The following is a 1,139,667-nucleotide window of genomic DNA, read 5'->3' as shown; positions in this document are numbered from 1 at the left end:
TCAGTTGTTCAACAGAATCAACTGACATAATTGACACAGTTTATTGGGTGTTAAGTCCGCTCTATAGGGATAGTGACTACTTTTTTTTTTTTTTTTTTTTTTTTTGCTCTTCTTCCTCTCCCCTTTCTTTATATGGGTTTAAATTTAACATAAAGTTGTTTTTATAAGGCTTATTTGTGGCTTTAACTTGTAAGTCTGATTACATCATTATTGTTCCAAATTCATTATCTCTGTAGGAACTTTTAGTTCCATTATATGAACACTGGATAACCTAATTTTTTTTAATGCTTTAAAAAAATGGCAGAAAGAAAGACGTCAGGCCACCCTCATAGTAAGTGGTGTAGTATTAAAATATTTTCACGGAATTAAAAGTAGCTTGCTGTCAAAGAAACACCTGAGATGAATTGGTGTGAACGAATTTTGCAAGTTTTTTAAATTTGATTTATTTCAGAGAAAATAGAAAAAACAATGTTAGCAGGTTATTTAAAATGATGTTTAAATGAAGAAAGTGTGAGGTCTACTTTAAAAAAATTCAAATGAGAAAAAGAAAAACAGCATTCTAGAAATGGCATTTCTCCTTATTAATTTTCCACTTAATGGAAAATTATCAATTGTCCTATTTTATGATCCCAGGACTGAAGACAGTTGTGGGATATCTGTCGTATTTATCCTGTGAGTCATTGTGAATAATGACATACAGTACTGAAGTAATCTGATTTTATTCTTTGGAAATTCAATGCATTGGTCACATTAATAACATCAACATCTGCTATCACTTATCTTTTTAAAACTAACCAAAAAAGGCCGGGTGCAGTGGATCCCAGCACTTTGGGAGGCCAAGGCGGGTGGATCATCTAAGGTCAGGATTTCGAGACTAGCCTGGCCAACATGGCAAAACCCTGTCTCTACTAAAAAAAATACAAAAATTTGTGGGCGTGGTGGCGCGTGCCTGTAGTCCCAGTTACTTGGGAGGCTGAGGTGGGAGAATTCCTTGAAGCCAGGAGGCGGAGGTTGCAGTGAGCCGAGATCACACCATTGCACTCCAGCCTGGGTGACAGAGTGAGACTCCGTCTCAAAAAAAAAAAAAAAAAAAAAAAAAACTGGAAAGTTCAGAAACAGAAGTTCACACTAACAGAGTATGGTTTTAATTTTCCTTTGAATGAAAAGGATAGAAGATAAAATTATGTATTGTTAACATGTAAATAAAATTGGAGCTAATTCGAAACTAGCTTCTCAATAACTTCATCTTTCTAGAGACTCATTACCTGTGGGCTTGTCAAACCTGGACTATTTGGCCAAATAGGTTGCTATAGAGATTGCAAGTGTTCTTCCTCTTTATTTTTTTCATATTTTTTGAGACAGAGTTTCACTCTTGTTGCCCAGGCTGGATTGCAGTGTCACGATCTCGGCTCACTGCAACCTTTGCCTCCCATATTCAAGCAGTTCTCCTGCCTCAACCTCCCGAGTAGCTGGGATTATAGGCGCCTGCCACCACACCTAGCTAATTTTTGTGTTTTTAGTAGAGATGGTTTCATCATGTTGGCCGGGCTGGTCTCAAACTCCTGACCTCAGGTGATCCACCCGCCTTGGCCGCCCAAAGTGCTGGGATTACAGGCATGAGCCACTGCACCCAACTCCTCTTTGGTCTTTCTTTAACACACACTAGGCTCTTTGTGTATTATGATTCAGTGCTATTTGTAACTGTGTCCCAGTGACCAAATTGCACTCGACTTGATCAGCTGTTCATCCATTTCGTGTTTTTTCCTGTCAAACATTAATCCAGCAAATATATGAGGTATTTACCAATTTATTTTCTTAGTATTACAAAATAATTCATTAGCATAAAGTACAATAGTGAAATATTTGAGTTGTTCAGAACCTCAATTAATCCTGTTTTACATTTCAGACCTAAAGCTGGCAATCAGGAAAAGAAGCACTTTGTTTTAAATGTGGAGAAGATAACACTTGATTCCATTTCATTGTCATTAGTGTATTAACCAGCAGGAGAGGTGATGAGCCATTTTTCAAATGAAATACCTTTTATTTCCATATAATTTTTTTATTTTAGAGTTCAATAGCTGTTTCTATAATTATCCTCAATTTCCATATGTTACTGAATCTGAAAAACATCTTTAAAATTCAAACAGTTCCATTCTCTCTCTTGTAAGTGTTAAATGTGATAAAAGTACATATTTTAAATTGTTTTCAGCTCTTGGATATAGCAGCAATAAAAACACTAATTTGTGGGTATTTAAGAAAACCTGGAGAATAAACTCATACTTTAAAAGATCACTTCTCTTTTCAGTTCTCATTGTCTGAAACAAAAAGCCATAATTTTCATTTTTACCCCAAATCATCTCTCTCTAAACCTACTTTTTTGTTTTGTCTTTTAAGACTTTATTATATTTTTAGAGCAATTTTAGATTCACAGCAAACGTAAGTGGAAGGTACAGAAATTTCCCATATCCTCCTTGCTCTCACACCTCCCTCATTGTCAACATCCCCCACAGAGTGGTACATTTTTTACAGCTAATGAACCTGTTTTGACACCATTATCACCCAAAGTCCGTAGTTTACGGTTCATTCATGTACATTCTGTGAGTTTGGACAAATGTATAATGGCATGTATCCACCATTATACTACCATAATACTTCACCACCCCACAGTTCTCTGCCAGTTCATGTCTTCCTGCAAATCCCCTGACAATTGTGAGTCTACGGTTTCCATAGTTTTTCCCTTTTTCAGAATGTCATATAGTTGGAATCACAGTAGTAGGTAGCCTTTTTTTTTTTTAGATCGGCTTCTTTCACTTAGTAATACGCATTTCCATTTCCTCCACATCTTTTCATGGCTTGATAGCTTATTTCTCTTTAGTGCTGAGTAATATTCCATCGTCTGGTTGTACCACAGTTTATCCATTCAGCTCCTGAGGGACACCTTGCTTATACATTTTGGCAATTACAAATAAAACTAAACATCTGTGTGCAGGTTTTTGTGTGGACCAAGTTTTCAAATCCTTTGGATGAATCTGAACCTGCCTTTTAAGCGGTGACAAAACACCTTGCACATGTTTCAAAAGCCAGCTGACGGACTTCGCCCCTCCTAAACTCCTGATTTGGGGTTGGTGGCTTAGGCCGTGCTATATTGGGCACTTGACAAGTGGTTCTTCATCTCAAGGCCCATCAGAATACGTGCGGGGCTTGTTACACACAGATGCTGGGCTCCACCCCCAGATTCACACTCAGTCAGGATGGAGCAGGGCCCACGAATTTTAATTTCTAACAAGTTCTCAGTACCAGATCTACTGGTCCATGGACCGCACTTTGAGAACCACTCTTCTTGACAACATGGGTAGTAAGGACTAGAAAAGAACTGAAATGTGTTGGTGTTTTAGATTTTTAGGGGAAAAAAACATGGATATCAGTTAAGGTACATGTGACGGTAAAGCTACAGCGAGATGCTCGTCCGGAGCCCGTTGTTTTTGGAGTTTAGTGATTTGAAAGTCTGCTTCCATACTGCCTTCTGTGATGCAGAGAAATGGTCTTGGCATTTTTGAGAGGATATTAAACAATTTTCCTTAGAGTTTTTTTTTTTTTTTTTTTAATTTTTTGAGACGGAGTCTCGCTCTGTTGCCCAGGCTGGAGTGCGGTGGCGCAATCTCGGCTCACTGCAAGCTCCGCCTCCCAGGTTCACGCCATTCTCCTGCCTCAGCCTCCCGAGTAGCTGGGACCACAGGTGCCCGCCACCACGCCCGATTAATTTTTTTGTATTTTTAGTAGAGACGGGGTTTAACCATGTGTTAGTCAGAATGGCCTCCATCTCCTGACCTCGTGATCCACCTGCCTCAGCCTCCCAAAGTGCTGGGATTACAGGCGTGAGCCACCGCGCCCGGCCCTTTTTTTTTTTTTTTTTTTTTGAGACGGAGTTCCTCTCTTGTCACCCAGGCTGGGGTGCAATGGCACGATCTCGGCTCACTGCAACCTCTGCCTCCGGGGTTCAAATGATTCTCCTGCCTCAGCCTCCTGAGTAGCTGGGATTATAGGTGTGAGCCACCATGCTCGGCTAATTTTGTATTTTTAGTAGAGACGGGATTTCACCAGGTTGGTCAAGCTGGTTTTGAACTCCTGACCTCAAGTGATCTACCCACCTCGGCCTCCCAAAGTACTAGGATTACAGGCGTGAGCCACCACGCCTGGCTTTTTTTTTTTTTTTTCTTTTGAGACAGGGCCTCATTCTCACCCAGGCTGGAGTGCTTACTGCAGCCTTGAACTCCTGGGCTCAAGTAATCCTCCCATCTCAGCCTCCCCAGTAGCTGGGAGTATAGGCGTGTGCCACCATGTCTGGCTAATTTTTAAAGTTTTTTGTAGAGGCTGAGTGTGGTGGTTCATAACCTGTAATCCCAGCTACTTGGGAGGCTGAGTCAGGAGGATTGCTTGAACCTGGGAGGTTGAGGCTGCAGTGAGTCATGATTGTGCCGCTGCACTCCAGCCTGGGAGACAGAGCGAGTGTAGAGACAGGGTCTCACTATATTACCTAGGCTGGTCTCGAACTCCTGGCCTCAAGGGATCCTCCCACGTCAGCCTCCCAAAGCGCTGGGATTACAGGCATGAACCACTGCACACAGCCTGGAGCTTAATATTTAGTATATGGAAAGAACTGAATGACATTTCTTTGAAGTTTCCAAGTTTCATTATCTTGCTATTTCTTCTTACTAAATTAGGGACCATGTTTATCTTTGTAATCCATCATTTGTTACATAGTAGAAACTTAAGTGCTTGTTGAATTGCTTAATCTTTTTCAACCCTTCATTATCACACCCTGTTGGAATTTTGTTTCTATCTTCATGTCCAACCTTACATTACTCTGATAAGTTTTTTCCCAAGAGTATATCCACCGTAAAAAATAGACTGGGCATGGTGGCTCACACCTGTAATTTCAACACTTTGGGAGGCCAAAGCAGGAGGATCCCTTGAGGCCAAGAGTTCAAGATGAGCCTTGCCAAGATAGTGAGATCCCCATCTCTACAAAAAAATTTAAAATGGCTGGGAGGGAAAAAACAATTTGCTATAGCTCAGATTAGCCTAGCATAATGGTACGTACCTGTGATCCTAGCTACACAAAAGGCCCAGGTGGCAGAATCACTTGAGCCCAGGAGGTGGAGGCTACAGTGAGCTGTGATTGTGTTCCCAGACCAAACCACAGGTGGGGCTGCTTATTCTCACGGCCCAGTAACGAGATGTAAATGAATTGGGAAAGAAGGCAGTTTATTTCTGTAACAGGGTACAGGGTAAAGGTCTGGAAAATATCGCCAGACCAACTCAAAATTACAGAGTTTTCCAGAGCTTATATATACCTTCTAAGCTATGTCTACGTGTAAGTAGCATTCATCTAAAGACATAAGTGATTAACTTTTTTTTTTTTTTTTTTTTTTGAGACGGAGTCTCACTCTAGGCTGGAGTGCAGTGGCCCGATTTCGGCTCACTGCAAACTCCGCCTTCCGGGTTCACGCCATTCTCCTGCCTCAGCCTCCCGAGTAGCTGGGACTACAGGCACCTGCCACCATGCCCTGCTAATTTCTTGTTTTTTGTTTTTTTTTTTAACTGCAGACGGGGTTTCACGGTGTTAGCCAGGATGATCTTGATTTCCTGACCTCATGATCCGCCCACCTCGGCCTCCCAAAGTGCTGGGATTACAGGCGTGAGCCACTGCGCCTGGCCATAAGTGATTAACTTCTAATCATTAACTAAGATCTGAGTCCTGAAGACCTTCTGGAGCCTCAGTAAATTTACTTAATCTAAATGGGTCCACGTGCTGGGGTGATTACCCTTATCTTGTCTCCTGCTAAATCACGGAGGTTTGGGGAATTTCTTCAGATGCCCCAATAAACTTGTTTGTGGAGGTCTGGGGAGTTTCTTCAGCGCCCCCCTCCCGCCCCCCCACCCCCCGAATAAAGCTTGTTTAATTCTAAACGGGTACTGTTAAGAATTCCTGCGTTATCTTGTCATGCTTTAAGGCCTAGGAAGGGCCTGGGCAAAACTCTTGATGGGCTTTTGTTATGTTCCAGCCTTTGTAGAAGGGCGTTGGCTCTCTCATCTTTTAATATTGAACTTCACCACTCAGTCAGTGCTGAAACAGTTGTTACAGAGGCCTGCGTTAGTGAGACCTGGCCTGCCACAGTCGCACCACTGCACTCCAGCCTGGAGAACAGGGCAAGACTGTCTCTTAAAATAATTTAATTAAATAAAAGTAAACACTCAAAGTCTCTAAAACATTTCCCAAATTGTAGCTTCCAAGATTACATTGGTTTCTTCAAGTTTTCCAACATGAAGAACAGTTTAATAACGGTCTGAAATGCCCTATTTAAGAAATAGGACTCAGCTTCTCTTTGTAGTTCTTCCACTCTCCGCCCCTCAGGTACTTCTAACTCACTGGAAGGAGATATTCTACCACTTTCCCATATTTCTTTCATTTTATTTAGTGAACACTGTGGTCTGCCACCCAGCTAGTCTCCTTCAAGACTGAAAAACAGTCCTGAGAGTGTTAATGACCCATAGCTGAGTGTGTCCTCACCCGCTTCCTCCACTCCCCGTGATCACCTTCAGCTGAAGAGAGCTACCTCCCTTCCAATGACGAATTGATATAAGAATATGAAGTCCTGGTCCTCTTGCTACAATTTGGGACAACTCTGAAGGGCCATTTTAGCTCTGGAGAATTCCCCCAAGATTGACTGAGGCCTTTGTTACAACCATATTGTGGTTCAACTCCTCCCTCTTCCCAATCCTCCTTCCTTCACTTGCTTATGGGAGCTGATCTCCCAAGCAAGCCTCAATAAGCTCTCTGTGCAAATATCCATTTCAGAGTCAGCTTCTGGGGGAAGCTGGTCTATGGAAGCTGGGTCCCTATGATAGTTGGTGCTGGAAGTGGTCTGAGAAAGCTGACTCAAAAAATCGGATTTCATAGCCAGCTTACCAACTGGCCAGCTGGCAGTGAGAACCCCATCACTGTAATAGGTGGAGCATGTACAGCCCCCAGCATATAGTAGGGGTGCAGTTGTTAAAACTGCTGGTGAACTAGAATGACTGATGAAAGGTATATTATTAGTCCATTTTCACGCTGCTGATAAAGACTTATCTGAGACTGGGCAATTTACCAAAGAAAGAAGTTTAATTGGACTCACAGTTGCATGTGGCTAGGGAGGCCTCACAATCATGGTGGAAGGCAAGAAGGAGCAAGTCACATCTTATGTGAATGGTGGCAGGCAAAGAGAGGGCTTGTGCAGAGAGACTCCCATTATTATTATTATTATTATTATTATTATTTTGAGATGGAGTCTCACTCTGTCACCCAGGCTGGAGTGCAGTGGCATGATCTCGGCTCACTGCAACCTCTGCCTCCCAGGTTCAAGTAATTCTCGTGCCTCAGCCTCCTGAGTAGCTGGCATTACAGACGTGCTCCACCACGCCCAGCTAATTTTTGTGTTTTTAGTAGAGACTGGGTTTCAACATGTTGGTCAGACTGGTCTCAAACTCCTGACCTCATGATCCACCCGCCTTGGCCTCCCAAAGTGCTGGGATTACAGGCATGAGCCACCGCGCCCAGCCGAGACTCCCATTTTTGAAACCATCAGATCTCGTGAGACCCATTCACTATCATGAGAATAGCCCTACCCCAATGATTCAGTCATCTCCCACCAGGTTCCTCCCTCAACACTTGGGAATTATGGGAGCTACAAGATGAGATTTGGGTGGGGACACAGAGCCAAACCATGTCATTCCATCTCTGACCCCTCCCAAATCTCATATCTTCACATTTCAAAACCATTCTTGCCTTCCCAACAGTCCCCCAAAGTCTCAGCTCATTTCAGCATTAACTCAAAAGTCCACGGTCCAAAGTCTCATCTGAGACAAGGCAAGTCCCTTCCACCTATGAGCCTGTAAAATCAAAACCAAGTCAGTTACTTCCTAGATACAATGGGGGTACAGACATTGGATAAATACAGCCATTCCAAATGGGAGAAATTGGCCACAACAAAGGGGCTACAGACCCATGCAAGTCCAAAATCCAACGGGGCGGTCAAATCTTAAAGCTCCAGAATGATCTCCTTTGACTCCATCTCTCACATCCAGGTCACGCTGATGCAAGAGGTGGCCTCCCATGGCCTTGGGAAGCTCTGCCCTTGCGGCTTTGCAGGGTATAGCCCCCCTCCTGGCTGCTTTCATGGGCTGGCATTGTCTGTGGCTTTTCCAGGTGCACAGTGCAAGCTGTCAGTGGATTTACCATTCTGGGATCTGGAGGACAGTGGCCCACTTCTCACAGCCCCACTAGGCCATGCCCCAGTAGGGACTCTGTGTGGGGACTCTGACCCCACATTTTCCTGCTGCACTGCCCTAGCAGAAGTTCTCCATGAGGGCCCTGCCCCTGCAGCAAACTTCCGCCTGGATACCCAGGCATTTACATACATCGTCTGCAATCTAGGCAGAGATTCCCAAACCTCAATTCTTGACTTCTGTGCACCCACAGGCTCAACACCACATGGAAGCTACCAAGGCTTGGGGCTTGCAGCGTCTGAAGCAACAGCCCTAGCTGTACCTTGGCCCCTTTTCATGATGGCTGGAGCAGCTGGGATGCAGGGCACCAAGCTTCTAGACTGCACCCAGCAGAGGGACCCTGGGCCTGGCCCACGAAACCATTTTTACTCCTAGGCCTCAGGGCCTGTGATGGGAGTGGCTGTTGCAAAGGTCTCTGACATGCTCTGGAAACGTTTTCCCCATTGTCTTGGTGATTAACACTCAGTTCCTTGTTACTCGCGCAAATTTCTGCAGCCAGCTTGAATTTCTTCAGAAAATGGGATTTTCTTCTCTCTTGCATTATCAGGCTGTGAATTTTCCAAATTTTTATGCCGTGTTTCCCTTTTAAAACTGAATGCCTTTAACAGTCATCTCTTGAATGCTTTGCTGCTTAGAAATTTCTCCCACCAGATGCTCTAAATCATCTCTCTCAAGCTCAAAGTTCCACAAATTTCTAGGGCAAGCGCAAAATGCCACCAGTTGCTTTGTTAAAACACAACAAGAGTCACCTTTGATCCAGTTCCCAACAAGTTCCTCATCTCCATCTGAGACCACCTCGGCCTGGACCTTATTGTTCATATCACTATCAGCATTTTTGTCAAAGCCATTCAACAAGTCTCTAGGAAGTTCCAGACTTTCCCACATGTTCATGTCTTCTTCTGAGCCCTCCAAACTGTGTGAAACATAAACCACAACAGAGGTAGAAACATATCCTTACCCTCTGCCTGTTACCAGTTCCAAAGGCGCTTCCACATTTTTGGGTGTCTTTTCAGCAGCACCTGACTCTACTGGTACCGATTTGCTGTATTACTCTGTTTTCACGCTGCTGATAAAGACATGCCTGAGACTACGAAATTTATAAAAGAAAGAGGTTTAGGCTGGGTGTGGTGGCTCACACCTGTAATCCCAGTATTTTGGGAGGCCGAGGCAGGCTGATCACTTGAGGTCAGGAGTTTGAGATGAGCCTGGCCAACCTGGTGAAACCCTGTCTCTACTAAAAATACAAAAATTAGCTGGGTGTGGTGGCATGCACCTGTAATCCCAGCTACTCAGGAGGCTAAGGCAGGAGAATTGCTTGAACCCAGGAGGTGGAGGTTGCAGTGAGCTGAGATTGTGCCACTGCACTCCAGCCTGGACAGCAGAGTGAGACCCTGTCTCAAAAAAAAAAAGGAGAAAATAAAAGGTTTAATTGGACTCACAGTTCCACATGGCTGGGGAGGCCCCACAATTATGGTGGAAGGCAAGAAGGAGCAAGTTGCATCTTACGTGGATGGTGGCAGGCAAAGAGAGGGCTTGTGGGGAGGGACTCCTGTTGTTAAAACCATCAGATATTGTGAGTCCTATTCACTGTCACGAGAACAGCACGGGAAAGATCTGCCCCCATGATTCTCACCAGGTTCCTCCCACAACACATGGGAATTATAGGAGCTACAAGATGAGATTTGGATGGGGACACAGAGCCAAACCATATCAGAAGGGAATGAATGACCTTTAAGTAATTTTGTGGAAATAGGCCCTGTGCGGTGGCTCACGCCTACAGCACTTTGTAATCCCAGCACTTTGGGAGGCCAAGGGGGGTGGGGGTGGATCACCAAAGGTCAGGAGTTCAAGACCAGCCTGGCCAACATGGTGAAACTCCGTCTCTACTAAAAATACAAAAAATTAGCTGGGCATGGTGGTGGGTGCCTGTAATCCCAGCTACTCCAGAGGCTGAGGCAAGAGAATTGCTTGAACCCAGGAGGCAGAGGTTGCAGTGAGCCAAGATCATGCCACTGCACTCCAGCCTGGGGAACTGAGTGAAATTCTGTCTCAGGAAAAAAAAAAAAAGAAATATTGTGGAAATAGTCAAAAGATAATGAATTTGGATGGTTGGTTGTTTCTTGGGGCGCTCAGTAGTTAGGAGAAGGACAAAGGCTTAGAATGATGAATCACCAACTGGGGGTTAAGTGTGAAAACCAGAGGGGCCTCCTTGGCACCTTATTAAGAGACTCATCTACAGTGTGTCAGTAGCTTTGAGGATCTGGCCTAGGAATTGCCAGAGTAGCAGAGCTCCAGGGGAGGTCGAACAGTCAACCTCAATAACCTGGTCTGTTATGCTAATGTCAGGCTCCTAACTGGATTGGAAAAGAGGGGGACTCTGAGATAAGGGATGGAGACAACTGGATCCATGTACTTAAGAATCTTGAAGTTGGCCGGGTGCAGCGGCTCACGCCTGTAATCCCAGCACTTTGGGAGACCGAGGCGGATAGATCATGAGGTCAGGAGATCAAGAACATCCTGGCTAACATGGCGAAATCCCGTCTCTACTAAAAATATAAAAAATTAGCCAGTCATGATGGCAGGTGCCTGTAGTCCCAGCTACTTAGGAAGCTGAGGCAGGAGAATGGCATGAACCCAGGAGGCGGAGCTTGCAGTGAGCCGAGATCGCGCCACTGCACTCCAGCCTGGGATTCAGTCTCAAAAAAAAAAAAAAAAAAAAAAAATCTTGAAGTCAAGATCCCCCTGAAACCTTAGATTTTATAGAAGTGTTAAAGAATACCCTTACCTTGCCTAAAGATGATTCTACAGAGATGTCTGCCTTATAAGGCAACGTGAACAACGTGAACAACTAATAAGGATTAGTAAAAGAGGAGGTAGAACAACGTGATCTACCTCCACCTCCCCTCCTAATCACCAGACCAATAACTAGGGTTAAAATTACAAAATAATTGGCTAGGGAAATTCACTTGGGAAATAGACCAAACTCTAAAGGAACTACAGGATCTAGCCAGCAAACACCAGAAGAGTATATATGGGATTGGATCCTGAGGATGCTGGAACAAAGGTTTCATGTGCATCCATGTGAAGAGACTACCAAACAGGCTTTGTGTGAGCAACATGGCTGTTTATTTCACCTGGGTGCAGGCGGGCTGAGTCCGAAAAGAGAGTCAGCAAAGGGTGGTGGATTATCATTAGTTCTTACAGGTTTTGGGATAGGCAGTGAAGTTAAGAGCAATGTTTTGTGGGCAGGGGTGGATCTCACAAAGTACATTCTCAAGGGTGGGGAGAATTACAAAGAACCTTCTCAAGGGTGGGGGAGATTAGAAAGTACCTTATTAAGGGTGGGGGAGATTACAAAGTACATTGATCAGTTAGGGTGGGGCAGAAACAAATCACAATGGTGGAATGTCATCAGTTAAGGCTATTTTTACTTCTTTTGTGGATCTTCAGTTACTTCAGGCCATCTGGATGTATACGTGCAAGTCACAGGGGATGCGATGGCTTGCCTTGGGCTCAGAGGCCTGACAAGTTTGTCTTAGCCCATTTTCTGTTGCTATAACAGAATATCACATACTGGGTAATTTATAAAAAATTATTTGGCTCAAGACTCCAGAGGCTGGGAAGTCCAAGGGCGTGACAGCAGCTTCTGGCATACAAAGTGTACTGCTTCATAATATGTCAGAAAAGTGGAAGGGCAAGCAGGTGCATGGGAAAGAGAGAAAATCAAGTGAACTCATCCTCTTATGGAGAGCCCACTCCCACAGTAGCTAATCCCCTCCTACAATAACAGCATTAATCCATTCATGAGGGCACAGCCCTCATGGCATAATTACTTCTTAAAGGACCCATCTCTTAATATTGTTATAATGGCAATTAAGTTTCCAACACATGAACTTTGGGGGGGACACATTTAAACCACAACAGGGGTGGAAACATACAGTTGGAGAAGAAATAACTTATCAATATGGAAGCACTCTCCTGAGATACAGGATTTAAGACCCCAGCAAGGACCCAGAGAGCTGGTGCTAATATGCTGTTAGGATGACCTTTGGAAGTCTGGAGGAAGCAGCAAGCCCCACTAAGTGAAGTAAGTGTGGGGAAAAGAAAGAGAGATCAGATTGTTAATGTGTCTGTATAGAAAGTAGACATAAGGGACCCCATTTTAATCTGTAACCTTACCCCCAACCCTGTGCTCCCTGAGACATGTGCTGTGTCAACTCAGGGTTAAATGGATTAAGGGCTGTGCAAGATGTGATTTTTTAAACAGATGCTTGAAGGCAGCATGCTCCTTAAGAGTCATCACCACTCCCTAATCTCAAGTACCCAGGGACACAAAACACTGCGGAAGGCCTCAGGGACCTCAGCCTAGGAATGCCAGGTATTGTCCAAGGTTTCTCCCCATGTGATAGTCTGAAATATGGCCTCGTGGGAAGGGAAAGACCTGACTGTCCCCCAGCCCGACACCTGTAAAGGGTCTGTGCTGAGGAGGATTAGTAAAAGAGGAAGGAATGCCTCTTTGCAGTTGAGACAAGAGGAAGGCATCTGTCTCCTGCCCGTCCCTGGGCAATGGAATGTCTCGGTGTAAAACCCGATTGTAAATTCCATCTACTGAGATAAGGGAAAACCGCCTTAGGGCTGGAGGTGGGACATGCGGGCAGCAATATTGCTCTTTAAGGCATTGAGATGTTTATGTATATACCTATCTAAAGCACAGCACTTAATTCTTTACCTTGTTTATGATGCAGAGACCTTTGTTCACGGGTTTATCTGCTGACCTTCTCTCCACTATTATCCTATGATCCTGCCACATCCCCCTCTCGGAGAAACACCCAATAATGATCAATAAATACTAAGGGAACTCAGAGGCCGGTGTGGATCCTCTGTATGCTGAACGCCGGTCCCCTGGGCCCCCTTTCTGCTTTCTCTATACTTTGTCTCTCTGTCTCTTTCTTTTCCAAGTCTCTCAATCCACCTTACGAGAAACACCCACAGGTGTGGAGGGGCAACCCACCCCTTCAGTAAGAAATGCTAGAACTGCCGTGGCAAAGGGTGGAAGAAAGATGAAAAGACTCAGGGAAATGGGCATACTGAGTGGATGTGCCACATAAGGCCAGAAAACCCATCAGATGACTGTTCTGCAAGAGGGCCCAGAAGACATGCCATTGATCAAAGCAATGAGGAAAACTCTGGTGACAAATACCCTTACATCATTCAGCAGCTCTCCGATGGCTGTCCTCTAAAGGTCAGGGCTTCCAGCAGGAGATGCAGTCACAGAACTCAGCTCCCTGGTAGAAATGGAAATGATAGGATTCTAGTATAATAGAGGCCAGGACACTCAATCATCAGAAACAAGATGGGGCCGGGCATGGTGGCTCATGCTTGTAATCCCAGCACTTTGGGAGGCTGAGATGAGCGGATCGCCTGAGGTCAGGAGTTCAAGACCAGCCTAATCAACATGGTGAAACCTGGTCTTTACTAAAAATACAAAAATTAGCCAGGCGTAGTGGCGGGCGCCTATAATCCCAGCTACTCAGGAGGCTGAGGCAGTAGAATTGCTTGAACCTGGGAGGCGGAGGTTGCAGTGAGCCAGGATCGCGCCACTGCATTCCAGCCTGGGTGACAGAGTGAGACTCCATCTAAAAAAAAAAAAAAAAAAAAAAAGTAAAGAAAAACAAGATGGGCACAAAAATCATGAGTGACAAGGTGAGAATGGTGGCAAAGGGGGCCTGATGTGCACAGAACTATGGAGATGGTTAACAAAACATGGCTTCTCTAGAGTCAAGATAAATGGACAATCACTAGGGTGTTAATCGATACAGTCAGAAAAAATTAAAGCACCCCAATAGATTGTCATGATGCCTTGGCCAGTTTCTGAACTGGAGCCAGTTTTTATACCCAGATTGGAGGAGAAACTGGGTCCTGGGAGGAAGGAAACTGCAGCCTTCAGCAAGTGTGCATAGTAACGATTCCCCCATTCCTTCTCCTTAAAGGACTATGACCATTCATTTGGGTGAGCATCCGCCAGGCAAAGGGTTACACCCCAGCATCCCAAGGACTGTTGGACACAGCATCTGAGTTGACATCGATATATCCTAGGACCCAAATTGTCATCACTACCCCTCCCCCAACTCCCCATTAGAGGATGTTAATATGTGGAGACCAAGAAATAAATGAAGTTGGCCAGGTGCTGTGGCTCACGCCTGTAATCCCAGAACTTTGAGAGGCTGAGGTGGGCGAATCACAAGGTCAAGAGATCCAGACCATCCTGGCCAACATGGTGAAACCCTGTCTCTACTAAAAATACAAAAATTAGCTGGGCATGGTGGCGCATGCCTGTAGTCCCAACTACTCGGGAGGCTGAGGCAGGAGAATCACTTGAACCCAGGAGACGGAGGTTGCAGTGAGCTGAGATTGCGCCACTGCACTCCAGCCTGGCGACAGAGTGAGACTCGGTCTCAAAAAAAAAGAAAAAGACAGAAAGAAATGAAGTCTTGAGTCACAACCAGCTCACAGTGTGTCAGGGGTCCATGGTCATTTCTCAACCCCCAAATATATCATTCGATGGACCTACTTGGAGTTGGCGAACCCCCACATTAGTCTCTTAACCTGTGACATATCATAGTGAGAAAGCCTATCGAGAAGCCTCTAACCCTCTTCTTACTCTTTACTGGCCAAACAGAAAATTGAAAACACCATCACATCCTGCGAGGAAGGGCAGAGATAAGTGGCACCCTTAAAGACAGAATGAATGCACAGGTGGCAATCCCCATTCTGTGTCCTTTCAGTTTTCCAGTCTAACCCCTACCAAAACCAGACAGGGTCTAGAGAGTGACAGTGAACTGCTGAACACACACCAAGTGGTAGCCTCAATTGCAGCTGTGATGCCACTTAAGGTGTCTCTGCTAAAAGAGACTGACATGGCCCCAGGCCTGTGACAGGTGCTACTGGCCTAACAAATGCATTCTTTTCTCTCCTTATCAGAATCAGTTGACATCCACTTAGGATGGACAATAGTATTACAGCTTTTCTCCAGGCTCTGTTAACTCTTCCTCTTCTGTCAGGAGACATCCCAAAAGCAGCTGGACCATCTGGACATCCTGCAGAGCATCCCACTAGGCCACAATATTGATGACAGGAGGTGAATCAGACAAAATGAACAAGAGGTGACAAGTATATAGAAGGACTTGGTAAGACTCATGCTCCAAAGAGCCAGAGAGAAACTCTGTGAAGATCTAGGGCCTGGCAGATCAGTGAAGGTTTTAGAGGGCCTGGCCTGAAGCATGCTGGGACATTCCTTACAAAGTAAAGATCAAAATACTGTTTATTTTCTTTTTCTTTCTTTCTTTTTTTTCTTTTATTTGGGACGGAGTCTCACTCTGTGGCCCAGGCTGGAGTGTAATGGCGTGATCTCAGCTGACTGCAACCTCCACCTCCCAGGTTCAAGCAATTCTCCTGCCTCAGCCTCCTGAGTAGCTTGGACTACAGGTGCCCACCACCACGCCCAGCTAATTTTTGTATTTTTAGTAGAGACGGGGTTTCACCACATTGGCCAGGCTGGTCTTGAACTCCTGACCTCCTCAGCCTCCCAAAGTGCTGGGGTTACAGGTGTGAGCCACTGCACCTGGCCCAAAATATTATTTCTCACAACTTCCCCACGACAAAAGAAACACAATGCCCCTTCGGTTCTGGTGATAGTACATCTCACACCTGGGAATGCCGTGCTGACCTATGTACCAAGAGCCATGGAAGGCTGCCCCAGGAAAGGACTCGGTGACGTCACCCTGATACCAAATGCAGATTTTGTAAACCTTGATTTTACAACTCTTTACATTCGTCAAAACTCATGAAACTGTACACTTAAAAATAATGTTATTCTATGTGAATTATATGTCAATAAACTTGATTTTACAAAATTAGCTGTATTAGGCTGGACAAAGGCAGTGGCTGTTAGTTTGGAGAAACAAGGATACACACCAGAGATATTAAGAAGTTGGAATTAAAGAACTTAGGCTGGGCGCGGTGGCCCACACCTGTAATCCTAGCACTTTGGGAGGCCGAGGCAGGCAGATCACTTGAGGCCAGGAGTTCGAGACTAACCTGGGCAGCATGGCGAAACCCCATCTTTACTAAACATAGAAAAAATTAGCTGGGTATGGTGACACATGCCTGTAATCCCAGCAACTCCGGGGGCTGAGGCATGAGAGTTGCTTGAGCCCAGGAGATTGAGGTTGCAGTGAGCTGAGACTGCACCACTGCACTCCAGCCTGGGTGACAGAGCAAGACTCTGTTTCAAATAATAATAATAATAATAAAGAACTAAAAAGCATTGTAATCTGAGCTATAGCAAATTGCTTCTTTTCCTCATACACCCACTCATTAAATTGGAAATAGAAGTTGTCTTCATTATATGGAAAAAATAATTTTGGTCAGTCCAGCATTAATATAGTAAAAGGAGGGTTAAGATAGCTATGCGGGTAATTTTCTGTTTTAATTATGTATGAATAAACTTTACAATACAATGTTTTTAAGACACATTATCATTTCTCTGATGATAGCATCATCCTGTGTTAATAACTAAGTTAAGGTTTTACATTCACCTATGAGCTGCTCACCTTTTGAAAATTAAGCACTGGGTGGGTTGCAGTGGCACGTGCCTATAACCTTAGGACCCTGGGAGGCTGAGGCTGGCAGATGGCTTGAGCCCAGGAGTTTGAGACCAGCCTGGGCAACATGGTGAGACTACATCACTACAAAAAAATTTAAAATTAGCCAGGCATGGTGGTATGTACCTGTAATCTCAGCTTCTAGGGAGGAGAGGATCACCTGAGCCCAGTGAAGCAGAGTCATTGTCTGGGGTAAATACCCAGGGTTTGTCATCTCACACCAAGAAGATTAAGGACATGGACACACATGAGAAGTGGGTTTAGGAGGGAAGCTTTAATAGAAAAAAAACAAAGAGAGAAAGGAGAACAGCTCTCTCCCTTGCCAGAGAAAGGGGCTTCCAAAAGGAAAACCATGCCCTCCAGGGACTGCACTAGATTTTATAGGCAGGCTTGAGGAGGTGGTGTCTGATTTACATAGGACCCACAGATTGGTTCCATCAGGTGTGACATTTACATAGTGTGCCGGGAAGGCTGGTTGCCCCACCCTAATCTTATTATGCAAATAGGATCTTTGCCTGGCCGGGGAGCCCTTTTGTCCTCTCCTTATTGTACTCATGGTTTGGCAAAGAGAAGGGAAGATGAAGCCACCATTTTGAGCCTGCTTGGTCCCAGGTAGCCTTTTCCTATTGGCATAACTGCCGGCATTCACCCGTGCAAGCTTCTAGCTTGCTTATCTATGTCTGCAGCTTGATTTTACAGGCTGCTCTTTGTTAGAAAAGAAAATGATTTTGGGGGTGCTTTTTATTAAAAGGAAAACCTTCCGAGGACTCCTGTACCCTCACTGTCTGCCTAAGTAATTTCTTTTCTTTTCTTATCTTTTTTTTTTTTTTTTTTTTTGAGACAGAGTCTTGCTCTGTCTCCCAGGCTGGAGTGCAGTGACACGATCTGGGCTCACTGCAACCTCCGTCTCCCAGGTTCAAGCGATTATCCCGCCTCAGCCTTCCAAGTAGCTGGAATTATAGATGTGCACCACCATGCCCGGCTAATTTTTGTATTTGTAGTAGAGACGGGGTTTCACCACGTTGGCCAGACTGGTCTCAAACTCCTGACCTCAAGTGATCTGCCTGCCTCCCAAAGTGCTAGGATTACAGGCATGAGCCACCGCACCAGGCCAGTAATTGCTTCTTAACTCCTATATCGCCAGGAAGTTGAGGCTGTGGTGACCTGTTATCATGCCACTGCACTCCAGCCTGGGGGGACAACAAGACCCTGTCTCAAAACAAAAATTCTCTGTATATTGACTTTTTACAAACTTGCCATGAAATAAACAAATATAAAATTTGCCACTTTAACTCTTGTTTTTCTTTTCTTTTTTTTTTTTTTTGAGATGGAGTTTCACTCTTGTTGCCCAGGCTGGAGTGCAATGGCGTGATCTCAACTCACCGCAACCTCTGCCTCCCAGGTTCAAGCGATTCTCCTGCCTCAGCCTCCCGAGTAGCTGGGGTTACAGGCACCTGCCAACATGCCCGGCTAATTTTTGTATTTTTAGTGGAGAAACAGGGTTTCTCCATGTTGGTCAGGCTGTTCTTGAACTCCCAACCTCAGGTGATCCGCCCAGCTTGGCCTCCAAAAGTGCTGGGATTACTGGCGTGAGCCACCACATCCAGACCCTTCTTTAACCCTTTTTAAGTGCACAACTCAATGGCATTAATGGCATTCAAAATGTTGTGCAATCGTCACCACTATCTATTTTCTAAACTTCTTTTTTTTTTTTTTTTGAGACGGAGTTTTGCTCTTGCTGCCCAGGCTGGAGTGCAATGGCACTATCGGCTCACCACAACCTCCACCTCCCAGGTTCAAGCAATTCCTGCCTCAGCCTCCTGAGTAGCTGGGATTACAGGCATGCACCACCACGCCCAGCTAATTTTGTATTTTTAGTAGAGACGGGGTTTCTCCATGTTGAGGCTGGTCTGGAACTCCTGACCTCAGGTGATCCACCTGCCTCGGCCTCCCAAAGTGCTGGGATTACAGGTGTGAGCCACCGCGCCCGGCCCAATTTTCTAAACTTTTTTCAACACCCCAAACAGGAACTCTGTAACCACTAAGCAGTAAGTGCCCATTTCCCCCTTTCCCCAGCCCCTGGCAATCTTTATTCTACCTTCAGTCTCTATGGATTTGCCTATTCTAGGTATTTTGTGTAAATGGGATCAGACAGTAAGTGCCTCTTCATGTCTGGCTTCTTTCACTTAGCATCATGTTTTCAAGGTTCATCCCTTGTAACCTGTGTCAGACATCTTTCCTCTTAAAGGCTGAAGAGCATTCGATTATATGCACGTACCACTTCTGTTCATTCATCTGTTGATGGTCACTTGGGTTGTTTTCTTTTCTGGGTTTTTGGTTTTTTGTTTGTTTGTTTTTTGAGAGGGAGTCTCACTCTGTCACCCAGGCTGGAGTGCAATGGTGCAATCTCGGCTCACTGCAACCTTCGCCTCCTGGGTTCAAGCAATTCTCCTGCCTCAGCCTCCCGAGTAGCTGGGATTACAGATGCATGCCGCCACACCTGGGTAATTTTTGCATTTTTAGTAGAGACAGGGTCTCACCATGTTGACCAGTCTGGTCTCGAACTCCTGACCTCAGGTGATCCGCCCACCTTGGCCTCCCAAAGTGCTGGGATTACAAGCATGAGCCACCATGCCCAGCCATTTTCTTTGGGCTATTGTGACTAGTGACATTATGAATATGGACATACAGGTATCTGCTTAAGGTCTTGTTTTCAATTATTTTGGGTATATCTGCATTTTGGCTTCTTTTTTTGGAAATAATTATAGTTAGAGGAAATTGCACAGATAGTTCAAAGACCTTTCATGTACCTTTCATTCAGCATGCATATTTTAAAACCAAAAGGATATGTATGTGCAAAGGAGTGATGTGGTAGACCAGGCAGGGACAATTCCTGGTAAAGCTGTTACTATTTTATTTTATTTTATTTATTTATGTATTTATTTTTGAGACAGAGTCTCACTCTGTTGCCCAGGCTGGAGTGCAGTGGCGTGATCTCGGCTCACTGCAAGCTCCGCCTCCTGGGTTCACACCATTCTCCTGCCTCAGCCTCCTGAGTAGCTGGGACTACAGGCGCCTGCCACCACACCCGGCTATTTTTTTGTATTTTTAGTAGAGACGGGGTTTCACTATGTTGGCCTGGATGGTCTCGATCTCTTGACCTCGTGATCCACCCGCCTCGGCCTCCCAAAGTGCTGGGATTACAGGCATGAGCCACCGCGCCCGGCCTCAGCTGTTACTATTTTATTATGATGATAATTATTATTTTATTTTATTTTATTTGAGATGGAGTCTTGCTTTGTCGCCCAGGCTGGAGTGCAGTGGCACAATCTTGGCTCACTGCAACCTCCGCCTCCTGGGTTCAAGCGATTCTCCTGCCTTAGCCTCCCGAGTAGCTGGGACTACAGGCACACGCCACCATGCCCGGCTAATTTTTGTATTTTTAGTAGGGACTGGGTTTCACCATGTTGGCCAGGCTGGTCTCGAACTCCTGACCTCAGGTAGCCTGCCCTTCTGAGCCTCCCAAAGTGCTGGGATTACAGGCGTGAGCCAACGTGCCCAGCTGATTATTATTATTTTAGAGACAGGTTCTTGCTCTGTCACCCAGGCTGGTGAGCTCATTGCTCACCAAAGCCTCGAACTTCTGGGCTCACGTGATGCTCCTGCCTCAGCCTCCTGAGTAGCTATGACTACAGCCATGTGCCATCATGCCTGGCTGTGTTTTTTGTTTGTTTGTTTAACTTTTTGTAGAGACAGGATCTCGTCATGTTGCCCAGGCTGATCTTGAACTCCTGGGTTTAAGCAATCCTCCCGTTTTGGCTTCCCAAAGAGCTGGGGTTACAGGCATGAGCCACTGTGCCCAGCCTTACTGTTTTAAATCTTACCCCACTAAACGTAAAGACAATTCCTCAAAAACTCCTATCTTTTTGTACAGATTGCCAAGGAGAGCAAGAGCCAACAGAGGAGGCATTTCTCGTGACCAACGCTATTGGGTCATTTCAGTCACATTGGGTACGTATTGTGTGCATGAGTCCCAGTTGAGCAATTATGATTAAAGTTGGCGCTCCTATTTTCTCAATAGATGGTCTTCGGTCCAAAACCCATTAAGGACGTTTTAGGATTTTAAAACCAAAAAAATTGAAAGCTCATTTGGCATCACTGGGTACAAATAAAAAGGGATTATTCGGTATGAATAATAAAAATAGCTAAATAAACATACATTATTTACGTATCCAGAAAAGCACATCTGGGCCAACTTTTCTTCGGAAACTAGGGTGTAGAAATAATGTTCTCGGCCCAGCACGGTGGCTCACGCTGTAATCCCAGCACTTTGGGAGACCGACACAGGTGGATCACCTGAGGTCAGGAGTTTGAGACCAGCCTGACCAACATGGTGAAACCCCATCTCTGCTAAAAAAACAAAGAATTAGCAGGCGTGGTGGCATGCACCCGTAATCCCAGCTACTCGGGAGGCTGAGGCTGGAGAATCACTTGAACCCGGAATGCAGAGGTTGAGGTGAGCCGAGATTGTGCCACTGCACTCCAGCCTGGGTGATGGAGTGAGACTCCATTTCAAAAAAGAAACAATGTTCTCAATAAGGACAGCTTTACCTACTAGGAGGGAGAAAGTTGTCACAGAAGCACCTTTTCTTAATTTTTTCGTATTGCCATATATACAGCCTTATTTAATGTGTGGCAAGTACCAACTCTATAGTAAAAATCATCTTTGTCTTTAAGAAATCTATTATCTTGGCCAGGCGCGGTGGCTCGGGATGCCTGTAATCCCAGAGCTTTGGGAGGCCAAGGCGGGCGAATCATGAGGTCATCAGATTGAGACCATCCTGGCTAACACAGTGAAACCCCGTCGCTACTAAAAATACAAAAAATTAGCCGGGCATGGTGGCAGGCACCTGTAGTCCCAGCTACTTGGGAGGCTGAGGCAGAAGAATGGCGTGAACCCGGGAGGCGGAGCTTGCAGTGAGCCGAGATCGCGCCACTGCACTCCAGCCTGGGTGACACAGCGAGACTTCATCTCAAAAAAAAAAAAAAAAAAAAAGAAATCTAATATCTCTAAATTTAGTACCCCGTTCAATTTAATACCTTAACTTGAACTTTGGACATTTTTCTTGAACTATGAGGGAAAACTTTCTAGTTTCATAATGATTTTCTTTTTTAAATGCTTAAATGTCATTTGCAAGTACAGAAACTAAAAACGATTAAAGAAATATGATGTAGACTAATTTTATTTGATCGAGCTTTTAGCATTAGATTCAATTAGAATTTTTGAGGATTTTAAGAATTAAGTAACTTTAAAAGAGCTAACTCACCTTCAAGAAAAAGCAACAGGCCAGGCACGGTGACTCATGCCTGTAATCCCAGCACTCTGGGAGGCTGAGGTGGGCAAATCACCTGAGGTCAGGAGTTCAAGACCATCCTGGCCAACATGGTGAAACTCTATCTCTACTGAAAATACAAAAACTAGCCGGGGCGTGGTGATGTATGCCTGTAATCCCAGCTACTCGGGAGGCTGAGGCAGGAGAATCGCTTCAACTCAGGAGGTGGAGGTTGCAATCAGCCGAGATCAAGCCACTGCACTCCAGCCTCGGCGACAGAGCAAGACTCCATCTCAAAAATAAATAAATAAAGGAATAAAATTCTTCTTAAAATGCACATCATGTCAGCTACTACTGAATGCACAATACAGCTCCTCACTACAGAATACTAAACAGCTGGTTTCCTGGTGCTGCCCCATTGCTTTCCATTGTATATAGAGTGCAGTGCAGCTGTTTCATTCAATATTCCCGCTTAATGGACCTGCTACAGAAGACCACATATCCTTCACCTTTTGGAATGCAAATCTTAGAAGAATAATGTGATTTTCTTCTGCTGTCAATACCTAGGGATTACAGTAAGAGTGTGGAAATAAATTCTTCCTCTAAAATTTAGATTATGGGGCCAGGTGCGGTGGCTCACGCCTGTAATCCCAGCACTTTGGGGGATGGAGGTGGGCGGATCACTTGAGGTCAGGAGTTTGAGACCAGCCTGGCCAACGTGGTGAAACCCCATCTCTACTAAAAATACAACAATTAGCTGGGCATGGTGGCTCGTGGTTGTAGTCCCAGCTACTTGGGAGGCTGAGGCAGGAGAATCGCTTGAACCCAGGAGGCGGAGGTTGCAGTCAGCCAAGATTGCGCCACTGTACTCCAACCTCGGCGACAGAGGAGACTCTGTCTCAAAAAAAAAAAAAAAATTGGTGTATCCATGTCATAGAATATTACTCAGCAATACTGATATATGTTATAAGGAGAGTGAAACTTGAAACATTATGCTGGCTGGGTGCGGTAGCTCATGATCATAATCCCAACACTTTGGGAGGCTGAGGTGGGTGGATCGCTTGAGCCCAGGAGCTCAAAACCAGCCTGGGCAATGTGACGAAACCCCGTCTCTACAAAAAATGTGAAATAATTAGCTGAGCATGGTGGTGTGCATCTGTAATCCCAGCTACTCAGGAGGCTGAGGCCAGAGGATCACTGAAGCCTGGGAGGTGGAGGCTGCAGTGAGCCAAGATCATGCCACTGCACTCCAGCATGGACAACAGAGCAAGACGCTGTAAGAAAAAGGAAATAAAAGGAAAGAAAAGGAAAAGAAAGGAAAGGAAGGGAAGGGAAAGGGGAAGGGGAAGGGGAAAGTAAGTGTCTACGTTATGGCAAGTGAAAGAATTTAGACGCAAGAGGTCTCATATGGTATGATTCCATTTGTATAAAATATCCAGAATAGATAAATTCACTGAATCAAAAAGCAGATTGGGAGTTGCCAGCGGCTAGGGGGAGGAGGGAATGAAATTCCTTCTGCTTAATGGATAAAGGATTTTTTTTTTGAGGTAGTGAAAGTGTTTTGGAACTAGATAGAAATGGTGGTTGCACAACGCTGTAGATGTTCTAAATTCTGCTGATTTGTTCACCTTAAAATGGTTAATTTTCTGTAACATGAATTTCACCTAAATTTTTTTTTTTTTTTTTGAGATAGAGTCTCGCTCTGTTGCACAGGCTGGAGTGCAGTGGTGTGATCTCGGCTCACTGCAACCTCTGCCTCCTGGGTTCAAGCAATTCTCTGCCTCAGCCTCCCGAGTAGCTGGGATTACAAGCGCCCACCACCACGCCCAGCTAATTTTTGTATTTTTAGTAGAGACGGGGTTTCACCATCTTGGCCAGGCTGGTCTTGAACTCCTGACCTTGTGATCCACCTGCCTCGGCCTCCCAAAGTGCTGGGATTACAGGCCTGAGCCACCGCGCCCAGCACACCTTAATTTTTTTTAAAAGATAATGTCATGACTTATGCAAATATAAAATACATACATATCAAATATTTTATTCAACTTATTAATTAATTAATTAACCAGTAAGATGTTAAAATTAGTTCAAAGCGTATTTGAGAAGCTAGGATATTTATATGAGGATAGATTGCTAGTTAGATAAAAATATCAAAGTCCAACAGGGCCATACGCTGTTACGTCTTAAGGTTATCTGTTTTGCCACATAAGAATTATTTGCACGTCTAGAGGACAAAAATCTATAAATGAATCTCTGATCCTACAGAATTTTTTTTTTTTTTTTTTTTTCGAGACAGAGTCTCACTCTGTTTCCCAGGCTGGAGTGCAGTGGTGCGATCTCAGCTCACTGCAAGCTCTGCCTCCTGAGTTCACGCCAATCTCCTGCCTCAGCTTCCCGGGTAGCTGGGACTACAGGTGTCTGCCACCATGCCCGGCTAATTTTTTTGTATTTTTAGTACAGACGGGGTTTCACCGTGTTAGCCAGGATGGTCTCGATCTCTTGACCTTGTGATCCGCCCGCCTTGGCCTCCCAAAGTGTTGGGATTACAGGCGTGAGCCACGGCGCCCATCCGATCTTACAGAATTTTAAAATAGCCCAGACAGTAGAAAGTCAAGCCCAGCATTACACTGAAAATAACTCCAGTAACCTCCTTTTTTTTTTTTGAGACTGAGTTTCACTCTTGTTGCTCAGGCTGGAGTGCAATGGCGCCATCTCGGCTCACCGCAACCTCCGCCTCCTGGGTTCAAGCGATTCTCCTGCCTCAGCCTCCCATGTAGCTGGGAGTACAGGCGCGTGCCACCACGCCTGGCTAATTTTGTATTTTTAGTAGAGATGGGGCTTCTCCATGTTGGTCAGGCTGGTCTTGAACTCCTGACCTCAGGTGTTCTGCCCACCTTGGCCTCCCGAAGTGCTGGGATTACAGGCATGAGCCACCACATCCGGGCTAGTAATCTCTTTTATCTATTTTCAAGTTTTGGGTACTTTTTTGCCATCTTACATGTCTGTCAGGAGAGGATGGGTTGGTCATATGTTTTCCTGGATGACTGTTAGATTTCTCATTAGTGATCAGTAAATGGTCATTCTGGTTTTATTTATTTATTTATTTATTTATTGAGATGGAGTGTTGCTCGGTCACCAAGGCTGGAATGCAGTGGCACAATCTCAGCTTACTGCAACCTGCGCCTCCTGGGTTCAAGCAATTCTCGAGCCTCAGCCTCCAGAGTAGCTGGGATTACAAATGCCCAACACCACGCCTGGCTAATTTTTGTGGTTTTAGTAGAGACAGGGTTTCTCCATGTTGGCCAGGCTGGTCTCGAACTCCTGACCTCAGGTGATCTGTCTGCCTCAGCCTCACAAAATGCTGTGATTACAGGTGTGAGGTCATTCCGGTTTGTTGTTGTTGTTGTTGTTGTTGTTGTTTTGGAGATGGGGTCTCACTCTGTTGCCCAGGCTGGAGTGCAGTGGCATGATCTTGGCTCACTGCAACCTCTGCCTCCTGGGTTCCAGCAATTCTCCCACCTCAGCCTCCTGAGTAGCTGGGATTACATGGGCACGCGACCATGCCCAGCTAATCTTTTTTGCATTTTTAGCAGAGATGGGGTTTCAACATGTTGGCCAGGCTGGTCTCAAACTCCTGACCTCAGGTGATTCACCTGCCTTGGCCTCCCAAAGTGCTGGGATTACTGGGTTGAGCCACCATGCCCGGCTGTCATTCTGGTTTTATACGCCAGTGGATGGATAATGGATATCCATTTGTGAAAGACTGATACGCTGTTAATGAGTTGGAAACACTGGGTTTCTGTGCCTATAAGGCCAGAGGTCAGACTTGTTTTCTAGAAAATTCAGCAAGGTAACAAGTGTGACCTGGTAAAATCTTTCCTGGTGGACAGTTTTTTGGCCTCCCCTGAATCAAAGATTTTTCCTCTGCATTATAACCTCTACATTATAAATGTTTTCAAGAGAGAAGAGAGTCCTTTTCTTTTTTCTTTTTTTTTTTTTCTTTTGGAGAAAGTCTCGCTTTGTCACCCAGGCTGGAATGCAGTGGTGCGATCTTGGCTCACTGCAACCTCTGCCTCCTGGGTTTAAGCAATTCTCCTGCCTCAGCCTTCCCAGTAGCTGGGACTGCAGACACATACCACCGCGCCCAGCTAATTTTTGTATTTTTACTAGAGACGGGGTTTCACCATGTTGGCCAGGCTGGTTTTGAACTCCGACCTTAAGTGATCTGTTCACCTCTGGGCTTTTTTTAAATTCTGTAGAATCTGAGATTCATTTGTAGATATTTCTCCACTAGAGATGCAAATAATTCCTGTGTGGCAAAACAGATAACCTTAAGACATAACAGGGATATCCCCAAGTTCTGGAATTAGAGGCGTGAGCCGCCGTGCCCAGCCATTTTTTGAGACAGGGTCTCTCTCTATTACCCAGGATGGATTGCAGTGGCACGATCATGGCTCACTGCACCCTTGACCTCCGGGGCTCAGGTGATCCTCCCACTTCAACCTCTCAGGTAGCTGGGACCACAGGTGCGCGCCACCACACTTGGCTGATTTTTGTACTTTTTGTAGAGACAGGGTTTCACCATGTTACCCCGGCTGGTTTTTGAACTCCTGGTCTCAAGTAATCTGCCCACCTTGGTCTCCCAAAACTTGGAATTACAGGCGTGAGCCACCATACCCGGCCCCTTTTCTTATTTGGAATTTAACTTCATTTTTGGCCTGGACCATTTTTTTTTTCAGAATTTGAACCTAAAATGTTTAATTATGTACGTACTTCTCTGGTTTTTGAGATACACTGTATCGTTGAAAGAAGTTTGCTAAACTCCAGTTACTACTGAAACTTTGATGATCTATTCAGGCAAATTGTTCACTATTTGACACCAGTCTAAGCACACTCAGTTGCCAGGCAGAGGGTGGATGGGATACAAGTGAGTACTGAACATTTATGTCTTTGTGAGGAAGTTCTGTTCCTTCCCATGAGATCATTATCACTCATTTCCTTCCTGGTTTTTAAATTCCCCTGCTACTTGTGAATGTTTATGGCAAGTGTTTCACGTGGAGGGAAACACTGGCCAGTATTACAGTCAAATGCTCCTTCTGTGAAAGCATTTCCAATCTGGATTAAAACGCTGTAACGGGGCCGGGCGTGGTGGCTCACTCCTGTAATCTCAGCACCTTGGGAGGCCGAGGTGGATGGATCACCTGAAGTCAGGAGTTCCAGACCCGCCTGGCCAAAATAGTGAAACCCCGTGTCTACTAAAAATACAAAAATTAGCTGGAGGTGGCATGCGCCTATAATCCCACTTACTCGGGAGGCTGAGGCATGAGAATCGCTTGAACTTGGGAAGCAGAGAGGTTTCAGTGAGCCGAGATTGCGCCAGTGCACTCCAACCTGGGCGACAGAGTGAGACCCTGTCTCAAAATAAAAACACAGAAACCTCTATCGGTTATAGTAGTTACACCAGCATTTGCTGGAGGTGCATTAGATACTGCGTATTCTGAGATGGTATCATGCTGAAATGTGTATGTTTATGAACTACCTGTTTTGCCTGTAAAGGGATGAACTGACTGTCAAAGCTGTTTCCTTGGAATCCTGGGGTTTGTAATAGAATCATTCAGCTCTACTACTCAAAGAGAATTTAAATGAAGACAACTGCTGGGAGCCATCTTCACTTCCTTTTTCCAGATGCATCTGAAAACACCAAACCACTCTGTCGTTTTCAAAAGTTAAGTCCTAGAGTATTTCCAGTTACTTTGAGCAAAAAAATATCTAAAGACCTCGCAGGCAAACGGAACCGAGATGAGGCCATTGTGTATCAATGCATCCAAGAAAGAACCTCTACAGAGAACCAGGACCTCAGGACTCTTCCACTGAATAATGTGGAGCATGATTTATTGAGCTGTTTGTTTGGTATTCCTACTGTTATGGATGGCTCAAAAACAAATGAACAAAACAGGTATTTTTTTAGGCTGGGTGCGATGGCTCATGCCTGTAATCCCAGCATTTTGGGAGGCCGAGGCAGGCAGATCACCCTAGATCAGGAGTTTGAGACCAGCCTGGCCAACATAGTGAAACCCCATCTCTACTAAACATGCAAAAATTAGCCGGGTGTGCGCACCTGTAATCCCAGCTACTCAAAAGTCTGAGGCAGGAGAATCGCTTGAACCCGGGAGGCGGAGCTTGCAATGAGCCAAGATTGCACCACTGCACTCTAGCCTGGGCAACAGAACGAGACTCCGTCTCAAAAAAATAAATAAATGAAATAAAACAAACATATTTTTCCCTCTTTCATTCCAAGAAGTCTTTATGTTTCTGTGCCCCATCGCCCTTTCTTAAAGAGCTATGTGATATGGGCAGAGAGGTGAAGTGATGTACATGATAAGGGCAGAGAGGTGAAGTTATGGGGAGGCTCTGTCTTCTACCCCTGGAGTTGTGTGAAATGAGCAGTTTATTAAGGGAGGCAGATGTTGTGGGAGGCTGGAAAGAGAAGAGGCCTCGGCCTCTTCTCCATTGCAAAGGAGGGAATTGCTTACTCTCAACCCTGGGGAAGGAGTTAGTGCTTGCACACTCTGCATCATCAGGGATGTGTGCCGCCCTCCCACACAGCCCCTAGGTTCAGAAAGGGGGTGAGAGAGCTTCAGATATGGTGGGATCAATGTGTGCCCCTCCGAAGCAGCAGACCAGGTTTGGCATAGAGGGGCTGGGGCCACCCACTTCTAATAGACACCCAAGGGCTGGCCTGTGCCCATGCAGCCTGAAGGCCAGGCCCCTTCCTGGTTTTTGTTTTTTTGAGTCTTGCTCTGTTGCCCAGGCTGGAGTGCAGTGGTGCGACCTCGGCTCAATATAGCTTCTGTCTCCCAGATTCTCCTGCCTCAGCCTCCCGAGCAACTGGGATTACAGGCGCGTGCCACCATGCCAGGCTAATTTTCGCATTTTTAGTAGCGACGGGGGTTTCACCACGTGGGTCAGGCTGGTCTCGAGCTCCAGACCTCAGGTGATCCACCCGCCTTGGCCTCCCAAAGTGCTGGGGAGGCCTTCCTGGTTTTTGAATTGAGCAAGCTTAAATTCTTACAGTAACCAGACAAGAGGGAAAGCATCCCCAGGAGTAATCAGTTTTGGAATTTCTCATTTACTTTGTAAAGTAGTGGAGGCCTAATGGGATGTCATTTGATTTAGAACAAAAATCAAATTGTAGGATGATTTCTGACCTAAGCATGGGAGAATGAATTTATATCTACTGTATTAGGCAAGGACTGTGCTAGGTCATCTCTGCCTTCCTAGCTCTAAGACTCAGAATTCTCTGAATAGCTTACCAAATTATTGGGGACCCTTGATTTTTTTTTCTTTTTTGAGACGGAGTTTCACTCTTGTTGCCCAGGCTGGAGTGCAATGGCAAGATTTCGGCTCACCACAACCTCCGCCTCCTGGGTTCAAGCGATTCTCCTGCCTCAGCCTCCCGAGTAGCTGGGATTACAGGCATGTGCCACCACTCCTGGCTAATTTTGTATTTTTAGTAGAGATGGGGTTTCTGCATGTTGGTCAGGCTGGTCTCAAACTCCCAACCTCAGGTGATCCGCCTGCCTCAGCCTCCCAAAGTGCTGGGATTACAGGAGTGAGCCACCACGCCTGGCCTTGATTTTTTTTTTTAAACCGGAGTTTCTGGGTCATCAAGGCAGTACTTTTTTCAAACTTAAAAACCTGCTATGTGACCCCTTAATTCACATTTAGACTCTTTTGACCAGGCCTTCGAACCCCAGTAAACTGTATTCTTGTGGTCAGAGAGCTTGATTGAAAAGAGGGCTACATTCTGGTTTCAGCACAGGCAGACTGAATTCATTTCCCAGGGCTGCCGTAACAAATTACCACAAACTTGGTGACTTAAAAACAACAAAAATTAGGCTGGGCACGGTGGCTCACACCTGTAATCCTAGCACTTTGGGAAGCTGTGGCGGGTGGATCATTTGAGATCAGGAGTTCAAAACCAGCCTGGCCAACATGGTGAAACCCCGTCTCCACTAAAAATACAAAAAACTAGCCAGGTGTGGTGGCGGGTGCCTGTAATCCCAGCTACTCAGGAGGGCGAGGCAGGAGAATAGCTTGAACCCGGGAGGCAGGAGTTGCAGTGAGCTGAGATTGTGCCACTGCACTCCAGCCTGGGTGGCAGAGCTAGCCTCCTTCTCAAAAAAAAAAAAAAAAAAAAAAAAAAAAAAAACAGAAATTTATCCTCTTACAGTTCTGTAGGTCAGAGTCCAAAATCAAGGTGTCAGCAGTGCCATGCTCCCTCTGAAGCCTCCAGGGGAGGATCCTTCCTTGTCTCTTCCAGTTTCTGGTGGCCCCAACACTCCTTGGCGTGTGGCTGCATTGCTCTAGTCTCTGCCTCTGTCTTCTCATGGCCTTCCTACCTGTGCCTCTTTGGAGTCTCTGTCTATCCTCACCTCTTCTTTTTTAGAGATAGGGTCTCACTCTGTTGCCCAGGCTGGAGTGCAGTGGTGCCATCATGGCTCACTGCAACTTCAAACTCCTTGGCTCAAGCAACCCTTCTGCCTCATCTTCCTAAATAGCTGGGGCTACAGGTGCACGCCATCACACCTGGCTAATTTTTTTATTTTTAATTTGTTGTAGAGATGGGGTCTCGCTATGGTGTCCAGTCTGGTCTTGAACTCCTGGCCTCAAGTGATCTTCCCGCTTTGGTCTCCCAAAGTGCTAAGATTACAGGTGTGAACCACAGCACCTCCTTGTTCCCCTCCCTTTTCCCCCATGTCAGTATCTACCAGTGCATGGCCTCTTGGCATTAAGTCTAGTTCTGTTGCTCAGGCTGGAAGGCTGGAGTGCAGTGGTGTGATCTCAGCTCACTGCAAACTCTGCCTCCCAGGCTCAAGTAAGTCTCTTGCCTCAGCCTCCCAAGTAGCTGAGATTACAGCCATGTGCCACCCTGCCTGGCTAATTTTTGTATTTTAGTAGAGACAGAATTTCACTACGTTGGCCAGGCTGGTCTCGAACTCCTGACCTCAGGTGATCCACCTGCCTTGGCCTCCCAAAGTGTTGCGATTACAGGCGTCAGCCACCGTGCCCGGCCAGCATTAAGTCTATTTCCTCTCATTGGACTGTTCCCTTGTTGAGGGAAAGGACTGTCATATGCCTCGTTTGTTTCCTGACAACATATATCATGTATATGTTTGCCCACACTTCTTAAAATGAATTAGCTGAATAACTTAGTTCTCACTTTTTCTCCTTCACTGTGCTCTTGGAGGGGAATCAAACACAGGGAGTGATGAGTTTAGATCTGATTAATTCAGATTGGCTGTTCACATCGAGTGAATTCTGATGAGCTGTTCAGCCCAACTCCCCACACTGTTCATCTAGGAAACTATCAACTTGGCAGCAACAAAGAAGAGAAAGTAGGACTTTGGGCTGGAATATCATGAAGTCATAGCTGTTCATCTGTGAGACACTGGATTTAGTGTTGTTTTACTATTTATTTATTTACTTATTTATTTGAGACGCTCTTGTTGCCCAGGCTGGAGTGCAGTGGTACGATCTTGTCTCACTGCAACCTCCACCTCCCAGGTTCAAGCAATTCTCCCACCTCAGCCTCTTGTGTAGCTGGGATTACAGGCACATGCCAGCACGCCCAGCTAATTTTTGTATTTTTAGTAGAAACAAGGTTTCACCATGTTGGCCAGGCTGGTCTTGAACTCCTGAACTCAAATCACCCCCCCACAACGGCCTCTCAAAGTGCTGGGATTACAGGCGTGAGCCACCACGTCCAGCCTGTTTTTTTCATTTTGTTTTGAGACGGAGTCTCGCTCTGTCGCCTAGGCCTAGCCTGTTTTAATATTTACATTAATTTTTTTTCTTTTGATGTTTATTGTGCAAATTTGCTTTCAGTTCCTCATTATGCCACATATTTGGTTATCACACAGGTTTAATTATGTTGTCTGAACAGAGCATTTGTCTATCCATAACACAGAGTGCATAATTTGGGGTGCTGAAAATGTCTCTCAAAACTGAGTTTCTCCTTTATTTAAAGACATTGTTCTTTAAGTAGTTTGTAGTTGTAGAAATAGTAATAATAGTGATAGTAATAATAATAATAACGTCCCCCAGTGCATCATGCCTCTTAATACCCATGCCCTGGTATAATCCCCTCTCATGATGACTCTGGGCTTGGCCATGTGATTTGCTTGGCCCATGGGACAACAGCAAGTGGAATGCCAGCAGAGGCTTGACAAGAGCCTCTGTATGGGGCTGGTCCTCCTGGAAGGCTGTCTAGGCCATCCTGCTGGAAAGGCCACCTGGAGAGACAGGCCCACTGTCTAGCCATCCCACCTGACCTTGGTCCCAATCTGACCTGCAGCTGAATGTAACCATGAGTGAGCCCAGGCCAGACCAGCAAAAGAACTTCTCAGTCAACACATCAAATGAGAAATAAGAAATTGTTGTTGAAACAATAAGTTGTTGGGATAGTTTGCTAAACAGCAGAGACTAACTAAAATATTAAACTTACTGAATAAACTCCTTTATTACATAGCTCTAATTCTAATCTTCATATAACTGCACACCAATTCTTACCTGCAAACATTTTCTTTAATCCCATTCGCAATTTTTCTTTTTGTAGGAATTTTTTTCTCTTTCTTTTTCTAATGCAGATGGTATAAAAGAATGAAAACTAAAAGGGCCTATAATTCTACCACACAGTTAAGTCTGAATTTTAAAAAAAACTATAAAACAAATCGAATTATACAGGAGTGTATAAAATAAAGTCTCCATCCATTACCCTCAACCTGAAACCCTCTCCCCAAAGGAAAACACCTTTAACAAGTTCTTCTTCTTCTTCTTCTTCTTTTTTTTTTTGAGATGGAGTTTCACTCTGTTGCCCAGGCTGGAGTGCAGTGGTGTGATCTCGGCTCACTGCAACATCTGCCTCCTGGGTTCGAGCAATTCTCTGCCTCAGCCTCCCGAGTAGCTGGGATTACAAGCACCCACCACCACGCCCAGCTAATTTTTGTATTTTTAGTAGAGACGGGGTTTCACCATCTTGGCCAGGCTGGTCTTGAACTCCTGACCTCAAGTGATCCACCTGCCTCAGCCTCCCAAAGTGCTGGGATTACAGGTGTGAGCCACTGCACACAGTGCCAAATTCTTAAATATCGTTTTTTTTTTTTGAGACAGGATCTGGCACTGTCACCCAGGCTGGAGTGCAGCGGTGCCATCTGTACTCACTGCAACCTCTGCCTCCCAGGCTCAAGTAATCCTCCCACCTCAGCCTCCCAAGTAGCTGGGACCACAGACATGCACCACTGTGCCTGACTAATTTTTGTATATTTTGTAGAGATGAGGTTTCGCCATGTTGCCCAGGCTGATCTTGAACTCCTGAGCTCAAGTGATCCACCCGGCTCAGCCTCCCAAAGTGCTGGGATTATAGACATGAGCCACTGCACCTGGCCAAGTTCTCAAATATCTTTTACAAAAAAATTTTAGGAATGTACCAGTAGTAGATTCTGCTCATTGCCTACCTGGTATTCTTTTTCCTCTCACAAGTAGTGGGATCCTACTAAGGAAGGAGACCACTACTACTTCTGCTGCCCTCCTCCCCCCACCTTGCCTAGTTCACAAGACAGGAGGAAAGAGACAAAGCAAAAAGTTGGGAAGAAACAGAAGTAAGATAAATAGCCAGACAACCTTGCACCACGACCCGGCCCTAGGAGTTAAAAAAAGTAATAATGATAATATCAACCCCTGACCTAAATTACTTGTGTTATCTGTAAATTCCAGACATTGTATGAAAAAGCATTGCAAAACTTTCTGTTCTGTTAGCTGATGCCTGTAGCTCTCAGTCACGTTCCCCACGCTTGCTCAATTTATTACGCCCCTTTCACGTGGATCCCTTAGAGTTATAAGCCTTTTAAAAGGCCAAGAATTTCTTTTTCAGGGAGCTTGGCTTTTTTTTTTTGAGACAGAGTCTCGCTCAGTTGCCCAGGCTGGGTGCAGTGGCACCATCTCAGCTCACTGCAAGCTCCGCCTCCCAGGTTCACGCCATTCTCCTGCCTCAGCCTCCGGAGTAGCTGGGACCACAGGCGCCCGCCACCACGCCCGGCTAATTTTTTGTATTTCTAGTAGAGACGGGGTTTCACCGTGTTAGCCATGATGGTCGCGATCTCCTAACCTGGTGATCCACCTGCCTCGGCCTCCCAAAGTGCTGGGATTACAGGCGTGAGCCACCGCGCCCGGCCGGGAGCTCGGCTCTTAAGACGCAAGCCTGCTGACGCTCCGGGCTGAATAAACCTCTTCCTTCTTTAATCCGGTGTCTGAGGAGTTTTGTCTGTGGCTCGTCCAGCTACACTACCTTCAATCACAGGTTTGACTTCAGTTAGATTGGACTCTATGTTGGTCCAATCAAACCCAGAGGAAAGGTTTCTGTTCTATGATTGGGGAGCTAGCTTTTCTCTCCTTCTTGCTGCATAAAAATATGGAAGCGTGGGCCGGGCGCGGTGGCTCCCGCCTGTAATCCCAGCACTTTGGGAGGCAGAGGCGGGCGGATCATGAGGTCAGCAGATCGAGACCATCCTGGCTGACACAGTGAAACCCCGCCTCTACTAAAAATACAAAAAATTAGCCGGGCGTGGTGGCGGGCGCCTGTAGTCCCAGCTACTCGGGAGGCTGAGGCAGGAGAATGGCGTGAACCCGGGAGGCGGAGCTTGCAGTGAGCCGAGATTGCGCCACTGCACTCCAGCCTGGGCGATAGAGCGAGACTCCGTCCCAAAAAAAAAAAAAAAAAAAAAAAAAAAAAAGGAAGCATGTAGCTGCAGGCACTGCTGGAAGCCATCCCATGAGCAGAGGCGCTCTGTCTTAGGAGCAGTCGTGCCAAGAACAGTGAAGCAAAGAAAGCCAAGACCTCGGCTCTTGATGGCTTCCTGGAGCCACTGATAACCCCTTGCCTGGAACCCACCTCACTTTTGATCCTATAAGCTCTAAGAGATCAGAAAATTTTATTGTTTAAGCCATTTATAGTCTTAGTTTTCTGTTTTTGTTTGTTTGTTTTTGAGATGGAGTCTCTCTCTGTCACCCAGGCTGGAGTGCAATGGAGTGATCTCGGCTCACTGCAAACTCCGCCTCCCGGGTTCAAGCGATTCTCCTGCCTCAGCCTCCCGAGTAGCTGGGATTACAGGCATCTGCCACCACACCCAGCTAATGTTTTGTATTTTTAGTAGAGATGGGGTTTCACCGTGTTAACCAGGCTGGTCTTGATCTCCTGACCTCATGATCTGCCCTCCTCGGCCTCCCAAAGTGCTGGGATTACAGGCCTGGCTCGTTTTCTGTTGTTTTCTAGCCCCAAATGTTCTAGCATGCCCACATGTGTAAATCTCTAAAACTGAACACAAAAGACACTATCTTAGATGCATCGTTCTGTACTTTGCTTTTTTCATTTAATATGTCTTGGGGGATGTGTCCAAATCTCCTTGTACAGGTCTTCCTCCTTCTTAATGGATGCTTTTTTTTTTTTTTTTTTGAGACAAAGTCTCGCTCTGTCACCAAGGCTGGAGTGCAGTGGCATGGTCTTTGCTCACTGCAACCTCAAATGATTCTCCTCCCTCAGCCTCCCGAGTACCTGGGACTACAGGTGTGCATTGCCACACCCAGCTGATTTTTGCATTTTTAGTAGAGACAGGGTTTCTCCTGTTGGCCAGGCTGGTCTCGAACTCCTGACCTCAAGTGATGTGCCCGCCTCGGCCTCCCAAAGTGCTGGGATTATAGGCATGAGCCACCATGGCTGGCCTAAATTTTTCATGTATTAAATACCACCATTTATTCACCAATCCCCTATTGATTGAATGGTGGTTTCCAGGTTTTATCGTTTTTAAATTTTTATTTTTATTATTTTAATAGTTTTATTTGGGGTATGATAAACATATAATAAACTTCACTATTTAAAGTGTACACTTCGTTGAGTTTTTACATCTGTATGCACCCATAAAACTCTCACCAATGTCAACAGTGAACATATCTGTGACCCCCAGAACTTTCCTGGTGTCCCTTTGTAATCTCTTCTTCCCGTCCCTCCTTTTTGCTCCCCACCCCCCATCATCCTTCTTTTCACTGAAGGCTTAGATTCTTTAGTGTATTAAATACCATCACTTATTAACCAGTCCCCATTGTTTGAATGCTTTTTCCCATTGTTCTTGATTGTGATTTTTTTTTTCCTATTACAAGCAGTGCTGCTGTAAACACCCCTGAACACACATCATGGTTCTGTTGTTCTCTGAAAGACACAAGGTCTTACTGACATTTCTGGCTGTTGTATTCTTTAGAATGACAGTTCCAATTATTGTTCAGATGATACATCAATACCTCTCATGCACCACTTCAGGCCTTTTCAGCCCCATCTGTTACTTTTCCAACTGCCTCTTCCGTGTAGACTTCAAACAACTTAAAGCTTGCACGGCCACACCGTGTCTTGCCGTGGGTCTGCATTATCACTTCCGTCCCACTCTAGGGCTTCCCCGTTGACATACGACAGAGCAGGACCCCAGTCTGGCACTTGTGCAAGCCTGTGCTACTGCAGGGGGGTGAGTTAGCATACCATGAGGCAAAGCCTTGGCCAATTGGGGAAGGGAGCTGGGGATGGCTTCTTTCCTGTTTCTCACTCTGGAGTGAGATGACTATCCTAAGATGCAGATTAGGTGATTTGTTGGAGGACAGTCCCCCAGGATTGAGCAGTCAGCCACATTTAGCAGCAGCCAGTTTAATAACGTACCTTCCAGCCGCAGTGGCTCACGTCTGTAATCCCAGAACTCTGGGAGGGCGAAGTGGGCAGATCACTTGAGGTCAAGAGTTTGAGACCAGCCTGGCCAACCTGGTGAAACCCCATCTCTACTAAAAATGCAAAAATTAGCCAGGCATGGTGGCGTGCACCTGTAGTCCCAGCTACTCAGGAGGCTTAGGCAGGAGAATTGCTTGAACCCAGGAGATGGAGGTTGCAGTGAGTGGAGATGGCACCACTGCACTCCAGCTTGTGTGACAGAGCGAGACTCCATCTCAAATAATAATAATAATAATAATGTGCCTTCCTTCTAGTGTTGACTCTCCCTCCTTTGTGGCCCCTCTCCCTTGGTCCCCTGCTCCTGCTCCCTGAAATTGCACTCCCTAATAAATTAGTAGCACATAAGCTTTTGCCTCAGGCTGTGCTTCCTGGAGAATCCAGGCTAAGACAGTTGCTATTTTCCACACGATTATACTGCCTTTAAATTAAGCCATCTGTGCATCTTCCTAGTGATCGATAGAATACTGAGATCTTGGGATTGTCAAACACCGATTGTAGCAAATGCAGACCTGCTCCCCACTCCTCTGGATGAGAGATGTATCAAGAGTATAAAGGTGGGTCGGGCACAGTGACTCACGCCTCTAATCTCAGCACTTTGGGAGACTGAGGAGGGCGGGTGGCTTGAGGCCAGGAGTTCCAGACCAGCCTGGCCAACATGGTAAAACTGCATCTCCACTAAAAATACAAAAATCAGCCGGGCGTGGTGGTGGGCGCCTGTAGTCTCAGCTACTTGGGAGGCTAAGGCACGAGAATTGCTTGAATCTGGGAGGTGGAGGTTGCAGTGAGCCAAGATCACGCCACTGCACTCCAGCCTAGGCGACAGAGCCAGACTTTGTCTCAAAAATAAATACATACATACATACATACATACATACATACGAGTATAAAGGAGTCCAAGAAGTAGCAGTGGCTTTGCCACAAACATTTTCTATAGGCAGATTCACTGGGTGTACATCTGCTGCTCCCTCCTCTCTTCAGATTGCAGAAAGCAAACTAGCTTTGGTGTCTACCATTCGTATGAAATGACTGTTTTTTTTTTTTTTTTTTTTCGAGATGGAGTCTTGCTCTGTCACCAGGCTACAGTGCAGTGGCTCGATCTTGGCTCACTGCAACCTCTGACTCCTGGGTTCAAGAGATTCTCCTGCCTTAGCCTCCCGAGCAGCTGAGATTACAGTCGCGCACCACCACCCCCAGCTAATTTTTGTATTTTTAGTAGAGACGGGGTTTCACCATGTTGGCCAGGATGGTCTCAATCTCCTGACCTCGTGATCTGCCTGCCTCGGCCTCCCAAAGTGTTGGGATTACAGGCGTGAGCCACCATGCCCGGCCTGAAATGACTCTTTCAAGGGGACTGACACCCTCCATCCAATCACGTCCAGTGGCCGGGTGTCCTATTCCCATCTCTCAGCAGCACTAGTCTTGGTTAACCACTGCCTTACTGAAATTCTTTCTTTCTTTCTTTCTTGAGACGGAGTTTCACTCTTGTCACCCAGGCTGGAGTGCAATAGCACGATCGATCTCAGCTCACTACAACCTCTGCCTCCTGGGATCAAGGGATTCTCCTGCCTCAGCCTCCCGAGTAGCTGGGACTACAGGCATGTGCTACCATGCCCGGCTAATTTTTGTATTTTCAGTAGAGGTGGGGGTTTCACCGTGTTGTCCAGGCTGGTCTCAAACTCCTGACTTCAGCTGATCCACCCACCTTGGCCTCCCAAAGTGCTGGGATTACAGGAGCCACTGTGCCCCGCCTGAAACACTTTCCTCTCTAGGCTTCTGTGCCAGTTGCCACCACACCCTATGCAATGGCTGCTCCACCACCAACACCGCCAGACCTGTAGCTGTTGCAGGGTGCCAGGGACTCTCCTCGGCCTCTTCTCTTTCTTGTCCACAGCCTCTCCCCAGATCTTCTCATTCGGGCCCCTGGCTTTATTTAATTAATTAATTTATTTATTTTGAGACAGCATCTTGCTCTGTTGCCAGGCTGGAGTGCAGCGGGGCAATCGTGGCTCACTGTAGCCTCAACCTCCCCGGCTCAAGCAATCCTCTCACCTTAGCCTCCCAAGTAGCTGCAACTATGGGCACATGCCACCATGCTTGGCTAATTTATTTTTATTTTTGTTTTTGTGGAGATCGGCTCTCACTGTGTTGCCCAGTCTTTTTTTTCCCCCATAGGTTATTGGGGTGCAGGTGGTGTTTGGTTACACGAGTAAGTTCTTTAGTGGTGATTTGTGAGATTTTGGTGCACCCATCACCCAAGCAGTATACACTGCACCCTGTTTGTAGTCTTTTATCCCTCACCCCCTTTCCAGCCTAGGCAACATGGTGAAACCCCGTCTCTACCAAAAAAATATAAAAATTAGCCAGGCATGGTGGCGCACGCCTGTAGCACCAGCTACTCTGGAGGCCGAGGTGAGGAGATCACTTGAGCCTGGGAAGCAGAGGTTGCAGTGAGCCAGGATCACACCACTATACTCCAACCTGGGTGACAGGGTGAGACCCTGTCTCAAAAAAGAAAAGAAAATAAGAGAAGAGAAGAGGTACAGTAAAAATAAAAGATTAAAAATGGTATAGGTATATAGAGCATTTACAATAATAAAGCTTGCAGGACTGGAAGTTGCTCTGGGTTAACCAGTGAGTGGGTGGTGAATAAATGTGAAGGCCTAGGGCATCACTGTACTCTACTGCGGACTTTATCAACACTGGACACTTAGGCTACACTACATTTATTTATTTATTTATTTGAGACAGAGTCTCACTCTGTCACCCAGGCTGGAGTGCAGTGGCTTGATCTCGGCTCACTGTAAACTCTGCCTCCTGGATTCAAGTGATTCTCCTGCCTCAGCCTCCTGAGTAGCTGGGATCACAGGCCCATGCCACCATGCGTGGCTAATTTTTGTATTTTTAATAGAGACAGGGTTTCACCATGTGGCCAGGCTGGTCTTGAACTCCTGACCTTGTGATCCACCCACCTTGGCCTTCCAAAGTGCTGGGATTACAGGCATGAGCCACCGCGCCTGGCCTAATACACTAAATTTATTTTAAAATATTTTTCTTTCTTCAATAATAAATTAAACTTAGTTTACTATAACCTTTTTTTTCATTTAGGAAGATTTAATTTTTAAACCTTTAGACCCTAGTAATAACATTTAAAACATTAACACCGCAGGGCGTGGTGGCTCACGCCTGTAATCCCAGCACTTTGGGAGGCCGAGGAGGGCATATCACGAGGTCAAGAGATCGAGACCATCCTGGCTAACACAGTGAAACCCCGTCTCTACTAAAAATACAAAAAAAACTAGCTGAGCATGGCAGTGCGCGCCTGTAGTCCCAGCTACTCGGGAGGCTGAGGCAGGAGAATGGCGTGAACCCAGGAGGCAGAGCTTGCAGTGAGCTGAGACTGTGCCACTGCACTCCAGCCTGTGCGACAGAGCAACACTCTATCTCAAAAAAATAAACATAAAAAATAAACACATTGTACACCTTACAAAAATGTTATCTTCCTTTATATCCATATTCTATACACTTTTTTCTATTTTTACAATTTTTTATTTTTAGTTTTTAAACTTTTTGTTAAAAACATACATAACTCGGGTCGGGTGCAGCCGCTCACACCTAGAACTTTGGGAGGCCAAGGTCAGAGGATCGCTTGAGGCCAGGATTTCGAGACCACCCTGGGCAACATGGCAAAAACCTGTCTCTTCAAAAAACACAAAAATTAGCCAGGTATGGTGACGCATGCCTGTAGTCTCAGCTACTTGGGAGGCTGAGGCAGAAGAATTGCTTGAACCTAGGAGGTGGAGGCTGCAGTGAGCAGAGATCACGCCATTGCACTTAGTCCTGGCAACAGGAGTAAAACCCTGTGTCAAAACAGACAAACAAAAAACCTGTACATAAATAGCCTCAGCCTACATAGGGTCAGGATCATCACCATCACTCTCTTCCACCTCCATATCTTGTCCCACTGGAAGGTCTTCAGGGGCAATAACATGCATGGAGCTGTCATCTCCTATGATAACCATTACTGCTTCTGTAATGCCTCCTGAGTACCTGCCTGAGGCTGTTTTACAGTTACTTTTGTTTTGTTTTTTTAGACGGAGTCTTACTCTGTCACCCAGGCTGGAGTGCAGTGGTAATCATAGATCACTGCAGCCTCGAACTCCTGGGTTCCAGTCATCCTCCGGCTTCAGCCTACCAAGTAGCTGGGATTACAGATGCATGCCACCACGCCCGGCTGATTTTGTATTTTTAGTAGAGAGAGGGTTTCACCATGTTGGCCAGGCTGGTGTCAAATTCCTGTCCTCAAAGTAATCCACCCACCTCGGCCTCCCAAAGTGCTGGGATTATGGGTGTGAGCCACCACACCTGGCCAACTTTTTTTCAATAAGTAGAAAGAATAGGCCGGGTGCAGTGGCTCACGCCTGTGATCCCAGCACTTTGGGAGGCCGAGGTGGGCGAATCATGAGGTCAAGAGATCAAGACCATCCTGGCTGACACAGTGAAACCCCGTCTCTACTAAAAATACAAAAAAAAATTAGCCAGGCGTAGTGGCAGGCGCCTGTAGTCCCAGCTACTTGGGAGGCTGAGACAGGAGAACGGCATGAACCTGGGAGGCGGAGCTTGCAGTGAGCTGAGATCACGCCACTGCACTCCAGCCTGGGCGACAGAGCAAGACTCCATCTCAAAAAAAAAAAAAAAAAAAAAAAGTAGAAAGAATACACTCTAAAATAACAATAAAAATATACTATAGTCATAAACCAGTAACATAGTCATTTATTATCAAGTATTATGTATTTTACATAATTGTATGTGCCAGGCTGGAGTGCAGTGGCTGGATCTCAGCTCACTGCAACCTCCACCTCCTGGTTTCAGGCGATTCCCCCGCCTCAGCCTCCTAAGTAGCTGGGGTTACATGCACCTGCCATCATGCCAGGCTAATTTTTGTATTTTGAATGGAGACAGGGTTTCACCATGTTGGCCAAGCTGGTCTTGAACTCCTGACCTCAGGTGATCTGCCTGCCTTGGCCTCTCAAAGTGCTGGGATTACAAGCATGAGCCACTGCGCCCGGCCTATGTGCTAGATTTTTACATACCAGCATCACCACAAACATGTGAATAATGTCTGTGCTATGACATGTCTACGCTGTCACTAGGCGATAGTTTTTCAGCCCCGTTATAATCTTACAGGACTACCATATAATATACGTGGTCTGTCATTAACAGCAGCATTGGTATTGGGTGTGCGACTGCACATGTCTGTTGAGTTGATGAATGGTGTGTGGTGGAATTCTGGGTAAGTTATTTCCCTTGAGTGGGCTGTATTAAATGACTTGGGGCAGAGGATGGTTTTCAATCTTTGGAGATAACCAGCTTTTCTGCTCATTAAGCGCCCTGAGTCAGGAGGTCTGCGAGGCCCTTCCTCTCCTGGGTCTTGTTCTCCGAAGCGGGCCAGTGCTCGGCACGCTCTTTGATCTCTCAAAGGGTAGCAAGAAACAGCTGCAGCCTCCTTTCTGTGGTCACCAGTGGTCCAGTTGACCCGTATGTTGTTAGCCGTTCAGGACCCTGGGGCAGGCCCAGAAGCTTCAGCCCCAGGAAAGGACGCAGGCCTGCAGAAGAGGGAGAGGGCGAGCCCTAGGGAATTTTCCTTTGTAACCCCGGAGGATAGGGCAATGTTTCTCTGGCCTTTTTTTCATTACATGTACGATTTTTATTCTTTTGCCCAGAGAGTGAGGGTTACTAAAGAGCTTATTGATAGTGAGAAACAAAAATCATCTGTGTCTCCCCTCTGCCTCTCATGGGCTTGGAGGGTGTCAGAGCCCTCAAGAGCGACTCACCTTGTCCCATCTCCTCCTTTTACAAAATGAGATAGACGTAGGCTCCAGGAGGTATAGGGACTTGTCCAAGGCCCACGGATAAACCACTACAAAGCCACTGGAGGTGGTCACGGCGATGTCTCAGGAGGGATCTGAGACATGAAGGACTGAATTTGTGGTGAGTTCATTGGAATGGGTGGCCGGGTGCGGTGGCTCACGCCTGTAATCCCAGCACTTTGGAAGGCTGAGGCGGGCGGATCATGAGGTCAGGAGTTTGAGACCAGCCTGGCCAATATGGTGAAACCCCGTCTCTACTAAAAATACAAAAAAAATTAGCCAGACGTGATAGCAGGTGCATGTAATCCGTTACTTGGGAGGCTGAGGCAGAAGAATTGCTTGAACCTGGGAGGCGGAGGCTGCAGTGAGCTGAGATTGCACCATCTCACTCCAACCTGCGTGACAGGGTGAGACTCCATCTCAAAAAATATATATATAAAATATATAAAAATATGTATTTATATAACATATAGATGTATATAAATATATATTTGGTTTGGAGACAGGGTCTCACTCTGTCACCCAGGCTGCAGCAGCATCGAACACTTCGGCTCAAGTGATCCTGGAGCCCCTTTAGTAGCTGTGACTGCAGGCATGTCCCACCATGGTGGCTGGTTTTAAAATGTTTATTTTATAGAGACGAGGTTTTGCTATGTTGCCCAGCTACAAAAAACTTTTCTAGGACCAGGCACTGGGTTACAACGGTAATCTCAGCACTTTGGGAGGCTGAGGTGGGTGGATTCCTTGAGCACAGGAGTTTGAAGCCAGCGTGGGCAATGCGGTGAAACCTTGTCTCTACAAAACAAATATAACAATTATCCAGACGTGGTGGTGCACACCTGTGGTCCCAACTACTCAGGAAACTGAGGCGGAAGTGTGTCCAGAATTGGTGGGTTCTTGGTCTCACTGACTTCAAGAATGAAGCCGCGGACCCTCGCGGTGAGTGTTATAGTTCTTAAAGGCGGCGTGTCCGGAGTTTGTTCCTTCTGATGTTCGGCTGTGTTTGTAGTTTCTTCCATCTGGTGGGTTCGTGGTCTCGCTGGCTCAGGAGTGAAACTACAGACCTTCGCGGTGAGCGTTACAGCTCTTAAGGCGGTGCGTCTGGAGTTCTTCGTTCCTCCCCGGGGAGTTCGTGGTCTCGCTGGCTCAGGGTGTGAAGTTGTAGACCTTTGCTGTGAGTGTTACAGCTCATAAAGGCAGAGTGGACCCAAAGAGTGAGTAGCAGCAACATTTATTGCAGAGTGAAAGAACAAAGCTTACACAGTATGGACAGCAACCCCAGCGGGTTGCCACTTTTGGCTCGGGCAAGCAGTTTTAAGCAGTTTTTGTTCCCTTATCTGGCCCCACCCACATCCTACTGATTGGTCCATTTTACAGAGAGCTGATTGGTCCGTTTTAACAGGGTGCTGATTGGTGCGTTTACAATCCCTGAGCGAGACACAAAAGTTCTCCACATCCCCACTAGATTAGCTAGATACAGGGTGTAGACACAGAAGTTCTCCAAGTCCCCACCAGAGTAGCTAGATACAGAGTGTCGATTGGTGCATTCACAAACCCTGAGCTAGACACAGGGTGCTGATTGGTGTGTTTACAAACCTTGAGCTAGGTACATAGTGCCGATTGGTGTATTTACAATCCCTTAGCTAGACATAAAGGTTCTCCAAGTCCCCACCAGAGAAGCCAGATACAGAGTGTGGATTGGTGCATTCACAAACCCTGAGCTAGACACAGGGTGCTGATTGGTGTGTTTACAAACCTTGAACTAGATACAGAGTGCCGATTGGTGTATTTACAATCCCTTAGCTAAACATAAAGGTTCTCCAAGTCCCCACCAGACTCAGGAGCCCAGCTGGCTTCGCCCAGTGGATCCTGCACCAAGGCTGCAGGTGGAGCTGCCTGCCAGTCCGGTGCCGTGCCGCCGCACTCCTCAGCCCTTGGGTGGTCGATGGGACTGGGCGCCCTGGAGCAGGGGGCGGCGATCCTTGGGGAGGCTCCAGCCGCGCAGGAACCCATGGTGGGGAGGGGAGGCTCAGGCATGGCGGGCTGCAGGTCCCGAGCCCTGCCCCGCGGGGAGCCAGCTAAGGCCTGGCGAGAAGTCGAGCACAGCAGATGCTGGCCCAGGTGCTAAGCCCCTCAATGCCTGGGGCTTGTGGTCTGGGGGGCCGCTCCGAGTGCGGGGCCCGCCGAGCCCACGCACACCCGGAACTCGCGCTGGCCCGCAAGCGCCACACGCAGCCCCGGTTCCTGCCTGCGCCTCTCCCTCCACCCCTCCCGGCAAGCTGAGGAAGCCGGCTCCGGTCTTGGCCAGCCTAGGACGGGTCTCCCACAGTGCAGCGGCGGGCTGAAGGGCTCCTCAAGTGCCGCCAAAGTGGGACTTAGGCAGAGGAGGCGCAGAGTGAGCCAGGGCTGCCAGCACACTGTCACCTCTCAGGAGGATCACTTGAGCCCAGGGGGTCGAGGATGCAGTGAGTCAAGGATGGCGCCACTGCACCCCAGCCTGGGGAACAGAACAAGACTCTGTCTCAGAAAAAAAAAAAAAAAAAAGTTTTAAAAAACAAAAAGGCCATGTGCTGTGGCTCACGCCTGTAATCCTAGCACTTTGGGAGGCTGAGCTGGGTGGATCATTTGAGGTCAAGAGTTCAAATAAAATATATTTATATGTATTTAAAAATATATATTTATATATATTTTAAAATATACTTTATATATATATACTTTATTGTTTGGTTTTTTGTTGTTGTTGAGACAGAGCTTCACTCTTGTCGCCCAGGCTGGAGTGCAGTGGTGCGATTTTGGCTCACTGCAACTTCCACCTCCTGGGTTCAAGCGATTACTCCTGCCTCAGCCTCTAGAGTAGCCGGGATTACAGGCGTGTGCCACCACGCTCAACTAATTTTTGTACTTTTAGTAGAGACAGGGTTTCACCGTGTTGGCCAGGCTGGTCTTGAACTACTGACCCCAGGTGATCCGCCCACCTCGACCTCCCAAGGTGCTGGGATTATTGGCGTGAGCCACCGCGCCCGGCCTGTTTGGTTTTATTTTTAAAGAAACGAATGATACCTGGCTTCCTGGGGAGACTAGCATGGCCCTTCTAGGCCACTAGGGGGTGGCGCTGTTCACAGCCTCAGGCTGCGCTCCCTTTGCAGGAGCCTAAATGTGCCCTAAGTCAGGAGGGTGCCCTGAATCAGGAGGAGGTCGCCTTGAGTCAGGAGGTCTGCGAGGCCCTTCCTCTCCTGGGTCTTGTTCTCCGAAGCGGGCCAGTGCTCGGCACGCTCTTTGATCTCTCAAAGGGTAGCAGGAAACAGCTGCAGCCTCCTTTCGGTGGTCACCAGTGGTCCAGTTGATCCCCCTGTTGTCAGCCGTTCAGGACCCTGGGGCAGGCCCAGAAGCTTCAGCCCCAGGAAGGGACGCAGGCCTGCAGGAGAGGGAGGGGGCGAGCCCTAGGGAATTTTCCTTTCTGACCCGGGAGGATAGGGCAATGGAAGGAGCCCAGTTGGAGAAGGGGAAGAAAAAGTAGAACGATGACGTTCCTCCCCCAAGGTTGGCGTCATCTCCAAGACAAGAGCAGCGGAGGCTGGACACATGGCTCACGCCTGCAATCCCAGCACTGTGGGAGGCCCAGGAGGGCACATCGCTGGAGCCCAGGAGTTCGAGACCACCCACGGTCAGCATGGCAAAACCCCGACTCTACAATAAATACAAAAATTATCCAGGTGTGTTGGTGTGTACCTGTGGTACCAGCTACTCGGGAGGCTGAGGTGGGAAGATTGCTTCAGCCCAGGAGGTTGAGGCTGCAGTGAGCTGTGATGGTGCCACTGCACTCCAGCCTGAGTGGAAAAAAAAAAAAAAAGACAAAGAATAGGGCTTGGGGGGTGGCCCTCTCCTGACCCTCCTCCCAGCCGGGGACTCAGAGTGGGCATGCCTCATTGCCTTGAACTTCTCATGGACAGCAGGGAGCTCTGCCTCCACCTCCACAGACAGCCCCCAGCTCACCCACCTGAGAGGGAGGCAGACATTGAGGCAGGCTGCTCTGTGTGAGTGGGAGAGGTGCCCGAGGGTGGCCACAGCTGCAAACTTTCTAGCTCTTATCACCTCATCCTTCTCTCAAGCCAGGTTTCCAGCCCCTCAGCCTCAGCCTTCCCAGATGTCGTCACTCTATTCTTTTGTTTAGTTTTTGTTTTTTTTTAAACTTTTTTTTTTTTAAGACAGAGTCTTGCTGTTGTCGCCCAGGCTGCAGTACAATGGCACAATCTTGGCTGACTGCAACCTCCCCCTCCCAGGTTCAAGCGATTCTCCTGCCTCAGCCTCCTGAGTAGCTGGGATTACAGGCGCCCGCCACCACACCCAGCTAACTTTTGTGTTTTTAGTAGAAACAGGGTCCACCATGTTGGCCAGGCTGGTCTCGAATTCCTGACCTCAGGTGATCCACCTGCCTCAGCCTCCCAAAGTGCTGGGATTACAGATGTGAGCCAGCGGGCCTGGCCATATTTTTATTTTTGAGACAGAGTCTCTCTCTGTCACCCAGGTTGGAGTGCAGTGGCGTGATCTCTGCTCACTGCAACCTCCACCTCCCAGGTTCAAGTGATCCTCCTGCCTCAGCCTCCCGAGTAGCTGGGATTACAGGCACATGCCACCATGCCTGGCTAATTTTTGTAATTTTAGTAGAGTCGGGGTTTCACTACGTTAGTTGGGCTCTTCTCAAACTCTTGACCTCAGGTGATCTGCCTGCCTTGGCCTCCCAAAGTGCTGGGATTACAGGCGTGAGCCGCCGCACCGGGCCCTCACTCTATTCTTAAATATGAGTCCCTCTCCCAAAGCTCCGGGGCACCCTCTTAGGCACATTCTAAGGCTCCATCCAGCCCACCCCAACCACAAAGTGAGAATTCAGCGAAAGTGACTAATGGCAAGCTATGAAGAGGCATGATGCTGCTTCTGTGAGGTGGCTGTGAGACAGCCTCACCATTCATGTGAAGAAAATTCATTCTTTGGGAAATTAAGGGCTGCAAAAATCTAATGATATTTAAAATAACAAAAAAAGGACTGGGCACGGTGGCTCACATCTGTAATCCCAGCATGGGCCAAGGTGTGTGGATCATCTGAGGTCAGGAGCTTGAGACCAGCCTGGCCAACATATTGAAACCCCATCTCTGCTAAAAAATACAAAAATTAGCTGGATGTGGTGGCGGGCACCTGTAACCCCAGCTACTTGGGAGGCTGAGGCAGGAGAATTGCTTGAACCCAGAAGGCGGAGGTTGCGGTGAGCCAAGATGGTGTCATTGCACTCCCGCCTGGGCAACAGGAGTGAAACTCCGTCTGAAAAAAAAAAAAAGGCGGGGCGCGGTGGCTCACGCCGGTAATCCCAGCACTTTGGGAGGCCGAGGCGGGTGGATCACGAGGTCGGAGATCGAGACCATCCTGGCTAACACGGTGAAACCCCGTCTCTACTAAAAATACAAAAAATTAGCCGGGCAAGGTGGCGGGCGCCTGTAGTCCCAGCTACTCGGGAGGCTGAGACAAGAGAATGGCGTGAACCCCAGGGGGCGGAGCCTGCAGTGAGCCGAGATCGCACCACTGCACTGGCGACACCACTGCCTGGGCGACAGCGAGACTCCGTCTCAAAAAAAAAAAAAAAAAAAAACAGCCAAAAAATAGAGTCCTGTAGAATCCACTGTCCCTAACTCTCTTCTCTTTCTTGAGATGAGCTAAGTTTTTCCTCCACGGAACACGCTAAATGTTTCCAAGGGACAGACTCTGGCTATGTCATTATCCACAGTGCAGCTGGTGTTAGCCACGTGGTCCCAGCATGGCAGGGGAGGCAGGAGGGAGGGCTTATGGGTGTCAGGAGCCTTGAGCCAGAAAGCAGCCGGGACCCCAGGAGTGTGGGCCACACTCTCAGAGGTGCCAGACAGGTTGAGGCAGCTGAGAAAGTTGTGGAAAGTAAACAGAAAAGTCTTTCAGAAGATCAGGTGAGGAATACGGGGCGGGGAGTAGGGGCAAGAAGCTGGTTTTGCTCTAGAAGTTTGGACTGCATTTGCCTGGGAAAAATATCTGCTACTGTATTTCTTGCTAAATAAGCCAATAGTCTGGGAAACCGGAGTAACACGGAGGGAAACTCAAAGGCAAAGAGGCAGGGGGTGTGCTCTAGCTCTGGCCTTCCAGGAGTTTTCCCTCAGCAGCAAGCATATTGCAATTGCCAAATATTTCTGAAGAGCATTCCCACCCATTTTTCCACAGCCCACACCTTCCCCCAGGCTGAGGGGCCACTGGGTTGGTGGAGTTTGGGGTGGTGTCCATTATTATAAGGTCTATTTATGATAATCAAAAAACACATCCTAGCTGGAGGAAAATTTAAAAGCTGTAGAAAAATGTCAAGAAGAAATACAAAATGACCTGTTATCCAACCACCCAGAGAACATCACTGATAATATTGTATTGTATTCCCTTCTGGCCTTGTTTTTCAATGCATGCTTAAAAAAATTTTTTTTTAATGGAACGGGGTCTTGCTATGTTGCCCAGGCTGGCCTCAAATTCCTGGGCTCAAGGGATCCTCCCTACTTAGCCTCCAGAGTAGCTGGGACTACAGGCACATACCACCATGCCTGGCAAAATTATTATTATTATTTTTAACATAGGTGATATTAGATAGATAGAGCCAGGCGTGATGGCTCATGCCTGCAATCCTACCACTTTGGGAGGCCAAGGTGGGCAGATCACCTGAGCTCAGGAGTTCGAGACCAGCCTGGGCAACATGGTGAAACCCCATCTCTACAAAAAATACAAAAATTAGCTGGATGTGGTGATGTGCACCTGTAATCCCAGCTACTCGGGAGACTGAGGCAAGAGAATCGCTTGAACCCAGAGAGGCAGAGGTTGCAGTGAGCCGAGATGGTGTCACTGCACTCCAGCCTGGGCGACAGAGTAAGACTGTCTCCAAAAAAAAGATAGATAGATAGATGTATATATATAATCTTGACTTTTTCATTCAACACTGTATCATGAGCATTTTTTCCATGGGTGGTGGGAGGTGTTTTATTTTTTGAGAAAATTTCTCAGACACCAGGGGAAACCTACCAGGCAGACCGTTTCTCTCTTTCACAGTGAGAAGGCAAAGGGTGCAGGCATTCCGATCTGAGCGGAGTCTGGATCTCACCCCAGCCTGCTGCTCCCTTCCAGGGTCAGTTGGAGCTGCTCGCCTCTCATGCCAAGCTTCCTCCCACGGGGCCTTCTGAAGCTTTCTGCAGCTTCAGCATCAACAGCACTTTTGTCTGCTCCACTTCGGGGAGAGAGCTGGAGAGTCTGTTTTTTGTGTCCCTGATGGATCCAGCCCAAGTTTGATGGCCCCGTGTACTTGCTCAGTTTCCCTAGATGGCCCCGCTCCAAGAACAGCTCAGAAGCCAAGGAAACCAAAATCCCTGCGTCTGCAGCCAAAACGGACAGGCTGTTTCCTGATACTCAGCGTGCGCACGTGTGTGTGTGTGTGTGTGTGTGTGTGTGTGTGTGTGAGAAGTGAGGCTCAACCTGCAATTTTATTTGTGATAGTGTGAAACAGTTCAGTACATAGCACTGCCCTGGTTTCCCCCTTGCTTTCATGCAAATAGATGATCTGTCCCTCCCTAGCTGACTTAGTTGTAAAGAATAAGTGACTGTGAATGAAAATTTTTGCAAATGAATTCGACCATTAGCTGGACCAGAGCTTTGTTGATGATGAAAATAATAGTGTCTTTTTTTTTTGTTTGAGACAAAGTTTCATTCTGTCACTCAAGCTGGAGTGCAATGGTGTGATCTTGGCTCACTGCAACCTCCACCTCCCAGGTTCAAGCGATTCTCCCATCTCAGCCTCCTGAGTAGCTGGGATTATAGGCGCCCACTACCATGCCCAGCTCATTTTTGTGTTTTTAATAGACACGGGGTTTTGTCACGTTGGCCAGGCTGGTCTGGAACTCCTAACCTCAAGTGATCCACCTGCCTCGGCCTCCGAAAGTGCTGGGATTACAGGCCGGCTCCCATCTTTTTTTTTTTTTTTTAGATAAGGTCTCGCCTTGGAGTGCAGTGGCATGATCTTGGCTCACTGCAGCCTCTACCACCCAGGCTCTACCCAGGATCCTCCCACCTCTGTGCACACACCACCACCCCCAGCTAATTCTTTTGTACATTTTTTTTGTAGAGATAAGGCCTCACTATGTTGCCCATCTGGTTTCGAACTCTTGGGCTCAAGCGATCTTCCCACTGCAGCCTCCCAAAGTGCTGGGATTACAGGCGTGAGCCACTGTGCCCTGCCCGAAAATACTTAGTGTCTTAGTAGATGTAAAAGCCTCTCTCGTTTGAGCTATATCAGAGGTAATCTGTTACCTGTAATGATTCAAGTACCCACATTTGCAAATGACTAATTTTTTTATTGTGATAAAACATACATAACAGAAAATGTACTATTTCAACCACTTGTACAGTGTACAGTCTGGTGTACCAGGTGTACAGGCTGTAGCACAAAATACATTCACATTGCCGTGCGACCATCATCTCCATCCAGCCCCAGAACATTTTTTATCATCCCCAACAGAAACTCCGTACCCATCATGCAATTCCCCATTCCTCCCACATTTCAGCTCCTGTCAACTGCCATTCTACTGTCTGGCAAATCTTTTTTTTTTTTTTGAGACGGAGTCTCACTCTGTTGCCAAGGCTGGAGTGCAGTGGCATGGTCTCGGCTCACTGCAACTTCCGCCTGCCAGGTTCAAGCAATTCTCCTGCCTCAGCCTCCCAAGTAGCTGGGATTATAGGCGCATGTCACCATGCCTGGCTAATTTTTTGTATTTTTAGTAGAGATGATATTTTTGGGTTTTTTTGTTTGTTTTTTGTCTTTTTTGAGATAGAGTCTTGCTCTGTCACCCAGGATAGAGTGCAGTGGCGTGATCTCGGCTCACTGCAGCCTCTGCCTCCCAGGTTCCAGTGATTCTCCTGCCTCAGCCTCCTGGGTAGCTGGGATTACAGGCACACGCCACCACGCCCAACTAATTTGTGTGTGTGTGTGTCTGTGTGTGTGTGTGTGTTTGTGTGTATGTGTGTATTTTTAGTAGAGACAGCGTTTTGCCATGTTGGCCAGGCTGGTCTCGAACTCCTGACCTCAGGAGATCCGCCCACCTCGGCCCCCAAAGTGCTGGGATTACAGGCGTGAGCCACGACGCCCGGCCTGTATTTTTGTATTTTTAGCTCCCCTAGTGCAAGGACACTCATGGGAGGAAATGCCTTTCTTGGCTAGCTGCGTGCTTATCTGTGATGCCTGGAACTGCTCAGCCATCTTTTGACCACAGCGAGGGATGCTGCTGACATGCTGAGTGTGGCCAAATGGACAGTTGGAAAGCTGGAAAGTACCTCGGTCTTCAGTGTCATGGTTGAGCCCCTGCGTTTAACCCGGAACCCATGCCTCTGCCTTTGAACCTCTGATTATGTGAAGTCATACATATCCTTACTGGTTAAGCCAGCGGCTGTCAAACTTCCGGTCTCAGGACCTCTTTAAGCACTTAAAAATTATTGAAGACCCCAAGAAGCTTTTGTTTATGAGTGCTGTCTTTTTGTTAATATAAACAACATGTTTTTATAAAAAATTGTCATATTTTCCAAAAGAAAAAGAGATTAGTAAAAGAGCAGTCGTTTTACATTTTTGCAAATCTCTTTTTTTTTTTCGAGATGGAGTTCGCTTTGTCGCCCAGGCTGGAGTGCAGTGGTGCAATCTCAGCTCACTGCAACCTCCGCCTCCCAGGTTCAAGCGATTCTCTTGCCTCAGCCACCTGAGTAGTTGGGATTACAGGCATGTGCCACCATGCCCAGCTAATTTTTCTATTTTTAGTGGAGATGGGGTTTCACTATGATAGCCAGGCTGGTCTCAAAATCCTGACCTCTTGATCCGCCCACCTTGGCCTCCCAGTGTTGGGATTACAGGCATGAGTCACCACACCCGGCCTGCAAATCTCTTTAATGTCTGAAATAACTCTAGGTAGCTAGGGCCTCATAGTAGTTTCTGTATTCAATCTGTTGTGTATCACACATGATACAGCTACTCCAGTTTACATGTATAAAAGAATGAGTGTGGGTCTAGTGCAGTGGCTCATGCCTATAATCCCAGCACTTTGGGAGGCTGAGGCGGGTGGATCACGAGGTCAGTTGTTCAAGACCAGCCTGGCCAAGACGGTGAAACCCCATCTCTGCTAATAATACAAAAAAATTAGCCAGGCGTGGTGGGAGGCCCCTGTAATCCCAGCTACTCGGGAGGTTAAGGCAGAGAATTGTTGCTTGAACTCAGGAAGCTGAGGTTGCAGTTAGCCAAGATCATGCCACTGCACTCTAGGTTGGGCAACAGAGTGAGACTCCATCTTAAACAAACAAACAAACAAAGAATGACTGTGATCTTTGGATTATTATAAAAATACTTTAACTGGCTGGATGCAGTGGCTCACATCTGTAATCCTAGCACTATGGGAGGCCGAGTTGGGTGGATCACCTGAGGTCAGGAGTTCGAGACCAGTGTGGTCAACATGGTGAAAACTTGTCTCTACTAAAAATACAAAAATGAGCTAGGCGTGGTGGTGCGGGCCTATAATCCCAGCTACTTGGGAGGCTGAGGCAGGAAAATCGCTTGAACCTGTGGGGGTGGAGGTTGCAGTGAGCCAAGATTGTGCCACTTCACTCCTGCCTGGGTGAAAGAGCGAAACTCCATCTCAAAAAACAAACAAAAAAAAACTTTAACCTGGTGGAGGCTTTGAGAAGAGGTCATGGATATTCCCAGGGGGTCCCCAGATGACATTTTGAGAACTGCTGGCCTAACCCATTCTTTATTTTATTTTATTTATTATTTTTGTGGTGCCTAGTAGGTGGATGTATGGCCTAAGCCATCCTTCAGTGGATATTGTACTGCCAAGGGCAAAAATCCTCCTAACTCATACACCACCTCAGGGTTGGTGTGCTGGTTCCCTTCCTTTAGATTTTTTTGTTTGTTTGTTTTTGTTTTAAGATGATCTCACTCTGTTGCTGTGGCTGGAGTGCAGTGGCGTGATCTCAGCTCACAGCAACCTCCACCTCCCGGGTTCAAGTAATTCTCATGCCTCAGCCTCCCAAGTAGCTGGGATTAGAGGTGCCCACCACCATGCCCAGCTAAATTTTGTATGTTAAGTAGATACAGGGTTTCACCATGTTGGCCAGGCTGGTCTCGAACTCCTGGCCTCAAGTGGTCCACTTGCCTTGGCCTCCCAAAGTTCTGGGATTACAGGCTTGAGCCACAACACCTGGCCTTCCTTCTGATTTTTGCATGACTCCCTCTTACTCCATAAAGTCTCCACCCCAAATGTACTATTTACATTCCTTAGTAAAACTATCTTGGGTCACCTGGGTAACTGTCTCCTTACCTTGCACTTACTGCTACCCTGCACTAGGTTATATATTTGTTTACCAGTCTGTTGTTTAAGAGCATAAGCTTTCCAAGGGCAGGTGCTTTGCTTTGTTCATGGGTGTGGGCACTCCATAAATGTTTGTTGAATGAGTCAATGAATGTGAGTGATGATATAAAGATAATCTAGAATACACTCTAATTTATATGAAAAATAAGTGATTTGGGCCGGGCATGGTAGCTCATGCCTGTTTTCCTAGCACTTTGGGGGAATCACTTGAGGCCAGGAGTTCAAGACTAGCCTGGCCCCAGACCAACATGGCGAAACCCTGTCTCTACTAAAAATACAAAAATTAGCGGGGCAGGCCGGGCGCAGTGGCTGACGCCTGTAATCCTAGCACTTTGGAAGGCCGAGGCAGGCGGATCACCTGAGGTCAGGAGTTCAGGACCAGCCTGGCCAACACGGCGAAACACTGTCTCTACTAAAAATACAAAAACTAGCTGGGCGTGGTGGCAGATGCCTTTAATCCCAGCTACTTGGGAGGCTGAGGCAAGAGAATTATTTGAACCCAGGAGGTGGAGGCTACAGTGAGCCGAGGTCATGCCACTGCACTCCAGCCTGGGCGACAGAGCAAGGCCTCATCTCAAAAAAAAAAAGGTGGGGGGAGCTTTTTGTGATGTATTTTAGTTTCTTCAGCAACTTTTTTTGTTTGTTTGTTTGTTTGTTTTTTGAACAGAGTCCCGTTCTGTCGTTCAGGCTGGAGTGCAGTGCAGTGGCACGATCTCGGCTCACTGCAACCTCCATCTCCTGGGTTCAGGCAATTCTTTAGCTTCTGTCTTCTGAGTAGCTGGGATTACAGGCACCCAGCACCACGCCTGGCTAATTTTTGTATTTTAGTAGAGACGGGGTTTCGCTATGTTGGCCAGGCCGATCTTGAACTCCCGACCTAAGGTGATCCTCTCGCCTCAGCCTCCTAAAGTGCTGGGATTACAGGCGTGAGCCACCGTGCCCGGCCCAACCTTTTAATTAGAAGGTTATCTGATCGTCCTCAATGGAGAGATAGTACTTTGGGGCTATGAGAAATGTAGGTAAGGCATTTTATAATTAAGGCACTAGTACCAGCACTTTGCATTTTTCTTTATTCCACTAGACTTTAATAATTTAGAACAGTTTTAAGTTTGCATCAAAACTGAGGAAGATACAGAGACTTCTCATATACCTATTGCCCCCATATAGGACAGCCTCCCCCATTATCAATATCCCCCGCCCGAGTGGTACCTTTGTTACTGTCAGAGGCATTTGAACCAGAGCTACTCCATCTTGAACAGGAGCTGGGTAAAATAAGGCTGAGACCTGCTGGCTGAGACCTACTGGCTATATTCCCAGGAGGTTAAGGCATTCTTAATCACAGGATGAGATAGGAGGTCAGCACAAGATACAGGTCACAAAGACCTTGCTGATAAAATGATGTGGTAAAGAAGCTGGCCAAATCCCACCAAAACCAAGATGGGGATGAAAGTGATCTCTGGTCATCCTCACTGCTCATTACATGCTCATTATAATGTATTAGCATGCTAAAAGACACTCCCATCAGTGGCACGACAGCTTACAAATGCCATGGCAATGTCCAGAAGTTACCCTATATGGTCTAAAAAGGGAAGGAACCCTCAGTTCCAGGAATTGCCCACTTCTTTCCAGAAAACTCATGAATAATCCATCCCTGGTTTAGCATATAATCAGGAAATGACCATAAAAGTTGCCAGCTAGCAGCCCTTGGGGCTGTTCTGCCTATGGAACAGCCATTCTTTATTCCTTTACTTTCCTAATAAACTTGCTTTCACTTTCCTCTATGGCTTGGCTTCAAATTCTTTCTTGTGTGAGATCCAAGAACCCTCTGTCGGGGTCAGAACTGGGACCCCTTTCCAGTAACATTACCATCAATGGGCCTGTACAACATCATCGCTCAAAGCCCATAGTTTACATTAAGGTTCACTCTTGGTGTCGTACGTTATGGGCTTGGACAAATGTAAAATGACGTGCATGTATCTGCATTATAATATCATACAGAGTAGTTTCACCCTCCCCAAAATCCTGAGCTTCACCTAGTCATCTGCACTTCACTTTTTTTCTGGAAACGCCTGGGCCCAACAGGCAGTTCCTTGGAATGGTGAATGGCAGAAGTGCAGGTAACACAGTCTTTATTTATTTATTCTTTTCGACGGAGTCTTGCTCTATCGCCCAGGCTGGAGTGCAGTGGTACGATCTTGGCTCACTGCAACCTCCGCCACCTGAGTTCAAGTGATTCTCCTGCCTCAGCCTCCCAAGTAGCTGGGATTACAGGCGCCCGCCACCATGCCCAGCTAATTTTTGTATTTTTAGTAGAGACAGGGTTTCACCATATTAGCCAGGCTGGTCTCGAACTCCTGACCTCAGGTGATCTGCCCACCTCAGCCTCCCAAAGTGCTAGGATTACAGGCGTGAGCCAATGTACCCGACCCAGGTAACACAGTCTTATGTGCTGTTTACACACTTTGATTGGGACTGGATTCTGGGGAAAAAAACATAATAAACCAAGCCAGATGGATCACAATTTTGCCCTTCGTATTATCATATTATCATTTTCCCTTCAAAGGTCTTTTGGTTTGTTTGTTTGTTTGTTTGGGTTTGAGATGGAGTCTTGCTCTGTCGCCCAGGCTGGAGTGCAGTGGCACAATCTCAGCTTACTGCAACCTCTGTCTCCTGAGTTCAGGCAATTCCTGCCTCAGCCTCCCAATTAACTGGAACTACAGGTGCAGGCCACCACACCTGGCTAATTTTTTGTATTTTTGGTAGAGATGGGGTTTCATCATGTTGGCCAGGCTGGTCTTGAACTCCTGACTTTGAGGCAGGCAGATCACTTGAGGTCAGGAGTTCCAGACCAGCTTGGCCAACATGGTGAAACCCCTATCTCTACTGAAAATACAAAATTAGCTGGGCATAGTGGCAGAGGCCTGTAGTCCCAGCTACTTGGGCGGCTGAGGCAGGAGAATCGCCTGAACCTGGGAGGCAGAGGTTGCGGTGAGCTGAGACTGTGGCACTGCGCTCCAGCCTGAGTGACAGAATGAGACTCTGTCTCAAAAAAAAATTGATTTTTAAAATATAGTTTCATGATCTCCTTTTGTCAAAATGGCCTGTAGCACTATATCTAAATATCTGTCAGGATGTGCTTTGCTCAATTTTACAAAATCTCTCAAAGGGCGGTCATGAGCTTTCCTGATAGGAATTCTCAGATTTCGATTTGAACTTGATGGCCTGGAAACAGGAACATCAGGGTGGTTATGGTGCTGTACATATTCCAAAAGCACCCCATGAAGTCTGTACAGTAAATTTGGTTATCTGGCCTGACCTAGGTAATAACATCTAGACTGGAAAAACAGATTTGCTGTTATTGTTATTGCTGTTGTTTTGTAATTAAAGTTCTATTTAATAGAGAGTTACTATTTAGGTCATACCTTGCTGACTCAATATTTAAAGAATTAGCAAATCTCACTTCCTCGGGCACTCCCAGCCTGACAGGCTGGGCATGGAGACACGAGTAATAATCCTAATTGTAATGAGGCTGGGTGAGCTGAATTTTCATCCTGCTCCCACCCCCTGAGGCGCCAAGAAACCTCCCGGCAATTTGGGCCTGCCAGCAATGGTTGTCAGTTGAGGTAGGATGCTTTGTCATGCAACCGTGAGCAAGGAACATGGGCAGGCTCACGTGCTAAGCACGGGGCAAAACAGATTCGTTTATAAGGAACAGGGTGAACGCTGTGTTAATAGAAGGAATATGAATCTCCTATGCAGTCCAGACAGGAGAGGGTTTTGGGAGAAAATTAATCAAGGCAACATATGTTTGATTTTTTTTTTTGAGGTGGAGTTTCGCTCTTGTTGCCCAGGCTAGAGTGCAATGGTGCAATCTCAACTCACCGCAGCCTCTGCCTCCTGGGTTCAAGGGATTCTCTTGCCTCAGCTTCCCGAGTAGCTGGGATTACAGGCATGTGCCACCACGCCCCGCTAATTTTGTATTTTTAGTAGAGATGGAGTTTCTCCATGTTGGTCAGGCTCGTCTCAAACTCCCAACCTCAGGTGATCCACCTGCTTCGGCCTCCTAAAAAGTACTGGGATTACAGGCGTGAGCCACCTTGCCCGGCCACATATGTTTGATTTTAAATACACTAGGACAAACCAGCTGCAACTCGAAGTTGAGCCTCTCCCTACCCTAAGACATCCCCCACATCGTTGAAACCAGAGCTTACTCTCATCTCCCTGGGGAAGCCAGGAAGGCTGGAGCTCCAGGAACCTAGCTGGCCGCTTTGCAGGAGCAGCAGTGACTGGGCCATCAACATGCTTTTGACACCAGAGGCTTGTGAAATTTGCAAGACACAGACAGGGAGAAGGATGGGAATTGGAGCTTGATCATTTTTGTAGGGAAAGGTGACCAATGGGGAAGAAAGAGGAGGAAAGGAATCCAAAGTAGAAGGTGGCTTAAAGGAAGTCAGAATGGACTTATTATTTGCCAGAAAATCCACTGCATGACACAATACTCTAGATACTTTCTAAATAATCAAAAGAAAAAAAATCGAATTGTATTCAGAATTCTAATGGACTTAGTAGATTTTACACCTAGCAAATGTCTGGGTTTTTGTTGGTTTGTGTTTGAGGTGTAAGGAAGGAGTGATATCTCGAATATAATCTTGGATCCTATTGCTAGCATTTAAATTCAGTGGGTCAGTACAAACCCAAGAAATGCCCTAAAGAATAGGACTTTGCAGAATACATAGGTGAGCTGCCCAAATGGCTAATTTAGGTTTTCCAACAGGGCTATTCCTCTTGGAGGTAGACACTGGACACTGGATGCTCTTAATTTCTTTTCCAAAAGTGAAAAAAAAAATGTTATATTGGTGGTGAAAGCCCTTCCTCACCTCTGAGAGATGAGTAATGCAAACTATGGGACTGATGAGGTCAGGGTACCGGGTATGAGGCTCTGGTTTCAGCAAGGCAGCAGCTGGAAATACTGTCCAACCTCTTCTCCTTGGCAAATAGGGCCTTGGATTCTAGCCCAGGCCAGGAGCTTGGGAGTCAGGTCTGGGCTTGAAAGAGGACATGATTGGTCAGCAGTTATGAGGCAATGGAAAATAGTGAAATTGATTCTCCAGTGAGGGTGGGTTAGGCCTGTGCTCTGGGTCATGGTGCAAAGGCGAACTGGTATTGAGTCTCGGGAAAGGGCAAACAAGGAAGGAAGGAAAGCTTTGAAACATCAAGTCCAAAGCCAGGATTTGAAAGGGGGGGTTGGCAGTCCTGAATTGGCAAGAAGAGGGAGGCCTGACGATCCCCAGAGGAAAATTTACATAGGCAAGAACTTTTATGGAGTGGAACGGATAGGACTGTTGAGAAGTCCTCATCATCATAGGACTGAAGAAGGGAGGACCTCCCGTGGGCCTTGGAAAACCATAATGAATGCCAAACAGAAAAGGTGAATCTTCTGAGATACTTTCCAGGGAAAAGGGGGAGGGCAATGTCTATTTGCTATATATATATATATATATATATATATATAATTTTTTTTTTTTTTTTTTTTTTTGAGACGGAGTCTTGCTCTGTCACCCAGGCTGGAGTGCAATGGCACGATCTCAGCTCACTGCAACCTCTGCCTCCCGGGTTTAAGCGATTCTCCTGCCTCAGCCTCCTGAGTAGCTGGGATTGCAGGCGCCACCACCATGCCCGGCTAATTTTTGTATTTTTTAGTAGAGACGGGGTTTCACCATATTGGCCAGGCTGGTCTTAAACTCCTGACCTCAAATGATCCGCCCGCCTTGGCCTCCCAAAGTGTTGGGATTACAGGCATGAACCAGTGCACCTAGCCTGGCAATGTCTATTTGCATTCAGAGACACCCCCGCGCCCCTGCACCCCCTCCTCCCCACTCAGCATCCTCCCACCCTCCGGACCTTCCCAGGCAGGGCTTGTCCTCTTCAGTTCCATTTAGTGTCTGCAGCTGTTCTCTGCGCAGTTGTTACCGGTGATAAAAGAAAAACTTCAGCCGAATTAAATTTAATGGCGTTTAATTAAGCAATGACAATTTGCAAATTGGGTAGCCCCCAGAATCACAGCAGATTCAGAGACTCCAGCGCAGCCATGTGGTGGAAGAAGGTTTATAGACAAAAAATGGGAAATGACGTACAGAATTTGGAAGTAAGGTAAAGAACAGCTGGATTGGTTACACCTCGTTGTTTGCCTTATTTGAACAGACTTTGAACACTCAGCAGTGTATGAATGGCTGAAGTATGGCCACAGGCATTGGTCAAGACCTAGCTATTGTTACTTCTAGGTTAGGTTTTCAATATTGTCTACCTATTAAGCTAGGTTTTGGTTCACCCACAAGGACTCAAATATAGAAATACGGAGTCCTTCTCAGGCCATATTTAGTTTGCTTTAACACCGGAAAGGGGTCCCAATCGAGACCTCAAGAGAGGGTTCTTGGATCTTGCACAAGAAAAAATTAGAGGCGAATCCATAAAGTGAAAGCAAGTTTATTAAGAAAGTAAAAGAATAAAGAACGGCTACTCCATAGGCAGAGCAGCAGCTTGGGCTGCTGGACTAAGGATACTTATAGTTATTTCTTGATTATATGCTAAACAAGGGGTGGATTATTCATGAGTTTTCTGGGAAAGGGGTGGGCAAGTCTCGGAATCAAGGGTTCTTCCCTCTTTTAGACCATGTAGGGTAGCCTCCTGACATTCCCATGGCATTTGTAAATTGTCATGCTGCCGCTGGGAGTGTCTTTTAGCATGCCAATGAATTATAATTAGCGTATCATGAGCAGCGAGGATGACCAGAGGTCGCTCTCGTCGCCATCTTGGTTATGGTGGGATTTGGCCAGCTTCTTTACCGCAACCTGTTCTATCAGCAAGGTCTTTGTGATCCGTATCTTGTGCAGACCTCCTACCTCATCCTGTGACTTAGAATGCCTAACCTCCTGGGAATGCAGCCCTGTAGGTCTCAGCCTCTTTTTACCCAGCCCCTATTCAAGATGGAGTCGCTCTGGTTTAAACGCCTCTGACACACTGAGTAACTGGGCAGGTTTTTGTGGCTGGGTGTTCCCTGCTACTTATGATCCAGGAAGTGGAGGTTGCTTATACCCGCAAGGGATCTGGGACAAAGGAGCTATCCTCTGCCTGCTCTGGATAATCCCTTTGCTGTTTTTGCTTTTTTTTTTTTTTTTTTTTTTTTTTTTTTGAGACCAGGTCTCCCTCTGTCACCCAGGCTGGAGTACATTGGCACGATCTCAGGCTCAATGCAACCTCCCAGGCATAAACCATCCTCCCACCTCAGCCTCCTAAGCAGCTGGGACTACAGGAGTGCACCACCATGTCCGGCTAGCTTTTGCATTTATTTTGTAGAGAAAGAGTTTCACCGTGTTGCCCAGGCTGGTCTCGAATTCCTGGGCTCAAGCAATCCTCCCACCTCGACCTTCCAAAGTGCTGGGATTACAGGCGTGAGCCATCGTGCCTGGTTCCTGGATGATTTTTTTGCTGGCCTTTCTCTAAACCAAATACACACTGAATGCTAATTAGTGTGTAAAAGCAGCTCTTTCGGCCGGGCGCGGTGGCTCACGCCTGTAATCCCAGCACTTTGGGAGGCCGAGGCGGGCGGATCATGAGGTCAGGAGATTGAGACCATCCTGGCTAACACAGTGAAACCCCGTCTCTACTAAAAATAGAAAAAATTAGCTGGGCATGGTGGCGGGTGCCTGTAGTTCCAGCTACTCGGGAGGCTGAGGCAGGAGAACGGCGTGAACCCGAGAGGCGGAGCTTGCAGTGAGCCGAGATGGCGCCCCTGCACTCCAGCCTGAGCGACAGAGCGAGACTCCGTCTCAAAAAAAAAAAAAAAAAAAAAAAAGCAGCTCTTTCCTAAAGAGTTTAAGATCTCATGCAAAGCCACACCAAATGGGAAGGGGATGGTGATTGGGGCCATATCCTTGTCTGCTCAGTCATTTTCAACTGGATCGTGCCCATTACCCTCCTTTTAACCAAACGTTTTGTAATACTCTCTCTGTTCTCCTGAAATGAAATTCATGGGAGCGGGGAGGTTGAGGGGGGAGAGAGAGCATCAGGAAGAACAGTTAATGGATGCTGGGCTTAATACCCAGACGATGGGATGATCTGTGCAGCAAACCACCATAGCACATGTTTACCTATGTAACAAACCTAAACATCCTGCACATGCACCCCAGAACTTAAAAGTTGAAGATAAAAAAATAAATTAATATAGAAAATAACCCACTTATGCACATAATTCCAAAAATGAAACTCCACAATACAATGACCTAATATAAAGGAGAAATACATGGCATTTAATTTATAATAAAATAAGGTAAATAAGATACAAAATTTCAATATGTAAATGCTTGGGCATGGCTACACTAGAAGACATAAGGAAGTAACCAGATGCCTGTGCGTAGCTATGGAGTCATCCCAACTGGCACACTACAAAGACAGACTGGGATGGGTGGACAACATCATTGACTTAAATACCAGGGGTACTGTGGCCAGTAGTGACATCCTTTCCAAAAGAGGAAATAACTTTTGGGAGGGCCCTGCACAAAATGAAGCACAGAATTTATATGATAGTCGAATCCCTAAAACTTTCACGATTATTTAAAATGGGTGGCTGGGGCTGGGAGTGGTGGCTCACGCCTGTAATACCAGCCCTTTGGGAGGCCAAGGTGGGTGGATCACCTGAGGCCAGGAGTTCGAGACCAGCCTGGCCAACATGGCAAAACCCCGTCTCTACTAAAAATACAAAAAATTAGCTGGGGGCCAGGCGCGGTGGCTCACACATGTAATCCCAGCACTTTGGGAGGCCAAGGCAGGCAGATCACGAGGTCAAGAGATCGAGACCATCCTGGCCAACATGGTGAAACCTGTCTCTACTAAAAATACAAAAATTAGCTGGGCGTGGTGGCGCACACCTGTAGTTCCAGCTACTTGGGAGGATGAGGCAGGAGAATCGCTTGAACTGGGCAGGCGGAGGCTGCAGTGAGCCAAGATTGTGCCATTGCACTCCAGCCTGGGCAACAAGAGAGAAACTATCTCAAAAAAAAAAAAAAAAAAAAGTGCAGCTGGGCATGGTGGCTCATGCCTGTAATCCCAACACTTTGGGAGGCTGAGGCAGGTGGATTACTTGAGATCAGGATTTCGAGATCACCCTGGGCAACATTGTAAAACTCCATCTCCCAGGCAGAGGGGCAGCGCCAGGACCAGGAGAACAGGTCCTTGCTAAACATCAAGGTCAATCAGGAGGCTGAGATCGCCACCTATCGCTGCCTGCTAGACGACGGCGAGGACTTCAATCTTGGTGATGCCCTGGACAGCAGCAACTCCATGCAAACCATCCATAAGACCACCACCCCCCGGATAGTGGATGGTAAAGAGGTGTGTGAGACCAACGACACCAAAGTTCTGAGACATTAAGCCAGAAGAAGCAGGGTACACTTTGAGGAGCAGGAGGCCAATAAAAATGTGAAAGGTAAAAATAAAAAAAAAAGAGAAAGAGAGAAACTCCATCTCTACAAAAAATACAAAAATTATCTGGGTCTGGCTGGGTGCACTGGCACACGCCTGTAATCTCAGCACTTTCGGAGACTGAGGTGGGCAGATCACCTGATGTCAGGAGTTCAAGACCAGCCTGGCCAACATGGTGAAACCCCGTCTCTACTAAAAATACAGAAATTAGCTGGGCGTGTTGGCACATGCTTGTCATCCCAGCTGTTTGGGAGGCTGAGGAAGGAGAATCGCTTGAACCTGGGAGGCAGAGGTTGCAATGAGCCGAGATTGTGCCACTGCACTCCAGCCTGGGCAACAGAGCGAGACTGCATCTCAAAAAAAAAAAAAAAATTAGCTGGGTGTGATGGCACATGCCTACAGTCCCAGCTACTTAGGAGGCTGAGGTGGGAGGATCACTTGAGCTTGGAAGCTAGAGGTTGCAGTGAACCATGATTGCACCGCTGCACTCCAGCCTGGGTAACAGAGTGAAACCCTGTCTCAAATAAATACATAAACAAAATAAAATAAGGCTGGGTGCGGTGGCTCACGCCTGTAATCCCAGCACTTTGGGAGGCCCAGGCAGGCAGATCATGAGGTCAGGAGTTGGAGACCAACCTGGCCAATATGGTGAAATCCCGTCTCTACTAAAAATATAAAAAATTAGACTGGTGTGGTGGAGCACGCCTGTAGTCCCAGTTACTCTGGAGGCTGAGGCAGGAGAATCACTTGAACCTGGGAGGCGGAGGTTGCAGTGAGCCAAGGTGCACCACTGCACTCCACCCTGGGCAACAGAGCAAGACCCTGTCTCAAATAAATACATAAATAAAATAAAATAAGTCTGGGCGTGGTAGCTGATGTCTGTAATCCCAGCACTTTGAGAGGCCAAGGTGGGTGGATCACCTGAGGACAGGAGTTCGAGACCAGCCTGACCAATATGGTGAAACTCTGTCTCTACTAAAATTACAAAAATTAGCTGGGCGTGGTGGCGTGCACCTATAGTCCCAGCTACTCAGGAGTTAAGGCAGGAGAATCGCTCGAACCCAGGAGAGAGAGGTTGTAGTAAGCTGAGATCGTGCCACTGCACTCCTGCCTGGGTGACAGAGTAAGACTCCGTCTCAAAAATAAATAAATAAATAAATGATAAAGTAAAATAAAAAATGTGCTACAATACTCAGTGCTTATATGCAGAGTAGAGTTAGGTTCTAGACTGATATATTTAGTCAGAGTTCTCCAGAGAAACAGAACCAATAAGATATATTTAGAGAGCCGTAGAAGGTTTGTTAGGGGAGCTGGCTCACTCAATATGCTATCTGCAAGCTGGAAAATCAGGAAATTATTTATTTTTATTTATTTAAATTATTTATTTTTAAGACCCTGCCAAACAGCAACAACAACAACAAAAAACACCACCATGATTGATAAAATTTATTTATTTTATTTATTTTATTTTTTTGAGACGGAATTTCGCTCTTGTTGCCCAGGCTGGAACGCAATGGCGCGATTTTGGCTCACCGCAACCTCCACCTCCCGGGTTCAAGCCTCAGCCTCTCGAGTAGCTGGGACTACAGGCATACGCCACCACACCTGGCTAATTTTGTATTTTTAGTAGAGATGAGGATTTCTCCATGTTGGTCAGACTGGTCTCGAACTCCCGATCTCAGGTGATCCACCGGCCTCAGTCTCCCAAAGTGCTGGGATTACAGGCGTGAGCCACCGAGCCCGGCCCAAATTTATTTATTTTTTTTCTGAAACAGAATCTTGCTCTGTGGCCCAGGCTGGAGTGCAGTGGCATAATTTCGGCTCACTGCAACCTCCACCTCCCAGGTTCAAATGATTCTCCTGCCTCAGCCTCCTGAGTAGCTGGGACTACAGGTGCATGCCACCACGCCTGGCTAATTTTTGTATTTTCAGTAGAGACGGGGTTTCGTCATGTTGGCCAGGCTGGTCTTGAACTCCTGACCTCAAGCTATCCACCCGCCTCAGCCTCCCAAAGTGTTGGGATTACAGGCGTGAGCCACCACGCCTGGCCTCCATGAAAAAATTTTTGCCTCCATCAATATCCAATGTGGGCATCGTAAAGTCCTGTCCTACACCACATACTGCAGGATGTCTAGCATTCCTGGTTTCTGACCATTTAATGGTAGCGCTCCTCATTGATTGTGAAAACCAAAAATGTCCCTGCAGATTTCAAGAGCCCCTTAGGGCATGGTACCACTTTCTTGGGGGAATCCCTGGTCTAACCATGAAGCTCCCCAGCAAGGGGCAGAGCCCATAGCTTGGGTCTTTGGGACCCTGTTGCTCTCTGATTCTTCTCCTTCCTCTCTCCCTGCTTGGACTCCTCTTCCTTTAACCCTTTTCCCTCCAGTGCTCCTTCCCTGCTTTTTTTTCCTCCCCATAGAAATAAACCTCAGGCCAGGCGCGGTGGCTCATGCCTGTAATCCCAGCACTTTGGGAGGCCGAGGTGTGCGGATCATGAAGTCAGGAGTTCAAGACCAGCCTTGCCAATATGGTAAAACCTTGTCTCTACCAAAAAATAAAAAAATACACCACGCCACCGGGCATAGTGGCACGTGCCTGTAGTACCAGCTACTGGGGAGGCTGAGGCAGAAGAGTCACTGGAACCTGGGAGGCGGAGGTTGCGGAGAGCTGAGATGGCACCACTGCACTCCAGCCTGGGTGACAGAGCGAGACTCTGTCTCAAAAAATAAAAAATAAAGAATCAAGCCTCAGTCCTCTTCATCTCCCTTTCACTGTGCCTCTGAGCCTCCCATGATACAGACGTAAAAGCCCCACGTTTCAGTAGGAAAACTTAAATTTTATTTATTTATTTATCTCTCTCTCTATTTTAGAGACAGTCTCTCTCTGTCACCCAGGCTAGAGTGCAGTGGCACCATCTCAGCTCACTGCAACCTCTACTTCCTGGGTTCAAGCAATTCTGCCTCAGCCTCCTGAGGAGCTGGGATTACAGGTGCACACCACCACGCCCAGCTAATTTTTGTATTTTTAGTAGAGACAGGGTTTCACCGTGTTGGTCAGGCTGGTCTTGAACTGCTGACCTCAGGTGATCTGCCCATCTTGGCCTCCCAAAGTGCTGGGGTTACAGGCGTGAGCCACCGTGCCTGGCTGAGGAAATTTAAATTTTATTTATTTTTTATTTTTATTTTATTTTGGTTTTCTTAGAGACAGGGTCTTGCTCTGCTGCCCAGGCTGGAGTGCAGTGGTGCAATCATAGCTCACTGCAGCCTCCAAGTGACACCCCCTGCCACAGCCTGCTGAGTAGCTAGGACTACAGGCCTGCACCACCATAAGCTCCGAATTTTTTGTCGTCGTTGTTGCCCAGGCTAAGAAACTTGAATCTTTTTTTTTTTTTTTTGAGACGGAGTCTCATTCTGTCACCCAGACTGAAGTGCAGTGGCGAGATCTCGGCTCACTGCAACCTCCACCTCCCAGGTTCAAGCGATTCTCCTGCTTCCGCCTCCCAAGTAGCTGGGATTACAGGCGTGCACCACTGTGCCCAGCTAATTTTTATATTTTTAGTAGAGACGGGGTTTCACCATGTTGGCCAGGATGATCTCAATTTCTTGACTTCATGATCTGCCCGCCTTGGCCTCCTAAGGTGCTGGGATTACAGGAGTGAGCCACCGTGACCGGCCAAAACTTGAATCTTAATCCTGGCTTTTCCATTTATTAGCCGACCTGGACAGGCGCCTGTGGAATAGAGCTGGTGGTTGATTGCATTGTGATTGAGGCTTGACAGCCCCTGGCCCCGTGTCAAACTTGGAAATGTTCTAAGCTAGTTTCTAAGCCAGTTGTCTTCTCATCTTCCTGAGGGTAAAATTTATATTCTGATGGTAGCCTCTGCCTCCAAGTATGAGTGTTGCCACAAGAGGCGCAAAGTAGACCTTCCATAAACATGTGCTCCTTGGCTCTTCATTTAGAGGGGCACCTTGTGTCAGGAGCTGCACAAGCACCAACTCTGAGATCAGCCGTGCCATGAGCCCACCTCTCTGGGACCCAGAACTTAGTGCCTTTGGGAGAACATGTCTGGAACTTCTAAAAGGTCAGCCAGTGGAAAAATCACCCAGTTTGCCTCTCAATCCAACTGCAAGATTAGCTAGGCTCCCGGTTACAGTGTTCTCTTTGGTTACTTTCTCCAGTGTCTCACTTTTACCATGCTCCTGGTTTTAGCGTCTCTGCTGTATTCTGCCTTTCTGGATCCTGATCCTGACACTTGGCTACTTGGCTCCTGATTTATTTCCCTTTTGCACCCCTGGTTTTGGCTTTGGCCTATCTACAATCTTTTTTTTTTAGATGGAGTCTCACTCTTTTCGCCCAGGCTGGAGTGCAGTGGTGCAATCTCGGCTCACTGCAACCTCCGCCTCCTGGGTTCACGCCATTCTCCTGCCTCAGCCTCCCGAGTAGCTGGGACTACAGGCGAGTGCCACCATGCCCAGGTAAGTTATTTTTAGTAGAGACAGGGTTTCACCATGTTGGCCAGGATGGTCTCGATCTCTTGACTTTGTGATCTGCCCACCTCGGCCTCCCAAAGTGCTGGGATTACAGGTGTGAGCCACCATGCCTGGCCAAGGTTTTTTTTTTTTTTTAATTGTGTATTATGTAACATTAGGCAAAATTATTCAAAGTCAATAGATTTTTATCCAAGGGATTCCATGTTGTGATTTTTTCCACTGTCCATCAGGGTCACTTTAGATCCTCTAAAGAGCTGGAGTCAAAAGATTTATCTTCAAGTTAGCCCTTTTTAACGAAACTGGTGCTTATTTTAATCCAGTTGTCCCGTCAGCCCATAATTCTTTTATTTTGGCTTCTGTCATCTCCTTTTAATATGGATATACTGATGAAGACTTGAAAATTCACCAAAAATCTTTGGGATCTAATTTCTTCAACCAATTCACTTTAGGGTCATCTTTACTGTAGGTGGTGGATCTGCCTGGTTCTCAATTCAACACCCTGGAAGAAGAAAGGCATTGCTTACTGTTATAGAGTATATCAAACTAAGCACTCTGTGAAATCTATACAAATACTGTATCAATAGAAATACTAGGTTTAACAAGCACAAAGTCAAGAAAACCAATGATGCCAGATACTGAATTTCTATAGCACTGACCTTTGAACACCTTAGCAAGAATAAACTGCTGGGTGCAGATGCCATGCAGTGCAAGATCTTTTTTTTTTTTTTTTTTTGAAACAGGGTCTTGCTCTGTTGCCCAGGCTGGATTGCAGTGGCATGATAATGGCTCACTGCAGCCTTGACCTCCCAGGCTCAAGCGATCCTCCCACCTCTCAGCCTCCCAAGTAGCTGGAACCACAGCCATATGCCACCATATTCAGCTAATTTGTAGAGACAGGGTCTCCTTGTGTTGCCCAGGCTGGTCTTGAACTCCTGGCCTCAAGTGATCCTCCTGCCACGGCCTCCCAAAGTGTTGGGATTACAGGCATGAGCCACTGCACCTGGCCTATCTATGATCTTTGATCTAAAATTCCAGCTTCTGGCTAGGTGCAGTGGCTCACACATGTAATCCTAGCACTTTGGGAGGCCGAGGCAGGTGGATCACTTGAGGCCAGGAGTTCAATACCAGCCTGGCCAACATGGTAAAACCCCGTCTCTACTAAAAATACAACATTAGCTGGGTGTGTTGGCACATGCCTGTAATCCCAGCTACTCAGGAGGCTGAGGCAGGAGAATTGTCTGAGCCCAGGAGGTGGAGGTTGCAGTGAGTCGATCTTGCCACTGCACTCAAGCCTGGGTAACAGACTGGAACTCTGTCTCAAAAAAAAAAAAAAAAAAAAAGAATGGAGCACTGATACATGCTACAACATGGATGAACCTCAAAACATTAGGCTAAGTTGAAAGAAATCTCAAAAGACCACATATTGTATGATTCCATTTAGATAAAATGTCGATAAAAGGCTAATCCATAGAGACAAAAAGTAGACTAGTGGGTGTCAGGGGCTGGAGGAAGGATGGGGAGTGACTTTAAATGGGCATAAAGTTTCTTCCTGAAGTGATGAAATGTTCTAAAATTAGATAGTGGTGATGGTTGCACAACTCTTTGTACTGAAGACCATTCAGTTGTGCACTTTAAATGGGAAAATCTTGTGGTATATAAATTATATCTCAATAAAAAGGTGGGTTCTGGCCGGGCGCGGTGCCTCATGCCTGTAATTCCATCACTTTGGGAGGCTGAGGTGGGCGGATCACGAGGTCAGGAGTTCGAGACCAGACTGGCCAAAATGGTGAAACCTCCGTCTCTACTAAAAATACAAAAATTAGCCGGGTGTGGTAGCGCAAGCCTGTAGTCCCAGCTACTCGGGAGGCTGAGGCAGAAGAATTGCTTGAACCCAGAAGGTGGAGGTTGCAGTGAGCTGGGATCATGCTACTGCACTCCAGCCTGGGTGACAGAGCAAGACTACATCTCAAAAAAAAAAAAAAAAAAAGGGTTCCAGCCTGGGTAACATGGTGAAACCTCCTAACCTCCTCTCTACAAAACATACAAAAAATTAGCTGGGCATGGTGGCACACACCTGTACACCTAGCTACTAGGGAGGCTGAGGTAGGAGGATCATCTGAGGCCAGGAGCTTCAGGCTGCAGTGAGCTATGATTATGCCACTTTACTCCAGCCTGGGCAACAGAGTGAGACTCTGTCTCAAAAACAAAAACAAACACAAGATGGATTTATTTATTTATTTATTTTTTTAAAAAAAGAACTAAATCTGGCCAGGCGGGGTGGCTCACACCTGTAATCCCAGCACTTTGGGAGGCCGAGGTGGGTGGATCATGAGGTCAGGAGATTGAGACCATCCCGGCCAACATGGTGAAACCCCGTCTCTACCAAAAATACAAAAAAAATTAGCCGAGTGTGGTGGTGTACGCCTATAGTCCCAGCTACTCAGGATGCTGAGGCAGGAGAATCTCTGGAACCCGGAGGGAGAAGGTTGCAGTGAGCTGAGATCGCACCACTGCACTCCAGCCTGGGCTACAGAGTGAGACTCCGTCTCAAAAAACAAACAAACAAAAATAATAAAATTTTACTAGCTCAAGGACATTTGATAAAGTAAACGAAACTTCTTTCAACTTAACAAAACTTATTAGCCATGTCAGGCATGCTTGCTAATGCCTATGAGCTACGTAAAAGCCTACAGAAAGGTTTCTGGTTGGAGACCTAAGAAAATGTATTTTTTTTGTTGTTTGTTTGTGTTTTTGAGAAGTCGTCTCGTTCTTATCACCCAGGCTGGAGTACAATGGGGCGATCTCAGCTGACTGCTACCTCCGCCTCGCTGGTTCAAGCAATTCTCTTGCCTCAGCCTCCCAAGTAGCTGGGATTACAGGCACCTGCCACCACGCCCGGCTAATTTTTGTATTTTTAGTAGAGATGAGGTTTCACCATGTTGGCCAGGCTGGTCTTGAACTCCTGACCTCAGGTGATCTCCTGCCTCGGCCTCCCAAAGTGCGGGTTTTATAGGCATGAGCCACTGCACCTGGCCAATATGTATTTGTTTTAAACTATAAAAACTTAACAATTAAAATTAATAAAATGCTAACAAATTATAATGGTATGTCAACCAACTGATAAAACTCATCTCATATAAAATTTGGCTGAGTGTGGTGACTCATGCCTGTAATCCCAGTACTTTGGGAGGCCAAGGCAGGTGGATCACCTGAGGTCAGGAGTTTGAGACCAGCCTGGCCAACATGGTGAAACCCCGTCTCTAATAAAAATACAAAAATTAGCTGGGCGTGGTGGTGGGCAACTGTAATCCCAGCTACTCGGGAGGCTGAGGCAGGAGAATCGCCTGAACCCAGGAGGCAGAGGTTGCAGTGAGCCAAGGTCAAGCCACTGCTCCAGACCCGGGCAACAGAGTGAGACTCCATCTCAAAAAAACAAGCAAACTCATCTCATATAAAACTAATATATATACACATAGATTAATATAGTATGAGATGTGGGCATATTTCATGTTTGACAGGATATCAGGTGAGACTTCACAAGCCAGAACTATGAAGGTCGTAGGCTAGGATAGCTGCCTCACCCAGCCAATTCTTCCTTTCTTTAAAGTGAGATCTTTCTTAAGGCTTCTATAGTCCTTTCTGGCAATCTTGCTCTTGCCTGGGCACCCAAGATCCTCAGATACATCAATAATAGATAGTGTTGAAGTTTTTGCCTCCCAGAAAGCAACATCTTTCTCAGTGTATGCAAATAGCTGGATGACAAAGAAAGTGTGTCATCTTACACCACTCCATAGAGGAGCCCTAGACCCTACCATACAAGGAGCCTGGTTCTAGAAGTAGCACTTACTGTGTTGTATTTATTCACATGTCCCCTATTAAACAACTGTGCTCCCTGAGAACTGGGATATCTCATTTACTCTCTTTTTTTTTTTTTTTTTTTAAGGTTACAGCATGTGGTATTCCCTGTTGGCCTCTCATCCAAGTACTAACCAGGCCTGACCCGGGTTAACTTCTGAGATCAGATGAGATCAGGCGTGTTCACAGTGGTAGGCCCATGGACTCATTTACTTTTGAATCCTAAGGTCTGGCACAGCTCCAGACACATGCTCTGTGTTCAAAAAGAGATTTCTTTTTTCTTTTCTTATTTATTTATTTATTTATTTATTTATTTTTGAGACAGAGTCTTGCTCTGTCGCCCAGGCTGGAGTGCAGTGGTGCGATCTCAGCTCACTGCAAGCTCCGCCTCCTGGGTTCAAGCAATACTCCTGCCTCAGCTTCCCAAGTAACTGGGAATACAGACGCCTGCCACCACGCCCAGCTAATTTTTTGTATTTTTAGTAGAGACGAGGTTTCATCATATTGGCCAGGCTGGTCTCGAACTCCTGACCTTGTGATCCGCCCGCCTCGGCCTCCCAAAGTGCTGGGATTACAGGCATGAGCCACTGCACAAGGCCAAGATGAGATTTCTTAATTGGTAAATTATTTTTATTTATATACTGTTCATGGAGATAAGCACCATGTCCTTGGGTTTTTGTTTTCATGTCATTCTAAATTACAATCCTCCTCGGAAAAGAAAATAAAAGTGTTACAATATCACTATTGGCCAATTATCGTAGTAATAATTGATTTAGGCAAGAATCATTAGGCCGGGCACGGTGGCTCACGCCTGTAATCCCAGCACTTTGGGAGGCCAAGGCGGGCAGATCACGAGGTCAGGAGATCGAGACCATCCTGGCTAACATGGTGAAACCCTGTCTCTACTAAAAATACAAAAAAATTAGCCGGGCGTGGTGGTGGGCACCTGTGGTCCCAGCTACTCGGGAGGCTGAGGCAGGAGAATGGTGTGAACCCAGGAGGCGGAGCTTGCAGTGAGCGGAGATCCCGCCATTGCACTCCAGCCTGGGCGACAGAACAAGACTCAGTAGCCCCCCACAAAAAAAAAAAAAAAAAGAGAGAATCATCAATAAATGCTAAAAGGTTTGAATGAAAGTTGGAGGATTACACAGTTATTGACACAGTCTCAAAGTGCTTCACACATAATACTTATTATATTTTATTTTTTGAGAAGGAGTTTCGCTCTTGTTGCCCGGCTGGAATGCAACGGCACCATCTCTGCTCACTGCAACCTCTACCTCCTGGGTTCAAATGAGTTTCCCACCTCGGCCTCCTGAGTCACTGGGATTACAGGCACCAGCCACCACGCCATGCTAATTTTTGTATTTTTTAGTAGAGATGGGGTTTCACTATGTTGGCCAAGCTGGTCTCCAACTCCTGACCTCAGGTGATCTGCCCGCCTTGGCCTCCCAAAGTGCTGGAATTACAGGCCTAAGCCACTGTGCCCGGCTACATAATACTTATTTTACAAAGAGAAAATATTAACTTTGCCGTGAAGACAGCTGGTGGACACCATCTCAACCAATGATCAAAATTAACATCCCCAGTAACACACTGACATCATAGGTCTCCTGCTATGATGCACTAAGAATAGCACAGCATCACTTCCGGGGTATTCCTGCCACAAATGCACAAACTGAATCTAGTCCTGAGAAAAGCAACAGATGTTCCCAAACTGAGGGACATTCTGCAGAACCGACTCCTCAAAAATGTCAAGGCTAGGCCGGGCTAGGTTAGCTAATAGTATTGTATGAAGGTGAATTTTCTGATTTTAATCGTCTTACTGTGGTTATGTTCCCACATAATTCCTTGTTTTTAGGAAATACATGCAAAGTGTTTAGAGGCTGGGTGTGGTGGCTCATGCCTATAATCCCAGTGCTTTGGGAAGTCAAGGCAGGAGTTTGAGAGCTCGGGAGCTCGAGACCAGCTAGGGCAATATAGTGAGACTTCTTCTATGCAAAAAAAAACACACAAAAAACAAAACTTACCTGGGTGTGGTTGCACACACCCGTACTCCCAGCTTCTTGGGAGGCTGAGGTGGGAAAATTGTTGGAGCCCAGGAGGTTGAGGCTGCAGTGAGCCACGATCATACCATTGTACTCAAGCCTGGGCAACAGAGCAAGACCCTATCTCAAGAAAAAAAAAAGTGTTTGGAGGTAAAGGGGCAGTGTTTCTGCAGCTTACTCTCAAATGTTTCAGAAAAAAATATAGATATAGTGAGAATGATAAAGCAAATGTGATAAAATGTTAACATTTGGGGAATGTGGGTGAAGGTTGTATGGGAACTCCCTCTATTCTTGCAAGTTCTTGCAAGAATAGTACAATTATGCAAAAAAGTTACAAAATATTATAATATCTTCTGCCTCTGGACACTAAAGCTATTATGAGATGTTTTCTGTGGCGCTAAGGGAATCTGGTAAGCCCGTGAAAGCCAGTCAGAGGGGTTTTGAGTCAGTAGAATTCCCTACCCTTTATCTGTTCTCTCTGCAAGGCCCACCCTGGGTCTAATGACTTTTGCATGGGTCTAGGTAAATTAGATTTATATGCAATATGACTTTATAAATTCCATATGTTAGAATGTATATCTGGCTACATACATTTAAAAAAATAATAGTGCGGAGGCTGGGTGCAGTGACTCATGACTGTAATTCTAGTGCTTTGGGAGGCCAAGGTGGGTGGATCATGAGGTAAGGAGTTTGAGACCAGCTTGGGCAACATGGTGAAACCCCATCTCTACTAAAATTACAAAAAAAATTAGCCGGGCGTGGTGGCAGGTGCCTGTAATCCCAGCTACCTGGGAGGCTGAGGCAGGAGAATCCCTTGAACCCGGGAGACAGAGATTGCAGTGAGCTGAGACCGTGCCACTGCACTCCGGCCTGGGCAAGAGTGAGACTCTGTCTCAAAAAAAAAAAAAAAAAAAAAAAAGGCTTAAATGTGATAGAAGTTTAGTTTCTCACTCAAATAACAGAATTCAGATGGTCATTCCAGGGCTGGTATGGGGTCCCCTAATCATCAGAGACTCAAGACGCCTCTAATTTTCCTCTTGTTTTTAGAGACAGAGTCTTGCTCTGTTGCCAAGGCTAGAGTGCAGTGGCGTGATCTTGGCTCACCGCAACCTCCACCTCCCAGGCTCAAGTGATCCTCCCACCTTTGCTTCCCCACTAGCTGGGATTACAGGTGTGTGCCAACCCCCTGGCTAATTTTTGTATTTTGTATTATTATTATTTTTTAGTAGAGATGGTCACTATGTTGGCCATGCTGGTATTGAACTCCTGGCCTCAAGTGACCTGCCTGCCTCAGCCTTCCAAAGTGCTGGGATTATAGGCGTGAGCCACTGTCCCCGACACCTCTAGTTTTTTTTTTTGAGAAGGAGTCTCGCTTTTGTTGCCCAGGCTAGAGTGCAATGGTGCGATCTCAGCTCACTGCAGCCTCTGTCTCCCGGGTTCAAGCGATTCTCCTGCCTCAGCCTCCCAAGTAGCTGGGACTACAGGCGCGTACCACCATGCCCAGTTAATTTTTTGTATTTTTAGTAGAGACAGTGTTTCACCATGTTGGCCAGGGTGGTCTCAAACTCCTGACCTCAGGTGATCCACCCACCTTGGCCTCCCAAAGTGCTGGGATTACAGGCGTGAGCCACCCCACCCAGCTGACACCTCTAGTTTTAACGCTCTGATGTGCTTAGCACACGGCCTCATGATCCAAGCTGGTTGCTCAAGCTCCAGGCTGCACATCCATATTCTACCCAGCAGGAAATAGGATGGAGCAAAAAAGAGTGCCTATAACCCTTTTTAAAGGACATTTTCTGGACAATGCACACAATAATTTTGATTGCAACCCTTTGTTCCAGGACAATTTCTTTTTCTTTTGTTTTTGTTTTTGAGACAGAGTTTTGCTTCTTGTTGCCCAGGCTGGAGTGCAACGGTGCGATCTTGGCTCACTGCAACCTCCACCTCCCGAGTTCAAGCGATTATCCTGCCTCAGCCTCCGGAGTAGCCGGGATTACAGGCATGTAACACCATGCTAGGCTAATTTTGTATTTTTAGTAGAGACGGCATTTCTCCATGTTGGTCAGGCTGGTCTTGAACTCCTGACCTCAGGTGATCTGCCTGCCTCAGCCTCCCAAAGTGCTAGGATTACTGGTGTGAGCCACTGTGCCCAGCCTGTTCCAGGACAATTTCTAACTGCAAGAGAGGCTGTGAATTGTAGTCTGGGCAGCCATGTTCCATCTGAAAATCAAGGAGGGAGAGAACGGATATTGGGGTGTGTAACAAACCTGTGTTCCAATGCAAGATAAAAGGAATCAGTAAGAAAAATCTTGCAATTATGACTGAAGTGACAGTATTGAGATCACCTGGTGGCATAAAGGAGATTTGGAGGTGGGTGGTCTAGGACATGTGATCAGAGACAGGAGATGTTTTCAAAGAGGAGAAGAAAATGGGAACAACCCTAAAGATGCCCTGGAAGGTAGTAACAAAAGACAGGTGAGAGTTCTGGGTAAGAGCTGTAATTCAGTAAGTGATTAAGACTTTAGAAGAGCTGGGTGAGGTGGTTCATGCCTGTAATCCAGGTACTTTGGGAGGCTGAGGCAGGAGGATCGCTTGAGCCCAGAGTTCAAGAACGGCCTGGGCAACATGGCAAAACCCTGTCTCTACAAAAAATACAAAAATCAACTGGGTGTGGTGGCATGAGCCTCGTCCCAGCTACTCAGGAAGCTGAGGCAGGAGGATTGCTTGAGACTGGGAGGTGGAAGGTGCAGTGAGCTGACATCACACCACTGCACTCCAGCCTGGGCAACAGAGTTAGACCCTGTCTCAAAAACAAAAACAAAAAAAACTGTAGCTGAATAGGGAGAAAGGGAAGAGAAGGAAAACAGGATAAGTAAGAGACAAGGAAGAAAGTGGCCGGGCGTGGTGGTTCACGCCTGTAGACCCAGTACTTTGGGAGGCCAAGGTGGGTGGATCACCTGAGGTCAGGAGTTTGAGACCAGCCTGGACAACATGGTGAAACCCCATCTATACTAAAGATACAAAAATTAGCTGGGCATGGTGGTGCATGCCTGTAGTCCCAGCTACTTGGGAGGCTGAGGTGGGAGAATTGCTTGAATCTGGGAGGCGGAGGTTGCAGTGAGCTAAGATCACGCTAACGTACGGCAGCCTGGGCGACAGAGGGAGACTCTGTCACAAAAAGCAAACAAACAAACAAACAAAAAACAGGAAGAAAGAAATAGAGGACCCAGTGAGGGATAGAATGGGAATAACAGGAGGCTCAATTTCAGCCCTGCTCTGCCCTGCTTGATGCTGGCTCTTTGGTCCCTGGAACTGTGGCCTCTCACTTTGTAAGAATTCCAGTGAGGGTAGCTTTATTTGGTGTAAAGAACCATCATCCACTTCCTATCATCTTAGTGTTGGAAACTCTCCTGACTTCACATAAAGCCTTCAGATAACGACATCAGGTGGGCAAACATGGTACAAGGGCCAGAAAAAAAAATTAGGCCCCATTTAAAAGAAATCCAACTGTGTGCAGATACGAATGTTAATAATGACTGATAAATCAACCCATAGCTTTGCTGCTGTCTTCTGGGACACCGAAGCTATTATGGGAAGGTTTACTGTGGCTCTGACGAGGTCTGGTGAATACTGTGAAAGCTGGTCATGAGGCTTTTGAGTCAACAGATTGTTTTTTAAAGGAGTTCTTTAAAAAACTGCCTTACGTGCAATAAACAGCTGGCTCCTTTCTTTGAGGCGGATCCTTACCTTCGGTCAAGACAATGGAAGGTCTATTGTTGTGGGTCTGATGAGGTTTGGTGAAAACAGTGAAAGGTGCTTACCAGGCTTTTGAGTCAATAGAATTTTTTTTTAACTTTTAAGTTCTGAGGTACAAGTGCAGGTTTGTTACTAGGTAAACTTGTGTCATGGGGTTTTGTTGTACATATTATTTTGTCACCCAAGTTTTAAGCCTAGTAGCCATTAGTTATTTTTCCCAATCCTCTCCTTCCTCTCACCCTCCACCCTCCGAAAGTCCCCAGTGTGTGCTGTTCCTTTCTATGTGTCTGTGTGTTCTCATCGTGTAGCTCCCACTTTTAAGTGAGAACATGCGGTACTTGGTTTTCTGTTCCTGTGTTAGTTTGCTAAGGATAATGGCCTCCAGCTCCATCCATGTTCCTGCAAAAGTCATGATCTTGTTCTTTTTCACCGCTGCATCTTTGCTTTTTTAGGCTCCTTAAACAAACTGTCTTGCATCCAATAAATACTTGGCTACCTTCTTGTGAAGAGAATCATAGGGATATTTTTACCTTTCCGTCAAGCCTATGGGGCAAAGAGATGAGTTAGGGTAAAACGTGCACCTGAAGGTTCCGAGGTTTGCTCAAAGCACTTCATTTATAGTTAAAAAAAAAAATTTACATTAACGCATCCTTGAGCTGGAAGGGACCCTTTTCTTTGGGTATAAATATTTCTTTTTCTTTTCTGTTTTTTTTTTTTTTTTTTTTTTTTTTGAGACAGATCCTTGCTCTGTCGCCCAGGCTGGAGTGCACTGGTGCAATCTTGGCTCACTGCAACCTCTGCTTCCTGGGTTCAAGCTATTCTCATGCCTCAGTCTCCCAAATAGCTGGGATTACAGGTGCACACCACCACACCCAACTACTTTTTGTACTTTTCTTTTTTTGAGACAGAGTTTCGCTCTTGTTTGCCCAGGCTGGAGTGCAATGGTGCGATCTCAGCTCACTGCAACCTCCACCTCCCAGGTTCAACCAATTTTCCTGCCTCAGCCTCCCGAGTAGCTGGGATTACAGGCATGTGCCACCATGCCTGGCTAATTTTGTAGTTTTAGTAGAGATGGAGTTTCTCCATGTTGATCAGGCTGGTCTTGAACTCCCGACCTCAGGTTATCCACCTACCTTGGCCTCCCAAAGTGCTGGGATTATAGGCATGAGCCACCGCACCTGACTTTTTTTTTTTTTTTTTTTTTTCTGGGTGTCTCACTGTCGCCCAGGCTGGAGTGCAGTGGTGTGATCTCGGCTCACTGAAACCTCCGTCTATCGGGTTCAAGCAATTCTCCTGCCTCAGCCTCCCGAGTAGCTGGGATTACAGGCATCTGTCACCATGCTCAGCTAATTTTGTATTTTTAGTAGAGGTGGGTTTTTGCCATGTTGGCCAGGCTGGTCTCAAACTCCTGACCTCAGGTGATCCACCTGCCTTGGCCTCCCAAAGTGCTGGGATTACAGGCGTGAGCCACCACGCCTGGCCAATTTTTGTATTTTTAGTACAGGTGGGGTTTCACCATGTTGGCCAGGCTGGTCTCGAACGCCTGACCTCAGGTGATCCACCCGCCTTGGCCTCCCAAAGTGCTGAGATCACAGGTGTGAGCCACTGCACCCGGCCGGGTATAAATATTTCTACAGCAGGCTGGAGAGACTGGAGTTTGCTTTGTTTACAGAAATCTGTTCCACCTCACTCATGAGAATTTCACGATTGTAGACACTTGCCTGTGCCAACAATTTCAAAATCTAAAACTGGCGGGGTTTTTGCAAGTTTTGCAAAATATTTTGCAAATCTGGATCTGAGTGCCTTTGAGTGGTTTAGGCTGAGACAGTGGGGGCTGCGGCCTAGGACCCATAGTCACTCCCAGGACATGACTCCCCTGAGTCCTCAAATGGTTCTTTAGAGTGCGGACAGGAGACCAAGATGTTAACCAAAGCAGTGAAAACGCAACGAGAATGTTCTGGCGTCTCTGAGTGTATACCCGACCATTGTGATCAAACAAACTGCTTGGCCTATTAAAAACACACTGAAAGCAACATTTTTGTTTCGCAACATATGAGAGGGCAGGTTGCCAAGTACTTGGTTATAATGTGGAATCCATAAAAATAAATGCTGCCCTTTGTCACTTTCTTCATACTGGATTAACCCTATAGTAACAGAAATGGCACAAAAGAATTACGTACTCAAGTCATTTGCACTTGGAATTCTCCTTCTTTGCAGTGACTTTCTGTAAAAATGACAAACCAGTTTTCAGTTTCAGTTTTCTCTTCTGTATGTAACTGGCCCATAGGTAGAAAGTGTCAGAAACCTTATTGAATTTTTCTACTGAAGAGGTACCTGCTGGAGACAAAAATTAAAGTTAAATTAACTAGAACAGAAAATGCCTAAGGGTTATTTTCTTCCTTTAAAGTGAAATTTGACTTATAATTAAAACACACTTTGTTTTGTAAGAAGAAAGACATTAGGGGATACTTTTTTTTTCTTCATAGCTGGTTCTTAGCCAAAATCTTCATCGCTCGCTCTCCTTTCTTCTCTCCCTCCTCCTTTTTTCTTTTCTTTTTTTTTTTTTTTTTGAGACAGAGTGTCGCTCTCTCCCTCAGGATGGAGTGCAGTGGCGCGATCTCGGCTCACTGCAACCTCCGCCTCCTGGGTTCAAGCAATTCTCCTGCTTCAGCCTCCCGAGTAGTTGCGATTACAGGCATGCGCCATCACGCCCGGCTAATTTGTTTTTTTTGTATTTTTAGTAGAGATGGGGTTTCACCATAGTGGCCATGCTGGTCCCGAACTCCTGACCTTGTGATCCACCTGCCTCGGCCTCCCGAAGTGCTGGGATTACAGGTGTGCGCCACCATGCCTGGCCTCTCTTTCTTTCCTTCTTTTTCTCTCTTTTCCTCCCTCCCTCCCTCTACCCCTCCTTCCCTCTACCCCTCCTTCCCTCTCTCTTTTTTTGAGAGGGAGTCTTGCTCTGTTACCCAGGCTGGAGTGCAGTGGCGTGATCTTGGCTCACTGCAACCTTCGCCTCCTGGGTTCAAGCCATTCTCCTGCTTCAGCCTCCCGAGTAGCTGTGACTACAGGCACCCGCCACCACGCTCAGCTAATTTGTGTATTTTTAGTAGAGATGGGGTTTCACCATGTTGGCCAGGCTGGTCTTGAACTCCTGACCTCAGGTGATCGCCTGCCTCGTCCTCCCAAAGTGCTAGGATTACAGGTGTGAGCCACTGCACCTGACCCTCTTTCTTTCTTTCGTTAGAAGAGTGAAACCCTTACTTATTGAGGTGAAGGAAATTTAGACCATGTAGTCCAGTGTTTCCCTTTGATGGATAAGAAGGGCCAGATTCAGTAGTTAGCCAAAGGTCTCGTGGACCAAGGTCTAAGTCACCTCTAAACCTGGTGCTTTCTGCTTTCCCACAACATCTTAACACCTCTGGAGACCACGCTCACCACGTGAGAATTCATCACCGAACCCTGTGCTTCCTGCTGTCTTTGCTGAATGAAAAGCTCCACTCCGAACCTTCACTGATGTAGAAATAGGAAGTTGGTCTTGTGGAGCCTAAGTGCCATTCGAGTTGCAGTAGGACCTAGGATGAAAATGTCCTCAGACATAATATCCTATTTTAGTACTGATCTCCTGTAGATTAATCACAAATGCCAAACCCTGGCTACCAGGGGGTTTCTGATTTATTTTGTTTGCTTGTTCGATATTAGTTTCAATTGAAACGTGGGAGCTAAAAGGCAGGAAGAAAATAAGTGGGTATTTAACATTCCCTGTTTTAAAACCGTTGAAGTAATAAGAGCTAATCTTCTGTAGACTTACTCTGTCCAAGCCGAGGTTTGAGAAGCCTGTAATCCCACAGTCCCTGGAAAGGCTATTGTTTTTTTTTTGTTTGTTTTTGTTTTTTTGAGACGAAGCCTCACTCTGTTGCTCAGGCCGGAGTGCAGTGGCACGATGTCGGCTCACTGCAACCTCTACCTCCCGGGTTCAAGCAATTCTCCTGCCTCAGCCTCTTGAGTAGCTGGCACTACAGGCACGCACCACCATGCACAGCTAGTTTTTGTATTTTTAATAGAGACGGGGTTTCACTATGTTGGCCAGGATGGTCTTGAACTCCTGACCTCGTGATCCACCCGCCTTGGCCTCCCAAAGTGCTGGGATTACAGGCGTGAGCCACCATGCTCAGCCCATGGAAAGGCTATTTTATTATCCCTGTTTCACAGGCAAAGAAACTGTAGCAGAGAGAGGCCGAGGAGCTTGCCTGGGATCAGACAGGTCAGAGGACACAGTGCAACTCAGGGTTTGTGCTTCCCTTACAGGCAACAGGACTCCAGGAACATCATACGTTAAGTCTCTAGACCCGTCTTCAGAGGGTCGCCTTCTGTCTTCAGGCTGCCTTCTTTCTCTTCTGCGGTTCTGAGGCCTTTGTTTCCTTCCTGCTCTGCTGACTCAGGACCCCAGGAAGCCTGGCTTCCTGTCATGGACTGTTCGAGGAAGGCCTGCGGGGCTGCAGAGTCAGCAGAGGGTGCTCCGTGGGAGAGCCTGCAGAAGCCAGAGAGCCAAGGGCCAAGGCTGAGCCACACAGGCGCCTGTGCGCACACACACATACACACTCATTCACACACACACAGTCTCACATACTCTCATGTTCACACACAAACACAAGCACGTTAGCACAAACATACATGTTCACAAACACACGCAAACACACAGACGTAAACATTCACACTCATCCACACACAAATACACGTTCACACATACATGCATTCACACACTCATGCATTCACACACTCATGCACACACACACACAGAACACATCTGACTAGGAGAGAGAAGGAAAAGTAGGGGATTCAAAAGTGAACTGAGAAGCCAGAAACAGCCACTGGATATGTTTGGGAGGCCAGAAATGCTGCAAACTTCTACTACTTCCTTTTAGAAAGGTTCCTGCTTTCATTAGGAAGGAGAAAAATACAGAGCTGCTTTTTTGTCAAACATATCCACTGAGTTTTAAATTTTTATTTTTATTTTTTTTTTGAGACAGAGTCTTGCTCTGTCACCTAGGCTGAAGTGCAGTTGTTTGATCTCAGCTCACTGCAACCTCTGCCTCCTGGGTTGAAGCTATTCTCCTGCCTCAGCCTCCCGAGTAGCTGGGACTACAGGCACGTGCCACCATGCCCGGCTAGTTTTTTGTATTTTTAGTAGAGATGGGTTTCAGCGGTGTTAGTCAGGATGTTCTTGATCTCCTAACCTTGGCCAACCCTGTGTTGGCCTCCCAAAGTGCTGGGGTTATGGGTGTGAACCACCGCGCCCAGCTGAATATTTATTTATTTATTGAGATGGAGTCTCGCTGTCACCCAGGCTGGAGTGCAGTGGTGAGATCTTGGCTCACTGCAACCTCCGCCTCCGGGGTTCAAGCAATTCTCTGCCTCAGCCTCTCGGGTAGCTGGGATTACAGGCGCCCGCCAATACGCCCGGCTAATTTTTGCATTTTTAGTAGAGACAGGGTTTCATCACCTTGGCCAGGCTGGTCTTCAACTCCTGACCTCATGATCCATCTGCCTCGGCCTCCCAAAGTGCTGGGATTACAGGTGTGAGCCACCGTGCCAGTCTGTTTTCTTTTAGCCTTTTCTTATTGTGAAATATAACACACTACAGAAAAGTGTATGAAACAGAGATAGCTCATTGTTTTATCACACAGCAAAGAGCCATGTCACAAAACATCAGGTCAAGACATGTACCATCATGAGCAACTTGAACCCTCACTCATGCTTCCCACCTCCTTTTAGAGGCAACCACAGTCCTAAATTTTATGGCAATTGTCTCCATGCTAAGCATGTGTCTGTCAATGCTGTAGTTTAATTTTGTTTGCCTTTTGTTTTTTGAGACGGGGTCTTGCTCTGTTGTCCAGGCTGGAGTGCAGTGGTGTGATCTCAGATCATTGCAGCCTCCACCTCCTAGGTTCAAGCGATTCTGCTGTGTCAGCTTCCTGAGTAGCTGGGATTAGCATGGTGTGCACCACCATGCCTGGCTAATTTTTGTGTAGAGATGGGGTTTTGCCATGTTGGCCACGCTGGGCTTGAACCCCTGGCTTCAAGTGATTGGCCCGTCTAGGCCTCCCAAAGTGCTGGGATTACAGGCCTGAGCCACTATTCCTTGCCTGCTGTGGGGTAATTCACGATATGAATGTGGAAGTTTGCTCATTCCACTGCTGAGGTACATCTGGGTCTGCCCCCAACTTTTGGCTATTATGATTCATACTGCTACAAATCCTTACAGAATATTCTAATACAAATACTCATGTCTTTTGAGGTACAAGTTCATATATTTCCTGGAGTGAAATTGCTGGGTTACAGAGAATGTTCAACGTCAGCAGATACTGCCAAACAGTTTTCCAAAGTGGTTATACCAATCCAAACTTGACCCAGCTGTATTTGAGATTCCATTGCCCTACATCCTAACCATCTCTCTGTATTGTCAGCCTTTTTAATTTCAACCCTTCTGCTGGGTGTGTGCTGCTATCTCATCACGATTTTAATTTGTATTTATTTGCTTATGAGTGAGGTTGAGCAGTTTCAAACACCTTTATCGGTCATTTGGATATCTTTTCTGGTGCATTGCCTGTTAATGGCTTTTATCTGGTTTTCTTTTGGGTTCTTTTTTTTCCTTATTGATATGTAAGAATCCTTTGTATATTCTAGATCTCAGTCCTTTGTTATTTGTGCTGTAAATATCCTTTTCCACTTGTGACATGACATTGCACTCTTTTAATGTTTTGTAGTGTACACAATTTCTTAATTTTAATGCAGTCAAACTTCTTAATTTTTTTCTTTTTGGTTATTGATTTTTGTGTCCTGTTTAATAATTCTTTCCTACCTTCAGGTCATAAAGATATTTTAATATTATCTCCTAGTTCTGTGGTACCCAATATGGTAGCCATCTGTGACTACTTAAACAGAAATGAATTAAAATGAAACAAAAGCCAGGCGCAGTGGTGCACGCCTGTAATCCCAGCACTTTGGGAGGCCATGGCAGCGGGATGGGGGGGCGGATCACGAGGTCAAGAGATCGAGACCATCCTGGCCAACATGGTGAAACCCCATCTCTACTAAAAACACAAAAATTAGCTGGGCGTGGTGGCGTGTGTTTGTAGTCCCAGCTACTCAGGAGGCTGAGGCAGGAGAATCGCTTGAACCTGGGTGGTGGAGGTCGCAGTGAGCCGAGATTGCGCCACTGCACTCCAGCCTGGCAACAGAGCAAGACTCTGTCTTTAAAAAAAAAATTAAAAAATTCCTCAGTTGCCTGTATTAAAGCACAGATCATAGAATACTTTCATTTTCTCTTGATTTGTACTGTTTGAGGAGCTTTATTTTTTTTTCTTACATATTTAAATCTACAACCCACCTGGAATTAATTTTTCTTTGTAGAGGTTAGGTGTCTTTCTTCTTTTTTTTGGAGACAAAGTCTCACTCTTTTGCCCCTGGCTGGAGTGCAGGGGAGTGATCTCTGCTTAACGCAACCTCTGCCTCCCGGATTCAAGCAATTCTCGTGCCTCAGCCTCCGCCGTAGCTGGGACCACTGGCATGCACCACCACGCCCAGCTAATTTTTTGTATGTTTAGCAGAGACAGGATTTCACCAAAAATTAGCTGGGCATAGTGGCACACGCCTGTAATCCCAGCTACTTGGGAAGCTGAGGCATGAGAATCACTTGAACCTGGGAGGCGGAGGCTGCAGTGAGCCAAGATCGCACCACTGCATTCCAGCCTGGGCAACACAGTGAAACTGTGTCAAAAAAAAAAAAAAAAAAAAAAGCCGGGTACGGTGGCTCACGACAGTACCAGCACTTTGAGAGGCCGAAGCGGGCTCAACACGAGGTCAGGAGATCAAGACCATCCTGGCTAACATGGTGAAACCCCGTCTAGCCGGGCGCGGTGGCTCACGCTAGCCGGGCGCGGTGGCTCACGCCTGTAATCCCAGCACTTTGGGAGGCCGAGATGGGCGGATCACGAGGTCAGGAGATCGAGACCATCCTGGCTAACACGGTGAAACCCCATTTCTACTAAAAATACAAAAAATTGGCCGGGCGTGTTGGCGGGCACCTGTAGTCCCAGCTACTTGGGAGGCTGAGGCAGGAGAATGGCGTGAACCCGGGAGGTGGAGCTTGCAGTGAGCTGAGATCGCGCCACTGCACTCCAACCTGGGGGACACAGCGAGACTCCTTCTCAAAAAAAAAGAAAAAAAAAAAAAGAAACCCCATCTCTACTAAAAATACAAAAAATTAGCCAGATGTGGTGGCATGTGCCTGTAGTCCCAGCTACTCGGGAGGCGGAGTCAGGAGAATCGCCTGAACCTGGAAGGCAGAGGTTGCAGGGAGCCAAGATTGTGCCACTGCACCCCAGCCTGGGCGACACAGAGAGATTCCATCTCCATAAAGGAAAAAAAAAAAATAGACTTACCAGGGGCTTAATTTTATTGGGCTTCTCAAAGAATTAACTTTAGCCTATGTTTTCATTTCTTTGTGCTTAATTAGATGTTTTTTCTAATTTCTCAACAAGAGCACTTTGTTTATTCTTATTTCAGTCTCTCTTATTTTCTAATACAGGCATTAAAAATACTTTAATTAAAAACCTTCCATTGAAGTATGGCTTTAGCTGCATCTCATTTTTGAGGATGTAATATTTTTATGAACTATCAGTTTAAAATATTTTCTAATTCCCATTGTGATTTTTTAAAAAAATCTGTGAGTTATTTACATGTATAGTTTCTGAACATGTAGATATTTCCTAATTTTTAAAATTCTTATTTTCCAGCTTAATTGCGTCATTGTCTGAGAATGTACTCTGTATGATTTACATCATTTGAAATTTGTTGGAACTTGCTATATTGCCGAGCATTTCATAAACATTCCATGTATACTTGAAAAGAATCTGGGATCTGCAGTTGTGGGTGCACTATTCTATATATGTCCATTTGGTTAAAGTTTGCTTATCCAGTGGTTCAGATCTATTGCTTACTAATTTTGCATATGCTTCTTTTAACAGTTACTGACAGACATAACTTCTGCTATAATCATAGATTTGTCTCCTTGGAATTCGGACTATTTTTTGCTTTATATATTTTGAGCCTATGTTTATCAGCAACACACAAACTTAGAATTGTTATATCTTCTTGGTGAATTGAGAATATTAACGTTACGCAGTGTCTTTCCTTATTTCTAGTAATGCTGTTTGCCCTAAAGCCTACTTTATTTTGATCAGTCTTTGCATGGTTGGTGTTTAAATTTTTTTTTTTTTTTTTTTTTTGAGACTGAGTCTCACTATGTCTCCCGGGCTGGAGTACAGCGGCATGATCTCGGCTCACTGCAACCTCTGCCTCCCAGGTTGAAGTGATTCTCCTGCCTCAGCCTCCCAAGTAGCTGGGATTACAGGCACGCGCCACCACGACGGCTAATTTTTTTTTGTATTTTTAGTAGAGACGGGGTTTCACCATGTTGGCCAGGCTGGTCTTCAACTCCTGATGTCAGGTGATCCACCCACCTTGGCCTCCCAAAGTTCTGGGATTACAGGCGTGAGGCACCGCACCCAGCCTCAAATGTTTTAATTTTGTAAATTGCGGTAAAATATGTGTAATAGAAAATTTCCCATCTAAGAGTTTTTAAGTATACAGGTCAGTAAAGTACATTTGACCTATTTTGCCAGCTGATCTCTAGAACTCTTTTCATCTTGCAAAATTAAAACTATGTCCATTAAATAACAACTTCCCATTCTCTCCTACCCCAGCCCCTGGCAACCACCCTTCTACTCTCTGTATAAATTTGACTCCTGTAGGAACCTCATATAAGTGGAGTCATACAGTATGTGTACTTTTGTATCTGCTTATCTGCTTTATTTTACTAACCTAATGTCCTCAAGGTTCATCCTTGTGGTAGCATGCGTCAGAATTTTCTTCCTTTTTAAGACTTAAGGTCAGATATGGTGGCTCACACCTGTAATCTAGCACTTTGGGAGGCAGAGGTGGAAGGAGACCAACCTAGGCAACATAGGGAGACCCCAACTCTACAAAAAAATTAAAAAATTAGCTGGGTATGGTGGCACGTGCCTATAGGTGTGCCACCTACTCAGGACGCTGAGGTGGTAGGATTGCTTGAGCACAGGAGGTTGAGGCGGCAGTGAGCCTTGTTCGTGCCATTGTACTCCAGCCTGGGCGACACAGTGAGACCCTGTCTCAAAACAAAAATTAGTGTTTCACTGTGTGTATGTACCACATTGTATTCATCCATCAGTGGGCACTTGTGTTGTTTTCATCTTTTGGCTGTTATGAATAATATTATGAATGTGGCTGTACAAATATTTGTTTGAGATCCTGCTTTCAATTCCTTTGGGCATATACCCAGAATTAAAACTGCTGGATTACATGGTGATTCTATGTTTAATTATTATTATTATTTTTTTTTTGAGATGGAGTCTTGCTTTGCCGCCCAGGCTAGAGTGCAATGGCATGGTCTCAGCTCACTGCAACCTCCACCTCCCAGGTTCAAGTGATTCTTGTGCCTCAGTTTCCTGAATAGCTGAGATTACAGGCATGTGCCACCACACCAGGCTAATTTTTGTTATTTTTAGTAGAAATGAGGTTTTGCCATGTTGGCCTGGCTGGCCTTGAACTCCTGACCTCAAGTGATCCGCCCACCTCAGCCTCCCAAAGCACTGGGATTACAGGCGTGAGCCACCGCACCTGGCCTCTACGTTTAATTTTTGAGGGTCTGCTATACTGTTTTCTTTAGCAGCTGTACCATTTTACATTCCCATTAGCAATGCGCAAGGGTGCATCTTTGACAACACTTGTTATTTTCTGTTTTTTCTTTTTTTTCCCTGATAGTGACCATCTTAATGGGTGTGAGGTGGTATTCTTTGCCCATTTTAAAATCAGATTGGTTTTTTTTTTTTTTTTTTTTTTTGGTCATTGTTGTTGACTTGTAGGCATTCTTTGTCTATTCTGGATGTTAACCCCTTACCAGATATATGATTTATAAATATTTTCTCCCATTTCTCTCATTCTGTAGGTTGCCTTTCATTTTGTGTGTTTTTTGGGGGACAGTAACTCTTTGTTGCCCAGGCTGGAGTGCAGTGGTGTGATCCTGGCTCACTGTAACCTCCGCCTCCTGGATTCAAGCGATTCTCAGTCTGCTGAGTAGCTGGGATTACAGGTGTGCACCATCACACCCAGCTAATTTTTGTATTTTTAGTAGAGACAGGCTTTCGCCATGTTGACCAGGCTGGTCTTGAACTTCTGGCCTCAAGGGATCCGCCCTCCTCAGCCTCCCAAAGTGCTGGGATTACAGGCGTGAGTCACCGCAGGTTGCTTTCCACTCTGTTTGCATGGCTTGTCTTTGTCTATATGGTTACTTCTTTTTTTTTTTTTTTGAGACGGAGTCTCACTCTGTCACCCAGGCTGGAGTGCAATGGCACAGTCTCGGCTCCCTGCAACCTCCGCCTCCCAGGTTCAAGCAATTCCCCTGCGGTAGCCTTCTGAGTAGCTGAGATTACAGGTGTGCGCCACCACGCCCAGCTATTTTTTGTATTTTTAGTAGAGACGGAGTTTCACCATGTTGGCGAGGCTGGTCTTGAACTCCTGAGCTCAAGTGATCCACCTGCCTCAGCCTCCCAAAGTGCTGCGATTACAGGATTGAGCCACCGCGCCCAGCCTATACTATTTTAAATTTTTAAAATCCATATCTTTTAGGTTTATTTCTTGATAACAGCATATAATTAGTTTTATAACTAGAGCAATTAGTTTATTAATACATTTAAAGTAATTACTGATATAATTTGTTTAAATCCCACCTACTTTGCGTGTTTTTTTTTTTTTTTTTGAAATGGAGTCTCACTCTGTTGCCACGCTGGAGTGCAGTGGTGCGATCTCAGCTCATTGCAACCTCTGCCTCCCGGGTTCAAGCGATTCTTCTGCCTCAGCCTCCCAAGTAGCTGGGATTACAAGCACCCGCCACCATGCCCGGCTAATTTTTGTATTTTTAGTAGAGACGGGGTTTCACCATGTTGGCCAGGATGGTCTCGATCTCTTGACCTCGTGATCCGCTCACCTCAGCCTCCCTAAGTGTTGGGATTACAGGTGTGAGCCACCCTGCCTGGCCTTTTGTGGTCTTTTTAATCAGTATTTGCCTTCTTTTGAATTTATTATTGTCTTCCCTCTATGTTAGCTTGGAAATTATTCATTCTTTTACAGGTCTAGTGATTAACTTAGATATTACAACATGCTTCTTTGCCTTTGTCAATGTCTAGTCTTAACTGGTACTTTAGTCGTATCGCTGGATAATGTGAATACTTTGGACCTTTTTTTTGTTTGTTTTTTGCTTTTTTGAGACGGAGTCTCGCTCTGTCACCCAGGCTGGAGTGCAGTGACAGGATCTCTGCTCACTGCAAGCTCCGCCTCCCAGGTTAACGCCATTCTCCTGCCTTAGCCTCCCGAGTAGCTGGGAGTATAGGCGCCCGCCACCACACCCAGCTGATATTTTGTATTTTTAGTAGAGATGGGGTTTCACTGTGTTAGCCAGGATGGTCTTGATCTCCTGACCTCGTGATCCGTCTCCTCAGCCTCCCAAAGTGCTGGGATTACAGGCATGAGCCACCGCGCCCGGCCTACTTTGGACCATTTTAACTCCACTAACTGCAACCACCACCCTTCTCAGATTTATACTCACTGTTATCAAATATTTCAATTCTAGATGTACTTTACATTCCTCAAGGCATTATAATTTTTTTTTTTTTTTTTGAGACAGTCTCACTCTGTCACCCAGACTGGAGTGCAGTGGCGCTATCTCAGCTCACTGCAACCTCCGCCCCTCAGGTTCAAGCGATTCTTGATTCTCCTGCCTCAGCCTCCCGAGTAGCTGGGATCAGATGACAGGCATGAACCACCATGCACAGCTAAATTTTGTATTTTTTGTAGAGACAGGGTTCGCCATGTTGGCCAGGACGGTCCCGAACTCCTGGTCTCAAGTGATCGAACTCCTGGCCTCGGCCTCTCAAAGTGCTGAGATTACAGGCGTGAGCCACCGTGGGCAGTCCATTATAATTATTTCTCTTTTTTTTTTGAGATGAAGTCTCACTCTTGTCACCCAGGCTAGAGTGCAGTGGCACGATCTCAACTCACTGCAACCTCTGCCTCCCAGGTTCTAGCATTTCTCCTGACCCGGCCTCTGGAGTAGCTGGGATTACAGGCGCCCGCCACCACGCCCAGCTAATTTTTGTACTAAGGCAAATGACCAGGGAGTGTAGTTGTAGAAGAGAAACCCAAGGACTGAGCCTTGGGACTCTCCAAGCAGAAAATGAAGGCACTGCGGCCGGGCACAGTGGCTCACACCTGTAATCCCAGCACTTTGAGAGGCCGAGGCGGGTGGGTCACTTCAGGCTAGGAGTTCGAGACCAGCCTGGTCAACATGGTGAAACCCTGTCTCTACTAAAAATACAAAAATTACCTGGGCGTGGTGGTGTGCGCCTGCGGCGCCAGCACTGGGGAGGCTGAGGCAGGAGAATCGCTTGAACCCAGGAGGTGGAGGTTGCAGTGAGCCAAGATCACGCCACTGCACTCCGGCCTGGGTGACAGAGAAAGACACTGTCTCAAAAAAAAAAGAAAAGAAAAGAAAAGAAAAGAAGCCACGGCCAGTGGGAGCAGAGGAGAAAGAAAAAATGTGGGAAGGAAGAGGGATGTGATGTCGGGGGGATCAGTTAGTTAGGGCTGTGTGTGTTCATCAGATCAGAATCAGAATTGAGCCAAATCAATGGTGGCCAAGGGACCTGTTTTCCCTCAACACTGTTCCTTTCTGCCTGCCTCTAGCTGTGTGTGGTCAGTGGTCTGAAGAGATGCGAGGCAGGGCCCTCAGCATCTCACTTCACACTTTAGCACTCCCTTTCATTAACACGCCCATCCCTGAGAGAAGTTTGGTCATGTACTCGACTAATACTTGGTGAGCGTCTATGTATGTGCCAGGCCCTGGTCTAGTCACTGAGGCAAATAAGCCAGACAGAGCCTGTGCCCAGAGGGAGCATATGATCAAATGGGGGCGGGGCAGATAAGAAACAACTAACAACAGGCAAACAAGAGAACTTTTTTTTTTGAGATGGAATTCTCGCTCTGTCACCCAGGCTGGAGGGCAGTGGCACGATCTTGGCTCACTGCAACCTCGGCCCCCCAGGTTCAAGCAATTCTCCTGCCTCAGCCTCCCGAGTAGCTGGGATTACAGGTGCGCTGTAATTTTTGTACTTTTAGTAGTGACAGGGTTTCACCATCTTGGCCAGGCTGGTCTTGAACTCCTGACCTTGTGATCCACCCACCTTGGCCTCCCAAAGTGCTGGGATTACAGGCATGAGCCACAGCGTCCGGCCTAAACAAGAGAACTTCTAACACAGGTCAAGTGTTCAGAGTGACTTGGTCTGGGTAGGGGGATCACAAAAGTCCTCTTTGAGGGGACCTAAATATGATGAAAAGATGATGATGGGTCGGGCGTGGTGGCTCACGCCTGTAATCCCAGCACTTTGGGAGGCCAAGGCGCATGGATCACGAGGTCAGTAGTTCAAGATCACCCCGGCCAAGATGGTGAAACCCTGTCTCTACTAAAAATACAAAAATGAGCCGGGCGCAGTGGCGGACGCCTGTAATCCCAGCTACTCAGGAGGTTGAGGCAGAGAACAGCTTGAACCTGGAAGGCGGAGGTTGCAGTGAATTGAGATCGCGCTACTGCACTCTAGCCTGGTCGACAGAACAAGACTCTGTCAAAGAAAAGATAATCAGAAGATATGGGGGAATAGGGTTCTCACTGGAAGGAAGCTTGGGGCGCTGCAGGGAAAGAGAGAAGGCCAGCCTGGACCACTGCTGGTGAGGGAAGGTGGGGCCACCTCACACAGGAGCTTGTAGGCCAAGGTTGGGAATCTGGGTTTTATTCCAAGGTTTCAGCAGAGAAGTCTCGATCTGATTTACATTCATCAAATATCACAGGGTTGGTCAGGTGGAGGATGCATTGTAGGTATCCAGGAGGGGCAGGGAGAAGAGTCGGCAGGCCGTCCCAGCTCAGGCAACAGGCGGTGTATTTGACAAGGTTGGGCTTGGATGCACACACTGGAGGCAGTGAATGGGTTGGGCAGTCACACAAACTGAACACTTATTTGGGTCAATGCCTATACAAGGCAAAGAAAGGCTGCCTATCAAAGAAACGTGTTTGGGAGACACAGTCCTTGCCCTCAGCTTATTTCCTGTTTACTTATATTAGGTGGGTGCAAAAGTCACTGTGGCTTTTGTCATTACTTTTGCATAAACTCAGACCACATACCTAAAGGTGCCATGCAAACAAAACCACCATTAAGCCAGTGCATACCAGTGGCTAAATAAGTGCAAAAGAGGAATTGGAAAAGAAGCACCTGGGGTACCCTGGAAAGAGACGTTGGAGCCTTCTTCAGACGGGCCAAGCATTCCCTTTTCCGGCAGGAGGGGCGCTGCCTCCCCCCAGCCTAGCCCATGCCCTTGGTGGCTACCTTGCTGGGCCGTCTAAGAACCTGGCTCCAGGCTCCAGTTTCTCCACTTACTCCGAGGTGAGAAGCGGGTGACTCAGGGGAGGTTGCTCCCCAGCACGCTGCGTTCTTGGCTGGGAATGACTCACTACCTCGTTCCCTCCTTCACGAGTGACCCGGGGCCAATCCCTTAATGTGTCTACACCTTCTCATCAGACCGGGACAATTGCCTGGTGGAGTTTTTGGCTCCCCAGGGGCAGGGCTCCTGTCTGCCACCGTCCACGTTCCTAGTGAGGCTGTTGATAGGGTCTGGAGGAGCGTAAAATCTTCGGGTAGATCCAAGGCCCCAGGCCCTCCCCGTGCACCGAAAGAGGGTTTTAATGCCAGTGCTTCTGCGTTCTTCTAAAGGTAGAGCCGTTCAACAGCATTTTGTACCGAATACAATTCGCAAGCATTCCTGTCTTGGAGGATTTTCTTTTGGGTATCTCCTTGTTGTAAAAACTTGCTTGGAAAAAAAAAAAAAAAGCAACTGGAGCAGGCCTCCAAAGACAGCAAAGCAGGGACCAGAGGCTCTGGGGAGAGCGCGGGAGGAGGCTGACCAAGGGGCCTCCGTTGCTGGGGGGACCTGGGCGGCTGGACGCCGGGGTCAGTACGCTGCTCGCCCCGCGCAGCCGAAAGCGGGCGTGGTGTCGCGGGGAGAGGATGCCCGGCAGCAGTGTGGCCGGCGGGCTGGGGGTACTCGCCCAGGTCAGAGACCTCAGCCCGCACCAAGGCGCCCCGCACTTTCCAGCGCAGCGGGTCGCAGCCCGGAGACGCCGGGCGTCCCCACCTCCAGCCTCCCGAGCTGCAGCGGCGCCCGCGGTTCTCCCCCGGCCCGCCAGGTGGACCCGGACTGGCGCACCCTGCTCTCCGCCCGGGACCCTCCCCCGAGCCCTGGCTGCCTCCGCGCCCCGCCCCGCCCGGAGCCCGCAGCCCGCGCCCCGGATTACCTGCCCCGGAGTCACAGTCCGCAGCCCGGACGCTCCCAGGGTGGCTCCGCGGAGCCTGGAGCCACATTCCTAGGGGAGGGGTCCCCACCTAGAGGGTCGCGGATCACGTTACCCGCCCGGAGGAGGAGACCGCGGGACACAGAGTAAACAAGGGGTAAAAAGTTGCATTTGGCTCAATTTTTTTTTAAAATCGTGCTTCGACGCTGGTGGACTCGGGGACACGGCGTCCTCCCAGCTCCCGGAGCCCAACGGCCCCGGGGCGGTTTCCCAGGGCAGAGGCACCTCTCCGGGCGGCGGGTGCGGAGCTGGTCTGCGCGGCCCTGAAGGCGACCCCGGCCGCTCGCGGGCTTCCTGGAAGCGCGGCCGCAGGAGCAGAAACGCTCACATCTACGCGCACAAATAAATCCGCGAGCAGCTCCGCGCCGCGCCGCGGGCGGCAAGGAAACCTCGGGTTGATTCAATGCAGACGCGGGGCGTCTGCCCGGGCAGGAACGCGGCGAGGCGAGAGGACCGGGCGTGGGGGCAGGGAGGCCGGGGCAGGAGAAAGGGAGAAAACCCCAAAGCCACGTTTTAAAAATGCGGGTGAATTTTCAATGCCGTCAGCCCGGGGGAGGGGAAGGGGCCAGCTGCGGGCGCCGGGGTCGGCGGTCCACCCGGGGCAACTTTCCGGGCGGGAGGCGCGGCCGGAGGGGGCGGCGCCGGCGGCGGGAGGCGGGAGTCGGGGGCCGAGGGGAGTCACTTTAAAGGCTCTTTCTTACCCATAATGCTTTGTGGGGACGTTGACAAGTGGATCCAAGATGGCGTAGAAAGTAATGACAGGTAAGTCCTGACTTCCCCCTTCTCTGCTCCTGGGGCCGCTCCGCGAGCTCCCGGAGCTCTCCGGGGAGGGGACCCGACTCCCCTCCGGTGTCCCGGACCCCGGGCGCGGCGGCCCCGGGGCAGGCTGGGGGCCGGGGCGGCCCGCGGCTGGGCCTGGGAAGCGCGGCTCTTCGAGGCGAGGCCCGGACGCTGGGGCTGTTTACAGCTTCTTCCCCTACTTAGTCCCCTTCCCCTCCGTTGGGGCCCGCAGCGTCCTGGGCCCTGGCAGGAGAGGGGGCCTTGCACGCCCGGCCCGGGAGCCTGTGGGAGGTTTCTCCGGCCCAGAGCACTCTGGGAGGGGGACTCGAGCCTCCCGGCACGTTCCCCTCCTCCGGGTCGCGGCTGGGGGTGGGGAGCGTGCGGGCCTCCCACGCCCCGCTTGATGCCCCCCTCAGGCCTCGGACTTCCACCGGGTGTGGCGGGAGCTGGAGCGGGGGCGTGGGGAAAAGTGGGTCAGGGGTGCGCCCCCTCCCTCCCCCGCGGAGGGCTCTCGGCCCGAGATTCACTTTCTTCCCCCCTTTCCCCGCCCCCTCCTCGGAAATGCTCTTTGGCCCACAAGCACGTCAACAAAAATAAAGATAGGCTCTCTTTTCCTGGAGATTCCTTGAGAGTACTCCAGTACCCTTTTCAAGGGCTCACAGACTGCAGTCTTACCTAGGGAACTTCGATTCCTCTCCCCTAAATTATTGGAGCCTTCTTCACCCTCGCCTTTGCTGAGAAATCTTCAGACAGGGCTGGAAGCCAGGGTCCTCTGATTGTTCTTGGTTCGGGATCCTCAGGTTTTGTTTGCAGTTCAAAAATTGTCATTCCTTCTCCCTCACAACTTAACACTTCTCAGGCAAATCATTAATATAATAAAAAGTGTAACTTCAGAGACAGTGGATTCCTGGAGCGGGGGAAGGAGGGAGGAGTTGTCTGTCTTGCCTAGTTTGTTCTTAATTTTGCTCTCTCTTAAACTCATATTAATGAAATTTCCTCTCCTTCATTTCTTTATGTTTTTGAAAGTAGGGTCAGTCTGTGTTGAAAAAGATGATTTTATTATGTTTTTGAGTTTTAAGAGCATTGTATAATCTATTCTTTTATCTTACTGAAAGGAAATGTTTTAAGGTCAAAAACCAGACTCATTTGCAAAGCTGCACACTGTACCATTTTTGTAACTTTTTCCATTTTAAATGTAGATGCCCTTTCACTTCAGGCTGATAAAATGTTTGCTACTGATAATGTCTGTTACTGGTGTTGTATGGAAACATCTTTTCTATTTGCCTCAGGATTTGGATGAAGTAATGGATCACTAATGAACTACAGTGCTGGTGAGATGTGTAAGGTGAGACTGCAGTTAAAAATGATTTCCTTTTTTTTCTTCTTTATTTTAATCAACTGGTAAGAGTAAGGCTGAAACTGAGTAATTTGATGGGGCCGTCTTTGTTTTCCAAATGTATCACTCAGTCAGTGGGTCTATGGGCAGGGCTAGATTTAGAAAGGAAAAATATGTTGAATGTACCAATCTTTTCAGTTGCTCCAACATACTCAAACATAGTGGTACTTAACTAAGAGCCAAATGTTACTTGCAGCTATTCTTGATCAGTATCTTCACCAGGGATAATTATAGTTTGCCTATTCAAATTTTCTTGCGTAACTTTACTTGGATGTCTTAATTTTATTTGTGTTTTGGTGTCTATCACCTACTGTACATTTAGTCCCGGTGATTATGTATATGGATTTTGTGTGTACCTGGTTTGTGGGACTCGTAAAGTATACCCTTTCCGTTGGAAAGAATTAGGCAGGTCAATCACTCCTGCTTTTATTTTCTGAAAAATGGAGTAGTACTTTTCTCTTTAATAATTATTTTGAAATAAAGATGATAGTGTTGAGATCTGTTTAGCTTATTAGGAAATAGACTAGTTTGTCACTATGTCCTGATCACACACGGTGTGTGAATTTATTCAAAGTGCTTTATTTAATCTAATTTGTAATGCTTTGGATTTAAAGGATATTATTGATACAGTGTTAGTGAATAGTTTTCTGTGCTATAGAGAGGAAGAGAAGTTTGCTGCTTTTACATTTTTCACAAGGAGTTTTCTCAACTTAAAATGTTTTACTAAGTTTTTTTTTAGAAAAATATAAGTAATTGTGGTCTATTGGTTACTGTAGTTTTTTTTTTGTTTGTTTCTCCACTCATCTGGGCCTCTGGATTTTGAAATCCTCTCACAAATTTTTCGTGTCTATCACAACATCTGTTTAAGAAGAATAAGCTATCTTTTTTTTTTTTTTTTCTAGATTGAGGCATGTAATTGACATTTTGCCTTAAAAAAATAAAAACTTAGGAAAGGAAGGTGGACATAAACCAAGATTCTTTTGTAAGTGCACATACCACATTTTCTTGTATTTGAAACTCAGCAGTGCTTATGTTTATTTCATATAATTTTTATTTTTGGCAGAGCAAATATGGATTTTTAAATTTATTTTTATTTTGCAGATGGAGGCGTATTCCTGCCTTAGACCTCCCAATTTGAACTTTATATATGTGTGTATATATACATATGTGTGTATATATGTATATATATGTGTATAGATATGTGTGTATATATGTGTATATATATGTGTGTATTTATATATATAGATAGATTTTTTTTCTCTTTTTTTTTTTTTTTGAGACAGAGTTTCACTGTTGTTGCCCAGGCTGGAGTGCAATGACACGATCTCAGCTCACTGCAACCTCTACCTCCCAGGTTCAAGCAATTCTCCTGCCTCAGCTTCCCGAGTAGGGATTACAGGCTTACGCCACCACACCCGGCTAATTTTGTATTTTTAGTAGAGAGAGGGTTTCACCATGTCGGTCAGGCTGGTCTCGAGCTCCTGACCTCAGGTGATCTGCCCACCTTGGCCTCCCAAAGTGCTGGGATTACAAGCGTGAGCCACCATGCCTGGCCTTATCTTTTTTCTTGAAGCCTACGGATAATTTTGTGGAAAGGAGCCAGTGGTCTGCTTTTTGCCTGTGGAGATGTTTGTTTGTAGTCTAAAATGGAATACTTAGAAGTAGGTAATCTTGTGTGGCTAGTGTTGTTTGACCTGAATTGTGTCAAGACATTTTCCACAGTTCTCACACATGTAGACTCTGTGAAGTGTTAGTATTCATTTCAAAGCGAAGTTAGTGGTTGGCCACTGAACAACTTGTTACACAAAGTATTCTAAAATGGGAAATGCCATAGTATTGAAGGTTGTGGTGAGGTAGAAGTCTGTGTCTCTGAGCTGAATAAAGACAGAGCTTTTTTAGTCTGTCCTTTTGGCTGGGAAGCTAGGACACTATTTTTAGGTAAGGCTGTAGTTTTTGGTAGTAAGTACCTTTCTATTAGCTGGTAAACTTGATTATTGCATTTGTTAAGAAGTTTTATTTTCTAATGCCATAGATATTAAAATGCATTGTCTTAAAGTTGGTATATATTTATAGACTGTCCAGTTTTCACTGGAAGAGGAGTGATGCCAAAACAACAGGAAAAGTCATTTTTACTTGCAAAGGGCCTCGTATAATTAAAAAATCTACAGCATATTCATGAAAGGCTAAGAATAGTGCAGAGGGACCAACAAGTAAGTAGCCCAGATCTTACAGATGCATGTGTTCTCTACTTAAGCAGTAGGCTTGGCATTAATATTGAATGTAGATTAGTCTATAATTGTCTGTCAGAGACCCTAAGATCCAAATACAGGCCCCATACAAGAAATAAGGACCTTTGCCTGTTGTTTCAAATGTATAGAAGATTTTGGGCCAGGTTTATCAACAACAGTTATCCAAGAGATGGGGAGGAACTACTTAAAAAATTATAAGCAAATTTTTAGGTTTAATTTTCATAAACTTAGGTGAATATACATGCAGATGTAATTGGATTTCTAAGTAATGTTTTGAAATGTTTTCTAGAAGAAAAGTGATACAAGTGGAGAGTATGCCATACCATCTTACCATTCATTTCAGTTGATGAGTGCAGTCAGGGTTGCTTCTGTAGCATTGGCTAGAAGCAGCATATAACATGATGGTTTATTGCTTTGAGGGGGGGCTGGGATAATAGTTTTCAGTAATCTTGAATCTGTTAGAAGTTAATATTCCTCTTTTTAAAAGACCACTGTAGATGTAACAGGAAGAATTTTATTTATATATACATGTAATAACTATTTTGGTCAACTTTTAATTATTTAAAAGAAATGGAAAGTTTTTCAACTAATACCAACAGTCATACCAACTTGTTTACTTTTGTGAATTGTACTGGGTCAGTTTCTCCAAGTAAGAGCAGGAAGTTGTTTGGTAAAGCAGAGTGTATACATATATCTTGTCTTTGAACAAAAGAGAACTTGATTCATCGTCAGGTTCTTCAAAGAATGCATGGCATCTTTGTTGACTGAACTATTCTGAAGTGTGAATGTTTGTGATTTTTGTCATTTCTGTGCCATATTTTAGGTGTTCTTGTCACATCTGAATTTGCCTTTTTGCTTCCTTCTGCAGAAATTATCTTTGTTGTGATGAAAATGTCCTATAATGCGAGCTTCCTGTCAGTAGGCAACGTGTTTAACTAATACAGTTTTAAAAAATTATTTACTTTTATGCAAAACTCCTGTATGCTTATGGTAAACAAATTTGAGCAGTACTTATGTAAAGTAAAAAAGGTTAAAAAAAAAGAAAAGCCTCTGTTCTTCTTCTGTCTCTAGTCCTGCACCCTTGAGCTGAATCTGGCAAACAGCTGGGTGTCATATAGCTTTTGGAAGACCTCTCTATTCCTGAGATATTCTGGCAGTGTGGAAGTAGAGTGAGAAGTCAGAAAAGGCATGGTCATTGAACCAGAGTTTGGATGTTGTGCAGGGACTATTCTGTTCTTATTTTCTGTGATAAGTAATAATGATAAACTACCATCAGCTTAAGATAACTGTAATTTGAATTGTGAAACATGAAAACAGTTAGTTCTTTAGTCAGGTTGGTAAAGTTTTGATTTGTTGATCTTTTAAAAGAAATATGCATGAATTGAATTCATGTAATGTTAGGGCTGGTGGGGGTTAATGGTAGTAATGAATTACCATCTGTTGAATCTTAGGATAAGCTGCACAGTATATTTACTATAGGCTTTTTATAACTCATCATCTCCTTTAATTCTCATAGCAACTCACGAGATAGTTATTTCCATTTTACAAAGGAAGAAATTCAGGCTTAAGTGTGACTCAACTAACGTAACGTCACGAGACCAGTAAAGTAGTGGAGCTGGTGTTCTTTCTGGAAAGCCTGTGCTCTTCTTTCTCTAGCTAGTCTAAGTGACTTATTTTCCAGATAAGGAAATTTAGGCCTGAAGAAATTAAATGAGTTGCTCAAGGTCACACAGCTCAGTAGTAGCAACATTAAACCAAGCTTGTTTTTAATCTTTGGAGGCTTATCTCAAGACTCTTGGTCTAGTGCTGGTCATGCTACATTTTATTGAACTAGTGTGGACCAAAAGACCATATGCTGGGAATATTGGATACAAATGCTTTGGAACTGATATCTTGGTGAATGGTGTTTTCTACTATGTATTAAAAAAACTTTCTTCTTTGTCTTTCAGAAATTATAAAGAGCTCTGATGGGCTATTTGGGTGATACCCAGTGCAGTGAACTGCAGGTGAGTATGGTTTAGAACTTTATTTAGAAAACAAGAATTTTATAATGCCTGAAAGAATAAGGTGGGACAAGGGTGAAGTGATACAGGGCTGTAGTGAAACAGTGGTAACCTGAAGGCACAGATCCTAACGGAATCGGTTACTTCTGGAACAGACTGAATGATGAACAAGCTCCGAAGAGACTGCCTGCTGCCTTGTCAGGTTAGTGTGTGTGAAATGAGTGAGGGTAGGTTAATCTTCCACTTCTGTTCAGATGAGTAACTGCATAGGGGCTCAGCTTATCTGTGTGCTATTGGAACTTGAGAGGTCCTTCAGTTTTTGTGTCAGCATTCTTGAGTGGCGATTACTTTGTGCTCCAGTGAACTTGGTTAAGTATTGAATTGTTTTTCCTGTTACCTGCTATTTACATAGTGTCATGAATGACTGTATATATCTGCAGTTTTGAGGATCTAAATACGGAGAACCTATCAATAGAAACAAAAGGTTGAACTTTTTTTCCTAGTGGTTGTACTACCTGTATTGATACTATTAGTCTTTCAGATTATTTACTTTTTGCTGAAATACCTGTTAATTAAAAACAGTTTAGTCTTGAGTATTTATTATTTCACAGTAATTAATCTTCTTGGTCAGCTATAGTGTCTTCGTCTTTCATTATTACACTTAGAAAATGGTAATACTACAGAAACAAATTAGAAGGCTTTTAATACTTTCCTTATGAGGCATCAGAGTTAAAATTATTATTGTTTTTTTGAGACGGATTTTCGCTTTTGTCACCTAGGCTGGAGTGCAGTGAATGGCACGATCTCGGCTCATTGCAACCTCCGCCTCCTGGGTTCAAGCAATTCTCCTGCCTCAGCCTCCTGAGTAGCTGGGATTACAGGCGCCCGCCACCATGCCCAGCTACTTTTTGTATTTTTAGTAGAGCCAGGGCTTTACCATGTTGGCCAGGCTGGCCTCAAACCCCTGACCTCAGGTGATCCACCCACTTTGGCCTCCCAAAGTGTCAGGATTACAGGCGTGAGCCACCACACCTGACCTAAAATTATTTTTTAATTAATTTTCTTCCTTTTTTTTTTTTTTTTTTTGAGAGACAGAGTCTTGGCAGTGTCACCCAGGCTGGAGTGCAGTGGTGCAATCTCAGCTCACTGCAACCTCTGCGTCCCAGGTTCAAGCGATTCTCCTTACCTTAGCCTCCCAAGTAGCTGGAATTATAGGTGCCTGCCACCATGCCTGGCTAATTTTTTTGTATTTTTAGTAAAGACGGGGTTTCACTTTGTTGGCCAGGCTAGTCTCGAACTCCTGACCTCATGATCCACCTGCCTTGGCCTCCCAAAGTGCTGGAATTACAGGTGTGAGCCACCATGCCTGGCCATGAATTTTCAATGCTTGTCTTTTGTGAGATATCTTCATCCGCAAAAAGCTTCAGGTCTTTTTTTTTTTTTTGAGATGGAGTCTTGCTTTTGTTGCCCAGGCTGGAGTGCAATGGGGCGATCTCAGCTCACTGTAACCTCTGCCTCTTCGGTTCAAGTGATTCTCCTGCCTCAGCCTCCCAAGTAGCTGGGACTATAGGTGTGCGCCACCACGCCTGACTAATTTTGTATTTTTACTGGAGATGGGGGTTCACCATGTTGGTCAGGCTGGTCTCGAACTCCTGACCTCAAGTGATCCACCCGCCTTGGCCTCCCAAAGAGCTGGGATTACAGGTGTGAGCCACTGTGCCGGGCTAGCTTCAGCTCTTAATAAAATGACTTTCCATCCTCCCTTTTGCACTCTGGCTAAGACTTAAAAGAATATCTCCAGCTATTTTTTTACTCATCTGGTTTAAGCTGGACTTTTTAGCTTTGTGTTTTTTGTAGTTAAAAAAAAATCTATCTATATTTTCCTTTTAATTGTTCTCAGGTCTTCTGGCCCCTGGTTCTTTGATTTGTCTGAGTCCACACTGCCTTTTAACTGATACAGTCCACTGCTAAGTCAGCAAGTTAGCCTTGAGAATCCCAGAGACTTTAATGTGGCAATATTGTATATTTTTAGGGTTTACAGTGAAACTTGGGCTGACTACTTGCTGATTGGTTAAAGTAATAAATAAGTAAATTGTTAAAGTAATAAATGTTAAACTAATAAATCAAAAAAATTGTTTTTTTTCAAGACAGAGTCTCACTGTGTCGCCCAGGCTGGAGTACACTGGTGGGATCTCGGCTCACTGCAACCTCTGCCTCCTGGGTTCAAGCGATTCTCTTGCCTCAGCCTCCCTAGTAGCTTGGGACTTTCCCATGTTGGTCAGACTGGTCTCAAATTCCTGACCTCAGGTGATCCACCCGCCTTGGCCTCCCAAAGTGCTGGGATTACAGGCGTGAGCCACTACGCCCGGCCAGGTTCTTTGTTTCTTGAGTGTTTGCTCGTTTTGCATGATTTGTCTCCCACGGGTTCATAGGGATGATCAGAGGACCAACTGAGGCAGTTGGCTGGTCCTTGAAAAACTGGGGTTTGGGTTAGTATAGGTCATCATGACCAAGGAGAGTATGAAAACACTCAGTCAAGGCCAAAGTGAGCAGTAGAAGGGAGGGGTGGTCCTTTTGAGACTTTATCAAGCTTGTGTCCTGGAACCCCTTCATTTCCTTGGTAGGGTAGAACTTTATTACTTAATGTTGAATAAATTGATAATAAATAAATTGTTAAATGTTGGGTTATTATCCTAAGACAATTGATTTTCTTTTTGGCATTTCATTTCAAAATATACATTTTAAAATTCATTTTAAATTATGATACATTATAGTTTGATTTTTAAAAACTTACTATATCATGAAACATTTACATCTTATAGATTTTATAATTTAACTTTATATATTGAAAGGCTGCAAAAATAATTTCATCAAGTCATGCTACAATTTACCTAAGTCTTTTTATGTGAAGTATTTATACTGCTGTCTGGGTGGTTTTCAGTTAACACTTTAATCTACATCATTGTAGATACTGTTGCATTTTTTCTAATGATATCTTAAGGATAAATTTTGGAGTGTATTATTATGTTAAGGGGTATCAATGTTTTTATGGCTCCTCACATATATTGTCCTACTGTTTTCAAGGGTGTTATACCAGTTTGTGCTCCTAACAGATATATGGATATACCTGTTTTACCATAAGTAGTAGAGAAAACCATTTTTCTTCAGAAGTTTTTGTGAATTTAATAGTGTAAAATGGCACTTTCATTTCTTTGTTATATCATGTTGAATTTAACTATTTGAGCCTCTTTATGGTGAACTGTTTGTTGATATGAGTTGCTATATTATGCAATTAACTATTGTAGGCTTTGAATGGTAAGGCTGGTATAATATGGTCAGTAAAAATTGTTCACAAGAGTGTGTGGTCAAGGCTGGGTGCAGTGGCTCACGCCTGTAATCCCAGCACTTTGGGAGGCCAAGGCGGGCGGATCACGAGGTCAGGAGATCGAGACCATTCTGGCTAACACGATGAAACCCTGTCTCTTCTAAAAATACAAAAAATTAGCCGGGCGTGGTGGCAGGCGCCTGTAGTCCCAGCTACTCGGGAGTCTGAGGCAGGAGAATGGTGTGAACCCGGGAGGCGGAGCTTGCAGTGAGCCGAGATAGAGATAGCGCCACTGCAGTATAGCCTGGGCAAAAGAGCGAGACTCCGTCTCAAAAAAAAAAAAAAAAAAAGAGTGTGTGGTCAAAATGGTATATGATCTTGGGAAGAGTGTTTGAAGGGGAACAGACGGATTATTCCAGGATTCAGTTCAGCAAGTATTTATTGGGCATCTGCTGTGAGCCCCTTTGTATCACTGCTCCTCTGAGTGGTTCTCAAGTTCTTGTGATGGCATGTGCTGGGTTGAAGCAGGACACTGCTTGAGGCTTGACCATTTGTGGGTTCTGGCTTCTGTTGTCTCTCTCTTTTTTTTTTTTGTGAGGGAGTCTCGCTCTGTTGCCCAGGCTGGAGTACAGTGACATGATCTCGACTCACTGCAGCCTCCGCCTCCCTGGTTCAAGTGATTTTCCTGCCTCAGCCTCCTGAGTATCTGGGATTACAGGTGCGCACTACCATGCCCTGCTGATTTTTGTATTTTTAGTAGAGACGGGGTTTCACCATGTTGTTCAGGCTGGTCTTGAACTTCTGACCTCGTGATCCACCCGCCTCGGCCTCCCAAAATGCTGGGATTACAGGTGCGAGCCACTGCGCCTGGCCTTCTGTTGTCTCTTTGTGGCTGCTTGGATTGCTGAGAAGACCACCACTGTCTAGGCCATCTTTAACTCATTCAGGGCATACCAGTGTGCCATGGCACACCCTTTGAGAAGCTCTGTTCTGAGGGATCCAAACATAAAGGAAACATTGTTCCGTTGACAAGGAACTAATTATCTGTAGAGAGAATAGGGGCACCCCAAAATGAAAGGACTAATAGGAATTTCATAGGTGCCATTGAAGGGGGCCATACAAGGTACTTCAGGATTAAGTGGAGGGAGCGATACTGCCTTCTTGGGGATATCAGGGAACACTTCCACTGAAGAGGTGGCATTTAAATCACACCACCAGGAAGCCGAGAAGCAAAGGGAAGAGGGCATTCTGGAGGGAAGTCTGGGGGTTATGTCAGAAATGTGGGTGTCAGGAAATTGCATATCCAAGTTTCCTGGGTCCTAGGATACATAAAGGAATATAATGGAAGGTAAGACTGCCAATAGGTCAGGACTGGGTTTTGGGGAGTTTTTTTTTAAATATTTAACTTTTTGTTATTTTTATTTTTTATAAAGTTAGGGGTCTTGCTATGTTCCCCAGGCTGTCTTGAACTCCTGGCCTGAAGCACTTGGCCTCCCAAAGTGCTGGGATTACAGGCCTGAGCCACCACGCTTGGCCTTGGAATTTCTTGAATGTTAGAGTAAGGATGAGTATGATGGATTGTAGGGAAGAGAATTGAGAGACAGGGCCTTTAGTTGGGTTCATAGTAGTCTAAGTGAGGGCGATGAGAACCTGAATTGAGTTGGTGGCCATGGAAAGGATTCAAGAGTTATCTTGGAGGTTGAATGGAGAGATGTGGTGACTAATTAGATAGGGTAGGGTGGGAACAATTAATTCTGTATCTCTGTGTTTTTTTTTTCTTTTTTCTTTCTTTTTTTTTTTTTTGAGTACAGTGGTTCCATCTCGGCTCTTTGCAACCTCTGCCTCCTAGGTTCAAGCAATTTTCCTGCCTCAGCCTCCCTAGTAGCTGGGATTACAGGCACAAGCTACCACGCCCACCTAATTTTTGTATTTTTTGTAGAGATGGGGGTCTCCCACGTTGCCCAGCTGGTCTTGAACTCCTGAGCTCAAGCCATCCACCTACCTTGGCCTCCCAAAGTTCTCTCTCTCTCTTTTTTTTTTTTTTTTTTTTTTTTGAGATGGAGTCTCTGTCGCCCAGGCTGGAGTGCCATGGTGCTATCTCAGCTCACTGCAACCTCTGCCTCCTGGGTTCAAGCGATTCTCGTGCCTCAGCCTCCCGAGTAGCTGGGATTACAGGTGCCCGACACCACACCTGGCTAATTTTTGTATTTTTAGTAGAGACGGGGGTGGGGGTTTCTATGTATATAGAACTTGAGTTCTATGTCTCAAGTCAGAGATGAGGCTGTGGTTTTTATGGTTGGGTGGCTGGAAGAATGGGACATTAAAGAAAAAAAAAAAAGAATAGGGAAGTCAGGAGGGAGAATGGCTCTTAGGAGTTTAGAATGAAGATGAATTTGGTTTTGATCGTGTTGAGTTTAAGGAGCTTGTAGAAAGTTGAAATCAGAATTTTAATCCTAGAAGGAACTTCAGAGATTATTGGGGCAACAGCTAAGGAAGTTTAGGGCCCTGAAAAGTTAAGAGGACTCAGTGAGGTCTCACAATTAGTTAAAGCAGAACCAACATGGAAGCTTCAAGATTCCCAGTCCATGACTTTTCTCTCTGCTTCACACTGAGAAATGCTGAAGGTTCTTAGCGGTGGTGTCTCCTCACCCAGGCAACAGTGCTCAATAGAGAGTAGGAAGTGCCATAGTTATGTTGGGGAGTGAGGACTTTATTTTCTTTTAATTTTATTTTTAAATTTTTTGAGACAGGGTCTTGCTCTGTCACCCAGGCTGGAGTGCAGTGGTGCGATCTCAGCTCACTGCAGCCTCCGCATCCCAGGTTTAAGCGATTCTCCCACCTCAGCTTCCCAAGTAGCTGGGATCACAGGGGCATGCCATCACACCCGGCTAATTTTTGTGTTTTTAGTGGATATGGGGTTTCACCATGTGGGCCAGGCTGGTTATGTTTTTTTTATTTTTTTGAGACGGAGTCTCGCTTCTTTGCCTAGGCTGGAGTGCAATGGCTCGATCTCGACTCACTGCAACCTCTGCCTCCCAGGTTCGAGCAATTCTCCTGCCTCAGCCTCCCCAGTAGCTGGGATTACAGTCATGTGCCACCATGCCCAGCTAATTTTTGTATTTTTAGTAGAGACAGGGTTTCACTCAGTTGGCCAGTCTGATCTCGAACTCCTGAACTCAAGTGATCCACCTACCTTGGCCTCCCAAAGTGCTGGGATTACAGGCGTGAGCCACTGCGCCAAGCCCAGGCTGGTTATTTTTTAATTAAAAGTTTTTTATTATGGACATTTTCAGACATACAAAAGTAGAAAGAAGAGTGTAATCAATGCCCATGTACCCATTGTCCAACTTCAACAGCTCTCAGTATTGTTTCATCTGTTTCCTCCCTCTACATCAATTATAGTGAAGCAAAAGTAATCTGGTGACCTTAAATTTTGTGTATTAGCAAGTAAGGAGAGTCAAAAAGTTTAATAGGGTATGTTCTTAGGTCTCTGCATGGGGTCTAGAGTAAAGAGAAAGAGGATTAATTCCAGAATTCCTATGCTGCCGCAATTTTGTGTCTTTGGGCGAATTAACTTAAGTCTTCTGGGACTAAGTCTTGTTTTCCATGACAATGAAAACTTGCTGCTTGTTAAAAATTATAAAATACAATGCCAGACACAGGGGCTCACGCCTGTAATCCCAACATTTTGGGAGGCTGAGGCAGGCGGATCATGAGGGTCAAGAGTTCGCGACCGGCCTGGCCGACATGGTGAAACCCCGTCTCTACTAAAAATACAAAAATTAGCCAGGCATAGCCGGGTATGGTGGTGTGTGCCTGTAATCTCAGCTACTCAGGAGGTTGAGGAAGGAGAATCGCTTGAACCTGGGAGGCGGAGGTTGCAGTGAGCTGAGATTGCGCCACTGCACTCTAGCCTGGGTGACAGAGCGAGGCTCTATCTCGAAAAAAAAAATTATAAAATACAGATGAATAAAAAAGCTGTAATAGCATCACCTGGAGATATCCAGTTTTATTTTTGTAGTAAACTTTTTTTTTTTTTTGAGATGGAGTCTTGCTCTTTGTCCCAGGCTAGAGTACAATGGTGTGATCTTGGCTCACTGCAACCTCCCCCTCCCGAGTTCAAGCAATTCTCCTGCCTCAGCCTCCTGAGTAGCTGGGATTACAGGTGCCTGCCACCACGCCTGGCTAATTTTTGTATTTTTAGTAGAGACAGGGTTTCACCATATCGGCCAGGCTGGTCTTGAACTCCTGATCTCAGGTGATCCACCCATCTCCGCCTCCCAAAGTGCTGGGATTACAGGTGTGAGCCACCGCACCCGGCCTGTAATAAACTTTTCATTTTGTAATAATTTTAGATTTACAGAAAATTTAGAAGTATAGGTCAGAGTTCTCATAAACTCTTTACCCAGTTTCCCCCATTGTTAATGTCTTAGGTTTCCACGGCATGTTTGTCAAATGTAAGAAACCATTGTTGGTACATTTCTTTTTTTTTTTTTTTTCCGACAGAGTCTGGCTCCGTCGCCCAGGGTGGAGTGCAGTGGCATGATCTCGGCTCACTGCAAGCTCCGCCTCCCGGGTTCACGCCATTCTCCTTCCTCAACCTCCCGAGTAGCTAGGACTACAGGCGCCTGCCACCACACCTGGCTAATTGTTTCCATTTTTAGTAGAGATGGGGTTTCACCATGTTAGCCAGGATGGTCTCGATCTCCTGACCTTGTGATCCACTTGGCTTGGCCTCCCAAAGTGCTGGGATTACATGCGTGAGCCACCACACCCAGCCATTGTTGGTACATTTCTATTAACTAATTTTTAGACTTTATTTGGATTTCACCAGTTTTCCCACTAATACCCTTTTTCTGTTCCAGAATCTATCCAGAATCCTGCAATGAATGTAGCGGTTTTGTCTTCTTAGTCTTTTTTGGGCTGTGATAGCCTCTCAGACTTTGTTTTTCATGACAGTTTTCAGGAGTACTATTTGGATATTTAATAGAATGGTCCTCAATTTGGGTTTCTCTGGTATTTTCTTCATGATTAGACTGTTTCTTATCCTTCCTGATTTTCTTATGCAAAATATTCAATACTTACATATTTTACAAAAATGAGATACAATTATTTATAATCTGTTTTTTACTTACAAAATGGGATTATACCATATATATTATTTTGTAACTTCCTTTTGTCACTTCAAATCTTCCCAGTAACCTTATTGTTAACACTGTATAGAAAACTCTGTTCTCAGTTTTAAAGTCTGATTTGAAAATACAGCATTAGAACATAATCTGTTGGTAAATTGAAGATGGCTTTTAAGGGGCTGTGATAGTACTGGTGGTAGTAGTAATGTGATTCTGTGTCTACACAGATAATCTGGAAGCAAAAATCAAGAAACAAAAAGAATAGACAATGTTTTATAGTAATATAATTTTCTTGGCAAGCAGTAACCTTTTCTAGAAGTCAGCCTTTTAGTATAATTTGCTTGCTTTTTTTTTTTTTTTTTTTTTTTTTGAGATGGGGTCTCGCTCTGCCACCAGGCTGGAGTGCAATGCCGCGATCTTAGCTCACTGCAACCTCTGCCTCCCAGGTTCAAGCGATTCTCCTGCCTCAGCTTCCCAAGTAGCTGGGATTACAGGAATGCACCACCAACCCCAGCTAATTTTTTGTGTTTTTAGTAGAGACAGGGTTTCACCATGTTGGCCAGGATGGTCTCCATCTCTTGACCTCGTGATCCGCCTGCCTCGGCCTCCCAAAGTGCTGGGATTACAGGCATGAGCCACTGTGCCCAGCCTTGCTTGCTTCTTAAGTATGGGTTTTTTGTTTCTTCATATCTTTTAAATTAATAAGCATGTTAAGTGATTTGGGAAGAGGCTCAAACTCTTCAAGAAACAATTTGGAATTCTTGAAACTAAGAAGGCTAGCGCCAGAATTGCTGGAAACCCTGAAAAATGGATCAGGAAAAATCAAACTAATAGATGGAAAAAAAATCTCAATTTTAGCTGTTGATATAATTTTTAGAAAATTCAGTTTATCTCAGTCATTAAAACAGATGGCAGAAGGCCCATCAGGATATTTCTTTTATGTATTTAAAACATTCTATACTCTACTAAATTCCACTTATTCTGAAATTTAAGAGAACTTACCTCTTTATGAAAATGATTATTCAAAAGAGACCACGGTTGATGATCTTAGTTTCTAGTTTTCTTCTCTGTAGGCTTAGTCTCTCTTCTAATGCTTCTTGCATACTCAGTGATTTTATGTTTTAGAGAAAAATGCAAGTCTGGCTGAATATTAAGTACAGTACAATGAGTAAAACTACTTTGCAGACTGTTTTGCCTGTGTATACTATAGGACTATATAGATTCCAGTTTTGGAAAAATGCAGATGAACTAAAAGGTAATAAAACATGCCTCTTTGTGACTTGACATGCTAATGAGAACTGAATTTGGTACAGGACAGTTCTTGGTATGCTTGGCATTTAGGCTATTTTAGGTCATCTTTGGGAAATTTAATTATTTATGGAATGGTTTTAGTGAATTGAATGGTTGTCATGGGGATAAAGATGGTATAAAATGGATTCTAATTTATAAGATAGTTGTGTTGGGCAGATAAGGCATTTTACACAATGCATTTAGCTCAAGATAATAGATGATTCAGAGGCCAATTAATTCTATAGGAAGTAATGCTATTTTAGTTTTGGGAGGAGAGCATCTTAGAGAAGTAGATCTTGAAGCATTCGTTAAAATCTGGGTAGGATTTAGGTCCAGAGAGAGGCGAGGAAAGGATGTTCTGGGCAGAGGGAACAATGTTATCAGAGTCTCAGAGGCCTGACTGTGTACTTGGGGCCTGTGTTGGGGTGATGGGCAAGTTAGGTTGTAGCCAGATTGGTGGTGGCCCGGATATCTGTTAATGAGCTTTGACATTATTTTATAGGCATTTCAGAGTTACTGTGCCATCTCTAAAGTATACTTTTTCTCCCTCAGGAAGCATGATACACTTTAGCCACACTGGCTTACCAGGGCCTTGCTGCTCAGTGGGGAAAGGGGCACATTCTGATAGGCTTTCTTCCTCTTCACTTGGGTTATTTTAATTATGTATCAGCTGGGTGCAGTGGCTCATGCCTGTAATCCCAGCACTTTGGGTGGCTGAGGCGGGCAGATCACCTGAGGTTGGGAGTTTGAGACCAGCCTCACCAACACAGAGACACCCTGACTCCACTAAAAATACAAAATTAGCCTGGTGTGGTGGCGTATGCCTGTAATACCAGCTACTCGGGAGGCTCGGGCAGGGGAATCTCTTGAACCTGGGAGGTGGAGGTTGCAGTGAGCTGAGATTGCGTTATTGCACTCCAGCCTGGGCAACAAGAGTGAAACTCTGTCTCTAATAACAATAATAATAATAATAATAATGTATCAATTTGGCTTTTCTTTCGTCACAATAAATTTTTTTTTTTTTTGAGACAAAGTCTCCTCTTATCATCCTGGCTGGAGTTCAGTGGGGTGATCTCTGCTCACTCTGCTCACTGCAACCTCTGCCTCCCGGGTTCAAGCAATTCTCATGTCTCAGCTTCCAAGTAGCTGGGACTACAGGCTTGTGCCACCACTCCCAGCTAATTTTTTGTATTTTTGGTAGAGGCGGGGTTTCGCCATGTTGCCCTGGCTGGTCTCGAACTCCTAAGCTCAGCAATCTGCCGGCCTGGGCCTCCCAAAGTGTATTTACTTTCTAGTTTCAGGTTAGTAACCGAATTTCCACAAGGAAAGCAATTAGAAGAATTAATGGCAAATAACTAACTTAAAAAATGTGGATATCCAATTTTTTCTAGCAATTCTTCTGATATAAATTTTTGTTTTGTTATATAATGAAACATGTAGTTTATTATATTTTTCCTTTAAGTTTTATTGTTTATATAGCCTAGTAAGTAAAGATATCTTGGGGTCTGATTAAGAACCAATTACGGATGTTAGTAATTTCTATCAAAGGAGAAGATAGTGATTATGGTTAACATAACTCATCAGTCTTCTAAAACCTTTAGAAATGCAGTCTGATTCATTGCACCTAAGTTAATTATGTGGTAGATACATATTTTTTTTCTAATAGGCAAATGTATAAGACAGAAATCATCTTGAATTTAGATAGAAGAAATTTTAGTTACTACTGTGGCCTCTTGCTATTTGATCAGTTTACTTTTGCTTAAAGTCTCTCTGTTAACAAAGGATTTGGTCTTTTGAGATCAAAGAAGACCATAACTACATTAACAAGAGAAGTTAATTTGAGGAATATAACTGATTTTTAAAATAAAAGCATATTTCATGACTTGATTTCAAGGTGGTCTGGTGGTTCTTCTCATACTGTCACAGACAGAGGTTCAGAGTGGAAAGATTGATTTTGTTTTTCTTCCAGCGTTTACTTTTGGTCCTGGACCAACCATCTAGCTATGATGCAATTCTTCAAAAGTATTCTACATTTTTTGCCAAGAGAGCTCAATCATTGTTCCATTTGGAGAGGTTCTTTTTGAGGCTCCATTCTTGTCTCTAAAACCTACATATGCAGGAAGGGAAGTGCATGGGTTTTCTGTTTATTCACAGCACACTTATCCTGCTGCATCTCCTTCTTTGTAGTTTTAAAAAATCATGTCGGTTGGGTGTGGTGGCTCACGCCTGTAATCCCAGCACTTTGGGAGGCCGAGGTGGGCAGATCATGAGGTCAGGAGATCAAGATCATCCTGGCCAACATGGCGAAACCGTCTACTGAAAATACAAAAATTAGCTGGGTGTGGTGGTGTGTGCCTGTAGTCCCAGCTACTGGGGAGGCTGAGGCAGGAAAATCGCTTGAACCTGGGAGGTGGAGGTTGCAGTGAGCTGAGGTCACGCCACTGCACTCCAACCTGGGCGACAGAGCGAGACTCCATCTTAAAAAAAAAAAAGTCAAATGTGACATTTAGGTCATATTTTAAAAATAATTCTTACAGTTTTATAAAAATTAGCATATAGTAAAATTGATGTTTTTTGCTATACAGTTTTACTAATTTAACACATGTATAGTTTGTGCAACCATCACCACAATCAGGATACAGGGCAGTGTCATCACCCTAAAAACTCCCTCATGCTATTCTTTTATAGTTACCCCTACCCACCCCATACCTGCTCACAACCACTGATCTGTTCTTCATTTTTATAGTTTTATATTTTTGAGAATAAGATTGTATAAATGGAATCATACAGTATGTCAGCTTTTGAGACTGGGGTCTTTTATGTGGCATAATGTTTTTGAGATTAATTCAAGTTATTGCATATATTGAATACTTGTTCCTTTTTGTTGCTGAGTAGTTTTATATCACAAAGAGGTCTGTTTATTCACTCATTAAAGGACGTTTGACTTGTTTCCACTTTTAGCAATTATGAATAGAACTGTTATGAACATTTGTGTTCAGATCTTTGTGTGAACATAGTTTTCATTTCTCTGTGGTATCTGAGGGGCGAAGGGGATTGCTGGGTCATATAGTGTAGTGTGCGTATTTGATTTTATAAGAAGCTGCAAACCCTTTTTGCAGAGTGGCTAAATCATTTTATATTCCTACTAGCCATGTATGAGGGTTCCAGTTACTGTACATCCCTTGGTGTTATCAATATTTTTAATTTAGCCATTCTAATAGGTATGTAGTGGAATCTAATCATGGCTTTAGTTTGCATTTCCCTAATGGCTAATAACACTGAACATCTTTTATGTGCTTATTTGTTATCATTATATCCTGTTTGGGAGTATCTGTTGAAATCTGTTGCTCAGTTTTTATTTGGTTAGTTTTCTTATTGTTGACTGTTGGGAGTTCTTTTTTTTTTTCTTTTTTCTTTTTTTTTTTGAGGTGGAGTCTCACCCTGTCGCTAGGCTGGAGTGCAGTGGTGCGATCTCGGCTCACTGCAACCTCCGCCTCCTGTGTTCAAGCGATCTCCTGCCTCAGCCTCCCGAGTAGCTGGGACTACAGGTGCATGCCACCACACCCAGATAATTTTTGTATTTTTAGGAAAGATGGGGTTTCACCGTGTTGGCCAGGATGGTCTTGATCGCTTGACCTTGTGATTCACTCGCCTCAGCCTCCCAAAGTGCTGGGATTACAGGTGTGAGCCACCACGCCCGTCAGGGAGTTCTTTATATGTTCAGATCTGAATCCTTTTTCAAATAAGTGATTTGCACAGAATTTCTCCCAGTCTCTAACTTGTCTTTTATTCTTTTAACAGTGTCTTTTTCATGGTACAAAAATGTTTAATTTTGATAAAATTTATCGATTTTGCTCTTTTGTCAGATTGTGCTAAGATGAATCAATTTTAGAACAAGTTTCTGTTTTATAAAAGTGGCAAAAAGTAAGTTAGGGATGGGACACTGTCTGAAAGTTGACTTTTGTGGAAGGATGCAAATGTTACCATTTTATGGAAAGATGGTGCTAATTAATACACTCCTTTGTCTTGGGACACTTAGGATTTTTGCTTAACCAAGGAGATAATTGGCTTAGGGGTGTGTGTGTGTTTTACATTTTTTAAAATGGTAATCACTAACATTGCGGTTACTAACACAGACATACTTTTTATAATGCAGAACTATGTTAACCCTGTTTCAGAATTAAAAGGTGATATTTTACTGTCACATTTGGTGCTTTTGGGAGTGCTGGACTTTGGGTTTTTAATCTGTTGGAATAGCATTAGAACCTTAGTTGCTTGTGGGCTCAGAATCAGTGTCGTGGTAAAAGTAGGAGTTGTCGGGCTGCCTGGATTTGAATCCTGCCTCTGTCGTTTACAGTGTAACTGGATAAGTTAACTCTGTGCTTCAGTTTCCTCATCTGTGAATGGGAATGATAATAACAATTCTAATATCTATTTTATAGGGTCATTGTGAGGATTAAATTAGATTACGTACATATAATCTTTTAAACATCTGGCACACAATGAACCTTCGGTAAAAGCTTCTTGTTATTACTGAAGTAACTTTATAAGTTGTTAAAACAAATGCTTTGGGCTTATATATATATGTAATTTTTTTTAACATAAACTCAAGATTTTATTGTCTTCATAATAAAAGATGACACATAGAACTGGATCACTTGACCCTTTCTCTTCTTATCTCCTTCCAGTTCAAAATGCTTGCATCTTTTTCATAGCCAGCATTCTCTTAGATCTGTTTGGGCTCAACGCACTCAAGTCTTAGCACAGTCTTCTTTGTAGTTTTAGCCTTTTTCTGGAAGATCGGCTTAGTTTGCCCACCATAGCCACTCTGTTTCGTATCATAACGCTGCTTTCCCTGGGCATACAGAGAATCCTTGCCCTTGTACTGTGTCGCTTTGTGGGGTTGGTGCTTGCCACACTTCTTACAGAAAGTCCGGCGGGTTTTAGCAACGTTCACCATGTTTGCATGAGCACTATGGGCATGGAAAGCTAGGCTTATATTTTTAAGACACAGAAGAATCATATATCACACTAAGCCATTTGTCTCCCATGCTCACTTATTTTTTCTCTTTACACTTACTGTTATTAGTAATAAATAACATGATCATTGTTATTAATAATCGTGTATACACTATTTTACAAGACAATTATCAGTTCATTTGGTACTGATCAGATTATCTAAATTAAGACTGTCTTGGTTCCAACTGCCTGAAATATCAACCTAAACTGACTTAAGCTGGAAAAAAGTTTCTTGGCTTACCTAACTTCGAAGTCCAGGCACAGCTAGCCAGAGCTGGATTCAGGGGTCAGGTGATGTCATCAGGACTTAGTTTCTCCCTGTGAATCAGCTCTGCCTTTTCCTGTATAGACTTCAGTTGCTGACACTGTAAGAAAAATGGCTGCGATATATTCAACCCCCTGTAGTTTCTCAGAATTTAGATTCAGCTGAAAGGAGCTTCAGTTTCTTTCCCAGAAGCCTCAGTGAGTCTCATGGTGTCTCATTGGCTCTTACAGGGTCATATGGCCTACCCTGAGCCAATCCCTGTGTTCAGGGCTGTGAGGCTCGGATTGGCCAGTTAGTGTCACATGCCACCCCGCATCCCTGGTGGAGTTAGCTCTTCAGGAACCACATGGTCTGAGAGATGGGGAGAGGTGAATTCTCGAAGGGAAATTGTGGGCTTTTATTACCAGGGAAGGGAATGGGTATTTGGTGGCAGAACAACTAACGTTCATTGCATGGTATTAGTCTCTTTTTATAGGTCAGCAACAGATCAGAGGAGTTAGTGGATTTGGATTAGAGTCCTGGTTTCTGATTTCAGCTTTCTTGCTTGTGAAGTCACATCCTCCAAGTCAGTGTTTCTCACAGGGATAGGAGTTTAAAGGAAATTAGTGTTTTATGTTCCTTTGATAAAAGTTTGGATAATTTTTTTTTCTTTGAGAGGGAGTCTTGCTCTGTCGCCCAGGCTGGAGTGCAATGGTGCAATCTCAGCTCACTGCAACCTTCGCCTCCTGGGTTCAAGCGATTCTCCTGCCTCAGCCTCCCGAGTAGCTGGGACTACAGGCATGTGCTACCACATCCGGCTAATTTTTTGTATTTTTAATAGAGACGGGGTTTCACTTTGTTAGCCAGGATGGTCTCAAACTCCTGAGCTCAGGTGATCTGTCCGCCTCAGCCTCCCAAAGTGCTGGGATTACAGGCGTGAGCCACCACGCCCGGCCAAGTTTGGATAATTTTTAACAGGAAGAGAAAGAGTCAAGACAGATGGGGCGGACCTCAGCAATGGGCGAATGTGATGCTTCTTCCTACATTGGTGTGCTTAATGTGCTTAATGTGACTCAGCTCCAGCGACTTCCATTCCCTGGGCCACTCTGTCCCTGTGGGAAAAATCCTTAGAGACCCAACTTAGTATCTTCTTTTTTTCTTTTTTGAAACGGAGTCTCGCTCTGTTGCCCAGGCTGGAGTGCAGTGGCGCGATCTCGGCTCACTGCAAGCTCTGCCTCCCGGGTTCACGCCATTCTCCTTCCTCAGCCTCCCGAGTAGCTGGGACTACAGGCGCCCGCAACCACGCCAGGCTAATTTTTTTTTTTTTTTTTGTATTTTTAGTAGAGATGGGGTTTCACCATGTTAGCCAGGATGGGCTCGATCTCCTGACCTCATGATCCGCTTGCCTCGGCCTCCCAAAGTGCTGGGATTACAGGCGTGAGCCACCGTGCCCGGCCCCACTTAGTCAGTATCTGCCCTTGGATCTGGCTGTTACGTTCAGGTAGCAGGATCACATACAATAGATACAGATGTATCGATGTGTCCTAGGCAGGGGTGTCAGCTACACTCTTGAAGTGTATCTGGGAGCTGGCCTCATTTAGAAGTACTTCTAGATCTCTCACTGCGTATTATCCATAGTCCATTTTAGCATGGCCTGAGATGTTTTCTCATTTTGACTTTGACAGATAGTTTTGCTTTTATGCTTGATAAACCACTTTAGCTTCTTCAGAAGGAGTGGGTGCAGTAAGGTCATGCTGTTTTCTGAAAAGCTCGACAAAACAGCTGAACGGAGCATGCGTTGTATTGAGTTCCACACTACAGCTAAGTGACCCTACTGTGATTCAGGTAGATCTTGGAAACTAGTCATCAGGCCCTGATTAACAAAGGTAATTGGGGTAGATATCCACTTCTGAGGAAGGGTCGTAAATTGAGTCATTTCCTCTCAAAGCTCCTGAAATTCATAGTTCTGCCCTTAATCTCTACTTACATATTAATGTTACCGAGCTCTCCCTGGCTAATATGTTTGGGAATCATTGTTGATATTAATCTTTGTGATCATCCCTCATAGCCAGATTTAGGGTTTAGCTAGTCCTTGTCAGTGACTTGCAGATATACTTTTTTCTCCAATGGCTATTCTTTGCATAATCATTACCGGTGTATTGAGATGGAGAAAATAGGTGAAAATCCTCTGTCAAGTAGGTAAAGTAATTACATAGAATAATACTTCATTGTCTATACTGTATTGTATGTTGAGATCAGTAAAGTGATTTCAGCTTTATGTAGGCTGGGTACAGTGGCTCACGCCTGTAATCCCAGCATTTGGGAGGCCAAGTTGGGATGATCTTTTGAGGCCAAGAGTTTAAGACTAGGCTAGGCCACACATTGAGACCCTGTCTCTACAAAAAAATAAAAAAAAAATTAGCCGGTTGTGGTGGCATGCACTTGTAGTCCCAGCTTTTTGGGAGGCCAAGGCAGGAGGATGATTCCCAAGTGTGTGGCAGCAGGAGCTATGATTGCACGACTACACTCCCAGCATGGGCTGCACAGCGAGACTCTGTCTCTTAAAAAAAAAAAACAAAAACAAAAAACAGCAACAACAACAACAAAAAACTTCATATAAAGTGAAAATAAGGAATTTTAGAGACATTATAATAGCTAACGCTTATTGAGCACTTATGTCCCAGGCATTCTTTTAAGTACTTTATAGGTATTATTTCACTTAATCCTTGCAGTAACCCTAGGAGGTAGGTATTAGTTGTCTTCCCAGTTTAGAGGTGAGCAAGTTGAAATAATCCATGTAAAGCCACTTGCCCCAGGATATGCAGCTGGAGAGTGGTGCAGCTGGTGAATTCTGGTTCCCAGTCTGTGCTCTGGATCACTGTGCTATACTCATTCCTAAGAAAGATTTCAGCTGGTGCATTATTAGCTTTGTTTTCTTACGACTTCTTTTTGTATTATTGGTCTGGATGTGGGCTGGGAGTTCTGTAGGGAAGATTTGCTAATTCTAGGGCCTCTGGTATCCATGGACTTTATGAATCTTGTGTTGCTGTTATCTGGCAAGCAGTGTATGCTTGTCTATATTAGTAGTTCTCAACTAGAGCTGATTTTGCCTTCTCCAGACATTTACTGGAGACATATTTGGTTGTCACAAGTCAGGGGACGTGCTACTGGCATCTGCTGGTCAGGACTAGGGATAATGACTGCTCAATAACCTACAATGCACAGAATGGCCCACAGCAAAAAATTATTGAGCCCAAAATGTTAATAGTGTTGATATTTTATATCTGGACTATATCATGAGTTAGTAATTTTGTAATGCCACTCTTTGTCTAATGGGCAACATTGCTGTAGTGATACAGAAATTATTTTTGACTTTTGTTGAACAATTGATTTCACCCACATCAATGTATGTTTGTGTAACAGGCATACATACCAACTGTGTCTTATTTAAATCCCCTTACCCTTAAACTAAACTGGGAATTACAGCCTCCCTGAAGGAAAGCTGAGGAAGTTTAAAGGGAAACCATGTAAAAGACCAAGGATACAGTACTCTTTTTTTGGGGGGGGGGTTATCTTAATAACACAATTAGATTTCTTTTTTTTTTATATTAAAAGTGTTAGTTTAGGCTTGGTGCAGTGGCTCACACCTGTAATCCTAGCACTTTGGTTGGCTGAAGCGGGAGGACAGCTTGAGCCCAGGAGTTTTGAGACCAGGCTGGGCAACATAGGGCGACCCTGTCAATACAAAAATAAAATAAAATAACGATTTAGCGGGACATGGTGGTGCATACCTGTAGTCCCAGCTACTCGAGATGCTGAGTTAGAAGGATTGCTTGAGCCTGGCAAGTCGAGGCTGCAGTGAGCAGTGATTGTGCCACTCTACTCGAGCCTAGGTAACAGAGTGAGACCCTGTCTCAAAAAAAAGTGTTAAAATTAAAAATTCCAAACTGAGAAAAGTAGGGAATGTTATATTGTACCACATGTGTAAATCCCCAATATTGAACAAATGCTGACAAATACTGTTGAAGTCCTTTTTGAACTCTTCCTTATCTCATTCCCTAGCTATTTCTACTGTTTTGGTAGACCAAGAATCTCAAAAGCTGAAGGGGCTTAGACCTCTTCAGATGTCTGTCATCTTGCCTCCTGCTGCTCTCTATGGGCTGCCCATCAATGACTTTTCTCCCCTCATCTTGCACTGCAGTTTATTGGCAGCAGATGGTTACAGCACAGCGAGGAGAGGGCAGGGCCCATGTGTCATTATCAAAGCCGAGAAGGCTGGCAGAGAACATATATGTAGGCTGGAGGCAGGCGGAAGGGACAAAGAAGTACTGTAAGGCCAGCGGTTAAGGTGGAAGGTAGGGAGGAGCAGGAGAGAGAGAAGGTGGATGCAGGCACGGAAAGCAATCTGTAAGTTTGACAGAGATGGTCAGCAAGAGTGACTGTTTGGAGCAGTATTGTGAATGTCAGGTCAAAGGATGTCGGTCTTCTGTGTCCAAGTTTTCCACTCCTGCCATGAGTGTTATAGCTAGGGAGAAACAACGTGTAAACTCCTGCTATTTCTTACTTGGACTATTTTAGTGATCTCTTACTAATGGCAATGTTTGCCATTTCTTCCCCTGTGGCAAGCTGTGATTTCTTCTATTTCTAACCAGTTCTTTATAGAACTGGTAGGACTTATGTTTGATAGATTCCTTCCTTATTTAAAAAATTTCATCGTGTTCCATTGCCTGTGGAATAAAACCCTTGCTTCTTGTTGTGGCATTTGAGGTCATTCATAGCTTCTCTTACTCCTCTGATGTACCTTGAGTTTAGGCTGTATATTTTCTCCCCTTGGTGATTTCACTTGAACTCTTCTCTCTGAAAAGCTCGCATTTGCTCTCCCTATCATCTGTATGGTGAACTCCTGTTCACCTTTTGCAATCAGCTCATGCCTTTAGGCAGATGGAATAAGTCTTTTTTGTAATTGTTCATTTGTGCTTTGCCTGTCTTGCTAGAATCTGAGTTTCTTGAAAGCAGAGATGACATGCCCTGTCTTTGCATTCATTGCTGCTAGCACAGGGCCTGGCCCTCGAGAAATGTTTGTTGAATTGAATTAATGGACAGTTCAAACAGTTCCAACCAGTTTTTTAATTGGTGGGAAATAATCCTGCATGGTATAGATTTTGGTTTTTTGCAATCATGGTCACAGAACTGTGAGACTGAAATTAGGAAACTGAAATTTGGAGATTTAGATATGAAACGTTTCTGTCCCTTTGGTTAAGAAAGGGGATCCTTTATGGTTTGTTGTATACTTTGCGGTATTCACAGTCATGTTTCATTTCTAAATTTGCCTCATTTATAAATTTGTTATATTGTTGGTATGATCCTGGCTTATGATTGACATTTTGCTTGAATCTTAGTAAAGACTTCATAAAATATCAAAGAGAAGTATAGATTTTGTAGCATCAATAGTTGCTGCTTAGCTGTGACCTTGATCAAAAGGCTAGCTGAGAGTATTCAGATAGATAATTAAGCCAGCTGAGATAGGAATGGGGCTAGAATTTATAGTTAATAAGTTTTAAAAACCTTCTCTTGTTCTTTCTCCCTGTCTGTAGGATTTTTGTCCCTGAGTCATGGAAGACAGAAGAGCTGAAAAGTCATGTGAACAAGCATGTGAATCACTTAAGAGGCAGGACTATGAAATGGCCCTCAAGCACTGCACAGAGGCCCTTCTTTCTCTTGGCCAGTACTCCATGGCAGACTTCACAGGGCCTTGTCCATTGGAAATAGAACGCATCAAAATCGAGAGTCTTCTCTACAGAATTGCCTCATTTTTGCAACTGGTGAGTAAACACTGTCAATAAGCCAATGCTGAACTATGTAAAATGGCCTTTTTCATCGAGGGGTGACGATACAAATAGCTAATTCTGGGCCAAAGAGTTGTGAGTGAAGTGGCTGGTGATTGCTGAATATATTTGATGGCAAGGTAACTATGTTTTTGAACCTTGAAAACTGTACTACTTTAGGGCATTTTGGATTATGCACTCACTCAACAAGTATTTATTATGTACTGTGTACTAGACACTGTTCTAGGTTCTTGTTATATATATTGATGAAAGAGAAAGAAAAGTCTCTTCTTTATGATACTTTTTCTAGTAGGGGAACAGAAAATAAACAATAAACATTATAAAAAATAAACACTGGCTGGGCATGGTGGCTCACACCTGTAATCCCAGCACTTTGGGCGGCCAAGGCAGGTGGATCATGAGGTCAGGAGTTTGAGTTGGCCTAACCAACATGGTGAAACCCTGTCTCTACTAAAAATACAAAAATTAGCCAGGCGTGGTAGCGCGTGCCTATAATCCCAGCTACTCAGGAGGTTGAGCCAGGAGAATCGCTTGAACCCAGGAGGCAGAGGTTGCAGTGAGCCGAGGTTGCACCACTGCCCTCCAGCCTGGGCAACAGGGCGAGACTCCGAGACTCCGTCTTAAAAAAAAAAAAACAACAAAAAACAAAAACCAAAAAAAAAAACCCCACCATAGATTGTTAAAAGGTAGTAACCGCATGAAAAAAGGAGAACAGGGCAGGGGAGATTGGGAATATTGGGGTTAGAGATGTGGTTACAATTTTAAATAGAGTGGTCAAGGCAGGCCTCATTGAGAAGGAGATAACCAGAGGCAAGGGGGTGAGCCATGTGTAAAACTGGAGGAAGAGCATTGCAGGCAATGGAAACAGACCTAGCAGCAGAAGCATGCCTGCTGTGCTTGAGTAGCAGCTAGGAGTTAGTGTGGCCAGAGTAGAGTGCACGCGGTGGAGAGGTGGGAGGACTAAAGCCTGTGGGGCCCACTGGCTCGTGGTAAAGACTTTGGTTTTTATTCTCTGTGAGTTGGGGAGCTATTGCAGGGCTTTGGGCGAGGAGTGGCGTGATCTAATTTAACAGGAATTGTTTGACTTTTGTGCTGAGAATAAAGTGTAAAGGGATAAGCGTTGATGCAAGGAGACTAGATTGGAGACTATTAGAATAATCCAGGCCAGAGTGGCTCAGATCAAAATGGTAGCAGTGGAGATAGTGAGAAGTAACTAGGTTTTGGTTTATACATTGAAAATAGAAGCAATCAGGTTTCCTAATATATTGAATGCAGGGAATGAGGGGGAGTAGTCGCAGTTACTTACCTCGATACTTTTTGTCTGAGCAATTGGAAGAATGATGTTTCCTTCAACTGAGGTTAGAAGGCTACAGCTGGGGAGGAGGTTTTGTGGGGGAAGGTGGGAGTTCAGTTTTGGACGTACTGAGTTTGAGATGTCATTCAGATACCCAGCTGAAGATGCTGAGTAAGCAGTCAGATATGCACGTATGGAATTTGGGAGAGAGATTCATTGAAGACTGTGGGACAGAAGTGCTATATGATGTCTTGAGCCAGCGTAGAATCACCAAGGGAAAATGAGCATCATAGAGAAGAGGCGAGGACTGAGGGCCGAGTCTTGGGCTGCTGCAGTGTCAAGAGGTTGGGGAGCAGAGCAACAACCAGCAAAGCAACCTAAAGAGCAACCCTGAGGAAAGGGGAAAGTGTGAGAGGAAGGAGTCCTGGTAGCTGCGTGAAGGAAGGAAGTGTGTCCAAGTGAGGAAATGTGGAGTAGTGTCAGCAGCTGCCAAGAAAGCCGTGAGAATGTGTCTGAGTGGGCACATGTGAATCATGTGGGTCCACATGGATGCAGTGGAGGTCACTGGTGATCTCTTGAGAGTGGCTTCCTTGGAGTAGTGGGTGAAAGTCTGCTTAAAAGGAGGGCTTAGGAGAGAATTGGGGGAAGGAATTGAAATACATCAACATAGACAACTCTTGAGGAGTTTTGCCATGAAGAGACACTAAAGAGAAAAAAAAGAGAAAGGAAAAGGAAAAGGAAAAAGGAATGGTAGCTAGTGGGAGAGATAAAGTCAAGGGAAATATTTTTTTAGATGGGAGAAATAACTGTATTTCTGTATAGAAATGAACCAATCAAAAGCAAAAAATTAATGATGTAGGACAAGTCGAGGAGGCTTGCTGGAGTGCCGTACCCGCGTAGGCGGCTGAGTTGATCTGCACAGGCGTAGGTTGACTTTAGAAAGGAGCACGGTAGTATGTCTGTTAACAGGTAGAAGGAAGACAGAGTGTATGCTGGGAAGTGGGGAGACATGGTGGTGACAGTCTATGAAAATTCTCTTCTTGTGGCTTCAGTTTTCTCAGTAAAGCTTTTGGCGGGGAGGGAAGTGTTGATGAGTTAGGGTTAGAGAAGGTGAGAAGTAGGAGTGGGGGTCCATGGACTAGGAAGTATACTGTGACGTTTATTAGTAGAGTGCCCTGTAATCCTCAGAGGGCACATGTGTTAGCTTTGCTCTGTGAATAGTAAGTTTACAACATTAATGATTAAACTTTGAAACAAAGCCAAGTTTCCCTTTGACAACATCTCTGTTAAAAGCAGCTCTTGAAATGCTTAATTTTATCTTGTATTTTTGTTTTGCAGAAAAATTATGTGCAAGCTGATGAAGATTGTAGACATGGTATGTTTAAAAATGAGACTTGAATTATTGAATTGAACAATGTTTAAGATTTGATTTTTTTTTTTTTTGGCTAATTTCAAAAGCGATGATAATGTTTGAAAAGCACACCTTACTGTGGTGGCTAGTGACTGATTTGGATGATGACATTCCCACTAAGCTGGGCATACCTGTGAACATTGCTCTTACTCATGAGTGTTTAAGTTCTTGTCACTCCCCTGGGAACATTGATGATGTGTCCTTTTGAAGTTTGTGTGAGGCCGGGTGTGGTGGCTCACACCTGTAATCCCAGCACTTTGGGAGGCCAAGGCGGGCAGATCACAAGGTCTGGAGTTTGAGACCAGCCTGGGCAATATGGTGAAACCCCATCTCTACTAAAACTACAAAAATTAGCTGGGCATGGTGGCGCATGCCTGTAGTCCCAGCTACCTGGGAGGCTGAGGCAGGAGAATTGCTTGAACCCGGGAGGCGGAGGTTGCAGTGAGCTGATATCGCAGCACTGCACTCCAGCTTGGGCGACAGAGTGAGACTACGTCTCAAAAAAAAAAAAAAGTTCGAATAGCTCCAGTCATAAGGGCCAAAGTTTAAGAAATGTAACTCACATTGAATAAAATGTTAAGCTTAGCTAGATAAATTGAAAGGATGGGCCTGTCCCTCCTAAAATGTCTTTCCTTCTTGATCAGAAGATCTTTCTTAGAGAGGAGACTAGCTAGAATGCTCTTTAGTAATTTTTCCTATGTTTTTTTTTTTTTTCCCCTCTCTGAGACAGAGTCTTGCTCTGTCTCCTGGGCTGGAGTGGGGTGGGGTGATCACAGCTCACTGCAGCCTCTACCTTCCAGGCTCAAGCAGTCCTCCTGCCTCAGCCTCGCAAGTAGCTGGGATTACAGATGTGTGCCACCACACCCAGCTGATGTTTTTATTTTTTGTAGAGATGGTTTTACCATGTTGCCCAGACTGGTCTCTTACTCCTGGGCTCAAGGGATCCACCTGCCTTGGCCTCCTAAAGTGCTGGGATTACAGGCATGAGTCACCGCACCTGGTCTCCTGTTTCAGTTAGGAAATTGAGATTAATAAGATTCTTGCTCTTCGAGTACTCATAGGAATCCTTTTCTTTGTGGTTGTTGCTGTTTACTAGAATGAATCTAGGAGTGAGTGGGAGAAGAGTTCACTGTACATTCTCACACACGTTTGGTGGAATTGTTTGCAGAGCTCAGTGATTTGAATAATACAGTGTTTTGTTCATCCAGAATTTGGGGATAGTGGTGCTGAGGTATTTAACATGAGTTAATTTTTTTTTTTCCCTGCTTACTCCTTTGTGTTAACATTTTAAAAAGTATTAGGCCGGGCGTGGTGGCTCACGCCTGTAATCCCAGCACTTGGGGAGGCTGAGGTGGGTGGATCACTTGAGGTCAGGAGTTCGAAACCAGCCTGGCCAACATGGTGAAACCCCATCTCTACTAAAAATACAGAAATTAGCCAGGCATGGTGGTGCACACCTGTAATCCCAGCTACTCGGGAGGCTGAGGCAGGCAAATCATTTGAACCTGAGAGGCAGAGGCTGCAGTGAGCCAAGAATGTGCTACTGCACTCCAGCCTGGGTGACAGAGTGAGACTCTGTCTCAAAAAAAAAAAAAAAAAAAAAAAAAAAAAAGAAATATTAACTATGTTTGCTGTAAACCTTACAAAACTATATTACATACTCTTGTGGCCATTGAACATCATTTAACCATTCATTAAAGATTCTGTGACCTTTGTTCACCTCACTTCATAGAATTGTGTGCTTTGAGAGTTAACTAGAAATTAAGAGATATCTAGTAGAATTTTCCTTTAAAAAAATCCCTGCTATCTATGGGAATTTTAAAATTACAATGAGCAAACAGTAATAAGTCAAATAATATAGAGGAATAATTTATCCTTCCCTCATCTGAAGAAGTTATTGTTATTAGTTTGCTGTATGAGAAAGGTCTTCTGTGCCTTTACAGTGACAAACATAAGTGCTTATAATACATAGAGTTTTTCCTTTAAAAATTAAAAAAGAGTTATAATGTGATCATCACCTAGCACCTTGCTTTCTTACATATCAGTATACCATGAATATTGTTCTAAATTAATACACTGGCTGCAATTCCTGCTTAATTTTCCATGGCGTGGATGTGCTGCTATTTATTCAACCATTCCCGTATTGATGGGCATTTAGGTGGTTCTAGTTTTCTGGTTTGTCATTATAAACCATCCTGTAATAAACATATGTTCTTTCTTATTGTTGCCCTTTTTTTTATAGGATAGTCTTAAAAGTTGGATTTCTGGGTTAAGGAGTATGTACACTTACAATTTTATTTTATTTATCTTTTTTGAGATGGAGTCTCGCTCTGTCATCAGGCTGGAGTGCAGTGGCGTGATCTCGGGTCACTGTGACCTCCGTCTCCCAGGTTCAAGTGATTCTCCTGCCTCAGCCTCCTGAGTAGCTGGGACTGCAGGCATGCGCCAACATGCCCAGCTAATTTTTGTATTTTTAGTAGAGACAGGGTTTCACCATGTTGGCCAGGATGGTCTGGATCTCTTGACCTCGTGACCTGCCTGCCTCGGCGTCCCAAAGTGCTGGGATTACAGGCGTGAGCCACTGCGCCCGGCCTATAATTTTAATAGACACTGTCAGGTTAGTTTCAGATGCACACACCCACAGCAATATACCCGACTGCCCAGTCTCTGTAATCTGTCACTGAAACCTGTCAGTGTTGAAATTTTGCCAATCTCATGTGTGAGAAATAGTTCCTTTTTCTTCAGTTTTCATTGCCCTGAGTGCTAGTGAAACTGATGCAGTCTTGTTTTTTTGGAGATGTACAAACAAAAGTCTTAGAAAGTTCAGTGACTTAGGAAAAGTCATACAAAAGTAAATGCTGAAGGAGCATATGGACAAATGTTGCATTATTCTGTTAATTGTTTTACTTAGCATTTTAAAATTAGGTGCTATTTCACAACTTTTGAATCACTAAAATATAAGTTTAACCGATGCCTAAGATAAAGTTGTCATGAAATGAGTATACTTTTGTGGTATATTGGTGGAGTATGGAATGGAATGCAGCTTGGTAATATATTCATACCCTTTGACCCACTAATCTCATTTCTGTGATACTATCCTAAGTCAGTAATCCAAAAGAGAGAAAAAATTGTATGCAGAGTGGTGTTCACTGCAGTGCTGTGTGTAAAAGAGAAAAATAGGTTACCTTCCAATAAGGAAGGAGTTCATTAATTACATTCTACACATTCCTTGTTCCCCTTTATGTGATAAGTAAGAGCTTGGAAAATGGTCATTTTTTAAATAAATCCAAAAGCAGTATATCCAGAGTTGTTTATTTGAAATAGACATTTGGAAATATTGGCCAAGATTATACATGTATATTAGTAGTTGTAGAGTTCTGCTGTTACATGTAATTTTTTTCTTTTCAACTTTTAGTAACATTATTTTTGTATAAGATGAAGTACTATGGTTAGACAGTAATAAAAAGCAACATGTGAACCTCAGTCTCTGTTAATTATAGTTTCATAATGCTAAGATGCTTCCAGGGATAGCCATGGATAGCTCATAGTTTAAGCACTCCAGACCGTTGACTTCTTATGTTTGCATTTTATATACAGTGTAGCCTTTTTTTTTTTTTTTTTTTGAGATGGCGTCTCTCCCTGTCGCCCAGGTTGGAGTGCAGTGGTGCGATCTCGGCTCACTGCAACCTCTGCCTCCCAGGTTCAAGCAATTCTCCTGCCTCTCCAGTAGCTGGGATTACAGGCACCTGCCATCATGCCCAGCTAATTTTTGTATTTTTGTAGAGATGAGGTTTCACCATGTTGGCCAGGCTGGTCTTGAACTCCTGATCTCAGGTGATCTGCCCACCTTGGCCTTACAGCATAGTCTTGATGTCTGTTCTCTTACTGTCAGGCTATCAATTTGCATTCCTTGCAACTCTCAACATGCCTCATTGCAGCTCCTCTCCCTCTCCACTTGCAGCTTCTGACCTACTGTGGGTTACGAAATCAGACCAGCAGTCTTCATCATGGAATTAAAAAACAGTCTTTTCTTTCCCTTCCCTTACCTTCCCCCTTCCCTTCCCCTTTTCTTCTTTTTTTGAGACAGAGTTTTGTTCTGTCGCTCAGGCTGGAGTGCAGTGGCGTAATCTTGGCTCACTGCAACCTCTGCCTTACGGGCTCAAGCAATTCTCCTGCTCAGCCTCCTGAGTAACTGGGATTACAGGCGCCTGCTACCACGCCCGGCTAATTTTTGTATTTTTAGTAGAGAAGGGGTTTCACCATGTTGGCCAGGCTGGTCTCAAACTCCTGACCTCAAGTGGTCCGCCTGCCTTGGCCTCCCAAAGTGCTGGGATTATAGGCGTGAACCACCGTGCCCAGCCCATTATTTCTTTTTTAATATGAAAAATGTAAGACACACAGGAAAGTAGAGTAAATGATATAATAAACATTCATATTCTCAAAACTTTGGTTGAACAACTAATGTTTTGCCATATTTACTTCATTTTTTCTGAAATATTTAAGAATAATTAAAGACATCATGACATTTATCCCTGAATACTTCAGTATGCCTCTCTAAAAAATAAGATCAAGACTGCATAACCACAATATTATTATTAGCATAATAGAATTGATGTAATTCCCTAATAATTCCCTAACCTATCTAAAGTCCAGTCCATAATCAAATTTACCTGTTTTTCTGTCCCCAAAGTTTTTTTTTTAAATGGCTGATTTGTTTAAACCAGGAACTGATTAAAGGTTATAAAATTTTAAAGTTGGAATTCTGCTTCAATAAGAGTAAACATACTCTGAGTGAGGACTCAAGGGCACCTTTGTAAGTTCCTGGGTTTCAGTTCCAAGTTCATTGTTGTATTCTGGATAGTGAAGATTGCCAAGCCAGCGACCACTGGATAAGTGAGGTAGTTAAGTCACTTTTCATTGTCTGAACATCAGTTGTATTTGGCATAACACAAAAACTTTGATGAAATAATAGTTCTATTTTTGCCTTTCGAATAGTCATTATATAGGAAACTTACTTTTTTTTTTTGAGTCTTGTTCTGTTGCTGGGCTAGAATGCAGTGGCGTGATCACAGCTCACTGCAACCTCTGCCTCCTGGGTTCAAGCGATTCTCCTGCCTCAGCCTCCCAAGTAGCTGGGATTACAGGCATGCGCCACCACGCCCAGCTAATTTTTGTATTTTTAGTAGAGACAGGGTTTCACCATGTTGGCCAGGATGGTCTCCATCTCTTGACCTCGTGATCTGCCTGCCTTGGCCTCCCAAGGTGCTAGGATTACAGGTGTGAGTCACTGTGCCTGGCCCTTTTTTTACACTAAAAAAATGAATGAGGTAAATGGAGAAAGTAAAATCAAAAGAACGTAATCTTATCAACTAAGTATTGTACCACTTGTAATATGTAGGTTAAACTTAACCATCATAAACATCAATGAAAATTTTTTATGAGGCTGTAAGATTTGTAAAGCCTAGCTAAGAGTTTTGTTAATGTAAGAAGTCATCATTGCAAACCAAGGGGCTTGGGTCATCTACTGATGTTTGTTGTTGTGAGACTTGGCCTGTGAAGTAAATGATTCAATAATCAGCAACCCCTGTTAAAGAGGCTGACTTTTAGAAAAGGCAAATTGATAGGCGATTGGTTGAAACTTCTGTACTCTCTCTGGGGGAGGAAGTGATATCTGTACCTTTCTTCTGAGAAGAATTTGTTTGTTAATTTGGAGATGGCATGTCATGGTGTCACCCAGGCTGGAAGTAGAGTGGCGCGATTATAGCTCCCTACAGCCTTGAAATCCTGAGCTCAGGTGATCCTCCTGCTTCAGCCTCCCCAGTAGCTGGGACAACAAAGTGTGCGCCAGCATAGTTGATTAATTTTTGTTTTGTATTTTTTGTAGAGATGGGGTTTTGCTTTGTTGCCCAGGCTGGTCTTGAGTGATCCTGGCTTCAGGTGATCCTCTTGCCTCATCCTCCCAAAGTGTTGGGATTACAGGTGTGAGCTACTGCACCTGGCCCTCAGAAGAGTTTTGATTAAATAGTTTCTATGGTAGTTAAAAATTTTATTGGAAAAAATATTTAGTGAATGGGTTAACAGTATTTATTTAAAATTATCACAGGGTCCGGCCCTCTGAAATATGTTAGTCAAATTGTATTATCATTCCTGTTTTACAGATGAGCAAACAGACTTTGTGAGATTAAGTTACTTGCTCAAGAGCACAGAGCCAGTCCAGAGTGGAAGTGTGGTTTTGAACTGAAGTCTTTCTGATTTGAAAGGGCATGTTGCTTTGCTTTATCCTCAACTACTACTTGTGTATACTTCAGCTTTGTTTTGTTTTTGAGACAGAGTCTCGCTCTGTTGCCTAGGCTGGAGTACAATGGTGTGATCTTGGCTCACTGCAACCTCTGCCTCCTGGGTTCAAGTGATTCTCCTGCCTCAGCTTCCCAAGTAGTTGGGATTACAGGCGCCCACCACCATTCCTGGCTAATTTTTGTATTTTTAGTAGCGACGGGGTTTCACCATGCTGGTCAGGCTGGTCTCTACTCCTGACCTCAGGCGATCCATCCACCTCGGCCTCCCAAAGTGTTGGGATTACAGGCGTGAGCCACCGCGTCCGGCCTACTTCAGCATTTTGCAGATGTTTTTATCTCCTTTAGCCTAACAAACTTGGAAAACAGGCACAAAAAGAACTGTATTATTCTAGAAATGAAAAAGATTGTGCCTCAGGATCGCTAAAATAATTATAATATTAGTGTGGTGGAGACAAGAATTTCAGTATTTAAGCTCCTGTGCCAGTGTTTTTTTTTTTTTTTTTTTTTAATTCCCCAGGCTTTTAAAATAGAGACGCAGTTCAACAACCAACCTACCTTCTTTCCTTCCTTCCCTTCCTTCCCTCCCTCCCTCCCTCCCTTCCTTCCTTTTTGCCTTCCTGCCTCTCTTCTTTTCTCTTCTCTTCTCTTTTCTTTTCTTTTTTTTCTTTTTTTTTGAGACAGAGTTTCACTCTGTCATCCAGGCTGGAGTGTCATGGTGTGATCACAGCTCACCTCAGCTTTGATGACCTTCTGGGGCTCAGGTGATCCTCCCACCCCAGCCTCCCAAGTAGCTGGGACTATAGGCCCATGCCACCACAACCGGCTAATTTTTTTCTGTTTTTTTGTTTTGTTTTCTGTTTTGTAGAAATGGTGTCTTGCCATGTTGCCCAGGCTGGTCTTGAACTACTGGGTTCAAGCAATCCTCCTACCTTGGCCTCCCAAAGTGTTGGGATTACATATGTGAACCGCTGCAGCCTTAACAACGTTTCTTAATTCATTGTTAGATCCAGTTACAAACTATTTTTTAAAAAATTTATATATATATAAGCTTTATGTATTTATTTTAAACTCTTTATCTGAAATAATTATAGGTTAACAGGAAGTGGCAAAGATAATACAGAGAGGTCCCACGTACCCTTCACCTACTTTCCCCCAGTTATTACATCTTACATAACTCTGGCACCATATCAAAACAAGGAAATTAACATTAGTACAAGGAATGTGTGTATTCTGTGTCATTTTGATCATGTATAGACTGATTTAACCACCAACACAATTAAGATACAGAACTGCTCCATCATCGTGAAGATCTCCCTTGTGCTGCCTCCTACCTTTTACAATTTTTTTTTACAATTTTTTTTGAAAAACTTCTTTTTTTGTTGTTTCTTTCTCAGGAAATGTACTATTCCTTTACAGTCACACTCAACCACCCTTCCTTACTACCTTTTCTAACCCTTGGCAACCACTAATCTGTTTTTCATCTCCCTAATTTTGCCACTTTGAGAGTGTTATAGAAATGGAATCGTATAGCATATGACCTTTCAGATGGCTTTTTTCCACTCACCATGGTCCTCTTGAGATCCATCCATGCTGTTTTTTGTTTTTGTTTTTGTTTTTGTTTTGAGACAGGGTCTTGCTCTGTCGCCCAGACTGGAGTGCAGTGGAGTGATCTCAGCTCACTGCAACTTCAGCCTCCTGGGTACAAGCAGTCAGCCTCCCAAGAAGCTAGTATTATGGGTATGCGCCGCCATGCCTGGCTAATTTTTGTATTTTTAGTAGAGATGGGGTTTTGCCATGTTGGCCAGGCTGGTCTTGAACTCCTGGCCTCAGGTGATCCACCTGCCTCAGGCTCCCAAAGTGCTGGGATTATAGGCTCGGCCTTTATTTTCATTTTAAATTCAGTTTCTGAATTGTTACTTCTGAGAGCATGATTATATCTAAGCAGTGAGTGATTTTATATCATTACTGACTAAAGGATTTAGTTTGTATGGTAATGAAAAAAATTTTTAGGAAAGTTTTTGGAAAAAATACCTTCATTAGGCTAAGCTCTTTAATAAAACACTTCAGAAGTAACTAAGGATTTGATAAAAGAAATAACCTAGGCTGGGTGTAGTGGCTCACACCTGTAATCCCAGCTCTTGGGGAGGCTGAGGTGAGTGGATCACCTGAGGTCAGGAGTTCGAGACCAGCCTAGCCAACATGGTGAAGACCTGTCTCTACTAAAAATGCAAAAATCAGCCAGGTGTGGTAGCGCGTGCATGTAATACCAGCTACTGGTGAGGCTGAGGCAGGAGAGTCGCTTGAACTGAGGAGGCGGTGGTTGCAGTGAGCCTAATCATGCCACTGCACTCCAGCCTGGGCAACAAAGCGAAACTCCATCTCAAAAAAAAAAAAAAAAAAAAAGGCTGGGCGTGGTGGCTCATGCCTGTAATCCCAGCACTTTGGGAGGCAGAGGCGGGCGGATCACTTGAGGTCAGGAGTTCGAGACCAACCTGACCAACATGGAGAACCGCTGTCTCTACTAAAAATACAAAATTAACCGTGGGTGGTGGCGCATGCCTGTAATCCCAGCTACTTGCGAGGCTGAGGTAGGATAGTCGCTTGAACCTGGGAGGCAGAGGTTGCAGTGAGCTGATATCATACCACTGCACTCCAGCCTGGGCAACAAGAGTGAAACTCTGTCTCAAAAAAACCCGGCATAGTGGCTCACGCCTGTAATCCCAGCTCTTTGGGAGGCTGAGGCGGGTGGATCACCTGAGGTCGGGAGTTGAAGACCAGCCTGACCAACATGGAGAAAGCCCGTCTCTACTAAAAATACAAAATTAGCCGAGTATGGTGGCGCATGCCTGTAATCCCAGCTACTGGGGAGGCTGGAGGCAGGAGGATTGCCTGAACCTGGGCGGCAGAGGTTGTGGTGAGCCAAGATCGTGCCATTCCACTCCAGCCTGGGCAACAAGTGTGAAACTCCGTCTCAAAAAAAAAAAAAAAAAAAAAGTCCTAATATGGTCATATTACTGAAAACAGTAGAGAATATGTACTCAACGTTTAGTATAAGCTTGTTTTAAGATTACTTTCCTTATATTAGATAATTCTTTACAAGCAAAGGGAATTGCATTTTAATTGTTAATCCTTGCCTTGTGATAGCCAGAGGCTATGGAACCCCAGCAAAGATGTATTTTGCTAAAACAGTTGAATGAATATTACTCCTTTAAGTCTACTCAGTTTCTAATCCAAAACATTCTAAGTAAGACATATTTCAAGTGTTAGAAAATATCACAAAAAAGATACACAGCGAGCTGACAGAAGTCCTCCTTTGTAACTCCTAGTGAACAGAAAGGAACAATTCAGTTTGAGAACAGTTGTGTGTGCACAGTACACTCTCACACATAGTTGATGGGAAGAGAATTTATCTGCAAGGAGCTGTAACTTTTTTATAATTGTTCAAGATTATATTATTAATGTCATCTCTTTTGGCAAGTTCAATTTTTATAGCCGAGACAAGTTTAATAATACAGTAGGCCATACTTTTTTTTCCCCCAAGCTTTTTCAAGGTAATAAGGAACTAGATTGGCAGCATTGCAATTTAATTTTGTTATATGATACAGTAGCAGGAGAGGTTTTTATCTATAGTTATTGACTATTTCTATGCCATAGTTTTTTATATGGGATCCTCCCATACATAAATTGAATTTCATTTAAGGGGAACAGGAAGAAAGTATGTCAGTACTGCTTCTTGTCTGAAAAAGAGATGGAAAAAAGGGAAACATAAATTTGACAAATATTAAGATATTCATACAGCAATGTAGTGGAAGAAACTTGCAAAATGAAATTCAGCAAATACCTCATACAAAACCAAAGATCTATGAAACCTGTTTGTAAAATGTTATGTGATCTAATACTCTTTAAGTATGACATCATCATATGAAGTTGAAATATTCTTAGACTTTTTCATTCCTGCAAACATTTTTCAGCTCTTGACAACTAGTTTCTTAATATCCCAGTTACTAAAAATGAACTAAGATATTTTCCTCAGCAGTGCTCAGTACCGCTGTAAAATTTTTAGAAGGGGAAGGTAATATGTAGGGAATTCTTACTTATGCAGGAGACTGCTAGTTACTTTTCTAATTAGCATAATTAATCTTTACCACAACCTTATGAAGTAGCTACTGTCACCTCCATTTGATAGGGGAGGAAATAGGCTTAGTGATGTAACTAATCCATACCTTAGTAGGAGTGTCATTTTTCTTCAGAGCAATTTTTTTTTTTTTTTTGAGACAGAGTTTCGCTCTTGTCCCCCAGGCTGGAGTGTAGTGGTACGATCTCGGCTCACTGCAACCTTTGCCTCCTGGGTTCAAGGGGTTCTCCTGCCTCAGCCTCCCGAGTAGCTGAGATTACAGGTGCCTGCCACCATGCCCGCTAATTTTTGTATTTTTAGTAGAGACGGGGTTTCACCATGTTGGCCAGGCTTGTCTTGAACTCCTGACCTCAGGTGATCTGCCCGCCTCGGCCTCCCAAAATGCTGGGATTACAGGCATGAGCCACCATGCCTGGCGAGAGCATTTTACTTGTATTGTTTCATTTAATCTTTAATGGCAAATTTATACATGTTTCTGTTTTACAGATGGCCACACTGAGGGTCAGAGAGATAAGTAACTTGCCCAAGGTCAGATTTGAAGAGTTTTAGGAATAGTAAGATCTGAGGGAGATGAATACTTACCTTGGAACTTTATAAGACACTCAAGACATTCTTAATGATACCATATTGGAGTTTTTCACTTGATAACTCCTTATTGGAGTTTCACTAGATAACAGAATTATCTAGTGACTGTTGAATAGATGAGTGATTTGTAATATGGATGGATTGAAACAATAGGTTCGTCCAAACTAAAAATAATTGAATAAAACCCTGTCAAATACAGAGAGACTGCAACTTTCAATTTAGTAAATTCAATAAAAGGTATATGTAAAGATTTTTATTATGGCGTTATTTTTAATAGTTAATAACTGGAATTATTATCTTACAAGGAAAGGGTTAAATAAGTTGATGTATCTACTTGGTAGAACATTATATAGCCAATAATAAGATAAATATAAGCACTCTGATCACATGGAAAATACTGAATGTGCTGAGGGCAAGAAAGTAGAATACAAACTGTCATGTTGGCATCAGTTACAATCATTGTAAAAATGTTGTGAATATTGATCAGAATTGGAGGAGAAAATGAGTAAGTGAAAACTTCGTTGAGTAGTGAGATTATGATGAACTCATGTAGAATTTTATTAGTTTTATAATGTTTGTGTAACAAACAATAGGAGAAGATATATTCATAACAAAAATATGAACAGATCCAGTGGACTTTATATATATGGTATGTTATACTAAAAAGAAACATTTCCTTGGAAATAATTTTAAAAATAATTTCTAAAATATTTTAGCAAATTATTTTCTTGCAAAGGAAGCTAAAGTATGTACAAACTAATAATAGAACCTTGGACTTAGCAATGCAGAGAAGGATCTAGATTGCTCTACTAATTGAACCATTAGCAGTTGCTGTGAGAAATCATCTCAAATGACATGGCATAAAAATGAGTATATTCTGTTTTGTTAGAAACATGATCCTCATGATTGTATTAGATTAAATCTGCAAACCCTTGCAAACAATTTGGGTAGCATTTTCTGTGGCCACTGGGCAATTGGATTCTTAGTAAATCTTGTTGGATTTGATAAAGACTAATTCTTAATTGCTTAGGAATATCTAGGTGAGATTTGTAGTTTCTGTTCTTACTCATTTTAATGGCACCCGGTCTTATGTCACTGTAAAAAACATGAGAACTTTATTCAGCTAAGTCTGCAATTTAAAAGCCCTCATTTACCCAGAATTCGTAGGTTGAACAGTATTTTTCCCTCGAGAACTTAAGGATTGTGATTCTTCCTGTGATTTTGATCTCAACTGGTTGTAAGTTCGGTATGTTTATTGCACATGTTTTTTCTTGTTCTTATATGCCTGTTTTGGACAGAACAGAAACACCACTGCTTCCCTCTAGAGTATTTGAAGTTACTCTTTTAGCATATAAAAAGCCATGCTTGTGATAGTGTGTTAATACTATAATCAAGAAAAATGTGCATTAAATGTCATATGGTTAATGATGGCTGTTCTTTCATGGCAGTGCTGGGAGAAGGACTGGCCAAGGGAGAGGATGCCTTTCGGGCAGTGCTTTGCTGCATGCAGCTGAAAGGGAAGCTCCAACCTGTATCCACCATTCTTGCCAAGTCACTGACAGGAGAGTCCCTGGTATGTTGATAAGCTCTAATTTTGTATGCCTGAAAACAAATTTTTATTTGATTCCTTAGGTATATTGTGGGGAAAAAAAAGTGTATCTTTTTTTTCTTTTAGTTCTTCCTATTAGAAAGCAAAATTCATGAGTATCCTGAGATATAGTACCCGTTTTTCTTTTCTTTCTTTTCTTTTCTTTTTTTTTTTCTTTTTTTTGAGACAAGGTGTCAGTCTGTTGTCTAGGCTGAGTAAAGTGGTGTGATCACTGCACACTGCAGCTTCAACCTCCTGGGCTCAAGCGATCCTCCTGCCTCAGCCTCCTGAGTAGCTGGGACTATAGATGCGCACTACCATCCCTGCTAATTTTTGACTTTTTGTAGAGACGAGGTCTCATTATGTTGCCCAGGCTGGTCTTGAACTCCTGGGCTCAAAAAATCCTCCCTCCTTGGCCTCCCAAAGTGCTGGGATTATGGGTGTGAGCCCCTGCTCTTTTTTTGAGACCAAAATGATATTTAATTATTAATTCTTGTAGTTTGTGATTATATATAAGAATTGTAGATACTTTAAAATAATTTAGGTTAACTAAGTGATTTTCTTTGAAGATATGATTTAACAGAGCCTGAGTTTTAAAATGCTGATGTGGACATATGATCTCATAGGGTTCTTAAATTCAACAATTTATTTCATAAAATGTTTAAATCTATCTAAACTAATAAGTGCTTCTGTTTCTGTTCGTATGTGTGTAAGTAATATCCATAACCACTCTGATGGAACTAGCTAACTATTCAGACTTTACAATCAATTTTGTAAAGATAGCATTTGATTTTTTTAAGTTACGGAGTCTTGCTGTATTGCTGAGGCTGGAGTGCGGTGGCTATTCACGGGATGATCATAGTGCGCTACAGTTTTGAACTCTTGGGCTCAAGTGATCCTGTTTCAACCTCCTCAGTAGCTAGGGCAATAGGCATGTGCCACTGTGCTCAGCACTATATTTAATTTTTTGGCTTTTTTTGGTTGAGATAGTTGAAAGGCTACTTTTTCAAACTTTGGAATTGATAATCTATAGAAAGTGAAAGAAAAGAGCTATAACCTTTTTTTTTTAAACCAATTTGTAACTTAAGAAATTTGTTGATAATTTTCAAGAATCATAATGAAACACAGTGAAAGCAAGAAAGTATATGTATACTTTGCTCTGCTGTGTGAATTCCCTGTATCTTTCCTATTCTTCTGAATTGATATAGATGATAAAATTATGGGGCAGATTTGTGCTTTTACTTCAAATATTAAATAATTATATTTGGTTAAAAAAAAAGAAGTTAGGAAAGTACTTGGTATATTGTTGAGTGTAATGTATTGGCCCATCTCGGGATAGTTATTTTCTAAGGAATTATTGTGCAGTGAATTGTTTAATTATGTTTAAGTTTAGCAGTGTCTTTTGATTTCACCAGATTCATAAATGAACTTAAAAGCTAAAATGTATTAGCATAGAAAAATTATATAGCTATTTAGTTCTAAGTAGATAATAAAGGAATATATCTCTTCTTTGTTATTAAGATTATCATTAAAGGGCTTTTCTGTATAAGTTAAGTATATTACAGTTTTACCTGTTGTTTTTAAATTTAAAACTAGTAAAGAGTAATTTGCTTTTAAATCTCAAATGAAATTTAGATTTCATAAGAGTGATATTTTCCTTTTATTGAAGAGCCATTTTTAAAGTGGTGTGATCAGCTTATATGAATCTTCCTGAATCATGGCTGGGTTCACCATTTTGTACATACAAACTTATTAATCTTAGGAAAAGGGTTAAAAACAGCTATAGGTTGTTTTCCTTTTCATTTATGCTGTCTTGTTCTGTGGTGGTACCTGTTGTTAATATTTTCTTGAGTTAATTTTAATTAATGTAAGGTGAATACAGTGGTTTTACTTACCAGAAAAGGCATTCTGTATAGTTTTTCCTGTTAACCTTTTAAACTTTCCTCATAGATGTGTTGCTTTATTATCACCGTTAATGGTAGTAGTGATTAGGGATGAGGGTAACATTGTTTTTTTACAAATAAACTTCAGAAACAACAGAGGAATTGAGCTAAGTTGCCATAGTAAAGAATTAATATACTAATTGGTTTTTCTCTTTTTTATTCACCTTTTCAGAATGGGATGGTAACAAAGGATTTGACAAGACTAAAAACACTTCTCTCAGAAACAGAGGTAAGGCCATTTCAGTGGATCCTTTTGGAAGAGTTTGACTCAATCTGTCTAGTAAGCATTATGTATTAAAATTTGGAAAACCATTGCGGCATCAGCCAGAAGGCAAGGCTGTGAAGGTGGGGCAGTGGGACTGCCAGCCTTCCCTTGTTACCCCCATAACCCACAGTCCCATCGTGGGAATGCTGCTTCTCCACATGTCTCCTCTGTGTGCCAGGGCTTATCTTCTGTCCCTAGTGGACAGAACTGGTATCTTATTAGCTGTCTCTGGACAACAAATGGGAAGATGATTGGGAAATTTTAGTTTTTAACTACTTCTGGCTACTAGAAAATGAAATGCTATCATTAAAAATGAGATATCCTCAAGCCTTATTTATTTATTATTTATTATTTGTTTATTTGAGATGGGGTCTCGCTCTGTTACCCAGGTTGGAGTGCAGTGGCGTGATCACAGCTCACTGCAACCTTGACCTCCCTTGGCTCAGGTGATCCTCCCACCTCAGCCTCCTGAGTAGCTGGAACTACAGGCACACTCCACCGTCTGGCTAATTTTTTTATTTTTAATTTTTGGTAGAGATGGAGTTTTGCCATGTTGCCCAGGCTGGTCTCCTGGGCTCAAGTGATCCGTCTGCCTCTGCCTCCCAAAGTGCTGGGATTACAGGCATGAGCTACCACACCAGGCCTTCTTTTTGTCTTTTTTAAAGCACCTGATGGAAGTCTGTGATTTAAGGACTGTCTTTAAGGAATGTGTTTAGGAGATGGAAATAATGTGTATGAGGATAAATAGTGAACAAAAAAGTACTCCAGTGAAGGACTTGGAGGACACATGGAAGGTCAGGGACAACAGTGGCATGTAAAAGGCCCTGAGGTTTGTAAGTCTCAAATTTCTCTTCTTCATATAGGCATATAAAAGTATTTTTATTTTTAGATGTCCTATTTAAAAAATAGCCATTTTGTCAGCTTTTGTCATAAATAAAAGCCCACGTACAGTGATTAATTGGCTTATTTATTCAAAAATTGAGCACTTCCTATGTGCTAGGTACTATGCTTGTTGCTGGGGATACAGCACTGAACATGGTTCTTGTCCTCTTGGAGGTTAAAGTTTTAGGAAGGAGATAGACAACAAGTAAATAAATTGAACAACTGTAAGTGTAATTCACAGAGAGGTAGGTGATATGAGGGAAAAGAACGAACTCTTCTGCTGGAAAAATCACTGGATTTGGTGGCCAAGGACTGAGACAGTTAAACCAAGAGCTGAGAGTTGAGAAGGTGCTTGTCTCACGGAGAGTGAGATGGAGGGCGCTTCAGACAGACAGAGGGGATGTGCAGAGACCCTGGTGTCAACTTTGACCTCCTGTGGGTTCCTTTCCATTCCAAATGTAGTAATGTATCCCAGTTCATACCAAAAAACAACAAAGAAGGTGGTCATCATGGATTATACAAGCTGGAAAAAATAACCGTTTTGCTACTATTAGGCTTTTTCTTCAAAATTTCATTTTCTTTGTCTTACGTTGCCTGATTGTGAATCAACCGAGAATCAGTAAGCTCTCACTAACTTCAAAGCCATGTGTATACATAGGTATTAGGTTGGTACAAAAGTAATTGGAGTTTTTGCCTTTGAAAGTAATGGCAAAACAGGCCCGGTGCGGTGGTTCACGCCTATAATCCCAGCACTTTGGGAGGCCAAGGTGGGCAGATCACCTGAGGTCGGGAGTTTGAGACCAGCCTGACCAATATGTTGAAACCCTGTGTCTACTAAAAATACAAAAATTAGTCAGGCATGGTGGCAGGAGCCTGTAATCCCAGCTACTCGGGAGGCTGAGGCAGGAGAATGGCTTGAACCCAGGAGGCGGAAGTTGCAGTGAGCCGAGATTGCACCACTGTATTCCAGCCTGGGTGACAGAGTGAGACTCTGTCTCAAAAAAAAAAAAAAAAAAAAAAAGTAATGGCAAAATCGCAATTACTTTTGCACCAACCTAATAGTGTATATGTAGCCGTTTTAATTTCTAAGAAGTAACAGAAGGCAGCTGTAGATGTTTTAGACTTTTAAAATGACAGCATAAAATGACCTTTCATTTTGTTAAGATTTTTGGCTTTGTTCTTCTTTTATTGCCTTAATTGAATTACCAACTTTACATCTGATAATCACATGCAATTTATTTTATTTTTAATGTTTATAATCCTGTTGCATGTAAGGCCACATATATCACTTGACTCTTATTTTGTGACTATACTTTTGGAAGAAGTGACTTAAGTTTTTGTAATTTTTTTTCTATCTAACTAGAGTAGTAGTCTTTTTGGTTAGTGAATTGATATTATTAAAAGATAACCGTTTAGGAAAAGCTAACAAACAATGCTACCCTTATTTATTATTGCACATGACACATTTAAAAATGGCAACAATTTGTTATTTAAAAATTGGGCTAAGCTGGTATTTAACTTGTAAATGCTAATGGATGAGAATAAAGACCTGAAACTCAAGACTGATTTATGAAAACAAAAACAAGTATTCTTTAGTAAATATTCTTTAGTAACATTTAAAATATCTGATTAATAGATTTGATTCTGAATTTATAGTTCTAGCAGTGTAATCTTTGGCTGTTTTTCCTGAAGGTGTCGGTAAAGACTAATGATGATAAACTGTTGCCTTTTTGTTTTGGAGTATGAGTGCATAAAAAGAGTGTTTAAAAAACAAACACAACACTTTGGAACCTAAAAGCCAGGACTGCTAAATACTTAGCCAGGCTGAGTGCCTTACTTTACCAGTTCTCTGCTGAGCATGTGCTGCTCCCCAGATCCCCAGGAGACCTAGAGCTCAGTGTCAGCACAGGCCCGTCCGGGTCGTCACTGATTCTTATAGGCACTGACTGCTGAAATGCACTGTGTGGTGTTCTCCCCAACATTTATAAGTGTTTTAGGCTTTATTTTATGACCAAAACATTTTAATAATGTTTATCAAACATTTTTATTCCCATTATTTTTCTTGCACATTTGATAAATTTATTTTGATAGGTTTTAAAAAGGAGATACTTTAAAATTTTCCTACTTGAGTTAATTTTTAGCCTATCTATTTATATATGTTATGTAAATAGAATCATTTGAAGGGCTAGTTTGTGACAGTGGCACATAGACCTTGCTTGAAGAATTTAAAGAGATCTTTTAATGGTTTTTTTTTTTTCCCAGCACAGAATGCTAATAATATGAATAATTACTCCTGATTTGTTAATCTGTGTATTCTTATATTCAGCCCTTTGTTTTACAAAAACAATGGGTTGCTTTTTAAAAACTCCTTAGTAAGTGCTTTACTGATAATCAGAAGGCATTTTCCTGTGGAAACAGTATTACAGAGTTTAGTTCAAGCCCAACCTAAAAAGTACAATTTAATCAACCACATATAAATTACAGTGATAGTATTGTTTCAGTTATGACCCGTTAGCATTCTGACATTCTTTCTGTGGTACAAGATATTCCAGATTTCATCTTGGGATACTGTTTACTCCTTCTGATTCAGTTTAACATTTACTGAGCACCTGTGCTGTTCAAGGCTCTGGAAAGCTGAGATGTCCATGAAAAGCAATCTGGCAGGTCAGTCAGAGATGCACACAGCTAATGTGCACACAGGGCAGCCTGCAGTCAGTAAGTGCTATCACAAAATACAGGCAGGGAAAGGGGAAAACTCTGCAGGGAAATCAGGGGGGCAGAAGTGTGAGAACTGAGTTTAAAGGATAGGGATAGCTAAGTATATTAGTCTGTTTTCACGCTGCTAATAAAGACATACTTGAGACTGGGCAATTTACAAAAGAAAGAGGTTTAATGGACTCACAGTTCCATGTGGCTGAGGAGGGCTCACAATCATAGCAGAAGGTGAAAGGCACATCTCACATGGTGGCAGACAAGAGGAGAATGAGAGCCAAGTGAAAGGGGTTTCCCCTTATAAAACCATTAGATGTTATCAGACTTACTACCACAAGAACGATATGGGGGAAATTGCCCCCATGATTCAGTTGTCTCCCACTGGGTCCCTCCCACAACACAAGGGAATTATGGGAACTACAATTCAAGATGAGATTTGGGTGGGAACACAGCCAAACCATATCACTTAGTAAAGACCCACAGGTGACTTGATATAAGGCAAGATTGGCAAGCTGTCAGTTGGTTCAGGGATAAATGAGACAAGCGGTAATGAGGGCTTTACCTAGGACAGTGGCAGTGGGAGGAGAGAATGTAAGAGAGATGAGAGACATTCTAGACCTGTTTGGACAAGATTTGGAGAATATTCAGAGCAGGATAGAAGAGGGAGGAGTTCAAGATGGCTTTGAAAATTTCAGCTTGGCTCTCTTTGGGTAAGAAGAATCCATTAACCTGTGATAAGGAACACTGAAGAAGGATCAACTTTAGGATAAAGTTGATGAATTTTGCTTTGGGCCCATTGCATTTAAAGTGCTTAGGTGAATCATCCATTTATCCATCCACCCACCCACCCAACCACCCACCCATGTTCCCATCCACCCACCCATGCACCCACCCATGCACCCATCCATCCATCCATCCATCCATCCATCCATCCATCCATCCAACTAACCAACCATCTATCTGTTTATCCACCCACCCACTCATCCAACATTTACTGAGCACCCATTATTATGTGCCAGATACTTTGAGAGGTGCAGGAATATAGAAAGGCAGTTACAGACTGCTGACAGCAGATGTGTATATCGCTGATAACAATCTAGCATGTAAAATACTACAGAATAGTTTAGAAAAAGTGCTATGGTTGGCGCTTTGTTGAAATTGGAGGTGTAGAGCTTAGGGTAAAGTTAGAGCCAAATGCGCAGATTGGTGATTTATCTGAGGATGTTAGAGTGAATGGATCCCTAGCCTTGGACTCCTCTGTGGGAGAAGGGCTCATCTCAGAGTGAGTGGGGTACCTAGCAGTAAGTGCTCCCAGGCTCCAAAGTGGTAGCATGCCATTAGCTGCAAGAAAAAGGAACCTCTAGCCGGGCGTGGTGGCTCACGCCTATACTTCTAGCACTTTAGGAGGCCGAGGCGGGTGGATCACCTGAGGTCAGGAGTTGGAGACCAGCCTGGCCAACATGGTGAAACCCCGTCTCTACTAAAAATACAAAAATTAGTCAGGCGTGGTGGTGGGCATCTGTAATTCTAGCTACTCAGGAGGCTGAGGCAGGAGAATCACTTCAACCCGGGGGGTGGAGGTTGCAGTGAACTGAGATTGCGCCACTTCACTCCAGCCTGGGTGAAAGAGCAAGACTTTGTCCCCCAAAAATAAAGAAAAAAAAAAAAGGAAAAGAAACCTCTGTAATCAGACATTTTCTAGGTGTTATGAAGAGGAGAGTAAAGTGAATAAATGGATGGAAGGTGCTAGCCTGTGAGGTTCAGGACTGGGGACTTGGACTTCTCTTCTGCTGCCAGCTAATTTCTATCTAGGAGGCCTCTATCAGCTTCCTTAATGAGAGCCTCACAAATATGTTTTCCATATTTAATTATAGTTTAACATAGAAAAAAACAAAAATCATTGGCAACATATTAATGTTATTAAAAATTTCTGAGTATTCCAACTTCACCTTTGTTTTAATATTGAAAATGTTCAAGTTTAGTTCAGCATCAACGTTATTCTTGTTTAAAAAATTCTTTCATTTGGAAAATTGCAGACAGCAACTAGTAACGCCCTCTCTGGATATCACGTGGAAGACTTAGATGAGGGTAAGTGCCAAATGCTGTGTAACTTCTGGTAGCTGTGAATAAGGGCTTTGCTTTTATTAATTATTGGGAGAAAATTTACTGAGTTACAGTACATATAAGTGGAGATGTAGGAGAGAATATAAGATTTTAATTTTAAGAAGTAGGTGTAGATGAAAGCAATTTTCTCCCTGGCACCTTTTCATAGAATAATGGAGTAATGGAGGTAGGAGGTAACTTCAGAGGTCATTTAGTTTATTTTCTTGCCTCCATGTAGGACTAAATTTAAACATCATTCTTAACAATCTAGAGAGGGAAGACTTTTCTTCTCTCTCTGTCCTAAGCTAGTACAGTTATTACTTTTTGGAAGTTTTGATCTGTGAGCTGAGTTGTTCCTGCCCTAATGAAACTCTGTGATCTCCTCTCCTCTCACCAGAGGAAAGGGAAAAGAAGAACATTCATTGAGTGCCTGCTGAATGCTGTGTACTGTGGGCATTGGCTTTCACAAAACATGTACTGACTTCTTAGAGTCCTTCATCTTTTTGACAGGTGATGAAACTGACATTAAGGTTTATGAGTTGCCCTAAAGTCACACAGCTAGTATAGAGATGAAGCACAGCTTTAAACTCAACCTGGCTGAATATCTTTCTTTTCCTTTTCTGGGGGGCATAGTGACTTGTGAGGGAGTAGAAAATGGCTATAAGTTCCTTGAAACTTGTTGCTGCTCAACCTCTATAAAGTTCTAGCCTTTTTTTCCTCATTATCCTTATTTTCCCTGGTTTATTTGGAAACTCCTATCCAAACAAATCAAAGCTCATTGTATTCACAAGTAAGTAAATACTGTGTTTTTAGCTCCTATCTCAGAATTAAACTTTTTGAACTTTATTTCAATTTTAAAAAAGGATTATATTCTACAGTGACGTGTCAGACAAATCTTAAGGAACATGGATGATAATGTGATAACATGGAACTTCTTCTCACTGTGCAGTAGTGGAATTTGTTATGTAAGCTTTCCTTCCAGGATACAATGATTTTTTTCATCCCTGAAGGAATTCCTGATAGACAAACATCCCATGCCTAAGAAATGACAAGTATGCCAGCCACCCGCCTTGTGTTGTTAGGGAAGAGATTGCACTGGAAACCTGTCCACCAGTTGCTAGGACAGAGTCAGAGTCACCAGCTTGATTTTAACTAACTGCTGGGAAACTGCCTCTTCAGTGATTCCTATGTTTTATGTAGTTGATTGGTAGATTACTTTTTGGTAGAGGCAAGTATGTCATGTTTTTTTTACATCATATGGGATGATGTATGTGGAGGGATTGTAGTATTTCTTACACATTAAAATATCAGAATTACTGGCTAGCCTCAAATGATAAGACTATATCCTAATTACTCCCTAGGGTCTTGTAATGGTTGGCATTTCCGCCCACCACCTAGGGGAATCACAAGCAGCGAGGAATATACTTTGTGTAAAAGGTAATGTGAATTTTTTTGTTTTTAAACAATGACATGTCTTGTTGAAAGGACAGGTAATTTTCCTTATCTAATGGAGTAAAATGGTTTATTTTCAATTTGAAACAGAAGCCATAAAGGTCATTATCTTTAAGTAATACAAGTCAAAACCATATTGATGAGTTGTCTTCCTTTAATTCTAAACAGCAATGATCTAAATGCAGGTTGTTAAGACTGTTCAGTAGTCTTTTATTTTTTATCTATTTATTTTTTTTGAGATGGAGTCTCGCCCTATTGCCCAGGCTAGAATGCAGTGGCACAATCTCGGCTCACGGCAACCTCTGCCTCCCGGCTTTAAGTGATTCTCCTGCCTCAGCCTCCTGAGTAGCTGGGATTACAGGCATGTGCCACCACACTGGCTAATTTTTTGTATGTTTAGTAGAGACAGGGTTTCACTATGTTGGCCAGGCTGGTCTTGAACTCCTGATCTTGTGATGTGCCCGCTTTGGCCTCCCAAAGTGCTGGGATTACAGGCGTGAGCCACTGTGCCCGGCCTCAGTAGTCTTTTATAATACCAGTTGTATTATTATGGCTGAACTTAATTTCTGTCCTTTTGTTTTTCTTTTCTTTTTTTTTTTTTTTGAGACAGAGTCTCACTCTGTTGCCCAGTTGGGAGTGCAGTGGCTTGATCACAGCTCACCGCAATCTCTGCCTCCCAGGCTCAAATGATCCTCTCACCTCAGCCTCCCAAGTAGCTGGGACTGCAGGCGTGTGCCACCAAGCCTGGCTGATTTTTGTATTTTTTTTATAGAGATGGGGTTTCACCATGTTGCTCAGGCTGGTTTTGAACTCCTGAGCTCAAGCAATCCTCCTGCCTTGGCCTCCCAAAATGCTGGGATTACAGATGTGAGCCACCACACCTGGCCATGGCCATTTGTTAATGTGAAATTTACTTAGGTTGTGGTGATTGAAGTTGACAATACTTTATGTAAAAAGTAGAGCATAAAATAGATAAAGAAATGTTAAATTGTTTTAACCTTTCTGAAAAATATTATCTTCATGTAATTCTTATGTAGAATTTATGAATAATTCATAATGAAGGGCTAACCTTTCAAAATTTAATAACTATTAATGTGGAAGGTATGATTAAAGTTACAGTTAAAATGGTAAACTCTTCGGTTCTTTTTGTAAGAACTTGTAACTAGTGGGATTTTTAGATATAAATTCTCACCACCTCTTTAGATTGCTTTTGATAGCGAAGGAAATTTGCTACATGGTTTTGATTATTGAATAGTCAGGAAACTAATGTGTAAGTATTGAAAATCCTAGTGGTGTTATGTTGTAGAAGAGACAGAACACAATCCTATGAAAAGGAAATATGAGAAGATTTGAAGTACAGATAAGAATATAACACTTTCACTTTTTAGGGAAATAATTTAAAGCCAAGCAATAGAAAGACAAAGATTTGGCCCATTAAGACATATTGAAAAGAAACATAAAATGATTTTAAATGTGTCTTCAGAAGTGTAAGAGAATTTAATAAATAGTATAATTTTAAGTTCAAGTACTTTGTTGTACCATCAGGAAAAGTTTTAAATATACTCATTTTTTCAAATACGGTGAACCATTTGAAAATTCATATTGTGCTGTGGTTCATTTCTTATTTCTTACTATCCATATTTTTTCCAATTGAAAAATGGTCTGTAATATAACATCTCTCTTTTGCTATTTATAGTTTTATATTATATTTACATTTAATTATGTATTTTTTTTTATTTTTGAGACAGAGTTTTGCTCTTGTTGCCCAGGCTGGAGTGCAATGGCATGATCTCGGCTTACTGCAACCTCCGCCTCCCAGGTTCAAGCGATTCTCCTGCCTCAGCCTCCCAAGTAGCTGGGATTATAGGCATGTGCCACCACCCCGGCTAATTTTGTATTTTTAGTAGAGACAGGGTTTCTGCATGTTGGTCAGGCTGGTCTTGAACTCCCGACCTCAGGTGATGCGCCTGCCCTGGCCTCCCAAAGTGCTGGGATTACAGGCGTGAGCCACTATGCCCGGCCATTTAATTATATTTCTAGTTTAATTTTCATTTTTTCTCAGAAGATCTTTTATCAATGTTTTTATTGTTTTTATTTAAAAACTGGCTTTGCCTATAATTTTGCAGGGTATTTAAAACTTTTTTAAAAAGTTAATGCCATCTCAAAAAAAAAAAAAAAAAAGTTAATGATCAGGGCCGGGCATGGTGACTCATGCCTGTAATCCCAGCTCTTTGGGAGGCCAAGGCAGGTGGATCACTTGAGGTCAGGAGTTCGAGACCAGCCTGGCCAACATGCAACCCCATCTCTACTAAAAATACAAAAACTAACCGGGCATTGTGGTGGCGGGCACCTGTAATCCGAGCTACTCTGAAGGCTGAGGCGGGAGCATCCCTTGAACCCGGGAGGCAGAGGCTGCAGTGAGCCGAGATCGTGCCACTGCACTCTAGCCTGGGCAACAGAGCAAGACTCTATCTCAAAAAAAAAAAATTACCAAAGTATTTTATTTTTATCTGTTTTTGGTCACTGAATTGTCAGTTGAATTTTCCGAGTTGTAAACGTTGAGAAGTCATTGACTCTCTATCCTTTAAAATGAACATTTATAATTTATTCCCTTGAATTTAACATGACTGTTGAATAAAGTTGTGACTCTGTAATATAAAACTTTGATTCTAAATTTATTTAAAGCTTCAAGCAAGTTAATATATTTTCACTGAAATATAGGTAATAGTAATGTAGAAAAGAGTAAAATCACTATGTTTAAAGGTGAAAAGTAAAAGCCTTAAAATGGTAATTAGTCATATGTTAACTGTTTTTTCAGAATGAAATTCCCATATATAGAAAATTTTTTTAAGGTCCTTATCATTTTGGGAAGTAGGGTATACCTGTGTGTGAGCAGCAAATCCACTTGATGTCAGTATTGCTTAAAAAAATCCTACTCTGGCTGGGCGTGGTGGCTCACGCCTATAATCCCAGCACTTTGGGAGGCCGAGGCGGGTGGATCACGAAGTCAGGAGTTCAAGACCAGCCTGGCCAAGATGATGAAACCCCGTCTCTACTAAAAATGCAAAAACTAGCCAGGCGTGGTGGCGGGCGCCTGTAATCCCAGCTACCCGGGAGGCTGAGGCAGAGAATTGCTTGAAACCGAGAGGCAGAGGTTGCAGTGAGTCGAGATTACGCCACTGCACTCCAGCCTGGGCAACGCAGCGAGACTCCGTCTCAAAAACAAAAAACAAAAAACAAAAAAACAAAAACAAAACCCAGTTACACTAAGAGGAATTGTCTAGTAAGAGTCCTTATATGACCAAGGAAGCTACTTTTCAGTGCCTCTTTTGGAGGGCCGACGTGAATACCTATGCCTTAGGATCCCCTAATTCCAGAGAAAGTCAGTGAATAATATGGGGAGCTGATGTTTTGGTTAACTGTTGTAAATGTTCTCTAAACTTCTTCTCCCTCCTTTGTACAAGGCAGTATGATAAATATGGCCTTTCAGCACATGAAGTTTTGTTTTTATTGAAGAATCAGAGGGCAAATGCTGGGAGTTTATTTTTAAATGGTTCAACAAAGTATATGATAAAACAGTCTTTCCTATTCTACTTAGATTTTTAGAGCAAGGAATCTGTAGGTATGGTGCCCAGTGTACTTCAGCACATTCCCAGGAAGAACTAGCAGAATGGCAGAAAAGATATGCTTCACGGCTGATAAAATTGAAACAGCAAAATGAGAATAAACAGCTCTCAGGCAGTTACATGGAAACCTTGATAGAAAAGTGGATGAATTCATTGTCTCCTGAGAAAGTGGTGAGGAAAATAAGCTACATTATTTTTTGTTTGTCTTAAACAATGAACTTGAGTCTTGACTTTATTGTGTGCTCTATTTTGGTTTATTTCCTTATCTTCTTTGCAAAGAACTTGATTCTGATAGAATGATGTTTTTAGTAGCTATAGTAGACCCATTTGTTAAAATGAAGAGCAGAACTAAACCACTTGTTTGGAGATTTGCCTGTACTGTTTTAATTACCTTCATTCAGGCAGTTTTTGAGTGCCATTTTTGTGGTGGTGGTGAATTTTCTTTTCTCTCTTATTTTAGCTTTACTATATTTTGTTCTTGTCAAAATTACTGAAAATGAAGGTATAAAATACTTTGCTCTGTAAACAGTTCCATCATCATCTTAACTGTTGACATTTATTTTCCATGCTAAAAGATTTTGTTTGTGCCCTTAGCAATAAAAACATAACATAAATTGCTGTCTGTTTTCAGCTTAGTGAATGTATAGAAGGAGTAAAGGTAGAGCACAATCCTGACCTGTCAGTTACTGTCAGCACCAAAAAATCCCACCAGACATGGACCTTTGCTCTCACTTGTAAGGTATGAATTTTGTGCTAGTTAAAGCATAAAAGTTGTGTTTAATTTTCTGAACTTTTTTTTGACCTTTGAATCTCTGTGTTAAAGAATATTGAAAATATTTTAATCTAAGTACATTATATATAGGTTCTATATTGTACTAAAGTATATTTCTGTACTTTGATCATTAAAAGTACAATTTTAAAAATACTTTTAGATGAGATCTTTGTAGATATTTAGGGTGCTTTCATATTTATTTATTTGGTAAAGAGACCTTTGACATATTGTCTTCTAAACTTGGGACATAGGATGGGGTTCATGGCTTGTAATTAACTACTTAAAAATTGTTTATTCTAGTAGTTCTAAGATTTTTAAACCATAACAACTTGTTTTTATATTTGATATGATGAAGTCACAAATTCTGTGATAATGGGTTTTTAACATGGGGCATTTTCTGCAGTGCTTCCCATCTTAAATTATAGTAGTCAAAGTTTAAGATCGAAGCAAAGTAAAAAGTTTCTGTGAGTATGCTCAGTGGAAAAGTTTTTGTCTTTTTCGTGGCATTTCTTCCACTGTACTTTCTGTATCTGGAGATGAAAAATCTAAGAACAGTTAGCTTCAGCCTTGAACCCAATCCAGTGCTTTCAGAGGTAACTGCCCTCTTACGAAGGCTTCCTACTTGAGGCTACATGAAACTTTTGTAGGTGAAGAGTATGGAAAGTTTGAAGGTTGATGGTTATATAGGGTGATAGCTTTTGCCACAGTGAAAAATGAACATGTCACAGGAAGAGAAGGGAGACTAGCGATATAGCATAAATAAATAATTTTAACAACTGATTTTAAAAAACCATTTTGATTTTTTTCTTAAATGGCCATAGTATCTTAGAAGCTTGGGGAAGTAAAAGTCCCTTATGGAAATATTTTCATTGAAGAGCCCAATTACAATTGGATTTTTCACCCCCTTGTACTCAATGAATTATTTTAACTTCCTTGTAGCCTGCAAGAATGCTGTATCGTGTAGCATTGCTTTATGATGCTCATCGTCCTCATTTTAGTATCATTGCAATATCTGCCGGAGATAGTACTACCCAGGTATCACAAGAAGTCCCAGAAAACTGTCAAGAATGGATAGGAGGAAAGATGGCCCAAAATGGATTAGATCATTACGTGTATAAAGTCGGGATAGCATTTAACACAGAAATATTTGGAACTTTTCGCCAAACCATAGTTTTCGACTTTGGATTGGAACCAGTACTCATGCAAAGAGTAATGATTGATGCAGCTTCTACAGAAGGTAATATTTAGACTTTTTTCCCCTGATACAATGTGTTAAAAAGCAACATTCAAAGATATGTATTGGCCCTTGAATATATTCCATGGATAGGAAGAGAATAATAATAAAGAAAAAAATCCCAACTTAATTGACTCATTTACTGTGTAATGGGCTTATAATGATTCACACTGTGCCCTGATTTCTTCATAGAGCCACCAGGTAAAGCTTGAACTTTGAGGTTCCCCAAACTTGTATGAGTAGATGATCAGACCTGTTTTGGTCTACCAGTTTCATTTCACAGTAAGATGGTTTTAGCACAGTAATATCTTTCAATATTAGTTTGGGTAGAATATCATTTTAATGGTAATTGTGTCAACGTTTATTTTCATGTCCTATTGACTAGTTAACTTTGCTGATGTTAGTACATTGTTTCTGAATGAAAAGTCTTGAGTATAATAAGCCTTCATAAATCATTTTGTGCATCCACTAGTGTTAAGGAGGCCAAGGGTGCCTTTAATCAAATCTGCTCTTTGTTTTTGGGAAGAGGTCCCTGGTTTCAACATGTAAGCATGACATAAGGAATTACTTTGTACATTGTCAATTTATTGCCTATATCTAAATTTTATGCCAAGATCCAACAGGACAAAGAAAGGACATGTTAGCCCACATTTCCTTTGCTCTTGGTTGGATTTATAGGTGTTCTATTCTATTTAACAAAAACTTTTTATTTAACAAACACTTCAAAAAGCAGAGCTGTATGAAACTTGCTTTTGTATTGACTGTAACTAACCATATTGTGGAGGACGTTTTTTACTATGTACCATAATGTCCCATTCATGAGAACCTAGAAGTAGTTTTTCTCATTAGCGAATGCTAGAATTTTATTTTTTTTCACATAGTGAAAAGGTGAAATTGGTCTGTCTTCCTCTTTACTTTAGCTGCTAGTAAGGTTGAAACAACGATGGTGCCCAAATTTAACAGTTAGGTGACATCTTCTTCTATGTGTGCTAAGATTACCCAGACTTCACTTTACCCTTATTTCCCACTGACTTTGATCCCTTTTACTTGTTTTTATTCTGTAGTATGTATTTTTGTCATCTTTTCAGTACTCTTTGGAATCAGAATAAATTAATTTCCATAGCTAAATAGATATGGTAGTTGATAAAATAAAAATAAAGTATTTGGCTTATATATATTAGCATAGTATTTGGCAAATTCTTTCTGCAGAGGGCCAGACAGTTAATATTTTAGGTGTTGCAGGGCAGGTGATCTCTGTTGCAACTACTCAGCTCTGCGTTGTAATGAGAAAGCAGCCATAGACAATGCATAAGCAAATGGGTGTGACTGTGTTCCAATAAAACTTTATTTTCAAAAACAATGGCTGCATTTGACTTTGGTGTTGTAGTTTGCCTACCCCTGAACTAGTAAGTTGCTTTAGAGACCAGACCTTGAGAACCACTAAGCAGCATCCTTTTTAAATCATAAAGAGATTTAAGTCATAAAGAGAGAACAACATACATTTCCTACTCTCAAATATAACTGTAAAGGATGTTCTTGGCTTACATGTGGGTTGTATTTTAGAAATTTGCTTGTAGGTTAGTGGCTTATAACTCAGACTCCTTTACCCATAGAAATGTTTGTAAGTGCTGTCAAGAATTCTTATTAGTTAATAAAATATTTAATTAATAATATAAAATGTTAAATGTCTGCAGTAAAATGTAAAAGAATGATAGTATTAAAACATGATAATTAGAAAAGGTGGTGATGAAAAGGAGCTCAGGGTACTTTCATAGGCTTGAGAAGAGTAAAAGTACTTTGACTACTTCTGCCTCAGATATGTGTTACTTTTCTTGTTGGAGAAGAGCAGTAGACAAAAATCAGAGTCAAATAGAATAGGATTTGAATCCTGATTTTCGACTTATTGCCTGTGTGAGCCTGGGCAGAGTACTTAACTTCTCTGGGCTTCACGGGGAAACATCTGTAAAATGGGGCTAGTAATATCTGTCATAGATCATTGTGAGAACCTGAAGCCTCGTACGACATCAGGCTCACAGTAGACATTTAGTTAATAGTAGCTATTATGTTTATAATTAGCCTTGATTAGGATAATTTCTGGCTTATACACAAAAGGAGGAAAGTAGGAAAAGAGAAGAGTTGGGTTTTTTTTTTGTTTCTTTATTTTGTTTTTGTTTTTTAAAATGAGGACTTGGACTAGGGTGCAAGCAGAGGACTTAAAAAGCAGAGAGCCCTTGAGGCCACAGTGCCTGCAGATGTTGGCAAGAGAACACATTGTAGGAGTTGAAAGCGTAGTTTTCCAAGATGATTGATGTTTTGAGCCTGGTAGCTGGAAGAAACAAAGAATCTCCTTTCTGATATTTCTAACATATTAGTTTGAAAATTAAGTTTTACATTTCGTTCAGATGTGGTAGAGAGGATTTATATAGACAAGGATATCCTCCTCTTTTTTTATAATACCATATCCTTTTTTTAGTGACTTCTTTGTAGTTTGATGTCTTTGCCTTTTTTCCTTTAAGATTTTACTTTTAAGTAGTTATGTGATAGAAAATAATTGAAAAAACTTAAGCATTTTCTTGGACTAATTTGGAAACATTAAAATGATTTCACATAGTGAAATTTGTTTAAAGACAAAGGAGAAATAACAAACAGTATGAAATCTACAAAATGCATTTTCTTATGTAAGATTTTGAAGGTTGGGGAAAGGAAAACTTAGATCTAGGTTTTAGGCAAGCTAGATGATATTGGGCTAACTTTTTTTGGTCATCAGCATAATGACTTATGCTAATTTTTAGCTCTTTGATAACTTCCCCACCCTTAAAATTGATGTCATTGAATATCTTACCATTTTGTTAACTCTTGAAATTTTTATTGCGTGACTACATTTGTTTCATTGTGATTATGTGGAGAGTCCTAACAGAATTGTAAAGAAATAAAAGCAGAATATAAGTAGTGTAATATTTGTTTCTTGCTTTTATCTCAGTACTATTACAGTTAGTGTTTTTGATTATCACGGGAGAGTCCATGTCAGCAGAAAATATGTTTATGGGCAAACAATTTGTTTATGTGAAATTACAATTTTATAAAATGTTCTGAGACAATAAAAATGTAAAATGGCAGTGTCCTATTTTGTATCTTTTCCTGGAATACTTGTGTGGACAACATTCAGAGACATTGAGAGCAAGATAACTACTTTGTTAAATTGGTGACAATCTGACAGCCTGGCTAATTTGATCTTCAGCCTCAGCCAGTTCATCATTGGATCTTCCTTGGCCTGGAATTAGGAGAAAAGTGTCATTCCAGGTATAAGTTGGCCAAATGCAATTGGGAATTGAATTAGGTCTGGGATCTGTCATATTTCCATATGGTTTTGAAAATATTATAAATTATAATATAATTTGGTTTTTGCATATACAAGGAAACTTAGTGATTCTGTGAAACTGGAATTTGAATGGGAAATATCTCTATTTATTTATTTATTTATTTAGAGACAGAGTCTTACTCTGTTGCCCAGGCTGGAGTGCAGTGGTGTGATTATAGCTCACTGCAGCCTTGAACTCGTAGGCTCAAGTGATCTTCCCACCTCAGCCTCCTAAGCAGTTGAGACTATCAGTGCACACCACCATGCCTGGCTAATTAAAAAAGTTAATTAAAAAAGTCTTTTTTTGTAGAGACAAGGTCTCTCTGTGTTGCTCAGGCTGGTCTCGAAGTCCTAGGCTCAAGCGATCCTTCTACCTCAGCCTCCCAGAGTGCTGAGATTATAGGCATGAGCCACCATGCCCGGCCAGTATGTTCTTTTTTTTAGAGATTACTCCTTCTCAGCGGGAAATATTTATTGCATATTCCACTTGATTGGGTGGTCATTGTTTTTAAGCAAGTTTTTGTCCTTAAATGAATGCTGGAACCGTATTTCTCTTGCATAAGTTTATAAATTTGGACCATGCTAGGCTATTAGCTTAGCATTTTCTAAATTATGTTCCACTAAAATTAATAATAACACTGAAGGTGTAGAATGCCATGTACAAATAAGTTTAGAAATGCAGCATGCATTATTTCCCTCTTAGAGAATCACAGTGTAGCTCAGTTAATCATTGGCTCTCAGTGTCTGTCAAACTGATATGTTCATGTAACTTAGTTATGTTAGTGTGTTACTCATTGAAACTTAAAATCAAGTTATATAGCAAATGTTTATATTTCTCTAGTTCATTGTTGAGTATTGAACTAAAAATCCTACTTTAGTTAATTCAAATTTGAATTGGAGGAAAATAAACATAGGTTTTGGGTTTCTTTTTTTTTTTTTAATATTACTGTCACTGTACCTAAAGCATCCAGACCTTTTCTATTTGTAGGCCATGAACAAATATTTTTTTTCTCTAGTCATTTTGGCAATCCTGAAAACTCTTTAGGAAATATGAATGACTTTAGTTTTGCTTTTTGTAGTTTTTTTTTTTTCCCTTGTTGGGGAGATTCGGGTTCAGAAAAAGACACTATATACTAAAAAAGCTTTTGGACTAAGGATAGGCTTTTCAAAAATATGTGGCAAAGGCATCTGCAAAGGAAGGAAGCTAGTGAGTTATCCCCTGTTTAGAAAACAGACTGCATTCTTATGGTTTATACCACAACTTGATTAATGGAAAATTTTTGTTTGGCAAAATTGATTTGGAATTCTGTTTTGAATATCTGGAAGCAACATGCTGAAAATGAACTCTTGGAGTTAAATATGGAAACTTGATATCATTTATTTCTCTAGTTTGAGTCTAGCTATCTATGTTAACATTAGCATTAAAATTTAGTCTATCTTAGAAAGTATTCCCAACTACCAAAGTTGTTGGTAAGTTAAGAACATATTATATATCTACATACTGTTACATGATCAGAAAAGTAATAGAAAAATAGACTTAAATAGTTTGTCAATAAAAGAAACTGAATAGAAGTATGTAAAAAGCATGAGGTATTTCTTAATGCTCTTACTCTGCTGTTTTAACTTTTTGTTAGCCTCTTTCAGAGACAGAAATAGGGACAGTTAACATAGGCAAGCTGAGAGAGATTCACCTTGCTTCCATGTGGCAGTTTGGGTGAAAGAAAGGATATAGAAATGGATCACTGAAGCAGTAGTTTGGGATTACTGTGGGATTTTATTTTATTGTTAATTTGGGCAGTCAAGATTTGTAAAGCCACATACCAAAATATTTTCTAAGGAAGAGTGTGGTATCTGATTTTGGAATTAGGAAGCATTTCATCTCATTCTCTAAGTCCTAGATAAATATAGCAGGTTTTAATAAATTCCATATTTAACACCCATTTATTACCTGCCTCTTACATGTCAACGCTTGTGCTGGGTACTTAGAACACTTGATTTCCCCACCCCTTATTTTCTTCTTATTTACCTTCCAGGTCCTGTTAAAGGTATTTTTCAAGTCTGCTGTACTATATACTTCAAGACGAAACAAACCCACCCTTTGGGTGCTTTATTAGAATAGTAAAGATGTGGTTGAAATGCAAGCACTGCTATTCTCAGGGTCAGAAGGCCAAGGGAAGTTGGGAAATGTATCTTGTGTTAGAGTAGTTATTTCAACCTTGAATTCTATTTTTGATAGCGGAACTCCTTCAAAAGACTGTTATCTTCAAAAGATTAGGTGTATTCTAATTATCTTTAACTTATGGATTTCTATTAAAATCTGTTCATAGTTTTTGCCTAGCACATCTCAGGGTAACACATTCCATAGGTCTGTAATTTCTGTTAGGTTTGCTTTGAGATTTATTATTGTAAGAATTGGTTAATAAGTCACTGTTAAAGTTAAATTCCTAAATGGTTTTATGAATATTGATCCTAACCTGCTCACTTCTCATCTTTCTGTTTTTTTTGATACTGAGTCTTGCTTTGTCACCCAGGCTGGAATACAGTGGTGCAGTGTTGGCTCACTGCAACCTCCACCTCCTGGGTTCAAGCGATTCTCCTGCCTCAGCCTCCGGAGTAGCTGGGACTACAGGCACGAGCTATCATACCTGGCTATTTTTTTTTGTATTTTTAGTAGAGATGGGGTTTCGCCATGTTGACCAGGCTGGTCTTGAACTTCTGACCTCAGGTGACCTGCCTTCCTTGGCCTCCCAAAATGCTGGGATTACAGGCATGAGCCACCGCGCCCGGCCACTTCTCAATTTTCCAGTGTTTTTCACTTTAGCCTAATCTAGGCTGAAGAAAACGCATGCCAAGGATGCACTGGCTCAGGCTGCCCTGAGTGCTGAGGTGTTAGCAGGTACGCATGTGCTGTAGGTGGAGATGACAAAGAGCCCCAGTAGGAGTCATGCCCAGTGTCCCCATAAGGGACCCACGTCCTTCTGCTATTTACGAGGTGACCTTTAAGCACTGTAAGTTAGGTGGGTCATTAAATCAATTTAGTAAGTTTCTTTGTACAAGTGAGAGGAATGGAGCTGGAAGTTTGACTCAAATTCAGATGAAATAGGGAAAGAGAAATGGGTTTTGCATACCGTATCCTTAGTAGTAGTCACTGGCCATAGTTCATTTTTGACATCCGAGTTAAAGACTTAGATCAGTAGTTTGTAGGCTTTTTGTTGCTGGAATATGTGGATTTTTTTTTCAAGATTCTTTTTGCTCCCCTAGTTTTCCTTTCCCCTGCACTGTGTTTAAAGTCATTAAAAAAAGTAAATGGAATAAAATTTAGCATTGCTGGAGAATTGTTTTGAAATTACTGTGCTACCTGCTAAAGACACTTAACATTTAATTTTTAATTTTTATGGATACATAATAGTTGTATACATTTATGAAGTATGTGTGATATTTTGATACAAGCATTTAAGAGTTTCATAAAATCCAGGTGGGAATCAGGGTACTATATAGATAATGAGAAAAACAAATACTGCTATTGCTCATGCCTCTTTTCCCCAAAAGCCTGAATACTGTTAACCCAGAGTAGAAAAGCTTTCTGCATTTTGTTTGTATATTAGGTAGGTGAATCAAAAAGCATTTTCCAGGGAAAGCTCTGTCATTTTAGGTTTGTTCTTGTCTCAGCTACTTAAACATCAGTTAGGAATAACTAGTGACTTTTTAAAGTATATGAACATAATAGTAATCTAGGCATAGTCTGAATTAATTTTTTTAAAGTGAAATGTAAAATAAAATTATGAAATATAATCTCCCCACCACCAAAGAGTAGTTAGACCTCCTTTAAAAGCTACATACTAAATAGATTCCTTACTATTATGTAGAGTTTAGTATTTATTTATTTATTTATTTTTTGAGACAGAGTCTGGCTCTGTCGCCAGGCTGGAGTGCAGTGGCGCGATCTTGGCTCACTGCATCCTCTGCCTCTTGGGTTCAAGTGATTCTCCTGCCTCAGTCTCCTAAGTAGCTGGGATTACACGTGCATGCCACCATGCCCGGCTAAAATTTTTTTTTTTTTTTTTGAGGTGGAGTCTCACTCTGTCGCCCAGGCTGGAGTGCAGTGGCGCGATCTCCGCTCACTGCAAGCTCCGCCTTCCGGGTTCACGCCATTCTCCGGCCTCAGCCTCCCGAGTAGCTGGGACTACAGGCACCCGCCACCACGCCCAGCTAATTTTTTGTATTTTAGTAGAGACTGGGTTTCACCGTGTTGCTCAGGCTGGTCTTGAACTCCTGAGCTCAGACAATCCACCTGCCTCAGCCTCCCAAACTGCTAGGATTACAGGTTTGAGCCATTGTGCCCCGCAATTTTTGTATTTTCAGTAGGGACAGGATTTCTCCATGTTGGCTATGCTGTTCTGGAACTCCTGACCTCATGTGATCCTCCCGCTTCAGCTTCCTAAAGTACCAGGATTATAGGCGTGAGCCACCGTGCCTGGCTGTCAAAGTGATTTAGGAAGAAAATGTGGTTAGTGTACATTAGGAAACTTCTGCTTGTGAGGCTATTGCAAAAACGGACCATCAATCCAGAGTATTTTTTTTTAATGATAGTTAATTTTATCGTATATTTTTATTTTTATTTTTAGAGACAGGGTCTCGCTATGTTGTTCAATCTAGTCTTGAACTCCTGACCTCAAGCGATCCTCCTGCCTTGACCTCCCAATGTGATGGGGTTACAGGTGGGAGCTACTGTGCGCAGCCCCAATCCAGAGTATTTTTAAAGTGCAAGTTTTTAATAAGCAGACCATCTTTACATTTGATGGTTATAATGGTATTTGTGTTGCCCTTTGAGAAATAAAACTGGCATGTGAAAATGGCTTTTCAAGGAGCAAAGGTTAGAAATTATTAAGATTATTTGGATAAGCTATTTGCCACTATTGAGACATTAATCTTGGTGAATGACTAGGCTCATGTTTATAATATATATGTAACATTTAAATGTTGCCAAATCTCTCACTAAAAAAGACATGGCAATTGTGCATTATGTTGTCATTTCAAAGATAGTTTAGGATAATTTGTACTTTGGAGACTGATCTTTGTCTAACTTTTAATTATTTCTTCCTAAAATTTTAATCTGAGTTGTGAAACCGTTTTTCCAATTATGTTATGTCAAAGTCTTGGTGTAATGTATCAGTAAGGTTACATTTTCTTTTCTTTCGGTTAAGTTTTCTTTTTTAGGTATATGTATGTTTCACTCAATAGAAAAGTAATACGCACTACATATAGAGTGAGCCAACCCAGTGCTCAGAGTTTATGTTACTATGGATTTCATCTTGTGCTGGTATTGTGCTACTTTTTTTCCCCTGGTATGTCAGAACTTGAACAGTCATTTGTTTTGACATTATGCCCTACTTACAGTATAATTTAATGGAGGCTAACCTGGATTTTTTGGAAATGACATTTGAATGGCATTGTACTGCATTTTAATAAGGACTTAGCAGTGTTTTACATTAATATTTTCGAAAAGATTTTTGTTTATAGTAAGTTGACTTAAAGATACTATAGTTTCATTGTGCTTTATCACACAAGAAAAGATTTAACCCTTTACAGTTTTTGATCTTCTCTTTCTATAATGGGATGGGTATTGGTAATAGGAAGAGAAAGTGATTATCATCTGATAAAACCTATGAAGAATTTATCATATCTTTTTCACGCATATTCAAATTTCTCTTGACTGAAGAATTAAGTTCTAAATGTTAATCTGTATTTTAAAAATGTTAATAATTTCTAGTATGTCCTAGCCTGATAAAAAGTTTTTTTTTTAAACATGGATTTATAGTAATGTTATTTTGTTTTGTTTTGTTTTTTGATATGGGGGTAATAGTCAATGGGTATTTGCATTGTTTTGTTTTTAAGAATTTCAGCTCTAGCATATACAATTCTCATACAAAAATATGTAATATAGTTAAGAATTTTAATGTTATTTAAAAATTTTAATGTTCTGTTTCTTTATAAATGTGTTTTTTGTTTCCATTTAGATCTCGAATACCTGATGCATGCAAAACAGCAGCTAGTAACCACAGCTAAACGTTGGGATTCTTCCTCTAAGACTATTATAGATTTTGAACCTAATGAGACTACTGATTTGGAGAAGAGCCTTCTTATCAGATACCAAATTCCCCTCTCTGCTGACCAGCTATTTACCCAGTCCGTTTTAGACAAATCATTGACCAAGAGCAACTATCAGTCACGGTTACATGACCTTCTTTATATTGAGGAGATAGCCCAGTATAAAGAAATCAGCAAGTAAGTTACTTTAGAAACACTTTAAAACAAAAAATCTCCCCTTTGGATGGTATTTCTAATCTTTAAAATGAAAGTGTGCCTAAGTGAAGACAGGTAGTAAATGGTTGTTATTCAATAACTGTATTCTATCTTTAAAGGAAATATGAGCTTCTTAAGGCAGAACTGTCTCATGCTCACCATGGTATCCCTGTTATTTAGCACATAGTTCATTTCTATAAGACCTTATGAAACATCTATTAGGGGACAAGCTCTTTGCCAGATGCCGGGAGTATAAATCCGTGGTTCCTGCTCTTAAGAAGCTTTCAGTCAATGGTAGTCATAGCAAGCACTGAATGAGTATTTGTTGAACAGATATACAACAACTGAAAGAGACCACATATTTTGAAAAGTTGTTTTAAGAATGAAATTATTTAGATTTTCAGGAAAATGGGTTGATAAAACAGCTTTATAGCAGTTTATAAATACGTTAACATATTTTACATTTTATCCATATGCCACAGGTTAAGACCAAGTGCTTAAATCAAAAGCTTATTTGAATTATTTTAGGAAAAATAATCTCAGAAAAGAAAGTTAGAGTGAGGGAAGATTAGTGAAATAGTTGTATTTGGTAGTAGCTTTCTATTAATATATTTTAGATAAACTGGAGACAAGCCTTAAAAACTGAACCACAATTATGAGACCTGAATACATTTTTATAAGTAGTTTTACTTCTAAATACAGCTGAACCAGCATATTTTTCTTCTCCAGGATGCCTTATGATTCCTTATCATTAGTATTATTAATAAATACTGAACACTCATTAAGAGTATATTCAGAAAGGAAAAGAAAGTGAAAATATAGATATTTTGGTTACCCTATTTATAGATTAGCTATGATCTAACTTTTGAAAATACCTAATTTCAAATTAAATACATGTAAAATTTACAAAGTCAGATGGAATCTATTTTTCATTACTCTAAGACTTTAAATCCTGGCCCATTGATGGTCTCTTAAAAGGCTTTTATCAATTGTGTCTGTAGGATGTTAAATAAGAAGGACAGTTGGTTATATCATCTATATTATTTATATTATCATGGATTCCTTTTTCTTAGGAAAGAACACCATGATAAATCGTAAACATTGGGATTAAATATAATTTAAAAGCTTACCAGAATCCTGGAGACTATTTTTGAGTATCATAGTAGGAATTCAGAAAAAATTATATAGTAACTTTTATTTGTTTAATATTTTATTAAGGTTTATAAATCATTCCATTACTTTAGAATGTGCACGTGAAGCCTAAAAAGCTTAGTATTATTATATTCAAAATAATCTTTTAAAAGTGGAAACTTGTCTGAATGGAAAAAAGGAGAAACCCTACAAAATTGTAGAGGTTAAATACTGATCAAGTAACTAAGGCTGGGCGTGGCGGCTCACACCTGTAATTGTAGCACTTTGGGAGGCTGAGGTGGATGGATTGCTTGTGCTCAAGAGTTTGAGACCAGCCTGGGCAACATATTGAGACCTCATCTCTACAAAAAGTTAAATAATCAGGCATGATGTGTGTCAGTTTGAGGTCTGAGGTGGGAGAATCGCTTGAGCCCAGGAGGTCTAGGCTTCAGTGAGCTATGATTACATCACTGCCTGGGTGAGAGAAAGAGAGACCCTGTTTCAAAAAAAAAAAAAAGAGAAACTGAATAGTTGAAAGTGCACTCTATGAGTACCTTGCAAAGGCTTTCAAAGCCAGTATGAGAGGGCCTTAAAAATATTAGTACTGATGGCAAACTAAGTTGGTGTGATCTTTTTTAAAAAAATTATTACTGTTTTGAGACAGGGTCTCACTCTGTCACTGAGGCTGGAATGCAGTGGCATGGTTTTGGCTCACTGCAGCCTCAACCTCCCGGGCTGGGGTCATCCTCTCCAGCCTAACTGGAGACGCTGAGTGGCTGAGACTGCAGGTGTGCATCACCATACCGGCTTCATTTTGTATTTTTTGTAGAGATGGGATTTTGCCACGTTGCCCAGGGAAGATCTGGAACTCCTGGGCTCAAGTGATCCACCCGCTCTGGCCTCCCAAGGTGCTGGGATTACAGGCATGAGCCACCGCCCCTGGCCCAGTTTCTGTGATCTATCTGGAGAGCTGTTTGGCAGTTTGTATCAAGGACCTTAAGTTTGAATCTTTTGGTGTGGAAATTCCACTTATGGGGGATCATAAGCAATAATCAGAGTCAAAGATGTCTGGACACATGTCTTGCAAAGAGTAGTGAAGAATAAGTTAATTATGATATAGCTATATGATTGAATGTTATACAACTTGAAATTATGTTCTTGAAGAATTTTTAATGCAGTGATGATGCTCATGATATAATATTAGGGAAGAAAATATGCTAGTTATAATACCTTTATTGCCATTCTAATTTTTTATAGATGCCTATACACATACGTGTATGTATTTGTGTATAAAAATGTTGGAAAGAATTAAAGCAAAATGTTCTGGTTGGTGGACTAACAGGTGATTTTTATGTTGTAATAGTTTTCTCTACTTTTGAAATGTTCTATAATGACCATATATTGCTCCTATAATTAAAAAAATTTAAAGGAAACTGGTACATCATTAGTGGCAACACTTGCTGCTCATGGTGTAAAAAAGCCCTTAGGTATGAAAAGAAGAGATTGTGGTACGGCAGTGGTAAGATAGTGTAGAGTGTTTTTTTAGGAACTTCTGAGCTTTCTGTTTTTTTAATCTTTAAAGTTATATCATATTTATTGACTCAAATAGGGATATTTACAAAATGTAAATTAGCTGAATCAGTATTGATGTGTTCTGTACACAACTACACAAGAGTTTTGAAGGATCTTCAAGATACAACTGATAATTTATTGCGACCTGCCTAACATGTGACAAGTAGTTACTGTGCTAGAGAATTCTGGAATTTCTGGTGATACTCTCACCTAAAGGTAACCCTGGATATGAAGGCTGGTAAATTAAATTTCTGAATTTGGCAGGCCTATAAATGTTAGTGAAGTGTGGTGCAGAATTGGTACACATACAAAGAAACAGATCCTATAGTAATTAGATAGAGTTCTCAGAATGCATCTATAAGCAAGTAAACATAGATTGTGAAGATTTTCAAAAGTCTGTGACAGAGTTTCATATGTTGCTTAAAAGAGTATTTTGTTTTCTTCTTCACTCTTTAAACTTAATATTTATATGCATTTTAATGTTGCCTTGAATTTAATTTACATTTGATTGTTAATTCTTGAAGTATAAATAAAATAACTAAGATATATTTTTAAAAATTTTGGGGGAGGTGTCTATGCAGCTACTAAGCTATGGTGTAGTGCAGGGCTCAGTAACTTTTTCTGTAAAGGGCCAGATAATAAATATTTTAGGCTTTGAGAATTTCATACAGGCCTGGTTGCATTTCTTCTTCTTTTTTTGTTTTTGTAAAATCCACTGTCAGTTAAGGGCTATACGGAAACAGTCTGAAGGTTGGCTTTGGGCACATCTTTGGGCTGTGCTCTAGTGTGTGTGACTGGGCCATTTTGCTTGTCTGTTCAATCAATACCAGTCATCAGAGCAAACCCAAATCACCATTAGAATCATGAAGAATGTTTTGTTGTGGTTTGAGACCCAATTTAAAGGTAGGAAACAATGGTATGCTTATATAGACTCATCTCTCTAAATGACTTGGACATGTGTTGACAATAATAAGTGTGTTCTGAACACATTGAAGTTTGCCTCTTTGTGACATCGTGGTCAGATCTGCTGCCACACAATTAGTAGGATATTTCCCAAGGTCCCGAGAATGTATGAGTCCTCTGTGAACTTTGACAGTTTAAGCAGAATATTTCTTTTTTTCTTTTCTTTTCTTTTCTTTTCTTTTCTTTTTTTCTTTTAAATGGAGTTTCGTTCTTGTTGCCCAGGCTGGAGTGCAATGGTGCAATCTCGCTCACCAGAACCTCCGCCTCCTGGGTTCAAGCGATTCTCCTGCCTCAGCCTTCTGAGTAGCTGGGATTACAGGCAAGTGTCACCATGCCCAGCTAATTTTGTATTTTTGGTAGAGATGGGGTTTCACCATGTTGGCCAGGCTGGTCTTGAACTCCTGACCTCAGGTGATCTGCCCGCCTTTGGCCTACCAAAGTGCTGGGATTACAGGCGCGAGCTACCACACCTGGCCAAAGCAGAATATTTCTAATCACAGAAGTAGTATCAAGGGGCTTCATACTAGTTTCTTACATTTTGATGGTAAGGGTTGCAAGAGACTGAGGCAGGAGGATCACTTCAACCCATGAATTTGAGGCTGCAGTGAGCTGTGATTGCACCACTGTGTTCCAACCTGGGCAACAGAGCAAGATCCCATCAGACTGTGCCTTTTACATGGTCATTTTAGCATTTCTTCCTAGAAAGTAGATTGAAAAAATGCTCTCAAGATTAGATAAAATACATTTTGGTTTGAGACTGGATTTAATAATCTAGCTTTTTTTTTTTTTTTTTTTTAAAGGATGATTTTTTTCAAAGCAGTCCAGAAATTTCTTCTTAGGTTGTTTTAGTGTGAGATGTGTGTACGTGATAAAGATAATACTACATTTCATTTAAGTTTTAGAAAATGCTTTTCTTTTGAGATTTGTTTGTTTTACTTCTCTTATCCTCAGTCACATGTTGGTGTGTATTCAATAATGATTCTACTTTGAAGTGAAATCTGTTTGATTTTAAGAGATACATTTTCAAAGGAAATGTGCTTTAGCTGAAGCTATTGTGTCCATTAAACTGTGCATGCCTCATTGGGTCATTGTGCCTGGCTTCTCAGTGCTAACAGCTGGCATGACAGGCCTAGTGTGGGGTGCACATTTCATCGTTAAATGGGTGCTGCTTCTGTTGGTGACAGGCCTAGTGTGGGGTGCACATTTCATCGTTAGATGGGTGTGGGGTGCACATTTCATCGTTAGATGGGTGTGGGGTGCACATTTCATCGTTAGATGGGTGCTGCTTCTGTTGGTGACAGGCCTAGTGTGGGGTGCACATTTCATCGTTAGATGGGTGTGGGGTGCACATTTCATCATTAGATGGGTGCTGCTTCTATTGGTGACACCTCAGTTCTGTCGCTCTGCTTTAGTAAACTCAGGGATTGTTTTATTACTTTGTTAGATTTTTATTGTTCATATAGTCAGAAATCACATGAAATGAAAACTATAGGTTTGAAATTTTTTGAAAGTTGCACTCAAGAGATGGAATTGTTACTAAGGTTGATAGAGCCATATTTCTCATTAGTATGGAAGTATCTTTTTCAATCTATTGAGTGTTCAGTTGGCTGTAATTCTGCCATTCCCTAAAAGGTTAGGGATTATGTAAACTTTAAGGATGATTTTAAAATGTAGCATGCAACAATGGAAAGATGGTTTTTCTTCTTATTAAGAAATATCTTTCTTAATTGTAGGATATATTTTCTAGTTTAGGTATTTCTGAGTTACTAAATTTCAAAAAGTACATATTTTAATATTTAAGATTACTAACATAATTTTAGTTTTAGCCTGTTAATCTTTTATACAAATTAATTATTAGTATAGCTATAACCTTTACTAGAAAGTCTATAATGTCTGCATCTTGAACATGTGATGAATTTTCTGTGGGAAAAGCTGCATTTCTTAGGACTTTTATTTTATTTTATTTCTTAGCACTTCTGGTGCCTCCACCTCAAGAATTTTGTTGCAAGACACAACCAATGTCACAAGAGGATTCTCTTGTTGCTCTAAACTGTGAGATTAACTTTTCATGCCTGCTAAATTGTGATCAAGTGTTTTGGGATGGTGATTCTCAAATAGACATGAGTGAAACTTTAATATATGGCCTAAGGCCTGGGCGCAGTGGCTCACACCTATAATCTTAGCACTTCGGGAGGCCCAGGTGGGCAGGTCTTTTGAGCCCAGGAGTTTGAGACCAGCCTCGGCAACATGGCGAGACCCCATCTCTACAAAAATTAGCTGGGCATGATGGTGTGCACCCGTGGTCCCTGCTACTCAGGAGGCTGAGGTGGGAGGATCGCTTGAGCTCAGGAGGTCAAGGCTGCAGTGAGCCAAGATTGTGCTACTGCACTCCAGCCTGGGTGACAGTGAGACCCTGTCTCAAAAAACAAAACAAAACAAAAAACTATTAAAAAATATATATGGCCTAAGATAGTTGAGAAATACATGACACGATTTCAAGAATATGTTAGGAAATATAAAGTGGCTAAAGTGGGAATATGGTGCTTGGGAAAAAATCAGATTATTAGAAAAACATAAAATTAATTCAATGAACAAAATTTATGGAATATTGAAGGTGTTAGGTTCTATGCTAGTCAATGCTGATTTCTAAGGCAAGCAAAATATGTTTCCTTGTCCCCCAAAAGTTTGTAATCCAGTAGTGGAGGCAGACTCATAAATACAGGGTTATAATAAAATGTGCTCAGCACTGCACTGGAGGAATGCACAAGGGCCCCATGGAAGAGGCAGTTTCTCACCTTAGTGGAGAAAAGGAGGGTAGTCAAGGAGGGGCTCAAATCTGCTTTCTCGAGCAGATGGAATGTAAGTTGAACTTTGAAAAACAGGTAAGATTTGTCAGGTTTAGAAGTAAGACAAGGCTGGACGTGGTGGCTCACACCTGTAGTCCCAGCACTTTGGGAGGCCGAGGTGGGTGGACCACCTGAGTTCAGAAGTTCAAGACCAGCCTGGCAAACATGGTGAAACCCTGTCTCTGCTAAAAATACAAAAAATTAGCCTGGTGTGGTGGTGGGCACCTGTAAATCCCAGCTACTCGGGAGGCTGAAGCAGGAGAATCGCTTGAACCCAGGAGGTGGAGGTTGCAGTGAGCCAAGATGGGGCCATTGAACTCCAGCTGGGGCATCAAGAGTGAAATTCTGTCTCAAAAAAAAAAAAAAAAAAAGGAGGAGGACAAAAGTATTTGGTTAAAGGAAACAGGATGTGAGCATAAGAGCATAGAGTTTTGGGGAGCTGCCAGTTGATTATTATAGTTGCAATGGAGGGTGCTTGTGTGGTGGGGACAGGGTAAATGAGAGAGAAACTCTGTCCTGAGAGCTATAGAAAGCTACTTACCAGATTTGCATTTTTCAGAGATCCTCTGATGGGGGTGTGGAGAACAGATTTGAGGCAAGAAGTCATGTTAGAAGTCTATTATAGTAATCCAAGTTAAAAATGTTGGGATGCAGATGAATTAGGAAGGAGGGGAACTAACAGGGCTATGAGGAAGTAACAGGGCATAGTGATTCTGTGATGTGTGAATGAAGGTTGGTGAGAGAGGCAGGGTCAAGGATGACTTGATTTTTGGTTGGCTTGGATACCTACGTGGATGACAGTGCCATTTTCTAAGTTGTTAATACATGGGAAGATTGGGTTGGGTCACACTGGGGAGGTCAGGTAGTCAGTTTTGCATATACTGAGTTTAAAGGGCATATAATCAAAAGTGTCCATTTGACAGTTGGATTTACAGCCCTGAGCTGGGAGATCTGGGAGAGGGTGACCTATCAAGAACTTACAGAGTAGAAGGAAGGCAGGCTGGAGCCTATAGAAAATAGTTGGTGCTTAGATGGGAGATGGAGAGCAGCTAGGAGAGGTAGGAAGAAAACTAGGAGAGTATTACCATACAGAAGTCCTTGGAAGAGGGAGTTCAAAGGTAGAAGACATTGATTGTATAGTGAAAAAAAAAAAAAAAGATAAAACTGAACATCATCTTAGCAAAAAGATTCTTTTTGCTATGATTCTTTGTGAATCAAGAATTTCTTGCACTATAAGTAATCTCCTCCCTCTGAGAAAGTTTTAATGACCCCTAAACTCTGCATATTATATAGGTAGTAAAAGGAAAGTAAAATTTTAACTTCATTTGAGAAAGCATGAAATAAGGGTTCCTGCTCTTTTTTTTTTTTTTTTTTTTTTTTTGAGATGGAGTCTCACTCTGTCACTGAGGCTGGAGTGCGGTGTTGCTATCTCAGGTCATTGCAGCCTCCACGTCCTGGGTTCAAGTGATTCTCCTTCCTCAGCCTCCTTTGTAGCTATGGACTACAGGCCGGGCCATCACGCCCAGGTAATTTTTGTGTTTTTAGTAGAGACAGGGTTTCACCATGTTGGCTAGGCTGGTCTTGAACTCCTGACCTCAAGTGATCTTCCCGCCTCGGCCTCCCAAAGTGCTGGGATTACAGGTGTGAGCCCCCATGCCTGGCCTCCTGTTCTATTTATTTATTTATTTAGTTTAGAGACAGAATCTCTCTCTGTTGCCCAGGCTGGAGTGCAGTGGCGCGATCTCAGCTCACTGCAACCTCCGCCTCATGGGTTCAAGCAATTCTTTTACCTCAGCCTCCCAAGTAGCCGGGATTACAGGCATGTGCCACCACGCCCAGCTAATTTTTGTATTTTTAGTAGAGACGGGGTTTCACCAGGTTGGCCAGAATGGTCACTCCACATAGACTTCAAAGGATGTATTGAACAGTCAGAGGGCCCAGGCGGAGACTTGGTGCAGAGGCAGAGCCACTGTGCAGAGTCCCCACTAGGACAGTGCTTAATGGAGGCCTGGGAGTGGGCTAGATCCTGAGACTCCAGAACTGAAGGGTCAGCATTATGCAGCTCTCGTCTGGGAAAGCTATATAAGACTTTAAATCTGTGAGAGCTTCTTGGGGGACTGAGCCCAGCAAAGCCAAAGAAGCCAGGCTGCCTGAGGCCTTGGGGGCCCAACTGCTGTTCCATTGTGTCAGGATGCGGGATGTGGAAGCAAAGGAGATTATTCTTCAGCTTTAAGACTTAATGTTGTTTTCCCTTTTGGATTTTGGACTTACTTGGAACCACTTATTCCTTTCTTCTTGCCTAGTTTTCCCTTTGGGAATGGGAATGTTTATCCTGTGCTTGTCCCACCATTGTATTTTGGAAGCATGTAACTCATTAATTTCACAGGCACAACTGGAGAGGAATTTGAATCAGGATGAATTGTGCCTTGAGTCTTATCCGTATCTGATTTAGTTCACACTCTGGACTTGGACTTTAGAGTTGATCCTCGAAAGAGTTAAAACTTTTAGGGGCTATTGGGATGGAATGAATGTATTTTGTATGTGAGAAGAACATGCATTTGGAGGCTATGGGCAGAATGCTGTAGTTTGAATGTCCCCTCCAAAACTAATGTTGAAATGTAATTGCCATTGGGACAGTATTAAGAGGTGGGACTCTTAAAAGGTGATTAGGCCATGAGGATTCCACCCTCATCAGTGGATAATGTGATTATACAGGAATGGGCTCCTTATCATGAGAGTGGGCTGTTAGAAGAGTGAATTCAGTCCTCTCTTGCCATTGCTTTTGCTCACACTTTCGTGCCCTTCTGCCTTCCACCATGGGATGATGCAGCCTGAAGACCATCACCATATGCCAGCCCCTTGATCTTAGACTTTCTAGTCTCCAGAGCTGTAAGAAATAAATCTCTGTTCTTTATAAATTACCCAGTCTCAGGTATTCTGTTACAGCAACACAAAACAGACTAAGACAAACCTAAGAAAAAGGAGAAAATGTTGCCACCATTTCTTACCATGTTGTCTTACCTCTTACAGCACCATTTCAGAACAGCAAAGGAGAACTGTTAATTAGTTTACATCTTTCTTTCACTTCATATTTCTCTCTTTTTTTTTTTTTAATTTGGGGACAGAGTCTCACTCTGTTGCCCAGGCTGGAGTGCAGTGGCGTGATAATTGGCTCACTGCAACCTCCACCTCCTGGGTTCAAGTGATTTTCCTGCCTCAGCCTCCCGAGTAGCTCGGATTACAAGTGCCCGCCACCACACCTGGCTAATTTTTGTATTTTTAGTAGATGCAGGGTTTCACCATGTTGGCCAGGCTGGTCTTGAACTGCCAACCTCAGGTGATCTGCCTGCCTCAGCCTCCCATAGTGCTAGGATTACAGGCGTGAGCCACCATGTCCGGCTCCATATTTCTTGACTGTGTAAATTAATCTTGATTCTCTGTGCTGCTTTTACACATACTCTCTCATACTCACGTGCACACATGGAAGTGTGAGGGAGTATACCAACCATTGTCTGATAAGATAGGCCTTAACTTCTCTTGCCATAATTCCTGCAGGAGACCTGCCTCCGTGTAGCCATGAATGAAAATTTATTTTAAATGTTATTTATTAACATTATTGAAAGAGATATTTTATGGCTAGAATCTGCTGGTAAGATCTACTTGGAAAGCAATTGGTTTAAAGTCCATTGTAATTTTCAATGCAATGTGTTTCCTTCTGGTTCCAGGTGATTTTAAAGTCTTTATTGTCCCAGTGGTGTGTTCAGACTTTTATATTAATTAGTATATAATATTTCATGTTACTTAAAAAACAACATTTAGTTTCATTTTAAATACTCAGGTGTTTTTTGAATGTGCATATTCTTCAACACAACTTAGCATGTATCTTTATGTAACTTACATGGGAGTTTATTCACTTAAAAAAAAGTTTTGTTGACCAGGCATGGTGGCTCACATCTGTAATCGCAGCACTTTGGGAGGCAGAGGTGGGTGGATCACCTGAGATCAAGAGCTTGAGACCAGCCTGGCCAACATGTCAAAACTCTGTCTCTACTAAAAATACAAAAATTAGCCGGGCGTGGTGGGCATCTGTAATCCCAGCTACTCGGGAGGCTGAGGCAGGAGAATTCTTGAACCCGGGAGGCAGAAGTTGCAGTGAGCCAAGATCGTGCCACTGTACTCCAGCCTGGGCGATAGAGTGAGACTCCGTCTCAAAAAAACAAAAAAAAAATTTCTTTTTGTTGTTTCCAGCTTGTATTAAAGGCAGAAAAATACAGCTTTTAGCTCAATGAAGTGGAATTGATATAATGGTTTAATTTTTGATATGTTTATGTTTGATTTACTTTGTTTCACTCTTCTAGTTTTTATATATTTTTGATGTAAAATATTCAAACTAGTTTTCTACTTCTGGTTTAGGTTCAACCTTAAAGTGCAATTGCAGATTCTGGCAAGCTTCATGCTCACTGGTGTTTCTGGAGGTGCAAAGTATGCTCAGAATGGACAACTTTTTGGTCGCTTTAAGCTTACTGAAACACTTTCTGAAGATACTTTGGCTGGACGACTGGTGATGACCAAAGTCAATGCTGTTTATTTATTACCAGTCCCTAAACAGAAGTTAGTACAGACCCAGGGAACCAAAGAGAAGGTTTATGAAGCTACTATTGAAGAAAAAACAAAGGAATATATATTTTTAAGGCTATCTAGGGAATGCTGTGAAGAACTTAATCTTCGGCCTGACTGTGACACACAGGTATGTTTGAAGGTTGCAGCTTAACCATAGTGGTCTGTAGCCTCATTATCAGCTCATAGTCTTCCTCTGGTTTAGTTTTTCTTCTGCCGTAAACAAAAGCAAAGCTGACTTTGAAGTCTACAGTGGTGGGTTGAAAATTGCACCTGTAGTAACTCCCAGAGAAAAGTGATGCTTTTAAATATAAGTAACATTTAGAATGTTCCAGTGTTATACAAGGTTGAGCTTTCTGATTAGAGTTTTAAATCAGCAATGGAAGAAAAGATGAAAAGAAACTATGTAAGCTACCTCCTGGGACATCTCTCATCTGCAGTTGTATCTGTTCCTGTTCTATCTTTATGGGGTTTTAGGTGAATTATGTCTTCAGTCTGCCATATTTAACTGGAAGACTAATCTTTTCTCTTTTTAAACATAAAGCTTGGTGAACATTATTTATTAATTGTAAATTGATAGAGTATCAGGGCTAATCATCTCTCATGACTGGATACTTCACATGTTCTGATCTTTTGCAAAAGTATTTTCATGGGAATGGTAGAATAAAGTAGCCTTTAACTAGAGATTAGGTAATTTTAAATATGTCAATTTCTTAATATGTAAAATGATGTTAATAATAGTATATATATATCATTGGTACTATTAAATGAGATAATCCATAGTAAAGTACTTGTTACAGTGCCTGGTTATAAATGAACAAAGCAAATATTATTCATCATAATTATGATTAGACTATGATTATACTTTAAAAGAATCTCTAAACTTACTGTCCCAAACAGATTCCTCCCAAAGTATTCTAGTGAGCTGCCAGCATTGATGTTTGCTTTCATGCAGTTTTGAAAACATTCATTTTGTCTTTCAGGTTGAACTTCAGTTTCAATTAAATCGATTACCCCTCTGTGAAATGCACTATGCACTAGACAGGATCAAGGACAATGGGGTTTTGTTTCCAGACATCAGTATGACTCCCACCATACCATGGAGTCCTAACAGGTACAAAAAGGCGATATCTTATTAAAGGAAGTTAGGTTAATATTAAATTGAGTATCTGTATCAAATAACTCAAGCATACTTTTATAAGAAAGTTTGCCTTTGCTTTTCAGGAGACATTGGTTTAGAAAGGAGAGTAAAAGAACACTTAAAATGAAACATTTGAGGTTCATCATCTATTTACTTTTTCTCAGAGTCTAAATGAATTCTACTGCTTTTCTCAACAGCCTTAATTTGATAGGATGCCGAGCAATTTAGGAATATTTCCAAGTAGAAGTTGAATGGGGAAATTAGGGCCTTTCTAAAGTGGTTCCAGTAGTTAATTTAAAATAATGTTTATTTATTTATTTAGAGTTGGGGTCTTGCTCTGTCATGCAGGCTGAAGTGTAGTGGCATGATCATTGCTCATTACAGCCTTGAACTCCTGGGCTCAAGCAACTCTCCTGCCTCAGCCTCTGAGTAGCTAGGATTATAGACACACGCCACTGTGTCTGGCTGATTAAAAAAATTTTTTTTTGTAGACAAGGTTCTTGCTGTCTTGTCCATGCTGGTCTCGAAATCCTGGCCTCGAAATCCTGGCCTCAAGTGACCTTCCTGCCTTATCTTGCCAGAGTTCTGGGATGTGAGCTACTGCACATGTCCTAATTTAAAATAATTTTTAAAGATAGGAGAGATTTTTAGAAATTATCAAAATGGATGAAGTACGATAGAAGAAACTACTTCAGAAACTGCTCTCCAGTTAATGGTCGTATAAATATTGTTCTGCTTAAATTTTTTTGGGATGTCTTTACATGTAATGAAGAAGGTACTTCCATTTTGTTATAAGCATGGATGACAGTGAGAGCTGTATGCCTGCATCTGTCTTTTCATCTCTTCACTGGGTTTTATGCCCTTAGCACCTGCCCATGCTCAACTCACAACACCTTTGTTTCTTTTTTAATCTCAGTGGCTCTACAAAATAGAAGTTTATTTATCACTGTGTCAATTCAATCATGGTAGGATGGCCCTTTCCAAGACTAATGGAGCCTCTGGGATCTTTAGTAAGTGGTTTCCAGGGTCACCCTGGGTGTTGACGTTCAGCTGGCCGACAGGGGAAGAGTGAGCACAGAGGGTCACGTGGGAAGCTTTTATGGGCCAGGCCTAGGAGTGGTATATATCACTTCCCCTCACATTCCATTTCTTCTGGTCCTAAAAACAGAACAACACGAAATATGCGTTACAACACAAAACCTCAGTCATTTCTCCCTTGTTTTGCTTACTCTTACTGTGCAGTCCCCTCTGTTCTTTTTAGTGCCAAAATTCTTGAGAGGGAATAGTCTGCGTGTTTCCAGTATTCTTTCTTATTCACTCTGTAACCTCTGTTTTCCTCTTGTGTACTATCCTGAAAGTGATTGATGATCTACTAATTGTAAAAATCCAGTGACATCTCCCAGTTCTCTTCGGATTCAGCTCCTCTTCATGCTTCCTTTTCTTTTCATTCTCAGAGCCAGTGCTGCTTTTAGACCCGGACTATTTCAGTAGCTTTCTAGTTGGCCTTTGTCCTGTTGTCTGTGGCCCTGTTTTCTGGCTCATCACAAATATTTCTCCCAGAGTTAGTTTTCTAAAATAATCATGTCATTTCACTGCTCACAAATCTGATGGCTTCTCCTTGATATGTAGATAAAGGGTGAGCAGTCTAAGCCAAAGCGCCTGTGTATGGCCTCGTTGACTGTGCTTTCCAGCAGTATCCTTTCAGATTTCTTCTACTTTTTTCTACTTGACACTCCTTTTCTCCCTCTAAACTCTCATGTTTTAGCAATGTTGAATTACCTTGAAGTTTTTTTAATTTGCCCTGTACTTATTTGCCTCCTTATCTTTATGTTATTCTTTTTAAAAAGTTTTTAATTGTCGTAAAATCCACATAACATAAATGTACCCTCTTTACCATTTTAAGTATACAATTCCATAGTGTTAAATATAGTCACACTGTTGTGCAATCTCCAGAACTTTTTCGTCTTGCCGAACTGATACTATACACCCATCAGACAACTCATTTCCCCCTTCCTGCAGCCTTGCCTCCTCTTTAAGTGATTTTCTGTCTCTCATATAACCTTTGCCCAATGTTAATTCACTGAAGATCTCTCTATCCTTTGAGTCCAGCTCATATGCTCTTTTCCTCAAGCAGATGAACCTGACCCTTCCATGTCAATATTTTAACAACTATTATTGAGTGCCTGACATGCGCTAGGCTCAGTTTTGTGTTTTCAAGCATAATTTCTCTCAGTTTATCAATTCGTGAACATTTCTAGACTGTTTTTCTGGGTAAACTCTGAGCTTTGTACAGGAAGAGACTGCGTCTTAGTTTTCTTTGAATACCAACAGGGTTTTACACATTATTCATATTCGGCACATTTAAGTTCATAAGAATTTCGAGTTTAAAGAAGAAAAGTTTCAATTGTAAGGCCATACCAGTAAGCTTTTAGGCATTTTTCTTGATATGCTCACTTCTGAAAATTATATTGTATATAATGTAGTATATTTAAATACTACTGAATGTAAGTTTTAACTGCAAAAGTAAGCAAACTTTCAAGCAGGAAAAGATTTTTATACCACTGTAATTTAAATAGCAATTAAAAGGTATCTGGGTCTAGGAACATACTGAGAAACTATTAGTTGTGATGGTAATGGGCTCACACCTGTAATCCCAGCACTTTGGGAGGCCGAGGTGGGAGGATTGCTTAAGTTCAGGAGTTAGAGTCCAGCCTCAGCAACATAGTGAGACCCCCATCTCTATACATAAAGAAATAAATAGGCCGGGTGCGGTGGGTCACGCCTGTAATCCCAGCACTTTGGGAGGCTGAGGCGGGTGGATCACGAGGTCAGGAGATCGAGACCATCCTGGCTAACATGGTGAAGCCCCGTCTCTACTAAAAATACAAAAAAAAAAATTAGCCGAGCGTGGTGGCGGGCACCTGTAGTCCCAGCTACTCGGGAGGCTGAGGCAGGAGAATGGTGTGAACCCTGGAGGCAGAGCTTGCAGTGAACCGAGATCGCGCCACTGCACTCCAGCCTGGGCGACAAAGCGAGACTCTGTCTCAAAAAAGAAAAAAAAAGATACTAAGTTGGGTCTCTAAGGATTTGATAAATAAATACAAGTTGTTCCATTCATTGGCTTTCTATAAATGTTCATCATGATATCTGTCTCATTCTTAAGTTCATTAAAGTCCTCAGATTTGAAAGATGAAAGGGTGTTTTAAGAACTTTTTGCTTTGAAAGCGTGTACTAGTCAAGTAATATCTCATTTTTCTGTAATCTCTATAAAATATTGTAGTAACAGAAGCTAACCTTAATTGAGCTTTTGTTGCTCAATTATTTTTCTAAACAGCTTTACATGTATTATCTCACTTGATCTTTAAAATAACTATCTGATGCAAATGTCATTATCTTCATGCACAGATAAAGGAACCATTGGGGGCAGGTATCATAGAATCATAGTGGTCAGGTATAGATTCAAGTAGCAGTTTACTGCACTGATTGTGGCTTTAAAAGGTGGAGTTATCAGCCTAGAGATACGTGGTCCAGGGCTGTGCAGGAGCTCTGCAGGGCCATCAAGGACAGACACCTCACCCTCCTCTACTATGTAGGGCATGTTCATTTTCTTCCTGATGCGTTTTGCCTCATGCAAAATATAAGATGGCTGCTGTAGTTTATTTACTTTTCCTGGTCAGCTGTGGAAGGAAGTGAAGAGCAAGAAGGCCTTTCTTTAGTTTAAAAAAAAAAAAAATTACAATAAGCGAGGCTTTGCTTTTATTTTATTGGGTATAGAAGTCCTTCTCAGGACTTCTTCCTGCATCTAATTGATCAGAACTGGGTCTGTAGCAAAGGAGGCTGGGAGATGGAGCATTAGAGCTGGCTAGGCTCAACAGTAGAGTAAGGCAGGGGAGAAGGCTCCTTGGATGGTTTTAGGGTAACCATTTCATCTAATGCTACATACATTAGATCTGGACTTAGCCATCACCTGAAGCAGTTTTTTCATTTATAGAAGATGGAAAATTGCTGGATACTGGCAGAATTATGAATAAATAAGCCGGTTAATGCTGAGGGACTCTGAAATAAAATGTTTGAGATTTAGCAAATGGCAAATTTCAGAAAAAATATTGGCATGATTACATGGTCAAAGTTTGTTTTCTAAGGTTTTACATTTTTTAAGGAGAATTTCGTTGGTTTGAGATTATATGTCATAATATAACAGTTATATATATATTGTAGAGATGGGGTCTTGCTATGTTGCTCAGGGTGGTCTTGAACTGCTGGTCTCAGATGACGCTCCTACCTTGGCCTCCCAAAATGCTGGGATTATAGGCATGAGCCACCACACCTGGCCAGGTTATAATTTCTTGAAAACTGAAAGCGTTAAGATTTTTCAAAAATAACCACCCTCTGATATAAGTACAATATAGCCTCCCAGAGAGAATTTTCCTGTCTAAACTCTGTCCTCTATTTCAGGGTTATTTTGCAGGCACTTTTATTTTAACTTTTCTAAGAGTTTCTTTACACACCCTTACTATTTTGATTCACATCCCTCTCATTTTTACCATAGTTGTTGTGACGTATAGTATTTTAACGGTAGTTGTGAGAAAGAATGCTGTTGATTCTCCACTCAGTTTGATGTGTTTCAGCATCTGCTGTCCATTTAAATCTTCAAAACTTAGCCAAGTCATAGAAGGGACACTAGTAAGATAGATCTCATTACAGTAGCCATCTGTGCGACTGTGACAGGTGTTCTCTACTTTGACCAATATAATATGTGTATTATTTGTGTGTGTGTGCAAAAATATTAAAAAACATTTCATTTTGTTTGGCTTTTTATGCCTTTTTAAAAAACTTAATATTTTCTACATTAAGATCTTTGTAAAAATTAGTATCTCTTAACCAGGGACATACAGATTTGTTCTTTTCCTCTTGTTTTAAACCTTACCAACAGATCTTTTAAATAATTAGAATTTGAAATTCAGATAGTTTCCCTATTGCATTTCATTTGTTATGCAAAAAAACCTACTACTTCATTAATATCAGTAAAAAGTTTTCTGATGCTTTTTTGTAACAGAGGGAAATTACATTTTTGAAACATTGCGATTTCTACTTAAAGACCTGGCAGCAGCTAGATTCGAAGTATGTGATTTCCTTAGATTAGTTACCAAAATCTTTTTGTACGTAGTGTAGGACAAGATAAAATTAATTTTGATTTACACGTTAAAACACTCTACACTGACTCTGTTGGGTAACTTTATAAAAAGTAGCTTTAGAATAAGCATTTGTTTTTATAGATGCTATGCTATTTCAGTGGTTTTAATGGTTCACTGAAATTCACGATACTCGTGTGTTATGTTCTATTTATTAACGAGATGCATGTGTTTAAAATAAATTTTTATTTTCCATAGACAATGGGATGAACAGTTGGATCCTCGACTAAATGCAAAACAGAAAGAGGCTGTTCTGGCCATTACCACTCCACTTGCAATCCAGCTGCCGCCTGTGCTTATCATCGGACCCTATGGGACAGGCAAAACGTTCACTCTAGCTCAGGCTGTCAAACATATTCTGCAGCAACAGGAGACTAGGTGAGAGGGTGGGAAGCGTGCTCATATTTCCCTGGTAGGATACTACCTCTGTTCTTGTTTTAAATACAAAATGAGGGCTAGCAAGACAGTTTTCATGCAGCTCTTAAACATGAAAAAAAGAGAAAAGGAAAAACCGTAAATCCAAACCCCAGAGCACTAAAAATTTGAATTCTCTTAAAACATACTGTTTTTAGAATTGGTAGTATAGACAGTAAGTTTTAAAATAGTTTTTAAATAGCCATCAGAACAAGTTTGCTATGGAATTGTGGTATCTATTAGAGCCAGAAGACTTGGGTTTAAATATATGTATATATTTTATATGATAGACTTAAAAATAATTTTGGGGTACTTCCTTTTTAACCTAAAGAGTAGTCTAATTTCCTAAAGGTATCACTGAATAATGCTAGGGATTACTGAGTAGGGTAAGAGAATTGTATAATATTAGGATGGCCACTGCTTTTTTTTTTGGTATTATACTGCTTGAATAGTTTTGTGTTTTATCATTCTTTTTATTTGCACCATTTATTTCAGCAGGATTCTCATTTGCACCCATTCTAATAGTGCTGCTGATCTCTACATAAAGGATTATTTACATCCATATGTAGAAGCAGGCAATCCCCAGGCAAGACCTCTCAGGTATTTTTTTTAAGGCTTATTATGTATCTGTATCATACTTTATTATTCTTAAGAAAAGGTGTCTGTAAAGATTTTAGTAACTTTGGAAATACCAAAGTCTTTATGCATTGACATTTAGAGGTTATGTCTTTTGAAGAAACTGTTTAAATTAAGGAAAAATGTAAAAATCTTTGACTATTCATTTCTTAAACATTAAGTAAGAGAAAGACATCCTTTTTTAAGTTTTGTGTGTAAAGTATTGTTTCAACCTGAGTAGATTTTGATATGTACCTCTAAAAGCTAGTATGATGAAATAATATAAATATGATAATTTAAATTAAATCTAGTTCAGTAAAAATTCTAACATATTTTGCATGGCAGATTTAGTCATGCAGTGGACAGTTCTTTATGAAAATAAAATTTTGGCTGTGATCATGCAGGTAATTTCATAGAAGCTACACATTAGATAAACATGAAATACTGAAATGATTTCTGCAACAAAATGTACTTGACTGGTATTTAACAACTTTTGCTACCATTTAAGAGACAAAGTGTCAAAGAAAATTTAAGGTTGTTATAGAAAGGTCCTCTGAGTATATATGGACATGAAATGTACTTAAATATAGGATATGGGGGAATAAAAATCCTTTTCTTCAGAAAACAATAAAGAATCATCAAATTGTTATTTATTATACCATTTGCTTTCATTGTTATATGAATTAATGTTTAGTTTTGCCATTTTACAAACTAATATGTCATGCCGTAGGTTGTTTGAATACAATTGTTTATAAATTAATTTCTAACTGCACTTTTGAATCATAAGTCACTAATGTTTAATTTCTACTTGAGCTCAAGCATGGAAAAATGAAATTATGTTATTTAATTCTTCAGTAATCATAACCAAAGCTGTTTGAATGATCTTAGAGTTCCATTAAAAAAACAAAAGAGGAAAAAAGTGGTGTGACCCATTAACACAGGTTTTTATGCCATATTTTATTTTTACTTTGGAAGATTAAGAAGCAGTAATTATTTTAAATAGAATCTGGTTGTATTTAATGAGAAAATATTACATATATACAATCACTATCACTGTAAATGAAAACATGGTATTTATTGAAGGATGCATTCATCAATAAATAGTTTGCTTCAGAATCTAATCTCTGAGCTCATAAGTGAAAGTTGAGTAGTTAGCATTTTTGCTATAGGTGTTCTTACTTTAATGATATAAGTTGTTTTGTTCACTTATATTGTTGGTAGAGTGAGCATGTGTGTGTTACATAGGAAGTGTGACCTTCTCAGTTATCATGGTGTACTTGGTGTGAAAACAGTGGAGTAAAGCCCCCTCAAATCTCGGTCGACTTAGCATAGGTCGTTTGACACTTGGGGCTGTAGAGCTGTTGCTGATGAACACTAAATCCGTCACTCGACTAGCTTATATTTAGCTTTTTCCATGTAAAATTATTTTTTGGAGGTTATAATCAAACATGTGGTGCATCTAGATATGCAGAATAAGAAGTTATGTTCAGTAGGGTACATGTATAGTTGTTGTGGCCCAAGTATCGAGACTCGCCCTCTAACTTACAGAGAGACTTACACCTGTCTGTAAGTCTCGAAAGTGGTTCAGCCCAAGATGGAAAAACATTTATAAATATATTCAAATGCAAATTTCATGTGATTTCATTTAGTAAATGGAATAAAGTAAGAAAAAGCCTGACTTCCCAAATATTTTCTTTATGTAGTCCTGCATTTTTGCCATAGTTTTTCTCTTTGGGAAAGGTGTTAACTTGCAAATGTATTTCTTAAGAGTATTCATGCATTGAGTTCAGATTTATTAGCACTATTATTACATTAACTCATTAATTTATAATTTTTCTAATAGACAACAAACATGGGAGGCATGTGAAATGGAATAGAGAAGATTAGAATGACTGAGTGCTCTGGGAAGATTAGCTTTATCTGAATTGTCCCAGGATGCAGAGGAAAGAACACAAGAGGGCACTAAGTGTCTGCTCATGACCATGAAGATGGGTGTCTCTAGGGAGCAAGGCTCATGAAGAGTTTGCTCTCTTCGTGATATAGTCTGGAACAGGCCCTGGAAAGTGCTATAGTGTGAAAATAGTCAAAACATTACATAGTGAATACAGTTGCAAATGTGCTTAAATATACATACTTAATGGTTAAAATTTGTAAAATTCTTTTAGTTGCCAGGAGTTGAGCTGAACTTAAAATATTTGGAGATGGAGATTTTAGAAACCATTTTAGATCATGTTTAGTTTCAGTTTTTACTTCTTACTTCACTAGAACTAGAAGATTTTAAAATGGAATAGAGGGGAAAATAGTTTATTTTTGTGTGTGGTTCTCAAGATCAGTATCTGGTTCTGGCAGATTTATGGCTTTGCAGATAGAGGTCATCTATGGAGGGGTGTATTTCCTGCTTTCTGGGAAAATGGAAGGTAATTGGTGTTTTATATTGATCTTCAAAGAAGCATATTCTTCTGTGATCAGGTCATTCTTATTCATAGTCTTTTAAGTAATAACATTTTGGGGGTTATTTGTTGCATATAAATTTACTACAGGAATAAAATTTCAGTGAATTAAAATTATATATTACCAGACTCTCTCTTATAATTCGTGTGGGATATGTGGATTGGTTTCTTTCTGGAAAATATGTAAATTCCTTAATTGGTATTACTTATATTTTATACTGTGAACTTGAAACTGTCTTGTTACTGTCAATTCTCCAATTTTAAAAAAATGTTAGCTGTGTTTTAAATAATCTTTTAGACAGTGTCTAACTTAAATGTTGCACAAAATGAAAGTACAGAGAATATTTTAAAATCTTTTAAATGTTGGGACTAGAATATTATGCTTTCAAGAAAATTGGCTCAGCGATCAAGCTTTGTATTCTTACTAGCTTCAACTTGAGGTAGCTTTCCAAGGTAATTGTGAAAAAGTCAGCAGTGAGACTTAGAACTTCAATTTCTTTCTTTTTTTCCCCCCTCTTTGAGGAAGAAGCAGGTGCTTGGAGTTAGTTGATGAGTGTATTAGGCCGTTCTTGCATTGCTATAAAGAAATACCTGAGACTGGGTAATTTATAAAGAAAAGAGGTTTAACTGGCTCATAGTTCTGCAGGCTTTATAGAAAGCATGGTGCTGGCATCTGCTCAGCTTCTAGGGAGGCCTCAGGAAGCTACAATCGTGGTGGAAGGCAAAGCGGGAGCAGGATGTCACATGGTGAAATCAGGAGCAAGTGAGAGTGAGTGTGCGTGTGGGAGGTGCCACACACTTTTAAGACCAGATTTCAGAGCAAAAGCTTACTTATCATCAAGGGGATGGCCCAAGCCCTTGATAAGGGATCTGCCGCCATGATTCAGACACCTCCCACTGGGCCCTACCTCCAACACTGGGGATTACATTTCAACACGAGATTTTGATGGGAACAAATATCCATACTATATAAATGAGTAATTTGAAAAACCACTTTTTTTTTTCAATTTTACAATGAAATATTAATTGGAGCTCAGAGGTGAGGTCTTGGCTGGAGAGAGAAAATGTGTGAGTCACTAGCGTATTGGTGGTGATTGAAGCGTGAGCATAGATGAGATTGTTAGGGGAGAGGAGGGCTGGAGAGTTAGAAGGGAAGCAGAGAAAGCTTGAGTCATGGAAGCTGAGGGGAGAGTTCCTGGGAGGGAGCAACAGCGGAACTTTGCATGCTGCCAAGTCAGGTAACTCACTGGGCCTGGAAACATCGATGTGATTTAGTGATGTAGAAGTTGTTTATGTCCCTTGATTAGATGGAGGGTAAGCCATGTTGAATGTTTAGAGGAGTGAATAGGAGGTTGGTAACTGGAGAGAACAATCTGGATAATACTTCTAAGAAGCCTGGCTGTGAAAGGAGGGGAGAGGTTGGGCAGTGGCTGGGAGAATATGAGGATTTAAGTAAAGATTCTTTTTATATGGGAGAAACTAGAGAATTTTAATTTTAAAAAGCCACCTGTAAGTGACAGGTTAAATTCAAATATTGGTAATTTTTTTTCTCATAATGACTCAAATAATTAGCTTTTGTTTTAGATTAGTATTTATATTTATTAAAAAATCACATGCATACACTATTACAAAAGGTCATGTTGTATTTTAAAGTTGGTAGCAAAAAATGTTTTGTTTTTTTTAATTAACCTAGCCATTGTTCACCAAATATCATTCCCAAGGGAATTTTTTACTTTTTTAGCAGTTTCTTTTGATACTTCCATTTTTCTAAATTATAAATATATAAAAATTATATGTGTGTGTATATATTATATAACAAATTATGAATATATAATATATAAAAATAAAAATTATATATGTATATATGTATAATATATACACACACACATACATATATCAACTGTTATGTCTTAATTTGGTTTTGGATATTTGTTGACTTTCTATTGTAGCTTCTTTTTTTTTTTTTTTCTTTTTTAAGACAGAGTCTTGCTTTGTTGCCCAAAATAGAGTGCAGTGGGGCTATCTGGGCTCACTGCAACCTCTGCCTCCCAGGTTCAAGCGATTCTCCTGCCTCAGCCTCCCAAGTAGCTGGAATTACAGGCACACGCCACCACGCCCAGTTAACTTTTGTGTTTTTAGTAGAGACAGGGTTTTGCCATGTTGGCCAGGCTGGCCTCGAACTCCTGGCCTCAGGTGATCCACCCGCCTCGGCCTCCCAAAGTGTATGGTAGCTTCATTTTTAGTGTTTATTGTTATGATCCTGTAAGTTATTTGCTCCTAACAAATAATATGCATATTTCCTTTCATATATGTTTTTGGATTTCTTCTAGCATTAATAATACTTACTGTTTTTCATTTGCTTTATTTTCTTTGAACATCTAATCAGGTCTTTACACCCTAAGTAACCCTGTAAATACCTGCCAAAACAAGTCTTCATTGTTACAGCTCTCAGATAATTTGTCAGTGCTGTTTTTTTCTCCTGGAAACTCCCCTTCTGGATTTCACTTGCTCCTCCTTTCTGAACTGGTTGTTCTTTGTTATGCTGATACTTCTCTTTGCCATTATTTTGGAATTTCTTTTTCTTCTCTCCTATATTAGATCCCATTTCCTGGATCTTAGGTCTTCCTCTTTCTTGATTTTCTACCTTGTTTTGATGGTGCACATCCTTTTGTACACACACTTAACTAGTGCTTTCAACCCTTCTGACAAAGTTCGTAAGAGGTAATGTTTTTTAGCTCTTGCATATCTGAAAATGCCTTTATTCTACTATCAGATTTAATAGCTCATCTGGGGGATGGGTGGAATTTTAGTTTTAAAATGTGGCTCATAACTGCATAGTTTTTCTTTAGTATTTTCTTACCAGTAAGTTGATATTTAGACAGGTAGGCCAGGATCAGAAATCATTAGGATTTTTTTCATGATTAACTTTGATGCATCCAGAGATGTTTTTATGTGAGCCAGTGCTTGCCTTTTGAAGAAAATGATTATACATAGCTTATGATATAGAGGTTATAATTCTTCTGCCAAGTCTAGATTATCTACATTGTGTAAAATTTCCCCCTCACCAAATACCACTTACAAGCATGGTCTTGAATTGAATGAAAAATGGAAAAATGAACTCAATTTTGGTTCGAAGAATTTAAAAACATGTTTTGATATGATTTTTAATAAAAAATGATTATCAACTTCAGGCTTGTATTTTTCTTATTTAAGAAATCAGTATTTAAAGCTGACTTTTAATAGCAATTTGCAAGATTTATTACTATAATAGAATTCCAATGTCTAAGAAAAACAAAGAAACAAAAAATTACTTAGTAATTAGTATCAGACAATAAAAAGAATTACTCTTTTATTTTACTTTTAAAATTAATATATATATATATATTTTTAGACAGAGTCTCACTCACTCTGTTACCCAGGCTGGAGTGCAGTGGTGTGATTTCAGCTCACTGCAGACTCCACCTCCTGGGTTCAAGTGATTCTTGTGCCTTAGCCTCCCAAGTAGCTGGGACTACAGGTGCATTGCCACCATGCCAGGCTAATTTTTGTATTTTTAGTAGATACGGGGTTTTGCCATGTTGGCCAGGCTGGTCTTGAACTCCTGGCCTCAAGTGATCCACCCACTTCAGGCTTCCAAAGTGCTTGGATTACAGGCGTGAGCCATCACGCCTGGCCAAAATATTAATAATTACTCTTTTTAAAAACCTTTTTGGTTTGCTTCCAAAAATAATTTAAGTTTGCTCTAGTAAAATGTGCAGAGGCCATAAAATTGAGAAACATTAATACAAAGTAAGAGACAAGAGCCTAGTAACAAATGGTGGCTCTTTGAGAAAAGGAAATTTTTACCAAAATTTTAGACTAACTGAAGGCATGCCAATTAAGCACCAGATTTTGCTCTTAAACTTTTTTGGAAGCTGAGTAGAAATTATCCTTTTGTTCCATATGATGACTTATTAAATAAAATACTTTGCACAATATGTGCTTTTAGATGGAGTAAACAACATATCTTTTAAGTAATTATTTTGATTGCCTATATTCATATCATGATGCTACCTTTTTGCATTTGTGCAGTGTACATTGAATATTAACTGAGTGTTTAGAAATGCTGATTTTAGTTTCAGCTTTGCTGTGGGTGAAGAGAAGTAGGGGGGCTTCTGTTTGTTGGTGCCAGGCATTATGCTACATATTATACATCTGTTATCTCATTTGATTTCCCCAAATCCTTAAGAAGTTGAATTATTATACTCATTTTGGAAAAAAGAAATGAAGCTTAGAGAGGGCAAGAACAGGTTTAAATCCTGGCTGTAAGCCCTTTGGCCTTTGGTTTTCCTAACTAGGGAAGAGGAATAATAGTGATGAAAATAACAATCATCTGATGATCTTTGTAATTTTACTGACGGAGTAGAAGCCATCAGAAGAGAATGCCCACATCTTCCCTTTGATAGAGCATCTGACTTGCATCTCCTTAATAACTACTTTCCCTGCCATTCTAAACTGTTCTTTTCTAGGGGCCAACCTCTCCTCTTGTGAACGAGCTCTCATCCTTTCCTGGATACACAGCTTCTTCTTTCCTGCATACTTTTTTCTTTGTACAGCATGAAAATATACTATTGTGTCTTGTTTAAAAAAACAAAACAAAAACTCACCTTCACCCGACCCGCATCAGCCTTTAAGCAAAACTTATCCAGACAGTTGGCTATATATACTCCCTGGCACTACCTCCTCTCTTCTCTTTCTTTCTTGAGCTCAAGCTAATCAGATTTCCTTCTGTAATTTTACACTAAAACCATCATATTGAGGTTCATCATATTGGTTTCCTTGTTGTTAAGTCCTGTGGTCAGTCTTCATTTTACGTAGCCTCTTAGCAGCATTTAACACAGTTACTCCTATTTCTATCTGAAACACTTGCTTCATTTTGCTTCCAATACCCCATGCTCTCCTGAATTCTCTCCTGTTTCTTTGCTCCTTCCCAGGCTCCTTTCCCAGCTTCTGAATGTTGGAGAGGTCCATCAGTCATTCTTCCTTCCACTAGTTGTTTTTTTTTTTTTTTTTTTTTAAATCTACTCTTATTTTCTAGGTAATCTCATCTAGTCTCAAGGTTTAGTATTATCCCAATTGTAGCTATCTTGCCCCAGGCATTCTCCTGAACTCCAAACTTATGTATTGCCTTGCTTACTGGATATATCCACTTGGATATCTACTGAATATGCCCAAAACGAAACTCTGAATTCCCACCCCAAATCCGTTCCTCTTTTTTACCACCTTTGCAAACGCCATCACCATTTATCCAGTTTCAAAGGCGTGGAATCATTCCTTCTCTCAAATTCCACTTCTAGTTCATCAGTAAATTCTGTTGGCGTTACTCTCGAAATGCCTAGTGAATCTGACCATTTTCATATCTCTATTGTTGGCCTAATCCAAGCTACCATCTGCTCTTGTCTGCGTTCTTAACAGTAACCTTGTAACTGGTCTCCTTGCTTCTACCCTCTGCTCCTTCCTCCGTGCTGCTCAGTGTTGTATTGGAGCCAACTTGTATTGGTTTGTTAGAGCTAATCACGTGTACGACTTCTCAGGTTCATGTTCAGTGAAATGCTGGTAGCTTGAAATTACCATGACAGTTTTACACCACAAAAATCAGCAAACACTACAAACCGGAATCCCCTCCCCTTCCTAGCCCTGGAGCCTGGTGTTAAAATATTTACCAGCACACCACTATCCACCCCCACCATATATGTTCTGCCCAGAGAAACACAATAGTCCTTTAACAAAATAAGTCATGTCATGTCACTGCCCTGTTGGAACTCTCTGTTGGCTTTTCATCAAACTCAGAGTAAACCCAAGGATTGCTCACAAGCCCTATGTGATCTGCCTCTGTGCTGGAGCATAGTGGATACCTAATGAATCTTTGTTACATGGGTAGGTTAGAGATGGGTGGGTGGATGAGTAGATGGATGGATGCGTCATTTCTGTGTCATTTTAATAATCCATTGCATGAGTCCTATTAATATTTTTCTTTTGCAAATAATGGAAGTACTTAAGACTTTCCAGTTGTTCAAATTTTAAATTTGTTCTTAAATTTCCAGAACCTCAGACAGAGGTCTACTTAAGTATAGGTATAAGAATATATTCTAAAATAAAATGAAAATAACCTTTGAATTCCTGTTATAAGTATGCAATTCACTGTTTTTTTGTTAGCATAAATAGTTAAAATATGAGTCAATGTATTTTTATAAGAACATTCTAGAAAAAGATAATTCCAGAATGGGAATGTTTTGAACTTAAAAAATTGTAGTGCTTATAAATCTTACATTTATGTGCCATTCTGTTGCAGGATTACTCTGAACACTTAAAAATAATTAGGTGTTTATTTTGTGGTACTGCATATACTTTCTATGTCTGTCATTTTTTTGGTAGAGAGTCACAGTGGTTACAGTGGCAATTGTGTGTTAAATTCTAATTCAATAGAGTGCTAACGGTTACCAGATTCATTTGTAACTTTTCAGATATTACAGTCTTAAAATAACAATGTCAGTGTTTTAATAACTGGATACTGTTAAGAAATTAGTAAATGTAAATCAGAAATATTTTCTTCTTTTCCAGGGTATATTTCAGAAATCGCTGGGTAAAGACTGTCCACCCAGTTGTGCATCAGTACTGTTTGATCTCAAGCGCACATTCCACCTTTCAGATGCCCCAGAAAGAAGATATTCTTAAACATCGAGTGGTGGTTGTTACATTGAATACTTCCCAGTACCTCTGTCAGTTGGACCTTGAACCTGGTATGCTGACTCAAGACACAGTCTCACAAGTTTAGGGCTTATGAATTCAGTTTAGACTGGGATTGGCAAACTACAGTGTGTGGGCCAAATCTGGCTCACTGACTGTTTTTGTAAATAAAGTTTTACTGGCTCATTTATTTACCTATTTATTGTCTATAGATGCTTTTGTGTTACAGTGGCTGAGTTGAGTTGTTGCAGCAGAGATTCATTATATGGTCCACAAAATCTAAAATATATACTGTTTGGCTCTTTACTGAAGAAAAATTTGCCAGCCTCTAGTTTAGACATTTTAGTGACTGCTATTCCATTTATTCTCTAGTTGGTCGGATGATATTTATTATTGATCATATGAAGAATTCCAATTTGGAGAGTGTTGGTGTTTTCCTTTTCTTTTACACTTTTCTCAGATTTTTGTTATAAAATGCTTTTGCATTATATACTGTAGAGATGATAATTATGATAGGTTTTATTATGGCATGTTATTAAGATTGTTATATTTGAGTACAGGAACCATGTAAAATCAAACTAGTGTTATGTGAAGTACAGATGTAAGATGTCAAGAAGTTGTTCTGATAAATATGGCAAGACTTAACCATCAAAAAGCAGTACAAATCTGGGGCCAGGCCTGGTGGCTTATGCTTGTAATCCCAGCACTTTGGGAGGCCGAGGCAGGCGGATCACTTGAGGCTAGGAGTTCAGCCAGACTGGGAAATACAGTGAAACCTTATCTCTACAAAAAAGTTCAAAAATTAGCCAGGCCTTATGGCATATGCCCGTAGTCTCAGCTACTTGGGAGGCTGAGGTTGGAGGATCACCTGAGACCGAGGCTACAGTGAGCTGTGATCATATAGCACTGCACTCCAGCCTGGGAGACAGAGTGACACCCTGTCTCAAAAAAAAAAGAAAGAAAATAAATAAATAAAAGTACTCAATACTCTTAGATTAGCAAACTAAACTCTTTACTTAGCAGAAAAGAAAATAACTATAGTCCTTCTGCCTTTGTTGCTGCTCTAGTGTGCTATCCTGTGTTTATGCTGCATTTTCTAGGGTTTTTTACACACATTCTATTAGATGAAGCTGCCCAGGCCATGGAGTGTGAAACCATTATGCCTCTAGCATTAGCAACTCAAAACACTCGGATTGTCTTGGCTGGTGATCACATGCAGGTAAGTGCCCTCTGAGTTGCTGTGTTTAAAGTAACTTTTAATTATATTTTGATGTTTAATATTCTATTTCTAAAACATCCTATGAAATTATGCCATGCATTATAACTTTAGTACTTCAAATAGTTCTGTACTAATAGTGAAAAATACTGTTATTTCTGAAGAAAAATTACTATTCTGCTACTCTTTTTTCTTTTTTGGATAGTCTGTCACTGTTATAATTTTCGTGTTTATTTATTTAACTTCTGTTCTTTATAGTATGAATATCTGATTCTTACTTTTTTTTGTGAAGTGAAATTTAAATGATCATTCCTGTAGGATCCTGGGGAATTGTAATTCCCCAGCTCCTGTCTCTATTATTTGTTTACCTGAAGGAGTAATTTTTTTTGGTGTAATAGAAAACTAGGAAATAGAGGGCTTAAATTACCGCCAAAATGTCAAAGAGTGTGATTTTATATATTTGAATATCTATATGTAGGAAAGAGAAATACAGTTTTTCTGTGAAGATACCTGTTTTACAAGGTTGCAGTTTGGGGCTCTTTCTCTCCTGCTGCAGTTAAGATTGGACCTACATCGTACTATATAGCTGTCGGGACATCAAGGAGAGAGTTAAATGTAGAGGAACAAGCTCTGTTTTCATTTCTTTGCCTAAAGTAGTTTAATTTTGTTCTTTAGTAGTAAAAGGCATAACCATGAATGGCTCCTTGTACTTCATAAGATCAAGAGGGTTGTTTTGTTAGTTATTAAAAATGATTTTTTAGTGGTAGGCTGTATGTCCTACCAGCTCATCATTTAAAATAATTAATCAATTTTAGTGAAATAACTGTTTGACTCCCACAGTGATACAGTGGGTTGCATGCCTGGAATCACTGAAGTAGTAGCTATTCATTATTATGCTGGGGAGCCCTTTGTCAGGTGTAGAAGGAAACTCTGGGTTAGTGTTGGTAAACTGCAATGAGAAGTTGGAAATTTTAGCCAAGTTCTTAGTAGTAGTAATGGTTCAGAGAAAATATTACTGATTGTGCTTGTCCCAGCATTTAGCATGTTGAAGTTTTGTATATAAGAAGTTTTAGCATAGTGGATTTTTTATAAGTAGGTTAAAAAATACTATTTATATATTCAGTTAAACTTTCTCTGTATGTTTGTCTGTTACAGCTCAGTCCTTTTGTTTACAGCGAGTTTGCCAGGGAGAGAAACCTTCACGTTTCATTACTTGACCGACTCTATGAGCATTACCCTGCTGAGTTCCCATGTAGGATTCTCCTGTGTGAGAACTACCGCTCCCATGAAGCTATCATCAAGTAGGTGTGAACTGCCCCCTCCGTGTCATACTTTCGTTGGTCTGGTAGTAGGAGGGAACTCAAAACAGCACTGCTGCTAGGGACAGATGATTCCCAACACACTTACATGGTGTCCCTAGTCTTGCAAATTATGTTTAATTTTATGTCTTTAAAAGAAAACTTCAGAAGTCAGAGTTGTAATTTTTCACAGAATAGGGCTATTTTGGGAAAAACTCTGAAATCATGTTCTTCCTTTACTCTCTCACAACAATTAACACAGAAGACTTGTATGATCGAATGTAGGGAATTCCTTCCCACCAACAAATAAGCAACCAGTTCCGCAGGGGACGCCAGCTGGGTGTCCTCCATTTCACTTCTGACACCATCTATCCAGAAATAATGTCCAATCCCACAGGTTGAGGGCTTAGAAGACTGCCCCCCTCCCGGCCCCCCAGCAGTCAGAAGCCTGAGCCTTACTTCTAACCAGCTGGCTTCAAGTTGAGGGTCCTGCGACCCTCTTTTTGGGTCTTTGGGTTCACTTAATTTGCTGGAGTGGCTCACAGAATGCATGGAAACAGTTATTTACATTTACTGGTTTATTATCAAGGATATTACAGAGGATACAGATGAAGAGTGCCTAGGGCATGGTATGGGAGAAAGCGCGCAGAGCTGGCATGCCCTCCCTGGGTGCGCCACCATCCAGAACCTCCACGTGTTCAGCTTTCTAGAGGCTTTCGAACCCAGTTCTTTGGGTTTTTATGGAAGCTTTGTGATGTCAGCATTCCTTCCCTCAGAGTATAGGGTGGAACCCTCTCTGTGGAGGGTCTTAAGACCCACAATCACTTTGGGAGGACGAGGCAGGAGATTTGCTTGAGTTCAGGAGTTCGAGGCCAGCCTGAGCAACATAGGAAGACCCCCTTCCTACCAAAAAAAAAAAAAAAAAAAATTAGCAGGGCATGGTGGCATGCACCTGTGGTCCCAGCTACTTGAGAGGCTGAGGTGGGAGGGTTTCTTGAACCCAAGAGGTTGAGGCTTCAGTGAGCCATGATCACGCCGTTGCACTCCAGCCTGGGCGACAGAGCAAGATCCTGTCTCAAAAACAAAAATAAGAATAAAAAGGCAGGGGAAGATTAGAGTCCTGCTTTGGGGCAGGTGAAAGGAAGGCAGGAGAAGGTCAGAGAGATTCTGTTTCTTGAGGCCTGACATACCCAAATTATAACAAAAGACAGTAACAAGAGCTGTGGTAGTTAGGAGCCAGGAACTATGGATGAATATATATCTATATCTATCTACCTATCTATCTATCTATATATATATCTACACATACAAATAAAATAACACCACAGGGGCAATTCTGGAAACCAAAACTTTAGATTCTGTTAGCTATGCATACGTTTTTCTGTGACTAAATATATAATCTATATGAAAAGCTACATGCTGTAATAAATATATTGACAAACAGCATGATGGTTTGCTTATGTCTTTGGCTATGTTGTAGAAGTAATCTGCTTTAAAAGAAAGGAAGAAAGGAAAGAAAGGGAGGGACAAAACCATGAAACTTACTAATAAGTTTTAAAATATTTCTGTTAGCTATAGTATGCATCTATAAAGGTATATATCTCAACAACTCAGTGGATTGTCACCACCTGCATGCAGCATGTAACCCTAATCCAGATCAGGAAGCAGAACATGACCAGTGCTCCAAAAGCCCCTTTGTGCTCCTTTCCACTCACTACCCTGACCAGAAACTTACAGTATAAAAAAGTTTAGTATAATTTAATAATATTGATTATGTCAGCCATGTGAAAACCATTTTTAGGTTTCCCTGAAAGCAATTGGATAGATATAATTGTATCTCTCAAAATGTGATTCTTTTATTATTTTCAGTCATTTGCTACAGTCACTGATGAGTCAAGTACTAGATGGTGTCTTCATCAGTAAAGCGAATTCATTTTACAGTTGACGGCTTGACTGTCTTTCAGTTGTGTACATTGTTCCAGCATCTGTATGTCTGTGTGTTTGCATGTATTAGTACAATCATGGGTCACATTCTGAGAAATGTGTCATTAGGTGATTTTGTTGTTGTGTGAACATCACAGAGTGAACTTACACTAACCTAGATGGCATAGCCTACTACACATACAGGTTATATGGTGTAAATGGCCTGTTGGCTCCTAGGTTACAAACCTGTACAAAGCATGCTACTATACTGAATACTGTAGATAATTGTAAAACAATGGTAAGTATTTGTATATCTAAACATGGAAAAAGTATGGTTAAAATACAGTACTATGATCTTATGGGACCATCATCATATGTACTGTCTATTGTTGACTAAATCATCATTATGTGGTACATGATTGTATGTGACTCATTTAAATAAAAAAAATTTAACCAAGGAAATATACTGGCTAGCAAATTTCCTCATAAAGTCTCATCTTGTATTGAACTGTCATCATTTCTTCCTGTTTTGGCTTCGTACCTTACCAAAATCATTCCATTTAACAATATTATGCCAGGACCCTACTCTTGTTATTTATGGAGAAATTCTTGGTATCACAAGTATTAGATGATTGGAGTAAAATTAATCATGGACATAAGGCAATATTATTAGAATTGACTGATTTTTTTTTTCTTATGGTTGAAATTAATTTTGATGTAGATTTTCCCCCTTTTTTCTTTTTGTCTTTTACTGCAGTTATACCTCTGAGCTTTTCTATGAGGGCAAACTGATGGCCAGTGGGAAGCAGCCAGCACACAAAGATTTCTACCCACTAACTTTCTTTACAGCACGAGGAGAAGATGTACAAGAAAAAAATAGCACAGCTTTTTATAATAATGCAGAGGTACCTTAATTCTTTTTGTAAATTGTTAACGTTTTCTCAGTCACATTGTCTAGTTTTGTTAAGCATTTATTTAAAGTTTTGGGTTGACATTGTATTGCATATTGACTTCATTTACATGTAAATAGTATGTAAAGTTTATTCTTTCTTGTATAACATTGATTTGTTCAGATGAATCTCCTATGGGAAACAAAAACTTTGATTTACATTTTGTCTTATGGTAAGACAAAATACATGATTTCATTCAAAAGAAAAACCAAGATTGTTCTCAATTAGATCATTATTGTTAGGTATCTAAAATAGACTCTGAGTAAGTTTTTAAGTGCATATGCAAATGAGGTGTATCATTTTAAATGAATAAGACTTGAATTGCAGAATTCTATGCTCCAAAGAGATCACAGGGACCCAGACAGCGATGTTGCAATTCCATGATGTGCTCCAACTTACATAATTCTCTTACAATTTCTGACTTTTTAGGTTCAGAGAGCATGTGAGTAGTTTGAAGGGTCAGGTCAGGCAGCAGACCAAAAAAATGGCAACGTCTTCAGGGGCTAACAAACCAGAAACCCTGGAGTTAAGGTTCTGTCCGTCAGGAGGGAGTTGAGTTCTGGACTTCAGGAAGCCCGAGGATGGCATATCATTAGGGGCATGGCTCTTGATCTCCAGTCTACACTGCCCTTGAATTCCATGCTTTACCCATATTATTTACAAAGAAATGGCTTTTATTATGTAGTAGGAATTCATTTTTCCGTTAAGACATTGCTCATGGGCCTGTAGTTAGAAGTCAGTACAAAAAAATAATCAGTACTCACTTGATAAAATCCTAGCCAAAAGCAAAGAAACTTGACATTTTGGTTAGTCTGTGCCATTTAATTTTAGGAAAAGGTAAACTTTTCTTTAAATATTTGAAATATTGAAAATAACTTTAGGGGTCTCCTTTATCGTTTTTGCACTCAAGTTGGAAACCACTGGCCTAGAAATTAGCCGTGGTTATGGGTGGGAGGGATGACAGGAAGTGGCAACCAGGGCCTGTCCAGAAGCCTTGGTGGCCCTGCGGTGACATCAGGGATCAGAGCTGAGCCTTGATCCTTGATCCTGAGGCGGGATTGATGTTTGCCAGAGACTCAGTTTCTCAGCCTGGGTTCCTTGTTCATTCACAGTGACCTGGTGTGTTTCCCAGGAAACCTATAAGCTATAGGATAAATAAGGTGCCGGTTCATGGACTGTCAGTTTTACTCAAAGGTTTTTTTTTTTTTTTTAATATTTGTTCATATCAAAAGATCACAAAGACAGCTCACTTTAAAGGTCGTGTGACCTTTAAATATTAAACATGTAACTTTAGAGACATTTCAAACCACCTTGACTTTCACCAGAGCATGGTTGTTCAGACAGTGTCTTCAGCCCCATAAGTTACTGTAGTCAAAAATTTTGAGACACATTGCTCCAGGACTCTTCCTGCAAGGGGCAAGGACTGACCCTCTTCACCTCAGCTGAATACCAGTGTAGGCGTTTTGAATTTTTGAATACCAGTATAGGCATATTTGGATACTAATATAGGTTTATTTGGACAGTAAGATGATTTTAGAAGCTCTGGGCTTTTCTTGATGGTATGTAATTTAAAGGTGAAACTCAAATCTATTTTGTGTTATAGAACAAGCAGACCAAGTGGCATCAGTTACATTCATAGGGGAAAATGATATCTTTTATAAAGATTCTGACTAATACTTAGGAGGGCATTTGAAAAGAGTTTACATTCCACTATTAGGAAAATAAGATAGTCTTACACAGAGTTAAAATCAAAATGAACTTAAAAAAAAAAGTTTGGAATTAAAAGTTCAAGAACCTCAAGTTGAAGGAATACTCATAGCATATGTGCTGTGTGTAATTCTCCTTTGTTTAGACAACATGCTTTTTATTTTATGTATCTTGTGCTTTGTACGTCATTTGAAATTGTGTCTTCTTTCACATGCTTAAAATTGTAGAAGGAGACTGAGAAAGATCATTCTTTTTTTTCTTGATTCTGAACTTATATCCCACAGTAATGAAATGGTTTCAATTCAATGCCAAGGTGAAAAAAAAGTACAATTTAAGTACTAAGCACCAAAGATATGATTTTTTTTTTTTTTTTTTTTTTTTTGAGACAGAGTCTCTCTTTGTCATCCAGGCTGGAGTGCAGTAGTGTGATCACTGCAGCCTTGACCTCCTGGGGTCAGGTGATCCTTTAACTTCAGCCTCCCAAATAACTGGGACTATGGGTACGCACCACCACGCCTAGTTAATTTTTTTTAAAAAATGTATTTTGTAGAGATGGGGTCTTACTATGTTGCCCAAGCTAGTCTTGAACTCCTGGGCTCAAGCGATCCTCTCACCTCGGCTTCCCAAAATGCTGAAACTAGAGGTGTGAGCGGCCACACCGGGCCAAGGTATAGTTCTTAACCTTGAAAAATTCAGTTGGAAGGGAGGAGCTATGGATAATAACCGTAAGATGGTGTGATCTGAGAGGTAGACAGAGTTGTACAGATATACAAAATGAATTCATTGGGCTTGGTGGGACCTGAGGCATAGAGGAGAATGTGGTTTTTGCCTCATATGTTTTGAGAATCTGCAATTAATTATCTATATTTATAATTGTTACATCTCCCTAACAGGATGACCTTTTTATCATTTTTAAATGTCCCTCCTTGGCCGGGTGCGGTGACTCACGCCTGTAATCCCAGCACATTAGGAGGCTGAGGTGGATATATTGCTTGAGCTCAGGACTTCGAGACCAGCCTGGGCAACATGGTGAAACCCCGTCTCTACAAAAAAATACAAAAAAATTAGCTGGGCATGGTGGCAGGTGCCTGTAATACCAGCTACTCAGGAGGCTGAGGTGGGAGGATGGCTTGAACCTGGGAGGGGGAGGTTGCAGTGAGCTGAGATTGTGCCACCGCACTGTAGCCTGGGTGACAGAGCTAGACCCTGTCTCAAAAAAATAAAATAAAATAAAATAAATATCCCTCTTTATCTTAGTACAGCTTTTTGTTTTAAAGTTGATTTGTCTGATATTAGTATAACAATTTCAGCTTGTTTATAGTTGCTGTTTGCATGGTATATCTTTTTTTATTATTTTACTTTCATCTTGTTTACATGTTTGAATCTAAAGTGCATATTCTATAGACAGCATATTATTGGATCTTGATTTTTAAAAAAAAGTTTGAAAATCTCTGCCTGTTTGTTTTGTTTTGTTTTTGAGACAGGGTCTTGCTCTGTCACCTAGGCTGGAAGGCAGTGACATGATTATGGCTCACTGCAGCCTTGAGCTCCCTGGGCTCAGGTGATCTTCCCACCTCAGCCTCCTAAGTAGCTGGGACTACAGATGCATGCCACAATGCCCAGCTAATTTTTGTATTTTTTGTAGAGATGGAGTTTGGCCATGTTGCCCAGGCTGGTCTTGAACTCCTGGGCTCAAGCGATCCACCTCCCTCAGCCTCCCAAAGTTCTGGAATTGCAGCCATCTTTGCCTTTTGATTGGGGTTTTTAATCCATTCACATTTAATGTTACTGATATGGTTGGATTTACCTCAGCCCTTTTTTTCTCTATGTCTCATGTAGTTTTTGATCTCCTGTGTCTTCTTTCTTGCCTTCTTTTGTATTAAGTGCATATTTTCTAGTGTCACATTTTAATTCCTTTAATTATTATTTTTTCTTTTTTTTGAGACAGAGTCTCACTCTGTTGCCCAGGCTGGAGTGCAGTAGTACGTTCTTGGCTCACTGCAACCTTCGCCTCCCAGGTTCAAGTGATTATCATGCCTCAGCCTCCCAAGTAGCTGGAATTACAAGTGCCTGCCACCACACCTGGCTAATTTTTATATTTTTAGTGGAGGCAGGGTTTCACCATGTTGGCCAGGCTGGTCTCAAACTCCTACTTGAAGTGATCCACCCACCTTGGCCTCCCAAAGTGTTGGGATTATAGGTGTGAACCACCATGCCCAGGCATTTCTTTTAATTATTTTTTAATTATATTTTTTGAGTTATTTTCTTAGTGGTTTCTTTAGGGCTTACAATGTATATCTTAATTTATCAGAATCTACTTCAAATTTTTATTAAATGAATTCCAATGAGCTATAGAAACTATACTCCTACATAGCTCTATTCCCCCTTCCTTTCTGTGCTATTATATATAATATACCTATATATAACAAACTCAATATATTTTTATAATTATTACTTTATATAATTTTATGTTTTTAATACTCTCCTTTAGTATTTCTTATAAGGGGAGTCTGCAAGTGAGGAATTCTCTCAGGTTATGTTTCATCTGGGCATGTCTTTATTTTGCCCTCATTTTTGAAAAGTAGAATATAAGATTATTGGTTGAATTGGTTGGATTTTTTCTTTTAGCACATTGAAATATGTTTTCTCACTGCTTTCTGGCCTCTATTGTTTCTGTTGAGAAATCTGTTAGTCTTACTGGAATTTCTTTGTAAGTGATGAGTTGTTTTTCTCCTGCTGTTTTCAAGATTTTATTTTTGTCTTTGACTTTAGTTTTTAATATGGTTGTCTGGGTGTGGGTCTCCTTGTGTTTATCTTACTCAAAGTTCATTGAACTTGGATGTATAGCTCAGTGTTTTCCATCAAATATGACAAATTTTTAGCCATTATTTCTTTGAACCTTTTTTCTGCTCCTTTCCATCTTTGCGCTCCTTCTGTTCTCCCATCAAATGCGTGTTGGTGAGCTTAATTGGTGTTCCACACTTCTTTGAGGCTATTTTTTCTGCATTACTTTTTCTCTCTGTTCTTCAGATTGCATAACCGCTATGTATCTTCACGTTTGCTGATTCGTGCTTCTGTTATTTCAAATCTACAGTTGACTCCTGGCAATAAATTTTTCATTTCAATGTTTTTCCTTTTTCACTTCCCGGGGGCATAAATTGCTCCACGGTGTGATCCAGCTGCCATAGGTCTCTTGGCGGAGGCAGAACTTTGCCAGTTTGTGAGCCTTCCTCTCACCGTCTCCTGGGCAGAACTTATGGAGCAGTTGTTGGGGGAGGACATGGAACTTGCTCCTCACTGCTTTTCCCAACCTGCATCCATCCTGTGGAGCAGGAGCTCTGTGTATGCTGTATGTTTGTGTGTAATCCATGCTGCCATCCAGGTGCTTCCATCCAGTTGGTGCCGCTACCAAGTGTGGCTCTTCTGCAGTGCACATCAGGGGAGGTTGGGATCTGCTGATGTTCATTGGCTGCTGAATCTACCCAGCATAGGTCTTCTGTCCTAGGAAGCTAGAGAAAATGCAAACTGTCAATGGGCTGCCAAGGCCATTGGATCAGCTCTCCTGCAATGCAGAGCTATATGGGAAAGAGGGACTGCACTGCCACCCACTGTCCCACTCCCTATGTAGCAGGAGATGGGGTTTGGGGAACAGGTACCACCTGACTACTACCAACTATTTATCATAGGCCTTCTGCAGCACAAAGCTGTGAAAAATGAAATCTGCCAATGTTTACCAGCTGCCAAAAGTACCTGGAATAGGAGGGAGCTAGGGCGATGGGAATTGCCCCTTGGCCGCTGAAACAGTTCTGTAAGAGCTGTGGGGGAAAGGGGGCAGTCCATAGCTTGTAGGCCTCAACCTTCCACTGTTCTCAGTGAGTTTTTACAGGTTTTGTTGAGTAGATGGATGCTTCTCAATTTCTTGTAACCTCTTTGATCTGTCTTTAGAGACTTTGAATGATTGTCTTTGCTAATTTTGACCAGCTTAAAAGATGTTTTTCTGGGAGAGAGTTTTCCCAAAATGACTCATATCATCATTCTAAGTCTGTTTTTTGACTACACGACAGGAGGATAAAGTGCAGAAATGGTTGTGTGTTGCTTAGAGGTGGGAACTCTGTGGGGTGGGAGGGCGCAGCAGAGGTGTCTCCCAACTCATCTATCCCCACATCTAACCACATGGGTAAAGATAACTTTTTCTTATTCCTTATTGCAGTAGACTGAGTATGTCTACTCTGTTTCCTGATAGTGAGAATGCCATGTCTTTAGTCCAGTTTGCTCTTCACATTCCCTGGGTAGTCTGTGTATGTGATGCACTTGCTGCTGTATCATAGTAACGACAGGATGACTGTAGTCCTTACCCCTGTAGTTCACTGAATTTGTATCTGAACATGGGAACTGCTTCGTAGTCAATAACCTCAGGTTTTTCAGAGGATGAAAATTGTCAATTTTTATTAAATATATTTAATATTATAAATTAAAATAGATACTGTTAGTAAATAATAAAGAAACGATGTACTTAAAGACATTTGAAAACACACCTCCTTCCTCTGTATGCCCCTGGACTCTTGACTGACCCTCTATTGTGCTTGCCTTATATATTTTTTTTATTATGACTCTCTTTTCTAAATAAACCATAAGTTCTTCTCAGTAAGTAGCAGGCAAGGAACATGTTTTATTAATTTTTGTACCTTCTCCACTGTGCCAGACATTGAAACTGTTTGATCAATTCATTGAATTAAAATAGAACAAACTATCCTAAAAACCCTATCATAATCCAGTAATTGGGGTCTGAAAAATTCAGTTGCATAAACTGTGGCATTGCTTTATTGCAAGGTTAATGAAATGGCTTGGCTGGACTTGTACCACTAGCAGGCAGTGAATTCTGAAAGTCTTTCTCTGTGATCCAAATGTGGCCTAGTCCCAGCTGTGGTTTGTTGTCAATTGGTGGCTGTTGGCTGGTCTGCTTAGTTATATCAGTGACGAAGGGGACAATGTTAGACCTTGTACTGCTGGGACTTAGTGATGTCACTGATGACAGGAAGCTTCTAGTTGGTTGGTTAGTTTCATTGACCTGATCTGGAGAGAGTGGACTGAGAATTACTGGGGCTGTGAGAACTTGCCTTCCCTAGAATCATGGCCTGTCTTTTTCCCACACAGGAACTTGAGCTTGTTCCTCCCTACACAGGAACTTGGGGGCCAATAGCATTGTCCCTGATTTTCATGTTTTCACTGGTTGTATTATTGGAGAATTTTACTGTTTAAAATGTAAATGAAAAATTTATATTCTCATTCAGTTCACATCAGCAAAGCATTACTCCCATTTAGAGGTAGTTTTTTTTTTTTTAATGACATCTGCTAAAATGGGATCCTTTATAAATCAGTTTTAGTTACGATATTATTTTCTCCAAACATTGGTGATAACTTTAATATGTATGTGTGTGTTTGTTTTTAAAGGTGTTTGAAGTGGTGGAACGTGTAGAAGAGTTAAGAAGGAAGTGGCCAGTAGCGTGGGGGAAGTTAGATGATGGCAGTATTGGTGTGGTGACTCCATATGCTGATCAAGTGTTTAGAATACGTGCTGAACTTCGAAAAAAGAGATTATCTGATGTTAATGTAGAAAGGGTGCTAAATGTTCAAGGTAAGTATCAATTGAAATGAATTCAGTCATTCAAATGCTTAAATCTAAAGTGTGTTCACATTGGATTTTTAATACTCAAGATCTCTTTTCTGAAGTTATGTGTTCATTTCATATCAAGTTCTTTAATGCCAGGTTTGGCAATTAAAGGTTGAATTCATTTACATGTTTATTAAGTTTTTATATCCAAATAAAATAAGTATTAACAAATATACCTTTTCTGTGACCATAATTATATCAATGCCACATAGTATATGTATGCTGTGAATTACAGTCATAATAGTATATAACACATTTTGCTGTTATACGGTATCAGAGGATGAATTTCTTCATAAAGATTTTTATGTATAGACTTTTCTAAGTTTATAGTTAACAGCAACTCTTTTAAATTATGTTCATTTAATTAATTGCTATAAAATCTGTGCTTTTAAATATATGAAGCAACACTCTGATGTGAACTCTAATTGAAGCCTAATACAATGTTAGGTTTTATGGTAATATCCAGCAGTAAGAGTAATATAGAGCAGTAAGAGCATGGGCAAAAAATAGTTCTACTGTACCATGTGTTGTCCAGATTATACAGAATTTAGGTGAGCATTTTAGAAAGAACATTAGGAGTAAATTAGAAAGCACCCAGAGGAGACTTAGGGTAGTGAATGATCAAGACACTGCCATGAGAAAACTAGGATTGTTTGGCCTGGAGAAGAGAAGACTAAGGATTGACATCAACATTGTATTGAGATTTGTTATAGGGTGAGGGAATAGATATGTTACTATTTGAAGCACATAAGAAAAAATGATATACACCTAGACTTTCTGTAGACTTCTTTATGAAATCAGCTGTGCGTGCCCTCGTTGGCCAGAGACTGGATGACTGCTTCAACAAAGAGTCCTTGTATTGGGTGGAACCTGGGACTAGATAATTTTAAGGTTGGTTCCAATAGTATCATTAAAAAAAACTTTTTTATGGTGGTAAAATGCGTATGATGTAAAATTGACCATTTTAACCATTTTTATGCACATAAGTTCTGTGGCATTAAGTTCATTTACGTTATTGTGCAACAGTCATCATCATTCATCTCCAGAACTTTTTTGATCTTTCCAAACTGAAACTCTGTATGCATTAAATGCCCCCATTCCTCCTTCCCTCCTGGCAGTCACCCTTCTACATTCTTTCTCTATGAATTTGACTGTTCTAGCTACCTCATATAAGTGGAATTATATAGTATTTGTCCTTTCCTGACTGGTTTATTTCACTTAGCATAATGCCTTCAAGGTTCATCCATGTTGTAAGATGTGTCAGAATTTCATGCCTTTATAAGGCTGAATAATCTATTGTATGTATATGCCACATTCTGTTGATCCATTCCTCTGTCCAGGGATACTCGTGTTGCTTCCACCTTTTGGCTGTTGTGAATAATGCTGCTATGAACGTGGATATACAGATATCTGTTTGAGTCACTCCTTTCAGTTCTTTTGAGTATGTAGGTAAGCATGGAATTGCTGGATCATATGGTAGTTCTCTGCCTAAATTTTTGAAGAACTGCCACACTGTTTTCCACAGCAGCTGTACCATTGGACATTCTCACCAGCAGTGCATAAGGGTTTCAGTTTCTCCACATCTTCGCCAATGTTTGTTATTTAGCAATTACATTGTAAAAAATGCAATGCTTTTATTATATCAGTGGTTCAGAATGACAATCTTAAGTCTTTTCTTAAAAAATTTTCTTTGTAGGAAAGCAATTCAGAGTTTTGTTTCTTAGCACAGTACGTACAAGACATACTTGTAAACATAAACAGACACCAATTAAAAAGAAAGAGCAACTTCTGGAAGATTCCACAGAGGACTTAGATTATGGTTTTTTATCTAACTACAAGCTTCTCAATACTGCCATCACAAGAGCACAATCCCTGGTTGCTGTGGTGGGTGATCCCATTGCTCTGTGCTCTATTGGAAGATGCAGGTAATTATGTGTTAATGTTGAGACATTAAAGGGGAAATGTGACATGATTTGTATCCCTATGTGTATATTTATTCATATGACCTTCTGGCTAATTAAAAACAGGTTTATTATAGCCTGATATCCAATGGGAACACAAAAGCATATTACTTTGGATCTATTTATTGTATGCATAATTGTGTATTCATTGAGCCATTATTCAAGAGATATTTCCTGAGTGACTTCTAGGTTCTAAGCACTCTTCCAGCTTCTGAAGATACATCAGTGAACAAAATAGACAAAGATCTCTGCCCTTGTGGGGCTTACATTTTATTGGTGGGGCTTACTTTTTACTGGTAAGGAGAGGAAGATTACTGTAAACTAAATAGGAATATTATATAGTATTTTACATGGTAAGTTGAATGGAAAGGAAAATATTAAGAGGAATTAGGAATGATGAGGACGGTGCAGACTAGCTTGTGATTGTAAATAGCGTGGTGAGAGCAGACCTCACTGAGAAGCTGACTTGGAAGTGAGGGAGAAGCTATTTGGGTTAAAAGTGCTCCAGGAAGAAGCAACAACTAGAGCGGGGGTCCTGAGCTGGTTTCATGCATGTGTTTGTCTTTGATGGATATTAACTTTTATATCCCTTAGTGCCTCACTTTTTCCCTTAATTGTTCTAATTTTTGATGAATTTCCTTCTGTAGTCTTGCTCTCTCAAGGCTTCTCAATGTAGATAATTCTTTGTATCTGGTTAATCCAGAATATCTTAACATTATGGGGTTAGACGTGGTCATTACTTGTCTTTCGGTAGCATTATTAGTATTCATTAGACTTTAGTTTTAAGGAACAGTTTCTACTAAATATGGTTAAAATATCAACCTACACACCAAAATCTTTCTTTATACACTTGTGACTTATACCAGTTAATTGGAATTTTAACTGTACAAAGCCAGTAATAGAAGATTTGGCCTTTTGAGTGTTGAAGAACAATGCTAGCATTAAAAAAAAAAAAAGCAGTCGAACAGTTATTTATAATATTCTTTTGTGAAAAAGAAAGAAATACACTAGGGATTACTGAAAATTTTATAAGTGTGCTAGTACCTGTCATAGGAAGTTCAGAATAGTAAAAAGAGATGTAGGTAGTCCTGAATCTGCCTTGGGTAATTATTTCTTTTTGATATGTTAGAATTAAAGTAGACAAAACTGTTAGGACATAGCACTCTTTAAATCAGGTTTTTTCTTTTCTTACAATATAGATAATGACAGCACTTTATTATCTATTTTTGTGTTCTGGCAGGAAGAAAAATTCTGGGAAGGGAGACTATTTGGGACCTTTAAGAATAAGTTTCATATATTAGAATTTAAGACCCCTCAAAAAGTTAATATCCTTTATAGGGGAAAGCTATCATCAAAGGAATCAAGTAGAGTTTTAATTTATGAAAAAAAAATTTCTTTTTTAAAAAACAAAGCTTGAAGGGTCTGTAACTTATTTATCTGTAAACAATTCTGTTGTAACATCTTTAATTTCATACTTTAAAAATATATTGCCATGCATTTGTAGTCACTAATGACAAATTGGAGAGGGGAGAGTATCTTTTTTTTTTTTTGAGACAGAGTTTCACTCTTGTTGCCCAGGCTGTAATGCAATGGTGCAGTCTCGGCTCACCGCAACCTCTGCCTCTTGGGTTCAAGTGATTCTCCTACCTCAGCCTCCCGAGTAGCTGGGATTACAGGCATGTGCCACCACGCCCAGCTAATTTTTTGTGTTTTAGGAAGAGATGGGATTTCTCCATGTTGATCAGGCTGGTCTCAAACTCCGGACCTCAGGTAATCTGCCTGCCTCAGCTTCCCAAATTGCTAGGATTACAGGCGTGAGCCACCACGCCTAGTCAAGAGTATCTTAATTCTGAGTTACAAATGAATAGAAGAACCAGGTATATCAAGAAGTCTACTAATTTTGCTTTCATCCTAAGAATTTTACTTTATATTACTTTACTAGTCATTGTAAGTATATTTGGTTAAAATGTTGCTTGTGGTATTTTACCACTTTTGCTTGTATTTATTATTTGATAAGTGAGACAGCACATACAATTTGATTAGAATGTAATATATTAAAGCACATGTTGAAAACAACTAGAAACTATTAGGGGAGTAAATGGATATAAGAATAGTGTTCCGGCCAGGCGCAGTGGTTCACACCTGTAATCCCAGCACTCTGAGAGGCCCTGGTGGGCGGATTGCTTGAGCTCAGGAGTTTGAGATCACCCTGGGCAACATGGCAAAACCTTGTCTCTACAAAAAATACAAACTTTAGCTGCGTGTGGTGGCATGTGCCTGTGGTCCCAGCTACTCAGGAGGCTGAGGTGGGAGGATCGTTTGAGCCCAGGAGGTTGAGGCTCTAGTGATCACGCCACTGCACTCCAGCCTGGGTGACAGAGCAAGACCCTGTCTCAAAGAAAATAAAAAAAAGAATAGTGTTAAGCCACATTAGTTTTGGGCTCTCCTTATAAATAACTCCAAATATATTTACCAACCTGAATATTTTTAAAGAAACCATTACCCCTTTCTTAAAGAATCATATTATACTGTGAATTGCATGAGATCAGCATTTTTCATCCATTGTCTTGACAGAAATCATTACTTTCTTAGAGCAAATGGGTGAATAATTCTTCCTAAGGCCATGTTCTCAGAATTATCCAGGGCTAATTTTTAACTTCAAAGCTGAGTCTGCAGTTGCCTGTTTCTTACTACTCAGCTGGGAAGTTTCAAGGTATACACATTAATTGATAAGCTAAGCAGAATATTTTCAGGGAAGTAAATATATTATGTTGAGTGAAAAAAAAACATTTCATAGTTATATGGCAATGTTGATTGTCTGCTTTATTTGTACAGTTTAATCATGGCTGTAGCCCAAGAATTGATAGTTGGGGCATATGGATATTTAAGCTTTAATCTGACTAATTTAATTAGATATTAATTTACTCTCACAATACAAGTAAGCTCAGAGAATATAATATGATTCTTGGGTCCTGTAAAAATGGAAGAGTGAGTTCTTTGTAGTTTGAGTTCATTAGGACTGTTTTCCTGCTTTTTTCATTTAATATTTTCAAAAAAACTAATATATTCCCAAATATCAATCAAGTTTTTAAGGAATACTTACTGTGTATATTATACCAGTTCAGAAGTCAATCAGTTACATATTCTTTTTTGTTGTATTTTTAAACAGATTTTTTTCTGTTAATCAAAAATGGATATAGTGAAGATCCTCCCCCTCTCTCACCAAGCTAAGAAGTATCAATAGTGGCTGCTGTTTATTGACAGCTTTCTTTGAGCCAGGTGCTGGTTTATGTGCTTTGCACACATTGCCTCATTCACTCCTCCTAACAACCCTATAATGTGGGTATTTTATTTGCATTTTAAATGGGCAGCCTGATTCAGAGAGATTAAATTGCCCAGGGTCACATAGCTATTATGTGGTTCACTCAAACAGATGTCAGATTGACTTCAAAACCCACATTCTTCTCTCTGGTTATGCTGCCTTTCCCAGAAATGATGGATATGCTCAGATAAATCTGCACGGAATGGCCGGAGGCTAAAAGGAGAGTGATAACCTTTTTTCAAACCAAGGCGTTTGGAGAAGGTCTTCCCTTGAACTGAATTTCTTCATTTAGCACATTTTATTTACTCTGTGAAATATAAACATATTTCATGTATGTGTAGAGATATATGTATATTTGTGTACACACACACACACAGACACACACAGTGACCTAAGGACACCAAGTGATTTTTTAGTGTTTTATCAGTGATCCTAGAAGTAAGGTTAACAGAGAAAGAAAATCAAACTTTGTGTTCAGGCAGTGATTAAAAATAAGGTTACATCCTTTGAAATGCCTAAAATTATATTACAGTGTAATACGCACTTGGGTTTTTAAACCAATAGTACTAAAAAAATGGTTAACATAATATTATGTTAACATTTTAGGGAGGGGGCTGAGAATTGATGAAATCTTTAACCAGAGTGGTGAATTCTTGTCCTCATTCTATTGTGATCTGTCAATTATCTGTATTCAGAAATGCTTCATAATTGTATGCATAGTAGTTTGGTAAGGTATTGGGGAGTTCAAGGGCCAGTGTAAAGAGAGAAAAGGAAACATTTTAGCTTTAAAACTAAGAATTTTTGAAGGAAAGAAGCATTTCCCTGAAAGTTTAGAAGTGAGACACAAATGTCATTTCAATAGTAAGGAATAATAATAATAGTAGTGCTGGTGCCCCACTTTGCACATGAGGAAACTGAGATATAAAGAGAGGCTAAGTAATCTGCACGAAGTCACACAGCTACTGAATGGTAGAGTCAAGATTTCAGGCTAGTTCTAGAATCCATGTGCTTTACCATTTTGCTATATCAATGGTGTCAAAAAAAAAAAGTCAGATTTAACATGCAAATTTCAGGTCACTTTTGGAGTCAGTTTAACTTGATTAACTTATAGTAAGTAGTTAATGTTACTTTTAAATTGGTATACGTTAACTCGAAGGCTATTTCTTTGAAATCTCTAGAATCTTCTGGTAGGCAAAGACTGTCACCAAGCTCCAGCTTTTTGTGAAGTATGAGGTTGTTTGACTTAATGTTACTTCAAATTCTGTTCATTGCAGTCAAGGTCAGTGAGGGTGACATAGGAACAGGGTATGGAGTTTTAAAAAGTAGCTTAAAAATAGAGCAGCTTCTAGCATTTTGGCTGTGAAAGCTGGAAATGAAAAATGTAATAAGAAATTGATATTAAAAATTGAGCTAGAGGCTGCGTATAGTAGCTCATGCCCATAATCCTAGCACTTTGAGAGGTCAAGGTGGGAGGATTACTTGAGGCCAGGAATTTGAAACCAGCCCTGGCATCATAGTGAGACCCCATCTCTACAAAAAAATTTAAAAATTTAGCCAGATGTGGTGGCACACAACTACAGTCCCAGCTACTCTGGAGGCTGAGGCGAGAGGCTTGAGCCCAGGAGTTCAAGATTACAATGAGCTGTGATCATGCCACTGCCCTCCTGCCCTTCACTCTGAGTGACAGCACAACCCTGTCTCTGAAAAAACAAATAACTGAACTAGACAGAGTAAAAGTCAATCCATTCTTTCCTTAGCGTTTTGCTTTGTCTTGAAGTCCAACGCAAACCTGAAATGCCACTCTGTGAAACTGATACTTTATCAATTAGACTAAAAAGACCTTTCTTTTGAATGTAGTATGTAATAGAATTGTATTGATAAATATGCAGTTGAATATTGTGGCTATTCTTATTAAAAGGGTGGGAAAGTGGATGGATTTTAGATCCTGAGTGCTATATAAGATAGTCCTTCCCTATATTTTCTCATGTTATGATGAGAAAAAAAGCACAATTCCTTCATTGGGGTTCTTAAAAATAAAAATAAAGGACAGCTTTTCAGCATGCATTTCCTGGCAACACACATTTCCAGCAACTGCATGACTGTCTTATTAGCCTTAGTCTTATAGTCAGAAGTACATATTTAATATTTTGTAGCATTTTTACTTTTTCTGTTGTTTACATATAGGTCTAAAATTTTTTCTGAATCCATTTGTTTATTTTTTGTTTATTCATTCCATTTAAAATTTTTTATTTTTTTTATTAAAATTCTTTTTTCGACAGCTTTATGGGTACAAGTGGTTTTTGTTTACATGGATAAGTTGTATAGTAATCAAGTCTGGGCTTTTAGTGTACCCCTCACCTGAGTAGTGTACATTGTACCCAACAGATAGTTTTTCATTCCTTACCCCTCTCCCACCCCGCTACCTTCTGAATCATCAGTATCTCAATTGATTTCTTAAACTCATCTTCAAAAAACTAGGAAAGATGGATATATGGCATATGTAAGAGAAGCACAGTTTGGAATTAAACTCTGCAAAGTTTTATGAATATATTAATAACCCAATTCCCATTCATATACTAACTTTTATAATATAAACCTTTTCATTTATGCTTCTTGAAGCCATCTTGATTACCTGCTGTCCACCTGGACACAAGGATACCAACTTGGGAAGAAACCATATCACATATCTTTTATAGCATAATAAAACATTATTTGAACCTCTCATATTAAACATAGGTATGCATATTTATAATAGTCATTTAAAATTTAAAAACTTTATATGTTGTCTTTTGTAATATGTATTTAATAATTTTAATATTTAGAAATCAATTTTCAAACCTAGAAACAACAGTATGTAAATGCAACAAGTTTTGAATGTACTTTTCTCCTTTAGCACTTATGAATTTGATTAAGAAATGAATAATCAACATTAAAATTAGCATTCCAACTTCCCATATTTTTCATAATTCATTTAACACTTATAACTTAGTTAATGGTATAAGTTGTGCTTGTAACAAGCACCTGTTAATTAAGAGAAAAATACGGAGTAGCTGGTTATTTCTTAAGAATCCTCATGAGGATTATGTACTTTGTGGCTCAAATTTATGTCTTGAGTTGGCTTTTCTTAGTCATCTAACACTAGGCTACTTTGGCCTTATAATTCAAATATATACACACACACATAGATACACATACATGTGGTATCTATGTGTGTGTATATATATGTGTATGTGTATATGTGTATGTATGTGCATATATACACGTATATACGTGCGTGTATATGTATGCGTATGTATATAAATTAGAATTATGTGATTTATATTCATTATGTTGAATTTTATATACATAGTATATATATGTATGTAGTAAGTATGCCTAGAAGTACAAATTTTATGTGAAATGAGTTGCCATCAGTTTTGAAAACTTATTATATGGGTAATAAAAAACACCATTTTGAATTAGTGTGGATAGGTGAGTACTGACCATATTACTTGCATTGATGAGCCAGAATTAATGGAGAGCCTGTTTTGTATGTACTATAATACAAGGTATGACTGTAGTTTCAAAATCAAACTTCTGGAGTCTTGTGATCTGGTAGAAAGATTTTATCTCAATCATAGATGACTATTGGGTTTAAGGATTTGAGGTTGGGGGTGGAATTTGAGATTATCTTTAGTTATTTATGTTCATTTCTGTGATCTCATCCATTGAATTGTAATCTGATCTTGTAAATCTTTTCTGTAGGAAATTTTGGGAACGGTTTATTGCCCTGTGTCATGAAAACAGTAGCCTACATGGAATCACTTTTGAACAGATCAAAGCCCAGTTAGAGGCTTTAGAACTAAAAAAGACATATGTGTTGAATCCGCTGGCACCTGAATTTATCCCCCGGGCTCTAAGACTGCAGCATTCAGGAAGTACCAACAAACAGCAGCAATCACCACCCAAGGTAAAGCCTCTGTTAATGAAATTGAAGAGGTTAAAGGGAGAAAACTTCGCAGAAGTGCCAAAGGTTTATTGGGATGCAAGTTACTTTAAGTGTTGGAATTGAAGGTTACATTTGGCGGCAAGCGGTTTCTGCAAGGAGCTTGTTTAGTGTGGACATGTAAGTGAAAATACAGTATGGTGTTTAGTCATGCTTAATGTTATGATCATTCTCAAACAATTTTTAATACCTGATAACTTCTGGTATCATTTTTATAAAATAACCTTCTAATCCTCTCTACTGATAGAGTTGTTTTAGTGAGATGTGAATAAAACAAAGAAGTTTAAAAGATTATCACACTTACTAAAACATGTCCTTATATTCTTTATAAGGAATAATGTTATAATAACGATATTTATATAAAGCAAATAATTCTGAACCTTTACTGATGACCAATTTATTTGAGGTGGTATTTGACAGAGTAAAAAAATTTGGCTGACTTCTTGAAGATGACTTTAATTGATTTTGACACATATTTTTTGTATAGAAGCATTCCAGTCAGAGGGAGTGGAGCAGGGGAGTCAAGGCCATTTCCACTTTTGAACTATAGTTATTTTGGACAGAGACAGCCGGCTTATTTGCTAGAGTGCCTGAAAAAAATGCTTGCACTTACCATCTAGAAAAGAAGGTTCTGAGACTGGCATGTTTAGTATTTGTTCTGTTTTTTTTCTTTGATATTTATAATCATCAGCATATTAAAGTTACCAATAAGAATTAAAAGAGTATGTCAGTTTTGCACTTCCTTTAAAAAATGTAAATCTTTTTTTTTTTTTGAGAGGGGATCTCTGTCACCCAGGCTGGAGTGCAGTGGCACATTCTGGGCTCATTGCAACCTCCGCCTCCTAGGCTCAAGCAATCCTCCTGCCTCAGCCTCTGGAGTAGCTGGGACTATAGGCGCATACCACCACGCCTGGCTAACTTTTGTATTTTTTGTAGAGACAAGGTTTAGCATGTTGCCCAGGCTGGTCTCAAACTCCTGGGCTCAGGTGATCTTCACGCCTTGGCTTCCCAAAGTGCTGGGATTAAAGGCATGAGCCACCGCACCAGGCCAAAAAATGTAAATCTTAATGTGTAAGCAGTAATTAATAGTTTAATATTTTGAAAATCTTTTAGCTAAATAGATATTCAGCTGAGAAGAGAACTATTCTCTGTGTTAATATACTGTTGTATATTCTTAGTTTAATAAAAATGGACCTAATGTGCAATAATACTTGTGATTTGGCATTTTTAGGGTATCACACATTGTACATAAATGAATCTTGTAGATTTCTCAAGCTTATACTATTAATGTATTAGCTGTTTATCAGTTAAGTTACTTCTATGTGCCAGATGTTATTGTAGGTGCTAAAGGAGCACAGTAGCAAATTAGCCCCCGAGTCCTCCTGTGGCCATGTTGGAGAAGTGAGAGGAAGTGAGAGGAAGAGGAAGTAAATTGAAGGCAATTTCTACCAAGGAGATCTTGTTCAGAAGTTTATTGGGTGGGTGGAGGTAGTGGGAGATTGGGGAAACATGTCAAAAACTGGAAGATAAGCTCACTTAAGGCAGAGATTTTTGCCTGTATTATTTGTTGCTCTCACCTCTGTGCCTAGAGCAAAATCTGGCTCATAATAGGTACTTAGAAGTATTTTTTAAATGAATGAGTAAAGCTTAAGAGAGCTTTTACAAAAGACTCCCGGTATAAGAGAACAGGGGACATGACTTTCATACATAGCTAGCTCTAGCTTAGTGCTACATTATTATTACTATTATTATTTTTTGAGACAGTCTTGCTCTGTTGCCCGGGCTGGAGTGCAGTGGTGCAATCTGACTTTTACTGCAGCCTCCGCCTCCCGGGTTTAGGCAATTCTTCTGCCTCAGCCTCCCAACTAGCTGGGACTATAGCCAAGCGCCACCATGCCCGGTAGTTTTGTGTGTGTGTGTGTGTGTGTGTGTGTTTTAGCAGGACAGGGTTTCATCACGTTGGCCAGGCTGGTCTCAAACTCCTGACCTCAAGTGATCCGCCTGCCTTGACCTCCCAAAGTGCTGGGATTACAGGCTTGAGCCACTGTGTCCAGCCTGCTACATTATTATTTTGTTAATAAGCTACCAAACACTGTATATTTTATATAAACTAAGTAAATTTACTGTTCTGTGGTTTCTTGCTAAGTCAAAATACAAAATACAGTGACTGGAGGATTGTATCCTGTATTGAACCATGTAGAATGCTGAGTTATACTTGTAGACATGCCACTATCTTTTTACTCCATAGGCCCGAATTTGCTTTTTTTATTTAGTATACTACACAGTACCCATAGTGCTGATATATATTGTCTAGCGTTCTTCCAGCTTTACAATGTAGGATTACCCTAGATTATGGTTACTATTTATTAATTTCCTATTGCTACTGTAATGAATAAGCACAAACATAGTGACTTAACACAAATGGATTACCTGGCAATTTTATGAGTCAGATGTCTGAATTGGCTTGGTTGGTTTCTTTGCTCTGGGCTTCTCAAGGCCAGCATCAAGATATTGGCTTTCTGGGCCCTTACCTGGAAGCTCTGGAAAGAATCTGCTTCCAAGATCATGCAGGTTGTTGGTAGAATCCAGTTCCCTGTGGTTATAGGACTGATGTTCTTGTTTCCTTGGTGACTGTCAGCCGGGAATCATTTTTAACTTCTAGAGGCTTCTTACCAGTTCTCAACTGTGTCCCCTACATCTCAGAGCCAGTAGTGGTGCATTGAGTCCTCCTTTCCCTGGGAATCTCTCTTACTTCCTCTTCCGCTGCGTCTCCCTTATTCCAGCCAGAGAAATTTCTCTGCTTTTAGGGCTCATGGGATTAGATTGGGCTCACCCACATAATCCAGGATAATCTCCCTATTTTAAATTTATAACTTTAATTAATATTCACAGAGTCCCTTTTGCCACATAACATATTCACAGGATCCAGGGATTAGGATGTGGGACTCTTTGCAGGGGCTATTCTGCCTGCCACACTCTGATTAAATTGCTGTGTTTCCTCCACATGCTAAGCAGTTGTCCCTGGTTGTTGAGTCATTAGCAAATTAGTGATAGGTCTGGAGGATAAGAAATCTAAATGGCTTGTCACCGTTTTGGAACTGTCTTATCTGCTGTTTGTGTCACTGGCTCTCCTTTCTTCTGTCAGTGTGTGTGCTACTGGCTGATCTTGTCTCTTCTAATTGCTCCTGCTTCTCATCTTATACTTTTGCCATCTTGATGTTTGCCTTTTTCTCCTTTTTTCTGTATGCTTTTCTTATCACGTCTCTATTCCTCACAAGTATATATATATATAGTTGGTGCCAATCACTGTGAACATGCTTTTTTTCCTGCTGTAGACATAATCCCCTCTTTAGTTTTCAGATGTAATTTACAAATTTACAAATTTGTGTGTGTCTAAAGGTAAGTTGCGCAATGTGCTACTTTTCCTCAATTGGCTTGATACGTGTTACTTTTAGCCCATGGGAAGAGAGAATTTTTTTTTTAATCCAGAAATTCAGAACCATTGTCTCTTCAAATACTGTTTCTGCCCAAATGTCATCATTTTTAATGGTAGACTAAATATACCATTATGTGAATTTGCTATTGCTTATTTAATAAATCCTGCACTGATTGGCATGTAGATTGTTAACATTTATTACACACATAAACCATGCTCTCTGTGCCCAAATTCATGATTACTTCATTTGGATAAATTTCTGGAAGTGCACTTACTGGGTTAACGTATGTACATTTTTGATGTTGTTGATATGTATTGCCATATTGCTGTCTAGCAGTTAGCTAGATTATCTCACAAGCAAATAATGACAGTTCCCCTTTTCCTGTTTTTGTTTTTTTAAAGTAAATTTTATACTTTAACATAGCATGAATTATACTCAAAATGTCATAAATCCTAAGCCATATTTGCATTCTTTTTATTCTGTTAAAGGTTCTCAGCTTGAAGATTAACATTTTTACTTTGAAAAACAACTTCTGTGTTTCGTGATTTGTTAGAAAATGTATAGAGAAACTGCAATTCTATTTCTGCAAAGGAATAGAATTTAAATCATGTTGATTGCATATTTCATTTTAATGAAAAATATTCATAAAAAAAGAATTTTAGATACCCTTAATTTGAAACTGAGAAAACTTGAGGCCCAGCAATATTATTTGAGATGGCTGTGACATAATGTTTAAAAAGAAAATTGGCTCAAAGCAGTCTAATGGTTATTAATTATAGACTCACAGTTTTTAGATTTTAATTATTGATGTATACATTAATTTACATATGATTAGGAAAATGGTCATTGTTTTCTAATACTAAACATGCTTAAATTATTATACATTTGTGTTTTTCTTTAAAGGGGAAAAGTCTTCATCATACCCAGAATGATCACTTCCAGAATGATGGAATTGGTAAGTGGAAAAATTACCCTATGAAAACTTGCTTTTATGATGTAAGAGATTTTCCCCAAATTTCACCACAAGAAAGAGGAGGGTGGGGAGATGGTTTCTCTCTCTCTCTCTCTCTCTCTCTCTGTCTGACACACACACACACACACACAGTCACTTTGGAACCTCTCAATTTTTTTATTCAACACTTAGGGTTTTATCAGTGCATTGATATGTTATTTCTGAAAAGGGGCAATTTTGTAGGTATTCATGTACATATCCAGAGGTTTTGAGGAAAAACATTTAAGCCTTTTATGTAACATAAATTTTCAGAAAATATTTATGTCCTACAAATATCAGATCATAAATATTTCAAGATAAAAAATTTACTTAAATGATTTTAAATATTGCATAGTCGTGCTTTTAAAATAATTCCTTAACTTTCATATTGTATGTGGTTCTGTTACAATTGTAAGTCAAAACTTTATTCTGAAGAGTTGTATAATTTTTTAGATAGAAGACTGTTTACTAGGAGTGTGTGCATAGCTTTCTCTCTTGAAAGACACATCCTGAGTTCCTCAGAAAATATTTAAAATTATGCTAGTTTATAAAAGGAATGCTTTGTATAATTCAAGTTAATTTTAGGGAGCATTATAAAAATTTTTTTTTTGTAATATGCTTTACTTTTCCACACTGATAATTCTTTGATGATAAGATATCTTAGGCAAACCTGGGAAATATATTTTGCTGTTGAATGATTTAAATTATTTTTTCTGGATGACTATGTACAGCTGTTGAGTGCATCCTTTTTCTGTTTATTTTTCAGTTCAGCCCAATCCTTCTGTACTTATTGGCAATCCTATTAGAGCATATACTCCTCCACCCCCTCTTGGACCTCACCCAAATTTGGGAAAATCTCCAAGCCCTGTTCAAAGAATAGATCCTCACACTGGGACAAGTATTCTTTATGTACCTGCTGTCTATGGAGGGAATGTAGTTATGTCGGTGCCTTTACCTGTAAGTGGACATTCGAAATACTTTCTATTGAATCAAGTAAAATAGGTTTCACTAAAATGGTTCTAATCCCAAATAGTATTCTACCAACTTCTTTTCTAAAAAAAATTTTCAGTGCTGATAATCTTCTTTTAAAGCAAATGTTACCTCTAACCTTGAAATTACAAATTGTTGCTTACAATTTGTTATTAGGTTACTAGTGACTGTGAAGAAATTATATTTCAATTTAGAAACCTTTGTAATATTTTGTTTTGTTTTTTTTTTGAGATGGAGTTTTGCTCTTGTTGCCTAGGCTGGAGTTCAGTGGTGTAATCTTGACTCACTGCAACCTTTGCCTCCTGGGTTCAAGCGATTCTCCTGCCTCAGCCTCCCGAGTAGCTGGGATTACAGGCATGCACCACTACGTCCAGCTAATTTTTTTTTTTTTTTTGAGACGGGGTCTCGCTCTGTTGCCCCGGCTGGAGTGCTGTGGCGTGATCTTGGCTCACTGCAAGCTCCGCCTCCCGGGTTCACGCCATTCTCTTGCCTCAGCCTCCCTAGTAGCTGGGACTGCAGGTGCCCGCCACCATGCCCGGCTAATTTTTTTGTATTTTTAGTAGACACGGGGTTTCACCATGTTAGCCAGGATGGTCTCGATCTCCTGACCTTGTGATCCGCCTGTCTTGGCCTCCCAAAGTGCTGGGATTACAGGTGTGAGCCACTGCACCTGGCCATGCCCGGCTAATTTTTTGTATTGGTAGAGACGGGGTTTCCCCATGTTGGTCAGGCTGGTCTCAAACTCCTGACCTCAGGTGATCCACCCGACTTGGCCTCCCAAAGCGCTGGGATTACAGGCATGAGCCACTGTGCCCGGCCACCTTTGTAATCTTTTAAAATATTTAATTGTAATCTTAATTTGTAATTTGTAATCTTTAAAATTTAATTTGTAAATCTAAATATTTAATTTGTAATCTTTTAAAATATTTTATTGAGGAAAATTGAGCTAAAAGTTAACAGAGCTAATGAATTGGTCTCATTTTGTAAAGTGATGTTTTCATTTTATCTTTTTATTTTTGTATAAGTCAAAAACTGTTCCCAAGAAATACAGGACACAGAGAGGCTTGGATTAGTCTAGTTCACTTGGATCTAAATTGATTTGAGAAATTCCACATCTTGTGAAATCTTAACTACTACTTAAAAACATTACTCTATCTTTTGTAAGACTATAGATTTTTAGAGGCCGTCCGTCTTGTATATAAACCCATTTTCTCTTTCTTTAGAATTTTTGAATATTTTGTTAATTTGCTGACACGAGTATTTTCAATTCAGGAGTTTTAGCCTTGGAAACAATTTCTTTCATTTAAGGCAAGCACTGTAATTTCAGGCTGAGATGATCATTGCCAAAGGTTTTTGGCAACCTTGCCCACACTCCAGAATGGGAAAATGCTTAGCTGCAAACATTTCTCAGCCACGTTGGTCAGGATAGTTCACAATCATGACAGCCAAGGAGAATGACTGTAAATGAGAAATACGTAATTCATGCCCACTCCCCATAGACTTCAGACTTTGGATTTTAGCAGTTATTTCTTCCAGACAGCTTGGCAACACTATACATCATCTGCTTTAAATAGTAAGTCCCTTAGGATTTTTATTTCACTTTACTAGGTCAAAGAGACTTCTATTTTGTAAGATTTCTGAGAGTTTGCATTTAACAGTTATAATAAAATAATAGGAGCAGTAGCTCAGATGTCATTGTATTTATTCCTTTTGTGTTAATATGCAGAGATTATATATCTAGACACACTTAAACAAGTTTTCTGTTTTTGTATTTTAAGGTAGAGTTGAATTAAAAGCACAGATGACCTATTTGAATTTTACCTATAATAAATGAACATTAAATGATGTGGTTACTCATATTAAGTTGGAATACCAGTTTTTTGAGTTGAGACTCCTTAGGCTAAGTTCTTCCTTAACTTTTCCCCCTGTCTATTAAACTATGTTTCTATGCAATTATGACTTTAAAAGATTATTTTTATGGTAATCTGACATGTATACATTCATATGGAGGGGAAACAAGTAAATACTATAAAATGATTTAATGCCTCAAGGAATAATTACCAATTTTAAGCCCTCAGTTTCTTCCTAATCTGAAAAATGATCTATTTTCCATTACATACTAAAGGTTCAGGGAGCTGTTTTTTAGCCAGTTAAGACACAATTGTTAGTATTAGCATCAACTTTGTAGTTATTTATTTTGAGAAAATTGACATCTGTGTGTGTGTGTGTTTATATGTCTTTGTATGTTTGCTTTTCCCTAATCAGCAGCACTCTAGCAGTTTGCCTTCCAAAATATACTTAATGCATGTATTTTATTTTTTAATAACCTAGGTACCATGGACAGGATACCAGGGTAGGTTTGCAGTTGATCCTCGAATTATTACACATCAGGCAGCAATGGCCTATAACATGAACCTATTACAGACACATGGACGAGGATCTCCTATTCCTTATGGCCTTGGACATCACCCACCTGTCACCATAGGCCAGCCACAAAATCAGCATCAGGAGAAGGATCAACATGAGCAAAATCGAAATGGTAAGTTGTACTTTGCTGTTCTCCTGTTTGTAAACTGATGACAGGTAAAGTTTTAGCCATATAGAAAGTTCCTTTAACAGTATGATTGTTAACTTTTTCATGGATTATAGACCTCTTTGAGAGAATCTACCAGCACTTTGGGAGGCCGAGGCAGGCAGATCATGAGGTCAGGAGATCGAGACCATCCTGGCTAACACGGTGAAATCCCATCTCTACTAAAAATACAAAAAAATTAGCCGGGCATGGTGGCGGGTGCCTGTAGTCCCAGCTACTTGGGAGGCTGAGGCAGGAGAATGGCATGAACCCGGGAGGCGGAGTTTGTAGTGAGCTGAGATCACGCCACTGTACTCCAGCCTGGGCGATAGAGTGAGACTCCATCTCAAAAAAAAAAAAAAAAAAGAAAAGAGAGAGAATCTAACATATAAACTATGGATCCTCTCTCCAGAAGATACAAATTATGTACACAGACACAAAATTGAGATGTAACCTCAGAGGGTCCTTTAGGTTAAATCCTACCACTTATGATTGGTGTCACTGAGTTTCTGAAAAAAATATTAAATTTGAATATTTAGAGTACTTTAAAATGGTAGTCATTTAAAATTGAGATGGAAGGTCCTCTCCTGTTAAACATTTTTGTTAACTCGAAATATTTTTGTGGTGTACTAAGCATTAATCTTGTGGGGTTATTTTTACTACAAGTCTGCTAGAATTACAAGGAAAATTTACTGTATTTTTTATTCAAGTTTATTGAGGTATGAGTTATATACAGTAAAATTCACCCTTTTAAAACGTACATTGATGAGTTTTAACAAATATCCAGAGTTGTTAACCTCCACCAAAATCAAGATACAAGATATTTGCATGTTTACAGAAAGTTTCTTTCCACCCTTTGCAATCCCATCCTCCAGCTCCCAGCCCTGAGCAACCACTGATCTGACTTTTGTCCCATACTCTCTAGTATGTCATAAAAATGGAATTCTATAATTATTTGTGTCCAGCTTTGTTCACTTAGCTTAATGCTTTTGCTGTTCCACCAGATTATATGTGTCGGTTGTTTGTTCCTTTTTACCGTTAGTATTCAGTTGTATGGATGTACCGCAATATGTTTATTCATCCATCATTTGATACACCTATTAGTTGTATCTAATTTTTGGCCCTTATGAATAGAGCTGCTGTGAATATACATGTGAACATGTTTTTATTTCCCTTGGGTAAATACCTGGGAGTGAGATTGCTGGGCATATTATAAATATATATTTAACTTTATAAGAAACTGCCATATTATTTTTCAAAAGTGGCTGAACCATTTTTCATTTCTACTAGTAATGTATGAGATTTCCAGTTGTTCCAGATTACTATTTGCACTTGGTATGCTCAGTCTTTTTTTAAATTTTACTCTTGTTAGTGGATGTCTAATCATATCTCATTGTGGTATTAATTTACATGTTTGCATGTCCCTAATAATGAGTGATGTTGAGTATCTTTTTATTGTGCTTATTTGCCATGTGTGTATCTTGTTTGATGAAACCTCTATTTATATCTATTGCCCACTTTTTTATTGGGTTGATTGTCTTCAGTTATAAGAGTTCTTTATACATTCTGGATACTAATCTTTAATGAGATATATATTTAGAAAATATTTTCTCCCAGGATATGGCTTGCCTTTTTTTTTTTTTTTTTTTTTTTTTTTGCCTTTTAAAGACAGAGTCTTGCTTTGTTGGGCAGTCTGACCTTGAACTCCTGGGCTCAAGCAGTCCTCTCACCTCAGCCTCCTGAGTATCTGGGACTACAGGCACATGCCACTGTGTCTAGCTTTCATTTTCTTAACAGTATCTTTCAAAGAGCAGCAGCTTTTATTTTTGTTGAAGTCCATTTTATCCATTTTTTCTTCTATGGATCATGTTTTGGGTGTTGTGTCTTAAAAAAATATATCTAACCCAAGATCTTCTTTTATGTTTTCTTCTAGAAGTTTTATAGTTTTTAGCTCTTACATTAATTAGGTCCATTTTGAGTTAAATTTTATATATAGTGTAAGGGTAAGGACTGAGATTTTGTTGTTATTTTGTTTTAGTTTTGCATATGTATGTTCAGTGATTCCAGCACTATTTGTTGAAAACTGTCCTTACTTCATTGAACCGCCTTGGCACCTTTGTTGAAAATCAGTTGATCCTATATGTGGATACTTTTTATTAATGCATATGTTTATGTTTACACCAAATATGCTGTCTTGATTATTATAGCTTTGTAAAAGTCTTTAAATCAGGTAGTGTAAGTCCTCCAACGTTGTTCTTTTTCAAAAGTGTCTATTCCAGGTCTTTTGCATTTCTATGTATTTTAGAATCAGCTTGTCAATTCCTACTAAAAAGCCTTCCGGGATTTGGATTGACGTTGTGTTTAATCTTTAGGTCACTTTGGGGAGAATTAACATCTTAACAATACTGATTCTTCTGATCTTTGAACGGAGTATATATCTCTCCATTTTTTTCTATTAGGTCTTTATTTTTTTTTCAGCATTAAAAAAAGTTTTCAGGCCAAGCACGGTGGCTCATGCCTGTAATTCCAGCACTTTGGGAGGCCAAGGTGGGCAGATTACCTGAGGTCAAGAGTTCGAGACCAGGCGTGGCCAACATGGAAAAACCCTGTCTCTACTAAAAGTATAAAAATGATCCGGGCATGGTGGCACATGCCTGTAATCCCAGGTACTTGAGAGGCTGAGGCAGGAGAATCGCTTGAACCTGGGAGGCAGAGGTTGCAGTGAGCCGAGATCACGCCACTGCACTCCAGCCTGGGTGACAGAGCAAGACTCTGTCTCAAAAAAAAAAAAAAAAAAAAAGTTTTCAGTATATACAGTCTTTGCACATATTTTGTTAAAGTGAAAGCTTAAATGAATATAAGTATTTAATTTGTAATTTTCTTCTTCAGTAATACATTCCAAAAAGACCAGTATGTTGTATTTTTATTTTCATTTAGTTCAGTATGCTTCCTAATTTCTCTTGAAATTAGACCCATGAATTATTTAGAAAGGTGCTTTAGTTGCTGATTATTGGTGATTTTCTAGAAATTTTTCTGTTACTGATTTGTACTTTAATTCCATTGTGTTAAGAGAACATATTTTGTATGACTTGAATGCTTTTGAATGAGATTTGTTTCACAGCCCAGAATATGGTTTATTTTGGTAAATGTTCTGTGTGTACTTGAGAAGAATAGATTGCTCTGTAAATGTTAATCAGGGGCCGGGCATGGTGGCTCATGCCTGTAATCCCAGCCCTTTGGGAGGCTGAGGTGGGCAGATCACCTGAGGTCAGGAGTTTGAAACCAGCCTGGCTAACATGGTGAAACCTATCTCTACTAAAAATACAAGATTAGCCGGGTGTGGTGGCGCATGCCTGTAATCCCAGCTACTCGGGAGGCTGAGGCAGAAGAATTGCTTGAACCTGGGAGGTGGAGATTGCAGTGAGCCGAGATCATGCCATTGCACTCCAGCCTGGGCAACAAGAGCGAAACTCTGTTTGAAAAAAGAAAAAAAAATGTTAATTAGGTCAAGTTGGTTGGTAGAGTTGTTCAGGTCTATTGTATCCTTGCTGATTCTGCTCTTTCTATCAATTACTGAGGAGGGGTATTGAAATCTCCCAATATAATTGGTATTTGTCTAATTTTCAATTTTTAGGTTTCTAAGTTCTATGAGTTCTTGATGAATTTTGAAGTTCTATTATTAGGAGATAAATGTTTAGGATTGCATACTCTTGATTAATTAACTCGTTTATCGTTATGGAATTACCTTCTTTGTCCCTGAAAATATTCTCTGGTTTGAGATCTACTTTGTGTGATATCAGTGTAGCCTCTTCAGCTTTCTCTTATCAAGTGATAGCATGGTGTGTGTGTGTGTGTATTTTTACCTTTTACTTTTAATCTATTTGTGTCTTTATATTTAAAGTTTGTTTATTTTAGATAACATATAGGTGGCTCTTGATTTTTTTCAATCTAATGTGACAATCTCTGCCTTTTAATTGGGGTGTTTAGACCATTTGCATTTAATGTGATTGTTGATACAGTTAAGTTTGATTCTATCATCTTGCTATTTGTTTTCAATTTGTCCAATTGATTTTTCCGCCTTCTCCTTTTATTCTGCCCTCTTCTGGATTGGTAGAGTATTTTTTTTTTAATGACTCCTTTTTGTCTCCATTGGCTTATCAGTGACAACTCTTTGTTTTATTATTTTGCTAGTTGCTTTAGGGTTTATAGTATAAATCTTTAACCTATCACAGACTACTTTCCAATTTATATTTTACCACTTCATTTACAGTAAAGGAAGCTTAAAGTATGCTATTTTTTCTCTCCTAGCCTGTATGCTATTGTTATCATGTATTTTACTTTTACATATGTTACAAATCCCCAAAACATAATTGTTATTTTTGTTTAAACAGCCAAGTAAAAGAGATCTAAATTATAAGAAAATAGTCTTAAGTATTTACCCATGTGTTACCATTTCTAGTAATTTTTCTTTCTGTATATTGACGATTCCAGCTGATACAATTTTTCTTTTGCCTGAAAGACTTTTTAAAAACATTTGTTGTATTGCAGGTCTCCTGGTGATGAGTTCTTTCAGCTTTTGTGTGCCTGAAAATGTCTTTATTTCGCTTTCATTTTTAAAAGATATTTTTGTAGGGTGGAGAATTCTTGGTTGGCAGTTTTTATCATTTGATACTTTAATGGTGTTGTTCTACCATTTTCTCACTTGCGTTTTTTCCAGTGAGAAATCTGATGCCATCCTTATCTGTGTTTTCTGTATGTAACAAGTCTTTTTCTCCCTGGCTGCATTATAGATTTTCTTTTTATACTGGTTTTATCAGTTTGATTATGATATGCCTTGATGTAGTTTTCTTCCTGTTTCTTGTGTTTGAGGTTTGTTGAGTTGCTCAGATCTCTGAGTTTATAGTTTTTATCAAGTATGTAAATTTTTAAACTTTATAGCTTTTCAGATATTTTTTTCTGTGTTGCCCCTACCACTGTTCTTCAGAGATTCTAATTACCCATATATTAGGATGCTTAAAGTTTTTGCACAGTTTATGGGTGCTACTTTTTTTAACATTCTTTTTTCTCTTTATGTTTCATTTTGGGTAGTTTCTATTTCTGTGCCTTCAAATTTGCCAGATTTTTCTTCTGTAATGTCTATTCTGCTGGTAATTCCATTCAGTGCTTTCTTCATCTCCAATACTATAGTTTTCATTTCTTGAAGCTTAATGGTAAGGTAATTCTGGCATGATAATTCATTTTACAAAGTTCCAGTGGAATTCCAAAAAGAATGTTTTGGAACAAGAACCTAAATCAAGGATTCCTTCAGGGAACTTAAACTATCCAGTGGTTAATTCTTTTGTAGATTAAAAGCCTTTCCCATGTATGAATTGTCTATTATAACTGTGCTTTTTAAAAACCTTAATTTTGCCTGCTCTACTATTTATCACCCACTTATACACGGTTTGATATCTATTACTTTTAAGCAGTATAACTACATTACTTTCTGAATATCTTTATTATGTTTAGATTCCTTTACTAAATTAGATTGAGGCGTTATTTAGATTTTTGCTTAATTGCATTTATAAGTGACCAAAGCATTGAGCCTTTATTAATAGGCAAGAATGCGAAGGCCTTTAACACATCTAGTTTAAGCAAATGAGGCTGTAATTCCTGGAGATTGGGTAGTTTCCTTTGGGATTATTTGATGCTTTAAGGTTTTTCCCTTATTAGGCTTTGCCTTGTCAATGAAGTTTGCTTCATTTGTAAGTTTTCTTTCTTGCAGAGAAACTGTAACTCTGAAAATTTAAGAACAAAACCCAAGTAGTCATACACTGATCATAATGGGTGAAAAGTGTTTAAAGTATTCTGCCTCTTTCTCTAATATTGGATAAGCATTGGAAGTGTCATATCCACTGGAGAAAACTTATAAGGATTTTTAAATATTTTCTTAGGTAAAAGTGATACAAATAATTCCGGACCTGAAATTAATAAGATTCGAACACCAGAGAAAAAGCCAACAGAACCAAAACAGGTATGCTGCTTAGTGACTGTGTTGTCTAGTGGATTTAGTCTGATTGGTCATCTTGGAATCTTGATGTTTTAAAGAAAAATACCTCCCTTTGTACACTTATCCTTTATGTTTATTTTTTCACAGGGATATAGTGAGCCATATTGCCTTCTCTTTCTTCATCTTTTCTTTGGCTGTGCTATTTCATGTATCAGTATACTTTTCTCAAATTCTGTTATTCAGTGATAAAATTGAATTTAGAGATTTTCTATGATAAGGTAGTAAATGAAGACAGAGCTACAGGTGTGTCATTACAAGTGTGTCATTATCGTGAAGAAGGAAAACTTCTTCCTCAGAGAGGGGAAGACTTACTCAGGTCCCTCACCTTATTCTCTCATCATACCCACTAAGCCCTTAATTCTTTATCTGTCCATTCATCATTTTCTCTGCTTCTGTGCTTATAAACTACTTAGAGAAAATCAAGTCACTGGTTGAATTAGTGCCACTGGAAGTTCTTGTTTTCTAATTTGAATGGAACCATCAGGGCTCCCCTGCATTTCTTTCACACGTACCTCACTTCCTTTGCCCAGTTGTCTCAGTGACTCTTCTCAAGCCTGATTACCTTCCACATTCTATTATCCTATTGGATGGCTTGCCTCAGAGTGACCTCATCAGGATTTCCTCTTGTTAATTTGTAACCTTAAACTTAGCACTTTTACCATAGCCCTGAGCACCCTTACTTCCTGATCACCAGTCTCAGAGGAAGAGTTCCCGTTAAGATTAATCTCTACTTGGCGGTTGCTCACGCCTGTAATCCCAGCACTTTGAGAGGCCAAGGTGGGTGGATCATGGGATCAGGAGATCGAGACTATCCAGGTTAACACGGTGAAACCCCGTCTCTACTAAAAATACAAAAAAATTAGCCGGGCGTGGTGGCAGGCACCTGCAGTCCCAGCTACTCGGGAGGCTGAGGCAGGAGAATGGCATGAACCCAGGAGGCAGAGCTTGCAGTGAGCCAAGATCACGCCACTGCACTCCAACCAGGGCGACAGAGCGAGACTCTGTCTAAAAAAAAAAAAATTAATCTCTCCTCTTCAACTACCACATAGACCTTGTCCCTTCTCCTCATTTATCTTTCGATTCTTTCCAGCTGTTCGTTCTTCCCTGTCAGCCTATAGCATATTTAGATCTCTTTTAGCCTAAAGTAAGCAAATTGCTTGATATATTTTTTTAAAAAGATAATTTCTTTAACCTTCATCTCCTTTATAGCTACTGCCTCATTTCTCCTTTCTTCCTCACCTCTTATTTGCTCTTTAACCCACATAGTCTACATTTCACTAAAACTATTGTGCTCTTACGAACATACTTCAAATGTAGTCTTACTTGACTTTTCTTGGTATTAGGTACTGTTTTCTACTTCTGTCTTTGACCATCTTGTTTCTTTCGTTTTCTTTGACACATTTTTACTTTTCACAATCTCTCTAACATGACCTCCGTCTTTTTAAAAAAGTTCCTGCTCAGCCTCCCCAAGCATCTGTCCCTAGTCCTTAAGCTGGGATTTCTCAGAGTTCTGTCCTAGTCCCACCTGTCTTGCATTCTATGGTTTCTTACTATAAACCAGTCCAATCCATAATTTTAAGTATCCACTTCATGATACCGACTTCCAAATCTGTATCTCCAACCTCAGCCTAGTTTTATTTAAGCAGCTATTCTCTTTATTCAGTTACTTATATCACATAAGCATCTCTTACTCACAGCTTCTATATATGGAAGGATTCAGTACCCACTGGAGGGGCTGCAGTACAAATGAGGCAGCCAAGGGAACCTCCTGATAGATAAGCGGGGGCTGCAGTGAAAGCTGAAGTGGTATGTGTTTGGGAAGTGGTGCAGAGAGAGAACGAGTGGCATGTCAGGATGGTGCACCTGCACCAGCAGCACATGTAGTCAGAGGCAGCTTGGGACGAAACCAATCACACGAGTCTTAGATGCTCTCAGAGCAACTGAAGCCAAGATATCTAAGTGTCTCTCATGTCCTTGTTTTAAAATTTCTGTTAGGATTCTTCTCTGTTAGAGAACTAGGCAACCTGAAGACATGTTTTGTTTTCTCTCCCACCCTGATGCTTTGTCTTGGGGCCCAGGAAAAATAAAAGAACTAGTCCTGGTTCTTTTGACTCAGTGCCTCCTCAGTATTAAGAGGAAAATGATAGAGGAGAATCTGATTCTGATAGTAGCAGATGCAGGCTTCTTCAGCTCTTACCATTCTCTACCTTGCTTAGGGAGCCGATTGTAGTATTGTAGAATAGCACAGTCCTTATCTAAATTTCTGTGACGCAGACCTAGCTTCCTTTCGATGTCAAGGTCAGAAGTGATAGAGACAATTAAGATAGCAGCTTATTCATAAACAACCTTGACACCTGATTATGACCTCCTTCATGTGACCAAACTATGCATATCAACAATATCTTCTGGAAAAAAGTATATCCCAGCTGAATATAATTTTAGTCATTGAAAAGATGGAGATTTATGGAGGAAAATGTTTGTTTATGAAGAACCTTAATCAGGTTCTGAGACATCTGAAGAGCAGGCATTGCATACTTGGGAAAACTGAGATAGAATTGTCGTGCTTCTCACTTCTTTTTGTAGATAATTTATATATACTCAGTAATCTTAAGGGCCTAAAAGTGGCCAAATTTAATGGCAATCCATTTGAGCTAGATGATTAGAGATGAGGATGCACTTGGCACACAATTTGCATCACAACCATTTGTTGCAACAGGTTGGTCACCAAGTGTACCCCAGCTGCAACTCAGGAACAAGCTGCTTGTTCTGTTTTTGGGGAGTGGTCAGTTCTATGGCTAATTTAAGAGCCTAGGGTGAGGCAAGTGCTCTGCAATCCTCAGTCACTAGCTCATCAGTGAAACTTGTAAGGAGATTGACGTGCCAAATTTATTTACACTCCAAGCAATGCATGGAGTGTTTTGACAGAGCCGGAAAAGAAAAATTGCCTCTTTCCATCTTATATTTTATTTTTCACATTGTCATCACTTATGATCAAACTTACATTTCAGAAGGATGACAACACTCCCCAGCTTAAAAACTTTTTGTAGTTATCACAGTTTATGAAATTAAAAACAATTAGTATTGAATAATTCAGGGTCTCATGTGATTGGGCTCTTGTAGTTTCCTCTGATATTGAAAAGGGAAAACTAATATATAAACAAGTGAAATTATAGCTCTGCGTACACAAAACTTCCCATGCTGTCCGAATCTGCCATACTTTTCCTTTCTTCAACCTTTGCATAAACTGTTACCTTTACCTAGCATGTCCTTCTCTCCTTGGAATATTCCACCTCTTTTTGTAAGATTCAACTCGAATGTCATGACCTCTGTGAAACCTTCCTTAATTTTCTCAGGCACTACAGTTGCATCCTCTTATAGTACCTCTAGTGATATGTTTACATATTGTTATCTTCTACTGAACTCTAGGCCAGGGGTCAGCAACCTTCTTCTGTAAAAAGCCAGATAGTAAATCTTAGCCTTGGGGACCACATGGTCTCTGTTGCAGCTGTTCTGCTCTATCATTATAGTGCACAAGCAGCTACAGACAACATGTAAACAAATGAGTGTGACTGTGTTCCAAGAAAACCTTATTTACAAAACCTGGTGAGCCGGAAATGGCATTGGAGTGGGGGCGTGGTGTATAAACCCCTGCACTAGGCTCTTGATGTGTAGGCTGAGTCTTCTTATTGCCTGTTTAATTTCCAACACCAGGCACAGTGTATTGTTTGGCCACAATAAATGTTAAAGAAAGAATGTCAATATGTAATGGAAAAATTGACAACCAAACTAGTTATATACAAAGGTGATATAGTACTTGTTTGTTCATTTCAAAGTTGTTTAAATTGAGATACATCTTTTTATTAACATAGATATTTTTGAGGAAATATATTAGATATATAAAAACAATAAAATCAGGCTGGGTGTGATGGCTCACACCTGTAATCCTAGCACTTTGGGAGGCCGAGGCAGGCGGATCACCTGAGGTCAGGAGTTTGAGACCAGGCCTGGCCAACATGGTGAAACTCCATCTCTACTAAGAATACAAAAATTAGTTGGGCGTGGTGGTGCATGCCTGTAATCCCAGCTACTTGGGAGACCGAGGCAGGAGAATTGCTTGAATCCAGAAGGCAGAAATTGCAGTGAGCCAAGATGGTGCCACTGCACTGCAGCCTGGGAGACAGAGTTAGACTCTGTCTCAAAAAAAAACAAAAAACAAAAAACAAAAAACACCCAAACCCACCCTAAAATCAGAAGGAAAACACATTTTAATGATTTATATCAGAATGAAATAAATGGCCATCTTTCTAAGGAAGAAAGTGTGAAATTAAAAATAATGCCCTGAAAGGAATTAAAGTAGATATGCTAATAAAATGGCAGTATCTTGTGACTCACATTTAATATGCTGTTTTTTTCTGTCATCTTTTTAAATTAAAAAAAATTTTCCTTTATTTGATTGTGAGAAAGTAAATAATTGAGCACTCAGCTCTCCTGCTGGAAGATATCAATGTATCATATCCTTTAGATGTGTTAGGGTTGGGAAAAGGTGGAGAGCAACTGAATTTGAATCTTCTGCAGTTAAAAAAGGCTTCTTATTTTTTTCTAGGTTGATTTGGAATCAAATCCACAGAACAGAAGTCCTGAATCACGTCCTAGTGTTGTTTATCCCACTACCAAATTTCCTCGCAAAGATAATCTCAACCCAAGACACATAAATCTTCCCCTTCCTGCTCCCCACGCACAGTATGCAATCCCTAATCGCCACTTTCATCCCCTTCCCCAGCTACCAAGACCACCCTTTCCAATTCCACAGCAGCACACCTTGTTAAATCAGCAGCAGAATAATTTGCCTGAACAACCAAATCAGATACCACCTCAGCCAAATCAGGTAGTCCAGCAGCAAAGTCAGTTGAATCAGCAGCCTCAGCAGCTGCCTCCTCAGCTTTCTCCTGCATATCAGGCGGGACCCAACAATGCTTTTTTTAATAGTGCAGTTGCTCATCGGCCACAGTCTCCTCCTGCAGAAGCTGTAATTCCGGAGCAGCAGCCCCCTCCCATGCTGCAAGAAGGCCACAGTCCTCTGAGAGCCATTGCACAACCCGGCCCCATTCTTGCTTCACATCTGAATAGCTTCATTGATGAGAACCCCTCGGGATTACCTATAGGGGAGGCTTTAGGTAAGTTCTATTACTGCCAGATGTGAAAATTCAGAGATTACTTAACATGACTTGGACTGTATAATATCATTTTGGGTTAAGATTGAATCGTTTCTTCAAATAATGCTAGCAAAAACCCCCCATTTAGTGTGATAATCAGAAACTAGTTCTAAATGCTGTATGATAGTATCCAGTGGATGTCAGGATCATCATTATGTAAGTGAGGAAGAGTTGTCATCATCATCACCATAACTGATTTCTGGCAAATTTAGAAAACATTTACTTCTTACCAAAACCAAATTTGTAGCTACATCCTTTGTCTTTGTGGAGAAAATATGTTAGTAAAAAACTTTAAATAATGAACTTGAAACCCCAAATTCATAAAAAATTTTTCACAAATATTTTTACAGATCGTATACATGGGAGTGTCACTCTGGAAACATTAAGGCAGCAGCAGGCACGGTTCCAGCAGTGGAGCGAGCATCATGCCTTTCTCAGTCAGGGCAGCGTTCCATACCCACACCATCACCATCCTCACCTCCAGCATCTTCCTCAGCCGCCCCTGGGATTACATCAGCCGCCAGTGCGGGCAGACTGGAAGCTCACCAGCAGTGCCGAAGATGAAGTGGAGACCACATACTCAAGGTATTCCAGCGGACTGAAAATAGCCCCTGGAATGCGACCCCCTCACTGTTCTCTTTTTTGACTGTAGTCCTTTTAGCTTCAAGCTGGAATATTGCCTCAGAGAAATTGGATGCTGGCCTTCCAAGCACACGCTACACAGTTCTCTTGTTGACTCTAAAATACAGAAAACTCATTTAGAAGTAACTCTTCTACAAATTTAGGCATGGATGATCTACTATGGGTTAGAAATTAACTTGTTCCCTTGCTTTGTGGTCTTTTCTGCGAGAGAAACATAACATCACTGTGAGCAGCTTTTTTTATTTAGTAGTAATACTTGCAAAGAATGAATAAAGACAGGAGTAAATTCGTGGTTAAGAGCTAAAAATTACATCATTAATTATTTTTATGGTGGCACAGAATTCTACATTCCTATAATTCCAGCTACATATGAGTATTTGGTCCTAACTCTAAGCTTGTTTTTGTGGCCAGTGTCACATGAATGCTCTGAAGTGTTTCCTAATCCCTTCTGAATAAGGTCCACCATCATGGTGACCTTTTATAACTTCCAGTTGTCAAAGATGTATAGAGACAAGGACAGATGTTTTTAATACAATGGGAACAGAAAGAAATCAGGTAATTGAGCATATTTAATTTCGTCACCTCAGCATCTATTGAGTGTTAATGCTTACATCTGAGATGAATTAATGCCAGTTCTAGTTATTAGTACTATGATATTGTTTGTTGAAAATACATGTGTAGTTGACTAAGCTTTCCTTAATGTGATGGAGCCTTTTGTTTTCTCCTCATATTTTATTGTTTTCATGTAGGTTTCAAGACTTAATCAGAGAACTGTCTCATCGTGATCAAAGTGAAACACGGGAACTAGCTGAAATGCCACCACCTCAATCAAGACTTTTGCAATATAGACAAGTACAGAGTAGAAGCCCACCAGCAGTCCCATCTCCCCCATCCAGTACAGAACACAGTAGCCACTTTTCTAACTTTAATGATAACAGCAGAGACATTGAAGTAGCCAGCAACCCAGCATTTCCACAGCGCCTCCCACCCCAGATATTCAACTCACCTTTCTCGTTGCCATCTGAACACCTTGCCCCTCCCCCCTTGAAATACCTGGCACCTGATGGAGCATGGACTTTTGCTAACTTGCAACAGAATCACCTAATGGGGCCAGGTTTTCCCTATGGCCTACCTCCATTGCCTCACAGGCCACCGCAGAACCCTTTTGTACAAATACAGAATCATCAACATGCTATTGGTCAAGAGCCATTTCACCCATTGTCATCTCGAACAGTATCTTCTTCTTCGCTCCCTAGCTTAGAAGAGGTAAATGTCTTCTTATTTTCCTTTTGTTATTAGTTGATTGTGAAAAATATCAGTATTTATTGATTTGATAATAGGAAGGCACAGATCTTATTGAATTTAACAGCGTATTAATGATAATCCTTTCTTGGGAATTATTTTAATTGCCACCCTCCTATTGTATTTCAGATTTTGTAAAGTGGACACTTTTGTTGAAACATGAAGCCCCTTAAAAGTCTTTTATTGCTGTTTAAAGAAAATATTGAATATCTGAGGACTCTATTCAAGGAGCTTTGTCTTTTTTTAATCTGAGGAAATGGCTTTTAGTGATTCTTCTTTTCGCTTTAAGTTACATGTGTTAATTATAAATTTGTTAATGAGAACTTTCCAAAGATGCTGGCTTTTCAGCCAGTGCCAGCTCCAAGTGCTGTGCTCCTTCTCCTGCCACTCAGCCTGGTGCTTTGTTAGACCCAGGGACTCTGATTCCCAAATATCAGAATTTGCAGATTTTTAACATAAAATTGACTGTGCTAAACTAAGCATTTTAAGTTAAACTGAATTTTATCTTAAAATACTTAGATATTTCTGCCGGGTGCAGTGGCTAACGCCTGTAATCCCAGCACTTGGGGAGGCCGAGGCGGGCAGATCACGAGGTCAAGAGATCGAGACCATCCTGGCTAACACGGTGAAACCCCGTCTCTACTAAAAATAGAAAAAATTAGCTGGGCGTGGTGGCGGGCGCCTGTAGTCCCAGCTACTCGGGAGGCTGAGGCAGCAGAATGGCGTGAACCCGGGAGGCGGAGCTTGCAGTGAGCCAAGATGTGCCACTGCACTCCAGCATGGGCGACAGAGCAAGACTCTGTCTCAAAGAAATAAATAAATAAATAAAGTAAAATACTTAGATATTTCTAAAGAGCATCTTTATGGACTTTTTTTGCTATGAAAAACTTAGTAATTCCAGGTTATAAAACTTCCAAAGCAGTACCATGTGGTGTAGGCTATAAAAATGTCTAGCTGATCCCATTAAATTTGCAGTGATTAAAGATAAGAATGTGTAAAGCTGGTTGTAGTCATATCAAACAGAGACATCTTAAATCAGGATAAAGATTTCTAATTTTGATATATGAAAAATACTTTTTTGATATTAGCTTCATTTTGGCAGTTTCAGAATGATATCTAAAGGCCATTAGAAATAATTGATTCACATTTTACAAGTTGCCTGCTATAGATGCTAATTAAAAGTCAAGATTCACAGGGAAAGCTGTATGTCTTATTTGTAGGGATTTAGAGGCAGTCTGTTCAAATTGTCCCAGTATTCATTGATTGGCTCATTCTGTATAGCTGTCATTAAAACAACTTACTGTGATTTTAGGCTCTTAAAGTAAGTTAGAAGCACAATAAAGATGAATTGGTATCTACATATATGTATTGTGAGGATCTAGAATTTTGGAACCATACTTTACAAAAATTTGGCACACATCTGACAGTCTTTCAGATTATAATGAACAGTAGTTTTACAACTGAGCAGTAATGTAATTTTCAGTTAAGTGATGTTTTAGCTATTTATAATAAAATTCACATAAAAGTCACCATTTTAGCCATTTTAAATTGTACAATTTGGTGGATTTTAGTGTATTCACAATGTTATACAGTCATCACTACTGTCTAATTCCAGAACATTTCATCACCCATAAAAGAAACCCCATAACTGTTAAGCAATTACACCCCAATTTCCCCACTCTCAGATTAGTAACCACTAATCTACTTTCTGTGTCTATGGAGACATTTCATAAAAATTGAGTCATACATTATGTGGCCATTTATATCTGGCTTTTGAAGTGCATCCACACTGTAACTTAGGAGTGGAGTTCTTGGGTGATGTAGTAAGTCTATGTTTAACCTTTTGAGGAACTGCAAACTGTGTTCTCTGCACATTTATATTCCCACAGCTATGTATGAGGATTCCAATTTCTCTATATACTCACTTTGTAAAAAAAATTATAACCATCCTAATGAGTGTGTAGTAGGATCTCATTGTAGTGTTGTTTGTTTGTTTTTTGACACGGAGTCTCACTCTGTCGCCCAGGCTGGAGCGCAGTGGCATGATCTTGGCTCACTGCAACCTCTGCCTTCTAGGTTCAAGCAATTCTCTTGCCTCAGGCTCCCGAGTAGCTGGGACTACAGGCGCCCACCACCACACCCAGCTAATTTTTTTTTTTGTATTTTTAGTAGAGACGGGGTTTCACGATATTGGCCAGGCTGGTCTCAAACTCCTGACCTCAGGTGATCTGCCCTCAGCCTCCCAAAGTGCTGGGATTACAGGCATAAGCCACCGCGCCCAGCCCTCACTGTAGCTTTGATTTGCATTTCCCTATTTACTGATGATGTTGACATCTTTGCATGTGCTTCTTGGTCATTTGTATCTTTTTTGGAGAAATGTCTATTCATATGCTTCAGCCATTTAAAAAAATGGTTATTTTTTTGTTAGTTATAAGAGGTTTTTTTTAATATATTCTGGTACAGACTCTTAATCTCATATATGATTTGCAATTATTTCTCTCACTGTGTGGGTTGTCTTTTCACTTTCTTGATAGTGTCCTTTGATGCTCAACTACAATTTATCTATTTTTTTCTTTGGCTGCTTATGCTTTTGGTGTCATATCCAAGAAATCCTGGCCTAATCCAAGATGGCAAAGATGTACTTTTACATTTCCTTTTTATAGTTTTTTTTTTTTTGAAATGGCGTCTCGCTCTGTTGCACAGGCTGGAGTGCAGTGGCGCCATCTCGGCTCACTGCAAGCTCCGCCTCCCGGGTTCACGCCATTCTGCTGCCTCAGCCTCCGGAATAGCTGGAACTACAGGTGTCCACCACCACACCCGGCTAATTTTTTTTGTATTTTTTTTAGTAGATACGGGGTTTCACCATGTTAGCCAGGATAGTCTCAATCTCCTGACCTCGTGATCTGCTCGCCTCGGCCTCCCAAAGTGCTGGGATTACAGGCTTGAGCCACCGCACCCGGCCCCTTTTTATAGTTTTATAGTTTTACCTCTTACACTTGGTTCTTAGTTCTTTGGTCCATTTTGAGTTAATTTTTGTATATTGTGTGAGGTGGGTATCAAATTCATTCTTTTGCATATGGCCATACAGTTTTCTCAGCACCGCTTTTGAAAAGACTCTTCTTTCCCCCATTGAATAGTCTTGGCAACATTGTCAAAAATCAGTTGACTGTAGATGCTGGGTTTATTTCTGGATTCTCCATTGTATTTCATTTATCTGTGGGTCTATCTTTCTGCCAGTACCACACTGTATTGTACACTGTAGTATTGTAGTAAGTTTTGGAATTGGAAGTATGAGTCGTTATATTTTGTTCTTTTGGAAGATTGTTTTGGCTATTCTGGGTTCCTTGAATTTTCTCATGTGAGGTTTAGGATCAGCTTGCTAATTTCTTCAGAAAAAAAGCCAGCTGACATTTAAAAAAAGAATTGCTTTAAATCTGTAGATTAATTTGGGGAGTATTGCAACCTTAACAATATTAAGTCTTCGAGTACCTGAACATGGACATCTTTCTATTTATTTGTTCAGGACGCTTAACATTTCTTTCAACAGTATTTTGTAATTTTCCAAGTATAAGTCTTGCACTTCTTTTGTTCGATTTATTCCTAAGCATTTTATTCTTTCTCATGCTATCATAAATGGAATTGTTTTCTTAATTTCATTTTTTGATTGTTCATTGCTAGTGTTTAACCACATGATGATATATTGTGTATCTGCAATCTTGCTGAACTCTATTAACAGATTTTTTTGTAGATATCTTAGGCTTTTTTATATGGAAGATAATGTCATCTACAAATAAAAATAGTTTCATTCTTCCTTTCCAATCTGAATGCCTTTTATTTCTTTTTCTTGCTTAATTCTTGATTGTTTTTCTGGTTGCCACAAGCTTTTAATTAGGTTTCTAGGTTCCCAAAAAATGGATTATGACAGCTTTTGCCAATTTTTTTCTGTTTTTATGGAGGGATGGACTTTGGAGTTTCTCACTCTGCCATTTTTGCTGATATCACTTATGATGTTTTTATTTAACCTGCCAAATGAGTTCATGATATGAGGGGGAACTGTGTGCCAAAGTTTTTATAGGTTTTATGAAGTTTTGTATTTACTAAATAATACTTCATATTGAATAATCTACTTTAGTCATTGATCTTTTTAAATGGGCCTTAATTTTGGAATTTAAGCTTTTTGTACCTTGGTGCTCTTAATGTCTGATATTTCTGTTATCTTTGTTTGTGTGTGAATAAGTACCTTTCATTGTCAGTGGGTTCTTAGAGTGAAATTTACTTTTGCAAAAACATTTGGTCAGTTTTATTTTGTTGCATGAGATTCACAAATGAGTGATTTACTGACAACACTGAAAAATTTATTTGACAAAGATAATATTTTTTAGCACATTGCAGATTTTCACATTTTCAGTGTATTAGGGTAACTTTAGTCTGTTCAAAATGCTTTTGCATGAATCATCTCACAAAGTGAATGATTGATGTGCTTGCTGTTTATTTCCAACCTTTTAAAATAATTTCTTTAACGTTAACAACAAAGAAAAGTCTTTTCCCTCCCACTTTGGATCCTTTTATTCCCAGAAAACTTAGTAGATTAATCTTGTGGGATGATATCTGGATGTTAGTGTAACAGTTCATTTAAAATGGAAATGGTTGGTTACATTATGTTTCACTTGTTTTTTCTTTTTATAGTAATTTTGATTTTCTTGTGACAAATGAAATACATGGCCAGCACAGAAAATGTAGAAGTTAGAGAAATTATTTATAATTTAACTAGACAAAGATACCTACTATAACATTTAGCCTTTCCTAGCATTTATAGATGTGAGTGTATGATCCATTAATGGAGGGAGATTATTTGTTGGGAAAACTTGAAACAATTTCTCTCTGCCCTTCCCCCAATTGCTGTGCCCACCTATATCACCACTGAATGGGATCTTGGTCCCATTCTGTAACATTTTTTGCTACTTTCAATTTTTAGACTATTCTCATGTACATAATTAGGCTTAACTCCATGGATTTTCCTTCCCCACCTCAAATGCAGCAAAAGCCATGGCCTTTGGCTGCTTGGCTAAGGCTGGACATTGTGGTCTGGCAGTACTGCCTGCATCCTTTCCCACTTCCGGTCCTTACAGGTGTGGTGGGATGAGGAGGACAACAAAGGGCAAAGTGCCATCTTCTCCTGAGCCAGACAGTAGACCATCCCCAATTGCCAATAGATTGATAAATTGCTCCAATTTGATTTTAAATGCCAGTGTAAGCTTGGGATTAGGGTTTACATTTTCTCTAGACGTTTAGCCAGTTGTCTTCCTGTCTTTTTGGAATTATTACATTCTCACTAAAGAGACGTCACTTTCCAAATTCTTTGCAATAGCACTGTATCATACTTGCTCCGAGGGGTGGGGGTAGTGAAAAATGAAATGCAGAGAGAAACAACAGAAGTTAATTCTTGACCTCTGAGCTTCCAAAAGTTCAGTTTTTAGTAATTTTGGCATGATTAAGGATTTTTCAAAGGTAATTTTTATCTGTGTGGGATTTTTCACTTTGCATGATAATTTAATACTCTAACCTCTGAGTAAGATGTATTTCTTCATTACATATTGTGATCTATTTCTGGACTTTGTGTTTTTCTTCATCTATAAGTTTCTGTGCTAGAATTATACTGTTTTAAGTTTTGAGATTTTGTGGCGTTCTAACCCAGTAGTTTAAAGTCTCCCTTATTACTTTTTCCCTTCCAGTTTCTATATGTGGGGCATGGAGTGGATGGGGGAGGAGGGTCATTCTGTGGTTTTACTACTAAAAAAAATTTAAAATAACTTTATGAACTCTTTCCTCCTCCTCTGTCCCACCTCTACACACCCTTCTTGGCTTTTTATTTGAAATACATTAAACTTGTAGCTTAAATTGAGGGAAATTTTATCTTTACAAATACTTCTCATTTAATTTATTTCCTTCTTTCCTCCCTCCCTTTTTCTCTCTTCTTCTATTTTTCCTTTTTTTCCTTTTTTTTTTTTTTTTTTTTTTTTTTTTTTTGAGACGGAGTCTCGCTCTGTCACCCAGGCTGCAGTGCAGTGGCGCTATCTGGGCTCACTGCAAGCTCCGCCTCCCGGGTTCATGCCATTCTCCTGCCTCAGCCTCCCGAGTAGCTGGGACTACAGGTGCCCACCACCGCGCCCAGCTAATTTTTTAATATTTTTAGTAGAGACGGGGTTTCACCGTGTTAGCCAGGATGGTCTCAATCTCCTGACCTCGTGATCCGCCTGCCTCAGCCTCCCAAAGTGCTGGGATTACAGGTGTGAGCCACCATGCCTGGCCTCTCTCTTCTTTCTTTCTCTCTCTCTCTCTCTTATTTTTTGAATGTTCCTCTTCAAAAATCTGTAGCATCTTCATTTAAATCTTGAGTATTTCCAATATTCTTAGAGTGATGTGTTTTGTTTTGTTTTTGTTATTAATGGGACCTTTTTTTTCCATTATACTTTTCAGAGTGATGTGTTTTGTTTTGTTTTTGTTATTAATGGGACCTTTTTTTTCCATTATACTTTTCAGTCATTTTATCTTCAGGGACAAATTCTCAAAACGATTATGTAGCAATGTTGATACTGGTGCAAAGGAAAGCTTTTGCCATTTAAGATGTGCTTCACTATGGAGTAGTTTGATTAAAAGTGCTCATAAGGAATAAATAGAAAATCCTTTTTGAAGGCATCTTTGTAAAAGTCTCAGAGTTGGCTTGTGAAATGGCTCATTTTTGTGTTGTGGTGATATTGTAATGGCTTTCTGATAAAAATGGAATGCTAGTAAGTCACTTACTTTGATCAGCTTTCAGTAAATCGACATTTACTTACATCATCTTAGAGATGACATACATGTTTCAGTGATGTGTCTGCTTTGAACTATTTCTTGTTCTGTGTGTTGGTTTTTCAACAGAGACACTTTGAGCCATCTATTTATTTTCATTTTTTCTTTCAAACAACTCTTGTTTTAAATTAGTTGATAATTTTAATTTCAACATACTGTTGTCTAACCATCGTGACTCCCCCAATTTCTCTTTTATAGAGGAAAGTATTGTACAGATGTATCTTGAAGATTATAATCTTGGTTGATTATTGCCTATTCTCACTTTAGGAATAGATGGTGATAGCTTATGACTTGTGTTGTATAACGAGGTAGAAATATTGCTGTCTTCTCTGACATAGCTTCTCAAAGAGATCATTAATGTATGATATCTAATAAACCATCTAATGCATGTAACAGTGATCAGCAAATTAATAAATTAGACCTCTATTCATGCTTAAATTATCAAAGCTAATCATTTAAATGAGATGTTCTATTTTAATTAAAATTTCTGGCACCATCGTTAATGAGACTTAGAATTTCAACTAGTGTATTTAGCTCTTACTTGGTGATTAGCTTTGATAGCATAATTATAAATAGAGCCCTTATTAATTAAGTTGCTGACCTTTCCCCAGTTATCTATTTATATACACACAGGTGAAATGGCTTGATAACGTCATATATTAGAGGTATATCTTATAAGACAGTGGTAAGCAAATTAGGAGTTTTTACTCAAACTAAAACTATCTTTAACAGTAAAAATTTATACATGAGTTTTGTAGTTTAGTTTTTTCCTTCTTTCTTAGATTTCATGTATTAAATGGCTTTTGAAATGTTAGCATTACATTTTAATATTTGGAAAGAAATAGCAGAATTTGAAAATCGTGATTATATGTGTAGTACAATAATCTCACAGTAAAACATGAAGCATATTTATAAACACACAATCATATATGGAGTTGATACTGAACCCAGAATCTCTTTAAGAATCTCTCTGGCAGGGTAAATGAGCCTTTAAACAACATTAATGAAATTATTTAAGACCTGAGGACTCTAAAATTAAACCTGAGCATCAGTCATTGGTAGGGTTGCCATCCGAAAATAAAGGAACAATCTGATTGGCTGAAGATGTATGTAGAAGGAATACTCACTTCCCGAAACAGAACTGGGCGAAAGCAATAGGAAACAAAGTCAAGAAATAAGAAAAGAAAATAAGAGATAAGAATAGAAATAAGAAATGAGAACAGAAAGGAAGGGAAAGTATGTTTAAACAGCCTAGGGGCCCACAAAGCTACAGTGTTGATGGAGATGTAAAGGGATTTCTCTGTCAGAAATATTTTTCTTTTGTAGGCTACAGATGTTTTTCTAAAATTTTGGTTTGGGGGCCTTTACTGTATAGGAAGTACCCTCTGGCAGAGGAAAAAGGGACATTTTAAACTTGTTGCCCAGAATCCATTTCATTGCAGTCAGTTAGCATGTCCTATAGTTTTCTGGATTTAAATCACATAAATAGGCTTGGATTTGTCATCACACTTGGAATATTTTAGCGAGTCTATCAAATTGTTGATGGTTGTTAAAGATGATAGATGTTGTTTGGACATTTTTATTTTTACTTTTTGAGATGGAGTCTCGCTCTGTCACCCAGGCCGGAGTGCAGTGGTGCAGTCTCGGCTCACTGCAACCTCCGCCTCCCAGGTTCAAGCAATTCTCCTGTGTCAGCCTCCCAAGTAGCTGGGATTACAGGCACCCACCACCATGCCCAGCTAATTTTTCTTTTTTTTCTTTTTTTTTTTTTTTAGTAGAGACGGGATTTCACCACGTTGGCCAGGCTGGTCTCAAACTCCTGACCCGAGGTGATCCGCCCACCTTGGCTTCCCAAAGGGCTGGGATTACAGGCGTGAGCCACCACGCCTGGCTTTGTTTGGACATTTTTAATTAAAAGTTAAAATATATTCTTATTGAAAAAGACTTTGATTTATCAAAGACTTTAAATCTTGTAACTTTGGAACTAGTCAGGCCTTAAAGATCATTTAACTCCCCCCTTTTAAAAGGAAACCGAGGCACAAAGATATTAAAGGACTTGTAACTTAAGCAGTTATTAACTCAAGGGAGTGGAGACTCCTGACAGTCCCATGCTGTTTCTGAAGCATCACACTGCTCTTCAGATCTCTATTCCATGAGTAAGGTTTATTCTTAGAAAATGAGAAATGATTGCAATTACACAGAACTAGATGTGGGGGAAAAGCAAAATTATGTTCTTGTGAAGAATTCAATCTTCAGTTGTGTAAAATTTGCCTTTTATTTTTTCTGGGTGGTGGGGAGAAAGGGAGCTAGTTCATTTTAGAATTCTTGATTTCTTGAAATGTATCCAGTTGTAGCTGCTAAATGTTTGACTGCTCAAATGATTAATTTAGAGATCTCAAATATCAGAAATGTACTTAATTTCTCCACATTCTTTAAGAATAAAACACATTCTCCAGCATTACATTTTTTCCAAAAGCTGAAAAATTTATTTAGTTTTAATAATTATGAATCTTCAGAGAAAATGCAAATAGTTGTGGGTCGAAGAGTAAACTTTTACTGCAAACTATTTTATTTCCTATCCACCCCAACATTTGCTCATTGTAAGAGCTGTTGTGCTCTATAATTGTTAATTCACTGTTTCATATTCAAGAACAGTAAACAAGAGTCAGATAGATTCAAGGTAGCTCCAAATGTCACAGCAGTGAACCTGACGTTTTTCTCTGAGATGTAATATTGTATTCGTTCTGGTATCCCTTCTATGACCTTGTATATGGATGTATAGGAAAATAATATTGCTTGGTAGGAAAATACTATTTGTAAATTATAAGTGCCCTTGCCTCTGAGATGCTTCAAATGGCATTTTTTTAAATTTAGACCCAAATTGATTTTGATGCACTGTGTTGCAAAGTCACATTTATTTCAGTATATGGGCATACCTTGTTTTATTGTACTTTGCTTTATTGCATTTCACAGATATTATAGTTTTTACAAATTGAAGGTTTATGGTAACCCCATGTTGAGCAAGTCTATAAGCGCCATTTTTCTGACAGCACGTGCTCACTTTGTGCCTCTGTATCACATTTTGACAATTCTCACAGTATTTTAAACTTTTTCATTATTTCTTTATCTGTTGTGATCAATGATCTTTGATGTTGCTATTGTGATTGTTTTTGAGCAATCAGTGTTATGTGTATTCTGACTGCTCCATTGACTTGCTGTTCCCCCATCACTCAGTCTCCTTGGGCCTCCCTATTCCCTGAGACACAACAGTATTGAAATCAGGCCAGTTAACAACGCTACCATGGCCTCTATTTAAGTAAAAGGACAAGTTGCATGTCTCTCACTTTAAATCAAAAACTAGAAATGGTTAAGCTTAGTGAAAATGGCATGTCAAAAGCTAAGACTGGCCAAAAACTAGGCCTCTTATAACAGTTAGCCAAGCTGGGAATGCAAAGGAAAAGTTCTTGAAGGAAATTAAAAGTGCTACTTCAGTGAATATACAGATGATAAGAATGTAATGAAACAGCCTTATGGCTGATGTGGAGAAAGTTTGAGTGATGTGGAGAAAGTTTGAGTGATCTGGTTAGAAGATCAAACCAGCCACAACATTCCCTTAAGCCAAAGCGTAATCCAGAGCAAGACCTTCACTCTCTTCAATTCTGTGAAGGCTGGAGATAGATGAAGAAGCTGGAGAAGAAAAGTTGGAAGCTAGCAGAGGTTGGTTCATGAGGTTTAAGGAAAAGAAGCCATCCCCATAACATAAAAGTGCAAGGTGAAACAGCAAGTGCTAATATAGAAGCTGCAGCAAGTTACCCAGAAGATCTAGCTAAGATCATTGATGAAGATGGCTACACCAAACTACAGATTTTCTGTGTAGACAAAACAGCCTCTTATTGGAAGAAGATGCTGTCTAGGACTTTCTCAGGTAGAGAGGAAGAAGTCAATACCTGGCTTCAAAGCTTCAAGGAACAGGCTGACTCTCTTGTTAGGAACTAATGCAGCTGGTGAACTTTAAGTTGAAACCAGTGCTTGTTTACCATTCCAAAAATCCTAAGGCTTTGAAGAATGATGCTGAATCCATGCTGCCTGTGCTCTATAAATGGAACAATAAAGCCTGGATGACAGCATATCCATTTACAGCATGGTTTACCCATGTTTTAAACCCACTATTGAGACCTACTGCTTTGCTGGTGGGCGGGTGAGGGGGGGTGGGATTTTTTAAAAAGATTCCTTTCAAAATATTACTGCTCATTGACAATGCAGTTGGTCATCCAAGAACTCTGATGGAGCTGTGCAAGGACATGAATGTTGTTTTCATGCCTGCTAACACATCCATTCTGCAGCCCATGGATCAATGAGTCATTTTGACTTTCAAGTCTTATTTAAGAAATACATTTGTAAGGCTATAGCTGCCACAGATAGTGAGTGATTCCTCTGATGGATCTGGACAAAGTAAATTAAAAACCTTCTGGAAAGGATTCACCATTCTAGATGCCATTAATGATTCTCTGGCTAAAAAATTTAAGAACAAAAAATATATATTGTATTGCTAAAAAACGCTTTCTTGTTGTGATTCTTGGGAAGAGGTCAAAATATCAATATGAACGGGAGTTTGGAAGAAGTTGATTCCATCACCATGGATGCCTTTGAGGGGTTCAAGAAGTCAGTGGAGGAAGTAACTTGCAGATGTGGTGTAAATAGCAAGAGAACTAGAATTAGAAGTGGAGCCTGATGATATGACTAACTTGCTGTAATCTTATGATTGAACTTGGATAGATGAGGAATTTCTTCCCTTTTGTTTTGAAGAGAAGGGTCTTGCTTCGTCACCCAGGTTGGAGTGCAGTGGTGCAATCATGACTCACTGCAGCCTTGACCTCCTGGACCCTGGCAATCCTCCCACCTCAGCCTCCTGAGTATCTGGGGCTACAGGCACATACCACCATGCCTGGCTAATTTTTTTGTTTTGTTTTGTTTTTGGTGTTTGTTTGTTTGTATCTCACTATGTTACCCAGGCTGGACTTGAACTCCTGGCCTCAAGTGATCCTCCCACCTTGGCCTCCCAAAGTTTTGGGATTACAGGCGTGAACCACTGAGCCCAGTGAGGAATTTCTTGTCATGGGTCAACAAAGAAAGTGTTTTTTTGTCATGGAATCTACTCCTGGGAAGATGCTGTGAACATTGTTGAAATGACAACAAAGGATTTCAAAGGATTTAGAATATTCCATAAATTTAGTTGATAAAATACTGGCAGGGCTTAAGAAGATTGACTCCCATTTTGAAAGAAGTTCTGTGAGTAAAATACCGTCAAACAACTTTGTGTGCTATAAGGAAAACTTTTGTGAAAAGAAGAGTCAACTGATGCGGCAAACTTTATTATTGTCTTATTTTAAGAAATTGCCACAGCCACCTCAGCCTTCAGCAACCACCACCCTGGTCAGTGAGCATTTTTTAGCAATACAGTATATATTTTTTGTGATTAAGTTTTTTAGCCAGAGAATCACAAGCAATACATTATTTTAAAATTAAGCCATATACATTTTATTAAAATGTCTTAAAGAGACAGTGTCTCACTATGTTGCACAGGCTGGAATGCAGTGGCTATTCATGGGTGTGATCATAACTCACTTAAGCCTCAAACTCATGGGCTCAAGTGATCCTCCCTCTTCAGCCTCCCAAGTAGCTGGGCCTACAGGCATGTGACACCATGCTTGCCTTTATACATTGTGTTTTTTTAAACATACAATGCTATTGCACACTTAATAGATTATAGTATAGTATAAATATAATTTTTATATGCACTGGAAAACCAAAAAATTTACGTGACTCACATTATTGCAGTATTAGCTTTATTGCAGTAGTTTGGAACCAAACCTGCAATATCTCCAAGGTATGTCTGTATCTCTCTCTCTCTCTCACCAAACCTGCAATATCTCCAAGGTATGTCTGTATCTCTCTCTCTCTCTCACCAAACCTGCAATATCTCCAAGGTATGCCTGTATCTCTCTCTCTGTCTCTCTCTTTTTTTTTTTTTTTTTCCAAGACCAGGTCTCCCTCTGTTACCCAGGCGCAAGGTGCAGTGTATGATCTCAGCTCACTGCAACCTCTGCCTTCCAGGCTCAAGCGATCATCCCACCTCAGCCCCCTAAGTAGCTGGGACTACAGATGCATGCCACCACACCCAGCTAATTTTTGTATTTTTTGGTGGAGATGGGGTTTTCCTGTGTCACCCAGCTGGTCTTGAACTCTTGAACTTAAGCACTCTGCCCACCTCGGCCTCCAAAAGTGCTGGGACTACATGCTGTTTCCAGCTTTTATCTTAGGTTCAGTGGAGTACACGTGCAGGTTTGTTATATGGGTAAATTACATGTTGCGGGAGTTTGGTCTGTATCTTTCTTTTAAGGGAAACAACAAAACCTAGAAATAAATCTACTATAGTTTTGGGAACTAAGATAAATGTTTGCTTCTGTCATTATGATTGAGTTTTATAAGGCTAAAATGACATTAAAATTACTTTAAAAATTGTATGAAAATAATGCAATTTGTTTTAGAGTTTTAAAAATAATATAAAATAAATAGTGAAGGATGTCATAGTTATCTAGGCAAGAGGTGATTGTGGCTTGGACTGTGGGGTAGCAGTGGAAATGGTAAGAAATAAATTCAGGATCTACTTTGCAGGTAGAACCTAGAGGAATTCTTGATGGATAGGTTATGATTAGGAATGAAATAAGATTTAAAATTGAGTTCCTCAGTCCTAGTAGGCTCATTTTGACTGACCAGGAGCTCCCATGGCAAGGCGCTGCCTTACGGAACAGTACAGACACAGAACATTCCCATCGTCACAGGAAATAGTTTTTGGACAGCATTGCTTTAGAGAAGGACTCATATCCTTCAACTGTGTGAAATTGTCTATTATTATTAATCTTTTTTTGATAATTTTCTAGCATTATTTTTCTCCATGTCTCACTTTCTGAAACTTCTTTTGATAAGATGTTGGGCCTCCTAGATTCTCCAAATCTTTATTTCCTGTCATACTTTGATACCTTTGTACTTTTTCTTACTTTCAGGAAGATTTCCTTGATTTTATCTGCAAGAACTATTGCATTTAATATTTGAGCCCTCAGGTTTTAAACTCACAAGAGTTCTTTATTCTGAGCTTTTTCCTTTTTTCATAACATCTTGTTTTCTGCAGTGCCTTTTCTGAGAACACCAGTTAGAGGGTTTGTTGTTGTTTTGTTTTTGATTTTTAATAAGAACTAAAACAATGTTCTAAAATATTTTTAAAACATCACTATTGTTTCTTTCCGGGCCTCCCTTTTTTCAACTTGTTTATCTGGGACTATCTTTTATGCTGGAGACCTTCCTTAAAAGTCTGGTAATCCTTGATTATCTTTTTTTTTATGAGACAGAGTTTTGCTCTGTCACCCAGGCGGGAGTGCAGTGGCACAATCTTGGCTCACTGCAACCTCCACCCCCCGGGTTCAAGCAGTTCTCTTGCCTCAGCCTCTCAAGTAGTTGGGATTACAGTCACCCGCCACCACTCCTGGCTAATTCTTATATTTTTAGTAGAGACGGGGTTTCACCATGTTGGCCAGCCGGTCTCAAACTCCTGACCTCAGGTGATCCACCCACCTCGGCCTCCCAAAGTGCTGGGATTACAGGCATGAACCACTGCGCCCGGCCGCTTGATTATCTTTCACTAAAAAGCAACTTGGGAGTTTTGTGTATATCACAGGATGTATTGCCTGGCAGGCCTTTCACTGGGGACTTTTTAGTGCTTGAATCCATGTGGAGCCCTTCGTTTTTCCTGGATTTTTGCTTGTCTGTCTCCTTATCTTTTTGTCTGTATTGTAGGTACCTGGCTGGCTGTGTCCCACTGTTGTTGTGGGGAGGAGTATGAGTCCAGCTGTTTCCTGTATAGACTTTCATTTAACCCCCCTAATTTTATCCCTTCATCTTCCTTTCATTTTATATTAGTTGGCAAGCCTCTGTAGAATTCTGCTAGGTGAATTGTTTCCCTTCTTGGGTGGTAGCTATAATTTCATTCTTCTTCCACAGACACCATTCCTCCATCCAGTCTCCATGTATTCTGGAAATGTGTCCTCTATTGGTGACGAGGCTCATGGTCTTGATTGTTGTATATCTATAATATTCACTTATTATTATTTTAGTGGAGTCTTGGGCCAGTTGCCACCATTAACTGGGAATCATGCTTTTAAAAAATGATTTTATAATTTATCAAGTGCTTTTCAATAGATTACATCACATGAACCCATAGATATGAACCCACAGATATTACTGTTGTAAACTACAGTTTATTCATCACACGTTATCTGGCTTGTTAATAAATTGATTATTTTTAATCTTATAGTGATAGTCCTCTCCTTGCTCCATCTAGTTTTTTCTCTCTAGGGAACTGTACTGATCTACCAAACTGTAGCGTATTTGCTTTAAGCAGAAAATGATAATTTGAGGGGGAGCTAAACTGAAATAAGTTAGTAGGCCCTAAGTGTTCTATAATCAAGGATTTCTTCCTCAAATCTTGGGGAAATTAAATAGATTAGTTTAAAGTAAATGAAGAAAAAAATGCAGCTTATTAAATCTGGTATTATAAGAGTGTTCATGACATGGAAAGATACCTATGATATTTCAGTGAAAAATTACTAGGCAATATGTAATGTCTCATTTTAAATTATATGTTTAAAGATGTACATAATATGCAGTTTTCCCACTTCAGCTATGTTAAGTTGATCAGTATGTTTCAGTGATCAGATGATGTCATTCTGATCTATTGACGTTAAAATTTCTAGCAACCTTTCAGATTTTAGCAGCTGTTGATAGTTGTTGCTTAGATCTGTTGTTTCATTAGAATGGCAAAATGATTATTTAAAACTTCTTTGAATTTCTTTTATATTTATTTTTCTTTTATAAAGGAGAACTTTTCCTCATTGAATATTTAATTACTACCTAAAATATAGTCTATATAGAAAGGGAAGGATAAATGTTTAATCCTTGCCCTTTATTAGTCAATTTTCAGAGTAATGAATTGAGGCCTTAGCAGGCCTCAGGATGACCATTGAGGCTTTTTTCCCCTTCTTTTTTCACTTTGAATATTATTATTTGATATCATTATGTATTTGAATTTTTACTTTATTGTAGTCATTATACATTTTGACACCTTGTCCCCTATCTTTGACCAATGGAAGGTTCTTCATTAGAAATATTAGAAATGTTTTACATTGAGTGAAAATGGAAATATAGCCTGTCCTAATTTGTGTAATGCAGCTCAAGCCATGTCAGAGGGAAATTTATAGCTTATATTAGAATTTAAATTTATAGCTTGTATTAGAATTTAATAAAAGCTTATATTAGAAAAGAAGTAAGATCTCAGATCAATAATCAAAACTTATACCCCAAGAAATTAGAAAAGGAAGAGCAAAATAAATTCAAATCAAGCAGAGGGAAGGGAATTTCAAAGATGAGAACAGAATTTAATACAATTCAAAACAGAAAAGCAATAAAGGAAAATCAATAAAACCCAGTTAGTTTTTCGGAAAGATTAGTAAAATTGATAAACCTTTAGCAAGATTGACAAAGACAAAAAGAGGATACAAACTACCTATATTAGGAAGGAGACTGGGTCACTACAGACCCAGTAGACATTGAAAGGATGGTAATAAGGGAGCACTACAAACAACTCTGTGCACATACATTCAGCAACATAGATAAAATGAACCACTTCCTTAAAACCTCACCAAAGATGAAATAGATGGCATATGGACAGTCTTATAACTGTTAAAGAAATTGAATTTGTAGTTAAAACCTTCCAAAAAAGACATCTCTAGGCCCAAATGGTTTTAGCATGGAATTCCTCCAAAAATGTGAAGAAGAAAACCACCAACTTACACAATCTTTTCCAGAGAATAGAACACTTCTCAATTTATTGTATATGGCCAGCATTACTCTGATACCAAAACTAGATAAACGCAATACAAACAGAGAAAATCACAGATCCACTTCCATGAATATCAATGTAAGCATCCTCAGCAAGACACTGGCCATTTGAATTTAGCAATATATGAAAAGAATATACTATGATCATGGGGGGCTTATCTCTAGAATGCAAGGCTGGTGTGGTATTTGAAAATAAATTAATGTAATACACCATTCTAACAATCTAAAGAGAAAAATCACACAATCATATCAATAGACACAGAAACCACGTGCATTTGACAAAATGCATGGTCCACTCAGGATGAAACTCTTGGTAAACTAGAAATGGAAAGGAACTTCTTCACCCTGTTAAAGGGCACCTATAACAATCCTGCAGCTACCATCATACTTAATGGTGAGAGATTTAGTGCTTCTAAGATTAGGAATAAGGCAAGACATTTGCTCTCAACATTCCTCTTCAACACTGTGCTGGAAGTCTTAGCCAGTGCAATAAGGCAAGAAAATAAATGGCATTGGGGATTGGGAAGGAAGAAATGAAGCTGTCTCCATTTGCAGATGACATGGTTGTCAGTATAGAAAAAGCCCAAGGAATCTCCCAATTCCTTGGGAGATTCCTGTAACTAATGTGAATTTAGCAAGGTCACAAGATACAAGGTCAACACACAAAAATCAATCAATCTCTCTGTCTCTCTGTCTCTGTCTCTCTCTCTCTCTCTCTCTCTCTATATATATATATATATAAAATCTCCAATAGATCTAATTTTAAAAGCATTAAAAAATTTTCCAGTTTCGGTTTTGCTTTTCTGACATAAAAAATTAATCATATTCATAACATAATTTGAAATTGAATTTCATATTTTATCTACATGTTTATCTCTGTCAATAGCTGTAGATAGGTTATACAATACTTCCCCGGAGCCTGCTGTGCATGTCAACTGAGTGATTATTTTGGATTTCAGTTTGGAAGATACAAATGATATAAATTTTCTATAAAGTTTAATTGAATATTCTCTCTTATATCAGCCTTCCATTTCTTTCTGAGTTTTCGTTTTCTTCCTTTAAGCTTTCTGGTTCATATGTCTATTCATTGTAAAAAGGTTTTCGTTTATACTACTGGTTTGTGTATGTTCGTTATTTAATGAAAAGGGGCTTATAAAGTTAACGCCTGAAATTCATGAGAGTATATTTAGTGTTCTGTATCACCAGGAGACATGGTTATCATAATCTGCTCTTTCTGAGCCCATACCCAACGTTAGTTTTGTACTTTAGTATTCACATATGAAAACTTTAGAATGTAATCCCCTGAAGATTTTGACTAAACACTCAGGGGATAGTCATAGAAAGAAATACTACATTTCAATTTTAAGAGCTAATTGTCTTCATTACAAACCTTGATTAAAAAAAAAAAAAAGGACACGCTGCGCAGCCACTGTGATCCAGGATTGTCAGGCATAGAGCACACAGTGCAGTTTAGAAAGGTTACTTATTCTACTCACTACCGTAATTGAATGCCTTAGACAAAGAAATTTCAAATGTGCTGATTACATTCCTAGTTGACACTAAATTAATTTGGATGGTTAACATTCTAGAAAACCAAATCAAATTCATAATGATTTGACCATTGAAAACAATTGCCTTTAAAGCAGAGTAAAATTAAAGATGAATTGAGATACTGTGCTTAGAAACAGATCTATAAAATTATATGAAAAAAGAAATTAACCAGATGGCAGTACTACCTCTTGCCTTCCTCCATTCAATAGCTAAGACTGTGGAAATGGAGGCACTCAAAACTTAATAGCGAGAGAATTGCTCTCGTCACGGCTTTCCTGCCTCTCCACACAAGGGCAGCCAGTCCAGACCCATTTTCTTCCCTAGTTTACATCCTAGTGGTTCCATCTACTTTAACTTAATACTCTCAGTGCTTACCCCCACAATTTTCACATTTAATTGGCTTGATAATGTCTGCTTGTGCTATTTTATATTTCCAGAAGCCATCCTGTTATTGTTATGCCAGTTCATCTCTCTGCCTTCTTTTTAATCCAGCCTCCAGTTCCTGATTTCCAATTATTGCTAACAACAGTGGTGAAAGTACAATTTCTGAGAGTCATAACTGACCACAGACTGAACAGCAGATTTATCATTTGCTATCCAAAAAAGAAAAGAGGAAAAAGAAAGGGGCAATGAAACACCAATCCCATTCTGTCATTTGAGACTGAACGTGGAATCTTATCTTTATATATTACATTAAAATAATTATATAGCAATGAACCCTTCCTGTGTGCCAAGAACTGCTGTACATGCTATGCATCCTTATTTAATTCTCCCAACAATCCCAAGATATGGGGACTGTGGGTAATTCATGTTACAAAGAAGTTAAATCAGTTGCCCAAGGTGACACTGCCAATAAAAGTCAGAGCCTGAAGTCTAACCCAGACAGTCTGTCCTTAGATGGAGGCTGATACCTAACCACTGCTCTACACTGCCTTGCCATTAGAATTGACTCTGAATATTGATCACAAGTATCTGGCAAGAACAAATTCAACAGCACTTGGGTAACTATAAAAAAATCTTGACATGGCTGCCACATAGATCTTGTCGGAAGGGTTAAAGGAATTTGGGTTGTGCAAATACAGGGAGTTTAGGGAGGAGAAAATATACTCAGTTAATTGGGTTTCAAACATATAAAATATTTTTTGACTAAATGAATGAGTATGCTGTGTCATTTGACGTTAGACTAAAAGAAATGCAGTGGAGTCCAGTCAAGAGTACTTACGTTGGACAGGAGGAATCACATCTTGCCATCAGGTCTAAAGAACAATAAATTGTGATGTTATGAAGGAAGGGCCCAAGAGATAAGTGTAGAATAGCTGACTCTGCTCAAGAGGGCCATGACTCAACTGACTATACTTTACCCATTTAATTTTGAGCGGATTTGCTCCTTCGTGCTTTTTCTTAATCTACTATTATCTAAAATGTCAATAGAATTTTAGAACTGAAAACAACTTCTTCAATTCCCATATTCTACAGATAAGAAAACAGAATCAGAAATCAGACATGTATTGTCAGGACTATGCAGTGAGGAACACAACTGAGTTTTGAGCCCAGGTCTTCTGACACCATGTCCAGAGCCTAGCCTGTACCCTCCCCCGCCCTTTTTCTTTTTGGTGGGAGTAGGGTGGAGGGAGGGTTTCACAGTCACAGTATATTCTTGACAATTTTTACTTTATATAGTGAGATTGCTATGGAGTGAAAAGAGAGAGGACTGTGGCACAAGGTGCACTGATTTATGAAATGTTCTTTTTCTTTGTGTAGTATGAGCCCAGAGGACCTGGTCGGCCCTTGTACCAAAGAAGAATCTCATCTAGCTCAGTTCAACCTTGTTCTGAAGAAGTAAGCACTCCTCAAGACAGTCTGGCTCAGTGTAAAGAGCTTCAGGACCACAGTAACCAATCTTCTTTCAACTTTTCATCCCCGGAGTCCTGGGTAAACACCACCTCATCTACTCCTTATCAGAACATTCCGTGCAATGGATCCAGCAGGACAGCTCAGCCCAGAGAGTTGATAGGTAAGACAGAGTTGGTGGCTAAAACTAATCTGTACTCCTCAGCTCCCGGATATCTGTGGAGTTTTTCTTCTATACCCCCTGCCCCCAATTTGCATTATCATCTTTGAACAATATTTAATGATGCTAATAGCTCATAGGTGTGCAATTTAGGACTATATTGATTCTATATATATATATTTATATTTATTTATATATTTATATATATTTATATATTAATATATTAATATATTTATATATATTTATATATTAATATATTTATATATTAATATATTTATATATTAATATATTTATATATATTTATATATATTAATATATGTATATATATTTGAGACGGAGTTTCACTCTTGTCACCCAGGCTAGAGTACAATGGCGTGATCTCGGCTCACTGCAACCTCCACCTCCTGGGTTCAAGCGATTCTCCTGCCTCAGCCCCCCAAGTAGCTGGGGTTACAGGCACACACACCCACGCCTGGCTAATTTTTTGTATCTAGAGATGGGGTTTCACCGTGTTGGCTAGGCTGGTTTCGAACTCCTGACCTCAGGTGATCGACCCGCCTCGACCTCCCAAAATGTGATTATAGGCGTGAGCCACCGCACCTGGCTGGTTCCATATTTTATGTCCAGAAGGTTAGTAGATATATCCATATTTGGAAACTGATCATTTTGACCTGTGATTGAAAGAAGAAATGGAGCCTAAAACATGTTTCTGAATAGATAGAATCACCTTTGTTTGGGAAAAGTTTGTTTTCTGCTTTTTGGTTTTTTTCCTTCAGGGCTGAGGGGGGTGAGTGGGAGCTGGTTAGATGAATGTTTTCAAGGATTTGTTGTCAGTAAAGTGTTGACAATTTGCTATATAATAGAGTTTGGCCACGAGAGAGACCAGTAAAGTCTGACATTTTGAGATTTAGGAATCCTTGTTTATTCCTTTATTCTGATAAACTGTAGAACTTCATGGCTAAAAAACAAAAAAGGCATAGAAAGGGATCGGAATGGATAAGACACTCTAAACTTGTATGATGGAAAATCTAGAGTCTTCCTCTTTAGCCTTAAAGATGAATGTGCTTTGATCTTTCCTCTGTTCTCTTTTTTATATTGAATGTAAAGAAACTAATTATACTGCTTGAATTCTCTAATTCCTTCTCTTTGTATGCTGTAGACGTTGATCTTTGTGAACAAGTCTGAGATCTTGGTGTGGTGAATTTTTGCCTAGTAACATCAACTTTTTTATTTGAAACAAATTTTGTTCATCTTTAGAATGTGAATCTGTTGTTTCTGTAACTGGCCCATTTTTGAGTATGTGCCATGCAAGCATATTTTTAGAACAATAGACGTGGTAAAAAAAATTAAAAAAAAAAACATTTAAAAGCTTTTGCTTGTATTTCCTGGCAAAAGACATTGTCATTTTAATCTTTAAACATTCTTTGGTACCTTTTAGGAGTAAACCGCTGTATTTTGCCTCGGGTTGCTTTGTCTTTTTGTTGTTGTTTTTGAGACAGGGTCTCGCTCTGTCACCCAGACTGGAGTGCAGTAGTGCAATCTCGGCTCACTGCAACCTTCACACCCCAGGCTCAAATGATCCTCCTGCCTCAGCCTCCCAAGTAGCTGGGACTATAGGCATGTGCCACTATGCCTGGCTAATTTTTGTGTTTATTTTTGTAGAAATGGGGTTTCGCCATGTTTCCCAGGCTGGTCTCAAACTCCTGGACTCAAGCGATCTGCCCACCTCGGCCTCCCAAAGTGCTGGGATTACAGGCATGAGCCACCATGCCTGGCTGCTTTGTCACTTTTTTGTTTGTTTGTTTTTGAGACAGAGTCTCGCTCTGTCACCGTGGCTAGAGTGTAGTGGTGCATTCTCAGCTCACTGCAACCTCTGCCATCCGGGCTCAAGCGATTCCTCCTGCCTCAGCCTCCCGAGTAGCTGAGATTACAGGCATCTGCTGCCATGCCCAGCTAATTTGTGTATTTTTAGTAGAGGCGGGGCTTCATCGTGTTGGCCAGGCTGACCTCAAGTGATCCATCCGCCTTGGCCTCCCAAAGTTCTGGGATTACAGGTGTGAGCCTGCTTTGTCACTTTCAGGGTCTAGGATAAATACACTCACTCATGTTATCATATTTGAATTTCCTGACAAACATCTACATTACAAATCAGTGATAATAATTTGTTACTTTTTTGGTTGTTTTGTTTATTATAATTTTTTTAAGATAACATCATTTCTCTTCTTCTTTTTCTTTCTTTTTTTTAACCTAAGTTTTAGGATAGCTTTTTGCCGAAATTAATAAAAAGCTGAACCAAGCTGATAAGGTAGAAAGTTCCTGAGCAAATGCTCATGTCATTTGTGGTATCTTTTCTGCAAATATAAAGTCATTATTTTCTTCATTGCTTGGAGACATAGTGTAGTATTTTTAAATTGAAAGTATCATTGAAAGTATTTTAGTTTAGCATTAAAAAATTAATTCAAATCACGAGTGTCCTGAAGCACAACTTCTTGTTTATCAATTTTTTATTTTTAGAGAATTGTAGTAGTGGTATCAGACATAAAATAATCACATGAGAGACATCTTATTGAAGTTAGAGATTTATTTCTTGAGCTTGAAGAAAACTGTTTATATTATATTGGTTTGAAATTTTAAAAAGATCATTGTGTTTGATATGGATATCAGTTTACAATTAAACTGTAAGCCTAAAATAGAAACCCCATCTTTGGCCTTTTTAAACTTTGAATTTCCCGTTTTGACACTGAATACACTTTAGGCTCTTAGTAAATGCTTGTGGAGAAAGGAGATAATGAAAGTAGATTCTGTGCAATTAAGGGGGTGACCCAGTTGCTCTGCAGAGGGTGGGGAATCCCTCCTCCAACACAGGTATGTTTGGTTTCTGTTCACTTACCTGGTGACAAGACATACTTTAGCAGACATTTTCTTTTAATGCACGGGTTGAAAATTTTAGATTAGAGATGTGTTTTTTGTTTGTTTGTTTTGTTTTGTTTTTGAGACAGAGTCTTGCTCTTGACACCCAGACTGGAGTGCAATGGCACCATCTCGGCTCACTGCAGCCTCCGCCTCCTGGGATCAAGCAATTATCCTGCCTCAGCCTCCTGAGTAGCTGGGATTACAGGCGCCTGCCTAATTTTTGTGTTTTTAGTAGAGACAGGGTTTCACCATGTTGGCCAGGCTGGTCTAGAACTCCTGACCTCGTGATCTGTCCACCTCAGCCTCCCAAAGTGCTGGGATTACAGGCGTAAGCCACTGTGCCCGGCTGAGATGTGTATTTTGAAAAATATTAGTTGTAAGACTAGTGAAATTCAGTTTCAGAGAATGTTTTCTCTTATTGGGAATATATACATGATTAATTAGTAGCAATCTTGTATTCATGGTTAGACAAGGATGTAGGCATTAGGTTAAACTGCCTCTAAACTATTATTTTCTAAGTATTTATTTAATTAAAAACATTTAAAACTGGGCCAGACATGGTGGCTCACACCTGTAATCCCAGCACTTTGGGAGGCCGAAGCAAGTGGATCACCTGAGGTCAGGAGTTCGAGACCAGCTTGGCCAACATGGTGAAACCTCTTCTTTGCTAAAAATACAAAAATTAGCCAGTTGTGATGATGCATGCATGTAATGCCAGCTACTTGGGAGGCTGAGGCAGGAGAATCACTTGAACCCGGGAGGTGGTGGTGGCAGTAAGCCGAGATCACACCACTGCACTCCAGCCTGGGCAACAGAGCAAGACTCCATCTCAAAAAAAAAAAAAAAACAAAACAGTTAAAACTAATTACATTGCTATGAAACTGAGAACATGGTTAAATAAGTCTTAATAAAGTAAATAAAAATAGTAAGTTCTTGAACAATGAAAGCCATGTTTATTTTATATATTATTTTAGACAGCAAAAAATACTTATATTGAAATATTTGTTAAACTAATTGTTCTTGAAAGCCATTGTTTTATTCACAAAATCAGTGACATTTAAAGGGAAAAGTGATAAATATACTAGAAAGATATTAAATGCTTTAAAATCATTTTGAACAATTTTATGAATTTTTTAAAATTTTTAAATAGTACTATAAAATTAGCATATTGAATAAATAAAATACTAAAGCTAAAACGTGAAATATTTTCACCTTAACTTCTGAATTCTAGTTTTACGTTATATTGGACAGCTGTATTGCTGATGTTAACATGCTTTTGAAACTTTGTCATATGGAGTGTGAAGTAGCTTCCATCAGGTGTCACTAGTGTGTTTTAGAGGAAATGAACCATTGTGGTTTGGGTTTTAAAAAGAAATATTAGTGGGGTTTCTTGTGGTTTCAGTTTTTTACTTATTTTGAACTCAAGGATAGAGCTACCTCACTAAATATCTGAAGATCAAATATCTGAGTTCATTCTATTTGATGATTGTCTTAAGCTACATCTGATTGCAAGAAACAGAAACCAACCCAAAGTAGCTCAGGTAAAAACAGTTTTACTGGAATTAAGATCCAGGGAGCCAGCTGGGTTGATGAGGGGAGCCGGATAGTTTTCTGGTCACTGTGTTTAATCCATGGAAGGTGCATAGCACAAAGTGCCTGGCCCATGGTAAATAGCCACTAGATGTGATGGTCTCAGCATCTCCCTCCAGGGCCTATGGCTTCCTCTGTGTACCTGCTCCTTTGTCCTGCTTTTCCTTGTAAATTGGTCTTCTGATCACTCTGCTCTTCTATGTATTTTTAAGTGTCTTTTGGTTTCCAAAGTAATCTAGCTAAAGGTCTCACTTTCCCTCTCTGTACCTGCACCCCCCCGCCCCGCCCCACATACACATACAGAAATTTCTGGGAAAAGAAATCCAGCCCAATCTAAATCAGGTATGTTCCAATGGGACACTTCCTTCTGGACATGAACACAAGGAAGGAAGAGACAGTCTCTGTGGCCCACTAACCACAGGGCCATCAAGAAGCAGAGTGCCATACTCATAGAGCTCAGTGAAAAAGATGGCATGGTCCTCTCCCTCAAGGAGCTATCTAGTTTGGGAAATAAGATTAACATACATAAAGCAATAACAATCAATATTAAAGGACATAAAACCAAGTGCTAAATGTGCAGTTTAGACACTGTACCCTTAAAGATGGTGGAATAGTTGGGAGAAAACTTTGTACAAGAGGAACTAACTCACCTCTCTGTTGTTATTGCCCTCTGTTGTCTAATATTAACCTTTTACTGTGTTCAGAGGAGACTAATGAGGAAATGCTTCCCATTCTTGTCCTCTTCTACCTTTATCACTTAGGGTAAAGGCTAAGCTGTTGTCCCAAAGAGACCCCAAAGTACAGTGCCTTAAATAAGATAGAAACTTATTTTTCTTTCATCTAATTGGGTAGTTCACACTATCTGAGTAGCTTTGCTTCACAAAGTCATTGAAGGGCCCAAGGTCCTTCCTACTGTGTCCCACTGTCCTCTGAAGGATTGTCTTTGTTGCGTAGTCAAAGCTAGGTTTCTGCCATGACAGTGTTTCAAGGCAAGTGGCTTATCTTCAAGCTAGAGATGACACAGAAATTGCATGCACACTTTTGCTCATATCTAATTAAGCCAAATTTAGTTACTTAGCCATACTCAGCTACAAGGGAAGCTGGGAAATGTAGTCACTAGCTGAGCAACCACGTGTCCAATTTAAGCTTGGTGTGATGGGTGGGGTTTCTGTACCTAAAAGGAAGCAGGGAAAACACAGAAACCGAGAGATTGTTACTAGTCTCTCCTGTGCCCGCCTAGTCTTTCCCCACCTGTTTAAATCCTTCAGGACTCATCCCAGGTTTCATCTTCTCTATGTAGATTCCCTCCTGGCTCTCCCAGAACTCCCTTAGGACCTATCAGCCTTCATTGTTCCGCTTCTATTGTTATTTAGCCATGCCATGACTGAATATTATATATTATTTCCACAATAAAATGATAAGTTTACAAAGGGCTGCTCTAACCAACTGTATACTTTCATGGGTCTAGCACAGCAGTGAATACATAGTAAGTGCCCAATAAATATTTATTGGATTGAGAAGGCAGTTTAAGGTTTTGGATGGGTAAATGGGCAAATTCCAGATATGAGAAGCAACCTGTGAGAAAGCAGGAAGAGCAGACTGAGCATGGCTCACCTGCCTGTTTAATTAAATAGAAGGTCTGTGAGAATATCCAGAATTTATCTGAAAAGAGGTAGAGGAGGAAAGTAAAGAAGGAGGACTTCAAAGAGCAGAGAACACAATTTATTATAGGGCCACAAAAAACTTAATACCGATACAGAAATAGAAACACAGTTCAGTGGAACAGGAAGACTAGAACGCCCAGATACAGATTTCAATGCACAAAAGAATTTAGTAATAATAAAAGTATGATCAGTGTAGAAGGGATGGATTATTCAATAAATGATTAATTAACCATTCAATAAATGATTAATTAACCATTCAAGGGAAAAATAAATGAACAGTTATATCTTTACCTTATGCCACATAATAAAATAAATTGCAGATAGATTATAAAATTTTAACTTAAAACAGGAAACCCTTAAAGATTCACGAAAAGATGTAAATATCTGACTTCGCATAGAAACTAGTTCATGGATTTGCTTGGTAAAATCTAAAACATTTGCTGACAAAGTGGAAGCATTATAAATAACATTAAAAGGGAAATCACAAAACAGGTAAAAATACTTGCAACATATGACGAAAGAATAGTATTCTTCATATGTAAAAAGTGCCTACAAAATAATAGGAAAAAACAATAGAATAGTATGTCCAATAGAATAATGGACAGAGGTAGTCTGCAAATAGGTAATAAACAAAGAAAACTGTTCATACACACCAGCTATCAAGGAAATGCAAACTGTAACCACAACAAGATAATTATTTACTTAATAAAATAGGCTAAGCTTTTAAACAGTCATCATGCCAGTGCTGTGATTGGGTAAGGCAACAGGCAAATATGGCTGGCTGAGTACACATGGGCAGCATCTTCCTGCAGAGTGGTTTGGCCACAGTTGTCAGAAGCTTTGTACACCTGGGGATTTATCCTGAGGAAATAGCTGTGAAATACATGAATTTGTATGGCTCGTACATCCCATTGTACACCTAGGCACTTATCCTGAGGAAGGAGCCGTGAATATTTAGAAATATTGACCTGGAACATCACGGTCTAGAGAAGAGAAAAATTGGTGATAATGAAAATTTCTAAAAATGAGACATTACGTAAGTAAGTTATGAAATACTCTAAATCAAGTACTTAGGGAAAAATAAAACAACAACTTAAGGCTTATCTCTGGTATTTAGAAGTATGAATGACTTTCTTTGGACTTTTCTGAAATTTTCCAATTGTCCTCAGTGAATTTGTATTATGTTTATAATCCAGTACAATGTTACATAAAGTTTTAAAAGATTGAAAAGAAAAGCAGTTATTTGAAAGCAAGCTATGGTTTAGTGAGCAATAAAATTGGTTAGGAAGGATGGAGTCAAATTTTAAGGGACCTTGAAAGTCAGGCAGATTATAGGAAATGTGAAGTAATTTACAGTCTCCACACGCACACCTTATTCCATGTTACTCAGTATGTAATACAAGGAAGGGTAGCATTGTAAACAAATGGAATCCCATGGCACTATTACTTAGCTCAGTAATAAAAGCTGTTTTGACCAGGAGTCTGGATATGCAGCTCCTTTTTATTTAAGAGAGAGCATGTGCCTGTTTACAAACTATGAGCAGTTACTAGAATAAATATCAAAGTGTACAGTTACACAAACTAGTTTTTTATTTTTCAGCAAGCCTTCAGATTTGAACTTTAGTTTTTATATGTTAGCTATTCCACTTCTCATGGCTGTTTTATGTGTCTATAAGATAGGGACGTTTGGTTGGATGTGTTGTGATTTCAGCATTCTATGGCAGAAGGTGTCTGTCCTTGTGGCTATACTGTCCCTGAGTTCCTGGAGATGAGAGCCAGTTCTGACACACTGAGTGAATGAGGCACATGAACATTGCTGGGCTCATCCTTAAATCTGTGTCACTGTTCTCTGCTTTTAGCGCCACCCAAGACTGTCAAACCCCCTGAGGATCAACTGAAGTCGGAGAACCTCGAGGTGTCCAGTTCCTTCAACTACAGTGTGCTGCAGCATCTTGGCCAGTTTCCACCCCTTATGCCTAACAAGCAGATCGCGGAGTCGGCCAATAGCAGTAGCCCCCAGAGCTCTGCGGGGGGCAAGCCTGCCATGTCCTATGCCAGCGCTCTGCGGGCCCCTCCAAAGCCCAGGCCCCCTCCTGAGCAGGCCAAGAAGAGTAGCGACCCTCTGTCTCTCTTCCAGGAACTGAGCCTGGGGAGCTCATCTGGCAGCAATGGCTTTTACTCATATTTTAAATAATCACTTTTTTTTTCCCTCAAGGGAGAATGTTTTAATTTCTGTTTGTATCAGTAGAATTAAGGTAGTTGGACTTCATCTATAGATGCACAGTTCCCTTTGTTTTAATATTAAATATGTTCTCACTTAATTGCTTTGCTGCTAGACTTGCAACTAATTTTTTTAAAGTATATTCCATTATTTTGCATTTTTGATGTGTCAAAACTTTGACAGCTTTTATGTAGAATAAAAAAATTTTTAAATTTGTGTATTGTTACATATGTTTGCATCAAGCTAGCAGCCAAGAGGTTAATTGTGCAACTATAAAAAAAAAAAAAGAAAAAAAAGTTTGTCTAAAATGTATTTAAAAAGAAAAAAAAATTGTAAGTAGCATTTACATTTATTCAATAATATTACCACATGCTGGGTTTCTGTACCAGAAATGGCCAGTTGATGTACAAATGTATGTTATTTTTGCTTAAATTCATTTAAATTTTTTTTAAAATAAAGGGGCAGCATCTTCTAAATAAGTTTTATCAGCTTTTTTTTTTTTTTTTTTTTTTTTTTTTTTTTTTTTTTTTTTTTTTTTTTTTTTTTTTTGGTGACACGATGCTGCATTCTAAAACTTTTATAGTTTTAGACTATGTATGATGTGTTGTTGTAATCTCCATCCACCGTAGGATAGAGTTAAAGGCATTCTTTGCAGGCATATTTTGTATGCCACTGTTTTTTGAAATGTGAAAAAAAACGTTGGCATACTTAGTTATTTTTTGGACAAGCTACACTTCAAGCTTGTTTTTAATGTTAATTTGATAGTGTGTGTGTTTTTTTTTTAAACAAATCAAGAAGCTGAAAAATTTTTAGGATTGTTGGTGCTTAGTAGACTTGATAACTATTTTAAAAATGCGTGAATTTAGTAAAATTCTTTTTTTCTCACTATGCATGTGTAAATGTTTGTAACCTGGCTTCCCTCTTCTCCAGTGGTATAAAGAATTGTGCCGCTTTAAGGTTTGGGTTTTTTTCCCCTCCAGTAAAAATTTTGGTACCTTATTTGATGTTTACATTAAAATGTGACATTATACGTGGCAATTCAAATATTTTGCTAGCTGTCTTGTTTGAGGAACACCATTAAAGAAGAAATATAATGTTTGTCAAAAATGTATCAAAATTCATCAGAATCTGGGGCAGAAAACTACCCTTGTTTTTCATGTCTTTCAATTCTTCTAAAATACCCCTTATTGAACTTGTACACAATATAAAATTTAAATAGCCATCTTAAATATTCTACCATCTAAAAATTGCTTTGAATGAATTTTGGTAAAATCCAAAGGAAGATGTTTACCCTCTTGAAACTTATGGTCTTGTCACACATTTAAAGCAATATATGTCCTTATTTTCCTGACCTTGTAATACTACTTTTATATTTCAGAGGTATCTCGAAACTACAATATAAACTTAAAAAAAAAATAAGATGAGGCTGGGGAACCTTTCGAATGAACCCAATCTTCCTGATGATCCATTCAAAAACAGGTTTTTGGAAGACCACTTTCGATAGGCAATCCTATAATCAAAGTACATTTTTAAAATCAGGTTGAAAAGTGGCAAAGGTAAAGAAAAATTACTGACATTTCTTCTATGATTGGAGTTTAGTTTATGTTGGCCAGCTACAACCCATTTTAATCCTCAGACAGTTTGGGATAAAAGAGTGCCTTTGGTTAATGGTTAGCAAGCTCCAGGATAAGCGCCGCGTGCCTCTTTTATTCAGCTCTACCTTTCTGCTAAGAGTGCGGTTCATTTGTGTGTGGCTTCGCGTTGCAGGCTGTGGGTCTCTGTGTAAGGTGACAGACATAGACTTGTAAACTGCAGACGTGTTAATGGTTAGTATAAATCAAAGCTGGAAAACTGAGCCGGCAAGTTACAGCACCACTCTTTTTCTGTATGATGTCAGATCACCACATTTAGCAATGTCAAATTTTACTCAGCATTCTTTAGTAGGAAGAAAAGAAGAAAAAGTTTTGCCACGTAGCTATGTGCTTTTAAGTCTGTGACAAAACTCAAGACATATCCGAATGAAAATTAGATCTCTCTGATGTGAGGATGTTATGGAAAATAATTTTCCCATCAGTGATTATCCACCCCCCAGCCCCCATATACAGGACTACAATGCAAGCTAGATAAATGTTCAAAAGCAATCTGATAATATGAAGACAGAATTGTCAAGTCAGGGCTTTCAGTTGACCCCTTGTCATGAGGTTATTGCCTAATTTTCTGTTTTCTATACTTGAATCTTTAAAAAATATCAGTTTTTAAATTATTTATATTTATATTTAGTTAAGGGTCATGGGGTCATGTATGCACCCCATCACCTTATATAAATATGTTGATGATGGAAGCTTTGGATAAGGAAGCTATTAAGTTGTCATGACATCCTTGTTCTAAGCAGTTATTTCTAAAAACTAAAAATAATAGCTACTTATTGGCCCACCGCTCTGCTGTGAGTATATGAGTACTCCTCATTCCTTATTTCCATAGCCAGTCAAGGATTCTAACGCTGCTTCCATCTGATACTCTTCTTAGATTCTGCATCAAATGCTTATTTTGACTTACAACAAGCTTACTCTTCCTCAGCATTACATAATGCCATCTTTCCAACCATGCTTTAAAGAACCTGCTCTTTACGCATAGTATCTTATAACATTTTGAACACGTCTTGTGTAAGAATCATTGCAAGTTTCCATCAAAATGAGGCGTGTCTTCTGAGTACAGCTGATGTTCTTTGGGTATTCTTGAGTAGTAGTAGCAAGTACCCATAAATCAGATTTATGAAACATAACTTATATGCTAGGTTCAACCCTTATATATGCATATATATGTATAGTATATGTATATATGTATATAAAATTTTTTTCCAGAAAACTTGATGATAGCTCTCAGATAATACCAAGTATTACCAGCTTCCATTTCTTCAGAGCAGATTTTTTTCTAAGTGAGGTTAATTGTTCACATAATGTCTTTTTACATCTTTGTCCTTTGTATCACTCTGAAGTTTTCTTTTTCTTGCCAGAATATTTGTTTCACTTTTTAATTTCAGTGCTACTTGAGATTTTCTTTTTTTTTAACCTGAAAGACAATATTTTGGATGATAGAGTTTGTAAAGTGAGCCTTCATGCTGAAAAAATTCTTTTCATGATCTAAAAATGGTCTTTTGTTACGATTTGAAGAACCTCATTCCGTGTAACATGGATATTTTCTTGTGTGTCTTTAAAGGGGGTTTTGGTTGTCATTTGGGCATATGCTTTGCCAAATTGTTATAGCAGAACTTTGTTTTTGATTAATCAGTAGTTAATTATTGACCATTTAAACTAACATGACCTTAATTTTCCTTTCCTCACACAGATGTGCTTTCTATCCAGGTCATTTTTTACACGTGAAATAACAAACTGCTTTGTGTGGATTTTTTTTTTTTAATCTTCAGATTTTAGAATAAGTTTAGGTTCGATGTAAACATCAACTGGTCTTTTCAGTTCAGAGAACTGCAGAATAAGTAAAATAAGCAGAATTCCCACTGAATAAGCATTACCTAATTAAACATAGCAACATCTAAGACCAATTTATGAAAATACTCTCCTTTTTTATGGAGGCATTGGAGCTGCTGAGAAAGCTAATGAATTTCCCAACTTTGGGATAATTAATATATAGTATTGTGTTGCTCTAGTGTAGTTGATTTTATGTGTTTAATATTTTTCATGTCAAGAGCAAAGCTGCAGACGTAAAAGATGTTTCTCTAGCCCCCTTAGCTAGAGCGAGCCACCTTTGTTAAGAGTCAGGGTGTGAAGAACAATTTCAAGATAAATTTTAGTATTTCAACCATTGTTATTAAGAAAATTAGACTTACTGAAATACTCATTTAAAAACAGACACCTTCTATAGCATTGTTTTATAGTGGAGTTATTTTTAAAAAGGGAATCCCAGAAAGAATCTATAAAAATACAAGGTTAAAACTTTAAATGTATTGAAAGTTACAAATTGGTGCTTTCAAATGTCACGTAAGCTAGCCATTTTTTTTTTTTCCCTCCAGCTCCTCAATGGTAGTAATTCGTCTTTTATGATTTACCATACATTATTTCTTGCTCACCATCCCCTCAACATATGAAAATCCTTAATTTCTACTGCCGCGCTATATGTCTTCCTGAATCTCAAGGTATAAATGTCTTAATGGATCTGATTTGTCTCCACTCTTTGCCATCTGATCCACATTCAAACCGTCTAGAAATTAGAAAGAATAGGTAATGTTCTATCTATGATTTCTTGTTCAAAATATCACGTAGTGGTGCCAATCACTTACAAAGACACCATCTCCATCTTGAAAGAGTAACTGGCATGTTAGTCTTGAAAATGCTCATTATGATATGCTCCTCACATTTCCCATCTGCTTGAGGATGGACATTTATTAGCTGAGACTTTAAAGCTGCTAAATTCACACTTTCTACTTTCATACCTTTTTAATCAGTAATGTCAAGACCATTGTTGCAAGGAGTGAATCTTACTAAACACATTCTGTTATTACTTTAAACTAGAATGTGAGATTCAAGAGATTTAAAAACAATTTTAATGTAATGCTTAAAATTTTTGAACCAATTGAAAATGTCTACTTTGGAGTGAAGTTTAAGGAAACAGTCACCAGAGTTTCTAAAAATTTTTTGGAGGGAGGTACCTAATAGAAGAATCTAGACTTAGAAATGTGAACTGTGGTTAAATACCAAACCCAGTTCCGCAGTGGTCGTCTAAAGCGTCTAAAACTGGAGTGTTAAGAAAACCCAGAGACATTCATATAGTTTCAGTTATCAGAGTATTAGACCAGACTTTATTTGCAATTTGTTCAACAGAGAGATTTTATTTTGATACAGATATTAAGCATAAAGCATAGTAAGTTTTATATAATTCTATGAGTTCATTAAACAATATTATGAAATTTTCATTATGTTCGTGGGGAGTCTTTTTAACTGTTTCTACCTCATATATGAGGTCTCTTCTGTATTTTACTTTGCATACTAGCATGTGATTGCCTGCCTTAGAACTATGTAGAGGAGGGGAAATCGATATTACCTTTTAAGAAATTTTTGATTTTATGAAGTGTTTTCATTAATACTTTTTTAATGTTTGAGAAGTAAAGGGGAAAGGGTGGCAAATTACATAGGTTGCAACACAGAGTAGAAGTCACATAGTACTATTTACAGATCTGTCCTGTTTTAAGATTTGAGAATTGTGAACAGGATGGAGCAATGGTTCTCAAACTTCAGCCAGTATCAGAATTGCCTCGAGGTCTTGTTAAAATTCAGATAGCTGGACCCACCCCCAGCATTTCTGATTTTGGTCTGGAGCCTGATGATTTGCATTTCCAACAAGTTTCCAGGCGATGCTGATGCTGCCAGTCCAGGAACCACACTTTGAAAATCACTGGGTCTGATTCTCGCAGTTTGAAAGTCTCAGAGACCTTCAGAGTCTGAACGTCTTTTCAACCATGTATTTATTTACTCAGTGTAAAAAACTGATCTCTGGAGACATTTTTATAAATCTGGTGCCATGACTGGAACATTTGTGGAGAAAGGTCTCCATGGAGCGACAGGCCCTTTGGATTGGCCACCACCCCTCCTCACTCTCACCCCTGCTGGGGTCTGCACTGCTCTTCCGCAGTAGGGTGAAGGAGCTCTTTGGTTTTAGGGTGAGTTTGCTTTTGTGTACGCTGCTGCCTGGACGTCAGTCTGGAAGCTGTGCATTTGTTTGGTGTGCTTAGGGTCAATCTTGATCCACATGCATGGAAGTGAGAATCCTGGAAAGAAGCCATCAGAATGCCATGAGAGTGCACCTAGCATGTATCGAGGCACTAAGTGCAGGAGTCCCTGTCCTAAGATGGCAGTGACATGGAGCATCGAAAACCACAGATAATCCTTAAATAATAAAATAATAGTTTTTTTTTTTTTTTTCTTCGGGGCAGAGTCTCGCTCTGTCGCCCTGGCTGGAGTACAGTGGCATGATCTCGGCTCACTGCAACCTCCGCCTCCCGGCTTCAAGTGATTCTCCTGCCTCAGCCTCCCAAGTAGTTGGGACTACAGGCGTGCACCACCACGCCCAGCTAATTTTTGTATTTTTTAGTAGAGACGGGGTTTCACCGTGTTGGCCAGGATGGTCTCCATCTCTTGACCTCATGATCTGCCCGCCTCGGGCTCCCAAAGTGTTGGGATTACAGGCATGAGCCAATGCGCCTGGCAAATGTTTTAGTTTTTACGGTTATTATTTTTTTTTTTTTTGGTGGGGGGAGGGTGGTGAAGGCAAAGGATTTGTTTTTCAAATTATGTGTTTCTCAGGTTAACAAAGTTATTTTAGATTCTCTGCCATGCCAGCAGGTGTTAGAGAGAGCCTGAAGTGTTACATATGGCAGAAAATAAATGTCTCTGATTACTTTGCTACCTTTAAAAAAATCTATATGTGTTTGCAAAACAGCCTAGGGGGATCTACCACCTACACAGCATGAATTATTCATAAGTCATAGGTGCACATGTATGAGCAAGTTATTTTTGAGAAAGAAACTGCCTATAATATAATAAACCTGTCAGGTCTTTGGGTATTGTTTAATTTGTGTGTTGTTGCTGTTTTATCTGGACTGCATCTTGGGGGGTACTGGGCTCTGCTTCTGGTTTTTAGTTTGCCTTTGAATTTACTGAGCTACTAGAAAGACAAAAAAAGCTATTTTTATGGTAATAGAATACAGAATGACTTAGGTGTAAAAGTACACGTGAAGACCATCGTAGAATATACAGCTTTGGAGTTTTCTTAAGACACAGTCCTTCCTACTGAAAAGGCTCGCTCACCTTTGGAGAGGATTGTTTATATTTTCAGCCTGGGTTCCTTTATGCAGTCCCAACTTAGAGGGGAGCTTCGGTTTATTTACACTTTGCTTTGCACGATAACTTGTATGCGAAGACCTCTTTATATCTTTCAGTAGGTCAGAGGGCTCTTTGTCCTGGTTGAAGTCCCAAAGTGTCAGTGCAGCTGAGAATGTTTCTCAGCCTCCCCCTTTACAGAGGAAGGGTCCTGGATTTTCATAAATCCAGACCATGCCTGCTTCCTATAAATCCATGTATATGACATTGTACTGTATCTGATTTCTGTGCCAGTCATCTGACCTGATTCTTTAAACCCCATAAAGGTACTGGCTATATGTAGTAGTTGTATCCTAGGTAAATATGGTGATTAAAATACTTCTCTTCTAAATTATAAAGATAATGAGTTTTGCATTTTATTAAAGGGTCCTGTTATTAGTGACACAGGATTTTTTTTTTTAATGCTTCATACATATAGTTCTTATCTAAACTTGTTCAGCTAACTTCATAGATCAGTTACTTAGCAAATTCATACTGGGTCTTATTTTGGGAAGTCTTCCTGAGGGAAGCTGTACAAAACTGAGGTGGTCAGGTTCATCTCTTCAAAGTACCAGTTATACAGCCATCTAAATAGGCATAACTTATGGCAAAATTATAACAATTTTTTTTCTTTGCAGTAAACGATACCTCATCTAAGAGGCTCTAATACCTAAAGAGTTTATCCTTAAAAGTAAAAGTGACTTTGTACCATAAAATAACCCCAAAGCCACTCTCTAGGGTTTTTATTTTCTTCTTTCTTTGTCTTTATCTTTTCTAACTTAGTTTTGGAATTACGTTAGCTACTTTGGTTCCATAGAACAAGTTTTCAACTTGGGGTCTACAGTTCCTACAGTGTGCTCATTGTCTCAGTGAAGTTCTTTTGTTTTCAAAGATTCATGGTAACAAAATGTATTTTACTGCTACAACTAAAATGTATTTATAATAAAATGCCTTTTTAATAATTTGGAGTTGTGTTTATTATGTGTGAACTATAATTCTCTGCTTCCTTCTGCCCTTAAGGTCAAAGGTCTGACTGAAGTTAAGCACAGCCCTTTGATTTTATTCCTAATAGTAAATGGTAAAACGAATGTAACTGAGAACTCAGTGTGAATTTGTAAAGTTCTAACTCTACTTTCCAGACATTTGTGACTTGGCTTAAATCCCCTAACTTCAGCAGTAATGCTTTTAAGACTTAAACGTGTTACCTGAAAGTTTAAAGATCTCCAGTGGTCAGTGAGAAAATAAGCCCTTTTCAAACAGTCATTCAACAAATATCTTACAAATTTAAGAAAATTATCCTGAATTACTCTTAACAAGTCACTTAGTTGTTAATGCGGCCCAGAATTTGAGAACTCATAAACCTAGTTTGTAGTGATACATTATGTAGGTATAATCATGCACTTCACAGTAATGCGTGACAAGCATTAATTCAACAATCCAAAAAAAAAAAAAAAAAATGCTGGTTGTGCAGAAAATTGCCCTGAGTCAAGGTCTTGTTTTTCTTGGGGAAATAATTCTTTGCATCTGCCATGATGTGATTTTGAGAAGCATTAGCAGGTCACAGAAGGCTTTGTGTGCCCTGGCTATTTTATTTTTAACATCCTATTAATGTGGCACCATAAATCTAGCTTGAATGTACTGTGCTTCAAGTTTGTAAATGTAAGTAGATGGGACGGTCAGCCTTTCCTAAGGACAATGTACCGTTTGTACTCATTGCGGTGAATCCATTTTAAGCTAGGTATCTCGCTTTGAGATGATTTGATATGACATTAATCAAATCTGGACTTAAGAAATAAAAACTTCATATAAATCAAATGGATTTGGGGGACTCCTTGAGCTGTTCCCTGCTCTAGATGAAATAACCCCAAGGCTCCACTGTCACTGGGAAAATGCAGATGTGACTGCCGCAGGTGTTAGCCCTATGACATATTGATGCTCTTTGAAGCATTTTTCTGAGAATGGTATTGGTATGAAAGTTCGTGTGAAAATGTAATTGATAAAACAATCACTTCCTTTCATCAAAACTGCAAGATGGGAAATTCGATGTGGAGTGCAGGTCAAGTATGAAGAGCAAAAGCTGGTTAGCAGAAGCAGTGCTAGCATCCCAGCCGTTTTTAAACTGGAGCATCCAGATATTCCTGTGGTTAGCTCTGAACAGCCAAAGAGCACTTAGTCTGAAATTGACTCTGCTGCTGGAGTTACATAGTATTGTCCTAACAAATCAATTCCCTAATGGGTGGAAATCCTCTTAAGATTTGAAGAGCCCTGTGTTGATTGCATTGCCTCACTTTCAGTTCATGCTACCAACTGCAGCCATTTCCCTTTCTGAAATAGATCAGACTATACCACTCTTTTGCTGAAAAGCCTTCAGTGGCTCTCCATCACATCCTACATTTTTTAGCTGGATTTCGAGGCACCCAAGGCATGTTCCTGAGCATTGCACATACCAGGTTGTAGCAGATCAGTCACCATCGCTTTCTGAACAAGCCCTTGATCTTCCGGCCTCTCAATTTTGTTTGGAGCATGCCCATCAGCTCTCAGACTCCCACTCCTCAGGGATACTGATTAGTCGAGACCCAATGTCACCTCCCACACTACCCAGTTGGAAGTAGCCCCTTTGTCTCTGTGCTTGCAATTAAGCTTTATATCTCCCTTATCACCATTTTTGTGTTATAGTTGGGAGTCTAAGAGCTTTTGGGAAGCAGAGATAATGTCCTCAGACCTCTAAACCACCAGCACCAGCTCTGTGCCTGTTATATGGCAGGCTTTCGATGAACGCTTGCTGAACTGGATCTGGGGGTTTGATCGAGAGAGGAGCTTAAAGATGCTCTCCCCTCCCCGTTGACATTATTTGCCTGACATTCTTTGCCCACACAGTGTGGCCTTATGATAACACTTAGCAGGAGAGTGATGGCTTGGGATGAAGGAGGAGTAAGCTGTCTTGTCCGGTGTTGTCTCTGCCCATTCCACATGGTTCTCTGAGCAGTGACAAAGCGTTAGCATTCATGAGTATTTTCTGTCTTGCCTGGTATCACTGTTAGAACCCTTCACCTGACAGCTTCACCATAGTTATGTCAGTTTTGATGGATGCTGCCTACTTTAGCACATTCTCGTCTGTAGGCATATACCTGCCATGCGGTGTTCTGGGAATGTGATGAAATTCCGCCTTTGTCTGAAGCTCTGGTTGATTTGAAATCCACAGAGGAAGGTAATTAAATTGAATAGAAGCTGCAGCTTGCAAAACCTATGGTATTATCCCACTCTTAGCTCATTAAAACTGCTGCTCTGCAAATTGATTTGAACCTTTGTTTCAGGAAATTGTGCTGCAATTCCCTGAGAACAAAGTGGTGCTGGCGAGGTGATCTGGAGAAGCCAGTGAAGGACTCTGAAGGTAGGCATGGCCAGCTGGACACTCAGCTCACGTGCTATGCTCCCCTGCACACGGAGCCGTGGGAGGATGGAGTTTTGATGTCGTTTGCTCCCAGATTGAACAGAAACACTGATGACAAGCCATTTCGGATGTAGGAGGGGAGTGCCTGAAAGTTTTGGAGACCTTGCAAAGGAAACTCGGAAATGTTCCAATTAGTCTTCTGAGTTTTGTTTCCTTTATAGGCAAAAGATACACGGGAGCCTAAATGGAAGGTCCAGAAGTCACAACAGTAGGTGGCCTTGTCTTCATGCCTGGTCCCCAAACCCAGCTGCTGGTTAAGTCTTCCATCTGTTTAGAATTCAGGGATGTGCGTGATTTTCCAAAGCTAAACAGACGTGGGTGCTCTAGGCTCCTTTTCTTAGACGAAGTTTTGCAGATTCAATCCTCTTAGACTTAGAACCAGGTTTAAAGCAAGTTGTATAACTTGGGACAAAATTAACAGAAGATGATTGGGAGATGGGTGAGGGAATAGGCTTCATCTTGACGAATCAAGTCTCAGTGTGGCTGTTGAGGACCACAGATAATCCCTGCTGGGCTGGCTCAGCTAACAGAGTGGAAGGTCAACTTTTTTGGAAAAAAATAAATTGTGATCTAGTGTAATTATACTTCTAGAAATCTTATATATATATATATATATTTTGGAGATGGAGTATTACTCTGTCGCCTAGGCTGGAGTGCAGTGGCACGATCTCGGCTCACTACAACCTCTGCCTCCCTGGTTCAAGCAATTCTCCTGCCTCAGCCTTCCGAGTGCGCCTCAGCAGGTGCACGCTGCCACGCGTGGCTAATTTTTTGTATTTTAGTAGAGACAGGGTTTCACCATGTTGCCCAGGCTGGTCTCGAACTCCTGAGCTCAGGCAATCTGCCTGCCTCAGCCTCCCAAAGTGCTAGGATTATAGACGTGAGCCACTGCACCCTGCCTGAAATCTCTCTGTTCTTAAAGGCTGTCAGCTGATGTGTTCTAGCTCATAAAATTGTCTCATCTCAGAGATGTGCAGCTGTGGGCTCTGCTGTAGCAAATACAGCTGGCTTAGTCACATTGATCTGACTTAAGCAAAACTCAGGGACAAGCCACTCTGGCTGCCAACACCTGAGGTCAGGGACCTGGATTGTGAATGAGCTCTTGTGTACTCTTTTCTTGCTTCTTGAGGTATTCTTATGGTGTGGATTCCCCCACCACCTTTTTGTTTGTTTGTTTTGTTTTGAGACAGGGTCTCACTCTGTCATCCAGGCTAGAGTTTAGTGGTGCAATTATAGCTCACTGCAGCCTCCACCTCCCGGGCTCAAGCAATCCTCCCACCTCAGCCTCCTGAGTAGCTGGGACCAAAGGTGTGTACCACCATGCCTGGCTATTTTTTTTTGTTGTTGTTGTTTTTGGTAGAGATGGAGTCCTGCTATGTTACCCAGGCTAGTCTTGAATTCCTGGGATCAAGTGATCCTCTTGCCTTGGCTTCTCAAAGTGCTGGGATGACAGGCGTGAGCCATGCATCCAGCCCCTATTCTTTTTTGTAGCATCATTGCATGCGTCCCTCCTGCCCATTCCCTCTCTGACAGCACTTTAGTTCATGAGCTTATTCACTGCACTAGCATGTCCTGAGGCCACCGTGTGCTGCTGTGCAGAGGATTTGGCAAAAGGATTGTGGGGAGGGGGTGATTCTAGCTGGCAGGATGATTCTGCAGAAAATACAGGCCTTACTTTCAAAGAATTTATAATCAGCAAAGCATGTGGCCCAATGAGCTATACTACAATGAGGTAAGTACTAGAAATATGAACAAAGTGTCAAAGAGGAGAGAAGCATGAATTTTGCCCTGAGGAGTTGGAGAACATCTCACCTCATAATGTCTGAGCTGGGCCCTGCAGAATAAGTAGGGTAGAGAGGGCCAGGCCACATGCCCCTTCTATGCTTCCAAGGAACCCTCTTGAGGCTGGGCGCGGTGGCTCACCCCTGTAATCCCAGCACTTTGGGAGGCCAAGGCGGGCAGATCACGAGGTCAAGAGATTGAGACCAGCCTGGCCAACATGGTGAAACCCTGTATCTACTAAAAATACAAAAATTAGCTAGGCGTGGTGGCACGTGCCTGTAATCTCAGCTACTCGGGAGGCTGAGGCAGGAGAATCGCTTGAACCCGGGAGGTGGAGGTTGCAGTGAGCCGAGATCGCGCCAGTGCACTCCAGCCTGGCGATAGAGCGATACTCCGTCTCCAAAACAACAACAACAAAAAAAAATGGAACCCTCCCTGTCGACAAAAAGAGTCAAACTCTGTAAAATATTTGAAGAGATTTATTCTGAGCCAAATTCGAGTGACCATGGCCCATGACACAGCCCTCACGAGGTCCTGAGAACAGGTACCCAATGTGGTCGGTGTGCAGCTTGATTTTATATATTTTACGGAGGCATGATACATCAATCGAATACATTTAAGAAATACATCTGTTTGATTCAGAAAGGCAGGGCAACTCAAAGTGGGGGCTTCCAGGCTATAGGTAAATTTAAATATTTTCTGGTTGACAATTGGTTGAGTTTATCTGAAGACCTGGGATTAATGGAAAGGAATGTTCAGGTTAAGATAAAGGATCGTGGGGACCAAGTTTTATTGTGCAGAGGAATCTCTTAGATAACAGACTTCAGAGAGAGAGAGCAGATTGTAAAATGTTTCTTTTTTTTTTTTTTTTTTTTTTTTTTGAAACGGAGTCTTGCTCTGTCACCCAGGCTGGAGTGCAGTGGCATGATCTCGGCTCACAGCAATCTCTGCCTCCCAGGTTCAAGCAATTCTCGTGCCTCAGCCTCCGGAGTAGCTGGGATCACTGATGTGTGCCACCACACCTGGCTAATTTTTGTATTTTTAGTAGAAATGGGGTTTCACCGTGTTGGCCAGGCTGGTCTTAAACTCCTGACCTCAGGTGATCTGCCCACTTCGGCCTCCCAAAGTGCTGGGATTACAGGCGTGAGCCACTGCAGCTGGTCTAAAATGTTTCTTATCAGACCTAAAAGGGTGCCTGGCTCTTAGTTGATTATCTCCTGGATCTGGAAAGAAAGGAAGGAAAACAAAGGGGGAAATGGATTCTCTATAGAATGTAGATTTTTCCCACAAGAGACTTTGCAGGGTAATTTCGAGGTATGGCAAGGAAATATATTTTGGGGTTAAATTTTTTTTCCCTTGTCTCATAATGTTATGCCAGTCAGATTGAAAAGTAAGTCACAATATATAGGGTCAAATAAAACCCATCTGAGGAGGATTATGATTTGTAGGGCATGACTCCTTAGACCCCTTAGGTAGGAATTTGAGCAAGATAGAAAAATAGAGCTCAGTCCTCATCTCAAATCTCATAGGACTTTACTTTTTATTTTTTATTTTTATTTTAATTTTTGAGATGGACTTTCGCTCTTGTTGCCCAGGCTGGAGTACAGTGGCACCATCTTGGCTCACTGCAACCTCTGCCTGCCGGATTCAAGTGATTCTCCCGCCTCAGCCTCCCAAGTAGCTGACAGGCACCCGCCATCACGCCCTGCTAACTTTTTGTATTTTTAGTAGAGATGGGGTTTCAGCATGTTGGCCAGGCTGGTCTCGAACTCCTGACCTCAGGTGATCCACCCGCCTTGGCCTTCCAAAGTGCTGGGATTACAGGCGTGAGCCACCTCACCTGACCAGCACTTTACTTTAAAATCATCTGCCATTGAACTCTGAGTTCCTGAAGGACAGGACTGTAATTTATTCCTTGTTTTATTCTAGTTTAGCACAGTGTCTAGCCTGGCACTCAATGTTGATCATCAACGTGGTAGACAGAACAGTGGTCCTCCCCAGATGTCCCCATCCGAATCCTCAGAACCTGTGTGTGGATGTCCACTTCCTAACCTGTGAGACCTGCTTCTTTATATGGAAAAAGGGACTTGGCAGGTGTGCTTAAGTGAAGGATTTGTTTTTTTTGTTTGTTTGTTTGTTTGTTTTTTTGAGACTGAGTCTTGCACTGTCGCCCAGGCTGGAGTGCAGTGGCATGACATCGGCTCACTGCAAGCTCTGCCTCCCGGGTTCATGCCATTCTCTTGCCTCAGCCTCCCGAGTAGCTGGGACTACAGGCGCCCGTCACCACGCCGGGCTAATTTTTTGTATTTTTAGTAGAGATGGGGTTTCACCGTGTTAGCCAGGATGGTCTCGATCTCCTGACCTCGTGATCCACCCTCCTTGGCCACCCAAAGTGCTGGGATTACAGGTGTGAGCCACCGTGCCCGGCCTAAGTGAAGGATTTGAGGTGAAGAGATTCTCCTGGATCTTCTGAGCAGGCCCAGTGTAATCACAGGGGCCCTTCTAAGAGGTAGGCAGGAGAATCAAAGTAAAGAGGCAGAGACGCCATGATGGAAGCAGAGATTGGAGAGACGCAGCCACAAACCAAGGAGCGCCATCTAACTCCAGAAACAGGAAAAGCAAGGCGATCAATTCTCACCTGAAGCTTCCAGAAGGAACTGTCCCCGCGGACACCTTGATTTTTGCCTCATAAGACTCATTTCAGACTTCTGATCTCCAGAACTAGCAGAATAAGTTTGTGTTATTTTAAGCCACTACGTTTCCGTTATTTGCTACTGCATCCACGGAAAGCGAATATACTCAGTAAGCATGTGTTTGTTTAAGTGAAGGAGGCCCTGTGTAGGAGGGATGTCAGCTGGCTTGGAATGTTTGAGAGACAGTGTTCTCCAGAGCAGTCAGTGCTCACCAGTGGCAGCGAGAGGGTCAGAGAGCCCTTAGGCAGTGACAGAAAGAACGAAAATGAGGAGATGGATTTGGGAGTCATTTCAGAAGCAGAATCTGTGAGGCTTGGCTCAGTGAACAAGATAGGAGTCCAAGAAATGACAGCAACTTCTGGCTTGGGGGCATAGGTACATAGGGTGCCCATCAAAGTGAGGGAACAAAAAAGGCAGAGTCGGTTTGGTTAAGAAAAGTCATGGGTTGGGGCCAGGCTCAGTAGCTCATGCCTATAATCCTAGCACTTTGGGAGACGGAGGCGGGTGAATCACCTGAGGTCAGGAGTTCGAGACCAGCCTGGCCAACATGCTGAAACCCCATCTCTACTTAAAAAAAAAAAAAAAAAAAAAGTCAGCCAGGCACGGTGGCGGGCGCCTGTAATCCTAGCTACTTAGGAGGCTGAGGCAGGAGAATCACTTGAACCCAGGAGGCAGAGGTTGCAATGAGCTGAGACCGAGCCATTGTACTCCAGCCTGGGCAACACGAGTGAAACTGCCTCAAAAAAAAAAAAAAAAAAAAAAAGCCGTGGGTTAGGTTTGGACTTAGGCATGTGGGGTGGCCTGGAACCTCCGGAGAACAAAGTTTCTGCAGAAAGCAAGGCAACACACCGGGTCTGATACCTGAATGAGAGATTGGCAGGGGCTCATGATGGTCACAGGTAACCGATGTCCTGGAGATGAATGGGATTTCCTAGAAATTGTGATGTGAGATGAGACCTGGCAGAAAACACCAAAGTTTAAAGGGCAGGTGGTAGAAGCACAAACATTGTACAACGGAAATATTCGGGGGAAAATTTGGAGAATTTTTTGAAGGAAGCAGAGGTCAAAAGTACAAGGCTGGGCATGGTGGCTCACGCCTATAATCCCAGCACTTTGGGAGGCCGAGGTGGATCACTTGAGGTCAGGAGTTCCAGACCAGCCTGGCTAACATAGTGAAACCCCGTCTCTACAAAAAATACAAAAACTAGCCGGGTGTGGTGGTGCGTGCCTGTAGTCACAGCTACTTGGGAGGCTGAGGCAGAATTGCTTGAACCCAGGAGGTGGAGATTGCAATGAGCCGAGATCGCGCCATTGCACTCCAGCCTGGGCGACAGAACAAGACTCTGTCTCTAATAATAATAATAATAATAATAATAATAATAATAATAATGTAGCAGTAAGGTAGGGCTAGCTATGTATGAAAGTCATATCCCCTAAATGATGAAAATTTCCAAAAAGTCCAGGCTTTCAAATTTAGGCAAAAATTCTTGTCAGAAGCAAAGCCAAAAGAATAGAAAGTATCGCTGCTTGTAATGGCAATGACCTTAATTAACTTTCTCCAATGTGCAGGATCAATGCCTTGTGTGGGGATTAATTTATGGCCTCGGTGGTTGCAATTGAGTGAGACTGAGAAATGAAGGCTTGGGGAGGCCAGGGGCAGCTGCGTCCCAGCCTGAATACCAATCATTGGTTTAATAGATATGTTCCACATCATAGGTTTATTAATACCTTGTCTCCACTTCTAATCATTTCTGAAAGTGGGCAGGGTATAAATTAGAAATGGATTTGTAAATAAAATATTTGGTCAAAATGGAACAAGTCACACTGGCAGGGGAAATATTGCGATAGGCTGTGATTAAAATCCGTCTTTACCGGCACAGCCAGAAAAAAAAAAATAGAGGTACACAGAGATCCTTGAAATTTTCAGTTTAAGGAGGGACTAAGCACCAAGCCACTGGAGCAGGTCCTACCGTGTGCTGGCCAGAGAGAGAGGGAGCCATCTCTTGGTTCTCCCAGGAACCTGGGCAGAGGCCAAGTGAGGATTGGTAAGGGCCCTCATCAGACAGGCGGGAAAACAGCAGCCTTGGTTCTAATTTAAATTGGTGCAAACATAATTGCAGTTTTTGCCATTACTTTTTTTTTTTTTTTTTTGAGATGGAGTCTTGCTCCATCACCCAGGCTGGAGTGCAGTGGCAGGATCTTGGCTCACTGCAACCTCCGCCTCACAGGTTCCAGCGAGTCTCCTGCCTCAGCCTCTGAAGTAGTTGGGATTACAGGTGCCCACCACCTCGCCTGGCTGTTTTTTTTTTTTTTTGTATTTTTAGTAGAGACAGGATTTCACCATGTTGGCCAGGCTGGTCTTGAACTCCAGACCGCAAGTGATCCACCCGCCTCTGCCTCCCAAAGTGCTGGGATTACAGGCATGAGCCACCACATCTGCCCAGTTTTTGCCATTCCTTTCAATGGCAAAAACTGCAATTACGTTTGCACCTACTTAATAGTTTTGATATGGTGTTAATTGTGGAGATTTTGCATTAATTTTAATTTTTAAAAAATGTCCCAGTCAGTGCATCCAAAACAACCAAAAGCAGGGCCTGAAGCAGAGCATGAACCCGTGTTGATAGCAGCAGTAAGTCACAAGAGCCAAGAGTTGGAAACAACCCAGCGTCCATCAGTGGATGAGTGGATAAACAAAATACGGGAATACGTAGAGTGGGATATTGCTGAGCCTGAAAAAGGAAGGGAGTTCTGATACCTGGTACCGTGCAAATGAACCTTAAAGGCATTAGCAGTCGAGGGAAATGAGCCCGTCACAAAAGGACTAATACTCCATGATTCCGCTGATCCCGAGGTACCTAGAGGAGTCAAACTCCCAGAGACAGAAAGTGGAAGAGTGGCTGTGGGAAGGAGAGGACGCGGAGTTAGTGCTTGTGAGTTTCAGTTTGGGATGACGAAGAGTTCTGGAGATGCACGGTGTTCAGAGTTGCACAACAATGGGAGTGTATTTAACGTGACTGAACTCTACACGAAAATGTGATTAAGATGGTAATTTTACGTTATGTGTATTTTACCACAGTTCTTAAAAAATCACACTTAAGTCTGGATCTTGATGAACTAGTTGCTGGTCCTGCCTCTGCTGCCTTCTTTGCCTCATGGAAGATGATGGATGTAAAAACACGAGAAAGCCTGGGCAACATGGCGAAACCCTGTCTCTAAAAAAAAATACAGAAATTAGCCGGGTGTGGTGGCACGTGCCTGTGGTCCCAGCCACTCGGGAGGCTGAGACAGGAGGATCGCTTGAGCCCAGGAGGTCAAGGCTGCAATGAGCTGAGGTCGCACCACTGCACTCCAGCCTGGGCAGCAAGTAAGACTCTGTCTCAATAATAATAATAATAAAATTAATAAAAAAACAAAAAACGCTGAGAAATTGCAAGTGTGACAGGACATCAAGGTGTGCTGTGGGTCAAAGTCACATAGTTCCAGGAGGCGAGGTAGTCGGATCACCCGAGGTCAGGAGTTCGAGACCAGCCTGGCCAACATGGCGAAACCCCGTCTCTACTAAAAGTACAAAAATTAGCCAGGTGTGGTGGTGGGCGCCTGTAGTCCCAGCTACTCAGGAGGCTGAGGCAGAAGAATCGCTTGAATCTGGGAGGCGGAGGTTGCAGTGAGCTGAGATCATGCCACTGCACTCCAGCCTGGGCAACAGAGCAAGACTCTGTCTCAAAAAAAAAAAAAAAAAATCACACAGTTCCCACAGCAAGGAATGAGAAGCCATTGTATTCTGAGGCCAACCAAGGCTTCAGGGCAGATGGCACTGTTGTTCTGTGGTTGGGCTCTGGGTGGCCTTCAGAGCAGGGCCTGCTTGGACCCTGAAGTGAGGCCTTCAGTCCCTGGCAAAGCCAACCATTTTCCCCTGTGGACATCCTTCTGGCAAGCAGCGTTTGGCGGGTGGGGAGTAAGACGTTTTCCCTCATTGGTTTGGTCAACTTTATTTTGCTTTGCTGCGTTGCCTCTTTCTGGGGCAGATGCCAGGATGTGTGGCTCTCTGGCGGCCAGCCTCCAACCCTTTGGTTTGTATCGCAGTTCTGGCTGTGCTGAGTTAAAAGCCTGGGAAGCCGAATGTATTCTGTTTGGTGGATATTCCATTCAGATGTGTTTTGGGGGGACCGACCCATAGGCATCCATGGGGAAGTAGAAAATGCATGCCAAGGCCCCGGGCATGGCGGCTCACGCCTGTAATCCCAGCACTCTGGGAGGCTGAGGCAGGTGGATCACCTGAGGTCAGGAGTTCGAGACCATCCTGGCCAACATGGTGAAACCCCGTCTCTACCAAAAATAAATTAGCTGGGTGTGGTGGCCGGCACCTGTAATCCCAGCTACTCGGGAGGCTAAGGCAGGAGCATTGCTTGAACCCGGGAGGCGGAGTTTGCAGTGAGCTGAGATCACACCACTGCACTCCAGCCTGGGTGACAGAGCAAGACACCATCTAAAGAAAAAAAAAAAAAAAAGAAAAAAAGAAAAGAAAAGAAAATGCATGCCAGTCTGATTCTGCTAAAAGTAAAAATAGTAATAAAAGAATAATATTGGAGCCAGGCATGGTGGCTCACACCTGTAATCCCAGCTACTCCAGAGACTGAGGCAGGAGGACATCTGGAGCCCAGAAGTTTGAGGCCAGCCTGGGCAGCATAGCAAGACTCCGATCTGTTAAAAAAAAAAAAAAAAAGGCTGGGTGTGGTGGCTCATGCCCGTAATCCCAGCAATTTGGGAGGCCAAGGCTAGCGGATCGCTTGAGCCCAGGAGTTAGAGACCAGCCTGGGCAACATATCAAAACCCTGTCTCAACAAAAAACAAAAAAAAATTAGCTGGGTGTGGTGGCGCACGCCTGCAGTCCCTACTACTTGGGAGGCTGAGGTAGGAGGATCACTTGAGCCCAGGAACTCGAGGCTATAGTGAGCTGTGATTGTGCCACTGTACTCCAGCCTGGGCACTGTACTCCAACGTGAGACCCTGTCTCAAAAAAGAAAAAAAAAACACCAATAATATCAACTTCCAAAATGGTTATCAATGGGATGAAGTTATCGCTCTTCCTTCTTACTCATAAATTGTGGCACCAGCTCCCTGGCTGGCCGGGACAGTCATCTTCTGATTCTCCTTTACCTGGAGCAAGTTTGTTTCCTGGCTGGATCTTTGCGTCTTTGAGTGAGTCTCCTCTGACACCCCTCCTAGCCCAGCCCACACCCCCGAGGTACCGCAGGCGAACTGAAATAATGAACTTCCCCGCAGCTTTTAGATGGGACCAGTAAAAGGTTGATATGGGGGCTGATGGTTGTAGTTTTCCTCCAGAACAGGCGTAATCACACATTTTTCGTACAGGGTCAGATAGTAAATATTTTCAGCATAGCGGGACAGAAGATCTCTGTTGAAACTACTCAATGGTGACAAAAGCAGCCATAGAATGGGCGTGGCTTGGTGTTAATCCAACTTTATTTACAGACATTGAGATGTGTATTTCTTATCATTTTCATGTGTCATCAGATATTCTTCTTCTTTTTATCTGTAAATTATTTTATTTTTATTTTTTATAGAGATGGAGTCTTGCTGTGTTGCCCAGGGTGGTCTCAAACTCCTGGCCTCAAACAATCCTCTTGCCTCAGCCTTCCAAATTACTGAAATTACAGGTGTGAGCCGTGATGCCCAGTTCCTTGATTGTTTTGGGTTTTTTTTGGTTTTGTTTTGTTTTTTGAGATGGAGTCTCACTCTGTCGCCCAGGCTGGAGTGCAATGGCGTGATCTCGGCTCATTGCAACCTCTGCCTCCCGGATTCAAGCAGTTCTCCTGCCTCAGCCTGCCGAGTAGCTGGGATTACAGGCACGTGCCACTATGCCCGGCTAATTTTTTGTGTTTTTAATAGAGATGAGGTTTCATCATCTTGGCCAGGCTGGTCTTGAACTCCTGACCTTGTGATCCACCCATGTTGGCCTCCCAAAGTGTTGGGATTACAGGCGTGAGCCACCGCGCTTGGCCTTTTTTTTAAAAAAAATTTTATTTATTTTTTTAACAATTTAAAACTGTAAAAACTACCTTTTGCTTGTGGGCCATACAGCAAGAGGGGGCAGGCCAGGTGTGGCCTACGGGCCATAGTTTGCCAAACCCTGCCCTAGAAGCATGAACTCCAGTGGGTTCTCCGGGGTGCAAGGCAAGGATCCCATCTGCCGATCATGTCTGAACTCCACTTCGGAAGCCTGGGCAAGTACTGCGGGGTTTTGGAAGGCAGAAGAGTGCAAATCATGGCTCTTCATGTGGCCCTAAGTGTCTAATTGCTAAGCCCTGCTTCCTGATGTTCTTCACAAGAAAAATCCAACATCAGAAATCAGACACTGGCTGGCTGCTTTAGCGCTGTGTTGGCACCAGGTGCGTTGCATGCCAGGCTCTAGAAATAACCCCTCCTATTTTTAACACCCTTGCTTCATCAGAGGGTTTCTAGTTTCTCCCGAAAACAATCTCAGGGCCTAGAGATACGAGTTGGAATTCAGAGCCTCTAAGCCACGTGCGTTGCCCTCTTGTCCCCACAAAAGACCTCAACATAGCCGGGTGACCTGCCTTCCCTTCTCATTCGGCGTCAGGGGAGCCCCTGATGTGACTGGGAATCCGAGCGATTTCTATGCAAGGCGCCAGGAAAGCATGAGTTTTCTGAGAGCTTTTTATTTCAAGCCACAGTCAGATTCTACCCAGTTAAAAATGCTTCCCAGGGCTCCTGGAAGCCAAGGAGGGGACGCTGGGCTCACCAGAGAGGGTGTGTTTTACCACCGAGAAAGAGACAGGCTGGCTATTTACATGGAACACCCAGCTGGCAAACACAGGTTGTCCCTGCAATGTTCATAAAGGACAACTGGAGGCAGCTTATCAGAGGCTGGTACAGTGGGGACACCTCTGAGCTCCAGGGGAAGTTGGGCCCCTGCAAACACCAGTCCACCTGCTGGCTCTGCCTCCCCCAACTGTGGCCAGGTTGGGACTCACGTCTTGCTCTATTCCCAGGGGAGCCTGCAGGAGCCCAGAGGAGCTCAAAGAGAGGAAGCAGCCCGCGACTGTTGCAGGGGGGCAGATGGGAGCAGGGTGGAGCTAAAATTGCTCCCGCCTCCTCTCTGGAAGGTTCCAGGCCAAGACCCCGCTTCCTGGGGAAGAAGCCTGAGGGTCGCTAGGGCCGCAGGAGGGCTAGTGCTCGGGCTCAGCATCCATGCAGGACTCCCATGGGTTCCGGGGCATTCGAGGCAGGGAGAACAGCAGGAGGGCGAGACCGCCGAGAAAGAGGAGGACGAAGGCGGCACAGGCGCAGGCAAAGGACCAGGAGTAATAGTACTCGATCCAGACGGTGTCCTCACTGTCAATCATGCGCTTCACCGACTGCCGCATGACCTCCACCGAGACGAGGATGCAGAGACCTAGGGGCAGAGCCAGGCACGCTCAGGGACCGAGGGGCGTCTGCCGTAGCCACCAGCCCCACCCCAGCCTGTGTGCATGGAGGAGGCGGTGACCTTGCCTTGGGGGAAAAGCTGCCTCAAGGCAGGTTCTAGCTGGGAACCTGCACAAGGATCCATTTGTCCACCCACCACCCTATTCCTGCATCATCCCTCAGAAGGGCAACCATGTGGCCAGGTGTGGTGGCTCACACCTGTAATCCCAGCACTTTGGGAGGCTGAGGCAGGAGGATCGCTTGAGGCCAGGAGTTTGAGACCAGCCTGGGCAACATAGTGATGAGCCCTCCGTCTCTACAAAAAATTAAAATAAAATGAAAAACTAGCCAGGTGTGGTGGTGCATGTCTGTAGTCCCAGCTACTAGGAGGCTGGGGCGGGAGGAACCCTTGAACCCGGGAGGAACCCTTGAACCCAGGAGTTCGAGGCTGCAGTGAGCTGTGATCGTGCCACTGCACTCCAGCCTGGATGACAGAGCGAGACCCTCTTCCTCATCCCCCAAGAAAAAGAAAGAAAGGTGACCACGTTTCTTTCCTTCTTTTGTTAATCATTCTCTGGGCAGTTTCTTTGGGGCCTTGAGGGTTGAGTTGTGGAGAGGAATGGACAAACCGCCAAGCTCTGTCTCCCTCCAACCCACCTGGAGTCACTGACGGCCTGGCCAGGTTTGCCCCTGGATGGGGATGGAGCCTGGGAAATGCCCCTCACCCAAATCTCGCGGTGGGCATGAGGGTGGAGCGGAGAATCCCCCGCGACATGGTCCCCCGGCCCCGGCGCTCAGGCAGAGCCCCCAGTCTACCTGCAAAGGCATAGAACATGGACGCGGGTCGCAGCAGATAGTCCCTCTTCTTCCCGAGGGACAGGAGGACACAGAGGCTGCCCAGGATGATGAAGCCAAGGCTGAAGATGGCGATGGCGGCTGCCGAGATGCTGTACTCTGCAAACACAAGGGACACCCAGCATGCGGCCTCAGCCCGGGAGCTCTCGTCGTGGCTGGTTAGGGACCACACCATGCACCACAGTGTGTGTGTCAGTGTCTGTGTGTGTCATTGTGTGTGTGTCAAGTGTGTGTCTCTGTGTCTGTGTCTTGTGTGTGTCATTGTATGTATCTGTGTGTGTGTCAGTGTCTGTGTGTGTCATTGTGTGTCATGCGTATGTGTCAGTGTGTGTCTCTGTGTCTGTGTCATTGTACGTGTGTGTCAGTGTGTGTCTCTGTGTCTGTGTCATTGTACGTGTGTGTCAGTGTGTGTCTGTGTGTGTCACTGTGTGTCATTTTGTGTGTCATCATGCGTGTGTGTCAGTGTCTCTGTGCGTCTGTGTCTTGTGTGTGTCATTGTGTGTGTGTATCTGTGTTGTGTGTGTCTGTGTGTGTCAGTGTGTGTCTGTGTGTCTGCCCACTCACCCTGTGTGCAGCTGTCTGGGCGCAGGCAGGCACGGGTCTGTACTCCCGACAATGGGTGTGCGTCTGAGCTCTGCGGATCCTGAAAAGCTCCCAGAGCCCACCGCACCCTCCTGGTACTCAGGGAGGGATTTCTAGGCCAGGGAGGGACTCAGACTGTCCCTGCAGACTCTAACTATCACATGCCACCAAGAGCCACCACGGGGCTTCTGAGCACTTGTTCCACATCCACAGCTCCCGTCACAACAGCTGCCCTTGTGTAGGGGCCTACCAGGAGGTGCTGCTTCTGCAAATGCTCCCTGGCCCTGAGGTGTGGAAGCTCTGGGCCCTGGAGATGGAAGGCGGCTGCCTGGGGCCTCCGGAGCAGGGAGGTGACAAGACTGTTGTTCAAATGCACCACGGGCTTCTTCTCATCAGGCGTGAGGAAGTCAGTGCTTTTGCCAATGACTTTCTGGCCCAGTGGTGCACGACACAGAAGTCCCCTCTTGTCACCCCAGACCCCTTTCCACCCAGGCTCACCCTTCTGAGTGGTGAATTCGAAGATCTCCGAGCTCTCGCCGGGGTTAAAATGCCTGAAGTAGGAACAGTTCTTCTCTGCAAAGGAGGAGACAGACTGTGAGTTGAGGGGAGCAACCCGTAGCAAGGACAGAGGCCTGGCAGAGAGCGTGGTGTCATTCTGCTCGGCATGCAGGGGGCTCTGGCAGCCTCTCTTCTCCCCAGATCCTTAATCTGGGCTGAAACATCTGTCTTTGACCCTTAGAACAACATCTCAGTGGGATAATGAGGTTGCCTGGAGGGCTGGGAGGTCTTCAGGGAGCTGAGGCTGGATGAGTCTGCAGGGCAGACGGCCTGTGGGTTCTGCACCCCATTAGGCAGACAGGGTAACCGAGGCCCAGGCTCAAGCCATTTTTCAGGGTGTGCAGGGTGCACAATCAACAAAGAACCAAACAGCAGTCTCTGTTGGGGCCGATTCTGCCCCCCCAGGGGACACTTGGCGATGCCTGGGGTTATGGTGGTGGTGAGAGGGGTACACCTGGCACCCAGCCGGTGGAGGCCACAGACGTTGCTGAACATCCCAAGACACACAGGACAGGTCCTCCCAACATGGAATGATCCAGGCCAAAATATCAAGAGTGTCAAGGTTGAGAAACCCTGGATCAACCCCAAAACTGGGACTGTGTTTCTCATCAGAATCCAGGCACACCTTGGTTCATTGGTGGGACCTGGGAAACAGCGTTTTTCAAAAGCTTTCTGGGAGATCCTGATGTGCAGCCAGGATGGGAACCCTGCTCCAGGCCCCTTAAAATGCCCTGCAAAGGGCTTTTTCCGAGTGGCCATTGGGATGGCCTGGATGCAGATGGAACCCCTACGAGGGCTGAATGTGACCATCATGTGGTTTCACTGGGTCCCTGGTCTTTGCGAGACAGCCCAGATGAGACCTGCCCCCACAAAGCTGCTTGGCCCACCTGATAATTGTCATAAAAGCTATGGAAAGTCTGTGGGCAGTAGGAACGCAAATCTGAATTTGATGAGGGAGAGGGGAGGGGCTCAGCACAAGGAAATTCATGCCGATTTAAAATATAATTTCACTTCCATTTTTCTCTTTCAGTCTCTCTCTCATAGCTAGGTATACTATAAAATCAAAGCACAGGCCGGGCGCGGTGGCTCACACCTGTAATCCCAGCACTTTAGAAGGCTGAGGCAGGAGAATTGCTTCAACCCAGGAGGCAGAGGTTGTAGTGAGCTGAGGTCGTGTCACTGCACTCCAGCCTGGGTGACAGAGTGGGACTCCATCTCAAAAAAAAAAAAAAAAAAAAAAAAAGCACAGTCTTATTTCTTGCTAAATACAGTTTATCTTCTTTGCTCTTGATTTAGGAAGTGGATGAATGGGTTATTTTATATTATGTTTCCTTCCAAAACTAAATTAGTTTGCTTTTTATTTGTGGAGGCCCTTCATTGATTTCTTTTCCTGTGGGTCCGTGACCCTTAAATAGAAAAACATCTCTTTCTCTAGTTGAGATGGTGTCTAGTTTGTCAATTCATTTCTTCACTTCCAGGCTTCATTTAGATGCTCATAAGGCGGTTGATGCCTAGTTCTTTCTGGAAATGTACCTGCAGTGATACCAAGGCTTTTCTTTGGGATGAAGGCTTTCTTTAACTGGACCTAAATCATTCTTCTTGCACCTTAAGCCTGTGGTCTCATACCATTCCCCTCCTTCCCCCCAGAGCCAGGGCTGCTGCCTCTCCTGAGGTTGAGGAAGGAAATGACCCCAGGAGATGGGATCTGGTTTAGCAGCAGTACCCGTTCCTGGCATAAACAGCCTTCTCTGTGTGCTTCTATATTTAAATCACTTTCCTTTTGAACCGTGTTACCTGGGGTGTCTGACTGCTGGTGGTGATGTCAGAATTGGTGCTCTGCTATTCTCTCTGGGCATCCGGTGCTATTTTAAAGCATAATGCAGATCTCTTCTATTTGTTAGATTATTGGCTGTAGATCTCTCGAATCACTGCTTCAAAATGGCCCATGCTATGTCATAAGTCTCCATGTGTCTCCCTCTGGACAAAGAAACATTTCTGTTTCTGTTTCATTCTTGAAGGGCCGATTTCAGTTGTCAGAACTGACTGAATTCAAGTGTATTTCACGGTCAGCTGCCTCCCTGACTGCTCAAAAGCCATAAGTTAAAATCCTTCCCAGCGGAGGGCCCTGAGATGAGGGCCATGGAGTGCCTTGCTGGGGCACAGCTGTTTGCACCTGGTGGGTTGCTGAGGTGACTCTCACACAGGTAGCATTTGGCTCACCAAATCCCCACCAGATAAACGCCAGGCTCTGCCTGGCTGCTGGCTGCTTGGATAGAAATGATCTTAACTCAGACACAGGGGTAGGCTACGTGTCTGCAGGAGCCAGGTTGTGAGCTTCTGGGGGGGATGCTTTTCTTCTGGTGGTCCAGCTACAGTGTTCCTCCTCCCTCTTCTCCATGAAGTGTCCTCAAATGGAGGGAGGGGGCCTCCAGTGGGTAGGATTCCTTCTCAGGGTATCAGGAAGCCTCAGCTTCACTCTTACATGGCTGAACTGGGGGCCTGAGGACTGATGGGCCGACTCTGTCCCCTTTCTTGGGCTTAGCATGTGAAAAAGACCGGTGTCTCCTGCCCTGAACCTGGGAGAAACATCCACTCCTGGGCTATGTGGCTGCCCATTGGAGACCATAAACCCTTTCATGGTCTCTGATGGCCCCTGTAGGGGTGGGGGCACGTCAGACCCAGGCCTCATTTAGGACAAATCAGGCCAGGCATCTGCCCGTGTTACTCAAGAGGGTGCAGGGTCCTGTTCAGATGGACAGACCCTACTATGAGCCCCTTCCCTCCCTGCCCTGTTCCTGGGTCTAGGTGGATATTATTTGGGAAACTGAGCATCCAGGGCAACGTAAAGAGGAAGGACATCCGAGGTGGACCCATCTTAGTCATGGGTCAAGAGGAGAGGGACCGTGACGGTCCTGTGCAGACTCTCCGTCTTCCTGCCTCTGCCTCTGGGATGCCCCTCTCTGCCCCGCTGCCCTGGCTTCCATCACACTTACACAAAGCTCAGGGATTGCAGCTTTGCTTCCGACTAAGTCAGCAAAGATTCCAATGCCAGGATGATGATCTGGGGTGTTAGGAACTCCGAGGTCGTGCCATTCTCCTTTGTCTCTGCAAATGGCTTATGCTGATTTTAATCTCCTTATTTCTGTAAGACTCAGCGGTTTAAAAATATTAAATGGGTTATTTATTAAAAATATGGTGAACTCAGCTCTCAGACTTGACTGGGGGATGGAATAGTGTGGCTAACCCAGTGTTCTGGTTAAGGGCATCAGTAACTGTGCAGAACCATGTGTAGTGTGCCAGTTTCAAAGAATTAGAGCAGAAGCCACATTTAGCTCCAAGCTGAACTTGAGTTAATAGGGATCTTTCTTTGATAGTTGGAACAGCTGGCAGGATTAGTGGATGCCTTGGGTTATCACTGAGAATGTATCAGTGTGCCAAGTGACCGTCCATGGAGACTTTCATATATTCAAAGATACTTTGTGGATTTGTCCAAAACCAAAGAAACTGGTACTTTAGGGGTGCAAGGAAGCCCCTAACTTGCATTGATGTCAGTGTTGTTTTTAGCCTTTTGGTAAAAGAAGTTCTATCAGCTCCCAACAGTGGTTTCTCTGGGCTGTGTCTCCTTCCACATCTCTGATTGAAGAATTTTATAAAATGGGCTGGAAATCTCCAAGACCTGACCCTAGAGCTTCAGAGCACTGCTCTTCCATGGGAGAAGCCTGGCTCTGGCCTAGGCCTCTGGCATGGACTTCTGTGGGTGGTGAAGTGAGCCCATGAAATTCCTGGGGTCAGCAGTATCATGCTTTTTTATACAATCCCAGTTCCCACACTGAGAGAAGATGGACCAGTAGGGAAAATGGGGCACTAGGCAAAGTGGGCCCTGGGGCAACCTGCCTCCTTGCCCTAAAGAGGCAGAGCCTGAAAGAAGCAGCACTTCACCCAGCCCAAGGGCAGGGGATGGCCTCTTTGCGGGTTCATTTGGACTTTCAGAACACATAGTCTCTCCTTTGGGAGAGGCTCCTACTCTCATTCTGGAGGCATTGGAATTGGTCTTAGATGTTGATCTTGTACATGGAAGTCCTTCTAAGACTGTTTGGAGTCTAAGACTGTCTAATTTGGAAAAATTAGACAACTCTTGCCCACTGAGCCTCCAACATTTTAAGACTAAGTGGGACCTTGAGAAGTCTGCTCCACTGCACCAGCTTCTGGTCCAGCTGCCCTCAAACTATGCCATGTCAAAAGCTGGACTCCTTGTGTTCACTTGGGTCAGAGCTTTTAGGAGCTGTGTTTTCATGCACAGTAGAGGGTGTGAGAAGGAACTGGAGGGAAAGGAGGCTCTGGATTCAAGACTTGGGTGGAGAACCTCTATTTGTTAGCTGGTTAGCCTGGGGAAGGCTATGCTCAGCCTCCCTGTTCCTACCTGTAGAATGAGACCTACCTGTAGAATGAGAACCACCTGTAGAATGAGACCCACCTGTAGAATAGGAACCACCTGTAGAATGAGACCCACCTGTAGAATGAGAACCACCTGTAGAATAAGAACCCACTCACTGGGTTGTTGTAAAGTAGTTAATGTATTGACTAAAACAGTGAATGTTAGGGTCTGAGTGTGAGTCCTGGCTGCTCTGCTCATCACCTGTGTTACCTTGTCAAATATCTCAACCTCTCAGTGGTTGATTTTCTTTATCTGTAAGATTGGGATGATGATAATAGCATGGCCTTCACGGAGGTTTCTGTGAGGATTAGGCGAGCTAATATATGTATGTCATCCCACCACCTTCTGGCCTCCATAGATTTGGGGAAAAATTGGCTGTTCATCTTATTAAGGATTCCTCATATGTGGTGAGTTGCTTCTTTCCGTTTTTAAGATTCTCTGTCTCTATCTTTCAACAGTTTGATTATCATGTGTCTAGATGTGGATCCCTTAGAGTTTATTCTACCTGGAGTTCATTGAGCTTCATAAATTTGTCGATTTTTAACGTTTTTCATCCAATTTGGGAAGCTTTTGGACATTATTTTTCACATACCTTTTTTGCTCCTTTCTCTCTTTCCCTCTCCTTCTGGGACTCCCTTTACATAAACTTGATGGTGTCCCATAAGTCTCCGAGGCTCTCGTCATTTTTCTTTATTCTTTTTATCTGCCTGTTCCTCAGACTGGCTAATCTCAACTGACTTATCTTAAAGGTCACTGATTCTTTTGCCTGCTCAGATATGCCATTGAGCCCCTCTAGTGAATTTCTCATTTTAGTTATTGTACTTTTCAACTCCAGAATTTCTATTTTGTCCTTAAAAATAATTTCTGTGTCTTAATTGATAGTTTCTATTTCATAAGGCATCATTTTCATCTTTAATGGTTTTGATTGTTTTTTCTTTGGATATATTTACTATAGCAGATTTAAAGTTTTTGTCTAGTAAGTCCAATATCTGGCTTCCTTATGGATCTATTGACTTCTCCCTGTCCCATGTATGCCCCATATCATTTTAGTTCTTTGCGTGTCTTGTATTATTTATGTATGTATTTATTTATTTAGAGACAGAGTCTTGCTCTGTCACCCAGGCTGGAGTGCAGTGGCATGATCATAGTTCACTGTAGTCTCTAACTCCTGGGATCAAACAATTCCCTCACCTAAGCCTTGGGAGTAGCTAGAATTACAGGCACATGCCACCACTCCTGGATATTTTGTGGGTTTTTTTTTTTTTGTTTTTTTTTGTTTTTTTTTTTTGGTAGGGACAGGGTCTTGCTATATTGCCCAGGTTGATCTCAAACCCCTGGCCTCAAGCAGTCCTCTCACTTGGCCTCCAAAAGTGCTGGGAATACAGGAGTGAGCCACCACACCCAGCCAGTATTTTTTAAACAATATAATGTGGCAACTCTGGAAATCAGTTGTTCCCCCTTCTTGAAGATTTGTTCCCGTTGTTTGTTTAGTGACTTTTTTGAACTAAGATGGTAAAGTATGTGTTTTTTGTCATGTGTGACCACTGAGATCCCTGTTCAATTAGCTTAGTGACCAATTATAAATTTCCTAAAATGCTTGGCAACAATGCCTCTCCCAGTCTTTACTGAGGGGCTCTGTGCATATGACTTTCACGCTCAGCTAAGCCACCCACATCTCTGCCTTAGCCTCCACTTCCTGCTTGAACAGAGCCTCAAGATAAGGCAGAGAGTGCTTAGGGCCTTCTCAGGTCTTTCCTGAGTATGCATATAGCATTGTGCATGCATGTGGCCTCCTAGATTCCCAGGAATATGTTGGAGCTTTTCAAAGCAACTTATGGACATTTCAGTCTCCAGTTTTTTGGTTAGCCTGTTGTTCTCCCTAACTGTTATCTACTGCCTCAGACAGCCATGATGTTAATCAGTCATCTCTAATTATTTTCAACAAACATCCCCAGGGAGAAAGACTATTTGCACTGGATGAGCTCAGAGTCAGGTCAAACAGAAACAGCTTCTCAAGTGGGGGTTTTCAGGGAATCACCAGACAGGTCAAATAATGACAACTCTCTGGGAATGGGCCTTGGATCCAACCCCATTCTCTCCCCTCCAGAGGCTACTGGGATGCTGATTTTCACTGTGATTACAGAATGTTGGTTTGCAAGGTTACCACAGAGCTGGGAAAGGGAAACAGGAATAAGGCAAGTTAAAACACCACAGAACTCACTGGTCCTCCTGAGATTCACCCATTTTTCTTGCTGGATTGCTGCAAGACTTTGGTTAATTTCCAGAGTTCTGAAAATGTTGATTCTGACCATTTCTGCCAGCCTTCTCATTACTTTTATGGAGAAGATTATTTTTGGAGGTTCTTTTTCTACCATTTTTTTTTCCTGATGTCTTTCAAAGTTAATATATGTAAAGCGTTTACAACAATATTTGGCACACAGGGCTACATGTATGTGCCATTATTATTATTGTTGTTAATAATAGGTGATGGGCCACATATGAACCCACTTCCTCCCTCCAGAGAAGAGTGGTCCCAGGGAGCACAAGAAGGGCAGATGGGGAAGGAGAAAGATGTCCATTTGCAGAGAAAAGAGAGGGAAAAAGGCAGGAACATACTTTGGAAGATTACTGGAGGAAAGGTAGTGCTCAGTGTCACAAGTGTGGGAGGTATGGTTCATAGCTGGTTAGGCTAAGAAGGCAAAGAGGTAGATCCTGTCAGGCTCAAGGCCAAGCAATGCCTGTTGGCCCCCTGCAATTGGTCCAGTCACCTCTCACCAGCCTGTCTCTTCCTTGTGTGGATTCTGCTCACTGCCCAGTCTTCTGCTCTGACTTTAAAAGGCAGATGGTTCCAAGGACGGGTGAACAGGACTGTAACAGCACGTCCCCATGTGTGGTCCCTGAAGAAGCTGCCTTGCCCTGCCCTGCCCTGCCCTGCCCTGCCCAGGGGAGTTGGCTGGAGGCTGTTCCTGTTTATGGGTGTGCTCAGCAGTGGCCAAGGGGCATGGGCATCCGGGCTATGCGATACCCTGCAAGCACATGGCCACACCTGTCACTCTCAGCCCTGGGACTTGGTGTTTCTACAACAGCTGGGCACTTACGAGTCTTCTGGGCGTCCAGTGGGGCGGAACAAGGGAGGGGATCTCTGGAGCAAGCAGGAGGGAAGGAAGAGGGAGCAGAGACAAGGGAGGATGGGGTCTGGGCTCTTTGCCTCACAAGCAGACTGCAAGATCTTTGGGGAGTCAGCCCTAGTGTCCTTGAAGGACAGGTTTCAAGGAACACCTAGTCTGATAAAAGAGGAAATAATCCTGAAAACCAGGTGGGACATCACACTGACATCACTCCGCTCCACTGCCACTGTGGATGGGCGTCTGTAAGCCCGGGAAGGGATCTCACGTTGCTGAGAGTCAGTCCCATATTTTATAGAGGAAGAAGCAGAGGCTGAGATGAGCTTGTCCTCCCTGGATGGTCATTTGAGGGTAGTGGGCAATGGCGATTAGATCCCTGGCCGCCTGGTCTCCATGAGCACTCTTTCCTCTAAAGTGCTGTATTTGCTAAGAATCCAGAAGCCTCTGTATTTGCAGAATAGAGGCTAGTCACGCGACTACCAGGTACTCCTGAAAAGGACCTTACCTTCAACGTGTGGTTCGGTCACACGGTAGGAAATCGAGGAATACGCTTAAATTACAGGGTGAGGAAATGCTTTGTAACTCTGACAGGGTCTGAGCTAAGACAGGATGCATAGAGGACTGAAGTCCTGACAAAAGGACAGGTGGAGGTCGGGCATGGTGGCTCACGTCTGTAATCCCAGCACTCTGGGAGGCCAAGGCAGGTGGATCACCTGAGGTCAGGAGTTCGAGACCAGCCTGACCAACATGGTGAAACCCCGTCTCTACTGAAAGTACAAAAATTAGATGGGTGTGGTGGTGCATGCCTGTAATCCCAGCTACTGAGGAAGCTGAGGCAGGAGAATCGCTTGAGTCCAGGAGGCAGAAGTTGCAGGGAGCCAAGATCGTGCCACTGCACTCCAGCCTGAGCGACAGAGTTGTCTCAAAAAAAAAAAAAAAAAAAAAAGAAGGTGGGGGCAGGTGGCTCACCTACAGCCATGTCCTGCTTCACAGACATTCAACCTGTGCAGCTGCTCCAGGCCCGGGGCCCACAAGGGCCCATGTGTGGTTTCATGTGCTGCTGTCACTGCCTTGAAATCCTTGGTAATTTGGAGCAAGGATCCCTGCATTTTCATTCTGCACAGGACCCTGCAAATTCCATCGCCTGTCCTCTCTCCTCTCCTGCCTTGAGGCCAGGAACAAACTGCCAGCCCCATGGGTCCCCCTAGCCTGAGGACACAGAGCCACCTAGCTTTTCTTTGCAGGGAGAGAGTGACCAGGTGGGGCCCAGAAGTCCCTGGGCTGGTAGAGCTGCAGTTCCTTTCTTGAGCCTGCCCAGCTCTCTGCTCTGGGCAAAAAGCCCCAAGGTCCAGCCAGACAGAAATAGCTGGGACAAACGCCCTCGTCTTACAACCCAGCCCCAGCCACCAGCACCGCACATGCAATTCATATCTTCTTCCCTGGGCAGAAAAGGCTGGGCGGCTGCCCTATTTCTAGGCAGAGAAACCTGCCTTCCTTCGCATGGGCAACTTTGCCAGGGAGATGACGGGGAAGAGCAGGAGGTGGGGATTGGGACGGAGGGTGGGTACGTTACCCCCGGGCAGGGTGATGGGCCCGCAGGTCTTGCTGTCGTCCATGGGGATGCGCTTGGTACAAATCCGCCAGAGGCCGAAGTGGGCCGCCTCGCAGGTAGTGTTGTGGTGCTCCATGTGGGGGCTCAGCACAGCCCAGTGGTCGGTTACCACGGCTGTCATGGCCAGCACGATGCCTGCCAGGATGCAGAAGAGGGTCACGCGGACCTTCAGCATTTTGGTCTGGGACATGGTGGTCGCCGAGGCGTGGGTGCCCTGGGCAGGGTCCGGCGGCTGCGTCTCCTAGGGCAGGTGACAAGCCGAGCTTGGGGGGTGGCAGTGGTTGTCGAGCTGGGAGTGGCCACTAAGTTTAGTGTGCCTGGCTGAGCCAGAGTGGGCTGGCCCTGGGGCCGAGGGACGCGCGACATGCTGAGCAGCTGCCCAGACGCGTCAGGGGCCTGAGGGAGGCTGCTATTAATGCCCATCTCCAGGCGTGGCACCGAGGACAGCTTCTGCTCGGGTTTCAGGGTTTTCTGCCCCTCTGGGAGCCAGAAATACCCCAGTGCGGCGGGGCAGGGCGGCAAGGAGAGAAGGCTCTGGATGGTAGATTGAGGCCTCTGTGAGTAGCAGCTCAGGGTGCCTGAGTTGGGAGAGGGCGAGAGGTGGGCAGCAGGGCCCCGGGGGTGGGGATCTGCCTGCTCTGGGCTGATGGGAAAGGGCAGCCCAGGCCAGGGGAGGAGACCAGGAGCTGCGGGCTGCACGGCTGTCCCGGGCTCCCACGGGGTAAGCCTGTTACCGGCAGGGCAGTGAGTAGGTTCTCATCCTGGGATCTGAGGGGCTAGGATTCTGTCTAGTGACATCCCGGGGACCCAGTCCAGGGCCTGTGGAGTCCACCTCTTAGGCAAGCGTTTTAGCCACAAACCCCACGGCATCCCCCAAGCCATAGGAAGATTTTAGGTGGTTCCCAGGTCTGGCCTTACCCAACTCTGATCCCTCCACGAGAACATTACTTCCTTTTCAATTCTCTTTCCATCCCCAAAACTGGGTCCAGAGCAAAGCTCTGCTCGAGGTCAGTGTCATTATTGCCCGTAAAGTGTCCTTTGAAACAAAGCGAGAACGGCCTGAAGAGGACGAGGAATCCTGCTGGACCTGGTCGTTCTGTTTTTCAGGGCACTGTGTTTGGTTTTGCCTTCTATTAACAGCAGGTGATGACTTTCCAGTTATGTTTTCATTTGCAAAATAAGTGTGTGAGTAAAAAAGAATGAATAGGTTGATTTATAGGGGATCATTAGGAGCTCATGGGTGTGCAGATAACGGCAGAGAACACAGAAAGCCCGGGATCGACCACCCTCCAACGGTCCTGTGCACCCGCCTGGCCCCCAGGCTGGTCCCCGAGGCTCCAGCCTCTACATCTCTCCTGGGTTGTGTCATCTCTTCCTTCTCGGCTCACAGGGTGGCCCTTTTTGGGTGTAGCCGAGAGGCTGACGCATGACCAGGAATAGCCTCCTGAGCTGGGTGGGGCCTTGAGCTTCAAAATCCTGGCCTCAGATTGACACGATTTACAGAGACTCTGCCCATGTGGACAGAAATGTTTCGGCCTCCAGCCTTAGAATCACAGAAAGTTCATGATGATGATAATCAGAACAGTGGCTCATCTTCAGTGAGTGCTTACTATCTACCAGGTACCCTGCTAAGCCTTCATCCATTGTCACAGTTACTCTTCACACCAATCCACAAGGGGACTACAACGGTTACTGCCATTTCACAGACAAGGACATGGAAGCTCAGAGACATGAAGTCACTTGTCCAAGGTCACACAGCGGGAAAATGAGGAATCCAGGTTTCAGGACCCAGAGCCCAAAGTCATAACAAATGGTTGGAACTGGGAAGAAACTTCAAGATCTATTGTGACAGATTAGGAATCTGCAGCCCAGAGCGGAGATGTGAGGAGCCAGGACCACCTGGTGAACAGCCCCAGGGCTGAGCTGAACCCTCGCATCTCCAGCCACTGGCTTGTGCTTATTGCAGTTCCATCCAAACTTCCATATTTTTAAAATCAGTCTCTCATACATATTACAATCTCCTGAGAGCTTATCTCCCCACTGTTCTCATCTCTGCTTCCCTTCTTCCCTGTCCCCCCACCTCTGTGTTCCCTGTGGGCGCTAATCCATCACAACTGACTGATCACTGACTGACTGTTGACATATGCCACCGCCCCTGCTTCAGCTCGCGGAGAAACTGCCTGTCACCAGGTGGGTAGACCGTCTCCATGGGGAATTCCCAGAAGCTGGGACATGGCCGCAGCCTCTGAGCCCTCTCTTGTTGTTTGTGGGGGCCCAGCTTCAGGATCCTGGCACCTGGGGATCTCAGGGGGTGCTGTACAGCTTGAGCAGACCTACTGAGTGCCAGGCACCCAGCAAAGCAGTAGCTGGGGAGCCAGAAGAGGGTTCCAGTGTTTTAAGACAGAAAATCTGGAAAGAAGCTATTTAATTTTAGCATTACAAGTAAATACAGTGTCATTGGAAGAATGAAAGTGTCTTTTGAATTTCCTGGTGTGGTGGGGGTGGATGCCCTAAGCTCTTCGGTGCCAAGAGCCTCTGACGGCCTTGGAAAGCACCCTGAAAGGGCCCAGCCCAGAGGGTGCACCCAGCGCCAGCCATGATGACATTGCAGGCCCTTCAAAGATGCCAGGCCTTGGTGAGGACAGCAACCAGGAACTTCTGCTGCTCTTTCCCTCCGTGGGGGGCAGGTTTGTGCCCCATGCAGGAGTCCAGAGTCCTCCGCCCCAGTGCAGTGAAAGCATTAAAGATTGATGGCCTCTGCCTTTTGAAGTCATCTTTGTGTAAGTCGCACCAGGAGACCCGCAGCTGCAGCTACTGCGGGCAGGTCCACTTTCTCTTCCCTGTTTACTGAAAGCTCCCTCAAATATACCGTTTCTGCTCACAGAGGTGCTGCCGCGCTGCCTGCCTGGTTCCCCAGGGGCCTGGAAGGGCCAGGAAGGGACTTCAGTAGCCACAGGCATTTGCTGAAAGTTGGGCAGGGCAACATCCATGTCCTCCCCCCAGATCTCACCCTTTCCAGGGCAACAGGGAGAGGAGCATCTCAGGGAGGCAGCATGTGAGAGGGGGACCAAGCTAGAGGGTGATGGAGCTGGCCAGCCCCGAGCAAATCCCTGCACTGCTTGGCTCCAGCTGTGCAGCTTCCAGTAAGTCATTAGCCTTTCTAAGCTGCCTCTTGTAAAATGAAGGCAACGGGCCTGGCTGCGGAGCAGGTGGAAGGGCTGGAGGGAGTTTGTTGGACCAGCTTAGCCATAGTAGGTGCTATGGGCTGAATCATGTTTCCCCCAGGTTCATATGTTGAAGCCTAACCCCCAGTGTGATGGTGTGTAGAGGTGGGATCTTTGGGAGATAATGAAATGAGCTCATGGAAGTGGGGCCCTTGTGATGGGAGCAGTGTCTGTATTAGTCTGTTCTCACACTGCTAATAAAGACATGCCCAAGACTGGTAATTTATAAAGGAAAGAGGTTGAATGGACTCACAGTTCCACATGGCTGGGGAGGCCTCACAATCATGGCGGAAGGTGAAGAAGGAGCAAAGGCACGTCTTACATGGCGTTAGGCAAGAGAGCACGTGCAGGGAACTGCCCTTTATAAAACCATCAGATCTTGTGAGATTTATTCACTATCGTGAGAAGAGCAGAGGAAAGACTCACCCTCATGATTCAATTACCTCCTACTGGGTCCTTCCCATGACACAGAATTATTACAATTCAAGGTGAGATTTGGGTGGGGACATAGAGCCCAACTGCAGCAGTGTTCTCATAAGAGGAGACCAGAGAGTGGCCGTCATGCATTTAATAGAGTATTGAGTACTTGATTCAGTGAAGGACGTAATGGTAAGAAATCAATCGCCCTGGATGCCTGGTACTCACAGTGTTGTGGGAAATTTGGGGGGCTCTTTCCTCTTCTGTTCTCCAGATGTTGATGCTTACTTGTACCCCTGAGATGTTTTTATCCTATCTGCACCAGCCCAACTCCCTTTGTTTCGCAACCCCCCTCTGCTAGCTTCCACTTCTGGCAGCTTTTTCTGGCTGCCCTGACCACGGTGGCCATTTCCCTCCGCATTGATCCAGGACCCTCCTGAGGACTCCAGAACATACAGGCCAGCCAGGGCTTGGGCCATCGTTAAGTTGGGGCACAATAAGGCCCACGCTGGGATTTCTGTCCTGCCAAGCAGAAGAAGACCCACTCCCTGCCCCTGAGGAGTCCACAAACTGTTAGGGCAGCTGAGATCATACTGGGAGGGGCTGTGGGGTCTCCTGGGACAGAACTCAGCCTACATGGAGAGGTGTGGAGAATAGGAGCTCCAGGCAGGACATGGGCCCCTCGGGAGACTTGAGCCCGCAGCTGGGGTTCTCAAAGTGCGCCCTGTACACCCCTGCAGGAGGAGAGCAGGCAGCCCGTGATTTAAAGACTTTTATGTTTCTTTTTTTGAGATGGAGTCTCCCTCTGTCACCCAGGCTGGAGTGCAGTGGTGTGATCGCAGCTCACTGCAATCTCCGCCTCCAGGGTTCAAGCAATTCTCCTGCCTCAGCTTCTCAAGTAGCTGGAATTATAGGCATGTGCTATCATGCCCAGCTAATTTCTGTATTTTTAGTAGAGACAGGGTGTCACCATGTTGGCCAGGCTGGTCTCAAATTCCTGACCTCAAGTGATCCATCCGTCTCGGCCTCCCAAAGTGCTGCAATTACAGGTGTGAGCCACCATGCCCAGCCTAAAGATTTTCATATTTCTTATCATGAGGATCTGAGTTATATTATTAACATAATTTCTTTAGGCCAAGGTCAAATTAAAAGTGACAATTTAAAGAAAAAGATGAAGCAAGTAATTGTACAGGTGGTGCCTAGGATGTGGTAAGCATCATGCCAGTGTCCCGGGGTGGCTGCTGTGTGGAGCACGCATCTGTTAGGGAAAGCGCATATCCTTTCTGGAAGTGACAGTCATAGCCTGGAGCCCCAGCTTTGCTGTTGACTGTGTGTGTGCCTTGTGAGAGATGGGTCACCTTTCTGAGCCTGTTTCTTGCTCACAAAGAAGGGAGGATCATAACTACCTTGTAGGGTTATAGCGAGAATTAAATGCGGTAATGCATGTGTGCACGTGTAACACGCACATGAAGACTGTGATGTATGTTACTTCACAAGAAGCTTCATGGGACTCTGAGAGGGCTGGGCACCTGCAGTGTTGGTGCCCATGGCTTGGGCAGCAGCAGGAAACATCTTGTTGAGCAGGTCAGAGTCAAAAGATAATGATGATGATTTTCTAGCCAAGAGAATAGAAGTTTGATGAGAACATGCAAATCCCCATTGACTGTCCGCCTCACTGCTCTCACTCTGGGAATGCTTCTGGAGAAATATGATGATGACAGTGGTTCCTGCAGAATGGGTAGTGATGGAGCTAGGGAAATATTATTTTGTGACTGTTGTTGACATTCATTCATTCATTAAACACTTACTGATCACTGTAGGGCTATTAGAATGTGAATAAGACATTGAGTCTGCCCTCTAGGAGCCCACAGTCTGGTGGGAGAGTCAGGCATCAACTAACATGAGTCTGCTCTGATGGATAGCAGAGGGCATGCTGGGAACATTGGTGTTCAGTGAAGGGTTAACTCAGCAGGCCTGGGTTGTCCAAACCCTACACATTCCAAAGAAAGAACTGGCCCTTAACTGGCTCCTGGGAGATAACCTCTATGCCCTTGGAATACTCTACCTGATAAGAGTATTTTCACCTAGCTGGAGTCTTGGACCACACCAGATAGTTTAGGCTAACAATGTGATTGATGGTAAGGGCCCTGGACCACCTCAGATAGTTTGACCTCTGGGATGGGGGACTGAATACTGAGTAGCTAAGGTCAGTCACATAGGCACCGCCCTTCAATAAAAATCCTGAACACCAAGTCTCAACTCAGATGAGCTTCCCTGGCTGGCGATACTTTGTGCATGTTGTCACACAGCACTGCTGGGAGAATGAAGTCTGTTCCACTCCCTTGGGGGAGACGACTGAACGCTCACGCCTGGTCTCTCTTGAACTCTGCCCTCTGCACCCCTTTCTTGTGCTGATTTTAATCTGGATTCTTTCTGCAGTAAACTGTAACCATGAGTATAACAGCTTTTCTGAGTTCTGTGAGTCCTCCTAGTGAATCATTAAGACCACTTGAGGGCAGCCTTGGGGACCCCTGGCCCACTAGGGTAGGGACAGTGACACTGGAGGGGGTAGTCAGGAGACCTCATGGGTGAAATGGAGGCTGAGTTGGTTAAGGACAGAGGAAGGAAGGAACAGCTGGCAGGGAAAGAGCAGGTGTGGAGGTTGTGGGGAGGAGAGGCCCAGACTCTAACCTGCATAAGTGGTTAGGTCTGGGCAGGTGAAGGGAGGCAAGGGGGGGAACAGAGAGACATGGCTGGAGAGATGGGTAGGGATCAGACCTTGCAGAGCCCAACAAACCGTGTCAGAAAATAGTGTACTTTTGTCTAAGAGTATCTGGAGCTGCAGAATGGGTTTTTTTGTTTTGTTTTGTTTTTGTTTTTGTTTTTTGAGACAGGGTTTCACTCTGTCACCCAGTCTGAAGTGCAGGAGGCGATCTTGACTCACTGCAACCTCTGCCTCCCAAGTTCAAACAATTCTCCCATCTCAGCCAGGACTACGGGTGCCTGCCACCATGCCCAGCTAATTTTTGTTTTTTTTTTTGGTAGAGATGGGGTTTTGCCATGTTGGCCAGGCTGGTCTCAAACTCCTGGCCTTGAGCAATCCACCCACCTCGGCCTGCCAAAGTGCTGGGATTACAGCGTGAGCCACGGTGACCAGCATGCAGAGGGGTTTTAAACAGAGCATTGATGTGTCTACATCTACCTGGATGATATGATTTGACTGAGTCCCCACCCAAATCTCATCTTGAATTGTAATCCAAATTGTAATCCCCATATGTCAATCCAAATTGTAATCCCCACATGTAATCCTCACATGGTGGGAGGTGATTGGATCATGGTTTTCCCTCATGCTGTTCTCGTGATAGTGAGGAAGTTCTCATGGGATCTGGTTGTTTGATAAGTGTCTGGCGCTTCCTCCTCCTCTCTCTCTCTTTCCTGCTGCCTTGTGAAGAGAGTACTTGCTTCTCCTTCGCCTTCTGCCATGACTGTAAGTTTCCTGAGGCCTCCCCAGCCATGTGGAATTGTGAGTCAATTAAACCTCTTTCCTTTATAAATTACCCCGTCTCAGGTAGTATCTTTATAGCAGTGTGAAAATGGACTAATACTCTGGACCAGCAGCAATGCAGGCAATAGAAGGGGTTGAGATGGAAATAACAAAAGCCTGAATGAAGATAGAGATGGCAGTAGGAACCAAAGCAGGAAGGGGTCTACTGGGAGGACCCACAGGTGGGAGACCCAAAGGGATTTGGTGAGAGACTAAACATGGAAGGAAGGAGTTGGGATTTCAGACTCGGAGGCCTGGGTGGACAGTGACGCTACTGACAGACGAGATGAGCTGGAGGAGAAAAGACTGAGTGTTCAGGAGATGGGTTCGGGCTCAGGTACTGTATTTATTAGATACAAGCCATTCTTCTATCACAGTGAGACCCCCAAAGGCAGTGGCTTAACTGGGCAGAAGCATGGCATGCCTCTCTTTCAAGCAGTGTGGCTGGCAGGGTGATTGTCTCCATCCAGTCATTAATGGAACATGGGTGCTTTCTGTCTTGTTGCTCCACCATGCTCTGGGGTATCGTCCTTGTGTGCAAGGCCAGGGTCACTGACATGGCAGCTCCAGACCACAAGAAGGGGGAAAGAGTGGGAGTTCAAACCAAACAATTTTCTTATAAGCAGTGGACACACTGGTTGCACAAAACACTTAAATTGTTGAGAATTTGTACCTCTGACCATCTCCAAGGGCCCCGGAGATTAGCCGGGTGGCCATTTAGCAAGCTAAAGCTCTCTATTACCATGGAAGAGGGGAGAACAGATTTGGGAGACAAGGGCAGTCTACCGCAGACACACCAGGAGGAGATCTGGAGCTTGGGGAAGGATCTGAGTTAGACATATGGACTTGGTGGTAGTTGTAATAGTGAGAGGGAATGAGGTTACTCAAGGGAAGTGATGAGGTGAAGAGGAGAGGAGCTCCAAGAGTGGAATCCGGGGGTTCTGTGGCCTAAGATATAAGGATACAGAATGGAAACCAAGCCAGCAAAGGAGAAGAGAAGGAGAAGGCAGAGAAATAGAGGAAACCAAGAGGGTAGGGTCTTAGAGGTCAGAAGCAGAGGACATCCCTAGAAGGCAAGAGTGGCTGATAAGTTCTGGCACTACAGAGGTCAAGATTGAAACATGTCCATTGGTTTTGACAACTGGCAGGTAAAAAATCAAGGCAGACTACAGTAAATTGAGGAGTGAAATGGGAGGTGAGGAAGGGTAGACAACAAGTGTAGAGCTTTTTGTGAAGTGCTTAGCTTAGAAGGGAAGGAGAGGCATGAGGGAAGTTTGGCATTTGCCGTGTTTTTTTTTTTTTTTTTTTTTTTTTGAGATGGAGTCTCGCTCTGTTGCCCAGGCTGGAGTACAGTGGTGCAATCTCAGCTTACTGCAAGCTCCACCTCCTGGGTTCAAGCCATTCTCCTGCCTCAGCCTCCCAAGTAGCTGCGACTACAGGCACCCGCCACAACACCCAGCTAATTTTTGTATTTTTAGTAGAGACAGGGTTTCACCTTGTTAGCCAGGATGGTCTCGATCTCCTGACCTCGAGATCCACCCACCTTGGCCTCCCAAAGTGCTGGGATTACAGGCGTGAGCCACCGCGTCCGGCCTGGTATTTGCTGTTTTAAGACAGAAATGCAAGATTCTAGGGGAGGGGATGGGAATGACCAGACCTCAAATGAAAGGGCTGGCGATGGACAGAAAGAGGGAGGTGACCTCCCCCACCGGGATGGAAAGGACCAAGCAAGAGATCAGTCATGAGGGAAACCAGTCTACAGGTGGTGGAGGGGTGGGGAGATGAGGGGATTGCCATCTAAAGGCTTCTGTTTTCTTGGTGACCTCAGAAGTGGGGCCAATGGCTGAGAATAGGAGATGGAAATGATGTGTGGAGGGTTTCGTGGAGGTAGTGAGAGTCTGAAATAGCTGTTGTGAGTATTGGGGTGCCCACTGACAAGGGCTGTTTTAGTCTGCTCTTATGCTGCTAATAAAGACATACCTGAGACTGGATAATTTATAAAGGAAAGAGATTTAATGGACTCACAGTTCCACACGGCTGGGGAGGCCTCACAATCATGGTGGAAGACAAGGAAGAGAAAAGGGACGTCTTACACGGTGGCAGGCAAGAGAACTTGTGCAGGGGAACTCCCATGTATAAAACCATCAGATCTCATGAGACTTATTCACTACCAGGAGAACAGTATGGGAGAAACTGCCCCCATGATTCAATTATCTCCACCTGGTCCCTCCCACGACACATGGGAATTATGGGAGCTACAATTCAAGATGACATTTGAGTGGGGACACAGCCAAACCATATCAAGGGCATTGAGGATGATAGCTGGGGTGCAGCATAGTACCAGCCCCATGCATACACATGGGATTGTGTTCATTGGCTCTTGCTTTTGGAACAAATTACCTCAAACTTAGTGGCTTAAACAATACAAATTTATTATCATATCAGTTCTGGAGGTTTTAAGTCCCACTGAACTAAAAATGAAAGTGTTGGCAGGGCTGTGTTTCTTCTGGAAGCTCCAGGGGAGACACCTCAGATTTCTCACCCTCTAGAGGCTGCCAGCGGTCCTCAGCTTGTGGCCCCTTCCTTCTTTAAAGCCGGCAGTCCCAGCACTCTGACCTCTGCTGCTCTGTCACAGCCCTCCTCCAACACTCCTGCCTCCCTCTTTCCCTTAGAGGGACCTTTGTCCTTCTATCTGGGGCCACCCAGATAATCCAGGATAATCCGAGCATCTGAAGATTCTTAATTTAATCACACTCTCAAAGTCCTTTTTGTCATGTAAGGCCATATATTCACAGGTTCCAGGGATTAGGATGTGGACATCTCAGGGGACAACCATTCTGCCTCCCACAGGCACCAATTTACAAATCACTTGATTTTCTCTAGTGTTACCCTGAGGCTCAGGTGCAGAGATGGAGAAAATTTGAGAGGTGAGATTGGAAGAGGGTTGGGGATCTTCTAGGAGACAAATACTAGAAGAGAGCCCAAGGGAACTGAGGTGTTGGCAAAGGCGAGGTTAAATGATGCCTCACCATGGTCTGGACTGGTTAGGATGGCCCTGAAACCAGGAAGCATTGATAGATTGGGAGAAAATGGAGGAGTCAAGACCTGGAGGCTTGATGAGGTTGAAGAATAGGTGTCACGGTGGAGAGGGCATGGAGGAATCGGGAGCATTGGAGACTGGTCAGAGAGGAGAATGATGGCCCTGAAGATTACACTGGGACAGTTAGGGGTGATGACAAGGTCAAGGTTGGAGATAAAAGTCAATGGAGGTGAGAAGACCAGAGAACTGTGTGGTCAGGAAGTCAGAGTGGTTGGCCCCATGGATATCGATGTGTTGTGATGGCGGCAGTATTTGGGGTACAGAGGAAGGCTTTAGCCAAAGTGAAGTCTTTGGTGAAAGTCAGGGAGAGGCCAGGAAGGAGCTGGGGAGATGATGGGGTTGAGAAAGGGCTCAGGATGGCCAACTTAGACCCTCAGAGGAGAAAACTTTGCCCCAGGAGGGTGGAGGAGTGATGGTTTGCAGGTGTCAGCATCCCCCCAAACGCCACCACCAACTCTCCTTGCCTGCAATTCCAAGTGCAAGGACATGAGTTCATAACCATCTGTTATCGTTGACTTCTATTCCTGAGATTGCACCAGCTGTTTTGTTGCAAGCTGCAAGTTAAAAAATACCTGTCTCAGGTGTGTCTGCCCCGGCCAGTCCCTGGAGTCTAAGGTCCCTCAGATCCTTTCTCCCTTCCCATCTGTGTATCTCTTGGGACTGAGTCTGGGGCTGGGCTGCCGGGAGTGCTACATTGGGAACCTGGGCAGAGAACCTCTACAGAACGGGCAGCTTTCACCAGGGAGGACGCAGTGTCCTTGGGTGAGGGCAACTTTAGGGCCTTGGCGGCTGTGGCTCCGGCCGGCCTCCACCCTGCGGGAGGACAGGCCTCGCTCTCTTGGCTGCCCAGGGGCCCACACCCCACCCAGAAGAGCCTGTGTATCTTCTGGCTCATTGGTGAAAAGCCACCTCAATGACACCACCCAGAAGTTTGAAACCAGCCGTTGGTACTGGGGAGGTGGCCAGTGACCCAGATTAAAGCCAGAAAACCCGGCCTTGGCCAGAGCCTGGCCTCTCTGCCCCCTGGGCCTCCTTCTTTTCTGGCGGCGGGGGGTTGCGGGGGAGGGGCACAGTGTACCCCAGACCCAGGGACATCTATTTACCCTAACTGCCCACAAAGACTAATGGGGGGCTCTTCCCCTGCCTCCCCACATCAAGAAGAGAACATTTTAAAAATGTTTTTATTTAATTAAAAAAAAGACAGAACAACCAACCCAAAACCAGTAGTACGTACTGGAGTCACAGGTGCTTAACTGGCGAAACACACGGGGGTGGGGGCGAGGGGGCGGGTCGGGAGGAGGGAGAGAAGGTGGGCACAGGCCACCACATCCCCCGTTGGGTGTCAGGTCTGAGATGCAGCGGGAGGGCCAGGAATGGGCGGCCCAGGGCCCAGGGTCCCCGGAGACCCGGCTGGCCGCGGGGAGAAGGCTGAGAAGGCCCGGGTGTCTGAGGTGGTTTTGCTCCCGGCTCGTCCCCTTCTTCCTACTCTTTCTTGGTCCCTAGGTGGGCCCTGCTTACTCTGCCTGGGACTGGGCAAGAGGTAGGATTCATTGGAACACAGCTTTCTCCATGGAATGATAGAAACTTCTGGGGCAGCGGGAGGGGAGGTGGCGGATGGAGAGGAACTAGAACAGCACGGCTGCCTTGCTTTTGGAAATCACAGAAGAAAAGTCTCGGGGCCTTGCTGGACGGCGGAACTGGGGAGGGCGTTCCCTGCCTTCGGCCTGGTCATGGCAGTGGAGGTGGTGGGGTGTGGTGACAGGGCTGGCCTAGAGCAGGTGAAGGCCTTGAGCTCTGGTGCTTCAGCATCCGCTGCTGGGCACACTTGGACATGCCATCAGATGATGCCAACCCTGATGGGAGCGAAGGCTCTGGAGCACAGCACACAGGGGCCCTGGCAGGCCTCATTTCAGATCCCCAGCACACGGCGACAGTCAGCTGGGGCCGCTACCGGTGGATGCGTCCTTTCCTGGGGGCAAAGGAAGATGGGACGGACGATGACATCATCACTAGGCCGAACGGACCCGGGTCTGAACCCCAGGGGGCCAAGTCCACCCATGGGCTGTGAGCAGGTAGCTGAGGCAAGGATACGCTCGTTATTTCCAAGCACGACAGCTACCAGGACTACAGGCGACTGTTCCAGGGTGGATCAAGGAGTCTCAAAAAATAAGAAACAATTTTTCTTTAGAAAGCACATGTTTTATACAAAAGAGGGTTAAGTTCCATGTTCTGGAGAGTTCTGCCAAGCCTGCACACGCTTCCACGCTTTTTGCTTGCTTCAGGAGGGGGAAGAAAAGAATGGCTGGAAAAACTGTAAAACACAGAAACCACTTCCTCAGCTCCGGACAAAGTGCTGAGATCTCCCCTCTGTAGGGAGGAAGAGAAGCCCAGCTCGGCCCGTTTATCCAAACTCACTCCACTCCGTCCTGTTAGGTGGTGGCAGAATAAATTACAATGATAGGAGTTGTGGGGCCAGTTGCTGCTACTTTTTAAGACAAAGAAATGAAGGTAAGTTGCTCTCCTGGCGTTGATTTGCAGGAAGTTATGATTTGTAACCACCTAGGAAATGGATGTTTGTTCTCTAGGGTTTTTATTGGCCACTGTTCACCCTTAGGTCTCCCTTTCTTGCACAGAAGTCCAGGCTCCTGTTGCCAAATGCCAGTTGGAGGGAGGTGTCTGTCCACCTCTCCCCCGGGACCCCCAATGCTCAGGGGACAGAGTTGCTCCTTGGGTCTATGACAAGGGGCATGGCAAGAGGTCACGTGGCCGCCATTCCCGACCGATGGAACCCTCCAGACTCTGAAGTCCAGTCAGTGGGTCTGTCCTGCCCATTCTGAGGCAGAAACTTCCAGAAGCAAAGAGGATAGCCAGCAACAGCCCCCAGCCTTTACCTGGGCCTCCTCCACAGGCCACGGCCTCCCCAGGTCGAGGGAAGCTGGCCCCGGGACAGCGCAAAGGCCGAAGCACCAGTTGGCTGCAGAGCTGTCTTCAGGATCATAGGCCACCGCCAGAGTCTTGGAGAGAGGGAGAGATGGAGAGGAAGGGAGTGAGCTTCGGTGGTCTGATTTCTGGCTCAATGACACAGGAACCTCAGGTTCAAAAGCAGCTGACAAGAGCCCAGAGACTGTCTTCTTGGCGTCCGGCAGAGCCTTCTGGTGGCCCAACACCCAGGCAGGGAGGGAAGGCCCTGAAATCCCGTTTTTCTGGCAAGATTCGTTTCCAAGAGGAGATAATGGCTCAATTTTGTCTTCCCAAGTTGATCAAGGCCAGGCAGCCTCAGGAAAGCTCTGGGGCTTCCCGGGAGATTTCAGAGACCCTGAGGCATCAAAACACCCTTTTTCGGGGAGGGGACAAAGTCAGCCTTCAGCTTCTTCTGCAGCCCCGGGTCCGGTCTCCCAGCACAACCTTCGTGCAAAGCCAGCCCACGCCACCTCTGGAGGCCAGGGAGGGCTGCATTTGGCTTTAGTTCATGTTCGTCGTCTTGAGGATCACATGCCATCCTGTGTGACAAAAAGAGCCGTTCTGGGGAAAGGCTGGAGCGGAGAGAAAGGGCAGGCGGCTCACACAGGGGTCGTCCGTCGGTTCAGCATGCTGACGTGAAAACCTTCCTTCAGGTCCTGCTGGAAAAAGTCATGCACCTGCAGGAAGCTGGCCTCCTGGTCGGGGCTGTAGCTGGCTGCGGTGGTCACCTTGAGGGGCTCCCTGGACAGCGTGTACATGGACAGCTCCCCCATGGGGATGGCCCCTGTGATCTTCAGGCCCATGGGCGACACGTCCCTGGAGGGCGAGGCCTCGGTGGACCTTGAGCTGGACCTCGAGCGCCGTCGCCGGTACCTGTAGCTCGGCATCCTGGCATAAGGAGAAGAGGAAGACGCCTTAAGGAATTCCCGTTTGGTCTTAAACCTCAACTCTTTATTTTTCTCAATGTAAATGTTTACAGCCAGGACGCCCACGGTCTCAGCCACAATGAAAGACAGAGCTCCAAAGTAAAAAGACCAGCCGTAGTTGTAATGGTTCTTTTTGTCTTCGTCCCGCTTGTCACTCGGGTCACCTGTGTTGCTGGAAATGTAGACGATGATACCGATGATGTTACTGAGGCCTGAAAAGGAAGCGGGGAGCAGGGAGCGGGGCCAGGGAGGGAGAGAGGCAGAGGTTAGACCCACAGTGGGACGGGCAGGGTAGGGAACAGGTGGACACTCCCCTCTCTGATGAGTATTTCTTTATTCTGGTTGCTAATTTTTCTTTTCAGTAATTAATGTTGAATGGGTAATAGAGGACAAAGTTCAAATGAGGTATACAATAAAACACACTCTCAGCCCCCAGTTCCCCTCTTTAAGGCAACTACTGTTGTCTTCTTTCGTATGTCCTTCCGGAAAAAAAATTTCTCTCTTACACACACACACACACACCCCCCCCTATTATTTCCTTTGCACAGTATTCTGGCTGCTTAGTTTTTCTCTTAACAGTACATCTGAGAGACGGTTCTCAATCAGACCATGGAGAGCCATCCCTGTCTTTCTAACTACATGCGGCACCGCCATACAGAAGTCTCACGACCCACCTAACCAGGCCTTTACGGGAGATGTCTGGGTGCTCCCTGTCCTCTGCTGTGACAAGGTTGCCTTGGACATCCTTGTGTCTACAGCCTCACATGTGCACATGGATACAACTACGGGGTGCATTCCTTGCAGTGAAACTGCTGGGCCGTGTGCATTGAAACACTTAAAATACATTTTTGTTTGGGAATAATTTTTGATTTACCACACAGTGGCCAGGTCCAGAGAGTTTCATATACTCCTCATCCAGCTCTCCCTAATGTTATTTTACGTTATGTGGAACATTCGCCGCCACAAAGAAACCAACCTGGTACATTACTTCAGACTTTACATGGATTTGTTTGTTTGTTTGTTTTTTGGAGACAGAGTCTCGCTCTGTCGCCCAGGTTGGAGTGAAGTGGCACGATCTCGGCTCACTGCAACCTCCGCCTCCCGGGTTCAAGCAATTCTCCTGCCTCAGCCTCCTGAGTAGCTGGGATTACAGGCGCCCGCCACCACACCCAGCCAATTTTTTTTGTATTTTTAGTAGAGACGGGATTTTATCACGTTAGTCAGGCTGGTCTTGAACCCCTGACCTCATGATCCACCTGCCTTGGCCTCCCAAAGTGCTGGGATTACAGGCATGAGCCACCACACCCGGCCTTGTTTGTTTTTTGAGACAGAGTCTCAGTCTCAGTCTGCTGCCCAGGCTGAGTGCAGTGGCACGATCTCCGCTCACTGCAACCTCCGCCTCCTGGGTTCAAGCGATTCTCCTGCCTTAGCCTCTTGAGTAGCTGAGATTACAGGCATGCACCACCATGCCTGGGTAATTTTTGTATTTTTAGTAGAGACAGGGTTTCACCATGTGGCTAGGCTGGTCTCAAACTCGGGACCTTACGTGATCCACCTGTCTCAGCCTCCCAAAGTGCTGGGATAATAGGTGTGAGCCACCGCGCCCAGCCTTTACTTGGATTTTACTGGGTTTGTACTAATGTCCTTTCTCTGTCCCTGGATGGATTCAGGATATTACATTGCATTTGGTGTTTTAAATTTAGTCACTGTCTAAGTGCCCTCTGTAAGTGTACAAATGTCCCAACAGCCTATCATGAATATTATCAGACTTCTGGTTCTTTGCCAATATGGGAAGTGAAAAATAGCCATTGTTGTGTTTATCCAATTCTCTCTTACTCTAAGGGAGGTTGAACAGAGCCACACTGGTGGGGTTTGAGTTCTGGTTCTGCCAAATACCAGTGTGTGACTTTTGGCAAATTACTCCCACTCCTTATGCGTCAGTCTCATCTGTAAAGTGGGAGTAACTGTGGTCCACACCTCACTGGGCTGGTGTGAGGATTAAATGAGCTGATATATACAAAGTGCTCACAACAGCACCCAGCACACAGGGCGCCTGACATAAGTTCAATTACCATCCACTGCGTTTTTTTTCTGTTTTTGTTTTTTTTTTTGAGACGGAGTCTCGCTCTGTCCCCCAGGCTGGAGTGCAGTGGCGCAATCTTGGCTCACTGCAAGCTCCACCTCCCGGGTTCACGCCATTCTCCTGCCTCAGCCTCCTGAGTAGCTGGGACTACAGGCACCCGCCACCATGCCCAGCTAATTCTTTGTATTTTTAGTAGAGACGGGGTTTCACTGTGTTAGCCAGAATGGTCTCGATCTCCTGAGCTTGTGATCCGCCCGCCTCAGCCTCCCAAAGTGCTGGGATTACAGGCGTGAGCCACCGTGCCCGGCCCATTGCGTTTTATCATAAAGTGCTGTGTTGTGTTTGTCTCTGCACTGTCCACGTCCTCTCTCCATTCTCTGTGGCACCCACCCTGTGTGGAAGGGTTAGAGTATCTTCTGCTAAGGGGTCCAGCAGTCCTGCCCTGAGCACACCAGTCCTGGGTTTCGACTCCTTGTCTCTTCTGTTGTGTTCTGTAAGAACCATTTCCAACATGGTTTTTTTTACCCTACTAGTTCGTGTTTTATTTATTTATTTTTTTTGAGACAGGGTCTTGCTCTGTCGCCCAGGCTGAAGTGCAGTGGCGTGATCTCAGCTCATTGCAACCTCCGCCTCCCAGGTTCAGGTGATTCTCGTGCCTCAGCCTCCCAAGTAGCTGGGATTACAGGCACCTACCACCAAACCCAGCTAATTTTTGTATTTTTTGGTAGAGACAGGGTTTCACCATGTTGGCCAGGCTGGTCTCGAACTCCTGACCTCCAGTGATCCGCCTGCCTCGGCCTCCCAAAATGCTGGGATTACAGGCATGAGCCACCGCTAGTTCACCTTTCTCCCCTCTGATCTCTCTCTTGCTGCTTCCCTAGCTTTGTGTTTTCTTCCCCTCTCTGTATTCAGCACGAGTTGGAAAAGGGTTTCTTAAATAACAACTCCATGAATTCCAGTTTCCCAGAGAAGTCTTGTGTCTTCTTCTGACTTTCCCAGCCTTGGAACCTGTCCCTCTCCTGTGGCACCTACCATTTTCCACCTCGAGTTCTTTAAGAGCCTGTCTGACCTCCCTGCTAGGGCTGGTGGCCTGAAGCCAGGCCCCACACACGACTCAGTGCCTGCTGCCCTGCTCAGTCCCCATCAGTGCCCCATGCGCCAAGGAATAAGCCAATGTCCCCTTGCTGGCCTCCCCATTGCTTCCTTGCAGCCAGCCGCGGCCACCTTCTCTGCCTGGACTCATTTTCTTCGGCTAAGGCTCTGGGTCCAGGCTCCAAGCCCCTCTGGTGGCACCAAGCATCTGGGCCTGCCTTTGAAACGGCTCCTCCTGGGGGCACGGGCAGCTGCAGGGGGCACCTCGAGGGGCTTTGGAGGCTGGCAGCCCTGGGCACAGCATGTCTTTGCCACTGTGCGTGTGACTTCAAGGAAGCCACCTGAGCTGCTGGACCGCCTGTGTGCCTCCTCCGCAGGAGCAGGGATGGTGGGTTCGGGCTCACAGAGCGCTGGCATGGCCACTGTGGTTTCTGATGTGACTGGAGTATTCTCTCCCTGCCTTGGGGAGGACGCTCTGGGGCAGTGTTGAGGGGTCACAGCCGGGACCTCCTAAACGGCTCACACCTTGTGAAAAATGACTGCTTCAAGGAGCAGGTGGTGGGCACTGGGGCAGGAGAGAGAGAAAGGAGGTGGGGGGAAGAAGGAAAGGGCGGGGGGACCTGTCCAGGAGGGAGGTTCATGCTTCCTCCAGGAGACCCTCAACACAGGCTCCTCTTCCCAACACACACACATGTGCACACACACACCACACTCCTCACACACACCATAGTCCTCACACACACAAACACACCACAGTCCTCAACACACACTCCTCAGACACACATATACCATAGTCCTCACACACACACACCACAGTCCTCAAATACACACATGCACACTACATGTCTCAGACACACACACACCACAGTCCTCAAATACACACACCACACTCCTCAGACACACACACACACCATAGTCCTCACACACACACCACAGTCCTCAAATACATACACACCCTACAGTCCTCAAATACACACACATACACCACATTCCTCAAATACATACACACCATGCTCACACACACAAACCCACCAGTCCTCAAATACATACCACCATGCTCACACACACAAACCCACCAGTCCTCAAATACACACACACACCACACTCTTAACACGCACAAACACACCACACTCCTCGCACACACAAACACCATAGTCCCCAAATATACACACCACACTCTTCACACACACAAACACACCACAGTCCTCAAACACACACACCACACTCCTTACACACAAACACACCACACTCCTCACACACACAAACACACCACAGTCCTCAAACACACACATACACCACACACACAATCACTGTTCTCAAACACATACACACACCACAGTCCTGACACATGTACAGGCCCCACAGATCACTCGCAGATGCACGCACTCCACACACACGTCTATTTATTGCGCTGGAAGGAAACAGATGCTGGAATGGTGTAGAACCGGGGCCCGGCACCTTGGCTCCCCAGTGGCGGCTGCAGAGCTGGAGCCAGCCCCTCTAAGGCTGCAGTGGCTGCGGGTCCCAGGATGTGAACGGAACTCATCTACCCTCTCCAGGAGAAAGGGCGAGGGAATGCAGGACAGGACAAGGGTGCTCTGGGAGGCCCACGTGTGCGGCACCACGCCAGGCCTGCCCATCCTCAGCCAAGGTGGCATGTCACTGTCACCCACAGCTCTGTGGCTATTCCCCGATGGCACTTTCCGGGGACGTCGGGCATGGCTCTGAGGTGCTGCTGCCTTCTCGTAGCCAGGAGGGTTGGGGCAGTCGGGATGGGTGGGGGCCGCCTGCTCTGCCGAGCTTCCCCGCTCACCCTTCCCCGGGCACCCTGGACTTCTGCTTCCTCTGCAAGACGGCCACTCATGCCCATTCCGGGCCCTCGCCCTGTCTTTACCTGGCCAACTCCTTCGAGTTTTGGCATGATTCCCGTGGGCACCTCCCTGACCGCCTGACCCAGCCAGGCTCCTGTCACAGGCTTGTAAAACTGCCAGCTGAACCCCACCCACCACTTTGCACACCTGGACTTATTTTCCGGTTGAGGTGAAATTCATGCAAGATAAAAGTAACCCTTTTGAAGGGCACAATCCAGTGGCTTTTGGCGCATTCAAAATGTTGTGCAAGCATCCAAAACATTTCTGTCACCCCAAAAGGAAGCTCTGTTTGGCAGCTGCTCCCCATTCTCCATCCACCCCCAGTCCTGAACACTGGGACTTTACAAGTCAGTTGCATGTGACGATGTTATGTCTGCATTCCCCCCCAGGATGCACACTCCCTGGCAGTGGGGACCACACGAAACAGGCACTCCTGTGTCCCCAGCTCCCGGCCCAGCACCAGCCCGGGCGGGCAGCTCACCTGCAGCCACGAAGAGGATGCCGGCACTGAGGACGATGTTGTTCTTGCGGCTGTAGATCCTGCCAGCACCGATGCACAGGCCACCCAGCAGGAGCAGGATGGTGCTGAGGATGGGGAAGACGCTGGAGGCTCGCACGATGCCTGGCCGGGGAGGTGGGGGGCACAAAGCAGAGGGCAGTGAGATCAGGTACCCTCCCGGGCATGGCTGCGTATGTCTCCCAGGAATCTTGCAGCTCCAGGCCCTTCCCCAGGATTTGAGATTCCCATCAGGACCTGGAGACTCGAGGTGGGCCAGGGCCTGGGGAGGCTCAGGGCCATTGGATCAGATGCAAGTGGGGGCTCCGGGCCTGCCCTTCACCCTGGAGTCACATCTGTCTACCTCTTGTTTAGTCTTTCCCTGGGAGTGGGCACCAGGGAGACCAGAGTAACAGCCATGAAAGCAACAAACCGCATCACATTTTTGTGGCACTGCACAGCCCCCTAAGCCCTTGCATGAACGCAGTCTCCGTGAAGCCCCTGGAAGGCTGGGAAGCAGTGTCCACAAAGGGTGGCCCTGGTCAGTGGTTGAGAGCACACGCATCGGCATTAGGTGGGTCTGGGCGTGGGCCCTGCTGTGGCATGCTGGCTGTGTAGCCTTGGCCAAGTCACTTTCCCTCTCCAAAACTCAGCTTCCCATCTGTGGAATGAGGTTCCTCATAGCACCAGTGTCCTACACATGTGCTTGGTTTTGTACATGTAAGGTGCATAGCACTGGGCCTGGCCATTCTATACCTTGATCATCATCATCATCATCAGCCCCTAGGTGACAGACAAGGATATGGGACCTCAAAACCGGCCTGAAGTCGCAGGGGAGGTGTGGCTGGGCCGAGAGGGATGCTCGTGACCCACAGTGTCCACAGAACCACCTTTGTAGCCCTGACACCAGGGCTCTGCCACTGACTAACCTCGCTCTGCCACTGACTAGCTGACCGGGGACAGCTGACTTTGGTGACCACCTCAGTCCCCTTTTATAACTTGGGAATAGTAACGTCTACCTGTAGGGAGTTGAATTGCAGCCTCCCTAGAATATACCTGTGTCCTAACCCTTAGGACCTGTAATTGATCTTATTTGGAAAAAGGGCCTTGGCCAGGCGCAGTGGCTCATGCCTGTAATCCCAGCACTTTGGGAGGCCAAGGCAGGCAGGTCACCTGAGGTCAGGAGTTCGAGACCAGCCTGGCCAACATGGTGAAACCCCGTATCTACTAAAAACAAACAAAAAAATTAGCCGGGCATGGTGGTGGGCTCCTGTAATCCCAGCTACTCGGGAGGCTGAGGCAGGAGAATCTCTCGAACCCCAGAGGTGGAGGTTGCAGTGAGCCGAGATTGCGCCATTGCACTCCAGCCTGGGCGACAAGAGCGACATTCTGTCTTAAAAAAAAAAAAAAAAAAGGGCTGGGCGCGGTGGCTCACGCCTGTAATCCCAGCACTTTGGGAGGCTGAGGCAGGTGGATCACGAGGTCAGGAGATTGAGACCATTCTGGCTAGCATGGTGAAATCCTATCTCTAGGAAAAATACAAAAAATTAGCCGGGCGTTGTAGCCAGTGCCTGTAGTCCCAGCTACTTGGGAGGCTGAGGCAGGAGAATGGCGTGAACCCGGGAGGCGGAGCTTGCAGTGAGCCAAGATTGCGCCACTGCACTCCAGCCTGGGGACAGAGCGAGACTCTGTCTCAAAAAAAAAAAAAAAAAGAAGAGATCTTGCAGATGTGATTCAGTTAAGAATCTCAAGCTGAGATCATCCAGGATGAATCCGGTGGGCCCTAGATCCAACGACGAGCATCCTTATAAGAATCTTAGGAGAAGACACAGGGGAGAAGGGGCTGTGAAGACGGAGGCAGAGACCCAATGCTGCTGCCATGGGCCAAGGAGTGCCAACCACCTCCAAAGCTGGAAGAGGAATGGTCCTCTCCTAGAGCCTTCAGAGAAAGCAGGGTCCCCCAACACCTTGACTTCGGGCTTCTGGCTTCCACATCATGACAGTGAATTTCTGTTGCAAGTCACGCAGTTTTGATCATTTGTTACAATGGCCTTGGGAGATGAACATGCCCCATCGGAGGGTTACTGTGAGAAAATGTCAAGCACCCAGTAGGGGCTTAGGGTGCCCCTCCCTTAGCATCTGGGCTGGGAGGAAGGCGAGAGGGAGGGAAGGGAGGCTTGGGAAAGGAAAGCCCAGAGCTCGGCCTTTCCCAAGCACCTGCTGTCTCCCAGCCCCGTAGAAATCTCGGCTGCATGGACCCTTGGTGGCCCCCGCAGGGGACAGTGAGTCGGGCCGCACTGGCAGGCGCCGCCCTCCCCAGCCAGCTGAGCGGGTTTCAGGGCTGTCAGCCTCTCCTCTGAAGGCAGGGTTTGTCTCCTTTCTTGTGAACGCATCAGTGTGTGTCCCTGCTTCACAGAGAGGAGATTGTCTGGGGGCATTAAATGCAGTTCTTCTCTCCGGTGCCTCCTCCTCTCCGATTCCTCTCTGCCTTCTGGCAGCAGCGGGCTCTGGGATGAAGTTTCCTGTGTTTCTGAAATGTGCCTCTGAGCTGTGCTGGCCAGAAAAGTTGAGGTCAGTCATCCCCTCAATGCCCTCGTTCTGCAGACAGGTCAGAGGAATCCAAAAGAAGGAAGTCCATCCAGCACTTTGGGAGCCCGAGGTGAGTGGATCACTTGAGGTCAGGAGTTTGAGACCAGCCTGGCCAACATTGTGAAACCCAGTCTCCACTAAAAATAGAAAAATCAGCTGGGTATAGTGGCGAGTGCCTGTAATCCCAGCGATTCAGGAGGCTGAGGCACAAGAATCGCCTGAACCCGGGAGGCAGAGGTTACAGTGAGCCAAGATCGCGCCACTGCACTCCAGCCTAGGCAGCAGAGCGAGACTCCGTCTTAAAAAAAAAAAAAAGCCCAGTTGCTCTAAGATCACTGGATGCCCAGGCTTGGCTCAGAGCCATCCATCCTGCCCAGATAAGTCACACAAGCACCTATGCCTTGCCACACAGACTCATTCCTGAGCTGTGGATGTGCAGATGCCAGCTGGGATTGCCACGGACAGTGGTGCAGGTTGGGCACAGCGCAGGTGGCTAAGGGGTGGAGGGATGCGTGAGGCTGAAGTCCAGCCCGTGCCCTGCTGGCCATATCAAGCCCTGGCAGAGGATCTGCATCTGCCAGGAGACAAGACACTTCCTTCTAACTCACCCCCAGGCACACTGTGGACTCCCAGCAGCCCTGACACCAGCCCCCTGCGGCCTGGCACAGAAGTTATCCACCTAACTGGAAATGCAGACTTGGAGAGGGGCACCAGGCCCAGGGCAAGGTGGGCAGGAACCCCTGGGACCAGCAGAGCCTGTGGAAGAGAAGGTAGGCAGGATGTGGGGTGGTGACCCCCTCAAATCTTGGGCTGTGAATCTGCAAATCAGCAGTGACGTCGTAAGAGCTCAGAGGCCTTCAGGGGGCTCTGCAACAAACAACACAAGCCCAGCTTCTGTGGAAGGCTTCAGAAAGCGTGGCTGGGGGCGGAGTTCCTTCTTGAATTGTCAGAGACTGGGTGGGAGCAGCGCAGCCTTGGATCTACCAGGGTTGGTGCTCCACGCCCACGCAGATGAGCTGGCCTGAAACAGGCATCCTGCAGGCAGCCCCACCATGGAAGCTTCTGCTGCCTTCTCCAAAACACCCATTCTCCACCCGGAGGGCAGAGCCCTGTTTTCTTTGCTGCTGTACTCCACATGTCTAATACAGTGCCTGGCACATAGCAGGCCCACGATAACTTTTTTTTTTTTTTTTTAAGATCGGGTCTTGCTCTGTCATGCAGGCTGGAGTGCAGTGGCACGATCGTGGCTCACTGCAGCCTCAACTTCCTCGGCTCAAATGATCCTCCCACCTTAGCCTCCTGAATAGCTGGGACTGGAGGCATGTGCCATCACTTCTGGCTAATTTATTTTTATTTTTTGTAAAGATGAGGTCTCACTATGTTGACCAAGCTGGAACTCCTAACCTCAAGCGATCTTCACGCCTTGGCCTCCCAAAGTGCTGGGATTACAGGAGTGAACCACTGCGTCTGGCTGCAATAACTTGTTAAATGAATGAATAAACGAACTCTCATGAACCCTCACTTCTTGCAAATATCAGCCGCCAGAGACCTCCCTCCTGTGCTTCTACATATTTTGAGGAGCCATAGTCTGGACAGAGACCAGAAGACAAAATATTAGAAATCAGGGTGGCCCTGGAAACACATGCCAGTTGTCTGTGGTGATCATGACCTTGGCCTGTCTCTGAAAGTTGCTCAGCCCCTCCGGCTCCAAGCTCACAGGCACCTGCACTCTGGAGATAAAAGGATGATCAAAGACACATGCAGAGCTTGGTTTTAGGGCCAGATATCCCTGTTTCTGCAGCCACCGAGTGGAAAAACACCTCCCTGTTGGGAAGTCAGTTCAGCCCCACCCCGCCCTGACTTCTGCCAGCAGCAGAGACCACAGGCCCGAAAGCCGTCAAGCTGTCTCTTCCATGTGCATCTCTGAGCTTGTTAATGAACCTGGCTGCTTTCCCCACAGCGTACGCTTAAGGAGAACATGGCCTTCCCCAATGAGCTCTAATTGCGGTTGTGCTGTCACCATCATTATATCTGGGAAAATCACTCTGCAGCCCTCCCCGCCTTGCGCCCTCCCCAGAGGAGCTGGAACAGCTCACTCGTTTTTGTTTTTCTTGCTCTTCCAGATCCTCACTCCATCCTGCCCTGGGCCAAGCTGACTGTGTGGACCAAATCCTCGGGCTCCCGCCTCTGGCTTTTGGAGAAGGGTCTCGGCGAGGGAGTTCTGCCCAGCTGCAGGTGAAGGGGTGGCATTGCTTCCCGACAGCCGCAGCTCCTGCCAGGCGGCCCTGTCCCTACCGCTCCCTCCTCCAGGCTCCCACGCCTGCCCCCCTCACCTATCCAGGCTGAGGAGGGTAAGGGCTCCCGGCTATTGCTGGCCCCGGGGTGCTCTCCAGCCCTTGTGGGTTTCCCTTAACCTCACCCGCACCTTTGTAAATAGTCCTTCCGTAAACATCCTTCATTCATCCTGTTTGACTGTAACATCTACTTCCTGCTGGGAGATCGGGAAGCCATGTGGGGTGACCTCTGGGCTTCTGCATCTTGAGGCCAATCCAGAAAGAGACCCCAGCGCTCCGGGACCATGAATGGGACAGAGACAGGCGAGTAAAGAACAACCAGCACCAACGCCCATAACCTCAGGGGAGCTCCAGCGGGAAATGGAGAGGGAACGGTTTGTTTCTCTAATGCCTCTTTCCTTATAGTCCCAGGGTTGGGCCATGGGCACATCTGCCCCCAGAGCTTTAAGAACCACCTGATTGCCCTGGATTGGGCAGAGAAAGGCAGATTCTGAGTTGGGGCTGATTTTCAATTGAGCCATCCCAGCTAGGCTGAGCACCAAGGGCCTCTGTGGCTGGTTGTGCAGACATGCACTGTACAACTGGAAGGATGTTCATACCATAATTTATGCAGGTGACATCCCTTGAGTTGTGCAGTGTGCAACCTGCACAACTATCTCTGGCGGCCCTGTGGAAATCTCATTTGCTTGGTTCAGTGTGGGCCCCCGGTAAGCAGAACCAGAGCATAGGCAGGAGGAGGAGAAGGTGAGGGAGGAAGGATGGGAGGCAGAGCGGTGGCCAAATTATTTCATGTTCTGGGCCTGGTCGCAGCAGCCTGACACTGCCCCAGGCTCTATGGGAACCGCGTGCTGTTCTATTTCACCAGATGACTCAGAATCAAAATCCTTTCTCTTAGAAAAAACGATCCATAAGCAGGTGCAGAGTGAATTGTGCTCTCTCTGAGGATGCTGGTATCGATTCTCCATCAACAAGGCTGGGTCCGAGCCCCAGGGGTGCTGCTGTGAGCTGCTCTTTGTGTGTCTTGGTTAATGTGAAAGGGGAAAATGACTCCGAAATGGTGCAATTTTTCTATTTGCAGGCTCCTCCCTGGCTGCTGCCAGGGAGGTATTCACAGGCCCAGGGATGAGATCTGGACTTAGTGTGGGGGCTGGGTTTGTCATTTGGGATTGAGCTTGTGCTGTGACTTCCGGGCTTCAGTCTGGGGGCCACATGCAGTCACTGGACCCAGGAGCAGGTGGGGGCTCCCATGGGCAGAGGCGGTGCTGAAAAGACTTCAGGACCATATATCAGAGGCTGCTCCCTGGCACCTTCCTCGCCTTCTCCCCTGGGTCTCCCAGCACCCCACGAGGCTGTCTTGGTGTGTGACTGTATCTGATTTTTCAAGACTGGAATGGAAGAGAGTATGCAGGAGAGGGTGGGGAGGCCCCATTGTGCTTGGAGAGCCACACCCCTCAGGGAGGCCCAGCCTGGGCAGAGCCTATATCTTTAACCTTCCTTGCTCCAGCCCCAGCTCCAGTCAGTCAGTAACTTTGAAGCCTGCCATGCCCAGCAGGCTTTCTGCTCAGGTCTCTCTCCCCAGGGCACAGGCCCATCTCCCCAGGGTACAGGCCTCTCAGCCAAATAACCCCATTGAGATACCCAGTATGTCATGGCAGTGATGAGCAAAACTCCATCCTCCAAACTCACGATGTCTGAATAAGTAAGACAGTGAGTGGACCATCCCAAGACAATCACCCTCTCCATGCCCAGTGTCTCTCTTTCCTCCGGCCGCCTCCCCTCACCCTTCCGCCTCCCCACAGAAAGAGAGTCCAGGCCTCCTGACACTCACGGAGGAGGTACTCCGAGCTGTCGTGGTCATAGTCATTGTCCTCTGGGAAGTGATTGATCCGGAAGCAGTGCCCTTTATAGATCCCTGGAAGGAACGAGAGGAAAAGAACACTGTAAATGCTGTCTGGGTTCACTCATCCGTTCACTCCAGACACGGTTGCCATGTGTGTGAGCCTCTGTGCAGGTCCTGGGGACAGACAGAGAAGAAAGGCAGGCTCCAGCGTTCCAGTCTGGTGGGGGCACGGGAGAGACACACAGAGAACGGCTACACCGGGAGAGATATGCCCCAAAGGTGACCCTAGTTATGGTCCAAGGGTGGACGCACGTGAGAGTAATGGGACCTGGCATGAATAACCATTGAGACAAGAGGTGCCATGCAGAGCTGCCCGGGGCAAGCAGGAGGTTGGATCCCTCTACCCAAGGGACTCTTAGCCGCATCTTGAAAAAAATAAAAAACAGGCTGGGCACGGTGGCTTATGCCTGTAATCCCAGCATTTTAGGAGGCCGAGGCGGGTGGATCAGGAGGTCAGAAGATCGAGGCCATCCTGGCCAACATGGTGAAACCCCGTCCCTACTAAAAATACAAAAATTAGCTGGGCGTGGTGGCGAATGCCTATAGTCCCAGCTACTCGGGAGGCTGAGGCACAAGAATTGCTTGAACCCGGGAGGCAGAGGTTGCAGTGAGCCAAGATCGCGCCACTGCACTCCAGCCTGGCGACAGAGCAAGACTCTGTCTCAAAAAATAAAAAAAAAACAACAAAGAATTTGCCCACTGAGAATGGAGCACAGGGGGCTTTCCAGGCAGAGAAGCAAGGCATGTGAAGGCAAGGGTGGGGTTGAAGTCTGTCTGTCTGTGTCTTTCCCTCTCCTAAACCATAGTTATGGCCGGATGCAGTGGCTCACGCCTGTAATCCCACCACTTTGGGAGGCCGAGGAGGGCGGATTGCTTAAGCCCAGGAGTTCGAGACCAGCTTGGGCAATATGGTGAAACCCCATTTCTCCTAAAAGTACAAAAATTAGCTGAATGTGGTGGGGTGCACTTGTAATCCCAGCTACTCGGGAGGCTGAGGTGGGAGGATCACTTGAGCCTGGGAGGTGGAGGTTGCAGTGAGCTGAGACCACATCACTGCACTCCAGCCTGGGCAACAGAGCCAGACCCTGTCTCAAAAAAACTCAAAAAACCACAGTTATGGTGACTCCTTCCTCAGGTACACAGCTGGTGCAGATTCCAATCCCCTCACTCAATGCGGTTGAGGGAAGAGAGGATGGAGCAAGAGAAACTTCCAGAAGGGCTGAGACCATCACCTGCTTGGTTTCTTCCTCCCTACTCTGAGAAGTGGCTCTCATGGGGTGGGGGGCCAGACCCCTGGGTAGCTTCGTAATGTAGGACAGGCCAATCCTCCCTTCCAGAATCTTCTGCCCTGCTCTCCTAGTCCTCTGCTTCCCTGAAGTCTGAGAATGGCCACCACAGAACTGGACATTGGTTGCCAGGGGCACAGGGTGTTGCCGCCACGTCCCATCCATGTCAGACAACCCCTTCCTCCGGGTCAGCCCCCCGGCTCCTGCAGCCTGGGAGCCACAAGCTCATCTTGACACCAAAGGAGCAGTTTCCAACTGGGGCCAATTCCTTTTCTGCAGCGGCTGCAAGCGCCCCCTGTTGCCTCAGTCAGTCAGGAGCACAGTCCTGGCGGCAGGGTCCGGGTGCACGTCCACCTCTCATGCTTCCAACCAGGAGAGGTCCCTGGCGAGCTGGGAGCACGCTGCCCTTCTACCTGGTCACCAAGAAGCTGATTACCAGCTGCCGTCCCCAAGCTCTTTCCTCCATTGGGCCCCTTCAGCTGCTGCCTCCAAGGAGCTGGAGTGTTCAGTGACAACCCTGCTTCCTGAAGGTCCATGGGCCCTGGGGGCCAGCAGTGGGGGGGCAGGATGGTGGGGAGGCAGAGGGAGGGTCTCAGAGGTGATGCTAGGAGTGTCCTCTGCATAGGATCCAGCATGAACAACGTAGTTATTAACTCCTCGGTCTCCTCATCTGTAGAATGGGCAGAGCCACAGCCCTTATATCCTGGGGATCTTAGGAGAATTACACCACGTCATACTTGAAAGGCACTTAGGGTGATTCTGGGCCCATGGTGGTGGCTCAGAGTTGGGGGGTTGCTGCTGTTGGATCTAGAAATGACCCACCCTCGCTCCTTCATGAGTGGCTGAATTGGTGGAGAACCATGAGGGTTTGTGAGCAAGAGGAAGGAACTCCAAGACAGGCTGGCCTCAGGGTGGTGGGGTGGGGACACAAAGGCCAGAGTGGGCCGGCTACATCCCCTCTCACTCCTGGCTCTCCCATGGCAGGCTCAGAATGTTCCTGGAGACCTGGAGTAGGCATTTTGCCAGCCGTGGGTGGGTGAGACCAAGCTCTTTGCTGTTCCTCCCCTTCCCCACACACCTTTTTTTGGGCTACTTCACGGGTCTAAGCAAAATCACCAAGTCACACATGCATGGTGGGACCAGTGGCAATAAGAGGTTGAAAAAGAAAAAGGAGTCTCTCTTTCCCGATTTGCTCTGCAGCGGCAGGCTGCTAAGTCCACCGTGTGTCTTCTCAGATGCTCCTTCGTGGGCACACCCTTCCACGTATATACGTGTGGGGTTCTGCCCATCTTAAAAAAAATTACACTTGTCTTGAAATAATAGTAGAGTCACATGCAGTTGTAAGAAATAATACTGGAACCATCCACCTACCCTTTATACTCAGCTTCTCCCCATGACAACATCGTGCAAAACTGTAGTGCAATATCACAACCAGGACGCTGACATTGACAGTCAGGATACAGAACACTTGGTCACTGCAAGGAGTCCCCACGCTGCCCTCGCACAGCCCCACCCAAGCCCTCCTGCCCGTCCCCTCCCGGACCCAAGGCAGCCAGGAACATGTTCTCCATGTCAATAGTTTTGTCATTTTGAGACTCTCCTACAAATGGAATGATACAGCATGTAAGCTTTGGGGACCGGCTGTTCTCACTCAGCCTAACCCCCTCAGGATTCATCCAAGCTGTCATGCGTATCGGTAGTTTGCTCCGTGTTATTTCTGAGCGGAATTCTGCGGCATGGATGCTGCATTGTTTGTTTCATCATTCACCCACGGAGGGACACCTGTTGTTTCCAGCTATTACTAACGAGGCGGTGGAGAAGGGCACAAGCTGTCTTCAGCCCCGTGGAGAGTGAATGAGATTGTTCTCTGTCCCTAGAGCCAAGAATCTGGGATATTTCCCCTAAACATCCTAAGTCAACACCTTCAGCTATTTCTTTCTTTCTTTTTTTTTTTTTTGGAGATGGAGTCTCGCTCTGTCACCCAGGCTGGAGTGCAGTGGTGCGATCTCGGCTCACTGCAACCTCTGCTTCCTGGGTTCAAGCAATTCTCATGCCTCAGCCTCCCAAGTAACTGAGACTACAGGCACGCACCACCACCACTGGCTAATTTTTGTATTTTTAGTAGAGACTGGATTTCACCATGTTGGTTAGGCTGGTCTTGAACTTCTGACCTCAAGCAATCCACCCACCGTGGCCTCCCAAAGTGCTGGGATTACAGGTGTGAGCCACTGTGCCCAGCTACCATTTCTTTACTGGTGGTTTCAAGTGCCTTCTCCCTGGCTCCCTCCTCTGGGCTTGTTCCCAACTCTTGGTGCCTGGAGGCACAGCTCCACCACCAAACCCAACGTTCAGGCTGGGTCTGACCAGCTCAAACCACATTGGCACTTTCTTCTCTTCTCTGGACTCCATGCTTCTGTTAATGGGACTGGGTATCGCTGTTGACTCGGTCTCCTAGGATTTTTTTTTCACAAACGTTGCCTCACCTCCCCCGAATCTGTTTTTGTGGAGTAGAATGCTTGGCACTAAGGACTTCACATTTATCCCTGTCAAATTTAATTTCGTTAGCGTTGGCCTAGGGCATTTAGTAAGGAGAAAATGAATGGCTGATGCAAGGAGTAAGAAAGAAAGCCATTTTCAATCCACTTCACATGTGTTCGCTCTCCATACATGGGCCATTTGCTGTGCTATCTATTAAGTGATATTTAGGGTGGCTAATTGTGAGATCCTGGCTGGCTGGGCTGCAGGAATGCTGAGGTCGCGAGGTGGAGACAGGGGTCGCTGGGCTCTGCTCCCAGAGACACTGTGGCCCTCACCTTCCTGAGGGCCAGGAGACCACTAGCGTGAGACTTTGTTAGTCACTCGGCCTCAGGCAAGTTACTTCTTCATCTAGAAAACCTAGGAATTGGACCAGAGGGAGACGGTCCTGCTTGAAGATTCTATGACTATTTTGTAAATAACAGGCACAGGGTGTGTGCACAGGTGTGCATGCCCCTTCATGAGCAGGTACAGGCTCGTCTGCACACGTGTATATCCCTTCATCTGCACATATCAGGGGACACTTTCATTAAAAGTATATTTCTTTTTTTTTTTTTTGAGACAAGTCTCACTCTGTGACCCAGGCTGGAGCACAATGGCATGGTCTCGGCTCACTGCGACCTCCACCTCCCGGGTTCAACCAATTCTCCTGCCTCAGCCTCCCAAGTAGCCGGGACTACAGGTGCATGCCACTAAGCCTGGCTAATTTTTGTATTTTTGGTAGAGATGGGGTTTCATCATGTTGGCCAGGTTGGTCTTGAATTCCTGACCTCAGGTGATCCACCCGCCTCGGCCTCCCAAAGTGCTGGGTTTACGGGTGTGAGCCATCACACCTGGCCTCATTAAAAGTATATTTCTATGGGCACAGGAAGCATCTGGAAAGAAATATCCCCAAATGTGTCCAGTGTTTTATTTCTGAGCGATAGAGTAATGAGCAAGTTACATTTTTCTTCTTTACATTCCTCTGTGTTTTCTGAATTTCCTACAGTATCTGAAAATGAACCAATAAAAGTAAGAAAAGAGACCAGATTCTTTGACTCCGAGTGAAAATGAGGTGGTGTGTCTGAAATGACAGCAGATGCACTTGGACATGGGAGCTGGGAAGCGAGGTGTGAACCCTGGGGGCCAGAGGGTGTGTGGGCAGCATTTGAGCCTCTCCTTCCATGACCTCTGTGAAGGTCATGCCTTGGGGTCATATCCCCAAGTACAGTTGAATGGCCAACCCCCAGGACCCGATGGGTTCCAGGGACATAGGAACATTGGAAGAGTCCAGGCAAACGGGGTGAGCTGGTCACCCTGTGAGCCATTTCAGGGGCACTAAGCCTCCATATGGGCCACCTGATGCCATCGTCGTTAAGGGAATCCTGGAGAAAAGCATGTCAGAGGGCAGCTTGCTGATGGCGCTCATTCATATAATCCTTTCTCATTTGCAATGCATTTTCAAAAGCATGACCTCATTTGATCCTCACATTCGCAGCTGCCACAGGCACCTACTGAGGGTGTATGGTCACCCTTCTGTCCACCTCGTACCTCTTGGCCTTTTACCCCAGCCACACATGGCTGCCGCGAGCGACCAGCTCTGTGCAGGTGGAGCCTGCTGACACCTCAATTCAGCTGCACCAGTTACTTCTTGCTTTCTGCCCACAGCACTGAGTAGGTTGCCTGAGGGAACGACTCTGCACTCGTGCACGTGCAACTGGAAGTTTGAGGGATTAACCACCCTGGGGGAAACCTTTGAACAGTGGAGGACGGGATGGGAGCTGGTGGATAAAGGTCCCCAAACGCTGTCCCTTGGTGGGCAGTTCTGAAGTCCATTCTACACTGCTTCTGAAGGGGTGGGTCCCAGCAGGACCAAGCCAGGTGATCATCAGCTCAGGACATCCTTGCATTGGCTCTCCCCTCCCCGATGCCTGGTCCCTAGGATGGCCACCCAAGATACACCCCCTGCATGCCAGCCCTGGGCTCAATCTATGATGAAGGCTGGGTGTGTTGCATGCTTCAGCCCATTTCATCTCTGCAATAATGCTCCTTTGAAGATGGAGAAAGAGGCTTAGAGATGCTGAAAGACCTGCTTCCACAAGGCTCACAGCAGAACGATCAGGCATTCTACCCTAATGTAAAACATTACCTAATGTAAAACAAAGTCTTCTCTGCTCCATTTGACAGAAGAGGAAAGTGAGGCTCAGGGGACACCTGGTCCCCTGCACAGGGCACCCTGGAATCCAGCCTCCTGACTCCTTGTCCAGTGCTCCTCCCACACCGCCCCAATGCAGCCTTTCCAAGAATCCTCTATAGATGCAGGGCTGGGGCTCTACAGGAGGTGAGGCCCAGCTGGTTTTTCTCCCCAAGACAGAAAAGGAAGCGAAACCAGATAGCCACCAGGTGCACTGGGTTAGCTTCAAGGAAACAGCTGTCAGGTGATGAAGAGCTGGGTATTGGGAGTCTCCAGGCCCTGGGAAAGAAGGCAGCCTCAGATTGGCTGCGGCTGTGGAAGCCAGGGGGAAGGCGGCCCAGCAGCACAACTCCCCTTTAGGATCTAGGAGGGGACAAGTGTGCATAAAAAGGAAAGAGAAGGAAAGAGGGCAAGTAGAAGATGATACTGAGTGGGACCTTTCCTGTTCACTCATGCATCACTCATTCATTCTCAACAGACTTTCACCGTTTGCTCATCACTCAATCATTCATTGCTCGACAGTATTGTCACTGTTTACTCATCTCATTCATTCAGTCAGTCATTCATTCATTCATTCCTCAAGAGCATTTTACAGAGCCCATAGCAATGTTCTAAGTGCTGGGGCTGCCAGTCTGAGTAAGACGGAGTCCTGGCCCTCACGGAGCTCTCTTTCTGGTGGAGCAGGGCAAGGCGGGCTGTTGATACAAGAAGATAAAATAAATGAATATCAGCATCATTTTAGGTGGTGCCATGCGTGAAGACAGGGGAAGGGGTCTGAGGCGTGTTAGGCTGTGGACTCTTGTCCTAAAATTGTGGCTGAGCTCAAAGCTGAGATGATGAAGTTGTGGAGTCCACTTCCGGGAACACACACCCCTGCGGGGGCTGCTCAGATACGTGATTTCAGACCATCCTCCATGATCCCCACTCTCTCCAGGCAACACTAGAAGAGGAGAGGGAAAGAACCCCAGACTCAGTCCAGGGACCAGCAAGAAACACCTACTGAGGCCACACAGATCAGAGAAGGCGGTGAGGGTGAAGACCACATCTGGGCCGAGCGTCCAGGCAATTTTGGTTGAATTAACTTAGGAACTGCAAAATAATCAAACAACATGTATTGTTCTAGAGAGCCAGCAATGCGAACTTTACCATAATTTAAAGCAGCCATCTCCCAACTACTCCAAATTGGAGAGGTTTCCCTGGACTGTATGCTGTGAAAGGGGGTAGCTGTACTCAGGTAACAGCCCTGGTCCAAGGGCCAAATGGACCATGTCTGTGTCTCAGAGAGGGGCACACTGCAGGAGCTCAGAGCATGCCTGTGTCTCTCTGTCCTCCTGCAAATCATCTGCCATCACTACTTCTCCTCAAGGTTTCCCCAGAACTACTCAGGACCTGGCCCTCTCCCACACCACCCCATTTCCACAGGAAGGAAGGGAACAGCCTAGAAAGACTGGAGGGCTCTATGTTTCCAGGAGGCTACAGACCATCCCGGAAATGACCTGCCTGGGACTTCATGGAGGAGGTGGGGAACTGAGGGGTAACAGGACTTTAGCTGGGCTGATAGGTGATGGGGGCATGAAAGAGCTCTGTCCTCATGATAAGAGTGACAGCAAATATTTACTGTACTTAGCACCTATGATGTATCAGGCACTGTTTTGAACACCTGACATTTATTAACTTAATCTTCATGCTAACCCTATATGGTAGACAGGCTAACACCCTTTGTTACTAAGTGCCCTAACTGGGATCTGAACCCAGGCTGCCTGGCTTCAGAGTCTGTGCCCCTACTTCGTACACCAAGGAGGCAGAAGAACACAGAGCTCCAAGACGTTCTGTGTGGCTTCAGCATGATGGGGAAGCACATGTCCCCAACACTCCTTAGGATTAGACTCTGGGGCTGAGGGTATTGGCTGATGCTTCAGGCTGTGTTAATCCTTCACTAGCAGGCAGAGATGCTGAAGCAGCGGGGACGGCAACCCAGGGCCCCACACCACTGGGACAGCGAGTAGTCAGGGAGGGTAGGCATGGGCACAAAGGCAGAGCTTGGCTGGGGAGCAAGGTTAGGATTTTTGAGAAGGATGCAGAGAAGGCACCACTGTGTCTGGTGCAAACAAAGGGGGCAGTCGGGGCAAAGGTGTGAAGGTTCCCAAACCACAGCTGTCCTGGCATGGTTGGGTAGCAGTGATGGGGGAGGTAGAGGAAGAAGGAGCTGGGATGGGGGTGGGGTCTTGCATGGTGGGCAGAGGACATGGGAGTTTATTGTACAGTCTCCACGGTGGGGATGCAGTAGTCTGAATATTTGTGTCCTCTACCCCCAAATTCATATGCTGAACTCCTAACCCTGAGGTGATGATGTTAGGAGGTGATTAGTGGAGCTCTCACAAATGTGATTAGAGTCCTTTTAAAAGAGACTCTGGAGAGCTTGTTTGTCCCTTCAACTACATGAGAACACAGCAAGAAGGCACCGTCTATAAACCAGGAAGCCACCCTCACCAGACACCAAATCTGCTGGCGCCTTGATCTTGGACTTCGCAGCCTCCAGAACTGTGAGAAATAAATTTCTGTTGTATTGTAAGCCACCCAATTTATAGTATTTTGTTATATACTACAGATACACTATATTTTGTAGTTTGTTAGCAGCCTGAATGGATTAAGGGAGGGCGTGACTTCAGGTTGGAAGGCCCAGGGAGGTACCCTTCTTAAAGGGAGCTGCATGGGATAGGAGCAGCAAGGAGATGTAAAACCAAGAAATGCAGCCCAGAGCAATCATAAGCGATGTTCTTGGTTTGGGGAGACACTGGCTCCTGTCCTTGGACGTGGTTTCAGAAGAGGGACTGGAGGCCAGGATGGAAGTGACTTGGCCAAGATCATTCCAGCACAGAGAGGCAGGGTGCATTAGTTTTCTGGGGTTACTTTAACGAAGTATCATACACTGGGGGGTTCCATGACAGAAAGGTATTGCCTTACAGTTCTCCAGGCTTGAAGTCCCAAGATCAAGGTGTTGATGGGGTTGGTTCCTCCTGAGGGCTGTGAGGGAGAAAGCTCTTCCATGACTCTGCCTTGCTTCTGGTGTTTGCTGGTGATCTCTGGCGTTCCTTGGCTTGTAGAAGCATCAACCCCATCTCTGCCTTCTCTTCATATCATATTCTCTCTGTGTGCATGTGTCTATGTCCAAAGTTCCCCTTTTCATAAGGGCCCCAGTCATACTGGATTAGGCCCCACTCTAAAGGCCTCATTTTTTTCTTTTTGAGACAGGGTCTCACCCTGTCACCCAGGCTGGAGTGCAGTGGCGCGATCTCGGCTCACTGCAACTTCCACCTCCAGGGTTCAAGTGATTCTCCTGCCTTAGCCTTCTGAGTAGCTGGGATTAAAGGCATGTGCCACCATGCCTGGCTAAGTTTTGTTATTTTTAGTAGAGATGGGGTTTCACCATGTTGGCCAGGCTGGTGTCGAACTCCTGACCTCAAATGATCCACCCACCTCGGCCTCAAAAGGCCTCATTTGAACTTGATTACCTCTGTAAAGAGCCTGTCTCCAAATCAGGTCACATTCTGAAGTACTGGGGTTAGGACTTCAACATAAGAATTTTCGGTGGGGATGGGGTAGGGTGCAATTTAACCCATAACCCAGGATTTGGAGCAGAGGCACCGGTCAGGCCCACCAGCCAGTGCTCCAAGCTGCTGCTGACAAACTCGAGGCTCCTTGATTCCCCATGCCTCAGCTCTTTGCCCAGCCCTGCCCCCTGCTCCCAACAATTCTCCCTTAGAGGTCCCCTTCGTAATTCCTCCACTTCCACACCGAGTGCCAAAGAAACCCCCTAATAACTGTGATTTCCTAATTGGCACACTCTGGTCTCCTACGGGCTGGCCTCTTTCCAGCTTCAGCAAGCCAGGCTGTTGGGAAACCTCTCCATGGGTTCCTGAGCGAAACTCCAGGCATGGAGAGGCAGTCTGGGCTGGTTTAGGCTTTCTCAGGGAGCCCTAGCTTCCTGGCCTGCTAGTGGCTCTCCATGAGACCCTCGTAAGCCACTATGACCTTCAGTTCCTTCATTGAACTTACATTTATTGAGCACCTGCTGTGTGTGAGGTGCTGGGGACTCAGAGATGTAGCAGAGTGTCTGCTTGCTAGAACCTGTTTCCTTTTCTTACGGTGCACACGGCTACACTGTATTTCCCAGCTTCCCTTGCAGTTTGAGGTGGCCTGTGACCCAGTTGTCCAATGGAATGTGAGCTGAAGTGACGTGAGCCACTCCTGGACAAGGCTCAAGAGCAGTGGGGGTGGCCCTCCATCTCCACTCCCTCCCAACCTGCCATGGGATGAAGGAAGCCTGGGTCCCTGAATCACTCTGTGGAACACAGGTGTCCATTGAGAGGGCCACCCATTTGGACTGTTACATGAGCAGGAAATGAACTCCTACTATGTTTAAGGCATTATACATTTGGGCATATCTCTGTTAGAGCAATAATCAATAATACAAGAGGAGAACAGGACAGACATGGTCTCTGCCCTTCTGAAGCTTTCTGGTTCCATAGGCATTCAGTGACGACTGAGGAAAGGGCTTAGAAAGAGTCCTGAGTTTCCGACAGCACATCACTGAGAAGCCTGGCCCAGGCTGCAGAGTAGAGGTCAGGGAAGCCACTCCTCATTCAGAAAATGGGGGAAATATTTTTACAACCTTTCATATCTCAAGTGAGACCCAATGAGACCCATGTTGGTCAAGAAACCTTGAGAAGGCTAAATCGTGATGATGTCATGAGTGTGAGTATATGGTTTTCAACTCCTCATTTCTCGGAGATGTCTTTAGACTAGACTGTTCCAATTAGAGTTAAGAGAGGGCTAAAAATAATAAATGCTTGCCATTCAGATCCTGGGAAGTTTCTTTGGGCAAATGAGGACGACTATCACTGGCAACTGCTAAAAGATTCACACAGGCTTATTTCTTTTTTGATAGTTTAGAGTCATTGAGGTGCCTTGTGGTCCCTCTAGAATCTGTTTGGGTTTGTTTTTTGTTTGTTTGTTTTGAGATAGAGTCTCGCTCTGTCACCCAGGCTAGAGTGCAGTGGTGCAATCTCAGCTCACTGCAACCTCTGCCTCCTGGGTTCAAGCGATTCTCATGCCTCAGCCTCCTGAGTAGCTGGGACTATAGGCACCGGCCACCATGCCTGGCTAATTTTTGTATTTTTAGTAGAGACAGGGTTTTACTACATTGGCCAGGCTGGTCTCGAACTCCTGACCTCAAGTGATCCACCCGCCTTGACCTCCCAAAGTCCTGGAATTACAGGTGTAAGCCACTGCATCCAGCCTCATTTCTTCTTTGATAGCTTAAAGTCATTGAGGTGCCTTGTGGTCACGCTAGAATCTGTTTTGGGTTTTTCTTTTGAGGTGGACAAGGTTCACCCACTCAATCCTTTGCCCATTCTTTCTTTTAGTTTGGTATTCATTGATTGACACCAGGCCCCATGGATCCTGCCTGGGAGAGCTTATGACCTAGCTGGGGAGGTGAGCGAACACAGTAACTAGAACAAGAGAGCCAGTGACACTATGAGACAAGGAGCAGGTTTGTGGAATTTCAAAGAATAAGGGACAAGTGCTGAATGGGGTGTCTGGGAAGCTTGGGGAGGGGCTGGGGTTCACACAGAGTAAGTAGTACTTGGCATATGGCGGCCCAGGCGAGACGAAGCCCAGAGGCATGTTTGGCATGAGCTTCTGGAAGGGGCCTTGCCTGGGGAGGTGACGGAGACAGTACTGAGGCTGAGTAAGCAGGTGGGGCTGCAGTCCTGGAGGGAGCCAGAACCGTCCTGTAAGGAGACTGGATTTCATGCCATCAGCCGAGGCACCCTGGGAGCTTTCCTGAAGCTGGAAAACTCATGGCTCATGCCCGGAGCTCTAGACCCTCCAGGCTCTGAATGTCTGTCATTCTGTCCCCAGCCTGGCTGCTATCATCTGGCCTGTTAGGGCTTTTGGATCCCACCCTGGAGCCCTTGGGTGGCCTCTTTTAGTCCCAGAGGAGCCTGGCTGCCTCGACACGGCAGCCCCTGCTCACCCACGAGGAACAAGCTCTCTCCTCCTCACTGCCCCTCATGGTGGAGTGCCTTGTGAAAAGGGACACATTTCAATTCTGGCTTCAAGTTGGCAGCTTCCTGAGGCTGCCAGAGGCTCCCAGGCGGGGAGGGGTGGTTGATGGGATAGTGTTGGGCCCCTTGGACTCAGCCTGCCTCACCTCTCACCTCTGCCAGCCACAAGGAGAGAGCCATCCTGAGGAGTGCTGGGCCGTGAGCTGCACTGTTTCAGACCCAACAGAAGATAATGGCTTCCATAGTGACTCGGGCCCATTGTTCCTTCTGTCGGCTCATCTGTAGAACCAGGCAGTGGGGCAGGAGCCCTGTCCCCAAGACCCCACCTGTGTCTAGCAGTCCAGGGAACTACAAGGTCCGAAAAGCTGTTTCCTTTCAATGGAGCAGCCTGGAATGGGGCCAGTGGAGGATTTGGGAGAGAGGTCACCTTTGTGATCAGCAGAAGGGAGACGGCACTGGACTCTGATACAAAATCCACTCGGGGACCGAGGCCTGTCTGCAGCCCATTCTGGTTCCCTTAGGAAGCAGGATTCTTGGAGAGAATCCATTTCTACCTCCAAATTCTCTCTGTGAACCTGGAACCTGGAGATCAAAGCTCGTGTGGTAAGCAGAGACATCACTCTGGGTCCTAGACTCTAAGAATCTTGTGTTGTGAGCACCTGTGAGGTGATTCAGAGGGGCAGAAGGTGGATGGAGAGGGAGTGGGCCGTCTGCCTTGCACTACACCCATACTGAGGTTCTGATGGTCCTCAGGGGTGTACCACTGGGGAGCCCCTTTCTCTGGGAATGAGTCCTTCACACAGAACTTCCGCCATGGCCCTGCATGACATGGCCCTGCCCCCAGCCAAGGCTCCTGGGCAGACCTCTGGCCCAAGCTGGACCAATCAGAGGTTCTCTTGGAAGTGTATATTTTGGATCAGAGACAGAGGAGACCCATGGACTAAGGGACTTTCGGGAGTTTTTAAAATGGTGTTCTTGAGTGGTCCAGGATGCCAGATATGGAGGCTCCTGCCTCTTTCCTTCCTTCATCTTGGCTGTTAAGCTCTCCCTTCCATCCTTTGGGACCCTTCCACATCCTTCCGATACATTCCTCTTTGGGATGGGGCAGGGTGCCTCACAACTGTAATCCCAGCACTTTGGGAGGCTGAAGTGGGCGGATTGCTTGAGCCCAGGAGTTTGAGACCAGCTCGGACAACACGGCAAGACCTTGTCTCTACTAAAAGTACACAAATTAGCTGGGCATGGTGGTGCACGCTTATAGTCCCAGCTATGTGGGAGGTTGAGGTGGGAGAATCAACTGAGCCTGGGAAGTCGAGGCTGTGGTGAGCTGAGATCATACCACTGCACTCCAGCCTAGGTGACAGGACTGAGACCCTGTCTTAAAAAAAGAAAGTCATCTTTGTGGATCAAGTCAGAGAAGTTGGTTTATGTGCTTGCAACCGGCAGAACTCTAACCCCCAACCAGCTGTACCTTCACTGGGGGAGGGAGATTCCAACCTGTTTTTCCAGGGCTCCAAAGCCCAGGCTCTACTCCATGTCTCAGCGCAGGTCTGCAACACTTTCTAAGACACGAAAATAAGCATGGGTTCCCTGGAGACCACAGGGCTCCAGGGAAAGGAAGGATGTTGTATCGGGGATGAGGATGCTGAGCACCAGCCCCATGCTGCGTGGAAGCTTGTGGCTGGTGCTCATCTGAGGTCTCATCTGGCTCAGCGAGTTCTTCAAGAACCCACAGCACCAGCCTCACGCCTCCTCCAACACTTTGTTCCAGAGAGGGCCAGGATTTTCCAGGCTTCCTGCCGAGATTCATAATTAAACGGAGCCGGAGAGATTTCCCCAACCAATCGCTCCTTTTCTCTCCTAACACAGGGAAATGGGTATTCAGTTATTGTCTCTGTGATTTTCCTCCTTGCATCTACTGGATAACTGCTGCTTGGATGAAACCTCAGTACTAAGGGTTGTTGTTGTTGTTGTTGTTTCTTTCTTCATTTCTTTCTTTCTTTTTTAATGAGGAACAACTATGGAGCTGTAAAGGGCGAAACAGCTCTCTGCAGATTTCAGCTTTTCCGTTGGTTTGCCTCTGCAGATCTCTGGGAAGTTATGCTCCAATAACCTGAGAGTTTTAATTGAAGGGGCTGGGCAAGAGAGGGAGCATCATAGTAGATAATCATAAACTTCTAGAAGGGACCCTTGGGATCATCCACTTCACCCCACTCACTTCACATATTAAGAATTCGCTGCCTGGAGAGGTGAAGGGCCATTTCCATGGTGATAAGCTGATTGGTGGCATAGCCAAGCTTTGACTGTTGGTCACCTGACTTCAAGTTTAGAGCTCTTTTACCCCCGGTCCACTGCCTGCTCTAGTGCAAGGTTCTCTACAGGGGGTGATTTTGCCTCCCAGGTGACATTTGACAAAGGCTGGAGACAGTTGTGATTGTCACAACTTGGGGTTGCAGGGCGAAGTGCTACTGGTAACTGGTGGCCAGGGATGCTGCTAAACATTCTACAATGCACAGGATGACTCCCTACCCTGCCCCAACAAATAATGATTTAGCTCCAAATGTCAATAGTGCAGTGGTTGGTGATGAATAAATGTCCTGCACAGAACTGAGTCTTCCCCTTCCCAGCCCATGGCAGACATTACTAATCAATCACAGTACTTTTCTCCCCAATCACAGTCTGAATCCTCAACACAGTGCTCCATTCAGGAGCTACTAGTTGATAAAATACCTATTGATCATCCTTTGGCTGGATAGCATAGAGACAGTACGTTCTGAAGTCATTCTGCTTGGGTTTGAGTTCTGGCTTTGTTACCACCTATTAGCTGTATGATCTGGGGTCCTAATTCACTTCTCTGTGCCTCATTTTTCCCATCTGTGAAATGGGGATCACAAATGGGGATAAACTGAGGGTGATTTGGGGGATTAAACAATTGTATGCATTTTTTAAATGCCACTGTGCCTGTCCCATGGTATGTACTTAAAACATGTTTGCTGTTGTTATAATCAGCCCTGTTCTAATAACAAAGAGTCAGCTGGTCTTATTGTCAGAAGTGAGCAGGCCAGGTTTGCCCCCTATCAGGACTGACACAGACTCTTCCTTGTCCACATATACCCATAATACTGTGTCTTCCAAAAGAAGCAGAGCTTCCCTGACTCTTAGAAGGCCCAGCAAAGTAACCCTGTTTTTCCCTGAGCCTCATGACTAATGGACTAATAAGTGTTGGCTTTGGTTGAACACTATATTCCCTGCAAAGCATGTGCTAAGCTCTTTCCATTTACTCATTAAGCTTCAAAAACAACTTATGAAGGGGGAGCTTCTATACACCCATTTTACAGATGAGAAAGCCAAGGTTCAGAGAGGGCAAGTAACTTGCCCAAGGTAGCACAGCCAGGATTCTCTCACCTGCTTCTGTCTGATCCTACAACTAGTGCTGTCACTGCTATGATTCCCTGCCTCCCTATTCTATTTGAGGATGGAGGGAGAGAGAAAGAGAGAGATGAGAGGTAGAGAGAGCCAGTGTCTGGGAGGGCACACACCTGCCAGGTCTGCCAGGTCACCAGTGCTTTCTGGCAACCAGGCCAGGATGAGGGAGCACACATGCATTTCTGGAGTACCTCCAGGGCTGAGAACAGTTCTTCCAGGGCAGCCAGATACCAAGTTCAAACCCAGTTTTTAAGATCCCTCTCACCTCCTCCCTGATATGGTTTGGCTGTGTCCCCACACAAATCTCATCTTGAATTGTAGCTCCCATAATCCCCACGTCTCACGGGAGGGACCCAGTGGGAAGTAATTGAATCATGGGGGCGGGTCTTTCCCATGCTGTTCTCGTGATAGTGAATAAGTCTATTAGATCTGATGGTTTTATAAAGAGCAATTCCCCTGCACACGCTCTCTTGCCTGCTGCCATGTAAGACGTGCCTTTGTTCCTCCTTTGCCTTCTGCTATGATCATGAGGCCTCTCCAGCCACGTGGAACTGTGAGTCCATTAAACCTCTTTTTCTCTATACATTGCCAAGTCTCAGGTATTTCTTCATAGCAGTATGAAAATGGACGAATACACTCCCATACCTGTGGTCTGGAGCACCAGGTTAGAATTCTCCATCACTTGCCAGCACCCTAGTGCTTCTCAGTCACTTGGTGAGGAGCCGCCAGATCATGGGCTTAGGCACGGCCTCAGCGCTCCTGGGCTAATCAGTCACACCTGGTGTCCATGGCCCTGCATCCCAAGCCCCATGGCACCCAACATCCTGCCTGCGTCCTGCCCACTGGTGGCTTTCCAGGAGGAGCTTTGCTATGTTGGGACCATGTACCTTCCATTCCTTATGGAATCACAAAGAAATGTCTAGTTCATCTCCCCCATGAGGGCCCCTGAAGTCCTGGAAGAGCAGCTGCAGACTTGGTTGTCTAGTAGGACCCTGAATTCAAATCAGTGCTGACACATTAAGAGGTTGCTGGGTGCCAGGCACCATGCTAGGCCCTGGCTATGGTGGTGAAGGTGCCAGAGTCATCCCGTCCATGCCTTTGAGTAGCATGAGGGGGCCTGGGATAGCCTGTAAGCGGGTTAGAGAGGCTACTCAGAGGAACCCACAGTACAGCTGCGCCTTGAAGGAGGAGCAAAAACTAGCAAGGTAAAGATGCAGCAGCTATGGCAGACAGAGGCCCAGAGGGGTCAGAGCCTGTCTGAGGCGGCAAAAGGAGGCTGGTGGGGCTCGAATTAGAGAACCAGGGGGAGGGGACAGGGGTGGCAGGGCCTCAGGGGCCTGGGAGCTGGAGGGAGCCATGTGGGGGTGTGTATTAGTCTGTTCTCATGCTGCTAATAAAGGCATACCCCAGACTGGGTAATTTATAAAGAAAAAGAGGTTTAATGGACTCACAGTTGCAAGTGGCTGGGAGCCCTCACAATCATGGTAGAAGGTGAAGGAGGAGCAAAGGCACATCTTACATGGCAGCAGGCAAGAGAGTGTGTGCAGGGGAACTGCCCTTTATAAAACCATTGATCTCGTGAGACTTACTCACTACCACGAGACCAGGATAGGAATAACCCACCCCCATGATTCAATTACCTCCCCCTGGGTCCCTCCCATGACACGTGGGGATTACAGGAGCTACAATTCAAGATGAGATTTGGGTGGGGACACAGCCAAACCATATCAGGGTGTGAAGCTAACCATCTGATATATAAGATTTGCTTTTTAGGAAGGTCTGTTCCCCTCCAGTATGGAGGACAGAGTGGAGGCAGGGAGGCCAGTCAGAATCCAGGCTCTGGGAAAAGGGTCTTACTCAAGGTCTTCTGCTGACTTGCAGCAGAAAGGGAGGATCCACAAGGATAACTTGTGCCCCCATCGCTGTCCATCTTCAGACTAAACATCCATCCCCCCGTCCTGAAAGCAGTCCTGGCTTAGGGACACTAGCACCCTCCCAAAGTGGCCTTCCCTGCACTACTTCACTCAGGGCCTAGGGACCTTGGCCACTGGCCCTCACTTGTCCTCCTGTGTCTCTCCCTCCTCCGGTCAGTCCCAGAGACCATGCCCACATGGCAGGATCCATGTCCCAGAGCAGGCGCCCTGCACCCTTGCCCCCTCTCCTGGCTCCAAGCTCCTGAAATCCCAGGCGCAGATCACTCAGCCTCAGCTTCCTCCTGGAGTTTTGGAGCTAAGGCTTGAGGCTTTTGCTTGCATTTAAAAAAAAAAAAAAACAGTAAATAAAATGTAAAATCCAGCTTCCCTCCTTCCACAGGCACAGGACAGCCAAGGCGTGGGGCTTGGTGGGCTGGGACACAGTGAGAACAGGCTGGCTGGGAGGGAGACGGAGCAAACCCTGGGAACAGAGTGGAACAACAGTCATCGTGAGTTAAGCAGGCTGTTTATGGGAAGGATAAAAGTTAATGGGAAGCTATACTCCAGCTCCCCACCATTAAGCAAGAGAAATGCTGTAAACGACACAAGGAAAGAGAGGAGAGTCCTGAATGCAGCGATTCTGCTTGCAGAGAGAGCCTGGGGAAGGCCGCGTGGAAGCCAGGTGGAAATAGGCAGTGGGGAGCCACATTCATCACCTGATTAGGAGGGCAATCGAGATTTGGACACCACTAATTTCATCTAAATGCTCTGGGTGGCTTCTTCATCTATTACCCACCATCCCCATGCCAGGGACGAGCTGAAAGCCAGTTGGGGAGGAGGCGTTGGCTCTCTCTCTAATTCGTCTAAATAAAGCCCTTCCCTCGGGAGGCCGCGCACTCAGACAGCCCGGACAAGGAGCCTCATCTATCCTAATAGATCACAGTTGCTCTGGCTTCTTGCCAGTTGATATGGTTTGACCCTGTGTCCCCATCCAAATCTCATCTCGGATTGTATTCCCACGTGTCAATGGAGGGAGCTGTAATCCCCAAGTATTGATGGGGGGACCTGTAATCCCCATGTGTTGAAGGAGGGAGGTGATTGGATCATGGGGGCAGTTTCCCCCCGTGGTGTTCTCCTGATAGTGAGTGAGTTCTCACGAGATCTGATGGTTTTATAAGTGCTTGGAAGTTCCCTCTTCGCTCGCTGTCTCCTGCCGCCTTGTGAAGAAGGTGCCTGCTTCCCCTTTGCCTTCTGCTGTGACTGTAAGCTTCCTGAGGCCTCCTCAGCCATGTGGAACTATGAGTTAATTAAGCCTCTTTCCTTATAAATTGCCCAGTCTCAGGCATTTATTTACAGCAGTGTAAAAATGGACTAATACACCAGTCTTCTGAGATGGATACAGAACATAGGACCGAAGTCTGTGGGGGCGGTGCCCTGGGGTCAGGGAGCTATTCCCATGCTAACTACCACAATGACCACCACCACCACCACCACCAACTCTACTGCCAACTATTACAGTAATAGCAGCTAATACTTGTTGAGGTCATCGCTGTTCTATGTACTTCATATTCTAACTCATTCAGTCCTCACTGCAACCCTCTCATGCAGGTGCTGCCATTGTCAGCCACTCCATTTTACAGATGAAGAAACTGAGGTCCTGAGAGGTTCAGTGAGTTGCCCAGGGTTGCCCATCTAGTGCAGGGCTGGGACTAGAACCCAAGCCATCATCCTTCAGAGCCTGAGAGCCTAAACCACTCTGCCCCACCACCTCTCAAACTACATGAAGAAATACAAGCAGGCACCAGCTGGCAATTCAGGAGCTGAGGGAGGCCCAGCCCAAATGGTGGGATGTTCTTTGAGCTCCCGGACCATCTCAGGAGCATCTCCCCTTCACCAGCTTCTGTCCTAGGCTAGGCACCCATGCTCCAGTTAACTGGTGTGTCTGTTTGGAAAGGGGCTCATGTGAGAAGGCAGGGTGGGGGTGAGGAAGCAGGGCATGCAGATTGTTCCCAAATGAAACAGACTTGGAAACTGAGCAAGAGGCAGGGCATGAATGGGCAGCCCCAGAGCGTGCCCAAGGCCCAGGGTCTGGCCCTGGGTGAGCTCAGCCAGGCACTGACAAGGAGCTGCCTGCCTGGGGGCTTGGGAGGGTGAGCGGGGAACACTTAGGGCAGTGGATGCACCTCCTGAAGGTCGGGAACTTGGCTTCAGGCCAGCGCCCTCAACTAGCAGTTTTCAGTCTGAGGCTCAGGAGTGCTCACGTTAAATAAGTGTCCCAGGGATGGGTGCGGTGCAATTCCAGCACTTTGGGAGGTTGAGGCAGGAGGATTGCTTGAGTTCAGGAGTTTGAGTGAGACCCCATCTCTACAAAAAGCAAATTTAAAAAATTAGGCATGGTGGTGTGCACCTGTAGTCTCAGCTACTCAGGAGGCTAAGGCAGGAGGATCACCTAAGCCCAGAGTTGGAGGCTGCAGCGAGCCATGACTGCACCACTGCACTTCAGCCTGGGGGACAGAGCAAGACTCCATCTCTTTAAAAATAAAAAAGATCTCCAGTGGTCTGCAGGATGTCTGAGGCCTCACTGTGGGGAACTCTGCTTCAGATTGGGGGCCTCAACATTTGCGGCATAGATGGAGACTTCCTCCAATGCCACTCTATCCAGAACAGCCCTGACGTGTCCTGAACCCTGACATTGCAAGGCAAACAGTCCAACATCCTTGAGCTTTGCAGTTCTTCTCACATGTGGTCCCTTTCCTGGTTCCTGTGGCCTTTCTCTCTCACGCCCTCCTAATCACTCCCTGACTGGTCCTTTCCAGTCTCTCTCAGGATCTCCTCCTCCTTCCCTTCCTTCTCAGGGGTGTGCAGCTTCTCCTCTGTCCTCAATTTCCATTCTCATGCTCCTGTTGGTGACCTCTGCACAGGTGTGGGTTTTTTGTTTGTTTGTTTTTGACAGGGTCTCACTCCCATTGCCCAGGCTGGAGGGCAGTGGCGTACTCTTGGCTCACTGCAACCTCCATCTCCCAGGCTCAAGCGATCCTCCTGCCTCAGCTTCCTGCATAGCTGGGATTACAGCCGTGTGCTACCACGCCCAGCTAATTTTTGTATTTTTAGTAGAGATGGGGTTTCCCCACGTTGGCCAGGCTGGTCTCGAACTCCTGACCTCAAGTGATCTGCCCGCCTCAGCCTCCAAAAGTGCTGGGATTATAGGTATGAGCCACTACACCCTGCCTGGTTTTAACCATTCTCTTTGCACTGCAATTCCTCAGACTCAGGCATCCCATCCCCGGGGACATCTCCACCTAGAAGTCCAACAGGGGCCACAGGGCTCAGCATGGCTCAAACTAAGGTGTCATCCTGCCCTTTGTAACCCTCCACCTACTCTCATTGCCTTCTTGCTCCCACCCTCTGGGGGTCCTCACTGGAGGGCGTCTTGACTCTTCCCTCTTCCTCATCCGGCCTGTATTTCATCCATCAGCCGACCTTGGAATTCCACATCCTTGATGCCTCAAATCCACCCCTCTTATCCATCCACACTGCCCTGCCCTAGTTTGGGTTTGCATAACTCTTCCTTTTTACTGGTATCCCTGTTGCTGCTTTCCTCAAAACCACCTGCCAGGACAATCTGGTGACATAGGACTTTGACCACAGCACCATCACTGACCTTCCACCTCCCACAGCATAGAGTTTGGTCATGCCAGCCATCACAGCTGGTTCCTGCTGACCCTGAGTCCTGTTGCTGGCCCCGCCCTCCAATAACCCTGAGCTCCGCAGGGAGCTCATGCTGTTTTGAACCATCTTCTAGCTTGGGCTGTTCCCTTTGTCCTGCTCTCGTCCCCTTATAAACTCTCAGAAGTCATCAGGGCAGGTGCCACCCCTTCTAAGAAGCCCTCAGGGACCTGTCCCCCTCTTCTCTTTTGCATTCTCATAATGGTCTGTACACATCCCTGTCATTGTAACCTCCTGCATTATTTCTAAATTATGTCTCCCCGTGAGCCAGGGGTCTGGATCTGAGACTGACTTGTCTTTAAACCAAACCTTCTATTTAGTCTCTGCTCGATTCATGTTGGTTGAATTGCACTAATGGGCTGGGCACGCTGGCTCATGCCCATAATCCCAGCACTTTGGGAGGCCGAGGCAGGCAGATCACCTGAGGTCAGGAGTTTGAGACCAGCCTGGCCAACATGGTGAAACCCTGTCTCTACCAAAAAATACAAAAATTGGCTGAGAGTCATGGCGTGCCCCTGTAGTTCCAGCTACTGGGGAGGCCGAGGTGGGAGAATTGGTTGAACCTGGGAGGCGGAGGTTGCAGTGAGCCGAGATCACACCACTGCACTCCAGCCTGAGTGACAGAGCGAGACCCTGTCTAAAAAAAAAAAAAAAGAATCAGACTGATGTTCTTTCTCCAAAGAGGGCTCTGAGGGACTCAGGATCTAGGAGGCCAGGGGAGGTACTGCTCTCTCCTGGCTCCCTGGCTCTGTGTCTGTGTGCAAAAGGCAGAAAAAAAAATCCACTCTGCCTTCTGCCCTCTTTACCACTAGTGAGTGAGATACCCAGGAATGCCATCAGAATGCCCAACCACGGAGCAGAGAGGCATTGGCAGAGCATGCGGTGCCCCATCCACAAGATGCCACTGGAATGAGCTGCTTGTCATCAACCTCCTAAGTCAACAAGTCGCTCCTGGAAGCATGGCTTGATTGTAATGTGATAAATATTAATGTCCTAGAGGCGAATCCAACGGGCCACACTCAAAACCAGGGTTTGGGATTCAGTGGAACCAGATGTCAGACTGGTTTCATGTCACTCAGTTCCAAAATCAAAGTAAAAATCACCCCCTCACAAATAGGTTGAACTGATGGCAATAAGGAAAAATGGAAAAACCTAGAGGTCTGTATAGATCCCTTTTTTTTTTTCAAGACGGAGTCTTGCTCTGTCACCCAGGCCGGAGTGCAGTGGCACGATCTTGGCTCACTGCAACCTCTGCCTCCTGGGTTCAAGCAATTCTCCTGCCTCAGCCTCCCGAGTAGCTAGGATTACAGGTGCCCACCATCACACCCAGCTAATTTTTGTATTTTTAGTAGAGACGGGGTTTCACCATCTTGGTCAGGCTGGTCTCGAACTCCTGACCTCATGATCTGCCTGCCTCGGCCTCCCAAAGTGCTGAGATTACAGGGGTGAGCCCCTGCGCCCGGCCTAGATCCCATTTTTAACACAACCCACACTGTCATAAATTCCTGTAGTCCCGATATTTCAGAAATGCTGGCCCACTCCGAGAAGATGCTGGCAAACCAGGCCTGGACTCATGAGGCCTCCAACCCTGCAAGGTTCCATTCTGCCCTTCCGGTGCCTCCCTTTTGCTTAGCTGGGGCTGAAGAGCCCGACCTTCCTCAGGCTTCATGAGAGGCTGCCGTGTGATTACAAAGCTTTCATTATTCATTAAGCCATTTTCCCTCCCAGTCGAGGTCTGGATCCAGACATAGGAATAGCACATCCTTCAGTTCTCCAGCAGAAACCCCCTCTCAATGGACAGAAGCCAGAGACACCCATTTCCAGAGGTGCAAATAACAGCTGGAAAATGAAGTTTATCACGGTGCCACGACCCGGGGCAGTGGCGTGAGGGCGCCAGGGCCACCTCCACGGAGGCCTGAATATTCTACATCTAATGACTCTGAGTAACGAGCTTTTCACTGTTAGATACCAGATTGAACTTGATTTGAAATTGGCCCGGGGGGAAACTTGTTAAAGAAAAAGAAAGATCTGAGATGGATCTTTCTTTGCAAGGTACTTTGCAAAGCAGTTCTCTCCAGCTGCATCCCACGGCCATAGATTTCCGGATATTCAAGGGGGCGAATGGCTCCAGTCCTCCTCCTACCAATGCCGCGATTCCCCCCTTCACCACCCTGCCCTCGTCCTGGGAAGACCTCTCACTCCCTCCCCCTCCACTACCACTGGCCTCTGAGAACATATGGAGGAGGCGCTGAGTGCTAACTCTGTACAGGTGCAATGACATTGATGTTGCTGTTACATCAGTGAATCCTCCTGAAAATCCAGAAGATAGGGACTGCTGTTCCCATTTCACAGAGGAGAAAACGGCAGTTCTGGGAGATGACCAACTGGAGAAAGCCGGGACCTGAACATCATTGTATCTGGTTCCAAAGGGCATGCTTTCTACTTGCATGACACCCAGCTCCCAGGCTCCATGGTCACCAGGACTGGGCCCCTGGGGGGCCAGGGTGGCATTCTGGCTGACAGCAGCATGGGCTGCTTGCTTAATCCCTCTGCTGCAGGGAAGGTGCTGCACCTTCCTGCTCTGAACAGCCAGGATAATGACAAGATCTATCTCCCAGGGTGAGGGCAAGGCAAACACGCGAGGTCCTGACACACACGGTGTGCTGAGGCACCTTTTCCATGCGTGTCTGCTAGTAGCGGAGGCGCAGTTTTTTTTTTTTTGGAAATAGGGTCTCGCTCTGTCACCCAGGCTGGAGTGCAGTGGCTTGATCATACCTCACTGCAGCCTCAAATTCCTGGGCTCAAGCAATCCTCTCACCTCAGCCTCCCGAGTAGCTAATGCTATAGGCATGCTCCACACCGGGCTAATTTTCTATTTTTAGTAGAGACAGGGTTTCACCATGTTGCCCAGGCTGGTCTTGAACTTGTGGCTTCAAGTAAACCTCTCACCTCGGCCTCCCAAAGTGCTGAAATTATAGCCGTGAGCCACCGCACCTCTGGTCTCTTAAAAAAATGTTTTTTTTTTTTATGTGTATATTTGAGGGTTACAACATGATGTTATGGGATACATATAGAGACAGATGGATAGTACAGTAGTTACTATCCTGAAGCAAGTTAAAGAATCTTATTGGCCGGGTGTGATGGCTCACGCCTGTAATCCCAGCACTTTGGGAGGCTGAGGTGGGGGGATCACGAGGTCAGGAGTTTGAGACCAGCCTGGCCAATATGGTGAAACGCCGTCTGGTGAAACGCCGTCTTTACTGAAAATACAAAAGTTAGCCGGGCATGGTGGCGGGTGCCCGTAGTCCCAGCTACTTGGGAGGCTGAGGCAGGAGAATCGCTTGAACCCTGGAGGCAGAGGTTGCAATGAGCCGAGATCGCGCCACTGCACTCCAGCTTGGGTGACAGAGCAAGACTCCATCTCAAAAAAAAGAATCTATCATCTCACATGGTTACTTTTTAAGCACTTTTGTCCCTGGGTGAGCCCCCTTGTGTGTGCAAGAACAGGCGTGGGGGTGCCCTGGTGACCTGGCAATGGAGGAGATTGTGAGCTGTCCAAGCCTGGCCCCAGCTAGAGGGTGAAGCAGTCTTCTGCCCCCAAATGTATGATCTCTCCTCTGGGAAGATGAAGCTCTTCTTTGGGGTGTGGCCATAGGGAATGGCCTCAGTGGCAGGAGCAAAGCCTCTTCCAGCACCAGTGATGACACAGCCCTGCGAGCCAGTGGCCCTGCCTGCCCAGCCACTCAGAGCTTCGTCTCCAACTGAGCCTTAATTCACAGGACCGCTGCCAACGCTCAGTAATAAATGATGGAAAACCTCTCAGCAAATGCCAAGCCCCGAAATGGTGCCATGAGGCCCCCACCACAGGCCTCAGGCCCACACGAGCCACCGTCAGGCAGCCTTGGAGTCCCCTGGCTGGGGATTGGGGTGGCTGAGCCCCAGTGGATGCCAGCTGAGCGCCACAGGTGCCACCCTGAGGGTTCTCACAGCCTGTCCCAACCCAGTGGATGAGCCGGGCCAGCTGCTGTAGACACAGTGCACGCTGGGTGCAAGGTGGGCGCTCCCTCTGGGAAACCCACACAGAGGGGCCCGATCTTCCTGAGAAGTCCCACTTGGGTGATGGTTCTATCTGGGGTTTTATGTATGGCCCAAATGAGGGCAGATCCAGATTCTGTTGGGCCCTGAAGTTTGTGTAAGCAGACAGGCCCTCATAAAGAAAAATAACACACAATGACAAGTGCAAAATGACACTCAGGAAGGGCCCATGATGCTTTAGTGTCTGGGAAGTCCAGCTTTGGGCTCATCCAGCCAAGGGCCTCGGCCCTAGGACAGAGAAACCGGTGCAAACGCAACAGCCTCTCCGGCTCTGTTACCTTCTCAGGAAGCTTCCACCAGGCCAGGGGCTCTGAACCAGGCTCTGGGGAGCCATGGGATGCCTCGAAGGGGCCCACATGGGCGGCTCCCACCTGACCCTCCCTCTATCCAGCCATGGCAGGGTTGCTTCCAGCTGTTTTCTAGACATAACCCCCTTCTAGAAAGGTGGGTGTGCTGGTGGGTAGCGCCAGGTTTGTTTTGTGCTGCTGGGAGGCCTTTCTTATTTGATGGATCCCCCAACCAGTGCTAGGTTGAATGAATGAATGAATGGTGAATGAATGATAGGTGGGGATAGGACCTAAATAAGCTCTTCTGATCTCAACTTTTTGAAACTTCCTATACAGAGATTCTCGGGTTGATCCAACATGGGGTCCCCACCCGTCTCCTCCCCAATCTACGGGACCTATTCATTCATGTAGCAAACATTCACTGAGGGTGCTGACTTGGTGGGGCAACCAGGTACTCAAGGGTGAGAAAGGAGGCATCACAGCCCCCCAGGAGCTTGGCAGAGCAACCAGGTACCCCGTGACATGACATAACACATTCAGCCAAAGTCTGGGCACAAACCCCGTGCTCCAAGAGTCCAGAGAAGGGAGGTGTCACCACCAACTGGAGATGAGTAAGGCTTTGTGGGGAAGGTCACCTCTGAGTGAGTCTTGAGGGATGGACAGAGTGAGTTGGGTGGGCAGGCAGCTCGCATTCCAGCAGGCATGGTGGTAAGAGAGGCAGTAAGTGTAAACCAGACAGTGAAATTTCAAGTTGGACTCTCCTTTGAAGTGGTGAAGAGAGGTCGGCCTGCAGATCCTGCCTTCACACCTCTGGCTTCTGTACACTTCAACATCAGGGCCAGGTGATGCCCTGAAATGTACAAGGTTTCTGGCCTTTGCCTGGAGACACGCCTTCCTGGTGGGTCACATATCAGAGAATCATGAACATGTGGTTGGGAGTTGTCAGGTCTTACTCAGGGTTAATATCTGGGGGCTGAATCCTGTCTGGATGGTTCCTCATCAGGACGGGGGGCAAAACAACTGACACACATCCTCGCAGGCCCGTATCCTTACCCATGTGAGTAGGGAGGTGTTGCCAGTCTACTGAAGACCCAACAGGAGAACAGACTCAAGCAGCTAAATGGACCAATTAGTGACCACCCAGGAGCAAAGACATCTGCCACCGACCTGCACAGCCCCCTGCCCCACTGCTTTGCTCAGCACTAGGAGGGGAGAGGGGGCACTCCTCTTATGGGATCTGGCTTCTGGGAAGAGGAGAAACGTGCCTCACACAGTACAGGAAGGAGAGGTCTTTCGGAAGTGTTTTTTTTTTTTGTTTGTTTGTTTGTTTGGGGATGGCAATTCATCTTCATCTTTCACCAGGCAAAGCTGCTGTGATTCTTACCATTTGGGAGAAGGGGAAGGGGCAGTGGAAATGGTGAGATGGATAGGACCTGCCGAGATCAAGCTGAAGCCCAGGGAGGCTTCTGACTCCAGGACCAGGTGCCTTCCACCTGCACCACCCACTGTGTTTTCCTCTGTGCTGGAGATTTGCTTGCAAAAGGGAGGGAGGGAGCACCATTCACCGAGCTCTTAGCAACTGCCAGCGCTTTACAGTTTAACTCATCTAATCCTCATATCAGCCCTTTGAGTCTGGTATTAATGTACCCCTTTTTAAAATAAGGAGACTTAGGCCGGGCGCGGTGGCTTACTCCTGTAATCCCAGCACTTTGGAAGGCTGAGGGGGGCGGATCACGAGGTCAAGAGATCGAGACCATCCTGGCTAACACGGTGAAACCCCATCTCTACTAAAAATACAAAAAATTAGCCGGGCATGGTGGCAGGCACCTGTAGTCCCAGCTACTCAGGAGGCTGAGGCAGGTGAATGGTGTGAATCCGTGAGGCAGAGCTTGCAGTGAACTGAGATCGCACCACTGCACTCCAGCCTGGGCGATAGAGCAAGACTCCATCTCAAAAATAAATAAATAAATAAAATAAAATACAATAAAATAAGGAGACTTAGATTTAAAGAGTGCAGAAGAAAATTTCGTAAGATCAACTCTCCACCCCTAGTGAGGGACAGAACCAGAAATCAAAGTCAAGTTCATCTGACCGGAAACCACCCTTTGCACCAAAGCCCCTTCCATCTGTGGTAGGCAGAGTTCTAAGATGGCCCGAAAGATACCCACCCGCTGCTGTGTGCCCCTGTATAACACCCTCCCCTTGAGTGTTGGAGGAACCTGTGAATATGATGACTCAATTACGTAATATAAGACTCTGTTGTGGCAGATTGGAGGGGAAGAAATCAGAGATGTTCCTGTTGGCCTGGAAAAAAACAAATAGCCATGCAGTCAACTGCCAAGGGGGCCACGTGGCAAGGACTGTGGGTAGTTCTCAGGAGCTGCGAAGTCCTGGCTGATGGCTAGCAAGAGAATGGCAGTCTTTGTCTCATAACCACAACCGGGTCAATTCTGCCAACAACCAGTGAGCATGCAAGAGGTCCCCAAGCTAAGAAAGGGAAGCCGCCTGGCCAATATCTCAATTGCATCCTTGAAGACTTAAGCAGCGGATGCAGCTAAGTGTGTCCAGACTCCCAGTCCACAGAGACTGGGAGATAATAAATCTGTGTTGTTTTCAGCCACTAAGTTTTGTCAATTTGTTAAGAAGCACAAAGAAAATGAATGTATTTTTCACCCAAAGTCACTCATTTTGCCTTCAGGACCCCAGTCCAGCCTTGGAAATAGTCACTGACCCAGAAAGAAAGAAAAAATTTTCATGTTGCTTTGACAAAAGCATTTCACCCGAGACTCAGTTTCCTCCACTGTCAATCAGGAAAGGAACAGTACCCACATTGGGAGGTTGGTGGGCGGTTCAGGGAGGTGACACATACATGTTCTTAGCCTACAAAGGGAGTTCTCAACACACCGTTGCTAACAAAATCACCTTTCTTTTATTTGAGGCTACCCCCTCTTGGAGAGCAGCATGGGAAACACTTCGGAAGCGTGGTTAATTCGGCAGTTATTTGCAAGGCTGAATTAATCTCCTTGTATTGGTTTTCTGGGGCTGCCATGACAATGTACCACAAACAAGGTGGCTTAAAACAACAGAAGTTTATCCTCGAATGGTTCTGGGGGCTAGAAGTCCAACATCAAAGTGTCAGTGGGGCCATGCTCTCTCTGAAGGATCTAGGAAGGATCTGCCCCATGCCTTTCTCTTAGCTCCTGGTGTTTGCTGGCAACCCCGAACATTCCCTGGCTTGTAGCTGCATCACTGCAATTTCTGCCTCCATCTTCTGTGTCCTTCTCCGTCTGTGTCTGTCTCTTCTCCTTTTTTTTTTTTTTATAAGGACCCAGTCTATTAAACGAAGGCCTATTCTAATGGAGTATGACCTCCTCTTAACTTGATGACATCCAAAAAGACTCTATTTTCAAGTAAGGTCACATTCCCAGGTTCCAGGCATCAGGGCTTTGACATATCTTTTTAGGGGACACAGTTCCATCCATAATTCTCCCTGAAGCTAAAGATGTAGGGAATAAAAAGCTCTTAGCAGCTTCTGTTTCTCTTCTCATTTAACTCTCTTGCCTTTTTTTTTTTTTTTTTTTTTTGAGGCAGAGTCTTGCTCTATTGCCCAGGCTGGAGTACAGTGGCACGATCTTGGCTCACTGCAACCTCCACCTACTGGAGTCAAGTGATTCTCCTGCCTCAGCCTCCTGAGTAGCTGGGATTACAATCACCTACCACCACAACTAGCTAATTTTTTTTGTATTTTTAGTAGAGACAGGGTTTCACCATGTTGGTCAGGCTGGTCTTGAATTCCTGGCCTCAAGTGATCCACCCACCTCGGCTTCTCAAAGTGCAGAGATCACAGGCGTGAGCCACCGCGCCCTGCCTCCTTTGCCTTTTCAACGCCTTACATAAGATAGAACTAGAAATGGGAAGCCCCACCAAGAAATTTCAGGAAGATTCTGGTCTAAGAGAGGCAAAGAGACCCCTCTGATGTCCCATATCTCCTTAGAGCCTCTGGAGAACAGCAGAGACCATGAGCTGCTCTGTTGCAACCGACTGGTGACAGATGCAAGGGCCGGATGCATTACTGAGGTGAGGCGAGGCGAGGGGGCAAGTGATGGGGATGGGCGGGGAGGCCCTGCAGGAGGCCAGGCAGACACGTGGAGCCAAGAGGCAGATGCAGCAACATCCCTCATGATGGAGCTGGATTTCCAAGAAAAACAGAAACTCTGCTTCCTCACTTCAAAGAAAAGCTGGTGCCACAGATTCAAGGGCCTTTTCCTCTCCTGCTTGCCGGCGGCTGTTTGGAGATGAGATACATGCACACAATAGTTCTGATGACCGGACTGGCCGAGTCACAGGACACCCTGGAGCAGACAGCGCTGAGCCTTGACGCGTGTGCTCCAGCCTGGGTCTTCCCGCCATGGCAACAGAACAGGATGAGCTGCAGGCAGATGGAGCTGCAGACGCTGTGTGATGGCCTCACATGCTCCCAGGTGCAGTACACGGGGATTCATGCAGCCAAGCTGGGTGCTATCAGGGTGGTAGTTCTGTGACCACACTGTGTGCAGTTGCATGTGTGTGTGTGTGTATATATATATATACACACACACACACAAAAAGGATGTATAGCCATAAAGCACACTCTCAAGGGCTCCCACTCTGCCTCCTTTCCTGGGTGCATACCTAGAGTATGCACACACTGGGACCATGCCCAGTCTCGAGCATGCCAACATCGTGCATGAACCGGCACACAGAGACCAACAGTAAGCTCTGCTCACCAGCTGAATGCACCGCTGAGATCGCTTCTTTATCCCAGGAACCATGCTTCCCAGGCTCCCTTGCCTTTGGCTTCTGGGTAGGTTTGGTCAGTAGGAGGCTCTGATGGAAAAGAGGGCCGTCAAAAGGGGAAAGTCAGGGTATTTCGCCCCCTCTTCCTTGGACAGTGTTTCTGCAGCTGCTGCATCTCCTCTGGGGGTCTAGTTACTTCTGGAAAGCCCCTCCCTCTGTGGTCCCAACCTCCTCCGGTAAAACCACTCTCTCATTTTCTCTCTGAAAGGGGCTTCCTGCAGCCCCACATCTCAGTACCTGATGCTTCTCCTGTTTGGCTTCTCAGCTCTTCCATCACCCGAGTGATCAACTCCCTCTATTAAATTTCCTCTGTCTGAAAGACACAGAGTGGTTTCTGTTTTCCTGGATGGACCCTGACTGAGAGAGTAATGATAATGACCATTTATTAAGCACTCAGAATGTACCAGTGACTCTCACTAGGTGAGTTCTGTGAATTCTCACATGGGTAGAGGATAAGGGTGATATGTTGACTCTATCGTGTAGATAAGGAAACGAGGGTCTGGGAATCTAAATAATTTGTCCAAGAAGAAACCTCCACTTGAACGCAATTGCAATAGAAAGAATACAAACTTTGGAACAAATCCCATCTTAACCACTTAGCAGCTGTGTGACCTCAGGCAAGTTACCTAATCTTTCTGAGCCTGTTTCCTTGTTTCAGAAAATTTTCATCACCCCAAATGGAAACCCTGTACTGATTAAGCAGTCAATCCCATTCCCCTCTCCCCTCAGCCCCTGGCAACCACGAATCTGCTGTCTTTTTTCTGTAAATACACTGGATATTTCGTATAAATGGAATCACTCAAGATGTGGCTGTTAAGAATTGACTGTGTCCCCTCCCCACACCAAATCCATTCATGTAAGTCCTAACCCCCAGTATCTCAGAATGTGGCCTCATTTGGAAATAAAGTCATTACAGATGTAGTATAGTTAAGGATGATGTCATTAGGGTAGACCCTAATCCAGTATGACTGGTGTTCTTATAAAAAAGAGAAATTTGGACAGAGACACATGCACCCAGGGAAAACGCCATGTGAAGAGAAGGTGGAGATGAAGGTGATGCTTCTACAAAGCCAAGGGACACCAAAGATTGCCAGTAACCACTGGAAGCTAAATTCTCTCTTACGGCCTTCAGAAGGAACTGATTCTCTCTTATGGCTTTCAGAAGGAACCAACCCTGCTGACATCTTGATTTTGAACTTCCAGCCTCCAGAACCGTGAGACAATATGCTTCTGTTGTTTAAGCCTAGCAGCCCTGACAAACTCATACTGTGGGTTTTGTGTCTGGAGTCTTTCACCTAGCACATTTTTGAAGTCCATTCATGTTGTAGCATATCTTGTCACTGTGTTTTGGGTCCTCCAGGGGTTAGTCCTGGGGTGTTGACAGCTAGCAGTTTCTAGACAGTAAGCAGGTGGCAACGTTCTCTCCCAGCCAGCACTGCAGGATGGAGGGATGGCTGGGGTGGGAATGGCCGCTGGCCTGCATAGTCCTTCCAGGAACAGAGCTGAGGAGGCCTCAGTGACGAGCTCTGTTTCTCCCCTTACATTCACATCTGTAGGATCCTGGGGTGCAGAGCAACCCTGTATTCTGCTAAGAAACGGATGCCAGCTCCTCTCACAACTCCAAGGAATTTCGAGGCTCCCACCCTGCATCTAGAAGGTGAGGGTCTCCTTAGGGTTTCAGAGGATGCAAGAGATAGTATCCTCTGATACTATCGGCACAAGAGATAGTACAGTGTGGAGGTTAGGGACGTGGCGACTGGAGCCAGACTGCCCGGGTTCAGATCCCAGCCCCAATTCTGCCACTTAAATACCCTGCCACTTGAGGGCATTACTGTAACCCGGTGTGCCTCTGTTTCCTCCTCTGTAAATTGGAGATAGTTAAAGAGTGAAGACATTAGTTAAGACGCAAGCCTTGTACGATCTGCTCCAACCGATCTGTGCCCTCCCGCTGGAGCTGGACTTATCTGCCTCACTCATATGTCTTCTGCTCCTCCTGTGTGTCCTGTCTTGCTCAGTGACATCACCCTTCCCCATAATGGGTTCTCATTCTTGCATCCAGTCTATTTCCAAGGCACCATCTCCTTCAAATCCACCATCTCCTCCATTCCACTGTCCTAATTCAGGACTCATCCCCCCGGGCTGGAATTTTCCAGTGTTTCCCTAACAAGTGCCCCTGCCCTAGCCTTGCCCCCTCCGCTCTGTCCTGCATGGGAGAAGCCATATGAGCTCTCCAGACACACATCAGCTCTGAATGTCCCCTTGGTGAGACCCTCAACCTGCACGGCTGGGCCAGGAGGGCCAGAGGCAGGCTCCTAAGCAGGTATGATGGAGCGAAGGGCCCTTTTGCTTCTGTCCTCCTACCTCCCTGTCCCCAGCTTCTGGCCTCCTCTCATAAGAGGCTTTCTGTTTCGATAGTACCAGATTTCTTAGGCATCCGGGAACAACCCCTCTGTCCCATGCATCCCAGGAGCTGGCTCAGGGCCAGGGGCCCCTGGTAGGCACTGGGTAACTATGGAATGCCCCGGATCAGGCATGATGTTTCTGGAACTTTGCCTGTGTTCTGTCTGGAACCCTCTTCTTCTTCTTCTTCTTCTTTTTTTCCCTTTTTTAAACAAACTTGTGTTCATCTTCCTAAACTGGCTCACATGACTTACCATCTAGAAACTTCCCTGACCACATCCCTCGCCTCCAAGGACCTTCCTCTTCCCACTCTGTGCTACTGCCACTCCTTGGACGTGCACTTAACGCATTTCCACACAGAATCGTAACAGATGGCCGTCCCTCTGTTTCCCTTCTCCCACTGCATGCTGATTTCTTTGAGGAACAGGACAGGATTCTACTTTTCATCTGGGTGCTCCATAAAATGTCTGCTAGATGAATAAAGAATGAATAGGAGACTGCATGTGTGCATTCAGGAAGGAAGACGTGTGCCTCTGTATATTCCCCTGCCTGGGGAACTCTTACGCATTCTGCAAGGCAAGAGTAATGTTGCCTCCTCTGGGAAGCCCCCCGGGACTTTCCCAGGCTGATAGAGGCCAAGCCTCCCAGGAATTGAGTGCACTAAGACAAATGACACTCTAACATCACAAGCCTCACCCTGACACTCCTTTCTTTTCTTGCTTTTTGTTTGTCTCCCTTGGACAATAGACTCATTACTGAATTGCTGTCTGTTTTATTCTCTGCTATGAAGAAAACTTTCCCTATCACTTCGAATGCTGCTTGAGCAGTAGCAGACACTCAATATTAATATTTGCTGAATGAATGAATGAATGAATCTGGGAGTGCCCAGGACTCAGCCTGGGGTTTAGTTTTCAAATCCTCAATGAGCATTTTCTGGATTTGAATAGAGACTAAGAAAATGCAGGTAGGGAGTTGGAAACGGACAAGGCAGGATGAGGGCGGGTGGTAGGAGCCCCCCAGGGCAGGGTACCAGGCAGTATCTCCCGATCACAGCTGCCCAGGCTGGGAGAGAGGACGGTCTCAGAGAAGCAAGGCCATTCTTTGCCCTTGGGTCAGACCCTCCTCACCCCAAACATGTCAGTCCCCTGCCACCCTTTGGTCTGGTCTCGTTGAGCTGGTGTGCTCGGCTCAGTGGGGCATTTCCCCAAGGATGAGGTCGAAGTGAGCAGAATGACACTGGGCTTGTTGTCAGCACAGACTCCCAGCCTGGTAACCCTGGGGACCCTGAGGCAGGCTCAGGCTCGAGGCTAAACTCAGGCTCGGGTTCAAGTCAAACTCTGCCCCTGCTGCTTCGCCTTCTGGGTGAAGAACCCAGGGTGACAGAACCCACCTTCCTGTGGGGTTATGAGGATCCCATGAGAGACAGCACAAGCAGATGGTGAGGCAGGAACAAGTGGGAGGTCATGTCATTCTGAACAGCTCCGAGTCTCAGAATCTGCAGATACAGGAGTATTTTTCTCCTCCAGAAGGTCAAACCCTGTTCCCAAGAGGCTGGGTGCAAAAATAAGTGCTGAATGAATGAATGAATGAACGAGTCCCCAGAACATAGCACAGGGCTAGGCACACACATTCTCGACTAGTATTTGCTGGATCACCTAGGACTGAAGAAAACACAGGCCAGCAGTTGGGGATGAATGGGGGCGGGTGCAGGCTGGTGGCAGGCCATCTGTGAGTCTTTGTCATCCCAGACCTATATTTGTTTTTTGTTTTTGTTTTGAGACAGGGTCTTGCTTATTGCCCAGAGCTGGAGTGCAGTGGTGGCTCACTGCAGCCTCAAACTCCAGGGCTCAGGCAATCCTCCCACCTCAGCCTCCTGTGTAGCTAGGGCTAAAGGTGTGCACCACCATGTCCAGCTAATTAATTTTTTGTTGTTGTTAGAAACGGGGTCTCATTATGTTGCCCAGCCTGGTCTTGAACTCCTGGCCTCTAGTGATCCTCCTGCCTTGGCTTCCCAAAGTGCTAGGATTACAGGTTCAAGCCATTGCAACTGGCTACTATTTTTAATTTTTACTGAAGATAATCTACAGAGAGTAATCCCAAGAGTGCAGTTCGATGAACATGTGTCTACACCCGTATAACCAGCACCCTGATCAAGACATAGAACATTGTTCACACACCTTGCACCCCCCCAGACAACAGCCCACAAAGTGAGCCACTGTGCTGAGCTCTGCTGCCTTGCATTCGTTTTGCCTGCTTTTGAACAGGGTATGAATGGAAACACACAGTATGATCAGCCTGTTTTCCTATCTGCTTTGTGTGAGCTGGGAGTCACCACGTGAATGCCAACAACCAGAACCAGGGTGTGAAAGTGTGCCAGTGGGTGGCAGCCCCTGCAAAACATGGGTTCTGGGGCTTTGAAGTGCATGGTTAATGTCTTCTTAAAGGATCTGTCTCGAGCAGAATGATTTTCACCTTCTTTGCGGAGAGTGCCCCATCTGAAAAGCCGCCCTCAGTCTGACAGCAGAATCCTTTCTCTTTAGGCTGCATGAGTCAGACCTGGGGCCTGGCATCGTGCGTTGTTCTGGTCACGACGCTGTGCCCACCTCCTCCAAGAAGCCTGCTGTGCCAGCCCAGCCCACAGCCAGCATCTGGCAACCACGGGGACACACCTGAGGGGCGGGTCCTGCTCTCTTCCCATCTAAACTCCTCCTCCAGCCTGGGTAGCCTGCACTGTGGCTCCAGATTCCTGGGGTCACCATGGGTTATTTTGGATATTCGCAGGACACTGAGCCACCCCACAACCTTGCCTTTTCCCCAACGTGCATCAGGCATGTGACTATTTTTAGCATGGGGCTGAGAAAGATCTTGCCAGGGGCTTTGGGGCTGGAGACCTGGGTGCAGGTGCTGGGGGGTGTCACAGGCTGGTGAGTCTCCCACAAGGGGAGTGCCATCCATGCTGCATTGTGAGGAGGAAGTGAACTCTGCAAAGTGCCTGCAGAGATTTTCATGTCATAGCTACCACTGTTATCAACTGGGAAGAGGTATAGCCGAATGAAGAGAATGGAATCTGAAGCCAGACAGCCTGGGGTTCAATTCTGACTTCACCACTTGTTGGCTCTGGGGCCTTGGGCAAGCTGCTTAACTTCCCCGTGCCTCAGTTTCTGCATCTACACCATGGAAGTAGTGCTAGCACCTGCCTCACAGGCTGGCGGAGGATTAATCTATATAAAGTGCACAGGGCAATCCCTGGCACCTAATAGGAACCACAGTAGAGTTTGCTCTCATAGCCAAGCATGGTGGCTTATGCCTGTAAATCCAGCTACTTGGGAGGCTGAAGCAGGAGGATCGTTTGAGCCCAGGAGTTTGAAGCCAGCCTGGGCAACAGAGCAAGACCTTATCTCTATAAAAAAATTAAAATTAGATGGGCATGGTGGTGCACGTCTGCAGTCCCAGATACTCAAGAGGCTGAGGTGGGAGGATTGCTTGAGCCCTGGAATTCAAAGCCACAGTGAGCTATTGAGAGGCGAAGCCAGCTGGACTTCTTGGGTTGAGTGGGGACTTGGAGAACTTTTCTGTCTTACAAGAGGATTGTAAAATGCACCAATCAGCACTCTGTAGCTACGATTGTAAAACACACCAATCAACGCCCTGTAGCTAGCTAGAGGTTTGTAAAATGCACCAATCAGCGCTCTGTGGCTAGCTACAGGTTTGTAAAATGCGCCAATTGGTACTCTGTAAAAACGCACCAATCAGCACTCTGTAAAATAGATCAATCAGCACTCTGTAAAACGAACAATCAACACTGTAAAATGGACCAATCAGCACGCTGTAAAATGGACCAATCAGCAGGACATGGGCGGGGACAAATAAAGGAATAAAAGCTGGCCACCCTAGCCAGCAGCGGCAATCCGCTTGGGTCTCCTTCTACTTGTGGAAGCTTGTTCTTTCACTCTTCACAGTAAATCTAGCTGCTGCTCACTCTTTGGGTCCGTGCCACCTTTAAGAGCTGTAACACTCACCGCAAAGGTCCGTGGCTTCATTCTTGAAGTCAGCAAGACCACGAACCCATCAGAATGAGTCGACTCTGGACACACTATGATTCCACCACTGCACTCTAGCCTGTGCGACAGAGTGAGACCCTATCTCTAAAAAAATTTTTTTATAAGAGTTAGCTCTCTTTCTGCAATAATATACCTGAAATGTGATTAAATCATAGTTAAGTAATTAACTAGTGTGAAATTATAGCTGTTACAAAGATAAGTTGAGATAACATATGGAAAGTTCTTGAGATAATACATAATGTGCTTGGTGCATAGCAAGGGCTCAGCAGGCATTTGCTCTTATTTTTTAAACTATTCATAATTCTGGACTCTAAACAGAGGAGCCAGCAGGAGGGTGTTGAATGGATAAGCAGCTAGGGCGGAGGGGACCTTGCCGGGCTAGCCTGAGCACCGTCCTACTCACGGGCGGCTCAAGAGGCCGCTGATGACAAACAGAGTGGGTCTCCTGTGGTTCTCTCGGCCCCAGCACCCCCAACCCTGACCCAGTGCTTTGCACAAAGGCTTGTATGTTTCAAGCCACAGTCTAGAGAAAGCAACTAGGTTTCAAAACAAAAAACCAGGTAAATTTCCTTCCCTTTCCTCCAAAGATGGGTAGACCAAAGAAGGACCCAAAAAAACTGCTTGCAAGAATATGAAGGGCTATTAAGGGTCGAAGATGATTGCTTTGTTTTCAGCTATAGGAAAGACTGAGCAAGAAGAAAGGAACAGACATTACTACTGAAGGTAGCAAATTTGATTAGAACTGAGGGATAATTTTGTAGTCCTAGTACTGGGAATCTCAGCTGGAGGATGCTGGACTTGATCAGCATCTCCTTCCATATTCCCTTGCGCTTCTGCCTTAACTGAAACTCTTGCTAAGAACGGAAGGTAACATTCTGAGCACCTGGCAACAAAGACGCAAGGGGAAGCGTGTGTCTCTGCATTGATGGACATTTGAAGGGTCAACTGACTCACTGCCACAAAGAGTGAGGGATTGTTTCAGGGTCGCACGAATCACATTGGAAACTGCCTTTCCTCCAGTATTCACCATGCAAAGATTTTCTTCTTTTTATTTACTTTTTCTTTTTTTTGTTCTTTGAGAGGAACCTCTGGAAGAAATGCAAAGATGTTTCTAACAAGGCCGGGTGCGGTGGCTCATGCCTGTAATCCCAGGACTTTGGGAGGCTGAGGCAGGCGGATTGCCTGAGGTCAGGAATTTGAGACCAGCCTGGCCAACATGGTGAAACCCTGTCTCTACTGAAAATACAAACATTAGCCAGGTGTGGTGGTGCACGCCTGTAATCCCAGCTACTCAGGAGGCTGAGGCAGGAGAATTGCTTGAACCCAGTGAAGGTTGCAGTGAGATGAGATTGTGCCACTGCACTCCAACCTGGGCAATAGAGTGAAACTCAGTCTCAAAAAAAAAAAAAAGAATTTACACAAAGGGAATTGTCAATGGAAAATTTTTGAGGTAAAAGAATCTTTTATTTTAAAGAGTTTGAAGATTTTTGGTGCAATGAAGTCTGCTTAAGCTTGCCACAGGACAATTTCCTAGGGAAATAATTTAAAAAAGCAAGCGTCTTCTGCTCAAACTTCATCGGAGTCACATATTAAGAAATCTTGAGCCATCTGACTCGGGCAGAAAAATTCTCCCTGAGGGGCCTCTCATGACACAGCTTTCCGATTAAGTACTTAGGTTTACACATGTGATAAAGGTTTGTAAAAGCATAGATCTGGGTTTTATTTCCTTCTCACTTACTTTCATGGTCAGTTTTAGCACTTTTATTGTAGGAGATGGATTTCTAGGGATGGAAGCCCAATGTGGAAATTGTGCTTACAGGAAATAAAGATTCAACTGTGGTTGGCTCGCAAAGGCTTTGATCCAGGAATCAATTTGGTTATAAGTCAGAAGTGGCCTGTAATAAAATGCTGGCAAGAAGTCGCTGGGCATAGTGCCTGGGAGTGTGTTCCTGGATGCATTTAAGAATAAAAAGAACAGGCTGGGTGCAGTGGCTCATGCCTGTAATCCCAGCACTTTGGGAGGCCGAGGTGGGCAGAGCACGAGGTCAGGAATTCAAGACCAGCCTGGCTAACATGGTGAAACCCCATCTCTACTAAAAATACAAAAATTAGCTGGGCATGGTGGCACGTGCCTGTAATCCCAGCTACTTGTGAGGCTAAGGCAGGAGAATTACTTGAACCGGGACCCAGGAGGTGGAGGTTGCAGTGAGCCGAGATTGCGCCACTGCACTCCAGCCTGGGCTACAGAGTGAGACTCCATCTCAAAAAAAAAAAAAAAAAAAAGCATGAAAAGAACAAACACCAGCCATGTCAAATCGGCATACACACCCATTCATCTGTCTGGAGACTGGGCTTGGGATGCTTTTCATCTAAATATCGGGTTTATATTTTTTCCTCTCTGCATCACAGAAGTTCGAAAAAAGATAGAAGGAGATCAGATAAGTCACTCCTCATTCCCATGACCATCAGTTTAACATTTTGGTGAATTTCCTTCCAATATTTGTTCCCAGCTTGATAAAGCAGCCACTGGTACAGTCACATCTATTTCGTACCAGATGATCTTCAAAGGTTCCACATCTGTGGGTTTTTGGCTCACTCAATTTGCCATTTAATAGAATTCTCTTCATGTTTAATAACCCTCCTAATAATCACAGAGTTAAAATAATACATTTTTATCTAGGAAATGCTTCAAGAACTCTCAAAAGACTGACTTGAACAGGAAGCAGGAGAGGGCTTGCGTGGTTTACAAAGATGGCAGACTCAAAGGGAAAAGGGGAAGAATTAATTAGAAATACAAGGAAGAAAGAAAGGAGAGAAAGAGGGACGAGAGGAAGAGAAGAAGGCACTGGGGAATGGGGAAAATGGGTTTGGGTTGCAGAGGATGCTCACACAAAAAGGAACCTCAGGTTGGCCGTGTGGGTGTGGTGACCGGGACTGTGAGAATGGCAGCAGCTCAAAGAAGACTGGAGACACATCAGAAACCACCAGGGTGAGGGAAGGGGGTTGGCTGGAAGGAGGGTGCGGGGCAGGCCTGCAGCCAGCAGGGAACTCCCCCAGAGACTGAACCTCAAGGCCACAGGCCACAGGTGGCCACCAAGGTAGAAGACGGGAGATCCTCCAAACGGTTAAGCAAATGAGGACACTCTGCCCACCAGGCATCTGGCCTCCACTCACACTCAGGAATCCGCAGGCAGAAAGACAACCAAAGCCATTTTTCATGCAAGAGGAGTTGGATATCAGGAAAAATCAGAGCCCCTTTGTATGACATGCCAAACTGCTGAAGCGAGAAAATGTCTCGGGCGAAGGCTCAGATGCGAGGCAGGGACAGCGTGCTCGCCCTGGGGAACCTGGGCCGTCAATGTGCACTTGTTATCAGGCTTTTCAGAGCTGAGGGCCGGAAGCGAGTATGGGGCATCCCTCCCCCATCGCATGTTAATGATGAGCTGGTGACATGGCCTTGGCCGGACTGTCCGGCCCCTGGAAGGGAGCCTGGGTGTCCTGAAATGTCCTCAGGGAGTCTTTGGGGATCTGTGTCCTTTTCTTGCCTGTGCTTTGGTGTGTGGGGGAGGGGTGAAGTGGGCAGGAGGAACCCTGGGAATTAAGAACCAAAGCCCCCCTTCCTCTGAGACCCATCTTCACTCTGGGTCCCCTCCCCTGTCCCCATGTACCATGTATTTTTGGGGTTAGCAGATGAGAATAACGACCATGCATTGAACACGTTACGCCAGCTCCAAAGCAAGCACTTACTTTATCGCGACTCCTGCCAGCAAACGTGCATAGCAGGTATCGCTAACAACCCCATATTGCAGAGAAAGCAACTGAGGTTCAAAGCAGGTGCAATGACTGGCTTAAGGCCCCACAGCTAGTAGGAGGCAGATCCTGGATTCAAACCCTGACTCACTCTGGGATCTGGGCCCTTTATCACCATATCCTACCTCCTCTCCAAGACGCCAAGCAAAAGAGCTGCTGTTTATTTCAGGTCTACGGTGAGACAGATGTGCGGGGAGCCCTGTGCGTATTTCCCATCTGATTCTCCTGACAACCCTATGGGATAGGCCTCCTTAGGGCGTCCGGGAGGAGCCCCTAACATCTAGGACGTGTTCTGTTGCCCTCTCCACATCGTGCCCTGTATGGTGTCTGTCCTACTGCTGGTGCCCCAGGGTCCCCAGAACCCGAGAGTAAATACCCTGGGGGCTTTCTGTGCCCACAATGCCCGGCCTGAAGCCAGGCACTCAGCAGGTGCCCCACAAACACCTAAGGACGACACAGTTTTAAGTAATTCTGCTCTCCAAGGCAGCCCCTGGCCCTGCAGGTGCGTGTGGTAGCTCTCAGAAAAAAACAAGAGAGAGGTGAGGTCTGGTTCTGCACCCAGCTCTGCTCCCTGCCCCGTGGTGCCTGGGCCACCCTCAGGGCTTCCCATGTCCAATCTCATTTAATCGTTCTGATCATCTGATGAGATGGGGGAGGGGAGGGTCTATCATTATATCCCCATTTTACAGATGAGAAAATAACTGAGGCCCAGAGAAGCTAAGGAGTCTGTCCAAGGTCACAGAGCTAACACAGGGCAGAGCAGGATTCAAATGCAGGTCTCATCGATCCCCCACCCACAACCCCCGTCCTATTGACCATCACACAGACTTAGTTCAGATGTCATCTTCGACTCCCTTCTGCGCACGAAGCTCCTGGAGAGTCAGAGAGTGGGGCGGGCTGGATCCATGGGACTTTGGGTATCAGGGAATGAGCCTGACTTTATCACAGAGGGATGTGGTCTCACCAGAAGGTACTGAGCTGGGGAATGATGTGATCTGGTTGATATTTTTACAAGCTCTTTCTGGCTGTGTGTGGAGAGCAGGGAGAGTGACCAGTCAGGACTCTACAGCGGGCATCCAGGCGAGAGATGACAGAGCTGGGAGTGCTCTGAGATGGAGAGAGGTGGAGGGAAGGAAGGCAGTGGGCGTGTGCCGGAGGTGGAGCCCATAGGCCTGGGGAGGGTGAAAGGAACCCCGAGGGATGCTGCAGGAGAGGGACTTCTGTCTCTGCTAGGCACAGAGCAGGCTCTTGGCAGCATTTGCTGGATGGATGAACTGGTGACTGAGTGGGCTGGAGACGGAGGGGGCGGTGCTGTCCAAGCGAGACCACACTGGCGACGTGTGAGGTTACCACCAGCAGGCTCCTCCTTGCCAAGGTGTCAGAGGGAAAAGAGGCCACAGCCAACAGTGTTTCCAAGAAAAGGAGCCTGAAGTCACTATGTCCTGTGTGGTGCCTCTGTGGGAGCACGGCTGCTGTGCTTCTCACAGCACTTTCGCAAACATCCTTGGCTTGGATGTTCACAGAACCCTGGGGGTGGGGCGGGGCAGGGAGGACTCAGGCATAGAAAGAAGATGAAGGCAGGGAGGAGGGACGATGGGGAGGAGAAAGGAGGAATGGAAGATGCAGGGAGGGAGGGACCAGGAAGAAAGAATAAAGAGAGGAAGGAGGGAGGGAGGATGGAGGGAGGGAAAGAGGGAGGATGGAGAGGATAGAGGAAAGCTGGAAGGAGGGAGGGAAGTTGGAGGGAGGAGGGTGGAAGTTAGAGAGAGGGATGGAGGTGGGAAGGATGGAGGGATGGAAAGAAGTTGGAGGGAGGGGAGGATGGAGGGAGGAGGGAGGAGAGGACGACAGGAGGAAAGAGGAAAGACAGAGGGAGGAGGGAGGGGAGGACAGGTTTTATTTGCCAATTTGACAGCCGAGCAAACTGAGGCTCTAGGAGGTTGAGTGACAAGCCAAAGACTGTCCAGATGGTGAGTGGCGGAGTCAGGACTAGGCCACAGGTCCCCTGACTCCAATCCTGATGGTTTTCACTCTGGTCCCTTGTCCTCCTCTACCCTGGCCCTGGCCCTGAGACACTGGGAGGTCACCTGACGCGGCAGGGCTCTCGGCAGGTGTCGGTAAGTGACAGGGAGATGCGCGGGTCAGCCACAACCCCCACGAGCGCTGTCTCTGTCCCTGAGTATCAATCTGGGCACTCAGTTCCCACCCCTGAGGCTACTGGAAGTTCCCCAGTTCCTCTCTGCCTCCTTGGGGCCAGGCTAGGGCACTTGGCAAAGTCACTGTGCCAGAAAATGTGATGTTGGGAACACACACCTGGGTGGCTGCCATCCCCAGCCCAGGCACAGCCTGGGTGCTAGGCCCTCTTTCAGCTCCCAGCTGAGAGCCTCAGTCTCTGATTTTGCAGTTCACAGGAGCCATTCAGAACGCCCTGCCTCTGAGAGGTGAGGAAATAACACCGTGGCCTCCACTGGGGGGGCTCAGCTTCTTCCATTCCTGGACCCTGCAGGCTGGTGAGCTGACCTGGGGCAGCTTACAAAATTTGGGCAACTTATGTCTTCTGGGAAAAATTCCAAGGTTCAGGAAACATGGAAATAGAGAGAAAGCGATGATATGTTTTGAATATCTATAAGGTGCCAGGCACGAGAAGGGGTATTTTCCATGTTTTTTCTCATATAACTTCACAACAACCCCAGGGTTGATTCTATGATGCTCCTAACTTAACAATGAAGGAAAAATTGCTCTCTGAGTGAACAACAAAGTTCAGAGAGGTTAGGCAATTTGTCTGAAGACACACAGCTGACAAGTGGGAGTCTGGACTCAAACCCGGGGCCATGTGGCTTCAATGCTGGCCGTCTGATGCTGCTGCTTCCATGTGGACTCATGGTGGGGAGGAAAGGGGGAGCTGGAATGAAGATCCAGCCCCTTCCTGTGTCCCTGGGCCCAGGAGGTGACAGATGCTAGTGGCAGGTGAGCCAGGGACACTGATGATTTTTACTCATTTGGTTTTTCCCAGGCTCTGTCTGGAGCTGGGCTTGAGTCAAGAAACTGCCCTCTACCTTTCCACATTCTCTTTCAGAAATGGGGTGATAGCGGTGGAAGGAGGAGAGGCAGTTAAACAGCATTTCCTGACACCTCCACCTCTGTGGGCTTGCCATGGTAGCAAGCAGGCCATGTTGGATGTGGTGACGTGGAGAGCTTGCTCTGGGTCTATAGTCCTCAGAGGCAGGGCATAGCGTCAGGGTGGGAGGGAGGGAGGGGTGCAAGAGCAGCTCCAGTTAAAGTCCAAAGCCCTTGCAAGCCCATGCACCGCAAAGCCATCTGATGCGGCGGCTTCCACGTGGACTAATGGGGGAGGAAAGGGTTTGACTCAAGCCCAACTCCAGATAGACCCTGGGAAAAGCCTGCAGAGAGCCTGGGGCCTGTGGGGGCGGAAGTGGCTGCTTTGTAAAGGCTGTGGTGCTTCACCAGAAGGGTCCCCTGTGCACATTCGGGGTTGGCAGCTCAGTCTGTCATTGTCTCCACCTCATAGGCTCACACCCAGGAGCCTCGAAGAATGCAGACACCAGGGACCGCTGATTCCACCCAGAGGTATCCTAACGAGCACTCCGCGCGGGGGGCATCCATAGGTATGTGCTGGGCACCTTTCCATTCACTGCCTCATTATCCCACTTTCCAGACATCAACAAGAACTCAGAGAGGTCACCTAACCTGCCCAAAGCTACACAGCTGCCTGGAAACTGGGGTTTTGAACTCTAGAGGTCCAACCCCAAAGCCTTGCCTCTTTCCCCTACCCCATGCTGCCTTTTCAACAGAGTCCATTTTAACAGAATGTCCCTCGAATAAGGGGCATCATTTTTTCTAGGCCTCTGTTTCAGGAAGAGCTGGGCTTCTATTATGAAATATTCCCCTTTTATTGTATGCCCCCTGTGAACACACCTCTGGCCACACTCCTTTCTTTGTCCTGGCCTCCAGGAAGCTCAGCGACAAAGCTGTGGCCTGCCTCGGCCCCCAGCTGGCTTCTGCAGTCGGTACTGTGGACACTAGCTGGACGCAGCCATCATCTCTCATTTTCCTACTTGATTTTTCTATCCGCCCCAGTCCCTCGTCTCTTTATTTATCTTGTCCCTTTCTTCCTTTCATGGTTGAAGAAGGAAGAAGTAAACAAACAGTAAAATCACGGGATGTCACTTTCACAGCTTTGAAAAGTTTTTCACTGGAGGAAGTTGATAATGCTAGAAAAAAAGTCCTTTGTCTGGTACCACGTCCTGCCTCGCAGTTCAGAAAAGAGAGTCTCGCGCAGCACTTCCCGGAGTCTCATGGGGATACAGAACAAGAATTGGGGGACGGGACGTTGGGGGCAGATCCAGGCAGGCCCTCCCTGGCCTCTCCCTGGAGCTTAGAACCAGTTTGTTCCCTTTTTGAAGCTGTTTCCCAGGAGACCAAGCCCATGCACCCGCTGGAGAGAGCATCCTTGTTGAGGGGAGGCTGTCATGGAGGGCAGTGCCGCTTCTCTGAGACTGTATGCAGGTTAACCGCGATGGAGGCCCAAGGCACAGAGACCACGGGAGGGAGTTTCCATCGCTGTTCTGCACCTATTGCTGCCCCACGCTACGGTGGCTGTGTGTTGCCCAACCTTTGCCCAGGTACGCACCCAAGGGGAGGTTATGCTGGGACAGAGCCCCAGCCAGGCAGCCCCACAGCCACTTTCTGCTCCTGAGCCATGCCACCTTGCGTAAGTCACTCTGCCTCACCTGTCTTGAGCTTCCCTGGCTTGCACAGCATAAGAACTGGGCAGCATTGTGGTTCTCAGCTCCATGGTGGACGCCTTCTGGGCATTGTGGGTAGGGAAAGCATTACTATTAATAAAGGACTGGGGCTGGCCCCTAAAGCATATGCCAGGTCATCCCATTGATAGGATCGCTTTCCCCACTTGTGTTACATGTGCTTTCATTTTTTTTTTTTTTTAATGGAGTCTTGCTCTATTGCCCAGGCTGGGGTGTAGTGGCGAACTCTCGGCTCAGTGCAACCTCCGCCTCCCAGGTTTAAGCAATTCTCCTGTCTCAGGAGTAGCTGGGACTACAGGTGCCTGCCACCATTCTGGCTAACTTTTGTATTTTTAGTAGAGTTGGGGGTTTCACCATATTGGTCAGGGTGGTCTCGAACTCCTGACCTCAGGTGATCCACCCGCCTTGGCCTCCCAAAGTGCTAAGATTATAGGCGTGAGCCACTGCACCTGGCCTCTGTTTTGTTTTTGTTTTTGTTTTTGTTTTTGAGACAGAGTCTCACTCTGTCACCCAGGCTGGAGTGCGGTGGTGGGATCTCAGCTCACTGCAACCTCTGCCTCCCACATTCAAGCAATTCTCCTGCCTCAGCCTCCCGAGTAGCTGGAATGACAAGCTTGCACCACTACGCCCGGCTAATTTTTGTATTTTTAGCGGAGACGGGGTTTCACCATGTTGGCCAGGCTGGTCTTGAACTCCTGACCTCAGGTGATCCACCTGCCTCGGCCTCCCAAAGTGCTGGGGTTACAGGCGTGAGTCACCGCGCCAGGCCCCATGTGCTTTCTCGAAGGGAAGTGAAGTGACTGGAATTCCAGCTACCAGGAATCATGCCTTCCCCCTCTGCCCTTTGTCCCTGCAACCCTAAATGATGCTTCCCCTAGATTCAAGAGGTTCTCCATGGGGGCAGTTTTGTCCTCCAGGGACATATGCAAAGTCTGAGCCCATTTTTGGTTGTCACAGCTGGAGAAGGAGGAGCGCTACTGGTTCCAGTGCGGGGAGGCCAGGTATGCTGCTAAACACCTACAGCACACGGGACAGCTCCTGTAACAGAGGATTCGGCCCCAGCGTCAGCAGTGCTACAGGTGAGAAACCCTGCCCTGCTCCGAGGGGCAGCCGATGCTGAACCCATAACCCCTGGTGCTCCTGAGTTATGCTCTATGGAACTGTCCAGCACTACTTTAGGCTGTGGGGTGTCAGGCAGTAGTGTCAGAATCTGGCACCCCCATGGGCATACCTTTGGCTTTCTTTCCCACAACTGTTCCTTCTTCTGTCTTTCCCTACTTGGCCATGGTGCTGTCGCCTGGCCGGCTGCTGTGGCCCCAAATCTGGGAGGTCACCCTTCATTCCTCATCCCTTTCTCCGGGCCATCCCTCCACTTCTCCCATCTCTGCTGCTGCCATGTAGCCCCAGGTCTCCAGTCTGCCACAATGTCCAGATGGGTCTCCTGGTAGCCTCCCCTGCCTCCTGATATCTCCATCTCCAAATGCAGTCAGAAGGTCTGCTAAAAACATAAACCAGATCACCGTACTTCCTTGCCCGAAGTTCTGCAATAGCACCGATCTCATGTGAAATAAAGCAGGCTTCTGACCCTGACCTCAGAGCCTCCCCAGCCCACCCCCTGACCTCTTCCTTGCTCCCTCTCCTCCATCCTCACCAGGTTCCCTCCTGCTCGGGGCCTCGGCTCGCCCTTTCCTCCTCCTAGAAGGTTTTCCCTCCAGGTCCTTTTTCTGGTTCAGGTTTTGGCTTAAACATGACCTTCCCTGACAATTTCCTGTCCCCTTGACCAGCCAACAGCGGCCCCCTCCAGCCGCTCCCCACACGCCCCCTGCTCTGTTTTCACCGTAACATAAATCTGCACCTAGAAGTGCCAACTGCCTCATACATAGGAGTATCAATTCCAGGACAGCAGGAACCTGTCTGTCCTTTCTGCAGCTGTGACCCTGAGCCCTGCATGTCTAATACAGACCAGGTGTTCAGTGAGCCTGTGCTGGAAGAATGAATGAGGGAACAGCAGCACACCCAGCAGGCGGGTGACTTGTAGCCCGTGTGTGTCTCAGCAGCAAAAGGGTCGAAAGTCACTGAACTAAGTAACCTCCACAAGGCTCTTCCGGCTGGAAACCCCTCCTCCAGCAAGGACCCTCCATGAGGCCACACCGACCCACCGTCAGCGTGGAAGCTATGGGCAGAGGCTTTCCGGGGTTTGTGTGACAGAGAGTGAGAGGTGGGAGGAGTGTTCCAGAACAGTCAGGCCCCATTTTCAGATGAGGAGACAGAGGCCCCCCAGGCCCCCTCCCCTGCACATTGCTGTTCCAGTTTAGCTGTGGCTTCCTCGCCTCTGACACTCAGGGTCTGGTGACCCGAGGCCCCTTCCTACTCGGCACTTCTGTCACTATGTCCTGGAAATCCTCAGAGTCTGGGCTGTTGGTGGAGACTGACACAGGGGATTTATTTTAAAGATCTGCTGATTTTCCTACTGAGACTTTTTGAAGGGCCTCTTCCTGAATGATTGGAGAGTAAGCACCAGCTGTGAAGCAGACACAGGGCGAGAACATGTCTGTGATGGACACATGTCTGTGTGCCCCCAAAATACATACGATGAAGACATAATCCTCTGTGTAAACAATGCTATTTGGAGACAGGGCCTCTGGGAAGTGATTAGGTTTAGATGAGGTTGTGAGGGTCATGATCAGACCAATGCCCTTGTAAGAAAGGACCAAAAAGCTGGCGCCCTCTCTCTCCACCATGTGAGCATTTTAATAGAATGATCTGGCCCCAATGTCAGCAGTGCAAAGGCTGAGAAACCCTGCCCTGGTGTGAGGGGCAGCTGATGCTAAACCCATAACCCTTGGTGCTCCTGAGTTATGCCCTGTGGAACTTGCATGAAGAAGCCGGCCATCTGCAAGCCAGGAAGAGGGACCTCACCAGGAACTGAGTCCAGTGACACCTTAATCTTGGACTTCCCAGCCTCCAGAACTATGAGAAGTTCACATCTGTGATCTAAACCACCCAGTCTATCATATTTTATGACGTCAGCCCAAGCTGACTCCAACAACCCCCTTACCTGCCCTTTCCAAATCTGCATGGTTCCAATAAAGGATTTCCCCTGACTAGTGGACAGAAGAGCTCCTATGTTCCACCTTGGCCGTGATCCGGGGAATGAGATGCAATACTCAGGAGCTGTGCACGTCTTAAGCCTCATTTTCTACAACTATAAAAGGCAAATAATTAATATCTACCTTGAGGTGTTGCTGGCAATTACATGCACGAATGTGAGTCCTGCATGAAGGTCTTCCATAGTGATGGCTGTGATAATTAGCACCCAAGGGCAAAGGGGGTCCAGGGTGAGGATTCTAGCCGGTGGTACTTAGCGCGTCAGGGAAGGGGTGCCTGTTCTGACGCTGTCACCCACCTGGGCCTGACTGGACAGGCTGCCTCTGGGTTATTTCAAGAGAAAATGAAAGCAAACACAGATAAGAAAAGTTTCAAGCCCAGCACCAGGCCTGGAGTGGGTGGAGAAAGGCTATTATTTGATGAAACCTCTCTGAATGGTCCTATGTAGGGAGTGTGGTTTAAGACAGAGCCATGCAGCTGACCCACCAGGAAGGAGTTTCAGGAAATTCTTTGGAAAAAGCCTCCCACCTGTGGGCACCTGGGCGGGGCTCGGGGCAGCTGGGGCCCCTTGGGAGACATCCATGGCTGTCTTCTCAATCCCCTCCCCAGGGTGCAGGGCTAATGCTTCCTCTTCCTCAGTGTGCCATGGTGGGAAGAAAGGTTGGGTACACTGGTGTGCAAGATGCTGCCCAGGTGAGACACGTGAACGTGACTGGGGCAAAGAACTCCTTCACTCTCAGGTTCCAGAACCTTCTCCATAACTTCCCCCACTAGTACCCAGCACAGAGCTGGCACAAAACAGGCGCGGGGGCCACCCCTGGCATCAAGGCTGCTATATTAAGGCCCTGGCAGAGCTGTGGGCATGCTGGAGGCAGCTTTCTCCATCAGGTTGGGGGAGGGGCACGGCTGAGGTGCCAGGACCCTTCTCTTTGGGTGGAGAGCTTTCCTGATGGCAGCACGGGGACTGGGTGGCTCTAGTGAGTTCTCTAGAGTTGGTGTGGGTGGCAGGGCTTTGGCATGTGGCACAAGCTGCTGCCCTCTGGGCCCAGAGTCTCCTCTTCCCTTCCACGTCTACACGGGCTGTTCTGCCCCTGGCAAGAGTACATGTTCTGTGATGTTTGCTTACATTCTGTACCCACTGAATTCCAGAATGCATGAGATTGAACAAATGTTGGTTGGTGATGCCTTTGATAAACCTTGAAGAAAGGTTTACTACCCCTTTCCTATGTCCTCAGGCTTGGCTGGGTGTCACCAAAGATATAAAGAATGAGGTGAGTGTCTCAGAAGGCAGGGAGATGACTGACTGTGGCGACCAGTCTAGCACACAGTGGAAGGAGAGAAAAAAGAGAAAGAGATAGAGATAGTGACACAGAGAGACTGAGAAACAGATTGGGAGAGAGACACAGACAAAGACTGGGAGAGAGACACAGACAAAGACTGAAAGAGAAAGAGGAAAAGGGAGGAAAGAAAAGGAGAGAAGAGAGGAATGGAGAAGAGAGGAAGGGAAGGGAGGAGGAGGGAGGAGGAGGGAAGGGGAGGGGAGGAGAGGAAGGAGAGAAGGAGGGAAGGTGAGGGGAGGAGAGGAGGGAGAGGAGGAGGGGAGAGGAGAGGAGGGAGAGGAGGAGGGGAGGGGAGAGGAGGGAGAGGAGGAGGGGAGGGGAGAGGAGGGAGAGGAGGAGGGGAGGGAAGGTGAGGGAAGGGGAGGGAAAGAAGAAGAGAGGGGAGGAGGGGAGAAGAGAAGAGAGGAGAGGAGGAGAAAAAGGGAGAAGGGAAAAGAAGGGAAGGGAAGAGAAAAGAAGGGAAAAGGTGTGTTACGCAATTTATGTATCCGTTGTGCATCCTCACTTCTAATGCCTTCATGCTGCCGCCAGCCCAACCTCAGAGCTGGGCTCCACTGGGTAGTCAAGTACTTGGTCTATTTTTAATGGCAACCCAGAAGCTGTTTGGGAAAAGGCAGGATGATCTGGTGAGAAGAGCTTTGTAGTGAGACAAAGGCTCCAATCTGGCCCGGCTGCCTCCTACCTGGGCGCCTCTGGGCAAGTCCCTGAACCTCTCTGCACCTCCCTCGCTCATCTGCAGATGGGGGTGAAGGCAGCGTCCTCCCAGGGCTGTCATGGGCAGGCCACAAGGCAATGTGCACAAGGCTCTGCACACTTGAGTATTTTGGACACTTTCCAGCAGAGGGGCAGGCAGAAGGGAGAGACTTTGATTTGAGGGGTAGAAAGAGGCTAAGACAAGGTCAGCCCTGGTGAAGCTGGGAGCAGCAGTCTTTTGCATGTAGCCCTGCCAGAATGCATGGATACCTTAAGCACACAGAGGGCTGGGCTTCCTGGCCCGGCGACATCATTTATAAGACACGAACATGCAACTGTATCTGTTGTTTGCCAGTTGCCAGCAAACCCTTCAGAGTTCTGCCTTTATCCTCGGAGTCTTATTAGCTGCCTGCTGCAGTATTTCTTTAGTTTCAGCCCAGAGGTTTGATTTTTTCATTTTCTTCTGTTCATTTTGCTTTGGAGGTAATGCTTTGGAATACTTTTCTAGAGAACAGGTGGAAACAATGCATTTTATACATGAAAGCCAACACGGAGGTAACCCTCCCTCCATGTCCCCAGAAAGTGGCCTAGGGTTAAGGTGCTGTCCAGGCCTCAGCTCTGGCTACTTGCTGGCAGGTGGAGGCATCGTAGGAGGTGAGGTGTCAGGTGGTTGAGAGCTGTTGGTCTAGGGATGTGCTTTTTATGAGAAAAGCTGTCAGTTCCCACCCAGGTTGAGGGACTGCAATGATTCTAGCCAAGGAATCTTGAACCCACTCTCCCAGCCCTGGGTCCCACAAGGATGTTCTGGCCCTCAGAACCACTGAGCATTGGGGAATAACACAGGCAGCCCAGTTCTTTCGGTGAGGTCCCCCAGATGGCTCCCTCTGCTAGTGGAGCCAGCTGCCCAGATCAGCTTGGGGCTCTCTTGATGAACACCGAAGTGCAAATGGCTCGAGGCAGCTGGCAAGATGCTAAGTGCAGCATTAATCCTAATTAGCATGAGGAATTAATAAAGGAAGCCAGGTTTGCTGGCGGGGAGGAGTTAGTTTCAGAATTTCCACTGGGAAACTGGAAGGCCCTGGGTCCACACATGCCTTCGGGTCGTGCCAGTGGCATGACTTATGACTTACTGTGCCAGGCAGATGGCACCTGATGGAACTTGCTTGTGAGGTGGAATATGGGGCATTGCAGCCCCTGCTCTGTATCCAGCTCAGGTGCTGTGGCAGGTAGTGACGTGGGTACATTCTCCAGAGGAGAGGAGTAGGTGTTCGTGATCTGAGCAATTGCACACTAAAAATGATGTTTTTCAAAAGAAAAGAGGAGGGTGTGATCATGAGCCCACTGGCTCTTTTGTGTGGCTGTGTTTCTCGAACTACTGATTGCACATTTCTGTTACCTGCAGACTCCACTCAGCCCTGCCATTAGGCTCCAAATTGCAAAGGGCAAAGCAGCCTCTTTTGGGAGTGGGGGTGGGAGACAGAGGTGGGCAGGATCCCCGATGAGATGAAAACAAGCATGGTCTGGAGGGGAAAAGGGGGCCAAGTTGACTTCACTAAGCAGATCCAGCTTCACAAAGCCTCTTTTCAGATGACTTCAAATGCGGCCAGAAAAGGGCTATGGTTTTAAGAGCTCCTTGCCAACCTCCACCAAGAAACAACCGCGGCTGAACTCTGTGCAGGGGTTGGAACTGCAGTAAGGAAGGCTAGGTGTGTGGGAGAACTTCCCGAAAAACCGAGGGGTGGAGTTAACACGCGGGGAAAGGTTACCGAAAAAGAAAGAGGGAATTCTGTCCAAGGGTTTTTGAAAAATCAAAGGAAAGCCCCCACCAACTCCCTCCACCCGGTCCCCGATCTGAGCGCCACGCTTAAGCAGCAAACCTGTGCCCAACCTTGCCGGGACCAGGTGGCCCCTCCCCAGCCACCTGTTAGTTCAAGTTCCGCAGCCGGGCAGAAGGGCGCCCGGAAGGCGCCGAAGCCGAGCGCATTTTGGCGTTGGAGGCATCCAGGCCCCTCCCCAGTAGGGAGCTGTCCCCACGGTCCCGGGGCTGAAATCCTGGTCCCCTAGCATTCCAGCCTCATGACACCTACTACTCAGCCTCCAGTCGCATTTGGGGGTCGCAGCGCCCAGCTCCGACGAGATGACCACGCCCCTCCCAGTCTGTTCCCGGTCCGCAGATCGGTCCTGCACACCCTAGTTTCCTACTGAGGTCTCCGCAGCCTCCCTGCTGAGGGGCCGCGACCGAGGTCGCTGTCTCCGTTGGGGGAGACTCGGTGTCGCTCCCCTTACCACCCCACCGCACAGCGAGGAGCGGGCCGGTGACTCCGTGGGAGACGAGGCGGGCGTCGGGCTGGGCCTACCCAGCTACCCTAGATCCGCTAGGAACTCAGCCCCTACCCTGGCTCCGACCGCGCCCCCGCCCCTACTTCTGCCCCTACTTCTGCCCCCACCCCTCAGCCCGAGCCTGTAGAAAGCGCCCAGCGGCACCGACGCGCCCCGCCCCCGGCCGGCCCCGCCCCAGGATGGCCAGTTCCCATAGCAATAGCACAGACACCGGTTGCCAAGCAACCCCTCCCCCCCTCCCGTCCGCTCCCCCCAACCCCAGCCTCCTCCCGCCCCCTCGCCAGCCTCCACCTCCCCCGGGGGTGCCGGCGCGGCCCCTGGGGATCGCTCGGGTCCCGGGCTACGCGCGCCTGCTTGAGTTTCGGTGTGTTTCATTGTGTCTGTGGGCGAGGGGGTGTGCGCGTGGAGAGTTTGTGGGATCGGTGTGCTGGGGAGGTCCCCAGCCGAGAGGGACCAGAGCTGATGCACAGCTGGCCGCGAAGGGACCCGCCCGCCAGCTCCGGCTCCTTTGTGTCTCGCGTGGAGCCAGCGCCGCGCCCACCCTCTCCCCGGCCCGCGCGCCGGGCAGTGTGTGCGCGTGTGTGTGTGCGCGCGCGCGCGCGTGTGTGTATGTGTGTGTGTGTGTGTGTGTGTGTGTGTGTGTGTGGCGGCGAGGGGTCGGGGCTGGCCGTACCTTCGATGCAGCACACCCGCCACAGACCAGAGTGGGTGAGGTCGCCGCGGGCGCGGCGGGGCGGGGGCCCGTCGTCCATGGTCAGGTTGGTGCCGTTGCAGATGTGCGCGCTGGAGTACAGCCAGTAGTCGGTGCCGATGGCGATGGCCATGAGCGAGAAGGCGGCGAAGGCTCCGGCCGTGGTCAGCAGCATCTGCAGCCCGCGGTCGCATCGCACCATGGTGGGCGCCTCATAGTCCGCCGCCCGCCGGCCCGGCCCGCCGCGCCCGCCCGCCCTCCTCCCTCCGCGCGCCGCTCCGGGGGCGCCGGGGTTGGGGGGCCGAGGGCCGGGGGGCGGCGCCGCGCTGCGCGCTCCGACCCCGCGCCCCGGGCGTGCCTGCGCTCCGGCAGCGCTGGGGCTCAAACTCCGAGGCGCGGCGACGAGTGCGGGCTGCGCGGCCGCCGGGCGGGCTGGCGGCGGCGGCCGGGGGCTCCTCCCTCTCCGCTCGCCCTCCCCCCTCGGCCCGCGCCTCCGCCCTGCGCCGTCCGCGCCTCCCCCGCCGCCGCCGCCGCCGCGCTCCGGGCCCGCGCCCCGTTCCTCTCGGCGCCGCCCCTCGAGCCTCGGCCCCCGCCCGGCTGTGCGCTCCTCTGCGCTCCCCTCTCTCCCCAGCCAGGATTTTCTCCCCCTCGCCTCCCTTCCCCTCGCCTCCCCTCCCCTCCTTTCCCCTCCCCTCCCCGCGCCCGCGCGCTCTCTCTCTCTCTCCCAGAGTTCATTCACATTATTGGAGTGAAGGAAGCCGAGGGAAGTGTTCCCCAGGAGGACCGAAGGGAAAGCGCGTCTCCAGCCACCTCTCTTACCCGCCCAGGACATCCAGCCTCCCCTCCGACGGCCCTGCGGATTCTTTAATTTGTGGAGGAGGGCGTGGGTGGGTGTGTCCCTCCTTTCCCCTCTGTGCCTGTTCACCTGGTGATGAAGGTGAGTGTGGGAGTGCGTGTTCAGGTCAGAATTCCTGAAACCCCAGATATGGGACACAGCTGCCAGACCCTGCAAGCCACGCCAGGCCCGGGCCAGGCCCCTCCCCAACCCAGGTGGTTCATGCTCCTCCAGATCCCCTTGCAGGGCCTGGAAGGACCCTGACTTGGGGTTGAGGGAGAAGGGCGATGACAGCGAGAAGTCCTTTGGGGAGAACACAGGGTCTCTGCTTTCTAGAGTGGTGGCAAGGCTGAGATTGAAGATGGGGCGCTCCTCTGTGCTCACATTTCTGAGGGTCTATTACTGCTAGAGTCCAGGGACACTCCAGTTGTGTTAGATTCCAACACTCCACCCGCCAGCCTTTTCCCTGTCTCTCCCAGCCTTTCGCAATGCCTTTATTTCGTTTTGCCTTTTGCTCTGCTCGAGCTTAACCGGCTTTCCCTCCCCTGGCCTTTATTGTCAGCCTCTGCCCCCAACCCCTGCTGGCTTCACTTAATTGCCTTTGCTGCTGGCCGTGATCCCAACCTGGACACACTCCCTTCTCCAGGCAGCCGGTCCGGGCTCCTCCTTCCAGACCCAGCTCCAAACCCCTCCCTCCAGGAGGTTCTCAGAGCCCAGCATCAGGAGGTGCAGCGCCCTTTGACATGTCCAGGTGGTCCTGTTGTTGGCATCCCTGGCTGCACTGGACCCCAGGATATGGAAAAAGGTATAGGGAGTGCTGCTATTCTTGCAAGATGAAGCTTAACTTTCTTTGTGGCACCTTCCCTGGTCCCCACTCCCCGTGTTGAAATCACTGTTCTCTGTCCCACAAGATTGTGAGCCTTTCCTGTGACTGGCATACACGGTAAGGGCTTAGCAAATGTTTGCTGAGTGAGAGTTGTTTCTTGCCACTTGGAAAATTATAGTCTGATTGGGAGGAATAGATCATATACATAAAGGGAAAAAACAAACATCACAAGGTGACAGAGCCTGAGGACCAGGCTGGCTGTGACAGTGATTGTTTGTTGGCCCCTTCTGCCCTTGGGGTGTCTATTCTGCTTTCCAAGTCACAAAGGACGAGGGTCATCACCTCTAATTTACTTTAACCCACCTGCCACCGGATCTGGAGTTCTGCACCCAGCAGGTGCCCAATGTATGTCTAAGTGGACCAGAAGGTGTGAGATGGTTTGCTCTGACCCAGAACAGGGTTACCCACCTCCAACCCTAACAGCCACTAGGATTAAGTCTAGGTTCTGTTCTCAGAAACTCCAGGAAAATGAATCCCAAGTTCTTCTCTCCTCCTCCTCCTCCTCCCCTCCTCCTCCTCCTCTTCCTCTTCATCTTCCTCCATCTCTTCTTCTTCTTCTTCCTCTTCTAACAAATCATTGTTTCAAATTAAATCATAAATGGAAGCGCAATGTAAACAAACCAGGTCTCCTACCAATTAGCCTTGTAGGTAAGGGCTGGCATGGCTCTGGTTGAATGAGGGGCCCAGGGCCCTGGTACTCACCCACACACACACGCACTGCAGCCCCCAAAGCACCTCTCTAGACCCCGGGTTCCACAAAGCACGGTGTGAAAACCCATATCCTGAGCCAGCCACTGGGTTACTCAGGAACATCCCCCTCCACCCTGTCCCACTTGCAGCCTTCCTCAGGGACTTTGGGAGAAGCAAATGAATGTAAGTTGCATGAACCTGATCTTTGGGGGTGGAGAGCAGCAGCTTCCCCCAATCACCTATTAGATGGCAGAGATGACAGGTGGTGGGGCCCTCCTCCAAGCAAGCAGTCCTCATGTTCATCCCATGGGAGACAAAACCAAAATCTTCCTTCATCAGAACCTTGGTAGACCAGCTCTCGCTCCTCCACTTGCAGAAAAGTGTGTGGGAGAGTTGAGAACGCACTGGACCAGAAGCCAAGTCAGTCACCTTCTCATGCTGGCTCCGGGACTGACTAGCAAGGTGATCTGGATGAGCCGAAACCACCTGGGAAAAGGATACCTGTCTAGTGCAACTTGCCGAGTTTTTCAAGGGTTGGTTGGGCACGGTGGCTCACGCCTGTAATCCCAGCACTTTGGGAGGCCAAGGCAGGGGGATCACTTGAGGTCAGGAGTTCCGGACCAGCCTGGCCAACATGGTGAAACCCCGTCTCTACTAAAAAAAAAATTAGCTGGACGTGGTGGTGCTCACTTGCAATCCCAGCTACTCGGGAGGCTGAGGCAGGAGATTCGCTTGAACTCGGGAGGCGGAGGTTTCAGTGAGCCAACGTCATGCCACTGCACTCCAGTCTGGGTGATAGAGTGAGGCTCTGTCTCAAAAAAAAAAAAAAAAAGTTGTTTCAAGGGTCAAAAAAAAGCAACCTTGGGCCGGGCGTGGTGGTTCATGGCTGTAATCCCAGCACTTTGGGAGGCTGAGGCAGGTGGATCACGAGGTCAGGAGATCGAGACCATTGTGGCCAACATGGTGAAATCCTGTCTCTACTAAAAATACAAAAATTAGCTGGGCGTGGTGGCACACGCCTGTATTCCCAGCCACTCCGCAGGCTGAGGCAGGAGAATCGCTTGAATCCAGGAGGTGGAGGTTGCAGTGTGCCGAGATCACGCCACTGCACTCCAGCCTGGCGACAGAGTGAGACTCTGTCTCAAAAAAAAAAAGCCCCTTTTCGTGTGGTTTACGCTTAGCCACCGTTTGTGGACTGGGCAGTAAGTTCTGGCTTTTCTGCCTTTTTTTAGAGACAGTAAGCCCAACACTGTCTAGGAGGCATATATTACATCCACTTAAAAAAATTTGTTGTGGTTTTTTTTTTGAGATGGAGTCTCACTCTGTCACCCAGGCTGGAGTGCAGTGGCACGATTTTGGCTCACTGCAACCTGTACCTCCTGGGTTCAAGCAATCCTCCTGCCTCAGCTTCTTGAGTAGCCAGGACCACAGGTGTGTGCCACCATGCCGGGCTAACTTTTGTATTTTTAGTAGAGACGGGGTTTTGCCATGCTGTCCAGGCTGGTTTCGAACTCCTGGCCTCAAATGATCCACCTGCCTCAGATTCCCAAAGTGCTGGGATTACAGGTGTGAGCCACTGTGCCCAGCCTACATTCACTGTTAATTCTCACTTATCACCCCCTGACAACACCAGAGGAATCTGAGGTGCAGAGACCTGAGTAACTTGCCCCAGGTTTCACACCTGGAGGATGGTGGGGTCAGATCTTAGCTCAAATCTCAGTGACTTCAAGGCCAGAGTTTTTCCAAGGACGCTAAACAGCCTCTTTGCCATTGTTAAGTACTGCTGGGCTGTGTCATTATTATTACCTGTTAATTCAGGGGGACCCCAACGGGAGCTCCGCAGTTTGCCTTTCTGTTTGCAGACACCCACTGGCAGCTGCACTTGGTCCTGCGGTGATGAGGGTGTAGACTGTGGAGTCGCATAAGGACTTGACCGCCGGCACAGGGAGCTGGAGCAAACCCAAGACTGGCTGAGACCATTCATCATGCCTGGATGAGCACAATTTAAATCTGGAAATTTCTGCTCAGCCAGATTACAGAACTCTAAATGACAGTATTTAACTGCTGCCTGAGGACCCTGGAGTTTCTCCCATGTGACACTTCCAGAATCAAGGGAGGGATGTGCTCTCCTCTTGCCTAGGAGGAGGTCCTGGACTGGTCTTGTTCTGGAGAGACTGGACACTTGGCATCCTCTCCCACCATGAACTGCCCCCCACCGCCCATATAAATGTTACTGCTGGGGGTGTGAACAAGTAAACGTGTATTATTACCTCCCTTGCCAGCTGAGGAGGTGGCGATATTTGCCAGTCACTTGGACCAGTCTCCCAAACTATCTTTTTCCACCCGTGGTGGTGTCTTTCCTCCTTACTGAATCATTTAGGTAATTACCTCAATTCTTCACTTTACTTTGGCTGTGAAGACAGAGCCTTAATGAGCCCAGAGCCCTGGACAATCCCAGCTCCAGGGTGAGGCAGCCGGGTGGCGGCTGTGGGAGGGGAAGACGGTATTAGGATGCTCACATTGCATAACCTGCACGTCCAAGTGGCCAAGCTGGCTGCCATCTGCAGCCCGGGCGAGAAGACGGGAGAGGCCCTCCACCAGCCAGGGGAACGCAGTCGCTTTCTGCAGTAGCTCCCAAAGCCTTTAGGAAAAGCTTTGTTTTACCCCTTTGTCCTCCAGAAATAATGACCTTTGTGTGTCAACTTTTGTAGTATCTCATTTCTGAACCCAAAGCAGATGGTTCTGGTGATTTCAGAAGGCTTAGTGAGGGGATTTGAGGAGCCTGGGTGAGATCTCAGGTGAATTGACACAAAGCATGATTTCTAGTTTCTATAGCCAAGGCTTGGGGATGAGGCTCAGAAGATTCCGGGGCTCGGCTCGGTGTGGAGGCTTATCTGCAACCCATCCAGCCTGCTCAGCCTTTAAGAAGAATGCCTGGAGATCCGGGTCCTACCAGCCTCCCCTCCATCAGATTATGCACGCTGCAAGGATAACTTTCTTTTTTTTTTTTTTTTTTTTTTTGCTTCAGTATTTCAGTAGACTCCTTTGAGGGAGATCAGAAAATGCTACATGGCTTTATGTATTCGAGTTTATTCCATTTCATTTGCTTATCACGGATATCCTATTCAAGGTGATGGAAGCTGGATACACAGCATTTTTTTTTCCAGCTCAGCTGCGATAAAACAGTGGCACACTCACCATCTCCATGCCAGGCCAGGACCTAGAAATGCAGAGAGAAGGGAGATAGCATTTTGTGAGTGTCCTCTGGGTGCCAGTCATTGAGTCTCTCCTTTCAGTTATCCATCACAACAACCACATAAAGAGGACACTTTTATCCCCATTGTGTAAGTGGTGAACTCGCAGCTAAACAGAGAGCAAGTGGCTGAACCAGGATTTGAACCCAGCTCTGCCTGGAGCACAGCTGGGCTCCATCTGCTACTACACTGCACCCCACTCCCTGAAGGGCACAGAGGCCTCTTTGCCCATCTCTTCCTCCCCTGCTCCTCCTCACATATTTATCCAGATGAAATCAAGTTCAAATGATGATCAAAGTCACATGAGGGGCCAGGTGTGGTGACTCACGCCTGTAATCCCAGCACTTTGGGAAGCCGAGGTGGGTGGCTTACTTGAGGTCAGGAGTTCAAGATCAGCTTGGCCAACATGGTGAAACCCCATATCTACTACAAATACAAAAAAGTTAACCAGGTATGGTTGGGTGAGGGGGAGGGAGGCGCCTGTAATCCCAGCTACTCAGGAGGCTGAGGCAGGAGAATCACTTGAACCCAGGAGGTGGAGGTTGCAGTGAGCCGAGATCACACCACTGCACTCCAGCCTGGGCAACAGAGTGAGACTCCATCTAAAAATAATAATAATAATAATAATAATAATAAAATTCACATGAGGGTGGAGAGGTTAGGAAACAGCTGTGCTTTTTAAGCTGTTGGCAGTGGGTCTGGAGTTGGGGGTTTGGAGAAGGCTCCCCATTTCCTGGGCAGATAGGAGTGAGCTGGGCTGATGGCAGGCAGGTTCTAGAAGCTACCAGCCTTGGGAACCCACCCTTCTCTTCCTCCCTCCTGGCTATTACCCCCAGCACCTGCCCTGATGCTGGCCAGAGTGGAGGGCGGAGGGCCAGCCCCTGACCCAGGTACCCAGTGGCCCCTCTGAGATGCCTCTGGCCTCTGGCTGCTACCCTCTCCTGGGCATTTTCCATTTACTGTGATGGCAGAAAAACCCAGTACCCTTAAACAGCAAACAACACAGTGAACTGTGAGTGAAGTCCGTGTGGGCTTAGCCAGACCTGTGTGTTTGCAAACCGGATCCCAGTATGGACTGTGCCCTGCAGGCGGCCTCTCTTGCTAGAATCTGTTCTGGAACTAGCCCGGTTGATGAGCATGTTGATATTAACGGCCTGGCTTGGCCAAAGCTTCCGGCCCAGCACGCTTTAGCATCAGCTGGTTATTCTGAGAACATTCTTTTCAAAACACTCTACAGGACAAACAGGCCGAGAGGTTCCTTTGTCCACAGCTGGCCTCTGAAACTGAGCAGACTCTCAAAGGGTTGAGAAGAACCCCGAGGAGGCGATTGTCTGCACTCAGAGGCTGAAACGTTTGAAAACAGGTGCGGGAGGGGGCGGGGAGGCTGGTCAGTGACAGCACATTCTTCAGCAAACATGTGTCATTTGTGCTTTTACCAGAGCGGAGCTTTTAATTCCTAAAATATAACAGCCTGGTGCAGGGGCTGGAAGAAGAGGGCGCGTTTTATGTGCAACTCTGCTAAGGGCTTGGTTGCTGAATGAAAGGTTTGGTTCCATGGAGGTTCAGGTACCTTCGCCTTCAGAACCACACCTTCCTTTTCATCTCCAGCCTCCCTGGGCTCTCACCTGGCTGCTGGGGGGTCGGGGGTGGGTTGGTCTCAGCCCTCCTGGAGCTCTGCTTGCTACTGGGTGGCAAGGCTTGCTCTATACTGCAGACATCTTTCTGGATTGCGGCTATCAATTGACTCCCTGCCCTCTGCCTCCTATGTCCGTGATTCCTGCTTGTCGCAGAAGAGCTGCTGGGTCTTCGTTGCTTTTATCTCCAAAGCCTTTTGATGAGGTAGAAAGGAAAGGTCATCAGATTCAGGCTGACCTGCGTTTCCACTTCTGCGTTGTCATTTGCAGCTGTGTGGCCTAGGACTAGTGGCTGAACCTCTCTGGGCCCCAGTAAGACGGGAAACCAAACACCGGCCTCATTGCGTTGGTTATCATGCAGAGTCAGTAAGCCCAGGGAAAACATTCACACAAAAATGCTAATAGCTAATGCTTACTGAGCTCTTTGTGTGTATCATGCTCTATTCGACGTGCTTGGCCATACATTAACTTATTTGATTTTTTCCAAAATACTTTGAGATAGATACTGTTATCGACCTCATTTTACCAAAAGGTAACGAAGGCATGGAGAAGGTAAATTGCTTGCCAAGCGTTGCCTGATTTTAAACCTCTGCGATCTGTATACAGAACCTGTGCTTATAATTTTGATTTAAATACTTACTAAATAAGCAATAACTTTTATTATGTTGCTCGTTAATACTCCCTGACAACTAAGTTGAAGCTACTGCTTATCCTCAACTGCCAACAACCACTGATGTCACTGGACTCCAGCACCCTTCGTAATACAGACCCATTAATTTATCTAATCCAGAAATACTGTTGTTGTTTTTTTTCCCCTTTTAGCAGAGCCCTCCCTATTGGTTCATATTGTCTCCTTGGAACCTATGTGGGTCTTCTTGGGGATGAAGACATTATTGAAATTTTTGCTGGTTGGGCACGGTGGCTCACGCCTGTAATCCCAACACTTTGGGAGGCCGAGGCGGGTGGATCACCTGAGGTCAGGAGTTCGAGACCAGCCTCGAATTATTATAAAATAATTCCAACACGCTGAAACCCTGTCTCTACTAAAAATACAAAAAATACAAAAAAAATAGCCCAGCGTGGTGGCAGGCACCTGTAGTCTCAGCTACTTGGGTGGCTGAGGCAGGAGAGTCGCTTGAACCTGGGAGGTAGAGGTTGCAGTGAGCGGAGATCGCACCATTGCACTCCAGCGTGGGCAACAAGAGTGAAACTCCATCTCAAAAAAAAGAAAAGAAATCGTTGCTGTCAGTTGCCAAAACTCTCTTCAAATTCTTTTCTTGTCCAGGAAGTGGCGGCAAAGTGTGGTATACAAAAAGGGCTATGGTAAGCAACTCAACTCTTCCAGGCCCACTCATCCCAGCAATCCATTGGCAGAGTGGCACCTGCTTTGGTAGAGCTGCCATGAGATTTGAAGAAGACATTGGTGCCCTGCTGACCCAGGCAAGATGGTCTGGCATCAGCAGATGTCACCAGGAGATGTACATAACACAAAATAAGAAATCGAATTTACTCATGAGTGAGCAATGCTCCTGGGGCCTTGGGGGCCTCTTCAAGTGGTCTGCAGGATCACTGGGGTGTCTGCCCAGAAGCACTTGCTCCCTGCATGACTGTGGTGGGCCTCAGGGCTTCTCCATGCCACCCTGGCCCACCCAGGGCGGTGCCAAGCAGAGTGAGTTTTCAAACACTCGCATCTGGCTCTACTCTCAGCTGAATCTGATAGCAGACCATTTCCAGATAAACAGGATGGGAGACACATTGGCTTCCTAGAGGAGATACTTTAAATGCTCTAGATCCTTTAAAAATTCAAGGAGAGGAAGGGCGCGGTGGCTCACGCCTGTAATCCCAGCACTTCGGGAGGCCGAGGAGGGCGGATCACAAGGTCAGGAGATCGAGACCATCCTGGCTAACACAGTGAAACCCCGTCTCTACTAAAAATACAAAAAATTAGCCAGGCATGGTGGCAGGCGCCTGTAGTTCCAGCTACTTGGGAGGCTGAGGCAGGAGAATGGCGTGAACCCGGGAGGCGGAGCTTGCAGTGAGCTGAGATTGCGTCACTGCACTCCAGCCTGGGCGACAGAGCGAGACTCCATCTCAAAAATAAAATAAAATAAATTAAAATAAAATAAAACAAAATAAAATTCAAGGAGAGATATTCTTTTTTTTTTTTTTGAGACGGAGTCTAACTCTGTCACCCAGGCTGGAGTGCAGTGGCACAATCTCAGCTTACTTCAACCTCCGCCTCCCAGGTTCAAGTGATTCTCCTGCCTCTGCATCCCAGGTAGCTGGGATTACAGGCATGCACCACCATGCCCGGTTAATTTTTGAATTTTTAGTAGAGACAGGGTTTCACCGTGTTGGCCAGGCTGGTCTCGAATTCCTGACCTCAGGTGATCTGCCCACCTTAGCCTCCCAAAGTGCTGGGATTACAGGTGTGAGCCACCGCACCCGGCCTCAGAGAGATGTTCTTTGACTGGTGCTGTATCTGTTGGGAGTGTCATCACCTGGGGAGTGGTATGGCCCATGACTCAATTGCCCTCTTGCAGCCTTGGTACCCAGAGGTAAGGACTGAATTGCCCTCTTGCAGCCTTGGTACCCAGAGGTGAGACCTTGAGGCTGTTCTGCAGGTAAGGGAGGTAACAGTTCCAAGGTCCCAGTTCTGTGCATGGCTGGAAGCAGCTGCCTGGCCGGCTGCCTTGCTGGGCTGCTCTGCATACTCAACACCAGCAGTCTCTTGTCCCGGAAGATGGGTTCGTGATGGAAGATGATTAATAGCAGCTTGACTTTGTTAAACAGTTACATGTGCTGGGCACCCTAGGACAAGAAAAATGTTGTTATCCCCATTTTAGAGATGGTGCAACTGAGGCTTTGGGAAGGCAAGTAACTGATTCCAGGTCACAGCAAGTAAGTGAAAGAGCAAGGACTCCAGTCTAGGACTGCCTGTGTCCAGGGGACATAGTCTTCCCATAGCTCAGTAGTTTTCAACCCCGGATGCCCTTGACAATGACTTGGGAGATTTTAGAAATATATGCCCCACTCTCAGGTATTCTGACCATGCTGGAGTGGGGCTGGGCATTGATATTTTTTGAAGCTCCCCAGTGGTTGCTGATGGGCAGCCCAGGCAAGATCAAGGGCACAAAGCCATGATGCCTTTGGACCCAAGATCTCCTGGAAAGTGTTTTATTTTCACCAGAATTCATCTTTGGCAGATACAGCCTGGCTCAGACTCTGGTAACTATCAAGGAATGTGGGGCTGGGAGTTCCTGGATCCATTTGGCTGGCTCTGCCACAGTGAGTACAGAAGACAGCAGTTAAGCTGGTGTGACCTGGGAGATTCCATAAGGTTCTTATTGCTACCTCTAGCCCTGCTGCCCAGCCAACTCCCTCTGCCCCCAGTGTGGGTCACACTGTCCCCAAAGGTGGGAAATGCCCATCAGGGAGAATGAGGGAGGCCTCTGGCTCTGCCTTTAGAAGGCTTCCTGGGAGGGGAGAGCTTGAGATGCAGGGGCCAAGCCAGCACCCTCTCCTTTACCAACTTGCCCCACTGGGAATTGTCGCTGAAGAAGACTCTTAGAGGCTGCCGTGGAGAACTGGTCACCACCCAGGTGGTTTACCTGGGGAGCTGGGGAGCTTTGGCATCAGACCAGAAGACTTGAAGGGTGAGAGTGAGAGAGAGGCTGATGGGGGTGCCTGTGAGCTCCTGTATCCTGGCTGCTCTCTTGGGATGCTCCAGCCCCATCCCTGGGAGCATCACGGAGCCAGGACCGGAGGCTGCCAGCCTGTGGCTCCTCCTCCCTCTTCCTCGGCCAATTCCCAGCAAACCACCCGCTGTACTTGCCAACGGAACCAGATGCTGCTTTGGGGAAAATACCTTCTGGAGTTTGTTGTCTGAGCCCTCCTAGCTGACACCCACGGTGGAGAAGACGTGTCAGGATAAATGGAAAATCTCTTCATAAATATTTGAAAAAAAGGCAAAAAGGAAAAGAAAAAAAGAATACCCCCCAACTCCCAGCGTTCGGGAGCATCTTCATGATTGTGGTACCAGATGGAGGAAGCAGGTCATTAGCGTTCATCAATTTGTAGTGGGATCCCAGCAAGAGGGCCTTTCTGCGGCTGCAGCCAGGAGCCCCGTGCTCGGCGCCTGGGGCTGCGGGCACCAAGGGGCGCCTTGGCTTGCTCTGTGAGCCCAGGGGACGGGACAGGCCTGCTGGAGCCTCTGATGGGAGCCGTGGGGCAAGCACAGATGCCCAGCTGGCTGGCGGGGGAGGGTGACCTGCCCTTTATCCATAATGCATAATTGTGTCTTTAAACCCAGCTGCTATGGGACTTGATTACAATTGGAGCTCAGGAGCAAGTAGCTTTTAGGGGAGCCTCTGGGAGACGAGTGAAGAGGCCCCGGGGGGTTGAGGTGCTAAGTGGATAGTGCTGGTGCCCACACAATGTGGGGAGAGCAGCACACCCCAGCAGGAAGGCCCAGGGGATGGGGACCTGCCTCCCAGAGAGGGGCTCAGCTGGGGAGACAGGACACTTTCATGCTGAGGCAGCAGTCAGGAGTCCCAAGGCCCCTGTGGAAAAGGGCCCTTCTCAGGTCTGGTGATCAAAGAAACTCAGCACCCAGGGAGAGCACTTGGCCTTGCTCGTGACAGCCCGAGTTCCTGCCATGTGCATCCCTGTGTGTCCCTGGAGCCGGAGCTGCTGCTCTCAGTCCCAGGAGAGCCTGGCCTTTGGGCTCCTCAGACACTTTTCTGCTTGTCCCCCTGCAATGTCACTTGCCTTCCTGCAGGGTCTGGTCCTTGCCTGTCTTGGATCAGGACAGGCAGACTCTTCATACTGGAGAGGGGGATGGTCAGCCGGGCAGGGCCTGGGATGGGGCAGGGTCTCTAGGAGACAAAACCTTGCAGAAAACCTTCATAGGTAGAGAGAAGTCGGGTTCCTAAGACTAAGTGTTGGCTGTGGTCAGCTTGTAAAGGCAGACGTGTTCTGAGGCCTTCGAAGGGTGCCATGTACCCCTCAAAAGTCCCCTCTGCCCTGGACCTCTCTGCCTGGATTGTGGGGCACACAGACAAACCTCCCACCTTTTGACTCCCTGTAGTTTCCAGAGGGGGTGGCCCTCATTGTAGGGTGGCAGTGTGGAGAGGAGGCTGCCTGTGACCTAAGGTGTGTATGGCAGGATGGGAGGTCACAGCAAGCTTGACCAAGATGTTTAGAGCAGCATTTGTTGACCTGCCTCCTGCTCCGTGCTGGAAATATTCACTGCTTCTGGAAGGAGGTAGACCGGCCAGGCAGGATGCCTGAGAGGGGTGCGGGCCTGGAGGTCGAGCTGTGCCGCCTGGCTCAGTGATGGTATTTATTTATCTGTCTCTGCCTTGGCTGGAAGAGGCATAAGAATGGCTTCCGCCTCGAGGCTGTATTGCTGTTCACCTTTGGAATGTTAAGTCCGCTTTTAACTATGACTCAACTTCTCTTCAGTTTATTCACTGTGAGTCACCTACCTGACATGCTGTGTTATGGACGCATCCCTAAATGACCAACTTAGAGAAATTGGCGGTGAATACAAACAGCTCCCACAGAAGGCTGGTTGAAAAGCCAGGGCTTTTTTCTCTGACCCAGCGTTTGAGTTACACTTGGTTCTCCAATCAACCAGAAATCGCCGGGTACTCACTCATTCATTTTCTCAGTTGGTGGATGAAGTGGGTTGAATTGTGACCACCCAAAAAGTATGCCTGAGTCCTAATGCCCAGAGCCTGCAAATGTGGCCTTATTTGGAAAAAGCGTTTTTGCAGCTGTAACCAAGTTAAGGATCTTGAGATGAGATCATCCTCAATTAGGGTAGGCCCTAGGTCCAATGACAAGTGTCCTTAGGAGAGAAGGGGAAAAGACACACAGAGGAGAAAGCAGAGATTGGAGCAAGGTGCCAGCAAGCCCAGGAGCACCGCAGACTACCAGCAGCCCCCAAACCGAGGGAGAGTCGCGGAACAGGTTTTTCCTAGAGCTTCCTCAAGGAACCAACCCTATCTGCACCTGGATTTCAGCCTTCTGACTTCCAGAACTGTGAGAAAATATGTTTCTTTTTTTTTTTTTAAGCCATCCGGTAATTAGTTACTGCAACCCTAGGAAATGAATACAGTGGATATCCGAGGGCCTTCCGGTGCCAGGCACTGTGAGCACTACTCAGAATGGAGCAGTGGGCTGGGCACTGTGGCTCATGCCTGTAGTCCCAGCAATTTGGGTGGCCGAGGTGAAAAGATGGCTTGAGCCCAGGAGTTCCAGGCTGCAGTGAGCTGAGATTGCACCACTGCACTCCAGCCTGGGTGATGGAGCAAGGCCCTGTTTCAAAAAAAAAAAAAAAAATGCAGCAGTGAACTGTGTAGGTGTGACCCCAGCCCTCATGGAACCTCCCATTCAGAGAGGGAGACAGACTCAAAAGGGGAATTGCATAAAGAGGAATTGCATGACGAGGGCTCTGAGCAGGAGGCAGGTGCCATGGAGTCTATTTCCTCCTTCCAAACCTACTCCTTCTCCAGCTTCTCCATCTCAGTACAGCACCACCATTGGCCTGTGGCTCAGGCCACAGACCACAGCCAACTCATCACCAGATCCTGCCAGTGTTATGTCCAAGATGCATTTCTACCCTGTCCACTGTTCCCTGTCTTGCTGCCGCCTCCTGGCCAGGCCACCTGCTTCTCTCCTCTGGATGCCTGGAAAACCCTCCTCCAGTGACGCTGTCCTTCTCCTTCACAATTGCCACCTACATTCCCTCAATGCGTTCTCTCCTTGGCAGCCAGAGGATCTGTGCAAATGTCAATTACTTCACTTGTCTGCTGAAAACCATGTCAGAGAGTCTTCCCGTGCACTGAGGGTCAATATGAATGCCCACACCTGGCCTGTCCTATGTGATCTGGTCCTTACCTGCAACTGCACCTTGAGCTCAGGTTCGCTTTTCCCTGAGAGGCTGCCACATTGGCCACTGTCCCTCCCTCCAATCTACCAAGCTCCTTTCCAGCTCAGAGAGAGTTCTTCTTTCTCTCAGGTCTCAATTCTTGGTTTCAAGTTCAAGTTCAGTCTCAAGTTCAATCTCAGCTGAAACATCACCTTCTCAGAGAGGCTGTTCCAGACCAGTAGTCTGGATGGCGTGCTCCTCTCTTCATAGCTCTCACCCCCATAATCAACATCAGGATTTGCATGTCAGTGTGTCTTTGCATGTCAGCCTGTCTTTCTCATACCTGGCAAACTCCAGGAGGGACCCAGGTCTGTTTTGTTCAATTCTGAAACTCCACCACCTAACGCATAGGGCCTGGCATACAGAAATGCTCAATAAATTATTCATTGAGTGAAAAAGTAAATGAATATATTTTCCGAGCTATATGGTGAGGAGAGGAGTAAAGAAGAACCAACACTTGTATGGTAAACGCCGCAGCTCCCGAGATCCTACAGTTTGATATGACAGCAGAGTTGGAAATGTAATTACTTTGTTTTTCTCTCTCCTCCAAATGCCTTGTTTTTAAAGTTGGGTGTTTTGTGTTTTTTTTTTCCCCCTGTGTTAAGTAAATGTGTGTATTAACCCTAAGGCAGCAGAAAAGGAAGGGTTTGCAGGCTTAGTGAAAGCATGCTGCAAAAGTCAGACCCCAAGAAGGGAAAAGTTCCCATCAAATAGAACATCTGAGGGAAGTTAAAATGCACTTGCAGAAATAAATTGGTTGCTGTAGCAACCAGCTCTAGTTCTCCCCCAGAATAAAAACACAGAAAGAGGAGGGGAGGAGGGGGATGCTAGCTAACTCTGATCTAGGCTTAAGAGAAGGAGCTGTCCAAATAGAATTATGGGACAATATTGTGAACCATGTCACGTTACCAGCATAAAATGACGTTGTGCATGCTTGCCTCGATCTGGCAATGGACTCTCTTACTGGGCTTGATTCATCATTTCCGTTGTCTTCCTGGCTGGCTCCTGTGGGTGGTGGAGTATGTGACGCCTGCCAGACAATGCCTCTTGTCACTCTCAAAGTCGTACACCAGCTCCTGCGTTGAAGTGCTCCCGGAAGCCTGCACTTTAGAGAGACCGCGTGGTGTATCCTTCTGTAATGAGTAATCGACTTCTAACAGACCCTCCTTGCAAATTCAGATTTTTACCTATATATGGTTTTCTAGAGTGGCATCTACCCACTTGTGCCAGGAGAGTTCACTGAAGGTACCAGAGTGGGGAGTGAACTCGCAGGGGTGATTCTCCATTGCGTGTTTGGGGTTCGTGAAGAAAGGCAACCCACTTATGGGGGAGAAGGGCAGACACAGGCCCCTGGGTCTGGGCCAGGGTGGGTCGTGTGCAGACACCACGGCCTGGATAGATTTTTCGTGAAGTGCGGTGGTCACGGTGAGGAGGCAGCCCAGCCTCGGCGGGTTTTCTCTGAACAGATGATTTCCAGTGTGTGATTCCAAAGCAGCACTTTTAGGCAGTTCAGTAACCACTTACGATAGAGGCAAAAAGGTGCAAAGAATTGGTGGTCCATGAAGTTTGTAGGTTCGTCTCACTCATTCATCTTTGCTCAACATGAAGGATTGAATTCTTACTGTGGTGGACAGAATAATGGCCCCCCAAGGCTTCCCCCTTCCTTATCCCTGGAACCTGTGGATATGTTATGTTGAGTGATAAAGGGGAATTGAGGTTGCAGGGGGAATGAAGGTAGCAAATCAGCTGACTTTGGAATAAGATTATCCTGGTTTGGCCTAAATGGAATCGCAAGGGGCCTTTAAAAGTGGAAGGAAGAGGCAGAAGAGGAGGTCAGAGTGATACCACGTGGGAAGCACGCACCCCACCGTGGCTGGCTCTGAAGATGGAAGATGCCATGAACTGTGGCATGCAGGCAGCCTCTAAAAGCTGGAAAGAGCAAGGAAACAGTTTCCTGAGAGCCCCCAGGAAGGAACGCATCCCTGCCAGGCTGGATTTTAGCCCAGCCAGACTTGCACTCCTGATTCTACCCCTGTTAGATGTGTGTTGTAAGCCATGACGTTTGTGGTCATTTGTGGCGGCCCCGGGGCACTGATTTATCCTCTAAGTGCCAGGTCCTGCACCAGGTTATGGGAGGTCAAAGTCAAATGAGGCGTGGTTCCCACCCTCACCAGGCCCTCAGTGCCGAGAGAGGGCAGTTGGCAAATCAGCAGCTGAGGGGTGGAAAGCAGGTGTGGGGTGATCTGGGCGGCTGTGGTGGGGGCAGAGGGCTGTGCTTGGGGAAGGCTTCCCAGAGCCGACTTTTGAAGAATGGACTTGAAGGGTTGTCCCGTGAAGGAGGGCCTGGGGAAAGCCATCCCAGACAGTAGGGCCACCGGTAGGGTCAGAGGGGCTGGAAATGCAGCGGCTGCAACAAGAGCTGGCCGGCCCAACAGCTGAACTGGGCAGCTGGAATCTCACCCTGAGAGCTACAGGGGAGCATCTGGAGGGTTTTGAGTGCAGAACTGACATGTTTTGATCAGCCTGACCACAGAAGTCAGCCAGAAGCAGAGCGTGTCAAAAATAGAGCCATGTGGATCAAAATAAAGGCTTGTGGGGCCCTGGGCTGAGAGGGAGCAACCTGCCCAGGGGAGAGCTTGGTGAGCAGCACCCCCAGACCTTCCCCTCCACTCTTCCTCATCCAAGTCTGGATTGCTTAGGTATTGCTGGACCTGCTGCAGAGAAATCGGTAGGACCCACGGACTGGCCCTCTTCCCCTCGCCTCCCTTGTGCTTTTCTCTTGCTCCTGGGCAAGGACACCCAGGGAAAGAGGCAGATGGAGGATGAAGTTGTGGTCACAGGCAGGGCGCTAGGCCTGTCATTCTTTCATAAATTAAATGTAAGCTGTAAAAATTGATTATTTAAGGAATAATTTCCATTATTTTCTAATATAAAAAAGCAGGGACAGATGCTGTGATAAATTACAGAGTCAGAATGAAGAGAAGAATTTAATTAATTTCACGAGCTTGCTGAAAACGCCATCCCTGTGGAATCAGGGGCTGCATTGGGCCCTGCCAGGCTGCAGCTGGCTTTGCATGGCACTTGATCCCCCCACCACAAGCTGGGGGCCACCCTGGGCAGAGGGCCCTTCCCTGGTGGGCTGAGGCCTGGGCTGCTGCATGGTGTGGTGGAGGGCAGCAGGAACAACAAGTCAGGTCTCTTGGTGCTGCCTGGGGGCTCGGCTGAGCCCTCGGGATGGCTGTGGCTTCATGTCCGGACCTGCATGACAGCTGGTTGGGCGAGTTGGGCTGATTGGGCAGGTGGGAGATCAGTAGAGGACCAGAATCTGGGCTTTGGAAGGTCGAAGTCAAGTCCAGACACTCAGCTAAACCTCCTGTCCTCAGCCCAAGCCAAGGGACCCTCCCCTTCAAACACACACATTCTTGGCTTTGTAGCCAAGCAAGGCAGGTGGTCTTCAAGTAGGAGCCCAAGTTCATTCCTCCCATGACTGAGCTCAAGGACCCCCCTACTTCTGTCCTAGTCCTCATGAGCGAGCCTCCACCATCTTTTCTAGCTCTGCTAACTAGGTCCTGCCTTGCCACTTCTTTTCCAGTTCTGGGGGGTTCCTGGGTGATCATGATGGCACTAACATTTTATTTCATGCCCCCAGATACTATATTACATGCTCTGTAAACATTATCTCATTTAATCCCCTTGACAACCTCACTTTGTTCCCATTTTACAGATGTGAAGCCTGAGGCTCAAGGGCTTAAGCCATTTCCCCCACTAACTTGTAGTGCATGGCAGAGTCAGGATTCAAACCCAGGTCTCAGGCCAGTTGAGCCAGTCTCTTCCCTCTGTGGCCATGGCCTGTCCCAACCTCTTCTCCATGGTCCTCAAGAGTCCTCATTAAACAAGTCCTGGGGTGGGATTGCTTGAGCCAAGAGGAGAGAATTCTGGTTTGGCGTGGCCACTTTCAGAAGCAGCCTTTCCTAGCTGCCTTCAGAGCTGGATCATCACCCCACCAGAGCTTCCTCACATGCCACTGTGTGGTTCCCAAATTGAACAGCAAAATGAGGATGAAAGGACTGGCATTTCTCCTGGTTCCCAGAGCTCTTCCTTTCCCCGATCTTTCTCTCCTGTGTCATCTGGCACACACCTCTCTCACCTGCACCCTCTACTACCAGGCCCAGAAAATACAAATTTTCCTTCTCCAGAAGCCCGTTCCTTCATTCAGCCCTGCCACAAACGCTGATCAAGCATTTGCCATTTGCTGGGTGCTGAGCTATAGATAGAGTCAAAGGCCTAAATCTGCCTCCCGGAAGTTCCAAGCAAACAGGTGACAATTCTGCATGGCAAGTGTGCAGGGGCTGAAGGATTCCAGAGAATCAGGGTTCTTTCCCTGGTCTGGGGAGGCAGGGGACACTTCTTGGAGAAGGGGATATTTGCAGAAGCTCCCAAAACGATAAGAAAAGCATAGAAGAGCTCTTGGGCCAGGGGCACGGCATGTGCAGCTGCCCGCTGGAGGGAGGCTGGAAGGAGCAATGGCGTGGCATCTTTTCTTGAAAGCCAGGGCAGGCCGTTGAAGGACTTTCAAAGCAACGAGAGCGAACCTCCTTTCAGAAAGATAAATCCAGCGCCAGCATGGAGCACAGATCAGAGGGCTGTAGAGAGGACGCTTCGGGCAAGAGAAGGTGCTGGCTTGGGCAAAGGCAGAGGCAGTGGGCAGGGAGAGTTAGGGAGAGATTTGCACTTATTTGAAGATGGCTTTGGGCATTTTTATCAGGCAGAAATTTCTAGGAAAACTAAACTAAAAAGGAAGCAGAAGAGAGAAAGCAGCCATTTGCCTCCTAGACCCCTTCTCAATCCCCGTGGTTCTCAAAACTGGCCGGCCATGTGTATTTCCATGGCCAATCTTGAGCTTTCACGGATGCATCCCTCAGAATAGAGTGAGCAGCACCTTACCGACACTTGTGTGATTCATGATCCTGGTAACGGGCGCTCGCCCAGGAAGCTGTCTTGGCCTCTGCAGCCGTTGGCGTCTAATTGATTTAATACATCAGCTAAGGAACTGCTGTTTCCTGAATGAAACCTAAAATTGCATTGACTCTACAGCTGCAGCTGAGAAGGACTTCACTCCAACAGTCCAATAGCCCTATCAGCCCGATCCCAGGTGGCGCTGAGATCGCAGGGACTGGCGTGGAGTTAATAACTGCCCCTTTGATCTGGCATCTTCTGCTTCTCCCCGTGGGGACGTATGAACACAGGAGAAATCAGGGAGCAGTGTTGGAGGCTCTTTAATGGGTGACAATGGCCACTTGTAAGAAAACAGGTTTCCCCTCCACCCCCGTCCCACCCCCCACACAGCAGGGTGAGGATAATGAATGTTCTATGAGCAGCTCTCGTCTGAAGGGAACTAATTGATTCCAATTTTCATTTTACCGGATCTCATAATTCTTTATCATGCCTTCCTTTACCACTTAGAGGGCTTTGGCGCTGAACTGCTGTGTAACAGGAGGGCTGTGTAATCCACACGATAATCATTTATTCACCAGCAGGACAAATGTGCCTTGTTGTCATTAAGAGGATGCACGATTCTTACCCCTGTAGCCCTTCTTTTCCCATCTGAGACAGGTGTGTCAATCTCCGAGCTGCGGGAAAAGTCATCTTCCCCTCTGAGAAGGAAGGGAACGGGAGGCCTCCAAGGAATTTCAGAGATGAATCTGGAATCTCAGCCTCCTCTCCTCAGACATTCTAAGACAAATGGAAGGTTTCTGGGAAAATCGTGCTTTGAGGTGGATCCCTGGTGGCAGGTGGCTTGAGACAAAATTCATTTAAGGAGAAGGGACATAGCTACATCTCTACACGGGCAGGAGTTCACCTCCCTAAAGCTGGCTGGGCAAAGTTCCAGAAAGCCAGGTTATTCGGCAGGTTTTGAAAGACAGGTCATTGCTGTTCTGTCCTCTCTGCAAAATCCACAAAAAGTCAGCTCCTCCCTGCAGCTGACTTCACAGCTTCCCGAAGGCACAGCCTCATTCACTCACTCACTCATTCACCCTCTTACTCCACACACATTTATCAAGTCCCTGCAGCGTGTCAGGCACTGGGAATATAGAGATGAATAACACTCATGGCCCTGTTGTCAAGGAACCGACTTTCTGATAAGGGAGGAAGAAAAAAGCAAGCAAATAAAAGAGCTACAGAGCTGGGTGCAAGCAGGGAAAGAAGCAGTTACAGGGGAGGGCGGGGTGAGCTGGGGTCTGGGAAGGCCTCCCAGAGCTGGGGAGCCGTTAGATCATTCAGGCAGTGTGGGGTGGAGAATACAAAGGCTTGTAACCAGAAAACGACTTTAGGGAATGGTTAGCAGCTTACATGGCTGGAGTGGGAAGTTCAAGAGGAGGAATGGCTGAGGCTTGGTGAGCTAAGTCACAAGGGCAGTGTCTGCCAAGCTAAGCAGTTTAGGTTTTGTTCTGAAGGCAGCGGGGAGCTGGGACCAGGACAAGTTCTGTTTTATTCTGTTTTGTTTTGTTTTGTTTTTGTTTTGTTTGTTTTTGTGAGACAGAGTCTCCCTCTGTTGCGCAGGCTGGAGTGCAATGGTGCGATCTCGGCTCACTGCAACCTCCGCCTCCGGGCTCAAGCAATTCTTGTGCCTCTGCCTCTCAAGTAGCTGGGATTACAGAAATCCGCCACCACATCTGGCTAATTTTTATATTTTTAGTAGAGACGGGGTTTCGGCATGTTGGCCGTGGCTGGTCTCGAACGCCTGGCCTCAAGTGATCCCCCCGCCTCAGCCTCCCAAAGTGTTGGAATTATAGATGTAAGCCCATGCGCCCGGCCCAAGTTTTTAAGCCACAAAGAAACATTATCCAACATGCAATGTATGCATTTTAGAAAGATCCCTCTGGCTGCATGGGGAGAAGCTTCGGAAGGGAAGATTGGATAGGGGTGCATGAGAATCCGACCTATGATGTAGTCAGTCATCGTGGCAAGGAGGGGAGGAGGGGAGACACCAAGGAGATAAAAATCTCCAGGGCTCCATGAGTCATGGGACGTGAAGGGTGAGAGCAAACAGGGGGCTGAATTCTACCCCTGAAATCCCGGCTTGGGAAGCTGCATAGATGATGTTGTTTTAGGAACGCTTGCAGCTGTAAGAGAAACTTAACAGAGATCTAAGCAATAAAGGCATTTAATTATTTTCACATATCGAGAAGTCTGGAGGTGAACCTTTTAGGGCTAGCTTAACATTTCAATAGTGTCATTAAAGACCCAGGATTTTTATTTTTTCTGCTCTTCTACTCTTTTTTTTTTTTTTTTTTGAGGCAGAGTTTTGCTCTCGTTGCCCAGGCTGGAGTGCAGTGGTGTGATCTCGGCTCACTACAACCTCTGCCTCCTGGGTTCAAGGGATTCTCCTGCCTCAGCTTCCCCAGTAGCTGGGATTACAGATGCCCACCACTATGCACCATGCCTGTCTAATTATTTTGTATTTTTAGTAGAGACGGGGTTTCACCATGTTGGCCAGGCTGGTCTTGAACTTCTGACCTCAGGTGATCTGCCTGCCTCAGCCTCCCAAAGTGCTGGGATTACAGGCACTGGCCTCTCCTACCATCCTTAATGTACTGGCTTTTTACCTCATGGTTGCAAGATGGCTGCTGCTGCGCCGGATATTTTCATGGCATTCAAGACAAGAAGAAGGGGAGAGAGGTGGTCACAGCCACATGTCTGTTACCTTTTATCAGGAAAACAAAAACTTTGGCCAACCTTAGTTACAGGGAGACTGGGAAAATTAGTTTTTAAATTTTTAACTTTTCCAGCACCTAGAGTGGAGGCAAGTAAGGAAGAAAGGGATTGGGCATGGGTGATTGAGTTGGCAGTGTCACCAACCAAGATGGAAAAACTCAGAGGAAAAGCCAGCATAGCCCCGTGCCCTGGGCTAAGTGGGATGTGGGAGAAAGAGCAGCCTCTACCGGCGAGGGTTATGGAGCAGCAGGTGATATATGGGGAAAGCTTGGGCACTGCGTCCTTCGCTCCCAGATCATTCAGCTGGTGGGAGGAGGTGGAGGGCGGCAGGAAGAGAGAAGTTCAAGCATTCCCCTCCTTCCCTGTCTTCAGTGGCTGCGTCTCTTTGCAGGCTGTGGCTCCAGCCTGCTCCGGTTCCACCTTCCCCTGGTTAACCCCAGGCCCTCCTCCCTCTCTCCCTCCAGACAAGAGCTGATGGCTCCTTCCTGCTGTTGCTCATGTCCGGGCTGCCTTACCATGGCAGTTTGGCTTCTCAGCTCTCCACCCCACCCCACTGCCTGTGTAATCAATTCCCTAGGTTAGATTCTGTCTGTTTCAAATACTCAGAAGGGCTTCTGTTTTCCTGGTTGGACTCTAACTGCTTCACCTGTCTTTGAAGAGGCTGGGGGTGGGGGGAGGTTTAAAGGCATTAGTTTCCTGAAATAATGGTCACAGGAGGTCCCAATAAACAGAGACAGAAAGAGAGGGCAGCAGACCGGTGCTGGATCAGAGAAGCCGAACCGAAAGCAGGAGAGGGAAGAGGGAAGACTGCTTCTTGGCTTCCTGAGGTTGACAGGGACCGGAGGCCTGGTCGGAAGGGATCCACAGTCGGAAACTTCAGTAGATGGGAGGACAGGGGGATCCTGGATGCGGGCCGGCTGCTTCCAGCCTGGGCTGGAACCTGTAGTCGTCTGATATCCTGGAGCAGGCGGGGATGGGGTGATGGCCACTGTTTACACAGAGAGCAAATTCAAGATGTGGAAACTGCCCAGTGTGCTTAGTGCAAAGAGTGAGGAAACAGGACAGGGCTCCTACATTTGCACTCTCTGCTTAGTGACCTACAGTTATGCTTCTGGTGATCTGTTAGTATATAACAACAAGACTTGTACCATGGAAAGCTCTGCCAAGGCTCAAGTTGGGGAAGTCAGTTTTATCCACCAGGAGATGCTCTGTTATGCGACAATAACAAGCAACCCCCAAATCTCAGGGTTTTAATACCATGAAAGTCTACTTCTCACTCAGGCTACATGTCCACTGTAGTTCCACACGGGGGCTCCGTGGCTCTCAGTCACCCAGGCACCTATCTGGTCCCACGTGTCCCTGAGTACTGCAGCTCCGGGGAGGAATCATGGTGTGCTGTGTGCTAGCTCTTAAAGTTTCCACCCAGGACAACTGTCATTTCTGCTCATGTTGCATTGGCCAAAGCAAGGCACATGTTCACCCCTAACTTCACTGCTCAGAAGGAGGAGACATGGAATCTTTGGAAAGAGACCTGGTGAATGCATCCCAACTGAAGTGGTCTGGCACTTAGCCAACTACACTGCTGCTGCTGCCACTTGGAAAGGAAAGTCATTCACACTCTAGTAATAGTTAGGGCACCTACACTGTGGTAGCAGCTCTGCCTGTGTTCACTGTGATGAAAGCTCCAGGAAGGCAGGTGTCTCTATTTTGATCATTTATGTAGCTCAGGCACCTAGAAGAGCAACCAACACATATTAGGTGTCCAACAAATATTGGTGAGATGAATTATTAACTCATCAAATCTCATGACAACCTTGATGCAGTAGGTATTGTAAGTGTCTCCATTATTCAAAGGAAGACGCTTAGGTTCAGAAAGTTACGTAAATTGCCCGGAGCTGAACATCGTGACTTAGAAATCACTGGATCCCACATAGACCTGGTCCAAGCTTCTCTCCTCTCTCTTGCCTGTGCTTCTCTCCAAGATGCTGCTGCCCCCTGCATCCATCAAGAGGGGACACCTTGTCACCTCTGGGAGGCAAGAAAGTGGCTTTCCTGGTGTTTGCCATGCATTTTTCCCTGGGGAATGTTATTGCACTCTCCTTCCACAGGCTGATGGATGGCGGATGTCCTGATCTCTCAAATCTCCTGCACATGCTTTGGATCATGTGGCAGGTCCACTCCTTCCCTGCAAATGTCAGAGCATCTGTGACAACCTGGAACAGAGGGGATGGACCTCAGTGTGCACAGGGTCACACACCCCATTACTTTTCTGGAAATGTCACCTGCAGGGGAATTACCTGACCATCCCAATTCAATTGGCATGTATCGGACATACTGTGTGCTGGACGCCGTCTTTGGTGCTGGCCTTGACTTTTGAGTAACTCACAGTGAAGTGGAATCCTTCAAGATGGAGATGATTTTTTTTTTTGAAGATGAAGGAAAGCCCCAGACTATGGATAGTGACCGTGGGAAGAGCCAGCACCTCAAAGCTCTCAACGGCACTAGGCATAGTTATCTTAAGTGTGTTCATCCCTGTTGGTAGAATCAGAGTTGTGTTTCTGGACCTTTGTCACACCACCTAGGGTGGTGGGCTTCTTTTGGCTTTGCCCCGGTGGCATCCATTCCCCTTTCTGAGGGCAATGGCACCTCATCTCCCCCTGGAGGTCCCCCTGTCCCCTGGGTGCAGCACGAGGGGACTGCTGACCCAGGCGCCCTTCCCTCTGCTGACCAACATTAATGCAAAGATATGGATCCCTCCTGGTACTGGGTCCCTAGAGAAGGTGCCCAGTGGTACCCACCACCCTGATCTTGGACCCCCTCTCTGTTTCTGTCCCATTTTCTCTGCTTCTGTGAGCCCTCCTCTGCCCACCTCCATCATACAAAGCTATTTCTATGCAGCTTAGACACAGTTGCCAGTCTACTGCATGCAACCAAAATAACCTAACTGACGTACACAGGGTTACTAATTCCAGAGCTGGAGGGCAACTTAAGGGCCATTTGCTCAAACCCTTTAATCCTGTTGCTGAACAAATTAAGACCCAAGAGTAAATTGAAGTCTGGAGAGTGGACGTAATGGCAGGCAGCCACTGGGAGGTCTCTGTGAGTCAGCCGTTCTACTGAGCCTCCCAGGCAAGTCAACAATCCAACAGGAGGGTTGGTGTTCCCATCTCAGAGTCAGGAAGGTGCTGGGCAACTTTCTCAGACCCACACAGATTGGAAGTAGCAGGACCCATGTCTGAACCCAGGCACTCTGTTTCCAGATCTGAGCTGACCCCCCCCCCGCAAAGGGGTGCTCTCCCTCCTGTGGTTTGCCTGGGGGCAAATATAAGTGAGAAGACTGGAACCCCAGGGCTCCTGGGTCCTGCGCAGGGTCGGCCCACAGCCCTCCATCGAGTACACGAGGTTCCGATCAGACTCATTTGTATATTTCTTCCCTTCCTTTTTTCTATGGGTCTGGCGGGGTCCCCACTTTTGTTTTGGAGATGGTTCCTTGAAAACCTCTTGGGTACCCAAGGAATTCAAGCAGCAGATGCCTGTCACAGGGTTTCCTTCGTCACCATGGTCAAGGGTTCCTGCCTGTCACCAGCAAGGGCCAGGCCTGGGAGCCCAGAGAGCTGTACCTCTCGGAGCCATTGAAAGATAATTCGGGAGACTTAGCCAAAGCAATGGCCCTGATGCTTCCCTCCGGGGGCACACTGCACCCCCCCACTTGTGCTCCCCCAGCTGAGGGTATGTCCCTGCTCTAGGGTATGCCACTGGGGTGAGTCTCACTGGGCAGAGAAGGCTCAATGGCAAAGGCTTACTAACCACCTGGTCCTAACCAAATCCTACACATCCAGCTACGGAGGCCTCAGCTGGGCCTCTCACAGCCCCCTCACCCCAAAGAGGGAGACCTTGCCCTCCGCGCTCACTCCCTTTCTGTTTCCTGCCAACTTCAGCTGGGCAAGCCTCACCCAAATGCCAAGACATGCTCTCCTCTTCTCTTTGGCATTTCCAGAAGGAGAGGGAGTGTCCTCAGCCTTGAATCGGGCTCCTGTGGGGCTCCCAGTCCCGCTAGTTCCACCTCACTAGCAGTGAGAGCGGAGCCTCCTCCCCGCTTTGCCCCAGCAGCCAGCAGCCAGCAGCCCTCATCAGAGCAAGCCGTCATCTTTCTCAGGAACAGCAGGGCAGCCTCGCACTGCTGCAGGGGACAGGAAGGAAGCTCCCACTGTCAGCAGGGAGAGGAATGAACCCCATGATTTCGCATCTAGGAGCGTTTCACTGTTTTCTAAGTGTCCATGCTAATCTGTACATGGCTTGTTCGGTGCCTTCCAAGACAGAGGGACAGAGCCAAGCGGCTTGTGCTCTGAGCTTCTCCCTCCCCGAGAGTGGGAGAAGGGCTTTCCGGTCATCTCCCCACATGCTCTTCACTCCTCCAAGATCTAGGGAGAGATGACAACAGGGGGCATGATAGTGCACAAGGCAGGTATTGCCTCTGTTAGTGCTGAGCAGGGCAGACAGGCTTTAAACAGGCAACGACATGGAGGGGAAGTGTATTAGTCTGTTTTCATGTTGCTAATAAAGACATACCTGAGACTGGGTAATTTATAAAGAAAAAGAGGTTTAATGGACTCACAGTTCCACATGGCTGGGGAGGCCTCACTATCATGGCAGAAGATGAAGGAAGAGCAAAGTAACGTCTACATGGCGGCAGGCAAGAGGCTTGTGCAGGGCAACACCCATTTATAAAACCATCAGATCTCGTGAGACTTATTCACTACCGTGAGAACAGTGTGGGAAACTACCCCCATGATTCCATTATCTCCACCTAGCCTCACCCTTGACACATGGGGATTATTACAATTCAAGGTGAGATTTGGCTGGGGACACAGAGTCAAACCATATCAGGCAGTGGAGAGGATCTGGAGCCCAAGGAAAGCATCCTTTGTGGGGGGCCAGGGGGACTTTGAGGCTGATGTTTAGGGGACCCCCTGCAGTTTAGCAGGCCCAGGTGAGTGAGGTGGAGAGAGAACTATCCAGGCAGAGAGCATAGGTCACCTGACAAACCCAGCAAAGATCTGAAACTGGACTTCAAGAGGAAGGGGGGTGAGGACGTTTAATTCAACAGTCAATTGAACACCTGCTGTGCTCTCAGTGTTGGGACAGAGGGAACCAAGGGCTGGCCAGGTTAGGGAGGGCTTGATACAATTTTATGCTGTGAGCAGTAGGAGTCATTTACATATTTTAAGCACATTCTCACCTGAGAGGGATCATTCTGGGGCACCATGTGGAATTGGGATTGATGGGGCAAAGCTGGAGGTGGGGAGGTGCTATCTGGAGGCTGTTGACATAACTCGAAGGAGACAGGGAGATGGTTTGGGCTAAGGCAGTGGCAAGAAGATGGAGAGAAATAGGAGGATTGGAAAGATATTTAGGAAGTAGAATCAATAGGTGACAGGGAGAGAGGGAGAAGCTTTTAATAGAAAGTTGCCTTCTGCTAGGTCTGTCTTTGCCTTGGTGCCGGGAGCACCTGGGTCAGTCTGGGTGATGCAAGGTTGACCCTTCCTAATGAAAGTCAGTGGTCACTAAAGGCCCCCAGTGCCCTGGGTTCTGCAGCCAAAAGCCCTCAGTCCTGACCCCTCACTGGCCCACAGCCCGCCAGTGAGGTCCTCATGCCACCCCTCCAACATCCTTTCCAGAAGCTGAGCCTCACAGGGACTGGGGAAGAGAAGGCCACAGCTGGCCACTGAGCCCGATGTCCCTCAGGGATGTCCTTGGTCCTGTGTTTTCCCTGGGGGCAACTCAGTAACGCAGCAGGAATGATTTGTCTGTGAGAAAACCATAGACGTGACAATGAGATACCATCTCACACCCATTAGGATGGCTACTATAGAAATCAACAGACAGTAACGTGGTTGGTGAGAAAGTGGAGAAATCGGAACCCTGTGCACTGTTGGTGGGAATGTAATGATGCAGCCACTAAGGAAAACAGTATGGCAGTTCCTTAAAAAATGAAACATAGAATGACCATGTGATCCAGCAATCTCGCTTCTGGGTATACACCCAAGAGATTTAAAAGGAAGGACTTGAACACGTAGGTTCATGGGGATTATTCCATGTATGTATGCCCATGTTCATAGCAGCATTATTCATGATAGCCAACAGGTGGAAGCAACCCAAGTGTCCACTGATGAATAAACGGATGAACAAACTGTGTGTATTCGTCCGTTCTTACAGTGCTAATAAATACATACCCGAAACTAGATAACTTATAAAGGAAAGAGGTTTAATTGGCCGACAGTTACTCAGGGCTGGGGAGGCCTCAGGAAACTTACAATCATGGTGGAAGGGGGACCAAACACATACTTCTTCACATGGCAGCAGCAAGGAGAAGTGTTGAACAAAGGGGGAAAAGCCCCTTGTAAAACCATCAGATCTCGTGAGCACTCACTCATTAGGATGACAACAGCATGAAGGTAATTGCCCCATGATTAAATTACTGCTCACTGGGTCCCTTCCATGACATGTGGGGATTATGGGAACTACAATTCAAGATGAGATTTGGGTGGGGACACAGCTAAACCATATCACGGTGGCACACACATACAATGGAATGTTAATCTGCTCTAAAAAATGCATGAAATCCTGACACGTGGCACAACATGGATGACCCTTGAGGACATTATGCTAAGTGAAATAAGCCAAACGCAAAAGGATAACTATTGTGTGATTCCACTTATGTGACAGAATAGTCAAATTCATAGAAACAAAAGTAGAATGGTGGTTGCCAGGGACTGGGGTGAGAGAATGGGCAGTTATCATTTGTGGGTATAGAGTTTCAATTTTACAGGATGAAGAGAATTTCTGGAGACGGATGGTGGTGATGGTTTTGAAACAATATAAATGTACTTAGTGCCACAGAACTGTATACCTAACAGTGGTTAAGATGGTGAACTTTATGTTATGTGTATTTTACCACATTATTTTAAAGTGTAAAAAAATATCATGGGAGGGAAAAAAAGTGCAATCTCCTGGTTTTGATAATGTATGACCATTACAGAAGATGTTACCGTGTGGGGAAGCTGGATAAAGGGTACATGGGAACTCTCTGTACTATTTTTGCTACATAACCTCTTGTGAGTCTATAATTATTTCAAAATAAAAAGGTACTAGGTGTGGTGGATCATGCCTATAATTCCTGATAGTTGGGAGGCTGAGGCAGAAGGATCGCTCAGGGCCAAGAGTTTAAGACCAGCCTGAGCAATGCAGCAAAACTCTGTCTCTCAAAAAATAAAAATAAAATTAGCTGGGCATGGTGGCACATGCCTATAGCCCTAGCTACTTAGGAGGCTGAGGTGGGAGATTGCTTGGAGCCCAGGAGTTTGAGGCCAAAGTGAGCTATGTGGCACCAGTATGCTCCAGCTTGAGTGACACAGTGAGACCCCATCTCTCAAAAAAAAAAAAAAAAAATGGTGAGAAAAACTGTAGAAAGGTGAAGAGTGACAATCTCCCCTGCTTCCTCATCGTACCCTCTGGCTCATTCCTGCCCCAATGGACACTCCAAGAAAACACTTCAGTTTCTTATGTATCCTTCCAGAATTTATTTTTGCATATACAAGTTAATGCAAATAGAGATGATGGTCTTCCTCTAATTTACATATAAAATAGTATATTAATATACTATTCTGCCATATGCTTTTTTTTTTTTTGCTTAACAATAAATCCTATAAATCCTTCCTTTTCAATACACAGAGAGCATCCTGGTTATGTTTAAATGTACATACAATTCTATGGTCTGAGTAAACTGTAATTGATTTAACCCTTCCCTTTTGGATGGACATCTAGATTACTTTGTGATACGGTTTGGCTGTGTTCCTACCCAAATCTTGCCTTGAATTGTAATAACTCCCACATGTCATGGGAGGGACCTGGTGGGGGGTAATTGAATCATGGGGGTGGATTTTTCCCATGCTGTTCTCATGATAGTGAATAAGTCTCATGAGTTCTGATGGTTTTATAAAGGGGAGTTCCCCTGCACATGCTCCCTCTCTCTGCCTGCCACCATGTAAGATGTGCCTTTGCTCCTCCTTCACCTTCCACCATGATTGTGAGGCCTCCTCAGCTATGTGGAACTGTGAGTTCATTAAACCTCTTTTTCTTTATAATTACCCAGTCTGGGGTATGTTTTTATTAGCAGCGTGAGAACAGACTTTGGTGTTCCAAAAACAGCCTTGCCATGACTAATCTTGCACAGATGTCATTTCTTACCTGCCCAGAAGTGCAGGATCACTGGCTCTTTTGCCCACTCATCCTACAATTGAGAAGTGATCCTTGGGAAGGCTGCCTGCTGCTGCAGCGGGAACATCCACTTTGCAGTCACAGCCTCCTGAGTTTGAATCCCAGCTGTGCCACCCATGAGCTGTGTGACCCTGGGCAAGGTCTTTCACCTCTCCGGGCTCCCATTTCCTCATCCAAATATGGGAACTGATCCAGGACCTGCCTCCTAAGATTGCTGAGATAAAGAATGTCATCAGTGTCAGTGGTCAGCATGGTGCTGACACCATTTGTTGTTGTCAATGTAAACAGGATGTCAGGCCCTTCCTGCCTCAGCTCTATAGCAGGTACTGAAGAGACAAATCTGCCAATTTTCAAGGGAAATTTTTAAGAGCCTGCTTCACCATCCTAGAAGCCACTTGTCCAGCCAGCTAATAAAACACCAGTGGGGAGGGAAGAGAGGCAGCCCTCTGGTGGAAGGCTCACCTGGTGCCAGCCTCTGACCACCAGCCCCCGCCCCCCCCAGCCGTGGAGGTTGCCCCTCACCAAGGGTCTCCTGGGAGCCTCCTGATGTCAAAGGTGGGTCCCATTGTCCCAGTGTTGGTTGGAAAATAAGGTCACTATAATCAAAGCTCCCTTGGCACAGGACATCCAGGTCTGCCCTGGAGGGAGGGAATTGGCTTTCCCTGTGCTGCCTGCTGTCATAGGACCTGAGACCCACAGCTGTTTCAAGGAATATTCTGGTCTTTGCCAAGCAGAAGGCTAGCACACTGTGAGATCATGAGGATGGACCAGGCAGATCCTAGCTCACGGGCAGTGTGACCTTAGGCAGGTGACCTTACCTGCCTCTGTGAGCCTGAGGGCTCTCATCTGTAAGATGGAGATCATACACCTGGTTCCAGAACTTTCCATACACCGTCTCATTGAATCCTCGAAACTACCCTGGAAGACAGGCATCTTCAGCAAACTTCATTTTGCCATTGAGAAAAGTGATGTTAAGGCAGTCCTTATGGCTGCTAAACAGCCATGCAGAAATCCAGCCCAGATCTGTCTGGATCCAGAACCTGGGGTCTGTCCTGTCACAGGCCTTTCCACTAACACAAACATTCATTCATTGGGAAAGGGGAGTCCACTTGGCCCACAGGTAGAAAGAAGTCCCCATACCGCTGTACTGAGGATTGCCTGCCATCTCTGAAGGTGCCAGCTCCAAGCAGGCAGAGCCCCTCCCCAACCCCAGGCTGGCTGGGAGCAAGCTGGGGAGAGATACAGTTGGCAAAACACATTAGCATCTTCTTATCTGCTAGTTAATTTTGTGAAAAATTACTTATTTATCTATTTATTTTCACCCAAGAGCAATTGGGGTTACGGGAATGTGATGACATGTTTCACATGTAAAGGAAAATGCCTCTCACTGAGAGGTTTAAATCATCTCCCATGAGGCTCAAAGTCCAGGAGGGTGACTAGGGGAGCACACAAGAATCCCAGACATTATTTCAGTGCAAGAGCCTGAGAAATACAGATAAGAGTAAGAATGAGGTCTTGCACTCCAGCATTCTGGAAAAAGATGCCCACAGCCCAGGATGGTGTCTGTGAAGGGTCATGAGACTGGGGTGGAATTAAGGGCCATTCCCGCTGGGTGTGGTGGCTCACGCCTGTAATCCCAGCACTTTGAGAGGCCAAGGTGGGGAGATTGCTTGAGCCCAGGAGTTTGACACCAGGCTGGGCAACATGGTGAAACCGTGACTCTACAAAAAATTTTTTAAAAATTAGCTGGGCATGATGGTGTGTGCCTGTAGTCCCAGCTACTGGAGAGACTGAGGTGGGAAGATTGCTTGAGCCCAACAGAAAAAGGCTGCAGTGAGCCATGATCGTGGCACTGCACTCCAGCCTGGGTGACAGAGCTATAGAGCCTGTCTCAAAAAATAAAATAAAATAAAATAAAATAAAATAAAATAAAATAAAATAAGATAAAATAAAATAAAATAAAATTTAAAAGGCCATTCCCCACCTCCATGCCCTTGCTAGCACTGTTTTCACTGCCTGGAACACTCTTCCCCACCTCGACTGCCTTGAAAACACCTATCCATCTCTCAAATGTCAACTTAAGCAGCACTTCCTCTGGGATAGTTTTTGGGAACCTCAGGGTTGGCAAGCAGCCCTCCCTCCAATGCCCCATTAGCCTCTTAATAAGCCGCCATAACACCTGTAAATAGGTTAAGCATCTCAGTGCTTTCTAGGTTTGTCTCATGACTGAGCATCCTGGGTGCTCCGTAAATGTTAGTTGAAGAAAGGATGAATGGTATGGAGCTGTGGCTGCAGGCTGAGCTGGTGAAGGAAGGCTTCCTGGAGGAGTGGGCATTGAGCTGTGTATCAGTGATTATGGACACGGTCACGTAGTGGGAAGAGTGTCTTTTTTTTTTTTTTTTTTTTTTTTGAGACGGAGTCTCTCTCTGTCGCCCAGGCTGGAGTGCAGTGGCGCGACCTCGGCTCACTGCAAGCTCCGCCTCCTGAGTTCATGCCATTCTCCCGCCTCAGCCTCCCGAGTAGCTGGGACTACAGGCGCCCGCCACCACGCCCAGCTAATTTTTTGTATTTTTAGTCGAGACAGCGTTTCACCGTGTTAGCCAGGATGGTCTCGATCTCCTGACCTCATGATCCACCCACCTCGGCCTCCCAAAGTGCTGAGATTACAGGCGTGAGCCACCGCGCCCACCCTCCCGCCCCGGGAAGAGTATCTTTTAGCACATGGCGCTGGCTGGCTCACTTACCTGGGGTCTTCCCTACCACACTGTAAGTTTCCTGAAGGTAGGAGTGAAGTCACATTTGATATTGTGTCCCAGTCTTAGCACTGTGTCTGGCACAGCATGAAATACTTGCTGAAAGAATGAATGAAAACATCATGTATAACCAACAGACACTGGCCCAAAAGCTGGCCAAGCTGAAGATTGTGGCTATCACTAGAATTCTGGTCATAACCTTTCACTCTCTGTGTGACGCTGGGCAAAACCCTTCCCCTCTCTGAGCCTCAGTTTCCTCATCTGTTAATTGAAAGTGTCAGGGAAAGTGTGGTCTCTAGGATTCCTTCTGTTTGTCGTCTTGGAGATGGCCCTTCCTATGTTTGGAGAGCTTCCCACATTATGAATTTCCGTCCTTTGCCCCCAGGTAGAAACCAGAACTCACTTTCCCAGCCTCCTTTGCTGCTATGGTACTGTCATGTGACCTGGACACCACCAATCAGATGCACAGGCATGAGCCTCCCATGGGCAGGGCAGTATTAGGCAACAGAGAGGCACTGCTTGTGCCTTGTCCTTTAGTGGGGAGGGACAGCAGTGGTGGAATCCTGGTGGTAACACCCATGCAGGGCACACCTGTGGTGGGAGCTGAGGTGCCTGTGTTGGCAGCAGGAGCCTCTCTACTGGGAGCTACTGGTGGAACGTGCTGCCTCCTCCAAGCCTGATTCCCTGACCTCCTACACAATCTGTGATTTGCGTACTAGCCCTTAAAAAAATTCCATTTCAGCTGAGACCAGCTAGGGTGGGTCCTGGTGCTTGCACCTAAGAACCGTGATAAATGCACCACCCAACTTGAAGATTCCATCATTCCAAATAGGGTCTGGTGGTCTAAGACTAGGTTTTAATTTGATGTGATTTTTTGAGACAGGGTCTCAATCTATCACTGAGGCTGGAGTGCAGTGGTGTGATCATGGCTCAGTGCAGCCTCCACCTCCCAGGCTCAAGGGTTCCTCTGAGTAGCTCAGGTACACACCACCATGCCCAGCTAATTTTTAATTTTTTTGGTAGAGACAGGGTCTCACAGTGTTGCCCAGGCTAGTCTCGAACTCCTGGGCTAAAGCAGTCCTCCCACCTGGACCTCCCAATGAGCTGGATTACAGGCATGAGCCACTGTGCCCAGCCCTAAGACTAGGTTTTTAAATGAAGATGGAGTGGCTATTCCACAGCACTGATTTATAGGTCTGTTACCCAGCTTTCTTTACCTTTCAGCACATGTTTCCTAGTCATTTTCAAAAGCTTGGAAAGCTGTGTTTTTGAGAGATCTCACCACTTCAAATCACTAATTTGGAGAAAGTGTCTCAGACCATGGTGCTGGCCTTCACATCTCACTAAGATCCAGGGCCAATGCTATTTAGTTTTCTGCCAGGTGGATTCTGAATTTGGTGTCACATAGGAACAGAGACAGACATGCATTGCTTGTCTGCACACAGACCTCAAAGCTGCAGTGCTGGACAGTGGGGCTGAAAGCAAAGCCTTTAGAGTTTGACAACCCTGAGTTCAAATCCCAGCTTGAGCACACACAAGCTGTGTGACCCTAGCTATGTAATTTAAGCTCCCAGAATCTAGTTTCCTCATCTGCAGGATGAGGACAATAATGCCTACTTTGACAGTTGCTGTGAGGATTAAATGAAATAATGTTTGTATGGCAAGATAACATTGTTGATGTGTTCTCCAGAATCCATTTTCTATTCCTGTATAAAATTCACCCCAGAATTTGGTAGCTTAAAACAGCACTCATTTATTCGCTCATAATTCAGCAATTGGACAGGACTCGACAGAGCTAGGTCAACTCTGCTTCACAGGGTGTTGGTTGACACTGGCTCTTCAGCTGAGATGGCTTGAACAGCTGGAGGCTGGCTGGATCGGCTCCCTCCTTCCTCTGTCTCCTCTTGATCTTTTAGTCCCTGGGGCCTTTCTCTTCCTATGGTGTCTGCTTGGACTCTACAAGGCAGCTCCCGGAAACAACAGAGGGAAAAATGGAAGTTAGAAAAGCAACTCCTATAACTCGCACAAATTCTATAGGTCACTTCTGAGGTAGGAGGTGGGACTCAACCCCAGAGGCAGGGCTTGGTCTCCAGACCAGACTGAAGACTGGCTGAAACAGGGAAGAGGTAAAAGCACTGTATTAGTTCGTTCTCACACTGTTATAAAGAACTGCCTGAGACTGGGTAATTTATAAAGAAAAGAGGCTTAACGGACTCATCGTTCTGCATGGCTGAGGAGGCCTCGGGAAACTTACAATCATAGCAGAAAGGGAAGCAGGCACGTCTTACATGGTGGCAGGTGACAGAGAGAAGAAGGAACTGTCAAACACTTACAAAACCATCAAATCTCGTGAGAACTCACTCACTATCATGAGAACAGCATGGGGGAACCGCCCACATGATCCAGTCACCTCCCACCAGGTCCCTCTCGAGACATGTAGGGATTATGGGAATTACAAATTGAGATGAGAGTTGGGTGGAGACACAGAGTCCAGCCATATCAAATTCCTCTCCATAGGACATCCCTACCAGTGCCATGTCAGTTTACCATTGCCATGGCAACGCTAGGAAGTTACCCACCCCTTTCCATGGCAATGACCCAATAATGGGGAAGTTACCATCCTTTTCTGGAAATTTCTGCATAACATGCCCCTTAATTTGCATGTAATTAAAAGTAGGTATAAATATGGCTACAGAACTGTCCTGAACTGCTACTCTAGGCACAGTGCTCACGGGGTAGTCCGGCTCTGCAAGGAGCCCGGACATCTGCTGCTGCCGTGCTCTGCTGCTTCAATACAGGCTGCTGTCTAACACCACCAGCTTGCCCTTGAATTGTTTCCTGGGTGTAACCAAGAACCCTGCCAGGCTAAGACTTAATTTGGGGGCTCACTTACCTCCATCACTTCTACTGCCTTCAATTGGTCCTAGCAAATTGAAATCAGCCCAGATTCGGCATGAGGGTTCACACAAGGCTGTGACTTCAGAGAGGCAGGATTCATTGGAGGTCATCATGTAAACTATAAAATTTATCTTAGTTTTTTTTTTCTTGTTTTTTCCTCCCCGCTTTCCTGCCAACAGAGGCACCTAGACTCTTGCACATTGTCTTAGGGAAGAGATGCAACAGGACAGAACATAAAGAGGAAAACAGAAAGGATCTTTCTGGCTTTGGTTTTTAAAAGCCTAAGCCTGGCAAGGCAGGTATCACATCCCCCTCTCCCTCCTGACACGCAACGGTCAAGAGAGAAGGGACTCGAAACTGACTTTGCTCTATGACGTAGCAAAGTAAAGACCCCAGCATCCCGCAAGACTATGAATATGAAACAGAAATTAAGGAAGATAAAGCAAATTAGAAGCCAGTTACTCATCCTCAAATAATTTTGGTTTTTTATCTTTATATTTTATTTATTTATTTGAGATAGGATCTCACTCTGTTGCCCAGGCTGGAGTGCAGTGGTGTGATCTCGGCTCACTGCAACCTCTGCCTCCCGGGTTCAAGCGATTCTCCTGCCTCAGCCTCTCAAGTAGCGGGGACTACAGGTGTGTGCCACCACTCCTGGCTAATTTTTGTATTTTTAATAGAGATGGGGTTTCCCGGTGTTGGCCAGGCTGATCTCCTCACCTGAAGTCATCTGTCTGCCTCAGTCTCCCAAAGTGCTGAGATTACAGGCATGCACCACCGCACCTGGTCTTATTTTAATTATCGAATTGGTAAATACGTTCTCATGGTGGACAGTTGAAAGGTACAAGCATGTATAGATGGGAAGTCCTCTTCCTTCTCCTGGTCCCAGCCACCCAATTGTCCTCTCTAGACCAGCCACAGTTGCTCAATTTACAGGTATCTTTTCAGAGAGTGAGTCTCTAAAAACAAGCAAATATATTTTTTCTCCTCCTTTTTTACAAAAATAACAACATACTATAAATTATATCCTATATCTTGCTTTTAACAATCTTATCAACATATCTTGGAGATAATCCCATTTCTGTATATAAGATCTTTCTTATTCCTCTTTTATACCTATATATTTTTCCATTACGCAGCTGTATCATAATTTATTTAACAAGTCCCTATTGATTGGTTGTTTCTCAACTTTAACACAAATTACACCACAATAATAATCTCACATATGTGTCATTTCACATGTGTACAATTCTGTTATAGGATTTGTAATTGTGATTGATATTGTCAAATTGGTCTACATGAGGTTCTACTATTTAATGCCTCCATCATCAATGTATGAAAGCACCTGTCTCCTCTCACACCTTCCAACCTGAGTATTATCAAATTATAACAACTTTGCCCATCTTGTAGGTAACATATGGTATCTCAAGATAGTTAACATCTTTTCATTTATTTCAAAGCTATTAATATTTCTTTTCCAGTGATCTCCCTGATCGTAGTCTTTGCTTAGTTTTCTACTGGCTTATAGACTATTTTGTTATTGATGGGAAGGAGTTCTGTATACAATGGGGAATTTATGCAAATATATTTGGATCCTCCCTGGCTCCCTATTATGAAATCTGGAAATCACAGAGGCTTTACTTGTGAGATTGATTTTCTTCTCCCCTTGGTGCTCCATTTCTAGTGTTGTCCTCCCAATGTTAGGACATCAAATTAACCAAACAGATAACATAGTCAGTGGAACTGAGTAATCATGAGGGTTTCTAAAAATCATAGAGGAAAGGAACACATCAATGTGCTGTCCCCCAAATCTAGAGCTAAGACACCTCACTTTTTACTAGGCATGTCTCTAGGGATGCTCAGCTAGGGATTGGCATGATTGGTAATGACTTTTCTCCCCAGAGGCTGTTTGAAGTTGTGGGCTCTGTCCTTGTCTACACAGCAAAACTGTAACATTCACATGCTTTACCCACCTTTGCTAAGTCTATTTTCTTGTTTCAATCCAATTGGAGGTTGGTTGACTGCTGCAATGGGGAAAGATTAAGAAGTGAAGAGTAGGAGCGCTGGAATGAAATAGTGATGTGCTGGGCATTGCTATGTTTAGAAGGTATTATCTCATACATGCCTCTTAGCAATCCTATTATTCCTATTTTTCAGACATGGAAACTGAGCAACAGAAAGATCACATATCTTGCACAAGGTCCTACAGTTGGTATGTAGAGAAACCAGGTTCCAACCCCAGGAAGTCTAGCTCCAGAGTTCTCTATTTTACCCTATGATTCACCTTATCTGGAGCCTACTGAATATTTTTGTCTTTTGTCCGCAGGAGAGAGAATGACTATTTCAACAATGGCAAATAGGGTTCATCATGTATGCACACTCTGATTGCTTTGTGGTGGCTTCCTGGATCACTGGGTTAAAAAAGACCCAGGCTCTGTAGGAGGTGGTTGATTAATGATGTCTGCCATTCAGAACAAAGATGTAGCAGCAGGTGTACCTCATTTTTGCTGTCTCTGGACTATTCCATTGAAGCCTTTAGTTCCTGGATTATCCAATTAGCCCTAGCTTTCCTGGCAGTGTGATCTCCCTCTGCCTTAATATCAGCCCTCAGCCCTCGGGATTCTTCTCTCTGATATCCACACTCATTGCCTTTGCTTCCCTGTGCTCCCTAAAACACCGACTCTCCTCCCACAGCCCAACTGCACTTAGTCCTACCTCCAGTGTGAGACTGCCCACGGTCGCCCCCGACCTCACTCATCTTGGAATGAGTGTTATGACGTGAGTCAGCATTAATGAACTAATCTGAGATGTATCTCAACACCGTCATAGTCCCTGAAGGTAGGAGTAAGTGGGGGGAAATTCGTCCTTAGTCTCTGTCTCCCCCAGAGTCTAGCACAGAGCCTGGTGCAATTTGGATCCTCAACAAACATCTAAAAAATAAATAAATGAAAGAATAAATGGATGGCATTCTTTTGATGTTTCACATTTGTACATCTCACTCACTCTTTGGGAGCAGGGATGGTATCAACATAGCACCACTGTGATGGACGATAATAGTTTCTTTAAATCTGTGAGGACAGAAATTGAGCTAATAAATCATCTTTCACAGGGTGGTTATGGAGAAATCTGAATGAGATAGAGAATAATAAATGCTTACAGCAGGAACTCAGTAAATATTTGACTGTTACTAATAGTAACAATAGCAATAATAATGTCACATATTGATTTAACTGTTGTAACTGTACAGAAGCTATTCATCTTATGCTTTTTCATGCTATTTATTCAATGCTTCTCTTTCACTGTCAATGTTAATACATAATTTATATCAGTTAGCTTTGGCTGTGTAACAACCCAAAAACTTAGTGTCTAAAAGCAATGATGATTTATACACTTTAAATGGGTAAACTTTATGGTATGTAATTTAGGCCTCAAAAAGATATTTAGAAAATAGCAACTAAGAGATTTTACTTTTTGCTTAACAAATTAGTAAAGATTTTTAAATTTTTTTTTAAAGGTAATGTTCCCTGGACCCCTAGGGCTTCCTGAGGCCCTTTGAAGATCTGCAGGTGATCAAACTATTTTCATAATAGTACTAAGATTTTTTTGCCTTTTCTACTCTCATTCTCTCCGTGGTAGACAATGGAGCTTTCCACAGGCTCTATGATGTGTCATTTTGCAACATATTGATGCAGAAGCAGATAGGACAATCCAGCATCTTTCATTAAGCTAGATTTTGATGAGATTTGCAAAAATGTAAATCCATGCCGTTCTTCACACTAAATATTTTTTGCTTTGTAAATAACATGTTACCTTAATTTATGTTAGCATTTAAGGAGTTTATCGTCATTATTTTAAGTGAATTAATATTCTTAAAATCTCTATGCTTTAATTTCTAAAACAGCTAGTACCCACACCATCCCTTTTGCCTCTCTGTGCTCCCTAAAACGCAGCCACATATTGATAGAAGTAACTAACATAAACACAGGCTCTTTGGGATCTTCAGTATTTTTTAAGAGTGTAAAAAAGCACTGAGACCAAAAGGTTTGAGAACTGCCTCTGTACAGCAATATGACAACATGATCTGAGGCCTTGAAAACGGAACTTTTCTTTAATCCAGCACTTCCATTTCAAAATAATTTGTCGTAAGGAAATAATCAGAGGTAGATCTTCAGATATTTTTGTAAGTATAGTCATCACAATCTTATTTAAAATAGCAAAATATAAAAACGGTGTCAATGTCCATCCATAAGGGGTTATTTCAATGAACAACAATGAAATAAAATACATATGGCTAAAAAAAAATACTATAAGATAGTACTTCATTGCAACAAAAGTGTTCACAATTCTTCAAGTTAAAAAAAGTAGAATACAATTTAGTCTGTAGAGTGTGATTCTATTCCCTTTTTGTTTAGTTTAATGAATGTGGGAGACTAGAATATACCTCCCAAAATATGAAAGATTGTTGAATTGAAGGCAATTAAGAAGAATCAAATACAGGACAGTGTTCCATCCTCCCTCTATTGCCTGAAAGCAGGACATAGATTTGCAAAGACAAGTATCCTGCCTCCCTCTCTACCAGACAGAACAAAGGTTAATCATGGAAGACAGCTTTAGATGACACCACAGGAATTTATATTAACAAGCTTTACAAACTAGCTTTTATCTGCCATTTGCTTGTCTCTCCAACCCCTCAAATTGCTTCCCATAGAGACTCAAAGTCCTTTTCCTTTGTTTTGTCACTTCTCTAAAGATTTACACTACTAGGCAACCTACAGAATGGGAGAAAATTTTTGCAATCTATCCATCTGACAAAGGGCTAATATCCAGATTCTACAAAGAACTTAAATAAATTTACAAGAAAAAAGCAAACAACCCCATCAAAAAGTGGGGGAAGGGTAGGAACAGACATTTCTCAAAAGAAGACATTCATGTGGCCAACAAACATATGAAAAAAAGCTTGTGATCACTGGTCATTAGAGAAATGCAAATCAAAACCACAGTGAGATATCATTTCATGCCAGTTAGAATGGTGATCATTAAAAAGTCAGGAAACAACAGATGCTGGAGACGATGTGGAGGAATTGGGATGCTTTTACACTGTTGGTGGGAGTGTAAATTAGTTCAACCATTGTGGAAGACAGTGTGGTGATTCCTCAAGGATCTAGAGCCAGAAATACCATTCGACCCAGCAATCCCATTACTGGGTATATGCCCAGAGGATTATAAATCATTGTACTATAAAGACACATGCACATGTATGTTTATTGCAGCACTGTTCACAAGAGCAAAGACTTGGAACCAACCCAAATGCCCATCAATGATATACTGAATAAATAAAATGTGGCACATATATACCATGGAATACTATGCAGCCATATAAAGGATGAGTTCATGTCCTTTGCAGGGACATGGATGAAGTTGGAAACCATAATTCTCAGCAAACACAGGAACAGAAAACCAAACACCGCATGTTCTCGCTCATGAGTGGGAATTGAACAATGAGAACACATGGACACAGGGAGGGGAACATCACACACCAGGGCCTGTTGGGGAGTCAGGGGCTGGGGGAAGGATAGCATTAGGAGAAATACCTAATGTAGATGATGGGTTGATAGGTGCAGCAAACCACCATGGCACGTGTATACCTATGCAACAAACCTGCACGTTCTGCACATGTATCCCAGAACTTGAAGTATAATAATAATAAAAAGATTTATTGTTCTTTGTTGAAGATGCCATAGAAGTTAGAATTCAAAGCCACCTCTTTGAGAACTACTCATTCTCTGGTTGTCTCCCATGCATATATGAAATATACATGTTAATAAATTTCTGCTTGTTTTTCTCTTGTTAATCTATCCTTTGTAACAGGGGTCCTTTGCAACTAAGAACCTACTGGAGGTTATTATTACTCTCTATGCAATATTGTGCAATGTTGTACATGAACATCTATGCAATATTGTAAAAAAAATATTTGGTCTTCCTCCTCATTCCCTGTCATACAGCTCCAAAAACCTTTGGAGTCTCCAGAGTGATAAAAATATCCTTTGTATGATAACGAATGACTGGTGGCCAGGAGGTTCCCTAGGTAGCTTCAGGATGGGGGTTGGTTACTGGGAAGACTAAAGTATGAGTAGGAGGTTGGAACTTTTAGCCCCATCCCCCAACCTCTTGGGAGGGAGAGGAACTGAAGGTTAAGTTGATCACCATTGGTCAATAATGTAATCAATCGTGCCTATGTAATGAAGCCTCAATAAAAATCCCAAAGGAAAGAGTTAAGAGAGCCTCCAGATAGCTAAACACAATGGAGGTTCTTGGAGGGTGGCATGCCCAGAGAAGGCATAGAGGTTCTGCACTCCTCGCCCCTACAGCTTGCCCTGTGCATCTCTTCCATCTGGCCATTCGTTTGTATCCTTCGTAATTTTTTTTTTTTTTAATCACAAATGGGTGGTAAAGTGTTTCCCTGAGTTCTGTGAGCCACTCTAGAAAGTTGATTGAACCCAAGAGGGGGTCTTGGGAACTCCAACTTATAGCAGGTTGGTCAGAAGTATAGGTGACAACCTACTATTTGCGACTGGCATCTGAGGCGGGGGGTAGTCTTGTGGGACTGAGTCCTCAACCTATGGGATCATACACTATCTCCAGGTAGACATGGTCAGAGTTGAATATAATAAGAGGACACTCAGCTAGAGTCTGCTGGAGAATTGCTTGGTATGTGGAGAAACAACCCCAACATAGCAGGTGTTGGAAGTGTTGTGTTGAGTAGTGTATTAGTCCATTTTCATGCTGCTGATAAAGACATACCCAAGACTGAGAAGAAAAAGAGGTTTAATGGACTTACAGTTCCACATGGCTGGAGAGGCCTCATAGTCATGGTGAAAGGCAAGGAGGGGCAAGTCATGTCTTACATAGATGGCAGCAGGCAAAGAGAGAGAGACCACTTGTGCAGGGAAACTCCCATTTTTAAAACCATCAGATCTCATGAGACTCATTCACTATCACGAGAACAGCGCAGGAGAGACCCGCCCCATAATTCAATCACCTCCCACCAGGTTCCTTCCGCAGCACCTAGGAATTGCGGGAGTTACAATTCATGATGAGATTTGGGTGGGGACACAGCCAAACCATATCAAGTAGAGAGTAGAAAAACCACTTTGGTTTTTCCAATATCTCAGAATACAAAGGAAAAAGGAGTTTGTTGTTTTTTTCCTATCACATCAGAATCTATACATAGTAGATATCTTTGTATGCATAAAACAAAGAATACTGAATGTTAAGAGTAGTAGTATGTATTTTCAAAACATTATATAAAATATGTATCACCGTATTAACTGAAAAACTGGGCAAAAAACATTATTAAAGATTAAAAATCAATGATGATTTCTTTAGCCCACAGTTTTGTGAGTTGGCAGTTTAGACTGGGCTCATCTAAGTGGTTCTTCTGGTCTGAGCCAGACTTAGCCGATCTTGGCTGGGCTCACCCATGTGTCTGTATTCAGCTGCCAGTCAGCTCGGTGGTGCTGCCTCTGGAAGTCAGCTGGCTGCTGGCTGTGATGCTGGGGGTAACATGTGTCTCTCATCACCATCACCCAGCAGGCTGGTCCGGACTCCTTCACATGATGGCTCAGGGTTCCCAGAGCAGCAAGAAGGGAAGGTGCAGGGCCTCTTGACACTTACGATTAGCAATCACATGTCAGTTTCATGGTATTCCATTGGCCAATGCAAGACAAGCCCAGCCCAGATTCAAAGGGTGGTGAAATCGATGACTTCATCTCTTACTGGGAGGAGCTGCAAAATATCCTGGTGCTTTATGCAATCCACCACATAATAATACCAAAGACCCATTTATGTGACAGAGATTTAGTTTATGCCAAGCACTGCGTTAGGTGCATGGTCTTTGCTCCCAGTCAGGGAGAGGGACGCACATCTCGCTAGGATGCAATTTCATGCACTCAGAATGCTAGGCACACAGTAGCTGCTCAGGAGATATTTGTGGAAGAAGAAATAGAGCTCGCACAACCCCATGCTCCTCCTACCAACCCCACTAATAAGCTTTGTTATTCTTCCCCTGTCATGATATGTCACATGGCATCAGCAAATCGTTCAGACGCAAATTCACATGAAAGCAAAGAAAGGTTTCTTCTAAGATGAACAGACAATATGCTGAGTTGTCACGGGGTGTGGTCTGATCCAGTACTAGCAAACTGCTCGCTGCTCCACTTTATACGGGAGAGAGAAAGCAGCGAAGAGCTATTCATTTAGGAGAAAATCATTACTCTGGATTTAGACACAAGCAGACAAGCATATGAAAAGAACACATTTCTTTGATGTTGCCACTGATACCGAGTCTTGACGCTCCAGAAGACAGACTTGCTAGGCTGAGCTTCGCAAACAAGCTTCAGAGAGAAGAGGAGGCCAGCAGGAGAAGAGGCTGGGGAAGGGGTGTGTGTGTGTGTGTGTATGTGTGTGTGTGTGAGAGAGAGCATGCTTCAAATCTTTTCATCTCTGAGAACAGAACACAGGATACCTGTGAAGATTTTGGTTTACTTTAGATTTTTATTTATTAGAAAAAAAATCAATGACTTAGTCCCAGGAGCCTTCCTCCTTCAGGGAGAAGGTGGTGCTTGGAGCAGAACCTGCACCTGCTGTCTGCATCTCTCTCCCTGCCCTGCACTTTCAGAGGCAGCCACTCATCAAAGCAGGACCACGAATGTGTGGCCACAGGTGTGCCATCCGGAAACCAGCCTATCACTCCCTCTGAAAAGCTCACAGCATCTCATGAAATGCAAAGAAAGCAATGCCCAGGAATGCTCTCGCCTTGTCCTGGTCCTCTCCTGGCCCTGGAATGCAGAACAGCTTGAGTTCCTTGCAAGTCAGAGCAGAAGAGGCTGGTCAGGAGGAATGAAGGGATGTGGGCTTTTTTATCTTCTGGGCCTGTGAAGTGCCGTGGGCAGGACTGTCCACAGTGGTTAAAAAGCGTGGACTTGGCCGGGCGTGGTGGCTCATGCCTGTAATCCCAGCACTTCGGGAGGCCAAGGCGGGTGGATCACTTGAGGTCGGGAGTTCAAGACCAGCCTGGCCAACATGGCAAAACCCTATCTCTACTAAAAATACAAAAATTAGCCAGGCATGTTTGCTCATACCTTTAGTCCCAGGTACTCGGGAGGCTGAGGCAGGAGAATCGCTTGAACCAGGGAGGCAGAGGTTGCAGTGAGCCAAGATTGCGCCAGCCTGGGTGACAGAGTGAGACTCTGTCTCAAAAAAAAAAAAAAAAAAAAAGAAGGGGCAGTTATGCATTTCACCTGGGACACCCAGGGGAGTGTATTATGCAGATGAGTGGATTTGAGTCAGAATTCTTTTGATTGTAAGTGACAGAAGCACTCAATCAAGGTTAAGCCAAAAGGAATGTATTTGGTTTGTTGGGTGAGTTGAAGAACTAGCTGTGGGAAGTGCAGGGATGTAGCTGGAAACTCGGGGATAGCTGCATCTTTACAAAGACCCAAATGCCACCAGGACCATTTCCATCCCCGAGCACTGCTGCTCCGCCGGTGGCTTCCTTCTGCGTTGTTAGCTAGTCCATGTTGTCGGAGGGAAGCACAAGCACAGCCTTTGGACGTGTCCCATTGTGACTTCTCCATCCAGGCACCACTGGGCTCCTCAGCAAATTGCTCTGTGCCAGCTCAGCGGGCACTCCCAAACGTCCCTTCTAATCATTCCGGTCCTTGCCCAGAGGTCCTCTCAGAGCCCAGTCTCTTCTTTTCTGATCTTGTGTTCCCCTCCCCTCCCGACCACCCCCGCCCACCCAGGCCTCCAGCAAGACTGAGCAGCGCTTTGGCTGCCTACTGGGGCAGACAATTGGAAATGCAGGAGCCATGTCCACCCCAGAAAGGTATCGTTCAAACCCTTATCAGTGAGCCCCTTGCTACCATCAGATCATTGGTGTGGGGCTCACTGCGCTGGCTTCCCAAGCCAAGCAAAGTCTTCAAAACTATCTTGGGGAAATGCTAATGCCCTAGCAGGGAGGAACAGGAAGAAGGTCCCAGTTCCCTTCCCGAGCTGGACCTGGTCTCTGGGTCAGCCTGGGGTTCAAGGAGCAGGAGCTATAACAAGGCTTTTGGGCTTGGAATAAAGGGATAGCTTAAAAAAACACAGAAACACAGCGGCAGCAGCAATAAGACCAGTGCCCCCAGACACAAGGATAGGGCTGAGAGGCAAGAAGGCAAAAGACAAGCCAAAGGCAAACGGTCTCAACCAGAGAGAGCAGGATGGGAGGGGGCCCACCAGGGGGCAAAGCAAGGTGGAGGGGCCACTGGTGAGGGTCACATAGCAGAGCCAGGGAAGCTCTGCAGGGGTTGAGGACTAGCGGGTGCCTGCAGCCTGACCATGGGGACATAGCAGCCGATAGCCAAGAGTCCAAGGTGGTTCAGAAAAGTCCACTGGAGGATCACTCCATCCTGCCCACCACATGGGCCTCTGTAAATGCTCTCAGTTGAGCAAAGACTCTCAAGAGATTCTGCCCACTGTTTAAGAATGACCAGGCTCTGGGAGGCCAAGGCGGGTGGATCACGAGGTCAGGAGATTGAGACCATCCTCGCTAACACGTTGAAACCCCGCCTCTACTAAAAATATAAAAAAATTAGCTGGGCATGGTGGTGGACGCCTGTAGTCCCAGCTACTCGGGAGGCTGAGGCAGGACAGTGGTGTGAACCTGGGAGCGGGAGGTTGCAGTGAGCTGAGATCATGCCACTGCACTCCAGCCTGGGCAACAGAGCGAGACTCCATCTCAAAAAAAAAAAAAAAAAAGAATGACCAGGCTCAAAGTGAGCCCTTATTCTGACTGACAACTTCTTTGCACGCTACCCTGCACCTTTGGCTTGCTATGCCCTATTAGCCAATGTAATAATAATAATATAGTAAAGAGAGAGTGAAAGTTTTCTTTTTCCTCTTGGGACCAGCTTTCTTTGGGTCTTTGTGGGTCCCATCTCCTTGACTCTGGGGTCCCCACTGACCTTTCCCCTTTGGAACCATCGTGGGTGCTTATGCCCAGAACCATCTGTTTTACACGGATTATATCCATGTTGGGGGGTGCTTGTTTCTTGTTAGTTTCTATTGTCTATTTTGTGCCTTTTTTTGGACTCTTGAAGGAAACTGTAAGCTCTGCAGACCGTCTTACATCTCTCTCATGTTCTCTATGATGTCCGGCACATCATCGGAGAAGAGGTTGGAGTCTGCAGCTCAGTTTGGAGAGAATATCGTCTGAGGGAGGAAGGTGGGTGTGTTCATGTGTCTGCCTTTGGTCAAAGTAATGTAGTGTAGAAGCCTCCCAGCTAAAGCCAGGCTCACGACCACTCCACCACCAAGTGCCATAGTCACAGAACCCTTAGTGTTTGGCTGGGCACCTGGCCACCTTGAATAAAGACTGCATTTCCTAGCCTCTCTTTGTAGCAAGGTGAGACCCATATGACTACATCCCACCCTAAATTATGTAAGATAATTTGTATAGGTAACTTTTAGTAATTGTCCTTAAATAGAAGGTATTGTTTTCTTTTCCCTTTTCCCCCTAACTGGAATGTAGATGTGATGCCTGGAGCTCCAGCAGCCACTTTGGATCACATGATTATAGGAATGGAATCCCCTTGTGTCACAACAACAAGATAGAAAGCCTGGGTCCCTGATACCATGAGAGCCACACAAGCCATACCTCCCCGCTTCTTGGATATGAGAGAGAATTAAGAATTTTATCTTGTTAAGCTACTATTATTTTGGATTTTTTGTAGCCAAATCTAATCCTATGCTATATCCATGGGTGCCTCTGGGCCTTTCTATCTCTAGTACCATTTCCACTCCTTCCTGTCTCCACCAGCGTGACCCCCATGTAACACAAATCTAGTGACTTCCAACAGCTCTCCATCACCCAAACAATAAGGCTGCCCAAGCACCGTAGTCTTGCACCAGCTCCTTAGTGATGAGGTCCCTTTACCTCTCCAGCCTCGCATCCTCCACTTGCCCTCCACCTCCCTGCCTTGCTGTGATCACACAAAACGATTGGTCGCTCCCCAAGGGGGGCAAGCTCACTTAGGTCTCTGTCCTTTCTCTGCTGCCTGGAGTGTCTTAGGCTCCTTGCCTGCCTGGCCAAATGCCTACTCACTCTTTAAGGCCCTGCCCAACCATCCTCCCCTTTGTAGTCCATCCAAGCAGGTCTGACAACTCCCATCTGGGTCCCCAGGGTCTCCAGTAACCATATAATAGCACCTAACATCCAGAGCTGCCCCTCTATTCTCTTGCCTGGATTGTGAGCTCTTTAAAGGCAGGGCCTGAAGCTTCTTATTTCTCATTTCCTGGGGTCTGAACAGCGCCCAGCAGACTACAGGTGCCTTTGCTTGCTAGCAGGATGATGATTCCCCTGCACCTGCAGAAATGAGTGGTGTTGATCCTAGAATGCCGCCTCCTAGCTGCTCCTGGAGAGTATCCTGAGCATGCATCTCCTCTCCCGGAGGTGGGCCTGAGGGTGGGCAGATCAAGGCTCAGGACAGGAATTTGGGCGTGACGGAAGCCATACCCTGTGAGGCGTGTCTTCAAGATGGCAGAGCAAAGCTAGGACCAAAAACTCCTAGAGAAGACTTAGGGGAAGAAGGGGTGGTGTGTGTGTGTGTGCACCTGTGCACGTGCGTGTGTCTATGCATGCCCGTGTGTGCATGTGCCTGTGTGTGCATGCTGTGTGTGCGTGCAGGCATGTGCTCAAGAATGTGAGTGTGTGTGCCTGTGTGCATGTGTGTGTGTGTGTCAGGCATGGGTATGGGTGAGGCTCTGGGCTTGCATATGTGTCTTTCTGGAGAGAGGTGCGTTCGAGGTGTGTGTGGGTGAGGAGATTGGCAGAGACCTTTTGGGCCTTTCTGTGTACATGAGCTGCAGGCACACACGAGTGCATGCTTGTGGGAGAGGTAGGAGTGTAAGATGTGAGGGGTGCACTTGCGTGTGGACTTCTGTGGGTGGGACGAGGGATGCATGCCTTCTGTGTGTGAGGTGGAGGAGTTAGGAGGGATGATCGTGTGTGTGTGTGTGTGTGTGAGAGAGAGAGAGAGAGAAGGAAGAGGAAGACGGGGAGGAGGGGAGGAATTACAAATGAACAGAGAGAATGCAGGTGAGATCAGCACCTGTGTGACTGGGTGCGGCTCAGGACCTGCGTGGGGTCTGTAAGTGCTTCCTTAAAGTGAAGACAACTGGTTTTCGGGGGCAAAGGGGGTTTTCCGGGCTGCTTGTGCACCAAGGACACATCTCCTGCTATTTCCTGGCCAGTGGGTCAAGTCTGGGCTGGACACCCTGGCAGGAAGGAGGGCTGAGTGCTGCCCCAGTGCTGATTTCCGGGGTGGCTCCTGCCAGCCTCCCTTCCACCTCCCACTTCTGCAGAGCTTCCAGCAGGCAGAGGCTCCCCCTCCTGGGCTGGCAAAGCCAGTGGGAGCTCCACTGGCACAAGGGAGGCTCTCATCACACCACTGTCCCTGGTAGGTGCCTGCCTCCCTCTCCCTGCCCCAGGGTTTCATCTAACCCCTGAACAGCAGTGAAATACTGGACCAGCCGCAGCATCAGCAAGACCCAGGACTTCTTAGAAACGGTGCATCTCACCTCCTCCCGAGACCCCAAAGCAGAATCTCTGGGGCAGAGTCCAGCTGTCCACTCGACCAGCTTTCTGTGTCATTATGACACATTCTAAAGTTTGCAAAGCACCATCCTGGACGGCCTCACAGAAGCATCATGGGGTGAAATAACTTGGCCATGGATTCCCTCACTTTTCCATGCACCAAAGATTTATTGACCATCTGATATCTGCCACGCCCTGGTTTAGGCACTGTGGATATGTCAGCGATCAGAGTAGACAAAAATCCCTGCCCTCGTGAGCTTATGTTCTAGTGAGGGAGATACACAGTGAAGAACACACCAGAATGCTAAGCGTGTCGGGTGTTTGCAGGTGGAGGGAAATAGTCCAGGAAGAGAGGTAGGGGGTGCTTGGCTGGAGTTGCAATGTTCAATGGTCCAGCAAGGGAAGGCCTGGCCAAGAAGGTCAGAAAAGACTGAAGGGGTGACAGGGGTAGCCAAGCAGATATTGATTAGAAGAGAGTTTCAGGTCCAGGTGAGGTGGCCCACACCTATAATCCCAGCACTTTGGGAGCCCAAGGAGGGTAGATCACTTGAGCTCGGGAGTTTGAGACCAACCTGGACAATATAGTGAGAGCCCGTCTCTACAAAAAAATACAGAAATTAGCCAGACATAGTGGTGTGCATCTGTAGTCTCAGCTACTTTAGGGAGCTAAGGTGGGGGGATTGCTTGAGCCCAGAGGTTGAGGCTGCAGTGAGCTGTGATCTTGCCACTACACTCCAGCCTGGGCGATAAAGAGAGATCCTGTCTCAAAAAAAAAAAAAAAGAGAAAGAAAATAAGAGAGTTTCAGGGGTAGGAAGCAGCTGCCCTGGGGCAGGGAAGCATGCTGGGGGGATCCACGGAGGGGGAAGTAGTGAGAGGTGAGGCCAGGAAAGCACACAGCCTCTAATGCAGACTCAGGACTTCGGCCCTGACCTTCTCTTTGCCTCATTTGGAGACAGCCAGCAGCTGAGCCCACTGATGTTGTAAGGCTGCTGTAACCCAGAGGGTGAGAGGGGAGCTGTGGAGGGCTCGGATTTCCCGAGATCCTTCTGGCTGCTGGCGGAGACCACGGACCACGTCAATAATTCCAGTGAGAGTTGTCTGTGGCTCGGACGGGGATGGTAGCAATAAAGTGGGTAAGAAGGGATCAGATTCTAGGTGGGTTTTTTGGTTTTGTTTTGTTTTGTTTTGTTTTTGAGATGGAGTCTCACTCTGTCTCCAGGCTGGAGTGCAGTGGCACAATCTCAGCTCACTGCAACCTCCAACTCCCTGGTTCAAGCGATTCTCCTGCCTCAGCCTCCCAAGTAGCTGGGATTACAAGCACGTGCCACCATGCCCAGCTGATTTTTATATTTTTAGTAGAGAAAGGGTTTCACCATGTTGGCCAGGATGGTCTCCATCTCCTGACCTTGTGATCCTCCCTCCTCAGCCTCCCAAAGTACTGGGATTACAGGCGTGAGCCACCGCGCCCGGCCCAGTGTTTTATAAAAATTTATTTTAACTGTGGTATAATACACAAGACATAAAATTTATCATCTTAAACATTTTATTTATTTATTTATTTATTTATTTATTTGAGATGGGATCTCACTCTGTCACCCCAGGCTGGAGTGCAGTGGCACGATCTTGGCTCATTGCAACCTCCGTGTCCCAGGTTCAACCTGCCTCAGCCTCCCAAGTAGCTGGGACTACAGGCGTGCTACCACGCTTGGCTAAGTTTTGTATTTTTAGTAGGTGTTTCACCATGTTGGCCGGGTTGGTCTTGAACTCCTGACCTCAAGTGATCCACCTACCTCAGTCTCCCAAAGTGCTGGGATTAGGGGCATGAGCCACCACGCCCAGCCCCATCTTAACCATTTTTCAGCGCAGAGTTCAGTAGTAGCCTTACATACATTCACGCTGCTATGCAACCACCGCCACCTCCCTTCCACAGAACTCTTCATCCTGCAAAACTGTAACCTTGTCTTCATTAAACACTCACTCTCCGTCTCCCACTCCCCTAGCTCCTGGCAACCCCTCTTCTTCTTTCTGTCTGTAGGAATTTGACTATTCCAAGTACTTCATATAATTGAAGTTGTACAGTATTTTTCCTTTTGTGCCTGGCTTATTTCACCTAGTCTAGTGTCTTCAAGGCCCATCCATGTGGCAGCATGTGGCGGAATTGCCTTCCTTTTAAAGGCTGAACAATATTCCATTGTGTGACTAAGCCACATTCTGTTTATCCATTCATCTATCAGTGGATGTGGATTCTGGATGTATTTTGAAGGTAGAGCCAAGATGATTGGGTTGGGAGAAGGTGGGAAGAAGCAAAGAGCTAAAAAAGATCCTAAGAGGTTTGCTCAGAGCAATGAAGAATGGCACAGTCATTACGAGAGTTAGGAAGACTGACGGGGAGTGGCCTTTGGGTGGAGTCAGAAGTTCAGTTCCAGAAGTTAAATGAGTGATGTTTATTAGCTCTTCTGGTGGAGAAGTCAACCAGCCAACTGGGGTTTGGAGCTCAGGGGCGGGGTCTCGGTGGAGATGTATGTTTGGGATGTGTCGGTGTAGACATGTGTGTGGTATGTAAACCATGAGATCGGATGGACTCCCCAAGGAACAAGTACAGAGGAGAGAAAACGTCTAGGAACTGAGCCCTGGAAGCCTTCGATGAGGAGGAGTCAGGGAAGGGGCTGGAGAGTGAGTGTCTGGGAGGGATGTATCCTGAAGGACAGATGAAGGTCGTGCTTCGAGGAGGAGGAATTAATCAACTGTATCTGATGGCAGATAGGTCAAAAAAGACCATCCTGGCCAGGCACAATGGTTCATGCCTGTAACCCCAGCACTTTGAGAGGCTGAGATTGGTGGATCACTTGAGTCCAGAAGTTCAAGACCAGCCTGAGCAACATGGGAAAACCCCATCTCTACCAAAAATACACAAATTAGCCAGGCATGATGGTGGCACCTTGTAGTCCCGGCTACTCAGGAGACTGAGGCGGGAGCATTGGTTGAGCCCAAGAGGTCAAGGGTGCAGTGAACTGTGATTGCGCCACTGCATTCCAGCCTGGGTGACAGAGTGAGCCCCTCTCTCAAAAAAACAAACAAACAAACAAAAACAAAAACCGTCCTGAGGGCCGGCATTGAATTTAGCAATGTGGGGACTACTGGTGACGCCGATGACAGCAGTTTCAGTGTAGTGGTTGAGGCAAAAGTCTGATGGACAGTTTAAAAAGAGGATGGGTGGGGGGCCAGGCGTGGTGGCTCACGCCCGTAATCCCAGCACTTTGGGAGGCCGAGGAGGGCACATCACGAGGCCAGGAGATCGAGACCATCCTGGCTAACACGGTGAAACCCTGTCTCTACTAAAAATACAAAAAATTAGCCGGGCGTGGTGGCGGGTGCCTGTAGTCCCAGCCGCTTGGGAGGCTGAGGCAGGAGAATGGTGTGAACCCGGGAGGCGGAAGTTGCAGTGAGCCGAGATCGCGCCACTGCACTCCAGCCTGGGCGACAGAGTGAGACTCCATCTCAAAAAAAAAAGAGGATGGGAGGGAAGGAGGCCTAGGCAGTGAATATAAAACTGGGCAGTAGCTGGAGGGTTTGAGGGGGCCAGAAAAGCTTTTATTCTGCTCTGTTCCTTTTTGAGATGGGAAACGAACCATGCAAGAAGAGTCTAGCAGAGGGAAACTCAGCGATACGGGGAAGAGGGAAGGGTGGCTGGGGCCAAGGCCTTGAGTGGGGTCTTGGGATCCAGGAAACAGGAGGGGGAAATGGACAGGCCATCCTCAGTGACAGGAGGGATGATGGCACAGGTGACACGGATGTCAGCAGAGAGGTGGCTGCTTCAATTTCCTCAGTGAAGGAACACGAAGATCAGTCTGCTGAGATGGAGAAGGTGTTGGGGGCTTGAGGCCAGAAGAGAAAAGTCCAAGCTAGTGACCAGGTGGCTGGGGGCTGAACAGGCTGAGACACAGAGCCCAACCACCAGCAGCTCTGAGGACCCATTGGCGGCCCCGGCTATGACCGCAAGGTGGTGAGTTCAGCAGGGCTGGAGGTGTGCCCGGTGAGTGTGCAGAGGTGAGAGGCAGAGCCTGGGTACAGGGGCGGGAGTCCAGGCATGGACCACTGCGTGCAAACTACACAAGAGCTGCACGGAGCTGGGGTGAGAAACTGGAGCTCCTTGCTCCCAGACCTGAGTTCTTTTTCCGAGACACCATGAAGCTGCCTTACTAAAGCTCTGGGACAGTCAAACCCACTCTTCACCCACTGGTGTCCACAGGTGGGCGTGAGGCACATGTAACAGTTTGAGCATCCTTGGTGCCCTCTGCCCCGTGACAGCCCGGGTGCAAGCATCTAGATTCTGGGAACTTACAGCTTAGCAAGGGGGTGCCAAGGGCTGTCCCAGCTCTAACAAAGGGCCTGACACACACTGGTTGCACGTTAGTGTAATCCATATCTGTTGAATGAATAATGAATGAACCGATTTTTGGCCTCAAAATTTCCATTTAATGGTTTTCAATCTTTTGTATCTGTAGCAGTTTTAAATAATTAAATTTTGGGCAATTTAATATTAAATTCCTGTCCAGGTACAGTGGCTCACACCTGTAATCCTAGCACTTTGGGAGGCCGAGGTGGGTGGATCACCTGAGGTCAGGAGTGCGAGACCAGCCTGCTAAAAATACAAAAATTAGCCAGGCATGGTGGCACATGCCTGTAATCCCAGCTACTCAGGAGGCTGAGGCAGGAGAATCGCTTGAACCAGGGAGGTGTAGGTTGCAGTGAGCCAAGATCGCACCACTGCACTCCAGCCTGGGAGGCAGAGCGAGATTCCGTCAAAAAAAAAAAAAAATTAAATTCCCACTTGAAGAAGTTAAAAATGTGAAACTAAATACGTGAGCACCATTCACAACATAATCCCCAGTGCTGTAGAGCTGTCTCCCAGTGTCACTAAAAGTTTCCGCAATTATCATCATTCATTTTTGTCGCCCTCAATGCTGTGATAGAAGTCTACCCCTCCCTGCTCTCATACTGCAACGTTAACCCCTTTCTCAGGGGTCAGGATCTAAAAGTTAACATCTAAGGAGAAAATGCAGCTTGATGAGATTTACCCTTGAACATAATTGAATGTGTCTAATAAGTGCAAAATTCCTGCTTTGCACACGCCATTCTCTGCCCTGAGATGCATGTTCAGTATGCTCTGAAATGTGCGGCACACAATTAAACATTATTATGCAAAGTAAGAGTTACAGTATTTTTGACAGAGTGAAAGGGCAAAGGGTTGGAATCCACTTAAATTCTCAAATCAGGCAATTCCCTTGTAAATTTATAAAGCAAAGGTCTTGTATATCTGGGCAAACTCACCATTCCTCTGTCCCCGCCAACCTGACCCAAGACCCGCTCACCTCAATTATCTGCTCAGTCTGGGCAGAGGCGGTGGAGGGGAGATGAACACCTAACCCCAGGTCATTGGAGGGAACCTCTTTAGGTTGCATGAATCCAAAACAATTGCTTCATCTAAAATTCTGGAGCCACACACCCTGAGTTGAAAAAAGAGACTATCACTTAAGCTCAAACATCAATGAATGCTGAGGGTGTGGTGTGGAGCCCAGTCCCCATGTCTCTGCATTATAGATGCTATTTGTATGAATGATCTAAAGCAGAAGAGACTCCCAGGAAGTGGACCACAGACTCCAAAGGGACAGTGACCAGCTGTCAGAGTCTCAGAGTTCACGTGGACAAGCTGCCCCCACAGACAGAGCATAACCCTGCATCTCAAATGTGCACAGATGACTGTTTTCACAGTTGGGTAGAAGCTGTTGTGATGAATAAACTACACATTTATTCCACAGTCCAATGAAATCCAATAGTAAATTTTAATGGGTTTTGTGTGTTCTCAAGCAGCACCTACTAACCATATAATCGCTTGGATGTGGGCCTTGTAAGAACAAGGTCTGCACCTTCTAAGTTCAGAAAGCTCAAAAGCTCTGGTCCAGACGTTGTAGCAAAGCAATCTCTTAACCAGGCCTTTCACCCTTTTCCCCACCAGGAAGTCAAGGCCACTGTCCCTTTAAGGTCTGTGTTTCCAGCTGAGAGCTTCAGCAGACAGAAGAGCAGATGAAGCTGAGGAGAAGTGGAAATCTCATTATCCAGGCTGCCAGCATGCTGATTTCCACTGTCTCCCATGGAGGGGTCCCAGGGAAGGTGGGAAGGACCCACTCTTGGTCCGGATGGTGTCCCCATGCTCAGAAAACAACCTGGCTTTCTTCAGTCTTGGGAATCCCAGCTTGAGCTTCCCAATTTCTTACATTGTGTCTGCTCTTCCTGATCTCATTTCCAATCAGGTTTTATAAGCAGATCCTTAGGATTTGGAAATGTATAGTCTGGGCTAAAAATGGCAATTGGCAAGTGACTGATTAGGGACATTTGGCACTGGCAGCATGTTGGTGAGTTACATCTGCCTGCTATGAAATCCCATCCTGGTCCTGGTCACCGTCTGGTCAGCCTCCTCCAGCCGCCATCCAGTCTCAAGTCTCCAAGTGGATCAGAAAAAGACCTGTTTCTCCAGACTGATGAGGAATTAGGCCGTGAGATGAATTCTGGAGAACAATTGCACATGGTAACTTCTCTGAAAATTCTACTTTGGGAGGTTATGTTTGTATAATCACTTCTCCATTATTTCCCCCTTGACTATTAAATCATGATGCACAAACTTGGTAAGAAGTACTCAGAGTCATACGTATAACTCAGATTTGTTGTGAAGTAGCTTTCAAAGGATGAAACATAGTTGTATGAAAGGAGGATTTTGGCCGGGTGCGGTGGCTTATGTCTGTAATCCCAGCACTTTGGGAGGCTGAGGCAGGCTGATCACTTGAGGTTGGGAGTTCAAGACCAGCCTGGCCAACATAGTGAAACCCCATCTCTACCAAAAAACACAAAAATTAGCCAGGCATGGTGGCATGCACCTGTAGTCCCAGCTACTCAAGAGGCTGAAGTGGGAAAGTTGCTTGAACCCGGGAAGCAGAGGTTGCAGTGAGCCAAGATCATGCCACTGCACTCCAGCCTGGGCAACCAAGACCCTGTCTAAAAAAAAAAAAAGGGAAAAAAAAAGAAAATGCCTGGGTGCAGTGGCTCATGCCTGTAATCCTAGCACTTTGGGTGGCAGGTGGATCACCTGAGGTGGGTGAATCACCTGAGGTCAGGAGTTCAAGACCAGTGAAACCCCATCTCTACTAAAAATACAAAAATTAGCTGGGCATGGTGGTGTGCGCCTACAGTCCCAGCTACTCGGGAGGCTGCAGGAGAATCACTTGAACCCAGGAAGCGGAGGTGACACCACTGCACTCCAGCCTGGGTAACAGAGAGACTCCGTCCAGAAAAAAAAAAAAGGAGGATTTTATTGCATTTAACAGATGACACTGGCCTCCCCAGGTGCAGAGAAAGAGCACTGGAGTGGGAATCAGGAGACCTCATTTCTCTTCAGGTTTATCATTCCTTGTGTGATCCTTTAATACTCAATTAACCACTCTGGGCCCGAGGGGGAGTGAGGGGTGGGAGTTGGTTTATGGTCATCAGGGCCATTTTCCAGTCTTCCTTGTCAACTCCATGCCTGGACAAGAAAACATGCATAGTCTTGAGTTTTTGGAGTCCCCAGGGCATTGCACCCCAGAACTTTAGGGGCCCAGGAGCATGACCTTAAATAATATCCAATCTCCCAATGAGAAAATTATTCTCCTCTCAGTGTCTTTCAGGCCCTTTAATTAACGCAAGCCTCAGTCTTGCTTTTTTATCTCTCATACCCCAGCCACACTTTCTGATCTCCCCCTTGTAACAAACACAGAGCCAGGCCTGAGGTCCAGAAGAAATCAAACCATGTGATTTGGTGTTGCGTGGATTTGTCTTATGGCTAACTTCTACTTTTTTGGTGCATGATATTGGATTTCCATTTACTGTAGGAGATGGCAAAAGATTTTTCTTTTAAATGAAATGTATCTTAGCAAACAAGTTGATTTACAGGAAAAAGGTTGATATTAAGATCACAAGTGATACCTAGATGTTGCAAAAAATATGGCATGTGCGGGCATAGACGGATCTACGTGAAGTTTAGATATTTTTATTTATTTATTTAGGGGATGTTTACTGATTTATGGCTTAAGAACACTCATCGTACTGCCTCTGAATTGCAGGGGGTTATGCAAGGAATTGTATCTCTCTTGTGTATCTGCGGATGTGGAATACACCCCGAGTTTTGAGTTTCTGCCGGCTCAATCCCTGCAATTGCTGGATCTGGACACCAGAGGGAGCGTCTCCCTTTGCGTCTGAGGAGGCGACCTTGACCATGGCTCCGTGCCACATTTCACATGCATGTGAATTAAGCCGCCATTTTCTGAACCTAATCACAACCCTTACTGTTAATGGAGTCCACAAATGTCCCCTGCCATTCATGTCTCAACCCAAATGTCACGTCCTCAGGCCTCCCCTGAGTCTCCTCCACCTGATCCTATTGCATCTTCATCATTGCACTACGCCTGTGATGGGTGTGTGTTCTGCGGTTCTTGCGTTCCATCCTCTCATCCCCACGCCAGAAGATAAGCTCCTCAAGGGCCAGGGCTCTGCCTAGAACAGCCTCTGGCATGCAGTAGCCACTCAATAAATATCACTCAATGGCGGAGTGAGTGACCCTTCAACGAAAACTCAGTTGCAGGCGGCACGCAAATTGTGCCAGGACGGAAATTAGGTCAGACAAATCTTATTCCAAATCTGAGGATCCTTCACATGTTGGCCTCCTGGTTTGGGGCAAGTTATTTGGATTCTCCAAGACTCTGTGTTCTCATGTAAGCAGTTGGGGAAAATAGCCACTATTTCATCAGGCCGTTCTCTACCTGGTAGAGAAAGACATTAGGCCCTTGTGAACTGGTCTGTCTGGATTGGGAGAAGTTTGGAGTTGACCGTTGTTGTTGTTGTTGTTGTTGTTTTCTTTGAGACAGAGTCTCACTCTGTCGCCCAGGCTGGAGTGCAATGGTGCGATCTTGGCTCACTGCAACCTCCGCCTCCTGGGTTCAAACCATTCTCTTGCCTCAGCTTCCCAAGTAGCTGGGATTACAGGCAACTGCCACCATCCCTGGCTAATTTTTGTATTTTTAGTAGAGACGGGGTTTCACCATGCTGGCCAGGCTGGTCTCGAACTCCCGACCTTAGGTGATCTGCCTGCCTCGCCCTCCCAAAGCGCTGGGATTACAGGCGTGAGCCACCACACCTGGCAGGAGTTGACTGTTTTTATGAAAAACTGTGCTCATCACCCCTGCCCCCTTTAAAAAATGCCAAGTAACGTGCACAACAGTTATCGCCTGCATTTTCACCCCAACCATAGCCTCCACCCCTTATGTTCTTCCACTCTCCTGCTTGCTATCCTGGGCTCCTCTTAGTTTCTCAAGCCCACCTCAGAGCCTTTCCCATGACAGTCCCATGAAATCCTCTGTCCAAGACCTTTCCTTGGGGAGCCCTCACTCATTCATCCAGGACTGGGCTTAAGCATCATTTCCTCAGGGAAGCCTTCCCTGACCACAGACCCCGCTGGTCAGCAACCCCTTTTGGTCCCCTGTTCAAATTCGTATTTATTTACTCAATGTCTAGCATTCCCATTATTTGTTGAGTGATAACGTGCTGGTGGAAAATATCTCAACGTTGACGTGGTTTGGCTTTTAGCCATGGACAGGCTCCAGGGCGCCAAGATGGGCTGCATCAGAACAGCGGGGGAGTTTACTCTGCCCCAGAATATGCCAGAACCTGCCAGAGCCTGCATCTGTGCACTGAGGGTTTCCATGCCAACCAGCTGGGCCCTAGTGAGGGGCACTTGATTCCCTAAATGGCCCCCCAAGTCAATGACAGGTGTGCCTCTCTGAAGTCGGGAAACTTGTTTTGAAGTCATGGCTGGTGAATTCATAGAGCTGGATCTTTACTGTTTAGAAATTCATTCTCAAAGGCAGAAAGACTACAGGAAGTGAGCAGCACATTCCCAGATCCAGGGGCAAGAGCTGAAAAAATGGGAACTCTGCCAGCAGTAACTTGCTATCAGCGAGTCCTCTCCCACAGTCCCAGACACAGGGGCTCAAACCCTGTGCCCGGGGCCTGCCCCCTCCTGGCCTCTCCTTCTGTCATGGCCCTTCTCTGACCCCTTCCTTGTTCTTAGATTGTACTGGCACTAAGCGAAAGCTTTTGGAGGCGATTGCTAGATTCTCCACATTTTTCTTCTCCTTAGCTAGAGATGGTGAAATTTCCTAATGATCTACAATGTTCTCTGGCTACAGCCATGCCTCTGTACATGTTTGTAGCTTAATTATCAGCCAGAGCCTCCTGATGGCAATGTCCTCCCGGTGGGACACACCTGCTCTGCATTCAGAAGCTTGGCATTTGGGTTGTGTGTGTGTGTGTGTGTGTGTGTGTGTGTGTGTGTATTGCAGCTATCTTTTTTTTTCCCTAAAAATTTTCTGTCCAGGTAAGTGTGTTTGAACTGCAGTGGGTTTTTGGTGTTTCTTCTTTTAAAAAAATCGATTTAATTTTAATTATCTTTGGTTAATTTTAATCATCTTTGGGGCTTCTGTTAGTCCTCTGGCACTGCTGTAACACAGTACCGTAGTCTGGGTGGTATCTAAACAACAGACATTGTTTCTCGCAGTTTTGGAGGCTGGAAGTCTGAGATCAGGGTGCCTGCTTGGTCCGGGGCTGCTAAGGGCCCTCTTTCGGGCTAAAGACAGCTGGCTTCTCTTTGTATTCCCACATGATGGAAAGAGGGGTCCATCTTTGCGGTCGCTTTAATAAGGGCAGTAACCCCATTCGTGACCCAGTTGCCTGCTAAAGGCTCCATCTCCTAACACTGTCACACCAGGGGTTAGGATTTCAACACAGGAATATTGCAGGGACATTCACGTTCAGTCCATTGCAGGCTCCTCTCCCAGAGGAAATCCCCTTCTCTCATAGAGCACGTACCAATGACTGCAACCAAGAAGCAATGTAGGAATGGCCTCTCTTTCTCTCAAGGCGTCTATGTGTGGGTCCATGCCGGCCGACTTGCATCCCTCCCCTCTGCCCTCACTGCTGCCCCCAGGAGCTGGGCCAAGATTGTCCCGGGGATGATTCCCCCTCTCCCCAGACTCCCTAGGGTGTGGCCTCTGAGCCTGGCCATGAATGCTGCCATTGCCTCCCTCTGCCTTTTGAGGACACCAGGAATGGGCGGGCGGGGCTTCTGTGTTCTGAGTGGGCAGAGGCAGGTGACGCTGCTTCATGCCATCCCTGCCCTCTGCTCCACGCCTGCCAGCTCCAGAACCTTTCCTGACTCCCCTCCACCATCCATCCATCCACCCTATGGCCTCTGCTTAGTCTCTGCTCTCGCTCAGTTCTTTGAGTCAAAGCGTCCTGCTGGATTCTGGATTTCCTTTCCAGCTTCCCATTCTGCAGCCTGAAAGCCTTGATGTGATTAGGCTTTATGTCCCCACTCAAATCTCATCTTGAATTGTAATCCCCATAATCCTCACCTGTCAAGGGAGAGACCAGGTGGAGACAATCGAATCATGGGGGCGGTTTCCCCCATGCTGTTCTCTGATAGTGAGTGAATTCTCACGAGATATGATGGTTTTATAAGGGGCTCTTCCCCCTCGCTCAGCACTTCTCCTTCCTGCCGCCTTGTGAAGAAGGTGCCTTGCTTCCCCTTTGCCTTCCACCATGACTGTAGGTTTCCTGAGGCCTCCCCAGCCATGCTGAACTGTGAGTCAATTAGACCTCTTTCCTTTATAAATTACCTAGTCTCGGGCAGTTCTTTATAGCAGTATGAAAACAGGCTAATACACCCACCCTGCTCCAACTGCATCTCCATCTTCATCTCGAGTTCCCAGCCCCAGCATGTTGCTTCTTAATAATTTGCCGATTACACAAACTGTTAGTCCTTGGCTTGGTCTGTGATGAAAGAAACTCCTCTGTTGAGACACAGACCTTTCAAGAACTGTGAAGGTATTAGCTGACATTTACTTTACTCTTACTCTGTGCTGGGCACTGGCTAAGAATCTTATAGGGCTGTCTTCCTTGAATCCTCATGCAGCTCATAAAGTTGATTCTTATTATCCTTTTGTTAAGTTAGGAGGAAGAGAGAGGTGAGGTGAGTAGCTGGGACCCCAGAGCTAGCACATGGCAGAGCCTTAAACCAAGTCCAGTCCTCTGACTTCAGAGCTTCCAGAATTAACTGAGAGATGTGCTGTGTCCTGAGAGCTGAACTTCTCCACGTGGCTTCGGTCAGTTTCTCACACCTGTGTTTGGACGGCTCTGCTTTGAGACTGCCTACACTATGCTACGTTACAATACACGATGAGGTGCAGAGTTGATGCAGACGAAGCAGAGGGCTGGTCTCCATCTTCACAGTCTCGTGTGGGTTGAGAATTAGCAGTCCCTGGCCTTAGGGGGCTGCCCTCCAGCCCCCTGGCCCCACCTGGGCTCCTGAGTGGCCCCGACTCCTGTCCCAGCCCAGCCTCTGTCCCTACTCCTTCCACCATCTGTACTACTGCTCAGCAGACTTTTCTCAGAAATGAAGCTGGCTTGCCTGACCTCTGCCTGAAATGTCTTTTGGCTCCCTATTGCCTTTTGGATGAGGTTCACAATCCTTCATCTGGAGTTCAAGGGTCTTTTGTCTCTGGCCCTAACATATGTCTCTGGTCTTTAAGCTCCAGCCTTAGTGAACTTTGCATTCCCAAACACGCCAAGTTTCCCTAAACCTGTGTGGCACGGCATAGTGTCCCCTCCCACCTGGGAAACTCCCATTCGTCTTTTCCCTTTGCAAAGAGTCCCATCAGTCTTGCTGGTCACTCCCTCCTTTGGTCCACTGTGAGTCTCAGTACCGACCTCCATTGTGGCCCTTGAATGGTAGCGATGCATTGTTGTGGATTCTGGTGGGGATGAGTGTGTTAGGCTGTGTAGGAGAATGTCCTTTTGCAGGAAACACACACTAAAGAATTTAAGGATAATGGGGCACCAAGCTGGCAACTTACTAGCCCAGAACCACGGTTCCCAAGCCATGTTTCGAGGTGCCCCAGGGCACTACAGTAAACTCTCAGAAGTGCCATAGGATACTTTATTTTATTATTTTATTTTATTTTATTTTGAGACAGAGTCTTGCTCTGTCGCCCAGGCTGGAGTGCAGTGGTGCAATCTCAGCTCTCACTGCAACCTCCGCCTCCTGGGTTTGAGCGATTCTCCTGCTTCAGCCTCCAGAGTAGCTGGGATTACAGGCACACACCACCATGCCCGGCTAATTTTTGTATATTTAGTAGAGACGGGGTTTCACCATGTTGGCCAGGATGGTCTCGATCTCCTGACCTCATGATCCACCCACCTCGGCCTCCCAAAGTGCTGGGATTACAGGCATGAGCCACTGTGCCCGGCCAGAATACCTTAAATGTTTGACGGAAACACAGCAACATCTACCAGCCTACCACTATTCAGCCTCCCTGAGAATGGCCTCTCCAAAACCTGACAAAGAAGTGGCCATTCTCAAGTCATCTAATCAGGGCAGACTGCATAGAGGGGAATGTGTGATGTGGTTGTTTCATGGCTTTGGAGCAGAGGGAACGCACAGGGGCCAGAAGAATAACAACATAAATATTCACGACTTCCAGATTTGTGTCCAAAAAAGGAAGATGAAAGAGTGGCTTCTGGAGGGGGGTGGGCAGATGCTACCTGTGGATGTTATTGCCGGAAACGATCCCCGTGATCCTACACTGAGGCCTGGATCCTTCCACACAGCAGAGCCTGTGCAGCTCCAGGGTGGAACGAGGACCGAGGCACAGAATCCTAACTACAGATGCTCCTTGTCTTACTATGGGATTACGTCCCAATAAACCTGTTGTAAGTTGAAAATATCATATGTCGAAATGCATTTTTATTATTTATCCTTTTAATAAATTGTTAGTTAGAGACAGGGTCTCACTATGTTGCCCAGGCTGGTCTTGAACTCCTGAGCTCAAGTGATCCTCCTGCCACGGCCTCCCAAAGTGCTGGGATTACAGACGTGAGCCACCACGCCCTGCTGAAAATGCATTTAATACACCTAATTCGCTGAGCATCATTGTTTAGCCTAGCCTGCCTTAAACATGCTCAGAGCACTTACATTAGCCTACAGATGGGCAACATCATCTAATACAAAGCCTGTGTTATGATTAAGTGCTGAATATCTCATGTGGGAGTATTGCACTGTGCATCCCTAGCGGGGGAAAAGATCAAAATTCAAAATTCCAAGTATGGTTTTGACTGAATGTGTATCACTTTCACAGCACCATCGTAAAGCAGAGAAATCATAAGTGAACCAACGCAAGTCGGGGCCTGTTTGTACTTGATAAATAGAATTGTTGGGTGCTTTTGGCCTAGGAGTGCTGTGAAGAAGTTTCTGAGACCTGAGGGTGCCATTTACCATAAAAGTCTGGGAGCCCTCCTTTACAAAAGAGTTCTTTGCTCTGGACTTGCAACTTTTCTGTAATTTTGTTTCTACAGGATTGTTTCAAAATTAAATGGGAAGCACTGGAGGCTGATTTCTAGTCCTTTTGGAGGTTCTTTGTAGATAGAAGTTTCTTCTGCCTTCCAGGGCAGCCACAGTTGCCAAGCATGGTGGGTGGACAGCTAAGGCTTAGGGCAGGCTCCTGAAACTATCCTCACCGGCCACCTTATTATAGGTTCTTCTCCATTTCCACCAGCAGATGGGAGTTATCCTAAAGAAAATGTGTGCTACACAATGTCCAAACTATGTATGGAATCGCTTGTCCCATTCTGTTTCAGGAAAATATGTTAAAGAAGAGGAAAATAATAAATTGGCCATAAGAGGGCAGAATTGTTAGCTTTTTTCCCTGATAAAATTGGGTAAGCATATGAATTTGGGGGAAAAAAATGACTCTTCGCAGGTGCAAGTTCTATGTTCAATGGTCAAAGGTATAATTTGGTAAAGGGGTAAATGTAAAGTATTGACTTCTGGCTCCCCAAACCAATTTTCCATGCACAGGCTGGTGAAGACAGCTTAGGCACTGCTGACCTGCAGAGCACCTGTGCATTGGAGATTACAGGTTTAGGACATTTTCTTAACAAACAAAATGAGCAAATACACGAAGCCCACGTCAAGAAACATAATAGTCCCTGGCATTTGGTGCTAGAGTTTTTAATCAATTCTGAAAATTATACTTTAAAGAGACATTGCAATCTGGAAGTTCTACAGAAGACAGTGAGCAGGATGATGAAACATCCCTGAAGCACATCACCCACAGGAGGGAAAAGAGGGAGGGGACATGGCTGACCACTCAGTGAGGACAGGTAACTACTCTCAGGGGCTAAGTTGAAAAGCAGGATCTATTTGGTGTGGTTCCTAAGGGCAGAGCAAAATCAGTAGATTGAAGTGACTTGAAGCAGACAGAATTGCATGCAGGAAAGGTCAGCTGCTTGGAGCTGTCTGATTCCAGAACCACTTCTGCGTGGAAAAGTCAACATGACATTGGGAACATCAAGCACAGGCTGCCTGAGATGCCGGCACAGGGCGGCATCTGCCTGGCATGTGAAATCCGTGCAGGTTGAGTTGCCGCCGTTGAAGGCTGGGGAGCACCACCTACTCAGCCTCCCCTACTCAGCCTCCTCTTCTCAGCCTCCTCTTCACCTCCTCCTCACACTCTTCCCTCCAGGGACCCCATGAATGTCCCAGGGCCCCTCGGAGCCTTGTGTGAAAAACATTGAATCCCAGCCCCACCACTCATTAGCTGTGTAACCTTGGACAAGTGATCTCTTTAATCCTGTGAGATGGGGACCCATGATTGATGTGCTTAGGTGCAGTCATGTTCACAAAAGGCCTGACCTGGTGCCTGGCACTGCATGAGCTGCCCAACCTTACCCCTCATCAGCAGAGCCGGGATGAGGAACTATAACCCAGCCTGAGTCCTTTCCTCAGTCCTTGTCCAGAAGAAGGGGAGAGTGGCCCTCGGGCAGGCAAAAACTAAAGTTGTTCCTTATGACATGCTCCTGCGGCTGCCTGCAACTTCTCTCAACTTAGGCTCACCTGCAAGCAATCCTGGGCGACATCATCCGCACTTATACAATTATAGTGATAATATGTTGCAGGTTGGATTCTTCAGAAAGCGGGCAAGGAGAAAGAGCTGGCAGGGGATTGGGGATGTCCTGGAGCCAGGCACTTGGGAAAGGAAGGGTGGGAGGAGCGATGGGTGGAGGGCGGGGGGATCCCGGCTGCAGAGCAGGCCCCACTCCTAGGGTGTGCTGGAGGCAGACCAGCCCTTCAGAGTTATCCTGAGTTGCCTGAGATTGCCACGACTTTGTTTCCAGCCCACTGGTCCCTGGATATGGTCTGCCCAGGGCAGGGCATGACCAAGGGCGAGGTGGCGCTCTGCAGCTGAGGCAGCTCCCAGGGTAAGGGCTGATGGCTGAGGGTCACCTGAGGACAGGCCTCCCAGTAGCCCAGAGTGACATGGCCTTGACAGCAGGGACATCCGGGTGGGCTCACAGCATCCACCGCATGGTGATCACGGGAGTCATCGACAGCAGAATCATGGCTTCTCTGCTCCCTGGACAGCTTCTTGAGGACAAAGGGGCAAGACCTGGGCTTGACTGCTGTCTCCACCCAGTTCCAGCCCAGAATGTGGCTCCTGGGAAGGCCCTTTATGGCTGTAGCCCCAGTGATATCCCTAATGGGCACCTGTCACATGCATCCTTTGCATAACGTGTGATGTTGATAGCCTGACACAGAGGCAGGCATCATGCGGAGATGGAGGCTCAGAGAAGGGGACTGATCCGCCTGTCAGAGCGAGGAGCGGGCTGCTGCCAGGACGGGCCCCGTTTGCTGCAGGACACAGGCTCCTGCAATCATGTGCCCAGCCTGGCCAGCCTGGCCAGCCTGGCTGGAGTGATGCTCAGATCTGTGCTTGGGGCACCCCCTTCCTGGGCCTCCCACCTCCCCCATGACCTTGTGTCCTCATGCCAACTTGCCAGGAAGCTGGCCTCTGCTGGCACCTCACCCCTCCTCGATCCCCACTGTTCTGCTCTCCTGCAAGGGACCCTGGCCCAAACCTGGCCCTGGGCACAGGCCACCCCGAGCAGGGAGATAACGGAGCTCCCTGGAACAGAGCAGCCTTCAAAAGCCATGGTGCCATGGGCAGGTACTTTGAGGTGAAGCGTCTCTAGAGAGACAGAGGAAGATATTGGGGAGAAGAACACTTGGAACAGCAAGTCAGAGCAAAGGGCAAAGGTCAGAGGTTGCTCAAGCCCAGGCGTTCATATCCTCAAGCCCAGTGACCGCAAGGCAAGTTACATGGCCTCTCTTGGACTCAGCTTGCTAATCTGTCCAATGGGAACAACAGCATTTCCTTCATCAGGTTGTAAATCGAGTTTCATACGTAAAGGGCCTGGCACTTAGGTGTTGAAGAAATCTTAGCTCCCATGATTTTATCATTTCCCAGGGAAACAAAGAGGTTCTGGGAGCTTGCTTGAGGCCCCTTTGCTCTGCAGCATCTTGCAGAGAAGGAAGGAGGAAGGACCACAGGAGCAGCGACAGCCCTGTGTTTGGGGGGGGGGACAAAAACACCCTGAAAGTTCCAGATTGAGCTACTGTATGGAAATAATTATGGCTGCTATTTTGGTGCATTTGTTTAATAACGTTAATTTGCCGACAGCCTGATATTATAACATCCTCTCCCACACGGAGGTGGCTTGAGTTCTCTATTCACCAGAATCCATTTGCATTTCTTCTATGGGGTTTGGGGCTCAGGAGCTGGTGACTCACAGCTGGCAGGGGCCTCCAGGAAAGGCCCCTCTCCACGTGGGAGCAGAAGTGGGGGTGTTAGCTCCCGGCAACATCGCTCTGTGCCAAGGCAAACTTGAAACCCTCCCAGCCTCCCTGGGAATGGCCTCCAGCCTTGCCCTGGGCCTCTCCAAAACCTGGCAAAGAAGTGGCCATTCTCGAGACGTTGAATCAGGGCAGACTTCTTAGAGGAGACGTCTCAATGTGGTTGTTTCATGGCCTTGAAGCAGAAGAAAAACACAGGAGCCAGAAAGGATAAGGACACAAATATTCACGACTTGGAGATTTGTGAAAAATGAAGATGAGAGTGACTTCTGAGGATGGGGGGCTGGCAGAATGTTACAGGTGGATGTTTTTGCTGGAAACGGTCCCCATGTCCATGCACTGGGGCCGGAGTGCATCTGTAGGGCAGTTGTGTGCAGCCACAGGGTGGAATGAGGATGGAAGTAGAGAAACTTGAGAGCAGTTGAAGGGAGGTTTCTCAGAATAGCAGTACTCCAGCTCATAATGAAGAAAGAATGGTGTTAGAACATCACCTCTGCGCAACCACTAACAGCGTAATGAACCTGGGCTGTGACTATTAATGACTGCTAACTTCCCGGAAGACAGATAGCCACGGCCGGGTGCGGTGGCTCATGCCTATAATCTCAGCACTTTGGGAGGCTGAGGTGGGAGGATCACTTGAGGTCAGGAGTTCGAGACCAGCCTGTCCAACATGGTGAAACCCTGTCTCTACTAAAAATACAAAAATTAGCTGGGTGTTTTGTGGCCATCTGTAATCCCAGCTACTTGGGAGGCTGAGGCAGGAGAATCACTTGAACCCGGGAGGCGGAGGTTGCAGTGAGCCGAGATGGTGCCACTGCACTCCAGCCTGGATGACAGACCGAGACTCTGTCTCAAAAAAAAAAAAAGACAGCCAGATGGCCAGGTGTCACATGTCTCCTGAAGGAGTTTCACTGTCAACAGGTCAGACCTGCAACCAATCAAGCTTCTAGATCCGTCTACCAATTCACAGGAAATGCAATGGAAGGAAACATTCACCAACCCCAGGGTGATACAGTCAGAACATTCTGGGCTATGGGCCGACTGATAGTGGGTAAGGCTAAGAAACTCAAGGATGAAATGTAAGAGACCTGAAAGCAATTGTGAGGCCAGGATATTATATGGGTCTTGATAAACAGTAAAGCACCAACACATATGCATGTTTTAGATAATAACTAGGAAAATCGGCCGGGCTCAGTGGCTCACACCTGTAATCCCAGCACTTTGGGAGGCTGAGGCAGGTGGATCACGAGGTCAGGAGTTCAAGACCAGCCTGGCCAATATGGTGAAACCCTGTCTCTACTAAAAATACAAAAATTAGCCGGGTATGGTGGCAGGTGCCTGTAATCCCAGCTACTCGAGAGGCTGAGGCAGAGAATTGCTTGAACCCAGGAGGCGGAGGTTGCAGTGAGCCAAGATTGCGCCGCTGCACTCCAGCCTGGGTGACAGAGTGAGATTCCATCTAAAAATAATAATAATAATAATAAGGAAAATCTGAACATTGAACTGGACATTTGAGGACATCAAGAAATTATTGTTTTAAGTGTATTATTGGCATTGTGATTTTAAAAGAATCCTGATTTTTTGCCAATATGGTGGGAAATCATTGCAGAAGAAGTGATATGATGTTTGGGCTTTGCTTCTAAAGAATCTGGGGTCAGACATGAGTTGGTCCTCGTGGAAGCTGAGTGATGGGTACCAGGGAGTTCGTTGTACCATCTTCTCCCGGCCGCGTACTAACCAGGCCTGACCCTGCTTCACTTCTGAGATCAGGGGTTTTGAGGGTAGTGTGGCTGTAGGATTGCTGGAAATGTAGGGTGGAACCCACTACATTGACAAAAAGGAGAAAGCTAGGGAAGCCTAAGTAGCTCACAGCTGGAGACAGTTTTCCGCTCAGGGGACATTTGGAGATTTTGGTTGCTACAAGCAGAGGATACGGATGCTACTGGCATCCTGTGAGTAGGGGCTAGAGATGCTGCTGAACTTTCCTGCAATGCAAAGATCAGCACCCACAACAGAGAATGTTCTGGCTCAAAATGTCAATAGTGTTGAGACTGAGGAATTCTGGGCTGTTTTAGCGGGGATGGGGGACACGGGGAGTATGAACTGGAGCATCTTTGCTGAAGAACAGTGAGAACGTGTTGGATTAAATTAAGTGCAAACATAGCCTGCGATGCATTACATCCACCCCCCGGTGTAGCCCCAAGAAATGGTTGCCAGATCTGTAAGGGGAGACGGACAGCTGTATTTTCAGCAGTGCTGTTTGGTGCGTGTGTTGTAGGGGAGTTGGAAGCAACCCTACCTAAGAGAAGTGCTGGGGGAATTGGTGTCAGATCCTAAACATGAGTCATGTCAGACTCTGGCCTCCAAATCCCACTTTCCTGGTGTTAATTACTGAGATTTTCACTGGGGTTTAGGCAAAAAGTAAAGGCTGCGGAGTGCTTGGCAGCAGTTAGGAGCAATGAACTATATGTTCATGGAGGAAAGCAGAAGATTGTAAAAGCAGTGCTGGATGAAAAAGTGAGAAAGAGAGATGCATATATAATGCAGTACCCTTTAATTAAATTAAAATACACATGCCAGAAAACAATATACATTTAAGGAGCCCATAGAAACAAAAATATATATATTAAACACATCTGAAAGGTTGCTCATGGGGTGGAGGGGGAAGGAAAAAAAATGAATGAATGAATAAAAAATCAAGAGCCAGGCCTTATGTGAACCAATAATGGCTGTACATCATGAACTGGAGAGGGTAACTAACTCAGATTCTGCACTAGGATTCAAAGCAAATAAAATGACATCACACCGGAGAAACAGCCCAGGACAGAAGCTGTTATATAGTAGGTGCTAAAGAAATAGTAGCAATAACCAAAATAATATATTAGTACTAATTTATTATTAAGAGGATCACAGGGTAAATTATTATGAGTACTTCATTTTCCCCATCTCTTTTTCTTCCCCCAATCCAGGCAAAAAAGCCCACCATTGAGTTTCTAAGGATCCACTGAGGAAGGATGTGCAGGATCCTCCCAAGGGGGTGACAGATTGAAAGGAGTCCTTGGAGGTCGGGGAGAGCAGTCAATGCATGGGGACAGTCCCCACACCTGGAAGGAAATGAGTGAGGAGGTGCAATTGATGGGTTCCTAGAGCAGCAGTGAGCAGAGTCCTTGGCAGGGCCTGAGAGGGGTGGCGGGATGGTGTTTACGAGGACACAGGACACCAGGTGTCAAGAACCCTGGCACCTACACCGCTGGACTTTGGATTTCCAGCCTGGCAGCCACTGCCATCCCCTCCCCATTGGATTCCCATGCAACCCTGGGGAACACTGAATTTCTCACCACCCAGGTGAATAGGGGCTCAGACAGACTTAATTTAACACAAGGTGACACTTCTTGCATCTAAGTAAAATTTATTCTCACTACACTTTTTTTTTCTTTGCACCCCACACACCCATCAACTCAGGAATTCACGCTTCCAGTGCTTCAGGAAACATTGTGAACAAATGAAACATCTCTTCCTCCTCTCCAGCTGAAGGGCTTCAGAATGCCGGGTTGGGGGGGCGGGTCTCACCTGCCATGGCACACCCACTGGCCATTTGCTCCATGGTGCCCTGGGAGTCAGCCAGGAAAATGGAATCTGGAGGCCAGAGTCTGACATGAGCTCATCTCTAGGATCTGAGCCCAATTACTCCAGCACTTTCCTTGGGGTCACGTTGGTAGGATGCATCAGATGACCCCTAACCACACACGCCAAACATGTTCCATGGCCAAACTTGTGTCATGAGTCTTTCTCCAGTTGCTTCAATTTATCCAGAACAAGAGTGTGGTGAGGTTCCACCACTGGCTGACCACAGTTAGGAAAATCCAGAGTTTTCCTGGAGCCATTTCCAACATTGGTTGGCATCATGAGTAGAGATGGGAGAGAAGGAGTCAGGATTAACGTGTAGAGGCTTTCAGGAAACGACACATCACCGTTGTTTGCATTTAGACCTTTCCTTCCCCCATTTATCTTTGGATGGGAACCTGGATTATTTCTCTGATTATAGAAGAGGGTACATTTACCATGCAGAACATTTAGGACTGTAGGTGCCATGCTCTTGGGGGTGCACTTGAAACAGGACTTGCAGAGCAGAGCAGTGCAAATATTACCAGCTGTGCGGTCATGAGCAAGTCCCTAAACTTCTTTAGGTCTCAGTATTCTACGTACAGGATGGAAAGGGTTACATGAGATAATGCTTGCAAAATACCTATTATGTGCCAAGGACTCTGATAAGGACTTTAGATGCATGTTGGTGGTCATGATGTTGGTGATGACCTGCTGGGGTTGAAGCTGAAGTCGTAGTATCTAAATCGACATTTGCAAGAGACTGTGCCTGGATTGAAGATGGTGAATCCATTCTTGGGTGACTCCCAAGCCTGTAAATGGACCTTGTAGGATGCTCTCCAGAATTGATCATTTAGGACACTGAAAAATGCTATGGATTGAATAGCTGCTGCTCACCTTATGTGGTTTAATTTAGTCTCTTCACCATTTTGTTAATGAAAATAACTTAGTCCAAAGAGGACTTTACAGTTTACGCGGTGTTTTCACACACATTGTTGTATCTGAAATAGGGTGGGAGGTGTATGAGTGTGGGTGGATTTAAAGTAAAAATTGGCCCAAGTTAATCTGCTGGGAACGTTGTGATACGTGGTTCCTTTATTGCCTAATCAGAAACCTCTAAAGCCTTTGAGCCTTGTTCTTTTTCACAACTGCTGAGCACAAAATGAATTATTCAAAGACCAGTGATGAAGATTGACCTGAACTTGATAGTCAGAGCCCGAGACTATGAGATCATTTCTAAGGATTTATCATCCCTGCTTGCATCCCTGCTTGCTTGGCCCTGACAGTGGGCTGGAGAACACGTTGGCTCCAGAATGTTCTCTATCCTCTTTCCAGGGGCAGGCTCTAGCTGCATACCAGTGAATACCAGTGAATACCAGCTCCTTGGGGAAAGGGCTCAGAGGCAGAAGGGCTGGGCATGAGCCCATGAATTTGGTGTCTTGCCCCAGGCACAGCCTTGTCGGAGGAGGTGGGGCTGGTGCAGGCTGAGACAGAGCGGGGTGGGGGCGGGGGTGCGGTCCCTGGGGCTTCCACCTCCTCAGGAGTCCACCCAGCACCATTCTCCCTCCTTTTCTTGCATTTTGTTTGGGATGCCACCACTCCCCAGCCAGACTCAGAAGGTGGCCTTATCCCCAGCTACAGTGATAAATCCCAGTAGGTCTAAGCCAGTGGTTCTCAACCCTGGTTTCACATTAGAACCATCTGGAGAGCTTTAAACAAATTTCAGAGATCTGGGACTAAACCCCTAGAGCCTAGAGCATATCATGGCCTTGACATTGCCTGGAAGCTTTTAAGAGAAACAGACCCTCAGGTCCCACCCCAGAGTAACTTCAGAATCTCCAGGCTGGGAGAATAACTTACTAGTCAAAGCCAGTCATGGTACAGCAGATTGTGTTTCTCAAAGGTGGTTGCTACCATAGATCCCATCTCTCATGTGTTCCTCACAATGGAACTCTGACACTCCTCACACCTGAGATGGTGGGATCTATGTTCTCTTCTCTATAAACCTAGGTTGTCTGGGGATTATGATGGAAATGACATCAGGTAACTTCAAAGGCTGCTTCCAGAAAGGCAATGAAGCTTCTGCCTGTCTCTTGGGACCCTCACTCTTAAAACCAAGCTGTCACCCTATGAGGAAGACCAGGCCTTAAGAAGAGACCGTGTGCAAAGATGTTCTAGTGACAACCTTAGCTGAAGTCTCAGTGGATGCAATTGCCACACCAATGAGCAGGGAAGCCTTTGAAATGACAGCCACTGTCTGACTCCAACTGCCTGGGAGATCCTGAGTGAGAACTGCCTTGCTGAGCCCAGCCAACCCCTAAAGCTGTCAGAAATAATCATGATATGATTGTTGCTGTCTTAAGCTACTAAGTTTTGGGGCAATTGCTTGTATATTAATAAATAACTGGAGCACATGGTCACCCTGTTCCCCTTGCCAGATTGTGGTTTAGGAATGGGCATGTGACTTGGTTTTGGCCAATGGGACATGACATGAAGTCTGCTGGGGTTGCTTCTGGGAAAGTTGTCTTTGTTCCTTAGAAAAACAGAGAAAAAGACCACCCTTCTCTTCCTTCTGATGCTGTTGCATCTTGATAGGATGTTTGGAATCACTGTTGCCATCTTGCTACCAACTCGTGGATAAAGGCAGCAGAATTCTGCCTTCCTCCAACTGTCTCCCCACTGCTACTGCCTGCCATGTGCACTCCATTATGCATAAATCTTATTCTTCCTTGGGGTGCTGCAAGTATCTGATCTCTTAGCTAAATTCCACATTCTTTGGAGTGTTGTCATCTGGGTGCCTCCATCAGGAGGCAGGGGCTGGGAGGAGTCTACTACTTGAGCTTGGTTGCATTTTGCTTGTAAAACTTACAGCCTCTAGAGTTGGGTATAGAGTCTGGGGATAGAGCCTGATGAGGTGATTTTATCTACACTCCCCCATTACAGGAATGAAAAGACAGAAGTTCCGAGGGCTGCTGGTAACACACAGAGGGTGCAGCAGCACCTGATGAGAACTCAGGCCTCTGAACCAGCAGGACAGAGAGCCCACGCATGCAAACCTTCAAGGATGGGGCCACCTGGGGCAGAAAATCTTAGCCCCACAGTGAGCACACAGGGAGTCCTGGCTTCACACACCAGAAGGTGGAGGCAGGCCCAGAAGGATGTGATATGTCCAAGGTCACAGAGCAGAGGTCCAGGATCCTGGTTCAGGGATGTGAGACTCCAGAGACCTCAGCTCTGCCAGCACCAAGGACATGAGGCCCTAGCACCTGTCCTGGGAGACGTGGATGCTAGAGGGGCACCTGCCCAGTTCCTATTCACTCATCTGCATGCCTGGAACCCAAAGAGCAAAAGCAGCCCTGGTGAGGGCTCTGACTGGCTCCAGCGTACCACCCTCCACCCCCTGTAGTGGTGACCACTGAGCCTCGTCTCTTCTATGGCACATTGGAGCAGCCACTGCTACCATGGATGAACCCACACTCACAGTGCTAGCCGGGCCCCAGGCACAGGTGCATTAGACAGAATCCACTCATCCATCCACTTGTGCACCTACTCCCTAGGCAGAGTGCTGTGTTCCAAAGGCAGGTTAACTTCCAAGTGTCACACGAGCATATGAAAGTGGTTCACTGAGTGTGGGGAGAAAGTCAAGACTTGGAGAGCTGCCAATTGGCCCTCATACCCAAAATCCAGGCAGCTGGTGAAGGAACAGAGCCCAGGTGCCAATTTGCTCAGGCCTTAGGTGGAATGTGGCTCCCCCGGCCTCCGCTGTCCTTTCTCCACTTACAATGGTTAGTTTTACATGTCAGTGTGGCTGGGCCATGGTGCTGCCCAAATATTTGGCCAAACATTTTTCTAACTGTCCTGTGAAGGTGTGTTTTGGATGACACTAACATTTAAATCAGTGGACACTGAGTAAAGCAATTACCTTTTCTAACGTCGGTGGGCCTCAACCACTGCACTGAAAGCCTGAATAGAACAAAGGCTGACCTCCCCTGAGCAGCCAGGATTTCTGCCAGGAGACTGCAAGTTTGGACTTGAACTGCAAGTCCTCACCGGGTCTCCAGCCCAACCAGCCTCTGCCATCAGATTTTGGTTGTACTCACCAAGTCTCCACAACTTCTTGAGCTAATTCCTTAAAATAAATCTTTCTCTCTCTATATATTCATCCTGTTGATTCTGTTTTTCTGGAGAACCCTGATAGACCACCTGTATCTAGGGAGAAGGGAGAGTTACTCAAACATTAAGGAGGGGTGCCCCCTACATGTGATTCTCTAGGGACATCACTGATAAGCCTGTGGCACCTATGGATTTCCCCCACGCCCCCACCCCAGCTCTGCATGCAGCCCTGGTAACACATGATTCTTCTGAAGGTCACTGGTGGGGCTGGGAGGACATCATTGACTCACCCATGGGACAAGAAAGAGGGTAGGGGATGGGCACAGTGGCTCATGCCTGTAATCCCAGCACTTTGGGAGGCCAAGGCAGGTGGATCACTTGAGGTCAGGAGTTCAAGACCAACGTGGCCAACATGGGGAAACCCCATCTCTACTAAAAATTAAAAAATTAGCTGGGCATGATGGTGCATGCCTGTGATCCCAGCTACTTGGGAGGCTGAGGCAGGAGAATTGCTTGAGCCCAGGAGGCAGAGGTTGCAGTGAGCCAAGATCACACCACTGCACTGACAGAGCAGGAGCTTCACCATCTTGGACAAGCACTGCCATTTTAAAGTTCACCTTGATCAAAAACCACCTAAATTCAAAGGGCATCAGCCTAATGGCTAAGGTCAACATGACCATAAACCACAAATGACATCTCTGACAAGAAACATTCCAAACTCTTCCCCAACCAGAGACATGCCAGCCCCGAGATAACCTTCCCTCCAACCAGAGAGATGTCAGCCCCAAGATAACCTCTTCTCTGACCAGAGACTTTCCAACCCTGCCATAAACTTCTCCCACACACAGAAACATTCCAAGCTGTCTCACCAATAAATACTCTTAGTCTGTAAGAGAGAGTGCTCCTGACTGAAATCGTCCAGAAGCCCCTCTCAGGTTTATTCTCCAAAATAAACCTGTCTTTGACTATTGAGCCACTTTTCATGGTTCTTTCCTCTTTCTTTAACTCTTTTTTTTTTTTTTTTTTTGAGACGGAGTCTCGCTCTGTCACCCAGGCTGGAGCGCAGTGGTGCGATCTCGGCTCACTGCAAGCTCTGCCTCCCAGGTTCACGCCATTCTCCTGCTTCAGCCTCCCAAGTAGCTGGGACTACAGGCTCCCACCACCACGCCCAGCTAATTTTTTGTATTTTTAGTAGAGACGGGGTTTCACCATGTTAGCCAGGATGGTCTCGATCTCCTGACCTAGTGATCTGCCTGCCTCAGCCTCCCAAAGTGCTGGGATTACAGGCATGAGCCACTGCGCCAGGCCTCCTCTTTCTTTAACTCTTACATGCACTCCAGCCTGGGTGACAGAGCAAGACATCATCTCAAAAAAAAAAAAAAAAAAAAGTAGGGTAGTAAGTTCCAGGTGTGGGGGAACCAATGTCAGATTGTTCTCTGTTAATGGCTGATTACCCCAAGTTATTTTATTCCATAAATCATGACACTTGGGTTTATTAGTCTACCCCTCCCATTTTTGTACAGTGCTTGAGGAAACAAAAGATCAGAATGTATATTGAAGAAGAGACCCTAATTTATGATTTCTGAGTTGAGTTTGTACATGTTAACGTTTGGTAAAAGTCTCCTGACTGAGGAGAGGCTGCAACTAGGCCCTGATTCGGAGATGAATTTATAGACAGAAAGGAAATTGTGATGGTGATGTGATTATTGACACATGCACCCACCCCCAAACAGGTAATGACCGAGAACCTGTTCCTAAGATGCGTGTAAACCACATCTTCCCAGGCTAAGGGCTCCTTCATTTAGCAGCTCAGCATCAGGGCCAGTGAAGACCGAACCTAGTGATGTCTGAGTCCACAATCAACTTGTATTTAGGAGTGGATTCTACTTTTTCCAGGTGCACCAAAAACAAGCCTGGCACAGTGACAGAGAAAGAGTGTTCTAGAGAGAGAAAAGTGCAATTAGGAGCTAATTACATTGATACAAATTAGAATAGCGCTTACCTAAATGATTGTCCAGTTTGGAAACGCTATCTGTCTCCAAGCACAAAAACTGATTCCTTTACTTTGCGGTGAGGAGAACATGGTTTTGGTATTATTCTGTAAACAGTAACTGAAGAATACAACAGTCATTGCAAGGGTGCCAGTGGAGAGGGAGGGGGGCCTTGCAGTTGCTATCAGTTTACAGGCAAGGATTGAAAAGTCACATACAAAAGCAACAGAGAGCCTCCCACAGGAGGCTGAGTCATTGGAGTTGTGGGTGGGTGGGAGGGGAGTGGGCTTGGAAACCATTTAGGCCAAGCCCCTCAGAGTGGAAGGGTGTTGCCCAAGGATTCGTGGTGAATGAGTGGCTGAATTGGGACCAGAACTGGCTTCTCTTATCCTTCTCCTCCACCATGCTGTGAGACAAATGGAAGAATCCAGCAACAAAATACCTGTCATAGGCTAAACTCTGTCTTCCCTAAATTCATTTGTAGAATGACCCTCAGTACCTCAGAATATGACTGTATTTGGAGATAGAGCCTTTAAAGAGGTTATTTCATGAAAATTAACCACCAATTAATTGGGGATGGACCCGAATCCAATCTGACTGGTGTCCTTGGACACCAGGAGAGGGAATTTGGACACACTGAGGGACACCAGGGACACGGGCACACAGACCACATGAGGACACAGCGGGAAGGTAGCCGTCTGCAAGCCAAGGACAGAGGCCTCAGAAGAAACCAATCCTGCCAACACCGTGATCTTGGACTCCGGTACCCAGAACTGTAGGAAAATTCATGTGTGTTATTTAAGCCACTCAGTCTGTGGTAGTTCATTGCGGCAGCCCGGCTGCCTAACACACCGCCCCTCCCAGGCTGCGCACACCAGACGTGCAGCTTTCTGGACTACGTGCTGGAGCCCACGTGTCGCCACCATGGCTTTCTGTTCTCAGAACCTAGCGGCGTCTTAAAGAGGGCAAGAAGAGAGCAGGCACAGCAGCGACACACAGCATTGTTTTGCTACTCAAAATCTCAAAACCAAAAACATCTAAGCTAAGCTGACACTTGGAGAGCTGAAGGGGGGCATGGCTTGCAGTGGCTTCTGTGGACTTACGGAGGGTAATTGATACCCTCCTGGCTCCGGTTTCCCACCAGAAGAATGGGTGTCACACTGCCTGGTCTTCTGGAAAAATCTGATTTGCCCACATCTGTCCTACACCCAGGAAGCAGACACTCCTCTATATTAGGATTAAATTGGCAACCCCCAATGTTCACAGGCAGCCTTCGGAGAGCAGCTGGATTATTCCAAGTCTGCCTTTGTTTGAACTCAAGATGCACCAGGTGTCATCAAATCCAGCTCCCACTCCCAGGCAGCCTCTTCGAAGGCAACCTTCCACTTAGGTGGTTTAGACAGATGTCTACAAGATTCCATCTTAGGGCCTTGGTCTGGAAATATTACCCTTGTAAGGGGACAGTATCCCCAGGACCAGAAACAGTGTCTGATAATAGGAACTCAGACCAGCCCGATTCTAAAATTCTCATTGTCAGAATCAGTTATTTGGGTTAAGGCATAAAAGGCTCCTGTAAAATATGTTATCAAAGGGCCATACATATTAGGATGTCTTCAGCCATTAACACCTCTTTGTGACTTCATCAGTGTGGCCTCAGAGCCACCCTTAGTCCCTTAGTGCCAGGGCCCAGGGCAGCTGAGTTCTGGTGTGAGGAAAGGAGAAAAAGTTCACCACAGCCTGTGTCAGGGAGGGAAGAGCATGGACAGGTGTGTCATGTGGAGGGACATGGGTGACAAGGAGAAAGGAGTTCAGAAGGAACACTGACAGCTTGACATGTCTAAGTCAGCCAGACCTCTATATCAGAGTCATCTTTCGGCCAGATGGTGCAGATCTTGAATGTGAATGGCCAGGCCAGTTGGCAAGTGCACGAGTCCAGCTGCATCTGTGTAAGGAGCTTGGCATCTCAGAGCTGGCCCTGGCCCAGGGCCATGAAGTTGGGGGGTGCAGGAAGAATATACAAAGGGAACATCGGTGTCTCCTGGGCTTGGGGGGAGCTGCTGGCTTCCTGGAGCCACTGCTGTGATTGGCACTCACATGGGCGGGGCTTCTCCCATGTTCCCAGACAATCAGCTTGCCCACAGACTCCAGACTCCCACACCCATGCTGGGGCAGTTAGAGCCCTTCTGGAGAAGCAGGGAGAGGACTGGGGTCAAGTGACAACAGCTAAGCATGGGTGGCCTGGGCCTGTCAACCACAGGCCTGGGGCTCAGGGGTCACCTGGAGAGAACAGGAAGGGTTGTCTGGCCACCCACAGTCCAGGGATGGGGGCGGCCGAGGCTCAGCAGGGTGAAGAGGACATCTGATCATAGTCGGGGCACTTGAGCAAGGCGGGGTAGTTGCTGTTCATCTGCAGGGAGGCCTCGCTGGAGATGTCGGAGGGGCTGCGGCCCCTGACCCAGGCGTCTGGGTGTAGGAACTGGCCTGAGTAATCGGAGCAGTTGCTCAGCCGAGGGCGGTAGAAGCCAGGGTGGGGCCTGTACATGTCCTCCGCGGTGTACCGCTTCATAAACAGGTACACAGACATCACCCCGGCACTCTACAGGGAGAAGACAGCAGAGGACGGGCTCGCTGCTGGGGCCTGCCTCATCTCCCTTGGCTGGGGTCTGCACAGGACACAGCTCGAGTGGGGTGGGAAGTGGACGTGGGGACAGGAGCAGGGTCCTGGGGACATCCTGGCTGGAGGAGACCCAGAAAGGTAAGACAGTGACACATTCTGGGATGAGGAAGGGAAGTAGAGTGGGTGGTCCGGGGTCCAAAATGGTTGTGGAATGTCCCTTCTCCCCCATCCCCACTCTCCCCGGCTCAGTGGGGCAGTGCCCAGGCCCAGCCTATCCATACTTAGGGTGATGGGCTTTACCTCCGTTAAAAGGAAGGAGATGGCGGCGAAGGCAAACGACCACCCATACTTGTAGTTGAAGTAGGTCTCTGCATCCTTGGTCCTGTTGAGCATCTCATCGTTGATGCTGGAGATGTAGAGCACCAGGCCCACCACGAGAGAGAGGCCTGGTTGGGCAGCAGGGGAGAGGGGATGCTCAGCCCAGAGGCCCAGGAAGTTTGCTGAGGTGGCACCCACCTCCCTTGCAATTCAGGAGCAAAGCCACCAGCCTTGGGGTAACAATGCTCTCAGTGGAGTTCAAAGGAGAGCAGAAACTTTCCTCCCAAGCACCCTGTTTAGACCAGCACCTTCTAGACAGCAGATAGTTTGAGGGAAGAAGCTCCTATATAGCTGCCCTCCTAAGCCATGGGCTAAGCCCGGTGGTTCTCACCCTGCTGTGCATATCTGTCACACAGGCCTGAGCCCCAGCTCTGGACATTCTGATACACCTGGCCTGGGATGGGGACCTGGCACTGTATTTTCTTCTTTTTTTTTTGAGGTGGATTTTCACTCTTGTCTCCTAGGCTGGAGGGCAATGGCGCGATCTCGGCTCACTGCAACCTCTGCCTCCTGGGTTCAAGTGATTCTCCTGCCTCAGCCTCCTGAGTAGCTGGGATTACAAGTGCCTGCCACCATGCCCGGCTAATTTTGTGTGTTTAGTAGAGACAAGGTTTCTCCATGTTGGCAAGGTTGGTCTCGAACTCCTAACCTCAAGTGATCGCTAGACTCGGCCTCCCAAAGTGCTGGGATTACAGGTGTGAGCCACTGCGCCTGGCACTGCATTTTCTTAAGAGGGCTGTGAACCACTGAGCTAGAAAGTGGCTTTTACAGAACTGAAGGGTAAAATACGCCCCGTGGGCAGAGATAGCCAAGGTGGTAGGTGGCACCCATCATTGCGAAGTTCCCTCATGTGGCCCATGGTCTGTCCAACTCACCTGACCACAAGGTGTGGTCTGTCTGAGATCTTTAGGTAGGGGAGGTAAAGGGATTTTGTCCAGATTTTGGCAAACTTTAAATCAGGAGGCCGGGGGGACCAACCTCCTACTGCCATTGTGCAAATGACTGCCTCAGGCATCAGTTCTATCAATTAGTAGCTGTAATTGAATCAAGACATAATTAATTACTCTCTTTTGAGTTGTTCAGGTTTAATTCCACTCACATTATTTTATGAAAGTAGGGCATCTGGAAGGATGAATGCCAAAGGAAAATTGGTGTGACCGAAACCTTCCTAGTACTTATGTTTGAATCATTGGTGCACTAAATGAACCCTCTTTATTGTTATCATTGAAATGACTTCATGTGGCCCATCTCAATCCTAGATTTCTGATCTGGTAGCCCACTGCTGAAAAACCTCACGTATGTCAAAGCTACTGTTTATAGCTTTGGCTATCGTGAAGTTCACAGAAGGAAAAATAAAAAGCTTAACTAACCCTGAGTCTGTACCTCATAGACTTCGTGGAAATATCACCATGCAAAAGCTGGGCTGATAACATTCCTGGTGCTCAATAAATATGTGTTGGGTTAATGCATGGAAGGGTGGAAGGATGGGTTGATAGATGGAAGAATGGATGGATGATGGGTTGGTGGTAGATTGAAAAATGGATGGACGGATGGAAAGAAGAGTGGGTAGGTGTGTGGATGGATTGATGGATGGATGGATGGATGGATGGATGGATGGATGGAAAGAGAAAGAAAGAGTGGCTCTTGGACATCACACTTTCTGACTGCCACCTGGCTCCCAAGCTACGTTGACAAGAAAATATTGGGAAAAGGATCCTAAAATTACTTAGGAGTCAGGTGGTAATCAGAATGCTTGGTATCCAATAGCTGTTTTTCCTTTCTTCCCATCCGCCCATCCACTCACCAATCCATCCATCCATCTATCAATTATTCAAGCCATTCACCCATCCATTTTCCATCCAAGCATCTTCTCCCCAGGATCCCTAACCAGTCAGTCATCCGGGGCACCTAAATTACATGCCCCGAGAGCCACTCCTTTGGCCCAAGTCGTTATCTCCAAAAGAAAAGGTCTCCATGAAAATGCACAGGTCACCTTGAAAAGGAGAAAGAGCCCACCTTTATTTGCTGTTTTCTTTCCCCTTCTCACTCTACACACCAGCCATGAGTAATCTCATCCATGTCCCTGGATTCCTCTCCCACTCCCTAGGCTGATAGCTCTCCAATCTCTATCTTTGGTCCAAGTCACTCCCATGAGCCCCAGACACTCACCTCTGGCAGCCTTCTGGACACCTCCTCCCAGATGTCATAAGGACACCTCAAACTCAGCATTTCCCACACTAAACTCATGATCTGCCCAAATCTGCTCCTCCTGTGATCCCTGAATCAATGATGTGATATGCCATCCACCCAGTGCTCAAGCAAGAAATTGGCACTTACCTTGACTCTTCCTTGGAAGCCTCATCCTAGTTCTGTTGAGTTTACCTCTCAAATGTCACTTGAACCCTCTCATTTCTCTCTTTTCCACCATCAACCCCCTGTTTGGGCCATCGCCTCTACTACTGGAATAGCCTCTTGCCTAGTCTCCCTGCCTCCTGTCTTACTTCCCTCCCTCCCTCCATTCCCCAGCATGGTCATTCTAAAATCCAAACCCAATCGTGTCATCCCTTGGCTCAAAATCCATCTAAGTCTTCTAAAGTCCCGAATCCGTAAGACGACCTCAGATGCCTTCCCCAGTCTCTCTTCTCACTACATTTTTCCTTGCACCTGCCATGATGAGCAATGATTACACTCAGTTCCCCCAGTGCTTCATCCTCCCACTTTCCTCCAGGCCCATTTTCCACTCCCACCCCCAACCTCACTTCTTTGCCTAATTCTTACTCATCCTTTAGTTTGCCTCCTCCTGGTAGTCTTCCATGACCAACATTTGCCCTGAGTTTCAGTCACTGGTCTTGGCCCCCTTGCAGTCCTTGCTGGCCACCATTCATAGTCCTATTCACACTGGGTTCCTATCTTCTGTCTACTGTTTGTATCTCCCATTGCACTGCCCTTTTTGTAGGCAGTGATGCCAGCAGCCAGAATAAGGCCTGGTAGATATCATGAATGAATAAAAAGAAGAAAGAATGAAGTACAACCTGGCATCAGTCCAGGAAGACAAGTCCATGTTGAAGGGGTCTAGGAGGGTTTATGGTGTGGGGTGTGACTGGAGAGGGAAGGAGACAGCAGGAGTCTCCTGAGGACAGCTGGGGGATGGGGGGTGAAGGACCCATTATTCCAAAGGCAGATTGTGTTTAATATTCATGCACAAATATGAAGACATAGCCCCTTCAAAAATAGGAATACTCAAGATGGTGGGAATTAAAAAGTCATTAGGTGCAGTGATGTGTGGAGTGAGGAAGGAACCCTGGGTTCCAATCCCAGATTTGCCAGAGGGGAGTCTGTGCAGTCACCCCTCCTGTGGAGCCTCTGTTGCTCTTCTGGAAGGTAATAATGGGCCCAGGGTCCTCAGATGTTTCCTCCATCTCTGACTCAATTCTGTCTGAATAACTGACTCAGCCTATCCTAATTCCAGGACTTTCCAATGCAGAGCCTTTTGGGAGTTAAACAGCAAAAGTCCAGGGTGGCTGGGCACAGTGGCTCATGCCTGTAATCCCAGAACTTTGGGAGGCCAGGGCAGTTGGATTGCTTGAGCTCAGGAGATCAAGATCAACCTGGCCAACATGGAAAAACCCCATCTTTACTAAAAATACAAAAATTAGCCAGGTGTGGTGGCAGGCACCTGTAATCTCAGCTACTTGGGAGGCTGAGGCAGGAGAATTGCTTGAATCCGGGAGGTGGAGGTTGCAGTGAGCCAAGATCGTGCCACTGCACTCCAGCGTGGGTGCCAGAGCAAGACTCTGTCTCAAAAACAAAAAACAAAAAACAAAAAATTCCAGGGTGCAAGAAAAGAAAACAACACAACTTACCTGAGAGGATAAAGAAGATGCCAGAGACAAAGGCCAGTATCGTCCGGTGGGGACGGATGTGTCCGATGTTGTTCAGGATAAACCCAATGAACATGAAGAAGAGGCTGACCAGAGGGAATGGTGTGGCTGAGCGGATCATCTCTAATTAACGGGACAAAAGGGCGGCCTGTCAGCTTCCAGGCCTGATTCATTCCTCATCATCCTGAGTTGAGTGTTCCTGGCAGTGTCTACCAACAGGTCCTCAAAGCCCCACCCCTGCAGGGGTTCCCCAGACTCTACCCCCATCAGGTGGCCTGGGGTTCTCCCATTACTAGCAGGACTTTTGTCCCTGAGGTGGGCCCGGAAGGTCTGACTTCAAGTGCCAGCATCTTCAGGGCCTCTGTCATTTCCTCCAGGCATAAGCTACTACCCTCCTGGGAGTCCACACTGTCTGCCAATATGGAGTCCATACCACCTGCAAATATGGCAGCTGTGGAAGGGCCAGGTCATTCCATGTTGCTTCCTCTTCCAGGCAGATTCACCATTTCCTTGGGCAAGGGGTTGCTCTGAATGGTGCAGGGGACAGTTACAGCCTCTGTTTTCTTCAACTTATAATTACTTGGGGAGCAATTCTGTTGGGGCTAGTCTTTGTCCCTGGTTCCTGAGAGATCACCTCTAAATTCTTGGAATTTTCCAAGGATGGGAGTGTCTTTGTTATTCATGGTGGGTCTCTCAACCACACCTGAGTTTTTGCTAACCAGGTGACTCAGGATGGGGGCTAGAAACACCAACCATGGGATTAGAAGATTGGGGTTTTGAGCCAGGTGATATCAGCCTGGCCTCTAGGCAAGGTAAGGGGCTAGAGGGTGAGTTCAATCACATGATCAATAATGTAATCAATCATGCCTATGTAATGAACCCCAATAAAAACTCTGGACACCAAAGCTCAGTTGAGCTTCCTGGTTGATGAACACATCAGTGTGTGAAGATGGTGACACAACCTGATTCCATGGAGAGAAGAGTCTGAAGCTCCACATTCAGGACCCACCCCCAGATCTTGCCCTATGTGTCTCTTCATCTAGCTGGTCCTGATTTGTGTCCTTTGTAATAAAATTGGAATGGTAAGTATAGCACTTGCCTGAGTTCTGTGAGTCATTTTTGCAATTATTGAACCTGATGGAGTTATGGGAGCTCCCATATTTGGAGCTAATTGGTCAGAAGTGCAGGAGGCCAGGGACCTCTGAACTTGCAGCTGGCATCTGAAATAAGGGTAGTCTCGTTGGGGACTGAGACCTTAAACCTGTGGAGTCTCTGTTAACTCCAGGTGATTAGCATCAGAATTGCATTGCAATATTGCAAATTCATACTGGGGGCAGAAATGACTCTGTTGAGGTCAAGGCCATGAAGTCAGGCTCCCTGGGGTCCAGAGAGCTCAGTTCCCTGATTGATGCCTGGGTCAGTAGACTGGGAGACTCCAGCAACCTGTTTTCACTACTGGAAAATTAAGCTCTAGTGGATCATCTCTAATTAACAGGACAGCACACCCAGCTGAGTCTAAGGGCATTCCTCTTGAGAAATATGCTGGCACACTGACTCTTCCCTCTGCCTTGCTCCTCTCTGTCCAGCCAGTGGCCCAGGTTGCCAGACTCAAGGCACTTACTTAGAACATTGACCGTGGACTCGGATGTCAGCTGGGTGTTCATGGGCATCACATATTCTATGGTGAAGCAACGCCCCCGCTCCTCACCTGTGGAGACAAGAATCACATTTCCAGGTCCCTCTTGAACATGGATTTGAAGTTAGTCCATACAAATGGTATTTCCAAGTGTGTTTTTAGGATCTTTGACCTGCTGTGTCTTTGCACCTGAGCTGGATCCAAACCCTATGGGGGTCCTGTCCCTGGCTCATAGCCCACAGCAGGGGTGGAGGCACGTCCTGACATGACAACCTTCCTGGAGAAGTGCCTGTGTGAGGATGGACCCAAGCACCAAGAGTCACATGAAAAGAGGTTGGTATTGCAAACTCTCCATGCTGAGTGAACATCTGGTGCCATCTCACTGCGTTTGGCCAGATGGGGCTGACAATGGTGCATAGCTGACTTAGATTCTCCAGTGTGGGTGTCATGGAGCAAAACTCCAAAAGCCCTGTCAACCACCCTGGAAATCAGATCCTAGTGACTTCAAACTCCAGATTTAAGCACAGACCAATGCCACGCAGTCTGGGGCAGAAGAAGCCAGAGTTGGATGTCATTCACATGGCAGACTCAACACCTTGAGGTGTCTTCTCTGCTAAATACTGGTAGGAACAAATACCCACTCCATCCCCCAAAGCTGTACTATCAAGCTGGGAGGTAAAAGGCTGGGAGAGCCAAACTGTGTCTCTTCCCAGTGCACACATAAGTTACAAGCCCCTACCAAGAAAAGCCCAGTGACCACACTGTGGCAATCCAGGCCAGCCCAGCTTGCAGCTATTCTTGTATGACTTGGAAATGCTTTTCTTGTGCAGGCTGGTCTTGGGTCATGATAAAGGGATAAAGGATAGAATTCTTGGAGTGGTAACTTGAAGGGTTACAGGGAAGCCCTAGTGAGTAAAAAGGCAGGCCCAGATAAGTGGGGTCAAAACCTCTACCATGCTGCAGAGCTGGAGGGACCTGCTCATGTGTTTCCTCTGTGCCATTTTATGGAGTGAGGAACAGAGAAACTGCCAAGTATTTTCTAATCTATAAACTAGTGGATGCAAGGAAGCTGAGTTAAGGAGACTTAACCTCTTTGAATCTTCATTTCTGCATTTGCAAAGTGGAAATAACAAGTCCTGTCTTGCAGTACTGTTGGGAGAATTATATGGGATCAATACTTCAATGAGCTAAAGCATGCATGAACATTTGAGATCTGTGCAGTGTCATTGGCATCCAGTCCTGGGAGCAGAGTGTGGGGAAGGCATAGTTACATTCATCTTTCAGGAAGGAAGACCTGGGAGGTGAAAAGACTGGCTCAAATGGACATCGAGAATCAGGACTTGAGTTTGGAATGGGGTCCCAGTCACTGCAGGGAGCACCACCCGCCATATATAGGGATCATCCGTAGTGAATGGTCTCCTTCCAGCATCTCTTGGCCATCTCTTCCCAGGGAGGGACCTCTTGGGGCAGGTGATGTCAGGGGGCAGGGCTGTCCCCAACCCTGGGCACCCTTACCTGCAAGGAAGCAGACCCGCCAGAGGCCTGAGTGCAGGGACATCTTGATCTCGGTGCTCTGGTTCTGGGGCACAATCACACCCTCCTCCAGGTACAGCCAGTAGTCGGTGCTGACCGCGATACCCAGGAGGCCCAAGCCACAGACAGCAAAGACGCTGCTCAGCAGGGTCAGGGCCTTCCTCCCGCAGGCACTCATCTTCCTGGACCGTTGCTGCGCAACTAGTCGCCACGCTCCCACCAGCACGGACTGCGCTCTGGGGCTAGGGAGAGTGGGTGAGCAGGTGGCAGTACCCACGGCTCTGAGAAGACGAAGATGAGGAGCCAGTAACTAAAGTCAACCCCCCACCTGGCTCAATGGATGGGTAAAGACCACCAGGCAACCCCCTGGACACCAGGTCACCGCAACAGAGGTGCCACCCTCCCCCTAACCCCGCAGCAATTCAGAGCGTTCTTGGCATGCCACTGCAAGGACCCCCTTGTCCTCTCTGGGAGTCCCCTTGCTGGGTACTGCCATTCATTCATTCATTCATTCATTCAGCAACCCATTGTGCCAGACATGGGAGATACAAAAATGAACATGACACTATCCTTGCCATTGAAGGGTTTCCCATCTAGAAGAACAAAGGCACCCCCAAAGCAATTAAATGCGACCCATTGAGGGCTGTGGTAGAGACCTGTCCAGGAAGTAGAGAGGAAGAATGGAGGAGACAACTCTGCTGGGTGAGCTTCTCTGTGTTGAAAAGGATTCTGAGGCTCAAATGGTCTCTGTGAGAGATGCCAGCTCCAGACAGGAAAATGGCAGCAGCCTTGGGAAGGAGTAGAGAGGCAGGGAAGATTTCTTGGAGGAAAGTGTCCTCCTCATGTGACTCTAATAAGTTGCAGCACTTGGTCAACGCAAGTAAAGAAGCCACACCACAGTCCAAGTGCAACAGCCTCCTAAATCCACCTAATCAGAAATGGGCTGAGTCTTACCTGCTCAGCACGCTGTATCGGCAGGGGCCAGCAATGAACGAGAAAAAGAGAAGCTAAGTGTCTAAGCAAGGTCAACCACAAGCCCCACCTGCTGATATCTGCCAGGGTCAGGCACTGGACTTGGAGCTGGAAAACAGTGGAGAGCAAGGCAGATGGATGCCAGCCCCCGTGGAGCCCATAGCCAGTCTCAGGGCTTCTGTGCTCTGGCTGTAATCTAGAATCACCTAGGAAGTGTCTAAAAATCCCTGATACCCTGGTGCTGCTCCAAGAGATTCTGATACAATTGAGCTCAAGTGGGGCCTGGGCAATGGTATTTTTTAAATTCTGCCAGGTGATTCTAATGTGTAGCCAAAGTTCGAAACAACTGGTCTTCGCTACTCAAAGTATGGTCCATGGACCAGCCATGTAGGCATCACCACACAGCTGGTTAGAAAAGTAGACTCTCTGGCCTCTCCAACATCCTAAATTGAAATCTGCATTTTAACAGGATCCCGGTGAGTTGTCTGCCTACTAAAATCTGAGAAGTGCTGTGCCAAGCAAACAGGTGATGGCATTGTAATGTAGCAACTGCTATGATGGGGAAAGCCCAGGATATGACAAGGGCCCAGAAGGGGTCATCCAGTGGGGCTGGAGGGGGCAGGCAGAGCCATCTCTAGAAGAGGATGAGGCCTGGGGCAACTCAGAAAGGTTGTGTCACCCAAGCCAGCCTTGGCTGCAAGTTTGCTACCCTGTCGGCATCTTTCACTGGCACCTTGCAATATTGCAAAGTCAGAACTTTTGAAACTGGGGATGTTAGTGATGTTTGGGAAAGAGGTGCAGCAGTGCTTCGGTGCCGTCCACCAATATCAGGGCTCCAGTGGAGTCCTAGGGCCCTGCCCCAGGGATGGTATCATGTTCCAGTTGAGATTTGAGGCACAGGTGGGTATTGAGGCAGCTGAAAATGGACAGAAGCCAGATTTGTCTGCAGAGTCTGAGTTGACTGTAGGAGGAGAGTGGGAGAGTTTAGAGCCTCTTTGTGAGAAGGGGTTGAGGGGTGCACGCTGGCCCTGATTCCACAGCGCCGGCCCTGCTCTAGCAGTTGATCATGGGAAAGTTGATTGATCTACAGAGTGAGCCATACATTGGCTTCCTGGAGGCATGTGTGAGTGTACGTCCATGTTTGTAAGGCTGAAGAGCACAGGGCTTTAAGCCACAATGATCCTTCCTGTGTTGGCTTTGACAAAGGAGGGAGAAATGAAACACCAAACAGCCCTCTCCATCTAGCCAAGTCATTCTCCATGCAACAGCGTGGGCAGAGGGGAGCAGGACAGTTTGTATCTAGCATGAGTATCTAGTAAAGCGCCTATAAGCCCTGTGCTTGCAGCTGAGGAAGAGGTGACAAAATCAGAGGTGTTGCCGCTTGCAGAGTTTGCGAGCTGGAAAAATGGGAAACCACAGCATCCCATTCTGACTGAAGGTGGGGTAGCATCATAACAGGCAGAACCCAGGTCCTGGGGAAGAGAAGCCAACTCCTAGCAGAGGCCCAGGGCAAGGCTGCTGCCGACTGGTGGGAAGTGCTAGTGACGTTGTAATGATAGTATTTTTATATTAATAGTAGTTAGCCAAACCCTGTCATTTACACTTGAAGCTCACAAAGTCCCAACATCTGCCAAAGGAAATGGAATTGAAACACCAAGGATGGTTAGCAGGAGTAAGGAGAGCAGTGGAGAACAAAGGGATATGGCTCCCAAAGGCGAACAGAGCCTTGAACTTACACTCAACCGTGCCACTAAAGATCCATGTAAGGTTGGGAAATTAACCTCTCTGCTATGGTTCGGATAAGGTGGTTTGTTTGCCCCCACCAAAGCTCATGTTGAAATTTGATCCTCAATGTGGCAGTGTTGGGAGCTGGGCCTAGCAGAAGGTGTCTGGGGTCATGGAATCCCTCAGGAATGGCTTGGTGCTGTTTTCATGGTGGTGAGTTCTCACCCTCAAAGACTGGATTAGTTTGAAGGAATGAATTAGTTCCCTTGAGACAGTTGTTATAAAGCCTCAGGTTTTCTCCGTTTCCTTCTTGCCCTTCTCTGCTCTGTCGTGATGCCCTATGAAAGCCCTCATCACAGGCCAGGGATATGGCCTTGAACGTCTCAGCCTGCAGAACCAAGAGCTAAATAAACCTCTTTTCTTTATAAATTATCCAGTCTCAGGTATTCTCTTATAGCAACACAGAACAAACTAAGAGACTCTCTGAAGCCTGATTTTCTCCTGGATAACATGGAGGAAGAGACTAATAATAAACACCAAAGTACATTGAACGTTTATCATTGTTAGGCATCCTGTTAAGCACTTTACTCCCCATTTTAATCCTGGCTATTCTATTACCACACCCATTTTACAGGTGAGCAAACTGAGGATCAGAGAGGTTAAGAAGCTTGCACAAGAGCACTCAGCTGGCAAATGTTGGTGCCTGCATTTGAACCTTACCTTGCCCCACTCCCAAGCCCTTTTTCAAGGCTTGCGTTCTCAAACTCCCACCCCATGAGTTTATCCAAAGTGGGGTCCATGGAGCAATAATTCCATGGAATATTCTAGAAAAAGTGACTCTGGTTAAAAGGAAAAAAAAAAAAAAACAGCTTGTGAGAAGCACTGCACCTAGCTCTTGAAGAACCGCATTGCACATTATGGTAAAGGCTTTGAAAAGCCTGCTTAGCTTTGCTTATTTCTGTATTTTCCAAACTTATTTGAGCAAAGAAAAAAAAAAGACATCATGTTCTGTGAAACCCACTTTGGGAACCACACTGCCTGCCAGGAAGAATAGGAAGACCTGCCTTGCTCACTCCACAAAATTGCTGGTGTGATTAAACACGACAGCAGATATGACTATGCTTTGAAAAAAGTCTAAAGCATGATCCTGGTATAAGGTATTGTTATTAAGCAACAGTGGACTAAGCCCCTGAGTCTTGCAGAGAGAATGGATCAGAGCTTCTGAAGCATGACTGCTGTTGCCTGGTCGAAGCTGAGCAGCCAATCTTAATGTTAAGCTTGGCAGGGAGATGAAAAAGATTCATGTCTTGGAGATTTGGAAAGATGAAAGTGGAGAGGAGATTGGATCTTAATCTACAAAAGCGAGAAATAAAAGAGGCTGAAAGTGACCTTGCCTGCCAAACTCTACAATAGCAGATCCTAAAGCCTGGAATATACCTAGGAAAACCAAAAAGTTTCCTCTATTTCCAGAGTATGTAATACATTTATGGAATGCTACCTGGGGTGGAAAATAGCAATCTTATTCGTTACAAAATTATATCTATGCTTCTATTATGTAATCCTATTTATTTATAAATAAATCATATTATTGACTGAGTAGGGTTAGCTCCCAGGCACTGTGCAAAACCCTTCATGTACAGGGTTTCATCAGGACCTCACGATAACCCTGTGAGTAGGTGGGATCAGCCCCACTTTGTGGATGGAGAAACTCAGGGTTAGAGATGTGGAGTAGCCTACAGGAAACCATAGGTGAGCCGTAGGCTGGTTTTAAACCCAGGTCTAACTCCAAAGTCTATGCTTGGACTACATCATCTCGCTACTGAAGAAATATGGGCTCAAAGAGTGTTGGGAAGAAGGAAAATAATCCAAAGTAGGTCACTCAGGCTATCTAGAAATCTACGAGACACAGTATTCAGAAATGTTTCTTTAGAAGTGGCCAAGTGTCACATAAAGGCTTCTCGTTTGATACTATAGGGCATATTGTTGGGAGTCATCCAGTCATATCTTCTGGTAGCTTCTTGGAGGTGCACTCTGACCCAGGATTTCTACTTCTGAAACCCACCTAGTGGGGTGGCAGGACTAATACTTTCCTCAAAGCCCACACAGGAAATCAAGATCCAGAGGGGAGAAGTGCCTGGGATAACCCAAACAGTTACTTGAAAAGATAAAAGTGTGCACCAGCAATAGTTTAGATCCTGACCCAGTGCTTTTTCCTTCTGTATTGCGCAGAAAATTATATAACACAGAAAATGAAAATTACCTGCACTTTCCCACTCTTAGAACACCATCATCATTAATATCTTAGTTCATTGCCTTTTAGTCTTTTTTCCTACGTAGTTGTGCATGTGTGTACATATTCTCTCACCCAGTGTCTTCGGTAGGGACAGGAAGGCCCTTGAAGACACCCTAGTCTGAACTGTATTCCTAGACCCTTGTTCGAGCTTCTGCTTTTACATGGTTCCTTCTCCGTCCCATGAATCTCATGTTCATTTGATTTTTCTTATAGGAGAGGAGCCATTTTTTATAAGTTGCTATCACAAGATAAAATGTTTACACTATAATAGTAAATTAATGAAGTTGAATGCAACATCACACTTTTAACTTAAACTCAACCGTATACAAAATTCACAGACTGGAAAGAAATAACCCAAAATGTTGATGATGGCTGCTTCCAGGTAATTAGGTTATGCATGGTTTTTAAAATACTTCTCTGTGCTCAACAAAGCTTCTCAAAGAACATGTATTGTTTCCAGAATCAGAGAAGAAAACTAAATTAAAGATTAGAGTGATCTATTCTCCAATCACTGTCCTTGTATACAAAAGTGCAGGGCTCCAGCTAAACTCCTGGGCTGGAGATGCCAACATGTAGTGTCATCTTTTAAGGGCTGGGTTCCAGAAGCAGGCAGCCTTCTTGAGTTTTTTGTTTGTTTGTTTTTTTCTTTTTGAGACGGAGTCTCGCTCTGTTACCCAGGCTGGAATGCCGTGGTGCGATCTTGGCTCACTGCAAGCTCCGCCTCCCAGGTGCACGCCATTCTCCTGCCTCAGCCTCCTGAGTAGCTGGGACTACAGGTGCCTGCCACCACGCCCGGCTAATTTTTTTGTATTTTTAGTAGAGACAGGAGCTTTTTAAGATGATTACCCAGGCGCCATTACCTCTAAGTATTAGCTTGTTAATTATCAGGAATTAACAGTCGCTAATTATCATCCATGACTAGCAATTAGGGAGAAATGTCTTGTGGAGATTAAATCATTAATGGCACATTCCCCTGCTCAAGCCAATAATAAAAGGACTTGCAATGAAGTGCTTAGGTGCCCAGAGGTAGGTGAGGTTAGAGGAGCAAGTGAGAGCCCAGTTATCAATTGCTGGGAAGGATGGATGGGGTTTAATTGGAGAGAAGGAGGAAGGAAGTGGAAAGAGAGTCAAATGCAGACACCCTGATCTCAGTTTCCTACTGGCTCAGAGAAAACTCAGAGTGCTTTGATAAAGGGTTCATGGTGTAGGGGTTCTTGACAAAGCTTTGGAGCCAGTGACAAGAGCTGCTCCTGGGAGCTTGTCCAGTGACTCAGTGTCAGCGTGGCCAGTGTCCAGCAGGATGGGCTGGTGACCAGAGGAAAACCCCCAGTGCTTCTCTGGCCCTGCCTGCTTCCCACCATGCTAATCCCCATTATCTTCCTTGGTTGTGAAAAAATGACCGCAAAATCTTTGACACTCCTCTCACTGAGAGGCGGGGGCCCTGTCTCCTGTCCTTGAGTCTAGGCAGCGTTGTGACTGCTTTGACAAATAAAGTACACAGAAGTGATGCTATGTGACTTTTTTTTTTTTTGAGATGGAGTTTCACCCTGTCATCCAGGCTGGAGGTGCAAGGGCATGATCTCCGCTCACTGCAAACTCTGCCTCCCAGCTTCAAGCAATTCTCCTGCCTCAGCCTCCCAAGTAGCTGGGATTGCAGGTGCCCAACACCACACCCAGCTAATTTTTGTATTTTTAAATAGAGATGGGGTTTCACCAGGTCAGCCAGGCTGGTCTTGAACTCCTGACCTCAAGTGATTCACCTGCCTCGGCCTCTCAAAGTGTTGGGATTATAGGTGTGAGCCACCACACCTGGTGCTATGTGACTTCTGAGGCTGGGTCACAAGAGGAGATGTAGGTTCCACCTGGTTTTCTCTGGCGTTCACTCAGGGGAAGCCAGCCTCATGTAAGAAACCTGACACCCTGGGACCACCATGCTTTAGAACAGAGTTTCTCCACCTCGGCCCTATGGACATTTGTGGCTGAATATTTCTTTGTTGCTGGGGGCTATCACATGCATTGAAGGTTGTTTTATAGCATCCTTAGCCTCTATCCACCAGATGTTGGTAGCACTCTAGTTGTGACAGACAAAATTGTCCCTTTGAGGGGAAAACCACCTCTGGTTGAGAACCACTTGTTTAGAGAGTATGTGCAGGTGCTCTGCTTGACAGCCCAACTAAACTTCCAGCCAGTGGCCAGCACTAGCTGCCAGCCATGGGATTGGGCCACCTTGGATGGATGTCCAGCCCAGTCGAGCCTTTGGATAACAGCAGCCCCAGCCAAAATCTGACTGCACCTGCATGAGAAACTCCATGTAAAAACTGCCTAGTTGAGCACTTCCCAAATTCCACACCCGCAAAATCATGAGCACAATAAAACAGTTGTTGTTTTATACCATTATCTTTCTTTTACACTTTTTCTTTTTTTTTTGAGACGGAGTTTCATTCTTTTTGCGCAGGCTGGAGTGCAGTGGCGCAATCTCAGCTCACTGCAACCTCCGCCTCCCGGGTTCAAGCGATTTTCCTGCCTCAGCCTCCCAAGTAGCCGGGATTACAGAAGCCTGCCACCACGCCCAGCTAAGTTTTTGTATTTTTAGTAGAGACGGGGTTTCACCATGTTGGCCAGGATGGTCTCAATCTCTTGACCTCGTGATCCACCCACCTTGGCCTCCCAAACTGCTGGGATTACAGGCATGAGCCACCGCCCCCAGCCTTATACCATTATGTTTCAAGATAATTTGATACACAACAGAAGTTACCAAAATAACTTCTTTATTCACTTACTTAGCTCCTTCTCACTACCTAGATGTGATATAAATTCCAGGCATGGCCTTGTCCAGAACGTGACAGTGACAGAGGGCTTGAGGGTCATAGTTTAGTCCCTGAAGTTTACAGCTACATGGGGGAGTGAATGGCACACAGAAGTAGGCAAATCTGGGATGTAATGCTGGCTCTCCCATGTACCATCCTGGGCCAGTCACATGGCCACTCTGAACCTCAGTCTCTTCATCTGTAAAACAGGGATAACTTCATAAGAGTTATTGTGAAGACTTATGAAAGACTTATCAAGTAAGTCTGGGCTACCTCATGCCATCTCAGTACAATGCTGCAATCAGAAAGTAGCACAACCTGGCCAGGCGAGGTGGCTCACACCTGTAATCCCAGAACTTTGAGAGGCCGAGTCAAGGAAATCACTTGAGGTCAGGAGTTTGAGACCAGCCTGGCCAACTTGGTGAAATCCTGTTTCTATTAAAAATACAAAAATTAGCCTGGCATGATGGCACACACCTGTAATCCCAGCTACTCGGGAGGCTGAGGCACAAGAATCACTAGAACCTGGGAGGCGGAGGTTGCAGTGAGCCAAGATTGCACCATTGTACTCCAACCTGGATGACAGAGCGAGACTCCATCTCAAAAAGAAAAAAGAAAGAAAGAAAGAAAGAAGCACAACCTGATACCCAAAGAGCGATAAACAACAAGGCAGATTTAATAAGGTAAATTTGCCCCTGAAAAAGGCAAAATGGCTCAGACTTTCTCTTCTTTGTCCAGCTCTCCAACTTCCATGGCATTTGCTCCCTGCAGAATTTTATTTTCCATCCCTGGCAAATTTCAGCCCTCCTGTCTCCTCTCTCATCTCCATATCAACAAATTGGAGAGATTTTAGTTTTTTCTGATGTGAGGAGATAAAATGCTCTGTTTAATGATATAAAAGGTGTCTTCGTGGTGGGCACAGTGGCATCTCAGTAGACAAAGAATAAATATGATGTTAGCAAACATGGGTCAAGTGCGTACTAAGGACACGTCAAGCACAGCAGGGACTCAGCATCAGAAGGGGATGTGTCATCTGGAGACTGGAGACCTCTAGGTGTCATTACAGTCCTGCTCTTTCAACCTGGGATCCTTTTACTTAGAGACACTGGCCCCCAACAAGTGGTCATGAAGCTGCCAGCTAATGAGGGATGGAGGTCCTGATGAGTGGCCTGTTTTCCCTGCTGACCCCACCAAACTCTCTCTGCCACATTGTTGAGGCCCTTTGGAGAGTAAGCATTGCCAGGCAGGGATTCCTGTCCTTTGACAAAAACAAAACCCCAGGATTATGCTTTTGGAGTGTGAGGCTCTCTCTGCCCCAAGACTAAAAGCAAAGCCACAGCTAGCCTGTCTGCCAGGAGTCCAGGCTACAGAGATGAGGATACAGAGCTCTGGCACACCCCTGCCACACTGCATTCCAAAACTTCCTGGAGTGGAGGTCAGTGTCTAATACAACTCTCTCATCCTTGGTTTGGCAGAAGGTAACTGAAGGTCCAGTTTCCGTAGGGACCAAGGGGCATGACAGGCACCCAGCAAGGGTCACTGCTCTTAACAAAAGAAGAAGTCCAGCTGGAGAGAGAGCTGACGGTGCCTTTATTGAAAGTCCAACAAGATGTCTCATAAATATCACAATATTTCCCCAAAGGCATGGACATAAACACCAAGTAGGAGCGCTGTCTAACTAGGTAGTACTAACCAAGTAGTGATAATAGCAATTATATCATTGTTTTCTTTGCAGAAATTTTCTATGCATTTAAAATGGAAGGTCAATCCTAAGCAAAAAGAACAAAGCTGAAGGCATCATGCTACATGACTTCAAACTATACTACAAGACTATAGTAATCAAAACAGCGTGGCACTGGTATGCAAACAGACACATAGATCAATGTAACAGAATAGATATCTCAGAAATAAGATCACACATCTACAATGATTTGATCTTCAACAAACCTGACAAAAACAAGCAATGGGGAAAGGATTCCTTATTTAATAAACAGTGCTTGGAAAACTGGCTAGCCATATGCAGAAAACTGAAACTGGACCCCTTCCTTACACCTTATACAAAAATTAACTCAAGATGGATTAAAGATTTAAATGTAAAACCCCAAACCATAAAAACCCTAGAAGAAAATATAGCCAATACCATTCAGGACACAGGCATGGACAAAGATTTTATGATGAAATCACCAAAAGCAATTGCAACAAAAGCAAAAATTGACAAATGGGATCTAATCAAACTAAAGAGGTTCTGCACAGCAAAAGAAACTATCATCAAAGTGAACAGACAGCCAACAGAATGGGAGAAAGTTTTTACAATCTACTCATCTAACAAAGGTCTAATACCCAGAATTTACAAGGAACTTAAATAAATTTACAAGAAAAAAACAAACAACCCCATAAAAAGGTAGGCAAAGGACATGAACAGATGCTTCTCAAAAGAAGACATTTATGTGGCCAACAAACATGTGAAAAAAAACTCAACATCACTGATCACTAGAGAAATACAAATCAAAACCACAATGAGATACCATCTCATGTCAGTCAGAATGGTGATTATTAAAAAGTCAAGAAACAATAGATGCTGGCAAGGCTGTGTAGAAATAGGAGTGCTTTTACACTGTTGGTGGGAATGTAAATTAGTTCAACCATTTTGGAAGACAGTATGGATATTCCTCAAGGATCTAGAACCAGAAATACCATTTGACCCAAGAATGCCATTACTGGGTATATACCCAAAGGAATATAAATCATTCTATTATAAAGATACATGCACACATATGTTTATTGCAGCACTATTCACAAGAGCAAAGACATGGAATCAACTCAAATGCCCATCAATGATAGACTGGATAAAGAAAATGTAGTACATATACACCATGGAATACTATGCAGCCTTAAAAAGGAATGAGATCATGTCCTTTGCAGGGACATGGATGAAGCTGGAAGCCATCATCCTCAGCAAACTAACACAGGAACAGAAAACCAAATACTGCACGTCTTCACTCATAAGTGGGAGCTGAACAATGAGAACACATGGACACAGGGAGGGGAAAAACACACACCAGGGCCTGTCAGTGCAGGAGGCAGTGGGCAGAGGGAGGGAGAACATCAGGACAAATAGCTAAAGCATGCAGGGCTTAATACCTAGGTTATGGGTTGATAGGTGTGGCAAACCACCATGACACACATTTACCTAGGTTAACAAACCTACAAACCTTGCACATGTATACTGGAACTTAAAATAAAATAAAATTTAAAAATAAAATAAAATGGAAGGTAAGGTGTGGTGGAGTGCTCTAATCCCAGTGCTTTGGGAGACTGAAGCGAGAAGATCACCTGAGCCCAGGAGTTCAAGGTTATGCTATGATCACACCACTGCATTCCAGCCTGGGCGACAGAGCAAGATCCTGCCAAAAAAATATTTTAAAAAGGGACCATACTGCACATACCATCCATAGTGGGGCCTAGTTTTATTTTACTTAATAGCATAAATATTTTCTGCACTGTTTTTAGTAGCTGCAGAATATATATAGTCTCTGATTTGCATATACCAAAATTGATGTAGCCATTTCTCTACTCTAGAACATCTAGGTTTTTTCCAAAATTTCCTCTATTGTAATCTACAGTAAATAACCATACTTACAGCTAAATATGTGTGGGCATCTGCAATAATTTTCTAAGGATAAATTCTGCAAGTGTAATTAAGTGGAATTTCTGGATTAAACAATACGAATTGTTTTAGCATTCTTAGAAATTTTGTCAGACTTGGCCGGGTGCGGTGGCTCATGCCTGTAATCCCAGCACTTTGGGAGGCTGAGGTGGGTGGATCACGAGGTCAGGAGATCGAGACCATCCTGGCTAACACAGTGAAACCCCGTCTCTACTAAACATACAAAAAAAAAAAAAAAAAAATTAGCCGTGCATGGTGGTGGGCGCCTGTAGTCCCAGCTACTCGGGAGGCTGATGCAGGAGAATGGCATGAACCCAGGAGGTGGAACTTGCAGTGAGCTGAGATCGCGCCACTACACTGCAGCCTGGGTGACAGAGCGAGACTCTGTCTCAAAAAAAAAAAAAAAAAAAAAAAAGAAATTTTGTCAGACTTGATTTGAAAGATTTTAAAGACATTTTTTACCCCTGATGCCTGAGGTACAACAAATGTCCTGCTACATAGACAGAGAGAATTTGAAACAACCCCACAACAGAAGAGTCCCTATTTCTACTGAGAATTTGGAACCTGGGCTCTGCTCAGCTCTGTTTGCTGTAGCTACATGATTTGCTAGACTGAGAGCTCTATACTATTGATGATACTCCAGAAAATTCCAAGACCTCCTATGTAAAGCAGAATGTCTTACATCAGCGATTTGAAATTTTCTGGGGTGCATCATCACCACTTGTGCCACACTGTAAACATATGCATGCTCAAATCAAAACCAGCTGAAAAAAAACCATAAAAATAGTACAAGAGTTGAGATAAACGGCTGTGCACAAAAATAACATTAAAAAATAAACAGCTACACACAAATAGCCAGTTGGAAAATGTAACGCATTAAAAAATAATATCTATATAGCAACAAAACGGTAAACTATTGGAAATAAACTTAATAAGTTATATGCCGGTGCTACATAAAGAAAACCTTAAAACTACTGTTGAACGATCAAGGCATGGTGGCTCATGCCTGTAATCTCAACACTTGGGAGGCTGAGGCGGCAGGATGGCTTGAGTTCAGTAATTCAAGACTAGCCTGGGCAACATAGTGAGACCTCACCTTAAAAATATATATTGATGAACATAAAACAAGACTGATAAATAAAATATCACATTTTAAAATAGGAATACAATGTTGTAAAAATATCAACTCTTCTTTAAATTAATGTGTGAATTAAATGCAATGAGTTTGGTTTAGAAGAGGACACATGGTTCTGGGGTTAGTCTAAAGGATGCATTTTAGAATAACCAGGATATTTCTTTTAAAGATGAACATAAATGAGTGGGAACTACCAGCTATTCATGCTTATTGAGCAGCTACAAAAATTAAAACAGTTTGATGCTGATGAAAAAATAAATCAATCAATGGAAATAAAAAGAGAGTTCAGACTTCCCTTTCTGGTGATAATGAACTAGCTTATGTAGCATGGACCAAGCTTCTTGCTGAAAATAATTGAAACAGTTGGATTAAATCTATTTGAAGACATTGGAGAGCAATCAAGGAAACCAATAGTTTAGAGGTCAATAACTGAAGATGAAGGAAATGCATTGAGATAAGACTTACATTTTGTACAACCTCTGCAGTTGAGGTATGTGTCAGTTCACACAGAATGAGTCTGAGAGGCAGAACAAAAGGTTGTGCAGATGGTACAGCAATCTTATGATGCTATGGACTCAACATTGGAGTTGAGAGCTTGCCAAAGAGGACAGGTCTGGTAAATAGCTCAATCTTTCAAATGGGGGTCTGAGAAGGCTCCTACTCTAGGTGAGCAAGTAATAGATCCACCTTCACAAAGACTGAAACTCGTCTTCAAATCAGCTCAATTCATGACTGGATATAGGCAACCTTCTCCTATCTAACAGATTGCCAACAGGATTCTAACAGGATATCTAACAGATTCCCCAAGGTAGGATTCTAACAGCAAAAGTGAATCCTACCTTGGGGAAGATGACAATGCCAAAACTTCTATTGTGTTCCACATAGATGTCTCGCATTCAATCAAAAGTTATCGGACATATCAAGAGGCATGAAAACATCAGACACAGGAATGATGAATGCCAGAACATAACATGAAAACACCTTTAATATGCTTAAAGAAAGTAATCGTCCACTTAGAATGTCCTGTCCAGTAAAAATATCCCTCAACATTGAAGGCAACATAGAAATATTTTCAGACAAACAAAAATGGAGGAAAGTTGTTCTCAGCAGACTTGAATCAAAAAAATTACTAAACAGATTCTTCAGGCAGAATGATCGGCATTGAAGCATAGAAATGCAGAAGAGAAGAGAAGCAATGAAAAGAGGATTATGTGTATAAATCTCAATAAATAGTGAGTGTAGGCCAGGGATGGTGGCTCATGCCTGTAATCCCAGCACTTTGGGAGGATGAGGTGGGCAGATCACCTGAGGTCAGGAGTTTGAGACCAGCCTGGTCAACATGGTGAAACCTTGACTCTACTAAAAATACAAAAATTAGCTGGGCGTGGTGGTGCATGCTTGTATTCCCAGCTATCTGGGAGGCTGAGGTAGGAGAATTGCTTGAACCCAGGAGGCGGAGGTTGCAGTGAGCCAAGATGGCGCCACTGCACTCCAGCCTGGGTGACAAAGTGAGACTCCATCTCAAAACAACAACAACAACAGCAAGAACAACAATAACAAAAAAAAAACAGTGAATGTGAAAAGGAAAAAAGGCATAATAATATTATCTTGTGGGTTTGAACTATATGTAGAATTACTTTGAAGTTAATGTGCCTTTTGTTCTCTGACTAAATTTAAGATGTTCTCTTTGTCTGTTGAACTGAATAATGATAGACACATAACTTATCAAAACTTGTTGGGTAAAGCAAAGTTAGCTTAGAAGGAAAATCATAACCTTAAGAGCATATATTAGAAAAAAAAGAAGCTAGAAGTAAACCATCTAAGTACCTAGCCCAAGAAAGTGGAAAAAGAATGCAAATAAACCCCATAATAGGAGAAAAGAAATAATAAGACAGCAGAAATTAATGAATAAAAAACAAACATACAATATCCACCAGTAGAACTGGTAAACCCCTTCTGAGACTGACACACACACACACACACACACACACACACACAGAGAGAGAGAGAATATGTTGGCAGACAAGGTTGTAAGACACAGCACTCTCATATACTCTTGGTAGGAGTGAGTGTACATATCTATTTGGTGGAATCCACCAAAATTAAACACGTAATTATTCTATGACCTAGTAATTCCATAGCTATGAATGTACTTTACGGCTATATTGAGAAAACCATGCTAAGATGCATGTGGACGCATATCTCTGCTGCTTCAATGACCAATGCTGGGGAGGGGGGTGGGCGATGCTCGTTAAATAAATTAGGATTCAACCATATAATGGAATATTCTGTAACTATTACATATGAGGAAGTTCCATATGCTCAATGTGGGAAGTGTGATATTCTTGGGTAAAAAAGTAATCATATATACTACATAAGCATTTTATATATTATATATATGTGTTTATGTATGTGCACTTTCGCATACACACATGTGCCTATGTGCACACACACACACATATATACAGAGAGACAGAGAGCTCTCTAAGGCAGCTTGTAAGTGACACGAGCTGGATTGTGACACTTGTAAGTGACACAAGCTGGATTGGATTCATAGCTGGGCGTGTGTAGCCCCCAAGCACAGACCCTATTCACGTCTCCCCAACACCTGTACCTATGAAGAGATAGAGACCAGCTTTCTCTTCCATTTAATCCATACATTTAAAAAATTCTGCCTTTTTCCAACAACATAGAGATGAGTTCTTGAGCAAATATTTCTGCTTCTTGGGGCTTTCTGCTCCTGCAACTAATGACTCGAATCACTCCCGGACCCACCATCAGCCATGCCCTGCAGATACAACCCAACTGTCTGCCATGCCAAGTCACAACTCGGCCATAGGGCACACCAGGGACCTCAGCAGCAGGAGAAACACTCCAGCCCAAAGACCAGCCCCAAGATGAAGGAAGCCACCACCCAACTCCCACACCAGAAATTGATTTTTATTTTTCAGCATTTGCAGAAAGCAAAACACCCTTTAGAAAAGGCAGGATTGCATGCTTTCTTCTTCCTTAGATTCCACTTAAACATAGTGGCAATGGGGGTTGCAAACTTCATAATTCAGTGACATGAAGTCTTAACTGTTGGCAATTAGGAGCCTGCTCGGGCCACCACCTCTGGCAGCTCCAGCTGAACACCCAATGCTCACTGCCCCCACGGCTACCGGGTGCAATAACAGCCAGCGAGAAATGGAAAACAATTTGGTACCCTGTGTGTTAATATGTGTAGACAGAAACAATGTTCAGACTTGATCTAATTCTAGTGACACTGGTCATCTATCAGACCCAGGCTTCAGAAGCCTGCAAGGAAGCCAGGCCAGGGCCTTTTCACCCTTCCTCAGCCTCCCTCACCCATGTATGCCTGCACCCCTATTCCAGCAGGATGACATTTATTGGACCAGGACCACGTGCCAGACACCGTTCTAGCAATTTGCACATATTAATTCACACCATCTCCCAACAACACTTTGCAGTAGGCACTATGATTAAAACAGGGATAACAATGGCATCTTCTTTAAAGGGTTACGAGGTAACACATGTAACAAGCTTAAAATAGAGACTCTAGCCTGGCACATGGTAAGTGCACGTAGGTCTTCTTTTAAAACAAACGTGTTACATTAACCTTTTAATTAATTATTCTGGTTCTCTCCATTTCTTCCTGTGTATGTGAGTTACCACTTGATGTCATTTCCTTCCTTCAATACAGCTTGGCTTCTCCTTCTCCCAACTCCTTTGTGCTGTTATTGTCAAATATATTACAATTCCGTATGTGATAAGCCCAACAATTCAATTATATACATATTTTTATACAATGGCTTTTTATATCTGTCGAGAAGAAATATGCAATTATACTTCTGGGGTGTGTGTGTGTGTGTGTGTGTGCGTGCATGTGCACAATATATAAAATGCTTATGTATTATATATGATTACTTTTTTACCCAATTATCTACATCAGGGTTGGCTTCCCTGTGCCACATTGGAAGAATTGTCTTGGGCCACACATAAAATACACTAACATTAATGATAGCTGATGAGCTAAAAAAAAAAAAAAAGTCAAGAAAGTCTTATAATGTTTTAAGAAAGTTTACATATTTGTGTTGGGCTGCATTCAAAGCTGTCCTGGGCCACATGCAGCCCGTGGGCCATGAGTTGGACAAGCTTGATCTACATAATTATCTTCACTGGTCCTCTCTGTTTCTTATGAGAATTCAAATTAATGTCTGATGTCACTTGCTTTCAGTCTGAAGACCTTCTTTTAGCATTTTTTTTTTTTTTTTTTTTTTTGGTCAAGTGGCTCTTCCAGCAACACATTCTCTCAGTTTCTGTTTATCTGGGGTATTTCCATTCCATCTTCATTTTTGGAGGATCGTTTCGTTGCTATAAAATTCTCAGCTGACAATATTTTTTTTTCTTCCAGCACTTTAAGTAGACGGACCCACTGCCTTCTTGACTCCAGTGTGTTTGATGAGAAGTCAGTTCTTACTCTTATAGGGGAGTTCCCTTGTGTGTGATGCACCACATTTCTCTCCGAGCTTTCAAGATTTTATCTTTGTCTTTTGACATTTTGACTATGATGTGTCTGGGTGTGGCATAGCTCATCTTTATCAAGCTTATTGTCCCCACTTTACAGATAAGGAGGTTGGGACACACAATGGTAAAGCTTTTTGACCAAGGTCACCCAGCTAGAAACTGGGGGAGCTGGGATTTGAACCCAGCAATCTAGCCCAGTTATCTGCTATACTAAACTGTCTCTCATTCACCTCTCAGCCTGGTTCTCGTGGGGTTGCATAGGTAAGCTTGGACAGAATGCTTAGCTCACCACCTTGAAAACCCTCACTTCTGAAAAACAGAGATTCCTGAATGGCAAATGGAAACTCTGACCTGATTTTTCTCAACAGTATCAGCTTCTTGCCTAAGATAAGTGAGCTAAAGATTCAAGTCCTTTTCTCCTGGGCCTTTGCATCATGCGGGTGGATGGACGAACCCAGCATTTTCCTTACAAAATAGTGATTATGGAAGAGGTGGAGAAGAAGGAAGAAGGGAGGAAGGAGAGGGTGGAGAGGGAGAGAAGAGGGGAAGGGGGAGGAGAAGAAGGAGGGAGAGGGGAGAAAGTAACCGAGTGTTTCTTGCTGGACACTGAGTTATTCTTGATCATGCCCAGCCCCCTCCATGATTAGAGCTAGTATTTCTGTTTCAAGAGAAAATGTATTTTTCTGCTGATTCTTCCTTTTGGGGTGAAGGGAGGAAGGAGGGATTGGAGAAGCCTGGGGAGGGAAACCAATCTGGCTTTAGCAAAGCTCTCTAGGATGTACTTGGAGCCAGCCTCGGCGCCGTGCAGAAGACACGCCCCTCAAGAGAAACACGGTGCTGCCCAAGGAGGATTCTCACAAGACAACCAAATAAGGCCCTGCCAGGTTACAAAGCACTGTGATGCGCTTCTATAAATACCTCCTCCCAGCATCGTTTTCCTGCCTCCAGCACATTTTACTGTAAACCAGGATTCTAATGATATGTAGGACACTTACCCAAACCTCTCCTTCCCTCCACCACACTCTATCCCTCCGCTTCTCCCCCAAAGCTGAGTCAAACAGAGGAACTAGACAGGTTGCTGGGGGTCCAGACACAACAGCCATAAGCCCTGAGTTCTAGCCCCCCAAACATGAGTACAAAAAGAGAAATGATGTACCAGCTACTTCAGGGCGAGGCTCTTGAACTAGACGCAGAAGGAGAGAAAAAAACTTTACAATGGATGATGTATTTCTCAGAGGAGTCAGTTCTCAACTTGGTGTTTTCTCCTCCCCATCTCTGCCCCCGTGACTTCAGATGAAAAGGTGTCTGAGCACAGCTGAGCGCCTGGCTGCCTGGGTTGGAGCATGTCCCTACGAGTGAGGAAGCCCAAGGTCATATAGGAGCCACAGCAAAGGCCATCGCTTCTCATGGCCCTGGAAGGTGGCCCTTGGAGGGTGCAGTTGCTGTCACCACAAGGCTGTGCCTTGGCAGATGACTGGTGACTCTTGAGTGATGAATTCAAGGTATTCACACCTTGACCACCTCTCTTTAAAGAACATTGTGAGTATCTTGAATTCATCTCTCAAGAGTCACTTTAAAGAGTGGTTACTATCTCCTGACTGGATGGCAGAATAAGAGGCCTGGGGAGGGACCCCACTGCCAGGACGGAGGGGGAGATTTCACTCTTCAGGGGGCCCCCAGGAGACAGTTGGTGAGAAGGTCGGAGGAGGGAGGGGGCTGCAGCTTGCCCTGTTCCTCAGCCAGCAACGTGCTGCTGGGCATCGGAGAGCACTGGTCTGGAAAAAGAAGTGCAAGGCAGGACAAGCGTTAACCTCAGCCTGGCTCATGCCACCCCTCCTGCTTGCCGCTCAGCTGGAGATCCCATCAGGCAGATGCAGAGGTGCTGGGGAGAGCGTGGCGGGTGGGGGAGGCCCAGGCCTGGGACTCTTAGTCCTGCGAGTTGAGGAGCTGGGGCTATCGGGGAACTCACTCAGCCACTCAGAGCCTCATCAATAATACAGGAATGGCCGTCCCTCTGCAGAGCTGCTATGAGGATGTAGGCCCTGGGCTGTCATCAAATGGCCGTCTTCACTCCCGGGTCCAGAAAGGAGGCAAGGTTGACCACCAGGCTGGCTGAGCCCAGGGTGGAAAATACTGGGCCTCAGAAGATGGCGCTCATGGGTTGGGAGCAATGGGTGGGGAAGCTTGTGTGCACCCCAGTCTAAAACCAGCCTTGTTCACTGCCTCTAGGTGAAGGAGGCAGAGATTTGGGGTGGGCTGGGGAGGTGCAGGATGTTGCAAGGCCAGAAAGCCCAGAACCTCCCAGAAGCTGCTAGAGAGGAAAGTGTCTGCTTTCCAAGAAGTCAGGTAAGGAACTGAGAAGAGAAAAGGCATGGTGTGCCCATGACCTCTCCCAGGAGCCCACGCCCAGACAGGATTGGATAGAACCCAACCCCAAACCCATATATCAATGGTCCTTAATCCCCGCTGCCATGAGTGTCATCTGGGGGGATTTAAAATAATCTCAATGCTGAGTTGCTTCTGAGACCAACTATATGTGACCTTCTGGGGGTGGGATGGAGTGGGCTGGGACCAGATATTAGTGTTTTTTAAAACTCTCAGTTGATTCTAATGTGCAGCCAAGGCTAAGAGCCACTAGCCAACGTGAGGTCCACGCCCACAGGCCTAAAGATATGCAGACCACGCACTCATGATCTGATTTTGGTTTACTCTGGACTAGAGCAGAGCTTCCCAATATGGCAGCCACTAGCCAGCCACAGGTAGTTCTTGGGCACTGGAAATGTGGTAAGTCCAAAGTGAGACATGCGGTAAGTATGAACACATACCCCAGATTTCTAAGATGTAGTATGAATAAAGAATGTAAACTATCTCAGTGATTTAAAAAACATTGATCACATGTTGAAATGGCAAATTGGGCTAAATAAAATATATTATTAAAATTAATTTAACCTGTGTCTTTATACTTTTTTAGAATGGCTATAAAAAACTTTCAGTTACACCATGTGGCTTGCATTACATGCCTATTGGACAGTGCTGGTGTACGGACCAGCCAGTTTAAAAACGTGTTCTCAGGCCAGGCAAGGTGGCTCATGCCTATAATCCCAGCACTTTGGGAGGCCAAGGTGGGAGGATCGCTTGAGGTTGGGAGTTCAAGACCAGCCTGGGTAATATAGTGAAACCTTGTCTCTACAAAAAATCTAAAGATTAGCCCATGCATTTGCAGTCCCAGCTACTTGAGAGGCTAGGTAGGAGGATCCCTTGAGCCCACGGGGAGGAGGAGGCTGTAGTGTCCCTGCACTCCAGCCCGGGTGACAGAGTGAGACCTTATAAAAAAAACAAAACAAAACAAAACTTAAAAATTGAAATAAAAATGTGTTTTCTATATTTCTTCTATTGATAAGTTTATTTGTTTTTGATGATAATTTTCTTTAAAACTTCACTTCATGATTCCACTTATATAACATTCTTGCAATGACAAAAATAAAGAAATGGAGAACAGATTAGTGGTTGTTAGGGTCAGGGACAGAGAGGGGAAGAGAGGAAGAGGCCAGTGTGGCTATAAAGGGACAACATGAGGTCAGGTGTGGTGGCTCACACCTGTAATCCCAGTACTTTGAGAGGCTGAGGCAGGTGCATCACCTGAGGTCAGGAGTTTGAGACCAGCCTGGCCAACATGGTGAAACCCTGTCTCTACTAAAAATACAAAAAAGTAGCCAGGCATGGTGGCATGTACCTGTAATCCCAGCTGCTCGGGAGGCTGAGACAGGATAATGGCTTGAACCTGGGAGGCAGAGATTGCAGTGAGCCGAGATAGCGACATTGCACTCCAGCCTGGGCGACAGAGCAAGACTCTGTCTCAAAAAAAAAAAAAAGGCGGGGGGGCAACACGAGGGATCCTTGTTATGATGGAAATTTTCTATATCCTTGACTATATCAATGTCAGCATCTTGGTTACCAGGATATCCCTTTGTACTATAATTTTGCAAGATGTTGCCATTGGGTGAAACTGGGTAAAAAACTACATTGAGTCTCTCAGTATATTTCCAACAACTGCATGTGTATCTACAGTATCTCAAAATCAAAAGTTTAATTATTAAAAAAATTTCACCTCTGAAACAATAACTTCCATTCTCTGCTGGCAGGAGCATAAAAGTATTTCACTCTTTTGGAAAGCAATTTGGTTGAGTGTTAAGCATTTTCATCTCTCTTGGTTCCAGTGATTCTACCTCTGGGAATTGCTACTAAAAAATATAAACACAAGTACAAAATACACAAAAATGTTGATTCACTGTTGTTGATAATAGCACAGTGCTCAAAGCCACCAACATGCCTCTCTGCAAAGAAGAGTTATAGGAACTATGGTTTACCCACTCAAGGGACTATTATGTAGTCATTGACGGAAAATGTGGCAAGGTAATGTTAAACGACAACAACAACAAAATGTTGGGATACAAAGCATCAATAGTTTGTTTGCTAATTCCTAAAAAAGAATCTTTTAAAATGTGGGATGATGAGTGTACAAATATTAATAATAGTTGCTTTGATAATAGGATTGTGGATGAATGTGTCTATCCTTTCTACTTCAGTTTCTTTTCCTTGATTTTTTTAAATACATATGCATGGCCGGGTGCGGTGGCTCACGCCTGTAATCCCAGCACTTTGGGAGGCCCAGGCGGGCAGATCACCTGAGGCCAGGAGTTCAAGACCAGCCTGACCAACATGGTGAAACCCCGTCTCTACTAAAAGTGCAAAAATTAGCCAGGCGTGGTCCGAGCCTGAGGCAGGAGCATCACTTGAACTCTGGAGGCAGAGGTTGCAGTGAACCGAGATCGCAACACTGCACTCCGGCCTGGGTGACAGGGTGAGACTCTGTCTCAAAAAAAAAATACATATGCACAACTTTTTAATTTAATGACATAATGATCATTCATTCCTCTTTTTAAAATTAAGGAGTTTCCTGGAGCTGTCTTCCTGGAGCTAAGGGGCAATGCCCAACCAGGGAAGAGGTCGCCCCCTGTCGGTTGAACATGGTGGTGCGGCCCAGAGTCCTGAAGAGCCTGAAGGCACAGCCAGGACAGAGCCCCCCGGCCTGGGGCCAATTAAGGGCGGATTTAGGGTTCCCATTCCTGCCGCAAAGCCACTCAGAGAATCGCTGCCTGTTAAGAGAGTAGAAAAAAGAAAAGAATCGGGAACATTGCAGCTTATGTGAACTCTGACAAGACACTTGAGCTTTCTGAGTCTCATTCAGTAAAGATATTAAACGGTGGCAATAACATGATCCCTGTATTGGGGGGTGTTTAAGGGGTGAAATGGGCTTTATTCGGCTAGGCAACACCAATTGTTTTTCAATGTAGTTCTACCACCTGCAGTATGTAAGAATTCTCATGCCTTCATATCCTCACCAACATTTGGTATTGTCACATATCTTAAATTTTATCAATCACAGTGAGAATCAAATGATATTCCATTGTCATCTCAACTGGCATTTCTATGATTGCCGGTGATATGGGGTATCTTTTTATGTTTGGCTATTTTTCTCTTCCCTTTTCTGTGAAATGCCTGTTCATGTCTTTTTCCCATTTTTTTTCTATTGGATTCTTCATCTTCTTTCTTATTCATCTATAGGAGTTCTTGAGGTGTTGTGGATATTAATATTTTGCCATATGTATGTGCTGAAACGTTCTGCACAGTCTACAGTTTTTCTTTTCTTTTTTCTTTCTTTTTTTTGAGACGGAGTCATGCTCTTGTTTCCCAGGCTGGAGTGCAGTGGCGCGATCTTGGCTCACTGCAACCTCTGCCTCCCAGATTCAAGCCATTCTCCTGCCTCAGCCTCCTGAGTAGCTAGGATTACAGGCGCCCACCACCATGCCTGGCTAATTTTTTGTGTTTTTAGTAGAGATGGGGTTTCACCATGTTGGCCAGGCTGGTCTCGAACTCCTGACCTCAAGTGATCCACCCACCTCAGCCTCCCAATCTTTTCACTATTTTTTTTTTTTTTTGAGTCGGCGTCTGGCTCTGTCACCCAGGCTGGAGTGCAGTGGTGCGATCTCGGCTCACTGCACTGTGCCTCCCAGGTTCACGCCATTCTCCTGCCTCAGCCTCCCAAGTAGCTGGGACTACAGGTGCCCGCCACCACGCCCGGCTAATTTTTGTATTTTTAGTAGAGACGGGGTTTCACCATGTTAGCCAGGATGGTCTCGATCTCCTGACCTTGTGATCCACCCGCCTCGGCCTCCCAAAGTGCTGAGATTACAGGCGTGAGCCACCGCACCCGGCCTTTCCACTTTTTTAATGCTAACTTTTGAGACATTCTTAAATTTAAATTTAAATTAAATGTATTGCACTATTATTGATTTACACATGTTGGTCTTGCATCTAGTAACTTTGCTGCATAATGTTCCTTTGGATTTTCTATGAGGATGAGCATATAGCCTGTGAATATTGACAGTTTTGTAGTTTTTCATTCTAATTCTGATACCTCATTTTTTTTCTTGTCTTGGTGCACTTAGGGACTCGATGACATAAAAGTGATGATAGTGATATTCTTGTCTAATTTGAAAGAGAATGATTCTAACATTTTACCATTACATATGATATTTGTTGAAAATACAGCTTATCAGGGTAAGGAAGTTCTCTGTTTGCAAAGAGGTTTTGTTTTTGTTTTTGTTTGTTTTATAATTATATTGATTTTTACCATATGTTTTTCTGCATTTATTGAAATAATGTGCTTATTTCAATTATACTTATAGATTTTGTAATGTTAAACAACCCATGCATTACTGGGACATAGCTTGCTTTTGTTGTCTTACATATATACTCTTAATCTGTTTAGTTTCATCATCAAAGTTTCAGTTGAACCACAATGAGATACCATTACGCACATACTAGAATGGCTAAAATTAAAAAGATTGGCCATACTAAATATTGGAGAAGGTTTGGAGAAACTGCAGCTCTCATATGTTGCTGGTAGAAATGCAAAATGGTACAACTGCTTTGGAAAGCAGTTTTGCAGCTTTTTGCAAAGTCAAACATGCTCTTGCCACACAACCAGAAATTCTACTCCTAGGTGGAACTCCTAGAAAAATGAAAACTTGTGGTTGCATAAAGACTTACACCCGAGTACAGCTTGATTCATATAGTCCCAAACTAGAAACAACCCCAATGTCCAAAACTGGTGAATAGATAAACAAACTGTGGTATATAGAATACTACTCCGCAATACAAAGGAATAAACTACTCACGCATACAACTACATGGGTGATATCTTGAAAGCATTAGGCCAAAGACACAGCTGGGCATGGTTGCTCACACCTGTAATCCCAGCACTTTGGGAAGCCAGGGTGAGAGGATTGCTTCAGCCCAGGAGTTTGACACCAGCCTAGGCAAGATGGTGAGAAGAGAAAAGAAGAGAAGAGAGAAAGAGAAGAGAGAAGGAGAAGAGAGAAGGAGGAGAGAAGGAGAAGAGAGGAGGAGAAGAGAGAAAGACAAGAGAGAAAGAGAAGAGACAAAGAAGAGAGAGAAGAGAGAAAGAGAAAAAGAGAGAGAGAAAGAGAGAGGAAGGAAGGGAGGAAGGGAGGGAAAAGGGAAGCGAAGGGAAGAAGGCAGGCAGGCAAGAGTTCAGACAGAAAAGACTACATATTGTATGATTTCCTTTATATGAACTTGTAGAAGAGCCAAAACTATAGGAAGAGAAAGCAGATCAGCAGAGGGCAGGGCATTAGCTGCAAAGAGGCACAAGATACTTTTTTGAGGTGATTGAAATGTTCTATATTATCATGATTACACATTTATCAAAGTGTATACCTAGAAGTGGTAAATTTCATTATATACTAATTATACCTTTTTAAAAGTGATATTCACTTTCTAAATAAGTTTGCATAAAACAGCAATTTTCAGTTTCTTAAAGGTTTGGTAAAACTTGCCAAGTAAAACCATGTGGGCCTGTTTCTTTTTGTGGGTATATTTTAATTCTGCTTCAATTTTCTATTAGGGTTCTCCAGAGAGACAGAAATGGGAGGTGATATATACATATATGAGAGGGGATTTGCTGCCGGAATTGGCTCACATGATTATGGAGACTAAGAATTCCCACAACAGGCCGCCTGCAAGCTGTGGACTCAGGTATAACAGCACTGTGGCTCAGCCCAACTCTCAAAGCCTCAGAACCAGGGAAGACCTACAGCGCTACTCTCATTCTGAGGTCAAAGGCCTGAGAACCTGGGAGGCTGCTGGTGCAAGTCTCAGAGTCCGAAGACCAGAAAGCCTGAAGTTCTGATGTCCAAGGGCAGAAGAAAGGTGGTGTCCCACCTCCAGGGGAAAGAAAGCAAATTTGCCTGTCCCCTGCCTTTTTGTTCTATCCAGGCCCCAGCCGATTAGATGGTGCCCATCCACACTGAGAGTGGATCTTTCCCACTCGATCCAACTCACATGCCAATCTCCTGCCAAAACGCCCTCATGGCACACCTGGAAACAATGCTTTATCAGCTATCCAAGTGTCCCTGAATCCACTTGGATCAAGACCTAAGATTAACCATTATCAATTGTGTTAATGGCTACAATCTATTTAGGTTTTCTATTTCTTTTTGAGTGACTTCCCAGAAAGTCACCCATATTTGCATAAACTCTTTCATGATATTCTCTTAGGTGTTAAATAATGATTATCCCACATATCATTTTGGTCTTTTTCTCGTTCCCAATATTGTTTGTGTTTTCTCTCTCTTTTTCCCTTTCCGGTATTTCCTCAGTTTGGGCAATTTTATTCAGCTCTTACAAACAACAAGCTCTAGATTTTGTTGTTCATCTTTATTTCATTGTTGCTGATTAGAAATCTGCTCTGTTATTTTAATATGGTTTCTACTCCTTTTATCTCCTTGTTGTTTTAAACACATTGGATTTATTTTATAGACTTTTCCACACTGTTCTACAACCATGTTTTTGAAGTGCTAATTTCCCCATTTGCTGTCTGTACTAAGTTGCCTCAAGGTTAAACCACGCCCTCATGTGGTCTGTAATTTTTATTGTGAGCTCATCTTCAGCAAGGCTTCCCCTCAACCATCCCCATGGGAATCCTATGTACTCTGGGTCCTGGAAGAGTCTCTGGAAAGTGGTTTTGGATTTGATTCAGCTGGGTGAGCTAGAGGTTCCATCAATCCAGGATCTGATTTTACATTAAATTCTTAGCTCAGGATTTCTCCCCCTGGGGGGCGTTAGAAACTTAGATTCTGTACCTGTGGGCAGCTCATTCTTTGGTCTTTGTTTTTTTTTGGAGGAGACCCTCCTCCACCTTCCTAGAGAATCTGGGCAGATCTAAATGTCCTGGCAATTTTTTGGGCTGGTAGTTGGCAAATTTTAGCCTCCCCTTCATGGAGGGGGAGTCTCAGTGCGAACTTCTGGCCTTGCCGGGGCCCAAGACCACATTTTACAGTCCATGGGTGGGCATTAAAATTCCAGACTTGAGCTATGATGGCACATATCTGGATCCAGTACCCCCTGGTTCTCCTTAGTATTAGTTCACATGCTCAAGGCTTTGAGTTTCAGTTCCCTGGGGATTTCCTTCTCTCTTATAAGTCAGTGATGTATTTTAAAACCTTCTGGAGTGCTGACAGTTGGTACTCTGTTGCCAAAACTAGAACTCTCAAATTCAGTACATATTTTTCATCCCCCTCCCTTTCCTAGGGGTGGTATTGGAAAGCTCTAACACCCCCAACCCCACATTATGGATGGAGGAGAGGAGGAAAACCTGCCTCTTTCTATTCTTCTGCATTTCCCAGTGTGCTGCAATGAGCACAAATTATTTTTCCAACTGCATTGTGTGTGTGCGTGTGTATATATGTATTTGTGTATGTATATATACATGTGAACTTTAATTTTAAAAATCAATAAAAGATAACCTATATGTAAAGAAAAAATATACTTTAAACCAGAGCATTTCATGGAAGAGGGAGGCCAACAGTGAATTTCCTCCCCTCTCCCTGGGATGGCTTTCTCTGCTTCTTCCTGGGGCACAAGCCAGCCTGCCCCAGGCTTTTGCAATGTTCTATTTTTGTTTCATTATTTAACTGTGTCCCATATACACTGCTAAGTGGAGTGCTCAGTTCCATCGTTTAATGGACAACTGATCTCTGACTGCAAATGCCCAAGTCACAGGGAGCTCAACAGGCCATTAATGGGGTCCTCAGACCCCCTCCCCCAGTCCATTTCAGTCTGAGGCCAAAAGAGCAGGAATGGGGAGAAGTCTTTCAAGGGAAGACACAGAAGGGTTGCAGAATGGAGGGCAGGAAGACAGGCTGGGGTGGAGTCCACTTGCAGCCTGCTTTTGAGAGCCAAGGGGCAGCCTGGCTGCAGGGGCTTTCTCACCTCTCCTGACCCCTTTGTGATCTGCTGAACTTGGCTCCAGGCTGGATTGACTGGCAGTTGTACCGGGACCCACCTCCTGAAGCACTAGGGGATTTTAATTCTTCTTCCTTAATTATTTAATTTCTAGACCTTCACAGTGATCTAAACTGTATCTTTTGACCACTTGACCGCAAAAAGATCACACACCCAGGAGCTTGGAAAGGCAACGGCAGAATCATCAGGCAAGAGAGAGAAAGGATACGTCACAGAGGTGTGTGCGCCTCCATTGCCTGACCTTGACCCTGGGATTCACAGTGTTTTACCCAATGCTTTCCTATGGGGTTGTGACCTCCGTGGCTCCTTCCATCAAGCCTAGGAAGATGACATTGTGGGTGGCGTGATCCATCTCACCTGTGAGAACACAAAGGCTGAGAGGGGTGTCCTGCCCAGGGAGGCTAGGGCAGGACCTGAACTTTGTGCCTTCTGGGATGTGGTCCCCCACCTGTGTTCAGCCATTCAGCCTGCAGAGGTAGGGTGCATTCCCCAGGCAGATCCCAGAACACAGCCCAAGGCCACTCAGCCAGGAAGTGTAATCCCAAGGTTCAGGGTTGGGCACCCTGAGTGAGGGGCTCCTGGCCACCACCCCACTGCTGGATCTGCCCTCCCGGGGTGGGAACACTGCTGCCTTCTGCGTTCCTGCCCTGCCTTCCTGGGCTGGCTCCATCGGGCCTGCTGGCCTCCTCCTCCTCTGCCCCTCCCGTCCCAGTGCGGCTCCCCCCACCCCTGCCCCCAACCCCGGGTGCCTCAGAGGATGAGTGTTCCTCACCCTCCCCACAACAATGCATCCATCAGGATGGAGACGGCCGTTCCCATCCGGAGGGAAGAGGGGGCGGAGGAAATTGATCACTGGGAATGATGTCTCTGTATTCTGCCTCCCCTGGTTTATTTCCCTCCGCAGAGGCAGATGGGGAAAATGTTGGCTGCAGTTTTGACATGAATTGATCTTGAAGCTGGGTGAACCCTGCGGTACTCCCTTAATGGGCAGCCATGGCCTCCCGGCTCTAGGGCTGACAACAAGCACTCAATCAATGCACACGGCGGCAGCCTATTCATCTGATCGCACTCCAGAAAGCACAAAGTTCAGGTCCTGCCCTGGCCTTCCTGGGGAGGACACCCCTCTCAGCGTCTGTGTCACCCATAATGCCATCTTCCTAGGCTTACTTGAAGGAGCCAAGGAGGTCACAGCCCCATAGGAAAGCACTGGGTAAAACACCGTTAATCCCAAGGTCAAGGTCAGACCTCCTGGCTTCTCCTTGCATCCAGCGCTGGGGTCTGCTCAGCAGGGTCTGAACTTGGGTCACCAGCTGGGGTAGGGGCTGGGGGAGAAGGTCCAAGGAGGGGAGCAGGGCCACTACAAGGACCTCAAATTCGTCTCCCCTGCCAAGGTAAAATTCTCCTACCCAACTCGAACTCAAATGCCTTCAAAACTGAGCAGAGATCCAAGTGGTGCAAATGGTCCCATCAGCCAGTAACACTTTAGTCTGAATCTGTAGAGGTTTGTCCTCAGTGAGGATAGTCCCAGTGTTGTTTCAGGGATGTGGTAGGGAATATGAGGTGACCGTGTGCAGGGCCCAGCCCATACCTGGGACTGTCCCCACTGCTGATTAAGCTGGGTTCTGGCCTTGGCCCTGCAGCCCCCATCTGATGGTGTGACATTCAACGGTGTGCTGTCCCTGAAACTTCAGTCACCTATGGAGCCCTCCATCTTCTCACCTGGGAATGCTTCCTTGGTATTTGGAACTTCTGGAAGTTTCCTGTGGGATTGGAATGAGGGGAGAATACAGGGATACCCAGAAATGGAGCAACGTCCCTCAGGAAGGATTCAGAGTGGGCAGCAACCAGTCACGGAGGGCTGGGCTGTCAGGTTCAGATTCAGAAAAAAGATCAAGACCCCTGCTACCGGCAGTCTCAGGTGGAGCTGGAGTTGAAGGTGGGTGGGAGCAACGAGGTTGTCCCGACATGAAGGGTGAGAAAGACATTTTCCATGCACAGAGCAAATCCCACCCTTCTCCAGGAAACAACACTCCTTTTGGGAAGCCAGGGGGGGCCCACCTGACCCCATCACTCACAGCCTACCCCGGCCAAGAGTCTGGGCTCCATCAGAGACATGCCTTGTGCCCTGGAAGAAGGGAGCTGGCCTTGGTGCTGTGCATCTGCCGGCCTCAGAGCACCTGGTATGCCCCTTCTGCAGAGCAAGGTGAGGTTGGCCCAGTCATCTTCACCTCCGCAATGAAGAGGTGCAAGGGAGGGCCACCCACCTGGGAACAGATACCTATTTTGAGACCAAGTGAGATTTACATAGGAAGTCTCCTGTCTCCTAGGGCCCTGACTGGGGGAAGGTGGGTGAGGGGTGTCTGGATATATCACCCTAGGGGGAAGGTGATATGGTTTGGCTGTGTCCCCACCCAAATCTCATCTTGAATTGTAGCTCCCATAATCCCTATGTGTCATGGGAGGGACCTGGGGGGAGGTAGTTGAGTCATGGGGGTGGGTTTTTCCCCGTGCCGTTCTCATGATAGTAAGTCTCACGAGATGTGATGGTTTTATAAAGGGCAGTTCCCCTGCACACACTCTCTTGCCTGCTGCCATGTAAGATGTGCTTTTGCTCCTCCTTCACCTTCTACCATGATTGTGAGGGCTCCCCAGCTATGTGGAACTCTGAGTCCATTAAATCTCTTTTTCTTTATAAATTATCCAGCCTCAGGTATTTCTTCACAGCAGTATGAAAAGGGACTAATACAGAAGCTGTTGCTTTCTGGCACACCAACACTTACTGCCCATGAGTGGGGCCTCTAGAGGGCAAGTTGTGTCCAGGTACAGAAGTCCAAGGGACACTCTGGGAGACAGAGGGTGCCAGGTACACAGACAGGAGCCAAGAACAGAATGGAGCTCCTTCAAGCCTCAAGCCTCTGACTTCTCAGCCTCACAAGAGCCATGAAGTGAACAGGTTGGTAGCTAAGTGTGCACAGTCCCTGAGCACAAACTCTGGCTCTGCCACCAAGCAGGTGTGTAGCTTTTGACAAGTTTGCTTCACTGCTCAGTGCCTCCACGTGTGTATCTGTAAAACATGGGTAACCACACTTCGAAAGGTTTTCAGGAAAATTGTAAGTTTTGGTGAGGATGTGGAGAAATTGGAACCCTCATACTTTGCAGGTGGGAGCGTAAAGTGATGCAGCCACTGTGGAAAGCAGTTTGGTGGCGCCTCAGTATGTTGCACACAGAGTTACCGGATGATCCAGTAACCCCACTCCTAGGGATATACCCAAGAGAATTGAAAGCAGGTGTTCAGACAAATACTTGTACATGAATGTTCATCACAGCATTATTCATAAGTCCAAAGATGGAAATAACCAAATTTCCATTCGTGTGGTAGCATGCATGAGTAGCACTTCATTCCATTTTATGGCGAGATAATATTCCATTTCATGAATGGACACACTGTGGTACATCCACAAAATGGAATATTATCCAGCCATAAAATGGAAGGAAGCACAGACGCATGCTGCAACATGAATGAACCTTGAAAACATTATGTGAAGTGAAAGAAGCCAGACACAGGGGCCACTTGTTGTATGATTATAATTCCATTTATGTGATGTGTCCATAAAAGGCAAATCTAGAGGGACAGAAAGCAGATTAGAGGTTGCCAGGGCCTTGGGAAAAGAGGGAATGGAAGTGACTGCTTCACGGGTGATGAAAATATTCTGAAACTAGAGAATGCTGAGAGTTGCACAACATTTGAATGTATCAAATGCCACTGAATCACACACTTTAAAATGGTTAAAATGGTAGTTTTATGTTATATATATTGTGCCACAATAAAAACCCCTAAAGATTGCATCTATTTATATCAAAGAATATGATTCACCACGATTTAAAAAGCACATACCCAAAGTGTATGCATATAAGCAATTATGAGGGTCAGGGAGGTTGCTGGGGGAGGATATTAAAGGAGACTGGAAGTGAAGTGCTTGGCATAGAGTGGGCCATGAAGTAACGGCTCAGTAAACACCAGCCTCTCTCAGCTACCCCTCATGTTAGAGAACATGCCTCTGTTGGCCACGCCCTTTCACACATCACCTGGTCTTGGAGCCCCAAGAGGCAGGAGGTCAGGTCCTTAAGGTCTTACAACTGCACATTGTGGGTCAGGTGGCTCCCTGCCTCCCAGAGTGGATGGAGACAAGACCCCAGGGATGGGACTTGCCTTGAAGGTCTTAATAACTGACCTCCATGGAGGTCTGTGATTAGCACTGGGGGACATAATCTTCTTGGGCCAAGGCAGATCTCCAAAGGGCAAAGGAGACACTGGGCATTGATTTCAGTGACCATGGCATGAATGCTATTCAACAAGCAGGTAGTAATATCCCTTTGGTGATCCCCTGGTCTAGTGGTGTAGCTGGGAAGGCACCGATGTTGGCAGTGCAGGGGGCAAGTTGGCTGATGGAGGTGTGCTGGGGATGCCATGGGAGCATAGACAAGGACCCCTAATTGGGGAACATCTGGCAAAGCTTCCAGGAGAAGCTGATCTTTGAGCTAGTCCATTCCGTCACCTGGTTCCTGTATATAGGATAGTTTTTTGTTTTTTTTAAAAAATTTTTACTTTAAGTTCTGGGACACATGTGCAGAACGTGCAGGTTTGTTACATAGGTATACATGTGCCATGGTGGTTTGCTACACCTATCAACCCATCATCTAGGTTTTAAGCCCCATATGCATTAGGTAGTTGTCCCAACACTCTCCTTCCCTTTGCCCACCACCCCCCTAACAGGCCCCTGTGTGTGATATTCCCCTCCCTATGTCCATGTGTTCTCATTGTTCAACTCCCGCTTATGAGTGAGAACATGTGGTGTTTGGTTTTCTGTTCCCGTGTTAGTTTGCTGAGAATGATGGTTTCCAGCTTCATCCATGTCCCTGCAAAGGACATGAACTCATTCTTTTTATGGCTGCATAATATTCCATGGTGTATATGTGCCACATTTTCTTTATCCAGTCTATCATTGATGGGCATTTGGGTTGGTTCCAAGTCTTTGCTATTGTAAATAGTGCTGCAATAAACATATATGTGCATGTGTCTTTAGGGGAATAGTTTTTGTTTTAAATGAAGAGAAGAGAATTTTGGAAGAGTCAGACCCTATGCTAGACATTTTGGTTACATTTGCCTTTCACAAATTCCAAGGGTTCAGAAAGAACATGGGGCTCCTGAGGTTCAAATCCTGGACCTATGAGCTTGGTGACTTTGGATGAGTTACTTAACCTCTCTGTGCCTCAGTTTCTTCACCTATAAAATGTGTTTCATGATAGTGACCTCGTAGACATTCAGTAGAGCACTCAGTATGGGAAATCCAAAGTAGGAACTTGTCATCGTAGCCATTCCCTTGCACACAATGGCTGTGGGGCCGAGACCACTGACACTGTGGTCTATAAGGACCTGTTAACTTTGCTCTTCCCAGCCACAAACTTCAGCTGAGCCTCGTTCAGACAATATGGAGAGGATATGATGAACTCTGTGTCTGCAGCACCAGGAAGACAAAGTGAGTGGCTATCAATATATCGAGGACCTCTTGTATGACATCTGTCTTCTCCTTTATAATTTTATCATCATGTCAACCTTATATAGTAGCTGCTCTCCTTCTCATTTTAGAATTGAGGAAACTGAGGCTCAAAGAGGTAAAATGACTCACCTAAGGCCACATGGAACAGTTGAGCTCCAGATCCCACATTCCCTTTGTCCACTGCACAGTGCATATGTCAGGGGCCCAGGACTAGTGATTAATAGCACAGGTTTGAATTCCCAAGCTAATGCTTACAGCAGAGCTGGATGCCTGTCTGAAAACACACATGATGATAAGGTGTACCTCATAAGGATTAGACAACAGGATGCTTATAAAGACTTTGACAGTGATAAGCACCCAACGAGTATTAGCTCCTAGAATTACTCTATCATCCTGCTACCTCCTATCAGAGAACTACCGGTGACCCATGCTCCTGCAGACATCTGGCTCTGGAAGGGACAGCACAGATCTGCTGTCTGATTCATCACTTCAGACCCCAGAGAGTATGGACAACCCCCCCCCAGCCCAGGCTCTCTCCCCCTGAGTCAAGGTCCTCTTTCTTCCCAGCTGCGTCCCCCATGCCAAACTGCACAGAGACAAATTCCAGGAGCAGCTTGTACTCTTTTGCTTGGGAGCACCCAGTGTGACAGCAATTGCAACACTGGCTTATTCCAGTGGTTCCTGCCTCCCCCCACCCAGGACCAGGCTGACAGCTGGCTTCTTTCCAGATAGGAGCAGCACCCTCTACCTGACCTTCACTACTATGCCAGCTGCCTTTGAGTTGGGAGCAGGCTGTCTCCACCCACGAAGGGCTGATGGAAGTCCCAACTCCTGGAACAGGACCACCCCCTGCAGCATCCTTGCTCCACTGTGATTCAGGTAGCCTGGGTTTAAACACAGGGGAAGATGGGAAACTCCCCATCAGCCAACCCTATGTGAGCAGAAGTTTGCCCAAGACTGCACCACATCTACCTCCTGGTAAGGTCTTTTTCTACCAATTCAGATTTACTCTCTGGGATTACGGAGATAGGTCTCATTTCCCAAACATTCTGCCAGAAACAGAAATTACTTCAATAACCAGAAAATAAAAACCAAAAGCAACAAGGGTCACTGAAGCATGAGCAACTTCCGTCCAAACTGTAGCTCTTGAAATGTCCTGTCCCCCTTTGCCGTCCAAGCTTTTCACCTCCTTTGTTTGGTGCCTTTACTTCTTTAGGTGCTGGACTTCAGAGTGGCACAGTGAAAGCTTGCCTCCATTAGCATCAGAAGGGCCTAGGTTCAAATCCTGGCTTTGCCGCTTATCAACCATGGGATTGTAGGCAAGCTACTGAACCTCAGTTTCCTCATCTGTAAAATGGGAATCATAATACCCTCAACCAAAATTATGGCAGGGGATTCCATTAAATAGTGCAATACATGTCAAGTACAAGCTAGATGCTCCCAAAGTGGTGGGAGTTATTATTGGTCACCATCTTTCGGAAATGTCCTAACACATCAGCCTCTTTCCAGTTGCTGGCGTGCAGGACTGAAGACAGTGCTTTAGAAAATTACTCAGCCAACTCATAGGCCATCTGTCCCACTTGCCCACTGGCCTGTTTGCTCCCCACAGTCCCTGCTCTTTCTCCAAGAACTGACCCCTCTACCCTAGGAGTGGTCCTTGTAGGCACATCACCTGGTTCCAGCTGCTTGGCCAAAGGTGAACACCCAACGTAGCCAGCCCCATCAGACGCTTCCTCTTAGGAAGTGCTCGTCTATTTTTAAGGTCCATCAGGCTGCCTGGGGCTCTTATGGCCTGAGGCCTGCAGAGGAAACTAGGTCTGCTGGCCCTGGTGTTAGAGAGGCTGCAAGAGCTGTGGGTCCTGCCTCTCTTTAACTCCAGATTCCGGGTTCTCATGAAATCAGACTCTGAGGCCTATCCTTGAGTTCCAGTACACACCTAAGGCCTCTAATCAACTCCACCTTTTTGCTTGAGCTACACTGAACAGAAGGAGCCTACAGGCTTGACTTCCAAGAGGCCTGGGTTCAAATCTCAGCACTGCCACTTATTAAGTGGGTAGCTGTGGGCAGTGGCTCAACCTCTCTGAGCCTTGGGCTTCTCATCTGTAAAGTTTCCTTTTTCTGCAACAACCACAAACCCTCCTGACAGTGCCCTCATTATCTGTCTTACCCATGGAGAAGACTGAGCAAGAGCCAGCAGGGAACTTGGTTAAGGTCCTGGGGCTGTGGGTGGTACAGGCCAGATATAAACCCTCCCAGGCCAGGATGCCACCTTCTCACCACCTTGCCTTGCCTGGTAGAGGCTGATAAGCCACTCCCCCACCCTGGAATCACTTATATGTTTCACAGGCCTCCTCTGCAGACAACCAGCCCAGCCCATTTGGCAGTAAAGGTGAGGGCATGGTGGGCAGTGGGGCTGGAGAGAGCCGGGAGTTGAAGCCCCCCTAAACCTCACTGGGAAAGTGGCACCCTCTTCTGGCCTTTACTTTTTGTGTGATGGAAGATACTCTGATTTCTCGCTTGGCTCCACAGCTCCATCTGCTCAGTGGTGCCTCTGTCCAGCTTGATTTTCAAATAATCACAGTCCCTTGAGCTCTGGTGCTAGAGGACCTTCAGAGGTTCTGGACTGGAAACCCTCTAAGGGAGGGACAGTTTAATTCCATAAAACACACCTGACCCTTGACACAGAGCAGACGTTCCAGAAATAGATTGTGGAGAAGATGAATTCTCTCCCACCCCGTCCTTTTACAGATGGAAAGCAGAGGCCCAGAGGAGTGTGGGGACTTGTCTAAGCTCATGCACTGAGAGTCACTGGGCCTCAAACCCCGGTCTCCTGTTGCCCATCCTGAAGCCAGGGCTCCTCCTGTGGCAGCCCCCTGAGAAGATTCCTGGGCAGGAGGCATCTCTGCTGTCCTGCCAGGCTCTCCTTGCCTAGGGCAGTGGGAGACAGCTGGGTAGGATGCTCCTTTGGACAGGTACAGAAAGGGCTGCCACCTGCTGGAAGTTATCTTCAGGTGAATGGAAGGAGCCAATTCCAGCAGTGGGCGTTTGAGGATGTTCTCCTGGATGGGGCTGGGAAAGGAAAATAAATCTTGGGGGCCCCAAATCACTAAGCTAAAGGGAAAAGTCAAGCTGGGAACTGCTTAAGGCGAACTTGCCTCCCATTCTATTCAATGTCATCCCTCTGCTCACTGAGATAGATGCATATCTGATTGCCTCTTTTGGAACGGCCAATCAGAAACTCAAATGAATGTGACCATCTGTCTCTCACCTACCTGTGACCTGGAAGCCCCCTCCATGCTCCAATTTGTCCTGCCTTTCTGGACAGAACCAATGTACATCTTACATATATTGACTGATGTCTCATGTCTCCCTGAAATGTATAAAACCAAGCTGTGCCCCAACCACCTTGGGCACATGTCGTCAGAACCTCCTGAGGCTGTCACTGGCACACGTCCTCATCCTTGGCAAAATCAACTTCCTAAATTAACTGAGACCTGTCTCAGATATTTGAGGTTCACAGGGCCTGCCCAGCAATGTCATATGGCTGTGACATCCCATCATCATCAGAAGCCACAGGCTCTGGAGGACACACCACCTCCGATAGCCACTTAACTCAGGGATCAAACAAGGCAAACACACACACCTCTTCAGAGGGACCTCACACATCTAGAGCACACAGCAACACACCGGTGTGCCCGACAGTCCCAGGAAACTTCCTTCCTGGGGTCTCGCTGTCACTGCGGTCCATCCCCAAGGAAGACGTCCCCACACAGGAGGAGCAGAGGGGTTTGACAGTGAGAGTTATTGGGGAGGTGTCTGTGGATACCAGCAGCTGCTTCTCATTTTTCAACTCTGGGGTATTTTTAAAACCCACATTTCCAGTGATGAACCTGCCTCTGACATGTGCCTCTGCAATAATGTGAACCTGCCAGATGGGTTCATTGAGGCTCTCTGGATTTAAGTCTTAGGGGTTCTGAGGCTGCAGAATCCTGCTAATGGAGCCTGTGCTGGCTGCCCCTGCTCAACCATGATCCTTAACTTTGGGTTCAGGCTTAGCTTCCTGGGGAAGCCAGGGCAGCATCATCAGAGGGAACCCAGCAGGCTGGCCCTGAAGATCCCGGGAGATGCTGACTCTGAAAGGGCCAGACCTCCTCCTCAGCTCTGGGAGAGGGAGTGCTTAACTTCCCCTGACCTCCTGGGATATTGGCTTTGACCTCAGCAGATGGCATTGCTGCAGCTCGGTGAACAGATACACAAGTCCAGAGCACATGCCCGTGGCTAGGCGGATTGGGAGGGGGCCACCTGCCCTCTGGCTTCTCTCTGGCATGGGTGCACAGAGAGGGGGCCAGTGAGGGGGCACTGAGGACAGCACTCCCAACAAAAGCCCTGCAAAGCGGAGATCACCGGTCGCCAGAGAAAACTGAGGGCCAGAGAGATTCTGTGGCTCGTCTAAGGCCACCCGGATAGTAAGAGACTGTGCTGGGATTTGAACTCAGTTCTGTGTGGCTCCGAAGTCCACATTTTAGTGTGGACAGTAGAGAGCTGGCTGCCCACACTCATGCCCCAACAGCGCTGCCTGAATTCCTTAACCCTTCTGGGCCTTGCTTTTCTCAGTTGAGCAATAAAGAAAAGAAATAACACTTACCCGACAGGACTTCAGTGCACGTGCGCGGAACAGCCCTGGAGCGGCGTTTGTGCCTAGCAGGTAGTGAGTGCTCACTGACCTCCCCTTTCTACTCACAGAGAAAGCTCACAGCCCTCAGTGATGCAGGGCCCAGCAGAGCCCACCCAGCTGCTCCCACACTGCCCAGCCCCCAGACTCACTGACCCCCTCCATGTTCCTCCATTTTCTCTTCCTGCAGCTGCTTGGAAGCTCTTTCCCAGACCTCCCCCTCTCGCTCTCTCCCCACCTTCCCATCTCTGATAAATGTCACCTGTGCAGTGAGGCCCTTCCTGGGGCTCCTTTCGAAAATGGCAACCCTGCCTCACCTGTGCTCTCTAAACCCTGACCCTGCTTGACCTTTCTAGCATCTTCACCACGCAGCCTCCTCCATTTTCTACTCCTACAGCATATGTATTCATTTCGCTCCGTGGAATGCTTGCTCCTAAGAAACAGGATTGATTTTTGTCTTTCTTTCTAGCTGTATCCCCAGTGGTTCTCAACAGCAGACTACTTTGCCTCCCAGGGGATTTTTGGCAATCTCTGGAGACATTTTTGGTTGTCAGAATGGGTGGGGGTGGCCAGCCGTGGTGGCTCTCGCCTGTAATCCCAGCACTTTGGGAAGCCGAGGCGGGTGGATCACAAGTTCAGGAGATCGAGAACATCTTGGCCAACATGGGAAAACCCCATCTCTACTAAAAATATAAAAATTAGCTGGGCGTGGTGACACATGCCTGTGATCCCAGCTACTCAGGAGGCTGAGGCAGGAGGTTCGCTTGAACCCGGGAGGCGGAGGTTGCAGTGAGGCAGGATTGCACCACTGCACTCCAGCCTGGGTGACAGAGTGAGACTCTGTCTCAAAAAAAAAAAAAAAAAAAAAGAATGGGTGAGGGACTGGGGTGCTACTGGCATCTCATGGATAGAGACCAGCACTGTTACAGAGCATCCTACACTGCCCAGGACAGCCTCCCCTGCACCAAACAGAAGAACAAGGCAGCCCCAAATGCCAATAATACTCCAGTCGTATCCCCATTACTTAGAACAGCAGCCAGCACATGCATAGCAGGTGCTCAATAAATGCTCATTATGGAAGACTGAGGAGCTGCTATCATCATTGTTGTCATCGTTATGATTATTTAAGAACAGATGTGGTCGAGAATCATCCTTAAGGATGGTCCCTTGGGTGCTCATGGCCAATAGGTCATACTGTTGACTTAAAACATCTTTCTTTTGGTCCAGGCTCTGCCCCCTGGAGCATCCAGAAAAGGCAGTAAACTGCTCATTGCTGGGGCTTCACCAGCCAGGACCAGTCCACATCATCAAGCCCCCTGGGCGCCCAGGTGATGCCAGCCTTCTCCTCCCCACAAGGAGCCTGGCCATGGGCTGCCGTGAGCAGGGACTCTCAATTCTCACCCCTCTGTCCCCTCTTCCGCTTGCTCCCACATTGGAAAACTCAGGACCTTGTGCACAACTGAGCAAGGAATCACCTCCACAGGCCTTTTCAGGGTGATCCCAGCCGAACTCTGCTCCCCCCAGGCCACTCTCAGCCCAGGAAACTCGTGGGTCTGAGTGAATTATGCCATTTTTGCTTCTTTCAAGAAAGGGCGAGGGGAGTGACAGGGGAATTTTCAGGGAGGCACAGCCAGGCAGGGGATACTCTGTCATTTTGCTGACCTAACAAATTATCATTGACAATTTTAAACAGCCAGCGTGACCAGGCCAGACTCTCCTAATGCAGAGGGCACCACCCATAGAACACACCAAACCCCACGTGGTGTGTTCTGAGCAGCGGGTAGAGCAGCATGAAAAGAAACGATGCTTTTGCATCAGGGACTATTTCACCTCTCGAACAGGCTGCCGGAGCCCAACCCAGACACAGGCCTGGCACCCACCCTGTATTCACACCGAGAATTCCCACTTGATATTCACAACTTTCCCTGCCTGAGGCCTGCCCCTTCCCCCTCGCCCCAAGCCTCTCCTTCTCCCTGGGGCCTTCTTGAGCTTAGCAGCTGGGCCTGTCTCTGCAGAACTATGAGGCTGGCAAAGTACAATCTTCTCTCTCCTACACTCCCCAAGCTTCTCTTTCCCTCCTCTCTGTTCTGCCTTCTCTTTCTCTCCTCTCCAAGGCCCTGAAAGCTTCTCAACAAGTCATTGATGCTAAGGATTAGTAACTGACATGAGACTATGAACCACAGGAATAAGTCTCTAATGGTGGGATATTAAGCATCAGATGGCTAGGTTTGGGGGAACAGGATGATATTTGGTGGGCAGGGGTTGTCCTGGTGCCCCTGAAGTCTCAAGTAGCTAGTCCCAATTCTGCCAGGGAGTAGGACTGGCCCAAAACTCAGAAGAAGATGACAGAGCAGGCACGTGCCAAGTGTCAGTGAGCCAGAAGGCTGTGTGGGGTGGGCCCAGGACACCAATGGCTCGGGGCAGAAGCTGGGGACAGAAGTGCCAGCTCCCTGCAGAGGCAGAGTTTGCTGGAGACTGGGTTACATCCTCCATCCTCACTTTTTGGGAATCCAAGCTCAATCTGTGAGCTACCCTGCTACTAAAATTCACACCGCTTCCCCCACCTCTAAGGATGGCATGAGGGATCCTAGCTACACAGCCACTTCCCTCAAGTCCAATGTCAGAGAGTCAAGCTGGGGGCTAGAGAAAGCAGAGGCCACAACACCAGCCCTGAACCACCTCCAGTAAAATGGACACTGTCATTCATGACCTTACTTGATTCTCAAAACACCCTGCCAGACCCATCTTACAGATGAGGAGGCTGAGCCTCCAAGCATTCTGTAAGGTGGCCAATGTCACACAGTCAGGAACCTAGCAGGGTTTGGAGCCCACGTTTTCCATAACAACCTAAGGCCAGTCTCTTCCAAACAAGCGTGAACAATTCAGCCAATCTCCCCCTGCACCAAGTCACAGAGCCCCAGCTGACAAGCCTGAGAATGGCTGAGCTCCCTCAAGTGTGCTGTTGGCTTGTGGGGCCTGGGGTGCAGCCAGCCAGGATGCTGGGGTTCTCACATCACCAACAGCCCCAGCCACAGCAGGGCCACCTCTATCTTCCGTTGAACTGGACTACCCAGCCCCTCAGCACATCCACTGCCTTCCACATGACAAGAGAGAGGAGGTTTGGGGGTGGGGAGGTCTCAGGCACAAGCACAGATTTCACCCTGTTAGGCACCCTGGGGACCTGGCCCTGAGATGAGGTGTCCCCCAGCTACCTCCAGGGGCTGCGTTAGCAGAGAAGTGAGGCAGATCTAGGGCTTCTCAGGCAGGCAGGAGACTTCGGCATGAGGGGCTGGCTACAGGGTCTGCAAAGAGGTGCCACCAACCTGCCACTGAGATGCCTGTGGTCCTGAGATACTCTGAAACCAGGACATCAGAGCCAATTGAGGTCCCGCACCCACACCCAGGCAATCCTGGCTGTTAATTGATCAAGACTTCAGGTTTGTGGAAATGAGGGGAATGGGTGTGAGGTGGCTGGGAGGGGAAGCCCCATCTTGTGTTCCCCAGGATGGATGTGGAGCAGAAGCCAGCCTCGGTGACAGCTTGTATGTGACATCTGTCAAACTGAGACAGCTCCCACTTGGGGATCCTGTCCTGGGTCCTGCTCTAACCCAGTCACTGATAATCCAGTGCGAAGTGGGTGAATCCCTTCCTTTCTGGGAACAAGGGCTTCCTTAACCACCGGCATGCCTGGCAGGTACCGGAGGCAGCCCCAGGGCAGCCCTGGAGAAGCTAGTCAGAATATGAGCTTCTTTCCTCCCCAGCCAGGCTCCTGGAATTATTTCTCAAATCATTTTCAGTCCTAGGAAGTGATAATTTGATTTCACTTTAACATTTTTAACGAGCTGCATCTTCATCAACTGCCAAATTAGGATGAGAGCAAAGATCGGGGAATCACAATGAGAGGTTTTGGAGTGATTGGGGAAATCCAAATTTGGGGTGTGCCTGGGTGGTTGACACCTCACGCCCAGCACCTGCGGTGGGGTCCCCATAGCACCACCCTGATCACCCCTGCAAGTCCATCTCTGCTCAGTGGCTCCTGGCAGGGACACCTCCTCCTATCAACCCTTCTCACAGGCGGGAGAAGGAAGCCCCGGGTCCCACGAGCTGGAGAAATGAGGCCACCCTGCAGGCTGTGATAAGCGGGGAGTTGGACCCGCATAGGCCGACAGCCCAGCTCAACAGGTGGTGGTGGGCTTATCCCTTCCTGCATTATCCGGATAATAATCTGCCAGCCCCATTCAAGTCCGTCGTGGAAAAGTCTGCCCTCAGCTTTGGCATGGGTAAACTGCCTAGAAGCGACTGCAAAGAGCGGGCGTCATCATCTCCCCCGATACATCCTTGGGACAGACAGATGGACAGACAGACACACGCACACGCGCATACACACGCCCGCGCTCCCCACCACACTACCCCTTCCAGGGTGCGCGATCGCTGGGGCTCTCCAGCCCCTGCCCCTGGCTGGGCTGTCATGGGGGCGCAGCCCGGCGCCGCGGCCCAGCACCGGTGGGAGACCGTCCCCCAGGGACCCCCCCAGGATGGAAGAGGTAGTCTCTCCCGGTCTTCCCGGCTCTTACCTCGCTGGAGCGGCCGCGACCCCCGACCCGGGTCCGATGTCCCTCGCCGGCTGGGCGCGCGGGGCGAGAGGTACCGCGCTAGGCTGCCCGGGACGCCCGCCCCGTCCAGTCAGCCGGAACCGCTCGGCGCCAGTGACCGTGGCCGCCGCCGCCGCAGCTCGCGCCCCGGACCCCGAGAGGGAGGGGCGGGCAGGGGGCGGGGCCGAGGGCGGGGCCTCCCCACCCCGGCGCTGCCAGCTGCGGGCGGGGTTTGGGACCGGTCAGATGCGGTCTCCCAGCCCGGGAGGTGAGCACCTCTGGGGTGAGCACCCTTGTGGGAGTGGCAGGTGAAGAGTTGGGGGCTGGCGTGGGAGAGGAGAGGCTTTCAGAGTCCGCATAGGGCTGGGAGACCCTGCCTGGAGTCAGACTCACCTTCAAATTCCAGCAGCTGGGGCTGCAGCCTCTGCTGTTGCTGCTGCTTTTAAATAAGGATGATGATGATGATGATGATGATGATAGAACAAGAATGCCAGCCAGTATTTATTGAGCACTTACTAGTGTAAGCATTCAATGAGCTTCACATGTATTAAGTCATTTAATTCTCACACGAATCCCATTTTACAGATGAGAAGACTGAGGCACAGGGCGCTTAAGTGAGGAGTCTGAGGACACACAGCTGGAAAATGGCAGAGCCAGGATTGCAGCTCAGGCCTGTCTAAGTGCAGAATCTGAGCCTTTAAAGCCCCACTCTGCTTTTGTACTGTGTGGCCTTAAGCAAAGTGTTTGTCCCTCTTAACTGTAAAATGGTAATATATGTCCAATAAATGGTGGCAACTAACAATAAAACATTTCTTCCTTTCTTAGGTTCTACGTCTCCTTCAGTCTCTGGGTCCTGGACACCCAATAGGTGCTCAATAGATGTTTGTTAATCTATGACTAATTTGAAAGTGGCAGCTGGAGCCAGTGTGGTCAGCCAGGTTGGAAGGGGGACCCAAGGGCTAACTCTTCCTGGCCTGCATAGCCACATATCTTTTATTGCTTTGAAATGGCAGCCTGACCGATATCTTTGTCCGGCACACTTGTGCAGATGCTCACAGACCAGCAGCTTCCCCTCAAAGGCCTGTAAAATCCCTGCAGACCAAGAGGGGGTCAAAGATGTGGCATGTGGAAATATTTGGGGGCAAAGTTGGTTGCTAAATAATGAGACATCAGCAGTGAACATATTAGTTTAAAACTGTAGGGCAGAAACCCTTATAGAAGCATCTATGTTGCTGAGGTCTCCTGACATGGGAGGACTTTGTCACATGTGAATGGGGCCAGGTGGAGTTGGGACAACTGAAGGTTTTTGGAAAGGATACACCACGTGTCTATTCACAGCATTTTAGGCCTATGCAGTTTTCCGCTTCTTCTCCCTTTTCCCACCTACCCCAAGAGTGTTCTTCTCTATCCCCCAGAATACCCTGATGGAAATCCAAGAATGGATTTCTTCTTCGTCTCTGGGCCCAGGAGCCTCTTGCACAGCTCTCACCAGTATGGCAATGATGAATTTACTGTCAATCTCCCTAACTATGCTGGGAGCCCCTTAAAAGGAGAAAGTCTGACGCATAGTAGGCACATTGTATTTGCTGAATGAATGACTGGAAGTTGGACACATCTCCCCAAGACTAAAGCTGTCAAGGAGAAAACCACCAAAGAAAACCTCAGAGGGAGCTGGATCAATGAAATGAAAAGACGAAAACGGGCAAAGCACCCAGGAGATGTGCCTTTTGCAAAGTCTGCAGGTCATTTTCCCAGCAAAGGCCAGAGAGGCTGGCCTGGGATCCATGCCCTGTGGGTCACCTCTGCGGGCCGTCGCCATGTCCTCCAGCCATTGAAGAGTAAGTGTATGGAGTGGGGGTGAGCAGACTGCCTGGTGTTGGGTGTGAGGAAAGGGGTGGGTGGAAGAGGGAATGTCCTCCCTTGTGGGTTAATTGAACAATCCCAGAATGTCCACTTGCCCCCTAGATAGGCCCCCTTTTTGATCTGTGTGACCCTATTCTCTGGATCGTCTTGCAGTGCTTATGGAGAAATAACAGATCAATTGGTTGCAGAAAACACCCTTCAAAAGGGAAGCTAGTGGCCGGGCATGGTGGCTCATGCCTGTGATCCCAGCACTTAGGGAAGCCAAGGCAGGCAGATCATGAGGTTGGGAGATCAAGACCACCCTGACTAACATGGTGAAACCCCGTCTCTACTAAAAAACACACAAAAAAATTAGCCGGGCATGGTGGCAGGCGCCTGTAGTCCCAGCTACTCGGGAGGCTGAGGCAGGAGAATGGCATGAACCTGGGAGGCAGAGCTTGCAGTGAGCCGAGATTGCGCCACTGCACTCCAGCCTGGGTGACAGAGCAAGACTCCATCTCAAAAAAAAAAAAAAAAAAAAAAAAAGGGAAGATAGTGTCCAGGGGTGCTCAAAGCCTCCTCCCCAGTCATTCTGCCCAAGGCAAGTGGGGAAGTCCCCACAACATGGGTGGTTGAAAAACAGCAATTTGGATCTGATGGAATGAGGTCTTCAACCTGGCTCTGCCCCTAACTAGCTGTGTGACCTTGGACAAGTTACTTAACCTCTCTGAGCTTTCGTTCACTTCTCGATAACCAAAGCTGGCTTCATGGTTCTCAAAGCCTTGCTCTTAGGAAGGCTCTGTGCCTGGTTTGATGATCCTATTTTGCCATCTCGAAATTCTTAATCAGTTTTCAACAAGGGGCTACATCTTAATTGTTGCACCGGACCCCACAAAATTATGTCTCTGATGCTGGTGATAACGCCAACCTCACTGGTTTGCGAAAGTGAGATCATGTTTGCACAAGGGTCTGACACATTGGGGGCTCTCAGCAAAAGTTAGTTTCCCTTCCTCTGATCTGGCCGTAAATGATAAATAGAAATTCACCAGGTAGACAGAGGGCTGGGAAGGGAGTTTCAGGCAAAGGGGTCATCCTGGGCAAAGGCCTGAGAATATGAAATTACATTCAGGGAAAGGCAAATGGTCTGAGGTAGGGTGGGCGTGGGAAATGGAGGGAGACAAAACTGAAGAGACAACTGGGGCCAGAGTGGGAGAGGCTCCCAGTTCTTGTAAGGAGCTTGGCCCTCAGGCCCTCAGGTCTGTGATCAGGGAGCCTGGGAAGTGAAGGTGGGTGAGCAACACCAACATCTGTGTCCCACGGTTGGGCCGCGGACTGGTTCAGATAATGAGACAGGCAGTGGGTGACGTGGGCGGGAGCACTGCTCGGAGGCTGCCAATACGGCATGTTTGAAAGGCTGACTGTAGACATAATGGGAAAATGCTGTAGGTGTAAAAGCCAACAGCTGTGCTTGGGGATTTGGGGACTCCAGGCCTGATGAATAATGGAGCAGCCCTTCCACCCTGGGTCTCTTTTTCTATCCTTTTAATAATTCATGGATTCCCCATTGGTAGGGGAGTTTCATAAAACCTCAGCTCTCTCTCTGAATCCTGGGCCAGTCTGAACAAATCTGATGGCTTCATTCATTAGATCTTAATGAGAAACACACATCCATGTGCACATTCTTTGCAGAATGTGCCTGTGTGGATGACAAGGAAGAGGCCCAGTTATGTCTGGGAGGAGGAAATGTCTTCCAGCCAGGCAGCCTCCTTCTGGTCCCTTGGGGGTGGAGGTGGTGACATGTGTCACTTCCAGGTGGAAGCTTTCGGAATCACTGAGTGCTTTGCCATGCTCGTCTCTCTGCCTTTGGGATTGTGGAGACAGGTGTCAAGATGGCACTCTGTCACTCTGAACTCCCATGTGATGACGAGGAGTAGAGATTCCTTACTGACCTCTGGCAGCCACATAGCATGAGCTGTATGTATCTTCTAGTACACACGGACTGGTTTATTTGAGCAAACAGATGTTGCTTCTAGTGTAAAGCCGAGATGGAATTCCAAACTCCAGATCTAAGTGGTCATCAACACTGATGTGGGACGATCAATACCAGACTGATCAATACCAGACCGATCAAGGCACCTTCAATCGTGTTGGGGATGGAGGAGACCAGAGCTTCTCAGCAGATCCAGGTCAAGTTTGAAATGAGCAGTATCTGAAAATGTGCAGAGTGTGCATACGTGTGTATGTCAGGAGGCTGGGGGAGAGGGAAGAGGGCCCCATGAAGTTGGGAGGGGGTGTAGGCAGAAAAACCTGGTCAAGGCCAGAGCAAGAAGAATTGAGCTCACTGTGGAGTTGCCCCTATAAATAATAATATTTATTGGCTAATAATAATAATATTAATCCCCACTACAGCTAATATCAATTACATGCCACGTACTCTGCTAAGTGCTTACCATGTGTTAAGACATTTAATTTTCACAACAGCCCTCTGAGCTAGGACAATTGCTAGCCCCTATTTCCAGATAAGGCTATGGAGGATTAAAGAGGTAATTTGCCCTACATATGGCCAAATTCTAGTGCTCAAAGGAGAATGGCACATTGAGGCTCCATCCACATCAGCATCACCCATGCCGTGAGTGGGCACAACAGCTGGAATCTTTAGGCCAGCTGTCAGGGCTTAAGCATGCAAAAGTTGGTCTCAGCAGGGGACCCAGGGAGCTGTGTCAGAGCCATGTAGCCTGGATGACTGAGCAAACAGGGAAGGCGGAGGTGACAGTCGCTGGCAAGGAGGCCCAAGGAATACTGTGCTTCAGAAAGCAAGAGGCTGATTGTCCATTCTGCTTCACGCAGGAGGCTGGGCCACCAAATGGCACTTCCTGTCCGAGCTGGTTGGTGGGGACCTAGAAGGTGGGGCTGTGCTTTTGGGTGTGCTAAGCCTCCAGATGAGATTGTTCACTCACCTGCTCCTGCTTGCTCATGAACTCAGTCCTGTGTTTCCCTCTTTTTCTCCTGGACTTGACTTTGTGTGTGGGGGTGGGGGTGGAGTCTGCAGGGACATTGGCCCTACCTCTCCCTTCCCCCTCACTCAGCCCTCACCACATCCCTCCTTTTCTCACCACCTCTCAATTCGGTCTGAGCTGTTCCCCACAGCCCCTCCCAGCTAGCGTCCCTCTCCTCTCCACAGCCCACTAAGGGCCTTATCAGGGCTCATATGTGGCTTCCTAAGAACCCTATCTCTTCCTCATTGAGAGTGTGCGGTCTCCTGTTCCAGATGCATCCGAGTGTGAAGCCTGGGAGAGTTCACACAGCCATCCGCGTCCCTGCCGGATCACCAAGCAGCAGCTCGGATTCCCACTGGCTGTTCTCCCAGCTGCCCTTCCGGCTCCCCTAAGACCAGCTGTTCGTCCTCTGCTCTCATCATTTTTCCCCTTAGTAACTGGATGATTGCTTATAAAACAGTTCCAAGGGCAGGGCGCCCATCAGCAAAATGAAGACTCTTCTCCATTTTGACTGCTAAGAAAGTTATAGGGTGGTAAAGGAAACGACACCCAATAAAAGCCCCAGATGGAGCAGAATACATCAGGAACAGGGAGGAAAAAACCTTGGCGGGGAAGGTCTGAAGGCGGCCGAGGAAGCTGCGCTTAAATGGGTCAGCACCTGGACAGCTCCCTGCGGGGCTAAGGCACCAGGTGGTTAGGGGAGAATCTTTGTAAGAGGCGATTACAGGCTTGTAAGACCCGGACTTTTCCTTGCTCTTTACTGGACCCCATAAAACTCCAGTGACTCGTGCCCATGGGCCTCAGGGAGATAAAATCTCATCTGATCCGTTCATCTGTGCGGATGTCAGCACGGATTCACATGGGCTATGGTGTTACACACCAGCGGCTCCTTAGAGAACTTCGGGACGCTCAGCCCGTGAGAAGTGTGGCTGCTGTGGCCGCCAGTTCAGCAGGTTTCTGGATGGTTGCAAGGGAAGGGAGGTCAAATAGCTGCCGCCTTCCACAGGGCACACTGCACAGGGCAGACATCAGTGACATGGTGTGGGGAGGGCCCCCAAAACAAAGCCAAAGGCCCTGGAAGGTAGGGACGGGTATAGGAGTGAGGAGAAAGGGAGGCCAGGAAATGAGAGCATTTCCATGTATTTCAGAACAAATAAAGCAGGACCAGGCTCATGCCACCTCCCCAATTTCCTGGCTCCTGGGATGACAGAAAATAACATCTTAAACAGCCATTTCCTAGCTTTGACGTTAATGGAAAAAAAAAAAAAGCTTTGAAAGAGTGGTTTTCTAGGCAGGCAGCATCTGGGAAGGAAAGAGTGTATGCCATGGAGGTGCCAGCCAGTAGGGATGGGGGCCAGAAGTGTCCCCTCCAGCCATGACAGTGTCTTCCAGCCACAGATCTCCATAAGGGACCCACCAGCTGCCATCCCAGGCTGGTGGTCAGTGATTAAGGCTTCAGTCAGTGATTAAGGCTTGAGAAAAGGGTGATTCTATGGGTACTTTCTGTGGGGTATCTGCAGTTTGGACCAAAAACATTGCAATTGTTCCTATCCCTCTTCTGGGAATCTAAATATCAATATTCATCTTCATTTTATTTTATGATGGAGACGAATAGGAGACTCTCTAAATATCTACCATTGGGGAATTAATTAGCTTAAGTATCTTGCACCCACAGGATGGAATATTATGCAGCCACTAAAAATTAAGTTTCAATCACAATTGATATAGTTTGGCTGTGTCCCCACCCAAATTCCATCTTGAATTGTGGCTCCCATAATTCCCACGTGTTGCGGGAGGGACCGAGTGGGAGATAATTGAATTATGGGGGCGGTTTCCCCATACTGTTCTCGTGGTAGTGAATAAGTCTCACGAGACCTGATGGTTTTATAAGGGAAACCCCTTTTGCTTGGCTCTTATTCTGTCTTGCCTGCTGCCATGTAAGACACGGCTTTCACCTTCCATCATGATTATGAGGCCTCCCCAGCCACGTGGAACTGTGAGTCCATTAAACCTCTTTCTCTTTGTAAATTTATAAATTACCCAGCCTCAGTTATGTCTTTATCAGCAGCATGAAAACGGACTAATACATAACTTACAGGTAGAAAAAATGTTCATGGTATAATGTTAAATAAAAATCAGGGCAAAAAACTATATAATTTATTTTTTCATTTCATTTATTTTTCACTGTGTGTGTGTGTGTATATATATATATACACAGTGTGTATATATATATATACACACTGTGTATATATGTGTAAAAAAATAAGAAATGTTATTTGTTGTGACTATATGTTTATGGTAAAAAAATGAGCAATATAGAAAAGCATGAAGAAGAATATAATTATCATCTATAATATCTGTTTCAGGGTAAACAACAATAGTCCTTTTCATTTTTCACAGTGTATATATATACACAGTATTTCACACTGTAAAAAATAAAAAAGACTACAAGGAAATATACCAAAGTGTTAGCAGTTGTTAGCCCTGAAACAGACACTGTGGATGATAATTATATTCTTCTTCATACTTTCCTATATTGCTCAAGGTTTTTTTTTTTACCATGATCATATAGTCAGAAAAAATAACATTTATTATTATTTTTTATACTGTGTTAAAATATACAGAACGTAAAATTTACCTTTGTAACCATTTTTAAAGTGTGTAGTTTATTGGCTTTAAGTACAGGGACATTATCACCATCATAGAAAACATTTTAAATGTAACTTGAAACTTGAAATTTTCTGTACAGATTGAAGTAGAGGTTTGGAAGCTAGAATTTTCACATTGCAACTTGAACATCTCTCAATGGCCTCTTGAAATTAAACAAAAACTAGGGTATGCTCCACAGAAACATTGAAGATGGCTGTATCAGTCAGGACTGTTTTGATGGCAAGTGACAGAAAACCAGGAAAGTGAATGAATGGACTCAGATCACTGGCGTCTGGACTGGAAAGTGTGATGGGAACAGGTCCTCAGGAGAAACTTGGAGACAGCTATTGGAAGAAGGGGCAAATGTTGTTTACTAAAGCAACCGGTACAGCTGTCCTGTAGAGCTTAAGGAAGAATACAATACTTTTAGAATGCACCCGCCCAGCCCCCTGCCCAGGCTGGTGTAACTATGATGCTAATGTTTTTAATTAAGAAACAAATTGTATTGAGATAAAATCATGAATTCATAACATAAAATTAACCTTTTAAATTGAACATCTCAGTGGCATTTAGTACATTCACAGCGTTATGCAACTACCATCTCTATCTAGTTCCAAAATACTTTAATTATCCCAAAAGGAAATCCATGCTCTTTAAGCCTTTATTCCCCATTCTCCCCCGCCGGCAACCACCAGTTTTCTTTCTGTGTCTGTGGAGTTGACTGTTCTGAATATTTCATGTAAGGAGGATGGCTTCATACATAACCCTTTGTATCTGGCTTCTTTTACTTAGCATAAGTTTTGGAGGTTGATTCACATTGAAGCATGCATCAGTACTTTGTTCCTTTTTTCTGATCGAGTAATATTCATGTGTGTGTGTGTGTGTGTGTGTGTGTGTCACAATTTGTTTATCCATTCATACACTGATGAACATTTGAGTTGTTCCACCTTTTGGCTATTGTGAATAGTGCTGCTGGGAACATTGGCGTACATGTACTTGTTTGAACACCCGTTTGTACTTCTCTTGGGTATATATGTTGGAGTGGAATTGCTAGGTCATATGGTAGCCCCATGTTTAACTTTTAGAGGAATGGAAAGGCTGTTGACCATAGTTACTGCATCCCGCCAATTATGTAGGAAGGTTCCAGTGTCTGCACATCCTCATCAATACTTGTTGTTTTCCTTGTTTGGTTGGTTGTTGAGACTCTAGCCATCCTGGTGGGTATGGAGCCTATGACACTGGTTTTGTGCAAGCATCCTGAGGAAATGGCAAGGGATGGTGAGCCCCCAGGTAGGAAACACCCACTGCTGAAATCCAAGCAATGTTGCTTTGCCACAGGTTCCAGCTGCCTTTCTGGAACCAGCAAAGCTATGTAGGATTCATCTGAGCTTGGTTATAGGAAGTGGGACTCCACCTGGGCATGGCAAATAGGCCTCTTAGAAAACGGGCCTGTCACACCAGTTAGAATGGCAATCATTAAAAAGTCAGGAAACAACAGGTGCTGGAGAGGATGTGGAGAAATAGGAACACTTTTACATTGTTGGTGGGACTGTAAACTAGTTCAACCACTGTGAAAGTCAGTGTGGCGATTCCTCAGGGATCTAGAACTAGAAATACCATTTGACCCAGCCATCCCATTACTGGGTATATACCCAAAGGACTATAAATCATGCTGCCATAAAGACACATGCACACGTATGTTTATTGCAGCATTATTCACAATAGCAAAGACTTGGAACCAACCCAAATGTCCAACAATGATAGACTGGATTAAGAAAATGTGGCACATATACACCATGGAATACTATGCAGCCATAAAAAATGATGAGTTCATGTCCTTTGTAGGGACATGGATGAAATTGGAAATCATCATTCTCAGTAAACTATCGCAAGAACAAAAAACCAAACACTGCATATTCTCACTCATAGGTGGGAATTGAACAATGAGAACACATGGACACAGGAAGGGGAACGTCACACTCTGGGGACTGTTGTGGGGTGGGGGGAGGGGGGAGGGATAGCATTGGGAGATATCCCTAAAGCTAGATGACGAGTTAGTGGGTGCAGCGCACCAGCATGGCACATGTATACATATGTAACTAACCTGCATATTGTGCACATGTACCCTAAAACTTAAAGTATAATAATAAATAAATAAATAAATAAATAAATAAATAAATAAATAAAAGAAAACGGGCCTGGCTCCAGTTATCTGCAAGCCTCTAGCTTCTGGAAGCCTCAATGAAAGTTGACACATTGCTCAGCCATCACTTATGAAGACCAGAGATTCTGCTCCCACAGTGGGGTAGAAAAGATTCCCAGCTCCTCAGCCACCACCATCTACTGGGAAGTGCCTAAAATTTCCTGTCAGAGTTTGCTTTTATAGGAGAAAGTTTAGCACAGGCTGTGATCCTGCTTTTGTTCAAGACAATGACAGTTATGGAGGGCCCCTGGGTTGAGAGGGCAAGGCTGCTTGCAGCCAGAGGGATGGGTTCAGGAGCTTCAGTCACTGGGAAGCAGCGCCTCTGCCTACCTGGAACTCACTGATGGAACAGTCCCAGCGGAGGCTCACCAAGGATTAGGAGCATGTGCCTTGGAGTCAGCTGGGTCTCAGGTTGCATCTCATCTTTGTCTGCCACTGTAGCCAAGAACCTTTGGTAAGTTACTTAATCCTTGTAAGTTTTGGACTCATCATTTGAAAAGTGGGCATAATGCTTATAATACCCACCTTGAGAGGCTGTTGAGAGAATGAGGGAGATGCTGTATTCAAAGTGTGCAGCACAAGGCCTGGCCCAAAGTAGCAAATGATTCCTGTTATAATTTGAGTTTTAGTGCATATTCAATTCTAAATCCCTGCGGGGAGGGTCATGTTTCTAGATCATTCACAGTTGTCTGCTAAAGTGCCAGGCTCCGTCCTGGGAGCAGGTGTTGGTAGTGTGTAATCACAGGAGAGGCAGGGAGGGAACAGTAAAGGAAGAACATTTTCTGGGCGCTGTTGATGAACCTGGTAATGAGTCACCTGGGCACGCTGGGGCCCCTCTGTGGCCCCCCCGGGGGGAAGAAGGGAGGTGCCACCCTACCCAGAAAGGGAGGATGGGGGATACTAGCTTAGATCTCACCTGGTCAGGTGTCTTCTGTGAGTCTGTAGGCATTGCCCAGTGCCAGCCCCTGTGGCCATAGTCAAAAGTTCCTGGCCTGGGTCAGGACCATTCAGTGTCTTCCCTAGACCTCATGAGTGCTGGACTCTGCAACGGGGTCAAGCAGTTCTTCCACTGATGGCTCAAGACAACCTCAGAGGAGTGGGAGATACGACCTCTAACTCCTGCCTCTATTCCCATGGGTTGGGGGAGGGTGGAGCCCCCCAGCTTTCCCCATGGGATTCCCAGGGATGGAGGACAAACCCTAGTGTCCCAGTCTTATCATGGTTTCTCAACCTCAAGACATTTTTTTTTTTTTTGACAGGGTCTCACTCTGACACTCAGGCTAGAGTGTAGCGACACAATCTTGGCTCACTGCAGCCTTGACCCCCTGGGCTCAGGTGATTTTCCCACCTCAGCCTCTTGAGTAGCTGGGACTACAGGCATGCATCACTACACCCAGCTAATTTTTTTGTATTTTTAGTAGAGATGGGGTTTCACCATGTTGCCCAGGCTGGTCTCAAGCTCCTGGCCTCAAGCAATCTGCCTGCCTCAGTCTCTCAAAGTGCTGGGATTACAGGCATGAGCCACGCCCAGCTCAACCTTAAAACTATTGATGTAACATTGATGGGGGCGGGACAGGATGGGGGTCGTGGTGCTGCCCTGTTCACTGCAGGATGGTTAGCAGCCTCTCTGGCCCCTGTCCCTCTAGATACCAGTAGTACCCCTTTCCCAATTGTGACAACCAAAAATATCTCCAGATGTTGCCAACATTGGTAATTGCCAGAGTTACCACTGGGTGAAAACCACTGGGCTAGATGTTAACTGAGACTTTTTTCTGCCTACACATCTATCTGCTGGCTTCAAAGCAAGTGGGCATGGGGGTATGGCCCTATTGATATGGGAAAACATCTCCCCTGGCTCTGAATCCTGACGAATTTCCCTACTAGTGAAAGACACAGACCCTCACCCCTTTTTTAGTTACTTAAGAGCAAAGTGTCTCACTCCACCAAGTCCTAATTTTCTTCCAAGGACATTATGGTCTGGTGTCACATGAGGACTGAGACTTGCTACTCTTACCATGCTCCTGGTGAAACAGCAGGTTAGTCCCTATTGTACTCATGGAGTGGCCCTCTCCCTCCAGGCCTCACTTTCCTTACAAAGACCCCGCAGTAACCAGCAGTGGCCATCCCCCAGTAGATGCTTCTGGATCTCCTAAATGGCCTCTGAGAGAATGGGCTGGAGGAGGTCATTTCACCCTGCACCCATGTAAGGCAGATCAGCAATCTTTTCTTTGTTGTTCCAGAGAGCAAATTAAAAATCAGAGAAATTAGATGCACTCACACAGAGTCCATCAGTGAGTTTAAGACTAAACTGGATTTCATTCATTCAATGTGCCTGGCATGTCCCAGTGGGGTGGGGGTGACCCAGCTACAATCTTCCCACTGCAGGTGCAACATGTTTCTGGACTGTACCCCTGCTTGGTTCTCCAGGGGCATGGAGGTCATTTGGTTGGGAGGCTTGGATGGTCTCCTATGGAGACACCAGCCCCTGCATGTCATAGCAGGGATTCTAGAAACAACCTTGGGGAAAAAAAGAATATATTTCTCCCCCTTCTTGAGGGGTTCTCCACAGCCCCATTTTGCCCATTCTCATAGGTGGCCTCCTGCCCTGCCTTGTGACTCAGTCTCTTTAGGCCCCAAAATTAGAAAGCCATTAACTGTCCAGGGAAGCTTTAACCCAGAGGCACACCTGGGCCAGAAGGATGGGATTAGAGCTATTTGCTCCCCAGGGGACATTTGCCCAATGTCCAGAGGCACTGTGGGAAGAATTATCACTGGCATCTAGTGGGTAGAGGCCAGGGATGCTGTTAAATATTCTACAAGGCACGGGACAGCCCCTCACAATAAAGAATAATGCAGCCTCAAATGTCAGCAATGTCGAGGTTGAGAGGCCCTGAAATAGACATGATATCAGAGTCACAAGCTTAGAGAAGGGGATGGGCATCTCCCAAAAGGTGAGGGGAGATGGGGCAGGTGGCAGGGCTCTTACCAGAAGCAGTGAGGCAGCTTGCTGGGTGACCCTACAGCTGCTTTGGGTGGTCCTGGCTCATGACCATGACCCCGGGAGAGTTAATGGCTGTCTCTTGTACTTTCACACGTGTCCTGGTTTGGAATATAGTTATATATATAACAGTTAGTTATATAGTCACCCCACTGATAGGTGAGGACAATGTCCACTCCCTGGGTGGGCTAACGCTGCTGGACGAGGGGACAGTGTTCTGCTCCTTTGGAACTGCAGCAAAGCCTGGGGACACCAGGCTTCGAGTACCAGGTACCTGGGGAAGGCATCAGAACTTTCCCAGGCACAGAAACCACGTGGGGCCTTTGGAGTCAACTCACAAAATGATTACTCTGCATTTTTTTAGTCTAATAAAATTTCCCAGCATCTCCTCTCTGGCCGTTTGTCTTCTCTCCGTAGTTACTGGTTTTTGTTCTGTTTTGTTTTGCTATAAACTGCTCATGCCACAGCAGCGGTTTTCTGTCCAATATTCCCTGAGTAAGGCCCTCTGGAGAAACCACACAGAATGATGCTATCTCCTATTTGAGAAACCCTTGGGAGCTCTTTGATGTCGAGCTGATCTCCAGTTCATTCCCACAGGACTTTTGGAGGCCAAGAATGGCTCCTCGGAGTTCTCACTTGTGTCTCGTTGTGTCTCACAGGCTCTGCCTAAACCAGCCACTGGTAAGGAAAATGGAATTCCCATGACGGGCTTATGCCCAAGAGCATCCATGCCCTGGGGGCCTGGAGGATCCAGGGAGGGCATGGTTATCATAAATCAGCCCCAAACTGGAGTTCTATTAGCAAGCATTTAAGCTCTTTCCAACGACCTGTGAAGTAGATATAGCAGTTAAAGCATCCGCCTGGCAGAGCCCTTCTCAGAAGGGATCTCCCTTTGTTCATCTCTTTGATGACGGGATGGACAAGGTGGCCCTGTTTTGTGTCAAACAGCTTGCTCCCCTCCGCCACAGATGAATGGACCAGACATGGGAGCCTGACCCCTGACAGTAAATCCAGCCAACTTGTCAGTGACCGATGACATGGCCGGACCCACACATGAACCGGGCCATAGGATTCCCTCTCTCAGGGCAAAAGTACCAGGTGAGACCCACTCATCAATGGACGCTGATGTGAAAAGCATGATCAGAGGATAAGGAGGGGCCAGAAGTTGTGGTCGGTTGACCTTTTGAGAAAATGCAGGCTGGGGAGGAAGAAATGCACCAGGAGGTTAAAGGTTATATCCTGTGTGCTTCCATTTATATCACATTCCTGAAATGACAAAATTACAGTGATGGGGAACAGAGCTGTGGTTGCCAGGGGCTACGGTGGGGGGTGGGGCATGATGACAAAGGGGTAGCATAGGTGAATTTCTTTCTGGATAGAAGAGTTCTGGATCTTGATTATGGTGGTGGTTACATGAATCTATACATATAATTTCATAGTCACACACACACACACACAATGAGTGTATGGTGTATGTAAAACCTAGTGAAATTCAAATAAGGCCTATAGTTTAGTTAAGAGTATTCTAACCCCATCTCTATTAAAAAAAAAAAAAAGAAATACAAAAAAGTTAGTCGGGCGTGATGGTGCTCTCCTGTAATCCCAGCTACTCCGGAGGCTGAGGCAGGAGAATTGCTTGAACCCGGGAGGCAGAGGTTACAGTGAGCCAAGATTGCACTGCTGCACTCCAGCCTGGTGGGTGACAGGGCGAGACTCCGTCTCAAAAAAAAAAAAATATTCTACTGTGTCCCTTTTCTGGTTTTAATAATGTACTATTGTTAAGTAAGGTGTTATCATTGAAGAAGCTGGGCGAAGGGTACAGGGGAACTATTTTGGCAAATTATTTTGAGTCTTAAATTATTCCAAAATAAAAAGTTCCAAAAAGAGAAAGAGGCTGAGGAGCTTACATGAGCGAGAGAAAAAAATCCATCTCCCAGAGCTGCCTTGGCTCTAGAGATTTCCAGCCCAGAACTGCCTTGGCTCCAGAGATTTCCAGCGCCAGCCCCTGGTTGGGTCCATCTGTGTTTACTGCCACCCAAAGAGGCGGAGCAAAACAAACATCTCGTACCTAAGTCTTTGGTGCATTTTTGGTTATTTCTTTAGAGGAAAAAGATCCCCCAAAGCAGAATTGCTGTGTGTAAGCATATTTTTAAGACTCTTGTTACTTAGTGCCAAATTGCCCTCTAAAAAAGATTGTACCAATTTATATTCCCACCCACAGGGCATGAGAGGGCTGACTTTCCCAACTCTTGCCAAAATTGGGATTTAATCTTTCAAGAAAGCATATTTTCTGCCAAGTTAACAGATAAAAACATGGTATTTCATTGTTCTTTTCCTCCAGGAATTCTAAATTCTTTTTTTGGACCAAGTTGGACTAGATAATTGGTTATTTATCTGGAGACTTGGGTTGAGTTTCTTGGTCAGTCACCTTCATGAAGTTGTATTTTAATATGCCCCAAACTTGATGAAGAACACTAAACAAAGGCTTTATGAAATTTGATAGTGCATTTATTGTTTCAACAAAACTTCAAAATGTTGTTGAGGACATCACTTCTGATATTGCTTGGTGTCTCTTCTAGGTAATCAAATTATACTCAAGAAATGCCTTTTGGATTCAGTGCTAGGAAAAGCTTTATTTCCCAAAGGAACACATATGCTTCCTCTTTTCCAGTAATGACAATCACATAAGTGACCATGGTTCCCACTTTTATTGGCTGTTAGAAAATGCAAAGCCAAGTTTGAGAATCAACAACAGCAATTTTGTTGACTCTTGCGGAAAAGGGATGGGTTGTAGTTTGTTTAATATTGCTGTAACAGAATGCCTGAGGCTGGGTGATTTATAAAGAAAAGAGGTTTCTTTAGCTTATTGTTCTGCAGGCTGAGAAGTTCAAGGCCATGGCCCTGGTTTCAGTGAGGGCTTTTGTGCCACGTCACCACATGGCAGAACGTCAAAGGGGAAGCAGACACCTGAAAGGGGGCAAAACCCGAGGGGCATCCTGGCTTTCACACAACCCGCTCAGAAGGGAACTAATCTATTCCTGAGAGAACTCACTCACTACTTTGAGAAGAGCACCACGCCATTCATGAGGGATCTGCCCCATCATGACCCAAACACCTCCCACTGGCTCCCAATTCTCAAACGCTGCCACATTGGAGATCAAATTTCAACATGAGTTTTGGTGAGGACAAACTACATCCAGACCACAGCATTCTGCCCCTGGCCCCACGAAACTCATGTCCTTTTCACATGAAAAATACAATCAGTGCATCCCAATAGGCTTCAAAGTCTTGACTTGTTTCAGCATCACCTTAAAAGTCCAAAGTCTCATCTGAGACCTAAGGCAAGCTCCTTCCAGCTATGAGCCTGTAAAATAAAAAGCAAGTTATCTGCTTCCAAGACAAAACAGTGGCGCACACATTTGGTAAATATTCCCGTCCCAAAAGAGACAAATAGGCCAATAGAAAAGAGTAACAGGCCCCACACAAGTCTGAAACACAGCAGAGCAGACATTAAATCTTTTTTTTTTTTTTTTTTTTTGAGACAGAGTCTCACTCTGTTACCCAGGCTGGAGTGCAGTGGTGCCATCTCGGCTCACTGAAAGCTCCGCCTCTTGGGTTCACATCATTCTCCTGCCTCAGCCTCCTGAGTAGCTGGGACTACAGGTGCCTGCCACCATACCCGGCTAATTTTTTGTATTTTTAGTAGAGACAAGGTTTCACCATGTTAGCCAGGATGGTCTCGATCTCCTGACCTCATGATCCGCCCGCCTCAGCCTCCCAAAGTGCTGGGATTATAGGCGTGAGCCACCACACCTGGCCAAACATTAAATCTTAAAGCTTCTTAATAATCTCCTTTGTCTCTATGTCCCACAACCTGGAGGCGCTGGTTCCAGGGCTGGGCTTGCAAAGGCCTCAGGCCATTATGTCTAGTATGCTGCCATGTCTTTGTTGGGTGCAGCTCATGTGGCTACTTCCATGGGTTGCAGTTGGGTGCCTGTGGTTTTGCCAGATGGATGTTGTATGCTGCCAATGGCTCTATAGTTCTGGGGTCCCAATGGTGACCCTGCTCCACACTAGGCATTGCCTCAGTGAGAACTGTCTGTGGTGGCAGGTTTCTCCCTGGGCTCCCAGGCATTTTGATATATCTGTGAAATCTAGGTGGAAGCCACCACACTTCTACCACTCTTGGTTTCTGCACACCTGGCCCGCAGAACTAGTACCAAGTGGACATGGATGCCCCAGCCCTGCACTGCTTTGTGACTGCTTCCTGCTCAAGCAGCCCCAGGTTCGACTCATGCCTCCACTCCAAAGAGCCTAAGTGGTAAGCATTGGTGTCATCATCATTTCCATGTGACACCTCATTATCATGGCCTTTACTGTCCACGTTTCTATTGGCATTCTGGTCATAAACACTTAACCAGTCTCTTAGAAGTTCCAGCTTATCTTCTAAGCCCTCACCAGAATTGTCCTTAATGCTCCACTCCAAGCAATGCAATCTCTTTAATGCCTGTTCCTTCAAACTCTTCTAACCTCTGCTCATTATCCTGTTCCAAAAGCCACTTCCACATTTTCAGGTATCTTCATAGCAACACCCCACTCTTGGTACCAATTTTCTGTCTTTATCCATTCTGTGTTGCTATAACAGAACACCTGAGACTGAGTAGTTTATAAAGAAGCAATTTGGCTTACAATTCTGGTGTCTAGAAAGTTCAAGATTGGGCATATGCATCTGGTGAGGGACTCAGACTGGTTCAACTCATGGCGGGGGAGTTGAAAGTGGAAGGGGAGCTGGCATGTGCAAAGAGATCACTTGGTAAGAGAGGACGCAAGAGAGCAAAATCAACGAAGTCAGACTCAGACTATTTTTAACAACCCACTCTTCATGGAATATCCTTTCCCTTGAGAGTGAGAACTCACCCACCCCAAGGGAGGACATTAGCCTGTTCACTCCCATGACCCACATACCTCCCATAGGCCGCACCTCCCAACACTGCCATAATGGAGATCAAATTTCATCATGAGTTTTGGTGGGTACAAACAAACCATATCCAAATCAGGGCAAGATATTTGTATTGACCTTGGTCCTGATGTACTCTTATTTTATTATTCACTTGAAGTCTTTTACTTGGAAGCCACTTAAAAATCTGTAGAAAGAGGCAAAAATCAAAAACACTCCTGACTATGAGCCCTGGTAGTCACTGAACCCCTGGTGCAGAGTTTAAAGTTCACATAAATATTTGTTGACCGAATGAAGGCACTTGATAACAAACCAACTAAGAACAGCATGACATTGAAAAGAAACACTCGTTACTACTTGATCTGAGAGCAAGAAAATGTCACCATAGAAAACAGGGCTTTGGCCAGGTGTGGTGGCTCATGCCTGTAATCCCAGCACTTTGGGAGGCCGAGGCAGGCGGATCACTTGAAGTCAGGAGTTTGAGACCAGCCTCTGGCCAACATGATGAAATCTTGACTCTACCAGAAAAAGACAAAAAATAGCCAGGTGTGGTGGTGCATGCCTGTAGTCCCAGCTACTTGGAAGGCTGGGGCAGAAGGATTGTTTAAACCCGGGAGACGAAGGCTTCAGTGAGCTGAGACTGCATCACTGCACTCCAGCCTGGGTGACAGAGAGAGACCTCATCTAAAAAAAAAAGAAAAGAAAAGAAAACAGGGTTCAAGAAGAAAAACAGGAAATAAGAAGCACCAAGAGTCTAAAAAATGTTCAGCTATTGGCCGGGTGCAGTGGCTCACGCCTGTAATCCCAGCACTTTGGGAGGCCGAGGTGGGTGGATCACGAGGTCAGGAGATCGAGATCATCCTGACTAACACGGTGAAACCCCGTCTCTACTAAAAATATAAAAAATTAGCCAGGCGTGGTGGCGGGCGCATGTAGTCCCAGCTACTGGGAAGGCTGAGGCAGGAAAATGGCGTCAACCCGGGAGGCGGAGCTTGCAGTGAGCCAAGATCGCACCACTGCACTCCAGCCTGGACGACAGAGTGAGACTCCGTCTCAAAAAAAAAAAAAAAAAAAAAAAAAAAGTTCAGCTATTGTATTTCCAGGAAGCCAGTGGAAGATATAATCTAAAATGCATTCAAAATTTTGGGAACAAAGGTGTTCAACAATGAGTTTTCAAAATAATTTAAAAACCAGGAAAACCTAAAATTCCAACAATAGGGGAATTAGTAAGAAAATGTCAATTTCATTCCCAAAACATTGAATGTCTGCTACGTTGCTTTGTAGTTAAGTAATTAATCAAATTCCACATAAACCAATGAAATACAAGTGCAAAGCATAGAGTTGTTTCAGTGAACACAAAATGGAATGTTTAAGAAAAAGAATAACGAGTTCTTAAAAACAGCTACAGAGACAGTTGTGGGCAAGGCAACTGTAAAAGATTAAGAAATATTGCAACAATCTAAATGGACTTTGCATTCAGCTTTCTTTGTGAATATCTGGCTTCTCTTCAAATAAACCCTAATTGGAAACTGTAAGACAAGTATTATGGGTATAGTTAATGCAAGAAAGAAATTCCCTGCTCAGAGAGAAGTCCCCACCCTTACTGAATGGTCATGCATTTATTGGCTTTTAAGTTACAATAAAGGCCAGGCACGGTGGCTCACGCCTGTAATCCCAGCACTTTGGGAGGCTGAGGTGGGTGGATCACAAGGTCAGGAGTTCGAGACCAGCCTGGCCAACATAGTGAAAACCCACCTCTGCTAAAAATACAAAAATTAGCCGGGCATGGTGATGCACACCTGTAGTTGCAGCTACTCGGGAGGTTGAGGTGGGATAATTGCTTGAACTCGGGAGGTGGAGGTTGCAGTGAGCCCAGATCACACCACTGCACTCCAGCCTGGGCAACAAAGTGAAACTCTGCCTCAAAAAAAAAAAAAGTCATAACAAAATGTTTAAAGGATGTGTGTGTTAACATCTGTGATCCTAGCTTTCAGTGACCAATGTCAAGGCCCAGTGGAGTCTGATAAGAGGGCTTTGAGTTTGATATGGTTTGTCTGTGTCCCCACCCAAATCTCATCTTGAATTGTAGCTCCCATAATTCCCATGTGTTGTGGGAGGGACTCAGTGGGAGATAATTGAATCATGGAGGCAGTTTCCCCCATACTGTTCTCGTGGCAGTGAATAAGTCTCGTGAGATCTGATGGTTTTATCAAGGTTACCCCTTTCAGTTGATTCTCATTCCCTCTTGTCTGCCGTCAGGTAAGACATGCCTTTCGCCTTCTATCATGATTGTGAGCACCCCACCCCCCAGCCACGTGGAACTGTGAGTCCATTAAACCTCTTTTTCTTTGTAAATTACTCAGTCTCGTGTATGTCTCTATCAGCAGCGTGAAAACAGGCTAATACCATGGTACAGTCTTGAAAAGATAACAAGATGATGAATAATAAATAAAGTTAGCAAGGAATCAAAAAGTTTAACCATCTTGGGAAGTTGGGATTTTCTTTTCCTCATCTGTATTAGCTACAATAAGCAGGTGTTATTTTTTGTAAATTTTCCAAAAACCCAAAAGCATTCCCACAGTATTCTGACCTAACCAAGCCCAATCTTTCCTCCCCGGGCTGCCCAATGCCCAAGAAATCAATGATTTCTGACAAGTTGTTCTGCTCACTGGATGATGCTTGCCTTGGATTGTTTTTGACTCCTGGGGTAGGTGGAGCTGGGGTCGGTGGAGCTGGGGTCTCAATGTAGGGCTGTCCTGTGGTGGGAGGGGGAGCCTGGGGCCCACCAGCCGTTCCTGCCCGCTTCCTCCTTCCTCCTGGGCCTTCCAGGCAAGTCAGTCAGGTGAGGGCGGCTGCAGAGGCACCTGCTGTGTTCTGAGAACTGTGATGCTATTTTTCTCTCTCCTCCCACGCCCAGACAGCTCCAAAAAAAAAAAAAAATGTCGAGAGAAGGAGGGTGATGGTGGAAGAAAGCCTTCTGGAAACAGTTCCAGGAGGGCATCTAGTCTCATAGGCATCAGAGTCAGCTAAGAGCAAGGAACATCCCCCTTGGTAATAGGATGGACTTTGAATGAAACCACAGTGGGGGAGAAGGTCCCCAGCAGGGTCTGGCCCTGAAGCTCCCTACCCAATGCTACATCTGACCCTCTCATGGGACAAGGCTAGGAAGATCAGACTCAGTGCCCAGCCTGGCTGTGCTGCTTAGGAGTTGTGTATCTGGAAGCTGGTTAATCACTTTGGGGTTCAGTTTCTCCATCTGTGAGATGTGAACAATGGCCTCCATCCCATGGAGGTGCCATGAGGATTAAATGAGATGGGTGTGTTCAGATGACAAGCTAGGCACTGCGTGCATGCCAGCCCTTCCCCTCCTCCGTGCGTGCTGGTGTCTGCTTGTTTGGGACCTCTCCTTTCCAGCCTTTCCATCAGACCTCAGCCTCCCTGCCTCCTCCCCCAGGAAGGCATCTGGCGTGCTCACATCTCTGCTCTTTCAGTTGGCTCCATTTGTCTGGTGTTGTTCACCTATGTGTTGTTATTTAAGTTCCCTGGAATTCCCTTTCTTCTTCTGTAAAATGGGCACAGTAAACAGCACCTATCTGGGGGCAGGGGCTGTCATTGTGGGCTTTAAATAAATGCGCATAAAGAACTTAGAAGAGTGCCTGGTACACTTCTGGTAATCAATCAGTGTGTGTGCATCTGTGTGTGCACGTGTGTGTCTGTGTGCATGCGTGTGTTTGCGTGTCTGTGTGCATGTGTGTGCATGTGTGTGTGCATCTGTGTGCATGTGTGTTCGTGTGCATGTGCGCGCACAGTTTGCGCGTTCCCATTTACAGCCCCCTTTAGACTTTTGGTTTGTGCCATTTCCACCTGTCTGTTGAGTCCCTGAGCCCACCACTAGCTCTTTCATTTCCCTAGAACCATTTTCCACTTTCTTCCCTTATGGCTAGAATAGGCCTCTTTGCGATGTATTTATTGAATTAGCTTTGTTAAAAAAAGAATCTTGGGGAGACATCCAGTTCTGCTTTCTTAGAGCCAAAAGCACTTCTCGCCCACTCCCTGCAGGCAATGCCCTGCTCTCTGTGATGTGCACTCCCAGGATGGGGACAGAGTGTGAAAATAGATGGCCTTGGCCTTTGCCCGTGTGCATTAGCATTTTAGCTAAACCATAATTTCATCCCCAGAGCACACAATAAGCCAGGGGCAGGGGGGAAGCTCAGGGAGTTAAATAATCACTCAAGAGTAACCATAGGCAGCCATCGCCTCTAGATTCTGGGCTGAAGGACAGAGGTTGAGAACTGGTGTTTCCTAGGCTGAAGCTCATCATGAGTTTGAGAGATGATCTTTAATTAGTTCTTTTTTGTATATCTTATCTACTTCATTAGTGTGTGAACACCTCCAGGGCAAATCCCATGGCCTAGTAAGGGTGTCTGGAACACGTTGCTAGGCTCAGAGCAGTTTTGGGAACGATTAATTGACTCAGTCATTCAACGAACATTTTGAGCTCCTATTATCTGCCAGGCTCTGCTCTAGGCGCTGGGATGTAGCAGCAAACACCATGGACAAGCCGGCTCCTCTTAGAGCTTCTATTCTCATGGGAAAGGGTGTGCGTATACACACACACACACACACACACACACACACATACACACACACAGAGAGAGAGAGAGACAGAGACAGAGAGAGAGAGAGAACTCACTCTCCCAACCATTGAATCCTTGGTCCCAGAGCTGGGCATGTGAGGATGAAAGGCCATGAGGAAGGCTGGGTGATGGGAGCCACAGAGGGCTTTCAACAGGGAAGGGGCCTGCTCAGGCAAGGTACTGCTGGCTGCTGAGCAGAGAGGGCCATGAGGGTCAAGGAGGCCAGAGAGGAAGAACAGGGGAGATGGAGAGAAGGGGAACTTGGAGTATGTTTTAGAATAGGGTTTGTAACAGCAGCAGCGCTGACATTTGGGTGGGATGACACCTTGTTGAGGGCTGGGGGTATCCTGTGCATGGCAGGATGTTTAGCAGCACCCCTGGCCTCTACCCACTCGATGCCAATAAAACTTCCTTCTAGTTATAACCAAAACAGTCTCCAGGCATTGCCAAGTGCCCCGTGGGTGGCTACATGGCCTCTGGCCGAGAACCCTGATTTAGAGTAGCCCCAACGGTGCCTGCTCATGAACTTGATGGGCATGGTGGGCATGTGACAGGGAGGCCAGTACTGGACAGAAGGACTCGTTTTTGAGCATCCACTTTGGGTGGCACACAATGCCCCTGGAAGAGCAATTGTCCACTGCCTGGTGCTCAGGTTGTCCCTGCTGCCTCTGTGGGGCCGGGAGGACCAGCCATATTGGATACACCCCTGAGACCTCCCTGCAGGGGTAAACTTGGGTGGAGCTACTCAGTCCCTTGGGTCACCAGCTGCCTGTGAGGATGCTGCTTGGTGGCCCACTCTGCTTCATTCCGCATTGCAGCAAAAATGAAGTAAAACAGCACACTGGCGGAAGCAGAGGGCATGCTCAATGGCCATGGTAAGCTACTCTGCTGGGCAACGTAATGTGACGAATAGCCACAGCTACACACATATGTGAGGTCAACCAGCCCGGAGTGAAGGTCAGGGCCAGCCCAGTGGGGCAGAGACCACATTGCTCTGAAGACCTGAAAATTGCCCTTTGTTTTTCTTCAAAATAGCTTCCCCGCCAGCCCTCGCATTGGCAGCTGAAAGACCCTTCGCTTCCAGGAGGTTGAGTGTGACCGCGGCATCTTGGGGAGGGAAAAATCCACTGAGAGGATGCTGACACTCGAGTAATCTGGCTGGGAGCAAGGCCCAGAGGGAAGAGAACGCAGGGAGGCATGTGTGTGGATGCAGAGTGTGCCGGGAGGAACAGGCTGGGCGGGGCGGCTGCAGGATTAGGGGGCTATGGGAGGGAGGGTGGCAGCAGTGGGTTGAAGCCATGAGCACGAGGGGAGAGCACTCCCCAAAAGGAGGTGAGGAAATCAGCAAAGACTGACTTTGCCAAGGTTGGATCTTGGCTTTGGTGTTTGTTGTTGATTTTTTTTTTTAAGAGACAAGGTCTCCTTCTGTCACCCAGGCTACAGTGCAGTGGTGCAATCGTAGCTCACTGCAGCATTGACCTCCCGGCCTCAAGTGATCCTCCCACCTTGGCCTCCCAAAGTGCTGGGATTATGGGCATCAGCCACCATGCCCAGCCTGTTTTAATTCTTTTTGAGGACAATTCCCTCTATTGCGTTGAGTTGTTAAGTGCTGGGTATTTTTGAATGTTCCACATTTGAACATTTCCCCCAATTTTTCAACCGTGAATAAATGCAGAACGAGGCGGCTGACACTCAGAGTGGGGACGGTCCTGAAGCTGCATCCACAGTGTGGCCAACGGGATGTGTGAAAAATACCTATTTTTGGAGAAAACATCTCCAGACTTGAGCAGAATTCATTCTGGAATCGTTCCTTCCAGGGGAAGGGCACCATCCAGCCTTAGATGATGTCATCAGTTGCTGGGCATCCCTTGCAGTTTGGGGCACAAGACTGTAAGCTCCGTGCAGGCAGGGGCCATGCCAGCCTCTTCTTCCCCAGGGCCTGACACAACTCCTGGCCCTAAGCAGGTGCTCTGTGAACAGTGCATGAATGAATGAACGCAGGACCTGCCAGAACGCCATCCCAGTCACTGTCTGGGCTTTGATTCAAAGCAAGATATATTTTTTAAGTAAAAAAAAAAAAAAAAAATGCCACTATAAATGGAGGGTCATGCCTGAAAAACAGGTGAAGAGATGAAAGTGTTCTGCGGAGTGTGTCTGAAGTCAAATGCTATTTGTTGAACACTGGAGGAAAAATAATTGCCATACCGCAAAGGGATGTAAATAAGGCCAACTACACAAAGGAATGATCATTATCTTTATTCATACACACTTGCTTCCAAACTACAATTAATGTTTCTAACAAAGCGTATCATGCAAACGGAGATTAGAGGTTATACAAACTGAAAAAAAAAGCAATGCAGTAATTTACACACCCATCTCCTCTGCTATATAACCAAATGGTGTTTGACGGTTGAATGGCCTCTACATTTTGTCAGTAGGTGCTTATACAGAAGGAAAAACCTCAACCTCCGTCTCTTCCTCCAAACAAAGTTGGGGCTTATATGATGTTTTTCAATTAATGATTTAAACGTGGTATGTCCTTCACACACACAAATCATGTAGCAAAAGCAATGACTTCAAATGCTTCTGTTTATAAAAGATATTCTGAAAGACCCTAACAGAAGGGATGTGAGGTTAATTTTTAGAAAACCTTTAGACTCAAAATAGTAACTGCCTTCATGATTGATTTTGAATATTCTAGTAAACCAACCCTTCAAGAAAAGAATGATATTCTTCCAGGAAGAATATCAACAAAAGTCTACAATCACAGGAATGGATACTCCTAAAGTTAAGCAGAGGTGACAAAGACACAGTCGTTTAATCAGAAAATGCAAAGCCACCTTTTATCTTATTTTAGAAAAAAAGGTTCTTATAAAGGGGACTTGACACCTATTTTCTGAAAAGCCGAGTTCTGTCTACTCGCATAAGTGATAACTATGAAACAGACGTCAATAGGCACGTTTGCTGCTGCCTCTTATATCTTGGGAGATCGAAGTATTTCTGAGTTGCCCAGTGGGCAAAATCCTTACAGGGCACCTCTGAATCTTCACCGAAGGTGAGAGACCTGGGGACCAGGCGGGTCTGGGCACAGAGCCAAGGAAGCATCCTCCTCCTGCCAAAAGGTGGCCACAGGGCCTCACGGAGCAAGGAAAGGGGTCCCGGAAACCCCTGGGAATCCTATTCCAGGGCTGCCTCTGGATGGGGGACACTAAAAATGTCTTTCCTGTGGTTTGGAAGTTTCTAAACCTTAAGCAGTTGTCCCCAGTGTCTATTAAAAACTCGCAGAGCATCAGTCTGCCAAGCTCCAACTGAACTTGCAGTCATTCCCACGTGGACACCATACCCTAGGAGCATGGGAAATCAGGCAGTGGGAGATCAGGTCGGGGGTGCTCCAGCTGACCCAGGCTAAGTCCTCCTACAAGCTCCAGGGCATTGGAATCTTAGGAAATTGTCAGTTGCTTTGTTCTAAAAACTCATTTTTAAAGAATTATTATTAAAGTTCTCTATAAAAAAGTACAAATAGCCCAGTATATTCAGTTGCTCTACTGGAATTAACAAATAATTTCTTCCTTTAGGTTAAGAAAAAGTCTTTGGAATTTGGGGGCTTTTGTGTAGGGTCACTGTAAGGCTGTTGGATGGCTGAGTGTGACCTCCACGGTTATTAACTGTCACCTGATCACATAGATGGGAGGCACAGGGGTCAGAATCCTTCATACTGTTGACCTTCCCGAAGAATCCCTGACACTACGGAATTAACACAATTGTGGTTGACCCCATTTCTAGATGATGGCCTTCATCCATGTGTGCATCAGGTAACCTTCCCAATTTCCTGGATCTTCTAGCAGCAGAAACAGGTAACATTCCCTGGATCTGCTGCATCAGCCCAAATGGGAGGAGACAGGAATGTTGACTGTCCAGTGTATTTCACATGTAGCCAAAGCAGCTTAAGGAAAATGACTTTAAAAAAATATTTTGGCTGGGCATGGTGGCTCATGCCTGTAATTCCAGCACTTTGGGAGGCCGAGGCAGGCAGATCATGAGGTCAGGGGTTCAAAACCATCCTGGCCAACATGGTGAAACCCCATCTCTACTAAAAACACAAAAATTAGCTGGGTGTGGTGGCACGCACCTGTAGCCCCAGGTACTTGGGAGGCCGAGGCAGGAGAATCGCTTGAACCTGGGAGGTGGAGGTTGCAGTGAGCCGAGATTGTACCACCGCACTCCAGCCTGGGCAACAAGAGTGAAACTCCATCTCAAAATAAATAAATAAACAAATAAAAATTTCGCAACACTCCTTGTCAAATTGGTGTGTGGCCACTAACAACAGAGCACCCTTGTCCTTCCTGGTGACTGTCATGCCTACTGCTGTCCCGGTAACTCTCATGATCACACCCTTTGGGCCCCTGGCTCAGTGTCTGTTTTGTGATTACGATTGTCTGGTGTGCCCAGCAGGGGAAACAGGCACTCCTACCCTTGTCGGGTTATAAAGAAACAGGAAATGGTGTGATGTGCACACACAAGAAATAGGTGACTTTAGAAGACCAACGTGAGAAAATGACTGTCAGATGGTATCACCTTTCCGAGGCTTTTAAAAATACAAGACTGTCACTTTTTCTCTTTTCAGTACTGAGAAAACAAATTCCAGCAAAAAAAAAAAAAAAAAAAAAAAAAAAACAGGAACAAAAACAAAAAAAAACCCTCCGAAATGTCTCCTGCTAAGTGGAACCAGGTGGGAACTGCGGTGTTAGTTGTTAGTTGTGCGGTGTTAGTTGTTTTTACTTCTCCATTCATCCTCAGCTGCCATAATTCTTGGCAGGAAGCCAGAGAGGAAAATGGGCAGGAACCTACTGGCCTCTGGGGTACACTGGATGGTCTGGCTCTGCCCAGAGAACTATGAGCTACTTCAAGGTGGGGAGGGGAAAGGGGCTTCTAGCAGCTGGTGGGGATGTTGTTAGCATTTGGGGGGTGTTTTCTGAGGAGGAACAGACTGTGTCCCTGGCAAAACACTCTCTTGAGGGCCAGCAGACGGAAACTTCCATCTGCACCAACCACCTCCGATGGGAAGCCGTTGACGGTGGCACCCCTTCCTCTCCCTCCTACTGCAGGCATATTTCTGGATGCACCCAAACCCTGTTCTTCTCTGGCTCCTTCCTGACTACAGCCCCCGCCTCCCTCTCCCTTCTCAGCACGTCCGTTGGGGGGGCTCTCTGGAAGTCTGCATCCTCCTTCCAGGAAGTCACCACACTCGCCTAAGGACTTTGGCTCCGAGAGGTGCTCAACAATCATTTGTTGGGCTGCATGAACCTTGGTCTTTCCGGCCAGGCTTCCAGAGCTCTTGGCCCCATGGTTTTCTATCAAAATTCTGAGTAAGAAAGCCTAATACGTGGCATCAGAAAGGGCAGACAGTGGCCCTGCATGGACCACACGAGGCCAGTGGATGAAAGGAAGGGAAGCACTGCCGGAGCAATAATTTTGACTCCTGTGGTTTCTGATCTGCCTTTTGAATTAGTTCTTGCCTGGATGTGGGCCTCTCATTAACCTTGGAGGGCGGCCCCTGGCAGCACTCCAGTGACTTCCTTTCAAACCCAGCACCTGGTGACCTTCAATTGAAATGCCAAGAGACGGGCTGCCAGCCCACGGCCTGCAGCCTCAGGGAAAGGCCCTGCCACCGAGGAGTGGCCACCTTCCAAGGGAAGATAATGCAGAGCCATTTGAATGGCCTGGTGTGGTCATAGCTCCATGGGTCCTGCGGGGATTCGGACGGTGCTAGATTCTACCAGGTGGCCTAGACCTCCACAGGCCCTGGCAAGCAGGCAGTGCTCAGGGGGGGCAAGGACTTCCCAAAGCGTCCCCCAGGGACCTCCTGCGTGGCTGCGGCAGTTCCACAGCACACCCCTCGCCACCATCTCATTTCACACAATACCCACGAAGGGGCCAGTACCACAGAATTTTATGAACTGATTCTGAGGCGAGCCATTGCTCATGGTTATCTACATGACAGTCTTCCAGCAATAACTGTCTTTGGCTGCTGAGATCTGGAAAGCCCTAACCATTACCCACATTCAACACTCAGCAATGGATAAAGCAGGTTCCACATGACAAACTGCACCAGGCCCTGATTTTGACTGTTTCTCTCTGGGGGTTTGTTCTGATGTCTGTTGTCCCTCAGGCAGTGTGCTGGGCACCCCTGTCGGGGCATTTTCTTGGAAAACTTTGCCATATGGTCTGAGAGAGTAACAGCCAGCTGAGACAGTGAATGTGTTTCCTAGAGAAACAAACTTGTGGGTGTTGGGGTTGCAGGGAAGGCCTAAGCCTGCTGCTTGCTTTAAACAGGCAGGCTGTTTGGGGTGCTGAACAAGGGTCCCTAACCTCATGTGTTCCTCCGTGGGATCTTCCTCCTCTCTGGGGGGCCTCGTGGGGGTCTGTCCTGCTGCTGCTCCATTCTGGGCAGGGGGACTGGCCCTTTTGTCTCCTAGGCTCTTTCTATAAACCAGTCCCTTTCCCCTCGGATCAAAGGAGGAGCACCTGGTCAGGACATGAACCCAGATCACGCACTGACCTGCAGGGCTGCAGGGACAGGGGAGCCAGGACCCCCTGGAGTCTCGATGTCTATGGTGCATAAAAGATGGCAGAAGAAATGGTTCTTTTCTGGCCGGGCCCGTTCCTTACCCCATCTCTCCTTCTACTCAGGGTTGCCAGGACCACCTGGGCCTCTCACCTCAAAAAGCCTTTCATGGTTGTGTGTTCTGTGAACTTCAGGCAAACAGCCAGAGGAGAAAAATAATGCGAGCTTAGCTGGGAGATGCTTCTGGGAGGAAACAGAGCGGCTCTCTACAAGGACTGACAGCTACTTTCATTCTGTTTCTGTTTGTGGTAGAACCCGGCTACTCTGAGGACCTTGCATGGGGGTGTCTCACCAAAGCAGCGTGCTCCTCCCAAGGCTGGAAAGGCCAATGCCACAATGGCTGGAAGAAAGTCCGCAGCCTCTGAAAAGCACGTGCTGGTGCCTGCAGGGCACGGCTGTGTTGGTCTCACGAAGTTTGTGCGTGCTGGAGCAAACGACAGGTCGTTGCAGAGGCAGCAAGACAGCATGCTTCCTGCGTGTCCAGTACACACAGCAAGAGGGGTCTCCCCATCCCTCCCACCCCTGGAGTCAGCAACAGTCACAGGCTGAAGGGAAGAAGGAAACACACATACACGTAAACACACAAAGGTCAGCCCAGGTGCTGCGGCAATGCCACGTGTGCACCAACGTACTAGGCAGACCGGAATCAGACACTTCCTGTTGTCCCCAAGAGGAAGAGTGGCGGAGGAACCAGGACGAAAGGTGGCATTAAGAAACTAAGAGGGAGTGTCAGCTCAAAAATAGTCCTCACCAATAAAAATTTGTTTGCAGGTAGAATCAAATACATATATATACACACACATATGTAGTAAGAGCCTAATCTATCATGTAAACTAGCCATTCATTTTTGAAATTTTATCTACATTTAAAAAGTAATCTATCTGATACAGTGCCCATGTGCAGGGAGGGAAAGCACAGAAGCAAGGGATTCAGCTAAAACTTAATTAGAAAAGAGGATTAGAAACAAGAACCTGCACAAATAGCGCACAATTGTGTCTTATAAAATTATTATAATACTCTCTTTATACTTGATACGATTATATCAATAATATAGATTCACTTGTTATTAAGGTTTATTATAAACATGCAAAATTCATTGCATGATGCATTTGCAAAACATATTAAAATCCTTCTATTAACAAAACATCTTTGAGCTGTTAGGCATCCGGGTTTCCTGATTCTACAGCTCCAGGCCTGTCATTCAACATGAACTAGAAATGGGAACCAAAACCATATTCTTTTTATCCCTAAGTGGACATCCAGGGCTAGAGAAGGGAGGAAAATCAATCAGTAGGGGCTGATGCTAGAGTCAACACTTCCATTAAGTTACTGTACATCGTACTTTCATAAACGACACTGCAGCCTATTAAATAAATAAGTACAAAAGGGGAGAGGGCGTACACTTCAGCTTCTTGAGAAGGATAACAAGGTAGGCAGCAAAATGTTGGTGTGTGTGGGGGTGGGTGTTGGCGAACAACACTGGTGAGTAGTGGCATGATTACTGATGGCACCCTGGATGGAAAAATAATCTCCCAGAGATTAAAATGAACATATGTACACACTGGCTTATCCTTGATCTGAAATGATTTCACACGCTTGTTCAGCAACGTCCTTAGACAATTTGGCCTCTTACAAAGAATGAAAGTATCAAGACAGTTATCAACCAAGGAGGGTACCAGATGACAGATTCACCCAACACTCATGTGAGGTTTTTTTGTTTAAACTGGTAACTGCTGGACCATGGTTGGGTTAGGATTTGTCAATATTTGGGAACAGTGATTAGGTTTATCCCGGCCTTTCAGATTCTAGGGGCTGTTTCCATGGAGGCAGAGAATGGACGCAGTCGGTATTTTGAGGCCTCCCCCACCCCCAATCCCTCCCTGCTCACTCTCTTGGCTTCCTGTTCTTGGATTCCAAAGACGTCTTGGGTGGAGATGTTTCCTGGGGCAGGCTCACTTTAACATCTCTGGTTGGGGGATTCCAATGCCGAAAAATCCACAGATGGAGGGTATGGAAAGTATATCAAATTGTACCCAAAATGGGGCAACAGTCTGTTTGCTTTCTAGGAAGGGTTAACCTAGAGCCAGACGTAACTTCTACAGAATTAAACTGGACACTGTGCATGACGTACCGTCTTCCACTAAGATAATGTTCTTGGTTGTAAGAGAGAGACCCTGAACAGTTGATCACATTTGGACTAATAACCCTACAATTTTCAGGCCTCCATATGGAATCAGACACAAGGCCGTGGCCTTAAAATTTTAGGGTTAAGGATCACTTCCCACTGTGGGGAGGGCTGGGGGCTGGGGAGGTGTTTGTTCTCGCTGGTGAGTTTCATACTGCACTCTGTAAGATGGGGTGCACAAACTGGGGGTTGACATACGAGAACCCTTCAAAATCAGACTGGTCTATGTTAGCAATAACCAGCTGATCAGGCGGTGTTAAGACGGGCTGTCCTCGTGTGAAGAACTTGTCAAAGTTCTCTGCTCCTTTGCCGCACTGTGGAGAAAAGACAAAAAGAAGGAAAGGTCAGTCAACATGACAATGCCGGAGCAGCTCTCCGAGGGCCCTCTCTGGGGAGGGGCACGGCCCTGGGGAACTCCGGGCTGGTTAGGAGGAGGAATCTCGGAGGACTTGCAGGCCTATTGGATTGAAAAGCCAGGCACAGCAGACAACAACGAGTTACCCAACTGTAAACCCTGAAATACCCCGAACAGAAGCCCTGGGTGGGAATGCACGGCTGGCAATGAGGCAGCAACAAGGGGACAGCCCCTGTCCCCTCACGTCCACCTCACCGAGCAAGCGGAGCTGAGAGCACAGAAGCCACGCACGCAGGGCTGTCAGTCACAGCTCCGTGTTGAAAGGCCAGGATGTCGGCTGGGGCTGCAGGCAGTTACCCCTGGACCAAGCGACGGGGTGAGTTACTGCCCCACATCTGTTTTTTTGCCGCAATATTTGTAGTGAAGTAAAAACTGTGTTATCCTTGCCTTCCTACTGGGCTGTTCTAGCAACCTCAGCCCCTAAATTAAGCTTCAAGCGATATGAGGTAGGTGTGGCGGCAAGGCTGGGAGATTTGCACCTGGCCCAGCTAGGATTTAGCACACCTAGACAGAGCTGGCCAGCAGGCAGGCTGGGTGACTGACTGGAGCTTATTTGCAGGGTGGTCTCAGGCTGCAGGAGGTTTGCATGGCGCCCTGGGGAGGCAGGGAGAGGCCTGCTGTCTCGGCTGTTCCTCACCTCCAGGGTCCACTCCAGGGCGCTCTGTGCGTGTCAAGGCTGCAGGCAGAACCGTTGCATTGGGGTCACTGAGACACACAGCCGCTTAGGCAGCACGGCTTGGTAGCCTGACCCCAAAAGTGGGGAAGGAGTGTTCTCTTCACTTTGTCAGCCACCCACAAGGGTAGTGGCGTGTTGAAGTCCCCAGGAGCCCAGGGTGACTCTGAAGCAGGAAGAGCTGGGAGTTTCACTAAGGATCCTAAGAATGATTTTCAAGATGTTGCCAATTACTGCCCTTGGACCTGCTGCTAGCACCACAGGGCCAATATGAATTAACTCTGAGCTAGCACACATTTCAAACTAACCAGGCATCCTTGGGTCTCTAACAGAGAATAGCTCTGGATTAACTGTGAAGTGGGGTCCACCGAGTTTGCTCATCTGTAACACTGGGAGAACAATCACACCTCCTGCCCAAGGCTGTCATGAAGGTGAAATGTATGGGGTTTTGCACAGAACCCAGCCGAGGCGAGAGGCCAGCACGTGCTGCTAGTGTTCTTATAAGGCAGTTGAGTCTCACGGGCTGTGCTTTCTCAGCTCTTTTTTCACACTTTATCTTCTAGGAGGTGTGCTTGAGAACCTACTTTTTTTGTTTTTTTTTTTTTGAGATGGAGTCTTGCTCTGTCGCCCAGACTAGAGTGCAGTGGCGTGACCTCGGCTCACTGTAACCTCTGCCTCCTGGGTTCAAGTGATTCTCCTGCCTCAGCCTCCCGAGTAGCTGGGATTACAGGCATGAGCCACCACGCCCTGCGATGAAGCTACTTTCATTACCCTTTTCCCACCTGCTTTTCATCAAATAAAACCTGCTCCTAAGTACCTGTTGAGGTGGAAAGCATGTCATAAATTCAAAGTAAGGTCTTTATGACAAACAGCTTTCCTTTCTGGGCTTATTAATTTTTTTTTCTTTTTTGAGACAGGGTCTCACTCTGTCACCCAGGCTGGTGTGCAGTGGTGTGAGCACGACTCACTGCAGCCTCAACACCTGAGCTCAACCGTTCCTCCCACCTCAGCCTCCTGAGTAGCTGGGACTGCAGGTGCACACCACCACACCTGACTATTTTTTGCATTTTTTGTATTGACAGGGTTTCACCATGTTGCTCAGGCTGGTCTCGAACTCCTGGGCTCAAGCAATCTGCTGGCCTTGGCCTCCCAAAGTACTGGGATTACAGGTGTGAGCCACCGCGTCCAGCCTCTGGGCTTATTTCCATTTTAATAAGCAACCATCTACTCTTCACCCAAGGAGATTTCACACCGCAATGAACGGTGAGTATGTGGGTGATGTGTGTGGTGGGGCAGAGGGGATGAGAGGCAGGGGCTGCCTGTGGGCTTTCAAGTTACTCTGTGGAGCCATACAGACATGAGGCTTACTGTCACATCCGTCCTGCCTCCCACATGTGGGGTAGCAAAGCTTCCACTCTCACACCCCACGTTTCCATGGTGTATTTCCTTGGAAGAGCACAAAGTACCTCAAAGCCAAGGTCAGCAGAGGCAGAATCTGCAATTCACATCACCCCATGTGCACAGGCCATTTGCAAATACGGAGAAAGGCTCTTTGAAAAATAAATAAGGGCATGCTGTTACTTCCTAGAAATTAGTCGGGAGTCTGTACTTAATTCATCAGTTAAACAAACAGAAACCAACTTTCCTTGGAATTCCACATTCAGATGACAACAGCCAAAGAAATAGCCCTCCTCTGGATATACCAGTGGTTCTCAACCAGGGATGATTCTTCCCCCAGGGAACCCATTTTTGGTCATCATGACTTGGGTGGGACAAGCCTGGCATCTGGGGGCAGAGGCCAGGGATGGTGTGGAACATCCTGCAAGGCCCAGGACACTGCCCCCGCCCCAAAGAATGATTGGCTCAAGATGTCAACAGTACCCGCTGCTGAGAAACTCAGGGATATAACAAGACTACCGTGTGAGGCTGAGTAGGTCCTAAGATCAGTGTGAGGGCAGACATGAAGCCAAACTAGGGAATCAGGCAGGAGCAGCTGTATGTGAGAGCGGAGAATGGAGAAGCGGCAGAAGTCACAAGGCAAAAGCATTTGGAGCAAGTGTGACAGCTCAGTAGAGTCGGCATTGGGAACATCCTTTTGGAACCTGATTCATCAATGCTTATTGCCTGGAAGAATTCAAGTGAACCAACAGTCAGGGCTCCCAGAGGCTGGGATGTGTGCTCCTTTAATGAGAGATCATCTGTGCTTCTCTTGATACTCACTAACCATGCAAAGATGAGCAAGAAGGAATTTCTGGAAAAAATATAATAAAAGGACGTGAGTCCCTAAAAGGATGAGCAAAGCAAAGCAAAATGTTCTCTCCCCATTTCACAGGACACATTGATGAATTTAGGGCTGCACAGATAGACGTCTAGGCTGGATGTCTGTCCTGCTCTAAATTTATCAATGTGTTCTGCAAAAAGAGTGCACAGGTCTGACCCTTTCCTTTTAGTCCTGTCTTTATGGCATTCACGAATCATCGTCCAATGGGACGTTTCCAAAAGCCATGGCTTTACTGCCAAGGAAAAATTAAAAAGCAAACTAAAAGGAGATTTCCCAAGCTCTAAAAAGGGGACCACAGAAACCTCCCCACTGAGAAGCCTGGAGAGGGAGGCTTGAGGACATCCAATTCCAAAGCTGGTGTCCAGAGAAGGGTCACTCCTGAGGGTGCCCACTGCTCAAAAAGCTAAGTACTGTGATAAAATGGGGCAAAAATCCCTTCCTGGTTAAGGGCTCGTGCTCTGCCTGTGCTGAGGTCTGCAGAGCTAAAGGGGAAGTTGTGGAGCCTAGATCAACTCAGTTGCTGCCCTGCAGTCACACTGAGTGCTGCTGTGTGGCTTCTGGTCTCAAAACTGCTCACTGCTGGAAACACCTTCCTCTTCTTTCTCATTGTAAATCTCTTTGGAATTTTCCCTGAACTCAAAGAGGGAGAAATCTCACTTTAACAAATGAAAGCTTTTCTTAAATTGGTTCACTTTGGTGGAGAGATAAGAGGCAGGCACAGGCCGAGGGCAAACAGTAGAAACTGAACCACTGAAGTTCAGCCACATCAACCACGGGACAGAAATGAGCCATGGGTGTGTCTCAGCAAGAAACCGGAAGAAAGCCTGGAAGGGCTGCAGGATGACCTGAGGGTTAGATCAGCTACGAGACTCAGGAGAACTTTTTATTCTGAGGGAGATCAAACCACAAAGAAGTCCCCTTCCCCCACCAAGAGGCAGGGGGCAGCACAGCTATTTCTACTCCAGATTCGGCCTGGTGAGAAACATCGTCTCCTTTTCCACCATAGAAGGTCTGCCAATGCATTATAAATGAGCCTTTCACAGCTCTTAGCAAAAGTAGCCCTGGAAGTAGACAATCTACTATAAGTGAAATTGGAGAAGATCTTGAACTACTTATTTTCCAAGATGTTAATGTGGAAAACTACCCTCATCACCACCACCACCACCATTACCATCATCACCACCACTACCACCACCACCACCGTCACTACCACCACCATCACCACCGTCACCACCATTACCATCACCACCACCACCATCACCACCACCACCACCACCATCACCATCACCACCACCACCACCATCACCATCACCACCACCACCATCACCACCACCACCACCACCACCATCACCACCACCACCACCACCATCACCATCACCACCACCACCACCACCACCACCACCACCACCACCACCACCATCACCACCACCACCACCACCACCACCGCCTACTGAAAAAGATAAGGAAAACCAGAGATTTTTGGATCCTTGGAGAAAGGAAAAGCAGTAGATTCAAGAAGGTACTGCATTCCTAATGTGGAAGAGATTCTTTCTACTATCAATGATCTAACCTTACTCATCACCATGAGCTTGATGGGCAATGGCCTCGGGTGCCATCTTGGAGCTGAGCAGGGAGCAAGAAGAAGCAAAGAGCCTAAAGGGCTGAGGGGGCACCTAGCATGACTGCATGAACGCCAAGTGAATGAGTAAAAGATGACTGCAGGCAGCCTCCCGCCACTCCTCAGGGATGAGGCAGGCAGGTGGATCACCACCTCCATTGGAAGGGCAGCCTCTACAGCAGTCTGTGACAGCGGGCAGGTGTGGCTGTCCATGGCCTCAGAGCTCTAGGCCACCCAACAGCACATGGCCGCTGAAAGTAACATTTATACCTTGTGAGCAAAACTGGGCTGGGTGTGCACTGTCTCCACCTCCAAAGGTCACCCGCGCCTTTCGCCGACTGAGGCTTTTGCTCTCTGGGATGTGACGTACCATACGATGGGTATGGGACAGAGATAAAGGGGAAGAGGGCACTGGGGTGGTCAGACCCAACCAGTCAGCGTGTGACTGCTGAACTCCCTGAGACCAGGCGATGTCGGCACCCAAGGGAAAGTGGGGACACAGAGGGGAGAAGGATGTGGCCAGAGATCAAGAGCCCCAATGTATATAGCTTTGGCAAACTCAGTGCATCTCTCTGCAAAGGTAAGATGGTGATGTGACCATCAACCTTCCCAGGCTGTTGTGAGGATCCAGGGAACTAGTGGGCATGAGGCCCTTCCTCAGTGAGGAGGCAGGACAGACATAGGGTACATCCTGCGAAGCAAGCACTAGCATGTAAAAGGCATGTGATCGATCTCTGAGGGACGAAGGAATGTTATTAATAAGCTACCTCCCTCTTTCTGATCTCTGGATTCAGGAATGAACTCCTTTGTCGTTTTTGATATTCCTACCCATTTGGTCAAACTTCAATGAATGCAACGGACCCAAGAGAAATCAGGCATTGGTAAAGACGTTACAAAACATGAATGACATGGACTCTGGGTGGAATCTGGGATTGCAGTGTGCCCCCACTGGAGCCTTGTGTGGCAAACACATTGCTCACAGCCCCTTTCCTTCTGTGATAGGATGTGGGGGAGACTGAGATGCAATGCAGGAGTTGGCTTTGTGGCTGATTCTTACCTGGGAGAGGCCTCTGAGCATGAGCAATACACGTGTTGGTCTCACCCCTGCCCTTTACCTCGGCGTCTCAGTTATGTAGAATACAACCCCATGGTCTCAGCTATGGGAATTATGGGAAATATGAGTAGCTCAAAACACTGCTGTTAAAAAGCAAAACCAAACAAAACCCAGAAGAGGAGGAAGGATGCAGAACAACTAAAGAGTAAAGGGATGTTGCAAGACTATGGAGAAAGGAAACCTAATGAGGTGGGAGCTATCCCTTACGATGACCAAATGCAGGAGGTGCTTCATCGTAGGGGAATCCTTACTTGTATTCAGGTCCCAGTGCTGGGGTACAGTGGAGCGCCTTAGCAACCGCATCGCCACCATCTGCACAGCTCTCTGACTCGTGGTTGCACAGTGTCTTCTTTTAAGTTAAATAACAGCAGAAATGGGCTGGTGCATTTCGCTTGGGCTTCCTGGGAGGTAATGTCCATACTAAGGAGCCATCCAACCAAGGGGTCTGGCCATTGGTCTGCCCTTTCTCTGAAGATTAGCATGCTCAGGGAACGGGCTACGTGCATGACCAACACAAGCAGGGGCACACGGTTAAGGGTTATAAAGTGGGGTTAGTTTGCTCATTTAGTCACCCAAGGTTCTGGAAACGTGCTCACCGAAGACCTGGAGGCCCACTGAAGCCAGTGCATTTTGGTACACAAAGTCTGGAGAATAAGAACGGACAAAGGAGAGGATTTGGAGAATAGTCAGTTCCTGGCCTTGCAAGTCCAGAATCGGGAATGGACACGCAAAGAATGCTATAAACCCAAGTGAGCTGATGCGGAAACACCTCTCGGATACATTGCTACGTGAAAGACGCAAGGTGTGTTTAACACAGTACAACCTCATCTGTGTATACGTTTACACATACAGAAACTTTCTAGAAGGTTACAGAAAAGATCATGAAGAGTAGGACCAGTAGTTGGGGAGATATCTTTTCATTTATGCCCTTCTCTACCACTTAACTGTTCATTTCACCATATAGAGAGAGCATGTTAATAGTAATTTTTTCTAAGGGATTGGGACCCCTTTCACCTCCTGCCAACTTCATATAGTCTTTGGTTTCTCTGACAAAATTAAACAGTACTCAGCTCACCTACAGCACTGCAGCATTATTTCAGAAAGGGAAAACTGTGTTCTGGAGGAAGGCTGATTCCGTTGATGAGTTTGCTGATAGACAGAGGCCATAAGCCACACATTAAATGAGGGGATTCCTGTAGGTGTGAGAGCCACATGTGTATGAGGGTGAAGGTTCTGGCTTATCATGGGCTGTAATCTATGGAATAAAAACATGTACTCCATTTGGTCTTTATGTTAATGGCCAGATTTAGAGGATTTAAAGCTCTTTTTCCAAGAAAAGTTGTAATGGCCATCGTTGTTGGAAACCTTCACTGCCAACAATGGAAACCTGTCAATTCATACACTTTGATGTACACAGGGTCTGTATTTATGCCGTCACTCATCACTGAAGCTCCCAGAGGCTTGCAGTAGTGATGCTTATTTATATTATTAGTTTAAATGTCTCATTTCTTCCAATTTCTCTGCTAAGCAGAAAAGTATTTGAGAGAGTAATGATTAAAGAATAGGAAAAACTGCTTGCCTCTAATTAGCCAAGTAAAAGGTGCTGTCTTAGACTAGTTTAGAGGCTTAAATCAAACCTAGATACAGCATGATGTGACTTCTGTAGTCTCCAATGGCTGGTTAGTGTTTGTATGTTGTTGACAAACCTTCCCATCTTGAGATCTCAATTTTAATTGGCATCATTGTTACTGGCCCAACAGAAAGGCCAAGAGAATGAAGCTGCCTGCCACCCTAGAGAACTGATGAGATGTGGCCCAAGCTGCCTATGGTATCTGATCCGTGACACAGCCATGCCAGGGACCCTCCCTCCTCCTTTTACCTGCAGAGCCCCTGCACTACATACCTAGCTTGCTGGAGTAATTATTAAAAGATCATAGTACCAGGAGATGTCCTTATGTTCAGGAAATACACATGGAATTATCTAGGTGTAAAGAAGCATTAACTCTGCAACTTACTCTCAAATGGTTCAGAAAAAAATAAGTATATATTAAGGTTGGTGCAAAAGTAATGGCAAAAAAAATGAAAAGTAACGGCAAAAACCGCAATTACTTTTGCTCCAACCTAACAGATGTGTATGTCTGTACCTACACACAGACAGAGATATAGAAAAAGAATGATACCGAGGTCAGCCTGTAATCTCAGCACTTTGGGAGGCCGAGGCAGTCAGATCACTTGAGGTCAGGAGTTTGAGACCAGCCTGGCCAACATGGCAAAACCCCGTCTCTACTAAAAATATAAAAAAAATTAGCCAGGCGTGGTGGCAGGTGCCTGTAATCCCAGCTACTCAGGAGGCTGAGGCAGGAGAATTGCTTGAACCTGAGAGGTGGAGGTTGCAGTGAGCTGATATCGCGCCACTGCACTCCAGCCTGGGTGATAGAGCGAAACTCCGTCTCAAAAAAAAACAAACAAAACCCCCCCCCGCCAAAAACAAAAAAAAAAACAATATAACACGAACATGCTAAAATGTTCACATTTAGGGAACCTGGGTAAAGGAATACAGGAGTTCTTTAAATTACTTTCCTGGCCCTTCTACAAGTCTGAAATTGGAAATTATTTCAAAATAAAATTAAAAAAAAAAAAGGATCCTTGCACCAGCTTTGATAATTTAATGATCATCAAGCTCTCCAAACAAGCTAATGGCACTGGGAAATGAAGGACTTTGTGGTGACTGGGAAAAGGAACCCCGATTGTGTGTTCTCACTAGATGTCCTCAACGTTCTTATTCTCTTTGGCTCTTGCTGTGGGTCATTGGAGACAATGTCCTGAAGAAAGTTCTATTTTTCTGCCTTTTAAAAAACAGAATACTTAAAGTAATTTCACAAAAAAATGGCCATCTGTGAAAGGTCTATTTCCAGTGTGCTCTGCCTAACCACTCTGGAATACATTTCTTGTGTTAACATTATAGATTAATTTCTCCCTCTCTAATAACCATTTAAGTACAGTGAATGATTCTGGCTTGCCTATGAACTAGCTATTCTGCTCCTTGGTGCCAATGGCTAGAACTAAAAAAAGAAAAATCAATTAACCTTATGCTCCTGGTATTTGTATAAACTGCTACTGATTACAAGCAGGATGAGTGGAAATTTGAAGGCTGTTCTTGGCCATTTCATTCACATTAATTATAAATCAGAATAAAAAGCTACAAAATTCAAAGTGACGGTGGATCAGAATCCTGGAGCTTTTATTTTTCTGGCAAAGCCGAAAGTGCTTTCCTTCCCTCGGCAAGCCTTCTGGTTGCTGGGCCAAGCTGCTGGCTGCACCCTCCTCCCCACAGTGCCTCCATGCTCACCTGACGCTGGGAGGTAGGGTGGACATCCACTGCTCCTTCAGTCACTGAAGATTACCCTTTCCAGAGGCGACATCTGTTTTAAACTTAAAATTTCTCCTTACATAGACTCTTCTGAACATTCCGGTTTTTTTTTTTTTTTTTGAGACGGAGTTTCATTCTTGTTGCCCAGGCTGTAGTGCAATGACGCAATCTGGGCTCACTGCAACTTCCGCCTCCCAGGTTCAAGCGATTCTCCTGTCTCCGCCTCCCAAGTAGCTGGGATTACAGGTGTGTGCTACCACGCCCAGGTAATTTTTGTATTTTTAGTAGAGATGGGGTTTCACCATGTTGGCCAGGTTGGTCTCGGACTCCTGACCTCAGGAGATCCACCTGCCTCGACCTCCCAAAGTGCTGGGATTACAGGCGTGAGCCACCACGCCTGGCCTACAGGCCTCTTTTTGATGACTCGGGTTTGTTGTTGAGAACATCAGGCTGAACTGCTGGCCCTCACTGAGCTGACGGTCCTCACTGAGCTGACCGTCCTCATGTCCTGGGAGCAGAGGATGCTTCACATTGTGCTTCCTTGAAGAGATCCCCGAAACCAGCTCGTTTTGTGTTTTGCTCTTAAAGAGGAAGAGCTAGTTGTTGGCTGCCTGTGTCCAGGGCTCACAGCACTGCTGTCTGTGGTTGTCTTTGCTTTTGTTTTTACAAAGTGATCCCTGCAAAGTGATTGTCCCATCTTCCAGAAAATCATCATCTTCACGGTGGCACATGGTAGCTTTTTAGGGACAGACATGGCTCTGTCCAGGACAGGACTGTCCCACTGTTGACTGCCACAGGGGCAGGTTCTTCCCTCACATCTCAGCCTCCAGGCTTGCCACTGCCAGGAGAGATGACCACCGCCATGGGACCCTGCCACCACCAGGGGAGATGGCCACTGCCAGGGAAGGTGGCCACTGCTAAGGGAGATGGCCACTGTCCCACACACCCGATGTTGGTCACTCTCCTCTTTCTGTTCTCCTTTACGTGTGACCTTATACAGAATCCAGCCCACAGCTGTACTGCAGATCTTGATCTTAATGTCGCCGTGAGATGGAAAGTCCCGTGCTAACCTCCTGATGGATCACGGCATTGTGAGATGCTTTTTGTGCTGGGATCGCATTTTGCATGGCACTGCGGTCTAAAGGTTAACTTCAGTCAAGTCACTCTGGCAGTCAGGAAGAGGGATTAAGACAGCACACTAGAGGAACCATGATTCCCTGATAAGCTCTGTGGCTGTCCAGCAGTGGAATGCTTCTACCCTCCTTAGGGAAGTCAGTGATTCTGGAAGACTCTTTCATTGGAGGTTCAAAAAATTTAAAAATTAATAAAACAAAGATGTTAGACTCCTGATCCTACAAGCTCAATCTGATCTGTAGAAGCAGTTTGCAAATAACTGTGAGAACCTGAAGTCCCGCTACTGGTATTTGGTAGTAAGCAAAGGTTTAATTCCATGGGAGCCAGGAGCATCACCGCACGTGAGAACAGCTACCTGTCCTTAAGCCTGCAAGTCTCAGGGAAACTGACTCACCAGCGCTTGCTAAAAAACCATCAGGCAGACTTCACCAAGACAGAAAAGGTTGGTGAGCCAGGATTATAAGAACTGCTGAGAGGCGAGAGCCACTCAGAAATGGGCTCACGGTGAGAGTCGCTAGCTGTGTGACGTTTGCCTGATCGTTTCTCCAGCAGCACCATTTAGGCTGGCATTGCTACGTCTCTCTTTGAAATAACAAAATGACCCGTTAGAGAATGCTCAGCTCTGTAAACACATTTCACTTTTCAGTTAGCTCTGGATCAGGAAACTACAGTACTTTTTTCACCAAGGAAGCTGGAACACCACATCCCAGAATAACTTTTCTACGCCGCTAGTTCTCTCCTGCTGTTTGTATTAACCAGAGCGTATTGTGCAGCTTCGACTTCGGTTGCTTTTTGCTGTTCTAAATGTCCTCTCCAGCCACTGGAATGGCTCTTGGCGTGGTGTCTCTGCCCCAGCGTGTCACCACTGAACAGAGCGCAGTGCTCAGAGACCGCTGAAGGCGGTGGTGCCAGCCCTTGCATGACATGCTGTGATGAGCCTCACTCGGCTGCCTGGCACGGGGCAAGGACTACAGGAAACAGCTCTCAAGAGGCACATCGCTGCCCTTCCAGGAACCAGAGCTTGCCCCATTTATCTCTCTGCCCTTGACGCTCTCCGCTTTTGAACACAGTGTCTACGGGTCTCCCTGCAGCCACGTGCTTCTATCTTCACTGTCGTTGTTCCCTCTGTGGGTCCATTTCCTGTCTGTCTGTATTCTTTCTAGCTCCTTCCTCTTTTGTGCACAGGTTTTCCAGCAGAACACGGGCTTCTGCCTGAGAAATCTCTTCCTTCCTTCTGGCCAGAGCTTTTACCAAGCGGGGCCTTTTGCATGAAACCTCCAGTTTTAGGGCCTGGGTCGACAATTTCTGCCTCCTTTTGTGAGTTCAGGGGCTATTTCTTCACAGCCAGGGGCAATTTATCCTTCCTTCTTAATTTTAACCAGCATTCAGTTAAAAAACAAACAAAAGGGAGGGGGAAGGACAGCATTAGGAGATATACCTAACGCTAAATGATGAGTTAATGGGTGCAGCACACCAACATGGCACATGTATACCTATGTAACAAACCTGCACATTGTGCACATGTACCCTAAAACTTAAAGTATAATAATAATAATTAAAAAAAAAAACCCAGCAAACAGTAGCGCTCCAGGAATAAAATATAAATAAACACTGCTCCTAACTCAGCTGCCTGCCATGGGTACAATTTTGCTTCCTGTGATTTCCGTGGACCACAGAGAACAGTTCACATTCTTGCCTGCGGAGCCAAGTCGCCCTGTTGTCTTCCCTATATCCAAGCTTAGGGCCGAGTATCCACAAAACGTGGGAGACTATGCAAATAAACACTCTCTTCTGCCATAACGTGGCAATAAATAGAAAAAGACATGTTTTATGGTTGGTTTTGCTGCAACTCATCTCTTTCTGGAAAGTGACTGACAGGTAATTGGATTTTGCTCAACCCTCAAGGCGGGGTCAGTACGCATCTCTACGTTGTTCCTATAAAGAAACTAAGCTGTGTTCAAGATGCTGTTGCATAACCTTCATATTTTAAGACAACAAATAAATATTAAAGGCGGAAGAGGAAAAAAAAATAATCCCTAACAGAATTTTCTACTGAGGCCACTTGCAGCGCCATTAATCACTCTCCCCACCCCCAAAAACCTCCAGACCAGGTTTTGTATGTTGAGGGGCAGGAGCCCGTGAGACCCCCCCTGAAATCAGTGTGCAGGGCTGACTAAAGAAAAGGCGGGGGTGTCAGATACAAAAGGGCCTTATTTGAAACGATGATTCAGGAGGAAGTCAACTGACCTGATTAATTTTAGTTTTTCTTCAGTGTGTGCTAAAAATATCTTCGAAAAATAAAATCCAGTGGGCTCACCAACAGCAGTTTTATTCTTGGGGTAGAGGACACAGAGGCACACATGGTGAGGAAGTTGCTGCTCTAAGAATAAGGCTGTGTGCCACCCAGTTGGCAACTGTGCCACCCCAGGCGGGTCCCCTGGCCTGCTCATGGGGCACCTGTCAGAGGAGATACATTTGAGCGAAACCAACAGGGCGATGCTTCTGAAACTGACTGTGGCATAAAGCAGCTCTCTGCAGTCCCCGGGCAGAGGCACAATGGGGAGCTGCCTGATGCTGGCCAAGATGGTGGCAGAGCTGGAAGGCACAGTCCGCCCGGCCCTTAGAAACAGGACGCCCTTGGAGGCTCTGCAAAGTGGCAGGTGGTGAGTGAGGAGGCTGACTTCTTAAAGGCTCTCAGTTTACCTCTAGAGATATAAACATGAAAGGCACTTGCTGGCCGCAATCAACAATTAGGGCCCGCAGCATCAGCGTCAGGGCAGTTGCTGAGATGGAGCGATGGTGCAGCAGGTGAGGACAAAGACTCGTCCTGGTTTCACCATCTATCAGCTGTGTGTCTTCTGGCAAGTTACTCAGCCTCTCTGTGACTGTTTCCTCCACTGCAAACTGGGGACCATAGTACCCATCTCACAGGGCTGCTGGGATGATTGAGTGAATTAATATTCATAAGGCACTCAGAACAGGGCCTGGCACACAGTGTTTAAATAAATGAAAAAAATGGGAATCAAACAGGGAGAGTGTGAAAAAAGCTGACAACATTAGAATTGGTGGCTGACACTCCCCGCAGTGGAGGCAGTGGTGGAAGAGGGGGCAGGGCCCAGGCCCTGCCTAGTTGCTGGCTAGGACGGGGTTGTGCTTCAGAGCTCCCTTCGGTGCCAGGCAAATCCAGGAAAACCAGAGACAGACACGAAGCCTGAGTCCTGTTGAGGACTGAAGGCTGTGAATACGGCCCTGCTGGGTGCGAGTCCACAAAGTCCAGACCTAAAGCACAGCTGCCCTCACTCCCTAGTTGTGCGGGGGTGCTCTGCAGCTGTCCAGCTGGAGGATGAAGTGTGCACAGGGTTCCCCTCCCTGCCTTATCGGTCCTTACTCTCTGAAGGCAGCAGGAATCCTGGCTGCTGAGGCCACAGGACTGAGGACAAGGCTGAAACCTGGCCCGTTTCCTCACCCTGTACAAGCCAGGGGCCACCGGCCTCCTCTCTCCAAGAAAAGAGGTGAGTGGGACACTTCCAGAATTTGGGGACATGGGGTTCCGAAAACAGGCTGCTTTTCTGGACTCACCACTTTGGGCTTGAATGGTGGCTGGATCTCCCTGTTCTCCAGTTTTTCCCAGTCGATCCTCCGGAAGAAGGCATGTTCTCTCACGTCCCTCTCCCCCTCAGGCCCACAGCCCAGCCGCTTGGCTGGGTGTTTGGTCATCAGCTAGAAAGGAAAACGAGAAAAGGAGAACAATGGATGCCAAGGGTTTCCCACAGACAGCACCTTCCATTTGCCTAGCTCTGCCTACAGCCCTGACTTTGTGGACGCCTGGACAGCATCTCAGAGAGCTGACCAAGACACTCAGTGGCTTGTACGAAGTGAAGCCAATTCACAAAAATGACATTGGCAAGAACAGCCCTTCCTATGGTGGTTTTCAAGACAAGGGAACAAGGAAGCAATCTGAACCCATGGCCAAATGGAAGAAGAATTTAAACAGACATCTCACACGTTGTCTGTTTTGGAGATACCATGCTATACATGTATCTGGTAATTAAAAAAAAAGCATGCAATCACTAAAAATTGTGTGTGCTGAAAGCATCACAGTCTAGCATCACAGAGGATGCCATAATAAGCATCATATGTCTATGTATTGTCTGGGCCAAAATGTTATCAATCAAAGACTCATAGATTAGAAAAATAAATGCTATAACAAGGAAGGCGACTAGTTAATTCCCACTTGCCCACCGCAGGACACAGAGACAAACACTGACTATGAACTCTCCGAAGGCAGAAGCCAGTTCCTCCCGACCTCAGTATCTCTTCCAAGTGCCTTGCTCTTGGATGACACGTGACAAATGCCTCACAAATGATCACACTCACCAGATACTGTTAAGGATATATTGCACTCCATCTTACTAAGCCTGAAAATAGCTTTGTGATCTAACTCTTGACCATTCAAAACTAGATAAGTCATGATCAGCAACTCTATTCCTAGAGCATTTCCTCAACCAAAGTGTGTGCATATCTTCACCAAAACACATGCCCCAGAAGGTTCACAGCAGTTCTGTTTGTAACAGCCTCAAACCAAAGCAGGAACAATCCAAATAGCCACCAGAAGTAGAATGGATAAGGAAACGATGGTGTGTTCACACAGTGGAACACTGCACAGCAATATGACAGGAGGAACTATGGCCCCACACAGCAATGCAGACAAAATCCTCAATCACAATATTGAGTGAAAGCAGCCAGGCCAGGAGCAGCACTGTAAGGTTCAGTTTGTGCAGAGTTCAGAACAGGCAAGACTAATCCATGCTGTCCAAAGTTGGGGGTCAGGTTATCTTGGGGTGGGGTAGTGACTGTAGATGGGACAGGAGAGGGCTTCCAGGGTGGTGGAAACATGGTTTCTTGAGCTGGGTGCAATTACATGGGTGGATTCATTTTGTGAAGATTCATTTATCAGCTTATTGATGATTTGTGCCAATTGCTGTATGTATGCTATAGCTCAAGAAAAGTGTAGCAAAGAAAGAACTAAGTCACACCAAGTAAGACAGGAGACGAGAGCACATACTTCCTAAGGGACTCTGATGACATCTGGTAGTCCCCACCACAATTTTATGAAATGGATTAGAATGAAAAGTGCAGTACAGTCATTAGGTGACTGGGCCAGAGTCCCAGGAAGTATTGGGATTCCAATCCATTCTCCTGGCCTTCACTTTCGCCACTGTGCCCTGCCCAGTAGAATGGATACGGAAACGATGGTGTGTTCACACAGTGTAACACTGCATAGCAATATGAAAGGAGGAACTAAATCCTCAATCACCATATTGAGTGAAAGCAGCCAGGCCAGGAGCAACACTACAAGGTTCGGTTTGTGCAGAGTTCAAAACAGGCCAAGACTAATCCATGCTGTCCAAAGTTGGGGTGCTGGTTATCTTGGGGCATGACACCAAGCCCCAACCCTCGATGGCCAAAATGCAGTGGTGTGGGTTTGTGGTGTTTCTGCCATCTCTCTTAGAAGTGTGGGGAAAGTATTTCTCCTACCAAAGCTCTTGGTCCATGATCACAAAAGGTATCCAAATCGACTTACTCCTTTGCAGATAGAAACAGCCTCCTTGGACAAGGATTTTGGATAGGAAACGTTGTGCTCCATGATAGACTGAAATAGCTCGTCTTCATCTTCACCATCAAATGGAGGCTGTTCCGGAAAAAAAGAAAGACGGGAAAGTATTTAGGCAGAGTAATTCATTCACATGGTGCCTGAAGAGCCAATTCAGCACCAAGGAACAGACCAGGTTTCTCAGCCCCACCACAGGCTGCACAGTTTGCTCAGCTAACTTGACGGTTTATTTGATCATCTTTAATGAGATTGACGGTTGTGTGTTTTTCATGTTTTCCCCTCTGTCTCGTTAATTATCTTGCCCTGGGCAACCCAAATAATCTTTAGGGAAAGTGTTTTTGAGTAATGTTTTTAATGATTTGCAAATAAACTATGATTAATCCATTAATCTTGTAATTATGTGCTAAAAATCTAATTATGATCAAGTTAGGTTACAGATGGCTTTGTGGTCAGAAGGTGGGGGTGGCCGGTAGAAAATGCCAACACTTTCATTTGGGGTGAAGGGGACTTGAGAACGTGGCCTAAGAGGATGTTCCCAGTAATTCACACTGGGCCTCTGACCCAACAAGCAGCTGCTCTGAGGGAGGGCCTTCCAGCTGCACAGCGGCAGTGATGGGACCTTAGCTTCCATTGGACTCCTCCCTCATCCGCTTTGACTAGGTTTACAGTTACCAGGCTGAGAGAGGAAGGCACGGTGGCCCCGTGGGAGCTTGTGGCTTTAGAGTCAGGTGGATCTGGACCAGAATTCTAGCTCTACTAACTTCCCAGCTGGGTGTCCACAGGCAAATGACTTAGTTCTTTAAAACACAGTTCTCCAGGCCGGGCGCGGTGGCTCACGCCTGTAATCCCAGCACTTTGGGAGGTCGAGGCGGGCGGATCACAAGGGCAGGTGATCGAGACCATCCTGGCTAACACGGTGAAGCCCCGTCTCTACTAAAAATACAAAAAATTAGCCGGGCATGGTGGCGGGTGCCTGTAGTCCCAGCTACTGGGGAGGCTGAGGCAGGAGAATGGCCTGAACCTGGGAGGCGGGGCTTGCAGTGAGCTGAGATTGCGCCACTGCACTCCAGCCTGGGTGACAGAGCGAGACTCCGTCTCAAAAACAAAAACAAAAACACAGTTCTCCAACTTGTAAGATGGGGTTTCTGGGAGTAAAGTGCCTTGTATTTTATGTTGTACCCAATAAGCGCCGAATGAAGGCAACTTAGCAGTATTATTATTTAAGACAGAGCAACTCTCTTGGGAGGGGCCTTGAGCACCTTCTAGGAGGAAAGGCTGAGCTCACAATGCCCTTTGAAGTTTTTCCTCCAGCATGTCTGTAGTCCTGAGGGATCCATCACTTCCCGGTCACTCTGGCGGGATGGCACAGGAGGAAAGCGTTCACGGGAAATTCCATAATGCTCCCCCTTTGGCTGCGTAACCTTGAGCTTAGCGTCAGAAAGGCAGAGCAAGGACCAGCGCTCGTACAGAATCCTCTTGTTTAATCTTGAGATGTTCCTTTCTCATGGGAAAGAGGAGTCAGTCACTTTGGCTGACACGGGCAGGTCACACAGTGATGGTGTTTGGCTTAATTTTGAACTGAATCCTGGATCACAGGTAACTTCGCAGTAGTCAGAAGGATGCCCTTCTTATCAAACATTTTCTCCCAAGTCAGAGGCAGCCGTTGAGCCAAGTAGATCCCTCCCCTCAACCACCACCCACAAATCACCTCAACCTGTTCATCCAACACCCGAGACCTGACCTCAGTCCCCTGCCCAGTCCTGGACAGGAGCCACATGCCCTGAGGGAAAGATGCCAAGTCTACAGAGAGCCCCAGTGGGAGGACAGAGAGAGGCCTGGGTGTCTGGTACCACTCAACATTTTTTGGTCTGGAAATACAAATAAATAGGCCTCTTTTTCTGTTGTAAATGCTTGGTGTAAGGAAGGTTCAATTTGGTGGAAGCTGCAGGTGGGTGAAGAGAGCTAAAATGAGCCTGCCTGTGAGGGACTCAGAACAGGGCAGGGGCAGCTGGCCACAACAACTTCCACCAGCAGGAGCAACATGGAGCCTGAGAGGCCCCCAGGGCAGCTTGGGGGGGCACCCACCAGGGGGTGCAGGCTGCCGACGGCCACCTGTGTCAGCAGGGACAGCTACCTGTGCCATCAGGGGGACGTGTGGCTTTCATCTGTTAGAGGGCAGGGCAGGCAAGCAGTGGTGGGGGAGAGCTGTGACGGAGCTACAGTGCAGGTCATCCTTGTGTCCACCCCACCGTATCTTCCCTGCCTAACAGCACGCAGCCTGCTTCTTCTGGACATCTATTATATGATACCCATAACATTTCTCATTTTCCCTAATCAGTGATCCATAAACCTGGCTGAGTTTTGGCGAAGGAGATTTTCATAACTAAAACAAATGTAGTAGCTGGGCGTGGTGGCTCACGCCTGTAATCCCAGCACTTTGGGAGGCCAACGTGGGTGGATCACCTGAGGTCAGGAGTTCAAGACCAGCCTGGCCAACACGGCGAAACTTCATCTCTACTAAAAACACAAAAAATTAGCCGACTGTGGTGGCGCACGCCTGTAGTCCCAGCTCCTCGGGAGGCTGAGGCACAAGAATCACTTGAACCCAGGAGGCGGAAGTTGCACTGAGCTGAGATTGCGCTGCTGCACTCTAGCCTGGGAGACAGAGCAAGACTCTGTTTCCAAAACAAAAACATGGTATGGTTTCTGCTGAGGGCGTGGCCTGCACCCTGCAGGGGCTCAAGGCTCCTGAACTGGCTGTGTGACCCTCTCTGCAATGTAAACGTGCCCTGGCAGGGAGCGGGGCAGAGGCTCTGCTTCCAGGCCACTGACTGGCACCTCACCACATGGCCCAAGAGGGCCTGTGGTCAGGGCCAGACACATACTTTCCAAGTCTCAGTGCAAAATGAAAACGGGAGTCCCTCATTGAAAAATTATTAAGAATTTCCAGATGCGACAGCGGAGCACCAAACCAAATGCACAGAGCTCTTGTGGGCTTGGGCCCTGTGCGACCGTGTAGGCTGCATGCCCCCGAAGCGGGCTAAATGGGGTGCACCTTGTTGGGCAGTGACAAAGGCGCCAGCAAGATTCAATCAGCCTCTCTGGAGGTGCTTGAATCTTAGCTGCAGGAACGCTGCAGGGGCCAAGTCACAGACAATGCAAACCAAAGGCCCAAGAGAAACGTTCTCTAAGGAACACAGGTGGAGCTTCCCCAGAAATCTGTCTTGAGCAGGGTAGTGAGAAGCTTCTCCTCATTTGAAGACGATTAGGTCAATGCAGCTGCAGCCACCCCACCTTCAAATGTGGAAGGCCAGGAATCGTTTGGGGAACATTCTGTGCAGGGCACTGGCCTACCACACCTACTTAATTGTCTCCTGGCATGGGAACCAGCTTTGCCAGGTGAGCTGTCCCCACATATGCTCATTTCTGAAGGCGAATGGCTGTATCAGGGATTCGATTCTATAGATGAAAGGAGGACTTTTACTGTCAAGTCTTCTCTGGGCCCCACTGAAGGCTGGATACTGACACTCCCCAAAGAATATTCCTCAGAACATTAATCCTACAGCATCTTCCTGGGTCCAAGTTTGCATCCTCTACCCCTCTCTGGCAATTTGCTTTAACATTTAAATTGTAAAGGCCCTTGAGAAGTCCTGCAGTGAACAAAGCTGTTTAACTCAATGTGAATTCTTAGTCTAGGGCTGGAAGGATTCTCAGAGGCCTCTTAGGCTTGCCTGGTGGAATAAGATGCCTAAGCTGTAACAAAGCCACAAGACCAAACACCCGTGACAGAGCCTGTGCATTCCAGCCTTGATGTGGCCCCAAGGATTAGGGATTCTCTGTCACCACATGTCAGGGAGGGGACATGTCTCTGCTCCTCACGTTTTTCACCGCTGTGAGTCTATGTTACCCAATAAGGCAGGAGCATCGTGGGCATGAGGGGAGGAGCAGCGAAAGTGACCACAGTGGCGTTCATTTCTCAGCCTCTCTCTGCATGTCACGTGCTGTGCAGACGGCTTGGGTGGCACTGCTCACTCCGCAAATCAGTCTCAGGACACAGGTGCTAACCCAGGCATCCTGAATTTGGAGCCTGGGGCTCTTAGCCATTATGAGCAATTCCGCCTGCCCCACTGTGAAGGGTGACATCCAACACTGCTCCTGGTAGGGGTGAAGTCAGGCAGAGGGTACTCGGCTACAGCCCCACCCAGCATGTAAAGAAGACTCTAATGAGGGCAAGGGTGCTGGGGTAAATTTTAGAAGGCTGAGTCACAGCCTGCACAATATGCAGTGATGAGTTCTGAAAATGAAGGGGGTGGGGCAGCCCTGGGGGCCTGAGATGTTTCAAGTCATCCCGTAGAGAGCAACTGGCCTCTGGGCTAGAGACCTGGCATGGTTTTCCAGCTCTAATGAATTGATGGGAATCAGGCTGCCTCCCTCCTTCCCAGCTGCTGGCCGATGCAGCTTCTGTGTTGCTTCCCCAAATTCCTGCTGGTTGAAGGTGGCATGAACCTGAAGAAGGTAAAAGGGGGCTGTTCTTGGGTGTAGGGAAGAGGAGTAGTTAAGTGCCTCCTCCCAGCTTTGGAATACCATCAAATCAAAGGCATCCTTTTTCCTAGTCTGTTTCCTCTGTTGCAAAGATAGAGACTATTTTTTTTTAATTGTGATAAAATATATATGACCTCTGTTGCAAAGATAGAGACTATTTTTTCTTAATTGTGATAAAATATATATAACACAGGCTGGGTGTGGTGGCTCACACCTATAATCCCAGCACTTTGGGAGGCCGAGGTGGGCAGATCACAAGGTCAAGAGTTTGAGACCAGCCTGGCCAACATGGTGAAACCCCATCTCTACTAAAAATACAAAAATTAGCTGGACATGGTAGAGTGCGCCTGTAGTCCCTGCTACCTGGGAGGCTGAAGCAGGAGAATTGCTTGAACCCGGGAGGCAGAGGTTGCGGTGAGCCGAGATTGCACCACTGCTCTCCAGCCTGGGCAACAGAGCGAGACTCTGTCACACTCACTCACTCACACACACACACACACACACTATCTCTCTCTCTCTCTCTCTCTCTCACAAAATTTACCATCTTAACCGCTTTTAAGTGCACTGTACTGTGGCATTAAGTACGTTCATGTTTCTCCGTAACCATCACCACCGGCCATCTCCAGAACTTTTTCATCTTCCCAACTGAAACTCCACTCACAAAAGAGACTCCCCATTCTCCTGTCCTCTCAGCCCCTGACAGCCACCATTCAACTTTCTGTTGCTATGATTTGACTACTCTAGGCATCTCATGTAAGTGGGGTGATACGATACACGTCCCTGTGACTGGCTTACTTCAAGATGTAGACTATTGGTATCTTAACTGTGCCTTCCGGTATCAGTAAGGATAGGCTGGGTCCTGCTGTGGAAACAAACAACCGAGACCATCTCCAAAGCATAAGACAACCCGTTTTACTTCCTGCTTATGCTACCTGTACGTTGGGGGTCAGAGAGGCCTCTGCTGGTTGCATTCGGGGACCCACCGGGATGGAGCAGCTGCCATCACCGTCTTGCTGCAGCAAAGGCTGGAGCAGCAGCTCTGCCATGTCTTGTACCTGCGCTTCCAGCCCCACCCTGGACACCTCCCCTCTGATCTCATTGGCCGGTGCTGGTCATATGTTGCTCCCTGACACCCCACAAATACACATGAGAAAGGAAGTACAATCCTACTGAGCCAGGAGTGAGGAAGACTAGGAGTACCTGGTGAATAGCAGTAACGACCAGCACATTCAGAAAAGCTCCCTAGAGCCCGTGTTTTATTTTTATGTTTTTTATTTTTTTGAGATGGAGTCTCACTCGCTGGAGTGCAGTGGTGCGATCTCAGCTCACTGAAGCCTCTGCCTCCTGGGTTCAAGTGATTCTCCTGCCTCAGCCTCCTGAGTGGCTGGGATTACAGGTGCACGTCACCACGCCTGGCTAATTTTTTATATTTTTATTAGAGATGGAGTTTCACCATGTTGACCAGGCTGGTCTTGAACTCCTGACCTCAAGTGATCTGCCCGCCTTGGCCTCTCAAAGTGCTGGGATTACAGGTGTGTGCCACCACGCCTGGCCTGAAGCCCTATTTTAAACGAAAATTATGTAATATGGTGTGGAAGGGAAGTCTACAAAAAAAGCATCCCCATTCCCTTTACCTGGACACAAAAATTGCTCTTATTTTTATGTGGGTTCTTATGCTTTCTTATATTATTTTCTCTTTTTTTTTGAGACTAAGTCTTGCCTGTCACCCAGGCTAGAGTGCAGTGGTGTGATCATGGCTCACTGCAACCTTCTGCCTCCCAGGTTCAAGCCATTCTCCCACCTCAGCCTCCTGAGTAGCTGAGATTACAGGTGTGCACCACCATGCCCAACTAATTTTTGTATTTTTAGTAGAGATGGGGTTTCACCATCTTGGCCAGGCTGGTCTACAAACTCCTGACCTCGTGATCCACCCACCTGGGCCTCCCAAAGTGCTGAGACTATAGGTGTGAACCACCGTACCCAGCCTCTTATATTATTTTCAAATTATGATGCATAATTTGGAGTTTTTTTGTTTTTCACCGACTGTTGCAAATACATTTTCTTTGTTGCCGCCAGTGTTCCCATGAGTTGAATGCCATTGAGGTGATGCATCATCAGGACAGATCCACTGTTCCATGGCACATTTACAATTACTTCCAGCATGTACCCTCATCACTAACGCTACTAGAGACACCTGTGCATATCATTGTTTTCTTCTCTGAATCACATCCCCATAATAACGTCCCAGGTATGGCATCCTGCAGCCTAAAAAAATGTGAACACATTTACGGCCTTTGTTAAGTCTCTCTAGGCTCAAGTCTCCCTGGAGCATCTGACAGGTAATCACTTGCTCTCAGGCCCTGGCGTTGAAGGCAAGGGAATGGTGAAAAGTTATTAATTCTATTCCTTTTCCTTTCCGGTACTGCCAGCCACTTAGCCTGGGGACCATGGGGGTAACGTGTCACTCAGGTGCTTTAGTACATTACCATTTTGGATGCCTTCTCTCGCCTCTTTCCCCCATTCCCATGGTTTTTAATTTCTACAAATTTGGACTCAATGTTCCAGGCTAAGCCACCTGTTGAAAAGTCTTGGGTTGGTGTAAACATTTTCTGAATGGGTTCTATCCCCTCTCACCCACTCCTTCCCACTTTAACAATATGTGATTTGTGGAAACCAACACATGAGGAGTGATGGTTCACATTTTGCAAAAAAGGATTCCTAATCACAGCTGTGAGCCACCTCACTGCACTGGTGTGATCTCAGCTAGGAGGTGGTCATGGAGGCCACGCTTATTTGCAAATCACGGAAACCTGGGCTGGGGGCTAGGCATGCTCCCCTGGACAATTCAGGCCGAAGTTAAGATGAAGTGGCGATTACTGATTCAGTAGGAGTGAAATCAAAGCATAAATAACCCAGGGAGAAAAGGGCATAAGGAGAGGGCTGGTCCCTTTATGACGATCACCGAGAACACTTGCAGGCACAAGGTGCTCATTAGAGTGCTGGGTAAACACTATTTATGCCCCAAAGTGATTGTATTTGTCAAGCAGTCCAGGAACTGAATAAAGACTGAGGCTGTTTATTCTTAACTGCCCCCTTGGCTGCTGACAATAAATAAAGCAAATGAGAAGAAAATGGCAATAAACTATTTTTTTCCTGCTCATCTTCAGCCCTCTGCGATTAAAGAGGACAAACTTAGATCAAAACCCTGTCAACAACTTTATCATTAATCTTACTTTTCAATAACAACATCTATTCCCTTTGCTGGGTCTCTGGGATTGCTGAAGCTTGGAGGGGCTGTGGATAATACCGGGTAGAGCCTTCATTATCCTTTCTGAGCTGAGTCACAGCCTAGGAATATATTTAAATTTGCATTGAGGAGTCAGAGAGAGAGATGAAGAAGGGGATTTGAATGAAAACACTGTGTTTGAGGCAGGTGAGGTGGAGATTTAGAGGAACAAAGGCTGTTATCTGTGCCTGCCATTGCACCAGAATGTGGAATGCCTTTAAGGAGTTGTTTTTTTTTTTTTTTTGGAGACAGGGTCTCATTCTCTCACCCAGGCTGGAGTGCAGTGGTGTGATGATCACAGCTCACTGCTAGCCTTGACCCCCCGGGCTGGATCAATCCTCCCACCTCAGCCTCCTAAGTAGCTGGGATGACAGGCACTTGCCACCACACCCAGCTAATTTTTGTATCTTTTGTAGACGGGATTTTGTCATGTTGCCCTGGTCTCGAACTCCTGGACTCAAGTGATCCACCCACCTTGGCCTCCCAAGTGCCCCAAAGGGATGAGCCACTGCACCTGGTCTCAGGTGTCATCTTTAAAGAATATCACCGTTTTCTTTTTTTCTTTTATTTTTTTGAGACGGAGTCTCGCTCTGTCGCCCAGGCTGGAGTGCAGTGGCGCGATCTCGGCTCACTGCAACCTCTGCTTCCCTGGTTCACGCCATTCTCCTGCCTCAGCCTCCCGAGTAGCTGGGACTACAGGCGCCCGCCACCACACTCGGCTAATTTTTTTTTTGGCATTTTTAGTAGAGATGGGGTTTCACTGTGTTAGCCAGGATGGTCTCAATCTCCTGACCTCGTGATCCGCCCGCCTCAGCCTCCCGAAGTGCTGGGATTACAGGTGTGAGCCACCGGGCCCAGCCATCACCGTTTTTAATAGAGATGATGAAGACCTGAAAGTATGCATATAAGGCAGGCTAAGTGGCTCTGAGAAGCAGTGTGGGAAATATTGGAAACAGGCCAGAAAGTTTGCAGAACTATTGAGAGCTGGAGCCTGGTGCTCTCCAGGGGGCGTGAGCTTAGTAGGGAAACCTTTCAGGCCTGTAAATCACCTCAGGCCAATTTGCAAATGAGGTCTGAGGCCAGTGTGGCAGAGCTTCAAAATGCACCCCCCAAAGGGGACTTCTCTGCCAGAAGAAAGCATTCCCTGAGCTCTCCCCTAGTGAATGAGATCCCAGGAAGGCTTGGAGAGGGGAGAAGCCAGGCTGCGGGAGGGAGGAGGACTTTCCTGCAGGCCTGGGTTCTGAAATTCTTGTCTCCTGCTGGCCAAGAGTCTACTCACGTGACCTCTTGTAAAGCGCCCTCGGAAACAGATCCTGGCTTCGTTTCCGCCCAGCCCTTTTTGCATGTTAGCATATGCAAATGTGACTCTTAATGAAAGCAGGGTTTGTTTTCCAGACTCAAGAGCTGAACATTCAAGTGGGATCAAGAGGGGGACTTGGCTTTTTGTGACTTCATGAAAAGCAGGACTCTTAGGGGGCCTGTAATTCAGAGCCGAATTTTACTGTAAAAATTTTAAAGAGGGGGAAATTAACTTGAGGAGCAGACAACTCCTGTTTCTCCAGCCATTGACTCACTGACGGTGACTGTGTACGAACTGCCTTTCTGTGTTTACACCCGGACGTATTTGGCCTAAGAGGAATGCTTTGATTTGGGGTGGGGGGAGGGGAACTAAATAAATAATAAACCACTCTTTTGATGTCAGTCAAGCCTTAACACCATTGAGAAATAATGATCAAATGCAGGCTAAAGCTTTATGTCTTTCAATGTCTACAAGACCATTTCAGTATTTAGGAAATATAATGAAAGACACATAAAGGAGAGATCATCCACAGCCTCCCATCCTAGAGGCAAAGCCGCTGATCTGGAGATGACGTTCATGGTCGCAGTGTTACAACAGGTGGCTGTTCGGACATGGGCGGGGCAGGAGAGGGCTCCCCCTACCCACCAGGAATGTCAGGCGACCATCAGGTGGTTAACTCTCTCTCTGTAAAATAATAATTGGTCGCAGCCAGCACCAAGGAAAGGCAGTCTCCCAATAAAGGGAAACACCTGAAACTGGTGAGCAGCAGCTTCCCAATAAGATTTCAGGAGTTGAGAGAGTGGGCTCAAGCACGCGCATGAAAAGGCAACATGGCGGAGTTTAACTGGTACACCACCTTCTAGGACATCTGACTGGTAAGGGAAGAATGCCTCAGCTGAGCACACATGTAACTCCAGTAAACACACTGCACATGCCGCCCCTCCCAAGCACTAGCAGGCCACTGCGCACGCAGACAGCCCAACCCAAGGGAAGAATCAGGGGAGAAGAGATGTAAGACCCTGGAAGAACACCAATGCATAAAACTCCAAGTCAAAAGTCAAAGAGTGCACTAGATCTCTCAAGTCGCCGGCTTGGCCCTCTTCCAAGTGTACTTTACTTCCTTTTGCTCCTGCTTGAAAGCTTTTGCATGAACTTTCATTCCTCTCTAAAACTTGTCTTAGGCCAGGTGCAGTGGCTCATGCCTGTAATCCCAGCACTTTGGGAGGCTGAGGCGGGTGGATCACGAGGTCAGGAGCTCAGGACCAGCCTGGCCAAGATGGTGAAACCCCGTCTTTACTAAAAATACAAAAATTAGCCAAGCGTGTTGGCAGGTGCCTGTAATCCCAGCTACTAAGGAGGCTGAGGCAGAAAATTGCTTGAACCTGGGAGGCGGAGGGTGCAGTGAGCTGAGATCACGCCACCGACTCCAGCCTGGGCAACAGAGCAAAACTCCGTCTCAAAAACAAAACAAAACAAAACAGAAACAGCTTGTCTTAGGCTCTCACTCTACCTGATGCCCCACAGTCAAATTCTTTCTTCTGAGGAAGCAAGAACTGAGGTTGCTGCAGCCTCATGGGGATGCACCACTGCTAACAACAGGATCCAGAGCCTCTTCCTCTCTGGCCTCAGGCCTCCTACTCCCTCCCTCTCTAGCTCAATTCTGCTCTAGCCCTGCTGGGAGCTTCCATTTCTTAAACATGGCTGCACATTCCTTGGCCTTAGGGCCTTCGCGTGGTGGCTCCCTCTGCCTGGAATGCCCTTTCAACAGATATGCACACAGACAACCCCATACTTCCTTTAGGTCTTAACCTTATCCTCTCTGGCCAATTTCAACCTCCCCCAACACTAACTTCTTTCCTGCTTTATTACTTTTCTTCCTAGCTTATCTCTGCTGTGTTATACATTTTCCTTATCTAACCTGTCTCCTGTCTCTCCTCCTCCAAGCTGTAAGCTTCACGAAGGTAAGGATTCTCGTCTGTTTTGTTCATCCTTATGGCCATGCACATTGTAAGCATTCAGTGAATAAATACGTGGTGAGTGAATGAATAAATGAGTCAATGGATGTAACATGTGGGAAGGGAAGACTTTTTCCCCAGAAACAAAGATGTCTTTGGGGGTGGCTCTGTCGCACAGCATGGCCATCTCTTTCCATTGTCTCTGAATAAGGCTTCTGGCTATGGAGAGTCACAGGTCTTGGCTCTAGCATGTGAGTGCTGGGAATTATAAAAAGCTGCCCACGGCAGAATCATGTTTAGTATAAGGCAGAGATCTGCTGGGTGATTACCAAGCCTGCTTCGTGATTACCAAGCCTGCTTCCCCTGCTGAGCTCTCAGATATGCTATACTTCCTGCCTCTTTGTGTCCCACTGGGGCCAAGTGGCCAGTGGAACCTAGGCGGAAGTGATACATGCCATTTCTAGGCCGGCCCCTAAGATATCCTATGTGACTGATCTGTGCTCGGCTGAAAGGAGGAGGAATTAGCAGAGAAATCTGAGACCCTAAAAGGTAGTAGGGCTGACGGACAGGAGAAACCTGTGTCCTTGAATGACCCTGTGGGTCAGTGCCCCACCCCCACATGGGACTTTGCCACGGAAGTGTCCTATGTGGGGGTGGGCACTGACCCACAGGGTCATTCAAGCACTCAGGTTTCTCGCATCCATCAGCACCACCATCTTGTAGGGTCTCAGATTTCTCCACTAATTCCTCCTAATTTCAGCCTAGAGCATGAGGACAGTCATAAAGGATGTCTTAGGGGCCAGGCCTAGAAGTGGCAGATAGTACGATTCACCCTGATGACACAGATATTAAGGCCATTATATTAGAAAGTGCCATGTTAGGCAATAAGGCACATGGTTATCTGGTACATATCACATCATAAGAGAAAGCTAATTTACCTTCCTTAACTGGATGTTCAGCCTCACTGGACTTCAGTGAAAATTACAACGAATTGCCAAGGGTGAGATAGGAGGAGATGGGGAGAAACTATTAAAACACTTCTTCAAGGTAACTGTCTTCTTCCTTAAATAATAATACTAATTACACACATTGGCAGCAGCTGGGGCAATCTTTGCAGACAAACTTGCAGGGAACCATATAACCCAACCCCAGTTTTAAGATACTGAAAACTTAGAGGCCACTGCTGTCATCAACGTGCACATTTCTTTTTTCTTTTTTGAGACCGTCTCGCTCTGTTGCCCAGGCTGCAGTGCAGTGGCACGATCTTGGCTCACTGCAGCCTCCGCCTCTCAGGCTTAAGCAATTCTCATGCCTCAGTAGCTCAAGTAGCTGAGTTTACAGATGTGCACCACCACGCCTGGCTAATTTTTGTATTTTTAGTAGAGATGGGGTTTTGCCATGTTGGCCAGGGTGGTCTCGAACTCCTGACCTCAGGCGATCCGCCTGCCTTGGCTTCCGAAAGTGCTGGGATTATAGCCATGAGCCACCGTGCCTGGCCAACATGTACATTTCATAACGTGAAACCGACACTGTCTACACTCCAGGTTGTAGCTTTCAATTTGGAGTTTCTATGACCAGAGATAATTTCTGTGCATACTGAACGTGATCCACTTTGAAGGGGGCGTTTCTCCCTCTTTCGCCTGGGTCAGGGAAGTCACGCCAACACCAGCCGCACTAAAACGTCAGGTCTTGCTCTCGAGGCCCAACCAGAGCTGAAGTATTCACATAACACAGCAATAAACAAACATGAAAATGTAGCAAAACATTACCTGCCCGGCAAGCATTTCATACAACAGGACGCCATAGGCCCACCAGTCCACAGATTTTCCATACGGCTGATAAGCGATTATCTGTGTGAAAACAAACACATCAATTACATTAGTGGTAAGTCCAATAGCCCCTGTCAGAACAGGTAAGTCAAGCAGGTAGGCATTTATACACTCAGTTCATGCAGATGAGGTGCTAAGATCTGTCTTTGATGTTACACCAAGGGAAGAGGACCCTTCAAATCAGACACACGGAGAACTATCACCCCGTGATTCACTGCCCACGGCTGGTTTGGGGAATCTTGTTCTGAATCCACCTGGAGATGCCACAGCACTGTCTGAAGGTAGTTTTAATTATCCTCACTGGCAGAAAGTATGTGGACACTGAGGTGGATTTAATTTTGAGAAAAAGCCAGAGGCTGGGTGCAGCAGCTCACACCTCTAATCCCAGCACTTTGGGAGGCTGAGGCAGGAAGATTGCTTGAGTCCAGGAGTTTGAAACCAGCTTGGGTGACATAGTAAGATCCTGTCTCTATTAAAAAAAATTTTTTTAATTAAAAAAAAAAAAAAAAGGAAAAGCCAGAGGTCATTCAGAGTTTGAGTCTGACATATACGATGATCAAACTATGTAACAGGGCTTTACTAAGAGTATAATAGTAAGGATGATGATAAGGAAACATTATAGTTTTGTTGTGTTGCACAGAGAAGTGCAATGATATACATTCAGTCTGTTGAAAAACAGAAGTTTTAAAACACTTTTTAAAAGACATAAAATGTAGTAAGCAAATATAGTATCTAGAGCCAACTGCAACAAAGAAAATTTGAAACAACTGGGAAAATTAAGATACAATCTGGATGTCAGATGATACTGAGGACTTACCATTCATTTTGTTAGGTGGCATAATGGTATGTTGACTAGTTAGAAAACATGTTTTCTGGCTGGGTGTGGTGGTGTGAGTCTGGAGTCCCAGCTACTTGGGAGGCTGAGGCAGGAGGATCACTTGAGCCCAGGAGTTTGAGGCTAGCCTGGGCAACGTAGCAAGACTCTGTCTCTTAAAAAGTAATAATACTATTAAAACATTTTTAAAGTGTGCTTATCAGTTAGAAATGAGTATATTTATGGGTGAAATAGAAAAGAGATAAAGTATTTATGGGTGAACTGACATATCTTAAATTAAAAAAAAAACACTTCACTAAATGAGGTGGGAGAAAAATTAATGAAATGAGTTGGCAAATGCTGGCAGCTGTTGAAATTGGTGATGGGTCCACAGGGAGCTCATTCTACACTTCCTTCTACCTTTGTGGCTATCAGAAGTACTAGAAGAATTCTATAACCTCCCTTCGTGGAAGGGAGTAACATGGATTTGAATTTCTAAGTATGGCAGGGCTTATTAAAACACTGGCTTCATTACCTCTCAGGTACGCTGTGTACCTGCTGCACACAATTCCCAGACCCATGGATCACATGCCAGGATTCAAGGTCAAGACACACTAACAGGTACTCAGCATAACCATTCTGCCATTTCGCTTACAACTTTTACTTTGAAATGTTCTGGGATTTTTTTTTTTTTAATGGCCCAGAATGTCTAATTAAACGTCCTCGGACATAAAACTTTCTGCATGTCTGCCCACTTTCATTTCTTTAATGTATTACTAATATTTCTGCATCTAGGATGAGAAACACAAGCACCAACAGTTTAAGTGTGGGCAGCAACAAGGGTAAACAAGATTAGATCTGGCACCTTTGTAGCTCATTTCCTTGACAAGAAAATGATATAAACATAGGAACCTACAAGGAGTCTCTAATTTCTTTTACAACCTTTGTTCTGCACATTCTTTTCTGAAAACTTGGAAAATACACACATAAGAAACCCCAAGAAATGAGTCTCCAGTCTATTACCCAGAGATGATACATCTCATTCCAGTTCCCAGACAAAATTTTGCATCAAAGGAGTTGCATATTTTTATAACCTTTGATACAATGGTAAATTGCTCTCCCAAAAGGACTGGACTGAATTTATCTCCCTGATACCAATGTCATTATATTTTCCATTACCAGGTAAAACCATTCTGTTAAAAATAATCTTTTTGTGCTTTTAAAAAAAATTCCAGAAGCCATGCATGCTCATTAAAGAACAATTAGGAAGAAAATGAAAAGCTAAAGAAATAAGGAAGCGGCGGGCGTGGTGGCTCATGCCTGTAATCCCAGCACTTTGGGAGGCCAAGGGCGGCGGATCATGAGGGTCAAGAGATGGAGACCATCCTGGACAACATGGTAAAACCCTGTCTCTACTATAAATACAAAAATTAGCTGGGCATGGTGATGCCTGCCTGTAGTCCCAGCTACTTGGGAGGCTGAGGTAGGAGAATCGCTTGAACCCGGGAGGCGGAGGTTGCAATGAGCCAAGATTGCGTACCACTGCACTCTAGCCTGGGCAAGAGAGCGAGACTCCGTCTCAAAAAAAAAAAAAAAAGAAATAAGGAAGTAAAATTGTTTATGATCACTATCCAGAAATATTAATGTTATTTCCATATAAAACCTTTCCATATTTTTTTCTAGGTGTGATATGTGTGTACATATGCATTAAAAACTGAATTATGTGAGCCTGCTATTCTGTGGTCAGTTTGTTTATTTAATAATATATCATGAGTATCTTGGCAAGACCTTTGACTATTTCTGCAAAATAAATTCCTGTCAATAGAATTGGTGGGTCAAAATAAATGCTTCTAACTCAAAAGTAAAACTTTTTAAGACACATTGCTGGCCAGGGGCAGTGGCTCACGCCTGTAATTCCAGCACTTTGGGAAGCCGAGGTGGGTGGATTACTTGAGGTCAGGAGTTTGAGGCCAGCCTGGCCAACATGGTGAAACCCCGTTTCTATTAAAAATACAAAAAAGTTAGCCAGGTGTGGTGGTGCATGCCTGTAATCCCAGCTACTCGGGAGGCTGAGGCAGGAGAGTTGCTTCAACCCATGAGGCAGAGTATAGTGAGCCAAGATCGCCCCCACTGCACTCCAGCCTGGGCGACAGAGTGAGATGCTGTCTCAAAAAAAAAAAAAAAAAAGACACATTGCCAGGTTACTCAAAACAGTAGCACGCTCACTCCCACCAGTAAACAAATGCCCGTTTTCCAAATTCTCAAACTTCTGGCCTTAAGATTATCCCAGTTATCTTCCCAGACACGTGCATCTTCATCTAAGCCAGCCCAGCCTTTGGCAAGGAACTCCTCAAACTCATCGTCTTCACCAAGAGACCTAGGTCTACTGGCTGCTTTTTCTCTGACATTGCAACCCTCCACATCCACTACTTCCCAGATCAGCAGAAAAGTTGGAACCCTCACTCTTCCTCAACACAGCTGCCCCCATTGCTACTGCTGCCGTGGCAGACACTACCATAGGGCTAGAAACATTTAGACACGTACTTCTACCTGGATCAGAAAGAAGGTGCTATATTAATTTTAGGACTACCTTTAAGTCTTTAAAGGGGGCCAGTCAGGGGGCATTGCTGATCTTGGCTGAGTGCTTACACATCTGGGAGTCAGATAAATGCTGGCTGATCTAGGCTGGTGCCATTGTAATCACTGGGCAATTCTGTTTCCGTTTTTTTGAAGTTAGAACAGAAAACACAGCACTGCTATACCATATAAAGACAGATTGACTATATAATTTCCCAATTGCCTAGATTAAAAAATTGTGAAAACCTTAAAATTAGCCAGTGTCTGAACAAATGTTTGCATGGAAGCTTTCCTACTCCAGCATTCTACTTTTAAACATCCTATCATATTACCTCCTATGGGAGACACTGCCATAGTATATTTAATAACTTTGTTTAATGAATAACAAATAAATAGATAAGTGACTGGATGCATGAATGAACAAATGAACTTACACATACTTGGATCTGCTTCTTGTCTTTCCATCTGTTTCTCTAGTGGCATTCTCTATTTCCTGCATCTGAACGGCAGAAGCTGTGCCAACTAGAAATGTATAAATCTGACAGGAAATATAAAGTATTCCCAAGAATGGAAGCATTCCACCCATGGGAAACTCTGCTTATCCAGAAAAACCAGGGGGATAATTAAATGAGTGAATGTAAATGGATTTTGTTTGAAAACTGTAGGGTGGTAGGCAAACATCAAGCACTGCTATAATTTTGATCAAATGATAAGTCTCTTCCACTTATCTTAGTGGGAAATCTTCAATTAGTCAAACTGGAAAATATCATTTTAAAAAAGACTTGAATCAAAGGATTAACGAGCCCAACGATTTTCTTTGAAAAGGATCACAAGACCCAATGTCTTGGCTTAGGGCTGTTCTCTAAAATAATAGTCTAAGAAAATGTGACAAGGTTCCACAAACATAATTATTGTCTCACACACCTTGCTCCTATCAACACAGTCTTTGTAGAGCTGCAAATTATAAAATTAAAGAAAAACACATTCTGTGATGCTAGGTGGGAAATGTGGCTTTCCCCAACGAAATCTGCAAGGGAGAAAAGCTTGTGCAGCAGGCCACACTGTTCTCAACATGGTCCTGGGGGACTAGAAGGCTAAAGGATAAACGCATAGGAAAAAAATCAACATATTTGTAACTCAGCAGCTAGCTACTGACGTACTTCTCTATCAGTTCAATCCAAAGCAAAGTATTAAACACAGGAAAATTAAGATCTGATTCATACTGGCTATTTGGAAATGCTATTTTTTTTTTTTTTTTTTTTGAGGCAGTGTCTTGCTCTGCTGCCCAGGCTGGAAGGCAGTGGCATAATCATAGCTCAATGCAGCCTCAACTCCTGGGCTCGAGCAATCCTCCCACCCAGCCTCCTAAGTAGCTGGGACCACAGGCATGCACCACCACACCCAGATAATGTTTTAACAATTTTTTTAGAGAGACAGGATTTTGCTTTGTTGCATAGGTGTGTTGGGATTACAGGTATCAGCCACCATGCCCAGCCTGGAAATGCCTATTTTAACTGAAATGAGTTGTCCCTTCCACAGCCCCTCAGTCTAAAAGATCAAGAGCTGATGTATACACTGGATTCTCATTTCAAACTAACAAAAACAAAGCCATTTCCTTGAGAATAGTGGCAGTATCAAGTCTGCTTATCCATTCTCCACTTAGCACATGCTTAGTACACTTAACCTACACCCTTAAGCAAAGGAAAAAAATCCATTAAAACTGCTCGGCTAACTCCTGAAAGCCACTACTTACCTCCCAATATGGTTTGTGTCCATAAACCATATCGTGTCCCCACCCAAATCTCATCTCAAATTGCAATCCCCACCTGTCGAGGGAAGGTCCTGGAGGGAGGTGATTGGCTCATGGCGGCGGATTTCCCCTTGTTGTTCTCCATGATAGTGAGTGAATCACAAGATCTGATGGTTTAAAAGTGTTTGGCGCTTCCCGCCTTGTTGTCTCTCTCTCTCTCCCCTGCTCCGCCATGGTAAGACATGCTTACTTCCCCTCTGCCTTCCGCCATGATTGTAAGTTTCCTGAGACCTCCTAGTCATGCTTCTTGTTAAGCTTCTTTACTTCAGAAATTACCCAGTATCAGGTAGTTCTTTATAGCAGTGTGAAAATGGACTAATTGCAGTGGGGGGATAATTTCACTTCAATTCCAGTGGTGTAAAACCAAGGTTAATGGTAAAGATAAAGCTACCCCAGAAAGCAAACTTAAAAATGAATAGGGGAAAGGCACAGTGGCTCATGCCTGTAATCCCAGTACCTCGGGAGGCCGAGGCAAGAGGATCACTTGAGTCCAGGAATTGGAGACCAGCTTGGGCAACATAGCAAGACCCTAATCTCTCCCCCCCCAAAAAAAAAAGAAAAAAAATGGCTGGGCATGGTGGCTCATGCTTGTAATCCCAGTACTTTGGGAGGCCGAGGTGGGCGGATCACCTGAGGTCAGGAGTTTGGGACCGGAGTGGCCAACATGGTGAAACTCCGTCTCTACTAAAAATACAAAAATTAGCTGGGTCCGGTGGCACACACCTGTAATCCCAGCTACTCAGGAGGCTGAGGCAGGAAAATGGGAGGCAGAGTTTACAGTGAGCTGAGATTGTGCCACTGTACTCTAGACTGGGCAACAGAGTGAGACTTCATCTCAAAACAAAACAAAACAAGTCAGTGAGAAGATGCTTAATAGGTTATCATATTGCCATATCAGAGAATAAATTAGAATGAAAGGAGCAAACCTTCAGCATCAGATAGTATTCCCCAAACAGCCCATGTGCTCCCCTACATTTCATAATCTCCTCTGCTTTGGAGCCACATGACTAGTTCTGGCCAATGGACAGGGAGAGGAAGTGATGTTGCCCTTCTGGGTTGAGGCAATTAAAAGCCCATTTGCCTCCTGTCACTGTGATTCTAGGGGCCACCTGTTCCAGATGGCTCAGCTGCAAGATGGAGGAGGCTTGCCTGATTTGCATCAGACTGTGTGTGAGCAGTAAGGAAATACTGGTTGTGTTAAGCCACTGAGATTTCAGGGATTGCTGGGGCAGCAAGAGTTGTCCGTTCTAAAAACTTCTTCCTTCATGTAAGTGAATCACACAATCTCAGCTTTTCTACAAATCCTGTCCTGACCAAGTAGAAGGGCAATAGAAATTCTCTTTGGGTGAGTGAAAATCCACCTTCTGGGCACCAAATGCAGGTTGTACCCACTACACACATCTTGTGTAATCTGATGATGCAGAGTTGTTATTACAGTCCGTCTTCACTCCGTACCAGCAGTAAGTTCTTGGAAACTGTGATTTTAAGCAAAACAACATACAGCAGGTCCTCAAATAACATCATTTCCTTATAATGCTGATGAGGGAGAAAAACCTAGTTTTGTTATACATCATTTCACTTGAAGTCACAGTTTCCAAGAACCTATCGATAATGTTAAGTGAGGTCTTACTGTATATTCTCATTTTATAGGGAGAAAATAGGTTCTCTAAGTTTAAAGACTTGCTCAAAGCCAATCAATTAATATGTGGAACTGAATACTGACACATTTATTTTAAAGATATAATTTTATCTTTTCAATGTATTTTCAAATACATTGATACTGGGATTAATGAAATATTAATCAAAGGGCCCAGAGGATTAAGAAGATTTATTGGAAAGCATCATTTCAATTGTTTTAAGTAACTATATTTCAAAAGCACTTGAATAAAATTTGCTCTTGTAACTATGTTAAACTATGTTTAACTTGGTTAAAGCCAGTCCCCACCATCTGTGTATGTTATGTTACTTGGTGTTTCATTAATTTTTTTTTTTTTTTTTTTGAGAAGGAGTTTCGCTTTTGTTATCCAGGCTGGAGTGCAATGGTGCAATCTCTGCTCACTGCAACCTCTGCCTCCCGGGTTCAAGCAATTCTTCTGCCCCAGCCTCCTGAGTAGCTGGAATTATAGACGCCCGCCACCATACCCAGCTAATTTTTGTATTTTTAGTAGAGACAGGGTTTTGCCATGTTGCCCAGACTGGTCTCGAACTCCTGACCTCAGGTGATCCACCTGCCTTGGCCTCCCAAAGTGAGTTTGTTTTTAACAGTGGCAGGGCTGAAGCAACAGTGTTGCTGTGTGTATCAGGTAAAGGATCAGTGAGGGCTGAACAAAGGAGGTTATACTTTGTTTCCTATCCTATATTCTACAAATATCTGAGCAGTCTTGCCAACCACATCTCTCTGCTTGGGTGATGGAAACTGATGTCTGAATTTGGAAAGCCATCAACAGGCAAGGGTGTGGGAGCCCTGTTTCTGCTCAGAAGGATTCATGAATCCTAAAGGCCATGGCCACCTGATCAGTTTTGCTTTAAGTTCTACAACAAGTTGGCTCCCAGCTGGCTCTTCATTTTCTATTTCCAAGGCATTAAATTCCCATGACTCCTTCTGATAACACGCTCTCCTTCCTCCAAGGCTTACCAAAAGCAGAATGCCAAGCGCCAAGGCTCGTTTTTCTTGTGACAGCACTCATCCTCATCAGCCGCATAGAGCCCGCCTGCTCAGCCACTGGGCCAAGATTACAAAGTCACTCTGAACACTGCAGTGCCTTCCATTGTAACAATAGGATGGGGTTTAGAATCTAGCCAGAGCATTTCTTCCCAGAGAAACGTGTCACCTTTGGCTTGTTGTGTACCAGATTAACACGGGAGGTCCTGAAGATCTAAGTTACAGGTATAGGACACAACCTCACCGCTGCAAATTCATTTTTGGAATAAAGCGTATCTTTCTCTCAATGAGCAGTTGTGGTTAATAAATACCTCTGGTTAACCAAAGCCTCACTGTAAAAGGGAAAATAGTGTTAGAGAGCCCCACTGGAAGATAAACATTCAGATACACACGACTTAGGATGTTGGCTATACTGTCCCTATTCAGCTGTCTAGAGCCACTATCCAATACAGTGGCCACTGGCCACTTGTGGTTTCTGAGCAGATGAAATGTGGCTAGTCCAAACTGAGATGCGCTGTAGGTGTGAAATCCACATCATATTTTGAAGACTTAGTATAAAAAATGCAAAATAGCTCATATATATATATATATATATAAAGACATATATATATATAAAGACAAATATAAAGACAAATATATATATATGGACAAATATATATATATATATATATATATATATATATATATACATACATACATACATACAGACAAAGTCTTGCTCTGTCGCCCAGGCCGGAATGCAGTGACACAATGACACGATCTCGGCTCACTGCAACCTCTGCCTCCCAGGTTCAAGCGATTCTCCCGCCTCAGTCTCCCGAGTAGCTGGGATTACAGGCACCCATCATTATGCATGGCTAATTTTTATATTTTTGTAGAGATGGGGTTTCACCATGTTGGCCAGGATGGTCTTGAACTCCTGATCTCAGGTGATCTGCCTGCCTCGGCCTCCCAAAGTGCTGGGATTACAGGCGTGAGCTACCATGCCTGGCCTTCATTAAATGTTTTTATTAATAAATTAACTTCATCTGTTTCCTTTCCAACTTGTTAAAAACTTGGCTGCTAAACGCAGTTTCGGCTTGTATTTTACTTTTGTTGGACAGTGCTGGCTGAGACCCTCTGAATTCCACCAGCTCCTATGGCCCATTCTGGTTCTCTGGCTCTCATTGGTCTAGGGAGCCAGCTCTGGGCTGAGGACCAGGCTCACAGACCATGCAATGGATGAGGAGACTCTCTTGTCTGTCCCCTATGGGGATAGGAGCAGGTGTCTCTGGCGCTTGTGGGCCAATGTGGGCTTACAGCCAAGCCCGGGGCTGCCTGATATCCTGAAGCCCCAGGCAAGGGGCTGCGACGCCAATCTGGTTTCCCATAATGGAGAAACTCACAAAAGGAGAGGCAGAGTTGGCAAGAAGGGCTAGAGCTGGCGGATTTCCCTACTGCACATGGGAGGTTGAGCTGTGGCTTCAAAGACAGACCCCCAACAGGGCCACTGTCATTCAATTTCACTGCTATTTGTCATTTAGATCATTATTATTATACTTACAAGAGCCAACTGCTTGGGGGAATGTCAGGATGTTACAAATGGCTGCCTGTCTTGTAAAAGTGAGATATGAATGCGCTTTCTTCCAGCCCGGGCACAGGACCAGGGCATGAAAGGGACCAGGGGGTAGCTTCTTGTCTTGTACAAGGCCAAGGGCCTGCAGCAGCTGGAAGGATGTCGCTCCAAGGCCACCCAGCCTTCCACTCTCTACCAGGGCTTCACACTCAAATGCCTCCCAGAGTGGATGGGACTCCAGGAGCTTTCTAACTTCTGAAAGCTCCAGCCTGGGAGAGCTTGAGGACGGCACAGGAAGGTTTTAGATGCCACTGGCAATATTGACAGTAGCTGTAACCAACATCACCACCATAGGCATGTGCCGAGAGCCAGGCTCTTTAGCTCTGAAGCTCACCTAATCCTCATAAGGCCCATTGCAAAGATGAGGAAATAAGGTACAAAGAGGCACAGTAGCTTGTCCAATGTTACACAGCTTGCAAGCAGCAACGCTTGGATTAGAACCCTGGTCATCGGCTTTGGCATCCATACTTCTGACCCTTTTTCTATACTGAAGGCCTTGATCCAGTGCGGTTCCCTAGACAGCTATGGTGGGTACTCGCCCAGTTTACATGAGTCCTGCTGAAAAGGGGCCCAAACGCTTAACAGGATCAAAACAGCCAAGATGCCTCCTTCACTCAGGAGCTCTTGGCTCTAAAGGCTTTTTCTTGAAGGAACCCACGGACCTATAAAGTACGTGTGTGGAGATTCACTCTCCCGTTCTCGGCTGCACTTGAACTGGGATTTCACTCTTCATTTTTGTGCTGTATGTATACAGCAAACCCCTAGAGCCCAATCTTAAATAAAAGGCCTGGCCACAAAAGCCTCTTCCCAGGCTGTCATTACAAAATAACGGTGGCCTTTATGCATAAAACATGCTCAAGTCCTTTTACTGTTTCAGGGAAACAAAGAATATCCTTTCTTTTTCAAAAAACAAAAACATTTTGATGGAAAAATTACATTTGTTTTGAAAAACATCATCCATTCCCAAGGATAGAACACAGGACCCCAGAGGCACTCTTTACATTTAACATGGTGAAAGCACTGTCTGACGCGTCCAAACAGCACCATTTGGAAAGAAAGAAGACAGGCCTGAAGGTTTTCTGGGTGTTCTGATCTGACAGCTGGGATCTTGGGTTTGATAACTGTCTCCTCCACTTGCTCCTGTGGGACTCACAACTCCTGGAGCCTTTGTCATGTCTACTGAGACTGTCTGCCCCTACTCAACCCAGACTTCTCCCTGGTTGGGGCTGGGCCATCTACTTCTGTACCCAGCACCAGAACCTCAGGCACGGGGCAGACACAAGGTTGTGTTGGAGAACTAGTGGATCTGATCCAAGACCACTCCATAGACACTGCCTACCTCTAAAGTGCAAAATCAAAAGGGCTGTTAGAATTGCTGGATTGCTAAGTCTGGAGGGATGATTTAGAAAAATGTTTTCAAGCTGGGCACAGTGGCTCATGCCTGTAATCCCAGCACTTTGGGAGGCCAAGGCGATAGGATCACTTGAGGTCAGGAGTTCGAGACCAGCCTGGCCAACATGGTGAAACTCTGTCTCTACTAAAAATACAAAAATCAGCTGGATGTGGTGGCACATGCCTGTGATCCCAGCTACTTGGGAGGCTGAGGCGGGAGAATCGCTTGAACCCGGGAGGTAGAGGTTGCAGGGAGCCATGATGCACTGCACTCCGGCCTGGGTAACAGAGTGAGACTCCGTCTAAAACAAATAAAAATAAAATAAAATAAAATAAAATAAAATAAAAAAGGTGTTTTCAGGGTTCTGAAGAGGATCCTGAGGCTCGAAGTGGCACAGTGGCTTGCTGAGGTCATTGGGCTGGTTAACAGCAAGGTCAGGAAGAGAGAGGCCTCAGGTCTCCTGACTGTGTCCTCTTTCTAAAGCATCAGAACAGAGACCAGAGCGTCATAAACAGAAAGCCCCGCAGCAGGGGAGAAATGAAACACCCCCAACTCTCAATCGAGATACTTCCTAATTAAACTCCTTTCCAATGGCATAGCCAAAGCTCAGAATACAAGCGGGAAGCAGAATGAGGTGAGAGAGCTCCGAACCCAACTGCTGGAGGCCAGGAGCTGTGTGACTTTGGGCAAGTTGGTTAGCCTCTCTGAGCCTCCATTTCCTCAGCTGTGATCTTGGGATTTCAGCACCCACCTGACAAGCAGGTGGTGGGGATTAAATGGCATTATGTGTATTAAAATGTACTTACTGCAGCTGAGTATACATAACTCCATACTGCCTAACATTAGAAATAAGAACTGGTCTACCAGAAATAAGAAGGTGGGTGAAAGCTATTCAAGGAAATAAACTAAACTTGGCTCGGAGGGGGACAGAGGAAACATTTTGGTATATGTTAAACACTCAAATGATTGTTGGCACCTGAAAATTCTTAAGCGACAATAAACCTTCCATTCATTCTTTCAGCAAATATTAATTTACTGTGTACCAGACATAGTAAATCAGAAGTGAATCAGTTACAGAAGTGAATCAAACAGATTTTTAAAAATCTCCCCTTAGGCAATTAAATTGATTTTTTACTGGAGCAGCAAAACTTCAGGCTTCTCTGTTTTCTTATGGCATTAGGACACCCTCCTTGGCCCTCTCCTTTGCTCACTCCCACTGAGTATGGCTGACTGTACATTTCTATGGGTTGGGCACTCTGCTAGGTATCACAGATTACCAAACTAACTGGGATAACAGACAAATACGCTAAGATACGATATCCAAGATCAAGGATCTTACTATGTCACATGGGAAATGACTACAATATTTGAAATCCTTGGACAAAGTGCATTATATTAAAAAAAAGAAAACTGGCCGGGCACAGTGGCTCACGTTTGTAATCCCAGCACTTTGGGAGGCCGAGGTGGGCAGATTACTTGAGGTCAGCAGTTCAAGACCAGCCTGTCCAAAAATTAGCCGGGTGTGGTGGTAAGTGCCTGTAATCCCAGCTGCTCGGGAGGCTGGGGCATGAGAATTGCTTGAACCTGGGAGGTAGAGGTTGCAGTGAGCCAAGATCGTGCCACTGCACTTTAGCCTGGGCAACAGAGCGAGACTCCATCTCAACAACAACCACCGCCAAATAAATAAGTAAAGAAAAATAAAGAAAATTACCACAAGATTAAAAACAAAGAGTCTAGAGTCCAAACTATGTATCTTTTTTTTTTTTTTTTTTTGAGACGGAGTCTTGCTCTGTCACCAGGCTGGAGTGCAGTGGCGTGATCTTGGCTCACTACAACCTCTGCCTCCCGAGTTCAAGTGATTCTCCTGCCTCAGGCTCCTGAGTAGCTAGGACCACAGGCAGACGCCACCACACCCGGCTAATTTTTGTATTTTTAGTAGAGACTGAGTTTCACCATGTTGGCCAGGATGGTCTCAATCTCCTGACCTGGTGATCCGCCCACCTCGGCCTCCCAAAGTGTTGGGATTACAGGTGTGAGCCACTGCGCCCAGCCTATGTATTTTCTATTTAGACAAAAATTGTGGCTCTATGTACAATTGGAGAAAACAGAAAATGATCTCTCTAGTAGTAATTACACCAATGAAAGTGCTTTAAAATCTATTTAGAGTAGCCACCCTTTTATACCTCCCTGTAAGAATGGGAAGCAAACAGCAGAACAGCCTAAGTACCCCTCCCAAAAAAGGTCAGAAGAGGATCAAATGAAAGCAGTGTTTGCAATTGTTTATACTGGCTTCAAACAGCAGCTAATTCCTACTATACATGTTGGATTCAACTTGCTAATATTTTGTTGAGGATTTTTGCATCTATGTTCATGAGAGGTATTAGTCTGTAGTTTTCCATGCTGGTGTTTGTTTATCATCCTTTAACATCCATGGGATCTGTAGTGATGTCCTCTTTCATATATTAGTAACTTGTGCTCTCTCTTTTTCTTAATTTGACTTGAGGCTTATCAATTTTATTGATGTTTTCAAAGAACTTCCTTTTGGGTTTGTTGATTTTCCCTGTTTTCTATTTTCTATTTCATTGGCTTCTGCTCTAGTTTTTATTTTCTTTTGCTGACTGTGGATTTAATTTGCTCTTCTTTCTCTAGCTTCCTAAGATGGAAGCTTAGGTGATTGATTTTAGATCTTTCTTCTTTTCTAATGTATGAATTCAATACTATAAATTTCCTAAGCCCTGATTTAATTGCACCGTATAACATTTGATAAGTCGTATCTACGTTTTCATTTATTTAACAATATTTTAAAATTTCCTTTTAGATTTCTTCTTAGACCCACACTATTTAGAAGGGTTCTTTAATCTTCAAGTATTTTGGAATTTTCTAGCTATCTTTGTTATTGATTTTTAGTTTGGGTCTATTGTGGTCTGAGAGAAGACACTGCATGGTTTCTATTATTTTCAGTTTGTTAAGGTGTGTTTTACGGCACAGAATGTGGTCTATATTGGTGAATGTTCTATGTGAGCTTGTGAAGAATGTATGTTATTTTGCTGTCGTTGGATGAAGTAGAGTCTACAGGACAGTATTGCTGAGTTCAACTCCGTCCCTACTGATTCTCTCCTTGCGGGATATGTCTATTTCTGATAGAGGGGCACTGAAGCCTTCAAATGAAATAGTGGATTCATCTATTTCTACCTGCAGTTCTATCATGTTTGGCCGTATGTATTTCAATCCTCTGCTGTTACACGCACACATTAACAACTGCTATGTTTTCTTGGAGACTTGACCCCTTTATCATTATGTAATGCCCTTCCATGATAACTCTCCTTGCTCTGAGGTCTGCTTTAGCTGCAATTAATATAGTGACTCCTAATTTCTTTGATTAGTATTAGCATGATATATCTTTTATACCCACTTACTTTTAATCTACATGTTTTTATACTTAAAGTGGATTTCTTGTATAGAGTTAAGTCTTGTTTTTTGATCTCGTCTGGCAATCTTCTAATTGCTGCATTTAGACCAATGACTTTGAAAGTTATTTGTGATATAACTGGATTAATCACTGCTATATTTGTTATTGTCTTCTATTTGTGGCCCTTGTCCATTTTTTTTTTTTTTGTCTCCCACTCTTTTTCTGCCTCTTGCGGGTTTAGCTGAGCATTTCATATGATTCCATTGTTTCTTTTCTTAGCATATCAGTGACTTCCTTTTTTCCTTTTCTTAGTGGTTGCCCTAGAATATGCAATATATATTTACAACGAAACCAAGTCTACTTTCTTTTTTTTTTTTTGAGACGGAGTCTCGCTCTGTCACCCAGGCTGGAGTGCAGTGGCGCCATCTTGGCTCACTGCAAGCTCTGCCTCCCGGGTTCACGCCATTCTCCTGCCTCAGCCTCCCGAGTACCTGGGACTACAGGTGCCCGCCACCACGCCCGGCTAATTTTTTTTGTATTTTTAGTAGAGATGGGGTTTCACCTTGTTAGCCAGGATGGTCTCAATCTCCTGACCTTGTAATCCACCCGCCTCGGCCTCCCAAAGTGCTAGGATTACAGGCATGAGCCACCACGCCCAGCCCAAGTCTACTTTCAAATAACACTGTAACACTTCATGCATAGTGAAAGTAGCTATGATAACAAAATAATCCTAATTCTTCCCTCTTGTCCCTTCTATCACTGCTCTCGTTCATTTCACTTATACATAGGATACGCACACACACTAGAATATGTTATTATTTTGAAAAAAACTCATGTTAGATCAAGAATACTAAAAGTATTTTACTTTCACCTATACCTTCTCTGATGCTCTTGTTAGTTTTTATTTCATAATCATAAACTTAACTCTGCAATTCAACGAGGCATGGAAGGGAATAAGGAAAATATGGAACCCAAGGAACTGCAGCAAGAGCACAAAGATGAGAGGCTACTGCCAGCGAATGGGGTGGAGGGGTGCTCTCCTGAGCTACGGAAGGAATGTCTGGTGGTTAAGATAGAACATGAGTCAAATTTATTAAGAGTCGTCCATAGTCAGCAATGATGAGCTTCTTGCTGGCCTTGGCATTCTTGGACCCAAAGTGCTCCATGGTTTCCACAATATTCTCTTCACCTTGCCAAAGACCACATGCATGCCACTCTGCCATTCAACCACTCAGCCTTGGCAGTGCAGATGAGAAACTGGGAACCATCTGTATTGTGTCTAACATTTGCCATGGACAAGATGCCAGGACCTGTATGCTTCAGGATGAAGTGCTCACCATCAAATTTCTTCCCGTAGATCAAATTTCTTTCTTGATACCAGTAAATTTTCTTGGAAATTTGATGGTGTGTGAAGTAAGCACTCTGACACACAAACCCTGGCATGATTCTGTGAAAGCAAAGAGCCCTTATAACCAAATCATTTCTCTCCAGTGCTCAGAGCACAAAAATTTTCTGCTGTTTTTGGAATGCAGTCTGCAAACAGCTTGAAAGAGATGCGGCCTCATGTTGAAGAACACAATGGGGCTGCCCACGGCTGGTGCAGGGGGCTATGGGTGGTGGCAGCATCTGCAAAGCCTGCCCTTCCTTGCCCCATGGAGATCCAAGTTTCTGACCTATGTCACTTTCCTTCTCTCTAAAGAACTTCTTTTGGCCGGGCGCGGTGGCTCACACCTGTAATCCCAGCACTTTGGAAGGCTGATGCGGGTGGATCACGAGGTCAGGAGATCGAGACCATCCTGGCTAACACAGTGAAACCCTGTCTCTACTAAAAATACAAAAACATTAGCCAGGCATGGTGGTGGGCACCTGTAGTCCCAGCTACTTGAGAGGCTGAGGCAGGAGAATGGTATGAACCTGGGAGGCGGAGCTTGCAGTGAGCCGAGATGGCGCCACTGCACTCCAGCCTGGGGGACAGCGCAAGACTACGTCTCAAGAAAAACCCAAAGAACAAAAAAAATTCTTTTAACATTTCTTGCCAGGCTGGTCTACTGGCAACACATTTCCTTTGTTTTTGTCTGAGAAAGTCTTTATTTCTCCTTCCCTTTTGAAGGACAATTTTGCAGGGTACACAATTCTAGGTTCGTTTTTTTTTTTTTTTTTCCTCCCAAAGCTTTAAATATTTCACTCTACTGTCTTTGCCCTTCTTTAGGTAACGTGTTGCTTTCCCCGCTCTGGGCTTCCCTCAGAATTCTTTGATTTTCTGCAGTTTGAATATGATATGCCTAGCTTTTTGTTTTGTTTGAGCATTTGTCCTACTTTGTGTCATTTGAGCTTCCTGGATCTGTGATTTGGTGTCTGACATTAATTCAGGGGACATTCTCTGTCCCAATTGCTTCAAACATTCCTTGTTTCTTTCTCTCTTACGTCTCCTTCCAGTGTTCCCAGGGCATATATCTTTTGTAGCTGTCCCACAGTTCTTGGATAGTCTGTTCCATTTTTTTTTTTTTCAGTCTTTGCTTTTCCATTTTGGAAGTGTTTATTGCCATATCCTCAGGCTCAGTCACCCCAGACTCAGCTGTGTCCAGTCTACAGATGAGCCCATCAAAGGCATTCTTCATTTCTGCTCCAGTATTTCCGATCTCTAGCATCTTTTCTTTCTTGGAATTTCTCTCTGCTTAACACTGCCCATCTGTTCTTGCATGCTGTCTACTTTTTTCCACTAAAGCCCTTAGCAAATTAATCATAGTTTAAAAAAATTCCTGGTTATGGCCAGGCACGGTGGCTCATGCCTGTAATCCCAGCACTCTGGGAGACTGAGGCAGGCGGAACACTTGAGGTCAGGAGTTCAAGACCAGCCTGGGCAACATGGTGAAACCCTGTCTCTACTAAAAATACAAAAAATTAGCTGGGCATGGTGGCTCATGCCTGTAATCCCAGCTACTTGGGAAGCTGAGGCAGGAGACTCGCTTGAACCCAGGAGGCGGAGGTTGCAGTGAGCCGAGATCATGCTACTGGACTCCAGCCTGGGTGACAGAGCAAGACTCCATCTCCAAAAAAAAAAAAAAAAACCAAAAACCAAAAAACAAAACTCCTGGTTATCATTCCAACATCCTTGCCACATTTGAGTCTACATCTGATGCTTGCTTCATCTCTTCAAATTGCTTTCTTTTTTTTTTGCCATTTAGTGTGCTGTAATTGTTTTCTTGAGGGCTGGACATGGCACACTGGGTGAAAGGAACCGTAGTACATGAACCTTTAGTGATGTGGTGGTGAGGCGTGGAGAGGGAAAGTGTGCTACGGTCCGACGATGAGGTCTCTGTCTTGTGGGGAGCCTGTGCCTGCGGATTGTGACCTTCACAAGTGCTTCTTGGTCTCCCCCCTCTCCTCTTGGGTGGGAGAGGATGGGTGGAAGGGATTGGAATCAGGTATGTCCCTTCTTCTAGGTAGGTTAGGGTCTGATAAAACCCCAGGAGATTAAGCTCACATTAGCGTCTCCTGAGGGAAGCCCTTGTTAAGAAGATCGGGATGCTCTGGCATATTTCACAATGGTTATTACTTTTCTCCTCTCCCTGCCAGAAGCATGAGGCGATTTTTCTCCAGCATTCACTGTGAGGACCCGGCAGTGCTTCCTGAGGGAAAACTCCAAAACGCGTGGAGCCCCCGTGACTGATTCTCAGACTTGTCCACACTTAGCCTCCAGCAATTTGCCGATTACGGATCAGGTTTTTGCACCCCAGCACTAGTACCCAGGGAGGTTTCTGTTCTGGTAAGTTGTAATTATCTGTATCTGCCTGTGTGTCTAATTTTGGGGACAGTGGCTTGCCCTGTTACCTCATTTTTCCAATGGCTCTAGGGAGGCGAGAATTCTACCACTCAACCACCAATGCTGGTGCATTGGTCAGGAAATGAACCCAGGTCTCCCACGTGGGAGGCGCCAATGGCTCTAGGAAGAATTGTTGATTTTCCAGTCCAGCTTTTCACTTGTCAGGATGGAACGATGACGTCTAAGCTCCTAACATGCTGGACTGGAAACCAGAAGTCTGTACTTTTTCTGTGCAGAAAAGAACTGTACAATACTGGCTTGCAAGGTGCCTGGAAACAATTCAAGGCTGGGTGAGACAGCCCTGGGTGCTCAGCAAACACAAAGAACTGAAAAGGTGTTTGACTAAAAGAACAACCTTCAATAAAATAAGCCATAAGAAAAGACAAACACTTCACCAGTGGTGTCTCGCCCGCAAATAATGCCAGGCAGTGGGGTTCAGCAGTCTCCTGGGCTTTGGGCCAGGAAGCCAGGAGCGTGAAGTGGCCCCAGGACACCTGAATCATGTGTGATGAGGTGGTTATTAAGGAGGCGTGACTGGACTAACCTTCTGAAGGAGCCATAAATAAAACTCTGAATAAAGTGCTGGGCTTTTGATCTGGCAGAAAGGTGTTCTCCCCACCGCCACCCCATGCCGCGCTTCTCCAAGTCTGGAATGTGCACTGGGGGGGCGTGGGGTGTGATTTTCTGTGATCCTCAGAGGAGGCACTGACAATACTGGGTCAGGTGGTGGGAGGCAGCACCGCTTCAAGTCTTCATGGAATGCTTCCAAGGAAGCTCTTGTTTGGGATGAATCTCTTTTTAGCTCTTTGGTAAGGCTAGCTGATCCTGGCAGAAATCGGGAAGGTGACTGTGGAGCAACTGGGTCTAGAAAAACATCATCTAATTGAGTTGGGTCACCCGACCTTGGAATTGCATCCCCCGCCGCCAAATCCGTGTGCTGAAGCCCTAACCCCCAGTGTGACTGTTCTGTAGAGGTAAGGCCTTGAAGGAGGTAATTAGGGGAGAATGAACTCATCAAGGTGGGGCCCTGATCTGACAGGTGCAATTCCGTCCTTAACATTTCCCAAGGACCTGGAAGGCCAAGTTTGACTTAAGAATTCATGGACCCCTGAGATTCCACTCCAGTATGTGGAGGCCTAAGAATGTAATATTGACATGGCCCACCCCACATCATCTAATCGACTTGGCCCACTGGACCTCTCCAGCGCCATGCCCAGCAAACTTCTTTAATTTCTCGTTACGTCAAAGAAATCAAACACCTCTTTAGATCCTCTCTTTTCCCCCACCGAGTTTTTCAGGAACCTCCTTAATGGTGAGATGCACTAAGAATGTAATATTGACTATAAATCAAATGTGAATCAGAGCCACCCCTGAGCACAGTCTTTAAGCCAGCACTACGCTAGCTCGTACCCTCGTTTACCACTGGAGAAGTCGAGGCACAGCAAGCTCAAGTGAGGTGACCAGAGTCACACGCACAGTGGGGAGGTGGCAGATGGGGCCAGGATTCATCCTGGCTTTTGCTTTACTGTCGCACATGGTGCCCGCTCTGTGTAAGAAGGAGCTGTGAATGGGACAAAGACATCTGAGATCGTGCCCCTGCCCTCTGGGGCCTTTATTTATTCCTCCTTCCTGTTCTGCTTGATAAGAGTGACAACGATGTTGATTGTATGAATACATACACATACATATATATATGAACATATATATGAAAAAAGATATGAATATATAAAATACATCTCGCTTTATAACATAATCTACTTGGCCCTAACCCACAACTCCCTATTGACCTAGGATGAGGCCATCTCTAACATGTGGGGTGAGGGAGCCGGGACAAGAATAACTAAGACTCACACAGCCTTTATCTAAATAGGAGTATTACAAATCAAGCCAACAGACTGTTAAATACAGTATGCTCTTTCCCACCCCTTGACACAAGTACCTTCCTGTATTGGTTGGCTTGAGCTACCCTTATAAAATACCACAGACTGGGTGGCTTGAACAACAGAAATTTCTCTTGGGTCTGGAGGCTGGAAGTCCAGGATGAAGGTGCTGGCAGGTGGGCTTCTGGTGAGGCCTCTCTTGGTGCCGTGCTGGCTGCCTCCTTCTCGCTGTGTCCTGACGTGGCTTTTATTCCGTATGCACACTCCTGTGGCCTCTTCCCCTCCCCATAAGAACACTAATCCTATCAGATCAGAGCGCCACCTTGATGAATTCATTCCCCCCTAATTACCTTCTTCAAGGCCTTATCTCTACAGAACAGTCACACTGGAGGTTAGGGCTTTAGCACACGGATTTGTGGGGTGGGGGCGTGGGGATGCAATTCAGTCCTTTACATTTCCCAAGAACCTGGAAGGCCAAGTTTGACTTAAGAATTCATGGACCCCTGAGATTCCACTCCAGTATGTGGAGGCCTAAGAATGTACTATTGACATGGCCCACCCCACTTCTCTTCCCAGGCCCTTTCCATCATAGCACCCCAACCTGCATGTCTAACTGCGTCCCACTGCCCCTGCAAACAGCCATCCACTGACTCCTCCACTGGCCACAGGAGTGCATACGCCAGCAGGGCGGTGCTCACAGGAAGGATGGATCTTGGCAAGAGGCCCTGGAAGGGAATTCCAGGCTCTGAGTACCCAGGTTGTTGTCTAAAAGGGGTCAGAGAGCAGGCTGTGAGTGGGCATTGGCCCTGCAGACTCTAACCGTATAAGGAGAGCCCAGGCTGGGGACTCAGGGGGAGAGGAGAGCCCATCAAGATAGGGCTTAACAAACCGTAGCCTGTAGGCCAAATTCAGTCTTTGTACAGCCTGTGAGCTAAGCATGCTTTTTACATTTTTAAATGTAAAATGATTTTGGCAAGAACAGTTGCTCAATTTTGCCTCTTGGCAAAAATCTAAAATTAAGATTTAGGAAAAGCCTATTTTTTATCTAGTCCCTGGCAGAGAAAGTTTGCTCAGCTCTGCTCTAAAACACAGGGCAGGGGCCCTCTTGCCTGGTCCTCACTGTCTTTGACCTGCAGAATGTGTTGGAAGTAACACAGTTCAGTTCCAGGTATAGACTTCAGCAGCCTGTGGCTTCTGTTTTTGGCCTTTTAGTAGCCAGCACCATGTCAAGCAGCTCAGTGACAAGTGGCTGCATGGAAAGAAGGACCAGGTAGAGGAGAACCCATGTGGCGTTGGCCAATAGCTGGAAGGTACCTTGGGCCCTCCAGCCCCAGCAGAGCCATGGTAGGGATGTCCCTGCAGCAGCAAGGAGTCCACCTGCCGGGTCCTGATGGAGGCCCTGGCTCCAAGAATCGCAGCATTAACTTTATTTATTTATTTGGCGACAGAGTCTTGCTGTTGCCCAGGCTGGAGAGCACCGGCATGATCTTGGCTCACCATAGCCCCCACCTCCCAGGTTCAAGTGACCCTCCTGCCTCAACCTCCTGAGTAGCTGGGACTACACAGGTGCCCACCACCACACCCAGCTAATTTTTTGTATTTTTAGTAGAGATGGGGTTTTGCCATGTTGGCCAGGCTGGTCTCGAACTCCTGGCCTCAGGTGATCCTCCCGCCCCGGCCTCCCAAAGTGCTGGGATTACAGGTGTGAGCCACCGCACCCAGCTCAATGTGATTACTGTTTTAAGCCATTATGTTCTGGGGCGATTACACATCAATAGATAATTGAAACAACTGCCAAATAATGGACAAGGCTTTCCGGAGTGCTCCCTCTGAGGCAGGCTAAGTCATTATGGCCAGACTCACTGAGCCCTCAAAGTTGGGCTTTTAGGAAGATGCTGTGATTATACCCTATTATACAGATGTCACCCCAAGTTCTTAAAATAGCAGTACTGTAGCCAGAGTTTATAATACAGTTTGGATCTGTGTCCCTACCCACATTTCATGTTGAAATGTAATCCCCAGTGCTGGAGGTGGGGCCTGGTGGGAGGTGACTGGCTCATGGGAGCAGTTTCTCATGAATGGTTTAGCATCATCCGCCTAGTGCTATTCTCGTGGCAGAGTTCTCATGAGATCTGGTTGTTTGAAAGTGTGTAGCACCTCCCTGCTCTCTCTCTTGCTCTGGCTATGGAAGATGTGCCTGCTTCCCCTTCTGCCATGATTGTAAGTTTCCTGAGACCCCCCTAGCCATGCTTCCTGGGAGGAAGGAAGCAGCAGCCCTTGTCCCTGGTCTCTCCCTCTGAGGGTGGCAGGGGCATAGGAGGTGCTAGGGAAAAGCTGGGCAGGAGTCCCAACTCAGCACCCACCTATAGGACCCTGCTCATCTCAGGCCTCCTCTGGGGTCAGCAGAGAAGCTGTGCAAAATGTTAATTATGCATCAGAACAAAATAACTGCTTGTATGGTAAAGGAATGAAGTGTGAGTTAGGAATAACTTGTGTCGTAAGAGCTTTATTAGCTGGATTAAAAGATTTTCCAGAACCAGGAAGTCTCAAAGTCTAGTGGATCTCTACAGATATGATTTGGAGACAGGGCAATAAGTGATACACTGAGGTGGCAACTGGCCATGGATGGCATCAGGGCGCCAGCCTCTGCTCTGAGGCTGGCGGGCCAGCATTCTGCCCCTGCCATGTGCCATCTGTGAGCCCTGAGCAGGTCCCTTCTCCTCTCCAAGTCTCCTTTACAGTGTTTGTAAAGCATGAATAATACCACTTACCTTAGAGGGCCATTGTAAGAATTAAATGTGATAACAGGCGTAAGTGCATGGCGCATAGCAAGAAATGAACAAATGTTAGTAATCTCTCATGATACCCACCTCCATCCTGCCATCGCCTGGGCAATGTTACAAAGAAAGAGGCGAAATAAGCTCAGAAATCTCTGACCCACTTTTACAGGATTTAAGCAAATCCCTAAATAAAGGGCTAATTAAAGCATGCTGCCAAATACCAGGAGTAAAAATCTAACAGAGCATTATCTGAGCTCTGAAAGCCAATAACAGGCCTGTGAGAGCAGCTCACTGGCACATGTGGAGTGACATGTTGTTTGGGTAGCATTGGAGCTGATGTCTGCAGGCCCTTCCTCCCAGGGTAACAGTTACCGCAGGGAAAAGCTGCTCAGTCCTGTGTTCAAAACCAAGTCTGCATTGAACTGGGGAGGTGGGGAAAATTAACAAATCTCTGTGCCTCAGTTTCACCATCCAGGAATTAGAATTGACTTAGGATTAAACAAAATAAACAAGTTGCTCAGCCCTGGTCTGGGATGTAGCAGGCATTTGCGAAGGGGCAGCGAATCCACCAGGAGCTGGTTACTTCTGGAGGGAGGACTGGAAGTGGGGAGGCTCAGAAGAAAGGAGCGGGCCACATTGGTTTCATAGACCACAATATCGCAGAAGGTGCCCAGTGCTCTAGAGAGGAGGCTAAACTGATTAAACTCCAAGGCGGGGAGAATTATGAGACAGTTAAAGAGCTGCAGGCAGACAATACAATATATGAGATAATAAAACCAACATAATTCCTAGAAAAGATCTGAGAATCGCACAACTTAAAGAAGACCCCAAAGGAAAACCTGGCTTTGGCTCTTTAAAAATTTCTTTGAGGGAAAGCGGCGGCTTCATTTTCTCTCTTGCAACGCTGGAGTCACTGGACCATGACCCTCCATAGAGGGAAATTGGCCTTTGATAGAAAGAAAGCCGCCCTTTGGTTTATCATTCTGTTTCTTTCATCAAGTGCTTTTCTTTGCTCCTGCCCATGCTGGGCTGGTGCGGGGCCCATGGTTCAGAAGCGGCTGATCTCAGAGGAGCCATTGCTGGTGCTGATTGGCTTTTCTCTCCCTGTAACTCATTCTCCCCCTTTCTTCTTGGTGGTGAGTGCTAATTTACTGCCTGACTGCCCGGCTGCATGTATACCACATGAGTTATTTTCTCTTTGAAACTTTAGATACTCTTATTTTCTATCCCTCTCTACAATCCTTTCCCCAGAGGCCAGGAGAAGTCTCTGGGGTCAGCTGGGGCTGTCTGGGGGACCTGGGATGATGTCCCATCGACCTTCAGACACTCAGGTCCCCCAACCTGCTGGCTCTCTTCAGCCGATGACATGAGGTGGTGTGGCCCTTCTCTGCACTGTCACATACCATCAGCCCAACACCTGTGACGGCCTTGGAAGTCACCCTTCCAATCACCTGGCTAAAGAGTTCCACCCCTCTCAGTCTCCAAGGCTTCATCTCTGTCCTCCTGCAGTGTCTCCCCTGCAGATTCCTAGGTGGCCACATCCAGGAGTGCAGCGTGCAGGCACCCATGCCAAGTACACACTGAGTGCCAGGCACTGCTCCAGACCCTGGGGTGGGGGCACAGCAGCCAACACCAGATGAAATTCTGCCCGTGGTGGAGCTTGGTGAGATAGACTGAAAAATCAATTCAGGAGTACATCTTTGTCCCTCCAAGGGGGATGAGTGCCATGAAAAACAGCAGGGACAGGAGTCAGCAGTCCTGGATGGGACTGGAGGTTTGCAGGTTCAAATAGGGTCACCAGGGCAGGGAGGGGGCCTCCCCAAGGTGATCTCTGAGCAGATGCCTGGGGTGGGACATGCTGGGTGGAAGGAAAAAGAAGAGGAACTGGCCTGAGGATGGAGAGTTCTGGCAAATTGGAGAGTGGAAAGGGAGCTAGTGCAACGGGTCTAGAGAGATCCGGAGGGGTGGAGGGCGGGGGAGGAGGTCAGGGAGGGAATGCGGGGGGCCAGGTGCTAAAGGGTCTTGGGGCCCCTGTGAAGGCTTTGGCTTCTCCAAGATACCCAATTCAGAGCCAAGATACCTAATACCCGCCCGTCCTGGTGTCACCCTCTGAAGATGCAGACTGGCCAGGGAGGGGGTTTCAGCTTTCTTGCCACCGTGAGGTCTCCTGTGTGCCCCTCACCTTCCTCCTGAAGCTGAGAGGGAAGGGCATCCTTACCACGGGTGCCCCATTCCTTCTTTCTCCCTCCCTCCCTCCCGCCCTCCCTCTCTCTCTCTGGCATTTCCCCTTTGGCTTAGAAACTTTGGCTCAAGTTTCTGCAACGTAAATGATGCTTCCTTCAGCCTGCCTTCCTGGGAGTGACTGTCCACTTCCTTTCCTTCCATTTACCATAGATGTCCTCAAAGGAAGGTCCTCCTGCTGCGCTGCTGATGCTCACGCTCACCCCATCCCGGCGTCATTACCAACACTGCTCTCTCAGGGATCATCGGGTCCCAGTGGCTAGATCTTCTGCCCACCCCACTCCCGTCTGCTGGACCTCCTCAGTCCCTGGCCACCCTGACTTCATGAACATTTGCCCTCCTTGGGGTCCAAAAACGAGACGGCTGTCTAGTGCTTCCACCTCTATGGACATCCCTTGGTCTTTATTCCTCCCACCTTTAATATGCTCCCCCCAAATATTAATAGGACTCTTGACCTCAAGAAGACAGGTCATAGGTGATAGCCCATTGGCTGAATTTCACTTGTATACACATGTTAAAAAACATATGTTAGGGCCAACTTGGAACAATTAGGTGTATTTTACATAAAAATGCAGGAATCTGGCTGCTGTCCCAGGCATCACTGGGCTGGCATTCCTGTAGGGCGGGAACGCAGAATCTGTGACCCCAGAATGGCTCTTCAGCTCTCTGGACCCATGAAGCCCCCAGTCCTCCCAGGAGTATGCCCATCTGCTGATAGGCAGCTGGCTGCAGGTCAGGCAACCACGTCTGCAAGCTTCTTCCCTGGAAATTTCAACCGTGTTGGAGGCACCATCTGTTACTGCTGAGAATACTGCCCTGTCCACCTCTCAAAATCCACAGTCCTCCTGGGCTGCAGTCACTGATTTCCAGCTGCCTCCAGCCCCAAGGCCCTCCTCCCAGCTCTCCTCTGGGCTCCTCTTTCTGGCCCGGCACCCCCCGGCCTGGAACAGTGCCCAGCACTCGGGGGGCACCCTGAATATGCCAACAGATCGATGCCCATGTGCTGGGGAGGGGCTTGCGTGTGGCTGGATCACCCTTGGTTTCTAAGGGATCTCCCTGGGGATAACAGCTGGAATGCAATTCTGCGTCATTCACTGCATCTCTGATCATGACTCAGGTCCCTGATTCACGTTGAGATAAGTGAGTGGCCAAGAAAACGTGGCCCAAACTGAGTGCTCACTTTCACCTGCTTTTTCTCCCATATCTATGGAGACAATGCAATAGGTAAAAAGAATGTACGGGCTCCGGTCAGAACATCTCGGATCCAAATCCCACCTTTGCTCTTACCAGCTATGTGACCTTGGGCAAGTCACTGAACTTCTGCTCATACTAACATGTGGCAAGTCAGAAGTGCTCAGGGGGGTTGGTGCAGGGAAGTCAGTGTATCACGGGTGATGTCCTTTGTGTGTGGTCTAACGTAGCCCCCGCCATAGCAATGCTGTGAGGAAGACTCTACATGGCACATTTGAAAAAACTTCACTTCAGGGCCGGGCACAGTGGCTCAGGCCTGTAATTCTAGTGCTTTGGGAGGCCAAGGCAGGAGGACTGCCTGAGCCCAGGAAATTGAGTCCAGTCTGGGCAACACAGCGAGACCCCCATCCCTACAAAATTTTTTTTAAATTAGCAGGCGTGGTGGCACATGCCTGTAGTCCCAGTTAACCAAGAGGTTGAGGTGGAAGGATCACTTGAGCCCAGGAGATTGAGACTGCATGGAGCTATGATTGCTACTGCACTCCAGCCTGGACGACAGAGCAAAACTCTGTCTTTAAAAAAATAAAGTTCTTAGAACAAAATTATATAAAATAAATAAAATGAAAAGCTTTGCTCTCACTGCAGTAGGGGGTTCTCGGGACACAGGCCAGAAGCAGACACTCTTCCTGCTTCTCTTTCTTCCAGGCGAGAGTGCGCAATGCTAGTGTCTGGAGCCTGATTCTTGGCTGCTGGGACCTACTTGACTTGTGACTGGATCTCACATGCCCAGAATAACTAAGTTTCAGAGATGGATTAAATCCAAATGAAGCCTTTGCTTGGCCTGCTCAAGGACTCTCATTGACCCTGAAGAATTCTTTCTATGTCAAAGCAAAGAGGACCCTCTGTGTCAGCTTTAGGAATCATTTTCTGATGAGTGCTCCTTCTGCGGGTGTCCATTTCAACTTCAAACTCTCATCTGTTAGTGACATTTTTTGCCTCAGCTTGGCTTCGCTGGCTAAGGAGACGCTAAGGTATTAATCGATTTCAAGGTTTTTGAACAAATAGCCATAAATACGTACGCCTCCGCTTTGCCTATTAAGGAGAATGCCATGCGAGATAATGATTTTGTCTCTGCCTGACAGGAGTATTTGCACAGAGGACAAATACTATTTTAACCTTTCCACACATTTTGAATTTTCCACACAAAATATTATTTTAACCTTTCCACACATTTTGAAACCTTGAACCTATCTGATCTTTCTCTATACTGTAAGCATTCGTGTGGCCAAATATGCCAAATTACTGAACGCTTATGAGGAAAAAATGCTAGCAAAAGCTGGAACAGGCTAGGCACAGGTGGTGGCACACACCTGTACTACCAGCAACCTATGGACTGAGGCAGGAGGATCCCCTGAGCCCAGGAAGTTGAGGCTGCAGTGAGCTGTGGCACTCCAGCCTGGGCAACAGAGTGAGGCTCTGTCTCAAAAAAAAAAAAAAAAAGCAAGGCAACAAAAAAGGTGAAACAACCTTAAGGTGATTTTCCAAAGCAGTGGTGCCTGATGTTTTCAACGAAAGCCGACTGGAATCCACATATAGATTTTCATTCCTGCTGGTCAGTATGATGTCACTTCTTATAAACTGAAAGCACTTGGAGGGCAAGGGCCATCTGATGTCTTTTTGTATCCCTCGTGGCACCATGCTTAAGCACAGTAAGCACGCAGAGTGCTGTCTGGATACGTGAGTCGCTCAAGTTTCGAGCAGTTTAGTGTAGTGAGCAGTGCAAAGGTTTAGAGGTGACCTGGGCTTGGGATCAAATCCTAATTCTGGCATTTCTCAGTAACGTGGCCTTAGACACGTTACTAACCACCTCTGTCACTTCATCTGAAACACAGATCTGATGCTACCTCCCTGTGGGGCTTGTCATGAGGATTAAATGAGAGAAGGTTTATTTTATTTATTTATTTATTTATTTTTGAGACGGTGTCTCACTCCATTGCCCAGGCTGGAGTGCAGTGGCACGATCTTAGCTCACTGCAATCTCTGCCTCCCAGGTTCAAGCAATTCTCCTGCCTCAGCCTCCTGAGCAGCTGGAATTACAGGCACCTGCCACCACACCCGGCTAATTTTTGTATTTTTTAGTAGAGATGGGGTTTCACTATGTTGGCCAGGCTGGTCTTGAACTTCCACCTCAATTGATCCACCTGCCTTGGCCTCCCAAAGCACTGGGATTATAGGAGTGAGCCACTGTGCCCAGCCAAGAGAAAGTTTATCATGTGCCTGGCACATGGTAGACAATAGAAGGTGGTCATTTCCTCTATTATTGCTTGTACAGTAGATGTAAGGAGGGGAATGAAGGCTTCAGATGTGAAAGTATCTAGAGCAAGAGCAGAGTATTCTCTGTGTATGAAGAGGCCCGAAGTTACCAAGACATGACAGAAGTGTGTTTAGGTGTCCCTGTTGAGGACGGTGAGGAGGTTCTCCAACATATAACAAGTGTGATAGACTAAGTCCCCTCTCCCCCACAGATGTCCACATCCTTATCCCTGGAACCTGTAAATCTATTACCTTTATGCATTAAAAAGGATTTTGCAGAGGCAAGTTAAGGATCTTGGGCTAGGGAGATGATCCTGGATTATCCAAGTGGGCCCCATATAATCCCAAAGATCCTTGTAGGAGAAGAGGGAGGCTGGAGGGTTGTAGTCGGAAAAGACAGAGAGATTGGAAGATGCTACGTTGCATGGGGGAGGGAAGAAGACACGAGCCAAGGAATGCAGGTGGTGGCCTCTTGATGTTGGAAAAGGCATGGATGGCAACAGGTTCTCCCCTAAAGCTTCCAGAAGAAACCAGCTCTGCCCACAGTTTGACTTTAGTCCAGTGAGGCTGATTTTGGACTTCTGATCTCCAGAACCACATGATAATAAATCTGAGTTATTTTAAACTGCTGAGTTTGTGGTTATCTGTTACAGTGGCAACAGGAACTCATACCGTGAATGATACCGAACCGCAGCAACAAAAAAAGACAAGACACTCAAATGGACAAACCTTAATGATACGGAAAATTTTGTCTCTACTGTACACTGTTGTTCCTGGTGTTATTAGATAGCTGAGGTGTTACTGAACACAAGGAGCTATTTGTCGGAACAGGAGAGACCTGGTCTTAATAGAGATGAGGTTCAATGCCACCTTTATTCCTAAAAAAGCTGCCATTCCCCGTCACTAAGCTTTTACAGCATCTGCTGAATTGTTCAATGAAGGCTGAATGGCTCATAATCACAGCCTGCTTAATACCTGTCATTTAGTAACAGGCTTCAGAATAAATACTACATCAAGAGGTTGTATTTCTGACAGTACCCTGTCTATTCCTCATATTTGAAAAATAAGACTATTTAATTTCACCTCATGTCTGTAGGTACTAATGACGGAGTTCTTTTGGGGGAAAATCCCAGTAAGTTATGCAGCAAGATCACATATCACCTCTGGCCATGCGATTCAGAATTTAAGTTTCTAAATGAAGTCTATGTGTCCACGCTGTCTTGAAATATCGTAAAACTACAAGGTCTTCACAAAGGAATAAAAAGCAGCTTCCCTTTTGGAATAATGACTATGGAGGGTCTACTAGATGCAAAATGTTGTATTAGGCACTTCAGTCCACACAGCAATTCTACAAGGAGGATATTATCCCTAGGGTGCCGCTGAAGAAACGGGGTTCAGAGACGTTAAGTAACTCACCCAAGTTCCCACAGTCTGTAAATAACAGATTCCAGATTGAAGCTCACATGGGTCTGACTTCTGAGCTTGTGGGTGCCTTTTTCACTATCCCTACTGTCTCTGAGATAAATGCATGGGGTAATCTGTTGAATAAATGTGAGACCGGCTGCCAACAGCTCATCTGAGGGCTCTGTGAAGAGCTGAAGCCAGCTCAGCTTTGGATCCATTGGTCTCCACCATGCTGGGTACAGATGGGAAAAAACTGTGGCATCCATAGGACTGTGTGTGGATGGAAAGTTGGCTCTACAGTGACTACAGTGACAACCCATTCTATCATTGGCATGTGGGATGTTTCATAAAACAGGAAAAAAAATCCTCAGTAAGTGTTATAACAAAAGCAGAGCAGCACAGCCGCTGCTGTCAAGATACAAGTCCTGGAACCATTTTGCTTAGAACCACACTGATACATTCTTCCTAGACCAGACAACATGCAGTTTAGAACAGTCATCACCGCGATGCTGCTAATACACCATCACTGCAACCCCCGTCTCACCCCGCCTTCCAGGCAGAGTATTTTCACAAGTAATTCCCTCCACTCAACAGTATTTATTTTTTGGGGGCACAGAGTCTTGCTGTCACCCAGGCTGGAGTGCAATGGCATGATCTCAGCTCGCTGCAACCTCTGCCTCCTGGGTTCAAGAGATTCTCCTGCCTCAGCCTCCTGAGTAGCTAGGGATTATAGGTGTGCACCCCATCCCTGGCTATTTTTTTGTATTTTTAGTAGAGATGGGGTTTCACCACGTTGGCCAGGCTGGTCTTGAACTCCTGACCTTATGATCCACCCACCTCGGCCTCCCAAAGTGCTGGGATTACAGGCGTGAGCCACCGCGCCCAGCCAACAGTGTTTCTTAAATGATTTTGACCACGACCATGTAACAAATACATTTTCCCAAGCAACTGGCTCACATGGAGCAAACAACAGCTCCAGGAAGCAAGACACAACCTTACTATGTGCAATGGGCTCTCCTATTTCCTCTATTTTAGTCTGTTTTGTCCAGTTTAGTCCATTTAGTGGTTGTGACCATGCACTGACTTCATGATTCGCCAGTGACCCCATATCCCATGAGAGGGCTGTGTTTACAGTTTGGGAGTCCTGGTTGAGAAAATGATCACTGGGGTTCCTACCTCTGGGGCGATATAATCTGGAGTCCCACAGAAGGTCCTGGTCGTGACTCCAACCATCATGTGTTCCTTGCACATCCCAAAGTCAGCAATTTTGATATGTCCTTCTGAATCCAACATGACGTTATCTAACTTCAGATCCCTGCAAGGAACCAGGTTAACATCAGAGTCCTTCCCATGACATAACATGGTTTGCTTTGGAACTGGTGAAATAGAAGGATATTTGAATACCTGTCAGCTCAATGGCAATATTAACTATAAGTCCCTGGACTGCAGTATCAGGAGTCAATGTGTGTTGATATCTTCAGAGACTAATATTGTGCCTGGGATACAGCAGGTGCTTAAATGCATACTGAATGGATTACTAAATGACTGGACTAGTGATTCTCAATCTTGCCTATGTCTGTGACTCTAGAGATTCCAATTGAGCATGTCTGGGAAAGTCTCAATCATTTGATTTATTCATGTCCCACACAGGGGGTCTGACACACGACCAGGTTTGCAAAATCACGGGTTTAGAACCACTTCACTGGGTCATACACATGTCCCTTCCATTCTGCCTGTGCCATATATCCTTCTAATTATGCTTCAATTAATACTGGAAGAAATTCTTCCTTCTTTGGCACCAGACTTTCAGCACAGCTACTAACAGGCAGAATTTAATTCAATAGATTTTTTTCCTTGCCTCTCCCCAGTTCCCTGTGTTCTTCTTCTGCTGAACATCTATAACAGGAATTCAGTTTCCATTGCTCCTTGACCTCCATTCCAAAGAAAAGGCAGTGGAAGGAGCTGTCAATGGAGAGAAAAATGTGTTTTCTTGTGGAAAAAGTAGAAACAAGATATAAAGTCTTTGCGGTCTAGAAATCAGAAGGTGGCTCTGATTTGCCTCCAGGGTGAGGAGGAAGGTGGGTCCCAGCAGGTCTCTGTTCCTCCTGGGGGGTTATCAACTCTGTGTCTTAAGTCACCATTCCAGAATGACATGCCCACAGAGGCCCAGCTAACCTCTCTGCTGAGCTGCTTGTAGGAGGGCTTCAATACACACCTGTAAATGATTCCTCTTTTATGAAGAAAGAACAATCCGATGGAAATCTCTGCTGCATAGAATCTGCAAAAGAAAACAGGCTTCAGGTTTCTCACTTGCTTCCTTAGATGCCTGTATACTTTTCATTCTCAAGTTCAAGCATCAAAGAGAGAAAAGAATGTCAGACCCAGAGGCTCTCAGAGACCAGCATCGTGTTCTTCCAACCCCCGGTCCTCCCTCCATCACTTCGTCCTCCAGCTCATCCGTGAATGAGACAGCTAATAAAACCAATGAGACCAGCTTCTTATTCTCGTATGGGGAAGGTGGACAAGTAGCTTATTGCCTGCAGAGTAATTTGTCATACAATCATTTAAAGAGTGGATACCAATTAGACTATTCTATGTCAGGAGTATGGCGTAAAGAAAATTTCCATTTTCCTATTCACTGGCAGAATACACTGGTGTTTGAAAATATAATACAATTACTCCCTGGAAGGCAAAGTATAGTGGGTGATGAACTCTTTAGCTAGTGTTTTCATTCCTTGCGAGTGTTGGAGTAAATGAGACACACATCATGATTCATATCTGAGTTTACTCTTTTAAATAATTCATAATAAAAAGCAGTAACTACCATCACTTCAAAATTGTTAATACATTAATAGCTGAAACTCAGATTAAAAGGGGGCGAATATTTCAAAATCTGCATAGCATTCAGGAGTCTTTGAAGTCGAAGAAGCCACAAGACTGTGTCTGTGGAAATATCACATGCAGGAGGCTCAAAATAAGCACACGTGTCTACACGAGCAGAGAGAAAAAAAATCTCTAATGATCAAGACCAAACCCTTAACGAGGGGCCACCTCTGAAGGCTAGAAGAGTACAGGAAGGGGGAGGGTGAAGAGATAGGATTACTATAGGTGATATTTACATTATTTTTCATGCTTTTCTAAACTTTTCTGCAACACAAATAATATAATGAAAGGATATTGGACCAGACACCTTTATGTTACCTTATAACATAGGGTGACTCTGCTATCTGCTCTTTATAGCCCTGTGTGACCAAGCTTTATTTTACAATCTGAGTATTTTAAGGCTTTATAACTACAACATAAGACAGAAGAAAAGGACAGGCATCTCTGAAAACTGAAAAGGAACAATCAATAAGGGCAGAAAAATCCCCCTTCACACTTTTAAAGCTTGCAACCAAAGATTCCCCTATTCTGCCTTCAGTTAATCTTCCCTAGGGTGCATAATCCCTCGCAGGCCAAAAATTCTTCCAAGGTGTCTCTTAGATGGCACAGCAGCCAGAATCCTATTAACAGGTGCTGACTTCATTCATCAGGGTACATGCCCCCGAGGTTTCCTCACTGCGGAACTAAACTCGCCCTTTGTTTAGGCTTGCTCCACTGGTGTTTCCTGAGACTTCCTGGCCCCTGAGAGGTGAGATGATGTTTTCCAGCACCAAAGTCCCAGCAGCTCCCCACACCCCTCAGATGAATCTCTCATCTTCACCTGGAGCCCACGTCTTCCTCCTGTGCTGCCGACTCCCGCATCCCATCATGCAGGTGCGTTCCAATAAAACGTTCTTAACAGAGCTCATGAATCTCCCCTCACACCACCACCTCCTTGGTGGCTGCCCCGACCCAAGCCTAAAATGGGGTCTCACTGGAAGAGGTTTATCTCTTCTCTCCTCCATAGTCAATAAGTTCTGCTTTGCTTCCTCCAGGGTGTTTTTCAAAGACACTTATTCCTCTTTGGCTCCAAGGTCTAGCCCTAACTACAGCTCCATTCCTTCTTATCTATAAAGGGTCTCACCAGCGCCTGCACCAGCCTCTACCATTTCCTTTCATGCTTCCTTCTTCCCCCAGAGAGCTCTGCAAAAACTGAATCTGATGGTGCAAGCCCCACTGTAGTGCCTTCCCTCTTCCCTCCTCCACAGACAGGCTCCTTACCAGGCTCTTCACCCAGAGCCCCACCTACCACGTTACCCCCTTCCCCCGCCCCTCAAATAATCTCACAGCATCTCCCACACCTGCTGAGCTGCAAGGCTGCTTCCCTGGACTTGCTTCTGCCTCTGTTCACATCTCTTCCTGGAAGGCTCTTCCCCCACCTCTGAGCCGGTCATTTCGTGGGGTTGCACTTCCCTCTCCCCGATTTTTAGGGGCTTACGTGTTATCCTGGTATCCTGCGCAAGTCTCTAAAGTTACAGTAACGCACTATTAATTGTTAGGTGACTTCTCCACCTCCAGGGTGGAGTGTAAACTCCCTCCGGAAAGGGAGCACCTCGTTCCTTTCGCACCCCCAGTGCCTGGTGCAGAGCAGGTGTGTGATAACCATTTGTTCAATAGATAAGAATAACTCCATCAACGAGGGTGGACCTGGGTGATGATGGGATATGGCAACATCTCCAGTTTATTGGAAATACTGGAAATAGAATAAACTGCTCCTTAGGAACCATCTTAGATGGATCCTACCAGTATATCTGCCCCCCGCCTCCCATGTTTAGGTTTATAACATTCAACCTAAAACTGGGCAGAATCCCACTTTCCCATTTCACCCAGCAGAAGTTCCCAGTTGGGGCTGGGCATGGTGGCTCACTCACGCCTGTAATCCCAGCACTTTGGGAGGCCGAGGTGGGCAGACAGCTTGAGCTCAGGAGTTCGGGACCAGCCTGGGCAAGATGGTGCAACCCCATCTCTACCAAAAACAGAAAATTAGCCAGGCATGGTGGTGTGTGCCTGTAGTCCCAGCTACTCAGGAGGCTGAGGTGGGAGAATCACCCGAGCCTGGGAGGCAAAGCCTGAGTGACAGAGTGAGACCCCCAATCTCAAGGGGGGGGGGGGGAAAGGAAGTTTCCAGTTGGTAGGACTTGGTTGTTCAAATTAAAGGACTTAAAAAATAATACTCACACTGCTTGTGGTTCCTTAAATTTTCCTACTTGCTGAATGTGGTACATGAGGTCCCCACCGTTGACATATTCCATGACGAAGTACAGCCGATCCTGCAGACCAAGGTTCAACACATGAGCAGGGCTCCTCCCCAGCCAAGTGGCTTCCTTTGCTCTTCACAGGTTGTGTTTTGCTTTCTCATTAGTTAAATGGGGACTGCACGGGCAGATGTGCTCAGTTTAGAGCTCTTTCACATTTTTTTCCAAAGAAAGAATAAGTAATAAACCCTACTGCATGAGGGCCTTGGGAAGTATAAAGTCATTACATAACCCTGAAATAATGGCTCTCCATCAACGTGCCTTCCTGTTACATATGCTCTCTATTATAGTAATGGCCTTGAACATTCTTCCCTATCTTCCTATACATATAATAAATTTCTAAGTAAGGGATGGTGTGAGGAATCCACATAAGGCAATTATTTCATTTTAACTAGTGCTTCTCCATGGTCCAAATGTTTAAAGGCTGGTTTGCAGTGTCTGGGAGGCGTGCCATACTAATGTAGTATCGTGTTTAAATGGATACTCCTGAAAACACATCTCTCAGGCTTAGGATTACACATGCTCAACACATTTACTGGACATGGGACAGGGGACTCTAGATGGAGATGCTAATCAAATGTTCTTTTGCATCTGTAATATGCCCAAACACTGTTTTTCTATTTTCTCTGTCACTGGTAGGCTAAGTGTTGGCCCCATGATGGGCGTGTATCATAGACCCAAATAAATCTGCATATTCATGAGGACATTATGCTGGGACAGATAGGAAGATGGAGGGGTTTAACAGTGAAATAATGACCTCTGCTCTCTGCTAGAAAACATCCCCATTTCACAGAGGATATTAAACATTAAAGTGCTGCACAGGGAGAAGAAAATGATGAAGCTGGTGCTAATAGCCAGGAAGCAACCCTGGGAGCCCCAATCTCTAGCTTTCCTGTTATGAACTTTAATTTCATCTTCATTTCTTTGTTTTGTAGCTTTCCAGAGCTTAATCAGGGTAACCAGGGTTACAGGCTCTGGGCTGGGATTCAGAGCTGTGGTTGTCTCTTCCGAGCATGCTGCTCTCATCTCTCCCTGGCGTGACTTGATTCAGAGTCAGTGGGAATGGCTGGGAGCAGGAAGCTCAACGTGCCGCCAGCACTAGGCTGACACGTAGTGGCCGGTGCCTGACTCCGCGGCCACTGCTACACACCCAGAGGCTCCGTGTGGCTGCAAAGCCATTTTGAGATTCTAAAACACAAAAGCACTGACAGGTTCCTCCCAAGAGTTTTCAAAGAGGCATAAGACAGAAAGTCGATCTCTGATCAATGGGCAGTTGAAAATAGTAATAATCGCATCAATTACAGCTACTGATTATGGAGTCATATTTTAAATGGGCAGCCTCTGAGGAGTGGAAAGACCAGCTTTGGCAACGTCTCACTATGGTGGCATCTAAACGTCTATGTTTCTTTTTTTCCTTTTTGAGACGGAGTCTTGCTCTGTTGCCCAGGCTGGAGTGCAGTGGCGCCATCTCGGCTCACTGCAAGCTCCACCTTCCAGGTTCATGCCATTCTCCTGCCTCAGCCTCCCGAGTAGCTGGGACTACAGGCGCCCGCCACCACGCCCGGCTAATTTTTTTTTTTTTTTTTGTATATTTAGTAGAGACGGGGTTTCACCGTGTTAGCCAGGATGGTCTCGATCTCCTGACCTCGTGATCTGCCCGCCTTGGCCTCCCAAAGTGCTGGGATTACAGGCGGGAGCCACCGCGCCCGGCCACGTCTGTTTCTTGTAGGCCACTTGCAAGCCCTGCAACGGACTGATTAGTGCTTTGGAATGTCCTTTTTTGTCCTCTATTTAGTTTTACTTTACGACAGAGCTCAGCAAACTTTTTCCACAAAGGGCCAGACAGTATGTATTAATATTTTAGGCTGTGAGTGTCTCTTGCAGCGACTCAACTCTGCCTTCATGGTGCAAAAGCAGCTGTAGATGACAGGTACACGAAGGAGTGTGGTGATGTCCCAAAACAGCTGTTTATGGATGCTGAAATTTAAAATTTGACCTAATTTTCATGTGTCACGATATATGACTCTTTGGATTTCCTTGTTGTGACCTTTCCTAAACTCACAAGCCATAGAGAATAGGCCACAGTTTGCCAGTCCCTGTTGTGTGGCATTGAACAAGAACATGCTCTTTTACAAAATCAAGTCTCCTTATGCTCCAATGCCATGTTTGGCAGTGGAACCAGTGGTCTTAAAAAGCTAAGACTGTGGCCAGGTGCGGTGGCTCATGCCTGTAATCCCAGCACTTTGGGAGGCCGAGGCGGGTGGATCACCTGAGGTCAGAAGTTCAAGACCGGCCTGGCCAACATGGTGAAACCCCATCTCTACTAAAAGTACAAAAATTAGCCGGGCGTGGTGGCAGGGGCCTGTAATCCCAGCTACTTGAGAGGCTGAGGCAGGAGAATCCCTTGAGCCTGGGAGGTGGAGGTTGCAGTGAGCAGAGATCGCACCATTGCACTCCAGCCTGGGGAAGAGAGAGTGACTCCATCTCAAAAAAAAAAAAAAAAAAAAAAGCCAAGACTGTGAGTTTTTTTGTTTGTTTGTTTTTGTATCCCGAAGTCTGAGCACAGTACCAGGCATGAAGAAAATCTTTCATGGAAATGTTTGCTGAATTAAGGCCAGGCACAGTGGCTCACACCTGTAGTCCCAGCACTTTAGGAGGCCAACGTAGGGGGATCGTTTGAGCTCAGGAGTTTAAGACCAGCCTGGGCAACATGGTGAAACCCCCATCTCTACTAAAAATACAAAAATTAGCTGAGTGTGGTGGGGTACATCTGTGGTCTCAACTACTTGAGACTGCAGTGGGCCGTGACTGTGCCACTGCACTCTAGCCTGGGCGAGAGAGTGAGATCCTGTCTCAAAAAAAAAAAAAAAAAAAAAAGAAAGAAAGAAAAAGAAAAAGAAATGTTTGCCGAATTAAATGGCATGAATGCCAAGCAGAGGACATCACAGAGAAGGCATGCCCCAAATCTACCAGTGAGAGAGGTGGGAGGTGGTCCCCAGTCACCTCTGCTTGACATCACAACACACCTTTCTCCAGCCTTCTCCAAAGGAACAAGGATGCTAAGAAGCTCTGCGCTGAGGCGTAGCTCTGAGAGCTGGGTGCTGCATCGCAGGGGTCCCCAGGGTCCTTACCACTGTCTGGAAGCAGGAGTGCAGCTGCGTCAAGAACGGGGGTTTGTCAAGCAGGGCCAAGACTCGCTTTTCTACCATGGTGCACTCCACGTCATCATCCTGAATCACCACATCCTTCTTCAGGATTTTGATTGCATACAGTTCTTCTGTGCCCTTCCTGTCGGCAAGCATCACCTGAGAACACGTCAAGAACAACCTGAACACTTGTAAGCACATATCTTGGGGGGCGGAGGGAAGGAACCAGGCCAGGTGACGGCTCAGTGACAGTTTGTGCACCTTTGTCAATGTGGAACATAAAAATATTAAACTTTATGTGCAAATTTGTAAATTCTACACATCACTACAAATTCAGTCCCTCCAGCATTTGCAAAACTTCAACGCTGCCAAGATTTGTAAATGGTATAGGCCACCGCCACATAATGGCACTATTTTGGCTGCTAAAATGAATACTCAACATTCTCTATCAGGATTAGTCTGGAATTATGCACATTTTTCAGGAGTATCCTTAGAGTGAAAGCTGACTGACATTTATAATCTCTCAAGTCAAGAACCTAGACTTGAAATCAGTTCCTGGGTCTATGAAATGTGGGGCCACAGAAACCAAATGGAGATACAGGCAAATTGCTGAAGACCCCATGTCAGTATCTCTTAATGATTGTATTTGCTTACTACAAGTGAACATTTAATTTTTAGTTGTGAAAACTATTCATCAACCAGCATTTCTGAGCATCCCTTCTGTTCTGAACACTGAGAAATAGTAACACACAGTGAACGCACTATAGCTTTTTGGATGCAGTTGTTTTTAAGGAAGTAGAAACCAGGTGAGGACTGTGCACTCTGATCTGAGAGACCAAATAAATGCCTCTTTAGCAACTAAGATGGACTCTAATGTCACAGGCATTTGAACCAGAGTGACTCCATCTTGAATAAGGGATGGGAAAAATAAGGCTGAGATCTGCTGGGCCGCATTCCCAGGAGGTCAGGCATTCTTAGTCGCAGGATGAGATAGGAGGTCAGCAGGGCTAGTATCACAAGACACAGGTCAGAAAGACCCTGCTGATAAAACAGGATGCAGTAAAGAAGCCAGCCAAAACGCACCAAATCCAAGATGGCGATGAGAATAACCTCTGGCTACCCTCATTGCTCATTATATGCATTATTAGCATGTGAAAAGACACTCCCACCAGCACCCCAACAGTTTACAAATGCCATGGCAATGCCCGGAAGTTACCTTATATAGTCTAAAAGATGGAGGAACCCTCAGTTCTGGGAATTGCCCACCCCTTTCCCAGAAAACTCATGAATAATAAAACCCTTGTTTAGCATACGATCAAGAAATACCTCTAAGTATACTCAGTCAAGCAGCCCATGCTGCTGCTCTGCCTATGGAGTAGCTGTTCTTTCATTTCTTTACTTCTCTAACAAACTGACTTTCACTTTATTCTGTGGACTCGCTCTGAATTCTTTCTTGCTTGAGGTCCAAGAACCTTCCTCTTGGGGTCTGGATCAGGACCCCTTTCTGGTAACATTAAAGTTAAGGAAATAGTTATCTATGGGTTGAGGGTTCAGGGCCCAGCTGGCATGGCAAATTTCTAAATCCCTACAGCTACAAGATAAACCACTCTCGCTGAACTCCCTAGCAGTAGGAGCTATCAGGTCCCTCCTAACTTTGATTGACAACTCAGATCACTATGACTTGGACTGGACAGAGAACTGGCCTTACAAACATTCTTTTCTGTGATGCAACTGCAGACCTGAAGCCAGTTTCAGCAGCTTGCAGAGCCTGCACACAAACTGTTTTTGGGTCCTGTGGTTCACCTTTTGATCTAAAGAGCCAACTTCCACCTTTTTTTATTTATTTACTTTTTTTGAGACGGAGTCTCCCTCTGTTGCCCAGGCTGGAGTGCAGTGGCATGATCTTGGCTTACTGCAACCTCCACCTCCCAGGTTCCAGCGATTCTCCTGCCTCAGCTTCCCGAGTAGCTGGGATCACAGGTGCACACCACCACACCCAGCTAATTTTTGTATTTTTAGTAGAGATGGGGTTTCACCATTTTTGCCAGGCTGGTCTCAAACTCCTGACCTCAAGTGGTCCACCTGCCTTGGCCTCCCAAAGTGCTGGGATTACAGGCATGAGCCACTATGCCTAGGCAAATTCCACCTCATTTTAATGCTAAGTCCCCACCCCAAAGTGAACATAAGATACATGTTACATATATGTTCATCCATTGTGCCTGTGCTAGGCTTCCCTCACAGATAAGTCAAGCTTTCCCCCCAAACCTGTTGAATATGGATGACTCTACTGTGTAACATGGACGCTGTGAGGCATAAAACCCAACCTGCCCTTTCTCTCCTCAAAGAGAGGGCACCTTCATTTCACACCATAGACTTTCTTTTATGGGTTTGCAAACTGATATCACCAATAAACCTCTCCTTTCTACCATTTAGCCATCCTGGTGGTCTTCTGGATGACTGTACAAATCACAGGGAAATCTTTTTTTTTTTTTTTTTGAGACGGAGTCTCACTGTCTCCCAGGCTGGAGTGCAGTGGTGCGATCTTGGCTCACTGCAAGCTCCGCCTCCCAGGTTCACGCCATTCTCCTGCCTCAGCCTCCCAAGTAGCTGGGACTACAGGCGCCCACCACCATGCCCAGCTAATTTTTTGTATTTTTAGTAGAGATGGGGCTTCACCGTGTTAGCCAGGATGGTCTTGATCTCCTGACCGTGAATCACAGGGAAATCTAATGTGCTATTCTGCAAACTACGAGGAGAACAAAACTGATTCAACATTCTCTGCAGAAGCCCCTGCAATTTGCAGACGACTGTCCTCTTACCTTTCCAAAACTCCCCTTTCCCAACACCATGAGGAAATTGAAGTCCGTGAGTTTCACTCGGTCAAGGTTGTTGGAAGGTTGTTTCCTGTCTTCAGAGGGACTGATGACTTTGTTGCCAGCAGGGCCAAGTTTGGCTTTCTAAATAACAAGCACAAATGGGAAACACGTGGGTCATTTTTCTGGGGAAAGAGTGACAGAAACCACCGTGTTGTAACTGAGTTTAATGTTTGCTTGGAGGTGGGATGGGGTGAGAAAAGGAACAAAGGGTGAGAATTGAGTACCTGTTCAGATATCAGCAGCTACACTCACCCTACAGGGAAAGTCAGCAAAGTAGCAGAAAACGGCTCTCCCTATTAAGAGACAACTCTTTACACAGTCAACCTAGAATTGATGAGTGGGGATCCGTGTAGGGCTGGTTGGTTGTAATTCTAGTATGTCAAAGTCGACTTCTTGGGAAAAACAGTGCTTCGGGTCCATGAACATAATAAAGGAAATAAACTGTGTACTGATGCTTTTCGTATTTGTAGATTTTTCAATTTAAAATTAATCTGCATAAAGGAAAACTTGTACCCACACCAAAAGGGAGGAAAATGTTCTCTGGAGAGGAACTGCTTAAAATGGCAAAGCCATTGGGATGATTCATTGCTATTTTCAAATGCACAGTAAGAACAGGGGTTGTTTTTTTTTTTTTTTTTCCTTTAAATCAAGAGTTGAACTCACAAAAAGACATGGTGATGTGCATAAGAAGAGATCCCAGCACTCTGGGAGGCCGAGGCGGGTGGATCACCTGAGGTCTGGAGTTTGAGACCAGCCTGGCCAACATGGTGAAACCCCGTCTCTACCAAAAATACAAAAATCAGCTGGGCATGGTGGTGCGTGCCTGTAATCCCAGCTACATGGGAGGCTGAGGCAGGAGAATCGCTTGAACCGGGGGGACGGAGGTTGCAGTGAGCTGAGATTGCGCCATTGCACTCCAGCCTGGCGACAGAGCAAGACTCTGTCTCAAAAAAAAAAAGGGAGCACAAGGCGCCCTTTGCGCCTGAAGAATATCTGGTCACTGCCTGGTGGGCGAGCTACCAGAGGAGTTTTTAGAAGCTCTAGAGGGGGCCCTGCCCTCATGACTCTCACCAGGGCCTCAGAGTCCATGTCAAAGGCAAAAGGTAAAAGGGCTCAGCAGAAAAAGGAAGGTCAGTAAACCCACGGGAAGTCTCACTGTCGCCGAAGGAGCCCTGGAGAAGCCTGGAGTGGGCTGAGTCTCCCAGCACAAGACTCCGAATTTTGAACATCTGCCTGACGGGAAGGAGCTGGTTGTAAGAAGCGTCAGCTGCTGACAGGTCCAGGACCCTGGTCCCTGGCTAGACCTCCACAGCCACATCCCTGAGCCCTAGGGCAATGATTCTTGCCTTGGATACATTCTTTTTTTTTTTTTTTTGAGACGGAGTTTTGCTCTTGTTGCCCAGGCTGGAGCGCAGTGCAGTGGCACGATCTCAGCTCACTGCAACCTCCACCTCCCAGGTTCAAGAGATTCTCCTGCCTCAGCCTCTTGAGTAGCTGGGATTCGCCACCATGCATGGCTAATTTTTTTGTATGTTTAGTAGAGATGGGGTTTCGCCATGTTGGGCAGCCTGGTCTCGAACTCCTGACCTCAGGTGATCCGCCCACCTCGGCCTCCCAAAGTGCTGGGATTACAGGCATGAGCCACCGTGCCTGCCCATTCTTAATGAGAGGGTGCACCTCCCTCCCTAGTGCAGCAGACCTTAGCTCTGGAGCTCTTTCCAGGAACTCACTCCAGTCAACACCTTGGTGGTTACCAAGATGATGGTGAAGGAGGTAAGGAAAGCACTCAAGGGGCTTTACTATGGATCAGCAGCAGAGAAGGCTTCCGAGGAATCGTCCATTATTCCTCTTGGAACACCACCATGCCTTCATCCCACAAGTACTGATTGAGCCCCCTTGTGCTCTCTTGGGGAGCCTCTGCATTTGCAGGAGGAGCCCCTGCTGATACAGGAATTCAGCAGGACTGGTTTCACAAGATACAGGTCACAAAGAACCCCTAATAAAACAGTCTGTGGTAAAGCCAGCCAAAACCCACCAAAATCAACAAGGCAATGAAAGCAGTCTCAGGTCTCCTGGCTGCTCATCGTATGCTAATTATAATACATTGGCATGCTATAGGAAACTCCCGCCAGCACCAAGACAGTTTACAAATGTCATGGCAACATGTGGAAGTTACCCTACATGGTGTGAAAGGGGAATCCTCAGTTCCAGGAATTCCCTGCCCCTTTCCCAGAAAACTCATGAATAATCCACCCCTCGTTTAGCATTTGATCGAGAAATAACCACCAAAATAGCCAATCAGCAGCCTGCAGGGCTGCTCTGCCTATGGAGTAGCCACCCTCTTATTCCTTTACTTTCTTAATAAACTTGCTTTCACTTTACTCTGTAGGTTTGCTCTTGAATTCCCTCCTGCCCAAAGCCAAGAACCCATGTGGCCTCTTAGGCTGAACCCCAATTTTGGGGTTCACCCTGTGACACTGCCAGCTGTGTCTAGATTCCCAACTCTAACAGTGCTTGGCACAGGACATGCACTCAGCTCTCTGGCTGAACAAATACAGAACTGAAGCCCAAATGTGCTTATCAGATGCTGTGCTGTTGGGTGATGCTTTTCTCCGATAACAATAACTTGCTCGTGGCCAGACATGGTGGCTCACACCTGTAATCCCAGCACTTTGGGAGGGTGAGGTGGGTGGATCACGAGGTCAGGAATTCAAGACGAGCCTGGCCAACATGGTGAAACCCTGTTTCTACTAAAAAAAAAATACAAAAATTAGCTGGGCATGGTGGCACATGCCTGTAATCCCAGCTACTCAGGAGGCTGAGGCAGGAGAATCGCTTGAACTGGGACTGGGGAGGCGGAGGCAGCAGTGGGTGAGATTGTGCCACTGCACTCCAGCCTGGGCTATAGAGTGAGACTCTGTCTCAAAAAAAAAAAAAAAAAGAATAACTCGCTCATACAGGGATCAAGTCTCAGGGCTTGTGAACATGCTCTGATGAGTTGAGTGCCCCCATTTGACCAGAGATATTAAAACATGAGGGAGAGATGGCCCTGACATTTTTGCTTCCAGACTGAAAGTGTGAAACACGGTTGAGCTCCACCTTTGTTGGCAGCATGTAGTGGAAACACCTGTGAATTTGGGGCCACTGGAAACGTAGAAGGCCCATAAAGATAAAACATGAACTGTGATGCTACACATACTGGCCTGCCCACTTCGGCAGGGCCAGCCCAGTCCTCTAAAAACTGGCCCCGGCAATGATTCTAAGTTGAGAGACTTCCTAGGCTGTGTCTACATTTAATTTTTAATTTTTATTTTTTTGAGACAGAGTTTCACTCTTGTCACCCAGGCTGGAGTGCAGTGGCGCGATCCCAGCTCACTGCAACCTCTGCCTCCTGGGTTCAAGCGATTCTCCTGCCTCAGCCTCCTGAGTAGCTGGGATTACATGTGCACGCCACCAAGCCAAGCTAATTTTTTTTTATTTTTAGTAGATATGGGGTTTCGCTGTGTTGGCCAGGTTGGTCTCGAACTCCTGATCCATCTGCCTTGGCCTCCCAAAGTGCTGGTATTACAGGTGTGAGCCACCGCACCCAATTGGCTATGTCTAAATTTAAAAGAATAGATAGGAAGTGCAAATTTGAGATGAGAATACCGACTATGCCACCCTGCTCTGCACTTCTGACTTAGAATAAGAAAAAAGTTACCAGAAAGAGGCACAGATTAATTGTATTTTCTCAGGATTCACAATAACATCTGAAAACACCCAAACACAACTGACTTGCTGATCTGAGATGCTTGAAACAGTTGAAAACCACTTTCACCTGGGTGAAGTTGCTATTCATACTACCAACAAATGCCCAGCTTCCAACTGTAGCACGCAGTTCTACCCAGCTATGCTGGACTCCTCTGACATTCCCAGATAGTCATTCCTCCTTCCTCCTTTGACAAGTCACCACCACAGTCAGGGGATGTGGGCTGATGCAGTGATGAGCCTCCAGATAGGCAGGGGGCCTTTTTACACACGTTGCCATCTACCGCCTCGACTGCAGACATAACCTAACGATGGCCTTGTGAGTTTCATGTTCTCATATTAGTCTGGTTATAAGCATGAGACATTGCCCACAGTCAGGCTAAAGGCTGACAGAAGCATTTTTACATTCAAGTACTTCTGAACTTATTTGCAATATGACCTTGGCCTCAGGTCTCAAATCAATCACCAGGTTTGAGAGGAATATCCACAAAGGAGACACCTGCTCACACAAGGTGGAGCTGGGCAGAGGACGCCACAGGCTTCCTGCTGTGCCTGGGCAGATTCTTTTCAGCCGGAAGCAGAGCTGAGTTTCTGGAGGCTGGTAGAACAGGCACCTGTTTGGGAAGGAGACAGACCGGTGTGTGAGGTCCAGGGCAGGCTGACCACATCCATATCAGAGAGGTAGCTTCTCAGTGGCCTGGCCCAGAGGGTCAGAATAGATTTCTTCCCAGCCCAAGCCAGCCCTGAGATCAGAGCAGACCCAGCATCTTCACGCCCTTGCTCCCCCAGTCAAGAGCAGCACTTCTGTTTCCACTACAGAACACACTTCCGGAGCCATCTCCACGCTGCCACCTGCAGGCCTTGCTGCCAAAGGACACAGAGCCATCCAATGCTGAGTTTTTGAAAGCAGCTCTATTATGGTAGGAAACTCCATGGTACGGCAACCTCAGGGGTCTGGGCCGGCTTTGAGCAAGTCCCACTTTCAATCTGGGTCTAATCAATGCTGGGGTTGAGGGAGACAGCCAGTGGATATCCGAGCAGCTACATCACTGGGGGTGAGGGATGCCTGAGGGCAGGGGGACGAGGAACCATATAGGACTTCCAGGTGGGCAGGGGCGCCAGGGCAAGATCAGATGCAGCACGAGGCTTGACCTCCAGACCTTTGGTCAGCACCTCCTCTGTCTTCCTGAAGACCCAGGCTTCCCTGGCCTGCCGTTTCTCCTCCATCCCTAGCCTGACTGACCTCTCCCACTTCTTCAAGTCCCAGCTCAACTGCTATTTCTTCAAGAAAACTCAAACAGGAATAATACAAGGTGGTAGCAGGAGAACAGAAAATTCCAGGCAGCAGTTTCACGGGACTAGCAAAAAAGAAAAAAAAAAAGTTGAAATAACTGCATAAGCTAGGGGCCCACAAGACCCTAAACATCAGGATGTGGGCCAAGCTGGCTAAGACCAACTGGACCCAACATGGTGCTGGATTTGACCCAGTTTCACCTGGGACCTCACTGTCCACTCATTAACATCCTCAATCCTCTCCCCACCAGTGCCATGGCCGTTCCAGGAACACCAATATTTAGTGTAAAAACAGGTGGCACCACATTTCTGAGAAATCTCTACCTTTTTCTGGGAATCTTCAGGAATATCCCACCCCTTAAAGAAGCCCATAAATGTAGCAGGCCCCAAACCCCCTTGCACGCCACTCTCTCTGGAGTATGCCTGCCTTTCCCTTTCTCAAGTGTGTACTGGTCACTTTGCAATAAATCTCCATATTTTCACTATTTTCTGACTCATCCTTGAATTCCTTCCCGTGGCAGTATCAAGAGCCTGGACACCGGCTGAGGTCGAGGTCCCACCAGCGTTTGGGGACCTCCCCTAGCCCACGGGCAGCAAAACCCCTCCCCAAAGATGTCCCGTTGCTCTCGCTGGCGGGCTACTGCTAAAATGACAGCAGGAGCCAGGCACGGTGGCTCAAGCCTGTAATCCCAGCACTTTGGGACGCCAAGGCAGGCGGATCACCTGAGGTCAGCAGTTCAAGACCAGCCTGGCCAACATGGTGAAACCCCGTCTCTACCAAAAAATACAAAAATTAGCCAACGTGGTGGTGGGCGCCTGTAGTCCCAGCTACTTGGGAGGCTGAGGTGGGAGAATCGCTTAAACCCAGGAGGCGAAGGTTGCAGTGAGCCAAGATCGTGCCACTGCCCTCTGGCCTGGGTGATAGAGTGAGAGACCCTGTCTCGAAAAAAAAAAAAAGACAGTGGTCCTGTCCTGGATTCACTGGCTTCCCACACGACAGAGAGAAGGCTGAGTGCTTTGATGGCTGAGGAGGAGACTTGCTCTGCTCTGTCGCTCGGCTTATTTCCCACCACTCCCTCCGCCTCGGTCCCAGCCATGCCAGCCTGCCGCAAGCTCCCACCCGTCTCCTGCCTTGGGACGCCAGCTCCGCCCTTCCCTCTGTTCACAGTCATCCTCCACAGTGGCCTTCCTGAAACCCCAGCACTCCTTCCTTCTCCCAGTTAGCTTTCTTCCCGGAACCCGTTGCCACCTGACTGCAGGTCTGGGAGGGCAGGGGTCTTGCTGTTCTGTTCACCTTCAAAGTCCAACTCAAGCGCCTCCTTTTGGTTTCTCTGGAATTTCCAACCTGCAGCAGACAGGGCCCCACCTGTATCCCCTGAGCTTTCTGTCCTGCACACCTGCGAACACTGAGCTTTCCGTCCTGCACACCTGTGAACACCTGAGCTTTCTGTCCTGCACACCTGCGAACACTGAGCTTTCTGTCCTGCACACCTGTGAACACTGAGCTTTCTGTCCTGCACACCTGCGAACACCCGAGGGTTCCATTCAGGCCACTCCTGCAGAGGAAGCCTGAGGTGCCCGAGTTATGGGAACAGGAAGCCTGTTCCAGAATGTTCCTCCAGCTCACAAGAAGACCGAGCTCCAGCTGCCCACAGTGGTCATCAGCTTGAGAACACAACCTTGGCTGGGTCCTCCCCTTACCTGGCTCCCATCTCTACTCCCCACCCATGTCTCCTGGGATCCCTTCAGGAATGAACTTCTCAAAACCATGGGGCTACGTCAGCTTCTGGGGAACTTAACACACATTCCTTCTTGGGATTTTTTTTTTTTTTTTTTTTCTAGACAGGGTCTCACTCTGTCGCCCAGGCTGGAGTGCAGTGGCATGATCATGGTTCACTGCAACCTCAACCTCCTGGCCTCAAGTGATCCGCCCATCTCAGCCTCCTGAGTAGCTGGGACTACAAGCATACATCACCACACCCAACTAATTTTTTTTTTTTTGGAGACATGGGGTTTCACCATGTTGCCCAGGCTGGTCTCAAACTCCTGAGCTCAAGTGATCCACCCACCTCAGCCTCTCAAAGTGCTGGGATTATAGGTGTGAGCCACCGCACCCAGACTCTTCTTCTTGGATTTATTGATCTGTCTTCCTCACTAGCCTGTGAGATCCTAGGAGGTAAGGACCAAGTCTTACTCAAGTTTGTATCTTGAGACCAAGCACTATATCAGGCACATGCATTCAAAACTCAGAGTTTTCTCTCTCATTCATTCACATTTGTGCTCATTAAGCACTAAGACTGACAGAACTGACAGAGGCCAACTTGTAGCCAGCACTAGTTGGCCAGATGACAAACTAACATAAAAAGGCAGCTGATAGTCAGGTGAGCTGGTGCAGACAAGCAGCCCAGGACTCCATGCATTTGCACCTTCATACATAATCTGAACTCCTTCTCTTAAGCAATCACTGTTCATGCTGGGACAGCCACAGAGAAGTGCTGGGAGGGCTCTCCTGCCTTTAGGGTGGTTGGCCACATGATGACCCTCCCCAGAGGCCACAAGAGACTAGTTAGCCAGGTCAGCAAGCTGAAACCATGCCCTTGGAAGGGTTTCTCTGAAGGGCTATTCCTCTGCTGAGAAGTCTGGCTTGCCCAAGATCCAGCTGGGATCTCTGGCTCAAGAGCAACAGTGAGCCCTGAGCTGACCATTTTTCTTTCTCTGAGCTTTTTAATGGATTGTTTGGCAACTGGCCTCCCAGCAGAATTAAGAGACCTGCCCTTCCTGGCTTGCATATTGTTGACATAACTCTAGTTGTCATGACTATAATTCAGACTTCACCAGGAGTGCAAATAAAATCAATATACGTCTAGGGATAAAGCTGAAGCCAACAGCCTAACTGCAGAGATTTCAGAAAACCTGAGGAAGCAGAAGAGTAAGTGTGCTGGCATCCTTTACTCCAGCAATACAAACACGGCCCAACGTGGCCAGACGCCCTGCCGGGGGCCTGAGCAAATGGAAAATTCTGAATGCAGAGGACGAAATGCAGAAACACAGAATGTCCCCTGAAGATGAATGAATGCTCAGAGCAGAGCATGCACTGGGCTGCTGACCTCAAGCAGATATTAACTCATTAGAAACGCTCCTGCTGATGTGTCCCAAATCTTGAGTCCATCTCACTCATTTCCAAGTTAGGTAAAGAAAGCGGTGGGGGACCAGGCTCTGAGCAGCAGTCCACAGGCTGGAGACCCCCATGGCTCTCAGTGCTGCCATCCTCCTGTGAAACTGTCCTCCACCCCTGCACCAGGAGGAATCCCCTTTCAGCTCTGATGATGTCTGTTCAGTTCTTTTTTTTTTTTGAGATGGAGTCTCGCTCTGTCGCCCAGGCTGGAGTACAGTGGCGCGATCTTGGCTCACTGCAACCTCCACCTCCCGGGTTCACACCATTCTCCTGCCTAAGCTTCCCAAGTAGCTGGGCACTGGTCCTAGGACCAGCAGCATCAGCTAGAGGCTTGGCAGAAATGCAGACTCTTGGGCCCCATCCCAGATCTACTAAGTCCAAACATGCATTTTAAACAAAATCTTTGGGTGGGTCCTGTGTACATTTAAGATTGAGAAATGCTGATCTAAGACAGGTGGGACATTTCTCCAAGTTCCAACATCCCTGTCAAATTCACTCGTCTCTGAGACCCTTTCCACCGTCCACAGTCTTCAATTATTATATAAAACCAGTGGGCAACTCTGGAAAGAGCCCTGAACTTGGATTCCAAAGAGCTCGGATCAAATCTTAATCTTACCCATTTTTGCTGTGTGACTCTGGACAAATGACACTGCCTCTCTGAGCCCCCGGTTCCTTATCTGTAATATAGTAGTAAGAAGACTGTGTCCCTGGGCTATGCTGGGCTCTCTCTCTGGACTGCACTGAAGGTGAAATAAGGTATCCTTTGCAAAAGGACTCTAGTGTAGCACCCCATGCTTTATTCCCTCCACCCTGGTCGCCATCTTCCTTTTTTTTTTTTTTTTTTTTTTGTTTTTTGAGACGGAGTCTCACTCTGTTCACCAGGCTGGAGTGTAGTGGTGTGATCTCGGCTCACTGCAACCTCCACCTCCTGGGTTCAAGCGATTCTCCTGCCTCAGCCTCCCGAGTAGCTGGGATTACAGGTGCATGCCACCATGCCTGGCTAATTTTTGTATTTTTAGTAGAGATGGGTTTTACCACATTGGCCAGGCTGGTCTTGAACTCCTGACCTCAAGTGATCCACCTGCCTCAGCCTCCCAAAGTGTTGGGATTACAGGCAGAAGCCACCGCACCCAGCGTTACTCTGGTCTTCTTTGCTTTGACCCAGAAAGGAGACAAAGTGCAGGAAACTGCACTTTCCTTCAAGCTTCTGGCATGCACCTGCTCCGTGACTGTACACTGAAGGCCTCTGGGATTCAATGAGCAACTGCATGCTGCCTGGACTAGAGTTCTGTGGGCTAACTCACAGACCAGAAACCCTGTGACCTGCAGAGATGTGTGAGGCTACAAATGGGCTTTGCAGGAGCTCACGACCTGTTGTGAGGTTGAGGCACATCCCCGTGGGCTCCCACACCCTCCTAAGGGGGGCAGGAGAGGCAATGGGTCTTGGCTCTAGCTATCCACCCTGATTTCCGGAAAGCCTGCTGAAGCCCTCTAAGGGGTCTGGGTTAAGACTGCAGCAGGAAAAGACCCTGACTTAATAAAATGGCACAAATTTTTAAAAGGAAATAAAAATGGGAACTACAATATGTAATGTTGTAAATAGAATGAAGTGACATTAAATGCAGAAGCTGTAGCATGCTCTTTTTTTCAAAATGGGACTAAAGTACCTCACAGTTTATTGGCTATGATTCAACAACCCAGAATCCAGGATTTTTAGGTTCCTCAAAAAATGGCATATTCACGTTTGGTTCAAGTTTGGCATTGTGATGCCACTTGGAAGACCAGGCTGTGAGACCAGGCAGTGTTCCCTCCTCATTTGAAAATTTACTGATGACTGACACATCTCACTTTATACCACAGATACATTCTTGAAAAGTCACAATAGTTTGCAATCACTGAAGCTATTAACAATTCAAAGAGCTCCTGCAGTGGCATTCTGTAAAGCAAATCATACAAAATGAATCTGAATATTGCAAACCCAAATTCGCCTACATGGGGGTTATGGTACATGTGTAAAAACATCTGTGTCTGAAGCTATCCATGTGTAATGTGAGAAGCTCTCCACATTCAGCTCCCTATTAGGGGTTTTTTCAAATTAAAATTGAGGGTGGTTGTGACAAATGACTTACATTGTATATCTATGAGGGGCTGGATGGCTGGAGACGTTCATTTTCTAATAGGTTAAAAGTTTGCAGCTGCTGAGCTGTGACAGTGTGACAGTCTAACCCACCTTAACAGCAATTTCAAAGGGTTTAACTTAATACCATAGACACTCTGCTATGTTTGAATTTTATATAATGAATATACACTATATGGAAAATCAGACAGACCATAAAAATAGAAATTTCTGACCTCTAACACAATAGCCCTCTGTCCAGAAATTCTTACAAGGGGTGCTGATTTATCTCCAGTATGAATACAGGTCCAAAGATTCATCTACAGTTAAGAATCAGAATCTGAACCATTACTCCAGGGCTCCCGGTGGGTCCATCTCATCATCATAGAACTCCTGGGCAGCCTCTGAAGTACTGTTTAATGTCTAATTGTCAGAGGCGTTCAAACCAGAGCAACTCCATCTTGAATAGCAGCTGGGTAAAATGAGGCTGAGACCTGTTGGGCTGCATTTGCACTCCTGGGAGGTCAGGCATTCTTAGTTACAGGATAAAACAAGAGGTCAGCAGGACTGTTCTCAGAAGGTACAGACCATAAAGACCCTCATGATAAAACAGGATGCAGTAATGAAGCCAGCCAAAACCTGCCAAAATCAAGATGGTGAGGAAAGCGACCCTCTGGCCTCCTTGCTGCTCATTATATGCTAATTATAATACATTAGCATGCTAAAAGACACTCCCACTAGTGCCATGATGGTCTATAAATGCCATGGTAACATCCAGCGGTTACCCCGTATGGTCTAAAAAGGGAAGGACCCCTCAGTGCTGGGAATTGCCTGCCCCTTTCCCAGAAAACTCATGAATAATCCACACCTTTTAAAGCATATGATCAAGAAATAACCATAAAAATAGCCAACCAGCAGCCCTTGGGGGTTGCTCTGCCTATGGAGTAGCCATTCTTTTTTTTTTTTTTGAGACGGAATCTTGCTCTGTTGCCCAGGCTGGAGTGCAGTGGCCCGATCTTGGCTCACTGCAAGCTCCGCCTCCGGATACATGCCATTCTCCTGCCTCAGCCTCCCGAGTAGCTGGGACTACAGGTGCCCACCACCACGCCTGGCTAATTTTTTTGTATTTTTAGTAGAGACGGGGTTTCACCATGTTAGCCAGGATGGTCTCGATCTCCTGACCTCATGATCCGCCCGCCTCGGCCTCCCAAAGTGCTGGGATTACAGGCGTGAGCCACCGCACCCGGCCCATTCTTTTATTCCTTTACTTTCTTAGTAAACTTGCTTTCACTTTACTCTGTGGACTTGCCCCAAATTCTTTCTTCCATGAAATCCAAGAACTCTCTCTCGGGGTCTGGATTGGGACTTCTTTCCAGTAACATAACTACATTCCACTTTAAATGTGTTCATTCTCACCTATTTTGTAAATATGTCTTCAAAAATACATGATCTCTTAGCATTCTTGAAAATAAGGCTTTGATTAATATACTTATCAAAGACAGTTGCAACGTGTGGAGAGATGACAACAGAAGCTTCTTTCTACTTCTAAGATTCCACGGACAGGCCAACGATGACCAACCATAGGAACAAATGAATAATTGTGGATTTCTCCTACCATTTTTTGTACAACGATGAAAGTCCTCTGTATTCATGGCTAATCTGAACATCACTGGCAAAACAACACTGATGGTGATTCATTGCTATTCCATGTAACAGGGCATGGTTAACAGAAATAGCCATGCCATATATAACCAAGGATGCCCAGCACAGCATCATACCTCTAAGGTAATGCCTTTACCTGCACCCACTGCAACGTTAGTTAAGAGAGATCAAGTGTTTCGGAAGCAGAAAGCCACAAAGGAACTGAGGGTTTTCACGGTATCGTTAGTGGAATATGGCCTGTGTATTTCTAATAAGCTCCAAGTCATAATATCTATTATCTTCTACTCAGTAACAGGGCAACAGGTTAAAATGATGCTACTTAATGGGCATGACAGCCTCCTGGGTAGCACAGTTAGAGAAAATAAAATGTCCGCTGTTCTCTGGCTCAATACTTCATCTGCTGGGACACGCCAAGCACGCTGCCGCCTGAGGGCCTTTGCAGTTGGGCACTTCCTGTGACCCAGATAGGCATGGGACTCCCTTCTATCTCTGCTCAAAGGATGCTTTAGCCCCGAGGCTCCCTACTCCTTCTGACATTGTCCCTGCACCGGTTTCTGCGGTGCATACTCCCTCCCTCTCTTCTCATTACCAATCCTGTATTTCTCTACTTGTTTGTTACTTTCTTTGGCCACTGGGATGAACACGGACGGCTCGTCTGTTTTGTTCCCCGGCACAGCTCCAGTGCCTAGGATGGTGTCTGGGGCATGGTGGTCCTCAAATATTTGCAGAAGCAATGAGTAGAGTATATGGGGAAGGCAGCTTTTCATATAACATTTTTAAGAGGCAGAAATGTTGCTTTAAAATAATTTCTACAGCAAGGCTGCCTCTTGTTATAAAAGTATACCTGCTCATTTTAGAAAATCTAACAGGCATGGATACATCAGAAAAAAGAGAACAAAATTTAAAACATCTATAATTTTATTTTTATTTATTTTTGAGACGGAGTCTCGCTCTATCTTCCAGACAGGAGTGCAGCGGTGTGATCTTGGCTTGCTGCAACCTCTGCCTCCTGGGTTCAAGCGATTCTCGCACCTCAGCCTCCTGAGTAGCTGGGATTACAGGAACATGTCACCATGCCTGGCTAATTTTTGTATTTTTAGTAGAGACGGGGTTTCACCATGTTGGCCAGGCTGGTCTCGAAGTCCTGACCTCAAGTGATCCACCCACCTCGGCCAAAGTGCTGGGATTGCAGATGTGAGCCACCACGGCTGGCCTAAAACATCTAAAATTTTATACTCATTTTGGCAGCATATATACTAAAATCTTATAATTTTATTACCCAGAGGTAATCATTACTAACATTCTGGTGGACATTTTCCTAATTCTTTCTTTTCATGATTTCCTATGTGATACAGATAGAATCAGATTGTTTGTAACCTGCTTCTCCCCTTTGCTTATTGTGAACTTCTGGTTATAAGCACTCTTCTGCCACATGATTTGAGTGACTGCATCATATCCTACTACACGGCTCTACTGTAGCTGATGTAACCATTCCTTATTGTTAGACACCAAGGTTTTTCCTAGTTCTGTTTTCAATAACATGCAGATGAACAATTTTGTGGTCTAAATATGTGTGCATCCTTGAAGTCCCCAGGATAGATTCCTGGATGAATGAAACATTAATTACTTGTTTGTGACCTTTTTGGGGAGGTCACAAACAAGTACCCTTGTGCCCAGCTGCACAAGGACAGACATTTTAATCTCACCATGAAAAGTCAAAGAGAAGAGGAAGAAGCCCAGAGTCAAGGCAGCCTAATTCCTGAAGGCAGGCTCTTGGTTTCTTTTGGGTTGTGTGTCTAAATTCACGGTTGGAATTTTTAACTGTACTTCTTTCTCACATGTGGCTGTGTATATGTGTTTTATGTTCAGATGTCAAAACAAAAACACATCTTTCCTTCCACAACATAGAAAGTGGTCTTGGAAGGTGCTATGGTTTGAATGTGTCTCCCTCAAATTCACATGTTGAAATCCTTAGCCCCAAGATGATGGTGTCAGGAGGCAGGGCCTTTGGAAGGTGACTAGGTCATGAGGGTGGATCCCTCATGAATGGGATTAGTGCCCTTATAAAAGAGGCCTTGGAAGCTGGGTGTGATCCCAGGCTGATGCCTCTAATCCCAGCACTTTTGAAAGGCTGAGGCAGAAAGATAGCTTGAGGCTGGGAGTTTGAGAACAGCCTAGTCAACACAGTGAGACCCCCATCTCTACAAAAAATAATTTTAAAAATTAGCCAGGCACAGTGGCGTGCACCTGTAGTCCTAGCTACTCGGGAGGCTGAAGCAGGAGGATTGCTTGAGCCCAGGAATTCGAGGATGCAGTGAACAGTGATTATGCCACTGCACTCCCGCCTGGCCATCAGAATGAGGCCCTGTCTCTAAATAATAAAAACTTTAATAAAAAGAGGCCTGAGAGGCTCCTCATCCCATCTACCATGTGTGGGCAAAGCCAGAAGATGCCATCTGTGAATCAGAAAGTGAACCTTCACCAGACACCTCACCCGCCTTGATTTTAGACTTCCCAGCATTCAGAACTAAGAGAGAGAAACATATGCAGTTTGTAAGCCATGCAGTTTATGGTATTTTGCTATAGCAGCCCGAGTGGACTAAGACAGAAGGGGAGCTAATTTGTATGGAGAGCTTAACAGTGATCCTTAGTAAGTCAGTCCCCCAAGCCACCCCACTTCCTTCTGACGGCATTTTTCTGGTTGCACAATCCGATCTATAAGTGCAACCTGGAAATAAGGGCCTGGGTGATTGCTCCCACACAACTGGGTCAACACCTGCTACTTGGAGTTTTCTCCCGGAGGCGGGAATCACAGGTGACCAGCAAATCACAGGCATGAGTCATTCTTTCTCCTGCTGGCAACTGCAGCGAGGGCCTCAGAACCACAGACTGTCAGCCACAGAAGGGTCCCTGGGGAGTCTGACCTGCCTAGGATGCAGATGAAGATGCTGAGGTCTAGAGAGCTAACTTCACTACAGCCTCTGCGCCGCTTCGTGGCAGTGCTGGCGGAGGAAGAGAAGGACACTCTGTTCTCTACAGAGGCCCTGAAACTAGATGCTGGATCATCCCGTACGTTTCCCTGTGCTAAGGTTGCCCCATCTGGGCTGTAATCTTTGACTAACAGCAGGAGGATGACAGAGCTTTTAGAATTCAAAGCAACTTGGGGATAGTCTCATCAAGGCTGCCCATGTTACAGATGAGGAGAATGAGCCCAGGGGGCACCGTGATATGTCTAAATCAGTTTTCCATCCTGAGCTCTGAATCCAGAACTCCGGCCTTTGAACCTAGTGCTCTTCCTCCTATATCGAGGGTGAACAAACTTTTTCTGTAAAGGTCCAGATAGTAAATATCTGTGGCTTTGTGGGCCAAATACTGTCTCTGTTGTAACTCTCCAACTCTGCCATTGTAGCTCGAAAGCTACAAAAGTGAGTAAAGGAGGGAAGGTGTTCCAATAAGGCCTTAATGGTGAAGACAGGCAGCCGCTGGGGTCTGGGCTGTGGATTGCAGTTTGATGACCCTTGCCCTGTATCATGCAGGTTCTCAAATCATTCATCCTCATTTGCAGTTAGATTTCAGTACAATGTCTGTACCTTCTTAATCTATCAGAACAGTGACAATTAAGAATCTCAAGAGCACTAGAATTAAATCACTATTCAGGCTCTTCCACAATGCTTGCTATGCCAGGCAGCACAGGAAAAGGAAATTTTGCAGCCAAACAATGGTGGTGAATGAAGTATGTATTCAGCAGAGCAAAATTTAAGGGCAACACATTCAATCGTTTTCTTAACAAGAAACATTTTCATGGACACACCCACTTTGGCTGTTGCCACGGTTAAAATAAATTCACAGGCAGCGAGAGGGCCTCCGTTGTCATGGCAACTGAGCCATTCTCCAAGGAGAAACGTGGGACCCTGATGTGTTGGCACTTTGCCAGATGTGGAAACTGCGAAGTGCTTGGTTCTTTTCATACCACATAATATTCACCTCTAGTATCCCGGTGTGTGATTTTCTTTGCAGCCAACCAAATTTTTCCCTGTTTCCCAGATTTGTCTGTTGATAATTGACACATCTGTTAGGATCGCTAATCTTGGTGGTGCACCCCTTGTCTCACCTGCTAAACACCTCCTGGAAAGGCGGTTTGCCCTTGTACCGCGTTCTCCCCAATTGCTAAATCTCCAGGCTTACATGAGGATTCCCCACCAATGACCTTAAGTTTTTCCATCTGCAACAATGTTTTTCTCCCACCAGGGAGCTAGCTGATGGCACACTTGCATCTGATGCCCAGCTTAGAGGAAGGCCCAGTGCACACTGCAACAGCCATGACATAGCATTGTTCGAGAACTTTGGGCACTCAATCATTTTTGGAAACCTATTCCTTTTCCTGCTCGAATGCTCCCCTTTGGAATTACCACCACACTGGCTTTATGGGTTGGCTGTGGCAGGGTCAAGAATCACATGAACTCAGAAACATCATCAAAGTAAATAGTTTTTCAGACTGTCAGCAACATGGCTTCGAAGTGGGTAATTCTCTGGTGCTAAAAAAAAAAACCCGGGGAGATAGAAAATGGGCTGGGGCCCCGTGCAAGCAAGAATAGACTGAAGGAGCCATCCAGCTCTTGGGAAACCCTTGACTTCTTTGCAGCACACTGAAGATCCTCTAAAGCCAAGAAGCAATGGGGAGCACAAGGTGGTGATCTCATCTCTATGTCCACTAAAATGTAAAGACATCCAGGCAACAGTTGATTGCTGTTTGTTGTGTGCAGGTGTCATGGAATCTTTCATTTGCAAATCTTTACTGCCCTCTTGTGGTATTCAGTTTCTGAAGCAACTGCATTTTGGCTGGGATCTTTTAGCAGAGATCCACCTAAGATTCACTAGTCTGCCTTACCGAGGTGAAGTCCCAGTAAATGGGGCAAGATGGCACAAACAAGACACAAAATTGTATCTACGCAGATGCAAAAAAAAAACTGTATCCTTTATAGTAGATGACCTGAATCACTCATGTAAGTGCCAGGACTTTGCAAAATGCCAACGGAACTATAGAGTGCCAACGGAACTACAGATGCCAAAAGTGGGTTTTAAGATCTCTGGGTGCTCTATTTCTAGAAAACAAAGATCCAAACAGTTATAGGCCTTTCTGTGTCTCCCGAATCTTTCCAAACCCTTGACTGGGTGCAGACTCTGCAAGCCACAGATCCAAGAAAGGGCCTGGGGGGAAGGGAGGCAGTGAGGGCTGCAGGGGGCCCTGGAGTGGTCCGAGGGAGCCACGGTGTTTATCTTAGAAACAAAGAACGACCTGGAAAATAGTGAGAAGTAACGACAGTTACATGAGGGCAGAGTTCAATGAAAAAGCCACTTCTGGGAAAATCCAATTGAAGCTAAGCGAGCACAGAACAGCAGCTCCTGAAGTCAATAAAAAACAGTAACAAAAAACGCACCCAAGCTATAACTGGCAATAAAGCCCAGTTCCCCAAGGAAGAAGGTTCCAGAGCCTTCCCTCCATGGCTGTGCAGCTGCTGCAGAAAGGAAAAACAGGATGACTGGGCATCCTCACAGAGAAAAAAAAACAACCAAAAAACAAAACACATCCTATCCCCGAAATGCTGGATACACTGCTCAACTACTCAACGGAAAATTTTTATAAAATGTCTCTGACAGGAGCAAGCAATTTGAAAGCAAGGCCGACTGTCATTAAATTTAGCACAATATTTCCATAATCATTGATTTCATCCTACCCTCACTGAGCCTTTCTAATCCACACCAGTTTTTAAAACCGAGGGGCCTAATTATAGCTCAATGGGACACCTGCTTCCAAGGCTAGCAGCAGCTGCACTGTTCTGGGCTATTCTCTGGGCCCTCTGTGTCAGGCAGCTCACTAGGCGCTCAGGAAGGTGACAAGCATGGGATCTGGGGTCTGCCAGCAGCGGTCTGGGACACCAGTAAAGGCACTGCACACTTCTCTGAGGCCTGTTTCTTCATCTGTAAAATGGGTCAACACTCCCTTTCTCGTCCTGCAGGCTTGGGAGCCTCGCCATCCTGCAGTGGTGAGGGAGTGATCAGAGCTCGGGGCCGGTGGCTGCTGCCGTTCTGAGTAGTCTCGCCACAGCCATCGCCTGCTGCCAGGTGGCAGCGTCAGAAGACAAATTTCCATTCCAGGAAGGGGGAAGAGACGAGGGGGTGGAACAGTGAGACCTCTCCTAAAAAGACAGGGGCTTCCCAGCTGCCCTCAGGGGACTTGGACAGGACTGAGGAGCTGGTCTCCAGCAGGAGGGGCTGCCTGAGGGCAAGGTGGAGGTAGGTGTTTCCTGTCTCCAACGGTGGGCACAGGCCTGAGGGCACAAGGGCAGCTGAGGTCAGGACACTTTTCCCTTTACACATGGTATTTGCACCCTAGCACTCTGGCCCCATGCATGAGGCCTGGCAGCTTGAGGGGGGCGTGGACTCACAAGGGGGCATTCTCCCCGAAGGAAGCAGCGGGTGGAGGGGAACATGGCTGGGATGCAAGTGGCCTCAAAGCAGAGGGCCTCACACTGGAGAGGAAAGGTGTGTGATTGGATCATTTCACCACCGCACCAGATACTCCTGGGATCTCCCAGCTGCAACTGCTGGGCTTTGGAAGTGAACAGAGGTTTTGTCAATGCGCCAGGAAAGAGCCAGGAGTCTAAATTAATACAATTATTGTGACCCTAAGGGTATCTACAGGCTGTGAGCACCTGGGGGAATGTGAGTCACAAAACGAATACCCCTAGTAAGAGTTGAGACTATGGCTGTGTCCTGCCTGCCCCCACCCAAACCATCAGCTCTGAGCTGGCTGACCACCCATGACCATTGGGAACTCATGGACAGAGCCCTTCCTGCATGATTCTTTGCAGCCTGTCAACAGAGAAAACCAGTGACTGGGGGCCAGACTCGGACTGAGTGTTGACAAGTCTATTTTCAGAAAAAGCCACAAGGTAAAGATTAGCTCATGACCAAGCCAAGGAAGCCACTTTGAAGAGAGGTGTGAGCGAGCGGTGGCACGCTATTATCACTGCCTGGGTCAGGGTGAATTTCCAACACGCGGGTGACATTTTCTTTCTCAGGTAGAGTAGCCTGTTTCTTGTCCTCATAACAAAACCACACAGGAAACGTAATAAGCACCAACACAAAACATGTCAGAAAAGAGACTTTGTTGACTTGACACTTCTCATCTCTGTTCTTAAATGAATTCAAGATGGCCTTGCTTCACTGCTGCAGGTGGGAGTAGGGTGGGGTACGGGGAGCAGATTCCTATCTGATGGGTTATTTGTACCTAATGTACAACCGGGGTCTCCCAACTGGGGCCCGGGAGTGGTTTAGAAAGCACAATGAGGTCGGATGCGGTGGCTCACGACTGTAATCCCAGTACTTTGGGAGGCCGAGGCGGGCGGATCACAAGGTCAGGACTTCAAGACCAGCCTGGCGAATATGGTGAAACCCCTTCTTTACAAAAAGTAAAAAAATTGGCCGGGCATGGTGGCGCGTGCCTGTAGTCCCAGCTACTCAGTAGGCTGAGGCAGGAGAATTGCTTGAACCCGGGAGGTGGAGGTTGCAATGAGCCAAGACTGCACCATTGCGCTCCAGCCTGGGCAACAGAGTGAGACTCCATCTCAAAAAAAAAAAAAAAAAAAAAAAAAAAAAGGACAATGAAGGGTTCACTTTAACTTGGCAATGGCTTCTTGGAAACCAGCAATGCACAGTGACACCTCCATTAGGGAAAACTCTGTAATTCGTAATTCCTGGGGATGGAAGGTAGAGAAAAGGCTGAGTAATGACTGCAGCAAACACAAATCTAGCCAGGCACTGTTCTAGGCACCTTCCATACTTACTCATTTAATCCTCCCAACATCCCTAGGAGGTTGGTCCTTTTACCATTTCCATTTTAGACTTGGAGAAACTGAGGCAAGAGAGATGAGCTGCGTGGCTCCAGGCTATACAGCTACGAAATATTGGAGCTGGGATTTGAACCCTTGAACCCAGGCAGTGTGGCACTTCCTCGCCACACCCTGCTGCCTTCTTGGAATGACGAGGTGACAGCCACGTTGCCCAGCAGGTGGGAGAAGAGGGACAGTCTTTAAGGAGAAGGGGACAGGGACAGCCCCTCATTAGAGCTAGGAGGAGCCAGGCAAGAACCCAGGGAGGTGAAAGCCTCACCCTAACTCTTTCTTCTTATTTTTCTCCCCTCTCATTACTTCCCTTTTCAGCCACATCTGAGTTTTTTACACCAGCACCCAGCTTTCCGACATGCTGGGAAACTAAGCTCTGTGATTCATATGTTTCTTTGGAATAACAAAGTTTTCAACATAATAAAAAGGGCACAAACAGCACTCAGGCACGTCAGGCCACACAAGTGGGAGAGGTTTGGGTCCCAATTAGGGTTCCAGGACCCAAGTACGAGTTCCTTCCATCAGAGTGGAGGTGTTCCTCTGAAGTAGCAGGAGGTGCAATGAGAGGGGTTTACTTGGTTTTTAAACAGGAACTGTTTCCACCTCCTGGAGTGATCAAGAGGTGCCTCTTTCCTCTGAGAATGCTGGAGGGTTTTACTCCACAGGAAGAAGTTGCACAGAGGCTCAGTGTATTCAGGTGTGGCCAGCCTCTGGAGATGTGTATCCAAAGTCAACACCCTGCATTGAATCATGGGACAGGGTTTTCAAACACAGACAAGGGCGGGGTGGAGGGGGGGCAGTAACAACAGAAGCCTTGAAAGGCAGTTTTCACACACAGTATTTACCACACTCTGCAAGACTTAGGAAACCTCAAGGAATATTTTTTTTCTTTCTCATTTCCAGTATCTCTAGGTCACAAATCTCCTGTGGTTCCTCTAACAGGCACATCTGCAGGGTGAGATACAAGTTCTAGAGATGAGAAACTCTAAAAACATTAGTTATTAGATGCTGTCTTTAGGACAGTGTTTTTGAGAGAGTATTAGATGTTGATTCCAGCTTGGGGTCGGGGAGTAGGGTTTATCCCCTTGCAAATCCTCCACCCGAGCATTTGAGGGTTTAAACTTTCCAGTTTGATCCAATGCGAACATGAAAGCACTGCGACAATCTTGGGCTGATTTTAATTACGAACACAGGCAATACGCTGAGAGCACAGCTGGTGTGTGGCCCTAACCAGCTTCCCAGAAGAGAGTGGCGCTATCAGAAATGACAATAATAGACCAGGTTTTTAAAACCATTTACATGCAAGTTGCAAAATTCCTCTCCATAGTTTGGGGATAGAATGGTTGATTAGATTGCAACGATTGAGTTGGGAAAACATTAAAAAATGAGAAAAAATGAAATAAGAGTGAGAAGGATTAAGCCAGGCATTAAGAACATCAGAACAATTACAGGATTTCAGCCTATGATATATTACACTACATCATCCATATGAACACACTCATGTAGTGTAAATACACCACACTGATTGCATGCTAATGCAGATGTATGCCTATAAAACTTAAAATGAATCTTAACTCATATGTGATTGAAAGATATTAACAGAAAGAAAGGAAAATGAGCTGTCCATTTAAAGATGCACTCTTTCTGTTCATTGGATGGATGCTTTCAATACAGACTTGAACTTTAATCACTGATAGGAGGTTTTGATATTTGCTTGGTAAAATTTTATTTATTTATTTATTTTATTTATTTATTTTTGAGACGGAGTCTTACTCTGTCACCCAGACTGGAGTGCAATGGTGCGATCTCGGCTCACTGCAACCTCCGCCTCCCGGGTTCAAGTGATTCTCCTACCTCAGCCTCCCGAGTAGCTGGGATTACCGGCACCTGCCATCATGACTGGCTAATTTTTGTATTTTTTTTTGTTTTGTTTTTTGGTAGAGACGGGGTTTCACCATGTTGGGCAGGCTGGTCTTGAACTCCTGACCTCGGCTGATCCACCTGCCTGGCCTCCCAAAGTGCTGGGATTACAGGTGTGAGCCACCGTGCCCAGCAGGTAAAATTTTATACTAACCTAATCTGAAGAGGAGGGGAGACTGGTCTATTCTCTGGGTGATCAAGACATGGCATTTTTTTCATGGGAGGGCCGTGGCTGCTTGGAAGGGAGCACACAGACTAAGACACAAGTAGGTGTGAGATTCAAGCTACCAGAACACGCAGTGCATCCTTAAGGGTGGAGAGCATGGCTGCAGGCTGAGGCCCGGGAGCCACAAAAACCAAGGCAAGTGTTTTGTGGAAGGAAAGTGGATGAGGAGAGAGCGGAGGAAGAACTACCTTTAAGAAGCGGACATGACAGCCCTGTAAAAGACAGGAGGAGGAGAAAAACTGCCAGGTTAGTAGGAGAAATGTTACACACAGGAAGTGCTACACACAATTAGCAGTGTCAGAAAACGAGATTGAGTACAACACAGCACAGGTTCCAATTACAACGCAGGCAGGCAGAGCAGACAGACGGTGACCCCGAGACACAGCACCAGGGTCAGGAGAGAAGGTGCGGCGAACCTTCCAGTGCACTCTGCTCCGGAGGCACCCCAGGTGCAGGTCTCATTTGACCCTTGGAGGGGTAGGAAGTAACTCTTCCTTGTTTGAATAGTGAAAGGCCTAGAATCAAGCTTTATGAGGACCGGACTCTTCTCTCCTCCTTGTGGCATTTCCATGTCTGAAAAGTGGTCTCACATCAAACAGCTCCACTACAGTCAGGGATGTGTTTTGCTATCGGCCAGTTCACACGACGGGGTCCTGGAGTATTTGGCGAATCGACTCATTTGAGGTAGCACATAGCAAGGTGCCCAGTAATGTTATATACAGATTGCCATTTTTCAATAAATGATGATGAAACCAAACCCGCTTACCATGAAAACTATTAGTAACAAGATTTTGTTTTTTCTTGATGATTCAGAAGGCTCTTCAATATCTTGGAAGTGCCCAAGATGACTGACGAAACATAAGCTGGTGGGCAGTGAGTTAACCAAGCTCCAGCTGACTGAATGCCACACAACCAGGGTTTGCTTTTCTTTTTACTTTCAACTTCCACCGAAAAAGAAAAAGGAAAAAAAAAAAAAACCTATCTTAACTGGATAACTTCCCTTTCTCAAGTACTAATGTGAGAAAAATAAGTTAAAATCATCTCAGAAGAGGCCGGGCATGGTGGCTCATGCCTGTAATCCCAGCACTTTGGGAGGCTGAGGTGGGTGGATCACTTGAGGTCAGGAATTCAAGACCAGCCTGGCCAGCATGGTGAAACCTCGTCTCTACTAAAATACATAATTAGCCAGATGTGGTGGCTCAAGCCTGTAGTCCCAGCTACTTGGGAGGCTGAGGCAGGAGAATTGCTTGAACCCGGAAGCGGAGGTTGCAGTGAGCTGAGATTGTGTTACTGCACTCCAGCCTGGGCAACAAGAGCGACACTCTATCTCAAAAAAAAAAAAAAAAAAAAAAAAAAAAAAAAAAAAGAAATCATCTCAAAAGAGACTTCTCTACAAGGATTCATGAAGGTGAGACTTCTCTACAAGGATTCATAGGGGTAATCCCCCAACTTCATATGCAGTGAGAGGTGGCTTCTGGGAGAGAATTTGAGAGGGATCAGATGATCAGATTTCTGAACCAAAATCCCACAGCCTGAATGGGTCATCACAGCCCTGAACCTGAACAGAGATCAGAGGCAAACCGATCCTACGTGCTCAGTAAGGCTTTGTCTACTAAAATGAGAAACTAGTCAAATCATGAGTTTTACATCTCTTTTACCAGGTATGGGTTATCTTCTATTCCATTTTATCATTATGGGCCTTTAAAAGTCAGTAATCACAAATCCATTTATGATTGTTCCTAAAATAGGCCATTTTGTTCCAACCCCAAAAACTCTATTTTAGGATAGCGATCTTAATCCACATCAAGATTAAAGGGAACTAACAATAGCAACAAAAACACCCTTATTGCAATCTTGGTATTGGACAGAGCCTTAGAGGAAATTTAATCAGGCATTTCTCCTACATCTTTCTCAGAGGGTTGCCTGATCTTTGCTTGGATATCTATAGGCATAGGGTACTCTGTATTGAGTAGCTGGGATGCCCTGAGAAGTATATGGCATGACTTTAGGAGGTTCCTATCTCCAACTGCCATCTGCAATAGGTCACCTGCTTCTTTCTACAGGGAGACAAAAAACATTTAGCAGAGACACCTTGATACAATTGCTATGTGGCTTCACAGCCTTCCGGCAGCCACTGGGTAGTTATTCTTAGACTCAAATGGACCTAGAAAGAACTCTAAGGCTGTTTCACACTTGGACATGACAAACCATCCCAAATCTTCTCTGGAAAAAAAAAATCAAAGGAAAGGCTGAAGTGACCCAGCCCAGATATGCACAGCACCTCTTGCTCTACACATCTGCAAGAGGTCCCAGGGAATCCTTCCCGGACCACACACCTGGATGCTGGGAAGGGAGATGAGGAAGCAAAACACCTCTGCTCAAGGTGAAAGTGGCAAATGGCAGGAAGCTGCACTAGTGCCAACTGTTAACCACTTTGTTTTCAATTAAGTGCTGAAGACACGACAGCCACCGAGTTCCCTGAATTCCTGAACAAGGACATCTATGACCCCACTTGGTTGGCCTGATGAACTGGGAAGTGCCAGCATCATGTGTACATCAAGGCAATAGTCCTAATGGGCAAAGATGCCTCATCCCTGAAAACAAACTAAAACCAAAATACAACACCATGAGCACCTTGGCCACACGTTCCTGGACCCCATGTGGGGAGCTGTGATTTTGAATTCTCTGAGGCCTCTGTGGTCCTAGCTGCCTGTAAAAGCCATGTTAAATCAGGCGAGCCATAATCTTTTCAGCAGTGAGGCTTACTCAGCATCTCAAGAGCTGGAGATACTGCTACGTGGACAAAGAACTGACTTGTGGCCTGGGTCAGACTCCCGCTGATCTAGGCTACCTACTGTTTAGGAGGGTGTAAGCTTCCCTCCACTATGAGGGTCAGGGGTCGTTTCCAGAAAGTGGAGATAAGGTACAAGGTCTCATATCCCTTAGTACTACTCCACAATGTTCCCAAGAGCAAGGTTCTGTCTCTAGCCCCAGGGACAGTGCTTGACACAGAGTAGATGCAGCATCCACCAGTTAGAAATGTCCAGAATTGCTGATTTCTGGAACCATAAAATGTATGGGAAAGAAACTGGTCCATCTTCAAGAGCAACCAGATTTGTCACACACGTGAGTTTTACACAACTGCCAGAGGAAGAAAGGGAGGTTCTCGTGGCTCTAAAATGGCCTCTCCCCTGAAGGCCTCCAACCAGCCTCATAAAGATGTTGGCTCAGACATCTTCCTCTGGGCTGTCAAAAAAGCGCAGGTGAAGGGTGGAGTCCTCATGGGCCTGATGTTTAGACTTCAAAGTATTCAGAGGAGGGCCTGAGGTTCTTACTCTGGAATCAGGAAGGTGACACATCTTACAGGTGTGTCTGGCAAGTGAGTAGTCTTTAGACTGCATAAGTCAGGGCAATTTTAAGAGGCCGGAGAACCACATAAAGGGACTTGTAGGATTTGAAAAGCCTAGGACTGACGGAAGTGGAGGAGAAGGGAGGGTCTTTCCAAGGAGCACAAGCATGGGCTGAGATGCATTAATGAGCATGGTGGATGCATGGAGAGGAGTCAGAAAAGGGGGTGTCATAGGGAAGGGTGTGTGGGAAGGGACAGCGTATGAGACAGAAGCATCAACTCACACAGGAGGTCTCGGTCCTGCACTAACAAGCTTTGAACACACTCCCTTTTGCTTTTGTTTTCCCATCAACAAACATGATCTTAAACATCTCTCCCAGTTTGAATACCTTATTATTCCATTAACCCAGAGGTCACAAACTTTTTATGTAAAGGACCAGAGGGCATACATTTAGGCTTTGAGGCCCATGCAGTCTCTTTTGCAGGGACTCAATTCTGCCGTGGTAGCAAAGGAGCAGCTGTGGACAACACACGAATGAATGAATGTAGTTGTGTTAATAAAAATCTATTTATGGGCACCAGATTTTGGCTTTCACCAAATTTTCATGTCTCGCAAATATCCTTCTTTTTTTCAACCACTTAAAAATCCTGAAACCACACTTTTTTTTTTTTTTTTTTTTTTTGAGACAGAGCCTTACTCTGTCGCCCAGGCTGGAGTGCAGTGGCGTGATCTCGGCTCACTGCAAGCTCCGCCTCCCGGGTTCATGCCATTGTCCTGCCTCAGCCTCCAGCTGGGACTACAGGTGCCTGCCATCATGCCTGGCTAATTTTTTTTTTTTTTTTTTTTTTTTTTGGGAGACGGGGTTTCACCGTGTTAGCCAGGATGGTCTCGATCTCCTGACCTTGCGATCCGCCCGCCTTGGCCTCCCAAAGTGCTGGGATTATAGGCGTGAGCCACCGCACCCAGCCTTGAAACCATTCTTAGCTCATAGACTGTATATACAAAAGCAGGTGGTTGGGTGTGGGTCACAGTTCACTGATCCCTTCGCTATTTAATATGGGTACTGGGGGTGATGAAGTCTATCCTTGCTGTCTTTACGACCACAGGAGACTGAATTTGTTTACTCATCAGTCAATAGGTTTCATCTTCTTGACCAGCATTTCTCAAACTTTAATGGGCTAAGGAATCACCTGGGGACCTTGTTAAAATAATATTCTGACTGGGTCAGAGGCTGGGCTGGGCTCTGAGACTCTGCATTATTAATCAGCTCCCATACTTGGAGGTGCAAGATCTAGAGCTCAGGCTGCTCGCCACTTCCTCTTTCAGGATACCCAGGGACGTCAGAACCCTTGCGATTTACCGCTCCAGGGACAGGCAATCTTAATTCTCTGTAGGGCATGTTTTTTGGGGAAAACAACAAATAGCATTATGTTTGGTGTCACCCTTATTCTAGGTCTCTTAATTTTATTTTAGGGGGCTTTAATTTCCTCTTAGGTGCTTGAGATAGAGCCATGAAGACTTGTGCCAATGCTTAGCTGCCATGTTCATGCTAGTGCCAGTGGACATCGGCTCTGTCTTCCCTCCTTCCAGTTCCTGTAAATGAAGGGTGGCACCCTTGGTACCTGCTCATCACCTGTGGGTACCAGGGCCTGGGGACATTTGCAAAGCTGCCTCTAACATTTAATATCAGGCTTGTGTGATATTAACTAATATTTCTTCAACCAGCAACATCCACCCACAAGGCCATCCCTGTAACTACAAGACACAGGGCTTTTATGCTGTTTCAGGAATTCATTAGACAGACAACTAGAATGCATAATCTTTTTTGGTTTCCCAACAAAATTATTTCCTCGAGACAAATTAAACTGAAAGCATGCTGCCAGCACTCTAATATAAATGCATGCACCCTCCCTTACAGACTCATGAGAAATTCTGTACAGTTGCTTTCAGAGGCTGTCTTGCTTCCTTTGGGTCTGCTCAGCTGCATGCCAGGTTAACCTCTGTTGACAGTGATCTAATGAGTGTTTGAAAATGATTTCTACTACTAACCTGTCTCCTATATCAGTTTAAGACTTTGCTTCTAAGACAAAGCTGAAGGATAAACCTTAAAATATCTCTTTCAACTGCTGTGCATTTTATAGATTTTTTTCCCCCTTAACATCACACAGTTAAGAAAGTAATTAAGTAAGCTATTTAGGGACAAAAAAGCAGAGAGCATATTGGGGCACATAGATTTTTTTGTTTTGTGTCTAAAAGGTCACCTGAAAGTACTCTGGTTTCCATAGTAACCATGGCAGGGCTGATCAGATCAACAAATAGCTACAATTTATCTGAGGGTCTCTAGTGAACTGTGTTTTGTGGTTTTATTTTTCCCCAACTGGAAAAGAGCATTCTGAACTAGATAAAGTCTTCAAAGACAATGGAAGCTTTGGGAAAATCTAATTCTGATAAAAGAGAAAAATGCTTGCTTGCTCTTTCCACATATAATCTAGCAACAGAGTCTCATCTTTGTTGATTTAAGTACCTTAATTATAGTTTAATTGGATCATATTAATTTATTAATTAGTAAGAAGGATAATCTCAAAATATTTCTCTTGAATAAGTAAAAACAGATACACATTTAATTTTTCAGGCAATCTGAATCCAGGGTGATACTTCCTGTATTATCTGGACTTATAATCCTCACAAAACAGCTCATTCAAGATCACCAATTTTCTTTTGGCTTATATCTTCATATAGTTCTGAATGGTCACAAATATAAGAACTGTGAAGACACACATATTTCTCTGCATGAGACTTCAGTCATCCCAATATTACTGGGGGTCTAGTTTGGACAGAAGCCATTGTTAAGCTAGCTTGAGATTATTTTTTTGCTCCATGTGTTAACAAATTTTATTATAGAGTTAGAATATGTATGTACAGATAACTATAAGCCTTAATATATGTACTAGTACACTAACAACTCTAAAGCTATAATAAAGATACAAATTAAAATTGAGCGAAGTGTTATAGACACATTTCCAAATAACAGCACTAATTTATGGGACAGAAGATGATGTTTAAGTGAAACCAAATCAATAGTGGTGGTGTTAATAGTGGGGATTTTAAATTCAAGCCCAGTTCTGAACTTAACCTATTCCTGTTTTTTTTTTTTTTAACTTTGCTGAGATTATAAATGTAGAAAAAGGTTTTATAGTCAGGCACTACACAATGACATTTTGGTCAACGATGGACTGCATAAATGATGGTGGTCCCATAAGATTATCATGGAGATGAAAATTTCCTATTACCCAGTGATGTCTACATCACAGACACTAACATTGCTGCACAACACATTACATGTTTGTGGTGATGCTGGTGTAAACAAAGGTACTATACTGCCAGTCACACAACAATACAGCACAATTATGTATAGTACATCATAGTCGATAATAAATGACTATATAACTGGTTTATGTATTCACTATACTATATTTTTATTGTTATCTTAAGAGTATATTTTTTCTATTTTTTTTTTTTTTTCTTGAGATAGAGTCTCGGTCTGTCACCCAGGCTGGAATGCAATGGCACGATCTCAGCTCACTGCAACCTCCAACTCCTGGGTTCAAGTGATTCTACTGCCTCAGCCTCCCAAGTAGCTGGGATTACAAGCTCTCACCACCATGCCTGGCTAATTTTTGTATTTTTAGTAGAGATGCGGTTTCACTATGTTGGCCCAGCTGGTCTTGAACTCCTAACCTCAGGTGATCCACCCACCTTGGCCTGGCAAACTTGCTGGGATTACAGGCATGAGCCACCACATCAGGTCTTACTTTTTTCTACTTATTAAAACAAAAGTTAACTGTAGAACAGCCTTAGGCAGAGCCTTCAGGAGGTATTCCAGAAGGCATTGTTATCAGGGGTGATGACAGCTCCATGTGTGTTACTGCCCCTGAAGACCTTCCAGTGGGACAAGATGCAGAGGTGAAGGACAGCCATATGGATGATCCTGACCCTGTGTAGGGTCAAAAAAAATTTTTTTTAACAGAAAAAAATTTTAAATTTTTAAATTAATTTAAAAAATTTTAAATAGAAAGACATAGAATAAGGAGATAAAAATATTTTTGTACAGCTATACAATGTATTTGTGTTTTAAATGTTATTTAAGTGTTATTATGAGTCAAAACTTTTTTAAAAGTTTATAAATAAAATAGTTACTGTAGGCTAAGGTTATTACTGAAGAAAGAAGATTTTAAAAATAAATTGAGTGTAGCCTAAGTGTTGCGGTGGCTTACAGTATTGTTCTAGCACATTCCCTCACCACTCACTCACTTACCCAGAGTAACTTCCAGTCCTGCAACCTCCATTCAGGGTAAGTGCCCTATACTAGTGTACCACTTTTTTTCTTTTATATTGTATTTTTACTGTACCTTTTCTATGTTTAGATACACAAATACTTAGCATTGTGTTACAGTTGCCTACAGCAGTCAGCATCTGTACAGGTTTATAGCATAGAAGCAATAGGTTACACCCTATAGCCTAGGTGTGGAATAGGTTATACCATCTATGCTTGTGTAAATACACTCTATGATGTTTGCATGATGAAATCTCTTAGTGATACATTTTCAGAAAGCATCCCTGTATAGAGGCATGACTAACAAAATGGTATTAGTCATTGTTTAAGGTATACAATGTGATGTTTTGTGTACATATCCACTGTGAAATGATTACTACAATCAAACTAGTTAACATATCCATCACCTTACAGTTACCATTGTGTGTGTGTGGTGGGAATCTTTAAGATCTACTCAGCAAATTTCTAGTATAAAAACACATTATTATTATTGGTCACCATGCTGTACATTAGCTCTCCAGAACTTACTCATCTTAAAGCTGAAAGTTTGTATTTAACCAACATCTCCTCATTCCTCCAACACCCTGCTCAACCCATGGTAACCACACTTCTATTCTGTTTCTGTGAGTTTGACTTTCTTAAGATTCCACATATAAGTGAAAACATGCACTATTTGTGTTTCTGTGTCTGGTTTATTTCACTTAGATGATAATATGATAATGTCCTCCAGGTTCATCCATGCATTACAAATGTTTCTTCTTTTTAAAGGCTCAATTATATATAGATATACACACACATACACACATATACATATATGTGTATATATAATTGAGCCTTTATATGTATATATGTGTGTGTATATATATATATGAATATACACACACATAAATGAGATATGTATGTGACAGACATTTTCTTTATGCATTCATCTATTAATGAACATGCTGTTTCCATATCTTGGCTATTGTGAATAATGCTGCAAGGAACTTGAGAGTACAGATATCTCTTCTGGGACAGTGATTTTTATTTCCTTTGGATATATACCCAGAATCAGGACTGCTGGATCATATGGTAGCTTTATTTTCAAGTATTTAGGAGACATCCATACTGTCTTTCCATAACTGATATGCCAATTTACATTCCCACCAACAGTGTATACCATTTTCTCCACATCCTCAATAACACTTATCTTTTGACTTTTTGATAACTGCCATTCTAACAGGTCTGCAGGGATACCTCATTATAATTTTGACAATTTTGACTTAAATTTCCCTGATAAGCAACATTAAGCACCTTTTCCTTTACCTGTTGGCCATTTGTATGTCTTATTTTGAAAAATGTCTATTCAGGTCTTTTGCCCATTTTAAAATCTGTGGGTTTTCTTTTTTCTTTTTGCCTTTGAGTTGTATTATATGAGTTCCTTATGCATTTTGGATATTAAACCCTTATTGGATATACGGTTTGCAAATATTTTCTCCTATTCCACAGGTTGCCTTTTAATTTTGTTGCTTGTTTCCTTTGCTGTGCAGAAGCTTTTTAGTTTGATGTAGTACCACTTCTTTATTTTTGCTTTTGTTGCCAGTGCTTTTGGTGTCATATCCAAAAAACCATTGTCAAGACCAATGTCATGAAGCTTTCCCCCCAAGTATGTTTTCTTCTAGTTCTATGGTTTCAGGTTTTACATATTTAAGTCTTCAGTCCATTTTGAGTTGACATTTGTATATGCTACGAAATGCATCTATCCAATTTCATTTTTTGGTATGTGGATATCCAGTTTTCCCAACACCTTTTATTCAAGAGACTATCCTTGCTCCATTCTGTATCCTTGATGCCTTTGTCAAAGATAGTTGACCACGTATGTGTGGGGTTTATTTCTGGGTTTTCTATTCTGTCCTACTGGTTTGTATGTCAGTTTGTATGCCAGTACCATACTGTGTTGATTATTATAGATGTGTAATATAATTTGGATCAGAAAGTGTGATACCTCCGTCCTTCTTGCTCCATATTACTTTAGCTATTCAGGGTCTTTTGTGGCTTCATACGAATTTTGGGATTATTTTTTCCTCTATGGAAACAAATTATACTAATAATTGGCATTTTGATAAGGATTACATATAATCTGTAGATCACTTCGGGTAGTACAAACATTTTGACAATATTAATTCTTCCAATCCAGGAACAGGCGATATCTTCCCATTTATTTAGGTATTATTATTTCTTTCATCAGTGTTTCCTATTTTTCAGTGTACAGATATTTCACCTCCTCAGTTAAATTTATTCTTAAGTATTTCGTTCTTTTTGATGAAAACACAATTGTTTTCTTATATTGTTTTGTAGTCTTATATTCAAAACTATTGTTTTGAATAGTTCATTGTTAGCATAGAGAAACACAACTGATTTTTGTATTTTGATTTTGTATCCTGCAACTTTCTGAATTTGTTCATTAGTTCTAACAAGTTCTTTGGTGGTGTCTTTAAGGTCTTCTATATATATATGATCATGTCATCTGCAGACAGAGACTATTTTACTTCTTCCTTTCTGATTTGGATGCCTTTTCTTTTTCTTGTCTAGGTGCATTGGTAGAACTTCCAGCACTATGTTGAATAGAAGTGGAGAGAATGGGCATCCTCATTTTGTTCATGATCTGAAAGGAAGAACTTTCAGCTTTCTACCATAGAGTAGGATGTTAGCGGTGGGCTTGTCATAAATGGCTATTACTGTGTTGAGGTACATTCCTTTATACCTAATTTGTTGAGAGTTTTTATTTTGAAAGGGCATTAAATTTTGTCAAATCCTTTTTCTGCATCTATTAAAATAATCATACAATTTTTATCCTTCGTTCTGTTAATGTTGTGTATCACATTGATTGATTAGTTTATGTTAAACCATCCTTGTATCACAGGAATAAATCCCACCTGATCACAGCATATCATCCTTTTAATGTGATGGTGAATTTGGTTTGATAGTATTTTGTTGAGAATTTTTGCATCTCTGTTCATTGGAAATATTGGCCTTTAATTTTATTTTCTTGTCATGTCCTTGCCTGGATTTGGTATCAGGGCCATGCTGGCCCCATAAAATGAACTCAGGCATGTTCTTTCCCTTTCAGTGTTTTGGAAGAGTTTGAGAAGGATTGGTATTAATTCTTATTTAAATGTTTGGTAGAGTCTGGGCACAGTGGCCCAGCAAAGGGAGGACAAGCCTTGAGGCTAGGAATTCAGTTGAGGCCAGGAGTTTGAGACCAGCCTGGGCAACACGTCAAGACCTTATTCCTACAAATTAGCTGGGTGTGGTGGTGCATGCCTGTAGTCCCAGCTATTCAGGAGGCTGAGGCAGGAGGATTGCTTGAGCCCAGGAGTTTGAGCTGCAGTGAGCTATGATTGTGCTACAGCACTCTAGCCTGGGCAACAGAGCGAGACCTTGTCTCTTAAAAATTGTTTGGTAGCAATCGCCAGTGAAGCCAGTAGGCATTGGGCTTTTCTTACCTGGGAAATCTTTGATAACTGGTTCCACCTCCTTACTCATTATTGGCCTACTCAGATTTTCTATTTCTTTATGATTCAGTCTTGGTAGGTTGTATGTTTCTAGAAATTTATTCATATCTTCTGGGTTATCCAATTTGTTGGTGTGTAACAGTTCAGAGTAGTCTCCTATGATCTTATGTATTTCTGTAGTATCAGTTGCAATGTCTCCATTTCTGATTTTATTCATTGGTCTTCTCTCTTTTTTCTTAGTCTAGCTAAAGGTTTACCAATTTTGTTTATGTTTTCAAAAAAATCAACTCTTAGTTTTGTTAATCTTTTTTTTTTTTTTTTTGAGAGAGAGTCTAGTTACGTTGCCCACGCTGCAGTGCACTGGCTATTCACAGGCACAATCGAAGCTGCTCCACAGCCTCAAATTCCTGAGCTCAAGCCATCCTCCTGCCTCAGCCCTCTAAGTAGCTGGGACTACAGGCACATGCTACTGTGCTTGGCTTGCTTACCTTTTCTACTGTCCATATCTTTCTCCAAACTTGGGAAGTTTGCAGCCATTTTTTTTTTAAGACAGTCTCGCTCTGTCACCCAGGCTAGAGTGCAGTGGCAAAATCTCAGCTCACTGCAATCTCTGCCTCCCAGGTTCAAGTGATTCCTGTGCCTCAGCCTCCCGAGTACTGGCACTACAGGCATGCACCACTACACCTACTTTTTTTTTTTTTTTTTTTTTTTTTTGTATTTTTAGTAGACACAGGGTTTTGCTACGTTGGCCAGGCTGGTCTCGAATTCCTGGCCTCAAGTGATCCACCTGCCTCAGTCTCCCCAAAGTGCTGGGATTAGAAGCATGAACCACCACACCTGGGCCATCATTTCTTTATATAAGCTTTCTTCCCCTTTCTCTTTTTCCCTTCTAGAATTTCCACAATGCAAATGTTAGCCCTTTTAATGTTGTCCCATAAACCCCACAGGCTTTCTTCATTCCTTTTCATTTGTTTCTGTTTTCTTCTGACTTGGTAATTATAAATGAGCTGTCTTTAAGTTCACGGATTCTTTCTTCTACTTGATCAAATCTGCTGTTGTCACTCTCTATTGAATTTTTCATTTCATTCACTGTATTCTTCACCTCCAAAATTTCTGTTTGGTTCTTTTTAAAAATGATTTATAATCTTTTTATTGAGCTCTTGTTTTTCTGATTTTGTTGTCTGTATCCTCTTGTAGCTCTCTGAGCTTCCTTAAAACAATTAAATTGTCAGGTCATTTTTAGATCTCCATTTTTTAGTAGTTGCTTACTGGAATATTGTGTTCCTTTGTGATGTCATGGCTCCTTAACTTTTCATGTTCCTTGAAGTGCTGTCCTTTGAAGTCTTGTTCCTTCAAATGCTGTCTTCACATTTGAAGAAGGAGGCAGTCATCTCCTCCTCCAATCCTTATTGACTGGCATCAGGAGAGAAATGCCTTCACCAGTCATCCTGTCTATGGATAATGAGACTTTCTTAATCCTTTTCTATGGATGTACCTGCTCTACATTTCTTTTTCCCTCTTGAGGGCTAATTCTTGACTTTGCATGCCTTCTTTCAATCCTGCAAAGCTAGGTTAGGTGCTAAGAGCCTCCTGTTTGTTTTCCCTAGGATGGTGTCCTGAAATACTCAAGTTTGTGTACCTTCTCCCAATCCCACAGAGTTGAGCTGGCTGTCTACATAATACGCTTGCATTCACTGTCCATGGGGGCACATTTAGGGACTCAGTCTGGGGGTGGGGGGTGTAGAGTTTGGGAACAGTAGATGAGGTGTCTCAAGCAGCTCGTGGATGGGCTTCCTGATGGAGTCTGTAGAACACTTCAGAGGGCCAGCAGCTTCTCTTTCCTGCTCTCAGCCTCTACCAATCTCTCAGCCATGCTGATTATCTCAGCAATCTGGGTGAGGTGAGAAAGAAGTGGGGCTCTTGGGCAGTGTTGTGGATGGCTGGGGGAGCTGGGTGCTTACTTACTATGCTCTCGCTTTCCCCCTTAGAAGGAATTACAGGTGAGAGAGTCTCTCTTGGCTCTGAGCAGTGCTGCTTTGAGGGAGGGGTAATACAGATAAAGTAAAACTAGTTCTTCCTGCCCTCTTCAATGTGTTTATTTGTGGATGTTTTTCCTCCAACAGTGTGCTGAAACTTCTCTGCTGGCCTCCTAGACTCCTACAAAGATACTCTTGTCCATAGGTAGTTGTCAAAATTGATGCGTCTACAGGGGAATGATGGTGAAAGCTCCTATTCCACCACTGTGCTGACATCTAGCTTTAGATTCTATTGGGATAGTGTGGCTCTAGAGGATTTTCAAGATAAGGCGAAATGTAGCTATTTACTTTTTAGAATTTATGATTATGTGATTATTTAGCTGACAATGTGCTTCAAATCACAAGAGGTAGACAGACTGGGTTCCTCTGGGCTGACTTGTCTAATGGGTCGAAGAATTTCCAAGGCTTTCTCGACTCTCTGAGGAGACAGGCGAGGTGTGATGACGATGGTCTATGACTGGGGAAAATCAGATTAATTATGAGGGGGTTGACTTGAGGTTCTAAGGCAGAGCACAGATGCTTACGGCGGAGTCAGGCCAAGGTGGCATTAGCAACCTGGGAGCAGGGACAAAAGGCAGGTCTCTCAGATGCCAAAGCTCTCGATCACGTATGCACTCAAGTTCAAACAACTTTCACCAGCCTCCTGGGTGCCAGGTGTCAGGAGAAAGTGGGTGAAAGCAGAGATGAACTGGGAAGCCTGTCTGCTGAAAATGTCATCAAGATAGCAGAATTTGGGTTTAGCTTCAGGTTCTAAGAAACCATAAATGTTGGAACAACCAATCCACTGGTCTGTTCTCAGAAATAAGTCCTTGATAACAATTTCTAATGCTCAAAACAGAGTTCTAAGAATGCTCTTACCTCTTGGTAGCACCTCATTTGCACAGATAAATAACTTTTCATAAATATAAATCAAAACCAAACTTGGGCAAATCATGTCTATTTCATATAATTAGCAAACATTTATTGGGCACTTACTCTATGCCAGGTACTAGTCTAAGCAACTTACATAAGTGAACTGAGTGAATCCTCCCAGCAGTCCTATGCAGCAGGCTCTATTATTATCTCCACTTCGTAAACAAGGAAAACAAAGGTCAGAGAGTTTAAGGAACTTATCCAAGATCATCAGCTGGGAAGTGGTAGAGCAGGGATATGAAACTATGGCTATTTTAAATTGCATATTCCTTCTAGAAAAATACCATGCTCAAACATTGAGTAATCTGTCCCAGGTCATACAACTGGGATATAAAAGGGGCAGGATTTGAACCTAGAAGTCTGGGTCCAACACTGAGGCTTCTAACCACTGTGCAATACCACTTCTCAAATGAAAGGAATATACCATGCCCAGCACAGAAACTGCCTAGCATCTAATCATCACACAGCAGGTGTTTGCCATGATTCCCCCTGCTTTCATCACTGCTCCATCAACGTCACACCTCTTGCTCCCCAGGAAGGGACAGGATGGGAACTGGTCCTCAAAACTGCACTTCATTTTTCACACTTGGCTATAAATTTCTCTCTTTATAAGAACTTTAAAAGTATTTCCCTTTAGAGAGCTCATACAAGCTTCAAGGGACACTGCAATTTTAAATAAATTCATCTTGTTTTCTTGGGTCCTGATACTCAAAAGAGTAATATGTGATATATTATCCATCAGCTTTCTAATGGGACATCATTTTTCGTTACATTCTGACAACAGAAATATCCCATCGCAGACAAAGCCCCAGGTGTGCTGCCTCTTAGCTGTCTTTGTTCTGCTACAAGTTTCTTTTTGGCTTTTTAAATATTAGATGTTTAACTTGCTCTGGAATAGAGCAATGGTGTGCAGCAAAAGTTACGGTTACAGTAAGAGGAGGAAAACGCCAAGGCGCTTTTAGCTTCTTAATTTGCTCTGTTTTTTAAATGATGAACGAAATAATAAATGACAAAAACAATAAAAAGCCTGGACAATTGAGCAAAATTGAATGGTGTAGGCTCATTTAAGGAAAGCTGCTTGACTTTTTAATATTAGAATCTCCATTAACTGTTAACAGCACATGGAGTAGATAAGCAACCCTACAGGTAGAAATGAGTTCGTTGAAAGTCCATTCCCAGCTAAAAGCCATCAAAATGCAAATTAAAAGTAGTCATTGTGATACTGGAGCAAAATGAGCAAACGTATGTTTTGTTTTGTGAAATCTGAAGCTTGGAGAAGGGAGACGTGGTCTTCACCACTTGTCCTGAAGTGCCCTCAGCCCCAGGGAGCCAGGTCCATGGCTGGGGTTATTTGCCCTTCTGGCTTGATTTCTCTTGAGGTTGCAGGATTGGGGAAGAAGGTCTTGGACAGAGTAAACAGCCCTAGGGAAGAGGGGCCAAGCTTAGGAGAAAGGCTCTGCACAAGAGGAAGGGGTGCTGAGGAAAGGAAGGAATGTAACTCTGGGGATAGGAAGTGGCTGGATCCCAGGCAGGCCTAGAAACTGGTCCCAGAACTCCCTTCCCCTCACCTTTCCCCTTCCCCTACCTCTCAGCCCATTTTCTTGATTCTAGGACAACTCCAAGGCTCTGAAGGTAGATGTAGCCCAAGTAGGCTCAGGGAAAGAATCAACTGACGGATAAACATGAAACAAAAATACTAAGCTTACTAAAAGCCATGGAAATGAAATGCAAATGACAATAAGAACTTCAGGAACTGTCTTAAAAGAGGGAAAGATGTGGCTAGAAGATACCTTTTTTTTTTTTTTAACCATTGGAAATGTGAATGTAGCATGTAACTCCCTGGGTACAGCTCAAGATGTGAATGATTCAGATCCCAGATTTTGTAAAAGATCAGAGGGCAATATTACACCAACAAAAGTACTGGACCTTCATGTGAATGCAATCAGTAGTCAATCAACTGTGATGTTTCTGTTGTTAACATAATCACTTCTCTAATGAATTATTAGCTGCAACAATCATTATGATTATACTTGTGTTGATTCTTGGTGTGGTTTACATCAAATCCTTTTTTTTTTTTTGAGACGGAGTCTCGCTCTGTCGCCCAAGCTGGAGTGGTGCAGTGGCACGATCTCAGCTCACTGCAACCTCCACCTCCCGGGTTCCAGCAATTCTCTGCTTCAGTCTCCCGAGTAGCTGGGATTACAGGCGCCTGCCACTATGCCCGGCTAATTTTTTGTATTTTTAGTAGAGACAGGGTTTCACCATCTTGGCCGGGCTTGTCTTGAACTCTTGACCTCGTGATCCACCACCCTGGCCTCCCAAAGTGCTAGGATTACAGGCATGAGCCACCGCGCCCAGCCAAATCATCTTTCATATGTGCTCACTTTTCAGTTTGTAATCGGGACCCAACATCAAACCATTGAATCAAGAAGGATCAGTGCAAGCTGACTTCTCACTGTGGTATTATATTTACTTCCCTGACAACAACTAATATCCTATCGTATCAGGATATTAGTTCTATTTATAACTAATAGAAAAACAGAACTAGTTATCCTGACCTATTTTTTCCATTTATAGTTAAGCATGCCAATGCACAGAAAGGTCACATAGTAAATAAGTGACTAAACTAGGACTTGATTCTAGAGCCTACGGGCTAAACCAGAAGTTGGCAAACTGGCCCTTGGGCCAAGTCTGGTCTGCCACCTGTTTTTGTAAGTAACGTGTTATTGGAATACACCAACACTCATTTGTTTACGTATTTGTGGCTGCTTTTGAGCTGCAACGGCAGACTTGAATGTTATACCAGACACCGCATGGCCCATAAAGCCTAAAATATTTATTATCTGACTAGGTACAGAAAAAGTTTGCTGAGCAGAGCTAACCCATCCTCTGCACTGCCTCTAACGCAAGGTGGACCTTTTCCCAACTCTGGCCGTGAGCCTCATCACAGGGAGCAGAGACCAAGCAGTGAGAGGGAAGAACAGGAATCTCAGTTGTCCTCAATAGTGCCTGGAGATTCAGGGGAATCACTGGCCAGCACAGGGGATATGATAAGCTCCCTGCTTTGTTCCCAAAGATTTTTGCAGCAGGGCCCATAGATACAGAACGTAAGCTCCAAAGAAAGCAGGAACTGTCTGCTTAGCCCACTGCTGGCACCTTACTTTTTTTAACAAATGGAAAAATGCATCATTTATGTTTGTGAATCAGGGACCACGTGTACTTTACTTGATGACAAACGTGGAACAGATTAAAGGCCCACAGACACACTGTCCATGAATATCGCAATCAAGGTTCTGGTTTGTTTTGTCTTGTAGTAGGATGAACTGCTCTAGCAGGATCTCTACCAGCGAGGAAGGTCATCTCCAGCTACCCTGGAATATTCCTTGGCTCCTAAGAGCTCCAGTCACTGATCATTCTGTTTGCCAAGATTTGAGAACCAACCATTTAAGTTGCAAAAACTTTCCACCTAATTATCGAATGAATACTAATGCAGTGGCAGAGTTGTAAATGCTCGTTTGGTTTCCCTTTCATCCAACTGAATGACTTTTGATTTTTGGAGAAGGATTCGAAAACTGCATGGAAGGAACCCTTTTTAGAAAACAGGGCTGGACATGGAAGGATAAGGACAGACTGGACACTGTGTGATCCCACTCAGCGATGCCTGTTCCCAACAGAACGAACCCTCATGTGTGTTTCAACCAATATAGATTCATCGTTGAACTTAACAAAAAAATCTTACTCAGCTGAATCAAACTGTTACTGGAGGGTGGCAAAGTATCTATGAAAGAGTGGGTAGGGAAGAAAAGACTAATGTGATGGAAAGCAAGTTAGAATGGCAGTTAGTTGGCGAGAAAGGGCCCAGAGAGGGGAGCCTGGAGACACTGGGAAGCACTCATGCTACAGACCGAGGAGGAAATGGGGTGGGGGCTCAAAGAGGTGCCTCAAATTGGACCTGATGCCAACTGATGGCACCCTGTTTGCAAAGCCTGGCTGCTACCCAGAACTGCTCAAATGTGGATGCCAGCCATTCTGCCCTGGTGCATCCCTTCCCAGTAACTTGGCACTGGGGAAGTCTTGCAACTCTCACATTTATAGACCTCAACAAAACACCATTACGTGATTGAACCCCTGCCTAAAATCAGATCTGAATATGTATTTAAAATGAAGCATGGCAGCTGTCGTAAAATTCTCAGCATCTTTTTGACGCCATCCTCTAGTGGCTTTCTGCCCAGTCTCTCGCAGTTGTGTTTTTTAAAATGCTCTAAGCAAATGAGCTAATGTAATTCGAGTAAAATCTAGGTACTATAAGCTGAAAGGTATTTAAAGCAAAGGCTAGAATGCAGTTCATGTAGATGCTCCAAACACAGACCTCATTAGGCTGAAGAGCAGAGCCTCCACCCCATGCAACTCTGCTGATGCCACCTCTCCCCAGGATGCTCACAGCCTTGGGCTGGCGCTCCTGCCAAGTCCACAGCCCTCCCAGGAGGAGGAATAGTAAGCAGCAACAGCCCTGCGGCCTCTGACCAGCCTCCCAAGAGAAATGCTTCGTTTTGCTCAGGTCCTCTGGCCTGTATTTTGTTTGTTTGTTTAGAACTCTGACCTTTATAAAAAGCTGAACTCACTGCCCAGAAAAACAGGAAGTTTACTCACCAGGAAGCCATGACAATGAAGCACAAAGAGTGGGTCAATATTTCTCCAGCAGCAAAGCTAAGTCTCAGACATTACTGCGAGGAACCCCGTGGGGAACGCCCGTGCTGTTCCTCCCTCGAATGCATTCTTTCTGCGTCAATAGCCCCTGACCCAGTGACTGCTCGTGATCAACACCATGGCATAACATTCGGTAAGGAAGGTTCTTTCTGGCTCCTCAGGTTCCTCCCCTGCCTGAGACAGCTGAAGAATGCTGGCACTCAGTCCTGAAACTCTCTCTAGAAGGATCCATCCGTCACAGAGGTGGTGTGACATCAGGGATGGGGCTCAAGAAGGTGGTCCTGTCCAGTACCCCAGGTCTGCATCCTCAGCTGCAGGGTAGGGGTGGAAACAGATAATGAAGCAAGGGAAGAAATACAAATTGAAAAGGAGCTATGCCTGGCATAGACATTTGAACCTGCCCCAAACCCTGACTTTCATCTTTGTACTTGAATTCCTCTAAATATTATAAAGCATCTTTGAAAAGAATCTCATTCTTTTCTCTCTATTGATAGACAGACAAATAGTAGTTACACAGATACACGCACCTTTTTATTTATACATATTGTAATATATATAACTATACAAATAATTTTTTTAAATTATTTTTTCTCTATTTTTGAAGAGCAGAGACTGCAAGCTGGTTCTTACTGGTTGAATCCTACTGGTGTCTAAAGCAATAGATGCATATTTGACCTACACAGAGTTCTAAGTTTTTTGTTTGTTTTCTTGAGTCAGGGTCTCACTCTGTTGCCCAGGCTGGAGTGCACTGGCGTGATCTTGGCTCACTGTAACCTCTGCCTCCCAGGTTCAAGTGATTCTCGTGCCCAGGTTCAAGTGATTCTGGTAGCTAGGATTACGGGTGCATGCCACCACACCCTGCTATTTTTTGTAGAGGCTGGGTTTCACCATGTTGCCCAGGCTGATTTCAAACTTGTGAGCTTAAGCACCCTGCCTGCCTTGGCCTCTTAAAGTGCTGAGACCACAGGTGTGAGCTACCACATCCGGACAGCTCTAAAATTTTTTTTTTTTTTTTGAGACAGAGTCTTGCTCTATTGCCCAGGCTGGAGTGCAGTGGCACAAACTCGGCTCACTGCAGCTTCCGCCTCCCAGGTTTAAGTGATTCTCGTGTCTCAGCCTCTGGAGTAGCTGGGAGTACAGGCGCATGCCACCAAACCCGGCTAATTTTTGTATTTTTAGTAGAGATCGGGTTTCGCCATGTTGGCCAGTCTTGAACTCCTGACCTCAAGTGATCTGCCTGCCTCATCCTCCCAAAGTACTGGGATTACAGAAGTGAGCCACTGCACCGGGCCTGGTTCTAAGTTTTAACATTAGAACTCTGCCAACGTGAAGATAAATCAGAATGTATCATATAAAAACCTGGATTTCTGGCTTCTCTGGAAGAAGGAAGATCTGGCAATACAGGGCCTGGACTCGCGTGTGAGAAACATCGAGTGGGGCAGGGTAGAGGTAGCTGCCACCTGCAGACAGGGCTGAAGCTTACCAGCTCACCCCAGTCTCCACCACTCCTTCCTGCTTCAATCCCGAGGCCTGCCGTTCATTGCCATTTATTATCTGTGAATCATTTCACTCGTCTGTGCTCCCAAGGACATCTAACCAAAGAGCCCCTGCCATTTAGTATTTGCCACAACATCAACTTTAACCAAACATCAGCTTAACAAAGTAATTTGAACAACTGCATGTTTTACATCCTTTGGGATTCATTCTCTCTGGATAAGACCTATATGTTTCTTTTGTGGGGGGCATGAAGGAGGTTTATTATCCCCCCAAGACCACTCTTCCCCACCCCCCAGATCTGTATGTTTCTTGGAGAACAACAGAAGAAAAGAGGAGCATCAGCATCCCATTAGTGTCAACATTTCAGTAGCAGTTCAGCATCTACACACGTGTGCATGTGCATGTGTATCGCTCTAGAGCGGGGAAATTCCGGGGAATTCTAACAAATCTGAAGAAGAGAAAGATTCACAAAGGAATTAACCAGTTACACAGACTGAAAAGGCTACTCTAGGAGTCCCTCGAACAGCCAAAATGAAGGGCGATTAGATAAACAGAAAAATATTAGAAGTTGTGACTTTAAAACATAAGGAAGGTGCTTAGAGAAAAGAACTGTTTCCTAAAAGCTGAGATGTCGGTAAATGAAGAGGAGAAGGGAGAGAGAGGAGAAGAAAAAGAGGAGTAAGGAGCAGAGGAGAAGAAGAAAAAAGACCAGTGAATCCGGGACAGAGGCAAACACAAATACCAAGAGGAAGAAGAGAAGGAGGTGGCCCTTGCTAAACATCTGGAGCATAAATAAAAAGGGATCACACACAAAGGCATATTTGTTTAAGCTGCTCTTTCAGAACAAAATTAGGAACCTTGTACTTTCTGTAGAAAAAAAAAAAGTCTCAGATGATAGCCTGATTACACACAAATGAGCTCCCAAGGAAAGGCCAAAATGACTTCCTCCTTTTCAGAAGAGCACAAGTCCTCCTTTGTAAGAACAATCCTGCCCTCACAGCCTGCTTCTCTCCCCAGTGATGTGCAAATAGATCTCTTATGCAGAAATCAACCATGCTCTCAGTTCTGGGATATTTCCAGTTTCCATTTTCTAAGTGATAAGAGTCATAAAAAGTCAACAGGTTGCAAAGGAAAGGGAACGAACAACATTTATGTTTTTAAATAAAGAAAAAGATCATTAACATTGAGATTACTTTTTTGCTTTTCAAAAATGGGACCACAACATCTCGGCCCTTCCTGAAGTCAGGCTTTCTAAAGGAAAGGTGTTTCCAGGCATTTCGTTATCCTCACCTCGAATTTCTGCCTGAGTTCCATGTTTCCTTCTTCGTCCCCTTCCGGAATGGGTACATTGTAGTACTCACCTTCTTCTTGGTTAAGCAACTTGTACCTTTCAAAGACAGGAGAAAAAGAGTTACCATCGCAAGTTTAGCAAGCCTTTTCCTGCAACCTCTAGTCAAGCTGTTTTGTGAAATGCATCCTATGGAGAGGCTACAGCCAGATCAGTAGACATTTGACTTTTTTAAAATTTTTATATTTTTGAGACAGGGTAGCTCTGTTGTGCAGGCTGGGGGACGGTGGTGGAATCAAAGCTCACTGCAGCCTCAGCCTCCTGGGCTCAAGTGATCCTCATGCCTCAGCCTCCTGGGTAGCTGGGACTACAGGTGTACACCATCACGCCTGGCTAATTTTTGTATTTTCTGTAGAGGTGGGGTTTCTCCATGTTGCCCAGGCTGGTCTCAAACTTCAGAGCTCAAGCAATCCACCTGCCTCGGCCTCTTGAAGTGCTGGGATTACAAGCATGAGGCACCATGTCCGGCCTCAACTGACATTTGAGAGACTGAAACCTAACTGTCTAAATGGTCTGATGCTTTGAGACATACTCAACCTAAGCGGCTTCCATACCATCCACTGGCCGGCATCTTCATCAGCTCCGAAACTCCAAAGGAAAGGGATCCCATGAAGTCATTCCTTGTTGTTCGATCCCAGTCCCAGATTTCTACAGACAGTCGTCGGTCTTTGTCTGAAGGTTTCAATTTGCTACAAGACACACACACATGCAAACACTAGGTTATCTTGATCATGGTTTCTTGGGAGATACCACATGTATATGACTTGAGCCTGAAATAGAGAAATAGTATATTTCTCTTCCTGGTCCAGTAAAATACCAACCCCTTATGCTGGCAAGCAAAGTGCTACAGGAGGAGTTAACAAACTATGACCCATGGGCCAAATCTAGCCCACTGTCTATTTTTATAAATAAAGTTCTATTAGAACCCAGACATGGCTATCTGTTTACATATTGCCTATGGCTCCTTTGGCACTAGAAAGTTATACCAGTGCAACAGAGGCTATATGACCCACAAGGCCTAAAATATATACTATCTGATCCTTTATAGAGCAGAGCTTGCTGGTCCCTCTAGAATAGACAGCTACCTTTCTGGTTGTCCACTGCTTCCTGTATACTACTCTACAAAGGGGAACTCTTGCTTTCCCTCAGCTGCACTCAGTCCTCCTGATTTATTTATTCCCTCCTTCCTTCTTCCCCTTCTCTACCTCTGAAATCCTGGCAACCCTCCCAGGCTGGCTTTAAATGTCACCTTTTCCAGGAAGTCTTCTCTCTTTGAAGGCAAGAATGATCTTCCCATTTCAGTGGCAATAACACTTTCTATGTTACTCACTCATTCTGTGGTCTAAAAATTATTTAAATTCTTGCCTTATGCCCTCCCCTAACTCCCAAAAGAACCTAAGTCCATCAAGAGGTGGACACACCTGACACATTTTTAGCTTAAATTCTATTTACCTTAATTCTATTTCCTTAAATAGAATTGTTTATCCAGATTAGATAATAATAATCTGAGGCCTGAATTATGCAACTCTTGATAAATCAAATTACTATCTATCAAACAGGTGCTAATAGCTACTTCCCTAATGGCAGCCTGAGGGGGTCTTAGGACTGAAGACATGTTTAAAGACGTTTATAATGAACCTACTTCATTACCTCAAATAATGAGGTGGGCAACTGCATGGTGTATAGGAACGAAATTTGATCAAGGAGAGACCACTTACAATGTAAAGGACTCATTCCACTGTGGATTTAGTGTGGAGCGGATGGTTTTGGTTTTTTGCTTGCTTTCATTCTTGGGATCAGGAATAAGTTTCAGCTTCACATAAGGATCTGAAAGCCCGTTTGGATCCATAGGGATTAGATTTTTTGCATCTCGTACTGTGAAGAGAGAAGGAAGAAAATATTACAAAAAGAGAACAGACCTATATTACCCGCTGTCTTGTGTCAATACCAAGCTGAATAAAAGAGACGTCAGAATGGCGTTTAAGGAGACAGATGATGGAAGCCAAAAGCCTCTAACGCTCGACATGAGAAAAGCTACCCGCTGCCACCACCGGCAGAGATAATGGGCATCGTGTGGGCCCTTGTGGGCGGGTCTTGGGACTTAGCACCAGCCTGGACTGGCAGCATCAGCAACACTAAGATATCTATTAGAAATGCAGAAACCCAGGTCCCACCCCAAACCTGCCAAAGCAGAATCTGTAATTTAACAAGATTCCCAGGTGACCTTTGCAGCTCCCCAGGAGTAATGGTGCACCCTCCCTGCATGGAAGCGACCAGCCCAACCTGGTCTATGGTGCCACACACGCACCTGGGCTCCCAGAAGGTGTTATCCCTTTTTGTGGGTAAAGGCCAATGGCTTCCAACTCTGACTGTACATTGGAATCACATGGGGGTTGGGGAATGGGGGAGTTAAAAATTCTAATCCCCAGAATTAAACTAGAATCTCCAAGGAATGTGGCTCAAGTATTTGTTTTTAAAAGCTCCTTGGGTGATTCTACTGGGCAGCAGGGGCAAGCACCACTGCTGTATACAGTTGTAACTCAGAATTGCTGGTCCATGGACCGGCAGCATCTACATCACCTGGGAGCTCATTAGACATGCAGAACCTTGGGTCCCACCTCAGACTTAATAACTCAGAATCCTCACTTTAACAAGACCTCCAGGTGCTTCCAATGCAATCTTAGCTTGAGAAACCTGATATGGGAATCAAAAATAATTAGAAGGAAAGGCCATTTCATCCACAGAGGAAAACAGGCTCAAAGATTTAAGAGCTGGCAGAGGCTCACAACCATGAGAAGCTGTCTAAAGCCACTGCACGTCAACGTAAAAGATAATTATCTACCGCTACGATGAAGGGACAAAAGCCTGAGCCTCCTATCCCAAATGCCTTCCTATCTTCCCATGGCATCTTTCCCAGTAAGGCTGAATTATCAGATACCCAACTGGTCAGACACCATCAACACACGTATAACTGGGACCAGGCTCCCTGATTCAGTGGTTCCCACAGTGTGGTCCCTGGACCAGCGGCACTGGCATCACCTCCTGAATCAGAACTCTGGGGTGAGGTCCAATGATCTGTGTTTACCAAGCCTCCAGGTGATTCTGATGTCCATAAAGTTGCAGAACCACAGATCTAGGCAATTAGCATAGTTTATCAGCATAGTTCGATTATTAAATTAAGAATTACAGAAGAACTTGAGAAGAAGGCACTGGAGTTGTCAGTGGGCAGGGTTAGATGGGGAGGAGGCAGGGGGAGAATCCTAAAGATGTTGGGTCTTTGGACACAAATGAGGGAGGTACAGCCCTAAGATCAGAAGTCAGAGACAGGCATTGCCTTTACTAGTCTGTGGATCTACTGTGTGCTGCCTCCTGCCAGCCAACAGCTTTACATCCTCCTTACCTGGAAGCCTTACATAGGTGGGTAACAGATGGGACTATATTCAAATACACAAGGGGAGGGGGCTGGCTCAGGTCTGCTAGCCACAGAGAAGCTGAACATAATTTGTCATACCCCATTTGTGCCTTCCAGGTATTTCTTCTCCTAAGAAAATATCTAACCTCATTCATCTCAGGGAGCAGATAGCACACAAATAAAACACATAGGCATGGTCCCCGTGGCTCAGCAGGTGTACATGCAAACTCTGCCTCCTTCACCATGTAACCCTGAGCACTGGGAAGCTTAGTCTCTGAGCCTCTGTCTCTTCATCTAGAAAAATGAAGACGGACATAATTCCAGTGGTATAGAATTGTTGGGAGAATCAAATAAAATAATGTTTATAAAATACCTTACATGGTTGGGGACTTGGAAAATGAAAAAAAAAATCCATGGTGTGAGTGCTCACTATACCCCAGGCATGATGTTCCGGACTCCTTTCCACTCTTATCATGCTGGAATCTATAGGGTTGGAGGCCCCCAGGGGACTTGGTCACTGGAGAATTCACCACGCTCATGTGAAAGGTTTTAATCCAATGCAGAAGGTCTAGCCCACTAAAACATCAACGCTGAGTATCACCAAAGATGAAAAATGTGAGCACAAAAATGGAGCTCTCCCATGAGGAATGGAAAGAGGCCAACGGTCTCTCTCTGATTAAACACCAGAATGAGAATCAGATGCTTTTTAAAAGGCAGAAAATGCCCTGGAATGTCTAATACTGGAGGCTGCAGAAGGTCACATCCTGGATAAGCCAAAGAAGACCCTTATTAAGGTCACCAAGAGGTCCTGGGTTGCCTCCTACCAGTTGCAGAATTATTGCGGGTGCTGGCTTTTATATCTTCAATTTATATTCCTGACAGAAAACACACACAAAAAAAATCATTTAAGTAAGATCTCTTCGGAATGGTGATGAGTTAAAATCTTGATGGGATTTAAAGCTGTGAGCATCCTAAAGTTGAAAATAAAAAGTTATCAATTCCAAATGTCATTGAAGCAAATAGTGGGTCCAAATTTCAATTTCTTATCACAGCAGAGAACAGCCTGTGTGACGTGTGACTCATGGCATGCCAGGACACCTGAATCAGGATTACGAGCAACTAACTTAGGGTCCCATCTGCTCAGAGTGTAGGATCTGGGGCAAGGCTGCCTGCATTTGAATTCTGGCTCTGCCACTCTGTGGTTGTGGACAAGCTATTTTATCTTCCTAAGTTTCCTCATCTGGAAAATTATATCTCCTTCAAGCAAGGATTATGTAGGCTCATCCATGTAAAGTGCTTACAGCAGTGATAGGCACTCAGTGAGAGCACAATAGTGATGATCATAATTGCTCTTAATACAAGTTACTGGTGGAGAACAATCTTAGATGTGCAGAAACTGCACCAACAGCTTACGGAGTGGTAAGCAAATGCCGGGGAAAACAGTACAGTGTGGTAATGTTCTAACAGGGTTGCAACTGTATGGTTTCAAGAATGTCAGGCTAAGAGGCAATGCTAGGGGGCATTACTCATAGGAATAGTTGTAAGGAAGATGGAAGAGGGGAAGCTAGGAAAGAGAAAATAAGAGGAAAATTGAAGTGGGGAAGCGGATGAGAACAAGGGCTAGAAACAGAAGAGAGAAACAAGGGAAAGATGTGATCAAGATGTGGAGTCAAATCCCAACACTTTGGGAGGCTGAGGCAGGTGGATCACATGATGTTGGGAGTTTGAGACCAGTCTGGCCAACATGGTGAAACCCCGTTTCTACTAAAAATACAAAAAGAAGCCGGGCGTGCTGGTGGGCACCTGTAATCCCAGATACTCAGGAGACTGAGGCACGAGAATCGCTTGAACCCAGGAAGCGGAGGCTGCAGTGAGCTGAGATCGTGCCACTGCACTCCAGCCTGGGCGACACAGTGAGACTCTATCCCCCCGACCCCCCAAAAAAAGATAAGGAGTCAGAGGGTGAGGACGCTGCCCCAGGATAGGTGGGCAGACGTTCTCAACCTCAGCTACACCCTGGAAACACCTGGGATGTTTTAGTCAAACACTGATCCCTGGGCCCCACCCTCAGAGAGTCAGATCTACTTGGTCCAGGTTGACACCCAGGCACCAGGATCTTTAAGCTCCCCAGGTGAGTCTCAGGTGAAGCCAGGTCCAGGCACTGTTCACTGCACCCAGCACTTGCTCTCTAAGTGTGCTCCCTGGCCTAGCACACTGACATCATTTGAAGACTTCGACTATTATTCACATTTTTCTTTAAATTGGCTTGCTTTTTAATATCCATCATTTAAAAAGGAAACATATCACTATAGGAAACAGAAAACCAAGATTGTTTGCCATAAATGGAAGGTAACCATAAAAGTAAACGCAATGAAAATCGATGTTATTCATTTCTAGCTGGATCCAGTTGCCTGAGATCTTCTGTCTCTTAGCTACAAAGGGGAAATTAACAAGCGCTAGTGTGTTAAGGATATTCCAGCCCCAGAAGTCTTTGCTGCTTCAACTGAGATTGAAAGAAAATTGAGAATAACTAACTCATCATGTAATTTAATGTTTTTTAACATCCGTACAGTACCTTCAGAAATCACCTCAAGTGCAACCAAAAGTCACACCCATCAGTGGTCCCATCCCACATTTGGGAAGCACAGTTGGAGGGAATGCCAATTCCCAGTTACTAAGCAAGTGGAATATTCCACAGCCTAAGAGCAATACTGGGTCCAAGAAGAACAGACCCGGCACAGGTCCCACGGCTCATTTCTTGTCTTTCACTTTCTGCAAGAACCAAATTGTTTTGACCCACAGAATTAAGATAAGGAAACAACAACAACAACAACAACAACAAAATCACACTACTTAGATACATACACTATTGAAAATGAGTTTTTTTTTTAAAAGATCTATCATGCCAACTCAACTTTCAAAAGACAGGTAGTCTCTAAACACAACAGTATAGAAACAACACACTTCCCTTGCTCCTTCAGCTGCAGAAGCAGTGACTGCTCCCCGAGGTCTGCCCAAATGGGCCCAGGGCCCTGGCAGGGAACGCGGGAAGAATGCTTTTCTATTGCAGCTCATTAGCAGTTCTGCAGCCTTTATGAGGAGGAGACATCTGCTGAGGAAATACATCTGTGCCACGGCACTGGCCATTTCAGAATAGAAAGTCTGTTCTGTAATTCCAGAACTTTAATAGAAATACAGAATACTAATTATATTCTCATTTTTTTGGCTTCAGATGGCTGCTCTGAAATTATCAGCTGTCAAGCCCGGCACTGTGAAAAACCAGCCTGGGTTAGAAGGTTATATAATTTCCTGATCATGTAACCTGTCATTTCTGGATAAAGCCCATTCAAATAAGATGATGAAGATGGAGAACCACCTACCCAGTGATCCCCGATGCAGGTGGCTCGGGAGCCCAGGACATGAGAGTTTTAGAGTTTTAAGTAAATGTTCAGGAATGGAGTGGGGATACAGGCAGATGGGCTGCTCCTCAGCTCGGAGGACTGGGCCGCCCTAGCCGGATTGGAGAATCTAAGCCACAGGTGCACCACAGTAGATGGCACAGTGCAGGCTAGGCAATGAAGCCAGTGATTTTGCCAAGAGCCTGCTTGATGAAAAGTGGAGATGTGGACCCAGACAGGAAGCCAGGCGGGAGTGACCGCTATGCTTTCCCTGAGAGAAGCAAGGTGCGCTCACAAAGGCTTGCAGGCACCCGAGTGAGGGATACACATCTGATGGCGCACAGGGGAAAGTCAGGCCATCTCTACGTGAATGGGTGCTGCAGGTGGTGGGTGACTTCTCAGGGGCAGCATCACCTAGGGGCAAAGAGCGTGGGCAGCTAGGGCCAAATCTCTGCCCTGCCACTTATTAGCTGTATGGCTTTGGATAAATTACCCAACTTCGCAGTTTATTCATCTGTAAAACAGGGAAAATAACAGTGCCTAACCCATAGGGCTGCTGTGAAACCAAGTGAATTGATATATGCAAAGCACTAGAAGAGAACCCAGGACAAAGTAAGTCTTATATATTTGCTATTATTACTAATGGTAGTGTTAAAGAAGCATTTGCTATCTTTATCATCATCGCCGTCACCACCACTACTCCCACCATCATTCAGATCTCTCTGACCCCAGAAGCAGGGCTGTTTCCTCAGGGTAACAGACCCCATTAGGCTACAGTGAAACAGTCAGCAACTAGGTGTTCCAAAGTAATTTGCAATTAAAAAAAAAATAACTCAATGCAATCCACTGATCCAACAGATCAATGCAATCCGTTCAGAGAACGGTCCAGATGCTTTCCTTCTGTTTTTTGAGATGGAGTCTCCCTCTGTCACCCAGGCTGGAGTGCAGTGGCGCAATCTTGGCTCACTGCAACTTCCGCCTCCCGGGTTCAAGTGAGTCTCCTGCGTCAGCCTCCTGAGTAGCTGGAACTACAAGCACCCACCATCACGCCTGGCTAATTTTTGTATTTTTAGTAGAGACGGGGTTTCACCACGTTGGCCAGGCTGGTCTCAAACCCCTGACCTCAAGTGATCCACCCACCTTGGCCTCCCAAAGTGCTCGGATTACAGGCCTGAGCCACTGCACCCAGTCCCTCCAGGTGGTTTCTTAATCCAGAGAATATATGTAGCATAAATGGTGGGGTGGAATGATAAACACCTGTGACTCATTGCCTTGCATAAAAGCTAAATCGGTGGCAACACTGCTGAACCTACCCAGCGTGTGCCCCTTTCCCACCTCCCCCACCCCCAATGTGGATTTTTAATTTCACTCTGAGGGTGCTCTAGCTGGGCAATGGGTCAAAGTAAGGTCATGCAGAGGTTCTGAAGGATTCATCCACGGGCACATACACCAAAAGCTTTGTTGAAGACACAGCTGTATCCCTGTTGCCTGAGGACCAGACTTGTCAGCACTGACCCACAGTGACTCTGCCCATCAAAGGGTTCATGTCTATACAGAGACACTGTTTAGTAATGCACAAAAGTCAAGTGTCTCCATATTTAAGGACAACATGGCCCTCCAAATGATCTGTTTTGCTTTAGGAAATAATTCTCTGTTTTTATTACTTTTTCTCCCCCCCTCTAAGAGCACCCCTGCTCCTGGCTTCTGCTTAAAAGCCAAAAACAAGGACAAAGGCTCAAAACAGAATTACTGCAAAAGTCAGGATTGTTCAGTCTGTGCTGACCCCGTGACACCTCCCACCTCCACCTCTGCCTGACAGCAAAAGCGAGAGTAAACAAAATTCTCGAATCCTACTCCACACCAGGCATGAGCAAAAATGTTCTCTGACACTGCAGAAAAAACAAACAAACAAACTCTTCTTTGTTTGAAGTTACCCACAGCAAAAGAAATGTGAATGCAAAAATATTGGTGGAAGGGCAGGTAAGTGCTGGAAACAGGCGAGATTTAGTGTCTGTGGTCAAAAGAACTTCATGTCATTCAACACCAGGCCACAGAGTGAAGGACGCTTCCCCAACCCATGAGCCTTGTCTTTGAGGAATAAAAAATGACTTCAAACCCAGAGAATTCATTATTTTGATAATTATCAGATATCCAGAATGTTCTCTCAAAGGACTTTAGATCCATAAATTAATTTCACGTAAAAAGATGCTATTATCAAGCCCATTTGCAGATAGGGCCTTCAGGCAGAGAGAGGTGAAATGACCTGTCCACCACACAAAGCTAATGAGTAGCTGAGCTCGGGCGAGCTTCTGACTGTACAAAACTCCACTTTCACTTGCTGTTGTATAGAAATGACTTGAGCAAGACAAAGTCCCAGAGAAGAGGTGGTGAAGTCAGCCTCAGCTAGGAGGGGATGGAGGAAAACGCTGCTCAGGAGAACGAGGAGGAAAGGAAACACTCTTCCACTAGAAAGATGGGTGGCCAAAGAGCACAGAGGGAAAAGTGAACACACACCTTGCAGTGCTGTATTGAGCCCTGGGTGGGCCTAGAGGAGTGGTGGGAAGGCAGGCAAAGCCTGCACAGCTATGTCTGTGCTTTGGTGCCTTGAACTTAGTGAAGGGGTTTAAAGGTGCTGCACCTGATTTAAAGGTGTGAGTGTAGGCCGGGCACGGTGGCTCAAGCCTGTAATCCCAGCACTCTGGGAGGCCAAGGCGGGTGGATCACAAGGCCAGGAGATTGAGACCATCCTGGCTAACACGGTGAAACCCCATCTCCACTAAAAATACAAAAAAATTAGCCGGGCGTGGTGGCAGACGCCTGTAGTCACAGCTACTCGGGAGGCTGAGGCAGGAGAATGGCGTGAACCCGGGCGGCAGAGCTTGCAGTGAGCCCAGATTGCGCCACTGCACTCCAGCCTGGGTGACAGAGCAAGACTCTGTCTCAAAGGAAAAAAAAAGGTGTGAGTGTAGTAGCTTCAGGGATGCAATTCTAAAACCAATAAACCTCTTAGTACACTGGGGTGCTCCAGTCACTACAGCTGGAATGTGCTGACATCTGCCTAAGAACCAACAGGCCAGGGACTGAATCAATGAAGACCATGATGTACCCAGTGACCACGTAGCCAGTGAGTACCCAGCAACCATGCCACCAAAGAGGAAATGGTGCTTTGTGGGTTCTCTCTCTCTCTGCTGCAGTTACCAATTCTAGGACAAACAGCACATGGAAAGCATAGAGGGAAAAGAAGATTGCAGTGGGTGTGAAAATGAGCTGGGTAAATCTGCACCGATGTAGAGATTTTTAAGGCCACAAAACAAATATTGAAACCAAGGAAAAACGACACTCCACAAAATAGCATAAATGTATCTAAAACAGTGTTCATTTCCCTACAGTCATGTTCCCAATGACAGTGGTGTGCATACTACGAGAAGCCTGTTGGGTGGCTGGGACTGTCCTTTTTTTTTTTCAGTCAACAAGGACTGTTTAGTCCTATGCAGGAGGAAACAAAAAAGTAAGTGGTGTGGGGAAAAGGTGTGGGGTCCCTGCCAGATGAATGCCTGTTGGCTTAAGTAGGCTTCTCCACCACTAAGTGGAGTATGCTAAAGCTCACACTGCCCCAGTTCAGATCCTAGGACTTAATCTAGCTCTGGCCTACCTTCTGCTAGCAGGATGAAATCAATAGTAATCTTAGCAATAGGTATCCTCAGTTTCCTGTGGCTGCTGGAACAAAGTATACACAAACTTCCCAGTTAAGACAACAGAAATGTATTCTCTTGCAGTTCTGGAGGCCAAGAGTCCAACATCCACATCACCAGGCCAAAATCAGGGGCTCTGCAGGGCCATGTTCCTTCTGGAGGCTCTAGAGGAAAATCCACTCCAGGCCTCTTCCACCTTCCAGTGGTGGCAGGCATGACTTGGCTTGTGGCCACATCACCTTCTTCTCTGTGCCTGTAATTTCTCTCTATGCCTCTCTAAGAATACACATGTGATCACATTTAGGGCCCAGCCAGATCATCCAGAAGAATTTCCCCACCTCAAGATGCTTAACTTTATCACATTTGCAAAGACCCTTTTTCCAAATTAAGGGCACATTTACAGATTCCAGGGATTAAGATCTGATGTCTTTGGGTGGTGGTTATTCATCCTACTACAAGTACTACTGAGGAATTTCTTCTTGAAGTGATGACAATGTTCCGAGTTAGACAGTGGTGGTGTATATTACACAATCTTGTGAATATACTGAAAACCACTACACTGTACATTTTTAAGGGGTGAATATTATGACCTGTGAGTTATATCTGAATTAACAAAGAGGCCTTTACTGACAGGTTTCCACGTGCTTTACTACACCCACTCACTTAATACTCACAATACTCCTGTGAAATAATGACTCAGATGCCCGTTTTCCAGATGACAAAACCAAGGCAGAGAGATGTTAACAAACCTGCTCAAGGTTGAACATTTAGTAAGGGATGGAGTCAGGAGTGCAACTCAGTCCTGCCTCAGGGGCCTGGGCATTAACCTCTGTGTGGTCCTCACAAGGTGACCTCTGCATTCAGGTTCACCTATTAGTGTGGAATAGGAGATAGCAAACCTTTTCTAAAAAGAGCCAGATCACCAGTCATTTAGGCTTTGCAGGTCACAAAGTCTCTACTGCCACTATTCAGGTCTATTGCATAGTGAAAGCAGACGCGGACGATATGTGAACGAACGCAGCTGTGTTCCAATAAAACTTTATTTAAAAAATAGGCCAGGCACGGTGGCTCACGCCTGTAATCTTAGCACTTTGGGAGGCCAAGGTGGGTGCACTGCCTGAGCTCAGGAGCTTGAGACCAGCCTGGGCAACACGGTGAAAACTCGTCTCTATTAAAATACAAATAATTAGCCGGGTGTAGCAGTGTGCGCCTGTAGTCCCAGCTACTCAGGGGTCTGAGGCAGGAGAATTGCTTCAACCCAGGAGCCAGAGGTTTCAGTGAGCCGAGATTGTGCCACTGTGCTCCAGCCTGGGCGACAGAGCGAGACTCAGTCTCAATAAATAAATAAATAAATAAATAAATAAATAAATAAATAAATAAAAGCTGTGGGCCAGATTTGGACCTTGGGCCGTAGTTTGCTGACCCCCAGCATAGAACAAACACTACGCCACCAACACAGTGAGTTGTTTGAGGAGAAAGTGACACAAAAGAGGAAGCTCTACTTCCCTTAGGTTCCTTCTGCTTTGAGCTGAGCCTCTGAACTTTCACCTTGTGCTATAAAGCAAGGAAGGGGTTCTGGGCTGGGGGTCGGGGGAGAGGGTGTGTCTCCTGACAGGAACTATGATCCATCTTCTCCTGTCTTAACAGAACCTTCAGAAACCAGCACCTCTCATGTGCACCTTACGCTTGCTTCTTTTCTCCCGGCTTTTCTGGTGCAGCAGTTGGCACTTCTGGACAAACATGACTCACAGCCTCCTCCTCAGGGTATCTGATCTGGCTGTGACCTGTTGCAATTGGCCAACCCCACCTTGTTCAGGCTTCCCCGGCCGGTCCCACACCTTAGCCCCACCCAGAAGCAAGTGCAAACAGTGAGCACCGTAGGATATCCACAGGGCCATTCTTTAATTATGCAACGGCTGCCTTAGAAATAGGGATCTTAAAGGAACATGTGCGCAGTAGCGCTGGGCCACAAGCAAGCTGACCTGTCGGGGCAAGCCTGGTGTGGGAGAGGTCCCTCTGCTTCCTCGTTATTCTAGCTGCGTTTTTCCAGAGCTCAGGGCTTGTCCTGCTGAGAAAGTACCCTCCGAACAGCTTTGTTACTCAGTTCAGGAGCATCTCAAGTGGCCGATGGGCTGGACCAGATAGAAAAAGGGAAAAAACCCTCACCCCACCAGCTCAGCCACACTACGGAGCTCTCAAGTTTCCTCTGGCTCACATTTTCCTGGTCACGTTACTGGGAAGAACACGCTGTTCTCAGGGTTTGTTTGCGTCTCTACTTTGGGCCTCTTCTGACGATGCTGCGAGGGAGAACTTGGGTCTAAGAAGCTGCCAGTTCCCTCACGTCGCCACAAGTCAGTTCTGCACCGGGAGCCAGAACTCCTCGGCAAATGCTGATTGGGAAACTGGTGGAGTGACAGATTGCCTCCGGAACAGGATTTACCGAGCGCCCTTCCCACGTGATGTTCCGGGGGCGGTCAAGCTGTCTAGCAATAAGGCAAGGGGTTTAGGGGCTCTGACTTGGAACCTCTAAAACCATGCAGGCACACAAACCCTGGCAAGGGTGGGACACGTTACAGGTACTGCTGGGTCAGCTGGCATGGGACCCTGCAGAGGAACCAGAACTGGCATCGCTAGGGGCTATTATGTGGGCACAGAAGGCCGTTTCAGGAGAAGGGGCCCAGGCAGGCTCCGGTGGCCGCAGGAGAGGGGGTTGGGAAGTGTAGCTCCCAAGTGTCACTCCTGACGCACACAGGCTTTAACTTTGGGTAACAGGCACATCCTAAAACACTCTGGGCCTCCGGGCTGGGCATTCTCCATTCTCTCTAAGCCATGCACCCCTTTAATACAACACTGCAGTTTTGATGACATTCTAGGGTAGGCCCTGGGTAGAGAACCTCTGCTATATGCTTCAAGAGCCTGGTTCTGCAGGGACCGAGGGATCGTCCTCTCCCCACGCACTTTCAGAACCTGTGTGCAAAGGGACAGCAGCCTTCCTCTGGGTCATTCCTACTTCGGCTGAGGATGGGAAGAGCTCTGTGCTGTGGTCTGAATGTTTGTGCCTCCTGCCCCCAATTTGTGTTTGAAATCCTAACCCCCAAGGCGATGACATTAAGAGGAGGGGCCTTTGGGAGGTGATTAGGCCAGGAGGGCAGAGCCTCCATGGAGAGGATCAGTGCCCTTATAAGAGAAGCCCAAGGGAGCTGGTTTGCCCTTCCACCGTGTGAGGATGTGGGGCTGTCGGCAAATGGGCCCTCTCTAGCCACTGAGTCTTCCTGTGCCCTGATCTTGGAGTCTCCAGCCTCCATAACTGTGAGAAGTAAACTTCTGTTGTTTATGAGCCACCCAGTTAAAAAGATATATTAATAGATCAGACTAAGGCGGTTTTGGAGCTGGGAGAAGTCCCGGCAACAGAGAGCAAGTGCTTGCTGGGATCTGCCTTTGGATAGGAGGCACTGGGTGGTTGGTCCATGATGGTGGTGGCATATCTTGCCACTGGTGTGGGCACGACTTCCCACTGGTGGGCGTGCACTGCAGTCAGGCCTTCCATGGCATAAGGAGGTAACTGATTTCTCAAGCATGAACAATGAAGAGTCGACAGGACAGGTGAGAGTTGGTTGTGGGTGGCAGCCCAGGCACTGCCACTCATCAGACTGATTCACTGGAATCATTTGGCCAGAAGCAACAACAAAATCATATTCTTCTCCCATTAACAAGTTAGAACTGAGAGATTCTCTACCATAGCTTGAGTGGCACTTGGTTACCGTATCTTCTAGGTTCCCAACATGGAAAACAGGCCTCTAATCTGTTTCCTACCATTTACTTGAACACCTCTATCTAAATGTCAGTGACGCTCCGTCTTCTGGCCCACATTCCCCTAGCAGATGCTGGTATGACTTAGGAGCTGGCATTGGTTCTGATGGGTTGGTTCTATATGCTAAATATTTAACTGCATGCAACCTATCACATTTAGTATTTATATAACCCTAAAGAACCACTCCACACCAACAAGGTTAGTCTCTTTTAGTTATTTTGAACCCCTACTGCCCAGCACAGCACCATGCGTGAACTGAGTAACTGCTGAACACGTGTATCTCTGTGCCCACCTTGCTCTGTGCTTCTGGGTCCACACTGCCCCATTGCTGGGGACACTCCTCCATCCATCTCAGTGCTGTCAGCCCTTAGCCTTGCACAAGACCCATTTCCTCTGCCCTTCCACTCTCCTGCCAGCCTAGCCCAGCCCAAAGGTGTTCCATGTCTACAGACTGACAGCACCTTGAGGGCAAGGGCCACACCCCCTTGCACCCCCAGGGATCACTCCCCCAGGGCAACACAGGACAGACAAGATAAAATCTGCGCTCATTGGATTCCTGCTGAATGACCGGAATGCTAACGCAGACAGGAAAGCTTGGAAACTTCTCAGCTCTTGGTTGCAGTACATAAAGCGTCCATTTGGAGGGACTCTTGGACAAGTAAAAACCACCCAGGCCTTTTCACGGGCGAAGAAAGCCAGGCCAAAAGGAGTGGCACGCTTTTTTGAAAATGTTAAATGCTTTGAAGAAAGAATCTCTGTACCCACAAAGACAAAAGAGCACAGGATGTATCTCCACTTACAGGAAAAATGGGTCAGAAAGGGACTTTTGCTCTTGGTTAAATAGTGATCACGTGGAACTTCTCTAGATTTCAGGAAATAAAATGCACAGGTGTCATCAACCACGATGAACAATTTTTGACTGGGTAATTATAGACTGAGATTCTGTGTACAAACTGGGTCTGGGTGCTGTCTAGTTCACTGCATTTGTTCTATTTATGCTGTATCAAGTCTGCTGACACCATCTGTGTTTATGAATGTTGCAGAATTTCTGATGTGATCTCTTTCATGTTTAGAAATACCCCTAAATTTTGTGATATTTGTTTCCTTATTACCAGAGACAAAGGCAAGAATAATGAGATACACTAAAAATACACCTGATCAGACATCGCCTCACAGCTTCATATGGCCCTGTACACAAACCTGGACTGAGGGACATTAACCATTTTCTTATTTGGAACCTATTTAGTGAATATTCTATTTTGCTGGTGAGGCTGGCTGCTTGGTGATAAGAGTGAATTTCTGTCCCATTCACGTACCAGAAAACACAGGTTGGCAACTCATCAACCAAAATTCTACTGGAACAAAACTTACATAAGAGAATTCAGAGGACTGTGGTGTAAGATGAGAAACGGCAATGTTTAGTCCTTGGAAAAAGATCATAAATATTTCATTACTTTCCCTTTTACAATTAGTGGGACATAAAATTTTACATTAAAGTTCTATAATTCTGATGTTTCAAAAGAAAATGAAACCTAGTTGTGAGAGAAATATTTCCCAGGTTATGAGAGACTGAAACGATTCTGCATAAACAACGTAGGAAGATATTTAAGAAAAATTTTTTCTTATTATAGGAGTAATGGGTACACCCATCATACAAGAAATTTAAAGACATAAAAGTATAAAGAAGAAAACTAAAACAACTATACTTCTGTATGGGAGAACCAACATTGGCACATTAGCATGTTTATGGCCAGTATCTTCCACATCTATCTACATTGAAATATTTATTTTTATAGAATTCACATCACACTAGGAATAAAGTTTTAGAAACTGCCTTTATAACAAAGTATGCTTTGAAAACATTTTAAATGTCTAACATCTCATTTTATGGCTAATCAGAATTTATTTAATCAATTCCCTGTTTGGGGGCATCTACAAAGTTTATCATTTTTCACCTTTACAAATAACATAGCAACTGATCATCTTCATGCATAAATATTCATTGAAATTTCTGATACTTTTTTTCTTGTTCTATTTATGCTGTGCATGTCTGATCATACCCTGTGTGTTTAAGAACGCCACAGATTTTCTGATGCAAAGAAGAATAAGAATACATTCTTGGAAGTAGATTAAAGGATGGAAATTATTCAAGATTCTTGGCATACATTGCCAAATTACTCCTCTAAAAGTTTACCGCAATCCTACCAAAACCATATCAAGAAGTGGTGAGAAAAGTAAAGAATAACACTGTAATTTTGACTTTCTTATTTTTGAGGTTAAATTTTTTTTCCATGGTTATTTGCCCATTTGTATTTATTTTTGCCTGACTTAACTCCTTATTCAAGTTTTCTAGAAGGTAGTAACAAGTTTTCTTACTGTGTTAGAAGAGTTGTTGAGATATAAATGATAAAAGCCTTTTGTCATAGTTGCTGCAAACTGTGTTACATGTCACCATTCTTCTAGAAACAGAGAAGCTTAACTTATTATGTAGTTAAATCTGTCAAACATTTCCTTTTATTTTTTCCATTTCTTTTAGGCTTACAAAAACCTTGCCCTTTCTGAGATTAGCTTAATATTCACCTAAGTTTTAATTATTTTGTTTCTTTTTTATATTTAACTTTTAAGACCATTTGAAATTTATTTTGGTGTACAGTGTGAAAGAAGATCTCATTTATTTTCCTCCAAATGTTTAGACAACTTCTCAACATTATTAGTGGAATAAGCCCTATCTTTCCCATTGGTCTGTGTGGCTTCTGTTTGTTAATGTTCGCTCTGTTTTCAGGGCCATGTATTTTATCTTCTTCAACTTTCTGCTAATTTGTGCAACAAGCTTAGACTTTAAATTGTTCTAGATTTCCAATGCATGTTAGTGGTACAAGCCCCCGACTCGGCTTTCTCCATTCAGGTACATAGAGTTTCCTCACTTGGGGCAATTCTACTTCCATTGCTTTCTTTCTTTCATCTCATAAATCACTGCCCATCCTTTTTCTCAGTGTTTATGGGTCATTTTACTTTATGTGTAGGTCTCATTCATAGGATATCGCTGAATTTTAGCAAAACATCCCATCTGAAAATGGTGGGCAGTTTAATCTGTTACCTTATCCTCAATATTCGTACCCACAAGTACGTACCTGATAAGGTACTCAGCACCTTGGACATATTAACTAACCTCCGCAATAACCCTACTTGGTATCCACATTTTATAGATGAGGAAAGCTGAGGCTTGGAGAGATTAAGCAGTACCTAGGACAAGGTCACCCAGCTAGCAAGGGGAGGGGCTGAAAACACAGGCAGCCCCATTCCAGTACATTCTTAAACCCCCCCCCCCCCACTTCTTGGCTGCCTCTGTCGTGTGGGGCTTCACTTGTTGTTGTCCCTCTGTCTCCTAGTTACTTGCTTTGTTTTCAGTCTTTTTTTTTTTTTTTTTGAGATGAGTCTCCCACTGTCTCCTGGGCTGGTGTGCAATGGTGCAATCTCGGCTCACTGCAACCTCTGCCTCCCGGGTTCAGGCCATTCTCCTACCTCAGCCTCCCAAGTAGCTGGGATTACAGGCGCACACCACCACACCAGGCTAATTTTTTGTATTTTTAGTAGAGATGGAGTTTCGCTATGTTGGCCAGACTGGTCTCGAACTCCTGACCTTGTGATCTGCCCACCTCGGCCTCCCAAAGTGCTGGGATTACAGGCATGAGGCATTGCACCCAGACTTCACTCTTTTACTATACTCTGTTTTCTTTGCATTTATTTTTTCTATAATTTTTTTAAATTTATTTTTGAGATAGAGTCTCACTCTGCCACCCAGGCTGGAGTGTAGTAGTGTGATCATGGCTCACTACAGCCTTGACCTCCTGTGCTCAAGCAATCCTCCTACCTCAGCCTCCCGAGTAGCTGGGACTACAGACACACGCCATCACACCGGTCATTTCTGTGTTTTTTTTGGTAGAGATGGCGATTTCACCATGTCCAGGCCCGTCTTCAATTCCTGGGTTCAAGCAATCCTCCCACCTCAGCTTCCCAAAGTGATGGAATTACAAGTGTGAGCCACAATGCCCGGCCAAAATTTTTAAAATGTTGTTTAAATTCTACTGCTGACTATCTCAAGATTCACCCCAAAACATTTTTTATCCTACATTTCTCCGATCACACAAGGAAAGAATGAGATAGCATCTTCTGACCCCTCTCCCCAAGGGTATGAAGCATTGCGCATGCTCTGTTCTTACTCCCTGTGAGCTCCCACCCTACTTCCTCTTTTTGTTACTGTAAAATTATCTGGAGTATGGGATCTCTAATGCTTGTCATAATTTTTATATGAGTTACAGTTTTGATAGCTGTTTTCCACATTAACAGGTTCAACTGATTTTAGTGCTTACTGCTTATCCTTATATGACTTCCCATCCCTGAACTTTTAATTTTACTTCATCTTGCCGTCCTCTTTAGCTCGCCTTTAAATAATTTTCAAGAAAGTGTGGGTGATGTATATTCTGAGCTCTTGCATCTCTGAGAATATGCCACGACTGGCAACTTGGCTGGGTGAGAAATTTGGGGCCAATTCACTTTGTTCTTCCAAACTCTGTAAGTGATGTTTTCTTATCTCTTAAAATTTAGTAGTGCATACGATTAGAGGTCTAGTGACAACCTGGTTTTTGTTCTCCTGTAGGTCACCTATATATTCTGAAGAAAAGACATTTGTTTTCTTTCTTTGTAATTAAAAGTTTTCCAGAATGTTTCTTTTCTGAGACAGAGTCTCGCTCTGTCACCCAGGCTGGGGTGCAGTGGTGCAATCTCAGCTCACTGCAACCTCCGCCTCCTGGGTTCAAGCGATTCTTGTGCCTCAGCCTCCAGAGTAGCTGGGACTACAGGCGCCCACCACCATGCCCAGCTAATTTTTTGTATTTTTAGTAGAGATGGGGTTTCACCATGTTGCCCAGGCTGGTCTTGAACTCCTGAGTTCAAGTGATCTGCCCAACTTCGGCCTCCCAAAGTGCTGCAATTACAGGTGTGAGCCACCGCACCCAGCCCAGAATGCTTCTAAATGCAGACTTCTTTCGGTTAATTTTGTAGGAACAGAGTGCATTCCTTTTCATTTGAATGCTCCATAAATCTGGTCCCATCATATTGAATTAGTGCTTCTTTGTCAATTTTTTCTTCTTTTATCTTTGGGACAAAGCTATTATTCTCAATTTATATCCTGTTCCCAGTCTTCCATTTTTCATTATTCTCTCTTTCATCACCATCGTTTTGTCCTTTTGCCTGCATTCTAGAAGAGCTTCCCAGGATTCTTGCACAGTGCTGATTTGATTTTCTGCAATGCCAATTCTGCTGTTTGTTGCACCACAAAGATTTTAATTATGTACTATAAATTTCCTTACTGGAAACTGGCATTTACTTGTCCACTTCCTTTCATCTTTTCTGTCTCTTTATATAGCCCACTATCATTTTAAAAAATCTCATTCTGCTTGCTTTTCCTCTCAACCTGTTTGTTCAAATGGCATTATGTTCCTGTTTTACAGAGATTGTGCATTTTTTTTTTTTTTAAAGAGAGGGTCTCACTATGTCACTCAGGCTGGAGTGCAGTGATGAGATCATAGCTCACTGCAGCCTTGAACTCATGGGCTCCACAATCCTCCTGCCTCAATCTCCTGAGTAGCTGGGACTACAGGTGTGTGCCACCATGCCTGGATAATTTTTAAATTTTTTTGTAGAGGGAGAACTTGCTATGTTGCCCAGGCTGGTCTCAAACTTCTGGCCTCAAGTGATCCTTTTGCCTTGGCCTCCCAGAGTGCTGGGATTACAGGTGTAAGCCACTGTGCCCAGCCTCCTGCACCCTATTATAATGTGTATGGAGTTTTCTCAAATACTCTTCTGTAATTTCTTTTCCTCCAATAATCTATATTCAAATATGTTCTCCATGATACTATCCCTTTATCTCCCATGTTTTAAAAATGGGCCCCATATTTTGGGTTTGTTTTCTTTCTTTACTTGTCCTCAAAGACAAGTACATCTAGATGTGTTATTTGCCCAAAGATACTGTTTGTATGCCACATTGGCTCTATCCACTGTCTACTGGGACACTAGAGAACTTGCTTCCCTCTTCCAGGGCACTCAAGTTGATGTTCATGGCTCTTAGTCCAATGACGAGTGTGTTTTTGCTGGAGCCAGGTAGGATCATATCCAATTCACAGTGCTTGGTAATTCCAATTCACAGTGCTTGGTAATTACACATCTTGAATCTGTGAAGTCCGTTTAAAGTTAGAATCCCCTGACCCTGAAGTTCTTCTCACCTCCACACCTGTGTCCACTATACTTCGCTTGCAGAGCTGCTAACCCTCAGGACATAACTCACCAACAACAGCCCTTTTCTTTTTCCTTTGGAAGTTACAGTCTATTTGTAGACTGTATGGAAAGATGAGAGAAGACACTATTTTGGTCCTCTGAAATGAGAGAAACTCCATAGCAAAGGAGTGCCTCTCAGGTTTTTTGGCTGGTCGAAGACCCTGTTTATCTGAGCAAAAGGGGAGGCCTAAAAAATCTTCTTGCTTTCTTTCAGGTGTGCAGGACTTTGGTTTTTTCATGCATCCAGTATGGCCAGACCACTGATAATTGTTTCTTAACACATGACCACTGGGCTAATGGGCAACAGAAATTTCTCCAAGGTGGCAGTAAGTGGTTTGCCAGTCTTGATAGTGGGTTTCTGTCACCTCCTGAATCTTCTTAACATTTCAGAGGGACATAAGAGAGATTGCATTTCAGAGGTTACCAGCTGGTTACCGCAATTCAATCCAGAAATGCAAGGATATCTCGATTTCTTAAGTAGCTCTTGGAATTCCACTGTTTCTAGAAAGTCTGGTTAATTGGAAGAGGAATAAATTACTCTTGGCCACTCACTTCACATCTAAGCTGCCTACCATGAGTTCTCATGGCAGACACTCTTACCTTTGCTTTCACGTTGTTAACTTGTCACTGTGTGGGTGGCTTTTGAATGTGGTTCCTTGATGTGGTTTGGCCCTGTGTCTGCACCCAAATCTCATCTTGTAGTTCCCCTAATCCCCATGTGTTGTGGGAGAGACCTGGTGGGAGGTAATTGAGTCATGGGGGCAGTTACCTCCATGCTGTTCTTGTGATAGTGAGTGAGTTCTCACAAGATCTGATGGTTTTATAAGGGGCTTTTCCCCGCTTTACTCTGCACTTCTCCTTGCTGCCGCCATGTGAAGATTCCACCATGATTGTAAGTTTCCTGAGGCCTCCCTAGACATGCTGAACTCTGAGCCAATTAAACCTTTATCCTTGATAAATTACCCAGTCTCAGGTATGTCTTTATTAGCAGTGTAAGAACGGATGAATACATATGCCTCCAGTGTGGTCTGTTCTTTAAAGGCCAAGGCTGTATCTGTTTAACTCGATTTGACATCATCCTGGTGGCCATTTTACCTCCTAGATCCCTAACCTCCAACTGAACTAAACACGCAGACATTCGAGATGGGATTTAAAAGGTGGCAGAGGTGGGGGAAGGGACTGAGCAGGGACCTTCGGCTTGCTCTGTCCTGCTGCTCACTTTCTTGGGCAATCTTTAGTGAGTTTTTATATTCAGTCTGGAAAACAAAGGAGTTGGCTGGACGGGGAAATCTCTAAGATTCTTTCTACTGTGAACAGAAGCTGCTTCCTAATCCATTTTCATAGCACATGATTATGCCTTCGTTTTCATGGTATCACCAAAGTCTACGTTACTAGTCTGGGTACTAGATAGTTAAGGGTCCTTCGTATAGTCCTTTGTCCTGGAAATAATCTCTAAATTTGTGTGTGGGGGGGGGGATTCAAAGGGTGCCCTGGAGAGGCATGGAGAGTTATGACCACTCTTTCTCCTAGAAGGTAAGATACAAAATTCTACATATCATTTATCTGACAGACAAAGAGTCAGATTTTGGGGAAGGCATTTTTGCAAAGAATGAAGATAGAGGAATACTTATATAGCCCTTTATATAACATCTGTTGAAATTTGGAGCCATAATGAGGTGATTCTCCCTTCCTTGGGTAGTAGGAAATGAGGAAAGCAAGATCTTTCTTTGGAAATCAACAAACTACTGGATTCATCAATATTGGATCAGAGCAGAGCTTCTCAAAGTCCCCTGAAGGAGAGAGGGTTCTGAGAGGTACTAGGCTTGTAGGACCAGCTTGTGTCCAGTATGGATACGTTCAAATGAGCAGCGAGAAAGCAGAGGCTCCAAGCAAATGTCAGCAGAGCCTATGACGCAGGTCCAAGGAGCGGCATCTAAGCATTTGACTTCAAGTGCTTCTGGCCCCAGCAGCACAGCAGCTGCCTCTAACTTGAGATGAATGTTAAACCTTAGTCTGCTGCCATCCAACATTTATCACATCCCCTTGTTATAATTCTATGTTTGCTAGGCAGCATTCTGAGTCCCCTCAGGTTTGTCTGTAGGGGGAGAAGGCACTCCCAAAGTGGATTTCTGCTCTATGTAGTCTATGTGATGGTGCTTAATTTGACAAATCAATAAAATGGGTTCATTATGCCTTGCCTGGTATCTTCTCTACACTGATTGCTCTCATCAAGTCACATGGTCAACTTTATTGCTCTCTGTAAATTCATAAACTGGCATCCTGATGGACTGCCCAGTCAGGACTACATTGGAATTGGTCTCTAGGGGCCTGGTCATCCCAAGAGTGAACCTGGGGGCCTTCAACAGGAAAGGCCAAAATGAGCTACATGCCACTCCTCTATCTTCAGATGCTATTGCCTTTCCTAATGTGTGTGCTGTTCTGGATAAAGAAGAACTCTAGTTTTAATAAATTCCCTCCAACACCATCCCAAACATATAGACACTTGTATGTTTTTAAGTAAATCTAACATACTGCAAGGCTAGGAGCAAAAATACCCATAGCTGCAGGTCTCAAATGTTAGGTGCCTAAGAACCACCTTGGAGAACTCACTAACAATAGAATTTACTTGCAGGCTCTGCGCTTGTTCTTAGAGAATCTGATTCAGGAAGCCTGGGGTGGGGAAGTACTCTACCCCACTCCAGGTAGACCAGCAGCACACTTTGAGAAACCCGGCATGGAGGAGTGAGTGCTTAGCAGGTCTACTCAGGTGACTTTAATGAGCCATGGGAGGTACTTGGACCTGAGACCCCCTCTTGCCACTCCTACACTCAGCCCCAAGCCCAGCGATGTTCCCTTCTCAGGGCATCTCCACTGTGCAGGGTGTTGGGAGGATGGTTCTGAATGAACACTCATGCAGGTGACTCAGCGTATACCAGAAAACCTTTTGGTCATGTTCTCATGGAAACTCTCAGGACACAGATAAAAATGTTCTGCCTAGATTCAAGTTCTAGCTCCACCTTGTCACCTGGCAAGTTCCTGAAATCCTCTATGCCTCCATTTAAATGGAGGTAAGAGTTTCATGCAATAGGAACCGTTTAAGTATTAAAAAAGATTATGCAAGTAAAACCCTTGGCATAGTGCTTGGCACAAAATAAGCACTTAATAACTCTTAACTTCTGTAATTATCAGTATCATCCAGAAAAAACCCTCCAGTGTTATTCGGACACACACTGAGAACATGCTGGGTCCCAGGCACCATGAGTTCGGGGATTCTGCAATGAATAAGACCCATAAAAATCCTGGGTTCATGGAACCAGCACTTCAGTGGGGATACAATTTTCTGCTTTCAGGGTTGGCATATAAAACTGCAATGAGCCGGGCACAGTGGCTCACACCTGTAATCCCATCACTTTGGTAGACTGAGGTGGGAAGATTGCTTGAGGCCAGGAGTTTCAGACCAGCCTGGTAATGTGGTCAGACCCTATCTGTACAAACATTTAAAAAATTAGCCGGGTGTGGTAGTCCCAGATACAGGGGCTGAGGCAGAAGAATCACTTGAGCCCGGCAGCTCATCATGGCTGCGGTGAGCTATGATCGCAACACTGCCCTCCAGCCTGAGTGAAACAGCAAGACATTGCCAAAAAAAAAAAAAAAAAACCAAAGCAAAACAAAAACCCCAAAGAAACAAGAAATTGAGATGAATCTCTCTTCATCATGAGATGATGAATCTCTCTTCTTTGATGATGTCAAGGCTAAGAGATTTTCACCTGGCAATACCTCTTATCATCTCAATCACTGTTTAAAACAAAAAAACCCTCTGGACATTCTCATTACCTTTGGGTTCTCTGACTGGGCCCATGAATTTCTCTTGTTCTTGATGATTCCTGGTACTAAACCAAATGCACAGCCTCACAGGCCCTGGGGGCAGGAAATGATGGGGTGGCCTTGGGACGCAGCTCCTGGGCTCAGGGCAGGCAGGGCAGCCCAGGCCACAGGACTTGGTGGTCTTTGGGCCTTGGGCTTCGCTGAGTGGGCCTCTGAACCACATATTCACTCAGAAGAAACTGCTCAAAGCGGAGGCTCTGCCATCCTGCCTCCCAAACCACCAATCCCAGGGCATCAAAACACTCCAAAGACGGTTGGGTGCGGTGGCTCACACCTAGAAACCCGGCACTTTGGGAGCCCGAGGCGGGTGGATCACTTGAGGCCAGGAGTTTGAGACCTGCCCGGCCAACATGGTGAAACCCTATCTCTACTAAAAATACAAAAATTAGCAGGGCGTGGTGGCATGTGCCTGTAGTTCCAGCTACTCAGGAGGCTGAGCCACGAGAATCACTTGAACCTGGGAGGCAGAGGTTGCAGTGAGTCAAGATCACGCCACTGAACTCCAGCCTGGGTGACTGAGTGAGACCCTGTCTCAAAAAAAAAACCCCCAAAATCAAACAAACCAAACAACAACAACAAAAAACACTCCAAAGAGAAAGAGCTACCACAACACAGTGATCAGTGAGTTTGCTAAAAGGACAAAGGGAGGGCCGGGGAAGGTGTCACTATTCAGTCCTGCCTGGCACAAGAAAATTGCTCCATTTGTATTTCTAGTGGCATAATTAATATCCCCCATCCTCCCTCCCCCAACAAAGCTGATATCATGCTTCTTTTCTTAGAGAACAAGGTGATGATACCAGAGACAAAACACAGTGAGAGCTAGAACTTCGTCTGGCTAACCTGCCTCCATGAAGTCATTCCCTTTATATCAAGACAAGTTAAGCCTGAGGAACTAGCGAGGGCAGCGGATGGCCCCTCCAGCCCCTCCCTCATCTTCCCCCTCGGTCTGATTATTTCCTCTTCATCTGTGCTTAAAATAGACTAAGCCGAACTGAAATAACCCAGGAGATTAAATTAAATTAAGTCAGGCCTGGCTCCCAGGCAGCTGCTAATAAAATTATAAGCATTCACATCAGTGTGGCAAACAAAGTCAAAAATATTTATTGGTTCCTCCCAACCCCTCGCCTGAAGTAGCTGAATCACCCTAAGAGACGACGTCCAGTGACACCAACCTTCTTTCTACCACCTTTATCTGAGGGACAAGGCACATGAACCTTTGAGGCTGGAGAGGAGCAGGAAGCTGTTCTTGTTTGTGCCCTAGGGAGCCCTGTCTTCCAGTGGGCTTTGCTCGGCTTCCTTGCCTGGAAGGCCCTGGCTGAGCATGAGGCATAATTCCTGATTAGGAGGCAACTGTCCACCGGCAAGGGTATCCTTCCTCCATCCGCCAGCAGAAGAGGGATCTGCCATCCCATTACAGAACTGTTCCCAACACCTGCAGAATCGACGACTTGCCCATACACTTGTTCCCCACAAATGGGCTCAGAGCTGATTCTCTGAGAAATGTACTTATCAGGAGCTACTAGGAGTTCATGAGCACAAGAGACTATCAGTATCTGTGTCTCTGGAACACTACGGTGTTTGGAGAGAGAGATAAAACAGGAGTAAACTTTATTCTTTCCAGCCTTGCTGTTATACCATTGCTGTCTTTAATCTGAGAGTATAAAGCTGAAGATAAACATTAATTACAGGTATGATGTCAGGCCTACGAGATTTTCACCTGGAAAAGCCTCTTATCTCGACCACAATCAAAATCAAACCAAAACAAAATCAAACAAGAACCTGGACACATTCTCACTAGCTTTGAGATCTCTCTCTGGGCCAGTCCATCAACACCTTAGACTACCACAAGTCAACCACATGCACCAAAACTAAAGAGAGACTAAATTGATACAGAAAAGAAATGACTGGGGGCTGAGTATCTTGGATGTAAAACTTTTCATTCCATGAAATAACTAAGATGACCCCCAAACCACGGATGTCTCAAACTGCTTGGGTGCCGCTGAGCCATGGCGCTAAAGCCATCACTGAATTGGCAAAACTGTCAGTAGAAAGGGAAATTAAACAGGAAGACAGCCAATGTTGTAGAGCCCATGAGTCAAGGCCTGTGCACAGGATGAGGATCCCAAATCCCATGAGGACTTACAAGGTGGGCATGTGACATCTAAGTGCTTTCGTTTGGACGGAAGAGAGAGAGAGGACCTGATATTCTGGGTATCATCCACATGGTTTACAAACCAAGCAGGAGACACATCATTTTCCTGACCTGAGAGGGCCTTGTGGCGATGATTCAGGGATAAAAGGTACCTTGCTTTTCTCTTCCCTTGCTGAATGAAAGCCAGGTTGCCTGGCTGGCTCTTCTCAGGACAGAGGCTAAGAACCTGGAGGCGTTGTTAGCATGCTGCCAACTACCTTTGTTTATTCTCGCAGTAGGAATTCCTCGTGAAAGAAAAGCTCCAGGGGTAAGGGGTGAGGGTCTGCCAAGGCAGCAACGCGGCCTGCAGAAAAAGCTGCCGCAGGGGAAGGTTGTTTAAGGCCAATGGCTCAAAATGCATTCTGGAGGGCCTTGTCTAGTTCCTAGGCCCTCATCAAACAGCTCCACCTTCCTGAGCCACTTGTTCCACAATCTCCCCGTGAGCCCATTCAAAGGACTTGCTTCCTGTGGGTACCACCATCACTCAATCTCTTCCACATCAACACCATTTACGCCTGGAACCTGTTGTGCTGTTTTACAGCTTCTAAATAAAAAGGGTGATTAATGCACTGGGTGGCTGAATTGGACAAATGTCACTCAATCAAATTTTTTTCTTTACCCTTGGCTGTTTTTGGAGACGGGCCAGGCCAGGAGCACGTTGATGTGTTCAAAAGGAACTGATGAGTCATATCCAACTTTTGGACATAAGCTCAGCCACTGTCCCTCTTGAGTAATTTCACGGATGTGCAACGTGGTTGAAGGAAAGGAGCATTGAAGTAGAAGGCAGGAGCCTGGCTGCATCCTCCTCCTGAACACACTTCCTGCACAACCCTGGCTCATGTTTCATGGCAGTGTTGCGTTACCTACGGTTTTGTCTGCTTCTCACTACTCCTTGTTCCTGAAAATGTCTCCCACCCCCCACCCCACCCCATATCTGCCCTCCAGTCACAGTCCATTGGTCCAGGGTGGCATGTGACCCACACTGAGTCGATGAATCCCTTTCCCAGAATTTTTGGATTTGTGACTGACACAGTAGAAGACATGAAGCTGCAAGAGGCGAAGCTGTAGAATCGTCTAGGGCCATGTTTTCTGCAATGCAAAGAAAGTCTAACGTGTTGTGGAAAAGAAACAAATGAAGGCAGTATGGAGAAAGAAGAGGTGAGATACAGAAAGAGAATCTTGGGTTCTCAGTATTCTTATGGCTCCAAGGCATTCCCACCCTTGCGTTTCACGATACTCTAGATTTCTTTTGCTAATTCCCCCTTCTACCTGAGTGGGTTGGTTTTATCCTTTAATTAATTAATTAATTTATTTATTTTTAAGACAGCGTCTTGCTCTGTTGCCCAGGCTGGAGTGCAGTGGCGCGATCTCGGCTCACTGCAAGTTCTGCCTCCCGGGTTCATGCCATTCTTCTGCTTCAGCCTCCCGAGTAGCTGGGACTACAGGCGCCCGCCACCACACCCGGCTAATTTTTTGTATTGTTATTATATATATATATTTTTAGTAGAGACAGGTTTTCACCGTGTTAGCCAGGATGTCTTGATCTCCTGACCTCGTGATCCGCCCGCCTCGGCTTCCCAAAGTGCTGGGATTACAGGCGTGAGCCATCGCGCCCGGCCGGTTTTATCCTTTATAACCCCAAAGACCCTACATAGTAGCCATATTCCCTGAGCCTTGGTTTTTATGCATGAAAATGAAGGGGATGGACCATGGGACAGAATTTCCAGAGGGTCCCCGGGCAGGAGCACCCCCTAACACGGAAATAAAGGAAAATCTTGAGTTCCTTCAAGGAAAATTCCAGGCACCTAGGTAGCCTTGAGAATTAAATGAGCAACTTGACAAGGAAGAAGGTAACAGTAAGTTAAAACAACAGCAAGGAAGTTAGGAGATGTTTTGCTTTCTGTAGAAATTAAAGATAACATCTAAACACATGCCCTTGAGTTGTTTCAGAAAACTGGACCCCCACCAAACGGACCCACTGGCACACAGCCCTTGGATGGGGGGAGCAGAAGACAGCACTCTGACTGCTGTTCTTTGTTCTACATTCTTCCACCTCCCTTCGATGCTTTTGTACCCAAAAGCCAGAGCTAACATTGTTTTTTTTGGTTGATCCCTAATTCTTAGACAAAGCTTCGCCTCCTTAACTAATCACAAATCAGAAGATCTTTGAATCCGGCCATGACTGTGGCACACCGCCTCCCCAGCTTTGGGATGTCCTACCTGTTTGGGTCAAAGCAACATGTGGCCCCCAGGTACTGAATGACTTTGACTGTAACCTCCACCTTCCCGCCTTTAAATAATGGATAGCTGTAAGCTATCTGCCAGTTCAAGTCATCAGCACGAGCTGCTCAATTCTCCTTGTTTGGCAATAAACGCCTCAGTTTCTCCTGCTGTTAACCCAACATCAGCATTTGACTTTGCTGCATGGGGTGCACGGACCCCAGCACAGTGTGATAACAATCACATTAGTGACTTCTTTTTTTTGTGACGGAGTCTCACTCTGCTACCCAGGCTGGAGTGCAGTGGTGCAATCTTGGCTCACTGCAGCCTCAAACTCCTGGGCTCAGGTAATCCTCCCACATCAGCCTCCTGAGTAGTTGGGACCAAAGTGCAGCACGTGTGCCACCATGCCCGGCTAATTTTTATTTTTAATTTTTAAATTATATTTATTTTTACTCTTTATAGAGACAAGGTCTTGTTCTGTTGCCCAGGATGGTCTTGAACTTCTGGCCTCAAGGGATCTTCTGCTTCCGCCTCTCAAAGTACTGGGACACAGGTGTGAGGCCCTACACCCAGCCTACATCCGTGACTTTCAAACTCTGCTCCACAGAGTCTCCTCATGGCTGGTGGAGGAGGAGGAAGAAGGTGAGTACCCTATTTTCTTCCCTTCAATCAGAGTAACTCTGGTGAAATATCATTTGAATATCATCTCAAACAAGATGTGATGTTCCAACTTGTTTGAAAATCACCGGACCAGCAGCCTCTCAGGCCTCATCCATTTGCAGAGTCCCTAGAGTCTCCAATCTACCATCAGTTCCTCAGGAAGGGGCACACTTATTGGCACCACCGATTAGCTCTCTCTGAAACAGCTCTCAACAAAATGCCAGAGCTGAAGGGAACGTCAGGGTTCATGTAGTTCAAGTGCCTTAATCTGAATTTGCAGAGGAGAGGGAAACAAAGAGAGGTTAAGCCATGAGGTCAAGGTTCACAGCCAGTTAAAATCTTTAAGGTTAATATCCTCAGCTTAATATGCAACTGTTCTACTCATACAGAGGCCTTCCAATTTTGAAAGTGATTTCACAGTGTGTTCCTGTGTCTTGCTTGGTGGGCATAGTGAAGAAAAAACAAATGAGGTCTGGGGTTAGATTTTCTTGGTTGGGGCTGCTGGAGTCCCACTGTGGTTATAGCTACACCATGAAAGAGTCAGGACTGAAAGAGTTAATTTGTCAATAAAGTGACATGCTTCAGTCCATTGAACTACATGACTTAACGTGACTGGAGTAAAACTCCATTAATAGAGTAACAACCCCTAATACGTATTCAACATTAATTAGTGCTATAGTTGGGATTCAAATCCAGTCTACCTGACTTCAAAGCCAACGCCATATGATATGGTTTGGCTGTGTCCCCACCCAAATCTCACCTTGAATTGTAGTTCTCATAATCCCCACGGGTTGTAGGAAGGACGAGGTGAAGATAATGAGATCTGTTGTTGTTGTTGTTGTTGTTTTTAAAGACAGAGTTTTGCTCTTGTTGTCCAGGCTGGAGTGCAATGGCGCCATCTCAGCTCACTGCAACCTCTGCCTCCTGGGTTCAAGCAATTCTCCTGCCTCTGCCTCAGCCTCCCAAGTAGCTGGGATTACAGGTGTCTGCCACCATGCCCAGCTAATTTCTTGTATTTTTAGTAGAGAGGGGGTTTCACCATGTTGGCCAGGCTGGTCTTGAACTCTTGACCTCAGGTGATCTGCCCACCTTGACCTCCCAAAGTGCTGGGATTACAGGCATGAGCCACTGTGCCCGGCTGAGATCTGATGGTTTTACAAGGGGCTTTCCCCTTTACTGGGCTCTCATTCTTCTCCTCCTTCCTGCCGCCATGTGAAGAAGGACGTGTTTGCTTCTTCTTCTGCCATGATCATAAGTTTCCTGAGGCCTCCCCAGCCCTGCAGAACTGGGAGTCAATTAAACCTCTTTCCTCTATAAATTACCAGTCTCGGGTATTTCTTCATAGCAGCATGAGAATAGACTAATGCACCATAGTATCCTCTAAATGCAAGTCACTTCTATTATTTTATAAACACAAGCCTGCTGTATTCTTTCTTTATGGAGTGTTGGTCATGTAAAGTATGCTGGGATTTTTTTGTTTTTCAAATATATACTAGCATCCTTCAGAAGCCAGAAGTTTTAAGGATAACAGAGTCCCTGCCATATTGGGGTGGGAGGGATTGAAACAGACTTCAGGGTCTTTCAGAGAGGTTGGGTATTAGTAAAGAGTAAGGAGGGCTCTGGTGCTATTTCTAACATTCACTGCACATACACTTGCTCTTTTGGGCAGATGTTCACCTGTGAGAGTTCTTCCACGAGAGTTCTTCCACCTGTGCAGGCCATAAGATGACAGCAGCAATATATCCCAGAGAAATGTGTCTCTCCTGCACTGTACCCCCACTCCCAGCAGAGTGACTTAACAAAGGGAAAGGGAGGTCAGTGCGGCATTTCCCAGAAAAAGAGCCATGTCCCTGCTGGGTGTTCAGTGAGGAAGGTGTCTCTTTTGATTACATTCCCTACCTCAAGTGAGTCGAAGTTGATGAAACAACACTTCCTTCAGGCCACATTCCCCAAATTCACCACCCCCACTGCAAAAACTTTTATAGGAAGTTTGCCTTGCTTCTATTCTCTCTTCTTTATTCTAGGAAAAAGTGCCTGCTTTGGTTTGAAAAGGGACCCTGACTATCTTTAATTAACCACAAACCTTGCATTAATTAAAAAGGAAAATGCATGTAAAGGCAGCTACCATTCTCAGTATAAAAAGTCTCCCATGGGGATGCTCTGTGCAGAGCTTCCAGTGGGTGGCCATGGCCCCCTATTCAAATGGGGATATTTTAGAACAAGCTCAGGAGCTAACTTATCTCATATTTTCTCAGGAAATCTGAATCTTTCCAATTGGAAATGCCTACAAGCTAAGATGCACATAGTCTGATGTTTCTCTGTACCATTTTGATGCCAATAATCAGAGCAGGTGTATACATGTTAATTGGAGATTCCTTTACAACACATCTGAAAATATATGTATACATATTTTTTGCTAAGATATCAGAGCAGCTTGGTGTTGAAAAGGACCATAGGACAGCACCTGCCTATTCTAGCTTCCTACTGAGCCATTCCTACCCACCCACCGTTGAAGATGACATGGATCAAGAGAGGAAAAAAAATTCTGCATTTATTTTAGGACATTTCCATTGGTGAACATAACCATTCCCAAACACTTCAAGTTTTCCACCCTTTTGATGGAGAACCGGGAAACAAAAGGAGCATTTATCTGTTATTTATTTCGTCTTCCCTCCTGATCCCCCAAGATCTCTCTCTCATTCCCCAAGCATTAGAAGAAAGTTTCAATGGAAAGTGATTGAAAAGACATCATTTGCAAGCTTCTAAGAGATTTCTCACTTGGCTAACACATTTACTTTCCAGAAGAAGATAAAGTTCCTTGCAATAATTTCACAGCAATTAATCTTGTGCTTAAATGATAATCCTATAATTAGAAGCAATTAAAATCCTGCACAAGAATGACCTGCTCAGTCAATATCAATGTCTCTGTATGCTAATGGGGTAATCTTGAAAGAGGCCCCAGAAATAATTTGTTTCTCCTCTTCCAGGGATGTAAGCATTCAAAGCCTATCTTTAAGAGTGCTTCCTCCTGTCAGCAGTCACTGAAATCAAAGACGACAGATGACTGATGACCCTATAAAGAATCTGGGGACTTGGGGTATCTTAAGCAGGAGAAAGAGAAACTATGTCACCATGAGCATGGATACCAGGGTGCTTTACAACAAAGACAAATGCTGCATGAAGGAAATGACACTGGCAACTCTTTGCCCCTTGTTCCAATCTTGCTGCCTCCCACGCACATCTAGTGACTAAGCACCCAGAGTGAAAAGCTCTGTTGGAGTCGCCGCACAGAGAACCAAGCATGAATAACAATCTGTGGGATGGCATGCTGCAAGTCTGTACATATCTGACATTAAGATGAGCCACAGATCAGTCAGGACGAGGTACCACAGTCGGAATGTAAATAATCATGTGTCTCTGAGAAGATGCAACCTTTTTCTTAGCTGATAGATGTTTCTCTAAAGGATCCCAGAAGCCACGTGGCTTTATGAATTGGGTTAAAACAGGATCATTTTAACTTGATCCAGATGTAGGGCTAAAATGGGGAGAGTCACCTGGATTTGGGGTGAGGAGTGCAGTAAAAGCCTGAGTCAGTTTCTATGCTGTATTGTGTACTTCCATCATCATCATCATCGGCTCAACAGACACATATTTGGTACAAATTTGAGGCACTGGGCTGGGTACAGGAGATAAGACACTATCTGACCTCAAAGGACTTATGACATAGTGGAAGGAGATCAACATGTAAATAAACACACAGGTGAAATCTCATAATACATGCTATAAAGGGCATGGAGAGAAAGTGATTGGTTTCAGGCATGGCATAAAATGTGAGGAGAGGCTTCCTAAAGGTAACTGCAGCTGAATGTTAAAAAGACGTTCTCTGGGGAGCAGGGAAAATGGCACAAGCAAAAGTGAGGAGGGAAGAAACACTGGTGGGCTGTTGCCTGCCACAGTGGGGAAGCTGTGCATGGCTTGGAAATCTGAGTGCAAACGTGTAGGGGACATAAGGGATAAATATGGGGAGATGGGCAAAGTACTGGCTACAGAAGGGGTCATGTGGACATAAGACACTGATATTTAGGAATGCCCAATCAAGGAAGAAGATAGAGTAGATAAATCCACTGAACACATGCCAGTCATGACCCAAAAGCATACGCATTTGAATGGGATAATGTGCAGGCTTTCTTCCGGTACAAGCACACCGCTGTATGTTTTAGCTAAGACGCACTTTCCTGTTTTCTTGTGCCAAGGATGTACCTGGATGTTAAGCACCAGTGAACTCAAGGCAGGTGACTGCTAGATTTGGTTTCTTTGAAGACTGTGAGAAAGTGAGAGCAGGATGAGTCTCCAATGGGGAAGAACTGGGGCCACTAAGAAAAAGCCAGACGGATGCCAAGAAAGGGCTGGTCCAGTCACATGCCCACGCAACTCACATGCTGTCAAAACACGTCCTGTAGCGGCTTGTTTCCATCCTTCTGCCCATTTTAATTCTTCATTTTCCAGCACAGAAGACTTCACCCAGATTTCCTGCTGCCATTTGTATTTCCAGCCATTATGGAAACCCTGGAAAATGCAGGGTCTGCGGAAGTGAGGACAGACCCTCACCCCCAGTGGTGCCAACAGAACAGTAATCACAGGAGCTGCGGAGCCATCCCAGAGTAGCCTCCACAATTAATTGCAGGATAGAAATGTGAAATTGCAAGCACTTGAAGCAACAGTGTAGGCTGTGTCTGTGCTCAAGGGAAACAGCTGTGAGTAATCACAGGATCTTCCCTCAGCCAGAGCCAATGGTCAGCTGCTTACAATAGTGGGAAGGGCATGCGTGTGTGCTAGAGGCAGCTGGGCAGGCTGCGGGAGCTCTACAAGCCTCAGTTTCCTCTCTTACAAAAGGATAATGATGCTGCTGCTGCTGCTGATAGCATTTTTCCCAAAAGGTGGTTGTGATGAAATACATAGGAAAGCATCCAGTTGGGGCCTGGTACACGAAGTGTTCAATCAATGTCGGTTTCTCTTCTCACAGGATCTAAGCATTCAAGAAACACCCGGAGCTTCTCTGGTTTGCCCTTCATGTCCCCTTTCTAGGCAGCTGCTACTGCTGTGACTGGCTGGATCTCGTTAGCATTTCCATTTGCAAGAGGCCAGGCACAGAGAGATCATCGGATAATAAGGGTCCCCTGGCTAGATGGTGCGACCACTTACTGAGCTAAACGGACCCACCAATCCTCTCTGCAAGAACACTGAACGCCCCACTCATTCTTACTTCTCCATCTACAAAAGAGAGGACCCAGTCTTGCTGTGCCTCTCCCCAGGGAAAATTAATGCAACAATGCCTATCACTTTCAGAATTAGCTGATGTTAGTGGATTCATGAAACTTCTACAAAGCCATGGAGATAAAGTGTGCTTTGTCATGAAGAGTAGTTACCCCTCTTATTACGGACTTTTCTCTACCAGTATTTAAAGACAAACTAAAGGAAGTAGTTTCTCATATGTGAGCATCATAAAGCTTGTTGGTTTTTTTTTTTTTTTTTTTTTTTTTTTTTTAAGAGCTGGAAACTTGCAGGAAATAGAAGCTGGTGTCTTTAAAGTAGGCATGGAACCCCCAGATCGAGGAGAGTGGTATCCAAGGGGAGGGGAGATGCAGAATGCAAACCGCCCACTCAGCCATTCCCCAACTACTTGATGTTTATTTATACAATAAGCAACAGCTTTGCCAATACTGTGCCCACAACTACTATTTTTTTGGAGATGGGGTTTTGCTCTGTCACCTAGGCTGGCATGCAGTGGCGCCATCATAGATCCCTGTTACCTCGAACTCCTGGGTTCAAGCGATCCTTCTGCCTCAGCCTCCTGAGTAGCTGGGACTACAGGTGCACACCACCACATCTGGTTATTTTTTCTTTTTGTGTAGACGAGGTCTTGCCATGTTGCCCAGACTTGTCTCAAACTCCTGGGCTCAAGATATCCTCCTGCCTCAGCTTCCTGAGTAGCTGGGACTACAGGAATGAGTTACCATGCCCAGCCTACTTCTTACACATATGTACACATACCTACATATGACTCCTTTAGCTGTTTAACTCACATTTTCTTTTCTGCCTGAGCTATTTGGAAAATGGGGGTCATACACAAGCTCTTGGGGACATAGACCACTAGTGGCTCCCAATCCCAGGCAGCCCCTGCCCATCCATGTAAGTGTACAGTTCCCAGAACCTGCCTGTGGCAGTCTGGCCGGCTGTGTCATGGCAAGTCCCATGCAGCCAGTCCCAGGTGGCTCTAAGGAAATGGTCAGTGACTCATCTGTTTAACGGGGGCCAGGGGCCAGGGGCCAGGTGAGTGCTCTTCATGAACCAGGCTTCTGGGCCCAGCCTCAGTACAGAACCACAAGGAAACACAGCGTTGGGTTGAGGCAGAATAATTGTCTCCTTTGGTCTGCCATCCACAAAAGGAAAGGTGTTCGTGGCCATGGACAGAGGCAGGGGAGGGTCATAGAGTAAGAGGGTGGAGGCAGGGAAGCTTAACTGCTGAGGCGCTCTGATGGCTGCTTCAGCAGGGGCTTCCTTCTAGCCAAGAATGACCTCTACAGAGTACATTTAAGTACAACCAACTGAAACAAAGCTCCAGACATAGATATCATTGCCCAAGTTTTTGGGAGTGAAGTTGAAAGAACAGTACAGTGAACACCTATATCACTTTCTAGAGTCACTATTATTCCGCCACAGGTGCTCTTGCCTGCACACACCCTCTCTTCTTGGCCCCAACCCCCGCCTGGTCCTATTTTCAGATTTCTGTCTGTTTTTTTGCTTTTGTTGAACCATTTGGAAGTAGGTTGTAGACATTAGGAAAAAATGACCCCTAAAATATTTCAGCATTCCCCTCCAAAATCACATGACCATTACCACCCAGAAATTTCACACTGGTACAAAAACATTCTCTAAAATACAGTCCAGATTCAACTGTCCCCACTGTCCCCAAAATGTTCTTTACAGCTGTTTTTTTCTTGGATCCAGGATCCAACCAAGTGTTACAGATTGCATTTGGTAATCATGTCTCCTCATTCTCTTTTAATCAAGAATGGCTGGCCAGGCATGGTGGCTCACGCCTGTAATCCCAACACTTTGGGAGGTCAAGGCAGGTGGATCACTTCAAGTCAGGAGTTCGAGATCAGCCTAGCTAACATCGTGGAACCTTGTCTCTACCAAAAAAACAAAAATTAGCCGGGCATGGTGGCACACACCTATAATCCCAACTACTCGAGAGGCTGAGGCAGAAGAATCGCTTGAATCCAGGAGGCGGAGGTTGCAATGAGCCAAGATTGCACCATTGCACTCCAGGCTGGGTGACAGAGTGAGACTGTGTCTCAAAAAAATAAATAAACAAATAAATAAAAAATAAAATAATTAAGGTTAAAACCATTAGGTGGGAGGTTGCTGTTCATCAAGTATGACATCCAGATTCCTTATTAATTACAAACAACAACAACAACAAAAATAGCTTTGCAGTTGGAGGGATCTGCTGAGAACGCTGAACCAGGTGGTCAAATGCAGCATCACCAACAGTGGACACTCTGGGTGCCCCCGAGGATAAGCAGCTTCTCGCCAGCACCCTCTCCCTCTCCATCCCAAACCAAAGGAGCAGATACATCTGCTGCGTCACCATCTACATTCCTGATCTGGATCCAAATCCCATAACCAACATTTATTGAACAGAAATGACTTCCAACTAATACCTTTTCCTTTAAATAAGGAGCTTGGTGCATCTCCTTGCTGGCAGCCTCCAACAAGTTATTATATTCCACAGCCTGCCTGTCACTGCAAAAGGTACCTGTGCAAAGCTTTTAGGCAAAGGTTGGGCTACCTGCTGCGTCTCCTTACCCAGCAATGATAGAGAAGGTCTCTGCTCACTGTGAATCTCAGGGTGATGTGTAGAGTTCAGGCTAGGAGACTGATGCTCTGTTCTTGTTGAAAACGTAGCTACCTGGAACTTAAAATCTTCCTGTTTTAAAAAGAAATATTTAACTCAGAGCCTGTGCGCATGGCTCCTAAGGATTGTGCAACTGGTAAACTGATGATTGCAGCTCTCATACTTTGAAAATGGAAAGAAACAAACTTCCCTCCAGCTCTCTCCAACTCTCACTTGAACTTCCTGACATCCTGGATGGTGCTGAGCTTCCTGAACACACTCTGCATCTTTGCCTGGAATGCCCTCTTCTTCCTTCCCTGTCCTCCTGGCTCCACTGCACTTCCGATGTGAAGCTGTCACCTGCTGCCTCCCCAGGGCCACTGAGGCTCCCCTTCTCCCAAACTCCCACTGCAGGTACAGCACCCGCCAATTCTTTTTCATGCCTGAAGTCTCCCCCAAAGACCACACAGTCTGTGACACGGTCTAGGTCTTAATCATCTTAGCATCTCTGGTGCCAGGAAGAGAGCAGGACACACGCTCAATAATGTATGATCAATGGGTGAGGCAAAAAAAATGAACGATTATCATACAAAGCTGAGGCTCATTTCCTTCATTCTGTAACAAATACACCATGATAAGGTGGAAGAACACACAGAGGGAATATTATTGTTTTAATTACAATAAGATGAGGGTGAGTCTCCATATCTGCAGGGGTGACAGACATCAAATCGCGCAGGGCCCTAGGTAGGCAGGAGGAGTCTCTGGGTCGTAAGAGCTGGGAGAAAGTCTTCCCCTCCCCGACCAGAGTTCAGTTTAAAACTTCAATCTCCACACCAAATTAACAAACTCAAGTTGTTGAGAAACTTAGACTCTTCTTCAGAATAATCTATCTGTGGGAGAGACGTGCTCCTGAAACAGCTCTAAAGCACCCGATATTTTTTCCATTTACTTACAAGATTAAATTGAAAATTGGTTCCCATGAGGGATTTTTTTTTTTACTACTCCTATCAACCGAATTTACAAAACACACTAGAGTGTAGAAAACCTATTACAATCTCCTATCAGAAGAAGAAAAAAAAACCCCGACACCATTCTGATAATATCAGCACCACCGCCCAAAGGCAAAAAATAAAAATACACCACCAAAGCTCGGCGCTTTCCCATAAATACCCCACCAAGCTAGAAAGAAAACTCATCTCTGACTGCAAACGGAGGTTTCCATCCTGAAGCAGAGCTCCTGTCGGGAGTTTCTACGTTACTTTGGGAATTATCTTCAACCTGAGTGATTCTACATAGGTAAGACACAGTTTGAACTAACCTAGCAATTAACACAGCTGCTCAGGGTTCAGGTTTAAGTGCATTTTCTGAGAAATCACTCGCATTTGGACCATAAACTCTGCATGTGATGGCTTATGGTTTATATTTGTGTTCTCATGAAAGCCACCACCAGGCTAATTCCCACAGCCCTCTGACTCTCTCAATCGGAGCTCTCTTCCCTCTCTGCCTCTCAAATACCTACAGTATTCAGTCGGCTGCTTCTCCACGGGGTCCTTCCCTCTCTGTCCCCTTCCCCACCCTCAGCACCTCCCAAGGGTGTGCTATTTCATCACCATGTACTTGGTATTTAATTTTACTTGGATATGGGTTGTTCTTTATTCTCTTCTTGTGTTACTCTTTTCTCCCCTGGTTTTAAGTCCCATGTTTGGACCTTCCGTGACCTCAAAAAACTTTGTGGGGTGCTGATTGTGGGTTCAGCAAATATTTATGGGTTAATTGTTTGTTCCAAAGGAGACTCTAATTAATAAGAGAGACTTGGAACATTCATAGCCTATGCACTGAAAGCAAGAGTGTGGAAGCCAGGCCCGGGCTGCGGCCCCAACTACATCACTTTCCACCTTGTAACTTGGAGCCATTTCCTTCCTTTCTCTCAGCTCCTTTGCTCATTTCAAGAAGGAGGATAATAATAGTATTTACTTCATGGGATTGGTTGGGGAGTCAATGAAGCAATGAATATAAAATGCTGAGCATAAAGGTCCAGTCCTATGAACAATAAATATAGAGCAAGCACTCAATAAATGGTAGCTATTGGTATGAAAACATTTCTCAAGACAAACTCATGCCTGAACTATTTGGTTGGGAGAAGGTGCAGGCAGATAATGGGCATGGGGGTGCCACCCATCATTGGCAAGCACTGCCCCAAGGGGGCTCTGCTTAGTACCACTTGTGGTCCTTTTATACTGAAATAAGATGAGACTGATGTCTTCTATTTGGCTCTTTAAAAAAATTCCTAGTAACTAATGCGGGTACCTATTTTTTCTTTCTTTCTTTTTTTTTTTTTTGAGATGGACTCTCGCTCTGTCGCCCAGGCTGGAACGCAGTGGCACAATCTCGGGCTCATTGCAACCTCCACCTCCTGCGTTCAACCGATTATCCTGCCTCAGCCTCCTCCTGAGTACCTGGGACTACATGCGCATGCCACCATACTTGGCTAATTTTTTGTATTTTTAGTAGAGATGGGGTTTTACCATGTTGGCCAGGCTGGTCTCAAGCTCCTGACCTCAAGCGATCCACCCGCCTCGGCCTCCCAAAGTGCTGGGATTACAGGTGTGAGACACCGCACCTGGCTGTAAGTACTTATTTTTCATAAATTTATCAGGTACTATAGTTATACAAGGGCATTAACATCGGGGGTTGCTGGGTGAAGGGTGTAAGAGAACTCTGTACTGTGTGTGCAACTTTTCTGAAAATCTTAAATTACTTTAAATTAAAAATGTTAAAGATGTAATTACTAATTAGTTATTTCCTTGAGCCTGACTTTCCATACTTAACATTGGATTCCCTTCACACACACAACTGTACTTTAAAAATAGATTCGAATTCTTATGGAAACTGTCATCAAAATATCTTCTCTCCGCATGTGCCATTTAAATATTTAGCCATCCAATTTACCATCTGTGTGACTCTGGGTGAGTCACTTCATTTCCTTGTATCTCCGTTTCTTCATCTATAACGTAAGGATAATAAAGTCAACTTCTTCACAGATTTGAATAAAAGTTAGTACATAAAGTACTTAGAAAGTGGTCCTGTGGAGGAAGCACTGAATAGCTGTGAGCTGCTGCTACTATTTGCTGTGGTCTGAATTCATATCTTCAGATTGGATTCCTGGTGTGACAGTATTAAGAGGTAGGGCCTTTGGGAAGTAATCCTTTCGGGATAACCTTCATCCAAACACAGAGCCTTATAAAAGAGATGACAGGGAGCAAGTTCGCTCCTTGCACCATGTGAGGACACAGCCTGCCTTCCTTCTGCCATGTGAGGACACAGTGAGAAGTGCCATCTATGAAGCAGAGACGGAACCTTCACCAGACACTGAATCTGCTGGGGCCTCGATCTTGTACTTCCCAGCTTCCAGAATTGTGATACATAAATTCCCATTATTTATAAATAACCCAGTCTAAGGTATTTTGTGATAGCAGCCTGAATGGAATAAGACATTATTATTATTATTATTAATTAAACTTGCTGAATTCACATTCCTAGAGTGGAGCTATAGCTCTACAAAAATTTTTAAACTAATTCTCAAGGGACTTAGCCCAGATAGTTGGCATAAGCAATACTGGCTGGCTTTCACATGCAAAAAGTCGACATCCAACCCAGTGAAAGGTCTTGTTCCTTAAGCTGACTCTACAATTATGAGTCAAGTTCAACTTTTGGCAATGGTAAAGGAATTAGCCTGATGTAAGCTCTAGCACGATAAGGCCTGACCTTTGTCTTCCACCTGTGTACCTGTGCCACCCCAGCCAGAGCATCTGTGCTCTCTATGCAGTTTTAGATCTGCAAGGCTCTTGAGGTTTATAGGAGATACTGGAAGGTTCCGGCAGTACCATATGGTTGCTGCTTTTATTACAGAAGACGGCACGGGGCGTGTCCAGCATCCATAGCACATGTTTTGCTTTATCTAGAAACACAAAGAATGCCAGCTAAACATTTCAGGCATTCTTGCCTTACAGCGAGCCATAAGGTAGCCACATGTAAACCCATAATTAAACTCTGAATATTCACCTGTGATGTCTATTCTACTGCCAACAGCAGTAGCTTTGGAAATAAAGGAAAAGGTAAGAAACACATGGAAATGTTTAGCCCATAGGCATTCTACTTTATGCTCCTTGATCCCTTACCACCTACGGAGACTAGGTTTTATGGTAATTTTCCCCTCGACTGCAAAATCTGCTCCCCCCATACATGGTTTTGACAATGTGGAAGCCTTAGTAGGAAAGAGAAACAAGAGCAAAGCTGTGATGTTGCAGAGGGGTCTCATGGCCTAGCTCATGGCCCCCGAGGAACACCATCTTCCTCTGGGCAGAGAGCATCAGTGCCCAGTCAGAGGGGCCCTGGCTGTCAGATAAGGGCAGGGATTCCAAGGACAGCATCAGCCCATTAAAAAGAAATGCAGGTGACAATCACAGCCCCAAAGGCAATGGCACAATAGGGATGGTCTTGAGAAAATAAAAGCATTTCTCTAAAAACTACAAAAAGTCAGAAGGGATTCTGTATCTATGATAGGGATTTCATTCCCAGTTCCATTTTGACCATTAGCTATAGCTGGTTTCAAGGTTATCCAGAGGCAAACTGTTACCCTCTCCCAGCGATACCTTGGAATCCTTTGTTCTTCTCTGAGTTCTTACCTGAGGGGACAGCCCTGGTTAGAACATTTGCTTATCTTTCAAAGGAAAAACCTGAGGATGTTTCCAAAGGTAAGCTTTTCTTTGGAAGTTCCCACCTTCCCCTTTTTTTCTTAAAACAGATCCTCCTAAACCCTTCTTCTATGATGTTTTCTGTTATCTAAACGTAATAGATTAGCATCAGTCTTTCCATGTTTATGATAGCTTCAAATTCCTAGATACAGAAGGAAGATACCTTTGCTGATCAAATGAAAATGAATGCCCTTGTCAACAAGGGTAATGTATACAGTTGGTCCCTCAGGGACCCCCAAGTGCAAGGAAATAGGCTGATGCCTGAGAGCTGAACCATACACCAACATGGAGTGGGTCATGGTACCGAGAACTCAAGTCATCTTGAGGACACGGGATGGGTCCTAGGCCAATAAGACTCCAGGATAACTTGACTGAGTGTGCCGATGAACCGAAAGTGGATTTGGTGGGAAAACCACAGGAAAAAGCCATGCTGTGGCAGAGCCCACCCAGAAACAGCCCCGAGGAGGGAATAACCAGGCCCGTGGATAGGGAATTCCGGTCCCATAGCCAGGCTGTTTGTAGGAGGTGTGGTAATTACAAGCACAGTATCTGGAGTCAAATGCCTCCATTCCTATCCCAGCTCCTCACTAACTGTAACACTGCAAGTTATTGATCTCTCTGTGCCTCAGTTTCCTTTTCTGGAAAATGAGGCTAATAACCAGCTAGGTGTCAGGTCTAAATAATTAACCTATGTGAAGTTCCTAGCACCATACCTAACACAGAGGAAGCAAAAGCACTCAACGGCTGTTGCTATTGCTGAGGTGGATTTATTGGGCCATCACAGCCCAATGCCACAAAACACCTGGGTCATCCATCCATTCGCCTCCCCTTGTTCTAGTTCCATTCCCTCCAACAGCATTTTGATTAATTGGCTCCCCTGACCCCCTGTCACCGGGAGGAGAGTACACGGGCCATGCTGTCAGAATAGCCCAATCCACACAGTGCTTGTGACTTTGTGTGACATTGAGTATTTGGGAATTTGGGTGTACAGACCCATCTCCTGGGAGGTGTATTAACCCGAGGGCTCAGAGGGCTGGAGGGCTCTGAGACAGTGATGGCTCCACCAGGGCGACTGCCTCTCCAGAGGCCTCAGGGCATCCAGCCCAGCCCCCACCCTGCCTTAATATCAGTGTAACCTTCATCCAAATGCCTGCCCACGATGCTGCTCCGGGATGAGCAAGCCTTACCTGTGACATGGAGCTTTTCATCAGCAACCTCAGCCTTTAGGTAAATCCGCCCCCTCTTCTCAGTGTGATCCATTCCGCAGAGGCTGGGGACATTGATGACGCATTGCTTGTGAACGTTCATATCGCAGGCTGTGAATCAAGAAAGGAGAGGGTGAGCTGGGCATATGGACTCCAACCACCGCTCCTCAGTGTTTTGGTGCATGAGCACAAGTGAAAATGAGTTACCCCCAACTCGATACTTTGCTATAATGTTTTTGGTGACATAAAGAACTGTTAGCAGATGTCCTGTACAGCACAGGCTTCATGTGAGTGACAATATCCTTAAAATACTCATACCATATTTGCTCAGTCTTCACTGAAGCAAAATATCCCAGCTTGGGCTTCTGTGATTGTTTCAAGTATTTAACAGTATACAAAATTCACACAGGTAAATATGTACAAAGCTCAGCCTAATTCATATTTTATGTACACAGAGGCAAAATAATATGAAAATGTTAAACAGAGGATTTTTTTTTTTTTTCTTCAGACAGGGTCTCCTTTTGTCTCTCAGGCTAGAGTGCAGTGGCATAATCCTAGCTCACTGCAGCCTTGAACTCCTGGGCTCAAGTGGTCCTCCCACCTAGGCCTCCTAAAGTACTGGGACTATGGATGTGAACCACTGCACCCAGCTTGAACATAAGACTTTTTGCTAATGAATTCTTTATGCCATTCTGGGCTTACCACTGAGAAAGAGTGAAAATCTGTGGATTGAGTATAGAAAATTCATTAAATTTTCCTTTCCTCAGCTAACCTTGTATTTTCAACAAGGTTTAAGTACATTGCCTGTGTTTTTCTCCCCAAAGAACCTGTATTTGATATTTTAAACCTATCTTCAAATATTTAAATACCATTCCAAGTAAAACAAATACCCGCCTAGCATGATCAGCCATTCCTTACAGCTGACATTATGTGGGTGAGACAGGGGGAGGATAAAAAAAGATCAGTATTATTGCAATGAACCAAAGAAACCCTGAAAAGAATCCTGTGTGCCAGAAACAAACAGAAGACTGTGTGTGGGTGTTCCAGCTCGATCACCCTTGTACCTTTAGGCTTCCAGAAGGAGGGAAGGCCACTGGAATCCTTGCAAATCCTTGCCAGGATGCTAATAAGGTTATTCTGTAATCATCAAGGTGGAGTCTTCGTCTCCGTTTCACTTTGAGTGTTTAATTTTAACATGACAAAGTAAATTGGAAAAAGCATCATGAATAATGTATACTGCTCCGATTAAACACTGACAGCAGAATGATGGACATACTGAGGAAAGAACAATTAGCTAATTCACAAATGTGGATGCTATTAGGCTTCTATTTCCAAGGCTAACTGTTCAAAATTCTACACCTCGAATTTAGCCAATATAAAGGCTCTTGAAAAGCTGTGTTATGCATATTGCTTGTGTTAACCACGTCATGTCTTTAAGTGTCTGGGCAAAATTTGCAATGTGAAGGCAGTAAATGCGAGAGCCTCTGGAAAGCACAGAGGCAACGGGGAGGGGACGGGAGGTGAAAGTGCACTGGGCCGTGTTGCAGTCTCCGCTGTATATCTTGGGAAGCTGATTTGCTCTAATTTCATTTCCAACTCTACAAAATGAGAGGTCGGCCCACTCAAGTTGTTGTTGCTAACTGCCCCCTGACGTCCTGCCCCATCCCAAGTGGAACTCTATCTAGGATTGCAATTGCACCAGGTGGAAGGGCACAGGAAGAGGCTTCTTCTCTGCAGAAGTTAAGGTCAGTAGGGGTTGCAGTCCTGGTGCTCATCGGCTTGCTCTCCTCCTGTCTCCAGAAAGGAGCACAGGCGGCAGCCACAGAAGCCTTATGATTCCCAAGAAAAAGAGTTTAAAACAAAACCAAACAAAAAAGCATTGGTCCAGGTCAGCGGTTTTCAAAAATTTTTAGTAAGGAAACCATTTTGCAAACAAAGTCTAAAGCAGAATCTAATGATGTAAATCACATGTTATTTTATTAGCATAAACTCAGCTAACAAACACAAATTTATACCACTTATTTATTATAAAGACATTCAAGGATCACCAATAAAGCCCTCTGATACAAACACAACTTTGAAACCAGTTGATGTCTCAGACCAGCCTCCACATCTCATTTATTTTTGCATTTTGTTAAAGTGGTACAGCATCCAAAAATCCTGATTCATACAGAAAACTGACTACAAACAGGAACAGTGTCTAACGGTATGCTTCCCCATCCCAGCTGACTCTTCAGTGAAGAGGATGCTGTAGGAGAAACCTGATTGCAAGTTCTGCCCAAGGAGTGAAGGTTGAGTATGTAACACATTCAAATATTTATTTTGTTCCCAGTTTCAAAGTAGTTAAAATATATTTACAAATGCACTTAAGTTGTAAGCCCTTGCAGAACCCCTGAAAACCATGTCTTTGGAATCCTAGGGTTTCTTTTTTTTATTTTTCTAGTTTTTTGAGACCGAGTTTCACTCTTGTTTGCCCAGGCTGGAGTGCGATGGCACAATCTTGGCTCATCGCAACCGCCGCCTCCTGGATTCAAGCAATTCTCCTGCCTCAGCCTCCTGAGTAGCTGGGATTACAGGAGACCACCACCACCAGACTAATTTTGTATTTTTAGTAGAGACGGGGTTTTGCTATGTTGGTCAGGCTGGTCTTGAACTCCTAACCTCAGGTGATCCTCCCGCCTCGGCCTCCCAAAGTGCTGGGATTACAGGTGGAAATCCCAGCGTTTCTTGAAGCAAACAAACATTGCATTTGGTTGTGACACCGTACAACTCTGTAAGGTGAAGAATCCCTGTGTCCTGAGAAACTCCATCTACTCTATGATGCTCGTTTATGTTCCTTTTTCTACAGTTTGCTCCATGTAAGATACAAATATCAGCTTCTGGCCATCATAGCAAATGAAAATAGTCATTAGCAAATGGCAATAGGCTGATATTTCCACAGTGGTTCCCGATCTATTAGAAAAACAGGCTCGGCAATTAACTCTTCATGTCCTAAAGGTATCAGCTTGTATTTAAACAAACATAGCCTGAGAAATCTCATACTTTAAGAACGATCAAAGCAGGTTGGGCGCGGTGGCTCACCCCTATAATCCCAGCATTTTGGGAGGCCGAGGCGGGCGGATCACGAGGTCAGGAGATCGAGACTATCCTGGCTAACACAGTGAAACCCCATCTCTACTAAAAATACAAAAAATTAGCTGGGTGTGGTGGTGGGGGCCTGTAGTCCCAGCTACTCGGGAGGCTGAGGCAAGAGAATGGTGTGAACTCGGGAGGTGGAGCTTGCAGTGAGCCGACATCGCGCCACTGCACTCTAGCCTGGGTGACAGAGTGAGACTCCGTCTCCAAAAAAAAAAAAAAATGATCAAAGCAAAGAGTCTTCATAGTTGCTTTTCTTTCCTCCTGGTAGTTGATGGAGATACACACATAACAAAAAATAACAGAAAAGGGCTGGTGTCTTGCTTGTCAGTGGTCCTCAGTGTTTTGAGCCGGGCTGATATACATTTGATCCGTCCATAAACATGCAGGGTCAGTGAACTTCAATAAGATGCTATTCTGGTTTTTATGTTCATTTTGGTTTCAGTTTTAAGAAGAGCCTACTGGATTTTTCCACAGTCCACCCACTAATTAGAGACACAGGAAGATAATGAGTACGGTTTCTTGGCTTATTTTGAAGCTATAACCAAATGTGGACCTGGCAGTGGAAGTCTTCTTTGGGGTTTGACTAGGCTATATTTTACAGTGATTGAAGACTTCTGCCACTAAAAAAAAAAAAAAAGTGACAGCACCCACCAACCTCATTTATAAATCGAGTGCTTTTTGGGGGTTCATAATGAGGCAATCAAGTAGTTTAATAACCTGGAACTTTGACAGTGGAAGAATCTACACTTTGTCAGTCTGGTAGATATCTGAACTAATTCCCTCTACTGAAGAGTTGGTGTTGAAAAGTTACTGAGCCTTCCTTGCTCAGCAAACCCTGAGCATGAGCTACAGAGCCTCGCTATGAACTGGAAAAGAAAACTTACTTACTGTCACATTTCATCCCTTGATGGATAAGTCCATAGAGCAGTGACCCACAGTGATCGCAGAAGGTGGGGCTTCCGTAAGTGTGGATTTTGAACTTGTGCTTGCTCCTGGGGTCCTGGGAGGAGAAGAAGCACAATGCTCATTTTAGTCATGAAAGGACCACGTTTTTAGATTAAGCCAAGCTCAGGCCCCACCACTCCCCAGCCCCAAGTCAAGGTTCGATAACACCAGACTGTGCATCATTCTCTGGAGTCACACAATGGGTGGTGGTGACTTCGCCACTAAATATTTTAGATATTTACTGTTGTTTTTTGAGACAGAGTCTTGCTCGTCGCCCAGGCTGGAGTGCAGTGGCGCGATCTCAGCTCACTGCAACCTCCGCCTCCTGGGTTCAAACGATTGTCCTGCCTCAGCCTCCTGAGTAACTGGGATTACAGGCATCCACCATGACGTGGGTATTTTTGTATTTTTAGTAGAGATGGGGTTTCACCATGTTGGCCAGGCTGGTCTCGAACTCCTGACCTCAGGTGATGCACCAGCCTTGGCCTCCCAAAGTGCTGGGATTACAGGCGTGAACCACCACACCTGGCCCGCATCATGTTTTAATATAATGAATACCTATGTTTCCTCTATTTATGGGGTGAAATTTGCACATACCACGGTTTCCACCAAAGCTATTACTTCTGGAGCTATGGTCACCAAAGCCCTTGGGGACAAGCACAGTGTTTTAAACAACTTGGCTTCTCTGTCTCCCCACTGCCTAGCGCAGGCTGGGGCACGAGTAGACACAAAATCGGTGTGTTTGTGAAGTGAACGGAACAACCCTAAATGGATCATTCAGGAGATCTCCTCTTGGACAGAGTAACCAGAAATACAATACACTGCGAAACCAGATCTACATCCAAACTGACAGGTACATTTTCCTGCTTCTGCACCATCTCCAAAGTATTTTATGCTTTTTATAGGGAAACTCAGCATGGTCAGATGAAAATCGTAAAGGCACTGAAATTACGCCTCCCCATAGCCCACTGCAATTTCATTACCTTCTCTAGCGTACCACATAGAGCACCAAAGGTGCAATCAGACACCTTTTTTCTTTAGATTTTTAAGCTTTTGTTCCTCAACTCACAGATTATGGATAGGGAAGAAAAATGATATACAGAAGACCATCGTGGTTAAAGAGCGTAGATTCTGGAGTCAGTGCCTGGGTTCAGGTTCCAGCTCTGCTACTACCCAGAGGCATGGCCTTGGACGAATTACTTATCCTTTCTGCCTCATCTATAAGCTGGGAAATTAACAGCATCTGTCTTCTCTGGTTACTATAAATAAGGACAAAACGAGTCAGTCTTTGTAAAATGCTTAGGAGAGTGCCGTATCACAGGGTAGGTAGGTACCACGCAGGTAGTGCAGACAAGCGCCTCTGCTTCTGGGGCCTCTGCTTATTTATTTATTCAATTTTATTATTATTATTTTTTGAGACGGAGTCTCACTCTGTCACCCAAGCTGGAGTGCAGTGGCAGGATCTCGGCTCACTGCAACCTCTGCCTCCCAGGTTCAAGCAATTCTCCTGTCTCAGCCTCCCAAGTAGCTGGGATTACAAGTGCCTGCCACCACACCTAATTTTTTTTAATTTTTAGTAGAGATGGGGTTTCACCATGTTATTCAGGCTGGTCTCAAACTCCTGACATCAGGTGATCTACTTGCTTCGGCCTCCCAAAGTGCTGGGATTACAGGTATGTGCCACCGCGCCCGGCCTCCTCTGTTTATTAATATATAAAAGTAGGCCAGGCACAGTGGCACACACCTGTAATCTCAGCACTTTGGGAGGCTGAGGCAGTCAGATCACCTGAGATCAGGAGTTTGAGACCAGCCTGGCCAACATGGTGATACCCTGTCTCTATTAAAAATACAAAAATTACCCAGGCATGGTGGCATGTGCCTGTAATCCCAGCTACTTGAGAGGCTGAGGCAGGAGAATCGCTTGAGTCCAAGAGGTGGAGGTTGCAGTGAGCTGAGATTATGCCACTGCACGCCAGCCTGGGCAACAGAGCGAGCCTCCATCTCAAAAAATAAATAAATAAATAATAGTAGAGCTCTGAGCTTCTACTTAGATGATCTATTTGTCTCCCATCCAAGTACTAACCGGAACCAACCCTGCTTAGCTTTCCATCAGGCATGTTCAGGGTGGTATGGCCATAGACTCTACTGTTCTATTGGAACTATAAAACAATTTCATATTCAACATGTACCTATCAGGACTCATTCCTATTAAGTTCTTCCTCTTGAATCACTCTTTGTGGCCTGAGCAGCTGCAAAGGCAGAGTGGCCATCCACTGAATTAAGCAAGACTTTAGAAGATCAGGGTTTGGGGAAGGGCAGGAGATCCAGAGATCTACTGTAGACATAATAAGCTTGAATTAACCTTTCTCTCAGGGTTTCTCCAATGCAAAGTGACATAAAGTAGAACATTCTTGGCTGCTGACTTTCTGAGGGCCTTGGTGCTGGTGATTTCGGGGAATTCCAAAGGTGATTCTGACTGTAAGATAATTCATCTTTTGGTTGACTATGGAACCTAAACCCTAAGCCACATATATGCCAAAGGCTTGTTATGACTTTTTTTTTTTTTGAGACAGTCTTGCTCTGTTGCCCAGGCTAGAGTGCAGCGGCACGATCTCTGCTCACTGCAAGCTCTGCCTCCCAGGTTCACGCCATTCTCCTGCCTCAACCTCCCGAGTAGCTGGGACTACAGGCACCCACTACCACGCCTGGCTAATTTTTTGTATTTTTAGTGGAGACGGGGTTTCACCTTGTTAGCCAGGATGGTCTTGATCTCCTGACCTCGTGATCCACCTGCCTTGGCCTCCCAAAGTGCTGGGATTACAGGCGTGAGCCACCGCATCCGGCCTATGACTACTTTTTAAAGACACAGATTTGAGAATTCTGAAATAGTTCAATCATACAGAGAAGTATAAAGAATAGTAAACCCCTCGTGTCTGCACCACCTAGAACTTATAAAAGTGAGCATTTTCCCCTAGATTTTACTGCGTAATTATCCTTGTTTTACAGAGATGTTAATGACCTTCCCCAAATCACATGGTTGATGAACATCAAACCTCAGATTTTTTTTAATATGAAACAGTTCACACATTTGCACGTGATCCTTGCACAGGAACAACGCTCATCTCTGTTTCACTCCAAGTTTTGTATTTGTGCTGCTTCAGAGAGCACAGACCTACGATGTGACCAACATTGGATTCCCATCACAAGAGCTTTTGGAGATCTACCCAGAATGAGGATCTGGCTCTCAATATATTTACAATGCATTTTTATATTTGCAACATATATATATATATATATATATATATATTTTTTTTTTTTTTTGGAAACAAGTCCACCACCTGTTTTTGTAAATAAAATTTTATTGGAAAACAGACATGCTCCTTTATTTACATATTTTCTTTGGCTACAATGGCAGAGTTGAGTAATTATGACAGAGACTGTGTGGGCCACAAAATCTAAAATATTTACTATTTGGGTCCTTTTAGGAAAAGTTTGCCAAGCCCTGCTTTAGGACAAGGGTTTTCAGAGCATGGTTCCCGCACAGCATCACATCACCTGGAACTTGTTAGAAAGGCATAGTATTTAGTCCCTTCCCAGACCAACCGAGTCAGAAACTCTGGGGGTGGGGCCTCACAGTCTGTGTTTGAGCAGATCCTGCCAGTGATCCCTGTGTCAGCGGACACACTAAAGACTGGAATACCACTGCTCTAGGAGGTCATTCAACAAATATTTAGTAAGTGTGTCACTGGTGCAAGGTGAGTACCTAGCACCTCTATGTGTAGATAATTAATGATATCCTTGAGGCAGGTCAGTGGTTTACCTCCTAAATGTTTCTCTCAGGGTGTGAAACATCAACATCTTCCTTGACAGGTTATTTCTTCTAGAAAGCAGTAGTTGGGTCCACGGTCTGAAGTATGGCCTAGACTTCCACCATTGGGGAAGCCCACCACTTTTCCCAGGATCCCAGGACATCAAGAAGAATGTTCAGGGAGTAGGTTGGTGCCAGCACCAATTAAAAATACCTGTGTTGACAGGAAAGGTTGCGTCCTACAGTGCGGAGGGCACAGAATATGCCAGGGGAAATGAAGGAACCAGTTTTCCCTGCAGAAACGAGGCATCAACAAATGGCACTAAATTAATAAAGAATGGCAGCTCGCACGGAGCCCTCAGGAGTATGTGCATGCCAGGCAGCCCCAGGGTGGTTGTCATACCAGTTGGTTGTCACATAGATCTCCATTAATGTGGCACACAGGCAACTCACTTTTCAGGAAAACCTAAGGCTTACTCATGCAACAGCCATATGGCGCCTTCAGGTTCTCACCGCTTGGAGGTGTAGGAAGAGAGGAAACCATCGCTTCCACCTCCTGCCTAAGTCTGGAGAACCAGCAAGTCTTGGAGTTGTCACACCCCAAAATTACATGTGGCCAAAGATCCTGCCTATGAATTACAACGACAGTAATAATAATAGCACCAGCTGTTTGTTGATCAGCAAGTGTGCACAGGTGCTTCACAATAACCAAGATCTTTGTTTAGAACAAGAGAGTCTCCTATGAGAAGAGCACTTAGCAGGACTGTGGAGACCTGTGTTCTGACCCCAGTCCCGGCACAAACTCTTACCTTGGAAAAGTCACGTCATTTATTTATAAAGCAGAAATAAAACCAATCTGCCCGTGTCATGGGCAAGGGGTGACACTCAGCTTAGGGAATATAAGAGAAAGACTTTGCAACCTGAAAATCCTTAGACAAATATAAGCAATTATTATGACATTATCCTTAGGAGCAAACTTCAAGGTGCCCAGGGTTTCCCCAAAATACTTTAGTGACTTGGGCCTGGATGGGGAGGAAACAGGACTCCCTATCCTCTGGGCTAATCACCCTCAGGCTTCATAGGTGGTCAGAGTGAAGGCCAAGCTGGCAGAAGTCAAGGGACTTCCTCCTAGGTCCCGCATTCCCGACTTCTGCACCCCATGCCTGGACTTTCAAGCCAGTCCTCTTGGCAAATGCCCTGAGTGGTGTTTTGTGAAACTGTCTGCTAACCCAAACCACCTCTTGCACTGTCTCAATTATATGGATGATGCCATTTCTTGCACTGCAGCAATGGGATGCAGGAGCATGGAAACTCTTTTCCAGTCGAATTAATCTCACCTAGTCTGACAAAAGAAACCACAGTGTTAGCGACAGAGCTGTGAGTCATGAAGATCTGCAGAGAGCAACTCGTCCTAAAAACTCCCCAGGCTCACTGTGTTTCTATCAATAGCCTCTAAATAGTGATGCATTTTACTTCTGTGGGCCCTGATTTCCTCATCTGGAGCCTAAATGTATTGGGTGGGATCAGCATTTTTAAAACGTCAGGTGGAGCCTAAGGATGCTGAGGATGGAGGCAGGAGAAGGCAGAAGAGGGAGACCACTGCTAAAATTAAAGTTGAAAACAACTGGACTAGAGCATCTCTTTAATTCTTTTTTTTAAAGCTATTTAATTTGAAATAATTTAAGACTCAGAAGAATTTGCAAAAATAGTACAGACTGTTCCTTCATACCCTTCATCCAGCTTCCCCAGTGATAACATCTTACATAACCACGGCACATTTGCAGACCCAGGACAATGCTACAATACCATTAACTAAACTACAGAGTTTAGGGTTTCATCAGATTTTACATGCATAATTCCAATGCAAGAGCATTTACTGTACTACATATGCATTAAATATACTGTTTACTGAATAGGGAATACAGTAGTATTGGCTGGTGAAATACATTAACTCAAGTAGAACAGCACCAAAGGAACATCTGTTACTTCTTCATTAAATATATAACCCGCTGATCTCATGTTAAGGAGTCGTGGGAGGATGAGTCTAAAGATTTATCTGAAAAGCAGAATTAGGACGCTTTTCTCTAAGTAAAGGAAACACACTGCTGTTTCCAAACCTTTCTGACCCGTTTTTCAAAACAAAATCATCTCAAGGCACAGGCTGAATGAGAGCTCAGACAAAATGTGGCGCCAGCCTGGGCCATGAGGGATTGAAAGGTGGGTAAGGCTTGCGGCTTCCAGGTGATGCCTGTGACCTGGATGGACAGATAAGGTGAACACCACAATACCAGGGCACAAGCTGCCCCCACTGGCCCAAGAGTAGGTCTCCTGATAGCTACCAAATTCATCAAATTCATCAAATTCATCATGGAAATGATCAGAGCAGCCTCAGGATCCTTTCCTACATCTATAAACCTGGACATCTGATCTTTCTCTTTGGTGAGTCCCAGATGGCAGGCACCTTGGTGTCTCTCATCTGTGTCTTCATTTCGGCTGCTGCCTCCACCTGCCAGGACTCCACCTGCTGAAACACCTGAAAAGTCATTATCAAAGTCTCCTTCCTCCTCCAGGAAGTCTCTCCAGATGTCAATACCAGTTACAATTTCTCTCCTTCATCTGACCTTCCAGAGAATTTTATTTCTGTCTTTTGCATGCCACTTAACATATTCTGCAACTTATGATAATTATGATTCTGTCTACCTCCTCTTTAATTTTTCATCATTTATCTCTCACCTCCCACACACAGAGGACTGACATGACAGTCTAACAGGGAGGAAAGAGAGGTCCTAAAGGATGCTGCCGAACTGAGGATTAAGTATTAACTTTATCTCTGAGCTTCCTGGAAACCAAGGTAAAAAGAGGAAAGTGACATTAATAGGTTCCTCTTGAACTGCAAAACTACCTGAATGCAGAAGTCTGTCTTTGTATCCTCTGAAATCATTTTATCTCCTACATGGTAGACCTTCATTAAATGTGTATGAAAGCAACTACTAAATCCTTAACAAAGCACACTTTTATCACTGTGCACCAAAGGGCTGTAGATAAAGTCATCCCACAGATAAGTTACAGCAAGTCTGGCTAGACTTAGGGCCACAAAGAAATATCTCGTGCACACCAAGTCTTCACTATTACCAAGTTAATAACATTTTCCTTTTTAGTCAAATACATGTTAATCTTCCTTTTTAGTTCTCCAGGAACTGGCAGCCTGTCATTAAGTGGAGTGTGAAACCTGCTGTCATATGTCACAAGCCTGACATTATAACGAAAGAGGGAAAAATACAGCTCAGACACTTCTGTCATATATGTGGTTGGGAGAAAAAAATGAAGGCTTTGAGCTAATCACTTTTCATAGGCACGAATAAAGTCTAACCTACCAATCTAAATCTAAACCTCTTAGGAAAAAAATGACAAGTGAAAAATTCAAATTCTATTGAAAGCATCCGCTGGCCTGTGTCTCATTTCTTAGTTTTATAATATAGCAACTTAATTAGTCTTCCTTGGAAACATTTCTCAACATTTCTACCAAGATTTTCCAAAGTTTCTCTTCATCACCATCATCATTACCACTATCATTTGCAATTTGTTAAAATAAACACATGGATCTACACTGTGCAGAATTCGGATGCTGACCGGGCATCACATTTCCTAGATGCATTCTTGTCGTGTCTACAGCCACCTGGAAGTCATATTCTAGGTAAGTCTGCAAACGCAGTAGTCGAGGCTGGAGACTAATCTAGCTATGTGCAGTGTGAAATCTCTAGAGGAGTTAAGGCTCCCTTCACACCAGGAGGCAGGCAACCAATGATGTTTTTTGATAAGGATGTTCATATTTGAACTGACATCACTGCACATGTGCTTTTAATGCAATGAGTAAAATAATGGCAGGGTTTTGGTTAGAGGTCATCCTGGCTTGAATTTTCCACCCATATTTGAATGCCTCCAAAATGCCCCATAGGTTTCTCTTGAAGGACCAAACTGTCTGTCATTGAGGGCTGGGGGTTCAGGCTTTAAGGGTTTCTGGAAAAGACTGTTTTTAACCAACAGAAGCTCTGCGGTGCAACTTCCTCCAGCAGTCAGAGCAGTATGGCTCCTTGAAGCTGCTCCCCTCTAAGTACCAAGGGAAATTCTCTGCTGTCACCATCTGATGTGTTCTCATGAATCATGCTTGTAAGCCAAGCTTGGGTCTAAATGTCACCCACATGCTGACTATATGAGAAACACCCAAAACACTGCTTCAAGGGCAAATCTGGCAACATTACTGCGATCTTAAATTTCTTAAGAAATTTAGGGAAGTAGGAAGCAGTTTTTTTTTTTAACTCTATGATATAAAAAAAGACCTATTTAAAATTTTTTTGGTTAACATGAGAGGATTACCAAAACCAGGTCATATGATCAGGGTGGTTGCATGTAACTTGGGGACCACTGTAATTATTACATTGTGTATCATGTACTCAGCAAGGCTGCCATGCCCCTTCTCAGGTGGCTGGGTCTGCCTGGCCCACTCTCCATTTGGGCTTAGGATCGCACTTGGCCTCTGACCATACTGGTCTTGTTGGATGTTTCCTTTTCTAAGAAAGAACGAAAGAAATTCCGTTTTTGGTGATGCTCATTAATTTCTGATCTGCAATGTAACACTTCAGTTTATTCTGGTGAATAACACTCATCTATACAGTTGGATGAACCTGTCAAACCAGGTTTTGCTAGTAGGTTTCTTATGAGTCCTTTGCCCAGCTATGCAAGATGCTGTAATCATTCAATGGGAAGCAATAAATTATTTTAAAAATTCTAGATAGATCTGTATCAGCAAGGCAATGGCTAAATAAACTGTAATATATTTATACTATGGAATACTCCATGGCAGTTAAATCGAATGAGCTAGATCTTTCTGTAAAATCATGGACAGATCTCTAAGATATATTGTCTAATGAAAACAGCAAGCCACAACACAAGACATAAAATATAATGACTTTTATGTAAAAAACAGAAACAAGCACTTTGGGAGGATCGTTTGAGCTCCGGAGTTCAAGACTAGCTGGGGCAACATAACGAGACCTCATCTCTACTTAAAAAAAAAAAATTAGCTGGGGGTGGTGGCCTATGCCTTTAGTCCCAGCTACTCAGGAGGCTGAGGTGGGAGGACTGCTTGAGCCCAGGAGGTCAAGGTTGCAGTAAGCCCTGATCATGCCACTGCACTCCAGCCTGGGTAACAGAGCAAGACCCTGACTCAAAAAACAAAAAACAAACAACAAAAAACAAAAAGCCCCCTCCTCTGAACAGTAAGAGAGTTTTTTTCTAGATTGATAAATAAGTAAATGACTCTGGGAAAGTGTGAGGACAGATTAGGTTCAGACATGAAAGTAAAATGAGACTTTTAACATTATCTGAAAAGATTTAAGTTAAAAAACAAATCCATACATTATCTATGTAACTCAAATTACCATGAAGTCCAGCTGAATACACTGGCTATATTCCGGCTGCTTCATGAGACACCACTGGGGGAAAAGCCTAGCATGCTGGAGGAACTGGGGCACAACCACCTCATCTCACTACACAGGGGCTTTGTTGGCAGTTTCTCTACCAATCTGCAGAGGAAGGTATCTATGTGAAGGTACTATTAAGATATTTAATACCACAAGCCACCAATACAACTCTTAATGAAAAGCTATTATTAAGACCATCTTCCTATTTCATAATATATCTTATTCATTAACATCTCAAGACATTGTTTTATGTCAAGTTTTTGCTCCATCATCAATCAACTTTAAACAAATTTATTTTTAACTTTTGTGAGTACATAGGTGTATATATTTACGGGGTACATGTCATGTTTTGATACAGGCATGCAATGTGAAATAAGCACATCATGGAGAATGGAGTATCCATCCCCTCAGACATTTATCCATTGAGTTACAATCCAATTATGCTCCTTAAGTTATTTTAAAATGTGTAGTTATTATTGATTATAGTCACCCTGCACAACTTTTAAATTTCAAAAACCTCTGATGGTTTAATATGGAATTCTGATATTAAAAAAAGATAAGCTAGGTGCAGTGGCACATGCTTGTGGTCCCAGCTATTTGGGAGGCTGAGGCAGGAGGATTGCTTAAGCCCAGGTGTTCGAGGCTATAATGTGCCATGATCATGCCTGTGAATAGCCACTGCACTTCAGCCTGGGCAACATAGTGAAACCCTGTCTCTAAAGTAATAGTAATAAAAATAAGATGTTTAAAATGTGTAAGTATTCAAATCACAAACCCTAAACATAACTCATTTAAAAATAAGGTTATTTCCTAGGTACCTATCAATTTCTTCATTTTGCCTAAAAAAATTATTTACTGTACACCTACTATGTGCCAGGTGGTGTGCCCACCATGTGAAGACTCCAGGTGTGGCTCAGGTCCTATCTAACTTGGAATGAAGAGACTAGCTTATACTGTTAACAAATCACTTCTAACTTTCAGTGGCTTCCCACAACAAAAATTTATCTCACTTTTCACTTAGGGACTTTAGCAGTCACTATCTAGGACATATGCAATCTCATAGCAGAGGAAAAAAAGAAATGGCAGAGTACTCAATGGCTCATATATCTCCTGCTTGGAAATGGTGTCATCATTTCTGTTTGCATGTCACTGGCCAAAGCAAGGCACATGGCCAATCTGGAAGTCAACAGGGCAGGGTGTAATATCCTCCCCAGAAGGGGACAGCAAATATTTTAAACAATAACACAATCTACAATGGCCCTCAGAAAGCTTAGTATCTACTGCCATTTTATATTATTCGGTAAAGAACCACAGGATGGGTTAGGACTTCAAATTTTGAAAGCTTGTAGGTTTGAGTTCAACTGAAAGTAGTTTCAAGTTGGTGATGCCCAATGAAACCGTCCACCTTGTAGATGTAATTTTAGCTCAGCAACAAAGCAGTACCAAACAACCTCAAAATCTCATTGGCCTAGGTTTATTTCTCACTCATGTTATATATTAGGAGCTTCAGAGAAGGAGCACCTGTCTACTTATTCCAGGACCTAGAGATGAAGGAACAACTGCTATTTGGGACACGCCATTCTCATGGCAGAGGAAAGGAAAAGCAAGAGGTGAAACTGAACGACAGTCTGTCAATGCTTCTTGAAGCAGCTAAACTTCACTCCCTTTGGCCAAGACTGACCCTAGGTTGGGGATGCTCTGCATCCAGGGAGGGGCTACAAGTCACGTAGCAATGGGTAGGACTTATGATCATTAGAGAGGTAAGGGAACAATTAGTGGGGGGCAATAATACAATATTCCACAGATATTCCTGTATGCCTTTCTCTACCCTATCTACTTAGTATTTAAGTACATACTTACACATATACTTAAATCATGTTTTTGTTCCAGTTTTTGTTTCAAGGATAAATCATTATTTTTCTTTTTCCTATTGTCATACTGATTCCTCTAAGGAAAAAGTCATTCAAATATTGTATTTCTTTGCCCATTCAATTGGGGGTACTTACTACTTTAACTAGCCTTATGGTAACTCTGAGAATAGTAATCTTTTGAGGAATAGCTCACGTTTTAAAAAAATGTTATTTAAAACATTTATTTTGAAATAATTTTAGACTCACAAGCTGTAAAAATAGCACAGAGAGTTCCCATGGACCTTTCACCAGCTTACTCAAATAACAGCATTATACATAACCATAGCACATGATCAAAACCCAGAAATGGACACTGGCCCAATGCTATGAACAGACTGTATAAGGATTTCACATGTGCTCATTGTATAGGAGGGTATGTGTGTGTAGTTCCGTGAAATTTTATCACATTCATATTCATGATACGGAACTTCCCAATCTCCACAAAGAAGCTCCCCCATGCCACCCTCTTTATAGTCATGCCCTCCCCTCCTCTAACTCCTGACAACCACTGATCTATCCTCTATTAAAATGTGATACCATTTTTTTAGCACCAAATAATGTTTATGCTAATTACAGACTTGGTTAGTTCCAATACCATAGTTGGAAAGGAACGTAAAATAGGAATACAAGAAGCATCTAAATTATGCAAACCTCTGCCAGCCCTGTACAAAGTGATAAGTCTCCTATAAGAATTCATGGCCAAGTCTGTACGACTGACAACAAATCAGAGATAAACAAAAACACATTTATTCAGAGTCTGCAAGATCCCATCATTTTAATTTAGTAAAAACAGGATCAGGTCATTGTGTGAGGTACCCTGTCTGCTATTCTGTGATGATGTGGGTCAAATTTTGAAGTCTACTCTTTGGTAGTAGGGAGCTAACATGACTGGGATTCTGCACTCATTTTTCTCATGAACTTCGAATAGTATAACATTATTTGCAAGAGGGCTGATTTTTATGCCTCACTATAATGTCATAAGATTCCCCAGCAGCTGGTATTTGTTCATCTATTAAACACACAGAGGAGGCAGAAGGTGTAATCATGTCTTTTTCTCGACTGCCAAGTCCAAATCGGCAGGACTGTCTCTTTAGGTACCTCCGAACTTCACCCTGACTCCTCATTACTTCCAGTAGATATTTCCCAAGCAGCAACCCCTCTTACCCACGTTAAGAGAAATTTTATTTTCTTTTTTTGTTTTTGAGACGGAGTTTCACTCTTGTTGCCCAGGCTGGAGTGCAATGGCGCAATCTTGGCTCACTGCAACCTCTGTCTCCCAGGTTTAAGTGATTCTCCTGCCTCAGCCTCCCGAGTAGCTGGGATTACAGGCATGCGCCAACATGCCTGGCTAATTTTTTTGTATTTTTAGTAGAGACGGGGTTTCTCCATGTGGTCAGGCTGGTCTCAAACTCCTGACCTAAGGTGATCCGCCCACGTCGGCCTCCCAAAGTGCTGGGATTACAGGTGTGAGCCACAGCGCCCAGCCAATTTTATTTATTGATGTTTAGTGATCTTTTTGGTTATAACCTCACTTTAAAAAACGAAATGTGCAGTTTATGGTAAAATAGTATTCTAGTAATTTGTTACTAATTTTCTATTGTTTAGGTCACGTGTTCTTTTAAGTGGGTAAAACCATACTTGCTGTAAAAAATTAGAAAAGGTAGTTAAGTAGAAAGAAGTACATACACATTAACATTTTGGTAGATTTCATTCAAGAAAGATGAGAGAGAAAAAAGAGAGAGAGAGAGGCTGGTAGGTAGCTTTTAAAAAAATCTAACAGTTTATGTTAAACATTTTTCCATGTCATTAAATATAAATCAGTGTCACATCTTACTGTATGATATTTCATCATACATTCACACTATGATGGATTTAATCAACCCCCAATTCCTAAACATTCAGGTGATTTTGTTTTTCACTGTTATGAATAACACTACCATGAGCATCTATAAGCACACACTGTGCAAGTGTCTTATCAGTTTCCAAGGATAAAAGCCAGAAGTGGAAATCTTGAGCCAAAGAGGTGAACATAAAATATTAAAAGCAAAAGCTATCCACCGAGAGGCAGAGGTCTGTTTTTGATCAAGCTGCTTGTGGTTGTGCTGGACGCTTGCTGAGCCTGCTGGAATAAGTTTGCCAGTAACCAGTTTTATATCTTAGCTAAAAAGTGATATGTTAATCCTTGGTTTTTCTCTGCTTTTGTTAGGCTTGGGCATTTGGCCGTGCATGAGTTAGGTACCCCCACCAACCCTATCTGCTCAGTGACTGCTCAAAGCCTCCACAAATTGATGGTTGAGGTTTTCTTCTCTTCGATTGTAGCAAGCCATTCTCTCCTCAAAGATGCACTTGATCTTTAATTGATACCCCTTCATTCCTTTTCTAAAACCAGGAATTGGGAAACTATGAAGGTTCAATTTTTTGGGGAGGATACTGAATTTCCAACCATGCGTTAGTTAAGGATGGCTGGTAGGAAGCCGTAAAACAGGAGAACCTGCCAGAAGAAACACTCACACACACTCACACGTAGTTCTAGACTGCTATTGGCCTCTTTGGCACTTAGTTTTACGTTGATCCACTGGATTCGGTTTTATAGCTGTGACTGGGTAAAAGACACTTACACCTTGGCCTTCACTCGTGAAAAGCACCATCACAAGTATAGCTGCATTGTCTGTTAGCACCTGCCCTTCCACGTCTCTTTGCACTTCTCAGCATCTCTGCATTTGTTTGTGTGCTGGCGGTCACAGAGCATGCAAAAGTATCACATGCATGTATTCCTTCCTCCCTCTCTCCCTCCTTTTCTTTAAACAACAGAAGGCAACACTAATGCACTTTCCCTTGTGGCGTTAAATGTGTCCTAAGCAATGCCTCCCAGAACTCAACCTGAAGAATAATGACCAAAATAGTACTCATTGATACATCCCCCCAACCCCCATGCCCCAGGACAGCATCAGAGACTTCCAATCCTACATCTTAACCCACTGGCATGGTTTGCTTAGCTGTTAAAAAATTTTGAAGTTTGCCTTTAGGATGGCAGAAACCTACTGTGCACATTTGAAATTCACCTTTCTGGGTTGTTTTTTAAAGCAAAACAAATACCTAATAAAAATATCTCTGCAAATATGCTAATATTTCTACATGTAGCAGACAGTTGTGTTAAAATAAAGGCAGAAATTCAGCACTGTTTGCCACAACAAATATCTAGTCTTTAGAGCTTACGTCTCTGCTCTGCAGAGGGAGGTTATGACATGGTGGCTGGAATAAAGGGGAGAGGGAAGGATGTGGCATTTAAGTGCATTTCTGTGGATACTTCTAGTGAGAATGCTCTTTTTGAGACTAGAGAAATACTGTAACTGCTACTGTTCCAAATTATTGTTTTTCCTATTAGCCACTTTAAACTTAGAATAACTCAACATTTAAAAGAAAAAATGGCGGGGCGCGATGGCTCATGCCTGTAATCCCAGAATTTTGGGAGGCCCAGGCAGGTGGATTACTTGAATCCAGGAGTTTGAGACCAGCCTGGCCAACATAGCAAAAACCCTGTCTCTACCAAAAATACAAAAACTAGGCTGGGCGCGGTGGCTCACGCCTGTAATCCCAGCACTTTGGGAGGCCAAGGCGGGCGGATCACGAGGTCAGCAGATCGAGACCAGCCTGGCTAACACGGTGAAACCCTGTCTCCACTAAAAATACAAAAAAAAAAAATTTTTTTTTTGTGGTGGTGGGTGCCTGTAGTCCCAGCTACTCGGGAGGCTGAGGCAGGAGAATGGCATGAACCCAGGAGGCGGAGGTTGCAGTGAGTCAAGACTGCGCCACTACACTCCAGCCTGGGTGGCAGAGTGAGACTCTGTCTCAAAAAAAAAAAAAAAAAAAATACAAAAACTAGCCGGGCATGGTGGTGTGCGCCTATGGTCCCAGCTACTTGGGAGGCTGAGGTGGGAAGATTGCTTGAGTCTGGGAGGCAGAGGTTCCAGTTAGCCAAGATCATGCCACTGCTGGATGACAGAGTGAGACTCTGTCTCAAAAAAAAAAGAAAAAGAGAAAGACAAAAGAAAAAAGGAAATATAACCAAACCAAATGGTAGCCTTTGGGCTCTTGCAACCAACTTAAAGGTAGCCCCAGCCCCACCATGCTTCACCTGTACGCAGAGGGTTCGGAAACATATTTCTAGTTTACCTGTTTATCCATCTTTCCTAAAAGGATGCTGCTGGGGCAGAGTGGTGGTGGTGGGGAATGAGGCCACATAAATGTGCAGAGTCCACCTTAACTTTCAATGAGCTTTCATTATTTCCTTTTATCTTGTGATACGACCATGGAGAGTCAAAGGACAGTCTCCAGTTTAAAGATGAAGAGACGGAGGTTCAGGAAAGTAAATGATTGAATTTGAAGCCATGGATAGTTAAGTGGTAAAATCGGGACTTCAACCCATGCCTCTAACTCAATTAATGGGCCTGACCCTGTGCTAGACGCTGAATCAATGGCACATCCTAGTAACATATGGGGCAATAAGGCTTCTTCTGGTATGAGGATAAATAGTGATACATAGGATAGATACCTAAACTTTTTTTCTCCAAGTAGCTCAAAGAGACAGAGAACAGAAGGCTATTTTCCCTTGAGAACAGGAAAAAGGGTAAAATGTAAAGCTGCAGCCTAGCATGATATGAAAATAAGCGATAATGCTATCTTCTATCTTTATTATCTCTAGATTTCTATTCCTACTACTGCAAATGTGTCCAAGCTGGAGTAGAAAGACAGATACCTTTTAATTCCACTAGAGGGGAATAGAATGACATCAAGAGATACAAGTCAATAGAGTTTTAAAGTTTGTCACCAGCAGAGTAGAGAGGAACCCTGTTGTCATTGCACTTCTGATGAATTTGTGTTTTACAGTGTTCATATCCCTCTCCTTTAAGAAGTCTACTCCAAAGATGTTAAATCAGGCTGAAATTTTTACTCAGTTTCTACGATACATGCAATTCAAACATTCTGTTCTGGAAAAGTGATTTTTCTATTATTCTTTGTTAAGCACACAACATTTGACAGCCAAACCAATGTAATATCACAAAGAACTTAATTGGTATCCGTAAGAGGAAACGTTCTGTACAAACAGAAGTTTCAACAGCAAAGTAGTTTGTGATATAAAACACCATGGGAGACTTTCTCGTGATCTATAGAAAGATGAAGGGTTTGTTCATCGGAAAATTCGTGATCCAGCCCAATGCTGTCCAACAGAATCTTCTGCAATGAGGGAAGTATTTTATCCACACTGTTCAATATAGTAACCATTAGCTTTCTATGACTACTGAGCCTTTGAAATGTGGTGACTCCTAATGAATTCTTTAAATTTCTTTTAATTCATTTATAATTTTTTTCTAATGATGCAATTATTTGCAAATAATTCTTTTATTTATTTATTTATTTATTTATTTATTTATTTGAGATGGAGTCTCACTCTGTCACCTAGGCACAATCTTGGCTCACTGCAACCTCCGCCTCCTGGGTTCAAGAGATTCTCCTCCCTCAGTCTCCAGAGTAGCTGGGATTACAGGCACCTGCCACCACACCTGGCTAATTTTTTGTATTTTTAGTAGAGAGGGGGTTTCACCACGTTGGCCACGCTGGTCTCAAACTCTTGACCTCAAGTGATCCACCCACCTTGGCCTCCCAAAGTGCTGGGATTACAGGTGTGAGCCACCACGCCTGGCCAAATAATTCATTTAAATTTAAATCGTCACAGGTGACTAGTGGCTACTGTGTTGGAGAGTGCAAATTTAGAACCCTCTGCCCAGTGACACCTGATTTGTTCAAGTCTATGATCTTTTTCTCCCTACTCCTTCCCCAAAGTACTACAATAGTAGAAACAGACTGAGAGAGAGTTTCAGAGTCTGGAGATAACTGGCCAAGATGAACTGTCCATGTGGCTGGCAATGTCTCTTGAACTGGCCCTTTCATGCTAACCCCACTTTACCAGACTAAGCCAGGCCTTACAGCCCCATATCTAGCCTCTTGGTGGCTTCCTTCCCCATGCCACACTCTACCCCAGTCAGATTAACTCTTCAGGATTCACTGACCAGCATGCATCACTCCTTTGCTCAAAAACCTCTAGTCGCTCCCCATTGCCTACGTAGTCCGGCTACCATTTGACCCAATGTAATTGTTCAGTCTCTTTTCCCACCACAGGACTCTCTGTCAACTTGATGACACCCTACAAGTTTTCCTCAGTGTCTTTGGGTACAGCCCCCTACTCCCTGCCCTGGTCGGGAAAGTCTCTCTCTCCCCTCTCTTCACCTCTTCTCAGCATAGGTTTTAAACATTTCCTTGCCTCAGGGCCTTTGCACTTGCTGTCCATCAGCCTGGAGCCAGGCACCCCAGCTCTTCAGGAGGATGCCTCACTTGTCATTCAGGGCTCAACTCAACTGTGCCTGCCTCCTACTCCTCCAGGTTTTCCTTGACTCTCTCGGTTAAAGGGGCCCTCCAGAGCTTTTGTTCTGTTATCTTATTTCTTATTTAGCTTTATCTTTCTTATTCCATTTTTGTTTAAATTCAACTTTTTCTTTAAAATGTAAATTCTACAAGTAGCGGGGACCTGATCTGCCTTGCTCATGGTTGAGCTTCCAGCACCCAAAAGAGGGCCACTCCATCAAGCAGGTTCTTTGTGAACATCTGTCAAACGAATGAATCCTGCATTCCCTCCCAAGGCACGGCACACTCTTGGAGATCAGAGACCATGTTGCATATCTCCTGGGAGCTCAATACATGTTTGCTGAAGATAATGACAATGGTGACATTTAACCCAAGCTGCAGCTTTCCACCCATTCCTTCGTGGGTGACACACCATTACATGAAGTTACTTTGCAAATCAGGCTTCCAAGGTCTCTAAACAAATCTATTGCCCGCTGATGTGTACCTGTCTCTTTAAAAGCCTACATCAAGTTCAGGCAAAAAAAAATCTGGCTGAGGTCAGTAATTAAGGATGGAATAATCAAGTGATACTTACATTGTTATCCACTGAGGAAAATTCTAGACCTTTCATCTGATTACATTTGTGAATTTCTATTGCTACAAGTGATAACACAGGCATTCTGGTGCAAAGAAGGAGCAATTCAACTTCTTTTACCAAAGAAATGACCAGTGGAAGACAGAGAAGAAAAACTGTCCTAATGTCTGTCCTCCAGGAAATGGGAGAAAAAACTAAATAAGCAGCAGAGCCTATATTCAACTCACAAATCAACGGTTTCCTGGGAAGAGTCATGATATGGTTTGGCTCTGTGTCCCCACCCAAATCTCATCTTGAATTGTACTCCCATAATTCCCACATGTCGTGGGAAGGACCTGGTGGTAGATGATTGAATCATGGGGGCGGTTCCCCCATACTGTTCTTGTAGTAGTAAGTCTCACAAGATCTGATGGTTTTATAAGGGGTTTCCACTTTTGATTCTTTCTCATCTCTCTTGCCACCACCGTGTAAGAAGTGCCTTTCACCTTCCGCCATGATTGTGAGGCCTCCCCAGCCACATGGAACTGTGAGTCCATTAGACCTACTTTTCTTCCCAGTCTTGGGTATGTCTTTATCAGCAGCGTGAAAATGGACTAATACAAGTCAGTTCCCTTGTTTATTGAGTTAATTACCCAACAAGTATTACTCTAATATCTACTTTTCCAGGGGATGTCAGTTTTCCACATTAAAATGAAAACCATGGTCCTAAGAAAAGGTAACCACCATGGGTCAATTCTCTCATTACAATTAATTTTTAAATTCTTTGTTATATGGTCACTGCATTCTTAAGCACAGATTAAAAGAAGTGAGCCATCTGGGGCTTCTGATCTGCCCTGTTGGGCTAAAATTTTGATGGTAAACGTATCTGTTTGTAATCGGCTTTCCTCTGTTATTGTTAATCTCATTTCTCAGGTTACAGAAAGAGAAGGCCATTGCTTGCAAACAATTAATTATAAACAACTCAGTATTTACGAAGAGTCTGCAGGAAGGCTGCTGGTTATTATGACTGTTAGTCAACCTATTTTATTTTTCTTTGACAGACAAGGTCTCTCTCTGGCACCCAGGCTGAAGTGCAGTGGTACGATTACAACTCTCTATAACCTTGAACTCCTGGGCTCAAGCAATCCTCCTGCCTCAGCTTCCTGAATAGCTACTGCCATGGCTAGCTGTTTGTTGTTGTTGTTGTTTTTAAATGGATGGAGTTTCACTATGTTGCCCAGGCTGATCCTGAACTCCTGGCCTCAAGCAATCCTCCCGCCGTGGCCGCCCAAATTGCTGGGATTAGAGGTAGGAGCCACTGCAACCAGCCTCAACTTATTTTTAAAGACCCTTTTCTTCTTGCTGACTCTCTGAATTTAGCTGCAAAATCCTGCTGTGGCTTAACAGAGGAAATGCATTAGAGGATCAGATTATTTTGACATATGCAAATACATTGCTTCAAATGAGCTCTTTCTGATCACACCTGGGACGTATGCACCTAGAGGAGGTACTATTTATTACTTTTGCTTGCCATTCTTGGAGGTTCCTGTGACATTTTCAAAGAAAACACCAGATCAGTAACAGGGATCTGTCCTGAAAAGTGCATCTACTCCATGAACGAAGCAGACATTTTTAATGCTTCCTCTTAACTCCCACTACAAGAACCACAGACTTCGCAAAGAAATCTGGTTCTAATGAAGATATGGAGATTTCTAATTCCTAAATGGAGCAAATAATCCTCTGAACACTAAGTGGTCAAAACGGGTGGTATGATTGAATTGATTATAACAGGTTTCACAATAGTAAACTTAAAGCAAAGTATGTTTTTAAACACAAAGAATACGAGGAAATAGGGTTTCTAGATCCCTGGAGAAGAAATAATCACATTTTTAAATGCTTCAATGGATAAAATCATGATTTTGATTAGCTTCTAGTGGAAATATTTAAAGACACACTTGAATTCCAAGAATTACAGTGTTGACAAGTAAATGCCATTTAATGAAAATCAAACACCTAGCCCTTATGTTGGGTTGGCTCTGTTAGGTTCCTGAAGCCCCAAGTTTTCATTGACTGGGACAGCTCATTTAATCCAGAATCTTGAGAACAAAAAAGAGCCTCTCATCTTGATGAACATCAAAGTCAACCAGAGTCTTCTCTACAGAACTTTGATTTCCTCTTTAGGGAGACTATTAGGAGTTAATATTGTTTTAGGAGCAGATGCATAAGCTAGAACTAAGTCATTGAAAGAGCCTAGCTAAACTTGTGCTGATGAATGGATAAAGACTTATTTTTACCCCATTGCCAGGGGACAACTTCATCATGGAACTTCAGAGCTGAGTTATTTTCAGATGCTCCATGATAAAATGTACTCTAAGACTCAAGGCTATTTTGTTAGCTGCAAGACAGATTTATTTCCCCTTAAAAAACATGCACAGAATAATTAGGCAAGATGTTTGGCTGAAATTTTGGCCCTCCAGGTACAGTCAATGTACACTTTCTGTGGACTGCCGATAGTGAGCTATCTGTATGGGATGCAAACTATTCACTGTGTTCACTTTGATTTCTTAGATAGAATCACTCAGTTTTCACTTCCTGGGCCTGAATTCCCTTCCAGTAGCAGACACTGCTAGGCCTCTGACCAAAAGCCATTCATTTTTTTTCCCCTTAGCTTTGTTGAAATGACATGTTTAGCTAACAAAATACATTTCCCCGATTCTCTTGCAGCTATCTGTAGCCACAGGCCATAGCTCTGGCCAGTCAGATCTCAACACAAGTCTCCTAGACACTTCTAGAAAAGTTGCATTTTCCTGTTATAGGTGCTTCCCTCCCACTTATTGCTTCCCCTTTTCTTCTGCCTACCTGGAGGTGAAATCGCCATTTACTGACCAGAAGCAATCCTACTCCCTTTGTGGAAATGGAGGTTTTTGGTGACTATTGTAAAGAGGGAACTGGATTTTTCATAATCTCAGGAAAATAGGCACCAGCCAAAATAGGCTGCTCAATGAAGGGCTGAACAGCTTTGTGGATTTTATCTATTTCATCAAGTTTTCACTGCGTTAGAAAGAAGCGGCATGGATAATTTCTTTGATGAGTATTCACGTAACACAGCTCCTTGAGGAAGGGCTGCTCTTTGAAAGCTGCATGACCCATTCTGTATGGAGCATGTGCTTATGGGTCTATGTTATCAATGACCCCACTGTGTCTATTTAAGGGAACACGTGATGGTGTGGCTGACTTAAATTTTTTTTCATTACCCCCCAGAAACCTGTTTTTATAAATGTTTTGGGCTGTTTTAAAGTAACAACTACCAAATCTAGTCTCCTTCATGACTTTATAACCTCAACGAGGTGATTAAGAAAGCAAAGAAAGGTAAAAAAGACTTCCAGATAGTCTTCTGGACATGACACAGGCAGCTTCACTCTCACATCCCTCCTTTTCTTCCCTCCCTTTCGGAGGTTTAAAGGGAAGATAATACACTTCTTAAGGTGTCTGCTTAATGAGGTTTTTCCTTGAGACACTGAGACGGGGAGAGAGAAGAGATCGGTTTCCACATAGTTGAGCTCTGCCAAAAGCTGTGGCTTTGTGGAATTTGCACAGCATTGCCATCCCTCAAACGCTTTTAGTTCATGGATGGAGATAATGATATTCATTTGAGGGGCATATTATGCCCTTCTGTTGCATATACAAACCAGCCTTAATGGATATTTTTATAAAACTTCCCATGGGGAAAATAGGCCATGTGAAAGTGCCAGGCATCCAACTGTCACTTCCTTCCAGAGGAAAAAACCCAACAGCCCCACGTAGATGGCATCAGCTGTTGCTCTCATGGCTAGAAGCTCTTAATGCTTTCATCATCTACGCATTTGGCTTTAGGGCAACCCCAAACCTACAGCCACTTGGAGCGGTTGACACCTGCCAGAGTCACAGACCAATTTTAAACAATTTACCTAGATGATACGAAAGAGAGAGAGGAGAGGGACTCCAATTTGTTTCCTTTTGGAAATAGCTCTGATGCCCATAATCTAACAGTTTATGAGAGAGACTCAATTGAGCCATCTTAGTAAAGAACCACTACTTCTGCCAGTTTGCAAAACTAGTTTCCCGACCCTAGCTTCTCCAGCTGACTTGGATTGCCAGAAAAAAACTGCCAAGACTATGAGATTTTTTAAAATCTATAAAGCCCTACATTCTCAGTTCTTGAGGGAAGAGTATATAATATTTGAGCTAATTATGCCCAATGAGATCAACTTTACTTATATGGGTTCCCCCTCCTTATCTATTTCCTGGGGAAAGTCTCAAGATTCTAAAAGTTGATAGAATTATGATAATCAATGGGTAGGTGAATAAATGAGCAAATGGAAGGAAGGAAGGGAGGGAGGGAGGGAAGATTTATACCTGAGGATATGGGACACAGTTGCCTTAGCAATTCTCTTCAGATTCTCAGTAAAGGTCTATGTTCCCAGCCTAACCCTGCAGAATGTAGGCATGTAGTACAGAATTTGAACATTTCCCAGAATATGAAATCGCTTGAGTCACACAGCCTTTTATTAAAATTCATGAGTAAGGTCTCAAATACTATAATCCCTTGTTATTGTGATGTCTACGACTTATCTGTGGGAGCCACAGAGCTATTCAATGCCCCAGAGCTTTCTCAAAACTGTACCTGGTAGTAAAGTTTTTTAAAATCATAATTCTAAAATTGTGATGTTTTAAAAATTCATTATAATGGGCCCCAAAACAGTTAATGTTTTCTTCTAATAAATGAAATACTTATACTTTGTGTAGAGACTATAGACAGAGTAAAGACTGTATGTATACACTTAGGAAAAAATGAGAGTCAACGAAGAAATGAATGACTATGTTCTTTTTTTTTTTTTGCAATAGAGTTTCACTCATCGGCCAGGCTGGACTGCAATGGCACGATCTCAGCTCACTGCAACCTCTGCCTCCTGGGTTCAAGCAATTCTCCCACCTCAGCCTCCCCAGCAGCTGGAATTACAGGCGCCCACCACCATACCCAGCTAATTTTTGTATTTTTAGTAGAGACGGGGTTTTGCCATGTTGGTCAGGCTGGTCTCGAACTCCTGACCTCAGGTGATCCACCCACCTCGGCCTCCGAAAGTGTTGGGATTACAGGTGTGAGCCACTGTATTCGGCCTGAATGACTATGTTTAATGAAGGCAATCTTAACACCTCCAGGACAAGATTCTTCCAACAGTGTACCAAAAGAATGAAGTTGCCCTTGACTTAAAAATCAACAGGGCACCACGTTGGGGCAACTAAATTTGCATGACACAATGTGTTTCTAGCACCTGAAAGGTTGAGAAATTAGCCTGCTGCCTCTTGGCCTGACAAAACTCTCAATCTTGGTTCAAAACAATAAGAATGGCTCTCTCATTGTAACATAAGAAGTTTCTAGTTCCTACTCTACTAGATAGTCATATAAGTGCTTCATTTCCCAAAAGTTCATGTTCTTCATGAGAACTTTACAAAGGAAGGCCTGGTGGTCATCAAGCAGTTCTAGGGAGTGCTGACTCAATTTTAATATGGTTTTCAAAAAGTGAAGGTAAACTATGTGCCCATTTGTGGCCACAGTCAGTGGCTGCCTTGTGGTTTCTTCCATATTTGGATCTGGGTTTGGCAGGTGGAGGCAGATCTACCTGCTTCTTCTGGCAGCTCCAAGCCAGCCCATGCATAATTTACTCAAATGGATGGAACAAGCCCATTAGGGACACATCTTGGCCTGTTTCCTCTGGTTCATCATCAAATTTGCTCTGTTTTGATCTCAATGGCCCTGTAATCCTCCCCCTTTGATATCCACGAAGCTGGTATGTGTCAGATAACACATGAGACATCTGGTGGTGGACAGACCAAGGCCCTTCTGAAGAATAAAGTGAGGCTTCAAACCAGCCAATGAGCCAGGATGGGAAAAAGTTCCTAAACTAGATTATAAACATGAGGAAAACAGCCCGTACCGAGGTAGGTCAAAAGACATGAAACTGACCAGGTAGTCCATTTTTAAAACCCAGTCCATCATCCTGTCCCCATCAAGCTCTGAGATGAAACAGTTCCCTGAACATGTGCCTCCTTTGATCTTGGGCGTCTCACATTTTTCATTATTAAAAGATTGAGAATGACATATTGTAATGCATTTTGTGTCACTTTTCCAGAGGCTGTATTTTATAAATGTTCTGTGTTAATCAGAATTATAAACGAGGAACTTATTTATTTTTAACAATGTGAACTGTTCAGCCCTATGCCCCGTTCGTACCCAACCTTCAGCTGAGCCACAGGAAAGCTGGAGCTCCTGCTCCCACCAAGAAACTGACCACAGCCCCACCCCTGCTAGCTTCCCACTGCCCATGAGAGCAGCTCCCTGGCCCCAGCCCCCTCTCCCTCCTCTGTGCCTCCTCACCACCTAACCTTCCAGCCATTCTGCTCTTTTTCTCCCACTTGGATTCCTCTGGAACAAAGGCTTATGGCACTTAACACAGTGGAAGCTAATTAATAGTGTGACGATGGCTGAGAGCAAATCTGTCTCCCTGCAGTGTAGACTCCACTAAGTGGTTTCCACCATCTTGGAAATGGGCTCTGGTAGCTGGGGGCAGATAACCCTGTGCACGCAGCTCCAACCTCAGTCTGCATGGCTGTTAGAGATGGATGGAACTTGCCCTCGTGCCTTATTCACTCTGTGTGCCCCCAGTGCCTAGCACGGTGCCTGGGCACAGCAGATACTCAACAGACATCTGCAACATGAATGGAATCAATAAATAATCAAGTAAACAAATCACAAAGCCACAGAGGGCCTTCACCATTGCACCTCACTCATCATCTACGTGAGGAAAGATGAGCTCAAAGACATTCAGCTACCAGGTGTCACGGCACAGCCAGAATCCAAGTCTTAGGGTTGAATGGACAATGTTCTTTCTATATTTATTATAAGGTGAGAGTGGGGGACAAGGACCCCTAGAGCCACTGGAATGTGCTAAGCTAATTCCACATGACATGTTGATTTCTACAAATTTTTACTATTTCATTCTTCCTAGAACTGGCATTCATGTACATTTGGCAAGGAATGATTTGCTAGCGCCCAGTCAGACTTTCTGATTGGGCCCTTAGGAAGGGGCATCAATGATTAAAAAGGTGTCTGTTTGTCCTGCAATCTGAAACTGGGATTCAGAGTAGTGACGAGTAACATTGCATAAAACCTCACTTGGCGAAATGGCTGAGCAAGGCATTGAGCAAAGCTGCCTTAGTTCTGGGTCTAGAGAAAAGCAATGAATGTTCCAATTCCAAGCAGTTTCAAGAGGTCCCAGAGATCCACCTCCTGTCCTGACAGCAAGGGAGCTGGGGGGATTCCTTGAAGCTGCTTGGATTTGAACATTCAACATTTCAGTGAAATCCCTTCCCTTATGTTCAATGCCAGCAGAACATAAGGAAAGGGATTTCACTGAAACCCTGACCAGGCCCAAGGTGGTGACTGCCGACAGAATGCCCTTTTCACCGCACAGGGATGTGCTGGTTTCAACATTTACTATCTGTGGGTTTGCTTTACAGTGGAGGCACCTCTGGCAAAGCTTTGTTTCACCCTCCCAGGGCACACGCAGGCCTGGAAGGACCAATGCTACAGTGGCAGGTGATCAAAATGGAGAGGTAAATTATTCATTTTCTCTCAGGCTTGAAGGATAGACAGTTCTCTGCCTGTGAATGAGTTGTTTCAAAAATCACTTACAAGGCTGTAGTTCTAAAGCAGGATGTTTAGAACCCTAGATCCAGAGCTACATACAAGGTTCACTTCCCAGACCAGACTCCTCAATCCCCAAGTGCTATCTTCAGAGCCCTACAGAATACAATCCCATTACAGCACAGAATGCTGGCTACCCACCCCGACATCCACTCCCCTCCATCCTTCATAAGAGAACCCTCATTTGAGCTGGACACACCGAGGCCTGAAACAGAAGAAAACATTTTTCCCCTTCTTTGCAGCTAAACATGGTCACTGAACAAATGAGATATTAGTGGAAGTGTTATGTGGAAACTTCCTGAAAAGCTGCCTAGAGGGAGGCCACTCAGCTGGGAGAGGCATCCTGGTTGTCCTTTTACATGTTGGTAGCATGCATCACAAACGCGAGGGCTGGAGCTACACAGCCATTTGGGGTCAGAGGGGACTGTGCATGGAAGCCCTGGGCTTGGATGGTACAACAGAGACACAGAAGCCTGGTTCCTGATGACTGTGGAACTGCTCTGAAGCCCTGGCCCACCCCCTCCCTACTCCTTTCACATGAGGGAAAAATAAACATTCTCATTCAGTCTGCTGTTATTTGGAATTTTTGTACTGTATACAGCTGCATCCAATTCTTAACTGATATGCCCATGAATTACAATGTCTCTACTGGAAAATGGGATGGTACGACACATGTATCCCTAAACCCTTCTTGGCAGTAAGCACAAAAAGAGTAAGAATTTGTGCACACCTCCAAAAGAGCTTTAAGAAAAGCATAACGAGGAACTGCCACTTGTGGAACACTTCCTGTTTGACATGGTATTTGCCAGCCACCACAATGTCACAAGGTTAATGATGAATTGCTGGCCCCCTTTTACAGATGAGGAAACTGAGGCTCATGTAGTTTCAGAATCTCTCCCAAATTTAGCTGTTAAGTGGCTGAGGAAGAGTTATTTATATATTGGCATGAGATAAACACAGATATGGTAACAGGTAGGAAACGGTAACATTTTTAAGAACTCACCAACAAATTCGGCAAATTGCAATTATATGAGGAACCAGAATAAATAGAAAGTAACTTCACAGAATTAAAGGAGATAATTGACGCAAAACTGCCTCACGTGTGGTAGATGCCTCAGAAATATCAATTTCCATCTGGATTTTTAGAGTCCTTCCGGAAATATACAAACATACGCCCCCAAATCTGTGAGATGTCGTTATCTTGTTTGATAGGTAGCATACACGAAAATCTACAATCATTAAAAATGTACCTCAAAAATGGAGTGGCCAGGTTTCTGTGTCCCATCCTCCCAACCCCCTGCCCCTCCACTTCACGTCCAGCTGGAATCAGAGAGTGTGATATTATTTGGAAATAGGGTCTCTGCAGGTGCAATTTAGTTAAGTTAAGATGAGGTCAGCTGGGCATGGTGGCTCACGCCTGTAATCCCAGCACTCAGGGAGGCCAAGGCACACAGATCACTTGAAGCCAGGAGTTCAAGACAAGCCTGGCCATCATGGTGAAACCCCATCTCTACTGAAAATACAAAAATACAAAAATTAGCTGGGTGTGATGGTGCACACCTGTAGTCCTAGCTACTAGGGAGGCTGAGGCACAAGAATCCCTTCAATCTGGGAGGTGAAGGTTACAGTGAGCAGAGATCGTGCCACTACAGCTTGGGTGACAGAGCAAGACTCTGTCCCAAAAAAAAAAAAAAAAAAGGATGAAGTCATACTGGGTTAAGGTGGGCCCTAAATCCAATGACTGGTGTCCTTACAAGAAGGAAAAGGACACACACACAAAGATACACAGAGAGGAGATGGCCATGTGAATCGGAGGCAGAGATTGGAGTGATGTAGCAGCAAGCTGGGGAACACAGGGGTTGCTGGGAGGCCCCAGAAGCCAGGAAGAGGCAAGGAAGGATTCTTCCCTAGAGCCTCACACAAAGCATGGCCTGGAGACACCTTGATGGGTGTCTTTTGGACTTCTAGCCTCAGAATTGTAAGGGAATAAATTTCCGTTGTTTTAAGAAAACGAGTTTGGTAATTGGCTGCAGCAGCTTTAGGAAACTAGTGGAGTCTGGAAACAGATTTAAAGTAGCAAAGAGCACTGATTAATAAAAGTATTTATAATGCTGAGATCCACTTCTGTGCATCTAAAAAAATAATCATCTCTCTTGTGTAGACAGCTATGCATTTAACCTCTAATTTTCCTTCCTCCAAAAACCACTGCTGGGATGTCCTTGACTCAACTCTTCACAGAGCCTACATCAGGCTCTAGGATTCTGGCAGAGAACTCTAATTAGCGGTCAAGGCTCCGCTGCATCTGTTGATGATGTAGTGGTTATTGAGGTGAGAAAAGTCGGCTGCTGTATGTCAAATACACCAATGAACAGCTGCTAATTAGATTTGGGGATAAAATTCGATTTTATCCTGGAAATATAAGCAATCCCTGTACACAATTGCAACTTGTATATATTTGCCTAATTCTAAGCTTAATGTTCTATTCTTCTGAATTAACATAATCAAGTTTAGAATACTTATGTTGAGAATATCAAATGAATAAACATGACTTTATACATACTCTATAGTTTGACAAATCTGTGATGGAGAAACCCAATTATGATAATTTAAAAACAGAAAAGATAATTTTCTTCAACTGTTTGTAAGAGAAAAAAGGTTTTCTTCCCCTGGAAAAATTCACAATACCACAAATGAGATACTTATCTCTTGAGTTTCCATACAACTTAGCTAAAGACAAAAAAAAAAAAAAACCTCCAACAGAATCAGTGAAATATTCTCAATTGCACATATGAATCTCTAATTTATATAGCATGAGAAAATCACAAATATCAGAATGTTCTCCATGTAAATCAGTTATCTCCACTAACTCAGTATTCTCCCAGCAGGCTTAGCACCCATCCTAATAGGCATTAAAAGGATTCAGGATTCTGTGTGTGCACTCTATTTATATATTACCAATGTCAGGTTTCTTCCACTATCAGAATGAGCCCTAAAATTAGGTTACATGGAACTATAAGTCAATCAAACTGTTAATAATGTCTCTTGTGTGTTTAAAATATTTGTTATTTTTTCCAGTCTTTTTTTTTTTTTTTTTTTTTTTTTTGAGACAGATTTTCGCTCTTGTTGCCCAGGCTGGAGCGCAATGGTGTGGTCTTGGCTCACTGCAACCTCCATCTCTTGGGTTCAAGTGATTCTCCTGCCTCAGCCTCCCAAGTAGCTGGGATTACAGGCGCCTGCCACCATGCCCAGCTAATTTTTGTATTTTTAGTAGAGACGGGGTTTTACCATGTTGACTAGGCTGGTTTCAAACTCTTGACCTCAGGTGATCTGCCCACTTTGGCCTCTCAAAGTGCTGGGATTACGGGCATGAGCCACTGCATCTGGCCTCCAATCTTTTTTTTTTTTTTTACTCACAAAGTGAGATATGTGTAAAATAAAACAAGTGTTTTTCCCATCAATGGTAAGATAAATAATTCCATTATAAAAATGCACCAAGGATTTGAATACATGCTCTCCAAAGAAGATATATAATGACCAATAAACACATAAAAACATGTTCAACATCATTAGCCATAGGGAAACGCAAATCAAAACCACAATGAGGTACCACTTCGCATCCATGAGGATGGCTAGAATCAAGAAGATCTGTAACTATGAATGTTGGCAACGATGTGGAGAAATCAGAACCATCAACTCATTGCTGGAGGAACCATAAAATGGTGTAACCACTTCAGAAAACTGTCAGTTCTTCAAAATGCTTAATACATGTGACCCTGCAATTCTACTCCTAGGTACAGACCCAAGAAAACACAAAACATGTGTCCACATGAAACCTGTAATGTTCATGGCAGAATTATTCACAATAGCCAAAATGTGGAGACAACCTAAATGTCCATCAACTGATGATGGATAACCAAAATGTGGTACACCCATACAATGGAGTATTATTAGGCCATTAAAACAATGAAGCACTATGACATGCTACAACATGGATGAACCCTGAAAACCCAATACAATAAGCCAGTTACAAAAGGCCATTTACAGTATTATTCCATTTATGTGAAGTGTCCAGAATAGACAAATCCATAGAGACAAAAAGTAGATTAGTGGTTGCCAAGGGTTGAGATAACGGGGAAAAGGGAGATGACTACTAGTAAGTATAGAGTTTCTTTTAGGGGTGATGAATATATCCTAAAATCAGATTATGGTAGCATTTGTACAACTCTAGGCATACACAAAAAATCACTAAGCTATACACTTTAAATGGGTGAAGCTTATGGGTACACGAATTGTGTCTTGATAAATCTATAACAAAAATAAAGCAATACTGGGATATAATAAGAAATATTCACTTGGTCTCCTCCCCCAGTTCGTGGCCCAGAGATTCTAAAATCTTTGTAATTCCTGAGCAACAGGGATGTTAGGAGACTTTTTTGTTCTAATATTTGGTCTTTGACCCCAGTTCCTTGTCAGGGATGATAAAATTCCTCTTCAAAGGGTTTAACTTGTAATGTCCTTGTTCTTTGTTCTGAAGCCCAACTTCCTTGTACTCTCGTTTCTAGTATTTAAACCACCCTTCCTGCTCTTGCCGCACCCTGACATGCCTTGTACTGTAACGGACAGTCTCTCCTTTCCCACCCAACTAGCCCTCCGCAATTTCAAACAGTAGCCAATCGGGTCAGCTTAGATCTTAGGTTGTGCAGTCCAACCCCAATCAATAGGGGAAGGACACAGAGACAGGAACTGAGTTAGGGTTAAAAACCCCTTCCTTCCCTTGTTCGGTGTGCTCTTGCGATCGTGACTGAAACAGGAAGCACCCTTCTGCAGAAGTAAATTTGCTTTGCTGAGATATTTTCTGTTCGAGTGTTATTTCCTTTGCGACTCAAGCACTCATTTCCAACATCCTGAAACACAGCTAATCCCTTGGAATTTCCTGGGTGATGGGAGTGTCTTTTGTTATCATGGGGTGACTCTGGGTGGGTTCCTGGATACAGGCTGGTCACTGGAAAGACCAAGCCATGACTAGAAGCTTGAAACTTTTAGCTCTACTGCTCCCCAGTCTCCAGGAAGGGGTGAGGGTCTGGAGATGGAGTGAATCATCAGTCATGCCTGTGTGAGAAGGCCTCCATAAAAGTCTCTGGACTTCAGGGTTCAGAAAGCATCTGGTTGATAGTGGGTCCGGGGAGGCCATGGAAGCTCTGGGCCCCTCCTCACATCCCTTGCCCTGTGCATCTCCTCCACCTGGCTGTGCATTTGTATCCTTTGTAATATCCTTGATAATAAACTGGTAAATGTAAGTAACGTGCATTCCTGAGTTCTGCGAGCTGTCCTAGCAAACAAGAGAACCCTAAAAGGGGGTCAATTTGTAGCTAAATTGGACAGCAGCTATGGGTAACCTGTACTTATGAGTAGTGTCTGAAGCAGGGGTGGTGGGGGGCAGTGTTGTGGGACTGAACCCTTATCCTGTCGGACCTGATGCTATCTCCAGGTAGATAATCTCAGAATTACACTGAACTATAGGACACCCGGTTGGTGTCTGCTGGAGAGTTGCTTTGTGTGTGGATGGGGGGCAACATCTCTCCACATTTTGGTGACCAGAAGCGCTTTGTGTTGAGAGTACAGTAGGAAAAAACATTTGTTAGTTTGTTTTTCCTGCAATACAAATTCTTGTTCTGACAGTAAAAAAAAAATAAAATAAAGCCTTGCCAAAACCAAACAAAAGCCATGGTAGCCCCAGTGATCATTCCTTTAGTCTCAATTAGGTGGTATTTGTCTTTTTCCTTCCCTTTTTTTCCCCCTTCCCTTCCTCTTTCTTTCCTCCTCACGCTGACTCTTGGGGTTTCTGGTCAAATCATTCAGACAATTTGACACATTTTTAACGAAACTGGCCAGCTGCCTGACAAAATCAATAAGATGTATTTACATGACAGGCAACTTATCTATACACTGTGGTAAAGAGCTTTAGAAGGTTAAGTCAGACCGACAGGACTGATCAATGATTGGCAATAGGCAAAGTCACAGTACCATTGTTTTAATTTTCCAGGATGGAGCTGGTCTCTCTGGTTTGCTCAATAGACACTGCTTCATATAGACACGCATTACACTTTTCAGCACCTTTACTGCTCATTCATTCATTCATTTATCAGTGGCCTCACACACTAACTAGCGGCAAAGTAGTAGCCCCGTAACCTATGTTTGAAAAGCCAATAGCTACCTTGAAGTCCAATGGAATGGGTTTAAAAGGATCTTAGAGAGAAAAATGTGTGAAGAAAGAAAAACATCTCAAAAACACTCAACACTCCTCTGTGTTTAAAAAAAAGTAAGTGAATCATACAAGTCAGATTTATTAATTCTCTTTTAAAATGCTAAGAAGGTCAGCAAAATGATTAGTCTGAGGAGGCCGTGAGGAGTTAAGGGCTTAGGCCTATGGGGCAGAAACAGGAGTTCTAGATCCTATATGAGTTCTTCATTCACACAAACTGCATGGCCTCGTTCGCCTTCATGTTCTCACCTGTTAAGGGGGAGAGGCAGATTGATTGTGCTGCCCAAACCTGGCTGATTTTCAGGATCACCTGGGAAGCTTTTATTTAATCTTTTTTAAAAGTCTTTTCATTATGGAGAATTTCAAATACATGCAAAGGGCAGAGAGAATAACGGATCCCTAAGTACCCATTACCAGCTAACACAACAATCAACTCTTGGCCTATTTCTTTTCAGGGAGAATATCTCTACGCTCTTCCCTCCTCCTTCCCAACCTTCCTGGAGACCTTTATGAGAACAGATTCCTGGGCCATACTCCGTGGGTGTCTCATTCATCACGTCCATAATGAAACTGGAGGATTTTTGTTTGTTTTCTTCCTAAAGAGTCAGGTTTGGAAACCACTGGTCTGGAGGACCCCTGAATTCCTTTTCAGCAACAAATTTCTATCGTATAGGGTATACAAAACAACAAACGCCATTAAGTCCAGTTTGTGAAAAAATAAGAATGAATTTAATGTGCAGCATATATAATTTATAGTGCGTTAGGCCACTGATGGGAAAATATTACTCATTAAAATTTAAGTAAAATTTAAGTATGGATCTGGACCTTCAAGAAAGAAAAAATTCTGTTTAATGCAGGCTTTGGAGAAACCCCAAGTTTTCCTGATTTTAGAACTGCAAATTGTAGATCATTCTAATGACTTGCTTGGAACCAGAGTGAGGCCCCCCACTCCACCACCAACAAAGTGATGATTAAGTAAGTGGGAACACTGCACAATAACCAAGCTCCAAAAGCAAAAGCCAATCTGTGTGCTCCAATCAGTGTGCTCCAATTGGTGTGCTCCAATCAGTGTGCTCCAATCAGTGTGCTTCAGTCGGTGTGCTCCAATCGGTGTGCTCCAATCAGTGTGCTTCAATGTGTTCCAAGACCAGCCGACGACAGAAGTCAGCACCAACCTCTGGATGCAATAATCAGCACCACCAAAACCCTAATGCGTATCACCCGCTCAGAAAGTTCCAAACCTGTAAAAACTGTCTTTGGCAATTTTATCTTAAAATGGAAGAGACTTCAGAGACCATGTAGCTACCCAAACAGATAATCCACCACCTCATTTTAGAATACTTTTAACCTCTTTTTACTGAAGGGTATGTGCCATCAAAATGACAACATACATCCAGAGGTGAAACCTGGTTGATCCTACAGGCGTCTCAAACAAACCCTGCACGCTGGAATCTGACTTCATGAGCCCCCGGCCCCCCACACTCTACCAAATACCGTACTGCCTGTGAGAAGCTAACAGAGGGTGGAATCTAGAAACAGCAGCAAAAGCTCTGAGAAGCACTCAAGAGTCCCCTGAATTGGCTAAGGAACCAGATGTTGCTACATGAAAATTAACTTTCTTAGTTTGACGCACATTCTTTGGGATCAATATCAAGACATAAGGGAGGAGAAAATGAGGTGGTATTTTCTAAACTGGACCAAAACAATAACTTTAAAAATTAAGTATGTTTTTATCTTTAAATATGCAAGACTCAGATTTTTGTTTAACTGAGGGGATGAAGTGGAGAATCCATGTCTCTTCCCCTCAAAATGATAAGCTTTTAAAAGGCAGTTCATGGCTTGCTTGCAACAATTCTCCACTTAACTCACTGTATGTCCGATTTTTTCCCACAGAACTATGTAAATTGTGAAAGAAAGAGAATCATTTAACTCTAGAGTGGTTTGGCAAAAGTACAATTAATGAAAGGTGTTTTAAGCATATTTTTCTCTTATGGTAATAAATGCTTCATTAGTATTTTAATTTAAAGGTCAGCCAAGAGAGCCGGCATCTTTTGATTTTTACCGATTGAAATAATCTGCAAAAACTTAATATTCTAGGAAGCATAACTCTTAGAAATATAAGGTCTATTTATAAAAATGTTTTAAAACTTAAAAGTAACTGCATTACAAAATAAGAAATGAAAAAATTTCCCAGAACTCCACCACAACTCCATCGCTGGGTCATTTTAATTATTTCCTTTCAGTAATTTTAAACATGCCTGTTTTTTACTGTAAGTTATGCTTACAGTACATATAACTTTAAAATCTTAGTAACTGAATTTTTATTTTTCTAATTTTTAAATGACCACAGAAATGAGTCATAATTTGCATCATTAGTCTTTCATTTTTATATTTTTGTATGTTTTAGAAGAGATTTCTAAAAATAGAATAGCCACAAATGTTTTACAACTCTTGATATATATGGCCACTGATTTCTAAGAGTAGTATCAATTTACGATATAACCTGAAACATAGAAAAAGACTGCTCTCTTTCCCAGCAATTGATAATCATTTTTAAAATGCTTTGCTAATTAAATATGTGAGAAATATTACAGTACTTTATTTTTCTAATTTTAATATCTTTGTTAAAGAACCAGAATGTTTTCCATTTCTCTGTGTGGTAATTATATTCCCTCTACTGTAAGCTGTCTTTTAGAATTATTTTGCCAGTTTATCTACTGGGGTCCTTATACATTCGTATGAGCTCTTTCAGACTTCTTTAATGTTATTGTCTCCTGGTATTTCTTTGGTTTAACTTCATTTTATTATTTTTTTTGAGACGGAGTCTCACTCTGTTACCAGACTGAAGTGCAGTGGTGCAATTTTAGCTCACTGCATGCAATCTCTGCTTCACGGGTTCAAGCGATTCTCCTGCCTCAGCCTCCCGAGTAGCTGGGATTACAGGCACGTGCCACCACACCCGGCTAATTTTTGTATTTTTAGTAAAGATGGGGTTTCACCATGTTGGCCAGGATGGTCTGGATCTCCTGACCTCGTGATCCGCCCACCTCAGCCTCCCAAAGTGCTGGGATTACAGGCATGAGCAGCCACATCTGGCCTCATTAATTATTTTTTATATACAGCTTTGAGATACAATTCACATACCAGACAATTCATCTACTTAAAGTATACAGTTCGATGGTTTTTAATACAGTGTGCTCCCATTATCACAATTTGTCATCTCAAAAAGGAACCTCAAAGTCATTAGCAGTTCCTCCTCAATCCCCTTCAAATGCTCCCCATCCCCAGCCCTAGGTAACCACTAACCTACTTTCTGTCTATACAGATTTGCTTATTCTGGATGTTTCACATAAATGGAATCATACAATATGTGACTTTCTGCGTCTGGCTCCTTTTACGGAGCAGGATGTCTCTGAGGTCCATCTATGTTGCAGCATGTGTTGTATTTCATTCCTTTTTGTTGCCTAATCATGTTCAACTGCATGAATATATCACACTTACTTAGCCATTCATCAGCTGAGGGACATTTGGCTACTATGAATGATGCTGCTATGACCCTTCTTGTATTAATTTTTGTAAGAACATATGTTTTCATTCTCTTCGGTATATACCTAGAAGAGGAATTGTTGGGTCTTATGGCAACTTTAACTTTTTGAGTGACTGCCAAATACTCTTCCAAAGGAGCTGTACCAACGTACATTCTAGAAGTTACAAGGTTTTCAATTTTTCCACATCCTCATCAACACTTACTATTATCTTTTTTGATCATGGCCATCCCAGTGAGTGTGAAGAATGTCATTGTGATTTTGATCATTAACTCTTTCATGAGACATATGGTGTCTTCCCACCAACATGGAAATCATGTTCTAATGAGAAAAGCACCAGCTTTGGAGTCCCACAGGTCTCATGGGTCCACTTATGAGTTGAGTGACCAGAGGGAATTCTAAATTACTTGGTCCTCAGTTGTGAAATGGTGATAATGCCTTTCTCACTGTGATCAGTAGCCATCTAATAAAAGGTTGTCCTTGTTACTGCAATACATTGGCCCCATGCTTGGAATAAAACAATGCAGTCTGTGCCCTTTACATACACACGTGTGTACATGAAACCCCATGTACACATGAAAATTCCACCATGACGTGACAAGTGCTCTAATGTGGTATTATTCACAAGGAGCCTTGGGGTCATGGAGGAAGGGATGCTTATGTCTTCCAGGGGACTCAGGGATAGCTTCAGAGTAGCTGACACAGACAAAGTCACTCTTTACCATCCTAGTTTAACAATCTCCATGTTTCTGCCAAGAAACAACTTGGCATCCTATCACAGGCAACGCACCCCCAAGTCCAGTCTCTTGGTGGTTAAAGGTTTACTAAATCCTAGAAGTGCAATCATAATTGTAAAAATTTTACTTTGCACATTTTATGTTTCAAGCTGATTCTAGGTTGTCATTCCCTCAAAGAACACAGAAGATAAATTTGGACTTTCTTTTAAAGAAGTGGGCCTATGCATCTGGCTAAATCAAGTCATACTCAAAATCAAGACTAATCTTTTTGCAGCACTACTTCTGAGCAGATGCTATTGGCATGTCTTCAGAGAATCCTAATTAAGTAGTGTGGTTGTACACTGGTGCTTTGTCCTCAGTGTATGCTGCCAAAATGAATTCAGCAAACCATGTCTTTATTCAGCATCCAGACACAATTTCATCCAGCACTTGGTTTCCACCTACCAAACGGACAAGAGAAAACCTTGGCTGTGGCAAACATTCTCTATTCCACTGTTTTCCTCTTACAAACAAAACACATGGAGAAACAGAATAACTGTGCATGGCCTTCGGAAATCAAGTTTTCTTTTAGAAACTGACTCCCGCAATATCTACTAATCTGGGATTTGGATAAAGGTTTAAGAAAATGTTGATTATGCCAGGAACCCTCCCTGTTTCCCAGGCCACTTTTTTTTTCTTGCAGATGTCACCAAAGCTTACCCAAAGCAAGTTCTTATTTAGAGCTATTATCCATTTGCTTTTTCTTTTAACACACTCTGGGAAATCCTGTTGACAGGAGTGGCTCCTAACAGCAAAATTCTGTTCCAGAGGCGATCACCAAGGAGAGGCAGGGAGCGACAGCCGGGAACTGATGGAGAGGAAGGCTTCAGTGGGAAGCGGGGGAAGGTGCAAACAACTCAAGTGTCCATTGATGAGTGAATCGACAAAGGGCGGTATATCCATACAGCGAGATACTATTCAGTCTTAAAACTGAATAAAATTCTGACACATGTGACTACATGAATGAACCCTGAGGACTTCATACTAAGTGAAATAATAAGCCAGTCACAAAATGACAAATGCTGAATGATTCTGCTCATGTGAGGTGTCTAGAGCAGTCAGATTCATAGAGACAGAAGGTAGAATGGTGGTTACCAGGGGCTGGAGGGGAGGGAAAATGAGGAGCTGGTGTTTCATGAGTACAGAGCTTCATTCAGGGAGGACAAGGAACCTCTGGAGATGGATGGTGGTGATGAGTACATGACATTATGAAGGTGCTAACCTGACTACACTGTACATTCCACAGTTAAAAGTGGTAAATTTTATGCTATGGATATTTCACCACAATAAAAACAACTACTTGAAAGAGAAAAAGGCATAGAAGGGACCTTCACCTCTCTGTCTACCAAAGCCCACAACAGAAGCATCTCCGAGTGCTCGCTTTGCTGTTCATTTTAAGATCTAAAGATGCTCTATTTAGACAAACGTTTGTATATAAAAAGGACCCGTTTTGAAAATTCTTTACTTCTCCACAACCAAAAGAAACACAAATGAGATTTATTTTTAAGGCCAACTGTCGTCCTTTGTCTTAAAAATGGAACAATTCACATGAAGCGTCTGCGACGACAGTGTTCTCTGGCTCCTTTTACCCTCAAGGAGATGACGCGTTCAGGAAAGGGCTGGGGGCCAGAATTCCAAGGAAGCACAGCAGAGAGAGAGCACTGGCCCTGGGCCTCCAGTGATCCATTTATGCCATCACAGAAAACACCTTCTGGAGAGAGTTTCCAGTCATTTCTAAAGAATCCAGGGCAGGAAGGAGGAGGACGCTGGATGGTAGTGCCGTAAGGCTTTCTCTTTAGTTCAGCTAAAAGCCGGGCTCTTGTCACATGACCATGAAAGATTAGGCTCACAGACACTTTGAAGGGTGAGAAGGACAGGGTTTATTGGGTGAAGAAGAAAGAAGGGAAAGAGGGACTCAGCAAAGTGAGAGTCCTCCTAGTGGGCTTCCCGCCTCACAGACTGAATCCCCGGTTACCGCCCCGGAAGAGGAGAGGCCAAGCTCCTTCCCACTGCAGACAGCACAAAATTCCATGGCTCCCCCACAGCGCACACTCCTCCCAGTGCACAGGCCAGGCTGGAGGTTCTCAGGGACCCCTTTATACTTGGCTGTCTCTGTAGCATCAGAGCCAGAACCTCCAAGGCCACCCATGAAACCTGAGCGCTCCACGCCTGCTACATGTTCAGATCTGTATAATATTTTCTCTCATTCTACAGTGGCTATACTACAACATCCCTCATAATACATATTTTAAAAGAAGAAATTGTTTTAAGTTTAATATTTTTTCAATTTCCTACAAAGATTCTGAACATCTGATATGAACTAAAATCTTCCCCTTTCCATCATGCACTGAAGAAGATACTGATCACCCCAGAAAGGATGGGGATGTGGGGGGTGTAATGTCACTGGGATGGGGATGAAGTGGAGCAGAGCCTGGCTCTGAACAGCCCAGCGGTGAAGGCAGGGGGGCAAAGGAAAAACGCATCCAATTGAACCTTACATGACTAAATTACAGTTCTGACTTTTCCTGCCCTGTTCTTGCTTGCTTTTTCTTATCTTGCTTTTATTGGGCTCCAAGGAATCACAATAAACAGCAAAGGTACAAAGTGGTAAATACGCCAGAAGGTACCCATCAAGAAGTATAATAACATTTATCAAGCCCTGGGAGATGAATGACAGGCACCACACCCACCCGCTAGTTACAGAGACTAAGGGAGCAAGCACATGGAAAGAAGTGTTGCTGACAACGTGCTAGCCGGCTCCACACGCAGCTGTGCAAACGGGGTCCCTGGGAATGAAAGGAGGGCCTGAGGCGACCCACCACCCATCCCTACAGGATGAACCAGCTCTCTTTCTAGCACTTCTGATTTTCCAACTGCGAAAAATGGGCCTGTTACATTTCCAAGGCTTGATGCCGTACGCCTTTGCAGTCAACACAACATGGGATCGGTGGTAATGGATTTAACCTTTTTGATGCACGTTTGCTATGATATTGTAGTGGGTGGAATTGCATCCCTTGAAAAGACATGCCCAAGTCCGAATCCCTGGTATCTGTGAATGTGACTTTATTTGAAAATAAATAAATTTGGCCGGGCGTGGTGGCTCACGCCTATAATCCAGGAGGCCGAGGCCGGCGGAACACGAGGTCAGGAGATTGAAACCATCCTAGCTAACATGGTGAAACCCTGTCTCTACTGAAGATACAAAAAAAATTGGCTGGGCTTGATGGCGGGCACCTGTAGTCCCAGCTACTTGGGAGGCTGAGGCAGGAGAATAGCGTGAACCCGGGAGGCGGAGCTTGCAGTGAGCCAAGATTGCGCCACTGCACTCCAGCCTGGGTGACAGAGCGAGACTCTGTCTCAAGAAAAAAAAAAGAAAGAAAGAAAGAAAAGAAAAGAAAATAGAGTTTTTGCAAATATACCTAAGTTGAGGATCTTGAGATAAGGTGATCTAGAATTTAGGGTGGGCCCTAAATTCAACGACTGATGTACTTGCGAAAGAAAAGTGAGGGAAGGCCAGGCGCAGTGGCTCACACCTGTAATCCTAGCACTTTGGGGGGCCAAGGTGAAAGGCTCGCTTGAGCCCAGGAGTTTGAGGATACAGCGAGCTAAGATCACACCACCGTACACCAGCCTGGGCAACAGAGTGAGATCTTATCTATAATTTTTTAAAAAAGAAGAAGGAGATTTGAAAATTGGAGGAACAGGGAAGAGGGTCATGTGAAGACAGGGGCAGACATTAGAATAATGCATCGTCAAAGCAAAGACTGGCAAAGACTGCTGAACACCAGCAGAAACTAGGAGGGAGTCATGGGATGCAAGGAACCACCTTGTTTTCTGCCAGTCTCTTGATTTTGGACTTCTGGTTCCCTGAACTGTGAGAGAATACATGTCTATTGTTTTCAGCCACCGAAATGTGGCAATTTGTTATGGCAGCCCTAGGAAACTAACACAGACATTAATTAATTCCCTCAGTGAGAGTATATATAAAGGTTTCTATCTTGGTCCTTAACTGAGGAATGTGGATCAGTGAGGCACCTGCAGTTCTGTGGCCAACCTGATCTATGCAGTTTTGCAGCAGAGAACACAATGTTCTGGGCCCCATGTGGTAGAGAGGAGCTGGGTTCCATTTCCATTCGTAATTTATTTTCCCCAGGAACCGGGAAGTCATTTTCTTGGATCTGGGGAATTTAACTGTAAATGTACCAAAAACAAACAAATAAATTTAAAAAAAACCCCACATGTTGCACATGAAGATGATTTTCCTGTGATTTCCCAGAACGTGTCAGGCAATAACAAGCTGAGTAATGTATCTTTCCTAGAGTGCCTGAGTTTGCCCTTCATTGAAGTCATCATTCAGACCATCATGGTGAAGAAATAAAGAAACGCTGGAAACTGATCACCAATCTAAAAATAAAGAGGCCATCTGGACAAGTAATCTACAGCTTTGTTCGTTCTGTTGAGCATCATCAAGCAGGGGCCGAAAGTTGGTAAATTTAGGCTCTAAAACATCCTGCAGTCCTTAGACCATCCCACCCAACCAACACATGCCAGGAAGAGCTGTCATCACTAACACTGGGCAACGCGATCAGATTTGGGCTTTGGGGATCCAAGGTCTTCTTCCCACAGTGTCCTTGGATCTCCCTGTGAAATACTCCAGTGGAAGAGCCATGGTTGGGAAAAAGAGAAAGGCTTGGAATCCTCCATTGTACCAGACCTTCAGGGAAACCACCAATGTGGGATAGATTTACTTTTTTTTTGAGACGGAGTTTCATTCTTGTTGCCTAGGCTGGAGTGCAATGGTGCGATCTCAGCTCACTGCAACATCTGCTTCCCAGGTTCAAGTGATTCTCCTACCTCAGCCTCCCAAGCAGCTGGGATTACAGGCAGCCGCCACCATGCCTGGCTAATTTTTTGTATTTTTAGTAGAGATGGGGTTTTTCCATGTTGGCCAGGCTGGTCATGAACTCCTGACCTCAGGTGATCCATCTGCCTCGGCCTCCCGAAGTGCTGGGATTACAGGCGTTGGCCCCCACACCCAGCCAGACAAATTTACTTTTACACCAAGAGATGTCTGCCTGAATCTTTGCCCTCCAAATATAGGGAGAGTCTGGCAAGATGGGCAGAACATTGGAACAGTTCTAGAAGCAGGGGTTTCCTTTTCCCATTCTGCTAGACAGAAAAACAGAATGGATTAAAAACATCTTCATGTCCATGACAAAGAATCTGCTCTTTGTCCCCAAGTAGTCATTCTCCTCTTCTTTTAGTGACAGGAACCCCTCCTCCCTCCACCCCCAAGTTTCAGCTGTGCATGTGGCCTCCAGCTGGGGACTCCATTTGCCTGCCTCTCTTGCAGTTATATGCAACTGCTTTACTGGGCTTGGGCTAGTGGGCTGTGCACAGAGTGCTGTGATGCTTATGGGTCTTGGCCTCAAGACACAGAGCTTTGGTGCCTCATCCTCTTCCTCCACTTCCATGCACACACAGTTAGCAATCCAGCTTCCACCAAGCAAACCAGGAAAGCACTCAGGAAAAACAACAGAGCATCAGGATGGAAGCAGCTCAGGTCCCTGAATGACCACATGGAGCCAAGCCACCCCACCAAGGACTGCTACATGGGAGGAAACACCAACTTCTCTCTTTCCTTAGCCACTAATTCCATATGTCTTTATTACAGCAGCTTAGTCTTCACCCTGACGCAACCTCAAGATCAGACATTTAAACTCTAAATAAATGTTTCTTTATTTAATAAAATGAATTGGGCCGGGCGCGGTGGCTCATGCCTATAATCTCAGCACTTTGGTAGGCTGACGCAGGCGGATCATGAGGTCGGGAGTTCGAGACCAGCCTGACCAATGTGGTGAAACCCTGTCTCTACTAAAAATACAAAATTATCTGAGTGTGGTGGCACATGCCTGTAATCCCAGCTACTCGGGAGGCTGAGGCAGGAGAATCGCTTGAACCCAGGAGACGGAAGTTGCAGTGAGCCGAGATTGTGCCACTGCACTCCAGCCTGGGCGACAGAGCGAGACTTTGTCTCAAAAAATAAAAAATAAATAAATAAAAAAAAATGAATCGATGTTTTTTGGTTATGAACAATTTAGAAAACAAATCACATAATTCAACTGCATCACAGTTTGCATCTGCACAACAAAAGGATTGGAGTCAGTTTAAACAACTCACTGACTAGCAGCCTAGAAGGAATTTTCAGGAGAACCGTTCATGCTCCAGTCTTGCCTGAGTGTGATCTACCACGCCACTCAGAGCAAGTCATCTTATCTCCTTTTCTTTGCGTACATGAAGTCTGTGATTCCTTGGACGCACCGGCGAAAAACAAGAACAAAGGAGGAAGTTTTACATGAAATTAATTTATATCGTCTTTGGAAATGTACCAGGCTTATGTCTTTGCTTCCTTTCTTTTTCTATTTTTTGAGGAGGGTGGGTTTAAAAATAAACTTTTCTTTGATAAAATGGTGGTTTGGCCAATGGTAACTTTTTTTTTTTTTTTTTTGAGACGGATCACCCAGACTGGAGTGCAGTGGTGCAATCTTGGCTCATGGCAACCTCCACCTCTTGGGTTCAAGCGATTCTCCTGCCTCAGCCTCCCAAGTAGCTGGGACTACAGGCATGTAGCACCATGCCCGGCTAATTTTTGTATTTGTAGTAGAGATGGGGTTTTGCCATGTTAGCCAGGCTGGTCTCAAACTCCTGACCTCAGGTGATCTGCCTGCCTCGGCCTCTCAAAGTACTGGAATTACGGGCATGAACCACAGTGCCCAGCTGGTAACTTTTAATAATGTCTTTATTTAGAAAAATTAAAATTTACTCTGATGTTGATCCTATCCATTAAAATATTGCATCCTAGGCCAAGAAACCCCCAAAGCTAGGACCAGACACTCTTGGGTCTAACGTTCTAGGACCCCTGGGTGCACAAAGATCATCTCAGAGCAAAGGCAACTGGTTTCAGTGATAATTTTAAAAACAGGTTCGGCAGGGATGACTGCTCTCTCAACATGGTTATGTTTAGGTTTTTATAAAAGCACCCTCTCTGCATGGGAGTCGGCCATAGTGCAGCAATAGGATGACCTGGGAGACAGCTCTGGACATAGGCTTCCAGGACAACTCCACAAGGCTGTCGAGGGCAACAGAGTTTCTACTCATTTCCTGTAGCAGCAAACCAACTTTTTCTTCCAACCTTACACGGAAAAAGCAAATCCTCATGGCCTATAATTAAACCACCAAAGTGGGGCACTTTTACTGGGAAGAAACTATTTAGGAAGTACCAGAACAATGAATGAAAACTATCTTAAAACAAGAACTTGATTTTAGGATGCTTTTAAATGGCTGAGGGAATGATTCTTTTTCTGTTCTAACAGTTTCCTTGTAAGTATTAACAAGCTGCAAATATGGCCAGGCACAGTGGCTCACACCTGTAATCCCAACACCCTGGGAGACCAAAGTGGGAGGATCATTTGAGCCCGGGAGTTCAAGACCAGCCTGGGCAACACGGCAAGACCTCATCCCTACTAAAATAAAAAAAAAAAAAAATTAGCTGGGCATGGTGGTGCACGCCTGTAGTCCTAGGTACTTGTGGGGCTGAGGAAGGACAATTGCTTGAGGCTGGGAAGTCAAGGCTACAGCGAGCCCTGATCATGCCACTACATTCCAGCCTGGGTAACAGGGCAAGACCCTGTCTTTAAAACAACACCAACAAAAAGTTGTAAATAACAACAACAATAATAAAAGCTTACATGTATTGAGCATTGACCACACCAAGTCACAGATGTCACAGATGTGGAAAATGCGGTACAGGGGGTTGAGTCACTTGTCTGAGGTTACAGAGCTGGAAATGGCAGGCCTGGGATTTGAACCCAGGCCATAAGCAAGCAGAGCCCATGTGCTCCCCCAGTGATGTTCAGCTGAGGATTTTAAGCTGCGGCGGTGGGTTCCTGGGCTGTCCACACTCCAGTTCAGAAGGGAGGTCTCATTTCAGGACCGGCATCCACTTTTTTTTTTTTTGAGACGGAGTCTTGCTCCGTTGCCCAGGCTGGAGTGCAGTAGTGTGATCTCGGCTCACTGCAATCTCCGCCTCCCGGGTTCAAGTGATTCTCCTGCCTCAGCCTCCCACATAGCTGGGATTACAGGCACCCGCCATCATGTCCAGCTAATTTTTGTATTTTTAGTAGAGACGGAGTTTCACCATGTTGGCCAGTCTGGTCTCGGAACTCCTGACCTCAGGTGATCCACACACCTTGGCCTCCCAAAGTGCTGGGATTACAGGCGTGAGCCACTACGCCCAGACCAGCATCCTCTTTAACATCTTCTGAGAGCTGGTATTCATCAGATGCCCTCGTGCACGCTCTGAGGACGGCATTGGGGGTACTGTGTATACAACATTTACACAGAGCTTCACAGTGGCCGAGCACTCTTCCATCCATTATGTGCCTTGCATCTCATGGCTGTGAAGCAGAGCAAGCTACAGGTATTATTCTCCACAACTAACAGGGGTGGAGACTGAAGTGCAAGAGGTTTTGTGGCTCACCTCAGATACAGCAAGGGCTGTGCTTTTAGTCAAGGGAATCATGTTATATCATTCAGACAGAGGGCTGATGTGTGGAGAGGGGAGCCGGGGGTATTGTCTCCAGAGAATTTCAGGCAGTTGACATCTACCTCCTGAAACTGGAGACCAACCTCCTCCCTCCTAGGGTCAGTTTCCTCAAGTCCTGAGCCTGCTGCCTCCTGCCCAGCTGCCAGTGTATGGCCCCCAACCCCCAGGCCATGGACCGGTGCCTGTCCATGGCCTGTTAGGAACTGGGGTGCACAGCAGGAGGTGAGCGGCGGGCAAGCAAGCATTACCGCCTGAGCTCTGCCTACCGTCAGATCAGCAGTGGCATGAGATTCTCATAGGAGCACAAACCCTATTGTGAACTGCACATTGAGAGATCTAGGCTATGCCCTCCTTCTGAGAATCTAATGCCAATGATCTGAGGTGGAAAGTTTCATCCTGAAACCACCCCACAACCAGGTCCATGGAAAAATTGTCTTCCATGAAACCAGTCCCTGCACCAAAAAGTTTGAAGACTGCTGCCCTAGACCATGAGCCCCTGACACAAGGGAGTGAGATCATCTTATCATCTTCGTATCCCCAATTCATGCTCAGTAAGTTTCCTCCAAATGAGAGCCCCAGACAACTGCCCCTCCCCATTATGCTAAACACCTGTAGGGTATACAACAAAAGTCGTAGAGATCAGTGTAACTTTCACCCTGCAATTCCAGGTCTTAGATTTTAGATGTTCACAAACATCCATGTACAAGAAGGTTCACTTAAAGATTGCTCCTTATAGTAAAAAAATGGAAATCAGCCACATATCCAACAAAAAAGATCTTTTAAAATCTTCAAGATAACAATGGAATACTATACAGCCATTAAAGCTGCCACTGTAGGAATGTATGCATCAACCTAGGAAGACTTCTGAGACACGTATTGTGCAAAAAAACCTACAGTCTAAAATAAGTATTTTATGATCACTTTAGTTATATGATATTCATATACTCATATGTATTAGAAAAAGTTTAACAGGATATATTTCAGGGTACTAACAGCTGTTATCTCTTGGTGGACAGAATTATGCTTTTTGGTGGGTTTGTAATGAAATGAATTGCTTCTAGTTTGGGAGGATGGGAGCTACTCACCCATGAGCTGGTAGGTGTCAAGAAGCTAGTCTAAGTCTTTTATGGGTCATAAGAACTTAAGATACCATGACCTGGAAGTGGGCAGACTTCACGGTCATCTGGGACTTAGGTAATTGTAAGTATCATTACCTAAGGTATCAGCAACTTGTTACTAAAGTCTCAAACAAGTGACCCTGGAGAACCATCAAGAACAAAGGCAAGTCCCTAAAGGTGATGCCTTAAAAAGGCAAAGCAAGACCGGTGCAGTGGCTCATGTCTGTAATCCTAGCACTTTGGGAGACTGAGACAGGTGGATTACCTGAGATAAGTAGTTCGAGATCAGCCTGGGCAACATGGTGATATCCCGTCTCTATAAAAATGCAAAAAACCAGCCGAGCATGGTGGTGGGTGCCTGTAATCCCAGCTACTCAGGAGGCTCGGGCACTAGAATTGCTTGAACCTGGGAGGCAGAGGTTGCAGTGAGCTGACATGGTGCCACTGCACTCCAGCCTGGGCAACAAAGCGAAACTCTCAAAAAAAAAAAAAAAAAAAAAGCAAAGCAAAATAAAACCTCAGAAAGAAATAAAAAAGGCTCATGTAATGATAACTGCATATATGGGAACTGTAATAATTCATTAGTTTAACACACCACCAACTTGTCTCAGGAGCAGAATAAATAGACCCTTTTACAGATGCTTCTATTAAAGCTTGAATGCTCTTCCCTATTTCTCATTTTTCTTTCATCAAAATATTTTATGAAAATGTCAAATCCCAGCAGAAGATAATTTGCAACTTATATCAACAAAAAATTAGTATCCAGAATATGTAAAGAATTTCTACTAATCAGTGAGTAAAGCATCACCTCTCTTTCTCATGCCCCAAAACAGGAAGGAGGGAAAAGGTGCTAGAGATATAAACAAACAATTCACAGAAGCAGCAACACTGATGGCTAATCAACCTATGAAAAGGTGTTTAACCTTCCCAGCAATCACAGAGAGGCAAACACCTGCTCTTTCACCCCAGCCACATGGAATCTTTTTGGTCAACCTGATAAAAGCATTTACTGGTAAGAATTTGAGGAAGTAGAATCCTCCAACACTGATGGTGGAATGTAAATTGGTTCAGACACTTTGCAGAGCAAGTTGCCAAAGCTAGTAAAGTTAAAGATACATATGACTGGCAGTTCCCCTTCTGAGTACACCCCAGACCTAGGGGAATTCTCACATAGGAGAATCTCACAAGAAGAGCTACTGCAGGATATATATATATATACACACACACACACATACATACATACGTATATGTGTGTATATATACACACATATACGTGTATATGTATATGTAGATACACACATATACCTATATATGTGTATATATACACACACATATATGTTATATATATCTATATATCTAATCTATCTATCTATCTATCCATCTATATATATATCTGTTTAAAAGAGCAGAAATGTGGAAGCAATCTAGCTGTCCTCCATTAGGAAAATGAACCAATTACTGTCATCATATATAACAAGTAAAATGAATGAACTAGATCTACATAAATCAATATGGATAAATCTCAAATCTATCAGGTTGGACAGAAAACAAGTTTCAAACGAATCTGTAGAGTGTAATACAATTTATATAAAATGTAAAACAACACAAAATGATGCTAGATTATAAGCTAGACAGATTTGCACATGCTGAAAAAGTGTACAGTAACACTGCACATCAACTTTGGGATACCTTGGAAGGAGAAGGATATAAAGGGATGATAGTCCCCAAAAAATAACTTAAAATTAGCCCCAAGAAAACACTGTGTTAGAAAGAAGTGTTCATAGAACTGTAGGAAAACGGGAAGAGATCAGACCTTAGTGATACCAGGAAACATACTATCACGTTCAACATCCATGGCCCCAGACCTGGATTCTGTTCATATTCTATCCCAGGAGGACAGACATTGTGAAGTTTCTGAGTAGACACTAACCACTGCCTGGACTCACAGAGACCATTCATAATGGCATCATAGGAGCAACATGGCGGCAATAAAAGTTAAAAATAGGCCCGTCACCATCGACTCTGCCTTTGCTCCACAGCCTCACCTATGTCTGTGCAGCCATCTAGAGTTCTAATGGCCCTCAGACCCACAACCCCAGCGCAGGTACAGGGTCTTCTTTATGTATCCCGACTGAGTCTGACATGTTATGGATATTCAGCCCATATTAACTGGTGATAGTGGATGATGACCATGAAGAAACTCAAGCTTCACTGGAGTATATACAACTTCAGACAGCAGCAAAACACTGAGCCACCTAGGGAGCAAGCTGTTGAAGGAGCTTAGTAGAAGTTATTTTGAGCTCAAAGCAGTGTTCTGTTACTGAGCATCAATAAAGCACCAGCTTCCCATTAAGGGTCTGACTTCAGGCTGGCTAAGGCATGCATAGCTTTTCTTAAACTAACTCCTAAAGGGACCAATTACTGGTCCAAGGTTGAAAGGATGGAGAAGCTCTTCCTTCTGATAAAAGGAGAGAGGATTTTGCATGCTCTGTGTCTTTTGCAGTGGCCCCTGGTAGAACTCTACTCTTATCACATCAGTTGAAGATATTATTAGCAGAAAGTCACGCTAATTCTGCTCATTCCCTGAACACCTGGAATAAGATCTTTCAGTTAATAGTTAATCCTATTTTTTGAGGGCCCACTGTGTACTGAGTCCTGGGCTGAAGGATGTCACAAGTTAGGTAAAGGAAAGAAGGCAGCCACTTTCACAACATATCTGGGGGTGGGCTTAGGGCTCCTCAGCTGTGATCTCCAGGGGCCACCTCAAAGCCTCATCTCTACTGGTTCAGATCAACAGGGTTATGGTGCCATAGCAATGGCAACCACAGCAACGACAATGACAACCACAGATATAGGTCCCTTTGCCGCACCAGGCACTGCCAAGACTCTTTATATTAACTTATTGAATATGTTAACCCACGGTCAACAACCTGTGTCATCCAGAAAGGTCAACTCCCCATTTATCTGGATTCACCCAACAGATTTGTTAATCTTCAAACATCATCCACCTGAGAGCAAGGTAGTTAATACTGAGGACCCTGAGTGACTGCATTCAGACTCAAGGACACATATTGAGTCCCTGCTGTAACTTGTGCACCCTGTCAGCTACTTTCCCATATTCTCCCACATGCTTCTTGTGACCCAGAGGGGTAGACACCGTCACCTTCACTTTACACAAGACAGGAACCAAGGCTGGGAGACATTTAATAATGCCCTCCAGGTTCCAGTCTCAAGAACAGGGAGCTGGATTTCAAACTTAAGCTGCTGGCTCCCTGCTCCGCGGCTCCCCACTCCACATTGCTGGTGCCATGGGGAATGGGGAAGTGCGTCCTTGGGTGGAAACACCTGCCTGGTGGTCAGCTGAGACATCTGTGAGGTCAGCTACAGTGGCTTAAGGAGTGGTCCCAAGTCTTAATCCCCAATACCTGAGAATGTAACCTTATTTGTGCTACAGGAACTAGAAAGAAATTATTTAGGCAGTTAGCGAGGGTAAGAGAGTCCTCAGCAAGGTTTCTGTTTTAACAAAAAGCAGCCCCCAGATCATTTCTTTTCTAGCAGAGCAGCCTGTAAAATCAAGCTGCAGATACGGATAAGCAAGCTGGAAGCTTGCACGGGTGAATGCTGGCAGCTCTGCGGATAGGAAATGGCTACCTGGGGGCCAGGCGTGTTCAACATGGAGGGTCCATCTTCCCTTTTTCAACCAGGTGTGCAATAAAGAAGCAGGCAACATGGCGCTGGCCAGGTAGAGAACCCACCTGCCTAACAAAAGATTAGGGTGGGGCAGCCATCTTCTTCCTACACTATGTAAATGGCACACTATCTAACCAATCATTTGGGCCCTATGTAAATCAGACACCGCCTCTCCACGCTCATCTATTAAACCCCCACCCCACCCCCCATGCATTTCACCATGGAACTGGAAGACTCACTCAGGAGCCCCTCTCTCTCTGCAGGAGAGAGAGAGCTTTCCTCTTTCTCTTGCCTATTAAACTCCTGCTCTTAAACTCACTCCTTGTGTGTCAGTGTCCTTGATTTCCTTGGCATGAGGCAATGAACCTCAGGTATTAACCCAGATGAACAATGCCACTTCATGTAGAAGTAAGGTTTTTGCAGGTGTAATTAAATAAAGACCTCGAGATGAGATCATCTTGGATTTAGGGTAGGCCTCAAGTCCAATGACTGGTGTCCTTAGAAAGACGAAGGGGATTTGACAGAGCCAAAGGGAAGAAGGCCGTGTGAAGACATTGGCAGAGAATGGAGTAATGCAGTCACAGGGTGAGGAACAACAGAAGCCACCAGGAGTGGGAAGAGGCCACGAAGGATCTTCCCCTGAGACTTTGGAGGGAGTGTGGCCCTCCTGACATGTTGATTTGGGACTTCTGGGCTCCTGAACTGTAATATAATAAATTTCTTTTGTTTTAAAACTACCAGATTGGCCGGGCACGGTGGCTCATGCCTGTAATCCCAGCACTTTGGGAGGCCAAGGCAGGCAGATCACCTGAGGTCTGGAGGTCAAAACCAGCCTGATCAATATGGTGAAACCCTGTCTCTACTAAAAAAAAATACAAAAATTAGCTGGGCATGGTGGCGGGCACCTCTAGTCCCAGCTACTTGGGAGGCTGAGGCAGGAGAACTGCTTGAAACCAGGAAGCGGAGGTTGCAGTGAGCCGAGATCAAGCCACTGCACTCCAGCCTGGGCGACAGAGCGAGATTCCATCGAAAAAACAAAAAACAAAAGCAAAAAACAAACAAACAAAAACCAAAACAATAAAAACTACCAGATGGTGATAATTTGTTACAGAAGCCCTAGGAAGCTAAGCTACCAACCTTTACCTCACAGACTTGCTTGAAGCCGAGCCAGGACGATGTGGGGGAAGGAAGAATGCAAAGGACAGACAGGACTCGGACTTGTGTCCCAACGTGATGATTCTTCCTTTCTGCCTACCCAACAGACTTCTGCTGTGAACTCAAACCAAAATCAACCCAGGAAACTAACAGCACAAAACGCCAGCACTTTTCAGAGACGTGTTACCAGTGTCTTAGAGTAGTCTTACCTATTAGAGGGTTTAGGCTGTGGGTCTTAATTTTATGATACTTAGCTGCACAATGTTGGATTGCAGTGAAGATAATTTAGTTTAGAGACAGACTGTAACAGCTTCAGGCTTTTTTCCCCTTTCCTTTTAAAAGGCAAATCCATCTTCAAAAAAAGAAAAATACTTATCCAACTTCAAAAAAAGAAAAATACTTATCATCTGTAATCCCACCACCGTAACATAATTATTTCTCATTTTCAAACATTTCTCCATTCGAATAATTAATATTTTCCTCTGCTTCTAACTAAGCAAAGTGATACTTTTTTTTTTTTTTTTTTTTTTTTTTGGTTCATTTACCTAAACATTAACCCAGGAGTTGTTTGGTTTCCATCAAAGATATGTGAGAGCAGCACTCTAATTCTTCAAGAATATTTCCCTAAAGGAAACTAACCATTAACTGTGACTTCCTTCAGGACATCACTTTAATTCTCAAAGGAATAAATTCATTTTGCAAAGCACTTAAGACTTGATTGTCTATTCTTAACCCCTGCATTTCAGAATTTTTATGAGTAACAGAACAGTAAAACACTAGCTCAGGATTAGATGTCTACAGCTATTAAAAAGACGACAATGAGATACAACAGAAAATAATCAAATCCTAAAAAAAATACCCATGAGATTCCTCCCAACACCAAATCTGTCACTTAATATGTAACTTCTCTAATCTGGAGATCATATACCCGGGAACCTCAACTATCTCTAGCAAGCATCAGAACCAAGTAATGTGTTTTGAGTGAAAACAAAAAAAATAATGATAGCTAATATTTACATAGTGCTTCCTGGACTGTTTGAAATGTTCTCACATACTAATTCACCTAATCCTCACAGCAACTATGCAGTAGGTGCTATTTCTCCCCATTTCACAGAGGAGAAAACTGAAGAACAGAGAGGGTAAGTAACACGTCCCAGGATGTACATAACATCAATGGCAGGGGCTGGGGTTCCACCAGACTGTCTGGCCCCAAAGTCCGTGCTGCTGACTTCCTAGGTCACACAGGGCTCACACTCAGCTGAGGGTGGAATGCAGGCCTCCTCTGGCTTTAGAGAGTTTTAATCAGCCTACCAATCTGAAACAGCAAGGTAGAGTTGGTAGAGGAGCTGACTTAAAGGTAGGCTAGGTGAAGGTACAGCTGACATCCTGGTGGCCACTAGGGGAATAGAAAACTATACAAACTACAGGTCTAGAATCCTGTGTTAGTCTGTTCTCACGCTGCTAATAAAGACATACCCAAGATGGGGCAATTTATAAAGGAAAGAGGTTTAATGGACTCACAGTTCCACAAGGCTGGGGAGGCCTCACAATCATGGTGGAAGGCAAATGAGGAGCAAAGTCACATCTTACATGGCGGCAGGCAAGAGAGCTTGTGCAGGGGAACTCCCATTTATAAAACCATCAGTTCTCATGAGACTTATCCACTACCATGAGAACAGTATGGGGGGAACCGCCCCCATGATTCCATTATCTCCACCTGGCACCACCCTTGACACATGGGGATTATTACAATTCAAGGTGAGATTTGGGTGGGGACACAGCCAAACTATATCAAATCCCAAATCCAAAAATCTGAATCTAAAACACATCTGGTTCCAGGCATTTTGGATAAGGATATTCCACCTGTAGCACAGAAGTCCTTGAGTTGCGGTAGTTAATACAGAAGTATCCCTCTTAGCCAAGAATGCCTACAGCCATTTCCATGGGAAGAGGAGAAACAGCAATTACTATACACGACGCAAATGCTGGCCATAGTGTATACAAGACCTCAGTAGAGAGGATGTCATGACAAAGAGTGATATTCAAAATATTTAACAACTGCCACAGCCTGGACACTGACCAACTAGGATCCTCTGTGACTCTTCAGATGGGGTTCTGTTCACAAATAACTAGCATGGCTCTCCTGGGGCTAATGGCTAAATGTCCTTCCTTTTATCCCCATCCCATAGAAGATGAAACAGACCCAGAGAAGTTAAAACTTGCCCAAAGAGACATGGCAAAAGGACAGTGCCAGGGTTTCCATGTTTTATTAAACCATGTTGCCCATATTTACTAAGAAAATGTTCTCAGCTCATCCTGAGAATTTAGATCAGTGTTTAAAAACTTCAGAAGGATGGCCGGGCACGGTGGCTCATGCCTGTAATCCCAGCACTTTGGGAGGCTGAGGCGGGCAGATCACGAGGTCAGGAGATTGAGACCATCCTGGCTAACACGGTGAAACCCTATCTCTATTAAAAATACAAAAAATTAGCTAGGCGTGGTGGCGGGTGCCTGTAGTCCCAGCTACATGGGAGGCTGAGGCAGGAGAATGGCATGAACCCAGGAGGCAGAGGGTGCAGTGAGCCAAGATTGTGCCACTGCACTCCAGCCTGGGGGACAGAGAGAGACTCTGTCTCAAAAACAAAAAACAAAAAACAAAACACTTCAGAAAGATTCCCTCTCAAATATGGTTCAAGTTTTAAAAGTTGGAAGAATAATATTTTGTGACAAGTGAAAATTATGTGAACTTCCTATTTGAATGTCCACAAATGGAGCTTTTTTGGAGCACAGCCAGCCTCATTTGTGCATATATTGTCCAAGACAGCTTTTGCATCCCAAGAGCAGAATTGAGTGGTTGCAACAAAGACCATGTGCGCCTGCAAAGCCAAAAATATTTACTAGCTGGCCCTTGGCTGAGAAAGTTTGCTTTCTCAACTGATCTAGAACATTTACTTAGGAGGATCACTCTTTCTCTGGTGATAAAAAATAAACAAGGCACTAATGCACTCATAAAACAATTTATAAACAACACAGTCATTTTAATTACTGCTGAATCCTAACAAGTGGCTCTGTGCCAAGCATGGTTTGACCCCGGATGGGTAACCTTCCTGTCATGAGACTGTGAGACTGTCTTTCCACTTGTGTTATCTCTATAATTTCTAGGAACATGGGATAAATCGAGCATGGGGGGGCGGGAACAAATCTCATCTTAAACCTACATCCTCTCTACACATTGTATGATCCCATTGGTAGAAAGCCCAAAAAACAGGCAAAATTAATCCAGGCTGTTAGAAGCGATGACAAAGGTTACCTTCGTGAGGAGTGCAGTAAACAGAAGGGAAGCAAGAAGGGCGCAGGGTGGCGTCATGTTCTGTTTCCTGATCTGGGTGCAAATCCGGGCATGTTTTGATCATAAGTGTGTTTAGTTGGCGAAAACCCACTTTACCGCACATTGACAATATTGCACTTTTCATGAAGTATGCATGTTTAAATGTCAGTAAAGTTTATATAAAAACACGGACAACTTTCTTATGTTTAGCTATGGGGAAGCTGATGTGTTTGTCCTTGGATTGCTGAGATGCTAAGAATGCATGGAACCCTGGAGGCGGAGCCCAAACATGGCTCAGTGTCTCATGTGGGACCACGTGGCTCTCAGGCCTATATGGAGAGCCAAGAGGGGCAGCCTGTTCCCATCCCAGCCAGCCCCCAGTGCCAGCCCTGTCAGCTTTCCAGAGCACTGCAAAATCCCAGGGTCTCTGAGATCTGAGTAAGGAATGCTGCAGCACCAGCAGGTCGTGCACAGATTGGCCTGCTGAAAGCGACCTCTTGACTCCCTAAGAATGTGGAGCTAGGGGAGTAATGCTGGTCACTCAGGCTAATAAGGAAATGGAAATTTTAGCTTGAATAACAGATCACTGGTACTCCATAAGTAAAGTATCAGCCACAGGCAGCTTACAATGTGAAAGTCACATCAGAGTTATGAACTTGAAAAGTTAAATTACCCAATGAAACATCTTGCTTCTTAGCTTTGTAACTATTTTCCCTCCATTCCTTTCATTTATTTGTGGAAAGCCGCCTGTGCATGAGGAACCCTGAGAGATGCCAAGACATCTCCCCTGATCTTGAGGATCTCCAGCGCAGAGAAAGAGAGTGAGCCGAGGAGAGAAAGTGACACCTGCACCAGGTCTTGAAGGGCAAGGAGAAAGCACCAGGTGAAAGAAGGAGGGAAGTCCAACCCCCGATTTTTTTTTTAACCTTTGGTGTATAATTCCTCTCTCTGCCTCCTTCCCTTGCCTCTCCTTCAATCCACTGTCCTCCCAACCAAGTCTGATCACATAAAAATCCAAATTCCATCACTCACTTCCTAAACCATCTCCCTGGCCCTGCCTCTGCCTTCCAGCCTTAGCTCCCTGGTTTCAGTTCCAGTCACAAAGGCCTCTTTCAAGGTCCCAGCAAGATGCTGCAGTGACTGCAGCTTGATCCCGGGACCCAGACTACCTGGGTCCAAATCCCACCACCCTACCAGCCACGTGAGCTCAGGCATGCCCACTGGCCTCTCTGTGCCTCAGTTTTCACATGTGTGCAGTGGGGATGGTAAAAGCACCTTTCTTGCAGTGTCGTATGAGGACGTGATGAGGTAACACAGACCCGTGCCTGACACGGTAAACCCTTGGTAAGCGTGACCTCTGACCCCTACCCACTGCTACCGTTATCCTCATTTTCCCATCACGACTTTCACACATCTTGATCGCAGGTTCCGGAAACATCTTTCTTCAGACTCTTTCTCCACCTATTTCCTACCCAAATTCCAGCTTACACATCACACCACAGGAAGGCCATCCTTGACCCTGGTCTGCTTCTTTCCTGCCACTTCACAGCTCTTGTCACAAAGGGTAATTACGTAATTATGGCCGTGATGACTAGCTTGATGTCTGTCTTCCCTACTACTCTGTCTGTTCAATGGGGGGCAAAGCCACTTCTCTTGCTCTCTGCTGTGTGCCAGCGCCACAGCAGGGGCTGACTGTGTACTGACTAGGGAACGCACATGTGCACATGCTCCAGGCAGAAAGCAGCAGCCACCGCAGATGCAGGGAGCCCCAAGAGGCCACGGCCTGCACAGAAGCACAAGTAGCCTCTTGCAAGTGCAGAGGTGAGAAGCAACGGTGGGGCCGGAGAGCACACTCAGAGTCAGTTCAGAGGCCTGCCTGGCAAGCTGCGCGGGGAGCCACCCGCAGGTCGAAACAGATGAGTGTCGGCATGGGGACGTGATCCACAGTGCAAGGGGGCCCGAGGACGGCTGGGAGGAGGCACAAGACCAGAGAGACAGGTGGTCAGTTAGGACACTATCACGACAGTCACAGATCTGGATGAAGAGGACAGGAACCACAGGCCCAGGATGCAGAGGTGGGCCCTGATGCCTTCTACACTAAAGGGTGTGGAAGACAAACATGGGCATCCAAGACAGGGCTACTTCTTTAGAATGACTTGGCAGGGAGATGGGTTTACTTTCTTATTTATACATCACTCAGAGGAGGGGGTGGTTTGTGCAAACCAAACCAAACCAGCCCCAGGTACATTCATGGCCTTATACATGTTTTGCTCTTGTTGACCAGATGGTTTTAAGGCTTGCTGAGACCACCTCGTCTAGAAGGTGCACTGCTTGAACCATTGTAATTTTCGGGCAGTGAATATGAACAGAAAGACTCCCTCATGCTGCATTCCCCTTCCACTTTATCCTTCGCCGAGGACTTGAGGCTCCCTGGAGCTGAAGGGTTTCCAAGGACAAACAAACCCATGTGGACAAACCCATGGGGACATGACCATGTGCTGAAGCCTGGACCGACTTGCTGGGCTCTACCTGCCGCAGGTGAGGCGTCTTTCCAGAATGCTGGCCTAGGTGGATGCCCCGACCCTGGGACAGACGAGATGAAAGGCAAATATCAAAGGGAGACAATGAGGGTTTTTTTTTTTTTTTTTTTTTTTTTAAATTCAGTCTCTCAGCTGGCTGAGGAAGGGAAACACAGCTTCTGAATTTGGCATTTCAAAGGGGGCTGAGGAGGAGTTGCAGGAGAAAGGTTAAAGAAAGAGCTCACGGGGTGGAGGGGGCGCATGACACAAACCCTGCACTCCGGCTGGTCCATGGCACAGAGCAGGTGTGCGGCAGCTTCTGAGGGGGTGGCAGGGTGACAGGGGTCGGAAGCTAAGCACGCAGGATTGAAAACGATGACTTATGCAGCATCTGGGAACAGGCTAGGGCAGCACCCCACTCCCCACCCCCCACTACCCCATCCTCACTCCAGTGTCACTCTCTGATCTAAGGATAAATGTGGCAGGGACTTCTGGCTAAGGTGAAGTATAAGCTCATGCTGTGGACCTCTCCTTTAGCTCTAAATACATGGATGCAATAAAAAATAAAAGAAGGAAATGTATTTTTAAAAAGGTGTAGTTCACTTCCATATAAACTACGCACCTCCCTGGGCTAGAAACAGAGCAGATCTCCAAGACATAACCAGAGCCGAAGTGCAGGCTGGCTGAGCTCTAGGTCTGAAGCAGGCCAGGGGCTGAGCTATTTCATGGCCTGCAGAAAAAGAGACTAAAAGTGGACTGAGTCAGGAGAGCCAGAAGTCAGGGTGGCATCCTGGCTGCTATGGAGGACTCATCTCAAGGGACTCCCTTGCCCAGGCTGCAGTCCACATCCCACATTGCTCAGAATCACCATCTGCTTATTCTACTCTGGAAAGGGAGCTCACACCTCTCAGGCCCAAATCAGGAGTAGACATCAGGAGTAGAAATGAGGCCTTGACCAATGTGAGAGAGGGATGCAAAGATCCCCATCGCTGGACTCTCACGGAAGACCAGGTGTCCCTCCTGGATGCTCCCTAGCCCACAAGCCTAGTTATTCTGCCATCCTTTGACCAAATACCACTGTGATCAAAAGTGCATCACAGGGCCAGGCATGGTAGCTCATACCTGTAATCCCAGCACTCTGAGAGGCAGAGGCAGGCAGATCGCTTCAGCCCAGAAGTTCAAGACCAGCCTGGGCAACATGGCCAAACCCCGTCTCTACCAAAAATACAAAACTTAGCTGGTGGTGCATCGTCTGCAGTGCCAGCTACTTGGGAGGCTGGGGTGGGAGGATCACCTGAGCCCGGGAGGTGGAGGCTGCAGTGAGCCAAGATCGCACCACTGGACTCCAGCCTGGGTTAAAGAGCAAGACCCTGTCTCAAAAAAAAAAAAAAAAAAAAAAAAGTACATCACCATTTTCCACGGAGAAAACAAGCGTTTGAGAACAGAAATGAGAGACAGCGAACACATAAATCTTCCCTAAGCCCTCTCTAAGTGAAAATAACATCGTGAATGTTCCTCACTCAGGAGACAGGAACAGGCCACAGCTGCTGGCTCTGTGTGTGTTCCCTACTGAAGCCTGAACCCACTAATTTATATATGACTAGCCGAACCATCAAATAAAGTGAAATTTCAAGCCTGGTCAAGTCGTACATGGGTATCAAATTTCTCTTGTCCTGCGAACAGCAGAAATGAAATTTCAGCATGAAAAAAGTCCTCAAGCACCTTGCAAAAACCAATAGGAATCAAATTACATGCTGCAGTAAAGAGCCACTGGCTTTGGCACTTCAAAATACATTTATTTCAAATTATAGACTGGTCCAGAATTATCAAGCTCTTCCTTCATCTTAATGGTCTCTATAGCATGGGCTTAAGCCCATCTCATGCTTTAAATTAATTTCAAGAGGCCAAAACCCAAGCTTCTTCATGCTTTGCCAGGCACCATGGAAGCTGCTACTATAACTGTGGAATAAATCTCCCTTTACTTCATCTTCCTATGCACATATCCTTCGGTAGAGCAACCGCGCACATGAAATTTGGTATCCTTACAATGAACACTGTGTTGTAACCAACTGTGACAGTCTTCATAGCACAGCCTCCATCTGAAATTTATTTTGCTTTTCCTCCAGTTATTAGATGAATATTTGTTTCTAAGTTTTTGTTTGAGATGGAGTCTGGGTGTGTCGCCCAGGCTGGATTGCAGTGGCACAATCTTGGCTCACTGCAACCTCCACCTCCCAGGTTCAAGCACTTCTCCTGCCTCAGCCTCCGGAGTAGCTGGGATTACAGGCATGCATCACCACACCTGTCTAATTTTTGTATTTTTAGTAGAGATGGGGTTTCACCATGTTGGTTAGGCTGGTCTCAAACTCCTGACCTCATGATCCACCCACCTTGGCCTCCCAAAGTGCTGGGATTACAGGCGTGAGCCACGTGCCCGGTCCTGTTTCTAAGTTTTATGTACTAATACTAACACTAAGAATATCATCTAACATGGAATGCTGGTTTACTCTATCCAGACACTGCCCTCAGGTGTTACTCCATTCAAGCCTCACACCAATGCATAAGGTGGTAACAGGCAATGTTTACAAGTAATCCCTGTATGTGTGGTTTTGTTTTCCAGTTTCAATTACCTGTGGTCAGCCTCAGTCTGAATATATTAAAAGGAAAATTCCAGAAATAAACAACTTTATTTTTTTAAGACAGTTTCGCTCTTGTCACCCAGGCTGGAGTGCAAGGATGCGATCTCGGCTCACTGCAACCTCCGCCTCCCGGGTTCAAGTGATTGCCCTGCCTCAGCCTCCCGAGTAGCTGGGATTACAGGTGTGCGCCACCATGCTCAGCTAATTTTTGTATTTTTAGTAGAGATGGGGTTTCACCCATGTTGGCCATGCTGGTCTAGAACTCTTGACCTCAGGTGATCCACCCACCGTGGCCTCCCAAAATGCTGGGATCACAGGCATGAGCTACCACACCTGGCCCAATTCGTAAGTTTTAAATTACACACAATCCTGAATAGTGTGATGAAATCTCATACCATCCCACTATATCATCTGGGATGCGAATCATCCCTTTGTCCAGCAGACCCCTTCTGTAGATGCTGCTACCGCCTCTTAGTCTCTTCGTAGCCATTGGTTATAGATCAACTGTTGAGGTATCACAGGGCTTGAACTGAAGGAATCCTTATTTTACTTCATAATGGCCCTAAAGTACCAGAGTAGTGACACCGGCAATTCAGATATGTCAAAGAGAAGCTGGAAATTACTTTAAGTGAAAAGGTGAAAATTCCCGATAAGTGAAATTTCATACGCCCAGATTGCTAACATCAACAGTATGATATTTTCAGAGAGGGAGAGACCCCATTCACATAACTTTTACTACAGTATATTGTTAGAATTGTTCTATTTTATTATTGTTGTTAATCTCTTACTGTGCCTAATTTATAAATGGATCAGACATATTAATGCATAAGAAACATAGTACAGGTTGCGTATCCCTTAGCCAAAATGCTTGGGACCAGAAGTGTTTCGAATTTAGGATTTTTTTTTTTTTTTTTTTGATTTTGGAATATCTGTTTCATGCTAACTGGTTAAATGCCTCAATCTGAAAATCCAAAATGCCCCAGTGGGGATTTCCTTTCGCCGCTGAGTTTTGGATTTTAGAACATTTCAAATTTTCAGATTAGGGATAATCAACCTGCTTATACAGAGTTGACACTATTGGAGTTTTAGGCTTCCACGGGGGTCCCTGGAATGTATCCCCTGCAGAGAAGGGGTGACAACTGCGCTGTTTCTCTGTGCTAGACAGGGTTCTAAGTGCTTTGCATATTAAATTCCATTGTAATCTTCATAAAAACACTCTGAGACAGGGATTATTGTCGTCCCCATTTAAAAATGTAGAGACTGACTGAAGGCTAGAGGTTAAGTGACTTGTCCAAGGCTCGGAGCTGGCAAACAGCCATTTGAATTGAAGTCCAACTGAGGTACAGCCCATTCCGTGTAGGCCATTTCCACTGGAATGACCATTTCAACACAAACACCCTTATAAATATAGTCCTTCTTTAGGCAAATAAATATAAAAATGAAGTTCTCAGATCAAGATTATAAACAGTAAAGCTTATTGATACATATCACCAAATTCATTTCCAAATATACCATATCAACGTATAGCCCATAAGACAGAAAAAGACTGCCATTTTTGGCTCCCTTGTCAACCCTGGGTGTTGTGATTTCATTAACTTAATAAGCAGGATCTTGTTTTACATTGTTGTCTTTAATACCCTTCGGGCCATTTAAAAAAATTTTAAAATAAATTCATTTTTTAGAGATGGGGGTCTGTGTTAAACCCAGGCTGGTTTCAAACTCTTTGGCCTCAAGTGATCCTCCAGTCTCAGCCTCCCGAGGAGCTGGGACTACAGGCGTGCACCCCTGTGCCCAGGGAGGCCATTTTTCTAGGTGTTTATTTAAAGGTTGTATTTCATCTTTTGAAACATGGAATATTTTTATGAGTTCAGTGTATATTCTGGTGGGTGAATGTCGCACTTCAAAATGAAAAATAATAGGAAGCTAGATATAGCTTGTTAAAAACAACAACAAAGCATAATGTCAAAGAATAATGTTATGCTTTGTTATAAACGCCTGTCAACATTGTTATAACAATCTTTTCCCAGAATTTTGGTTAATCTTTAATTCTTCACACTTTTTGATACTCTTAGAACTTCCTGTAATGAGCATGCAGTATCTTTATAATTAGAAGAAAACAGACACTTTTCCAACTGAGGATAAAAAAGATGGTTGCGTTTAGGTACTGTTTTTCTCTTTTCTATTCTACTTAATATTAATGACCCATGTATTCCTGATTTCAGCAGAAAACGAACAGATCACAAGTTTTGGCGGTATAATTCAGTCATGGAGATTTTAAAGTTGGCCTCTATCTGTTGCTCATAGCGTGCTAGGCAAGCTAGAATTACTCAGGAAAAAACCTCCTTTATCTCTCGTTTTCACTCTTGCAATGAAAAGGCATTTTAGGAGTGTGGGCTTAGCTGCTCATTACAAGGTCCTTTTATCCACTGACAACTGCTGAACTCACCTTGAGAGAGGAGCTGCTTTCTGTTTTGGTTTGTCTATAATTTTCTTATTTCCCAGAGTGTATGTCATGGGCGCAACCCACGAACCAAGCATTTCTATATAAAATATCATAAGAGGAGGGATTCATTAACAAGTTCCTCTGTAGACAGAACGCAGCTCTTACAAACTCACAAAAACAAATACATACTTTTAAAAGTTCCCAAGAAAGCAGTTCTTGGGAAGCAGATGTAATTCTTCAGGTTTGAAAGTAAGGGCCTCCCCAGCTCCCTTATCACTGAATTACAGGACTCTGTATTTTTTAATTGAAATTTACTCAAAAGGGGACAGATATTCATCTCATACTATAGCAAAAACTAGTTTTAAAAATATATAACATTTTAAAATATTTTAATCAGAAAAGCCTCAGGGCCAGGTGGGGTGGCTCATGACCCAGCATTTTAGGAGGCCAAGGCAGGAGGACTGCTTGAGCCCAGAAGTTTGAGACCAGCCTGGGTAACGTGGCAAGAGCCCATCTCTACAAAAAAATCAAAAAGCCAGGCATGGTGTTGTGCACCTATGGTCCCAGTTAGTTGGGAGGCTGAGGTGGGAGGATCTTTCGAGCCCAGGAGATTAAGGCTGCAGTGAGCTGTGGGTTACCAGGATAATTTGACTAACTGGAACATTTCTGGAAAGGTGGTTCATCTTGGATATTTTCTCAGTTACTGATATTCTTTTTTTCTTCCTCCCCCTGAGATGGAGCCTTGCTCTGTGGCCCAGGCTGGAGTGTCATGGTGCAATCTTGGTTCACTGTAACCTCTTGCTCCCGGGTTCAAGCTATTCTCCTGCCTCAGCCTCCTGAGTAGCTGGGATTATAGGTGCCCACCACCACGCCTGGCTAATTTTTGTACTTTCAGTAGAGATGGAGTTTTGCCATGTTGGGCAGGCTGGTCTCGAACTCCTGACCTCAGGTGATCCGCCCACCTCTGTCTCCCAAAGTGCTGGGATTACAGGCGTGAGCCACCATGCCCAGCCTGATATTCTTTATAGCCTCTCAAAGTACAATATTCATTCTGGAAACTATAAATTCAATCATAGCTTAATCTATCAGCGTCTAGAGGTATTACACACTTACCATGTCTAGGATCACAGCATCACAGACACCACAGTCTCTGAATCCCACCTCTATCAGCTAAGTGAACAGACAGCATCCCAATTATATGGAGTGGCACGTCAGACGGAATTATATGGAGTGGCACACTGGATGGAATGTCAACATAACACAACCACACACAGAACGTTCCCTGCACTATCATACAGAGTAATAGTTATCTGGCTTTCCATGGCATCCAACAGGCTTCGCATTTCAAAAGCAAAACACTCAGTGGTAAGATCTACCACCCATTTTTCTACCTTCTCCACTCCTACCCCTGCTTCAGAGTGGTCTTTTATCTGCCCTACGGACTCAGGTTCCGTGGAAGGTTTTATTTGCAAAAGTATATGTCTACTGTCAAACAAAAGTTTTTAAACCACTTGCCTAGGTCAATAGTTTGTTTCCTGAGAAAAACAATTTCTAAAACATTCATTGAGGAAGGTTGTTCAATTAAAGTTCATTAAAACATGGGTTTTTTTCCCCCTCTTTCAGTTAAGTATACGGTATTTCTTCTGACCAATTAATTTGACTAAAGGTTCCACCAAATTAACTTTTTCTTCCATGAAGGAGAATGCTGCAAATTTTAGTGATAATAAGACTTAAAATGATTAAGGTGTGTCAAACTTATTCCTAATGTGGCATGTTGTAATTTGTTAAAAGGCAGATAATAAAACTTAAACATATTTGTATACACCGACAAGAATTACTTTCGAAATATGGGTTAAAAAAAACACAATTATTTCCTGAACCAGCACCTCTCCTGTATATTCAACCATCCAAAATGGTCAGTTAATAACGTGAAAACACAGAAATAAGTACACACAATGCCACAAGATGATAGGGATTAGGAATGGGAAAACACTACATGTTAGGACTTCTCCAGAATTCCTCCATTCTGTTGGTTACTTTCTCACTGAACTTTTGTTTTCACATCTTCATATCTACAGACATTTAGTACGAAATTTAAGAAGAATATGTAAACACGATTAGAACCCCTCTGGAATGTGTGGTTTATGCAAGCAGATTTATGACTCTGCAGTTGCAATTTGCAAACAGTGCTCACAGATATTACCTTCCCTTACCTTCACAGCAACCTTAGAGGTGGGTGGATGTGATTTCCATATGTAGATTTAATATTATTTTCAGGAGGAGGTACCCACGGAGGATGGCTGAGTGACATGCTCCAGGTCAGGACTAGAAGCTGTAACTAGAACCCAGGGCTCTTGGCTTTGGGCCCAGAGAACATCCCACCAGATTATGCTGCCAATCTGCTAATGGAAATTTAATTCCCACAATTTGGGTTGAGAAGTTTACAGCTATTTAAATACACAGCTCCAGACGAGCACAGTTATATCAAGACATTACATATAATTTTAATAGGAAAACTGCCAAAACTAGTAAGGCATGGCAGAAAAGCCCGAAAAAGAGCTAAAGCAGAGTCTTTCACACCCTAAGAAAGTGATTTAGCAATATCACGATCTCACTCTACTCACTGGCACCGCCTCCTCCTCTCACCCATGCCTCGCAGGCATCACAGACAGTAGCAACACGCTGCACAATAGCCTGGGTGTTTGAAGGCACTGCTTTTTAAAAATTTTTAAAGAAATTTTAAAGTGTTTTATTTTTTCTGTTGATCTATCATAGCTGTACATACTGAAGGCATTTCTAAAACAAACATGTTTTATTAGGTGTAGCATACATGTTTTACATGCACAAGTCATAATATGCAGCCTGATGGATTCTCACAACATAATCTCGCCTGTGTATCCACAAACCCGTCCGTCGTCAGAATGGAACGAGAGCCCCAGAAGTCCCCTTGTGCCTGTTCTAGTCACTCTTCTCCCCAGCAAGATGTGGTTACCTTGACCCCTAGGCACTAGAGATGAGTGTTGCCTCTTTTTGAGCTTTATATACAGAAAACAATTCTGTGCCTGGGTTCTTTCTCTCAGTGTTATGTCTGCAAGACATCACACTTTTGTTGCACATAACAGGTTTTTCATTCAGGGCTGCACAGTACCCCGTGATAGGATTATACAAAAAAATCCATTCTACATGTGAGGAACATCTGAGTTGTTTCCAGGTTAAGGCAATTATGAATAATACTTCTGTGAACATTTTGGGCATGACTTTTGGGGTACACATGCACGTTTCTTTTGGGGATCCACCTAGGAGAAGAATTGCTGTGTGACAGGAGTGTGTATTCAGCTTTAGTCAATACTGACAGTTTTCTAAAGTGGTTATAGCAATTTGCATACCAGGAGCATGTCCTCACCAACACTTAGTACTGTGGTCTTTTTCATTTTATTCTTTCTTATGACTGCTGGTGACATCCCATTGCAGTTTTAATTTGCATTCCCCTGATGATCCAGGTTGAACACTTTATGTTTATTGTCCATTTTTATATCCTCTTTCATGAAGTTTACAAATCTCCTCCCCATTTTTCTAGGGGATTGTCTTTTTCTTACTGATCTGTAGGAGGAGGTTTTCTTTTTTTTTGAGATGGAGTTTCACTCTTCTTGCTCAGGCTGGAGTGCAGTGGCATGGTCTCAGCTCACTGCAACCTCCACCTCCTGGGTTCAAGCGATTCTCCTGTCTCAGCCTCCCAGGTAGCTGGGATTACAGGTGCCTGCCACCATGCCTGGCTAATTTTTGTATTTTTAGTAGAGACAGAGTTTCACCATGTTGGCCAGGCTGGTCTTGAACGCCTGACCTCAGGCGATCCCCGCCCGCCTCGGCCTCCAAAGTGCTGGGATTACAGGTGTGAGCCACCGCGCCTGACCTTTTTTTTTTAATTCAGGACACAAGCCCTTTAATAGGTATAAGTGTAGCAAATATCTTCCCCCAATACCAGTCTACCTTTCATTCTTTAATGTTTCAATTAACAAAAATGCCTAATTAATCTTTTCCTTTAGGGTTAGTTCTATTTAGATCCTGTTTACAAAATTATTTTGTACCTCAACTTCATAAACATGTTCTCTGTCATTTTCTAGAACATTTATTGTTTTACAATTAGGTCTACTATCTATCTGTAATTGGTTTTTGTGTAGGGTGTTACTTGTGGTTGAGGTTTTTAAAATATAGATATCCTATTGACCAGCCTCATTCATTGAAAAAAACCACTGCTTGGCAACTGAAGGCTTAGCTTTAAGACTAAAAAGATGACCCAAAAAAAGTTTCCAAAGACCCTAAGTTTCCAGTCTTTGATTTACCTACATATCCCTGCCTAACTCTTTTAGGAACATGGAAGTGTAAGTCCAAAGATGAAAGGCTTTGTTCTCAATTTCATCACTTCATTGAGTCCCACAAAATTATCCTTTTTCCTGACTGGTAAGCTGTAGAACATGGAACATGAGGAAATGATTTTTAAATCATCTCAAAATTAAATGATTATAATGTCATTTTATGCCACAAGGAACTGTTTATGTACTTCTCAAACCCCATTTTTAAAATTTCATTTTAAAAACATCCCTACTTCATTAGCTCCACACCAGCTATACGAATGAGCTGTCCATGGCAACAGCAGTAAGTGCACTGAAGACAGATTTCTGCAGTGCCAGCCTTCCTGGCCTCCAGTACCCTGCTGGGCAACAAGCAGAGGACCCAGCACCCGCACTCAAGCTTCCTAACCACGAATTACTCCTCACCAGCACCCAAAAGCAGCTCCCAGAACAAGCTGGTGGAAAATGTAGTGGGGAAAACACTAACCTCTACCACAAATAAAGACTCTGCACATCTATTTTTTTGGGGTTTTTTGAGACAGAGTCTTATTCTGTCATCTAGGCTGGAGTGCAATGGTGCCATCTTAGCTCACTGCAACCTCTGCCTTTGGGGTTCAAGTGATTCTCATGCTTCAGCCTCCCTAGCAGCTGGGATTACAGGTGTGTGCCACCATGCCCAGCTAATTTTATAATTTTACTAGAGATGGGGTTTCATCGTGTTGGCCAGGCCAGTCTCGAACTACTGACCTCAAGTGATCTGCCTGCCTCAGCCTCCCAAAGTTCTGGGATTACAGGCATGAGTCACCACGCCAGACCTCTGCTGGTCTATTATTTAATGCAGTCCAATGTATTAACATTTTCCTTTACACTTAGTGCTTTTTATAATCCGTTTAAGAATTTTTCCAGGAAACACATAGAAATATTGTACATTATCTCTCTTCCCCATCCACTGGCTCACGAAGATCTTGGTTGTATCACAGTCATGGCATGAATCAGATTTTTGGACTTCTTCCCATCTGATTTTCACTTATAGGAATTTTTCAAATCGTTCTTAAATAAACCTAATAAGGATGTTTTCCCAAACGCAGGGTACCTTGGCATCAAATTTCTCAAGTGTCTGGCTCCGAGGTGGATCTGGAATTTTCAGCCTCTTTGTGATGTTAGCAGGGCTTTTTATTTCCATGAAATCTTGAGGTAACAGAGGGTAGGGAGGAGAGAGCAAACACTGACATCCCAGACTGGGAAAGGGGAGAGATGGTGGAAACTGAGACCAAAACACTAAAAACTGCTGGGTCCATTTTTCTTCCCACTGGGAATTCAGGCAACAGCATCAAGGGCTGGTACAAGGCATAGCCTCGGAGACAGACCTGCCTGTGGCCTGGCAGGATCTCCTGCTTAAGGGCCTTATGCCCTGCTTCATTAACAGCCACGGTTTAGCAACAATCCGCCAGCAGGGGTCAGTCTCGGTCGCCACACAGAAGCCAGGAGGCTCTCTCCAGCTACAAAGCCACGCTCTGGAATGTTCCAGAAGTTGTTCGGTGCCATTGCACAACACCCAGCTTGTCTTCCTATCTTGTCACCTCGGCGCCTGTTTCCTAGTTTTTCAAGATTGCATTTCATACTTAGAGGAATTAATTACCTTATATTCCTGTGGCAGAATTTCATACTGAGCTAAATAATTATACCAAGTTCCCCATATCATGTATAAAACCTCTCTTTCCCTTGATTTTTCTTACGGTAGCAGAAAGGTCGACCTTTTCCATATTTTAAAATTAAGGAAAGGATGCATTCTTACTTGCAGTGAAAAATGTACAAATATTACATAATGTGACAATTATATTTTCTAATATTCCCATTGAGGGTTTAGTTATCTATGGGATAAATTTCTTTTTCCTCTCTAAATTACAAAACATCCTTTCATTAAGCATCTTGCCCCAAACATCCCCTCTCAAAGTCCCTGGGAGGCTGGCAAGGGGCTCATGGCCTATACTGCCTAACCCCAAGCTCTCCTTGGACTTACTCGGAGGCTGTGTCCCAAACACCAAACAGTAGGGGCACCTGCACTGAGACCAGGAAAGCAAATCTGATGTCAAAAAGGTGTAGAGTGAAGAATCTATTTCTACTTTAAATTTGAGGGTGGCTCTTTTTCAAGACACACTGCTGAATTAACAAACAGTTCTGGTCTAATAAATGATTATATTTCATGCTAGAAGGATATGACTATACTTAGTAGGTTACCTTTTCCTAAAAAATAAAATAAAATTCCCCCATGGATCTAAGTTCCATCAAATACAACATTCAGGAGGGCATAAGTTCTCATTTCCCAAAGTGGGGAAAGCTGTTGCAAAAAAACAAAAAACAAAACAACAACAACAACAACAACAGTTCTTCACAATGCCTGTCTTCCAACAAGTCTGTCTTACTGGTATTTGAAAGTGTGCTCATCTAAAAGTATATTCTCTGCTTCTTTCTCCCTAAAACATATAAAATATTTCTAAAGCTAATGGCATCCATCTTCTTTCCACTTCTGAACTGATAAAACCTCAAAAGAAAAAAGTAAGGGAACTTTGAGATGGGCAACAGAGCCCATCTGCCCCTTCCCTGGGACTGGGCTGGGTCACTCTGAAAGAAGGAATCCAGGTATCATCAACAGATCTGAAAGGGGCCATAGAGGAAATGTGTTCAAGAGTGCATCTTAGCCCAAGGGTGCTGAGAGAGGGTCCAGGAAGACCAGGTATCCAAGAACTCTGGATACCCCACCTATCCATCCTACCCCTTGCAGCTACAATGATCTATCTAAAATTTAAATCCCCAACATCTTCAGGGCTCACAAACAGCTGGCAGGTGTGACCCCAGCTCCTGCATTTTAGCCCTTAATTCTAATAGGCCAGGTAACCTCATTGCAGGCAAGACACTTGAGGACTAGGGCTGTGGTAGTCAACTCTGATTTCCCGGGGTAGTCAACAGACTCAAAAACAGCATTAAAATGAATATACATAGGGGGTAGATCAATGGGCTACAGGCAAGGCCTTTATAGAAAATAGTAAACAGGTTCCAAGTGTTTCTATGTCCTGCCATGCCATCCACCAAGACAGGAGGGCACACAGGGACTTGGAACAGAAAAAGGTAACACCTGTGCATTTCATTAGTACATATCTCTCAGCATCAGCCTTCTCCAGACTTCAACATGCATAGATGTTGGAAGAAACACCACGACTGAGAAGAAAAAGGGGCCTCCTATGCCAGAAAGAGGCCATGCGTCCTGAAGCCGCTACTGATTTGTAGCCCTGGCTTTCTGCTAGAGCAACTTCATTTTATAAAGAAAGTCCCACGTTATAATTGTGGAGCTACGATTCATATTTTGCTTTCAGGCTTTTAGCCAGAGCTGGGATTAAAATTCAGAAAGAGGCTAGGTGGGTGCCTTAGAACACAGACACCCCGCTGGGGATTGCTGGATGAGAAAGCAAAAGGTCAAGAAATGTAAATGGAGAAGGTACAATGCAAATTGAACTTCAGAGCAGCTTTCCCCTGCTCAGCATGCTCTCGGCGGCTGTAAGAGCTGGGCTGGAGACAAGAATCCCAAAACTGCAGTGCTCCAGGAAAGGATGCGGGCTGAGTGGGAATCACTTCCTGAGTACTCATTCTGACCCCATGTTGCATAAGCAGCACTCTATGAGAGGAATTACTTAGTCCCATTTTACGGTTAGGAAACCAAGGCTTAACGGGTAAGGAACTGCCAAAAGTTACATCCATAATAAGTGTTGGGACCAGAATGAGAACCGGGACATATCCTAAAGCCTCCTTTGTCTTTCCTGGGCCACTGGTGTGTGTTTTTTGTTGTTGCGGTGGTGGTGGTGGTGATTGTTGTTTTGACACGGAGTCTTACTCTATCACCCAGGCTGGAGTGCAGTGGCGTGATCTTGGCTCACTGCAACCTCTGCCAACCGGGTTCAAGTGATTCTCCTGCCTCAGCCTCCTGAGTAGCTGGGACTACAGGTGCCTGCCACTGCGTCTGGCTAATTTTTGTATTTTTAGTAGAGATGGGGTTTCACCATCTTGGCCAGGCTGGTCTTGAACTCCCGACCTCGTGATCCACCCACCTCAGCCTCCCAAAGTGCTGGGATTACAGGCATGAGCCACTGTACCCGGCTGGCACTGGTCTTTTAAAAACAGTAGTGCTACTGTGGAGAAAAAGTGCCAAAATAATTTGATAATATCCAAATCTAATGTACTAAAACCCACAAAGTCATGGGTTTTGTTTCTTTCAATCACTGAATTATCTGAAGTGCTCCAACAGTGCTTGGCACATAGCAGGTACCTGAGAAACATCAGCTGAATAACATCCTTAAAGAGGCACCATGGACAAAAGCCACGCATTCCTCTTTTTCCCAGAAGCACCGCCCAACAGAAACATGTTGTGAGCTGTAGGTAATTTACAGTTTTCTAGTAGTCTCATTAAACAATTAAAAAAGAGGCTGGGCACAGTGGCTCATACCTACAATCCCAGCACTCTGGGAGTTCGAGGCAGGTGGATCACCTGAGGTCAGGAGTTTGAGACCAGCCTGACCAACATGGTGAAACCTCATCTTTACTAAAAATACAGAAATTAGCCAGGTGTGGTGGTGGGCAAATGTAATTCTAGCTACTCGGGAGGCTGAGGCAGGAGAATCCCTTGAACCCGGGAGGCAGAGGCTGCACAGAGCCGAGATGGCCCCACTGCACTCCAACCTGGGCAACAGAGCGAGACTCTGTCTCGAAAGAAAGAAAGAGAAAGAAAGAAGGAAGAAAGGAAGAAAAGGAAGAAAGGAAGAGAGGAAGAAAGAGAGAGAAAGAAAGGAGGGAGGGAGGGAGGGAGGGAGGAAGGAAGGAAGGAAGGAAAGAAGAAACAAGTACAACAATTTTTAAATGTTTTATATAATCCAAGATATAAATTATCATTTCTATACATAACTGATGTAAGAAATTAATGATACTTTACACTCTTTTGTTTATACTAAGTCTGAAATCCAACGTGCCTCTGCACAGACAGTACAAACATCTCCATTTGGACCAGCGCATTTCAACTGTTCAACAGCCTCACAGAGCCTATGGCTCCTAGACTGAACCACACAGGTCAGCACAGTCTGGAGTATTCAGACTAAGTCAACAGGAGAAAAAGAATGAGATTTTTTGTGGCCCTTCCCATCTTGTCACATCAAGGGTCAAAAACTGAAATCTTAAAAGAGCACAGGACTTGGAAGCAACCAAGATACCCTTGAATAGGTGAATGGATAAACTATGGTATATCCAGATGATGGAATATGATTTAGCACTAAAAAGAAATGAACTATCAAGTCAAGAAAAGGCATGGAGGAAACTAAAGTGCATATTACTAAGTGAAAGAAGCCAATCTGAACAGGCTACATACTGCATGACTTCAACTATATGACATTCCAGAAAAGGAAAAACTATGGAGGCAATAGAAGGATCAGGGGCTGATGGGAGGGAGGGAAGAACAAGATGGAGCACAGAGGATTTTTAGGGCAGTGAAGATCCTCTGTATGATACTATAAAGGTGGATACGGGCCATGACACATTTGTCCAAACCCACAGACTACACACCACCAAGACTGAACCCTAATGTAGACCATGGACTTTTGTTAATAATATTGCATCAGTTGTAAGAAATGTACCACACTAATTAATGCAAGATGTTAATAAGAGGGGAAACTGTTGAGGAGAGGGGCAGGTATAAGGGAACACTGTACTTTCCACTCCATTTTCCTATAACCCTAAAACAATGGCTCTAAAAAAATATTTTTTAAAAAAGAAAAAGCTAACAGGATGAAATAGCTGCTACAGTTACAGGTATATAACCAGAAATCAGGGAGAAGGGCCACTATTCCCTTCCAAATAATAATAAAATAAAACCATTCTGCATAAAAATTTATCAAGCTGGCCAGGCACAGTGGCTCATGCCTGTAATCCCAGCACTTCGGGAGGCCGAGGTGGGCAGATAATCTGAGGTCAGGAGTTTGAGACTAGCCTGGCCAACATGGTGAAACCCTGTCTCTACTAAAAATACAAAAATTAGCTGGGCGTGGTGGCGTGCACCTGTAATCCCAGCTACTCAGAAAGCTGAGGCAGGAGAATCGCTTGAACCCAGGAGATGGAGGTTGCAGTGAGCCAAGATAGTGCCAGTACACTCCAGCCTGGGTGACTCAGTGAGACTCTGCCAAAAAAAACAAAACAAAACAAAAAAAACCCCAAAACTTAGCTATTATTTTCACACACACTGGAATATCAGATAACCCCAGCTGGTAGGATGGACCACACAGAAGACTCAGGGAACCTAGAAAAATGCCTGTGTCCTTGTCAGATGAGTTTCCCCTTAGGTGTCCTCCAGGGTGCCTGAGACATACTTCCACAACTGCTGTTTCCCTTCTACAGGTCTGACCAAGAATGGACAGCACAGTGGTTGCCATGCTGGCAAAAATCCTGTAGACTTCACCAGCATTTATAGGGTGGTACTCATCTGAATTAGGGCAGAGAGCTCCTACAGATACCTCTATTCTTTTGCTATGTTTTACTTTTTTTTTTATTGTGGTGATATATATATATAATTTAATTATATATTTAATTATATATAACTCAATTATATATAATTATATATAATTTAATTATATATATTTAATTATACATATAATTAAATTGACCACTTTAACCATTTTTAAGTGTACAGTTGTATGGCAGTAAGTACATTCACACTGTTCTGCAACCATCACCACCATCCACCTCAACAACTCTTTCATCTTCCGCAACTGAAACTCTATACCCATTAACATTCCTCCTTCCCTGTAGCCTCTAGCAGCCATCATTATACTTGCCATGATTTCTGACTATTCTAAGTACCTCATATAATCGTTTAATATCTGTCCTTTTTTGAATGGCCTTTTCATTTAGCATAAAGTCTTCAGGGTTCATCCACACTGTAGCAGGTGTCAGCATTTCTTTCTTCTTGAAGACTGAACAACACTCTATCATATGTAGTTACCACATTTTGTTTATCCATTCATCTGTTCAATAGGCACGTGGGTTGCTTCTACCTCTTATCTATTGTGAATGTTGCTGCTGCTACGAACATGGGCGTACAAGTATCTCTTCAAGACCCTCTTCTGGGTCTATATCCAGAAGTGTAATTGCTGGATCATACACCTTATTTCTAAGACAGGAATTATCCCTGGGTGTGGACATGACACACGCTGAATGACAACATAAAGCCAAAAGGATTCAGACTAGAAACATACATTCTCAGTGGCATGATCAAGTCACGGGGCTAACCCGGCTTCAAGGGTAAAATGTGGCTTCCTTCTGCCTGTTCTCTTGGCAGAGTAGCATCGAGCTGCACTCTAGTTGAGTTTCACGCATGGACAAGGAAGTTAGATTTATGCACTAAAACAGGCTAATGAATTCAGAATTTTAAACTCCAGTTCCATCCGTAAACACAAGATCTTTCATTAATTTTGACTGAATTAAAAAGCATGTGAAAGCGATCATTTCGGTGCATCTACCCTGTTACCACTTTATCAGATTAATCCCATCAGTGTAATTTAACAGGCTTCAGAATCATTTAAAATGATATGTTTTGTGGAAAATTGTAGCTCTGGTTCTCCACAGGCCCACCTCCTCAGGCAGTCAACTCGCTAGTACTTCAGATCCCCGCAGGCTGCAGCTGAATTCATATTTAAATGGAAAGGTTCCAGGGAAAAACTGGGAGACAGGAAATGAGCAGGAAGGAAGATGGCGCTGACTTGGGAAGACAGCCGACAATCTCCTTGGACCACTGGCTGGCTGGTTTCCCAAAGGCAAGGGTGGACAGACCCTCCAACACCTCAGAGCCCCGTCAGCCAGGCTTGCCCAGCAGAATGACATCCAGGGCTTTGGAAAACCTCTGCTGTCCAAGAGAATGAAAAATGCCAGTGGTGGGGCTGGTAATAGTCAAGTTCCTCAGGTGATTCGAATGTACAGCCTGATTTTAGAAAACAGAGCTGGGAGGAAATAGACTTTGAATGGTGTCATAGGGCTTACAAAATGTTTGGTACATTATCTCCTTTGAGCCGCTCAACAATTCAGTGTGATCAGATGGAGGCCACCCTGACTCCCATCTTACAGAAGAGAAAACAGAGATTCCAGGAGATGCAGCGGCTGGCCTGGAGTTGGTGGTATTCTTCCCCCAACACCACACCACTGCGCAACTCGGAATAACCCCTTAGCAAAAATCAGGACTTCCCTCTAAATAATACACTGACAATGGGCTCAAAACACAGACAATTTTTTGTGCTTTCCTGACCAGCAATACTTACAGAATGTTCCTAAATGTTTCATAGAAATGGCTTTGATTTCAGTTTGTATTTTACATTTTAAATTGCATTCTCATTTGCTCTTTTCTTGATTTCCTTTGGGCCCAGCTGAAGCTCTCCCTGACATTTTCTTCATATTTTTTTTATCCCTGATTTAACCACACCACTACTCTCCTCAGCTCGTGAAATACAACTGCCCTCCTCAAGCCTCTGGGGGTGCGCCTCTCTCCGCCAAGCACACCCCAGCAGCTCTCCAATGCACAGGGATTGATCACCATTTATTTGGAAGAACACATCCTCACTTCTGAGGAATAGCCAACATCCCAACTTAAACCTTCAATTCCAAACCTGGACCAGAAGTCATTCGGCTGTGAGGCCCCCAGCACACCTACCAATGTGCTCCAGGCTCCTGGGGCCAGATCACAGCTCAGTGCTTATTAAAAGGGGAAGGTGACACTCGAAAACACTATAAATAGCAAATTCCAAAATCCATCTGCCCCAGCGGCCAGAACTCATTAGATCTGAATCTGTTTGGCTTTTCACATGAGAGACTGGGGCCCAATTACAGCCGTCCACATACAAGGAAAATTATCTTGGTTAACATTCAGATTCCACTTTTAAGCTGTTGACTTGAAACAGTTCTGGGATTTTGACTGGCTTAATCCTTAAATAAATTAGTTCTGAAAGGATTTATAAAAATTAGATCCTAGAAGGACTTAATGAAGACTTATAAGTCCATCATTCAAAATTCTTAAAAAAAAAAAAAGTTTGCCTTATTGGACAGTTTCTCTCTGTCACTCACCGGCTGCGTGTCTTTGTATGAATAACTCAAACCTCTCTGAGCCTGAGTTCCCTAAACTCTAAGATGAGGGTACTGGAGAGCTTTTTTTTTTTTTTTTTTTTGTGAGACAGAGACTCGCTCTGTTGCCCAGGCTGGAGTGCAGTGGCGTGATCTTGGCTCACTGCAACCTCTGCCTCCTGAGTTCAAGCAATTCTCTGCCTCAGCCTCCTGAGTAGCTGGGATTACAGGCGCCCACCACCACGCCCAGCTGATTTTTTTTGTATTTTTAGGACAGACAGGGTTTCACCATCTTGGCCAGGCTGGTCTTGAACTCCTGGACCTCGTGATCCATCCACCTCGGCCTCCCAAAGTGCTAGGATTACGGGCATGAGCCACTGTGCCCGGCCTGGAGGGCTTGGAGGGCTTTTAAGGTCTGTCCCTGCATTAAGAGTCTCTGATTCAAGGACTCCTTTTGCCCAAAACTTTCCCGGTCCAGTGCAAGAGCTGTCACAGATTCAAATGTGTACTGTCCAAACAGTTCCACTTGAGCCCAGAGGGAAGCCACGGCCTGTTCCAATGCATGGGGATGGCAAGCACAGGTGCTCTCAGTTCTTACCAGCACTATTTCCAGTTTGCCTGCATTAGACCATCCGTTTTGCCTTTAGTAGGGCAGCATCAGATGTTAACTGAGAAGCATGCCCGGTCCGAGGGTCATCATTCTGAACTGCATGGCAGATTACCCCTCAGGTCCACGGCCGAACCTCCATGCAGACCTTCACCGTCGGCTGCTTTCGCTGCCACCACCCCAGCTGTGGGTATCATCATCTTGGACTAAAACAACTGCAATTGCCAACCACTACTCTTCTCACATTCTCTCTTTTCCACTTACAGTCTGTCCTCCCTCCCCCCCTTACTCTCCACTCCTCCTAGGCAGTAGTCAGGGCCATCTTTATGATGATCTCACTCTTAGCCTAAAACCTTATAACTCTTCCCTTTGCAGCTGGATGAGAATCACATTCCTCACTGCACTGGGCCCTGTCTGCCTCTGTTCAGCTCACCTGCCTCAGCCTGCACCAGGTCCCCCTTTGCCCCGGGTGCTCTAGGCCCTCGGCCAAGCTCCTTTCTCCCTGGCATGCTCCCCTCTCCTCTCCCTACACTGATCCCACACATCCCCCAAGTCTCTGCTAAAGGTCCCATCCCAGCAAAGCCCTCTTCTCCTATTCCTTACCAGTACTCCTTGTTTTTCGCCTACATAGCACCTACTGTGACTTTAAACAAATAATGTATTTATTGGCATACATGTTGACTGTCTGTCTCTTCAACAAGACCAGAAGCCCCAGGAGGGGAAATGTTTATGCTTCGGTGTCTGCACAGTACCTAGCACGTAGCCATAAATAACTATCAGGTGCGTGGATAAGCCACCAATCAAACCGACCATCAGGAGCCTGGGCCTCAAGCCTAGCAGGTCAAGGCCCTGCCACATTTCACGAGCATTCCTGAATGTACAGCTATTCCCGTATTGGCTAGAGCTATAAAGTTCTTAAACATTTCAGCAATTGGGAACGGTGGGCAGTATTCAGAAGCATCACAAGGCTCCCTAGATGTCAGCAAACGAGTACATTTGCTGGCAGGTGTCTGGACTGCATGGGGATGGTGTCCTCTGCCTGTGCAGAACTGGGGCCTGGGAGAGGATACTGGGATGGGAACTTCTATCCAGAGGCACCTATTCTGTATATGAGCTCAAAACACTGCTCTCTGGCTAACACCCCCTCACAGGCCTGTAGAAAATCTGCCCAGATGGATTTTACCACTCAGAAGAAAACAGGGAAAAAGTACTGGCAAAAAATTCTAGGTTTTGGAAGTATGGAGAGAAAAGCAGCACTGATAGTATTGCTGAAGAAAACCTTTGTGGGCTCTACTATAAAGCATCCTAGAAAAGGCATTTATTTGCCTTTATTAAAATTCTTCAGAAAAGTACCCGTCCCTCCAATATAAAACACGAATCAGATTTTGGTACCTATTACATGAGAGAGCAGTTGCACCAACAATTATGTTGAATTTATTCATTCGAAAATCCTAATGAGTAATCTTTTTCTCGAGACATTTTAAGACTTGCATAATCCATTAGACTGTGTACATCTTTTTTTTTTTTTTTGCACAGGTTTCGCACCCATTCAAAGAGCAACTGTGGGATCATGAGTGATATGTCTAAGAAATGTCAAGCAGGAAATCTATTGTAAGTAGAGTGCATGAATAAAATATATTACTAACAAATTTAGAATCGTAATTTGTATCAAGTTGTCTGTCTCTGTGCAACTTGCTTCACAGAGAGAAGTCTCTGAATAATTCATTATGTCCTTCCCCAAGGCCCTTAAAAAAATCAGAAACACTGTAGATAATATTCTCTCCCTTAAATGAGAAAACAATCACATAAATTATCAAGTTAGATAGCCCTTCTGGATCCTACCTATCATTCCATTTCCAACCAGTTGAAGAAATTCCCTCTCAGTGCAAGGGGAAGGTGGTCACTTGGTCTCTGAATCTAGAGGCTCAAAACTTCATGAAACCATCTAATCCAACTATCAACAGCTCCAAACTGCTGGCAAATTTGCTCCTCCACTGACCCAAATTGGTTTCCTTATCCCCTATCCTGATGCTGTGGGGTTCTTCCCCGGGGAGTATCAGGTAGTAGTGTATCAGTCCATTCTCATGCTGTTATAAGGACATACCCGAGATGGGGTAATTTATAAGGGAAAGAGATTTAATTGACTCACAGATCCACAGGCCTGGGGAGGCCTCAGGAAACTTAAAATCATGGCGGAAGGGGACGCAAACACGTCCTTCACAAGGCGGCAGGAGAGAGAAGAATGAGAGCTGAGCAAAGGGGGAAGCCCCTTATAAAACTGTCAGATCTCTGAGAACTCACTATCATGAGAACAGCATGGGAAAAACACTGCCCCCCATGATTTAGTTGTCTCCAACTGTTCTTGCTCTTGACACAAATCAAGGTGAGATTTGGGTGGGGAAACAGAGCCAGACCATAGCAGATAGCATACCCTCTCCACATTCAACTGCCTTTCAAACGTCTCATGAAAGCTTTGAGGTCTTCAAATGTTCTCTTCTTTTGGTTAAATATTTCCATTTCTTTAGCTCCAGGAATCAACATTTTCAATAACCTCTTTAAATAATGTATTATGGACTAAAATGAAATTGCATAGCTGTTGTCACCTAATGCCCATGAAGACTATTGTCTTGACCAAAAAAAAAAAAAGAAGAAGAAGAAAGAAAAGATTATTCTCAGAGCACAGGAGGTTAACTCATTTGTTTTAAATGACTCCAGGTACAAATGCATATTTTAGTAGATGTTTTTGATGATGATGCTAAAACCTTGAATTTTTAAAGTGCCTTTCAGTGAAAGGCCCAAATGTGTTCAAAATGGAAAGCATCCAGGTGGTAAACAGAAACTTGGTGCTCGAAGGTGCAGCTCAGTCAAAAAGAGCTCCAGTCCCAGGGAGGAGTCCCCATGGCTGGCTCGCCCATCCAGAGCTCACCTGGATGGATGAATGGCTTCCTTTTCACAGAGCATCTTTCTTTAAAAAAAAAAAAAAAAAGTAGTAGAGGAAAATGCATTTGACAAAATAAATGAGAAGGCTCTATATTTAACGACAGGAACAAAAAAATAATTAGTAGCATGCATTGCCAAGGTATGACACATGAAATACCTTTTGTGACTTCTTGGATTCCACACATGTTTAATCTTAAATAGCAACTGGAAGGGAAACCCTTCACCTAAGGACAGTCTAAAATTGCTATGGAAACTAACAGTTTGTCAACTGTGGTAGTTCATAATAGAAGTCTCAGCAATAAAAAAAAAAATTTTTTTTTAAACCTGCAATCCAAAGGCTTCTTGTCCCTGTAACTCAAATAAGAACCTGGGTGGAGCTGTTTTCCAGTAGTCTAAGTGGCTCTTAAAGGATAATCTAGGCTACAAGTTGTCTAGAAATTTCTTGGATGAAGTTAGAAACTAGGATTTCTACAAGATATACTTCCAAGGAGGGACATTTGTAAAGAGCATTTATTACACTGGTGGGGAGGCAGCAATCCTGCTTCTCTGTTCAAAGGTGCCCAAGTGAAGTGGGGAAGCGTGTGGCACAAAGGAAGTTAAGGAAGAATGAGGATCCTCCACAAAGATTCTGCAATATGACAGAAAAGCATGTTCTTGGTGGTGAAGGATCTGCAGGTGGCAACTTCCATAAAAGAAGCCACATGTGTGTCGTAGCCAAGAAGTCTGGTTGCGTGGCACTCCATCTGCCACACTCAACAATCCAGAAAGAAAAACAGCCCTTCATAAGCAAGCATTGCATTTAAAATGCTGTGCTGATTGCACAGAAAGATACGATACCTGCCTTCAAAGAATTTACAATCTACTGGCTGGGCGTGGTGGCTCACGCCTGTAATCCCACCACTTTGGGAGGCCGAGGCAGGTGGATTGCCTGAGCTCAGGAGTTCGAGACCAGCCTGGGCAACAGGGTGAAACCCCATCTCTACTGAAATAAAAAACTTAGCCGGGCATGGCAGCGTGCGCCTGTAGTCTCAGCTACTCGGGAGGTTGAGGCAGGAGAATTGCCAGAACCTGAGGCGGAGGTTGCAGTGAGCTGAGATCGTGCCACTGCTCTCCAGCCTGGGCGACAGAGTGAGACCTGTCTTTAAAAAAAAAAAAAAAAAAAAAAAAGAATTTACAATCTACTTAAGGTGACAACGTGGAATCACAAGTACAATGGGATGGCATCAACACAGTACTACAAGTGTTCAGAGGCAACAGATAATCCCAACTGGCTGGTCCATTCCTGGGGCAAGGAGAGGCCTCCTCTTCAACAGAACACACAGCTTGGGAAGCCAAGAGGAAGGACAAGGCTGTTAATGGGGCAGTGGATGTCATAACCAAACTCCCTTCACATCCACAGATTTAATTTATTTGCTAGTGCCCCCCACCACAAAAAAAGTCCTTTAAAATTAACAGGTCACCTTACCTTCGGAGAGTGAGTAGGATCTCAAAAGGTAGAGGCAGGCTAGCAATACAGGGGAGAAGAGTTGTAGGTAATAGAAATGATGTGAGTAGTCACGGGAATGTTCTCTTCCAGCCCAAAGTTTGAAACACAGGCCCCAATGGGAACAAGAAACGTATCATAACGTGATTGGTAATGGAGGCTCTAAAAATCTTCTGGGTCAAGGAAGCCTTTTGCAGGCTTTCTGACACACAGCCTGGGCTCCATGGCTCCACTGGGACAAGTTCACACCTGATCCAAATTTGAACAAGTCCAAGCTATTTTTTGAGAAATAACTTTTTTTCTCTCATTTTTTTTTTTTCATAGAGACGGGGTCACACGATGTTGCCCAAGCTGGTCTAGAGCAATTCTCCCACCTTGGCCTCCCAAAGTGTTGGGATGACAGGCGTGAGCCACCATACCTGGCCAGCAAAAAGTCTTAACTCTGCCCTGGCAGGCTCACTTCTGAACACAGGTGTCTTCTTTCTCTTCATGCCAATGTCTGGTGCCCAGTTCTCCACTTACAGGTCTTGTACTTCTCAGCCCCATCATTTTAATAACCTCACGCTGTACTCCAGCCTCTGAACCACTTTAGCTGTCCATCACCCTGTCTGAATTCTACCCCAAAGTCCAAGGTTCAACACTGTACTTTCAAGGAGACTCTCTGGATCACCCCGGCCACACACTTCATCTCCTGAACAATGAGATGGCACCAGCTTTCTCTACTGCTTAAACACTAATGAGAGACCATGTCTTACATGTCTTGGTTCCCTCACAGGCCCTGGCACGGTACCTGAAAAATGAAAGGATCCACTTCCAAGATGCTTCGCTCATGTCAATGTCAGCAGGAAGACTCAGTTCCTCACCAGCAGCTCCTTCAAAGGCTGCTTGAGTGTCCTCACGGCATGGCTGCTGGGCTTCCCCAGAGCAAGTGATCCAAGAAAAACAGCAATGAGGAAGCTACGATGCCTTTTACAGCTATTCTCAGAAGTCACACACTGTCACTGCTACCATATTCTATCCATTAGAAGCAAGTCGCGAAATCTAGTCCACACTTAAGAGGATAAGAGTTAAGCTCTTTACCTCTGGCAGGGAGGAGTATTCAAGAATCTGTGAAAATATTCCAAAACGTCAGTAGGAGAGCTCAGGGAACACACAAGAGGAAGGAAACTACCTACCAAAGATCTTTCTAGCTATGGAATTATTTATTTGCTAGAGAAAACATTATTTGATCCAATCTCATTTGAGCATAGGGGAGTCACAATTTAAAAATCATTCATCAGGCCAGGTGCAGGGTGGCTCACGCTATAATCCCAGAACTTTGGGAGGCTGAGGCGGGTGGATCGCTTGAGCTCAGGAGTTTGAGACCAGCCTGGGCAACACGGCAAAACCCCACCTCTACTAAAAATGCAAAAATTAGCCAGGCATGCTGGTACACGCCTGTAGTCCCAGCTACCTGGGAGGCTGAGGCAGAAGAATTGCTTGAACCCAGGGGGCAGAGGTTGCAGTGAGCCGAGATCACACCACTGCACTCTGGCACCAGCAACAGAGTGAGACTCCGTCTCAAAAAAAAAAAAAATTATTCAGATTTTTATAAAATGTAGTTCTTCTAGCTGTCTAGATTTAGATGTTCTACTAAAAAGACATACTTGGGTTCATAAAACTGGTAGGCTCTTAAAACAGTTGTGTCTATAGTGTATTTCATCACACATGGCGGGAGGCGGCATCTGACATGGCTCTCAGTGCGTCCCCGCCTCCTGGTGCTCATGCGCTTGTGTAGTCTCTCCTTGAGTGTGGGCTGGACCTAGTGGCTCACTTCAAATGAACAGACTATGGTGAAAATGTCAGGTTGTCACTTATGTGATTAGAGTATAAAAGACCATGACTGCGATCTTGCTGGTAGTTCTCTCCTGACAGTGCAGTCTCGGCTTGGATGCTTTTAGGAAGCAAGGAGCCCATGGGGCAAGGAACTGAGGGCAAAGTCCAGCCAACAGCCATAAGGAACTAAGGGTCCAATCTAACGTCAACGAGGAACTGAATCCTGCCATCACATGAGCAGGCTTAGAAGCAGATCCTTCCCCAGTCGAGCCTCAGATGATTAGACTTCTGGGCTGCAGCCCGGGAGAAACCCTCAATCACAAGCAGGCAGCTGAACTGTGACCCACAGAAACTGCGAGAAAATAAATGGTGTTGCTTTAAGCCACGACATTTTAGGGACATTTGTTATATGCAATACATAACAAATACATCTTTTTGTTTTGTTTTGGAGACAGGGTCTTAGCTATTACCCAGACTGGAGTGCAGTGGTGCAATCATGGCTCACTGCACCCTCTAACTCCCAGGCTCTGTTGATTCTCCTGCCTCAACCTCCCGACTCATTGGGAGTATAGGCATGTACCACCATGCCCAGCTAATTTTGTATTTTTTCCTAGAGATGGGATTTTGTCATGTTGCCCAGACTGGTCTCAAACTCCTGGGCTCAAGTGATCTGCCCACCTTGGCTTCCACAAGTGCTGGGATTACGGGCATGAGTCATTGTGCCTGGCCAAATACACCTATTGTTTACATTGTACATAAATATATACACTGTAAATAAATCTATAGTATTTGGCATTTAAAGAAACCTCATGGCCCAGGGTTTTATAAAATAAAAAAATCCTACACATTTTTCAGAATTCATTAAACTATGCACTTAAGATCTATGCATTTTGTAATATGTGAATTATACTTCATTAAAGGAAAGAAGAGAAAGATAATTCCCCCCTCTCTCTCTCATATATATATAAATTAGGATTCTCATAAATATGTTTGCTTCAAGTGAAACTTACTGTTCTGCTATGGTAGGCAGCCTCTGAGTTCCCCTCTAATTTGCCCCTGTCCCCTGTCCTGGTACTTAAGTGTTCAAACAATACCCCCCCTTGAGTATGGGCTGGACCTAGTGACTCACTTCAAGTATATGGAATATAGCAAAAGTGATGGGGTGTCACTCCTGGATTAGGTTATAAGACTGATTTCGTCTGGCTCGCCCTCTCTTACTCACTCTAATGGAAGCCAGCTACCATGCTGCGAGCTGCCCTATGGCGAGAATCAAGGGAGGCTTCCTCCAACAGCTTGCAAGGAACTAAACCCTGCGAAAAGCAGGCTTGGAAATGGGTCCTCCCCTACTCAAGTCTTGAGATAGCCGCAGCCCCAGCCCATACCTTGATTGCAGCCTTATGTGAGTCCCTGAGGCAGACACCTTGCTCAGCTGGGTACCAATTTCTGACCCAAAGATGCTATGAAGCCAAGGCAACATGGCAAAACCCTGTCTCTACAGAAAAGTATAAAAAATTAGCCAGGTGTGGCGGTGCATGCCTGTGGTCCCAGCTACTCACAGGGCTAAGGTGGGAGGATCACTTGAGGCCAGGAGATCAAGGCTACAGTGAGTCATGACTGTGCCACTGCACTCCAGCCTGGGTGACAGAGTGAGACCTTGTCTCAAAAAACAACAATTAAAAAAGATGCTGTGAAATAATAAACATCAATTGTTTTAAGCCACTGTGTTTTGGGGTAATTTACTATATACCAACACAAAATTGATGTAAACGCCCATGTAACTCATGTTATATAGGCTTTAAAAGAAAAGAAGCCGTTTAATAAGAGCTATGTTTGGTAACAAAAGACATTTTCATAAATCACACACAGCTCCCCACTCTTACATGCTCAACAGAATACAGCATTGCAAGCTCTTTGCAAGAAAGACGAATGTGTCGCTTCCTTTGCACCCGCATCGCACCATGGAGGAGGCAGTGAATGAACGGACATCTAATGCTGGCAGGAAGCTTTAATCAGGGCTGTGCTTTCCTTTGCCCGCAGTGGAGAATCTTTCCCATTTCTATTCCCAGAGCCTTATTGATTGATTGATTGATTTTGAGACAGAGTCTCACTCTGTCACCCAGGCTGGAGTGCAGTGGCACGATCTCGGTTCACTGCTACCTCCGCCTCCTGGGTTCAAGCCATTCTCCTGCCTCAGCCTCCTGAGTAGCTGAGACTACAGATGTCCGCCACCACACCCAGCTAATTTTTGTATTTTTAGTAGACACGGTTTCACTATGTTGGGCAGGCTGGTCTTGAGCTCCAGAACTCAGGTGATCTACCTGCCTCGGCCTCCCAAAGTGTTGGGATTACAGACATGGACCACTGCACCCGGACCCAGAGCCTTCTTTAACCTGTCGTGGAACTTTCAATTGTCAAGAGACAAGGGACAGTCTGTGCAGAAACTTGGCATGTTTTCCCCAAGGACCTACACCCAGGAAGACCTCAAAGGGAAGCCTTTGTGAGAGAATGCTGGCTTAGAAGCAGATGAACATCATCTAACTGGTTTTAGTCTTGGGATCTCATTTTCCATCATGGTTACGTCTCTTCACCCGAGAAAAAAGAGTAAAACTCTGCACGTGTCAGAAAAGCAAGTCTGCTTGTGTGTGAGACACTGGGAAGTATATGAAATACAACAGGCCAGGGATTCTCTCAAGTTGTTCTAAATGGAGATGCAAGTACCCAGGGGTCTTAAGAGTCTAAAGAGAAACATGCAGGGAATTTCAGAGGAATTCCTTGACTGGGGGAGGAGGTAGTGGTGTGTGACGAGAGGTGACTCATGTTTCCATAAACTTCATTCATTTTAGATTTCTTAATCCCCTTCACTTCTTGTTTGGGACCAAGGTGAATTCTGTGCCATCACAATTAAGAAACACACCCCACTGACCACTAAAAAGGGGCGAATAAGAACAGCAACATAGGAGGCAATTAAGGATTTATTTCTTGCTTTAAGAAATAAAATTTCTAGAATGGAAAAATCAGTGTCTTTCTTACTCCTCTCTCTCATCAGCAAGTGGCTTGTGTTCCTACCAAATACTTTAAATAATTTGGGTTAGAACCACCACCAGAGGAGGTCCAAATGGAATTCACACAACTGCTCAATATCAGTTTATGTAAAATCTGTGGTTTCTGCCCCCTTTAAAGTGCTGATTAAAAGCAGGTGGCTACGACACAGGCAAATGCACTGTCATTCCTGTCCCGTGGCCTGGAGAGGTACCAACCTCCTCTAAGACTTCAATCTCTTTAGAGAGGCCTGGGCCACAAGTGATTCTTATTATCGCATGGCAGAAGGGAGCAACCTGCTGAGCTACACCAGACCCTGGCTGGTACCCACCCACCCTGTTATCAGTCACAGAAGCAAATTTGCATTTCCTCACTGGAAAGAAGTTGAGAGCCCAGGCTCTGGACGAAGGACTGAGCATGCATCCGAGCTCCACCCACACCCAATTTACAAACTTGAGCACCTTAATCCATCTCTCTAAGCCTCAGTTTCCCCCTCTGTAAAATGAGGCAATAATGGCACCTGCATGGACTTCCTGTGGTTATTGTAAAAAAAAAAAAAAAACTGCCATAAACTTGGTAGCTTAAAATTACAGAAAATGGCCCGGCACGGTGGCTCATGCCTGTAATCCCAGCACTCTGGGAGGTCAAGACAGGCGGGTCACTTGAGCCCAAGAGTTTGAAACCAGCCTGTCAATATGGCAAAACCCCATCTCTACCAAAAAATACAAAAATTAGCTGGGTGTGGTAGTGCACTTGTGGTCCCAGCTACTCAGGAGGCTGAGGCGGGAAGATTGCTTGAGCCCGGGAGGCGGAGGCTGCAGTGACTGAGCTGTGATTGCGCCACTACACTCCAGCCTGGGCAACAGAGAGAGAGCCTGCTTCAAAAAAAAAACTTGCCGAAACGTATTCGGTAGGTGCTAGGAGGGAATCCAGCTCCCACCTCCTCCAGCCGCCCTGCCTTGTCAGCATCACTCCCATCTCAACCTCACCTTTTCGAAAGTCCATGAGATGGCATTTAGGGCCCATGCAGATAGTCCAGGATAGGGTCACCTCAAGACCCTTTTTTTCCAAATAAGGCAATATTTACAGGTTCCAGGGATTGGGATACAGATATGCATGAGAGAGGGCCACCTCTCAGGACACCAGATCACCTATCTTAATGGGTTGTTGTAAAGATTAAGTGAGAAATACCTGTGTGGTACACACAGCTTGGTGCCTGGTAGGCCACTTGCTAAGTCCTCATTTGTTAGAGGACTTGTCCTTTAGGCATGTGTGTTGAACTTTGCTCACAGCAGATCTCTCAAACATTATAAATCATTTTCTGAGGGGAGGGAGGCGGCAGGAGATGACTTTCTGCCCCTCTCCTTCCTGCCAAAAGGAAGGAAGTGTCAAGGAGGGGCGCCCTCATAGGCACCAGCTGACTCAGCCCTGTGAGGTTTGGTGGCCTTCACCATCATCTCAGTAAATTTTTTGGTCTTTATTTTCACAGCTAAGGAGAAGTGTAAGGAGCTGTAGTTTTTGCTTTATAATGTTCTTCCACTGTCGACTTCAAGGAAGTCCCCCCGAACAAGAATCAGCGAAAAGCTCCCTCAGGCTCTAGCCCCACAATTACAGCTACAATTCGTATGGTTTCTGTAATCAGAAAACACTACAACCCTTTAAACATTTCCACATTTAAAAAATGACTTGGGATCTGTGTACAGGCCTAAGAAAAAAAGAGTGGAGCAGCATGTTTTGCAAACCTCTAAGCAGCCAGGATATGTCATGAATGTCCTTCCAACGTTTCTGGTCAAAATTATCTAAAAGATGTTTGTATGGTTTTCTTATGGTAAGTGCTTTAATGTGTCAGAATAAAAAGCCATAAGATGGTTTCTTTGCTTGCAAATAATTATTTGCCCAAGTAAATATTTGAGTTGAACTGGTGGTATCAAGGGTTATTTTCTACTTCAATGAGGAAATCATCCTATTTTTTTAAGGCATCTGGAAAATATGTCCACAGCCTTCTGTCAATATTTGAAACTGTCAAAATGACTCTTGATTCTCAAGTAACTTTCGATGAAGTTAACAATGAATAGTCAAGGAACTCACCCAGGGTAGGTAGGATTCATCACAACACCTACCAAGGGAACATCTAGTCATTTATAAACAACTCTCAGTAAACAGTAAGGACTAGTGAAACCAGCACTCAACTTACTGATTCATTGATAACTTCATTTAGTGTACATTCATGGAACAGTGATTATCAGTCTGGTGACATCCTAGATGCTAGGAGATGACTCTCACAAGGTTCCTATCCCCTTGGGAGGAAGAGGATAGACAAATTATCCAGTAAAACATAACAGGACCTGGGATTGGGACTGAGATTGTGTGTCATCCACAGCAGGGCACAGAGGGAGACCACAGCTGACTGCATTGAGTGATTCAAAGAAGGCAAGACTTGTCTTGGTTTTGAAAGGGAAATAACTGTTTGAAAGATAAGTGGAGGGGAGGGTGTTCAAGTTCAGTGTGAGCAAAGTACAGAGATGTAACATACACAGGCATATCTGGAGACATAAACACGATACCTAAGTGAGAAAGGAAGGTAGATAGGTAAGGGCAAGATCGCAAAGGTAAACTGGTGAAACTCCAGACTACTCAAGACAAAAGGCAAGATATAACAAGGAGCTCACCTTAGTCAGTAGTAGTAGGAATACAGAGGAGGGGACAGATATGGGAGATGCTACAGTAGCTTAAAGCAATAGTATTTTATGCTTGGCAAAATGAGGGGAAATACAAGTAAACTGTTGTAAGGTTCTTACACCATATGTGATGTGGTATAATATTGTTGGAAAGTAGACTGATTGATTAAAGATTTACATTACAAGCCCTAGATCAACCACAAACAAAACAAAACAAAACACGAAGAGGTAAAACTAATGCTGCGGGTCGTATTGTGTTCTCCAAAACAATATCTGAAAGCCTTTACTCCAGGTCTACGTGAATGTGACGTTATTTGGAAATAAGGTCTTTGCAAATGTAATGAAGTAACATGAGGCCAATATTGGATTAGGGTAGCCCCTAAATCCAATGATTGCTATTTTTACAAGGAAAGAAAGATTTGGAAATGGCAGGCACACACAGAGGGAAGATGGCCATGTGAACACAGAGGCGGAAATTGGAGAGATGCAGCCACAAGCCAATGAACATAGAGGATTAGCGGCAACTAACAGAACGTAGGAAAATGCAAGGAAAGATTCTTGCCAACAGCCTTCAAAGGAAGCATGACCCTGCCAAGGCCTTAATTGTGGACTTCTAGCTTTCAGAACTGTGTATGAATACATTTCTGTTGTTTTGAGACACTCTATGTTAATCTGTTATGGCAGCCTTAGAAACTAATACAGCTAATCATATTAGAAACTAATATAACCAAACATAATAAAATGAAGTAATTAAAAATACTCATCCCAACAGAAGGAAAAAGGGAACAAGAGGATGAACTGAATGCAAATAAAAGGATAGTGGTCATTAAATGTAAATTATAATCCCATGTAAATTAATGATAATTCCATTACATATAAATGGTGTAAAGACTGCAATTAAATGGCAAAGATTGTCACAGCAGATAAAAAAGGACCAGACTACATACTGATACTGTCTATATGAAACTCGTTTTAGACTTAAAGACACAGATATATGAAAAGTAAAAGGATAAAAAACGAAGTATCATGGTAACATTAATCTAAAAGAAACCTAGACTGGCCAGATTAATATCAAACAGTAAATTTCAGAGCAAAATTAACAAGTCTCAGTAAGGTTTATTCTCATACAAAATCTAATTTACTTTTTTTCCTAAAAGAAAAATGAATATGCTAAATGACTTTCCAATCACATGACACACTTCATATTTTCCACCAACATTCATTAAACACTGGGATTCTGCAGGAAACATTCTGCACTGACTATGATTTCTATAATGATCAGATTTTTTAAATGTTCTTCTCTTTTGTATTTGTAGTGATAAAATTTTGCCTGACATTTTTCCTTGAAGAAAGTAAACATAGCCTGCCACAAAAACTGATATTGACAGAGCCTCAGTGGTTAAGCCTTTTTTTCTCATTAATTCTCCCGATATTTTAGCTCTAGTAATCTAGCCCTAGACAAAAACACTGGTAGCTCACACTCAGGAATGCATGATGTGATGTAGGATTAAAAAAAATAAGTCTTACTACAAGGATACAAACATTTTTTAATGTAAAGTCATACAGTATATAGATAAATTATCTGTTTTGAGACGGAGTCTCGCTCTGTCGCCCAGGCTGGAGTGCAGTGGCACAATCTTGGCTCATTGCAAGCTCCGCCTTTCGGGTTCACGCCATTCTCCTACCTCAGCCTCCTGAGTAGCTGGGACTACAGGCACCCGCCACCACGCCTGGCTAATTTTTTGTATTTTTTAGTAGAGGCGGGGTTTCACCATGTTAGCCAGGATGGTCTTGATCTCCTGACCTCGTGATCTGCCCGCCTTGGCCTCCCAAAGTGCTGGGATTACAGGCGTGATTCACTGCGCCCAGCCTAAATTATCTGTATTAAACTCCTGCAGCACTGACAAGTAGAAATAACATTTTTGAAAGCTCAGAGAAGTATTTTCCAACATTTGCTTAAGCCTAGAAAAAAGTCTGGCAATCAATAAACATTTGATTAACTTAAATAATGTAACTTTTGGTAAGTTACTTATCATTTCGTGATCTGTAAAATAGAGAAAATAATGGTAATTTATTAACCACCTAAGGAAATCGTAATAATTTACTTTTAAAAAATGATATTGGTGGTCGGACATGGTGGCTCATGCCTGTAATCCCAGCACTTTGGGAGGCCGAGGCGGGTGGATCACCTGAGGTCAAGAGTTTGAAACCTGCCTGACCAACATGGTGAAATCCCATCTCTACTAAAAATACAAAAATTAGCTGGGCATGGTGGCGCATGCCTGTAATCCCAGCTACTTGGGAGGGTGAGACAGTAGAATGGCTTGAACCCGGGAGGTGGAGGTTGCAGTGAGCTGAGATCATGCCACAGTACTCCAGCCTGGGTGACAAAGCAAGACTCACTCCATCTTAAAAAAAAATGATATTGGTAATTCTTTCTTTGAATAAAGAAGACTAAAAGTACTGTAACAAGGCTTCATGTAACTCTCAATGTAAGGGAGTAACCTCATTTTCTGGAAAACTGAATATTTTCTTTTTATGTACTAAGGCTTGTTTTTAGTCTTTTCTTTTTTAAACCAGCATGTATACAAATATTTCTAAAACGCACTTTAAGTCCCTTGCTTTGTTAAACAAAATATGTCAATATACTTTAACATTTTCTCAATGATCACAGTGGTGACCTAGAATACTAGTGTTTATAGTATTTTGGTTCACAGCATTGGGTTCATGAACTACATGGGGGTCTTCTTCCTAAACTAAGTGGCCATGAGAAATCTTTTGTAGTTGTTGTTGTTTGAGATGGGGTCTCGCTGTGTCACCCAGGCTGCAGTGCAGTGGTCTGATCTTGTCTCACTGCAGTCTCCACCTCCCGGGTTCCAGCAATTCTCCTGCCTCAGCTCCCCCCACCACCCCAGTAGCAGGGACTACAGGTGTGCACCACCACACCTGGCTAATTTTTGTATTTTTTTAGTACAGTCAGGGTTTCACCAAGTCGGCCAGGCTGGTCTCAAACTCCTGACCTCAAGTGATCTGCCTGCCTTGGCCTCCCAAAGTGCTGGGATTACAGGCGTGAGCCACAGCACCCAGCCTAGCAATCTTGTTTCTGTACAATTGTGGGGCCTGCTGAAGTTCAGTCCTGCTCTCACTGAGTCTACTGTTTTACCATCCTCCCATTTTCTGCTTCTGACATTTGACACCAGAAAGCCAGCAAACCAGGCTTGTTCCAGAACTTTGGGGTGTAGCCTTTTCTATGGTGTAGGGTACATGGACTTCATGATGCCTCTTGGGATTGCTAAGTGTCTAACAATGTTCAATTCTGTCTTCACCACAGCACTATGTTGCTTTGTATTTCTGCATTATAAAATCTGCCTGATAAATAATCCGCTTGTTCCTCTCGTATGCTGACAGATTTCTGCATGGTCAATGGAGCTTAGAGTATATAAAATACAAGTCTGGGAGAGTTTCCCTATAGTTCAAATATATAAATTTAATGTTCAAAAGAATGTAATTGTTTCAAGCAACATACTAGTAGACAAGCTGGAACTCACTGATTTCATTTCATTAGTCTCAAATAACAAAGGGTACTTCATAGCATCAAAAGCCAGACCTCACAGTAACTTATGTTTTAGTATCTTACAGTTTCTCATTATATAAATAATAAAATGACTAGGGTTTTGGTGAGAAGGAAGAGAGAAGAGCCACATGGTATTCAAAGAATGCCAGGAAACCACAAATACTGCATTCTTTTGAACATTAAATATACTTGAACTATAATGGAAACTCTCCCAGACTTACATTTTATATAAATACACTAAGCTCCATTCACTGTGAAGAAAACTGTCGTCATACGAAGAAAATAAGTTGATTATTTATCAGGCAAAATTTATAACACAAAGTGCTAAATCAGGCACATTGCATTAAACATTATACTGACTATAAACAAGGATAGAAATTACGGAAGTGCATAGCTTTGGAAATTGAGTGAAAATAACAGCATAATTCAACTTTAATTGGATGCCTATAGATGAAACAATAATTGACTCTTAACTGTAACTCCAAGATATTTTATGACTATAACATTTTCTAAGTAATCTACTTGAAAAATACCTCAATTGACTCATCAAATCCTATCTTTAAAATGTTACCCGTTCCAAGAAAATCACATGCATACACTAGAATGAAATGACTTGTCAAATATAATTTGAATCCAGTACAACAAAAAAAAATGCATTAATCTGTACTTTCTCATTAATAGCAAGATAATTTTCCAAGTGAAACACACACAATACAATACACATTTGTTGAGACTCCCCAGTGGCTCCCACTTGTCTTTCCAACCTTCATATCCTTCCGCAGGCCTTTGCAGAGGAATCCCTTCTGACTATCCGTCTCTGAAGAATTCTCACCCTTCCTGACACCACACCTCTACTCAGGGTGCTCTGCCCTCCCTACTTGGGACTATTGTGTCTCCTCACCCAAGTCTTATTGGAACATCTTTCCAGGTCCTTCATAACTGCTCTATTTCCCAAGAAGCCTTCTTGGGGCAGAAATAATCCCTCCTTGCTCTCACCCCCATGGTACTCAGCACCTGGTACTCTCATGTGCGACTTCTGTGCTCTGGGTTTTCTCACAGCACACGTGGCTTACTAACTGCCTATCTCCCAACCACACACAGGAAGCTCTTAAGGCCAAGTAGCGCCACTGTATGTCCACAGAAACTAGCACAAAGACTGTGCACATACAAATTAATTGCAAACCACATCGTGAAAATCCTAAGCATAAAGAAAGAAAAAGGTCATATTTTAAACACCATCTCATACAGAACAGTTTCTTAAGGCCTCTCTGTAATAATTTTAAAGTTAAGGGGAAAATGCTTGGCTCAGTCCACTCCGTATAAACTCCTTAAACATTAACTAGTAATTTTAAAAGCATGAAATGACTTTTTCCCCTGGGGCTTTATATAGAACCATAATAACTGCATCATGAGCTTCAGGACTCTGTAATTGCCTGATACTAAAGTCCCACTGTGAGATTCCACGTGGTGGCTTGTTATCAGCCTTACATAGAACAAATGTGGTCAGCCAAAAATTTACTGTGGGGCTCAAAAACATTTTAGGGGCTCATACAAGCTTAGGGCCTTGACATTTAAGTGATAACTGAGAGGCAAGCACTGATAGAAAATCCTAAGAGACTCAGAAGAGTTTTAAACAATGCAGTTGTACATTTTTATAGGGCACGTTCTGAAACCTCAAAAATAGATATGTAAATGTCATATGAAGCTGTGTCATTTTTACTTAATTTCTGGCATAACCTGTTGCCTCAAAGTCTTTGTGGCTTGTGTATGGCAGGCAAACGGTGTCAGATGCACTTCCAAAGTGCCATGAGGCGTGGATTGGACGTCAGCTCTGCTTTGCACATGCAATTCCTGCCTGCAGAACTGCAGCTAGCATCTGCTGCCTCTGGCATCTGCTGCCTCTGGATGAGCCTCTATTTGGAAAGTGGGAATTATTTTTTCTTCCACATCCAAGACCAGCAGAGTAGCTTTCAATCCCAGTCAACTGCTCTTTGCTGCAGAAATCAATATAAGCAACAGAGGAAAAAAACAATAAAGGGGCTAAGCCTCCAAAATCTTGCATTTTCCCTTGGCTCGGGAAAAGGTCCCCTCATTTCTTTCAAGAACACCAGAGGCAAGAGTTTGAGGTGGGGGCCGCAGGAGCACGTACCACAAGACCTTCTTACTGAACCACAATCTGCAGCTAACTCTTGGTCAATCTGTGCAGTGGAGAAACAGCACACAACATATTAAAATCTAGTTAAAAAACAAAACAAAACCCCTCATGTTCACAACTTTGTTCAAACTATCTTACTAGAGCTCGTGCTTACAAAGAATCAGATAGACTCATTTGAGAGTCTACTCTAAATCTTGCCCTCCCCTGTAGCTGGAATGGTCCCTAAACAGCTCTGAGATGGCCAGAGAATACCAGTGGAAACAGCTAGTAACAGCCACTTCCTACCTCTGTAGGGTTCTACCAAATACTTGCACATACCTTGTCTTATTTGGTCATTTTCCGCAGTGTGGGATACCATAGGTGTGACCATTTTCTCAGCTGAGAAAAGGGAGGCTCAGGGAGTGCACAGAGAAATATACAAGGAAATAGGTCCAGGAAGTGCCAGATCTCGAGGTCAAACCATGATACTAATAATTACCCTCGACTGCCTCTGTTGTAAGCCACCATATTCAATCTTTTGATAGACAGAGAAATGGGGGACTCAAACAAGTGACAGAGACAGAACCGGGGGTTTCACACAAGGTCTCACAGAGCCTACAGCCTGAATTCCGTCTCAGCCTAGGAACCCTCTGCAAAATCCAGATGTTTTGCCTTCAGGCCCAGCTGGCCTTCGACCACAGAGCACTCACAAAGTGCAGCAGGGCCCCGCTGGGAGGCCCCACTCCACTCCGAGTGCTGCTTCTAACTGCAGCCCCCGCACGGCAGCCCGCCACCCAACTGACTGCTCTGGGCTATTTATGAGATGGTCCCTGCTCTCGGGAGACGTCCCTCTTTGGATTATTCATCCTCTCCTCACCCCCAAAGCAGCAAAACCAGCACACGCCGTCCCCCCAGCGTCAAGCCCCACTCCAGGGTTTGCGGGCAGCTGCCTCCCTCTCCGCCCCCTCTTTTAGAGACAGTCAGGGCTCCAGACTCTTCGCTGGGCTCTGTGCTGAATGTTACCCTTTGTCTCAGAACCCTGGGCTGGCTCTGACGGCTGGAAAGCCTGAACAACAATGATGAATCAGAGTATTTATTTTTGAGGTTTTCTCCAAGCTGCCTCTTCATCAGCTCTGAAATAGCAGCATTCAAGCTGCCACAGACACTTCCCGAAGTTTGCTGGCCTAGGGTTCCCAATGGGGAAAACATCACCTCCCCGGCAACAAACACAACAGCCTCCTAACACCCCTTCTGCAGGAGAGTCACCAACTGCATCTCTCCAAAAGACGGGTGGCCTACATGTTTAAATTGATTTTCGAAATTATTTTCAAATCCCTCGGGTTGCGTGAGCAAGGGTGGATTTCTATTTCTAAGTGTGGTGACCTTTTCTAAAACTGTTTTATGCTTTTCACTCTTCTGTGATTGGTGCCACCTAGGACTGCACACTGCATTCATTTGGTGCGTCTGAGTGAGCTGTTTAATCCAGAACAAGGAAACTCATCCCTTCAAATCTGAATTAAAGAAGCATCTCTCTGGGTACGATGAGGTTTTCTGATGTAAAACTCTCATCTAAAAGTTAGCCATTCTTATTAAGATTGAAACCTTAGGCCGGACACAGTGGCTTACGCCTGTAATCCCAGCACTTTGAGAGGCCAAGGCGGGCAGATCACAAGTCAGGTGATCGAGACTATCCTGGCTAACACAGTGAAACCCCATCTCTACTAAAATTAAAAAAAAATTAGCTGGGTGTGGTGGTGGGCGCCTGTAGTCCCAGCTACTCGGGAGGCTGAGGCAGGAGAATGGCGTGAACCTGGGAGGCGGAGCTTGCAGTGAGCCGAGATCACGCCACTGCACTCCAGCCTGGAGGACAGAGCAAGACTCCATCTCAAAAAAAAAAAAAAAAAAAAAAAGATTTCAAAGCTTAAATTAAATGAATTTAATGAAATAACTAGCCTTGCAAAAGGGAAACGTAAGAATAACTCACAAATTAGAAACGTATTGTTTCTTGCTGTGCTGCTTGATGGCTTGTCATAGCAGAACAATATCCTCCACCTAAAGCATTTATTTACACACATACACTCAGCCTGACGTTTAAGAGTGCAAAGGAGTTTTTTAAAAAGGCAGTTGGGGAAAAAACGAGTGAAAATCTGAGGACACCACACAGAAATACAATGATGTCTACACATGAAACTCAGTCTCCAGTAAAAAATGTTTTAGTACATTTGCCTGTGAACAGATGAGCTTTGGTAAGTGTTGAGATCAGAAGGGAGTGGACTGTTCTTTTCATCACAGTTCGGAAGATAAAAGGAGAAGTACAGACTGCTGATAAAAGTCTGGCAGCATAACTGTTAATATGCCTATGCCTTCGATGAGGGCCTCAGATACCGGGGCTCAGGAGACAGCATGTGGTCAGCAGAAATGACAATGCTGTTCTCCCTGGGATGGCCCTCCTGGGTCCTCTGGGCACATTACACTGTCAGGTAGTTTGCTAACTGGAATGCTTTCTGGCTAAAAGCAGAATTCTGTTTTGCTACGGTACTCATTCCAACCTATGAAGGTTATCCTCAAATCCCAAATGCCACTAATGCCCATCACTGGAACGGGACAGTACTGCCAACAAGGGATGAGAATAAAAATAGCTGCCATTTACTAACTGCTGGAGATCCCACCAGATGCTTCAGGTCTACTCATTACTTAATTCTCACACAGCCACCCCACTCAACCAAATAAGCTTGAGGTTTTCTCCAAGCTGCCTCTTTATCAACTCTTAAATAGCAGCATTCAAGCTGCCACAGACACTTCTCAAAGTTTGCTGGCCTAGGGTTCCCAATGGGGAAAACATCATCTCCCTGGCGACAAACGCAACAGCCTCCTAACACCCCTTCTGCAGGAGAGGCACCAACTGCATCTCTCCAACGCAGATGAGTGAGGATGAATAAGCCAAAGAGGGATGTCTCCGGAGAGCAGGGACTGTCTCATAAATAGCCCAGAGCAGTCAGTTGGGCGGCAGGTTGCTAGTCTCCCATTTTGCAGAAGAGGAAACTAAGGTTCAGAGTGGTTAAGTAACTCTGAAAGAGGCACAGCTTTAAGTGACAGAGTTGGAGTTTCAAAGCCACATTCTTTACCCTGTGACACATCTCCAGAAGGGATCAGCTCTGGGCCCTCACTACTTCCAAAATAAAGTCTTCAGTAACATCAAGAAAAAGAAAAGGAGCCAGGCGTGGTGGTGGCTCACGCCTGTAATTCTAGCAGTTTGGGAGGCAGAGGCGGGCAGATTGCCTGAGCTCAGGAGATCAGCTTAGGCAACATGGTAAAACCCTGTCTCTACTAAAAATACAAAAAATTAGCTGGGCATGGTGGCGTGAACCTGTAATCCCAGCCACTCGGGAAGCTGAGGCACGAGAACCCCTTAAACCCAGGAGGTGGAGATTGCAGTGAGCCGAGATCATGCCAATGCACTCCAGCCTGGGTCACAGAGCAAGACTCCATCTCCCAAATAAACAAACCAGTAAAAGAAAAGGCACCATGCAAAGGCTCCTGGATACAAAGCAATCTCTTACTCAAAAGAAATATAAAACGTCTAGGAGCTTCAGAAATGGGGAAGTGGAAAATACTTCTATTTTGTTCAGGGAAACGTTGGTATTTTTCTACTGCAAAGATGAGATGGGAAGATGACAAGTCTTAAACATATGCTAAAGAAAGTTCCATCAGATTTGTGTCTCATGACTTTTCTTATGACATGCTCTGAAGACCACACGGCATTCGGATGACAGAGAAAGCTGTCTATACAAAATCTTCCCAAGAATGTTAATATTTAAATGTTGCCCCACATATAGAATCTGAAGAATCCCAACTACAGTCTCAATCAAATCACAAAGAACACTTGGCGTTTAACAATGCAGTTGTGATTCTTAACACTACCTCCTAATATCCTTAGATCCTTAGAGCAACAGACTCATAAGGTTAGAGTTCATTTCAAAATTTTGTACTTTCTCAATAACACTTACCTGCAAGCTTCCACTTGACATCTGTGGCCCCAAATAATTCTCACCATAAATTATGGTAATAATTTACTTTGGTGGACCTGGCTTTGGTGAATTACAGACCTCAAAAAGAACAAAAGGACTGAAATACCGTGGTTTTCCTCCCCACCTCTGATTTTGGGTAGGCAAGAGTCCTCAATTCCTGGACGCATGCTAAATTACTATGAATAAAAACAGCTTCAGGAGCACAGTCGGGGCTTCCCTGAGAGTAAAATTCACAAGGAAGAACTAGAGCCCAGAGAGTGAATTACTGAAACAGAGGTTCTAATAACTGGGGTGATCTACACAAAGAATGCCCAGCTGTATGCACTGGATATGGTGGAGAGGATTTTACAGGTCAGCTCTGTAAGACCAAGCCCCCATCGTTCACCTCTATCTATCAAGCACTCATCTCAGGGACTGGACCCACATGGTGCTCAATCTGATGAGTACAGGAGGATAGAAGAAAGGACAGGTGGCTAAGTCTGTCCCAGGAATCCACAGGAATCTGTCACAGGATCCACTGCAGAAAACTGCAATTCCCACGGGAGAAGAGCAGTTGGAGCCTGTCTCGTTAGCTCTCCTTACTAAAAACAATGGTAATAAAAGTGATAACCACCATCATTGATAGCTTCTACTGCTGCCATTGGTGATGATGACATCAACAGCAGCATCCCCCCTTCTGCAGCTCAGAGGGGTTAAGCAAGAAGCCCAAGGTTACATGGCCAGTAAGGGAAGAAGCCAAGATTCAACCCTGGTCTTCCGGCTCTGAAGTTAACTACATTTATGCTATTCTAATATTTCAGATATTTTAATCTGCATTATCCTTCTTTTCCCAGACTGCATAATCTATGCTGTAACCTCATTAAAGCCTTTCCATGTGGGTTTTATTTTTCTAATCTTGTGTATTTTCTGTGGCTTTTCTCTGAATGATTGATCAGTGGAGGATCTATCCACAAGTCAGACATCTGCATTCAGATGGTCTGAACTGGACAGAGTAAAGTTCAGGAAAGTTCTGGAAAGTTCTGAACTTACACCAGGAAAGTTCTAGTCACACAGACAAATAGCTCATGTTTCTTACACAGCATTTTCCTATCAGGGCTTCTCAATGTCATTTGGGACTGTGATCAGAAATATGCTGAGAGGACTGCAAGAAATGTCAGAATTGGAGAGGCAGAGCATGTGCCAAAAAATAAAAATAAAAATAGAGTAATTAGTCCAAAACCAGGTAAGAAACAGAAATTATGAGTACATTAATATCAGAGGACAGAAGCCAATAGCTATCCAAAGTCAGGCAAATAATTAATAATCAGGAGAATAAGGAGGGGAAAGAAAGGAAATGCTGTCCACTCAGTATGTTCCAGGCATGATGCTGTTTTGATGTAAGTTTTCACTTTTATTTCAAAGGTAGGTATTTTCGTGAAAAGGAAACTGGAGGTCTGGCTTAGATGATACAACCCCACAACTGCGGGGGCCCCTCATTAAAAGGAGGGGAATGGACTAGAAGACTTTGTGGTCTCACAGTGCACTGATATCCTATAATTGTTTAAATCTTGTTGTGAGAACAGAGATAGTGACCAGGTAGTGAGGAGATCCCACTAGGATTAAGAAGGGAAGGACAGATCCAACAGGGAACTGACACCAGCTGCCAAGAAAAGGTCTCAGGCTCTGGTCGTCTGCAGAACCCCTCGAGAGCTGTGTTTTGTGCCCTTACTCTGGTGAGGGCCAACCCCAAGGAAGCTGGGCCAGCACAGAGCTGATGGGGACACCCACCCCATCAGTTAGAGGCCTGTTTGGTAGCAGGGGTGGGGGAATTTGGGTCCAAGATGGAGCAGGTTAAAGAAGCTGCACTGCACATTTGTGTTTTATTAACTATCCCACAAGACATCAATACATATCTTTTCTGCCATATGTTGGCTTGAGGTAAGAGCCCCTAACCTGATGGACACACAGATCAACAGATGGCCTATTTATACTCAAAAAGATCTTAAGGAAGCTTCATCCTTGGTGAGTTTTCCCATCTGGCAAAATATGAGATGTGCAAGAGGCAGTGTAGATGGGCAGTGAAGGGTGGTTAAAAGTGTGAATTCACAAATCACCACGCAGGTTCAAGTCCTGCCTGCTGCTGAGTATGCCTTGGAGGAGTTACTCAACCTCTCTAAGCTGTTTCTTTAGCTACAAAGCAAAATGGTAACAGCGCAATCTCAGAGTTTGGGGATAATTTGAGGAATAATTCACATGAAGTGCTGAGAACAGCACCTTGTAGGTAACACACACAGGGTAAATGCTAACTACTATTATTACTTATGGTGGTGGCGGTGTAAGTAAATAATTGTAACAAAGCATTCTTTATACTCTAGTCCCATTGAAATGGAAATATATTCCAATCAGAAATCTCTGGATTAATAAAATCAGCATATGACACTAGACAGCCTAAGTCTACCCCAGGCAATTCCCCTTCATGTCACTGTCAGTAAAGAATCATACAGGAGAGAGTCAAATTACCATGAGTCCTTAAAAAAGTTCACTTGTCCATCTCCCTCATGTTACAAGTTTATTACTCAAATACATTGGGCCCCAACATTCAGAAAGATCAACTTGTGATTTCTTTTTCTTTTCTTTTTTCAGACAGAGTCTTGCTCTGTCACCCAGGCTGGAGTGCAGTGGCGTGATCTCGGCTCACTGCAAGCTCCGCCTCCCAGGTTCGCGCCATTCTCCTGCCTCAGCCTCCCGAGTAGCTGGGACTACAGGCGCCCGCCACCACTCCCGGCTAATTTTTTGTATTTTTAGTAGAGATGGGGTTTCACCATGTTAGCCAGGATGGTCTTGATCTCTTGACCTCGTGATCCGCCTACCTCGGCCTCCCAAAGTGCTGGGATTACAAGCTTGAGCTACCATACCCAGCCCAATCAACATGTGATTTCTAATACTCAGACTACAAAACCCAAGAGGAAGTCAATTAAGGATAAGAAGCGACCTTCATCAGATATGAAATACCAGCAGAATACACAGAAGACAATGGAATCTCCCTCATGCCTCAGAGACCCCAATTCCGCCTGCTAGTTAGAACAATAATAACTGACCCAGTTCCTACCCGAGGGGAATATGCAAATACAAAAACTTGGCTCCCACACAGAATCGTGGTCAGCTTCACTTGGGAAGAAAGTGGTCAAGGTGAATGTAATCAAAACTAACCATTTTCTAATTTTTTTGGGGGGGGCGGGGGGCAGCAGTTCCAGAAAAGGTCATGATCTTCATATTGCCTCTAAATGACAGAAACACATAGGCTAAAAGTTGGAAGCTCCACTTCCCACTCTCCAAAAGGCAGGGCTCCATAAACACTGTGGCATTACGAACGAACAAAAGGAGGGGGCTGATGCGCTGCAGAGTCTGACAACCTCCAGACAACTTGTTTAAATGCCTGAGAAGCCGGCTTGTCTGCACTGCCCTTTCCAACAGCCTCTACAGGGGAACACATTCCTCTGCAGCAGCAAAAAGAAGCCTGAGCAACTAAAAGCCGCTCCCCCGAGTCAACAACAGCCTTGCAGGAAACTCGCAAAAGGAACGGGGTCTGCCTGGCCAGGGGGGCGGCAGCCTGGACAGTCTCCTCTGGATCTTGCCTGGTTGCTTAAAACCAACCCACTGGGTATCAAATTAAAGCCTTAGATGGGAAAAACGAACGGGCAAGATGAGTCTGTAAACCAGGAGGAGGCAGAAGGCTGACCCTACCACATTTCTCATTTGCCTAGCCAAATTCAGCATTCGTTATAAATCAAGCAGTCAACACACAGGCTAGCAGCCTTGGGTGCGACTTGTTTCAAGACACATGCCCTTAATAATTATTCTGAGGCAAACCAGGGGGGTCAGGACAGGCCAATACTGACCTCCAAAAAGGGATGCAGTAAAACAGGGGATTTGGCCAATGCCCTGTTGCCTTTAGAGGAGAAAGGCCTATCTCATCAGAATTAATGGTGAGCCCAGGAGCAGAGGAAACATTTCTTCTTTTACGCAAACCAAATGCAGATACATTGGTTAAGAGAAGACGTGATGGGAAAAAAGTAGTGAATTCATGAAATTTATAAAAAGGGGCCTATGACTTTACTGCTGTTTTAGGGCATCCCTTTAAGTATCACTTGGTGAGAGGAGAAGAAGTGTAGGAATCAAAAAGGTATTCTCTAAGAGGTACATCACAAAGAGCTCTACCGTTTGAAGTCTCCTCTTCCTTAAAATCCACTTCCAAAGGACTGAAGTGTTGCTGGCTGCCTAAGGTTACAATTGCCTTCCAGTATTTTCCAGCCGTGGATTCCCCTTCACTGAAAGAAGGGAAGCAAACGTGTCTGTTTTGTGCTAAGAAAGCACTGTTCCACTCCCCGGGATGCTGTGTGTGCAAACTAATTCCACCGACAGCAGCAGATCAGCTGCTGGGAATAAACCCCTGAAAAAAGGCCTTGTATACCTCCCATGTTCAGGAGAGGCAGCAAGGCAACTTGTCCATGGTCACAGCAATTGACAGCAAGGCCAGATCATCAGAGGGGATGTGAGTGGAAGGAATTCTAGTGAGTCCTTGCAGTAGGGTTTTACCCCATGCAAAGAGGGAAGGAGATGGGGTTGCAGTTAAACTTCAAGGATGGGCTGGGCACAGTGGCTCACACCTGTAATCCCAGCGTTTTGGGAGGCCGAGGTGGGCGGATCACCTGAGGTCAGGAGTTCAAGACCAGCCTGGCTATGAACTCTGTATCTACTAAAAATACAAAAATTAGTCGGGCATGGTGGTGCATGCTTGTAATCCCAGCTCCTCAGGAGGTGGAAGCACAAGAATTGCTCAAACCCGGGAGGTGGAAGTTGCAGTGAGCCAAGATCGCACCACTGCACTCCACCCTGGGTGACAGAGCAAGACTCTGTCTCAAAAAAAAATAAATAAATAAAAATAAAATTCAAGGATGAATAAATGCTTATGAAAAACTACAAGTCAGTGGGTGGGGGGTGGGGGGGGAGGGGGCAGGAAACAACCAGCAAAAAGATAATGAATCATCACGTGACTTTTTTAAAGCTCTGAATTGGCTCCTTAATTCCCTCTGAGCAAAGTGGGGACAGACTCAAGGGACTCAAGGTTGTTTTTTTTTTTTCTTTTTTTTTTTTAATTTTACCAGAAGTGAGTCACTTGGGAGTAAGAAAATCCATCCCTAAAGGCAAAACCATCTGCAATGTTCCCTCTTGGAAATTCACCCTGATCTGCTCAGCAGTGGAACATGGTGCTCTGTCAGCAAAGGCGCTGAATAATGCAGGAGCGAATCCACAGAGGGCTGGGAGAGGCTCGGCCGCTTAGCTCCTCAGCCTAGAAGCCGAACACAGCTCCTCTCTGGGGAAATCAAATTCCACCCCTGGAAACATGGGCTCCAGACTATGAGGTCTGGGGAAGGAAAACAGCACAAAGATAAGTTTGAGAAGAAAGTTTACTCTTCAAGTCCCTGGGCACCAACCAGGACTTGCAGATATCCACAATGTCTGGCATCCATCAGTTCCATTTGACACCCTGAGGACTGAGGCCTGCCAATAATACACGACACAGGTGTGAAAAGGAATGGGTGAGAGAGGCTTATTTAACCCTTGAAGGGAGACAGCAGTGACAGGAGGCCACCAAAAGGTGATTTGTAAAAACATCAGTCAGGTTGCTGCACCTGAAACAGGGCACTCTGTAAAAATAAGACTCCAGGGAGCCAACAACCCAGGGGATTTTCTGCCTCCTGACAACAGCCACAAAGGGAAGCGATCGCCTACATCCACAGGTGAAAATAATCGAGCTTCAGGCAGGGCCTCTCAGCCCAGGTTTCACATTAGGGTCAATGGGGGAGTTCTGGCAAAGCAAGGATGCCACCAGCTCCCACCCCGGAGATGTGGATTTAATGGACCTGCAACCTGCCCAGGCTGCCATGCTTCATTTGAAAGCTCCTCGGAGGACTCTGCAGTTCAGGCAGGGCTAAGAACCACTGATCTGAAGAGTACTTGGAAGAAACGGCGGCTCCAAGGCTGCAGAACCCTATGTGAACGTGGCTCCTCCTGCCCTCCAGCTGTCTCTGGCTGTGCAGATGAACACGCAGGAGTCCTGCTGGGGCCTCTGCCCATTTAATAGAAGGCTTTCCTGAAGCCCTGTGCTCAGGTGTTTCCTGAGTGAACAGGAGCCAGCAGAGACTACCGATGGAGCAAAGAATGTTACTGAAAAGCTCCTAATTGCCAACAAAAATCTAAGTAATCAATAGAGCAACTAAAAGTGTTGTCAGTAAGACACAACGTGGGCCCTTGTGTCCCAAAAAATCTAAGTAATCAATGGAGCAACTGGAAGTATTGTCAGGAGGCCCCCAGGGTATAAGAGAAGGAGGGTGGTGGCTGTTTAATCCATACCAGGGGCAAGGTAGGGAGCACAAAGATGATTTTTTTTTTAGATCCTCCACCACTTGCCCCAATATTACCACCTCTGAAACGCAGGGAAGGCATATATTCACATTTTAGGCAGCTTGATTGCAGGGGCACTGCGCAGAAACCTGCAAAAGAAATCCCTGGATTCTCTTGCCCAGCTTCCACTGAGAGAATGCCTTCAAGTAGGTCAGTGAGCCACCCTTTTCCCTCAGGAAACATGCAGTTGATCCCCCTAACAGCAATAAGAAAATACGGAAGGTTTGGAAGCCAACACCTGCTCTCTTCTTTGGAGCAAAGGACAGAGAATGCTGGGAAACATTCATTTTCTCCCTCTTGAAAACTGAGAGTCAAGCTGAGGGCTGAAAAGAGGCAGCAAATTGCAAAGCTCCTGTGGTGCTTTTGATATCCAGCCATCTCTATAGCTGAAAAGAAATAGGTGTTATTTGATGATATTTTCTTTCTGCCCAAGTATTTTTCAGTTTCCCTGTTTTGGGAGAACCTTAAAAACTGAGAGTACGCTGACAGGTCAGGTGAAGTTTATTATTCTGCCATCCATGTATGCATATATTAATGAGTCTTGGTGTTTCAGGGTCTCTGGGATTCAATAAAATACATTGATGTGTTTATTCCTCCTTCCGTCGCTCAAACCAAAGGATTGTCTCAATGGGCATGAATGTACTTAGGTTGTATCTCCACCATGACTGTTCAAAATCTTTGATGAACTTCAAGACGGTAAGGATTCTAGCTAGGATATGCTTTGCAGCTGCCAAAGAACACTGAACGTGGGGCAGGAACCAAATATCATTCATTTTCCAAGAACTGTTAAGGGTGCATTCTATGGACAATCCAAAGTTAACGTGGTTCCTAGCAGCAAAAGGAATCCTACTTCCTCCCTGACTCAGTTTTCCTTATTGCATGTCACAGATCTGGGATGACAGTTAAAGAACCAAGGAGGGGCAAGGAAAAGTATCTGGAGTCAGCTGAAACATCAAATGTATTTGATTAGTCTGGCCAACAGGCAGTATAATCAGCAGCTTATTTTGAGGCTTAAGAAGAGAATTTTGACTCTGATTTAGCCAGCTAAGACATGAGCCACAGTACTCAGGGACTTAGCACGAGGACTCATAAAAATGAGCAATGGCCCTAGAGTGCTTCCATAAGGACATTTTCATAATGATCTTCGTTTTGTTGCTCAAAATATGTAAGACTCGCCTTGGGACAAATACAAACAAATGAAAATTTTCCAAAATCTCATTTTACCTGTGGAGAAAACTGCAAAGACTGACTATGAGATTTTGTCATACCACCCATGGGCCACTCCCTCCCAGGTGACCCCAGGAAGAGCTCATCGGGTAATGTCAATTCCACCCACAAGTGATGGGCAGGAAGCTTGATGGCCCGTGAGCTCCATGGCCCTTACCAGTGGCTTCATGAGGCATGAGCTCCTTTCATCAATGAGAAACAAGGCTCTGCAAGGTCACACGGCCCTGCAGTGCTGGAGGTAAGATGAAGAAATGACTCTTTGAACTCAAAAGCCCATCAGGTCAGCTGCTGGTGGAAGTGAGCGGTTAGTCTTATTCACGTCTTATAACTTGGAAATCGCTGGACAAAATAGGGATGGAGAGAAAATCACTATTACCATAATGTCTATGTTACAGAATGCTATTGTCATCTTATAAAATTTGTGAAAGTTTAAAAACATGTTTTTAGCTTAAAACTTGCACTCAAACTTTTGCAAAGACCTTAACTACAAGGACACCAATAGTAATCAAAGATGATATTTAAGTTCAAACTCTACTGAAAACCAGAGAGAGGCTTAAAAACAATAAAACAACAAGAAAAAAGAAACTGGCTTCTCCATTAAGGCTGGAACCATTTGAACCCAATACATCAAAACCCAAACTGGAGAACAATTTGGCTGGACTTATTCATCATTTGTACTTGAATGTGAACTTGAAACTCTACCATTTTTCCCTCCTCTAACATTTAAAAGTCATCTGTTGCCTCTTAGTCTTAACCAACCAAAGTAAACTCACAAGCACCCAATCAAAATACACAAACTAAAATACACTGTACTTCCAACTATCATTTTAAAATATCTTCCCTTCCAGTCTTATGTGCCATATTAGTTTTTCATTGCTGCTGTAACATAATACCACAAACTTAGTGACTTAAAGCAACACAAATTTATTATCTCACAGTTTTGGGGTCAGACTTCCAAAATGAGTCTCATAAGGCTACAATGTAGGTGCTCGCAGAGTTCCGGGGGCCCCTGCTTCCTTGCCTTTTCCAGTATTAAGAGGCCACCTGTATTCCTTGGTTCATGGCCCCTTCCTCCATGTTTGAAGGGCAACCCTCCCAACTCTGCTTCCGCATCCTTTTGTGAGTTCATTCCTCACTCTTAGAAGGTCCTTTGTGATTACACTGGGCCTACCCAGATAACCCAGGGTAATCTCTCACGAGACCCTTAACTTAATCACATCTGCATTATGCTCTTTTCCATGTAGGAAAAACACTCACAGGGTCTGGATATTAGGACATGGATATCTTCAGGGGGAAGGCACATCATTCTATCTACCACATGTACATACCTATTTATTCCATGATTACAATCACATACCTGCAGCAATTATGCATCTTTTTTTTTTTTTTTTTGAGACAGAGTTTCGTTTGCTCTGTCACCCAGGCTGGAGTGCAGTGGTGCCATGTCGGCTCACTGCAACCTCTGCCTCCCGGGTTCAAGCAATTCTCCTGCCTCAGCCTCCTGAGTAGCTGGGCTTACAGATGCCTGGGCTTACAGTAGCCACCACGCCTGGCTAATTCTTGTATTTTTAGTAGAGACGGGGTCTCACCATCTCACCATGTTGGCCAGGCTAGTCTCGAACTCCAGACCTCAAGTGATCCGCCCGCCTTGGCCTCCCAAACTGCTGGGATTTCAGGCGTGAGCCACCACACCCAACCTGTATCATGTTTTTAATGGAATACTGTATTAAACATTTTCCGTATTTCCATACAGTCACCAAGATTATTGTTTTTAAACCAAATCAAGTCCCACCCAGTTAAAAAGATCATTATGAATATATTTTAAGGGGGTGGAAAAATACAATGGACAGTCTTTTCTTTTAAAATGTCTTTGTAATATTTTACAAGAAAGTGATTTTAGTCCTTAAAAAGTAGAAAGAAGAATAAACAGCAGTACAGATATATGCTGACCCATGAGGCCTGGGCAATTACTTCCATCACAATACCAGAGCTGACGGGAGGAGGTTTGAGCAGACAAAGGTCTGCGGCATTTCTCATGGGAGGCAGGCAGAGCGGATCAGTGCCTCATTCTACACAAAACACAATCAGATTGTCTTTCAGCAGAACAGAAATAATCACCCTATTGTCTAACATCACGAATGACCCGCAGAGCCACAAAACATTAATAATAAAGGCAAAAGTAGCAACTGGCTCCCTCATTTGTATGTCCTCTAATCTGCAATTTGTCGCCTTATAAACTTTAAGGATTATGACCTGTGGATGCAAATTGCATTGGTCATCAGTGCCAACAGCCAGGCACCAGGATTACTTTACCTCCTATTTTACCTATTTTATAAAAACACAGAATAATGAGAATGCAAAGCACAGTAGGAAAACCCTAAAAGGAACTGGGGCGGGTATGGGGTGGGCAGGTAGAGAGGCGGAGATTATAGCCAAATGGCTTCTATTCAGTTGCATCATATCAAACAGGAGTCAGCTAACTTTACCTGCAAAGAACCCAGTAGTCAATGTTTTCAACTCTGCAGGCCACTCAGTCTCTGCCTCAAGTATTCAACTGTATGTGGCAGGGCTGAGCAGCTGTACACAAGACACACACAAACCACTGGACATGGCTGTGTTCCAATAAAACAAGCCTTGGGCAGGATGTGGCCCAATAAGCTATAGTTTGCAACCCCTGGTATACAAGGAAAGACAGGTGTCTTCAATGTTATACGCAAACCAAAGTATCCCCAAACTGCTTCTTCACCATCTCCAAACTAATTTACCTCTCTGCTCATCTTTAACAAGTCTTGGCTCTTCTTAGGAGTCACACAGACACAGGGGTGAATATCATTACTGGCTCCAAATGTTCATCCCTGGCTGTAGTATCCATACCTTTTTTTTCATATGACTTTGAAATTCCTCCCCTAAAGATACAGTCTATTTCCCTGCTTCCTAACTTTGAGCTTAGCCATGTGACTCACTTTGGCCAACATAATGAGACAGAAGTAACAACATGCCCCTACCAAGCCTAGAATGAACCAGACTTAGTGTTTCTGCCCATCCTCCTGGGTTTGCCTTGCCCCCTTAGCCCTGGGAAGAGCACACCCAAGCTAGCTGCCCCAGGTCAGAATTGGAGAAGAGGTACATGGCACAGAGTCCATTCACAGCCTCACAATGAGAGGTCGAGGTGCCTAGCTGAGCACAGGTGAAATCAGCCAACCCTCATGTGACATGCAGATTATGTCTGCAAGTGATAACATGACTGGAAGCGATAACATGATTGTTGTTGTAAAGCCACCAACTTCTGGGGTGGATTGTTAGGTGACCACAGCAAATTAATAAATCCATTAATCATAAACCAAACCACTTATTTATTTCAAAGCCACCCAATCATCTTCACTGAAAACCATCTGCTATAATAATTTTTGGATATACATATAGGCACATATTTCAGCTATATATTTAATTACTAATAAGTGTTCTCAAGATTTCCTCATAGTTATGTGTAGCTGCTTTTATCCACTGATCAAAACAGATTTCTGTAGAGCAATATACAGTTAGCATACACAATTTCCAAAAATGTTTCAATCACAGCAGTATGTCTTTTAGACCATTTCTTTAAACATATGGTATATCATTATCATAAAGGCAATCTGGAACCATGATGACTCTTATTGTTTATTTATAGGAAGTATTATTAGCAAGGGCATTAAATAAAATATTGTTTATAAAATAATTATGTGCACAGAATGTTCCCAGACCTTCTTCTGAATTAAAAAAAAAGAGACTTTTGGAAGACAGGAAGAAGAGTATGGAGTGGCCCTGACATGCTTCTGTTTAATTCATGAAGTCAGGAGTTTATTTTCCACTTTGGTCCCACACTTCTGATATTACTGAGTCGTGACTTTCATCAACACTTCTAGGAAAGAAATAAGTGTCAGTCCCCCAGAATGAAACCACACTTGTCCAAACTCTGGTCAGGGTCATGTTAGACCCATACCTTTCCAGTACACTCCAACTATTTACATCCATCTGAAGCAGGTCCATGCGCCCTGGCGATCTTCCACCCTTCACTAACCACTGTCTCACACGTGCCAGTGCTAATCTGTCTCTCTCCACAAAACACGTGCACAGCTGGGCACCAGATTTCAAGTGGTTCTTTTCCAAAAATGTGTCTCTAAGTGGATGGTCCAAAATGTGAAAGGCATTTTCCAATGCCAACCTTCCATTTCATTCATGACAAATAGGAAATATATTAATATCTATATTAAGTTCATAAATATTTACATCTTTCAATTATTAGTAACAAAAAAATATGATGCTGATGGTGAGCATCTTGAGACTTTAAGCTGGTGAAAGCTCATGCAGCTGCAGGTGCCTGATGGCCTAACTCAATGGTGCTGGTTTGTTTTACACTCATTTCTGTTCCACGTGGTCTCTCATCCTCCAGGAAGGTAATCAGAACTTCTGTGGCTGCAGAAGTTCTGAGTGAATAAGCAGGAGTGGGATATGTGAGGTCTCTTAATACCTCAGCTCAGAACTCCCATGATGTCAACTGCACTGCATTCTACTGGTCAAAGGAAGTCACAAAGCCACTTGACTCACAGGAGTAGAGAAATAGACATCTGACTGAAAGCATGGCAAAGACATGTTATAAGAGAACATGTAACCAGGATGGGAGGATCTGTGGCTATTCTTTGCAATATACTACATATACCTAGCAGTCACATATTCTATCGTTTCTACATAAAAAGGCATTGTGGTTTTATAACTTAGTCTCCTTGCAGGGAAGAGGTGAGGGAAGTGATCTTGGATAGAGGAAGACAGACCCAGATACCTGTCACAGACTCCTCCTCACCTGGGGCAATAGGCAAGCATACCTTCCAGGCCAATGGCACTGTAACCTAAGCTCTGTGAGCACAGAGATTTGTCTGTTTAGTTCACTGTTGGATACCCAGGGCACAGAAGAGAACCTGGCCCATAAAAGGCAAGCACTGAAGATCTGTGAAATGAGAAGAATAGACATCTCCTAGGTGTTCTGATTGAAAAATTACAGAAGAGTTCTGCAGTAGGAGATGAGAACTGGATTCTGACATCTGAGATAGTACTAACTGTACATATGGGTCATCTCAAGTCAACTGTTTATAAGTCAGGGACTACCCGTATTTAAAATTAGAGCAGAGAAATGATGTGCTAAGACATTCCCACATCAGTCTCCCAAAACAACAGTAACAGCTTCTTGTGACTCAAAAACAAATGAAAGCATAATGAAGGATACTTCCTATATTATTCCAATGGAACAAAAATGCTCTTTGCTAACTTTAAAGGAATCTGAATCGCAAGCAACAAATTAGCAAAACACACAGTCTTCCAATGAACAATGCCCCTTACAGAGTATCAGGAATTGAAAATCAGGGCACACAGTAAGTTTTGGGAAAGAAGTGCAGTAAATGTTTTTGTTGAATGTTGGAGCCAGAAGACCCCAGCAGTTGTCTAATCCCCCATCTCCTCCCACTCACACACACCCTGTATATGGTGCAGAGGCTGAGGCCTGGGAGTTGCGAGGCTTGTCTGATGTCACCCAGCTAGTCAGCAGCACAGATGGGATAAAAATTGAGGAGTTCAGACTCAGCTCTGAGCTCTTTCCACTACACCCTGCTGACAGTTTTCAGCCTTACTTGCAGCATAAACAAGCTTTTGAATATAAGCAACTATAAATAGTAATTAGTCAGAGTCTTGTATTAGATATGTTGACATCATCAGAAGGCAATTCTGTTCATTACAAGCCCCTCTGACGCTAGCTCTGAAAGTTGCTGCCTTCTTCATGTCCACCAGGCACCACCCTGGACCTGCCTTAGGTCCAAAGTGCATCCTTCCAGCATCTTCCAGCAATCTGAGCTTCATTACAATGTCCCCTCCTCCTGTTGGAACTCACCAAATAGTCAGGTGCATTCGCTTTTTCTCAGCCATATTCAGGGAAGGGAGCATGATTTTTCTAATTCTTTTGCATGTTCCCACAGTACTAAGCAGGGATCTGACATACACATTTTGGTTAAACATAAGCTAATATTTACTGAATGATTACTATATGCTGGGCAAAGAGCTAGGCATTTTAAATGCATTATTTCATCTAATTCATCCCAAAACTCTATAAATAAGTAGGATTGTTTGTCTTCTGCCCACAGACAAACTGTGGTCTGGAGAGGTTAAATGCCCTGCTCAAGGTCATACAACCAATAAAAGATGTTGATGCTGAGATTCAACCCAAGTGCTATTTGACTCCAAAGTTTGTGCTTTTTAACTCCCAGTTTTTCCTAAGAATGACCTGCCTGAATTTCGGGGAGGAACTGGGGGAATGCATTTTGGAAAGTATCCCAGGTGATTCAGATGTGCAGCTGAATTTGGGAAGTCAGTGCCCCACACTCTGAAATCCTACACTGATTGACTCATCTTGCTTCTTCTTCTGCAGCCAGAATGACAGTGTGACCAGAACCTGACCCAAGCCCACCTCTACCGGGTGACTCAGGCCACACACACTTCAGAGAGTACTGTCTTCTCTCCTGTATACAAACTTTAATCCTTCCCATCCAAATCCTCCCTGGCCATCTCTGGATACTGTTGGAAACCGGAGGGCACCAAATCTTTATTCCGGGATCAGTAACAGAATTCATGATGACACCAAAGGTCTATCAAGGAAGTCCTGGTGGCACAGCCCAGGAAGAAGCAGAAATCAAGACCCCATTGGACTCATAGTAGGTTTCATTATGAATAATGCCCTCTTCCTTTGGGGCCTGGCTTTTTTTTTTTTTTTAATGAGCGACCCACACATACTACACATCAGCCAATGACAGACCCAGCTAGACAGTCTCACACTATTTTCCCAAACTTCAGAACAGACACTATGGTTTTCACTGCTATGCACATAAACTGTGTGTCTTAACCTTCCCTCCTGCAAGCATGCTTCTAGTTTGCCTTGGGCAGCTGGTTCCTCCCCTTCAACAAAGGTCGGGTTCAGCATGAACCCCCAGTACAGGAGGAATTCGGTCTCTTTATTACACAAGCACACGGCACCTGGTGCTGGACTGAGCCTCTCCGGGAGATCACAAACAGGAGCTTCCATTTCCATCCCACATTTCACTTCACTCAAGGTGCTCCTACTTCAATTACTGTCCCCTCTTCCCCCTGCCTATTCTCTCCTTTCGGTCCTGCCAACTGACAAGAGCTCCTTTCTGCCTAGCATAACTGAGATAAACTCATAAAGATACTACTAAGTGCTAACAGGAAATAAACATAGAAACTGCAAGAAGTGAAAAAAAAGTGGGCATTATAAAACACTGGTGTTCTCATCCTGCCATAGTCAGGTTCCACTGGCTTTGCCCCAGGTGGCCTGCCATTGGGGGTATCCACCAGCTCTCCCCAGGGGCACGTTCCTCCCACGGGGCTCCTGGTCCACATCCACCTGCAGGACCCGTCGCCCAGGAGCTCCCTACTGGACATGTTGAGGGATGTGTGCTCCAAACCAAGAGAAAGACCCCTGTCTCTGTCACACAGGGTGGAAGCTAAAATATGGCTAAGATGGAAATGAGAGATTGAATAGTAGCTAAGGGAACCACAGACTGAAGAAAGAATTCTTTCAGAGCTAAATTTAAGTTCATTCCTCAATTCTTTCCTTCACTCAAGTATTTTGTTATTTCAAAGAGCATTCTGTATTCTGAAGATTTATCTAACACTAGAAACCAGGTGTCCCTATTTCCCAAGCCAATGTTCTTGACTTTCAAAGAGTCAAGAAATACAACAATTCTTGACCGTATTTTCTCTTCTCACACATATGGCATAAATCCATAAACCCAAGAGGCATTTATTCTCTACAAGATATTTGAATTTGGCTGAGACTGGTCTTCTTTTTCTTGAAAACAGTCCTACTGCATAAAGTCCTTCTTTCCAATATTTACTGTAACTTAAGACACTAAAGAATCCAGCTCCAGCCAGATGACTCGATTCATCACTGCATAATTGGATGTTTACTTTTGTTGTCCTAATTAGCCAGAAAGGAAAAAAAAAGTCACAGTTTAGTCTTTCTTAGAGAAAAGATAAACCTTATTTTCTCATTTGTACCATCTTCTGGAATCCTGGGAGATAGTACTTATTAGAAAAAGTTAAGCGTGAAAAGCAATTGAGAATTAAAGAAAAAAAATCTCTGTGGCCATGCACGACCATTATCCTTACATAGGAGTTTGCCTCTGGATGCTGAAATCATGTTTAAAAACTATAAAAATGAGAACTCTTTTATGGTCATTATACTTTACACTATAGATCCCCATCACTATAATATGACATTATTACCATCTTTGGACTTCTACACTATATAAAAACATGAGTTAGCAATTGCCAAATACTTCCTTTCACTGTCTGTGAATATACTTGCAAGAGAAACTGCAGACTGCTGCAGAAATCTGGTAAATGTCAAACATTTTTAGTACTTTTTTTTTTAAGGGGGCAATTTCCAAATCAAAATTAGTTGGAGCTGCAGTTTGGTTTGTACTGAGTGGACAGATGCCCAGAGTCCTGAGGCTGCCACAAGCCACACTGTCCCCGAAGCATCTCCTACATGAAGACCTCCTGCCTCCTCATGTGCCAGTGCTGCCCTGGCATGGAGACTTTTAAATCATTGTATTTTTAAAAAACATTCTATAGCAGGCTTTTACAAAGCAATAAAATCAGGAATGACAGACCTCAGAGAATTTCACTGTCTCTAAAATAGCAGTGGCAAGTGGTACTGGAGTCATTTTACTTTTCCTGGTAAGTTTAGGAAGAAATCTTTTAGGTTTTAAAAGTCAGAAATCAGCAGTCACATTGGAATAGGAATGAAGAATATAGAGTTAGAAAAGTGTGGCCAATTGTTTCTTCAGCCCAAGGAGAAAGTATAATTCTAAATAATAAATCTGGATACCTGAAATTTAGGGGAAAAATGGTTGCTAACTGCATTACCTTTGATAAGTTGAACTTAACGTGCCTTTTGATAGCAAGACAAATACAAACTGTGCATTCAAAGTTATTCTGTTCTTTGAAGTGGCTCACACCTGTAATCCCAGCACTCTGGGAAGCTGAGGCAGGATTGCTTGAGGCCAGGAGTTTTGAGACCAGCCTGGGCAACACAGCAAGACCCTGACTCTATAAAAGATTTAAAAATTAGCACGGTGGGCTGGGCATGGTGGCTCACACCTGTAATCACAGCACTTTGGGAGGCCGAGGCGGGTGGATCACCTGAGGTCAGGAGTTTGAGACCAGCCTGGCCAACATGGCGAAACCCCAACTCTACTAAAAGTACAAAAATTAGCCGGGCATGGTGGTAGGCACCCGTAATCCCAGCTACTTGGAAGGCTGAGGCAGGAGAATTGCTTGAACCCAGGAGGTTGCAGTGAGCCGAGATCACACTATTGCACTCCAGCCTGGGTGACAGAGCAAGACTCTGTCTAAAAAAAAAAAAATTACTAGTGTGGATGGCATGTACCTGAGGCTATAATGAGCTATGAACAGATCACTGCATTTCAGCCAAAACAGACAAACAAACAAACAAACAAACAAAACAAACCAGTTATCCTGGCCTTCCAATAGCTTAGGAATCCAAAAGCCACCTTCTCCAATACCTTATTTTAACGGTGAAGTGTATGAGCTCTGGGAATTGCCAGGAATCTTACATGGTAAGGAGAACTGCACTCAACCATATCCAAGGTAATCTTGGCCCCAGAAACATAGTCTAGGGTTGTGATTCTCAAACATAGGCATTACTTGGAGAGCTTGGGAAATGCAGAATGCCAGGCCCCAGCCGCTGCCTTGCTGCTTCAGAAGATCTGCGGTGTGTGAATATCTGCTAATGAGCTCCCAGGTGATACTGATGCTGAGGTCTGGCAGGCCCCTTTGAGAACTGCTGGCATAGGAAATGTTAAAGAAAGTGGGGGCTGGAGGAATTAGTGCTTACCAAGCACCAGGCGCTTCAAGATCCTTTATCATCATCCACCCCATTTAATTCCCAGTATAACTTGTAAAAGAATCACCAATTGAAAGGTGAGGAAACTGAGGGCCAGGAAGGTTATGGAATTTGCTGATAAGTGGGCAGCAAGAGTCCACTATACCTTCCAATTGTTTCCCACCTTAAGGCCCCAATCAACACAAAATCACGTATATCATAAAATGCCTTGCATGAATATCTGACTGGACCATCTTACAAGCTACAAACTTGCTAATAAAAACATTCTAGCTAGAGGCCTCCAAGCACTCAAACACAATATGCACAGCCATTTTTCATCCCAGGAGCCAATTTCCATCTAAACTGTTGTTGGAAATTTCCAACAATCCCTGTGAACTTTCGGCTTGCTCCTTTCCTGGATTCACTCAACAATCTTCCAAATCCTCCTTTCTCAATAAGCCAGCCCTAATGGAGCACCTAACAATGGCCGGCCCCAAACCAGGACATAGCTCACTATCTGCAATAGAAATAGCATGAGCCCATTGCCTCTACTTTTTCAGGTTCTATGACTGAAGACCCTGATGTTTGTGTAGTGTTTATGGGTGTCAAGGTTAAATGTCTTCAGTGTAACCTCCAAACACAGATTTCTGTGCTTTGTAGTGTACGCATCATAGCACAACACTTGATATTAAAGCTCTGTGTTGATGATAATGACCTGCAGTAACTCTCCATATCAGGGAGTCCCTTACACGGTATTAACAAAGCAACTCCAAGATCTGTTTCCATGACAACAGCAGCATCACACAGGAAAGAGAATGAGGAGAGTACAAAAAGGCTTTTTAGAAACTGTTACCAAAATGCACACCCAGTTTAGGAGACTAAAAATTTTCTGGGCATTAGATTTTGGGTTAAAAATCTTTTCTTTTTTGAATGTATTCTCTAATGATGTGACTATTTTTAAATGTCTAATAGGGACTGATTCAGAACACTATAAATACCATCCATCTGCCAAATTTCAGGAGGTCTAAAATTAGGTTACCAGGTTCATCAATTTCCCTAAGAAGATTCTCGTAAAAATAGAACAAACCTTTCTGGTAGCATTCACAGTAAAATCCTGACAGTTCAAATGCTGTGGTAAATAAACTATACTTATTTAAAAGCTAAAAAATATTAAGCAACTCCAAAAAATCATATTTTTTCCTGAATAAAGTTAAGACAGATAATATCTTACGAAACAGGAGTTTCTTAAGAGGCCCTTCAACTTACAAAGCCACAGACTGAAAATACCTCCCATCAGAATGTGGTATAAGCAAATCACATATTATCAACCAAATACAAGGAAAAGACACATCACATTTTCCTTTCTACTGTGCTCATCATCAGCCTCTGCTTATGTTTGCTTTTCTCTGGTGGATGAGGTGGAAATTAAATGAAACACCAAACAATGCCTGTAGCCTCTCCTCGCCTAATATTTTTTTCTGCCATTATTCCTTCATTGACCATCAAAGACGACAGGGCCATCTTACTAAAAATATCCTGGAACAACAGCCAGCATTGAGATCTTTTTTTTTTTTCTCTCAGCTACTGGGAGGTAAGGTTATTTCACCTACATGTGTACCAAGTTATTTTTAAAACTTGCCTTGTTCTTCTCTGGTTATTCTATTTCAATAAGCAAAAGGGAACCTGCAGCCGTACTCACAACCACCCTTAATATCCTAGCTGTTAGATGGTCCACGTTATGGTCATCAACACAGACACAGAGTGGACTTTTCATGCATAAACTGATAAGCAGAAACTGCTTTGCAAAAACAGCTTGATGAGTAATTTTCAACCTTGTCACAAGCATGGAAGTTGCACACCTCAACTGGATGGCACTTGCGCCAAGAACTCAGTGTTAATTCTTTTTTCTCAGTAACTATCCATTATGCTAAGAGGCCACAACAGATTGGCTCAGAAAAACCTGTAAGAATGGTTTTGGCGTGAAAAAAGTTAGAACAGAAATTCTGTCTAACGTCAAGGTTAACTCAAGCAGAATCTGATCTCTATTCATTTACTTGCTAATTCAATAAATATTTGTTGAGAGCCAGATACATGCCAGATTCTGTGTAAGCACTGAGGACAGGGACGGGGAGATGAAAGATAGGTTTTGCCCTCAAGGGCCACAGTGCATGGGCAGACACAGAGGAACAATTACAACAAGTGGTATGAAAGTCTTCAAAGAGGCACGCAGGAGGTGGAAGAGAAACAACTGAATTGGGGGCGAGGAGGGGAAGAAAGGAGTCCATTGGGGGACAGGGAGTAGTCAGGAAAATCTCCTGAGATACTAATTCTGAAAATTTTTTATTTTTTGAGATGGACTCTCACTCTGTCGCCAGGCTGGAGTGCAGTGGCCCAATCTCAGCTCACTGCAACCTCTACCTCCCGGGTTCAAGTGATTCTCCTGCCTCAGCCTCCCGAGTAGCTGGGACTACAGGTGCGCACCACCACGCCCAGCTAATTTTTGTATTTTTAGCAGAGATAGGGTTTCACCATGTTGGCCAGGATGGTCTCGATTTCTTGACCTCGTGATCCGCCCGCCTCGGCCTCCCAAAGTGCTGGGATTACAGGCGTGAACCACCAGCCAATTCCGATTCTTGAAGAAAGAGTACAAATTAGCCAGGTGGCACAGGAGGAGCTGAGCTATTCCAGAGAGAAAACCCAATATCCATCCTAGCCTCACGTCAAATTCCGGCCTAGGGGAACCATCACTGTTGCTTCGGCCCAGATCAGAGCTAGCATTTCTTGTTAAGCCACCTCAGCCTCCCTGTTCTGCAGTCCTTGTTCTGTTGCTGGAAACATCTACTCACTGGAGGTTGTTCTCAGGGTTGTATAAAATGCTGTCCCTGATAACGCCTTGTCAGTGGTCTGGGTCAGCACATGGAGTTCCCAAGGTGAGTCCACCCTTCTTCCTAGAAAGGCAGGTCTCATATCAAGTCCTGCAACTTATTCTTTTTTTTTTTTTAGACAGAGTCTTGCTCTGTTGCCCAGGCTGGAGTGCAGTGGTATGATCTCAGCTCACTGCAACCTCTGCCTCCCAGGTTCAAGTGATTCTGCAGCCTCAACCTCCCAAGTAGCTGGGATTACAGGCACCCACCATCACGCCTGGCTAATTTTTGTATTTTTAGTAGAGACGGGGTCTCACCATGCTGGCCAGGCTGGTCTCGAACCCCTGACCTCAAGTGATTCACCCACCTCGGCTTTCCAAAGTGCTGGGATTGCAGGGGTGAGCCACCGCGCCCAGCCTTATTCTTTTTTTCACACTGAACATTCCTGGCTCATTTTCTGGGTCTCTATGCTATGGCTTACCTGATCCCCTATCCTCCCAAGTGCCCGTGGTAATACCAGTTTCTTGATCCCTCCTTTAATACCCGCAGCCTGTGCTGCACATTGTCCTGCAGATGAAGTCTGCTACCCACAGAGGAGCCCCGCCTCCCTCAGCCTTGGGGATGCTCTGCCGTTTCTACAGGCAACCCAAGCTGCTTTAATGAATACTGAGTTTATTAATACACATGCTTTGCTTCAATCAATCCTAATATCTACTATCAGGAACTATTATATAATAAGAATATTATGACTGAATAAACACAAGTATTGAATCTCAAAATATTTCATGATTACAACAAAATGCTCCTAACAAAATAAACAACTTAGACATAGTACAACTACCAAACAGAGAGAACCAACAAAGTGTTTAAAGATAAAAGAAAAGCCTTGTTTAAAAAAACCAAAAAACAAAAACAAAAACTCATTGCTGGGCATGGTGACTCACACCTGTAATCCCAACACTCTGCGAAGCCGAGGTGGGCAGATTGCTTCAGCCCAGGAGTTCAAGACCAGCCAGGGCAACATAGCGAGGCCCCATCTCTACAAAAAATATAAAAAATTAGCTGGGTATGGTGATGCACTCCTGCAGTCCCAGCTACTTGGGAGACTGATGGGGGGAGGATCACCTGAGCCCAGAGAATTGAGGCTGCAGTGAGCTGTGACCACCCCACTGCACTCAAGCCTGGGCAAAAGGAGTGAGACACCCTACCCCCCGCAAAAAAAGAAAAACTCACACAAGACTTCCTCATCCTTGTCTCCTTTTTCTGTCATCAGCAGATCAAGAAACTCAGTTAATTCCACTGTATCTCAAAACCTGTCATGACGTCATGTGACAGAATCCTTCCTGTACTAGAGATGAAGTCACAGCAATAGGAGAATTGAAAAGACTTACACACACGTGTGCACACATGGTGAGGCAATCCTCAGCGACTTTACGACAGAGTTCAATGTTAGTTACCTATCCAACATCCACTCCCTTCTTTTTTTTTTTTTTTTGAGACAGAGTCTTGCTCTGTCACCCAGGCTGGACTGCAGCGGCGCAATCTTGGCTCACTGCAACCTCCGCCTCCCAGGTTCAAGCGATTCTCCTGCTTCAGCCTCCCGAGTAGCTGGGACTACAGGCGCAGGCCACCATGCCCAACTAATTTTTTTGTATTTTTAGTAGAGATGGGGTTTCACCATGTTAGCCAGGATGGTCTTGATCTCCTGACCTAGTGATCCACTCGCCTCGGCCTCCCAAAGTGCTGGGATTATGCATGTGAGCCACCGCACCCGGCCACATCCCTTCTTTATCACAAAACTAAGTTAACTTTGTTCCAGGTAGAAACATGCTCAACAAAAGCAAGCAAAGAAAACCATCCAGATAAACCAGAAACCTAACATTTTCCAAATCGGAGTGGCTACATGATATGGTTCTGGCCAAGATGATGTAAATGGAAACTGCTGGAATGGAATTGTTTCTGGAGGAGTTCTTTGAATGGGAACGGCCTTAACAAGCATCTGTGATTTGAGTTCACCTTTGGCTCGCCTCCTGCTTGGAGCACGGGTAGGATGCTAATGAAGCAGGCATCTCACACCTACCGGGTAACAAAGATGAGAATGAAAGAAAGAAGCCTACAAGACAAGACAGCTAAACTAAACGCTGGAGGAGGCCGGGTCCCGCACAGAAACATGGAGCTGCTGTATCAGCTTTGGACTGCCCTGTTCTGGACATTTTGTTAAATGAGGAGAGCGAGCCTCCTATTCAGTTCAAGCCACTGCTTAGTCAGGTTTTCTATTACTCACGTTTGAATCCCAGGATGACACACTTAGCATGCAGCAGTGTAGATATCTGCAACAGACAGCTTTCTCATCACACTGTTGGGCGAAGGAGAGTTCTCAGATGGGTGGGTATGTTTCATTCATGTAGCATTCTGGGAGGTGACAGTGCTCTGTCATATTTCAAGAGAATTACATGGCCTAGACTAGAGAAAGGTACAAGTACAGTCGCCCTTTTATCTGTAGGGCCTACATCCCAAGAAACCCCAGTAAATGCCTGAAACCGTGGCTAGCACCAAACCCTATATATACTATGTTTTTCCTATATGTACATACCCATGTTAAAGATTAATTTATAAATCAGGCACAGTAAGAGATTAATAACAATAACTAATTGTAAAATAGAACAATTATACTAATATACTGTATGTAATAAAAGTTATGTGAATGTGGTCTCTCAAAATATCTTAGTGTACTATACTAAAAGTAACTGAAACCACAGATAAGTGGGGACTACTGTAAACAGAATTTTATAACTGTTCAAAATTGTATTGTTCTAACAAGATTAAATCCAAAAAGAAAATCTCCCTATGTCAAATCACCTTAAAAATCAATTAAATGATTTCCATCTTTTAGGTTCCCTTCTACTTCCTGTTCCCCTACACTAACTCTGCTGTAGTGACAATCATGGCAATAACTTTATATTAAGCTTTTGCACCTAGCATCATATAAGCATTTTTCTATGTCTTTATAAGCATCATTCTTAATGGCTGCATGTATTTTATCACACTGATGCATCAATTTACCTAACAACACCCTACTGCTCACCAAGAATATTAGCAGAAAAAAATTAATGACTGCAGAGGACAATCTAAGAGAGGACACTGATCCCAAGTCGATATGCAGCCATAATATTCAAGGTTAGGATCCTATTAGATACAAATTATTCTCAAGGTTTTAAATTCAACATCTACTTCACTTATCCAGAATGGGCAACATTCAGAATCAAGTGGTTAAGTATTCTAGTTAAATAAGATTGACTGTATGCATTTTATTTTAAAGTTAATTTTATAGGCTGCATATTCTAAACATTAAGATTAAGAAGAACACACCTTTTATTTGGAAGATGTCTGATCACATGGCAGGTCTCAGGCTTCACTGGCATGGCATCACAGTCATAGAAAGGAAAAAGTCTCTATTGATCTTAGGACATTTCCCTTTAGTTTTATTGTTAGAAGGAAACAAAAAACCCTATAAGATCTTTCATCTCCCTTGTGCAACTAAAATGCATTCACTCATCCAGCCAACAAATATTCACTGAGCACCTACCACACATCAGGCACCATTTTAGGTTAAACAGAAGAGTAAGATAACATCCTGCTCTCACGGTGCTTTCAAGTTGGTGGAAAGATACCCAATAATCAAGTAACAAATAAATTGTATGGCTTTAGATGATGACAGGGGGTTTGAAGTGCATAAAGTAATAGAAAATAATGAGGGGGACCAGGTGCGGTGGCTCACGCCAGCAATCCCAGAACTTTGGGAGGCAGAGGCAGGCAGGTCAACTGAGGCCAGGAGTTCTAGATCAGCCTGGCCAACATGGTGAAACCCTGTCTGTACTAAAAATACAAAAATTAGCCGGGCATGGTGGTGCACGCCTATAATCCCAGCCACTCAAGAGGCTGAGGCAGGAGAATTGCTCGAACCTGGGAGGTGGAAGTTGCAGTAAGCCAAGTTCGTGACACTGCACTCCAACCTGGGCCAGCTCAAAAATAATAATAACAAGGGGGGTATGATCTAAAAAGACTCTCGAAGGAGGCAGTATTTCAGCGGAGTCTGAAATCACACGAATGAGCATCATGAAGATTAGTTCTACAAAGAGGAACTGCCCAGGGCAGCAGCCCTGGGGTGCCAATGAGCTTGGGATGTTCTGGTCAGTGAGGTGTGCAGGAGCCAGATCACGATCATGATGGGCCTTGTGGACAAAGGAAAGAAAGAAATACACACACACACACACACACACTTTTTTTGTTGTTGTTGGAGACAGGGTCTCACTCTGTCATCAAGGCTGAGTGCAGTGGTGTGATCTCGGCTCACTGCAACATCCGCCTCCAAGGTTCAAGCGATTCTCCTGCCTCAGCCACCTGAGTAGCTGAGATTACAGGTGGCTGCCAACAAGCCCAGTTAATTTTTATATTTTTAGTAGAGATGGGGTTTCACCATGTTGGCCAGCCTGGGTATACATATTTTTTATTCCAGTGGTTAAGAGGAGGGCACTGAAGGGTTCAGATGGAGTGACACAATGATTTGATCTGCCTGATATTAACACTTGCAAAACATCAGACTAGCTACCGTGGAGGGTAAACTGTAGGGGATGGGAATGGAAACCAGGAGCCAAGCTAGGAAGCTATTTGGCAAGCAGTGTATTTCTTCAGAGGCGCTACTGTGCTGGACTCTCTCATTGTCTGGCTGCCGGATGGACAGAAGTTCACTATCTGACAGCTGGGTACAGTAGCTCATGCCTGTAATCCCAGCACTTTGGAAGGCTGAGGGGGGTAGATCACCCGAGATCAGGAGTTCAAGACTGCCCTGGCCAATATGGTGAAACCCTGTCTCCACTAAAAATACAAAAATAAGCCGAGTGTGGTGGTGTGCACCTGTAATCCCAGCTACTCAGGAGGCTGAGGCAGGAGAATTTCTTGAGCCTGGGAGGCAGAGGTTGCAGTGAGCCAAGATCACACCACTGCACTCCAGCCTGGGTGACAGAGCGAGACTCCATCTCAAAAAAAAAAAAAAAAGTTCACTATATGAGAGAATGACCTGATTTGAGCACACGTGTCCAAACTGACAGCGAGCAGCAAATCCGCGAGCCCAAGCCCCTTTAATACCTAGGAATGTGATTCCTTCTTAAATATTCAGCTTACCATTTTTCTTCCCCGTCTAGTTTTACACATTAAGTTATTCCCAGTTACCAATTCTTAATGGGGGAAAAACAACGATTACGATGAATTACCTAAATCCTGGTGCATCATTCAAACTTAGCAAATGCAAAAGAGAGCAGCCCTGCCTTTCTAATTTTAAGACCTGCTGTATGAACTCCCCTTCTTTTTCAAGCTTCCTTGGTCTTTTGTGATTAATTTTAGTAACTGGAGAACAACCTGTTTAAGAACAAATGAGTCATAATACAAGCTTAATATCTAGAAACCTAAAATCACCCACCTCCACAGAGAAGATCATTTTCGAGTATGAAATTCTTATGTTTTAAACGTTGATATCCCATGCTCATTCTACAAAGCTTCCTGCCTTGAAAAAGGGATGAGGAGGAACAGGCTTGGGACTTGAAAGTGCAGAAAGCTAGAATAGGCGTACTGCTTTCCTAAAGGCATTCATCACAGGCATGTTTTATGACACGAAAAAAAATGCCTCACCTATTGTAAAGCAGTTATAATCTGTATGTTTTAAAATATGTTATTTGGGAAGCAGGGGTGGGCAGATCACCTGAGTACCGGAGTTCGAGACCAGCCTGGGCAACAAGGCAAAATCCCGTCTCTACAAAAAACACGAAAATTAGCCGGGCATGGTGGTGCACGCCTGTAGTCCCAGCTACTAGGGAAGCTGAGGTAGGAGAATTACCTGAGCCCAGGGAGGTTGATGCTGCAGTGAGCCATGATCGGGCCACTGCACTCCAGCTTGGGCAACAGAGTGAGACCCCATCTCAAAAAAAAAATAATAAAATTAGTAAAATACATACTTTCCTACAGCAATCTCATAACAATTTCTCATGAACAAGAATAGTAAACTCTAAGATTTCTGAAGACAGTCTCTATCCTGGCAAAGGCAGTCTATGTAAAGTCAGGAATATACCCAGAAAGGCAGTGATCAAATGGGAAAGAAATCAAAGGCTATTGATTCCTTAAGCTGTTAGCTCTCTCCATTTCTCCCTTTTGAATTGCAATTGGTTACAAACCTCTCTACATGATAAGCCATCACTTCAAGGACGATCACTCTAAAATACGCAGGTGACAAAACAAGTTTTGCCTTTCAATAAGCAGTTTTTCCTATCAACATTTAACCAAAAAATGCTCATGAGGTTGAGATTCTGGTCACACAGCAGGCACAGTTCAGTGGGCATCTTGCATAATTTCGTTAGGCTTAAACTTCAAGCACTGAAGAGTCCCTCAACACAAAAAACCTTTTCCCCCCGAAAACAAAATTCTCTTTCTAAAGATGGTAACTTGCAATCAGGAAGTGGCTGGTATTGATTCTGAGAGAATCGCAGGAAACATTTCACAGATATTCCACTCCTAGGAGTGTCCAAGGGAGAGAATACAGTCATGGGTTCTTAGTTTCTGTTTCTTGTTGGGCCAGTAAAGCCCCTTCCTCATCCCTCTTTTCTGCTTATCACTAGAGATAGAAACTAAAAAACATGGCTTCAGGTTGCCAAAAGTCTCAAACAAAACAAAACAGAACCACCACGACAACAAAATAAGATGGGTTGGACAAGCTTGACTCAAGTCTATGAAATTATTTTCATTTTCTTTAGGGAATCAAAGACTTCATTTTTTTTTTCCATTCATTCGCTCTTTCAACAAACATTAATGATCACCTACTATAAGTCAGAGATCATACTAGGCATTGGGGATACAGAGATGAATAAGATTTACAGGAAAGAATTATAACCCAAACAAGTCTGCCTGTGGCAAATGGTTACACTAACGGCCCCAGTGACTCATACCCCCAGGTTCCACACCCTTCTGTGATAGTTAATTTTATGTGCCGACTTGACTGGGCCCCAGGTGCCCAGACATTTGGTCATACGTTATTCTGGGTGTTTATACAATGGTGTTTTTGTATGATACTAACATTTAGATCGGAAGGTTGAGCAAAGCAGACTGTCCTTCCTAGTGCAGGTGGATCTCATCCAATCTGTTGAAGGCCTGAATGGAACAAAAAGACTGCCTCTCCCTCCAAGTAAGAGAGGATTCTTCTTGCCTGAAGGCCTTGAGATTTGGTCACCAGCTTTTTCTTGCTCTTGGACTCAATCTAAAACATCAGCTCTTACTTCAGAGCTGATGTCTTAAGCTTGCCTGCCTTTGAGCTTCGACTGGAACTTACATCATCAGCTCTCCTGGCTCCTAGACCTTCAGAATCAGACTGGTGCTATCCCATTGGCTCTCCTGGGTCTCCAACTTGCCAGCTCACCCTGCAAATCTTGGGACTTGCCGGCCTCCATAATTGCATTGAGTCAACATCTTATATTAAATCTCTTTACACACACACACACACATACACACACACACACACACACACACACATTCCTTTTCTCTGGAGAACCCTGATTCATAAACCTTCACAGTGACTCTGGGCTTTGGCCAATGAAACACTGGGAAACACAGCGCCAGGGGAAGCCTGTTAAGTGTGTGTACACTGAGGTGTTCCTTCTTGGAAAACTGCCACTCCCTTGTAAAAAACCTGCACTACCCTCCCAAGCTAATGTGGGGCAGACCTTAGGACTCCCTGGCCAGCAGCCATAGCTAACAGCCAGTGAGGCCGCTGTGAGTGACTCTATACCAACCTTGGAAGATGATAAGCAAGAGAGTGCATAATCACATTAAAAAACAAAAACAAAACCAACAACAACTGGAGTACCACAGGGTGGCAATATGAAAGACAGTTCATAGAGGAGAAACAGTCCAGAGTCAGTAAGACCAACTCACAGCACACAACAAGGCCTTCACAAAGACAGTGGCTATGGAGATGGAGAGGAAAGAGAGTTGAAAGCGGAACTCGTAGCACTTGGAAACCTATTAGGTGCGTGAGACAAAAAAAAGATGGAGACAACCAAGAAAATCCCGAGACTTCTGGCTTGGGATCCTGTGTGCAGAGGACAGCTGGGTGTTACACCATGATCAATCAGGGTGACATAAGCAATGGCTTGCAGGGTGGAAGAGATGCACGGAGAATAGGCAAGAGTGCTGGAATGCTGAGGACAGTGATGTACGTGGGTGGCATGACATCCCCAACATGAGGAGCAGCGTGCTCTTTCCACACAAAGATGGTCACTGGGAAACCTTCACCAAGTCAGAACCACGGCAACGCCCAATGGCAGTGTTATCTTCGTGGCCATGACATTCTTCTTAGAACCTGACTTTTCCCCTTGGTTTATCATTCTCAAAACAAATATGTTTTGGAATGTGCTAGACTATAAGAATAAATAGAACAGACTGAATTACTAACAAAATAATTAGAATGGACCTTCCCACTGTCCATGTGACTCTTGCTAGTACAAGCCTCTACGTTTGAGGGTGCTGGATCCCAGCTTCTGGTACAACATAATAGAGGCGACTGTGAGGGGGGGTGCTCCCCACTTGCTGTTTTCTCTTAGCCACCATCAGAGGCTGAAACAGTGAGTGGGTTCATTTGATTGTTATGATTGGTTCTGGCTCATGATCCCTTTGTAAATAAATAAAATAACACAGTTATAATGACAGCTAGAATACCCACAGTAAACCAACCTTCTTTTCTTAGATCCTGGGAAATCTACTTCTCTGTTCACAGACCCTTCCTAAATCTCCTGCTGGAAATTTATTAAGCAGCAAAAACAGAAAAAAAAGCCAAGGTGAAGAAGGTACCAGCTAACTGAATGGGACTCAGCTTAGAAGTTTAGAAGTTCAGCTTCTAAAAAACATGACTCATTAGAATCCAGGAATAAGCCCCAGCATGAGCCAAAACGCTCTCTGGGCTGGCTTTCAGCTTAGGGTGTAGACACTTGAAACGGATCTTTCCAGAAACCCAATGTCCTGAAAAGTCCCACTCTGTACCCTCTTCAGAAGGACCTAAACCAAGTCTCCAAACTGCTGCCAGCTCCCACCCGGTCCCATCAGCCCTACATGCTCCTGTCTTTACTAGTTCATGTTGCTAATCTGCCTTGTGAATGTTTTTACTGTTAATGTCTCAGGATTGTATGATTCCAAATTTCTTTTACCATTTTAAGATTTCTCATAGTCACAATGACCCCAGACTCCACCCACAAAAATGGAGCCTTCACTGACAGAAAACTGCCCCTAAGTTAGCTTTGCTGTTCAGTCACGTGGTACTGTGGAAAAAGAACAGGTTTGGAAGTTGAGAGGTCTAGTTCAAAGCTTAGTGCTCCACTTACCACTGCACTCGGGAGAATCACTTAACTACCTCAAGCCTCAATTTGCACATCTGTACAATGGGAACAATAATGCATACCTAGTGCATTTATGTATGTTATCCGCTGAAGTGACTATTTGAATAGTAATATTTATTCATATACATGACTTCCCACTAAGGATAAGTTGTTTGAAGACAAGAACCGTGTTTTTTAACCTTTGCCTCCCATAATACCTCACACACAATAAATGCTCAAGAAACATTTAATGTTTACATACAATGAATAAATGCAAGAAAAACACCAGACACATAAGAGATGCTAAATACATGGTGAGTATCACAAAGATGTCACATCCTGTGCCGTGGATCTTCCAACTCTGGGCTTCCGAGAATTTGCACTCCTACAGCAGGCTCTCCAGACACCATTTCCAACAACAGTTCTCAGGGGCAGGTAATTTGGCTGTTTGTACATCACGAAATGTCTAGTATCACTGAGTCACTTGGATCGGTCAGAAAAAATAAACAAGGAATCCATCATACCAATTGTTGATCCCAACCAGTCAAAAGCTATTGCCTCACCCGCTACTTCTTAAACTAAATTCCAAATAGTGAAGACTACACTTTGAAACAGTTACTGGGAAAAACAGAAAAGCCCATCAGGTGTGTTCCCCCACACCCCCAGCATCAGCAGTAATAATGATGCTGATGAGACGGCTACTCTTGGGTATTAAGGGAGTTCAGTAAAAGTCTCACGCACAGCTGTAAATATTCAAGTAATTCAAGACCGGATAAATACGACTGGTGATCAAATTAGGTTATCAGGCCTTCACCAACTCATTCTCTTTGGTTCAACGAATACTTTTTGAGTATCTAATTTGTGCCAGGCCCTGTATCAGGCACTCGGCTTTCAAAGAGAAAACACACAGGACCCTCTCACAAAGAATTCACTGTGTAAATATGATCATTAAGTAATATGACCATTTTTTTTTAATTTAAGAAATAGGGTCTCACTATGTTGCCTAGGCCAGATCCCAAGTAAATATTTTTTTTTTTTTTTTAGACGGGGTCTCACCGTGTCGCCCAGACTGCAATGCAGCGGCACGATCTTGGCTCACTGCAACCTCTGCCTCCAGGGTTTGAGCAATTCTCCTGCCTCAGCCTCCCAAGTAACCGGGAGAACAGGCATGCACCACCATGCCTGGCTAAATTTTGTACTTTTAGTAGAGATGGAGTTTCACCATGTTGGCCAGGCTGGTCTCAAACCCCTGACCTCAGGTGATCCACCTGCCTTGACCTCCCAAAGTGCTGGGATTATAGGCATGAGCCACAGCGCCTGGCCTCCAAGTAAATAATTTTTAAAAAACCAAACATGCCCCAGGTGAAGCTGCTCACGCCTGTCTCCCCAGCTACGCAGGAGGATCACTTATGTCCAGGAGTTCAAGTCCAGCCTGGGCAACATAGCAAGTCTCATCTCTAAAATTCAAAATAAGTAAGTAAATAAATAAATAACCATATTAAATAAAAGTGCCCCGGAGACATTATGCAATGATGCAAACACACTCTCTACGGTTAATACACAAAGATCTGTTCCCAGACTTGATGTCAGAGGCATTTTATAAGTTTCACAACAAAATCACTCTAATTGATCATCTCACCTCCTTTTTTGACCAAAAACAATTCTACCCACCTCAAAAGCCTCCCTTATTCTGACTGGGTTCCACTGGCCTGTTGTCTGCCTCCCGAGACAATCTCACCACCCTCTCAGAGGCTGACAACTCGGCAAGGGTAAGGATTTTGAAAAGGATGTACAACTGCCCGTCCAGGCCATTCAAAAGCGGAGTTCCAAAGATGGGAGGTAGGAACTACAACCTAGGGATTCAGCTGAAAAGCCCCCAGGTGACTCCCTTGAAAACATGCCTTCCAAACACTGGTGAAAATGGCAGCATTTTCTTTGTAATTACATCGCGCATTTTTTCCCAGCTAATCAGGTGCAGACAACGGGGCAAATACTCATCCCTCCCTCTTCCCTGTGGCCAGAGGTTGGTGGGTCAAGAGAATGGCCATGCCACCCACTCCCCCACTGTCTCCTTTTGCTCATCAGAACTACGGATGAGGATAGAAGTCTCGGAGGCTATTTTTAACTCCCGGCTAAATTAATTTGGTCCAAGTGCAGCAGGAGTCCCTTCCCTTGTAGGAAATACTTCTGTTACTGTGAATCTGGTACATAAAATAATCCACCCACTGAAGAGCAGAATTAGCACTGGAGTTTTTTTGTTGGGTGTGTTTCCCCGAAATAACTTCTTTTTAAGGTTTCCTGTGGCATCACAGCAAGTGAAGAAGGGTATCTGCGGGCAAGTGCCGAGGGTGGTTTCAGAAATGGACTCGGGCTTCCTCAGAGGCTCATGGGAGGGGGGTCCCGACAGGACATGCAGAACATTACAGGCTTCCTTCCTTGCACTCTTAAGACAGGTCCACTGGCATATATGTCACCTGAGTGTAGGCACTGCTGGATGGCAGCATTAGGCAAGAGACATAACTCCCATGGGCCAACATGAGCAACAGGAAAACACTGACGGACTTATTTTTAAAGGAAAATGATGAAAAGAATTGAAATACATCTTGAAATGTCACCATCTTTATGAAGCTCTTCCTGCATTCTCCCATTAGATGCAGGCTGGCTCTCTCCCTGCTAAACCCAGCAGCATTTTATTTCTTCCCCACTTACGGCACCTACCCTGTGCAATCTTTTTTTTTTTTTCTTTTTTGAGGCAGAGTTTCACTCTTGTTGCCCAGGCTGGAGTGCAATGGTGCAATCTTGGCTCACTGCAACCTCTGCCTCCCAGGTTCAGGCAATTCTCCTGCCTCAGTCTCCCAAGTAGCTGGGATTACAGGTGTGTGCCACCACGCCCAGATAATTTTGTATTTTTAGTAGAGATGGGGTTTCACCATGTTGGTCAGCCTGGCTGGTCTTGAGCTCCTGACCTCAGGTGATCCACCTACCTCGGCCTCCCAGAGTGCTGGGATTACAGGCGTGAGCCACCGCTAGTGGCCTACCCTGTGCAATCTTATAGTACAACTCTTTGCCTGATTGGTTTACCCTTGCAATTAGAGGATAATCCCTGCCTTGGGAGGGCAGGAACTCTCTTTACCTTTGTAACCTTCACAGTACAGGGCTATCAACCAATGTTTAATAACAGAGGGACTATAATGAAACTTGGGGCTGAAGGCAACTTTAAAGATCTCTAAATTCAACCTCCATATTTATACGTAAGAAAACAAAGGTCTAGAAAGGGCTTCAGTAACGTGGCCCAGCAGGACTCCCAATTCCCACTGCAGGACTCTCTGCACGATATACTCTGCTGCATTTTAAATGCAACTTTTTAGCTCCAGTACCTCATGCAAATCTAACTTTACCATGTCAGCTCAGGAATATAAAAATGTTTTGGGGGTAGAACTGGCTTTGCTCACAAAATCATCTTTTTCTAAATTCAATGTTTAAAAGTACACTTCGAAAAAACAGAAAATTCACTGTTAAATTTATTTCTAGGTTTATTTTAAATGCTTTAAATTTTATTATAAATGAATCTTTGAAATGCTGAATTTTCAACATTTCAGCAGCCTTTTTTATTTGATCGGTTTCTAAGACACTGAAAAGGACTGGAGAAAGAGAGAATTCTCAAGACTGTAGTAAAGAAAAGAAAGCAATTTTGCTTTCTAGACATATAGTCCTCCACAGAGTCCAGTCTCACAGGGGATATCACTTCTGGTTTGTAGCAATTTGTGCAATAGTTTCCGTTTTTAGCTTTAAATGTTTACAGTCAGTGCTCTCAGCTTCTTCAAATAGATCAGTTTTATGATCTTCACTGACTTGAAGGTGTACCCAGGTCTGAAGCAAGCCTCCCTATCTTTTAACAAGTTAATTAATGTATTCATTTGGTCCCCTTCCAAACATTCTGGCAGGCTTCAGCGAACCTGTGACGTCACCGGTATACATGTTGGTTGTCTGCCAGGTGAGGTAGAGCAATAACCTGCGAAGTCACCTGAATTCTGTTCAACGGGACGGTTCAAACATAAAACGTGCAATATACTGTGGGAAAAGTTTCTCCCCAGAGAAGCCAGGGTCACTGGTAAAAACACATGGGGCAAATAAAAACATAATGGCTCAAAAAAAACGCGAGGAAAGCTTACTACCTCCAGACGCTTGAAGCCTTTTAACAAATCCCTCTCCCACTCTCTCCCCCACCACCCCTTACTTTCTCAAATGTCCACATATCCAATGCACAGAGTAAACACTCTGAAGATTACGTGTAAATAGTTGCTTAGCATGTGTGTTATTTTATGGACGACACATAAAAACAGCTTCTCTTCTTACAACTTTTGACGAGAAAGCTGGGGGGCACGCTGGGCGCGGTGGCTCATGCCTGTAATCCCAGCACTTTGGGAGGCCAAGGCGGGCGGATCACGAGGTCCAGAGATCGAGACCATCCTGGCTAACACGGTGAAACCCTGTCTCTACTAAAAATACAAAAAAAAAAAATTAGCCAGGCGTGGTGGAGTGCAACTGTAATCCCAGCTACTTGGGAGGCTAAGGCAGGAGAATGGCGTGAACCCAGGAGGCGGAGCTTGCAGTGAGCCGAGATCGCGCCACTGCACTCCAACCTGGGCAACAGAGCGAGACTCGTCTCAAAAAAAAAGAAAGCTGGAGGGCAGGGGGAGTTGTACATTGTGGCCCTAAGAGCAGGACTGAGCTTGGCATTATTCTCTCAAAGTGCTGCTTTGTAGCTTTCTCACTTAAGACACACAGAGAAAATGAATTTTAAAAAGGGCCAGGCACAGTGGCTCACACCTGTAATCCCAGCACTTTGGGAGGCCTAGGTGAGTGGATCACCTAAGGTCAGGAGTTCGAGACCAGCCTGACCAACACGGTGAAACTCCGTCTCTACTAAAAATACAAAAATTAGCCGAGTGTGGTGGTGCATGCCCGTAGTCCCAGCTACTCAGGAGACTGAGACAAGAGAATCGCTTGAATCCGGGAGGTGGAGGCTGCAGTGAGCCAAGATCGCGCCACTGCACTCCAGCCTGGGAAACAGAGCGAGACTCTGTCTCAAGAAAAAAAAAAAAATTAAAAAGGGCTGAATGTGCTAATAAACATACACACACAAATACATATCAATACATCCATGCACAGATGCATAATGGGAAGCCCCCAGACCCCATTCTTCCTCTTCGTAGCAGGGTGGGCTTCATGAATAGACATAATCGAAAATGAATAGAAACTCTTCTAAGAACAGGGAGCTCCGCACTGATCAAGAAGACACTGGTGAGCTAAGGTTTTAAGAAGTGAGAGGAAGAAGTCTGGAAAGAGCCAGCCCTGCAGACCCCACACCACTAGCCCTTCCTGAATCTGCCCCACCCCATCATGGCCAGAGCAGCCCACGGAGGCAGGCAATCAATGGCAGCCAAAGAAGCATGGGCACTTGCTGCCCTTCAGCAGAGCAAAGCTAGGCTCACTACTCCCACTGCCCCAAAAACCACAGCCCTACTCTCGACTTCTACCTGCCCATGTCCGAGTCTGCATCTTAATTTGGTGGAGAAGAGGGAAAAGCCATTTCTAAATACAGAGCACTTTTGTCTTATGTTGTCTGATGAAACCTCGGATGCGGGAATGGGGTACTGGGCAGAGCCCCAAGCTGCATTCTAGGGCCACACACCTGGAAACATAAATCCTGCACCAACTCAAAGTGCCTTCCCAACACCAGGTAAGAAGACAGCTGCTGCTCATTCCATGAGCCACATACTTCAGCGTCCAAGCCTGAGCCCCGGGTACAAACACAGGCAGTGCCAGGGAATGAGCTCACCGCTAACGTTGGTTCTTTTAAGTCTTCTGCTTTCATTCCTTCTCTACTCAGCATGTATGGGGACTGACTTAAAGTCTAGGAATTGCTCAGCTTTTTGCTCTAGATTTGCTGGTACAGAATGCCATCTCATCCAGAAGGGGCAGAGGACCCTTGAGAAATTGGCCTGAGGATCTCCAGGGAGGGTCCTTCTGTGAACCCAGGAGCCTTTTCTCTGCCAAGATTCCCTGCACTAATGCATACTCTCAACTACGACTGCTCCTTGAGTCTTGAAGAGCATCTCTGTTCAAAAGAACTTTGTAATGTCTTCCCATCTGGCTACTGTAACCTGGGTACCACTATTTTATTTCTCAGTACTTTTCCCATCCTTTCATCTTGAAGATGGCAGAGCAGGTACAATATTTGAGGATTTCACAAGGATTGTACCTTCTTTTTCCCCGTCTGTAAATGTGTTAGAGTCTGCCAAGCTCAATTAAGGTACTATTAAGCAGCACATGAACAGGACATCTTAACCATTCTCCATGGTATGAAAAAAAAATCCTAATTTAAAATTTTTAAATTTTTCAGGGGAAAAATGCTTAGGGCAGTTTTTTTCTCTTAAATTCTGATACCTCCCATTCTTTTCACTGGTCTTTCTCACTGAGCCTGCCAGCAGGCATTTTTTATTGGATTGATTTCTAAGACACTGAAAAGGACTGGAGGATAATTCTCAAGATGGTAAAATAAGCCTGCTAGTTTTCCAAACACCTGACCAGAATTTTCAACAAATGCACCAAGGAATAGCTGTCAATGTGCTCCACTGGCAGCACAATCCAGTCAAGCCACCAACATCTTGTTTCTCTTCATGGCCAATTGCCTTGAAAGAATCAACCACAAGCCCACTGGATACTCAAGAGATAACATATGACAGTACCCCAGATCATTTTTGCCTTAGTTGTCTCCTCATCAACAAAGTAAGGTTAACCCAGATAAATCCTTAACACCCCTTCTGGCTCAATACTTTTGGGATTTGCAGAAAAATGGTATTCAGAAAAGGATAAAATAAGAAAATTCTAGCAACTCAGCTCAGTTCTACCTCCCAATGCCTTCATGATTTTCCAACTATCTCCCTGGTACAGCACAGTTTGGCCACCTTGTACCTTCATAAGATTTGCTTGCAGATTTGCACAGTAAGTAAAATCATCCTGCATACAGGCAGTCAACACTTCTCAGGCCTTGGCTGCAGAAAGCCCTAGTCATAGGTCTCTTGCTCCAAAGACCAAAAATCAAATTTTCCCCTTTCTCTTCCAAGATCAGGGTGCCAGCAGATTCTGTATCTGGCACCAGCTGGGCTCTGCTTCCTGGATGGTGCCTTTTTGCTGTGTGCTCACATGACAGAAGGGCTAAAAGGGGAAATGGAGGTAACAGCTCTCTTGTACCTCTCTAATAAGGGAGCTGGTCCCATTCAGGAAGGCTCCACCTCATGGCTGAATCACCTCCTAAAGGGCCCACCTCTGAATACAATCACACTGGCAGTTAAGTTTCAGCATATGAATTTTCGGGGACATGGACCATTAGCAGACACATTCGGCATGAGATGTCTGACACTGGGAGTCAGTTGAGTATGGATGCAGGTGTGAATGCATGATCTTTTGGGTGAATGCATGATCTTTTGTGAACCAGGCAGGCAGGACTGCATTGAATATTTAATATACCTCTTTCTCTTTCACATTAAAAAAAAATTCATCTAATCATCATCACTTTCAAGGATATTTTAAGTGTAAGACTCAGCATCTACAGAAAGTCAACACAAAATTAGGAGCAGGACATGGCTGGGCATCAGCTCACGGGTGTGTTTCTGTTATATTTCGCACCAAGCATATCTTTTCTAAAGCTTTTTACCTGGCTCCAGGCCCTATGAGTAGGATGACCCCATAATGATCAGCCAAACAAGATAAAAAATCTGAGCATGAAAGGAGTCACCAAAAATAATTAACAGGCATCAATTGATCCATGGTGGGCATAAACAAAGACTTTCCCATGTAAATAAGATTGTCCTTTACAAACTGTATGTTACCTACTTATACGCAGTTTCAGCAACGTAGAGAATTCATAACAAACACAGAGATACGATCACAGTATTGGCCTATAGCCCCTTAGGAAATCATTCAATCAGCATCACACTCCCCTGGTTTTCTTCCTACTTTTCTGGCTGCCCCTTCTTGGTTTCCCTACCCTGATCTTCCTCTCCCATGCAACATGTTGGAGTTCCTTAGAGCTCTCTCCTGAGACCTAATCCCTTCTCTCCCCACTCTATACCCTCTCCCTAGGCAAAAATGATCCACATCCAAGGCATTAAAAAAAAATCATAGGAATCTTTATCTTCAGGACATACCCCACTTCTGACTGCCACACCTGCCTCCATACTCAACTGACTCCCAGCGTCAGGCATCTCACACTGAATATGTCTGCTAATGGTCCATGTCCTGAAAATTCATATGCTGAAACTTAACCGCCAATGTGATTGTATTAAGAGATGAGCCCTTAAGGTTAAACTCTTTCCTGGGCCCCCAATGCTCCTAAGCCTGTGCCCAAAATCCTTGCCAGACACCCAACTCCCAGCTTGCTGTTTGTTATTGATTAAACTCCTTCCCATATCTTGGCATTCTCACTTGCTCTTCCCTTTGTCTGAAACAGCCTTTTCCAGGGCCCCATACAGCCCAGCATGCATGTGTGCACACATGTGCGTACGCACGCACACACACACCCTTCCTTTTGTCTGCCTATCTCCTACCCATTCGTCAAGCTCAGTTTAAATGCAATATGTCCCTTAGAGAAACCTGCTCAGTGTACCTGTATCCTATTTGAATTAGTGATATTTTAATGTCTGCCTTCCCACAGCAGAATGTCCAGGAGGGCAAGGAGCATATCTCTGTACTTAGTGTTATACCCCAGGACTAAGCACAGACTTTGGCCCATTATGGGTTCTCAATAAAGAATACTCAACCAAAAGAATGAAAAAGTAGGAGGGGGAAGAAAAAGGAAGAGAAGGCAGTCAGACAAACTACTCACATCCTGAAGCCTGCCCATCCTCCCTCCCCATTCTTGATGGGGCAGAAATGGGAGGAGAGAGAAGAGAAGAGAGGAAAGAAAAATACAGCAAGATAAAGATGGGAATGATGAGCAAGGAAGTGAAAGGCTATGACATGAGGTTTTAGACAACTCCAAACAAGTGCAATGGGACTTGGCTTTTTGGAAAAGTTAGTACTTTACGTTCCAGCTATTTTTATCTCTAAAATGCTCCAAAGGAAGACAATATTCCAGAATATGCCAGAAGAGAAGTATGGAAAGTGGCCGGGGCAGGGGGCAGGGGGCGGGGAGGCGGGGTGGAGGGCAGGGGAATGACACTAACTAGTTTTGTTTGTATGCAGGCAAGTCACTCAGCATTCATGGACTTGGGCTTCCTTGTCCATGAAGTTATAAAACAAGGTGACGCCTGAGCTTCCTCTGGCTCCCATGTCCTGTGAGCCTTTGTGGAACCCGTGTGTATGTGTATGTGGGCTCAGAGCCCACAACAGGCACTCTATCTTGCCTCCACAAGCACCCTAACCCCATTGTGCATGTTCCCGTGCACTGAACACCAAACAGTAACTTCCTTCTTGTGTTACAACAACGCAAATCGGAATCCCTCAGAGCACACTGCAAAAATGTCATCTTTCGCAAAGGGAAGAATTTAGTCTTGCCTGCACTGAGAAAGCCACTTTCAAATTAAAGTTTCCTGATGGGAACAGGCATTAAAGATGGGAATCGCTTCAAGCACACAATTTGATTGACTAAACTGATCAAGCAAAAGCAATTCAGAACAGAAATGTCTACTCTTCTAAGCCTGCCTGACAATTTTTTTTATTCAGTTAAAATATTACTTTTCATATAACAGCTGAAGTTTCTCTCTATCCAACATATTTTAGACATTGATATTTTCCGTGACTCCTTTGTGGATCCTTTTTTTTTTTTTGAGACGGAGTTTTGCTCTTGTTGCCCAGGTTGGAGTGCAGTGGTGCGATATCAGCTCACCACAACCTCTGCCTCACGGATTCAAATGAGTCTCCTGCCTCAGCCTCCTGAGGAGCTAGGATCTCAGGATGCGCCACCACGCCCAGCTAATTTTGTATTTTTAGTAGAGACAGGGTTTCTCCATGTTGGTCAGGCTGGTCTTGAACTCTCGACCTCAGGTGATCCGCCCGCCTCAGCCTTCCAAAGTGCTGGGATTACAGGGGTGAGCCACCGTGCCCGGCCTGTGGATCCCATTTTTAAGTACACAAGAGATGCAACAGAGACCATCAGAATTGTCCACAAAGAGAGGAAATTATGTGTTCACACATGGGCAACTTCAGAGATCACTGTTCAGTGAAACAGATGCTAAATTATTTCAATCAGCAGCAGTATTTTTAACATACACCGAAAAGGCAGCAAGAATCCCCTGGAGTAAACCAGGAGCAGTTTGTTACATTGGCCCAAAGCAATGATGCTCCTATTGGTTTATTTCAGCTTAGAAGTAAACTGAAGGGTGGCAGGGCCCAGTGGCTCACACCTGTAATCCCAGCACTTTGGGAGGCCAAGACGAGTGGATTGCTTGAGGTCAGGAGTTCAAGAACAGCCTGCCAACATGATGAAACCCCATCTCTACTAAAAATACAAAAATTAGCTGTGCGTGGTGGTGCACATCTATAGTGCCAGCTACTCAAGAGGCTGAGGCAGGAAAATCGCTTGAACCTGGAAGGCGGAGGTTGCAGTGAGCTGAGATCGTGCCACTGCACTCCAGCCTGGGCAACAGAGTGAGACTCCATCGAAGAGGACGGGAGGGGTGGGGAGGGGAGGGGAGGGGATGGAAATAAACTGAAGGGTGATAAATGTTCATTGTAAAATTTGTCAACAACTGCATTGTGTTTGTGAAAGCTATTACAATAAATTTGGTGGATTTAGTCAATGCAGCTGCCCAAAGTGGAACAGTACATGCTACCAAGAAATTCTCCTCTGAGAAATTCTCTAAGATGTAGTCCAGAGCTCATATGGGCTATAAATCTGCTCATTACTACAAGCCAACGCTCTATGAGAATTGAGTCTTCCCATTAACAGTAAGTGCCAAAACTAACAGCTGCACAGGCGTTAAAAAAATTAAAGCTCAGAAATCCACATTGACATCAAATCATGATTTCAGGGCTACTTACATCAGTGTCGGGTCCCTTATCCGCACCCGGACAAGAAAAAGTAACAAATTCATGGCACCTCTTGTGGACCACAAAACAGCAAACTGGTAGAGAGAAAAGGAAACTAAAATTAGAATAGACATGATTTAACATACGAGCTTTATTTTCCAAACAGAGATACTTGCTGTTAGAAGTCAATTTAATTTCACTACAGACGGAATCTTATAAACAGCAATCAGAAGGCATTTCATTCTAGAATCAGCAACATTTGGTATTGATTAGACTCATAGATAACAGAGTCCCAAAATGCCAGCACTGACAGGGCCACAAACTGTGGCTCTTACTCTCTGAAGTTGAGGGAGAGGAGAATCAGATTGTAAGACATTTTCCCAAAGTAGAAACCGGGAAACAAAATTTAGAACATTTTGCACCATCCTAGCCGGGCACAGCGGTTCATGCCTGTAATCCAAGCACTTTGGGAGGCCGAGGCAGGTAGATCACTTGATGTCAGGGGTTCAAGAGCAGCCTGGCCAACATGGTAAAACCCCATCTCTACTAAAAATACACACACACACACACACACACACACACACACACACACAAATTAGCTGGCCATAGTGATGGGCGCCTGTAATCCCAGCTACTCAGGAGGCTGAGGCAGGATAATCGCCTGAACGTGGGAGGTGGAGGTTGCAGTGAGCCAAGATCCATGCCACTGCACTCCAGACTGGACAACAAGAGTGAAACTCCGTCTCAAAAAATTAAATTAAATTAAATTAAAATAAAATACTTTGCACCATCCTATAGCAACACACTAACACACACATATAAATGTATATAAACATTGTATTCCATGGTTGAAATAAAATATAAAGAGAATAACTGATTATAAATAATGTGAGTATCCCTAAATGTGGGTTGCAGGACTTCCTCAGCAACTTAATAAACTCATTCAGACACAAATGCAATCTACAGAAAACAAACCTTTGAAATGAATCAAAACAATCTTAGCAAACACCTTAATACCTTCCTGTATCTGTCTTTTTGCTACAGATTCTGTCACCAGTTGGGAGAGTTCCTGCAAATTCAGCAAAATCTACTACCCAGTAAATATTTTCAAAGCTTAACATGGTTTTGATAAATAGTCCTGAGGATGAATCAACAAAATAACTGTTGTACAAAGTAATCCCCTAAGAGTTTTTTTTTTTTTTTTTTTTTTTGAGACCGGGTCTCACTTTGTCACCCAGGCTGGAGTGCAGTGGGGTGATCTTGGCTCACTGCAGCCTCAACCTCCTGGGTTCAAGAAATCCTCCTGCCTCAGACTCCCAAGTAGCTGGGAATACAGGCAAGTGCCACCACACTCTGCTCATTTTTACATTTTTGTAGAGACACGGTTTCACCATGTTGTCCAGGCTAGTCTCGAACTCCTAAGCTCAAGCAATCTGTCCACCTTGGCTTCCCAAAGTGCTGGGATTATAGGCGTTGACCCACTGCACATGCCCCCCTGAAAGGTTTGTATTGATGGTAATAAGATAGAGGACGCAAAAAATAAATGACCTAGTCTCTCCTTGAAAGCTTGAAGTCTAGCTCCAAAAAGGCATCATCTACTACTCTTATCATTTGTTGAATAATAACAACATGTTAAAAAACAGTATACCCTCAGGAATACTAGGTTAGTCGTAAGTCTTTACTGCATGCTGTGGTTTGATTTCATGTCAGCTCTGAAACCCATGTTGAAATTTGGTTGCCATAGTGGCAGTTTTGGGAGATGGGACCCTTGGGGGGTAACTCCACCATGAGGGCTTTGCCCTCAGGGGTAGAATTAATGTCATTACAAAAAGGTGAGTAGAGCCCCCTTTTGTCTCTTTGCCCTTCTGTCTTCTGCCACGCGAGGACAAGGTCTTCCTCCCCCTGGGAGCATGCAGTAAACAGGCCCTTGCTCAATGCTAGCACCTTGATCTTGGACTTCCTGGCCTCTAGAACTGTAAGAAAACAAATTTATGTTCTTTACAAATTACCTAGTCTCAGGTATTCTGTTATAGCAGCAAAAATGAAGTGACACTGCACAAGGAAGGTTAGAGTTTCCCAAATGTGTGGCTCATACGCTATTTTCTCCTCTCACCAATGATAATACAGTTCCCTGCACATATAGCAGTAGATACAGAAGACCAAAGAGGGTGAGTCATTTCCGTAGGTGGAAGAGGGTGGCAGGATGGCTCAGAGCTGAAATCCCAAGAGGAGCCCAGAGTACTGAGAGGGCTGTGAGTGGCCAGTAAGAAATTCAGAATAGCCTCGGAAATCACTGAAAGGTTCTGAACCAAGAGTAACACAGACAAAAACAATGCTTTAGAAGTGCAAATGGTGGTAATAGGAAGAATTTAATAGAATAGATTGAGGCCTATAATGCCTCATTAGAAGCCTCTTGCATAGTCTAGGTATGAAAGTAATTGGCCATCATCTTGCAGTCTGCTAATAAATGGAAGTAACAGAGGCCAGGGAAATTAAACAAGAACGATGAGACTTGCTGACTGACCACACAGCACCATTTACTGAGCATCTTATCACGTGCCAGGCTGTTGCTGTTGTTGTACTGGGTCCCTTCACATGCATTAGCAAATTGAATCCTCCTAACAATGCTCCTTAATATGCTGCAATATCTATATTTTATGGATGGGAAAATGCTGCCCAGATCCCCCACATCTAGCATGCTGTACAACAGTACAGTGAATGCTTGTGAACGGGAGACAGGAAGGGAGGCAGGGAGGACAGACAGATGGATAGATGAATGAACCAACAAACAAAGGATGGTCTTTCCCAAGGCTGAGTCACCAAGTGATGGAATCAGGATTCATGCTAAGAGTTGCTGGACACCACAGCCCCCTGTCCTTTCATCATGTCATATGCACTGGCAGGATTTCCAGAGCAGAAAGGGTAAAGAGCTGATGCCACGATTTTTTACATGGGTAACAGGAAAATGGGTATATGACAAAATAGACACACACACACACACACACACAAATATACCTACATAGACATACACATATACACATATATACAACTCAGAGGATGAAGATACAGTATATTAGGGAAATAGAATCATGGATAATTCTTTTTAAAGGGTTTTCTTTTAAGGTAATCATAATATAATGTGATTGTAAAAATACACATTTTAAAGGTACTCATGATACCATGTCACTGTAAAAATATACATTTTAAAAAAGAAAATGCATGCCTGGCATTGAGCAGACAAAGAGCCAGATAACCAAACAGGAACCATCCACAGAAAGGTGACAAGTGGAGATCTCTTAAAGCAAGCATCCCTTTAGAGGGGGAGGTGCCCTGGGTGAGGGATCCTGCTGGCTGTGGAGCATGCTGGCCACACCTGTCTGCCCTGCACAGTCAGGGGCAGGAGGAGGTGAGTGTGAATAGAAGAAAACAGCCCTCTTGGCTGCCCAGGCAGCACAGAGACACTCAAAGGGCAGTGCTTAGCTCCTACAAGCCCTGAGAGAAGTGGCCTTTCTCCACTGTGTTTCTGCTAAAAGCATCTTGATTGCAAAACTCTCGAAGGATGGATAATAAAGCCGTGCTGTGATGGCACAAATTAATCTGATCTGCTCTCTCTCCCCAGGCACACAGTCATCTTTCATCCACTGGAATTAGAAAGATAAATTACCAAAGGAAAAAGGTTACAGGGGCATTACTTCCTCATCACGGTTTATTACAGATGTAGTGTTTTGGTTGGAAAATAAGCATTCCTATTCCCTACTTAATCATTCAAACATTTGGGCCTTTCATCTCTTTTTAAAAAAAAAACCATCTCCACATTCAGTGAACACTGTTAAGAAAACTCACACTTATCAAATCCCATGGAAGAATAGTTTGCTTTTTGTACCTGTTCTTTCTGTCTATGATTTACAGTTCAATGCAATTATGTATCTACAGCTGGAAGTATTTCTATTGCACACCTCAAAAAAATCTCATGCCAAATTGTATCCTAAGAAGACCCAGGCCCTCATTATCCAGTACAATTTGCAGAGGCAGCAAAAAGCTTTACCTATCCCAAAATAATTTCCTCCCAACCTGCCTTAACTACCCCCTCCCCACCTACCTTACATGAAAGCTTCCCATTTGAAGGACTGGATTCACCCTATGAGAGGCAGACAGAAAGGCCATGTGTTTCCAGACAGCCACTCATAGACACGTTATCTGAGGGATAAAGAGCCCTCTAAGCCTACTTGAAGATTCGAAATTCAGAATGGATGATCTCCAAAGGAAGAAGAAACAGAATGTGCCCAATCCTGGGTGACTAAGGAGAAAAAGTGTAGATGCCCCCTCTCCTCCCCAACACCCCCACTTACCGTGAGGGGAGCAGGAAAGAGGAGCTTGGAGGTTGGCCGACGCTGGCTGCACGCAGCATGTGCCTGGGAAAGGCTGCCCCAGAAAACTGAGCAACAGCCAGAGGTTCCAAAAATCACAGATGGCTGGCCTTGATCTTTGGGTCCAAGTTCCAAACTAAATTGGGTAATGCATATTTTGTAAGATAATCTAATGAAGACATTTGAGAAGTCTTGCTAGCATTGTTGAAAGAGGAAAAGACTGGCTCAATAAAACAAAAGGATGCATTAGGTTTGCCTGGAGATGGACATCATAGGGTTTCCCCTGGCTAAAAATCAGGAGCTATTGTTTTTTGTCTTTTTTTAATTTGGGGCTCTAAAGGAATTCATCTCACCATGGTATATGAAGCAAAGGAAATTGGAGTAAAGAGGTAATAAGGTGGTACCTGTTACATAGCAAACCTTCAACAAACATCTGCCTGACCTTGGTAGAAGGAAGGCAACTTAAAGACAACAGCCACTCAGCTGGAAGACGTGTCATGGAAGATTCCATCTGATGATTGTCGTGGGGGCCACCCTTGGCCCTTAAACAAGTCTTTGCTCAAGCAAGCATAGGCTATCCAACAAAAACTCACTCAGAGATGGTGCCTCATCTTCAAAGACTTTGGGTCACCTCTGGTTATATAACCCAATGAGAGGTTTTAAAACAGGATGCTATCCTGCAGCTTCCAGTCACAAAGTAAATCTTCATTCAATTATCTTCTAAGCACAAAATCACTTTCTCTAATCCTCTATGTGATATTTGTCTGCTCCCCAGCAGTGACGGATGACACAGGAAATGCACAAATCACACTGAGCAAATGACATGGTGGGACAAAAAAATAATAAAGACCACAGGCTTGGCCAAATAACAAATCTTGACATTGCCTGGCTTTAAAACTGACAACACCCAATCTTGTGATCCATATTCCTTGCTAATCTTGCTTATGGAAGTAAACTAGATGGAAATTAAGGAGAGTTTTCACCACTTGTCGAAAGTATATTTCAGAAACAGAATAAATAACAGTCACCTGTGTTTGGCTCAAGAATTCATACAGCCAGGAGCGGTGGGTCACACCTGTAATCCCTGCACTTTGGGAGTCTGAGGTGGGCAGATCACTTGAGGTCAGGAGTTCGAAACCACCCTGGCCAATATGGCAAAACCACGTCTCTACTAAAAATACAAAAATTAGCAAGGCATAGTGGCTTGTGCCTGTAATCCCAGCTACCTGGGAGGCTGAGGCAGGAGAATTGCTTGAATCTGGGAGGCAGAGGTTGCAGTGAGCTGAGATCACACCACTGCACTCCAGTCCAGCCTGGGTGACAGAGCAAGACTCCGTCTCAAAAAAAACAAAAAGAAAACAGGAGATCGAGATCATCCTGGCTAACACGGTGAAACCCCGTCTCTACTAAAAAATACAAAAAATTAGCCGGGCGTGGTGGTGGGCGCCTGTAATCCCAACTACTTGGGAGGCTGAGCAGAAAAATCGCTTGAACCCAGGAGGCGGAGGTTGCAGTGAGCTGAGATCCTGCCATTGCACTCCAGTGTGGGTAGCAAGAGCAAAACTCCATCTCAAAAAAAAAAAAAAAAAGAGTTCTGGAAATGGATGGTAGTGATGGTCGTCTAACACTGGGAATGTACTTAATGCCACTGACATGTACATTTAAAATGGTTAAAATGGTAAATCTTATACATAACCTACTATAAAAAATTTTAACTTATCAACCTAGAGCAATATTTATGAAATTATAAATAAGAGGAATAGGAAGAGGCAGTAAGAACCTTGCTTATATAGACTTTTAATGATTACTTGTGTTCATAATTGAGTTCATTATGACATCAAGAAAGAGTATTTGGGCTGGGTGTGGTTGCTCACACCTGTAACCCTAGCACTTTGGGAGGCCAAGACAGGCAGATCACTTGAGGTCAAGAGTTTGAGACCAGCCTGGCCAACAGGCCAGTAGAAACCCTGTCTCTACTAAAATTACAAAAATTAGCTGGGTATGGTGTTGCATGCCTGTAATCCCAGCTACTTGGGTGGCTGAGGCAGGAGGACGGCTTGAACTCAGGAGGTGGAGGTTGCAGTGAGCTGAGATCACGCCACTGTACCCCAGCCTGGGTGACAGAGTGAGACCCTGTCTCAAGAAAGAAAAAAAAAAAGGAAAGAAAGGAATTAAAGGGAAAGGGAAAGGAAGGAAGGAAAAGAAAGAAAGAAAAGAAAGGATGAAAGAAAGAATGAATTTGCTTCCATTCTATAAAATTCTAAATAAAATCAGTGCTGGCATAAAGTGGAGACAAAGGGAAAATTCAGATTTGAGAGCAAAGGACTCATATAATCTTTAAGGATTGGAGACGTGTTCCTTGCACCCTCCCTGCTCGCTTGAGCACATAGTTGTCAATAATGATGGTGGAAGTGAGGCCCCTCAGGCTGCAGGCTTGGCTTTCCTGCCAAACTACTGAGATATTTGGTCACTTAATCTATATGCAAAATGGGTTCATCCCTATTTACATCTAACACGGATTGCTATATTCATTGAGGGGGGAAATATATATATATATATATATATATATATATATATATATGCACTGCTAAGGGTCATTTTCCATTTCTCCTTTAAAAAATAATTTCCTTTCCTTTCACCCTCAAGTCCATGTCATTTCAAATTCAGGTCACAGTCATGTAAAACGGAACACAGGCATAGAAATTCCCTATTATCCAAAATTAATGAAGAAAAAGCCATTATGTAACATATTCTGAATTCTGGAAAGAACCTACCAAATATAATAGACTTTGCTTAGAAGAGAAGACTGGTAGCTGAGCTTCCTTGAATTCTTTTTTTAAATACAAAAATGGTTGCCATCACGTGATATGGTTCTAATTAAATTTTGCTTAGCTGGAAGGGATTAATGAAAGGCAACGTCACAGCAGAATATAATGAAAGGAAAATCTCTAAGGCAAGTCAACCGCTTTCAGCTTTGTAGGGAAAGTAATGAAAAAGTGAGCTTATATTATATCTGCATGTTAAAAGAAAATTATTGGTTTCAGATTTGTAACAATGAAAACAGTCTTCTCCTGGGATACACATTAAAAGTTGTATGAAAACAAATCAAATAAATGCACTCTATCACATATTATAAAGAATGTCATTCTTCAGACAGCACCTTGATTCTTCCTTTCAGCATCTGTGCACGTGCTCCCAATGAACTCTTTCAAAAATCCAGTATTCCCAATTCTAAGCAGGCAAGCCTCTTTCCCCCTTCTTTAGAAGATTCATCTTTAATTCTTCCCTTGCCTTCTTTTTCTCTAATTTCAGCAAAGACTACTGAGCATCTTTTGTGCATTCCTTCCTGGTTGGACCTGACCATATACTTTGATATACTTTGAAGACAGGGCTGAGATTGAATGTGGGATGTGAAGGAAAGGCGAGTCAAGAACGGCCCCAAGCTCCTGGCCAGAGCAACTGAGTAAATGGTGTTAGCAGTCTGCAACCAAGAGGTGAGCCTTATGATGAAACTGAGAGTACAGAACACTCAGAGGAGAAAGAAAGAAACCAGATCTTGGCGTCAGCAAGGCTATCACCTTCAGACTGTTCAGTCACACGAACCATTAAATACCCTTTAAAAATGTCATTTTCTTCATTTACATACCATATAATTTAATACACTTGAATCCACAAAGTCATATCATACACGCTTTTATTGTTCACGCCAGTTTGAATGAGTTTTCTGTACTTTCCACAGAAAGAATTCTAAATACTAAAGGGTAAATTGGCAGGTTGTAGAAAATGAACAGAGAAGACCAAGGGGCAAGTTAAGAATTAACTTGGACTTGGGGACTTGCAATCTGAGTATTATACGAGCTCAAAGAGGAGAAACTACTCTTCATGTTGTTTAAACAGGGGTTTCATGCTACAGGGCATTATGGTCTGGACAAAATTTTGGGGTAAGACCTCAAAAGCACAGACAACAAAAGCAAAAACAGACAAATGGGATTATATCAAGCTAAGAAGTTTCTGTGCAGCAAAGGAAACAAAGTGAAGAAACAACCTACAGAATTGGAAAAAATATTCTCAAACTCTTCACTCAACAATTTTAAAATGGGCAAAAGACCTGAATAGACATTTCTCAAAAGACGACAAATAAATGGCCAACAGGTAGGAGAAAAAATGTTCATCATCACTAATCATGAAGGAAATGCAAACGAAAATCACAGTAACATCCCACCACAGTTAGAATGGCTATTATCAAAAGGACGAAAAAGAACAGATGCTGGTGGGGATGCAGAGAAAAGGGAAGGCAGGGATGCTGCTGGTGGGAATGTAAAGTGGTAGAGCCACTACAGAAAGCACTATGGACTCTCCCAAACAACTAAACACAGAGCTACCATAAGATCCGCCAATCCCACTGCTGCGTATACATCAGAAAGAAGGGAAATCAGTCTACCGATGAGACATCTGTAATCCCATATTCACTGCAGCACCACTCACAATAACCAAGATACAGAATCAACCTAATGCCCATCAACAGATGAATGGATAAAGAAGATGTAGTATGTCTACAAAATGGAGTGTTATTCAACCATAAAAAAGAATGAAATCCTATCATTTGCATCAACATGAAAGGAACTGGAGGTCATTATGTGACATGACATAAGCCAGGCACAGGAAGACAAACATCATATGCTCTCACTCATATGTGGGAGCTAAAAAAGTAGATCTCACAGAGGTAATGAGTAGAATGGTGGCTACTACCAGAGGCTGGGACGAAAAAAGAGGAGAAAGGGATGAAGACCAGTTAGTTAACAGGCTCAAAAATGCAGTTAGACAGAAGGAATAAGTTCTAGTAATCGATAGCACAGCAGGGAAATTATAGTTAATAACTTACTGTATATTTCAAAATAGCTAGAAGAAAAGATCTGTAATGTTCCCAACACAAAAGATAAATGTTTGAGATGATGAATATTTCAGTTGCCCTGATTTTATCATTACACATTGTATGTAGATACATAATAGTTGTACATATTTTGGGGGTGCATCTGATATTCTGATACCTGTGCACATGCTGCCAAAGAACTCTTTGGATGGTATTTTGATATCTGCATCAAAATATCAGTTGTACCCCCAAAATATGTACAACTATTATATATCAATAAAAAATAATGAAACAATAAACAGGGGTCTCAATTTGAGAAAAGTATAATATACTGTTAGGCCACCCAGATAGATGTGTCAGACAAGCAGGTGGAGATTCAAGGTTAGAGGCCAAAAGACAACGGGGGACTGTGGACCAAGCCATGAGAGATGTCTTCATGGTGAGGGAGAACTGCAAGGCAAGTCCTGGAAACACCCAAGTGTTGTGGTTGATGGTAGAAAGGACGAGGCTGTCTGAGGGGTGGGAAGAGTCAGAAGAGAGCCTGGGGGCTGGAGAGGGTTGAGGGAAAAAAATCTCAAGAACAGTCCGGCAATCACCAGTATAAAAGACTCCTTCCAGAGCCAAGGAGAAAAGATAAGAATGGGATGTGGTCATTACTCGCCCATGATGGCCCAGAAGCCACACACTTAGAAGGATGCAGATGATGACAGCGACACGTTTGCCAACAGATAAACAGTCTCCTTCTTTTATTATTTCAACTTATTCCCATATTCAACTCAGAACTACAATGAAATAGATTTTTCTCATATCGACTAAGAATATGCATGAATGAAATCTTGAGTACCTGTAGCATTAAATGGTATCTGCTTTATGGAAACAACAACAACAACAAAACTCTTAAAGATAAGTATATGACAAATCACGCAAAAATATTTAAAGAGAAACCCAAAGGTTAGCTTTTGAAAACTCAGATCAAGCAGTGTTTGGGGGTTGATTTCAGAATCAACTGATGAGTCCAACTTTCCTTTAATCTCGTAAGGGCATAAAGCCTTCCTCACTTGGCAGTACAAGCTTCATGTCTGAACATCCAAAACCCAGTGTGCATGTCAGGTTTCCTCATTTTGACCCTAAAAAATAATTATTGCAACACGTTCTATACAAGGGTTTATCATGACTCTAATACCAAACTTCTCTCTGCAGTATTTTTAAGGTTTTTATTTTTCAGTCTGGAATTACTTAAACTGGGGTTTGAGTGTGAGTTGCAAGGAGCTAAGGAGGCTGGACTCGGCTTTGGGACTGTATGCTCTGCCTTCTCTCCTCTCTCTTGCCTTCAGTCCAAGGCCTCCTCAGTGTAGTGGAACAGGACTTGTTTCCCCTGCTTCAATGTCACTCACATCTATAAGCGTGTAGGTCTGCCGGCAGTATGGACATCTGAGACTGCAATCTCTTTCTTCAGCAAAATGTGTAGCACTTTAAGCTTCACAGCAACCCCAATCTTCTCCTAAATGGCAGGCAAAACAAAGTGTGGCTCCAGAATTCTGAGAGGATGGAAGGTAGTCAAAATACTCAGAACTCAGGCTTCGATTCTCACGTAATGCAAATGAAGAATGAGCTCTCACAGCATGGATGAAACCTCTCTCCCTCACTAAGGGCATAAGCACTCAGCACGTTAGGACAGTCCTGCTTCTTGGCAGGGTTGCAGAAATGCTACACGGGATCTAAATGTGAGAGAAAATATCCTGAAAACTGCGAGAAGCAATGTACCTTTCAGGATCTTTTTATTTCTTTTGTCTTACCTCTAGAGCTAAATGTGGTGTATTTTTCTGAGCATGTCTCTGTATCTTTCTATGCAAGGTTTTGGGGGAGCATCGTTCATTCTTTCATTCATTCAATTATTCAGCAAATGTTTACTGATGTACACTTACTATACACCAATTCCCTATAAGGTATGAAGGTAACTGGGGGACCAAGACACAGTTTCTGCCCTCGAGGAGCTCAGAGTTTAGTTAGGGAGGGAAACGTGGTAGGGAGGGAAACATGTAAAGGAGCTGGTGTCTCTCACATCCTCTCTCTTCCCAACCCCACCCTCCCCATTCCTCCTTTATCTCCTGCTTTTCCTTCTTTAAATTCATTACAATGTAAAAGCCAAGGTGTATGTCCTAATACTTATCATTAAGTAGTTTTACCTTTCTCCTCAATTTCAACAGTGAGAAAGTATGACATTACATTTCTCTAACTTAAAAAAAATTATACAGGTGAAATAACAGGATATCTGCAATTCCTTAATAAGACTCCAGCAAGAAAAATATGTGGAGAGAAGATGGATGAAACAAGATTGGTAATAGTTGACAATTATTAAAGTTGCAAGAAGAGTATATGGTTTTTATTATACTATTCTCTCTGCTTTTCCAGATATATGAAAATGTACATAATAAAAAGCTAAAACATAAATACATTAGTTAGATTGGATTTTACAAATGTGGTCAAACTCTTTTTCTCCATTAGCTGAAGAACATTGGGAAATTATTGAATCAGTATGGACAAAGAGCTGGTCAGAAAAAATAAGAAACCTGGGAAATAAGTTACTTTTATATGACATATGTCAAAAACAATCCCCCAAATTATTTCATATAATTTAGGATCTGACAACAATCACCTTTCTCAATAGTCTCTGATCATACACTCAATGCAATTTACTATTATTTCTACCCATCTCTCCTACACAGAATTGCCAAATAAAAATGTCATCTGATTATTTCAGGTATTAGCTACACTCTTAGGGGTTGAACTGTGATATGGTTTGGCTGTGTCTCCACCCAAATCTCATCTTGAATTGTAGCTCAAATAATTCCCACGTGTTGTGGGAGGGGCCCAGTGGGAGACAACTGAATCATGGGAGTGCTTTCCCCCATACTGTTCTCGTCGTAGTGAGTAAGTCTCACGAGATGCGACAGTTTTACAAGGGGTTTCCCCTTTCGCTTGGCTCTCCTTCTCTTTCTTGCCTGACACCATGTAAGGTGAGACTTTCACCTTCTGCCATGATTGTGAGGCCTCCCCAGCCATGCAGAACTAACTGTGAGCCCATTAAACTTTTTTTTTCTTAATAAATTACCTAGTCTCGGGTATCTCTTTATCAGCAGCATGAAAACGGACTAATACAAACTATCCCCATAAAATTCATGTTGATGTTCTAGCTTCTAGTACCTCAGAATGTGATCTGACTTGGAAAAAGGGCTGCTGCAGATATAATTAGAGAAGATGGGGTCACACTGGCATAAGGTAAGGCCTCTAATCCAATATGACTGGCATCCTTACAAAAAAGGGAAATTTGGGCTGGGTGCGGTGGCTCACTCCTGTAATCCCAGCACTTTGGAGGCCAAGGCGGCTGGATCACGAGGTCAGGAGATTGAGACCATCCTGGATAACACAGTGAAGCCTTGTCTCTACTAAAAATACAAAAATTAGCTGGGAAAGGTGGTGAGCACCTGTAGTCCCAGCTATTTGGGAGGCTGAGGCAGGAGAATGGTGTTAACTGGGAGGTGGAGCTTGCAGGGAGCTGAGACTGCACCACCACACTCCACAGCCTGGGCGACAGAGACTCTGTCTCGAAAAAATAAAATAAAATAAAATAAAATAAAAATAAAGGCGAGGGGAAATTTGGACATAAACACACCCTGGGAGAACTCATGTGAAGATGGAGAAAGACTGGGGTGATGCTTCTGCTTCTGCAAGCCAAGGAATGCCAAAGATTGCCGGGAAACCACCAGAAGCCAGGGGGAGTCATAGAACAGATTCTCTCTTGCAGCTCTCTGAGGGAACCCACCCTGCCAGCATCCAGCCTTTGGAACTGAGGCAACACAATTCCGTTGTTTAAGCTGCCCGGTTTGTGGTAATTTGTTATGACAGCCCTAACAAACTAATACATGCAACAAGGTGGTTTTTGGAAAGCAAATGATTCAGTAAGTGAAAATTAAGTACTATGAACAAGAGCAAGTGGTTAGGGATTCAAGGCATTCTTCCCCGACAGCTCCACGGGACAGCACATCTGTGTCTGTTAAAAATACCGAGGGTACCTTTAAGTCCAAAGCAGTAAAGAGCTATTACCAAACTAATGAATTAGGGTCCTGTGAATACTTCCACGGGGAGAAATAAAGGCATACAAAGATTACAGGTGAGCATAAGTGAAAAAGTTATTTAAACCTAAATCACAATTAGGAAATAGAAGTTGCCAAATTCAAAAACATCTGAGGCATTAGTATAGACTCATTTGCTCATGATTATAAATGAGTTTAATACAGTCAGAACTCTTGAGGGGTTAAATATATTACTTTAATCCAAAGTCCAATTTAAAATCATTGCCTTTGTATGTGTGTGTTCTGCTTAATACACCTGCTGGTACCTGCCGTTGTAATCATACAATGACCACATACAAGTGATGCTTGCTGGCTGGTGAAAGTACTTTCTTGACCTTTAGTGGTGAGATAAGAATGTGGGTTCTCACACAAATAATATACAGCCACCCAGAAAATGAACACTTGGAATCTTCACCTCGTACTCAGTGAAGTAACCTGTAGCATTCCTTTTTGTGAAGAACATTCCTAATTTAAAAGGTAGTAAAAATCACTGAGAGTCTGAGAATGAACTTCAGAAAGAATCCACTGGAAGGGTTTTGAAGCTATGATCCCTGAAGGACTCTAGGTGGGCACTGGAAGGGATGAGCAGCGAGTGAGCTCATGATTCTTCCTTACCTCTGTTCTTCTCTTTGGATCCTAAGCTACAGTTTTATTCTGAAGTCAATGATTGCATGCCCTAAGTTCCATGAGGAGCCATCATCCTTAGCACATATTTGTTTATTAAACAAGCCAGTTGATTGCAAACTCAAGGGCAAGGCCTTGCAAGACCCACATCTATCCTTCTAGTCTTTGCAATTTCATAATTCATACTCGATCCACTTTCTTTTTTTTTTTTTTCTTTTTCTTTTTTTTTTTTTTTTTTTTGAGACAGTCTTGCTCTGTCGCCCAGGCTGGAGTACAATGGCGCGATTTTGGCTCACTGCAACCTCCGCCTCCCAGGTTCAAGTGATTCTCCTGCCTCAGCCTCCCACACAGCTGGGATTACAGGTGCCCACCACCGCACCCAGCTAATTTTTGTATTTTTAGTAGAGATGGGGTTTCACCATGTTGGCCAGGCTAGTCTTGAACTCCCGACCTTGTGTTCCACCCACCTCTGCCTCCCAAAGTGCTGGGATTACAGGCATGAGCCACCGCACCCAGCCCCAATCCACTTTCAAAATAGAGTTGTACGTTTGTCCATTGGTCACTCCTTCCACAGACATGCATGAAGCCCCTAGTTGAAGGCTAGAAAGTCTGGCAGGCCTGGGAGGACTACATGAAGCCCAGTCCCTTCAGGCATCTGCCTAGAAGAGATGCTGGAGACCTCGAATGCAATTTCAAAAAAGATGGTGTGGGGAGAACCAGAATTCCTTGCTCATAGTGCTGGAGGGGTGACAAGAGGAGTTGGCCAAACCTCAGAGACAGGCCTAGGAGAGAGGCGAGCAGAGAGCAGGAGCCCCGACATCCAACAGGGGGAAACGCTTCAGGAAGGAAGAAGTATTTAATCGTGTCACTCTTACATGAAATCAGGAAGGAGCTGACTGGGGCAAGTCTATTAGGCCTGGGACTGAAGAGTCGTTGTCATATATATACAGGGGGTGGCAGGAATGTAGGCACACAGTGGATAGGGAGTACTCGGTTCACTTGCCTTCTGGTCAACAAATATTTATCGAGCAATAGCTACATCCCAGATATGGTGCTGGGCCCTGGTGGTTGTAAAGATCAACTTCGCTCAGGGGCCCCCATGGAGCTTTTAGTTTGGAAAAGAGTCACTAAGAGAACATTTCAGGATCATACAAGTGGAGGAAGGTCTTGCCATTGTAAGGTGTGAGTGCCTGGGGAATAGCCCTCAACCCAGCCTTGAGTTCAGGGAAGACTTGTGGCAGAAATGACGCTAGTGCTGAGAATGAAAAAGGACAGCAGATCCAGGGACTTCTCCCCACCAAGACAGGCAGCCATCTGGCAGCGTTCTGCGGTAACACCTATGTAAAATCATGGAAAGAGGCTTGGGCCACCTCATGCAAACTATGGAGACGGAGTAGGTCAAAGGAAAATCAAGCACTGGGGGAAGGAACGCAATTCACATTGACCAAGAAAACGTTACCTTCAGCCATGGTTCACCGAAGGAAAGTAGGAAGCTGAAGCTGTTCCAAATATTTTACTAAACACTCTCATTTAAGAATTCAGTGCTTTTTTTTTTTTTTTAAGCCATATAATTACAAAGCTCCTGTGGGTGAGGGAAAAAGCATTTCATATTTAATGTTCTGGTTTGGCTTTGGTTTCAATCAACGGTGGAATGGCCATAGAACAGTCTCAGAACAGAAAAGAGGGTGTTCAAGTTTGGTTAGAAAGGCAGGGCACGGTACAAGTAAACACAGTACATTGTTTCTTCTGAAATCTGAGGCCACCATAATGCAGTGGCAATTTTTAATTCTTAGAGACAAATACATGCGGAAACTTTCCATAAATAAAATGCTTTCATTTTCTCATGATTACAGTGAGCTTTTGCGACAAAGCCTGGTCACATTATTATGTAAATTTTTACCCATGTAACATTTCCCTCTGCTTATCTTGGGGAACAATTCAAAAAGAAGCCGTAATACACTAATTACCTCTCTTATATCAAGTATGTTGGGAACTAATAAAACGTCAGGGACGTGGAACACCACATAATTACAAAGGAATGGGGCCAGGAGCTTCCAAAAAGGAAATCTGAAGGCGTCCAAGGGATTCTAATGCCCATGGGTAACAGTGGAGAGCAACTGGGGAAAAACACGAGACAAAGGAACCAGGAAAGTCTCCATACAAAGAAGGATATGAAGGCATAGAAGCACCCACAAATTTTAAAAACTAAAGAAAAATCTTACAAAACAAATATATTACCTTTCCAAACTGCATGCCAGAAAATATAAGACAAAATGAATTTAAAAATAAATATGATAAATTGTTATTCAGAATTCTAAAACCAAAATTTTTTTTTTTTAAGTTCAGGGGTACCTCTGCAGGTTATATGGGTAAATTTGTGTCATGGGGGTTTGCTGTACAGAATGTTTCATCACCCAGATATGAAGCCATGTACCCTTGAGTTATTTTTCCTGATCCTCTCCCTCTTCTCACCCTCCACCTTCTGACAGGCCTCACTGTGTGTTGTTCCCCTCTGTGTGTCCACGTGTTCTCATTGTTTAGCTGTCACTTATAAGTGAGAACGTGCAGTATTTGGTTTTCTGTTCCTGTGTTAGTTTGGTAAGGATAATTGCCTCCAGCTCCATCCATTTCCCTGCAAAGGACATGATCTCATTCCTTTTTATGGCTGCATAGTATTCCATGGTGTATATGTACCACATTTTCTTTATCCAGTCTATCATTGATGGGCATTTAGGTTAATTCCATGTCTTTCCTATTGTGAATAGTGTTGCAGTGAACATATGTGTGCATGTGTCTTTATAACAGAACGATTTATATTCCTTTGGGTATATACCTAGCCATGGGATTGCTGGGTCAAATGGTAGTTCTGCTTTTAGCTCTTTGAAGAATGGCCATACTGTCTTCCACAATGGTTGAACTAATTTACATTTCCACCATAAGTGTAAAAGTGCTCCTTTTTCTCCACAACCTCACCAGCATCTAATATTTTTTGACTTTTTAGTAATAGCTATTCCGACTGGTGTGAGATGGTATTTTGTTTGATTTGCATTTCTCTAATGATCAGTGATGTTGAGTGTTTTTTCATGATTGTTGGTTGTATGTATGTCTTCTTTTGAAAAGTGTCTTTTCATGTCTTTGCCCACTTTTTTGGGGGGTTGTTTTTTTCTTGTAAATTTAAGTTCCTTATAGATGCTGGATATTAGATCTTTGCTGAATGCATAGCTTGCAAAAAATTTCTCCCATTCTGTAGGTTGTTTACTCGGTTGATAGTTTCTTTTGCTGTGCAGAAGCTGTTAAGTTTAATTAGATGCCATTTGTCAATTTTTGCTTTTGTCGCAATTGCTTTTGGCGTCTTCATCATGAAATCTTTGCCCATGCCTATGTCCTCAATGGTGTTGCCTAGGTTGTCTTCCAGAGTTTTTACAGTAAACCAAAATGGTTTTTAATCTACACTTATACACAGTGCTTCAAAAAACTTATATTTAACAATAATCATGATGTGGGGCTATTTACTGTTTTAAAAATACTATAAGTTGTTGTTGCAAGAGAAAAAGTCTATAAGGACACAGACCAACGTGATACAGGGGCTGTCTCTAGGGCAGTGTTTGGGAAAATTTAATTTTACTTTTATTTTTGTTCATCTATATTCTCTAATTTTTTCAACCATTAATGTATTACTTAAGAAACTAAAAATCTTAACTTTAGAGCAATGTTCATAACAATGCCATTGCAATGCAAGATCCTAAAGTGTTTTATGAATTATCATTTAAAAAATAAGTTGAATATGGGCTGGGCGCGGTGGTCCATGCCTGTAATCCCAACACTTCGGAAGGCCAAGGTGGGTGGATCACTTGAGGTCAGGAGTTCAAGACCAGCCTGACCAACATGGTGAAACCCCATCTCTACTAAAAATACAAAATTAGCCAGGTGTGGTGGCACATGGCTGTAATCTCAGCAACTCGGGAGGCTGAGGCAGGAGAATCACTTGAACCCAGAAGGCGGAGATTGCGGTGAGCTGAGATTGTGCCACTGCACTCCAGTCTGGGCAACAAGAGTGAAACTCCATCTCAAAAAAATAAAATAAAATAAACAAACAAAAAAAGCAGATTCACGGAGCTAGAGGAATGCACAAGTGACTATTCCTCTACTCCCTCTCACACGTGAACAGCTGATGAAAAACTGAAAAGAATGCAACTCTCTGCCTCTTATCTACCAACACCTTTTACAATTTCTTCCTCCTTCCCCTTTAAACATTGAAGCACTCAAAATCATCTTTGGCGAAAAGCACAGACCTGTCTCCTGGGCGCGCGTCCTTAAGCTTGGCAAAATAAACTTCTAAATTGATTGAGACACATTTCGGGTACTTTTTGGTTTAGAGAGGGAACAACTAAGTTGGTAAAGCTAGGTCAAACAAGAATTAGAGTCCACCGATAAATACATCCGAAAGAAGTCTGCCCAGTTAGAAAATGGGGAGTAACTGCTAACAGGTTTCTTTTTGGGGCAATGAGAATGTTCTAAAACGGACTGTGCCGATGGTTACACAACTCTGAAATTACTAGAAACCCCTGAAGTGTACACTTTAAATGGGTGAATTGTACATTACGTGAATTATATTACAAAGCTGTGTTTGTTTTTTGTTTTGAGACGGAGTCTCACTCTGTTGCCCAGGCTGGAGTGCAGTGGTGCAATCTCAGCTCACCACAACCTCCGTCTCCCAGGTTCAAGCAATTCTCCTGCCTCAGCCTCCCAAGTAGCTAGGACTACAGGTGCCCGCCACCACGCTCGGCTAATTTTTGTATTTTTAGTAGAGACGGGGTTTCACCGTGTTGGCCAGGCTTGTATCAAACTCCTCACTTCAGGTGATCCGCCCCGCCTCAGTCTCCCAAAGTGCTGGGATTACAGGTGTGAGCCACCGCGCTCGGCCACAAAGTTGTTATTTTTTAAAAGTTAAAAACAGGCCGGGCGCAGTGGCTCACGCCTGTAATCCCAGCACTTTGGGAGGCTGAGGCGGGCGGATCACGAGGTCAGGAGATCGAGACCATCCTGGCTAACACGGTGAAACCCCGTCTCTACTAAAAATACAAAAAATTAGCCGGGCGTGGTGGCAGGCGCCTGTAGTCCCAGCTACTCGGGAGGCTGAGGCAGGAGAATGGCGTGAACCCGGGAGGCGGAGCTTGCAGTGAGCCGAGATCGCGCCACTGCACTCCAGCCTGGGCGACAGAGCGAGACTCCGTCTCAAAAAATTAAAAACAAAGCCAGGTATGACACCCTAAACAAATAACCCTTGGGTAGGCTTGTTAAGCAACGCCCCTGGCTAACATTTGAAGAACTACATGCTGCTGTTACGTTTATGCCTTGTTTCCAAATTTTAAATAATTTTTCTTAACATTAACATGATATTTTTATTCCTTTTGAAGTTTCTGTGGGTTTCGCTTTGTGCTAAATGTTCTGGTCTAAGCATGAATCTTTGAAATGGCTGTATCCGTGGGCATTTATGTTTCCCAAGTGGTTTCTAATGGGCCAGAGTTTAGCATGAAGCCCCTCGTCCTAGTAGGGTGGGTGGGACAGTGCCCTGTGTCCTCATCTTCACACCCCTCTTCGCCAGCTGCATGACCTTGGGTATGTGAAGCTCACATTCTCAACTGTCTCTGACTCTAAAATGGAAATTAGCATCACCAGCCTTGCAGGATTGTTAAGGACAGACAGGATGATGTACGTGAAGCTTCAGCCTAGCCCTGAGACACAGGACACACTCTACAAGTAATTCCTCTTCTGTTTCTCTAGATTGAAGGGAAAGCAAATTTATAAAAAGTACAGGTCTTTTAACAGGACTCCAAAATTATTGGGAACTTGCAACAAGACTGAGGGAAAGGAAATGTGGCGTATTTTTAAACGAAGAAAAAGAGAATCCAACAAACAAGAAGGTCAATGATTAGAAGAACAGGCAAGCCTGAGCCTCAGGCAACTGTAGCCTACACAGGCCAGTGAGGGGAGAAGTTTCCCCTTTATTTACTATAAAGAGAAAACGTACAAAGAAATCCAGTGGCCACTTCTAGGCTGAGAGGTAATGGCAGAGAACCAGAGCTTGTGCCTCTCATAACCTTCTTCCCCGGCCCTCCCAGTTCCACCCAAAGGCCAGGCTCTGGCAGGGTTAGACCAGGCAGAGCCTTGGCTGGCATTCTCTCGGGGCTCCTCACGGCCTCCCTCTGAGCCCAAGCTCTTCCGTAAATCGGGAAACCCAGCTTGACCAGGACAATGGCAGGAAGTGCTGTGCAGCAGGGAGGCAACATGCCCCCAAGCACCAGGCTTGCAGAGCTTGGGCCCGCCATCCCCTCTTCAACACCAACCGAAGGCCCTCAAAGTGTGACCACGTACATCTAAAGGTAGAAAAGGTAGCAGAAACCAGAGCCTCTTCCAGTCCGAGAGTAGAAGAAAATTGGCTGGGCATGGTGACTCACACCTGTAATCCCAGCACTTTGGGAGGCCGAGGCAGGCAAATCACTTGAGGTCAGGAGTTCAAGACCAGCCTAGCCAACATAGCAAAACTCTGCCTCTACTAAAAATACAAAAAAATTAGCCAGGCCTGGTGGCAGGCACGTGTAATCCCAACTACTTGGGAGGCTGAAGCATGAGAATCGCTTGAACCTGGGAGGCGGAGGTTGCAAGTTAGCAGAGGTCGCACCACTTGTGTTCCAGCCTGGGCGACAGAGCAAGACTCCATCTCAAAAAATAAAAACTAAAAAATAAGAAGAAAATCAGGTATAATAGTATTTAAAAAGGACCCCTCACAATTAGGGAGGAAAATCTTCATTGACTGCAATCAAAATCTCTCGTTCCACAATTATGTGTGATGGCACTCAGTCCCCTGGGCATTAATCAGTTAATGTGCAATTAACTACAATGTGCAATTAGCTGTATCTGTAAGACACAGATATAAAGAAGACCTTCTGACAAGTACCCAAGATAAAAGGTATCCGCATTAAATGTGAGCTGACAGGGGGATTGGTTTAGGAGAGGTAACAGGCTGCTATGAGGCTTCATTTTCCATACCTTGATGAACTCACACAAGGCAAATGTCTCAAATGGGAAACGGGAAGCTGGGAAAGACAGTACACATCCTGCATGACTAAATTAGAAACCAACAGGAAAATCCAAAACTGGACCAAGCTAATAGCGATGAAGACTCCACTGAGTAATAAGGATCATTCAAAAATCCCCATACCTAGCTTCAAAACTACAGAAATGCAGATCGACTGCACCACAGATGAAAAGACTGAGGCATTTTAACAAACACATTAATGAGGTGCCGTGGCTGCCAAAAGAGCTACTAGGAGAAGAGACTGCATTAATAGAGGTATATTATCTAGGATGGAGGAGGTGAGAGCTCCATACAACAAATCTTTTATTCACTCCTCCTGAGACATGGTTCAGGGTTCCAAGCCCTCATTGTTGTGGTTGCAGCCTCTCTCTGGCACAAGTTTTCCAACAACAAGAGAATGAAACTGGAAACCACTTCCTAAGAGGAGTGGGGGATTCACCTGAAAGAGAAGACAGCTTGCAACTTAGCTGTCTGCAAATACCTGAAGACCTGATGTTTGCCGGAAGGATTAAGCTTGTTCTGTTTGTCCCTGAAGGATGGAAATCCTGCAGAAACAAAGCGTGGAGGTTACAGGGTATCAGATTTCAGCTCACTTTCAGAGAGAAAGATGTAAGGTCTGCCTGGAAATGGAGAAGAGAGGACTGAGTGGTCACCAGAGCTGTTGCTGCTGCAGATCCTGCATAACTGCTCCATGTGAATACTGGGGAAAGCATCCACATACTCTACACGACCGAGGTTACGCGCAACACACAAACCTTTTTCTACATCCATCCTGAATCCTAAAACTACCGAATTCAACCACATTGAGAAAAAGCTTTAGTTGTTGTTAATAATTACTTTAAGTTGAGGAAATGGGCTTCTGGTATAATAAAACACAGCCAAAGGATTCTTCAGAAGAAGAAAAGACAGAGAGCGCTTTATTTCAGGCAAGTGCAATATCTGCAGCACATTTTACAGCTGAAGGTGGAATATGGATATTGAAGCAGCAAACTTGGTCCTTTTCCATTAGATTCATCACAATGATTAAACTTTTCTGGAGCCCTAACCATACTGCCACCCTCAGCCATTTTGCAAGAGTGTAGCTTAAAAGTGTGCTTTTCCAATTTGCATAACAATAGCAGCCTTCCAGCTAGGCTGACTCCTCTTCCCAGCAAATGTATATAGATACAACATTGTCTGGGCATCAGGCAGGAGAGCTCCTTAGCCAGCAGCCCAGGGTCCCCATCAATTTTTAAAGCTCTTGTTCATGCATGCACATATACAAGAAAACAGAGACAATGTCACTGGAAAGTTCTGAGCATGTCAATAGCACCATCGGTGTTTTGGGTTCCTCCCCATCTGGGTGTGTTGCTGCAGAAGAATAGGTTAAATTGTATAATGTTAGGTCACTTGAACTTGATGGGTCCCATGAGAAAATAAGGATCAACGATAAGAGTAATAGTCTTCATAATACTGATGGTATTAATAATCTTCTTCATAAATGATTTTATTTATTAAGGATGAGAAAGAGTGATGTGGCAAGAAGTAGTAAATTGCAAAGTCACACAGTTCATATGTGTGAGACTGAGCTTGAATCCTGACGGTCTGGCTTGAGCTTTTTTGTTTTTTTTGAGATGGAGTTTCACTCTTGTTGCCCAGAACCAGACTGGAGTGCAATGGCGTGATCTCGGCTCACCGCAACCTCTGCCTTCCTGGTTCAAGCGATTCTCCTGCCTCAGCCTCCCGAGTAGCTAGGATTACAGGCATGTGCCACCATGCCCAGCTGATTTTGTATTTTTAGTAGAGACGGGGTTTCACCATGTTGGTCAGGCTGGTCTTGAACTCCTGACCTCAGGTGATTCACCCACCTCGGCCTCCCAAAGTGCTGGGATTACAGGGGTGTTGGCTTGAGTTTCTACCAAAACACTAGCTGCTAGACACCATACTCCTTAATAGTAGCTACTGTAGTTATCATTTTGGATGGTGCCGCAGTTATCATGATGCTCTCATTTTCTCTACCAACACACTTGAAGAACAGTAGAATGGGAAAGGCTGTTCTGAGGGACTCTGGTAACTGAGGGTCTAGGCTGCAAGATACCCCCTTCCTGAAGGGAGGCTGTTACAAGGGAAGGGCTGGAGTCCAGGTGTGAAGGCAGAGTCTGAAATGGGCACAGCGGCTCCAGCTGAAAGGAAGAGATGGGTAGGAGAGTGTTTCATGTGAGCAAGCCAGGGCGAGTCCGTGCAATCCACATGCGTGTGAAGGGGTAAGCAAGGTACTGGGGAAACACAGAGATTGAGGCCAATCCCAGAGACTGAGAATCCTGGCCCAGGGCAGAGGGAGCAGGTACAAGCACCAGAGCTACGAAGACCCAAAGTCTAGGTCAAAGGAGTGAGCTACCAGGGGAGGCAGCCCGCTGCAGAGTCAGGTAAAAATATGCAATACTGGAGCAGGAGAAGAAGGAGGAATGGGGGAGTGGGGGAGTGGAGGAGGAGAGGTGGCTGCAGGGCATGGGGCAATTCCTCCATAATGGTAGCTCCTGTGGTTATTATTTTTGGTGGTGCTACAGTTACGATGATGCTCTAAATTTCTCTACCATGCTCTGGACAACAAGCCATGCTTAAGGGCTCTGACTAAAGTCTGGCAGAGAACAAAGGCTGCCTCATTCACCTCCACAAATTAGGCAAGTTCAGTCGGAGGCAGAAAAAGCTACGGTCTCTTTCAAAGGCACTGATTTCTCTGAAAATGGAAAAATGACCTATAGTCATTTCCCATGGAACTCGAGATTCTCCTGCTACTTTATATGTGGGATCCTCACATAATCCCAAAAGATCTTTTCCAAAAGCCTCCTTTGCAAGAAGGTGGCTCAGCAGAGGTGGGCATTTGTGGGCTAAAGGCAGGAAAGGGATGTTACGTCTTGTTAATTTGAAGATATTTACTCCAAGTGACTTCACATCAACTCTGCTGACTCTTCACTTCTATTTTGGCAACTGAGCATTAAACCCAGGAAGGAAATATGAGGTCAATTTTGTGGAAATACCTGATGATGGATTTCTGTTCCCTTGATAAAAACAGAGAAAATGGGAGAAATGCTAATAGGATTCACAGGCTGTAAGTAATGACTGAGACAATTTCCACCACTACCATCAACGAGCCAACCCAGGGACACCTGCGCAGAGGCGGGAGGCCTGTGAGCAGACAGGACTTCCTTTTCCTAGCGATAGCAGCTCCTGGAACCAGAAGACAAAGGTCAAGATGTCTAGAAGGTACCACTCCCTCTTCTTCGTCTCCATGGAGGTTGCCTCATTGGTTATAGTAAAACTTAGGCTGTGTGTGATGGTCCACGCCTGTAATCCCAGCACTTTGGAGGCTGAAGCGAGAGAACTACTCCTGGGCAACATAGCAAGACTTCATCTTTGCAGAAATTTAAAAAATTAGCCAGGTGCAGTGGTGCAAGCCTGTAATTCTAGCTACTCTGAAGGCTGAGGCAGGAAAGGATTGCTTGAGCCCAGGAGTTCCAGGCTGCAGTGATCTATGATGGAGCCCCTGCATTTCTGCCTGGGCAACACAGCAAAACCATGTCTTTAAAAACAAAAAGAAATTAAACTTGATCAAACTGATTGGTCAAATTTTGAATCTTCTGCTTCTAAATATTTTATAGTACTTGAATATGCATTTGCCCAGCCCCACCCACATGGTTCACAGTGACCCTGAAGGCAAGTCACTTCTCACAGCCAAATACGACTTCACTGCAACTTGTCATGAAAGCAGGCAGGCATGGGATGAAGGGCAGCACAGTAATAAAGGAAACCCTCTGTGGATTTGATAAGTCAGATTCATTTCTCACTCTTCAGCCCATTTTTAAAAAGTAACTTTCACTGTTGCTTTATATCCCAGATGCAAAAAAAAAAAAATTAGAAAACAGTCCATTCAATTTTCCAAATTAGTCAGACTCACCCGTTTGAAAATGTGTTTTATATTTGCTCTCCCCTAAAATCATGGAGGGCTGCAAAATGCAGTTCTGCTCAGTGATGACTACTTTTCCTTGTGGACTATACTGTCTATAACACACTGTTGCAACTCAATTCCACTCAGGATACCTTCAGTGGTTAACTATTCTGTGCCAGACACTGGCCTCTATGAGATGAATAACCCGAGGGACTTCACAAGCTAATTAGCAGACAGACACAACGCACATCCAACAATGATAAATGCTCTCTTAGAAGTACAAGTTGTCAGTTGCAGTTACAATCTATGGCATTGCTAGAGAACACAGTTGAAAGTATATTTGATATGCAAGAGTATCCAATCTTTCTTTGTGATGTATCACTTACTGAATGCCACCAACATAAAATAAACTTTGCTCTGATGAATGCTACTTATAGAACAAAATTGAGGAAACGCAATATTAGGTCATCAAATGCTAAATTAATCTGAAGTTTCAGGAATGAGAGAATATGTCCTAAATGAAGCTAAAGCTCTTGTATATATTCTCATGCAACTTGCAGAGCACTTTGTAGAAGTACAATTAAAAAAAAAAAAACTAAACTAAAAAAAAAAAAAAGTTCCCAAATACAGGCCAAAAATAAGGAAAGGCTAAGAAAAGCACATATTTCTTTTCTCACTTGAGATATAACCTAGAGGGCTGTCTAATTATACACACTCTTAGTTGGAGATGCTAGTTGTCGTCTAATCAGCCTACAAGGGTGGAAGCCGATTTGAAGATCACTTTTCAAGTTTTAATTCACTCTGTTTCCTCTTCGACTCAAGTGGTTAAACATTTGTTTCAGAGTTGCATCTCATTGCCTCTGCTCGTCCCCCTAATAATTAAATCCTAGAATGTCAAGTCCTTCAAGACCCTTTCAAAAGGGCAATTCTTGGTATTGAAACGAAGGGCTGACTGTGCCCGTGGGGAATTACCATGTCTGCACAGATCAGGTCCCTAAAGCCAGGCGGGGCCAGGTAGCTCTAAGTGCCCTTCAGTCTCTGCCCTGTAAAAAATGCAAACTGGGGCCGGGCACGGTGACTCATGCCTGTAATCCCAGCACTTTGGGAGGCCGAGGCGGGTGAATCACCTGAGGTCAGGAGTTCAAGACCAGCCTGGCCAACATGGTGAAACCCCGTTTCTACTAAAAATACAAAAATTAGACGGGCATGGTGGCGGGGGGTGCCTGTAATCCCAGCTACGTGAGAGGCTGAGGCAGGAGAATCGCTTGAACCAGGTTGGCGGGGGTGGGGGTTGTGGGGGGGTGGCAGAGGTTACAGTGAACCGAGATTGTGCCACTTGACTCCAGCCTGGGCCAAAGAGCAAAACTCTGTCTTTTTTTTTTAAAAAAAAAAAAAAGCAAACTGGTTCAGGTCCATTAAGCATCAGCTCTGAAATATGTCAGGGGAATCTCCTTCATGTGACCCTGAGGTTTCATTTCTGTGGCCTCTTCCTGGGACATGCAGCCAAGTCATGTTGTTATTTTCCCACTAAAAAAAAAGGTAGTGAATGTACACAGCATGCCACAACGGACACATATTGGGGGTAATTACCCCTTGGAAGGGTTAACTTTCTCAATCATCTCTGACCTTCCTAATAAAACGCTAACCCAACTGTTTCTTTCGCAGTGCTCTAAGTTTGTGGATACTCACTGGATCCTAGAGGTTTATGTTCCCTCTAAGACTCTGGCCATTGGCCCTGGGTACTTCTGATTTACTTCCAAAGTTTCTCTCCTAAAAAAAACATAAATACCCCCACTTAGGGGCTGGGAGACTTAACCCAATTGATTGTGTTTGCACTTCAGAAAAAAACAACTCAAAGCTTAAGTATTTGCAGACAGCTTTTTGTCCTACTTGCAAATGTTTCCTCAATAATACAAGTGACAGAATTAGGCAATGTGCTAGGGAGGAAGATAATTTAATGTAAAATGTCCTTTACAAGGTATCACATGCTAGTAAATCCCAATCTACAAAATTAATTATAAACGCACAAAAATTACATAGAATAGTAATGAATTGCTCAGATACCTAGAAAGATGGACTTTCTTTTTTAAATTAAGACCACTTTCACCAAAGTGCTATATTGCGGTTGTCACGTGATTGAGGGGTGTTTGTTTTCAATATTATTTATTTCTATCTTATTTCCCCCAATAAGCATATGTCACTAAAAGTTTTGTTTTGTTTTGTTTTTAAGAAATACAGCGCCCCTCACATTTACTCCTACACTAAACAAATAATCACTCAGGCTACAGAGCAGCAAAAAAGAGTGGCAGGAATGTGTTCCAAGCAAGCCTTTGTAAAATGATAGCAGGGCACCTTTCTCTTTAGCAGATTTGTGGATCACAACTAAATGACAGCTCTTGCTGGGGGTAGAGGAGGGTGCCCCAGTGTTCTCGAGATGGTGAACGACTGGAATGTGGACAGAAAGAGGAAGGAAACGGTGGCCATGGAGCCTCGTTTGCATTTCGAGGGAATAAGGCATCTGTAGGGGAAGGGGAACTAAGTGGAGCCCGGCAGAGACTTTAAATGCCATTCTCAGAGTCCATGGCCTTCTTGGCTCTGACTAGAAAGTCTATAGTTGAAAGTGGTGGCCCGGAAGGGAATTGGGCTGAGCTACTTCCCTTCAACATTTCTGCTGGGAAGACAGCATTCAAAGCAGAACCTTCAGGGGAAATAGAGAGGATTGCAAAATAGAGAGGACTGATGGGTAATTTCTGGAGGTGAGAGGAAGTGGTGAATGGGAATCTGGGTTTCTCCTGCATGCCAGCCACAACTTCTGTTTCTCTTCAGTTTCATTCACGTTAGCTCTCGCCTCTCCCACTTTCCCACCCTCCACCCTCCTTCACAAGTCCTTTACCTGTGAGCTCTTGCCCTAATGCTGCCATAGTTAGCTGGTTTCAGACTACACCTTCCATTTAGAGACCTCAGACAACCCTGGGCATTTACTCCAGGTCAGCTTCCTATTGAAAAGCATACAAATATGTTGGGAACAAGAGGCAAAAACAGAAGGGTGCCCATGTTTCTCAGCCAGATAGGATCTGTCAGTCATAATAGGGCTGGACCTTAGGAAAAACATGAATTATGACTTGCCAGGAAAAAAAAAATGCATGTGCAGGAACAAGTCAGTCAGCTGACTACAAACTGCTGCACCAAGATAACAAATGGGTGCCTCCCACAGCCAGCGACCCAGTCAGCCCACACAAATGGGGACAGAGTCCTCAGTGACAGAGACACCCTGTGATGTTGCTGCAAGAGTGTGCATCTTGATTCAGACAAGTTGATTTCAAAAAATATTTTTCACCTGTATATCTTTTAAAATAGGTAAATACACAGCACAGACCCAGATAAAGGAAAAAGTCATTCTGTAGTTTTCATTTCTTTAAGCCAAAATGTCGAATGGAAAATATGTGGTTTTTGACAAATGTAGCTTTATCATTTCAGAGACATCGTATCTTCACCTTGTATTTTAGTTGCATAGAAGAAATAAAGAAGCATCAAAATGATACCCCACTGCTCCTGGAAACAGCTAAACTAAGAGTCATTTCTGTCAAACACGAGGAAAGTGGAACTATCAGCAAGGAAAGATAACTGGTTAATCATATAAATGCTCCTGGGAGCCATGAAAAGTTTTCTGTTGTTTTTTTTTTTTAATTTTTTGTTTTTGTTTTTTAAGTACAACCAAGGCCAGATGCAGTGGCTCATACCTGTAATCCTAGCACTTTGGGAGGCTGAGGCGGGGGGATCGCTTGAGCCCAGAAGTTCAAGACAAGCCTGAGCAACATAGTGAGACCCCATCTCCACAAAAAATTTAAAAATTAGCTAGGCATACTAGCATGCACCTGTGGTCCCAGCTACTCAGGAGGTTGAAGCAGGAGGATCGCTTGAGCCCAGGAGTTTGAGGCTGTGGTGAGCCAAGATGGTGCCACTGCACTCCAGCCTGGGCGACACAGTGAGACTGTCAAAAACAAACAAAAATGTACAAACAAAATTTCATTCTAATTTTTAAAAGCACTAGAGCAGGTACTATTGGTGATAGGGCTGTTTTTCTGCAAAAAAAATGTGTTTGCCCAGCTAAACAAGCATTTTGTTCACAATGAAAACTAAGCTATTATTTAGTCAAAAGCCATCATTTACAGATGAGGAAACTGAGGCATTTACTTTAAATCAGCCAGTTATAGCACATTATGTATAGTAACTGCTGAGGTTAGCTACACGACATCTGGCTACGTAGCATGAAATGAGAGTACAGCTGACATCACTCCGTTCATATACTTTGGAATTCCTGAGATTTAACCACTCATGGTATTGGAATGTACCATGCCATGGCCTAAATGAGAGCCTGTAAGCCACGATACAAACCAAAAGATCTTGCACACCACCTCCTACGCATGAGGCAACATGCACAGTCATCCCTCTCTAAGATGCTCAGAGGAAGAGGAAAATAATGTGTTGAGCAACAGCCATCTCTGTCGTGTGTGTTTGCAGGGCAACGAAGCCATCAGCAAACATCTTTTCATAGTAGGTTCAGTTTGAATATGAGCATCATTTTGCTTTCATTTTCAAATTTTCTTGCTACAAGGAAAAGTGAATCATTCCATAGTTTCAAATGCCAGTCACAAATTTAAACTGAGGGCATGAGTAATTTAAGTCTTTTTTTTTTTTTTAAATGAAGGAAGAGGTCACAAGTCAAACATCCACGTGGACTTCCCTTCTTTGACCCCAGCGTGAAGGAATTCGCAGGTTAAAGGCTTTTACTGCTAATCTTAGCACCACTGTTATTCCCACTTCTCTTTAGAAATAAAGTCAATTTTATTAAAAGCTGAAGTTTTAAGTTTTTGTGCATGACACCAAAAATTTAATAAAGAAAAGAATGATGTTTAGATTTTATGTGGAATACTTATCAATTCTTAACAGCACAGACTCCATCTTTGATTATTTTTAAATGTTCAGTGCGGCCAAATTATGTTAAATGGTATTTTGCCAAGAAGTTTCTTCCGTTTTGAGGTAAGGAGAGGAAAACGTGGAGGAAGAGAAAGTCACTTGTTGCTCAGTGGGAACCACTTTGCAGAATAACTCTGACCCCCATCTCAGCTCCACAAGCAAGTTCCCAGAAAGGGCTTCCCAAGGCCCGTGGCTTGTGAGCAGTGCAGGTGGCCTCAAACGCAGGGCTCCCTGGGTCTGGCTTCAAACTCTTCCAGCTGGGACACCTGGGACCAAGCTCTACTTCCCCCAGCTCAGTTCCCATTAGATGCTTCCTCCACCCACACACAAATTCTTTCCACACGTGCAGTTCATGTTCCAAAATTTCATTTACCGACTACAGAAAAAAGGTACAGGCGTCTAGAGTGAGGAGATCCAGACCCATCCTCGTGCTTCGACATATTTCAGTGACTTCTTAAAATTCTCAGTATTGGGCTCTGCACACAGCAGCTATGTAACAAAACAGCTGCTGGTGCACTTGGATGTAAAATGCTTCTCTGTTTCTTCTCAATATAATGGAACTAAGAATGATTTCCTATGTCAGAGAACTATATAGCCCTACAGAAGAACAGCTTTTGACTTATTGCTGAGATTACATTAGGCTATACAAACTGAGTTATCCATGTGAAGAAACTCCTTTAAAAAAAAAAGTCAAATCTTACACAATAAGAAAGAAAGTACATGCAAATAAACAACTCCAAAAAGCATTTAAAATGTTACTGGCCTCAATAAATTTCCTTGCTTGGGTGGAAAGAGGTTGTGGAATGGGGATGGTTGTCTCTTCGAATTAAAGCTACCTTTGTTCATAATACCAACTTTTCTCTCTATGCAGATCTACTGTTAGAATTAAAACATATCAGGCCAGGCACAGTGGCTCCCCCCTGTAATCTCAACACTTTTGAGGGGCCAAGGTGGGAGGACTGCTCAAGCTCAGGAGTGTGAGACCAGCTTGGACAACACAGCAAGACTTCATCTCTACTTAAAAAAAAAAAAAAAAAAATTAACTAGCCAGGCATGGTGGCACATGCCTTTAGTCCCAGCTACTCAGGAGACTGAGGTGGGAGGATCTCTTGAGCCCAGGAGTTTGAGGCTGCTGTGAACCATGATCACACCACTGCACTCCAGTCTGGGCAAGAGAGTAAGACCTATCTCAAAAATTAAAAAAAATTAAAAAATAATTATAACATATCAGTTGACAAATTCCTTCCAGATATACCATTATGATAAGTCAAATTTAAGAATTACCCGATGCTATCAGTTTCTTAGGGAAGTCTTGAAACAAAATTCCCTTTCCCACAAAACAAATCTCGTTTACAAAACAGCTCATAGGACTAAAGTTCTGGATAGACATAAAAGATAAATTAAAGGATTAGTCCTTCCTATTCTGCAAATGTTAAGTTGTGGTTATTAAGGCTATGGGGGTTGGCCTAGTCAAAGAGTTTCCTAGTCATTCATTTATCTACTTAAGTTATTGGTTATGTCACTGGTAAAGAAACAAACTATGTTTCTACCAAGAAACAAAAACCACCAATCCCTTTGTATTTAATTAAAAAAACCAAAACACAAAATTGTAAAACTCTACAAAATAACAAAGGAGAAAGATCTAGATGACCTTGGGTTTGGCAATAACGTTTTAGATACAATACCAAAGGCCAAAGGAGCAATCCATGAAAAAATAATTGGTAAGCTGGATTTCATTACAATTAAAAACTTCTGCTCTGCAAAAGACACTGTCAAAAGAATCAGAAGATATTATAGGCTGGGAGAAAATATTGCAAAAAATAAATCTGATAAAGAAGTATTATCCAAAATATACAAGTAACTCTTAAAATTCAGCAATAGGAAAACAGCCCAATTAAAAATGGGCAAAAGACCTGATATCTCACCAAAGAAGATGTACAGATGGCAAATATGCATGTGAAAAGATGCTCAATATAATATGTCATTAGGGATCTGCAAATTAAAGCAATGAGATACCACTACACACCTATTAGAATGGCCAAAATCCAAAACACTGACAACACCAAACGCTGACAAGGATGTGGACCAATGAGACCTCTCATTCATTGCTGGAGGGCAAGCAAAATGGTACAGCCACTTTGGAAGACAGTTTGGCAGTTTCTTAAAAAACTAAACATATTCTTTCCATTTTACCCCACAATTGCAGTGGGTCATATATTTACCCAAATGAGTTTAAAATGTATGAAAACCTGCACACGGATGTTTATGGCAGCCTTCTTCATAATTGCCCCAAACTTGAAAGCAACCCAGATGCCCTTCAGTAGGTGAATGGATAAACTGTGGTGCATCCAGATGATAGAATCTTATTTAGCACTAAACAGAAATGAGCCATCCAGCCACAAAAAGACATAGAAAAAACATAAATGCATATTGCTAAGTGTAAGAAGCCAATCTGAAAAGGTTACATGCTGCAGGATTCCAAATACATGACATCCTGAAAAAGGCAAAACCATGGAGACAATAGAAGGATCAATGGGTGCTAAGGGTTGGAAGAAAAAGGGATGAATAGGTGGAGCATAGAAGATCTTTAGGGCAGTGAAAATATACCCTGCATGATACTAGAATAGTAGCTGTATATCATGATACATTTGTCACAACTCACAGAAGATACACCAAGAATGAACTCTTACATAAACTGTGGACTTTGGGTGATAATAATGTCAATGCAGCTTAATCAATTGCAATGAATGGACCACTCTGGTGAGGGATGATGACAGTGGGGATGCTGTGCAGGCATAGAGAAATGAGGTACGTGGGAAATCTCTGTATCTTCTGCTCAGTTTTGCTGGGAACCTAAAACTTCTCTAAAAAATAAATTAAAAAAACAAAACAAACAAACAAACAAAAAAACTAGCTGGGCACAGTGGCTCATGCCTGCAATCCCAGCACTTTGGGAGGCCAAGGCAGGCAGATCATGAGGTCAGGAGATCGAGACCATCCTGGCTAACACGGTGAAACCCCATCTCTACTAAAAATACAAAAAATTAGCTGGGCATGGTGGCACATGCCTGTAATCTCAGCTACTTGGGAGGCTGAGGCAGGAGAATCGCTTGAGCTTGGGAGGCGGAGGTTGCAGTGAGCCGAGATCATGCCACTGCACTCCAGCTTGGGCGACAGAGCAAAACTCCGTCTCAAAAAAATAAAAAAATTTTAAAAAACCACAGAATCAAGGCCAAGAATTTCACCATATAAAATCAAATTCCTGGGTAGCTGCAAGTTTGCTCAGTTAACTCGTGTAGTTCAAGTGACTTAACTCACATAGTTCAAGTGACTCAGCTAGTCACTAGATCTTTTCTTATGGTTTCAGAGAAAAGTCAGCAAAAACTGCACATTATACGGGGCGACAGGCATGGCAGCAGTTTCTGGTGCACACGCTGCCTGTCTCCCGGTGACAGAAGATAACAGAGGACTAAGAGCGCACATATACCTCAAGAGCCCTAAGGCTGCCACAGGAGAGTAAACAACTCCACTCAGCACTGCTCCGGGCCGGGTAAGGCAACCTCTCTGGAGTCTGCAGGCTTACAATTGATTCTGGGGAAATAATTTATTATGATTGCCAGTCAGTGACTCATAAACGTGTGTGTGTGTGTGTGTGTGTGTTTGCATGTGTGCACGTGCATGTGTGTGCATGTCTTTGTAATTCTTCTTCCACATCCTTCAATTATTTTCTAAGCACCAACAGTAAACTTCTGGGCTACTTTTAATAAGAGATTCTTATTCTCTGCAGGAGGACATTTCATTCCTCTTAGCTATGACATATTCAACATTTTTATAGAAAGCAAAAACCATAGGTGGGAGGTAGGGGTGTTCGTGTTTTTGTAAATTGCCTCTAAAGAAGCTGCCACCATTGGTGGGGAAGACCTATATCATGGCTTACAAAAAAGTATCCTAAAATGGACATGAGCACTATTCATGTGCTTCAGTAGATTAAAAAAGACGGTTGGTGTCTTTTATCTATTTTGAGAAAGAAACAAATTTATATAATGAAAATGTTCACAGAAACTAGACGTAAGGTTGTAAAAATAAATAAGTACCTTGCTTTCTTATACAATAAGACATTCAAGTATTAGAAAAATGGAACTGCTACATGGGAAGTAATTATTATGTTAAGGCAAACTTTAGCTATTAGATGCCTTTTTTCTTCTCTCATTAAGCACAACCATCAACTTTTCATGAGTGGGCCCACTGGCTGCTGTCCGGAATGAAGAATCCTATGTTGCTTTCCAGCCTCACATTTCCCCTTTGTGTACTACAAAATAGGAGCTGTTTCATTAGAAACATAAAACAATGAGGAAGAAGCTGTTATTGACAAACTGGGTTTGGCCTTGTGCACTGATCTCAGAAACCGCAGAGTGCCAGCCAGCTTCCATCCACGAAGGGATTTGTCTGTCCAACTTGAGTTCAAACAGAGGGAAGCAGACCCGACGTTTAAGAGAATATATCACTCACCCTCTGCCCACAACCAAGGTCTCATCTTAGAAGTGATGAAAATAGAGGGTCAAAAAAGAAAAAACTAGACACTGTTCACGGAAACAGGAAACACCTCAATGACATCCCATAGAAGCATGCTCGGTAGTTAGGAACCCCAGTCTCCTCCTCGGTAGTTAGTTAGGAACCCCAGTCTCCTCCTCGGTAGTTAGGAACCCCAGTGCCTATACACCCATTATCTCAGGGGTCAATTATTTCAATTACTTCACACTCCAGCTGCCAATTAACTCATGGGCCACCATGAAACCCACAGAATGCTTCTATGCCAAGAAGGTTCTCAAGTATCTGCTATCATAATATAAACCTAAGTGCCCAGTGAATACTGTTTTTCTATTACAAATTGATCTTTGGATACATTTCCCCAGAAAATGTTACATCATTTTTACCACTTAGTGCCTACCTAGCATGCGAGCTCTCTGAGCTTCACTTGCTGCAACACAAAATAAGCACAGAATTAGGAGATAACTAGGGGAATTATCATAGCACTGAAATCTGAGGTCATTTCCTCATTTTCGAACACTGGAAAATGAAGGATATTTGAAACTGTTCACCACAACTCAGGTGACACGGGCACTCCACTATAGAACATCTCACTATTGCTATTAATTACATACCTGTGCTTAAATGTGCCAATGACATATGCTGGTTGAGACTGATCAAAACAAGTCTGGAAGAAGTCTGGTTAGAAGAACAGTTTTTTTTACATACAGATAACATGTTAGCAACTTGAATATTAAATTTGGCACATGAACTTTTAAAAGTATTAGGATTCGGATGTGATTTTCTTTTCTTTCTTTCTTTCTTTTTTTTGAGATGGGGTCTCATTTTTTCACCCAGCCTGGAGTGCAGTGACGCGAACATAGCTCACTGCAGCCTCGAATTCCTGGGCTCAAGCAATTCTCCTGCCTCATTCCCCTGAGTAGCTGGAACTACAGGCGTGTGCTATCACACCCGGCTAATCTTCGTATTTTTTGTAGAGACGGGGTTTTGCCTTGTCGCCCAGGCTGGTCTCCAACTCCTGGGCTCAAATGATCCACCCGCCTCAACCTCCCAAAGTGCTGGGATTACAGGCGTGAGCCATCATGCCCATCTGGGATGTGCTTTTCTAAGGAAGAAAAAGACACAACAGGACAACCTCAGAGAAGGTGGCTCCACATACTGATGTTTTATAAACCTGTGTCTGCGACCAACCTCTGGGGTAGGAGCTGGGACACCTGAAGTCTTCAGTCCCCGCTTTGCTAGCCTTACCGTTTCCTGCCTGTCAAATAATGGGGACGCAGTTCCGCTTCCACAGCAAAGGAGACACTAAGCTGCTGGTCTGCCCCATCAGCTGGCAGGTTGGCGCAAAATCCAGCAACATTCAAAGGTGCAATTCAGCTGGTTCTCCAACTAGGAGGGCAAGACAAGGTTTTATCCCACTAAAACGTAATGAGCAGCAGAGGCCAGCTATAGAGTGATTTTAGTTCTTCTCCCTGTCTGCACTGCTGCAATTCAGCAAAAATAAAAATGCACAAAACACCAAAAAAGTAGTGTGAGAAATGGGGGTAAAGGATGAAAGGGGTGGACTTGGAAGGGGTGGCACACCTTAGCTTATCAACCCTGGATATTAAGTATGCCTTTTTCCCCCCTCTATCAAATGCAAACCCTTTCACATACTTTGAGTTTTAAAACTAGTTAAAATCTGAAGAAGCTATTTTTAAAATATACATAATCATATAGTAATAGTAAGAACCACGACTTCAGCCATATGGATCATACACACACAGCCCACATACCATTCAACTCTGCTAGGCACTTCTAAGTCCACAGGCAATGACCTTCATAGATTTCATAGGTAGAATTCAATACCTTGCATAATAATTGAAGTTACAAATGCCCAGTCCGTTAGGCTTACTTAGAAAAAAACAATACAACTCTGTGGGCTTCCTATTTCAAAAGCTGTGTGGGCAAGGAACAGAAAGCAAAGGTTAATTTTGCAAAAGAAATCAACTTTGCAAGAAAGGCTTGCATCCAGTGAGAGGGATGGAAAACTGCTTTCATGAATGATTCATCCTTCGAGACTGCGGATGGATTACTCAAGGCCTGCTGATGTGGCCCTTCCTGCACATGTACCATGTAACCCTGACAAACACCAGCTGGGAGGCCACATCCCTTCTCACTTGGAAGTATTAAAAAAATAAAAATAAAAACAAAAGTAAAAAGATCAGGAAGCAGTAGAGAGTGATACTTACGCACTGAACGAAAAAGAGCAGCAATGCCCCAAAATAATTACTTACTTAAAAGCACCCCCGATGGAGTCGGGTCTATAAACACAGTAACGACAAAGAGAAAAGCCTCCCAGTGTGCAACCATGTGTCTCTCTTTGCTGCTTAATAACAACAAGGAAGAACTGGACATAGAACTTAGCACTAAAATCAAGCGGAATCTCATTTATCTGGCACTTTTAGAGAGCAAGGTGTTCCACCAGAAGAATTTTCCAGAAAACAGAAATTTGCCCCGTATTTACAAAACTTTAAAAATAATTCTAACCATTCATATTTCTGAGGGATTCTACTACATACTTTCTTACCTTCTTCAACGGAGGTAGAGAATCTAATTTGATCTTTCAGTGAGTATTCATCATGTGTTTTGTTTTGTTGTTGTTATTGTAGTTCCGTCATCCAGGCTGGAGCACAGTAACATGATCATGGCTCCCTGCAGCCTCAACTTCCCAGGCTCAATTGATCCTCCTGCCTCAGCCTCCTGAGTAGCTGGGACTACAGGTGTGTACCACCACCTCCAGCTAATTTTTTTTTTTTTTTTTTTTTTTTGAGACGGGGATTTGCCAGATGGCCCAGGCTGGACTTGAACTCCTGGGCTGAAGCAATCCAACCACCTCAATCTCCCAAAGTGTTAGGATTACAGGCGTAAGCCAGTGTGCTCAATCATTATCCCTTTTTTTTTACTTAACAATACCTGAGTGTGTTCCTTAGTGGTTCAAATCCCAACTCCATTACTTCATAGCAGGGTAAACTTAATCAAGTTACTTTACCTCCCTCAGCCTCTACGTTCCCATCTGTAAAATGGGGATAACATGCACCATGTCAAGTGGTTGGCACACAGTTAGCATTTAACAAATGTTACTTCTCTCCTTCCCCCTTTTCCCTTTGCTTTCTCCAATGACATACTGGGAAAGTCGGTAACCAAATGTGTAAGGAATATTACAATAAGACAATTCTCAGAAGATTCTGAAAGGGGCGGGGCACAGTGGCTCACGCCTGTAATCCCAGCAGTTTAGGAGGCTGAGGTGGGCGGACCACCTGAGCTCAGGAGTTCGAGACCAACCTGGCCAACATGGTGAAACCCCATCTCTACTAAAAATACAAAAATTAGCTGGGCGTGGTGGTGCATGCCTGTAGTCTCAGCTACTTGGGAGGCTGAAGCAAGAGGATTGCTTGAGCCCAGGAAGTGGAGGTTGTAGTGAGCTGAGAGTGCACCACTACACTCCAGCCTGGGCGACAGAATAGAAACCCCGTCTCAAAAAAAAAAGGAAAATAAAGAGATGAAAAAGAAGACAAACATGAAAGGATCTTCAAGGCACCCTAGCAGTGTTGCATATTCTACTGGGGGGTCTTAAGACCCCTGTGTCCACTTTTGTTTAACTCCAGCATCTAGGCTGTGTTCCAGGAAGCTGTAGACTTTTTGTACCTTACTTCAAGGTTTTAGATATAACTTTATTTCAATGGCCTAAATAGAAAGCAGATTAATTGACATAGCAACTACAAGATCCTGACAAAAGAAGGAATGCCTCACTGGCTGATTCTGCGAAATAGGCTTTCTTTCATGTTCCAATAATAACTCAACTTTAAAAAATTAAAATCAGTATACCCTCATCCACTAAGTGGTTTAGAGCTCTCACTTACACTGCCTAGTGTTGGAAACTGCTACTTACACAACATGACTTTGTGAAGGTCATACTCCTTATGTCAGGTTGCTTGCTCCAAACCAATTTGGTAGGTGGGAGATGACGGAGATTCTGATATACAAAAAGAGCCCATGAGGATATCAGGCTTCATTTTTCTACTCTGTAAAGATTGAGGTCTACAGGAGTACAGCAGGTGACCCCAGCAGCACACTCAGCTAGTGATCATGGCTGTAGTAGTCCGTTCTCACGCTGCTAAAAAAGACATACCTAAGACTGGGTCATTTATAAAAGCAGAGGTTTAATTGACTCACAGTTCCGCAGGGCTGAGGAGGCCTCAGGAAACTTACAATCATGATGGAAGGAGAAGCAAACATGTCCTTCTTCACATGCTGGCAGCAAGAAGAAGTGCAGAGCGAAGGGTGGGAAAGGCCCCTTATACAACCATCAAATCTCATGAGAACTCACTGTCACGAGAACAGCATGGAGGTAACCACCCCCATGATTCAATTACCTCCCACCAGGCCCCTTCCACATGGGGATTATGGGAACTACAGTTCGAGATGAGATTTGGGTGGGGACACAGCCAAACCATCTCAACGGCTAACCTCTCCAGAGAGCTCACAGCAAGCCAGATGCTGTGTTCTATATGCATCTCACATCTTCAACAGCCCTCTGAGGTGGCACCATTATCATCACCCCAAGAGAGGGATGCACCAAGGCTCAACAAATTAGAAGAACTGAGCCATCTAGGTCTCCCAGGCTCCACGACTATCCCCTACACTAAGAAACCCCACACATCTCTTCACCCCAAATGCCAAGGTAGCTCCTACCTTCAGTAGAGGTACAACATGCTGTTCTCCTGACCCCCACAGGCCCAAAATACTCAGTTAAGAACTCTTAAGTTCTCTTGGACAAACACTCAAAACACTGGTGAGAAAACAGGCCAAGACGACGACTCCAAGATGAGTCTATCCCTTAAATTCTTATTGAAATATTAAATCGCTCTGGCATGATCAGTGTAGGCAAAAAAGTTTTCCATCCTAATCATGCCAAGCACCCTCCCATGGCCACACAGCTGGGCCTACAACATAAAAGGTTTACATGAACCTCTCACTCCCTACTCAGACATTCATGACATTCATGTACAGAAGCAGCAGCAAGCCACTGGCCTAAGGCATACCTAGAATCACCAAGTCAGCCTAAACCACTGAAACGACTCCCATCAGCTATCCCCACTCTGTGCTTTCCTTGCAGCATCGAAAGCTGTTCCTCCAAGGCTAGTATGGGCTCCTTAGCAAAACAGCTACAGTCAGGACAGAAATATGGTGTGGCCCAGGGCTCAAGCTATTTCATCCCTTGGACACCATCTGGGAAGCCAGTAGGTGCAGCGGATTTTTTGGCCTTTGTCTTTTCTGCCATCTATTTCATTCACTTGCCTCACAGTCAGTCCCCAAATAATCTCCAACAGCAGAGACGGGAGCTGGAAGCAGCACAGAACCTGTGGCTGGAAGCCAGCACAGGGGATGACAATTTTAAAGTCTAGATGTTCGAGAGTTTTAGAGATCTATCATCCCCAAAGCCACGGCTGAGAACACCTGGGCATCATATCTGGGCAGGATCTTTGACTATTCCAAACCCTTGGTTTGGGGCAGTGGCCTCTTACAGAGCCTTGGATGGGAAGAAAACTTGGAACAGGCCACTTACGGCTCTTAAACTTGGGTTGGACAAGAGGAAATTTAGAATGAGCAGCAGTATATACCTGGTATTAAAAAGAGAACAAAGACACCTCAGAAGTACAATGAGTTTATTCATTTCCTAGGGTTGCCCCAGCAAAGTACCACAAGCTGGGTAACTCAGAACAGGAATCTATTCTCAGAATTGCTACTGGAGGACAAAAGTCTGGAATCAAGGCATTGATGGGGCTGGTTCCTTCTGGAAGCTCTGAGAAAGAATCTGTTCCTCATCTTTCACTCCTAGTTCCTGGTGGCTCCTGGCAATTCTTGGCATTCCTCGGTTTGTAGATGCATCGTTCCAATCTCTGCCTCCAGCATCTCGTGGCCTTCCTCCTGTGTGTCTCTGTGTCTTCACCTGGCCTTCTTACGAGAACAACAGTCAATGGATTTAGTGTCTACCCTAATCTACCACCACCTTAACTATTTACATCTGCAGAGACCCTATTTGCAAATAAGGTGACATTGTGAGGTTCTGGACGAGCATGAATTTTGAGGGAACATTGTTCAACCCAGTACAGAGAGAAATCAGAAAAGAGAGAGCAAATAAATGAGTGTAGCTAGGCCTACTGCACAGGCTGATATGAACGTCTCACTCCCTTCTCAGATGTTCATTTACAGATGAGGAAAAGAGCAGAAGGCAGGCAGGCACTGACGTTTCTTCCCACCCTTGTGTTCTTAGATATTAAGTGGAAAGAAAACCCCACACAGGTAAGATCCCAGTTAATCAAAATGCCACAGCAGGGCCTTTTCTCCAAGTCCACTAAGTTGATGGATGAGTAAGTTTGACTCAGCCAGACTTCCATCACCTTTAAAAGTTAATCAGTGTTTACAGAATAAAAGAGATGAAGATAATCCTTAGAAATTTGGAATGATAAATGATCATAAAGCCTATGGCTTCGCTGATGCTTCTGCATTTACCATCATTTTCCTGGCAGCTCCAGTTCAAAGTGCTTCGGGGGACCTTTTCTTCTCACAGCATCAACATAAATGGCCGTCCTCTATATGTGAGCACTCAGCACTCCTGGCAATTTCGTGGCAGCTGTGTGGCGATAAGAGGCCCTTTATTTTTTCAAGCACATTTGTGAAGTGTGTGGGGAGCCGACTAAAATTAATGAACTTTTCTTGCCAAAAAGAACTAGGCTCCAAATTCGGTCATGTATTGCCAAATAGACGGTGTGAATGAAAGTCAGTTCGTGGGGAGAATAAGAACATTTCAAAGGAGCACAAGTTGAATACAAGCAGTCCCTGACTCAATTATGTGGACTTAAAGATATTCCTCATCTGGGAAAAATAAGTCCAGACCTATAGCTGCGTTGACCACAGTTCCCTCCATCCCCAGTTTCTCTCAGCCCTCTGCATCCCCTCAACCCCCACCTTCCCTCCACTGCTGCCTGGGTCCACCATCTGCCGGCCCTTCCATCCTGTGGTCAGGCACCTGCCCTCACCTGGCTCACCCCAGGGCCCACAATTGCACAGAGTAAAAAGGAGAAAGGAAGGAATTTCCAGTAGAAGCTTCTCTGCCCTGGGGCTGGCCACCTTCCAAACCTTAAGCCTACTGATATGGTTTAGCTGTGTCTCCACCCAAATCTCATCTTGAATTGTACCTCCCGTAAATTCCTACACATTGGGGGAGGGACCCAGTGGGAGTTATTAATTGAATCATGGTGGACTGTTCTCGTGGTAGTGAAGAAGTCTCATGAGATCTGATGGTTTTAGAAAGGGAAACTTGTTTCGCTTGGCTCTTACTCTTCTCTTGTCTGCTGCCATGTGGATGTGCCTTTCACCTTCCGCCATGATTGTGAGGCCTCCCCAGACACATGGAACTGTGAGTCCATTAAACCTCTTTCTTTTGTAAATTGCCCAGTTTCCGGTATGTCTTTATCAGTAGCATGAAAACAGACTAATACACCTACCCAGATCCTGCCTTCTCCAACCCTAAACACCCAAATCTGGGTTTTCTACTAAAAAAGAAAAGAATGTTTTATCATTTATCCCAAATTCCATGACACTCACCTCCATGGTCTTTGCTGTTACCTGGCATTTTTGCAGCCCCAGGTCCAGCCTGCATTTGTCTGCAACTGAGGCATTAGGCCCCTGGGACTGTCAACCCCAAAATGCTTTCCCCAGGAAGACAGCACACTGACCAGGGAGTCCACAGGGCCTTAGCACCTACAAAGCTGCCACGTGCAAGTGACTGCCCAGAGAGGGCAGTGGGCTTGGTTCAGCCAGCAGACTGTAATTGAAGCTGAATGCAATTAATTGTATAATTCTGAGTCATTTCAGATTAATTCTGCTAAAATCACAACATGAAACTAGGGCATGAGGAGGAATTGTTTTCAGAAAGAAGCCAGACATAAATAAAGTCTACATAAGCACTGGGTTCACATCCAATTCTGACAGTTTAGCATGATAACAACTGAGGTTATCAATAAACAAATTAATTTAGCCCAAATACACAGAAATCATATCCCACAGCTTTAAAAGCCTGGATGCTCCTGCTATTGGATCTGAAAAAAACCCAAAGTATTTTGACTTGCATGTAAGCTAAATGGTCACACTTAAAACCTTAAAAAATATGTGCGTGTTTACATCAGGGAGAGAAAAGTTGAGTAAAACCCAATGTTAGTCAGAACAACCCAGAAGAGTCCCAGGAAGCCCTACTCTGATTTTTCTCCCCAGTGGATGCCCAGCTCTTAAACCAATTCGACCTACAGCAGACGAGGGCGGCGCAAAGGGAGGCAAGCAGGGCAGCTCTAAAGATCACGGGGGCTGGGCGCAGTGGCTCACGTCTATAATCCCAGCACTTTGGGGGGCTGAGGTGGGCGGATCACCTGAGGTCAGGAGTTCGAGACCAGCCTGGTCAACATGGCGAAACACGTTTCTACTAAAAACACAAAAAATTAGCTGGGCATGGTGGTGGGCGCCTGTAATCTCAGCTACTTAGGAGGCTGAGGCAGGAGAATCGCTTGAACCCAGGAGGTGGAGGTTGCAGTGAGCTGAGATCAAGCCACTGCGCTCCAGTCTGGGTGACAAAGCAAGACTTTATCTCAAAAAAAAAAAAAAAAAAAGGATCACGGGACCCAAGGAAAGGGGACTGTGGATCTGTATGAGGGCATATGGGTCCTAGTTCCCAGTCTTTTCCTGGGATTCCCTCAAGTCCCCAATGCCTGCCTTACGCCAGAGCCTCTGTTCCAAGTCAGGAGCTCCATCTTCAGTGGTTTCAAGCTTGGGATATTTCCACATCCGTGACCACCTGGCCAGTGGGAAGTGAGGGGAATGAGGGCTCCAGTTCCATTTTCCTAAGCCACTGTGGGGAAAAATATTCTTGGCCTTCCAGGCAGGACTCCTAAATGCCACCAACTGTACAAATGTGGCTGAATGTGACAGGCAGCACATCTCGATGCTACAAGCTCAATGGGGGTTCAAATAGGCACTTGCGGTTAAGACACCAGCCCTTATAAACCTCATAATTTCTAGTTATGTGTTTTGTTTGTTTTTTGTTTGTTTGTTTTTGAGATGGAGTCTCGCTCTGTCATCCAGGCTGGAGTGCAGTGGTGCCATCTCAGCTCACTGCATGCTCCGCCTCCCGGGTTCATGCCATTCTCCTGCCTCAGCCTCCCGAGTAGCTGGGACTACAGGCACCCGCCACCACACCCAGCTAATTTTTTGTCTAGTTATGTTTTGTGACCCAAACAGTCACTGTAGAAAGGAAGTTCTGGAACCCACTGGTGGGTTTCTTGGATGTTGTTTTCACCACAGGTGCAGAGGCCGCATTCCTGAAGGCTTCAGTGCAATAGGAACAAGCCGGGCCACTTCCTATCAGGCAACAAAAACACTCCTCGAGGTTCTCAGAATGCACAACATTTCAAGAGGAAATAAAAACCCCAAGATAAATTTCGGCAGATCCTTATTCTCGCTATACACAGCTGCACTTCTCCCTCCTCACCCTGCTTCTTCCCTAGTTCTGTCTTCCTGTTAAGCCTCACAAAAACAGATGATCCTTTCCCGAAGGGACCACATAGAAGGTTCTGGAAGCACCTGTGCTGCACCTGGATTCTGGGGCTCTCCATTCCTATCTGAGGTCTGGCTCCTTAGCAAATGCTACATCGGCTAAGAAAAAGATGAAGACTTCAATGAGGTCATCATAGGCACCCAAATAAAAAGAAAGGAACAGAGGTGCAGACAGTTCTCTGGAGAAAATGAAGCCACCGGCAGTATTTTCAATGAATCAAATTGGAAGGTCACCTGATGCCTTGGTTCGCTGGGTCAGCTTGGACGCGCCCTGCTGCATGGAGGGGCCATACACGGCTTCATATAAATGAGGGACGCACACTGCAAAATGAAATGTCTGCTGGAGGCTGTGGTAGAGGAAGCCCTAATCTGATTTACTTCCCGGCGGTGTCCTGCTTTCAATCCAATTTTCTGGACAGTTAGATTGAGATAGAATCAAAATGGGATTTGCCAGGAGCAAAAGAAAGATATTTCTGTCCCCTGGCCTTTGTCTTTATTAGAGATCACCCTAGAGTTAGCCAAATTGTACAGGAAATCCAAGGTTCATCATACAACTTTGCTTCAGAGCCTTTGACTCAGGAGCTGTGGCTGGTGGGCAGTGCTGTGGACAGGAAGGCAGACCTAGGGATCCTTCCTCGCCCCGGCCCCCTCCTCTCCAGCTCTCGCCCCACTCCCCCTGCTCCACCCACCCATTAGGGGGCGCTTCCTTATCCAGGCTCCTGACCAGAAAAGCAAATACAAATATGATCAAAGTACAACTACTCCTCCAAAATACCTGGTCAACCCTTAGGCATTCGCTACAACATGAAAATTAAAATCCCTCTTCTCCTGTAGATGTATTCTAATTAGAAGAAACAGATGCTCATATCATTCTGTGAAAGAGCAAAATTTCATTCATATATGGCCTGCATGTTACCAAAAACAAAAGCCCAAAATGTGATAATAATCAAAAAGCATCTTCCACTGAACTTGTCTTAGGTAATAAATAAATAAATAAATAAATAAATTCTAACTCCGTATTCTAAAAGTTTTGAAATTAAAGAATGGAATCCTATTATATTCAATCATTAGAATATCCACACGTAGATCAAATCTGAAAAAAAGGCACAGTTTAAGTTTTAAGAGGATTTAATATGTGGCTTCACTAGACCAGCATGGATACTTTGTTCCCTTCTACGATGAATAGCAATGTCTAATTTCCTAAATTTCATCATTTTAAATTAAGATATTACTTGGTTAATAGAGTCAGAGAAGAACAGAGATCCACAGAACATATTCGCTTCATCATTTCTTTATAGATCATTGGAAACACACCAAGTCTTCCTTTTCTTCCATTCACTCAACAATCTTAACAGAGAGACAGAGTGAGACCCACAGAGCAGGTCATGTTACTTTCAGCAAAATTCTAGAACTTCACTCAGCAGTAAACCCCTGCATCACAGTTCCAAACAGTGCTATTTTCATCAAAAGTTAAAAACCAAAATGTTTTACTAATCACATCAGTTAGCGGTTTTAAAAAATAATTCAGCACAGCTTATGAAGACAAATGTACTAAAGTACAGGGGCCCATGATTGCGTAACCAAAACATCAGAACAGCATGAGCTGGTACCAGCTTTTGCGGTAATTACCTTCTGTGAAAGCAGACGCCCACCCTTCCCCAAAACTGTCCCTGCAAAGAGAGTGTTAAGTGTGTGGATGAAAGTCATCCTGGTAATAACTAATCCACAAGAGAAAAAGTGCACCTGTGCTGAGGTCTTCTTCCAACCGCAGCTTTCTGTTTCCTCCCCTGCCTCCCTTTTCCTGGGACTTCTCTTTCCACCTGCATCCCACCTCACTGTGGAGGCCTTCTGTGAACTGCGCACCCTCTGACCACACACCTGTGGGACATGGCCGTCTTCAGGTACCAAAGATGGGGACCCACGTTCATTCATCAGACTCTGCGGAAGGCATTTCTAACTCGTTTTACTTAGCACTCAGTACCACCCCTCTGCGGTACCATTGCCCCTACTTCCAGACAAGGAGACTGTGACTAAGAGGGACTGTGTCTCTCTTCCACCAAGCTGTTCCAATTCTTGCAGACTGGCTGGGGCATCCCTGCTCTGTCCTGTGAACTTGGCTCTACTGGCCCCCGATGAGCATCTCTCTCTCCAGAACAGGAGGTCTTTGAGGTCCCAGCATGATTCCCAGCATGAAACAGGAACTCCACTCAGTATGAGTTAACGATCTTGTCAAAGGTCACCCAGTTAGTATGGGATAAAAATATAATTCCAAAGCCTCCACTCTTTCCAATGACATTCTGTTGTGGCTATAAACAATGCTTAAAAAAAAAACAAAAACAAAAAACACTCCCACTCCCCAAGGTATACCTCCTTGAAAATGAACATGAAGCAAAATAAGAAATCACTTCTTCAAAGTAATCAACGTGTACAATATAGGCTGCTTCCAAACTGAAGCGCATGGCAAAACAAAACAAAACAAAACAAACAAAAAAACAACAACAAAAAAGCTGCCTACACCTGAGGCCATTCGTCCAGCATCCAACCACGGTGGGAGATTTCACTCCTCCCACCACTGTCTCCACCTTTACACAGGTGCTGCAGGTGCACACCCAAAAACAATCACAGCAACAACCTCAGCCCTAGAAGCCAGCCCCCTGTCCTGGTCTGTGTAGTCCCTCTGACTTGAACACTTGATGTTTGGCTCATAGAAGGAACAGCTTCAGACACAGGGGCCTTTTCTCCAGACTAAACTGTACTTGACTCACATATAAGGACATTTTGTTTGCATTTAGTGCTGTGCTAGGGATCGTGAAGATGAGCTATCTGGGGAGAGGAAAAAAGGCTGAGGATGTACTACTGGTTGGGCAGCAAGGTTCAATTGAAAGAATATAAACAAGAGCAGTGTTATACTTATTTGCTGAAATAATTTTGCTGAAAGTAATATACACACTTTTTTTTTTAAAGGCAATATAGCTAAGGAGTTACCAAAAAATTCCTCAATCTCTCTACCTATCCATTCACTTTAAAGCTCATGCTTTTTTTGCTTTTGTTTTGTTTTGTTTTGTTTTTTTGAAATAGGGTCTTGCTGTTGCCCAGGCTGGAGTGCAGTGGTGCTATCGCTGCTCACTACCACTTCCATCTCCTGGGCTCAAGCAATCCTCCCAGCTCAGCCTCCCAAGTAGCTAGGCCTACAGGCACATGCCACCACACCCAGCTATTTTTTTAATTCATTTTTTGTACAGACAGGGACTCACTATGTTGCCCAGGCTGATCTGGAAATTGTGGGCTCAAGCAATCCTCCCACCTCAGCATTCCAAAGTGCTAGGATTACAGGCATGAGCCACCTCACCTGGCCACCATTTTTTTTTTTTTTTTTTAAGTTTAGAGTTTTTCAAAGCTGGACCTACTCTCTTCAAAATACTATGAATACTACAAAAAAAAAGTTGAGCAAGACTGACAGATTCAATAAGTTTAAAAAGCTTTTAGATTTTATTTTTTTTGCCAGAATCTCACTTATGCCTGTCCACAGAGGCATTATTTGATACCATTAGACTCACTTATCTAAAGCACATTTTGAGGGGTAAAACTGAATGAGCATTTTCATTGATTGCTTAAAGGGATATGTGATGTTGCTGAATTTTTTTTGGTTTGGTGTAAATCAAATCATATGTCAGGAGTCAGGGAAAGCCACAGTGAATTCTTCTGAAAGGAGAGACTTTCCTTATAACGTGAATTATGCACTTCTAATGTATTTTAATCACTAAACTTGGATTTTTGTGTGACTTTATTTTAATATATACTATAAAGGGTAGGCACAGCATATACACAGGTTTCTAAAGTTTAAAAGCCTTTGGAGGATGGGAGTTCACTGCAACGTGTCACCCTCATTACGCATAGCAGTTTAATGGCATCGAGCCTAATAGGGCTCAAGAAGAGCCTAACGCAGCCAAAACGACACACAAACTTCCATCAGGCGTCTCGATTTCCGAAACCAATTTTCAGCTTTCAACAAGCTCCAAGGCAGCAAAATTCATCATTCCCTTTAACAGATCTCGTTTTTCCAATACTATGTTTATTAGGGCAGACTGCAATGTGACAAAAATGACTAATGATCCACGTTTTCCTAAGGTTTAGAAGTACAAAGTCCACACTATGTTATCAACAAAACAAAATAACAGCACAATATCAACTTGTTAGCGGAAAAAGGGCACAGAATAAAAGAACACAAAGGCCATCTTTCACCACCATTGTATTCTAAAGAACCTAAGCTTTCTACTGTAATTTCAAGGATTTAATTCCATTCAATCTATTCACTTTTGAGTGCTCATAGATACCAAGGTGAATAAGGCAGTCTTACCTGTGGATACCCACTGCCCGACAGAAGCAGAAAAATAACCAAATAACTACACGACAAAAAGGGTCCACACACGATGCTCTGGAAAGGAGGCACAGGAGTCCCTAGTTCTGCCCAGGGTACCCAAGTTTGGTCTTAACCAAGCCCTCCAGTAAACAAGAAAGAGAAAGAGCATCTCAGAAGGAGGAGAGCCTAGACGTGAGGAGGTAGCCACATAGCCCCAGGTGAAACTGGAATGAGCGGAGGTGGGGACAGAGCACAAAGGGCCAGGGGGCCCTGGAGGCTGTTGGAAACCACCTTTGATGACAGACTCCTAGAAGCTCAAAGGAGCTTAGAGATGGTCACACTGAGTCCAGGTTTCCACATTCAGCAGCACAGTCCAGGTCCAGATGTCTAAATTCAGTGCTTTATGAACACCTGTCATCTATGCTACCACCCTGCTCTTTTAACAACTCACTCCCCCAGTTATGCTGCACTTTAGCAAGAAAATGCCGTCCCACATTTTACTATTCAAATTACTGAACCGATGGTCCAAGGTGGCTACTCAGAAAGCACTCAGGCCCCGTGCCTTTGGGAGTGAGGAAGGTGTCTCCAGAAGGTGTCAGCTGCACAAGAGGACTCCCCATGAGTCTCCGGCTCAGAACTCACCTGGCATCCCCGACCAGCCAAAGCCACATGCAAGAGGCTGAGGGAAGAGCTACTCAGAGGACAATGAATTGGGACTACAAAAATCACTCCCTTCTTTCAACACCCCAAGGCCTCTCTCACTCTGTCACCATCCCGTATACATCTTAACGGTATGACACTTCCCTGTCTACACATGACTGACATTTTCAAGTCTCTGCCAAAACATTCTCAGAAAGCTGGCCCTCCACATACAGAGAGCTCTTACACTCGGAGTGACTTCGCAGTCTGTCTTTTGATGGCTTGATATCGAAGCGTTTCTGGAACTATGCTAAACTACTTCTTACACTGGAAGGGAGTCAAGAGTGAATTTCTCCAGCTGTGAAAAACGATTTGAACACACAAGTGTACTGTCTTTAGAAATCGCTGGGTGACAAAAAGCAAAGCAAACTAGAAGTTTTTATCCTCAGAATTCAGTGCAAGAAAATAACTGCCCTGACCCCTCCAACACACACATACCCTGACCAAATCCTCTATTCCTCTAAGCTGTCTCTTTGCTTTTTAGATCTAGGGGATCACTAGGGCCCCAAGATCCTCTTCCACTGCAGCCCAGGGGTACACCTCAGTTCTAGAGGCTACCTGGGTCCTCAGCTTCCTGATGTTGAGTCATAGGTAAGACTGAACAGGGCAGTGCTGCCTTGGAGGGGTTTAAGTGTGCAGGCCCCTCTCATCACAAGCAGCAATGAGTCACCAAAATGTACAAGCCCACCTGGTGCTCGGTGGAGGCAGCATTCATAGCCCTTGACCACAGTCTAGATAGGGTTCTATCTAAATTTAGCCACATCAACAATGCAACTGCTTATGAAAAACAAGCCCCATTTAAACAGAAGTAGTCTGAGTATCCTTCAGGGTCTGGACAGAAGACATTGAAAATGCCTGGCATATTTCTTGAGCAAGGCCGATGAGGAAGAAGAAAATTGTTTCCATCCTGGAGAAGGTGAATGGGGGTGCTGCACCTTAAGGCCCATGTCCCACAACCAGGCTGGCCACACCAAGGACAACTGTCTCCACAGCTCCTGTGGTCTTCTCAAGAGGTGGGAGCGTGAGTGTGTGTGAGACAGTGTGTGTGTGTGTCTGTGTGTGTGTGTGTGTGTCTGTGTGTGTGTTGAGAAGAGAGTCTATCATTTCCTAAAACTAGAAAACAGCACCTTCCCCAGAGGCAACATTTCAAATCACAGAAAAGACCAGGGTTCTAAAACTCACCTTAACTCCTAATTCAAAGAGTGAGCCAGGCACTTTGGCTGGAATCAAGCCTGTAACCCCAGCACTTAGGGAGGCCGAGGTGCACGGATCACTTGAGCTCAGGAGTTGAGACCAGCCTGGGCAACACGGCAAAACCCTGTCTCTACAGAAAATACAAAAATTAGCCAGGTGTAGTGGCATGCACCTGTAGTCCCAGCTACTTGGGAGGCTGAGGTGGGAGGATGGCTTGAGCCCGGGAGGCAGAGGTTGCAGTGAGCTGAGATCATGCCACTGCACTCCAGCCTGGATACAGCCAGAGCCAGAGCCAGACCCAGACCCTGTCTCAAGAAAAAAAAGAAGAAAAAAAAAAGTGAACCCAACCCTAATGTAGAAAGATTAAAACACCACCAAGGACACCACCAAAAAGCAGCACTTCTGCCTCTGGCATCCTCTGTCAAAATCACGGGAACAGACAGGGACTTCTGCACTGTTCACAGCCCAGGACACACAGCAAGGCCGTAAGGGCTGGTATTGCTGTCCTGAGCATCACCTCGGGTTCCCTAGCCACAAGTAAGGCCACGAGATTAGCATTTCTTCATATATAACTATTCGAGTCCTCTGAGGAGTCAGACTTAATTAGATGTTCTCCTCCCAGGATGGTTTCAATTAGGCCTGTGCCCTAAGAATGGGGGAGTTCCTCCTTATTGCTCATTAGGAAGCCTTCTACTCCGAGGTAATTCTTCTGAATGGCCTCTGGCCTCCAATGCTTGGACTCTCCAGTGTCAGGATCAGCCTGGATCAGCCTGGATCAGCTGTTCCCAGCCAGCCTTGATATGTGAATGCTGGATGCCATTTGGAGTGGGACAGAGCTCAGTTTTCACTCTCATTTGCTTGCAGCCCTCTCTGGGTTTCTCATCTGGAAACACTCCTGGTCAAGTGGAGACTCCATTAAACCACAGGGAGCTCCCGCTGAAGGGAACCAGAGAGACAGTGACACAGGCTTTATTCAGAAGTCCCACCCTAGGGGGGATAGCTCAGGGGTAGAGCATTTGACTGCAGAAGTCCCACCCTGGGTCAATGTCAAGGACATGACATCCAAAGGCGACATCTGGATGACAAATTCGGGGCAGGGACATGTTGCTACAAACTCCATCCAGTACCTACGTGTTTAGCAGAGCAAAGGGCCCGTAAGGTCAGTGAGGGAGTCTGTATGTGTGAGAGTGTGTGTGTGTTGTGTGTTGTGTTCTGATTAGTGGGGAAAGGTGTTAACTCTAGAAACTGAGTGGGATTTTCTAAAATGCTAAGAAAAGAAACAAGCAGGGAAGAAAATTATATTTTGCTCTTAGAAGCTTTATTGTCTCCACCAGGTGCAAACAAGGGCTTCAGAAGTGGGAGTATCTTTTGACAAATAATTCACAATCACAACTGCTAAAATTAACTCTTAACACAGGCAGACAACGAGGGGAAGATTCTCCCCGAAATTCATTGCCAACACACTTCTCCAAATCCACTGAACCTCAGCCTCAAAGATAAGCCTTGTGACACCCCCACCCTAACTCAAGGAAACTGCAAGCCTGATAACATGCAGTATTTTACACTCCAGGAAAAGGGATGTTCCCTGGAAGGTCATAAGAAGGACGGCTCTGAGTCCTGAGCCCTCATATGCCTTAAGCAGCCTAGCTCTGAGAATTGCTCCAAGGAACTATCTGACAATAGGTCTCTGAGAATCCACACCCCTAGCCATCGTAGATGTACCTCCAAGAAATAAAAGGCGGCCCATTAAACTATGACAGGCCATCATGTAAGACACCTCTGGATTCCAGAACGTTGAACTATGGAAGCACACACATCTGGGATTCCATGAGAGTTGGTGGCAAGCCAGTTTCTCTCTATCTGAAGTGCCTTGACTACAGGAACTAGACCCTGTTCAACTCTTTATTCAGAACCTGTAGAGCCAGGTCAGCACCCAGGGAGCCCTCAGCAAATACATTCCTGATAACTTGGATGGTCTGACATCTCACGCCTTTGAATCCATGAGTATTTACTCAGCTTTGTGCTAACACCAGTACTAGGAACTGGCATTTGAGTCACAATTATCTTGTCAGGTTTTATCCTTATCATCCCCCAATTACAGAATGAGAAACTGAGACTCAGAAAAAGACTCAACAGCCTTCTGAGGCTGGTGAGGCGGAGGGCACAGGTCTCAACTCAAGTCTGCCCAGGTCCAAAGCCATCATTAGATTTCCTGACCGCCTGCGTTTCTGGGTTAAGTCTGTGCTCAGATGAAGCGGGTATCCATTCACACACTTTTCCTCCTCCCTTGGTACCTCGCCAGCCTAATTCACTGCCTCTGCAAGCAGAGAACATTCTTTTTCATTAGGTGTGGGTGGTCAGGAATTTAATATTAGCTAAACTTCTCCCCCTGCCCTTTCCTCCATCCTCTGTGGTCTTTACTTCTCTCATTAAATGGGCCACACATGTCATCGTGAGGACTACTTCAGTAGCAAGTCATTTACCAAGGGCCTGTCCCATTTCAGGGCAGGCAGCACAGCAGGCTGTGTGTGGACTCAGTTTCATAGAGCCCAACATGCCACCATGTCACTCACCATAACAGACATTTACCTGCAGCTGAAGAAAAGGGTATCATGCACTGAGTGGGTTATTTATTGAGTCAAGTTCATTCTTCCATAAACTCTCATGGGCACACTCAATAGCCAGAGCAAACGGGCTTCCTGTTTAATACACAATGACATCTAAGAAGCCTCACTTTATTTCTTAGCCTCTAGTTTCCAAGGCTACATTTCTTTCCAAGAGTAACAAATGCCAACAACCTCATCATAGTTTTCCCCTAAGTTACTTCCCATTCATTATTTTCTAGCCTCCAGTCAGAATGCAGCTGGTGAGGGACTGGCCCCCTCATCATTATAACATTGAGCAGACAGGCATAGAAACAATTCAGAAAGAGCAGTCCCAGCATCAAACCAGAACCAGAAGGTCTTGATTCCAGACCCTCATGGACCACTTGCAGCAAATGGGGCAAAAGTTTCTGAACACCTCTGAGCTTCAGCTGTTTGTCTATAAAATATGGTTTCTGCTAACCAACGGGAGTCCAAGAGATCAAATGAGATATGATGTGTGTAGCTGCACAAACGTCAGATGATAACCAAAAAAGGGACGATGGCCAGGGGTCCTGGCAGAGTCACCCCGTGTTCAGGTCAACAATGGCAGTGTTTATGGTTCCCAAAAGGTGAGAACAGTTACTGGCTCTGAGGCAAACAGGGATCCAGGAATTGCTCATAACCACTCAATTCTGGAAGTTATCTCAAAAGAGAGAAAAGTGTGTACATGTATGTAAGAAAAGGCAAAAAATGGATATGAAACACAAACACCTGACAAATGAGTACTTACATGTGCTATGGGTTGAGGTTCAAGGGTAAACAACAAAACAGCCCCTGGCCTCGCTAAGCTTGCAGTCTAATGGGAGAGGTGAATATGAATTAAATAATTATCAAACAAAATTCTGCATTACAGCTGGGATGGAGGCTATGAAGAAAAAGTGTGGGTGATAGGAGCAGGGAGTTGAGGCAAGGTCATGGCACCTGGAGAATAAGGTGGGTGATGAGGAGAGGTGGCTGGAGACGCAGGGCAGCTGATGATACAGGGCCTTGTAGGCCAGTTTAAGGATCCTGGACTTCATCCTAGAAGCAATGGGAAGCCTTTAAATGATTACAGGCAGAAAGCGTGGGGTGGAGCTGGGAATGCTAAAGATCACTCTCTGAAGTGGAAAAGAGATTGAAGGAGGGAGGGGGCCAGGAATGGGTGCAGGGAGGCCAGGTGAGGAGCTGGGGGACTGTAACATCATGATGTTACAGTCAGGTGCAGTGGCTCACGCCTGTAATCCCAGCACTTTGGGAGGCCTGGGTGGGTGGATCACTTGAGGTCAGGAGTTCAAGACCAGCCTGGCCAATATGAAACCCTGTCTCAACTAAAAAAAAAAAAAAAAAAATTAGCCAGGCATGGCAGGCACCTGTAGTCCCAGCTACTTGGGAGCCTGAGGCAGGAGAATCGCTTGAATCCAGGAGGCAGAGGTCACAGTCAGTTAAGATCGTGCCACTGCACTCACACCTGGCAACAGAGCGAGACTCCATCTCAAAAAAAAAAAAAAAGAGAGACTAACATCATGATGAAAAACATGATGCTATATAAAAAATATCCCTTGGCACAGTTGGGGCCCTAAAGCCAAACTGTCTGGAACCTGGGCACAGTCCTGTGTGATATTTCCATCTGTCCGCCCGTCCATCCATCCACCCACATTTATTAGTGGAGTGAAATGCCGTAGTATAAACATCTCTGGGACCATCACCCAGAGAGGACACCATTAGCATCTATTATGGTATAAATACACATACGTCATAGCTTTCAGAAGGTCTAAGAGGAAAAATCATTTCAGTGTAAATTAAATGTTCCTTGTCTTCACCTGAAAAAAATAGTATTATTTTGAGAACAAAAACATGAAAACTGGCTACAGGTTGAAAAAACCGCACAGCAGCTATCCGTGCCTCCTTTAGAAAGGGGATCACAGGCATTGACTTCCACTCAGAGGAGGTGCACAGACGTCCCCAGTGTGCCCGGAAACCACCTGAAGAGGAGAAGCAGCTCTGAGACGAGAGTCGTACGAAGATGTACAAAAATAAACATTTTCAAGGGTTTTCAAATACATGAGCAAACAGATGGGGTTTCAGTTCATTTTTAGAAACAGAAGCAGACTTTGAAGTGAAAGGGGAAGTAGGTTTCCCCCTCAGGGATCCACGATCTCCCTCCACTTAGGAAAGAGGAGATGGCCAGAACTGTGAGCTTAAGAGCACCCCAATCTTTTTTTTTTTTTTTTTTTTTTTTTGAAACAGGGCGTTGTTCTGTCGTCCAAGCTGGAATGCAGAGGTGTGATCACAGCTCACTGCAATCTCGAACTCCTGGCCTCAGGCCATCCTTCTGCCTCAGCCTCCTGAGGAGCTTGGCACCACAGGCACGTACCATCATGCCTAGCTAATTTACTTTTTTTTTTTTTTTTTTTTTGGAGACAGAGTTTCGCTTTGTCTCCCAGGCTGGAGTGCAGTGCCGGGATCTGGGCTCAATGCAACATCCGTCTCCTGGGTCCAAGGAATTCTCATGCCTCAGCCTCTTGAGTAGCTGGGATTACAGGTGCCTGCTACCACGCCCGGCTAATTTTTTGTATCTTTAATAAAGACAGGGTTCACCACGTTGCCAGGCTGATCTCAAACTCCTAAGCTCAGGCAATCTGCCCGCCTCAGCCTCCCAAAATGCTGGGATTACAGGCATGAGCCACCACACCCGGCCCTGACTAATTTACTTTTCATAGAGATGGGGTCTTACGGTGTTGCCAGGGCTGGTCTCAAACTCCTGGGCTCAAGCAATCCTCCCATCTCAGCCTCCCAAAGTGCTGGGGTTCCCGGCCTGAGTCATCATGCCCAACCAATCTTTTAAGTGCTGGGATCTTGAAGAGTGTCCCTCACTGGCTCTCACTAGCCCACCCTCGGTCTGTGGGTTGTCCAGGCCTCAAAAAAGCCCCCTTGACAACCAGTCCCAGACTAGGTAACACCCCGGCTGTATGCACTTCCAGCATCCTATAGTTCTCCTGCCTGTCACTCACTGCCGCTGTGGCTCTGTCACTATTTGAGGATTTCCTGAATACCCATCTCTCTGCTACACTCTAAGCTCTGAAGGGGCAGGGGCCTCTTCTTGTCAGCAAAGTCTATCTTAGGACTCTAGAAATAGAAAGCAGGAGATGGAGACGTGTGCTGACTTCCCGAATAACCCAATTCATTCAAAGTAATTATGTTTATAAAATACAGAGAGAAGAAACCAATGAACATTGGCTATACGTTAGGCACCACACTCTTCAGGTACAAAGGATCAGGAGTCCTTTCCGTCCTGTAGCTTTAGGGAACTGGTGGGGGGCTCTTAAAACCATGGGGTCTGGACTCATTTTGGGCTACTTTTATTTGCCTTGTCAGTCACTTGAGTTTAATCAATTCAATGTGGTCATAATCCCTGAGAAGTCAATGACTTGGATCTAGGATTTTAGGACTTGGTGTTTCTGGCATTTCATAGGAAATAAATAAATCAAAGCCTACAGTAAGCAACCTTCTTAATACATCTTGGAAGGGGGGAAAAACCCCAAGACCCTTATTTAGGATGAATATATTAATACAATACAAAGCACCCAACTTCTTTCTGGGAATGACTTAGGAAATCCATCAGCAGAAGGAGACAGTTGCACTTATTATGGGATTTCTAGGGCATGGGGGCGCAAAGACCAAAAAGAGTCTTGTTTCACTTTTCAAAACATGGAAATGCTGATTCCCTTTCTCTGCTTATGCTATCCAGGTCCTTAAGGTAAAATGCACAAAAGGTTTTCTTGGCAAATGATGAAAAATAGTGCTTCTTGCCAAAACGAACATCAGCAAAAGACCATGCGCCATGACCTATAGTATCCTTTGACAAAATGCAGATAAGCAGAGACCCCAGGCACCCTATTTTGCAACTGTGGTCCTCTATAAACCTCCAACGTGAAGGATCTCAAACTGTAAAGCACAGAGGACAACAAGGAGCCCTGTAAGAGCTGCAGAGCTATTTGAGAGACACGTATTTTGGAAAAGGACAGTAATAGGCCAGCCTATGCCATTTGTGGAAATGGTAGAGCAACATAATTTTTTTCACCTGTAAAATGTGGGTAAAAGGCCGGGCATGATGGCTCATGCCTGTAATCCCAGCACTTCGGGAAGGCAAGGCGGGCAGGTCACAAGGTCAGGAGTTCGAGACCAGCCTGGCCAATATGCTGAAACCCTGTCTCTACTAAAAAATACAAAAATTAGCCAGGTGTGGTGGTGCACACCTGTAGTCCCAGCTACTCGGGAGGCTGAGGCAGAAGAGTCACTTGAACCTGGGAGGCGGAGGTTGCAGTGAGCTGAGATTGTGCCACTGCACTCCAGCCTGGACAACAAAGCAAGACTCTGTCTCAAAAAAAAAAGAAAGAAAAGAAAAGTGGGTAACAGTAGTATTTAATGTAGTACAGGCTGTTGGGAGGGTTGAATGAAATTAAACAAGACACAGAATATAAAGCGCTCAGTACAGTGCCTTATACACTGAGGTCTTCAAGAAATGTCAGTTACTGCTGACAATAATGATGACAGGCCATTATTCCTACCACTGTTGAGAGGGGATGTTTCATTCCCTGTTCTCCCCTCAATCACTGATATGGTTTGGCTGTGTCCCCACCCAAATTTCATCTTGAACTGTAGTTCCCATAATCCCCACATGTCATAGGAGGGACTAGGCGGAGATAATTGAATCATGGGGGGCAGTATCCCCCATCCTGTTCTCGTGAGAGTTAGTTTCTCACAAGATCTGATGGTTTTATAAGGGGCTTCCCCCTCCACTGAGCACTTGTTCATTCTCCTTCCTGCTGCGCTGTAAAGAAGGACATGTTTGCTTCCCCTTCCACCATGATTGTGAGTTTCCTGAGGCCTCCCCAGCCATGCAGAACCATGAATCAATTAAACCTCTTTCCTTTATAAAGTACCTGGTCTCAGGTAGTATCTTTGCAGCAATATGAGAACAGACTAATACAATCATCTTCTCTTCTTACTCTTTTTTAAATGAAATAACCGGTTCTTAAAAATAATGTTCCACGAATGCTCAAAGCCAACTCAACAGAGTTTTCAAACAACTTGTTTCCTAAAGCACTCCATTATTCGAGCTTTTTATGGCCAGGAAAAAGCCCAGTTGGGTGTTCACAGGTTTGGGCTCCCCATCTCACACCACTCAACTCATTTCACAAGGGCACGTGTCCAGACATCATCAACTGGAAATATGAGAGCTACCCATGGCAAGAGACATTGAAATGCCGGAATTCGCCCTTTACCTACTGAGCTGCTTTGCTGATAGAGGAACTGAAAGAATACAATTCCTCAGGACTGTCACTGCCAAGCAAGTGTGGGGTCCCGAGGTCACCAGATCCTTTAATCCTGCAGGTCTTTCTCAACCGCAGTCACACAAGATGAGGGGCAGGGAGAAGGGGGACCCGTTCAGAACAGAGACCCCTCAGCTCTTCTGCTGCCTGAGCCCTGTTCTTTCAGGACATTGTTCCCCATCCTCTTTGAGGGTTTGGGAGTTTCTCTTTTCCACACACACCCCCTCCAAACCCCACCAGACTGTATAAAGGGCACAGCAGCACCTAGTCCAGAATCCTTGAGTATACTTGCAAAATCACTTATTTACTCCTGGTATCCAAATATGAAGAGAACATGTTAAAAGGTATTTATAGACATAAGTGAGTTCTTAGAAAGGATGTGCAGAAAATTAAGCAGAAACAGAGACGGAGATGAGTTCACCTATGAGGGTTTGAACTGCTAAGGAAATATCCAACTCATTTTTGCTAATCTCCAGTTTGAAGCCGCCCCCGCCCCACCCACCCCCCGCTCAAAAAAAAAAAAAAAAAAAAGGAAACTTGAAACAACTACCCAGTTGCTTCTGGGACCCACAGCATCCTGACTCAGGTTTCTCTAGGGTTTCCTGTTCCTAAATTGTGTCTGCTCGGGGGACTGCCAAGCAAGCAGGCAGGTCCTCTGGCTCTGGGGCTCTGCTCCCACCAAAAGACACCCTATCTGTCAGTGAGAAAAAGCAAATTCTTTGTAAACTGTTTCCAAAAGTTACGTTTCCTGGGAGACAAGACCTCTTTAAAATAAAGGCTTTTTAAAACTCCCTGAGTTACTTCTTTCCCAATGCTTAGAAGCAGTATGAATAAGAAACTTATCATTTGAAAAACAAAACAAAATGCTGGAAGTTTCTTAAGGTTTGAGAAGCATCGACAATTATACCAGTCACAGGCAGATATTTATTATGATAGAGAAAACCTGTTCTCAGCCTGTGCCTTCCCCTGGATCCAGATTTCTCCACCACTGCACACATCTGCCCACCATTGTTTGCCAAAAAAGGTCCTCTCCCCCTGCTCAGCAGGGCCTTTCTCCTCTGTGATCCCCACGCTGCCAACTCCCTACCTGGTCTCCCACATGCATTCCTGCCTGCATTTGTATTTCTAATTTCTTGCCCTCTATTAGTTCTCTTTGTATAGCTTTTAAATTCTTAACTCCTGGCTTCGTTTGCTCTGCTGCCTCTTCTAAGCACCACTCCATCTTTTTCCTATAATCTCCCATCACGGTTCCCATATCCCATAAACTCTGGCTTCTCAATCATCCTACAGCTGAACAGCTCTAGCATGTTTAATAATATTCAAGCCTAATCAGTGGTACATTATGTTAGCCTCAATTTTCACTTAATTCTCATTGTATCTGACTTATACGACATCTTTAAAAAAAATTCTCCTTCCTCGGTTCCCATGACAACACAGTCTCTCGATTTGCCTCCTAATTCTCTGGTTATTCCATTGTCTGTGTCTTTCTTGAATTTCTCACTGTGCTCCCACCAATCCACAGAGGTATTTCCCAAGGCACAGCATTGAGCTCCATTTCCACTCATCCTCCCTTTATCAAGCTCTGAGTTCACTCCATTAGCAAGATCCTTTCTTCTCAGACTTTCATCGTCCACCTCTCTGCGACTGCTTCCCAAATCTAGACTTATCCTCACTCCCATAACTGGTTCCACACCTATGTCTGACTTTCAATACAATGAATATTCACCGTAATAAAAGCACTGGCATTCAGTGGGTACTTACCACACGCCAGGCACTGTTCTAACCATTTCACGTGTGTTCTCTCACTTAATCCTCGCCACCACCTTCTGAGGTAGGTGCTATTTTCACCCTCATAAATGGGGAAAACAGACAGAGGTTCATTTGGTCAAGGTTGCAAAAGCTAATGACTGGTAGAACCGGGGTTTGACCCAGATGATTGCAGAGTCCAGAATCCAAACTTCAGGGACATACTGCCTCTCCTCTCTTGAAGAGTGCTAAGACTTCCCCCTGCTAAGTCATTCATCTCCAGCTTTCACAAGATTTTCATTTAACATCAATGCCATCCAACCTCTTGATTCTCAAGCACTGAAGACTTGGAATTATTTTTCTTCACTCTTTTTCTTTACCATCCAATTATTGAACAAATCCTGGTAACTTTTCTCCATAATGCCTGAAAACGGGACCCCCCTTTTCCCCTGCCAGCCATCACCAGTTTCCACCCATTTGCACCATGGATCCACTCAGAAGCTGCAGCGGTTTCCTCTCGCCCATGATGACAAAGCTACTTTCCTTATCCTATAACTCGGCCTCTCCAATCCTAACCTCACTACTAGGTTCAACAGAGCATGGGTCCTTCACGATGGTCATGTCAAACACGCAATCTCCTTTATTCTTAGCGCTATGCCTGCATCCACTTAACTCATGGCATCCTCTCTATCTGAGAACCTCTCTTCACATTTTTTGGCTTTAAGACACAGCTTAAGACCACCCCCCTCCCCCAAAAAGTCCTCCATGCTTGCTCATCAGAACCGCCCCATAGACTTCGCACTTCATGCGCATTGTTTTAAACACATGTTTTCACATTTCTTTTTGTCAGTACTTTATATCTTCCCAATTTTATATAACACTTTTTCTCCCCACCAAATTTGCACACACCCACCTCTCCCTCCTCCCTCCCAGAGGCCTAGTCCAGGGCTAAGTAAACAGGCTACCTGTTTTTATGGAACATAGATACCTTATAGATACCTTTTGTAGGTGGCATCTGTGATCCCGTGAGTGCGTCTCGCGATTGCCAATAAGAACGCAGCACACAAGCACCATCACACCCACATGACAAAACGCCGGCTACACGGGACTGCAGCCTTATTGTCACAACATTTTGAGCTTTCTGACAACATAAGCTGCACTTACAAAGAAGTCAGAGCAAGGAAAGAAAAGTCTCAAACTGTGCTAGTTAGTTGGTCTAGCAAGGTACTGTGATAGCAACTTAAGTGGGGGAGAATCAGGAAGGCACTGGACAGAGAGGGCCAGGACGCAGTCCCCAGGCTGAAACCCCTGGATGCAGCACTAGCCCCTCTTTGCCCTCAAGCTTAGCAAAAGCGTCTATTGCATTCTGATTTCAAGCACATTAGACCCCATGGTAAAAGCCTGGCATTTGAATTTATTTATTTCATTCACACATCAAAGGTTACTCCCAAGAATACAAACAGCAAAGCAGAAATAAAGGTGAAAATCAGCATTAGGGAAAATGTCGATCAAACCAAAGAGTCAAGTTTGAGAAACAAGACTAATGTAAATATTCAAGCTAGGATTTCATGAGTGGTGATAGTTCTGTGAACATTAATGGGATAGTTACTGTGTTCTAGGAAGGCTCTCAGCCCTTGACGTTATGATTGTACTTGTTCCTCATAATAACCCCACAAGGTAGGTAGTAAATACTGTAGCCCAGGAATTGTTATTAGGACTGCTGGGGTGCTATCATTCTAATCCAGGCAAGAGAAGTTAAGCAAGCTGTCTAGGCCACGCAGCTGACAAGCCGAGGAACCAAAGTTTGAACCTGGGCAATCTGACTCCAAGGCCACATTCGGGGTAAAAAGGCGTGCCTAGGAACAAAGAAGCAGCTACACATCTGGCTCTGTGCTTCCAGATCACCATAGCAAAGGGGGAAATCGTCAAAATGCCAGCACCAACTACAGAAATGGGGAGCTTTGCTAAAAAAAACTCCAGCAGCGGTGGCTGGAATGAATTAAGCATCCTCCTGTTTCTGACCTCTCCCTGTTCACCCAAGGACAGGATCTATAAGCTCAGATCAGTGCATCATCCATGTTTCCCAAATCATCATCGAAAGCCATTGTTTTCCTTTCATTCAGGTCCCGCTTAGCACTGTGAGGCTCATGATGTCTTCACAAGGTCTTCAAACACTGCACTTGATAAGCCACATTGTAAAGTCTAGTGAAGACGGGCTGTCTTCCATTCACACTCCCATCCTACCCCTTGATGGCATTAAACTGCCGGCCCCATTAAAGGATGCTGCCTTCTCTCCCAGTTAGGCTGCTCCAAACCTCAAGACTCAAGCAGAAATAGGACCCATTTGCCCAAGAGCTCCTGCTGGCACCTGACAAGCCCAGGGTGACAGCAAGAGGCCCAAGAAGAGAGTGGCAGGAGAGAAAGAGCTCAGGCTGAGGGAAGCTAGAAGTCAGGGTCCATCCTGGCTCTGCTGCTCCTGGCTCAGGAGATTCACCTCCGTGCGCCCTACCTGCTCCATCCACAAACTGAGGAAGCCTGACCAGGGCAAGGCCTACTAATGAGGAAGACTGAGGGTCCTCAGGGAAACTCAGTTAACAACCAGGTGCCCAGGCCTCACTGCTGGAGGTTTGAGTGAGATGTTTCAGAAACTCCTCAGGTGGACTGGGTGCAGTGGCTCACACCTGTAATCCCAACACTTTGGGAGGCCAAGATGGGTGGATCATTTGAGCTCAGGAGTTCGAGACCAGCGTTGGCAACATGGTGAAACCCAGTCTCTACTAAAATATAAAAAATGGGCAGGGCGTGGTGACGGGTGCCTGTAGTCCCAGCTACTCGGGAGGCTGTGGCCTGAGAATTGCTTGAACCCGGGAGGCAGAGGTTGCAGTGAGCTGAGAGAACACCACTGCACTCCAGCCTGGGTGACAGAGCAAGACTCTGTCTCCATAAAAAACAAAAATGAAAAAAGCTCCTCGCATCAACTTCTGAGCTGGAGGAACTCAAGCTCCATCCCTGCTCCTTTAGCTACTCTGTCCTTAAACAAGCAAACATGCATCCTCACTTGGTGTTTCAGAGAAAGGAGAGCAGAAGAGGAAGTGGGAGGGATCCGCAATAGCTCAGCAGGGAGAGAGGCTGCTCTTGACTATGTTTATAGGAAACTTCAGTGGAGGTAATTTCATTAGAAGATGCCTCCAGGGCCAGGGCCGGGGCCAGAGCTGGGGCCGGGGCTGCAGGGAAGCTCTGGGCCCTGCGGTTTCCTCCAGGGCACACACTACTGGGAACACATACACTGAGGTATACACGGCCTTTCAAAAGCATCCCAGCTATTGGAACACTTAATCTCTAGAGTTCTTGCTTTTAAAAAAAGGCAGTGAGGATATATCCAAACTAGGAGGCAGGGATTCTTAATTCTAGCTGCCACCTTCTGGTTTTCTGAACTACCTCCTTCCCCCGGGCTAACTGCACACATCAGAGTCTAGTTTTGGACACTTAACCTTCAGTAGCTCACACCTCACAAAGAGCCTGGCTTCACAAGCTGCCCTCTCACTTACTGAAAGGTCTTAGGTTGGTGCAAAAGTAATTGCAGTTTTTCCCATTAAAAAAATAGCAAAAACCACAATTACTTTTGCTCCAACCAAATACACAATAGGCTGATTGCAAAGGTGGGGGTTTTTGGGCTTTATCAGTACTGATGGGTCCTGTGCTGACTTAGAAACAAAATCTGACCTGCTCAGTGCACTGGTGGTATCACTTACTCAATCAACAAACAGCAACTACAGACGTACTACATGCAAAATACCAAAGAAACTCACAAGAATAAGGCCCAGTCCCTGGCATCAAGACTCTTAAGATCTCAAGAAGTGACAAGGCCTAGGTTCTCCAACTGGCCAAATACAGGAACTTAGAAAAGCCCCATGACCTCCCTAAGCCATAGTTTTCTCACATATTTAATGCAAATGAAAATCAGACCCCCTGAAAATAAAATATTATCAGGAAGGAAAATTAATCACCACAGGGAAGATTCTCCCTGAGGGTCTCTCCTGAAGCTTTGTCTGAGAAAACATCAAAAAGTGTATGTGGAGGAAGAGTGTGCTTGGGGGAAGTAAAGGTGGGGGAATGATCTGTAGTCATGGTAACAAGAAACTACCAGTTTAAGAATCAATGACAGCTCAGAACCAGCACATCCCCATGCTTTTGTCAACAGCTGATCAACAAGGCACTCATCCAAGGACCCTGCTAATGACCTCTCACTCCCACCTCTCAAAGCCTGACCAGCCTCGAACTTCACGCTTCCCAAGATCCTAAACAAGATCGGCTCCCAGCTTTGCTGAGGAAAGCTGCCACTGAAGAGAGCTCTGCTTCTTACTTGCATAAGTAATAAATTTACCTTGTTGTTGCAAATTTTTGGCAACGTTCTCTTTCTTGAATATGAGTCACTAAAACATTCTCCCCTTCCTTTCAGGGCATGTTTCAGCCTAAGGATAAAAAAAGGGAATGGTCTTGAAAGTGCTTTGGAAATGCTGATTTGAAATGAAAAAAGAATTAGGATGCGGGGGGAAATTATTACTGGTTTTCCATGGGACAGGTCCTCAGGTTTACCCAGTGCCAATTTGGCCTTGCTTCAGACATAATTCTGCTATACTTAATTATTGGCTTTCAGTGAAGATTAAAAGCTGCAAATGATGTGCGGAAGAGGGACGGAGCTGGCAACCAGGGCTGAGCTACTAATGTGTCCAACTCAGGAATCAATTCCATTTAGTGCTAAATTCTTAGTTTCAGAAGGAATTTAAGAGTAATACAATGGAGGGGAAGGGCATGTGTGTCACTGATGAGCATGGACTTTGCTGGAGTGCAGAGGGGAAGCGACAGCTACCCAAAGTGAAGCTTTCTCAGCCAACCTCTGGAGAGCAGAGACTAAACTTCTGCAATATTTCTGATGCAATCAACTTTATTCTGACCAATTTGGATCATGAGCCACAGGAAGAAATGAAACTCAAATTATTTGTCCTGCAGACAAATGAAAACATGAGGCCACCTTTCCTGAAGAAACATGCTTGTTCCATTAAGAAAAGTATGAAAAGATCAGAATGACCAAAGAAAAGAAAAAAGCAACAAGATGAATTCATTTCCATAACTATTGTCCGGCACAGCTGCACTGAACTCATTTACATCGCTATTAAATAGCCCTAATAAATATGAATATTGCACAACATAAAGCACGTAAAAGGTCCATGTTTGAAATATCTAAAAGTATCGAAAACAATAAACCCAGTAGCCCAAGGAACTTCAAATACATTGTTATTCTTCCCATCAGAAGGACAGTAAATTAGTGGACAATTATGAGAAGAAAGTAAGCATTCTGAAAGCTAGTCATTAGTGGTACACAAACAAGAATAAATTTTCCAGTGTGAACAATAAGGGCTGGCTGTGATTTTATTACAAACTGGAGGCCCAAACCATGCTTTCAGAAAGCAGTTTCACCCCATGAAGCAAATTAACACTCCACTTTTCCTTGGGGCCTGTGATTTCCTTGGAAAGCCCTCTGCCAGTCAGTAAGTGGGACTTTTCCTCTCTGCATGGAAGGTAAAGGATTGGTTGGAGGAACTGAAGTAATCAGCAGTAATCAAGCTACAGTGCTGGGAGCCCTGGCCTAAAACAGCCGTCTTCAACTCTGCATCCTATCACTTGGCCATTTCCTAGTGCCCCAGAAAGTCTCCTGAAGGCCACCTTGCTCCTCATCTATGTGGACAAAGGCAAAGGAGGAATGGTAGAGAAGGGCAAATGAACCTTGTCCTGCAAGTTCTCTGCACCATGAATGAAAATCAAGCACTAATGGAGGAAGATCTGTAAGGGTTTCAATCTGGAACCTCTTTGTGGCTCAGTGCACCACAGGGCTGGCCCCCTAAGGACCTGCATCAGACCCGTGCCCCAGATTTAGGCTTCAACCCTGAGAGAGAGAGACCACCCCTTAAGAATAGGGGAGGAACACAGCAGATGCCTCAGATGGCTTACCACGAACCCAAGCACAGGTTGTGACTACAGGGAGACCTCTGTCATGCCTCTGGTCCCAGGGCCATGACTCCAGATACTGGCTCTTCCGGAGCCATGGCCCTGGGAAAGGAGGCATGGCAGAGGTGTCCCTGTAGTCAGCTGGGGGCTGAGGCTGCAAAAGCTGATGATGCCGGATGGACACCACACTCTGCCCCCTGTATTCGGTGTTGCCCCCCAGAGCCTAGAGGCTCCAGGGACTTGAAATGGGGAAAGGCGGGAGACTGTTCTCTCTCCGCATGGATCCGCTCAAAGCCTGAAGAGGAACCTTGATGGAAAAGGAGGATGAGGGCCAGTTCCCAGCAGAGCAGGGAAGAGCTCATCAGGGGCTGTGCAGACAAAGAAAACGGAACTTTCATCCAGAACCACCCAACAGATAAGTATATCTATAATTTTCTCTATCAAATAGTGTGTAGCTCAGGAGTCCTTGAAGGGTGCAGAGAAAAGCAGTATTCTATCACACAGACCACAGAGATGCTGGTCACAAGCCTAAGCAGATGCTTATATCCATGAACCCAAATCTGCTAAGAATAGAGGTTTCACTTCAGTAAAAGATCTTAAAGCAATCAGAAAACTACATAAACCACCACTCCCAACATTTCTATAGTAACTTCTTCCTATCCGTCACATTAATTCTCTTACCCAATGTATACTCTCATGAAGATGGACTCTACCTTTGCCTAAATTTTGCAGGGAGGTACAGGCAGGATTGGGGGCAGGGAGGATAGGGCAGTGAGGAGAGAAGGAACCAGATAGGCGGTAGCTTCCCTCTATGAAAAGAATCAGCAGTTGGACCTTAGGTGAGGAAGTTACCTCAGTTTCCTCATTTGGAAAAAAAAATGGACTAGATGCAACTATCACTAAATCTCTTCCCAGCCCTAATATTCCATGCAATGTACATGCAACCCCTCACTACTAACTGGTTGTTAAATGATAATCACAAATCAAACCATAGTGAAGTAGAAAACTCTCACTTCCCAGAGCTGTAATGGTATAGACTGGGGTTCTGTTTCTAACAATCAATTTTAAACGTTAAATATATCAAAACCCATCATGAAAAGAAAGTAAAACCCCATATATGCATTCAGACACATGTATTACATTCATGAAACCCAACAATATTAAAGCTAAGTTGTCAAATCTTCATTTTGGAGGATGTTTCTACTATGCGGAGCTTGACTACTGAAGCAGCTTAAACACAAGTCTTATAAAATTAGGAGTAAAGCACATTTATTTAACACATATTTATGAAGCATCTACTAGATACCAAGCACTATGTCAGATTTTAGCTGAACAAAACCAGACACAGTCCATACTCTCAAGAAGTTTGGATCTGGCGGAAGAGCATGAAAAACTATCACAAAAAGAAATCTCCTGGTGACAAAAAAGGTGTTCTTTATCACCCCCAAAGATCTTCCAACTACATTTAAAAATAAGACAATTTATCTCAAACTTTACCTAATACTTTCATGTACGTTAATGGCTCTTAAAAGTCTTCAGGTAGTATATGCTTAAGTACAAGTTTAAATTTACAGTGACTCCTTCAATGATCCTTTACTCTCTATTTCATCAAAATTAAATATCTGCAGCAGGCAAGGAGTAGCAGCCTTCTCCTTCAAGATTTTCAGGCTGGGCGCGGTGGCTCACACCTGTAATCCCGGCAATTTGGGAGGCCGGGGCGGGCGGATCACTTGAGGTCAGGAGTTCGAGACCAGCCTGAGCAACATGGTGAAAACCCATCTCTACCAAAAATATAAAAATTAGCTGGGCGTGGTGATACATGACTGTAGTCCCAGCTTCTCGGGAGGCTGAAGCAGGAGAATAGCTTAAACCCAGGAGATGAAGGTTGCAGTGAGCCAAGATTGTGCCACTGCACTCTAGCCTGGGTGACAGAGTGAGATTCTATCTCAAAAAAAAAAAAAAAAAAAAAAAAAGAAAAATTTTTCAGCTTAACTTTTCTGGACTATCTTTTTCAACTTTCTTGAAATGTCTTGTGCAGTTTCCCTTGAATTCTAATGTGATTTCAACTGGTTTTATTCCCCCTGAAGTGATCAAATAAATCATCTTTGGTTCATGCTGTCTTCCTTTGACATCTCACCTGTTCATTAGTATTTTGAAGACAGCTCGATATCGGTGCTGGAATCCCTGCTTCCTGCAAAGGCCTATGGATTCGACCTTCTCTAATCACACATCCCTGCCATCAAATCAATCTATCAGGTTTCTTTATCCCTGTTGACTCTGGCACAGCAGTGCCTACAACCTTCATGCAACATCAGCCACAGAGAGTGGAATCGAAGTGAATCACGTGAGTCGGGCAATTACTGTGTAAAAGGACCATTTATGATGAGAAAAAAATCATACAAGTAAGGGGCTATCAGTCAAACCATTATACATGAGGGTCTCATATATACCTTAAGTCTTTGCTCAGTACCAGCGCATCAGAGGTCAGGAGGAGGAATAACAGAGGCCACAAAAACAAGTTACATGGGATGCATTTTTGCCTAACTTTGTCCTCGTTTGGAGCAAGTCAGATTAAACATTAATTTTCATAATCTAGGACCATCAAGATGCATCCTAGGTTCTCAGGTGAAATATCTGAAACATTTCTTTTAATTTATGACAATAAATTGATCTTCCTACTCATTCCCTTTTTAAGCACCTGCCATCTTGGCTTTTCACCACCATATTGAAATTGCAACAAATCTGCACTTGATGTTATCGATCCTCCCATACTTGGAAACTCTTTCTTAACTGCTTTCTGTGATATGAAAGTGAATCCCAAACGCACATCTTCAGTCCTGACAGCACAACAGCTCTAGAAAGCCCTTGCCTACGGGACAATCTCCAGTTAAGAGGTACAAAACAAGGCCAGCATCTTAAACAGGCTTTGGCTACAAATAAACAGAAAACCTAACTCAAAATGGCTTAGACCAGAAGTGAACAAACTTTTTCTCTAAAAGACCAGATAGCAAATATTTAAGCCTTTGTGAACCATACTGTCTCTCTTTCATAACTACTCAATTCCACCACTGCAATGCAAAAGCAGCCACAGACAATATGACATTGCTGCATGCCAGTAAAACTTTATTTACAAAAAACAAGTGAGGCCAGGCATGGTGGCGCATGCCTATGATCCCAGCACTTTGGGAGGCCAAGGCGGGTGGATTGCCTGAGCTTAGGAGTTCAAAACCAGCCTGGGTAACATGGCACAACCTCGTCTCTACGAGAAATACAAAAATTAGCCAGACATGATGGCACACACCTGTAGTCCCAGCTACTTAGGAGGCTGAGGTGGGAGGATCACTTGAGCCCAGGAGGTAGAGGTTGCAGTGAGCCAAGACTGCACCACTACGCTCCTGGAAGACAGAGCAAGACCTCGTCTCTTAAAAATTTTTAAAAAAAAATTTTTTTAAGTGGCTGGTGTCTCATGGACCATAGTTTGCCAACCCCTGCCTTAAACAATAAAGGTTAATAATCTTACAAAAAGGTCTGAGGCAGGAAAACCCCAGGGTTAATTAATTTAGCCACTCAACCACCTACAAAGGTCCTGTTTCCTTCTGCCAGCTTTCCTCATGGTCACAGGATGGCTGCCACTGCTCCAGGAGATACATGCACACATGGCAACATCCAGCAGCAGCTGAAACAACCTCTTCTTTGTGTCCCTTTTTAGGGTAAAGAAACCTTTCTCAGAAGTTACCTGCTCACTAACAGGAATCACATGCCCACCCTTGAAGGGTATTCCCATGACTGTCTCAAAGCAGTCAGGATTTACCCAAGTTACAAGGGCAAGGGTTGGACAGTTGAACAAAACGGGGGTTCTTGCAGCACAGGAAGAGGAATGGCTCTGGTGTAGATAGTACTGGTGCCAGCAGATGGTGCTACAATAATCTTCCTCCTCAAACCACCTCCCCTCTGCAACCACCCAAATCTTTTAACGTTTCACTTACTCCTTCCTGTCTTCCTGTCTGTTTGCTCCGCCTCCCTGGACCATTGACACAACCTGAAATCTTGCTCCTGTATAATCACTTTGCACAACACAGGCTGCCTAACCTTTATGGTCAAACACCACTCCCAAGTTGTCACTCACTAGTGTTTCTCCTCAAAAACTTACAAAAGTTCCTATAGATGACGAAAACCAATTCCTGAGTCGGGCAGAAGGGCATGACTTCTTGCCAACCTTTCCTTCCCCACCCTACACCAGCACTCCCCACTCCAGCTGGACTGTCTGATCATCGTTCCCCGAATATCCTGGTTCATGTTCACCTCTATCCTAGACTTTCACTCTTGCTTCCTTCCTAACCTGAAATGCCCTATGTTCCCACAAATAATGACACTTTTCTCATTTTCTAATGCTGGTAGACACAGAAAAAGTAATCCAACGTAGACAAAGGAGGCCTGGGTGTGACTCCCAGCCAGCTCGGCCATTTGCTGCTACATCATCCCTCGCCCAGACAGGGACTCGCTGTGCTCAACCAGAAAGCCTGATCATGGAGGGTAATTCACAGGATCACTACGAGGACGAAATACGTGTGGTGACACCATACCTGGCATGCAACGGTTTCCTTCCTCCTCCTAACCGGCACCACCTCTAAGAATCCTTTTAACACCATTCCTACTTCCACAATTTAATGCCGTTTGCATTGGGGTTACCATGTCGCACATACCTTAGAGTTCTTGAAAGGGTAAGATACACGCAAACAAATAATATGCTAACTGAATCGCTGGGTTTCCAAAAAAAAGACACAACACCTTCTTTTCTAAGATCGCTAAAATCGCTTTCCATGCAACACTGTTTAGTTTCAGAATCAGGTAAACAGGTCACAGGAACACCATTATTTTTCTCTTCCTACCAGGTATTATGAATATACTTTCAAATGTGATTTTTTTCATGAGACTGCCACCCGACACATTTGACAATGAAAACAAAACGCCTCAAACAACAGTTTGATATGGAATTGAGAGATTTTCTCCAGACAATAAGCAACAAATAACAATACTCTATCACAGCACCATGGGGAAGGCCTGGCCTGCGTGGGCAGGACAGAAAAATACCAAACCACACACAGAACAAAGTGAGGACAGTAAGCCTGAGCAGTGTGATCAAATCTGTCAGAGGGCTCGGTGGTTGTAGCCTTGGAGGGAGAGGTCTGTGGATGCTGGTGGAGGTGGGAGAAGAAGGGTCTCGCAGGGATGTGGCCTGTCTGAATTAATCACGAAAAGAAAAGAACTAGCAGCATTCAGTGATTCTGAAAACTTTGGCTATGTTTACTCAAAAATTGTGCAGCTTCTGGGAGCGACAGGACCAACGACTATTTCTTGAATGTTCAAATATGAGCCAGACTTTACTAGACTCTTCTATATAGCAACAGTATACAGGCTGGGCATGGTGGATCATGCCTGTAATCCCAACACATTGGGAGGCCAAGGAGGGTGGATCGCTGGAGCCCAGGAGTTCGAGACCAGCCTGGGCAACACAGTAAAACCCCATCTCTACTAAAAAAATACAAAAAAAAAAAAAATTAGCCAGGCACGGTGGTGCAGGACTGTAGTCCCAGCTACTCGGGAGGCTGAGGCAGGAGAATCGCTTGAGCCCGGGTGGTTGAGGCTGCAATGAGCCCAGATCATGCCACTGCATTCCAGCCTGGGTGTCACAGCAAGACTCTGTCACCAAAAGAAAAGGGGGTGGGGGTGGGGGGAACAGCATAGAAACCTATCAATGCATTCCTTACATTGTGCATAGACACATTAAGACAAATTCAGAATATTTATGGATCTTTCATACATTGATTTTTCCAGATTTGGAAGATTTCCATCCCTATCAGTAACTTACTTCAAAGATGTGTGTGTGTGTGTGTGTGCGTGTGTGTGTGTGTGTGTGTGTGTGTGTGTGTTTGAGACAGGGTCGTGCTCTGCTGCCTCGGCTATAGTGCAGTGGTGCCATCTCAGCTCAGTGCAATCTCTGCCTCCTGGGTTCAAGCAATTCTCATGCCTCAGCCTCCCAAGTAACTGGGATTACAGATGCCGCCACCATGCCTGGCTGATTTTTTTTAGTAGAGTTTCAACATGTTGCCCAGGCTGGTCTTGAACTCCTGGCCTCAAGTGATCCACCAGCCTCGGCCTCCCAAAGTGCTGGGATTACAGGCGTGAGCCACTGGGCCCAGCCTCAAGTAATATTTTTTAAAATATGTGAGGTTCCAGGAGAATGGGAGTTTATATTAGATAGGCATCAAAGAAAACCATCATCATGCGTAATATCCAGAATACTTGCTGTTGCTTTTCTCCAGAAAGATATTCAAAACGTGAAGTGCAAGCTGAGACAAAGCCCTTGACTAAGGAAAGAAATGATGCTTGTCCCGAAGAAATACAATGGGAAAGAATGGTCCTCCTCCAGAGCCTCCCCCTAGGAGTTCACAGCTCTCTACCCTTCTGCTAAGACAGCATTATCATAATGCTGCAAAGTGCCAAAGAGAATTGTTTTAATAAACAGGGTTTTTATGCTCTTAAAAAACTTGAAGACAAGCACTTGATTCTATTAGCTAAAGTACACTGCAGCTAGCGAAGGATTCACAGTGGAATGGAGCCACATACTGCTGTCTCCAAACTGACATCACCGGCACTTAAAAGATTGAATTCTTAAACACATTCGGCTCCAGGGAAGCGCTCCCAGACTAATTAGAGTTATCCATGCAAAGTTCTAGAACTATAAGTGTGCTTTAAATATTTTTTACTGCATGGTATGATTGTGTTTCTCAACTGGGGGAGGCCACTCAACAAAACCATAATTACTATTGCAGATTACCTGGGAAGAAAAACAGTATGCATTAAAGGCTTCAGTAACAGCCAGCTTTAAAGCACAGACAGTGACCAGGACTGTCAGATGACTTCCCTAGGGGACTTTCTTCTGAGTCAGGTAATTATTGTATGTAAATGATGCTTCTAAAGAGATCTGTAAGTAATGAACATCTTTCTTAGTCATATCATTCCAAACTATTGTTAGTAAATCCCTTGTTTATAGATAAAAATTTGAGTCCAACCTCTCTGAATTATCAAACTATCAAACCTGCAAAATCCAAATAAGCCAAGATTTCCAAATATGGGATCGTAAACATGTTAAGCACAACTTTTCACTATGGTGCATAAAAGGTTGCATCAGACAAGAAACCGGGCATAAAACAAAGTACTACCAGCTTGATGACATGAGGGGCAAAATCCTCACTGCATTCCGGTGAGACTCTCTCAGCATCATGAATAAAATTAAATCGCTATCAATCCCCAACGCTTTTGCTAACAGAGTCCAGAGTTCTAAGAGTACCTCCTTCTCTGCAATAATACTTTTTTTTTTTTGAGACGAGGTCTCGCTTTTATCACCCAGGCTGGAGTGCAATGGCGTGATCTGGGCTCACTGCAACCTCCACCTCCCTGGTTCAAGCGATTCTCCTGCCTCAGCCTCCCGAGTAGCTAGGATTACAGGTGCCTGCCACTATGCTCAGCTAATTTTTCTATTTTTAGTAGAGACGGGGTTTCTCCATGTTGGCCAGGCTGGTCTCGAACTCCTGACCTCAGGCGATCCACCTGCCTCAGCCTCCCAAAGCGCTAGGATTACAGGTGTGAGCCACCATGCCCGGCCTGCAATAATGCTTTAATGAGGTGAGAGCACTATCTACCTGTGGTTATTGAATGAATCCAAGATTGCTTATAAATAATCCAACCACTGTGTTAAAAATAAGAGTGTCACGGTATATAAAAATGGTTTGACACGGGCTCTCTTATGTCCTAGATTGCATGATGCTGCTGGACAGGCAGGACTGGCTAAAAGAAGTTGGTCCTGTTGACTGGCTTCAGTGTGAGATTCTCTATTTCTATATTATTGCACAGAGCCCTGAAGCCAGTGAAAACCCTCACTGCCCTTCTGGGCCTTTAGAACATTTCGAAACTAACATGTCTTCAGGGCATTCCTTTATCCTTCTTCTAGATATGACATGTATTCATCCAATAATATCCAACCTATATTTATTGAGGGCTTACGCTATGCTCTAGGTGCTAGGGATACAGTTTTATGAATAAAACAAAATTCCTGTTTCATGTTCTAATCCATGACACATCAAATAATTATTAACTGAGCTCTTGAAACAGAACGGCCAATGTACTATGAAAAAGTGAAGTGGGTGTTATGAGCTGAACCTCACTCCCCAAAAATTCATGTTAGTCTCCCCTCAAATCACTCATGTTAAAGTCCCAATCCCCAGTATCTCAGAATGTGACCTTATTTGGAAATAGGACCTTTTAGAAAGGCAAGAGGGTTATATGAGGTCATTAAGGTGGGCCCTAATCTGGTAGGACTGGGATCTTTATGAGAAGAGATTATGACAAACAAGGACAGAGAGAAAACCATGTAAAGACACAAGGAGGAGATGGCATCGACGAGTCAAGGAGAGAAGCTCCAGACAAAACCAACCCCCTGCTGACACCTTGATCTTAAACATCTAGCCACCAGAATTGTGAAAAAATAAACTTCTGCTGTTTAAGCTACCCAGTCTATGGTACTCTGTCATAGCAGCCCTAGCAAACTAAACAGTGGGTAAAAAGGAAAAAGTAGAGAAAAAGAAATTTCAAGGCCAGGCATGGTGGTTCACACCTGTAATCCCAACACTTTGGGAGGCCAAGGCGGGTGGATCACTTGAGGCCAGGAGTTGGAGACAAGCCTGGCCAACATGATGAAACCCAGTCTTCACTAAAAAAAAAAAAAAAAAAATTAGCCAGGCCTGGTGGCGGGCGCCTGTAATCCCAGCTACCTGGGAGGCTGAGGCAGGAGAATTGCTTGAACCTGGGAGATGGAGGCTGCAGTGAGCTGAGATGGTGCCACTATACTCCAGCCTGAATAACAGAGTAAGACTCTGTCTCAAAAAAAGAAAGAAAAGAGAAGAGAAGAAAGAAGAAAGAAGAAAGAAAATTTCAGAGCTATCTTTCCCTATAAAGCTGAAAATCACTTGATAGAGCTACAAAAAAAAAAAAAAAAAAGAGGCTGTGGCTGAGTTCTGACATAATTACACAAACTGACAATAGAGGTAAGTGGTCAAAGGGAAAAGGGACTGCCTCTTCCTTCCAGAAAGGCAAAAACCCGAAACTGGCCCCTAAAGCAGTTCTCTGTTCCATTAGAAGAGCCTGTGAACTCCCATGACAAACACCAAAATCTTTTTACTCCCTCTCTAAATTACTCAACCAAAACCTTCAGTTTCACTTCTCTTCCTCCTGAGCAAAAGCAGAAGGCAGTATGCATGTGCCCAACTGGAGTAGCCATCAGGCAAGCATTTTATCAGGCAAGCATTTTTCAACTTCACTGGAGTAGCCATCCAACATGCGTTTTTCATCTTCATTGTGCAATGACGCTTGGACTCCGTCACCAGACAGTCGTCCACCAATTTAGAACCTAGGAAGCCAGGTTTCCCATGACAGCATAACAATAATGCATTATCAACAAGCTAGTAGAAATTCCAGTCCTTTCTTTCTTCAGGGTTAATTTCTCTCATTATGTGAAGGGGGTTTTGAAGTTCCACAAAGGAGGGGAATGCAGGGGACAACGACATCACTGAATTCCAAAACTTCAGGCCAAAAGAGAACATTGATTTGACTGTCTTCTTAGTCCAAAACTGGTCTCAAGATGATAAAAATCGCCAGTCAAAATCCTCCAAATGTCTTTTCTTCCCTCTGACTACAAATGCTCCATGCTCCTCAACCTAGAATGGGCTACATCCCGAAAAACCACCATATATTGAAAGTATTGTCGTGCATTTAATACACCTAACACCATATCGTAGCCGAGCCTACCTTAACCGTCCACAGAACACTTACATGAGCCTACAGTTGGGTAAAATCATCTCATGCAAAGCCTATTTGATAATAAAATGTTAAGTATCTTGTGTATTTACTGAATGCTGTGCTGAAAAATGAAAAACAGAATGGTCGTACAGGTACTTGAAGTACAATTTCTACTGAATTTCTATCACTTTTACACCGTCATGAAGTTGAAAAATCTTAAGCCAAACCATGCTAAGTTGGGACCATCTGTATTAGTTCTGACTCTTGCCTAAAGCTTAGACAAAGCTGATGCTTCATAATCTTTAAGAACATGTCCCCTCGCCAGGTGCGGTGGCTCACGCCTGTCATCCTAGCACTTTGGGAGGCCAAGGCAGGTGGATCACCAGGTCAGGAGATCAAGACCATCCTGGCCAACATGGTGAAACTCCCTCTCTACTAAAAATACAAAATTAGCCGGGCGTGGTGGCATGCTTCTGTAGTCCCAGCTACTTGGGAGGCTGAGGCAGGGGAATCGCTTGAACTCAGGAGGCGGAGGTTGCAGTGAGCCAAGATTGTGCCACTGTATTCCAGCCTGGTGACAGAGCAAGACTCCGTCTCATATTAAAAAAAAAAAAAAAAAGAACACGACCCAGAATGGGGTTTGTTTACCCCTTCAACAAACACTGACTGAGGACGCGTTATGTTTACTACACATTGCTGTGGCTCAGTAAGTGCTGGGCACAAGATGTCAATAAATAAAGAAATAAATGGATGGACCTATGCCTTGGAGACTTTCCCAATCATGCCCCAAGACATCAATCTCCAAGACTCTATTAAACTTGTAAGTTTAATAAAGTAGGCAGGTTTCTTTTTTCTTTAACATATGAAGCATAATATAATCTGATGATTCAGAAGGGACTTCAAGATTGTGTTGTGCCGTTTTTCTCATGCGGAGTGTTTAATTCTGGTTAGTAAAACCTTGAACCAAAAAAAATTCACATATAATTCACATCAAGTGACTAAAGGCAGATACAATATGGGCATTTTGATGTGTACATTTGTACTTGACCAGGGCACAATTTATAATATACTAAGAAAGCTTTAAAAATTAATTATAAAATGAGTATTTTTAGCACCCTTAGTAACAGCTACTTGTTTTAAACTATTATTTCGTTTTTGGTGACCAAATTATATTTGACCATAATTAAAGAACATATAACCTTAAAATAACATTTAAGAAACACAGTTACAACAGACACATGTTATATTAAATGAAGAAAGGAAAGAAATGTACATGTATTAAAGGGTACTGAGGTTTTTCAAACCCATTCTTTTGAAAAGGCCTTTTTATTCACTTTCATTTAAGTCAATTTAAACCTAAAAAATGTCTCTACTCAGTATGCTTACAGAAAGAGGTGACATCAGTGTTGAGCACATGACTGCCTAATAACCACTCAGTGCTAATCATTGAACTAGTATTCTTATTTGATTATCCTAACATAATAATTGAGCCCATGTATATACGCAAGATATGGAGGATCCAACTGATCAACTGCAGAAAGAAAAACACTCAAAAAATGCTGAGGCCAGGTGCAGTGGCTCAAGCCTGTAATCCCAGCACTTTGGGAGGCTGAGGTGGGCGATCACGAGGTCAGGAGATCAAGACCATCCTGGCTAACACGGTGAAACCCCTTCTCTACTAAAAATACAAAAAAAAAAAAAATTAGCCGGGCGTGATGGTGGGCGCCTGTAGTCCCAGCTACACGGGAGGCTGAGGCAGGAGAATGGCGTGAACACAGAAGGCGGAGCTTGCAGTGAGCCGAGATCACGCCACTGCACTCCAGCCTGGGCAACAGAGTGAGACTCCCTCTTAAAAAACAAACAAACAAACAAAAACGCTGAAACCGGCTGGGAGCAGTGGCTCGTGCCTATAATCCCGCACTTTAGGAGGCTGGGGCGGGAAGATCACTTGAGGTCAGGAGATCGAGGCCACCCTGGCCAATATGCTGAAACCCCGTCTCTACTAAAAATACAAAAATTAGCCAGGCGTGGTGACATGCACCTGTAAGTCCCAGCTACTTAGGAGGCTGAGGCAGGAGAATCGCTTGAACCCGGGAGGCAGAGGTTGTGGTGAGCTGAAATCGCGCCACTGCACTCCAGCCTGGTGACAGAGCAAGACTCCATCTCAAAAAAAAAAAAAAAGGCTGAAACAAATGACAAATGGATATGACTGAATCACTGTACCTTTTTGACACAACCTTAAATCTTCGTTTTACTGTTTACTGTATATTATTTGGTACTTCTGGATTCAGTAGTTGGAATAAAAACAAGTTTCTGTATTCAAACATATCTACAGAATGTCAATATAAAATGTATGCATATATACATTTACTATACACATACGCGCACACACACAAGTAGGCAGTTTTCTTATAGCTTTTAGATCTGCTTAATCCACAGACATCTGCAAGCCATTCCCATCTTTTTCAGCAAGAACTGTCCTTCCTTCACACCTGTACGTCCTTCCAAATGGGGGACACAGCTTCAACAGAAGACAGTAAAACCCACGTGCACCAAAAAGTTTACAGAAATGTGTGCTGAGTGATCCGCACTGCCCATGAAGAGGTCCACGCTCAAACATGGCTAATTTGGGGAAAATAAAACAGAGAGTGTGCAACATTGCTGTGCAGATTTGTGTTTTGTATTCCTAGCATGGGAGTTACCATAGAAATAAAAGAGGTAAGTAGTTTAAGAAAAATCCCAGTTGCATGCATCCTGGGGACTGTGAACCAAAGAATGGCCTGAGCAACTCTAGGACTCTTTTTTGCCATGAAGAGAACGATATTTAAATTGGATTTCAACAGAGGAATAACTATCTCTATCAGGAAAAGTCATGTGTTTTACCTTCCACTACCTGAGAGGCAGCCAAACAAAAGACCAAACGTGAGCCTGGGCAATGGGCAACAGGTAGCTGTCGCTTTGCAGTGACACTGGAGGCAGAGGGACCCTCCTTACCTGGGGTGGTGTGCAACTGAGAAAAGAGACAGCAGGAGTTCTCTGCAGGTACATGTGATGAGTGTTTGCTCAACTGAAAATCTAAGCTTAGAGCAATTCCAGAGAGAGAATGCAAGTCTCTACAAGCAGAAATGGCCTGAAGCCATCCTTGCAGCCTAGGAATGGATGGCCACAGAGGCAACACAGGACAGTAACAACCAAAGATGATAATCCAGGCAAAGACAAATTCCTCTGCTGCACCTGGCTCGGGATTTCACCAGATCTTTAGGGACCAAAGTTCACACTAGCCAGACAGTTTTGTGGTATTAGGGCACCTGTATCTGTAATTATACCTAAATTGAACAATACGGTAAACTGCAGTAAACTATGCTATGGATTTAATAATTTTCAATTAATCTTTTTATTGTATTAAAAAAAAAAAAAGGCCAGGCTGGGCACGGTGGCTCACACCTGTAATTCCAGCACTTTGGGAGGCCGAGGCAAATGGATCACTTGAGCTCAGGAGTTTGAGACCAGCCTGGCCAACATGGCAAAACCTCCATCTCTACCAAAAATACAAAAATTAGCTGGGCGTGGTAGGGGGCACCTGTAGTCCCAGCTGCTCAGGAGGCTGAGGCAGGAGAATCACTTGAACCCGGGAGGCAGAGGTTGCAGTGAGCCAAGATCGCGCCATTGCACTCCAGCCTAGGTGACAGAGCGAGACCACCCACCCACCCCCAACTTTTTTTTTGAGACAAAGCCAGAGTTCCAGAACCTTTTCCAATACTGTGACACATGGACAGGGTAGATCTCAGACAGACAATCCACAGTGAGGTTTCTGGCACCCGGGATGTGCAGTCCACACACAGGAACAGGATGTTTCCAGCAGGAGGAGGAAGCACAAGGTTACACAGGCTTCAGAGTCAGGCTGCCAGGGATCAAATCCCAGCACCTCCTTTTTCCTGTGATCGGGCTTGTTCAACTTCTTTGATATCTCTAAACTAGGGATAACAACAGCACCCGCTTGAGACTATTGGGTGGATTGACTGAACTCATCTATGTAAAATGCCCAGCACATAATAAGCTTCATGAGCTGTTATAATTAAGGTCAGTCCTTGAAAAGGCTTAGTGGAGTTTGGGCAGGTGGCTACACGGTGGGAGAGGATCCAGCTGTGCCTGTCAGTCCCCAGCTGCCGGCCACATGGATGCTCCCCACTCCCCTAGCCACCTCTGCCTGTGTACACTTCTGCCACTGCCGCTGCCTCTGCTTCCCTCTCCCTGTTCCAGCCCATCAGGCACACATGTGGAGTTGCACTAATGCCATTCCGCTGCAGCTTTCTGCATGGCCCACACCCATCTTTTCCAGGGTGTCCACTCTCAGCCAGTCAGGATGGTGGTTGCCCATCCTGCAGGGGTCCAGGACCTGTAGCCTGTGTGATAGTCACCAGCAGCAGCTAGTCTATCAGCCACCTCAGTAGAGGCAGGTGACAACAGTGCAGGCTCTTTCATGATGGGAGACTTTGGAATTAGTTACAGATGAGTAAGAGAAACCCATAGTGAGGGAGGGGGTCTTACCTGTTCATTCATCCATTTAACCACCATTTACAGAATGCCCACTGTGTGCCAGTCAGTATCCAGAATTCCCAAAGAGGCACCTAACGAATGGGAATGCATGCAGCCTGACAGTGTGGGTGGCTTGTCACTTACAGCAGCCTCCTGCCCAGGTTTCTTTAAGCCTTTCAAGGACTGACCTTAATTATAACAACAGCTGATGAGTGCTTATGTGCCAGGCATTTTATATGGACGGATTCATTCAGTCCACCCAACAAGTTTGAGCAGGCACTGTTGTTATCCCCATTTCACAGATGAGGAAGCAGACAGCAAAAAAGGCAACCAGGCAAAGTCCCTATCGCCCAACCTACCCAGAAACCAACAGACCCCAGGGCATTTAGAGCTGGAAAGGGCTAGAAAGCTTACCACTTTTTTTTCTTTGAAGTTGAACACTTCTTTGAACGCTTTCTCTAACATCGATTTAAGGATATCTTTGATCTTTGTGGAAACAAAGAAGAATGCTTTAAGACTGCGCTTAGAAATCTGGCCGTTTGGTTTTAAGGTCATTGGCCTCTGCCTACTGTGCTCCTGAATGAATAGCTCAGGACTTCCAGGGCTACCTTTGGGCCAAAAGTTAATAATTTACAGCTGAGCAAGTGTAGGTAAACTGCCACTTTACAGCAAGCTTCTAATCCCTCACTGATCACTTTGAAAATTACAAAGGACATTCACTTCAAGTGTGAGCCAATTCAGAATCAACCTCATGCTAATTTGATATAAGCTGTTCACTGAGGGAAAAAGTCCAAAGGGGGTTCTAACTTATTTTCTAAATGAACATCGTATCAAAATTAAAAATTCAATGACAGCATCTTTTAGCTCAATCATAGTTAAGTATATAATACTGCTGAATTTAAAGTCAGCAGAGATTATCTAGACTTTACTATGAAATATAGATAAGCTGCGCTTTTAAAAGGTGTATTTAAATTACTGATTATAAAAGTAATCCAAGCCCATTTGTGAAAATTTGGAAAATGTGGAAGAGTATAAAGAAAAAAAAAACTACTCATTCTATGAGCACCGAGAGATAAACGTTATCATGTTGGCGCACTTCCTTCTGGCCTTTTTCTCCGGGTACATTTAAGTGTATTTTCATTCTGGTCTATTTATAGGCATTTGTACCTTGCCACTCTTCTTAACATCATGTCACTAAACTAGTCTTTAAAAACAATTTCTAGTGGCTTCATAGTATGTCTTACTATGAAGTAAGTCTCCTGGCATATAGTACATGCAGGAAGACCACAATGTATCAAACCAGCCCCTGACTTTTTCTATTTTCTCCAGTACAGTACACCGGCGTTCACCAGACTATAACATCTGCTTGAATCACATTGTCACACACAAACAGAAACCAAGCAGAGTTAGTAGCAAAAGTCCTAAAAGGTTAGATCCACTGCCAAGCTGGTCATACCATATAAGACAAGCAAAAACATCCTTGGTTATACACATGTGAAGCAAAGTATGATGCTGTGTAATAAGAAATATGTATTTGGCCTCTGGTTGTATTCATCTGTTCTCTCATTGCTATAAGGAAATACCTGAGACTGGGTAATTTATACAGAAAAGAGGTTTAATTGCTTCACAGTTCCACAGGCTGTGCAGGAAGCATGGTGACACATTTCTGGGGAGGCCTCAGGGAACTTACAATCATGGCAGAAGGCAAAGTGGGAGGGAGGCGTTTTCCATGGCAGAAGCAGGAGGAAGAAAGAGGGAGCAGGGAGGTGCTACACACTTTTAAACGACCAGATCTTGTGAGAACTCACTCCAGCACCAAGGGGATGGTGCTAAACCATTCCTGAAGGATCCACCCCCATGATCTAATCACCTCTCACCAAACCCCACCTCCAACACTGGGGATCACAATTCCTATGAGATGTGGGTGAGGATGCAGATCCAAACCATATCACTGGTATACATTTAGTTCCTGATGTAGAGCTCCTGAAACCCTTATAAATAGATAGGGACATTACGTCCCTATCTATTTATATGCATCTTTCGTTCTCATACTTAATCTTTTTTTTTTTTTTTTTTTTTTGAGATGCAGTCTCACTCTGTCACCCAGACTGGAGAGCAGTGGTGCAATTCTGGCTCACTGCAACCTCTGCCTCCTGGTTCAAGCGATTCTCCTGCCTCAGCCTCCCCAGTAGCTGAGATTACAGGTGCCTGCCACCATGCTCAGCTAATTTTTGTATTTTTAGTAGAGACGGGGTATTGCCATGTTGGCAAGGCTGACCTCGAACTCCTGACCTCTAGTGATCTGCCTGCCTTGGCCTCCCAAAATGCTGGGATTACTGACGTGAACCACCACACCCAGCCCTGATACTTAATCTTTGACCCCAGTTCCTAACACAGAGCTCATAAGAGCTCTGTAATTTCCTGAGAGACCGGAGTGTCTGACACAGAGCTGCAAAATCTTTTGGAATCTGTTGGGTAATGGGAGCATCTTTTGTTCTAATGAGGCGACACTTGGTGGGCTCCTCAATAGTCTCCTGATGCGTAGGTGGCTGGTTGCCAGGAAAAGCATCTGATTAGAGGCTGAAACTCTCAACCCCACCCTCTGACCTCTGGGGAGGGGAGAGAGGCTGCGGGTTGAATTGATCACCAATGGTCAATGATGTAATCAATCATGTCTACATAACAGATAAGCTCCTGGTTGCTGAGGTGCCAGGAGGCTGGCACATCTGGAAAGGGCATGGATACTCCACCCCCCTGCCTACATGCCCTACTGTGCATCTCTTCCTTCTGGCTGTTCATCTGTATCCCTTGAAATATCCTTTATAATAAATCAGCAAATATAAGTATTTGCCTAAGTTCTGTGAGCTGCCCTAGTAGATGAACTGAGCCTGAGAAGGGGCGATGGGAAGGCAAAGTTAGAGACAGTCAGTCAGGAGCACAGGTCACAATCTGGCGATTTAGGTTGGCATCTGAGGAGAGAAGCAGTAGTCTCTTGGGACTGAGCCCTTAACTTGTGGGATCTGACACTACTGCCAGGTGGGCAGCGTCAGAACTGAACTGAACTACACAGCTGGTGTCTGCTGGAGAATTGCTTGGTGTGTGTGTTGTGGGGGGTGCGGAATCTCCACATATCTGGTATCTGAAGTGTTGTGTTGAGTGGTGTATCAGAGTAGGAAGAACACCTCGGTTCTTCCCATCTCTAATGGCTGGTATCTGCTGGGGAACGGATTGGCTGCTGGTGTGGAGAAATCCTCACGTTTTAGAGACCACGGAGGAAGTGATCTCGATTAGAATACGAAAAACACTTTGGTTTTTTCCTATCTCTTACAGATCAGAGGAAGAGGAAGGGTGGTGTATCTTCATGAAACTACTAACCCAAACCCAGAACACAGCCATCTCGCTACTAAAGTAAGTCAAAAGCGCTTGGGAAATTCACAAAGGAAGGACACCAGAAAGCAGGTGGCACATAGCTCAGACATAAACCCCTGCAGAAGTTCGTGGGGCAAATGGGTCCCTGCAGCTCCTAGTGTGGACTCTCCCATTTTCCAAGGGCAGATGTTCACAAACTTGGGGCTCAGGACAAATACTCAGGGTTATTTCCCTTGAAGTGACACATTAACTTCATTCATTTTAAAGAAAACGTCTGATAAATGCCCAAGTCTGAAAAACTGATTTGTCAGTCGCTCTTTTAAGTAAAAGTGCAAAAGTAAATAAATAAATAGAAATTTTAAAAATAGGCCAGGTGCAGTGGCTCACGCTTGTAATCCCAGCACTTCAGGAGGCCAAGCCTGGTGGACGACTTGAGCTCAGGAGTTCGAAACCAGCCTGGCCAATATGGAGAAACACCATCTCTCCCAAAAATACAAAAATCAACTGGGTGTGGTGGTGTGTGCCTTGGGAGGCTGAGGGGGGAGGATCACCTGAGCTCAGGAAGTCAAGGCTGCAGTGAGCAGTGATCATGCCACTGCACTCCAGCCTGGGTGATGGAACAAGACCCAGTCTTAAGTAAATTAATTAATTAAACTAAGTAAAAGTGATGTTCCATGAAAATAGTGGCTAGTTCCATTCATTACTCAAAAAAAAAAAAAGATTTTTTTTTCCTGAAAAATAATGATCTCTCAGTGTCCAGAGGCACTTTATCCATACTTCTCATTTTATTACAAAGAATATTTTTAAAAAGTAAGGTTTTTTTAATATTCTCAAAAAATACCAGAAAGTAGGTGGCCCATTGCTCAGACAAGAATCCCTGCAGCACAGTCAGGGTTTAATGACATTAATACTGCTTCATCAAGGCCACTCTCAAGTGAAACTGACTCTTTTCCTTTTTTACTGCACATGGTGGGAGGGGAAGATCAGGACGGCCGCTAGTGGCTGTGCCACTGCCTTGACTCACACCAAGACACAAGCAGTTTCGTCCACCTCTGCTTTTGCACCATTCGGGCAACTGTCAACAGTGAAAACAACAAAAGCATCTAAGTACTACCATGAAAAGTGGTTTGGCCTTAAAGACCCTCTGGTCTTGTAGACTCCCGGCAGTCCACAGACCATGCCTTGAGAATAGCTGTCCCAGACGGCAGGAAAACTAAAACTTCAGGATGGGTTTTCATGGTTTTATTTTTGTTTTTTTTAACAAAACAATAAGTACACAGATAATCTCAAAACATCTAAGCGTGTCTAAACGACCAAAGATTGCTCTGTTTTTAAAGACTTAAGAATTTGCAAGCATGGCTGCGCGCAGTGGCTCATGCCTGTAATCCCAGCATTTTGGCAGGATCCTTGTCCCCAGGAATTCAAGACCAGCCTGGATAACATAGAAAGAATCTATCTTAAAAAAAAAAAAAAAAAAGCCAGATGTTGGTGCTACAGGGGCACAACTATACTCTCAACTACTTAGGAGGCTGAGGTAGGAGGATCGCTTGAGCCCAGGAGGTTGAGGCTGCAGTGAGCCATGACTGCACCACTGCACTTCAGCCTGGGCGACAGGGCAAGACCCTGTCCCCAAAACAAAACAAAAACAGAATTAACAAAGAATATATACAATTATCAAACATGGAAAACACTAAGTCTATGCACAGATCAGTTCACTCAGGCTCTGTGGGTGGGTAAGGGCATCTCTAAGGCAAAGCAAAAGCAAACTCCTTTCCAGAGTAGAGCGCACACATGAAAAAGTAATTTACTGGTTAAATTCAAAAGTTCAGCTACCTGGCTGGGCAAGGTGGCTCACGCCTGTAATCCCAGCACTTTGGGAGGCCAAGGTGGGCGGATCGCCTGAGGTCAGGAGTTTGAGACCAGTTTGGCCAACATGGTAAAACCCTGTCTCTACTAAAAATACAAAAATTAGCCAGGCGTGGTGGTATATGCCTGTAGTCCCAGCTACTCGGGAGGCTGAGGCAGGAGAATCGCTTGAACCTGGGAGGTGGAGGTTGCAGTGAGCCAAGATCGCGCCACCACACTCCAGCCTGAGTAACAGAGTGAGACTCTGTGTCTCAAACAAACAAACAAACAAACAAAAAGTTCAACTACCTAACAATGTCAATGAATTGGAAGGGAATTTACATAACTGCTCTCAGAAACCAAAAATAACAATATTTTTTAAGCTAAGGTGTAATTTTCTTATATTGAAGTGTTTATTTAGCAGTTTCAGCAACTGCAAAAGATCCCTCAAACAAGGAAAAGCTATAATGACTTAGTCCAGTTTTCAGTGACAAGCAACACAGACCAGCCACGTCTGAGTTTCCATTTGTGAGTTCATTCATGGGAAATCTTTTTGCAGTGTTCACAGTATTCATCATGTACAAATATTCCTCATATAAATAGGAAAAAGCACCCCCAAATAATGAAAACACAAACAAAAAAATCATTAATCAAAAAAAAAATCTCTGTTGGTATCACCTATAAAATTAAAGAGAGATTCCCAAGGTAGAAATCCATTAATATATTTGCTATAAAGTTTCGTGAAAGGGACTGGGGAGATACTGAACCAGTCCTCACCTTCACTCCAAGCCTGGCATAGCACCTGGCACTAGGAGGCCAACAGCTGGTACTTGTTTATTGAACAAAGGAATGAACACACAAATGAACGAGTGAACAAAGTAGATGATCACAGACCAGCAGGATCTACTAACTGAGTCTGATTTCTTCTCTTTTATTTATTTATTTATTCTTTGAGACGGAGTCTCACTCTGTCGCCCAGGCTGGAGTGCAATGGCGCGATCTCGGCTCACTGCAAGCTCCACCTCCCAGGTTCATGACATTCTCCTGTCTCAGCTGGGACACAGGCGCCTGCCACCACGTCTGGCTAATTTTTTTGTATTTTTTAGTGGAGACGGGGTTTCACCGTGTTAACCAGGATGGTCTCGATCTCCTGACCTTGTGATCCGCCCACCTCAGCCTCCCAAAGTGCTGGGATTACAGGCGTGAGCCACCGCACCCAGCCCTGAGTCTGATTTCTATGTGGAGCTCTCAGAATATTGAAGACTTCTGATTTTATCTATCTAAAATACAAGCCTATTTTCAAATACAGAATTTTGAGAGGTTGATAGTTTCTAATACTTCCAATTCATCTGAGAGAGTGACAACATATATTGTACAGAGCTATCAGGTATACTAATGCAGGCAACAGGCATTGGCTTTCCTAAGTTTTTCCATCCCTAGAAAAATAATCTATCATAAATGCTAATTCATCAATGGAATAGACATGGTCCACAGGAGTCCAAGACAAGGAGGTGTCACCTGCCTTGTATGCAAAAATAGAGAAGGCACAAGTTACACATGGTACCCCCTAAGGCCTCACAGAAGCATCCACGACTTTCAACAAGTGAACTTGAGGAGAAAGGGAGAACGAACCCCTAAGTCTTATTCACCCCCTGCCTCCATCCCATCCCAGCCCTGGTATGTTCTGTCTTTCATGAGTGGACGTCACAATGCTTCCTAAACTCCCTCAAGCCTTTACTTACAAGAGGTAACTCAAAAACTTACCAAAAAGTTAAGGTTTTCTGATAACTGACAACCACTATTTATTCTTCTTCTTCTTTTTTTTGAGACTGGGGAGGGAGTGCGATGACGCGATCTCAGCTCACTGCAACCTCCGCCTCCCAGTTCAAGCGATTCTCCTGCCTCAGCCTCCTAAGTAGCTGGGATTACAGGCGCACACCATCACGCCCGGCTAATTTTTGTATTTTTAGTAGAGACAGGGTTTCATCGTGTTGGCCAGGCTGGTCTTGAACTCCTAGCCTTGTGATCCACCCACCTCGGCCTCCCAAAGTGTTGGGATTACAGGTGCAAGCCACCGCGCCAGGCCAACAACCACCATTTCAATCAAAAGTGCTATACTTCCCACACATCAAATCAACTAATGAGCAGCAAATTATTTGTTGCTGACCTTCTCTTTTTCTGCTCTTATTACTGCTGAAGGTAAAATGAAATGAAGACTTGTGCTAAAAATGCATGGAGTAAGACTATAACCAATTTTTTAAAAAGCTAGATAAACCAAACAACGCAAAAATAGGTAACAGAAGATTGACATAGACAGTCCCAGTTAGACAAGCACACGCAAACATATACACGGTGCTTTAATGCCTAAGCTGGATTTTATGTCATTGATTCAAATTAGTTGACACGGATTAAATGTATTCCCTCATTTTTACAAACTAGTTTTCAAAGCTCAAGTTACAATATTTGACAACCTTGAGACTAAAGTAATGCCCTAAAATGCAGTTCTCTAAATTATACCATTACAAAGGTACTAATTAATTAACAGTCAATGAAATATAGTCAATTCAATCTCATAGCCAGAAGGTCTAAAAACACTGGATAATTGGATTGAAATTCTTTTCCTTCCAAATATTCTTTTTCTCAAAATTTCAGTTTATCTGCAAATAACATGCCATCAACCTATAGTTGCCTTGGACAACCTATTTTGATTACAGCATCTTTTCCAGTAAATCTTTCTTATGCTGTATATCATCCATCTATCCAAAAGAGATACAGAAAGTGAATTAGTGTCAATGCCAATTTTTATAATACGTAATTGAGCATAACCTCCATGGAGGATGGGTGGTTCCAACAACAAATTACATAAATGCTCAAATCCTTACCCAACCTATTTCAAAAAGACGAATTTCAGCTTTTATGGAAGCAATGATTTTAAATTGCTTATCTGTTATTTCTAAGAAACACACATAAAAATCTATACCTATGTTACATCCAAACTTTCAATGGGGCTTGCAATGTTCAAGAATAAACACCATAATCCTTGGCAAGTTAGAAAATCGTAAAATTCTGTTAATGAACCATAAAATACAACACTTTTTTAAACTAATATGCTAATTTAACTGTAAAGAAAAGGAAATCTACTTTTTTTAAACAAAAAATGCAAAACATTTTTCAGAGTAGCAGAATCACATGAACTTCAAATGTGCATATACAAACTATATTTTCAGTCTAGCACAATTCCTGGGATATATTTAGGTCCAAATAAATAATGCATAGATGGTGCATTAGTCCATTTTCACACTGCTGTAAAGAAATACCTGTGACTAGGTAATTTATAAAGAAAAGAGGTTTAACTGGCTCACGGTACTGCAGGCTGTCCAGGAAGCACAGTGGCTTCCGCTTGGCTTCTGGGGAGGCCTCAGAAAACTTACAATCATGGCAGAAAGCAAAGCCAGAGCAAGCTTTCTTGCAGGCACAAGTGTCAGGGGAAGATTCTACACACTTTTAAACCACCAGATCCCCGAGAACTCACTATCACAGTAACAGCCCAAGGTGATGGTGCTAAACCATCCACAAAGGATCCGCCCCCATGATCTGATCACCTCCCACCAGGCCCCACCTCCAACACTGCGGATCACAGTTCCACATGAGATTTGGGTGGGGCACAGATCCAAACCTTTTTAAGATGGATAAAACCAATGAAAAAAAAAAAAAGGTTGGCTAAACACTACAATTCATAAATTTACTCATACTTCAACAAGGTGTCCACTGAACAAGCAAAATATTAGTTGCTCTGAATCTATGCAATGATGTAAAAATATTAAAACCCAGGCTTTCATTTTAAAGCAACGAAGAGTGTCTAGAGATCACACGGGAAAGACCTCTTTAGAAGTGCAATCGTTTTCTCAAAATTAGATTTCCTGGAAAGGAAGTGTCCTCTACAGATCAAGAAGTTGCCAGCAATTCGCAGTCCCTTAGAAGCAGACAGGAGCTCTTTTCTCCAGGCGTGGTAAAACTCTGCACTAAGCTGACATCCCTCTCTCACCTGGCAGACAGTGCAGGGCATGGCAAACGGGTGGAAAAGAATGAAAGTAGATGGCCGTGTAATTTTACCTACCTGGTATCAGGCTCCAACCACCCAAACGGATTAGCCCAACTGATCGAATGCATTCTTTAAATTTTAAGTTCTCACTGCCATCCAACTTCAGCACAAAGGATTCATATCCACCAGTATCTTTTCTATGACATTAAAAACAAAAAAAAAACCTGGAAAAGCTACAATGCTTCATGAAGCTGCCTGGGCAGCGTTTTCTGCCCTGCCATAGACTCTTGGCAAAGGAGGCTGTGTATTTTCCAGGCATGATACAGAAAGTGATAATTAGCCACCTGGGAACCAGTTTTATTTTGGATTCCAGACAGACCCTTAGGTGATCCAGATAAGCCTTTTGTTCATGGAATGTTGTCAGCATCTGTACAATGGGGATCTTTTTATAAAGAACTTTAAGAGCATCCAATGAAACTTTCTTTTTAGAGCAAGTCTTCATAGTAAAGCAACTAAACCCATAAATAAGTCACATTTTTAATTCAAAGCTGCTTTCCCTCCCCCATCCCATTCTTTAATGGGAGACCTGTAATTAAAATGAGCAGAAATCAATGTACTGAAACCCAGAGGCAAATTTTTGTTATCCCGTCTTCCTAGACATCTGTAGCAAGGGATTCGGGGTGTGTTTGGAAACTGGCAATCATTCTAATGGGCTTCTGCCAGCTCCCATCACTCAACCCACTAACTCGATGATGACAGAGCAAACTGGGGCAGGCATTCAAATCTGACAGCTGGCTGGAGAAAAGGGAAGGAAGCCACATTTTTTAATGAAAAGATGAAAATAATGTATTCCATTTTTCCTCCACACCAACCATAATAATTGTCCACAGGAAGCCCCTGAAGCCCACTAATAGGAACACAGCCACAAGAAACTTGGCAGAGTCCAGCAAAGCATATTCTCCTACCAAAATGCTTGACTTTTTCAAGTTAAAAAAAAAATTGCCAATGAAGAGCACAGATAGCCATCTGCCAAGAACCTTCCATCTTCTCCATTCAGGCATTTGTACCTATTGGGAAGGATTAATTGTACATGTAAAGTAATAGGGATTGAATGATTGGATTATAAACCCTTAGAGAAACATGCTTTGCCTACCAGGAACTTCTAAATTTACATTTTAAAGCCAACTAAATCTTTAAATGTCTACTCTATCTGTGAAATTCAAATAGCAATTACACAAGGGTTGGGTTTTTTTTTCTCCCTATTATTAATGAATATGCAGCAACAGAAAACGGATGCTAGAAGATCTAGTGGTACCACTAAATATAGGTAGTGTTTTCCAAGGAAAGCAAGGGCTGGACCCGATCCAGAGAGCATCACAGGGTTGTGGACAGCCCGTGGATTAGTCTGAGGAAAGCAGAGGGACAATGCTGGTTGTGAGTTCCAGTTCAACATCACTTTGCCAATGCACCATTTTCAATAAAATGAGAAGTGAGCAGAAAACTCTGGGTTTAAGTAATGGCACTTCAGGGACAGCAGGTTCACCAGCTGTGAAATCCCCACGGCCTTCAGGCAGCTTCATTCCCACACCTGCCTCACGTGTGGAGTGCAAGCAGTGTCGGCACCTTGGGGAAGTGAACAGAGACCAGCCCATGGACAATCACTGTGCTCTGCCTTCTCTCCTGATGGGAGAGAGAGGGGCGGGCTGAAATCCCAGGAAGAGCGGTTTCAATCCCATCAAAAAGGCCTACCCCTCTCTTGGCCGGGCACAGTGGCTCACACCTGTAATCCCAGCACTTTGGGAGGCCGAGGCGAGTGGATCACTTGAGATCAGGAGTTTGAGATCAGCCTGGCCAACATGGTGAAACCCCGTCTCTACTAAAAACACAAAAATTAGCCGGGCGTGGTGGCATGCGCATGTAATCTCAGCTACTCAGGAGGCTGAGGCAGGAGAAATGCTTGAACCCAGGAGACAGAGGTTGCAGTGAGCCGAGATCGTGCCACTGCACTCCAGCCTGCACTACAGAGTGAAACACTGTCTCAAAAAAAAAAAAAAAAGGCCTACCATCCTTTCTAGCAGCCAGCATGGGAGTGTGTGGAACAGAGACTGCGGAGCCAAGGCAGAAGATTTGGGGTGAATAACAAGTTTGGTGCTTGCCTTGCAGCCTTGCTTCTTCGTATTTGGGTAGTTGCTAACAAGACAAACAGGTCCCAGCAATTCTCAAACGTTATTGCTAAGGACTAAGGGACAAGCTTGCTGCTAACTTCCTGAGGCTTGTAAACAGTAATCTGCCAAAAATAAGTAAGTAAAAGAACAAGAACTAAAGACATAAACACTAAGAATAGTACCCAACCGCCCTTGGCACTTTGGGCAGCGTAACGCTGCAATGTATTATCATAGGAAGCTTTCCCCTCCGCCGCCCCCATGAAGGAGTCAAGAATAGGAACCAGCTACTTGGCCAGGATTATTTGAAATTTGACGTTCCTAGAAGCAGAGGAGATTTCCTGTAGAGGCTTTTCTAGCGAGACAAAGTGAAAACTACCAACAAACATTTCCTGGGCTTCTCCTAGAACGAGGTCCTGCACAGGATACTGTCATGCAAATTAATATTCGTCCCTCTCTTTCCAGGCACCCAGGAATTGTAGTTTTCTGTGCAACAGAGATTGGGGAGCTAAGGCTGAGGATTCAGGGTGAATAACAAGTCTGGTGCTTCTCTGCAGAACAGCCAGCTGACTTTTGAAGTTGATTCCTCCAACATGATGAAGCGTATGTAGCTCGGGAAAAACGGCAGCTGGCCTTAAATCATATAGCATAAGCAAAGGGCTCTTCCCTGGACTATGTCTCATTTACTATTTGAATAAACAAAATTCAACAACCTGAACAATAAATAATAAGGGAATCTGCTGGATCCACTGAAAAGTAATGCTTACTTATTCAAATTTATTATGCCCCATTTCCCCATGCATTACATTTAAACCTCTGATTTTTTAAAAGAATAACATTATTGAAAACTAATGTTATGCTTCAAAGCTCTATTACTTGAACTGTTCATAAATGGATTTATGGCTACTGCTGAGTTCTGTGAAAGACTGTATTGTATGCCTTCTCCTTCAGTTTCACCAAGACTATTAATAAAGATATCCCTACATCAACATTTGCCCTCCTGCAGGGAGCTAGGTATTCATACCTGAAAAAAACTTTCACTTAAATTGCTTTAATGGGTTTTAAGTAAAACACTACTCCCAGTGATTTATTTTTCCCTTTGATTGGCCAAGGATTTGAATTATAGCTCACAGGGTAAATTCATAAATAATCATGCTAGCACCTTATTTAGGAGCTATAATGCAATAGGAGCTGCAGGTTTCTATCTGCCCATTGTTGAAGCCTCCTAAACATTACAGAGCTGTGTATGTAGGTGTGTATGGAATAATACATCGTCCAATATATAGGCATCTCTGTCTCTCCCACTAAATCAGGGTCAGGAATGATATCTCCTTTGTAGACTAAATTGGAAACCAGGTATATTTCAGAGACTAATAGGAGCTTCTTAGCTTTTAAAATATGTAATATTAAACCACATTGCAACAATTTCAATATGTCCCCAGCATAAGATTTCTCAACACAAGTCACCAAGAATGGAGGGCATGCTATCGTTTAAGTCACTGGACTGAAAATAACCCAAACATAGAGTAGATTCTTAATATAACACTGTTAAAATAACAGAATGTCACATACTCAATGACAGCTCAAACCGTGATAATAAAGAAACCAATCAATCCATAAATGTGACTAAAAGGACCACCTTGTGCAGAAAAGAAACCAAAACCACTGTTCTTGCAGGAGGCAGAGCCAGGACAGGCTCCAATATTTAGGAGCTTTCTCTATCCAACTCTGTTTACTGTCCCTATTTTTCCCTTATGATTAAACTTTTCATCTTCATTTAAAAAAACGAATTTCACAAAGCTTTCAGCCCATCTCTTCCAGTGTCTTCTAGAACTTGGTTCTATTAATTATTCCTTCTTTACCCTAAATCTTCAACTTCTCCCTCAAAACCAGCAAACATCTCAGTGCTCTGGTAAATGGTGACATCTACACAGGTTATGAGAAACTGGGCTCTCTTATTGCTGGTGTCACCCAGAGCCACTTGACATCCTTGTACCTCAGTTTCTCATTCATAACACTGGGAACAGTAATTGTCCCAACACCTCAGACTTGTTGGATGGATTTGATGAGCTCTTTGATATATAGCTGTTGGATGTAGGTGATATGGAGCAAGCCCTCCAAAATGTCAGCTACTTTAATTATCAACAACCTCTTCCCTTGCCCTGTAACATGCTCAAGTCTCTCATATTCTTAAAAAAAAAAAAAAATTTCTTGGCCTCTTTTTCACTTTTCTCTCTTTCCTTCTAAGTTTCCTGAAGGAGTACTCCATAGTCACTCTACTGCCATTACAAACATTTACCTGAAATTAGTTTCCCACAACCACCAAGCTCCTAAAACCGCCTGGGCAAAGGTCCTAAGGATCTTCACACAGCCTGGTATCTCCACACTGCCAAACTTATTCAGTCTTTGTATCTTGACACTGCCAAGTGACTCCATCTTTACATTCTAAGACCTCTTTTGCTACATCTGAAGTTCCTGACCACTCACTCATTCTGGAACCTTTCTACTTTCCCCAGCCCCTGAGACACGACTCCCTCTTGGTCCACCCCGATTCTCATTCTCCAGCTCCTTGGTGGGCTGCTCCTTTTCTTTGTGCCCCTCCAACATAGGGGATGGATCTGCTTTCATAGTTTTAACTACTGCATACATGTAATAAGAACCAAGAGTGTGTCTCTATCTGAATCTGTCAAATTTGACTCACAAACCCAAGGTGAACTGGACATCACCATTTGTGTCTTCTACAGACACATCAAACCCAAAATGTCCAAAAGGGAATTGATCCTGTCCACCCTCAGTGTCTATTCTTATATTCCTAATTTCAGATCATGGAACCATTGCCAGAAATCTGTGGGTTATCTTCAATGTTCCCTCTGTCTCACCACTCATACACTTAACCGGCATATGGCTACTAATTTTTTGAAGTATTTGGCAGGTTTTCTCCCTTCTCCTCATTCTTACTACCACTGCCCTAGTTCATTCCTTATCTCACTTGAACTTTCACAAAAACCTCTTACCTAATCTCTCTGCCTCCACCTCCACATTGCCCTCAGAGTGGTCTGCAGAGAGCACAAAGCCATCCACATCACTGAATGCGTCATGAGCTTTCCATCAATGATTGCATAAAAACCACGTTCTCTGACATACATCCAGCCAACTTCTTTGGCCTCACCTTCTGCCTATCATCTCCCTGAATGTCATGTCCACTTGGCATCATGCCACCTATGGTTTCCTATACAGGCTTTCCAATTGCTCAAAGTGGGTCCAGCCGCAGGCACTCCACTCACACTTCCCAGGTTAGCAGGTGAACTCCTACCATCTTCCAAATTCAGCTCTGGCTTTACCTGCAAGAAGCCTTCTTTATCCCACGTCACAAGCTGACCTGGTTTAGTGCTTCCTTTCCTCATCCCTCACCTGGGCTCCTATGGCAACCTATGGCCACCTTCCTTTGCCACTTCATTTGCCCATTCCTACAAAACGTGGCTACTTCTCATCAGTCCCTTGAGGGCGGGAACTGTGTTCTGGTTATCTTCATGTTCTCAACTGCCACACAGTAGGACTCATTATTAACTGAACTGAGAATATTTGTACTAAATTATAAGCAAAAAGAAACACCCCAAATACTTAAAGAAGAACAATGCCTGGAATAGTTTTGTACAACCAGTATTCTGAGATAGGTATCAATATGGACATATATGGTATACTCATCCTCCCCTGGGGAGTAAAGCAGCAAACATAGATAAATCACTCATCACAATATTCGTTTATAACCATGAAGAAAAGCTTGACATAATAAACTATAGATAGTCTTCATGCCCATTAGGATGGCTACTGTTTCTAAAAGGTGTTGGCAATGATGCAGAGAAATTGGAACCTTTGTGCACTGTTGCTTAGACTGTAAAATGGTTGTAACTACAATGGAAAATTGTACAGAAGCCCCTCAAAAAATTAAATAGAACCATCATGTAATCCAGCAATCTCAATTCTGGCTATCTATCCTAAAGAATTGAAAGCAGGGTCTCAGAAATATTTGTACACCCGTGTTCATAGCCACACTACTCAAGAGTAGCCAAGAGGTGGAAGCAACGAAGAGTTGTTGTTTGATAGGCAGACAGTTTCAGTTTTGCAAGACGAAAAGTTCTGGAGGTCTGTTTCAAAAGGTGACTATAGTTAACCCAGGCATGGTTGCTCATACCTGTAATCCCAGCACTTGGGGAGGCCAAGGCGGGGGGATCACTTGAGGTCAGGAGTTTGAGACCAGCCTGGCCAACATGGCAAAACCGCATCTCTACTAAAAATGCAAAAATTAGCTGAGCGTGATGGCACACACCTGTAGTCCCAGCTACTCAGGTGGCTAAGGCACGAGAATTGCCTGAACCCATGAGGTGGAGGTTGCGGTGAGCCGAGATTGTGCCACTGCACTCCAGCCTGGGCGACAGAGCTAGACTCCATCTCAAACAACAACAAAAAAAGGTGAATATACTTAACACTACTACCAAACCGTATGTGTACAAGTGGTTAAAACTGTAATTTTATTCATTGACAGATTAAAAAAATAGAATGATGTTGAAGATCCCTAACACAAAAATCTGAAATCTGAAATGCTCCAAAATTCGAAACTTTTTAAGTACCAACATGATGCTCAAGGAAATGCTCATTAGAGCATTTCAGATTTCTGGATTAGGGATGCTCAACCTGGAAGAATTATGCAAATATTCCAAAATCTAAAAAAATCCCCAATCTGAACGATTTCTGGTCCCAAGCATTTCAGATAAGGGATATTCAATGTACATATCCATATATATAATGTTATATTATTCAGCCCTAAAAAGGAAAGGAAGCCTGTCACATGCTACAATGTGGGTGAGCCTGGAGGATAGTACGCTAAGTGAAACAAGCGAATCACAAAAAGACAAATACTGTATGAGTCCATTTATGAGTTAGTTAAAGCAGTCAAATTCATAGAAACAAAGTAGAATAGTAACTGCCAAAGCCTAGGAGGAAGAGGAAACCAAGAGCTGTTGTTTGATAGGCAAACAGTTTCAGTTTTGCAAGATGAAAAAGTTCTGGAGGTCTGTTTCAAAAGGTGAATCTACTTAACACTACCAAACTGTAGGCTTGCAAGTGGTTAAGATTGTAATTTTTATGTTAGGCGTCTTTTACCACAGTTTTTTGTATAGATTTAAAACTGTAGATTGAAATTTTGAAAAACTTAAAAGGAATACCCAAATTTTCATTTACTGCTTTAAAACAAATGCTGTCAGCCAGGTAATCCCAGCACTCTGAGAAGCCAATGTGGGCGGATCACTTGAGCTCAGGAGTTCAAGACCAGACAATGGGGCGAAACCCCATCTTCTACAAAAAAATACAAAAATTAGCCGGGCATGGTATCCCACTACTTGGAAGGCTGAGATGGGAGGATCAACTGAGCCCAGGAGGTTGAGGGTACAGCGAGCCGCGATCGCACCACTGTACTCCAGCCCGGAAGACAGAGCAAGGCCCTGTCTCAAAAAAAAAAAAAAAGAAAAGAAAAGAAAAGAAAATGCTGTCTACCACGTGGTGCATCAATATCCACAGCATCATTCCTCTGTGCTTTCTACAGCCAAACTGCCCATATATTTCTTCTCTAAATTGGATCTTAATCTACATGAGAAAATGCAGAACCAGTAAATACAAAAATCGAGCATTAAATAAAATTAAGTCTCTCGAAAGAGAAGTTCGATTTTTAAAGTAAACATCATCACTCTGTCTGCCCAGTGCACTAAAATCTCTGGAAGCTTTTAGCAGCAGCAGGATCCTAATTGCATAACCTTGTTTCCAATGAGTGAGAAATTATGCTATAATTTTACTTATCAAAAGAACATATGAGTAGCGCGACACCACCCACCTCCCCATCATCCATCTGCCTTTCTCGTTCATTAATTACATATGCTTCCGACTCTTCCTTTCTGATTACCCTGAACACTAACACTTACTCTCCAAATGGGGACTGTTCCCTCTCTGTCTTGCTTCCAAATTGTCTGATTAAACCACACTCCTCACAGCTTCTAATCCTACGGTTACCCAGGGAGCTTTCCTTCCCCAATCTTACTCTCTCCACACCAAAATGCCTTCCTCACTCCAACCATCACTTAGTTCTTTGCCACTTAACTTTTTCAGCTAATCTTCCAAATTAGGCCATCACCAACTTTGATTTTTCTCGTAAGATGTTTAAAGCCATCATGAGCCACTATTCACTTCAAAAGTGTGGTTGGGTTTTGAGTCTATTATTGTATGACCACCACCTTGTTTCTTCAGTTTCCCTCTAGGGGTATAAATCGTGTCTGCATGTGGCAGATAGAATCTCTGGGCTGGAATCTTCATGGTTTTAAGCGTTACTCTGATTTTAGTCTGTTTCATTTCCTTCCAGGTCTCAGAGATATTGAGCTTGGACTTCGACCATGGGTTCTGGAGTCCATTCAATTCCCAGCCTTGGCCATTCCTGGCTGTGTAATTTCAAGGAAATTACCTAAACACTCTGAGTTTTGATTCTATCGTCAATAAAATGAAGGAAATGCTAGCATTTGCCATGTACATTGACGTAGGGATTAATCATGGAAATAAAGAGTTGAGGTCCATGTCCTGGTACAGAGACTCAAAAAATCCTCAGTGATGGTAGATGCCAGCTCCCTTGGGGAAGGAAATATGATGGCTCTACTTCTTTGGAGTTTAGACGATGTCACAGAGCCTTATCCTGAGGAGCTCCCTGACTCTGCAGAGGCCATGAACAATGTCACAAACAGAGTTGGACGACAGTGGTGCCATCAGGATGCAGGCATCAGCACTGTATCCTGAATAATGGTACCATTAAGAGTAACTCCCCTTGAATGGCTCACACCCCCCATGACACATTACAGACTACATGTCTTGATGTTACCACAAATCTCTAGAGGCCCTTGATGTATTCAAGTCTTCTATGTAATAAGTCACAAAACTAGTGCTGAACTTAGCTGAGTTGGAAAAAAAAAGAAAAAGGGCAACGACAAACCACCTGTGACCCAGGCACCCAGCATCTCTCAGAAAGACATTTGCCCTTAAGTCAAAGGCAAGAACTCCAAGACAAGCTAAAAAAGAAAAACAGAAAACATTTTTAAAGATATATCTTTTCTTCCTTAAAGTCCTGCATCAAAATGACACATCCACCATCTATCAAATTAATAAATTCCCTTAAAATTATAAATCCAGCATGGTCTAGACTGTGGGGCAAAAGGCACTCACACCCCAGGGGTGAAAATGTAATCTTGCACTAGGTTTTTAGAGGGTAACTTGGCAACAAATATCAAAAGCCCTAAAAAAAAAAAAAAAAAAAAAAAGTCTACATTGGGGCCGGGCATGCTGGCTCATGCCTGTAATCCCAGCACTTTGGGAGGCTGAGGGAGGTGGATCACCTGAGGTCAGGAGTTCGAGACCAGCCTGGCCAACATGGAGAAACCCTGTCTCTACCAAAAATACAAAAATTAGCTGGGCATGGTGGCAGGCACCTGTAGCCCCAGCTACTCGGGAGGCTGAGGCAGGAGAATCGCTTGAACCTGGGAGGCAGAAGTTACAGTGAGCCAAGATTGTGCCACCACACTCCAGCCCGGGTGACAGAGACAGACTCTGTCTCAAAAAAAAAAAAAAAAAGTCTTGATTGTTTGACTGAATGATTGCTTCTACCAGTTTTTACTGCAATAATTAGATATTCATATAAATATGTATGTAGAAAGATATTCATGGCAGCATTACTTATAATAATGAAAAATAAAAAACAACAATAGAGGGTGAATTAAAGATTAAATTAATGACAGGGTGAGGCATGGTGGCGGGTGCCTGTAATCTCAGCTACTTTGGAGGCTGAGGCAGGAGAATCACTTGAACCCAGAAGGCAGAGGTTGCAGTGAGCGGAGATCGCGCCACTGTACTCCAGTCTGGGCAACAGAGCGAGACTCTGTCACGAAAAAAAAAAAAAGAGAGAGAATGAATGACAGAACATTCACAAGGAAAAATATTACACAGCCATTTAAAAGCTAAATTCTTGAAAAAATAAGAAAATGTGAAAATACCCATGACAAGTGTAAAAAGCAGCATAAAACTATGTAAAAACTACATTACCAAATACACATCTAAAGGTACAAGGAAAAAAAAGACTGTAAAGATATGACATTATGGATGATTTATTCTCTTTCAAATTGGCTCCAAAGAACATATATGACTTTTACACGTGAAGGAAAAGGCAAATGATTTTTAGAAAAATTTTGCCTAGTGTTTGCTAGCAGTTTTTACCACACTCCTTCCCACAAGTCTAATTTTCACACACACAAAATACTCTAATGTTTTCCAAAACTTCCTTCATAAACTGACTCTAAACCAACTCCTGCATTTGCAGCTGAACCTGAAAAACTCAGATGGAAATTATTCTAATTTCATTCAACAAGTAGCATTTCACCCACCCAAAGACTGAGTAGGTGAGAGAAGAACCATACTTAGCAACCATATCCTTAGCTTTAAACTTAATAGTTACAATATTCAATTAAAAAAAAACAGTTTAAACCCATATTGAAATAATGCTAAAAATAGACATGCTGCCTGTGCCAATTATTTTCCCTAGTGGGAGACTTTCCAGGTTAAACATCAATGTTGGTGGAATTCCTTCCCATAATTAAGGAAAGAGTGAAAAAGAAGGAACCTGCAACACCTACTTTCCTGTACAGGAAAGAAGATCTCTGACAAAATGTAGGCCCTGGAAACCCCAAAGCCTTCTCTCAAAGACTATAAGGATCTCTCTCCACCGTCTCCTCCTATAATGTTGAAGGATTTCTCATTGCCTGTCCTTGGAGAATCCCATTCAGTGTGCACACAGCAAAACTGCTGTTAAAAAATCAGCTGAAATCTGGATTAAAATAATAATTTACCTTGATGTATGAGCACATTAGCAGCAAACAAAACACAACATAGATCAGTGGTAGGAACTGTTCCTTGTGCTTAGTTAACAGGACTTTTCTTAAAGATAACCATGCAATCTAAAGTGGACCTGTACCACCGCCCCCAAGCACTAAGTCTGTGCTAGCCAAAGCCACTAGCCAAGTTTGCCTACTGAGTATGTGAAATGTGGTTAATGCAAGTTGAGGTGTGCTCTAAGTATAAAATACACACCAGATTTAGAAGACTTAATGCAAAGAAAATGCAAAATATCTCAATTATTTATATATATTATAATGGTAACATTATGAACATACCGGTTATAAGTTACATTAAGTTAGTTTCCCTCACTCTTTACTTTTCAAAATGTGGCTACTAGAATATTTAAAATTGCACATCTTGCATTGGATCTCCATTCCACTCTGCTGTTCTAAGCCATCATCACATTGTTTATCTTCTTTAGAGTTCACATCACCATCTGAAATGGTCCTGTTGGTTTCTGGGGTGTATTAGTCCATTTTCAGACTGCTATAAAGAACTGCCAGTTCTTTATAACATAATTTAAATCATAGTGAGAGAAGAACTATACTTAGCAACTATATCCTTAGGTTTAAACTTAATAGTTACAATATTCAATTTAAAAAAAAGTTTAAACCCATATTGAAATAATGCTAAAAATAGTCATGCTGCCTGTTCCAATTATTTTTCCCAGTGGGAGACTTTCCAGGGTAATTTATAAAGTAAAGCAGTTTAACCGACCCACAGTTCAGCATGGCTGGGGAGGCCTCAGGAAACTTACAATCATGGCAGAAGGCGAAGGGGAGGCAAGGCACCTTCTTCACAAGGCAGCAGGAAGGAGAAGAGCCCAGCAGGGGCAAAGAGCCCCTTATATAGAACCATCAGATCTCGTGAGAACTCACTATCACAAGAACAGCATGGGGGAACCTGCCCCAGTGATTCAACTACCTCCACTATGTCTCTCCCTTGATACATAGGGATTATGGGGATTACAATTCAAGATGTGATTTGGGTGGGGACACAAAGCCTAACCATATCATGGGGTTTACTTATTATGGGTCCCATCCACCCCAATACTACAGAAGAAAAGCCCCTTTACAACAGGATTTCACTGTCCTATCCACTGTCAAATACTCAGCACCTAGAACCCAGCAGGTGTGCCCGATGTCGTGATTAGGGAATAAATGATGAGTGAAGATTATACATAAATAACCACACTGCCATCGGTGAGTCTCATCCCACAGTGAGCCAGCTCCTCTGCTAAGCCAATACTTCAGAAGTGAATCTTCCCTTGCCAATCCATCCTGACTTTCTCCCTAACTGTGCCCAAGCACACCTCATGGGTCCCACCTTGGGCTAGTGCTGGGTGTGGAGGTGTGAGATGAGCACCCAGTTCCGATCCTGGCCTGGGACAGCTAAGCTTAGCCATGTCACAGCTTCTGTGGGCCTCTGCTTTCAAAAAAAATACATTTCTTTGTGGTAAAATGCTAAACTAAGACTCCTCTAGGAAGAACAGAGCTGCCTTTTCTAAGGCTTCTCCCTCAGAACCTCTTGCCCCTTATTTCATGTGTCACTCTTTCTTTTTTTTGAGACAGTCTCAGTCTGTCACCCAGACTGGAATGGGGTGGTGTGATCTCAGTTCACTGCAACCTCCGCCTCCCAGGTTCGAGCGATTCTCGTGCCTCAGTCTCCCGAGTAGGTGGGATTACAGGCGTCTGCCACCATGCCCGGGCCAATTTTTGGATTTTTAGTAGAGATGGGCTTTCACCATGTTGGCCAGGCTGGTCTCAAACTCCTGACCTCAAGTAATCTGCCCACGTTGGCTTCCGAAAGTGCTGGAATTACAGAATTGAGCCACCACGCCCAGCCAAAGGTATCCTCTTTTAAAAGCCAACCCTCACCCTCAGGGAGGGCCCTGCACTCAGGCCTGGGCTAGACACCCCTGTCCAGAGGGTTCCTGGGGTGGTCCCCAGAAGCTCCAACATTTGACGACACACACACACACACGTGCACACACATGGAAGAAGGCTGAGAGGCCTCCTGCAGGGACCCATGTGCTATCCGCCCTCTGCACACACCCAGGCTCTGGGGTCTTGCACTCAAGTCAGTCAACGTCAGGAAACGACGGGCCATCCCATCCCTCCGAGCTGTTCTCCAGCACACATTGGGGGAGTGTTTTGGTTATGTGTATTTCCTCTACTAAACTGAGATGGCTGCAAATGTGAAGTGTGTGTGTGTGTGTCCGGGAGAAGCATGTCAATAAGGTAATGAAGGCCAGTCCCAGTCCCTGGGACACAGATTGGGTCTGCAACCCAGATGAACAAAATCATCAGAAGCTGGGGCTGCTCTAAGATGTGTCTTCCACGCCTTCTGAACATCCTCCTCCAATGTAAAGTCACCTGTTAGAACGCTTAACTAACCAGAGTGGTTAACCTTACTAGACTCAAAAGGGGGGTTAAAAAAAGGCAAAACCAATACCCAGATTTGCTAAGTTTCCCCCTCCCCACCACTTCCCACCATAGCCTGTGCTCTGAAACCCACTGGCTTATGTTTAAAATCACCTCCGTTTCACACAAGCTGTTGTCATTCCCTCCCCAAACCAATATTCAGTATTTGTTTTCCATCATTTCCCCTCTATTTAGCCAACAAAATGCCTAACAGGCCTGCAAGTGCCTTTCTCTCACTGGTCTAGTGTGTGTGCCATTTGCTTGCTTCCCGACTGTTGGAAAGCGAATACTCTCCCCAGAGTGCCTCAGAGGTGGCCTTTCAGCTTCAAGGACACATTTTTAAATTTAGCAAAACCCTCCATTATATGGTAGAAAAAGCTGAAGTTCTGACTGCTTAGAATGGCCTATACTTTCTTTTATTTAGGGATGTATAGAATTGTTAAGCATAATCACAAAATTAAGCTATTATTAAAATGCAAAAATTGGATTTTGGTGTTGCTCCAAGTCACTGAGCTTTCACCAGCATTTCGCACAGCAAGGCGGATGCAGCTGACTAAACACCTCACTGGTCTACGCGGCCCCTCTGCACATGAATAAATCTTACTAGTAAATGCAAGCAAAATTAAAGGCACTTTTTCAATGACAGCCCCTGAGAAGCTAAGGAAATAATAAGTGTGGTTATTACAAAACCACAGAGGAATCATAAAAATCAAACCTCCAAATACTGTAAAGGGGAATGAGTTTTTTGAGGAGATAGTAAGCTTTTTGAAAGACTGTTATCTTTTCCCTTTTGTTAAAGTTTTAGACCCAAACACTGTAAACCGGTATCTATGCAAATGGCTCAGCATACGTGTTACCTTCTCAAAGAAACCATTTCTAATTGTTTCCATTTTTTTTGGAAAGTAACTTTTCCCACTCTGTACTCCCAGAGCACGTGATCCTCTGTAACCACATTTTTTTTTTTTTTTTTTTTTTTTTTTTTGAGACAGAGTCTTGCTCTGTCGCCCAGGCTGGAGTGCAGTGGCATGACCTCGGCTCACTGCAAGCTCGGCCTCCCGGGTTCACGCCATTCTCCTGCCTCAGCCTCCTGCGTAGCTGGGACTACAGGCGCTCGCCACCACACCCAGCTAATTTTTTGTATTTTTAGTAGACACGGGGTTTCACCGTGTCAGCCAGGACGGTCTCGATCTCCTGACCTTGTGATCTGCCCGCCTCAGCCTCCCAAAGTGCTGGGATTACAGGCATGAGCCACTGTGCCCGGCCTGTAACCACAGTTTCTAATGGCGTATCTTATTCCTAAGACTGAAATATTTAGGGGTGGGGTGCCTACTTTCAGATGATCTAGCACAAGAGGAGGCTGTGTCTGTGCACATGTGTGTGTGCACACAGGGGAGGGAGGGAGATGGACAGAGTGGGTGTGCCGAGTTTTTAACAGTTGCTGGATCCAGACAGAGGAATACCCAAGTGTTCACTGCTCTGTACTTTCAACTTTTCTGTTTGAAAGTTTCCGAAAGAAAATAATTTTGAAGTGAAAAAACAAACAGAAGGGGCTCAATCAGTGCTTGGCCAATAAAGTAAAAAACTGTTGTTTTTTGGTTTTGGTTTTGGCTACTAAGTGACCATCTAGTGGCTGAGTAAGAGGACTACGGAAACTTCTCATCCAATAAGTGTTTAAGCTTCCACCTCCAGGCACTGTGGTAGGTGCAGCAGATGAAGTGATGAACAGGCCTCTGTCCTGACCCTACCGACCCTTGGCCAATGTGGAGCAGATGACACCACTGGAGATGCCATAAGGCATTTGGATGGGAGGTGAGGAGGAGCTGTGTAAGGAAGGAGAGGAACATCCATCTTTTCTTAGAGGAGGAGGAAGGGGGAACCAAGGAGCACTCAAAGATCACATCACAACCAGTAAATATTTGTGTAATAAACGAACAAAGTATATGCAAGTTGGATGATGTCTTGAAGCACCCGGCTGAATCTGTCCACGTGTGGGGACAGGGTGAAACAATCCAAGCAAAAACAGCAGGGACGACGACCTTCTCCTCCCACCCGCTGCTCTCCAAGCTCCATTTCAGGACTCGCAGCACGCAGGGGACTGATGTAGAAAAATACCCAGAGGTCTTTATGATGACTTTTGATTCCCTGCCCAATGGTTTGCTGACGATGAGTCCATGGGATCTGTCAAAATGGAAAATCTCTCTTTACACCAGCAGTGGACTGCACCAGAAGTCTTCAGGAGGGTCTGATTTCTTCTCAGCAGTTCTTTGGGGTTGCTGAGTTTCCTCTGCTACAGACTTGGTTCCTTTGCTTCGCATGCTGATGGCCCCAGCGTTGACTCCTGGCTTGGTTGGATGGGTCAGTCTGCACCGCCCTCCCTCTCCAAGGCTGTGGTGGTGGAGCTGTTTGCCAACTGTGGCTGCTCACCCCATAGGGAATTCTCTTCCAATGGCTTTGCAAATCAGGCTTCAAGTTGCAGACAGTGGAGAGGCCCATGAAGTCCCCATGAAGCTCCTTTTGTGCACCCCATGGGGGTCACATAATTAAAAAGTGACTAAGGTATGACCTTTTGGGGACCAATGGTGGGATTCATCACCAAGAGGGTCAATTTGATAATCAGAGGGGAACTCTGAAATCCAAGTTCATGGCATCTCCTCTCCATTTTCCAGAAAATCACCGCAGATGCTACTGACTGCTCAGAGAGAGAAACACATCTGTGGAAATGGCTGGGCCTTTCTCTTTAAAATGGAGTGTTTCTTAAAAAACAAAAAGCTGAGCGAGAGCCCACTGTACACACTTCATTTCTTTCCTATATGGCTTTTTGTTAGCTCAGGAATATATTTTTCTTCTCAATATTATTTCCTATAACTATATTTTGACTATTGCAGCCAAAGAAAGATTAGTTTACATCATGATTATAAGCATCGCAGAATATAGGAAAACATATATATAAATTGCAAAAAGGTCCACTCTTCATGATTTTTTTTTTTCTTTTTTGAGACTGAGTTTCACTCTTGTTGCTCAGGCTAGAGTACAAGGATGTAATCTCAGGTCACTGCAACCTCCACCTACTGGGTTCAAGCGATTCTCCTGCCTCGGCCTCCGAGTAGCTGGGATTACAGGCATGCGCCATCGCACCTGGCTAATTTTGTATTTTTAGTAGAGACGGGGTTTCACCATGTTGGCCAGGCTGGTCTGGAACTCCCAACCTCAGGTGATCCACCCGCCTTGGCCTCCCAAAGTGCTGGGATTACAGGCGTGAGCCACTGTGCCCGGCCTCTTCATGATTTCATGTTATTCCAAGCAACTTATTTTCACATGGATTATTTGCAAGTGGGTAAGCCATTATTCGTGTGCATTTTACATGGGCAAAGCCCTTCTATCTCTTTCTTAAAAAGAACATTAAGGCTATGTGTAAGAATGAAATGTTAGGATCAATGATTTTCTCAACCAACATCAAACAATAGATGAACTTGATCAGCATGGTTCACAAAAGGTGATGCTCCTCAGCCAATCTCTAAAAGAACCAGTCGCGTGTTTCAAACAGCACCAGAGCACCACAGAGCATGATGGGCATGCCAGACCCCCTCACTGCCAACCATCCTGGCCCAGGACAACGATGGCAGCAATGATGATGACAATGAAAGATGTTGTTGAAGATGATGCTGGCCATCATCTGAGGGCCCCATAGGAATCAGATACTACCGGCATATTTTTCAATACAGTCTCTCCATTCCTTACGATATCCCTGCAAAGGTGTCCTTCTGCAGGGGAGGCTACTGAGGCAGAGCCACTCCGGTCACAGAGCTAGAGACCCCCCAAGAGTCTAGCTGTGGTCAGCCTGAACCCCGAGTGCCGTTCCTCCCCATCCACTACGCTGCAGGAGAGGTCCTCAAGCCTGCCTCTGGGAGGCCCAAGTGAGTCGTACTCCTCTCTTCCCTCCCCGAAGGCCAGCCTTTCTGTATTAAAGTGAAATTTAACACCACAGATATTTACCCTAAGAACTCTCTTGGTGTGGGCTATTGTGAAGGGTGTTGCAGGAAGATGTAAGGAAAAGGAAAGCCACGTTTATCTCTGGTTAACCTCGTGGCTGCAAGTTGCGTGGGAAGGTGCCGCGCCATTTTATTAGAAAGGCATATACATGATGCTGTTTCTTAAATAGAATCATGATGTTCCCATCAAGGGTTGAAATGAACCTTTCACCATCAATGTCCACGAATTCACGATTTCCCACAGCTTTTTCTTTTTCCTTCCACATCTCTATGTGTTTATTTCCCAGTGAGGTCTTCAAATTAAACAAAAAATGAGGTCACCCTTCCCACCGAAGCAACGTACTGGAGTATAAAATGCAAGACACGGCTCTGCGGACCAATGACTTCTGGTACACTGTCTCCAACTCTGTGACCCACACAAGTGCCCTCTCTCCACGACCCTGGGTCTTTGTGTATAGGAAGGTGCAGCTGCCCCACAGTGCAGATGTGCAGACAAACCTCCAGGGCCTGTGAACCCCTAAACTTGCATGCACGTGTTTGGTAAGTACATCATGTATACTTATGGTATGGAGAGGCCCATACTTTTCCCCAAATTCTCCAAGAGAACTATGGCCAATAAGAGCTAAGTATCAGCTGGGTGCAGTGGCTCATGCCTGTAATCCTAAGCACTTTGGGAGGCTAAGGCGGGTGGATCACTTGAGGTCAAGAGTTCGAGACCAGCCTAATCAACATGGTGAAATCCCGTCTCTACTAAAAATACAAAATCAGCCAGATGTGGTGGTGCACACCTGTAATCCCAGCTACTTGGGAGGCTGAAGCAAGAGAATTGCTTGAACCTGGGAGGCGGAGGTTGCAGTGAGCTGAGATGGCGCCATTACACTCCAGTCTGGGCAAGAAGAGCAAAACTCCGTCCCAAAGAAAAAAAAAAAGAGGTAAGTATCGATGGACTCAGACATCTCTATCTTCAAAATTATTTGATTCTACAAAATAATGAAAGCATGTCTATGATTTCATAGAAAGCTAAAGATGTCATCCCTGCCCCTCCCACCCACATATCCTTGTTATGTCATGACACGTCCAGGCTCACGGATCTCTGCTTACTTTGGCCATTCCCGGATCTATCTATGGTTTCCTCCCCCTGCCTCAAGCCCAGACATAGGTTTTCTGCTCTGCTATGTTGAAGCTGAGATAGCTATTTCAAAAAGAGATACTCCACACCAGGAAAGGAAAATGCCAAGGCAGGGAACAAAGGTCTAGACATCTTGAATAGGAACAGTTGGGAACGGACCCGGGGACAGCATAGTTAAGCCTGGGCATTGTGAAAAGAAATGTCCCACTCCAAGGTGAGGTGGGTAGGAATCTGGAAAGTCTAAAGCACAGGCTGGGAGGGCTCCAATCGCTGTGTCAAGTGGCCTTCTCCGGCTTCCGGTCCACCTCTGCCCTACCCCTGGGGCTCCTTCTCAACAAGCTGCTCTAACTGCTGCGGGGCACCCCTGGGGAGCAGACAGGAATTCAGTTGGAGCCCCACAGTTTAGAGAGAACCAGGGGACTTTCAGGGACACACAGAGGATGATTACAAACTAAGAAGTAGCAAAGCAAGTGACAGCCCAGCCTACGGCTTCTATTGTTCTCTGCTAAAAGCCACTTTCCCAAGAACCCCTCCCCTCTCAGCCCTGTAGGACGGGCAAGATGAAAGGCCCCTTTTACTGAGCCATCAGGAGCCTCCACAAAAGATGCATCACTAATTCCAGAAGACAGGAGCTCTCCCAGGACACCAGATCCTTCTCAACTTTGTCAAGAGTCCCTCAGCTGCCTCTTATACTCACTTCTCTCTCTCCTAGTTTTCCTTTGCACTGGGGATGGCCAGGTGTTAGAGGTGATCCGACCCTGTGACAGAACCTGCTTCACCAGGTCCTGTATCCAGAAATCTCAACTTTTCTGCCCATGCTGCTGCCAAACATATTATTCATAGCTCAAGACAAGCCATCTACCTGCAGCCTAGCATTTCACTTGCAGTTGCCCTCTAGCCCTACCCAGTGAAAAGGAAAATTAATCTAGGAATGTTTTCCTGTTGTACTACAAGTTGATGTCAATCATCCACATGGCTCCCAACACTGTTCATTAAGCAGGATGTACCTGCCCATATGCAAATATCAAGCCCCATTAAACATGCAGGAAGTAATCTTTACTCTCTTAGGCACCTTGTTGCAAGGGAGAAACTCAAACACAAGTCTGAAGACCACTGAGAACCTTTACATTTGCACTAATTCTTCCATGGAAGGGCTGCACAAAGTGCTTATTATCACACCAGAATTTCATAAGATGTGTCATGACGTAGTAAGGCCAACAGTAAAGATAAGTAGGAGGAAGTAATGAAGGAATGTTCTTGCTTTCAAGCCTTACATTAAAAGAAAAAAAAAAAGGCTTTTAGAGGTTAAAAGTTTAATTACTAGTGGAAGAATAACTTGGTATAATGTGTGTAGGGCAACAGGGAGTATCCACCAAAATTTGAATTGTACATTTTTTGAACCAGCAGCCCAGCAATTCAGCATTTAGGAATTTATTTGACTGACTTACTCTCAAGTGTGCAAAGGCACAGGCAGCCATACAGAGCTAATGATCACTGATCACTCACTGTGTCCCAGGCATTATTCTGGGTATCATATGCACTGGCTATTTTATTCCACATACCCATCATATATTATTAATATTCCCATTTTACAGAGGGGAAACCTGCAGACATGAGAGGTAAAGCAACTTGCTCAGAGTCAACGAACTGGCAACTGCTGGAGCCAAGATTCAAATCCAGGCAGTCAAAGGATATTCACTGCAGCTTTGTTTTAAAAAGGCAAAAACACAGCATGTTTTTTACTTAAATGCCCATCGACTGGGCTCTGCTTAAATAAATTTTGACACATCCACGCAACGAAGCACTACTGAACAATTGCAAAATAAGTTATGTCTCTGTGCTGATGGTGAAAGAGGTCCAAGATCTATACTGCTAATGAAAAAAGCAAGTCTCAGAACTGTAGGATGATACAATGTAGGGCAGAGATACCTCAAAAGCAGTTCTTAAACGACACAATGAGACTTCAAAAGCGGTTACATCTGCAAAATGAACCTATAGCATGGGAAAAGAAACTTAAAAATAACTGTGCCTGGCTGGGCGCGGTGGCTCTCACCTGTAATCCCAGCACTTTGGGAGGCCGAGGTGGGCGGATCGCCTGAGGTCAGGAGTTCAAGACCAGCCTGGCCAACATGGCAAAACCCCATCTCTACTAAAAAACACAAAAAATTAGCCGGGTGTGGTGGTGAGTGCCTGTAATCCCAGCTACTTGGGAGGCTGAGGCAGGAGAATTGCTTGACCCCGGAAGGCAGAAGTTGCAGTGAGCCGAGATCACGCCACGCAGCCTAGGCAACACAGCAAGATGCCGTCTCGGAAAAAAAAAAATAATTGTGCCCTTCCATCTGTTTGAATTTTCTATCAAGTATTATTTTTATTTTGTAGAGGCAGCATCTATGTTGCCCAGGAAGAGTCTCCCTGTGTTGGCCAGGCTGGCCTGAAACTCCTGGACTCAAGCAATCCTCTGGCCGCGGCCTCTCAAAGTGCTGGGATTCCATGTGTGAGCCACCATACCAGGATCTATTTTTAATTTTTAAAAGAGTTTTTATAAAAAATATTACAAGTTTATCAATGAAACCAGAGAGAGAGAGAGAGGACAGAATCATGGGCTTTATATTACAAATATTTTGGCTGGAGGAGAAGGGCAATGCCCTATAAAATAACATGACCAAAATCACCCCACATCTATGTGTGGATGATTTAGAACTAATACCAGGCTACTGATTAAATGAGGTTCTTGATTCCCATGAAAATGACAAAAAGTAAACTGTCTTCGAATTCCTTCTATAGCACATACAAAACCATCAGAGCAATTTAAATACTTGATTCAATGCACTCTTTCCTACTCAACTCTAGGTTGATGGGCTGAGAGGAGAGAAAGCAACAAATGCTCCAGTGAGTAAGGTAAGACAAGGGAAGGAAGGAGTTGAGCCCCACACAGTGCCTGCCAGGGACCGTCCTGGTCCATGCCTGCTGTCTGATCACATGATGTACTACACAACCACCCAACCCAGAGGAGCACACCTAATCCTGGGTAAAGCAAAATTGCTACATAATTCAGAAAGATAATACTGCACAAGAAATCAGTTTTAAAAGTCAAAGAAGAGGAAGGCACAGTTCTCAAAACCCCTGCTCAGGCATTTACGGACACATACTAGTAATTAAAACAGTCGGCCAGGTGCAGTGGCTCACACCTGTAATCCCAGCACTTTGGGAGGCCGAGGGGGGCGGATCACGAGGTCAGGAGATTGAGACCATCTTGGCTAACATGGTGAAACCCCGTCTCTACTAAAAATACAAAAAAAATTAGCCAGGTGTGGTGACGGGCACCTGTAGTCCCAGCTACTTGGGAGGCTGAGGCAGGAGAATGGCAAAAACCCGGGAGGTGGAGCTTGCAGTGAGCCAAGATGGCACCACTACACTCCAGCCTGGGCGACAGAGCAAGACTCCGTCTCAAAAAAAAAAAAAAAAAAAAAGTCATTTAAGATGTTAGAAGAACCAGAGAAGGGAGTCATTGTCAAATGCAAACATTTAAAGAAACGTACTTGTACAACTTGGAATGGTTCCCTCAAGAAAGAATAAAAATTTAGAAAACATGATATGAAAATATAAGAAAACGTTTTATTCTAAAAATGAGCAAATCTTCAAAAATCAGATAATTTTTATACACAGCTTTTCACATTTGTAATTCTCTTAGGAAATGTGTGAGAAAATCCCTGGTTTTAATGAGTTTCCAAAGCCCTGTTGCAAGACAAATCACTACTCCATAAAACAGGTTTGCCACTGAAAAAGTGATATAATTGGAGGTTTTATTCCTGATCAAGCCTTCAAAGTCAAGTAAACTATAATCAGGACCAGCAGTACATCAAAAGGTCACACTCCACTATAGCTCTCTGTCATCATCACAGCAAAAAATTATACTCTTGGCCCTAAAGTGCGGGCAGAAGTTTGTTCGTTCATATTTAATACATTTTCACTGAGCATTCCGTGTGTCAAGCATATATATATATATTCTACATATATGAAATGTCATAGTGCTAGGTGCCCCATTAAATACACAAATAACTCATAAAAAATAGGAAAGTGCAATGGAGTCCTAGCATACCTAAATATATTTTAACTATAACATTAATAGCTTCATCAAAAACAATTTTTTTTTTTTTTTTGAGACAGAGTCTTGTTCTTTCACCCAGGCTGGAATGAAGTGGCACCATCTCGGCTCACTACAACCTCTGCCTCCCAGGTTCAAGCTATTCTGCCTCAGCCTCCCAAGTGGCTGGGATTACAGGCGTGCACCACCACACCCGGCTAATTTTTGTATTTTTAGTAGAGATGGGGTTTCGCCATGTTGTCCTAGCTGGTTTTGAACTCCTGACCTCAAGTGATCCACCCACTTCGGCCTCCTGGACAATTTTCTTAGAGTTTGACAGGATTTTCCATGATAATTTGAGTGGATCTTGCTCTTTTAAAAGTACTCCAAGAAAGTTGAAACTATCGCAATTTATCTTAATAAACTTCTTCGCGGTAAGTACAGAAAGGCATCATTCCACTGACCTAGAATAACTCTCAGAGCCTTTGTTAAACAGAAACAGATGGTTTTATCATGACTTCTGAGGGTTGTGACGACAATGATCAGAACAATGTTTCTCCCACACAAAAGCACTACTAATCAAACACATACTACTTTTTGCCCATTGACTTAGCCAAAAAAAAAATAGGTTTTTCCCCAGTAACTTTATGCTTTATGCAGGCAAAAACACAAGCAAACAGAAAGTCTATACATTGTTGACGACACTGAAATTAGTACTATGCCTTTGGAAAGCAACTTGGAAACATCTGTCGAGAATCATAAAAAATTCACCACTTAGAAAAATAATATGAACAACTTACAAATACTACCCTTAAGAAATAACTAGAAATTAAAAGAAAAAGAAAAGCCAAATACACAAAGTTATTCATTACAGGTTATTCACAACAGCAGTAAATTAGAATATATGTAGTATAGGAGAGAAATGTGTCAATTTTAAAAATTTTGAAAATTACAAAATTACTCTGTTAGGATATAATGCTCAATGAAGAGAACCAGATACAAAAAAACTAAGTAAACAGTTACGTATAATGTGGAAATAAAATAATGAAAGAAAATACACCATCATAATGCAATTAGGGGTGGGATTATTATGTGTTAGGGGTGGATTCTTGCAGAATTTCTCAGCCTTGGCACTACTGGCATTTTGGGCTGGATCACTCTTTCTTGTTGGTGGTAATGGGGGGGTGTCTGTCCAGTACATACAGGATGTTGAGCAGCATCCCTAACCTCTACCCACTAGACGCCAGTAGCAGCCCTCCAGCCCCAGTATAACAATAAAAAATGTCTCCAGACACTGTCAGGTGTCTCCTGGGAAGCAAAATCATCCCTGATTGAGAACCACTATGTTTAAGTTACTTCTTTTGTCTACTCCCTATTTTTTCTGTCTTATTATTACACATATTTTTATAAAAATAAAAATAAATGGCAGCTGGGCGCAGTGGCCTGCTGTAATCCCAGCACTTTGGGAGGCTGAGGCAGGCAAATCACTTGAGGTCAGGAGTTCGAGACCAGCCTGGCTGACATGGTGAAACCCCATCTCTACTAAAAATACAAATATCAGCCGGGCATGGTGGCACATGCCTGTAGTCCCGGCTACTCGGGAGACTGAGGCAGGAGAATCGCTTAAGCCTGGGAGGCGAAGGTTGCAGTGAGCTGAGATTGTGCCACTGCACTCCGGCCTGGGCAACAGAGTGAGACTCTGTCTAAATAAATAAATAATAGCTGAAGCCAATATTTAATGACTATCTCTTTACTCAAAACTAAAAGCATTTCTCTTCAGTGCATTGCCCCCGAGTAGAGATCACAAGACTAGCAGGTCTCTCTCTTCCACAATGTGGAAGACCAGCCCTAGGGTCACTCTGAAGGCCAAGGCTTGGCAGGACACCAGGTTTTCTCCACCAAAGCAGCTCCCCCAGGATAACCTTCCTTGCCTTGCACCGCTCCACCTGTGCAAAGTTAATCCACATCTAAAAGTTTCTCATAATGGTGACAAACAGAGGAAGACGTCACCATCTCTCTCACAACATTGAGTATTTTGCTGCCATGGTTTTGGAGCACCTTATTCTCCACTGAGAAACATCCAACACATCATCGTATTACCAGCCTCCGTTTCAAATGGAGTTTCGAATCCTTTCCTAATTACTACAGAGCTCCACAAACAAGAGTGAAATCGTATTTTGACTGGCCACATGCTGTTGCTTTGGAAACAACAGGTCAGAGAGAAATCACAGAATCTCTAAAAAGTGACGGTAAAAGAAGCTAAACTATTTCTTAGAAGCCAGCAAGCAGGGCAGTAAAATTGAAAACCTGGAAGACAGTGGGGATGGTCTATTAAATTTCAGCTTTATGTGTTAGCAAATCCACATCTATTCTGCTGCTCCATGCTACATAAGTACATTCATAGGCAAATCTGACTCCTTGTAGAATAGAGCAAGATGTGGAATGAAGTCCAAACTGGCCTCAAGCTACCTTTACAACCTTGATTGTCCAATCCTTCTCCTCCTCTCAAATTTAAACTTCATGGCCCTCCCTCTCATGCTGATGCCCAGTGGTCATTTCATTTCTACCTGGATGTCCATGGGGTTGTCATCCTGAACCTTCCACCAGGTGGATTTAGTCCTTCCACAGGTCATCCATCCAAACAAACCGTCTTTGCTCCTTGAACTCCAAGCTAGAAAAACTGACTCATAATTGGCCTAAAGCTATCTTCAAAATGCTCCATGAGTTTCCCTTTCAAATTCAGAACTTTTCTCCTGTTTGGTCTGGGAGAGAAAGTAGACACCTGGCCAGGCATGGTGGCTCACACTTGTAATCCCAGCACTTTGGGAGGTCGAGGCAGGGGGACTGCTTGAGGCCAAGAGTTTGAGACCAGCCCAGCCAACATAGCGAGACCCCAGCTCTACAAAAAAAATACAAAACTTAGCTGGGCGTGGTGGCTTGCGCCTGTAGTCCCTGCTATTCTGGAGGCTGAAGCAAGAGGATCGCTTGAGCCCAGGAGTTCAAGGCTACAGTGAGCTATGATGGTGCCACTGTACTCTAGCGTGAGTGACAGAAAGAGACCCTGTCTCCAAAAATAAAAATAAAAAATAAAAATACCTTAGATTCTTTATAAGGAACAAATGTAAATCTTATATGAGACTGTATTTTTGCCCATTTGGTTTTGCTTTTTATTTTGGGTGCATTCACAGAAGATCGAGCATCATTTCATTGGTTAAACTATTGTGATTAAGGACACGTAACTCGACACACCAGAACACTCTGCTACCCAGTTCTACAATTGCTTTTCTGAATTTAAGTAATTACAACTAAATGAAAAATATGTTATAAAACAATAAAAACATTATTAGACTTAAGTTATTCATGAAAACTGTTTATTATTCCTTTACTGCAGGCAAAAATCATAATTAGCATATATTTATATAATAATTCAAAAATATAGCAGTATTTAACATTAAGTGAGAAGTACTGATTATGCTGGTGGCTAAAATGTACTGGAAATAGCAGGATAAATAAATTGAATACTTAATAACAGTAAGCAGTTTATAAGCATTTACTAAGTGCCAGGTTTATTCCAACCCTTTTAATAAACTTTTCTAATCCTCACAAGAACCCCATGAGGTATCTAATATTATTTTATTCATTTTTGAAAAGGGAATTATTAGGAACCTGAGGAGATACATCACTTACTCCCTGAGTAAAACTACAGAAATTGTACCTACACGTCCGAATATATATATGTATGGGCAGACAATCAAGTTGCATACTTTCAAGTGTTTCTCATAAGGTTGAATACAACACTTAAAAAAAAAAACCCCTATGAAGCAGCCCACATGAATGCTTTCTTATTTTTGCTTATGTGCTTCTCAAATTGCTCACTGGGGGTAATGTCAAAACACTTCCTAAATTGGATCTCGTCTTAGTAGTCAGCTCAATTTCAGAGCAAAATTAATTTGAGATTGAGGCATTTATTTATTCCCTTAAAAAACTAAACCTATAATTTTAGCATCCTGTGACTAGTAATTGACAGGACAGAGCTGAGTATCACAGTTCATTTTAGAAAAATCAAGGCTATTTTTTTTTTTTGCTTTATACTTCAATATCGTTGACTAAAGATTACTTTTAATAGAAATTAGACCTCAAAGATTAACTCGAAAAGATCACAGACCTAAGTGTAGTTGCTAACACTTTAAAATTCTTGGAACAAAGGAATATCCATGACCTTAGATTTGGCAATGGTTTCTTGGCTATGACGCCAAAAGCATAAGTGACCGACCTCCCAAAAAAAAGACAAACTGGACTTCCTCAAAATTGAAGTTAGCTTTAACCAACGAAATGCTGCTAAGTCTTTCATGAATGATACCAACAATAAGAAAATCCAAAACCGAACAGGCAAAAAGTGCAGCCTGGTATAAAATTTACATTTGTTCCTTACAAAATTACAATTAGTGAAGCTTCAAAGGGCATCACTAAAAGACAACTCACAGAATAGGAGAAAATTATCTGCAAATCCTGTACCTGATAAAGGGATTCATGTTTAGAATATATAAATAACTCTTCCAACTCAACAATAAAAAGACAACCCAATTAAACAATGGGCAAAGAATATGAAGAAACATTTCTCCAAAACACATATGGCCGATAAGCATATGAAAAGATGTTCAGCATCATTGGTCTTACCAGGCTGACTAAATAAAAAGGATGAACAATAAATGTTGGTGAAGATGTGGAGAAACATGAACTCTACCATACTGCTGGTAGGATTGTAAAATGGGGCTGCTTCTTTGAAAAATAGCTTGGCAATTCCTCAAAATGTTAACCGCAGAATTAACATATGATCCAGCAATTTCAGTCCTAGGTATATACCCGAGAGGAATGAACACACACGTCCACAAAAAAAACTCATGCACAACTGAATGTTCACAGCAGCACTGTTCATAATAGTCAAAGTATAAACAACTCAACTGTCTACCAACTGATAAATAAAATCAATTACTATTAAGCCATAAAAAGGGAAGAAGTACTGATTCATTCTGCAATATAAATGAACCTTAAAAATGTAATGCTAAGTGAAAGAAGCCAGACAGTAAAAGCCACATATTATATAATTACTTTTTTTTTTTTTTTTGAGATGGAGTCTCGCTCTGTCGCTCAGGTTGGAGTGTAGTGGTGTGATCTTGGTTCACTGCAACCTCTGTCTCCTGAGTTCAAGCAGTTCTCCTGCCTCACCCTCCCAAGTAGCTGGGATTACAGACATGTGCCACCACGCCCGGCTAATTTTTGTATTTTTAGTAGAGACGGGGTTTCACACCATGTTGGCCAGGACAGTCTTGAACTCCTGGCCTCAATGATTTGCCCGCCTTGGTCTCCCAAAGTGCTAGGATTACAGGCGTGAGACATTACGCCCAGCCTGCTAAATTACATTTATATGAAGTGTACAAACTAGGCAAATTCAAAGAGACAGAAAGTAGATTCATGGTTGCCAGGGGCTACAGAGAGGGAGAATAGACAGTGATTGCTAAGGGGTCTGGGGTTTCTTTCTGGAGTGACAAAAATGTTCCAAAGTAGATGGTATTAATAGTCATTCAATTCCGTGAATATACTAAAAAACCACCAAAATGGTGAATTTTATGATACATGAATCATACCTCCATATATCCCTTATATTTTAAATGGCATATGTGATAGAGGGAAAAAAATCAGAACATTTTTTTGATACAGAGTCTCGCTCTGTCGCCCAGGCTGGAGTGTAGTGGCACGATCTCAGCTCACTGCCTTCCAGGTTCAAGCGATTCTTCTGCCTCAGCCTCCCGAGTAGCTGAGACTACAGGCACACGCCACCACAGCCAGCTAATTTTTGTATTTTTAGTAGAGACAGGGTTTTGCCATGTTGCCCAGGGTGGTCTCGAACTCCTCACCTCAGGTGATCCACCCACCTGGGCCTCCCAAAGTGCTGGGATTACAGGCATAAGCCACCACGCCCAGCCTAGAAGAACCTTTATATTAACATGTTGGGTACAATATAATGTGCCTATCAATGGTTCTTAACTTTCCCTTTTATCCATTCACAGTAAACCATGATGAACAGTAATGACAATAATAAGCAGCAGGCCAGGGACAGGGGCTCATGCCTAATCCCAGTACTTTGGGAGGTTGAAGGGGGAGGATCACATGAGGCCAGGAGTTCAAGACCAGCCTGGGCAATGTAGTGAGAATCTGTCTCTATTAAAAAAAAAAAATTAATTAGCAACCTGCAGCCTGGGAGACAGAGTGAGGTCCTGTCTCAAAAAAAAAAAAAAAAAAAATATATATATATATATAATATAGACATTATATATATAAAATATAAACATATATGTAATATAGACATTATATCTGTAATATAGGCATTATATATACATAATATAGGCATTATATATATACATATATATGTATACGTGTATATATATACACGTATATATATATATATAAAAGCAGCTGTGTACCTAGGCTCTGCATTAGCTCAGCCCCAGATAGACCTGGGACAAGTAAATTCCTGTTTCTTGGTTTTCTGAGGTGGCCAAGAGAGTAAGGGGATTGACAACGCTCTAAAATCCTGAGGCTTTGGGGCCTGACACAGCGACTCATGCCTGTAATCCCAGCACTTTGGAAGGCTGAGGCAGGAGGATCACCTGAGGTCAAGAGTTCCAGCCCAGCCTGGCCAACATGGCAAAACCCCATCTCTACTAAAAATACAAAATTAGCTGGGCGTGGTGGCACACACCTGTAATTCCAGCTACTTGGGAGGCTGAGGCAGGAAAATCGCTTGAACCTGGAAGGCAGAGGTTGCAGTGAGCTGAGATCATGCCATTGCATTCCAGCCTGGGCGACAAGAGTGAAACTCCATCTCAAATAAATAAATAATAAATAAATAAATAAATCCGGAGGCTTTGGGATTTTGCAGGGGACTGAACTCAAGTTCTGAGGTGGTTTGGTGCCACAGTTTCCAGCATCTTCTCTGCCTCAGTCATGCAGGGCTTCTCCACCACTTGAAACCAGCAGAGAGGAGGCCTTGACTTGCCTTTCCAGGGTGTGTGCTCACAGGTCCACACAACAAGGAGCTATGCAGAAGCCACAACCTGAAGTAAGGACTTACATGGGAACCCCCACCCATCCTCACCCCCTCTCCCAGATGCCAATGCCCAGGACGGCTCCCCAGATATGCATATCTTGAACTGGTACATGAAGTCTAGTGCTCCAACCCTCAGGCCAGGGGATGAGAGCTGGGGTGGAGGCGTCCTCACCCAGCAGACGACCTATTCAATTTTTTTTTTTTGAGACAGAGTCTCGCTCTGTCACCCAGGCTGAAGTGCAGTGGCATGATCTCGGCTCACTGCAGCCTCTGCGCAGTCTCTGCCTCCCAGGTTCAAGCGATTCTCCTGCCTCAGCCTCCCAAGTAGCTGGACTTACAGGCGCCCACCACCATGCCCAGATAATTTTTGTAGTTTTAGAAGAGATGGGGTTTTACCATGTTGGCCAGCCCGGTCTTGAACTCCTGACCTCAGGTGATCCACCCGCCTTGGTCTCCCAAAGTGCTGGGATTACAGGCGTGAGCCACCGCGCCAGGCCAGACCACCTGTTCTTTTACTACCACCTTCCACTGCCTGTGCCAGCCTCGCCCATAACAGTTAGCTTGTCTCTGAACCTCTCCTACTGTGCCAGGGGGCCTTCTCAAACATGACTAGGTATCAGTCAGGGGAGGGTGGTTAAACACTGATTCCTGAAGATTCTGATGCAGCCGGCTTCAGCAGGGCCCAGGAAACCTAGGAAACAGTGTTTCCATCAGGCTGAAGCTTCCTGCCCAGGGACTGCACTCCAAGGAGAGCTGGTATGTGGCTCTGTACCCAGCACACAGAAGGAAGTCAATAAATATATACTGAATAAACAATGAAGTCTTTGCTGAGATTGTAAATCATGTTTTGCAAGTGCCCAGCACTTCATTATCCATGACCTCAGTTATCTTCACAGCTCAGCATGTTAGCAAGCAGGTAGCAATATCCCCCTTCACAGTTGTCTGAGGGACCCAGGCTTACGAGGATTAAGCCACATGCCGGGTCCATATGGCTCCTATGGACAGGGCTGGCCAGGAGCTGTGAACCAGAGTGTTTATGAGCCTCTGTATCTTTATATATTTATCTCTTCATTGCATCTCTTTTCCCCCAAATTAACATTTCCTTTGTAGATGACCTGAAGTGTAAAACAAGCCTAAAGCCAACAACTATTTTAAATATTGGCAGAAAAGACACATGCCCTCAAGAACTGCCCCCAGAACTCTAATAACACAGGGCCTATGAAAGAAACCTGGGGCTTACACGGAACATTTGGAATATGATATGCATGGGATGCTTTTCCCAGAGACTTAAACTGACTTCACCAAGGAGTCACCAGCTACCGGGACAAAATTCAGAGGTAAGGGGATCAGCTAGAAGCACCATCGACTCCATTTCCAACCAAGCAGACCAAGGAAGAATGAACCATCCATCACTATACAGCCTATGTAGGTATCTGGCTTCAGCCAGCAAGTCCAATGCAAAAGCTGCCTGTTGTACAAACCCGGTACCCTTAAGTCTTCTGAGACCAGGGTTTTTCCGGGTGACAGGCAATAAATATTCATTAATCAGGTGAAGGAACTTCCTTTTCCTCAATCACTTATTACTTACAACTGGACTGATTTCATTTTCAACTGTGTTCATTCTCAAGATCTCCCTCAACGCTTCATCCTCCCAGAACTTCTGCTCACCTGAAATCTTCCACCGAATATACAGGTAAAACTATAAATTCTCCCATTAAGCTATTACCCCCTCAAGGCTGCATACCATGCAGAAGGATAAAGATTCAACAGAATAAAGAATGCAACTAAGGCCGGGTGCGGTGTCTCATGCCTGTAATCCCAGCACTTCGAGAGGCCAAGGCGGGCAGATTGCTTGAGGCCAGGAGTTTGAGACCACCCTGGGCAGCATGGTGAAATCCCATCTCTACTAAAAATACAAATAAAAAATTGTCCAGGCATGGTGGCAAGTGCCTGTAGTCCCAGCTACTCAGGAGACTGACACACGAGAACTGCTTGAACCCAGGAAGCAGAGGTTGCAGTGAGCAAGATCAAGCCACTGTGCTCCAGCCTGGACGACAGAGCAAGACCCTGTCTCAGAAAGAAAAAAAAAAAAAAAAAAAAGAATGCAACTCAGCACCCTGCACTTAGCAGACACTCAGTCAAGTGGCAGTTGTAATTAAGTCATCACATCCCTCCCCTGCAGCTCCCCACAGACCAGGAAGCCTGCTCCCTTTAACAGTGTCAAACAAGACTTGATTGTTTGCTTGCTTGCTTAATTAATTCAGGGGGCTGAGGTGCAAAAGGGAATGGAGGATGAGGATGGAAATCAGATAGCAAGTCTCCGCTAGGCTGGGCTGATGCCATGGTAACGCCAGCATGAGGCCCTGTAAGCAGCAGAGGAGTCTGGGGCGACACCCGTGTGATCTTGATAGCACCAAACCCAGAAACAGATATGCGGGCCCTCAACCAACAGTCTCTTAGGAGGAGGAACACCCCAGCGCTCCCCCACCGGGGACTGAAGCCACAGACAGCAGTCCGTGCCACTTAGTACACAGAAGAGCTGGCAAAGCGGGGACACATGGGCTGAGGGAGCTGGGTCAGGCGGGGCGAGCTGGAGATGCTAGTTGAGGAGGTGGTGGAGGAAGGATTCATGGGAAAGCTCCAGGCGGAAGGAAGGAACCGTGGATGCAGACCCTGCCCAGGCAGCAAGGGTGTGCTTCAGAGCCCTCCCTCCCTGGCCCATCCTCCCTTGCGGACTCCTCCCTGGCTCATCCCCTTCCAGGGGAGCACTGCCGCCCCCAACATGAGATCCAGGACATGCACCCAGGTGAACAGCTGCCCTCAAACCCCCACTGCAGCAGCAGGGCCCCCACATCCCACTTCTGGAAATAAAGTAGCTGATCACCGGCGCACTGGGCTCCTTATTAACTCTAAGGGCTCCCGGGGTGATAAGTAGGTGCTAAACAAGTGAGGACCATTTAAACTGGCTTCTCTCCTACATCCAAGCCTTGAATACTGAAGATGTTACAAACGCAGAGGTAATCTACCCGATCTTAGGATGAAAGTGATCGTGAAAACAGGAGGGAGGGTTTTAACGGCCGCTTTCCTACAAAGGTTAACTGGTTTAGCATCTCTGTGATTGTCCCTATGTAAATCCCTGAATGGCAAAAGCAATACCAAAATTAACCAACTTTCTACATTTAGGAAGCCATTAGAATTATTTGTTGGTTGACTTAATAACTGGCCGTTGGAAGAAAAAAGAAAATGCAGGGAAGCAGAAAGAAAAATTAATCAAATCACCAAACTCCTACAACTTGAATCGATATCATGAATATTTTGGGGTAGTCATACAGGCCCTTTAAACAAAGTGTGTAGCTACTGCCCCAGGTGCAGTAATGCATGACAGTGAAGAAAGTACATGGGCTTTTGGGGAACATTTACAGGCTGTACGACCTTGGACAAGTCACTTACCCTCTCTGGGCCACAAGTCTCTCATCAGAAAATACAGATAATAGTACTTTAAACACACAGGTTTACGGGGAGGATTAAATGAGATAATGCGTTCCAAGTGTCCACCACATAGCAAGTACTCAGTAAATACTGGCTGTATTATGATATTTTTTTACAATGTGTTCTTTAACATGCTTGTTCACTTACATAAAAGATGATTATCAAACATCTTTTCATGACAGCAAATACACTACATTTTCATAGTTAATTGTTAGGTATATTTATTATGCATGTGAGCCATAAATCAATCTCTCTCCCTTTGTTCCCCTCTTTTTTGAGAAGGAGTCTCACTCTGTCACCCAGGCTGGAGTGCAGTGGCGCAATCTTGACTCACTGCAACCTCCACCTCCCAGGTTCCAGCAATTCTCCTGGAACTCAGCCTCCCAAGTAGCTGGGATTATAGGTGCCCACCACCAAGCCCGGCTAATTTTTGTATTTTAGTAGAGGCAGGGTTTTCACCATGTTGGGCAGGCTGGTCTCGAATTCCTGACCTCAAGTGATCTGCCTGCCTCGGCTTCCCAAAGTACTGGGATTACAGGTGCGAGCCACTGCGCCTGGCCTGTTGCCCTTTTAGATTGCTGCCGGTTTATCCCGTTAAGAGATGGCACTGCAATAAGCATACTGACCCATTCATCATGGCTCCCCCATTCAATTCATTTATTTAGGAAACTCCCCAGAGAAAACTGCTGAAAAAGAATATACTTACATAGTTATGTGGGATTTGGCTTTTAAGAAAATGAGCAAAATTTAAGGATTTCAGGATGTCTCAAAATAAAGAATACACATAACACAAAATACAGTCACAAAGATTAAGCCAAGAATAAAAGTTTCTTAAATTTTGCGTGAGATTATCACCTCTCAGGAAAGTGTTTGTGGATGTATCACTGCTTACATTTAAAAAAAAACTAGTGATTCATCAGTACCGCCCAATTACCTATGAAATCAAAACTGAAATGTTCTCTCAATAAGAAAACTCCGAGTGGGTGTCTCCAATGGTATATGTAATACATGCACATCTTGTAGGTGATTTCAGTTAGACTTCTAATTTTGCCATTGTCAAGGAACTATAAGCTCATGCATCCAAGACGTTGGACTAAAATAGTGTTTCTCCAAGTCTGGTTCACAGACCGCCTGTGTCAGTGCAGATTCCTGGGTCCCATCTAGACCTCCTGAGTCAGGATCTCAGATGCAGAAGACACATTTTTAAATGAAGTCCCCACGAGACTCATATACATGGTAAAATACAGCAGGTACTATCTTCATATCATCCATAAGTAATTACAAATATCCCATGCAACCCCCATCCCTGAAGTTTCCATCCACATTTTAAATCTTTTCAACTTCAGACCCTGGATACAGCGTCTCAGTTTTCTACATTTGTTTAGATACAAAGCGCTTCAATTTTTCAGTTCAATTTAACAAAAAATATGAGACGCCTATAATACGCCAGGCATCAAGTAGGGAGTTTTGGAAGACTTGCCTTGTGCCCAAAGAACCACTTTGAAGGTGAAAATCCACCGTCTGGATTTTAGGCAATATTGCCAGATGACAAAGGGTTGGGTCATTCGATGGCACCCTGCCTGCTCTAATGTATCACCTAGTGGCCTTTAAAAAGCAACATATATATTACAGATAAAACAGTCACAGTGTCGCTTTATGCCAGGCCCTATTCTAAGAATTTTACACATAGTAATTGATTTCAATCTTATAGCCATCCAATGTGGCTAGTGCTCTTATGCTGTTATTATCCCCATGTTACAGATTAAAAAACTGGGAGTTAAATAATTTGCCTGAATCACAAAGTTAGAAGTGGCAGAGCTGAGATGTAAACCCAGGCAGTCTGGGTCCAGAGCTGTGCTGTTCATCAACCAGAGCAGACTGTCTCTCTCAGGTTCAAAACTCACCCCCGGTTTCCATTGAGGAAGATCATTTTGAATGAGTCTTATATGTGGATCTGAACTTCAGAATGGTCATTTCACAAACATACAGAAAATGGTGAAAGGCTCTCATGCAGAACAGGTGGTTGAAACAATTCTCTCTTCATTCTGAACTCCTCTCAACCTCATCAGTGACTCCAGGGTAGGGTCAGGCAGTTTTAGAATCAGGAGATGAGAATTCTGGCTGCACTGCTGATGCTAAGTGATTAACTCTAGATTTAACTCTTCATGGGTTTAAAATGTGATATTTTGGCCAAAGATGGGGGAACTTGGAAAGAAAAAACTGCAAAAATACATACATCATATCTTATTTGCTACTCGCATGCTATAATCAGATATAATCCCAAATTTGTTCTCTTTTGTTGGAAATAAACAGGATGTGATTTGTTTCGGAGATTCACTAAGGAGAAATGCAACAGGCAACATGCCCTCTTACAAACCAGCCTGCCCCTGCATCTAGCTTATCTGTATAATACAGCACCTATGAGATTACACTCTGGGTTTGAACCCTAGCTTTGCTGCTTACTCTCTGCTCTCAAGCAACTTAACTTCTCTAGGCATCAATATTCTTCTCTGAAAAACAGAAAAATAGGATGGGCAGTGGTGGATCGTTTGAGTCCAGCAGTTCGAGACCAGCCTGGGCAACATAATGAGACCCCCCCCACGTCTCTACAAAACATAAAATGTTAGCCAGGCATGGTGGCACGCACCTGTAGTCCCAGCTACTTGGGAGTCTGAGGTGGAAGGATTGCTTGAGCCTGGGAGTTCCAGGTTGCAGTGACCTATGATCACACCACTACACGCATCTTGGGCGACAGAGTGAGACCCTGTCTCAAAAAAAAAAGAAAAGAAAAGAAAAAAAAATAGTATCAAATCTATAGCGCTATTGTGAAGATTAAATAATTATACAAAATGCTGACCTCACATACTGCACCTGGCAATGCTCACTAACTGTTAACCACTGTTCGCCATCCCTGTCATTAAAGCTTATCAAAATAGCCAGCTATGGTGGCGTGCACCTGTAGTCCCAGCTACTCCAGAGGCTGAGGCAGGAAAATTGCTTGAACCTGGGAGGCAGAGGTTGCAGTAAGCCGAGATCATGCCACTGCACTCCAGCCTGGGCGACAGAGCAAGACTCCATCTCAAAAAAAAAAAAAGTATCAAAATAGCTTTATTTATCACTTCATTCAATATAATTATGTCTGTGCCACTGTGGAGGTTGAGGGGATGTGGAAGGACTGTCCTTACCGTCAGGAAGGCTTCCATCAAGTACAGGGAACAAGTAGGGCGACCACATGTTTGAGTCTGCCCAGACAATCCTGGTTTATGACTGTTGTCCCAGCTTAATTATTAATGGCTCTCCTCCCTTCACTTTCAAAAGTGTCCTGGTTTAGATGATAAATATGTTCACCCTAATGATAAGACAACTGAGCTAGAAATACCTGCAGTGCTTGGCAGTACCGAACAGGTCTCCCGGCGGTGATGCAAACAGGCTGCTCGAGTTCTTTGGGGATGGAAAGCTCCATTCTGCATGTGGAGGGAAGGAAGGACACTTGGAGGTAGCAGTGGCAGGGGCTCAGCAGAGGCAGAGGATGCCTGGGACAGGAATGCAGCCAACTCAGATGGAGGATGGAGAAGCCCAGCACTCAGTGGGCCATCACTCCACCCATCCCCTCTGTTCTCCCAGAAAAGAGTGGACAGAGCCAGATCCAATAGTGAAAACGGGCAGGTGCATTGCTTATTGCTCAGTAACGCCACAGGTTTTACTGGACTAGTTGGGATAGAGATGGAAAATGCTTGGGGATGAAATAAGTACCTCAAGGCATCCAAGTTAAAAAATTTCAAGCTTATTAATCCATCCCAGCACCAACTGCTTTAATCTGATCAACATCTAGCTGAAGTCAGCCTCAGGGAATTTTAATAAGAGGACAGGAAGAGGAGGAATCACCTGCAGAATCACTGATACCCCTCTCACAGGTCCCTCCTCCTCCCCCAGGTCCCTCCTCCTCCACCAGGTGCCACCCTTGCTGTTTTAGGAGGGAATTTTGGAACCAGACAGCAATCTTCACATGATCCTCCCGTGGAAGTACTGGGATATCTTGGACCTCATTAGGCTGGGGTAGTCACCAAAGGTCATAAAAAAGAGGCAAAATCTTGGAGGCTCTGCAATAGCATCATCTGTGATGAAACTCCAGGACTTTACAGGTTTTACCTGGGCCTTCCCTTAGGCAGAGTTTCTGATCAACACAAGCTGAATTATAAGCTGTATTATCTGAATTATGGCTAACACACAGCTCTGGCCTAATGCCTACAAGCCACCCTTTCACAACCACTTGGGAAGAAGGTGACAGAAAAGGACCGATGGAATATTCTAGAATGAGATGTTTGAGAAGAAAGCTCACGGAATCATGGAGTCAACCCCCCTCACGATCTACAGATTAGGAAACTAAAAGCTAGAGAGGTTGAGATGTCTCCTGGGTCAGGTGATTTGGGCCAGGCCAGGGAGCAAGACTCAGGCCTCTAGCTAACCCCTTTACTCTAAAACCAACTAAGCTGAGAGGTCAACATGAACTGCAGTACTTTACATTTGTATAAAACTTAATTTGTGAAATTGTGTCCACATCTATCTTCCCATAGGAAGTACCTTTTCTGTCTTTATATTATGAATGAGAAACATGAAATATGCAGGCTAAGAGACCAGGCATGGTGGCTTATGCCTGTAATCTCAGCACTTTGGGAGGCTGGGGTGGGCAGATTACTTGAGCTCAGGAGTTCGAGACCAGCCTGGACAACATAGCGCAATCCCGTCTCTACAAAAAAATACAAAAATTAGCCGGATGTGGTGGTATATGCCTGTAGTCCCAGCTACTCAGGAGGCTGAGGTGGGAGGATCACTTGAGCCTGGGAGATGGAGGTTGCCTTGAGTCGAGATCACACCACTGCACTCCAGCCTGGGTGACAGAGACCCTGTCTCCAAAAAAAAAAAAAAAAAAAAAAAAATATATATATATATATATATATACACACACACACACACACACACATATGTATACACACACATATAGATAAACACACACACATATATATACACACACACATATATATATACACACATATAGATAAACACACACACACATATATGTGTGTATATATATAGGCTAAGGGATTTGCTCCAGACCAAAGGTCACTGGAATTGTCAACAATTGAGCCTAGATTTTCAAAATCCCCAATCACCTACAGTAATTTAACTTAAAATGCACAGAATTCTGTACAAGGTAAGAATTGCCAAAATTAACCTTCAATCTCTTACACAGATGTTCTGGTAGAAATGCCACTGAATGGATGGCTGGGATCCCACGGTTGGAGTTCTGAGTTCACAGTATTGACCAATCTGCCAAGTACCTCTCAGAACAATATGGTGATGTGATGTTACTCATTCATGTTACTCCCTATGAAGAGGAACTGCACCTGTAAGTTATTTTATAAACACAGGGAATTCATTGTAACTGATACCTCTTAAGTGCTTATTTAGGATTAGCATGCAACAGTTTATTGAGCAGCTATTTTGCAGAGGGTCTTTCACCTGTTCACTTTAGGTTTGTGAGCATAGTCTCATAAATTGGTATCCATTTAGCAAATAAGACATAATTAAGTTGAACATTGCCAACTTGCCCAATACCATAAAGCCAGCAAAAGCACAGCTCAGATTCAAACCTGGTCTTATGAGGCCAGGAACTAATTGTTTTGACTACAACAGGACAGCTTTTATTTAACCTAAGTAGACATTTAACCAGGAGAGAAAAATAGATCTGATGAGACCATTTTACCCCATTTACTATCAAGACCATCTTTTAGGATGCAACAGTGTAACAGACTCTGAAGGGCTGAGAAGATCATTTAGAAAGGTACAGAAATAGCAGAGTTCCAAACGTCTAAGACTTTACATTTTTAATTCCTTTTAACTACTGTTTTAGGTACAGCAGTGGCTTTTCCTGGATACCTCTCTCACCTCTGTCACTTCTATTTAACAGTCTCTGGCTTCCAAACCATCATTTTTCACCTGTCCTCCCAGCTCTCACTAAGTCTTTTATCCACAGGTGTGACCAGGGGCTTTTTCTTAGCTCAGGTTCCAAGCTGAGGAATTCTTGGCCAAAGGCCTGCGCACTTGTGCTGAACAGCGGGTTTCTTTGTAATTCCTAACATCAACTTCCACAAAGCACACTTTTTGTTTCCATTAAGGAAATCAGATTTTGTGAACTCACCATGGTCCTGTTAGAAACTTATCAAACTCCTAAATTGTTTGCAAATTGAGGCCAGTTATAAATGCCTTGCTTTTGGCACCCTGAAAGCAATGTTTTCAAAAGATTTTACTTTCATCCAATTATCTGAAAACAGAAAGGAGAGGGGAAAAGGGCAACCTGAAACCCTGAAAAGATCATTTTGACATGAAAATTATTGTTACATGGAGGCCAACGTGGAGTAAAAACCTCACCTGTTCCTCTCAATGCATGTCACAATTTAGATGATGATTTCATTTAAAATTTGCTCACTATGAAGTGCTTTTTTAAAAGACTGATTTTGGAATTTTGTGAGTGTGCTTTGTCTCTAACTTAAATCATATTGAGTCAATAATTTCTTCAATCCACAAGAGATACACATAAGATTTACTGGAGTAAAAATGTCTCATCCTTTCTTTTCAAGGAATTCAGCCAACAGAGCAAGCCAGCTACTCACAGTTCACCTATAGCTCGCTCTACCCATTATGCAGCTGGCCTGTGAGTTACTTCTCATTCTCCTTTCTCTTCTAGTTCTGCTAGCTCACCCCTTCAAACTCACTGCTATTATTTAACTTTGACAAACTTTCTACAACTAATTCATCTCCTCAATTCAGCTAATAGGTCAATTAAGATCTCCTCCCAGATTGTTTTTTCTCTGTAGAAAACAAAACTGCCCAATCACCTTCTAACTTCAGCACCAGGCCCTGAAAATAAGACCGCAAAGGCAATTTACTTTTAATAAGTTAGTCAGGTGCATATCCCTATGAAAAAGCCTCGCTGGAAAACAGAGTAATTAATAAAAGCCTCAGAAAATGGTGTAAAAAAGTTTTGCTTTAAAGCATACTTTCTACCTATAGCAATCTATATTTGTACTTATTAAAGACCTTGAAAGGCTTCTGGATTTTTTTTCCTTTAAGTACTGTAAATTGCATCATGAATAAAACACATAAAAAGATCGCCTGTGTTGACATCTAAAAGGTTATCTATATGATTGTTATCCTTAAGGGTATACACTCTAAAAAGCAGAAAGCTTTTTAGAGCTGATCGCATTATGACAATCTGTAGGGATGGTTCCAGTGGCAGATTTACAGTTATCACAATCTTAAGGATAAAGCAAACTTCAAAAGTACAAAGCATATTGGTCATGAGATGGACACCTAATACAAATGTCTCCATTCACATTTCTCAGACTACTCAGGAGAGACAACAGTTGCCTATTTGAAATGTTTTCTGCATAGAAACAAAAGGTAAATGAGTGCTGCCTTGCTGTCAATGCTCAGTTCATAACAACAAAGAAAAACCATGGCTCAGATAACGTTAATTGGTGCATAATAAATCATTTATGTGAGCCTTTGGCATGCGTTTTATACTTCTGCTTAAATAAGAAAGCATACGATAATCAGGGAGTATTAAACATTCATACGTCTGTTTTCTCAGTGGATATATGCTCAGTAAGATCAATTTTCTGTCAAGGAGAATTATCCTCATTTTAAGAAATATTTATTGAGCGTTTAGGATTACACAGGACTTATTCCAGGTACCAAAGAGTATACAAAGAGTTAATCTATTTGGAGGAAGTAAATATAGCTGCCTATAAGTAACTATAGGATAAAGGCAGAGTAAAATCATCAGTAAAGGAAAGCCATTTAGTGGCTAAGAGCACAAAGCCTGGGTCAAACATATCTCAGGCAGTCTCCTCTGAAAAGGGGATTAAATGAGATCATGTACCTAAAGGGCTTAGTCCAGGGCTTGGGTCATCTACTCACACCCTCTCCTTTTCTTCCTTCTACTTAAGCTGCAGGAAGCCAGCAAGACTGATACACCTTCCTCCCACTTCTCTCTCCTCCCTCCCGTAGAATACATTTAATACCAAGACTCATTATCCCAACTGTCTTGCTCAATAGATACCAGAAATCCAACAGAACACTGAATTTCGGGACTTTCCAGAAAATCTGCCCTAATTCTAGTGAATTCTCCCCACAAAAGCCACAAGAAAACTCCACTTATAAAGGCAAGAGTCTATTCTAGGAACTTCAAGATGCAAAGATAAATGCTGCTTTTACAATGTGAAGTCCTCTTTTTCTTTTCTCCTAAGGTTTGGGCTGCAATGTGTCTTTTCAAAGATTCTTACAGATAGACCTTTGGGGACTTTTTAAACACATACAATGGAAACTACTGCTTTTCAAAAACCTGGTACAATTAGATTTTACCTTCTTCAGTTCTGAAACAGTATGCAAGTGGGAAAATAGTAATCAAAAGCCTTCACTGAGCCACTCACGTAGAAGAAAAAAATCACATCAAAATTGGTCTAAAATCAGATGGGGTTATGCAGAAAACCATGATGGGATAGAAAAGTGGAAATGAAAGAGAAAACAGAAAAATCACTGGCTGAGTGAATCCATTAATGTGTGCCTGAGGGAGCCCCGTCAGCAGCCAGGGAGAACTGGAAACCCCAAATCAGGCGAAAACCATACTGCATCATACGTTACAGGCAGCTGCCAGGCATCAATCACACCCTCCCTGCTCCCGCACTCCCCCTACTTCAACCACATTGACTTTTGCTACTTTTTCTGGTAGAGCTGGCATCTTTCAGCCTCCACGTCTCTGTTCTTCATTATCGTTCCCTCTCTCCTCTTCTCCATACAGGGCTACTTGTTTAAGGTACATCCATTCCCTAAGATCAAATTCAAATGTTACTTCCTTGATTCCTATTTTTTGGCACAAAACCCCTTTGGTTTTATGCCTCTGGAGTCATTTATTTTGTATATTTTTTATGGTAAGTGACTCCCTTGTCTGTGATTCCTATGAATGAATAAATGAATTTACTGATTGATTGAGATGGGGTCTATGTTGGTCAGGCTGGAGTGCAGTTGCTATTCACAGGTGAGATCCCACTACTGATCAGCATGGGAGTCTTGATCTGCTCCAGTTCTGACCTGGGTAGGTTCACACCTCCCTCAGGCAACCTGGTGGTCCCCGACTCCTGGGAGGTCACCATATTGATGCCAAACTTAGTGCACTCAACTGGCACAGTGCACTACAGCTCAGTGCTCCTGAGCTCAAGTGATCCTCCTGCCTCAGCCTCCTCAGTAGCTGGGACTACAGGTGCACACCACTGCCCTTGGCTATAATCTCCTTTAAAAAGCCCATTCCAGGCCAGGCACGGTGACTCATGCCTGTAATCCCAGCAATTTGGGAGGCCAAGGCAGGCAGATCACAAGGTCAGGAGTTTCAGACCAGCCTGGCCAATATGCTGAAACCCCATCTCTACTAAAAATACAAAAATTAGCCAGGCATGGTGGCACGCGCCTGTAGTCCCAGGTACTCGGGAGGCTGAGGCAGAAGAATCATTTGAACCCGGGAGACAGAGGTTGCAGTGAGCCAAGATCGTGCCACTGCACTCCAGCCTGGGTGACAGGGTGAGACTCCGTCTCAAAACAAATAAATAAATAAATAAATAAGCCCATCCCTAGTTTGTCCATTTCTATATCCACCCCGTGGCTAGCACAGTGCAGAGCACATGGAAGATGCCCCTTAATTGTCTGCGAAATTAAATTGGCTTTATTGGAATAGCGCTTTTCTTAATGAATTTACTTGTAACAAATACTATGAATTCACTAAATGATAGATAATTTGCCTCATTAAGAAATCATGACTTATTACTTATGGAAAGTAAGGAGCTGCCTTTACATTCGGATGGCTAGTTTGCTTTACCGAGGATAAAGGACAGCAAATCCCCAAGGCCAATACCAACGCTTCATTTTTCTGGTCTCACACTAAGAAAATCAGTAACTGTTTCCTCTAAGATTCCTTCCATGCAACTGTAATGGGAGAAGATTACCCTGTGTAAATGAACTTATGGTAAAATAACAAAAGGGTTGACTAAATAAAATAACAAAACAATAAAATACACACAGATAGACATGCAATGTTTACTACACACTTTGGCTAGCTGGTGCTCATTTTTGCAGTGTCTTTTCATCAAAATGTACATACCTGTGAAAGCAAAACAGGATGAATTTTAGTGTGAGTGAAAGGATGTACAACTGCTGGGATGTTTGGGGCACTTTAAAACTTTCTCCAACAGGTAAGATTTCTAAGACCTCTAGGATGCTATTCTGACAAAACTAGACATTGAGGTGCCTAAAAGCCCGCAAGGCAGCCAGGCGCAGTGGCTCACACCTGTAATCTCAACACTTCGGGAGGCTGAGGCCGGTGGATCCCCTGAGGCCAGGAGTTTGAGACCAGCCTGGACAACATGGCAAAATCCCATCTCTACTAAAATACAAAAATTAGCCTGGCATGGCGGCACATGCCTGTAATCCCAACTACTCGGCTGACTGAGGCATAAGAATTGCTTGAACCTGGGAGGCAGAGGTCGCAGTGAGCCAAGATCGCACAACTGCACTCCAGCCTGGGCTATATAGACTGAGACTCTGTCTCAAAAAATTAAAAAACAAAGAGGAAAAAAAAAAAAAAACCTGCAAGGCACCTCACTAGTTGAGGGAGACAGAAAAAATACATTTCCCCATCAGGTAAGATCAACAGACTTCACCTGTTATCTCCTGTGTCCCAGGCCCATGAGACACAAAAGTGAGACTTATCTCAGTCTTAAGGAGCTCAGGATCCAGTGAAGGCATCCAACAACCACCAGGCAATTATAACATTGAACATTGGAAATCGTGGGACAATTGAGCAGAGGACAGATGACACCCAGCCTGGAGAGCCAAGAGGCATCAGGAAGGCTAAAGAGTGGGAGAGTCTGCTCAGAGGAAGTGGCACTAAAAGGTACAGGTGAGAAAGAACTCAACCCAGCTGCGCATGGTGGTGGCTCATGCCTGTAATCCCCTGCACTTTGGGAGGCCAAGGTGGGTGGATCACCTGAGGTCTGGAGTTCAAGACCAGTCTGGCCAACATGATGAAACCCAGTCTCTACTAAAAATACAAAAAGTTACTCCAGTGTGGTGGTGCATGCCTGTAATTCCAGCTACTCAGGAGGCTGAGGCAGGAGAATCGCTTGAACCCGGGAGGCAGAGGTTGCAGTAAGACAAGATGGTGCCACTGCACTCTGGCCTGGGCAACAAGAGCGAAACTCCGTATCAAAAAAGAAAGAAAGAAAGAAAGAAAGAGCTCAACCCCTTCTAGAACACGCCAGTGGCTTAATAGAGCAGGTGATGAAAATTGTCACTAGATGATACCATGGCCTCTACAGCAAGGCTGTGGGGAAATAGACACTCTCACATTGTTCTCTGTAAACCAGATTCCAAGGGGCTTTGTGGAAACTGAGCCAAGGCCCACTTAGATTGGTGCCTGACGCAGAGAACATGTTCAGGAAATATTAACCACTAACAATTTTATTATCTATATTACTACATTAGGACAAGTACATCTGATTTACTTGATTTCTTAATGGAAAGCTAAAGTAAATCTATAAACATTTAAGAAACAGTGACCACCTTCAAGAAAAGAAAACTATTGGAAAACCAGAACCAGGAAGACTGGGTAGAGTCCATGCTGTTGGAGGAAAATAAAATCCAATGTATGGGCTGGCGCAGTGGCTCACACCTATAATCCTAGCATTTTGGGAGGCCGAGGCGGATGGATCACTTGAGGTCAGGAGTTCAAGATCAGCCTGGCCAATATGGTGAAACCTCATCTCTACTAAAATACAAAAATTAGCCAGGCGTGGTGGCGGGTGCCTGTAATCCCAGCTACTCGAGAGACTGAGGCAGGAGAATTGCTTGAACCCAGGAAGCGGAGTTAACAGTGAGCCAGGGTCACACCACTGCACTCCAGCCTGGGCAACAGAGCGACACTCTGTCCTAAAAACAAAAAAAAAATCTAATGTATGCCTCTTTTGAAAGACTTACAAAGGAGAGAGATCAACTGATCTGGTACGTGCAGTGTCAAGACCGAAAAAGGATGATTCACAATGAATGACTTGTTGACATTTGGTTTGGTTGATATCAGCTACTCACATACCCAAGGACAAGTTCATTCAGAGTAGTTTTCCTTGGAAACATCCTTCCTATCTACTGCCGTGAAGCCAGCTCAGCAGCAACCAAGGCCGCATCATGTTGTAAATAATCTTCAGTGAAAACAATATGGTCACAGATCACCGAGAGCTTGTTGAAGCCTAAATTTGTCTCTTTCCCCACTTTTCTATTTTTAATCACCTACCCCAAACAAAAAGAAAAGCAATACATAAAACCAGATAAAGACGATACTCTTAAATTCCTTCAACCAAAAGAAATGAAAACACGACTCCAAACTCGTTCCCTAAACCTCCCTCTTCACTTCGAGACTTCCTCTAAGCGCCACTTTGGAACTGACCACCCACCGCTCAATTGTTTCTGAACCCTTGGTTCAATGCAGCACTGGAAGGGCCAAGAACCTGCGTTATCCAGTTCCGATGACAAGAGTGGGTTTTAAGACTTTCCATAAAGACCTGTGGAGGAGAGATACTGAAAATAGGAACCACTTATCCCTTAAATCTGACTCCTGCCTGAGGCTCCTGAACCACCTGAAATTGAAGAGCTTGTCCTTCCTCATTAGTATCCCTGTTCCCAGCTGCCACAAGCAACATTTAAGAGCCCTTCGGATATCCACCTTAGGGTTTCTTCCAATCCATGGCCTCCCCGCGCCACAACTTCCAGGCAGGGCCAAGGAATAGAGGACTTTCCCAGACCAGGCCATGCCTGCTAAACACTCGTCAGAGAATACTGTGGCAATGCCTATGAGAAAACAGTGAGTATTTTTCTCGTGGAGCAGCTAAGACTCATGGAGGACTGATGCTCTCCAGGCCTTTCCCCTGTCACCCCCAAGTACTAAAACAGAGTTCCAACCAAGTAAGGGCGGGCTGGCTTGGATCAATACCCACTGTCACCCCCTCAGCCAATTTGAAAGGGTCCCATGGTTTAGCCAAACTCTTCAGCTGTGGAAGCCCTTCCCTCCAACCTCAAATACTGCAAAGAAGTGAAATACAGTTAGGGTCTTGGTAATCAAGTTCGGCGATGTTTGAGTGGAAAAGTTATCGTGAAAGAATGGTTTTTATGATACTTCTGAGTGATATGAATATTCCTAATTCTACATATAAATTATCCTCTCAGAATCTAATTGTCTTCAAAGATGTCCTGACCATCACTGCTATAATTTTGGCCTTGAGAATATTAAGTTTAAGGAGTGATAAAAACAGAGCTAAATAAGAGACATTTAAACAATGGGCAGTTTAGTAGGAGGTTAAATAGTCAGAGGCAACAAGAAATAATTACTTAATCCAGTTCTCCAAAAGAATAATTGCAACAAGCTTGCTTAAGGTTCTTTGAGCTTTTGTGCAAGTTTATGCCTACTATAAATATTTCTATAATCCTTTTCTGTTCCCGACATACTTGAGAGAAGCCTAAAAGCATCTCTGAAATATTTTTGGTGCTGGCATAGAATAAACTGTTATTAATATTTGAGACGCAATTTACTGAGTTATCTGTCAACATCCTTCAACTTACCCCTCTGGATAATCTGTGGAGATTATTTATTTAGTATTTATTTCTACTAAATAAAACCACTGAGTCATCTCTTTAAATGACAATGACCTCAAGACATTGTTAAAGCCCTCCAGAGTTTCAGGCCCACATGGCCAGGGCGGAATTCTTCTATAAATGAGGCCTTAATCTGCTGAATGCTACATCTCTGAGAGGCTTATTACATGATGTGATATATTCCTAAGCAGGCAGGAAAACCAGTTTTCTGTGTATCAAATCCAGTTCAGAATAAACTAAGAAACTGATAATTTTTTTTAAGAAACCAGCAGCAGATTGCAAAATCATTTATAAGTCTATCATTTCTGTTGAGTGTAGGTTTTCAAAGAATTAAAGTGACACGTGTCTGTGGGCTATTAGTGACAAAAGTTGGTGCCACTCAAGAATTTTCTGAGAAGCTCTTTATTGAGGGCTATCTTAGACTTAACATCACCTAAATTCACTTTTTAATTTACTTGGCTCTCCCCAAATTTGCTCTGGGAATGACAAATTGATAGAAAAATAAAATTTTGCACTAGATTTTCAAATAACTTTATTTTGGTTTTAACATGACCTCAGCTAAAATAAAAAAGCAATCAGCCCATGAAATGTGAGAACAAGGACTACGTCGAAAGTCATTATTAATTGAAGACAAATTTTAACCTGATTTCATTATTCACCAGAATGAAACACTTCCTTAGCAGAACTTTTTTTTAAAGGTACTCTCATCCTAATATCCTGTTAAATTTATTTCCAACTCCTCAAAGTGACACAACGTATGTAACCATAGAAATCAAGCAGAAGAAAGTGCTTGTTAATGTGGAGACACTTTTCCTTGTGGGAGTGGGGCCATTTGGACAGTAATCATTAAATGAATCAGCAATGAAGAGCTCTTGAAATTACTTCAGCAGAGCGAATGTGCCAACATCACTCTGGAGGTAAAGAAATAAAATTTTAAGAGGACAAGAAAAAAGGTACTGACGCATGTTTTGTATGCTGACCACCGAATGAACAAGAAACCCTGAAGTTCCACACATTATTACATTTGCTGCTACACTGTCAACAGCAAGGTAGTTACGTTTCTTCTTCTCAATATCATGTTAGCCTTAGGCTTGAATCTTTGAGAAAGGAAATGGGTAGAGTGTAATAGATTACCATCTATTAATTCACACATGTATTCATTACCATGTGCAAAGTACCTTCTAGGTACTAGAAGGGCAAAATATGAACAAATCTCATCTCTGGCTTCTAAGGACTTACACATTATGCAGCCATTCAACGCATCAATTAAGTGATCAGTTAAATTTATCTGGTACCCAAGAATGACACTTATTATTCAATTACAACGGAAGAGTTCCTCTGCCGTTGGGAATAACTATTTAAATTCAGTCCTCAAAGAAGGTAAGAATCTTGTCCAGGGAAAACCTCAGTGCATCAAATCCCATCCCAACGCTAATAAACTTTTTGGGCTTAAAAAAAAAAAATTGTGCTCTATGTGCATGTGTATCAATTAGAATAGACTAATATGACACAAACAAGTACTTATTGAACTTTTCAAATGCTCAAGAGATCTAATTATAAAGTTATAAAATATTAACTCCAGAACAAAAGGCAATTCTATTATAATCATCATATAATTCTAATTAATATAATTAAATTCCATAATTTTTGTTACTCTTTTCTCTGCTTCCAAGTTCACCAGAAAGAACTGGCTTACCAAGGCACTCATCTCCAATCATTCTGTTGTCCATCTGCACTTCCAAGGTACTGTTTAGAATCCGAGCCAGGTTTCCCTTCCAAACTAGTATAAGAGTTTGTGTTCCTATTGACACGGCATTCAGTGGGACTTCTAATAACATAACTTAAATCACATTACTTACTTTACTAGTTATTCATGATAATCATCATCTACCAAACATACACCATGAACCACACATACATTACCTCTCATTTAATAAGCACAAACTCCTATGAGAAAGGTAGTATTATTTCTATTTTATAAACGAGAAAACTCTGCCAGGAAAAGTTAAATTACTTATCCAAAAACCACAGCTAACAAGTAGCACCAGTATTCAACCCTGTTGTAATTCCAAAGCCCCTACTGCTACACCATCTTCCTGAACAGAATTAGAAATAGACATTTTTTATAATGATCATAATGCATTCGAAGTCTAAATATAAAATTGCATATTATAATACATTGGGATTTATTTGCTTATGCCTCTGCTGCCTGTACTGTCAGGACAGACCTCATTATTCTTAACAACTCAAAGCTGGCTTTGTATCTACAGCTCATTGCATTAAAAAGTATAATAGTAATAAAAAGCAGAAAGCCAGATGCAAGACCCAAGTGTGACTTAGACCACAGCTGCCTCTAGTGCCCTCCCCCACCACCCAGCTTCAGCACCCTCTCTCTCTGTCTCCTTCCACCAGTTCCTGTACCCATGACTCAGAGCTGGCACTCAGGAGCCATGAAGCACACTTGAGAGAACTGTTAGCCTGGGACCCTCATTTCCCAGCAACCCTGCCCCATCAAACTATCTTTGCAAAAGACAAGATTTCTGGACCCCAAAGAATTCATTTTGGCTGGGCGTGGTGGCTCACACCTATAATCCCCAGCACTTTGGGAGGCTGAGGCAAGTGGATCACTTGAGCCCAGGAGTTCAAGACCAGCATGGGCAACATGGCAAAACTACGTCTCTCCCAAAAGTAAAAAATCAATAAATAGCAGGGCATGGTGGTGTGGCTGTAGTCTCAGCGACTCAGGAGGCTAAGGTGGGAGAATCACCTGAGCCCAAGAGGTGGAGGCTGCAGTGAGCTGAAATCACACCACTCCAGTAGCACTCCAGGCTGGGAAATTGGAGTAAGACACTATTTTTTAAAAAAATATTTAAAAAATCATTTTAACGGTTATGTTTATCACCACAGCAAACATTTCTGGCTGATTTTCAAGTCTCATTCACTTTTAGATATCCATCTGTATGGTGTTTTGTTTGTTTTGTTTTTGTTTTTGTTTTTTTGAGACAGAGTCTCACTCTGTCACCCAGGTTGGAGTGCAGTGGCACGATCTCAGCTCACTGCAACCTCCGCCTCCTGGGTTCAAGCGTCAGCCTCCCGAGTAGCTGGGACTACAGGCACCCGACACCACGCCCGGCTAATTTTTTGTATTTTTAGTAGAGACGGGGTTTCACCGTGTTAGCTAGGATGGCCTCAATCTCCTGACCTTGTGATCCGCCTGCCTTGGCCTCCCAAAGTGCTGGGATTACAGGCGTGAGCCACCGTGCCGGCCTATACGGTGTTTTGTTATGCAAATAATGTTGGTGTCTTTTAAAAAAGTGGATGATAAAGAAAATCAAGAAAATGAAAAGAAAAAAGTCTTCTATCATCTCGTCCTTTACACCATCACTGTTCAGGTATTTTAAAAACTGGATTAAAAAAAAATCACCGATGGGCGTGGTGGCTAATGCCTATAATCCCAGCACTTTGGGAGGCTGAGGTGGGTGGGTCACCTGAGATCAGGAGTTTGAGACCAGCTTGGCCATCATGGCAAAACCCCACCTCTACTAAAAATACAAAAATTAGCTGGGCGTGGTGGCACATGCCTGAAATCCCAGCTACTCGGGAGGCTGAGGCAGGAGAATCACTTGAACCCAGGAGGCGGAGGTTGCAGTGAGCTGAGATCATGCCATTGCACTCCAGCCCGGGCGACAAGAGCAAAACTCCATCTCAAAAAAAAATCACTTTAATCATACTGTGAATATAATTTACTATCTTTCCTATAATTGGGAAGGTATATTTTCAAGAGCATTTTTCCATATTTATCCTAAGCAATGATTTGAAAGGATACTTAATATTCTATTACTTGAATATACAGTACCAATCATCACTGAATCATTTCCCCCAAAACTGGAAAAGGATGTTTCCAATGTTTTTGCTGTTATGAATAAACCAGCAATGGGCAGGTTCACTGCGCAAAAATCTTCCTCCATATTCAAGATTACTTGCTTAGGGCCAATTCTCAAAAGCAGATTTGCTGGGTGAGAGGATAAACTGACTCTCAAAAGTCGAAATGATGATGGCAGCCACGATCATGGTGATGACAAAATTATTTTGGATGTACAAAAAAACTCAGAATGATGTAACACACACCCATGCACCCGCCACTAGACTGAAATTTAATGGTGGAAATTCAAGACCCAGGAAGCAAATGCAGAAATACCTCAGGAGCTCCATCACCACTGCACAAGCAGGTGCAATACTTAACTCTGAAAAGCCTAGAAATGTACAGGTTAAGTCTCCAGGCAAGGAGAGGAAGGAGCCTCACCACCTCCCTTTCATCAGCACTTCCCTGAGTTTTCATTAGCACATACAGCAGGGTTTAAAAGGATCTGGGTTGGCTGCCAGTTTAAGATTGAATGAGAATGATCTCAGTTTTAATGAAGCCCTTTCTGCATATATAAACTGAAAAGAAAAAAAAATGTGTTCAATGAGAAAATCTGACCTCTAGGAATGTGGAGATTATTGTGGTTAGCAAATGCCACGAAATGTGCTTATTGTGAAATTCAGTTTTTCAGAAAATACCACATGCCAAAGATCATTTCCATGTTCACTCTGTTTTCGCCCCCTCGAGCAACTAGAGTTCATCATAGGATGACAAAATGTAACCATGTATAGGAAAGCAAATACCTTGTTAATGCTGAAAACAAGTAGAAAATAACCATCAATAACAGTAAAAATGATGTTCTCCCCTGACTGTACTAGAAGATACAAAGAAATATCACAAAAAGGCGAAAGCATAAATGAAAATTAAATTTGTTTGATCATCCTTTTGCAGAGGAAAAAAAAGTACTTTATTTATGTGCAAGGCAATATCATCTTTTAATAGCTACAGGACACATTACTATTATCCTGCTGCTTCTCGGCTGGAGAAATAGGATTAATGGCCTAAGAGGGAAGAGCTTAAACTGATTAGTCAAGTAGGCAGTCCGAGGCCAAATATGCAGGAAAAGGGGGCAGCCCTGTTTTCTGTGAGCCAATGTCCTGCAGAGGAAAAAACCTGGGTGAACCAAGGCTGGTCCAGGACCTTAGACGGCAACTTAAATGAAGAGGGGTTTTAATCTTCTATTTTCAAAATATACTCCAAATGACAGAGACCAGACTTACATTGGCTCCCAACACAGCTTAGATCCTACAAAGCCGTTTCAGAATGGCCACCATTCATCCATTTACACCACCAACAGTATTGATTAAACCACTACCATGCTCAGCATCCTGTATGCAGAGGTGAGGACCCAGAGCCTGCCTGCATGGAGCAGAGCTGCATGTATTTAATTATTCTGTCTGGTAAGAACCCTAAATGTACATGACTCATAACAAAAATAATTCTTTCTTAAGTTTGAGTCCTGGTGTGCTGGGTTGGAATTATCTTTGAGATCACTGCAGACCAATTCCTTCATTCTGCAAAAGAAACAATGGACTCTGGAGATACACACCAACCAACTCAAGGACACAATTCAGGAAGAAACAATGTTTGCGTCTGCGATCCTAGCCACGAGCTCTCTCAACAAAACAGATGACACAAACTTATTTGAAGGAATCTGATTCCCAAATCATAAAATTTCAAGATAAACTACATGACGTGTGCGATGGTGATCCTTGCCAGCAAAGTAGCATAAAACCTGTCTCTGACATTCTAACTCAGGACTAAGGAGGCAATTCTAGAAGCTGAGAAAGCAGCATCGGTGAAAAAAAAAAAGTTCCCAGTGACTGAGGCTGCTCTGAGAGCTGAAGCAAGATCCCTGTTTGCAGCCCACCAGGGCTATAAAACACAGAGCAAGCCACAAAAACCTCAGACCATCTTAATTCCTTCATTTCCAAATTATTTTCCACACACTGTTTCTATTGGGGGAATTCTTTGGTGCTTTCTTTGAGAAAGAGTCTCGCTCTGTCGCCCAGGCTGGAGTGCAATGGCCCAATCTTGGCTCACTGCAACCTCCGCCTCCCGGGTTCAAGCAATTCTCCCGCCTCAGCCTCCTGAATAGCTGGGATTACAGGAGCAGGCCACCACACCCGGCTAATTTTTGTATTCTTAGTAGAGACGGGGTTTCACCATGTTGGCCAGGCTGGTCTTGAACTCTTCACCTCAGGTGATCCACCCGCCTCAGCCTCCCAAAGTGCTGGGATTACAGGTATGAGTCACCATGCCCAGCCCCTTGGTGCTTTCAAAACAGAAGTTGGAAGGGAAAGCAAACTCCTTTTCTGAACCAAATCACCTGATTATATCTGCTGTCTAAAGGATACCTATCATAAAATTCGGCACACAGCCCAAATAGAAGGTTTACCAAAAGCAATCAGAAAAATTAAAGATTAGGATCAAAATGAGTCATCAAAAATGGTTAAGCTTCACCAAAATGTGCAGAAAGATCTGCTTGTGCTGTACTTAATGGAAAGGATTTCAAATGTTAAATCTAGGACATACCCTTTTAACCAGGGGACTTTATTAGTTTAATGCAAATCATAGCCACCCAGCTGTGTAGTAGATCTCTGGAGTGCATGGCATAAAAAGAACCTATCTTCACTGCAACCAGGTAGTTGGTTGACAATTAGCAATAATCTTGACAGACTAAAATGTCTAACAGGATATTAAAAACAGATACCGAAGAAATACATAGAAATATAAATGGCTGGATAAAATTAGTTCATCTCTGAAAAATCAAGAACACCCTTCATATACCATTCTTCGCCACTTCCCTCCTCCCCAAACCCTAAAATAATACAACTCAGGCCGGGCACGGTGGCTCGTTCCTGTAATCCCAGCACTTTGGAAGGTAGAGGCGGGCAGATCACAAGGTCAGGAGTTCAAGACCAGCCTGGTCAACATGGTGAAACCCCATCTTTACCAAAAATACAAAAATTAGCTGAGTGTGGTGGCACGCACCTGTAGTCCCAGCTACTCGGGAGGCTGAGGCAGGAGAATCACTTGAACCCAGGAGACGGAGGTTGCAGTGAGCTGAGATTGCGCCACTGCACTCCAGCCTGGCAACAGAGAGAGACTCCATCTCAAAAAAAAAAAAAAAAAAAAAAACCTCAAAAAAACACCACAAATTCAAGATGCTCTTTTTTCTCCTGATATTCTTTCCCTTTCATCTGCCCTAAAGCTATCCAGAAGAATGTCAACCGCCTCAGTAGAATTATCACTTAGCCCTGCAGCAGAGAACTCCTGGGCTGTCTGCAGAGCCCATGCCCTGCTCTTGATAGTTCATTTCATGGTCACAGAAAAGCCTCCAGGCCTCAGATAGTTCATTTCATGATCACAGAAAAGCCTCCAGGCCTCAGGAAGACACTGATGAGTTCCCTCAAAAGGCAGAGCAGAAAATAATTAGAAATAAAGGAAATAGGGTACTGTCCGGACCCTATGGCTTGCTCTGAGTTTTGTAGCCCTACTAGACTATTTCCAGAACCTTGAAATAGCTTCCAGACTCTGGGATCTCACGTCAGCCATCTAAGCCACATTTATTCCCCAGCCCCATTCCCATGAGCAGAGTTCATTGGACTGGGGTAGACAGCTGACCACATCGGGCCAACCAAATTCTTCCTCAGGAATTTAAACAGAGACTTGTGTCTGTCTGCATTTGAACTTGAAGGCAGAGGTATGCTCATGACGTGACACTGCCAGTTTAGACCCTAAGAGCAGGGAAGTGGAGGAAGCCCAACCACTGCCACAGAGAACGAATCTGATACTGGGAGAGAAGCACAGGTGAGTCCCAGGGTTCTCGGGGTGAAAGAGCAGTGCCTTGGCTCCTGGTATTGCCCTAGTCCTGGTTCCAGACTCCCTTTAGCCTGGCAGCATTTCCTGCCCTTCTCCCCATAAACCACCCTGTGAATCCTTATACAAATTCTACTTTTATGGTTTACGCTGGTTTGAGTAGGCATTTATTATTTGTAACCAATAAGATATAGTCACATGTTTAATCATTTAAAAAGTTAATATTTAATGATTTATAACCCCAGGAGAATAGCTTATAGCACACATTTCTTTAGCAGCACATACTAAAATGTATTTGTTTCCAATGTCAAAATCTATTTTTTATGTTTCCCAATAGCCCTTTCTAAACACAGCCACATATAGGGTATTAGTACTCACTCTCCCTGGCCTACGGGATGAGCTCTCGAATCTAAAAACCTTGGGTGAAACATTTTACTTTCAGATCTTCAAACTGAGGAAAGAGTCTCACAGACTAAAACACATACCATAGGAACCAACACAATGCCAGGAACACTTGCTCAGGACTCAGAAACGGGGGCACCAAAACTGGGCTGGAGTTTAGGGAATAGCCACTAGCCATGGCAGTCCCTGCCCTGTCAGTTGGCATGCGCCCATAGCCTGAAGGAGGAAGTAAAATCAGAACAGTGCTAACACTTCATGGTTTTCCTGGCCAGGAAATTCGGCTGTACTCATTCAAGCATCCACCCATTCCACATTCACTGCATACCCACTCCCCACTACATACCAAGCTCAGCACCACACGATGGGGAATACTGGGGTGATTATGACAGACCCTGTCCACTCAGAGTTTCTTCCATCAAACATTCACACTTTAGTAAGACAGAGGAAACTGGCACACAGACAATTACATTGTACTGCAGTCCATGATAAAACCAGAAGTGTGGCAGATCGCAGCAATGCAGAGAAAGAATGCTGCAAGTTCCACACATTGAAAGGGAGGGAGGAAACCAGTCAACTAAACATGCCTCTGGACTGTGCATTTGCACACGAATGCTCATGGAAGGCTAGGGACTGTCAAAAACTGGTCCCAGGCTAGTCACGGTGGCACACGTCTGTAATCCCAGCAGTTTGGGAGGCCAAGGCAAGCAGATTGCTTGAGCCCAGGAGTTCAAGGCCAGCCTGGGCAACACAGCAAAACCCCATCTCTACCAAGGAGAAAAAAAAATTAGCCAGGTGTGGTTGTGTGCACCTATAGTCCCAGCTACTTGGGAGGCTGAGGTGGGAGGATCGCTTAAGCCTGGGAGGTCAAGGGTGCAGTGAGCCACGACGGTGCCACTGCACTGCAGCCTGGGTGAGAGAGTAAGATCCTGTCTCAAAAAAGATTAAAAAAAAAATAAAACTGGCCCCAAACACAAATGAACAGAATTCCAAAGATGGAAAATAACATAATTTTAGATTTTTATTTCCATTTTCTGTTTCCTTTAGGAAAGGGAAACAGAAGTGGTCTCCCCTGTAATCAATCCCTCCCTGTCTCCTATGGGTCCACGGACACCCACATGAAAGACCCCAGCTCCCTGCCTGGGTGAGCCCCGGGCAGGACTGACCACTCAGACGGCTCATTTGGTCACACCTTTCCTGAGCCCTTCCTCTCAGATCAGAATTGCCTGTTACCTACACCGAGCATCCAAGCTCATTTTCCAACATGTGAAAAGCCAGTTTCCAAAGGAAAAAGGAAAAAAATAAAAAGGCACTGTTACCACCAATTTATCCCCTCATTTGTAACCAGGCTGAGCTGTAAGCAGACCCCTGCCAGCACCTGAAAGGCCATCGCTCTGAGGACACTAGCCCGAGCTTTAGTTACAATATCTTTTTTCACTGCCCATTAGGTGCTCAGCTGCCCCCTCTCTCCTTTCCCCACACACGCCGGCTCCTAGGGTGGACTTTTTTTTTAACCTCTGTAACTAAATAACCTGATAAGGCCATGTGATAAGGGAATGGTGGCCTAAAAACCCTAAGTTTCCAATTCCAGCAGACATGGCTCCATTTTCATGTTTCACACACAGAAGACATTAACGAAGGCCCTAAAAATAAGAGACACTGGAAGCAGCCAAAGAGACACCTAACACTCAATCAAAGCCGTGCAAGTGAGGAGAGCAGTTTTTGGGAGCCAGGCCAAACACTGTTCTATTGGAGGAATGAATTTTGTGTTTGTGCGCAGTCAGCAGCCCAGAGGAGGTGTGAGAATACAGGACCTGGACAACTAAAGGCCCGGGAAAACCCTCTCTGTCCTGCCAGAGTCTACCGCATGGGCAAACACTCCATACCCAAACTGTTCAAAAGGGATGACTTATTTCTTCCATGCAAAAGGCCAGAAGAAAAATGAAAAGCCAGAAGGAGAGAGGAAACAAGGGTGTGATGGTTTCTTTGTAAACCTCTACTGCGGAACAGCTCCATACTCACCAAGCCAGGTCTACACAGCAGGCCTGGTTTAGTGTTGGCTACTGGTTTTCCATCCCTAAGACATGTGCAACCTTGCCAAATGCGGGGGGTAGCAGGGTAGGCAGGCAGCATATTCATCCTCAGGGGAGAACAGCAAAAGCCCAGAAGGAATTTTAATTTCTCTTATAAAACAAAAATCTCAAGACAAAAACTTTACTGCCAAACTTTACATGGAAAGCAAAAATAAACTATTTGCTTTATACCTGCTGCCACAGGTATGAAATATTTTATTAGATGACTGCCCACTCACCATTAGGCTGACTCTCAAATTATGGGCAGGAAGTGAGCAAACCGTTCACTTGATGGACGCAGCTAAGATGAACACTCAGCTGCTCACATTGTGTTCAGGTTCTGGTGCATTTTGAACACTTCATAAGAGAAATTACTGAAGCTCTTAATAACAAACTTGCCTTCCAGAACAGAAAGGTTTTATGAAAAAATCCTCAACCAAACCCTTGATACATTCTCAGTTAAATGCTATACTAAAAGTTCTCAGGAAGTCTCTATTTTGGAGACCTGTAATTTTTAACCGTATAGTTTGGTTACTGCTGACTAAAGCTGAGAGTAATTTTACAACTCCATTATCCACATGTGGATGACTCATTTGTTAGATTAGCCTAACTTCCAGCTGCCCTCCCCCTCTGCTGTTCAACCTGCTGCTGGATAATGTTCCAACTGCCTGCTCTAAGAGGCTGAAAGTATGCAAACCCATCTTAACACAACACAGAGACAAAATGAGATAGTGGTGTTGACTATGTTTTGAATGCATTTCTCCAAGACAAATAAGAGTTTTGGATTGATGCACTGTTTTGGGCAATTGGCACAATTTCACTTTATTAGTATGAATTTTAATGTGATGTTTCTAACCTCTTAAATCAAAGTGTGCCTCAAAGTATGCTCCACAAGCCCTTAAGGGTCCTCATGATCAAACCACTTTAATGATAATACGGAGCCACTATTTGCCTTTTTCCTTGTGTTGACGTTTGCACTGATGGTGCAAGAGCAATGGTGGTGTGACAGCAGGAACCTTAGCCTGAGTCAAGGTGACAGTGCCAGGCGGTACTAGCAGGAATTATGTTCTTCCCACCATGAAATCCCAGGGGCTTTTTGTTGTCTTTTATGCCAGTTTCATTTAAGAAAGTCTCGATGAAGCATTAACAATTATTGATTCTGGGCCAGGCATGGTGGCTCACACCTATAATCACAGCATTTTAGGAGGCCAAGGCAGGTGGATCACATGAGGCCAGGAGGTGGAGACCAGCCTGGCAAACATGGTGAAACTCCATCTCTACTAAAACTATAAAAATTAGCCGGGCGTGGTGGCGTGTGCCTGTAATCCCAGCTACTCATAAGTCTGAGGCAGTAGAATCGCTTGAACCCAGGAGGTGGAGGTTGCAGTGAGCTGAGACTGGGCCACTGCATTCCAGCCTGGGCACAGAGCAAGACTTTGTCTCAAAAAAAAAAAAAAAAAAAAAAAAAAGGTTCAGGATTCTGAGTAAATATTCTGACACATAAAGCATTTGGCTATACTCCAGGGATGAGGGCTGTCTTGAGCTGAGCAGCCACTCTCTCCATGAAACACCACTTTGACTCAAAAGAACAACTACAATATGGTTGCTTAGACTTGGATATTTGGCAGATACTTTTTTGAAATACAATAAAGTGAGCCTCTCGCTTCACTTAAGTAACTGACAGAATTTATTGCCAATGATAAATTCAAGCTTCCAAGTGAAAAACACAATCTTAGAAAATGTGCATCTACCGTCAGCTTGACGGCTTCCTAATAATACTTAAAGGCTCTTTGATGAGACTGATGGTGATACTAATAATTGTGACTTTTTTGATGTTGAATAATGAAATGTGTCAACATTTAGAAGAACCTGCAGAACTCAATGAAATAGTGTTTTCCAAACTAAAGAATGCGGTCACACCAACACATAAAAGAGCCATTCAACACATAAGACGGACCAATATGAAACACAGACACGGTTTCATTCTCTACCTTGCAACCAACCTTTGAGAAACTTACTTGCCAACGACCACTATCAAAAGTATCAAAGAATATCTCCAGTTACGTGAAAAAGCTATTAAAATATTCCCTCCTTTTTTCAATTACATATATGTGTTAGACATATACTTCAACCAAAACATATCACAACAGATTGAAGCAGAAGCAGCTGAGAGTCCAACTATGTTTTATTTAAGTCAGACAGAAAAGGGATGTAAAACACCACTCTTCCCACTAAATTTTTTTTGTTAGGGAAAATGTCCTTTTTCATAAAATTATGTAGTTTGTGTAACTGTATAAAGGGATTACTATTACTATTTTAAATCAATTAATAAATCTTTAAAATCTCTCATCTTAAATATCTAATATGGCCAATATCAGTAGATAAAATCTATGTAAATAAAACTCTTTAGAGTCCCCAATAATTTTTTTTTTTTTTTAGATGGAGTCTTGCTCTGTCACCCAGGCTGGAGTGCAGTGGCATGATCTCGGCTCCCTGCAACCTCCGCCTCCCGCGTTCAAGTGATTCTCCTGCCTCGCCTCTGGAGTAGCTGGGATTACAGGTGTGAGCCACCACGCGCAGTTAATTTTTTGTATTTTTAGTAGAGATAGGGTTTAACCATGTTGGCCAGGGCTGGTCTCGAACTCCTGACCTCAAGTGATCTGCTTGCCTCGGCCTCCCAAAGTGCTGGGATTACAAGCATGAGTCACTGCACCAAAAGCCATCCTAAGACCTAAAAGTTTGAGAACTAGTGCCTTAATCTATACTAAAAAATTCAACATGTCAACTCTATTTAATATTTTCAAATAAAAATGGATTTCCAGTATCATAGGACATAATCAATATTTCTAATAAGCTTGGCTTTTTAAAACATATACTTTGTTGATATGCCCAGGGATCATCTCTTAGGATCTGTAGTTTTCATACTAAAATCCACCCAACAGCCAGGCACAGTGGCGCAAACCTGTAAAACCAACCACTTGGGAGGCTGAAGCAAGAAGCTTGAGCCCAAGAGTTCAAAAGTCCATCCCGGGCAATATAGCAAGACTCTGTCTCTTTTTTTTTTTAATTTAAAAAAGATATCTCAGCAGGGCGTGGTGACTCAGGCCTGTAATCTTAGCACTTTGGGAGGCCGAGGTGGGCAGATCACTAGGTCAGGAGATCGAGACCATCCTAGCTAACACAGTGAAACCCTGTCTCTACTAAAAATACAAAAAAATTAGCCAGGCGTGGTGGCATGTGCCTGTAGTCCCAGCTACTCGAGAGGTTGAGGCAGGAGAATCGCCTGAACCCAGGAGGTGGAAGTTGCAGTGAGCTGAGATAGTGCCACGTGCGCACTCCAGCTTGAGTGACAGAGTGAAACTCCATCTCAAAAAAAAAAAAAAAAAAAAAGCAAAAAAAGATAACTCAATGCAATAGCTTATCTTTTACTGGCACTCAGTCAGTCACTCAGAATGTAGTTACTGAGCACCTTCTAGATGATGCTAGAAATATCAGCAACACTGCCCTCATGGACATTATGTTCCAGTGGCATTCATCCATCATTCATTCAATGAAATTAATTAGCCATCTATTATATGCCAGGCACTGTGCTTGGTCTGGGAATCAAAATGTTGATACACCTAACTGCATTTTTTATTAGGGCTATAAATTCCATTTTCAAATGTTTTCAAAATTTTTGCTCATTTCCAAATTTCCTTGAAGTTCAGAGAGATTTCTTCATCCTCAATCTGAAGGCTACTGCTTCTATATATTTCTCCTGCCTGCAATTTTACGATGAAATAACTCAAGTTTTAAGGTAAGAGAAATAAGTCAATAATCAGAAGGACTGTGGTACAGTCAGCCACCTCCCTGACACTGACTTTTTCATTTCCATGATAAAAAAAGGAAAATGGTCCCTGACCCTGGAGCTCCGGGAAAGCCAGCTTCCAGCACTTTGTGAAGGGAATGCATCCCTCGGGAGGCTCAAGAGAACTGGAAGCTGCCTCTATTGGCAGGATGACCCGGGATGACACGGATTTCCTTATAAAACTAATTAGGCAAGTGATGGCATATATAAACACTACTCTGAAAGTCATTAAAGCAAGATTCCAGAGGAAACTGAAAGATAATTGTCTATTAGTTACACAGGCTGAACATAAATGACTGCTTCAGAAATTCAACTTCCTAACAAGGTTTTCTAATTCAATCACAATTTAAATACACACACACACACACACAAAAGTAGCTAGAAAACTGGTGTAGGAAGTAATGGTGGTAACATATAAATCTCAAATGTGTGAATTGATAACAATTCTGTAATCCTGTGTATTTTGCTATTTCCAAAGCAAGATAAGGTATAAGAGTTCCTAAGAAAATCCAGCAATAGAGGGTGCGGGGGAAAGGGTATTTAGTTTGCAAAAGAAATAAGAGACAAATGAGAAAAATAAAAAGGGTAATCCTTGATCCTGAGCATATGCAGGGGCATTACATAAAACAGGCTTGATCATACTGCAATAGGTATATTCCTTCTTTCAGTAAAAATCTGAATGCACAATGTGTGATACAAAGTACAGGCATGAGGTGTGGCGGCACGTGCCTGCATTCCCAGCTACTTGGGAGACTGAGGCAGGAGAATCACTCGAACCCAGGAGGTGGAAGTTGCAGTGAGCCGAGATCGCACAAGTGCACCCCAGCCTGGGTGACACAGTGGGACTCCATCTCAAAATAAATAAAAGTAGAGTATAGGCATGACTTCTGCAAACCAGCAGGACTTGTCAATATCTGTGACAAAAAGAAAGCTCTGGAGTCAAACAGCCTTGATTCAAATCACAGTTCTGCCACTTACTAGCTACCACTTACTTACATTTCTAAGCCTCAGTTTCCTCATCTCTAAAATAAGGATGCCAACACTAACTTTACAGGGATGATTATGTAACTTAGCCAGCATGGGGATAGGCTAATAACAACTAACTGTTTTTTGTTGTTGTTGTTGTTGTTTTTTGTTTTTGGTGGAGATGGGTTTCACCATGTTGGCCAGCCTGATCTCAAGCTTCTGAGCTCAAGCTATCTGCCCGCCTCAGCCTCCCAAAGTGCTGGGATTACAGGCGTGAGCCACAGCGCCCGGCACAGCTAGCTGTTTCTATTGGAAAAGCTAAACAGCATAGTCAAAAAAAACATAAAAATAAAGCCAAGAAATAGTACATGCACAATTACCGCTAAAGGAATTAAAAGACTGAATGATCATTTTGGTCTTAGGTGGTCAGAAAAGACCGTGCTGGGAAAATGGTTCCTAGGAGCACTTCAAACTCCCTTCTAAAATGCCGAATAGGAAATTTCCATTCATCGATACTGTTCTTCTGCTTTACGAGCCTATGACAATTATTTATTGAATGGTCACTGTGATTGAACATACTTAGTCAGTGGTTCTTAATTTTTCTTTAGCCAAGGCCCCCCTGGAAAGCCTAATGAAAAATATGGAAGGAACCTCTCCCCAGAAAATGCTGCTGACAATTTTTTTTTTCCTCTAAGTTAGGGAGGGATGGGGCCCAAGACACCCACTCATGAGCCCTCACTGAAAACATACAATGGTAGGCATCATGGTGCTATCAATTTTAAAATGAAGCCCAAGGTCACCTGGTCCAGCCTCATGATTCAGATGATTCAGACATAAACAAACATCAAGTTCCTCTTCCATCATGCCTTATCTCAGCAAATGGATTGCCATCCATCCTATTGTGCAAGCTCAGAACCTACAAGTCACCCTGGATACTCCCTGTCCTTCAACCCCCACTTTATATCTAATCTTCCACTAAGTCTAGTCCATTTTTCAAGTACAGCCTCTTATGTCCACCTCCCCACCTCCTCCGTCCAAGTCGCCATCACTTTCAGGGATGACTGTTCAGCAGTACCCAACTGGTATAGTCTCACTCACTCCAGTCTCCCTCCAATCTGGTCTCTGCACAGCAGGCCAAATGAACTTCTAAACCTGATCGTAACAAAACCAGCTTCCCCTACCCCATACTCACTTACACCCCTTCAGTAGCTTTCCATGAAAACCGAAAACCAACCAAATGAGGGAAACTCTGTTTGAAAGGAAGTTAGGCCATTCAGTGATGGATAACAAAGAGTGATATGGCCCCAGAATAGACAAGGGGGGAAAAAAGTGATAGAGAAAAAGCTAAGCATGGCAGAGAGGAAATGGATTAAGTACCAAAAATTATGAACAGCCCACAATGTATATTCCCAGCAACTTAGGAAATCAAGTACTAGTAGTAACTTGGTACTTAAATTACTTAAACTTATATGCATAAAATGACATATAACCTATGGTCAGCACGGTAAACCAAACAACATGCTCCCTCTCCCCTAATTTTGGAAATTAAAACTACAAAAAAAAATTATTCAGGTTCTCAACATCCAAAATTATCTACTTTAAACATCTTGGCATATTATGCTTCTTTTTTAAAAAAAGAAATAGAGAATTTATGCAATGCAGAGTAGAAAGACAAATGTAAAAATAAATCAACTCAAATGCCAACACACAGAAATAATATCATTAACACTAAGCAAAAACCATTCTAGCCATCTTTCTATGAACAAGGATGGATGACAAGTAATCTTTATGAAAATGGGAACATGTTCCACATGCTATTTTCACTTCTGATATAATTTTTCTTGACTCTAGCAAAATAAAATTAATGAAATTTCAGATTAAGAGATGGTGAAAATATTAAAAAAGCTGAAGCAATTTTTTTGAACAATGTTTTCGTTTTAGACAGAATCAGTTAAATCTACTATCAAAGATGTGGACACCAGCATGCTTATACCTTCTCTTACTTTTCCTCTCTCTCTGCCTCCAGACTTTGGCTCTGTTACACTATTTTTATAGTTTCTAGGTGTATAACTTTGACATTCTGTCCTGTCCCCATAATTCCCTTGCTTGGCATTAGTTATATCTACATTCAAATAGGTTCAGATGCTCACCCTGCCTCCCAAAGTTTTCTCCATCTCTGAATTTATTATTATTATTATTATTAATTTTATTTTTTTTGAGACGGAGTCTCACTCTGCTGCTCAGGCTGGAGTGCAATGGCCTGATCTCGGCTCACTGCAACCTCCGCCTCCTGCATTCAAGCAATTCTCCTGCCTCAGCCTCCTGAGTAGCTGGGATGACAGGCATGCGCCACCACGTCCAGCTGATTTTTGTATTTTTAGTAGAGACGGGGTTTCACCAAGTTGGCCAAGATGGTTTCAAACTCCTGACCTTGTGATCCGCCCGCCTCGGCCTCCCAAAGTGCTGGGATTACAGGCATGAGCCACCGCGCCCGGCCATGATTTGGCTTTTAATTGAATAGACTTCAACACTCCCTCAAAAGTAGGGACCACAACTGACTTAGTCGCTGGTGTGTCCTTGGTGTCTGTGTGCAGCAGGTGCTCCAGAAACATTTGCAGAATGGCTGAATTTATAAATGCAGAACAGTGTCAAGATAGCTTATAACCTATCAAACCACTTATATCTATGACTCAGGATAATACAAAAATCTTGAATTCCTTGCATAAGAGCTGTAAGAAAATAATTCACTAGAAATCTTTATCACAATTTTATAAGCCTTTCTTGGTAAACTGCAAAGGTATAAGGATATATAAATGTTTACAGTAACATGCAAAATACATGTTTATTCACATAAATGAAAGAGAAACAGTATTCTAAAGATAACCAGGGTAAAAGTTCAATCTCAAATTCTAAGCTGCTATCGCACTGTGCTGGGAGCATACCTGCATGGTCAAGTACCTAGTTAATTATTTGTGATTGATTACCATTTATGAAACATCTGAAAACAGTCCCTTTCTTTCTTTGAGTACTCCTTACTCAAAACCGTAGGATTGTTTGGGAAGTGCTTTTTACCTTTTGGCAAACTTCTTTCGAGGTGAGATGTTCAGATTTGACATGTATACACAGTGCAAGGCACAGCTCCCTACCATGCAAGAATTACTGGCACCCAGATTTCAGAACAACATGCCTCACTTAATTTTCTATCTCCAGAAAGATATCTCACAGCAAACACAAAGATAGTAGATAAATTTTTTAAATTACTTAACATCCCTCAAAATTTGCACCTTAGAGATTAAAAGCAGGGGAAAAAAATGTCACCATGCTCTGATGGAATGAAACTGATTTTGAAGAGCTTACTTAATATTTACTGTCTGCTGCCCAGCAAGCAGTACTACATACAGTGAAGAAATGGTGAGGCTTGCCATATCCCAAAATTTGTATTTTAAATAGTAGAAAGCTAGCAGCTTTCTAGACACGGAAGTCTGCGACCATCAGAAAAATTTTGATTCGGCAATGTATCCTGAGGTATGTGGTTTTTAAGTCTTATCCACTCCCAAAAATAAAGAAAAGAGGGGTGAAAAAGAATGAGAAGACCCATGCAAGTGATTTTTCAGATCCGTAATAATCAATCTGTCATGCTTGCAGGAATAAATAATATAAGGACTCAACTGGCCCCACACTCCTCTGATTCCCACAGAACTCTCCTTGGGCTGACTCCTGGCACTCGCAGCTTTTAACAATAACTCACTGCCAAGTTCCTCCTTGGGCCCACAGGACTTCAACTGGCTACCCTACCTTCTCAATTGCCAAATAATTTTCACAAAATTTATTGCTTCTGGCTAATGATATTCACAGTTGCTGTATTAAAGATGAATATGAATGACTTCTAAATAAAGGATTTCTCAGGTATCCAAATCCAGAGAAGCATTGCTTGCTTAGAACACAACAGCATCCAATTGTGACATTTTCCTTTGCTCTACATTAAGCAGTTTAAATACTCTAATACATAGGCTCTAATTTTTCCTTTGAATGTGGTTTATGCTCTCCCATCTCAAAACAAAAAAATGTCAAGCAGCCATGATCACACTTATGCCAAATTAATTTTTGGAGAAAAAAGAAATCACTGTTTGCACAGTAGAAGCACTACTAAGCCCTTATGGACCCCTGTCTGCTCTGAGAAATTCCTGAACATTCAAAACTTAAACCAAACTGGGGCCATATTCTGACAAACGAAAACAAACAAGCCAAAAGAAAAAAGAAAAAAAAAAAGAAACCAAACACCCTGCCAGTTCAAATACCAGGATTCCGCAGTCCCTTGTGGAGGGCTAAGTCGTCCACCCAAAACCTAGTTCCTTTGGTAACTGTTTTCTATTATTGAGATTATCTTCAAGCAAAAGGCCATTGCTTTGGAGTAAGCAATGGGCTGAAACAAACATTTTATGGTGTGTAGCGTGTTTGTAAAGCCTAAAATGTCCTTTTTATCTGTTTCCCCAAAGAGTTTAATACAATACATAAATGAGATGAAGACATGTTTAACACAGAACTAATCCACACAATTTTAACTCCAAAATGGTCCTTACTGTTAAGCCTAGAAGAGCACATCAAATGGTAAGGCTTACACATTTAGCTCATGTAATAGGAGTTATAGTGTAGACCTTTCACTTTCACCTCCATTATATAATTTTATAAAAGCCATTTGAAAATCTGATGAAGCTTCCATTCATTAATTGGCAGATTTCAAGGTAGGTTCTTAATATTAGGGGTTTTTTGGTTGCCATTTCCATGCAAACATTTTGGTCCTTTTTGGTGGCCTTCAGAGGCAAGCTGCCACTGTTTGCTCGGCAACTGGAAGAAATCAGATAGGGTTTGGGGTTAATGCAGCAAAAGGAAACAGCTTCTATTTAAAGGTCTTTGGGGGAGAGTGAAGAGAGTCAAGGAAAAGCAACAGATTCTGCAGTTTACCATTTTTCAAATGTACTTCAAAACAGCTGTTATATTTCTTTCTTTTTAAATTCCCCTCAAGTAGTAATGAAAGAACAATATTAAGGATCTAAAATGAACAGAATAAAAACTAAACTTGCTTTATAGGAGCAGTTTTTTCAATAATTCTAGGAAAACTGTAGGAGTCACATAAGAAAAACTTTTAGCATAAACTAAAATTAAACCTAAGTTAGCTTCAGCGTGGTTAAAAAAATTAAACATTATTTGTGTTGAGAGGGATCTTATTCCAAGTGGAAGCATAAGAAATGTGAGATTTTAGTGAAGAGTTCATTTCCCCGTTGAGCCACTGTTTCCAGAAGGCGTTAATTTTAAAAGAAAGATAGATTAACTATTTCCGCAAATAAACAGCCGAATCTCAATGCTAGCTCACTGAGGGCTGACATAGGAAGAATAGACTGGAAACTTTGTAACACTCTGGAAGGTTATAACTCCAGATATAACAGTGTTGCAAGTCAGCTTCCAAAACCAGCCATCCTCTATCTCTTGGTTGATACTGTAACAGTTACCCTTTCATTCAAGCACCGTCAATCACATTCCTTCTGATAGCGCAAGAGCTCTCAGAATCAAAGTTATCATCCATTCCTTAACCTATCTAGTTTCTCCCCTCAATATAGACACAAGGACTCTTCAATAAATAAATGTCTAAGGAATGCCAGCAAGACAGATTAGGGCCTGTGTGGGCACAAGTATGTTCTTGTCATTTTCTTCTACGACCTCAAGATCAGGAAACATACTTCCAAATGGAGTGATACCATAGCCTGTTGAATGTTGTTGTTCTCTACAAAAATGACTTACCATAAACAGATTTGGTCAGTGTCTGAGACACCGCTGTATGAAACTCCTGCCAGGAAGAGCCAATTAAAATAGCAAAAACATCTTATTGGTTCGTTATAGTACATTCCACAAAATATTTTTTTTCACCCCCTTCTCCCACTGTAGGCTCCTCAAAGCCCAGATTCAGCTGCAGAATCTTGGTTCACTTGTATTTTAAATTTTAGTCTGTAGGACAGCTTTGAATAACAGCCTGGAAACCCCATATGTTTAAAATGAGTGGGGGGGGAATGTTATGTCCTTATCATACCAAATTTGCTTTATTGAAGAGTTGCATAATGAAAATAACCCCAGAAGTCAGAAAAATTAATACAATGAAAAGGTACAGCCCTAACAGATGTTCCCCGTGCCAGCCTTTCCTCATCCCCCTCTCTCAACAGAAACAATTTAGTCAAGCAGCATTAGGTGCTTATGCTAATATTCAGAGCATGGTTCAGAGCCAAAGTGGGGGTTTTGCACAGTAAGTCAAAAGAGGCCATTCGGAAAATTGGACTGAAGTCTTCAGTCTAGAGCCAGGCAGAAATGAGTAGTGACAAGCTTGGTCAGTGACCAAAGAAAACCAATGTTTTCTGGTTATTGCAGCCGAGACATGGCAGCCTCAAGCATGGTGTAAAATCCAAACACTCCCTGAATAAAGAAAGATGAAATGTGAAGCCCAGTTAAAAGCACTACCCAAGAGATTTTCAAAATGCCTTAGGAAATCATTCAGCAAGAACCGCTAGAGGAATTCACCGGGTTAAAACTACCTCTCCAAGCACAATAAATCACTACTCAATTGGAAATTAAGGGGGGCGGGGGGGGGGGAAGATTCCCAGGTTCAATCACACATACACACACAAATCTCCACACTGGTTACAAATTTTAGCAATAAAAGTTTTTTTTTAATTGGCTTTTTGACTTATAGAAAGCCACAAAGTGATTAGTTTATGGTCTAAAGCTTTGGCATTTAAGATTACAAGAATTCCATGGAGTCAAGCTCATTTAATATTCAAAGAGAAGTCAAAAAGCCAGCATCCAGTTTTCCAGTACTTCCCTTTAAAAAACCATTGAGGTATATTATTAAAAGTTTAAAAGTTAGGTTTTCCTATTAGCTCAACCAGGTTTAAAACTTAGATCCATGCTGGGTACAGTGGCTCATGCCTGTAATCCCAGAATTTTGGGAAGCCAAGGCAGGTGGATTGCTTAAGACCGGGAGTTTGAGACAAGTCTGGGAAACGTAGTGAAACCTCATCTCTTAAAAAAAAAAAAAATAGCTGGCCATGGTGGCAACCACCGGTAGTCTCAGCTACTGACGAGGCTGAAGCACAAGGATTACTTGAGCCTGAGAGGTCGAGGCTGTGGTGTGCCATGATAATGCCACTGTACTCCAGCCTGCATGACAGAGCGAGACTGTCTCAAAACAAAACCTTAGATCTACCACAAACAATACTTACCTCTTAGAAACTTGGTTTCCTTGCTTGTAAAATGGAGGAAAATCTTTACATGTTGAGGACTGAGATAAGGTGAGAAGGTCACTGTCCTTAGCGGATCACCAACGATATCTATTCCTTTGCCTCACCTTCATCCTCTCCTCACCCTCAGACATCTCAGAGTCCCCATGTAACCTCCCTGCCTGCCCCCTTCCTATCTTCCTCCCAGGACTATGAGTTTGACTCTGTGGAGGAAAAAAAATGATCTAATTAAACAGATTCCTACAACAATAAAGAAGGCATGTCTGGCTGGGCACGATGGCTCACGCCTGTAATCCCAGCACTTTGGGAGGCCAAGGAGGGCGGATCACCTGAGGTCAGGAGTTCCAGACCAGCCTGGTCAACATGGTGAAACCCCATCTCTACTAAAAGTACAAAAAAATTAGCTGGACGTGGTGGCAGGTGCCTGTAATCCCAGCTACTTGGGAGGCTGAGGCAGGACAATCACTTGAGCCCAGGAGGCAGAGGTTGCAGTAAGCCGAGATCACGCCACTGCACTCCAGCCTGGGCAACAAGAGCGAAACTCCGTCTCAAACACACACACACACACACACACACACACACACACACAAACTTATTTGCAGGGGTTCAGGATGTGGCGAATTAACCAGAAAAGGGTAAAACATTATATATGAATAGCAAATGTTTAATAATTTACTATATAAGCAAATGTTTAATAATTTACTATATAACAGGTACTTTTAAATTACCCCCCCCCCACCAAAAAAAATTAAATAAGCCAATAGGAGAGGGGGAAAAAGAGCAAAGCACAATGAATAGCCAAATCCTATAAGAAAAAATACAAAAGGCCAACTTTAATTTACATCTTGAGGTTTTTCTTCTGGAAACATTCCTTATTCCTTGAGCTCCATTTCATCCCCTGGAAGGAGAATCCTTGAGATGCCTCCCATTCAACGAGATTTTGGCTTAAACATCACGTCCTTACAGAAGCCCTATCTCTTACAGGTTGGGTTAGGGATCACCAATATTTGTTTGCATGTCAAGCATACTTCAACTGATAGCACCTATCAATTGTTTAATTGACTCCTCCACTAGACTGTAAACACAGTGAGAGAAGTATAATATAATTGTCTTGTTTGATATTATGTCCCACACATCTATAAAAGGATATGGCACCTAGCAGATACTTGACAAATTCATTCAACAAATATGAAGCACTTCCTATATTTCAGGTACTATTAATGAAAGTGGAAAAAAAACAGAAGTCATCAGTAATAAAAATGGATTAAATTGAAACAATGACATATCATTGTTTAGCTTAACAGGCAATTTATTTTTAAAGATAACACATGGTGTCTGGGAAGATAAAATGAAAGCTGACCCTCATACATTGCTGGTGGAAGTGTGCTTGGCTGAAATGAAATTTAGTAACTATTCTGAGGGTAATGTGATGATATGGATCAAGAGCCTTAAAAAGGTTCATACTATGTAGCCCAGTAATCTCACCCCTAGGAATTTATCCGAAGTAATTATCTATAAAGAAAAACCTGATAAACAAGGTTATTCATCATAGTATTCCTCGCATTAGTGAAAAATAGAAAAATGACAGTGGCTAAAAATAAAATGGTAAAAGATATTCTACAAAATGGAATATTAAACACATTTTCAAAATATATGTAATGTGGGAAATGATCGCAATATACTCTGAAATTGCAGTAACATACAATTTAACATTTTAACCATTTTTAAGCACACAGTTCTTTTTTTTTGGGGGGGGGGGGGAGCAGAGTTTCACTCTTGTTGCCCAAGCTGGAGTGCACACAGTTCTACAGCATTAGGTACGCTCACACCATTCTGCAATCATCATCATCATCCATCTGCAGAATGTTTTCTTCCCAAACTGGAACTACCATTAAAAACTAACTTCCCACTATGTGTAGAGGCTCTCACCTGTAATCCCAGCACTTTGAGAGGCCAAAGTGGGAGGAATGCTTGAGGCCAGGAGTTTGAGACCAGCCTGGGCAACATAGTCATACCTCGTCTCCACTAAAAAAAAACTCAAAAAAATCAGCCAGGCATGGTGGTGCATGTGTTGCAGTCTCAGCTATTACGGAGGCTGAGACGGGAGGATGGCTTGAGCCAGGAGATGGAGGATGTCATGAGCTATGATCACACCATTGCAGTCCAGCCTGGGTGACAGAGTGAGACCCTGCCTCAAAAAAATAAAATGAAAATAAAAACGAACTTCCCATTTCCCCCTACCCCTAGCCCACTACCATTCTACTTTCTGTCTCCATGAGTTTGAGAAGTTATACATGAAATGTATAACTCATGTAAGTGAAACTATACATTTGTCCTTTTGTTATTGGCTCATTTCACTTGGCATAATGTCTTTGAAGTTCATCCATATTGTAGCATGTATCAGAATTCCCTTCCTGTTTAAGGCTCAATAATATTCCACTCTATGTGTTTCCATACTTTGTTTATCCATTCATCCACTGACAAACACAGGGTTGCTTCTACCATTCAGCTATTATGAATACTGCTATGAACATGGGTGTACAAATGTCTGTCAAGTCTCTGCTCTCAATTCTTATGGGCAGATACCCAGAAGTGGAATTGCTGGGTCACACAGGAATTCTATGTTTAATGTTTTGAGAAGCCTTCATACCATTTTCTACAGCAGCTGCACTATTTTACATTTCCACCAGCAATGCACAAGAGTTCTAATGTAACCTCATTCTCAACACTTGTTTCTATTCTCTTAACGGCCATCCAATGGGTGTGAAACAGTATCTCATTGTGGTCTTGATTTGCACTTCCCTAACGTGGAGCATCTCCTCACGTGCTTATTGGCCATTTGTATGTCTTCTTTAGAGAAATGCCTGTTCAAGTCCTTTGCCCATTTTTAAATTGAGTTGTCACAATATATTCTTAACAAAAGACCTAAAAATGTATTTTTGTAACATGAGGAAAAAAAAATAAGCACACACACACTTAAAAAGACAGAAGAGTATAACAAAAGATTAACAGAGATGACTTGATCATGTGTAACTTCATTTCTTTTTTATACTATATTACAGTTTTTTGGTGTTTTGTTTTGCTTTTTGACCTAGTTTCACTCTGTTGCCCAGGCTGTAGTCCAGTGGCACAATCTCAGCTCACTGTAACCTCCAACTCCCGGGTTCAAGCGATTCTCCTGCCTCAGCCTCCCAAGTAGCTGGGACTACAGGCTGAGCCACCACGCCTGGCTAATTTTTGTATATTTAGTAGAGACGGGGTTTTACCATGCTGGCCAGGCCAATCTTGAACTCCCGATCTCAGGTGATCCACCCACCTCGGCCTCCCAAAGTGCTGGGATTACAGGCATGAGCCACTGTGCCCGGCCTCTTTTTTACACTTTATTTGCACTTTTTTACACTTTATTTTAGGTGTTCTAAAAAGAACACAAGACTAGTATAATCAAAGGGTAAGGGGACAGTGAAACACATTTTTTTAAAAAGTATAACCCCCAGGTTTCAATGAAGAGCATCATCCTAAAGACTCTCCGAAGTTACCCTCCAGTAGGAAGAAAGACTAGACCTACTTCTACTTGTCCTGTCTGTCAGGCCTCGGAACAGATGGACCCAAGGAGTCAGGCACTGGTTCCTGGGGGATGCTGACAACAGAACTGCAAAGGCCAGGACTTAATCCCCTTCACTCTCACTCCCTCCCATTTACGTAGCCCAGACCCCTTCACAAGCACAGGGCATGGGGAATAAGAGGTTCTCTCCCCTGACAGAACTTGAAAACTAGTTAAAATGAAGTGAACCTTTATCAACAACTGATAAAGAATGTAATTATATAAAAGGCAACTGAGTGAGCATACAAACATGTGCTTCAAATCACATTAATGCAGATGCCCCTAATAAAGTCCCATTATTCAAATTAGACCACTTTATCCTTGAACTATTTATCAGAAAACAGCTTGATCATTCATGCTATAACAAGAATATGAGTTAAAGATTGAGTTCTTTCACTAATATAAAATTTGCAGCATTTAGAGGGATCTGTTTTCCTTAAAAATTATGCTTATTTGCTATAGTTTGTTAGATTTTCTAATAGGTAAACCCAGTCTCTGCTTCATATACTATTTTTAAATTATTTGTAATGTAGATGTCATTGATGTAGTAGACTGCATGCCTTCATGTCAGTTTCTCTGGGAAAGCTATTTCCATGTATGGCAGATGAAACAGAGGTAACTGGTCAAATGGTTGTAAAGGAAAATTTAAAGTTTTCATTTTATTTAAACAAAGAACACTTAAGCGTCCTATAAAATAGCCAGATTCTTAAATCACAAACAAATCCCTTAAAAATATCAGGAACCGGCCAGGCGCGTTGGCTTATGCCTGTAATCCCAGCACTTCGGGAGGCCAAGGCGGGTGGATCACAAGGTCAGGAGATTGAGACCATCCTGGCTAACATGGTGAAACCCCGTCTCTACTAAAAATACAAAAAATTAGCCAGGCGTGGTGGCGGGCACCTGTAGTCCCAGCTACTCAGGAGGCTGAGGCAGGAGAATGGCGTGAACCCGGGAGGTGGAGCTTGCAGTGAGCCGAGATCATGCCACTGCACTCCAGCCTGGGTGACAGAGCGAGACTCCATCTCAAAAAAAAAAAAAAAAAAAATTAAAAACAAAATAATCAGGAACCTATTTTAGACTTCATAGAAAATGGTAGAATGGACCTAATGTGGATGATGGTCAACAGAGTCTTTAGATGCTAACGTGCCCCTCCCTCTGCAGCTTCTCCACATCTCCCACTATACTCCATAGCAGAGGCTTTGAAAATACTTTCGGTCAGGTGCAATGGCTCACACCTGTAACCCTAGCACTTTGGGAGGCTGACGCAGGGGGATCACCTGATGTCAGGAGTTCAAGACCACCCTGGCCAACATGGGGAAACCCTGTCTCTACGAAAAATACAAAAATTAGCTGGCCATGGTGGTACATGCCTGTAATCTCAGCTACTTGGGAGGCTGAGGCAGGAGAATCACTGGAACCCAGGAGGCAGAGGTTGCAATGAGCTGAGATCGTGCCACTGCACTCCAGCCTGGGCGACAGAGCAAGACTCTGTTTAAAAAAAAAAAGAAGAAGAAAGGAAGGAAGGAAGGAAGGAAGGAAGAAAGAAAGAAAGAAAGAAGGAAAGAAAGAAAAAATATTTTATCAAATAAGATGCCCTAGGTATCACCAGAATTCCCATGGTCTATTCCAAGAGGTATTACTTTTATACATCCTATTATGAATGGGGTGAAAGTTTTCTTTTGCCCTAATATATTCTAAAAAAAAAAAAAATTGGTTTGCTACCATTGGATTCAAAAGGAAAATACCGATCAAATCTTCAACAGCAAACGAAAAAATAAACTGTAAAAAAAAAGTGTTTTAACAAGAAAGAGACAATGCGTAGTTTTATATTGTCTTGGAGAAAGTTTCCATCAAGGAAAAGTCTACAGCAATGCATTTAACAACCAAGAGGTTATGCTAGCAACACAGCTGTCAGAAATTTCCTTCCCAGAAACAAAGATAATACAGATGGGGCAGAGACCAGAACACTCGTAAGACTTTCTCATTCTTATGTCTGTATGTTCCAACCCTCCTCTCGGTCGCTCCACTTCCCCTGTCCCCACCTCTTAAGATAATTAAGTTGTGTGGTTTTCTCTGCCCAATGACTTTGAGTGGAAGTGTTTTTGAGCTGAAGCAATGAAAAGCCCATGAGAGATCCTCCAGTCCCTCCTCCCCAGCTCCTGAAAGATCTGGCCTTAGGTTCTAGGTACTGAGATCCTACAAGTCTATGCAGAGGAGAGTCCCGGTACCGACTCACAATGAATATGAACAGCAAGGGAGAAGTAGACCTCTGTAGTGTTAAGCCACTGAGATCTGCAGATTAATGTGTTGCTACAGCATAGAACTTTGCTGATCACAACTAACACAACAAAAGTATAAAGATACTAAATACCTAAAGTAGCATTAACCAAATGGGAGAGCATAGTAGCCACATCAGAGTCTTCAGAAGATAAAGAGATGAGAGGTACAAAGGGGTTCTGTTTATACTTAAGCACAGAAGAGAAAAACAGACGAAGGGAGAGGGTGACGGGACAGGAAGCACGAGATACAGTCTTTCAACCCAAACCACTGAGATGAGGCCATCAGAGGACATAGCTAAGACAGCCACATCCCCAAGCTCCCTTCCCCTGATAACATGAGTCCAAGGAGCAGGGAGATAAGATTCCAAATTATTCCTTCTGACATCCCATCTCTACACATCATCCCAAAAGCACTAAATAAAACATCTTCAGGGCTATCAGCATCATCTTAGACACAACCCCTTGTTAATTTATGGAGTTACTCCAGAGATTAAAAGTATAGAACAATTACTAATACAGATCAAAGTCTTACTAAAAGAGGAAAGAAGTAAATAATATATCCAAGAGCAGAATCAGTGAATGTACTAGCAGGCATGTGCCTTATTCATCCCTACTGGGATCCCTGCAGGGCCAGAACCCATAAATCTCATTACTATCAGCTTCACTCGCACTCGCAGACAAGTCCAAAATTGTTTTTCCTGTTGCTATTTTAAAGTCCATCTTAACTAATTTATAAAATTTTGTAATCTAGTTATTGTCAGTGTACACAATCTTCCAAATACCTTTTTCCTACAGTCATCCTGAGACCCTCTTAACAAAATATTTGAAAATGGAGTTGAGTCTAATGGAATATTTTAGCTTAATAAAATCTCTCTCAAGCACCAACAAATGCTTGCCTACTGATCTGCTTTATCTCTTCTGATAGGATGAATAGACATTACAGCTGTACGATTCTAAAAAATAATAAATCCTTTTACAGATATAGATAAATATCCTGGATAAGTAAATAAAGGAAAGGGGGCAACAGTTGGGTTTAGTACCTCCCTGAGTCACATATCAATATTATCTCCAGGGGCCAGGTGCGATGGCTCACGCCTGTAATCCCAGCACTTTGGGAGGCAGAGGCAGGGGGATCACCTGAGGTCAGGAGCTCGAGACCAACCTAGCCAAGATGGCGAAACCCCATCTCTACTAAAAATACAAAAAATTAACTGGGTGTGGTGGCGGGCACCTGTAATCCCAGCTAGTTGGGAGGCTAAGGCAGGAGAATCTCTTGAATGCAGGAAGTGGAGGTTGCAGTGAGCCGAGATCGTGCCACTGTACTCCAGCCTGGGAAACAAGAGTGAAACTCTGTTTAAAAAAAAAAAAAATCCAGGAAAATAGTTTATCTTCCCAGTTGTTTCCATCTGTTATTAGTACCCAACAGACCAGCAGAGGGAATGGGTTGAGTAAGACCAGCTCAGTGAGGACTAGGTATTGAATGGATGAAAATAAAAGGAAGAACAAAGAAAACCCAATTTTATCAGTTTCTTTCTAAAGAGAGAGAACACGATTCACACCATTTTCATCCCGGCTGGTTGAAAAAAGATCGACATTTCGATCAAAGACAATGTATGGAAAAATAGAACTATCCAGATAAATGACGGGGTGTGTTTGACTAAACAATCCTTGGTAACTCTCCAGGGAATTGCTGCTCAGATGGCTGCAGAGGTATTTCCTTTACTCTGCCCATTACGATGAAGCTCCAACCTCCACAGGCCATCAGAGCAGCTCCTGTCTTGAAACCTCGTCCTACCTATGGCAGTAGGGACCTCCTGCTTAAAATTCTCTCTTCTCTTGGCTTTCCTAACACCACAGCTCCTGGTTTTGTTCCTGCCTCTCTGGGCAAACCCTGCCCTCTCTTGTTCATTCCCATCTCCGTAGATGACTAAACTATACTGATTCCATCAGCCCTCTCATCTTTTCTCTCTGTGCCTTCTTCCAGGCACTCAAATCCTTGCCATTCATTCAACTTAACTTGTAAGCAGATGACTCTCCAGTCCTGGCTGCCTCTCTCAGCTCCAGCACCTAAATCCAGCTGCCTTCCCGGCATCACCCTCTGCCCCAGTCCCTGTACCATACACTTGGAGACCTCTAAGGCACTTCTCATTCAGCAAGTTTAAAACCACATGGTCTTCCCCAAAACCTGGTCTTCCTCTAGCATGCTACATAATAGTGAATGGCATCACAGTCCTCTGACCTTTGATACCCTCCTCTCCCTTCTACCTCCAAATCATGTCCAGCTGACCTCTCCTCCTAAATAGGATCCTGGATTTGCAAACGTTTGTCCTCCACCACATCTCTAGTTTCTGGAACCAAGTCTCTCACCAGAATGAGGAAAGACCTCCCAACAGGCTGCCCCATCCATTCTTGCCCACTTCTAGTTAGTTCTTCACATAACAGTAGGCATGATCCTCCTACACAAGGAGACGCTAATCAGGCCACCTCCTTGCTTAAAGCCCTTTGAAAGACTGCCATGGTTCTTGGGCTAAAGTACTGAATTTTTAACACAGACTAAATGGACTAAGACCTGCAAGGTGGCTCCTGCCTACCTCTCCAGCCTCTTCTCACCATAATAATCCTCATTCAAAACACTCCAGCAAATGAGATCTGCCTTCAGTTTTCGTTTGTTTGTTTTGAGATGGAGTCCGGCTCTGTCACCCAGGCTAGAGTGCAGTGGCACCATCTCAGCTCATTGCAACCTCCGCCTCCCAGATTCAAAAGATTCTCCTGCCTCATCCTGCCAAGTAGCTGAGATTACAGGCACGTGCCACCGTGCCTGGCTAATTTTCGTATTTTTAGTAGAGACGGGGTTTCCCCATGTTGGCCAGGTTGGTCTCAAACTCCTGACCTCAAGTGATCTGCCCATTTCAGCCTCCCAAAGTGCTGGGATTACAGGCATGAGCCACCACACCCAGCCTCTGCCTTCAGTTTCTAGAACACACAATGTTCCCCTTTCAGGGCCTTTGCAGTTGCTGGCTGCTTTACCTAGAAGGGTTTTCCTTTCATTTTCAATCAGTTAACTCCTTTCCTCCTTTAGAGTTCATTCAAATATTATTTCCAGCTGGGTATGGTGGCTCATGCCTGTAATCCCAACACTTTGGGAGGCCAAGGTAGGAAGATCATAGCTTGAGGCCAGGAGTTCAAGACTGGCCTGGACAACATAGCGAGACCCCGTCTCTACTAAAACAAAAAAATTGTCTTTTAATAGCCAGGCATAGGGGCATGCATCTGTTAACACCCAGCTACTCTGGAGGCTGAGGCAGGAGGACCGAGCCCAGGAGATTGAGATTGCAGTGAGCTACAATCACCACTGACTCTTACCTGGGCAACAGAGGGAAAAATGTTATCTTCTCAGGAGAGATGTTCCTGATCCTTCAGACTAAGTTAGGTCCCCTGTTACACACTGCCAAAATCCCGTGGCGCTTTCCTTGGTAACTCCATATGCAGTCTTTTGTTACTTGTCCACGTGATTTTCAGATTAGTGGCTGGGTCCATCATTAGAGGGATTCCAGCAGAGGTAGTCTCAGCTTTGCTCACTTGTATCTCCAGCATCAGGCACCGTGGCTGGCAGATATGACAATGAATGCTTAGGGGAAAAAAATCTGTTGAATAGTCACCTAAAATTTTAGACCTCATTCTGTGAAATAATTCTCCTCTAAACTTGTCATATTAATACTCAAATAAAAGCTATCTGATGACTACAAATTTCAAAAAGATGAGAAATACAGATGAGAGCAGAAAAGATGAATTGAAATAAAAAAATGTAAGTCATGTGGACGAAGGAGACACAGGACATGAAGTTTACAGAGTTGATGTCAGATAGCTGGCGGTTATGGGACCACATGATGATAGAAACATCCAGAAATTTTATTTTATTTTTGAGACAGTCTCACTGTGTCGCCCAGGCTGGAGTACAGGGGCGTGATCTCCGCTTACTGCAACCTCCACCTCCCGGGTTCCAGTGATTCTCGTGCCTCAGTCTCCCCAGTAGCTTGAATTACAGGCACACACCACCACACCCAGCAATTTTTTTTTTTTTTTTTTTTTGAGACAGAGTTTCACTCTGTCATCCAGGCTGGAGTGCAGTGGCTCGATCTCACCTCACTGCAAGCTCCGCCTCCTGGGTTCACGCCATTCTCCTGCCTCAGCCTCCCAAGTAGCTGGGACTACAGGCGCCCACCACCACACCCAGCTAATTTTTTGTATTTTTTAGTAGAGACGGGGTTTCACCATGTTAGCCAGGATGGTCTCTCCTGACCTCATGATCTGCCTGCCTCTGCCTCCCAAAGTGCTGAGATTACAGGCGTGAGCCACCACGCCTGGCCTATTATTTAATTATTATTAAGAGACAGGGTATCACTTGGTCACTCAGGCTGGAGTGCAGTGGTATGATCATAGCTCACTATAGCCTTCAACTCCAGGGCTCAAGTGATTCCCCCCATCTTGGCCTCCTGAGTAGCTGGAACTATAGGTGTCTGCCACCATGCCTGGTGATTTTTACATGAATCCATTATTAAAAGTAAAACAAAGGTACTGTTTGATATCACTTTCAGCAAATCTCCCCTGGATCAAACTTTAGATTATCAAGAATTTTCAAATACTGATGAATAAGAGGCATATCTAAGTAAATTCCAAAATATGAATTGGATGGACACATCAGATACAGAAGTCACATACTGCCAATGCCAAGAAAAGCTGAGTCTGTACCCAGACTACACCCTACTCTGGCTATGTTCAACATAATTGATCTTGACAGCTCAAAAGGATGAACAGACTAGGCATGAGGCAGGCACACAATTACTGAGTTGTTTGCGCTCCTAGCAGCTCTCATCCCCAGGTAGGGATACAGAAAAGAGGATGCTCCTCAAAAGTAAAGTGTTAGAGTTGAATTAACCTTTGATTATACGTAAACCCATTTTCATGCATCTTTGAAACCTTCTCAATCTTATAAATTTGCCAGGCTCAGCCACACTTGTTTTATATCATCACATACCACCAGGATATAAGACAGGAAATTAAAGAGCATGCTCTTACAGACAGATTTTTACAATTTATTACGGGTGAGTGAGGGCAGAGGGCAGGGAAGACAACATTTGCTTTTAAAGATATGCAAACCCACGGAGAAATTACCTTTCAAAAACCTTTTTTTATGAAATGTCACAAAAATCCATGTCATGAGAAAAAACAAAATGAACGAGTATGAAGCTCTACATTCAAACACTAACCCAGTCACGTAGTGTGATTTGAGCAACACTTAAATCTGAGTTGCATCCAGAAAATAATGTCCTCATTTAGTGAAGATTAAATGAGAAAAGATATCTACATAAAGTGCCTAACAGTGGGCCATACACAAAGGGGGTTCTCAACAAATGGTAGGTCCTCCGGTTATTCCTAGTAACTAGTACGGTACCTGCTAAATAATTTTTAGGTGTGTGAATGGATGGTAGCCACTCATAGATGGAGGTCTTAGGGCCTTCACATCAACCCTAAAACCTAAAACTTTACACAAAAGGCCAGTTTTAAAAGGGGGAAAGGTGGAGAGGGATGGGAGACAGGAAAGGAAATCATTTTAAAGGTCAAATTTTCAAAAATAGGAGTTGTGCATGCAAAAGCTTGCAGTCCTATAAACTCAAAGTAATCCTAGGGCTCTCTAGGTAGCTCAAAGGATTCGGAGTAAGCTTTCAATAAATCACAACCACCCGCCCCTTAGGGCTTTTTCTCGCTTCTCTACACCCTGTTCTCAAAGGGTTTTTAGGAACATTAGCCTCCCGACTTGCTGTTTCCAACATGACTTTCTCTCCTGTGGATTTATGAATAGGACACTCTACCCCTACTATCATCAAGCATTGCTGGGGTGAGGATCCCACTATTTCACCCTTAATTATGGTTCCTATAAGGTCAAACACAAGTCTACTCCTAGTATTTTGTTATTTCCTGTCCAGATTTTTTTTTAAAGTGGGGCAGGAGGCAACAGAGTGACTACTTGGGTCACAGAGCTCTGTAAAAGACCATGAAAGCAATACGTGACTCAAATACCAAATTTCAACTGCAAAGAGTTCCCATAAATTGAATAGTAATAAACATCGGCTTGGGCCCAACAAAAATTAGAAAAATTTAACATTTTACATGCTGCTAATAAAGAAAAATAACATCAAGGGATAAAAAGGATTGTTGGCTTCCCCCACTCCCCAACCCATTCTAAACCAACTCAATTCTGGCCTAAGGCCAATCCACAATGACCAATGGTTTGTTTTGGATGAAATGTTCAATATTTCAATGGATAACATTTTTAGGAAAAATTTTTACTGGCATAGTTGTTTTTCTGAGATGCTGCACTTCCAGGGAAGAATTAAAAGAAGTGGGGGAAATATGTTATAGAAACACTGACTAGCAGGGTAATTTAGAGCTTCCAAGGATTTTTCTTTATTCTCAGAGGAGATCTGTAGCTAGGAAGGGACTTGGAAAGGATGTAGCCTAGGAATGGCAAATTGTTGTCTCCCATGTCAGTTCCAATCAACCAATATGTAATGGCCACCGGAGCCCTAAATTTGAGAAGAATTCTGAAGTTGAATGAAGACCGTGACTAATGAGTGTTATCTGCCATAGTATCTGGCAAGAATGTCATATGTTTGCTATCCCTACTAGAGTCTAATTCCCCCATTTACACAGATGAGGACAAAGGCCTAAACTGGAGACAAATCAAGATTACCTAATTTCCAGTCTACTGCTTTTTTATCACATTGGGAAGTCTCTCAAATTTTTTTTATATATTAACTTATAAATGTTGCCTTTTTTTGTTAAGACAGAGTCCCACTCTGTTGCCCAGGCTAGAGTGCAGTGGCACAATCCCAGCTCACTGCAACCTCTGCCTCCCAGGTTCAAGCAATTCTCTTGCCTCAGCTTCCCAAATAGCTGGGATTACAGGCACACACCACCATGCCCAGGTAATTTTTTTTTTTTTTTTTTTTGTATTTTTAGTGGAGACAGGGTTTCACCATGTTGGCCAGGTTGGCCTCGAACTCCTGACCTCAGATGATCTGCCTGCCTCAGCCTCCCAAAGTGCTGGGATTACAGGCATGAGCCACTGATGCCGGCCTATATTTCTTCATAAAAGCACCCTTAGTATTTTGTGTATCTAAGTCATATTTATCTAGTTATATTTTAAACTCCCTGATAAGAGTAAAGAGGCTAATTTTTATGAAAACTCTTTCTCCATATCAATGTTTATGTGAAGTTCTATACACAGCAGGTCCAAGTGTTATTGACCATCTGCTTCTTCAAACAGTAACACACCCAATTCACCTCCTGCTCTCTTTGCCACCGGATGTTCCAGTGCACAAAAATAACTAAAACCCAATTTTGATCTTGTGTTGGAAATTAAAAGACCAGGAAAAAAAAAGATGGTATGTACAGTCATGTGGGTGAAGTTTAGACAAGTAAATGGCTGTAACGATTTGATTAGCAATTTTTTTTTTTGAGTCAGAGTCTTGCTGTGTTGCCCAGGCTGGAGTGCAGTGGTGTGATCTCAGCTCACTGCAACCTCCACCTACCTACCAGATTCAAGCCATTCTGTCTCAGCCTCCACAGTAGCTGGGATTACAGGAATGTGCCACCACACCCAGCTAATTTTTGTATTTTGGGTAGAGATGGGGTTTCACCATGTTGGCCAGGCTGGTCTCGAACTCCTGGCCTCAGGTGATCCACCCGCCTCAGACACCCAAAGTGCTGGGATTACAGGCATGAGCCACCGTGCCCATCTGATTAGCAATTCTTTCTACCACTCCAGCAGACATACCCATACACACTTCTTGCCCACAGAAGCAGTTGATAAAAATTCAATCTGCATAGAGGTCCAATGAACATATTAAATACATTTAGAGAAACCTCTGACAATCTGATTTGCCACAAGTAGCACGCAGTAGATGTCTCAGTGTTGCATTTTAGATACAGCAAAATTTAACATAAACCATTTTATCATACTAACTGCTCTCAATTTTGGACACCTTGATAGAAAACATTCCATTGGTGTTCTTTCCACAATAACAGACCCATAATTAACAAGCATGTGAAGTTATAAAGGCATCTTAAAAACTAAATAACCCAGATCAACCTGAGTCTGATCATTTGAACCTCTGGATCAAGCTGCCAATTTGCAGAAAATACAAAGGAATGTGGTAATGTGCACTGGGAGCATGCAATTAGCAAAATTCTGATTGTGGAAAACTCTACAGGTCAAAAGAAGTCAGGTACTCCCCCAGATAAATTATAAGGAAAAGGAGGAGATGGAGAAGGAAGTGATCATTTAAAAGAGATTTAAGGACATTTCCAATTATTTTGAAATATGCAAGATCAAACTACAGTGCCTAAGGATAAGTTTTATCACTTGGGTGATAAAACTAAAAAGCATGAGGAAGCCATGAATCTAAAAGTCATAATAGTGATTACTTTGGTGGGAGGGATGAGGTACATGGAGGACTGGTCAAGTTTTACTACTTAGCCTTGGGCAGTGGTTACAGGAATGTTGACATATAATTCATTAAACCATGCATTTGTTTTTCATGGTTTTCTGTATGTGTTTTATTTTACAATGAAATTCAGGTTTAAAAAATATGATCCAATGTTACTCCCTAAGAATACTCCAAAGCTAGCCAGGTGCAGTGGCTCATGCCTATAATCCCACTACTGTGGGATGCCGAGACAGGATTGCTTGAGGTCAGGAGCTGGAGGCCAACCTGGACAACATAGCAAGACCCCATCTCTACAAAAAAAAAAAATTAAAAATTAGCTGGGCACGGTGAGAGCTGCCTGTGGTCCTAGCTACTTGGGTGGCTAAGGTGGGAGGGTTTCCTGAGGCTAGGAGTTGGAGGCTGCAGTGAGCTAGGATTGTACCACTGCACTCTAGCCTGGATGACAGAGGGAGACTCCATCTCTTTAAAAAATTTAAAGAATTTTATTTTTTTAAAAATAGTCTAAATTTGAATCTTCCAATACAGTAGCCATTAGCTACATGTAGCCATTTAACTTTAATGAATTAAATTAAAAATTCATTCTACATTTTAAGTGCTTAATAGCCAGATGGTGCAAGTGGCTACCATACTAGACAGTGCAAATTAGGGAACACTCCATGATCACACAAAATTCTACAGGACAGTGTTAGTCTACAGGAAGACGCTTTTCCAGATCTCTGAGGCTCCATGAATTCCTATTTCATCTCTCCTAAGAGACCAGGCAATGACATAAGATCTTTGGCCTTCTATTTCTATTAACTATGCTTGTAAATGAGATTACTGCCAATGAGAACCAATATAAATGCACTCAGCAACCACCCTGACAAGGCTGACCTCACCCAGAGTGACATTACTCCAAAGCAACTAAAAGTTTAAAAAGTTTGGAGCAAAGAAACCTATTTCTTCTAAAGATTTCAGAAGGGTACTGATGAGAAAGAACTCCAGTTGTTAGAGCCAAGGATGGTTTGATCACTTCAGGATGTGGATAGCATGAGTCTGAGTTCATGGAACAAATACAAGTCCCCTCAGCCCTTCATTCTGGGAACTATCAAAGATTTTTTTAAGACAAGTTAGCTAACACCCTGTAATCCCAGCACTTTGGGAGGCTGAGGCGGGTGGATCACCCGAGGTCAGGAGTTCGAGATCAGCCTGGCCAAGATGGCAAAACCCTGTCTCTACTAAAAATACAAAAATTAGCCAAGCGCAGTGGTGCATGCCTGTAATCCCAGCTACTTGGAAGGCTGACGCAGGAGAATCGCTTGAACCCAGGAGGCAGAGGTTGTAGTGAGCAGAGATCATGCCATTGCACTCCAGCATAGACGACAGAGCAAGACTGTCTAAAAAAAATTTTTTTAAAGTGAGCTAAATTATTTGAAAAGGGAGGCCATTATTCAAAGAAGACAATAACATCCATATAGCAGGCACAAAGGAACAATAAAGAAGGCGACATGGAAACTGTCCTTGGCACTTGAGTTCTATCAAAATTTTTCAAAATTATTCATACATATCAAATCAGCTGTGGTCATTTCTGTCCATCCTCCGAGTATCTTCAGACCAACTGTCTTCAGTTTCTCATTCTGAATATGGTTCAAAGACTCAGGGCAATAAAGAATGTCCAAGAGACTCCCCCAGGGAAATTTACCAAGGAGAAAAAAAGTAACCATTGTTTCAGACTAATTTTTAAAGCAACTCAGAAACCTAGCATAAGAAGGAAAATTTTCCATGGAATATTTATAAGACTTTTAGGTTGTGCTTGGATTTAGCTAGAAAATAAACACTGAAAAAAGCATACATAAATGTCCACTGTTATTTTGCATATTTTGTGTGTTTATTTTCTGTATCTTTATTTCCAAGGTCAGAACCTCAAATCAACAACACTGAAACTATCAAAAATAAAGCTTTGACTTCTGTATTTGGCTTGTACCACTCAGAAATAATTTCAATTTTAAGGATAGAGTTACATAAACTACAGAATGCAAAACTACCAAATAATAAGCTCCATGACTACATTTAGTCAAACTTTAAATCTTGTTTAGGGAGCTACTAAAAATATGTACATTTGTAGATTAACTAATGAGTAATTTATTTGTATGTGTGTATTTTAGGTAATATATAAAAAGGCAAAATCAGCTCTGGTATGAAAACAATGTAAGATTTTTGCAGACTAAGTAACACCAGAACTGTATAGCCTGTTGCCAGAGAATCACAGAGTTAAAATTAGAGAGAAAAAATATACAATTTCATGAAGGGTCATCTTCCTTGCCCATGAATTCTCATCCAATACAAATCAAAAGTCTGAAGCATTTTTAATATTCTTTAATACGAGTTCTGTATGTTGTTACTAGACTGTTCACCTATAAATTATGAAAGCTAAATATACAATCCTTATTTACCTGGTAAAACTCCTAGACTTTAGATGCATATTTGTCTCTAAAAGGCTCTGCCGTTTTTCAAAGAAAATAAAAGGAATCTCGTGTCTGCTTTGTTTGCAGATTCCCTCATGCTTTCTTTTTTTAAAAAAAAAAATAGAGTATTGGATGGGCACTTGTACTCACTGGGAATGGCATTTGAGAGTCAAGACTACAGAGTACAAGTACAAAGGTTCATAGCACAGGGTCATCCTATAGGAGGTAGGGGCTGGAGATTTAAGTGGCCACTCTCTGGGGGTTTGGTTTACAGCAAGTCACTTAACTCTTATAGCCAGTTCTACAGGTATAAATTCAAGAACCTGGGCTACACAGCCTCTACCGTCCTTTCTTACTCTAAAATTCTAACAACAGGGCTTTTCCTGACCCTATGACAACAGGATTCACCAAGAAGGTCAACAAAGGTCAGTATTTAAATGTATATGAATTAAGAGGCAGGTGGAGTGGCTCACACCTGTAATCCCAGCACTTTGGGAGGCTGAAGTGTGGCAGATCACTTGAGGTCAGGTGTTCAAGACAAGCCTGGCCAACATGGCGAAACCCTGTCTCTACTAAAAATACAAAAAAATTAGTCAGGTGTGGTGGCAGGCGCCTGTAATCCCAGCTACTTAGGAGGCTGAGGCAGGAGAATCCCTTGAACCCAGTAGGTGGAGGTTACAGTGAGCCAAGATCACACCACTGTACCCTACCTTGAGCGACAGAGCAAGACTCTGTCTCAAATAAAAAAATTTTTTTTAAAAGTATATGAATTCAGGTTATTGCATGACTACCACCTATGAATATATAATTTTAGTAATATTAAAACCCAATGTCATGTAAGAGATACCCAGTTACTTCTTAGTGACAAAAAGTTTTGCTCATCTGACATGAAATATATTCTACTTAAAAAAATTTTTTTTCATGCTAAGAAAAAGTCTCCATATAAGAAAAAGTATCAGGCTATCACGATAAAATACCTAGAATATAAAATATAACCTGACAAAAAGGAACACACTGGAAATACAACAGAAGCCAAAGTTAATAACGTGCTTCATAATTTTGAGATAAAACTTTGACCTTTAATAATTCTTCACCAACGGGTAAGTCAGCCAAAAACAACTTGTGCACAAATGATACTGTCAAAATTAAAATCACAAATGCTTTCTATTTTCCAGAGTTTACTTTAAATAAAACATATAACATCTAGAAAAGCATTAGCAATATACTTCAATTGTCATATTACTCAGAAAATTAAACAAAAAAGCCCAGAGCCTCTAAATTATCCTTCCACAACATTTCATTAGATTCATGGCAGACCACCATGGCAGACCACCATTGCAAGCCTTTTTTTGGGTGGGGGTGGAGGGGACAGGGTCTCACTCTGTCACTTAGGGTAAAGTGCAGTGGCACAATCTCGGCTCACTGCAGCCTCAACCACCGGGCTCAAGCAATCTTCCCACTTCCAAAGTTGCTGGGACTATAGGCTAATAAAAATTAGCCTAATTTTGTAATTTTATTACAAAAAAATATTTTTTTGTAGAGACAGGTTTTTGCCGTGTTACCCAGGCTGGTCTAAAATTCATGAATTCAAGCAATCTGCCTACTTAGGCCAGCCACCATGGCAAGTCTTTTTTTTTTTTTTTTTTTTGAGACCGAGTCTTGCTCTGTTACCCAGGCTGGAGTACAGTGGCGTGATCTTGGCTCACTGCAACCTCTGCCTCCCGGGTTCAAGCAATTCTCCTGCCTCAGCCTCCCAAGTAACTGGGATTACAGGCACCCGCCACCACGCCTGGCTAATTTTTGTATTTTTAGTGGAGACAAGGTTTCACTGCATTGGCCAGGCTAGTCTCAAACTACCGACCTCAAGCAATCTGCCCACCTCGGCCTCCCAAAGTGCTGGGATTATAGGCGTGAGCCACCACGCCCAACCCACCATGACAAGTCTTAAGCATACCAACTATTCCCGCTCCAGCCCGATAACTCAGCTTTATAAAATATGACTTGAAAGTTAATTTGCATCACACAGACATCAATCCAGCTCAATACCAGCATGTGCTATGGTGCCTAGTTGTGCAAAATAAGTAAAAAAGAAAAAAAAACGATAATGGTGCCTATCAGCCATTATCCCTAAACTTGAATTAGCACCTAAAAATTAAAAAAAAAATCATTCCTCCATGTTTCTAAACTGTTTGTAATTAACGATCATTTCCATTTTAAAGTCACATATATGTGATATACAGAAACAAAGCCTCATTTTTTAATTAAAACAGAATTCTAGAGAAGTTTTCCATATTAATGTGCCATTCAGATTGAAGAAACTAATGTGAAACTAAAGCAACAAAAGTCACTTCAGTATTAAACAAATTTGGCACATGATAAAATTAAGTTCACTAAAAAGAAAACTTCAGAAGTATTGTTAGGCAAATTACTCATAATATGATCATCTTATTTTGAAACCCACCTATTAAATTTTAAGTCATCCATGTACAACTTTTCCCAACTATAACAGCATTAAGAAAAACATCTTCATATTTAGAACTTAACAGTCATGTTTTAAGCTATTTTCTACATTGTAAATACTTAAGAATCAAGTTAAAATATTTTACATTTTTAAAAAATGAGTAATCTCCCATTTTCACATTTTAGGACAGTTCATTCACTTAGGATGTATAGTTGCATGCATGAATTCAACAAAAGGAGGAAAATGATTTAAGCTAGTGTACAGCCATTTAACTTCAACACAAATCTGAATGGAAGCTAATGGAAGTCTTTACAACTGTGAGCCAAGCTTTCTAAACCAGTGAGAGTTTTATTCCAATTATCACAAACAGCACCACAAATCATTCTTTATTAGAAACCTAAGAGAAGGAAAAAAATGAAGAGATAAGTTGAGAAAAAGGGATTGGCTACTTATCTGTACAGCTTCAGCAACTAAAAAAACGACTGCAATGGAAACATAAGACATTCACTAAATCTCCCCAATTTCAAATTACAGCTTCCCAATTCACCAGTCACACACGAGGGCAGCCTACTTAGCTTCTGTTCCAGCATCCTTTCCACCCATGGGGTGGTAGTACACTGTAAGTACACAGTAGCATGGTAGCAGTATCATGTAAACTTGTATTTCTCAAATCTCAATCCCAGATGAAAACTAACACTCCAAACTAGGATACCAGTACACTGCAGCACCCCTTTCCTTTCCTTACCAAGGTTTCTGACCACGGTGAAAACACATCACCCCGAGGTTAGCCCATGGAGAGAGAAGGAATAAACTACAGATCATGAACCAGAAATTCTGACTGAATACATCAGTTGACAGTTTCTAAAACAGAAAGTGTTACTGATTTTTTTTTTTTTTTTTGAGACAGAGTCTCACTCTGTCACCCAGGCTGGAGTGCAGTGGCGTGATCTCCGCTCACTACAAGCTCCGCCTTCCGGGTTCACGCCATTCTCCTGCCTCAGCCTCCCGAGTAGCTGGGACTACAGGCGCCCGCCACCGCGCCCAGCTAATTTTTTGTATTTTTAGTAGAGACGGGGTTTCACTGTGTTAGCCAGGATGGTCTCGATCTCCTGACTTCATGATCTGCCTGCCTTGGCCTCCCAAAGTGCTGGGATTACAGGCGTGAGCCACCACGCCCGGCTGCTGATTTTTAATATGTAAATATTTTAGTTCTTTATTTTTCCCTTATTAATACATGTATCTAGTATAACTGAGTATCTCATCTCCAGTCATAATTTCCATGCGGTAAGACCCTGGACTCCCAACATGATGCTATACATAATCAATAATCACTATTGCCAGCTTCCTTATAGTAGAGAGATCAGCAGAAAGAAGTGTCAAAGTAGCACACTTTTTAAACCAGGGGTGTCCAATCTTTTGGCTTCCCTGGGCCACACTGGAAGAACTGTCTTGGGCCACATGTAAAATACACTAACACTAATGATAGCTGATAAGCTTTTAAAACAAATAAATAAATAAAAATTTAAAAATTCATAATTTTTTAAGGAAGTTTTCGAGTTTGTGTTGGGCCACATTCTAAGCCATCCTGGGCTGCATGCGGCCCACCGGTTGAACAAGCTTATTTTAAACACAAGAAGTTATTTTCCAAGCTTCAGTACAATGTATCTTCTACATGTAGATACAGTAATCTCTGTATTTGTAACTTTGTTCTGAAAATGATGACATGAAAACAAAAAGATACAAGAGGAAACCATGTATTTAATAAAGAATCAGTATGTGGCAAAGCATGAAGTAGCTCTCTACATATTTTTCCTATCTGTTCTTCCATTTGGAGGTCAGTGGGGGCAACATCCCAAATAAGATGGGCTCTCTCAGTCTACTACTCCTGGAACGTGAGTCACTCTCATCCCTCTCTCACGCATGCCATTCCCTTACCTTAGAAGAGCTTCCTCCATTTTCCTAATCAAAGGAAATTCTAGTAACCTACAAAGCCCAAAACAAGAGCCATCTCCTGATGAGCTCAAAAAATATCTCCTTCCTTCCCACATGCTTCAAAAACTGTTATTTCATTCAGACTAAGATGTAATATAATGTACGTGATAGATGTACTGTTACAATGTGTTGTTTTCATATATGTCTTCTGTCCCACGCCCTGCAGGGTCTGGCATGACACAGACTAAACAGAGGTCCATGTATCAGGCCATAAGCTCCCACTACAGGCAGGAAGCACCTTTAGTGCTACTGAATTGAAAAAACACTTCCGGCTGGACGTGGTGGCTCATGCCTGTAATCCCAGCACTTTGGGAGGCCGAGGCAGGCGGATCACCTGAGGTCAGGAGTTCAACACCGGCCTGGCCAACACAGTGAAACCCCATCTCTACTAAGAATACAAAAATTAGCCGGGCATCACGGCACATGCCTGTAATCCCAGCTACTCGGGAGGCTGAGACAGGAGAATTGCTTGAACCCAGGAGACAGAGGTTGCAGTGAGTTGAGATCACACTACTGCACTCCAGCCTGGGCAACACAGCAAGACTCTGTCTCAGAAAAAAAAAAAAGAAAAGAAAAGAAAAAACACTTCATTCTTTAATACCTCGACATTCAAGTTAATGGTGTGATTTAAGTGTGACGAAACTTCAAGAAAAGGAGAATTGTGAGAGGCAGCAGAACACCTGGCTTAACAGCATGGCATCTGGACTCATACTGCCCAGGTCTGAATCCCAGCCCCACCATTTTCTAACTATGTGGCTGTGGACAAGTTACTAAACCTCCCTGTGCCTCAGTGCCTGTTTCCTCATCTGTAAAACGGGAATCACAACACTGCCTATCTCTTCAGAATTGTGTGAGGATCAAGTGAGTTAAAAGTGAGTGCTTAGAACAGTGTATACAGTAAGTGCTATATGGGTGCTGGCTATCAATTGTAGTGTTTCAAGTATAAGAAAACCCCTATGTCATAAACTTTGTGCACAACCACACACGAACTTGTGTGTATCACACAAGCTAGGTGTATATATATACACACACACACACACATATACACACATATATACACATATATACACATACATACACACATATACACACATACACACACACATATATATACACACATATACACATATATACATATATACACACACACACACATATATATATATCTAGAGAGAGAGAGAGAGAGAAATTCTATCGTAGAGATTAACTCAAAACTACCAGTTTTCCTGATGGTAAAACCATGAGTTAATCTCTACAGTAGAATTTTACTCTCAATTCAACTGTTAACTGGACCCTCATTGACCCATCCCCTCAAACTTGAGGAAGCTTGTCCAAGTCAGAGCTAAACTCATGTCTCATATTTACACCCTTATGGTTTATTTCCTAACTACCTACTACAGTCACCGTGGACAGGACAGATGGATCTACTATTGCTCATAGATACTGGAGGGGGAACAGCAAGAGAAGGCATTAAAGATGAACTGCCCTTACGCTAATCTTACTTGATGGACTTGCTCTCAAATAATTCTTATCTCGTGCTGGCCATTAATCAAATCATTCCCTTCCATTCCATCCTTGATAGAAATCTATTTCCAGAAACCATTTTCCCTTTTGTATAATTTAATAAAGAGTTTTTTTAATGCAGTTATAGCAATTTCTACTAGACACAGCCAACACTGAAGTGGCCACGCCTTAAGTTTAGCATGAGATTTCACAGTTTGGGTGGAAAACAAGACCTGAAATAAAGGGTCTGCCGTGGAAATTTTGACAGACTGATGAGGACAGTGAAACCTTAATTTTATGTCACCAAGAAATGTTTCATAATGGCATCATTCTTTCCTCTCCTAATATAAATCCGGGCTTCATTCATACCAAAAGTTTCCACTTGGCTCTGAAGAATGTTTTCTGCAGAACCGTTAGAATCTGAACCCATGACACGCCCCACCAGCCTGGTTAAGTACTTTAGCTCTATTTCTAAGATGGGGATAACATCCTGTTATGGGGTGCTTTTGGAATGAAAGCATATAAAATATGAAAGCTAGATGTCTGACATAATGTAGCATTGAATACATATCCATTTTCTTTCCTTTCAATTGAATAAAATCTTGAAAGTGATTCTAATCACCGTTATAATCTGTGATGATAAACATCATCACAGCTGTTTCACTCCAAAGCTGCCGCTGCCATTCCTGTACATTTACTTGCATATTAAAGCACAAAAACCTTTATTACTTGTATTAAGGCACAAAAAATGTATTAATGCACAAAAACCTTTCAGGTACAAAAATTTTTAAAATAACAGAATCAGTGAAGTTGAGCTACTACTCCCTCTGGAGCATGATGATTGAGCTCCAGTTATTACCAATCTCAAAGTAAAATAGAACATTTAAATAACTGTACCAAACAAGTACTAAAAGCTGGTTTTACTTTCTCACCCTATACCCAAGACATTTTCCCCCTCCTGCTACAGCCCATGATACACTCTTGTTTTATTTGTGCAATAAGATTTATTCTTGATGCTTGGATAATATTCTAAAGATAGAAAGAAGACACATTAAGTGGTTTATTTCTGCAGTGTTAATGTGTTAGGTTTAGCCATTACATATGTTAACTTATTATATACATAAAGGCAGAATTTTCTGCTCCCTCTTTTGAATAAGTATGCTTAGCTTTAAAAAGTACTTTTTCTTTAACGATCCTAAGATCTTAGTTGGCACATCTTTGGATTATAAACTTGCTTTAAAAAAATATAGAAAAGGCAGCCAGGCAGAAGTCACTGTGATCTTTCTGGTTATGAATGCTTGTATCACATCTCTTAATATTTATATAATCACACACCCAACAAATATTTACATAGTATCTACTGAGTGTCAGGCACCACATTACACACTGGAGACACAAAAAGAAATAAGACTCAGTCCTTGCACTCAAAACCGGCAGAGGAAACAGAAGTAGAGAGGTGATACAGTGTGAAGGTTCTATGATAGGAAGGGTGGGGCGCGGGAGCTCACGCCTGTAATCCCAGCACTTTGGGATGCCGAGGCAGGCAGATCACTTGAGGTCAGGAGTTCGAGACTAGCCTGACCAACACGGCGACACCCCGTCTCTACTAAAAATACAAAAATCAGCTGGGTGTCATGGTATGTGCCTGTAATCCCAGCTACTCAGGAGGCTAAGGCATGAGAATTTCTTGAGCCCAGTAGGCAAAGGTGGCAGTGAACCGAGACTGCGCCACTGCACACTCCAGCCTGGGTGACAGAGTGACACTCTGTCTCAAAAAAAAAAAAAAAAAAGGTCCTACGATAGGAAGAACATGTAGAATAGGACAATTGGGAAAGACCAGAGCTAAACCTTAGACTAAGACTTAACAGGTGAAACAGGTATCATCTGGGCAAAGGGGGTTGAGGAAAGAACTGAAACAAGCACTTTCTGGGAAACTGCAACTTATTCACAATGACCCAGGGATAGGAAGAAGGAAAGCATTGTAGGTAAGTCTGAAGAGGTCAGGCTGGAGACTTTAAGAGTCTTCCAATGTCTTGCTAAGGAGTTGGACTTATCCTGATAGGGCAGCTGTGAAACTAATGCTATTTGGAAACGGAATACTCTGACTCTGCATGAAGAAAAACAATTGAGCAAGTGAGGAGTTAATGTGTCTAAAAACTTAAATTTCAATAGTATCATCCAGGAGAGTGAAATACTCGGAGGGCAGGAAACCACCAAAAAATTTAAAGAAAAGGAAACTCTGGTTGGGCGCAGTGGCCCATGCCTGTAATCCCAGCACATTGGGAGGCTGAAACAGGAGGATCACCTAAGGTCTGGAGTTCAAGACCAGCCTGGCCAATATGGTGAAACTCCGTCTCTACTAAAAATACAAAAATTAGCTGGGCATGGTGGCATGCATCTGTAATCCCAGCTATTTAGGAGGCTGAGGCAGAAGAATTGCTTGAACCCAGGAGGCAGAGGTTGCAGTGAGCCAAAGTTGCACCATTGCACCCCAGCCTGGGAGACAAGAGCGAGACTCCATCTCAAAAAAATAAAATAATATAAAGAAAAGGAAACTCAAACATCAGATTTATCTGCAAAAGTAAACATTTATTCGGCTTTCACGACCTATGAAGATAAATAGCCTCTCCATATGCTACAACCCCAGCTTCTGGTGGCGGGGGTAGGATTGATGTGTGAATAAATTAACGAAACACTTTCACTTACCGTATAAAGTAAAAGTAGCAATTCAGAAAGTCATTAATCAGAAATCATTTTATAACAAGTATATAGCACCAAATGGGAATACTCAACACTAGTTTTATCTAAGCATCCCTACTTCTAAGTATTAATGCAGTTTTACGGAGGAAAAACACTGTTGAAAAGAAAAATAGCATTTTTTGTTGTTGTTTGGTTTTGTTTTTTGAGACAGGCTCTCACTCTGTCGCCCAGGCTGGAATGCAGTGGCACGATCACACCTCATTGCATCCTCGACCTCCCAGGCTCAAGTGATCCTCCCACCTCAGCTTCCCAAGTAGTTGAGACCACGGGTGCTGCACCACCATGCCCAGCTACTTTTTCTATTTTTTGTAGCGATGGGGTTTTGCCACGTTGCCCGGGCTGGTCTTAAAGTTCTGGGCTCAAGCAATTCAACTGCCTCAACCTTCCAAAGTGCTGGGATAACAGGCATGAGCCACTGCACCAAACCACAGAAAGGCAGTTCTAACTGTCCACCTCCACCACTTTTCTCTGTAATTCAGGCGTTACTGACCATTTCATCTTTGAGACTGAGATAATGCTTTGACCTGGCATTACTACAAAAACTCTAGGTTTCAAATTATACTCAGTCTTCCATGCATTCTATCTTTTTGGAACTAAACCTCCAAGAGTTTACCTCTAATTAACATAACTTACAATTTGGGGATGGGTAACCAATCAAAACTGAGGTACCAAGGGCTGAACCCCTCCTGAAGACAGAATAGTGGAAAACCCTGGCACTAACTTTGAAAACCAGCGGGCAGCCAGAGGCCACACAGTGCAAGCAGCGGTCAATGCAGTACATAGGGAGGACAGATCCTCTGCTCAAGTTGGCCATAGGGAGGACAGATCCTCTGCTCAATCTGGCCTACCTCATGGTTCCACCCAACTTGTACCTCAGTCTCCTATCTCCTGGTACTTGGTGTCCATACAACTCAGCTCTCAGAACACCGTGGCGGATGAGGACAACTGCGCATCCCTTTTCTGAAAGGCTGGTGACTCAATCGCTACTGCCCCCTTTCTGTTTAAAGGCCACCTTCCTTAAGTAGTCTTGTTTTCTGGAATCCCTCAGCTCACACAGCCAAGAGGAGACTCATTCTTTTTTTTCTTCCCTTAAACACCAACTTTCATTCTTACAGAAGGAATAGAAATCACCACCCTGCTCAGATGAGCCAATGCAAATACCTTCTCTGAAACAGGCCTTCAAAACAAAATATCAAAGGGGAAGAGTAGCTGATTTTTTAACCCTTAACACTGAAAAATGCAGAGCTTCAGTTGAAGTCACAGATGAAGTACAATATGTGTTATGTTCTTAGCAGGGAAATGACTCAAGATTCAAAACAACTTTAGTAGCATCATTGAAAGCACAAAAATGTGAATTCTTTCCCAGCAGACCCCTCAAAATCCAGTGACGATCATTCAGGGACAACAGGCTCCTGTTGGTCATGGTTACTGACAGAGCTTAATTCTCACGCTGTCTCTTGAGTATCTTCACCTCATCAAAGAGCCTAGGTTTGTAGCACATTTTCATTTGTGATATTAAAAGACAAAGAATAGCAAAAAAAAAAAAAAAATTAGAGAAAACAAGTGGAGGTTAGGCAGATGAAACAAACTATGTTAACTGTTTGGCATTTGAAATAGGCAGGTCACATTTTGAGAGGCTGTTTCTACCACTGTAATTAGAGAAGTGCATGGGTGTTGCTCCGCCTAAGGAGGGGGAAAAAAATCGAGTTGGCTCTTTCCCTTTTCCAGTACTGAAAGCAGTGGATAACACTGTTTCAGCTCCACTGCCCCAGAGAAAGAGTGCATTTGAGCAGTACAGTGGATCGCTCTGTTCTCTGATGACTGACTTTGGAAGTAGCCAGTGCAAGACAGAAACTACCAACTGGAAACAGACCTTCCAGACTTGAAACTCAACTTCATCAATGTCCATACCACACAAATCTACTTCCTGTCTTCTTCTCCTTTCTCTGACGGGGGAAAAAAAAAAGTGGGCAAGGACTAGATCTCTGCTAGTTTTATGGAGATGAAATGAGTGCTAGGGGTACATCAAGCAAAAAAACATTCAACCAAAAATAAGAAGGCAACTCCAAGTCATGTAAAAAGGGTCACTTCAGAGCTGCGAAGGAACACGCTTGTCTTTATCTCTGAGGATCTTAAGAAAAGTATTTCCCAGTTGGAAATCTACTACACACTCATCTTTCTCCTCCCCAGAAGAATGGCCCTTGGTTTCACCGTTTCAGGCAGCAAATTCTGACAACGGGATCCTGTGTTACTTGCCCTGGTAATATCAGTTTTCAGGATTGTATACCTATATTGCAATATAAAGAAGAATGGCACAGAGTCCATGAAGGGAACATGAGAATAAGCCAATAAGTCTCTCCAGAGAAACGCCCTTCCCTTCCCCAAGATACAACATAAATGAAAGTAGAAATAACTTTAGTACTTCACATGCTTGTAAGATGCCATTCTCTAAATGGCATAAATTACGAACCCAGTTTTAAGGACTAAAACTCACTTATTTCTTTAGTCTTCAAATACCTACTCACCATTTACTAAGTAAAATGAAGATAAATATTTTGGATCTAAAGCTATATTACTTACTGCATGAATATGTGAGTCACTGGGAGCATACACACCCCTCTAGTTAAAAAAAGAAAAACTATGCTTGCTGCAGATATTTTACCTACTAACCAAAGCAACATACTACATACTAGTGGACAGAAAGCACTGCCTCATCGGGTAAAAATAATCTGATGTATGAGGAATACGAAAAGCAGTTTCAAACTCCAGTTGTCATTTCCAGAGAGTGTGTTGCCAAAGGTATGAACGAGAATGAGTTATTCTCCTGCAGAAGAATGATGTTCTATCAAACAAAACCAAGGAAAAAAAAAAAAAACAAAATTAGAGAGCATTAAAAGAAAACTTCACTCTACGACAGTCAGATGTTAATAGAAAGATTAATTTTGCGGTAGGAGTCAAAACAGAAAATGCTGGGTAACTATATTTGTGGGATTAAAAGCATCATCCTGAGGTAACATATCCTTCTTAAGTTACAACAAACAATAAAATACAATGGACTAGCATATGCCTACTAGAAGTCAAATACAGATGAGACACAGTAAACAAAACATAACAAGCAGACAGCATGTTACAAATAAATGTATACTATTGGAAAAGGTCTCTGTGAACTGTAATTTGTAAACGCACTAGGGTAATTCATTATTTAAAGAGATCTGAGGTTAAATTCTTCACCAAAGCAAAGAACTATATAGAAAGCACATAGTCACTTCTCTAATTTGTCTGGTTTGTAAATCCAGAGTTTCAAATATTAGGTAGAGTAAGGCAATTCACACAACACAAATGGCTAAAACACATTTGAAAAAAAAAGTTCAAGCTCACCCATAATGCAGGAGATGGAAATCTAAAAGAGGGGCCCCTTTTCACCTACCAGATTGGTAAAAAATGTAAAAGATGTATATTACCCGATATCTTCACTGGTAAAAATGAAGAGGAAGTCCCATTAATACAAAAAAAATGTGCACTGGAACTCTTGAAGAGCAATTTAGCAGTACCCGTTAAAATGTAAGATGCACACATACACACTTCTGGCTATCTATTGTAGAAATACCTATACTAGTGTCCAATAATGCTCTTGACAAAGGTATTTGTACTAGTAAGAAGGAATTACAAAATACCCCTTGATAGAGGAATGGGTGAATAAATTGGATACATCCACACATGCAGCCACTAAGCAGAGTAAGGCAGAACTGATGCTTTGATGTGGAATAATATCCACCATCTACTGCTGAGTGAAAAGAGCAAGTTGCAAAGTCGTATAAAATTTTGATCTCCTTTTAAAAACTAAGTATGTGTGAGTGAGTGAACGAATGGTTGTCTCAAACAGAAGTTATCCCTGGAGGAGGGAAAAGAGAAGCATACGCAATTTCACTTTTTATTTTATACAGTTTAAAATTTTTATGGGTTTCACTTTTATAATTTAGGTAAAACGGAGTTATGTTGCCATGAAACTATTAATCTGCTAATCCACTAAAAGTTCAAGAGATGCTCTGGGGGAAATCACGCAAAACCCCCTGGAGCCTAGTAATACGGCCACTGTGATTTCCACAAAATCTGCTCAGATGAGCGGGTCTAAGAGGAACCAACCTTATTCTAATCAACCTTATTTTTTATTTATGCAGAAAATGGTAAAAGTTTTAGAACAAGACAACCACTTTCTCCCAGACAAGCAGTATGGAGAAGATTCAGTACAAAAATTTTCTTATAGATTTATGTAAGTCCCCACCCAAACGAAAAATATCACCAAAAATAACAGATGTCAATCACATTGGCCCAGAACCTTACATCTTTAAACTCCCTAAAGTCATGTTCAAGCCTAGGCTCAAATCTCACCTATAAAGTTCAGGCCCACAACTTTGAGAACTAGAAAGAGCTACATTTTCCTTTCATCTTTTGTAGAGACTGGTATAACACCTCTTTCTCTTTCTTCTCTTTTTAAAAGGAATATCCCTTGATTTTCAAATGTAACTCTGAAAATGATACACTCAGTAGGGGTTTTAAGCACATCTTGGAGAAAGGAAGGTAGAATATTAAATGAATAATCATACCATAAAATACTCCCATCTAAAATATGTTTAGAAAATGTATATAAGGAACAAGTTCACAAATTTGAACTAGTTTTTAAAAGGCAACCAATTTACTAGCACAATCTCAAAGTTGTAAGAAAGTACACAGTGCCTTTCTCTCTAATGCACTTAATATTAAACAGTGTTAGGATAATATTTTCCAGGCTAGAATGTACTTTCTGTTTGCCCTAATAATAAATCTATGCCCAGATGGGAAATGGAACCAGAACTAAATAAACACAATATAGACAATGAGCAGGAGAGCCAGAAAAGTTAGCTAATGAGACTGTGATGCCTTCACAAGCTCTAAAGTGGGTTTCTTCAAAAAGGAAAAGTCAAACAATTAGAATGGAGAGTACAAAAAGTTAGATATTCGATGTGTGTGAAATGCAATTACAGATTAGAGGGTGAAGCAAATGGATTTCTTTCTGTATGTGATGGCTGGTATCACGTGTTGTCAGATATGTAAGCTGAAAGGAAAGCATGCTACATAGTCATACCATAGAAATCAGTCATCAAATCATCAACAAAACTTTAAAACATGCAAACTTTGTTCTCGATGACAACTGGTATTCTAAACAAAACAAACCCTTACTAGAATGAAATACGGCCTAAAATTAGTTGCAGTGAGTCCAACTCAATACATAAGTAAAAGCAATGAAGAATAAAAACAAAGAGGAAGAACAAGGAAGAGAAGCCACTTGAATACAAAGTGATTCCATTTTTTTCTCAACACCCACACAAAGACAGCAGTTTCTGACAAGAATGTTCTCGGCAAAAAATAAAATTACAGAAAGGCTTTTTTTTTTTTTTCCAATGAGAAAAAGGCAGCTGTATATGTAGATTAGTAGGCCCCAATTATTTTTTAAGGCCCAAATTTACAGCCCTCATATTTCAAAATTATCTAAATAACATTTTTTTATTGGAAAGAAAATATGACTGGAAATAATGTTCTTGTTTGGAATGCTTATTTCATGTTGTGCTTGAAAATAAAACCAAAAGTGGTAGCTTACCTTGGCACTGGAAGCCTTGTTTCCCAAACCCCCTAAAAAACAAAAACAAGAACAAAATATCTTAACATATTTTCTGTTGGATAGCATATTTTAAACAAGTTATGTGACCAAGTACTCTACCACTAAAGGTTTGTACGTGAAACCCAATGATTTAATAGAAAAAAACATACCTAAATATCTAGTCAGATTACTGTGTAAATTCAACCTTGGGGGGGAAAAAATCTTGCCTATAAAGGATCACTGAACTATTTCAATGTATCAACCTTTTCTCCAATTTTTATACTATGTTACCAATACTAAAATTTCAAGACAAGAACATGACTGTATATTCAAACTTGTTGGCTACAACACAATATTCAAGTAACAAAACAGTTTATGGTTAAAATTTTAAAAGGAAGTTGCTTATTTTGTTCCTGAAGACCAAATGAAAATTGTTTTTATCTCCCTAAAGACAACAAAGTGGCTTCTTTTTGTTTAAAATATTACATGTCTAGAAATTGCCAAACGGCATCACTTTTAACATTTAATGTTGGCTTAAGAAACCAGATCTTAGAAAATATCATTCCTATTGTTTGCATCTGAGATGACCATGATCTAATTTCTACTGAGAACCAATAGCATTCAAAGCACATAGGGAGGCTATTTTGTTCTTGTAAATGACTTTAGAGAATTTACTCTGTAAGCAGAGAACCCTGACATGGACGTTCAATTGCAGGTATTGTTCTACTAGAATGAACTGCATTAAAATTTCTTCGGAAGGTTGAGAGTCATAATCTCTTGCTTCACATAGAATGTTTAATGTACAAAGTATTTCACATACTTTTAAAATTAACTTAGAGTCATCCCCCCTACTAAAAACCATATCTAACTCTAAACATTTCACTTAAAAATATCAGTGATTTAATATTGAAATAAACTTGTAAATCAAGGACCCCGTAGAAGCAATAATGAAAGCAAACTGAAAAAGACAATCCCCGTGGATGGTTTCCTGGGACTTCCAATTGGTTGGTTTACAATTAAATGCAGAGTGCTGCAGGGATACTCAGGGGGGCATTTTCCACTTCACAATACTGGTGGTGACCTGAGCGCCTCTTCAGCTCACCAGGGGCTGATCCTTCAAGGGCAACTGATAGTGGAAAGACAATAGCTAGCCTCAGTATGCTGCAAGTCCCTTTCTAACTCTCCTACTTCCTGCAAAAGTCACCAGCAGTCTGTTCCCTTTTAATGGACTCTCACAGCTGACCACCTCCTCTTAACCAAATGCAATATTCTCTTTGCCCTGATGCTCCGAAATTTTTATTTTAAATAGCCTTATCTACGACTACCTACTCCTTTGAGCACAGTCGCTTCATATGCTGACTAGACAGTGGAAATCACTCATAGAGGTGGCTGTGCTTTTCATAAAAGTGTACTTGGGAGCAGATGTCTAAAAAGGAAAGGAAAAATTAAACACCTTATTCGCACCACGATCATGGGACCTGCCCTTTGGGATGTTTTTCCCCAGGTGTGATGGATTCCGACAGAGCCATCCATACTATGTTCACCCTAGTGGCCCAAGATACCTGTGCCACACAGCTGGCTGGTGGCAGGATTCACTCCGTGACTGCCACCCTGTGCAGCTCCCCCTGGCCTAGAAGGAGAGGGAGCTAAGAAGCCCTAGCCATAGCTCTGTCTTGCCGGGAACTTCCTACACCACAAAGAAGAGGTAGAAGAGTCAGGACGTCGGGCAACTTAAAAGAAAAACCAAACTACTGCTGCTCTAACTAGAGGACCTAGAGCTCCCTTAGTTCCAGCTTTCAAAACTTTTGTGTGGTGACGGGGATCTGGGAAGAAGGGTCACACACCTTTTGAGGATCAGATGAAAGCTGTAATTCTCTCACCAGGAAAAAGATTCACAAACACAATTTCACTCAGTTTTACAGGGTTCAGAGACCCCTGAAGCCCTTCTATGTATCGATTCTCCATAAGCCCCCAGGGACCCTCCGAGTTAAGAATGCCTGGATTCATTGGCGATTACCTGATCTCTGACCTCTGGCCCTTATATTATTTTTCTTAAATAAGGCCTCTGCCCTCATCAACAGGGTTACAGGTCTAATCTCGAGTTGACAGGGTCTATTTCATTTTTTTTGAGACGGAATCTCGCTCTGTCTCACCCAGGCTGGAGTGCAGTGGCCCGATCTCGGCTCACTGCAGCCTCCGCCTCCCGGGTTCAAGCGAGTCTCCCGTCTCAGCCTCCCGAGTAGCTAGGATTACAGGCGTGTGCCACCACGCCCGGCTAATCTTGTATTTTTAGTAGACGGGGTTTCACCATGTTTGCCAGGCTGGTCTCGAACTACTGACCTTAGGTGATCCGCCTGCCTCGGCCTCCCAAAGTGCTGGGATTACAGGCGTGAGCCACCGCGCCTGGCCGACAGGGTCTATTTTAAATGAGTCCCTCTGCCCTTGTGCCATTTGCCTGCTAGAGCTCCCCCTCCCCCACTGCAAGCTTTCAACAGTTTGCTCTCTCTCTCTCTGCTCACTCAGAAAAGTCAGTCTCTCCGTGCCCAGTAGATGCAGCCTACAGTAGGCAGGGGCCCAAGATTCCAGCGCAGTCCAGCCCGATGGGAAGCACAAACACAACCCCCCCCCCACCCCGAACGCGCCCAGCCTGGCTCGCCAGCAACTTGGACCGCGCGCAGCGCAATCGCCGCCGCTCCCCCGTTACTCCGGGGCGCGTTTCTCCGGGAACCTTTGCCCCCTAGGGCCTCTCCTCCTCCCCTGTCTCCTGCGCTCACACCCCGGCGAGCGGCCGCTCCGCTGGGTGCGTGCGGGTGGGCGCGCCCGGGGAGGTGAGGGGCACGGCCCGGACAGGGATCCCCTTCGCCACCGCACGGGGCCAGCCTCCCTCTCGCGCCAGGGGGTGTGTGTGGCGGGACGGCGACGTCCCGGGAGTCCTGCCCGCCGGTGTCAGGGCCGGGCGCGCGTGTCACTCCGGGCGAAGAGTTCGGACTCCCGCCGGTTCCAAGTTCTCGGAGTGAGCCAGCCCCGGGGCGGACGCGCCGGAGCGCCGGGTGCCGGGACTCGGAGGCGGGGAGGAGCGGGGCAGGAGTGCCCGGCCCGGCACCTACCAGATGAAGTCGGTGCAGTGGCTGCAGAAGGTGGGCTGCTTGAAGAAGCGCGCGATGAATTTGTGGTCCTTCACCTCGTGCACGTTCTTCTGCCTCAGCGCCCCTTTGCGGGCGAAGCGGTTGGCCACGTCCTGAGACGCCGTGGAGTCGTTGCCCGGGAAAACGTCAGCCATGGTCCCCCCCAACCACCTCTTGCCTCCGCCGGGGAGCTACGGCCGCGGAGGGCCGGGTGGGCGGGGGCGGCGGGGGAGAGGTGCGGGCTCGGGGCGACCCCGGGCGCGGGGCGCGGGCCGGTGGCCGAGGTCGCGGCGAGGGGGCGCGGCGGGGGCCGGGGAGAGTCGGGCCGGTGCTGCGCGGAGCGGGAGCGGGAGCCGGAGCCGCTGGCTCGCCCGCTGGCCCCAGGCTCACTGACAGCCCGGTGCCCGGCGCTCGCGCTTCCTACTCGCGGCGGCAGAGGCGGCCCGGAGCGGCACCGCCCACCGCGCATGCCCCGAGCGCGAGGCCGCGAGGACGAGCGGCGGGGGCGCGCGGGCCGGGCGCGCGCGGGGGTGCGGCGAGGGTGCGGCGGCGGCGCTGAGCGGGCCGGGCCGAGTGCGGAGGAGGTAGCGAGTGCTTGCGGTGCTGGGAAGACTGGGCAAGGGGAGGCGGCGGCGGCGGCCGGGGGAGGGCCGGCCCGAGTGGGGATGCGGGGGAGGAGGCCGGGAGTGGCGGGTCCGCGCTCCTCCGCCGCCTTTTTCTTTCCTCCCCTTCCTGCGCCCGGCTCTCCTCCCTCTCGCCCTCCTCCGCCTCAGTTCTCCTCCTCTTCTTCCGCTCTTGCCGCCCGGCCTCCTCCTCTCCCGGTCTTCCTTCTCCCACTCCCGCTCTCCCTCTTGTCGACGGGCTCGGAGTCCTGCGCCACCCGTGCCGGGCCGAGAGGAGCCCGCGTCCGGGAGTGGGCTCCACGCGCAGCCCCTGCCCCGGAGCCTCCCGCCCGGTGCTCACCTCCTAACCCCTCAGCACCCGCAGCAGGGAGCCCCTTCCCCATCCTCAGGACCCCCGGTGTCTCCAGGGCACGACGCCCGTGTTTTAGCAGCCTGTACCAGCTTGAGGTTTCACCTGGCCAAAATGTCACTTTCATCACTTGTGCCCTAAAAGACCCAGCCCCTAGACCTTCCTACAGGAGGAAGAGAGCGATTTTTAAATAATTAAGCATTGACCCTTTCCCCTACCTTCTCTTCTTGACCTATACCGTATTTCACCTGCGTGTGGTAGAGACTTTTAATTTGTACGTCGGGCATTTATCACCACGTGGGATGGTTAAAGGACTTGTCTTAGGTATTTATCCCGTTATTCATTGGCCAGCAGAGCGACGATGTTGATTATCAGGCTTTCTTGATTTTACAAGTCCAGGACCTTAATTTAGAAATCATTTTGCATCCCAAGCTAATTACTGCAATACTGTCAGGTGCAGAGTGCAGCCAGTACGTTTGTAACTTACCAAGTAAAACTGCCTGTGAAAGAGTAGCGGGCATGGCTATGCAAAGGACGCAGGTGGGGATGCACCAGCTAATCACTCGCTGAATATTTATCAGGTCTGCCTGGAGGCCGCTAAAATACATAAGGGAAATAATCATTTCTCAGCGTTTCATTGGTGTTTTGTTTTATTTGCCAGATTCACGAAGTCCCCAAAACGACTTTACGAGCTAAAGAGACCAAGAAAGAGAACACGTTTGATCCTTCAATAAATTTATGTTAAAAGAAAAAAAAACTTTTCTAAAATACTTCTTAGAGCATGTAACATAGGCCAAGTAGAGCTAATATTGTTTTCTTTGAGATTGCCTAATTGTGATGCTTGATGATAGGAATGTCCTTTATATTTTTAACAAATGGAAGCTCTCCTGACTGGCCATCAGTGGTGCATGCACTTGACTGATCCATTTACAATCTCTTGAGCCAGTCTTGGTGCTTCAAGAGCCTGCACCTGCCTGGTATTCTAGCTGGTCAGAAATTTCGCCACTCATGGTCGCCCCTCGGGTCCAAGGAGTCAAAAAGGGAAGAAGCAAAGAGGAATGAAGAGCAGGGCATGTTGGGGAAATAGTCCCAATTCTCCATGAAACACTAGAAGCATCTCAAGCCATGGTGGTTTATTGCTTGAAAGCAGAAATCAAATGGAACATAGTGGAATGAAATAATTTCTTTTCTCATAGTCGTCTTTTATCTAAGACGGAGATCCTGGCACATTTTACGAAGACAAGCTTATTTCTATGTCCCTGAGGCTTTCATAGGAGGATGGAGAGAGCTGGAGGGTGAAGTTGCTGATAATGGAATCCTGAGCAAAGTCATAGGAAAGACAAGAACAGAATGAGCCCTGGCAGCAGCCTGCGAATCTCCTGTGTACTCCATGGAGTGACTGTGTTAGCTGTCAGTAGATCAGATGGAACAATGTGTCTGTTTTCTTTTAGGTTGTGGCTTTGCATTCTTGCCTCAGTTGTTAGTGTTGTTCCTGGTGGGTACGAGGAGGAATGATTGACTGGAAGTCAACTGATTCATGGTTGGGCTGGGCATGAAAGCATCAATAGCCCACATCTTAGCTCAGTTGGGGAGAGGGGACTGTGCACCCAGAGTGGGGATTTATCAATTACCAAGCAGTGTAACACTGTCCCTAGCAAGGACTGATGGAAATGTGGGCCAGCATCTACTCCTGCAGCCCACCTGAAGTCCCCATGGTATAACTAAAATGGAGGAGATTAAGGACGGGAGAACCCCCTGGGTTGGGGGTAGTCAGTCAGTCATGAGGGCATGAGTAAATTTTATTTTCGAGTCTGCTATTTCATGGGGAAGGTGCGGGAAAAGAACAGGGAATGTCAGACTGAACGCAGAGTTTTTCAGAATCCGCTTCTGTCCTCTGCCTTTGAGGAGTAAGCTCAACACTGTTTGGAGAGGTGTCACCTAGACCAGGGGGACCCAGAGGCTGGAGGCTGGGATCAAAGTCAGACCACCAAACAGATGACTCAGAATCCCAATGGTTTGAAGCCAGTGGTCTTTCAGATACAATTTACAGCTTGCTGCTCTATGCAGCTAACTGGACTGTTTTCAAATGAACCAGGACATTTTCAAATTGGGCAATAGGAATTGCATAAGTATCGAAAAAGCATCATTCTGAGATTTATGGTAACCAAGATGACTTAAGGCTTATATTTTATTCTATGCACCATATTCAAGGTTTAGGAGAGGCAAGGCAACTGCCGAAATGCGTAAGCAGGCAGCAGTCAGATTCACTGTAACTGGCAGATCTCTAAACAGGTAGAGGTGAGGATCTAGCTGAGTAGCAGAACACTAGAGTCAGGGGCCATTTTGGGGTAAGTTTAAGGAGCAGGGTAATACTGTATAGGAGTGGATGACTCAGATGCCCCAGTCAGAGGTTAGTTCCAAGGCTTCCAGGTCTGGTCCTGCAGGTTGCTCATAGCACAGGAGCTCCCAGTCAAGAGACTAAGTAGGGGCTAAAACTCAACTCGCATACTCCTTGCCGAGTGTACCTTTGGGCCTCTGTCTTCCCAGAAAAGCCACCATTTTTAAATTCACACCAAGGTACCACATGGGTTAATGAAGGCCCTGGTTGGTTGTGATTCCAGTTGATTGATTCCAGTTGGTTGTGTCTCCACTGAAAGAGCTTCCGTGGGCAGCCTCCCTGGAGTTTGAGGCTTGGGGACTTTGCTTCTAAGCAAGCCTTCTTCTAGGATCTCTTTCTGTCTCCTGTATCTCACAGCATCACTAGTCCCTCAATGGCTCAAGTTGAAAACCTAGGCATCATCCTTATTCTTCCCTTGGTCTTACTCCCATATCCAATCCATGAGAAAGTTTAATTGGTGCTTCCTCCAGGACAGATCTCAAATCTATCCACCCCCAACCCTAGCCTAAGCGCTATCATCTCTTTCCTGGGCCACTGCAGGACCACTTAATTGGTCTTCCTGCTTTCGTTCTTGCCCTTCTCAATTTGGACTCCACAAGTAGCCATCTTTTAAAAATGTACCTGTTTAAACCCACTTTATGTCTTGAATTAATGGAAAGATATGCCCTGTTCTCATACAGGAAGAGACATTGAAATGTCAGTTTTTCTTAATTAAACCATAAATGTAACTTAGCCCAATGAAAGTAGAATTTTTTTAGAAGTAGACAAGCTAATTCAACAGTCCAAATGAAAAAAAAAGTAGGAATAAATATCCCACCAGATATTAATCAAGAACAAAAAGAATAACAAGCCCAAGAAAAAATAATGGCAAATGTCATGAACAGATAGTTCTCAGAAAAGGAAATACAAATAGTTCCTATGATAAGATTCTCAACGTGTCTCATAAAAAGATAAATGTAAATTAAGATCATATTGAAACCCCACTGTGACCTAAGAGTTGGGCACACATAAAAAGTGTAAGGAACACACTGTTTCATTAAGGGTGTACAGAATCAAATGGTTTTATACATCATTAGCAGGATTGTAAATTGTCACACACAGACATGATACAGAGCAATTTGGCAATAATTGTCATTTAAAAATGTATCAAACATTTTGATGCATGTACTTTTAAAAGGTTGATACATTTTATAAATGTAATCCTAGCACTTCCACTTCTATAAATGTATCTTGCATATATAAATGCACGTGTACATGAAGGCATATGTATAAAGGCAGCACTGACTCCAGTAGCAAACAATTATTAAATGTCTATCCACAGGAGATTAGTTAGATCAATTATGCATTCATTTGCTAGAATTATTTGCAGCTGTTTAAAAAATGAGATTTTTTTTTTTAATTATATGTACTGATATAGAAATATCTTCCAGATGTATGAGTGAAAATGCAAAATGCAGAAATGTGCATAGAATGTTAGCATGTATGGGTTTTTAAAAAGATTATATATAAATATACATTTAAAATATCTGGGCTGGATGCAGTGGCTCATGCCTATAATCCCAGCATTTTGGGAGGCCAAGGTGAGAGGATCATTTGAGCCCAGGAGTTTGAGACTAGGCTGGACAATATAATGAGATCCGTGTCTACAAAAAATACATAAAAAATTAGCCAGGCATGGTAGCATGTGCCTGTAGTCTCAGCTACTCAGGAGGCTGAGGCAGGAGAATTCCTTGAGCCTAGGAGATTGAGGCTACAGGAGCCAAGATTGTACCTCTGCACTCCAGCCTAGGTGACAGAATGAGATCTCATATCTAAATAAATAATAAATGAATTGCTTTTTAGCCAAAGCCATAATGCTTGAATTCTTTGAAAATTTCAGATCTGCCGGGCGCGGTGGCTCATGCCTATAATCCTAGCACTTTGGGAGGCCAAAGTGGGCAAATTGCCTGAGTTCAGGAGTTCAAGACCAGCCTGGGCAACATGGTGAAACCCTATCTCTACTAAAATACAAAAAACTAGCTGGGCGTGGCAGCATGCGCCTGTAGTCCCAGCTACTTGGGGGGCTGAGGCAGGAGAATTGCTTGATCCCAGGAGGCGGAGGTTGCAGTGAGCTGAGATTGTGCCACCGCACTCCACCCTGGGCAACAGAGCGAGACTCCATCTCCCAAAAAAAAAAGGAAAAAAAGAAAATTTCGGATCTAAAGGACCCACCCAAATAATCCCCGTATCTTTTCATTCGTGACTAGTTTAATTGACATGGGAGAGGGTATTAAGTTCGTTCATAATGCTTCCCCAAACCTTGCTGGGGAGAAGTATCCGGCCATGCACATTTCCTGAATTTTTTAAACAGGAGCCAGTGGCCTCTATCATCAATAGGAGTTAACATATTGAAGTTTTTTCTTTTTTTTTTTTTTTTTTTTTGAGACGGAATCTCACTGTGTCACCCAGGCTGGAGTGCAGTGGCAAAATCTCGGCTCACTGCAAGCTCTGCCTCCCGGGTTCATGCCATTCTCCTGCCTCAGCCTCCCAAGTAGCCGGGACCACAGGCGCCACCCACCACGCCCAGCTAATTTTTTGTATTTTTAGTAGAGATGGGGTTTCACCGTGTTAGCCAGGATGGTCTCGATCTCCTGACCTCGTGATCTGCCTGCCTCGGCCTCCCAAAGTGCTGGGATTACAAGCGTGAGCCACTGCGCCTGGCCTGAAGTTTTTTCTAAAAAAAAAAAGAAAGAAAAAAAGAAAAACTTTTATAAATGAATTTTTTGAAACATATATAAAAAGTTTCAAACAATGAATCTCATTGAATCCTTGTCACCCAGCTTCAACAATTATCAAATCGTGAAGAATCCTATTTGATCTATCTCCTTCCTTATCTCTTTATCTCTAGATAATAAAACCTTGAAATAAAACCACCATGAGGAGACTCCTGGAGGTGATGCTATGTTCCCTGTCTGTTGGTTTCACAATTACGCACATATAAAACTCATCAAATTGTACACTGTAAGTATGTGCAGTTTATTGCAAATCAATTATACCACAATAAAACCTTGAATTTGTTGAAGGTTATAAAGAGCTAAGTACAGCAAAACGAATAAGCAAACTAGAAGAAGACTAGTAGAAGAACCAGTTGTGTCTCTACCATGGCCTTCAGCTGACTTTGCCTGGAGGGCCAAGATAAGCTCACTCTGTCCAGTAGATGTGAGGCTGAAGTTGAGTTACTTTCCAAAAACTGAAACATGACCCTTCAGCTCTGTAGCAGACACTCTGCTAGTCCCAGGAATACAAAATAAAGAAGATACGCTCCCTGTCACTGAGGAGCTCAGGTCTTTCTGCTGTAGCCCAAAAGGAGAAAGGTTTAGCCTGGAGGGGAGTCTCATTTTAAAAAGTACAATAGATTGGGAGGCCAAGGCGGGCGGATCACGAGTCAGTAGATTGAGACCCTCCTGGCTAACATGGTGAAACCCCGTCTCTACTAAAAATACAAAAAAATTAGCTGAGTGTGGTGGCAGGCGCCTGTAGTCACAGATACTTGGGAGGTTGAGGCAGGAGAATGTCATGAACCTGGGAGGCAGAGCTTGCAGTGAGCCAGGATTGCACCACTGCACTCCAGCCTGGGCAACAGAGCGAGACTCCATCTCAAAAAAATAAAAGAAAAAGCATAATCGAATGGGCAAAAGCAAGTAAATTAAAATGAAAAGAATGCCATTTATTTCTCTTATCCCTTGAAAGACATTAAACAATTAGATGCCCAATCCAATTTAGAACCCCCAGCCAGATGTTTTGATCCCCCTTTCGTCTTCTTTCTTCCTCCTAACATTCACTCTCATCTCCCACATTCTCAGCAGGCTTCCTGAAGTCCCCTTATGGCTGGGCTGTGGTGGCTCATGCCTGTAATACCAGCACTTTGGGAGGCCAAGGAGGGTGGATTCCTTGAGGTCAGGAGTTCGAGACCAGCCTGGGCAATATGGGTAAGCCCCGTCTCTACCAAAAATATAAAAAATAGTGAGTCTTTAAATAAATAAGTCCCTTTATCTACCCTCCCAAAATAGATTCCTTCTTCTACTCATAGCAAGATCAGTGTTTACGCCCTCTCCTCTCTTTTATTATTTTTTGTACTCTTTATTATATATGACTTTCGACAAAAAATCCCTCCACTTCTCTCTTTAAGGTAAGCCTTCCGTCCTTGTTTTATGATTTTGCATCATAAAAAGTCTAGGAATTAGTTGTAAACAGGATAGGTTAGAGTGGGATCAGCATCTGAGCAGAAAGAAAATGCTGGCATTACCAAGATTCTCATTCACTCTTTCAACAATGAATGCTAAGTCCCAGAATACCAAGATATTATTTGTATATTATATATTGACACAGTCATGAGCAAAACATAGTCCCTACCTTTGTATAATTTGTGTTCCCTTTGGTGATTGGCATGGGAGAGGGATCCTAGCAAAATTTAACTTATCACATATGTTCACTTATATTCATTTATATAATAGCCATCTTTTTTTTTTTTTTTTGAGATGGAGTCTCACTCCGTCGCCCAGGCTGGAGTGCAGCTGTGTGATCTCGGCTCACTGCAACCTCCGCCTCCCGGGTTCAAGTGATTCTCCTGCCTCAGCCTCCCGAGTAGCTGGGATTACAGGCGCCCACCACCATGCCCGGCTAATTTGTGTATTTTTAGTAGAGATGAGGTTTCACCATGTTGGCCAGTCTGGTCTCGAACTCCTGACCTCAGGTGATCTGCCCGCTTCGGCCTCCCAAAGTGCTGGGATTACAGGCGTGAGCCACCATGCCTGGCCAATAGCCATCATTTAATACACATGAGCAGCCGGGCACAGTGGCTCATGCCTGTAATCCCAGCACTTTAGGAGGCCACGGTGGGCAGATCATTTGAGGTCAGGAGTTCGGAACCAGCCTGGCCAACATGGTGAAACCCCCACCTCCACTAAAAATACAAAAATTAGCTGGGCATGGTGGCATGTGCCTGTAGTCCCAGCTACTCGGGAGGCTGAGACAGGAGAATCGCTTAAGCTGGGGGGGCAGAGGTTGCAGTAAGCCAAGATTGTGCCACCACTCCAGCCTGGAAAACGAAGCGGACCCTGTCTAAAAAACAAAACAAAACAAAACAAAAAACACATGTGTAACTCCCTTCAAAACATTGATCCTGTTTTAATTTGGATGGTTTTGTCAGGCGTGATGGCTCACGCCTATAATCTCAGCACTTTGGGAGGCCGAGACGGGTGGATCACGACATCAGGAGTTCAAGACCAGCCTGGCCAAGATGGTGAAACCCGTCTCTACTAAAAATACATACAAATTAGCCAGGTATGGTGGCAGGCACCTGTAATCCCAGCTACTCGGGAGGCTAAGGCAGAGAATTGCTTGAACCCGGGAGGCGGAGGTTGCAGTGAGCCGAGATTGCTCCACTGCACTCCACCCTGGGAGACAGAGCGAGACTCCATCTCAAAAATAATAATAATAATAATTTGGATGCTTTATGCTATACACAGTAATGGAGTAAATACTGTGGGACTGTGTACATGCATGAATACAAATTTATCTTGTCACCTGTTACCTGTCTTTTGTCAGTTTAAGTTGCAGGCCCCCCATATTGGTGGGAGTAAAAACTCCCATCAATAGGCATATGGCAGAGATTTAAGCAAAACTTGCCTCAGGACGTGTGTCTAACAAGGTTCATATAGATAAATCAGTAAGTGACAGAGAATGACCACCTCCTCTTAGAGCTATTTCACAAGATTCAATGTGGTGATGACAGCCTGGGTCTTTGGAAGGCACACATAATATTATTTGGCAAACTGTATAATCTGCCATTGTATCTGTGGTTATCACAGCCTTAGTACTAGAATGGTGACACTTCCCAAAGCCTTGGAATCTATTCAAATGTCATTCAAATTTCTGTACAAAATGCAATTCTAACAAACAGGAAGAACATAAAAAATATTCAGAAACAGAACTTAATAAACATAAACTGAGCACTTATAACAGGCACTGTTATAGGTGCTAGAGATAAACAATAAATAGAACAGTGTCTTTTTGTTTGTTTGTTTTGCTTTTGTTTTGACATGCGGGTCTCACCACACTGCTCAGGCTGGCCTCAAACTTCTGGGCTCAAGCAATCCTTCCATCTCAGCCCCCTGAGTAACTGATACTACAGGCATGTACACTGTGCCCAGCCAGAACAGTGTCAGTGGGAGGGAGGTTGTCAAAGCTTGTTTAGAGGGAGTTTCAGAGAGAAGGGAAGGGGAGAAATTGAAGTCAGAGGCTACAGAATGCTGTTGCAAAGAAGAGTGAAAAAAGAGGGTGGCCGATGAGATCCAGGTAAATTTTTATGGGAAAATAACAGTATTTTTGTACAAAAATAGGAATGGCCCTAGAGAGGAAAGGAAGCAGTAAACGAATATGTCGGATAACTGTGTTGGCTAAGTATGGTTGATAGGTGTCAAGGAGAAAAAAAACTTTTCCTCCACTCACTTAGGTCCTGTGAATTAAACTCACAAAAGACAGATAACAAGCAAAGAGACAAATGTGTATATATATAAATGTGTAAATTTGTATTTGTGTGTGTGTGTGTGTGTGTGTAGGAACACAGAAAAAAATGTGACTCAGCTGGATGTGGTGGTGCATGCCTGTAATCTCAGCTGCTCAGGAGGCTGAGGCAGGAGAATCGCTTGAACCCGGGAGGCGGAGGTTGCAGTGAGCCAAGATCGCACCATTACACTCCAGCCTGGGCAACAAGAGCAAAACTCCATCTCAAAAAAAAAAAAAAAAAAAAAAATGTGACTCAAAATGTTGGTTAGAATTTGGGGCTTATATACCGTCTTCATGGAGAAGAGGGAGAGAAAGACAACTTAGGGGAAAACCAATGACTTTTAGGAAAGATAAATGGTCTTTTAGAAGAGCAGATGGAAGATATAGTAGTTTTGTGTCAATGTCTGTTTAGGTGATCTCTTAATCCCAGTGTTGACTTGTCTCCAGTGATAAAAGCCAATCTTCCCTGGTTATGAAACTCTCAGGGCTAGAATTTATATCAGTTGAGATCTTCTGGGAGTCTCCACTTTCAAAGGAATCCAGAAAACAAAAGTTTCTTCCTGCATCTGCTCATTCTCAAATGCCTTCAGCTCACAATAATTGTTATGCCACCACGGCATAGCCTGTGTTTTGGAGACAATGGCAAAGCAAATATTAAAAAAAAAAAAAAAAAAAAGAACCCGGCTGGGCGCGGCGGGTCACACCTGTAATCCCAGCACTTTAGGAGGCCGAGGTGGGTGGATCACCTGAGGTCAGCAGTTCCAGACCAGCATGGCCAACATGGTGAAACCCCATCTCTACTAAAAATACAAAAATTAGACAGGCGTGGTGGTGGTGCCTGTAATCCCAGCTACTCGGGAGGCTGAGGCAGAGAATCACTTGAACCCGACAGGAGGGGTTGGAGTGAGCCGAGATCGCACCATTGCACTCCAGCCTGGGCAACAGGAGCAAAATTCCATCTCAAAAAAAAAGGACCCAACCTTGCAGGCAGATATAAGAAAGATATAAGAAAAGTCACCCTGGCATTACAGGCCCACATTGCATTCTCTTCTGAAATGCTTGTTTTTTTAAGTTTAGAAGCAAACTGTGTATACTTGTGTTCAAGAGAAGTTAGCATACTAGAGGTTTTAACAGACTAATTGTGTTTCAAATTTAAAATGTATGAGTAATGATTATAGACTGAGATTTTAAGTTGAAATCATATGAATTTTATAAACATTTTTAAAACACTTAAGAGAATTTTAAGATATTCACCAGTTGTATAAGTTTAATTACTTAGGTTTATAAAAACTTACTTGTTTGTTTGTTTGTTTTGAGATGGAGTCTCCATCTGTTGCCCAGGCTGGAGTACAGTGGTACAATCTCAGCTCACTGCAGCCTCTGCCTCCTAGGTTCAAGCAATTCTCCTACCTCAGCCTCCCAAGTAGCTGGGATTACAAGTGTGTGCCACCACACCCAGTTAATTTTTGTATTTTCGGTAGAGACAGTGTTTCACCATGTTGGCCAGGCGGGTCACAAACTCCTGACCTCACGTGATCTGTACACCCCAGCCTCCCAAAGTTTTGGGATTACAGGCGTAAGTCACAGCACCCAGCCTTACTTAAATGTTAAGTCTTTTTTATAAAACAGTTTTTTTTTATAGAGACAGGGTCACACAATGTTGCCCAGTCTGGTCTTGAAATTCTGAGCTCAAGTGATCCTCCCGCCTTGGCCTCCCAAAGTGCTGAGATTACAGGCATGAGCCACTGCACCTGGCCAAGTGTTAAGTCTCAATGAGGAAATCTTTGTCAGGCAATTGATAGTTTATTATTGTTTTCCTTAAACACCCATAAAGTGATCTGTATACAGAAGAGTCAGATTTGTAAGCTGCACTTAAAAACTTAAATATGTTTAAAAATCTGTAACTGTAGTAAATTAAATATGAAATTTAAAAATATGTCCTCCTAAATGATGTTATGGGCAAAAGGAAAGGATGACAAAGTAACCCCTGGGGACATAAAAACTCACATTGATGATTTTGTGTGTAATTTTGTCTTTTATGCACATTTAACAAGGATCTAGGTACCACTAGGAAGCTTAAGTTTCATAAATGTAGTACTATGTGCACATAAATTCCCAAGAGTGCTTGAATTACTTTCCTAAAAGTATCAAACACATATTCAGAGTGAACTTGGACTAAAAGTTGTCAAATCCAGAGTCATTACCTCTGGCACTGGGTGCTTCTCTTATAGTTTGGGTGTCAGTGATCAAAATATGGTTTTTGAGCTCCAAAAAAAGTGTGGAGAAATGAAAGTCAAACATTGAAAAAGAAATTTTGGCTTCCCAAATTGCTCCATAGCCTTAGAAAAAATTTTAGTGGCATTTCAAAGGAGTAAATTAAGTGGATGCAGAAAGCATGCTTTTTGATCAGAGCTGTTCTCAACAGCAATATCCAGTGAAGTTTCTAAAAACAAAGTCCACAATGGCATTCCCTGGCTCATTTGGACCTATGAAATATTGTTTTTATATGTATAAACAGGCTGGGCATGGTGGCTCAAGCCTGTAATCCCAGCACTTTGGAAGGCCCAGGCGGGCAGGTCACTTGAGGTCAGGAGTTCGACACCAGCCTGGCCAACATGGTGAAACCCCGTCTCTACTAAAACTACAAAAATTAGCTGGGCGTGGTGGTGGGCACCTGTAATCCCAGCTACTCAGAAGGCTGAGGCAGGAGAATCACTTGAACCTGGGAGGTGGAGGTTGCAGTGAGCTGATATCATGCCACTGCACTCCAGCCTGGGTGACAGAGCAAGACTCGGTCTTAAAAAAATTAATTAATTAATTAATGTATAAACATTGTCTCTAATAAATACCTTTACTTGACACTAGGTTATTTAGTTATCTATAGCTGACTAAACTGACTAAATTATTTATAAAGTGTAACAAGACAAAAACCTCAATACAAAAACACTTAACATTTACTGAATGTTTAACGATGTCCCAGGAATTATTTTAAGCACTTTATAGGCAGATTTTAACTCATTCAATCCTTACATCATATGTGGTGGACATTTACATTATCTCCATGTATCCTATAAGGAAACCGAGGAACAAAGAGGTTACATGATATAGCCAAGAGCACACACCGGGTAACTAGCAGAGCAGAGATCTGAACCCCTGCGTTCTTACCCACAGCCCAGCCCTAAGTCCATCCCCTCAATGGTTTCCCATACATGGCTAGCAGCAGCATCTTTTCTTGCAGAGCCCTTAGAGCTTGACAAGAGGAATTCTCCCAAGTTGGTCCTCTCAAGGGTGGAGTAGAATTTTGTTTTTCCAGTTTAGGAGATCTTTTGGTGAAGAACTAAAGCTGCTGCTGACACAGTGTAAATATTGAAAGAGTCGAGAGCAGCCAAGTCTTCCATCTAGTGGTGCGAGAATGACCTCTGGTGACTGAATGTGAAGCTTCCTTATGTCGCTCAAAGGAGGAACAAACAAGCAAAACAAATATTTCACCATGTCTATCGGAGTCCCCACCTATTTGCTAGGTTTTTCTTTCTTTGATAGAGCGTATAATTGACCTGGAGCACTTGGACTAGGCAAAGATGATGTAAATGAACACATACTCCTATACTCGATGATTTCTTTCTTTCTCCTTCCTCCCTTCCTCCCTTCCTTCCTTCCTTTCTTCCTTTCACGGAGTCTCGCTCTGTTGCCCAGGCTGGAGTACAGTGGCACGATCTCAGCTCACTGCAACCTCTGCCTCCTGGGTTCAAGTGATTCTCCTGCCTCAGCCTTCTGAGTAGCTGGGATTACAGGTGCATGCCACCACACCCAGCTAATTTTTGTATTTTTAGTAGAGACGAGGTTTCACCATGTTGGCCAGGATGGTCTTGATCTCTTGACCTTGTGATCCGCCTGCCTTGGCCTCCCAAAGTGTTGGGATTACAGGCGTGAGCCACCACGCCCAGCCTACTGGGCACAGCTATCTGCATTTTAACCTGGGAGGCTGTAAGCAGCAAGGAATCCTTAGTGAATCCTAATTTCTTCTGTGCAGGTTGAGAATGGGTGACAATTATGTGCCTTTGCGACTGTGAACTATCCATGTTTGGTCATATTCTGTGCTCTCCATTATGTGCCCAGAATTCTTCTCTTATGTGCAATATGTTCCGTCTTTTTTTTTTTTTTTTTTTTAGGCAGGGTCTCACTCTGTCACCCAGGCTGGAGTGAGTGCTGTGGCGCATGACCTTGGCTCATTGCAACCTCTGCCTCCCAGGCTTAAGTGATCCTCCCACCTCAACGCCCCCGAGTAACTAGGGCTACAGGTGCACACTACCATACCTGGCTAATTTTTGTATTTTTTGTAGAGACAGGGTTTGCCAGGTTGCCCAGGCTGGTCTCAAACTCCTGGCCTCAACAAATCCATCCACCTCAGCCTCCCAAAGTGCTGGGATTACAAGCGTGAGCCACTGCTCTGGCCACAATACTTTCGTTTATGGATAGAATGTGGTACAGACAATGATATTACAGACACTGTCGAAGGCTAGGCAGCAGCAAATGACAAGTTTGCTCTATGGTTGTTATACATAGTTTTTTCTTACACAGTTTCTTCAACACAGACTAGCAAACTCACTAAAATGGATAAAATGATCTTAAACTCATCAGTTTTAATCTAAAGTACTACAAGTTAAGCATTCCAAACCCAAAAATCCAAAATGGTCCAAAACCTAAATCTTTTTGAGCTCTGACATGACAGTCAAAGGGAAATGCTTGTTGGAGCATTTTGGATGTCAGATATTCAGATAAGGGATGTTCAACCAGTAAGTCTAATACAAATATTCCCAAACCCCACAAAATCTGGAAACCAAAATACTTTTGGTCCTAAGCATTTTGGATAAAGGATGTTCAACCTGATAAATAAGACTGTAGAAAGACTTGGGCCAGATACACCTAGTTTTATTCCATAGATGTGAATAAAGTGTTGCAAATGAAATCTGCTATTGCCCCATGTAAAGGAGCTAGACCACCAAGACAAAAATACCTTTGTCAGCAGTTTCTGTTGGGCTTCGTATGGACATAAAGATAACCAGGCAGGCATTGAGTATAACCACAGGATGGCCATATTTGCTCAGCGTACTCCTTCCCAAGTCAGTGGTAGTAGAACCTCCTATTAGCTGTTAAGCAGTTCCTGTCTTTCTGGGTTCTTTCTCTTTGCTTCCACAACACTCCATGCTTCTCCAGCACAGTCTGGAAATTATCTTTTTATGTTGTCTCACCAACTACAAGAGTTATAAAACGCTTTCTCGATACCTCTCCCACTTTGTGGTACAACACCTAGCATATTCCAGGTCCATTCACTCCACACCCGATAAATATTACTTGAGTGCCCCCTATATACCAGACACTGGGGGCACAGCAGTTACTGAAATAAAGTACCTCCTCTATGGAGCTTCCATTCTAGTTTGCTGTGCTGAACAGAAGGAGAATCTGGTGCCAGACCTCCTTTTATTGACCAGATCATTCATATAATATTAACTTCTTCAGCCGATGTATTTGCATTTAATTTTTTTTTTTTTTTTTTTTTTGCCAGGTACGGTGGTTCATTCCTGTAATCCTAGCACTTTGGGAGGCCAAGGCAGGCAGATTACCCGAGGTAAGGAGTTTGAGACTAGCCTGGCCAACATGGTGAAACCCTGTCTCTACCAAAAATACAAAATTAGCCAGCCATGGTGGCTCACGCCTATAGTCCCAGCTACTTGGGAGGCTGAGGCAGGAGAATCACTTGAATCTGGGAGGTGAAGATTGCAGGGAGCCGAGATAGCACCATTGCACTCCAGCCTGGGCGACAAGAGCGAAACTCCATCTAAAAAAACAATAATAAAATAAAATTTTGAGCGTGGGGGCATCTGTGGATTATCTTTCTAGTTTTCAGTGAAATCTCCTGCATCAGCAGGAAAGTAGGGGAATACTGGAGAGGATAGGTGGCCTTCTTGCCCCCTCATCATTCCAGATTAACATAAAGGGATTTGGAAATAAATTCCCCTTTTGGTGCCTGTGAAACAGGAGATTGTCAAAAGGGGTGTTAATTAGTCTCTTCTCTCTCTCTTGGTCTGTTGGGACTGCTATAACAGAATACTACAGACTGGGTGACTTACAAACAATGAGCATTTAGCTCGGCTGGGTGGCTCATGTCTGTAATCCCAACACTTTGGGAGGGCGAGGCAGGCAGATCACAAGGTCAAGAGTTTGAAACCAGCCTGGCCAACATGATGAAACCCTGTCTCTACTAAGAAAATAAAAATTAGCCGGGCATGGTGGTGCGTGCCTGTAATCCCAGCTATTTGGGAGGCTGAGGCAGGAGAATCGCTTGAACCCAGGAGGCAGAGGTTGCAGTGAGCCGAGATCAAGCCATTGCACTCCAGCCTGGGCAACAGAGTAAGACTCAGCCTCTGACCAAAAAAAAAAAAAAAAAAGAGCATTTATTTCTCACAATTCTGGAGTCTGGGAAGTCCAAGATCAAGGTGCTGGCAGATTTGGCATCTGGTGAGGGCCACTTTCTGGCTTAGAGATGACACCTTCTTGCTGTGTCCTCACAGGTTGAGGACGAGACTCTCCCGAGTCTCTTTTGTAAGGGCACTAATCCCATTCACGATGGCTTTGCCCTCATGACCTGATCACCTCCCAAAGGCCTCCCCGCCTGATGCCCGAAGGTTGGGAGTTAGGATCTTAGCGTATGAATTTGGGAGGAAATATAAACATTGTCTGTAGCACCTCTGTTTCCTTGCTTCCCCGCCTCTGCCTGGAGGCTGATACTCAGATTGCCTGGGGCTTTTGTTTGTTTGTTTTGTTTTTGTTTTTGTTTGTTTGTTTTGTTTTGCTTTGAGATGGAGTTTCTCTCTTGTTGCCCAGGCTGGAGTGCAGTGGTGTGATCTTGGCTCATTGCAACCTCCATCTCCCAGGTTCAAGTGATTCTCCTGCCTCAGCCTCCCAAGCAGCTGGGATTACAGGCATGTGCCACCATGCCCAGCTAATTTTTTATTTTTAGTAGAGATGGGGTTTCACCATGTTGGCCAGGCTGGTCTCCTGACCTCAGGTGATCTGCCCACCTCAGCCTCCCAAAGTGCTGGGATTACAGGTGTGAGCCACTGCACCCAGCCTGTTTTTGTTGTTTTTCTGAGATGGAGTCTTGCTCTGTTGCCCAGGCTGGAGTACAGTAGCAGGATCTCAGCTCACTGCAACCTCCACCTCCTGGGTTCAAGTGATTCTTCTGCCTCAGCCTCCTGAGGAGCTGGGATTGCAGGCACCCGCCGTCACGCCTGGCTAATTTTTGTATTTTTAGTAGAGACTGGGTTTTGCCATGTTGGTCAGGCTAGTCTTGAACTCCTGACCTCAAGTGACCCACCAGCCTTGGCTTCCCAAAGTGCTAGGATTGCAGGCATGAGCCACCATGCCGGGCCTCGGAGTGCCTGGTGTTTTAAGGATATCATCCAATCTTTCCCTCTTTGTGCCCAAGAATCCAGACTCTGAACCAGCCGTGCCTCTCATGAAAAAAACAGAACATCTTTGCTGCCCCCTTGCCCTGTCACCATCCTTTCTCTGAACCCTCGCTGCCTTCCTCTACTCTGCTGCTGCCAGTCTCCAGGTCACTGGCACCGCAAACACATCCAGCTGCCTCAGGGAAGGCATGCTTGTGCCATATCCTCTCAAGCATGGTGGGCAAAGTCCATAGCTCCTGGCTTGTGGTCTTACTCACACATATTGCAGACTCCTTGGAATCAAAGGCGAAAGCCAAGGTTCCTGTCTTTAAAGAGCTCAGAGTCTACTTGTTTTTGTTTTTGGAGATAGGGTCTTGCTGTGTCACCCAGGCTGGAGTGCAGTGGCACAATCATAGCTCACTGCATCCTTCAACACTTGGTCTCAAGCAATCCTTCTACCTCAACCTCCTGAATAAATAGGACTGCAGGCACACATCACTGTGCCCAGGCGATTTTTTTTTTTTTTTTTTTTGATGGAGTCTCGCTCTGTCGCCCAGGCTGAAGTGCAGTGGCACATTCTCAGCTCACTGCAACCTCTGCCTCCTGGGTTCAAGCGATTCTCCTGCCTCAGCCTCCCCAGTAACCAGGATTACAGGCAGGTGCCACCACACCCAGCTAATTTTTGTATTTTTAGTAGAGATGGGGTTTTGCCATGTTGGCCAGGCTGGCCTCAAACTCCTGACCTCAAGTGATCTGCCCTCATCAGCATCCCAAAGTGCTGGGATTACAGGCCTGAGCCACTGCACCCAGCCATGGGTGATTTTTAATTTTTTTTTTTTTTTGTAGAGATAGTATCTCGCTATGTTGTCCAGGCTGGTCTCAAACTCCTAGCCTCAAGCAATCCCCCTGCCTTGGCTTCCCAAAGTGCATGAGCCACTGTGCCTGGCCTGGATCTATTTGTCTTGGTCCAGCGATCAATGATTTTGGGAGATGCTCTAACTTCATTTCATTTCTGAGTGATCATCCATCACAATAACCTTTCCACACTTTAGTCTTAAGTTCTTCTGATTTTCCAACTTATTTCACCAAATACTCATCTTTCAACAGATACTAAGGTGAACAGGAAGAGCTCTCATCCAAAGAAATTATCTAGGGGAAGAAAAAAAGGATTTAGTGAAAACCATTCACAACTCTTAATTTATCCTTTTACACAATTGAATTTTCAGATCTAGAGTGTCTTAATACACCTATAGCTATATCCATTTCTACCCGCTCCAATATCTAGAAAGTGTTGAAATATTAGACTGAACTATCAATCACCAATTATTTTGATAATATAAAATAGCTTCACCACCACAGTTTGTCTCAAGTTGCTTCATAGGAGAAACAGATCCATAGAGAAATAGATAAATGTATATTTTTAAGGAAGGATGTGAAGTATAGGGAGAGACCATCTCTTCATGCTGCAGTTGTATTCCTGTAGGAATGTACAAAATGGATTTCTATTTACTGGAAAAGATTCTGGGTGGATTTCAGATGTGGTCATCTGAGATGCTGGAGCCCTTATTCATCTGTACAGAACAGGCAGGGGGCTCCGAATTAATGAATCCCAGAACCAGAAACATTTCCACTTTACAACTAAGCGTGCTGGGACCAGACTTTCTCAAACAAAACAAAGTGGAGAGCTAAAGCCGTTGTGATTTTGCCTGAAACATTCGGCCAATTACAGCCAAAAATGTGTTCCCTAGAATTTTAGGAACACCGCCTCGTAGTTCTCCTTCACCCCTCTTGGGTGTTTGGGACAGAGAGAAGCAAACAAACAACTCAAGATAGGGGCAAAACCTGGCACCCTCCTCTTCCCATTTCTCCTTCAGTGATCTTAGTGATAAAGGTGCTTTGCTCGTCAGCTTGAGAGAAATTACACTGGCCGGGCAGAGTGGCTCATGCCTGTAATCCCAGCGCTTTGGGAGGCCAAGGCAGGCGGATCACGAGGTCAAGAAATCAAGACCATCCTGGCCAACATAGTGAAACCCCTTCTCACCAAAAATAGGAAAATTAGCTGGGCATGGTGGCACACACCTGTAGTCCCAGCTACTTGGGAGGCTGAGGCAAGATAATCGCTTGAACCCGGGAGGCAGAGGTTGCAGTGAGCCGAGATTGTGCCACTGCACTCCAGCCTGGTGACGGAGCAAGACTCCGTCTCAAAAAAAAAAAAAAATTGACATATTTTCAGTGAATCTACACAGAGGGAGTGTGTTTCCTCAAAAACATCCTGTTCCTGTGTTCCCTTTCTGTGAGTGACAGGGTTGGGGGTGGGGGGGGGTATGCTCTTTTTGCATTTGAACTAGTTTTAAACTTTTAAAAGAAAACTCAAGGGCATGTTAAAAATAAAATAAAATACAAACACAAATATTAGAGAAATGTTTCTCTCCCTAGTGCTCCCACTTCTCCAATCCCACAGAGATAACTTCTATTTTTTTTTTTTTTTTTTTTTTTTTTTTTTTGAGATGGAGTTTCGCTCTTGTCATCCAGGCTGGAGTGCAATGGCACTATCTTGGCTCACTGCAACCTCTGCCTCTTGGGTTCAAGCAATCCTCTTGCCTCAGCCTCCCAAGTAGCAGGGATTACAGGTGCCCACCACCATGCCCAGCTAATTTTTGTATTTTTAGTAGAGACAGGGTTTCACCATGTTGGTCAGGCTGGTCTCGAACTCCTGACCTCAGGTGATCCACCTGCCTCAGCCTCCTAAAGTGCTGGGATTACAGGCGTGAACCACCATGCCCAGCCCCCATAGACATAACTTCTGTATAATACTTGCCTTTGAAAGAAAAATATTCATATTGCACATGGTATCTTGATCAAGGTTTTTAAAAAATGAAAGACAAAATGCTTCAGATAGCCTCTTAATGCTCATCACAGATCTTTTTTAAAAATGACCAACAAATTGGCTCCTCCAGACATTTGGCATTAACTAGTTAACTGGCACCCATAGCTTAGGGCATCTTTGTCTAACCACATCAAAGAACGTCTTTAAATGTTTACGCAGCCTTGGAAGTGATCAGTACATGTCTGTGGATCAAATAGGTTGTATTTGGATCCCTAAAATGCTATTTCATGGAAAAATAATAAGTAAGCATGCAGCCATCACTTTTGGCCTCCTCTGCCACATAAAATATGCTTTAACATAGATTTCCACCAAAAAAAGCCTCAAGGAACAATCAGAAATTTAACCTGTGCTAAAGAGAGAGACAGAGAGAGAGAGAGAGAGAGACTGGTTATTGGAAAGGCTCTGAGTGGATTCATTCCAGATGTTTTTATTACTGCTGATTATCCAAGTGAGGACCAAAACTTTCTTTTACTTTTTATTTATTTACTAATTTTTGAGACAGGGTCTCATTCTGTCACCCAGGCTGGGATGTAGTGGTGTGATCACAGCTCACTACAGCCTCAACCACTGAGGGCTCAGATGATCCTCCCATCTCAGCCTCCCAAGTATCTGGGACTACAGGTGTGCACCACCACATCCACCTTATTTTTGTATTTGTAGAGATGAGGTCTCACTATGTTGCCCAGGCTGGTCTCGAACTCCTGGGCTTGGGTGATCTTCCTGTCTCTGCCTGCCAAAATTACAGGTATGAGCCACCATGCCCTGCCCTCTTTTACTTTTTTTTTTTTTCTTCTTCTTTTGAGACAGAGTTTCACTCTTGTTGCCCAGGCTGGAGTGCAATGGCGCGATCTTGGCTCACAGCAAACTCTGCCTCCCCGGTTCAAGTGATTCTCCTGCCTCAGCCTCCTGAGTAGCTGGGATTACAGGCATATATCACCACACCCAGCTAATTTTGTATTTTTGGTAGGGACGGGGTTTCTCCATGTTGGTCAGTCTGGTCTTGAACTCCTGACCCCAGGTGATCCACCTGCCTCGGCCTCCCAAAGTGCTGGGATTACAGGTGTGAGCCACCGCGCCCGGCCCCCTCTTTTACTTTTCATGAAGAAGATTGGAGCAATAACAGTAGAAAATGTGCAGCTATATTGGAAACTCTATCAATGTCAACTTGTTATGAAAGTCGCTACTCTTTTGTCCATTGTCTGAGAGATTCTGTAAACAGAAGCCTGTGGTCTCTGCCTCCTGCTCACCATCACTTTGCTTACAGGCTGAGGCTCCCAGAGGGGCTGGCTGAGCAGCTGGAGTCTTGTGTGTCTCCTTAGGCTAACAAAAAACCTAGACAGACAGCAAAACACTTGCATTCTTCAAGCTTTTCCTTGGGAGGATTTCTACTAGCAGATCAGTGGCACCTGATAGGAAGATTCATAAGCAAACAGGAATTCCATGTGTGTTATGTGAATTTGTACTAAAGGATGCAATTGAGGGCCGGGTGTGGTGACTCTCCTGTAATCCCAGCACTTTGGGAGGCTGAGGCGGGTGGATCACTTGAGGTCAGGATTTTGAGACCAGCGGGGCCAACATGGTGAAACCCCATCTGTATTAAAAATACAAAAATTAGCCACGTGTGGTGGCAGGCACCTGCAGTCCCAGCTGCTTGGGAGACTGAAGCAGGAGAATTGCTTGAACCTGGAAGGTGGGAGGTTGCAGTGAGCCGAGATTGCGTCACTTCATTCTAGCCTGGGCAACAAAGACTCCAAAGAGGAACGTAATTGACATTCTGTAGCTCCTTGATAGTGCTTCATGGACCCTCAAAAAATAAAGGAGAGAATAGTGTTTTAGAGTCAAACAGATCTAGATGTAGTTCCCAGCGCCAATCCATTTGACTGTGTGACCTGGATAATTTAACCTCCCTGAACCTCCATTTCCTCTTCTGTAAAGTGGGAATAATAATGAACATCCCTCCAAAAGCTGCTGGAAGAACTAAGTGAGATGGAGTCCATGAGGCCCAAAGCCCAGTACCTGGCACATAGTAGATGCTCAATAAATCTAAGTTCCCTACCGAAGACATATATATTGGGGATGGAAGAGAGAAAGGATCACAAGGGGAGAAAAAAAGGAAGACAAGGAAGGAGAAAGCCGGGGCCAGCAGGAGTAAGAATCAGTAAAACGTATTTTCTCATGCGACTCTCCTTGAGTTTGTTTGCACTCCTCTTTCTTGAGTGTGTGCTTTTCTCTTTGCAATAAATCTCTGTAATTTCATTATTTTCTGACCCACCTTTGAATGCCTTCTTGTGATGATGTCAAGAGCCTGGACACCAGCCGGGGTTGAGGTCCCATCAGTGTTTGGGGACCTCCCCCAGCCCACTGGTGTCATCTTTATGGCCATCCAGGCTGGAGTGTCGTCGCCGAATTCTAGAACCACTGGCAGTTTGTAAATCCTACTCCAATATTAGTCGGAGTCTTCTCACTCTCTGGAGTTACTGCTAATTTCTTCCTTGTTCCTTGGCATCAACTGCAGCCTGACTCCCCTCAGCTGTAGCGACTCTGCTCCCTCTGGCTGGAAAACCCAGTTCATCCTGATGGGATGAGAGGGAGGTGGGAAGGTTTCAACCTATACTGAGTAGCCCTGAGGAGCTACCGTCCTTCCTGACTGGAAGCTAATGAGGGTGGAGGGTAAAATCCCACACCGTGCAGTGGCTAGGTGGCTTCCAAGGAGCACTGTGACTTTTTTCTGGGAAGGATCTTCTGTTTTCCCAAGGGACCAGCTGTGGCAAGACACTGACCCTGGTTGGGAGCTGTTTCATTTTTCCTGTCTCTCTTTAAACTCGGCTTTTTGGCTGGGCACGGTGGCTCACACCGGTAATCCCAGCAATTTGGGAAGCTGAGGTGGGTGGATCACTTGAGATCAGGAGGTCGAGACCAGTCTGGTCAACATGGTGAAACCCTGTCTCTACCAAAAATACAAAAATTAGCCAGGTGTGGTGGCGCACGCCTGTAGTCTCAGCTATTTGGGAGGCTGAAGCATGAGAATGACTTGAACCCAGGAGGCAGAGGTTGCGGTGAGCAGAGATCACGTTGCTGCACTCCAGCCTGGGCAACAGAGTGAGACTCCATCTCAAAAACAAAAACAAAAACAAAACAAAAAAACCCCTGCTTTTGCAAGTTTCTCTCCCCACGCTGCTGCTTCTTACTTCACACAAAAGTTTAGTGAACATTTTGGACACAGTAAGATAGGCCTCCTAGATACTGCCCTCTGGAATGCCAAATCCAGGCCTCTGATTCTTAATGGGTCCCTTCAAGGTCCCTGTTTATTGGCTGTGCTGAATCATCTCTACTTCCAAGTTGTACTTGGTGATAAATGTTCAGATGGATATCAGCAGGCTTGTGACTTTCAAATGAAACCTACAGCTTGTCTGGCTTTTCTTTGAAAGCCTCCCTGTTTTCAAAGCCCCAGGGGCCACGGATCCCTGGAGAACACTAGGGCTCCAGGGATGCCTAGATGCCAAGGCAGTCAGCCAAGGGTCTAGGAATGCCTGTCTTCTGTCATGGCCATGGAGGTGGCCAATTGTAAGGGCTGAGCTCTTGCACTTGGCATTTCATCAGCTGAGGACCATGAGCAATACACTGTGGGGACCACATCTACGCCTTACAATGACCCTAATTGGAACGATCAACAGAGCCAGGCTGATGTAAGAAAAATAAATCATATGGTGACTTGTTTAGTGGAGGGAATAAAAAATGTACCAGGCTGGGCATGGTGGCTCACGCCTATAATCTCAGCACTTTGGGAGGCAGAGGTAGGTGGATTGCTTCATCTCAGGAATTTGAGACCAGCCTGGGCAACACGGCAAAACCCCATTTCTACAGAAAATACAAAAATCAGCCAGGCGTGCTGGCATGTGCCTGTAGTCCCAGGTACTTAGGAGGCTGAGGTGGGAGGATGGCTTGGGCCTAGGAGGTGGGGGTTGTAGTTAGTTAAGATCGTGCCAATGCACTCCAGTCTGGGCAACAGAACCAGACCCCATCTCAAAAAAAGAAAAAATAAAAGGAAATAAAAAATGTACTGGTAAGCCTGTGAACTATAATAAAATAAGGGGAATAACTCAAGGAAAGGATGACAACCCAGATTTGTGTCGGGGTGCCTTGTGGAAGCCCTAACGAAATATACTAACATTGACCCCCAATGCTGATGCTGGACAGATTTTACTAGGGACACACTTTATTAACCAGTCAGCACCTGACATCAGAATAAAATTACAGAAATTGGCTTGAGGACCCTAAATGCCTATTAATCAAATGCTTGATGTGGCTTTTGGGGTATTTAGTAATAGGGACGGGGCTGGAGAGGCTGAAAGGACCCAGCATGGCAAACAACAGAACAGACATCATGCTCCAATGACAGCAGTTGCTGTAAGCAGTGCCATGTAACCTCAGGGTCACCCGGGGGGATGCTTCGCCCATGGACCAAACAGGCCTAACAGCAAACCTGCAGGCAATGGTTGCTGCTTCAAGTGTGGGAAGCCAGGACATTGGAGTGAAGACCGTCCCAGTCAGGGGACCCCACCTAGACCCTGTCCTGCAAGCAGGAGGGCCATTGGAAAAGGGATTACCTTCAGCTCCAAAGGGAAAGGAGAATGCCCGATGCCATCATGGCTGTAACTAGACCAAGGTTCCTGGTGGCTCCCACAAAAGGCATGGTCATCACAACTGAGGAGCCTCAGTGATTCTTCACGTGGCTGGTAAGAATATTAATTTTTGGCCGGGCGTGGTGGCTCACGCCTGTAATCCCAGCACTTTGGGAGGCCGAGGCGGGTGGATCACGAGGTCAGGAGTTCAAGACCAGCCTGGCCAAAATGGCAAAACCCCATTTCTACTAAAAATACCAAAAATTAGCCAGGCGTGGTGGCAGGCTCCTGTAATCCCAGCTACTCGGGAGGCTGAGGCAGGAGAATCGCTTGAACCCGAGAGGTGGAGGTTGCAATGGGCCGAGATCGAGCCACTGCACTCCAGCCTGGGTGACAGAGTGAGACTCTGTCTAAAAAAAAAGAAAATTAAATTTTTTCTTTACAGGCGTGAGCCACCACGCCCAGCCAAGAATATTAATTTCTTTTTCTTTTCTTTTTGAGACAAGTTCTCACTCTGTCACCCAAGCTGGAGAGCAGTGGCGTGATCAGGGCTCACTGCAGCCTTGACCTTCTGGGCTCAAGTAATCCTCCCACCTCAGCCTTCCGAGTAACTGGGACTATGGGCAGCCCTGATCATGCCTAGCTAGTTTTTTTTTTTTTTTTTTTTTTTTTTTTTTGTAGAGACAGAGTTTCACCATGCTGCCCAGGCTGGTCTTGAACTCCTGGGCTCAAGCAATTCATCCGCCTCAGCTTCCCAAAGTGCTGGGATTACAGGTGTGAGCCACTGTGCCCGGCAAATATTAATTTCTTAATTGACTCAGTGGCCAGTTACTCTGTCCTGAACTGCCACTCTGGGCCCTTATTCTCCAAAAGCTGCACTGTCATGGGTGTCAATGGCACCCCCAAATCAAAACACTTTACCCCTAAGCTACAGGCTAGAAAACTATATGGTAACTCATGAGTTTCTGGTTATGCTGGAATGTCCTACTCTTTTATTGAGACAGGACTTCCTAGCCAGCTTTGGAGCCACTTTACATTTATCAGGCCCTCCTTCTTGGCAATGCTTGTATTTTCTAAACCAGCCTCAGAAAAACAGGAGATCCTCCATAAAATAAAGTTTTAAGTAGACCCATAAGTATGGGACCAAGAAACCCCTTGCAAAGCAATACATGCTCAGCCTGTGATCATCTCTTTTTTTTTTTTTTTTGAGATCGGAGTCTCGCTCTGTCGCCCAGGCTGGAGTGCAGTGGTGCGATCTCGGCTCACTGCAAGCTCCGCCTCCCGGGTTCAAGCCATTCTCCTGCCTCAGACTCCCAAGTAGCTGGGACTACAGGCGCCCGCCACCACGCTCGGCTAATTTTTTTTGTATTTTTAGTAGAGACGGGTTTCACCATGTTAGCCAGGATCGTCTCGATCTCCTGATCTTGTGATCTGCCTGCCTCAGCCTCCCAAAGTGCTGGGATTACAGACGTGAGCCACTGCACCCAGCCGTGATCATCGCTTTAAAGACAAAAACAATTTCCCATGCAAGAGCCAATATGCCCTCAAACCGGGAGCCAGGTGAGGACGCCAACCTTTAATTGAGAAGTTTTTAAAACAGGGCCTCCTGGTTCTATGTCAGTCAGTCTCTTTGTAATACTCCTTCCCTCCCTGTCCAAAAACCAAATGCAGAATAATCATCTAGTTCAAGACTTAGGAGCTATTAATGAGGTTGTAATTACCTTACATTCTATAGTGTCAAATCCTTTTTAATTACTTATTTATTTTTTTGAGACGGAGTCTTGCTCTGGAGTGCAGTGGCGCGACCTCAGCTCACTGCAACCTCTGCCTCCCAGGTTCAAGCAATTCTCCTGCGTCAGCCTCCGGAGTAGCTGGGACTACAGGCACGCACCACCATGCTTGGATAATTTTTGTATTTTTAGTAGAGACGGGGTTTCATCATGTTGGCCAGGCTGATCTCGAACTCCTGACCTCAAGCGATCCACATGCCTCGGCCTCCCAAAGTGCTGGGATTACAGGCGTGAGCCACTGCGCCCAGCCCTATAGTGTCAAATCCTTATACCATATTTACCCAAATACCAGAGACACCAATTGATTCACGATATTAGATTTCAGTAATGCTTTATTTTGTATCCTTTTATACTCTGACTCTCAATTTTTGTTTGCTTTTGGGTGGACTAATCCTGAAACTAATTTTACCCAGCAGTACACCTGGATAGTACTGCCTCAGGGCTTTAAGGATAGCCCTCACTTGTTCAGAAATGCTTTGCCACAAGAATTAAGAGAGCGGCCGTGTGCATGGGCTCACACCTGTAATCCCAGCACTTTAGGAGGCTGAGGCAGGTGGATCACGAGGTGAGGAGATTGAGACCATCCTGGCTAACATGGTGAAACTCCATCTCTACTAAAATACAAAAAATTAGCCAGATGTGGTGGCACACGCCTGTAGTCCCAGCTACTCCGGAGGCTGAGGCAGGGGAATCGCTTGAACCAGGGAGGTGGAGGTTGTAGTGAGCCAAGATAGAGGCATTGCATTCCAGCCTGGCAGCAGAGCGATTTTCTGTCTCAAAAAAAAAAGAGATAGATTCATTCTTTGATGTTATACATTATTATTATTATCTGTTTTAATATTAGTCACTGTTGTACAGAAACCAGCCAGTTATTGATCAGGCAACTACATGATGGGAATAGAATATTTGGGAATAAGATAATTAAAATAACTATGGGCAGTCTTATTATTGTAGGGGTCATGAAAGAGGCAAATGGATTTTCATTCATTTTAATTCTCAAGGGGTTTTGTTCTTCTATGATTAGAACTTTTTTTAGCATTAGGTTTGCACCGCAGTTCTGATAAATTTCCATCTTTTTCCAGGAATCTTCATGAATATTCCACCCCTTAATTCAATAAACCCATAAATGTAGGGACTCCAAACCCCATTGCACTTGCACTTCCCTTTCTTAAGTGTGTAATTCTGCCTTTGCAATAAATCTCTGTACTTTCACTGAAAGAAAAAAAAAAAAAGGTCTCACTCTGTCACCCAGGCTGGAGTGCAGTGGTGCTATCACTGCTCACTGCATTTCAACCTCCAGGGCTCAAGCCATCTTCTCACCTCAGCCTCCCAAGTAGCTGGGACTACAGGCACAGGCCACCATGCCCGGCTAATCTTTTTATTTATTTATTTATTTTTTAGAGACAGGGTCTTGCTATGTTGCTCAGGCTGATCTTGAACTCCTGGCCTCAAGCAATCCTACCACCTCAGCCTTCCAAAGTGCTGGGATTACAGGCATAAGCCACCATACCTGGCCATGATAAAACTCCTTTTCGTCATGGAGAAAATCCTCAGTGCTCCACGCTCAGCTGCTACATGTTCCAGAGCTTCACTTCTCCCTCCCGCAGTTCAGCCTTTGGCCATTTCATTCCTCATTAGCACCTTCCCTGGGAAGAAGAAGAGAGAGAAGCTGGAACTCAGGTCAGTCAATTTTGCTATTAGTAACTCTTGCCAAGATTGAGTTGGGGAGAGGAAAAGAAGCAGTCAAAATAAAGGTTAGGAATTATGTGTATATTTTTATGATATACCTGTCTATCTCTCTGTCTCTCATTTCTCTCTTTTTATTTTCTTTTTTTTTTTTTTGAGATGGAGTCTTTCTCTGTTGCCCAGGCTGGAGTGCAGTGGCACTGTGTCAGCTCACTGCAAGCTCCACCTCCCGGGTTCACACTATTCTCCTGCCTCAGCCTCCTGAGTAGCTGGGACTACAAGCGCCCACCACCACACCTGGCTAATTTTTTGTATTTTTAGTAGAGACGGGGTTTCACCATGTTAGCCAGGATGGTCTCGATCTCCTGGCCTTGTGATCCGCCCGTCTCGGCCTCCCAAAATGCTGGGATTACAGGCATGAGCCACTGCGCCTAGCCCTCATTTCTCTTTACTGAAACATCTCTGTAGAAAAGTCTGGGTCCCATGTCTCCAGTTCCTCACCCCCACTCATTGCTTAACCCCACTCCCAATCCAGTGTTCTGCTAGGTTTGTCTTTTCCAAGGCCATGAGTAATCTCTTGGTTGCCAAATCATAGGGCCTTTTCTTATCTGTGTGATATTGGAATGGCTAACCTTAACACTCACTGTTCAGATAGCCAGCTATGCCCTTATCTTCTGAGAATACTTGTTGTCTACCCAACTCCATTTTCCCCTTCTGCTTTGCAATGCTTTTCTAGGGATATGTGCCCATCTAAGATACTACACTCCTAAACTCCTTTGCAGCTGTGACCAGTGAGATATGAGCAGGATTATGCACAGAGAAAGGCAGCCTAGAAAGCCATCAGCCACTTCTTCTGGCGGCTTGGACAGGATCCTGACTGTAGCCTCCTTTTTCCAGCCAGCCAGGGCTTTGGAGGCCTGAGATCATTACATCCTAATGAAATTTCCTTTTCCCGAATACAGCTGTGGTCTAAGCAGCCTCCTGTAGAATAAGTGTTCTGGGAGGCTGCAGCTATACCTTTGGGGGTCCCTGAGAAAGGGAACGGGAAATTCATTTGGGAGAAGAGGGTTTCTGTGTGAAGCATTGAGAATGATCCTTGGTTGTTCTTTCTGGTGCAAAGAGTGACATATCGAGAGACAACAGAGCTGTAGGGGATAGGGACAGGAGCCCCACCTAAGCACCAGCACGAGCCAGGCTGGAAGGGGGACCTCTTAGCTTGAGCAGCATGGAAATGCCCAGGTTCCTGCTTGTGCTTAGAGAATTGGAGGAGATTGGAGTGAGAAGTGCTCTGCAGAAGCCTCTGGAAGTCAATCTGACACCTCAGCGGAGGATGAGAAGCAGGCCCCATCAGGAGGACGGGTGGGACTGGGGTGGGGTGGGGCTGCATGGGAACGATTGTGCGGCGAGTAGACGAGCCAAGTAGGAAAAGATCAGCAAGTTGTATAAAGGCCACTGGGGAATACTCCTAGTTAGAGTGGGGGACCTTGGGCACAGTGAGTCACTGTGGCATCACACAATCCTTGCTGGTTTTGTTTTCTCAGTGACACATCTTCCTGATACACTGTGGTCACTCTACTGGCTAGTCTGCAAGTGGTGCCAGCTCACTGAGTCATCTACTGGAAAGACTGTCTTAGGCACGTAATACCTTGCAAAGATAATCTGCACTGCAGTGGGGCGGTCCATAGGGCTCAGATGAATTCCTGAGACTTTGGGTAAATCCTATTCTCTTCTGAGCCTCAGTTTTCTCAGCTATGAAATGGGAGTGGGATTCCACTTATGTGAACAAAGCCTATTGGCTTTGTTGTAAGGACTAACGAGGTTGTATATTTATTTCTTATTTTTATTATTTTTATTTTATTTACTATTATTATTATTATTTTTTGGAGATGGAGTCTTGCTCCGCCGCCCAGACTGGAGTGCAGTGGCGCAATCTCAGCTCACTGCAACCTCCACTTCCCGGGTTGACACAATTCTCCTGCCTCAGCCTCCCAAGTAGCTGGGATTACGGGCACATGCCACCATGCCTGGCTAATTTTTTTTTTTTTTTGTATTTTAGTAGAGACAGGGTTTCACCACGTTGCCCAGGCTGGTCTCGAACTCCTGAGCTCAGGCAATCCGCCCACCTCAGCCTCCCAAAGTTCTAGGATTACAGGTGTGAGCCACCATGCCTGGCCTGTTTTTATTTATTTTATTTTTGAGAGAGAGTCTCACTCTGTCACCCAGGCTGGAGTGCAGTGGTACGATCTTGGCTCACTGCAACTTCTGCCTCCCAGGCTTGAGCAAGCCTCCCACCTCAGCCTCCCCAGTAGCTGGGATTACAGGCATGCACCACCATGTCAGGCTAATTTTTGTATTTTTGGTAGAGACGGGGTCTCACTATGCTGGAGTTGGAGAACTCCTAGGCTTAAGCAATCCTGCCTTGGCCTCCCAAAGTGTTGGGATTACAGGCGTGAGCCACCATGCCAGGTGAGGTCTGGAATTTGAGGCCAGCCTGGGCAACATAGTGAGACCCTGCCTCTACAAAACACTTTAAAAATAATTAGCTGGGCATGGTTGCCTATGCCTGTAATACTAACTACTCAGGAGGCTGAGGTAGGAGGATTGTTAGAGCCCAGGAAGTCCAGGCTGCAGCCGGATGATGGAGCAAGACTCTGTCCCTAAAAAATTTTTGTAAATAGGCCAGGCGCAGTTGCTCACGCCTGTAATCCCAGCACTTTGGGAGGCCAAGACGGGCAGATCACGAGGTCAGGAGATCAAGACCATCCTGGCTAATGCGGTGAAACCCCGTCTCTACTAAAAATACAAAAAATTAGCCAGGCACGGTGACGGGCACCTGTAGTCCCAGCTGCTTGGGAGGCTGAGGCAGGAGAATGGCGTGAACCCGGGAGGCAGAGCTTGCAATGAGCCGAGATCGCGCCACTGCACTCCAGCCTGGGTGACAGAGCAAGACTCCGTCTCAAAAAAAAAAAATTGTAAATAATAATGATTTAAAAAAACATTCAGGCTCTTTCTGATACTTATACATGGTCTAATGAATTCCCTTTCTTCTTCTTGTTTGTGCAATGGCTGTCTCTAACACAAGGTTTAGACTTTTGAATACTTTTTTTTTTTTTTTTTGCACAGATACCATTTCTTTTTCTTGTTTAGACACAGGATCTTGCTCTGTCACTGTCACCTAGGCTGGAGTGTGTAGCTATCACAGCTCACTGCATCCTCCAACTTCTGGGCACAAGGGATCCTGCCACCTCAGCCTCTTGAGTAGCTGGGACTACAGTTGTGTACCACCCAGGCCCAGCTACACTTTTTAAAGAGATGGGGGTCTTGGTACATTGTCCAGCTGGTCTAGAACTCCTGGCCTCAAGCAATCCCCCTGCCTTGGCCTCCCAGGGTGCTGGGATTACAGCCTTGATCCACCATGCCTGACCAGCACAGATAATTATTAATGATTGTTTCATACTCCAGATGTCAGCTTGCTTTGCAAAAACATAACAGTATCTATTACATTCTTTGTAAAGATACGAGTAATAAAAGCTCACACTGCAAAATTTTCACAAATGTAATTTCATTTATTCTTCACCAAAGCCTTATTTTGTGGATCAGAACATTGAGGTTCACTGCCATCATGATTGATTTTCTAATTGTTATGATATCCTTCTGGAAAGGTGGGGTTTTTTTTTGCTGTTATCGTACATCTCAAGGGCCTTTAATGGGATGAGTGACTCACTGTAAAGTTTGTAAGTTGGGTGACTTTATCACTGACATCCCTCAGGAACAGCCACAAGAAGTAAATGGGGGTGGATTTTTAGTGTTTGCCACTGACACATTCTTAGTTTTAGCCAAAAAAAAAAAGAAATAGAAAAAAAGAAAAAGCTAAAGCAACCCATTACACAAGAATGCCGCCCCGTCTTGGACTCTCCTCTTCAACAGGGATGATTCCTGCCCTGTAAAATTACATTGTAAGAAACGTGTCAAAGATGAAAAAATTTGGAAGCATGTTCAATCAATAAGATTGCTGGAAAGCAAATGGAAATTACATTCTATCCAGGGAAAAGGAGAGCCAGCCACCTGCCAGAAATGGAAAGTTCACAGGACTGAAAAATAGCATCTGGCTTCCTTTGCAGTAGAATGTGGAGCCAAAAAGATACTTTCACTTAAAGGCAGTTAGGAAATTACCAGTTTGCTGTGAAGAGCACTGACCAGAGGGTGGGGAGAGGTGACAGAGGACAGCCACTGGAATCGGAGGAACCTGGCTGCTGATCTGGGCTCCTTCACTTCCGGGATAACCCCAGGCAAATTATCAACCTCTCTGGGCTGTTGTGGGAATTAAACAGAATAATGCATACAGGGCCCCTGTTAGCATCATATGCATCTAACATGCTAGTCCTCTTCCTCCACCCGTTGGGATCACCTTGTGACTTTCACCTTTTTTTGGTTGTTGTTGTTATTTGGTTTTTCTTAGTTTACATCAGACACCTTGTGCAGTGGGCGCCATCTCCCTTTATGGAAGGTGAAGAGGCCTCATGCTTCTTGCCTCTGACACGTGGAGAACAGGAACACGAACAGGCCTGAACTCTTATGCACTTTCTTTTTTTTTTTTTTTTTTTTTTTTTTGAGGCAGGTTCTCACTCCGTCATCCAGGCTGGAGTACAGTGGCACAAACTCGGCTCACTGCAACCTCTGCCTCCTGGGTGCAAGCAATTCTCCTGCCTCAGCCTCCTGAGTAGCTGGGATTATAGGTGCCTACCACCATGCCTGGTTAATTTTTTTGTATTTTTATTAGAGACGGGGTTTCACCATGTTGGCCAGGCTGGTCTCGAACTCCTGACCTCAAGTGATCTGCCTCCCTTGGCCTCCCAAAGTGCTGGGTTTACAGGCATGAGCCACCATGCCTGGCCGAACTTTCATATCTTCATTTGGATTGCCTGAAAGCAGAGCAACAGGCAAGGGCATGGGTGTCGGGAGTTTATTTTGGGAGTCATCCTAGGGAGCAAGGCTGTAGGAGTGAGGAAAGTGAGATGTAAAAGGAGGTGGCAACAATGAAGGCTGTGTTGCTGAGCTTCTCAGTGTGGACACTGGAGCTCCATCCATCCTGTTGGGGACCATCTGATGAACAATATAGAATGAATCTCACAGTTACTCTTAACGGAAGCCTAGAGCAATTTCACTCCTGGTCATGTACCCAAGAGAAATGAAAACATATGTCCACACAAAAACTTGTATATGAATATTTATAGTAATGCTAGTCATAATAGCCAAAAGATGGAAACAACCCAAATATGTCCATCAACTGATGAAGGGATAAATAAAATGTGGTATATCCATACAGTGGAATATTATTCAGCCATAAAAGGGAATGAAGGTTTTTTTGGTTTTGTTTTTTTGAGACAGAGTCTCGCTCTGTCATGTAGGAGTGCAGTGTGCGATCTTGGCTCACTGCAATATTCACCTCTGGGTTCCAGGGTTCAAGTGTTTCTCCTGCCTCAGCCTCCTAAGTAGTTGGGATTACAGGAACACACCACCATGCCTGGTTAATTTTTGTATTTTTGGTAGAAACGGGGCTTCATCCTCTTGGCCAGGCTGGTCTCGAACTCCTGACCTCAAGTGATCTGCCCACTTCAGCCTCCCAAATTGCTGGGATTACAGGCATGAGCCACATGAAGTTCTGATACATGCTAGAACATGGGTGAATCTTGACAAGATTATGCTAAGCAAAAGAAGCCAGACACACAAGACCATGTACTCTATGGTTCCATTTGTTTGAAATGTTAACAACAGGGAAATTTATAGAGAAATGAAGTAGATTAGTGGCTGCCTAGGGATGAGAGAATTAGGGGAGTAGGAGGGTGATAGCTTAAAGGGTTTGTTTTGGGCATGATAAAAATGTTCTAAAATTAATTGACTGTGGTGATGGTTGTACATATCTGTGAATATACTAAAAAAATGGAAGTTTACATTTTAAATAAGTGAATTATATGATATGTAAATATCTCAATGAAGCAGGATTTTTGTTTCGTTTTTGTTTTTGTTTTAAAGGAGGGGGACTGGGGCACTGAGTGAGGATAGACTCTGGAGTGTGTTAACTCTCCCATCACTTCTGGGTTGCAGACTGAAAACTGAGTGAATTCCTTGGGGTTCAGCCAGAGAAGCAGTGGGTGCTTTAGGTGGAAGACTCAGCATGCCTGCACCTAGCTGCGGCCACAATGAGAGGCAGCCTGAGAAAGTGTGGTCAAGGGCACCATGAATGTTGGCTGTACTCCTCCCTGGACATTGCATCTTAAGAGAGGGTCATAAAGATGTAGGAATGAGAGGAAGATTATTGCAATATGATCCAGCAATCCCATTTCTGGTTATATACACCCCAAAAGTTGAAAGCAGGGACTTGAAGAGATATTTGCACACCCATGTTTATAGCAGCATTATTCCTGATAGCCAAAAGATGGAAGCAACCCAAGTTTATAGATTGATGAATGGATAGACAAAATATGGTATAGACACACAATTGAACATTATTCTGCCTTAAAGAGGAAAGAAATTCTGACCTACGACATGGATAAACCTTAAAGACATTAGGCTAAGTGAAATAAGCCAGTGATGAAAGGACAAATGTTGTGTGGTTCCACTTATGTGAAGTACTTACATAAGTACTTACACCAGTACTTAGTACTTATACTAAGTACTTACACCAGCACTTAATGCTTATACTAAGTACTTATGCCAGTACTTAATACTTATACTAAGTACTCACACCAGTACTTAGTACTCATACTAAGTACTCACACCAGTACTTAGTACTTATACTAAGTACTTACACCAGTACTTAGTACTTATACTAAGTACTTACATCACACCAGTACTTAGTACTTATACTAAGTACTTACATCACACCAGTACTTAGTACTTATACTAAGTACTTGCATCAGTACTTAGAATAGTCAAATTCATAGAGACAGAAAGTAGAATGGTGGTTACCAGCAGCCGGGAGAAGGGGCAAATGAGGAGTTAGGAGTTAGAATTTAATGGATACAGAGTTTCAGTTTAGGAAAATGAAAAAAATCCAGAGATAGAGGGTGATGATATTTGCATAACAATGTGAATGTACTTAATGCTACTAAACTGCAACTTTAAAATGCTTAAAACATTTTTTAAGCCAATGGCTTACTGCACAAATAAAAAAACGCTATTAAAAAAGAAGGGGGAGAGTCATGCTGTCTGTGCAGCCCCTTGCTGGGCTTCCTGCTCCCACACCTCCCTTGGCTCTGCCTTTTCCAAGCCTGATTCTCCAGCCTTCTCGAAGAATACATGAGCTCCCTGATTTCCTTCCAGTGCATTCCTTTTCTGCTCACATTTGCCAATTACTCGCTGTTTCTTGCAACCCAGAACCCTGACTCATCCACATCTAGAATAGAATTGGCAAAGCAGAAGTTTCAGGTTGTTTTACACTATAGCCATTTATTAACACAAACCCTAGGGCCAGACTTAATATTATAGATGGGACTGTTTTTAGACAAGATTCAGCTTTTCTTAACAGCTAAAAGGAATTAGGTCCAACTGATGATTCAGGAAAAGTATGTGCTGTGAAGTGGCTTCTTAGTGGGGTGGGAGTGGGGTTGGGTCCGCTTGCTCTCTTTCTGCCATCTTCATAAACACATTCTCTCTGACTGCAAGGCTACCATAGCCATCATTGGTCGGCAGCTCTGTCTTTTACCCAAATATGCTGATGGTAAGAAAAAGGAAAGGAGCCATCTCAGCCTCCGACCCTCCCACCTAAACCAACCCTGGGGCTTCACAGCAGGATCAGGGAGATTTATTAAAAGGAGAAAAAAAAAAAAAAAGAGTTGCCAACCTAAGTTATACTCTCCATTCTCCACTCGCTCCCATCCCTGAGAAGGAGAGGCCGGTATGGTATGTGTGAAGACTCATTGCAGGGGCAGGTGGGGCAGTTCTGTGGAAATAACCAAATGGGAGCAGTTAGAAGGAGTGTGGGAGGCAGAAACTGACCAGAGGGGAATTGACTGCCCCTCAAGCATGCATGAGCACACCCTGTGCATGAGGTCCTTTCAGTCAATGAAGAGAACCTCTATGGGGCTGTCACTGTCACCCCCAGAGCAGCAAAGCCTGACATACAGAGACCATGTCTTGGCAGGGACCAGAGCTTATCCGTAGCATCCTGGAACCCAAGGATCAACTTGAGAGATGCTGGGATCATGGACGAAGGCCTTAGCTCAGCCCCTGCCCCACTTTTCTCCCATCCAAGTACTAACCAGGCCCGACCCTGCCTAGCTTCCAAGATCAGACAGACGGAGAATGTTCAGGGTGACATGGCCATAGACAGCTGGGCCACTTTTCTAAGGCCACAGGAGCCCAGGGACTTTCTGACCAAGTGGAGGAGGAGTGAGTGACAGCCTCAGGAATCTATGAGGATTGAACTTTCTGCTAGTCATTGGGTAGGAGCCCAGAGCAATTGAAATTTGATTTTGAGATAGAAAGTAATAGAACCTTTGGTGCACCAGAATTTATACTCAGCACATAACTCTTCCACTTTTCAACTTCCAGCTTTCACTGAAGTCTGTAATCATACCTCAAGTCAGATGCCTAATTCTCTTCACTGCAGAAGTAACCTCTGTAAGCAAACGCTGTACAGTGGAGCTATGTTACATGTTTTTTGTTTTTGTTTTTGTTTTTGTTTTGAGATAGAGTCTTGCTCTGTCACCCAGGCTGGAGTGCAGTGGCACTATCCTGGCTCACTGCAACCTCTGCCTCCCAGGTTCAAGTGATTCTTCTGCCTCAGCCTCCCGAGTAGCTGGGACTACAGGCATGTGCCACCACTCCTGGCTAATTTTTGTATTTTTTAGTAGAGACAAGCTTTCGTCATGTTGGCCAGGCTGGTCTCGAACTCCTAACAAGTGATCACCCACCTCGGCCTCCCAAAGTGCCGGGATTACAGCGTGAGCCACCGTGCCCGGCCCTGTTTTGTTTGTTTGTTTGTTTGTTTTTGTTTGTGTGTGTGTGTGTGTGTGTGCATATGTGTCTGTGTGTGTTGCTTTTGTCTTTTTTCAACTATTACTTTAGGTTCAGGGGGTACATGTGCAGGTCTTTTACATGGGTAGATTGTGTGTTGCTGGTATTTGGTGTATAAATTATTTCATCACCCAGATAGTGAGCAGAGCACCCGATAGGTAGTTTTTTGACCCCATTACATGTTTTCGATTAAAAGAAGTTTAATCTGAACTTGACCCAGGTCTAAAGCTATGCTGCAGTCTCCTTGTCATCTCTTTCTGGTTACTTTCCGTCTTTGATTTTTGTGATTATTAATTTTACGTATCAACATGACTGGCCAAGTATGGCCCAGATTCAACATTATTTCTGGATGGGTCTATAAGGGTGTTTACAGAGGAGATAAGCATTTGAATCTGTGGACTCAGTAAAGTAAATTGCTCTCCCCAATGTAGGTAGGCATTGTCCAATCCACCAAAGGCCTGAATAGAACAAAAGGCAGAAGGAGGAGGAGTCTGCTCCTTTTCCCCTGTCTCTCTGCATCAGCCAGAGAATCTCCTCTTCTGTCCTCTTCCCCTGCTCTTGGAGTGACTTTTCCATCACCAGTTCTCCTGGTTCCAGGCCTTCACACTCAGGCTGAATTATACCATGGGCTTTGCTGGGTCTCCAACTTGCAGTTGGCAGATCGTGAACTTCTCCATAATTGCATGAACCAATTCCTCATAATATTAGCTTGGTGCAAAAGTAATTGCAGGCCAGGTGCAGTGGCTCACACCTGGAATCCCAGCACTCTGGGAGGCTGAGGTGGTCAGATCACTTGAGGTCAGGAGTTCGTGACCAGCCTGGCCAACATGGTGAAACGCTGTCTCTACAAAAAATACAAAAAACATTAGCTGTCTGTAATCCCTGTAATCCCAGCTACTCCGGAGGCTGAGGCAGGAGAATCACTTGAACCTAGGAGATGGAGGTTGCAGTGAGCTGAGGTTGTGCCATTGCCCTCCAGCCTGGGTGATAGACTGAGACTCCATCTCAAAAAAAAAAAAAATGAAAATTATTGCAGTTTTTGCCATGAAAGTAATGGCAATTATTTTTGCATCAACCTAATAAATCCTATATATAAGCAGAACGTTACTGTTAGGTTTGTGTAGAGAACCCTGATTAATACAAACCTTCAACTGATTTTTGCTCCCAAGTTAGGGCTGCCCTCTCTTTCTTAGCCCTGTGGGGAACTTCTGGGATGTTAGGACCATCTCTCAGGTCTCCCATCAAAACTCCTCACTCAGCTACTTGAACTACTCTTGGGCAGTCAGGGCAGCCAGAAGTCCCTGGCGCAGTGGTCCTCAAACCTGGTAATGCCTCAGATTCACTTGGAGCAAAGTAAAAATACATCCAGATCCTGAACTAATGCCTGACTAAATTGTAGGCTCCAGGGACGGGACCAGGTGTCTTTAGTTTAATAATTGCCTCAGGCAGTTCTGAAACACAGCAGGGGATGGAAACCATTGTCTCGAGCAGAGCTTCTCAGACTGCCAACTTCCTAACCCCAGAGGAGAATCAGCCAGGAGTCCCTGGAGCAGGTCTGGGTCCATAGCTCCACTGCCCACTAAAAGCCGAAATGTCTTTGAAGCCTGGTGTTTTATCTTCAAACTTATTTTTATTCTGATGTCTTAAAGCATGAATTCTGCCCTCTCTGACTAATGGCTCATTTTGATTTTATGGCAGTGTTAATAATGCCAGCTATTATAAATCCAGATTTCCCATCAGTCATCATGTATTAACTTTCTACTCTCAAAGTTTCCATGAAAATACAAGGATGGTACTTTAATTAATGAAACCTATCTGACCGTCACAACAACATGCACAGTAGTTACAATTAAACAGTACCCATTTTACAGATGAGAAAACTGCAGCTCAGAGAAACAACATAGCTAGTAAATGACAGCAGCATTTTTTGATTTTTTTTTTTGTGGTAAAATATACATAACATAAAATTTATCCGTGTTTAAATGTCAAATTCAGCAGCCTTAAACACATTTACAATGTTGTACGTTTGTATTAGTCCATTCTCACACTGCTAATAAAGACATACCTGAGACTGGGTAATTTATAAAGGAAAGAGGTTTAATGGACTCACAGTTCCATATGGCTGGGGAAGCCTCACAATCATGGTGGAAGGCGAAGGAGGAGCAAAGGCAGGTCTTACATGGCAGCAGACAAGAGAGAAGAATGAGAATGAGTGGGGGGAAGCCCCCTATAAAACTATCAAATCTCGTGAGAAATCACTCACTATCATGAGAACAGCATGAGGGTAACGACCCCAAAATGATTAAATTACCTCCCCCTGGTTACCTCCCATGACACGTGGGGATTATGGGAACAACAATTCAAGATGAGATTTGGGTGGGGACACAGCCAAACCATATCAACATTCATCACCGCTATCCAATTCTAGAAACTTTTCATCATCTTGAACATAAACTCTGTATCCATTAAACACTAACTCCCCATTCTCCCATCCCTCCAATAGTAACCACTGCTCTTTTTTCTGTCTTTATGAATTTGACTACTCAAGGTACCTCATGTAAGAGGACTTAGACACAATATTTTCCTCTTGTGTCTGTCTTACTTTATTTAGCATGCCTTCAGAGTTCATCCATGCTATAACATGTATCAGACAGAGCAGCAATTTGAGCCCATTTCTAATAGATTTCTAAATCCTTGCTCCTTCCACTTCCCATTTGCCTCCAAATATTGGAATGGCTGGGAGGTAAAAGAGAAATTAAGCATATTTTGTTTGGTCAAAGAGTTAGAAATGAGATGTTCAGTGGAGGTTTCAGAGAGGCAAAGTCCAACCTCAGAGACTGGAGAAAAGCTTCTCATATTTGGAGCTGACTCAAAATGAAACAGGGCTGTCTCATTAGGGAGTGTTACCTGCCTCTGGACGTGACCAAGCATCGTTCAGATAACCAGGTGCCAAGGCTGATTTATTCTAGTCCCCAGGATTTTTGGTGGGAGAGGAGAGGTGATGTAATAGAAATAACTATTTTCTTTTCTTTCTTTCCTTCTTTCTTTCTTTCTTTCTTTCTTTCTTTCTTTCTTTCTTTCTCTTTCTTTCTTTTCTTTCTTTTTCTTTCTTTCTTTCTTTTTCTTCCTTCCTTCCTTCCTTCTTTCCTTCCTTCCTTCTTTCTTTCCTTTCCTTCCTTCCTTTTTCTTTTCTTTCTTTCTTTTTTTTTTTTTTGAGACAGAGCCTCACTCCATCACCCAGGCTGGAGTGCAGTGGAATGATCTCGGCTCACTGCAAGCTCTGCCTCCTGGGTTCAAGCGATTCTCTTGCCTCAGCCTCCCTAGTAGCTGGGATTACAGGTGTGTGCCACCATGCCTGGATAATGTTTTTGTTTTGTATTTTTAGTAGAGACGGGGTTTCAGCATGTTGGCCAGACTGGTCTCGAACTCCTGACCTCAAGTGATCCACCCGCCTTGGCTTCCCAAAGTCCTGGGATTACAGGGATGAGCCACCGTGCCCAGCCAAAATAACTGTTTTCAACTGGAAAGCATTTAAAATGTATATTCGGCTGGGCTCAGTGTCTAATGCCTGTAATCCCAACACTTTGGGAGGCTGAGGCAGGCAGATCACGAGGTCAAGAGATCGAGACCATCCTGGCTAACATGGTGAAACCCCGTCTCTACTAAAAATACAAAAATTAGCTGGGCGTGGTAGCGCATGCCTGTAGTCCCAGCCACTCAGGAGGCTGAGACAGGAGAATCGCTTGAACCCGATAGGCGGAGGTTGCAGTGAGCCGAGATCATGCCACTGCACTCCAGCCTGGGTGACAGAGCGAGATTCCATCTCAAGAAAAACAAAACAACAACAACAACAAATGTATATTCCTGGGCAACCCTGCAGAGTCTAATTTATTGATATTGGAGAGGACCCAGGGATATATTTCAGAAAAGCCCTTGGAGACCTGGAGATGTACTCCAGGGTGAGTAGCCAGTGGATGAGATGCTAGCCAACCCCCACCCCAACACCAGATCTATTCCATTCGAGGGCTGGATAATCATTCTCAGCCAAGGAGTTTAAGTTTCAACTCATTTATCAAAAGGACAAGGTCTACACTAGAATGGGCTCTAATGACTGTCCAAATCCTCTGAGAAACAGAGGTCAGTGGTAGGTGGCTGTGTCTTGGTAATGATTCAAGTACTGAAGAGAAATATTAAATGGTGAGCAGTCAAGCCCATTTGCATCATGAAACATTGCCAGGCTTGGGAAGTAGTAATAAAAATTGTTTCCGTGTCTGTGGAAGTAATGGGCCCCACTCAGCACCCCTCTGGGTCCTACCCAGCATGTGTACCAGCCTTGAGCTCTAGGTGAACACCTGCCCCTTCTCCATCCCTGCCCCCAGCACTCCCTGGTCCCTACCTGTCCCAGCACTTAGTTACCAGGGTGTGGAGGTGGATTGGGAGGAGAAGAGGAGAGGCACAGCAGTGGGCAGCAGACATACGGCACTAGATCAGATTAATGACACAGGACTCATCTGGGGATCTTGTTAAAATGTAGATTTTGGCCAGATGCGGTGGCTCATGCCTGTAATCCCAGCATTTTGGGAGGGTGAGGCGGGTGGATTGCTTGAGGTCAGGAGTTCAAGACTAGCCTGGCCAACACAGTGAAACCCTGTCTACTAAAAATACCAAAAATAGCCTGGTGTCATGGCACACGCCTGTAATCACAGCTACTCAGGAGGCTGAGGCAAGAGAATCAATTGAACTCGGGAGGCAGAGGTTGCAGTGAGCAGAGATGGCACCATAGCACTCCAGCCTGCGCAACACAGCAAGACTCTGCCTCAAAAAATTAAAAAAAAAAAAAGAAAAAGAAAATGCAGATTTTCCTTCAGTGTCGGGCATGGCGGTGGGACTGGAGACTGCATTTCTTTTCTTTTTTTTGAGACAGAGTCTCACTCTGTCACCCAGGCTGGAATGCAGTGGCACAATCTTGGCTCACTGCAACCTCTGCCTTCCAGGTTCAAGTGAGTCTCCTACCTCAGCCTCTGGAGTAGCTGGGACTACAGGTGCCCGCCACCACACCTGGCTAATTTTTTGTATTTTTAGTAGAGATGGGGTTTCACCGTGTTAGCCAGGATGGTCTCGATCTCCTGACCTCGTGATCCACCTGCTTCGGCTTCCCAAAGTGCTGAGATTACAGGCGTGAGTCACTGCGCCCAGCCTGGAGACTGCATTTCTTACCAGCTCTGAGGCGATGGATGATACTTGCTTCTGCTGCTGATGTCCCTGTTCCAGAGACCACACTTTTAATGGCAAGGGTGAGGGGATTCTGGAATCAGAATACCTGAGTCTAAATCCTAGCTCTACCTCATAACAACTGCATGACCCTGGGCAAAATACTTAACCTCTGAGAGCCTCAGTTTCTGAATCTGAGAAAGGGGGAAATAATAGGACTTAGCGAATTGTGAGAATCACATAAGATAAGGTATAGAAAGCACTTAGCACGATGCCTAGCACATAGTAGGAACTGTACACTAAGATTAATAAGCAGATTGGGCCTCGTGCGGTGGCTCATGGCTGTAATCCCAGCACTATGGGAGGCCAAGGTGGGTGGATCACCTGAGGTCAGGAGTTTGAGACCAGCCTGGCCAACGTGGTGAAACCCCATCTCTACTAAAAGTACAAAAATTTGCCAGGTGTGGTGGTGGGTGCCTGTAATCACAGCTACTCTGGAGGCTGAGGCAAGATAATCGCTTGAGCTTGGGAGGTGGAGGTTGCAGTGAGCCAAGATTGTGCCACTGCACTCCAGCCTGGGAGACAGAGTAAGACTCCATCTCAAAAAAAAAAAAAAAAAAGAGCAGATTGGGCCTGGTGAAGTGGCTCACACCTGTAATCTCAGCACTTTGGGAAGCCAAGGAGGCAGGATCACTCGAGGCCAAGAATTCAAGTCCAGCCTGGGCAATATAGGAACACCCCATCTCTTAAAAAAAAAACAAATTTAGCCAGGTGTGATGGTGCATACCTGTAGTCCCAGCCACTCCAGAGGTTGAGATGGGAGGATTGGCATGAGCCCAGGAGTTTAAGGTTGCAGTGAGCTATGGCTGTGCCATTATACTCCAGCCTGGGTGACACAGTGAGACACTCTCTCTAAAATAAAAAATAAAGCAGATTGAAGAAAGCGGGCTTCTAGTAGAAACAGAGACAGGAAAAAAGGCAGAAAGTAACTTCCGGATCAAGAACTGAGCTGGCCTCTGGGCATGGCTGTCTCTTCTACTGCTTTTTTGTTCAACCACCCCATGTGTTAGCCCACATGGAAAATGCTTCTGCTTTGTAATCTGCACTTTTTATGGGGCTTGTTCAGATGGTGCTGGTATAAAGGCTGAAACCCACATTGCTGGTGGGAACTACCTATGGGGTTTCCTTGAATTTGGTGCCACCGCACCTGCTCAGCGACCGTGCCTTGATGTGCTTTAGATCAGCCATCCCTAAATTGCTATCCTGTTGCTTCAGTCCAAGCAGAAAGAAGCGAGTAATGAGTCCATCCTGATGAACAATTCAGGGAGGAACATTCTTTTCTTCCCCTGGTGAGACTTCATTGACTACCCAGGCAAGAAGCAGCAGGAGCTCTGAATTACCGTGATCTTGTTAGCAGCTATGGCTTGCCATTGGTGGAGCAGGTACATCTTGTGCTGAAGGATGCTGGTAGGGCAGAACCCTCATGAAAGGCTACTGGCCTGATTTTTTTTTTTTTTTTTTTTTTTTTGCCAATTCAAGAGAATTGTCTGTACAACTCTTAGTCTTAGTCTTATTTCTCCCAGACATTCAAGACTCTAATAGTAGGCTAACTCATTTTTTATTTGTAACTAACTATCAAAGCCTGGTATAACTCAGTGAGAAAAAAAAAATCCTGGTTAGAAATGTTGCAAACAAACAAAAAAAATCTTCTCTAATATGTGACCAATCCCACAGTAGCCACAATGGCTTAGAAGGCATTTGAAGTCTCTTCTACAGCAGTCTCATGGGGCCTTTTTTTATTGTATCAGAAGGATGAAAGATGGGTCAGCTCCTCCAGGATTCTTATCTTTTATTTCAGGAGTCTTCAGTTAAACCTGAGCTTCAGACCTTTTCCATGTAATTGGATCCAAGTCAGGACCTCAGTCTCTGTTTCCCACCTTTGAGTTTAGGAGAGCAAGCTCTAGGGCTGCATGAAACGAGGTCCTTTTACCAATAAAAAAGAGAGGCCAGGTGCAGTGGCTCATGCCTGTAATCCCAGCACTTTGGGAAGCTGAGGAGGGCAGACCACCTGAGGTCAGGAGTTCGAGACCAGCCCGGCCAGCATGGCAAAAATCCCATCTCTACTAAAAATACAAAAAGTGGCTAGGTGTGGTGGCACACGCCTGTAGTTCTAGCTACTCAGGAGGCTGAGGCAGGAGAATCTCTTGAACCTGGGAGGTGGAGGTTGCAGTGAGCCGAGATCACTGCCACTGCACTCCAGCCTGGGCGACACAGCAAAACTCCATCACAAAACAAAACAAAAAAACACACACACACAATAAAGATGGGACAAAAAGAAGTATCTTGGTCTGTTCCTGCTGCTATAACACAAATACCTTGAATAGGTTCATTTATAAACAGCAGGAATTCATTTCTCACAGTTCTGGAGGCTGGGAAGTTCAAGATCAAGGCACCTGCAGATTCAGTGTCTGGTGACGGCTGGTCTCTGATTCCAAGATGGAGTCTTGTCACTGAATCCTCACGTGGCAGAAGGCATGAATTCTTACTACATCCTTTCATGGCAGAAAGGCTAATACTGGCTGAACTTTCTTCCTCAAACCCTTTTATAAGGGCATTCATCACTTCATAAAGGTCCTGCCTCTTAATACTGTTGAATTGGGGATTAAGTTTTGACATGCCTTTTTTTTTTTTTTTTTTTTTTTTGAGACAGATCCTCACTCTGTCACCCAGGCTTGAGTGCAGAGGCGTGATCTCTGCTCTCTGCAACTTCTACCTCCCAGGTTCAAGTGATTCTCCTGCTTCAGCCACCCGAGTAGCTGGGATTACAGGCAACTGCCAGCTAATTTTTTTGTATTTTTAGTAGAGATGGGGTTTCACCATGTTGGCCAGGCTGGTCTAGAACTCCTGACCTCAGGTGATCCACCTGCCTCAGCCTCCTAAAGTGCTGGGATTACAGGCGTGAACAACTGCGCCTGACCTATGCCTTTTTTTTTTTTTTTTTTTTTTGAGACAGAGCCTTGGTCTGTCACCCAGGCTGGAACGCAGTGGCGCAGTCTTGGCTCACTGCAACCTCCACCTCCGGGGTTCAAGTACTTCTCCTGCCTCAGCCTCCTGAGCAGCTGGGATTATTGGTACCCGCCACCACGCCTGGCTAATTTTTGTATTTTTAGTAGAGACGGGGTTTCACCATGTTGGCCAGTCTGGTCTCAGACACCTGACCTCAGGTGATCCGCCCGCCTCAGCCTCCCAAAGCGCTGGGATTACAAGCATGAGCCACCTCACCGGGCCTTGACATGCATTTTGGAGGCACACAAACATTCAGCCATATCAGGAAGGTTCAGCAGTCCGAGTCCAAATTGGTTTCAGGCAATAGCAGCCCTGATGAATGTAATATTCCAGATGGATCAGTTGCACAGGTAACCTATAGCTTGTGTCTCGAGTCAACACATTTCTCATTTTAACCATTTCTCATGCAGATCTTTTTGAAATGCACTTCACACACTTTAATATGGAAAATTCAATCTATTTTCAATGGATTTTGTAATCATCATTACGATATTCTTTATTCTAGTTACAAGCTCAGGAATTGTTGAAGTGTAGACCCATACACAAAACAGCCTCAGACCCTCAACTTTTATAACTAATCTTTATTGCTTTTTTAATTACAAAGTGATACAGTCTTAAGTTTTTTTTAAGTTATGCATTTTTTTGTGTAGTTTTTACTATCTCCTTCTAGACTATTCGCCTGGCATGTTGTCACTTTTGTCTCTCTTTAATGTATTTCTAGCAGCATCCCTCTCATTTATAATCATTCATCTAGATTCTGGCTGGGAAACTGCACAATCAGGCTAATTACAATTGTGTGTGAAGAATACCCTTAAGACAAACGCTTAGCCAACCAATATGACTGTTAGGATAGAAGGATAGAACTTACCAGTGGATTTGGCATGAAGTTTACACTGTGGAATCAGATAGGCCCAAGTGTAAAGTGCCTCTTATTGGTATTGGGAGCTTCAACAAATGACCTTATCATCCTCAGTTTCCTCGGTGTACCTTCAGTTTCCTTAATGTAAAATTTAAAAAACAAGGCTGGGCACAGTAGGTCATGCCTATAATCCTAGCACCTTTTGGCCGAGGTAGGTGGATCACCTGAGGCCAGGAGTTCGAGACCAGCCTGGCCAACTAGGCGAAACCCCCATCTCTACTAAAAATACAAACATGACAGACGTGGTGGTGCACACCTGTAATCCCAGCTACTGGGGAGGCTGAGACACAACAATCGCTTGAACCCGGGAGGCAGAAGTTGCGGTGAGCCAAGATCACACCACTACACTCCAGCCTGGGTGACAGAGTGAGACTCTGTCTCTAGATAAATAAATAAATAATAAACAAAACAAAACAGAACACCTAACTTGCATGGCTATTGTGAGGATTAAAGGGAATAGGATGTAAAACACTCATGACAGTGTTTGGCTCATGATGGTGACTCGAGGAACACTAGTTTCCTCTCCCATGCATCCCTCCCATGTATCAGGATACTGTGGCAGAATGTGTCTAGGACAATAGTTCTCAAACTTGAACTTGCATCAGAATCTCCTAGAGGACTTGTTAAAATATAGATTGCTGAGCTGGGTGTGGTGGCTCATGCCTGTAGTCCCAGCACTTTGGGAGGCCGAGGCTGGCGGATCACGAGGTCAAGAGATCGAGACCATCCTGGCCAACATGGTGAAACCCCGTCGCTACTAAAAATACAAAAATTAGCTGGGCATGGTGGCGCATGCCTGTAATCCCAGCTACTTGGGAGGCTGAGGCGGGAGAATCTCTTGAACCCAGCAGGCAGAGGTTGCAGTGAGCCGAGATCGAGTCACTGCACTCCAGCCTGGTGACAGAGCAAGACTCCATCTCAAAAAATATATCTATATCTATATCTATATATAGGTATAGATATAGATAGATAGATAGATAGATAGATAGATAGATAGATAGATGGATGTAGATTGCTGGGCCACAACCCCAGAATGTCTACTTTAGGAGGAGCAGGTTGGGTCCTGAAAAATGTTTCATAAAAAATTTCCAGGTTATACTAGTGATGGTGATGCTGCTGGTCTGGGGGCCATACATCGAGAACCATCAGTCTAGGAGGTAGATATACTTGCATGCAAATTCCTGCTTGGCCCCTTGGCAGTTGTGTTAATTTGGGCAAGTTATTTAACTTTTCTGAGCCACAGTTTCCTAATCTGAAACAGGGGCATGATAACTTTTGCCTGATAAAATGTTGTAATGTGATATGGCCGTTGGGAAAGATCTAGTACTTAATAAATCTTTTTTTTTTTCTTTTTCTTTTTTTTTTTTTAGATGGAGTCTCGCTTTGTCACTCAGGCTGGAGTGAAGTGGCATGATCTTGGTTCACTGCAACCACTGCCTCCCAGGTTCAAGCAATCCTCCTGCCTCAGCCTCCGGAGTAGCTGGGATTACAGGTGCCTGCCACCATGCCCGGCTAATTTTGTGTGTGTTTTTAGTAGAGACGGGATTAGGTCACGTTGGCCAGGCTGGTCTCAAACTCCTGGTCTCAAGTGATCCACACACCTTGGCCTCCAAAAATGCTGGGATTACAGGCGTGAGCCACCGCGCCTAGCCAATAAATCTTCATTAATCTCAATGTTGCCTTCTTTGTGGCAGAGTCTCTTCCTGTTTAGCTTAAGGACTTGTAGTGTTCCAAGGAACTACAGCGACTAGATGATACTGCCCCTAAAATTATGTACATCTTATCTTAGAACCTTTAAAATAAGACATCTGTCATTTCTCAAGAAGGGCAATAATAAACTCTGTAGTAGGTAGCAAATTTTGATCCTGAGCAGGTAGCTTAGGACGCCAATTTCATTAACTTCCCACCGGTTTATCTTCTGGGGCAATGAAGGATTAATTTAAAAAGTACTACATCCTGAAGACTGAAAAGACTTTTACGGAAAAGCATATACAAGTTCATGAGTACTTTCTCTATTGGGTATATGTGGGCTGTGGGCTGTGGGTTGAGAGCAGCTACCCAGAGGCATAAAAGCATTCTCATAAGTTGCAAAGCAGGTACAACGCTAATTGAATTTGTTCTGCTCAGATGACATACTCTCCAGGAAAGAAAAAAAAATGTTTTCCTGCTGTGAAATTGGTTTGCTGGTGTTCTGCCAAATGAAAGCCTTATAGTAAAGGCATCAACTTTAATTATTCATTTCTATTTGCTTAAAGAAATATTCTTATGTGACATACATATGTTCATACATTTCCTTGTTGTAACAACATGAACTAAATAAGTCACTTTCACACATAAATGAAACTCCATGAATTATTATTGCTAACGCATGTTCTCTATATTATTCAGCTGGAGAAAAGGTAATGTTTGTGTAATGGGGAAGAATTACAGAGCGAAAGATGAGGATCTTTTTAGTGTTTTTTTCAGGTAGACAGGAAAAAAGGCACAGGCTACCATCTGCTATTACTGATGATATTACTGAGGAATGGATACATTTCTATCTATAGAGATTTATTAATGTACAACTGGTTCTACAACTTTATTTGTTCAGTCTACATAACCAAAATGAGGCTTCAAGTCCGGAAGTTCCCTGTTACCCAAGGCAAACATATTAGGGTCTGTTCTGCCATCTGGTGTTCTTTGAAGGAAACATCCACAGAGGCATTATGAGATAAATAGCCAGTGTTGCCTATGTTGGTGGTGGGTGTTACAACCTCGATGAAAAGCAATTCCAGAATCTCTGCCAAATTCCAATAGGAGATAATTTGAGAATATATATTAAGAAGAAAAATATACATACCCTTGGAGTACCAATTTCACTTTTATGAATTCATCTTTTGGATATATTTATACATGTGCACAAAGAAATGTATATAAAAATATTCCTAGCAGTACTGTTGGTAATAGCAGAAGATTGGAAACAAGCTAAACATCCATGAGTAGGGTACCAGTTAAATAAATTGTGACATATTCCTACAATGGATATAGTATAGCATGTTGTTGTTTGAAAAAAAAGTCAAATCTATATTTACAGATATGAAATGATCACCAAGACACACACACACACACATATATGTATATATATATTTTTGTTTGTTTGTTTGTTTGTTTGTTTTTAGATAGAGTCTCACTCTGTCACCCAGGCTGGAGTGTAGTGGCGCAATCTCGGCTTACTGCAACCTCCGCCTCCCGGGTTCAAGTGATTCTGCTGCCTCAGCCTCTGAAGTAGCTGGGATTACAGGCGCCCACCACCATGCCTGGCTAATTTTTGTATCTTTTAGTAGAGACAGGGTTTTGCCATGTTGGCCATGTTGGTCTTGAACTCCTGATCTCAGGTAATCCACCTGCCTCGGCCTCCCAAGGTGTTGGGATTACAGGCATGAGCCATCATGCCCGGCTTCACAATCCCTTATCTTAATCACAGTATATTTAAATCTACCTATGATCTGGAAGCACCCACTCATCTGCCACTGCTTCAACTTGTCCCACCCTTCCAGATCAAACCAATGTTAATCTTACATGTATTGATTGATGTATTGTGTCTCCCTAAAATGTATAAAAGCAAGCTGCACCCCCAACCCTGCTGTCCACCTTGGGCACATGTCATCAGGACCTCTGAGGCTGTGTCAGTTGCATCCTTAACCTTGGCAAAAATAAACTTTCTAAATTTGTTGAGATTTGACTCAGATACTTTTTGGTTTACCAAGGATACTCAAGAAAGTGGTTGGCCGGGTGTGGTGGCTCACACCTGTAATCCCAGCACTTTGGGAGGCTGAGGTGGGCAGATCACGAGGTCAGGAGATCGAGACCATCCTGGCTAACAAGGTGAAACCCAGTCTCTACTAAAAATACAAAAAAATTAGCCAGGCGTGGTGGCAGACGACTGTAGTCCCAGCTACTCGGGAGGCTGAGGCCGGAGAATGGCGTGAACCCAGGAGGCAGAGCTTGCAGTGAGCCGAGATTGTGCCACTGCACTCCAGCCTGGGTGACAGAGCGAGACTCCGTCTGAAAAAAAAAAAAAGTGGCAACCGTGAATGATTGACTTTGAGGGCAAGAACCAAGGTGATCACCAGTGAGAAGGTAACTTATCTCTCACTATTTACATATTGTACTGTAGAAATACTTTTCTTTTTTCTTTTTTTCTTTTTTTCTTTTTTTTTTTTGAGACAGAGTCTCACTCTTGTTTCCCAGGCTGGAGTGCAGTGGCATGACCTCTACTCACTGCAATCTCCGTCTCTTGGGTTCAAGTGATTCTTCTGCATCAGCCTCCCAAATAGCTGGGATTACAGGCTCCCGCCACCACACCCGGCTAATTTTTTTGTATTCTTAGTAGAGATGGGGTTTCATCATGTTGGCCAGGCTGGACTCAAACCTGTGACTTCAGGTGATCCACCTGCCTCGGCCTCCCAAAGTGCTGGGATTACAGGCGTGAGCCATCGCACCCGGCCTAGAAATACTTTTTAACATGTGCTTGTATTACCAAACCCTAATATGTATGCTTGGATGACAATGAACTAAGCTGACTTGAAGCCTCATTTTGGTTTTATAGACTAAATAAATTGTACAACATTGTGTGTGTGTGTGTGTGTGTGTGTGTGTGTGTGTGTTTGTCTTTTACAGAGTTTCACTCTTGTTGTCCAGGCTGGAGTGCAATGGCACGATCTCAGCTCATTGCAACCTCCGCCTCCCAGGTTCAAGCGATTCTCCTGCCTCAGCATCCCACATATCTGAGGTTACAGGTGCCTGCCACCATGCCCAGCTAATTTTTGTAGGTTTAGTAAAGGTGGGGTTTCACCATGTTGGCCAGACTGGTCTCGAACTCCTGACCTCAGGTGATCCACCTGACTCAGACTCCCAAAGTGCTGAGATTACAGGTATGAGCCACAACACCCGGCCAGAACTTTAATACATCTCTATAGATAGAGATGTTTCATCAGTATTGCCTAACACATGTTAAAAAGTTCAAATAACTTTTAAAAACTAGTGTCCTGCTGTAGTTCTAGATTGTCATGACTATTACCGACAAATTCACTGAAAAATATATTTTTTAAAGAAAATAAAGAGAATTCATCCCAGTAAACAGTTTGTAAACCAGGGAGATGCAGTCTTTGGTACAAAACAAAGGTGCATTCTGAGAGAATAAAGAGAGAAGTTATCTTTTATAGAGAAAGTTCCCTCCCAGGTTCCCACTCTGGTCTGCTTATGCAAATGAAGGATGCAAATTTATGTAGTTCTGATTGGTCAACACTTGCTGAGTTCCAGTTGGCTGATGCAGATCACAGTCTATTGACTGATTTAGGTCATGTAAATAGAAATAGACAATTCACACTACTATATGGCCCAAATGTTAAATACGTAAAATTCAAGACAAAAAATTTTTCTCTTATGTCCATTGCTGTGATCTAGTGTTAGCCATGGTCTTTTGTTCAAATAACATGAAATGAGGGCATAAGATTTTTTTTTTTTTTTGAGACGATCTCACTCTGTCGCCCAGGCCGGAGTGCAGTGGCACAATCTCAGCTCACTACCACCTCCACCTCCTGGGTTCAAGTGATTCTCATGCCTCAGCCTCCTAAGTAGCTGGGATTACAGGCATGTGCCACCATGCCTGGGTAATTTTTTGTATTTTTTAGTAGAGACTGGGTTTTGTCATGTTGGCCAGGCTGGTCTCGAACTCCTGGCCTCAAGTGAGCCACCTGCCTCGGCCTCCCAAAGTGCTAGGATTACAGGCGTGAGCCACCATGCCTAGCTGAGATTTTTATATTTATCATGCTGATTTTGATAAATACATCTCAGGGACTAACATCTACGTGTGGAAGAAAAGGAGGGTCAGGAGGTATAGTAATTTCTTCCCCCATTTACAGCCACATGAAGCTCTATCTTGCTACTAGCTGAAGGCAAGCAGTAAATAATAAACTGCATTGGCTTATTTTGAAAAATGACTTTGGGAAAGGTTAAGAAACACTATTCAGTGGCAATCTTATCTTTTAACTGAGGCTTTGCAAGCAGCTGCTGCTGGGGCCTCAAGAGATGTGATAAGATGACAAGATTAACTTTGGTTATGTAGGGGAAGAAAAATAATTTTCTTTCTACCCTCCATAGTTCTTAACTGGGACTCCCTGAGCAGATTAACAAGAGAAAAACAAACAAAAGTTTATTAGCGTGTATAACTTATGTACGCATGGAAGAAAACCATGGAGAAATGCATAAACCTCCAGAGTAGATCTCCAAGGAAAAGTTTAATCTTCAGGTTTAAATGCTGCCCTTTTTATTAAACAAAGAAAGAAAGGTGTGGGGAAAGACCCCACAGTCTTTCAAGATGGCCAGAAAAAGCACTGAAAAGCAAGGGTCAGTTTTGTTGTTTTGTTTTGTTTTTTTGAGATGGAGTCTCACTCTGTCGCCCAGGCTGGAGTGCAATGGCGGGATCTTGGCTCACTGCAAGCTCCGCCTCATGGGTTCAAGGGATTCTCTTGCCTCAGCTTTCCGAGTAGCTGGGATTACAAGGATGCGCCACCGCACCAGGCTAATTTTTGTATTCTTAGTAGAGACAGGGTTTCACCATGTTGGCCAGGCTGGTCCTGAACCCCTGACCTCAGGTGATCCACCCGCCTTGGCCTCCCAAAGTGCTGGGAGTACAGGTGTGAGCCACCACTGCTCCTGGCCAAGGGTCAGGTTTGTTAGGCAGAGTTAAGTCCAGGCCTTCTCCATCCTTTAGGAATTTCTAGTGATTTTCTTTATAGATGTAAATTTCCTTACAAAAGGGCGACTTTTCTGAAATACTCCTGTGTCTGCAGTTTCTCAAAATAACCAGCTCGAAATAACCCATACATAAAAGAGACATATTTTGGGGTAGCATATTCTGGTCTCCTGCAGTCATATTTGGGGGTGGTGTGTCCTGAGACCTATCAGTCACCTTTTCTAAATCTTTTCCAATTCTGCCCTCTCTCTCTTTGGGCCACCACACTGGCTCTCCTTCCATACTTTGACTCTTTTGTTCCAGCTTCCACTGAGGCCTAGAACTCCCTTCAAGGTATTCCTCCTGGGCCAGGTGCGGCGGCTTGTGCTTGTAATCCCAGCACTTTGGGAGGCTGAGGCAGGCGGATCAGTTGACCTGTAATTCCAGCTACTCGGGAGGCTGAGGCAGGAGAATCGCTTGAACCAGGAATTGGAGGTTGCAGTGAGCAGAGATTGCGCCACTGCACTTCAGCCTGGGCGACAAGAGCAAGACTCCATCTCAAAAAAATAAAAAGATATCCCGGCCAGGCACGGTGGCTCACGCCTGTAATCCCAGCACTTTGGGAGGCGGAGGCAGGCAGATCACAAAGTCAGGAGATTGAGACCATCCCGGCCAACATGGTGAAACCCTATCTCTACTAAAAATACAAAAGTTAGCTGGGCGTGGTGGCGTGTGCCTGTAATCCCAGCTACTTGAGAGGCTGAGGCAAGAGAATCGCTTGAACCAGGAATTGGAGGTTGCAGTGAGCAGAGATCGTGCCACTGCCCTCCAGCCTGGGCGACAGAGCAAGATTCTGCAAAAAACAAAACAAAACAAAACAAAAAAACCCTTCTGTTTCAACCAAAATGCTTACCTTTTGAATGCTACTCTATCTGCTATATGTAGGTCATCTGATTAAATTAGTTCATTCATATTACAATATGAATGAGGCTTAACTTTTCCAGGACATATTTATATTTGTATTTTCTTTTTTTCTTTCTTTCTTTTTTTTTTTTTTGAGACGGAGTCTTACTCTTTTGCCCAGGCTGGAGTGCAGTGGCATGATCTCTGCTCACTGCAACCTCTGCCTCCCGGTTTCAAGCTGATTCTCCTGCCTCAGCCTCCCTCAGCCTCCCGAGTAGCTGAGATTACCGGCGTCCACCACCACACCCAGCTAATTTTTGTATTTTTAGTAGAGATGGGGTTTTACCATCTTGGCCAGGCTGGTCTTGGACTCTTGATCTTGTGATCCACCTGCCTCAGCCTCCCAAAGTGCTGGGATTACAGGCATGAGCCACTACACCTGGCCTTTTTTTTTTTAAGGTAGGGTCTTGCTCTGTCACCCAGGCTGGAGTATGGTGGCACTATCACGGCTCACTGCATCCTTGAACTGGGATCATGCAATTCTCTCACCTCAGCCTCCTGGTTAGTTGGGACCACAGGTGCATGCCATCATGCCTGGCTAATTTTTTTCTTTTGCAGTTTTTTCATGGAGATGGAGGTTTGCCATGTTGCCCAGGCTGTATCTGTATTTTCCAAAGAGAATTTTATTAGCGGAAGTGAACTTCCAGTTGGCAAGTGTTGCCAGGGAAATGGCTCTGAGCAACGACGTTACTTCCCTCCTTGCTTCCCTTATCAGTCAGTTAATAGCTATTTCTGGAGCACTGACTGTGTCAGGCACTGGTCTACGTGCTGGGGATGCAGCCAGTAAAGACAGAGTCAGCCCTTGAGAGGCATGTGTTGTGTGGGACATTTATTGGCCGTAATAAGGATGGCACCATGTCTGAGAGGCTGAAAAAGAGACCCAGAGCCAGTGAGAGAGACATAGGGTTTATTGAGGACTTCTACATGGAGTGGTCCAGGGGCAGTGAGCTGGACAGGAGAACCGTGACCTGCCACCACACCCAGCTAATTTTTGTATTTTTTGTAGAGACGGGGTTTTGCCATGTTGCCCAGGCTAGTCTTGAACTCCTGAGCTCAAGTGATCCATCAGCCTCAGCCTCAGCCTCCTAAAGTGCTAGGATGACAGGTGTGAGCCATCGCACCTGGCCTGCCCTGCTCATTTTTCTACATAGCACTTACCTTAACCCTTCATCTACTTGTTTATTATTTATTTATTTTTGTCTTTCTTCTCCCACTATGATGTCAGCGACTTCAGGGTAGAGATTTTGCCTGCTGTGTTCACAACTGTGCCAGCACATGGTTGACCTTGAAGAACAGTCCTGGAGTAAATGAATACTTGGATGAAAAGTAGGAAAAGGGAGAAAGCTGCTGATACAGGTCAGCAGAGCCAGATCACACAGGGCCTAGTAGACCAGGATGGGGAGTTTGCATTTTGTTCTAATTTTTTTTTTTTTTTTTTTTTTTGGAGACAGAGTCTCACTCTGTCGCCCAGGCTGGGGTGCAGTGGCGTGATCTCGGCTCACTGCAAGCTCCGCCTCCCAGGTTCACACCATTCTCTTGCCTCAGCCTCCTGAGCAGCTGGGACTACAGGCGCTCACCGCCACGCACAGCTAATTTTTTGTATTTTTTTTAGTAGAGACGGGGTTTCACCATGTTAGCCAGGATGGTCTCGATCTCCTGACTTCATGATCTGCCTGCCTTGGCCTCCCAAAGTGTTGGGATTACAGGCGTGGGCCACCATGCCTGGCCTTTGTTCTAATTTTAATGTGAAGCCATGGAGCATCTAAGCAGAAGAGTGACCCAATCTGTTATTTTAGGATGATCACTCAGTTGAACTTCCAGGGCCTAGAACTTGATGTTATGATTGACAGGATGCACATCACTTTTTGAAGAAACCCACTTCATTGCTGAAAGTCTTTAATTATTAAACATTAGGGCAGGCGCCGTGGCTCACACCTGTAATCCCAGCACTTTGGAAGGCCGAGACAGGCAGATTACTTGAGCTCAGAAGTTCAAGATCAGCCTGGGCAACATGGTGAAATCCGTCTTTACAAAAAAATACAAAAATTAGCCAGGCGTGGTGGCAAGCACCTATAGTCCCAACTACTTGGGGTGGGGGTTGAGGCAGGAGGATCGTTTGAACCCCAGAAGTCGAGGCTGCAGTAAACTGAGATTGTGCCACTGTACTCCAGCCTGGAGGACAAAGTGAGACCGTGTCTCGAAAAAAAAAAGAAAAAGAAAAAAAATCCATTTTTTCACACATTGAATCTTTCTTTCTTCTCTATAACTGGTACCCATTAACCCAAAGTCTGTGCTCAGAATCCACTGAAAACAAGTTTAAAACTCCTTCCACATAATGGTTTTTGAAATATTTGGAGACTTTCTTAGTCTTCTCCAGGGTAGGCTTTCATGATACTTTGACTTATTGTCCTGTTACATGACTTTCAGAGTTTTCATTGTCCTTCAGAGAGGTCTGGCTTTTCAGTATGCTCCTGAAGAACTGCCAAACTTTGGTCTGACCAACACAGTGCAAAGCAGTAATTGTGTTCAAGACTGGAGTTTTCTGTGTCTGAACACAGCCTAATTCAATTACACTTCAGCTGTGTCACTAGCAGGTCAGGCTAAACTTGTGGTTGATGGAAACATCTGGAACTTCTTCAAGCTGATGCTGCTTCCTCCTCCACTTCACCTGCATGCTGAGATTTGCAGTGATCTTGTGAAATGTATCCTGTGGTTTCCGGCTGAAGTGGTAAGGTTTTTGAGATCAACTCTGCGTTCTCTCAGTTGCGTAACATCTGAAAATTTGTAGTTTTGTTCTTATACTTTTTTTTTTTTTTTTTTTTTTTGAGATGGAGTCCTGCTCTGTCACCCAGGCTGGAGTGCAATGGCGCCATCTTGGCTCACTGCAACCTCTGCCTCCCAGGTTCAAGCAATTCTCTGCCTCAGCCTCCCGAATAGCTGGGATTACAGGTGCCTACCACCACGCCCAGCTAATTTTTGTAGTTTTAGTAGAGACAGGGTTTCACCGTCTTGGCCAGGCTGGTTTTGAACTCCTGACCTCGTGATCCACCCACCTTGGCCTCCCAAAGTGCTGGGATTACAGGCATGAACCACCACGCCTGGCTCTTGTTTTTATTCTTTATCCAATTTGTTGAAGATATTGAACAGAATAGGACTGTGGAAATAATTCTATAGTCTTGTTTTTTTTTTACACAGTCTCACTCTGTTGTCCAGGCTAGTGTGCAGTGGTGTGATCTTAGCTCACTGCAACCTCCACCTTTCAGGTTCAAGAGATTCTTATGCCTCGGCCTCCTAAGTAGCTGGCATTACAGGCATGCGCCACTACACCCAGTTAATTTTTTGTATTTTTAGGAGAGATGGGGTTTCATAATGTTGGCCAGGCTGGTCTTGAACTCCTGACCTCAGGTGATCCGCCTGCCTCGGCCTCCCAAAGTGCTGGGATTACAGGTGTGAGCTGCTGCATCCAGCCTATTGTCTTATTCTTGAAATTTTTTCTTCTTCGTTTTCTTTTCCAAGATGGAGTCTTGCTCTGTTGCCCAGGCTGGAATGCAGTGGCGCAATCTCTGCTCACTGCAACCTCTGCCTCCCAGGTTCAAGCAATTCTCCTGCCTCAGCCTCCCGAGTAGCTGGGATTATAGGTGCCCACCACCATACTGGGCTAATTTTTGTATTTTTAGTAGAAACAGGATTTCACCATGTTGGGCAGGCTGGTCTCAAACTCCTGACCTCAGGTGATCCCCCCATCTCGGCCTCCCAAAGTGCTGGGATTACAGGCGTGAGCCAGTGCGCCTGGCCTGAAATTTTTTCTTAACTGTCAGCTTTTAAAATAATGAACTGGGGGGTAGAGGAGTATATTTGTGTGTATGTAGTGTGAGGTTCCTTAGCTGTGGGATATTGGCAGACAGACAAAAGTGAAGGTTTTCAAACAGAGCCAGTAGATGAAGGGGACATGCCATGTTGAAGAAAATTAATGAGAGAACACATAGAAACAAAGGGGAAAGCACAGATATTCTTGACAGGTTAAATAATAAGTTGAATTTCCTTTGATCTAGGAGACAAGGGCAGTCATCTGTCAAGCTCCTTGATGTATTTGTGCTTGTTCACGTATCCAGACATTGTGAACCCAGAAAATCTGAGGCAGGTCTCAGTTAATTTAGAAAGTTTATTTTGCCAAGGTTGAGGATGTGCCTGCGCCCGTGACACAGCCTCAGGAAGTCCTGATGACATGCGCCCAAGGTGGTCGGGGCACAGCCTGGCTTTATACATTTTAGGGAGACATGAGACATTAATTGCTTTATGTAAGAAGTACATTGGTTCGGTCTGGAAAGGCGGGACAACTTGAAGCAAAGGCAGGAAGACTCAAAGCAGAGAGGTTACATTCTTTTGAGTTTCTGATTAGTTTTTCCAAAGGAGGCAATCAGATATGCACCTATCTTAGTGAGCAGAGGGGTGACTTTGAATAGAATGGGGGGCAAGTTTGCCGTAAGCAGTTTCCAGCTTGAGGTTTCCTTAGTGATTTTGGGGGCTGAAGATATTTTACTTTCACAATATCATAAGACTGCTTCTTAAGATCCATGGTCCTCTCGAAGAGGCCAGTATGAATCAACATCGGTGGGTGTTCATACTCACTTTAAACTTAAAGATTTAGGCCAGGTGGGGTGGCTCAAGCCTGTAATCTCAGCACTTTGGGAGGCTGAGGCCAGCAGATTGCTTGAGGCCAGGAGTTCAAGACCAGCCTGGGCAACATGGCAAAATGCAGTTTCTACCAAAAAACAAAAGAAAACAAAACAAAACCCAAAATTAGTTGGGTGTGGTGACTTACACCTGTAGTCCCACCTACTTGAGAGGCTGAGGATCACTTGAGTTTGGGAGGTTGAAGATACAGAGAGTGGAGATCATCCCACTGTATTCCAGCCTGGGTGACAGACTGAGACCCTGTTTCAAAAATAAATATAAATAAATATATATAAAGATTTAAGCTTAAGGCCGGGCGCAGTGGCTCACACCTGTAATCCCAGAACTTTGGGAGGCCGAGGTGGGTGGATCACAAGGTCAGGAGTTTGAGACCAGCCTGACCAACATGGTGAAACCCCGTCTCTACTAAAAATACAAAAATTAGCCAGGCATGGTAGGGCATGCCTGTAATCCCAGCTACTCAGGAGGCTGAGGTAGGAGAATTGCTTTAATCTGGGAGGCGGAGGTTTGCAGTGAGCTGAGATCGTGTCACTGCACTCCAGCCTGGGCGACAGAGCAAGACTCCATCTGAAAAAAAAAAAAAAAAGGTTTAAGCTTAAAACAAAAAGCAATAGATGATATTTGTGGGAGACATTCATGCCTCTACTGTCTTAAAAAATAATGAATCATTCCCCAAGTCCTCATTTTACTTTCATATAATCTAGACCTATGGCAGCTAATAAACCTCTGTGGAGTTTGGCTGTTTCATGTTATAGCTATTGAGCAGAACTTTTCATATACAGTTTGTACAAGCAGCTGTCAAATAACTTAGAAGTACCATATCCCAAGCCACAGTTCGGTATCTTACTCCCAAGGATGCCAGTAGATAACTCATCAAATGCTTTGCTAAAAGAGGGATATACATTGTAGCTAAAGTGTTGCCCTTTTCTACTAACCTAATAACAATGTCAAAAAACATAATTGGATTTAATTTGTTGAAACCTTCAAATGTTTGAAGAGAGTTCATATTTTTTTTCAGTCATCATTTCACATTCATCTACATACCCATAAACCATTTGTTTAACAATTCATACCATTGGGCTGTGGATTTATGTCAAACTTACTGAGGCTTGGCTGTCAGAATCTATTGCTTTTCCTCCTGTGTCTTCAGGCATCTTTGTGTTCATCGTTTTTGAAAATGTTTTTTTCTCCCATCATGAAATAATACAAACACATTACATAAAATTTGGAAGCAGAGAAAACAAGAAAAAAATCTCCTTCTAACTCAAATACTCAATATTTTGGTACACTAACTTCCAGCATTTTTTCTAGATATATTCTTTTTAAAAAAATTTTTAGGCCGGGCATGGTGGCTCACGCCTGTAATCCCAGCACTTTGGGAGGCTGAGTTGAGTGGATCACAAGGTCAAGAGGTGGAGACCATCTGGCCAACATGGTGAAACCCCATCTCTACTAAAAATACAAAAATTAGCTGGGTGTGGTGGCACACACCTGTAGTCCCAGCTACTTGGGAGGCTGAGGCAGGAGAATCTCTTGAACTGGAGAGGCTGAGGTTGCAGTGAGCCGAGATTGCACCACTGCACTCCAGCCTGGCAACAGAGAGAGAGACCCCATCTCAAAAAAAAGAAAATCTTTATGTTAAGTTCCAGGGTACATGTGCAGAATGTGCAGGTTTGTGTATGCGGGTATATATTCTTAACAGTATCACAGTGTTGTACATGTATTTTTTTTTAATTGAGACAGGTTTTAGCTCTGTTGCCCAGGCTGGAGTGCAGTTGTGTGATCTCAGCTGACTGCAACCTCTGCCTCTGAGTTCAAGTGATCCTCCTGCCTCAGCCTCCTGAGTAGCTGGGACTACAAGCGTGTGCCACCATGCCTGGCTAATTTTTGTATTTTTGGTAGAGATGGGGTTTCACTATGTTGCCCGGGATGGTTTCAAACTCTTAAGCTCAAATGATCTGTCAGCCTCAGCCTCCCAAAGGGCTGAGATTACAGGCATGAGCCACCTCACCCAGCCAATTGTACATGAATTTTAAAATACAATTTTCATTTTATTAGATTGTCCTCCTTACCATCCTATATTGTAAATATTGTTGATAGTGAACTTCCCAGGGTCACAATTACACGTTTTAACAACTTGGAATATGTTTTCCTGGGTTTCTAGCCCCTAAATTCATTTTGGACAGCTAGTTTCTTGTATTATTTTCTAGCTGGACTTTTATTCCATCTTCCTGATATACATTTTTATTTTTCAGTGTGAGTGTAATTTCTTTCTTTCTTTTTTTTTTTTTTTTTGCTATATAGGTGTTTTAGTTTGTTCTTGGGCTGCTGTGAAGAAATATCTGAGACTAGAAAATTTACAGAGAAAACAGTTTTAATTGGCTTATGGTTCTGCAGGCTGTTTACACAGCCAGCATTTGCTGGGCTTCTGGAGAGGCCTCCAGGAAATTTTATTCATGGTAGAAGGTGAAGAGGGAGCAGGGAGCAAGAGAAGGAGCTGGGAGGAGGTGCCACACACTCAAACAACCAGATCTCATGAGGACTCAACTCACATGTGCCAAGGAAATGGTGCTACTCCATTCCTGAGAAATCTGCCCATAATCCATTCACCTCTCACCAGGTCACACCTTCAACCCTGGGAATTACACTTCAGCATGAGATTTGGGGGCACAAATATTCAAACTCTACCAATAAGTCAGAAGAAAACTAACAATTAAATAATCGGTCTCTCTCTTTGTCAGCTTTCAACCTTATGTTTAGAAACTTCATCCTTGTAAATCGGAACAAAAATTGGGCTAACCTTTCAGGAAGGCAACTAGGCAGTATGTTTGAAGATTCTTAAATGTTTTACCCTTTGCTTAAGTAATTCCACATCTAGGACTCTATCCTAAGGAAACAATTTATTCAAAAATTTTATAAAAGGGCCGAGTGAGGTGGCTTATGCCTATAATCCCAGCACTTTGGGAGGCTGAGGTGGGCGGATCACTTGAGGCCAGGAATCCGAGACCAGTCTGGCCAACATGGTGAAACCCTGCTTTTGTAAAAATACAAAAAATTAGCCAGGTATGGGTGGTGGGCACCTGTAATCCCAGTTACTTGGGAGGCTGAGACAGGAGAACAGCTTGAACCCAGGAGGCGGAAGTTGCAGTGAATAAGATAGCACCATTGCATCTGCACTCCAGCCTGGGTGACAGAGCAAGACTCTGTTTCAATGAAAAAAAATTTGTAAAAGAATCTTGGTTGCTCTGCCTATGGGGAAGCCATTCTTTTACTCCTTTACTTTCCTAATAAACTTACTTTCCCTTAAAAAAAAAAAAAAATCTTAACTGTACCTTTATTCATAATGGTGAAAGATAGCACCCAAATATCCCAAAGTAAAGAAATGGTCAAAATAGAGAGCATCTACATGATGTAAGATTGTGTAGACATTAAAGAAAAAAGCAAGCTTTGAAGACACAAATAATAATCTGGGAAAGTGCTCACGATATGAAAATAAAATATACAACAATATACCGAATATGATTCCAATTGTGATTATGACATATACAAATGCTGAAAAGAAATAACCCTAAATGGTGATATTATAGGATTTTTAGTCATTTCCTGTTTGTTTTCCAGATTGATTTAAATGATACTGTATTACTCTCATAATGAGAAAAGTATAATTCCATATGTACGAATCATCTTCCTCGTGAAATACAATAACTCTTCCTTCCTCTTTCCATCCTGACTTCTACACTTTATTGTCTTTGCATTTTTTCTGATCTTTATCACATCTTGGATTTAGTTTAGTCAGCTGAGCTCCTGACATTTTATGGACTTGGTTTATACTGTACTTCGTTTTTTTTTTTTTAATTTTTTTTTGAGACAGAGTCTTACTCTGTCACCTAGGCTAGAGTGCAATGGCACTATTGCTGCTCATTGCAACCTCCACTTCCTGGGCTCAAGCGATTCTCGTGCCTCAGCCTCCTGAGTAGCTGGGATTACAGACGTGCACCACCATGCCTGGCTAATTTTTTTTTATTTTTAGTAGAGACGGGGTTTCTTCATGTTGACCAGGCTTGTTTCGAACTCCTGGTCTCATGTGATCCACCTGCCTCGGCCTCCCAAAGTGCTGGGATTACAGGCATGAGCCACCGTGCCTGGCCTCTATGCTGTACTTCGAATTCATCCCATGTAATATTCCCCTTCCTCCATCCTTTTTTTTTCTTTCCCAACCTGAGCTCATCAGAAAAACTTCCTGGGAAGTCATATTAGTTTCTCTGGCTGCCTCCTCATCTTCTGCACCAGATCGTCAGCAAATGCATTTCCAGAATCTTATTATCAGGCTCTCATCTGTTAAACCTCATTCCCTTTTAGGTTTTCTGGCGATGAGATCATCCCCATAATTTCTTTCTAATTCTCACAATATGTTTTTCTAAATAGTCCGTGACACTTGTGTGAAAGGTCTCAATGTTCTCTTCTTCTTTCTTTCGAGATGGAGTCTCACTCTGTCGCCCAGGCTGGAATGCAGTGGTGCGATCTCAGCTCACTGCAACCTCCACCTCCTGGGTTCAAGTGATTCTCCTGCTTCAGTCTCCTGAGTAGCTAGGACTACAGGTGCGCACCATCATGCCCAGCTAGTTTTTGTATTTTTAGTTGAGACAGAGTTTCACCTTGTTGGCCAGGCTGGTCTCCATCTCCTGACCTCATGGGATCTGCCCGCCTCGACCTCCCAAAATGCTGGGATTACAGGTGTGAGCCCCCGTGCCCGGCCTCAGTGTTCTCTTCTTTGTATTCCAAAGCATCATGGCCTTTTTGTCTCAAACTTGTCCTAACTCAGAACTTCTTGTGAAGCAGGAAAATGAAGTGAGCTGGGGGGCTGATACCAGACTCTCACACTGGGACTGGACAGAGGGCTGAGATGATCCAGCCAGCTGAACAGCTGACTCTGGAGGGACTGGCTGCAATTTGTGGTGGTCACTGGCTGAGAGTTGGGTGACATAATGACCCTACTGAATGTCGCAGAAGCATCTATATTATTTTCTATACCAAGATAAGTTGGGGAGACTTACAATTTTGCTACTCATGGGGACTAAAACCGGGTAAGCAGTATCATTATGGGACGCTCATTTAACCTGCATGAACCACATGCCTACCTTTGTGTGATTTTGTGTAGGAATTTCAAATTCTTTGGAGTAAGACATCAGAGGCATGTATATTAATGACAAGAAGAATGTTAATGAGAACTAACTTTCATTAAACACTCATTATAATATCACCACTTAGGGTTATTTCTTTCAGCATTTGTATATGTCATAATCAAAATTGGAATCATATTCAGTATATAATTATGTATTTTATTTTCATGCCATAAGCAATTTCCCAGATCATTATTTGTGTTTTCAAAGATTGCTTTTTTTTCTTTAATGACTACATAATCTTACATCTTGGAGATGCTCTCTATTTTAACCATTTCTTTGCTTTGGGATATTTTGGTGCTTACTTTCACCATTATGAATAAAGCTACAGTTAAGTATCCTGCCTGCGTTCTAATTGAATCCTGACTACACCCATTTGAAGGGGGATTTGTTTATTTATTTATTATTTATTTTTTGAGACAGAGTCTTGCTCTGTTGTCAGGCTGGAGTGCAGTGGCGCGATCTCAGCTCACTGCAACCTCCGCCTCCTGGGTTCAAGCGATTCTCCTGCCTCAACCTCCTGAGTAGCTGAAACTACAGGTGTGTGCCACCACGTCCAGCTAATTTTTGTATTTTTAGTAGAGATGGGGTTTCACCATGTTGGCCAGGATGGTCTCCATCTCTTGACCTCGTGAGCCACCCCTGTTGGTCTCCCAAAGTGCCAAGATGACAGGCATGAGCCACCTGCACCTGGCTGGGGGTTTTATTTATTATCTCCATTTTAGACATGAAAACTTGACTAGAGAATGTTACTTGCCCAAGATGACACAGCTACTAAGAGGCAGAGCCAGGACTCCAACTCAAGTATACGGTGATTAAAACCTCTGTCCTTAGCCATGACACCATGGTCTTGCCACAGTGATGAACTTGCCCCCATTCTCTGATGGGGTCACTCTGTGAAGAGCCAGAGACTATGCTCCTTTTTCTATTTGGTGCACACCATCCTCCACAGACTCAATATCACAATTATATCTAAGCACCTTTCTCCAAATCCAATCTAACACGTATCATATGGGTTGGTGAATTTGCATAGCAAAATTCCTGCCAGTTTCTAAGTAAAGACTTTGGCCCCTAGCTAGGACTCCGTTCCTCTGGCATTTCAGGCCTTGATTTCGGGGAAAAGGGGAAGGAAATTCCTTCCCTCTAATGTATGCTTCACAAGAGCAGCACATGTTCTGGTTCATCAGAATGGCCAGTTTCATATTGTTCATCTCACAGATGAACACCACAGAAGATGCCATTGGTTTGGAGAGTGGAATGAATGGAAGATGAGTTTATGTGGCAACATACTACGGTTTTTCTTCTTCCAGTCTCTCTTTCTCCCTGCACTACTCTCTGATCCCAGTGTGTCTTCTACACTGCTACCGATATACTTTCGAAAATACAAACCTGATCCGGTTCCTCCCCTTCACCGCCTTCAAGATAAGTTCTAATTCCTAAACGTGGCTTACAAGAGCCTTTGCCAGCTGGGCGTGGTGGCTCATGCTTGTAATCCCAGCTCTTTGGGAGGCCAAGGCAGGTGGATCACTTGAGGCCAGGAGTTCGAGACCAGCCTGGCCAAGATGGCAAAACCCCGTCTCTACTAAAAATACAAAAATTAGGCCCAGTGTTGTAGCTCCGTAGCTAAGGTTCTCTCCTTTCACAGTGGTGGCCCGTGTTCGATTCCTGGCTTAGAGAATGAGTACTTTCTGGTTAATATCTGTGTGACTTTTGGGGCTGGGTATAGTGGCTTATGCCTGTAATCCCAGCACTTTGGGAGGCCAAGGCAGGCAGATCACTTGAGGTCAGAAGTTTGAGACCAGCTTGGCCAACATGGTAAAACCCTGTCTCTACAAAAAATACAAAAATTAGCCAGGTGTGCTGGCATGCCTGTAGTCCCAGCTACTCAGGAGGCTAAGGCAGGAGAATTGCTTGAACCCAGAAGGCAGAGGTTGCAGTGAGCCAAGATCACACCACTGCATTCTAGCCTGGGCAACAGAGTGAGACACTGTCTCAAAACAAAACAAAACAAAACAAACAAAAAAAACAAAAGAGCCTTTATCATCTAGTTCCTACCCACTCTCCAGCTTTGTTTGCTGCTATTCCTTACCTGAAATATTCTGCACCAGCAACACTCAACAATTTGCAACTGTTGGGTGCATGATGCTGTTTTATGCCTTTGCTCTTTGGCAACAACCTGGAACATCCTCATCATTGCCACTACATCCTTATGTGCGGGGATACACATGCACCTGACACTTTCTTCTATGATTGTAATTGTAGCATTGTATCTCAGTCTTAGTAAACTGTGAACTCCTTATAGCCAGTAGTCAACTCTTGTTTATTTCTGAAATTCCGCTATCAACCACAAATTACAGCTTAGTAAGGGCTTAGTAGCAGTTTGTAAAAAAAATAAAATACAATAAAAAAGAAAGCCTGGGCACGGTGGCTCATGCTTGTAATCCCAGCACTTTGGGAGGCTGAGGCAGGCAGATCACTTGAGATCAGGAGTTTATGACCAGCCTGGGCAACATAGGGAGACCCCCATCTCTACAAAAAATAAAGAAATAAGAAATAAGGCTGGGCGTGGTGGCTCACGCTTGTAATCCCAGCACTTCGGGAGGCAGAGGTGGGCAGATGACTTGAGGCCCGGAGTTCGAGACCAGCCTGGACAATATGGCAAAACGCTGTCTCTACCAAAAATACAAAAAATTAGCCAGACACGGTGGTGCAATGACTTGTGATCACGCCACTGCACTCCAACCCGGGTGACAGAGTGAGACACTGTCAAAAACAAACAAACAAACAAAAAACACCCGAATAAATAAATAAATAAAAGCATTAATGGCACTTAGGAGAAAATGCACAAGAGACTCAGAGCTGTGTCATATTCAAAGTACAGAAAATAGTCTCACTTGGCAAGGGAGAAAATGTATGTGGTAGAACCGTATTAGCTGAACTTGTCTTAGGTGAACATTGACGTGCTAGATCAGTGGATCTTTATCCTTACTTCAATCATACTTACCTGGACAATTGTTTTAAAAATCACTATACCGGCCGGCCACGGTGGCTCACGCCTGTAATCCCAGCACTTTGGGAGGCCAAGGCGGGTGGATCATGAGGTCAGGAGATCGAGACCATCTTGGCTAACACAGTGAAACCCCGTCTCTACTAAAAATACAAAAAATTAGCCGGGCGAGGTGGCGGGAGCCTGTAGTCTCAGCTACTCGGGAGGCTGAGGCAGGAGAATGGCGTAAACCCAGGGGGCGGAGCCTGCAGTGAGCAGAGATCGCGCCACTGCACTCCAGCCTGGGTGACAGAGCGAGACTCCGTCTCAAAAAAAAAAAAAAAAAAAAAAGCACTATACCCAGAAATTATGAGTATTGGTATTTTTAACAAACAATTGGGAACATCTACTATGCAGCCAAGGATAAGACTAACTACTCTAGATAAAAATAGAAATTGCAACATATGGATATTAGTTTTTTCAAGGTAAAAGCTACCTGTATTCAGAGGATCCCAGTGTCCACACAAAAATGTCCCAGTGCTGATTTAGGCCCATTATTGATTTCTAGACATATTTAATCATGCCCATTAAGCCCTGTGACATGTTTATACCCCTTATAAATGCATATCTAGTTCCTGACATATTTTATCATAAAGAGAAGGCATTTGAATCTTTTCTCTGAAATGTGGTTGGTAGATATTGACTAGAATTCCAACTCAGAAGGAGACAACATTGAAAGTAGGTTTTTAAACAAATAATCTAAACTGTTGCTAAATGTTTAATGTCATGGTCAAAGTCTCTGCTTGGGAAGTAAATAAGAAAGTTTTTAAACATGTGATGCAATGTGGTTTCAGGAATACAAAAACCTTGGACTCTGAATCCAGGTCTCTATAGTTTAATTTACAAATTAGCGTAAGAAACGCTATAAAGTCATTAACAGTTTCAAAAGACGAGGTCTCATGTTACTTGTGATAAAAATGTTGTTATTTTATATATTCTTAAATTCTCAGGTATTCTTGATCATGCTTGTATATATATATACGTATTTTTATATATTATATATATTATATATACATATATATTATATATATATATTTTGAGATGGAGTTTCACTCTTGTTGCCCAGGCTGGAGTGCAGTGAGTGATCTCAGCTCACTGCAACCTCTGCCTCCTGGGTTCAAATGATTCTCCTGTCTCAGCTTCCCAAGTAGCTGGGATTACAGGCGCCCGCCACTAGGCCCGGCTACTTTTTTGTATTTTTAGTAGAGATGGGTTTTCACCATGTTGGCCAGGCTGGTCTCGAACTCCTGGCCTCAAGCGATCCGCCTGCCTCATCCTCCCAAAGTGCTGGGATTACAGGTGTGAGCCACCATGCCCCGGCCTGTTAAAATATATTAATAGCATGTTAAGTGTAACATTAAACCCAAGAGTTGCCAATCTTTACTGATGAGTATAAACCCTGAAAATACAAGACAGCCACTTGATTTGCCAAAATTCCATATTTTTTAACAGTTTTTCCACTTGCTCTGCCAAATAAAACTTCAATGGTAAGTTTAAATGTGTCTTTAAAACTGTCATTTAACATTGGTAAGCAGCCAGCTCCTCAGTTATTATCATAGGTTAGTTTTGGGAATGTGAATTGAAGTGCGTGGAGGGAAGATAGATCAGTTAACTGATCAACCAGATGGTGCTAAAGTTATGTGGACCAATATATCACAAACTGGAAGGTGAAAATAATTGAAAGGTGCAATTGCATCTTATCTCTCCAAAGACTTCTTCATTAGGGCCATGTGTGTTTCTGGAAGAGTTTTAGGAATACCTTGTAGTTCTCTTTTTTTTTTGGAGACGGAGTCTCGCTCTGTCACCCAGGCTAGAGTGTAGTGGTGCAATCTTGGCTCACTGCAAGCTCCGCCTCCCGGGTTCACGCCATTCTCCTGCCTCAGCCTCCTGAGTAGCTGGGACTACAGGCGCCCGCCACTACGCCCGGCTAACTTTTTTTTTGTATTTTTAGTAGAGACGGGGTTTCACCGTGGTCTCGATCTCCTGACCTCGTGATCCGCCCGCCTCGGCCTCCCAAAGTGCTGGGATTACAGGCGTGAGCCACCGCGCCCGGCCAGGAATACCTTGTAGTTCTCAGACATGTTCAAGTTCGGCCGGAGGCAATGGCTCACACCTGTAATCTCAGCACTTTGGGAAGCTGAGGCAGGCGGATCACTTCAGTCCAAGAGTTCGAGACCAGCCTGGCCAACATGGCGAAACTCTGGCTCTACTAAAAATACAAAAATTAGCTGGGCATGGTGGCCAGCTAATAATAATAATAATCCCAAAATTATGATTATTAATAAATTAATCATAATTATACTCATAATTTATTAATTATGCAGATTACCATTTATTATCTTTGTATTTAATTGTTCAAACAAGGGAAATTTTTACCAGCAGAAGAGTAAACATGAAAGTTGTAATTACAAATACATGTAACAGCCCACAAAAGCCGTCAAACTAAGTTTGATTTAGTGGTTTCTCCATTTTCCTGTCACTGTTATTTTGCATAATTTTTCAAAGCTCAGTAGCTGGCAAATAGGAGCTGAGTGTCAATGATGGCAGTGGGGTGGGGGCCAAGCTTGTATTCCTTTTTAGGGGGTGATGCAAATAAAATTTGAGGCCTCGTATGATCCAGTTTAAAAATCACATCTCAGTAAAAGGACTTTCAAGGAAACCACAAAAAGGGTCCTTCCTTCCTTCCTTCTTTCCTTCCTTCCTTCCTTCCTTCCCCTTCCTTCCTTCTTTCTTTTTCTTTCTTGTGCTCTCTCTCTCCTTCCTTCCTTCTTTCTTTCTCTCTCTTTCTTCTTTTTCTTTTCCGTTATTTTTAAAATGATTTCAAATTACAAACATACAGAAAAGTTGTAAGAATAGAACAAAAACTTCCTTGTTCTCTTTACCCAGAGACCCTAGGCCCTTCCATTCAAGTGTCACCAAATGCCCCTTCGGGCCCACACTGTGCACCCAGTTCTCATGTCCACCTGGGTTCCCTAAGTCTTTCTTTGCCTTTCATGGCTTTTGCCCTTTTGAAGATGACAAGGCAGTCATTTTGCATAATGTCCTTCAATTTGTGTGTGTACAGTGCCTTCTCATGACACAGTCCAGGTTACTAAGCTTTTGGCAGGAATATCACAGAAGTGACGCTGTGTCCTTCTCATTGCATCCTCTTGGTGGAGGACATACATGCCAATTTATCCCATTAGTGGTGACATTAATTTTGATTACTTAATTAAGATGGTGTCTGCCAGGTTCTTCCCCTCTAAGTTTCTCTGTCTCCTTTGTAATAAATAGTTATTTTATGTGGAGACATGTTTAAGGCTGTATGAACATTTCTCATCCTACTTGTATCCCCTGATTCTAGCATCAGTTGATATTTCTTTGCCAGAATTAAATCGTTTCATAATTATTTCCAAATTACAATTCTGTAAGTCCAGTATTCCTCTATATTAATTGCTTGGCATTATACTCTAAGGAATAACTTTCTTATCTCTTCACATAATTGTTAATGTGTTTATTACTATCACTGTGGACTCACTGATTCCTATTTTATTCAGTGGATTATAATCCATTACTATTATTACTTATTTGGACAAACTGTCACAGATTGACCAGAGAAAGCACCCCCACCAGCTTTTTTTTTTTTTTTTTTGAGACAGAATCTCACTCTGTCACCCAGGCTGGAGTGCAGTGTCACGATCTTGGCTCACTGCAACTTCTGCCTCCCGGGTTCAAGTGATTCCCCTGCCTCAGCCTCCTAGCTGGCATAACAGGTACATGCCACCATGCCCCGCTAATTTTTGTATTTTTAGTAGAGACGGGATTTCACCATGTTGGCCAGGCTGGTCTCAAACTCCTGACCTCAAGTGATCCACCCACCTTGGCCTCCTGAACTGCTGGGATTACAGGCGTGAGCCACCGCACCCAGTCAAGAAAGCCACTTTCAAATGGCTTCTCTGTCCTTTGGACATGTCCCTATCATTCTCTGAGCATTACCTAAGTTGTTCAAGATGGTGTTCCAGGCTCATCTTGTACTTTTCCCTGACCCAGTTCAAGAATCAGCCAATTTTCTAAGGAGCTTTGGTGCCTTTCGATGGTGGATTGAATTTATTTATTTATTTAGATAGTGTCTCGCTCTGTTGCCCAGGCTGGAGTGCAGTGTTGCAATCTCACTGGCTCACTGCAACCCCTGCCTTCTGGGTTCAAATGATTATCTTGCCTCAGCCTCCCAAGTAGCTGGGATTACAGGCACCTGCCATCATGCCTGGCTAGGTTTTGTAGTTTTTGTAAAGACAGGGTTTCACCATGTTGGCTAGGCTGGTCTTGAACTCCTGACCTCAAGCGATCTTTCTTTCTTCCTGAAGTGCTGGGATTACAGGCATTAGCCACCACGCCTGGCCAAGAATTGCATTTAACATCCAATATTTAGGCACTGTGTATGCTCATTGCTACTGGATGTACTACTGCTATTATCCTAGTGGACAGAACTAAGAATTGTATGTATATTCAGGCATACATTCACACACATGTACATACCATTATATCTATATTGATTTCTGTATCTGTTTACATATACGCACAATTTGTACTGTCTCCATTTTCAATCCAACACCTCAAGGTTCATGCTAACTTTCCTTCTTTCCGCATTGTTACTTCTCTTGTTAGTGAGAAACCTGACCCCCATTATCCTCAATATATTTGCTTGTTTGCTCAATCTCCTATATGTAGCTAAGCTTGTGACACCATCACGCTGCCATCCTTACACAGATAAGCATGACTTTCCCCTTGAGGCCTTCCTTGTGACTTTTAGACTGAGTTAGGATGAAAAGAAGGAGGAAGGGAGGAAGAGAGGAAGGGAGGAAAGGAGAAAGGGAGGAAGGGAGGGAGGAAGGAAGGAAGGGAAGAAAGGAGGGAGGGAGGAAGGGAGGGAAAAAGGGAGGGGAGAAGGGAGGGAAGGAAGGAGAAAGGAGGGAGGGAAGGAAGAAGGGAGGGAGGGAAGAAGGAGGAAAGGAGTGCGTAGTTTTCCAATTGAAGTATAATCAAGTAAACACACAGATCTTAAATATTTGGCTTGATGGGTTTTGAAAATTGCATGTAGCCAAGTAACAACCACCTAAAATAGAATATAAACTATTTCGACACCCCTACCCCAAGTTTCCTAATGCAAGGGAGCCCATCCACCAGGAAACATCATTAAAAACCCTTCTCCTTGTCCTCTCTCAATATCAGGCACTCAGTTTGTAGCTGTTGCTGAAAATATTCTCGTCTCAATTTTAACCTTTTCTCAAATTTTCTTTAACTGATGCCCGATCTCTTTGGTTTCTCTCTCCTTTTCCCCTTCTGCTTCAGATCTTACTATACAGAACGACTTGGCTCCTCCTGACTTCATAGTTTTCTTTCTTCTTCATTCATCAAGGAGATTCTCCACAATAAAGCGGAACCTGGGAATTATCCAGAGAACAAGAATCTCCTTCCCCTTAGAAGGACAAATAGGGAAGGACCACTGTTATTTCACATTAGTGGCAGCACACTCTTCTTATCATGGAACACAATGTTCATTAGGATCGTAATTTAAGAATCATCTGCCTGACAGATGGAGATTTCTCAAGCTGATGTGTCTCAGGGAACTTTAGACCTCTGGATATAAACCAAGATCACCCAAATGAGAGCAAGCGGAGATTATTTATTCAGAGCTTGCTATAGCAAGGGAGGCAGCCATTAACAGTTGTGTTTGGCAGAGACTCAAAGTCAAAGTCAGACAGAGGAGTGGGAAAGCTTTATAATAGAAAAAAGGAAAGGCTTCAGGTGTGCTCCAATGGATTGTTGGTATGGGGAGGATGGAAGGAAACTAATTAGAAGTGAGGTGTCCATGTGATTGGTTAGAGAAATATGTTTGGATTTCTCTGGTTGGCCTTAAGTTGGGCCAACTGCTATAGAGGTTGTAGGTTTGGCTTTCTAGACCTGTTGCTACAGATGTGTGGGTCAGAGTTCTGTTTTCACATATGGCCTGGCTATTGTCCATTTATATATCCATTTTTTTTTTAGAGCAAATGATGTAGAAGAGAACTAGGGAATCAAAGACAACCCCCCTTCCGAACCCTCTCAAGCAACAACATCAGCACTGGCCCATTATCTTATCCTACTCAAGTTTTTTTTTTCTTCTTCGAGTCCCAAGTTGTTAATTTCAAATCAACTTTCAAATTCCTGAAACAGATCTAGAAACCTGTCTAGACAGATCCAAGACATATTAAGAATGGATGAGGAGGACTTTGTATTGATCTGACATAAGAGAAGATAGAGAATTCAAGGATAGCTCTAAGGTCCTAACTGGAGCTATAGGAGCTTGCAAGAGAGGATGTTGAGCTCAGTTTGTAGGGAATTAAAGTTGTAAGTGCCTCCTGGAAGACGTTCTTTGTAATTATACATCTGAAAACTGGAACATCATTTTAGAGAGGTGGAGACTGAGAACAGAGAGTAGGTGTTTGTCCAAAGTTTATATGCCAAGGCTGTGAGTGAAACAGGAGCTTCGATCTTTTGGTGTTCCATCTACAACATACACAAAAGATGGAGAATGAGAAGTCCAGGCAACCCGGGAAACAACAAGTTTCTGTCAAAAGCAATAATGAACTGTTTTGTGCCATTAACAAAAACGTTATGAAGACAGAAACCATTTCCCAAAGATTTCATAACAGAGCCACATAAGTGGAAAGTAAATGATTAAATAATGTGGGTCTCAGAGTTCCATTCAAATCATGATACTTTATCTTCTATTTACAAAGATAAAAGTACACCAGAAAATGGTTAATGTTTAAGCGCTTTCATATTTGGCTCTGTCTTTTTAGCAGACGAAAACCACTTTGGTAGTGCCAGTGTGACTCATCCACAATGATTTCTCCAGTGCTCATCTTGTTCTCGAGTTTTCTCTGCCATGTTGCTATTGCAGGACGGAGTAAGTACTTTTTGCTTTTGAAAAAATAATTAATATATCCAACCCCTTCGTATATGTCAGGGATCAATAATGATAAGTAGGCCGGGCGTGCTTGCTCACATCTGTAATCTCAGCACTTTGGGAGGCCAAGGCAGGTGGATCACCTGAGGTCAGGAGTTCAAGACCAGTCTGGCCAACATGGTGAAACCCCGTCTTTACGAAAAATACAAAAATTAGCTGGGCATCATGGCCGAGGTGGGCGAATCAGTTGAGGTCAGGAATTCGAGCCCAGCCTGGGCAACATAGTGAAACCCTGTCTTTACTAAAAACACAAAAATTAGCCGGGCGTGATGGCAGGCGCCTGTAATCCCAGCTACTCGGGAGGCTGAGGCAGGAGAATCGCTTGAACCTGGGAGGCAGAAGTTGCAGTGAGCCGAGGTCCCACCATTGCACTCCAGTCTGGGCAACAAGAGCGAAACTCAGTCAACAATAATAATAATAATAATAACAACAATAACTAAATTCTTTTTTTTTTTTTTTTTTTTTTTTGAGACAGTCTCGCTCTGTCGCCAGGCTGAAGTGCAGTGGTGCGATCTCGGCTCACTGCAAGCTCCGCCTCCTGGGTTCACGCCATTCTCCTGCTTCAGCTTCCCGAGTAGCTGGGACCACAGGCGCCCGCCACCACACCCGGCTAATTTTTTGTATTTTTAATAGAGGCGGGGTTTCACCGTGTTAGCCAGGTTGGTCTCTATCTCCTGACCTCGTGATCCACCCGCCTCAGCCTCCCAAAGTGCTGGGATTACAGGTGTGAGCAACTGCGCCCAGCTGATAACTAAATTCTCTTTAGAGTGGATGCTGGAGAGACTGGATTGATACTGATTCTTTAATATTGCCATGTGTAAAGCTCCTCTGTAAGATATGTAGCCAATTTAAGCCTCAGCATACTGACCTGTAAAATGGGGATAATGATAATACCTCCTTCAAATGGTTGTTGAGGGGATTAGATGAGATAGTGTATATGAGGTATTTGGCATGCAACTTGGTATGCTTATAATTGGTAACAGTACACACATTTTTCATTTGTGGGCTTAGCTGAACTTTAAAATGCAAATAGAGATTTGTTAACCATCTGCTTTGTGCCCTCTTTCAGCCTGTCCCAAGCCAGATGATTTACCATTTTCCACAGTGGTCCCGTTAAAAACATTCTATGAGCCAGGAGAAGAGATTACGTATTCCTGCAAGCCGGGCTATGTGTCCCGAGGAGGGATGAGAAAGTTTATCTGCCCTCTCACAGGACTGTGGCCCATCAACACCCTGAAATGTACACGTAAGTCAGTACCTTCTCTCACATTCTCTTCCCTCATTTGGATTCTGGGTATTTTGGAGGAATAAGCTACCTCGTCATGCTCAGAGTGCAGAGGGCCAGTAGATGCTGCAGAAAGGCAGGTTGGAGAGAAATGAGAAGGTCTTGGGGAGTTCTCTCTGTGCAAAGAGAGTAAGGGTAATAGGTGCTATTGATAGAAGATCATAGCCTGAAACTAGGGTAGGTTTAAAAATGAGATCTGGTGTGGCAAAAGGAGAAAGAAACACTACAGAAGTTAAAAGAACGGTGGAGAGGCTTTGAAATGTCAACTGATGCCAAAGAGACATTTGGAAAAACAAAATTTGGGGAATCATCATATCTTTGGACTTCACCTGAAAATGAAAGCGGACTTAATAGTTACTGAAATGAATACAAATTTCATCTACATTATGTATATATTATATTATAATGAAATACAAGAAAAGAGGTCAAATTAAAATAATAATATAATGTAAAATATATCAATCTCACTATGGCTTTACTGTAAATGGTTGCTTTTATTTATTTCTTAGAACATGGTTCTGTGATATCATGCTAGCATTATTCTTTACAGTCAAGTATCATGCAATCAACCAGATTGAATTTATGGTACATTAAATTATATGTAGAAGTTAAGCAGTAAAAATAGATGTATGGATCTGGTGATTTTGGTTATATGAACAGGACCTTTGTCAAAGTTATGCATGTTCATGCAAGTTGATTTTACTATGCTTTTTTGCTTAAAGAGCCTAAACATAATTTTTAGTAAAAAGCCAATGTAACATCATTAGGGAAAATTTTTCTTTAAATCAGGGCCAGGTGCGGTGGCTCACGCCTGTAATCCCAGCGCTTTGGGAACCTGAGATGGGTGGATCACCTGAGGTCAGGAGTTCAAGACCAGCCTGGCCATCATGGTGAAACCTCGTCTCTACTAAAAATAAAAAAAATTAGCCGGGCATGGTGGCATGCGCCTGTAGTCCCAGCTACTCAGGAGTCTGAGGCAGGAGAATCACCTGGGAGGCAGAGGTTGTAGTGAGCCGAGATTGTGCCACTGCACTCCAGCCTGGGCAACAGAGTGAGACTCTGTCTCAAAAAATAAATAAATAAATAAATAAAATAAAAATCAGCTATAACTCTGGAACACTAAAAATTTCATTTTTTTATTTTCCATGCATATCTTTTTGCATTATTGCAGAGAGCAGGTACAATTTTGTATTTTTCTGTTTTCATCAGCATATCATAAAAATTGTATCTCCACAAATTTCACAATTCATATTTTATTGGCTACATAATAGTTCAACTTTTGATTTACCATGATTAATTAAAACAGTCCCCTGATGAACCCTTAGACTACCCAATTTTTTTTTTTTTTTGGAGATGGAGTCTCACTCTATTGCCCAGTGCAGTGGTGCCATCTTGGCACCCTCTGCCTCCTGGGTTCAAGCTATTCTCCTGCCTCAGCATCCAGAGTAGCTGGGACTACAGGCACCCGCCATCATGCCCAGCTAATTTTTGTATTTTTAGTAGAGATGGGGTTTCACCATGTTCAGGCTGGTCTCAAATTCCTGACCTCAAGTGATCCACCCTCCTCTGCCTCCCAAAGTGCTGGGATTACAGGCGTGAGCCACTGCTCCCCGCCTGTCCAAATTTTGTTATTAGGAGAAACAGTATAATGAACACTTTTGTACATATATCACTTGTCTTATTTTGAATTGCTTTCTTAGAATAGTTACCAGTAAAGTTATTGAACCAAAGGATGAAAATGAATTTATATGTTTTATTTAATGAAAAATTCTATAAATAGAAATTTACCTGTTTATGTTTTTTTTTAACCCAAAGAAAAGTAACATTTTTTATCTTTGTATCACAGCCAGAGTATGTCCTTTTGCTGGAATCTTAGAAAATGGAGCAGTACGCTATACGACTTTTGAATATCCCAACACGATCAGTTTTTCTTGTAACACTGGGTAAGAACTTTCATGGAACTAAGCAGTTAACAGACTGAGCACATTTTTGTATCCTTAAGCTAAACATCAAGACTGGTCTATATTTTGTTTTCAGCCTTTAGGTTGGACTTTCAAATGCAAATCGATTTTAGTCCTGCTTTTTTTTTTTTTTTTGAGACGGAGTCTCGCTCTGTCACCCAGGCTGGAGTGCAGTGGTGCAATCTCGGCTCACTGCAAGCTCCACCTCCTGGGTTCACACCATTCTCCTGCCTCAGCCTCCTGAGTAGCTGGGACTACTGGCGCCCGCCACCACGCCCGGCTAATTTTTTGTGTTTTTAGTAGAGACGGGGTTTCACTGTGTTAGCCAGGATGGTCTTGTAGCATTGAGGGTGGGGTAAGATTGGAGAATATAACAACTAATGCAATACGTAGTCACCACTGTATCTAATTTTTCTGCTCCTGATTAATTATCTATCAGAGGAGGTACATTAAAATGATTGAACCTGGATGATAATTCCATATGATCTCTGGGCCAAATCTTGGATAGGGTTAAAATACTTTAGGAATAAGACTTGGGCTTTAGTTATTAGGCTAATTTGATTGACCAACCTGGTAGTCTCTAGAAGAGAATTCTACGGAGAAGGTTGGGAGTGTGACAGTGGAGAATGCAATGCAGTTCCACATCCCCAGGAAGCAATCACTTATGGTGGGCACAGGCTCATCTGGGAGCAAAGGGAGGCAGTTACTTACGGTGGGCACAGACTCATAAGGAGCAAAGGCACCCCTGTGACATTATTGAGAGCACATTGGCTATCCACTAGGGTAAGTTTCTATTGGGATTGGAGGTTAAGGAATACTACATGTGAGAGAGAAATACACACCTTTCATCTGAAACACCAATCTACCAATGGGTCTGGTAACAAATGACCTTAAGAAAATTGGCTTCGAAGACATAATGTTACATTTTTCTTTCTTTTTTTTTTTCCCCCTTTCTTTTTGCTCTGTCGCCCAGGCTAGAGTGCAGTGGCGCGATCTTGGCTCACTGCTACCTCCACCTCCTGGGTTCAAGCAATTCTCCTGCCTCAGCTTCCCAAGTAGCTGGGATTACAGGCACCTACCACCACACCCAGATAATTTTTGTATTTTTAGTAGAGATGGGGTTTCACCATCTTGGCCAGGCTGGTCTTGAACTCCTGACCTTGTGATCCACCCTCCTTGGCCTCCCAAAGTGCTGGGATTACAGGTGTGAGCCACCATGGCATCCTGCTCCTTTCCTTTCCTATCCTTTCCTTTCCTTTCCTTTCCTTTCCCTTCCCTTACCTTCCCTTCCTTTCTTCTTTCTTTCTTTCTCTTTCCCTCCCTCCCTTCCTTCCGTCTTTCTTTTCTTTTCTTTCTTTCTTTGTCTGTCTCTCTCCTTCCTTACTTTTTCCTTCCTTTCTTTCTTTTCTTTTTCTTTTTTTTTTTTTTTTACAGGATCTTCCTCTGTTGCTCAGTCCAGAGTGCAGTGGCACAATCATGGTTCACTGCAGCCTCGACCTCCCGGGTTAAATCCTTTTGAATCCTTCCTTCCACCTCTACCTCTCGAGTAGCTTGGACTATAGGCACACACCACCACGGCCTGGTGACTTTTTGTAGAAATTGGGCCTTTGCCACATTGCCCAGGCTCAAACTCTTGGGCTCAAGTGATCCGCCCATCTCCGCCTCCCAAAGTGCTGGGATTACAGGCATAAGCCAAAGTACCCAGTCAGAATGTTATATTTTCATTGGAAATAGACTGTATTGCTTTTATTCATTGGTGTCAGTAGGCTGTAAGAAAATGAATAGTGAAGATTACTCAGTTTGGTTCACTTTTGTCATCCTGAAAAAGAGATGGTTCTTTGCTTTATATTAGAAACAGTCATCTTGGCCAACTCTTTAAAGATGAGGGATTTAGGGGTTTGGATTCTCCACTCACCAGCTGTGGAACCCTGCAGTGATTCACCTGCATCATTGGTTGGGAGGCTCCATGAGCCAGCCATAGATGAGTACTAAGTTTGTCAGGAAGACAGCATTATACGATGGAAAAGAAGTCAATAGCATTAACATGAAGCAATGCTCAATGGAGAAGATATTTGAGATGTCAGTGATGGATTATTTTACTCCTTGATAGAATGAATTTTCCTTTTGCAGGTTTTATCTGAATGGCGCTGATTCTGCCAAGTGCACTGAGGAAGGAAAATGGAGCCCGGAGCTTCCTGTCTGTGCTCGTAAGTCTGTGGGCAAAGTGATCAGCTGGTTTGCCCAGAACCTTTCTGGTTTTAGCACTCAAAGTCTCACATCTGGAATCTCTTCAGTCATAGCTCAATGAGATGAATGGTCACCCTTGCGGGGGATATTCATCCTGGTATCTTGCTCTAGAAGATGAAACAACCACTTTGGAATGACAGAAGGGAAGCATTTTACTCACGGACACATTCTGTATTCTCCACCTCGTGGTCATTACTCTATCTAAGCCAGTCATTGCTGGGTGTGTTGACTCCAATGCTCTCATAGTGCTTTGGAAGAGGCTTGGATATGTGTGGCACTGGTCTATCAGGGACTGTCACCACTTAACTAGAGGAACTTCTGCAAACAGTGAGATCAAACAAACATCTTCCTCCCACTCTGGAATTCATTCATTCATGTATTAACTTATTCAATAAACATGAATTGAGGATCTACTGTATGCTGGATCCTCTTGTTAGCACTGAGGCTGCAAGGCCAAAGGAGGCAGCTTTGCCTTCAGAGAGTAAGCCTAGTGACTTACGGAACAGATGAGGAGGAAAGTCACCCTCACAGTAAGCCAAGAGCCCATCAAAGGGGCTTGCATCCTAGGAGCTGATTGGCATTCCTCCAAAAAGCACTGTTGTCTTTTCAGAGGATCCTCAGCCAAGCTGTCAGAGTCATCTCTGGGCTTTGCTTATGTAGGGAAGGACGTTCTTATGTTCCCCAACTTGTGATTTATACATCTTTGACCAGGAGGCCCAGGCATTTCAATACTAATTATAGTTCTTCAACATGTCAGTGAGGTGGTCTGTCTTTAGCAAAAGCAAGAGGAGGGCAGGTGCAGTGGTTCACGCCTGTAATGCCAGCACTTTGGGAGTCCGAGGAGGGTGGATCACCTGAGGTCAGGAGTTCGAGACCAGCCTGACCAACATGGAGAAACTCCGTCTCTACTAAAAATATAAAATCAGCTGGGCATGGTGGCGCATGCCTCTAATCCCAGCCAACTGGGAGGCTGAGGCAAGAGAATCACTTGAACCCGGGAGGCGGAGGTTGCAGTGAGCCGAGATCACACCATTGCACTCCAGCCTGGGCAACAAGAGTGAAACTCCATCTCAAAAAAAAAAAAAAAAAAAAAGCAAGTGGAAAGTAAAGCAATTTCAAATAAATAATTGTTTAAGAAAACCTGAACAAGCAAAAACAAAAGTTTTTAAAGGACAAATTAAGTAAAATTTTCACTCAGCAGTAGGAATCACGATGGTTCCTACAGTTTTCACTTAAAACAGATTTATACCGATTATGTAAATTTGCTTCTTTATTTAGAGGTAGGGTCTTGCTCTGTTGCCCAGGCCGGAGTGCAGTGGCGTGATCACAGCTCACTGTAACTTCGAACTCCTGGGGCCAAGTGATCCTCTCAGTCTCCTGAGCAGCTGAGACTATAGATGAGCGCCGCCAGATCTGGCTAGTTTTTAAAAATTTTGGTGGAGACAGGGTCTTGCTCTGTTGCCCAGACTGGTCTTGAACTCTTGGTTTCAAGCAACCTTACCTGCCTCAGCCTCTCAGGGCTCTGGGATTACAGGCGTGAACCACGGTGCCTAGCCATAAACTCACTTTCCAAAAGGGTTATAAATAGAAAGACTGCTTGAGCTTTAATCTAATTTAAATGAGTATTTCTCATACTTGAATGCACATATGAGTCTCCTGGGCACCTTGTTAAAATGTAGATTCTGATTCAGGCACCTGCAGTGGGGTCTGAGCTTCTGCATTTCCAACAAGCTATTTTCCCAGGCTATGCCCGTGCTGCTAGCCCCTGGACCACATTTTGAGCAGCAGGGATCTAGGGAATTCAAGGTAAATCACATTTTGGTCAGCACTATCTTCTTTTATGCTAGTATAACTTGTTGAAGCTCCATAGTACTCAGGTCAGGGTGACAAGCCACTACTATCTCTCTGGGTTCCTGAAGCTACTTGGGTAAGCTCCATCCATACCAAGAATCCAAAAGCAGGGAGGTATTCAGCAGAAACAGACTGAACTGGTAATGGAACTCATTCCCAAACTACTATGTACCAAGTTGCTGTCACCAGCCATTATTTCAGGATGGTCCCTCAGCACTGAGGGACAAATTCTGCCTTCCAGAAGCATCTTCCAAGGTAGTATATGAATAAAAGATTTTATAAAACCTAACCATTGTGTTGTTGCAAAAGGCAGTGGCAAGACTTAAATTTCCTTCATTTTTTTGGTGTTTTGACTGGTTTGGACATCTGACTTGAGGGCTTCCTTCCTTCCTCCCTTCCTTCCTTTCCTTCCTTCCTTCCTTCCTCCCTCCCTCCCCTCCTCTTTCTTTCTTTCCTTTCTTTCTTTCCTTCCTTCCTTCCCTCCCTCCCTTCTGACTTCCTTCCTTCCTTTCTCTCTCTCTCTCTCTTTCTTTCTGTCTTTCTTTCTTTCTTTCTTTCTTTCCTTCCTTCTTTCTTTCTCTTTTCTGAGACAGACTCACTCTGTTGCCCAGGCTGGAGTGCAGTGGTGCGATTTTGGCTCACTGCAACCTCCGCCTCCCAGGTTCAAGCGATTCTCCTGCCTCAGCCTCTGGAGTAGCTGGGACCACAGACACACACCTCCATGCCTGGGTCATTTTTGTATTTTTGGTAGAGACGGGGTTTCACCATGTTGACCAGGCTGGTCTGAAATTCCTGACTTCTAGTGATCTGCCCACCTCAGCCTCCCAAAGTGTTGGGATTACAGGCGTGAGCCACCGTGCCCGGCCGGTCATATTTTCCTATTAGGCATCCACAATTGACAATTTTTACCCTGCTAATTTGATCAGTTTGCATTTTCTCAAGTTTATCCTTAGGGTTTTTTTTCTTTCTGGAAAGAGTATATTTAAAAGCCTTAACTATTTTCATAGAAATGATAGTTCTTTCTTTTCCCAGCCATCACCTGCCCTCCACCATCCATACCTACATTTGCAACACTTCATGTTTATAAGCCATCAGCTGGAAACAATTCCCTCTATCGGGACACAGCAGTTTTTGAATGTTTGCCACAACATGCGATGTTTGGAAATGATACAATTACCTGCACGACACATGGAAATTGGACTAAATTACCAGAATGCAGGGGTAAGTGCAATGATCAGACAAAATACGTATGGTAGGGCAAGATCCCATTTGTGAAAGGTATTGAAAATTCTGACTATCATGGAGTGTTTCCAATGAACTCATTCAACAGCTGTTTATTGAGCATCTACCATGTGCCAGGCAGTGTGCTGGGCACTGTGGATTCCCGATGAATGAGACCTGGCTTCTGACCCAAGGGAATTATAAATAATGCAATTAACTGTCTGGAGCTGCCTGGGACAGCTTCCCATAGGTGGTGACCTTTGAAATGGGTCTTGGAGGAGCAGTAGAGAATGAGGAGAAGGCATACCACACACGGGGGAGACATGAAAGGCAGGATGTATCCATGGACAGCTGGACATTTCAGCGAGGCTGGTGAAGTTCTCTTCTGGGTGAAGTTCTCTTCTGGGTGAAGTTCTTGGGTTAAATTGGAGAGTCCTAGGAGATGAAGGTTAAGACTGGGTTGCTGTCTGATTGTTACACATTTTAAAAATCTTTACCCAAGTTTAAGAATCACAGAAATATTTGATTTTTAAGAAATTATGAAAATTATTTCTTCTCTAACTTGACCTGTCATTACTATCTTCAAGTTTGTCAGCTGCATAACAAACAGACAAATTATAAAGTTTATCATGTGCACAAATAGTTTGTTTTTTTCTTTTTTTTGAGATAGTCTCACTCTGTCACTCAGGCTGGAGTGCAGTGGGGTGATTTTGGCTTACTGCCACCTGGGTTCAAGCAATTCTCATGTCTTGGCCTCCCAAGTAGCCGGGATTGCAGGTGCCCGTCACCATACCTGGCTAATTTTTGTATTTTTAGTAGAGATGGAGTTTCACCATGATCATCCGGCTGGTCTGAAATGCCTGACCTCAAGTAATCTGCCTGCCTCAGTCTCTCAAAGTGCTGGGGTTACAGGTGTAAGCCACTGCTCCTGGCCAAGAGTTATTCTCGTGACTATTAACTTTTCCAGTGGTAGATATTACAGATATCCAGTGAACGATTCAAAACATAAGTGATTTTCAGCATGGAGGAGCTACCAATAACAGTAGTAACTTGTACCTTTCTGGGGACTCAACTATGGGCCAGGCACTGGTCTCCTGCTACATATGTGTCATCTGACTTCATTCTCCCAAGTCCTAAAAAGTAGGTTCCTTTTTTTTTTCAATTTCACCTAGACGTATCAACTGTTAATATGTTGTAACATTTTTCTCTCTGTTTCTCCATAGAAAGATCCCTTTTATTTCCTGCGTCATCTGAAAATAAGTTGTATATATTACGATACTTGCCCATAAAGACTTCAGCATGAATATACTAAGAACAAGGACATTTTATATCATCACTTCATATGTTTTGGATTATTAACAATAATAATCCAAACCATTCTAATAACATAACAACAACGATATCATGCAACATTTATCTCAGATGCAAATTTTCCCAATTGACCCAGAAGTATCTCTTATACATGAGTTTTGTTTTATGCAGGATCTAATCAAGAATCACACCTTTAATTTAGTTGTCATGTCTCTCTAGTCTCCTATAATAATAATAATAATTATTATTTTGAAATGGTGTCTCACTCTGTCACCCAGGTTGGAGTGCAGTGGTGCAATTTTGGCTCACTGCAACATCTACCTCCCGGGTTTGAGCAATTCTCCTGCCTCAGCCTCCCAGGTAGCTGGGAATATAGGCACCTGCCACCATGCCCAGCTAATTTTTATAATTTTAGTAGAGATGGGATTTCACTGTGTTGGCCAGGCTGGTCTCAAACTCCCGAACTAAAATGATCCGCCTGCCTCAGCCTCCCAAACTGCTGGGATTACAGGTGTGAGCCTAGTCTCCTATAATTAAGAATAAGTCCTTGCCTCTTTTGTTGTCTTTCATTGACATTTTTGAAGAGTACAGGCTAGTTGTCTTGTAGAATGTTCCATAATCTGAACTTGATTGGTTATTTACTCATGATTAGATTCATGTTAAATATTACTGTTAAGAATACATTCTGCACTTTGGGAGGCCGAGGCAGGTGGATCATGGGGTCAGGAGTTCAAGACCAGCCTGGCCAATATGGTGAAACCCCGTCTCTACTAAAAATACAAAAATTAGCTGGGTGTGGTGGCGTGCACCTGTAGTCTCAGCTGCTCAGGAGGTTGAGGCAGGAGAATCGCTTGAACCAGGAGGCGGAAGTTGCAGTGAGCCAAGATTGCACCACTGCACTCCAGCCTGGGCAACAGAGTGAGACTCTGTGTCAAAAAAAAAAAAAAACATTCTGTCATATCAGGAAGCACATAGTGTCAGCTGTTCCATCACTGGCCATGCTTAGTTTGATCCTTAGTCAGTTGAGGGGTGCTAGATCACCTTTTGGTAAAGGCACTGCTTTTTCTTTGGAATAGTAAGCAACCTGTGGGTGATACTTTGAAACCATGTGAATATCCACTGTTGGGCAGTCATGGTAGAATCCAATGATGATCCTTGAATCTGTCAATTATGACATTGGAGGCTGAAAAATGGTGACTTTCTAATTCTATCTTTTCCTTCTACATTTATTCACTGGCTTCCCTCTATAGAGAAGAGCTTTCCTTCCATCCACCATTTTTTAGTATTATTATAGACTCATGGATTCTTTTTTTTTTTTTTGAGTTGGAGTCTCACTGTGTTGCCCAGGCTGGAGCATAATGGTGCAATCTCAGCTCACTGCAACCTTCACCTCCTGGGTTTGAGTGATTCTCCTGCCTTAGCCTCCTGAGTAGCTGGGATTACAGGTGCACGCCACCACACCCGGCTAATTTTTGTTAGTAGAGATGGGGTTTTGTCATGTTGGCCAGGCTGGTCTTGAACTTCTGACCTCCTCAGCATCCACCTTAGCCTCCCAAAGTGCCGGGATGACCGAAGTGAGCCACTGTGCCTGGCCACATGAATTCTGTTTTATTTAATGTGTGGTAGAACCAAAATTGAGCCAAGCAGTCTGACTCTGGAGTTTGTACCCTTAATTACCTCCTTAAACTACCTCTGAGAATATTGTGCTCTGGCTCCAGCCTTGCTTTCTCGCACTGCAGCTCATAAGGACGTGGGTTTGGGCCTCTACTGTTGAGGATCTTAAGGAGGCCAGGAAGCAGCACCATTTTTCTCTGATGTATTTCCTGCTGGCTTCTTCCATAGTCTGAATTGAATAACAGTAAGATTTACTATTTTAAAGCCAAATAATGGTGTACTAAGTGTGAATGGGGGGGGGTTCAGTCTTTGCATTTTAATTTTATGGTTTGTTAGAAATAGACTTTGCTTTTCTTCTTTCAAACCCACCATCTTAGACTGTGTAGAGATGAAGTTTGCAATAAATAATACCTTATGATTATATGTGAAAACCCAGAGAACTTAGTGAAGTCTCATTAATTTACTTTCAAAGTGTGGTTGTTTCTTTTTTAATATCCAGGGTACCACAGATATAAGAGGAGTGGGGACAGAATTAAGCACAAGGTAACTATAAATTGCATTCCAGTTACAGGAACACACAGTGATTCAGTGGTGTGACAGAGACAAGGATGTAACTATTTCATGACTATTGGATAGCACTATTTATTACTAATATGTCTTATTGAATAAATGTTTTAGAAGTAAAATGCCCATTCCCATCAAGACCAGACAATGGATTTGTGAACTATCCTGCAAAACCAACACTTTATTACAAGGATAAAGCCACATTTGGCTGCCATGATGGATATTCTCTGGATGGCCCGGAAGAAATAGAATGTACCAAACTGGGAAACTGGTCTGCCATGCCAAGTTGTAAAGGTATGGAAATATAGGTGAGGTCCTGTAAGATCTCTGAATTGATACAGTGGATCACCTTTACTTGCTATTTTCTTGTTCCAACACTTTTCCACTTGTTGCTCAGACTTGCTAGGAAACTGCTGGCATGTGACTTCAGGACTCACAGGTGCATGGGGAAGCCTCATGCTTGGGAAGTATCCTTGACCTTAAACAGTATGAAATAAACAGATCCTTTGTAAGCATTGGTGATATGGTGGGAGATCATGTGGGCTTTCTTTATTTGCTTTTAAGTCTTTGCCTCTGAGCACTCTTTTTTTTTTTGAGATGGAGTCTTGCTCTGTCGCCCAGGCTGGAGTGCAATGGCGTGATCTCGGCTCACTGCCACCTCTGCCTCCCGGCTTCAAGCAATTCTCCTACCTCAGCCTCCCGAGTAGCTGGAATTACAGGCACCCCACCACCACACCCGGCTAATTTTTGTGTTTTTAATAGAGATGGGGCTTTGCCACGTTGGCCAGGCTAATTTCGAACTCCTGACCTCAGGTGATCCGCCCGCCTTGGCCTCTGTAGAGAAGAGCTTTTCTTCCATCCATCATTTTTTAGTATTATTGTAGACACATGGAGTCTTTTTTTTTTTTTTGAGATGGAGTCTCACTCTGTTGCCTAGCTGGAGTGTAATGGTGGAATCTCAGTTCCCTGCAACCTTCACCTCCCAGGTTCGAGTGATTACAGATGTGAGCCACCATGCCCGCCCCTTTTTGTGCTCTTTCTAGCCAAGGCTCTTCTCATTGCAAAAACCAACCACACATTCGAGTGAGTTCAAGGAAATTGGGGATATTATAAGGAGGCAACAGGCAAGTCGATCATGTGGGCATTGAAGATGAAGACATGAAATACAACTGATACTCCTGAAGATTGGAACTGAAAGGCAGGAACTATTCCTACTTTTTCCGTATCTCAATGGTCTCTCCCATTTCCGTCTCTCTGCTTATTCATCTTGAACATGGCTTGATATACACCAGACCCTCTCAGTTACAGGATTCATCACCAACTGGCATCTTTCCTGGAGACACTGGTTCCTTTTGAGTTAGGTGTCTACCCTTGATCCCATCAGTGTCATGCATAAGTAAAGAACTACAGCCTAGCATTAGAACTCTGCTCAGGTCACTATGGGCTGGACAGTTTAAGCAGAAAGAGGAACTCTGGGGCAGCAGGCAAGATGACAAATAACTAGCATCTTAGGTTACAGTTCCCTAGAAGCAGAGCCTGAGACGGGTATTCAAGTACAGTTGATTTAGTGAATGTCTCAGGAGAAGAAAGAGTGAGGCAGATTTGCGAGGGTAAGGCACCGGTTCTCAAACTTCGCTGTGGATCAGCAACACCTGGAAGGCTTGTTTTAACACAGGATTTTTGAGCTCCACTCTTAGAGTTTCTGATTTGGTAGATCTGGGATGGGGCCTGACAATTTGCATTTATGCCAGGTTCCCTGGTGATGCTAATGCTGCGGAGCCAGGGAGAATTGTGGTCTCTGCTAAAATGAGGTTCAGTTTGATCCCACTGGGAGCTCTGGAGTGTGAATTCCACCCTTGAGTTAATCCCACTAAGAGCCAAGGGGACCTGCTTTTTATATTCCCTCATCAGTCAGTCTTTGGCTTTGAGCTGCTCCCTTCCCTGACCCTGGGGGTGGTTTGCATAAACTCCTGGGAGAGGTGGCTTCCCTATGGCTGAAGGCAATTTTTCAGAGTATTTATGAGCTGTTATCAGCCAACACTCACAATGGCTGGTGGATAGATGCACCTGCTTAATGAATGCAATCTGAGAGGGCAGCGTAGGCTTACATGAAATGTCAATATCTGTTAGTTGTTTGTTTGTTTTTTTTTTTTCACTGAAATGGAGGCTCTGATGCTTCTGTTCTGACCTTCTGTGGCTACTGTAGGGGAAGAGAAGGCCATCTTGGAAGCTATGAATAATGGTTCTATTGACAGAGAACTGCAATTAGCAATCATATTACCATTACTTTCTATATATATTCTTGGATTTTTCTTGCCTTGACCAATTTGTGTAGGTGTACTCATCTACTGTTTCAAATGCTATACTCTCTTTCAGAAAGACTTCCTGAACTCTTAAGTCCTGATTACAAGTATTCTCTCTTTCAGCATCTTGTAAAGTACCTGTGAAAAAAGCCACTGTGGTGTACCAAGGAGAGAGAGTAAAGATTCAGGAAAAATTTAAGAATGGAATGCTACATGGTGATAAAGTTTCTTTCTTCTGCAAAAATAAGGAAAAGAAGTGTAGCTATACAGAGGATGCTCAGTGTATAGATGGCACTATCGAAGTCCCCAAATGCTTCAAAGGTAAGTCTGCATTGGAACATTTAGCTAGGACTCCCACTTGCCCGTCATCATAATCAGAGCCTTTGTTATATAATGATTGTCAAAAACCAGATGAGGCCAGGTGCGGTGGGTCACGCCTGTAATCCCAGCACTTTGGGAGGCTGAGGTGGGTGGATCACCTGAGGTCAGGAGTTTGAGAGCAGCCTGGCCAAAAAGGTGAAAGTCTGTCTCTACTAAAAATACAAAAATTAATTGCTGTGGTGCCGGGTGCCTGTAATCCCAGCTACTTGGGAGGCTGAGGCAGGAGAATCACTTGAACCTGGGAGGTGGAGGTTGCAGTGAGCCGAGATCGCGCCATTGCACTCCAGCCTGGGCAACAGAGCGAAACTCCGTCTCAAAACAAAAACAAACAAAACACAGATGAATTTGGCCACTGGGTTTTTAAAAAGAGGGGTGAGAGGGAGAAACAATGATATGAAGCAGTGAGCTGCAGATGGTGTCCCACTTGCATTTTCCTTTCCAATTCTTTTTTTTTTTTTTTGAGACAAGGTCTCACTGTCATCCAGGCTGAAGTGCAGTGGTGCGATCACATCTCATTGCAGCCTCTACTTTCTGGGCTCAAGTGACCCTTTCACCTCAGCCTTCTGAGTAGCTGAGATTTCATGCACGCACCACCATGTCCAGCTATTTTTTATATTTTTATTAGAGAAGAGATTATGCCATGTTGCCAAGGCTGGTTTTGAACCCTTGGACTCAAGCAATCCACCTGTCTCAGTCTCCCAAAGTGCCAGGATTACAGGCATGAGCTACGTGCCCAGCCTCTTTTCTAAGTCTTTTCTGTAAAACTCAGGGTTGTGGTTTTATTCAATGAATGCTGAGGTGAATGATGCCATCTTGTATAATTCCAAGTTGAGCTTGAATAATAATGAACCAAATATTGAATAATAAAATATCTACCTCATCTTTGTCCCACATTATAGAGAACTCACCCCAAGTTACAAAACAACTCATGGCAATGATAATTGGTCTAAAGATCTAACATTTCCCCTTTCTCCAGCAATTCCTAGAGTTTGAAAAGTATCCATTAGAGCAAAGTATCCATTAGAGCAAAATATTTTAAGGAGAATGATACCAGGTTTGTGAGAGATAAAGAAGTGTGTAATGGCCAGCATTTAGAGCTGCTAACCTTTTAAGCTTTCAGATTTAGGGTTGAAATGTCTCTGATGCCAGGAAGTAAGAACCAGCCAGAGGCTGAAGCTGTCCTTGGCTCTAGGTTTAGAAATCTTTCAAAAACATTGACAATCTTGTTTTAGCAGCTGGGAGAGGACAGTAGGGAGCAGACAAAGCTAAGAAGAGAGGAGTCTGAGAAGTGTCCAGCTAGTAGGAGAGAAGGGAATGATAACTGATTAAAAATACCCACCTCATGGGGTTGGTTTGATTATTAGAAATATGCATGACATGGAGGAATATAATTTTAATTGTAAATAGTTACAAATGCACTGAATAAATTGCCATTGTTCAAAAGACAGCAGAGCCCTGGTGAGATGTTAAATACAAAACATGACAAAATACAATAAGCTTAAATAAAAATCAGTAGAAAAAATGTGAGAAAAGAATAATTGAAAAAAGTCTTAGCTTTGTTGATATATTTCTTCAGGATCTTCTCCCTTATGGTCTTTGGACAGATGCAGTACTATAAAGGGCCGATACTGTTTTTTCCCCTTTAATCTTGATTGTTATAGAACAGCCTTCACTGTATATAGAACCTTTAATTTTATCTCTTGAAAATGAGGATCTTGGCCAGGCGCAGTGGCTCACACCTGTAATCCCAGCACTTTGGGAGGCCAAGGAGGGCGGATCACTTGAGGTCAGGAGGCCAGCCTGGCCAACATGGTGAAACCCAGCCTCTACTAAAAATACAAAGATTAGCCAGGCATGGTGGCACGTGCCTGTAGTCCCAGCTACTTGGGAGGCTGAGACAGGAGAATCACTTGAACCTGGGAGGCAGAGGTTGCAGTGAGCTGAGATTGTGCCACTGCACTCCAACCTGGGTGACAGGGCGAGACTCTGTCTTAAAAAAAGAAAAAGAAAATGAGGGTCTTATCATTTCCCTAATGTTTTCTCCCATCACTTAAACCTCACACTAAATGGTTTCATTCACATAATCACATGTATTCTATATACTTGTAAAATGTATTTGGTTTGGCTTAGCTATTTACCACATTTAAGAAATGATTGTTTCTCTTAGAATGTTTATCTTTTTCTCCCCCAACAGAACACAGTTCTCTGGCTTTTTGGAAAACTGATGCATCCGATGTAAAGCCATGCTAAGGTGGTTTTCAGATTCCACATAAAATGTCACACTTGTTTCTTGTTCATCCAAGGAACCTAACTGAAATTTAAAAATAAAGCTACTGAATTTATTGCCGCACCCATTGCAGTGTTAGCTTCATGGTAGCTTACTTTTAGTTATGTCATTTGGTTAAGAAATGCAAATATTTGGAACGTCATCATTCTATGGCTGTGAAGTTGACAGTATAAACAGTTGTCTGGGTGTCCCACTTTTCCTGTGCGTAACCCTGATCTCGGCTGGGCGCAGTGGCTCACACCTGTAATCCCAGCACTTTGGGAGGCAGAGGCAGGTGGATCACCTGAGGTCAGGAGTTCGAGAGCAGCCTGGGCAAAATGGTGAAACCCTGTCTGTACTAAAAATACAAAAATTAGCTGGGCGTGGTGATGTGGGCCTGTAATCCCAGCTACTCGGGAGACTGAGGCAAGAAAATTGCTTGAATCTGGGAGGTGGAGGTTGCAGTGAGCTGAGATGGTGCCACTGCATTCCAGCCTGGGCGATAGAGTGAGACTGCATCTCAATAAATAAACAAACAAATAAATAAATAAGCAAACATACAAACAAATCCTACTTTCAAGCACTTTCACGTAAAACACCTGCAATACAATATTTTTCATAGAATGGGCCACAGACCCCCTCCTTCCGTTACTATTACCTATCTGCTTATTTCAAAGAACAAGTGTTGTGCCCCAGAATTGTTAAGAATGGCCCAGAGTTCTGCATTTATGACAAAGTTTCCAGATAGTTCTTGTGCATCCTCAAGTTTGAGAAGCATTGCCATACAGAAGTAAGCATGGACTTCCAGGTCAATAGGACTGAATTTGCATCCTTGATGCTGGGTTTACATAGTGCCAAAAAATTTTTTCTGTATCCACTACAATTCCATGACCCATCATTGACGTCGTTCCTTTGCATATATTCAACTCCCTTGCTCTTCTCTCCTTTGGTAGTGTTTGCTGGCCAAACTCATCCCTGGCACCATCTGCCTTCCTTATGCCTGCACCTAAGGAACTGAACGTGGCTGGAAAAAAAAGAGAAACTCACAACCATGCCAATAGGTCCCATTTTAAATTCATAAACACAAACTTTACATGGGCCTCCAGCTCTGCCCGACAATCCTATTATATTTCTCTAGTTTGTTCACTCCCTTACTCTCTAAAGTGGCTATTTCACTTCTCAACCTTTCTCAAGCCACCTTCCTTCTCCTCACCCTTAGCTGATAACTTGGCTCCTTATTTCACTGAGAAAATAGAAAAGATCGAAAGATCATTTTTTAAAAATCTTTCCACTCCCAAATCCATCATTCTACCAGTATCGGCAACCACAGAATCTGCCTTCTGTCAGGTTACAATGGATGAACATCTAAGGACAAACCCTCTCTTTATGTGCTAGGTCCCATTTTCTCTCTCCTACTTAAGGATTTTACTCCTCTAATTAATGCTTATCCATGTTTATTTTTTCCTTTCTATTGGAACACTTCAATCAGCATACAGATATACAGTAATATCACCCATTAAAAAAAGAAGCCCTGTTACTTCACATCTTTCTTCCAGCTACTGCTCCAACTCTTTAGTCCCTGTTTTTACAAAAGTCCTGGAGTTATTTCCTTTGCCATCTGCACTAAGTACTACCCATCACTTCTCCACAATCTGCATTCTCCATAGGATTTCCCCACCCATGCCTCTTTCTCAGAACTTAACCCAATTCCATGTGATGTGGACCAGATCTTTTCTCCAAGATGCTTCTCTGCTCCTCCTCCTTTTACAGAAACCAGAGTGGCTCCCCTCCCTTCTAGGCTTTCATTCAAAAGCTCCAAATTCCCTTTACTTAACCTTAAAAAACAATTTTATGGCCAGGTGTGGTGGCTCACACCTGTAATCCCAGCACTTTAGGAGGCCAAGGCAAGTGGATCATCTGAGGTCAGGAGGTCGAGACCAGCCTGGCCAACATGGTGAAACCCCGTCTCTAGAAAAATACAAAAAATTAGCTGGGCATGGTGGCAGGTGCCTATAGCCCCAGCTACTTGGGTGGCTGAGGCAGGAGAATCGCTTGAACCTGGCAGGTGGAGGTTGCAGTGAGTCAAGATGGCGCCATTGCACTTTAGCCTGGGCGACAAGAGCGAAACTCTGTCTCAAAACAAACAAACAAACAAACAAACAAACAACAACAACAGCAAAATTTTACTTTTTCTTCCTCAATTCTTTCCTTCAGACTCTGTGTATGTGTGTGTGTGTGTGTGTGTGTGTGTGTGTGTTGTGTGTGTGTGTGTGTTGAAGGTGGAGTTTGAGAGGTTGTGGTATTTCCCCTTTCTAAACCAAAAGCCCTATTTAGGGATTTTTGCCAAACAAAAAACCATCTGCTCTGGTTTCCTCCTCTCAAAGCACAAAGCTTTAGAACCATTGTTTTCTTTACTTGTTGCATGTCAATTTAAAAATAGACCTCTCTTATCCTACCTATCAGCTCTAGACATGGAAAGAGGGCAGTAAGCATTTAGAATGTCTTCTCCTGCCCACACATGGTCACTGCATTGGCTCTGAAAAAGGGGAGAGAATATTTTTGTATTATCCCACCTTTTGTTGCAAATGCTTCATAATTCATTTTATTGTTTTTAAATTTAAAATATATGTTGGAACTAATAAACAAATTCAGTAAAGTTCCAGAATATGAAATTAACATACAAAAATCAGTAGCATTTCTATACACTAATAGCAAACCATCTGAAAAACAAATTAAGAAAACTCCCATTCACATAGCTACAAAAATATATATATATACTTAGGAAGAAATTAAGCCAAGGAGGCGAAAGACTTGTATGCTGAAAAATATAAAATATTGATAAAAGGAATTTAAAAAGACACAAATAAATGGAATAATATTAATGTTCATAGATTGGAAGAATTAATATTGTTAAAATGTCCATGTTACCCAAAGTGATCTACAGATTCAGTGCAATCCCTATCAAAATTCCAATGACATTTTTCACAGAAATAGAAAAAACAATTTGTATGAAACTACAAAGGCCCCTGAATAGCCAAAGCAATCTTGAATGAAAAGAACAAAGCTACAGTCATCACATTATCTAACTTCAAAATACACTACAAAGCTATAGTAATCAAATCAGCTGGTACAAATACAGACACATAGACCAACGTAAGAGAATAGGCAGTTCAAAAATAAACTCACACATTTATAGTCAATTGATTTTCTACAGAATGTCAGGGGTTGGCCAGGGCTGCAGTCTTATCTGAAGGGTCAAGTGGAGGAGGATTCACTTCTAAGCTCACTCAGTGGTTGTTGGCATGATTCAATTCCCTTTGGGCTATTGGAAGAGAGCCTCAATTTTTTACTGTTTACCTGTGACTTCCCTCAATTCACTGCCCTTCAGTCCTTAAAGGAAAATTGGATGGCACAGTACAGTACCCATGACAATACACTCTTTTTTTTTTTTGCTTGATCCACTGCTTTGTATGCTTTCTGAGAATAGCTCCTCCAGGATTCTGATAGACCTCTTTTCTTGGGTGAAACTCAGTAGAGTAAGGTTAGTGAGATAAACTACAACACCTGATGCTGCAGTTGGCCTTCGAACTGCAACGGATACTCATCTTCTTCCTCCACCACCATCCATTTCGTATTCTCCTCACCCTTGGCTGGCTCTTCTGTTGGTTTCAGTGGCTCTTCTGGTGTGTGACAAAGACCTTCATCCTTGAGGGGTCTGAAAGGCCTCTATGCCTTTCTGATGTTTCTATGATTTTTATAATCAAAATTGTATCAAGGAGTACTGAGGAGGCAGCAGCCCTATTTGCTCCTGATGATCAGAGTCAATGACCCTTTCTAAGATGGTGAGATTTTTGCTTGCTGGTTCCTTGGCAAAAGGAGCCCAAAGTTGCCAGGCACCATCTGTAGTTTATAGTTCAATAGGACTTGCTGTGCCCCTAGTGGAAGTGTTTCGCTTTTGGAAACAAGGCCTTTTAAACCATTTATAGATTTCAGATGTGGAACAAAAGCATAAGTGTCCCCAAGTGAGTCAAGGGGAGAGATAATAACTTGGCCACTGCTGCTTCAAATCCTTGATTCCCAGACCCATGTATTGTTCCTATTGGGGAGACAATGAAGATGTTTGATTTAAAGTATATACTTCATCATAGAGGATCATATCTCAAAGCTGGTGCTTTGATTATGTTTTCAACAGGCCATTTCAAGGTTCTATCAGCTGGCAGCTTCTGGATGGTTGGGTAGGTAATGTGATCAGTTGGTCCTGTGGTCAGGGGCCTATTGTCATACCTCCTTTACTATAAAATGGGTTACCTGGTCTGGTACAATGTTATGTGGGATCCTGTATCAGTGGATTCGAACTCCATAAGTCCTCAGATAGTGATGCAGGAAAAACAAATGCATATCCAAATAAGTATTGATTCCAAGCATAATGGATCTGTACTCCTTCAGTAGAAGTAGGTCCAATGCAGTCAACTTGATACCTTATGTGCCAGTGGATCTGCTTGCGAGATGGTGTCATCTTGGAGGCTCAACATTGGCCTCTGGTCTCTGTTGCTTGCCAGGTTGGACATTCAACCAAGGCAGCATCCAGATCAATCTATATAAGTAGGAGACCATGCTGTTGGGCTTATGAATTATCTCCATCCTTGTTACCCTAGCCATTTCAGTCATGTTGCCATTATGCCAGCACTGGGGTGGCCAGTGTTAGAGGCCAGATGCTGTCAACTGGCTGAGTCTTTTTCTCTATCTGGTTATGTAGTACCTTGCTAGTGGGAGTTAACATGTGCATCAAAGATCTTCACACTTTGTGCCCACCCCATTTATTCATTCACATGCCTCTACTCCTAGTCCTCTTGGTACCTGATCTACCCATCTTTCTTCTCACCTCTCAGACTCTGTCAAGCCACTACCTATGGGTTCATATATATTCTAATCATAAGCCACTTCTTTTTCCCCACAAGGAAGATGACCATCCAAAATTCTTCCCACGGGGAGGATTTTTTCTCACCACTGTTTTTCAAGATGCTCTTTGAATAAGCTGTATTGTAGCTATCATCCTTTTGTTTACCTACACACACGTACAGACCTTCATATCCATGAACCAAGCTCAGGCTTTTTCCTCCACTCTAAGCTGGTCCTACGGGATCATATGGGGTCACATGGCTATAGATGTGCACTTAGGAATGTCATTAGTACAACAGTGATGGATGATGTGGAGTTTTGACCTTCTGATCACGTAGCTTCAGGGTATATCCATTATCATCTTATCATGAGTTGTTGCTAGGCACACTTGACCTCATGACTTGGTGGGTATGACAGAATATAGCTGGTGATGGGCGGCTGTAACTGCCTGGTCACTTGGTGCCAAGCATCTAGTATATTAGAAATTGTTTCTCAAGGGGCATCTAATTCTCCACTGCAGGTGAGATGGCCCTGCTTTTTAGTCTTCTTAGATCTAGAAGAGTTCCTCCATTTTTCTTCCTCCTTTCTTACAATCTATATATATTTGAGATGGAGTCTTGCTCTGTTGTCCAGGCTGGAGTACAGTGGTGCGATCTCACTCACTGCAACTTCTCCTGCCTCAGCTTCCCAAGTAGCTGGGATTACAGGTGCCCACCACCATGCCTATTTAATTTTTTTTTTTTTTTAGTTGAGACAGGGTTTCACCATGTTGACCAGGCTGGTCTCGAACTCATGACCTCAAGAGATTTGCCCACCTTGGCCTCTCAAAGTGCTGGGATGACAGGGGTGAGACACTGTGCCCCCTCACAATCTTAATATTTTTAAAGAGTAGAGGACAATCATTTGGGTTTGTCTGAAGTTATATTATGACGCGATTTCAGTTGTATTGTTGCCGGGATTACAAGAGAAGTGAGATTGTAATCTTCTTAGTGCAGCATATCAGGAAGTACATGATATAAATTTATGCCATTACTATTGGTAATGTTAACTATGATTACTGGGCTAGAAATCTGATGTCTGCCAGATTTCTACATTGTAATCTTACTATATTGTCCTTTGTAATTAATTAATCAGTATCTCATGGGGAGATACTTCACAACTATGTGGATATCCTGTTTTTCATCAAATTTTCATCCAATAATTTTAGATTTTTACCTAAATCAATTGTTTTTGTGATGGTTGCCAACAAGTAATTTTTAAATTTATCACTCCTTCTACATTTATTATTTCTCATTCTGCTGTAAGGGAGTACTTTCCCATTTCCCCAAATTAATTAGTTAATTAATATTAGTGTGAACACATGGATCCTTATTCAGTGAGTTATGATTCACTAATATAATTCATTATTTTGATGCTTGAGTCGTCACAGAATTGATCAGTGGGAGCCACTTCAAGTGGCTCATGTGTCTTTTTGATATGTCTCCATATCCTTTGGGTACTTCCTAATTTTATTTAAAAAAAAATTTTTTTTTTTTGAGACAGCGTTTCTGTCTTGTTGCCCAGGCTAGAGTGCAATGGTGCGATCTTGGCTCACCACAACCTCCGCCTCCCGGGTTCAAGCAACTCTCCTGCCTCAGCCTCCCGAGTAGCTGGGATTATAGGCATGCGCCACCACACCCAGTGAATTTTGTATTTTCAGTAGAGATGCGGTTTCTCCATGTTGGTCAGGCTGGTCTTGAACTCCCGACCTCAGGTGATCCGCCCGCCTCGGCCTTCCAAAGTGCTGATATTACAGGTGTGAGCCACTGTGCCCGGCCCAGGACTCTGAATTCCTTCTTTGTACTTTTCTGAATTTTGTATTATCCTTTTGTATTCCTTCTTTGTATTATCCTGACTTTTGAGGAAGCTCAAAACAGCTATTTTGAATTCTCTGTAGGAAAGGTCACATATCTCTCTCTCTTTAGGATAGGTCACTGTTGCCTTATTTAGTTCATTTGGTGAGGTCATGTTTTCCAGCATGGTTTTGATGCTTATGGATATTAATTGTTGTCTGGGCATTAAAGAGTTAGGTATTTATTGCAGTCTTTGCAGTCTGGGCTTGTTTGTTGGGAAGGCTTTCCAAGTATTCAAAGGCAATCGAGTGTTGTGATCTAAGTCTTTGGTCACTGCAACAATATGTGCACCAGGAGAACCCTAAGCCCAGCAATGATGACTCTTGCAGAGCTCTTAAGGTATCACTTTGGTGGTCTTAAGTAAGATCCAAGAGAATTCCCTGGATTACCAGGCAAAGACTCTTGCTCTCTTCTCTTACTTTCACCCAGACAGAGTCTCTCTCTCCATGCTGAACTGCTTGGAGCTGGGTGACACAAGCAGCCTTGTGGCCTCAACAACTGGGACTGTACTAGGTCAGACCTGAAGCCAGCACGGCACTGGGTCTTGCCTGGCTACCGTCTGTTGTTCACTCAAGGCCTAAGGACTCTTTAGTCAACAGGTGGCGAATCCAGCCAGGCTTGTGTCCCTCCCTTCAGGGTGGTGAGCTCTCCCTAAGCCCAGGGCAGGTCCAGAAATGCTGTCCTGGACTTGGGAACCTTAGGAATCTACCTGGTGCTCTTTCCACTGCGCCTGAGCTGGCACCTAAACCGCAAGACAAAGTCCTTCCTACTCTTCCATCTTCTTCCCTCAAGGAGAAGGAGTCTCTCCCCCTGGTCACCACCATCCCAGGCCTGCAGCGATCACTGCCTGGCTACCAGTGATGTTCACTCAAGGCCCAAGAGCTCTTCAGTCAGCTTGTGGTAAAGGCTGCCAGGCTTGAGTCTCTTCCTTCATGGCACTGTGCTCCCCTCTGGCTTAGAGCAAGTCCAGAAATGCCACTCAGGGGCCAAGGCCTGGAATCAGGGACCCCAGGATCCTGCTTTGTGCTCTATCCCACTATGGCCGACTTGGTACCCAAGCTGCAAGACAAAGCCCCTTTACTCTTTCCTCTCCTTTCCTCAAGTAGAAGGAGTCTCTCCCTGTGACCACCACAGCTGGAAATGTGCTGAGTCACACCTGAAGTCGGCATGGCGCGGTATCTCACTCAAGTCTTGTGGTGAGTACTGCCTGGCAACTGGTGGTGTTAATTCAAGTCCGAGGACTCTTGGATCATCCGGTAATGAATCCTGCCGGAACTGGTACTTCTCTTTAAGGCAGTGGCTAGAGTGTGTCAAGAAACGTTGTCCAGCAGATAGGGCCTGGAACGGGGACCTCAGGATTCAGCCTGGTGCCCTATTCTACTGTGACTGAGCTGGAATGCAAGTTGCAAGACAAAGTTCTCTTTACCCTCCCCTCTCCTCTCCCCAGGCAGAAGGAAGTAGTCTCTCCTGGAGCTGCGAGCTGTGCTGCCTGAGGTCATGGGAGGGGTAACACAAGCACACCCTTGGCCACCCCAGCTGGTGTCTCACAGGTTGTGTGCACAAAAAGACCACTGACTCCAGCTCAGCACAGCACTAGGACTTGCCTAGGAATTTCAGTCCTTGTGGCCTAGACCACCTTTCAAGTTTATTTAGGACCCCAGAGCACTTTACCCCATGGTAGTGGGACTAGTTGGAACTCAAGTTCTGTCTGGCTGCTGGGATGGATGATTCTTTTCCAGCTAGGGCTGGTCTAAATGCTCCCTCGTGGTTACTAGGTGAATTCTGCCCTGTGTGGCTTTCTGCTGTGACAGACAGCACTGAATTCCAATGCAAAGTCCAACAAACAGTTCACACTCCCTCCCCCAAGCACACAGATTCTCCCTCTGCACCACATGGCCACTGATGGGGATGAGCGAGGGGTGGTGTCGACAACTCGAGATTGTCTTTCCCAGCCTCTTCAATGCCCCTTTCCTTGATATAATTTTAAAGCCAGGTACAGGGATTTTTGGTTATGACGGTGCTTTTTTGCATGGATGGTTGTTCTATTTGGTGTTCCTGTGAGGGGGATGATCACTGGAGGTCTCTATGTGGCCATCTTGCTCCACCACTTTTTTTTTGAGGCGGAGTCTCACTCTGTAGCCAGGCTGGAGTGCCGTGGCACGATCTCGGTTCACTGCAGCCTCTGCCTCCTGGCTTCAAGCAATTCTCCTGCCTCAGCCTCCCCAGTAGCTGGGACAACAGGTGTGCACCACCATGCTTTTGGTTAAAACACAATACTCCAAGCTTGTCATAATTTGTAAACCTCAGCTTTCTAAACCTCAGCCATTTCCCCAATGAACTGAAGATAACGGTGTTTAGAAATGAAGGTCTGGGCCGGGCGTGGTGGCTCACACCTGTAATCCTAGCACTTTGGGAGGCTGAGGCGGGTAGATCACGAGGTCAGAAGATCGAGACCATCTTAGCTAACACGATGAAACCCCGTCTCTACTAAAAATACAAAAAATTAGCCGGGCGTGGTGGCGGGCGCCTGTAGTCCCAGCTACTCGGGAGGCCGAGGCAGAAGAATGATGTGAACCGGGAGGCGGAGCTTGCAGTGAGCCGAGATTTCACCACTGCACTCCAACCTGGGTGACAGAGTGAGACTCCATCTTAAAAAAAAAAAAAGAAATCAAGGTCTGCATTGTGTCTGGGTGTAGTGCTCATTGATACAGAGGCATCACTGCTTCTAGGTCTTCTTCAACAGACAGAGCTAGGAAATACATACACATATTTATGTACACATACACTACTCATATACACAATAATTAGGTCTGCATTTTGATAGCACCAGATAGTCAGCATGCCTAACTTTGACACCTCAGCACTTCTGTTTTAAACCCTTAGCACTTTTCCAACACTCCTCCCTTCCCCAGCCTATTCTACAAAGAAGCTCCTGGGATATGGCAAGTTTGTTGAAGGTTGTGTTTTGTGCCATTTTGTTCACTGGAAGGCATTTTAGGGGGCTGGATAGGTTTGGATCACTGAAAAATAATCAGAGCAGACTTTAGAGCTTAGACGATAGTCCTGATTCCTCTCATTTAATGGTATTTTCACAGAAATAAAAATCTGCTATTTTTGTAATTGGAAGAGGCAATTTGGATTTGAGGAGTCCATCGGTAGAAACTGCCCAATTGCAGCCCCTCTATTTAGTGGTTATGTGGTCTATTTTGTGCCATAAGTAGATTCCCCTTTTCAAGTGTTTTTCTTCTTAAATGCTTTGATCACCAGGTTGCCTGTCATCACAGTTGTGCTGTACCCTCCCTAGCCATAGTTTGCAGTGATCTCCCCCTGCTGGAGATGGTACAGGAAGTACTAACCGCCACAGGTAGCCTAGTGAAGAAAGAACCACAACCATAAGGAGCTGGTTATCATCCTCCTTTTTTTTTTTTTTTTTTTTTGAGATGGAGTCTCGCTCTGTCTCCCAGGCTGGAATGCAGTGGCGCAATCTCGGCTCACTGCAAGCTCCGCCTCCCGGGTTCACGCCATTCTCCTGCCTCAGCCTCCAGAGTACCTGGGACTACAGGTGCCCGCCACCACGCCCGGCTAATTTTTTGTATTTTTAGTAGAGACGGGTTTTCACCATGTTAGCCAGGATGGTCTCGATCTCCTGACCTCGCGATCCGCCCGCCTCGGCCTCCCAAAGTGCTGAGATTACAGGCGTGAGCCACTGCGCCCCGCCCATCCTCTATTTTTGCACAGTTGAACTGAATCTTCCCAAAGTAATATTACTCACCTAGCAATCATAGACTAAATGAACTCTATACTATATAACTGTAACTCTACAAATGCATATAACTATATAACTATACACTCTATAAATGCACATGGCTAGGGAGGCCTTCCTCCAAGACAAGTAGGTCCCTGAAGATGCTTCTCAATGACCGTCTTTTTTCTCTTGGTTTATGGCAGGACGGTGTTCTAAATGCAAAGGATCAATGTTTTCACGTATCTCTTATGCTATATTTCTGCAAGAAGTTTATAACATAATTCTCTCGTTTCTAATACATGGACCAATCTTTCAATATATAGGATCTCTTTCCTGTGCCCCAAACTTAATAATAAGTACTATTCCTCAGTGACATTTCCTATCTATTAACCTGAGGATCATTCCCTGCTTTAATCTCTCAATAAAAGATTAAAAAGATAAAAGAAAGAAAGAAAAGGAAAGAAAACAGCTTGAGCTGTGTGCATGTGTGTGCCAGTATGCCTGTGTGTGGGTGTGTATGTGGTTGCTGTGCAAATATTTGTTGCTTTTGTGTAAGTGTGAGTATATATGTGGTATGTGTGGCATGCATGTGGATTTGTGTATGTGGTTTGAGTGTGTGTGCTTTGTGTATGTGCCCATGCGTATGCATGTGAGTGTGTGTGTGTGTGTGTCTGCGCATGCACGTGCACATGATAATTAGTTCTTTGTGTGCCATTGCTGCCTCCTAGTGGCATCTATTCCTTTCCAAAGTGCTGGCAAAACAGTTGGGAAAGAAAAGAAGCCCTCATATTGAAGTTTCCTGTGTCAGGCACTGGGTACATTTTTCTACATATCTCACCTCTGTTAATTCAATCTCCCCAATCATCCCATAAGGAAAATAAATAAACTGAAGCTCAGGAAGATTATGTAACTTAGTTTACCGAGGTCACAAAGCTAATAAGTGACAGAACCAGATATCTAAACTTCAGAATGATTTCTTTCGTACCATTTTTATACTGCTAGTTAAGCTATGATTTTTCCCAGTAGCTTTCTGGAAATATTTGCATTCTAAAGTTGGAGTTTTACAGCCTACTCCTGAAAGAAGTTGGTAGAAAAGATTGTTGTATATGCAAGGCTAGGAAGTATCCTAGGTTGCTAGTTTTTATGGATACTGGCTAGGGCATTATGGCAATATGTATATCACTGAAGGGAAGGGAGAAAGAGTAGCCAGTTTATCTCTGTTAATATCCTATAGCATGAATTGCCCAAGAGGCTAAGATAGAATAAGCAGCAGAAGGAGGAATGAAATGGTGAATATTGCTTAGTTCTAGCATAAGGAAGAAATCCAAAGTCACTGTGCTAAAGGCAGTGACTCTTTTCTTAGTAGTGAAAAAAAGAAAACATGCCTCGTCATTCTTAGTTTCTGCAATCTTTATACTGTATTTATTTATTTATTTATTCTATTAAAAAAATAGAGACAGGGTCTCGCTATGTTGCTTAGGCTGGTCTGAAACTCCTGGGCTCAAGCAATCTGCCTTCCTCTGCCTCCCACAGTGTTAGGATTACAGGCGTGAGCCACTGTGCCTGGCCTATAATGCATTCATTTGTGGTATAATCTATACTTCTGTGGTCTGTGAATAGAAAGTTCTGCATTACTCACCATTCAGTTTAAGGAATTTACCAGGTACAGGATTGTTTTCATATTTGTCTCTAATGTGTTTATATAATAATTACAATTCTTGGTATTTACAAATTGTTTTCCATCTAGATAGCTAAAAGTCATTTACATTTTTCACTCTAATGATGGAGTATCTTAATAATGCAAAATGGTGAATCACGGAAATTTGATTGCTTTGAATGTTAGCTTATGCATATTGCTAATTTTGAAACAATAAATTAAAAATATGGAAGATACTTATATCTGTCTAATATATCTATATAACTATATATAAAATTCCACAAAAATAGATAAAGGACAAAAGAGATACTTTGCAGAAGAATAAAAGACTAATAGAGATATTTAAATATTTCAACTTCTCTAATAGTGAAAAATGCAAAGTAAAAAGAGATGCTTTTTTTTTTACATACAATTAGCACAGATCTAAAAAACCATTAATGTGAGACAGTCATTTGCACAGACCATTGAGTGAAGATGCAATTTGAAAAATACTTCCAGTAAGTGATTTGGCAGTACTGACCAAAAGCCTTAATGCTTTTATAATGCCCATAAGAATATCTTTTATGGAGAGAGCTAAAATTTCAACCAAGATGTATATATTCAAAGGCATTCATTGCAACATTATTTATAAGGGCAAGAATTGGTAACCACAGGAGAGTAATTGAGAAAATTGTCATATCTACATGATGATATAATAAGTAGATATTAAAAATGATAACATAGATATAAAAATTTGAGTAAATATATACAAATGTTAATAGTAGTTATTACTTAATGGCAGGATTGCACATAAGTTTTTTCTCCTTTAAACTTTCCAGTATTTTTCAATTTCCTTATAAGGGAAATCAAACTTTGAAACCATGAAAACTTTTTATTTTTATTTTTTTATTTTATTTATTTATCTTTTTGAGACGGAGTTTCGCTCTTGTTGCCCAGGCTGGAGTGCAATGGTGTGATCTTGGCTCACTTCAACCTATGCCTCCCAGGTTCAAGCGATTCTCCTGCCTCAGCCTCCTGGGTAGCTGGATTACAGGCATGTGCCACCATGCCCAGTGAATTTTGTATTTTTAGTAGAGACGGGGTTTCTCCATGTTGGTCAGGCTGGTCTCGAGCTCCCGACCTTGGGTGATCCACTCGCCCTGGCCTCCCAAAATGTTGGGATTACAGGCATAAAAAAGCTATTTAATACATGTTTTACTTTTTCTGCTCTTTCTTTACATCACTCTTTTCCTTATCTTTATCTTTACCCTTGTCAGCTTTTCTATCTTTTTGCTCTCTTTTTTCTCCTGCCCTTCTTTCTTGTCTCCATCCTGGTTGGCAATCTTGTTGTTGATGAGGTTGTGCAGGGCGACCACCGAATGGATCAGTGAGGCCCACAGAATGGATCAGTGAGGCCAAGTACACTACCACCATCTGGTCATTGGTCCTCAGGTAAAAGGCTTTAACAGGCTCCTGCAGGCTAACATCTGGCAGCAGGTTGAAGACATCCTGCAGCTCGTAGATGATCTGGTGGTTGATGCGCAGCTTGCCTGTGGCTACTTTTTCCAGGTAGCTCCTGATATCCAGAAGCTTGGAGTTCAGTCCCTTCAAACCATGGACCCGGTTTGTGATCCGCTGGGACAGAGTGCCTACCGTTGTGTTGTGTCTTTGATGTCTCGTAACAAGTGTTCAACTCCAACTTCCTCAGCTTACTCTGCTCCAATTTCACTGGTCACATGTTCAAATGTTTTCAAGGTTGGAGTTCCATCATCTTGGATTTCTTCCACTGAAATGTATGCTTCTGTGGGCAGCCCTAGGTCCTTTGGATTCACATCAATAATGATCAATACCGAGTTAGGATAGTATCTTTTCATGAGTTCATTGATGGTAATGCCATTCTTGTGTATTTTCAGGCCTGTGTGGTACCAGACAACTATTCTTTCTCTGGCATTGACTTTCTTAAACATTCCATACATGTTTTCCAAATAATCATGGTCTAAAAACCACATAGAATTGTCTTTGTCATCTTCATCAAAAGGAACTGCAAAACTGTTCAATACATCAAGTACTTTCTTTTGCCATGACCCCCAAAACACACCAACAACGCGTTTCTGGATTCCAACCTTGCCAATTCGGTTGAAATGATCCACCACACTGAGCAGCACCGGGGGTGGCCCACCACCTTCTGTACTGCCAGCTCTGGCATCGAGACACACCTCGCCCAGGCCTGGCTCCCTGCGACCTGCAAACACCGGCAGCGGTAGTGATTTCCCTGGGGCTCCATCAGGCCCAGGCTCTTCTTCCCTCACGTTTACATTTGACTTTGCAAAACAAAAAACTCAAATAACAGTGGCTTAAACAAACAAAGGTAATCTCTAGGTCTCCCACTATAGTTACTTTAATTTTATAGAGCAAGAGTTTAAATTATACAGATTGGCCGGGTGTGGTAGCTCATGCCTGTAATCCCAGCACTTTGGGAGGCCAAGGCAGGCGGATCACCTGAGGTTGGGAGTTCGAGACCAGCCCGACCAACATGGAGAAACCCTGTCTCTACTAAAAATACAAAAAATTAGTCGGGTGTGGTGGCACGTGCCTGTAATTCCAGCTACTGGGGAGGCTGAGGTAGGAGAATCGCTTGAAGCTGGGAGGTGGAGTTTGCAGTAAGCACGCCATTGCACTCCAGCCTGGGCAACAAGAACAAAACTCTGTCTCAAAAAAAAAAAAAAAAAAAATATATATATATATATATATATATACACACACACATACATATGTATACAGATCATCAGATTTAATCCTTCAAGATGCAGATTAGTTCAAATTAGAGACGAATAATTATTATCTTTCTAATTAATAAAAGCTCACATTTTCCTATTGATTTTTTTCTGTAGAGAATAATTGAATTCACATTGTTCAATGTCATCTAGACTAATTCTTAAGTTTATATTTTGAAAATAAGCAGATCCCTTTCAACATGGGAAGTATAGCACAATTATCTTCCCACACAGAAAATAAAAACAAATTTTTTTAGGGTCCTCTTTGTACTACCATTATCAACAATGTCACCATTTGATTTTTAAAAATTGAGATAAGATGTCATTTGTTTTTGAAACAAACCTACTTTCATTTAAGTCATTTGTAGCTGTTAGGAAACAATATTTTCAATAGAAATAGTGTTTCAATGTCACTCTCTTTTTATCAAAGATAAAACAAGGTTCTGTATATATTTTCCTATGCTGACTTTATAAGCACAGCACGGTGTTTTCTTTATTTCCTCTCTATCCCAAAACGTGATTTGTATCTTTTTTTTTTTTGAGACAGAGTCTCACTCTGTCACCCAGGCTGCAGTGCGGTGGCGCGATCTTGGCCCACTACAATGTCTGCCTCCTGGGTTCAAGCAATTCTCCTGCCTCAGCTTCCTGAGTAGCTGGGATTACAGGTGCCCACCATCAAGCCTGGCTAATTTTTGTATTTTTAGTAGAGATGGGGGTTTCACCATGTTGGTCAGGCTGGTCTCGAACTCCTGAGCTTGTGATCCGCCCACCTCGGCCTCCCAAAGTGCTGGGATTATAGGCGTGAGCCATCGCGCCCAGCTGCATTATTTATATACCTTTTAAGCCAGGTGACATAATCTGAGTTGAAATGTGGTTATTTGGTATTTGTCTTATTACCTCCTACTATCTCATAAATTTTTGGAGGGTGGAGACTTATCTTTTTTGTCATAAGTACAGAATCTTTGTTGTAGTTAGAACCATTTGGGTTTACCCATCAGTTCAGTCCTCTGAGAAAATAACCCCAAACCCTCTCCCCAAAGTGCAAAGATGAGCTAAGAAAGTCATGTTTATACAATAGGATGCCCTATCTCCTGGCCATATCTCATTGGACTAATTGTGCTTACCTGATTCAAATTAGATCACTCACTTTCACTCTCCATAGCAAGAGATTTATATTCAGAAAAGTTAGTCTTCCGGGTTTCTAGACTGGAAGCTTTATGCATAGGGTGGTCATATTCTACCACTTGTGCAGAGAAAAGCACGAAAATTAATGTGCATTCATTTGGTGATTCAGTGAACATTTATGGATTGTTTCTATATGGTAGTTACCCTGCAAGGTGCTGTCTGTGCAATGGTGAACCTAACAGGTATCGTCTTCATTCTTTTGGAAACTATAGGCATTTTTAAAAGATTACACCTGGGTTGGGTGCAGTGGCTCACACCTGTAATCCCAGCACTTTAGGAGGCAGAGGTGGGTGGATCACTTGAGGTCAGGAGTTCAAGATCAGCCCGGCCAACATGGTGAAACCCCATCTCTACCAAAAATATAAAAAATTAGCTGGGCGTGGTGGCACGCGCCTGTAATCCCAGCTACTCTGAAGGCTGAAGCAGTAGAATTGTTTGAACCCGGGAGGCGGAAGTTGCAGTGAGCTGAGATCACACCACTGCACTCCAGTCTGGACGACAGAGCGAGACTCCGTCTCAAATAAATAAATAAATAAATAAATAAATAGATTACACTAATTAATATTTGATGACAAATTTTGATAAATGCAATGAAGAAAAGAGAACCAGGGGATTTGAAAGGAAATAAGGGCTGGTTTGAGAATCAGTGAAGGCCTCTCTGAGGTACTGATATTTAAGCTAAGGTGAAGAACAAAGTGTCATAGCATTTCCAGTGGAGGAAACATTCCCTTAATATGCCTGCATATACCTGATGTTCAATAAATGTACATTGAGTTGGAAGATTATTATCTTTATGCAGTAACTAGACATAGAAGGAAAATTCATTGATTACCATAGGTGTTTGGCCATAAAACATTTATAAGACACTGCATTTTTTAGGCCACATAAGCCTGGAGCTACACTACAACAGTGACAAGAGAATATATATATATATATATATATTTTTTTTTTTTTTTTTTGAGACAGAGTCTCGCTATGTTGCCCAGGCTGGAGTGCAGTGGCACGATCTTGACTCACTGCAAGCTCTGCCTCCCAGGTTCACGCCATTCTCCTGCCTCAGCCTCCCAAGTAGCTGGGACTACAGGTGCCCACCACCACGCCTGCTAATTTTCTTTTTTGTATTTTTAGTAGAGATGGGGTTTCACCGTGTTAGCCAGGAGGGTCTCGATCTCCTGACCTCATGATCCGCCTGCCTCGGCCTCCCAAAGTGCTGGGATTACAGGCATGAGCCACCACGCCTGGCCGACAAGAGAATATTTACCTGGCTTCATCCTTGAGGTTCCTGAATAGGCTCTGAGTTCAGCAATTTCTTCCCAAATATTTGTAGAGGTCCCCAGGGTGAGTCACATGGGTGCTCTGTATATGATGGAACTACCCTATCATAGTGCTCTGTCTCTGACTGAGCTACTTGGGAGGCTGAGGTGGGAGGATTGCTTGAGCTCAGGAGTTGGAGGCTGTAGTGAGCTATGATCATGCCACTGCACTCCAGCCTAGGTGACAGAGCCAGGCTCTGACTCTAAAAAAAGAAAAAAGAAAATTCTCAAAGGAAGTTCTTTACACTGTAAGATTAGGAATCACTCTCTTATACAAAGAGGAAGATGCTACATGAAGGGCAACTCATGACCAACACTTTGCTTCATGCATCATCACTTTCCCCTTCAATTTTGCATATTGCCATTGAACCAGATCTCTTTAGGATGACTTACTTTTTCTTTTTTTTTTCGAGATAGAGTCTCACTCTGTTACCCAGGCTAGAGTGCAGTGGCGTGATCTTGGCTCACTGCAACCTCCACCTCCTGGGTTCAAGCGGTTCTCCTGCCTCAGCCTCCTTAGTAGCTGGGATCACAGGCGTCCACCACTGCACCTGCTTTTTGTATTTTTAGTAGAGATGGGGTTTCACCATATTGGCCAGGCTGGTCTTGAACTCCTGACCTCATGATCCACCTGCCTCAGCCTCCCGAAGTGCTGGGATTACAGGCATGAGCCACCATGCTCAGCCAGGATGACTTAATTTCTAGGCGGTTCCTTGGTTCTCAGGTAAGGAGTTTCCAAGTGAAACTTGCCTACCAGTCATCTAAACATGACATGTAGGCTTGAGTTCCAAGGTGAACACAGCTCAGGCTCAAGCTGGTATCCCTTTCATGTTATATACACATAACATAAATAATAAAACTCTATATGCATATCTTAAATTTTTATTTGCATGTGTGTGTATATATGAATGAAAAATATATAAATGAAAATGATATATATAAATGAAAAAAGTGACAATCAGCTTGTTCTTAAAAGCGGGAAGGGAGATCTACTCATCTTATTTTCACCTAAGTAGAGGAAATATTTAAAGACATTTTTCATTTTCAGTTATATTCTTCTGCTATAGTTATTTCCTCTGAGATGAGCTTGAGCTTGTTACATTTTTTTCTTTGATTTATCTTCTATTTATTTATCTTCTATTTTTCTTTTCATGTTTATTTAGACACCATTTGTCAAATTCATTTCATATTCTTTCAGCAATGCAGTTTATGATTCTAAAAATTGCATATATTTGTTATGCACAACATTGTGAAATGACTAAGTCAAGCTAATTAACATAAGCGTTGTTTCACATACTTATTAATTCTGTGATGAGAACACTTAAGATGTACTCTTTTAGCAATTTTCAAGAACACAATACATTGTCATTTACTATGGTCACCACGTTGTATAATAGATCGCTTAGACTTATTCCTCCAATCTAACTTAAATTTTGTTTCCTTTGACCAATGTCCTCCTCCTCCTGAGGCTGGAGTAGGGTAGTTTATCTTTTTTTTTTTTTTTTTTTTTGAGTCTCGCTCTGTCGCCCAGGCTACAGTGCAGTAGCGCAATCTCGGCTCATTGCAACCTTTGCTTCCCGGGTTCAAGCAATTCTCCTGCCTCAGCCTCCCGAGTAACTGGGATTACAGCCGTGCGCCACCACGCCTGGCTAATTTTTTGTATTTTTAGGAGAGACAGGGTTTCACCGTGTTAGCCCGGATGGTCTCGATCTCCTGACCTCCTGATCCGCCCGCCTTGGCCTCCCAAAGTACTGGGATTACAGACGTGAGCCACCGCGCCCGGCCAGT

At 44.4% G+C, this 1,139,667-nt stretch overlaps 7 protein-coding genes, 1 long non-coding RNA gene, 2 other non-coding genes and 3 pseudogenes across 50 annotated transcripts; 3 read left to right on the top strand and 10 right to left on the bottom strand.

Moving 5' to 3' along the window:
• Nucleotides 1-68,993: 68,993 nt before the first annotated feature.
• Nucleotides 68,994-69,132, bottom strand: LOC112206163 (small nucleolar RNA SNORA8). Its single transcript, XR_002940363.1, has one exon. It is a non-coding gene; the product is annotated as a small nucleolar RNA SNORA8 (small nucleolar RNA).
• A 25,405-nt stretch (nt 69,133-94,537) lies between these two features.
• Nucleotides 94,538-261,974, top strand: HELZ (helicase with zinc finger). Of its 32 annotated transcripts, none has more exons than XM_063799203.1 (35): nt 95,307-95,393; nt 96,701-96,756; nt 101,006-101,062; nt 101,215-101,261; nt 121,664-121,891; nt 124,548-124,584; nt 137,085-137,209; nt 139,340-139,396; nt 145,063-145,114; nt 146,491-146,566; nt 150,180-150,378; nt 150,839-150,946; nt 151,919-152,216; nt 161,589-161,856; nt 167,512-167,592; nt 172,800-173,133; nt 173,987-174,117; nt 179,535-179,714; nt 180,246-180,350; nt 189,416-189,594; nt 190,642-190,760; nt 191,913-192,058; nt 194,736-194,883; nt 202,087-202,270; nt 204,003-204,231; nt 211,334-211,538; nt 215,915-215,966; nt 216,769-216,959; nt 219,324-219,531; nt 225,498-225,577; nt 230,217-230,787; nt 231,177-231,411; nt 232,218-232,734; nt 252,883-253,135; nt 261,159-261,974. In XM_063799203.1, the coding sequence occupies exons 5-35, from the start codon at nt 121,682-121,684 to the stop codon at nt 261,491-261,493; spliced, it is 5,913 nt and encodes a 1,970-aa protein (XP_063655273.1). In that variant the 5' UTR covers nt 95,307-95,393; nt 96,701-96,756; nt 101,006-101,062; nt 101,215-101,261; nt 121,664-121,681; the 3' UTR covers nt 261,494-261,974. The 32 variants fall into 32 exon arrangements, with proteins under 32 accessions (XP_054526590.1, XP_063655279.1, XP_063655270.1 ...); XM_063799201.1 differs by lacking the exon at nt 101,215-101,261 and adding an exon at nt 97,710-97,789; XM_063799207.1 differs by lacking the exon at nt 167,512-167,592 and adding an exon at nt 97,710-97,789.
• Nucleotides 115,334-116,156, bottom strand: LOC104002972 (large ribosomal subunit protein eL42-like; annotated as a pseudogene).
• Nucleotides 261,975-283,000: 21,026 nt separating the features above from the next.
• Nucleotides 283,001-295,287, bottom strand: CACNG1 (calcium voltage-gated channel auxiliary subunit gamma 1). Its single transcript, XM_001163880.5, has 4 exons — nt 294,893-295,287; nt 285,700-285,774; nt 284,581-284,718; nt 283,001-283,753 (listed from the first exon to the last, which is right to left on the bottom strand). Exons 1-4 carry the CDS (start codon nt 295,119-295,121, stop codon nt 283,527-283,529), a joined length of 669 nt encoding a protein of 222 aa, XP_001163880.1. The 5' UTR covers nt 295,122-295,287; the 3' UTR covers nt 283,001-283,526.
• Nucleotides 295,288-306,380: 11,093 nt separating this feature from the next.
• Nucleotides 306,381-308,476, bottom strand: LOC104002979 (uncharacterized; annotated as a pseudogene).
• Nucleotides 306,381-375,205, bottom strand: CACNG4 (calcium voltage-gated channel auxiliary subunit gamma 4). Its single transcript, XM_016932796.4, has 4 exons — nt 374,986-375,205; nt 321,357-321,440; nt 314,631-314,771; nt 306,381-309,315 (listed from the first exon to the last, which is right to left on the bottom strand). Exons 1-4 carry the CDS (start codon nt 375,203-375,205, stop codon nt 308,777-308,779), a joined length of 984 nt encoding a protein of 327 aa, XP_016788285.1. The 3' UTR covers nt 306,381-308,776.
• On the bottom strand, nt 328,144-343,866 carry LOC107969302 (uncharacterized). The gene is made up of 2 exons (XR_001711052.3): nt 333,647-343,866; nt 328,144-328,362 (listed from the first exon to the last, which is right to left on the bottom strand). It is a non-coding gene; the product is annotated as an uncharacterized LOC107969302 (long non-coding RNA).
• On the top strand, nt 375,204-380,116 carry LOC134808993 (uncharacterized). The gene is made up of 5 exons (XM_063800074.1): nt 375,204-375,212; nt 375,310-375,940; nt 376,485-376,643; nt 377,791-377,876; nt 379,277-380,116. The coding sequence occupies exons 1-5, from the start codon at nt 375,204-375,206 to the stop codon at nt 379,337-379,339; spliced, it is 948 nt and encodes a 315-aa protein (XP_063656144.1). The 3' UTR covers nt 379,340-380,116.
• Nucleotides 380,117-444,890: 64,774 nt separating this feature from the next.
• On the bottom strand, nt 444,891-504,563 carry CACNG5 (calcium voltage-gated channel auxiliary subunit gamma 5). Of its 3 annotated transcripts, XM_003315687.6 has the most exons (6): nt 504,425-504,556; nt 462,088-462,386; nt 460,558-460,644; nt 458,919-459,059; nt 454,978-455,123; nt 444,891-454,656 (listed from the first exon to the last, which is right to left on the bottom strand). In XM_003315687.6, the coding sequence occupies exons 2-6, from the start codon at nt 462,281-462,283 to the stop codon at nt 454,399-454,401; spliced, it is 828 nt and encodes a 275-aa protein (XP_003315735.1). In that variant the 5' UTR covers nt 462,284-462,386; nt 504,425-504,556; the 3' UTR covers nt 444,891-454,398. The 3 variants fall into 3 exon arrangements, with proteins under 3 accessions (XP_003315735.1, XP_054526589.1, XP_054526587.1); XM_054670614.2 differs by lacking the exon at nt 454,978-455,123 and having other exon boundaries at nt 446,058-446,227; XM_054670612.1 differs by lacking the exon at nt 444,891-454,656 and having other exon boundaries at nt 454,657-455,123; nt 504,425-504,563.
• Nucleotides 504,564-528,964: 24,401 nt separating this feature from the next.
• PRKCA (protein kinase C alpha) lies at nt 528,965-1,029,716 on the bottom strand. 5 transcript variants are annotated; one of them, XM_009433095.5, is made up of 18 exons: nt 1,029,264-1,029,716; nt 1,026,157-1,026,188; nt 835,764-835,846; nt 696,987-697,098; nt 692,943-693,071; nt 651,215-651,371; nt 650,051-650,185; nt 649,439-649,535; nt 605,720-605,857; nt 602,886-603,059; nt 599,678-599,769; nt 596,793-596,855; nt 595,754-595,892; nt 564,606-564,686; nt 551,724-551,831; nt 549,719-549,859; nt 542,232-542,279; nt 528,965-535,848 (listed from the first exon to the last, which is right to left on the bottom strand). In XM_009433095.5, exons 1-18 carry the CDS (start codon nt 1,029,434-1,029,436, stop codon nt 535,684-535,686), a joined length of 2,067 nt encoding a protein of 688 aa, XP_009431370.1. In that variant the 5' UTR covers nt 1,029,437-1,029,716; the 3' UTR covers nt 528,965-535,683. The 5 variants fall into 5 exon arrangements, 3 of the variants coding, with proteins under 3 accessions (XP_009431370.1, XP_003315734.1, XP_016788284.1); XR_008540341.2 differs by lacking the exon at nt 542,232-542,279 and adding an exon at nt 544,985-547,506 and having other exon boundaries at nt 535,762-535,848; XR_008540342.2 differs by lacking the exon at nt 542,232-542,279 and adding an exon at nt 544,985-547,503 and having other exon boundaries at nt 535,762-535,848.
• Nucleotides 551,530-551,625, bottom strand: MIR634 (microRNA mir-634). Its single transcript, NR_035958.1, has one exon. It is a non-coding gene; the product is annotated as a microRNA mir-634 (primary transcript).
• An 86-nt stretch (nt 1,029,717-1,029,802) lies between the features above and the next one.
• APOH (apolipoprotein H) lies at nt 1,029,803-1,120,519 on the top strand. Of its 4 annotated transcripts, XM_063798092.1 has the most exons (12): nt 1,029,803-1,029,865; nt 1,035,539-1,035,651; nt 1,036,494-1,036,619; nt 1,057,346-1,057,624; nt 1,103,265-1,103,371; nt 1,104,501-1,104,677; nt 1,106,563-1,106,659; nt 1,108,808-1,108,884; nt 1,111,808-1,111,996; nt 1,115,600-1,115,779; nt 1,117,912-1,118,109; nt 1,120,364-1,120,519. In XM_063798092.1, exons 5-12 carry the CDS (start codon nt 1,103,308-1,103,310, stop codon nt 1,120,417-1,120,419), a joined length of 1,038 nt encoding a protein of 345 aa, XP_063654162.1. In that variant the 5' UTR covers nt 1,029,803-1,029,865; nt 1,035,539-1,035,651; nt 1,036,494-1,036,619; nt 1,057,346-1,057,624; nt 1,103,265-1,103,307; the 3' UTR covers nt 1,120,420-1,120,519. The 4 variants fall into 4 exon arrangements, with proteins under 4 accessions (XP_063654162.1, XP_063654163.1, XP_063654164.1 ...); XM_063798093.1 differs by lacking the exon at nt 1,057,346-1,057,624; XM_063798094.1 differs by lacking the exons at nt 1,029,803-1,029,865; nt 1,035,539-1,035,651; nt 1,036,494-1,036,619 and adding an exon at nt 1,055,535-1,055,714.
• Nucleotides 1,120,520-1,133,822: 13,303 nt separating this feature from the next.
• Nucleotides 1,133,823-1,134,866, bottom strand: LOC468460 (26S proteasome non-ATPase regulatory subunit 7-like; annotated as a pseudogene).
• Between the last annotated feature and the right edge of the window lie 4,801 nt (nt 1,134,867-1,139,667).

The sequence above is a fragment of the Pan troglodytes genome, chromosome 19 (genome assembly GCF_028858775.2).
Source record: "Pan troglodytes isolate AG18354 chromosome 19, NHGRI_mPanTro3-v2.0_pri, whole genome shotgun sequence".
NCBI lineage: Eukaryota > Metazoa > Chordata > Mammalia > Primates > Hominidae > Pan > Pan troglodytes.
The sequence above is the reverse complement of the archived record's forward strand: the minus strand, read 5'-3'. Positions and strand labels throughout refer to the sequence as shown.

Excerpts from the sequence above, each read along its gene's own strand:
- HELZ (XM_063799200.1), top strand. The coding sequence starts at position 121,682 with ATGGAAGACAGAAGAGCTGAAAAGTCATGTGAACAAGCATGTGAATCA. Across the intron at positions 180,351-189,415 it reads CCCCAGGCAAGACCTCTCAG|GGTATATTTCAGAAATCGCT; the intron begins GTATTTTTTTTA and ends CTTCTTTTCCAG. Across the intron at positions 211,539-215,914 it reads AGCAGCAATCACCACCCAAG|GGGAAAAGTCTTCATCATAC; the intron begins GTAAAGCCTCTG and ends TTTTCTTTAAAG.
- PRKCA (XM_009433095.5), bottom strand. The coding sequence starts at position 1,029,436 with ATGGCTGACGTTTTCCCGGGCAACGACTCCACGGCGTCTCAGGACGTG. Across the intron at positions 605,858-649,438 it reads AACTCAGGCAGAAATTCGAG|AAAGCCAAACTTGGCCCTGC; the intron begins GTGAGGATAACG and ends CTTGTTATTTAG. Across the intron at positions 603,060-605,719 it reads GAAAGGGGAGTTTTGGAAAG|GTGATGCTTGCCGACAGGAA; the intron begins GTAAGAGGACAG and ends ACGTGTTCTCAG.
- CACNG4 (XM_016932796.4), bottom strand. The coding sequence starts at position 375,205 with ATGGTGCGATGCGACCGCGGGCTGCAGATGCTGCTGACCACGGCCGGA. Across the intron at positions 321,441-374,985 it reads GCGGGTGTGCTGCATCGAAG|GGATCTATAAAGGGCACTGC; the intron begins GTACGGCCAGCC and ends CGTTCCTTCCAG. Across the intron at positions 314,772-321,356 it reads CAGCTCGGAGTACCTCCTCC|GCATCGTGCGAGCCTCCAGC; the intron begins GTGAGTGTCAGG and ends CTCCCCGGCCAG.
- CACNG1 (XM_001163880.5), bottom strand. The coding sequence starts at position 295,121 with ATGTCCCAGACCAAAATGCTGAAGGTCCGCGTGACCCTCTTCTGCATC. Across the intron at positions 285,775-294,892 it reads GCCCATCACCCTGCCCGGGG|AGAAGAACTGTTCCTACTTC; the intron begins GTAACGTACCCA and ends CCTCCTTTGCAG. Across the intron at positions 283,754-284,580 it reads CATGTTCTATGCCTTTGCAG|GTCTCTGCATCCTCGTCTCG; the intron begins GTAGACTGGGGG and ends CTCTGCCCCTAG.
- APOH (XM_063798093.1), top strand. The coding sequence starts at position 1,103,308 with ATGATTTCTCCAGTGCTCATCTTGTTCTCGAGTTTTCTCTGCCATGTT. Across the intron at positions 1,103,372-1,104,500 it reads TGTTGCTATTGCAGGACGGA|CCTGTCCCAAGCCAGATGAT; the intron begins GTAAGTACTTTT and ends GCCCTCTTTCAG. Across the intron at positions 1,108,885-1,111,807 it reads GGAGCTTCCTGTCTGTGCTC|CCATCACCTGCCCTCCACCA; the intron begins GTAAGTCTGTGG and ends TTCTTTTCCCAG.
- CACNG5 (XM_054670612.1), bottom strand. The coding sequence starts at position 462,283 with ATGAGTGCCTGCGGGAGGAAGGCCCTGACCCTGCTGAGCAGCGTCTTT. Across the intron at positions 460,645-462,087 it reads GCGGGTCTGCTTCCTTGCAG|GTGAGGAGCGGGGGCGTTGC; the intron begins GTAAGGGTGCCC and ends TTGTCTCCACAG. Across the intron at positions 459,060-460,557 it reads GTCCACGGTCAATGTTCTAA|AGATGATCCGCTCAGCCACA; the intron begins GTAAGTGCCTTG and ends CCCGTTAATTAG.
- LOC134808993 (XM_063800074.1), top strand. Across the intron at positions 375,941-376,484 it reads CTGTTCACCTGGTGATGAAG|GCAGCCGGTCCGGGCTCCTC; the intron begins GTGAGTGTGGGA and ends TCCCTTCTCCAG. Across the intron at positions 377,877-379,276 it reads CTCCGGGACTGACTAGCAAG|ACACCCACTGGCAGCTGCAC; the intron begins GTGATCTGGATG and ends TTCTGTTTGCAG.